General features: G+C 47.4%; 314 protein-coding genes across 314 annotated transcripts; 158 read left to right on the top strand and 156 right to left on the bottom strand.

Moving 5' to 3' along the window:
* Positions 1-21,687: 21,687 nt before the first annotated feature.
* Positions 21,688-23,591, bottom strand: MRS44_013070 (uncharacterized protein; the record flags this gene model as incomplete). Its single annotated transcript, XM_065619040.1, has 2 exons — positions 21,688-23,083; positions 23,122-23,591. The coding sequence occupies 2 exons, from the start codon at positions 23,589-23,591 to the stop codon at positions 21,688-21,690; spliced, it is 1,866 nt and encodes a 621-aa protein (XP_065475112.1).
* Positions 23,592-25,382: 1,791 nt separating this feature from the next.
* Positions 25,383-28,933, top strand: MRS44_013069 (uncharacterized protein; the record flags this gene model as incomplete). Its single annotated transcript, XM_065619039.1, has 4 exons — positions 25,383-26,331; positions 26,390-27,687; positions 27,737-28,114; positions 28,631-28,933. 4 exons carry the CDS (start codon positions 25,383-25,385, stop codon positions 28,931-28,933), a joined length of 2,928 nt encoding a protein of 975 aa, XP_065475111.1.
* A 2,742-nt stretch (positions 28,934-31,675) lies between these two features.
* Positions 31,676-33,034, top strand: MRS44_013068 (uncharacterized protein; the record flags this gene model as incomplete). Its single annotated transcript, XM_065619038.1, has 3 exons — positions 31,676-32,274; positions 32,329-32,475; positions 32,608-33,034. The coding sequence occupies 3 exons, from the start codon at positions 31,676-31,678 to the stop codon at positions 33,032-33,034; spliced, it is 1,173 nt and encodes a 390-aa protein (XP_065475110.1).
* A 1,690-nt stretch (positions 33,035-34,724) lies between these two features.
* On the top strand, positions 34,725-35,417 carry MRS44_013067 (uncharacterized protein; the record flags this gene model as incomplete). The annotated part of the gene is made up of 2 exons (XM_065619037.1): positions 34,725-34,791; positions 35,011-35,417. 2 exons carry the CDS (start codon positions 34,725-34,727, stop codon positions 35,415-35,417), a joined length of 474 nt encoding a protein of 157 aa, XP_065475109.1.
* A 284-nt stretch (positions 35,418-35,701) lies between these two features.
* On the bottom strand, positions 35,702-36,595 carry MRS44_013066 (uncharacterized protein; the record flags this gene model as incomplete). Its single annotated transcript, XM_065619036.1, has 1 exon — positions 35,702-36,595. The coding sequence occupies one exon, from the start codon at positions 36,593-36,595 to the stop codon at positions 35,702-35,704; it is 894 nt and encodes a 297-aa protein (XP_065475108.1).
* Positions 36,596-36,629: 34 nt separating this feature from the next.
* On the bottom strand, positions 36,630-38,349 carry MRS44_013065 (uncharacterized protein; the record flags this gene model as incomplete). The annotated part of the gene is made up of 2 exons (XM_065619035.1): positions 36,630-37,892; positions 37,939-38,349. 2 exons carry the CDS (start codon positions 38,347-38,349, stop codon positions 36,630-36,632), a joined length of 1,674 nt encoding a protein of 557 aa, XP_065475107.1.
* A 106-nt stretch (positions 38,350-38,455) lies between these two features.
* MRS44_013064 (uncharacterized protein) lies at positions 38,456-41,124 on the bottom strand (the record flags this gene model as incomplete). The annotated part of the gene is made up of 2 exons (XM_065619034.1): positions 38,456-38,921; positions 38,978-41,124. 2 exons carry the CDS (start codon positions 41,122-41,124, stop codon positions 38,456-38,458), a joined length of 2,613 nt encoding a protein of 870 aa, XP_065475106.1.
* A 4,525-nt stretch (positions 41,125-45,649) lies between these two features.
* MRS44_013063 (uncharacterized protein) lies at positions 45,650-46,634 on the bottom strand (the record flags this gene model as incomplete). The annotated part of the gene is made up of 2 exons (XM_065619033.1): positions 45,650-46,192; positions 46,248-46,634. The coding sequence occupies 2 exons, from the start codon at positions 46,632-46,634 to the stop codon at positions 45,650-45,652; spliced, it is 930 nt and encodes a 309-aa protein (XP_065475105.1).
* Positions 46,635-48,010: 1,376 nt separating this feature from the next.
* MRS44_013062 (uncharacterized protein) lies at positions 48,011-48,907 on the bottom strand (the record flags this gene model as incomplete). Its single annotated transcript, XM_046284328.2, has 2 exons — positions 48,011-48,339; positions 48,433-48,907. 2 exons carry the CDS (start codon positions 48,905-48,907, stop codon positions 48,011-48,013), a joined length of 804 nt encoding a protein of 267 aa, XP_046126422.2.
* A 1,595-nt stretch (positions 48,908-50,502) lies between these two features.
* MRS44_013061 (uncharacterized protein) lies at positions 50,503-51,060 on the bottom strand (the record flags this gene model as incomplete). The annotated part of the gene is made up of 1 exon (XM_046271557.2): positions 50,503-51,060. One exon carries the CDS (start codon positions 51,058-51,060, stop codon positions 50,503-50,505), a length of 558 nt encoding a protein of 185 aa, XP_046126421.2.
* Positions 51,061-54,809: 3,749 nt separating this feature from the next.
* On the bottom strand, positions 54,810-55,349 carry MRS44_013060 (uncharacterized protein; the record flags this gene model as incomplete). Its single annotated transcript, XM_065619032.1, has 1 exon — positions 54,810-55,349. The coding sequence occupies one exon, from the start codon at positions 55,347-55,349 to the stop codon at positions 54,810-54,812; it is 540 nt and encodes a 179-aa protein (XP_065475104.1).
* A 4,811-nt stretch (positions 55,350-60,160) lies between these two features.
* Positions 60,161-61,699, bottom strand: MRS44_013059 (uncharacterized protein; the record flags this gene model as incomplete). The annotated part of the gene is made up of 2 exons (XM_065619031.1): positions 60,161-60,809; positions 60,960-61,699. The coding sequence occupies 2 exons, from the start codon at positions 61,697-61,699 to the stop codon at positions 60,161-60,163; spliced, it is 1,389 nt and encodes a 462-aa protein (XP_065475103.1).
* Positions 61,700-62,874: 1,175 nt separating this feature from the next.
* On the top strand, positions 62,875-63,387 carry MRS44_013058 (uncharacterized protein; the record flags this gene model as incomplete). Its single annotated transcript, XM_065619030.1, has 1 exon — positions 62,875-63,387. One exon carries the CDS (start codon positions 62,875-62,877, stop codon positions 63,385-63,387), a length of 513 nt encoding a protein of 170 aa, XP_065475102.1.
* Positions 63,388-64,529: 1,142 nt separating this feature from the next.
* On the bottom strand, positions 64,530-65,111 carry MRS44_013057 (uncharacterized protein; the record flags this gene model as incomplete). Its single annotated transcript, XM_046271570.2, has 1 exon — positions 64,530-65,111. The coding sequence occupies one exon, from the start codon at positions 65,109-65,111 to the stop codon at positions 64,530-64,532; it is 582 nt and encodes a 193-aa protein (XP_046126419.2).
* An 808-nt stretch (positions 65,112-65,919) lies between these two features.
* MRS44_013056 (uncharacterized protein) lies at positions 65,920-66,345 on the top strand (the record flags this gene model as incomplete). The annotated part of the gene is made up of 2 exons (XM_065619029.1): positions 65,920-66,042; positions 66,133-66,345. 2 exons carry the CDS (start codon positions 65,920-65,922, stop codon positions 66,343-66,345), a joined length of 336 nt encoding a protein of 111 aa, XP_065475101.1.
* A 15,206-nt stretch (positions 66,346-81,551) lies between these two features.
* Positions 81,552-82,586, top strand: MRS44_013055 (uncharacterized protein; the record flags this gene model as incomplete). The annotated part of the gene is made up of 1 exon (XM_065619028.1): positions 81,552-82,586. The coding sequence occupies one exon, from the start codon at positions 81,552-81,554 to the stop codon at positions 82,584-82,586; it is 1,035 nt and encodes a 344-aa protein (XP_065475100.1).
* Positions 82,587-82,855: 269 nt separating this feature from the next.
* On the bottom strand, positions 82,856-84,424 carry MRS44_013054 (uncharacterized protein; the record flags this gene model as incomplete). Its single annotated transcript, XM_065619027.1, has 3 exons — positions 82,856-83,530; positions 83,591-83,773; positions 83,858-84,424. The coding sequence occupies 3 exons, from the start codon at positions 84,422-84,424 to the stop codon at positions 82,856-82,858; spliced, it is 1,425 nt and encodes a 474-aa protein (XP_065475099.1).
* A 789-nt stretch (positions 84,425-85,213) lies between these two features.
* On the top strand, positions 85,214-87,019 carry MRS44_013053 (uncharacterized protein; the record flags this gene model as incomplete). The annotated part of the gene is made up of 4 exons (XM_065619026.1): positions 85,214-85,501; positions 85,574-86,271; positions 86,398-86,663; positions 86,721-87,019. 4 exons carry the CDS (start codon positions 85,214-85,216, stop codon positions 87,017-87,019), a joined length of 1,551 nt encoding a protein of 516 aa, XP_065475098.1.
* Positions 87,020-91,930: 4,911 nt separating this feature from the next.
* Positions 91,931-92,883, bottom strand: MRS44_013052 (uncharacterized protein; the record flags this gene model as incomplete). The annotated part of the gene is made up of 5 exons (XM_065619025.1): positions 91,931-92,177; positions 92,248-92,322; positions 92,383-92,476; positions 92,532-92,614; positions 92,672-92,883. The coding sequence occupies 5 exons, from the start codon at positions 92,881-92,883 to the stop codon at positions 91,931-91,933; spliced, it is 711 nt and encodes a 236-aa protein (XP_065475097.1).
* A 1,428-nt stretch (positions 92,884-94,311) lies between these two features.
* MRS44_013051 (uncharacterized protein) lies at positions 94,312-95,740 on the top strand (the record flags this gene model as incomplete). The annotated part of the gene is made up of 2 exons (XM_065619024.1): positions 94,312-94,498; positions 94,539-95,740. The coding sequence occupies 2 exons, from the start codon at positions 94,312-94,314 to the stop codon at positions 95,738-95,740; spliced, it is 1,389 nt and encodes a 462-aa protein (XP_065475096.1).
* Positions 95,741-106,056: 10,316 nt separating this feature from the next.
* Positions 106,057-107,538, top strand: MRS44_013050 (uncharacterized protein; the record flags this gene model as incomplete). Its single annotated transcript, XM_046277507.2, has 1 exon — positions 106,057-107,538. One exon carries the CDS (start codon positions 106,057-106,059, stop codon positions 107,536-107,538), a length of 1,482 nt encoding a protein of 493 aa, XP_046126413.2.
* A 1,040-nt stretch (positions 107,539-108,578) lies between these two features.
* MRS44_013049 (uncharacterized protein) lies at positions 108,579-108,890 on the bottom strand (the record flags this gene model as incomplete). Its single annotated transcript, XM_065619023.1, has 1 exon — positions 108,579-108,890. The coding sequence occupies one exon, from the start codon at positions 108,888-108,890 to the stop codon at positions 108,579-108,581; it is 312 nt and encodes a 103-aa protein (XP_065475095.1).
* Positions 108,891-109,744: 854 nt separating this feature from the next.
* MRS44_013048 (uncharacterized protein) lies at positions 109,745-110,735 on the bottom strand (the record flags this gene model as incomplete). Its single annotated transcript, XM_046273071.2, has 3 exons — positions 109,745-110,085; positions 110,147-110,602; positions 110,684-110,735. 3 exons carry the CDS (start codon positions 110,733-110,735, stop codon positions 109,745-109,747), a joined length of 849 nt encoding a protein of 282 aa, XP_046126412.1.
* A 434-nt stretch (positions 110,736-111,169) lies between these two features.
* Positions 111,170-112,889, top strand: MRS44_013047 (uncharacterized protein; the record flags this gene model as incomplete). Its single annotated transcript, XM_046273070.1, has 2 exons — positions 111,170-111,416; positions 111,484-112,889. The coding sequence occupies 2 exons, from the start codon at positions 111,170-111,172 to the stop codon at positions 112,887-112,889; spliced, it is 1,653 nt and encodes a 550-aa protein (XP_046126411.1).
* A 1,214-nt stretch (positions 112,890-114,103) lies between these two features.
* Positions 114,104-115,268, top strand: MRS44_013046 (uncharacterized protein; the record flags this gene model as incomplete). Its single annotated transcript, XM_046282615.2, has 3 exons — positions 114,104-114,132; positions 114,205-114,931; positions 114,990-115,268. The coding sequence occupies 3 exons, from the start codon at positions 114,104-114,106 to the stop codon at positions 115,266-115,268; spliced, it is 1,035 nt and encodes a 344-aa protein (XP_046126410.1).
* Positions 115,269-116,304: 1,036 nt separating this feature from the next.
* MRS44_013045 (uncharacterized protein) lies at positions 116,305-117,861 on the top strand (the record flags this gene model as incomplete). Its single annotated transcript, XM_046280282.2, has 1 exon — positions 116,305-117,861. One exon carries the CDS (start codon positions 116,305-116,307, stop codon positions 117,859-117,861), a length of 1,557 nt encoding a protein of 518 aa, XP_046126409.2.
* A 555-nt stretch (positions 117,862-118,416) lies between these two features.
* MRS44_013044 (uncharacterized protein) lies at positions 118,417-119,103 on the top strand (the record flags this gene model as incomplete). The annotated part of the gene is made up of 1 exon (XM_046271556.2): positions 118,417-119,103. The coding sequence occupies one exon, from the start codon at positions 118,417-118,419 to the stop codon at positions 119,101-119,103; it is 687 nt and encodes a 228-aa protein (XP_046126408.2).
* A 10,942-nt stretch (positions 119,104-130,045) lies between these two features.
* On the bottom strand, positions 130,046-132,069 carry MRS44_013043 (uncharacterized protein; the record flags this gene model as incomplete). The annotated part of the gene is made up of 5 exons (XM_065619022.1): positions 130,046-130,639; positions 130,697-131,298; positions 131,359-131,593; positions 131,637-131,683; positions 131,898-132,069. 5 exons carry the CDS (start codon positions 132,067-132,069, stop codon positions 130,046-130,048), a joined length of 1,650 nt encoding a protein of 549 aa, XP_065475094.1.
* Positions 132,070-133,839: 1,770 nt separating this feature from the next.
* MRS44_013042 (uncharacterized protein) lies at positions 133,840-134,154 on the bottom strand (the record flags this gene model as incomplete). Its single annotated transcript, XM_046281633.1, has 2 exons — positions 133,840-134,068; positions 134,126-134,154. 2 exons carry the CDS (start codon positions 134,152-134,154, stop codon positions 133,840-133,842), a joined length of 258 nt encoding a protein of 85 aa, XP_046126405.1.
* A 687-nt stretch (positions 134,155-134,841) lies between these two features.
* MRS44_013041 (uncharacterized protein) lies at positions 134,842-135,269 on the top strand (the record flags this gene model as incomplete). Its single annotated transcript, XM_065619021.1, has 4 exons — positions 134,842-134,915; positions 134,961-135,027; positions 135,079-135,085; positions 135,142-135,269. 4 exons carry the CDS (start codon positions 134,842-134,844, stop codon positions 135,267-135,269), a joined length of 276 nt encoding a protein of 91 aa, XP_065475093.1.
* Positions 135,270-136,164: 895 nt separating this feature from the next.
* MRS44_013040 (uncharacterized protein) lies at positions 136,165-136,743 on the top strand (the record flags this gene model as incomplete). The annotated part of the gene is made up of 1 exon (XM_065619020.1): positions 136,165-136,743. One exon carries the CDS (start codon positions 136,165-136,167, stop codon positions 136,741-136,743), a length of 579 nt encoding a protein of 192 aa, XP_065475092.1.
* Positions 136,744-139,313: 2,570 nt separating this feature from the next.
* On the bottom strand, positions 139,314-140,690 carry MRS44_013039 (uncharacterized protein; the record flags this gene model as incomplete). Its single annotated transcript, XM_046273069.2, has 1 exon — positions 139,314-140,690. The coding sequence occupies one exon, from the start codon at positions 140,688-140,690 to the stop codon at positions 139,314-139,316; it is 1,377 nt and encodes a 458-aa protein (XP_046126403.1).
* A 1,029-nt stretch (positions 140,691-141,719) lies between these two features.
* MRS44_013038 (uncharacterized protein) lies at positions 141,720-143,475 on the top strand (the record flags this gene model as incomplete). Its single annotated transcript, XM_065619019.1, has 5 exons — positions 141,720-141,850; positions 141,900-142,096; positions 142,145-142,213; positions 142,306-143,235; positions 143,345-143,475. The coding sequence occupies 5 exons, from the start codon at positions 141,720-141,722 to the stop codon at positions 143,473-143,475; spliced, it is 1,458 nt and encodes a 485-aa protein (XP_065475091.1).
* Positions 143,476-144,310: 835 nt separating this feature from the next.
* MRS44_013037 (uncharacterized protein) lies at positions 144,311-147,265 on the top strand (the record flags this gene model as incomplete). Its single annotated transcript, XM_065619018.1, has 8 exons — positions 144,311-144,429; positions 144,499-144,640; positions 144,688-144,718; positions 145,194-145,258; positions 145,309-145,608; positions 145,660-145,800; positions 146,216-146,817; positions 146,956-147,265. The coding sequence occupies 8 exons, from the start codon at positions 144,311-144,313 to the stop codon at positions 147,263-147,265; spliced, it is 1,710 nt and encodes a 569-aa protein (XP_065475090.1).
* Positions 147,266-147,481: 216 nt separating this feature from the next.
* On the bottom strand, positions 147,482-148,744 carry MRS44_013036 (uncharacterized protein; the record flags this gene model as incomplete). Its single annotated transcript, XM_065619017.1, has 2 exons — positions 147,482-148,663; positions 148,724-148,744. The coding sequence occupies 2 exons, from the start codon at positions 148,742-148,744 to the stop codon at positions 147,482-147,484; spliced, it is 1,203 nt and encodes a 400-aa protein (XP_065475089.1).
* Positions 148,745-149,524: 780 nt separating this feature from the next.
* MRS44_013035 (uncharacterized protein) lies at positions 149,525-150,716 on the top strand (the record flags this gene model as incomplete). The annotated part of the gene is made up of 2 exons (XM_065619016.1): positions 149,525-150,350; positions 150,403-150,716. 2 exons carry the CDS (start codon positions 149,525-149,527, stop codon positions 150,714-150,716), a joined length of 1,140 nt encoding a protein of 379 aa, XP_065475088.1.
* A 352-nt stretch (positions 150,717-151,068) lies between these two features.
* MRS44_013034 (uncharacterized protein) lies at positions 151,069-153,151 on the bottom strand (the record flags this gene model as incomplete). The annotated part of the gene is made up of 2 exons (XM_046278967.1): positions 151,069-152,542; positions 152,622-153,151. 2 exons carry the CDS (start codon positions 153,149-153,151, stop codon positions 151,069-151,071), a joined length of 2,004 nt encoding a protein of 667 aa, XP_046126396.1.
* Positions 153,152-155,233: 2,082 nt separating this feature from the next.
* On the bottom strand, positions 155,234-156,309 carry MRS44_013033 (uncharacterized protein; the record flags this gene model as incomplete). Its single annotated transcript, XM_065619015.1, has 2 exons — positions 155,234-156,165; positions 156,219-156,309. 2 exons carry the CDS (start codon positions 156,307-156,309, stop codon positions 155,234-155,236), a joined length of 1,023 nt encoding a protein of 340 aa, XP_065475087.1.
* Positions 156,310-157,450: 1,141 nt separating this feature from the next.
* Positions 157,451-158,449, top strand: MRS44_013032 (uncharacterized protein; the record flags this gene model as incomplete). The annotated part of the gene is made up of 1 exon (XM_046281632.1): positions 157,451-158,449. The coding sequence occupies one exon, from the start codon at positions 157,451-157,453 to the stop codon at positions 158,447-158,449; it is 999 nt and encodes a 332-aa protein (XP_046126394.1).
* A 524-nt stretch (positions 158,450-158,973) lies between these two features.
* Positions 158,974-160,356, bottom strand: MRS44_013031 (uncharacterized protein; the record flags this gene model as incomplete). The annotated part of the gene is made up of 1 exon (XM_046277506.2): positions 158,974-160,356. One exon carries the CDS (start codon positions 160,354-160,356, stop codon positions 158,974-158,976), a length of 1,383 nt encoding a protein of 460 aa, XP_046126393.1.
* A 387-nt stretch (positions 160,357-160,743) lies between these two features.
* Positions 160,744-162,091, top strand: MRS44_013030 (uncharacterized protein; the record flags this gene model as incomplete). Its single annotated transcript, XM_046273068.2, has 5 exons — positions 160,744-160,889; positions 160,955-161,216; positions 161,439-161,482; positions 161,537-161,790; positions 161,850-162,091. 5 exons carry the CDS (start codon positions 160,744-160,746, stop codon positions 162,089-162,091), a joined length of 948 nt encoding a protein of 315 aa, XP_046126392.2.
* A 2,150-nt stretch (positions 162,092-164,241) lies between these two features.
* On the bottom strand, positions 164,242-165,731 carry MRS44_013029 (uncharacterized protein; the record flags this gene model as incomplete). The annotated part of the gene is made up of 2 exons (XM_065619014.1): positions 164,242-165,616; positions 165,682-165,731. 2 exons carry the CDS (start codon positions 165,729-165,731, stop codon positions 164,242-164,244), a joined length of 1,425 nt encoding a protein of 474 aa, XP_065475086.1.
* Positions 165,732-168,160: 2,429 nt separating this feature from the next.
* Positions 168,161-169,243, top strand: MRS44_013028 (uncharacterized protein; the record flags this gene model as incomplete). The annotated part of the gene is made up of 2 exons (XM_065619013.1): positions 168,161-168,191; positions 168,324-169,243. The coding sequence occupies 2 exons, from the start codon at positions 168,161-168,163 to the stop codon at positions 169,241-169,243; spliced, it is 951 nt and encodes a 316-aa protein (XP_065475085.1).
* Positions 169,244-170,802: 1,559 nt separating this feature from the next.
* On the bottom strand, positions 170,803-172,371 carry MRS44_013027 (uncharacterized protein; the record flags this gene model as incomplete). Its single annotated transcript, XM_046271548.2, has 1 exon — positions 170,803-172,371. One exon carries the CDS (start codon positions 172,369-172,371, stop codon positions 170,803-170,805), a length of 1,569 nt encoding a protein of 522 aa, XP_046126388.2.
* Positions 172,372-179,064: 6,693 nt separating this feature from the next.
* On the bottom strand, positions 179,065-181,911 carry MRS44_013026 (uncharacterized protein; the record flags this gene model as incomplete). The annotated part of the gene is made up of 5 exons (XM_065619012.1): positions 179,065-179,718; positions 179,819-179,832; positions 179,918-180,364; positions 180,413-180,717; positions 181,193-181,911. 5 exons carry the CDS (start codon positions 181,909-181,911, stop codon positions 179,065-179,067), a joined length of 2,139 nt encoding a protein of 712 aa, XP_065475084.1.
* Positions 181,912-183,265: 1,354 nt separating this feature from the next.
* On the top strand, positions 183,266-184,934 carry MRS44_013025 (uncharacterized protein; the record flags this gene model as incomplete). Its single annotated transcript, XM_065619011.1, has 3 exons — positions 183,266-183,981; positions 184,088-184,107; positions 184,177-184,934. 3 exons carry the CDS (start codon positions 183,266-183,268, stop codon positions 184,932-184,934), a joined length of 1,494 nt encoding a protein of 497 aa, XP_065475083.1.
* A 3,298-nt stretch (positions 184,935-188,232) lies between these two features.
* On the top strand, positions 188,233-189,326 carry MRS44_013024 (uncharacterized protein; the record flags this gene model as incomplete). Its single annotated transcript, XM_046277505.2, has 4 exons — positions 188,233-188,337; positions 188,388-188,617; positions 188,677-189,020; positions 189,076-189,326. 4 exons carry the CDS (start codon positions 188,233-188,235, stop codon positions 189,324-189,326), a joined length of 930 nt encoding a protein of 309 aa, XP_046126384.1.
* A 12,677-nt stretch (positions 189,327-202,003) lies between these two features.
* MRS44_013023 (uncharacterized protein) lies at positions 202,004-202,815 on the top strand (the record flags this gene model as incomplete). Its single annotated transcript, XM_065619010.1, has 2 exons — positions 202,004-202,740; positions 202,797-202,815. 2 exons carry the CDS (start codon positions 202,004-202,006, stop codon positions 202,813-202,815), a joined length of 756 nt encoding a protein of 251 aa, XP_065475082.1.
* Positions 202,816-204,040: 1,225 nt separating this feature from the next.
* On the bottom strand, positions 204,041-205,729 carry MRS44_013022 (uncharacterized protein; the record flags this gene model as incomplete). The annotated part of the gene is made up of 1 exon (XM_065619009.1): positions 204,041-205,729. One exon carries the CDS (start codon positions 205,727-205,729, stop codon positions 204,041-204,043), a length of 1,689 nt encoding a protein of 562 aa, XP_065475081.1.
* A 238-nt stretch (positions 205,730-205,967) lies between these two features.
* On the top strand, positions 205,968-207,609 carry MRS44_013021 (uncharacterized protein; the record flags this gene model as incomplete). The annotated part of the gene is made up of 4 exons (XM_065619008.1): positions 205,968-206,053; positions 206,554-206,666; positions 206,718-207,507; positions 207,561-207,609. 4 exons carry the CDS (start codon positions 205,968-205,970, stop codon positions 207,607-207,609), a joined length of 1,038 nt encoding a protein of 345 aa, XP_065475080.1.
* Positions 207,610-210,559: 2,950 nt separating this feature from the next.
* MRS44_013020 (uncharacterized protein) lies at positions 210,560-212,391 on the top strand (the record flags this gene model as incomplete). Its single annotated transcript, XM_046267759.2, has 3 exons — positions 210,560-211,479; positions 211,526-211,612; positions 211,659-212,391. 3 exons carry the CDS (start codon positions 210,560-210,562, stop codon positions 212,389-212,391), a joined length of 1,740 nt encoding a protein of 579 aa, XP_046126379.2.
* Positions 212,392-212,888: 497 nt separating this feature from the next.
* MRS44_013019 (uncharacterized protein) lies at positions 212,889-214,824 on the bottom strand (the record flags this gene model as incomplete). The annotated part of the gene is made up of 6 exons (XM_046267760.2): positions 212,889-213,110; positions 213,164-213,567; positions 213,614-213,733; positions 213,779-214,059; positions 214,106-214,471; positions 214,607-214,824. 6 exons carry the CDS (start codon positions 214,822-214,824, stop codon positions 212,889-212,891), a joined length of 1,611 nt encoding a protein of 536 aa, XP_046126378.2.
* A 1,130-nt stretch (positions 214,825-215,954) lies between these two features.
* MRS44_013018 (uncharacterized protein) lies at positions 215,955-217,711 on the top strand (the record flags this gene model as incomplete). Its single annotated transcript, XM_065619007.1, has 5 exons — positions 215,955-216,029; positions 216,075-216,362; positions 216,413-216,864; positions 216,927-217,078; positions 217,125-217,711. 5 exons carry the CDS (start codon positions 215,955-215,957, stop codon positions 217,709-217,711), a joined length of 1,554 nt encoding a protein of 517 aa, XP_065475079.1.
* A 544-nt stretch (positions 217,712-218,255) lies between these two features.
* MRS44_013017 (uncharacterized protein) lies at positions 218,256-221,785 on the top strand (the record flags this gene model as incomplete). Its single annotated transcript, XM_065619006.1, has 7 exons — positions 218,256-218,619; positions 218,673-218,750; positions 219,362-219,901; positions 219,956-220,105; positions 220,151-221,126; positions 221,181-221,282; positions 221,692-221,785. 7 exons carry the CDS (start codon positions 218,256-218,258, stop codon positions 221,783-221,785), a joined length of 2,304 nt encoding a protein of 767 aa, XP_065475078.1.
* Positions 221,786-222,268: 483 nt separating this feature from the next.
* Positions 222,269-223,350, bottom strand: MRS44_013016 (uncharacterized protein; the record flags this gene model as incomplete). The annotated part of the gene is made up of 2 exons (XM_065619005.1): positions 222,269-222,676; positions 222,754-223,350. 2 exons carry the CDS (start codon positions 223,348-223,350, stop codon positions 222,269-222,271), a joined length of 1,005 nt encoding a protein of 334 aa, XP_065475077.1.
* A 3,988-nt stretch (positions 223,351-227,338) lies between these two features.
* MRS44_013015 (uncharacterized protein) lies at positions 227,339-229,363 on the bottom strand (the record flags this gene model as incomplete). Its single annotated transcript, XM_065619004.1, has 6 exons — positions 227,339-227,704; positions 227,855-228,354; positions 228,409-228,725; positions 228,788-228,952; positions 229,003-229,068; positions 229,317-229,363. 6 exons carry the CDS (start codon positions 229,361-229,363, stop codon positions 227,339-227,341), a joined length of 1,461 nt encoding a protein of 486 aa, XP_065475076.1.
* Positions 229,364-229,730: 367 nt separating this feature from the next.
* On the top strand, positions 229,731-231,181 carry MRS44_013014 (uncharacterized protein; the record flags this gene model as incomplete). The annotated part of the gene is made up of 7 exons (XM_046282610.2): positions 229,731-229,794; positions 229,845-229,899; positions 229,956-230,102; positions 230,154-230,715; positions 230,772-230,800; positions 230,849-230,941; positions 231,073-231,181. The coding sequence occupies 7 exons, from the start codon at positions 229,731-229,733 to the stop codon at positions 231,179-231,181; spliced, it is 1,059 nt and encodes a 352-aa protein (XP_046126371.2).
* Positions 231,182-231,617: 436 nt separating this feature from the next.
* Positions 231,618-232,938, bottom strand: MRS44_013013 (uncharacterized protein; the record flags this gene model as incomplete). Its single annotated transcript, XM_046273065.2, has 3 exons — positions 231,618-232,306; positions 232,358-232,430; positions 232,483-232,938. The coding sequence occupies 3 exons, from the start codon at positions 232,936-232,938 to the stop codon at positions 231,618-231,620; spliced, it is 1,218 nt and encodes a 405-aa protein (XP_046126370.1).
* Positions 232,939-234,769: 1,831 nt separating this feature from the next.
* Positions 234,770-236,246, bottom strand: MRS44_013012 (uncharacterized protein; the record flags this gene model as incomplete). Its single annotated transcript, XM_046282608.2, has 6 exons — positions 234,770-235,000; positions 235,056-235,827; positions 235,945-235,975; positions 236,033-236,088; positions 236,149-236,179; positions 236,240-236,246. The coding sequence occupies 6 exons, from the start codon at positions 236,244-236,246 to the stop codon at positions 234,770-234,772; spliced, it is 1,128 nt and encodes a 375-aa protein (XP_046126368.1).
* A 565-nt stretch (positions 236,247-236,811) lies between these two features.
* On the bottom strand, positions 236,812-239,220 carry MRS44_013011 (uncharacterized protein; the record flags this gene model as incomplete). The annotated part of the gene is made up of 7 exons (XM_065619003.1): positions 236,812-237,217; positions 237,271-237,515; positions 237,575-237,954; positions 238,457-238,869; positions 238,920-239,032; positions 239,087-239,110; positions 239,161-239,220. 7 exons carry the CDS (start codon positions 239,218-239,220, stop codon positions 236,812-236,814), a joined length of 1,641 nt encoding a protein of 546 aa, XP_065475075.1.
* A 651-nt stretch (positions 239,221-239,871) lies between these two features.
* Positions 239,872-240,540, top strand: MRS44_013010 (uncharacterized protein; the record flags this gene model as incomplete). The annotated part of the gene is made up of 4 exons (XM_065619002.1): positions 239,872-239,877; positions 239,953-240,260; positions 240,306-240,354; positions 240,397-240,540. 4 exons carry the CDS (start codon positions 239,872-239,874, stop codon positions 240,538-240,540), a joined length of 507 nt encoding a protein of 168 aa, XP_065475074.1.
* A 2,142-nt stretch (positions 240,541-242,682) lies between these two features.
* On the top strand, positions 242,683-244,125 carry MRS44_013009 (uncharacterized protein; the record flags this gene model as incomplete). Its single annotated transcript, XM_065619001.1, has 5 exons — positions 242,683-242,768; positions 242,990-243,070; positions 243,127-243,256; positions 243,599-244,039; positions 244,093-244,125. The coding sequence occupies 5 exons, from the start codon at positions 242,683-242,685 to the stop codon at positions 244,123-244,125; spliced, it is 771 nt and encodes a 256-aa protein (XP_065475073.1).
* A 322-nt stretch (positions 244,126-244,447) lies between these two features.
* MRS44_013008 (uncharacterized protein) lies at positions 244,448-245,434 on the bottom strand (the record flags this gene model as incomplete). Its single annotated transcript, XM_046278963.2, has 1 exon — positions 244,448-245,434. One exon carries the CDS (start codon positions 245,432-245,434, stop codon positions 244,448-244,450), a length of 987 nt encoding a protein of 328 aa, XP_046126363.2.
* Positions 245,435-246,579: 1,145 nt separating this feature from the next.
* On the top strand, positions 246,580-248,597 carry MRS44_013007 (uncharacterized protein; the record flags this gene model as incomplete). Its single annotated transcript, XM_065619000.1, has 8 exons — positions 246,580-246,800; positions 246,858-246,871; positions 246,928-247,177; positions 247,228-247,296; positions 247,348-247,605; positions 247,655-247,738; positions 247,784-248,188; positions 248,243-248,597. 8 exons carry the CDS (start codon positions 246,580-246,582, stop codon positions 248,595-248,597), a joined length of 1,656 nt encoding a protein of 551 aa, XP_065475072.1.
* A 787-nt stretch (positions 248,598-249,384) lies between these two features.
* On the bottom strand, positions 249,385-250,206 carry MRS44_013006 (uncharacterized protein; the record flags this gene model as incomplete). The annotated part of the gene is made up of 1 exon (XM_046277500.2): positions 249,385-250,206. One exon carries the CDS (start codon positions 250,204-250,206, stop codon positions 249,385-249,387), a length of 822 nt encoding a protein of 273 aa, XP_046126361.1.
* A 351-nt stretch (positions 250,207-250,557) lies between these two features.
* MRS44_013005 (uncharacterized protein) lies at positions 250,558-252,094 on the top strand (the record flags this gene model as incomplete). The annotated part of the gene is made up of 5 exons (XM_065618999.1): positions 250,558-250,578; positions 250,634-250,703; positions 250,775-251,346; positions 251,395-251,696; positions 251,743-252,094. 5 exons carry the CDS (start codon positions 250,558-250,560, stop codon positions 252,092-252,094), a joined length of 1,317 nt encoding a protein of 438 aa, XP_065475071.1.
* A 3,288-nt stretch (positions 252,095-255,382) lies between these two features.
* On the bottom strand, positions 255,383-257,536 carry MRS44_013004 (uncharacterized protein; the record flags this gene model as incomplete). The annotated part of the gene is made up of 2 exons (XM_046277498.2): positions 255,383-256,332; positions 256,393-257,536. The coding sequence occupies 2 exons, from the start codon at positions 257,534-257,536 to the stop codon at positions 255,383-255,385; spliced, it is 2,094 nt and encodes a 697-aa protein (XP_046126359.2).
* A 1,047-nt stretch (positions 257,537-258,583) lies between these two features.
* On the top strand, positions 258,584-259,258 carry MRS44_013003 (uncharacterized protein; the record flags this gene model as incomplete). The annotated part of the gene is made up of 1 exon (XM_046282607.2): positions 258,584-259,258. The coding sequence occupies one exon, from the start codon at positions 258,584-258,586 to the stop codon at positions 259,256-259,258; it is 675 nt and encodes a 224-aa protein (XP_046126358.2).
* Positions 259,259-259,485: 227 nt separating this feature from the next.
* Positions 259,486-262,181, bottom strand: MRS44_013002 (uncharacterized protein; the record flags this gene model as incomplete). Its single annotated transcript, XM_065618998.1, has 7 exons — positions 259,486-259,561; positions 259,612-259,950; positions 259,998-260,450; positions 260,510-260,562; positions 261,269-261,441; positions 261,537-261,904; positions 261,961-262,181. 7 exons carry the CDS (start codon positions 262,179-262,181, stop codon positions 259,486-259,488), a joined length of 1,683 nt encoding a protein of 560 aa, XP_065475070.1.
* Positions 262,182-263,136: 955 nt separating this feature from the next.
* Positions 263,137-266,809, top strand: MRS44_013001 (uncharacterized protein; the record flags this gene model as incomplete). The annotated part of the gene is made up of 8 exons (XM_065618997.1): positions 263,137-263,442; positions 263,505-264,390; positions 264,575-264,750; positions 265,293-265,428; positions 265,630-265,860; positions 265,926-266,016; positions 266,090-266,537; positions 266,612-266,809. The coding sequence occupies 8 exons, from the start codon at positions 263,137-263,139 to the stop codon at positions 266,807-266,809; spliced, it is 2,472 nt and encodes an 823-aa protein (XP_065475069.1).
* A 1,414-nt stretch (positions 266,810-268,223) lies between these two features.
* On the bottom strand, positions 268,224-270,183 carry MRS44_013000 (uncharacterized protein; the record flags this gene model as incomplete). Its single annotated transcript, XM_065618996.1, has 7 exons — positions 268,224-268,539; positions 269,032-269,424; positions 269,490-269,584; positions 269,648-269,687; positions 269,725-269,756; positions 269,842-269,924; positions 269,988-270,183. The coding sequence occupies 7 exons, from the start codon at positions 270,181-270,183 to the stop codon at positions 268,224-268,226; spliced, it is 1,155 nt and encodes a 384-aa protein (XP_065475068.1).
* A 727-nt stretch (positions 270,184-270,910) lies between these two features.
* On the top strand, positions 270,911-271,847 carry MRS44_012999 (uncharacterized protein; the record flags this gene model as incomplete). The annotated part of the gene is made up of 4 exons (XM_065618995.1): positions 270,911-271,076; positions 271,115-271,295; positions 271,517-271,732; positions 271,793-271,847. The coding sequence occupies 4 exons, from the start codon at positions 270,911-270,913 to the stop codon at positions 271,845-271,847; spliced, it is 618 nt and encodes a 205-aa protein (XP_065475067.1).
* A 1,553-nt stretch (positions 271,848-273,400) lies between these two features.
* On the top strand, positions 273,401-274,150 carry MRS44_012998 (uncharacterized protein; the record flags this gene model as incomplete). The annotated part of the gene is made up of 2 exons (XM_065618994.1): positions 273,401-274,019; positions 274,116-274,150. 2 exons carry the CDS (start codon positions 273,401-273,403, stop codon positions 274,148-274,150), a joined length of 654 nt encoding a protein of 217 aa, XP_065475066.1.
* Positions 274,151-274,542: 392 nt separating this feature from the next.
* Positions 274,543-275,285, bottom strand: MRS44_012997 (uncharacterized protein; the record flags this gene model as incomplete). The annotated part of the gene is made up of 2 exons (XM_046271571.2): positions 274,543-274,747; positions 274,879-275,285. The coding sequence occupies 2 exons, from the start codon at positions 275,283-275,285 to the stop codon at positions 274,543-274,545; spliced, it is 612 nt and encodes a 203-aa protein (XP_046126349.1).
* A 758-nt stretch (positions 275,286-276,043) lies between these two features.
* MRS44_012996 (uncharacterized protein) lies at positions 276,044-277,593 on the top strand (the record flags this gene model as incomplete). Its single annotated transcript, XM_065618993.1, has 4 exons — positions 276,044-276,214; positions 276,315-276,636; positions 276,710-276,883; positions 276,968-277,593. The coding sequence occupies 4 exons, from the start codon at positions 276,044-276,046 to the stop codon at positions 277,591-277,593; spliced, it is 1,293 nt and encodes a 430-aa protein (XP_065475065.1).
* An 860-nt stretch (positions 277,594-278,453) lies between these two features.
* Positions 278,454-280,097, top strand: MRS44_012995 (uncharacterized protein; the record flags this gene model as incomplete). Its single annotated transcript, XM_065618992.1, has 4 exons — positions 278,454-278,618; positions 278,678-279,661; positions 279,723-279,867; positions 279,931-280,097. The coding sequence occupies 4 exons, from the start codon at positions 278,454-278,456 to the stop codon at positions 280,095-280,097; spliced, it is 1,461 nt and encodes a 486-aa protein (XP_065475064.1).
* A 1,250-nt stretch (positions 280,098-281,347) lies between these two features.
* Positions 281,348-281,554, bottom strand: MRS44_012994 (uncharacterized protein; the record flags this gene model as incomplete). The annotated part of the gene is made up of 1 exon (XM_065618991.1): positions 281,348-281,554. The coding sequence occupies one exon, from the start codon at positions 281,552-281,554 to the stop codon at positions 281,348-281,350; it is 207 nt and encodes a 68-aa protein (XP_065475063.1).
* Positions 281,555-282,834: 1,280 nt separating this feature from the next.
* Positions 282,835-283,248, top strand: MRS44_012993 (uncharacterized protein; the record flags this gene model as incomplete). Its single annotated transcript, XM_046267758.2, has 1 exon — positions 282,835-283,248. The coding sequence occupies one exon, from the start codon at positions 282,835-282,837 to the stop codon at positions 283,246-283,248; it is 414 nt and encodes a 137-aa protein (XP_046126346.2).
* Positions 283,249-284,456: 1,208 nt separating this feature from the next.
* MRS44_012992 (uncharacterized protein) lies at positions 284,457-285,234 on the top strand (the record flags this gene model as incomplete). The annotated part of the gene is made up of 3 exons (XM_046281629.2): positions 284,457-284,516; positions 284,576-284,671; positions 284,725-285,234. 3 exons carry the CDS (start codon positions 284,457-284,459, stop codon positions 285,232-285,234), a joined length of 666 nt encoding a protein of 221 aa, XP_046126345.2.
* Positions 285,235-285,845: 611 nt separating this feature from the next.
* On the bottom strand, positions 285,846-287,168 carry MRS44_012991 (uncharacterized protein; the record flags this gene model as incomplete). The annotated part of the gene is made up of 5 exons (XM_065618990.1): positions 285,846-286,002; positions 286,080-286,216; positions 286,270-286,471; positions 286,527-286,870; positions 286,926-287,168. 5 exons carry the CDS (start codon positions 287,166-287,168, stop codon positions 285,846-285,848), a joined length of 1,083 nt encoding a protein of 360 aa, XP_065475062.1.
* Positions 287,169-287,710: 542 nt separating this feature from the next.
* Positions 287,711-289,696, bottom strand: MRS44_012990 (uncharacterized protein; the record flags this gene model as incomplete). The annotated part of the gene is made up of 5 exons (XM_046278957.2): positions 287,711-288,185; positions 288,239-288,516; positions 288,573-288,925; positions 288,982-289,014; positions 289,069-289,696. The coding sequence occupies 5 exons, from the start codon at positions 289,694-289,696 to the stop codon at positions 287,711-287,713; spliced, it is 1,767 nt and encodes a 588-aa protein (XP_046126343.2).
* Positions 289,697-290,912: 1,216 nt separating this feature from the next.
* On the bottom strand, positions 290,913-291,470 carry MRS44_012989 (uncharacterized protein; the record flags this gene model as incomplete). The annotated part of the gene is made up of 1 exon (XM_046281628.2): positions 290,913-291,470. The coding sequence occupies one exon, from the start codon at positions 291,468-291,470 to the stop codon at positions 290,913-290,915; it is 558 nt and encodes a 185-aa protein (XP_046126342.2).
* A 991-nt stretch (positions 291,471-292,461) lies between these two features.
* MRS44_012988 (uncharacterized protein) lies at positions 292,462-295,972 on the bottom strand (the record flags this gene model as incomplete). Its single annotated transcript, XM_065618989.1, has 4 exons — positions 292,462-294,438; positions 294,521-295,107; positions 295,175-295,663; positions 295,711-295,972. 4 exons carry the CDS (start codon positions 295,970-295,972, stop codon positions 292,462-292,464), a joined length of 3,315 nt encoding a protein of 1,104 aa, XP_065475061.1.
* Positions 295,973-296,523: 551 nt separating this feature from the next.
* On the top strand, positions 296,524-298,091 carry MRS44_012987 (uncharacterized protein; the record flags this gene model as incomplete). The annotated part of the gene is made up of 3 exons (XM_046272315.2): positions 296,524-296,727; positions 296,783-297,095; positions 297,154-298,091. The coding sequence occupies 3 exons, from the start codon at positions 296,524-296,526 to the stop codon at positions 298,089-298,091; spliced, it is 1,455 nt and encodes a 484-aa protein (XP_046126340.2).
* A 561-nt stretch (positions 298,092-298,652) lies between these two features.
* Positions 298,653-300,708, bottom strand: MRS44_012986 (uncharacterized protein; the record flags this gene model as incomplete). The annotated part of the gene is made up of 3 exons (XM_046277497.2): positions 298,653-299,260; positions 299,311-300,546; positions 300,618-300,708. The coding sequence occupies 3 exons, from the start codon at positions 300,706-300,708 to the stop codon at positions 298,653-298,655; spliced, it is 1,935 nt and encodes a 644-aa protein (XP_046126339.2).
* A 6,783-nt stretch (positions 300,709-307,491) lies between these two features.
* On the bottom strand, positions 307,492-308,244 carry MRS44_012985 (uncharacterized protein; the record flags this gene model as incomplete). The annotated part of the gene is made up of 2 exons (XM_065618988.1): positions 307,492-307,589; positions 307,764-308,244. The coding sequence occupies 2 exons, from the start codon at positions 308,242-308,244 to the stop codon at positions 307,492-307,494; spliced, it is 579 nt and encodes a 192-aa protein (XP_065475060.1).
* A 9,960-nt stretch (positions 308,245-318,204) lies between these two features.
* MRS44_012984 (uncharacterized protein) lies at positions 318,205-319,036 on the bottom strand (the record flags this gene model as incomplete). Its single annotated transcript, XM_046278974.1, has 2 exons — positions 318,205-318,649; positions 318,702-319,036. The coding sequence occupies 2 exons, from the start codon at positions 319,034-319,036 to the stop codon at positions 318,205-318,207; spliced, it is 780 nt and encodes a 259-aa protein (XP_046126428.1).
* A 1,351-nt stretch (positions 319,037-320,387) lies between these two features.
* Positions 320,388-321,259, bottom strand: MRS44_012983 (uncharacterized protein; the record flags this gene model as incomplete). The annotated part of the gene is made up of 2 exons (XM_065618987.1): positions 320,388-320,616; positions 320,895-321,259. 2 exons carry the CDS (start codon positions 321,257-321,259, stop codon positions 320,388-320,390), a joined length of 594 nt encoding a protein of 197 aa, XP_065475059.1.
* Positions 321,260-333,343: 12,084 nt separating this feature from the next.
* Positions 333,344-336,982, bottom strand: MRS44_012982 (uncharacterized protein; the record flags this gene model as incomplete). Its single annotated transcript, XM_046277510.2, has 6 exons — positions 333,344-333,373; positions 333,419-334,399; positions 335,423-335,685; positions 335,735-336,538; positions 336,589-336,643; positions 336,698-336,982. The coding sequence occupies 6 exons, from the start codon at positions 336,980-336,982 to the stop codon at positions 333,344-333,346; spliced, it is 2,418 nt and encodes an 805-aa protein (XP_046126431.2).
* A 1,736-nt stretch (positions 336,983-338,718) lies between these two features.
* On the top strand, positions 338,719-343,835 carry MRS44_012981 (uncharacterized protein; the record flags this gene model as incomplete). Its single annotated transcript, XM_065618986.1, has 11 exons — positions 338,719-338,776; positions 338,826-338,917; positions 338,969-339,002; positions 339,053-339,251; positions 339,311-339,694; positions 339,744-340,142; positions 340,214-340,249; positions 340,977-341,218; positions 341,577-341,664; positions 341,723-343,371; positions 343,435-343,835. The coding sequence occupies 11 exons, from the start codon at positions 338,719-338,721 to the stop codon at positions 343,833-343,835; spliced, it is 3,582 nt and encodes a 1,193-aa protein (XP_065475058.1).
* A 357-nt stretch (positions 343,836-344,192) lies between these two features.
* MRS44_012980 (uncharacterized protein) lies at positions 344,193-345,656 on the bottom strand (the record flags this gene model as incomplete). The annotated part of the gene is made up of 9 exons (XM_065618985.1): positions 344,193-344,426; positions 344,474-344,828; positions 344,880-344,936; positions 344,991-345,148; positions 345,208-345,252; positions 345,308-345,314; positions 345,379-345,432; positions 345,483-345,520; positions 345,573-345,656. 9 exons carry the CDS (start codon positions 345,654-345,656, stop codon positions 344,193-344,195), a joined length of 1,032 nt encoding a protein of 343 aa, XP_065475057.1.
* Positions 345,657-347,768: 2,112 nt separating this feature from the next.
* Positions 347,769-348,998, top strand: MRS44_012979 (uncharacterized protein; the record flags this gene model as incomplete). The annotated part of the gene is made up of 1 exon (XM_046282618.2): positions 347,769-348,998. The coding sequence occupies one exon, from the start codon at positions 347,769-347,771 to the stop codon at positions 348,996-348,998; it is 1,230 nt and encodes a 409-aa protein (XP_046126435.2).
* A 442-nt stretch (positions 348,999-349,440) lies between these two features.
* On the bottom strand, positions 349,441-351,462 carry MRS44_012978 (uncharacterized protein; the record flags this gene model as incomplete). Its single annotated transcript, XM_046277511.2, has 3 exons — positions 349,441-350,468; positions 350,515-350,773; positions 350,821-351,462. The coding sequence occupies 3 exons, from the start codon at positions 351,460-351,462 to the stop codon at positions 349,441-349,443; spliced, it is 1,929 nt and encodes a 642-aa protein (XP_046126436.2).
* Positions 351,463-352,523: 1,061 nt separating this feature from the next.
* On the top strand, positions 352,524-356,300 carry MRS44_012977 (uncharacterized protein; the record flags this gene model as incomplete). The annotated part of the gene is made up of 1 exon (XM_046273073.2): positions 352,524-356,300. One exon carries the CDS (start codon positions 352,524-352,526, stop codon positions 356,298-356,300), a length of 3,777 nt encoding a protein of 1,258 aa, XP_046126437.2.
* A 221-nt stretch (positions 356,301-356,521) lies between these two features.
* On the bottom strand, positions 356,522-358,482 carry MRS44_012976 (uncharacterized protein; the record flags this gene model as incomplete). Its single annotated transcript, XM_065618984.1, has 4 exons — positions 356,522-357,303; positions 357,353-357,747; positions 357,902-358,255; positions 358,313-358,482. 4 exons carry the CDS (start codon positions 358,480-358,482, stop codon positions 356,522-356,524), a joined length of 1,701 nt encoding a protein of 566 aa, XP_065475056.1.
* Positions 358,483-361,078: 2,596 nt separating this feature from the next.
* MRS44_012975 (uncharacterized protein) lies at positions 361,079-362,392 on the bottom strand (the record flags this gene model as incomplete). The annotated part of the gene is made up of 1 exon (XM_065618983.1): positions 361,079-362,392. The coding sequence occupies one exon, from the start codon at positions 362,390-362,392 to the stop codon at positions 361,079-361,081; it is 1,314 nt and encodes a 437-aa protein (XP_065475055.1).
* A 156-nt stretch (positions 362,393-362,548) lies between these two features.
* On the bottom strand, positions 362,549-362,848 carry MRS44_012974 (uncharacterized protein; the record flags this gene model as incomplete). The annotated part of the gene is made up of 1 exon (XM_065618982.1): positions 362,549-362,848. The coding sequence occupies one exon, from the start codon at positions 362,846-362,848 to the stop codon at positions 362,549-362,551; it is 300 nt and encodes a 99-aa protein (XP_065475054.1).
* A 2,593-nt stretch (positions 362,849-365,441) lies between these two features.
* Positions 365,442-366,388, bottom strand: MRS44_012973 (uncharacterized protein; the record flags this gene model as incomplete). Its single annotated transcript, XM_065618981.1, has 4 exons — positions 365,442-365,505; positions 365,601-365,680; positions 365,835-365,991; positions 366,138-366,388. 4 exons carry the CDS (start codon positions 366,386-366,388, stop codon positions 365,442-365,444), a joined length of 552 nt encoding a protein of 183 aa, XP_065475053.1.
* Positions 366,389-368,177: 1,789 nt separating this feature from the next.
* On the top strand, positions 368,178-369,248 carry MRS44_012972 (uncharacterized protein; the record flags this gene model as incomplete). Its single annotated transcript, XM_046278976.2, has 1 exon — positions 368,178-369,248. One exon carries the CDS (start codon positions 368,178-368,180, stop codon positions 369,246-369,248), a length of 1,071 nt encoding a protein of 356 aa, XP_046126441.2.
* A 1,054-nt stretch (positions 369,249-370,302) lies between these two features.
* On the bottom strand, positions 370,303-371,551 carry MRS44_012971 (uncharacterized protein; the record flags this gene model as incomplete). The annotated part of the gene is made up of 2 exons (XM_046282620.2): positions 370,303-371,437; positions 371,490-371,551. 2 exons carry the CDS (start codon positions 371,549-371,551, stop codon positions 370,303-370,305), a joined length of 1,197 nt encoding a protein of 398 aa, XP_046126442.1.
* Positions 371,552-372,145: 594 nt separating this feature from the next.
* Positions 372,146-379,188, bottom strand: MRS44_012970 (uncharacterized protein; the record flags this gene model as incomplete). The annotated part of the gene is made up of 6 exons (XM_046280284.2): positions 372,146-372,202; positions 372,261-373,047; positions 373,112-374,467; positions 375,246-376,832; positions 377,454-378,504; positions 378,591-379,188. 6 exons carry the CDS (start codon positions 379,186-379,188, stop codon positions 372,146-372,148), a joined length of 5,436 nt encoding a protein of 1,811 aa, XP_046126443.2.
* A 626-nt stretch (positions 379,189-379,814) lies between these two features.
* MRS44_012969 (uncharacterized protein) lies at positions 379,815-382,289 on the bottom strand (the record flags this gene model as incomplete). The annotated part of the gene is made up of 1 exon (XM_046282621.2): positions 379,815-382,289. One exon carries the CDS (start codon positions 382,287-382,289, stop codon positions 379,815-379,817), a length of 2,475 nt encoding a protein of 824 aa, XP_046126446.1.
* Positions 382,290-382,993: 704 nt separating this feature from the next.
* Positions 382,994-387,999, top strand: MRS44_012968 (uncharacterized protein; the record flags this gene model as incomplete). Its single annotated transcript, XM_046273075.2, has 10 exons — positions 382,994-383,146; positions 383,200-383,266; positions 383,323-383,528; positions 383,578-383,887; positions 383,941-384,288; positions 384,340-384,540; positions 384,594-384,722; positions 384,775-384,974; positions 385,757-386,457; positions 386,832-387,999. The coding sequence occupies 10 exons, from the start codon at positions 382,994-382,996 to the stop codon at positions 387,997-387,999; spliced, it is 3,483 nt and encodes a 1,160-aa protein (XP_046126447.2).
* A 203-nt stretch (positions 388,000-388,202) lies between these two features.
* On the bottom strand, positions 388,203-389,387 carry MRS44_012967 (uncharacterized protein; the record flags this gene model as incomplete). The annotated part of the gene is made up of 1 exon (XM_046277638.2): positions 388,203-389,387. The coding sequence occupies one exon, from the start codon at positions 389,385-389,387 to the stop codon at positions 388,203-388,205; it is 1,185 nt and encodes a 394-aa protein (XP_046125896.2).
* Positions 389,388-389,973: 586 nt separating this feature from the next.
* MRS44_012966 (uncharacterized protein) lies at positions 389,974-392,196 on the bottom strand (the record flags this gene model as incomplete). Its single annotated transcript, XM_046277514.2, has 1 exon — positions 389,974-392,196. The coding sequence occupies one exon, from the start codon at positions 392,194-392,196 to the stop codon at positions 389,974-389,976; it is 2,223 nt and encodes a 740-aa protein (XP_046126451.2).
* Positions 392,197-393,129: 933 nt separating this feature from the next.
* MRS44_012965 (uncharacterized protein) lies at positions 393,130-394,935 on the top strand (the record flags this gene model as incomplete). The annotated part of the gene is made up of 3 exons (XM_046272319.2): positions 393,130-393,199; positions 393,268-393,630; positions 393,683-394,935. 3 exons carry the CDS (start codon positions 393,130-393,132, stop codon positions 394,933-394,935), a joined length of 1,686 nt encoding a protein of 561 aa, XP_046126452.2.
* A 489-nt stretch (positions 394,936-395,424) lies between these two features.
* MRS44_012964 (uncharacterized protein) lies at positions 395,425-398,868 on the bottom strand (the record flags this gene model as incomplete). The annotated part of the gene is made up of 3 exons (XM_065618980.1): positions 395,425-396,692; positions 397,319-398,392; positions 398,535-398,868. The coding sequence occupies 3 exons, from the start codon at positions 398,866-398,868 to the stop codon at positions 395,425-395,427; spliced, it is 2,676 nt and encodes an 891-aa protein (XP_065475052.1).
* Positions 398,869-399,491: 623 nt separating this feature from the next.
* On the bottom strand, positions 399,492-401,006 carry MRS44_012963 (uncharacterized protein; the record flags this gene model as incomplete). The annotated part of the gene is made up of 1 exon (XM_046282622.2): positions 399,492-401,006. One exon carries the CDS (start codon positions 401,004-401,006, stop codon positions 399,492-399,494), a length of 1,515 nt encoding a protein of 504 aa, XP_046126455.2.
* A 504-nt stretch (positions 401,007-401,510) lies between these two features.
* MRS44_012962 (uncharacterized protein) lies at positions 401,511-401,985 on the bottom strand (the record flags this gene model as incomplete). The annotated part of the gene is made up of 2 exons (XM_065618979.1): positions 401,511-401,628; positions 401,690-401,985. 2 exons carry the CDS (start codon positions 401,983-401,985, stop codon positions 401,511-401,513), a joined length of 414 nt encoding a protein of 137 aa, XP_065475051.1.
* A 1,359-nt stretch (positions 401,986-403,344) lies between these two features.
* On the top strand, positions 403,345-406,416 carry MRS44_012961 (uncharacterized protein; the record flags this gene model as incomplete). Its single annotated transcript, XM_046278978.2, has 4 exons — positions 403,345-404,344; positions 404,395-404,428; positions 404,489-406,127; positions 406,174-406,416. The coding sequence occupies 4 exons, from the start codon at positions 403,345-403,347 to the stop codon at positions 406,414-406,416; spliced, it is 2,916 nt and encodes a 971-aa protein (XP_046126458.2).
* A 254-nt stretch (positions 406,417-406,670) lies between these two features.
* Positions 406,671-407,201, bottom strand: MRS44_012960 (uncharacterized protein; the record flags this gene model as incomplete). The annotated part of the gene is made up of 1 exon (XM_065618978.1): positions 406,671-407,201. One exon carries the CDS (start codon positions 407,199-407,201, stop codon positions 406,671-406,673), a length of 531 nt encoding a protein of 176 aa, XP_065475050.1.
* Positions 407,202-407,880: 679 nt separating this feature from the next.
* On the top strand, positions 407,881-408,663 carry MRS44_012959 (uncharacterized protein; the record flags this gene model as incomplete). Its single annotated transcript, XM_065618977.1, has 1 exon — positions 407,881-408,663. The coding sequence occupies one exon, from the start codon at positions 407,881-407,883 to the stop codon at positions 408,661-408,663; it is 783 nt and encodes a 260-aa protein (XP_065475049.1).
* Positions 408,664-410,936: 2,273 nt separating this feature from the next.
* MRS44_012958 (uncharacterized protein) lies at positions 410,937-415,257 on the top strand (the record flags this gene model as incomplete). Its single annotated transcript, XM_046280286.2, has 6 exons — positions 410,937-411,294; positions 411,361-411,623; positions 411,680-412,022; positions 412,083-412,350; positions 412,407-412,741; positions 413,069-415,257. The coding sequence occupies 6 exons, from the start codon at positions 410,937-410,939 to the stop codon at positions 415,255-415,257; spliced, it is 3,756 nt and encodes a 1,251-aa protein (XP_046126459.2).
* A 68-nt stretch (positions 415,258-415,325) lies between these two features.
* Positions 415,326-417,074, bottom strand: MRS44_012957 (uncharacterized protein; the record flags this gene model as incomplete). Its single annotated transcript, XM_065618976.1, has 6 exons — positions 415,326-415,587; positions 415,640-415,862; positions 415,912-416,235; positions 416,282-416,435; positions 416,488-416,589; positions 417,024-417,074. The coding sequence occupies 6 exons, from the start codon at positions 417,072-417,074 to the stop codon at positions 415,326-415,328; spliced, it is 1,116 nt and encodes a 371-aa protein (XP_065475048.1).
* Positions 417,075-417,473: 399 nt separating this feature from the next.
* MRS44_012956 (uncharacterized protein) lies at positions 417,474-419,306 on the top strand (the record flags this gene model as incomplete). Its single annotated transcript, XM_065618975.1, has 8 exons — positions 417,474-417,560; positions 417,606-417,882; positions 417,935-418,029; positions 418,079-418,138; positions 418,186-418,271; positions 418,327-418,960; positions 419,014-419,127; positions 419,181-419,306. The coding sequence occupies 8 exons, from the start codon at positions 417,474-417,476 to the stop codon at positions 419,304-419,306; spliced, it is 1,479 nt and encodes a 492-aa protein (XP_065475047.1).
* Positions 419,307-419,532: 226 nt separating this feature from the next.
* MRS44_012955 (uncharacterized protein) lies at positions 419,533-421,163 on the bottom strand (the record flags this gene model as incomplete). The annotated part of the gene is made up of 4 exons (XM_046278980.2): positions 419,533-419,788; positions 419,835-419,944; positions 419,996-420,738; positions 420,794-421,163. The coding sequence occupies 4 exons, from the start codon at positions 421,161-421,163 to the stop codon at positions 419,533-419,535; spliced, it is 1,479 nt and encodes a 492-aa protein (XP_046126463.2).
* Positions 421,164-421,660: 497 nt separating this feature from the next.
* On the bottom strand, positions 421,661-423,372 carry MRS44_012954 (uncharacterized protein; the record flags this gene model as incomplete). The annotated part of the gene is made up of 6 exons (XM_065618974.1): positions 421,661-422,023; positions 422,072-422,345; positions 422,393-422,764; positions 422,820-422,919; positions 422,973-423,239; positions 423,342-423,372. 6 exons carry the CDS (start codon positions 423,370-423,372, stop codon positions 421,661-421,663), a joined length of 1,407 nt encoding a protein of 468 aa, XP_065475046.1.
* Positions 423,373-423,949: 577 nt separating this feature from the next.
* Positions 423,950-424,998, top strand: MRS44_012953 (uncharacterized protein; the record flags this gene model as incomplete). The annotated part of the gene is made up of 3 exons (XM_065618973.1): positions 423,950-424,266; positions 424,315-424,539; positions 424,593-424,998. The coding sequence occupies 3 exons, from the start codon at positions 423,950-423,952 to the stop codon at positions 424,996-424,998; spliced, it is 948 nt and encodes a 315-aa protein (XP_065475045.1).
* Positions 424,999-425,390: 392 nt separating this feature from the next.
* Positions 425,391-427,292, bottom strand: MRS44_012952 (uncharacterized protein; the record flags this gene model as incomplete). Its single annotated transcript, XM_046271560.2, has 5 exons — positions 425,391-425,871; positions 425,941-426,856; positions 426,932-427,026; positions 427,082-427,140; positions 427,188-427,292. 5 exons carry the CDS (start codon positions 427,290-427,292, stop codon positions 425,391-425,393), a joined length of 1,656 nt encoding a protein of 551 aa, XP_046126466.2.
* Positions 427,293-428,201: 909 nt separating this feature from the next.
* MRS44_012951 (uncharacterized protein) lies at positions 428,202-431,124 on the top strand (the record flags this gene model as incomplete). The annotated part of the gene is made up of 8 exons (XM_065618972.1): positions 428,202-428,261; positions 428,325-428,404; positions 428,475-429,296; positions 429,350-429,549; positions 429,609-429,741; positions 429,793-430,020; positions 430,081-430,236; positions 430,299-431,124. 8 exons carry the CDS (start codon positions 428,202-428,204, stop codon positions 431,122-431,124), a joined length of 2,505 nt encoding a protein of 834 aa, XP_065475044.1.
* A 467-nt stretch (positions 431,125-431,591) lies between these two features.
* MRS44_012950 (uncharacterized protein) lies at positions 431,592-435,608 on the top strand (the record flags this gene model as incomplete). The annotated part of the gene is made up of 6 exons (XM_065618971.1): positions 431,592-431,706; positions 431,866-432,476; positions 432,527-432,607; positions 432,667-433,322; positions 433,381-434,168; positions 434,455-435,608. 6 exons carry the CDS (start codon positions 431,592-431,594, stop codon positions 435,606-435,608), a joined length of 3,405 nt encoding a protein of 1,134 aa, XP_065475043.1.
* Positions 435,609-435,755: 147 nt separating this feature from the next.
* On the bottom strand, positions 435,756-436,958 carry MRS44_012949 (uncharacterized protein; the record flags this gene model as incomplete). Its single annotated transcript, XM_065618970.1, has 5 exons — positions 435,756-435,858; positions 435,906-435,957; positions 436,008-436,551; positions 436,648-436,786; positions 436,840-436,958. The coding sequence occupies 5 exons, from the start codon at positions 436,956-436,958 to the stop codon at positions 435,756-435,758; spliced, it is 957 nt and encodes a 318-aa protein (XP_065475042.1).
* A 312-nt stretch (positions 436,959-437,270) lies between these two features.
* MRS44_012948 (uncharacterized protein) lies at positions 437,271-438,528 on the bottom strand (the record flags this gene model as incomplete). Its single annotated transcript, XM_065618969.1, has 4 exons — positions 437,271-437,708; positions 437,762-438,011; positions 438,075-438,370; positions 438,430-438,528. 4 exons carry the CDS (start codon positions 438,526-438,528, stop codon positions 437,271-437,273), a joined length of 1,083 nt encoding a protein of 360 aa, XP_065475041.1.
* A 340-nt stretch (positions 438,529-438,868) lies between these two features.
* On the top strand, positions 438,869-440,601 carry MRS44_012947 (uncharacterized protein; the record flags this gene model as incomplete). The annotated part of the gene is made up of 2 exons (XM_065618968.1): positions 438,869-438,902; positions 438,956-440,601. 2 exons carry the CDS (start codon positions 438,869-438,871, stop codon positions 440,599-440,601), a joined length of 1,680 nt encoding a protein of 559 aa, XP_065475040.1.
* A 499-nt stretch (positions 440,602-441,100) lies between these two features.
* On the top strand, positions 441,101-442,652 carry MRS44_012946 (uncharacterized protein; the record flags this gene model as incomplete). Its single annotated transcript, XM_046280287.2, has 4 exons — positions 441,101-441,430; positions 441,484-441,696; positions 441,749-442,066; positions 442,131-442,652. 4 exons carry the CDS (start codon positions 441,101-441,103, stop codon positions 442,650-442,652), a joined length of 1,383 nt encoding a protein of 460 aa, XP_046126471.1.
* Positions 442,653-443,492: 840 nt separating this feature from the next.
* On the top strand, positions 443,493-445,490 carry MRS44_012945 (uncharacterized protein; the record flags this gene model as incomplete). The annotated part of the gene is made up of 4 exons (XM_046284330.2): positions 443,493-443,919; positions 443,980-444,463; positions 444,522-445,279; positions 445,345-445,490. 4 exons carry the CDS (start codon positions 443,493-443,495, stop codon positions 445,488-445,490), a joined length of 1,815 nt encoding a protein of 604 aa, XP_046126472.2.
* A 1,622-nt stretch (positions 445,491-447,112) lies between these two features.
* Positions 447,113-447,532, top strand: MRS44_012944 (uncharacterized protein; the record flags this gene model as incomplete). Its single annotated transcript, XM_046282626.2, has 1 exon — positions 447,113-447,532. The coding sequence occupies one exon, from the start codon at positions 447,113-447,115 to the stop codon at positions 447,530-447,532; it is 420 nt and encodes a 139-aa protein (XP_046126474.2).
* Positions 447,533-448,686: 1,154 nt separating this feature from the next.
* On the bottom strand, positions 448,687-451,522 carry MRS44_012943 (uncharacterized protein; the record flags this gene model as incomplete). The annotated part of the gene is made up of 6 exons (XM_065618967.1): positions 448,687-448,879; positions 449,751-449,919; positions 449,969-450,298; positions 450,346-451,003; positions 451,056-451,328; positions 451,376-451,522. 6 exons carry the CDS (start codon positions 451,520-451,522, stop codon positions 448,687-448,689), a joined length of 1,770 nt encoding a protein of 589 aa, XP_065475039.1.
* A 539-nt stretch (positions 451,523-452,061) lies between these two features.
* On the top strand, positions 452,062-454,731 carry MRS44_012942 (uncharacterized protein; the record flags this gene model as incomplete). The annotated part of the gene is made up of 2 exons (XM_046279703.2): positions 452,062-453,230; positions 453,279-454,731. The coding sequence occupies 2 exons, from the start codon at positions 452,062-452,064 to the stop codon at positions 454,729-454,731; spliced, it is 2,622 nt and encodes an 873-aa protein (XP_046126476.2).
* Positions 454,732-455,726: 995 nt separating this feature from the next.
* On the bottom strand, positions 455,727-457,043 carry MRS44_012941 (uncharacterized protein; the record flags this gene model as incomplete). The annotated part of the gene is made up of 5 exons (XM_065618966.1): positions 455,727-455,995; positions 456,093-456,393; positions 456,454-456,550; positions 456,603-456,696; positions 457,010-457,043. The coding sequence occupies 5 exons, from the start codon at positions 457,041-457,043 to the stop codon at positions 455,727-455,729; spliced, it is 795 nt and encodes a 264-aa protein (XP_065475038.1).
* Positions 457,044-459,627: 2,584 nt separating this feature from the next.
* On the top strand, positions 459,628-460,902 carry MRS44_012940 (uncharacterized protein; the record flags this gene model as incomplete). Its single annotated transcript, XM_065618965.1, has 6 exons — positions 459,628-459,786; positions 459,843-459,921; positions 460,044-460,127; positions 460,185-460,298; positions 460,347-460,541; positions 460,607-460,902. The coding sequence occupies 6 exons, from the start codon at positions 459,628-459,630 to the stop codon at positions 460,900-460,902; spliced, it is 927 nt and encodes a 308-aa protein (XP_065475037.1).
* Positions 460,903-462,082: 1,180 nt separating this feature from the next.
* Positions 462,083-463,819, bottom strand: MRS44_012939 (uncharacterized protein; the record flags this gene model as incomplete). The annotated part of the gene is made up of 6 exons (XM_065618964.1): positions 462,083-462,363; positions 462,416-462,486; positions 462,679-463,029; positions 463,080-463,111; positions 463,197-463,664; positions 463,712-463,819. 6 exons carry the CDS (start codon positions 463,817-463,819, stop codon positions 462,083-462,085), a joined length of 1,311 nt encoding a protein of 436 aa, XP_065475036.1.
* Positions 463,820-465,300: 1,481 nt separating this feature from the next.
* MRS44_012938 (uncharacterized protein) lies at positions 465,301-466,128 on the top strand (the record flags this gene model as incomplete). The annotated part of the gene is made up of 1 exon (XM_065618963.1): positions 465,301-466,128. The coding sequence occupies one exon, from the start codon at positions 465,301-465,303 to the stop codon at positions 466,126-466,128; it is 828 nt and encodes a 275-aa protein (XP_065475035.1).
* Positions 466,129-467,434: 1,306 nt separating this feature from the next.
* On the top strand, positions 467,435-469,732 carry MRS44_012937 (uncharacterized protein; the record flags this gene model as incomplete). Its single annotated transcript, XM_065618962.1, has 6 exons — positions 467,435-467,464; positions 467,727-467,795; positions 467,847-467,957; positions 468,011-468,347; positions 468,397-469,304; positions 469,370-469,732. 6 exons carry the CDS (start codon positions 467,435-467,437, stop codon positions 469,730-469,732), a joined length of 1,818 nt encoding a protein of 605 aa, XP_065475034.1.
* Positions 469,733-470,648: 916 nt separating this feature from the next.
* Positions 470,649-472,573, top strand: MRS44_012936 (uncharacterized protein; the record flags this gene model as incomplete). The annotated part of the gene is made up of 4 exons (XM_046273080.2): positions 470,649-470,776; positions 470,824-470,989; positions 471,041-471,136; positions 471,185-472,573. 4 exons carry the CDS (start codon positions 470,649-470,651, stop codon positions 472,571-472,573), a joined length of 1,779 nt encoding a protein of 592 aa, XP_046126483.1.
* A 119-nt stretch (positions 472,574-472,692) lies between these two features.
* MRS44_012935 (uncharacterized protein) lies at positions 472,693-473,886 on the bottom strand (the record flags this gene model as incomplete). Its single annotated transcript, XM_046277515.2, has 2 exons — positions 472,693-473,722; positions 473,768-473,886. The coding sequence occupies 2 exons, from the start codon at positions 473,884-473,886 to the stop codon at positions 472,693-472,695; spliced, it is 1,149 nt and encodes a 382-aa protein (XP_046126484.2).
* A 2,373-nt stretch (positions 473,887-476,259) lies between these two features.
* Positions 476,260-477,780, bottom strand: MRS44_012934 (uncharacterized protein; the record flags this gene model as incomplete). Its single annotated transcript, XM_046267762.2, has 1 exon — positions 476,260-477,780. One exon carries the CDS (start codon positions 477,778-477,780, stop codon positions 476,260-476,262), a length of 1,521 nt encoding a protein of 506 aa, XP_046126486.1.
* Positions 477,781-478,120: 340 nt separating this feature from the next.
* Positions 478,121-479,965, bottom strand: MRS44_012933 (uncharacterized protein; the record flags this gene model as incomplete). Its single annotated transcript, XM_065618961.1, has 1 exon — positions 478,121-479,965. One exon carries the CDS (start codon positions 479,963-479,965, stop codon positions 478,121-478,123), a length of 1,845 nt encoding a protein of 614 aa, XP_065475033.1.
* Positions 479,966-480,474: 509 nt separating this feature from the next.
* On the top strand, positions 480,475-482,152 carry MRS44_012932 (uncharacterized protein; the record flags this gene model as incomplete). The annotated part of the gene is made up of 3 exons (XM_046277516.2): positions 480,475-480,680; positions 480,732-480,794; positions 480,847-482,152. The coding sequence occupies 3 exons, from the start codon at positions 480,475-480,477 to the stop codon at positions 482,150-482,152; spliced, it is 1,575 nt and encodes a 524-aa protein (XP_046126488.1).
* A 677-nt stretch (positions 482,153-482,829) lies between these two features.
* Positions 482,830-484,801, bottom strand: MRS44_012931 (uncharacterized protein; the record flags this gene model as incomplete). Its single annotated transcript, XM_046277517.2, has 3 exons — positions 482,830-483,270; positions 483,325-483,819; positions 483,869-484,801. 3 exons carry the CDS (start codon positions 484,799-484,801, stop codon positions 482,830-482,832), a joined length of 1,869 nt encoding a protein of 622 aa, XP_046126489.1.
* A 629-nt stretch (positions 484,802-485,430) lies between these two features.
* On the top strand, positions 485,431-487,301 carry MRS44_012930 (uncharacterized protein; the record flags this gene model as incomplete). The annotated part of the gene is made up of 2 exons (XM_046281635.2): positions 485,431-485,490; positions 485,538-487,301. 2 exons carry the CDS (start codon positions 485,431-485,433, stop codon positions 487,299-487,301), a joined length of 1,824 nt encoding a protein of 607 aa, XP_046126490.2.
* Positions 487,302-487,429: 128 nt separating this feature from the next.
* Positions 487,430-488,959, bottom strand: MRS44_012929 (uncharacterized protein; the record flags this gene model as incomplete). Its single annotated transcript, XM_046278985.2, has 1 exon — positions 487,430-488,959. The coding sequence occupies one exon, from the start codon at positions 488,957-488,959 to the stop codon at positions 487,430-487,432; it is 1,530 nt and encodes a 509-aa protein (XP_046126491.2).
* A 1,774-nt stretch (positions 488,960-490,733) lies between these two features.
* MRS44_012928 (uncharacterized protein) lies at positions 490,734-492,330 on the top strand (the record flags this gene model as incomplete). The annotated part of the gene is made up of 3 exons (XM_046282627.2): positions 490,734-491,110; positions 491,164-491,604; positions 491,652-492,330. The coding sequence occupies 3 exons, from the start codon at positions 490,734-490,736 to the stop codon at positions 492,328-492,330; spliced, it is 1,497 nt and encodes a 498-aa protein (XP_046126492.1).
* Positions 492,331-493,900: 1,570 nt separating this feature from the next.
* Positions 493,901-494,654, top strand: MRS44_012927 (uncharacterized protein; the record flags this gene model as incomplete). Its single annotated transcript, XM_046284331.2, has 2 exons — positions 493,901-494,294; positions 494,347-494,654. 2 exons carry the CDS (start codon positions 493,901-493,903, stop codon positions 494,652-494,654), a joined length of 702 nt encoding a protein of 233 aa, XP_046126493.1.
* Positions 494,655-495,157: 503 nt separating this feature from the next.
* Positions 495,158-496,480, top strand: MRS44_012926 (uncharacterized protein; the record flags this gene model as incomplete). The annotated part of the gene is made up of 1 exon (XM_046277518.2): positions 495,158-496,480. The coding sequence occupies one exon, from the start codon at positions 495,158-495,160 to the stop codon at positions 496,478-496,480; it is 1,323 nt and encodes a 440-aa protein (XP_046126494.2).
* Positions 496,481-496,942: 462 nt separating this feature from the next.
* On the top strand, positions 496,943-497,344 carry MRS44_012925 (uncharacterized protein; the record flags this gene model as incomplete). Its single annotated transcript, XM_046274220.2, has 2 exons — positions 496,943-497,203; positions 497,252-497,344. The coding sequence occupies 2 exons, from the start codon at positions 496,943-496,945 to the stop codon at positions 497,342-497,344; spliced, it is 354 nt and encodes a 117-aa protein (XP_046126495.2).
* A 2,217-nt stretch (positions 497,345-499,561) lies between these two features.
* On the top strand, positions 499,562-502,395 carry MRS44_012924 (uncharacterized protein; the record flags this gene model as incomplete). The annotated part of the gene is made up of 3 exons (XM_065618960.1): positions 499,562-500,240; positions 500,328-501,821; positions 501,872-502,395. 3 exons carry the CDS (start codon positions 499,562-499,564, stop codon positions 502,393-502,395), a joined length of 2,697 nt encoding a protein of 898 aa, XP_065475032.1.
* Positions 502,396-503,057: 662 nt separating this feature from the next.
* MRS44_012923 (uncharacterized protein) lies at positions 503,058-503,505 on the bottom strand (the record flags this gene model as incomplete). Its single annotated transcript, XM_065618959.1, has 2 exons — positions 503,058-503,072; positions 503,137-503,505. 2 exons carry the CDS (start codon positions 503,503-503,505, stop codon positions 503,058-503,060), a joined length of 384 nt encoding a protein of 127 aa, XP_065475031.1.
* Positions 503,506-504,626: 1,121 nt separating this feature from the next.
* Positions 504,627-506,653, top strand: MRS44_012922 (uncharacterized protein; the record flags this gene model as incomplete). Its single annotated transcript, XM_046280290.2, has 2 exons — positions 504,627-504,987; positions 505,038-506,653. The coding sequence occupies 2 exons, from the start codon at positions 504,627-504,629 to the stop codon at positions 506,651-506,653; spliced, it is 1,977 nt and encodes a 658-aa protein (XP_046126497.2).
* Positions 506,654-507,264: 611 nt separating this feature from the next.
* MRS44_012921 (uncharacterized protein) lies at positions 507,265-509,888 on the top strand (the record flags this gene model as incomplete). The annotated part of the gene is made up of 3 exons (XM_046277520.2): positions 507,265-507,683; positions 507,739-507,939; positions 507,995-509,888. The coding sequence occupies 3 exons, from the start codon at positions 507,265-507,267 to the stop codon at positions 509,886-509,888; spliced, it is 2,514 nt and encodes an 837-aa protein (XP_046126498.2).
* Positions 509,889-510,604: 716 nt separating this feature from the next.
* On the top strand, positions 510,605-511,410 carry MRS44_012920 (uncharacterized protein; the record flags this gene model as incomplete). Its single annotated transcript, XM_065618958.1, has 5 exons — positions 510,605-510,867; positions 510,930-510,969; positions 511,161-511,188; positions 511,255-511,267; positions 511,317-511,410. The coding sequence occupies 5 exons, from the start codon at positions 510,605-510,607 to the stop codon at positions 511,408-511,410; spliced, it is 438 nt and encodes a 145-aa protein (XP_065475030.1).
* A 970-nt stretch (positions 511,411-512,380) lies between these two features.
* On the bottom strand, positions 512,381-513,167 carry MRS44_012919 (uncharacterized protein; the record flags this gene model as incomplete). The annotated part of the gene is made up of 3 exons (XM_046284332.2): positions 512,381-512,805; positions 512,855-512,926; positions 512,972-513,167. 3 exons carry the CDS (start codon positions 513,165-513,167, stop codon positions 512,381-512,383), a joined length of 693 nt encoding a protein of 230 aa, XP_046126500.2.
* A 1,233-nt stretch (positions 513,168-514,400) lies between these two features.
* On the bottom strand, positions 514,401-515,102 carry MRS44_012918 (uncharacterized protein; the record flags this gene model as incomplete). Its single annotated transcript, XM_046277521.2, has 1 exon — positions 514,401-515,102. One exon carries the CDS (start codon positions 515,100-515,102, stop codon positions 514,401-514,403), a length of 702 nt encoding a protein of 233 aa, XP_046126501.2.
* Positions 515,103-516,212: 1,110 nt separating this feature from the next.
* Positions 516,213-516,557, bottom strand: MRS44_012917 (uncharacterized protein; the record flags this gene model as incomplete). The annotated part of the gene is made up of 1 exon (XM_065618957.1): positions 516,213-516,557. One exon carries the CDS (start codon positions 516,555-516,557, stop codon positions 516,213-516,215), a length of 345 nt encoding a protein of 114 aa, XP_065475029.1.
* Positions 516,558-517,079: 522 nt separating this feature from the next.
* MRS44_012916 (uncharacterized protein) lies at positions 517,080-517,460 on the bottom strand (the record flags this gene model as incomplete). The annotated part of the gene is made up of 1 exon (XM_046271577.2): positions 517,080-517,460. The coding sequence occupies one exon, from the start codon at positions 517,458-517,460 to the stop codon at positions 517,080-517,082; it is 381 nt and encodes a 126-aa protein (XP_046126503.2).
* Positions 517,461-518,069: 609 nt separating this feature from the next.
* Positions 518,070-518,834, bottom strand: MRS44_012915 (uncharacterized protein; the record flags this gene model as incomplete). The annotated part of the gene is made up of 1 exon (XM_046277522.2): positions 518,070-518,834. The coding sequence occupies one exon, from the start codon at positions 518,832-518,834 to the stop codon at positions 518,070-518,072; it is 765 nt and encodes a 254-aa protein (XP_046126504.2).
* A 436-nt stretch (positions 518,835-519,270) lies between these two features.
* On the bottom strand, positions 519,271-519,831 carry MRS44_012914 (uncharacterized protein; the record flags this gene model as incomplete). Its single annotated transcript, XM_046273081.1, has 1 exon — positions 519,271-519,831. One exon carries the CDS (start codon positions 519,829-519,831, stop codon positions 519,271-519,273), a length of 561 nt encoding a protein of 186 aa, XP_046126505.1.
* Positions 519,832-520,393: 562 nt separating this feature from the next.
* Positions 520,394-522,392, bottom strand: MRS44_012913 (uncharacterized protein; the record flags this gene model as incomplete). The annotated part of the gene is made up of 6 exons (XM_065618956.1): positions 520,394-520,453; positions 520,507-520,531; positions 520,653-521,045; positions 521,096-521,182; positions 521,233-522,063; positions 522,337-522,392. The coding sequence occupies 6 exons, from the start codon at positions 522,390-522,392 to the stop codon at positions 520,394-520,396; spliced, it is 1,452 nt and encodes a 483-aa protein (XP_065475028.1).
* Positions 522,393-523,822: 1,430 nt separating this feature from the next.
* Positions 523,823-524,108, top strand: MRS44_012912 (uncharacterized protein; the record flags this gene model as incomplete). Its single annotated transcript, XM_046281637.2, has 2 exons — positions 523,823-523,895; positions 523,954-524,108. 2 exons carry the CDS (start codon positions 523,823-523,825, stop codon positions 524,106-524,108), a joined length of 228 nt encoding a protein of 75 aa, XP_046126507.1.
* A 14-nt stretch (positions 524,109-524,122) lies between these two features.
* Positions 524,123-525,289, bottom strand: MRS44_012911 (uncharacterized protein; the record flags this gene model as incomplete). The annotated part of the gene is made up of 1 exon (XM_046281638.2): positions 524,123-525,289. The coding sequence occupies one exon, from the start codon at positions 525,287-525,289 to the stop codon at positions 524,123-524,125; it is 1,167 nt and encodes a 388-aa protein (XP_046126508.2).
* A 705-nt stretch (positions 525,290-525,994) lies between these two features.
* MRS44_012910 (uncharacterized protein) lies at positions 525,995-527,290 on the bottom strand (the record flags this gene model as incomplete). The annotated part of the gene is made up of 1 exon (XM_046277523.2): positions 525,995-527,290. The coding sequence occupies one exon, from the start codon at positions 527,288-527,290 to the stop codon at positions 525,995-525,997; it is 1,296 nt and encodes a 431-aa protein (XP_046126509.1).
* A 723-nt stretch (positions 527,291-528,013) lies between these two features.
* Positions 528,014-529,754, top strand: MRS44_012909 (uncharacterized protein; the record flags this gene model as incomplete). The annotated part of the gene is made up of 4 exons (XM_046277524.2): positions 528,014-528,344; positions 528,401-528,912; positions 528,962-529,123; positions 529,179-529,754. 4 exons carry the CDS (start codon positions 528,014-528,016, stop codon positions 529,752-529,754), a joined length of 1,581 nt encoding a protein of 526 aa, XP_046126510.2.
* Positions 529,755-530,627: 873 nt separating this feature from the next.
* Positions 530,628-532,197, top strand: MRS44_012908 (uncharacterized protein; the record flags this gene model as incomplete). Its single annotated transcript, XM_046280292.2, has 3 exons — positions 530,628-530,778; positions 530,829-532,017; positions 532,068-532,197. The coding sequence occupies 3 exons, from the start codon at positions 530,628-530,630 to the stop codon at positions 532,195-532,197; spliced, it is 1,470 nt and encodes a 489-aa protein (XP_046126511.2).
* A 381-nt stretch (positions 532,198-532,578) lies between these two features.
* On the top strand, positions 532,579-533,904 carry MRS44_012907 (uncharacterized protein; the record flags this gene model as incomplete). Its single annotated transcript, XM_046280293.2, has 1 exon — positions 532,579-533,904. The coding sequence occupies one exon, from the start codon at positions 532,579-532,581 to the stop codon at positions 533,902-533,904; it is 1,326 nt and encodes a 441-aa protein (XP_046126512.2).
* A 42-nt stretch (positions 533,905-533,946) lies between these two features.
* Positions 533,947-538,573, bottom strand: MRS44_012906 (uncharacterized protein; the record flags this gene model as incomplete). Its single annotated transcript, XM_046272321.2, has 10 exons — positions 533,947-534,318; positions 534,367-534,629; positions 534,677-535,104; positions 535,156-536,352; positions 536,721-536,753; positions 536,802-536,875; positions 536,924-537,135; positions 537,182-537,411; positions 537,459-538,285; positions 538,337-538,573. 10 exons carry the CDS (start codon positions 538,571-538,573, stop codon positions 533,947-533,949), a joined length of 3,873 nt encoding a protein of 1,290 aa, XP_046126514.2.
* A 463-nt stretch (positions 538,574-539,036) lies between these two features.
* MRS44_012905 (uncharacterized protein) lies at positions 539,037-542,523 on the top strand (the record flags this gene model as incomplete). The annotated part of the gene is made up of 7 exons (XM_065618955.1): positions 539,037-539,207; positions 539,279-540,177; positions 540,225-540,422; positions 540,472-540,532; positions 541,117-541,423; positions 541,474-541,550; positions 541,627-542,523. The coding sequence occupies 7 exons, from the start codon at positions 539,037-539,039 to the stop codon at positions 542,521-542,523; spliced, it is 2,610 nt and encodes an 869-aa protein (XP_065475027.1).
* Positions 542,524-542,827: 304 nt separating this feature from the next.
* MRS44_012904 (uncharacterized protein) lies at positions 542,828-545,575 on the bottom strand (the record flags this gene model as incomplete). Its single annotated transcript, XM_065618954.1, has 6 exons — positions 542,828-543,418; positions 543,470-543,648; positions 543,743-543,755; positions 543,810-544,416; positions 544,628-545,163; positions 545,210-545,575. 6 exons carry the CDS (start codon positions 545,573-545,575, stop codon positions 542,828-542,830), a joined length of 2,292 nt encoding a protein of 763 aa, XP_065475026.1.
* Positions 545,576-546,254: 679 nt separating this feature from the next.
* MRS44_012903 (uncharacterized protein) lies at positions 546,255-548,207 on the bottom strand (the record flags this gene model as incomplete). The annotated part of the gene is made up of 4 exons (XM_046282628.2): positions 546,255-546,412; positions 546,463-546,771; positions 546,818-547,464; positions 547,510-548,207. The coding sequence occupies 4 exons, from the start codon at positions 548,205-548,207 to the stop codon at positions 546,255-546,257; spliced, it is 1,812 nt and encodes a 603-aa protein (XP_046126519.1).
* A 1,606-nt stretch (positions 548,208-549,813) lies between these two features.
* Positions 549,814-551,018, top strand: MRS44_012902 (uncharacterized protein; the record flags this gene model as incomplete). The annotated part of the gene is made up of 2 exons (XM_046282629.2): positions 549,814-550,408; positions 550,459-551,018. The coding sequence occupies 2 exons, from the start codon at positions 549,814-549,816 to the stop codon at positions 551,016-551,018; spliced, it is 1,155 nt and encodes a 384-aa protein (XP_046126520.2).
* Positions 551,019-551,273: 255 nt separating this feature from the next.
* Positions 551,274-553,503, bottom strand: MRS44_012901 (uncharacterized protein; the record flags this gene model as incomplete). The annotated part of the gene is made up of 5 exons (XM_065618953.1): positions 551,274-551,502; positions 551,555-552,338; positions 552,453-552,931; positions 552,988-553,097; positions 553,285-553,503. The coding sequence occupies 5 exons, from the start codon at positions 553,501-553,503 to the stop codon at positions 551,274-551,276; spliced, it is 1,821 nt and encodes a 606-aa protein (XP_065475025.1).
* Positions 553,504-554,528: 1,025 nt separating this feature from the next.
* MRS44_012900 (uncharacterized protein) lies at positions 554,529-555,825 on the bottom strand (the record flags this gene model as incomplete). The annotated part of the gene is made up of 3 exons (XM_065618952.1): positions 554,529-554,671; positions 554,719-555,541; positions 555,631-555,825. The coding sequence occupies 3 exons, from the start codon at positions 555,823-555,825 to the stop codon at positions 554,529-554,531; spliced, it is 1,161 nt and encodes a 386-aa protein (XP_065475024.1).
* Positions 555,826-558,415: 2,590 nt separating this feature from the next.
* On the bottom strand, positions 558,416-560,082 carry MRS44_012899 (uncharacterized protein; the record flags this gene model as incomplete). The annotated part of the gene is made up of 2 exons (XM_046272323.2): positions 558,416-559,016; positions 559,070-560,082. 2 exons carry the CDS (start codon positions 560,080-560,082, stop codon positions 558,416-558,418), a joined length of 1,614 nt encoding a protein of 537 aa, XP_046126523.1.
* Positions 560,083-560,981: 899 nt separating this feature from the next.
* On the bottom strand, positions 560,982-562,019 carry MRS44_012898 (uncharacterized protein; the record flags this gene model as incomplete). Its single annotated transcript, XM_046277527.2, has 1 exon — positions 560,982-562,019. The coding sequence occupies one exon, from the start codon at positions 562,017-562,019 to the stop codon at positions 560,982-560,984; it is 1,038 nt and encodes a 345-aa protein (XP_046126524.2).
* A 1,061-nt stretch (positions 562,020-563,080) lies between these two features.
* MRS44_012897 (uncharacterized protein) lies at positions 563,081-567,718 on the bottom strand (the record flags this gene model as incomplete). The annotated part of the gene is made up of 9 exons (XM_046271573.2): positions 563,081-563,580; positions 563,630-563,807; positions 563,854-564,029; positions 564,081-564,354; positions 564,413-564,951; positions 565,000-565,307; positions 566,732-566,947; positions 566,993-567,602; positions 567,658-567,718. The coding sequence occupies 9 exons, from the start codon at positions 567,716-567,718 to the stop codon at positions 563,081-563,083; spliced, it is 2,862 nt and encodes a 953-aa protein (XP_046126525.2).
* Positions 567,719-570,095: 2,377 nt separating this feature from the next.
* MRS44_012896 (uncharacterized protein) lies at positions 570,096-572,555 on the top strand (the record flags this gene model as incomplete). Its single annotated transcript, XM_046278986.2, has 2 exons — positions 570,096-570,353; positions 570,402-572,555. The coding sequence occupies 2 exons, from the start codon at positions 570,096-570,098 to the stop codon at positions 572,553-572,555; spliced, it is 2,412 nt and encodes an 803-aa protein (XP_046126528.2).
* A 458-nt stretch (positions 572,556-573,013) lies between these two features.
* MRS44_012895 (uncharacterized protein) lies at positions 573,014-574,353 on the bottom strand (the record flags this gene model as incomplete). Its single annotated transcript, XM_065618951.1, has 2 exons — positions 573,014-573,916; positions 574,006-574,353. 2 exons carry the CDS (start codon positions 574,351-574,353, stop codon positions 573,014-573,016), a joined length of 1,251 nt encoding a protein of 416 aa, XP_065475023.1.
* A 590-nt stretch (positions 574,354-574,943) lies between these two features.
* Positions 574,944-578,607, top strand: MRS44_012894 (uncharacterized protein; the record flags this gene model as incomplete). Its single annotated transcript, XM_065618950.1, has 4 exons — positions 574,944-575,053; positions 575,101-575,400; positions 575,450-576,268; positions 576,315-578,607. The coding sequence occupies 4 exons, from the start codon at positions 574,944-574,946 to the stop codon at positions 578,605-578,607; spliced, it is 3,522 nt and encodes a 1,173-aa protein (XP_065475022.1).
* Positions 578,608-578,945: 338 nt separating this feature from the next.
* On the bottom strand, positions 578,946-580,364 carry MRS44_012893 (uncharacterized protein; the record flags this gene model as incomplete). Its single annotated transcript, XM_046277528.2, has 1 exon — positions 578,946-580,364. One exon carries the CDS (start codon positions 580,362-580,364, stop codon positions 578,946-578,948), a length of 1,419 nt encoding a protein of 472 aa, XP_046126530.2.
* Positions 580,365-582,875: 2,511 nt separating this feature from the next.
* MRS44_012892 (uncharacterized protein) lies at positions 582,876-583,605 on the top strand (the record flags this gene model as incomplete). The annotated part of the gene is made up of 2 exons (XM_046279706.2): positions 582,876-583,216; positions 583,266-583,605. The coding sequence occupies 2 exons, from the start codon at positions 582,876-582,878 to the stop codon at positions 583,603-583,605; spliced, it is 681 nt and encodes a 226-aa protein (XP_046126531.1).
* A 326-nt stretch (positions 583,606-583,931) lies between these two features.
* Positions 583,932-586,026, bottom strand: MRS44_012891 (uncharacterized protein; the record flags this gene model as incomplete). Its single annotated transcript, XM_065618949.1, has 3 exons — positions 583,932-584,201; positions 584,313-584,397; positions 584,606-586,026. The coding sequence occupies 3 exons, from the start codon at positions 586,024-586,026 to the stop codon at positions 583,932-583,934; spliced, it is 1,776 nt and encodes a 591-aa protein (XP_065475021.1).
* A 420-nt stretch (positions 586,027-586,446) lies between these two features.
* MRS44_012890 (uncharacterized protein) lies at positions 586,447-588,199 on the top strand (the record flags this gene model as incomplete). Its single annotated transcript, XM_046277529.2, has 3 exons — positions 586,447-587,152; positions 587,201-587,418; positions 587,495-588,199. 3 exons carry the CDS (start codon positions 586,447-586,449, stop codon positions 588,197-588,199), a joined length of 1,629 nt encoding a protein of 542 aa, XP_046126533.1.
* Positions 588,200-590,157: 1,958 nt separating this feature from the next.
* On the bottom strand, positions 590,158-590,403 carry MRS44_012889 (uncharacterized protein; the record flags this gene model as incomplete). The annotated part of the gene is made up of 1 exon (XM_065618948.1): positions 590,158-590,403. The coding sequence occupies one exon, from the start codon at positions 590,401-590,403 to the stop codon at positions 590,158-590,160; it is 246 nt and encodes an 81-aa protein (XP_065475020.1).
* A 551-nt stretch (positions 590,404-590,954) lies between these two features.
* MRS44_012888 (uncharacterized protein) lies at positions 590,955-594,140 on the top strand (the record flags this gene model as incomplete). The annotated part of the gene is made up of 1 exon (XM_046271572.2): positions 590,955-594,140. The coding sequence occupies one exon, from the start codon at positions 590,955-590,957 to the stop codon at positions 594,138-594,140; it is 3,186 nt and encodes a 1,061-aa protein (XP_046126535.2).
* A 448-nt stretch (positions 594,141-594,588) lies between these two features.
* MRS44_012887 (uncharacterized protein) lies at positions 594,589-596,581 on the bottom strand (the record flags this gene model as incomplete). The annotated part of the gene is made up of 3 exons (XM_046282631.2): positions 594,589-595,722; positions 595,774-596,528; positions 596,575-596,581. The coding sequence occupies 3 exons, from the start codon at positions 596,579-596,581 to the stop codon at positions 594,589-594,591; spliced, it is 1,896 nt and encodes a 631-aa protein (XP_046126536.1).
* Positions 596,582-597,480: 899 nt separating this feature from the next.
* MRS44_012886 (uncharacterized protein) lies at positions 597,481-599,120 on the top strand (the record flags this gene model as incomplete). Its single annotated transcript, XM_065618947.1, has 3 exons — positions 597,481-597,512; positions 597,572-597,701; positions 597,750-599,120. 3 exons carry the CDS (start codon positions 597,481-597,483, stop codon positions 599,118-599,120), a joined length of 1,533 nt encoding a protein of 510 aa, XP_065475019.1.
* A 243-nt stretch (positions 599,121-599,363) lies between these two features.
* Positions 599,364-600,657, top strand: MRS44_012885 (uncharacterized protein; the record flags this gene model as incomplete). Its single annotated transcript, XM_046272325.2, has 2 exons — positions 599,364-599,608; positions 599,655-600,657. 2 exons carry the CDS (start codon positions 599,364-599,366, stop codon positions 600,655-600,657), a joined length of 1,248 nt encoding a protein of 415 aa, XP_046126538.1.
* A 571-nt stretch (positions 600,658-601,228) lies between these two features.
* MRS44_012884 (uncharacterized protein) lies at positions 601,229-602,536 on the top strand (the record flags this gene model as incomplete). Its single annotated transcript, XM_046282632.2, has 2 exons — positions 601,229-601,526; positions 601,584-602,536. The coding sequence occupies 2 exons, from the start codon at positions 601,229-601,231 to the stop codon at positions 602,534-602,536; spliced, it is 1,251 nt and encodes a 416-aa protein (XP_046126539.2).
* A 506-nt stretch (positions 602,537-603,042) lies between these two features.
* On the bottom strand, positions 603,043-604,748 carry MRS44_012883 (uncharacterized protein; the record flags this gene model as incomplete). Its single annotated transcript, XM_046272326.2, has 5 exons — positions 603,043-603,246; positions 603,296-604,134; positions 604,183-604,316; positions 604,362-604,553; positions 604,600-604,748. 5 exons carry the CDS (start codon positions 604,746-604,748, stop codon positions 603,043-603,045), a joined length of 1,518 nt encoding a protein of 505 aa, XP_046126540.1.
* Positions 604,749-605,738: 990 nt separating this feature from the next.
* On the top strand, positions 605,739-607,603 carry MRS44_012882 (uncharacterized protein; the record flags this gene model as incomplete). Its single annotated transcript, XM_046273084.2, has 8 exons — positions 605,739-605,845; positions 605,905-606,099; positions 606,152-606,264; positions 606,313-606,327; positions 606,374-606,462; positions 606,512-606,809; positions 606,854-607,019; positions 607,066-607,603. The coding sequence occupies 8 exons, from the start codon at positions 605,739-605,741 to the stop codon at positions 607,601-607,603; spliced, it is 1,521 nt and encodes a 506-aa protein (XP_046126541.2).
* A 431-nt stretch (positions 607,604-608,034) lies between these two features.
* On the bottom strand, positions 608,035-609,603 carry MRS44_012881 (uncharacterized protein; the record flags this gene model as incomplete). The annotated part of the gene is made up of 1 exon (XM_046277530.2): positions 608,035-609,603. The coding sequence occupies one exon, from the start codon at positions 609,601-609,603 to the stop codon at positions 608,035-608,037; it is 1,569 nt and encodes a 522-aa protein (XP_046126542.1).
* Positions 609,604-610,976: 1,373 nt separating this feature from the next.
* Positions 610,977-611,744, top strand: MRS44_012880 (uncharacterized protein; the record flags this gene model as incomplete). Its single annotated transcript, XM_046267767.2, has 1 exon — positions 610,977-611,744. One exon carries the CDS (start codon positions 610,977-610,979, stop codon positions 611,742-611,744), a length of 768 nt encoding a protein of 255 aa, XP_046126543.2.
* Positions 611,745-614,221: 2,477 nt separating this feature from the next.
* On the top strand, positions 614,222-615,283 carry MRS44_012879 (uncharacterized protein; the record flags this gene model as incomplete). The annotated part of the gene is made up of 2 exons (XM_046267769.2): positions 614,222-614,743; positions 614,792-615,283. 2 exons carry the CDS (start codon positions 614,222-614,224, stop codon positions 615,281-615,283), a joined length of 1,014 nt encoding a protein of 337 aa, XP_046126544.1.
* Positions 615,284-616,104: 821 nt separating this feature from the next.
* MRS44_012878 (uncharacterized protein) lies at positions 616,105-617,637 on the bottom strand (the record flags this gene model as incomplete). Its single annotated transcript, XM_046267768.2, has 1 exon — positions 616,105-617,637. One exon carries the CDS (start codon positions 617,635-617,637, stop codon positions 616,105-616,107), a length of 1,533 nt encoding a protein of 510 aa, XP_046126545.1.
* Positions 617,638-618,535: 898 nt separating this feature from the next.
* Positions 618,536-619,799, top strand: MRS44_012877 (uncharacterized protein; the record flags this gene model as incomplete). The annotated part of the gene is made up of 5 exons (XM_065618946.1): positions 618,536-618,602; positions 618,664-618,905; positions 618,952-619,060; positions 619,112-619,343; positions 619,388-619,799. 5 exons carry the CDS (start codon positions 618,536-618,538, stop codon positions 619,797-619,799), a joined length of 1,062 nt encoding a protein of 353 aa, XP_065475018.1.
* Positions 619,800-620,901: 1,102 nt separating this feature from the next.
* MRS44_012876 (uncharacterized protein) lies at positions 620,902-627,493 on the top strand (the record flags this gene model as incomplete). The annotated part of the gene is made up of 4 exons (XM_065618945.1): positions 620,902-621,400; positions 621,451-626,569; positions 626,674-627,248; positions 627,303-627,493. The coding sequence occupies 4 exons, from the start codon at positions 620,902-620,904 to the stop codon at positions 627,491-627,493; spliced, it is 6,384 nt and encodes a 2,127-aa protein (XP_065475017.1).
* Positions 627,494-628,018: 525 nt separating this feature from the next.
* MRS44_012875 (uncharacterized protein) lies at positions 628,019-632,392 on the bottom strand (the record flags this gene model as incomplete). Its single annotated transcript, XM_065618944.1, has 5 exons — positions 628,019-628,693; positions 628,743-631,346; positions 631,397-631,450; positions 631,499-631,926; positions 632,341-632,392. The coding sequence occupies 5 exons, from the start codon at positions 632,390-632,392 to the stop codon at positions 628,019-628,021; spliced, it is 3,813 nt and encodes a 1,270-aa protein (XP_065475016.1).
* Positions 632,393-633,210: 818 nt separating this feature from the next.
* MRS44_012874 (uncharacterized protein) lies at positions 633,211-633,654 on the bottom strand (the record flags this gene model as incomplete). The annotated part of the gene is made up of 1 exon (XM_065618943.1): positions 633,211-633,654. The coding sequence occupies one exon, from the start codon at positions 633,652-633,654 to the stop codon at positions 633,211-633,213; it is 444 nt and encodes a 147-aa protein (XP_065475015.1).
* Positions 633,655-635,425: 1,771 nt separating this feature from the next.
* On the top strand, positions 635,426-638,350 carry MRS44_012873 (uncharacterized protein; the record flags this gene model as incomplete). Its single annotated transcript, XM_046277531.2, has 1 exon — positions 635,426-638,350. One exon carries the CDS (start codon positions 635,426-635,428, stop codon positions 638,348-638,350), a length of 2,925 nt encoding a protein of 974 aa, XP_046126548.1.
* A 267-nt stretch (positions 638,351-638,617) lies between these two features.
* Positions 638,618-639,041, bottom strand: MRS44_012872 (uncharacterized protein; the record flags this gene model as incomplete). Its single annotated transcript, XM_046279707.2, has 3 exons — positions 638,618-638,797; positions 638,847-638,949; positions 638,998-639,041. The coding sequence occupies 3 exons, from the start codon at positions 639,039-639,041 to the stop codon at positions 638,618-638,620; spliced, it is 327 nt and encodes a 108-aa protein (XP_046126549.1).
* A 1,004-nt stretch (positions 639,042-640,045) lies between these two features.
* MRS44_012871 (uncharacterized protein) lies at positions 640,046-640,738 on the top strand (the record flags this gene model as incomplete). Its single annotated transcript, XM_046277532.2, has 1 exon — positions 640,046-640,738. The coding sequence occupies one exon, from the start codon at positions 640,046-640,048 to the stop codon at positions 640,736-640,738; it is 693 nt and encodes a 230-aa protein (XP_046126550.1).
* A 1,871-nt stretch (positions 640,739-642,609) lies between these two features.
* MRS44_012870 (uncharacterized protein) lies at positions 642,610-643,427 on the bottom strand (the record flags this gene model as incomplete). Its single annotated transcript, XM_046284335.2, has 3 exons — positions 642,610-642,918; positions 642,966-643,152; positions 643,207-643,427. 3 exons carry the CDS (start codon positions 643,425-643,427, stop codon positions 642,610-642,612), a joined length of 717 nt encoding a protein of 238 aa, XP_046126551.1.
* A 2,603-nt stretch (positions 643,428-646,030) lies between these two features.
* MRS44_012869 (uncharacterized protein) lies at positions 646,031-648,413 on the top strand (the record flags this gene model as incomplete). Its single annotated transcript, XM_046273086.2, has 5 exons — positions 646,031-646,420; positions 646,468-646,699; positions 646,749-646,949; positions 646,999-647,534; positions 647,985-648,413. The coding sequence occupies 5 exons, from the start codon at positions 646,031-646,033 to the stop codon at positions 648,411-648,413; spliced, it is 1,788 nt and encodes a 595-aa protein (XP_046126552.2).
* Positions 648,414-648,994: 581 nt separating this feature from the next.
* On the top strand, positions 648,995-649,891 carry MRS44_012868 (uncharacterized protein; the record flags this gene model as incomplete). Its single annotated transcript, XM_065618942.1, has 1 exon — positions 648,995-649,891. The coding sequence occupies one exon, from the start codon at positions 648,995-648,997 to the stop codon at positions 649,889-649,891; it is 897 nt and encodes a 298-aa protein (XP_065475014.1).
* Positions 649,892-653,467: 3,576 nt separating this feature from the next.
* Positions 653,468-655,992, top strand: MRS44_012867 (uncharacterized protein; the record flags this gene model as incomplete). Its single annotated transcript, XM_046284336.2, has 9 exons — positions 653,468-653,565; positions 653,617-653,788; positions 653,906-653,987; positions 654,044-654,185; positions 654,237-654,362; positions 654,417-654,835; positions 654,910-655,132; positions 655,182-655,398; positions 655,444-655,992. The coding sequence occupies 9 exons, from the start codon at positions 653,468-653,470 to the stop codon at positions 655,990-655,992; spliced, it is 2,028 nt and encodes a 675-aa protein (XP_046126556.2).
* A 1,967-nt stretch (positions 655,993-657,959) lies between these two features.
* MRS44_012866 (uncharacterized protein) lies at positions 657,960-660,224 on the bottom strand (the record flags this gene model as incomplete). The annotated part of the gene is made up of 3 exons (XM_046277535.2): positions 657,960-658,242; positions 658,321-658,394; positions 658,662-660,224. 3 exons carry the CDS (start codon positions 660,222-660,224, stop codon positions 657,960-657,962), a joined length of 1,920 nt encoding a protein of 639 aa, XP_046126557.2.
* Positions 660,225-661,342: 1,118 nt separating this feature from the next.
* Positions 661,343-662,840, top strand: MRS44_012865 (uncharacterized protein; the record flags this gene model as incomplete). The annotated part of the gene is made up of 3 exons (XM_046271568.1): positions 661,343-662,117; positions 662,172-662,734; positions 662,784-662,840. The coding sequence occupies 3 exons, from the start codon at positions 661,343-661,345 to the stop codon at positions 662,838-662,840; spliced, it is 1,395 nt and encodes a 464-aa protein (XP_046126558.1).
* Positions 662,841-666,578: 3,738 nt separating this feature from the next.
* Positions 666,579-669,162, bottom strand: MRS44_012864 (uncharacterized protein; the record flags this gene model as incomplete). Its single annotated transcript, XM_046284337.2, has 2 exons — positions 666,579-668,977; positions 669,033-669,162. 2 exons carry the CDS (start codon positions 669,160-669,162, stop codon positions 666,579-666,581), a joined length of 2,529 nt encoding a protein of 842 aa, XP_046126559.1.
* Positions 669,163-669,788: 626 nt separating this feature from the next.
* Positions 669,789-671,135, bottom strand: MRS44_012863 (uncharacterized protein; the record flags this gene model as incomplete). The annotated part of the gene is made up of 3 exons (XM_046267771.2): positions 669,789-670,204; positions 670,258-670,555; positions 670,611-671,135. 3 exons carry the CDS (start codon positions 671,133-671,135, stop codon positions 669,789-669,791), a joined length of 1,239 nt encoding a protein of 412 aa, XP_046126560.1.
* A 695-nt stretch (positions 671,136-671,830) lies between these two features.
* Positions 671,831-673,835, top strand: MRS44_012862 (uncharacterized protein; the record flags this gene model as incomplete). The annotated part of the gene is made up of 5 exons (XM_046277536.2): positions 671,831-671,948; positions 672,038-672,122; positions 672,258-673,269; positions 673,319-673,334; positions 673,387-673,835. The coding sequence occupies 5 exons, from the start codon at positions 671,831-671,833 to the stop codon at positions 673,833-673,835; spliced, it is 1,680 nt and encodes a 559-aa protein (XP_046126561.2).
* A 1,088-nt stretch (positions 673,836-674,923) lies between these two features.
* MRS44_012861 (uncharacterized protein) lies at positions 674,924-675,930 on the top strand (the record flags this gene model as incomplete). Its single annotated transcript, XM_046267772.2, has 2 exons — positions 674,924-675,508; positions 675,556-675,930. 2 exons carry the CDS (start codon positions 674,924-674,926, stop codon positions 675,928-675,930), a joined length of 960 nt encoding a protein of 319 aa, XP_046126562.1.
* A 678-nt stretch (positions 675,931-676,608) lies between these two features.
* Positions 676,609-678,660, top strand: MRS44_012860 (uncharacterized protein; the record flags this gene model as incomplete). Its single annotated transcript, XM_046271565.2, has 1 exon — positions 676,609-678,660. The coding sequence occupies one exon, from the start codon at positions 676,609-676,611 to the stop codon at positions 678,658-678,660; it is 2,052 nt and encodes a 683-aa protein (XP_046126563.2).
* Positions 678,661-679,239: 579 nt separating this feature from the next.
* MRS44_012859 (uncharacterized protein) lies at positions 679,240-680,736 on the top strand (the record flags this gene model as incomplete). The annotated part of the gene is made up of 3 exons (XM_065618941.1): positions 679,240-679,705; positions 679,754-680,455; positions 680,498-680,736. 3 exons carry the CDS (start codon positions 679,240-679,242, stop codon positions 680,734-680,736), a joined length of 1,407 nt encoding a protein of 468 aa, XP_065475013.1.
* A 1,156-nt stretch (positions 680,737-681,892) lies between these two features.
* On the top strand, positions 681,893-683,603 carry MRS44_012858 (uncharacterized protein; the record flags this gene model as incomplete). The annotated part of the gene is made up of 3 exons (XM_046277538.2): positions 681,893-683,002; positions 683,051-683,427; positions 683,474-683,603. The coding sequence occupies 3 exons, from the start codon at positions 681,893-681,895 to the stop codon at positions 683,601-683,603; spliced, it is 1,617 nt and encodes a 538-aa protein (XP_046126565.2).
* Positions 683,604-685,602: 1,999 nt separating this feature from the next.
* MRS44_012857 (uncharacterized protein) lies at positions 685,603-687,693 on the top strand (the record flags this gene model as incomplete). The annotated part of the gene is made up of 1 exon (XM_046267773.2): positions 685,603-687,693. One exon carries the CDS (start codon positions 685,603-685,605, stop codon positions 687,691-687,693), a length of 2,091 nt encoding a protein of 696 aa, XP_046126566.2.
* A 721-nt stretch (positions 687,694-688,414) lies between these two features.
* On the bottom strand, positions 688,415-688,804 carry MRS44_012856 (uncharacterized protein; the record flags this gene model as incomplete). Its single annotated transcript, XM_046277539.2, has 1 exon — positions 688,415-688,804. One exon carries the CDS (start codon positions 688,802-688,804, stop codon positions 688,415-688,417), a length of 390 nt encoding a protein of 129 aa, XP_046126567.2.
* Positions 688,805-689,223: 419 nt separating this feature from the next.
* MRS44_012855 (uncharacterized protein) lies at positions 689,224-692,505 on the bottom strand (the record flags this gene model as incomplete). Its single annotated transcript, XM_046272327.2, has 3 exons — positions 689,224-689,834; positions 689,884-692,125; positions 692,194-692,505. The coding sequence occupies 3 exons, from the start codon at positions 692,503-692,505 to the stop codon at positions 689,224-689,226; spliced, it is 3,165 nt and encodes a 1,054-aa protein (XP_046126568.2).
* A 1,370-nt stretch (positions 692,506-693,875) lies between these two features.
* MRS44_012854 (uncharacterized protein) lies at positions 693,876-695,926 on the bottom strand (the record flags this gene model as incomplete). The annotated part of the gene is made up of 3 exons (XM_046267774.2): positions 693,876-694,354; positions 694,404-694,995; positions 695,048-695,926. The coding sequence occupies 3 exons, from the start codon at positions 695,924-695,926 to the stop codon at positions 693,876-693,878; spliced, it is 1,950 nt and encodes a 649-aa protein (XP_046126569.2).
* A 1,435-nt stretch (positions 695,927-697,361) lies between these two features.
* Positions 697,362-699,263, top strand: MRS44_012853 (uncharacterized protein; the record flags this gene model as incomplete). The annotated part of the gene is made up of 1 exon (XM_046267776.2): positions 697,362-699,263. The coding sequence occupies one exon, from the start codon at positions 697,362-697,364 to the stop codon at positions 699,261-699,263; it is 1,902 nt and encodes a 633-aa protein (XP_046126570.1).
* Positions 699,264-699,726: 463 nt separating this feature from the next.
* Positions 699,727-700,284, bottom strand: MRS44_012852 (uncharacterized protein; the record flags this gene model as incomplete). Its single annotated transcript, XM_046267775.2, has 4 exons — positions 699,727-699,865; positions 699,950-699,992; positions 700,080-700,155; positions 700,279-700,284. 4 exons carry the CDS (start codon positions 700,282-700,284, stop codon positions 699,727-699,729), a joined length of 264 nt encoding a protein of 87 aa, XP_046126571.1.
* A 3,656-nt stretch (positions 700,285-703,940) lies between these two features.
* MRS44_012851 (uncharacterized protein) lies at positions 703,941-705,612 on the top strand (the record flags this gene model as incomplete). Its single annotated transcript, XM_065618940.1, has 2 exons — positions 703,941-704,395; positions 704,442-705,612. The coding sequence occupies 2 exons, from the start codon at positions 703,941-703,943 to the stop codon at positions 705,610-705,612; spliced, it is 1,626 nt and encodes a 541-aa protein (XP_065475012.1).
* A 935-nt stretch (positions 705,613-706,547) lies between these two features.
* Positions 706,548-707,193, top strand: MRS44_012850 (uncharacterized protein; the record flags this gene model as incomplete). Its single annotated transcript, XM_065618939.1, has 2 exons — positions 706,548-706,551; positions 706,865-707,193. 2 exons carry the CDS (start codon positions 706,548-706,550, stop codon positions 707,191-707,193), a joined length of 333 nt encoding a protein of 110 aa, XP_065475011.1.
* A 268-nt stretch (positions 707,194-707,461) lies between these two features.
* MRS44_012849 (uncharacterized protein) lies at positions 707,462-709,390 on the bottom strand (the record flags this gene model as incomplete). Its single annotated transcript, XM_046278987.2, has 4 exons — positions 707,462-707,710; positions 707,763-708,643; positions 708,691-708,873; positions 708,925-709,390. 4 exons carry the CDS (start codon positions 709,388-709,390, stop codon positions 707,462-707,464), a joined length of 1,779 nt encoding a protein of 592 aa, XP_046126574.2.
* A 1,584-nt stretch (positions 709,391-710,974) lies between these two features.
* MRS44_012848 (uncharacterized protein) lies at positions 710,975-712,760 on the top strand (the record flags this gene model as incomplete). The annotated part of the gene is made up of 3 exons (XM_065618938.1): positions 710,975-711,205; positions 711,257-712,221; positions 712,292-712,760. The coding sequence occupies 3 exons, from the start codon at positions 710,975-710,977 to the stop codon at positions 712,758-712,760; spliced, it is 1,665 nt and encodes a 554-aa protein (XP_065475010.1).
* Positions 712,761-712,780: 20 nt separating this feature from the next.
* MRS44_012847 (uncharacterized protein) lies at positions 712,781-713,770 on the bottom strand (the record flags this gene model as incomplete). The annotated part of the gene is made up of 1 exon (XM_046271552.2): positions 712,781-713,770. The coding sequence occupies one exon, from the start codon at positions 713,768-713,770 to the stop codon at positions 712,781-712,783; it is 990 nt and encodes a 329-aa protein (XP_046126576.2).
* A 634-nt stretch (positions 713,771-714,404) lies between these two features.
* Positions 714,405-716,749, top strand: MRS44_012846 (uncharacterized protein; the record flags this gene model as incomplete). The annotated part of the gene is made up of 4 exons (XM_065618937.1): positions 714,405-714,451; positions 714,514-714,802; positions 714,847-716,005; positions 716,058-716,749. 4 exons carry the CDS (start codon positions 714,405-714,407, stop codon positions 716,747-716,749), a joined length of 2,187 nt encoding a protein of 728 aa, XP_065475009.1.
* Positions 716,750-717,441: 692 nt separating this feature from the next.
* Positions 717,442-718,915, bottom strand: MRS44_012845 (uncharacterized protein; the record flags this gene model as incomplete). The annotated part of the gene is made up of 3 exons (XM_065618936.1): positions 717,442-717,782; positions 717,832-718,612; positions 718,712-718,915. 3 exons carry the CDS (start codon positions 718,913-718,915, stop codon positions 717,442-717,444), a joined length of 1,326 nt encoding a protein of 441 aa, XP_065475008.1.
* A 2,436-nt stretch (positions 718,916-721,351) lies between these two features.
* On the top strand, positions 721,352-725,242 carry MRS44_012844 (uncharacterized protein; the record flags this gene model as incomplete). Its single annotated transcript, XM_065618935.1, has 3 exons — positions 721,352-723,970; positions 724,017-725,031; positions 725,106-725,242. 3 exons carry the CDS (start codon positions 721,352-721,354, stop codon positions 725,240-725,242), a joined length of 3,771 nt encoding a protein of 1,256 aa, XP_065475007.1.
* Positions 725,243-725,615: 373 nt separating this feature from the next.
* Positions 725,616-732,060, bottom strand: MRS44_012843 (uncharacterized protein; the record flags this gene model as incomplete). Its single annotated transcript, XM_065618934.1, has 5 exons — positions 725,616-726,956; positions 727,022-727,102; positions 727,797-730,856; positions 730,913-731,573; positions 731,624-732,060. 5 exons carry the CDS (start codon positions 732,058-732,060, stop codon positions 725,616-725,618), a joined length of 5,580 nt encoding a protein of 1,859 aa, XP_065475006.1.
* Positions 732,061-733,299: 1,239 nt separating this feature from the next.
* On the top strand, positions 733,300-733,896 carry MRS44_012842 (uncharacterized protein; the record flags this gene model as incomplete). Its single annotated transcript, XM_046281641.2, has 3 exons — positions 733,300-733,377; positions 733,428-733,774; positions 733,830-733,896. 3 exons carry the CDS (start codon positions 733,300-733,302, stop codon positions 733,894-733,896), a joined length of 492 nt encoding a protein of 163 aa, XP_046126581.1.
* A 683-nt stretch (positions 733,897-734,579) lies between these two features.
* Positions 734,580-735,773, top strand: MRS44_012841 (uncharacterized protein; the record flags this gene model as incomplete). The annotated part of the gene is made up of 1 exon (XM_046267779.2): positions 734,580-735,773. The coding sequence occupies one exon, from the start codon at positions 734,580-734,582 to the stop codon at positions 735,771-735,773; it is 1,194 nt and encodes a 397-aa protein (XP_046126582.2).
* A 338-nt stretch (positions 735,774-736,111) lies between these two features.
* Positions 736,112-737,775, bottom strand: MRS44_012840 (uncharacterized protein; the record flags this gene model as incomplete). The annotated part of the gene is made up of 2 exons (XM_046277543.2): positions 736,112-737,595; positions 737,664-737,775. The coding sequence occupies 2 exons, from the start codon at positions 737,773-737,775 to the stop codon at positions 736,112-736,114; spliced, it is 1,596 nt and encodes a 531-aa protein (XP_046126583.2).
* Positions 737,776-738,623: 848 nt separating this feature from the next.
* Positions 738,624-739,141, top strand: MRS44_012839 (uncharacterized protein; the record flags this gene model as incomplete). Its single annotated transcript, XM_065618933.1, has 2 exons — positions 738,624-738,744; positions 738,801-739,141. 2 exons carry the CDS (start codon positions 738,624-738,626, stop codon positions 739,139-739,141), a joined length of 462 nt encoding a protein of 153 aa, XP_065475005.1.
* A 62-nt stretch (positions 739,142-739,203) lies between these two features.
* On the bottom strand, positions 739,204-740,715 carry MRS44_012838 (uncharacterized protein; the record flags this gene model as incomplete). Its single annotated transcript, XM_046280295.2, has 1 exon — positions 739,204-740,715. One exon carries the CDS (start codon positions 740,713-740,715, stop codon positions 739,204-739,206), a length of 1,512 nt encoding a protein of 503 aa, XP_046126585.2.
* A 2,648-nt stretch (positions 740,716-743,363) lies between these two features.
* On the top strand, positions 743,364-744,209 carry MRS44_012837 (uncharacterized protein; the record flags this gene model as incomplete). The annotated part of the gene is made up of 2 exons (XM_065618932.1): positions 743,364-744,069; positions 744,139-744,209. The coding sequence occupies 2 exons, from the start codon at positions 743,364-743,366 to the stop codon at positions 744,207-744,209; spliced, it is 777 nt and encodes a 258-aa protein (XP_065475004.1).
* A 1,188-nt stretch (positions 744,210-745,397) lies between these two features.
* MRS44_012836 (uncharacterized protein) lies at positions 745,398-746,583 on the top strand (the record flags this gene model as incomplete). The annotated part of the gene is made up of 2 exons (XM_046267781.2): positions 745,398-746,149; positions 746,325-746,583. The coding sequence occupies 2 exons, from the start codon at positions 745,398-745,400 to the stop codon at positions 746,581-746,583; spliced, it is 1,011 nt and encodes a 336-aa protein (XP_046126587.1).
* Positions 746,584-747,860: 1,277 nt separating this feature from the next.
* Positions 747,861-750,176, top strand: MRS44_012835 (uncharacterized protein; the record flags this gene model as incomplete). Its single annotated transcript, XM_065618931.1, has 3 exons — positions 747,861-747,945; positions 748,238-750,111; positions 750,159-750,176. The coding sequence occupies 3 exons, from the start codon at positions 747,861-747,863 to the stop codon at positions 750,174-750,176; spliced, it is 1,977 nt and encodes a 658-aa protein (XP_065475003.1).
* A 210-nt stretch (positions 750,177-750,386) lies between these two features.
* MRS44_012834 (uncharacterized protein) lies at positions 750,387-752,060 on the bottom strand (the record flags this gene model as incomplete). The annotated part of the gene is made up of 2 exons (XM_065618930.1): positions 750,387-751,858; positions 751,904-752,060. The coding sequence occupies 2 exons, from the start codon at positions 752,058-752,060 to the stop codon at positions 750,387-750,389; spliced, it is 1,629 nt and encodes a 542-aa protein (XP_065475002.1).
* A 556-nt stretch (positions 752,061-752,616) lies between these two features.
* Positions 752,617-753,348, top strand: MRS44_012833 (uncharacterized protein; the record flags this gene model as incomplete). The annotated part of the gene is made up of 1 exon (XM_046282634.2): positions 752,617-753,348. The coding sequence occupies one exon, from the start codon at positions 752,617-752,619 to the stop codon at positions 753,346-753,348; it is 732 nt and encodes a 243-aa protein (XP_046126590.2).
* Positions 753,349-754,616: 1,268 nt separating this feature from the next.
* Positions 754,617-755,810, top strand: MRS44_012832 (uncharacterized protein; the record flags this gene model as incomplete). The annotated part of the gene is made up of 1 exon (XM_065618929.1): positions 754,617-755,810. One exon carries the CDS (start codon positions 754,617-754,619, stop codon positions 755,808-755,810), a length of 1,194 nt encoding a protein of 397 aa, XP_065475001.1.
* A 712-nt stretch (positions 755,811-756,522) lies between these two features.
* On the top strand, positions 756,523-758,355 carry MRS44_012831 (uncharacterized protein; the record flags this gene model as incomplete). Its single annotated transcript, XM_046277545.2, has 1 exon — positions 756,523-758,355. One exon carries the CDS (start codon positions 756,523-756,525, stop codon positions 758,353-758,355), a length of 1,833 nt encoding a protein of 610 aa, XP_046126592.2.
* A 420-nt stretch (positions 758,356-758,775) lies between these two features.
* On the bottom strand, positions 758,776-762,773 carry MRS44_012830 (uncharacterized protein; the record flags this gene model as incomplete). Its single annotated transcript, XM_065618928.1, has 4 exons — positions 758,776-759,189; positions 759,242-762,149; positions 762,217-762,431; positions 762,717-762,773. 4 exons carry the CDS (start codon positions 762,771-762,773, stop codon positions 758,776-758,778), a joined length of 3,594 nt encoding a protein of 1,197 aa, XP_065475000.1.
* Positions 762,774-764,518: 1,745 nt separating this feature from the next.
* On the top strand, positions 764,519-767,266 carry MRS44_012829 (uncharacterized protein; the record flags this gene model as incomplete). The annotated part of the gene is made up of 3 exons (XM_046274223.2): positions 764,519-766,510; positions 766,559-767,038; positions 767,093-767,266. The coding sequence occupies 3 exons, from the start codon at positions 764,519-764,521 to the stop codon at positions 767,264-767,266; spliced, it is 2,646 nt and encodes an 881-aa protein (XP_046126594.1).
* Positions 767,267-768,412: 1,146 nt separating this feature from the next.
* MRS44_012828 (uncharacterized protein) lies at positions 768,413-770,436 on the top strand (the record flags this gene model as incomplete). The annotated part of the gene is made up of 4 exons (XM_046267785.2): positions 768,413-768,530; positions 768,581-769,305; positions 769,357-769,752; positions 769,801-770,436. The coding sequence occupies 4 exons, from the start codon at positions 768,413-768,415 to the stop codon at positions 770,434-770,436; spliced, it is 1,875 nt and encodes a 624-aa protein (XP_046126595.2).
* Positions 770,437-770,647: 211 nt separating this feature from the next.
* On the bottom strand, positions 770,648-773,158 carry MRS44_012827 (uncharacterized protein; the record flags this gene model as incomplete). The annotated part of the gene is made up of 4 exons (XM_065618927.1): positions 770,648-771,484; positions 771,589-771,759; positions 771,812-772,578; positions 772,963-773,158. The coding sequence occupies 4 exons, from the start codon at positions 773,156-773,158 to the stop codon at positions 770,648-770,650; spliced, it is 1,971 nt and encodes a 656-aa protein (XP_065474999.1).
* Positions 773,159-774,506: 1,348 nt separating this feature from the next.
* On the top strand, positions 774,507-777,546 carry MRS44_012826 (uncharacterized protein; the record flags this gene model as incomplete). The annotated part of the gene is made up of 6 exons (XM_046271579.2): positions 774,507-774,600; positions 774,788-775,136; positions 775,191-775,656; positions 775,705-775,868; positions 775,920-776,053; positions 776,102-777,546. 6 exons carry the CDS (start codon positions 774,507-774,509, stop codon positions 777,544-777,546), a joined length of 2,652 nt encoding a protein of 883 aa, XP_046126597.1.
* A 571-nt stretch (positions 777,547-778,117) lies between these two features.
* Positions 778,118-779,943, bottom strand: MRS44_012825 (uncharacterized protein; the record flags this gene model as incomplete). Its single annotated transcript, XM_046267784.2, has 2 exons — positions 778,118-779,480; positions 779,537-779,943. 2 exons carry the CDS (start codon positions 779,941-779,943, stop codon positions 778,118-778,120), a joined length of 1,770 nt encoding a protein of 589 aa, XP_046126598.1.
* Positions 779,944-782,550: 2,607 nt separating this feature from the next.
* On the top strand, positions 782,551-783,591 carry MRS44_012824 (uncharacterized protein; the record flags this gene model as incomplete). Its single annotated transcript, XM_046282635.2, has 1 exon — positions 782,551-783,591. One exon carries the CDS (start codon positions 782,551-782,553, stop codon positions 783,589-783,591), a length of 1,041 nt encoding a protein of 346 aa, XP_046126599.2.
* Positions 783,592-784,518: 927 nt separating this feature from the next.
* MRS44_012823 (uncharacterized protein) lies at positions 784,519-785,853 on the bottom strand (the record flags this gene model as incomplete). Its single annotated transcript, XM_046267786.2, has 2 exons — positions 784,519-785,537; positions 785,592-785,853. 2 exons carry the CDS (start codon positions 785,851-785,853, stop codon positions 784,519-784,521), a joined length of 1,281 nt encoding a protein of 426 aa, XP_046126600.1.
* A 1,046-nt stretch (positions 785,854-786,899) lies between these two features.
* MRS44_012822 (uncharacterized protein) lies at positions 786,900-790,748 on the top strand (the record flags this gene model as incomplete). Its single annotated transcript, XM_046267787.2, has 3 exons — positions 786,900-786,949; positions 787,049-790,045; positions 790,109-790,748. 3 exons carry the CDS (start codon positions 786,900-786,902, stop codon positions 790,746-790,748), a joined length of 3,687 nt encoding a protein of 1,228 aa, XP_046126601.2.
* A 408-nt stretch (positions 790,749-791,156) lies between these two features.
* MRS44_012821 (uncharacterized protein) lies at positions 791,157-792,464 on the top strand (the record flags this gene model as incomplete). Its single annotated transcript, XM_046267788.2, has 3 exons — positions 791,157-791,260; positions 791,342-791,656; positions 791,708-792,464. 3 exons carry the CDS (start codon positions 791,157-791,159, stop codon positions 792,462-792,464), a joined length of 1,176 nt encoding a protein of 391 aa, XP_046126602.2.
* Positions 792,465-793,272: 808 nt separating this feature from the next.
* Positions 793,273-794,511, top strand: MRS44_012820 (uncharacterized protein; the record flags this gene model as incomplete). Its single annotated transcript, XM_046267789.2, has 1 exon — positions 793,273-794,511. The coding sequence occupies one exon, from the start codon at positions 793,273-793,275 to the stop codon at positions 794,509-794,511; it is 1,239 nt and encodes a 412-aa protein (XP_046126603.1).
* Positions 794,512-795,309: 798 nt separating this feature from the next.
* Positions 795,310-796,415, top strand: MRS44_012819 (uncharacterized protein; the record flags this gene model as incomplete). Its single annotated transcript, XM_046277547.2, has 2 exons — positions 795,310-795,381; positions 795,435-796,415. The coding sequence occupies 2 exons, from the start codon at positions 795,310-795,312 to the stop codon at positions 796,413-796,415; spliced, it is 1,053 nt and encodes a 350-aa protein (XP_046126604.2).
* A 1,105-nt stretch (positions 796,416-797,520) lies between these two features.
* Positions 797,521-799,043, top strand: MRS44_012818 (uncharacterized protein; the record flags this gene model as incomplete). The annotated part of the gene is made up of 6 exons (XM_065618926.1): positions 797,521-797,725; positions 797,775-797,828; positions 797,881-797,954; positions 798,003-798,379; positions 798,432-798,527; positions 798,575-799,043. The coding sequence occupies 6 exons, from the start codon at positions 797,521-797,523 to the stop codon at positions 799,041-799,043; spliced, it is 1,275 nt and encodes a 424-aa protein (XP_065474998.1).
* Positions 799,044-800,323: 1,280 nt separating this feature from the next.
* Positions 800,324-800,858, top strand: MRS44_012817 (uncharacterized protein; the record flags this gene model as incomplete). Its single annotated transcript, XM_046277548.2, has 2 exons — positions 800,324-800,402; positions 800,458-800,858. 2 exons carry the CDS (start codon positions 800,324-800,326, stop codon positions 800,856-800,858), a joined length of 480 nt encoding a protein of 159 aa, XP_046126606.1.
* Positions 800,859-803,061: 2,203 nt separating this feature from the next.
* Positions 803,062-805,795, top strand: MRS44_012816 (uncharacterized protein; the record flags this gene model as incomplete). Its single annotated transcript, XM_065618925.1, has 2 exons — positions 803,062-805,521; positions 805,703-805,795. 2 exons carry the CDS (start codon positions 803,062-803,064, stop codon positions 805,793-805,795), a joined length of 2,553 nt encoding a protein of 850 aa, XP_065474997.1.
* A 1,387-nt stretch (positions 805,796-807,182) lies between these two features.
* On the top strand, positions 807,183-807,849 carry MRS44_012815 (uncharacterized protein; the record flags this gene model as incomplete). Its single annotated transcript, XM_046267790.2, has 2 exons — positions 807,183-807,236; positions 807,286-807,849. The coding sequence occupies 2 exons, from the start codon at positions 807,183-807,185 to the stop codon at positions 807,847-807,849; spliced, it is 618 nt and encodes a 205-aa protein (XP_046126608.2).
* Positions 807,850-808,567: 718 nt separating this feature from the next.
* MRS44_012814 (uncharacterized protein) lies at positions 808,568-810,211 on the bottom strand (the record flags this gene model as incomplete). Its single annotated transcript, XM_046277549.2, has 1 exon — positions 808,568-810,211. One exon carries the CDS (start codon positions 810,209-810,211, stop codon positions 808,568-808,570), a length of 1,644 nt encoding a protein of 547 aa, XP_046126609.2.
* Positions 810,212-811,424: 1,213 nt separating this feature from the next.
* Positions 811,425-812,699, top strand: MRS44_012813 (uncharacterized protein; the record flags this gene model as incomplete). The annotated part of the gene is made up of 1 exon (XM_046277550.2): positions 811,425-812,699. The coding sequence occupies one exon, from the start codon at positions 811,425-811,427 to the stop codon at positions 812,697-812,699; it is 1,275 nt and encodes a 424-aa protein (XP_046126610.2).
* Positions 812,700-814,151: 1,452 nt separating this feature from the next.
* Positions 814,152-814,730, bottom strand: MRS44_012812 (uncharacterized protein; the record flags this gene model as incomplete). Its single annotated transcript, XM_046278991.2, has 1 exon — positions 814,152-814,730. The coding sequence occupies one exon, from the start codon at positions 814,728-814,730 to the stop codon at positions 814,152-814,154; it is 579 nt and encodes a 192-aa protein (XP_046126611.2).
* A 1,875-nt stretch (positions 814,731-816,605) lies between these two features.
* On the top strand, positions 816,606-817,210 carry MRS44_012811 (uncharacterized protein; the record flags this gene model as incomplete). The annotated part of the gene is made up of 2 exons (XM_046274224.2): positions 816,606-816,961; positions 817,015-817,210. The coding sequence occupies 2 exons, from the start codon at positions 816,606-816,608 to the stop codon at positions 817,208-817,210; spliced, it is 552 nt and encodes a 183-aa protein (XP_046126613.2).
* A 1,423-nt stretch (positions 817,211-818,633) lies between these two features.
* Positions 818,634-819,818, bottom strand: MRS44_012810 (uncharacterized protein; the record flags this gene model as incomplete). Its single annotated transcript, XM_065618924.1, has 1 exon — positions 818,634-819,818. The coding sequence occupies one exon, from the start codon at positions 819,816-819,818 to the stop codon at positions 818,634-818,636; it is 1,185 nt and encodes a 394-aa protein (XP_065474996.1).
* A 38,054-nt stretch (positions 819,819-857,872) lies between these two features.
* MRS44_012809 (uncharacterized protein) lies at positions 857,873-858,850 on the bottom strand (the record flags this gene model as incomplete). Its single annotated transcript, XM_046276037.2, has 1 exon — positions 857,873-858,850. One exon carries the CDS (start codon positions 858,848-858,850, stop codon positions 857,873-857,875), a length of 978 nt encoding a protein of 325 aa, XP_046132728.2.
* A 3,656-nt stretch (positions 858,851-862,506) lies between these two features.
* MRS44_012808 (uncharacterized protein) lies at positions 862,507-863,649 on the bottom strand (the record flags this gene model as incomplete). The annotated part of the gene is made up of 2 exons (XM_046278505.2): positions 862,507-863,200; positions 863,255-863,649. 2 exons carry the CDS (start codon positions 863,647-863,649, stop codon positions 862,507-862,509), a joined length of 1,089 nt encoding a protein of 362 aa, XP_046132729.2.
* A 1,214-nt stretch (positions 863,650-864,863) lies between these two features.
* Positions 864,864-865,928, bottom strand: MRS44_012807 (uncharacterized protein; the record flags this gene model as incomplete). Its single annotated transcript, XM_046276038.2, has 1 exon — positions 864,864-865,928. The coding sequence occupies one exon, from the start codon at positions 865,926-865,928 to the stop codon at positions 864,864-864,866; it is 1,065 nt and encodes a 354-aa protein (XP_046132730.2).
* A 2,323-nt stretch (positions 865,929-868,251) lies between these two features.
* MRS44_012806 (uncharacterized protein) lies at positions 868,252-868,671 on the top strand (the record flags this gene model as incomplete). Its single annotated transcript, XM_065618923.1, has 1 exon — positions 868,252-868,671. The coding sequence occupies one exon, from the start codon at positions 868,252-868,254 to the stop codon at positions 868,669-868,671; it is 420 nt and encodes a 139-aa protein (XP_065474995.1).
* A 2,343-nt stretch (positions 868,672-871,014) lies between these two features.
* On the top strand, positions 871,015-874,300 carry MRS44_012805 (uncharacterized protein; the record flags this gene model as incomplete). Its single annotated transcript, XM_046278506.2, has 7 exons — positions 871,015-871,579; positions 871,630-871,764; positions 871,810-871,892; positions 871,950-872,053; positions 872,106-872,390; positions 872,447-872,540; positions 872,591-874,300. The coding sequence occupies 7 exons, from the start codon at positions 871,015-871,017 to the stop codon at positions 874,298-874,300; spliced, it is 2,976 nt and encodes a 991-aa protein (XP_046132731.2).
* Positions 874,301-874,646: 346 nt separating this feature from the next.
* On the top strand, positions 874,647-875,851 carry MRS44_012804 (uncharacterized protein; the record flags this gene model as incomplete). The annotated part of the gene is made up of 5 exons (XM_065618922.1): positions 874,647-874,933; positions 874,984-875,023; positions 875,084-875,208; positions 875,262-875,761; positions 875,820-875,851. The coding sequence occupies 5 exons, from the start codon at positions 874,647-874,649 to the stop codon at positions 875,849-875,851; spliced, it is 984 nt and encodes a 327-aa protein (XP_065474994.1).
* Positions 875,852-876,351: 500 nt separating this feature from the next.
* MRS44_012803 (40S ribosomal protein eS1) lies at positions 876,352-877,380 on the bottom strand (the record flags this gene model as incomplete). The annotated part of the gene is made up of 5 exons (XM_046273787.2): positions 876,352-876,495; positions 876,564-877,065; positions 877,130-877,155; positions 877,226-877,310; positions 877,367-877,380. 5 exons carry the CDS (start codon positions 877,378-877,380, stop codon positions 876,352-876,354), a joined length of 771 nt encoding a protein of 256 aa, XP_046132732.1.
* A 1,005-nt stretch (positions 877,381-878,385) lies between these two features.
* Positions 878,386-878,883, bottom strand: MRS44_012802 (uncharacterized protein; the record flags this gene model as incomplete). Its single annotated transcript, XM_065618921.1, has 1 exon — positions 878,386-878,883. One exon carries the CDS (start codon positions 878,881-878,883, stop codon positions 878,386-878,388), a length of 498 nt encoding a protein of 165 aa, XP_065474993.1.
* Positions 878,884-879,155: 272 nt separating this feature from the next.
* On the top strand, positions 879,156-880,697 carry MRS44_012801 (uncharacterized protein; the record flags this gene model as incomplete). Its single annotated transcript, XM_065618920.1, has 4 exons — positions 879,156-879,461; positions 879,849-880,002; positions 880,163-880,235; positions 880,442-880,697. 4 exons carry the CDS (start codon positions 879,156-879,158, stop codon positions 880,695-880,697), a joined length of 789 nt encoding a protein of 262 aa, XP_065474992.1.
* Positions 880,698-880,766: 69 nt separating this feature from the next.
* On the bottom strand, positions 880,767-883,283 carry MRS44_012800 (uncharacterized protein; the record flags this gene model as incomplete). Its single annotated transcript, XM_065618919.1, has 15 exons — positions 880,767-880,840; positions 880,894-880,979; positions 881,044-881,073; positions 881,128-881,290; positions 881,412-881,571; positions 881,620-881,702; positions 881,750-881,792; positions 881,845-881,900; positions 881,947-881,986; positions 882,042-882,111; positions 882,166-882,203; positions 882,265-882,499; positions 882,555-882,620; positions 882,786-882,929; positions 882,988-883,283. 15 exons carry the CDS (start codon positions 883,281-883,283, stop codon positions 880,767-880,769), a joined length of 1,584 nt encoding a protein of 527 aa, XP_065474991.1.
* Positions 883,284-884,602: 1,319 nt separating this feature from the next.
* On the top strand, positions 884,603-885,153 carry MRS44_012799 (uncharacterized protein; the record flags this gene model as incomplete). Its single annotated transcript, XM_046281102.1, has 4 exons — positions 884,603-884,647; positions 884,704-884,842; positions 884,897-884,944; positions 885,005-885,153. The coding sequence occupies 4 exons, from the start codon at positions 884,603-884,605 to the stop codon at positions 885,151-885,153; spliced, it is 381 nt and encodes a 126-aa protein (XP_046132735.1).
* A 111-nt stretch (positions 885,154-885,264) lies between these two features.
* Positions 885,265-886,230, bottom strand: MRS44_012798 (uncharacterized protein; the record flags this gene model as incomplete). Its single annotated transcript, XM_046269349.2, has 5 exons — positions 885,265-885,316; positions 885,363-885,379; positions 885,437-885,591; positions 885,664-886,022; positions 886,076-886,230. The coding sequence occupies 5 exons, from the start codon at positions 886,228-886,230 to the stop codon at positions 885,265-885,267; spliced, it is 738 nt and encodes a 245-aa protein (XP_046132736.1).
* Positions 886,231-886,543: 313 nt separating this feature from the next.
* On the top strand, positions 886,544-889,473 carry MRS44_012797 (uncharacterized protein; the record flags this gene model as incomplete). Its single annotated transcript, XM_065618918.1, has 3 exons — positions 886,544-886,636; positions 886,789-889,176; positions 889,231-889,473. 3 exons carry the CDS (start codon positions 886,544-886,546, stop codon positions 889,471-889,473), a joined length of 2,724 nt encoding a protein of 907 aa, XP_065474990.1.
* Positions 889,474-890,205: 732 nt separating this feature from the next.
* On the top strand, positions 890,206-891,136 carry MRS44_012796 (uncharacterized protein; the record flags this gene model as incomplete). Its single annotated transcript, XM_065618917.1, has 4 exons — positions 890,206-890,257; positions 890,330-890,622; positions 890,684-890,919; positions 890,977-891,136. 4 exons carry the CDS (start codon positions 890,206-890,208, stop codon positions 891,134-891,136), a joined length of 741 nt encoding a protein of 246 aa, XP_065474989.1.
* Positions 891,137-892,214: 1,078 nt separating this feature from the next.
* MRS44_012795 (uncharacterized protein) lies at positions 892,215-894,082 on the top strand (the record flags this gene model as incomplete). Its single annotated transcript, XM_065618916.1, has 8 exons — positions 892,215-892,292; positions 892,390-893,002; positions 893,053-893,157; positions 893,218-893,429; positions 893,482-893,513; positions 893,564-893,715; positions 893,771-893,981; positions 894,055-894,082. The coding sequence occupies 8 exons, from the start codon at positions 892,215-892,217 to the stop codon at positions 894,080-894,082; spliced, it is 1,431 nt and encodes a 476-aa protein (XP_065474988.1).
* A 26-nt stretch (positions 894,083-894,108) lies between these two features.
* Positions 894,109-894,946, bottom strand: MRS44_012794 (uncharacterized protein; the record flags this gene model as incomplete). The annotated part of the gene is made up of 6 exons (XM_046270922.1): positions 894,109-894,202; positions 894,264-894,297; positions 894,348-894,384; positions 894,437-894,581; positions 894,648-894,721; positions 894,776-894,946. The coding sequence occupies 6 exons, from the start codon at positions 894,944-894,946 to the stop codon at positions 894,109-894,111; spliced, it is 555 nt and encodes a 184-aa protein (XP_046132740.1).
* Positions 894,947-895,275: 329 nt separating this feature from the next.
* Positions 895,276-895,979, bottom strand: MRS44_012793 (uncharacterized protein; the record flags this gene model as incomplete). The annotated part of the gene is made up of 3 exons (XM_065618915.1): positions 895,276-895,519; positions 895,573-895,718; positions 895,797-895,979. 3 exons carry the CDS (start codon positions 895,977-895,979, stop codon positions 895,276-895,278), a joined length of 573 nt encoding a protein of 190 aa, XP_065474987.1.
* Positions 895,980-896,487: 508 nt separating this feature from the next.
* On the bottom strand, positions 896,488-901,608 carry MRS44_012792 (uncharacterized protein; the record flags this gene model as incomplete). The annotated part of the gene is made up of 8 exons (XM_065618914.1): positions 896,488-896,636; positions 896,693-896,907; positions 896,962-897,035; positions 897,087-897,170; positions 897,238-900,931; positions 900,987-901,176; positions 901,246-901,378; positions 901,474-901,608. The coding sequence occupies 8 exons, from the start codon at positions 901,606-901,608 to the stop codon at positions 896,488-896,490; spliced, it is 4,674 nt and encodes a 1,557-aa protein (XP_065474986.1).
* Positions 901,609-904,011: 2,403 nt separating this feature from the next.
* Positions 904,012-905,806, bottom strand: MRS44_012791 (uncharacterized protein; the record flags this gene model as incomplete). The annotated part of the gene is made up of 6 exons (XM_046269352.2): positions 904,012-904,040; positions 904,094-904,277; positions 904,334-904,443; positions 904,496-904,975; positions 905,030-905,337; positions 905,493-905,806. The coding sequence occupies 6 exons, from the start codon at positions 905,804-905,806 to the stop codon at positions 904,012-904,014; spliced, it is 1,425 nt and encodes a 474-aa protein (XP_046132743.1).
* A 2,028-nt stretch (positions 905,807-907,834) lies between these two features.
* Positions 907,835-909,340, bottom strand: MRS44_012790 (uncharacterized protein; the record flags this gene model as incomplete). The annotated part of the gene is made up of 5 exons (XM_046281104.2): positions 907,835-907,885; positions 907,937-908,265; positions 908,329-909,042; positions 909,120-909,199; positions 909,294-909,340. The coding sequence occupies 5 exons, from the start codon at positions 909,338-909,340 to the stop codon at positions 907,835-907,837; spliced, it is 1,221 nt and encodes a 406-aa protein (XP_046132744.1).
* A 1,622-nt stretch (positions 909,341-910,962) lies between these two features.
* On the top strand, positions 910,963-915,373 carry MRS44_012789 (uncharacterized protein; the record flags this gene model as incomplete). The annotated part of the gene is made up of 8 exons (XM_065618913.1): positions 910,963-911,112; positions 911,181-913,331; positions 913,382-913,535; positions 913,587-913,919; positions 914,172-914,233; positions 914,283-914,515; positions 914,564-915,033; positions 915,090-915,373. 8 exons carry the CDS (start codon positions 910,963-910,965, stop codon positions 915,371-915,373), a joined length of 3,837 nt encoding a protein of 1,278 aa, XP_065474985.1.
* A 400-nt stretch (positions 915,374-915,773) lies between these two features.
* Positions 915,774-917,048, top strand: MRS44_012788 (uncharacterized protein; the record flags this gene model as incomplete). The annotated part of the gene is made up of 5 exons (XM_046269353.2): positions 915,774-915,783; positions 915,845-916,205; positions 916,289-916,493; positions 916,542-916,796; positions 916,854-917,048. The coding sequence occupies 5 exons, from the start codon at positions 915,774-915,776 to the stop codon at positions 917,046-917,048; spliced, it is 1,026 nt and encodes a 341-aa protein (XP_046132746.2).
* Positions 917,049-918,288: 1,240 nt separating this feature from the next.
* Positions 918,289-919,365, top strand: MRS44_012787 (uncharacterized protein; the record flags this gene model as incomplete). The annotated part of the gene is made up of 3 exons (XM_046276040.2): positions 918,289-918,337; positions 918,421-918,718; positions 918,780-919,365. The coding sequence occupies 3 exons, from the start codon at positions 918,289-918,291 to the stop codon at positions 919,363-919,365; spliced, it is 933 nt and encodes a 310-aa protein (XP_046132748.2).
* A 597-nt stretch (positions 919,366-919,962) lies between these two features.
* Positions 919,963-926,075, bottom strand: MRS44_012786 (uncharacterized protein; the record flags this gene model as incomplete). The annotated part of the gene is made up of 2 exons (XM_065618912.1): positions 919,963-925,718; positions 925,976-926,075. The coding sequence occupies 2 exons, from the start codon at positions 926,073-926,075 to the stop codon at positions 919,963-919,965; spliced, it is 5,856 nt and encodes a 1,951-aa protein (XP_065474984.1).
* Positions 926,076-926,888: 813 nt separating this feature from the next.
* MRS44_012785 (uncharacterized protein) lies at positions 926,889-928,124 on the bottom strand (the record flags this gene model as incomplete). Its single annotated transcript, XM_046270917.1, has 2 exons — positions 926,889-927,325; positions 927,380-928,124. The coding sequence occupies 2 exons, from the start codon at positions 928,122-928,124 to the stop codon at positions 926,889-926,891; spliced, it is 1,182 nt and encodes a 393-aa protein (XP_046132750.1).
* Positions 928,125-928,479: 355 nt separating this feature from the next.
* Positions 928,480-929,404, bottom strand: MRS44_012784 (uncharacterized protein; the record flags this gene model as incomplete). The annotated part of the gene is made up of 2 exons (XM_046276042.2): positions 928,480-929,302; positions 929,361-929,404. 2 exons carry the CDS (start codon positions 929,402-929,404, stop codon positions 928,480-928,482), a joined length of 867 nt encoding a protein of 288 aa, XP_046132751.1.
* A 1,041-nt stretch (positions 929,405-930,445) lies between these two features.
* MRS44_012783 (uncharacterized protein) lies at positions 930,446-931,354 on the top strand (the record flags this gene model as incomplete). Its single annotated transcript, XM_046269354.2, has 1 exon — positions 930,446-931,354. One exon carries the CDS (start codon positions 930,446-930,448, stop codon positions 931,352-931,354), a length of 909 nt encoding a protein of 302 aa, XP_046132752.2.
* A 325-nt stretch (positions 931,355-931,679) lies between these two features.
* MRS44_012782 (uncharacterized protein) lies at positions 931,680-933,155 on the top strand (the record flags this gene model as incomplete). The annotated part of the gene is made up of 3 exons (XM_065618911.1): positions 931,680-931,712; positions 931,772-932,181; positions 932,957-933,155. 3 exons carry the CDS (start codon positions 931,680-931,682, stop codon positions 933,153-933,155), a joined length of 642 nt encoding a protein of 213 aa, XP_065474983.1.
* Positions 933,156-933,943: 788 nt separating this feature from the next.
* Positions 933,944-935,278, top strand: MRS44_012781 (uncharacterized protein; the record flags this gene model as incomplete). The annotated part of the gene is made up of 3 exons (XM_046276043.2): positions 933,944-934,156; positions 934,219-934,891; positions 934,950-935,278. 3 exons carry the CDS (start codon positions 933,944-933,946, stop codon positions 935,276-935,278), a joined length of 1,215 nt encoding a protein of 404 aa, XP_046132754.1.
* Positions 935,279-936,316: 1,038 nt separating this feature from the next.
* MRS44_012780 (uncharacterized protein) lies at positions 936,317-938,266 on the bottom strand (the record flags this gene model as incomplete). The annotated part of the gene is made up of 1 exon (XM_046272713.2): positions 936,317-938,266. The coding sequence occupies one exon, from the start codon at positions 938,264-938,266 to the stop codon at positions 936,317-936,319; it is 1,950 nt and encodes a 649-aa protein (XP_046132755.2).
* Positions 938,267-941,451: 3,185 nt separating this feature from the next.
* MRS44_012779 (uncharacterized protein) lies at positions 941,452-942,489 on the bottom strand (the record flags this gene model as incomplete). The annotated part of the gene is made up of 1 exon (XM_046269355.2): positions 941,452-942,489. One exon carries the CDS (start codon positions 942,487-942,489, stop codon positions 941,452-941,454), a length of 1,038 nt encoding a protein of 345 aa, XP_046132756.1.
* A 705-nt stretch (positions 942,490-943,194) lies between these two features.
* MRS44_012778 (uncharacterized protein) lies at positions 943,195-944,719 on the top strand (the record flags this gene model as incomplete). Its single annotated transcript, XM_046269356.2, has 2 exons — positions 943,195-943,557; positions 943,619-944,719. The coding sequence occupies 2 exons, from the start codon at positions 943,195-943,197 to the stop codon at positions 944,717-944,719; spliced, it is 1,464 nt and encodes a 487-aa protein (XP_046132757.1).
* A 463-nt stretch (positions 944,720-945,182) lies between these two features.
* MRS44_012777 (uncharacterized protein) lies at positions 945,183-948,040 on the bottom strand (the record flags this gene model as incomplete). Its single annotated transcript, XM_065618910.1, has 4 exons — positions 945,183-945,407; positions 945,464-945,615; positions 945,665-947,689; positions 947,743-948,040. 4 exons carry the CDS (start codon positions 948,038-948,040, stop codon positions 945,183-945,185), a joined length of 2,700 nt encoding a protein of 899 aa, XP_065474982.1.
* A 439-nt stretch (positions 948,041-948,479) lies between these two features.
* MRS44_012776 (uncharacterized protein) lies at positions 948,480-951,086 on the top strand (the record flags this gene model as incomplete). The annotated part of the gene is made up of 2 exons (XM_065618909.1): positions 948,480-948,647; positions 948,696-951,086. The coding sequence occupies 2 exons, from the start codon at positions 948,480-948,482 to the stop codon at positions 951,084-951,086; spliced, it is 2,559 nt and encodes an 852-aa protein (XP_065474981.1).
* Positions 951,087-951,128: 42 nt separating this feature from the next.
* Positions 951,129-952,395, bottom strand: MRS44_012775 (uncharacterized protein; the record flags this gene model as incomplete). Its single annotated transcript, XM_065618908.1, has 6 exons — positions 951,129-951,222; positions 951,271-951,336; positions 951,384-951,577; positions 951,640-951,819; positions 951,922-952,021; positions 952,076-952,395. The coding sequence occupies 6 exons, from the start codon at positions 952,393-952,395 to the stop codon at positions 951,129-951,131; spliced, it is 954 nt and encodes a 317-aa protein (XP_065474980.1).
* Positions 952,396-953,473: 1,078 nt separating this feature from the next.
* Positions 953,474-953,821, bottom strand: MRS44_012774 (uncharacterized protein; the record flags this gene model as incomplete). Its single annotated transcript, XM_065618907.1, has 2 exons — positions 953,474-953,764; positions 953,819-953,821. 2 exons carry the CDS (start codon positions 953,819-953,821, stop codon positions 953,474-953,476), a joined length of 294 nt encoding a protein of 97 aa, XP_065474979.1.
* A 2,360-nt stretch (positions 953,822-956,181) lies between these two features.
* Positions 956,182-959,450, top strand: MRS44_012773 (uncharacterized protein; the record flags this gene model as incomplete). The annotated part of the gene is made up of 3 exons (XM_065618906.1): positions 956,182-957,059; positions 957,125-958,452; positions 958,516-959,450. The coding sequence occupies 3 exons, from the start codon at positions 956,182-956,184 to the stop codon at positions 959,448-959,450; spliced, it is 3,141 nt and encodes a 1,046-aa protein (XP_065474978.1).
* Positions 959,451-963,684: 4,234 nt separating this feature from the next.
* On the top strand, positions 963,685-964,611 carry MRS44_012772 (uncharacterized protein; the record flags this gene model as incomplete). Its single annotated transcript, XM_046269358.2, has 1 exon — positions 963,685-964,611. The coding sequence occupies one exon, from the start codon at positions 963,685-963,687 to the stop codon at positions 964,609-964,611; it is 927 nt and encodes a 308-aa protein (XP_046132762.1).
* A 1,308-nt stretch (positions 964,612-965,919) lies between these two features.
* MRS44_012771 (uncharacterized protein) lies at positions 965,920-967,560 on the bottom strand (the record flags this gene model as incomplete). Its single annotated transcript, XM_046269357.2, has 1 exon — positions 965,920-967,560. One exon carries the CDS (start codon positions 967,558-967,560, stop codon positions 965,920-965,922), a length of 1,641 nt encoding a protein of 546 aa, XP_046132763.2.
* A 1,447-nt stretch (positions 967,561-969,007) lies between these two features.
* MRS44_012770 (uncharacterized protein) lies at positions 969,008-969,591 on the bottom strand (the record flags this gene model as incomplete). Its single annotated transcript, XM_046281106.2, has 2 exons — positions 969,008-969,455; positions 969,512-969,591. 2 exons carry the CDS (start codon positions 969,589-969,591, stop codon positions 969,008-969,010), a joined length of 528 nt encoding a protein of 175 aa, XP_046132764.2.
* A 6,665-nt stretch (positions 969,592-976,256) lies between these two features.
* MRS44_012769 (uncharacterized protein) lies at positions 976,257-976,977 on the top strand (the record flags this gene model as incomplete). Its single annotated transcript, XM_046269360.2, has 2 exons — positions 976,257-976,277; positions 976,378-976,977. 2 exons carry the CDS (start codon positions 976,257-976,259, stop codon positions 976,975-976,977), a joined length of 621 nt encoding a protein of 206 aa, XP_046132766.1.
* A 606-nt stretch (positions 976,978-977,583) lies between these two features.
* MRS44_012768 (uncharacterized protein) lies at positions 977,584-981,583 on the bottom strand (the record flags this gene model as incomplete). Its single annotated transcript, XM_046269361.2, has 3 exons — positions 977,584-977,687; positions 977,746-980,794; positions 980,876-981,583. The coding sequence occupies 3 exons, from the start codon at positions 981,581-981,583 to the stop codon at positions 977,584-977,586; spliced, it is 3,861 nt and encodes a 1,286-aa protein (XP_046132767.2).
* A 1,695-nt stretch (positions 981,584-983,278) lies between these two features.
* MRS44_012767 (uncharacterized protein) lies at positions 983,279-984,664 on the bottom strand (the record flags this gene model as incomplete). The annotated part of the gene is made up of 2 exons (XM_046269362.2): positions 983,279-984,360; positions 984,421-984,664. 2 exons carry the CDS (start codon positions 984,662-984,664, stop codon positions 983,279-983,281), a joined length of 1,326 nt encoding a protein of 441 aa, XP_046132768.2.
* Positions 984,665-985,121: 457 nt separating this feature from the next.
* On the top strand, positions 985,122-985,816 carry MRS44_012766 (uncharacterized protein; the record flags this gene model as incomplete). Its single annotated transcript, XM_046281107.2, has 3 exons — positions 985,122-985,139; positions 985,243-985,547; positions 985,654-985,816. 3 exons carry the CDS (start codon positions 985,122-985,124, stop codon positions 985,814-985,816), a joined length of 486 nt encoding a protein of 161 aa, XP_046132769.2.
* Positions 985,817-986,080: 264 nt separating this feature from the next.
* On the bottom strand, positions 986,081-986,787 carry MRS44_012765 (uncharacterized protein; the record flags this gene model as incomplete). The annotated part of the gene is made up of 2 exons (XM_046281108.2): positions 986,081-986,512; positions 986,575-986,787. 2 exons carry the CDS (start codon positions 986,785-986,787, stop codon positions 986,081-986,083), a joined length of 645 nt encoding a protein of 214 aa, XP_046132770.2.
* Positions 986,788-987,096: 309 nt separating this feature from the next.
* Positions 987,097-988,125, top strand: MRS44_012764 (uncharacterized protein; the record flags this gene model as incomplete). The annotated part of the gene is made up of 3 exons (XM_065618905.1): positions 987,097-987,616; positions 987,670-987,924; positions 987,986-988,125. 3 exons carry the CDS (start codon positions 987,097-987,099, stop codon positions 988,123-988,125), a joined length of 915 nt encoding a protein of 304 aa, XP_065474977.1.
* Positions 988,126-988,538: 413 nt separating this feature from the next.
* MRS44_012763 (uncharacterized protein) lies at positions 988,539-989,026 on the bottom strand (the record flags this gene model as incomplete). Its single annotated transcript, XM_046270924.2, has 2 exons — positions 988,539-988,736; positions 988,841-989,026. The coding sequence occupies 2 exons, from the start codon at positions 989,024-989,026 to the stop codon at positions 988,539-988,541; spliced, it is 384 nt and encodes a 127-aa protein (XP_046132772.1).
* Positions 989,027-989,413: 387 nt separating this feature from the next.
* MRS44_012762 (uncharacterized protein) lies at positions 989,414-990,398 on the bottom strand (the record flags this gene model as incomplete). The annotated part of the gene is made up of 4 exons (XM_065618904.1): positions 989,414-989,544; positions 989,677-989,828; positions 989,890-990,016; positions 990,074-990,398. The coding sequence occupies 4 exons, from the start codon at positions 990,396-990,398 to the stop codon at positions 989,414-989,416; spliced, it is 735 nt and encodes a 244-aa protein (XP_065474976.1).
* A 548-nt stretch (positions 990,399-990,946) lies between these two features.
* Positions 990,947-991,433, top strand: MRS44_012761 (mitochondrial 37S ribosomal protein uS13m; the record flags this gene model as incomplete). Its single annotated transcript, XM_046269363.2, has 3 exons — positions 990,947-990,949; positions 991,008-991,052; positions 991,122-991,433. 3 exons carry the CDS (start codon positions 990,947-990,949, stop codon positions 991,431-991,433), a joined length of 360 nt encoding a protein of 119 aa, XP_046132774.1.
* Positions 991,434-991,681: 248 nt separating this feature from the next.
* Positions 991,682-993,327, bottom strand: MRS44_012760 (uncharacterized protein; the record flags this gene model as incomplete). Its single annotated transcript, XM_046269365.2, has 4 exons — positions 991,682-992,258; positions 992,310-992,682; positions 992,733-992,945; positions 993,024-993,327. The coding sequence occupies 4 exons, from the start codon at positions 993,325-993,327 to the stop codon at positions 991,682-991,684; spliced, it is 1,467 nt and encodes a 488-aa protein (XP_046132775.2).
* Positions 993,328-994,425: 1,098 nt separating this feature from the next.
* MRS44_012759 (uncharacterized protein) lies at positions 994,426-995,771 on the top strand (the record flags this gene model as incomplete). Its single annotated transcript, XM_065618903.1, has 4 exons — positions 994,426-995,043; positions 995,097-995,139; positions 995,215-995,450; positions 995,505-995,771. The coding sequence occupies 4 exons, from the start codon at positions 994,426-994,428 to the stop codon at positions 995,769-995,771; spliced, it is 1,164 nt and encodes a 387-aa protein (XP_065474975.1).
* Positions 995,772-996,143: 372 nt separating this feature from the next.
* On the bottom strand, positions 996,144-997,010 carry MRS44_012758 (uncharacterized protein; the record flags this gene model as incomplete). Its single annotated transcript, XM_046269366.2, has 1 exon — positions 996,144-997,010. One exon carries the CDS (start codon positions 997,008-997,010, stop codon positions 996,144-996,146), a length of 867 nt encoding a protein of 288 aa, XP_046132777.2.
* Positions 997,011-998,260: 1,250 nt separating this feature from the next.
* MRS44_012757 (uncharacterized protein) lies at positions 998,261-999,733 on the top strand (the record flags this gene model as incomplete). The annotated part of the gene is made up of 1 exon (XM_046269367.2): positions 998,261-999,733. One exon carries the CDS (start codon positions 998,261-998,263, stop codon positions 999,731-999,733), a length of 1,473 nt encoding a protein of 490 aa, XP_046132778.2.
* Positions 999,734-1,000,465: the final 732 nt, after the last annotated feature.

The raw sequence follows: 1,000,465 nt of genomic DNA, 5'->3' as shown, positions 1-1,000,465 counted from the left end.
AACCCTAACCCTAACCCTAACCCTAACCCTAACCCTAACCCTAACCCTAACCCTAACCCTAACCCTAACCCTAACCCTAACCCTAACCCTAACCCTAACCCTAACCCTAACCCTAACCCTAACCCTAACCCTAACCCTAACCCTAACCCTAACCCTAACCCTATTAATTAGTATTATAAATTATACTTAGGGTTAGGAAGTAAATAGATTGCCTAGGAGATTATTAGATATTACTTATATAATTAGTTTAGAATATTAATAATGCGTTTAAAATATACCTACTATAAAGTTAGATAGAAATATATATAAAAAGCCCTTAATTTATAGCTAATTAAGGGTCTAAGTCTACTTCTTAGCATATATATAGGGCTTATTATTATTAGGATTAATATAAGGTCCCTGAGTTAGTTATTATAGTCTAATTATCTTATAATAATCTTATAATATTTTAATACTAGATCTTTAGAGATCTATATAATATTACCTCTAGTAGGTAGTATATATAAGATTTGCTGCTAATTATTATATAAGAAATATCTATTTACTATACTTATAGGTACCTAAGGTTACTAATTACTATATAGTACTTACCTACTAGTAATACCTACCTATTAGTAAGTAAAAAAAAAATTTCCTTATATAAAATATAATTTTTTAACTATATATAGAAAATTTATTAAAAATAAAACTATAAAATAATTTTTAAATTTTATTTTAAAATTAAGTAAATTTTAATATTTTCGCGGTATTTTAACTTTATGCCCTATATATATATATACTATAGCTAATTCTTCCTCCTCTAAATTTAACCTCTTATCTTCTTCCATCCCTCCCACCTTGATTATATCCTTAATAGCATCCGCCCCTTTAATTGCTTTATTTAGCTTAGAAATAATCTTACTAGCTAATAGAGCCTCTACTAATATTATAAATCTTTTATTAGGATTTAATATCGCCTTTCTCTTCTTACCCTCTACTTAACCGCCTAACTTCTTCCTCTAGACTAGCTATTTTAATGCTTAGAGAGGTAATCTTTAACTCTTAAGCTTTAAACCCTCTTAATATTATAAAATAGCGCCTTCTTATTAATAGACTCTTATTCTTCCCTAGATCTTAGATATAGCAGCTAGTCTTTAGCGTATTATTAGAGTTAACTTACTTATCTTAGTGGCCGTCTAACCTAGGTATTATTTCCTTCTTATTTAGCTAAATCTTAGGATATATAAGCGCTTTCCGCCGTGAAATCAGCTAATTTCTAATCACCCTCTAGCCTAAGAGTATATTTTTCTTTATTATACCTACTTCCCTAGCTTTAGCATAGGCCTTAATTAAGTTAACTTTATTTATTAGCGTAGAATTAATTAGGCTAGTTAGTTTCTATAGTTCTTTTCGATAAGTAGCCTTAGATGCATTAAATAGGCTATTATTAAGCGGTTATAGACTATAAGAGTAGTATGCAGGCAGGTAATAGTAATATATATTATTTAAAAAGCATATAGCCATCTACTCATCCTAGAGTTTTAGTTAGCGCCGTTAATAATATTTCCGATCTAGAATAGGTAAATACTCACAGATACATAGCTCCCATAGCTATCTAATATAATAAGCCTTGCATTAGACTTATCCGCTAGTTATATTTATAGTAAATAAACCTCTTTGAGCCACTCGACTGCGATATAGTTATCTGTCTAATTATTATTAAATATAATATAATATTAGTCAGCGACCCCCGGAGCTTATTAATAAACTACTATTACTAAAGGTCTTTACCTTTAAAGATAATCCCTAGCTTTAAAAGATAGCTATCTATAGTAATAGCTTTAATAAAGGTAATCTAAGTGCGGGACTACGAGCCCTTAAGAAAGGCCTTCCTCCTAGGATCACTACTACTAATAACTAAGGAATCTAAGCCTATTTTTTTAGTAGATTAAAGAGTTTTATAGCAAAAATAATTAATACTTACTAAATCTAGCTATAATACCGCCCTCGTTAATATTAACTATATTCTCTAGTTTAATCTAGTTATATTCGCTCTGCGGATATTAAAGTACTAATTAATAGCTATTAGGGTAAAGGAATTAAACCTTGCCGCTTCCTAGCATTTTCTTACCTTTATCTTAATATTATTATGATATTTAATAAACCTAGCTAGCTAGTATATACCAATAGGCCTTTCCCGTCCTTGCTATCTCAAAAGGGCAGCGATAATAGCGCGAACTTAACTATAGGAAGGAGCATAGCCCAAGGCCTCTTATCTAAGTATCTAAGTAACTAATCTAGACTCCTCTGACTTAAATAAAAGCTAAGCAGGCTAGGTAACCTTAGATCTTAAACGGTAGGCCTCTTAATTAATCAGAGAGCATAATTTAAGGCATACTATTCTTCTAGGCAGCCTAGTTCTAGGAGAGGCCATTATCTATAATATCTAGTATAGCCTAGATAATATTATCCTCCGTATAAGATAATTGAGGCATATTTAAGGCGATTAAGGAAAGATAAGAAAGAGAAAATTCTAGATAAAGCTTTAAGGAGGCTAGGTAATAAGGGAGGCATTTTAAGACATTTTATATTAGTGCCATGCGACTATGCCGCATACATCACTAAAGAAACAATACTAGAATATTAAATTCTATATAATTCTTAATATAGCAGATATTTTCTTATAAAAAAATCTTTCCTTTTAATAAAGTACTATATAAGTAAAATTAGGCATTTTATATAAGGAAATTTTTTTTTTACTTACTAGTAAGTAGGTATTACTAGCAGGTAGGTACTGCATGGTATTTTGCATAGCGTTAAGGTATTTATTAGGCCTATATAATAATTCCTAGAAGCTATTAAGGCTATTTATAAGAGTTTATATTCTTAATATATATATTATTTTAAAAATCTTATTCTCGCTATCTATAGTGTTTTTTTCTTACTAATAGAAGTTACCTACTTATAGAACTTTTTAAGGACCTTTACTACGCGACTTAGCTAAGTAATAATTAACCTAATAGAGATAAAGCGGGAATTAATAAAAGTAGTCATTAAATTATTTAAGGTAATATTATATATTAAGAGTTATTTATATTTATATTAATATTATATATATTAAACATTAATAGCTAGGTATATTAAAGTAGTATAGGGTAGATTAAGGGCGTAATTTAAGTAGCTAAGATATAATATATTAACTTACGCCGCGTTAAAGTATATCTCATAAGGTCTAGGTATTACTAAGTGCGAGGCATATAATCTAACTTTGCCTTATTAATAATAATAAGATATTAATGCCGCATTATACCGCGGCAAATAAACTACATGCTCATAAGTCATAGAGAGACTAATATCATATATATTCTCTCGCACTTAGCGCACTTACTTCCTAATAGCGCTATTTAAGTGCTAAGCCAAATAGGCTCTTATGCTATATTAAGTCTCTATTAATTACCCGCGCTAGCCTAGGCCTAGGGCTTTAGGCACTTATTATTTCCTCGTCTCGCCAGGTTTAATAGCATTGCAATAAGCTACTTATTACTCCCCCCACCACTTAAAGTATATATAATCTTAGGATAGCAATTATCCGGGGCCTAAATAGAAATTAAAGCGAGGGTATAAGTAGATATATAAGAGAGGGATAAATAGATAACAGTAAATAGCTAAGCCAGTATGATATTAGCTTTCTAATTATATTACCTTAAATTTAAGTACTAATAGAGGCCGATTTTTTCCTTAGCTTATTAGTTTATTATTAAATATAGTTCTAATATCTAAGGCATTCCTAAAGGCATTATCCGCCTTAGCACCTAAGCGGATATTATAATTAAGTATTCTTAAGTAGTATTAGGTCAAGGACTTCACGCATTTATTATTAGTATAGATTCTTAAGTGGTATCTAGTTAATAGGGTAAGGTAGATATATGAATAGATTATATAGGTATTTCCCTATAGCCTATATAAAGCAATAAAAATATATATGCGCTGCAAAAGCCAATATAAACGCGGCGCTATGCATAGCCTCCACTAGATAATAAAAAAGCATTATTATCTCTAAGTAAAATAGCAAAGTATAAGATTAGTAAAAGTAAATAATAAGAGCATACTACTAACGAGGGCGATAGTATTAGATTACCCCTATAGATATTATAAGGTATATAGGGTCTCTTATTAACCTTATATATTCTTATTTTTATACTCCTAATATCTATAGCTTTTATTAGCGAGTTACTATATAATTATTAACCTTAAAAGAAAATAATTTAATTATAATGATAGAGTTATTAATAATAAGATTAATTACCTTAGTATTATTTATTAGCGATTTAATTGAAATCGCCTATATAAATAGGTATATATGCTTTAAGGTTAGATTAGTTCGCTAATTAGCTTAAACTTCCTAGCACCTAGAGTTAGGGTAAGCTAGGGTTAAGTTAGGGATAGAAGTATATAGAAAATAAAAGGGCTTATAGTTAAAGTCTTTCTTTTACTATAAACTAGACTACCTAGAACTTATAACTAACTATGACCATGGGCCTAATTTCTTAGTTAGGAAATATCTAGAGTAACTAGATTAAGGAGATAATTAATATATATATATCCTAAGTTAAGCTTGCCGCTATTAATAATAGGCTTCCTAATTTAACTAAATAAAAAATAAGTCTATACTTCTTTAATTATAACGCGGTTTTATAACTCCTAGGGCTTATATAATAATTCTATAGTATACCCACGGGGTTTTAGAGTTCCTAACTTAATAAACCTAATATTATTAGGTTAATAACCCGGGGTTAATACTTATAGCTTCGGGAAAATTAAGCCTATCTAGGCATATAATATTAGAATTACTTAAGATAAGTATACTTATAAATCATAAAGTATTTTCTATAGCTAATACTATCCGCATAATATAATCTAATTCGCGTAATAAAATATAAAAAGCTAAAGAGTTTATAAGCTATATATTTATTTATAAATAATAAAAGATATTTATATAAAAAGTTATATTATATAGCTAATCCCTAGTACTTTAAACTAATTATATTAGATTATTTAAAATAATATAATCCCTAGTTAGACTACTTTCTCTATTTAAGTACTATTTAAGAAATATTTAGAGAGAATAATATAACTTATAACTATCTTTTAATTAATAGTATAATAAATAGCTAATTACTTATAAATTAGTAATTATACTAAAGAAAATATTAAACTAGAAATAAATAGCTAAACCTATAATATTTCCCCTCTTTAGGTCTATATAATAATATTTTTACTAATAAATAAATACCTTATTAGAGGGCTTAAGCTTTATTAATAGGTAAGTACTTAAAGGTATAGAGATAAGAATAAGTTATTTAGTCTTAATAAGATAATAAAATAAGGTATAGCGCATAGTATATTATTTTAGGTCATAGAGTTATATATATTTAAGTATTAAGCTTTTAGGCTTAAGAGAAGTATTTTAATTAATCGCGAGAAGTTAAATATAATATAGATTCTTAGTTATAGTTAATATATAATAGTCTACTAGCTTAATTAAGATACCATAGTATAAAAGAATAATTTAAAGCCTATTAATTTATCTCGGTAAATACTCGCTAGCGCCTATTATCTTAATAAGCTATAATTATTTATATAACTATATAAATTAATAAGATATAACTTAATAGACTATTAAATTATAATGCTACTATTTATTAAGAAGGTTTAGCTATAATAGCATAAATAATAAATAAAATATAATAATTTAATAATCTAAAGAGAATAAAAATAAAAACTATAGGGGCTAGGCTAATTCCGCGTATATATACTTATACACACTTACATCTTAAACCCTGATTTAAAATAAGATTAGTAGCATAGGAGCTATAAGTGCTCTGCTAAGTCTATTATACTCCGCTAATACTAATCTATAAAGGAAGACTATTAGATTAGCTAATTAGACTATCTTATTTAAATACCCTATTAAAGAACTAAGTAAGGTCTTAAAAGAGGTATATTATACTTACTTAGTAATTAAATAAAAAGAAATTTATAAAACCTAAAATACTATAAAGATATAAAGTTAACCTAAGAGCCTTATAAGAAAAAAAGACATAAGTTATAGCTAGAGTTAGGGCTAAGTATAGCTAAGAAGTATACTTATTATAATAATATATTCTTAGACTTTTTATTACTAAGAAAGATTTTATAAATATAGTCTTAGTAGTTCTTAGGCAAAATATAGCTATAATTAATATAAGAGGGTAAAAAGATATCTATAGATATTATAACTTAGCCCTAAATTAAAATAATAATATATATTATAAGCTAATATACCTAGATTTAAGATAAAACCCTAGCTAAAAGAGAAATAAACTATCTATTTAAGGTATTATTAATATAAACTAATAAAGATAAAAATATAGCTATTACCTTTTAGGGGGCATAGGCTAAAGACTAGACTAATATATTAGCTAAGGTAAACTATCTAGGCTACTAATATTAATAATAATATATTCTTACTAAGAGATAATAAAGCCTAAGATAATAATTAATAATATTATAAATAAATAAATACTAAATAATTATATTATATTATTATTATTAAAGCTAAGTTAGACTAGAGGAGGATTAATATATTAAGAAAACTTAATTAATAGATATATAAGGCTTTTAGGTTACTAGCTAATAAAAGGGGTAATAAGGGTAAGCTTAAAGAGGTACTATTAATAAAAGAGCTAATACGCTTAAGCGAGCGAGGATATAATATAGCTAAGGAGCTAATAAGAATAGCAATAGAGGATAGCATAGTAAATACTATAAGTAGTAATAATAATACTAGGAGGCTAACTAGAGCGGGATTAAGTAGAAATACTATTAATAGAAGAGGGGCGAGGAATACTAAGTCGAGGAAAACCAAAGGAGCCCATAGAGCCTATAAAGCGAATCTTATTGTCACCCGGTTTATATAATTCGAATTTACCTATATAGAAAATTAATGGAATTTCCGCCGGGCTTCTGCGCGTTTCTAACGCTCTGCTCGTCTCGGCGCTCATGCTATCCTCAACTCTTTGCCTTGAGGAACGAGGAACGAAGTGAGGAAAGGTCTTATGCCCCACCCTCTGATTATAGGACCACCTCCCCCCTCCCTTCTGGCCAATCAACGGCCTAGATCCGCGCTCTTGATCTGATCCTTCATCTTATTGGCCGGCCAATGTGTCCAATCTGGCCTTCCAATCTGTCTGGCCTTCGCTAACCCTGCCCTTCCCTTCCCTTTCGCACTTTCCGCCTTGATGCCCTCGAGTCTCGCCTCATGCCTCTCGCGGTTGGCTACACTCCTCTTTGCCGGTCTGAGGGCGGGTCCATTTCCGAAGCCTCTTCAACCGGCCATGCCAGCAGCTTCCTTGATGGTCTTGCGGCTCAGCTCTTCCAGTCTCGCCTCTGCGGTAGTCATTTCCTCAGGCACTGTGTTGCCAACCAGGTCTCTTTCTCGCACCTTCGATACGAGCCTGATGCCATCCAATGATAGACAGCGCGACAGCTGCACGTATAAGCTATATGGATCGCACTGCGATGGAACTATCTGGCCGTCTACGTTTGTCACCCTGGTCCCGCGCAGCTCTAGCACAACCCGCTCTAACGTCTTTCCTTGCACCTTATCCCTTGAGTTATGTTAAGCCTCCCGGCCATACCGAGCCCTATATCCCCCCATTTATCAGGAGGTACATAAGGGGAACATAATAATGCGTCATTAATTGATTCCGCCTTTATCACCCTACTAATAATTTCGAATTAATTAATGGCTTCCTAATTAATACCTATAGAGATATCAGCGGAGGCGCTTAACGCGTATAATAATAGTAGCTTTATTAATGAAAATAATAGCCATTAAGAGCATAAGGGTGATAGCACCCGGAGACTAGCTTTTCTAGCTACCGAGGACCAAGGGTTTAATTTTTAACCCTTCGAGGTGCCACGATAAGAGCTTCTCATTAATAAGCTGCCCTAAAGCCCGCTATTACTTTTCTAATACTTTATACCTATTTCCCTAGTTAATAACTAAGTTAAATATACTAATAACTAAGTTAATAGCCTACTTTAGAGCGGCATTATTAATAGCTAAGAATATAAAATAATAGAGAGAGGTCACGCCTCTGCACCTAGAAGCTAATTACCGCTGCAGAGGTATATATCTGGCTTAGGATCCTTATTTATATAGGGGGTCCGCAGCGAAATAATAATCTAAGACTATTAAAAGACCTCTTAGCTAGAGGATTAGTGGTCTAAATACTTAATAATTAAGTTTATAACTTATAACTAATTTTAACTCTTTTATTATTACCTCTAGCTTTTTAACCATACTAAATTCACTAATAATAATAACTTTCCTATTATCTTCTAATGCATTAAGCTATAGTCTTAATATATTTAACTTATAATAATAGAGCTTTATAATCTAGGCTTATATCTTACCGTAGACGAGGGCATAATCTAATATACCAGAAGGAATAAGTAAGTTATATATATCCCTAATAATCCTATCGATATAGGCCTTAAAGTCTAGATAGCTTCTTAGCTAGGCCTCTTGATGAGGTGGATTTAGCACTAACCTAGCGCAACATATAGCCTAGTTAGTATTAAGAGGAAGAAGCCGGTATTATAACGAGGGAGGAGGAAAGGCAAGGGAAGAGGTAGCTAATAAAGGGCTCCTAACGAGGTTAATGAGGTTAAGGAAGTTATCTATATCATCATAGAAGCTAGGGATAAGATCATGGCGTTGAACTTGACCTAAAGCATCGTTATTGCCCTTATTAACCTGTTGCCAGAGTCGATATATCACGTCTTCGCGGATAACTTTCTCGTCGCTAGACCTCTTCCGCTCCCTTCGTTAGCATGGCCACGGTATAACCGGCATAGCTCGGTCTAATTGTGGCATCTATAATGGTCTTATAGACGCTAAAAAGGCCGATAAGGCAGGGAAGTCAGGGTTCCACTTTAATGAGATCAAGGTTATCCCAATGGCCAATAATCAGCTAGGAAGGCTCAATATTCTTCCTTATAATTCGGCTAATAACTTATCTTCTTCTTTCTCTAGGTTAATTAGATTACTTAGAAGGATAATGCCCTCGTATTGCTCCTTTTAACTATCTTTACTGGCGATGAGAGATATAATCGTTAGAGGAAGAGACCATTAACGAAGACCCCAATAGCACGGCTAATATAGCGCTTTTTTAGTGGCGAGCCGGTTAAGCTTATATCGATCCCTACTATCGCCGCTTCTTATAACGACAAAATGAATCATATTGACCGAGGCGACCAAAGGAGGTAATATCTAGGCTATGATTATCTTATCCGCCGGGGGCGCTTGGTAGGCTATTGCTTGGACCTTCTTATTAGATATAGTCCTAGTGAATAGCTTCCTTTTATAGCTGCACGGGGAGCCGGCTTGGGAGCGCTATACAAGCCAGAAGAAGTGGAGGAAATGCCTATACAACGCGGTCTTTAAGACCTTCTATCCGCAAAGCCAGTTAAGGCGGACTTTTCGAGCCGGAGACGAATTTACGCCCGTGGCACAACATAAGCACGTCCAAAGAGGGAAAAAATCAGATTGCCTTGCTTACAAAGGGCTTCAATTAGGGCAGCCGAGGTCAAGAAGTGCAAGGAGGCCCTTGGCCCCGGTTAGCTATAACAAAAGAAGGCGTCAATCGATTTGGGGATATGAGCAGTGTGATATAGCGATTTGTAACTCGAGAGATTGCTGGTACTTCTATTATAGGCTAAAATAGGGGGGGGATTAGGTATCGTTAATCCGATGCATTTTAATTGGCTGCACCCCCCGCCGTGACCTGGCGGGAGGTTTTCCACAGCTCAAGGGATAGTATTTCTTTCTTTCTCGGGTTTAAAAAGTGTTCGGGAATGGTGAAATCAAGAAGGGTTCGTCTCTGGCTGGCTGTCATAGAATTCCACATCTCCTGAGTGCGTGTAGACCTCCACTGTGGTTACTGCAGGGGTATTAGGCCAATCGGAGGGCTTGATAACCGCAGTACCTTCCTCTAGCCCATCTTTTGGTCAAGAATAAAGTATACTCATGATAAGATCTTAGCGATAAGTTACCCTACTGTACCAAGGATCGCTCGCAATTTACTAAATTACACACTTTTTCGTCCGTGCGCAGAACCCCCAGTCCATTTTATCTTCATGAAATTACATCATTTTTGTCCGTGCACGCTTGTTGGGTTTAAGTTGACGGGGCTTTCTTCCTGTATAGGGCCACGATTTCCACTCTCAGCCTTAGTGTGACGATCGTAGGGTTCCCAAGGGATAAACCGGTCGTGCTGGGTTTATGTTGGCAGAGGGGATGCTGGCGTTGTCTTGAACAGGGTGTAAGTCACGTCTGGTAATGTGCTCAAGGGTATTGAGTGTAACCAAGTTGTATTGATAGCTGAGGTAGCTAGTACATAAGAAAGTGCAAGTGAGCGTGTTCTATATACGAAGGTCCTGGGGCTGGATCATGATGGATCACAGACTGTAGGTCATGATCCAGGCGTGAGTCTTCCCCTGGATCACACAGCTGGATCACGGTGTCTTGGCATGATCCATCGTGATCCTGTGGTGGTTGGTTGACACGGTGGGTTAATATCTGGTCACGTGATTGTGAGGCTCTTTCGGGCCGACACCTTAAATAAGTATTTATTTATTTTAATTATTAATTAGTTATACTTAGTTGTATTAATTTATTAATTAATATATTACTATATAGCCTCTTTACTTAGACTATATATTACTTGTATTTATTAATAATAAATTAGTATAACATATATAATAAGTATAATAATTAAGGTTCCTAACGTACTAAACCATAACCTAATTAAGTTTATATTAGTAGTTATAATGGGGTATAATACTAAGCATAGAGTAGCGAATTATATTTAATAATATTAAGAAGTATTTCTTAAGTAATTAAGTTATATTAAAAGCTAAAGTAATAAGAGTATTTATCTAAGAGATATTATATGGTTTTTTATAGGCAAGGTCTAAGGAATATCTTATAATGCCTATTATAAGATAATATTATATTCTTACTTGCCTAGAGTAAGAAAATAAATCCCACTTACTCGATATAAGTAAGTAAAATATATTAATCTATGCTATATAGCGATATGCATTTAATCGCGGCATAGGCCGTGATATAATATCTCCCCTCTATTAGTCTTATCCCTAAGGCCATATATAACTTTTATTAGTTTATTAACCTTCTTCTATCTTATCTACTATATTATATTAACGCGATATCTAGTTATATTGTAAAATAAAAAGATACTTAAAATATTAGTCTTTTTTCTTAAATTTTTAATTATTAAGATAGGGCAGTTACTATTAATTAATTCGGCTTTCTTATTATGCCTTATTCTTATTATTTTTTTCGCAGGGTTTAATATAAGATAATAAAAGGGGCTAAGAAATATAGTCTTTATACCTAATTAAGCTATCCCTATAATATTTCTAATATCCCTCTTTATTATTATAGGTTTAATTATTTATATAAGTATACTTACTTCTTAATATTATTTCTAGTTTTATAAGTTACTAAGGAGGATAAGAGATTAGAGGTTAAAGAGGTAGAGGCAGAGAGCTATTTCTTAGCTCGTCGCGAGGCCCTTTATCGAGCATAGCGGGAATTTAATACTTCCCTTAACGCGCTAGAGTCTCTTCGTCGTAAGCGTTGAGTCCTAAAATCGCAGGGTAAGGCTATAATCTATTCTATTTCTAACCCTTCTAAGGAGTCCATAAAGGTTAAGAGAGAGGCATCTAAGGCAACCTTTAACTTATAGTCCTTAGTTTACTTAGATATTAATTAGTCTATGATTAGTATTAACTAGGCTTCGCTAAGATTAGGTAATAACTTTATAGACGTAGGTCTTTTAGTGCCTCCTATTAGTAAGGTTATTAGTAAAAGTTCCTTAGTAAATATTAAGTATTAATAAGGTATTTAATTAGTTCCTAGGTATTTTTAGTATTAATATACTCTTTTTATTTAACTAGGTATTTTAATTAATTTCTTTTTTTTTATTTCTTTATATATTAAGGATTTTCTTTACCTTATATTCTTATTTATCTTTAATTTTTATATTATTATTATAGCTTATATTGATTTTAATTATTCCCTGTATTAATTTAAGTAATAAAATATTAAAGACTAAATAGAGCTTAACCTTTAGTAATAAATCTAATTTATAGGTATTATCTAAGAGCTTCTTAAGAATTTTAAATAATCCGAGGTATTTAAAGTTAAGTTTTTTACTTAGGTGCTTTATTTTAATATCTTTTATAGATAAGTAAACTATATCTCCCTCTAAAAAAGTTAATCCTTTTAATCTTTTCTAGTTATAGTAGCGCTTTATTTATTTTTATATAAACTTAAGTTTTATCCTTAGTTCTATATATAATTCTCTTAAGTTATTTACTTTAAGGATTACTTTAATATTTTAGATTCTATTATATAAGTCTCTATATAGGTCTAATATATAATTAAATAATATATAAGCCGGTATAGTCTTAATGCTTTCTTATAGTGAGGTATTATAAGCGAATTAAGCTATAGGTAGTAGTTTCGCCTAGTTATTCTACTTATAGTTAATATAATATTATAGGTATATCTCTATAATCTAATTAATTTATTTTATTTATTTATTTACCTAAGGTTAATAAGTAATTAATATTTATAGGTATAGTCCTAGTTAAGCTATAAAGCCTTTCTAAAACTTAGAATCTAATATTAATCCTTTATTAGAGATATTTTATTAGGTATTTTTATATATACTAATAATATTTTATATAAATATATAGGTAAGTTATTTAGAATCTATCTATTTATTTAATAATAAAAAATAAAAAAACTTTATTAATTAATTAATAATTATAAGTATATTATTATAATATACTCTTATAAAGGGATTTTCTAAAATTAGTAATTTAATAATAAAATCTATAGTAATTAATTATTATAATTACTTTATAACTTCTAATAGCTTAAGCTTACTATAAGGCTTATATTATTATGCTTTAGTGCATATATATAAGTTATATTATTATAATACTATTTTTATTATATTTTTAGGAATTTATAAGTTTATTTAAGTTATTTTATTATTTTAATTATTCTAGGATATCTATATAATTTATATTTATAGATATATTTAATTAGGAGTTCTTAAAGGTATATTAGTACTTATATTTTCCCCGTTTTTTTTTCTTCTAGGATATCCTAGTTATATTTATAAATCCCATAGAATAATTCTTCTTCTATAATCTTATTAATAAAAGCAATTCTTTAAGTTTCTATAAGTTTTACCTATTAGATATAAGCTATTTATTATTATTTATAGTAACCTTCTAGTATCTAGTATAAGATTTAATCTTATATAATAACTTATTCTATCTTAAAGTTACTTTATTAGCTAATAGCATTAACTTGTCTATTTTTTAATCTTTTCCTATAAATAATAATATAGTTAAATTTAGAGAGGTATTTAGCGTATCTAAGTTATCTTTTACTAAGTTTTTACGTTATTATAAAATAGGATATATTCTTATAGTCTATATAAACTTTAACTTTATATTAACTTCTTAGGAGGTAATATTAAAATTTTTTAAAAGTATTAATAATTATAAGAAATTCTTTATTATAGATAGGATAATTAAGCTTAGCTCTATATAGCTTTTATAAATAAAAAGCTATTAGATATAGCTTATTATTCTTATCTTATTATCTAACTTAGGCCCCTAATATATAGTCTAATATATTAGTTTTTAGCTTAACTTTTTTAGTAGGGTTAAATATAGCTAAAATAGGTTCTTTTAGGATTACTTCTTTAAGTACTTAGAATACTTTTTCTACCTTTAGGGTCTAGATAAATCTTATCTCTTTCTTTATAAGTTTAATTAATAGTATTATAATCTTCCTAAAATTATATATAAACCTTTAATAATAATTTATAAATCCTATAAAGGATTATATTTCTTTAAGGTTCTCTAGTTATAGCTAATCTCTAATAGCTGCGATCTTCTAAGGGTTTATTTAGATTTTATTTAGGCTAATAATATATCCTAAGAATTTTATTTTATAAGTATAAACTATATTTTTCTTAGGTTTAATAAATAGGTTTATATCTTAGAGTACCTTAAGCACTTTATAGATATATTTTATATATTCTTCCTTTATTTCTAAAAAGATTAAGATATTATCTAGGTAATAAACTATAAAGTTATTAAGATACTCTTATAGTATATAATTAATTATTTGCTAAAAGACTATAAATATATTTATTAATCTAAAAGATATAATAATATACTTAAATAACCTAAATTTTATTTAAAATATTATTTTTTATTTATTTTTTTCCTTAATATAGATAAGGTTATAAGCTCCCTTAAGATCTAGAGCTATAAATTATTTCTTATTATATAATCTATCTTATAATTCTATGACTAGGGGTAATAGCATTTAATCCTTAAGGGTAATATTATTAAGTTATTAATAGTTAATAATAAGTCTAAGTTTTTTATTTTTTTTTAGTATAAATATAACTAGGTATCTAGCTAAGGACTTAGAGATTTAGATATATCTTTTTCTTAGTATATCTTAGAGGTATTCCTTTAGTATTTATAGCTCTACTTTATTAAGGTTATAGATAAGATAGAACTTTAGTTTTATTCTAACTTTTAGCTCTATTTTAAGGTCTTATTCGCTATATTCTAATAGTCTAGTTTTTAATTCTTCTTTAAATAGCTTCTAATAGATCTAGTACTATAAGGGTATATACTTAAGCCTTTCTTATTTATTAGTTAATATATATCTTTCTTTAAAAGCTTTTTTTTAAAGCTCGAGGATTTTATTTATTTACTTAAGTTTATATTTAATAAAAGTAATAGTTCTTTTAATATAATTTATTTCCTTTCTTATATTAATATATTATATCCTTTTAGGTAATAAGGAGGTTCTTTCTTTATGCTATTCTTCTCTATTATTATTAATAGAAAGTTAAGATCTTAATTTATTATCTAACTTATTATTATTACTAGAGAGTATATTATCTTATTATTATACCTAATTAGTTCTTTAATTAATCTATGGGTTATACTTATATAGCTATTTATAGCCTAGGACTAAATTATAACTTATAGTAATTATATTAAATATAATTCCTTAATTTCTTTTATTAATTTAGACTTTAAGGTAATTAATCTCTTAGTTTAATTATCCTCTATTTAAGGTAAATAATTATCTTTCTAGGTTCTTAGCTCTATATAGTTTCTTTTTATACTTCTATCTAAGTCTAAGTTTATTAATTACTTCGGGGTTTATATAATTCTCTTTTATACTATTATCTATTAAAGCGTTATACTCCTTTCTGCATATTTATATTAAAAGGTTAAATAACTTCTATTATTATCTAGGTTTTTTTATACTTCTAAGTGCCTTTATAGGAAGTTCTTCCCTAATTTCACTCGCCTATAGCCCTCCTATAAGTAATATTTATCGTTTAGGTTATATTATACTTCCTTATAGTTTTAATATTATTATTCTTAGCGAGACTTTTATATCTAGGGTTAAAAGATCTCTTCTAAGGTCTTAAATTTATTAGGGGTTTATTTTTATAATTAGAGGTATTACTCTTTATCTCTAATTATTATTCCCCTTACTTCTCTAAGGTTAAACCCTCTTAGATATATTTTAATTATATATCTATAAATTTATCTTTTATTATTATTATAAATTAGATATTATATCTACTCGCATCATAGGGTATACTTTTCTTTATATAGAGTTTTCTCTATAGATAATTCTATAGTTATATACCTAGGCTAAGTTATTTAGTTCTAGGTATTCCTAGCGAATATATTTTATCCTTTAATAAAATACCGCTAGTTTTTTTATTAAATATACTTAGTATTATTTATAGGGATATTTTTCTTATTATTAGTTACTATTAATATATTTAAACTCTTTAGGATATATTTATATAAGTATCCTAAATAGATTTTTATCTTATTATTTATATTCCTTAATCTATTATTAATAACTATTATAGTTATAAGATCTTATAGTTATTATGCTATTTTCCCCTTATAGGGTTTATTTTATTTAAAGTTAGGATTTTTTACTTATAATTTTATTTATATTTAATAAATATTCTAAGTCTTATTTAGATTATTCCTTAGAGTCGTTTTCTTTATTATTAGTTTTATAATATTTTTTTACTAAAGTCCTTTATATTATAGCTATTATATATATTTATAAAGGCTTAGGTCCCTTAGTAGGTTTTAGGAAGATAATATTAATTACTTTTTTATCTAAGTAATTAAGATATTTATTATTATAATAATATATCTATCTAATATTCTTATAATTAGGCTTAGTTATTCTAATTACTTAAGGTGCCTCTTTATTATCTTAGTTCTAGATTATATTAATTAACTTATTTCTTACCTTAGCTCCTTACTTCTTTAGTTATTTATAATTAGATAAATAATACCTATACTTATTATAATTATAGTATTTAATTTTACTAATATCTCTTAGTTTTCTCTTTCTCTCTTTTTAAATATTTCTTATATTTATAGGCCCTAGTTTAATGCTATAAGAGGTATTAGGCTATCTCTTTTATCCCTAGTTAGACTAATTCTTAGCCTTATATTAGGATTAACTATAGTTCCCCTTTTTTTCCTAGTATCTCGCGAAGTTTTAATTATTAATCTTAATTACTATTTCTATATAGTTATCTAATATTATTATAGCCTTATTAATCTTATTGAGTTTATTCTTAATATCTTTCTTAAGACCTTAATAAAACCTATCCTTAAAGTATATCTTATCCTAAGGTATCTTAGAGGCTATCTAAAGAAAGTTAGCGATATATTTAAATATAGCCTTTATTTACTTTAGTCTTATTAATTAATTAATAGCCGCTTATATTTTATTTATTTCCTTAAAGACTTTTTTTATTTTATCTTTAAAAGTATTATAATCTTAAAAAATTACTATTATTATATTACTTAGGCTTTCTTAAATATAATTACTAAGGAATAATTTAAATTATCTTAATATACTTTTAGTAAGATAGTTTCTTATAAACTTAATATAATTTTTATACTTAAAGAATTATATAAAATAATAGTAAAAGTAAGTATATAATTTTATTAGGAATATTTTAAGCTTCTTTTAGTCTCTATTAAACTTAGTTAGCTTATAAGGCTTAATGATTTCTCTAAGATCTTTCCCTCTATTAGCCTAATTAGTAAGACTTTCTATAGTATTAATTTATTTATTCTTATATTAGTTTTATTCCTCATAGGTCCCGAGGAGCTTATTAACCTATTGCTATAGGTTCTTATTACTATTCTAGAGCCTCTTAGTTTCTTTTGCCTACTATGCCTTACTAAGCTTAAACTAGGCAAGGTTTCTTTCCTTAATCTCTTTTATTTTTTAATAGCTTTATGCTAACTTTTAATTATTACTATAAGGCTTTTAATACGCTTATATAAGACTTAGATTCTCTTATTATTATTTTTATTTGAATTAGATATTTAAATAATATCTTCCTTATAGTCCTTCAATAGGGAGTCCTAAGGCTATATTCCCTTAGAGGGTTCTCTAGTAATATCTTTAATAGGTATATGATTAAAACTTCTTTATTACTTAGCGCGATATAGCATATAACTAAATAAGAGCTTTTAATATATAATAGTTAAGGTTCTTAATATAGTAAACTATAACTTAATTAGGTTTATATTAGTAGTTATAATAGGGCGTAATACTAAGCATAAGATAGTAAATTATATCTAATAATATTAAGAAGTATTCTTAAGTAATTAAGTTATATTAAAAGCTAAGGTAATAAGAGTATCTATCTAAGGGATATTATATAGTTTTTTATAGGTAAGGTCTAGGGAATATCTTATAATGCCTATTATAAGATAATATTATATTCTTACTTACCCGGAGTAAGAAAATAGGTCTCGCTTACTTGGTGCAAGTGAGCGGAATATATTAATCTATGCTATGTAGCGATATATATTTAATCGCGGCATAGGCCGTAATATATTCCCTTTCGCGAATTACTATACGGGCATGACATTTTAGCTACACGGTCATGGCTCTTATACAGGCATGACTTTTATAACATCTTATTAGATAGGACCCTCTTTTATTAGCACGTCTTAGTTCTACTAATAGCGCTAATCTATACCTAGAGTTTTTATCCCTTAGTAATTAATGCGACGCTCTCTATTATATAATTAGTTATCCATTACTAGTCTCCTAGCCCTTAACGATAAAAATATTTATTATATCCTAATCTAAGCCTCCTTATTACTTAGAGAGTAATTTAAGACGCTAAACCTAAAGGCCTAGCCTAAGCGATTAATTATATCCTCGAAAATAATAGCGATAGGCTTAACTAGCTAGGTTTAGCCTACCACTACTTATAGATAGACTACAATTAGCTACTAGCACCGCGACAAATATTAACTAATACTATAGTATTAGCGATAAAGATATATATAGAAATCTCTTCGCATCTTATCTATAGACCTTTTTAAGCTTTCCACGGCCTTATAAATCATAAGGGCTCTATAAGCTATTATAAGAGCTCTATTTTAATCACGAGATATACCTTTTAAATAATTTCTTACCTAGATAAATATAATCATAGCGAGTTAGAATACCTATACTAGGCCCTAAAACTAATCTATTATTATTCTCCTCTCTATTATAATTTACTTAATGGCCCCTAATTATAATAAAGGCTAACTTTAAATCCGCCTTAAAGTTAGTATATAAGGTTATTAAGAAGGAAAAAAGACTAATTATTAAACTTACCTAGTTATATAAACGAGTATACTAATAGCAAGAGAGATAAGGTTAATTATTACTTAACTTAGATACCTATAAATCCCCTCTGCTATACTCTCTGCCTCAAGGGCTATTTATCTAATCTCCCTAGGTATTATTACCCCCATAGGTAATTAAGTCTTCCCCTTTCTAGCAATCCTCATCGCCTACCCTAGACCTTATCCTAAATCCACTAATCCCAGGCGATATAGCACTATCCGCCGAGGTTCTCTTTAACTAGGTAAATACCTTCGCAAAGGCTTATAGGTTTAGTATTATTCAATAGAATGCCTACTTATATAAAGGCTAGAAAATTAGATATTTATTTTAATGCGATTAATTTAGAGAACCTAGACTTACTAAAGGCATAGGGATCTAATAGCATAAGTCCTAGAAGTATAGTTATAAGTAGATAATTATTATAGAGGCATTTAAGGAAAATAAGTAGCTTTTATAATAATACTTAAACCCTAAATATAGCTAGCATAACCATAGGCATAGTATTAAACTATCTACCTATTTATCCCATAAGAGGCTTACTATACCTATTAGGGCTATTATTAAATTAATAAGCCATAAGGTTAGAATCCGAGCTAGCGATATATAGGCTATTATCTAGGACTAATATCTTAAGTCTATTTTTATATAAAAAGATATCTATAATACTAGGTCTCTTATTAACCGCGATAAATTTAATAGATATATACCTATAGCGGCACTTATTAAACTCTTTAATAAGAAAGAGATTCCCTATCTCATTAAGTAGGCAGATAATAATCTAAATTATCTTCTTAGCCTTATCTAGACCTTCCCTTACTATCTTTAGATATAAAAGTAATTCCCCGAGGTTATTAGCTTTAATAATATATATAATACTAACCGCTTTAAGCTCTTATTATTCTAGGTAATAAGTTAGATTTACCTAGGATTAATTTTTAATATTACCTTTAGTTTAATTAATAATAAGAGATAAAAAGGGTTTTAATTCTTTTTAAAAGCATTTAGTAATTAATAAAATAATAATTAATCTAATAACTAGACTTTATTATTACTAACTTTAATAATTTAATAAAAGCTACCCTAAATAATTAATTCCCCGAGGCATAATAATAGCTTTATATCTATTATATTAATTCTAATATCTTACTTAGGTTAAAGTAAAAGTAAGTTAAGGATTATAGCTATAATAATAGTAGTAATAGTCTTAATAATAGCAACAGGGAGGCACTTAACCTATAGATATAAGTAGATCTAAGTCCTAAAGACTAATAGTTTATCTATGTACTAATAGCCGAGGTTATCCCTTATAGCTATTAAGGGGTTCTTATAATATAAAAGCTTATCTTCTTCACTAAGACTAAAGAGGCTCACGAGAAGGCATAGGTAAACCTTTATTAAGAGTTTAATAACTAATAGGCTATCCTATAATATCTCTATAGAACCTATATACCTATTAGGGCTTAATAGGCATATTATTTCATCTATAAGTATCGCAACTTTAATATCTATATTACCTCTAGTATAAAAGTAAGTAATAATAATATTAAGAGTTACCTTCTTAATAATATAAGCTACTTATATTAATTAATTAAGGCGATATAAGATATAATAAGGGACTAAGAGCGGGACTTTACTTATTTTAATATAAAGGACGAGGTACTAACTACCCGCAAGTATCTTAGCTTAAGCTCTAAGTACTTAGGTAAATTATAAGTATTAATTTTATCTAAAGGCCTTAAACTAATTATAAAGTAATATTAGCTAGTAAGGAAAATAATACTAATAAAGAAGAACTTATTTCTTAATCCTCTCGGGGATTATAATAAGAACTACTTAGTATTAATAGAGCTAGATATCCCTTATTGCTATAAGATCTACTTAAAGATAGGGTCTAATATGCCTTTTACTAAGTGGGATATTTATCTATAATAGCGGCTATGAGAGTTAACCTCTTGAGATCCCTATTAACGGATCCTTAACCCTAAGATCGCTATTACTCTCCGCGGTAGGCCAAAGAATACTACACAGGCTATTCCGATGCGGCTAGCTATCAGTATAAGCAGCCAGTCTAGTATCCAACTAGCCAATAAGCTAGCAAGCCAACTAGCTAGCCAGGCATCAAGGCGCAGGCAAGGTCGACTACTAGGGAGTTAGAATAAGTCGATGCTTACTAGACTTGCCCTGAAGAGAGCCAATAGGCCAGTAGCCAGGCCAGTCCCTCATCCCAGCCCCAGACACGCAGTCAGTTAGCTACTCTGGGAAGTAGAAGAGCTATAGGGATACGTGCTAGCGGACAGAGGACGTAACTAAGCATCCAGAGGTAAAGGAGTTAATAGGAGATGGTTAAGGGCGACGAGGAGGTTCTTTCTTATATAATAGTTAGGAAATAGAGGTATAGATAGCTGCCTTCGAGGGCGTAATAGAGTTGGCCTTGTTATATATAGAAAACCAGGCCTTATTTTGACGCCTGTGCAAGACCTATTCAAGGGGGCTGGCTCGACCTAATTGCTTCTACACTGAAAAGGATAATGTTATCTTGTTAGCGAAACTGGTTTCACTGCCTTTGCGGAGATGTATCTATGGGTCAACGGACATCTAGCGAATCAGACGTTACAAAAGTCATGCCCGTATAAGAGCCATGCCCGTGTAGCCAAAATGTCATGCCCGTATAGCAATTCCCACAAAGATACCTCCTCTGCCCCCGGGACAGTGATCGTGACCCGCAACGAATGTATGCAACAATATTGACAGCAGGGCAGGCAAAACTCTGTGAGCAATCATTCCCAAGTAGGCTTCATATGCGACAAAGTGGTACCCGGCGAGGCCTGTTAGAGCTCCATTGCTGGCCGTTCCTTAGACAGCCGAGCAGGCGGCTGAGGGGAGGCGGCCAGCCGAGACAACCTGGCGTAAGGGTTGAGTGTAGTAGCCTCAATTATGGTAGCCATCAGGCCAGTAAGCAATCTGTTGTATCCCCCCGTGAGACAGGCGGGCCGGGACATGAGGGCCGATTTGTACTGTAAGAAGAAAGCCGCTACGTCGCTATGCCGAGGCGCTCTGGCGGTCAGCAAGTCCCAAAATCCGCCCAAGGTGGACCTGGCGACACTATCATCGAAGCTCTCGTGTGAAGCGAGAAAGCCGAGGAAGGTTTCGAGAGAACACCCGCCCCCTAGCGAGTCGAGAACTGCCTCATAGCTGCAGATGGTAGCAGACTGTGATGCCACGTTCGACGTGCGCAGAGCTGCTGCCCGCGCGGCCCCCCCAGATCCCGTTCTGAGCGTGGGGAAATTTGACACGCTCCAATCCTCAGCCAGGAAAGTCGAGCAGTCGTATTCAAACGCGTCCTCCAATGGGACGCAGTACCACTGAGGTTCCGGCGGGGGCCCGTGCGATGCCAACTCGACGAGCAAGTTGTACCGAGGTATGATAGTATATGGGACGACGGCGCCAGACGCTATGCCAGCCAGCAAGTCCTGGGTGTCTTCGTCGTGCCTAGGGCAACGTGAGATACGCTCCACTACGACGTTGCAGGAGAACTGGTACGCGGATGGGTCAAAGTGGCCTGACAGCCCAGTTGCCGCGAGCACGTCGTTAAGCGGCAAATCCAGATATTGGTCATGTATAATATCAGCAAGCTCATTATATCTGACGAGCTGGTCCATGGCGAGCCGAGAGCACCCGCAGTCGCCAACGCCGGAGATGATCCGCCCCGCTGGACCGTCCATGCCCAACAGACGCAGAGCCGCGCCATAGAAAGGCCCTACCATCCCATCTATCCACCGGAGATCCATCAGCGCTGCAGGGTTGAGACACACTTCCGGTAGTTGACAGGGGAACCCGGTCCAAACTGTTTCGCGATCTTTGATTATGGCACCACACACTGCAACATCCGCACAAAATTCCAGCCAGCCGGACCCAGCGGGTAGAGGTGGGAGCGCTGCGGCCCTGTCGTATACTGACCCTGGCCCAAACTTCGAATCGTCTTGCATGTCGACATTATCGAGCCGCACGCCAATCGTGAGTACGGGACGCGGCGGACAGGGCAAGAGGTAGGGATGGAAGTCCGGGAATTGTGAGAGGTAGAAGATGTAGAAGAAGTCAACAATCACGGCCGCAGCTGAGTCGACCCTGGAAAGCCCGGCAGACCTGTACGCTGCAATCCAATCTGAGGTGGATGCCGACTTGTCCATCAGACGGCGACCGGGGAGAGCACGGCGGACGGATTGCCTGAGGGATGTGTTCCAAGCCGTGCGGAGCGCCCCCACGTCCTTGATACCCCCATTCCTTCAAAGACGTCAGATGCGAATAAGGTGGTCGCCGTGGCGAAGACTTCACTTCCACTCGGAGCCCTTGGCCCGTAATCCGCCGCGCCCAGACCAGCCCCAGCGTCCAGGTAATATTTGACCACATCGGCAGGGAGGGAGAACGCCGCCGCCGCATTTTCAGCGGCCGATGGGATGTTGGACGGCCGCGGTGTGGTGCTATTGGAAAAGCCCGGCCGAATAGGGACGATGCACGGGTCACAACTATCCCGGTCACAACCCGTTCGGGCCCCGCTGCCTCGCAGGTGTATCGGATCGCGCCCGGCAGTGTTGGCATGGGCGTTGGATGGCCTAACCGTGGTTCGGCCAATGCCGTCCTCGGGGTTGGTGGCCTCCTCTCCTGGACAGATCTGCCGGAGGACATACTCCCGCCATAATCTGACAACGAGCGGCAGTGAATCCCCGGACGCCATCATGGACTAAGACCACCCCGGGTCTGGAGGCGCCGCGTCGGAGTGTCAGAGTGGGGTCGCGGGGGCGGTTGATTCCCAAATTGGTGTCCGGGCGTTGTGTTGCAAACTGATCGTTTACTACGCCTGGGTTAAACAGGTATCGCACTCACGATTGCTGTCACGAGGAGGCAACAGGAACTGTTGGGACGGAGCTCTTGAGTTTCTATCTAGATGACGGCGGAAATTCTCGTCTTATATGTACGATCATGACCTGGGTAGATACTTTGGGTCTGGTGGCAACCCCCTTCGCTAAGACACTGCTGCTTAAGGTACATACCGTCGAACTGAAACACTACATTAGGAAAGTTTCGCTAGGAGATGCTGAACCCGGGACAAACAGCATGCCTTGGCTGCTGGCTCCTTTGAAGTAGTCAGCCGCCTGCGTCAAGCCGCGAGCAGGCTCGTGTAGATGAGCAGGGTAGCAGAGAACACAAAGTGACATCGCGACTAACGAGCAGAAGCGATGGTTTTGACGTCATAAATGATTGTTTTCTGCGGGGTATTCTACTGCTTGTCGCACACCCGTCCTCATCGCTCTGACAATTTCACATGACAAGCGTTTCCAAATATCGAAGAAACGAAGTGGCGTCATTTGGCGTCATTACAGATCTGGGGGAAGAGCCATGACAGGACCCTACCGAGACGGAACTAGCCCAAGGTCTTCTACCGTTGAAACTCGAGAAATTGGCCCTCTTAGCAAAGTGGAACCAGCCCGCCAATCCCGCCCGCTATGCCTACAAGGGCTAAAGTCGATAAGGCTCTTCATAAATCGGATATCAGATTAATTCCTCACTTGCAGAGTCAATTTCCACTCTTTTTCCATCATTGAAACGATCTGATATATCTCCAGGTCGTAAGGATGCCATTAGAACTGTCGCTGGTAGTGATGGGCCATGAGGAATCGAGGATCAAATGAGCACTTGATTTCTATCTAAAGGAGTGACGTGAGTCGGTCTCTTATCGCTTCAAATATGTTGAGGCTCCCGCCAGGTCACCGCAAGGATGTCTGCCCAATTAAAAAGCAAGGATGAAAGATTCTCCACCTACTCAAGAATGTAGACTAGAAACGGGCCCGTTTCCACTTCTCGGCTAATCACATCCAGCAAGGCCGCACTTCTTTTTTGCCCTTGGAAACGCGCCCCGTTTCTAGAATCCCACTAAGACGCGAAACGCGTAACCTTCTGTCGCACTGAGCGTGCTAAAAGGATCAAGGGTCAGGTAAACGATAATGAGCAGCAGCAGTGCGTTGATTGATTGTTGTCTGAGGTTGTCTCTGGTGCGGGGTACTCCATCCCGCAGAGTTAAAGCATACGGCTAGATTACTAACGTAGTAGTTTCCTGAGGCCGTGAAGACCATGCCTACCCTGCGACACAAGAGCAGAGAACGCCAAGGAGGCGGCGGAGACCTGGCCTTAGCTTCGACGATTAGCGCCAATCAGAAGTCGCACCTAGTCCTCTCCCACTCGAAATGCGTTATTTTCGCATCGTGAAGTCGGAGCACACATCTCTCATTGACATACTGGTATCCAACACCTTTTATGCTCAAGTCCGCGTTTCCATCATCTTCCTGAGTGTGTTACACAATTGAGTTGTCCCATCCATCTCTTGCCGATCACCGTACACAAACACTGAGGATATCAGTATCGGTGCCGGCATCTGTATCATTCGCTGCACTTGGACTACCAGCATCCTGAGAGTCAGAGGCATCATTTAGAGACAAACCTGGGTCTCCTTGCGTGCATAGTTTTCGACATGCTCTGTGACAAGTGCAAGCATATCAAGCTCCCCCATTCTCATGAACCGTCGTATCTACATCTCTGCCTTGTTCGACACCACGCTTCATTCGACGATCTCATAGCATCCGCCGAGAAAGGTTGCGAAATCTGTCTCTACTTTCGGCCCTTTATCGAGTACTCGAGGTCTCGACGCAAAGGGCTGGCCGAGCGGTCCCAATCTGACTGCTCGTCTAGCGATGCCATCGGGCGCCCGCCGGATGACCCATTCGAGTCGATCCATTATGGGCCAACAGACAACCTGTTCGACGGCTTCGGAACTGAATACGGCAAATCCGAACCTCTTAAATTCAGTGTCGGTCCCGGCAGGTTCTATGAATATGACTCTGCGAAGGATAAATACCGATATTTCGAAGACTCTGATGAATGGACCCCTCGCCGTATCGAGGAACAGGGAGCTCAAGTCACCGCCGACGACGCCGAGTACGAGGCTGAACTGAGAAACCGATTAGAGAGATTGGGACTCAGCCTCGATTCCGAGAACAAAGATTCGGAGCCTGATGAAAACGGGCCTGATTCAATTGATCCTGAACTCCAGTATGCAGAGAAAATACGTGCAATTCGAACTGAAAAGTATGAGGAGATTCAGTGGATGTTGATGACAAAGGGTTGTTGCCACGGACCTGAGCAGCTCTGGGTCACACTATCGCATCAGTCGGACGCCAGTGAACTAGATACATCTGCCAACGACGATTTCTGCACAGCAACGCTTACAGCCGGATCTATCGGTGCCTATTCGTTCGAGGAAGGTCTTGAGATCTGCTTGAATGGAGTTCGCGGTTATACCAGATATTCATTCGCCTCCATGCACCCGGAAATCTGGGAATATAATCCAGACTTCTTATCGATTCCTCAAAAACGCCCGAACCAAAACCTCCGTCCTGTTCTGGAGTTTTACCAGCATCGGCGTAAGCTAGCTATCTTATAACGTTTCCTCCCGTCATATCTTTACTAAATATTACGCAGGTAGCACATTCAGAACCAATCCAGCCATCTATTCACGAGAAGTTGTACGAGACCCAACGGCGTTCTCGGTCCTCGAGTTGGCACGATCGTGGTTAAACAAATGTGTGGAAAGCCATGATCTATGCAAGCCGAGCGGCAATATTCTAATACCGAATCGGCTTATTGATGTTGGCGACGGTCAACGTGAGCCTGTAAGGTTGCACATTGTTGGCCCCGAAGAGAAATCATTGCCTTACGCTATACTCAGTCACTGTTGGGGCCCAAATACTGGTGCAATGACCAAGTTGCTCCAGGACAATCTCGTGAGCATGACGCAAGAGATCGACATGGATATGCTCGCGAAAAACTTTCAAGACGCATTGGCTATAGCTCGGAGACTCGGCCTGCGATATTTATGGATTGACGCTCTCTGTATTATCCAAGACTCGCTAGAAGACTGGGCAGCCGAAGCCGCAAAGATGGGACAATATTATCGCGGTTCTGAGGTCACAATCTGCGCGGTGGCTGCTTCGCATTGTCAACATGGGATTCTACGGCCACGGGCCGAGACCCAGAAGCATCCCAGAGTCGAAACGGATGCGGGGACATTCTATCTGAGGCCCCTACTCCCAGACAGCGTTACAGTCACCGATGCGTTTTCCATTTCGGATATTCGGAAAACCATCCTCACGCAGCCCTGGAACGGTCGCGCTTGGACACTTCAGGAGAGATTATTTTCCAGACGCATTCTGTATTTCACGGAAGAGCAAATGATATGGCAATGTCGCAGCCGATTCTTCGCTGAGGACGGTCAGTATAGCTGGCTGAGAAAGCCGGGCGGAACAAAAATGGTGAAAAGAAACATTGTCGACGTCTTGGATTATCGGCAAAGATGTGTCGGGAAAGAAAGGAAGCCGGCTCCACCATCGATCCGATCGACGCAGTGGTACACGCTGGTGCAAAAATATACTCGGCGGCATTTGACACTTCCAAAGGATATGCTGCCTGCTCTGTCGGGTCTGGCTCGTGAAGTCCATGATCTCACTAAAGCTCGGTATGTCGCAGGACTCTGGGTTGGAAATACGAACACCATCGTCACCGGCTTGATGTGGAGCCCGGTCAGGGAAAGCTACGATGGCACGGAGGTGCCCAAGCCGTCGCTTGCCAATAATGGGTCTCCAAGCTGGAGCTGGACGTCACTAGTAGCCGAGATCGAGCATCATTTGGTGGAAGACGACGCCATCATCGTACGGCAGCCTAGTCTGGACCCTGAGTTTGTAGCCGCGCAGACAACACCGGCCACCTCGGACGCTTTCGGAGTAGTCAAGAGCGGGTGAGCACAAGTCCTCAGGTGCTGGATTGCACAAGTACGCTGGCGTGATGCCATACCGGCGACGTGACGAGCTCCGATCGGCACAAGTCTACGATTGGGCTGATGCCTACGGCGACGTGACGAGCTCCGATCCCGACTCGCCACGCGCTGATCCCTTTGCTATCTTCGACATGACCCAGCCCGATGATCTGTGGAAACCTGAGAGTCCAACTTTTGATGAAGACGACCAGAGCGCCTGTACTGTGCCACAGCGACGCCGGGCTTTCCATCTCGCGTTTATTGCTTACACTAATCCGTTTGAAGAGGGGGAGCATGCCGACGAGGCGCATGCTGAGCAGCATTTTCTGCTGCTCGAGAGCGTTTCGAATGGCCAAGAACACGCTTACAAGCGAGTCGGAATTGCTGTTACGGAGGTGGGAACTCTTTTCCCTATCAATTCGGAAAATGGTTGGAAAAGGCAGAGAATAACAATTGTTTAGCTATGATGGGGATTGAGCAGTTCGGCCTTTGTGTCGTGGTCTCGATGTTTAGAGCCAGATCGATATGTTTTTGTTCAGCCCGAAGGGCGTTTTGCCTTGAGGAACGAGGAACGAGGTGACGAAATGCTCTCGGGGCCTCCCTTCCGTTCCCCCCCTCCCCTTGGTGCCTTGAGGAACGAAAGGCCTTTTGAACGCGCCGACCCTTGTGCAGACTTCACCCCGCAAAATCTCTCGCTTCCCATTGATGGCCCAGAAAGTCCGCCGTGAATTCTAGAGTCGGAAACGACAAGACACCTCCACTTCGTCGGGATACCGCCGGTCACGGTCCTCTTGATGCCCATAAACGTCAGCATACAATGCCAGCGGAATCGGCCGTGGCAGCAGAACGACGTCAGCCAAAAGGGTTTGCCTTGTGCGGCGAGTTTTGCGTGTACAGACTACAAAGTGCAGAGCCGGATGCCCAAGCGCGTAGCTCCGGAGCCGCGAGGGACGCGGACGACAGACGTCGACGGACGCGTCGTCCTCTCGCAGTGCGACCCGTACAGCCTATACATGCAGCTGTCGCGTTGCCGGACGCTAGACGGCATCATGCTTCTGTCCAAGGTGCGGGAGAGAGACCTGGTGGGCAACACAGTCCCCGAAGAAATGACTGCCGCGCAGGCGAGACTAGAGAAACTGAGCGACAGGACGGTTCAGGAGGCGTTGCGCTGGTTTGAAGACAGGAGAGGCAAGCCGGTCTCGGCTTGCGCATAGAGCCTTGAGGAACGAAAGTTTTGAGGTCGGTGGCAGATGGGTTTCATGTCTCTAGAGTTAAAGCGGCATTTCCATTTTATAGCTAGATAATAAGCTAATATGGTCTTGGTTTATTTTCCTCATGAGAATATTGCAGCTGACTATTGTTCATGTTGTTATATTCCTTTTCTAGAATTCTTTTGGTAGGTTGGCGGCTTCGATGTGGCCGGTTCGGCGAATCTGATGGTAAAGCGACAATTGAATCAAGCGCAGGCGTCGAAAGGTTCACCGAGGCAGGACCCTGCCTAGTAGTGTTTGGCTCGCTAGAGGAAGACGTCGAGGCTGAGGCAGGGAAAGATTGAGTGACAGTGCTGCAACTGTCAGGCGAAGAAGAAAGGGTCGGGACCGGCTGCAGCACACGCTGCCTCTTTGTTGGCGTCTGGGCATAGTCAGGATAGTGCCGCTTTAGTGGTAGTGTATCGGGCTGGCCTGAAGATGAAGTTGGAGGACTCGGTGGAAGAGGGCTAGGTGTAGCCGGTGAATAGCAGGCAGCGCGCATATCCTGGAAAGCAGAGGTAGCCGAGGATATTTGCCGTTTTAGTGGCGTTAAGAGAGGTAAGACCGGTTAAGTTGTGGGGGTGGTGGTCTTATCAAGAAAAGTCTAAGAATCGGGAACGATAATAATGACATAGTCTCTTTAGAACCCTGGCGGATAGACTATGACGTGATGATCAAGCAGGCCAGCGACTTTCCCTGTGTAGGGGAATTAGGCATTAGGCTAGAACTAGGAATCTAGCCTCTCGGCCATTTTCTTGCATAGGATGGCCCAGGGATTCATGTGAATAGGAAAGATAACGAAGACCTGGAAAGGGTGGAAGCCTCTGAATAGAGTCTTATCGGGGTTTCTGGGACTAAGATAAGTAGAAAGCTAGATAAAGCCGTAGCACTTTAGTTAGGTAGGGTCCAGACCCGGGAGGAGGTCCTATCGCAGTAAGGAGTGGCTAGGGCCGGTGATAGTGCCGGCGAAGGAAACGACGGGCGGGACATAGGGGAAGCTATCTATGGAGGCGAAGGGCCTAGGAAGCACGCTTTGGGCATATATCAGACGAGTTCGTTTGAGGACGTGCATATGGGGAGGGGGCTGCGTTATGACCTATGGCTAGTAGCCTTGATCACAGACGATGAGGGCAGGCATGGTATAGAGAAGGGTGCGGCCTACATCCAATTCTAGACCGTCGAGCTGCTCAACCTCCCAGGCAAGTACGTAGGGGTAGACGCGGCTATTCATAAAGAACCACTATTCGACCTATTCCAAGGCATTAATAGGTTAATTATAAATTGAGAGATTGAGACTAAAGAAGATAGATATCGGCGAGTCATTAATATCGGACCGCAAGGGCGCATATTCCGCAGCCAATAACCACGAGGGGGAGGCAAGAAGATGCAGGCGAGCGTTTCGGCATTGAGGCCCTTAATGCGATATTAATCCTAGTGAGCAAATCTAGAGGGGCAGTCTAGTTGGGCGAAGAATATCATAGATATATTACCGCCACCGCCCCTTTGGGTGTCGAGCGGCTTTCGAAGGTGGGGCGAGGCATAGGCGACGGGCGAAGAGGAAGACATAATATATTCCGCATAGATTGAATGGCTGATATGGCTATGAGTAGAGGATTAAACCGTAGCTATCGCGCGGCATGGATACATGGTTAGCTAACGACTGGGCAGAAGGTCCCTTAGTGATTTAGGCAATGAACGACTCTTGGTTTCTATAAAAAATAGTAGTAAACGAGGCTATTCTATACTAGATATTATCCGTTTGATATCGGACTGTCTCCGTGTTGAGACGGATATATATCTATGACAAAACCATTACCCGAGTCCCCAAAACCCCGCCAAAACCAGCCCTTTTGCCATCTCTAAGACCTTTTCAGACCCTTCAGTCATCTAGGCAGCTCCGTGTTTCACTTGGCAGCATCCCCTCGGAGTCAAAGCTCGATGGTACGATCCGCCTTTTCCTAGGGAAGATTGGCAAGAGTGTAGAGCGACAGAACGCCCTATTAACTAGCCAAGAACAAGAGTTATTACTCTTTAGGCATGAGAGAGAGGAAATAAAGCCAAAGAAGCGAAAAAAAAAAAAAAAGGACTTCTTTCATGAGTGTAAATTAGAGATTACAGCGATGCCAGATTTAATATTGTCATAACGTTGGAATGTTATTTGAATTGAGAGTGTTTATGAAGCTTGAGTGGTGCGCAACTTCTTGGGGTGGGGTCTCATTAAGGTTCAATCGAACCCCACTCAACGGCTGCCCTCTCGCCTTCTATGACGAACTGCTTACATCACCGTTTCCTTATAGAAGAACGAAAGCCAGCCTATCACCATCTCGCGAAAATCCAGTAAACCTTTGAGCTTGGACGATGACCAAATCACAAGAGCAGAAATTGAATTCATCACAATTCCGTAGCGACAGGTTCGGTGCGCAGAAACCGTCGCCATCAATTCATAAACTTATTCGACGCCCACGTATGCAAGTAGCGGCCCTCAGACTCCGAGCTTCGCTTTTAAAACTGCCCGAGTCCCCCGTTGCTAGGTATTGTGTACCTAGCGCATCATATCACAATCGTATTCCCTCTCCTTTACCTTTGCTCATACATCTTTACACCGATTAATTCGCATTTGCTCATCAGCGCTAACCATTTTACATACATTACCTGCCCAAATCTGAGCGGTAGGTCATAGGTAGCATCAGAGTACGCACCGCCACAATGCGCTCTCGACAAGCCTCCAATTACGGAACCGAGACCGAGACCGAGACCGAACCCTTTCCATCCATCGAAGATGCATCACCGCGCGCCGACAATACAACCCGTTCATCGCCCGTCGAGAATCGCCTAGCCGCCTCATCATCGATAAGCGGTCGCCTTCGTCGCGCCTCCCAAAGCTTTGAAGTGTCTAATCCCCCGGAGGGCTTCATGGCCGCCACCGGAACCATCTGCTCATCCATCTTCACACGTCAAGCCGTGCCGCGTACTTCCTCGAATTCGTCGATACCGATGCAACAAAGTCCCGCTGCTGGAGATCCTTCGAGACAGAGTACGTTTCCTGCTGTTAGTGAAGAGGTGCCTCCTGAGGAAAAGGGTTGTCCGAGCGCCGCATCCGCGAGCAGGGCTTTCACGGGAGAGCCAGCTACTGCTGCACCTTTTGAGAATGGATACCATTTCCCCCCTAAGCACTCCGCTTGGCAATCGACAAAGTCTGGCTGCATCGCATTCTGGAACTATTTCTTGACGCCTCTAGGCTTTTGCGTTACCATCTATGGTCTGAATGTTGTTACTTGGGGTGGCATGCTCTTCTTGCTGCTCTGGTAAGGTGACACCCCTTCCACCATCATACAAGAACTTTACTGAATTTATCACAGCAATGCTGCCCCTGCCATGTGTCACCCCTCTTGCAATGATATTGACTCTCCCAGACGAAAATGGATTGAATGGGACTCGCAGATCCTTAACGCTCTCTTCTGCGTTACTGGCTTTGGGCTTGCTCCCTGGAGATTTCGCGACCTTTGGTACCTGCTTTAATACCGAATGCAAGGGAAAGAAATCCCCCTCCGGCGCCTGGGTGGAATTCACCGAGGCTGGTTCCGACTCCCGGGCTCCGCTGATCTCAATCCTCACATAGGGTCGAAGAATGTGTCTAGCTCGCCCGAGCTCGCTTCATCTATCGCTTGCCCATTCCCCGAGGACAAGATCCCCGACGCCCCCCTTACCGAACGACGCGCACCGGCCACGCCAATTTGGAAGCTGGACGCCGTCATCTGGCTAATGGTCTGGAATACCTTCTTTCAGTGCTGTCTCGCCGGCTTCATGTGGGGAATGAACCGATATAATCGACCTAGCTGGGCAACCGGTCTCTTTGTTGGTCTCGCGTGTGTGGTTGCCGCCGTCGGTGGAATCATGATGTTCATTGAAGGAAAGAAGGTCAAGGGCATCGAGGGAGTTCCCGTCAGTGACAAGGATATCCAGCAGCTTCAAGAGGACCGGGAGAGGGGCATTTGGCATTTCAACAACATCAAGGATAAGGATTTGACGAAAGATGGAAAGAAGACGAAGGCTGCCAAAAAATGAGGGTTGGTTCAGGAAAAACAGTTCTGAAAATGCTTTGGCGAAACGGTGAATATCTTCTTGGATCGGATGACTTATACACATCCACTCGGTTCATTCTTTTGAGGTTGAGCAGGCGCCGGAGCCGCTTAGTTGGTTCATTTGATAAGGGTCACTTTTATCGCCTACCGTTTTAGAAGTTCATCTTGGAGATTCATTCTTAATGTTTCACTGCTGCTCTTCGTGACATTAATGTCACTAGAGTGCCGGATGTGTGACAACGCAAAGTCACTGGGGGCGGCTCATCTTACCATGTGTCGGATGTTCCAGGAGAGAAATCAAGTAAAGTAAACAACTGGTCGTCGGTGTTACAGCAAGGGAAGAGCTTGTCTCTCATCCGGACCCTTTTGATTACGCTGCAGGGTCTCTTATCCCACGAGTGCTCACAAGACAATACCTCCGTACCTTTTTCGGGTTTAGCCCAGTCAGAATACGCTAATTGAAGAGTACATTATTATAAGGCCAGCTTTATATATCGAGAGAAGTACTGCTGATAAGCAAAGCTACACGAAGCAACTTTTCAGAAGTCGATCCAGTTTCGGAATTCTTCGTAGCTTGTCTGTATTGCTGTTAAGATCTGGCGATGTGGGGCGTGTTACGGAGGTTTTGTTGTCAGACAGTACGTGTATTAAGTCCATTGATCCCAAATCAGTGTATTCGTGTTGTGTTGTTGTTCAGTATCTGCCCCTGAATAATCTACTGTTTCCATGCGTAATCTCAGGACCCCTGACCCGCACGTGACACCCCAGCATATGCCTTCTGTTCAGCAATTTGTCGCATAACATTCGTGTGACCGACCGGATGTAACTATCCGGTTTCACATCTGGCCTGTCGCATAATCCTAACGACATGAGCTTAAATAGTTATGCCCGAACACATGGCTGTTCGATTTCTTTTGTTCTTTAGATAATTCTCATCAATTGACTGGTGCCATCAATGATCCCTGTGGAGCCAGTTGTCTGACATAAGATCCTTGACCCACACGTGACACCCCACATATTCAATAGGATCCGGACCCTTCTACCGCGTGAGGTAGGCGATATCCTTCGCGGATCACAGATAGTGCCGTCGTACTTCACATATCGAGATATCTATAACGACCGATAGAGGCTTCGCTAGGAGACCCTCGGTGGATTAACTGCGACCTAGGCGTAGATTGCCTACCTCCGACTTCACAACGTCGTCTATGATGTGACGGTCAAGGTTCCCAACGTAGTAAACCGTAACCTAATTGGTTTATGTTGGCAGTTGTAACGGGGCGTAGTACTGAGCGTAGGGTGGCGAATCACGTCTGATAATGTCAAGAAGTATTCTTGAGTAATCAAGTTGTATTGAAAGCTGAGGTAGCGAGAGTGTCTGTCTAAGGGATATTGTGTGGTTTTTTTATAGGCAGGGTCTGGGGGGGAGCATCTCACGATGCCCATCGTGAGATAGTGTTACATTCTCACTTGCCCGGAGTGAGAAAATGGGTCCCGCTCACTCGGTGCGAGTGAGCGGAATACGTTGATCCGTGCCGTGTGGCGACACGCATTCGATCGCGGCATGGGCCGTGACACGATGTCTCCCCTCCGTTGGTCTTGTCCCCAAGGCCACATACAACTTTCGTTGGTTCGTCAACCTTCTTCCGTCTTGTCTGCTATGTCGTGCTGACGCGATGTCTAGCCGTATTCCGAAACGAAAGGATACTCAAAACGTCAGTCCTTCTTCTCAAACTCTCAATCGTCAAGATAGGGCGGTTGCCATCGATCAATTCGGCTTTCTCGTTATGCCTTGTTCTCGTTGTTCTTTTCGCGGGGTTCAGTGCAAGATGATGGAAGGGGCTAAGAAATGTGGCCTTTGTACCCGATTAGGCCGTCCCTGTGATGTTTCTGGTGTCCCTCTTCATTGTCGTAGGTTCAACCATTTGTGTGAGTGTGCTTGCTTCCTGATATTGTTTCTAGTTTCGCGAGTCACTGAGGAGGACAAGAGATTGGAGGTTGAAGAGGCAGAGGCGGAGAGCCATTTCTTGGCTCGTCGCGAGGCCCTTCGTCGAGCACAGCGGGAATTTGATGCTTCCCTTGACGCGCTGGAGTCTCTTCGTCGCAAGCGTCGAGTCCTGAAATCGCAGGGCGAGGCCATGATCCATTCTGTTTCTGACCCTTCCGAGGAGTCCGCAGAGGTTGAGCGAGAGGCGTCCGAGGCGACCTTTGACCTGCAGTCCTTGGTTCACTCAGACGTTGATTGGTCTGCGATTGGCGTTGACTGGGCTTCGCTGAGATTGGGTGACGACTTCGCGGACGTGGGTCTTCCGGTGCCTCCTACCGGCGAGGTCGTTGGTGAAAGTTCCTCAGCAAACGTTGAGCATTGATGAGGTGTTTGGCTGGTTCCCAGGTGTTTTCGGCGTCGGTGTACCCTTTCCACTTGACCAGGTATTCCAATCGATTTCCCTTTTCGTCGTTTCTTCGTGCGTCGAGGATTTTCTCTGGTTCGTATTCCCGTTCGTCTTCAGCTTCCATATCGTCGTCGTAGCCTATATCGGCTTTGACTGTTCCTTCTGCTGATTCAAGTAATGAAATGTTAAAGACTGGATGGAGCTTGACCTTCGGTGGTAAGTCCAATTTGTAGGTGCTATCTGAGAGCTTCTTGAGGATTTTAAATGGTCCGAGGTATTTGAAGTCGAGTTTTTTGCTTGGGCGCTTTGTCTCGATGTTTTTTTGTGGATAGGTAGACCATATCTCCCTCCGAAAAAGTCGGTCCTTCCGATCTTTTCTGGTCGTAGTAGTGCTTCATTCGTTCTCGTACGAACTCGAGTTCCGCCCTCAGCTCCGCGTGTAGTTCTCTCAACTTGTCTGCTTCGAGGATCGCTTTGACGTTTTGGATTCCATCATATGAGTCTCTATACGGGTCCGGGGTGTAACCAAATAGCGCGTAAGCTGGTGTGGTCTTGATGCTTTCTTGCAGCGAGGTGTTGTAAGCGAACTGAGCCATAGGCAGTAGTTTCGCCCAGTTGTTCTGCTCGTAGTTGATGTAACATCGTAGGTATGTCTCCACAATCTGGTTGACTCGTTCCGTTTGTCCATCTACCTGAGGTCGGTAGGCAGTTGACATTCGTGGGTGTAGACCTAGTTGAGCCATGAGGCCTTTCCAGAACTTAGAATCCAATGTTGATCCTCTGTCAGAGATGATTTCATTAGGCATTCCGTGTATGCTAACAATATTTCGTATGAATATATAGGCAAGTTGTTCGGAATCCGTCTGTTCATTGAATGGTAGAAAATAGGAAAACTTCGTTAATCGGTCAACGATTACGAGTATGCTGTCGTAGTGTACTCTTGTAGAGGGATCTTCCGAAATTGGTAATTTGGTGATGAAATCCATAGTGATCGACTGCCACGGTCGCTCTGCGACTTCCAATGGCTTGAGCTTGCCGTAGGGCTTGTGTCGTCGTGCTTTGGTGCGTGCACACAAGTCACATCGTTGTAGTACCGTTCTTACCACGTTTTTCATTTTCGGGAATTCATAGGTTCGTTTGAGTCGTTCCATCATTTTGGCTATTCCGGGATGTCCGTGCAATTTGTGTTCATGGATGTGTTTGATCAGGGGTTTCTTGAAGGTGTGTTGGTACTTGCATTTTCCCCGTTTTTTCTTCTTCTTCTGGGATGTCCTGGTTGTGTTCATAGATCCCATGGAACAGTTCTTCTTCCGTGATCTTGTTGATGAAAGCGATTCTTCGAGTTTCCATGAGTTTTGCCTGCTGGATGTAGGCTATTTGTCGTTGTTCATAGTGACCTTCTGGTGTCTGGTGCAGGATTTGATCTTGCACAATGACTTGTTCTGTCTTGAAGTCACTTCGTCGGCTGATAGCGTCAGCTCGTCCGTTCTCTGATCCTTTCCTGTGGATGATGACGTAGTCGAATTCAGAGAGGTATTCAGCGTATCTGAGTTGTCTTCCGCTGAGTTTTTGTGTCGTTGCAAAATGGGATATGTTCTTGTGGTCTGTGTAGACCTTGACCTTGTGCTGACTTCCCAGGAGGTAATGTCGAAATTCCTTGAAAGCATTGATAATTGCAAGAAATTCTTTGTCGTAGATGGGATAGTTGAGCTCGGCTCCGTGTAATTTTCGTGAATAGAAGGCTATTGGATGTAGCTTGCCATTCTTATCTCGTTGTCCCACTTGGGCCCCTAATGCGTAGTCTGACGCATCAGTTTCTAGTTCGACTTCCTTGGTGGGGTCGAATGTGGCTAGAACAGGTTCTTTCAGGATTGCCTCCTTGAGTGCTTGGAATGCTTCTTCTGCCTTTGGGGTCCAGATGAATCTTGTCTCCTTCTTTGTGAGTTCAGTCAACGGTATTGCGATCTTCCCAAAATTGCGTATAAACCTTCGGTAGTAGTTTGCGAATCCTATGAAGGATTGTACTTCCTTGAGGTTCTCTGGTTGTGGCCAATCTCTGACGGCCGCGATCTTCTTGGGGTCCATTCGGATTTCGTTCGGGCTGATGATGTGTCCCAAGAATTCTACTTCGTGAGTGTGGAATGTGCTTTTCTCGGGTTCAACGAGTAGGTTCGCGTCTTGGAGTGCCTTGAGCACTTTATGGACGTGTTCCGTGTGTTCTTCTTCCGTTTCCGAAAAGATTAGGATGTCGTCCAGGTAGCAAACTACAAAGTCGTCGAGATACTCCCGTAGCACATAGTTGATCATTCGCTGAAAGGCTGCTGGTGCGTTTGTCAATCCGAAAGGCATGACAACGTACTCGAATAATCCGAATTTCGTTCGAAATGCTGTTTTCCATTCATCTCCTTCCTTGACACGGATAAGGTTGTAAGCTCCCCTTGAGATCCAGAGCTGTAAACCATTTCTTGTTGTGTAGTCTGTCTCGTAGTTCCGTGACTAGGGGCAGCGGCGTTCGATCCTTGAGGGTAATGTCGTTGAGTTGCCGATAGTCAATAACGAGTCTGAGTTTTCCATTCTTCTTTGGCACAAACATGACTGGGTATCCAGCCGAGGACTTGGAGATTCGGATGTATCCTTTTCTCAGCATGTCTTGGAGGTATTCCTTTAGCGTTCGTAGCTCCACTTCGTTGAGGTTGTAGATGGGATAGAACTTTGGTTTCGTTCCGACTTTTAGTTCTATTTCGAGATCCCATTCACTGTGTTCTGGTAGTCCGGTTTCCAGTTCTTCTTCGAATAGCTTCTGATAGATGCGGTATTGCAAGGGTATGTTCTTGAGCCTTTCTCGTTTGTCGGTTGGTGTGTGTCCTTCTTCGAAAGCTTTCTTCTGAAGCTCGAGGACTTCATCCATTTGCTTGAGTTTGCGTTTGACGAAAGCAATGGTTCTTCTAGTGCGGTTTGCTTCCTTTCTCGCACTGATATGTCGTGTCCCTTTGGGTGGTGAGGAGGTTCTTTCCTCATGCCATTTCTCCTCCGTCGTCGTCGGTAGAAGGTTGAGATCTCAATTCATCGTCTGACTCATCGTCATCGCTGGAGGGTGCGTCGTCCCATTGTCGCACCTGGCCAGTTCTCCAATCGATCCATGGGTTATACTTGTACAGCCATTTGTAGCCTAGGACCAAATCGTGACTCATGGCAATCACATCAAACGTGATTCCTTGATTTCTTTCGTCGATTTGGACTTTGAGGTGATCAATCTCTCGGTCTACTCGTCCTCCATTCGAGGTGAACGGTTGTCCTTCCAGGTTCTCGGCTCTGTATGGTTTCTTCTTGTACTTCCATCTGAGTCCAAGTTCGTTGACCACTTCGGGGTCCATGTAATTCTCTTCTGCACCGCTGTCTACCAAAGCGTTATACTCCCTTCCGCGTATTCGTACTGAGAGGTTAAATGACTTCTGTCGTTGTCCGGGTTTTCCTGCACTTCTGAGTGCCTTTGTAGGGAGTTCTTCCCTGATTTCGCTCGCCTGCGGCCCTCCTACAGGTGGCGTTCGTCGTTTGGGTTGCATCGTGCTTCCTCACGGTTTCGGTGTCGTCGTTCTTGGCGAGACTTCCATGTCTGGGGTTGGAAGATCTCTTCCAAGGTCTTGAGTTTGTCAGGGGCTTGTTTTCGTAGTTGGAGGTACCACTCTCTGTCTCCGATTGTCGTTCCCCTTGCTTCTCTGAGGTTGAACCCTCTTAGATGCATTTCGATTATGCGTCCGTAAATTTGTCCTTTGTTGTCGTCGTGAATTGGACATCGTGTCCGCCCGCATCGTAGGGCGTGCTTTTCTTTGCATGGAGTTTCTCCATAGATAATTCCATAGTCGTACACCCAGGCTGAGTTGTCTGGTTCTGGGTATTCCTGGCGAATGCGCTTCATCCTTCGATGGAATGCCGCCAGTTTTTCCGTCAAGTGTACTTGGCACTGTTCGTGGGGACATTCTTCCCATTGTCGGTCACCGTTGATGCATTCAAACTCTTTGGGATACATTCGTGTAAGTGTCCCGAACAGATTTTTATCCCATTGTTCGTGTTCCTCGATCCATTTTTGACAACCATCGTGGTCGTGAGATCCTGTAGTTGTCGCGCTGCTTTCCCCTCGCAGGGTTCGTTCCGTCAAAAGTCGGGATTTTTTACTTGTGATTCCGTCCGCGTCCGACGGATATTCTGAGTCTTGTTCGGACTGTTCCTTGGAGTCGTTCTCTTTGTTACTGGTTTCACGATATTTTTCCGCTGAAGTCCTTCGTACCATGGCCACCGTACGTGTTCGTGAAGACTCGGGTCCCTTGGTAGGTTTCGGGAAGATAGCATTGACCACTTTTTCGTCCAAGTGGTCGAGACATTTGTCGTCATAGCAATGTATCCATCCGAGATTCTTGTGGTCAGGCTTGGTCGTTCTGATTGCTCGAGGTGCCTCTTCGTCGTCCTGGTTCTGGACTATGTTAACCTGTTTCTTACCTTGGCTCCTTGGCTTCTTCGGCTGTTCGCAGTTAGACGAATAATGCCCATACTTGTTACAATTGTAGCATTTGATCCTGCTGATGTCTCTCGGTTTCCTTTCTCTCCCTTTCTGAACGTTTCCCATGTTCATGGGTCCTGGTTCGGTGCCGTGAGAGGTGTCAGGTTCTCTCTTTTGTCCGTGGTTGGACTGATTCTTAGCCTTGTATTGGGGTTGGCCATAGTTCCCCTTCTTTTCCTGGCGTCTCGCGAAGTTTCGATTGTCGATCTTGACTGCCGTTTCCATGTAGTTATCCAACGTCATCATAGCCTTGTCGACCTTGCAGAGTTCGTCCTTAACGTCTTCTTTGAGGCCTCGATAGAACCTATCCTTAAAGTATGTCTCATCCCAGGGAATCCTAGAGGCTATCTGAAGGAAGTTAGCGACATACTCAGATGCAGCCTTCGTTTGCTTCAGTCTCATCAGTCGATCGGTAGCCGCCTGTACTTCATCCACTTCCCCGAAGACTTTCTTCATCCTATCTTCGAAAACGTCGTAGTCTCGAAAAATTGTCATGGTCACATCGCTCGGGTTTCCTCGGACGTAGTCGCTGAGGAATGGTTCGAACCATCCTAGCGCGCTTCCGGTGAGGCAGCTTCCTGCAAATTTGACACGGTTTTCGTGCTTGAAGAACTGCGTGGGATAGTAGTGAAAGTAGGTACGTAGTTCCGTCAGGAATGTTTTGAGCTTCTTCTGGTCTCCGTCAAACTTGGTTGGTTTGTGAGGCTTGATGATTTCTCCGAGATCTTTCCCTCCATTGGCCTGGTTGGCAAGACTTTCCATGGTGTTGATTTGTTCGTTCCTGTGTCGGTTCCGTTCCTCATAGGTCCCGAGGAGCTTGTCGACCTGTTGCTGCAGGTTCTTGTTACTGTTCCGGAGCCTCTCGGTTTCTTCTGCCTGCTGTGCCTTGCTAAGCTCGAACTGGGCAAGGTTTCTTTCCTCGATCTCCTTCATTCTTTCAATGGCTCCATGCTGACTTTCGACCACCGCCATGAGGCTTTTGACACGCTCATGTAAGACTCGGATTCTCCTGTCATCGTCTTCATCCGAATCAGACATTCGAACAATGTCTTCCTCATGGTCCTTCGGTGGGGAGTCCTGAGGTTGCTTTCCCATAGAAGATTCTCCGATAGTACGGTTGGCAGGCATGTTGTCGAAACTTCGTTATTGCTCAGCGTGACGCGGCGTGCAACTGAACAAGAGCTTTCAACGTGTGACGGTCAAGGTTCCCAACGTAGTAAACCGTAACCTAATTGGTTTATGTTGGCAGTTGTAACGGGGCGTAGTACTGAGCGTAGGGTGGCGAATCACGTCTGATAATGTCAAGAAGTATTCTTGAGTAATCAAGTTGTATTGAAAGCTGAGGTAGCGAGAGTGTCTGTCTAAGGGATATTGTGTGGTTTTTTATAGGCAGGGTCTGGGGAGCATCTCACGATGCCCATCGTGAGATAGTGTTACATTCTCACTTGCCCGGAGTGAGAAAATGGGTCCCGCTCACTCGGTGCGAGTGAGCGGAATACGTTGATCCGTGCCGTGTGGCGACACGCATTCGATCGCGGCATGGGCCGTGACATATGAACCCGCATATGGTCGCGATTATAAGCTAGTAGCCGTCTTCTAGACCTATCCGTAGTGCTAGAAGATATAGAAGAGGTTTCCTAAGGTCCTAGGGATAGATAACACCTATAAGACCAACCGGTTTAATATGTATCTCTTCTAGGTCACTGGAATCACGGATCAGAAGTCCGTCGCCAACTTCGGCTTCAGTCTCGTCAATAACGAGCTCGAAGAGGGATTTTTATGGCTTTGTGAGAAGCTAAACCAAGTTAGGATATCTCTTAGTATTCTGCCGCCGAGCGTTATTATCATAGATAAGGAAGCGGGCCTTAAGACTATATTTACTATTATATTTCTTAACGCCTAATAATAACTCTATATCTATTATATAAATACTAAGGTTTAAGGTAAGATTTCTTTATGATAATATAATCTAAACGCATTAGAAAGCGCCTCGCCGATTAAGGAAGATAATACTAGCGAGTAGTATACTAGAGAAGTTAATCTACGTGCCTATATAGAGGTATAGAAGGAAGCAGAGTCTATAAAGGCCTCCTTAGAGCTTCCTCCTCTCGAGTATACCACTAATAGCATATTTAAGGCCTAAAAACGCATTATCTATGCGCTAAATAAGAGCGACTTCTTTAATAAATAATCTATAATAATCTCTATATATAAAATATACTAAAATTATATCTTAAAGTATATTTCTAATAAATATATACTATTTAGGGAGTAATAAGTAGCTTATTACCTTTAGCGCTACCGTAATTTTAATTAGCGCATTAATAGCTCTATAGAAACTACTTATAAAAATATAAAAAGCTTTTTCCTTTCTAGCTAAGGCAATTTACTCTACCTTTATAATACTTTCCTCGCTATACTCTTAAAAAAAAAGAGAAAATATAATAAAAAGGTATTAATTAAGATAATAAGGTAATAGCGAGAGTATATAAACTATAACTAGCTTAAAGATCTTTCTCTTTACCTCTCTTATATTACTATTAATCTTATCACTAAATAATATTACTTCACCGCGGCTATAATCCTCGCTAATAAGAAAAACCTAACCCTTTAGCCTTATAAGTATACTTTTTTATAGTAATATAGCCTACCTTATAGTCACTAGATCCTCCCCTTTGTATAGGCAGAGGTGCCATTGCTAAAGGGCCTTTATTACCCGCGCTAATAGCTTTAGAAGCCTCTAGTAAGATTTATATATTTTATAGAGGGAAATCTCACTAATCCCTGCCTATAGGACCTCGAGGAGCTACTCCTTTATATCTAAGACCCTAATATTATTACTAACCTTCGCGGCCGGCCTTATAAGCCTATTAATAATAAGCTAGAAGTCCCTAAGGAGCTAAAGGCAGCGGGCACCATAGGGCAATAAGCCCTAACTTTAACGCCGGCATATATACTAAGATCAACCTTGACCCTCTCTCGCGAGGCCTAGCCCTAGGCGCACACAGCTAGCTTTAAAGCTAAGCGCATAGCAAATACTCTTATAGTCAGAGCTTAAGATGTAAAAAAGACCCCCTAGCCTCTCATAGACTCCCCTGCCATTAATTAAGAGTTTAGATATATATATAAATGCCAATAAAAGAGGAATAAGGAGCCGACGCGGCAGGGGAGGCCACGGCAAGGCTATAGCCGCTAAGAATAACATATCTTCTACGCCTAAGACTAAGGATTATATTAAGGCTATAGCACCGCTATAAAGATAGCCTTAATTAAGCGAATTAGCTATTTTTTGCATTATAATTAACTAAGATTTCTTAATTTTAGGTGTGATTTAATTACCTCTATTAATTATATATAAAGTTATATATGAAGAAGGGAAAAAGGGAAATGAGATTAGAATCTAAGAGAATTCTCTATGACTATATGACCTATTTGTGCGGCTAATAAGGTCTGTTAGTGCGAATAACAATACTCTATTTATTTGGATGATGATAGAGTAGGTGGGGATGCGGATGGAAAATTTATGGAAATGGCCGGGATGCCGCCGGTTTTGGTTTTGGTTTGGGGGGGTAGTTATTGTAGACGCCCATGAGCTTTATGTTGATGAACCAGCTGAAACAACTCATCGTCAGGGAAAGACTAATCCTAGCCTTATCCCTCAGGCCCTGCCGGCCGGAGGCTATGGCGCAGAGACCCCTTTTCAAGGCGAGAGGCCACCTCTTTTCAAGCCGTTGAAATCAATCACCAGAGCGTTTGAGGAGCCCGCCAGCCGCTGGCCAACAACTACCAAATTGCGCCTAGGGCTTGCCGTTTTGAGCTATGCACGGTGTTTTGTTGCTGGTCTGCACAGGCATTTAATCTCCACAGTTCGAAGCCTCAAAAGCCCCGTCAGCCCGTCAGAAGCCACAAAATTGAGTCGGGATAATGTACACGAACCACATGAGATATTCAGTTGGCCAGTTGCTCGGAGCTGGGGATGGAACTGGCTCGACCTGGCCAACTTAAGGGCATCTGGACGGCTACCGTTTGTGGGATATTGCACATTATGATTGTTGGGAGAAGGCTATGATGATGGGAAGTATCTACTGGATTGACTACAAACTGTGTATCTAAGGAGTGACTGATTGAAACGCCTGAGCGCTCTATCTCCATGATACAAAGTGGCTAATTCCCATAGCAGTAGCAGGCGACAGTACGGAGTAGGCAACAGTGTGATAGCAATGCATTAGTGTGTTGTCGATGTGATATTGGTATATCTGCCTCGACCCTCATGCTACGACTCATCAACCCAACTATGTCCAACATAACTGGGCCTACCATGAGAATAAGGCTGCAATTTAGCTCAACGTGAACATCAACCCCCCATACGATAATTATCCCTAAAAGGTCCGTTTTAAGGTCCCTATTCTCGTACCTAATTGTCTGGCCTGGCTTTTACGCTCTTGGGGGGCTGAGGTGGGGAGGTTAGCCTTCGGGAAGTGCCGCTGAGCTCGGACTTTGTAAGTGGCTGCCTGATATCCAAATCTAGTTAGGATTGGCCATTTAAGCTTCAAAGAGTGGTCTCGGCACGAAAGTAGCAATGGGTTAAGTCTAAGCGAACTCCGCGGAGCGGGCCGGTCTGCCTAACTACGACAATGTTGATATGGTGTGTGGAGCAAGCGTGTTTGTCTCACAGCTGACGAAAGATCCTACAGCCAATGATTGCCTATTTGGTCCCCTCCTAGCGAGTTTCTGGCCTGCATTTTGCCACTCTGTCACCCCTGTGTAGCTTGTGCTAAAATCTGCCTTGCTTATCCATCCACAGGGCTGTTGTGGCTGCAGCCGGTCAAGCAAGCCGCTTTTAGCCTTCGACAAGGGTTTGCAAACCGAAAACGGTAATGGATAATGGCTGTTTTCTCTTTCCTCAGAGAGCTTTGGAAACTGGCCAAAAGGCAAAGGGCAGGATGGGAGCGGGTGGAAGCCTGTGCCCTTCGCGTTTGCTGACCATTTCCCTGCAGAGTACGGAGTACGTAAACCAAATTCAGAAGACGGACGGGCCTTCATTGTGCAGCAGCGTGTCCGCGATTACTATTTAAAGCCTTCTTTTACTTTTTCTAACTTTAAGATATAAACTGCTTTACTTAATTTAATAAACAGATAACTTACTTTCTAACTCTAAGATATAAACTTACTTACCTACCTACTTACTTACTAGCTCTATCATCTTTCTAACTCTGGGGTATGAAACCTACCTACTGCCCCCCTAACCCTATGGCTAAGCTCTCCCCCACTACTGACTATGCCTGTGTCTTAGTGTAACGGTTGTGCTAGACCGTTGTACCATAGGGCAAAAGATTGGTCAATAATCGCTATTGCAGCGACTACTGGGCACACTAGCTGCTCTTTTAAGCCTATCGCTATTCCCGGTAAACCAAGCTGTAACACTTAGCATCAGGTTCGATCCTTAAGCAGTGGAAAAGTACGACACGGCAAAAGGGACGGACATCAAAGCAGTTTATTATGGCATCGTCACCAATCGAACCTGAGTCTTCAGGTCCATATATTCGCGATGGCATAAGGCCATCGTTTAAAAATGGTGGTCTTATGACTCTTATCTAGATGGACGAATGAGAGAAGGAGAAAGTCTAGCACTATAAAATTCATCAGTTCAACTTCAAAGGTCCACACCATGGTAGCCTTTCAAGGTATCACAGGACAGGTAGTTGTTCTCGATGAAGGGTGTTGTGATCTGGAAGCCGAAGACGCCGGTGAAAGAGGTCTTGCAGGTTAACGGGCCTATGTTCGACTCGACTTTGGTCTTGACGGGTATGGGGGCGAAGGCACCCTGTGACAAGGGCGTGTCGAACAGGCGGATCATCTGGTCGCAGGTCTCGCCGGCGGCGAAGATGGGCTGGTTGGTGACGTTGTGGAAGAACGACAGCGGGTAGGGGACGGATTGACATGATGCCAGGCGTTGGAACTGGAGCGATATGTAGGTCTGGTCGCTGGTGGCGTTGAAGAACGTGTTGCCTCTAGGCAGGGTGGCATATGCGTCGTATTCCGGTGCAAAGGTGGAGGGGTGGACAACAGTGCCGTAAGCTTCCGAGCCATCGATGGCGCCCGTATTGGAAGCCGTGATCATCTGTTCTGGTACCCAGCGGAAGACAGAGTAGCCGTCGCTAAGAAAATCGAGAAACGGGAACTCGAAACCGGATCTCTGGACGGAGGTCAGTATGTTTTATCGCCACCTAGACACAGCACATGGAACTTACGCTGAAATCAGGAATACTTAGCTCCAAGTACCGGATGTCGTGATCATGTCCGGCCTGGAGGAGCACGGGATACATGTCGGCCGGGAAGTCGGGCAGCAGTGATCGGTAGGCACTCTCGAGGATGGCATACTCTGACGGGATGATCTCTTTAGCGGTGGCCAGAGGAATGGGAATGATCGCAAGCGTCACGTTCAGCACGCCAGTGGCATTGTTCGGGTAGTCCTGAAAGAGCGTATTCGGCTGATCGTGGGTGACACACACATTCTCAGCCTGGGCGGCTGTCGGCCTCAGGTGAAGGCCAAAGAAGGCGAGCAGAGGTAGTGTGAACCAGGGAGCAGCGAAGGCTGGTGATCTTGGTGATCGCTGCACTGGGCCGTTGGGCGGCATTACGACGAGAGGCGAGAAGGCGGGGATCTTGGCGATGATGCTGTTGCTGAGCAAGGATATGCTGGACAGCAAAGAGGGGTCTGAGACACCGAAAGCAGACGAAGCGTCGAAAGATCAAGAGAGGATTCCGCCCGGGCTTCTGGAATGGAGACAGCCAGCTGAAGAGGAGGAGGGTATGACTGCTATAATACAGCGAGCATGAAATAAAACAGAAACAAACAAGCAAGCCACGTTTGGGCAAATCAGCGCGCCTTGTTTCTTCGGGTCATCTGGAACAACGGCATGGGGTTGGGCCAAGTGGACGGGACAAACGAGGTGGGATGAGGTGGCAGCAGGACAAATGAGAGCGAGGCAGACGGACGAATATGGTGGTTGGGCGCAGGTGCTGGCTTCGGATGACAGGCGTTCCGGGCTGGCGTGCCACCGCCGTCCCGGATGGGGACGAGCCGGCTTCGTTTTCCATTGCTTTTTCGTGTTCTTTCTCACAATCCCCCGCCCCATCCACGGTCCGTGCACCTTGTTTTGCGACGGAAAACAACTTTCAGGGACCGTCCGGCCATGTTGTTGAATATGCTGGGGTGTCACGTGTGGGCCAAGGATCTTAAGATTAAAAGCAGGTCCTTCAGGGGCAGATACTTAACGGGAACACGAACACAACACGAATACACTGATTCAACCAATGGACCGAATACACGTACTGTCTGACAAAAAGCCACTAAGAAAAATCTTATCCGCACTGTATATCTTATTATTTCTATATAAAGGAAATTAGTTAAAATTTTTAAAAAACTTATTCCTTCCTAACTATGCCTTTCGGTACGAAAGGTCTTCTTAAGCTCTGGGATTTTTTCACCCCTAATATTCCACCCCCCTTGGCAAAATTACCCGATTCGGAAGCGCAACTGCACCTCTTGTTGGCCTGGATTAATACCACACCCGGGTCCCTCTAATGGTCCTAATCCTCTGTCGCATATCAAGCCCTGGCCCCACTAGCGCAGCTGCCTGCAATGCAGCTGCTACTGCCTAAACAGGCAACACTTTCATTTGTGTATAAAGAGCTGCACGACTCAACGCGTCTTGCCATTGAGTTCTTGCCCCTTAGATAATTCTCATCAATTGACTGGTGCCATAAATGATCCCTGTGGAGCCAGTTGTCTGACATCCTTTCATATAGCGCTCCAATGCTAAAAGCTTCAAGTTTTGATTGGTCGAGGTGAAATTCAATTCTACCCCCTGTGATGTGGGGCTAAAAAAATCAATTCTAGTAGAATTGATAACGGGTACTGGGGTACTTGGCAACTCTTGGTCTATCTCAATTTCACATCCTAAAAGTAGTCCTCCTCTTCCGCAAGCCGCTGGCGACATCGACCTTCTGCCTACGACCTCAGATTCTTCTTAACCGTCTCCAGGTCCGTCGCTGAGAAGCCCAGACCCTTGGTGACATAGCCCTCCCAGTCGCCGTACTCGTCGCGTAGACCCTCGAGAAACGCGTTCCAGTACGACGGCCGCAGGCTGACGAGGTTCCAGAAGCCCGGTGTCTCCGGGTCCGAAACGCCCAGACTGGCCATAGCGAGGCTGCCGAGCTTTTCGCGCGCGGACTCAGTGCCGATGCGAGAGAGCATGTAGTCGAAGAGGATGTCGTCGGGCGCGGTGCCGGCGAGGCTCTGTAGGAGGCCGGCGACGACGCCGGTGCGGTCTCGACCGGCTGGGTAGAGGGGAAGAAGGTGAGTTGGTAAACAGACGATCCCATGTCGGGGGAGTTATGTATTGCGTGAGGTGGGATGATGGGTCGACTTACCAGTGCAGTGGAAGAGGAAGGGCGCGGTTGGGCGGTCTCGTATGTGCTCCAGGACGGCGCGGATGGAGGGCTTGTAGACCTGCAGGACGATCATGTACTCGCGCATCCAGGCACCATCCTCGCCGCCCCTAGCGAACTCCTCGAGCGACGGCGAAGTATACTGCCCCACCTGCTCGAGCCACACGTTCTCGACGCCCGGGACCTCCGGGCTAGGCCCTCGGTCGCGCTCGGTGGCGTGGCGGAGGTCGAAGATGGTTGCGACATGGGCGGCGGCGGCGTCGAGGGTGCCGCAGCGGTAGATGCAGCCGGGGGTCAGAGCGCTGCCGGGGACGGCTCCGAGGTCGCGGATGTTGATGAGGGAGCGGGAGGGGATGAAGGGCGGCGAGGCTAGGGCAGATTGGAGGGCGGCGGCGGGGATGGGGTCGCGGACGTCGGTGGAGGCGAGGACCCAGAGCTCGGAGCGAGAGAGAGACATTTTGTTTAGTTGCTGGGAGTTGAGATGATTGATGAGATTTGGTGTCGTGGTGTTGAGGACGGGGACAGAGAACTGGATGGGTTAACCTTTGAGACCACAACAATCAGTCAGGAAGGATATGTCGCTACGTATTCTATTAATACTTAACAACTTATTAAATAATTTAGTTAACCTATAGTCTATTAATCTATATATAGCTTTAGGTTTTAAGGTTCATAGTATTAGGGTCATATCTATTATAAGTACAGTTATTATAGGATACGAAGGAGGCTAGGAGTAGGAGGTTAGAGCTTTGATTTTAGTACAAGCGCGGTCTATATGTGGTGTGGCTAGGGCTTGCTGAGCGCTTGCGTATATTGGGTCTTACATGTGTGTGTGTGTGTGTATTTTTCGTCCGGGCAGCCTGATGGCCGCAAAAGTCTCCTACGGGAGCACTGTTGAGACCGTATGACTAAGATGGTCCGATCTGCTGGTGGCTGGGATGTGGATACTATGTGAGGAGCTGTGCTCCTCTGAGACATATGTAACTTAGACCTTTTAAAATCACTGACAATTATTCGCTTCATCAAGCACAGGACGTGCTGAGCTGAGCTGTCTCCAGTCGCTGCCGCCCTTCGCTCCACCAAGCCCATCTTGCAAGGCCTCTTAGATCAATGGGGAGCTGTATGCATGCTCAATCCCTCCAAGCGGCACTTTCCTACCCGTAGCTGGCCCTACTGTAGGTTTCGCTAAAGCACGTCACACAGGACGTCAGTAGGGAAAAACCCTCGAAGGAATCAGAGGCTGGCGTGCAGCTTGCCTTCAGGGAGAAAAACCTCTGCGACTAGCGTCGTTGTTTGGAGGGCCTTGCGAGCCCTCCAATACCTCGGTCTGCCTTGGTTCTGAAGGCAGTCGCGAGGTCCGGCTGTGTGTCGGGACCAGCTTTGCAGAGGAAGATGAACTCTCCTAAGGTCTTCTCTGTACCTGTTAAGGCCCCGATGGGGTCTCGAAGGCAAAAGAGTGGTCGGGTGGCCTGCAAAAATCCCTCACACTAACATAGCACTAACAGTGCATGCCAAGGAAAAATTTTTACAGGAGAGAGTTTATTGGGTCTCGCGGCCAACACTCTGTAAAAGAAATAGGGTAGTACCATAGTGGGACTCAACATTACATCGACCTGCATTAACAAGTCATACTTGAAGGGCGCGGTACGTGTCACCGTCTCGACAGAGACCATTGAACGCGAGATTACGCTACCAGCCGGTAGCTTCCTCCTTAACACTAGGCAGAAGAACGCTGGACTGGCTTCGTTGCTCTTGAGCCTGAAAACATTGATTCATATATTTGCTTTACTATTGTGCCCAGGGAAGGAGTTGTCTATCCCATCTACAGGGTTATGTCATAGGTTGGCAAGAAAATGCCGCCATTTTAGCTCGAGAAAGTTCCAGTAAAGGGAACTTGTACTCAGAAGGCCAAATGCGAACTGTGACCAGCCGGCAAGACAAGGCGCAATATGGCCAACATGCTATTAATGCAGAAACAGAAACGATACTCCAACTCAATGCAAAAGTGAACACAAATTATGCAAGGAACCAATCAATGCCCCAAGCTTGCTTCTACTGGGTGGTGTACTTGCAGCTATTGGGCTTCCTGGTCGTGATGGTCCGAGCGGTGAATCCAAGGCAGTGCTCGTTGCCACCAGGGTTGCTCAAACCAATCGAGATCCCAACGCTCCAGGAGCCCTTAGTGCTGTCCGTGCAGGCGATGAACCCGGCGCCGTCGAAGGTGAGGTCGCCGTACTTGTTAATCTTCCAGCCCTTGCGCTCACCGTTGCGAGGGCCGGGCTCGTTTCCAGTGGTGTACCCGAGAATGCCCTGACCCATTCCAGAACGGTCGACGTAGAGCTTCTGGCGCATCCCCGACTTGCGGTAGAGGTACAGCTCGCCATCGACCAGGCTGAAGGTTGCGTGGTTGTCCGGCTTGGCATCGCAGGTTGCCTTTTGGTGGGGGAGATGGAGGAAAAGATGGTTGAGCGCCGCTTGAACGGGAGAGAAATGGATGTCGCTGGCGGAGCGCAGAGCGAGCAGCTCAAAGTTGGTCGCTTTGCTGGAGGGCACGGCCGAGACGAGGCCGGTAGCGACGAGGGGAGCGAAGAGAAGAGCCTTGATCTGCATGGTGGATAGGATTTGGCGGCTCTTGAGAACACAGGTGGTTGTGGTTGGAGAATTTGATAGCGGTAGAGTTAAATGCAAGAGAACTTTGGAGTTTTAAGGTTAAGAGTGAAAGAGAAGCTGATGAGTTGATTGTGAGAATAATGTCGAGTTCTCCGGATTGTCGGGATGATTTATAGACCAGTTGATTATCACCAATTATGCGGCACGGAGCATGCCGAGAACCAGCTCACACTGTTGTAAAAATAGCTACTCCCTCTCCTCTGAGGCTATACGAAAAATTTGGGCCATGGGCCGCCCTAGCCTGTCCTAATTGAGACATGCCACAGCAACGGACAGCCCGCCCGACCATCTGAAAGTTTAGACTAGACATTCCTACTGACTGGCCTTCTTTCGGCGCTTCGTCACGCCAAATGCCGGCTCCCTCTCTCGCTGCATCTACTCCAAGCCATCGGAGCGAGTTTGACGTAATTTGAAGAGAAGCGGTCTTGATGGTTCCCGGCACTTGATGCTGCGTCACGAGATTGGAAAACCACCATCGGGGACCTTCCAGAACCCCGACTGTTGTATCGGTATACGATATACTTATAGGAGTGGCTGGTTGGTGCGAACGGTGCATAGTGCCCGTGGAAGAAAGCTCGTGACCATGATACGGCCTAAAGCTCACATTGTAGCGGCGAGACTAGCCTCAAGGTATGCCATGCATTCATTCTATTGTCGGCAAGCATCGTCATCGGGGACCTAAGGAAACTAACCACACGATCAGTGGCAATGTTAAGAGGAGGCTTTCTTAGAGATGCTTCTGCGCCTAATGAACCATTGTTGAAGTCGTTGGTTGAGCTTACCGGTTTGGACTGAATAGAGTCTCAAATATCGATTTTGATTTCTCTCGGAAAGATAATGCTTCAAGAAATTCAGTAAGTATAACGCCCCAGTGACGTTCTATTGTAACGAGTTCTGATTAGTGTACCAGATGGGTTCGTCGATGAACCTATTTGATATTTCAAAATAGATACCCAGGACTCTCCAAGATTCCAATACCATCTTACTCAGATACGAAACTCATCAACACCAAAATCCATTTCTATTTATAGAGATTGGTTCCTGCCGTTCTAAGGCTAACGTGTCGCTGAGTAAGATCTAAAGAAAGTTGAGCGAGAGTTGAGTTTGGGCTGGACCATGCGGAGTATATCAGGGGACAGCTGGCTTTTCCTACGCCACAGTCTTCCAACACTCATTTCTAGCCTATGCACATCGAAATGCTTATTGTATCAAGAGTGAATGTATTGGATATTTGCATGAGCCGATGCCTCCATCCAGATATGACTCTTTATTCTATTGGATACTTCCAGCAAGCTTGCCACATCAGAGATCTGGCCTCTGGCCCTTGCGCGAACTAGAAACAACTGCGACCATCTGGATCTGGAGATTGCCACTATGGGGAGCCCTATGATTCGCCGTCTCCCGGCTTGTTATCAATGCTGAAAACAGAAGATCCGGTGTGATAAAGGACACCCTTGCTTATAATGCGTCGGACGCGGTCTTGAATGCAAGATGGTCGAAAAGAGGCGAGCGCACCGGCGTAAATCCAAGACAACCAACAACTCGAGGCGAGTGTGCGGGCCAGAGACCAAGGTTCAACACCAGAACTTCTCTGGTTCGCTAAGCGGAGCCATAACTGACAGAGAAGCCGTGATGGCCGAGACGAAGATGTCTGCCACCGCGCCTTGTTGAGTGACTCATACCCACCTGCGAAGGGCTCAAGGTCAAGATTTGCATGTGAAAATAAAATTCCACGTCCACGTCCAGATCTCGAATCACATATCGAACGACGGCCCTGGCTGTAGTCAAAACTAGTCGATTTCGAGATCGCATCGTGGCGGCGTAGGAAATTTCCGCGCCAGTGGCCTCAGTTTCGGTGTCGCCCTCTCCAGACTGTGAATCGCGTTAAGCATCTGGGCAGTTTGACGATGATGCTTTAGGCGCACCCCAAGCAGCGAAGACCCTGGAGGGCCTAGGTACTATAACCAGGACGTCTCCGTCTGGACCCACGTCAACGTATGATTTATAAGTGTTTGCGAGGATAGGCGAGGGGGCGAGAGAAAAATTACTGTCGTTTTCATACCTTTCATATTTTGAAGGTGTTAAAATTCTTTGTCCAAGCTGCGCAGATACCTGGCGAGATCTTGCGCCTGTTCTTCCTCGCTCCTCTCCCGACTTCTGAATCGTTTTGGCCGCCGCTGACCGGTGCTGGGACCCTGTCTCTTCCGTTTCCACTGACGGCGGCTGACCGCCACAGGAATGTCAACAAATAGGAGGGAGGACATAAGCTGCCACACTCTGCGGCTTACCGCAGAAGTTGTCCTCGTATTTTCACATGTCAGGATAGTGAATGGGTCCCAGAAGCCTTAAATCGTAGGGAAACCGCTGACACTGCAGACTGCAGGCTGGGGCGCAAAAGGCAGGAAATCAGTTTTGACGAGAAAAGGAGGTCCGTCCATGTTCAGCCGCAAAGTCCAGACTTTGTGACTGCCGCGTGTACGACTCATGGGTGGCTAATTCCATATCCTTTTGTTGCGGGGCTGCTGCCTGAATGCAAGCATCGATTGGCAGTAATCTGAAGGCGAAGTCCACAGGTGTGGTAGGCTGACAACTTTTGTGCTTTGTAACTTACTTCTAACCAGACGGGTGGCTTGGCTCGTTTCTTGCGGAAACTTCAACACCATAGAGGAGACCCCGGACTTCCGTGCTGCGAGCACATGGAGGTCGTATCGGCCGCACGCATATTATACGCTCGGGTCAAGGCTTACCATAGAGGACGATGAGAACAGGCTTAGTCTGTTATCGAAATATGGAATATGCCTTTACTATGATGGGCGGTACCTGGAGGGGGTACCGGGAAGCGGAAGCGCCATTCGAGCGAATGATGGACTAGTAAGGCGAAGCTCGAGGCTGGTTGCCTTAATATCGGTTGGTTGTCGGGCCATCCACGGTTACCACCACGCGAACTCGCAAATACGAGAATAAGCCTACAGAATATGACACGGGAAGTGGCTGCCGAGAATGACGCTCGCTGTAAGAGACTGAGAGACATGAGGAGTAGAAGTTAGACTTTTTAATAAGTTTATTAAAGTAATATTTAATAATAGTAAAAGCTAACCTGCAACAAGCTTTAGCATTATACAAGTCCAACATCCTTGTCTTGGGCAGAATCAGGGCTATGACAAGCCTACAGAAAGAGTGGCGTCTACCTAATGTTAGATATTGACAACGGTATGGCCCTTGACCTCCTACATGCGATTACCCGTATGTTTAACTGTCCGCCTGACGCTGCAGAGATGTTATGGCAACAGGACATTAAGTAATTCACATGTATAGGGCCGATGAAATGCTTAGACAAAGCCTCAGGAGGCAACTTCCTGCATGGGTTGAAGGATTAAACTGCTGAATCAAACATAAAGCTCTAGTTCTCCACACTTTATGTTAGGTTCTATTTTCATCTTTCTCACGCTACAACTCCCATGATACGAACCGTCGCCTCGTTGACCCCATTTTTCTCTTGCAGGGTTGCCTATCCACTCTGTATACTGCCTAGAAATTGCAGTCCTTAAGGCTCCGCTGGCTATTGTCGTGATTAGGTCATAAGTATATAAGTATCACGTTGATCCTTGGCAATCCCTGAAAATATCACCAAACGCCCAACCACTATCTTCAATCGCATCGCGACACACTCCGTCCGTCCTCTGCCATTTTCATTCCCATTCAGACCACAAACCGAAGTCATCACTATGAGATACCTGCCCCTCATCCTCGCCGTCCTCCCCATCGCGGCCCAGGCCATTTGCAAGGACCCGCCGTGCCGCCCCGAACCGGGGGATCCCCCGGTCCCCGCCTGCGCCTCGGCCGACCGCTGCGGCACCGCCTGCTGCAAGCAGGAGGACTTCTTCCACCCTCACTGCGCCAACCCAGCCAAGAGTCTGTGTTGCCCCGAGGGCGAGGTCGAGGTCGGCAACACGGGCAAGTGCTGTCCCCGGGGGTTCATCCTGCTCGGGGGCGCCAAGTGCTGCCCCCGGCGCAGCATCCTGTGCGGCGGGGAGTGCTGCGTCGGCTCGTGTGATTCCGTCTCCCGAAAGTGCCGGTCCACCATCACGGACCAGGAGTGCCAGGCATTGGGCTGGACGGGGGCTTGCGCTACGACGCCTAGGAGCAGGTCTTGTGACGGCTGCGATGCGTTGGGATGCTGCACAGAGTGGATTGGTTGAATGGGGGTTCCAAATGCTCGGAAGGATCATGCCTCTCTCCGGCGCTTGACACCTTCCTTTCCGCTGTCCTTAGTAAGCATTCGTGCTAATCGCATGAGTGTCCAGGCAAGGCAAGGCAAGGATTTTATTTCGCCCGGGGGAACATGAGTGTCCAGCTGCCAGACGCCCGATGCGTGGAAATCGGGGGAATACTTGATCCGGACTTGCCCGACGATTTCCCGGCTTCCTGGGTAATTTCAACAATGACACGTATACTGCCTTTACTGCATATTTTAGTCTCGATATGTCAATATCAAGCCGCTCGCTCATAATCCGCACAGTAGACAACAATGTCACTGCCTGGCAGGCTACAGCCAGTCATTATACCTGCAAGGCAGCAGTATCTCCATCATGTATTTAGTTCAGCTTAATTCCGCTCCTTCAGAGAGACTATCAAGAGCCGCTCATTGCCTAATTTACTAGGGATCTTCTGCCTGATACTTGCCCAGTTATCCAAACAATCGTGCTGTGTGACAAAGTCGAGGAGGTGGATGGATGTTCGAATACGGACCGAGGCGGAGTTCCGGGAATGGTCCTTCCGGAAGAAAGCAACAGCCGAGCCTCGGTAAGGTGTCCCCTGTCGTCCTCCGTACACTTGTGAAGTTCGTTACCCACTTTTGGGGTGCTAATTACGGGGTGCTGGCTACGGCTGCCCATAAAAAACGAACCGCCGAGCTCCAGTCTTACGGAGCATCAGCGTTAACCCCTTCGTCATTAAATGTCATCTCAGCCGAAACTCTAGATCATTGGCGAAGTCTCGGCTCAGCCCTAGAAGTGGCTACTAACCAATCCAATCCCCCGAGCGAATCACGGGGCCGCGACGGCCTTAGCGTCCGCTACGGTGGGCGATAGGGGGCCTGTTGCAAAACTCCCTGTCAATCCCTTTTGAGTCTAGGTGCCCCACCTCTTAGTCATCCGAGTACTTCGGGTCGGCATGGAAAATGTACTGCGGACGAGCAACGAGCCCGCGCGTTCATCTCCGAGTCCGCCTCCACCTGCAACAGCAAAATGTTTTAAAAGAGCCCAGCAGTCTACATAAAACTGGCTAGCACATTGATACGCACAACGCAATACTCCAAGCCCAGTCTTGACAGAGGGATTGATATTGTCCAGGAGGATTCGATTCAGAGACGCTTTGTTTTAATCAAACAGTTCTCGTTTGCCATGCTCATGAAATCCGGACAGCAGCTGTACCAAGACGAGCAGAGCGAAGGTCGCCCAGCCTCCTACTCTTGAAGCAGCGCTGGAAATATGTATATGCTGACACTCTACAGAGAATGCAACTGCAATAATTCCAACGCCCCCTGGATTGTCGAGATAATTTTCACAGCCCAATGGCCCCAGTTTGGGCCGGGAGTCGAAATCTTGACCTCCATCTTGCCCGTGGCTACCGGTAGTTTCTGTGTGCAACCTTCACTTCATGGTCCTCACCCTCCAAGCGTTGCGCAGCGTCTCAAGGCAGCGACAGGTCACCGCAGTGATCCCGCAATAGATGAGCAGCGGACTAGCACAATAACCTCCTGCTAAATTGAGCCTAGCGCTCCTCATCCGCCATGGCAGAGGACATGGTCGTTTTGTTCGACATATATTAAAAGCTCATCTCCAACAGCAGTCTGTTTACCTTTTCTCCTTTCACCAGTTCTGCACTCTTCATTCAAGCGAAATGGGCCCTCAAATATCCCTCCTGAGCATGCCTATTGTATCCAAGCCGGAAAGAAGCACTATGATCTCTTTACCAGGGTGGGGAATCTATCTACATCTATCTACCGACACCCAAGGTAGATAGATGTAGATGCTTAGTTATAAAACGGAATGTAGATAGATAGAGGTAGGCTACATGTAGATATAGATAGATGCTTCTATCTACCACTCTAAATATGATATACACTAGCCACTAAGTAACTACCCCGGCCACTTCGCCACTCGTCTCCTTTAGCAGCCCGTCATATCCTTCTAGAAGTCCTGCCTTCAGCTATGACCTAACCGTTTGGGTAACTGCAATTGTGCTCGCGTCCAAACGAGTCCGCTGAGGAGAGACTATACTACCAGCGGAGGAAAATGCTCTCTCATATTCGGCAGCCATTGCAGGGACTGATAAGACGTTAATCGCCATTTTCGCTACACGAGGATACTTAAACCGCTTAGCAGACCAGTATTTAAGCGGATTATCGTGCTTTGAAAATATGTCCTGCTTTGTAGATTGCCACCTTTCGAACTCATCGGCGACCGATTCTTCTTCGGAGTTCGGATATAACATAAGCTCGTCTTGGAATGAGTCAAAGGGATTATATTCCCGTGCCCTCACGGCTACAGGAAGATTGCTGTCAGCGATCTCCCACTGGGCGGGAAGATCCCTATATTCTTCCTCCCAAAGCGTTTAGATGAGATGTCAGGCCTTATCAATCCAACCCTCCCTTCCGCTATACGCCCTTATTAAGAACGCCTATTGTATTCCGGGATGAAGAATAGTAGCTATGTAATAAATCGGTATTTCATCGAGCTTAGTGTAATATTTATTAAGTTTGGCCCACGCAGAGTTAATATAGGCAGAAAGGTAGCTAGACTCTGGCCGATCCGCCGACTCTGTCTTAGCCCTCTCTAATATTAATAAGAGGAACTCGTATGCAATGGCGACCTGCTAAACCATACCATACTATGCTTCCGTACCTCCTTTTCGAAGCCAAACTTGATAGTCACCTTCAAGCCTCAAAAGGCAAGAATTAAATATGGCGAGAATATTGCTGAACTAATTCAGAGCTTCCTAATCTGCATTAGTAAGGAGATTATCCTCCTCAAGATATGAAGGAAGCGAGCTTCGCGATTTTTCGACTTTAGATCGAGATCGGACCAACTTCCTATTCGATTGGATCGTGATATCTATAAGTTCTTCAAGGTAGCGACGGAGCTTAATTGCACGTTCAATCATATAATATTGCGATAGCTAGCGTGTGCAGTTATTAAGAACGACATCAAGCGTGCCGGGGTAGTTCTTGTCAGGGTTATCGTCTTGTAGTCTGCGTAAGATGATTGTTGCCTTATTCGATCGATTGATCCAGACGATAAGGTTATGTAATTTTCTAACTGGCCCTCTTTTTGTCTACTTGTTAAAGTCGTCTGGGTCAAGGTCTTTGAGAGCTTAGGTATCGTGGACGAAAAGCATAGCCGTAGCGACAAGGTGAAGGACATATCCAAAGCAGCGAATCCTCCTGGCTGTAGGCTCCTGCCACTCGAACTTGCGCCCTAATTCCTCCACAGCCTTATCGTTGTTCGAAGCATTATTAAGAGCAAAATATCCAAGTTTGTTGTGTTGTATAAGCTTGAATTCTTCTAGTACCTCCGTGACCGCTGCGCAGATATTTTCCCCGGTATGGGCCATAGCGAGGTTTAGGAGGCCTAGTAGGATTTTTCGAGGCTAGAAAGTTTTATCGTCGAGAAAGAAAGCATTAATAGAAAAGAAAGAATGCCTATTCCGAGAGGTCCAGCCATCAAATGCAATGTGGACCTTGCTAGGGCTCTGTAGCAATGTATTAGTAATATGGGCTTTATAAGTATTGAACTTATGAATAACCTTGGCCTAAATTGTTTTGTGAGTAAGGTTTGCTGAAGTCTTACGGACTAACGGATTAAGATAGTCAAAGAGTTCATAGAGCCCCACGTGCTCTAAGAGGCGAAAAGATAGGTTTACGTCTATAATCCACTGAATAAGCAGGCGCTGGAATATTACTTTGTTAAATCGAGCAACCAGCTCGTCGTGAAAGTCATCCCTTTTCCGCTTCCTAGAGGTAAACTCATAGAGGTTGCATTGATTTAAAGGTCTCTCTAATACGTAGCGCTTTGCTTTTAATGGATCTAGATGGAAGACACTGTGTGCTTTGCTGAGGTGATTTTCAATGTTCCGGGTATTCGACGCGACATAGGCTTTTGGTTTATGGACCTTCCGTTAGGTGCAATAGCAGCAAAGCCAACTGGATGGGCCCCGTTCGGTGGTGGCAGTTTTGGCTTGAACATTATAACCATGAGCCCAAAACCATCTAGTGGCTTATCCAGTTCGAGTTAAGAGATTCCAATGACCACGGACGATTTGAGAAACTATACTCTAGTCTTTGATAGCAATTGAGGTGCTAAGGGACAACGATGAATCTAGTTTTGGTAGATCTAGCTGACTGGATAACTCTGAGCAATTATTTGCGTCAGTTACCGATTGACTGAACAAGTCGCTTGGAGTTGATATTGTGGCAGATGCTCTATACTGAGAGTCGACTATATGGTATGCCACTTAATATTTGAAAAGGGGGAGCTATATCAAGAGATTAACCAAAATTTGCGATGAGCTTAAGGAAAAGGGAGAAGGGAAATGATCTGACAGGGGGTATTGGTAGTAGTAAGATGGGGGTACCGGTACCTTGCTTTGGAAGGGAATTGCGCATTAAAAAAAGTCCCTCTACTTTCTGTCTTCATCTTGGCGTCTATCTATATTTCGCCTATATATCCGACGGTAAGATAGATAGATAGATGACCCACATGGCCCCCTGGTAGATAGATAGATGTAGATCTATATCTATCTACATCTACATTTCGTCTACATTGGTAGATAGATTCCCCACCCTGATTTAGAGTGGTAGATAGAAGCATCTATCTATATCTACATGTAGCCTACCTCTATCTATCTACATTCCGTTTTATGACTAAGCATCTACATCTATCTACCTTGGGTGTCGGTAGATAGATGTAGATAGATTCCCCACCCTGCGTGGCCAGATGACCAACTTTTCTTTATACCTCTCCTACGGAGGTATTGAAACCTAATACAACAGGTTCGTGCCACCGTTTTCGGCGTTTCGCGCGTCCTCCGAGTCCATAGAGGGCGGCAGCATAGGGGAGTCGTTGGCGGGGACGTAGTTGCTGATAGAATATTCTCCCAAACATACTTTGCTGGGGAATCGGCAGTAGCCTTTGCCACCTCGGTGATGACAATCGGCCTTTTGGCAGACATGCCCGTATACGCAGTTAGCCTTCCTGCACCCGCCGCGCCTAGAGCACGGGACCGAGCGCGCGAGGCACTCGAGGGCCGGCTTGAGCTCCTCGGCGATTGGGTTGTGCTCGTACTCGCAGTCATCATTGTCGCAAGCGTCAAACAGCTGCTTATTGTTGCAGAACCTCTTCTCGGCGGATAACGCCTTGAGTCGCTTGATGGAGTCGACGGAAGGGGTAGGCAGTAAGGCGTCGAGGCGGTCGTCGACGTAGTTGATGGCGACAAAGCCTTCTGGGATATCTTCCCTCTTGGGCAGTGATTCGATATTGGCCTTGGAGAGGGAGTTGCTGGAGCCGCGGCGCCAGTCGCTGTTGAGGTTTCTATCCGGCTTTGAGCCATCACCGATAGAAGGAGGCGACGGGGTGCTGTTCTGGCTCGTATGAGACGAAGTTTTGGTGTCGATATGGGCCAGTCGGCAGCTGTTTCCATATCAGCATTTGCCGAAGCTGTAAAACTGACAGACGGCATTGCCATCGTTGCTGGCAGTTCCCCCGTTAGACAGGTTCTTAGATGCCAGGTTGAGTTTGGTGGATGAGTTATTGGGCTTGCTCTGAGATGAAGCAGCGTACGTGAGGGGAGTCTGGCGGAAGACGCCATGTAGTTCCTCAATGTTCATGCCGAGCTTCTCAAACTCCTTGTGGAAGAGCAAGCTCGGAGTGCGGATCAGGGTAAACCTATCTTGGTTACCCCTATAGGGGGTAAGGTCAGAGACATAGCCCACGTCGTGGCAGGCGGCAAAGTAGATGTGCTTGCACTGGGCATTATCGGCATAGAGGCGGAGGATAGCTTTAAGCTTGAAGTCGGCATTTTCTTTTAGTTCACCGGCGTCGATAAAGTCGGCGAGGCCATAAGATCTATTGAAGCCTGCGACAAAGGACGAGAGGGAACGCTTTTCGGCGCCACAAAGCCCATTCTTACAGAGAGACTTGGACAAGCCCACGAGGTTAGCGTAGACGCGCACCATGACCTCGCAGCTTTCGAGTCCCTTGCGGCGGAGGCTGCTCTTGACGCTGTCGATGAGTTGCTTGACGGCTCTGCTGCCGCCCTCTTCTCCCACGCCGACAAAGTGTTCGTCAAAGACATAGCCGTCTCCGTCAATGACGACGAGGGCAAAAGGGTTGCGCTCCTGGCCGCGGGCGAGCTGCTTGTATCGCTCTCTTCCCTCGCGCTCCTCTTCGTAGTCGCTCTTCAGGCGGCGGTAGTTTTCAATGAGGACCTGATACTGGTCCAGGATCTCGGAGAGGGCATTGTTGCTCCGATACGCGGCAAGCTTGTCAGCCGCCCTGTTGATTGTCTCATCAGGAAGCATTGGTCGCGACAAAGGGCCCTTGGCGATCGGCCCCGCATCGCCGGTTGATGCGCAACCAATCTCACAATCTCGACGAGATGAATGCTGTCGCAAGTATGCGCAGCTGATGATGCTCTGCTAGAAATGCTCAGGGAGAGAGACAAGATGACGCTGTCGTCGCTGCCGATGCAGTGTGCGGGACAAAGGCTGCCTGACAATGAGGTGAGAAGAGCAGAGCCTGCCTGATGGCTGAGTGATCACATCACGTGATGGGCCGCAGCGCGTCGGAGGAAACCGCCCTGATCAGGCGCTGTGTGCGACAAACGGATGCACAAAAAGCAAAAAAGATGTCAGACAATTGGCTCCATAGGGATCATTGATGGCACCAGTCAATTTTTGAGAATTATCTGAAGAACAAAGGAAATTGAACAGCCATGTGTTCGGGCACAGCTATTTTGTGTTCGGGCACAGCTATTTAAGCCAGAGCCTCGTTGCCTGTTTGCTGCATGCTACCTGATACGTCCAAGGTCCCAGGCAGCAACACACACTATCATCCAACAACCCCTTGTGTCTTCAAAGTTCTCCATGCTGGAACAAGGTAAGCAACGCCGGTTCGAGGACCGCCAGCAACAACGTGGCCATAGGAGGGAGTGGGGGAGGCAGAGGGAGGGGCACAGGGAGAGGAAAAAGATGGAGTCGGAAGACACTAGATGGGGGTCCTTGGTTTGGGCTGGCAATTTCCACCTGCCCCGTTCCAAGCAAGCGAGGTCTGAGCTCTTAGACAGACACGATCCGAGTACCGAGCAATCGTTTTGTGATCGACGGCTTGGCAGGTTACATACCTAGAGTGCAACGCTTGGCATGTCCCCACCTGTGGGTTGTCTGGTGCAGCCCTCCCGTTCTTATCGAGGCTGAGGACTTTTGAGGCTCGCACCTTGTTTCCCCTCTCCAGGGACGGATACCCGCGATGGCAACGCATAGCAAAGCCCATGACGTGAAGGCTGAGAATGGAGAGAAACGGGTTGGTTGGGAGTCATGACGGATAAGAAAGAGCATAGAAAAGAGAGAAAAAAAAACGCAGCAGTGTGAAAAAATGGCGAGCTGAAGGCAGGCAAACCGGTCGCGGTTTGCGCAAAGGAGCCTTGAGGAACGAAAGCTGGCTATGGCTGATTTCGGTTCCTTCATCGGCTCTGATCATGTTCCAGGTTCGAATCTTGGGTGTTGTGAAATGGTTTGCAGTAGCGTCATGCTGGGAGGCGCGTGCTTCGTTAATTAACACATGTGATATGGCTTGTCCTACCCTAGAATGTCTCCCATTTCGAATCAATGAATGGTTAAGATCAACTCTCTCCTATAAAAACTTTTTCTTGGCGCGTGTCCCCAACGACACTGAGCTTCGCGAGCTCTTAACATCGCCTCCGGGCGCTATTTCCTATGTGGTATTTGCGGCTTATTCTTACCTCGACATCCCGGCTTCGCGAGCCTTCGACATTTCGGGCTTTGCGCCCTCGATTCGATTTTCCCGTACGACCGACCTCTGCAGCCTCAGCTACCCAGACGACATTCGCAGCATCCTACTGCTTAACATTCAGGGTCGACGTACCCTCACCCTCATCTACAGCTTAACGCTGCCTCGACCGACCTCTGCAGCTTTGTCTGCCCGAACAACACCAGCAGCCATCAGCTGCTCGACTTTCTGGGCCCTCTAGAGCCCCCGACCTCGACGCACGGGCCCCAAATGGCCTACTGCCCTTTCCGCAGCTCAAAAGTTACATAACTGACCTCTGCAGTCGTGTACTGCCCAGAGAACCTCTTTCTTTCTGCAGCCCCGGCTGCTACCCAGAACACCACCGGGCCTCGACGATTCATCTCACTGGATAAGACCACTAGACACAAACCGCTAGGTCGAAATAGTACAGAGCTTACCTAGAGACCATAGAAAGAGGCGTCTGCCTCGTCTACAGAGCAGCGTTCTAGCCGCCTTAGGTTTTTCTCCTGCGAGGGTTTTCCCCAAGGATACACGGTTCTAGGGTCGCAGCTACTGGCGATCTTAAGGATCATGGTTCTCCTACCTATGGGTATGGAAAGCTGCTTAATCTATCTGCGTAGGAGAATTCTGGGCTAGAGGGGGATTTATTCCCGCTGATGGGATGCCCTCTTAGAGATAATGCGCCTTTATGCCGATGATTTGCTAGATAAATTAGATAGAGGCGCTACTAGGCGGGAACTCTGCCAAGGTCAGCTATATTAATATCCTATGGGACGTGCCTCACCGGAAACTACTATAGAGCGGGCTACTAGTAGAGAGGTGCCTTTTGGGGGTAATAAGTACAGAAAAAGCTCAAGCATATTAACGCTCCGATCCAAGAGGCCTTGCAGATGATCTGAGCAAGGTTCAATGCGGCAGCGATTATAGATAGTTTAGCTCAGCACGTCCTATGCTTCTTTAGGAGACTTCTGGGGCCTCATGCCCCCCCGGACGAAACATATATATACACACACAAAACAATAAATAGTCAGTAATCCATACAATTCGGGATCCGAATTGGTGTGCTGAGATTTAATAAGGTTAAAGAAGTTGAATTCGAGGTACATTTCACTTTTGAAAGTAAATTATTGCTGAAACTTAATCAATATGTCTGTTACTATCGGCAAGGTAAACTATCTATAGAAAAAGAAACTTAGCAATAACTGCACAAAGACCAAACCAAGACGAACTGTAAAAGAAATAGAGAAGAAACTATTCATACATAAACCTGGTAAGCCATCCCCACAACAAACGAACAATTGTTAATGAAAGGACAGGCAGAACATGCTGCCTCGAAAGAGTGATGGGAATGCTAGTCGGCGCTTAGGAGGTGGTAGCAGAGGCTCTCATAAACTCCTTGAACATCCCCATCAATGTCCCCATGTTGCTGTTCATCTTCGAAGTCATATCCTTCACGTCTCTCATTTGGCTTTCAAGCGTTTCGACCCTGTCCTGTAGCTGCTCGGCCTTGACACTTTCTGCGTTGGAGTACACTCCTGGGTTTTGTCTTTGGTGGCCAAGATGTTCATCGGAGGGCGTTTTTGCTTGAGAATTTCGCAAGGCTCTTCGACGGATAGGATCTTTCTCCACCTTTGATGGGTCATGGCAGTGACTGATCCAGTCAGCCTTCCAGGGCGGTTGAAAGCCATCCCTCAGGCAGACCTCCTCAATCTTAGCCCTGGCACTAGATGGGCCGAGAACCTTGCATAAACTTGCGACGTTCATGATCTGAATGCCCTTACTGTGAAATTTGACGCAAAAGTCTGCGTTTGGGTCCTTTTTGTTGGCGGCAGTATTCTTACACTTCGTCTGTGATTTGGTAACCCAAAGCAGCTGGTCAAAGTCGTAACGATCCTTGTGAGACCACTGAGACTGGCCTTCTGCTAGGTTCTTGAAGCCATCCATCTTCTTGTATCTGTCAACTTCCAGAAGGCCAACGTCGGAAGCCGACTCAAGACGACGGATTACCCGTCCGTCATCTTTCTGTGTTTCAATACACACCTGGGTCCCGACAGCGCCCTGTTTTCGAACACCTACGATGAGGGATCCATCCGCGTACTAGGCTTATATAAAAATCTTTAAGTTTGATTAATTAATTTTTTTTAATTAAATATATAATATATATATTATAGCTTATATAAATATATAAAAACTAATAATTTTAATAGTAATTTTAATAATATATTAATAAATATATAAGCTATATTATTAAAAAATTTATATTAACGTACATAATAAGCAAGTGGATCAGACAAGCAAGTGGATCAAGCATACTATTATCACGACCTGATAAAACACTCATCACGTGACCAGGGAAGACCCCACTATTACCCACCAATCAGGATATAATCACCATTAAAACCCAAGTAATCACGGTAATCACTTCGTAATCACCTATAATCACTTATATAATCACTCTAATAAATATCCTAAGGATAATAATCAAGAAAGACCCCTTAAGTATATAAAATATATCTATTACATTTTCTTATATAGTAGCTACCCTAGCTATTAATATAACTTAGTTATACTTAATACCTTTAAGTATATTACTAGACGTAACTTATACCTTATTTAAGATAACGCTAGTATCCCCTCTATAAATATAAACCAGTATGACCGGTTTATTCCCCTTAGGACCTACACGACTATCACACGTTAATAGCTCTTATTCAGAGGATTACTCGCGTTACCTTGAATAATATTAAACGCAATGGCTACTCAGGCTACCCCCGGCAACAATCACCAGCAGGTTCCACCTGCCAACCATCCACCAGCTCCCGCGGCACTAGTCGACCCCGACGGTGACGAGGAGATAGATAGCGATGACGAAGAAGTCAAGCAACTCAGGGCCTAAGTCACCACTATGACCACCGAAATGGAGGAACTCAGGGGACTTATGGACCGCCTGACGGCCCACTAACAGGCCCAAAGCCAGCAGTACATGGAAAACGTCCAGATGGTCAACGACATAGCCACCGCAGCCATAAAGGGCAAAGACGTCAGAGAAATCCTAAAGCTAAACCCCCCGGAGATATTCGACGGAACCGCATATAAACTACTAACCTTCCTCACGCAGCTACGCGCATTCGCGGCGTACTATCCAACACAGTTCACTCTGCCGTCCAGCCGCGTCTAGTACGCAGCAGGACGACTCACCAAGCATACCGCCGCTTAGTTCGAACCGGTGATGAGGGAATACCTCACCACCCCGCTAGCCTAACTCACCCTAAGAACGGCCAAACTCTACTCAGACTATAAAGCTTTTGAGGCCGCGCTCCGATAAGCATTCAGAACGGTCGACGAAAAAGCATAAGCCAAACGAGAGATTAAGGCACTCAAGCAAACCCGGTCCACTTCGGAGTACGGAACTAAGTATCTCTAGCTTGCTTCGAAACTCAACTAGGATCAGCAACCTTTGATATCACTTTTCTTTAATGGACTTAAGAAAGACATTTAGGCAGAACTCTATAAGGAAGACCGACCGGACAACCTCGTCGACTATATCGGCAGGGCCATAAAAATCGACGACTAATAGTTCTCTTAGAAGAAACTATAGAACCCTAGGTTCGGCAACAATAAAGCTAACGCCCCACGCTTCGACGCCAACCAAGGAAAAAAGCGATAATATAATACCTCGTACGGCACTAACCCAGGACCTATAGAACTAGGGGCCACCTAGCGAGGACCAAAGGATATCAAATGCTACTACTACCATAAGAAGGGTCATAAGGCCAACAAATGCAAAAAGAAGCAACGAGATATCCAGGAAGGGCACTACTAGCCAAGGCCACGATAGCCCCTCCTAGAAAGTAAGAAATAAGTAAGGACCACCTAGGCAGACATAGAACCCTAAACCGCCATTCGCACCACTAAGATACTTAGGATGGCACGACAAGGATATAATAAGACAGGACTCCAGCCAGGAGAGGTCACGATGCCTCACCAGGCCGCCTACCTAATAGAGGAATAAGCAGAAAGCAACTATATAATCAGTAACATTACGAAGGAACGCCGCCACGAGCCCGCCAAACCTCTAAAGGCTTACTAGCTATACCTTACTAACTCACGCAAATAAGAACCGCTACTAGAACTAGACTAGGCAAAAGGGACTATAGCCGCCTTGCTATAATATATAATCGCTATACTTAGACGCACTAATAACTAACCTACGGAGCTAATAGCAATAATCTCGGCAATACTAATAGAGTAAAGGCAATAATTACCCCTAATACTAGCTAAATAAGCTAATTTTAAGGAAGCTATAATAAAAGGTTTTAATTTTAAAAATTAGATTATAGGATATAATACTATACCCTTATATATACCTTTTATTATGCATAGAAGGGATTATAAATAAAACGACCCTATATAATATAACTATAACCTATGCCTATAATATTAACTTAAAGCATTATGAGAATATAATAAAACCTATAAATAATAAAGATAAGAATATAGTAATAAGCCCTAGCGGCTAAGATAGCTTAATAGATTAATTAATAATAATACCTATTAAGTTAGGTAGAAGTATAAAGAGGAGAAACTAGAGAAAGAATTATATAAAGCCTAAATATAATAATATAAATAATAAAAAACTAATAAAAAACTATAAAAGGAGAGCTACCCCTAGCTTTATAATAAAAATAATAAATAATACTAAAATAGCCTAAAAAAATAATATATCTAAATAGCACGAGAATATATAAGAATAATAGATAAATAAGAAATCTATATTAAGGCATACTATAAGGAATTAGCTAAAAACCTAAGATACCTTAAAGTATTATTTAACCTATAAGATAATATATAAATATACCTAATATATAAGGAGTATGCTAATATCTTATAGATATTATATTAATATTACTAATATGAGGAATACTAAAAGGAAAAATAAAAATAAGACTATTTCCCTATCGCGCTACCTTACTAACTAAATAATAAACCTTACTTATAATATAAGATAAAAGGGTACTAAGTATTCTATTAATATAAATCTATTAGTATTACCGCAGTATAATACTTATTAGAGCTTTACTATGCTATCTAAGAGAAGAAATAAGTTACCTATAAGATTAAAGATTAATAAAAATAAATTAGCTAGGAAGAATAAAGAGAACCTAGTAATACTTAGTATAAAGAAGATAAAGCAATAAAAAAAGCTATTAGTAATAATAAGATAGCCTAAAAGATGACTATAACTATAAAGCCTATATAGATAGCGAATATAAATATAATTATTATAGCTATGCTATAGTAATATTAAAAAACTAGATATCTTATTTAATATAGGGCAATAGGTAGATAAATACGGGAATATACTATTATAAAAGGCCCTTTACTCTATAAATAAAATATATAAGTAACGATGCCTAGAATTAAAAATATAAGTTAAGGGAGAATAATTAAATATTTTAGTAGATAATAGAGCTAAGTAGAATTACTTTAACTTAATAATAATAAATAAGCTTAAGCTATTATAGAGGTATAAAAAGATACCTTATTTAGTTATTAACCTAAAAGGAACCTCTTTTAATTATAATAATAGAATTATTAACTCTAAGAATTAATTACCTTAAGGTTTTTATTAAAAGAAAGAACTAAAAGATATTATTTAATATTATACTAAATAAATAATATAACCTTATGCTTAGGTATTTATAGTTATAATAATATAACTTATATTTTAATTAAAGGACTAACTAGGTATTCTCTTTTAATAATAAGGTACCCCTTATAATAAATAATAACTTAGGATATAATATAAGATCTTAAACTTTTACTAAAGAAAATAAAGAAATTAAGTAAAGGTAAATATAAGATACCTCTCTACCTATAGGGATAAGATATAAATACTATAATAGATAAAAATAATAGCAATAAAGAATAATTATATGAGTTATATAATAATTCTATGGACTTAAGAAAGACCTTAAATAACTAAAGAAACCATATAGTAACCTAAAAGAGAAAAAATAACTTAAGAATATATTATAAAAGTATTATATCTATAAGAAACTCTTTATAGAAAAACTTAAAATAGGTCTACCTAAATATATATACTATAACCTAGAAATTAAGTTTATTAATAAGAAATAACCTAGCTTTAATAAACTCTACTTACTTAATAAAGCATAAGTATTAATATTAAAAGAATATATTAAAGATATAATATAAAAAGGATATATTAAAGAAAGTAAGTTATTTATTAAATACTTTATTATATTTATTTTAAAGAAAAATAAAAAACTTTAATTTTATATTAACTTTAAAATACTTAATGCTATTATAATTAAGAATTATATATTATTATCTCTTATTAGTAAATTAAAGGATTAACTTTTTAAAATAAAATACTTTATTATACTTAACCTTAAAGGAGCCTATAACCTTATTTAAATTAAAGAAAAATATAAATAAAAAACCGCTTTTTATACTAAGTATAAACTATTTAAATACCTTATTATACCTTTTAGACTTACTAATATACCTATTATATTTTAATAAATAATTAATAATATACTATAAGAATATCTAGATATATTTATTATATATTACTTAGATAATATTTTTATTTTCTTTAAAATAGAAAAAGAATATATAGAATATATCTATAAGGTATTATAAATACTATAAGACGCGAAGTTATTAATAAAACTTAAGAAAAGTAAATTTTATACCTTTAAGATAGAATTCCTTAGATATATTATCTCTTATAATAAGATATATATAAACCCTAAGAAGGTCTTAGTAGTTAGAGATTAAAAGGAATTAATTAATATTAAGGAAGTATAAGCCTTCCTTAGTTTTATTAACTACTACTATAAATTCCTTAAAGTATTTAAGAAGATAATTATATTATTAATAGAACTCACGAAGAAGAATAAAACCTTTATAATAGGGATATAAGCTAAGTAAGTATTTTAGCAAATTAAGAAACTTATCTTAAGTAAACTAATACTTAAGATATTTAACTTATCTTAATTAATTAAACTTAAGATAAATGCCTTAGACTTTGCCCTAGGCGCTTAGATTAGATAATAAGATAATAAAGGACTATTATACCTAATTATATTCTACTCCTATAAACTATATAAAGCGGAACTTAATTACCTTATCTATAATAAGGAATTCCTCGTAATTATTAATACTTTTAAGTAATTTTAATATTACCTCCTTGGGAGCTAATACTAGATTAAGGTATATATAAACTATAAGAATATCTCTTACTTTGCTAAAACCTAATAACTTAGCGGATAATAGCTATAATATATAAAATACCTCTTAGAATTTGACTATATTATTATCTATATTAAGGGATTAGAGAATGGCTAAGCCGATGCTATTAGCTAATGACTTAACCTAGATACTAGAAAAATCAAAGCTAAAGAATAACTACTATACCTTACCCTAGAGGGATACCTTAGATAGAAATTCATTAAGTAAATATAGAAGCTAGCACCCCTATTAAAGTACCTTATACTTATTAGGAGATATAAATAACTAGTTATAGACTTTATTAATTATATATAAGGATACTAATAATAGAATAATAGAGTTTAGACCTATAAAGGAAAGATCTCTATCCCTAATAAAGCACTCTAAACTATCTTTGACTACTATTATCACTAAGTCATACGCTATAGTAACCTAAAAGAAATAACTAAAGCTATATAATAATACTACGATAACTATAACCTTAAAAGCAGGATATAAGGAAAAATATATTAATATAAAAAATGCTATAAAAAAACCTAACTATTAACGCAGGGACTATTAATCTATAAATAGTTAAAGGTTATAAAGACGCTATAATAGATTAATAGAGCTACCTACGCAGTAGAATAAGGCAATCTACTCTTAGAATAAATCCTAGAATATAATAAGTAACTCTTAGACGATAAAAAAATAAAAAAATAATAAGTCTTAGATTAATTATATTATAAACTTATATGCGAAATCTATAGTTACTAGTTATATAAATACTAAGGAATTAATAAAACCCTAAAATAAGTTAAAATAATTTATATTTTTCTTAATATAAAGAAAATTATTTTAATAATTATTAGTTAATATAACCTTTGCGCAAAGACTAAGGCATAATACTATAAACCTTATAAGAAACTATAATTACTCCTAGTTTTATAATAACTATAAGACTTTATTATTATAGATTTTATTACTAAACTACCCCTATTAGAAGAATTAGCTATTAGAAACTTTTATAATAATATTTTAGTTATTATAAATATACTTATAAAATTTTCTTATTTTATACCCTATAGAGAATTAATAATAACTAAAGAATTTATTTACTTTTTCTATTTTTATATTACTAAAATATATAATATATTACTTAAAATTATTATAGATTAAAGACTATTATTTGCTTTAAAATTCTAATAAAGCCTTATAAGATACTTAGGAATTAATTATAAACTCTCTATAGTATATTATAAGAAAATAAATAATTAAACTAAATATATAAATTAAATACTAAAATAATACCTTTAATACTATATTAATTATAAATAAACTAACTAAGTTAAGAAACTACTAATAGCTTAGTTAGCTTATAATATAGTAATTAATAAAAATATAAAGATTATATTAACTTATACTAATTTTAGATTTACTTTAAATACCTATTAGTAATCCTAAGATACTATTATTAATCTTAAAGTAATTTTTATTAGCGATTAATTAGAAACTTATATAAAGAAATAAAAATAAAACTTAAGTTTATTAAAAATAAGATAATAAGCTATATTAATAAAAAAAGAATTAAGGGATTAATCTTCTTAGAGGGAGATATAGTCTTACTTATAATAAAAAATATTAAAATAAAATAATAAAATAAAAAACTTAATTATAAATATATTAAACCCTATAAAATTAAGCAAAAAATCTTAAAATATAACTATAAATTAAATTTACCCCCTAAGATTAAGCTCTATTTAATCTTTTATATTTTATTACTTAAATTAACTAATACTATAATTATTAAAACTAGTAATAAACTAAAAGCTAAAGTTAATAAACTAAAAGAATATATTATAAAAAGTATCCTTAATATAAATAAAATTAATAATAAAATAATATATTTTATTAAATAAAAAGATTACTTAGACGTAGAGAATATATAAGAACCCCTAGAATACCTTATTAATATATAATGCCTTTTAAAGGACTTTTACTAATAATATTAGAAGAAAGAGTAAAAATAGTATTTTAGTTAATAGTATCTATAGTACCCGCGAGCTATATAGCCACTATGGCCTCTAACTCTACCCTCTCGGCCTTATCTAACTTATCTAATAAGTTTAGACCCCGATGCATTATCTCTATACCTCGCTTATAGATCTACTTTTTTTAGCAACGCAGGCGTATTAGGCGGGAAAGCTACTTATTTACCTACTATTATAAGGCAATTAACTCCTCCTCGGCCCTCTCCTCCTTAAGCTTAAGATAATGCTTCTCGGCTATAAGGCGGGATACTTTTAGAACGAGTTAGTAAGAAGAAAAAATACTAAGCTAAATCACGCTTACTAGCAAAAACTAATACTCCTGAATTATTATAAGTGCGACCCTAATAAATATATTTTAAATAATAGGATATACCTTTAAGTATCTTATATTATAGCTACTTTTAGATATAATATAAATAAGATATAACTTTAAAACTTATTTCTTTAATTAATTTAAATAATTAATAATAATATATAATAGATTAAGATTTTACTTTTAATATATTATTAGTATTATTAGAATATTTAAGAAAAAAGGTTTTAATAAACTAAGAAAAGTTAGGCGATTAGCTTTATAGGCCTTAAGGATAAGACCTAATAGAGGGGAGATATTATATTATAACCTAATAAAATACTTATTATATAACTAAGGAAAACCTTATTATTACTTACTAATTAAGATATAATTATTATTAAAATCTAAGTAATTATAATAATTACTTTATAATTACTTATAATTACTTATATAATTACTTTAATTAATATCCTAAAGATAATAATTAAGAAAAACCCCTTAAGTATATAGAATATATCTATTATACTTTCTTATATAATAATTACCTTAGCTATTAATATAACTTAGTTATATTTAATACCTTTAAGTATATTACTAGACGTGACTTATACCTTATTTAAGATAATACTAATATCCCCTCTGCAAATATAAACCAGTATGACCGGTTTATTCCCCTTAGGACCTATATAACCATCACAGCTAGGCTAGCAGGCTTCCTAGAGGGCCTCCCCTCTAGCTATAGGCACGCTAGGCTAGAAAGTGCTAGCTATCTCGGCCGTAAGTGGCTCAGAGTCTTGCCTATCTAAAAAGCCCTATCTTTTACAGACTCCGAGATCACCGAAGCCCTCTGAAGCTGGCTTTTCTACCCAATCAAGCCTATTAGCCTACCCTGTAGCTCTTGCAGAGCTATAGCTGCCTTAGGCCATTAGGATACCTGCAAGGGTGCTAACAGAAGGTGGATTGCAAGGCATAATGCTATAACTAGGGCCTTCTTTAAAGCCCTAAGTAGCCAGCCTACCCTAGAGGTCGAGAAAGAACCCCTAGTCCACCCGGAAGGTAGCCTAAGGGCTGACTTCGCAGTGACCCTAGGAAATAGCCGCTATTACTATGATATTTAAATCGTCGCTATTTCAAAGGATTCTGCTAAGGAAGACCCTTATAGCACCTTAAGAGAGGCTGCCGAAGAAAAACGCAGAAAATATAAGTCTCTCGGGGCCTTTTTCCAGCCTCTTATCTTCTCAGCAGGTGGCCTTATGGACCTAGAGACCGCTAAGACCTATCAGAAGCTCCAGGACCTTATTGGCCCCTTTGCGGCTAACCAGCTAGACTCCTCTATCAGCCTTGCCCTGATGAGGACTAGGACGACCTCTGCGGCTTCTATAGCCCGAGATACCCCTAGCAACCTAGCTAGGTCGATTTGGAATACCTCTAGAAGGTCTTCTTAAGGCTACTCTTATCTCTTATCTCTTATCTCTTATCTCTTTCCCTCTTTCTTAATTATATCTCTTTCTTAGTTATATCCCTTTTTCCTAGTTATATCTCTTCTTCTTAGCTATATCTCTCTTTCTTAGCTTTATCTCTTTTTCCTAACTATATTTCTTCCTCTTAGTTATATCTCTTTACTCTTATATTTCTTTTATTTTTCTTTCCTTAGAAAAATCTCCTCTCTTTAGTCTATAAGCTATATCTTTAGCTAGAAGAAACCCTCTAGGTAAAATAGCTTAGATAGTTAATAGTTACTCTGTTCTAACCCTAACCCTTAATTTCTTTATCTTTTTTAATAGAAATTTAAAATTTTATATTATATCCTAAGTTATTATTTATTATATAAGGTATCTTATTATTAAAAGAAAATACCTAGCTAATTCTCTAATTAAAATATAAGGTATATTATTATAACTATAAGTATCTAAGTATAAAGTTATATTACTTATTTAATATAATATTAAATAATATCCCTTAGTTCTTTCCTTTAATAAAAACCTTAAGGTAATTAATCTTAAAGTTAATAATTCTATTATTATAATTAAAAGGGGTTCCTTTTAGGTTAATAACTAAATAAAATATCTTTTTATACCTCTATAATAGCCTAAGCCTATTTATTATTATTAAATTAAAGTAATTTTACTTAGCTTTATTATTTATTAAAGTATTTAATTATTCTCCCTTAATTTATATTCTTAATTCTAGGTATTATTGCTTATATACTCTATTTATAAAATAAAAGGCCTTTTATAATAATATATTCCTATATTTATTTACTTATTGCCTTATATTAAAGAAGATATTTAATTTTTTAATAATATTATAGCATAGCTATAATAATTATATTTATATTTATTATTTATATAGGCTTTATAATGATAATTATCCTTGAAGCTATCTTATTATTATTAATAGCTTTCTTTTATTACTTTATTATCTTTATATTAAATATTACTAAGTTTTCTTTATTTTCTTATCTAATTTATTTTTATTAGTTTTTAATTTTATAAGTAACTTACTTCTTTTCTTAGATAGTATAATTAAGTTTTAATAAATATTATACTATAGCGATGCTAATAAATTTATATGAATAAAATACTTAATACCTTTTTATCTTATACTATAAGTAAGGTTTATTATTTAATTAATAAGGTAATATAATAAAGAAATAATCTTACCTCTTATTTCTCTTTTTAATATTTCTTATATTAATAATATTAATATAATATCTATAAGATACTAATATATCCCTTATATATTAGGTATATTTATATATTATCTTATAGGTTAAATAATATTTTAAAGTATTTAGGGTTCTTAGCTAATTCCTTATAATATGCCCTAATATATATTTCTTATTTATTTATTATTTTTATATATTCTTATATAATCTAAATATATTATTCCCTTAGTTTATTTTAATATTATTTATTATTTTTATTATAGAGTTAAAAATAATTTTCCCTTTATAATTCTTTATTAATCTTTTATTACTTTTATTATTATATTTAGGCTTTATATAATTCTTTCTCTAATTTCTTTTCTCTATACTCTTACTTAAACTAATAGGCATTATTATTAATTAATTTATTAAGCTATCTTAGCTGCTAAGGCTTATTATTTTATTCTTATTTTAATTATTTATAAGTTTTATTATATTCTTATAATATCTTAAGCTAATATTATAGGCATAGGTTATAATTATATTACTCGGGGTTATTTTATTAGTAATCTCTTTTATATATAATAAAAGGCATATATAATAATATAATATTATATCTTATACTTTAATTTTTATAATTAAAACCTTTTATTATAGCTTCTTTAAAATTAGCTTATTTAGCTAATATTAAGAGTAATTATTACTTTTATTTTATTAATATTACTAAGATTATTATTATTAGCTCTATAAGTTAATTATTAGTATATCTAAGTATAGTAATTATATATTATAATAAGATAGCTATAGTCTCTTTTACCTAGTCTAATTTTAATAGCGGTTCTTATTTATATAAGTTAATAAAGTATAACTAATAAGCCTTTAGAGGTTTAATTAATTTATAGTAATATTCTTTTATAATATTATTAATTATATAATTACTTTCTATTTATTACTTTATTAAGTAAGCGGCCTAATAAGGCATTATAACTTCTCTTAGTTAAAGTTTTATTTTATTATACCCTTATTATATTATCCTAAGTATCTTAGTAATATAAATAATAATTTAAGGTTTTATATTTACTTAGGTAATTCTTACTTATTTCTTACCTTTTAAGAAGGGCTATCTTAGCCTTAATTAATAGTGCCTTTCTTAGATATCTTATTATTTCTTCTTATATTTATTAGCCTTATAACCTTTCTTATAATAATAATAGTATTTAATATCTTTTAGTCCTCGCTAAGTAGCCCTTAATTTTATAGGTCTTAGATTAATACTATATAAGGTATTATTTTATTATTTCTTCTCTTAATTAATATTAAAATATAAAGTATTAACTTTATTATTACTAAACTTAGGGTTTTATAGTTTCTTTTAAGAAAATTATTAATTATTAATCTTTATAGCCTTATTAATATAATTAATAAGGTTATTTAATTAATCCTCTTTATATAATTTTACTTAAACTTTTTTTTTAAGTTTATTAAAGAAAAATAATATTAAGGGCTATTAATCTTAATTACGCTTTAAGGTAAGCTAGAGGTACTTAGTTTTATACTTAGATAGTAATTAGGTTTATTAAAATACCTTAATCTCTCTTTTAGCTTATACTTTCTTATTTATTATTTTAAAGGCTTATTAGAGCATAGCTTTAAAGGCTTTAAAGTCTAAGTAGAGATTCACGGTTTATAATAAGAGTTTAATAAAAAGGGTAATAAGGTATTCCCTTATAATAAGTTTAAACTAAGCTATAATATATTTAATAAATTATTTTATAATATATTAAACCTTACTAGCTACTAATATAAATTATATTAGGTAATATATTATAAAAGTATATAGCTATATAAGAAAAGTAAGTAATTTATAGGCAGTTTTATTAAACTTCTCTAGGGGGTCTAACTTTAAGATTTCTTTTATATCTTTTCCTTATATAGCTATAATTATTATATTATTAATATTCTAGATATTATTTATATATTAGGCATTCTATACGCGCTATATTTTACTTTTTTTTTAATAAGGTTATAAAGTATATTTATTTCTATATTTATTATAATAATCTAAGCTTAGAATTACTTATTTTCTTTATTATTAGAGCTATTTATATTATTTATATCTTTATCTTTAATATTAGCTAAGATAAGTATAATTAATATAAATAAGTAATTAATAAATAAGGCCTATTAATAATTATTACTAGAAGTAGCCTAAGTAGCTATTATATTTAATATTATTTAAGGTAATATAAATAATCCTCTAAATAAGAGCTATTAATATATAATAATTATATAGGTCCTAAGAGAAATAAACTAATTATATAAGTTTATATTTATAGAGGGGATACTAATATTATCTTAAATAAGGTATAAATTATATTTAATAATATACTTAAAGGTATTAAGTATAACTAAGTTATATTAATAGCTAAGGTAGCTACTATATAAGAAAGTATAACATATGTGATAAGTAAGTGGGCTAGATAAGCAAGTAGGCTAAAAATCCCTTAATATCTCCTCTTTTTAATTAATTAATTAATTCTTAACTACCTAAGATATCTTAATTAAATAAGAAGGTAAATATCTTTTTTACTTTTTAAGCCCTTTAAAATAACCTAAAATTAAGTATCTAGAAAGCTATAGAGATCTATAATATATACTATAATACCCTAGGTCACCGGCAAAAAGGCATATAGTCTTAACGCGATATTATTCCTAAATTATATAAGCTATTTAATCTAGAGGAATAGATTATTATCTAATTTATTTTTAACTTAGATTCACGAGGGTTTCCCCCGTAACTATATAGTATTAAAGAAATAGCAAATTAGCTATTTATTAACTGTAATATATTACTTATTAATAAGCGATAGGCTATTAATTTTATTAAGTAGCATCTAGACCTTAAGACTTATTTCTTTTATAAGTATAACTATTAGAGGGCTAAATATAAAGACCTAATTATTATTTATAATTAGTTTATGCTTATAGCGAATATAATTATAAAATATAATATTACCCTTGCTAATATTTATAACTTTAATAAGACTAGCTTTATAATAGGCATAATTATAAGTAGAATAGTTATTATAGGCATAGAGAGGCATAAAAGACTAAAATTAATTTAGCCTAAAAACCAGGAATAAGCTATAATTATCTAAGTAATTAATATAAAAGGCTAGGTAATTTAGTTATTTATTATAATTATAGGCTAATATTACCTCGCTAATTAGTATTAAAAAAGTAACCTCTTAGGCGATTAAATTATTACTATAACTTATAATAGCTAGACTAATAATAAGATAAGTCTTAAATAGCTTAAGTACTTTAATTAATATATAACTATTTAATTAAATAATCGCTATTATCTTTTAATCCTTAATAAGCATAAAAGCTATTATTTAATTAAATTTAAGAAATATTATAAAAAAATAAGATTATTATGCTTTATATACCGCCTTATTTATCTTATTTACTTTAGCCTCTTAATATTAGGTACTTTAGGCCACTTAAAAAGGCATATAGTTAAGAGATTAAGTAATTAATTAGATATTTTATTACTTATATCTTAAAGACTAAGTTCTTCTTAGCCTTTTATATTACTTATTAGGCTATTATAATAATAAGAAATATTAAGGGGGGTTTTAGAGGAGCTAGACTTATTCCTTTAGACCCTAAAAGTATTATATTAAAGCTTAATATATAGCTATAGACCTTAATGCCCCTAGAGGAGGAAGTAAGCTACCTTAACCCTTAGGTATTAAAGACCCTAAGGATAATCCTTAAAGTAAGCTCTTAGTCTAAATACCTCAAAAGGCAAATTAAAAGATATTAAAGTAGCTCTCTAGAGTCTATTCTTAAGGCTCTTAAGTTATTAACTAAGGGAATAAAGGCAATAATGCATAAGATAACCTTATTAGAGTCTAAGGTTAAGAACCTTTAATAATTAAATAAGGCCCTTAATAAGCGGCGTAAAGTAAAAAGAACCTACCTATAAGATAAAGGGAAAATAATTATAAATAAGGTAAGGGAAATAATTAATTAAATAAATATTAATATATAGGTATAGGCTAAATTATTAAGAAGTAATAGTCGAGGTAGGTTAGCGCAACTAAAGGAAAGCTATTATAGAATATATAGTAAGGCTAATTATAATAAAAGAATATATTAAATTATTATTAAGCTATTTAAGAAAAAGTAAAGTAATTTAATTTAATTAATTAAATACTTTATTATATTTTTATCTTAAATCTTATCTTAAAGGTTAAGATTTTTAGCTTACTCGCTTATCTAGCCTACTTACTTATTATATATATTAATAGATATATTTTATATACTTAAAGGATCTTTTTTAATTATTACCTTAAGGGTATTAATTAAAATAATTATATAAGTAATTATAAGTAATTATAAAGTAATTATAATAATTACTTAGTTTCTAATAGTAATTACGCTTTAATTAATAGGTAATAGTATGGTCTTTTCTAATTATATAATAAGTGTTTTATTAAGTTATAATATTTATAATAATTATTTTACTTATAATTATACTTATAAAAAAGCTAATCTTATTAATATTATAAATATTATTTAATTAAATATTATATTTTTAGGTTATATTTATTATAAATTAAACTATTTATAAATAATAATTAAATTTTTATATTTAAGTCTTTAATAATTATATTTCTAAAAGAAATATATTTAAAGCTCTAAGTATTACTTAATAAGATTTAAAGCTTAATATATATTAATTAGTAATATATTATAATAACTAAGTAATTAATTTATTATTTCTTTTATATTATAAAGGTAAGGGAGAAATGCTTATAAATCTAAGTTAAAAATAAATTAAATAAAGATTTATTTCTTTAGATTTAATAATTTATATAATTTAGGGATAATATTAAGTTAAGTTTAAATATTATTTTATTATTAATATAGCTTATACTTAGAGACTTAATAAGTCCTTATAGTATATTAAATACTTAGCTTAGGGTTATTTTAAAAGGCTTAAAGGGTAAGAAGGGTTTTAGCCCTAATATTTAAGTATAATATATTTAATAATTAATAATTAATTAATTAAATAAGAAGTTAAATATAAAAGGGAAAAGTATAATACTTATTTATTTATAATACTTACTTTTTATATATATTAGCTATAATAATTAAAGCTATACTTATTAACCTTATTATTTAAGAATTATTAAAAGAAATAATCTTAAAATAAATATATTATTAAAGTATAAAAATCATATATTTATATATTAATATTAGTATTAATTAATTTATAAATATTTATTTAATATTTTTCTTTATTTTTACCTTATTATAATTATTATAAGAGCTATTTTATTAATTATTAACTAATACTTATTTTAATTATTAATATACCTATATTGTATAAGCGCTAAAATATTTCTTATATAAAATTAATTATTAATTACTAGCTAATATAAGCCATAGATATCAGGACTTAATCAGGCCGTGACAAATGCCCCCTCTCTGATAAAGAGAGGGGTTGCGTAACAAGCTTACCTAATCCCCTGGGTATCAGGCCGACCAAGAATGAAACTGTTCCTCTGCCGCTCGCTTGTGTGACTAATTAAGAAAGCAGGCGAAGAGGGTCGGGTCGACCAGGAAGCGAGTACACCCGAGTCCTTTCACTGCCGCCGTCAGATCTTTCCCCGCGAACTCAGGTCAGGTCAGTTCTTTGTCCTACCCTACTGCATGCACGAGCCCTCGAGCCGTTTCTCCTCCTTCTCGGGGTGGGGTCCACCGTCGTAGCCATGCCACGGCGTTCCGGCCGCCCGATGGCAAGTGGGGGGCTCGGGTCTCCGCCCGCTCGGAGCTCGCTTCGTGACCAGAAATGGAAGGTGGGGATTGGCATGGTACGTTTGCCTTCTGGCTGCCAGCAATATGGCAATACATTACAATGCAGCCCAGTAGCGGCGGTTAAGGGTTGGTGATCATGGAGTTTTCTTTTCTTTGCCCGTCATTAATACCTTTAAGCTCTGTCTCACCTTGATAAGGCCATTGATCTATCCTCCGAACGGCCATCATACGAGCAATATCAGCCCATCGTCTCTCTCTATCACTACATTAAACCCGCCGTTAATAAGATATCCCAAAAGGAGATAAGGGGCATTCAAATCATGCCTGTATCGGATAAAAGAATCATCGCCGTCGTTGGCGGTACTGGAAACATCGGCAGAGCCGTCGTTGCTGCTCTGCACGAAAGTCAACTCTTCCACGTCCGAGTCACCTCGCGTGATCCTACGACAGGAAAGGCTAAAGAGTTTACCGACAGCGGTATCGAAGTCGTCAAAGCCGATTCCTGGAACCCCAAGGAACTCGATGCCGCCTTCAAGGGCTGCTGGGGTCTATGGGTAAATACCAACTCGGACGACATCAACTTCAAGAACGAGATTGGTCCCCCCGAGTGGGAAATGGGTCGCATTATCATTGACGCTGCCATCCGCCAAGGCGTCGACCACTTCGTCTTTCAGAACCTTCCCGCCGCGTCCAAAATCACCAACGGGGAGGTTCCCATCCTCTCTTTTGACAACAAGGAAGCCATTTCCGACTACGCCAAGACGGCTAGCTTCAAGACTACAACCAACGTCAACTTGGGCTGGGTCCTGGAGGTCTTCTGGCTTGACACCTATGTGGACGCATTTGGTGGATTGGCACAGAGGCCAGACGAGGAGGGCTTCCTGTCGCTCAAGGTCCCGCCGATGGGCAACGATCCTGAGGTGGTCCCATGGACCGCCGTGGAGCACGATTACGGCGATGCTGTCCTTGGTGTATTCGTTAACCCTGAGCCTTGGGATGGCAAGACAGTTTGGGCTGTATCAGACCCTCGCAGCTTCCAGGACCTCGTCGATGCATATAACAAGGTCAGCGGCACTAAGCGCGCCCGTCGCGTCATCCCCGAGGGAGCTCTCAAGACTAAGACCCAGGGCAAGACCAAGGAGGTCAACGGCCTCTTTGGCTACTGTCACTGGGTCAAGGGTAACTACTGTGGTAACAAGCCACTTAATTTGACAGATATGAAGACTCTGAAGGCTATTGGAGCCAAGGCTCGTGGTCGCACTGGCAAGGACGCTGAGTTACAGACGGTGGAGGAGTTTTGGGCCATGACTTTGCCAAGGTACCAGGAACAAGCACCGTCAGACGCGAAACTGTAGATACCAGCTGTTATATAAAATCATTGAATAATTCAGCGCATTTATACAGATTCTAAGCACACATGATTTAGAAATGGCCCGGGACATCTCTACAGACAATGGGGCAGGAAGTTGCTAACCAGACGATGACAAGTGCTAGGGGATGCGAGTCCAATAACGCTGATTAATACTCTGCTCTTCATTGAAATGCTGAGGTTAGAGTACATAGTTACACATAAAATAACAATCAGCCTTCCGCTCACCACATCCGCAAAGCGTACCAGCCATGACTACGACTTCAAGTGTTGAGAGCCGGGAGTATCACTATGTGAAGTCCTGTCGAACTCCCTCCACTCAATCTCCTCCAACTCAGGAAATGTAATGTGTTTCCGGCCATATGAGAACCAGCTGATCATGATCAAGAAGAGAAATACGCCGACAGCAACCGAGACGTAGTTCATCTCAGCCGTCACTACAGGAAAAGAATAAGGAAAGCAGTAAAAGATGAGAGCGACAACCACCCAAGCACACATGACCAGATTGGCGACGCATCTAAAACGGGGGAACCAGAAGTCACCGTGGGGAAAGGAACTACGGCCTTGATAGTGAAGCATGACGACGGGGATGACGTAGCTCGAGTACTGGAACAAGAGCCCGGCACCGGTGAAGGAATTGAAGGCCCTCTCTGAAGCAAGGTAGAGGCAACCGAGGACGCTCGTCACTGCAGCCGAGAAGAGCAAAGCCCAGATGGGGGTGCCGAAAGGAGCTCCAGCAACTCGGGAGAGGTGGTCATGCATTGGCAGGCCCTTGTCTATGCCAATGGACCACGCGAGACGGGACTGCCACACATGAATACCCCATTGCGCACCAATGGTGGAAACGATGAGTAGCGCCAGGAGAGCAATGGCAGCTCCTTTGCTTCGGAATGTATAGTAGATCATGGGGATAGCCGAGTTTCGGGTCTCCTAGTCGGTGTTGTTAATGATGAAGGCGAAGATGATGAGGACGCCAGTGGCAGCTCCCACAACGATGGACCACATCAGTGCTCGTGGAATGTTGCGTCGTGGGTTCGGAATCTCCTCAGAGAGATGAACGACGCTATCGAGGCATGAAAAGCACCAGTTGAGGCTGTTCATGCCAATCAAGACGGCCACTCCTGCCGGCCATCCAGACGTGTTGTAGAAGTTGGTGAAGAAGGACTCGGCTGACTAACGCTCGTCGGCCGCTGCGAACAGGCCAATGAATAGCGCCAGAAGAATACACCCAGTGAATGTCAAGAGAGACTAAGAGACCTTGGGGAGAAGATACTCAAAGAGACTGGGGATGAGAGTGAGCAGGTTGACACCCTGGTACGCGAGGAAACCCATCCACGGCTTATAGACGAAGCTGGGATCGAAGAATGCAACAGCCTGGAAGACAAGCAGAGGGGCAATGAGGCACGTGGCGGCCCCGACGCAGATGGCTCCCCCCCAGCTCAAGAGCGCACACATGTAGGAAAGGAACCGACGGTATCGATGAGGCGACATCCTCGCAGCCCAGACGTACTGGCCGCCGACATCTGGAAAGCCGGCGCTAAGCTCGCCCAGCGTGACGGCTGTGCAAAGGCCTACAAACGCCATGGCGAGGAAGCCATAGAAGAGCAGCACCGAGCCGCCGTATGAGAGGGTTGTGTAGAAGCTGAGGATGACTCCGATGGCGCTGTTGGTCGTCGTCGCCCCAACGGACGTGGCCGAGAGCGTGCTGAAAGGTCGGTCGATACGGTCCGTCGCGATGTCAATTGCGTTGGATTGGGCCTCCAAGCCCGACGAGGCCGAGCCTGGTCTTCGAACCTGGGGATGCGTGGACTGTGGCTGAGTCATGTTGATCGAAGGGACTATGACTAGGGACTGCAAGGCCAAGCGTCGATGGATACCCCAGCGGAGCCGTACCAAGAAACAAAAGAAAAACCGTTGAGATGAGGGAAGACAAGCCCGCGTTTCTCAGACTTATACTGTCCTCTCTTACAAACACGCGACTGGAGGAGGCGAGTCTGGTGATTGAAGCGTGAAGATGGCCAGTGCAAATTCTTCCTTACAAGGTTAGACCCAACCACGGCAAGCTAGGCCTCTTATCGCCGACTCGGCCACAGTGCCTAGACACAAAGTCTACGGATCTCGGTTTCGGGCGAGTTCATCACGCATGGGCCAGAACTATTCTTATCGGTCAATGCCGTGTACTTAGTCTCACCTGTGGTGCAGCCTGCAATTCTAGTACTCAAGGATCTCAACTTGACTGACAGTGGTCTACTATGACAGAAGCTGTCTCTAGGAACGGGGCCCTATAGTTAGCGTTGTCACTACAATAACAGAATCATGTCTAGGGGGTAGCAAAATACTTGGCACGTTAAAATCAAGAGACAGAAATATCTGGGCGGATCTAGTGATCACCAAGCCGGTAGTCTGTCTCACTATTTTTGGCAGTCAAGCCTGAGGTGCAAAGTATTCTGATACCCCGAGGCATGTCCTTGCTCCTGGTGGATTTGCATCATATCGGATTGTTACTGAATTAGGAAAGCTTGCGGAGCGCTCTTTTATGTAATTACATAATAGATGTAGGATTTATCAGCTGGCTCAAAGCTATAAGACATCGATTACATGAATCAATCCCACATGGAGCCCCCGCACAACCTTATCCACTTACACCCTCATCAGCTCAACAATATGATCTTCAAGCAGGTGCTCCTGGTACTCTCGTCCCTCTGCCTGGCATGCTCTGGTTCGCCTCTGGATCAGATGCATCGTGCCTTGGGCAATCTTTTCAAGGACCATGCAAACACGACTATAATCCAAGTTCGGCATTTTGATCCTGGCGAGTACATGCTGCCTATAGATCCAGGTTCTGGTCGACAGCATATTATTCCTATCGCAACGAATGGAGCAACGGTTGTAAAGCTCTTTGTTCGTACGACAGGCCCCGCTCCAGCGGAGCCCGATCCCTTCTCAGGGACAGACGTCGGGGTTGAACTCTAGTTCCCGGACCCCGATACCTGGACCGGTCGCATATTCAACTTTGTCGATGACGCCTTCCAAGGAAGTCCATTCGTCACACTCCCAGATATGTCTGGGTTGCCCATGTACCCTACTATCCAGTATTCGGAATGGGCATCGAAGATGGGTTATGTGGCTGCTATCTCCAATGGAGGCCACTTCTCGAGATATCCCTTTCCATCATGGTACCTCCCGTCAGTCAACACATCATACCTTCTCACTGCCGACGACCAGTACAATGATGAGGGCTGGAAGAACTTCGCTTATCAAGGCACCCACATCATGGCAGAAGTCTCCAAACAAATCTCAAAAGAATATTATGGCAAATCGCATAATTCAGCATATCTAGCTGGGTGTTCAATCGGCGGTCGCCAAGTTTATCAGATCGCTCAGGACATACCTGAAGATTACGACGGGTATCTCGTTAGTGCCCCGTCGTTCAATGGCAGTTACTTCTATGGCAGCATCGCCTATGATAACATTGTGGTGAACAATGATCTGGTTCCTATCAACGAGACTATTTCGGAAACCCAACTGGAGATTGTGTCTCAGAAGGCCGCGGCTCACCATGATATTGTGATCACTGGCCAGCACGATGGGTACATCACCGAATGGCAACACAACGATTACGATGCCACAAAAGATCCTTCCGTTCTTCGCCTGAGAAGACGGCGGAGACTGTAATGAGACATGGGCACTTTCACTTACCCAAGCGAAAGCCTTGAACAAGATATGGTATGGTGTTACCGTTGACGGCTCGGTCCCTGACGTTGCAGAGGACAACGGAATGAACTTAGTCCGTCCAGCAAACCAGCTCTATTGGGGAAGGCACGTGGATCACAACTTCAATTCGTCAACACCTTATGTCAGGTGCCTGGCCTTACCTGGCCCGTCATTTTCTTGAATAGGACTCTTGGCGATCCATCATATTTCGAGGGCGGACAAAATGTTTGGAAAGATTTTTCATACAAGCAGTTTGCGGAGTATGTCCAAAAGGCCGCCAAGGAAGGTATTGACAAAAAGCACCTCTACAACATGGACATCCTCAACCCAGATCTGCGAAAGCTCCAAAGTCTCGGAAAATAAATTCTAGTTTACCATGGTACCGCAGACTACAGTTCACCTGTAGGACACGTTGCTCTTTACTACGAACAGTCTGCTGAATTTACCGGAGGGATGAACAAGACGGCGGATTTCCATAGGGTCTTCTTTGTGCCTGGCATGACGCACTGCTCCTTAACATCCAACCAAGCGGGGCAAGCTGCCATACCTTTCCCATCGGCGCAAGAGCTTGTTGGGAAGCTGGTCAGATGGGTCGAAACCGGAGTGGCGCCAGATCACATCATGGCTGCAACGCCCGATGAAAGAAGAGCCGCCCCATTTGCCCTTACCCAAAGCTCCCCAAGTACGATGGTGCTGGGGATGTGAACAAGGCAACCAGCTTTTCCTGCTGAGTACCTGCTGCCTCCGCGTAGGCGAAGGTCCTTACGCTTAGCACCAGGGCGTCCGGTGAACAAACGAGTATGCTCGTCGGCCAATGCTAGTTCGCTCGGCCAGCCAGAGGTGCTCGTGCGGCTCGCTCGTTGGTTCGTGGTAACGTTATAGGAAGAATTGGCATTGAAAATGTGTTGTTTATAAGTGAGGTATCTCAAAAATCGCTCCTCCGTGCATTGCAACGACTTCAAAGTCTCCGAGGCATCCAATGTATGTGTTTTGCTAGTATTTCTTGCCTTCCATACTCTCTAAATAACAGTATTACTTTCATGCCATGTTATTGGTATAGCTGCTTCTTAGGTCCCCTGAGTTGTTGTTGGCACCTAAGGCACGCCCTACACCAAATGTTGCAGTGATCTCTACTGCAGTGATTGTGTTGGATTGGACCTGTACAATAGCTCCAAGGGTGGTCACGTGCCTTCAATGGCCGGCCGTGAGAACTCCGGCTCATCGGATAGACTAGACCCAATTAGGAAGGCCACGTCGCGGCCCAGAAGGAAGGAGGCAGTAGCCTCAGGATGAACAACACAGGCAATACTTGGTGGGGCCTCAAAATCGGCCATCCCCGTCAGTCGTTCCTCCTAACGGGGGGTCCGCTAATTAGGAAAAGGACCGTTAATTCAGAAAAAAATAAACATACCTTAATTTATATAGGGACCCCATAGAAATAAAAGTACCTCTCTTTTAATAAATATCCCTCATACTATAATTAATCTACTACATAACCCCGCTTTTAACCCCTCCTATAACGATCATGTATGTTCCTAAGGGATAAACCGGTCGTGCTGGGTTTATGTTAGTAGTAGAGAATATTGCGTTATCCTAAACGGGGCGTAAGTCACGTCTAGTAATATGCTTAAGGGTATTAAGTATAACTAAGTTATATTAATAGCTAAGGTAGCTATTATATAAGAAAGGTATAATAAGTATATTTTATATACTTAGGGGATTTACCTTAATTACTTGCTCTAAGAGGTTAATTAGAGTGATTATATAAGTGATTATATAAGTGATTATAGGTAATCACGAAGTAATTACCGTGATCGTCTGGCTCCTAGGGGTAATTATGCCTTGATTAGTAGGTAATAGTAGATCCCCCATTAGTCACGTAACGAGTGTTTTGTCAGGTCGTGACACCTCCCTACCATAAAGCTATTACGACTTAGCGATATCATCACCAATAACCCCATAATATAACTCGCCCATAGCATTTATAATTTTAAAGCTATTCGCGATATAGATATATTATTAAATGCGCCGATAAGCAGAGAGCATACTATCCGAAGATGGATTAATCTGCATACTAGGAAGCCTAACTTTTTGCGCTTTTCTAAAGGCAACCTTAAGGCTCGCATTATCGTAGCTGCCCACCTATATAAGGTTGGCTTTTATCGCACTATCACGAAGGCTATATAAGGGCTATGGGTCCCATATAAGAGACTATAGTCGCGTCTTTAAGGAGCCTATCTGCGCATTAAAAATAGCGGTAATCGCACGCTATTATCGATATTAGAAGAGAACGCAATACTTGCTTAGGCATATCGCCGCATCACATAGGGTTATTACATATAACTTCATGCGATGCGATATTAGGCTAATATGATACTTAAAGCTATGGGTCATAGCAATAAGACTTCTTTAAGATATTAGGCTAAGCGCTTTATAAGGCGTTATAGAGATATATTTAAAAGGACTAAGAGTAATACCTGCGATGCGAGGCAGAAATTAATATAAGACCATAGTCATATTATCGGCTTCTATAAAGGCTAGAAGGATATAATTATTGATATTAGTATAAAGCTTGAAAATACCTAGAACTTTAATAAGACTAGCTTTTAGATTAGATACCTTAAAAAGGGGATTTTTATATAGACTTTTAAGGTTATTAAGGAGGCCATCTTAACCGACTCTCACGACCTAGTCTCTATTATAGGGGTTAAGGCGATATCTGCTACTAGCGAAGTTATTACTCCGTTTCTTATCCTTCCTAGTATTAACCTTCCGGTCTAATAGTTTAAGAATAACCTCGATAAAGAGGCAACTATTACGACTAGTCCAACGGGTTATATCATAGACGTTCTCGCATATAAGTAGATTTATCACTTTAAGCGTCTCACGAGACCTACTATTCCCGGCGATATTAGGCTACTTCTTATAGACAGTTATAAGAATCACTTCATAGAGGAAATCTTCTTCTTCTGCCACTAGTATAATATTATGCTTTTTCCCTTACCTCTATACCTCATATATTTCCTTTAACCTCTCGATATTGGTATATTTGGTATATATAAGTATTAGTATTAATATATACTATATCGAGAGATCACTAACGGCGCTATTAACTTCGGAAAAGTCGACTTTCTCGTTTATTTTTAAGAGATTAAAAAGAGAACTTTTAAGAAGTCTATGATCCTTAGCGCCTAGGCGAAATGCGGTTTATTTTCTTATAATCCCTTGATTGTCTTAGACCGCCTTAAAGACCTATTATTATCCCTTATAGAGGAAGTAGTAGTAGAGACTTTGCCTAGCTATATTTTAGAAGGGTTATCTTTATTAGATAACTCTTTGAATCTCCTTAATCTTCATAGCGCCATAATAACCCTTAAACCCTAATTTTAAGGAGCTAATTTCGCTAGGATAATATAGATATACCCCTCTATATATATGCATAATTAAATGCTATTCTAAGTATATTTAGATGCGGTTAGAAGTCTCTATAACCTCTAATATCGCTATTACGCTATTAATTAATTATATATATAATAAATTATAGAAGGCATATATAATACTCTTACTTAATAGCATTATAGCTACGCGGGAGCTATAGCGATTTAAAGATAAGGCATTAAGACGGTTAACCCTCTTAGAGGGGATATCGCTTATATATAAATACAGGCTAATTCGCGTCGGCGATGCGAGACTGCGAGTCGCCCGTGACGAATATAATCGACGAGTAGCTTAGTAAGAGGAATAAAGGCGCCTCCTAAAGAAAGATGCCCTTAATAAAGTAAAATTCGTTAGATAATAAATAGCAGAAGTCTGGTCACGTATACGCCGTAGTATTATAGAAGTCAGGATCAACGAGATATATAGTCATAAGGATAGATATTAGAAACCCCTTTTATAGTAGAAGAAGTAGTGTGACTGGTAGTCTAAGGCTAACCGCTGCCAGCACCTAGATTCAGCGGTATTCCTTAGTCAATAATACGCTCTTTATCGTTAGCTTCACTTACGTGAGAAGCTTATACCGGACTAGGAGCCTACTGTGCCGTGGCCTTATTACTATGATAATGAGGTTATTATAGAGGCTTTAAAGTTTATCGTCTTAGATGAATAGGAATGTTAAGTAAAGAAGTCCTTGCCTTCTTTTAAAGTAGATAGAGTTAAGATAGTTTATAAGATTAAGGGTAATAGCGATATTAAATTATTCATCGTCGTCAAGGGCGAAGAAGACAAAGAGGAAGTATAGTTATCCCTCCTTTCAGATAGCTAATTTCCTCTTATTATGACCTCTTAATTTAGTATTAAAATTATGACTTAGTAATATTTAAAAAAGCGTTAAATATTGGTTATATATAGGTTAAAAATACGCTTACAAATATCAAGGTAATGCTTTAAACGAAGGTACTTTTACACACATAGTAATTTGGCTATGGGCTGATGTATCTTTCTTTTCTGAATCAATGGTCCTTTTCCTAATCAGCGGACCCCCCGTCAGGAGGAACGACTGACGGGGATGGCCGATTTTGAGGCCCCACCAAGTACACATAGATGGAAGTGTTGGAGAAGTGGCATGCATGATGATGTTACACAGGCAGTGTTGGAGATCACAAGTGCGAGGCGACCAAGTCGGTGGCAAGGTGTAGAAGAAGGAGGAACATTCTACAAGAAATCATGCCTATACATAAATAGTAGTTCCCCTACTGCACTTTGAGATAGAATTAAGCAATTAGCATCTTCTCATTTCAATAGGCAGCCACCTCAAGGGAAGATGTCACCCCATGATACCTTAATTGTCGGAACAGCGTTATAGATCTATTGCAAAATTAGCAAGTCTAGTATCTTAGTCTTGCCCCCTTAGATATAAAGACAACGAGGGAGAACGAAGAATAAGGGGGACGAACATAAGGAACCTCATCAATACACTCAAGATCATCCCAATATTATCTTTAATTATCAGTTACCTAGTGAGGGCGCGTTGCCTAATATAAATATATATAGATACCTAAACCTAGGTTTAGGTATCTATATATATTAAAACAGCAAGTTTCTATATAGGCTTATAAAAATTTAGAGGCTTAATATATAGCAGTCTGTAAAGAGGTATGATTTTTACCCCTAACCCTACTGGATACAGCGTGTTTTTCGACTCTAATTGCAGGCACCATCCGTATGACGCGCATAAAGTCAAGATAGACTGCCAGAGGAAACGTCCCTAACCAGTTGGACAGTGTCGTGAGCGAGTTTCGGGGGTGGAAAAGAGAGACGGACCTCACACGAAGCAAGTGACGATGAAGATGGCTAGTCGACAAAAGTCTTTAGATTTTACTGGCTTTTCATCACATCAGGTCCATGCTAGACAAAGTACCGGCATGTTAAAACTTGGCTGTATTCAAATATGTTTCGGAAAGTCTGCTTTTACTCACGGGTAGCCGAGCAAAGGGGTGTTCACGAGAACATAGCCTCTTCAAGATACGGTAGATAACGGGACAGATCCTGATAAGGATTGACCTTTCCTTCAACAATGAGATCGTCTACCGTGGCCTTCCGGTACCCCGGAACATCCCAAATATCAGAGCCAAGCATACTCGTTAATTCGCCTGTTCCCCAAAGCTTGCGGTAAAATCAGGCTGCAGAGAGAAGGGAGAGGACTGGATGATTGGAGGTACGGTGAGTGTGGAAGTCCGCTGTAGCCTTTTCAACGCTTTGGGTGAAGATCTTAGGCTCCTCGCCGTGTTTCTTCCGGAGTGCTTCGGCGATCTCTTCGCCTGTGGGGGCGAGCTCGATCACACCGATGGCCCGGTTGCTGATTTCGGGGATAGGATTGCCGGTGAAGATCGAGACGTATGCAGCTGCAACATAGTCTGCCGTGCTGTGTTACACAATTTGGTCAACTGATGTCCCTAGAAATGCCGCCCAGGTGGTTTGGTCTCGAAATTTACCTCATGACCGCCTTCTCCTTGGCCGAATTGCCGGTGTAGAGAAGCCTGTTTCCCTTGACGTTAATTCCCATTGCGCTACGTCAAATCTTGTCAGTAATCATGGCAACGATCGCAGGTGACCAAGGAAGAACTCACATAGAGCCAAGAGTATACTCTGCGAAGTTGGCGATGAGAATAACAGTCAACGGAATACCCGCTTGTCTAGCAGCCTCCTGAACGTCCTCTTTTTCTTCAGGAGGGGGATCAGCATCCCTTCTTCACCGTAGCGAAGCCCGAGGTCCGACGGTAGAACAGCTTGACCTGGGTTCGGGGGATAGCCCGGACGAAGCCTTGCTCCGCGTCGACGCCCCTGTCCCCTACCAGAGAGCTGGCGATTTCTCAGTTCTTCTACTATCCAGTACACGGCGAGCTCTTTCAAACTTACATGACAATATCAATGTCGTGCAAGGCTGCGACCAATGCATCTTCGTCGAAGGGGTCTACCTTGATGGTGGGGACGCTCGCGGGGAAATTGGAAGCGTCCGATTCAGGCCGGTACAGAACGGTGACAGGTGCGCCGGACGCGACAAGTGCAGCAGCAATTCGAGAGCTGAGTAACCCGCGATGGCCGTAGATAGCGATGCGGTTCCTAGACATGATGTATGATTGGCGTACGTAATTGGAAGGTTGGACAAGGAGGATGGTCGTTGCGAATCGAATGGTAGAATGGAGAGAAAGGGGAACAATCTGACCAAGTACTTATACACGAAGACTCGGTGATGTGGGGTTGATTTGAAGATGAGGAGCGTACTCCGTGTGACCTAACGTTGAAAGTTAGACGAGGTAAGACGTGGGGTCTTGTTTTGGGACTGCACCCAACCCACGTAGGTTGAACAAAAGTTCACCATCACTTCAGGGCCTATGGATTTAACTTCTCGTCAGATGTCATACAAAAATCGAGGTTTTTTTTTTAAACGGGTTTAAATGATTATTGGGTTACTGAAAATTATAGTCATATTTTCAAAGTTCATAAATTCGGAGAGTGAGGTTCTACATAACGCAATCAAATCCAAGGTTCACGCGGAGGACGGTGAGTTCTGTGCACCCTACTTTCTCCATTCTATGCTTGGCACGGTGCTCCCCATCGACGAAAAGGACCCGAGGACGGAGACATGGATCATGCCTGTCGCTACCAAAGCTTATTCCTGCATGCCTTGTGAACCTGACCCATGATGCCAAACATAAAATAGCGCAGCTCTTGACTATCAATGGTATCTCTGCCCATCTCTGCCCAAATTCTTGCGTCGATTTAACCGCGCAGGGCTGCTCTAGTGCGTGAAGTGTGAATAAACTCGGCGGCTGTCCTTATCCTTGCGTTGGCGATGTGGTCATTGTCCTCATCAAGGCTCATGGGGCAGGGTGACTTATGATAGGGGGTGGAAGCCGTTTAGTGCCCTTGGTGGCCTGCACATGTGGATTTCGAGGGTACTTGCGAGGGTGCGAATGACAGCGGGTAGCCGTGCTGAATGAAAGTCGTCCCAAGGTCGTTATGTGAATGCGGGTGCAGACGGAGCGGGCGGCGCTAATGACCTGAGGCGTAGGTCGCTAGTCAGCGTGCGCTTTCGGTGACCTATGACACGGGTGAGTGTTTTCAAGCGCCGATCCCAATGCGGTAATAATGTAACTGCCGCCCATTCCGTTCATCCCCGCATGGTGTCTGTTTGCAGCGGCACAACTAAGCGTTGCTGGCAAGGTATGAAAATACGGTGAGGAGTGCTCTGACCTCCAGTCGCGTCTCGCAGTTTGTCGCATAATATTCGTGTGACCAGATGTAACTATCTGGTTTCATATCTGGCCTGTCGCATAATCCTAACGACATAAGCTTAAATAGCTTGCCCGAACACATGGCTATTCGATTTCTTTTGTTCTTTAGATAATTCTCATCAATTGACTGGTGCCATCAATGATCCCTGTGGAGCCAATTGTCTTACACAGTTCCATTGATTACTCGTCCATGTCAAGCACCATATCTTAGTTTCTCAAAGTTTCTCAACCCACCATCGCCAATTCAAGGACTTTGTCAATATGAACACTACCGCCATTCGTTCGGTCCGCTCATGGTTGGGCATCCCCTACGCCAAGGCAGAACGCTTCCGTCGGTCCGTCTTGCTCCCTTTTAACCCGGATCTGCCCTACAATCAGAAGGGGCCGGCGCCAGTGCAAGCCGGCAATACCGACTGGCTCGAGGCCGACAACGGACTGAGCGAGGATTGTCTGAATCTCTCAACATTTTTGGGCCCCCGAAGACGCAGGCAGAGCCAAACTTCCCGTGATCGTTTACATCTTCGGTGGCGGTTTCGAAGTCGGCGCGAACACGTCGACGACCTCCAACGCCTCGGGTCTGGCTGCAACTGGCCGCGCCGTCGGTGTGTCTCTGAACTACCGTCTCGGAACGCTCGGCTGGTTATCGCTGTCTCAGTACGGCGGCGTCTTAGCCGAAGCGACCAACCTCGGCCTGCAGGACATCATCAGCGCGCTGCGATGGATACAGGAGAACATCGCTCGCTTCGGCGGGGACCCGCAGCAAGTCACCGTCGCCGGCCACAGCGCTGGAGGGTACTCGACCATGGGGCTCATCGCAGCCCCGGCCGCCGACGGTCTGTACCGGCGCCTCGCCGCCTTCTCCGGCGGTGCATCCCGCATCGTTCCGGCGTGGTGGGCCGAAGAGCTGGCGATCAAGGTCCTCGCCGAACTGGGCATTGCCGACGACCCAGAACAGCTGCTGACTGCAGACGCAACACTTCTCGCTGAGACGCTCATCAAGGTCAGCCCGCGCGACATTGGCGACAGACACGGCGTCGACAACACGACCATCGGTATCGTGAACGATCACTCCCAGCCCGGGGCAGTTCTCACTGACACGCCGCTGCGTGTGCTCGCTTCCGGCCGTCGTCGAGATGTCGACATTCTCCTCAGCACTGCAACGAACGAGGCCGATTGGTGGGTCATCAATGCGACTGAAAAGTTCGCCCCAGGCAGCACCGACAACTTGGTCGATGAGCTTGTTACCAAGTCGCGCATACCCCGAAGCCGTGCCAAGAAAATCGTTGCAGCCTACGACGTCGACGGACGCACTCCAGTCGAGGTCCGCGGGGCTCTTTTCACCGACTACTTCTTCACGCTTCCAGCTGCGCGCGCAGCACTCGCGCATTCCGCCGAGGGCGGCAATGTCCATCTACTCAGCATTGGCCCCGTCCAAGATGCGCCAGCCGTACACGGCACGGAGATGTACGGCATTGTCGGGCAGCAACGCCCCGGACGCAGTGAGGAGCAAGCCAGGCGGGACACCTTCGTCCGCGACGCACTCCTGGACTTCGCAGGAGGCAATCATGACCGGCTTTGGAAAACCGTGGCTGAAGAACCTACCACGCACGGCATCGGTAACCCCCCGTACGACCCGACCATCCATGCGGCCGACGTTCTCCGAACCTTTGAAGGCATTGAACGGACATAACCTCCAGCAAGGGGCAAACTAGATGCGAAGCAGAAAACTGGTGATGACCGTCGTGCAATCACCGTTCATATCATACTGATAGTATATGGCTACATTACTTCGTTATCAGGTTCCCCTGTGATTGCATGTATGCTTGTGACTGTCGAGACATCGTAGCCTGACTCTGTGTGCTACATTTAAAGGGAGTAGTTTTATTAGGATTGCCTCACGTGATGACCACAATACACAATAGACTTCCCGGCTCGGAAGGTTCACTGAGGGGTTTTCTTCCCTCCTGCAACTGCCTCACGGGGAGTCAATTGCTCGCCTCGGCAGGTATCTCGTCATCGCTCACGCAGTTAAGACTCGACTTTCAGTCTCCAAGTCATTCTCTCGCAACTATAGCACTAACAAGGCTACATATACCCCCTTTCCGCCCCCTCCCCCCGCTATACGATGCCTCTAGCGAGTCCATCACCGTCGCGCCCGCCCCATAGGACTCCGCATGGCCTCTACCCCACATCTGGGAGACTATAAGCGCCGCAGACCGCGCCAGCTAGCTAGGTCAAATACAGCGGGATAGGGCCAGGCGTCTAGAATTAGATATAGCCGAGACCGACCTCCGCCAGAGGAGGCCTCAGGGGGACCTACAAATCAACGAGGATAACTAAGAGGAATACCATAAGCCACCCCCTAAAGTAAAACCACTTATTGACATATTCCCAGGTATCTCCGCCGCCCTCCTTACTCGCATCTTCGAGAGGAAACTAAAGGCAACCAAACTCATATGCCTTAAAGAAAAATCAGTCACCGATCTAGATCAAGAAGATAAGGTCTTTAAGATAACCAAGTCAAGAGGGGCAGTAGGCTTCAAGAACACAGCGCTATCGCTCAAGGACTAGGCCCTAACCCCCAAATATGGACCGGCTACTTCCTTACCTACCTGGCAGCCATAGGATACCTCTTCGGCGATAAGTACCCTAAGGCGGTCCCCAATATGCTTATGTTCATGAGGCAGATCCTGGACTTTGCTTAGACCTTCCTACTCTTTAGCTAACATTAGCTTCATCATACCCTCGTGGTCCATACGGACAGCTCTATAGCGCACATAGGACTAAGTAAAGGCTTCCTTTATGGTCCGCCCAATGCACCTCTAAAGAGCCTACTTATCCTAGCCGCGGCGAGGGACATCCAAATCATGCCACATTAGCTACCCTCCGGGGAAAACACATTAGCAGACGCGCTCTCATGTAATAACCTTCAATAGATTGCTAGCATTTGCCCTCACTAGTAGGGCCTCTCGGTATTAAACCGCCCGCGTGGTTCTCTTCACGAGCTTATTAGCTCAACGCAGGCTACCTAAAGCTACTCTTAAATAGGCTTGGCGCTAATACGCGCTCTATATACCTCTCTGCCTAGCGCAACTATGAGAGGCACTGCGCGCTATAAAACTTACTAGCGTAGCTAGCTTCAAGGCACTTACTAACCTCGTGCCTAACCTTATGACTCCTTAGCAATTCCGGCTAGAAATTAATTAAGCTAGATATAGCCCTAGTAGACTTAGCCGCCCTCTAGGCCTATTATATTAATAATTTTCTTAATAATAAACTCTTTAATAATAAGTATTTTTACTATCTTATTAATAGCGCGAGAAGACTTAGCCTAATAGCTAAAATATAAGTTAAAAAGTTAATTTCGCGTAAGGCTATTATAGCGCTATCCACAGGCTTAGATATACTTCTACTATAGCCCTCGCAGATAACTATTAACCTTAGGGATAATTTAAACTTTATAGCCGCCTACCAGGTAGTATTTACTAAATTCCTCTATATCAGAGAATTTATATATAAGAGAGAAGACCTTAGTATACCTCCTATCTTCTTAGCAATAAAACTAACGCGCTTAGATATTAGATTCTCGTCTTCATCTGACTATACTTAACTCATACTTAAGAGGAGTAAGACGGATCACCGCCACGAAGGAGTGTAGATTATCCTCGCGAGAATAGGAGATAAAGCATGCCCAGTTAATGCGCTTCAAAAGCTACTCCTCGACCCTAAGGAGCACGACGCCTTATTATTCTCCTTCCATAGAAGACCATTTAGTCGCAGTAACTTCCTATCTACCCTCTCTACTAAACTAAGAACTCTTAGGTTATAAATAGACAGGTATTTAAGCTATAGCTTTTAGAAAGGTATAGCATAATATATATATAATAATAGGATTCCTAATAGCTAGATTTAAATACTTAGGATATAAACCTTAGAGGCATTTAGAGTTTATTTTATAATAAATATATTAATCTTATATTAGCTTAATTAATAGTTCTAGATAGGCTTATTAGCGCTATTATCTCTAGTGTAATTATTATCCCCTTTATTATCTTAGTTTAGCCTAGGTTATTTATGCTCTCTTTAATGCTATAATTTATTATACTTATATATAAGACTATAATAATAAGTAACTTATTATAGCTAAATTATATATATTTTATCTTTCTTAACTATATAAGGTTATTAATAAAGAATAAAATAAAATCTTTAGCCGCTATTAATAGAGGAATTTAATATAAGATAGCGAGGTAATTAGTTATATAATTAAATTAATAAAAACCTTAGATAAATAGTATTAGTTATTAATAAAGGCCTTATTAATAAACTTTTAAGGTAGGCTTTATGCCCCTTAGTTAGCTATAAAAGTTATAAATACTAAGATACTTTATTTTATATAAGAAAAACTACCTTTGTTAATAAATGTATTTATAATAATATTTATTTTAATTTTAATAACTTAAATAAGGTATAAAAAGCTAATTAAAATATATATAATATTAGAAAAGGTATAAATCACGCTTTTATAATCTTCTAAGCCTATCTCTTCGCTTAGCTAGGGCTATTTCCTTAGTTATCTTAGCTATTAATTTTATTATAATTTTAATTAGGTTTATTATTTAAGTTAGCCCTTATAATTCTTATAGTCTTAAATAAGGTCTTTTAATACTACCTAGGCTATAATAGCGCTAATACTTATAATAATAATTACTTTAAGTAAGGTATATCTAGGTTAATAACTTTAATAATTTTTACTAGTAGTAATAATTATATAAATAAGGGTAATAAGTTAAATTAAGTATTATCTTAATTATTAAGATCTTTTCTTTTTATAAGGGTATCTTAATTTTTATTATTTTTATTATTAAAGAGGCCTAAGCTAATAAAAATAATAATATTATTACTCTTAGGGAAATCTATTACGAGGATTAATCTTAGCGCTTTTAAACCTTATTACTTAGCTTATTAGAGCTCTTATAATTTAAAAATATTAGTTATAAAGCTATTAGGCTTTTAGTTAAGGAGCTTATTAAACTTAGAGTTATTAATATTAATAAAAAAGTAATTAATTTCTTTTCTTATATCTTTTAATTAATCCTTAAACTTTTATTTTTTTTTTTATTATATTAAAATAAATAATCTTATTAGCTTTTTAAAGCTTAAAAAAGTAATTTTTTTATTATTTAATAAAAGATTTAATTAAGTAAAGTTAATAATATTATTCTTTTTCTTTAGTATTAATAAGCTTAATTTTATATTATTTCTTAATATCTTTAAAGTTAATATATATAATAAATATACTATTAGGCTTAATAAAATTTTTAGGCTTTTTTTTACTTATAACTTTTTTAAGATATAATTTAAAGTTAGGGAAAAAAGTATTATATTATTTATTTATTAAAATTAATTCTAAGAGTATCTTTCTTATTAATTAAAGCTTCTTATAGCTCGGTGAGCTTATAATATTATTATATTTATTAAATATAATAATAAGGGAGTTTTTAGCTTATTGAAATTATATTTCCGTAGGTAAGAGATTAATATAAATAGGCTTAATTAATATATATAATTTAAATTATTTCTTATAGATATATATAATTATAGCCTTAAAAGTAATAAGATAGATATTACCTTTCTTAAAGCCTCTTATAATATAAGTAACTAAGAAGCCTTTATAATAAAATTTATAAAAAATAAGGTAAAGGTAAATTATATAAAGACTAGGTTACTTTTTTTTATTAATTCATAAAAAGCTTTTTAATATATATTTTTTAAGAATTAAAAAATATTTATATTAAGAGGTTAAAAGATATAAGTAAAATATAAAAGTAAGATATAAAATATAATATTAAATATAATATAATAATTAATAAAATAAAAGACTAAATAATTAATAAAGCTATTAATAATTAGAAGTTAATAAATTCTCTTATTATTTAGCCGAGAATTAAGTAGCTACTTAAATATATTATAAGGCCTTCTAGGCTCTTACAATTACTTATTATAACTAAATTAATCTTCTAGGGATAACCTAGTCTTTTATGCCTTAGCTAAAGTTTTCTAAGACTTAATATTAAAATAATAAAGCTACTTAAATATATTATCTTAATTCTTAAAGCTAATCTTTAACTTAATAAAGTATATACTAGGTATATAATTAATCTTTAATTATAATTTTATAAGAAAAACTTTAAAAATAAGCTAAAAAGAAATAATATTATTAATAATATTTATTACTCCTAAAAGTAATATTACTTCGCGGTTATTAAGGTTAAAAACCTCTAGCTATTAGGTATAAGTAGTTCTTATAATTAGGACTTAGATTTACTCGCGGAGGTAGCTAATATAAATAGTATATTTATCCTTATTTTATATCTCTAAGGGACTAATATCTAGCTCTTTTATAATAAATTTAAGGTTATTAAAGAAAGTCTTAATATTCTAGATATTATTATTTTTATATAATTTTTATACCTTATTTATAGCCTTAATATATAATATTATAAGTTCTTAATAATAGCTATAAAATTAAATATATTAATTCTTATTAAAGGGATTATTAGGGAATTCTTTATTAAGTTAAAATTCCCTTATAGCATTCTTAATTTAAGCCCTTTCAGCTAAAAAGCTAGGTCTCTTAAGCTAAATAGTATATATTATTAAGGGGGGGGGCTATTAGAATTAATATTTATTATACCCGGGAGAATAAATCTTATAGGGCTAATAAATATATTAAGTTATCTTTACTTTTTTATTATTTATTTAAATTACTTAAAAAAGCTTTATTTTTCTTTCTAGCTTAATTATAAAGCTATAATATATATTTTAATATATAGAGTTTTTATATATAGTATTTATATTAATTTAATAGATATATATTAATTTAAGGATATTAGAATTATTATTCTTTAAGAAAATAAGTTATTTATCTTAAGTATTAAGATAAAATATATTAGCTAGCTTATAAGGAAATTAATAATAAAGAATATTTCTTTAATTATTATTAAGTTTATAAGACCCTAAGATATTAATAAGATTATTAATAAAGGCTTAATTTAATAAAAAGAGGTTTTTTAATATAAGTTATATAATAAGTTATATTAACTAAGGTAATATTTTAGCTATTAAGGATATAATTATATAAAAACCTAATATAAGGTAATAATAAGATATAATTATTATACTTAAGAATATATATCTTATAATTACCTTATTAAGTTTAATAAGAATATACCTAGAAAGTATATTAATTATAAAGGTTTATATAAGGCCTAGAGTAATTAATATATAATTAAGAAAGAAGAAATAACTAAGGTTAAAGCTACTTATATTATATATCTTAGGTATTACTTAGAGCTATAATATAATATAGTAGCTAGCTAGGTAAACTTATATAACAGAGCTTAAGAAGAATTAACTAGATAAATTACTAGGGAGGGAGTATTATCTTTTATACTTAACCGTAATTAATAAGATAAATAAGGAAGAAGTAGGTTATTAATAAAGACAGGGTAAAAAAGAGCTAATCCTAGAGCTAATATAGCCGCCTTAAATAAAATTAAAAATATAATTATAGTTAATATAAGTAATTAGCGGCCCTAAAGAATTATCATACTATTTAAAAGGGCACTAAAAGCCTTTAATATAAACTTAGTATAATTATATAATACCTACTAAGTAGATAATATAGATATTAATAACTATAAATAAGATATATAAAATTACTCTTAATATTATAATATAATATTAAAAAATTAAGAGATATTATTATAGCTACCCTCTTATAAGACCTAAGGGTAATAAAATTTAATATCTTAGCTATTTAAGAACTATAGGCTAATCTCTTTATATATATTATATATTACCTAGTAAAAGATTAGTTTTATTTATATTACCCCTAAAATAAAAGTAGTAACCTAGTAATGGGATATTTATATATTAATAAATACCTTAATTATTTAAAATAATAATTTAAATTGCATAATTAGGATTTATATATAATAATAATAACCTTTAGATAAAGAGATAAGATAAGAGAGATTAAGCTATATAATATTTATAACCCTAATTAAATAATATAAAATAAGTAAAGTATATTACCTTAATTACGAAGGGTACTTAACTTAGCTTAATAAGTAAATTAAATACTAATTAGAAACTTTAACCTATACTATAAGATATAAGGAGGCTTTTATATTCCTTAAATAGAGGCAAAGGTAAAAGATCTTATTAAGATTATAAAAGACTATAACCTTATAAATAATCTAGCACTAAGTACTATTATATATAAAGAGAATAATAAGTAGATAATAATTAATCTCTATCTAGGTATTCTCGGCCTAATTAACTAGGTTATTAGATATAAAATAAACTATAGTCTTAATTATAATTTAGACTACCTACTAGTTATAAGCTTCCTCGATATATTAGTTAAATAGCTTAAAAGAGAGCTTAGTAAAAGCTAGAAATTAATAAATAAAAAGGAATTTAGGTCTATAATCCTAAATAAGCTACCGCCGCAATAGAGACTAAGAACTTAAAATATATTTAATTAATATATAAGGGAAATAATCATAGCGATAAAGAGTATAATAGAGATAGTAATACTACGAAGGATATAATTATCTTAATCTAGACCCGCTAGGATAAGGAGTATATATAAGTACTAGCTAAGACTAAGCGCCTTAGGCGATTTTATAATCTCTATTATATAAAAGAAATATAAGAGATATACTAAGTAGCTCAAAACTATAAGGGTAAGGTAATTAAGAAAGCACTAAGAAAAATATACTAATAAAAGATAGAGAGAGCTTTAAAGTTACTAGAGGCTCTTTAGAAAGTAGCGAAATAGGCTAGAAATAGGACTATTTAGGCCCTAGAAATAATACCTATATTAGAGCACCTAGATACCTCTTAGATAGTCTTAGAGCTAGTAGAAAAGGCAAAGATCTTTAAGAGAGTATTCTTTCTCTCCTTATTAGAGGCAGAGATTAGCGATATTAAAAATGCGATTTATTTAAACTAAATAATAATATTACTTATTATAAAATAAGAAGTAAAGAGAGCTATATAAGAAGCCTCGCTACTTAAGGCCCCTAGCCCTAATAGTATCCTAAATAGAGCATTATAGCTAGTAGCGATATAGATTAAGCCTTACTTATTAATAATCTTTAATTAGAGCCTTAATCTTAGCTAATATTTATAGCACTTTAGGGAATTAATAATAATTATATTAAGAAAGCTAAGTAAAGATAATTATATTATCCTAGGGTCTTATTAGCTAATTAAGCTATTAAATACTATAAGTAAGATTATAGATATTATAGTAGTATATCGCCTAAGCTATATAGTAGAGATATATAACTTATTACTTTTAACTTATATAAGAGGTAAAAAGATAAGATTTATTAAGTATATTATATATTATATTATTAATAAGATCTATAAAGTATAAAATAAAAGCTAAGGGTAAATAACTAGCTTATTTTTACTTAATATCTTATATATTTTTAATAATATATTATATTAATAGCTCTTATATAACTTATAAAAAAAATAATTAATAATAAAATAATTAAGAAAATATTAAACCTCTTAAAGGATTAATAAATTAAAATCTTTATTAATAAATTAAAAACTAAGTTATATAAAATATATATAAGAATTATATAAGACTTATTATTTTTATTAATTTTTTATATTTATTATAATATAAACTTAATTAAGAATTATAATTAAGTAAATAATATTATAATAATTAAGTTTATTAATAATATAATAATCTTAATATATAGAAATATAATTATAAAAATATATAATAAGTTATAAGGGGTATTTTAAATAGCTAAGTAATAAATAAACACTTATATATTAATTTTTTTACTTAATAAGTTTTAGCTTATATATTTTATTAAGGCATATATTAAAATAAATACCTAGTAATTATTATAAGTAGCCTAAGATAAGATCTTAGTAAAGCTAATATATAAATACCTAGGTCTTATTATATACTTAGCGCTATAATAAAAGCCTTATATAAATAAAATATAATAAAAAGTAATAAAGATAATCTTAGCCCTTAATAATATAAATAACTTAACTTAGGGCCTTACCCTATAAGATATATAAAAGATCTACTAAGGGGTAATAATATTATAAATTATATATATATACTTAGCGTAATTAAACTTAAACTAGAGAACGCGGACTATATTATATCTAAATAAGATATTAGTATAGCTATAAAGTCTATAGGCGCGGGTAGCTAGGGTAATATCTAGCGCCTATAAGGTTATATTAGCCCCCGCTCTAGATATTAAAATATACCTCTTTCTTATTAAATATTAAATCTAAAAGTATAATATTAATTACCTAAGAAAAATTCATAATAGGAAATAAAAACCTTAGTATAATTCTAGTTAAGCGAGAGAAAAGAATAAATATAAGCCCGCATAGAGTAATATAAAAGGCTATATAAGATAAAAGAGGATTTAATCTAGAGAAAATAGAAGCTATTATATTATATATTATCTTATTATAATAAATAAGCCTAGAAATATTTATTAAAGAAAGCGCTAAGAAGGTATAAGCGAGATATTAATATAATATTAATAATAAGCTAAATGCCTTATATATTTATATAAATACAAATAATATTAATAGCTATATTAGCGCTACTATTATATATATTATTATTAATTAAACTAAGAATACCTATATAGGCAATAATTCTATATTAATAATATATGCTAGCGAATTATAAGGAATTTCCTTAGCCCTATAGCTCACCTAGGAGGATAGAGATAAAGGTAATATTAAAAAGAAAGTTTTAATATATATAAATAACTAAGTAGTTATTAAGTTAATAGCGAGGCCTAAAGGTAAATCTAGGTTATACCTTCTCTAAGATATTATATAGCGAATATAAGAACTATAAATATAAGGTTTAATTATTAAGATTAGATAGATCTTAGCCTATAAGGGGATATATAATAGTAAAGTAACTAACTAAGCGGCTAAAGAAGCTATAAGATAGCAATAAAGAGGTCTACTAGGACTAAGGGCATAGTAACCCTTCGTATTATATTCCTTAAAATCTATATTAAAACTATAATCATATAGAGTTATTAATAAAAGATAATAAATATAATAGTAATAAAAAACTAAGGGCTAGGTAACCTTTAAGTATATACTAGAGCTAATACTAAAAGTATTATAGCTATAAAAGCACTTTAATAAGAGATAAAGCGCTATTTATATCTAACTCTAAATAGATAAGATTAAGATAAATGACTTTCTCTTTAAACAAAGAGTACCAGGGATTACTAATCCGAGATGCAATTACGGCGAAAGATAGCAAATAATAACCTATATCTTACTTTAATATAAGAAGTATACCGCACTTTAAAACTAGGAACTAGGCTAATTTCTAAGATATTAAAATCTCCGGATACTACTAAGCAAGCATAAAGTAATAGCAAAGGTCATCAAGTTTATAAAATAAACCTAGATCCTTAGGTAATTTAGGATCAGTCCATAGCCAGACAAAGCCAAGCGCTAGGGGGAGACTATAGGTAGAAGGACCTATACACGGGGCGCATAATTTACCTTATAAGAGCCTAAAAGCATATATATATTAGTATTTTAAACTATAATCTACAGAGGTTAGCAGGCCGATATAGATAGAGGTTTAGGAGGAAAAGTGGGAAGTCTAGAGACGGCTAGCCAAACGCCAAATGGCGTTGGCGAAGTGGGGCGTAACGGATGAACATTCGGAGCGCTTCGGCCGTCTTGCTTACTAGGCATGGCTGCTAGGAGATGGCGGCTAAAACCGAGTAGGAATAGAACCTGAACCTGAACCAGTAGCGGCCGAAGACTCCATCTTGTCCTTTTCTCCTCTTTGTTATCTCCATCGCCCTTTTTTACTCTTAACCCCGCAACAACTGATAATCATCAAACCCCGATCTGTATCTTCTCGCTGCATTGACGATGGCCTGTGTCCCAAATATGAAGAAAACAGCGTACCGTGTCCGGTTTGCCCCCGACAACAGGTATCAGCGATTACAGGCAGATCCGGCGCCGTCGCAAACTTGCTCGGTCGTTGCCCGCCGGTCACCTTGGGCCCGTTCGAGCTTCTCACCCACACGCGATAGCAAGGAGCCGAGGAGCAAGAGCAAGTCAGGCTGCAAGGAATGCAAGATACGGAGGGTCAAGTGCGACGAGACGTTCCCCGTCTGCATCCGATGCCAGCGCCGTGGCTCCCTGTGCCTCTCCGCTACGCCGCCCGTGCAGTGGCAGACGGAAATGCCCTGGATGGTCGAGAGGCCTGTCCTGGAGCCGTGGGTTGGTGTAGTCAACCCTAATAAGCGGCTGTTGCAATATTGGCTTGAAAAGACCAGTCGAATAATGGCCCTAAACCCCGACGATAATCCGCTTTCATTCCCCCTCATCGAACACCTCCTCTCCACCCCGTCTTTAGTGCATGCCGTCCAGAGCATCAGTGCTGGGCAAGAAAATTTCTTCCGTCAGTCTTCACTGGAGCTTTGCCTCGCCGAACGTGGCCTGGCCATGCAGTCACTACAGCTCGAGGTGAATGATCCAAATAACATCAAGCCATCCTCTCTTCTCACTGTCTTCCTCCTCGGCATCTCCTGGACCTGGACTGAGGATCATCCTACTAGCTATGGAAAGGAGCATCTTCTGGGAGCTAAAACTCTGCTAGAGAAGATGCTGGTCGATGAGCAGAAGCGGGAATGTCCGCTGGTTCAATTTATGTTGGGGTGGTATATCTACTGGGATATGTCCTGTTCCTTCATTGCAGAGCCTGGGGATGTCTCTCCGCTGAATATCTTCGATATTTTCTCTTCTCTACAGAGTATGCGATCGTCCTACCACCCCATGATCGGGTTCTCAGCGGAGCTGTTACATCTAGTTGCCTGTCTAGGTCGCCATTGCCGAAAAGTGATGCAAAGCGGGGTGAGGGATCCGACTCTAGAAGGCATATTTGAAGAGCAGCTCAAGGCATGGAAACCTGACGGCGATGATAAGGACCTGGTGTATCTGAGTAACGCATATCGAAATCACGGACTCATCATGCTCTACGAGATATGCGGAGTGCCTACACACAATCAACATCTCGGCCAGTCATTGGATGACGGTCTGAACACGAGCACGGACCCTAGTCACATCATACATGCTCTCGCCCTCGAGAGCTTGCAAGAAATGTTCCAAACCCCTGTCGACGTGCCATGCTTCTGCTATCACTCGATCCCCCTGCTCACTGCCGGCGCTGAGCTGCAACGAGGAGATTCGCAACTGCGTGTTGAGGTCATCAACCGCTTCAAGGCCCTGTTTTCGACCACTCGACTCTCCATCAACATGTGGGCAATCAGCTTGCTGCAGGACACGTGGGAACTGCGGGATTGCGGCATTCATGTTTCCTGGTTGGATTCTCTGATATTTCAAGATTGGATACTTACTTTTGCATAAGTAAGGGTTAGCTAGAGATGTAGCAGTTTCGCTTGGCTTCGTTTCTGGAATGGAAAGTAGGCGCTTTTCGAGCACGACGCAACAGAATTGACATTATAATCTTACAGATTCTCCCTATCCGGTTATTGAGGTCATCATCTATTAATGTATAACTCTGGCTTATAACCCGGAAGCAATAGATCATAACCTTTGCTTGTGTGATGACGGTAGGTAATGAACATGGGAGCCATGCAGCGCATGTGGGTGAAACAATCAGAGCCTTAGTTTCTGTTCGGTGTATCTGTTTCTGTTTCAGTCGTTATGCGTTTACCACACATCGCTTAAAGTAACCCTCCAATGTCCGAAGCTTAGCTTCGGGTCCAGTGCTTTTTATGGCCTTGGATGCCGCAGCTTTTAGAGATTTCAAGGCTGTTCAGTCGGCGTGCTGACTACGAAAGTAGTCACGCTATATGTAGTAGCAGTAGCTGAATAAACCGTTGTCCTCCTTCCACTTCCCATCAGATCCCGCACTGAGTGCTCCCTCAGGCACCAAGTAACGTGCCTTATTGCTCTTCGAGGCCTTATTATAGGCGTCCATTATGCCCTTGAAACTTCCCGGTTTAGACACTATCTATACAGCCTGGCCATTCCATTTCTCAGTATCTAGAAGAACGCTATGTACAGCATCGTCAAAGTCATCCCAGATGAAAGTCCATAATACTAACTCTTGTGAGTTGCCCATAGCAGGGACCTTTAGCGTCAGGTAGCCTTTTTCATCAGCCTGTATATAAAAGCCTAGACACGCCTTACCATATTATAGCAAGCCGTAAGCTTCTAAGACCCATCCAGCATTAATGCTTGTTGCAATCTTGAAGCTAGCCTTGGGGGAATATGCCCAAATGGCCGCCTCATTGTCAAAAGATAGGATCGGTACTTCCCCTTTCGTTATATTAGAAGTTTAAGGCACCCCGGAGAAGACGAGTAGCTTGACGGCCGCCTCGATGACTATCCTGCTTATCTCCGACTCAGGGGGTCCGATGTCCGCCTTGAAGTTCGCATCGTCAGAGTCGGTGTTGATGGAATAGCGCCGAAGCACCTTTGAGGGCCTCGCCTAGTTCGTCAGACTTCCACGAGTATACAAGCACGGCCTCAGCTCCCTGGTCTCCGACACCCTTCGCCTTGACGGATGTGGGATCTCGTGAGGTTACTTGAACGTGGAACTCGGGGTTGTCAGGGAGGGAGATGACCACCGAGCCGCCGAACAGGCCGGTACCATCTATGACCACGACGGTCTTCTGTTGATCATAAGCAGAAGCCACAGTGTTAGTTATTTGTGTAATTCCAAGGTTCGAGATATCGGCGGTTACGGTCATTCACACAATCTTAATAAACTGTTGCTTCAATATAAAGGCAGGGTATGGGATGGCTGTGCTTCTAGGAGAATGATCTTGTTGAATTAGGTCCGAATACCACCAGCACCTGTACGCCGTGGGGCTGGCCTGACACTTTTGCCTCAGCAAGCTATTCAACAATTACTTTCTCTTTGCCTCAACGGGGAATATACTAGATCAGAGCGGGATTGAAGCGCTGGCTGCCGCTTTGCGCCCTCTTAAGGCCAATCACTTACATGAAGAGCCACAACGCAAGAGCCACAGGCTAAATTAGCATAGAAATATAACTACTATTTAACCTAGGACAGAATGATTTATTAGTCCCAGTTGTAGCTAATTAATACACAATTATTCCGTAGAGTAATGCAGTGTTGAAGTTGCGACTGAATCTGGGTATACCCGGCTGGTTCCGTACTCCGCATTGCTCTTCATCCATGCTGGCAATCAAGATGAGAGTGGAAGGTTTTGTATGCCGAACCGATCACATGGATGGTTGATGGCGACACATGTAGGTACCCTAGATCTATCCCTAACCTTTTTCATCTCGATCACAAGATAGTCACTGAGTGGACAGCGTACACGATGGTGACAGGGCTAAATTGATCCCGTGCCTCTGTTAGTTGCTAGTTAGAGTATATACGGGTGTGGGGTATGCCGGATGAGGTGTAGATTCCTGGCGTAGACTAATGGCCATTACACATGAGCTCAATTTAACATCAGGCGTAAAGGAACATAGGCGGTACATGAAGCGATAAGAAACAAAGAGGGAACCTGAGACGTGGTTAAAATGATACTGTTTAAGATTATCTTCTTGTTGGTTGATAGACAGATATTATCTAGCGGTTGGTGGCTGCTAAAACATGACGCATGGCATCATCGCACCACTCGGGTCGATCTCTAAAATAAAAGTTGTTCATGTTTATCTCCACTGCCTGCCCATAGACTTCGGCTCCCCAAACGGTCCTTCCCTTGGCGTCCGACATGTCCAGACCATCGACTATCTGCAAAACAGTGTCGATGACAACCTCCAAAGGCGTAAAGTACTCGGGAGGGTAATGCTCAAAGTCCTCTTCAGTCATAAGATTAGTGGCAACGACTCCAGGCAGTATGGCATTCGCACGGATGCCCTCGCTGGCAAGGCGCGCGGCAATGGCCCGCAAGAAGCCAACGATTCCGTCTGTTCCAGAGCGTCCATTGTCAGCAGTCAAGCCCCTTCAGCGCTGGGTCTGCGAACATACGCTTTGCCCCTGTATACATAGGGATGGCGAAGCACGGGTAAAGCGAGCCCACGCTGGCTGTCATGATGACATTCCGTGCTGCGACATGGGGACAGAGTCGAAAATAGTGCTGTGCAAGGTAGGTCGTGGCGATGACTGACTTCAAGTCGATGTCGACAACGACCTGATCCAGCTCTGGAGGGGGCCCCTGTCCGTCGTGTTTGGCGTAGAAGTCAACATTGTCGACAATGCCGGCGTTGGCGAACACCAGATCGAGCCTACAGTGTTGTTGAAAGACCTTGTCAAACAGCGCGGCCAGTGACGCATAGTCGTTGACGTTGACCCTGTGGAAGGACGCAATTGGCCCGAGGCCCTTTGCCGCGGCCTCGCCACGTTCAGTGTCCAGGTCGAGGATGTGCACAAACCACTGGCCGCGCTTTGCCAGATCGGTCGCCACGCCGAGGCCAAGGCCACTGGCTGATAGGCAGTCAGCACTTTTGATCCAATCATGCACCTGTCGGATAGTCTTTTAAACTCGGATAGAGAGGGGTTCATTACCTCCGCCAGTGATAATGGCCACCTTGGTTTCTGTCTGCCCTGGAGCTGCCATGATCAGTCTTGGTTTCTTTTCTGGTAGTTGAAGTTGACCAGCAGGTTTGATGGCGGCAAGAGTCTAGAAATACCCTCAAGGACCATCCGTCCAAGTAACTCAAGGAGGAGCGTGATCCACCCAGAGGACGTACCGGGTCTGCGGATGTGCCGGATGCGTTGAACCGAGTGATCGGAAAGTCGACGAAAGAGGCAAGCCGCACATCTTGGGGGACGAGTCCTGTGGGGTCAAATATGAGGGAGACGGAAGGGTTGGAATCCGCGCATTACCTCGCTAGCGAACCCGCCGAAAGGGGAAGGTGGCCTCGCAGCCGGGCCCCATGCGAAGAGCTGCTCGGCGGAGGGACAGAGTTATTATATGCTGGCTTCAGCTCTCCCGATTAAGATAGAACGCTCTCTCACTCCTCATCCTAGCATGTCCCATCACAGTTTATTATGTCCACCGTCAATTATCTCTCCACCGCTGCTGCCGACACCTTCGACTATGTGGTCGTTGGCGGCGGCACAGCAGGCTGCCTCGTTGCCAGCCGGCTTGCTGAATATCTCCCCAAGAAGCGCATCCTCTTGATTGAGGGCGGACCGAGCGACTTGAACGATCAGAAAGTCGCTGACATTCGCAAATGGATCACGCTGCTCGGGACCGAATACGACTATGACTATCCCATCACGGAGCAGTATCGAGGTCGGTATACCTAATTGCCAAACTGTACTGCTTTATCTCGTTATCCCATGCTTACAGTCTTCCCCAGGCAATTCCTCTATCCGTCACTCTCGAGCCAAAGTCCTCGGTGGGTGCTCAAGCCACAATGGCGGCATCTCCCTACATACCATCGAGCATGACTGTAAGCTGTACGAGTCACTGGGCGCCAAGGGATTCTCCTGGCCTGAGATGAAGCGCCTCATTGCCAAGCTCCGTCTCCCGTACCAAGTTGTGGAGCCCCAGCACCAGAACGCTGTCGTGTCGGACTGGATCCGTGCCACTTCCAGCGCCCTCAATATCCCAATCGCCGCTGATTTCAACAAGAAGATCCTCTCGCAGAACGGTGGCCTGACCGAGTGTGTCGGCTACATGCCAATTGCTTACGACACGGAGAAGGTTCATCGTCACAGTGCCAGCACCGCCTACATCCACCCGATCCTGCGAGGCGAATGGAGGCGAAACAATCTTACCATCCTCACCGATGCATGGGTCTCCAAGTTGGATGCCAGCGCCGATGTTGTCACCGGCGTCAAGGTCAAGCTCGGGTCCGGCTCCGTCCTCACTATTCGGGCCAGGGACGAAACGATTCTGTGCGCTGGAGCCATCGACACCCCAAAACTATTGCTGCTATCTGGTATTGGGCCTAAGGAGCAGCTCTCTTCACTTTCTATTCCGGTCGTTAAAAACATTCCGGGGGTCGGGTCAAACCTGCAGGATCACGTCGAAGCTATTATCGTGTGGGAGCTTAACAAGCCTTTGCCTGATGAGACCGTTACCTACTCTGACGGCTACTGCTTTGTTCGGCGCAACGACCACAACGCTTCCGGCGATGGAGCAACCCCGGATCTCATGTTCCATCTCTACACCGTCGCGCAATGCCCCAACGCGAAGCATCTCTCTTACGATGTACCGGAGCATGGATTCTCCATGATGCCCAATGTCCCACGGCCTAGGTCCCGTGGTCGTCTCTACCTAACCTCATCCGACCCCAACGTCAAGCCCGCACTGGACTTTGCCTACTTTACAGACCCTGAAGGTTACGATGAGGACACCATTGTTGAGGGTTTAAAGATCGCTCGTAAGATTGCAGCTCAATCACCCCTCAAAGACTGGATTAAGCGCGAGGTCGCACCCGGCCCTAGCGTCCAGACCGATGAGCAACTGTCCGAATATGGCCGTGCGGTATCTAGCACGCTCTTCCACCCCTGTGGCACAACCAAAATGGGAGATATCGAAAGAGACCCTTCTGCTGTTGTTGATACTCAATTCAAGCTTCGGGGTATGCGCAACCTTCGCATTGTTGATGCTGGTGTCTTGCCTGCGGTGTCTACAACGAACCCTATGTTGACGATCTTGGCCTTTGCCGAGCGAGGTGCGGAGATGATTGCTCATGCTGCGGGTTGGCCGGGGGACGCTGTCACGGAGCTTGGCGGACAGGAAATGAGCAGGCTGTGAGGTGACGACGGAGTATACTCTAGAGCATTAGAACGAGCGTCTAAGGCCACAGGTCGTGTACGTAAGATTTAAGTTGATACGAGTAAAGTGGGCCACTTGAATCGTTTAGACAATCCTTCCATTATTCTGTCGTGAACTGATCTGTAGTTTCATCTCATCATCTTGAAACCATACCAGACAGGTGTTGGGTAGTCAAGGGGAGCACTCCGATAATAACGGCATTCTCAATTTTTTAAGTCAGGCGAAATTGGCTGTGATCCATCTTTCAAGTCGGTCGTGGTCGGGCCTACGACCAATACATCCAGTTTAACTAAAGATTCGTATTATGTTAAACCAATATAACAGGCTCGGCGTCGATGAATACCGCCACGTTGTCAAAATCATCGCTTATCTCCATATGGACCACGTGTCCCTTGCGCAGGTAGCAAAAATCTCTCTTCTTCTTCAGGGTGAAACCTCGCCATCTTCGATACGTAACTTGATCAAAGATAGAGATTCGTCACAGGGCCGGCCCCTTGAGCTTTACTTTCTCCAAAAGTAATAATCCCGGAAATCATGCAAGCGTACATATGTCAGATCATTAAGGCGGAGGAAGAGCTGCAAAGCAGCAGACCCGCTTCGTGACAGCTATCTGAATGCGCCACGACATCGCCGCACAGCTTCGAAGGCTTGCTTGCAAGCGCTGACAATCGCTCGTCGGGCGGCCGGACAACGTGCCAAGCCTCGCGATCCGACCGGATCAAGAAGGGGTCAGCTAAATAGAGCGATGTTACTGCATTGCGGGGAAAGCGACAAGCCGCTTCCGATGGACACTACTTCAGGCTTGGGACCTGGAGCTTGAAGGAGTGGAGAAACAGGGTTCTAGAGAAACTGATGCACTGGTGTCGAGGTACAAGGCTCAGTCATTCTACACTAATTTACCGAGTCGATCCGTTTTCAGAGCGATCGCGAACAGCAATCAAGGCTAGCCCCAACCGGGTAAGTAGCTTACACTTGCCCAAAAGGGCCGACATGCGAGGATGCCCCCTCCCCCAACAAGTGTTGTTATGTCGGTGGAACAAGGGCCCAATTGTGCCGTCGAACGGCCTTGACTCGAGTGTTAAACTATTTGATTCAAATCGAGAACCTTGAGAAATCCTAGATACCTTCCTTTCACCCAGTTCCGTTTAACCTATCCGTCGCCACCAGTGTATGAACTTCAGACCACATCAAAAATGCCCAAGATCACAATTCTCGGTGCCGGGTAAGTGTTTTCGGTTTGCACTCTTGCACCTTCTCTACTAAACCGGGCAGCTGCTGACAAAAAGTACTTTAGCATTACTGGTATGACCATCGCCAGCCAGCTCCCTAGAGACTACGATATTACAATCGTTGGCAATGATCTGCCCGGTGATGAGATGAAGCCCGAGTATGTTAGCCAGTGGGCGGGAGCAATCTGGCTCGGAACGCACGACTGCAGCGAGCGAGAGAAGCAGATGCAACTGGGCAGTCTTGCCGACCTGTGGAAAATCGCCCAAGACTATCCCGAGTCGAGCGTGCGCCAGATCGAGATGAAGGAGATTTGTGACTACGGTTCTCTCGATAAGGTCTGGTATAGGACCAAAGTTCCTGATTTCGAGCTCGTCGCCAACGAGGACTTGCCCAAGGGTGCTAAGTTCGGAATGAAGTACAAGACGGTCGTCCTCACCCCGATGACGTTCCTACCCTGGTTCCGCGCCCGTCTGGAGCAACGAGGCGTCGCCTTCAAGCGACTCTATGTCACCTCGCTCGGTGATCTGAAGGGCATGGGCCACGACGTGCTCATTAATGCTACGGGATTCGGAGCTGCCAAGCTTCTTGATACTAAGGAGCTGCGGATTGAGCCCATACGTCAGCAGAACATCAGGATCAGAAAGCCAGGATACAACAAGCTGTATATCCGCCGCGGCGAAAATGGCTACTACTCAACTGCCTTCTCCCGACAGGACGGCACCATCTACATCGGCGGCATTAAGACTCTTGGCATTATTGACTTCACTGCTAACCCGGAGCATCGCAAAATCGTAAATGTCTCCCCGTCACCTTTGCACATCTCACTGAGCTGACTCTCATGTCATCTAGATCATGGCTCGCCAGCATGCCAATCAGCCGGAGGTATTTCCCTCACCCAACGTTGAGGACTACGAATTTATTTGCGATCACGTCGGCGTCTTCCCTGTAATCTCCCAAAAGAACGGTGGCGTCTGCGTGGAGAAGAAGAATGTGGGCTCGCAAAAGGTTGTCCACGCGTATGGACAGGAGGCTGGCGGCTACACCTTCAGCTTTGGTCTGGCTCGCGAGGCTGTCAGGCTCGTACAAGAGTATCTTGCTGAGACGCCTCTTTCGTCGAGCAAGCTGTAGACGAGGAGGAAATGGGAGCACCCAACTACGAGGGAACTGTGTAGCGATTGACATGACTCACACCTTTAGTATCAGAAGCGTGAGTGACATTAATGCGAATAGGGCAGTGCAGGGCAAGAATGGGCCAAGCCCATAACGCTGTATTTTAGTCCATCGCAATATGCACACTAACTATACCTGAATCATTTATCTGTCTCGCAACATTTTGGGCACGTCTTCGGTGGTATTGTGCATCAGTCTTTCGCATCATCTGAACATCTGATATTTCCTATGCGCTGGGACCCTTTGCTAGCCTGCGACGTCAAAGTGACATTTGCTGAGACGAGAAAAGCTGATAGAACCCCTTCCGATAGAACTAACTCTAGTCGGTTGAGAGACTGAAAGCATCAGTGGCCAGGCAAAAGAGATGCCGTCGGCTACACGGGGTTGAGTAGAACAACAAATGGGACTGGCCTAGAGCTACAGCTTTGCTTATCCCTTCGCATGATAGCTTGCTAACATCAGGCCTAGTGTTGGAGAATCCCGTGATAAGGCCTCTGTGGGTTCAATTGTATTTCGGATTGGATGGTAGGTGAGATTGATGAACGTTGATTGGCTTGGCGAGCTTGTCTAGGTCCACCAACATGGTGCCTACGGAGTACAACGGCTCAGGTTTGGTATCAAAAACCGGGACCAGGCCCGTCTCGATTGCGACGGTGTCGCGATCTGACCGAATCCGGCAAGATCGACAACCACAAGCTTTGACAGAGTGCTAATCAACGGTCATCCCTGTGGTATTATCGCGGGGTAAAGATACAGCCTTACCATTCCGCCACCTCCGCAAGCCGCCCCCATGACTTGGGACCGTACTTTCAGCCCGCAGCCCTTACCACGCAGGTTCCTCTCGCGCGCCCATGGCCTTATATCCACCACCGTGCCGCATGGAGTCCTCCCAATTCCTCCATTGTCGACAAACCATTTTTCCAGCATCTCGTTGCTGCAAATTTTCTTCTCAAACCGTTTCAATATTTCGTTGGCTCCAGGCCCACCTACTGCCATGGCTTCCTCGCCAGAAGCAAAACCTCATGTTCCCGCCTACAGATCTTCCATAGGTGAGGCCGAAAAGGGCCAGGCTCTAGGAAGGGCTGAGTCCTTTGGAGCTGGAGCCTCAGCAGAAGTTCACCATCAAAAGCCTTTCACCACGTTTACGGCTATTGGGCTGGGCTACTCCATCACGAACACGGCTACCGGCGTCATCCTGACCGTCGCCGCCACAACACCGTTTGGAGGATCACCGCTGTTCTTCTGGGGCTTCCTACTTATCGCGGCCATTGCTCTTTGCATTGCCACGACCCTGGGAGAATTCTGCTCCATGTGGCCACACCCAGGCGGCCAATATGTCTGGGTAGCCCAGCTCTCCCCTGAGCGACCCCGCCGCTTCCTCTCCTATATGACCGCCATCATTTCGTGGGCCTCGGTTGTGTGTATCAGTGCATCTTGTGCGCTGGCGGCGAGTACGACCTTGTTCCAAATGATCTCTTTTACCCATCCCGAACTCGAAGTGAAGCCCTGGATGCTGTTCGTTACCTTCGAAGTGCTGAATATGCTCATCTTCGGACTGAACTGCTTCGAATTCCTGCTTCCCCTGATAGGCAAATTTCTCATTTTCTTCACCGTCACCATGATCGCCATCATTTTCATCGCTCTTTTCGCGGCCGACACCGGGACCAATTCTGGGCAAGACTTCTTCTTCAACTACTATAATGTTTCAGGATGGTCTAATGGGATCGCCTTCCTCATTGGTATCAACGGGTTAAACTGGTGCTTCTCCTGCTTGGATGCCGCCACGCATCTCGCTGATGAAATTCCTCAGCCTCAGAAGAATATCCCCAAAGCCCTCATCTGGACTATCCTTGTTGGAGCGGCCACAGGCCTGCTCATCATCTTTGCCCTCTTTTTTACCGCCAAGGACCTGACAACGGAGACAAACTCGTTGCTGATATTTTTCAACGTGATCCACCACAACAAGAACGCAGCGCTGGCCCTCGAGGCTTTGGTGTTCGTATCGGCATACGGCTCGCTTATTGGCATCCACACCTGGCAGTCCCGTATCGCGTGGGCCCTGAGCCGAGACAAGGGATTTCCTTTCCACTCATACCTCAGCCGTCTTGCACCTGCCCCGTTCTCGACCCCAATCTGGGCTCATCTTTGGTCATCTTGCTGGACTGGTCTTTGCGGATGTTTGTACCTCGGCTCACAGACAGCCTTCAGCTCCTTCATTGCTGGAGGTATCATTCTGCAATACGCAACCTACTGTCTGCCCATCGCCCTTCTTCTTTGGCGGGGCCGTAGCAGAGCTCCTCACGGGCCGTTCTGGTTCCCCAAAATCGGACTTTTCTGTAATATTGTTACCGTAATCTGGTTTTTGGTCACTCTGGTCTTCTACTGTTTCCCTTATTTCCTCCCCGTACAGGCAGACCAGATGAATTACGTCTCAGCTGTGCTCTTTGTCATCATTATGTACGCACTCATCTACTGGTTTACCTATGGTCATAAGCACTACAGGCTTCCTCGCAATCTGCTTGTGTCAACCTCTCATGTAGCTGGGGATTGAGAGTAGCCGGGACATCAGGTGGATTGATTTAGGAACGAAAGGAACCGGTTTGAAAAAGTCTTGCCGCTATCCCCGTGGTCAAAACTTTGTATCTGGTCAATTTAGGGAATGCAGCGTCTGTCTAGTATCTTTGCATTTCTGCATCCAGTTTCTGCGCCTGTGTCTGTGTTTCATAGTGTCTGGGCATGAATTCAAACAAGGTTTTGCACCAAACTCGAGTATTGGATATTTCGTGTCAACTCAGTAGCATCCGACCTCCAGAGTCTTTCAAGATGTTTCCAACTTGAGCCGTGATCTCGACGCCCCACGATTTCCAGCCAGGTTCCGACTTGCCCAGATTGACCTAGCGTGCGCCTTTGGCATTCAACGATAGCTCGGTATTACACCTACCCCAACTTCCTAGTTAGGCAGAATCCCGACAGGATCCTGGACCTAGTGAAGGTACTGCCTGGTCTGAACCCGTCATAAGGTCTATAAGTAGCTATCAAAGTACTGCGAGTCGGAATTTGAGCCAGAAGCGGCAGTTTTACCGGAATCACATACACAAAACTCACTATGGCGGCTTTCAGATCGTATCATCATTCTTTTGAGCAAGTGACAGGCTCGCAGCCGCATCTGCAATTACTTCTCGAAAAAGATTATCCGTTTGCGTTCGAGGCCGGCATCTTCGTCCCGTCCAAGAATGAGCTATTCATTACAAGCAGCCCCTTCAAGGATGCCGAAGGTAATACGACAGTCCATGTCTCCAAGATCACGTTCAGTGTTGTCGATGGACAGGAGAAGGTTGGCCATGAAGTGTTGCCAAACGGCCAGATGGCAATGGCGAACGGAGGTACCAACAGTGGAAACGATTTGCTCTTCTGCGCTCAAGGATCTTTTGATCTGCCAAGCGGAATCTTCTCTATGAAGAGTGATCAGCCCTACGAAAGCAAGTTGGTCATTTCTGACTTCTATGGAAGACCCTTCAACTCTGTCAACGACGTGGCCGTGCATAGCGATGGCAGCATCTGGTTCACCGATCCGGCGTACGGGTTTGGAGAAGGATATCGTCCGCCTCCTCGTCTACCCAACCAGGTGTATAGATTTGATCCGGCAAATGGAAGTATCCGCGTAGTAGCTGACCGGTTTGAACACCCCAACGGCATCTGTTTCAGTCCTGATGAGAAGGTGGTGTACATAACCGACACAGATTCAATCTGGGGTGACGGGAGTGTGAACGATGCCCGGGCTTCTACCATGTAAGTTGCCACCCGATTTCAAGCTCCCTCCTGGGCATGCGGTTGACACAATTGAGTTACGCTTTCGATGTTTCGACATACTCGGGACAGCCTTTCCTTGTGAACCGTCGTCTCTTCGCAATGGCGGACAATGGTTTTCCAGATGGCATTAAGTGCGACATGAATGGTAACATCTTTAGTGGATGTGGGGATGGTGTTCATGTCTGGTCTCCGGGTGGCGTCCTAATTGGCAAGATATTAGTACCAGGTGGTGTTGCGAATCTTTGCTTTGGGAAGAGAAGTGAACTATTTATTTTGAACAGTACGAGGCTGTGGAGGGCTAGACTAGCAGACTCAACGAGGGGTGCACTTCTTAAGATATGATGAAGGTTATTTATTTTTAAAGAATTTAATTCCATTTCTCTACGATTCATAGGATTAGTCTAGAAGCTCAGGAGCTGCTGACTTATAAAAAGCTGTATTTACTGTACAAAGGATCGCTTGTAATTTACTAAATTACACACTTAGCACTGACAAACGGTCAGTACTACTATCTCAAATCAACACTTCTACAGCACGCGCCCATTAGAGACTTTCGCGATGTCAGTCAAAGACGTCCTCACCAAGCTCCAACTATATATCGACCCTAATATCCATCTTCTTATCTACCGCCGGAGCTAATGCCTCTATGCCCTCTCCATCGATAGTTCACATATCACCACACACCTCAGAGACAAGCACGGCATCCTAGCAGATACTAGACGAGGCCTAATGAAAATACTTAAGGCGCAGGGTCTAGGTAACCCTAATAAAGCTCTCCCCCGGGAGGATGGCTCGCCTAAATACCCCTACCTTCAAATATTCAACGGTTTTAACTACCATAAGTGCTCTTTCCGCATAATTAGCTTCTAATTAATAAAACATCACTACTCTGACCTAATAATATGCGATTAATACCGCTATTATAGCTAAACTTACCCTTTGAATAAACTTAATAAGCTATTCCGGTATATCTTTCTATAGATATAGGTAAATAATCCTCGGCGATAATACTAGCTTATTAAACATAATAGCAGCTTATTACGGCTAATTAGGGGCTAGCGGGTTTAAGACTATCTAAGATTAATACGGGAATGCAAATAAGAATATGAGCGTATATAGACGATAGCAGCATTCGGGGTTAGAGACTACTATAATATATTATCAGAGCAGCTATAAGTACCACCACCGGGGTTAGGCTTAGGACTAGCGAGCTTAATATTTGCCGAGAAGGGCCCTTAGATTAAGCGGACTAGCTATAAGGAGATATACCGAGGTAAAGATCGCTTAATGCTCTCGGCCTTAATAGAAAGACCTAATATTAGACCTCGCGGTCTAGGTCATAATCTTATCCTCGGCAATAGCAGTATAGATAGTTTAGGGAAGGATATTATTATTAGCTTAGCCGCAGATAAGCGAAAGATATCTGCTACCTTAGATATATTCGATTAAGTAATAGATCGGTGCAAGGAGATAGCAAGAAAGACTAGCCGGGGCATCCTCTGCTGGTTGCGGAGCAATCGAGCGTTATCGTGCTACCTAAAGCCATTTATATTCGTGAGCAGCCCCTCGACCACGAAGGTATATCGCCTTTAGTTCAAGAGATGCCTTGCTCTAACGCTGCGAGTCTATTATATAGACTCAGCCAATCAAGTGAAATTCATCGGGTCCCGCCTCAGCAAGAAGCAGCTATGACACTTGGAGCTAGTATGGAACCATGCCTACCATATAGTACCCACCTGCCGTACATACCCACCTACCATATAGCAAAAAAAAAATTCCCCTATATAAAATACTATTTTTTAACCATATATTAAAAATTCACTAAAAATAAAACCCGTGAAATGATTTTCGAATTTCGTTATAGAATCGAGTTGTTACGGCCTGATCAGATCCTGATCATGTGCCTCATAATTGCCCCATAATACCTGCTAATCAGCAGTAATATTAGGCGGCTCACTCTCATACGCGTGAGCCAACACATACCACTCACTATAGGGGCAATAAGCGATCACAACTAGCTCACTTAGGCCCTAGCGACCTGCTTAGTATATAGAATATATTTACTATACTTTCTTATATACGAGCTACCTTAGCTATAAATATAACTTAGTTATACTTAATACCTTTAAGTATATTACTAGACGTGACTTATACCTTATTTAAGATAATACTAGTATCTCCTCTGCTAATATAAACTAGCATAACTGGTTTATCCCCCTTAGGACCTATACGATTATTATATAAATTGCTATTATAAGTAGGCTTATAAGGAAGCTATTATTAGTTTTCCTAGTGAGTTGGGGGAAAAAGGGTGCTAAGCCGTTTTGGGCCATTGGGTAATTTCCTATACGTAGAAAAGGGTCAGAGGCTAAGACGCCTCTAACTATTATTATTATCATCGGAACGGTTAATGAGAAAGGAGCAGCTTTTAGGCTCTTTCTCTAGCTAGATTTTTATTACTATTAATTAATTATTTGCACTTATTATTTTATATTATGTTTATCTTACTTAGAAGTATGTGAGATCCCTCTTTAAAAGTCCCTGAGAAAAAGTCATAAAACGTTTAGATCTGGCTATGGTTGGTGTGTTCTGTTTCTCTAATAAACTAGGTTTTCATAAATATATTATTAGACTAAGTTAGAGTAATATAAGTAGGTAATATGAGTAGATAGATAAATAAGACTAATTTCTCTTTATTTAGCGGCAAGTTTACTTTAATAAATACGTTAAGTGCTATAGAGGGAAGCTTAAGCTACTAAGGGACTCTCCTCTAAGCTCTACCCATATTATGCGCTTACTCTTAGCCGTGGCAAATGCCGACCTGTGGACGGAGGGGAAGCCCCTACTAATATTATCCCCTTTGGAGGAGGGGTATTTCGACTAGTATTAATAAATGCTATCTGCGGGGAAATGCTCCCACTCTAATATTACCCCTCCCTGCCTTTTCAAGTCTTACTACGATCTCGATAAACTGGCTTCCCCACCCACTTGGTTAATATGCCTACCCAAGTCTATTACTGCTTTGGGATACATTGCGAGAGTCTCTGGCAGATCGCGTTTTAATAACTAAGTGCTCCAGTCGGAGTTGGTAATAACTATTTAACTATCTCTTATCTAATAATAAGATAACTGCTTCCCGTCGCGTGTTAATCTCTCTTATATTTAAACTCTTTATAAAATATAGCTATGACTTTGTCTTTATTTACTACGCTAATAGCCCTTAATAGATACTTATTTAACTAGCTACTAGGACTCTTTATTAATAATAAATAGCATGTAGGAAAATTAGGTAATAATATTTCTATTATGAGCCTAATATAAGTCCCTATATTGACTCTCCTTAGTATAAAAAAATAGCCTATTAATAGTATTAATCCTTAGTAGAAATAAGAAAGAAATTATTAAGATTTATGCCGCTAGCGACTAAGATATTAATAATACTATTAAGGCAGCCTAGGTAGCCTTTAAAGGCCTATAGTGAAAGATTAGTAATATAAAGTATAGCGAGCTATTATAAAAGTTAGCTAATCTAGCTAAAAAGTAGTATTACGGCTATAATATATACTTAGCGGGGAAGCATAGTAGAAAATACCTAATTAAGCAAAGGACTAAAGGGACTAAACTTTATGCCTATTAATCTATAGATTAATAATTAGAAATATTAGTCTTACCTTATATTAACCTCCTTAAATATTAATCTAAGGTTTAACCTTAAGTAATATACATGCATAGCAAACATAATAGTCAACCGAGCGTGATAAAAATCCTAATCTTTTTTTTAATATAGTAATAAAAACGCTACAAGCTAATTAATCAATTAAAACTACTTACTATACTCTTCCCCTAATATCTTAATAACTACTTAATATATCCTTGCATTATAGCTAGTCTAGCTATAAACACTATAATGCTAAATCCCTAGTCGCGCTAACCTCCCCTAACCACTACTCCTCAATGATTTAGCCACTACCTACGCATTAGCATCCATTTGATTAATTGCTTGCCTTCCTTCCTCTACCGTTATAACCCCTCTTCTCTATAGCTAGTTCCTTTTTGCCCTCTGGCGCTGACTAAGTATCTCATTTGCCTCGAAGGTCTTTATTCTTAGCAGCTAGTAAGGCAACCTAATATATAACTACCTTTGTCCTTTTCTTAAGAGACCTTAGGGCTTTAAGGATTAATTCTAGGGAGCTATTTTAATGTCTTTTGATTTATCTTTTAAGGTATTTAGACTAAGATCTAGCCTTAAGTATAGTCCTTAGGGTCCTTAAGACCTAAGAGGTTAAGGGCTTAGCTCTCTCCTTAGTAGGTATTAGAGTTTATAGCTATATATTAAGCTTAGAGACTATAATTTCTAGGTTAAGGGGAATAAGGCTAGCTCCTTTAAAAGCCCCTTTAATATTTCTCTCTATTATAATAGCCTTATATATAGTGTAGAAGGCTAAAAAGAACTTAGTCTTTAAAATATAGGTTATAAAGTATCTAATTAGATACTTTATTTCTTAACTATAAGCTTTCTTAAGTAGCCTAAAGTACTTAATATTAAGTAGCTAAAGTAAGTAAAAGGAATAAGGTAATATATAAAACTAGATAATCTTTTTTTCTTTATAATATCTCTTAAAGTTAATAAACTAATAACTTTTATAGCTATTAAGGATTAAGAGATAATAAGAACTAATTAATTAATTAGTTATATATTAATTAAAGTACTTAAGCCACTTAAGACTAGTCTTATTATTAGTCTAGCTATTTTAGGTTATTATAATAGCCTAATCGCCTAGGAGGTTACTTTCTCTATATAAATTAGCGAGGTAATATTAGCCTATATTAATAATAAATAGCTAGATTACTTAGCCTTTTATATTAATTACTTAAATAATTATAATCTATTCCTAGTTTCTAGGCTATATTAATTTTAGCTTTAAATACCTTTCTAAGCCTATAATAATTATTTTACTTATAATTATACCTATAAAAAAGCTAGTCTTATTAAAGTTATAGATATTATTTAATTAGATATTATACTTAGTAATTATATTTACTATAAGCTTAAACTAATTATAAATAATAATTAAATCTTTATACTTAGCTCTCTAATAGTTATATTTATAAAAAAATATATCTTAAGCTCTAGGTATTACTTAATAAAGTTTAAAGCCTAATACGCATTAATTAGTAATATATTACAGTTAATAAGTAATTAATTAGTTATTTCTTTAATATTATAAAGCTAAGGGGGGAATTCTTATAAATCTAGGTTAAGAATAAAGTAAATAAGAATTTATTCCTTTAGATTAGATAGGCAACGCGATTTATTAAAGGTATCGCATTGAGATTAGATGCCTTGCTATTAGCGCCAGAGCCTTATTTAATTAATATTATATATCTTTATAGCATATTAGAGGCTTAATTTTTAATTACTTTTAAGGGCCCGAAGTATAAGAAGTAATCTAGCTTTATTATTTAATTAAGATATAATAAGTTATTAAGAATTAATTAATTAAATAGAGATAATATAAATTAGGGGATTTTTATTATGCTTAGTTAACTATTATATTTATTATATATATATATTATTTAAAATATATTTATTAATATTCTCTTAATATCTATAATAAGTAAGTAAACTATCTAAGTAAGTAAACTACTTTTCTTAACCCTTATTACTATATATAAATATAAAAATACTATAAAGTATCTAATTAATTAAAATTACTTATTATACTTTTTTTTAAATATCTTAATTATTACTTAATATATTCTTATATTATACCTAGGCTTATTATATATATTATATCACTAAATACCTAGCCTAATTAACCTTCCCTAATTATTACTTCTCTACTATTTTATAGCTACTTATATATTTATATCTATCTAATTAATTACTTACCTTACTTAATTTATTATTATTACCCCTCTTTTCTATAGTTTAGTCCTTTTAGCCCTTTAGCGCTAGCTTAATATCTTATTTACCTACTAAAGGTCTTAGTTTTTAATAACTAATAAGATAACCTTATATATAACTACTTTTATCCCTTTCTTAAGAGACTTTATAGCTATAATAATTAACTCTAGAAAGTTATTATAATACCTCTTAATTTATCTTTTAAGGTATTTAAACTAAGATCTAGCCTTAAGTATAATCTTTAAGGTCTTTAAGACCTAAGGGGTTATAAGGCTAATTACCTCCTTAGTAGGCATTAAAGTCTATAGCTATATATTAAGCTTTAAGACTATATTTTCTAGGTTAAGAGGGATAAGCCTAGCTCCTTTAAACACTAACCTAATATTTCTTTTTATTATAATAGCCTAATACGCGGTATAGAAGGCTAGAAAGAACTTAGTCTTAGAAATATAGGTTATAGAGTATCTAATTAAATGCTTTATTTCTTAATTATAAGCCTACTTAAGTAAATTAAAGTACTTAATATTAAGAGGCTAAAGTAAATAAGATAAATAAGGTAATATATAAAGCATAATAATTTTCTTTTCCTTATAATATCTCTTAAAGTTAATAAAGTAATAACTTTTATAGCTATTAAGGATTAAAAGATAATAAGAATTAATTAATTAGTTACTTATATATTAATTAAAGTACTTTAGCTACTTAAGACTAATATTATTATTAATTTAACTATTTTAGCTTATTATAATAGCCTAATTACCTAAGAGGTTACTTTCTTAGTACTAATTAGTAAGGTAATATTAGCATATACTAATAATAAATAGCTAGATTACCTAGCCTTTTATATTAATCGCCTAAATAATTATAATTTATTCCTAGTTTCTAAGCTATATTAATTTTAGCTTTTTATACCTATCTATGCCTATAATAACTATTCTGCTCTAAATTATACCTATTATAAAATTAGTTTTATTAAAGTTTTAGATATTATTTAATTAGATATTATACTTCGTGATTATATTTACTATAAGCCTAAACTAATTATAAATAATAATTAGATCTTTATATTTAGCTCTCTAGTAATTATATTTATAAAAAAAATATATCTTAAGCTTATAGTATTATGTAATAAAGTTATAAGCCTAGCGCTTATTAATAGGTAGCGCATTATAATTAGCGAGTAATTAGTTAATTATTTCTTTAATAAAATACTATCACGGGGGAAATCCTTATAAATCTAGGTTAAGAATAAACTAAATAATAATTTATTCCTTTAGATTAAATGATTAATATAACTTTAATATAAAATTATATCTTAATTAAATGCTATTTTATTAGTAATATAAGGTTATATAATTAACTTTATATATATCTATAATATATTAGAGGCTTAATTTATAATTATTTTAAAGGGCTTAAAGTATAAGAAGTATTTTAGTCTTATAATTTAGGTTAGATATATCTAGTAGTTAATAAATTAATTAATTAATTAAAAGGTTAGGTATAAGAGGGAAAAGTGGTTTACTTACTTAGATAGTTTACTTACTTATTATATATATTATATATTAATTACCTTAGTTATTAATATAACTTAGTTATATTTAATACCTTTAAATATATTATTAGATATAACTTATAACTTATTTAAGATAATATTAATATCTCTTTTATAAATATAAATTAATATAACTAGTTTATTTCCCTTAGGATTTATATAATTATTATAATATAATTAATAAGTAAGTAGGTTAAATAAGTAAGTAAGTTAAAAATCTTAGCCTCTTAGACTAAAATTATAATAAAAATACTATAAACCCTTTAATTAATTAAAACTACTTATTATACTTTTCCCTAGATATTTTAATTACTACTTAATATATTTTTATATTATAACTAGGCTTATTATATATACTATAGCGCTAAACGCCTAGTCTAATTAACCTTCCTTAATTACTACTTCTTAATAATTTTATAATTATTTATATATCAATATCTATTTAATTAATTACTTATAATACTTCTTATATAGTTATTATCTCTTCTTTTTATAATTTAATCTTTTTTGCCCTTTAGCGCTAGCTTAATATCTTATTTACTTCTTAAATATTTTAGAGCTTACTCCTTAATAAGGTAACCTTATGCATAGTTACCTTTATTGCTTTAATATTAGACTTTAAAGCTTTAATAATTAACTCTAGGGAGCTATTTTTATGCCTTTTAATTTACTTTTTAAGGTATTTAGATTAATATTAGGCCTTAAGTAATATCTTTAGGGTCTTTAAGACCTAAAGGGTTAAGGATTTAGCCTCCTCCTTAGGAGGCATTAGAGTCTATAGCTATATATTAAGCTTTAAGATAATATTTTCTAGGTTAAAGGGAGTAAGCCTAGCGCCTTTAAACCCTCCTTAGATATTACTTTTAATAAAAATAGCTTTAAAAGTAATATAAAATATAGAAAAGAACTTAATCTTTAAAATATATGTTATAAAATATTTAATTAAATACTTTAGTTATTAATTATATGCCTTTTTAAGTATTAAAAAGCACTTAATATTAAGAGGCTAAAGTAAATAAGATATATAAGCTAGTATATAAAAAGTAATAATCTTATTCTCTTTATAATATCTCTTAAAATTAGCAAAGTAATAGCTTTTATAACTATTAAGGATTAAAAGGCAATAAAGACTAATTAATTAATTAGTTATAAACTAATTAAAGTACTTTAACTACTTAAGACCTAGTTAATTATCTATTTATTTATTTTAGCTAGTTATAATAACTTAATTACCTAAGAGGTTATAATCTTAATATTAATTTATAAGGTAGTATTAGCCTATACTAATAATAAATAATGCGATTAATTAACCTTTTATATTAATTACTTAAATAACTATAATTTATTCTTAATTTCTAGGCTATATTAATTTTAGTCTTCTATGCCTTTCTAAACCTATAATAACTATTCTAGCTATTATAATGCCTATTATAAAGCTAGTCTTATTAAAGTTTTAAATATTATCTAATTAGATATTATACTTCGCGATTATATTCTATATAAGCCTAAATTAGCTATAAATAATAAATAGATCTTTATATTTAGCTCTCTAGTAATTATACTTATGAAATAAATATATCTTTAGCTCTAGTTATTACTTTATAAAGTTATAAGCTTAGTGCTTACTAATAGGTAATATATCGCGGTTAACTAGTAGAGAATTAGCTATTTCTTCTATAAAATATAGTCGCAAGGGAAATCCTTATGAATCTAGGTCTAAAATAAATTAAATTATTATTTATTCCTCTAGATTAGATAATCTTTATGACTTTAGGATAATATTATATCGTGATTAAATGCTATAGTAGCGGCGATGTAAGGTCTCAAAGGGGACCTAGTATATAATTACTACGCATTAGAGGCTTAGTTTTAAGTTATTTTAAAGGGCCTAAAGGGTAAGAAAGATTTTAGCCTTAGCATTTAAGCTTAATATTTTTTTTAATAAGGGATTAATTAATTAAATAGAAATATTATAGGTTAAGGGATTTTTAACTTACTTACTTATCTAACCCACTCACTTATTAACCATATTACTTAAGATAGGTAATAAGTCTTTATTTATAGTCTTTAAAAATATTAAGTTAAATAATACTTTAAAATAAGCTTATTATAATATTATAGCTAATTAAGGTTAGATTTATATTATTACTCATAGGATTCTTATTTATAAAAAGATTTATATTAAGTTTATTAATCTCTTTATTAACTAGGTTAAGTAGACCTCTAAGGTTAGTAACCCTTTTAAGGCGGGAACTTTTTAAGGCCCCTAAGTTAATAAAGCCTAGTATAAGAGGGTCTTATTATATATTAAAGAAGGTAAATAAAAAGGTATTACTCTTTGCTTTAGCGATAAACCTTACTAAGGTATTAATAGAAAGGGCTTTTTTATTAAGCCTATAGTCTTTATTAATATAAAGGATAATATAAAAATTTATTATAAAGAGGTTTTTAGCCCTTTAGTTACTATTAGCTCTTTTATAATAAAAGAAGAAGCTACTAAGCATACTAATAATATATTCTATAGTCTTAGGGCCGCTATCTTTATTAAAAATATTACTTATATATATAATATTATTAAGAAGATTAAAGCTAGAAGTAAGTCTACCCCTTCCCTTTGCGGAGTAAGTATTAACTCTAAGTCCTTAGTGGTTTAGATTAATAGTAGTAATAACTCTAACCTTTGAATCCCCTTTGGTAGCATAAAGTAGAGCGGAATTAGTAGAGAGTTAGGTAAAGCTAGAATCACGGCTTATATTACTGTGAAAGCTGTTTACGTTAACCTCGGCAACCGACTGTGAAGATATCAGAAGTGTGTAAGGGTCAGGGCGAGTGATTGGTGAGAATAGACGGGGTTGCTGTCGTTTATTACGACTTTGCCGTGCACTAAGGGTCGAGATAAAATAGAGCAGAGGCTATTAAGGGGAATAAGACTTAGTGTGACTTAATTTGAAGACCAAGAAACCGGCCAGAGCTTAAAAAATGGCCGTGATTGATAGAAGAGAAAGCAGAGAGGCATTCATCGTAGTATCCGGGGGACTGATGAATGGTCTTGTACCAGGCGCGGCCTCGAGGCAATCATCGCGTACGCTTCTGCCAGAATCCGGGTGTTACGTCACAATTGAGGATCTTCGCTGACTGCTATTCAATAAATAACGGCTCTTCCACGGCATGGGCAAACACGTCTTCACCCTGTTATTGATACGGCAGACGCCGGGTCGACAGCCGAGCAGAGCTTAAGTGGGTCTCGCGAAATGTCCGAAGATGGAAATATTTTGACGTCAGGCTTGATACTAACGCACAATAGCGTACCAGAGTGTTAATCTTAATATATAGCGATATCGGCATTCAAAAATCAAGCGCCCAGTGTAGCCTGGCCAAGGTTGGCTGCTAGGAAACAATCTTGTGGGGACGACATGTTCTATCACCCGATTCTACCCTCTCAGCTTAATCCTATTGATCTTCTTAGGCCTCCATGGAACCGATCGTCACCGACTTGATAACCTGGTACTCCTCGAGTCCATATTTGCTCCCTTCTCTCCCGAAACCACTCTCCTTAATGCCACCGAAAGGTGTTTCCGCTGCGCTGATGGCTCCCGTGTTCACGCCGATCATGCCGGCCTCCAGTGCGTTGGCCAACCGAAGGGCACGGTGCAGGTCCCGGGACAAGAAGAAGCTAGCCAGACCGAAAGGTGTGCTGTTCGCAAGCCGGATTACCTCTTGCTCGTCTCTGAAGCTGAAGATGGCTGCCAGGGGTCCAAACGTCTCCTCGTGCGCTACAGCCATGTCTATTGTGGCATTCTTAATGATTGTGGGTTCGAAGAAGTATCCATTGCCAAGGTATGAAGGGCGATTACCGCCAAACAAGAGCTCTCCTCCATGGTCAAGAGCATCGCGGACATGTCCAGCGACCTTTTCGACCGACAACTTGTTCACCAACGGGCCCTGGGTAACATTCTCTTCGAGGCCGAACCCTAGCTTGAGCTGACGGACTTGTTCAGTCAATCGTCTGGCAAACTCGTCGACAACCGAGGCGTGCACAAAGAGCCGGTTGGCACACTGCCGAGGGCATTGTTAGTAGGAGCAGGTCGTGTGATGGGCTGGAGGGCCACTTACAACGCAAGTCTGGCCGGTTGCGCGGAATTTGGACTGCATCGCTCCTTTCACGGCCAAGTCCAAGTCAGCGTCATCAAACACGATAAAGGCAGCGTTTCCACCCAATTCCATGCTCATCTTCTTGACAGTCTTGGCCGCGAGTGTGCTCAGGTACTTTCCAACCTCGGTAGAGCCTGTGAAGCTCAACTTCTTGATGATGTGACTAGAAGCCAGCTCCGACGCCGCGGCGCGATCCTTGGTCGGGACCACCTGCACGCAGGTTGCCGGGATGCCGGCTCTGACCGCGAGCTGTGCTAGGGCTAGAGCTGTGAAGGGTGTTTCGCTCGGCGGCTTGACGACAACTGAACACCCGGCTGCAAGAGCTGGTGCGACCTTTCTCGTGATCATGGCCGCAGGAAAGTTCCAGGGGGTGATGATGCCGCATACCCCGACTGGCTCCTTTATCGTAAAAACCGTCTCCCCAGGAGTCGAAGACGGGATAATATCGCCGTAAGAGCGGGTAGCCTCTTCGGCAAACCAAGATACAAAGGAAGCCGCGTATTCGACTTCGCTTCTGGCCTCTGCAATGACCTTGCCATTCTCAAGGGTCAGAATTGTGGCCACTTGGGGATAAGTGTTAGTAAGAATCTTAGGTTAGGTAGGGATTCACTCGGGCAGCTCACAATCTTCCTTATTTGCGAGGATAAGGTCATACCAAGCTCTCAACAGCTTCCCACGCTGAGCTGCTGTTGTGGATATATAGAAGTTCTTCTGCGCAGCGTTTGCGCTCAAGATAGCTCTCTGGATATCTTGACGGCTGAAATTTGAGCAGTCGAGAAGGACGATATCAGAAGCAGGCTCGTAGACGGGAAAAGTTGAGCCGGACGAGGCGCTTTGCCAGCGGCCCTCAATGAGGCCCTAGCACCTGAGCAGCGACGAATCGCTCAAGGTGCGACCAAACCTTGCAAAAGGAGCTATTAGAAAGCTCACGCTTGGATGTGTTGACATCTAGATGATTGTTAAAAGACGGGGAGCAATCGGGGCCATGGCCAACTAGAAGACAACCGACAGCAGCTAGTGGCCTATTATCACAAGACGCCTTCCTCTACCAATCAGTAGCACCGGGCGAACACGCAATCCAAATGCCATTAATACCTTCCTCGTCAAGCTTTCCAAGAAAAGAGCCAGTGCAAGGTCTCGTTAGTGAGGAATCTATACCTACACCCACCTAGGCCATTGTCAGAGATATCGGGTTTCCCATACGGGACCGAGTACGAGATCCCGCTATCCCCGCATCCAAGTAGCTTTTGGCCCTTCCATCTCGGGATATGGCCGTAATTGGCAGGCGGCTTACACCTTTGCCTTATGGACGCTCGATCGAGGCCAAAAAGCATATTTACCAGCGTCTCATTTAAACCCGTTCTCACGCCTTTGGGGATATTGCATTCAACCTAGCTTCACTCAACTCTCAAGATCACAGTTTTCTATCACCTCTTCCCCTAACGCAACCTTTTCGGCTTCTCTAACTCTCATCTCCACACCCAGCCACAGCCGCCATGCCCGCATCACAAGGAAATCTAATAGGCACTTCTAACCCCTAAGCTATCCCTCATAGACACTAGGACTCATTCCCCGAGGAGCTATTCCGGCTCTATGCTAGCACTAAGTCGATTATTTACCGCTCAGAAGATAGAAAGGTTACCGTGGGCATATTAAGGGAGAAGGGTAAAGACACGCTTGTCTGGCCGGTTAATAAGTTTCTTTTCGTAATAGAGGGCACCATTGAGATTAATATTCATAGCGGCGAGAAGTTTATGTTAGGCAAGGGAGATATTATGGTTATAAAGAAGGGATAGATGATTACTTTTGAGTGTAGTGATGACTTTGCTAATGTCGCCGTCTTTATTGGCCTTAAGGATAAGGTTACTCTGGTTTGACGGATAAGGGACTACTTCGCTATAATAAAAACAATCTTTGTTTATCTCTTATCTTTTTTTTATCAAAAGCCGTGATGCTGGAGCTTAAGATGACCGCCTGAACCAGCATGAAGTTGCGAGAACCCTTGATGGGCCCATAGGTCGAATAGTGAAGGTTTGTGGAGAAACGGTCTTATCATTCACTTGTGAGTATCCTTGGAAAGTCTCCAGTGAGTTAGCAGCTATCTACCCTGGTCATGCCCTTAAGGACTTAATTAGCAAGACAAAACCTCGCTATAAATAGAATCATGAAAGTATTGCTAGTATATATATTATATTAGACTGTTGATAAGTTTCTACACGATGCTTCGTACAGCTCTAAAATCACTTCCTAGTCTCTACCGGGTTAGTTATAGCTTTCTAGCCGCGGGAAGCTCATAGAGGTAGTCCTCGGTAAGGTTCACTACTTCACGAGCGAGGCCAAAGCTATAGACATAACCTCCTACGTTCTAACCGTAGGCATAGATGACTCCCTGCCCATCAACCACCTCCCTCTCGCAACGCACACCGCAGACGCGTCTATCCATGGTGGCGTAGACGCCTACGTGATCGTACAGGATCGGCCAGTCTTTAGGGTCTAGGGACGGGAAGATATTAGGCTAATTATTGTGCGCGTTCTAGCAAATCTATTAATGACACCCGTTAGCGAGGTTCATCACTCCAAGACGGCCGCTTAGCTGGAATTACCTTCTTTCGTTGCTCCTCAGATATGGATAGATCCCGGTCATTCTCAGTTAGAACACCTCCTACATAGACTATGCCATCAAGCCGGGAAAATACAGTCGAGTAGTATCCCCTATCTCCTCGGCGGATAAAGAGTCAGTCGTAGGTGGGTAGAGCCTTTGCAACCACGCATTAAAGCCTCCAGGAAGTCAGGTTCTTCTCCATAACATCCTTAAGGTTCTCTGCCTCAATTCCAGAGGCATTAATGAGAATGTCATAGCCAAGTCCCTTTAGATCGGCGAGCGAGGAAACCCAAGTGCATCGAAACTTAATGCCGCGAGCCTAAAGCCTCTCGTACAGCCAGGTGAGGAACTTTTAAGGCGTCAGGACAACCGTCTTATATTTCATACCGTATATAGCACCTTTGGGAAGCTCCTCGTCGCTCAAGAAGCAGAAACTAGGCACTTTCCCGGCATACCAGACATCCGCTTTGGTGCCGCGATCCATAATCTCGGTCATCTCGATCTAGCGGACGCTCGACTCGGGGTTCGTCTCGGCCAGCCTAAGGAGTCCCATGAGACCCTCGAGCTGCATCTTTTGCTCCCAGGGTGACGACTGATAGACACCAACCCAGATGGCGCCGGCGTAAGGGCTAGCCCACTCCTTGGTGTCGTAGTCGCCTGGGAGATGCTCGGCCACGATGGTGACGTTGTAGTTCCTAGGCAGACTGGCCGCGGCCATCATGCCGGTTACGCTATAGCCATGGTTAGCTACCTAATGTAGCTTGATAAGGAAGACCTGATGCGCTTACCCAGCACCCAAGATGGTAACCTTGACCATAATAAAGAGAGATTTCTATATTGAGCTTGGCAGAAGGAGATGACAGACAGAACACTTAGGTTCAGACGGTTGACGAAGCTGCAACAGGAGATGCTTGAAGGACAAGTGGCATATGTACTCTAATGCTTGTCCCGGGAGCTTCCCCCAGTTATTCTCGGGGCTATCTAGTGTCACCAAGCTTCGGAGCCGTCAATCAGCTCTAGGGAAGATACACCCGGGCCCATCTCCGGGGATGTTAGTCAATTGCCCCATTGAGGCTAAATCCGAGGTCAATTCAGTGGGGGCGTCTCGTGCCTAGACCCGGCCTTCGCCAACGAAGAATGGATGGATCCTTCACTGCCGAGCCAAATTCAATTGCAGCACTCCATACGGCTCTCGATAACTGGATAGTAAGCGAGCCTTCCAAAACAGTCAGGAACCCGAGTTGGTTAGAGGCGGCCACTAACATTAGCTCAAGGGGCCAGGCGGTGGACTGCCGTTGTGCCGCATGCGGTGGCCTCATGGCCATGGCGGACTTAGCCGAGGCGAACCCGTGCTGAGGTAGCCACCAAGAATAAAGCGGATGCAATTATCGTGCTGCTTTAGTAACTTGTCTTCCGAGCTTTGAATAGGGATCAAGCCATCCTTTCAAGTTTCACCACGGCCATCTATCCCCTTCTTTATCCTTCTATTCCTCACAAAGACACCATGACCACTGTCGAGAGCCTTAGACGCAACCAGACCGCCTTCGATTATATTATCGTGGGAGGCGGCACGGCTAGGTGCGTTATCGCGAGCCAATTAGCATCAGAACTCCCAACGGCCAGCATCCTACTCATTGAGGGAGGTGAGAGCGACATCGGCAAGGAGAATCTCCACGACCTCAAACTCCAGGTTAATTCTTAGGGAGGAGATCACGATTACTGCTAGAGCTCAGTTCCTCAGCCCAAGGGTGAGATCCCACTATACACCAGGAGGTCCTCAGGCTCCTTAACCCACCGTTCACAGGCAATAGCTTCATCCAGCACTCACGCGGCAAAGTCCTCGGGGGCTACTCGAACATCAACGGCTGCATCTCATTCCGACCTCTCGAGTATGATATCCGCAAGTGGCAGGAAGCCGGCGCTCACGGCTAGACCTTTGACGAGATAGTGAGGCTCGTAGACAAGCTGCGAGTCACGGTCAATAAGATCCAGCCCGAGTACCACAACCCGGTCGACCTGGCGCTTATCGACGTAGCCTAAAAGGCATTTGGCATCCCCAGGACAGATTCGTTCAATAAAGACATTATGCACACGGGCAAGATAGCGCCATCAGCGGGCCATTTGGCTATCGCCCATAACCCGGAGAATAGCTATCGCAGCAGTGCCAGCATCGCCTACATACACCCAATTCTAAGGGGGGAGGAGAAAAGGCACAACCTAACCATTCTCACGAGCGCTTAGGCCCATCGCGTCAACTTCATCGACAACATCGCCTCTAGAGTCAGCCTGACTCTCAAGTCGGGCCTCCCGATAACTATCAGGTCAGACATTAAAACAATCCTCTGCGCGGGAGCCTTTGATTCCCCGCGACTATTACTCCTTTCCGGCATTAGGCCACGGGATTAGCTCGAGAGCTTCAAAATCCCCGTTATCGCGGATATTCCGGGAGTAGGCGAGAACCTAATAGACCATACAGAGATAGTCATAATATCCCATGAGTGCCCACAAGACTGCAACCAGGTCACGACGGGGGGTTGAGGCCAATCAAAACTCCCAGTGGCGACGATACTTCGTTACTCTCTATTATCCGCCTGAGAACGAAGTATCGCGATGTTAAGGCCTTAGCAGTCATGCGACCAGGAGAAGCAGCTGATGGCTAATGACATAACACTGGGGCAAGATACGGTTTGCAGTCTTGTGGGCACTCATGGGATAGGAGATAAAGGCCGCGGTTCCACCACAGTCCGTCATCTACTCAGACGTATGCTTCTTCCTACGCAGGGAGGCACAGAACTCGCGGGGAGATAACAGAGACATCATAGACTCTATGTTCCACGTCTTTGGTATTAGATTCGACGACAACACGGCTCGACATGGCTATCATGCCCCAGAGAACGCCTACTACCTAATCCCGAACCTCCCAAGGCCTCGTTCCCGGGGCCGCATCTCCCTCCAGTCTTCGGACCCCAAGGTCCGTCCAGCCATTGACTTTCGATTCCTAACCGATCCCGAAGACTACGACCTCAAGACAATCCTCTTTGAGCTCCGGGCAGGCCGCAAGCTAGCGGCCACGGCTCCCTTCCGAGACCTCATCAAGAGAGAGGTTGCGCCTGGCCCAGATGTCCAGACAGAGGAGCAGCTCATCGACTACGCTCGCAAAACCCACGGCACCATCTTTCACCCATGCGGAACGACCAAGATAGGAGACACCGCCAAGGACAACATAGCCGTTATCGATCCTCAACTTCATGTCCATAGAGTCAAGAAACTGCGAGTCATAGGTGCCAGTGTCTTCCCGCTCATTCCATCCGTTAACCCGATGTTGACCGTCTACGCCGTTGCTGAGAAGGGTACCGAGATGATCATTAAGGATTACGCTTCAGTCCATCTCAGGCCCAGGATTTAAGAGGCCTTGATGATATTATAAAACGCGAGAGCGCATGAATTAAGTGTATATAGCTATACAGAACGAGGACAATTTCCTTGCCCACTATTGGCAATTTTCCCCAAGAGATATCCACATCCTGCCACATATGAACGACATCCTTGCTATCAATCTTTCTAGGTGGCATCTTATCATTCGCCAGCTCCTCCAGGCCTAAGCAAAGGTCAATCTCCAGTTCTTAGTGATCAACAGCTCCAGCCAAGTAATATTAATGCCGCAGTCGTGAAGACCCCACAGCTCCTCCAGCAGATCAATAGCCCACATATTGACAGCCACTCTATTCGTTGAGTATATAGCTTTGAACCGTTCGACAGCCGCGGTGCGCAACTCGTCATCGTTCTTTATGAGCTCGGCGGCAGCAGTGAGCAGCAGTATTAAGTGAAAGCTAAAACAGGGCGCGTCGACGGGCGTCTTTAACAACCGTTCTAACGAGTCCAACACCAACGGCCTTATCCGGGCCTAGGAGTCTTCGATCGCGTCGGAAGCGTCGTCGCTCGAGTCGAGATCGCCGACTTAAGAAGGCACGCCACAGATATTGTACAGCATAATAAGTCCGTGGTTACGATACCCGATGCTCATGTCGACGAGGTCCTGGTCATCGTGGTCTAGTTCCTATGCCAGAAGCTGACCCTCGAAAGTCGCTTCTAGCACCGGGTCGCTAGCCTCGGTTTCCAGAACCAGGCGGCAATGCCGACCAAGGCATGCGATCAGATACAGCAGCTCCGACATAAAGTCAATCATCGGATAAAAAGAACTACGGGTGGCCTAGATGGCATCAAATATATGCGCCGTGTTGAGGGGTACGAGATCTTAGGGTGCAGCGATGAAGGCGCACGACATGTCCCAATATAGGTACCACCCTAGCATGAACTTGACCAATAGGTCCCGTCGCTTCTCTGGGTCCTCCAGTATCTTTTCTAGCAAGCTACGGGCAGCTTAGAGATACTCTTTTCCATAGTGGTTCAGGTGGTCCTCCGTCCACAACCATAATACACCCTGCAGGAACACAGTAAGCAGGGAGACAGGTTTAAGGTTGGCGCCATCCTGCATCTCACGCCGCAGAGCCTAGATGGCAAGGCCGCGCTCTTATAGGCAGGTGGTCAGCTCTTTCGACTCGAAGAAGTGCTCCTATCCTGCGCTCACGCTCTGCACCGCGTGCAGCAGCGACGGAGTGGACACGAGATGCTCGAGCAGGGGGTATGACAGGGGGTTATTCTCGGGGCACACGGTCATTATCCGGCTGGTCTTTTCGAGCCAGTACTGCAGGAGCTTCTTTTTGGGGTTCACAATGCCCAACCATGGCTCGGCGATGGGCTTAGTGATCATCCAGGGCATCTCAACCCGCCATCTTATTGACGGTATGGCGGAGAGACACACGGAGCCGCGTCTTTAACAGTGACTGCAAACTAGGTATTTCTCGTCGCATTTGACTCGACGCTGCTTGCACTCCTTGCATCCAGATCTGCTCTTGGGCTTTCGAGTAGCTGCGGGACCGAATGTCGGCGACTCAATCAGGCTCTTGCTGGCGTCGCTGGTTGTCGGTGCTGGGGGATCGTTCTTGACCCGGGACTGGAACTTATTCTCGGCAGCAAACCGCACGCGATAAGACGACCTCATGGCTACGATAATTTCGGTTCTGGAGGGGAGGGGGGAGAGAAAGGATCGAGCTATTAACTGAGTGGCGATGAGTTTATAGAGAAGAAATTCACGCCGAGCCTTCAAAAGTCAAGACCCCAAGGGCCGAGAAGCCAAAGGGGTAATAAGCGAGGGGGAACGAGTTAACCCGAGATAGACCGGAAGGTCACCATTGGCTGATAAGCGGTGGGTCTGATTGGTAAATGGGGATTGGGCTTGAATCTTGTCGTCGAGCTGACCCCTCTCCGCACCGAACCACTGTGACGGGTCGGTCGCATGACCCCTCTCCAAATACCTTCCTGGCACAGTAAGAAGGGGAAGGGTCTAAGTCAGTCAAAGCCGGGGGAACTCCAAACCAACCTCCGGCGGCGTTATTGGGGCGTTAGCGTCAGCAGGGGAGGCAAAAAATCCGGGGGAGGTAGGGGAGCCGAGTGTTCCCCCGTCTATGCTGTCGATTCACATCGCCCTTTGCAGGCGAGACAAGCCGATCTCCTCTACGTAGTACAGTAACATACAAGCCCCAGAGATGCAGGTTACTTGAACTCTTATTGGCTGATGGCCAGACCTTGATCTCCTCACAGCACTCTCCATGAGGAGCGGGGCAAGATCTTATCGTCTACTATATCCCCCTGTATGTTTTGGAGAACTGCTCGGAGAGTTAGACATCATTTCTGCAATCAGACTGCATAGTAGATACCCCAGCTTTGGCCGGGATCGGAGCTGTGGACGAGGCATTTCGGGAATATCCTAACGAATATTAAGACATGACAATAGAACGTCAGCTGTTTATCACCCAACAAGGGACACACAGTGCATAAGCTAACAGATCAAGATTTGGACTACAAATTCCATGCACACACTGTCTCGCCCATTGTCTAGTCTACTACAGGCCACCTCTAGAGTTTACATGACTTGTCCCCGCTGCCCATAGGAGCAAGCTCGATACCCTCCAGATCCACGTAACCGTAGACCTCCATCTTGTCCCCGTCTGCCTCCAAGGCCTTCTCCCACTTCTCAACACTCCGATTGAACGCTTCAACAACCTCATCATTGGTGAGGTCCATAGGACACTGATTTCTCCCGAGCTGGCGGATCTGGGTTCCTGCTGCTGTCTCGGTCAGGCCGTAGTCTTGATTGTTGATCTTCAGGACCACAGCCCCCGTATTCACCCTGCCCTCCAGAATGTCCTTGGGCAAGTTAGGCTCCGCGCAGAGGGGACGAGCCAGGCCAACTCCGTCAACGACATCCAGAGCCTTGACCATGGCGCTCACCGTGCGGAACCCTCCCGTCACAAAGACCTTGGTCTGCTTGAGTCTTGGCACAATCGATTCGGCAAACTCCAGGAAGAATGCCTCGCGCTTCTTGGTGTGTTCGTTCTTGTGCTCAAATGCCATGTCTTCGTAGGTACCGCCCGAGAGCTCCACAAAGTCAAACTGACACTGGTGTTCGAGCAGTTCGCAGAGCTCAGCGCACTCTTCAGGGGTGAATCCCTTCTCGTCAAACTCAACCGAGTTGAGCTTCACGCCGAGGACAAAACCAGTTGAAAGAGGGATGCGTGTTCTAATCGCCGCGACAATCTCCACGATGATGCGAGCTCGGTTCGAAACGGAACCGCCGTACTCGTCGGTGCGCTGGTTTGTCCTGCGAGAGAGGAACTGAGAGAGCAGGTAGCCGTGAGCACCATGGAGCTCTACACCGTCGAACCCGGACTTGTAAAGATACTCGGCCGCATGTGCAAACGCTTCCACGAGGCCCTTGATCTCTTGGTGGCTGGCAGCATGCGGCTTGGCAAACTTCATGCCCCAGACCTCCTTGGTGAGGTGGACAGCCGACGCCGAGACAGGATCCGAGTTCAACCGGCTCTGAACCTGCCGACCAGCATGAGAGATCTGACCGATCATCAAGCTTCCGGCGTGGTTGCCAGCCCAGGCAAGACGTTTATAGGCCTCGAAACGTGGCCCTTCGAAGGGGGCGTCGGGGGGGATGATCAGGTTGCCGGGGCCCTCGATGTTAATGGGGTCGATCATCAGGTTTCCGGTGAGGATAGTACCGGTACCTCCTTCTCCGAACCACTTGAAGGCATTGATGATATCGGGGGTGGGGATGCCGCGTTTGCTGATATCCTTGGTGTCCCAGGTGCACAACCTTTCGGTCATGGACGCTTTCAGGAATCGATTCTTGGCTGTTCTTTGGGAAAAGGCCAGCTTGAGAGGTCTACCCAGTGCTGACACGTCCGAGACAGGCCGGTCCTGCCCGTATCGTTGCTTGGCCATGGTGGGAACTGGCGCGTAGTGGTTGAGGAGGAGGCGGTAGGATGTCGAGGAGAAGAGAATGGCAGTTGGGTTGCGATTCTTGGCTAAGGAACGTATGAAGCAAGCAATGAAGCATAACTAAGGACGAGCGTCTGTGATTTTAACCTCGCTCCTGAGCAAGCATCAGTAAACCACATGTTTCCTTGTTTGTCTAATGACCGAAGCAGCATGCTGAAAGAATTGGATTTCAAGGCAGCTCAATTAGTCATTCCGAGCGTGGTACGTACACGGCTTGATCCGGTTAGTGTTGCCGGGCTCGGATCTGCGATAGACCCACTTTCCTAAAGCGGACGGAATCCGAAGCTTCAGATCGGGACCCACTTTGAGTTATTTGTCGGCGTCATGCGGAGTATCACGGAGTGCGTTCCGCAGACTCAACTCGGGGGCCGGGCAAGCCAAAGCTCGACTAGAAGTCATATCATTTTGGCTGTTTCTGTCTCTGGTCTTTTTGAGTTATTCTCTTCGGCCACGGAACCCCATTTGTGTAGCTGGGGAGGATATGAGGATGAGGACGTGAAGGGTATCACAACTCTGTCAAGGCGGAATAGGTACTACGGACAACAGGTAATGTCTAGTCAGCTTTTCTAACGTGGCCGAAAAAAGTAAGAGAATCAAGAAGAGTTTTAGATAATCCACTGGCCAATGCTCCCCTCGGATTAGATGCCGGCCTTGACCACGGCTCTGAGTGTAGGAGTCTGGGAGGTGCCCCTTATTAGTTACCTGTTCAGGCATTGTTGCGAGTGGAAAGATGAGTGCCCAGTGCGCAACTCAGATCGAAACCCGTCAAACCATCCGAAGAAGCCCTACCTCTTCGGTAATAATTCCGAGACTCTCGCTGCAATCCTTGTCACCCATATCCCAACTTCTAAGGGGCTTGGCAACATCCCAAGCCTCATATGAATGGCCATCCATCCACCTTGAACAACATGTTGGGTTTTAATTCGCCATATTGACCTTCCCATCTTCAAAAACCGCTCAAGATCAACTGAAATGGCTACCAACGTCTTCGCAGACCTGACAACTCCGAACGGTATCCGGTACCGGCAGCCCTTGGGTTTATTCATCAACAACGAGTTCGTCGAGTCCAAGTCCGGCGAGACGTTCCCAACAATCGACCCCGCGTACGGAATCCCCACAGTTCTATGACTTATAGCTCCTGACCACTTGTAGCACCGAGAAAGAGATTGCCCATGTGCACGCGGCCGGTGTCAGCGATGTCGAAGATGCAGTACATGCTGCTCGTCAGGCATTTGAGGGAGCCTGGTCTGACGTTAAAGGGAAAGACAGGAGCCGGTTGTTGTACAAATTGGCCGATCTCGTAGAAGAGAACGCACAAGTTCTTGCCGCCATCGAGTCATGGGACAATGGTAAGGATAAAGCATGGCCTGTGATGGGTAACAGACTGACACTGGCAGGCAAGCCATACTCGACGGCCCTCCTAGAGGATATTCCAGAGGTCGTTGACGTGTTTCGATATTATGCCGGTTGGGCGGATAAGAGCTAAGGACAAGGTACGCCTGGAATATCCTTGCATTCTTAGATGTTTGGGTGACTGACTAAACTGCACCCTGACAAGTGATTCAAACGAGAGGGACTCAGCTCAACTACACAGTGCCAGAGCCAGTTGGCGTCTGCGGACAAATCATTCCATGGAACTACCCCATCGTCATGGCCTCCTGGAAGGTAGCCCCAGCTATTGCTGCCGGAAACACGGTTATTCTCAAGATCTCGGAACAAACCCCTTTGTCGGCCCTCTTTCTCGCCAATCTAGTCGCACCAGCCGGCTTCCCACCTGGAGTCATCAATGTCATCAACGGCTTTGGGGCTGTTGCTGGCGCGGCGCTTGCCTCCCATACCGACGTGGATAAGATCGCATTTACTGGCTCTACCCAGACAGGAAAGGAGATCATGAAGTTGGCATCATCTAACCTGAAAAGTGTCACTTTGGAGACTGGAGGAAAATCCCCTCTGATTATCTTCAACGACGCTGATTTGCATGCTGCAGTTGCAGCTGCATATCCGGGTATCATGGCTAACGCTGGACAAAACTGCACTGCGAACAGCCGCGTCCTGGTTCAAGAAGACGTATACGACCGCTTCCTCAAGTTGTTCAAATCCAAGGCAGTTTCTGACGCCAAGATCGGGGACCCATTCGCCGAAGGCACCTCCCAAGGACCTCAAGTTACACAAGCGCAGTTCGACCGTATCCTCTCCTATGTCCAGTCTGGAAAAGATGAGGGTGCCAAGCTTGTGCATGGAGGCAAGGCATATAAGAACCTGAACGGCAAAGGCTTCTATCTCGAGCCAACCATCTTTACCCATGTTACGCCCCAGATGCGGATTTACCAGGAGGAGATCTTTGGGCCCTTTGTCGTCATCTTGCCGTTCAAGTCGGAGGCCGAGGTAGTCAAGATGGCGAATGACACCGAGTTTGGCCTAGCAGCGGCGGTTTTCACCCGCGACATTGCTCGAGCACATCGCATTACGCGAAAGATCAAGGCTGGTAGTAAGTTGTCCCTATACTTGAAGTGTTGTCGGTGGCAGGCATGCTGATAGTGGAACAAGCTGTATGGATCAACAACAGTCAAACCGTGGATCCTCGAATGCGTTTGGAGGCTTCAAGCAGTCGGGCATTGGTCAGGAGCAGGGAGAGGCCGGTATCAAGGCGTACACGAATTACAAGACAGTGGTCGTTGATTTGGCTCCAGAGTCGCACAGTCAGACTTCATTAGAGCCCAAGCCGTAAACAGCTGCCGCTATACCAATGTAAGACTCTGGAGTCAGAAAAGGGAGGAAACATCCCGAAGCGTCTCCAAGCGCAGTGCAACTGAAATATGTTTCCTGAGTCCATAGACAACTTTCCATAACAATCCTATTAAATAGTAGCTATCATATTTTACTTCGCCATGTCAAACAAAATGAAAGAGGTCTGTCGCATTAGGGCGACAAGGACTGGTGTCTCGGGTTAGAATATGAGCGCCTGGCGTACGTAGCGTTCCATCTCCCGTACAAGAATCTTACCGACACTCTATCCATGAAGTGAAAATGCAGGAAGGGCTGAATAATTATCTGCATGACAATTGCGTGCCTTCCTCAGATATAGATGGTCAGGTAGAGCTGTGTCACTGACAACGATGGAATGCACTTCGAACGCGGCCCAACAGGAACAATTAGACTTGCGGCGCCTACAAGTTGGTGGAGGTTCCTTGACGCTACCAACTCGGTCGTTGGATGATCTTCGCGGTACAGCTCAAAGAGGCAACTAGCTAGGCTCATCTGATATCCCATCTCTACCATGCTGTTGGCAGAATCGTGTCCAGGTTCAATGAGGCAAGTGAAGAAGCGCGTATGGGACAGGTGAAAAGCCGAAATTAGTAATAAGGATCTTGGTAAGAACATAGGCTGATTAATGGCAAATCGGCGATGGACAAGACTCTCAGAGTGCCTAGCTTCATGGCAACAATAAAGACGACACAATGTTGCCGCCGCCTCGTTGTTCTAGCCTCGGGTGTTGGATACAAAGGACTTGAGTGGAGGCATTTCACTCCCCTCCCGACTTACACCATAAAATCTCAGAAAACATGGCAACTTCACGCTCATTCACTCTTCAAGACGTTGCCAAGCATGACAGTGCCAATGATCCTTACATGGTCATCCGAAACAAGGTATACGACTGTACTTCTTTCCTTAAAAAGCATCCGTAAGTCGCCCATAGTACACAAGACAATCCCCCCAAACCTCTCCAAAGCCGAAAGATAGCTACTGACAGATTCGGTCACTGCAGTGGAGGAGAGGAGGTCCTGTTGGAGGTTGCCGGGATGGACGCGACCGAGGCGTACGATGAAGTTGGACATAGCGAAGACGCCGATGAAATCCTGGAACAACTGTATCTAGGGAAGATAGTAGCCCAGGTGAGTGTCATTCCATCTAAACCAGATAGCTCAAGTACAAGGCTTAGGCCGCTGACCACACTTCAGGCAACGCAAAAGGTAAAAGGCTTAGGGAAGAAGGAATTGCACACTCAATGGTCTTCCAATTTTCTTATTATCGGAGGATTAGTGGCTTTCATTGCTTGCGTGTTGGGGTATTTAAGACTGAGGATAGAGTAATTCCTAGATATTTATCTCTATTAAATGTCCTGTTCTCTATTTGCAGCCTCTGATCTGCCTTTGCCTGCCAGTTGGGCGCTTCAAAAACAGACAACACCCGGAACGGCACAGCGCCACTGGTGCAAAGGTCCTGGCAGCCATAAGGACTCAGGGCCAGGCATTTTGACAGTCAACAGCTCCATCTTGTGAGTGTCTCCAAATTCTCCGTGGCACGTTGGTCGCTATTGTTGGAAGCCGACAGCTGGCGAGAGTTGAGAATCGCGTCGGTCTAGGTTAGGTGCATCTGAGATAAGTACCTAACTTAAGAGATCATCCTCGGTAATGGCTATAGACGATACGATACCCGATTTACCAGCCAAGGACGTCATGTTTCGCATCTACAGGGACCTCCGCTTCAGTCCCGACAAGAAGCCATACAAGGTAACTGTCACGCCGATTTTCGGGTGCCTCGGTGAGGCTGAAGGTTGTAGGCACACTTTTCCGCAGCATGGTCCCGAACGGGACGAAAAGGGACATATGCGCACTATTACATACATTGCGAACCGGGGGCGTCGATGATTGCAGACGGTATCTTTGCTCCGAATGCCCAACAACTTCAAAGCCTCCGCTCGAGCATCGACGAAAGACCCGGGCGATGGCGTCGGACCTTGAACGAGAATGGCCTGAAGCAGTCTTTTATGCCTGGAGTTAAGCCTAGATCGGGAGAAGATGACGCGCTCAAGTGCTTTGTCCGTCAGAACAAGGAGTCTGCTCTGAAGACAAAGCCAAAGGTGGGCGACACGCTTTCGAACACAAGTTCAATAGCTAACTTAGAGGGCTAGGGGTTCATTGCTGACCACCGGGACATTGAACTCTTGAAGTTGAGGAAGTTTACTCTAACCAAGAAGATCCGGGACGAGTTGCTGCTAGCAGATGACACGCAAGAACAGGTCACCGAGGTTCTAAGACCCTTGGTCGGATTTGTAGGTTGACTGACTAAAGCCTTGTGACACTCTAGTCCATCGCTGACGCGCGTAGATTACCTTCCTGAACAGCATAGTGATGCCGGATGGGGACTCGAGTAGTTCGGAGAGTGATGGCGCCGGGGGGAGCGATTAGACTTTGGTATCTGATCAGGGGCCATTCGAAGGAGTTACTTCCGTAAAAAGTTACCGGAGACCGCGCCTATGAAACAATGAAGCTTATCAGCAATGAATGTGGAGATTGTGAGCCGTATCGTATCATTGATGTCGCAATGACTCATTAGTAGCTCGTAAGGTTGGGTGGTGCTTATCCAATCCCTCAGGCCCAAGTAACGTGGCCCCCACGAACTGCCGTGCTTGGGTGATGCCTAGCCTCCGCTGCCTGTCTCGTAGAAGCTCTCTCGACTTATAAAAGGCCAGGCAGCTGGCCTGGATTGTGTTGTGGCATCCTTCTTCTGGCACCGACCAAGTCAACACAATGGCTCACTTTGACCCCAATGACATGTCCCGCTTTGCCGGCTTCCACATCCTCGAAACTACCTACAAAGTCGTCTCCGATCACGAGATCGCCTGCCACGTACTCATCCCCAAGGCCCTATTCGAGCGCGCTAAACACAGTCCGACCGATCCTCGGCCGATCCTATTTCGCATCCATGGCGGCGGCTTCGTCTCCGGGTCGAGCCTTTTCCCAAACTTCTTCGCCCCGTGGCACCTCGAACTCGCAACTCGACACGATGCCATCATCGTGAGTTGTGACTACAGGTTGGCACCTGAGGCCAGCATCCACGATATTGTTGAGGACGTCGAAGATTTCTTCAGCTGGATTTATACCGATCTTCCAAGCTTTGTCAGTAACAGCGCAAATGTCAATGTTTACACCACTCGCATCATGACGGCCGGAGATAGTGCTGGCGGGTATCTCAGTCTTCTCGTTGGCCTCAACCATTCCAGTGAGATCCGCGCCGTGACAGCCTCGTACCCTCTGGTCGATGCCAAGAGTCCGCATTTCACAGAGCTGTACGAAAAGCCAATGTTTGGATTTCCCCATCTTCCGGTCTCCTTGTTGCGCGACCACCAGGCCAGGTGGAAGGCTCATGAAATCCCGCTCATTGTCTGAGCCGACCCTCAGTTCAAACGCGCCGAGCTGATGTTCAGCTTTGTCCAGAACGGGGGGTCCGGGGAGCTTTTCCCCAGCAACAAAAGGGATCTTCACATCTTGGAAAAGCTTGAGGATGGCGGTAGGTTCCCTCGGGGCGGTCTGTTTGTTTGGCACGGAAAGGGAGACACGGTGGTACCAGTCCAAGGAAGCGTGAAGTTGTCTGAGAAGATTGGCGAGGTCGATCCTGATCTTCCATTCACCTTGGCCATTCAGGAAGGTGATCATGGATTCGATGAAAAGTCGTCCATTGACGAACCATGGATGCAGGAGGGGTTGAAGGGTCTGGTTGCTGCATGGCTAGCCTGAAGCCTGACGATGGATACTAACGACTGTAGTACCAGCGCGATATGCCAGTTCTGGGGTCCTCTTGACGATGTACTCATGGTTTTTTTAGAGGCTTTCTTGATACTCTGGGATAGATGATTGTCCTATAGAATAGTCTAAATGCGGAATCAGTTCTTCCAACATTTCTTGCCTCCAACAATCACATCTTCCCATCGTAACCGCCCACTTGTGCTTCAACTATTTACCAACGAGGCTGCTAGGACTTGGGGTAATCTGTGTCGGCCGTGTTAGAACAGATAAATCTTGGCTTCTTAGAGAAAACTTGCCTGTGATTGTGCGTGCCGAGTTGCGTCCTGTCACCTCAACCTCGTCCCCGACACTGATGACCACCCCTTTATCTTCGGTCGATGCCGACGTAAGAAAGTCATATCTCCCAAAGATCGGGCTCCACTTCATTCCTGGATCAACCCTCCTATCTTTGCTCAGCTTCTTCAAGACCTTCCCTGCTTCGGTCTTGCCAGCCTTGCCGGTAGTGTAGTCAACATTGAGGGTACTGCATCTCGCACAATTTTGAGTCAGTGTCATGGTGAGGTTCCCACGAATCCGCATCTCAGTCCAAAAGTCCTCTTCATAAGCTTCTTTGGCCCCCGACACAACGATGTTGGCTCGGAACTTGGTGATGTCCATCTCCTCATCGTCTGGAAGCCTCTCATTGACGTCTTGGTAGCTCTTGGTGCTGATGATGAGGTAGGCAGCAAGGTCCGCGAATGTGATCGAGGGCCCTGTATTCCCTAGCGAATGTCTTAGTGGCTGCACAAGAGCGATACAGCTGGTGAGAAACAGTAACCCGGTGATAGTCCAAGAGATACCGCCCGTTGAGCCCCGGGGAAGTGAGTAATACCCAAGAAGCAAGGTGACAGGAATGACCGCCAACCAGGCATGAAGCGACTTGTTCGCCGGGGACGGTACTCCTTGGCCCGTGTTCCCCAAGACCTTCCTGCGGTGGTCCCCTATGTAGAGGAGCTTGACAGGGTATCCCAGCCGACGACTGAACCAGTCATTGTACTTGTCTCCCATGTCATATGCAGAGCATGGACTCAAGTGCATCATGACAGTCACTCGTGCCAACTTGTTCACATCCGGCTCCAGGGGTACTGATAGGGTAGACGGCTCAACATGCTTAGAGGGTTGGTCAAAGATATGGCTCAGGCCATATTGAACCTCGATGCTTCGGGGGCCATCCTCGGGGCTCAGCCTTGTAGTGAAGAGGCAGAGGGCGGGTCGAAGTCCAATATGGAGATTCTCTTTCTTATCGACATCCCAGAGCATGAAGTGTCGGTCGTATGCGAACCCGGTGGGCTTGCCATGTATGGAGGAAAGCGATACCCCTCTGAGGGACTTGATAGGATATGTGTAGACCTGCTGGTGTCAGTGCTTAGGCAGCGAAGGGCGCAGGCCGGAGAGGGATCTCAGATATACCGCTTCAACACGCATTGACATCGTGGCTACCCAAAGCTCTCACAGCTGGCTCCTGGCGTGAGGAAGTCTTTCTCTGGGCGCTCAATGGCCTGCTTGTCGATAGGACAAGGTCGGTTGTGTCGAGAAAGGAGGTACACAGACACAGAGAGTAGCAGGCCTAGGTGTACTCTTCGGTGCAAGATTGGCCAATATAGGGAGCACCAAATCGAACACTCAGTAGTGCCAACTAGCTACCCCGCAAGCGTCACTGGCTTTCTTGCCTTTTTGAGCTGAGTTCCAGGCTCGGCGCCGTGACTGAAGTCTCGCCGCAACCCCGTAACGTCAGGGTGCAGGCTGGGGTAAAAAATATGGGGCCTCTGAGGGAAGACCGGAACAGCGCCCCATGTGGGCATGGCCCTAAGATCGTCCACGGTAGCGCGGATAAGATGTTGGCCGATAACTCGCCCATCTCGCACTCCCGCTTAAAGTGGTAAGAATCACCTGCCCTGGTTTTTAAGTTTGGGCTGGAGCTACAGTAGTCCGTTCGGTAATCCTCGATAAGAACGCGGGGTAGACGATACTGTATACACAGTATCACCAACTATCCCTTTTCTAGGGGGCAAAGCATATAAATATTTCCCGCTCAAGAGCACATTCCTCTTTTGCGTTGTAATCTTCGAAGTCGGGTCTCTAATCTGTGCTCTCGCCCAGAACTCAACAACCCTCATTGTTGGCCGCGCCCTGTCAGGCGTTGGTGCCGCGGGCATCAGCTCCGGCGGGTTGACCATTATCGGGCATGCGGTGCCACCAGTAAAACGTCCAATGTTTACTGGTGTACTAGGTGCAAGCTACGGTACCGCGTCAGTCATCGGCCCTCTTATCGGTGGAGCGTTCGCGGAAAAGGTGTCGTGGCGGTGGTGTTTCTACATCAACCTCCCCATTGGCGGATTGAGTGCCCTCATTATATTGATCTTTTTTCACACACCGTCCCACGCCAAGCCACCGCAAAAGCCTCTCCTCGAGAAGCTGCTGAACATGGACATTGTTGGAACTGCAATGGTCATTGGCGCAATCACTTGTTACATCTTAGGGCTCCAGTATGGCGGGGTAACAAAGCCGTGGAACAACGAGAAGGTCATCGGACTCCTTGTTGGCTTTGGTCTTATTTGCATTTCGTTTGTTCTATGGGAGTGGTACCAAGGAGAACGAGCTATGGTGCAGCCGCGTCTCATAACAGACCGCAACGTCTGGGTACCGGCCACATATGCATTCTTCTACTCGGGGGGGTACTTCGTCCAGATTTTTTATCTTCCCATCTATTTCCAGAGCATCGGCGACACGAGCCCCACGGAGTCCGGTGTGCGGAACCTTCCGCTTATCATCGCCGTTACTGTCGCCACGATCTTATCTGGAGGATTTATTACAGCAACCGGCATTGCTTTCCCCTTGTTAGTCTCAGGAGCAGCGATGGCGACTGTTGGATGCGGCCTGATCTACTCCCTGGATATCGGTACCGGTGCCGGCAAGTGGATTGGATATCAAATCTTGGCAGGGGTCGGATACGGCATCAGCTTCCAGGTACCGATTATCATTGGGCAGGCAAATTCTGCAAACAGTGACCTGTCTTTGGTGACAGCTATTATTCTTTGTGAGTCAAATCACAGGCCCCCTTCCTTCCAATACTCATGCCTTTGTTCCAGTTTTCCAGACAGTCGGAGGCGCATTTTCGGTTGCGGCATCCCAGTCTGCCTTTGTCAACACTATGCTTGGAGCTCTACCCTCCGTTGCTCCTAACACTAACCCCGCTCAGGTCATCGCTACTGGGGCGACGCAGATACGACAAGTATTTCCAGCGGAGGAAGTAACTAACATCCTGGTGGCTTATATGCGAGGCATTCATGCCTCCTTTGCAACTGCAATCGGGTTTACTGGAGCGGCGTTTATCCTTAGCTTGGCCTGCAAGAGGAATAGACTGAACAGGGACTCTGTAAAGGTATCAAACAATGCTGCTTAGAGTTAAACTGAGCAGTGGGCTGTGTAGAAATTGTCACATGTTGAATATGTTTGAGCAATTCGCAGCCAATTATCCAAGTGTCATAGTTTTGGCATACCCTACTGTCCACATACCCATGTGTGTATGTATATTACGCTCGGAAGGCCACACCCAGAGGGCTCTGAAGTTAAAAATACATACAACTCTGTAGCCCTTGGCTTAATGTCGCCAAGCCCTTGTGCATTCCGCATTGTTCTTTCGGTCTAGTCATTACTCCACTTCTTAAAGAGCATATGCTTTTCCATTTCTGAGGCGGGAGACGTTATTATAACTAATTGGCAAGAACAGAAGGAAAGAAAGACACTGCATAGGACTACTGGCCCAATAGGATGGTTTCCGACGCCTTCTCGCTCAACATATAGACCCCAATGACCGGGAAAGCCCCTGGAGACCTGGGGAAGGCACTGGCATCGACGACTCGCAAGCCAGAAACACCACGGACACGGAACTTGGAGTCCAAGACTGCGTTTTTGTCAGAGCTGGGGCCGATGGAACAAGTGCCAATGACGTGATGTCCGAAGATATTTTCGCGGATGAAGTCTTCGTCATTGTTAGCGACAGAGCAGCTTCCATCGGCACCAACAGTGCCTGTGCATGGTGGCCAAGAGATGTTGTAAGGAGCGAATGGTGCCTGGACGCGGTTAAAAGCACGGCGACCCCAAGCGAGGAACTCCTTGATAGCGGCTATGTCGCCTGCGGCGCCTGTGCCGTTGAAATGTCGAAAGTTGATGTCAGGCGTCACGGTCGGATCGGCCGAGCGAAGCTTGAGGTATCCAGCCGTGCTGTTGCCATGTATATGGACGCTGTGCATGCCCCAGGTCGTTGGGGGATCATCCCACGATTGTCCGGTGTTCCGGGGCCAAAAGCCACGGAATCCGAAAGAACCGGGGAAGATGGCAATGTCACGCTCGTCATTGGTGGTGTAATTGGTCTTGAGGAAGGCCAGTTGGGTGAGACTAGGCTGAACGTATGGTCCCTGGCCTTGAAGATAAAGTGCAAGACATGGGTCGCCAGGAGCCCCGAAGGTGCACTGGGAGCGAGGACCGCCAGGAGCAGCCGAGAAATCGAAGGCCTGGGCACCGTGTCCAATGACGGCAATTTCGTTGTGGTCTTGCATGTTACGACCAACACCTGGTCGATCGGCGACGACCGGGATCTTCAGGGCCTTGAGGTCTGCAGCTGGTCCAATGCCACTGAGTAACAATAGCTGAGGCGAACCGAATGATCCACCACTGAGAATCACCTCTTTTCGAGCATAGACCCGACGTGATGTCTTCTTGACTGTCGAATTATAACGGAGGTCACCTTGGAAGGCGCTTTTGCCTTCTAGGTAGTCGAGGCCAATGGCTCGAGGCACTGAGCCTCCTCGAGGCTTGTCGAAGAGGACCTTTGTAGCGTAGGAGTTGAGGCGGACCTCCAGGGGGTACTTCTTATTGCCTTTCTCGTCAACGGCGCGCAACGTATCGAGCACTCGTGTCCTCGAGCTGTAGCGGGCCCAGGTGGTATTGGCATGTTGAGGCGCTCCCACCAGCCCTGTAATCTGGTCTCGGTCGGGGTTCAAGACTTGGTTAGGGTCAATGTTTAGGATGTTTGCCAGGTCCTCGGCATCTTGGCCCGCTTCGGCAGCCATGGCCTTTAGAACTGCAGTTGCTTGAGGTGAAGAGAGAAAGACGGTCCCGTTACCCAAAACTGTCTCAAGATATCCGTCGAAGCCGTGGCCCGGTGTACCACGTGGGCGGTATTGATTGTTCTCTAACTTAATGAACAGTTCCCCCATATGAGTAGCACTAGGATTTGGTGCGTTAGCTTACTGATTCCGTAAAGATCACAAGATGGAAAGAGTAGAACGGTTTGGGGATAACTTACTTCCATGAATCATCGCCTGTGAGGTTCTTGATATAGTCCCAGTCGCTATTGGCGGGAAGGACAGTCAGGGCAGAGTTGACAATAGACGATCCTCCGAGAGTAGCGCCACGGGGATATTGGATACCAACAATCTCTGCTCCGGCAGGCGCAGAGCTGCCTGGACCAACCCATAAATTTCCGTTTGGAAGCCTCCAGGTAAGATGTTGGTACTTCTTCGTCAATTCGACATCGTCGTAATGACGAACCCAATAGGTCCAAGTCAGGGCAGTGGTATCTGCGGTGTTTGTCAACGCAATGGCGTTCGTGATCATAGCAGCACTGTCGTCGTCGCCAGCCTCGAGCAAGAGAGTCCTGAAACCAGCTCGGGCTAGATTGGCGGCCAATGGGCCACCTCCAGGACCGGAGCCGACTACCACATAGTCGTAAGCGTCGACCGAGTTGGCGGTCGTTGCCGATGCAGAGACGGTGCTGGCGATAAGCAGGATGCTACCGAGGCTGGAAGCCGCCTTCCAGGGGCTTACAAACCGCATGATTATATAGCGGTGCGGATGCTGGATATTTTTGCGAGAGAGATCGTTAGAAGACCACCGGGGGTTGAAAAATGGATGTGATGAAGGGTGAAAGCTCCAGATAGATGGAGGACACATCCGTTTAAGTACATGTGGCTTTAGACTTCTGGTCCCGTGTTGACGGGATCATGCTCTGTATTTCAAAGCATTCGGATTTTCTCGATCCTAAAGTCCGGGACGGTGTGGTAGTAAAACCTAGAACGCCTTTAGTTTTGTATTTCAAAGCCATCAGACTTCTCAAGAATATTTCTGAAACAAACCTACTCCGTATTGCCCTTCACCATTCCAGGATTTAGATCCGCTTCTTAGTGTGATGACTTTATTGCTGTTTCCAGACTAGCCTCCATGAACTAAATAAGTGGGCCTCGCCACCCAGAGTTTTGTCTAAGCTCCAGACGCCGTAGACTCCTTCGGCCTAGGCTGAGTTACGGGCTGGTTGCGTTGGCGTACCTTAAGCGGCTGGCGACTCATCAATAAACAGTAGTCATCCATATGGAGGGAGTCTGCAATACTTCGATACTTCCACGTCTGCTTGATATTGTCGCTTCAGGCAGAAATTCTGTGATTTGGATCATGTGGTTGCCAGTCTTTCCCTACAAGAAGAGAAAGCCGTATTGTACTCCCCGGATGAATTAAGGTTTCCATGCCTGCTTGCACGGCTCAACCCGAACCAGGGAAACGATAACGAAATCGGGGCAATTAACCACACGACCCCGATCCACTGGGATCCATATGATTTTCTCCTGATGAAAGCCTTAGCCTCGAAACTCGGGCTAAGACTAGTCCGTCTGCTTTCTTTACGCCTATGTATGGCATTTGGAACGCTATAGTACACAGAATTAGGCATTCATTAAACTAGGACGATGGATTATACGTGACTCAGCTCTCTTGGCCCCCGAGACCGGACGGGCCCTGATCCTTTTATCTGCAAGTGATACGGATGAAGTCACCGCCAGGCGCAAGGGGCTCATCGTCTGGGGCGAGCCGCTCGAGATGCAGAACTGGGAGGCCACCCCCGGTTTTCTGGCGAAATGGACATGGGGTGTGTCAGATATAAACCACTGCTGCATTGCTCTGAGTGGGGATCCTCATTTTTGTAGCATGTAGTGTGGTGTCAAAATCTGTTGAAGTAAAAATGGGTTGATTGTGTGGTTATTAGTTCTAACTTCCATATATCCGAGAGGAGCACAACTCCTTACATAGCATCCACATCCCAGCCACCAGCAGGTCGGACCACCTTAGTCACACCGTCTCAACAGAGCATCAGTACCTCTGGCGTTGCTTCCCGGATTATGTGTGGTCCCAACGCGTCCCAGATACGCCATCGTGGGTATGGGGTTTTGGGTATGATGTTGAGAATTCTTCTGGTAGTTGGCGAATGCCTATTTATTCAAGGGCTATGGAATACGCGCTTCCCCAGATAAGACGTAATCAGACGCTGAGAAAAATGTCGAGAAGTTAAAGGCCAAGGATCAGAGGTCTATCGCCGAAGTGATGAAGTTCGATACGCGACTCCCGCGCGAATAAGATATTGCGAATTGTCTAGCTAAGTGTGACGATCGTTTGTTTCCTAAGGGATAAACCGGTCGTGTTGGGTTTATATTAGCAGAAGGGCTAGTCGCGTTGTCTTAAATAAAAAGGGGGATTACCACGTCTGGTATTGTGCTTAAGAGTATTGAGTGTAACTAAGTTGTATTGATAGCTGAGGTAGCTTATATATAAGAAAGTCCAAATGAGAGTGTGCTATATACCTGTGGTGCCGTTTGGGACTGAGTGTTCGTTCTGTCGGTCCAGGGCAGGACTGACAGGAGCGAGGGTCGGTCCTTGCGGTCCACGATAGGGACCGTGTTGGACGGGGTTTGGTCCTGCTGATTCAGGGCTTTTTCTGCCGGACGAAAAGTATGTAATTTATTCAAATACAAGCAATCCTTTGTACAGTAAGGACGGCGCTTAGGTTCACATTTCACTAAATAGGCCTCTTCTGAATAAAGGGAGGACCTCACTCTTTTCTACACCATGAAAGCATGATCTCTTGCAGAGGGACTAAATCTGATGATTAACAAGGCTTCTCAAGCATATGTCCTCAATACCCGACATCGACAGTCGCATAGGTTCCTCCCCTCTCTTCATCCTCCAGCGATTACTAATCTCTACCAGCTCCTCACAGCCCTCGACGGCCCATGACCACTTGGTAAGAAAGCCAGGAGTAGCCTCCCAGTTCTGCATGTCATGCGGCTCGCCCCAAATGATAAGGCCGTTGCGCCCGGCGGTGACGTCATCCGTGTCCATGTAACTCCCCGATAAGAGGGTCGGTGACTGCCTGAGTTTGGGGACGGGGGCGGAGAAGCTAACGGGCGTACCTCGCTGCCATGCGGCCGCTGTAGAGCTCATGAGCTCGCCGACGAGGTCTTGCCATAGTTCCCAATTGTCAAAGCGGCCTTCGCGCCGGATAAGGTTGTCGCGGACGCGGGCGAAAGGAATAATGTTGATCCAGGGGAAGTGGTATCGAGTTAGCTGCAGGTTGGTAGGGGCAAGGGCGGGAGGGATGTTGGGGTTGGGGGGGTAGCGGGTCGTGTCGTCTAAGCAGGGACCGAAAACGGGACAGGTCGTTGGGTCGGATGATACAGTATTCAGAGTGCGCTTGATGGAGATGAAGGCGCGAAAGACGTTGTACTGGATAAGATGAAGGAGGTGGTCGGAGGGGAGGGGGAAGTTGACGTTGAAGGGCTGGGGGGTTGAGGCCATGGTTATGACTTGGTCAAGGTGCGCCGTGGGCGGTGATACTCGGAGGACCGTGACACGTTCGGTAGTGGAGGGAGGTGTGCGGGACGGAGGATGGGACTTGTATACGGTTGTCGTGTCTGTGTCTGTGTCTTGGGAGGAGAAACTGTCGGCCTCGTCGACGCGCCAGCGCCTGACCTCAAATGGGGGCGACGCCTGATCTGTCTCGGTGTCTTTCCCCTTCAGTCGTCGTCCTAAAGGCGTTTATGAGCACTGCTGAGGATGTGGAACCAAGGGAACGACTCACGACGCGCTCTTTGGTTCTTCCGGTTCTGGAGCTTTCTGCGCTGCTTGCTGGTCTCGGCTTCTGCGAGACCATGACTGGCATGTCCCATCATTCTGATTTGCCCAACGTGAAGTTCTGTTCTGTATCCTCTCGGCTTTGAGATGTAATGAGGAGAAGTGAAGAAAGGAGGCAGACGAGTCCTTCGGCCTCTCTCAAGAGCTGAGAGTCCCGCCCGCGCTAATGCAGCAAGCCCACAGTTAAACTACGCAAGCTAGACTGGACGAGGACAAAATGTCATCAGCTCCATAGTATCCCTTGAGTTGTGGAAAACCTCCTGGCCGTACCGAGCCCCACATCGCCCCACCTTCTCAGAGGTACATGAGGGGAACCTTTTGATTCCACCTACATCCCCATAGAAATTCTTTCATCTTAATTGATGACTTCCTAATCGGCACCTATAGAGATATCAGAGGAGGCTCTCAACGCGTATGATGACAGAAGCGTTATCAATGAAGATAATAGCCTCTAAGAGCATGAGGGTGAACACCCGGAGACCAGCCTTTACGCCTGCTAAAGACCGAGGCTTTGATTTTTAACCCCTCGAGGTGCCGCGGCGAGAGCTTCTCGTCAAGGAGCTACCCTAGGACCTGTTTGTCTCTCAATCAATTTGAGGATATGAGTGGTGTGATGTAGCAACTTGTAACTCGAGATATTGCTGGTACTTCTAGCATAGGCTAAAATTAGGGGAGGGATTAGGTACCACTGAGCTAATGCGTTTTAATTGGCCTCCCCCCCCCCCTCCCCCTGCCGTGACCTGGCGGGGGGTTCTCCACAGCCCAAGGGATAGTACCTTGACAAGTCCGGCGGGCTAGGCCAGAAACAGCAAGAATGTCATCAAACCAGGAACGACAGTCGACTCTACTAATATCTCGTAATCTTGATCTAGGTTTCTTAAACATCTCTCTCAATACGCGGCGTTAAGATTTTCTATCATGTCCTATCTCCATCGAGTCTCTAAAGTGGATGTTGATTTGTAAGTTATTTTCTACGTTGTGGTCCTGTCAAGTGATACTCTTCCCGAATAAGGTGTAATAGTGTTGTAGCAGCCTGGAGAGCGAGACTATATAACCCAACTGTCCCCTCCCACTTCAACTCACACTCACAATCATTCGATATCGTCAATACTAGACCTTTCCCCTTTGCAACTATTAACTCTTTCGGACCGATTAAGTCATCCCCTATCACCGCTCATCATGTCTCGCTACGCCGCTGCCCATATCAAGCCCGAGGGCCCAGGCGATGCCCGCCCTACCGCCCTCCAAATCATCCAAGACGAAGGCGCCGAGGGCACGCTCCAGGGCCAGGTTATTGTTATTACTGGCACCTCCTCTGGCATTGGTGTCGAAACTGTACGCGCCCTCGCCGCTACTGGCGCTACCCTTTACCTTACAGCCCGGGATCTCGACAAGGCCAAGTCCGCCCTTGATGGCATCTTCGACCCCTCCCGTATGGAGCTGTTCCAGATGGATCAGGCATCCCTGTCCTCTGTACGCGATGCCGCCACTGCTATTCTTAACAAGACCTCCAAGATCCACGCGCTCATCAACAATGCTGGTATCATGGCTATCCCTGACCTTCGCTTTACTGTCGATGGCCATGAGCTCCATTTTGGCACCAATCACCTCTCTCACTTTCTCCTCTTTATGTTGCTCAAACCCGCCCTCCTCGCCGCCGCTTCCCCTGGTCTCCCCTCTCGCGTTATCAACTTGTCGTCCTCCAGTCATAACGTCCATGGCATCAACGACGCCGATGACTACGACTTCCAGCGCGGCGACTACGATCCCAACGTTGCCTACGGCCAGTCCAAGACTGCCAACATCTACATGGCCAACGAGATCGAACGCCGCTATGGCGCGCAACACCTGCACGCAACCAGTGTCCACCCAGGCATTATTCCCACAGGGCTGACCAGGCACATGCCGCCCGACGCCTTTAAGGGGATGGAACACGTGATGCCAATGATGAAGAACGTGGAGCAAGGCGCCGCGACGACGGTGTGGGCGGCCGTCGGTAAGGAATGGGAGCATCAGGGTGGCAAGTACCTTGTCGATTGTGCTGTGGCCGAGCCAAGTAAAGGCGGTGAGGACAAGATACTCACGCCCACGTATGCTGCCTGGGCCTATGATGCCGAGAAAGCGGCAAGGCTATGGAGGGACTCGCTCAAGCTGGTGGGGTTGGAGGATGAGCAGTAGAGGACGAAGCGTCGTGTGTGTGAAGCTTGTACCCGAGGAATCGGTAACGTATGTAGGACAGAGTCCAAGCCGCACTAGTTTAAGCCGGCCTAGAGTGTTATGGGAGGTTTTATAGGAATATATAGAGGGTCGTGAAGCGAGGTTGTTTACAACCATCGCTTGCACATTTTGATCGCCCGCTTATTCCACACAGAATTAGTGACCGCTCAATAGCTGGTGTTCATTTATATACACAAACTCCAAGTCCATTACAGCGTACCAGGAGTGACGCAGTTACTCCGTTTTAAGTCAGCAAAATACTAATTAACAATATGTAATGCTACGAGTAAGCGTAACTAATAGCAGAGCTCTCTGAATACAGGATTGCGACTGGTAGTTATTCTAACGCCTGAAGACGCTTGAATACATTATCACATGCACATACTGCGACAGTAAAGAATCTGCTGAGGAAAATGAGAATCAGCTACAAGAGATAAACGACACCAGAGAGTTGGCCAAGCTAATAAACCTGAGATTGTGGTGAATTAATAGTGCGAAGAGAAAAAGTCATTCCCGGAGCTTAACCCCCATTTTTCAAGCAGTCTTTTGTCGTCACCCGCCCACTTTTCCAACACGTCAACGCCGTCATAACTTACAAGGATGATGATTCCCAATTCATCAAGGTCGTCAGGAAATGCCGCCTTGATGCCGTCATGGAAACTCGAGATATTTAACTCGACCCAAGGCTTTTGCCCTCTTGCTTGGTGCCACTCTGCTGGCGACCTTGCTTCCCATATAACGACTTGCCCTGTAAAGCCCAGCTTGGCCATGCTCGCACTGGGTTGGTACCAGCCAAATCTAAGAAAGGTATAGATGCTGCCCAGCAGCTCCGCAAAGATCATAGTACGTCGGATGCTTTCTGCTTGGACCCAATCTTTCCAGACGGAATCGAGCTGTGTACCGCTGGAAAAGTTATCCCACGACCACTGAGTCTGTTCTTGCAAGATGTCAACCCATCTGGCAAGCGACTTAGCGTCTAGCTCCGCCTGTGTTTGCTGTGCAATGTCGCCAGTTGAGAATAGCCGCATGCACTGGTAAATAAGCATGGCCTGCACAGCAGGTAGGAGGTCAAGATTCAAGGCCGAATGAGAACTGGGCGGCGTTAGGGAGATGGCTGTCTCTGTAGCCTCTATAAGCAGTCTTGCACGCCTTGTAATCTCTGACAGAATAAGCGACTCATTTGCCGAGTTCCGTGTCGTGTTTAGGGAGCAAGCAGCGAAAGCGTCTCGTAATATAGTAGAGTTGTCGATCTGAGAGTGGTGGATAAAGGATGTTTGTCCCGTTTCTGCTAAAGTCCTAACCTGACGGACTAAGCGGCTGGCAGCATACTCTGCACGTGCCTGAAAGATCTTGTCTGTATAAATGGAGCTACCACTAGCTCCTTGGAAAGGTGCCGGTGGAATACCAATGCTTTGTGGAGGTTGGGGCGCATGTACATCTGAGCCCGCATTTGGATATGACTTGTCGAGGAATTGAAGTTGGGGGTCTGAGGCAAGGAATGATATGGTTCTCCCTCGGCCGGTAATCTCATCTATTAGAGATACTAGGGCCGGGGAGAGAGTCAAGGGAGCTGGGGAAAATGTGGTATCATTATCGGCATGGCGTTCTCCTGGTCCGGGCAAGTCGTGACTCGACTGATATGTTTCGGTAGTGCCGCTTTGATCAAGATAATGATGTGGACTCTCTTGCAATGCCCAAAGACTTGGGTTGATGGTTGTTGCCACCTCTTGGGCTTCTTGGGGTGATATCCAAGCATACACACAGGTGACTCGCCTTGCAAGACAGCGCCCACACTGCGGGAACCCGAGGTCGCACCGCCTTTTACCCCGGGCACAAGCCGAGCAGGACCTTTGTCTTGATGATATCATGTTTCCCCGAGACGAAACTGTGACGCTTTGTCAACACGTTGGCTGACTACGCCCAGAAAAAGAAAGTCGGGTTGCAAAGATTCGCGGCATTTAACAAAGAAGTCGGTCAGCGCCGAGCCCGGCAATCCCGGTCTGGTGCTGATGCGGGGCCTCGTTCGACCAAGATGCGGAGTTCCGCACGCTAAACTAAACCTCGGTGTGGATCCGTTCCTGACTCGGACGCCCATATCGAAGCCCATGACTTGGATAATGGGTATAAAGAAGTGCCTATGAAGCTCTCCCAGTGCAACTTCTCTGAATCATCTTCAGACATTACCCTTTTCTGAATCATCTATAGACATTACCATCACTTCCCCAAAATTTATTTAAACCTCATTCTCCCTCACCATGGCCAACACTGTCGAACACACTCGTTCCTCTTCTGCCCTCGGTAAATGGGTTGAGGATCTCTACGACCGCATCTTCTGTCAGCCAAACGATGAAGTTTCGGCGAGTGCCTTCAAAGAGTGTGTCTCGGAGGGCTTCATCGCGAGGTAAGTTAGACGCTGAAAGGGGTTCCACCTCAGTGAAACGGGGCTGAACTAATCGTGTCACTAAGAATCAACCAGGACCAATTCTCGCGACAAACCTTCATGGAAGCTATCTTGAAGTTTCGTGCCGATAACATGACGAGCATCCAGAGCACCAAGGAAATCCAATTCTGGGATGCACCCGACGGCTCTGGCGCCGGGTGTGTCTCGCAGTTCTTGCATTTCACCGACTCCAATAAGGAGACTGGCGTTAGTACCAAGTCTACTACATTGCTAATTGCAAGTGTCAAGGTTGTTGATGGGCAGAAAATGCTGGTTGACTTGACCGAGGTATTGAAGGTATCTGAGTAGGATGTGACATACCAATAGTCAGGTTCTAGCGGGGGTCGCGCCTTGAGAGCCTTTATATTGCATACAAATAAAAGGGTATGAGCCGTGTATGATCGTATACGCGTGATTATATAAGTTCTTAAGATGGCCTTTGGTTTCGGGTAAATATTGAGGGTACGATTGACGTAGAGCTCTTCTGTATCTTTGATGATAAATGTCTAGATGGCTTCGGATGCTTATTTACCAATAACAGATGATGCGGAATCGTAAGCATAATGTGTTATTGCTCGGCCTACTGTGCCAATTGCCCCCCGTATCAGGTCCGGATACACGATTTGCCCTGAGGAACGAAGTAACGAAATGTTTTATGCCGCCATCTTCTTCCAGCCCTCAAATTCACCTGCCCAGGTCGACCAGGACAAACCGACAAAGAAGGCTCGTACGACGGCCAAACGTAAGAAAGCCGTCAAGAATGTTGGCACTTGCTCGATAGACAAGAAGGAGATTGGAGACCGCGTCAAGGCCGCATTGGCTTTGGATAAGTACGCGCTCAACCGGACAGTCATAACTGCAGGTCACCACCTTCTTTCCATCAGACCCAAGCTAAGACCTGACAGCTCCAAATGGATACAGCCTTCTTCCGCACCCTCTTCGTCGATAATGACAAGCTCAGCAAACCACTACCTGTCACACCCACAGAGTTCGACGACACTACCCCCCTCGTCGTCGTGGATCTCAGCCATTACCAAGCAGGCGAGTTGCTCGGAATTTCCAAGGTTAAGGGAGGAAATAGGTTTGCTACGACGCACTTGGCAGCCATGTGTGTTGTGTTCTATCCGAGCCGAGGTACGGCCAAGATCTGGTTGTCTGTGTAGCGCCTGGTCCACTTGACGGCATGCGTTTATACACTCGGAACATGTACGGCGTTCCGGGAGTCTAGTGGCATGAGCGGCTGCCAGCTGTATAAGTTTATCAACTACATACAAGAGCTAAAGAACTTGTCCACCCGATACATCCTTCTACAACAGTTCCTTGCCACTTGGGTCCGTCCATCCGGGACCACTTTGCGACTGAGGTATGTCAGACGATTGGCTCCACAGGGATTATTGATTGCACTAGTCAATTGATGAGAATTATCTAAAGAACAAAAGAAAGTAAATAGCCATATATTCGGGCAGAGCTATTTAATCTTATATCGTTAGGATTGAAATCCTTGATGCGATAAGTCGGATATGAAACCGGATATATGACCCCAAAGTATAAGCCACGCCTCATATCTAGTCGCTCAAACCTAGCGGTGATATGCGACAAGGTACCTAGGTACGTACGTTGCTCTGTACATTTGCGGTACCTGTCAGGCTCTCACATCAACACCTGCTATCCCTTGACCGGGACAGTCGCGACGACAACCAACCAACACATCCACGCAAGATCGAAAACAATTGCCTTCAGCCTTGCCAGGAGGTAAGTTCAGCTCCTTGTGCTTCACGCTGCCCACTCGCCTCGCCGGTCTCACTACCCAGTGTGGTGAGTTCTGTCTCTCGTACTCCCACAAACCCGCCGAAGCTAGGTGCGTGCACTACGATCCTCCGATGCCAAAACTCCATCTCGACGCTGTTTTTGCTAGCTGTCAATCGTTTGCTCTTTTGTTCCTTATGCTAATTCATTGTCCAAGTCGCAGAGGGTCCGCGACCCGTTACTAGAGTTTCGGATCACGCGTCGAGCGACGTGTGGGAGCAAGAGCGTTAAGACTCGGCTCCCCGCACATTAACCCCGTGCGCGTCCATTTCGCAACGACGCGACTTCTGTTGCATATGCCTCTACCCAGATTGTCACAAGAGTGCACCACGAGAGTCAGAGTGGTGTTACAGATCTGTTGCAGGTTCGGCGGGTCTAGTATCGTGGCCTCGCCTCGTCAAATATAATGAGGACGAGGAAGGAAGAAGACGGCGGGGCAGAGTTGAATCAATCACTGATCTGTTCTCCATCTTGAGATTATCATTCATCTTGACTTACCACCCTCGTATCCGACAACTTGTTGGAAGAACTGAGAGTTCCCCCTAAGCTTCAGGATCAAGATTAAAGTTTGAAGTCCTACGATTAAGGTTCAAAGTCCTAGATGGGATTATTTAAAGATATAAGGCCCCAAAGGGCCTCTCATTGAGACAATGGAAACTTAACTAAGAATAATTATAATCTCGACAACAAGAACTACCTTTTGTCAAGTGCACTTAGCATTCCTGCGCGACACAACAACACAACTAAAGGCTAGGGTCAAAGACCTTAAACAGGCGAATAAGATACTAAGCCGGCGTCGGAGGGCAAAAAGGACCCGACTACAGAAAAGAGGGGTAATGACGGTAGAGGAAGGAAGGCAAGCAATTGATCAAATGGATGTTGATGCGCAGGTAGTGGCCGAATCGTCGAGAAGTGGTGGTCAAGGAAGGTCAGCGCGACCGGGTGTTTGGCACTGTGGCGTCTGCGGCAAGCCTAGTCATAATATGAGAACCTATCAGGTAGTGATTGAGATATCTGGGGAAGAGTATAGTGAGTAGTTTTAATTAAATAACTGCTTTATTGTGTTTTTATTGCGATGTCTATTTTAAAGGTTGAGATTTTTGTGACACATACTTGTCTATGACACATGCTTATCACGTACGTTTCGCTCATTGTATGCGTGCTAAAAACAGCAGACGCAAAATAGATGTCTTTGCGAATGTTAAGCCGGCTTACGGAGATCGATCGCTTTAATGGTTGCCGAGAGGTTTAGCCAATAGGCCATGGTAACTGCTGGAGAATTAGCGTAAAATTACATATACGAATAAAGTAATCAATAAATAGTTGTTATTCAAGTTAGCTTTCAACAAGTTCGAGCGAGTAAAGGGTGTAAGCGTCGGCGTGTCTATGGATGCTTAAGACGTCATATCCATTGAGATAGAGAGTCGAGTTGAGCCTATAATCAGTTGCAGCTGCAGGAGTGGTGAATGGTCTGCCTCATATATTAATCACTGGCAGCCGCAGACCATCATCCATCGGAACTTGCTGGAACCAGATCGCCAAAGAAAACATCAGTATATATCCGTTGCAGCACCCTGAGTTTCTCCAACAGATGTTCTTTCTCCCACTTCTCCACCCTCCCGAACGGGAACCTAACCGAGAAGAGGAGGTCCTCTGCTTGCGCTGTCGCACCGCTCTGAGTCTGGTCGTTTGTCGCCGGCAGCGCAAGAACATCAGCTATGGTGCTGGTGATCTCGAACAACTTCCGTAGCATGCCATTCCCATGTGTTCCTATGCTTGCGAAGCTGTCTAGCTGATTCACTAACCCGCCCAGCTGGCCCGACAGTCGGTGTGCTGGTAAATGCAGCGATAAGCCCTCATGCCTATCTCGTGCGGTCGCTGAGCTGAGGATGCCTCGGGATAGTGCAAGCTGCCAGACAAGAGTGCGCAGCCAGAGCCTGGTGGTAGAAAGATTTGCATGCTGGAGCTCGGTGAGCATGCCTCGCCCGCTTCCTTGTAGACTCTGTTTAGCTTCGGCGGTGCTGATCTCGTCTTGGTCAAGCTGGGCCTGTTTGCTCTGGATCCATTGTGCTGTGATTTCTGGCGCGATCTGCGTTGGATATGTCTGTTCAGTCCAGTGGGCAAGAAAAGTATCGTCCAATATGTAAAATAGCCGCACGAGGCAGTTAAATCCAGTATCGATGTGCGGTTGGATACAGCTGTCGGCGACCAGGGCTGCCGTTGCTAAAGTAGGGAGGACACTTGGATATCCCGACACCATAGTCAAGAACCGCTCGTGCATGTACATCCCCAAGTAGATCCTCCGACGTCTTGCGGCTTCGAAAGCGCTCAAGCGGAATGCATTGCACGAGTAGTTATCAAAGGTGTGAACTAGAGCAATGGCCTCGCGCAACATGGCAAAGCTGCGGTCAAAACGCTTGAATGCCATCAGCGTTATGCCGAGAAACAGGCACGTCGTCGCACGCTTGACGGATACAGGCAGCTCGGCGATAATTCCACCACTTTCCGAGTCGACCTGTCTGAGGGAATGAAAACTGCGTTGTATCAGATCGGCCATCCGTCCGGCAGAGTGATTGTGTGATGCCCAAGATGTTGTGGATAGACTCATTGTCACCCCTGCGAATGCGTATACCAGGGCTGCATCCTCGGGGCTTTCATGCATGTTCCTGATAGCTGCGTGAATTTCGGCTGATGTGACCATTGGATTGAGGGGATAGACGGCTCGATCGAACTCGGAGATCAACGCGATGAAGAAATTCGAGGAATAGCCTGTCCCTAAGACGAGCGAGGTAGGGCCGGGCCTGGAAGCGTCGAGATTGGGGTCGCCAGCAGGAGATGCCGCCGAGCCGATTTCTCGTTCTGATTCCAAGAGAGGAGAGGACCTACCTGGGTTCAAAATTTTGGTATCGGCGTTTTCCCGCAACTGCGCAACCAGTCGACCACGAACGGGAGGTTTGCGTCTTTCCGGTGGCGGCGAGAAGACACACCGGATGTCATGATGCGCGCACTGCAAGCAAGGCGATGCGCTGCTACATCTCACTTTACGAACTCGACAACAGTCACAGGCTCGATGGATCCGAGGGCTCATGTGCGTGATGGTGAAGTGTGTGTCGATGGCTCATATCAGGCGGAAACGACGATAGAAGTTCAGTTCGCGAATCGTGTGTTTTATGGTTGCGACTATGATTGCAAGAAAAACGGACGGAGAAGGAGCTGAAGATTGGAAATGCGGTCCCTCGGTCTGATGGAAGGGGATCTGATTTGGCATCATCTGAGCTCTCCCGGACCAGCCCGGCCGGGCTCAATACCATCCTGAGACTTATGACGCCGTCAGCACTCACAAAGCTCCAGTTTCTCCTGTATGCTTATGCCGACTGGTTTGAGTAGAGAGAGACAGGGGTGCGATGAGATTCGTCCATGCGGATTAGAGAGATCTATAAAGACGTAGGTCCCTCTCCTTACAACTCGTGTCATGGCATCGTTAGTATGTCGCCGATCTTCTTAGTACAACCAGCCAGACTCGGCATGGAATATCTCCGGCAGAAGCTATCGAACCATCTCTGCATATCAAGTAATCCGTACCTGCAGACCCCAGAACTAAGGACCTAGCCTTCCCCTGTGGTTTCGGGCAATCGCTGGCAATTTTCTTACACCTGACTAGCTAGTTATGGAAGGAGAAGCAAGGTGATCGACCATCTCTCTTGTTCCCGCTTTCAGAAGTATACTTTTGCAGCATCGATGGTCGTAAAGCCGACTCAGCATGCCAGCTACAGATGAGAGTCACTTGATATTGCCCGAAGGCCAGGTCGCAGGTACCTAGTCCCGGAGAGCAGTTTCCCCGCGAATTCAGGCACAGATATGGACCTAAAACGCGCTCTAAAGAGCAACATGAATCAATCCATATCGAGCATTGTTCACTATGGTTGGAAGCTCTAAGAGGAGCCAAATGGGTAGCCGCAGTGTGGAAGGGGCTCTCAAATCCGAGGGCTCTGCCAGTAGACAGCTAGGGCACAACTCAAGCAACGTAGGAGTACCCATCTAACTTTTTCGTCATTCTGATGGCGGCGTCTCCGAATTGGAGCCGGAAATCGCTTTCTCTCAGCACGGAAGTTGTTGGTTGTTAGCTGCCAGGGTTCCAACGACGCGGAGTAACGGGCGCTCTCCGCGTGCTCCACCCCCTTTGGGTCCCTCTTATGCACGGCTTAGCTTGCTGACGCTCGGCTAACTGTTAAAAAGGCAGGTCTGGTTCCCTCCACACGCTCTTCCAACCCCCTTCCCCACGTGCGCCCGCAAATGCGGGGTTAGCCAGCACCATAGCCTCCTGATATCGGAACTCCATTACTTGGGTCCCTATCAGCTAGAAGCCCGCCACTATGGCCTTCCGCATAGACATTCGAATAGGGGGGTTGTGCATGACCGACCCGTGATAGCACGACCGGAACACGCTATAGACCTAATTGGAGAGTGGAGTGACCTTCCGGTCGACCCGTTGCCAGGATCCTGCTGATGTGAAGTGAAATGTTTCATGGTATGGTGCAGGGGTTAACTGCGGGGTATTGCACTGTGAGCGGAGACTTGTCTGCTCGATTGTCGAAAAGGCTCCGTCCCACATGGCCCCTGTCACATGACACGTACGTAGGGGAACCTAAAGATGCATCTTTATTGGTGACCTCACGCAGTCAAGAGGGACAGAGTGTGTGTAGTTTGGCCGCAATAGGTCACCTGTCACTGCGGTCTTATGCGTAAGCGTGTTAGACCGCAGCGTCAGAGAGGGCTTGTCCGCGCTCCCTCGTAGGGAGGCAAATATCTATATATTATTATAGTGCTATATATAGAGGGAAGGTAAGGGGGTAAAAGTCGAGTCTTAACTGCGTGAGGGATGACGAGGTACCTGCCGAGGCGAGCAATTAACTCTCTATGAGGTAGTTATAGGAGGGAAGAAAACCCCTTAGTGAGCCTTCCGCGCCGGGAAGTCTATTGTGCAGTGTGGTCATCACGTGAGGCAACCCCAATAAAACTACTCCCTAAAAGCACTAGCGACTGCTATATAAAGAGAAAGGAATAACAGATCATGGGGACTATTCATTCACCGAGCTTGCGTGCACTGTACTGTCATCTAAAGAAGCTTAAACTGTACTAGGTTGAATCCCGAGTGGTGGGCGGTTTAAGTCTGGAAATCGACGCCGAAATCGTGGTGGGGCAAGACGCATCTTTTCGATGCCACGACGATCGGGATTGGGACGCGTGGTGAGGGCCATCCAGCAAGGTCCGATACACGCCACGACAGCTGGTTATTTGCCTACCCATGTGGTATTGATTACTATTCCTGCCGATATCTCCAGGCACACCCAATCAGAGTGCATGTTACTCGGAATGAGCAATCATTAAGGCTCCTAAATCAGTGGGGACCAAATGCAGGGGTGGCGATGTTAGCACCCCAGGATCCACGAGCTCGCGGTGGGATATTTATCTCCGCGACGCCGCGGACGCTAGACGCAGCCTGATGATGCACGACGGAATCCGGGAATCATCGCGCAAGGACCACCCTGCCGAAATCATCACCTTGATGGGGGACTACCAGCGGAAAAGATCGATCGTTGCCTGCGACGTCTGTCGGAGGCGGAGGACGAAATGCGACGGCGAAAGACCGAAATGCGGCTTTTGCCAAGCTCACGAAGCTCACTGTGCCTACCAGGCGGTCCCCGAGCCCCCGCCGTCGAGGTGAGGTGGTTCCCTGCCGACCAGCGATCGCCGGACTGACTCTCACTCCCAGGCTAGAGGTTGACATCGCTGGTATCCGAGAACGGTTGGACCACATTATAGAGCTGCTTGCGTCAGACCAGCGAAGCAGTGACACTCGCTCCTGTCCTCTCCCCGCGGCCGAGGCCAGGTACGAGTCTGATGACCCGGATTTTCCCGTCATAATCCTTCAGCGACGAACCATGATGCTCGTCCTTGGTCTCGATCAGAACACCGGCGCCTGGCTGAGTAACATGGAACGGTCCACCCGTCTGTCATCAAACCAACACCAAGCCGGGCTTTCGCGCATGATGTTGCTGTTACAGCCCCACGGCGTATCGTCTACGCTTCAGGCTTTCTCTGAGAGGGTCCACGTCTGGTTACCCATACTAACATCCGACTTCTACGATTCTTTCTCCCAGTGCATCAGCGGACAATGCCCCACGCCCTCGGATACCTGTCTCGCCATGTTAGTGATGGCTCTTGGTTCGTTTGCCGCCGTGGATTCGATCATGATCGCTCTTGACCAGAGACCCGATGCTGTTTTTTTCGCCGAGGCAGCTGCCTCGCTTCCTGACGTTCTACTTGACTTTAGTGTCCAGAGCTTGCAATACTTGATTCCTTTCACCGTCTACCACATGTGCCTCATTCGGCCCTGCCAGGCCCACGATTATGTTATTATGGCCTCGGCCAGAGCCCAGAACATGCTGAAGATTTACTTTTATGGAGCTAACACCAAGAGCATAGAGGTATTGCGGCGCGCCTACTAGGCCATACTCCTGATAGAAAGCGAGCTCTCTACTTAGCTTGATCTGCCATAGAGCGGCATCTGGCAGCTTGAGGAAGAGATCCCGCTACCGTCCGCTGACAGGACTTGATACTTCTCGCCAATCGTAAAGGACACCATACCATCTTCGTCGATACAAATATTTGGGACCGGTTTGGATGTGGCTCCGGCCTACTTCTTAGCCGCGATAGCGATGCAGAGAATGCTCCGGCGTTGCATAACTTCGGTCAGTAAGTCCGCAGAGGGCGGGCTTAGGTACGCTTCGGTCGTCGTCAAGGAGCTGGAGCTGTAGCTGAATGAGTGGTATAAGTATCTGCCCCCGCCCCTGATATTCCATAAACATCCCACAAGGATGAACTAGATTGCTGCTCTCGCCCCTGCCCACTTCCTGCAAAGCCAGTATTTTGCCTGTAAAGCTATGCTCTATTGGCCTGCCGTTTACCAAACCATCAAGCTGGGCTCCGCGGGTGAAGAGCTGCTCCCGTATTGTGCCGAGTTTTTTTACGCCTACGTATCGTTTATTCTAGCCGCAATCAGGTCGTTGCGGACCTGTATCTTGAACACCTGGACTTTGGCCGCGAGGTAACGTAAATGTATTAAAAGGAGTTACAAAACCCCCGCAAAAATGCTCTAGACACTAACTCTCGTACACATACAGCATCTTCATAATCACCATGGCTGCCATCAAAGCCACTGACACTGACGGGTTAGAGGAAGCTTTAAATCCATAGGTTTTCCACTGTTTCTCCCTTGCTTCCGAAGCCTTTGTGGGACTGATCCCGCATAGCCCATCTCTCGCAGCCCTCGCGGATATCATGCAAGAAAGGGCGGAAAGGGTTCGAAGTAGATCGACCCGGAGTCAGACGGCATCTATGGGGATGCAATGAATCTCTTGTTAAACCGGCCTTGCGCTTTGATTTCTTGATCCCTTAGTTATGACCACAGCAAGATACCACGACCTTCTACCTCATGTGTGGAACATGCTCTTCGTCTCGGCCAGCATTTTACTTCACTGAAGATCGCCGCACTGATTGAACCCTCTGCGAACAGACTGACCCCGAGCGCGTTTTTGTCGGTCGTGTAGATCATGGTGGACAGAGCAAATCTGTCATTCAAGTAAACTTCTATCACACATCCATCGCAGAACAAGATCATATGCAATGGCTAAAGGTGCTCTCAATTGTTCAAAGAAGGAGCGAATAAGATGGGAGCTCGTAAGGGCGGTAAAGACTGGCGGAACCCTGATGCAGCTCAGCCCCTATCCCAGCCTTGGGCTCAAGCTCGAAAAAGGGTGCTCTCAGTGTCGAACTAAGGAAAGAAGGAGGAAACAACAAGGAACCTGGCAAGATGGTAAAGACTGGCGAACTAAGGCAAGAAGGAGGAAATGAGAAGGAACCTGGTAAGGGTGGTGAAGACTGGTAGAACCCTGACATAGCTCAACCTCAATCCCAGCCTCGGGCGCAAGCACGAAACAGTAGGCCAACTAGGAAAAAAAAAGAATACAAAGCCAGAGAAGTCTCCACACAAACGAGTATCCTGCTATCATGCAACCGCGCGCACTTCTACTGATTGTAGTTGCGCGTTTCCTCCAGTTGTAGTCAAAGAGAGGCCGTCGGAGGTTGTACTGGGGAAAATCAGATTAGAGATGACCGCCTGACCTTCTCCGCCATAGACCTCCACCGAACATTCATCTACCAAGACCCGCAAGTGTACTACACCGCTTGAATCTGCCGAAAAAGTGGTAGTATGAATCCCGCCTGCAGCCGAGTCATACGAGATATTACCGCTCGTATTGCGGTCGACTGTAAGGGTCCCGCTAGACTGGGCGTATTTGATAACGGTCTGCTCAGATCCTCCTTTGCGGACCGCGAGAGATAGCGTGGAGCCCGCAGTTGGAATAAAAGAAATACGGATGTCCAGCGCCCGTCCGTGGTAACTCGACAGCATCGTTTGCCCGGGCTCGATAGTCTGGTTCGTGATACGCGTGAGCGACGTACTGGCCGAGTCCAATTCTTCCACAGGTTGCTGGAGGAAACGCAACTTCCCGTCAACCTGCTTGAGCTTCAATGTGCGCGGGAATGAAAGCATGCCCTTCCACGTATTCGTCGGCGGGTTACCGCCGTAGCTATTCATAACTGAGGCAAGTATCCTACGCCCATCGGACGCAGGAACGTTTTCCCAGCTCAGGGCGCCATCAAAATCCCGCCCATAATCAAGCCACATCGTAGCTGAATCAACTGATTCCGCCGTAAATTTGGTCCCATCGAACGATCCAGTGACTCCAAACACTCCGTTACCACCAGCGGGAGATCCGGCGGCGGGAGTAATCAACATGACCCATTTCTTCTGCGTAGAACCATCGATCGGAAGTTCGAAAAAGTCAGGAACCTCCCAGCCTGTGATGCCGCCTGGAAATCTGGGGATATTGCTGGAGGTAAAATCACTCTGCCAGGTCCAGGTCTTTGTATCGGGAGATGTCCAGAACGTCAACTTGTTTTGTCCTCCATGAGCGAGAATCATTATCCACTTGTCCGTTGGAGCGTGGAAGAAGACTTTCGGGTCCCGCGTCTCCAAGCCACCCGTTACGTCGTGCGGTGTCTCCTGTGCCCGTGATATAATCGGGTTTCCACGGTACTTAGTCCAAGTCGTCCCGTCGTCTAAGCTATACGCAAGTCGCTGATCCTGCACTCCGGTGTCAGGAAAGTAGCCGGTAAAGAATGCAAGGTATGGTGGGTTCGCTGCCGTGCCCAGACCAGAGGTGTTTGCGTCGTCATAATAAGAAGTCCCCGTGAACGATTGAATGCCATTCTCGCTCGCAATCGCGACCGGCAGATATTCCCAATTGACCAAGTCCGTACTGGTGGCATGGCCCCAACTCAGGTTCCCCCAGAAATTCCCCGTTGGGTTATGCTGAAAGAAAAGGTGCCACGTAGACCCAATCTTTATCAGGCCATTGGGCTCGTTCATCCAGTTCTGCTCCGGGACAAAGTGAAACGTAGGGCGAAAGTCGTCAGCGATGGCGGCGCAACCGAAAATCCAAGACCAGATAAGTCCAGCAAGCATTGGGTGACGCTTAAAGGTCCCTCCTACGGGGTTGTAATTGAGACCCATGTTGAAGTTGAAATGGATCAAGAAGATATAAAGTAAGAAGAGACGAAGGGACTTGAGACACCGAAGTATGAGAGATTGTGGCTGCTGCTCAAAGCTGCCAGAGCGGATAGACCAAGCAATTTATATGTCGCTTCCCCGTGGGGTAATTTGGATTATAGTTCGAAGAATTTAACACATCGATTGTCACTAATTCGGAAAGAGCATAACTAGCTAATTAAGCACAAGACAAGGGCTCGGGGCGTGCCTTGGCCAGCTCAGATACTATCTACATCCGAGTGAACTGGTGGAGGACTTGACCAAACGTATCCGCTAGCAACAATAAGGTTCTCCTTTAGCCATGCCATGAGCATACCCCATAGTTTGAGGACAGGGATTGCGGACCTAAGCTCCGGGCGAAAGATTTCGGATTCCCCGAGGAGATTGCCGGTCTCCTGCATCGTCCACCAGGTCTATCCGGCGTTCATGACGCAGTTTCCGGGCGTCTAAGGGGCTCGAGAGGGTTGCATCCGAGAATCCCCCACAACATTAAATGGCGCATCATAGTTAACTCGCAAGGATACCAGCCATTCAACGTACACTGCCAAAGCGGTACACCAGGTGGCCACAGTAGTGCGGACGACTTGAGCGGAGAAAGGTTTCTGATGTGACTCCTAGGAGGGAATATTCGTCGGAAACACGGAAGCCAGCAGACGATCAGACCGAAAGGTGTCAGGACCTTGCTGCAGAATCTTTTCGCCCGACTCTCACCTGACTTATGCCCGGACATTGATTCCTTAATCTCCGATAGTCCATCAATTTTTATTCCCTCACTCCTCCTCAGCGAGTCAGCTTATATTCGTATTCGTTACTCACTCACGCCAATGCCTGGGGCAACGAAACCGAGGATAAGGCCATACCCAACTGATTTACATACGTTGTGGTTGCCGCACCCCGCAGTCACTGAATAGGCTAACTCAGCCAACATGGGAATAAGCAACATGGGGGAGGGGAACCCTGCATTGTCGTCTCCATGTCGTAACTTTCACATCGCCACTATAGCGTTAGCGTCAAACTTTGTTGGGCGCTTGCGCGATATTGAAACACATCACTGTCGGGCCGAGACCGCGAACCAATGAGATCGAAGTAATCATGGCCATTCGCCAGATTGCGTTAGAAATGTGAACCGAAAGTGGCATTGAGCTTGGATGCCAATCAATTGCAAGATCCTTAGAGAGCATGCGAGTCCCAAGGCTATCTCCTTGACTGCGCGAAGACTCCCATTGGGTATATTGCAGGGATCTCAGCCAATTACGATTAGTATCTTTCTCCCCTCACCCAAATCGAGATATCAGGCTATCATATCGCCACCTAACTAGTGAGTGACTTAGATTAGTGGCCTAGTGGTGGAGACTGGTACCCGTGGGAAAAATCTTCGCAGTCAAGGAGATGGTCGGAAATGGCCGTAACTTCCGGCCACATTTAGTGCCTGTGGCTTCGAGAAGGGCGGGGAACCTTCTAGCGGCTTCTAGTAATGCGCTAAACCCCAAACTTGCTGCACCTAGCTACTAGCGTAGCCGCCAAGCCTCCCCGCCAGACCTACCCCAGCATCAGTCACAAGCAAGAGCCTACATGAGGATCGCGCCACCGTCGGTGCTCGTAGCTTTAATTTCTTCTTGGTAACTTACGCCCCGGTTTCAGTAGCGCGAAACACTTGTCCAATGGGTACGATGAGACTAGGTCTTGTGGACTAGCGAGAGGTACTGAAACGTAGATCTTGTCCTATGTAGGCAGTCGAAGCATCTCTACCGCACTCACCACCATTCTGAGAAGTATGACGTTTCCATTCCAGCATCTCCGAATGCTACCTAAAAGCCGGAAAAGGCTGTCTCTCCACACGGATGTTGGTTGTTAGCTTGCCAGGGTCCCCCGAAAACGCGGAGTCACAGGCGCTGTCCGCGCGATCTACTCCCACTGGGCCGTGGTCCGTGGGCCACTCATGCACGGCTTGGCTGCTGACGCTGCGAATAGCTACCTGTTGGCTCATGTGGGGCCTTAGCCCCAGGCGAGCCAACTTAGCAAGCAAAGTTGGTCACAAATGTGCGGGACATCGTCGAGGCCCGATTTTAGCCGTGACTTGCACCTTTTCCGATATTTTGATGTTTATAAGATATCCAAAGTAGTATTTGAGGCAGGATCAGAAGAGAAAGTGATGCCTTTCGCGATGCCTAAGGGAATTACATTCATGAAGGCCAAGATTGAGCTAACGTACATGATAAGCTTGCGTGACAAACAAGCATGCGCGACAAAAATCCCTCAACCTACATCATCTCTATTTAACCAATTAAATCTCAACCAAGAAATATGTCAGACCCAAATACTGAGGCTCAAACCCTTCTTGCCCTTCAGGCACTTTAGAGTAACCCAAAATTAAAGCTCCGACGCGCTACAGAGATCTATAAAGTTAGTCGCATAATGCTATAGCGCCGGCAAAGGGGTACTCAATCGCGATGCGATTAGACCCCCAAATCGCGCCAACTATCTGATCTTAAGGAACAGATCATTATTCAATTTATTCTCGACCTAGATTCGCGAGAATTTCCCCCGCGACTACATAGTATAGAAGAAATAACTAATCGATTACTCGCCGACCATAACGCACCACCCATCGGCAAGCGCTAGGCTTCCAACTTCATCAAGCGGCACAAAGAGCTCAAGAAGTATTTCTTTCATAGATATAACTATCAAAGGGCTAAATACAAAGACCTACCAGTTATTAGCAATTAGTTTAGGCTCATAGAGAATATAATCACGAAATATAGCATCGACCTTGCTGATATTAATAACTTTAATGAGACTAGCTTTATAATAGGCCTAATTATAAGCAAAATAGTCATCACAGGCATAAGAAAACGCAAAAGGCCAAAATCAGTCCAGCCTAGAAACCAGGAATAGATTACCATCATTTAGGCGATTAATACGGAAGGCTAGGCGATCCCGCCGTTCATCATAGGTGCAGGTCAATATCACCTCTCCAACTAGTACCGAGAAAGCAACCTATCGGGCGAGTGGGCTATTGCAACGAGCCAAAATGGCTAGACCGATAACGAGATAGGTCTCGAGTAGCTAAAGCACTTTGACTGGTTTACAGCCAACCGATCAACTGGTCGTTATTGTTTGTTTGTTTTATTCATAGACTGTCCCAGCCGTCCTTATGGCAGCTATGTAGCGTACGACTATAAGTACAGGTGCTCCCGCATCTAGGTTTTAGATCACAAGCTCGTTCCTGGTCAGAACTGCTTCCTCCTCCGCTTGGGCACGGTAGCTCCTCCACTAATAGTCTTCCTAACTGTTCTATGTCTCTGACTTGTTAGGCCTTTCCTGGCCCGCTTTTGCTTCTGTATACCGATAATTACTCGCCTGCAGTAAATTAAGCACTGTGGATGGGGCGGAGGGCCCTGTCCTGCGATGATCTTGGTTGCTTGTTCTGTATGTCTGCGGTGTGCTTTATTGAGTGCCGATGTGACTGTATGTGTGGCAGTGGAAGTGTCTATGGCTTGCTTGTTGATGTGTTCCAGGTCTGTGTTGACTTGAGGCCGTGTAGATGTTGTTATAACAAAAGACGTGTTAGGATGCGTCTTATGTAGTAACGGTCTGCTGGGGCACAGGTTAACTGTGAGGTTGCAAAATACGTCGTGTTTCGAATTGAAGTACTGAGCTGTTGGTGGTGTTGTTGTCGTAGTGGTGTATATTTGTTGAGCAATAGGTCGTTCAACCACCTCCGTCGCGGCTCCCGCGCATCCTCATCGATCTCGAAAACCGTAAACCGTTGTCGGACAGGACAAATGGAGTATCCAAGTCTATTCTCCATCGTGGGGCGTACATGAGAGGGGCGCAACTCCCTCTACTGTAATGTTTGGTGTTTCGTGAGGTTCGGAGGCTTATGGTCGAGAAATCGAGCATCTAATCCGACGCTCAATAACCCACGTTTCCAAGACTGAATTCTTTCCGGCTTTTCACGCCGCGTTTTAAGCCACTACGACAGAGAAAAATATCAAGTCAGCCTTTAGAGGAACGGGGCTTATACCTTTTAACCCAGAGAGTATAGTCTCAAAGCTTAATATATAGCTATAGACTCTAATACTAATTAAGGAGGAGGCTAGTCACCTTATAACTTAGGTCTCAAAGACGCCAAAGATAGTGCTTAAGGCCTAATCTTAGTCTAAATACCTCGATAAGCGAATTAAGAGGCATTAAAGTAGCTCCCTAGAGTTAATTCTAAGAGCTCTTAAGTCTCTAGCTAAGGGAATAAAGGTAATAATATATAAGAATACTTTACTAAAGGCTAAGAACTAAGACCTTTAATAGGCAAATAAGATACTAAGCTAGCGGTAGAGGGTATATAGAACTTAATTATAGAAGTAAGGAGTAATAATAATAAAGGAAGAAAGGCAAATAATTAATTAGATAAATAGTAATAAGTAAGTAGAGGGTAAATTATCGAGAAGTAATAGTTAATAAAGGCTAGCATAAGTAAAAGAAAGGCAATATAGAGTATATAGTAAGACCGGGCATAATATAAGAATATATTAAATAGTTATTATAATATCTAAGGAAGAGTATAATAAGTAGTTTTAATTAATTAGATATTTTATTATAATTTTATAATAATTTTAATCTTAAAGGTTAAGATTTTAGTTATGCATACTTATTTATTATATAAGCTTACTATAATAGGTCTTAAAAAGTAATAATATATTTTCTTATACCCCGCTCTTACTTTAACCTCTACTAAATTTATTACTTACTTTAATTATTTATTATATAATTAATTTATATCTAAATAGCACTAACTTAGCATTATTCTCCTTATATAAGAATAAGGATTATTTAGAGATATAACTTAGGCGTATTAGCTACCTAGATCGCGCGGGAAAAGGGTATCTCTTAGTATATAATTTATAATATAATCCGAAGATATCGCAACTAAGAGAGTACCTAGGATTAACCTAAGTATAATTAGCCGCGTATTATTAAAGCGAGGGAAAAAAGGAGAATTTTAAGGGTTATTACCTAAGATCCTTATCTTTAGGTATAAGAATTAATTAAGGAAGCTAGGCTAAGCTACTATAAAGTAATTTTAATCTTATACCTTTAGAAAGAAGAGATTATATATTATAAGTCTTTTTTTTAACCTTTTCTTAGTAAGGATTATATTAGATAGTATTTATGCTTTGCCCAGTGGTATATTTATATAGCTAAGGACTTTTAAGAGAAATAAACCTTCTCTAATAAGGTTATTATTACTTAAGGAGAGGGCTAAAGGTATATATAGGTCTTTTATAAACTAATATTTCTTCTTTTTATAAGTATAACTCTTTTAATTATCCCTAGTATAAGAGACTTTTTAGAAATAATATCTAGACTTATATTACTCTAATAAAATACTTATAAATATTCTTTAATACCTTTAACCTTTATAAATGCCTCCTAATAGTCCCCCTAGCTAGCGATTTAAAAAGCCCTCGCAGCAGAGTAACTATAAGGATTATTCTTAAGTGCTTATAGTAATTCTTTCCCTAAATTATAATAAGAAATAATTACTTCTAGCATAATAACGCTAATATCTTCATAGCCTATATTATTAAAGACTAGATCTATAAGTAGTATAAGAATTAAAGGGCCGAGGTTATAGACTAGCTACCTTATAGCCTAGATCTTAATCCTATAAAAAACCTATAGGTAATCCTCAAAGAGAGGATTTATAAGTAATATTTAGAGCTTATATATATACCTAAGACTAAGGAGTTAAAGTAAGCTCTTATTATAGCTATAGTCGAGCTATAGGAAGAGATTAAGCTAGAAGTTATTAAAAACCTTATCTACTTAATAAAGCAAAGAATATAGGCTATTATATATACTTATGGCTAGTATACTAAGTACTAGATATACTAAAAGATATAGCTCTTAATTATCTATAGATTAATATATAATAAGATATAATTAGCCTTTATTTAGCTATATAATAAGGCGCTAAAGATATAGCCTTATTTAGTAGTAGTACTAATATAGTAGGGAAACCCGGGATATATCATTACTTTTTAAGACCCACTGTATATATATTATCTAATATTATCCTAAACTTTTCTTATAGCTAAGATAAGAGCTTTTTATCTTATATGCATGCCAGCCTCTAATTTCTTCGAGGGGTTTCCCTTATGAGCACCTATGGCTTGCGTGCTTGAAGGAATATTTTAATTATATCTAATTTCATTAAGCTAAGTGAATTAGGGTTCAGGTTAGTTACTGAATGCTTGTCTATGTGATCGTATGGGCAGACCGTCACTGAATTGTCCAGAGGTGGTAATGCATGCCCATATAAACATTTCCAATTTGCACCACGCGACGCGAAATGAGTAATCTCTAAGCTACCAGAGAAAAGTGTTTGGATGAAAAGTATACTCATCCTAAAAGAGACTCGGGGATAAAACAAGACATTCGAATAACCACTGATCCCGCCAACTCTCTATCGTCAAATCCTGCCCGCCTATCATTCCGAATGAAGATTACATGAGAAAAGACTAGGCTGCCGTTGCCCTCCCGAACATCCTCCGACTGAAACTGGAGTAAAATCTGGGACACAACCACTGCCTCCAAAAAGGGTCTGCTCTAGCTCACCAGATTGCAGAACTAGTGACATCTTTCACCAAGTCCCCCTCACTTGCCAACCTCCTCTACCTCTGCGTCATGCTCACCCTTCATTCCGTGGTCCTCTCGATTCTCCCAAGAGGTGGACGGGACCCAGTGAACCGACTTACGAGCGACGCTGACTTCTTCGTAGAGCTGATCAACTTGCTCCAAACTAAGCCCCTTTGTCTCGTAGATGAAGAACCAAACAAATGCAATGCATAGAAAACAGCAGCCAAACCACACAAAAAAGATCTTGGACTGCAAGTTTGCGTTTCCGTCGCCATAATTGACCATGTACGGGGTGGAATAAGCTAGAGCCCAGTTGAGTAGCCAGTTTGTAGCGGTCGTGATGCTGAGAGATTTGGCTCGTGTCTTGAGTGGGAAGATCTCCCCGGTCACCACCCAAACGAGGGGACCCCAAGTAGCTGCGAAAATGGAGATGTAAATGCAAACAAAGGCCACTGCCGCTCGCTGCCCGCCGAGGTTCTTGATAAAAATCTCACCATTATCGTACTGCCCGGTAGACAGAGTGCCACAGATAGCGACGATCAGTTGAGAGATAGACATGCCAATGGCGCCCCACAGCAACATGGGTCGGCGTCCCCATTTGTCGATGGCGTACTTCCAGGCACCGTTGACGCGACATTGATGGCTGAAGTAATCATTGAGATGACAAAGCCGCTAGACACGCCCGAGTTTTGGAAGTATTTGGTGCCGTAATAGAACTGGAAGATTGTCAGCTGGCTTGAAGCTTGATAGAGGTAACTTTCATTGAACTTACGATGAGGTTGATGCCTAAGGAACAGTCAGCAATTGTTCAAGAAACGTCAGGAGTTGCCTGAGGCTGTGGAAGAGATGGAATGGCACGTAGTGGGCTCACCCGTAAGCTGCTGCAGCGCCTGAACGCCCATACCCGTGAGTTGCCTCTTAAGCATGGGGGGCTTGAAGCATTGGAGATAGGAAGGCTGCCCAAGACTCATCTCGAACTCATGGTTTGCTACAACCTCATTTAGTTCGTGTGTGATTTCTGGGGAATCAGCAGGTAATCTTCGAAGATGGCTCAGAGCCTTTGCCGCCTTGTCCATCTGGCTCTTCTTTACAAGAAAGCGTGGAGTTTCTGGAAGAAACAGCAATCCGCCGAAGAGGATAAGAGACCAAGCGAGTTGCAACGCGATGGGAATTCGATATGAGCCTGAATCATCCCGGTTCGAAGTCGCATTGTTTACGACGGCGGCGAGAAGAAGGCCGATGGTGATGGCCCACTGGTAGGAGCCAACGATCGCACCACGGATCCATTTGGGTGCTGTTTCGGACTGATACAGAGGAACTTATAGAGAGTTAGCCGTGGTACCACATGGTTAGACAAAGTGTATACTAGTAGCAGAAATAAGGCCAACACCGAAGCCAGCAAAGAAGCGACCTGCAAGAAACAGCGGAATGCCGGTCGCGACAGTGTGCAAAACAACTCCAAGGTTGAAGACCCAAGTCGAGATCATCAAACCAGGGCGGCGACCAAGCCAATCAGACAAGAGAGGCGAAGCGAGGGCACCGAAGAAAGTGCCTGCAGAGAGAATAGACACGATGGCTGATTCTTGAGACGAAGTGACGTTGGGGTTTCCTTCAGCATCAACGTGACCTGTGCTGAATTCACGCTGCCAGTAAGGCATGGCCAGGATACCGCTAATGGTGCCAGTATCATATGTACATGACGGAGGCTTTCGACAATTAAAGGGAGAGCATCAGTTGCTATCTAAATATAGCATAGACTACAGAGGCATTTAAGTTTAACCTTACCCCTATTTAGCTAGCTCTGACCCACTATACATAGTATAATCACTCTGGGGAAGTTAATGAATGAGAATTAGGATGGATAAAAGCCCCGTGCCCCAATGGGTCCTAGCACCACGCACTAGGACCTAATAGGCTTGGCCCAGGCTCTATTGGCAGAAACCAAGATTCTCAGCTGCTAACATCGAGTTTAATTACAGACAACGAAAATGCATTCCTAGCTCCACCAGCCCACTCCATCTTTCAACCCGAGGTAGTCCATGTTCAGAACGTGATGTTGACATCTTTACTGTCCCCCACCATTCTTCCACCATCTGCTGTCACAGTCGTTCCGGTGGAGAAAGTACTTTTCATAAGGAACAAATACACCTCAGCCAATTCTTCAGGCGTGCCAACTGTGTGCATGATGGTCTCCTTCCGCATCGATTCCAAGGTGGCCTCAAGGTGGTCCGACGGAATACTATCGAACAATTCTGTATGGACGGCCCCGGGAATAACGCAATTGACCCGTACGGGTTTTAGGTCGATAGCAAGGCCTCGGGCTAGCGATTCAACGCTGCCAAGGACATTTGCAAAGGTTGACCAACCGGGGCTTGGGCGCCACGCCAAACCGCCGCCGGTCAGGGTGAATGAGCTGTTGGTACTCGGGTTCATGTACTCGCTGAGGTGCTTCGCCAACATTATTGAACCAGTGACACGCACCATACCGATCTTAGGAATGTCTTCAGCCTTCACGGCGTCGAGACCATAAGGCTTGACCGCATCGCCAGCGGTGAAGACGACGTGGTCAATCATGCCGGTTTCCGTGGCGAACTCCAAAAGACTTTTGATGTTGTCCTCAATCGTTTCAGACCTAGAAAGATCGCATGCTTTTCCAGCAACGTGCCGTGGTGGAAGGTTTGCGGTCGCAGCATGTTCTTTCAGACGTTCCACTGCTCGGTCCAGCTTGTTTTGATTGGAGCCGCTGATAATGACGTCGGCGCCATGTTCGACAGCTGCTTCTGCAACGGTAAAGCCTATCCCACTGCTACCTCCGAGGATGAGAACCCGTTGGTTATGCAGTTTGTTTATGAATTTTGGGGCCATGATTGTGTGATGAAGAGAGGGAGATTGATGACAATGAAGGTGGATTGGACCTGTGGGATTGATGATTCTGCTGAAATTTGCTTCACGACACATCCTCCTTACTATGCGGTTCGTCACTACGGGGCCTCGGCAAACTGAGCGATGCGCATGCCGGCGCCGGTATTACCTCAGTAGTCGGACCCGGGGCATCTCAAGCCCCGAGAAACTCTTTTTTTGCTTGCCGGTAGGTTGGTACGTACTGTGTTAAAAGTAATCCACATTTATGGCCGAACATCAGAATCATTCAGCCAGGTCGGTGGCCTCCATTACTAATAACACTAGCGACCTTGAATCTCGCAAAGTAGGGCAAGAAGGTTGCAACTAGGCAAGAGCGTAGCAATAGTTACATCGAGGCAATGATTGACATGCACTAACTATATACTTCAGTCAGTCTAGGCTTGGGAGAAGGGATACTAATAGAGCATATCAGCAGAGGCGCCACTAAGAGGATTGGGTATGAGCGTTTTAACTCATCGGATTTCTAGAATGATCGCCTTCAGACCCTGAATGCATACATTTTTAACTGCACGGATTTTAGTTAGACTTATCGCCGTTATACCCGACATGTAAAGACATTTTAACTTTATGGATTTTAGACTGCTCGCCCGGATGCAACGAAACTGTGCCAAGCATATGACTAACTGGTTTAAGTAATTAAGTCATCTCTATTACAGGCCACAGGGGTAATGGATAGCGTCATTCAGCTTTAACCCTTATTACCCTTGTGGCCTGTACTTGGTTGCATTGATAATACTTGCCTGAGTAACCCCTGTTAAGGCTCCAGAAGGCATTCCGCCCCACATCGCTCCTGTCACGTGATGGGTACATGCGGGGAACCTGACAACGATAAAAAGAGGCATCAATCAAGGTGGGGATGTAAGCAGTGTGATGTCACGATTTGTAACTCAAAATATTGCTGGGACTTCCATCACAGGTCAGATATCCTTGTAGTGACCCGACTGGAGCCTTAACACAGCCGAGGGGATATGACGCCTTCCAACCTAATTGTCTGTCTTTGTTCTAGGCTACGCGCTAGGTGCATGCAGGGTCCTGCTTGTCGGACTAGCATGGAGACATCCTTCGTCAGCCGACACATAAAGGGATTAATCATCACCGAGTTGCCGGAAAAATACGACTCACGCTAATCGGAGCCTTAACGCCGCCATGTTAAGCTTAAGATGCAGAGCCAAACTGAGCAACTGAGCAACAGTTCAAATCTATAAAGCCCGGCTGGATCGCTTTGTGGCAGAAACAATGAACAACAACCAACTGGTCTCCATCTGACTCGACACTCAAACCCCGATCTGATATTAAGATGGTTTCGCTCACCTTACCGCTCTGCTTGTTTGCGGTACTGAAGTTGGTATCCCCCGTGGCCTCATCTTCAATTCTATTTACTGCCGGCACCATAATCGCTTTCGACCATGAAGAAAACGACCTAAATGTCATCCGCAATGGAAGTATTCTTATTGAGCAAGACCGCATTACCGGCATTTGGTCGAATGAGGAAAAGCCTTCGGTATCAATCCCTCCCAACACCACAGTTATAGATGCAGCAGGCAAGATCATCAGCCCTGGCTTTGTGGATACACACCGTCATGGCTGGCAAACCTTGTTCAAAACCCTGTTCTCCAACATCACCCTCCCTGAATATTTCGCCCGCTTTGGAGAGCACGCTTCTGCCGGGCGCATTGATGCTGAGCAGGTCTACATCGGCCAGCTCGCCGGCCTTTACGAAGCACTGAACGCAGGCACTACCACTTCACTGGATCACGCTCACCACACCTGGTCAGATGAGACATCTTGGGCTGGCTTGAATGCCAGTATAGACAGTGGCGCACGTGTGTTCTGGTCGTACACCTTCCACGAAGTTGCCAACTACACCATTGCGCAGCAGATTGTGAACTTTCGGGAGATCGTTAATGCTGCCACAGGGAGGGATACAGCTGTTGAACTCGGTGTGGCTTTTGATAACTTTGACAACGGCTCTGTGGATCAAGAAACAATAGCCTCGATTGTCGACTTGGTTAAGTAAGTATTCATGGTACTTCAGCCTGCGTGGCGTAACCTTATTTTCGTGAGTCTAACAAGGATTTCATTTTAGGCAAGTCAATGCCTCGGTACTCACAACCCACAGTGGAGGAGGCGTATATGGAAGTAAGTTGCTCGGTCTCAGTCATTTTTGACACTAGTTCGTCAGGCAACTAATCTAAGTATAACTTGCAGATGAGAACTCACCTACCACTTTGCAATCTCTGGGCATACTCAATACAAGCATCCCCGTCGTGTTTTCCCACGCGTCGTACATCACTTTGCGGGACGCGATGCTGTTACGAAGCACGAATCAGCACGTAGCTATCACGCCGGAGTCGGAGATGGGTTTCGGACTCGGACGACCGTCTAGCAACATGATCTTGGACCAGGCTGCCCTCGGTGTTGACACGCACGCCTTTCAGTCGTCCGATCTGGTGTCTCAAGCGCGCCTATATCTTCAGAGCACACGGTCAGCGGTCACCGACCAGCTGTTTAGAAAGTGGCAGATTCCGAAGTCTAACCCCATGAGCGTCGTGCAGGCTTTTCTTCTTGCCACACGTAACGGGGGCCTCGCACTTCGCCGTCCAGACCTTGGCATTCTCAGTGTAGGTGCCAAGGCTGATGTCGTAGTGTGGGACGGGACCAGCCCCAGCTTGCTAGGCTGGCTTGACCCTGTGGCGGCGATCATTCAGCACTCCAATGTCGGTGATGTGGAGCATGTTCTTGTTGATGGGAAATTCGTCAAGCGGAATCACAAGCTGGTCGTTGGGGACTATGCTAGCGTCCAGTCAAAGTTTTTGGAAGCTGCGAAGCGTATTCAGGACGACTGGCGACAGATTCCTCGTCCTGGGTTTCCGGAACGATCTACCACGGGTGCCCTGTTTGCTGACCCCGACCAAGTGGATATTACGGCCGAAAATGGCACCGGTTACGGTCAATTGTATGTTTAGGGCTGGCTGTTCAGCTCTTCCTAACTCACCGTTGCCTTTGACAGCTGGTGAAGTAGTGGATGGATATCAATTTTGTACCTAACATTTTCTTTCAATCTACACTGCCCTCGGCATTGTAGACGCACGCTTTCTATTGGGAAGGTAAATAAATTGCCGTTTTTTGCACGAATTATCAGCATGCCCATCAACACGTACTAATTTTGTCGTCCCTGCTGATTCCTGAGTTTTGCCCATTAATATGAAGGCGGTAACTGATGCGGGGAAACCAAAATCGCGTGCAGTTCTTGAGGCTTATTCGAGTATGCAAAGCAATATCTCTGAGTTCCCCAAGTGGTATATATATTGAATGCCTTGCAGAAGAAGACGCTGTTAGGTGGGTTGTCATGAAGTTAACAGTACTAAAGCGATTGGTGCTTAGATACAAGTTAACGCTGGAATTCCTACCTCTTAGCAAATTAACCTTATGCATTCGTATGTAGCAAGTATATAGAAGTAACGAAGTCATTTATGACTTGCTGATGCGAAAGAATCTGACTTAAAAGCTGCTGGCATGTTGAGTGCGACAGGCGAGCTCACAATAACCAATGGGGAATGATATACGGGCATGGCATTTTTGACACACGTGCATGACTCTTACACGGGCATGACTTTTATGACATCTGATTGCAGGCTGGCGATCAATTCAATTCAATCACACATCTGGTGGACAAAAGATCAACAAGTGAACCGTGCGAACGCGCAAGTGCCATAGAATTGGCCGTGCCATCCATGCTTCAACTCAATCGATGTCCTAGATTGAATTGATCGCCAGCCTGTCTGATTGGATAGAACCCTCTTTTGTTAGTACATCCGGTTCTGCAACAGCTCTAATTTGTACCCAGGGTTTAGCTGTCCAAAGCATCCCTTAGTGACTGACGCGACGCGATCCAACTCTCCATCATATAGCAATCCATTGCCAATCTCATTATGTTCCAATCCGAGCATCCTCCTAGCTCAGAGAGCAATTCAAGGCGCCGGACCCCGGAGGTCTAGCCCGACAGTGCCGACAAGCCGGGTCCAGCCCGCCGCTCCGTACGGATAGACCACAGCCAGCTCGTAGCACCGCAAGTATCGGCCAGTACTACGGTATCGGCGACGAGGATGCGCTCGGAAATCTCTTCGGATCTTATCCACAGACGTTTACAAGCTTTCCACGGCCTCATGGATCGCAGGGGCTCCATGAGCCACCATGAGAGCTCCGTTTCGATCACGAGATACACCTTTCGAATGATTTCCTATCTAGACGAACACGATCGTAGTGAGTTGAAAGCCACTCCATTCAATCCACTCCACTCAATCCACTGGCTGCTCGAGTGGAGTGGGTAGATCATAATCCACTGAATATCTCAGTATAGTGGATCCACTGGAAGCTATTGTGGATCGAGTGGAGTGGGTGGATTGACAAGTGCCTCTATTCTTGATGCCATGATGATGAAGCTATTCCCGAAGCTCTTACCCACGTACGTCCCTTATTCCAGCTTCCAAGTGAGACTTATCTCTAACTGGCTTCTATCTCGTTTTGAACGCCCACGACCTGAGTGAGCCACTTTGTTGCCCATCCTTGGAGTTGTTGATCTGACATCTGAGCCAATTTGAGGTTGACTTTTTCTTCGTCTACCGAGATAAAGAAGGGATCTAACTCATGAATAATACCCGCCCTCAGCCATGAACGCAATACCTGGCACATCCCGATAATCTGGGCTTCAAGTTGGTGACGCAGAAGGTTCACCATCCGACCTGCTGCTGAGAAAAGACGTTCCCACTCGATAGACATTGGTTGTATCGTGAGAAAATCAAGCGCCATTCGGGATAAGTTTGGATACTTGAATCGCTTCTCGTGCCAGTAAGCGAGAGGATCGTTGATGGAGCCATCGCCACTTTCGCAGTGCGTAATCCAAAGGAGATATTTGTCTTCGCCTGGGGTGAGGCCATCGTGGCCTGCTTGTGGTGCTGTGTAACGGTTTCGTTTAAGGTATTCCTAGAACGGATTGTCCGAAGTCTCCCGCAGCTTGGGAACTGGCTCAACGGCTGATGGCTCCCCTCCAGGCAATGCAGCCTCCCGATATTCAAAATGCCAAACGTCATGAACCATTTTTTTTTTGACTCAGCAATCCACTCAGGGCGGTCAGACCAGTTGCGTTCAAACCATTTCCATCGGCATTACTGTCGGCTTGGATCCTGTACACAGCTTCAAGGGTGGTCACGTGAGCAAATGGCCGGTCGGGAAATCTAAGCGTCGGGGAGACTAGTCCTAATATGGAAAGGCCACCTTGTGGCCCGGAGAGGAAGGCGATAGCCTCGGGAAAAACATAAGCAATACACACACATTTTGGAGTCATCCACAACGGCAGCCCTACTTTCCGACAATTACCTCTTGAGTTGATCTCATCTGGCCCGTGACACTTACACTCTAGAAAGCTGAGGCCATGCCGCCTTTTACCTTAGGTATAAGCAAAGCAGGATTTTTACCTTAATAATATTATATTTCTGCGAGGCGACGTTGTAAAGCTTTGTCAAAAAGTGGACTGTCTACGGCCAAAAGTAAGAAAGTCGGTTTTCAAAGATTCGCGACATTTTCTAAGAGAGGAAGTCGGTTAGTGTTCAACTAGGCAGTCCCGGCCCGATGCGGGGCCGAAGATGAGGGTTTCCACCACATCACCCGTGTCCCCACTATTTACCCACTTTTATGTCCACGACTAAGATGCGGAGTTCCGCACGCTAAACCTCAGTCCTACCTGCCCTGCTTGTTGGCCTCGGCGTCGGCGTCAACGTGGGTGGGGTGACCGCTAACCCTGTTCACTTCGCCCTCGCCCACGGCAGAAGAAAGGAGTAACGGAGTGTTCCATTAGTGGAATATCCAATTCTGTAACCTTAGCCCTAAGTAATATCCTTCTAGCTAATTTGGCATAAAAGATGTACAAGAACTCAGGACGGGGGCATGACGAAACTGAGAATATACATATATCCAATTAGACCCATCGGAGAATTCGGGCTTGTGTCATGGGTCGCGCTAATAGTTTACTAGCTGTAACGGGAAAGGAACGCTCTTTCGGTGCTCAGACCCTTGTCATTTTCATTAAAAAACTATCGTGTGATTAGAGCGGAGACGAAAGTTAAATCCGATGTTCACTTGACCAGTCTAAATATGGCTATATAAGTCTAAGTACAAGCCCAACTCAACATCAAGTTTACACATCTTAGACACCTGCGTTCTAAACCACGAAGTTATTCAACACCGTTCTCCATCATCCCACTCACCATGTCCGTCGTAGCCGTCGCAGGAGGTACCGAAGGTATCGGAAGAACTATCTTGGACGCAATCAAGGCGCAGGGAAAATTTCAGCCCATTGTGTTGAGCCGAAAGGTTGGAACGACGGAATGCCGTGCCTCTTTGCAAGCTGACACATGTCATAGGCAGACAAGAAGACTGAGGAGCTTATAGGAGCCCGAATCGTTGCCGTCGATTACGCCGACGTCGATGAACTTGTGAAGGTTCTGGAGACCAACAGCGTTCACACCGTCATTTCTGGTATCGGTGCTGCAGCACCTGGGGAACCTGAGATAAATCTCATCCTCGCCGCGGATAAGGCTACTTCAACTAAGAGATTCATCCCTAGTGTTTTCGGTATCAGATACGAGCAAGAGTAAGCCAATGCTCGATATGATGTTGTTCCACCACTGCCTCCGCTAATACCGTCAACAGTCAGGCAGGGCTCGACACGGCTGTTAACAAGTTGTCTTCCAGGGCTGCTCTCGAAGACACAAATCTAGAATGGACAATGATCTTCAACGGGTACTTTCTGGATTACTGGGGCATGCCCAAGGTGAAGACCTATCTCAAACCCTTCACCTCGTTTGTTGATATAGCCGCGGGGAAAGCCAGCATCCCAGGGTCTGGAGACACCCCGGCCGTTTTCACGTACAGTCATGATGCGGCCAAGTTCACTGCAGCAGCACTCACGCTTGATAAGTGGGAGAAGGAGTCGTACGTGATTGGCACTAGGACGACACTGAACGACCTAGTCAAGGTTGCGGAAGATGTGCGAGGTGCGTATCCAATTGTTACACTTGGGCGCTAGAACAGGCTAATAATTGCTCATAGGGTTCAAATTCGATGTCACCTATGACTCTCTTGAGACTCTTCGCTCAGGAAAGATCACCGAGCTCCCTGGGCAAGTCTCTAACTATGAGTACTTCCCCAAGGAAACACTGCAGAGCATGTTTGCCGGCTTTGGCCTTATGTATGAAGAAGGCCGCCTTAACTTCAGGCCGAAGCAGACCTTAAACGATTTATTCCCGGAAATTAAGCCAGCTTCCGTCAGGGACATAGTTGAAATTGGCTGGAAACAGTGATGGAGAGATGAGATGGCAACACTCTTTACTATAGGTGTAGTACTAAGATGGAATGAAAATAGACTCAAAGCGTGAATAGGACTGCTTATGCCCCAGTATTCCTTGACTACTTAATGTTGCAAGATGCACTGCGTGCCGCTAATTTGTGCGTCCTTGAAGGGGTCGTTGTAGTTTGGCCTTCTAATGAATATTTCAAGGTCCCGGAGCCGATTGAAGGAAGAGCATCAATGGCGAGATAATGTCTCACGTAATTTCTCCGTAATATCAGAGTGTATGTATATATATGACTTTCTAAATATTCTACTTATTAAACTCGGACTACAGCCTGGTAAGCTAACAAAAGTGTAAAAAATAAATCTATTACGGATGAGGTCTAATAGTAGGACTTGCTTGTGGCTTTTTATCTTAGTAATTGTATATAGGGTAGTAATTAAAAAGGTAATTAGCCCGAGCGTTATAAATAAAATCCTCTACTTAGATCTACTTATTAGCTTATATAGGGCTATCGCCCTAGGCGAGCTAACTTAATAAGCTAAGTTAGTAATAAAATTATAAGATAGCTATAATATTATAAGATAGGCCTTATAATTAATGATATTCTTATTTTTATATAAGTATTACTTATTTTAGCTATATTTTATATTATTAAGTAATAAAAAATACCTCTCTTATACATATTTTTATTATATTAAGTAAGATAAATCTTAAGGCTATTTAGAAAGTCTTAATATTATATATATAGTATACCTAAGGCCTTTATTATAATATCTTTACTAATATAACTTAATTACTCTTATTTTATATTACTAATACTTATTACCCTAAGTCTTTTTTTACTTTTATTTAGAGGATTATAAGAAAGCTAGAGATTAGATTTATATCTCTCTAAGTTAATAGATTATAAGTCTTTATAGATAAAAAGAAAGAAATTATTATTACTTTTATTATATAGATAAAAAGGTTTAGATTTTTTACTTCTAAGCCTAAAATTAATAATATTATTATAACTATTTATTAATATAAGAATCCTAATATTAATTCTATTAATAAGATATAATATTCTTATTTTTATAATAATTATCTTAAGCTTAAATAAGTATTTTATAAGGTAATAAAATAATCTTATAAGTCTTAAAAAATTAATAGTTTTTCTAACTTTTAATAATAATTTAAATATTTTATTAAGAGTATATAAAGTTATAAGATTAATGCCTTTAAGTATTAAAATATTAATTAGGCTAATATTAAGATTAAGATCTTTAAGAAAAATATTAAAATTTTTATTATATAAATAAAATAAAAAATAAAAAAATAAGTTATTTATTTCTAAATTATAAGATTTATACCTTTATTAATATAAATAGCACTATAAGTAATATAATATTATTATAACTTATCTTTAAGATATTTTTAATATTAGATTAAGTATATATAAAGGCTAATCTTAATATATATTTTATTTAGTCTAATATATTATTTTTTAATAATAAGATTATAATTAAGTAAATAATATATTTTAATTAATATTTTTTAATAAAATCTTTTATAATATAAGCTTATAAAGTAATATTTAAATAGTAATTTAATTATAATAAGTTTTTAAAGATTTTATATATAAATATATTTAATATAATATTTTTCTTATATTTTATACCTTTAATATAATAATTTAATATTATATTATTTTTAATAATTTTATAAGATATAAAGTTATTATTATTAAAAGATTTTATATAAAATCTTATATTATTATATCTCTTTTATCATCTTATTTTATATATATATTATAATTAATAAATATTCAAGTCTTTTAATTATTAAAAATATATATTAAAAGTATTTTATTAAATAATTTTAAAAAAGAAATATTTTATTTTTTTATATTAATTTTATTTATAGTTTTAAGTAAGTTATAAGTCTTCTTTTATATTAATATAAGTATTATATTAAAATATAATATAATAAGTCTTTAAAAAAGGATTTTCTATAAATAATATTATCTTAGGCTTTAAGAAATTAAGTATTTATTTATTAAATCTTAAGCTAATAATAATATATCTCATTAAAAAATAACTTTAGCCGAAGTAAGTTATTAACTTAGCTTTTTTTATATTTTTTCTTATAACTCTTATTTTTAAACTGCTATAAATGCCGTAAAATATCTCTTAGATTACTATAGTAATATCTTTAGCTCTTTAATATATATTAAGCTTTATTAAATATCTAATATTATTATAAAGGTTATAATACTTAAATTTATAATTATTAATTATATTAATAATTACTAGTTTTAGATTAAAAAAAGATATAATATTAAGAAAAAAGAAAAAAAAATAAAATAAATAAGTAATTTTAATTATAATATTAATTTATAAAAGATTTAAAAATAATAAGAAGAGGTTATTATTAAAACTTAATAAGAAAAGAAAAAGATATAAGTCTAAATTACTTAGAGCCTTATTATATAAGAATTAAAAAAAATAAATAATTTATAATTTATTCTTAGATTTTATTTTACTTAAAATAAAGATTAAAGTAGCCTAATTAATATTATAATAACTTTAATAATAAAGGCTTTATACCTAAAGCCTAAGGTCTTAATAGGCTTAAATTAATAAGGTTTATTTATATAATTATTAATAGCTTTAATAATATACTAAGATAAGCTTTATTTATAATAAATAAGTTATATTTTAACTAACTAAAGAGGTTAAAATCTAACCCCTTTATATAATAACTCTCTTCTTTAATATTAACCTTTTAATTATCCTTATAATTCTTAATTACTTAAAGAGGCTAAAATTACTTTTATTATCCTTATTAAAAGAGGTTTAATTATAATTAATAATAACTAATTAATTAATTAATTTATAATTAGCTAGTTAATATATAATATATAAATAATAAGAGTATAATAGCTACTTTTTATAAAGACCTTTAATTAAATAATTAAAATAATATAATTAATACCTATTAATATATATTTTAATATAATTAATATACTTTTATTAAGGTAATTTATAAGCTTTATAAAGGCGCTAAAAATATTTATAATAAGCTATAAAAAATAATATTAAATAAAGCCCTTTAAAGTATTAAGTTAAATATAAAACTTAGCTAATTAATATAAATTAAACTTATAATCTTTAATTATAATATTTTTTTATTTAGTCTTTTTTTACTTAATTATAATATAAATAATTAATTTAATTTTATTAAAAAAAGCTTTTTTTATTAAAAGCCCTTAAAAAAAAGCTAAAAATATATAGGTATTTTACTTAGAAAGAAATTAATTTTCTTAATAACTTAAGAGATAATAATAATATATACTTATATAAGGCATAGCTTATAACTCTTATTATTAATATTAATACCTTTTATAATACTAAATAAGAAGATTAAAGAAGTCTTATAGCTAGCTAAGATCTAGCTATATAGCTATAGGCGTAATTACTATAATAAGCTTAGGTTAAGGTATTTATATTAGGGGATAAAATATAATAAATCTCTTATTATTAGGAAATAAAGGTTATTAGTATTATAGGTTTTAGACAGATTAGTTCTTAGAGTTAGTATTAGAGTTTTATAAACCTAAAAAATATTAGTATTAAGGCTTAGCGCTAGATTAAAACTTAGTAATAAATAAAAGTCTATAGGTTTAATTAATTAAACCTATTTAGTTAAATATATAATATACATATCTTAATTTATATAAATATATAAATAATAATAATTTTAATAATAATTTTAATAATATATATAAGTAATTATACCTTAGTTAATAAAAGGTTATTAAGTTTTTTTTATTTTATATTATATACTTAGTTAAGTTATAATACCTAAGGTTTATATTAAGTTATATTTTAATTAATATTTTATATATAAGTAAGGTATACTTAATATATTAAGATTAAATTAAAAAAAGAAATATTATATTATAATTATAATACCTTAATACCTTATTATATTAATTATTTATAATAAGGGTTAATACTTATTAATTAAATAATATACTTATTACTAAGGTTATAATATTATTTATAAAAATTAAGATATTAAATATATATTTATATTAGCTTTAATAATAATTATATATATTAATAATAATATTATATATAAAAATAAAAAGTATTTTTTAATTAAAAAATTATTATTTTATACTTTATAGCCTTAATATAATAGTCATATATATTCCCAAGGGGTAAACCGGTTATGCTAGGTTTATATTAGCAGGGGATTAGGCGCATTATCTTAAACGGGGTATAAGTCACGTCTAGTAATATGCTTAAAGGTATTAAGTATAACTAAGTTATATTAATAGCTGAGGTAGCTATTATATAAGAAAGTATAATAAGTATATTTTATATACTTAGGGATTTTTCCTTAATTACTTATTTTAAGAGGTTAATTAGAGTAATTATATAAGTAATTATAGGTGATTATGAAGTAATTACCGTGATTATTTAGCTCCTAGGGGTAATCGCGCCTTAATTAGTAGGTAATAGTAGATCCCCCCTTAGTTATATAATAAGTATTTTATTAGGTTATGATATAATATCTCCCTTCCGTTAGGTCTTATCCTTAAGGCCTATAAAGTTAGTTACTTAACTTTTCTTAGTTTATTAAAACTTCTTTCCTTAAATATTCCGGCGATACTAATAGTATACTAAAAGTGAAATCTTAATTAGCTGCGCGTTATTATTATCTTTTTGAATTAATCGAGGAAATGGGTTTTAAAGTTATGCCTTATTTAAATTATGCCTAGAAATATCTGCGATATAAGATGCTTAAGGGCATATCTCGTTATTTAGAGTGCATCCGTTGAGGTCGCGCTTATGATGGCTCGGGAGTGTTAGTTTCTGCGGGTGAGTATGATTTTTAGCTTAGTGTTTCTTTTTTTCCTATTAATCTATCTAATAGCGTCCCGCCTTATAGCCGAGAAATACTATCTCGAGCTTAAGGAGGAGAAGGCCAAGGAGGAGTTAATTGCCTTGTAGCAGCAGGTAAATAAGCGGCTTTCTCGCCTAATACGTTTACGTCGCTAAAAGAAATAGATCTATGAGCGGGGCGTGGTAATAGTGCGTCGGGGTTTAAACTCATTGGATGAGTTAGACGAGGCCGAGAGGGTAGAATTAGAGGCTATGGTGGCTATATAGCTCGTCGGTGCCGTGGATATTATTAACTAGAATGCCGTCTTTGTTCTTTCTTTTGATGTTATTAGTGGAAGTCCTTTAAGAGGCATTATATACTAATGAGGTATTTTAGTGGTTCTTATATGTTTTCTAAGTCTAGGTAGTTCTTCTATTTAATGAAATATATTATTTTGCTATTAGTCTTATCTATATTAAGGATGCTTTCTATAGTATATTCTTCTGGTTTATTAACTTCTGTTTCGGGCTTATTATTAGTTTTAACTTAAATAGTGTTTTTTACTGATTTAAGTAATAAAATATAAAAGATTAGATAGAGCTTAACCTTAGGTAGTAAGTCTAGTTTATAATTATATTTTAAGATTTTTTACTTAATTTTATAGGGTCTAATATATCTATAGTTAAGTTTTTTATTTTAATATTTTATTTTAATATTTTTTATCGCAAGATAGATTATATCTCTTTCCGAGAAGATTAGTCCCTTAATTCTTTTCTTATTAGCGTAGTTTATTATTTTATTTCTAATAAACTTAAGTTTTATTCTTATTTCTTTATATAGATTTTTTAGCTAATTACTAGTAAGAATTACTTTAGGGTTAATAATAGTATCTTATATTTATTAGTATACATCTAGTATAAATCTAAAATTAGCATAAGTTAGTATAATCTTCGTGCTTTTATTTATAGCTATATTATAGGCTAGCTATGCGGCTAATAGCTTTTTGACCTAGTTAGTTTATTTATAGTTAATATAGCATTAGAGGTATTATTCTAGTATTTAATTTATATATTTAGTTTAACTATTTATCTCTTTGTGGTATATAGTAGAGAGCTTATAGTTGATTCCTAAGTATCCTATAAGGCTCTATTAGAATTTTGAGGCGAATAGTGGTCTTTAATCCGTGATGATTTCAAGTAGTATGCCATATATCTTAGCGATATGAAAGTAAAAAAGGTAAGCGAATTCTTCTGCTGTTATTAATTCTCTATAGGGTATAAAATAAGAAAATTTCATAAGTCTATCTATAATAATAAGAATACTATTATAGAAGTTTTTAGTAGCTAGTTCTTCTGATAGGGGTAATTTAGTAATAAAATCCATAGTAATAAAGTCTTATAGTTATTATATGACTAAGAGCGGTTATAGTTTCTTGTAAGGTTTATGGCGTTATGCCTTGGTTTTTACGTAGAGGTTATATTAGTTGATAATTATTATAATAATTTTTTTTATTTTAGGAAAAGTAAATATTATTTTAACTTATTTTAGGGTTTTATTAATTCCTTAGTATTTATATAGTAAGTGGCTATGTATTTCGCGTATAAGTTTATAGCGTAATTCATCTAGGACTTATTATTTGTTAGTTTTTTTATTATCTAGGAGTTGTTTATTATATTGCTAGATTTATTCTAGGAGTAGATTGCCTTATTTTATTACGTAGGTTACTCTGTTGATCTAGTGTGGTATTCCTATGATTCTAGACTATTCATAGAGCCCTAGTTTCTTTTATTATTCCTAAATTTATTAGTTAATCTACTTATAGTATTTCTTATAATAGTATATCTTTCCTTATATTTTATCCTTAAGGTTATAATTATTATAGTATTATTATATAGCTTAGGTTATTTCTTTTAGGTTATTATGCTATATAACTTAGTGATAGTAGTGGTTAAAGATGATTTAGAGTGCTCTATCGGGGATAGAGATCTTTCCTCTATAGGTCTAAACTCTATTGCTTTATCGTTAGTATCTTTATGCGTAGTTAGTAAAGTCTATAATTAGTTTTTTATATTTCTTAATAAGTGCAAGGTGCTTTAGTAAAGGTGCTAGTTTTTATATTTACCTAATAAACTTTTGCCCTAGGTATCCTTCTAGGGTAAAGTATAATAGTTATTTTTTTACTTTGATCTTTCTTATATCTAGGTCGGGTTATTAGCTAATAGTATTAGCTCGGCCGTTTTTTATTCCTTTAATATAGATAATAATATAATTAAATTCTAAGAGGTATTTAGCGTATTATAGTTATTATCTACTAAGTTCTTAGGTTTTTATAAAATAGGTAATATTCTTATAATCTATATAGACCTTAATCTAATAAGTACTTCCGAGGAGGTAATATTAGAATTCTTTAAAGGTATTAATAATTACGAGGAATTCCTTATTATAGATAGGGTAGTTAAGTTCTACTCTATATAGCTTATAGGAGTAGAATGTAATCAGGTATAAGAGTCCTTTGTTATCTCGTTAGCTAATCTAAGCTCTTAGCGCAAAGTCTAATACATCTATCTCGAGTTCTATTAATTAGGATAGGTTAAATATCTTAAGTATTAGTTCACTTAGGATAAGCTTCTTAATTACGTAGAAGGCTTCTCGTGCCTTATTCTTAAATATAAATATCTTATCTTTCTTTATGAGTTTAGTTAATAGTATTGCGATTTTCTTAAACTATTTAAGGAATCTATAGTAGTAATTAGCGAAACTAAGGAAGGCTTATACTTCCTTGATATTAGTTAGTTCTTTCTAGTCCTTAATTGCTATGACCTTCTTAGGGTCTATATATATCTCGTTATGGGAGATAATATATCTAAGAAATTTTACCTTAGAGGCATAGAACTTACTTTTCTTAGGTTTTACTAATAAGTTAGTGTCTTATAGTATTTATAGTACCTTATGGATATATTTTATATATTCTTTTTATTTTAGAGAAGATAAGGATATTATCTAGGTAATATATAATAAATATATCTAGATATTCTTATAGTATATTATTAATTATTTATTAGAATATAATAGGTGTATTAGTAAGTCTAAAAGGCATAATAAGGTACTTAAATAGTCTATACTTAGTATAAAAAGCGGTTTTCTATTTATATCTTTTTTTAATTTAAATAAGGTTATAAGCTCCTTTAAGGTTAAGTATAATAAAATACTTTATTTTAAAAAGTTAATCCTTTAACTCGCTAATAAGAGGTAGCGATATATAATCTTTAATTATAATAGCGTTAAGTATTTTAAAGTTAATATAAAGATAGAGTTTTTTATTCTTTTCGGGATAAATATAACGGGGTATCTAATAAATAACTTACTTTCCCTAATATATCCTTTTTATAGTATTTCTTTAATATATTCCTTTAATACTAATAGTTATGCCGCGTTAAGTAGGTAGAGTTTACTAAAGCTAGGTTACTTCTTATTAATAAATTTAATTTCTAAATCATAGTATATATATAATAGTAGACTTATTTTAAGTTCTTCTATAAAGAGTTTCTTATAAATATAATACTTTAATAGTATATTCTTAAGTCGTTTTTCTTTTAGTATTTTCTTAATTTACTTAAGGTCTTTTTCTAGTTATTAGAATTATTATATAATACGTGTAATTATTTATTAATTTTATCGTTTTTATTTATTATGGTATTTATGTTATATCCCTTTAGGTAGAGAGGTATCTTATATTTATCTTTGCCTAACTTCTCTAGCGTCTTTAGTAAAAGTTTAAGATCTTATATTATCTTCTAAGTTATTATTTATTATAGAGAGTGCTTTATTATTAAAAGAGAGTACTTAGCTAGTCTTTTAGTTAAAATATGGGTTAAATCGGCGTAACTATAGGTACCTAAGTACTAGGTTATAGCCTTCTATAGGTATAATATTAAATAAGATTCCTTGGTTTTTTCCTTTAATAAAAACTTTAAGGTAATTAATCTCGCTATTAATAACTTTATTATTATAATTAAATTATTTCCCTTCGAGGTTAATTATTATATAGGGTTTTGCCTTATACCTCTATAATAGCTTAAGCTTATTCGCTATCCTTAGGTTAAATAGATTCTACTTAATTTTACTATTTATTAAAGCATATAGCTATTCTCCTTTGACTTATACTAGTATTTTAAAATATCTTCGCATTAATCCTCCTTTAGTAGTACATAGGGCCTTTCATAGCATTATAAGCTATTTTTCCGCTTATAGCCCTTTTATAAGTGGGTTTATTGGTTTTTTAATAGTACGTAGCTAATATAGTCGTGCTTATATTCGCTGTTATTGCATGCTTTATAGTCATATATATTATCTTAGCTATATAGCTAATCTTAGTACTATTATTTTTATTTTCGTCCTAGGTCTTCTTTATCCTTTGACTAAGTGATTAGTTCTTATTCTTCTAGGGCTTCCTTTTAGCTAACTTACTTTTACTAGTCTTTTACCTTATGAATAGTTTGTTTATATTTCTAGATCGCTTAGTATAGGTCTTTATGGTATTATGCGCATGCGACGCTAATGGCGTCGTACTAATAGAATATCTAGTAACCTTCTATTTTATACTATATATAGGGTTGATTATTTAGTTGAGCCGGTAGGGCAACGGGGAAATAGTCTTATTCCTACTTCTCTTCCCTATATTCTTTATACTAGTAATATTAATAAGATATCTAGGAAATGCTAGGGTATTCCTTATATATGGGGTATATCCTTATATTATCTTATAGGTTAAACGGTGCTTCCCAGTGTCGTAGGTTTTTAGCTAGTTCCTTGTGGTAGGCTTAGATATAGATTTCTTACGTATCCGCTATATCTATATATTCTCGTGCGGTCTAGATATACCTTTCTCGTAGGTTATTTTAGTACTAGTTATTATTTTCGTCGTATAGGTGGGGGTAATTTTCTTCTTTTTAAAGCTCCTTATTACTTTTCCTTGCTTTTTGTTATTAATTGCGTGATTCGCTTAGCTCCCTTTATAGTTTCTTTATCTTATGTTTAAATCTAGTTTAGTAGACATTATCGCTATTTACTTAGGTAAGCTAATCTATTCGTCGGGGTTTTTTATTATCGCGGGCTTATTCCCGTTATTTATAGGCTTCGTTATATTCTTATAACGCTTTGATTTAGTGTTATAGGCATAGGTTGCGGTTATATTACGTGGGGTTATCTTATTAATAATCCCTACGGTATATAATAGATAATAGTAAGGAATGTTTGTTATATCTTATGACTTATTTCTTATAGTAGAAGCTTTCTATGGCGGCTTCCTCGTAGTCTACTTACTTAGCTGGTGTTAGGGGCGTTTATTATTCCTGTCCTACCGGTGTTGCCTCTTCCTTTTATTTAAGCTTCTAGGTGACCGCGATAATAACCTTCCTGCCTTTCGCTATATATAGCATAGGGTTCCTTTATTTTATTAATTCTAGGAGTAATTGCCACTATATATCCTAGGTTTCCTTTGGCTGCTTCTTAGGGCATCTTACCTAGCTATGGGATACTCCTATGTCTATTTTTTATTTATATTTATCTTAACTCTTTCTAGGTATATTATATCTACTTTGTGATATTGCAATAAGCTTAGTTAATTAAGTCGCGGTTTAGGGTTTTTTATTTTCCTATTAGGTTTAATAAGCCGCGTTGGTATGCTTTTTACCTTCCGGGAGGGATTATCATTAGTTAGGTTAGTAATATCTTTCCTTAATATCTCGTTGTTTCTTATAGTAGACCTTCTTAATATAATTTATCTTATGGCAGTAGTGGCATTCGAGGCTATAATAGTCCTATTTGCCCTTTTGTATGGCTCTGAGTACTATAGGGCTAGCCTTAGTGCTATAGGAGGTATTACTGTTTTTTTTCTTACCTTAGTTAGCGTCAAATCATAGGTTATTGGCCTTATTGCTGCTAAACTTAGGGTTTTAGAGTTTCTTTTAGGAGAACTATTAGTCGTTGATCTTAATGGCTCGGCCGATATAGTTGACTAGGTTATTAGGTTATTCCTCTTTATAGAGTTTTACTTATACTTCCTTTTTTAGTTTATTGAAGAAGAAGGATATTAGGGGCTCTTAATTCTAGTTAAGCTTCAAGGCGAGCTATAGATACTTTATCCTATATTCTAAAGTAGATTAAGTCTATTATAGTGCCTTAATCTCTCTTTTGGCTTATGCCTTCTTATTAATAGTTTTAAAAGCTTATTAGATCGCTGCCTTAAAGGCTTTATAGTTTAAGTAGAGGTATTAGGTACGTGGTAAGTATTAGCTAGCCGGAACTATGAGGTATTTTCTTATGACGGGTTTAAACTATGCGGCGGCGTGGCCCTTAAGTCTTCCCGTAGCATACTAGACCTTACTAGCGGCTAGGGTGAACTGCGTTGGGTAGTATATTATAAATGCCCTTAGTTAAGTAAGGAACGCAGGTAGCTTATAGGCCGTTCCGTTAAAAGGTTCCGGGGGGTTTAGCTTTAGGATTTCTCTTATGTCTCTTTTATTTATAGCGGTGGCTATTATATTACTAATGTTCTAGATGTTGTCTAAGTATTTCGCGTTTTAGGTGCGCTGGGTTTTATTTATTCTTTTGATAAGTTCGCGTATAACGTCTATCTCGGCGCTTATAGCGGTGATCTAAGCTTAAAGTTATTTATTTTCCTTATTATCTAAGCTATCTCTATCTTCTATCTCTTTATTAGTTAGAGTAGCTTAAGTGGGTATAGTAGGTGGGTAATTAATAGGTAGAACCTGCTAGTAGTTATTTATGGGAGTTACTTAGGTAGCTATTGCGTTTAATATTATTTAAGGTAATGCGAGTAATCTACTAAATAAGAGCTATTAATATGTAATGGTTATATATATTCTTAAGGGGTAAACTGGTCGTGCTGGGTTTATATTAGCAGGGGATTAGGCGCGTTGTCTTAGATAGGGTATAAGTTATATCTAGTAATATACTTAAAGGTATTAAGTATAACTAAGTTATATTAATAGCTAAGGTAGCTATTATATAAGAAAGTATAATGAGTGTGTTTTATATACTTGGGGATTTTTCCTTGATTATTTATTTTAAGAGGTTAATTAGAGTGATCGTGTAAGTGATTATAAGTGATCACGAAGTGATTACTATGATTATTTGGCTCCTAGGGGTGATTGCGCCTTGATTAGTAGGTAATAGTGGATCCCCCCTTGGTTACGTGACGAGTGTTTTGTCAGGTCGTGACACTTAAGTAGCTTAATATATTATAAATAATTAATATTAATAAATAATATATTATTTATTAAATAGCTATATTTTTATTATATTACTTATTATATTTAATTTTATATATTATATCTATTTTATTAAATAAAAAAAGATCTCTTACTTATATACTTTAGTGGGCTTATATAATAGATCTTATTTATATAGCTAGCTCTATATATACTGCTCGCCTATATAGCCTTATCTAATATAATTACTTAGATAAAGCGCATAAACCTCCTCCCCATAGACAGCCCAGAGATCCTAAATAGGTAATATTAATAAGTCGGGCTTATACTACTTTGTCTTTAGATTTTATATTATTTCTAATCCGGAGTTTATATTACTTCCGCCCTGGCATTAGCGGTATACAGAGTTTTGCGCTACCAGCTCCCCTAACTCCGGCAATGCTGGTCTAACATCAAGGAACCCATGAAGCCAGGACTGGAATATAAAAGGCAGCCTTGAGCGCTATTATATGCTCTTTCTCTGTCATACTTCTATCTCTTCCCTAACTCGCTTTTCCTTTTCGAAGAAACAATAAGATGCCAGACAACGTCAAACTCTCCTCTAAACTTCACGGAAGCCGCATTTTGGTGGTCGGCGGCTCAGCGGGCGTGGGCTACGCTGTCGCCGAAGCTAGCATTGAGCAAGGCGCCGCCGCCATCATTATTTCTAGCTCTAACCCGGGGCGCGTCGAAAATTCTGTTACCCGCCTGCGAAATTCCTACCCTTCGAAAGCTGATCGTGTATCTGGTGTCGCATGCAATCTGGCCCAGGCAGACGACCTTGAAACCAACATTGTGGCTCTTCTCGATGCCGCCACGATCAACGGGGCGCAAAAGCCTGACCATATCGCCTACACTGCTGGAGACACGCCCATTCCGAAAGCCTTGGGAGACGTTGATCTCAAGTACATCAAAGTCAGCTTTCTAGTGCGGTCCTTTGCTGCAATGCTTTTTGCGAAGCATGCCTCAAAGTATCTGGTCCCCGGTCCCGGCTCCAGCCTCACCTTGACCTCCGGAACGGCTTCGGTGCGGCCGAACCCGAATTGGCCCGCCCTGACGGCAGTAACCAGCAGTGTCACGGGGTTGGCAAGAGCGTTAGCTCTCGATCTCAGGCCGACGCGCGTCAACGCCGTGACCTTAGGCGTTGTGAACACAGAAACCTTCCAGTCATACTGGACTGACAAGACTTCGGAAGAGAAGGAGAAGCTCGTGAGTTTAACTACAGCAAAGACAGCGACTGGCGCTGTTGGTCAGCCTGAAGATGTGGCTGAGGCGTATATCTATTGCATGAGAGATCATAATATTACTAGAACATCTGTCTATACTATAGCGGTCAGCTCCTTATATAAGCAATATATAGGGATATAGTTTTATTAAACCTTTATTGGTGACCTCACGCAGTTAAGAAGGGCAGAGTCTATATAGTTTGGCCGCAACAGGTTACCTATCGCTACGGTCTTATGCGTAAACGTATTAGACCATAGCGTCAGAGAGGGCCTATATGCGCTCCCCTATAGGGAGGCAAGTATCTATATATTATAGTGGTATTATATATAGATGGAAGGCGGGAGGGTGAAAGTCGAGCCTCGATAGCGTGAGATGACGAGATACCTACCGAGGCGAGCAATTGACTCCCCATGAAGCGGTTGCAGGAGGGAAGAAATCCGTAAGGAACCCCTCCGAGTCGGGAAGTCTATTCTGTAGTGTGGTCATCACGTGAGGCAACCCCAATAAAACCACTCCCTTTCTTGTTGGCAGGCGAGGGTGGCGTGTAATCTGAGCAAGGGAAGTCACGTCTGGTAATGTGTCAATCAAGGAGATTGATGTAACCAAGTTGTATTGATAGCTGAGGTCCCACCAGAACTGTGCCAGGTTCCTCATCATAATCGTCATGGGTTAACGGTAGAGACCAAGACACCGCAGAATCAGGATCCAAACCTCTGATGGTGTACGGCAGTAGATGGCTTGGCCGCAGGAGCTTAGAGACTGGAAGATGACTGTTACCATCAGTAGCGGTTGGCCAGACCTCGGTTTTTACAATGGACAGCCATGAGTGTCAATTCAGTAACCAGACTCGTCTGATGAAGCACGCAACCTGCTGGTTTGAGGTGTCACCTGCATGCTTGGTCAAGATCAATATGGCCATAATTTGCAGCGCGTAACCAAGGCTCGGATGGTCTCAGAAGAAGGGAAGAGTGGGTCTCGACTCAGGCGACCCCACCAACATCGTCACGCTGTGAACAGCATGTTCGGCGATGGAATCAGTATATCAGCCAGCTCCCGGTGAACCTTCATTTCGGGTCACGACCTGCATCTCCACAGTCAAATCACTCAAAATTCGCTTAATAGAAAACTCAAAGTTTGAACTATTCTTTTCATAAACGAGTGACTATTTGATAAGCGTTAAATACTTCGAGTTCGCTGCGAATTTCTATTCGCCGAATGTCCAAAACTAGGAGCCCCCCGACCGGTCTGTCTCGAGGGGAAGCTTCCCTAGGATGCTCAATTGACTGAAAATCATGAGAACCGTGGGTCACATCTGCTCTCAGGGTGCATTTAGAGCAGTAGTCGAAATCAGAGCAGACCAGACAATTGAAACGGGTTCCATAGATATCCTGTTGCCGGTGAGCAGGTTGTCCGGGAAGGAAGAAGAGAAAGGCAGTAACTTACGAGACCACAGCCATCACATACAGCATCATGTCTCAGAGCGTGATCAAGAGTCAAAATATCCAGAACCCACAATCTCCGATTGCCGATCATCTCGTTAGTTATCGATATTCGGTAGGAATACTCGTCTTTGCAGTATCCCAACAGTCTATCACCACGATGGAGATACTGGCTTCGTGGAAGTGTCATCCATGAAGGGTCCATCTGGGCAGCAACGGATTGTGGTTCAATAGGGGGTTTGACAGGACTGAACAAATGGCCTCCAAACTGACAAACAGGGTTGAAATCTGGATCAAATCCTAGTTTCAGTGCCCGAGATCCAGATTCCGAACTCAACCATATTGATCCAGCCGTGCCACTTGATCCTGTTGGTATTTCGAGAACTCGGTCCTCGTCAGACCACTTATTCAATGAGTTGACCTCCGAGACCCTGTCGTTTCCCCTGGACGGAACGGTGGTAATTTTTGTTGGCAGCGTTCGAATCCAGAACCCGTACAAACGATTCATTGGAACCTCCCTATAATCTCTTTGTCGAATGTAGATTTGCTTGAATTGGGCTTTCGATGCCAATCTTGCCTCAAAGGTCAGGGTGTCCGTTCCTTCCAGTCGCACTCTGACATACTGATCTCTTTCTGGGAGAAGTTGCAGGTAGATTCCGACGCGACTGTTGGGAATGTTTTCCAGCTCACAATCAAGCGCAGCAAGATATGTATCCATGGCCCAGGCTACCATGGGTAGCTCTATCGACAACCCCTTAGTTGTAAGGGAGTATGGAATTCGATTCCATTTGGACTTGGATGGGATGATGTTGAAGCAGTCGATAAAATCCATGGGAGATTTCGCTAGCAACCCGCGATAGTTGCTGCTGTTGCTCTTCCAGGCAAAGAGAGACTGGTCATCCGAGATCTTCATAATCTCTTCTTGAAGCCGGATAAATGCCCGTTCGCCTTCACCATACAACATGGGCATGTTCACTTTGAAGAACCCTAGGAGGCTATAAGCCCTGTCTTCCGACCTGGTCGTTGTCCGCTTCGCCGCCCAAGACATCCTCTTCGCTATGCTGAAGTCATCGGGATCCGCACCTTCAAGCATGGCCGCATCGATATTTGTTATGCTCGAGATGATATCCTTGAGATTTTCTTTTGTCCCGATTTTCTGCCAGGCGCAATTGAAGAACTCGACGGTCGCAGGCGCTATGAGCTCCTGCAGTGTCCAACCTCGGGTGAACCACACGCTCTCCCCGAAGCTCGCATCCTCCGACGGATCAGTCGTCTCGACATCAGCCAAGTACGCGTAGCATACTGCTGCATTTTGATACCACCGATACATTGAATTGATGGACTCGGTCAGCTCCGCACTACTGGTCTTGTCGATGCAGCAGGTATCGACCCACGCGAACCCAAGCCCATCTTTGAGGGCTTGGTCGCAGCATCGCTTGATTTTTTGGTAGCCTGCCTTGGTGGTGGCTGTGCCATCCTGCATGTCTTTCAGAGACACCTCACCATCTAACCACCTGTGCGAGAGAATTGCGTATGCTGGAGTGTCATCGCTGAAGAACTCTTTGATCTCCAAAGTTGCCGAGTTGAGAAGGCGCATAGTGGTGGGGTTTTTGAGTTAGAGACAATTTGTGTGTGTGCGTTTGTTAAGAATTGTGTTGAATTCATGAAGAAGAAAATGAAAGAAGAGAGAAAGAAAGAAAACCACGCAAAGCGGTAAGCGCGGATGGATTATTCCTCCGTCACGACCCTGCACGGGCATGATGCCCCCTGTAATAGAGGGATCGCCAGTGCTGGTCACAAATCCTTATGGGGGCCTCTAGTCCGGTGTTTCCACCATGGTTTCTAACCGCTTTCACAGGCAAAGGAACAGATTCCGAGGAGCATCAAGGATGAACCGAATGCCCGATGTCAAGATGCTGCGGTATGCTGCTCAAGCCGAGCCTGTAAAATAACCGCAAATTCCATGACTTTGCGTTAGATAACTAGCTCCACAGGGATTATTAATAGCACTAGTTAATTGATGAGAATTATCTGAAGAATAAAGGAAAATTAAATAGCTATGTGTTTAGGCATAGCTATTTAAGCTTATGTCGTTAGGATTAGAATCCTTAATATAATAAGCTAGATATAAAACCGGATGTATAACCTTAAAGTATGGGCTACGTTTTATATCTAGTTGTATGAACATAGTGGTGATATGTGATCCTTTGTTATTCGGAGTCGCGAGGTGGGAGATAAGAAGCTTGGCTCCGAGGCAAACAAGCTATGCCAGATTAGACAAGGCCAGGTCGGTCTTTCGGTCCCCAGTTAAATGCCAAGAGTTGTCCCTCAACTGGGCACCTCCGAATTCTCAGTCCTCCTCGATCCAGTGATGCTCTTGTGTCCGCAATAGCAATGAACCCAGAAAGCTCCACTTCGAAGAGACAGCAACGCAAGGCGTGCGACACGTGCCGTCGTCGAAAGGTTCGGTGCGACATACCTGCCAATGCCTCCGAGCCTTGTTCAGGGTGTCGCAAAGCGGGTATTGAATGCCGGTAAGTCTTGCGGGACCTTTGGACTTTGGACTTGAGTGCATGCGAGCTCAGCTTCATGGCCAAAAGCAGATCCGAGATCAAAGCTCATCATTGACTGTAGCTACACCATCGAGTGGGCGAGGCTCCGGCGTCAGGCCGCTCGATTCAGACAGTTAGCTCGCATCGATCAACCACTGGACTGGAGCCTTCGGCCCTCCTCCACACAAGGTCCATCTGAGAGGACATTTACGGATGACGATACTGCACAGCTATCCTATGTTCGCCCAGCCCACAGCGCTCAAGCAGCCCTTACCGCGGATTCGTGCCAGTTCCAGATAGGATCTGTTCCGTCTCTAAGCGGCACCGACCCTGAGGCTTTCTCACGCCGCGAACAGCTTGCTCGGATTGGCCTCGCCGATTTTTTCAAGCACGGAATCGACGCAGGCGTCTGGTCTATATTTGATTCCTATTACAGCTTCCGCATCGCCTATATCGGCACGAGCGTGTCAAACCTCCACCATCTCGTTGATCTTCACCGATCCTCTCGGACCCTTCCACTTTCGCCGGCAGTAGAATCAAGAACATCAGCATTTACCCAAGACCATGGAGATAGCACTGCTGGGGCAGCATCCACGGAGCTCGACCTTGACAAACGCGCCAACACGCTGCTTCCTTATCCTCACCCTCAAATCCGACCACTGAAGCCATGGAAACCGACGCCTGACATGTGGTGCTTCTCTTCCAATCAAAATCTCGCCGACGAAGGCTCTTTGTTTCCCACCCCAGAAGTCAGAGATGCCCTTGTGGCCGGCTACTTTCAACACATCTATCCGCTTTTGCCAATAATCTCCATGCCAGAATTGTTAGCCACTTATCGTAACCCAGCAAAGCCTCCGCCTCTACTACTATTCCAAGCCCTACTCATGGCTGGAGCGCACGCCTGCAAATACCTATTAATCGTTAATGACAGGCATGGCATCAAGAGTATGCTGTTTCGCCGGGCTAGCCTCCTCTATTATATATATTATAAATTAAATTAACTTTATCTAATGCAAGCTGCTATTCTATTTACCTGGCATATTAGTAATAGCGATATTATATTAGGCGGGCTATAGTATAGCCCGGTCTTATTATATATATATATTAGCTGCGGGCTAGGAATTTATTATTAAAATAAATAATAAAAGTTATTAATTTAATTAATTTAATAGCTTTACTAATATCTTTAATAAGTATTAATACTAGAGGTATTAGCTATAACTTAGATTAATTATTAGTTTATATCTTAAGTAAATATATTATAATTTATAATTATTTAACTTTAATAAGTATTTTAATATTACTTAATAAAGTAATATAAGCTAGGGGTTAAGTATTAAAAGTGTTATTATTTAATATATTAATAATAATATAATATTACTTAAGGTAATATAAGTAATTTATTAAATAAAGTTATTAATATATAATAATTATATAATTTTTAAGAATTAATATAACTTAATTAAGTTATATATTATATTTATAGATTATATTTATATATTATATTTATATATTATCTATAATATTTATATTAAAAAATCTTATTTAAATTAAGTTTATATATTTTTTCTTAAATCTTTATTTAAGATCTTATTATATTTATTTAAAAATTATAATTTTAATGTAATACTTATAAAAAAATATTAATATAAAAATAAAAGTTATAAAGTAGTTTATTTTTATATTTATAATTAAGCTTATATATCTTAATTAGATTATCTCTAAAGCTAATATTTTAAATTCCCCTAAGAGGCGAGAGTATTATAGTACTTTTCTATTCCTAGCCATAGCATTTACTAAAGAGCTAAAATCGCGGCTGAGACACAGAAGGGTCTAGATTTGCGCCCAATGACTCCGGCTGCAAGCCCTCAGCCAAACCTGGCAATCTCTGCTCAAGAACCAATAATAGTGGAAGTGAATGTCGCAGCGACGAGATGTGGAATGATTGTCGCTTGCGCCGTGCTCATTTCGCGCCAAAACGGCCTTAAGTCTCTAAAGGGCGGCTTCTAAATAGGGCATGGTCAGCTGAAGCATCTCCGAGGACCCGGCCAAGCCACCAGCTTCTCGGAGTTTAAAGGTGCTCCCAATCACCCCAGGATCGTGACACTCTTTCTTCAGCTCGTTGCATACTGGAAATACAATCGATAATGAGAATTACGGCTGTAATCCTGATCCTGGCGCTATCATGGATCATCCCGGCTGCTCAGGCTGAGGTTGGGTCACATGATTACATGAGTGAGGTGTCCAACTATACAGAAGAGGAAGACACTTCAACTGAGGAATAGACGCCCATGTACCCATAGCAGCCCCAGCCCTGGAGCTAAAGAACCAACAACCGAGGGAGAGACCTATCGAGACGTGTGCACTGGTTTTATCGAAGGTACGGCAGGTCTGTTGTGACGAACCCTTCCTGATGAATGTTAGGCGGAGGCAATATCTTGCATACAACTACCTGCCCCGACTATTCCAGCTTCTGCTTTGGTGGCGACTTCGTAACCTGCACGCATAGTGAAGCGGAGTGCGATTACTTGCCGACGGAGACGGCACCATCAGAACGTGGGATGCCCTTTCAGTAGCCAGAGGAACGGTTCAACGGCTAACCAACTGACCAGATTCAGAATCGAAAGACGAATCCAAATCAAGCCCGCTCTCGACTGGTGGCATCATCGGGATAGCAGTCTCTGCCGGTTGTTCGGTCCTTGGTTTGATCTTTACTATCGCTTTCAAGATATAGAAGCACCGCCGCAGGGCAAAGGACACGCAGAACGAGCAGGGGTACAACTGACAGGAAGACAAATGGCTATGAATTAATAAATCTTTTTGTATCACCTACTGCGTTGAGTGGCCAACCTTTTCCCAGTTGCTTCTCTAGCACTCTGTCATGGGCCTAAGGAGGGAATGTGGCTGCAGGGTGGGGATTAGCAGCGAGTCGCTCAGGGGTCGGTGCTGGTCACGGCAGAGGCAGCAGTGTATGAGGCCTTTACGAGGTATAAGAAGAAGATGGGAAGGAAAGAAGAGAACTAATAATTAATAAAGGAACTACGAGAGACCTAGCTGCGACCTTACTACTACCTTGCCCTGACTTCTTTACTGCAGTAGCAGTATTGACCACTAAACAGCTGGCTGTGACACTCCCTCAATAGAACATCCAGTAGGTAATCTTTCAACCCTGGAGATTCAAGACATGCACTGACAAACTCTAAGGGCAAATAGAATCGCACCTGGTTGTAAGTTAACATTTTCATACTATTACGGCATCATTTCACAATTCCAGCTTTTCTCAGCACTCATGTTCCAATACCTCGTTTAGTATTCCCAAGTGCTATGTCGGTTAGCACTGTCAAACCGTACAAGAACGACGCAGATGACAGCCTGGTAATTCCTTAAAATATTATACCCTTGCAACGGATGGGCGAAGAACAAGAAATCGCCGGTACAGTTCTTTACCTAGCATCGCAGGCTGGTGCATATACAAATGGGGCAATCCTGGTAGTAGATGGAGGGCGACTTGGTAATTTCCCTAGTACTTTGTAAGCTATAAGGAGAACAGGCGTTTATAAATTATGATTGTGCGGTAAGAGTGGAATTCTCATTGCTGGTTTTTGTGCCCTTGGCTTTGTCTTTTCCTAGATCGAGATTCCGGAGACCAAGGACATTGCCTATGCACGGATCGATGCCTTGTTTCACCCTATAGCACTGGTCCAAAACTTCAAGGCTATGTCACAGGAAAGACAAAATTATTTTAAACCCCATCTTACCTAGGTAGGTACCCGGGGTTTTCCCGCTCGGCGATTCTATACACGTGACCACCCTTAGACCTATGTGCAGGGTCCAATCCGACAACTTCATCCTTTTAACCTCAGACCCGAAATGCCATGAGCTCAACATCATTCCCAACCTCTCAGTACTTCCCCCGCCGCCGCGTCTGGCAGGCCTGCACAAACTGCCGCGCCCGGAAGACGCGATGCGACGCCGCCAAGCCAAAGTGCAGCCTGTGCGTGACGCAGAACGTAGCCTGCGTGTACAGGGACTCGCAGCAGCCAAAGATCGAGGCCAATACGCTGATCCTCCTCGAGAGGATACAGCTGCTCGAGGATCGCATCTTTGCGGCGCCAGGGTTTGGCAGCGGGCAAGATGATAATGTGACACATCAGCCGCCTGGAGCAGGGTGGCAGGGCGGTGGTGGGAATGATGCGCCAGAGATGGAGCCGCAGGATTTTCAGATCTTGATCCCGCTTTCACACACGGCTTGTGCGAATCACGTGTTTAATTGGCCTGTTGTGCGGCAGCTGCTCTCGGATATCGCCCCGACGAGGACCTCTCACGGGAATGTTCTTTCGACTGAAGCGACCGACATCTTCTTCCAGCGGAAGCCTGACCAGGAACCGAAACCGTTTCCTCCGGAGTCGTGGAGAATTTCTGGGTTTGGGGATTCCTTCGAGAGGTATCGACGCATGTTGGACTCGTACTTTGCAGAGGTCAATGTGTTCTTCCCGCTCTTGTCGCATGATGAAATGCTGGATGTGCTGCATCGGGTCTCTGGCTCTGAAGAACGTGATGAAGAAGGTGGTCATTCCGTGTCGCCTGCTCGTTACTGTCTTTTGCTGCTTGTGCTTTGCTTGGGTGATTTGGCTCCTCGGAAACGACCGTTCCGATCACCAGAAACTGGGGAGGAAAGCCAGGATTCTCCGGCAGAATTTCCATATGTTCAGCTGTGGCAGAAGGCGCAGCTGTTAATGGGGCACATCTCCTCGGATCTGACGCTCGAGGCGACGCAGTGTGCCATGCTTGCTAGGTGAGAGGTTATTCATCTAGATATCAAGAGGTGCTGACATGTGTAGTATATACATGGGAGCAAGAGGTCAAGTGTCGGACTCGTTTCACTGGGCGCATGCTACGGCTGTGAAATGTGAGGCTTTGGCGAAGAGGTACGCTCGAACCTGGTCGTCTTGATGATGTTACTCACCCCTCTAGGACTCTCATCGGCTCAAAGGAAAACGACGTCTTTTCCGAAGCATTCCGTCGACTGTACTGGGTAGCCTTCATCTTCGAGGGTGACTTTGTCTCCGAAATATCCATCACTCTGCCCTCAGGCATTGCCCGCTACGAGGACCTCGTCCCGTACCCCATCCAAGGCGCTCCACGTGGTAAATCTGCCGAGACTGCCACCCCCAGACCGGAGCCCGCGTCGCTAGATCCCGCAGAGGAGCTGGTCGCCTTTCAGATCAGCACTAACGCCGCCATCCGGCGGTTCCTCAACCACGTCAACAGCGTCGTCTACGACAGCAAGGACCACTTCCGCATGACGCGGATAAACTACGCCAACTGGCTCCTCCGCACGACCGACGACCTCTGGTCTTACCACAGCACCATATACCGCAACCTCCCGGATGTTCTGCTTAGTCGGGCGGAGGAGCAGCAGCAGCCGGAGGAGGAGGCATCCCCAGGGACGTCGAGGCGCCTGGGCAACCACGCGTGGAATATTGTCCGGCTTCAGGGGCGGTACTACGCCGGGCAGTACATTGTCCACAGGCCGTTTATCGAGTACGTCCTGCTCAATGTGGGTCACTTTCACACGCACCCGTGCAAGGAGGCCATATTGGAGAGGTGCAGGATGTGCCTTGAGGGGTGCAAGGGCTTTATCAGCGTGTTTGATGCGAATCCTGTTAATAGGATAACCTGTCTATTTGCAAGCGGCATGGTGTAAGTTGACCCTCCCCTTGATGAAGGAGTTGTTGTTCTGATGGTTGTGTTAGTACCTTTACAATGGTCATGATACTGCGAATTGCGACGGTTTGCGATGTGTTGAGGGAGATTTTGCCGGGGGATATCGAGGAGACGATTCTGGTGGGGAAGAGGAATCTCAGAAAATTTGGGGTTAGCGTTGGTGAGTTTGGCTGGCATTTGGAGGTACTGGAAAAGTTGGATGCAGCGTGCAGGGAGAGGATGGCTGCTCGATAGTGGGAAGAGCCCCGCTGAGAAGGATGCATTCCAAGCTGCACTGGTGGGGCCGAGGTAACTGCTATTGACTTGCTGGCGATGCTACGATGGTGTTGAGCAGCATTCATGGAACACCAATAACCTCAGACACATACAAAGATGGCTTCACTATCTCTGCTCACAAAGCTCAACTATAGAACCGCTTGAGTCCATACTATCATATCTCTCGATTTCTTGCATGAAACTGTATCACCTTCATTGCCACTAGACCTTGCGGTCTACATTCTCATCCTGCTCCACGACACCATCATTCTTTAGGTCAGTCACCCGAACATCCGCGGCCTCACCATCAAAGATAACGGCAATTTCCTCAAGAGCCTTGCCCTTTGTCTCTAGGAACCACCCGTAGGCGATGAAACTCTCCACGGCGAGGATGGCAACGTAGACAAGGTAGTACTTCCAGCCAATGTCATCAAGGCCAATGGGCTACAAATGTCAACTCAACCCAACAATTAAATATACAATACGATTGGACTTACGTTGACGTATTGGTTCACAAAGACAGCGCACTTTGTAGCAAACACATATGTAGCCATCCCTTTTGCGCGGATCGAATACGGCAGAACCTCGACAGAGTAGGCGACCGGCAGCGGCGAGAAGGCAATGCAGTAGAACATCTGGAAGACAAAGATGAGAGCCATGACTGCTATGCCCGCCGCTTTGGCGCCCGTCTTGTCAAACTCGGCCGATGCGATCGTCCAGGCCGTAAAGACGGCGAGCATGCCAAGGGTGGACGCACGGAAGAGAGGGCGGCGGCCGACACGTTCGACGAAGAAGGCGGTTGTGAGGGCGAGGGCAAAGTTCCAGACGTTGATGAGGCCGTTAACGAGGGCTTGGATGTTTTTGTTCGTTATGCCGACCGTGTCCATGACGCGGGAGAGGTCTGAGGCCGTTAGACGCTGTTTGAGGGGAAGACGGGCGGCACTTACAGTAGGATATGAGGCCGTTGCCTGACCATTGGCTCATGAACCCCATGCAGAGGACGAGGAACATGCGATATCGGTTGCCGCTGGTGCTGACCATGGACTTCCAGGTTGTTGCGCCGGAGACTAGGGGGTTAGTAGATTGCTATCTACGGTGCTTGGACAACTCACGCTTCTCGTTGTCAATTGCAGCGCGGATCTCTTCGTACTCAAGTCGGACAAGCTCGGTTTCGTTACCGTCTCCGTGGTATCGCTTCAGGGCGGCGAGTGCCTCATCGTCGCGGTCCTTGGACATGAGCCATCGAGGGGATTCAGGCAGGAACCAGATGGTGGACAGTTGGAGTACGCTAGGTGCCATCTGGAGGAGTGAAGGAAGCCTCCAAGACCAGGTGCTGGGGATTCGACGCGTGCCAAAGGTGATCCAAGCTGCTGCGATGCTGCCGAGGAACCAACTGTAGGGGTTAGCAATGTTACTTCCGCAAATGGAGTGAGTCCTACCAAGTATTGCAGATGGCCGTTACAGTGACACGATCCTTGGGGTGCGAAAGCTCAGAGACGAGACTCGGCGCAGAAGTAGTCGCAAACGACAGCCCGAACCCCAGGATGAACCTGCTCACGACAAACATGGCAAAGTTGACGCTCTCGCACTGGAGGATCGCCCCGATGATCATGATGATGCTGCCGACAGTGATCCCCCAGCGGCGGCCAAACCTGTCGGCGATGTAGGGGGCGATGGGGGTGGAGCAGATGGATCCGAGGGACATGATGGAGCTCATGAGGCCGAGCTGCGCGCCTCGCGGGTTGTCGAAGAAGTCGTCCCAGTAGGAGACTGTCTGGAGGGAATTCATCATGCTACCATCGTATCTATTTGAAGTCGAATGTTAGCAATCCTGGTAATGATGAGGTGATGTGTTGATATTGCGTTTTTTGATATAGTTGAAGTCTGGCCCTTGATGGGATAACTGAGCCACAAGACCGATGATGATGATGAGAACATACCCGCTGGTTGCGTAGGAGACGACGGCTGCTGGAAAGAGGAGAAAGTAGAGCCGTCGACGGGCTGCGGAGTGATACCATGGCGGTGCATCCCCTGCGAGCTGGGCCATGCGAGAGGGCTCGTACGAGTCCTTGGCTGGGGCATCGCCACCTTGCTTGCGTGCTTTGCGGGCTGCTTGGTCCTGCCGGGGGGCGGGGAGGCGTTGACGGAGGGCATTCATGATGGGGAGAGAAGGGGTGATGTCGAGTGCTTGGGGGATGCTGGTTCAAGTGGCATCTACAGCTTCTTTATATCAGGACATCAAAGGACACAACGCCACCAGACTCGTGCGGCTAATGTAATTGAGTTTCTCCTGCCCAGCAAAAAAGGACCAGAGACCAGGAGATGGAGACGGCATTTAGGCGAGTTGGTGGTGAGGGACCGGGGTGATTTCCCCCACAGGCATCAACAAGAACGGAGAAGTCCTAACTAGAGGGCTCCCCATGGGGGATCTCCTTGACTGCGCGGGGGCTACCATTGGATATTTCGCAAGGATCTAAGCCAATTATGGCCAGTCTCTTGCTTTGGGTGCCAGAGACGCGATAAGGCCTTAATGGCCCCTCCTTGATTCTCTTAGTGTCTCAGATAGTAACCTAGCAGTGGGGATGGTCACGCGTTGGTAGCCCCAGCGCAGTCAAGGAGATACGGCAAGGTTTTCGTGTCATGGTACGTAGTTGAGTCAGTGGTCATGACTAGTAAAGCCGGTGGGAGTGGAGGAGGAATCTTCGGGTCAGGCCAATGGCGTTGCTTCGGGGGAGCTAAATCGCAAGCCCGAAGAGTCTCCACTTATCGACCCTCCATTAGCTCTGCCGTAGCGTCGGGGATGGTTTTCTAGTTTTGGTGGGCAATGGCATCACTTGGACGACGCGGCGGATGATGAGGAGGCCGAGGATGAGTTGGGTGGTGCTGGTCGGACGAGGTTTTTTTCCGCCGATGGCGAGGATTGGCGAGAGAACAGGTTGTTTCCTAGCGGGACTAATGCAGGGATGTTCGTAAGTTGGTCAGGAGATGATGTTATGTTATGCGGATGTACAGCCAAGGTCCCAACACTTACACGTCCATCATGTCTCAAACTCCCCATTCGGCGGGGCCGCTAGAGAATGAACCATTTAGCCTATTATCGCGTGGAGCATTTCATGGCAGCATAGGATGATCGGCTGAATGTTCTCCGAACAGGGTCGGAGGATGCGCGGTTCACATGGAGACGACCAAGATAACAGGTGGGTATTTAGGGGCTCTATTCTCCCTGGACACTCCTCTCTGGTCAAAACACTCTTTTGTAGTTTCCTTTCATTATCTTGTGGAGTTAAAATGGCTACCGGAATGCTGAGAACGTCAGGCACCAGCATCGTCGATGCAGATGGCAAGCCCGTCCTCCTCCGAGGCGTAAGTCGTACAGCACCATACACCAGCTCAAACTGACACTTTAAGACCACTCTCGGCGGCTGGATGATGATGGAGAACTTCATCAACGGCTTCCCCGGCCGCGAGTGCCAGATCCGCGCAGCCCTTCTCAAGGTACTCGGCCACGAAAAGTACGACTTCTTCTTCGACAAGTTCCTCGAGTACTTCTTCACAGAAAAGGACGGCGAGTTCCTCTCGTCGCTGGGCTTTAACTGCCTCCGCCTATCGTTCAACTACCACCACTTTGAGGACGACATGGATCCCTTTGTCATCAAGGAGGAGGGCTTCAAGCATCTTGACAGGGCGATTGAGATTGTAAGTTTCCAAGGGTGTTTATTGACTAAGCTAACCCCTGCGACTTTTAGTGCACAAAGTATAAGATCTATGCCATATTAGACCTCCACTCTGCGCCAGGCGGCCAGAACCAGGACTGGCACTCTGACAACCCGACTGGCTACGCGGCATTCTGGGACCACAAACACTTCCAGGATAGGGTCGTCCACCTGTGGGAGGTTATTGCCAATCGGTACAAGGGCAATCCCTGGATCGCGGGATACAACCTGTTGAACGAGCCGGCTGACGAGCAGTGGACGCGGCTGCTCTCGTTTTATGATAGGATAGTACCTGCTGTGAGGGCAGTTGACCCTGATCACATCCTGTTCTTGGAGGGAAACACTTTCAGCATGGACTTTTCGGGTTTCATAGATGTGTTTCCGAATTCAGTGTACGCGATCCACGATTACTGTGGTTTCGGTTTCCCCAACAGGATCGGTAGGTATCAGGGCTTGAAGGAGCAGGATGAGTACATCCGGAAGATGTACGATAGAAAGGCGACCTTTATGAAGGAGCATGGAGTCCCAGTATGGAACGGTAAGATAGCGTTCCTGATTGTGAGACTGTTGCTGATGAAGCAGGCGAGTTTGGCCCTATCTACGAGCGGGAGGACTACAATCCCGACTATAAAGTCCAGAACGACGAGCGGTTCAACATGCTAGACAAGCAGATGGCCATCTACACGGCCGAAAGCATCGGTAAGCCTCCATCAACTTCAATCCCGCCAATTACTTACACATTTAGCATGGAGCATTTGGTGCTACAAGGACATCAACGTCATGGGCCTTGCATACGTCTCCCCTTCGTCCCCGTGGCTCAAGCTCCTTTCCCCCATAATCCGCAAGAAGCGCGACCTCGCCGTCGACTCGTGGGCCTACGACGACGCACACCTCCAAGAGGGCCTCTTCGGCCCCCTGCACAAGTGGTTCGAGGACAACGTCCCCGCGAAGCACAGCAAGAAGTACCCCTGGCAGTGGCGCATGCATATGCACGTCTTCCGCGGGATACGCGGCATCACCATGGCCGAGTACATGATCCCGGAGTGGGCAGAGTACTTTAGGGGCAAGACGTTTGATGAGCTGGATGAGCTGGCGGCCAGCTGGAAGATTGAGAACTGTGTGCAGAGGGGGAGGCTGAATGAGCTGCTGAGTCTGTATGCGCCGATGGAGGCGGGGGATTCTCGCCTGGAGGGAAAGGTCATACAACCCAAGGAGGTCAAGGAGGAGGCTGTCGAGGCGAAGGAGAGTGTTTCAGGGGTTGGCGTGTTTGAGCTGGCGCCGGGGGAGAAGAGGCCTGCGGTCACGGTGCAGATGGTGAAGCAGGCTGCTTGAGGGAATATATTTTGAAAAATGTTTCAATTGATGGGAACGAGTGTTGATGAGGAGGGGATAAAGGGAATGCGAGGAATAAGTCTCTCCCCCTTGAAATAGAGTAATAGGAGCTTGACCAGGTCCCGCATGATGGAAAAGCAGGAAAGTACTTTTCACTCTACTGAAAACCTTGATTTCCGTTTCTGCATATTGTCAATGGGGGGTTGAGAGAATCTTGTTTGCAATACGCCTCCCAACTTAAATGCGCTCGGGTCCACGCGACCGGTTCCCACCCTCCGGATATTGAGTTTCCCTGTCATCTTGTCGCTAAACCCACTGAATACGTGAATGATGAAATGCGTGCATCATCGGGCAGCAAGTTGAAGCTGTCGGTGCCGGCCTAGATCGATTCAGACAGGATTCATGGCAGTATATCAGGACGTCGTTCCTCCCATGTGGTCAGAAAGATCATGCCAAGTATTCCTCACTGCCGATTAGCTCTCAAATCGGATTTGACCTATCAACCCAAAGGGTGAAGCGATTTGCGCCCCGAGCCAGTGACAATATGACCAGCAGGGAGCTCTTAGTGGTGATTCTGAACCACACCAACGAGGAGCTCGATCTCGAACCAGACTCCCCAAGTCTCCAGCACGGCCATTGGATGGACACGCCGGATTCACAACCGCCAGCACAAATCTTAGCCGGCGAGAGTGGTATGTTGCGCTGCAAGTCCAGCCACGTGGGCGCCGGAGTCAGCGGCTCAGTCACCTACCGAGTCATCGGCTACGAAGAGAGCTACAAGGTGACGTTTCTCTGGAACGTGCCGTATGTTGGACAAAACAAGTTTGACTCCGTCTGCGCGGCCGAGGGCTTCGCGGTCAGGATGCTGGGCGGGCGGGGGAACCAGGCTGTTGCGGTCTTTGTGTTTGGTAAGTTTGCCGCCAGGGCGGAAACGTGATCTAACAGCCTCTACTAGAGCCAGCGCAGAGCCAGAGATCGGATGATAATGTGAGAGCCGCTATCATCAAGGGTCCTGTCGAGTGTGCCGAGGCACCATTGGGTAGTTTTCATTAGGTCAATATCACAAGGCTCTCGGATCCCAGGGTCAGAGATAGCCTCCAGAGCAAAGCAAGTGTCAGTGACGAACGATCCTACATTACTGGGCCAGAGTCGCAGTCAATTTTCTCCAAGCGCCAACTTTAAAAACACTCCTCTGCCTCCCGTTTTGTTCTGTCCCTTGAGGGTGCACGAACCCACAAGAGCCACAAAAACTATAATGGGAACAGGCCTATTGGGATGAGAAAGATGTTCCCCATATCAACCAGATTGAGAGCAAGCCGTTGTGGCTCAAGCCACCGCTGTGGAACTAGAAACCTTGACTCCAAGCGCGCGCAAGCCAACGATGTCACCATGATCCAAGAGAAAGTGTGATGCATAAAAATCTCGCGCTGTCCTTCGTATTATTGATGCTCAAATCTGTCAAGTCTCCCATTGTCGACGGCTTGACCTAAATTAAACGAAAAGCGCTGAACAAGACTGCATTGGACCTTGATCAACAACCCATAATGCTTGTGTGCAGTGGGTTAATCGCCCTGGCGAGTCTGCTGGTCTGGCTTCCGGGTAGGTGAATGCTCCAGTACAAACCGAGCCCTGGCTGAAGCTTTAGGACAGTGGCACATGCCTACTTGCCATATATTGGGCCAAGAGCTGTTCCAGACGCCCCAGACGGCTACGCACCAGGCCAAGTCTCATGCCCTTCGAGACGGCCAGTCATCCGCAATGCTACAGCACTGTCGGCCAACGAAACAGCATGGCTAAAGCTCCGTGATAACAACACTATTTCAGCGCTGAAAGATGTCCTTAATCGAGCCGAAATCGGTGGCATCGACATTGACGCCTATATAAACGGACTCGTGGATGATGGCGAGGCCTTGCCCCGAATCGGCATCGCCATCTCCGGCGGTGGCTATCGGGCCATGATGAACGGGGCCGGTGCCATCGCCGCGTTCGACAATCGGTCCACAAGCTCCACGGACAAGGGACAACTCGGTGGCATTCTCCAAGCTGCCACCTACCTTAGTGGACTGTCGGGAGGTAGTTGGGTTGTTGGAAGCCTCTATGTGCAGAACTTCACCACGGTCGAGTCCATCATCTTTGCACGGAGCGGTTTTCTTGACAGCCTTTGGCAGCTTGATGAGTCCATCATTGAAGGTTTGTTGTACACAAGTCAGCATAGGTGGTGTTTACTGACATCTGTAAATCTAGGGCCAGCAGACCTATCCGTAACGCGGTACTATCGCGAGCTGTATGATGATGTAAAGAGCAAGGAGGATGCAGGGTACAACAAGACCATAACCGATTACTGGGGAAGGGCTTTGTCGTACCAACTCGTCAATGCCACTGATGGAGGGCCTGGTATGGTTGCCAGTTACTATCAGAACAGCAGCTGACAATGTCTAGCATATACTTTCTCGTCAATTGCAAATGACACCGAGTTTACCGAGGCGAGAGCGCCTATGCCTCTCATTGTTGCAGTGGAACGGACGTCAGGCCAGCTCCAAATAGCTGACAACTCTACCGTCGTGGAGTTCAACCCATGGGAAATGGGGTCCTACGATCCATCACTTGGCGCTTTTGCCCCTCTCAAGTACATCGGATCTGACTTTGAGAACGGCACAATCAGACGTAATGGAGATTGCGTTGCCGGGGTGGATAACGCCGGGTTCGTCATGGGTACCTCCTCGTCACTGTTCAACCAGGCATTTCTGCAGATCGCCAAAGCCGAGAATGCTCCGGACTTCTTGATCAGGGCTCTCAACAATACGTTGGCGGATGTTGGCGAAGACAACCGGGACATTGCCAGCTGGCCCAACCCGTTCTACAAGTACAATCCCTCAAACAACTCCAACGCCGATAGCACCGTCCTCACCCTCGTCGACGGTGGCGAGGACCTCCAAAACATTCCCTTGCATCCATTGCTCTTATCGGAGCGTCAAGTTGACGTCATATTCGCCGTCGATGGTTCAGCCGACACAACAACTCACTGGCCAAACGGCACGGCACTCGTGGCAACGTACCAGAGGTCATCAGGCGGCATTTCGACTCAGAACGACGAGTTTCCCAAAGTCCCAGATCAGAACACGTTTGTCAACCTCGGCTTGAACAAGCGCCCAACATTTTTTGGCTGCGATACAGGCACAGACTCGTCGCCAGGGCCACTGATTGTCTATCTACCCAATGCGCCGTACACCTACCAGTCCAACTTCTCTACCTTTGATCTCGAGTACAGTAATACGGAGCGGGACGAGATTATACGGAACGGATATAACGTCGCGACCATGGGGAATAGTACAGTCGACTCGAACTGGCCCGCCTGCGTAGGCTGCGCGATATTGGCTCGCAGCCTAGCGCGCACCAAGACCGATATGCCCTCTAAGTGCGTCGATTGCTTTTCGCGGTATTGTTGGAACGGCACGACGAATTCGACCAGACCGAGCACGTACGAGCCGGAGCAAATTGTCGAAAGCGGAGCGCGCCGCCTGGAGCCGTACTTGGCCATGATGGGAACTGCGGCCTTGATAATGTTTATGGCGTTTTGATTTGACCTGATTGAATGGTATATCAACGAAACAAGCACTGGCAACTAGCACAGCCGTTGCTTCATTGATGAAGACCGAAGTGATTCATATTGGACTATGATGTTGGAAATCTCGTACTGATAGCTAATTCACAAGCTCTTCCTGCTCTTCCTTCTACCCTCAGTCCCTTGGCTTACCCCATGCTTTGCTGCTGAAGCGTGACGGATGGCTTCAGGGAGTGTGCCAGCCATCTCTTGTCTGGTCAGACCAGAAGACACGTTTTGGTATCTGAGCAGGTTTAGTTCTCTCCAGTGTTGGGGTTGAGGCACCTATATGACTTTCCGTAACATCTCAGGCTGGGATGAGAGCTTCCATCTACAGAACGGGAGTCAAGATTCTGAGTCACTCCTACATTTTATCAAGGCTCGAGACCATTATCTCGGCTAGTACCTGGCGCAACCTCACTGGAATTGTGCTCGAGGAAACTACCGCCTGTGATGGCGGCTTCCCTCGATGACATGTCTTCTCACCAACTCAACCCACCCGACTCTTGGTTCCGTTACGTCTCAATCCCACTCAAGAAAACAGCTATGGCCATGTTGCACAAAGAATCCGGCTCTGGTCAAGCTAGGATTCCACAGACACTTGTCGAGGGTGGCTGAACAACCTCTGTGACCATTGTGCAAAATGTTCACTTGGACGTAACCAGTGAAAACGAGTCCCTATTGGTTATCTGTATGGGTAAGGCCGCATGACTCTGCTCTTGGAGCTAGCAGAAAATAATGACTCAAGGACCGACTTGGTGGGTGGGCAAGCAGGGAATGCCGAAAAACAAAGGAAACCCCGTCAAGACATTTCAGCTGTTACTCTCTTCGCCTTAGCCACTATCTTTGCAGCTTACCTCAAGTCACTGTGTATTGAAAATGTTCTACATAAAGCGAGTTTTGGATGTCATTAATTTTTTTTATTTTCTTTTGTATAATCTCTTTTACTCTCAGAGCTACTCATAGGTTAGGTCGCTCATCTCGTGCTCACCAGCAAAGACCCCTTCACGGATGTCGTTATCTGGAAGGAGAAACACTGGGTCGAGAAAATTAAAGATTCCCACAGCGATAATCATAAGACAAGCATCCAAGCCGATAAAATAACCTTCATGGGTAATCAAATATCCCTCCCAACCCTGCGCGAGCTCAACTGTACGGTAAATGCTTCTGATGAAAATCATGCCCAGTGAAACACAGACTGCCACCAGCAGCCAGGCATATGTCACTGGCAGACTGTTGGGCGGTTCTAGTCCAGCCTTACCATATGAAAGGTATGTTTTCTTTATGAACACCCTTCTCATGAAGTCTAGAACCAAGCCGGTAAAGACAACCATGGCTGCCATCTGGAACACAATACCGGCAACCTATTGAACAACAGATCTGTTAGCTTTGTAGCTCAACACCAGTCGAGCTGGATCTCATAGTGATAAAAACCACTCACCATTATGTTAGTTCCCGTTTCCGTGTCCCCGTTGATCTTGTCAGCTTCGGTAGAAGCCAACGCTCCACCGATAGCCTGGATAACAAGCGCGACGATGTCAGCTGTCAGAAAGACAATGGCATACATTTTCGGCCCCAGAAGCGAAGAGCTGCGGCCTAGTCTGTTTATAAGAGTGCCAAGGATGACATAGAGCCCTGCTGTGAAGAATGTTGGCGCGATAATGAGCGTAGTAATCTGCATGAGAAATGCATCGCCGTTATATGGGCATTTGCTCGACCAAGTACGGCCAGCCCAGCCTATCAGCTCAGCTGCAAGAGGTCGGTCAGTAAACGAACGGGTTGAGAATAACGTTGTGTTCTTCATACTCATAGCGCCAAGAGCGAAAGTCAATGAGGTCCATCTTCGTGCCCTTGCAAACTGAAAGACATGGGCGAAAGTGCTGAGCAGGAAGAGGACGCAGAATGCAATTCCGGCGCCAAAGGTGGGAACATAGCCGTAAGACGTGTCGTATCCCGCAATCAGATCATGGCAGCCTTTCTTGAGGACGTCCGCTTGTTGCTGGGTGAGCTGCATGGATCTTGCTGTTGTGGTGGTCATGTTTCAGAGGTTCAAGCTCTAAGCTCAATGCGTGTGATCAAAGTAGAGGAACAAGCTCAAAGCTGAAGCAGGCGTTTGAGATAATATATGGAGCACATCTGTCAGGCATTTCACAACTCATCCGAATTTCCGGTCAAGTTGTCCATGCCCGTGGGCCGCAGTGGAGCTAAAGTTGGAGTTGAGGCTCATGGCGGCTGACGATTGGAGGAAGCTACCGAAAAGTTAGGGCGGCCAGCTGGTTGTGACAACATTGTCGGAGTTGTTTTCACTTCCGAAAACGCCGCCTTGAGTTTTGACCTCGCAGGCTGACGCGTTCAAGTAAACGCATCATCCGGACATCCCGGTTCACGCCTCAACTTTTGATGCCCTGGCAAGCCAGCGCACGCAAACCATTTAGTAAACATTGAGGGAAAGCATGGTTGTGATAAGACATCAAGTAGTGAACTGCTGAGTGGTACCATTGATTGCATCATATCTCGTAAATCCGACATGCGAGAAGCGAAGCGGCATTTCCAAGAGAGCGACATGATATTTCTTCTGGGTGATAAGATGCGATCTTCTGGCTCTGTTAACCCATCAAGGGCCGGGCTTCAACTATAACAAAGAACACATTGTCAGCACATCATAGCATCATGGTGATAAGATGCATTCACGAGAAGATCAGGATCACGCGTACTTCTTGAACATTTCTAAATTTAGGCATAGCCTCGTGTGGCGGCTGCCCTGGCTTCCGGCTGTTTCGCATGAGTGCTTACATAGTAGCGGTGGATCTTGATGGATCGCGAAGGTTGTTGGGTCTTGGCGATCTTAGATTACGGTTCAGGCGGGATCCCCCCGTGATTGGGGGAACTTAATCGGTGCAAGATTTCGTGACGAGACCGCGCGGGCAAAAGGCACGACTCATATATCCCGCTTACTCACGAACCGGGGTCCCGCGGACAGCCGAACTGACGTCCGCGGGGTTGCCGAACCGGGACTCGTATAAAATGGTTTCAAAGTTGCGACAATCTGGTATAGACGCTGATCTTACTGATTGGGAGTACAAAGGCCATCTTCGTCAATTAATGCCGCATTTCCTCGGCCAGTTCAGTAAGAAAAAGTGACATTCTAGCAGTGATTCTGTAGACATCAGGTTGGCAATGGTTATTAAATGCTTTATTTTAGCTAATAGGAATCTAAAATCTAGAACTTGAATCTATTCAGGGTTTAATAAAAGGAAGAGGGCGGGCCAACGTAGTAATCAAACAGACGAAGAAGTGCTTGAGTCAGGCTCCCCCTGCATTAGGATCAAGGGGGACTGCGACGTGCGCTGGCGGCGCCGAAAGCGGACCAGCCTCCAAAGCCGGGTTGTTTCGCCCTCAGCCCTCCTAACCAAGAACCACTGAGCAGTCATCATAACCACAGCGCTATTCCAGATGAAGACGACCGTCATGCCCAGTGAGAATGACCCTTTTGTCGATAGCTGGACGGCACAAAGGCCCATGAAGGCGAGATCGTCAAACCCATCAGATAAAGCAAATCCCGCAATGACGAGGATTATTTGGCAGATAGCCATGTCGAAGTAATGGATGTTCTGGCGCCACCAAGTTCCGCGTGCAGTCCGGCTCATCCGTGAGTTGAAGTAGAGTTGGATGTAATGTATGATGATGATGAAGGATGCCAGCACGCTAGTAACAATGCCAATGATCTGTTTCGCGACGAGTTAGCTATTGGCCTTTGATTGGACAAGGGAAATAAGAAACACACGCCATGTTCAGTCCTAAAATGATCAGATGTGCCCATGGCTAATATTCCAGTGGTGAGGCCAGCAACCAGGAGCGGGCAAAAGCCAAATCCTTGCAGTATTGTTTCCCATCTCTTGACTTTATGCTTCGCGACTGGATTGTTGATGAGATCGCATAGAACAGTAACAGACTGGAGCAACAGGATAATTGGATACACTAGGAAAAAACCAGCGGCCATCGTAAAAACTGCTATACTTGTTAACTCTGGATAAATCAACTATTATTCCTTCTCCTCAAGACTCACTGTGCGCAAAAGTGAGCCACATGTACGTCGACTTATGTATTCCATTAACGATGAAGTGCCGGGTTAAAAGCTCGATGGAGTAATCATTGCCGAAGCTGGATACGTTGTAAAGACCACTTTCAATCGTCGGGTTCCATTCCGGAGACTCTGAGATGTTGGCTTGGAGCATCTCGTACAAACCCTTGGTCCCAGCCTGGTGCCAGCAAGTTTCCCGATGGTGGAGGGCATCGATTTCATGCTTAAGAAAGCCTTCCACGTAATCCCTACTGAGGACATCACCCATATCCTGCAGCAGTGACTCCCATGATGAGTTCATCGATTGACTCATATCCAGGCGCGTTGGTAAAAGCTTTTTCGTGTATGTTGACACAGATGCTTGCTTCAGCGGAACTCGATGGATGAAGTGTAGGTGGCAAGGTACAGGCTCTGCTTCCGGCTGTGATCCAAGGCGTCTGTGGCGCGATATTGGTGGCGAGCAATGGTCTGCGAGTTGCTAGAGGAGAACAAAAGTGATGTCAACGAACTAACGAAAACGCATGATCGAGGTAAAATGAGGATTTAAGGAGCTCTTTGGTTTTTGCACAGCCCTAAGATCTCTCGAATCTTTTTTACCTTTACAGTGCGTCACACAGCTGAAACCGCCGAGACCCCGACCTGCAGAAATCCCTGTAAGTTCACTATCGACAGGGGTGGGCGAAAGGCAGCCCCTGGTCGTTTGAAGCCACGGAGTCGGCGTTTACGCGTTTGCAACTACCGAACTCACAAAACCACATTACGTACATCAGCGGCGGCGAAGCAGGATATCGGGCGTCCGCAGGGCATCGGGCGTCCGCAGGACATCGGACGTCCACAGGAGGCGATCTCATCCTGGCTGACGGACGCCATCGCGTAGAGCATGCTCACCATGCTGCATCAGCTACCAAATAAAAGTCGCGTTCCAGGGACTTCTTGGACGTGTTTCTGGTGTATCTCATAGCTGTTCAAGCTTCTCATCTCTCTTCTTCTTCTTACCAGTCGAAGCACTAGCGACGAACTCATCCGGAGCAGCCTTCACCACGACAAGCGAATTCAGGCCAATCCCGCAGCCTCCCCGGCTCCCCTTGCTGGGAAATCTTAGCGATGTTAGCTGGGTTAAAGATCCTAATCTAGCCCTGAAGGATCTGAGGTTAACCACAGTAAAAGACTCCGGAGGCCTTCCTGGCGGCCACCAGGCTTTTGGCCTAGGGTGTGTCATTCTGATATAGTATCATGTCCCATTTCTTGTCAGGACCGGGCTGTCTAACCACGAGCATCAAAGATGCGGAAGAATGCGATCCAGAAGGTCTCCGTTAAGGGACTGACCAGAATGAACTCCCGCGACCTTATTCTCTTCTAATCAATCCTTGAAAACCATACTTGGCCCCTGGAAATAGCTCGCCCCTCGAGATTGTAGTATCGTCGACGGCAAAATCGCTGGGATAAAAACATCTCTGGCACAACTTCGTGGCAATGACATTTAAGTGGCAGCCATGTCCCTCGTCTTCTAAATGTTGGCTATCATATAAAACTCCTTTATTAATAAGTTCAATGATCTCTATACTAAAATAATAATACTCGCTTAGTCTTAGACGCACTATGAGCTGATCAAGAATGGAATATTTCTATATAATATTGTAATCAAACGGGAAAACACTACTATTTACATAAACCCCTTGTAGATCATTTTGGCTTAGTGTAAACACATCTTCAAAGCTGCCTACGTCACTATCCATCAGACTCTTTTGGATATTGTCATCGGCCAAGGGATGGAGAAAATGAGTGGTAACATGTATGCTTGCCTCCGAGAGTGCTGGAGGCTGAGAGCCAGATAGGGTAGCATCACAGATACTAGGATCAAGGAGTTCCCAAAGCATGCCCGATGGAACCGTTATCTTAGTTGCCTTGCCTGGCACATCTTGTTGTTTGTCTGCGACAAACAATTTCAGCTTTCTGAGGCCATCGAGCTATGATCACCATCAGCACCAATCTTGAATAGCAGTTTGGTCATGAGCCCCATCTGGCACTGTCGATGAGACGAAAACGAGCCGTCCTCTTCAGAACATACCTTTCGAGAAATATGTGGCCATGTAAATGATAACCGCTGGAGGAACATCTCGCATTTGTCCAAGTCCTCAACCGCTTTGCGAGAAACCTTGTTATCCTTGGCAAACTGGTACAGCCACGGTATTGTGGCTATAGCTGCAACTATCGACCCGAGGAGGGGGTTGTAGATCTCAAAAGACGCATCTTTAAACATATCCACAAGCCAAACGACCCATCCTGTGTGCAGTAACGCTTGGTCGATCACCTGCTGAAGAAATAGCCGGGATTGGTAAACACCTTTCTTGCGCCGCAAGGCAACTAGGTGGATGAATGGGTGATTCATTAGTGCAAGCGAGGCATGCAGGGTCATATGCATTGTCAACCATGGATGCCAATACTCAAGATAGCTGCATACCTCGTCTGATGATCTCTTGGACGGGAAGAGGTTTCTTAGCAAATGCTTGTGATGCAGTTGGGCCTCGTACTCGTATAGTAAGACGTTCAGTCTTGAGAATGTCGAGCCCGGCAACCAGGGAGTTTCAACTTCACCCAGCCGCGTTCTGTGCAACAGAGAGGCGACTTTTCCCCATACACTAATCATCTCGACACAGTACGTGTTGATACCCAAATCTTCGGTCGTTCCATCTGAAATATCGAGGTCCGGTGCATCGAGTTGGTTGTTGTCGTGTGGGATCGGCGGCGGCGGCTCGACACTTGGTGGGTGTTGGCTGGACTTGTCCATTTCCGGGGCATTCGGTATATTTGGAAAGAATATCGTCTCAAGCATGTAAACGCTCCAAAAACATCGGACATCGAGTTCGTTCGCCAACGAAGAACCGTGCCGCTGAGGTCTGCGGAGACTATCGAGTCTGGCAGCGGCACCAGTAGTCATGCAAGCTCGTGAAGTGTCACCAGCTAAAGGTTGGAGCGTGAATAACAGATCAAAAACGCCGAATTAAATCCACATACCTGCAATGTTCCTCAAAGTCAATAAACATAATGACTGGATCACCTCTAGTCTCGGGGCCCCGTCAAATGCGAGACGCATGGTAGCATCTGCTGCCAGCCGATTATAAAGGCTAGCAGCCTCTACCTCCTCGCCGTGGTAGAACTCGTGGATGGAGAACTTCAGCATAAGCGCCAAGAAACTATGCAGGAGGAACTGAGGGAGAATGGCCATTCTTTCCCAGAGGTCGTCGGGGTTGAATAGTGGCAAAGGTTGAAGGTGAAGAGTAGTTTTGTAAATTTGCACGAAATGATTTAGTGCCTCTGGCGGGGGATCATAGCTGATGGAATTATTAGCATTGTCATTTTAACAAATATCGTGTTGTTTCTCGAATGACTTTACCTGGTTTTAGTAAACTTGTCACAAGTCCTAGTGGCATCCAGTACTTGGACCACTGACTCGCCAGAGGCAGTGACGAGAGCAAGTTGGGAATTGCCAACACCGAGTGCCTGGTCAGGTTCTCCGGGCGTATTGTTGTCAGGCAATGGGCTAGCATAGAGATTAGGCCTGTTTTTTTATGTAGAAGGCGACCCTGTTCCGAAATAGCTGCAACCTACCGCAACAGACCGGAAAGATCACTGAGCTTCGCTTCCAGCATTTGGATACGATCTTTGGTAGACAGCCTGGAAATTCCATCAGCTCACATTTTACATAGCTTGTTCATAGACCAACTGACTTTTTTGTTACACCGTTAGAAGTCCCTTGTCGCGTCGATCGCGCCCTCGAGAGATAGACACATGAAAGGCCAAGTCGTTGACAAAATGAGCAAGTTGGCTTTTCCCCCGTGCATTTCGACTTTTTGCGGCTACATAGACAGATAGTATACATGTACATCCCTTTGCTTTGAAACGGGTGGCGCGTGGTGACTTACCGACATGGCTCACAGGCTTCTCGAGTTCGTGTCGTTCCGTGATCCATTGAACAAATGCAAGCAGGGATTCCGGGGAGAAACTGAAAAAAAGCTCCGCATCCGAGTCGAACAAACGAAGAAATCGCGGTGACCAAGTCAGGTGATCGGAGAGTATCGCAAAAAATCGATTCACCCGTTCACGTGATCTTGCAGAGAAGCATCGGGAACAAGGTGGGAATTAAGAAAAGCTCCATGAGACGGATTCTACAGCATAAACTCGCTGCTTCCGAGCCGACATGATGGTGCTTAAATATAGGACTTGGGCATCCCTCACCAGCCCAAACCGAATGCCATGAGACAGGTTAATTTCCTTTGCCACCTCCATCTACCTCGTAAAAACTTCTCGACATTCGGATCATGTCGCTAACGGATACCATGAAGGCCGTTGTCTTCGACGGTGTACTCAAGGTCTCCGTCCAAGATCGTCCTATCCCCAAGAGTATGCTGCTCATCGACATGTCTTTCTCTGCTCGTCTAACCCAAACGCAGTACAGAACGGTGACGATGTTATTATCAAGGTTCACATGACCGCCTTGTGTGGATCGTAAAACCCGCCTTCTTGCCCGCTTAACCTGGACACTCTTGGTAACCATAACGCAGGGAGTTGCACGTTTACCGTGGCATAGAGCCGTCCACGACTGGCTTCATCATGGGCCACGAGTTCACGGGCACTGTTGTTGCAGCCGGCCATGGCGTTAAATCTGTTCAGATCGGAGACAAGGTGGTCTCGCCATTCACTACCTCATGGTATCTTTCCGCTTTGCGGTTTTAGTTTCAACCGCTGACTCTTTTCGACAGCGGCACATGCTTCTTCTGCATCAATTCCGGTACCGCTAGGTGTGTCAACAGCCAGCCATTGGGCTCCGAACGTCTTGATGGCGCACAGGCTGAGTACGTGCGGGTTCCTCAAGCGGACGGAACCATCATCAAAGCCCCAACAACTATCCCGGACCAGGCCCTTATCCTCATGGCTGACATCTTCCCTACTGGGTACTTCGGGGTCAAGAGTGCCCTGGAAATGATGCCTCGCCTACGAGCGCAGGACGCAACCATCGTTGTAGTTGGCTGCGGTCCCGTCGGTCTTTGCGCCATTGCTAGCGCCGCTGCTCTCCATCCTCGACATCTTTTTGCCGTGGACAGTGTCAGCGATAGACTCGACCAAGCCAGGAATCTCGGAGCAGAACCACTCAACTTCGTGGCAAACAAGACCGGGTTGAAAGATCGCATCGCACAGGTGACTGGCGGCCGCGGTGCCGATATTGTCGTCGAAGTCGTTGGACTTTCACCGGCACTAAGAACTGCTTTTGATCTAGTCCGCCCTTTTGGAGCTATTAGCAGTATTGGCGTTCATAATGCCGAGGTGCGTTCAAATCCTCCGGTGGTGGTCGTGTGTTGGTTGACACTGACCTCTGATAGATTCCATGGTCGGGTGCTGAGGCTTACAAGTACGTGTATTCACTTTTGTCAATGACGCAGTACTCTAATATCAGTAGTAAAAACATCCGTCTACAAATGGGGAGATGTCCAGTTCGAAGTGTCTTCTCTGAGGCGATGGATCTGTTGGTGGAGATACACCACTCTCTTGGGTAGGTCAAGTCCCTGTTTCTTGAATCAGTTTTTGCTTGCAATTTCATTGTCGTTTTCATGAACAGAGCTGTTCTATATTCTCTTACGTAAAGTCTCATGTGTTCTTGGACGGGGCTAATGTTCTATCAAGATTCATGTTTGAAACCGTCATTCCTTTATCTAAAGCCGCCGAAGGCTACGAGCTCTTCAACCAGTCAAAGGTACCGAAGGTTATCTTCCACACTGAGTCCATCTCATAACCCCTTGAGAGTATGTATCTACTACGAAATAGTTGAGAGAATTAGGCCTTACTCCACATAACAATATCAATTTCGGGAGGGGACTGGTTTACTAAGCCCTTTTATCGTAGGGTGTCAAGTTCTGCCTTACCACAGGTGCTCTCGAACTTACGGAGTTATCATTGCATGTACTTCGGTAGGAATAAAATCTTTACCCTGCTTAGGTGCGAGAAAGGGGCGAGATCTTAACTTAGACAGGAAGCATACCATTTCATTGTGACGACCTTCGATCACTTCCAAGCGTAACATGTCTCCGATCTTTCCTACTGCCAGGTGTCATACTCTACCATACCGCCAAGTCGAGTGATACCACATTGAACTACAACTTCCACGAAATTTCCATACAAAAAGATCACCAAAAGATGGGGATTAACCCACCCTATTCAGACTACCAACTTCATCCCTGAGTTCTCTCTGTAGCTTCATAGCCATGTTTAAACAACTGGAACATGGCGCGCAAGTCTTGAATAATTGCATCCGGTCGCTCCCAGGCAGCAAAGTGGCCACCCTTTCCATGTTCGCCTTCGTACACTATTGGACCAAGAGTCTGATTCCACAACTTGGGCAACAGCACCAGATCGTTTGAAAACCGAGAAATGCCCAGTGGTACATCTACGTACTCTGCGGCTGCGGCGAACGCTGGTGGTTTGCCATGCTCCATGGTGTAGTATACGTTGCTCGTTGCTTCTGGACCGGGCGTTGAGAAGTGGTAAATGCTAACCCAGGTAAGAATCTCTTCATCGCTCCATGGGTATTCGTCGCTCCACTCGCGAATCTTTTCATAGATCCATGCCAGGAGACCAACAGGACTGTCCCTCAGCGAGTAGCCAATGGTGAAGGGTTTTGTGGATTGCAATTTATAGTATCCACTGTCCTCACTATAGAAGTCTCCAGTACGCTCCAGGCCCTTTTTCTCGGTCTCTGTGAGCTGGGTTGCCGAGGCCTTTGCATGCAGCTTCGGATGGGTGTCTTTTGTCGGCTCTCTGGGTACGGGCGTGTTTGTATGACAAGCCATGCATCGTGAAGGACCGTACAGTCTGGCCATGTATCTCATGACCAGACATCCAACATCTCCAGCTTGGATAACTAACATAACGTTAACATAAGGTTGTTGGTGCGTTTACCAAGCAGACTTACCATAACGATCGTACCCGAGCTTTTGCATAAGCTTGTCATAAACCTCTGCATGATGTTCAAACTCAAAACCCTTCTACAAACGTATCTTGTTAGTCCTATTCGACTGTCAAGGCTCAGGCACGTACCTTGCTTGGCGAGGAGAACCCAAAGTCGATCAGACTTGGCGCAACAACATGAAATGCCTGATCGTCATGTGATTCGCCCTGCACCAGAGGATCAATGATCTTTGACACCTCGTAAAAGCTGCCGGGCCAGCCATGCAGGAAGAGGAGCGGGATGGCATGCGCCTGGCTACTCTCCTTGTGCACAAAGTGGACTTCAAACGTCCCAAGGTCAGCTGTTTCGATCGGGACGATAAACTGAGGCAATCGGTTGAGATGTTCTTCAACTTGGCGCCAGTCGAAGCCTGACTGCCACACCCTTGCCAGTCGCTCAATCTCGTTGACCGGAGGTCCGAGCTTCCACGAGGTAGATGTTGGATCATGGTTCTGACTGGGAAAGTCTGTCAAAGCAAGTTTTTGGTTGAGCCGATCAATCCTGAAGTCGGGCACATGAATCTTGTAAGGCTTGATGTCTGACATGGTGGGTGACGGTAGGTCAAAGTGAAGAGAAGTGAAGATAGGTATCAAGATGATGCGTGGGCAAGTTGGAGATGAATGTAAGAGTAGACTGAACACGAAAGAAGGGGAGTCTCAGCTTTATATATTCGTTCCAGACCTCCACATTACAGGTTTTCTTCGGCCTTGCCCTATGAACGTCAATATCACTTTGATGCCATGGCGATAACATGGTCAAAAGTCCATCCAATCAACAACATGGACGCCGACACTCAGCTAGCCCAGATTCGGCATAGGATACGCCAGGGCCAATCATCTAGTCCGATTTGGGACCCACCGTGAGATCTCTCCTCCGTAAGCTTCAACTTGGAGCCACGGAGATTTTGATCATGCATGCCCTGTCTCTTCCTACAATTTCTCAACGCGAATCAACCTGTTGGAGGTACTTTTGGGCTTGATTGAAAAACAGGTACTTTGACTAAAACCCCGCTTCTACGGATCAACCGAGGCAGCCTGACGTGCCCATGCAAGGGATGGTCATACATCCCAAGAGGCGGCAAGGCGCGCGAGGGGTCCCCAAAGTCAGGACTGGATGCAAAACGTGCAAGTATGTTCATCATGGGCATAGTTCAGACCAATAAAAGAACAGGCGTTGACCATTTCACAGAATCAGGCATAAAAAGTGTGACGAAGCAAGGCCGGCTTGTTCCCCGTGCGTAAGCACTGGTCGGCGTTGCGACTTTTCCACGTCGTCACATCGGCATCCTTCTCAACCAGCGCCCTTAGTCTTCATAGTCGAATCGATGGCTACTCCGTCTCCTTTGATTTCCCCTGTATACGGAAACCCCATAAGAGAAGAGTTACTCTCGGCGCAGCTCGGCGTGCCTGGTCACCTAAGGCACCTTGACAGAAACGAGGCGATCATATTTGACTACTTTCTCTCTATTTGCGCTCAAGAGTTCTCACTATACTTCCAGTCACCCATCTGGGAGAGATTCGTCCTTTACGCAGTCCACGCAGAAGCATGGGCATTTCACGCTGCCCTAGCTATAAGCGTACTGAGCAGACGGAGTTACGCCCCATCGCACAACAACACTACTTTACAAGTCGATTTTCCTACTCTTCACTACAACCATGCTATACGGGCATTGAACCAGCGCTTGGATACAACAGCCGAAAGTGCTGAACTTGCAGTCTTGGGGAGTGTTTTGTTCATCAACCTAGAGTTCCTACGAGCTCATACCCTAGAGCATGAACCAAGTAGGGTAAACGGGCCGAGTCTAGTAGGCATTCACCTCCATGGAGGGCTTGCAGTCTTGAGGAATCTTGGAGACATACGGGGAGGCCACCTGTCTCTAAATGCGCAGCATCTAAAAGTCGCGCTTGAGGAATTGCACTATCAAGTCGAACAGTTTAAGGTCTATCGACAACAATAACGAAGAACTGTTTCATTATCAATAATAGAACCAAGGTCATGGCGCGCATTTTTCTTTGGCTGAGGGATCTTAATCTCAATCCACGTAGCTGTCATCATGTAGGACCCGGAACTGGCTCGCATCTCTCAGGAACTCCATTGCCGATTGTTGAACGAAAACCCTCCCTACCTCCGTCGTTGGTAAAGAGACATATAAGGTGCGTTGTTCAATCGACGAAAGATAACAATAAGGAAGAAGAAATCACTTAGTTCTATTATATACCTACCCTCTTACTCTAAAGCTACTTCTTAAAGACAAGGCAGCGAATTCCTACCCAATCTCATGGTCACACTTAAACCCTTGTTAACGTTGACCATAGTATCACCATGAAAGATCACCAGTAGTGGTCTCATCTGCCGAAGCTAGATTCTTCAATGTCCCTAAAAGCATTTGCGGTGAACAATAGACGGGCCAGCCTCGTCGTATTCTTGCTTGGTAATCCACATCTGCTGAAAGGTTGAGAGAGAAGCAAGAATAGAGCCTCCAATCCATACCGAGTACTTCCTTTCAGGAGGCGCAACGATCTTGACTTTCACCGACGAAGGGGCAAAGCCGACGATCTCCTTGTTCATCCGGTCGGCGATACCTGGATACATGGTTGTACCTCCTGACTAAACGACCACACATCAGTAATCTGCGGTCGTACGGGAAATATTGGGATCAAACCATGATAATGTTCCCATACAGGTCTTTCCGAATATCAACGTCGCTCTTCATGATGGCGTTGAAAACCGTCACATGAATTCCACCTGTTTCCAGGCCAATAACGTCAGGCTGGAAGAGGGCTTCGGGAGCACGGAAGCGCTCATTTCCGATTGTGAGTACCTGTCCATCTGGCAGCTCATAAGTCTTTTCTAGGGCCGAGCTTTTCGACGCCGCCTCGAGCTCTTGGTCAAAATTCAGGGCCACATAACAAAGCTTCTCCTTGATATCGCGAACAATCTCGCGCTCGGCAGTGGTGGAAAACGAATAGCCCCTCTCTGTTAGTAGCTTCATGAGATAATCGGTCAAGTCGCGTCCTGCCATATCGATACGGGAGATGGCATGCGGGATCGCGAACCCTTCGTAAATTGGTACGACATGACTAACGCCGTCGCCGGAATCAAGAACAATGCCAGTTGTGCGACCTGATGCGTATAGAGATAGGACAGCCTGAATAGAAACATAAAACGCTGGAGAATTGAATGTTTCAAAGAAGATTTGTGTCATCTTCTCTCTGTTTGACTTAGGGTTGATTGGGGCTTCAGTTAGGAGGGCAGGATGCTCCTCGGGAGCCACGCGAAGCTCATTATAAAAGGTATGATGCCAAACCTTTTCCATATCGTCCCAGTTGGTAACAATGCCGTGTTCAATTGGGTACTTAAGCGTAAGGATGCCTCGCTTTGACTCTGCTTCGTCGCCGACGTAGGAGTCTTTCTGACCCATCCCGATCATGATTCTAAACAAAGTTAGCCACGTTAACCCAAGAAACAAGACGCAACAATCTTCAAGATCTGGTCATCTCGGTACGAGTTCAGTCTCTGATCATGTGTCGGTGGGGCAGACTCGTCCTTACCCGTGGTGACGTGGGCGACCAACGATGGATGCTCGACGGACGTTAACGATATCTTTCAAGAAGGGAGCGGCTCAAGGATTCAACTTACGGAAAACAGCGCGAGGTGCATCATCACCCGCGAAGCCTGCTTTGCACATGCCTGACCTAAGAATCGATGTTTAGTTTCTGAGATTCAAGCCGCCCAGCTGTAACCCGCCAACGTACCCATTGTCGAGAACGAGAGCGGCGAGGTCTTCTGAAAGTCTGGTAAGTAAGGTTTATAGGAGGATAAACATGGCACAGGGCTATAACTTACCGTCCATTGCGAAAAAGCTTCGATGCAACCCAAGTTGGGGGGGTTGTGTGAGACAAGGCGTTATGGACAAAAAGTTTGGGGTTTGGAGTGGACTGGACTGGGTAATGAGAACACACCCTAGAAACAGGCTACTCTTATGATACGGTCATTCTTTCCCAGCCCCTGTCCTTGCTGTATCACAAAAGGAAGGGATATGGGAAGCGAATGAATCCTCTCCACATCTCGGCACAACGGAGGCCGCGGGTCCGTGGCACCCCCCAAGCGCTGCAGACTAGGAGCCTCTGGACGCGCGTTGTCGGCACTATCGGCACTTGATTGTTGGTAATCTGTGGTCATAACTCATACAAAAGCAGCAATACTAGTATAGATGGATCCATTTCCGAGACTAACGTGCTCATCAGAGCAAGTCGTGCCGGCCGGTGATTTGTCTCTAGAGTTGTAAGGTCACAGGTGTTTGCAGGTTCAATTCAAGACCACATCGTGTTTTCCACACCGGGCCCAGCTGGAGATCGATCGTTCTCGATTTCAATGCTGGAGTTGTTGAATGGCTGTATTAAGTGGTGGCTCAAACACTACTTCTGCGCTTCATCCATAACTCCCATCTCATCGTTGGTCCAGTTACCTAGGAGAGCCGAGAAGTTGTAAGACTCGTAATTTGAAAGCTGTTCCAGCATGCCCTCTCCAAAAATCCCCTCAAAAGTCTCCAGCCCAGATTGAGTGCCTGAGTCGGCATCATTGGACAGTTGCAACCCTCCCTCTGGGTTTTCCAACCTTGTATCATTCATTACCAAGGCCCGGCCGAGGCGAGCGAACGTGGAACAGACCTTGAACAGGTCTTGGCAGCTGTTTGAGACGATAGAAACCTTTTCCAAAACCGCCACGACGTCGTCTAGCAGGCAGAGATCCTCCAAGCTATCGGCCGCAATGGCGTGGAGGAAAACGGCAATGAACGGGTTTAACGATGACTGATGAAGAACCCTAACGAGCGTGTCAGAAAAGAAAAGCAGAGAAGAAAAAGCAAGGGAACCAACCAGCTTGCATATTCACCCTCTGATACCAGTCCAGGGCTGTCGGCTGTTTGATAACTAGAGAAGCATGCAAGGTGGCATCGCAAACCAGCTCGGGCTGCCTGAAGGCACGCTTGACTAACGCCAGCTTCATCCTCTGTAGTCGGTGCTTTAATCAGGATCAAGGTCATTGTGGAATGGTACATGATGTCCCAGCTCTTTTGTGAAAGCTCAAACACTTGAGGTTGCTTCATCTGGGTTGAGTCAATCTGCATCAGATCAGCATGTTAACCACACCTGTTGTGGCTAGACATAGTTTGCAGCCTACCTCGCAGAGCTCGGCATACCAGGATTGCAACTTGGCCGAAAACAGCTTGATCGTTTCAGCTTGCTGAACCGGCTGAGCATTTCGTGCTGCGGCCGAGTAAAGCTGGTCATAAACTCGGCCCTGGAGCTTAGCAAATTTGATAGCCATGATCAAAAGTTGGTCCCAAGGCCTGACCTCGGCGTCTGGAGAGCTTCTAGGATGCCAAGCATCCACTTCAGAGTCTTGGAGATACGAGGTGCGGCCCTGGAGGAGAGAAATATTTTTGTCGACAGTGTAGATATACCAGAACACACGGCGCATTTGATCGGCTCTCCGAGATTGGTACTTCCCATATGTCGTTTCCTGGCAATAGCCGAGCATTCGACAATGGCTCGCTGCCGCTGCCAGGAGTGTACAGCATAAGAATGGCTTTCCTTCTTCTTGAGCTTTGGCAATCTAAGTGAAGTTTGGCGTGAGAACTTGACTGAGATGATGTGGTGCTCGCTACTCACCCCTAAGGCCAAGCTGAGTACATTTTCAAAGCAAGGGATAGCTAGAATTTGATATGTTTGAATCCCTTGGTTGAAATTCTTCTCGCAGGTGGACACATGTGATTTCAGGTCGTATTCTTGGCCGAGAGGATTTTCAAGGAAAATGAATTCTTTGAGCAAACAATACAAAATCCCGTACATTGCCGTAGCTTGACCAAGGGAAAGAGGTGCTGCAGTGTAATATGCTTGTCGACAGAGGGTCTCGATTAAGGATGGATCACTTATGATGAATGAACAAAGAAAAATCGGTCGGTTGCCTGCAGTTGTTAGTAAAACAGGTGCTTTATGAGCCACGCATGATTCCTCATGCCTTCTTGGCCCAGTGTGAATAGAGAGATAGTGTGCGTCTTACCCCGTATTTGTTGAAGAATGGAGACGACCAGCCCAGAGGGAAGAAGATCCATTGCTGGTTGGTTGTTAGATGTGGCACTTCCAGAAAATTGATAATCCTCTGCTGAAGCACGCAAGTCTGAGGGCTGCAGAAGATTGCTTAATTGACTAGTTAGGCAATCCATGTTGTGTTGAGTGTAGACGCCACTAGCAACAACCTTGGACTGAGAGATGTCGCTAGCCTGAACAGCTTGATTGCGAAAGGATGAGCTGCCCTCGTACACACGAGTGTCATCTACCACGAATGGTCCGTGTTGGTCGTTTCTAGTGGGTGTGTTGGAAGAGGGATTCCCCAAGTCAGGCGCGGTGTTGGTCTTGTTCAGCTGGGTTTGAGCTGTAAAGAGACGATCATGCAGGTACTTGACGCGCTCCTCCCTAGTGATCTGTCAGTCAGTAGGTTCATCCAGGTGATTAGTATGTCATACAGCTGGGCTATTCTGTCCCGTTTAGGACCGCCATCTGTTCTAGAATTGACAACTTGGCATGCAAGACCAGCAGTGCGGCAGTTTGAACAAGGGTTTGAACGATCACAACGAATCTAAACCAGGTTCAGTCAAGGCCACGTGTGATGATGGATACCATCATACCATACCTTGCGCATCCTACATGCTTCGCACTGGGAGTCATTAGCTCTAATCCTTTCTTGGCACGTGGATAACTTCCTACCGCTCGGGAAACCTGTGCGAGCCGCCTTCGGCGCTGCTGGAGCGTTTCTTCGGCATCCATCGTCAACTGCTGGGAGGCTCTCGCCGATCTCGTTCGATGCCGGTTGCAAGAATCGCAAATGTCTGAGGGGTTGCTAACAAACAGACGCGTTCGGAATTTAGATGACGCGGAGCCGCGGGCCCACGGGCCCGAGGGTCCGCGCCCCCGGAAAAGCCGGTCTCTTGGCACGGATCAGTCTCACACGCGTCGCGTCAAACGCCCGGGCTGATGGGTCCAATTTTCGGTGACACAGCACGGACACCCAAGGACCCGCGGCAACGCGGAAGAGACGTGCTTGATGAGTGAAGAGACCCATCAGGTTCCAGGGGGTCTCCTGGTCGGCTCGCATAGAGCCGCGGAAACTTTGAAAAGGCTGGCAAAGAGTGGCATGGATTCAAAGAGATTGTACCACATGAAGTGCTAAGCTATGCCACAAACTATTTATACGGTGTCACCAATCGTCCCGTCAATATTCATCCTTTAATGTTCTTCTGTGGGCGACAACATTGAAAGTTCTCATGCGCTAGAGCTTCTGTCTGAATTATTCTAAAGCGGATCTGGCTTGAGTACCTCGGCTCGAACAAGCTCATTAAGGTCATTGATAGTCCCGGGTCGAGCACAAAACTTCTTGAATAACAAACTATTGTTATAATTTGTTTCCAAACTAAAATCATGTCGGTAAGTACTACATTACCGGTACTCCATTTCCAGCAGCGTTCCCTCTGACACGCAGATGGCAACAGATCCCTTCAGGGTAACTCTTCCTTGTTTGACCCACTCTCCTCCCCCACTCTTTTTAACAACCCCAGTGTAAAAATCCAGGACGAGTGTGTCGCTGCGGTTAACGAACTCCGGTCCCGAAGAGACGCAGACAAGCCTCGCTTCGTCATCTTCAAAATTTCAGATGATGAACGCCATGTTGTCGTGGAGGAAGTCTCACCAGAGGCGGACTATGAGCTTTTTCTGACGAGACTATCATCTGCCGCGGATCGCAAGGGGAAGCCCGCCCCGCGTTACGCTGCCTACGATGTCGAATACGACCTTGGTGACGAAGGCAAAAGGTGAGGAAAATGTGCCTATGCGCATCCATCATGCTAATCTTTCAGAGTCTCAACTATTTTTATCGCCTGGGTTCCTGCTGGCACATCGATCAAGGTTGGTTCTCTACTTGGTATATTTACCACTCGCCACTAATAGAACGTCAAGTCTCGCATGCTCTATGCAAGTACTAAGGAACAACTGCACAAAGCTCTCAACATCGGAGTATCAGTCCACGCTGACGATCTGGATGATATTGAATGGCATAGTGTCGTCAAGCGAGTTAGCCGAGGCAGGGCATAGCGTTGGAAACTTCATTTCCCATCATAATACTAATACTTGTATTACTTCTATGCTTACCATGTCTTCAACTTGCTATTGGCGGAGGAACTAGAAAGTCCCATATTATGAAAAGCTCATTCACGATCTTCTATACATGGTTGATTTATCGTTTGAATCAGGCTTTCTGAGTTTTGTAGCGTGTTCATGACAGCCAACTTCCACATCACGCCATATTCTACATTACAATGAAATATTTTGATATCGGACCTCATGGCCCTGACATTGCCTTTCAGCTGCTTCATATTAAGCTTGAATAATAATAACAAAAAATCTTAACATTCAATATTAAGGACTAGACCTTCAGGCCGGGCACGAAGAAAAGAAAACATTAGGCGGTTGTGAATCAAGCTAGGGCACCCCAGCGCCTCTTCATCTCCGAGCTGCCCTGCAAATAAATAGATCTTTCCCCTTTGGCAAATACGCGACTCTGTTGTCACAGTTTCCGCAATATTGTTCGACATTAAAACACCATTTTGCAGCATAGGGAACAGCAACCCCGGGACCGGTAGCAACGAGTAGGAAGGCGGCCTGGATACTAATCATGTTAGTTAGCCAGTCGACTAAACGCCTGTTGAACTAACTTACTGTGTTATATTTGAGGACCTCTTTTTTATTGTGGTCCTTGCTCGTCTTTCGCAAAAGGGGCAATCAATCCAGTCAGGTTGATCCCCAAGCAAATGCAACGGCATCACGGCCCCGGTGGATGGTTCTAGTGATGTTGAAACCTCAAGGCCAGCATATGTTGCAATGGCCTGCTTTGGTAGCTCATGCGTGTATGTGCATGCCAGTTCCGGTAGGTTGCGTCCAGTGACTGCATTCTCCAATACCGCCGGCTCTGGGTCATTCGATGGAACCACTTCAGGAAAGCACTCGTAATCGATTCTTATCTTGCCCGGTTGATGAACAGGGATCTCCGGTCGTGAAAATGGGATGTCGGTCGGCGTAGAAACCGCGGTCGTCGATACGGACATGGTGAGGCCCGAAGAGTCTGTCAACGGTGAAATAGCGTCGTCATGTCCAGAACTTGGCATGCAAGAGTTACAATGTCGACGCAGTGTCAGTTCCATCGAGGCAGTTACGCAGTTGCATGGCCAGGGTGTATTTCCAAACGTACCTAGTGTCTATCATGAACCACCGTCTCTTGGGTCGAGATGAGCGAAGAGTACAAGATCACCAAGAGAACTTGAAGAGACTCATTTCTTGGGGTGGCTAAACTGCATTGATAATGTCCTCGTTCCCGTATTTATCAAGGCCAAGAGCGGGCCAGCAAGCTCAAACCATGCTACTTGCCAACTAAGCCCGGCCTCCAGGTAGTCAGTCTAGTCCGTTTAAGTTTGTTGCCTCAGTGAGGCGTGGCCTGTTATTGGGCGAAATGTCCCGAACCGATAACGAGAACGAGAACGAGACAGGGAGTGCTTGGTCCTTGCGTGCTCCTCAACGCTATGAGAAAGGTAGACCCCCAAGGTCCTGTCTGCACTTTGCCCCAAGGCTTTCAACATTGCTATCTTCTCACTCTTCTCTTCCTCCCACAGATTTACGCTTGGACCTTACACCAAAGACTCGGAGGCATTGGGTTCCTGGCTCCGGCAACAGTACAAATGCGACTTCCGTGAATCGAACCAACGCTGCGGCCTGTCGTTCTAGTTCTGATACAGCAGTTAGGTGGGAAATAAAGTGTCCCAAAATAGTATTGAATGAGAGGAGCAAAATTGGGGCTAGAGGCCATGGGGAACGAGAACGACTGCGAGAACGAGAACCAGGGAAGCTGGGACTTGGTTTCGCTCCAGTGCTCTACAAGACGGCGTTGTGACAGGGTCGGAGGAGAGTTAGGCTTCCTCAGTAGTTCCCACCATGAATAGTTCTATGGAAAACTTTACTCGCGATGAAACCGAAAACGAACAGCTGGGGATCATTTTGAGGCTATGTCCTAAGCCGCCCTGAGCCAAGTCAAGCCAGCCCGCGGCGTGGTCGCCAATGCTAGGGGGACTGGACAAAACAGAGAGGCTGTGTTGGCCCATATTTTGGTTCATAAGCTTCTGGGATTCTCCTTACAAGTTATCCAATTCCTCATTCAATACCAACCTGTCACTTCCATCGAGTAAAATGCGTCAAACGTCTCTTCTTTGTGTTCTCTCTCTTGCTTCGGCAGCCTTGGCGGCTAGACCTTTCCTCAATGAACCCGACACGATGTATGTTGACTGGATATCTCCTCGTGTACGCCAATCGGGTTTCGAGCTAACAAAAGCAGGATTGACGAGTCCTTCGAGACTTTCCCCATCGCCAACGGGAGCCTGCCAGACCTCTCTCGAATCCTTGGCCTTCCGGACTTTGACTGGGTCGCGAGACAGTCGATGAACAACTCTTGATACACCCAATACCGCCACGGCTCGGGCGATGAATGGCCTTACAGGAACAACCTGGAGGTGTTCGAGCATTACCGATTCCGGCCTCGAGTCATGGTTGATGTGACTGATATAGAGTCTTCTATGGGGTTTGTCTTCTCTGTCCTAAAAAGAAGCCAAGGAAAGGATGCTAAATACAGGCCAGGACTACTATCCTTGGTCATAAGTTTTCTGCACCCTTCTTTATCAGCCCATGCGCCACTGCAGGTCTTGCTCATGCTGAGGGCGAGATCGGACTGCTCAAGGCAGCAGCGGAGCAGAATATTCTCTACATCGTGCGTTTCTGATAGCCTGCATTGATACAGGAGGGGGCACTCACCGAAAACAGCCCTCCTTTGCCGCGTACCTTTGGAGAAGATTGCGGCTGCCAGGCCCCGTAAAGACCAGGTTCTTTTTCAACAGGCATGCAACCCCAAGCTTCTTTGACAATCAGTGTGCTATTAACCCAAGAGATTTACATATCGAATAACAAAACCGCAAATATTATTCTTTTCCGACGCGGCGAGAAAATGGGAGCGAAGGCCATGGTTCTGACTGTGGATTTGGCTGGGGATCGCACACGGCATCGTGCCCTTCGATTTGAGGAGAACGCGAACCAGACTCGCTCCGCAAGTTAGATCCCAATGACTTGGACCATCTACAGAGACCTGAAGAAACTCACAAAGCTGTCTATTATCCCCAAAGGTATCCAGACGGTTGAAGACGCGGTACAGGCCGTTGAGGCTGGTGCCCCAGCTATTTTCCTGTCTAACCATGGAGGTCGTGCTCTTGATGGCTCTCCTTCTGCTTTCGAGGTAGCATTAGAGATACATAAGAAAGCGCCCCAGGTTTTCAAGAATATCGAGGTTTATGTCGACGGCGATGTTCACTATGGGACCGATGTTCTTAAGCTTCTTGCACTTGGTGTTCGGGCTGTTGGCCTCGGCCGGTCATTTATGTACGCCAATCTTTACGGCGTAGAAGGAGTTTCTCGTACAGCCAAGCTCCTGAAAAAGGAGATCACGGCTTCTGCTGCTTCTCTTGGAGTTGCAGACTTGAAGAAGATAAACTCGAGCTTTGTGAGTTGCGGCCCATGGGTTATAATGATTTCGATCTGCTAACGGGTTTGAAGTTGGAACTGTCGCCAAACGGATGGTACAGCTAGACCACTTGCGAGAGGGATGACCTTAGGGGGAAGCGGGGAGTGATCATGCCCTTTGTTGGTCTCTTGAATCTGAGCCGGACTACGGGACTTTCCTTTTGTGTTCTCTGTTGGGTCATTTTGTTTCTCTACCATTTTTCTTTCACCACCATGTGTCTTCTTCACGGAGCACAACCATAGATTTCAGTACCTTTTGAAGATGTCAATCAATCAACCCATCATCCCACAAGTTGGCGTAATCAATATCTTATGGTATCACTCTCTCAACTGGCACCACCATCCTCATACTTGGAACCACGGTTCTGTCTGCTCAAGATTCTTCCATCTATACCAGTATCACAATTTTGCCCAAGGCCTTATTCTCTTCCAAAAACTTGTGTGCGTCTACGATATCATCCAAACTGAAAGTCTGGCCAATTCGCAACTCCAGCTTTCCATCTTTGATCTTCCGCGCCAGATCACCCAAAGGTGTCTCCATGAACTCCTTTTGTCCACCACTGTAAGCAGTAAGATAGACTCCCGAGGGAATAGCTTCCATCGGGTTCCAGTTATTCAAGGCCCACTTGTTGCCCACTATGCCAGACATGCAGACAATGCCACCTTCCTTCGCGCATTGCATCGAGTCGTCCAAGGTCAAAGTTCCAACTAGTTCCAACACCCTATCAGCTCCTCCAGGCCAGATCTTCAATACCTCTTCTGCAATTCTTCCTGTGTCGACCACCACCTCTACTACACCATGCCGTTTCATGAGGTCAGCGACATCCTTTCTAGTCCTTCGCGTCGTAGCCATGACCGTTGCCCCGTGTTCGGCAGCGAGTGAAGCAGCGGCGAGACCCACGCTCGTTGTCCCTCCACGGATAAGGAGCTTATCGCCTTTGTTCAGCTTGAGTGCTTTAAATAGCGATCCCCACGCGGTTTGTAACATCTCTGGCATCGCACCGAGGGTGTTCCAGCCGAGCCCGTCAGCTACGTCCCGCGGGATGGCTTGCACGTTAGCTGCTGACACACAGGTATACTCTGCGTATCCGCCATCAAAATCGCGGCCTAGACCTCCCATGGCGGTTGCAACAATCTCGCCCTCCAGAAACTCTCCACCTGGTGCTGCAGCGACTGTACCAACAGCCTCAATTCCCAGGACACGGGGAAACTGTACACTAGGAGAGTGGCCTTGGCGGGTGAAGAGCTCGGAGCGGTTAAGTCCAAAGGCCCGGACCCGGATCAGGACCTGGCCCGGGTTTGCCACCGGGGTTGGGATGTCTTCTAGCCGGAGGACTTCGGGGCCGCCGGGAGCGTGAATAACGGCTGCTTTCATGGTAGATGGAAAATTGAAGGGCGTTGCAGCTCGAATTGGCAGTCTCGTATTGTTAATACTTCTTTGACATGGGCTGTTGATAAAGAGTAACAGCAGCTCCGGGCAGGAGGTTGATGTGATGACGACCAAAACCCTCGGGCGGGGATCTTATGGAGCTTATTTGTAATCAATGCTCTTCATCATCGCTTACAAGCGTATCTATAATCATTGGTAATCAGATGCCTCACGCATGTCACTGTACGTGAGTCCAATATTGGGTTTTAATGCCGTCATGGATAGATAATTGTGTATTTCGCTGGTGTGGCTCATGACCTCTTTTAGAGTCATTGTTGATAATAATAATCAAGTACCTATATAGTTACTATAGCTGACCTACCTACCTATTAGGGTAATGACAATCTGGAGAACGCGGTAATATCTCGCTTGATATGCGTGGTTTAACTGAGCCAGCCTTCAAAGGGAGTGGGGCTACTCTGATAGAGGGTGAAACCCCTTTTCCCTTAAACCAACAGCTTCTCGCATTGTGGCCTGGACGGGGGACGAATTGGAGTATCTACGCGAGTTATACACGCGTAACTCCAGTTACCCAGTTTGCCATTCCAAGGCCATGCTGGGATTAAACCAAGCGCGAACTGTGCCGACGATATCTTGAGGAGCAAAGCCAAGCTTTCTGCGTTTCACATTGCCAAGGCAGTTGCAGACCGAACCCGCTTTATTCGTAAGTTGGCCTGTCAAACCCTGAACTGCCGGCTGCGGGAAACTTGTCGATCTCTGAACCCCTTGTCAGTTGTTCGGCAAGAGCAGGGGGTGTATCCCATTCGGAGCAACATATCCGGGCGAGAAGGTTACAAGCTCGACGTGCCATTACGGCGTAGTCGAATCCTTCCAATGAAAGGAGGAATAATAACAGGCGGGGAAGCAACTGGATGGCCATCTGGCCAAACTGTCGGCGTGTAGAAACAATCCGGGTCCGGATCCGATGCGCTGGCCGGATGGACCAACAAACATGCATATCTGTGTCGTTTTGATGTTGAAAAGAGGAGTCTGGCCCAAACAAAAAGATGTAGGGATGTCAATGTGATTTTCTCGGTGCATCTGTTCAATCCCTCCGGCTTCATCCTGCTCCAGTTCGGCCAGAAGCAACAATGACGACAATCACCCCAGAGCCCCTGCTTAAGCAGCCCGCGTTCACTCCGACGCGTAAGATGCGCGTCGTGTGCATTGGCGCAGGCTTTGGCAGTCTGATGATAGCTCACAAGGTTCAACACGACCTAAAGCTCGAGGACGAGATCGATTTGTGCATCTATGACAGGAACGCGGACATTGGCGGAACCTGGTTCGAAAACACGTATCCTGGTGCAGCATGGTAAGCATTGCCTGCCTTAATAGCCGAAAGAGCTGCACTAACGAAGAATGTTGGCAGCGACGTTCCTTCTCGTAGGAGATTGACAGAGAGGCCATTGACGAACCCATGGCGAACTGACCTGTTTCAGATTCCCACATCTTTCCATTTGAAGGCAACCCAGACTGGTCCAAGTTCTACGTGGACCAGAAGGAGATTCAAGCCTATATAAAGCGTACTGCGGAGAAGTACGACCTGGACAAGCATGTCCAATTGAACACAACTATCCGGGAGACTATATGGGATGAGGGATCTGCCAAATGGAAGATCAAGCTCGAGCAGGCCGGGGAGCTGAAAGAGGACGAGGCCGATTTCCTTATCAACGCCTCAGGCTTTCTCAAGTACGCACTGCCTCTGTATCTGTCTGGGATCTGCTGACTGGGGTTGATAGCAAATGGAAATGGCCGGACATCAAGGGACTGCACGACTTCAAAGGCAAGCTTTTATATAGCGCGCGATGGTATGTTGACAACCCGAGTCTGGAGAAGAGGTGACTAACTCACTACCTCAGGGACAACTCTTACCAATGGGAAGGGAAGAAAGTGGCAGTGATAGGCAATGGAGCTTCTGGAATCCAGCTCGTCGCAACGATGCAACCCAAAGTCGAGAAGCTGGTCAACTACATGCGACAACCAACCTGGATCTCGGTCAACTTCCTAGGGGGCAAGACCCCAGAAGGCGTCAACTTTGCATACTCGGAGGAACAGAAGAGATCTTGGCGAGAAGACCCAAACGCCCATTACCTCTACAGAAAGGATCTGGAGCAATCGTATGTGTCTTGACTCTATGTGTACCGCACGACGCTGACAAGACGATAGGCTGAATGGCTTCTTTTTCGCCATGTGTCTGGATCACCCCGCGCAGGCCATCTTTCAGGGCTACTGCGAAGACCGTATGCACGCGTCATTAGTCAATGAACCAGACCTCGAGAAGTGAATTCTCCCAAGCTTCAAAGCGGGATGTCGCCGTATCACTCCAGGCGACGGTTACCTCGAAGCCCTTCAACAGCCAAACTGTCGCGACTGCTGGGACACCATTGAACGCATCACAGAGAAGGGTATCAAGACAGCTGCTGGCGAGGAGGAGTTCGACTTGATCGTCTGCGCCACGAGCTTTGATAACTCTCGGCGGCCGCAGTGGAAGTTAGTTAGCCGTGACGGCGCGACCCTGGAGGAGATGTGGAAGGACGACCCAGAAGCCTTCTTTGCAACCCAGGTCGAGAACCTTCCCAACTACGGCATGATCAATGGACCGAATCCCGCCGTCTCGCATGGCTCGGTTCTCCAACAGATGTCCTGGGCTGGTGACTATCTACTCCGCTGGATCATGAGGATGAGCCGCCATGATATCAAGTAAGGCCTCTCTTCCAGGTGAGACTGTCCTTTGCTAACCAAGTGCACTTGTAGGACTCTTTCTGTCAAGAGGGAGGACGTTGAGGATTACAACCAGTACGCACAAGAGTTCCTCAAGCTCACCGTGTGGTCGGGTGAGTGCCGCACGCTATACAAGAATGGTCGCAGTGTGGAAAAGGTGACAGGTCTGTATCCTGGTTCACTAGTGCACTATCAGAGAGCCCTCGAGGAGATCGGCGGAGAGCATTTTGATATCACTTGGCGGTCCGGACCCGTTTCCGATGTCTTGGCAACGGGACAGCTGAGACCGATAAGGATGGTGTTGGGGATCTGGCACCGTATTTCAGCAAGTACTCTCCAGTCTCAAATTAGGATGTCTATAACTCCTTCATGGGTAAGCGCAACTTGATATTACATTATGTCTCTTCAAAGAGCCACAAGCTAACTAATTAGTCTATGCTCTCCCATTAAAGCTCTTACAGGTTAATAATTGGCCGAGAGAGGGTTTAGGGTTTTCATTGACACTCCTCGTTTGACATCTTTAAAATAGTCTATGGTCTATCCCTTCCAGAGATCCTCGGGTCTGTCTAGCCTTATCTGCCCCGACGTAACTAGAGATATAGATCACGTGACCTCGTGCCTTTTTAGAAACGTCGAAGGCCCTGGCATATTTTAAACTCTATAAATAATTAATCTTAGCTTTAATTATCTAATATATACTTCTAAGTAAGTAATATATACTTTTATAAGAAAGATAACTTAGTTGCTTTTTTTATAATACTTATTTTATATATATTTTATATAAAATATACTTTTTAATTACTCCTATATTTCTTATAATAAATATATATATATATATATATATTTAAAATAGCTTATTTATTTCTTATTAATTAAAAATAAATACTATAAAATAAGTAACTAAGCTATCTTTTCTATAAAAGTATATACTTATTACTTAGAAGTATATGCTAGATAATTAAAGCCCTAAGTAAAGGCATTTTGCCACGAGTTTTTTCTCCATTCTAGACTCTTATTTTGCTTTAGATCTGATTGGTGATTTAGTAGGTCGGTCATTGCCATGCCGACTGAGCTGTGGGATAGGAACTGACATGTAATAAAGACGTTGATGCATATCATGCATGAATGCCAGAGTCTAGCTGCTAGCCTGCAAAAAGTGATGACAAATGAATCTATTATATCGTCCCCCACGAGATCACATCCTCCCGCACCTGCTTGACCAGCTTCTCATTATACGCATCCGCCTCCTGATTGAACCCCTCCTGAAGATCTCTGATATGCTCCGGTACCTCCTCAAGTTTATTATACGCACTGGGAATCGGCTCTCCCATGCTCTCCACCAGCGGAATATACCCCGACCACACCTTCGCCATGACCTCAGCATTTTGAACATCCTCCTTATCATCCGCCGGCGGTCCTGCACGCACCTTGGCACTACCGCTGGTGACTCGAACCCGCAGAATCTGCGTCTGCACGAGCTCGAATTTGTTTGGCGGTTGGCGGACTTGGCCCCAGCGTCCGGGGATGATCTTGTTGGTGAGCAGTTCCAGCGCCCACATCTTCTCTGACTCATCTATGACGAGGCTTGCATGTCCGAATAGGACTGCTGAGCGGTAGTTGCATGAGTGTGTGAATGCGCACAAAGATAGGATGAGGCCGTCGACCTTCGCGACAGAGAGGCAGACAGGTAAGCCTGGGAGTCCATCGTCCATTGCCTTCCTCGCCAAGTTGGCCATTCGGGCGGAGATGTAGCCGTGAATATAGGCGTCTTGAGGCTCATTCAAGCCGGCACTGGGATAGTCAAAGTTTCCCATGGCGCCAAGCATGGGAATGGTAGTGGGGAATGGGCTTTCGGTGTCAGGTTGGAATGAGACGTGGAAAACAAACGACCGGTTCATGATGTTGTGGACCGTCTCGAGGTCGTAAGACGCTCGCTTTTCGGCCAGCCGGTGCACTTTGTTTTGCTGGCCGGCTGGGTATCTTAACTGATTTCTCATTGTTGTGGCTGAAGTGACGGTAAAGGAAGAGACGAAGGGGACTTGATGTGGTAATGTGAGAATGTGAAATCCATTGTTTGCTTTTGGAGTGAAGGGTCTTTTATACTATTGTAAGCCATCGACACGCAAGTTGTCGGCTTTTCGGATCATGTTATCCTCAAAGACCTTGGAGGTCATCGGGGTCAAAAGCCGAAAGCCTCTAGGTGGCGCCAGATGGAAGGCTAAGAGGCCGAAAGGCTCCGACGAGTGGGGCCCATCGGAGATATCGGACCAAAAGCCTCTGCGCCAATCTTTCCAGCATCACCATCTGTCACAATTAATCAGAGCAAATGGTCTTCGGAGTAGCACGACATGCGATCGGATAAAAGCCCGGTAGGAAGTTCTACACAGCCAAGAACTCCAAGGCTTCGGCGCAAGAAAGCGACAGCTTGCCAAAGATGCAGAGCGAGAAAGCAGCGGTGCGATGGTCAAGACCAGGGTGCTTGCCGGAATTGTAGGTCGGCCAAAGCTGGTCAGTGTCATCATCTGCATCTTCCAACTGATTGTAGCTGCTAAATGAAATTCTTAGAATGTGTACCTGCCAGCCACGAGTCTACTGATACGTATTCGGTCTCGTATGTTAAGGACCTTGAGCAACAGGTCGCGAATTTCCAGGCTCGCCTCAGTCAACAGACTTCTGAGACAACGGCCCAAGTTCATGCTGGTTCTGGTGCCCTTCTGACTCGAAATACACAAGCAAACATCTACGCGGAGTTCCAGGGCTTCACTGATCCTTTAAACGCATTATACTTGCCACCAATACACTCCCCGGGGAACACAGCCCTCACCCTCGACTTCTCATACCAAGACGAGAACTTGTTCTCTATCGCCCAGCAGCCAGCTACACAGTTAAGCAACTCGGTAGACCCAGGGAGCTACACAGCAGACACTCCGCACCCCCTAGACGTATCAGCGGACGCTACAATGGCTGATGTTTCAGTTCGTGAAGGCGCCTCCTTCTTCCAGACATACTTTGAGATCATTCACCCTCGCTATCCATTCCTCGACGTAGAGGAGTGTAGCACAGCCTATCTCAAATGGAAAATGGGCGAGATAAGAACCTGCAACGACAAAGGCTGGTCCATGTGTCTTGTGAAGCTGGTATGTGTTCAGCCTCCTCTCATGCCTGAAACTCACTCATACGTACAGATCTTTGCTAACGGTGCCATCCTCCAACACGCATGGCTCGATCACACAGCCCGCCGACAGCGCCAGGAATTAGCCGTTCAAGAACAAACCATTATAGCGGATGCCTCCTTCAAACCATTTGGTCGAGTTCAGGCTATGCTTCTCCACGCGTTCCTCGCACTTCATGGCGAAAACACAGAGCGGGTCGTACATATCGTTAGTGTAGCGATGCGTTTTGCCATTCTGCACGGTTTTCATTGTCTCACCAACGATGGCACTCACGAAACGGACATGAAGATCAAAGTTTGGTGGTCCATCTACTGGTGAGTAATACGCCGCCATGAATTACATATGTCTAACACTTTAAAGCCTGGACAAAGTTGTCGCGATAACACTAAGCATTCCTCCCTATCCGCCGAACGAGTGGATTGAGACGCCTTCATATCAAGTCAAGCCCGAGCCTCAGTTCTTCATGCCCTGGGCTGCTGACATCCCGGGTTCTTCAGCCGGAGTGCTGTACAGTTTTGATCTACGCTATTTTGCCCATATGTGCAAGATCAGACGACTTCACTCAGAGATACTCACCACAATGCGAAGACTACCTCCCGATTCGAGAATCCTATGTCTGCGTGAGTTGCGGGCCGAGATCGACAGATGGGTCAAAAGTGAGGAGGTGTTCGCGAATGAGTACGTTTTGAAGCTTACAACTTGGCTGAGCTGACAACAGGAACAGTCATCTAAAAAGGGAAGGCCATGCAAGCCCTCTTGGCGTGATTTACGTCGGACACATGACCCAAGTTCTGCTGTACAGCTATATCTCTAGTGAGGGAACCTCGGAAATCATGGATGAGCTTCTTCAAGCCTGCTGTGACGCTTGTGCAACCTTCAGGGCTCTTCAAAAGAGAACACATCTGCCCAAACACTGGTTTGATGCACGTTCCCCGACAGTAAAAGTGCACAGCGTACTAATGTTTCCAAGATGCTCTTCATATTCCAAGTAGGCGTCACGATGATATACATCGTCTGGCGCCGGGCCATAACGGTATCAAAGGTTGTTGACTGTGCTATCAGAGACTGTACGGCAATACTCTCTATCTTTGCTGATCGATCGCAGAATGCAGACATGTACCGCGACTGCATGGACCTTCTTGCGAGCAGTGTATCGAGAGCTTCTCAGCCTGGGAACATCGACGCAGAATCTAGGCAAGAGCTTGCAGTATTGGTCGGCCAGATCGAGGAAAACAGACTTGCTTCTCATATACATTCCCAGCTGTTAGATATGTGCAGCGATAGCACCATTAATGGTTAATAAAGAAATAAACTCTTTAATTCTGTAATAATGATATAGTGTTTTATTACGCCTAGTTCCTTATGGAATTACTCTAAGTATTATCTCCTATAATATTTTTCTACCTACCTAGGATTTATTATAACTTTGCCTCTTATTTTAAGGTAAAAGATATTAATAAGTATATAAATTAAATAAGCATTTAGATTAAAAATATTTATCTTTAAAAAAGAAATTGTAAATTAGTTTGCTCGCATTGAGTATACTATGAGCCCTAGCGCTTTTAGCTCTGTAAGAACCTGACTGGTGCATCGGAGTTCGGTATCGCCGTCTTCTACTTATATCGTCGCCGTAATCTGAATATGGGGTCCTCTCCCGATGCCCTCAGTGTATGTAGGCGCTTGAAATATGCTAGATAAATATTATTTCTTACTCGCCTTATAGTGTGAATAGGTCTAGTCGTTTCTATTGATTTTTTCTAACCCCTAGTGCTATTCAACCTCAAGAGACTAGCACCTTTAGTCCTCCTAGCTAACCTTCCCTATTCCTTAACTTGTAACAAAGTGTAGGATCAAGGCAATAGAAATTAGCTTATATTAAGAAAACTCTGACAGACGTGATGAGATCTGCGAGATAATTTTAGGAGTCCTAACTATTATAAATAAGGAACGGACTCACTCCACTGGACATAGAATGATTGTAACCACCAATCTGCGACATACCATTGACGAGTAGAAATAGCTGGCTTATCTAATCCGGTTATCCCTAAGTCTTTGGAAGTCTAACCCTATGTAATGTCATTACTAACATTGTTGCAAAGGCGGCTTTGACCATGCTTATCGCTGGCAGATTTGTCAACGCCACCCTAGTGTCTGTGAACATCACTGCCATTGCTGAGGCTTTTGAAAATGATAATATCGAAGAGTAAATCCGCGCAGATGGTGAATTATCGGAACTCTTGGACTGCGGCCTCCTCGATGACGCGACGAAAGGGCCAGTTTTGGAGGCCCGGCAGAATGTCAATATCGACTCACGAGCTTGTCTGCAATCAGGTCGGATCGCTGCCGGGAAGGGCACGATGGTCCAAGAGGCCCAGAAGGTCGCCAATGCTAAGAGCGCTGCTTGGGTCCCGACCTGTACCAACCTTCCACAGATTGCAAGGGCCAACTGCAGCTTGTGCCAGGCTGCTGCGTGAACCACATACGCCACTGCATTGGTCGGGTGCACTACCGCCAGCACTGCTTGCTTCGTGGCTGAACCTATCTGCGAGGCTGTCTGCGTCGCCACGGCGAGCTATACGCTCTGGTCGGCCTGCCAAGCATGTTATTGCGCGCATGCGGACTGCTCCGACCCAGTTGCCCAGGCACGCGGCAATCTCCACGGACCCCGAGCCTCGCTATCGGTCGCGGAAACTTCTTCCTTGAAAGAAGAGCTACTTGGTATGATCACTTAGTTCCTCTGTATCCTGCATCAACGTTCGAAAGGAAGTGCCCCATTTACGGAAGTTTCGGCATAGTGTTGATCGACTTATCTCTAGGGAGGAGTCGGATGCGAGTCGTTGCAGAGTCTGTTGGTTAGTGAGCTTATCGTGAGACCTCCATTCTTCGAGCTGGAATTGATAGAGAAATAGATCGTGGGTTAGCCGAACCATGTCCCCCCACGCCGGAGGATAAGTCAGCAAGAGTAATACGGGACAGAAAGGGGGGAAGAGAGAAGGAGGAGGGGAAATGCCTCATACACAAGAGTGGAGAATAGAATCCTTTCATACCGCCTCGCATGCTACTAGTTGTGAGGAATCGTAGTCAATGGAAGCTCAATTGGTACGAAGGGGTGCGTCCTAGATACAAGACGTAGCGCAAATAGATCAAAAAGAAGGATAAGATCGGTCTGCCCCTGGCTCAGGGCAAATATATAATATCACGTGGGCTCGTGACATATCAGGAGAAGATCGCCAAAGCCAACGAATACCACCATCCCTAAGGAAGGATAAAAACAGACCAACTTTAGTCTTTCATTTCGTCAAAATATCAATAGTTTCAATGCAGCCAAAAATCCCCCGTGGAATTTGATAGCATCAAAGGAAGAATAGATTTGGGACCAAGCACTGCGCAATACTTCCGTTACCAGCCCGACGGCGCCTGTATACTTAGATTCGAGCATCTGAAGATGCGTCTTCGCAGCGGGGAGAAGGCCTTTATTGAGGAGTTGGTTGCTGTAAAGCAGGACCCGTTAAAACCGCTTAGAATTGATATCCTCGTATGGTAAGGACTGTCTCACTGGAGGAGTAGCCAAGGGTTATAAAAGCCGCAAGGGGAGGGGGGCAGGGCCAACAGGCGAGTCCAACTGATAAGGATGGTGCTAGGAATCTTGCACCATATTTCAGCAAGTACTCGCCAGTCTCGAAGTAGGATGTCAGTAGCGGGTTCACTTGGGAGACGTAACTTGAGATTATCTACCGTCTCTTCAAAGAGTCACAAGTCCAATATCCATTTAGTAGCACAGTCCTCATATTCCAGCTAAACACGCTTACCCATCCCAATCATAGCTTCACTACCTACAACACTACCGGTCGCAAACTACCAAATCTTTCCCCGCAAGCAGCCCAGGGCGCTGAGCTACTCAAAGAAGTCACATTCTTTCTTAAACTCCGAGAGCCAATTTGGATTGTCAGCTGGAGTTTGATTCCACATATCGTCGCTTTTGTTGGGATGTTAACATGTGTCAAAATCGGTCCGAGTAGTATTGCCGGTTCACATACCTATCGTACATAATCCAGCGTGCTTGGAACTGAAGCTCTTCATCCGTTGGAATATGCTGATTCGGATTCAGCGGAGACATGACGCTTGCGACAAAACGTGACAGATCCCTTGTCAAACCTCTATACATATTGCCGTCGTTGAGCGACATCACCCTTTGTTCTTGCACTCTCACATTCGCCCTATCCGGAAGTTGGGTAGTCCTTATTGGGTTTGTAGTGGCATCGTTCGCCTGAGTGTCTTCTGCCATGCCCGAGATTCGAATATCCGTAAGATCAGGCAAGTGTCTAGAATCGATGCTAACATCATTACTGGTGTTATTGGGACATAGGCTAGCTTCAACTGTAGGCAGCCCCATGCGAAGGCGAAATGGAGTTAGCCAAGTCGTTGAGCGAAAGACCAGCGCGACCAATAAGTTGGCGAACATTGGTGAAGCATCGGGCATGTGATTGATGATGGAACACGCCTCTCGCTGAAGCTCATCATCACTTATCTCCAGGTTCAACATCCGTAACATATCGACGTATTGCCGTAGAGAAGCCTCAAGTGTGCAGTCCTCGAAAATATTACTTTTGCCATGAATCCTCAGGTCAGTAAATCGAGACCTAGCCGCAGTTTTCATTGGCCTCATCTGTGCCTCCTTGGCGATGTCTTCGGTCCCCATCAAAATATCGCGTAACCAGGATGAGGCATTGGGTTGGGCATGCTGATGCAACATTTCAGCCCCGAAAATGATAGAACAGGCCTCCAAGTGTAGAAGCCTTTCAGGAGGTACGCATTGATTGACATCGACGTAGTTTGAGAAGAAATAATCCAGCTCCAGCTGTAGTAGATCAAACGCGTTGGTGGAACTATACGGTGCTCCTTGCTGTGTTGTAAATGGTAGTGGTGAGTTTCGCTCGTATTCTATAAGATCTTACGTCTATATTAGCAACACCAATCTCGGACATAAGTTAAAGGAAGAATATGACGCACATGGAGGCATCGAGTTCTCCACCATCTCAAGGGTAGCTGAGTCAAATCCCCAATTCCCACTCCAATCGGCCATGGTCTTTCCTTCTCGAAAGTGTTCCGCTAAGTGGTCCACTCGTTCAGTCCACGTCGTCATGCTAATGTCGCAGAATCCGCAGCGTGATTGTACATCATCGCACTCCAGTTTCCACCCTTCCATGGGCCACTTCATGAACTGAGAGTCGTGGACGAGCCGGAGGTGCTGCCTCAAGTGATCCTTTCGGTAGAAAACCCGCTCTTCTCTATCTCTCTCACGGCAGAAATCGTAGTTGTGGGCCTCAGAATGAACACTCCCTGGGTTGAGAAGACCGCAGAATACACATGTGGCTTCTGATTGTTGGTTGAGAGTAGATGGTCCAGATGGCGAGCACTCCCATTGTTCGAGAGATAGGTGCAATGACTTTTCGTGTCGTTGCCAAGTATGTTTCGTTTTGAAGGTTTCCGTGCAAAACGTACATTGAAAACGATGACAGATTTGGGACAGATTTCTCCCGCTGCTGTCCTTGGGAGCTCGCCTTCGTTTCTTGATCAATCGTCTCAATGACCCAGAACGCCGGATTGATCCATCCGATGTCTGAGAATAGATAGATGCATGAGAGCTCTGACTAGATCCCGAAGTGTCTCTGCTATTGACAGAGCCAGCGATTGAGGATGACGCATGTCTAAACCTGAACGGAGAAGAGATGGATGCATCGGATATTGCGCGTGCGATATCAGCAAATGTAGAAGGCTCCTCTTCAGGCGGCGAGTTCTCCCATCTCTCGAGCGGGGTTTGTTGCTCAACAAAAGGGGTAGATGGACGCCGAGGAGGTATATCTCGAGGACCAGTACCCGAAGATTCTGACGCAAGATTCGATGTCGCTGCCCGGCCAAGCTTCTTCCTGCGGCGGGCATTGGAAAACCAGGTCAAGATTTGTTGCTTACTCAAACCAGACTCTCTCTCGAGCACTTCGACATCCCTGACCGTGGGATAGGGGTGGCGAGTGTGGGCGGCAAGCCACTTGTTTAAAATTCGCCCTTGTGCCAGCGAAAACCGTTTTCCAGCCTGACAAGTCGTTGGTTCGTTGTGCTGCTGTTGTTGCCTTTGGGACTTGGCAGAGGTTCCCATGGTGTTTTTTCTCGTGAGGCAACATCTGCAGTACAGCCGTCCTCGTCCATAATCTGTTCGGCATGACTAGAGTGTCCAACCTCACCAAGCCATGTCGCAGAATGCAATGCCAAGGGGTCAACAGTGGCGCTTTGGAAATGTTGCGACAACCAAGTGTCAGGTTCGGTTAGACGAGGCAACAAGGATGGACAGCATGGGTCAGTTGCTGGTTGATTGAGGTTGAGTTCGACATCTGCACGCGTTGGGCGGAGCTGGTGACTGGTTTCTTCTGAAATATATGCCTCAGCGCTGTCACACGACGACATTTCGGTTTCTTGCCAGCGATATTCCGGGTGGCTGCGTCGATAGGGAGAAAGAGGAAGCGGAACGAAGACCTGATGTGAGTTTAGCACTTGATCCCCAAATGCGCCACGTCCCACTTTTATCTTGTCCAATTCAGCCCTTCACTGGAGCTAGTCTAAGCTAACCACCAATTAGATAGTCTCATCTCATGCTCAGTAATCTGGTGCGCGTTAGTCCAACGAATTGGCAATAACTTGTTATTCACTTTGTTGGTCCAACATATCAATTTTATTTCTTACTTACTCTTTTATTTATTTCTTTGCTTATTCTGCTGTGAAGTGAATCTAGTCGAGACTCTTGAACGGCAGCTTCATAGACATTGCTCGGGTTGAGGGCCTGACGAGGCTGGCTTTCACCAACTGACGCTTGTAGCCTCGCGTCGGCTCGGCCATGCTGGGAATAGGAAATCCTGGCTGGCGGAAGATATGAAAGGAAAAAAATTTCAGTATCACTCTTTGTGCGCAAGATCCTCGTGTTAATGTTATCCTATGGAAGATAGGAGTTCCCGCAATGAAACTGGTGTAGGTGGGTCTTGTCGCCCTTAGGGTTCTCGTCATTTGTAGGGTGCGAGTTCAGGTCCACCTGGCCTGTTGCCCTGAGATGACACTCGGCTTCTTGTGGATTTAAAAGGGTTGGAAGGTGCTAAATTTCTCTTGGGCCGTCCCTGAGGAGCTCTTTATCTCAGCATTCATCCAATAGCCCGTCATGTCATATCACTTCATTCACGTGGACCGCTCCGCTACAGATCTCTCTTCTGTTGCCGACAAATACAGGGCCTTGCGACTTGAAGCACTCCAACAATCACCAACATCCTTCTCTTCAACTTGGGACATCGAATCGCGCTTCTCCAATGATACTTGGGTTTCCCGGCTTCGAAACCCGGACAAGGAAACCTTTGCATGCGTTTATCAAGAGGGACAGACCTCAGTATGGGTCGCTCAAGTCAACCTACGCGGGCCACTCTCAGTCGAGGATTTTGCACTCTCACTTCAGTCTGGCCAACCACCGCCCTTAGATGACATGGAAGACGAGAAGTGGCAGATGCTCAGCCTGTACACCTCAATCAACCACAGGGGGAAAGGCCTCGGTGCTAAGCTCTGTCGAGAAGCCTTCCATTTCATTCAACATCGACTTGGAAACGAGTTGGGGAGTGCTACAGTACGCATCATGGTGAAGCCTGAGAACACCGTGACTGTTGGCTTGTATCAGCGACTGGGGTTTGCCAAGACGGGATTATGCACTTTGGAAGAGGCCTTGCGGGCAAATGGTGATGCCGCCTTGATCCCGGCAGGAGAGTTGGAGGAAAAGTACACCACGAGATCAGGAATCATCATGGTTTTACGACTGAGAAAAAACAAGGATATTGAGTCCGAGTCTTAGCTCTCTCCAGGCATGTATTGATAGGCTCTTTACGCTTCTCTAGTTCATGCAAAGATTCGTTTACCCAGCTTTATAGTTAGTAAGAATTAGAATGCATTACGAGGCATTTTGGGAATAGGTTGACAACCTTTTCTCGAGGCTGCCTAGGTACCTCGTCAACAGCTATGGCAATGAGACAGCACTTGAGGCTTAGTGAAGCACCATATCAGGTCAATCCAGGTGGATAATCAAAAGGTCCGCCCGACGATAAGTGTCTCGTATACCAAGCCCTCGAAGACAGACTGCTTCACAACCGCACCAAACCTAATGAATCGTCAACGATGCCAAATCCCAGATTCCACAAGGTCACTTACCCATGGCATTTCACAGCCTTCTTCAACCTCTCAGCAAGTATCCCCAAGCTGCGCGCATTAAGCCCGCCAAAGTTTGGCCGACACCGGATATTGTTCCATGCCTGAATCGGTGTCATCTCACCCTCATCAGACAGGTCTGGCGCGAGGCTCAACAGCCGTTCCAGCATGGTCGTCGGTGTATTTCCAAAATTTGGAGACGCGAGCGGGGTGCATCTATTTGTAGGCGATGGGTAGTCACAGGCTGCCATGAGCTGGGCAGAGGCTGTCAGAGCATGGTTCCCAGGCTCGTGCGGCTTCTTGACGTCGCCATGGAGATGACCCAGACAGGGTTCCTCGATCCTTTTCCGAGCATTAGCACCACTCCTCCCACAAAATGTCAGACTTACTTTAGTACAAACTCCATGCCCACGATGATCTGGTCCACTTCACTCACGCAAGAGTTATTTGCAAGTCCCCCTCCAATATTAAACAGGATTGGACCCCGTTGGCCTTCAGTTGGGTTGTAGAAGTCACCGAATGACTCCGGCGAGATGAGCTGCGGAGACGGAATGATATCCACCGCTTGGCTGCCGCAATCTCCCAGATACATCGGAGAGACACTCGTTGACAATCCCGTCGCTGTGGATGGGCTTGCGTATTCGTTGGGGGCATGCCCGCTAGCCTTGGATTTCATCTCGGCAGGGACATTGACGCCCAGTTGGGATAGTTGATGAAGGGCATTTTGGAGATTTTCCCGCAGCTGCTCGCACTCGCGCATCAATTCCACCTCTTTCGACCGGGAATTGGCAAGCTCCTCCTCAAGTGTTCTTGTGTACTTGTCCTTGCGGCCACGGTAGGATCTGGGGGTCAGGTCACTACACACGGTCTTCAACGGTCCATCGAGATGAGATTATCTTACTGTTGGGCCCGCCGCAGCTGGGCCCGTCTCTTCTCCACAGGATTCTCCTTTGGCTCTGCTCTCGTCAGCGGTTAACAACACGAACACGACTAGCAGGGGGGCCAAGACTAACCCCCAGGATTGAACATGCGGAAGATGCTGTTACTCATCGTGACCTAACGCAGATGCACGGACAAAGGGGGAAATGGCTGCACAGGAGCAAGAAAAGATGACCGATGAAGGTCAGGAAGTGCGAGTCTGGCTGCTTCACGGTTCGCTTCTGCCCCATGATTAGTCAAGGTGTCATTGCACCTTCAAATACGCGCGCATCGGCCAATGAAACAAAGATCCCCTGATTTCCCCACGCGACCTGACACGCCCTGGTTGAAACGGTGGTAATCAAAATTTCCATTTTGGGATGGCGCGTGTTTTGATCGAGGCGCTCTAGGGTAGATAGCCCCTTCACCTTTCTAAGCTGGGTGATGTCAGTGACACGGCAGGAATACAGTTGGCACTCTATCAAGGGTTTATGCAAGAATTCTGAAGGGGTAAATGACTGGTCATTGATGTATTTGGTTGAGAATCAGGCCTGAAGCAAAACCGCTAAAGCTTGCGAGTTCCACTTACTCCCCATGCGTTGTTGACCCTCCTGCAAACCAAGTGAGGCCATCTCGGGGATAGGTATTCTGAGCTCTACAAATTCAGCGCCTATCCTCTTTGCCCTCGCTGACCTGGCCTTCTAAAACCCTTCCCACGTCCTCTTCCTTTCCCAATCCTCACCGGCTTTGAAGTTGCCGCCGGGGCCTGGCTGGTTGGAGAGCCATTCTGCTGACCCTTAGAGGCAGATGCACCGCCACCGCCACCGCCCTGACCATCTACAACCTCAAATTTGGTACAGTCGTCCTGAGCACCTCGCTGAGCGACTGGCATCGTCACGGGCTGGTGGTTTTGCGCTGCAATCATGGTGCACACGCGATACACGCCTGCAGGTAGCCCCCCTCGACTACAGCCTGGAGCAGTCCCTGCCCGTTGCCATCATCGTCGATACCCTTGAAGAAGACGAATCGACTTGGGTCGGGGGGCACAGTGGACTTGAGAGAGCCAATATCCTGGATAGTGACGTGACAGTGACCGATGATGTCTCCATTCTGGTCGAGATCTTGCGGAGCAGTATAATAATTGGTAGTGGGGTTGACAAAGTTACCCGCACGCAAATGTGATGTCTGCACTTGGACGTTGAACGTGGTGCCGGATGTAAGTGCCTCACCGGGCTGGGGGCTGGTGATCATGGCCGAGATCATGTTGGATGTTGCAGGGATCCGGCCCATGGGAATGGGGTTGCATGAGCCGGACTTTACCTGCACGCCATTGGTGATTTGTTGGCCTTTACAGAAGTTGATAAAGTTATTTGCATCTCTGAACTCAAGGGGTTAGAACTTTGCTCAAAAGATATCTCATGGCTGTTGACTCACGTTGCGGAAGGCGCCTGGCCTGGCTTGATGCCCTCAGTCCCCGGCTCTTGTCCTGTCTTGGCGCTGGCGGACTGGATCAGATTAGGGTCTAAACAGCTTTGTTGTCCCTGTCTGACGTGAAGCTTCGAGGCCTGCTCGAGTGTATTGTGGTAGCTAGCATGTGCCGTGGCGGCAACCTGCGAGCTCAAGTATAGAATGGCGAAGGCAAAATGGCAAAACATTGTGAGCAATTGGCTAAAAGAATGATAAGAAGAGAAAGTTAACCCCAGCTCAACTCGGGCAATGATGGTTCAGTGATGAAATCGTCTATCGCGAAGCTGGACAGTTTATATAGACACCAGCTCTGACCTGCAAGTCAACAGAATTTCCCTGTTGGTACTTCATTTCTTCAAGTTCAACTCAGTGTCTCATCAATCGCTAGCTGTCCCGAATGACAAGTACGCCGTCTGGCTTGGTTATCCCAAAAGGATAGCTTGGCTGCCGCAGATGTGCCCCAAGACGAAAGTGAAACGAGCTTGTCTGCCGGTTTCCGGACGAGACGAGGTTCTTATATTCAGGGCTCGTTTGGGGGTTTTCGCTACGTCACAGGATCTGCGACTGGCATGACCCCTGTCTAGGGGAGCGTCAGGCATTGACAGGTTGGAGCTTGCCGGATTGGGGAATTCTGATATTCTCATCGCTTTGGGGGTTGAAAATGGAGGGGTAGAGGGCTGATCTTCGAAACACCCCTGAAACTTGGCCTCAGCTAGCGCCGGCTGGGGCACCAAATAGGTATTCCAGTTGGCCCAGCGTGTCAGATTGCCCTGTCCTGTTTGCCCTGGGAGACTGGATGAACGGCACGCTCAAGTCGCTTCAGGTTAGAGGGAGGGTCGCATTACAATCACCTGGCACGTTGGCAGCGTCTTTCTCTCTTCCGAAAGAGGCAATTTGGATTACCTCAACCTGAGGGTTTGGATCTTTGGTTGATGCGCCAAGCCAGCGACTCTCGATGCAGTCTTTTTCATCTAGCAAATGGTATATAAGATGAGGGCACTCAACGTCTTGAGAGATAATCTGCAATGCAGCCACCGAGTATTTCACAAGCTTTCATTCTTCGCAGCAGGCCTGCGCTCGTTCAGAACGACCTCTTTCTCGCCTACTTTATCTCTCTGGACAACTTCAAACTCATCATACAAAATGGTTCCATCAATTCGACTTTATTCCTTGCTTTCAGCGTTCCTTTGGTTGGCACAAGAAACCAGCAGCCATCCAACCTGCAGCTCCGGCATGGGCCGTGCTGCCGCGATGGGCAAGGCCATATACTTGCTCACCAACGATGAGGCCAACGGGGTCGTTGCGCTCCCCATTGGGAATGATGGTACTCTTTCCAAGGGTAGAGTTACCATGACAGGAGGCGCTGGCTCTGTGGCTGTTGACGCCGACGGCAAGCCCGCAACTCCCGATGCACTGATTAGCCAATCAGCCCTAACCATTGCTGGCAATGTAAGTCCAGGGGAACCCTCCAAAATTCATGCGTATGACCCTTGCTGACTTTGCTGCTGTAGCACATATTCGCCGTCAACGCTGGCTCAAACACGCTCACCATGCTGGCTATCTCGCGTTCCGATCCAACAAAACTCTCAGTAGTCGGCGAACCAGTCAAGGTCCCCGGCGAGTTCCCCAACACTGTTGCTGCTTCAGCCAAGAACAACATAGTGTGCGTGGGCTCAACTGGTGCCAAGGCCGGTGTTTCTTGCAGCAACTTCTCGAGGAAGGGCTTGACTGCCATGGACGAGCTACGACCGTTCGACCTTGGACAGACGACACCGCCTGTTGGGCCTACAAACACGGTCTCCCAAGTTCTCTTCTCTGAAGACGAGTCCATGTTATTCACCATGGTCAAGGGTGACCCGGCTGTGAACAAGACGGGTTTCATGTCCGTATTTACCGTCCAGGAGTGCGATGGAGCCGCCGCAGTCGTCTCTAAAGACGAAACCCGCAGCTCACCCCAAGGGACAGCCGTACTGTTTGGCTCGCAGGTAATCCCAGGCACATCCAACGTGTTTGCCACAGACGCGGCGTTCGGGGCGGCAATCTTGAGCGTCGATTCTGCCAACTGCAAAGCAACAACTGTGGCTACTGGAGAGGTTGAAGGCCAGAAGGCGACTTGCTGGGTAGCCATCTCCCCTGCAACAAAGACAGCATTTGTGACAGATGTTGGTCGCAACCGGCTTGTTGAGATGAGCGTTGAGGACGCAAGCATCTTGTCTTCACTGGATTTGTCCTGCAACGGCGACCCGGGACTCATCGATCTAGCGGCTGCCGGTAACTTTATCTACGCCTTGTCACCCGGGAATGGCACCACTAAGGCGGCAGTTAGTGTGGTTGATGTGTCGAGCGGCTCAGGCTCAGCAAAGATGATCCAGCATTTTGAGCTGGCAGGAATGGCGGGTAAGACTGCAATGGGAATGAAGGTCCTGTCGTAATTAACGAGCCTCCGAGATAGCCACCCGAGTTGGGCACCGAATACGAACGGTGGAACGGCGCAGGGCCATGTCTCTAGTCTATGGATGGGGCTTTTGGGGTTGTAGATGTAGAAAATGTAGTAAAGAATCCGTCTTTGTCTTGACATTAGGCCAATCCCTTCCTGTGTTTGCCATCTTCGACCTTAACCTGAGCAATGCTAGGTTCCGGCGTGGTGTTGGATGCTTGGATGCTTTGCAAACCGTCCTTTGCCCATTCTTCCCATCCGAGACTCAGGTCGCCAATAATCTTCTGGTTCGGCGTCGGCCACACTTTGCAAATGACAATGTAAGTCACGAAGGACGTACAGAAGGACATAATCCAGCCGAGATAATAAAGTCGATCGGCCCCAACAGGGACAGAACCGCCATCCAGGGACGAGGCGAATCCGGGTAAAGGAAGGGCAATACTAGTAAGATAAGCGACCGCCACATTTCCCTTCGTCAACACGAAGTCATTGGGCCATCTAGAATAAGAGATACAAATACAGGTCGTCCTCTCGTATAAGGAGTTCGTAATCTCTCTAGCATGGAGCCCGATTGACCAGCTTCAACCCTTAGCTGAACTCTAGGGTATACGGGGCAAGTTTATGGGCCTAGGCCTCAAACTAGTCATGGTGTGGGGTACAGTGAAGCTATATTGGTTCCCCAACTCTAACCCCAGATTATTGGAGATATTTGTGCCCGGTGCTGGTGATAAAGTCCGATACGCATGCCAGCATTGCTGATAAGGGAGATGCTCGTCCCAGAAGTTCTGATAAGGGAGATACGTACCCCAGCAGCTCCGATAAGGCAGATACGCATCCCAGCTTAATCAGATACTGTCGATAGGAGTTACACGACACCTCAATTATCGCTGCCAAGGAGCCGATACAGCAAGACCAGCCGGCATATCACTATCTGCGAGGTAACATCACTGCCGACTCGTTGTTCGTAGCAGCGCCATCATACGATGCACTGGAGAAGCGTCAGATTATGACCAATAACTAAATCGGATTATGTATAATTAGTTGAACTTTTCCCATGATAAAGAGTCTGTAGGTCTTGAGCAGCACATGACCACCCCGCAAGAACACCTCTCCCCGCAATAGATCGTTACACAAACCCCGCAAAAACATCGTCACTGTCGACCATCGAAAATCCTACACGCAGGACACCATGGTTGTAGGCTCACCGGCGAAGGTCAAGGCCATTCATCTGGGAGAGGATGAACGGATGGCCAAGAAGTTCAATCCGGAGACGCTTGCCAAGGCGCTCAGTGGCATGCACGAAGATGGCGTGGTTGTCTTGAAGAACGTCATCCCCGTGGAGGAGATCGACAAGATCAATGCTTGGATATGTCAGGACGCTGAGCGAAGGCTCAAAGACCCAAGCCAAAAATACAACCACGGAGTCAAGTGTACGTCAAGCGTCTTTGAACGTTTCCCCGCCAGTCTGAAAGTAGAGAGCTAACGCTGAGAACAGCCAACTTTCTCCAACGGCCTCCCATTACCGATGAGAAATACTTGACTGAAGACGTCTACTTTAACCCTTTCATCCTGCAGCTTGCTAATGCGTATGTGCCTCCGTAACAGAATCGTCCCCGTCCCTTTTGGGCGACCTGAAAAGCTGACCAATCGATTCTACAGCCATCTTGGTCCTCGTCCAGTGTGGAATTGGCTCACATGCAACAACGCCCTCGCCGGCACAGGAGGCAAGCGGCAGCCGGTGCACAAGGACAGTTCATTCGAGCACCCGCTTTTCCCTTACTACTTCATTGCCAACATTCCGCTGTGTGACTTCAAGATTGAAAACGGCGCCACCGAAGTCTGGCCCGGATCACACCTGCATACCACCACTCGTGACCAGAAGCCGGCATTGACGGAAGAAGATATCAAGACGTATCCTATGTCCCACATTGGCGGGTTTCTTCCTCCCATCACAGATGAAGCCGTTGAGCAGCGCAGGAAGGTAAGCCCGCCGACTCAGGCGATTTGCTCGAAGGGCGATGTCATGATTCGGGATATCCGTCTCTGGCACGCCGGAATGCCTAACAACAGTGATGACCACCGCGCTATGATCGGATTGGGATACCAGGTTCGTTTCTCTTCCAGTTTCCTAAATCGGTACTTCCAGCCTTCCATAAGAGACTAATGAAACGTGAAATGCAGAGCCCCCACCACCCCAACTATACTCTTCAGACCCATCTGCCGCTCTCGCAGAGGAAGTTCTTTTTGGGAGGTGGCTCGGACAAACTGGAAGTCCGTGCTCAGTGGTATACAGACGAAGATCTAATGGAGACTGAAGAAGACACAGTCTTCTACACGGAGGCTGACTACTGTGTGGGAAAGACAGACCTTTTTATTTAACTGGTGTGCTGTTATCTGTCGGCTGGTGATAAATTAAAAGAATATTATATATTTATCTATGTAGAGACTGGCATTAATAGCTCCGGCTTGTCTGACAGTACTGGCACGTACGGCCATCTGGCAATGGCCGTCTTCTGCTGCGTATGAAAGCTCACGCCTGGTCAACCATAGAACATATGACCGCCGCCACCGGCAACACTCTTCTTATTTCCTATGAAGTAGAACATAGGTAGCGATACTAGGATTGATATATTAATGCCAACCTAACCAGCTTCGATATTGCGTCTAAAACGCTCTGCAGCACTGCCCGAGCCAGTGAAGATTACCATACCATTGCCGTATTCATTCTTATTAATAAGTGCAATAGCGTCGTCCAAGTTATCAACACTAACCACCACCAACACTGGTCCAAAGATCTCTTCCTCATAACACTCCATCGAAGGATTCACTCCAGAAATCACCGTCGGACTAACCCAGTTTCCATTAGGATACTTATGAGGGAAGTACCTGCGACCGTCAAGGACCACTTTGGCGCCATCCTTTTCGGCCCTATCGATCATGGCCAGTATGCGCTCCTTGCTCTAGGGTGCAATAACGGGACCTAAATCAGCGCCCAATTCAAATCCACCGTCGGCGCGAATCTTTCGTGCTCTCTCGATCAAGTCGGGAATCCAGTCAATAGTCTCTCCAACAATAACCAAGACACTCAGGGCCATACAACGCTATCCAGCTACCCCAAAGGCTACGCCGATAACCAAATCGATAAAGAAGTCTTTAGAGGCATCCAGCAAGACCACTACGTGGTTCTTAGCGCCAAGATTTGCCTAAACCCTCTTGCCATTTATAGAAGCGCGTATATTATATTCGCTGGCCTTGTTATTACCAATAAAACTAATAGCCTTAATCTCCGGCTTATTAAGTAAGAAGTTAACGGTATTATAAGCCCCAAGCACCATATTCACTACGCCGTCAGGAAACCCGGCCTTCTTAGTCAGTTCCATAAGGATTACGCAAGCTCCGGGATCTCTCTCCGAAGCGTTAATAATCAGCGAGTTTCCGGTAATGACTACGACTGGGAGAGACCACAGGGGTATCATTACGGGAAAGTCTTTTCAGATCATCAGGAATAAGGAACATAAAATAGGAGAAATGTGCATGTGAACTTACTAAATGGGCAGATAGCAGTGACAACACCCAGAGGCTCCCGGTCTGATCAGGTCTCCATATCCTTAGCAACCTCTAGCACCGCGCCTTTTATATACTCAGGTCTAGCATAGGCAGCTTCAGCCACCTACAGACCACACAGGACATCGCATTTTGCATCCAAAAAGGCTTTCCCTTGCTCTAGAGTAATAATTAAGGCGAGGCAATCCATATTCTCCTTAATAAGACCAACAAATCAGAACATAATGCATTATCTAGCGATGACAAAAGTATCCCTCCATGCTAGAAATGCCTTTTTCGCAGAGGCTATCACGGCAAAGAGCTCCTTAGCAGTCATGTATGGGGCTCGAGTTACCAAGTTGTTCGTGGCGGGGTCGTGCATGTTATTGAAAGTAGTCGCGTTTGAGAACCGAAACTCATTGTCGATGAAGTAGGGAAGGTCTTCGGCCGATGAGAGCTTCTCGTGATCCTTTAGGAAGGACGTGCTCGTCGATGTAAGGGCGCGTGGCAAGGAGCGTGAATCGTCCACTAGACCACCATTGATACCATTGATACCATTGGTACCACTGGAACCGTTGGCGTGTGTCATGTAGCCAAGATGTGTAGGTTGCTAATAGAAGGGGATGCACTACCTAAGGTGTAACGAAAAGACCCATGGGAAAGACTTGCTGGATTAAATGTACATGACCAACTCGACTAAGATTGGAGAACCAACGCGATCCCGTGACTAGGCTCGCAAGATAGCCATGATACCATGTGCTAGGGAAAAGTGGTTAGTAAACGCAAAACTTTATCGATAGGCACTATTATCTTGAAGATCGGCTTGATAGACTTGATGGCCAAAACAACATGGGTGTTTTTCTAATCTCGGTGGCCTTTATCTCTAGTATCTCCACTCCAAGGTCTCTCTCTATCTTTCACGTTTGCTATTGCTGTCTTATCATATCATGGCCCAGTTCTACCAGCACAAATGCAGCTATGTGAACAACATGGAAATCCTTCGTCGCTGTTAGACTCCAGAAACTCGACCAGGCTGGAATAGGGTCTTTTGAACTCACGATTCACCGTTGTATGTCCTCCGGATGGCCTCCGAGAGGGTTCCGCTAATGTCCATTTGCCGAATCTTGGAGCAACCGCGAGCATGATCCGGTAACGGAAGAGTATTGGATACTACAAGCATGTCAAGATTGCTCTCTTCAATCACCGTCACTGAAGCGCCGCTCAAGAAGCCGTGGGTCACGATCGATACACACTTGACCGCGCCCTGTTCCTTTAGTATCTTCGAAGCCAGCGCAAGCGTACCGCATGTGTCTGCAATGTCGTCGACGATCACTGCAGTTTTTCCCACAACACTGCCTACTAGTATCATGCGGCTGACCTTGTTGGCCACCTTGCGCTCCTTATGGATGATGGCGAGGTCGACGCAAAGCCGGTCCGCGATCGTAGCAGCTCTTCAAACAGTCAGAAGAGTCATGGTTGACAGACCAGACGAATGGCAACACCGCAGCATACGTACCGCTTTGCACCTCCTGCGTCTGGAGACACGAGCACAAGCTCTTCTGAGTCGAACTCTCGGCGAATGAATTCAACCATGGTCTTCTCTGCATACAACTGATCGAGAGATCATCATATTAATTCGCATTCCCATCAACAGAGGAGCGGATAAATGCATACACTGCGCAGAAAGGTACCGTGGTTAGTTCCGTGGTTCATTCTACGATCGAAAGGGCAAGGAAAGTTCCTCAACATACTTATCAACAGGAATGTTGAAGAAGCCTTGAATCTGAGATGCGTGTAGGTCCATGGTCTTTACTCTCGTCAGCTTCTCGTTGTCTCTGAGGTGAGACTGTGTCTAGAGGAAGACCTACGATGACATGTGTGCATCCGGCGGTCTCGAGCATGTTCGCTACAAGCTTCGCGGTGATTGGGGCTCGGCTTCTGTCCTTTTTATCTTGGCGAGAATATGGAAAACAGGGTATCACGGCCGTGATCTGCCTTGCCGATGCCATCTTACACGCACTGATGGCAATGAGTAGCTCTAGGAGCATGTCATTGACCGGGTTTGTCGCCGTCTGAATGATGAAAACATCTGCGCCGCGTACCGAGGCCTGGATCGATACAAAGGTTTCTCCGTTGGAGAATCTCGAACTGGTCAGAGACTCAAAGCCATTCGGATTTCCGACTCTTTGATCCCACAAGGATTCCCACATGTTAGTCATACAAAAAGGCCTACGAAGGCAGAACATGTGGTCTTACTTTGAGCTCACCAACTCCACCAACTCCGGACAACTACTGCCTGTCTCCGGGTAATATGGTTAGATCTTGAGTCGCATGGAGGCACAGCGGTAGGATGGCGTACCGGCAAGTAAGCGTAGTGACATTTTGATGGGTCTTTGAATTGATCGATTGCTTTGGAACAAATGTTACTCTCTCTAACTACGTTACAACACACATGGCAAGCATGGTTTAACGAAGCGCTTTATATCACATAGATCCATGACAATAGCATCTGCATAAGTAGAATTGAGTTGATACTCTCACGAGTATAGGATTCACTGCTTGCTTCGATAATCACGATGATCGACTCTGTCTGTGAGGACGGACATGACATGGTTATCGCGGGGCTTATCGGGCTAGGCATTTATCTGAGCAAGGTGCCCCGTATCAAAATCGCCCTCCAAATGCTGGGTTATCGCTACCTCTGATTGGAGATAAGGGCTAGGCTGAACCAACGCCTGCCCAATACCTGGTAAAGATAAACCTTGTAGGACCCTTGTCTGCCTAATACGGTATTGGAGCTATGCCTTTATTGGCTATTGATCCAGCCAATGTTGGAACAGTTCATTTAGAAGCGACCTGGAAGCATACGAAACTCACCACTCCCTGAACCTAGACGGAGAAAAACGACAGACGACGACAAGGAGGAAGGAAGTGAAGATGACCATACTCAACGGTAACGACCCAAGCTCGCAGGGTAACTTGAAGTTACTTCCTCAGGGAAACAGTCTCCTGAGCTCTATGACTGCCATCCGAAGCTCTGAGACAGGCAACGCCCCATTCATCGACGCATTTGAGAAGGTGGCGAGGCAACTGATTGTATCAGGTATGAGACTACGTCCTTGAACCTCCAAACTTCGATAGCTTTGCTCACTGAAACGTCGTCACTATGCGCAGCTCTTGACTTCGTGCCGACAGAGCCCTTCAAAGTGGTCACTCCAACTGGACGGGCATACAACGGCCATGTGCAGCGACGACCAGTTTGTGGCGTGAGCATTCTCAGGGCAGGAGCATCGTTCGAAGGTTCCTTGAGAGACACGTACCGGTGAGTTTCCTCACAGTCTTTGTGTTTGCAAATGTCGCAGATCGACCAACCAACAGGGATGAACAGGGGTCCTTTAAGCTTCGGTACAATCCTCATCCAACGAGATGAGACAACTTGTCTCCCCACGCATATCTACTCCAAGCTTCCCCGGAGCATCGTATCCAGCAGTAAGCCACTATACCGCCACCAAGCTGCACGCAACCCTTGTGATCTGACTAAAGCTTTTGCCCAGCCGTTTTAATATTGGAGCCGATGCTCGCGACGGGCGGTTCGGCTTCCAAAGCGATTGAAGTTCTCAAAGAGAACGGTGTCGCCGAGAAAGACATTGTGTTTGTTAATCTGATTGCCTCAAGGACTGGCCTTGAGGCCGTCATGAATCGATTCCCTGAACTCTTGTTCGTGACGGCAGCTATAGATGAGGACATGACGCCCAGTCGGTACGTCAAGCTTCTTGCTCGGCGAGTCACCCTTCGATTTCGACACTAACGGGTCTTTAGTCACATTGTCCCTGGTCTGGGTGACTTTGGAGACCGATACTATGGGACAACATAGAGGGGACTATGGCTTGTTGCTCAAGTGGAGTGGGGAGTGGCTGAGTTGCTTGACGCCGGCGGCGAGTCTTATCCAGAATGGGACCCTGAACCCGCAGACGAGGCCGAGAATAGCGAAGCGTGACCAACATGGAGATAAGGAGGTCCCTGTTCAGATAAGAGATTTATTCGTGAGATAGATGTCTTATCTTTCGTTTACCCATCTTTCCATTCAATTTAGTCCCTCAATTCTGGGCGCCGATCTTACTCCGGTCAAGTTGCACGTGAATCCTCCCCCATCTTGTCGGAATTTTTGCCCACTCCTCCCCAGACGCTCGTCAAAGAAACCCCAGATAGTGGAATGCCCAGAATATACACACATTCGATGCGGCAGCAATTCGATCCTGTATGATGGAAAACTACCAGCCATTATCGCCGTCCGCATCAGTTGATTTGACTAGACGGTCGTCTTCTGCTGAAGGGAACCATGCTAGAAAGCGACCTAGGAATCATGTACGTAACCCACCAGTTCCTTTCGCAACCGCCTGCACTATGCTTGAGGGGGCAGGCGAAAGCTTTTGCTTCCTTCCCCCATGGCCGCCCTCAGAAGTCCCAAGAGGAGCAAGTCCTAGTTCAGCACTGCCAACCCCAACCATTGTAAGGCTATGGGCCTGTCCGGGACCAGAGGCTAAGAAGTGCTGAACAGTCTCATACAATGGAGTCACGGTTTGAAGATCCTGGTCAATTTGATACAACACTAGTGCCAAGCGTCACATATAACTTTGTGGGGAATGAATTTGTGTTATCCAAAACTAAAACCTGGACCAAGGTCCATGATCCGGTATGCTTTTCGATCCTCAGCTACTCCATAGGTAGCTTGATGCCATCGGCCTCATCATTGACCTGTCCTGATCAGTCGTCTCAAACCTTCATCACAAGGGTACCAGACTCTACCCCGGTCGAGGTCCAGCATGCTGTCGTCGAAGCCTCAAATGCGCAGCATGCATGGGCAGAAGTACCATTAGCGAAGCGACGCAGTCTAATGTTGAATCTCCTCACGGTGATCTATCAGCACTCAGCAAAAATCGTATGTGCTACTTCTCCTGCCTTGCCCCTGCCGTGCAAGCGATAGTTCCTTTGATCTCAGAGTCAGCTAACACATCGGCACTTGAGAGGCACACGCTATGTGTCGAAGTTGGCAAGACCCTGGCCGATGCCGATGCCGAGTTTAAACGAGGCGTCGATGCATTGGAGACGGCGTGCACGACTATCAATGATGGTGTTGGCATTCATTTTCAGCACAATGCAGCTGAGATACACACCATGACGCAGCCTCTGGTACGTCCCTGCTTCTGATAACTGTCTCGTCTTCAGGTGTTGACCCTTTCACTTCAAGGGTGTTTGCGTCGCCATCTGCCCATTTAACTTTCCCTTCCTGATCCCCCTCTGGTCTGTGCCGTACGCCATCCTGGCCGGGAATACCGTGGTTCTCAAACCCTCGGAGCAGACACCTTCTGCGCCTCAAATCTTGGCCGAGTGCTTCCTCCGTGCGGGGTTCCCCCGGGGGTGTTCAACATGGTCCACGGCGGAGCCGGTGTGGTGAACTCGCTGCTCTCCCAGCAGGCCGTTCGAGCCATCAACTTCATTGGCTCAGAAGTCGCTGGAGAACGTATATATGAGCATGCCACTGCCACTAGGAAGCGCATACAGGCAGAGTGCAGCGCTAAAAACCACGGTGTCGTGCTGGAAGATGCATCAAAGACGAAGACCCTCTACGCCATCGCGGGGAGCGCTTTTGGAGCGGCCGGACAGCGATGTATGGCGTTGAGTGTTATCATTCTCGTGGGAGAAACGAGAGAATGGCTCGATGATCTAATTAGCCTGGCAGAATCGTTGGCCGTCGGATGTGGACTCGACCCTGTCGTGGACATGGGCCCGCTCATCTCTCCAGCATCGAAGAACAGGGTGAAGAAGGTGATTGCCAACGCCGAGAAAGAAGGGGCCAAGATTGCCCTTGATGGTAGAAAGCGAGTGGTTGCCGATTACCCCGACGGGAACTTTTTGGGCCCGACAATCTTGACCAACGTCAAACCGTACATGTCTTGCTACCAGGAGGAGATCTTTGGGCCAGTGCTGTGCTGCATCGAGATTGACACGCTGGAAGAAGCCATTGAGCTCATAAACGCAAACAGGTGTAGGTTTCTTCAGTCCTTGGTATGGACAACTCCAAAGCAAAGTTGACTGACGTGCCGGATGCAGACGGCAATGGTTGTACCATCTTTACGAACAGCCCGGCCAGCGCCCAAGTCTTCCAGCGGTCTGTAAATGTTGGTCAAGTCGGCGTTAATGTGCCGATCTTAGGTGAGCCTCTCTTCTCTGACCCTCAAGAAAGTAAATACTCACAATGTCTGCCATTCAGCTCCGTCCGGTCCTATACTGCGGACGGGAAATAAAGATTCTTTCTTAGGAGGTACGGAAGGATGTCCAACATTGCCCGACATGCTCGATGTTTTTTAAAGACTAACCGTTGTCTCGTACCAGACCAAAATCCACATGGGCGGACTCCATGGCAGTTTTATACTACAACAAAAACAATCACATCTTTGTGGCATTAAGCATGGGCTTTGGGTAAAGGAGCTAGCAAATGCAACAGCATGAATAGTAGCGAATCAAACTTTCTGAAATGTCTTTGCTCATAACATATAAACACCCGTAATTTATTGAGATGGACTGTTCCCAGTTCCAAATAGACTGTCTCCAATATCTCCGAGTCCTGGCTTGACGTAGCCCTTGCTGTCCAACTCCTCGTCGACCGCACCCACAAAGAAGCGAGTGTTCTCGGGCCAGACATTGGCGGCCTTCTCGAGACCCGGCCTGCTAGCCAAAAGGGACAGGAAGGAAATGCTTTCGACACCCCATTCCCTACGTCTACAGTTAGATCATATTTCTCGTCGATCGTTTCTCCACTCCACGGTCCCGAGAAGTTTGGGTTTCTCCCTCCTCATCAACATGGATCACTTGTGTATTCGGGAGAACACGCGGGGCAAACTTACCTGAGGATCGAGATGGCAGCCCCAGCCGTGCCACCGGTAGCCACCAAAGGATCCAGGACGTATGCGTGCTTGATGTTGGAATCTTTGAGCGGTAGCTTGTTGTAGTACTCAACAGGCTGTAGGGTGTGGCGCTCTCGGAACAAGCCGATATGATGGATCACCATGTCGGTGTCCTCGGGGAGACAGTCGACAAATGGCTCCATCATGGCAAGGCCGGATCGCAAAATGACAATGACGGCGATTTTCTCATCTGGAGACGGTGCCTCTTTGACTGCATCCTTGGTCAGGATCCTAGTGAGCTCGCCCACTAGAGCTCGAACTGTCGCGGGCCGCTTCACGCCTTGCCGAAGCTTGCTCAAGACCGGGCCGTAAGCAGGGTCCGAGACGAGGAAGGAATTCGGTGCCATGGTGAGTGTACGTGGGTACGATCGGCTGCGAGTGGAATGGCAAGAAGACAAATATTGTTGGTAAGGGAGAAAAAAGAAGATATATGGTTGCTTTAGCGACCTGACGACGCGAGGAGGGTCGAACTGGCGAGGTCATATGGGGGGGGGGGTCCCAAAGCCTCGAAGGATGCCTCCGTTTTCGCTCTGCGAGCGACCATTTACGGCACGAAGCATGGCTGCAATCATCGGTGCTGATGTTGAGTATCTGCCAGCGAAGTTTGTCTAATCGGCTCTGGTCTCAGTCATTGAAGCTATCACGGGCGACTGAGATACGAAATCTTGGGGAATCTTGATAAGCGTAGGAGCTCTTATCAGCGCCTGATGGCCGGCACTGAGAAGACGGAGAAGGGATAAGGATAAGGATAAGACCTGGTAACTTGGCACCAGAGAAAAAAACTCCACAGGTCGCTATCGTCTCCACATTGATGTCCTACCCAGGGTACCTGAGCATGACGGGCCAACAGCCTTATCCATGGCTCCTTAGGGAAAGGCATCCTTCGCTGGAGTGGCCTTGTCTGAGGGCTTCCAGCGTTGCCGACTCAATCGTGAGCTACATGCTGCCCCACGCCCCGTTTGTATGATGAAAATGAAATTCATCATGATTTCCAACATCAAGACCAGTCTCGTCCCGCTCCATTTGTACCAACTCCCCAACTACCTGCCCAAGATTGTATAGTACTTGGTAGAACGAAGCCAGGACATCGACAACTTGGCCCATCATGACGTCTGCGGCTGTAGACCCTGCCATTCAGCATCTGCTCAGCCTTCAAGCGGTGCGGGAGCGATCGCAGCTCGTGTTTCGCGCGGCCCAGGAGGGGTCGCTGCGGAGCTTCCAGTATGATGCTCAACGCATGCCGCATGTCGCCGATTTCGTGATTGGAGTCATCAAGGTGAGCCCTCATTCCTCATCCCCGATTTGCCCATACCAGCGAAAACCAAACCAAGCATTACCTCCCACAATCGCTGCTTTCGTTCCTGACTCTGTGATAGCGCGATTTCGGACCCGATCGATTTATTGAAATTCCTCCTCATGGCCGATGGCAACATTTAGAGGTTGGCGGTGTTCCGCGATTGGCTCAATGCCTGGATACCTGGACTTCTCAAGGTTGCGACAAGTTGGAGCTGACCCGGCGCTTGGTAGACCTATTCTTCGTGTCTGTATTGCTAGACGCCGGCGCGGGAGATGTCTGGAAGTTCAAGGAACCAGGTACCAACCAGGTTTACAACAGAAGTGAAGGCATTGGCGTCGCATCCCTGTACATGTTCAAGTCTGGTGTGTTTAGCAACGACGGTACAGATTGTGTAGTTGATGGTAAGCACACATCTTCTCCTTGTTTGTTGGGTCCCGTGGAGTATCCTAACATCAAATATTTCATGTCGCTTAGGCAAAGGGCTAGTCGACCTGTCGGAGAAGGCGTTCGAAGAATATTTCCAGATCTCGGTCGAGAATCCTCTTATCGGCGTCTCATCACGTATAGAGCTCATGCGCAGTGTTGGCCGATCACTGCTTGCACAGCCTGACATGGCTGGCTCGACTGGCAGACCTGGTAACATTGTTGGTGAGCACTGAACTCATTGCCGAGGAGCAAAGCTGGCAGGGTCTGGCACGGGCTAATTCTAGGACCCAGATTACTTGATAAAAGCTTCAAAGGCGCCCCATACTCTCGACTACGAGCTTCTTTGGTCTACTCTACAGCGCATTCTCCTGCCCGCGTGGCCGAAGAATCGCACCACTGTCGCTGGGACATCCCTGGGTGATGCATGGCCACTTCGGGCCCTGTCTGACAGGTCCAAAGAGACAGGACTTGGTGCAGATATAGCCGCGATACAGCCATTCCATAAACTCACACAATGGCTTGGATATTCCCTCACGGTCCCCTTCACTCGTGTCTTGGGCTTCAAGATCTCCAACCTTCATCTCGGCACCGGACTTCCTGAATATCGAAACGGAGGTCTATTTGTCGACTTGGGTGTCCTGAAGCTGAAACCAGAGGCTCTTAGGGAAGGGAGAAAACTGTCTGGCCAGGAACTGCCCATGTTTAACGCCACCAGCGACACCATTGTCGAATGGCGAGCCATGACCGTGGCCCTCCTCGACGAACTTCACAAGCTGGTGGCGCTCGAGTTTGAGAAGAGCGGTTCTGCTCTGAACATGGCACAGATGTTGGAGGCAGGGACGTGGAAAGGGGGCCGGGAGATAGCTTCAAAACTCCGCCCTGCGACAAAGTCTAGCCCAATTCTCATAGACGGCGATGGGACCCTGTTCTAGGCGAACTAAAAAGGGAGTTTGCCTCGACCAGTAATGGTTCATTCATGGTTGTAAATATCTTTAAACAACGCTCACCGTCTACGAATTCTTAGTTATAGCATTGAACAATCAGATTACACTCGTTGTACACGTGTCTGCCTGGATGTACGCTTAATGGGAAGTCAGGTAGCAGAAGGCAAAGTCTGTGTTCAACCCAAAACTCACCTTGACACCCAGCTTTTCTGTACAATAATCTCCTTCAAGGTATGGTCATAATGGCTAGACATCCGTGCCAAGTTCATGTATCCAGCTGCAAGACATGAGTTCTAGATCGTACAGAGAAGCATTCGAAGTCACTTGAGTGCCATAGGGTTTCAAGCCCCACTGCGTAAGATCCACCCCTTGCGGAGAGTTGCCTAGCGCTTGATGTTCCTGTTATCTTTCTCTGCATTCTTATCTCAAAATGCCATATCAGATAGAGCCAGCTGGGCCTTATCTCGCCACATTATCTCCCCACACATGGGTATCTATCGTATAGAGTAGCATAGGTTATACTGTAGTGCCAATCGATCAGAGCAAAGCAATCACAGCGATCTCACCATGCCCACGTGATGCTTTCGCTACCTTTAGGCGATTGATTGCCCCCATAAGGGTTGGGGAGGGATCTTATCGTCGCGTTTTGGGACATCATATCTGGACTCATTGCTTGATTATCCACGTGAAGATTACAGAAGCGGCACACGATAGCGGTGTTGACGAAGTCTCACATACGGGAAGCATGCTTTCGGGAAACTAAGCAAGTAAATCTCTGCAGATGTCGAACTGCGAATTCCTATAAACAGAGATCCACCGAGCGACGACTTGCTTAAAACGTTGGCAACATGGGAAGCCTGAACACAACGTGCCTTGACGACTTTGTTAATCCTCGGCCAGCTAAACGTTTGCAGACCCTCAATATGTCAATTAACGGCGACATGAAGAACGGTGCATCAACCAATGGCACTGCTGCGCAACACGATGGCAAGGGTTACTCGCAACGTATCATCGTATGTGCCTCCATTCCGTTCCCAAGCTCGCATCTCCCCTTGAGAAATAATCATTACAGGATAACGTGACTGACGACCCCGCAAAGTTGACCACCTATCCCGGCCAAAGCGTTGTCGATCCGGTTGACCTCACCTGGGGCGATGCTGACCCCAAGAAGCGAGGGCCGGTGCTCGTCTCCCGGAGCGGCAAGACTCTGACGAGACGCAACGCCATCGGAGCCCACGGCGGCAGCTACAGCATCTACAATGCGCTCGCCATCGCCGCGGGCGATCTTCCCCGTGACTTCCGTCCGAGCTTCGAGAACACCCAGCCTACCTTCGATTTCCCGCAACAACCCGCGTGGTCCGACCCGACCAAGATCGTCTCCATGGATCCTTTCGGTCATGATATCGTCAAGAACTTCCAGGACCATCTGGCCGATGGACTGGACGTGCGACCCACGATTGCCATCACCCGCGCTCACATGCGAGTCGGAGAGATCACAGACGCTATCAAGGAGGGACGCCTTCCCGTGGACGGCAACATTGTCGTCACCGAGGATGGTGACGTGCGCGTCACAAAGTGCGCCGTGGAGCCTGTGTGGTATCTTCCAGGCGTTGCATCTCGGTTCGGTATCGACGAGGGAACATTGCGCCGGGCGTTGTTCGAGCACACTGGCGGCAGTTATCCCGAGTTGGTGACGAGGCCAGACATCAAGGTGTTCCTCCCGCCTATTGGAGGCCTCACAGTATACATATTCGGTCCCCCAGAAAAGGTGTCAGATGCCAGCTGCAGACTGGCTCTTCGCATCCATGACGAATGCAACGGCTCGGACGTTTTCCAGTCGGATATCTGCACATGTCGACCATATCTGACCTTCGGCATTGAGGAGGCCATCAAGGAGGCCCAGAATGGCGGCTCCGGTATTGTCATTTACTTCCGTAAAGAAGGTCGCGCCCTGGGTGAGGTCGTCAAGTACCTTGTTTACAATGCCCGGAAGCGAGGCGGAGATACGGCTGATAAGTATTTTGCCCGTACCGAGAACATTGCCGGTGTTCGCGATGTAAGAGCAACCAACCCCTTGGGCTGGTGTTACTCTTGAGCTGACATGATGGACGCTGTAGATGAGATTCCAAGCCCTGATGCCTGATATCCTGCACTGGCTGGGTGTGAAGAAGATCGACCGCATGCTCTCCATGTCCAACATGAAGCATGACGCGATCGTAGAGCAGGGCATTCCCATCCTCGAGAGAATCCCCATCCCAGACAGTGCGTTGCTCCCTAGCTGCCCCAACCCATCTCATCCCATTCACGCGCTACATTGTGCCTCAGATCCCATGGCTAACATGAAAGCAGGCTTGATTCCAGCCGATTCCCGGGTAGAGATCGATGCCAAGATCAACGCTGGCTATTTTACAGCAGGGAAGAAGTACGATGAAGAGGAGCTGAAACAGGTCAAGGGTCGTGGATGGCAGGGCTGGGAAGACATCGCACACTAATAATCTGCGGGAAGAGGGTTCGAAGGGGGCGGGGGTTGCAACGAGCTCACCGAAATGAGGGCTACTGGGGCTACTAGCTCTTATAAAGTAAATATAATATAAAATAATACGGGCAATTAACTAATTAAGAGCAATAAAGATTTAATTAGAAAAAGAGCCTAAAAGTTATTTTTTTCTTATTAATAATAGCTAAAAATAACTAGCTCTTAACTCTTTTTAATATATAAGAAATTACCTAATAGCCTAAAACAGGTTAGTACCCTTTTCTCCTAACTTATTATTTCCTCTTACTTCTCTAAGCTTAGATATTAAAGGCCTAAGTAAAATAAAATATAATAGTTAATTAAGGCCCTTAATATTTTTAATATAATTAAATAATTATACTTATTAAATAATTAATTAAAGCTTTATTAATAAGAGATTATAAGAAAACTATTTTAAGTATTATTAAATATAATTACTAAGAATAATAATTTTAAAAAACCATATAAATTTTAACCCTAACTTTATAATCCTTACCTTAAGTAAAATATAATTAATAATTAATCTTAAAAAGCTAAGATAAAAAAGGCATAGCTAAAATAAAAGTAAATTACCTTAAAATAACTTTAAATCTAAGAGTTAAGTTAATATCTAAAAAGTAAAATATATTCTAAGTATTACATTAATTATAATAACTTAATTAAATATTTTTTTTTAATTTTTTTATTAACTTTTAAGCTCTTATAATAATAATAATCTAGTATTTTTTTTTAAAAAACCTAGAGTTAATAAGGTATAAAACCTAGGCTTTATAAGTAAGCTATTAGCGCCGCGCTAAATCCCTATATAAAAAAATCTTAGGTTAGCTAACCCCTGATTATAATATATAGTAGGGCCACTCCATATTGTGCCATGCTTCGTCATTAGTTATATTAACCAGAGCAGGGGTCAGATGCAGCACAAGGCTTAGCATGCAGGGGTGGGAAGCTTGACACATATAAGTCAGGTGCCCAGGCTGGGCAGGGGTTGGAGATGAATCCGAGCAGGTCAGCGCGACAATGTGTTAACGAGGTCCTCTCTAGAGCGAACGAGTCCCAAGAAAGTAATGTACAATATGCCTTGAGCTTATGTTACCCGGCCGGGCATCTAGGTCGGCCATTTTCGTTAATTTAACACACGAAAGTCAAGGTGACATCCGAACAATGCACGAACATCAATTTCCAGCTTCGGAGAAGCGATAGAAAGCATTGTATGAGTTTTTTGAAACGCTAAAGCAGAGCACGTACTACATCATCGACATCAACCTTGTTGACATGAGCCTCGTTGACATGAACCCCGTTGATGTGAGTTTCGTTGGTCTCAGTTCCGTTGACTTGCCCCTGGGTGACCTGGCCCTCAGCAGTCTCTACTGGGGCGGACTGCACCGTCGAAAAGGCGGCAGTGATAGCGAAGATTCTGAAGAGGTTGGCTTGCATGTTGGGCGATATGATATTGTTGTCTTTGGCAGGATAACAAAGAAAGTGTTAGTATTGAGGATTGGCTTGAAGGCTCCTCTCATCTTATCGTTCAGCGGGTGGGAGAAGGCTGCTCTACTTATAGTGATCAATTCGTGATCCCCTTCGGACCTTGCCATCTGGGACCTCATCGTCGGCATTCTTTCACAATACACGGCGATAATCCGGCTTCATTTGAGGTCGTCAGCTGCTGAATCCCTGTGAAAGAAACTGCATGTTGGTCAAAGTGGCTGCGTCCCGTACGGAACAGCGCAACGATCCCTGTGATTCATGGTTGTCTTCCAACAGTCACTTTGGTGGGACGATTCCGAATCGTCTCTAGCGTTGTTGTTGATCGTTCGACGTATATGCTTGAGGCACTTTTGATACGCGGGCCAACGGACCAACAGTGGAACTTTTGGGTGCGTGCCTCGCCTTGAGAAGAAAAAGTTGATTTGTCGATTGCGAGAGCGGGAGCTCATTCGCCCCAGTTCAGTACATAGACTGCAGGCCACAAGGGAGTGAGAGGGCAATTTCCGTTATTAAGTAGATATATTCCGCTGTTGAGATATATATCTCGAGATTACAAAAAACCTGGGAGGCGAGTTAATATACATATGACGACACCGCCACAGATATTATGGCTAATGTACTGTCGTTGCCCTCTTATACCCCTGCGAGTTGTACCACTCCTTGTTAGTAGCTCTGTCTTAGCGCCGCCGTGGTCTAAGTATACAAGGTACCCCACTTCTCATGTATTACCTTCCTAAAAGATTGTTGCAGCGCGAACGCAGTGTGGTTGGCGCAGAATAAAAACCGGCAATACGGAGGCAGCTTTTAAAAGTTCTCGGCCGCCAAGGCAGTAGCAGCTGAGATCTGCCACTTAGAGACCCCGTGCACCGCTTACCTAACACACTTCAGGTGCAAACAGGCAGCAGACCTCGCAGACCAGCGGAAACGGCTCCGTTAGTCCGTACGTAGGTGCCCCTTATCTACGCACTGCACCGCCCGCACCTCCGGTGCCTACCTTCAATCCGACTACTTCTACTATTCCTATATGCTTCACCTGCACCCCAGCAGCTAACGCATCACATACCCCGCATTTAAAAAACGTAATTCTTCCTCGAAATCTTTAAGCCGCGGCGTTATTACTTGTATCAACTCGCTGGCAATATGGTGGACAAACTGACAGCAAGTGCTCCTCGAACTCTCTTATTTATTAGTATGCTAACCATTCAATTAACCCACTCTAGGACCCGATCATGCCCCAAGCCGTCGCAGACCGACAACCTGTGGGCGATAATATGTCTCTGCGCGACATACAAAGATCGATGAAGAAGGATCCAGACGGACGTGGCATAAGTGCATTGGGCTACGATGGTGTGCTTCGTACTTTTGACAACGAACGGAATGTTCTTGATGCAGTTGGCCTCAACCCAACCCAGATCAGAGAATATTACGATGGCCTGCCGATGCCTGAGAGATTGCTCACCGCCGACGGCCGTAACATATCCCGTAGGGATATGTTCTACCCCGATGCGGAGAATATTCCTAGGAAATTTACAGAGGAGGATAGAGCCAAAACTCGGGCATATAACGAGGAGTTGGAAAGGCGCGGAGTCATAAGCTGTGTTCCGGGCAAGTCAGCAGACGACGGTGAACCGAATCCTAGATAGTTCCTTTTGCTTTTCATCTTTGCGGAATGTTCATTATTCTATCCCTTGTCGCGCTCTTTCTTGTGCGTTTGTCTTGTGATACTGCGCGTCATACATGACTCTTTTGGTTTTCGAAGCCATTTGTAACAACGTCATGGCAATGAAGCCACCCCTGGCTGAAGTTCGTGTCAAGCCTCTTCCGCCGTGTTGCGGGTTTCACGGTCCTCAAGTTGCATTACGACATTTGACAGACAACAACTCTTCATTGAACTGAACGAAACTCGCTTCCTGCGTGAGAGCAAGAGATAACACAATGTGATCAAGCGTATCCCTTTCGCCTTCGCCGCGGGATTTGCGTCTTGGTGGATTCACCTTTGCCCTGACTCGATGCGATCTAGCGCAACGTTACTGCGGGAGAGGCTTGCAATTGACACCATCATGAGTGCTGACTAAAAATGATATAACTAAGTAGCTAAGTTATAGTAATAGTTAGAGATTTTTAATATTATATTAGTTATATTAATTACTTTATTTAAATTTCTTTAATTTTTCTATATATAATTTTAAGAAATTAAAAAAAAAAATAAATAAATATATAATTAAAATTATAATAATTAATATTAATTTATATCTCCTTTTAAAGCTTTTCTTTTTTATATACTACTTCCTTTATAGATCTTATATTAGCGTCTTAACCTAAGAAGACTATATCTTCTCTGTACTTAAATCTAGCTATGACGGCAGAAATAAGTAAATAATTAATATCTTGTATAAAGGGCGACCTCTGGAAAAAGAGGTATTTCTTAATCACTTATATCGATCCAAACTAAACTAGAAATATCAGTCACATACTGCTTTGCTGCCAGCGACTCGGTGACGACAAGAAGCACCATCGCCTATAGCCTTGCAATCCGCCATTCTCTATAGCGCCACGACTCTGCACATCGACCGAGAAGCTTTATACCGAATCCTGTATCTATCTGGCTTTAATGGTCTCTGAGGTTGGCTTGGGCCATTCTCCGGGATTGCAACTTCAATGTCGTGTCTTTGTCTCACCAGGGTGTTGGGTAGCATGGACTACACTAAGACAGGTCCACGAATAGGACGCATGCACTGCTCACACCAACCTCGTGTCTGAATGTCTTCCTTGGCCAAAATATCGTTCTACTCTGTTCACCACCTGCACAGTAGCCGTTACTACGACTCCCTTTCATTACATCCTAAACAAGATGGCGTCTTTGGTGCCCAACGCTGAATATGGTAGTATCACCTTTGACGTCTTTGCCCTTGTAAGTTATTTTGGCAGTTCTTTCTCACCCCTACCCCTTACCTAACGTGAGCGATAAAGGAGGAATGGGACTATAACAAACCACGCGATGCAGATGCAGAACAATGGAGGATGTTGGTCAAGAAGTATCTCACACTTCAGGCACCTGAACGAACGGTTTGCACAGCCCCAGTTACTTTCAAGCATGACCCGGCTGATTCAACTCCTAGCGCTATCACGAGGTGGCCGTAGAGAGCCGTGAGCGCGCCAGAAGCCGAGGCCGAATTATTGGAGAGGATCACCCCCTGCTCACGCAGGACCACATTGCAATGGTCCTTCAACCTCACCAGACCATCCAGGAGCGCAACATATGCGCCAACAGATGGGGCCTTGCTACTCCAGTGTGGGTTCGAACCTGCTATGAACCTGCGTTGGAGGATGAATGCCAAGAGCTGAAGGAAGATTGGGCTTGGGAGGAAGATGGATCGTCGGGGGCCTGCCCGGAGGAATATTTCCTCCTCGAAGACGCGGCTCTGAATGACGCTGGCCCTGACTACGATGGGGACCACGCTCTCCGAACCATTGTAACCCGGCTGCCTTGTCTTGGCGATTTCTATCCTAATCCCCTCAAAATTGAGCGGAAGGAGAGAGAGTTAGAGGAGCAAAAGGGTGAGGAGGGCGAAGTATCAAATTACAGACTCGTAGCGGGAACGAGGAGGACGAACAATAGAAGCGGGTAGCATGTAGAACAGCCCTGCTCAGAGTGATCTACTCGCTATAAGTGACAAAGCAACTCAATTTGGACATGCATGGTGAACAGGTCCTACTCTTTGCGAAGTGCGGCCCGAAACCTAACGTATCTAGCTCACCTAGGCTTACCAAGGAGAGCAGGTAACATTTTATTAGGCATATTGGCTTTTCGAACTACTCAACGGGCTTTCCTTGATCATCAGGGCATGACTTGATACGTCAACAGTTGAACCAAGAAAAGTAATAGCTATCAGCAAGCGATAGCATTGGAACTCTCCCATCAAACACCATCGTCCACCTTCCTGTGCGACTGGTTATCTGGGGTGTCTAGTGCACCCCTTCCTAATAGTTTGTAGGGCTGCCTGTTCGACCTGGCGTCTGCGAACTCTTTCCCGTGACAACTTGATAAGATGATGATACCGACGCCGTCGAAGGAAGGCATTTCGAAGGAAATGCCGGGCTCGGAAGTGGCTCACCGACTGCTTCTGGCTCACAACAAGGTTCGAGAATCTCCCGACACTTCTCACCTAATTCCTCCACGACGAAAGCCTTCTCACGGGCCCCGTTATCAAACGGGCGCCATTTAAGATACTTGCCATTGTCAATCATCGCTGCGGGATTGCATGTAGCCGTGACGGTTGGAATCCTGAAGGAGTTTGCGTCTGTTCTGTTGGGCGCGACCCTTCCAATCGCTGGTGCCACCCCCCACACGTCTGGCTGCACGGGTTTGTAGGTCGTTCATGTAACCCGAGGAGGCCCTTTGTAAATGTTTTCGCTGGGAGTTCTGAAGTGCCTAGGTTAGTTTTCCGTCCGATGCAGTTGGGCAGATGCTTACCCAACACAGATGGTTCTGCCCATTAGTGGCGCAATATTATTGCATGACGAGGGAATAACGTGATTCCAAGAGAGAAATTCTGTTGAGGAGAAGTCGTGTTTACGAATCAAGTCCTTGCAAGTTTCGTTCGAGTGAACCTAGGAGATCATTAGTTTCAAGTCTCTTCGGCATCGTCATGGTGTAGACAAACATAGCGCAAACCGCAATTCAATCCAATGCAGACCTTATCATCTTCTTTCATAGACTGGTACTTCGTTTCAATGCCATTCTCAGTCTGGAAACGGTCTATTGCGACCCCCAAGGCGTTCGTAATCGAAGCGCAGTCATCGCCAGGCTTGACAGCGTGGCTAGTGCCGCGGCATTTCCTCACCGGCTCTGGCGTCGATCGGGAACTTTGCATTAACTTGAAAGTCCATCCCAGTCACTCGCCAAGAGCAGAAAACTTACACGGCATCAGCGATTGTTTCTGTTGCTGTCGAATGCGGATACTTGACTGCATCCGCCGAGCAAGAAGTAAGAAGCTTCGAGAATCCGGCATCTTCAGTAACTTCGGGGGCGTAATTGTTACCGACAAAGGATGCTAGGTGCTCGAGGATACAATCACTGCACCTATCCACTGTTAGATTGGCAATCTTGGGAATGTAAAATTCCCCGTCCTCCTTGCCTGTGATACAGGAGGCCTGATGGGCCCAGGATAATGGCTTTGCCACGTCGTTCCCGGATCTCGTGATGTTAAGTCCCCAGTCATGGTCTTTTGAGCCACAGCTTTTATAGACATTTTCCACCCAGGTCTACTAATATTTTGTATACATGGGCCGAGAGATCCTCAGACAGGACTACACCAACCTTCATTGACGTGGTACAGGTCGAATTGCAGTAATGAGTCAAAGGCGTCTCAGTGAGAGATCTGAGTATCTCAAGCTCAGCTGGGCGGACCAACCGAGGTCCGCACTGAAGCTCCAAACTCAAAGCAGCTCGGCTTCGCGTAGGCGCTGTCGTGGCGATGCCTCCAGGAGTCTTCCAGAGTTTGAGGGATGAGGTCGGCAACTTGAAGGCGGACCAAGCCAGAAGCGTGAACAGCGGTACCATGACGGAAAATCAATAGGGTTGTTGAGAGTAAAAGTTTTTCGATGGTGAGATGAAGGAGCACACTTGACACTCTTCAACTGGAAAACTCCCTTGCCTGGGAGGTTGCTAACCGACTAGTGGATGGCTGCGGGTTATTTTGAAATGTACGTAAATTAGGCAAGTTAGCTTCTACAAGGCAGGCATCGTTTTAAATGTGTTCTGATGCACAGACCTTGGATGTGCATTGCATCTCGCTTCGCTGAAATGATCTAATGTTGAAGTGTTGGCTCAAAGAACGCAACAGACTAACACAGTCAACTAACAGAGTAATATTAGACTACTGAAAGCCGAAATAAGGCGGATATGCATTGTCATTGTGCCTTCTGTGCAATTATGGTGTTTTCGAGTGATAGTAAATGGACTTTTAGAGACGCGACGCATATATAGACGATCTAGCAACATGCAAAGACTAATTTCTATGTAATTGAACGAACTACCAGCACCACTCGTATCGTAGGGGTCGAGATAGGATGAGTCTTGTGTGCCTAGACTCTCTTACTTTACTATAGTCGCGGACCTGAAGCCAAAGGGGCCGGTGCCACGGCGAACTTCTTCGGATCATAGTTCTTGGGCCAGATACCATTCTTCCCCGGGGCAATAATGCCCTTTGGATCCAGAGCATTCTTGATGAGGGTATTCAAGTGCATCTGTGCGTTGTTGTTGAAGTTGTATGTTCCCGCAATCTGATCCATCAGGGCTAAGTGTGTGCGGTACTCTCCCCAGCCCTTCCTCGCTGCGTCGTCTATAAGCGTGCTAATAAGCTGGTGTGCGCGGCGACATGAATCCTCATCGGCCCTATCAAAAACAAGGCAAACAATATGATGCATCTCACGCATGCCAATGACGAAGGTACCAATGAAATCGAAGTTAGCTTCCTCACAACGGCTCCGAGTCAGCTGATATTGCGCCATGGCATCGTTACCGGTGACTTTGGCGATAGGCGAGAAGAAGAGATGTGCGCCGTTAGGTAGCCAGTTCCTTATAATTTAGTTAGCTGCGAGAAATATTGCTCTGGAGTTTAGAAGACTTACACCCATTCCAGCTCTGTGTAGGTGGGGATACCTTGAAGCGTAAGATGCCGAGTTTGTAGGACGACATTATCAGGCATATCCTCTGGGAAGTAAAACTTCACGCCAGGGATAGCTGAGAAGGCATCCTTAACAACCTCCCACATAACCTTCCTGACTGGCTCGGGGCCATAAAGCGCTCCATAAAAGTTCCAGCGCCCGAGGTTTAATTTCTTTGCAATTTCATTAAACTCCAAGTCATTGAGAGGCTTCTTTGAAGATGTGTATGATGCGCGATTACCCTTATGGCAACTGTGAGTAACATATGTGAAGGATAATAGGAGTTTGCTTTACTTACCATGACAGCTGCGTCGAGTAGAATATGTCTAACGGTTGGGACGTTCTGGAGGACCATTGAAGTCCGAAGTGGTCTAATGATCTCGATGGCTTGGTGTAGATCCTTATCCTCAGGAATAGTAATTAGGTAGGATTGATAGCCACCGGGGTTAACCATGAGCCAAATGCCCATCTTCACTACAATTCCGAGTGAAGATTGACTGAAGATCCCGTCATTATATGGACCGAATCCATAGTTAAAAAGCTGCCAGGCTGAATTAGGTTCTTGTTCGTGCGGCGGTGCGTTAGGATCCGCATTAGGGTTTGGGAGTGCACCCATTCCCGTGCGAACCAGCGTTCCATCTGGGAGGATAACTAGCAAGAGCATTAGCTATGAAGCTCTATCAAGTCTGGTCAGTCTTAATGCCTACCTTCCATGCCGCAATGCATCATAAAGTGGTCCCCTGACTTTTCATCAGCTTGTCATTATAACTGGTTAAGAGCAGCAGTCTTCATACCATATGGCGTATAGCCTACGCCTCTTTCAATTGTGTTTCCCAGAACAGAGCCTCCTCCTAGGTCTGGCACATCAATCCAGAGCTTATCACGGAGATTATTGTCGACCAGGTACTGATGAAGATCCGCAAATGTCACTCCAGGTTCGACCAATGCGTATGCTCCCTCAACATCAACTTTCAAAACCTTATTCATATGTTTTCCGAGGTCAATAGTAATAGATCCGGGGACTCGGGGCGCTGCTCCCCCATACCCGATATTCCGGCCAATAGATAAGGGCCAAAGGGGAATCTCGAACTTGTTGCATAGCCTAACAATGGCTTGGACTTCGGCGACATCGCGAGGGGTAATAAGTGCCGACGATATGAAATGCTCTGGATCAGTGAGGTGGAACATATCATGGACCTTGCTCTGGTCAAGGTAGTCCCGTTTGTTGCATTGCTCGCTGCTGCTGACGATTGTGACATTCTCAGATCCGCTGATCTCCTTGACCGCAACAATGAACTCCTGGAAGGTAGTGCTGGATGTTCCTGGGGGTAGGACCAAAGGGTTGACGGTGGCTTGGTCCGTCTGCCCATGCTGCGCGGTCGCAGGGGCCTGTTTCGAGTTGGATTCTGGACGGCCGGACATGTTCGGCAGGAAAGATTGATGCAAGTTTGTGAGGCAAGGACTAAGCTGAAGTAGTTGGAAAGAAAGATGGTGAAGTATTGGATGTCTGTGGTCATCCGTCTCAAAATATATCTATCCAAGGTCGATGAGAGAGGAGTGAGTCGTCATGCCCCGCAGATTCCCGACCCACCACGGGGCGGTCCTGGGGTGGCAAAAGCCGCCGTGAGTGGCATTTTCCCGTCTCTGCAGCCAGCCATCCGACACAGCCACTAAATCTGATTGCCCTCCCCCGCAGAGGGGGTGGGAAAATGCCGTTCTGTGGCCAGGGTCTACAATGCCGCGTGGAGGTGGGAAATTATCCGACAGATGACGAACACCGCCTGGGGAGCACGGAGCTAATCAACACTAATTTAAGCCAGTTTGCGCGGGTCATGCGTCACAACAGGCGGGGAGCAGCAACGCCAGAATCCCAGCCACTGCAGTTAGCTAGAAGTGGTGTAGCATGTCCACAAATGAGCAAGCCGACGTCCTATGGCAGAGCATGAAGGAAGCCTTTGTACGGAGTATGGTCAAGGACGTGGTGAGATTGTCTATCGTGAGAGTATTTCTTTTTCCGCAAGAGAGCATAGGCAATATATATATATATATACATAAATAATAAAAAAGTAAAGCTTAACCTTCATAATTGCTTTCTGATGTCTAAACGACGTAAAATTGTGGCGTCCAGGACCAGTTCATTAACCTGGAGCTATCACACAAGGAGTATCTATTTCTCCATGCTTTGGGGAGGCCATACAAGTCCTTTCAAACGCAGACTCCCATGCTGATGATGCCCTTTCCTTTTAAGCGTGCTAAAAGAAAATCACGACGACGATCAAACCACTGTATTTTGGTGTTCCAAGGCGTCGTCTCTTTGATCGCCTCGGCGTCTTCGTACCGGAAGAACTGAGAGTGTTAGGTGTGCCCAACTGTGGTCACGTTTGTTAATATTGCAGCTTCTTACTAAGGAATAGAAAGAAGCCCAGGCTTTCCCTCATTAGAAGAGACATCTGGAGCTTCATTGTTTCCTCTCCCCCTGGGTTATGCGCGATCCATCTGTCAGGGCAGAATTTGTCTAAACCGGAGCCAAAGGTTTCTCGCCATCATCCATGTCCTTCTAAAGCGAGCTTTAACGACAGAATATCTATAACTAGCCTGTTTCGATGCATATTTCCGCAGTATATAAATCTTTGTCAGCCTAGGTGTTGAACAAGTCAACATATTGAACCCAGTCTGCAAAGTCACTACCATATAGCGGATCGATCTGCCCAGCCGAATCTACCCAGGTCAGTCCGTTACCAACGGAATCGATCGGCCAAGAAGAATCAAGCTCGCCAAGCCCACCATCAGCGGCGTCTAGAATCTGCGCACTGCCATTCGCAGTTGCAGTTGTTACTGCTGTATCATTCTGTTCTTCGTCAGAAGCTGTAATCCCACTGCTCAAGTTCCCAGCCAACGTGTCCGCCTTGCTCATCATGTCTCGCGCAATCGCTGCCGCGTCCGCACTCACGGCAAAAGTGCAGCCGAAGACGTCGAAAACGGCAACGGCCTTGTCTATCGCCCCATGGGCCTTCCTAGTGGCCGAGTGGATGGGGGAAGCAATGACAAAGCCGATGATGGTGATGGCCGCATTCCATTGCAGACTGAAGAAGTCGGTCCATCCACTCATCAGTTCCGTCTCGGTGACGGCTTGGTGCATGATGAGGGTATAGGATATGGCGTGGTTGACACAAATAGTGGCGAGCCACTCAGCCATGGGAGTGTAAGACCCCGGGTCGATAACGCAGGTTTTGAGCTACAGCGCGCTCTGATTTCCCCGCCTAAGGGGCTGCGCGCTGTTATATTACTATATTAGGCGATGCCCTCGTTTTCAGAAAAATAAGGCTCTTTCTACTACTGTTTTTCGTGCTTCAAGGTGACTGAAGGCACTCTGTACGACAGCAGGTATCTTATCACTTTGACTATGCACCGAAGCAACGAGCCTCTTACTGATTATTCTATTGCCTTAGTCACCTGCCTGCCGTGGCCGTAGGTAGTCGTGATTCCATCTTCTCAGGTAAAGCTAACTTTGCCAGGAGATATTCAGATGACTTGTCCATATTGGCAGTGAATTTCTTTGACATCGTCGTGCTAGGCCCCTCAGGAATATCTGAGACCTTCAGAACTCGCTCGACCTAGCCAGGAACGAGACGAGAATCTATCGCGGGAGACCACTGATGGTATTTACATCGGGTCTCGGCGTCACAGCATGTTATCAATACTTAAGACTGAATGATTAATTATTAATTATTAATTTATATTTATTAAAAATATAAAAGTATAAAAAAAATTATTAAATTTATATTTTAAAGCTCTAATATTAACATTTAATACTAGACATTAATAAATACTAATATAATGCGGAGAATGCCGGAAACCCCTGTTTGGTAGCTGGATACTCTTGGGGTTCTCCCTTTAGGCTCGGAGACCCCGCATTTATCGATGAATTCGGCTCCTCTAGAGCTCGACTTAACAGGGGTCAGTCTAGTTCTCTCTGGATGAGCCCAGGTGCCGTCGTATTTGATTACGCCGAGCGAGGTGGGGTCGGGCAAAAGATCGTTTGACCCTATGGACAGGGTCAATAAGTTAGCAGTCAATAAGTCCTGCTGCAATTCTCGCTTTTAAGAGAAAACTATGACTATAGTAGACTATCAGGTAGTCTTGCTATGAATGGAAAACACTGTTTATTGTTTCTCTCTATATCAGTCTCAGGCTGACCCAACAGCTGACCAAGCCTCGACGACATCTGCTAAGGTCTGATCACTGCCCACATTCCCCGGGAAAACAACATACGGAACCCCTCGATGCCGGCTTGTTTCCTCATCGCATCTCCACAGCGGAACCCCCGGAGCAGCTTGGCCAAGAATCTTTGCCCGTCTCATCTTTAAGCCCTTTGTCGCGGCATCTGAGGATGTGATGCCTCCCTTGGCGATTATGTATCGTGGTCTCATGTCGATGGACTCTACCAATTGCACCAGGGCTTTTGCGACCCGTGATCCAATGCGGAGGGAGCCAAGAGCGTCGATGCCCTTGACCAGCGACCTTGAAGTCATCACCAGGACGTCGTGGCCTTCGGCGATCTTGGCCGATGCTTGCTCGGCCGCAGCCTTGACCACGGCATCTGCCACTTCTGCGGACGTAATCAGCTCTCCAACGTCTAGCTCTATCACAGTAATCTTGTCTCCCCTCCGCTCTCTCAGAACTGCCAGCTGCGCTGTGGTCTTTGGTACATAAGAGCCAGCGACGATAAGGCCGCCCGGCGAGTTTCGGGTGTCTGTCAATACCCCGAGGTCTTTGAGAGTTAGCGGCTGGATGCCCTTTAATCCCAGCCGCGACGAGACAAAGGCTGCTGCGGTACGGTAGAGGTATCGCCTTCCTGACTTCTCGGCGTCCAACAGACCCGCCACGAATACATGCATATCTGACTCGGCTGCTGCGTTGACAATAAAGACACGGTTGACGCTGGTCTCGACGGAGAGGAGTTTCTTGGCTACCCCTGCAGGACCTCCCAGACGGATATCCTCGAGTGTGATTGAGATAAAGCAAGACACGTCGAAACGACCACCGCACTTCTCCATGACGTACTGACGCAAGTTGGCGTTTTTGTATCCAAACGTTGCATCTTGGGCAAAAGGTGTCTGGCTCACGGGCACCAGAACGCCATCTTCTTCGATGTAGTGGACGTCGTCAATAGTATACCGCCCTCCCTGGAAAAAGAAAGGAGCAACAATCCACCCATCGAAACGACCGAGAGCTTCTTCTGCAGCTTCTGGCTCCTCAGGCAAGTGTCCACGGAGAGTAGAGTCCCCACGAAGCACAACTTCGAACGCCTTCTGTGATTTCTCGGCAGCGATCCTGACATTCTGGCAGATCTCAGTCACCAGAGCTCTGGCTTCGCCGGAGGGAAGAGCTCGCGAGTTGGTCAAGATGAAGAAGCCCGTAGGATTCATGCTGAACTCTTGTTGAATCGTGTCAACATCCCATACTGTGAGGACATTGATGCCGTGGCACGTCTGCGTTCCTGTCGGGTCGTCGTCAAGCACGACAAGCACGGGGACTTGTCTGTTGTGCACAACGCTCTGGACAGTTTCGATGACACTGTCAGGGAGAGCTGGCGGGAGCGCGTTGATCGTCTCCAGCGCCGGCAGCCGCCCTGGAGGACACTCTTCCGACCTGTCCCCGCCTCTGGCGCTTGGCGCAACGGATATGCCTGTCAGCTCCCACAGCCTCACAATGCCAGCGTCAGACTCCTTTGCCCACCCATGGGCTGCTCCAGACAAGTACAGGTTATGAGCAGCACAAGACATGGGAGCAAAGTATCCCAGCCGCTTCGCCTCGTCCAGTACGATCCAGAGGTCCTTGACGAAGATGGCCAAGGCAGAATGCGGTGTCCAGTCTGCATCAAGCATCTGCGGAACTCTGTTCTCCAACATCCAGCTCCAGGCTGCTGCATGTCCAAGAAGTTCAAAGACTCGTCTTGTGTCGAGACCGAGGCGAGCTGCGAATGCCATAGCTTCTGCGGCTGCGGCGATGTGACTTCCTGCAAGGAGTTGGTTGATCATCTTGACAGATGATGCAGCGCCAACGCCTCCCTGTAATCTGTGAAGGTTCTCGGGGACGCCCGTCATGGCAGCAAGGGGTCCGTTGATCTTGTCGATGGTCGAATCATCTCCGGATGCTATAATCTGTGCATTTCAGTTAGCCCAAGCAGGTAGGTCTACCATGTCACAGAAAACATGCCGTAAGTGTCCCGTTCGCAGCCCTAACAACACCGCCGCTGACAGGCGCATCAACAAGTATGATGCCACGCTCGAGCCCGCTCAATCGAAGCTCAAGTTTGCGAACAAAAGAAGGAGGTACGGTCGAGCAAAGCACCACGATCGAGTTATCAGGGAGAGATTCAGCCGCTGCACCAGATCCGAAAAGAACGTCCTCGGCCTGTTGCGCATTCTGAACCATCAGGACAAGGACGTCGGCTCCTTTAGCTGCGTCGGCAGGCGATGCGGTGGGGATGGCGTCTGCTCCGTTTGCGGCAAACTTGTCAACAGCCTGGCTGAAGACATCATAGCCGCGCACCTTGAACCCGGCACGGACTAGTGATGAAGCCATGCCTTGTCCCATCGCCCCCAACCCAATCATTCCAATGCTCGAGATCTCAAGCGGCGTGGTGCTAGGGGTGAGAACCTCGCGATCCACTGTTTGTGATGCTTGTGCCTTGACGGCATCTGGTGACTCGGGCAAGAACACACGGACTAGTCCGGCATCATCTTCAGTCCCATAGCCCTGGCCGGAGCCTGAGATGTATAGCTGCTCAGCTGTCGACGCAAGGGGGAGATGGAACTGAAGCGTTCGAGCTGTTGACATGACAATGCCCTGTGTAGCGTTAGTCATTTGATCAAGACGGCTTCGACGTGTGTGAACCTGCCATGTCCTTGACAAAAATATCGAGAGCGGACAGAGGGTTCCAGTCCCCATCCAGCATATGAGGCACGCGGTTCTCGAATGCCCAAGAGTTTCCGGCAGCAGTGATGATGACATTGTAGACCTCTCGGGTGTTGAGGCCGGCTTTTGCGGCGAGGCCCATGGCTTCAGCCGCGACGGCGATGTGGATGCCCACAAGGAGCTGGTTGACCATTTTTATCTTGCTTGCAGCGCCGATGCCGCCTTCGATGGTAAACAGCGTATCGGACATTGATTTTAGCAGCTGATCTGATCGATTCAAATCCTCGGGGCTTCCTGAGGCGAAGATAGTCAAGGTTCCCTCAGCGGCGCGCTTCGTTCCTCCAGAGACGGGGCAGTCTACTAGAAGCACGTCTGGTCTACCGGCTTCCGATAGCCGATTGGCAATTGAGTCGTAGAATGCTGGTGGTATTGTTGAGCAGATGAGGATTATGGCGCCAGTCGGCAGGCCTGTGAGTGTCAACAACCGAATTTTCTGCTGAGGCTTCATCACAAACCTCCAAGGGCTCCATCTCCTTGGCGGAAGAGAATCTCTTCCACTTGCTGTACGTTGGCAGCCATGATGATGAGAAATTGGCTACCCTCGGCAGCTTGTTTTGGTGTCTGGGATGTGTGACCGCCCTGAGCCGCAAACCTTGCAGCGCTTGGTGGGAAGACATCATATCCTTTAACCGAGTACTCCTTCTTCTTCAGAAGATTGCATGCCATTCCCAGGCCCATGGCCCCGAGGCCGACGAAGCCAACTTGGACAGGGCTCATGATGGTATGGTGTTGGATGTGTTGGATACAGAGGGGATGGAAGGAGTTTGGGAGACGCCGTAGAGCAAGCAATGCTGATGAGGAAGTGCTCTGAATTGTCTTGAGCGACAGCGCCTGTCGGTGCAGAAATACTTGTTGGGTTTGTCCTCTCTCGTCATAGCTGAGCCCAGTGCCGATGAATGGCCTCACTCGGCTTCTCGAGCGGACAGAAGTCCGCGGTGTTCCCTCCGCTCTCTTTCCTTTTGAGGAAAAGCGCCGTATTAAGTCTAAATAGTGGCCAGCGCTAAGCAAGGTCTGACCTGCAGCTATCCAATCATGCCTCATATCCGGAGACCCCTCCCACTCCTCCGCAGGGTTCTCCATCATCTCGCTTTCCCCATGGGCAACCACAACCCCGGATTCATCTTGCGGGGCCTTGCCCCTTGGTGTGGTGAAGCGTTGCACTATATTTGAGGTCGCTACTGTCTCGAAGTCTTCTCGTTTCTATCACCACATCCATCTCTCACTCTTCTTCTCTCTCCTTCAGATCGCGGCTACGTCAACTGGCAAAAATGACCAACTCACTCGACAAAGTGTCATCTGTTCAGATGAAGGAGGACGGGGCGCAGCAGGCCGACAACGAGCTCCAGCAGGAGCTACGCAACTATGTCCCCCACACGACAGAAGAGAAGAAGCTCGTAAGGAAGATCGACATGTTCCTGATGCCGATGCTTTGGATCATGTATATTTTGAACTACGTCGACCGAACCAACATTGTGAGTATGCGTCATCCCGATGCTTGTCAACTAATGAGTTGACACGACTATCCAGGGAAATGCCAAGATCGCCGGCATGCAGGACGACCTTAGCCTCACGGATGACAACTACGCTTGGGTTCTTTCCATATTCTTCTTCGGATACCTCATATGCGAGGTTCCCTCCAACATGATCCTCAGCCGCAGTCGACCGTCCATCTTCCTCCCTGGCATCATGCTCGTCTGGGGAGCCCTAAGCGCCCTCATGTCCATTTCAAAGAGCTACGGCGCCCTCCTTGCCTTCAGATTCATCCTGGGCTGCGTCGAAGCCGGTTTCTTCCCAGGTGTGCTGTATCTGCTGAGCTGCTGGTACACGCGGGCTGAGTTGGGTACGTTGCATCCCAGATGGCTGAGTCTAAGCCATTCATAAGCTTACTTTGTATCTAGGAAAGCGCTTTGCCATCTTCTACACCGCCGCAGTCTTATCAGGTGCCTTCGGTGGCATCTTGGCTGGCGCCATCACGTCGAACCTCCATGATGCGCACGGCATAGCTGGCTGGCGATGGCTCTTCATCGTTGAAGGGGTGGCCACTGTCGGCGTTGCTTCGATCGCCTTCTTCGTCCTCCTCGACTACCCCGAGACATCGAAGCGGCTGACGCCGGCCGAACGCAAGCTTGCAAAGATCCGCATTGCACATGATGGTATCGCCTCGGGAGGCCAGGGCCACCAGCGTCTTACCCACTGGCAAGCCTTCGTCGCCGCCATCTCGGATCCGCGAACATATCTGTTCATTGTTCTTTTCATGCTCGATGTTGGTGCTGGCACCATCTCATACTTCATCCCGACCATTACTGTCACGCTTGGCTATGACACCGTGACAGCTCAGTACATGACGGTCCCCATCTACGCCGTTGCCTCGGTTTGTCTTAACATCACCGCCTGGAACTCTGACCGCACTCTCGAGCGTCGATGGCACATCACTGGCGCGCTGGCTCTTGGCTTTGCATGCAGCGTTGTCTGTGCCGCCGTCCAGACGCCCATTGTCCGTTACGTCATGATCTGCTTCATCGCGGCTGGCATCTGGACTGCGCTACCCCTCATTCTATCCTGGACTAGCGGTGTCATCTCTCTGCCTCCAGAGAAGCGCGCGATTGTCTTGGCCATGGTGAACGCCTTTGGAAACTTTTCGAGCGTCTACGGGAGCCGCATCTGGCCTACGAAGGACTCTCCGGCATACCATATTGGCTTTGGTGTTACGGCTGGCTTTCTGGGCGCAGGCATGGTTCTCGCTATTTTGATTCCCATGCTGTGCAAGATGGTTGACTGGAAAGGTACTAAGGCGGAGAGGGAGCTTGCGGCTCCCGCCGAGGAAGAGGGGCACTAGGACGGGATGCTGATAACTGTTGATCTTGGTGACATCTCTAAACAGCCACGGCCTTGGTCATTTTTTGCACTACAAAGTCGACATCAAAGCCATTGCCGACCTTTTAGTCAGGTATCTTATGGCTGCCGCCGCAGAAGGTTATGCTGGTTTACGGTCTTCTGGCTCAGTTAACCCATCAAGGGCCGGGCTTCAACTACAACAAAGAACACATTATCAACACATCATAGCATCATAGCATCATATCCCAATGCTAATACAGTGGTCTTTTTTGAGCCTTTCTGCTGCCTGCAGCAGAAGACTCGTTATGCTGGTTTACTGTGTTTTACAGCGTTGGGTTTCAGTCCCGCCATGTGTTGATACCTGTACTTTTTGTTATTGTGGCTGTTTGGATAATGTGTTTTTTGTTATAGTCGACGCCCGGCCCTCGATGGGATAACTGAGCCAGAAGACCGATGGAAACATCAGTGACTGTGATACTCTCTAGATCCACTCTCGCTGCGTTACAACCTCCAGCTGGCGACTTCGTTGTTCAAGATGCAACAAGATAATTGTATCAGGCTTTCATAGAGTCATCTGGTAATTTAACAAGTCGAGAATACTGCTTTGTGGATCCAGTCCATCCCCTTTGAACCAAGCCTTCCAATCCTCCCCGTCCCAGAAGGTATCTTCGAGCCACTGCATTCCTGTGTGCTGAAAGCTTTGATCCTCTCCATGCGGCACAGAATACTCGGTGAGTGTCTTCAACATGCTGCTGAGTCCCGTCTTCACGTAGTGGATTACGTGTCTTTCACAGTGATGCGTATTGTGTAGCAGGGTCGTTGTTCTCTCCACAACGTTGACGACGCCCGCAGTGCTAATGTTGAGTTGAGCTGAAGTCCATTGGGATTGCAGCTTGATGAGGAATAGGCACGCGTACGTGATGGTTGTGAGGAGATACAAAGGCATTCCTAATACGGCCTTTCGCATGTCTGGATCGTCGAGGATCAGGTTCAAGGCCGAAAAGGCGCTCTGGATGGCGTTGTTGATAAAATCTCGTCGTTCGGTTGACATGGTATACTCCTCGGATGGCTTTAATCCACGGAGACAGATTGAGAATAGTTGTAGCCTTGCGAAATGATAGTGCAGAACAACTCCTCTGGAAGGATATTGGGACACATGTAGATCCGGAACTATAAAGCTGTGAGATCCAAGCAGGCGAGCGATTACTGGAGTCACTTACCTAGCAGCTGCTCCCAATGGTCTCGCCAAAGGCCCAGTTCAAGGTCGTACTGGCGAAGAGACCCAAACTCGTTGTCGTTGACCACCCTGGAGCGTTCCGAGCCAAATGTTTGTGATATACGACTGAGTATGATGAAAACACTGACTTGACTGTGAAGTCGCAGGTCAGAGGTTGTTGCCATTGGTGCTAGGAGAGCACTCTCATGACTGGTGATTATGCCACTCTCGTTTATCATTGGAGGCCGGCCGTATGCAATGCTGAAATGGTGATCGCAAACATAGAGGAGGTACCATAGTCTGGCCTTCTCGAACTCCTGGGCTGTAGCGTTCCTGAGGGTTTCGGTGGTGAATTGATGGAGATTTAACTCGATGGCGATACGGACAGCGAGGCCAGACAACTTCCAGCTGACATCGGAGAGCCAGAATGCGCCGATGCAGAGACCTCTGACGTCGTCGAGAGTGTGGTATCGAGCAAAGACTGAGTGGCTCGTGAGCTCAAGAAATATGGGATAGCAGATGTCAAACGCGGCAGCACCGTCATGAATATGCAGTGCAGTCACGGTCAGAACAGCTGCCGTTAGAAGCGTAGATGAGGCCCGGGCTGCCTCGAGGGTAGTGTGAACCAAGGCGAGACCACCCCAGAGATACGCGTTGAGGGTCTCGCGAAACGTGGAGAAGAGAACCTCGGCGTCCTGGAGTCCGAGCTTTCCTTGTGAGATGAAATCTGATTGCAGCGTCCCACCGGTAGGCAAGACGGCGGGGTTGCTACGGATGTTTCGCAGCTTGGTCACCTCATAGAGGCTTGCCATTGGAGTGTTGAGAATGGCCTCCTCATTTCGACACTGAGGCGCTGGATCTGCAGAATTCTGCCTCGTCATGGCCGTGACATCTCCAGGTCTCACGGAGGAGGAGTCAAGGTTGGCCACTGATCGGGCTTCTGGCCTAGGAGGCGGCAGTCGCAAAGACTCACTGTGACCATCCGCGGTCATATCACCGGAGGTTGAAAAGCCATGATTGTTCAGTCGTGGTAGATTCAAAGCGTTCTGGACTTGAGTGATTGCCTTCTGCAGCTCTTGAACCTGCGTCTCTATCCCCTTCTTCCACTCGTTCTCGTCGTCAAGGAGGGTTTGTAGGCTTTTGTTGATGACGCATGGCAGCTCAAGGCGCGCACATCGCGCGCATTGATCCTGGCCAGGTAGACTTTCACACTTGATCTTTCGATTTTGGCACTGTTCACCTGAGGTGTCATCGTTGTCAGCTCGCAAGAATTGGCCAGCCTAAGAGGACAGCAGCGTCTCCTGCACTTACAGGCGCGAACCTTTCTCGAGATTCTCGGTTGTGAATTGGGTGCTGGATGGAACGTGTTCGAGTGAGCTTCATCGAGCCTTGGCCGCTTCATGGTTATGATTATCTGAGAAGTGTTTGTTAGAGATTACGTCTCGAGGCGACGGTTATGGCCATAGTGCCGGAAAATTAGATAATCCAGGTCCGAATCGTAGAGAGTCCCTACTGCCTATGAAAACCATTAGCTAAATGTTATAAGCCTTCTTACTAAAAAATGTCTAAGTTACTACTTAAGCTATAAAGGGTAATAAAAGCTAATAAAAGCTTAGGGTCTTAGCTTAAGGGAGTAATAAAAAAATAAAAAATATATAATTAATTAATTAATTTATATAATAAGTAAGTACTATAAATAAGTAAGTATTATACTTTTCTTTTATATATTTAATTATTTATTTAATTAATTAATTCTTAATTATTAAATATATTAGACTTAAATATTAAGACTAAAACCTTTTTTACCTTTTAAGACCTTTAAAATAACTTAAAACTAAGTATTTAATATATTATAAATACTTATATAATTAATAAGTAATAATTATATTTATAATAAAATAATATTTAATCTTAACTTAATATTATTTCTAAATTATATAAAGTATTTAACTTAAAAAAAAGAATTTTTTATTTATTATATTTTTAACTTAAATTTATAAAAAAAAAATTTAATTATAAAATATAAAAAAATAATTAATTAATTACTAATTATAATATATTAATTAATATATATTAATTAATATATATTAAGTATTAAATTTAATTAAATAATACTTAAACTATAAAATATATTTCTTTTAATTATTATTAAAATTATTATTAAAATTATTATTATTTATATATTTATATAAGCTAAGATATATATATTATATATTTAACTAAATAAGTTTAATTAATTAAACCTATAGACCTTTATTTACCGCTAAGTTTTAGTCTAGCGCTAATACTTTTTAGGTTTATAAAACTCTAATACTAACTCTAGGAATTAATCCCTCTAAGTAAACCTATAACGCTAATAACCTCTATTTTTTAATATTATGCCTATAGCTATATTACTAGATCTTAGCTAGCTATAAGACTTCTTTAATTTTCTTATTTAATATTATAAAAGGTATTAATATTAATAATAAGGGTTATAAGCTATGCTTTATATTAGTTATTATTTTATAAGTCCTTAAGGAATATAATATCTCTATTAATAAGATTTTCTTTTTTTTTTAGTTTTTTTTTAAGAGCCTTTAATAAAAAAAGCTCTTCTTTAATAAAATTAAACCTTTTATTAATATTATAACTAAGTAAAAAGAGGCTAAGAAAAAAAAAAGATATTATAATTAAAGATAGTGAGTTTAACTTATATTAATTAATTAAGCTCTATATTTAACTTAATACTTTAAAGGGCTCTATTTAATATTATTTTTAATAGCTTATTATAAGTACTTTTAGCACCTTTATAAAGCTTATAGATTGCCTTAGTAAGGTTATCTTAGTTATATTAAAAGTTAAACTAATAGGTATTAGCTATATTATTTTAATTATTTAAGTAAAGGTCTCTATAGAAAATAGCTATTATAATCTTAATATTAATATATTATTAATTAATTAGTTATTATTAGTTATAATTAAACCTCTTGTAATAAAAATAATAAAAGTAATTTTAGCTTCTTTAAGTAGTTAAGAATTATAAGAATAATTAAAAGGTTAATATTAGAGAGGAGAGATATTATATAAAAGGGATTTTAATCTCTTTAGCTAATTAAAATATAACTTATTTATTATAAATAAAACTAGTTTTAATATATTATTAAAGCTATTAATAATTATATAAATAAATTATATTAATTTAAGTCTATTAAGAGCTTAGGCTTTAAGTATAAAGCCTTTATTATTAAAATTATTAAGATATTAATTAAAATACTTTAATTTTTATTTTAAGTAAAATAAAGTCTAAAAATAATATTTCTTTTAAAAATATATTTATTAAAAATTAAATATATAAATTTAATTATTAATATATTTAATAAGTAAATATCTTAAATAAATAAATATCTTAAAAATCCTAACTTTCTTATTAAAGATTATAATAAAAATACTATAAATTATTTAATTAATTAAAATTATTTATTATATTTTTCCCTAGATATCTTAATTATTACTTAATAGGTCCTTATATTATACCTAGGCTTATTATAAATATTATAGCGCTAAATACTTAGTCTAATTAACCTTCCTTAATTATTACTCCTCGATAATTTAGCTATTACTTATATATTAATATCTATTTAATTAATTACTTATCTTTCTTTTTTTATTATTATAACCCCTCTTTTCTATAATTTAATCTTTTTTGCCCTTTAGCGCTAACTTAGTATTTTATTTATCTCTTAAAAGTTTTTAATTTTTATTATTAATAAAGTAATTTTATATATAATAGCTTTTATTTTTTTTATAAGGGACTATAAAGCTTTAAGGATTAACTCTAGGGAGTTATTTTAATACTTTTTAATTTATCTTTTAAGGTATTTAAATTAAGATCTAGCCTTAAGTATAATCTTTAAGGTCCTTAAGACCTAAGGGGTAAAGTATTTAATTCCCTCCTTAGTAGGCATTAAAGTTTATAGCTATATATTAAGCTTTAAGACTATAGCTTCTAGGTTAAGAAAAATAAAATTAACTCTTTTAAATACCCCTTTAATATTTCTTTTTATTATAATAATTTTATATATAATATAAAAGGCTAAAAAAAACTTAGTTTTTAAAATATAAATTATAAAGTATTTAATTAATTACTTTATTTTTTAATTATAGGCCTTTTTAAGAAGTATAAAATACGTAATATTAAGGGGCTAAAATAAATAAGATAAATAAAGTAATATATAAAGCTAAATAATTTTTTTTTCTTTATAATATCTCTTAAAGTTAATAAATTAGTAATTTTTATAGCTATTAAGGATTAAGAAATAATAAAAACTAATTAATTAATTAATTATATATTAATTAAAATACTTAAATTACTTAAGATTAATCTTATTATTAATTTAATTATTTTAAGTTATTATAATAATTTAATTATCTAAGAAGTTATTTTCTTAATATTAATTAATAAAATAATATTAGCTTATATTAATAATAAATAATTAAATTACTTAGCTTTTTATATTAATTACTTAAATAATTATAATTTATTTTTAATTTTTAAGTTATATTAATTTTAGCTTTAAATACCTTTTTAAGCTTATAATAATTATTTTATTTATAATTATACCTATAAAAAAGCTAATCTTATTAAAATTATAAATATTATTTAATTAAATATTATACTTTATAATTTTATTTATTATAAGCTAAAATTAATTATAAATAATAATTAAGTTTTTATATTTAGTTTTTTAATAATTATATTTATAAAAGAAATATATCTTAAGCTCTTAATATTACTTAATAAAGTTATAAGCCTAATATATATTAATAAGTAATATATTATAATTAATAAGTAATTAATTAATTATTTCTTTTATATTATATAGCTATAAGAGAAATCCTTATAAATCTAAGTTAAGAATAAAATAAATAAGGATTTATTCCTTTAGATTAGATAGCTAATATAAGTTAGGGATAATATTACGTCGAGACTATATATCTTATTGCTAGTGGCTAAGAGTTTTCTAAGAGACTATATATATACTTATAGTATACTAGAGACTTAATCTTAGGTTATTTTAAAGGGCCTAAAAAGTAAGAGGTATTTTAGCCTTATAATTACTTTATAATATATTTAGTAATTATATATTAATTAATTAAATACTAAAGATATAAGTTAAGGGATTTTTAAGATACTTACTTATCTAAGATACTTACTTATTAAGTATATTATATATTTTTAATTTTAGCTTATAATAAATATAATTATAAAATATAATATTTAATATAATAATACTAATAATTTTAATAATATTAGCTTTTTTTATTAATATAATTATAAATAAAATAATTAGTATAAGTATAAAAAAATATAAAAAATTAAAATTAATATAACTTAAAAATTAAAAATATATTATAATAATATAAATAATTAATATAAAAAGCTAAATAATTTACTATTTAATATTAATATATATTAATATTATTTTATTTATTAATATTAAAAAAATAATCTTTTAAGTAATTAAATTATTATAATAATTTAAAATAATTTAAATATTTTAATTAATATATAATTAATTAATTAATTAATTTTTATTATTTTTTATTATTAATAATTATAAAATTTATTAATTTATATTTTTTTTTAAAAATAAAATATAAAAAAAATTATTAAATTTTATATATTAAATTTTTTTAAATTATATTATTTATTTAATATTTTATATTTTAAATTATATAAAAAATGTTATAATTAAAAATAAAATAATATATATAATAAATATATTTTATTATAATATAAATATTATAAAAATCTTAATTTTAAAAATTAAAATTATAAGAAAAAGAAATATAAATTATTTAATTTCTTAAAATTATTTATTATATTTTTTTAAATATTTTTATTATTACTTAATAAATATTTATATTATACTTAGGCTTATTATAAATATTTTAATATTAAATACTTAATTTAATTAGTTTCTTTAATTAATATTTTTTAATAATTTAATTATATATTATATATTTATATATATTTAATTAATTATTTTTAATTATTTTATTATAATTTTTAAAGTCTTTAAAACCTAAGAAATATAAGATTTATATATTTTTTCTATAATTATTAAAGTTTATAATTAAATATTAAGCTTTAAGATTATAATTTTTAACTTAAAAAAATATAATTAGTTTTTTTAAAAGCTTTTTTTATATTTCTTTTTATTATAATAACTTTATATACTATATACATAATTAAAATAAATTTAATATTTTAAATATAAATTATAAAATATTTAATTAATTATTAAATTTCTTAATAATAAGCTTATTTTAATATATTAAAGTATTTAATATTAAAGGGCTAAGATATATAAAATATATAAAATAATATATAAAACTAAATAATTCTTTTTTATAATATTTATTAAATTTAATAATATATATATTTTTAAAATTATTAAGAATTAAAAAATAATTATAATTATTTAATTGTTTAATTATATATTAATTAAAATATTTTAATTATTTTAAATTAATTTTATTATTTATTTAATTATATTAAATTATTATAATAATTTAATTACTTAAGGTATTATTTTTTTAATATTAATTAATAAAATAATATTAAGTTATATTAATAATAAATAATTACATTATATAATTTTTTTTATTAATTATTTAAATACTTAAAATTTATTTTTATTTTTTATATTATATTAATTTTTGCTTTAAATATCTTTTTAAATTTATAATAATTATATTTATATAAAATATATATATTTTAAGGTATAAATATTACTTAATAAAATTATAAGCCTAATATATATTACTTAATAATATAATATAGTTAATAAGTAATTAATTTATTATTTTTTATATATTATATAATTATAAGAGAAATTTTTATAAATCTAAATAAAAAATATAATAAGTATAATTTTATTTTTTTATATTTAATAATTAAGTTAATTTTAAATAATAATATATTAAGATTAAATATTATATTATTAATAATATAAGATATAATAATAAACTTTATAAATAATTATAACTTATTAAAGACTTAACTTAGGATTATATTATATAGCTTAAAAAATAAAAATATCCTAGTTTTATTAAAAGCTTATAATATATTAAGTAATTAAGAAATAATTAAATAAATAAAAAAGCATAATTTAAAAGATTTTTATAATACTTATATACTTATAATATTTACTTATTATATATATTATTTAATAAAATATTTTATAATTTATATTTCTATAATTAGTTTTTTTTTTATTTTTTTATATTATATATAAAATTATTATAATAAAATAGAAATCTTAAAAAAGTTTTAAAATAATTAATTTTATTTCTTTTTAACTTAAAAGCTATAATCTTAAAGCTTAATATATAATTATAAGATTAAATATTTAATATAAAAAAATAAATTTTATAATTTTTTAAGTCTTAAAGACTTTAAAAATTATATATAAGGCTAAATTTTAATTTAAATATTTAAAAAATAAATTAAATTAATATTTAAAAATACAAAAAATTTAAATATAAAATAATAATAATAATAATAATAATAAAAAATATATAATTAATTAATTAAATATAAATAATTAAATAATAATAAAATTATTTAAAAAAAATAATTAAAAAAATTTAATATAATTAAATATATAGTATTAAAACATTTATAATAAACCTTAGTATAATATAAAGATTTATTAATTAATCATTAAAATACTTAAGAAAAAATATAATAAAGAATTTTAATTAATTTAATAATTTATAATCTTTTTTATAATAATTTTTATTAAAAAATTTATTATATTTATTATATTTATTTATTTATTATATTTACTTATTATATATATTAATTATAATAACTTTACTTTTAATTTAATACTTTTAATAAAAAAGTTTAAATATTTATATAAAGTTATTTTACTTATAAGTAATATAAAATTATTTAATTAATCTAATTTAAAAAATTATAATAAATATAAAAAAAATTATTAAAGTATTATAATTTATAAAATATTTTATAATTATATAATATTATATTTAAATATTATAATAGTTTATTAGTAAAGAGAGAGCTATATAGGCTAAGCCTGCTTAGTTATATTATACCTTATATAATATAAAACTATTTACTTAAGATATATTTATAATCTATTATCCAGGACCATGTCTGCTCTATAGCAGTTTACAGCTTAGCTTTACCTACTTTAACGTCCTTCATTTCTCCCACATCCAAGGCAACAAAAAACCGAGAGGCAGCATTATAGCCGCAAATCGTCATGGCTATAAATTATGTTCGTCAGCACATGCATTATCGATATGTGCGCATATCGTGTTTCCCCTTTAGAGTAAATCGCGAGGTCTCTTATATTCACTCGATTATATACTCCAGGTAAACCAACTTGCATCGTTTGCTCCCGCGGTTAGAACAAGAAAAAAAAGAAAAAGTTAACTTACTAAATTCGAAGACCTGTCTGTCATTCTCTAGGTGCTTTTTCATGGCCTCAAAAACTTGGTCGCTGACCTTGATGTCCTTCGTTACGGCATCGACATAGCGCATGAGATCCCACATTCGGGTGCTTAACCCACCCTCCCCATCAGAACCCTTTCGTCCTGAAGCCGCTGTCCTGACCGTCTCGATCCCTTCATCGGAAACCCCTCCCTTCTTGAGCAGGGGCGCATGCTCATTCCACTCGACAGCGGCGCTGTTCAAGGCCGCAACACGACACATGGCCAACTCCATCACGTCTAAAGGTAACGTGGAGCGGTATCGGAGGGCCGTGAAGAAACGCAAGAAGCCACTGGCGAAGGGCGGGGAGATGAGCAGCGTGCGGTAGAGAGGCCCAAGGTCGGCGCGTCCTGCGATTACTTTCTGCATAAACGCTTGCTCCGAGGGGTCGGAGAAGTTTGGTGGTTCTGATGCGTACTTGAGGCGCATTTTGATAATAGATGTCTGGTGGTGGATAAAGGAGAATCGCTCTGGGATATTATGTATTTATAGGAGGACTTTATCGCAGATGATTAAGATCTAGATGGGAAGCATAGAACCTAGTGGTAGTGAAAGGGATAAATGAAATTTAGATATCTCTCCGAAGAGATAAACTGTCAAATACCCCTAAATTTTGCCGAGGCCCATATTACTTCGTCGTCTGTGCCTCGGCTATGTTAGTAGGTACTTCGTATGGATGGCTCGGAGAGGTGATGTGATGTAGGAGCGGGGGATTACAAACCAGCAAGAGAACTTAATAATACCCCCCCGGCACGGAAGCTATAGTTAAGACACACTGGTATCCCGACGGCCTATCATACCATGACACAGCAGGCAGAACAACAGAAACAGAGAACATCCGGATGTTGCAGCAATCCCTAGAGGCACAGCGGAATTGGACGAGATCAGTACAAGAACTATGTTTTCCAACTGCCCTCTGCGACTAAGTTAAGCTTGCCCTCGTAGACCCTTATGTCCCATACCATACGGGAGCAGTCTTTATTATTCACATGCAAAATAAGGAGATGGGTCCTCGCGAAGGAGAGGAGTAGACCCACTTGTTACCTCGGAGAAGTTAAGGTGCGCTGAGAAAACCTCTATTTCCACATCCCGTTTAGAGCTGATTGGTTGATTTAAACATGTCTAATAGACTTATAGAATACTAAAAGAATACTATTAGAGCAAGGATATATTATTATATAGACTTAAATATATATATCTAGGCTTTTAAGAAATTTAAGACCTTTAATTACTTATACTTATATATAATAAAAACTATATTTATTAGAATTATTATATATTAATATTACCTTAATAACTTACTTACCTTATATTATAAATATTAATAAATAACCTTAGCTTATCTTATAGCTTAAAATAACTTATAATATAATATATAAAAAATATTAACTTATTAAATATAAATATATTATAATATATATATATATAATAAGCTAGATAATAAGTAAATTAAATATTTTTCTTAACCTCTAAGATAAAAATTACTATAAAAATATTATATATTATTTAATTAATTAAAACTACTTATTATATTCTTCCCTAAATATTTTAATTACTACTTAATATATCCTTTTATTATAATTAAATTTATTATAAATATTATAATATTAAACTCTTAGTTATATTAATTTCTTTTAATTATTACTCCGCTATAATCTAGCTATTACTTATATATTAATATTTATTTAATTAATTACTTATTTTTCTTTTTTTATTATTATTACCTCTCTTTTTTATAATTAAGTTTTTTTTACCTTTTAATATTAGCTTAATATCTTATTTATTTATTTAAGTTTTTTAATCTTAGCCTTAAGTAAAATAACCTTATATATAATTATTTTTATTCCTTTAGAAGAAAATTTTATATAAGTATTTTAAGAATTTCTTAATTTATATTTTTTTTTATATATATCTTAATTTTTTAATAACTTAATATATATAAGAAATAAATAATATAAAAATTTTAATATGTTAAATAAAATTATTATAAAGAATTTATAAATTATTTAATTAATTAACATTATTTAATTTTTTATTATTATTATTAATATTTTTTATATAATTTAATTTTTTTTATTTTTTAATATTAATTTAATATTATATATATTTTTCTAAAACTCTTTAATTTTAATATATATAATATATAAATATTATAATTAAATAAGTATTATAAAAGTCTTTATTATAAGAATAATAATATTAATAAAAATATTATAAATTATTTAATTAATTAAAATTCTTTATTATATTTTTTTAATATCTTAATTAGTATTTAATAAGTTTTTATATTATAACTAAGCTTATTATAAATATTATAATATTAATTTCTTAATTATATTAATCTCTCTTAATTATTACTTTAAAATAATATAATTATTACTTATATATTAATATTTAATTAATTAATTAATTATTATTTTATATTTATTATTATTATTTCTTTTTTTTATAATTTTATTCTTTTCATTTTTTAATATTAATTAAATATTTACGTATTAAAGGGTTTTATTTTTAATAATTAATAAAGTAACTTAATATATAATTATTTTTATTTCTTTTTTAAAATACCTTAGGGCTTTAAGAATTAACTCTAAAAAGCTATTATAATACCTTTTAATTTATCTCTTAAGATATTTAAATTAAGAATTAGTCTTAATAATTATCTTAAGGGTTTTTAAAGCTTTAAGGTTTAAGGGTTAAATCTCTTTCCTAGCTAATATTAAAGTTTATAGCTACATATTAAGCTAAATAATTCATTTTCTATAATATTTCTTAAAATTAATAAATTAATAATTTTTATAAGTATTAAAAATTAAAAATAATAAAAATTAATTAATTAATTAATTATATATTTATTAAAATATTAAACTTATATAAAATTACTTTTATTATTAATGTAATTAATTCAAGTTATTATAGAGGTATAAGGTAAAGCCTAATATAATAATTAATCTTAAAGGGAAGTAATTTAATTATAATAATAAAGTTATTAATAGTAAGATTAATTACCTTATAGTTTTTATTAAAAGAAAGAACTAAGAAATCTTATTTAATATTATACCTATAAAAGGCTATAACCTAGTACTTAGGTACTTATAGTTATATTAATTTAATTTATATTTTAATTAAAAGACTAGCTAAGTATTATCTTTTACTAATAAGGTACTCCTTATAATAAGTAATAACTTAGAAGATAATATAAGATCTTATATTTTTATTAAAGATACTAAAGAAATTAGGTAAAGGTAAATATAAAATACCTTTTTACCTAAAGGGATATAATATAAATATTATAATAAATAGAAATAATAAAATTAATAAATAATCGCATATATTATATAATAATTTTAATAATTAAAAAAAGACCTTAAAAAAAGTAAGAAAATATTAAAAGAGGAATAACTTAAAAATATATTATAAAAGTATTATATCTATAAAAAACTCTTTATAAAAGAACTTAAAATAAGTTTATTATTATATATATATTATAATTTAGAAATTAAATTTATTAATAAAAAATAACTTAGTTTTAATAAACTTTATTTACTTAATATAATATAATAATTAATATTAAAAGAATATATTAAAGAAATATTATAAAAAAGATATATTAAGAAAAATAAGTTATTTATTAAATACCTTATTATATTTATCTTAAAGAAAAATAAAAAGCTTTATTTTTATATTAATTTTAAAATACTTAATATTATTATAATTAAGGATTATATATTATTACCTCTTATTAATAAATTAAAAAATTAATTTTTTAAAATAAAATATTTCATAATACTTAACCTTAAAAGAGCTTATAACCTTATTTAAATTAAAAAAAAAATATAAATAAAAAATTATTTTTTATATTAAATATAAATTATATAAATACTTTATTATACCTTTTAGACTTATAAATATATTTATTATATTTTAATAAATAATTAATAATATATTATAAGAATATCTAAATATATTTATTATATATTACTTAGATAATATCTTTATTTTCTTTAAAATAAAAAAAAATATATATAAAATATATCTATAAGGTATTAAAAATATTATAAGATATTAATTTATTAATAAAACCTAAGAAAAATAAATTCTATGCCTTAAAGGTAAAATTTCTTAGATATATTATATCTTATAATAAGATATATATAAACCTTAAGATAATTATAATAATTAAGGACTAAAAAGAATTAATTAATATTAAGGAAACATAAGCCTTTCTTAGCTTTACTAATTATTACTATAAATTTCTTAAATAATTTAAGAAAATCATAGTATTATTAATTAATCTTATAAAGAAAAATAAGATATTTATATTTAAGAATAAGATATAAAAAGCTTTTTATATGATTAAAGAACTTATCTTAAGTAAATTAGTACTTAAGATATTTAATTTATTTTAATTAATAAAACTTAAGATAAATATATTAGATTTTATACTAAGAGCCTAAATTAGCTAATAAAATACTAAAAGATCTTTATACCTAATTATATTTTATTCCTATAAGTTATATAAAGTAAAACTTAATTATCTTATTTATAATAAAGAATTCCTTATAATTATTAATACTTTTAAAAAATTCTAATATTACCTCCTTAGAAGTAAATATTAAATTAAGGTATATATAAATTATAAGAATATTACTTATTTTATAAAAATATATAAACTTAATAAATAATAACTATAATATATTAAATATCTCTTAGAATTTAACTATATTATTATTTATATGAAAAAAATAAAAAATAATTAAGCTAATATTATTAATTAATAATTTAACTTAGATATTAAAAAAACTAAAATTAAAAAATAATTATTATATTTTACCTTAAAAGGATATCTTAAATAAAGGTTTATTAAGTAAATATATAAACTAGTATAATTATTAAAATACCTTATGCTTATTAAGAAATATAAATAATAAATTATAAATTTTTTTAATTATATATTAAGATATTAATAATAAAGCGATAAAGTTTAGACTTATAAAGGAAAGATTTTTACGCTTAATAAAATATTTTAAATTATCTTTAATTATTATTATTACTAAGTTATATATTATAATAGCCTAGAAGAAATAATTAAAGCTATATAATAATATTATAATAATTATAACCTTAAAAGTAAGATAAAAAAAAATATTTTAATATAAAAAATACTATAAGAAAAATTAGTTATTAATATAAAAACTATTAACTTATAAATAAGATAAAGCTATAAGGATATCTTATTAAATTAATATAGCTATATATAAAGTAAAATAAAGTAATTTACTCTTAGAATAGATTTAGTAATATAATAAATAACTTTTAAATAATAAAAAAACTAATAAATAATAAGTCTTAGATAAGCTATTCTATAAACTTATATATAAAATATATAGCTACTTATTATATAAATACTAGGGAATTAATAAAACCCTAAAATAAATTAAAATAACTTTTACCTTTCTTAATATAAAGAGGACTATTTTAATAGTTATTAAATAATATAACTATTATATAAAAACTAAGGTATAATACTATAAACCTTATAGAAAATTATAATTACTCTTAGTTATATAATAACTATAGGATTTTATTATTATAAAATTTATTATTAAATTACCTTTATTAAAAGAATTAGCTATTAGAAACTTTTATAATAATATTTTTATTATTATAAATAGACTTATAAAATTTTCTTATTTTATACCTTATAAAGAATTAATAATAGTAAAAGAATTTACTTATTTTTTTTATTTTTATATTATTAAGATATATAATATATTACTTAAAATTATTATTAATTAAGGATTATTATTTACTATAAAATTCTAATAAAGCCTTATAAGATATTTAAGAATTAATTATAAACTCTCTAATATATATTATAAGAAAATAAATAAATAAATAAAATATATAAATTTAATATTAAAATAATACTTTTAATATTATATTAACTATAAATAAACTAATTAAGTTAAGAAGCTATTAGCTGCCTAGTTAGCTTATAATATAGTGATTAATAAAAGTATAAAGATTATATTAGCTTATATTAATTTTAGATTTATATTAAATATATATTATTAAATATAAAATATTCTTATTAACCTTAAAGTAATCTTTATTAGTAATTAACTAAAAAACTTATATAAAGAAATAGATATTAAACTTAAGTTTATTAGAAATAAAATAATAAACTATGCTAATTAAAAAAGAATTAAGGAATTAATTTTCTTAGAAGGAGATATAATTTATATTATAATAAAAAATATTAAAATAAAATAATAAAATAAAAATCTTAATTATAAATATATTAAATTATATAAAATTAAATAAAAAATCTTAGAAGATAACTATAAATTAGACTTATTATTAAAAGTTAAGCTTTATTTAATTATTTATATTTTATTACTTAAATTAATAAAAAATACTATTTAAGTTAAAACTAATAATAAAATAAAAATAAGAATTAATAGATTAAAAGGGTATATTATAAAAGGTATTTTTAATATAAATAAAATTAATAATAAAATATTATATTTTATTAAATAAAAGAATTACTTAGACTTAGAAAATTTATAAAAACCCCTAGAATACCTTATTAATATATAATACCTTTTAAAAGACTTTTATTAATGATATTAAAAGGAGATATAAACTTAAGTCTAATTATACTCTAATTAATAATATCTATAATACCTATAGATTTTATAATAATTATAGCTTTTTATTCTACCTTTTTAGTTTCTTTTAATTTATTTAAGAAATAAAAGCTATAAATAGCTATTTAATACCTTTAATATATAATTAATACTTTTAGTAATAAAGCTAAGTTAAATAAGCTAAAACCTTATTTACCCTCGCTTAAGCCTCTTAAGCCTCTTATTATAAATATAAAAAATCCTTTTTAATATACTTTTTTTTAAAATCTAAGTAATTAGACTCTTAGTAAATATAATTTACTAAGAAATTATTAATAAATAAAAAAACCTATAAGTAAGAATATATAAATAAGTATTAGAAATATTTACTAATATATTATAAGAAAGGCCTTAATAGGTATACTCCTCGTAGTAATTTAAATTTTTAAGTAAGGCTATATAGTATAGGCTATAAAAATAATAAATAAGATATAATTTTAAATCTAAAATAATTAATAATATTACCTAATTTAATAATAGCTAATTATTTTTAAAAAAGGATAAAATAACTAAATATATTAATAAAAGATTTTTATAGGTTTAGGATTAATATATATATGCGAGATAATTAAGGTTATAGATATAGCCTTAAGGATAAGACTAATAGAGAGGAGATATTATATTATAGCCTAGAAGACCTTAGGCTATATAATAAGAAGGACTTATATTAATTAGCTAATTATATATAAATTAAAATAAATTATATCTTATAAGCTATAATCCCTATTAAGCTAGTTAAATAAATTATAGTAACTTAGGCCCTATAAGTTATAATTTATTATAAGTTATTATATTCTAAAAAGTATATAAGATATACTTAATATATTTTCTTATATAATAATTACCTTAGGGATTAATATAACTTAGTTATACTTAATACCCTTAAGTATATTACTAGATATAACTTATATCTTATTTAAGATAATATAATAATCTCCTTTATTAATATTAACTAATATAACTAGTTTATGCCTTAGGAATATAATATAATTATTATAATATAAATATATATTATTATTACTTTTTAAGCTATTAAGAAAATTAATTTCTTTTTAAGTAAAATACTTATATTTTTTTAATTTTCTTTTAAGGGCCTTTAATAATAAAAGGATTTTTTTAATAAAATTAAATTAATTATTTATATTATAACTAAGTAAAAAAAGATTAAATAAAAAAAAAAAAGTTATAGCTAAAGATTATAAGTTTAACTTAAACCTTTTATTTATTAAGCTATATATTTATTATAATACTTTAAATAGCTCTATATAATATTATTTCTTATAGCTTATTATAAGTACTTTTTATGCCTCTATAAAGCTTATAGACCTCTTTAATAAGGTTATCTTAATTATATAAGAAGGTATACTAATAGTTATTAGCTATATTATTTTAATTTATTAATTAAAAGTTTTTATAAAAAGCTATTATAACTTTATTAATATATTATTAATTAATTAGTTAATTATAGTTATTATTAGTTATAATTAAACCTCTTTTTATAAGGATAATAAATATAATTTTAATCTCTTTAAGTAATTAAGAATTATAAAGATAATTAAAAGGTTAATATTAGAGGGGAGTTATTATTTAAAAGGGTTAAATTTTAATTATTTTAGCTAGTTAAGATATAAGTTATTTATTATAAATAAAGCTAATTTTAATAACGCGCTAAAACTAGCTCTATTAATAATAAATAGCTTATATCTTAATTCGCTAAAGTAATTAAAATCTAACCCCTTTGCATAGTAGCTCCCCTCTAATATTAACCTTTTAATTATCTTTATAATTTTAAATTACTTAAAGAGATTAAAATCTTAAAGGATTATACTTTTATTATCTTTATAATAAGAGGTTTAATTATAACTAATAATAACTATAATTAATTAATTAATTCATCTATAACTAGCTAATTAATTAATAATATATTAATAAAATTATAATAGCTTTTTATAAAAACCTTTAATTAATAGATTAAAGTAATATAACTAATACTTATTAGTATATCTTTTTATATAATAACTAAGATAACTTTATTAAAGAGGTCTATAAGCTTTATAAGGGCATAAAAAATACCTATAATAAGCTATAAGAAATAATATTATATAAAGCTATTTAAAGTATTATAATAAGTATATAGCTTATTAAATAAAAGGTTTACGTTAAACTTATAATTTTTAGCTATAACTTTTTTTTTTATTTAATCTTTTTTTACTTAATTATAATATAAATAATTAATTTAATATTATTAAAAAAAAGGTTTTTTTATTAAAAGTTATTAAAAAAAAGCTAAAAAAAATATAAATATTTTACTTAGAAAGAAATTAATTTTCTTAATAGCTTAAGAGATAATAATAATATATACTTATATAAGGTATAGCTTATCATTCTTATTCTTAGTATTAATACCTTCTATACTATTAAATAAGAAAATTAAAGAAGTCTTATTATAGCTAGCTAGGATTTAGCTATATAGCTATAAGTATAATTATATTAAGAAATAAAGGTTATTAGTATTATAAGTTTTAGAGGGATTAGTTCTTAGAGTTAGCATTAGAGTTTTATAAACCTAAAAAGTATTAGCGCTAAGGCTTAGCGCTAGACTAAAACTTAGCGGTAGATAGAAATCTATAGGTTTAATTAATTAAACTTATCTAGTTAAATATATAATATATATATCTTAGCTCATATAAATATATAAATAATAGTAATTTTAATAATAATTTTAATAATAAAATAAAATAATATATATTTATTAAATTTACTTATAATATTATATAAAATAACTATATAAATATAATAATATTTATAAAAATTAAGTTATTAAAATAACAATAATAAATAATATTAAAATAACTTATAAAAATAATATATTTAAATAATATAAAAATATATAAAAATAATATATAAATAAAAAGTATATATTAAGGTATATTATAAAAAATTAATTAAAAACCCTAAGTACCTTAAAGTATTATTTAATTTATATAGTAATATATAAATATACTTAATATATGAAATATATTAATATCTTATAAATATTATATTAATATTAACAATATAAGAAATATTAAAAAGAAAAAGAAAAATAATCCTATCTTTAGCAGCTGAAGCATGGTCTGCTAGCTTGAGGCTGTTTGTGTCAGACAGGGCGCCCTCACTAGGTAACTGATTGAGTATATTGACGATTATCCTTTTTTTGACCCTTTTTCTGGCTATCTATGTGTGTTCTCCCTCCTCGTCTCTATATCTTAAGAAACGAGGCCTAAGATACTACATCTGCTAAGCCTGCAATAGATCTGTACCGCTGCTCTGACGCTTCTGGTCTCATCGTGAGACTATCTTCCCTTGAGGTGGCTGCCCCTGTGACATGCCACTTCTCCAACAAGTATTCCTAGATTCAGACCCAAAACCAAAGATCTGAAAGAAGGGTCCACGGGCCAGAAAAAATAGTATCGGGTGCCATTACCAGTGGTAATTGGTATAGTAGGGTTGAAGTAAGGAAAAGAGAATTTGGGTAAAAATTGACCGCTCGCTTATCATGTACGTCAAAGTAGATTATGTTAATGTCTAATCTGTTCAGCTAATTAACATACAGGGAAAACTGGGTGTTACCCAGAGGAAAAACCCAGATCTAAATCAACCTCTTAAGCCCAGGCACAGAAATACATCTAAAGATGTCTGGTATAACAGTACGGTCTTACCCGTAGGGGTTGAACCCAGGAACAGAGTTGCCGGCAGCTTTTTTAAGAGCATCACCAAACCGGCTGTCGATCAGCTTAAGCGTTGCCTTTCCAAAGTCGGCATGTGTCAGTCGGTCCTGAATCCAATCACTGGGATAACCATTCCAAGCAACCTGATCAGCAATTTGCCACCATCCGTAACCATTCTCAACTGCATGTCGCTCTGACTCTTTAGCTATGCGAAATGCATGCGTGCTGGCACTATCCTTATGGTAAACAACAAGTGGGTGGTCACCGTCAAGCACAGGATTATTAGTAGCCCCATCGTACCCTCCATGTGCTGATGGTGCAACGCGGGCAATTCTGTTGCCGTTTTGCACAAAAACAACAACGTTTTCCCAATCATGAACATGACCACCTGAGCCTGCGCCTGTTCTGTCTACCTCAAAGTAGTATTCGTACCTTGTCAGCAGTTAGCAGGAGAAAAAGTCTTGAATGATCCAAGCCGGCTTACATATAAGCACACCAGCCATTGTTGCAACGATATCTGGAATAGACATTCGCATTATCAAGTCGTGGAAGATCGCGACAGCCATCGGCAGGTTTTCCTTTGTTTGGAAGACCTGGGTTCAGATTTCCCCACGGGTCAACAGCGGCAGTATTGTAGCAGCTATCCTTATCGAAATCGACAGCCGGCTGGAATCTGAGACTATTCGCATCGGCGTTTCGAGGAAGCTTTGTCAGAAGATTGCGCTTGAAGACTTCGTTCTCCCCCAAGATTGGGGTCGGGTGGGCCGAAACTATTTCAGCAACAGCTAGGAGGGAACAGCCCAGGCTTAAGATGTGCATGGTGATCCGCAATGATGGGCTCGAAATAGGGAATTCGGAAATATGTATGTCTCAAGAGAATATGTCAACCGTATAGACAGCTCCTGGGCCAGGCATGCAATGACTGACCTTATGTACTTGCGAATAAGAGGGGTTTGGCCACAGAGAAAAATAATTATTGATCATAATAAAAAAAAAATAAAAAAAAAGAAATTAAGAAAAAAAAGAAGCAAGGAGAAAAACCGACTAAGCAGAAGTATCTCGCCGGCAGGCAAATGCTACACGATGCAATAATTGTTTACGTGGATGGTCCGTGTAGCACTATCATGGCCTATGGGATTCGGGTGTTCAAAGTACATCTCACCTCAGAGAATTGGCTCAAGAGAAGGCATTACTGATCGCTTACTGATGAGTCCGATTTGCTCCACCCATCAAGGTCCACAATGCCGCGAAGGGGAAAGCCGTCAGACGAACCCCTTGCACGTTGCATACACTGCATCCGGGATTAGGGTTGCTGAAAGGTCTCATTTCATTTCATCAATGGAGAGCGAGTCGTCCTACTCCGTATTCAGCGGCGAAATCCACCCGTTTAGGTGAGGCAGTCCGCTACGTTCTTCCAACAAGTTCTCTCAAGACTCACAAGCTCGGTTGCTGGTTCCATCTTTGTGGCTGAACTTGTTCCAGAAACCCAAAGCAGCGGGGTTCAACTGTGTTTCCTTTTACACTGATTGGGCCTACTGTACCAAGGACAACTTGGAATTTACTAAATTACATACTTTTCGTCCATTCGCTCATTGATTGTTCCGCGCTCACTATGGTTTTCGACAGGGGTCCCTGTACGATTTTGGGTAATTCTGCCATCTTATCACGCTTATCTTCCCTCACCGCCTACCTAAAGTCCGTGTATTCGAGCAGCCTCGGTAGGACGATGTCTTACTAAGGTTATCCAATGTAACTAACAAGAAGTAATATTACATCTCTAGAACAGCCCTGTATCTAATAGTGTTCTGCTCAAGGCGTTCAAATACTGTTTGAAGACTTGATGGGCCATCGTGCTTAAAGACCTGGATGAGCGGCTTGATGTTATGGCGAGCTGAAAAATCGAGCATCTCATCGTGAATTCCTCTAGACCCGACTAGACTAGAGAAGACATGAAACCCATTAAAAAACATTGCATTCGCACTACTGAAGAGTTAGCGGAACCCGACTTCCTCTGATGGGTAGTATGTGACGCTTGAACTGACGGTAAACTGAGAGGTCCGTTAATAGGGGCCGCGAGAGGTAAAATTATTCCATCTCTAGCGAGAAACTCCTTTACCATGACCCTGATTTCATTCTTGCATTAGCATACAGCCAGGTTGGACAATCAGACTTATTCATACTTCTCCCAATCAGGGTACTTGGAGCCTGCAACAACCAAGACGTCGATTGGTGCAGCCTTCTTGTCGAACATCTCGCTGATGAGATGAAACGCCGTCGCCCCCAGCTCCTGAGCCTCGCTCTCTTTGCTAGGAGTTGTGCTGTAGACAACAACCTCGGCCTCCATTTTGGCAGCGTACTGGATAGCTAGATGTCCCGGTCCGCCAATCCTGACCTCCTGTCTGATAACAACACGCTCATAGAATCATACCACATCGCTCTTCCCCCGCAAGCAATTGGCATTAAAGCGGGCAACATCTACCGGAATGACCATCCCATATAGCTGAATCCACGTGCGAACTTCCCTCAGTCCACCCTCTTCGCCCTATATTTCCCCATCCACTCCGGTTTCACAAACAACACCCAGGCCCTAAACCCCAACATAACCCCCATCCCCAGCCCAAGGCCCCAAATCACCTTGCTGGGATTAAGCCCGCTACCCGCCTCCCCCGCAACCCACACCTGCCAAAACGAGAGCGGGAGAGCCAAAGCCTCAAACGAGCCTAACATCTGGTACGTGGTCCGCCTCGTCTCTATCGCCCCAGGTTTATTCGGGATCGCAAGCACCATCGGGATCGTCATGGCGACCAGGCTGATGCCGAACAGTTGGAAGATAGAGGCAGCGTGAGGCGCCGCGGACTTGCCATCGCTCAAGTACATTCGTACTAAGGCTTCTTTCGCGTCGAATATCATAGGAATGGCCAAGAAAACGTTAAAGACTGATTCGGCAGCCAATACGATTCGAACAATTGTGCCGGGTGCCGATGGATCAATCTCCACGGATACTTTGGCGTCAGGTCCGGTGCGTTTGTCAATGTTTGCCATGGTTGTGCTTTGGAGGGATGGTTGCTTGTCTTTGTTAAGTGAGTCAAATATGCTGTGGAGATGTAGACCGTAGGACCTGAGATAAGGCTATGATATATAATGTTTTCATGATCAGGGGGTGAGACAAACCGTCACGTCGCCCTCAAGCTCAAGCCGCATGACCCACAATTAATAGCCGGGATATCTGAGTGTTCCGAGTGGTTCGGGAAGCTCGGATAGCTAGCATAACGTTAGGCTTCACGTTATAGTATCTCGGATAGCTAGCATAACGTTACGCTTCACGTTATAGTATCTCGGATAGCTAACATAACATTAGGCTTCACGTTATAGTATCTCGGATAGCAACTTAACATTAGGCTTCACGTTATGGTAGTTGTTCTTATTATAGATCCCTTGGCTCTGGCAAGAGGCCTAAGTATGACTAAAAGCGGAGGGTATATAGCTAACTCTAATAGCTATAGGGTTAAAAGAAGTATAAATTATAATATAAAAAGGCGTATAAAAGGTAGGTCTAATCTAAGTTAATTTTATCTCAAAGCTACTAGATCTAATTATTATAGAGCTAGATTTATTATATAAGGGACTTTTATAACTAAGGCATATAATAATTACTAAGGTCCCTAAAAGCTTTATTATCTTAATAAAGTCTAAGTCTATATTCTTTTATCCTTCTTTCTTAGATTTAATAATAAAATATTTTTAAAAATATATTTTAATTATTTTAATTATTTTATAATTCTTTTTATTACTTAAAAACTCTTAATTATTTAATTCTTTTATTTTTTTAATTTTTCTTTTAATATTTCTACTTTTATTTTATTTTATATTAAAGAAATCTTAGTCTTAATTAAATTTATTAGTATTATAGCTATAATAAGATATAAGTGGGGAAGTCTAATAAATTAATTACTAAGATAAGACTAAAAGGAAAGTATTTAATTCTATGCTCTAGGACTAATATGACTAAAGTTTAGTCTTTATAGTCTTACCCTAGATTAACTATTTAGAGACTTAATCTTAAGAAGGACTTCTTATATATAAGATATATTTATTATATTTTCTTATATATTAGTTATCTTAATTCTTAATATAACTTAGTTATATTTAATACCTTAAGTATATTATTTGATATAATTAATATCCTTTACCTTAGAGTATATAACTTAATCCTCTATTAATATAAACCTAGTATAATATATTAAATATAGCTGTATGTAATATAATTAGTTAGAGCTAGCAAAAGGTTACTAAAGTCTTAGTAAATCCCTAGAACTTAAGCTGCCTTTATAGGTAGCTCCTATAGTAATTAAAAATAAGGTAATAATAAAATATATATTATTTTAACTTAACCCTATTTTCTAAGAATTAAAAGTCTTATTCGCTAGGGAATTATTAATCTATATATATATATATCTTAATCGCGATAGATTACCTAGGGCTTCTTAAATAAATATTAAATATTACTATAATTAAACTTATTAATAATAATAATTAAATTACTTATTTTAAAACCCTTAAGATTAAAGCTAAGAATAAAGACCTCTAGGATTATATTAACTTAATTAAGAAAAGAAAATATCTCTGTATTTAAAACCCTTAATATATTTAAATATTACTTTAGCTATAATAATTACTTACTTATCTACCTTAATTTTATAATAATTTAAAAATAACTCTTTATAAAGTACCTAAGGGATTATTTTAATAAAAGATATTATAATCCTTATTATATTTTTATATAATTATAAAGTATAATTTAAATATTTTATATCTTTATTAAAAAAAAATAATAAATATTTATTATAAGATAAACCTTATATAAATACCTCTTAAAGAGCTATAAGGAATTTAAATAATAAGTAATTACTATATAAGACTAAGTTATAAATATTATTAAGTTAGGGAAAAAGGTACTAAGCCGTTTTGGGCTATTAGGTAATTTCTTATATATAGAAAAGGGTTAGAGGCTAAGATACCTTTAATTATTATTATTATTATTAGCATAGTTAGTAAGAAATAAGTAGCTTTTAGGCTCTTTCTCTAGCTAGATTTTTATTACTATTAATTAATTATTTACCCCTATTATCTTATATTTTATTTACTTTACTAAGAAGTATATAAGATCTCTCTTTAAAAGTCCTTATAAAAAAGTTATAAAATATTTTAGATCTAGCTATAATTAATCTATTTTATTTCTTTAATAAATTATTAGTAAGCTAATTACTTATTATTACTTTAATAAAAATATTACCTTTAATATATAATTAATCTTTGTATATTATATTTTCTCTTTAAAAATAAGTATAAATAAAAGACTTATTAAGTATATCGCAAAGTATTAATTAAAACTTATTAATATTAACTAATATATATAAGGCTATTAAGAAGTAATTAACCTAATAGAAAGCTAATATTAATAAGGCTAGAGATATAAGCTTATAAGAGGCTAAAGAGATAGATTAATAATTTATTAACTTAGCTAGGGTCTTAAGAGTATTCCTTCTAGAGTTATAAATTAATACCTATAAGGTTATAAAACTTAGTTAAATATAAATAAATAGCTTAATAATTAGTAAGGTATTTATAGATATTAATCTTATAATTACTAATTAGCCTAAATAAAAGAAAATAAAAGTCTTTTATAGAGCTTTTTTATTTATTAAAGGGGTAAATAAAGAAAAACCTTAGCCTTAATAAAAATTAAGAAGAGTTTAGTGACTAAGAAATAATAATAAGAAGTACTTTTATTAAGATAATAATAAAAATAAGATAAGTAAGAATAAATTATATAAAATATTATACTAGCTATTAAGGTATTTTTATATTTTCTTAAAAAAGGCCTTTTTATAGTTTATATTAATTAAAAGTATTATAAAAAAGGCTTAAAAATATATTACTAATAATAAAAATAAGAAATAAGTTAAATTAAAAAGATTAAGCTAAAAAGCTTAGTATAATTATAAGTAATTAATATAATATATATAAAGACTAGCTTAATAAATAAAAAAGCAATTATATAAGCTTATAATATTATATTATAAATTATTTTATTAAAAATTATTATATTTTTTAAAAAATAATATATTTTTATTTTATAATAATAAATATAATTATTAAGGCCTTTAATCTCTTAATTAGTTTTAATACTTTAATTAATAGCTTTAAGCTAACCTTAGGCTTATATAATAGCTATAATTTCTAATTATAAAAGGGGTATATAATATACTTAATAAGTAAGTATCTTATATAAGTAAGTATCTTAAAAATCCCTTAACTTTTATTATTATTATTTAATTAATTAATTCTTAATTACTTAATATATTATAATTTAATTATAAAGCTAAAATACTTCTTACTTTTTATACCTTTTAAAATAACCTAAGTTTAAGTCTTTAGCGCGCTATAAGTATATATATAGTCTCTTAGAAGACTCTTAGCCACTAGTAAAAAAGCATTTAATCTTAATATAATATTATCTAAAAATTATATTAATTATTTAATTTAAAGAAATAAATTTTTATTTACTTTATTCTTAACTTAGATTTATAAGGATTTCCTTTATAGCTATATAATATAAAAGAAATAATTAATTAATTACTTATTAACTATAATATATTATTAATTAATATATATTAAGCTTATAACTTTATTAAGTAATACTTAGACCTTAAGATATATTTTTTTTATAAATATAATTACTAAAGAGCTAAATATAAAGATTTAATTATTATTTATAATTAATTTTAGCTTATAATAAATATAATTATAAAATATAATATTTAATTAAATAATATTTATAATTTTAATAAATTAGCTTTTTTATAAATATAATTATAAATAAAATAATTATTATAAGTTTAAAAAAGTATTTAAAGTTAAAATTCATATAATTTAAAAACTAAGAATAGATTAGAATTATTTAAGTAATTAATATAAAAGGCTAAGTAATTTAGTTATTTATTATTAATATAAGTTAATATTACCTTATTAATTAATACTAAGAGAATAACCTCTTAAGTAATTAAGTTATTATAATAACTTAAAATAACTAAATTAATAATAAGATTAATCTTAAGTAATTAAAGTATTTTAATTAATATATAGCTAAGTAATTAAATAATTATTATTATTTTTTAATCCTTAATAATTATAAAAGTTATTATTTTATTAAATTTAAGAGATATTATAAAAAAAAAAATTTATTTAATTTTATATATTACTTTATTTATTTTATTTATTTTAGCCCCTTAATATTAAGTATTTTAATATATTAAAAAAGGCTTATAATTAAGAAATAAAGTATTTAATTAAATATTTAATTACTTATATTTTAAAGATAGAGTTTTTTTTAGCCTTTTATATTATATATAAGGCTATTATAATAAAAAGAAATATTAAGAGTATATTTAAAGAAGCTAAGCTTATTTCTTTAAACCTAGAAAATATAATCTTAAAGCTTAATATATAACTATAAATACTAATATTAATTAAAGAAATAATTAAATTATTAACCTCTTAGGCTTTAAAGACCCTAAAAATTATACTTAAGGCTAAATTTTAATCTAAATACCTTAAAAAATAAATTAAAAGATATTAAAATAACTCCTTAAAGTTAATTTTAAAAGCTCTCTAAAATCTTATAAAATAAATAAAAATTATTATATATTAAGTTATTTTATTAATTACTAAGAATAAAGACCTTTAAGAGGTAAATAAGATATTAAGCTAATACTAAAGGGTAAAAAGGATTAAATTATAAATAAAAAAAATAATAATAATAAAAAAAAGAAAATAAGTTATTAATTAAATAAATATAAATATATAGGTAATAATTAAATTATTAAGGAGTAATAATTAAGAGAGGTTAATTAGATTAAGTATTTAGCGCTATAGTATTTATAGTAAGCCTAGGTATAATATAAGGACTTATTAAGTAATAATTAAGATATCTAAGGAAAAATATAATAAGTAGCTTTAATTAATTAAATAATTTATAGTATTTTTATTATAATTTTTATTTTAAGGGTTAGGATTTTTAAGATATTTACCTATATAAGATATTTATTTATTAAGTATATTATATATATATATATATATATATATTTTCTTTTAGAGGTATTTAGTTATTTTAATATAAGTTTTAAGGGTAATAAGGTTAATTAAGTATATTATCTTTAAGAAAATATTAAGCTAATATTAAGTTTTATAAAGATTATTATTATTAATTATATATCTAAGTAATTTAATTATATTATATTTTATAAAGGATTTATTTATAGTAATTTATAATTATTTTTTATTTAATAGCTTTAATATTACCTCTAGGTATTTAAAATATTATTTAATAATATTAAAAAAAATAATTATATTATTAATATTAATATATATAAAAGTATAATATTAAAGAAATATTTTCTTTATCACTTAATAATTAAATATATAAGAGTCCTTAAATTTTATTAAGGCTTTATTAAAAGCTTTTAAATTATAATTAAATATAATTATTATTTAATTATAATATATATTATAAATAAGTTATTTATAAAAAGACTTAGGTTTATTAAATAATAAAAAATACTTTTTCCCCTTTATACTTATTATAATATTTTCTTAATTTAATTAGAGGTATATATTAAGAATTATAATATTATATATAAGTTATATATTAATTATAATATTACCTTTTTTCTTATTATTTATTATTTTTTAAATAATAAATAAAAAAATATAATAAGTATTAGTATATTTAGATAATATATTTTTCTAATAATATATAATTTTTTATAGACTTTATTTAAGAATTATTAGTCTTTAATCCCTATTAAGTAAATTCTAATAAATTTTTTTTTATTTTAATATTTATTAATAAAATTATTTCTTATTTTATTTTCTTTAAGTATAAAAATAATACCTTTATTTTTATAAATATTATATTTATTTATTTATTTTATAAGCTTTATAACTTGCTTTTTATTAAGGTTAGTTATTTTAATTTTAAATTAATATTTTATTAAGAAAATCCCTTTTAAGTAGCTAATTTTATAATTTTATAGCTTAATATAAATATATATTAAGTTATTTTTATAAGTTATTTATATAATCTTAGTTAATCTTTTTAATAATATATTAATTATTAATAACTTATTAATTTCTAATATTAGGTTAAAGTATTTATTAGTTGTATTTAAAAAGTTTATTAATTTAAATTTATTAATAATAAAATATATAGTTTTATTAGCTATATAATTATAAATATAACTTATAAGCTATATTTAATAAGCTTAAATATCTTTTATATTAAAGTTATAAAAAATAATTATTTTAAGGTATATTTATTAAATAAATTATTAAAAAAGTATTTTTTTTTAAATATAAACCTTTATTATTTAATTTATATATATTTAAAAAGTTTTTATAAATAATTAGAATTAAAATAATTTAATTCTTTTTATAATTATAATAATATACTTAATAAGTAAATAAATTAAATAAATAAATAAATTAAAAATTTTAATCTTTATATTAAAAATTATAATAAAAATATTATTAATTATTTAATTAATTAAAAATACTTATTATTTTCTTTCTTAATAAATATTAAAATTTATAGCTATATATTAAGCTTTAAGATTATATTTTTTATATTTAAAGAAATAAATTAAATCCTTTTAAAATTTCTTTTAATATTTCTTTTTATTATAATAATCTTATATCAAATATAAAAACCTAAGAAAAACTTAGTTTTTAATATATAAATTATAAAATATTTAATTAAATATTTTATTTCTTAATTATTATTTTATTACTTTATATTACTTAAAATAAGGATTAAAGTATCTTAGTTAATATCTTAATAACTTTAATAATACAGGCTTTATACTTAAAACCTAAGGTCTTAATAAGCTTAAATTAATAATATTTATTTATATAATTATTAATAGCTTAAATAATATATTAAATTAGCTTTATTTATAATAAATAATATATATCTTAACTAATTAAAATAATTAAAGTCTAACCCCTTTGTATAATAGCTCCCCTCTAATATTAACCTTTTAATTATCCTTATAATTTTTTATTACTTAAAGAGGTTAAAATTTTAAAAGATTATACTTTTATTATTTTTATAAGAGGAGGTTTAATTATAATTAATAATAATTATAACTAATTAAGTAATTAATTTATAACTAGCTAATTAATTAATAATATATTAATAAGATTATAATAACTTTTTATAAAGACCTTTAATTAATAGATTAAAGTAATATAATTAATACTTATTAATATGCCTTCTTATATAATTAAGATAACCTTATTAAAAAGGTCTATAAGCTTTATAAGGGTATAGAAAATACCTATAAGAAGCTATAAGAAATAATATTATATAAAATTATTTAAAGTATTATAATAAATATATAGCTTATTAAATAAAAGGTTTAAGTTAAACTCGCGATTTTTAATTATAACTTTTTTCGTTTTTTACTTAGCTTTTTTTTACTTAATTATAATATAAATAAATAATTTAATTTTATTAAAAAAAAAGCTTTTTTTATTAAAGGCCCTTAAAAAAAAGCTAAAGAAATATAAGTATTTTACTTAGAAAGAAATTAATTTCTTTAATAACTTAAGAGATAATAATAATATATACTTATATAAGGCATAATATATAATTTTTATTATTAATATTAATACCTTTTATAATATTAAATAATAAGGTTAAAGAAATTAATTAACTAAGATCTAGTTATATAGCTATAAATATAATTATATTAAAAAATAAAAGTTATTAATATTATAAGTTTTAAAAGAATTAAATCTTAGAGTTAGAATTAAAATTCTATAAATTTAAAAAGTATTAATATTAAGACTTAGTGCTAGACTTAATAATAAATAAAAGTCTATAAGTTAAATAAATTAAATTTATTTAATTAAATATATAATATATATATCTTAGCTTATATAAATATATAAATAATAATAATTTTAATTATAATATTAATAATAATATCTAGCTTTATATATTATTTTATTTCTTTTATTTACTTTAACCCCTTATTATTAAATACTTTAATATATTAATAAAGACTTATAATTAAAAAAAATATATATATATAATTCAATACTTTATAATTTATATTTTAAAGACTAAGTTCTTTTTAGCCTTTTATATTATATATAAGGCTATTATAATAAAAAGAAATATTTAAAAGGCTTTTAAAAGAGCTAGGCTTATTTTTTTTAACCTAAAAATTATAGTCTTAAAGCTTAATATTTAGCTATAGATATTAATATTAGTTAAAGAAGTAATTAAATTATTAATCTTTTAGGCTTTAAGGACCTTAAATATTATAATTAAGACTAAATCTTAGTTTAAATAATATACTTAATAAGTAAGATAATTAAATAAGTAAGATAATTAAAAATCCCTTAACTTATATTATTATTATTTAATTAAATAATTCTTAATTACCTAATATATTAAAAGGAAATAAAAAGGCTAGAATTCTTTTTGCCTTTTAGGCTTATTAAAATACCTTAAACTTAAGTCTCTAATAAGTTATAAGAATCTATAAAATTAATTATAATACTTTCTTTAATTATAATTTAGGTATTTAAGCCTAAGCTAATATTATCTTTAAATTATATAAGTTATTTAATTTAAAAGAAGAGATTTTTTTGTATTTTATTTTTAACTTAGATTTATAAGGATTTCTTTCTTAACTTTATAATATAAAAGAAATAGCTAATTAATTACTTATTAATTATAGCGTATTATTAATTAATATATATTAGGCCTTAAACTTTATTAGGTAATATTTAAACCTTAAGATATATTTTTTTTAAAAATATAATTATTAAAGAGCTAAGTATAAAGATTTAATTATTATTTATAATTAATTTTAGCTTATAATACATATAATTATAAAATATAATATTTAATTAAATAATATTTATAACTTTAATAAGATTAGCTTTCTTATAAGTATAATTATAAGTAAAATAATTATTATAGGCTTAGAAAGGTATTTAAAGCTAAAATTAATATAGCTTAGAAATTAAAAATAAATTATAATTATTTAAGTAATTAATATAAAAAGCTAAGTAATTTAGCTATTTATTATTAATATAAGCTAATATTACCTCGCTAATTAATACTAAGAAAATAACCTCTTAAGTAATTAAGCTATTATAATAACTTAAAATAGCTAAATTAATAATAAGATTAATTTTTAATAGCTTAAGTATTTTAATTAATATATAATTAATTAATTAATTAATTCTTATTATCTCTTAATTCTTAATAATTATAAAAGTTATTAATTAATTAACTTTAAAAGAGATTATAAAAAAAATAAAATTATTTAGCTTTATATATTATTTTATTTCTTTTATATATTTTAGCCTTTTAATATTAAGTATTTTATACTTTTAAAAAAAGCTTATAATTAAGAAATAAAATATTTAATTAAATATTTTATAATTTATATTTTAAAGATTAAGTTTTTTTTAACCTTTTATATAATATATAAGGCTATTATAATAAAAAGAAATATTAAGGGGGCTTTTAAAAGAGCTAATTTTATTTCTCTTAACTTAGAAGTTATAATCTTAAAGCTTAATATATAGCTATAAACTTTAATATTTACTAAAAAGGGGATTAAATTATTTACTTCTTAGGTCTTAAGGACTTTAAAGATTATATTTAAGGCTAAATCTTAGTCTAAATACCTTAAAAAATAAATTAGAAAATATTATAATAGCTTCTTAGAGTTAATTATAGAGGCTATAAAGTCTTTTATAAATATAATAAAAAGAAATATATATAAAATTATATTATTAAGGGCTAAGATTAAAGACTTTTAAGAAATAAATAAGATATTAAGTTAGTACTAAAGGGTATAAAAAATAAAATTATAAAAAAAAGAAATAATAATAATAAAAAAAGAAAAATAAGTAATTAATTAAATAAATATAAATATATAAGTAATAGTGAAATTATTAAAAAGTAGTAATTAAGAAAGGTTAATATAATTAGGTATTTAGCGCTATAATATCTATAATAAGCCTAGGTATAATATAAAGACTTATTAAGTAATAATTAAGATATTTAAAGAAAAATATAATAAATAATTTTAATTAATTAAATAATTAATAGTATTTTTATTATAATTTTTATTTTAAGGGCTAGGATTTTTAATTATTTTATTTATTTAATTATTTTACTTATTAAGTATATTACCTTAAAAGGGAAATTAAAAAGTATTAAAATAACTTATTAAAGTTAATCTTAGAGGCTTTATAATTTTTTATAAAAAAAAAAAAGTTATTATATATTAAGTTATTTTATTAATAACTAAGATTAAAAACTTTTAAAAGGTAAATAAGATATTAAATTAATACTAAAAAGTAAAAAAGATTAAATTATAAAAAAAAAAAATAATAATAAAAGAAAAAAAAATAAATAATTAATTAATTAAATATAAATATATAAATAATAATTAAATTATTAAGAAATAATAATTAAGAAAAATTAATTAAATTTAATATTTAGTATTATAATATATATAATAAGCTTAATTATAATATAAGGACTTATTAAGTAATAATTAAAATACTTAAGAAAAAATATAATAAATAAATTTACTTAATTAAATAATTTATAATCTTTATATTTTAATTTTTATTTTTAAAATTATAATTTTTATAATACTTATATATTTATATTACTTATTTATTATATATATTAATAATATATATTTATATATATATTATATAAATTAAAATATTTAAATTATTTAAAATTAATTTTATTATTAATTTAAGTATTTTAAGTTATTATAATTATTTAATTCTTAAAAATATTATTTTTTAAATATAAATTAATAAGAGAATATTAATTTATATTTATTACAAAATAATACTTAGATATTTATATTTAGCTTTTAAGAACTTATATTTATAAAAAATATATATATTAAGCTTTAAGTATTATTTAATAAAATTTAATACTTAATATATATTAATTAATAATATATTTTAAGTAATAAATAATTACTTAGTTTTATTTTTTATAATATATAATTAAAAGGGAAATCCTTATAAATCTAAGTTAAAAATAAAATATATAAAAATCTTTTCTTTTAGGTTAAAAAGCTTATATAATTTAATAATTTAATTAAGTTAAGATTAAATACCTTATTACTAGTATTTTACCTTTATATAACTAATCTTATATATCTTAATAATATATTAAAGTATTAACTTAAGTTATTTTAAAGGGCTTAAAAAGTAAAAAAGATTTTAATCTTAGTATTAAACTATAATATACTAAGTAATTAAAAATTAAATAATTAAATAAACATAATATAAGTTAAGAGATATTTATTATATATACTTATTTATTATATATGCTATATATATATATTATTTCTTTGCTATACCTACTAAGATATTTAAGGTATAATATAATTCTTATAGCTCTTGCGATCTAATTAATATATTATTAATTAGTTAGCTAGTTATAGATTAGTTACTTAGTTAGTTATAGTTATTATTAGTTATAATTAAACCTCCTCTTATAAGGATAATAAAAGCATAATTCTTTAAAATTTTAACCTTTTTAAGTAGTTAAGAATTATAAGGATAATTAGAAGGTTAATATCAGAGAGGAGCTACTACGTGAAGGGGACTTTAACCACTTTAGCTAGTTAAGATATAAGCTATTTATTATAAATAGAGCTAGTTTTAGCGCGTTATTAAAGCTATTAATAATTATATAGATAAACCTTATTAATTTAAGCCTATTAAGACCTTAGGCTTTAAGTATAGAGCCTTTAGTATTAAAATTACTAAGATATTAATTAAGATACTTTGATCCCTATTTTAGGTGGCATAAAGTAATAGAATAATAATATAATTCTTAAAAGAGGTAGAAATAAAATTCATCTATACAGATGCTCTTTTAGTTTGCAACATTGATAAGTTTTCTTTTATAGAAAAGATCTATTTCATAATAAATCTCTACTCGTGCATACAGCAAATTGCCACTCGACCTTACCAAACTTATTCATACGGAAAGGGTTGTCAAAACTTGAGCACAAGCTTGCCCGTGTTCTGCCAACGTTAGAAATAGTTGCAAATAGACGGCGTGTCACTCACAGCGGCAGACTTTTTGGCAGCCTCATCGAGTTCCGTGAAGCCCAGCACGTTCACTTTTGGTTTCAGAACCCCTCTCCTAACAAACTCGAGAGCCTCCAATGTTTCAGTTCGCGTGCCTACCAGTGTACCAACAACTGTGATACCTCTATCAATGACCATGAGCGGATGCAAGTTCATGGCTTGGTCTGGTGGAGGTATACCTACACAGACTAGCGTGCCAAAGACCGCGAGGATATCAAGCGCGCACTGATAAGCTTTCCCGGATCCTGCCGTGACGATAACTGCACTTGCTCCGGCCTCATCTGGAGTCAGCTTCCTTACAGTCGCTGCCATATCTGGATCAGATGCGTCGAAGTATGCTTCCGCTCCCATCGCAAGATAGAGCTCCTTGGCAGGCCCAATGTCAATAGCAGCCACGCGATAGCCCATTGACTTGGCATACTGGACTGCCAGTCCACCGACACCACCGCCTGCACCTATAATCGCGACCCATTCCCCCGGCACAGCCCTACAAGTCTTCAAGGCCTTATACGCAGTGACTCCACCGCATAGGATAGGCGCAACTAACTCGTCTGGCAGGTTAGGGTCGTTTGGGATCTTTAAGACATAGCGACTAGGCACGACACAGTACTCGGCAAAGGTCCCATCCCACTTGCGGCCCGAATTCTGCTGCTCTAGGCACCGAGTTTCACCCCCAGGATGGCGGCAAGAAGGGCATTGGCCACAAACGTCACGGACCCATGCAATACCGACTCGGTCGCCAGCTTTGATAGTAGTCGGGTCTACGCCGGGGCCGACCTGAACTACGTAGCCAACGCCTTCATGGCCGAGGATATCACGGCATGGGCCAAGATGACCGGCCGCGAGCGATAAGTCGGTGCCACACACGCCAGTGACGGAGACCTTCACGAGAACTTCCCAAGGGCGGACTGATGGGATTGTCGTCGATCGGATTTCGAAAGTGAAGCCGGAGCCTGATCGCTGTTCTTGTGTGAGACCATTTTCAGGTAACTCAGGGTGGTTGGAGGACAAAAGTCAAGTATGGCACTGGACCTGACTCACCACTACAACCGCAACTCTGTGGCTGGACTCTTGCTTGTTTGCCATCACAGTTGCCAGATACTCGATAGATGATGGTTGCATGCGTTGTTGGTCTCAGATGGTGCAGTTGCAGTATTTCATGTCTGTGAGAGGACCAGAACTGACATCGCCTAAAATTTATATTTTCCCAACGCGAGAAACTCATTATATGAAAAGCCAGAAGCATCAATGAAATACCGAGGTGATAAGAAGACCCGAAATCTAAGACCTCGCTACCGAAGATTGCCCACTCCAACAGTCGGAGGTGGGGAAAAGCCCGGCGGAGGATTGCCGAGACCGGTTACTACCTTGGTTTCACTGGTCTTCTCAGGGGTGAGCATTTTGCCGCTTTATTGGCAGCTTTACCCCCCACCCGGAGGCCTAGCCTCGATCGATCACATGAGCGTCTCAAGAGTCACACTTGCATCAATATTCCAGACGCCTTAACATGCTGCACACCCCCAACCTCGCGATTTCTACTGGCGTTCACGGTAACATGTCATCCCGAAGCATTGTTTGGACCAAGCCTTTTCTATGGAGGGCTAATTCACATCTCATCACTTGTGCCGTGGTCTATTGGTGAGCAATTCTGGCAGCTAAACAGAACCTGCTGCGCTACAACCCTCACCAGGTTGCTCGAAATGCGGGTATGGTTCGGTGATACCAGACCGAGGCCCGTCGTGGCAACAAGGGAGGAAACTGATTAAGGTGACAACCTAGCCAAATTAGTCTCCTGTTTTTCAGGAGATGGACCTAGCAGAGGTTTTGACCGGAACATGGATGGCGGGCACGGATTCAGAGTGAGTGCCCAGTTAGTATTGTTCTCTATACCTGCTACTCTTGAAGTTTGTTGCAAGTGCTCCGTGTCGGAGGCTTGTAAGCCCTACAGCATCACTACACCTTCGATTTGTACAAATGAATCACCTTCGGCTTGCAATATGCAAGCAAACCCTTTCGGCCCCATTCTCCGCCTAATCCGCTCTCCTTGTAACCACTAAGATGGGCCTGTGGTAGAGGCCTCTCAAAGCCGTTGATCCAAACAGTTCCGGCTTCGATCTGATCTGCCAGTCGTCGAGCCCGGTCAACATCCCTTGACCAAACAGCTCCTCCAAGGCCAGAAGGATCACTGTTGGCTCGTCTGATGACGTCATCGTCATTCCTCCATTTGAGTAGCGGAACAATTGGGCCTAGCCGGTCTTATTAGCATAGGAACAATGAGGTAGCCAAGGAGCGTACCGAATGCTTCGCCCGTGACGGCGAGGGCATTATCCGGGGGGTTGTCGATGATCGCAGGCTGAATTATAAAGTCTTGGTCCGAATCCTTAGGATTACAGCCAAGAGCAAACTTGTAACCGTTTCGACTTGAATCCTCAAAGAAGCGCTTGACGATGTTATACTGCATCTCGTTCTGAATGGGGCCGAGCATGATGCCTGACTCCAATGTGGAAGTTGGTGCCACCTTCCACTGCTTTACCGTTTCGACCATTACCTTCAGGAACTCATCATAGATATCTTCATGCACAAAGATTCTTTTGCTCGCCACACAGAGCTGTCCCGAGTTCATGAAGGATCCAAGTGCCACCTGAGGTGCGACAACCTGGGGGTCGGTATCAGGGCAGATGATGCTCGCGTTGTTCCCCCCGAGCTCTAAGGTGACTGGCTTCAGGAGCCTTCCTGCCACTTCTGCTATCTTCTTTCCCGAGGCGGTCGAGCCGGTGAAACTGATCTTGTCGATTCCAGCATGACTACACAGCGTAGGTCCCAATTTCTCGTCGCCATTTAGAGCCTGAAGAACACCGGCGGGAAAGACGCTCTGGAACAGTTCGACAACTTTCAAGATAGAGTATGGCGTAAAAGGAGACGGCTTGACTATGACGCAATTTCCAGTAACCAAGGCCGCGGCGACCTTGCCAATCGCGAGGACCAAGGGGTAGTTCCAAGGGCAAATCGCCACCACTACGCCCAAGGGCTTCTCATGGATGCTGAGTTTGAGCTCTTTGTCGTCCTGGATGATCACTTCCTCAATGGGCTCCTGAGAAGCTGGGCACTGTCAGCGTACTTCTTACATTGGGGTTAACTAGCTGGCTTACCATTATATTGCAAAAAGTTGGCCGAGTGGTCGATCTCGAGACGGGAGAACTCGATCTACAACTGATCATCAGCATTATATGTTGCAGCTTCAGCATGTATTCTAGTCACCGGCTTCCCCCCTTCTTTTGTAAGCAATGTTGCCAACTTCGACCTGTGGGCGACAAGGATATCGCGTGCGGCGACAAGGGAGTCTTGACGCTGAGACCATGATGACTGGGACCAATCCTTGAAGGCGATTCTGGCCGATGCTGTTGCACGCTCGACATCTTCCAGCGATGCCACTGGCACATCCCAGAGTTTCTGTCTGGTTGATGGATTGGTACCCTGGGTGACTTGCAGCCCCGATGTCGGATTGCCACCCACAGTGTTAACAAAGGAGCTGAACTCGTCCATAGTGTGTTTGCGCAAGATATTCAACACAGTAAAACATCAACACTGAGTAAGTGCATTGGCTCTGCCATCCGAGACATCCCTAGGGCCTAGATTAAATAAACAGAACTCGCATCAACTGGTCCCCCCTCTTACTGTGTGGGCAGCGTGAGGGGAAATTTCCGCTCGTGGGTCGGTAGTTGTGTATCCAACCCCACTGGTTAAAGTCAACAGTCTACTCTACCGCGGACTGACTGACTTCTGCCGCCGGTGCTCGGACCCTCCCTTTACCGGTAATGGTACAACGAAGCACTGAAACGGAAAAAGGACCACTACGTGTCAATGCCGGGGAGAGAGGGGTGGGCAAGGTTCCGGAAATTGGACGTGCGTACGCAAGAGTCACTATGTGCAAAGTGTTGAAAAGGAGTTTCTTTTCAGGGTCATCTACAAAGACCACAGCTGGAAGAAAGGCAACGCCAACATGAACATGTCGATGACGACGCCGATGAGGGAGTTTGACCAACTATAGAACTTGGTGATATCGGTCATCGGAACGAACCAGACGTGCAGCTGCAATATGCATTTGTGATATCGCATTGGTCGCCTGAGCTCAGTTTGTCAAGCTACAAACAGGTATCGATGTTGACCAATCAGGCTGCCGTGTCTTGATTCACTTTACTGAACATTGTGCAAGACTATCGGCCAATGCTGATGAATTCTCTGTGGCGGTGGCCATGCTCGTAGTATGTGAGAGTAATGCCAACGGCATGGTGCGATAGCTACAGCGCAGTCTCAGGGCCAATTTTATATTTTTGGAGCTTCACTCCGGGGACCTTCACTCTTCAGTCTTCTACGTGACCAGGAAAGTTTCTACTACGAAGCAAAAGGTACAACCCAAGGGAGGATGGAATTTGTGGTCGCCTCTCTGCCTCAATTGCGACAAGGCGTCAAGGGGTGGCCAAGGCGGCAGCGCTTCGAGCATTGCCACTCCAGCCGAACGTGACGGAAGAACTGGCCCCCTTTCACAATCAGCCAACTGCAAGTGACGAACAACCTTCACACCTGACCTGCGCCACAAGGCTAACAAACAAGCTAGAGGAAACATCCATGCCGAGCCCCGATCCGAACGCTCGGAAATTCCACCACCCCCGCATTCACCCCTGTTTTTTTTTTGCCCCAGGATTAAGTGTCGAATATGGGGAAGACACATGATCGGAAACCTTTGTCAACGACGATCTCCGGGGAACGTCGATCGGTACCAAGCGTAAAGGATACCCCCGTAGCAGAACCTTACTGTGGTAAAGTAAAGATGCCCTTGTGAGTGACTTTGAGCGGATATGTGTGTGGTAATTGCCGACAGGCGAAACAAGCCTCTCCTCCGTGAGTCTGGGATCGGGAAATTCAAAGACCATGCTGAAAATCCCGATACCTTTCAGCCGGGTCAACGCAGTTGTACAACCACGAGATTCGGGTCGCATATGTGACCACGCCTTATTTAAGTCCAAGCGTCTGCCTTGGACAATACTTGACAAACCTCCAGAACGAACACCAAGCCTTGACTTGCAATGATATTGCCAATTTCTGCTGAAATGTTTAAAGGCGTGTCCTTATCATTTCCTACTTTGCTCACATGCGCTTATGTACTCCTCGGGTTATTTATATTATATTGGTGTTTCTGGATCTCTTACACCAGATATCTTCATCCACTCGCTAAATATCCTGGACCCTTCTTGGCTTCAGTGTCACGATCATGGCTTGTCATGCAAGTTGCCGGAGCCAGCGCCGACAAGACCCAGAGGAAGCTCCACAGTAGGCTAGGTAGGTCTCAAGGCTCAGTACATGGCAGCGCTAAATGGATTTCGGATAGGGCCCGTCGTGCGGATTGCTCCCAATGAAGTTGCGATTTCGGACCCAGGTGCGATCAGAACAATTTACAGCGTTAACTCTGGCTTCACCAAGGTAGTTATCGGCAGTTCTCCTTGTACCTTCTGGACCTGCTAACTTCCCAAGACTGATTTCTATCTTCCGTGGCGGCCGTTATGGGGTACGTTTGCAAGTATCTAGAAACTCTGAACAAGCACTCATTCGACATAGCCAAGTACCCTGACCACTTCACATCTTTGGATGAACGACTTCATGCAAGCCGCAGAAGGATCGTCAACAGCTTGTATTCTATGACAAACATCGCACGAGCCGAGAGCGGCATCGATCTGTGCACAGACTTGTTGATGTCAAGAATGCGGGAGTATGCCGACACTGGTGAAGTTGTCGACATTTCGAGCTGGGTTCAGATGTATTTCCCCCTATGGCCCTCATGAGTGGGTAGCAAGTTACTGACAGGACCGTGGACAGGTATGCTTTTGATGTGATAGGCCAGCTGTTCTTCAGCCGCATGTTCGGCTTCTTGAAGGAAGGTGGTGACCATCGAGGTTATATCAGGTCACTAGACACCCTATTGCCGATTTTGGCAGTGACTTCCGCCATGCCAACTTACATTCGCACTTTATTCTTGTTGGCAGGGACAATGTTTGGAAGTGTGCGGGGGGCTTTAACCGCCCTCAATGAGATTGAACGAGCAGCCGAATCATGCATCGCCGAGCGACAGGAGATTCTCAAAAACGGTGAAACTGTTGAAAGAAAGGATATTCTCTCAACTCTCTTCGACATAATCCAAGAAAAGGGCGACAAAGTCGACTTCGGATTGACAGAAGCAAAAGTTGAAGTCTACGTTGCTTTGTTTGTGCCCACTACCTTCTTGCTGCACAAACAGCTAACCGGGAAATAGGTTTGCAGGATCCGATACTACCGCAGCGGCAATTTCATCCATCCTCTACCATCTTGTCAAGAACCCACAGGCTTATCGGAAGTTGACAGAGGAAATTCGCCAAGCTGCCGCATCTGGGGAGCTAAGCGTCCCGCATGTGCGACACAGCGAAGCCGTGAAGCTCCCATACCTAGAGGCATGCTGCAAAGAAGGCATGAGGATGCATCCTAGTGTTGGGTTGACCTTGTCGCGCAACGTGCCCAAAGGTGGAGGCATGATTTGCGGCGAGTGGTTTCCTGAAGGAACTAGAGTTGGAGTGAACGCAGCCGTCGTTCATCGTGACAAGACGATTTTTGGGGACGACGCAAATGAATTCAGGCCTGAAAGATGGTTTCGGGACAACTCGAAGAATATGGACCGGTATATGTTTCAGGTATGATAAACCCCAGGTCTAGGTGCTTTTTGTCCACGTCCACTAACACCATTTGCAGTTCGGAGGCGGGTCGAGAACCTGTATCGGGAAGAATGTAAGTGCCCGCCTATTAAAGAATATGGTTAAAATTAACTAGTTGTTAGATATCCTTGTGTGAAATGTATAAGATGATTCCTCAACTGCTGCTCTCTTTTGATTTAGAGGATGCTTGTACGGAGTGGAATACTAGTAACTACTGGTTTAATAAGCCTAGCAATGTTAATATTATAGTTAAGCATAGATCTGGGTTTATGAAATAGAGGGAAAGAATAAAATAGGCTTTGAAGATATAAATATTTACTGAGTTAAATAATTAAAAATTACCTTTAATATATTTTAAATATTAAACCTTAGTTATGAAACATTATATAATTTTAAATATTATATATTATATATTTATTTTATATTATATAATATTAAATAATACTAACAGTTTTTATTATAATTTAAAAATAAATATTACATTGAGTTGGTGAAAAAGGGTGCTCGGCTGTTGTGGGCCGTTAGGGAATTTCCTGTATGTAGGAAAGGGTCAGAGGCGGGCTGCCTTTAATTATTATTATCTTCGTCACGGTCAACCAGAAAGGAGCTGCTTTTGGGCTCTTTCTCTGACCAAATCTTCATTGCTATCAATTGATTACATGCTGCGGGTGTTATGTCTGTGGCAAATTAGGGTGCACCTCTCCAACCCGATTGGACATATCCGGGACAGAGATTTCATAAGATCGCGGGGGTGGTGAATTTGCCGCTTTGGGGCGGAATGCCTGCACGCTATGACGCAGATGTGCCAGCGCCCCCCTTGAAATCCCCCGCCTCCGCCTGATGGCTATCCCTACGCGATTCGAACTGCCGTCTTGCCCTGTTTGGCGATTCCACCTTTCTTTCGCCGAACGTTCTCTCCTCTCTTCCAAGTCATTTTTCGCCTTGAGTCCTCGCTCTGTTTCCTCGTTGCTAAGGCACGAGATCGCCCAAGAAGCGATGCCCTTTCAGTGCCATTCTTGCCATGCCAAGTTCTCCAAGATGGGTAAGCGGCCCCTCGCACATTGCTCAACGGGCGCTTGACGCTCCCGTGAGAACTTCACAATGCATCATCCTCATGCACCAGGCCATGCTAACCTGGCGGCATTATAAGATCATTTGAAACGTCATCAACTTTCTCGTGGGTCTTTCCTTACCATCATTCGCCTCCTGCGACCGCGCAACCGTGTTGACATCTCGCAACTCAAGACGGCAATACGCGTGCATACACTTGTCAATTCTGCTCCCTTGGCTTCAATCGCAGGTCGGCTATAACCCTTCCTACTATCCTCACTTGCTCTTTCTAATCTGTCGCTAGGGATGCGCTACTTCGACATTGGAGAACCTGTGAAGAACGTCTCAAGGCGGGCCAGCCTCCGCCAGTCCTGCCGCGACGGAAACGTGGCCGCAAGCAGAACGCATGCACAAGATGCGCGCAGCTGAAGAAGAAATGTAGCCGCTCACTTCCATGCGAGGCTTGCTTTAATCAAGGTCTATATTGCACTTACAGAAGATCTTCGCCATCGCCGTCGACAACTACCATCGACAAAGAGCACCCAACGCCGCCCTCACTACCACAGATGGATGCAGAGCTGACCCAACATCTGGACGACCAGCCACTGGAAACACTTTTACCCGACCTGGAGCTCTTCTGTCCAGAATCAACTGAACATGAAGCTCCTCGTCTACCATCATCTTGCCCGACTCACCTGCTGTCTCCGAACCACGCTGGATCCATTTTTTTCCAACCCGAGGAGTCTGCCTCGGCCTTCTCCGCTCACGGTGGATTCTCAGATATGTTACGCGACTGCCGGTCAACGATCGAGTTCAATTGGCATCCCCCGAACATAAACCCCATGTCGTTGTCATTAATTCCAAAGTCACCACCCCGGCCCATGAACCTTCGGTTCCTAGCCAAGCTTACGGCAACCCATGGCCTTGCAAACTCGTTCGAGTGCGGCAGCATTTTTGCAAGACGGAAGATCATGTCCACCTTGGGGCAAAATGGCAAGGCTCTATCGACAGTTAATATTCTCGCAGAAAGCCCAGCGTATCACAGACCCGCACTTGCACGTCTTTGGCCGGGATCGTACCAAGTGCCTGGGTGGCACCACCCTTTGCTCGACGCCAGTTTACATCACGACTGGAGGTCCCCCGACTTTCCCGGCCAGTCCGGACACCTAGACAACGCAGGCTTGATAGAAAGTCACCAAAGAGTTTACTCTCACCCATTGAAATCCAAGTCTCACGAGATTATCCAAGGAATCCGAGGCGTAGTCTGTCACGACATGCGATGCCGAGGCAGAACAATCAACTGGTCCCCATCAACGGAGCGTTCATGTACTCGATTCTTCTCACCTCTGAATCTCGATAGATTCATGGGAGCCTTCTGGTATTTTTGGTACCCAAACTGGCCAGTATTCCACAAGGCGACCTTTATTGCAGCCCAAAAGCCTGCTCAACTGATCGCTGCCCTGTCATTAATCGGGGCATGCGTGAGCCCGGAGAAGACCGACCGGGATCAAGCTATGCTGTGGATCGAGGCGGTAGGAGACTGGATTTATCATGATCCCGACTTCTCTGAAGATGCTGTCCCACAAACAGATGATGAAGCCCAGCTGTTGCAGCTTGAGTTACGACTCGATATGGTACGTGCAGCCTATGCCATCATTCTCATTATGACCTGGGAAGGGAGTGAAAAACAGATGACGGTGGCACGGAGGACCCGGTTCTCGCAAGTTGTATGCGTTGCCCGCAGCCTTTTCTTTTTCCCCGTCGCTCAGGAAAAGATCTATGGCGGCCCAGATCCGAGCAATCACTTTAGGAGATGGATGCTCTTCGCGTTGAGAGAAGAGTGCATTCGCACACTGATCTATGTTTTCCTCCTCGACTGTGCTTTCGTCATGCTCCATAACTCTGCTCCGCGCATGGTAGTGAGTGAACTCCAGTTTAGTCTAGCCATGCCCGAAGCATGCTTCAACGCTCCGACTCCCGAGACGTGGTTGAATCGTCTTGACGAATGCTCTGAATACCAGCATGCCGATCACGAAACGACGTTATCTGAGGCGATTCGGGTAATATTAAAAAGCGAACTCGAGCCAGAGGACTGGAGAATGCTTGAAAGGATGAGTTTATTGAACCTCTTTGCCATCACCAGTGGTAAGCCCTTGCGACAGTCTGAAAACAATCGAGTGCAAGATCAGAGTGCTTACTGAAACGCAGCATTTCACAACCTCATTTTTCATCACCACCACGGAGCAGATTTTGGATCAACATCCTTGCCAATTACCCGAGGGCTGAGGAACTGGATGCGGGCCTGGGTTGCTCGAGACCTGGTTCTGGTCGAAGACCAGCCATCCCAATCATCCCACCCTGAACCTTCCGAGGGCGGAGGTAAGATTGGGTTTTATCGTTATATGAGAGAATACTGGTGCCTGGCTGTTATCTTGCACAATCAGTTTGAGTATGCTCGCAGTCTTGGTGTTGATACCAGTCTCGGAGCGAGCAGCTTCCCGGCGTCGCAAGGTGGGCTTGTAAATTTTGATAACTCGGATATGGGCCAGGTGCATGAGTTGATCATTCGATTTCAAGATATGGATATCAGAGGGGTGCTAGAACAATGACCTAACATGGAATTGATTAAATACCGTAGCCAGGGCCTAAGGGCACCTAGATGTACCGCTCAGTTTTAATTTCGTCAAGTAGACTTGGAAAACTTCATTCGCAGTTGCCAAGATCAGCTCCTATTTCACTTACAACCCGCACCGCTCTCAAAGGCTACCTGGCTGAGAGGATCATGGACCAGAGGGCTGACATGATGCCAAAGAAGAAACACAGATGGGGTATAGGTGGTAAAAACGGATAAAGGCTGATATCATATATGTCAGGGTAACCCTTGGGGAAAAAAATAAGTACTTCCTCATCACCCATGCCACTCCAAACTACCTACACTAGAGATAATCAAGAGAGCGTGGAATTCATCACTCGGGCTTCCTCCCATAAACTACGTAGATCGGCGCGTAAAGATGAATCGACGGGTCCTTGAGCTCCTTCCTGACCTTGGCCACGTACACCTGGACCTCTTCATCCTTCCAACCGAGGACAGTCCCGTAGATCCGAGGAGTGTATGACTCAACGGCTTGGATCTGCTGGATGATCTGATATCTTCCAATCTCCTTGAGCTTCGGATCCTTGGGCCAGGCACCAATAGGTATCTTCTACGTCAGCAACGCCTAGACAGGTAGGTCAAAGTGTAACATACCTTGAAAATCTCCTGCTTTACATCCACAAACCCTGCCTTCTCTAGCTTCTCCTTCCAGCCAATAGCACCCTCGAGAGACTTTCCAAACTTGGCGGACCCGTCAATCAGAGTCTTGAGCCAGCTTTGGGCGTTCTCGGCCTTTTCTGCGGTGCCATCGTCAGACAGCCAGCGCGGGTACGCGGCCTGGAACTCGATGTAGCCACCTGGTTTCAGGTGTTGAAATGCACGCCTGAACAGTGCATCTTCGTCGCCAATACAGCCTTCCAGTTCGCGGGAGTGGATAAAGTCAAAGGGCTTGGAATAGAGCCACTCTGCTTCGAAGTCATCCACCTCGAAGGCGCAGTTTGGGGGAGTCCTGGATTCTTTGAGTCAGTAAATACAGACATATAAAACAACAATGGCCTACCATTTCGGCTGGATGGGACTGAGATCCGTTCCAATTACCTCTGCAGAGGGATATTCGCTAAGATTTACATTAGAAAGACGACAATATCAACCATGGCGGGAGGAAACAAACTCGGCAAAGTCCATCGCCCAGATTCCAGTGCCGGTGCCGAGATCGAGGACACGCTGGGGGTTATCGGAGATAGGTGCCCTGAAAAGCTCACCGCCGAGTAAGAGTCGAGAAATATGATGTGCTAGATCCATGCGGTCTTGCTCTGTGTCGTCGTTTGGCTAGTTTTCTTTAGCGGGTCTTCCTTTCTTTCCCTGCATACGAGTCTCTGGATACATACGAGGAGATAGGTGCCCGCACGGAATGCATGGTAGCGACGTCCATTCTAGGAGGATGTTATAAGCTACTGTTAATGCATTGGTATTTATGTTGATGCTCACCTCATATCTACACCGACGGAGCAGGTGCTGGTCAGACGAGCTTCAGATTAATGACTGAGCGGAGCACGTACTTGTAGTTAATGATGCTTGAGGCTAGCGAGGTCTGATAGCTGGCCGAATTATCCCTATCGTCATGATCAATGACCGTTCCTTGAGGTTACAGCAAAAGACTTACGAGACAGCATAGGCCGAATCATTATCTTGAGGAGCATCCTACGAGGACATGGTGAGCCAATAGGCGGACCGAGAACGTGCTACTACTCACATCCGCCTCTAAAGGATTCTCCGCCAGAGTCTCCTGGAGCGGGGGCGGGGGCGTCGCAGATTCCTGTCTCTCTTCGGTGGACATTTTCGGGACGAACTCTTGGGGCAAGTTGGCGATGGAGTGACAGTGGGATCGTGATGGATTTAACAGTGGTGGAAGTCTGTGGGACGCTTCACCACCAATAGCCAATTATATCACGATGGCAAGTACATTGTATACCTCCATATCTCGCAGCGTTGATAGGTATCTGTTAGCAAACTGGACAAGCTTAACGTTGAAATGCAGGGTTCCCCTCCCGCTTTTCTCCTTCCAGGCTCGTACCGTGTTGATCCTGGTTCAATGGCATGACAGACGGGGCAACTATGCCTAATCTAGCCGAGCCCGTTGACGGGCCGCTGTTAGAGCAATTGGAGATAAGAGTTGGACCCGGCCCCACGATCCGTGGCGTATCTTCAAGGGCTCGTCGGGTGTTGGGCCGGTTCCCCTTGGACCTCGCGTAACCAACAAACAGCGCATGTATTGCGCCATTTATGTGTACATCGATTAAGAGTCTTGTTGTACGTCGGTGAGTAACCATGTAGGCTCTCGCCATTCATCCGAGCAGAGGCCTACAATCCATCCAGAGGCTAGACAGTTGACTCGTCATCTTAAGCAAGACTGAGACCACTCACCGGTGGTCAAGAATCCATGCACTACCCTGTACATCAGCCTAATCTACAGGATCCATTCACACATTATCCAGGTTTTAGTTTGCAGACTGGGCTTCCTTACAAGTATTGCAAATCTAGATTAACTGATCTACTTGGAGGGCGACTGTTGAAAATGCTTGGTGTTTATAAATCAAAAAACACTCAGTCTACCTCACTTCTAGTCCTTCATCAACGCGGCCCCGACATCACTTTCAAAAAAATATTGTCATGAATGTTACTTTTTCTCATCTTCGACATCGGCTTTGAGTTCTCTCTTGTAAATTGATCGCTCTTCATCACAACAAGCACTGTAGGCACTTGACCAGAAACCATGGTGTTCGCAGTATGCATGATTGGGCGTTCAGATGGCTTGAGCGTCTTGATACCGTCAAGACGTAACCATACACCAGGGCGGTGGCTGGGTAAACTTGATCCTCTGCGGAACTTCGCTGGCAATTGGAGTGGCGCCATAGCCAGATGCATCATTCCATTCCAAGTCAGTCCCCAAGACGCCGCTCTTTTCACAATGATGAGTATAGGCGTAGCAAGGGAAATGAAAATTATGCCCCCCAAGCGCCATCTGCGCCATTACTACCCACAACCAAGGGCACCTCTGAATGACTCCAATCAAGACAAAACGGACAGTGTTAAACAACGATTGTCCAAGTTCAAGACCACCAAACAAGCTGTGAAAAGGGGAGAGCTGGGAATATTGACAAAAGGGCACTACCATCTCAGTTTCGCTGAGGCAACCCCGTTTCAACCAATTTGCGACCCGCCCTCGAAGGCTATGCTCTCTTTGTGGATCTGGCCGCCACGGGGTCATGGAAGAGTTGCGTCTGTGGGATCGGCCGAGAACTGACCGACTCTGCAAGTATTGCAAGATTGAAACAACTCCATACTGTGGGGATATTGTTTAATTGCTAAATCGTCAAATGCTGCTGTCTGGACAAAGGTTAGATGTACAGATGATTAAGAGACGCCGTTGATAGGCCAGCCAGAGAGTTGGGCCTGCTCTGCATCTAGCAACAAAGAGAGGATGAAGATGTCAGCGTGGCAAAGTGATTCATGTTGCGCGTCCACAACACCACTGAGTGCATCATCGACTCCAAAATCCCAAGTGATAACTCGAGAGTAGCTGTCATGATGGAGCGCCCCAAGGCAAGCTTCCAATGTCAAAGTTCATGCGCGTAGGCGTCGAGGGCATGATAGACCAAGCCCAAGCGACGACAGAGCTGACTGACTGGATTCGGGGGTTACTCGTGGCTGAATATACGCCGAGAATAGGTCATCAAGTCGAACCATAGCTCAAACCAACCACAGCATCAGCCTGACTTGAAGACTTGGATATATCAATTGCTTGTCCCCTGCCAGTACTAGATCCCAGAGCAAGAGTGCCAGACGCTCTACAGTCCATTGCTGAAAGAGAAGTAAAACCACAGATCTTTAGCTGGATCTATTCTCGGTTCTTGCTGACTACCCCTAGGTCACTACTATACTTCTCATCATGGCGCCCTTGTTCGGGACTTTCCTCTCGGCATGTCTGGCCTTCGGGGCTGTTGTCACTGGCTGTCCCGTTCGCCCAGCTCAGGATCAACAGTTCTCCGTGGAGCAGATCAGGAACCCCAGTTACGTTGCCAACTGTCCCAAGACCCTTGCCAGGGCATACATCAAATACGGAGCCTCTCTGCCTAAAGGTCTCGCTGAGGTCATGCGCAACACCAAATCCACTAAGGCCAGGCAAGCCAGTGGCACTGGAACTGTTGTCACCACGCCCGAGGACGGTGACGTTGAGTGGTTGACCCCCATCCAGATCGGCACTCCAGGCCAAGTGCTCAACCTGGACGTGGACACGGGCTCCTCAGATCTCTGGGTCTTCACCAATACCACCCAAGGAGCCAGCCAACGTACCAGCTACAACCCTGGTAAGAGCAGCACTTCCAGGAAACTCAACGGCTACACATTTAGCCTCCGATATGGGGATGGCAGTTCGTCTTCTGGGGATGTCTATCTCGACAAGGTCTCTGCTGGCCGCTTGAGCGTCAGCAATCAGGCTGTCGAGACTGCCAGCAGGGTCTCTGGCAGTTTCGACTCGGAGCCAAACCTCGACGGCTTGATGGGTCTGGGCTTCAGCTCTATCAACACTGTCAGACCTAGGCCGCAAAAGACTTTTTTCGACAACGCTATCCCACAGCTTCGCTCCCCTGTCTTCACCGCAAATCTTAGGCGTCAAAGGCCCGGAACCTACAACTTTGGTTACATCGACAACACTACCTACACCGGAAACATTGGATACGTGCCTGTGGACTCTTCTCGCGGTTGGTGGCAGTTCACATCCAGCGGATACGCTGTTGGCACCGACAAGATTGGCCGCACGTCGATCAATGGCATTGCTGATACTGGCACTACACTTCTCCTTCTTCCCAACACTGTCAACCGAGCGTACTATGCCAAGGTCAGCGGGTCAAGATTCGATTCGAATATGAACGCCTACACCTTCGGATGCAGTACCAACCTGCCCACCTTCAGCTTCGCTGTTGGCGGTGTGACAATCACCATTCCCGGCACATACCTCAACTTTGGCGCCGCCACGAGTGATGGTAAGACTTGTTACGGCAGTCTTCAGCCTAGCGACGGCATCGGCGTCAACATCTTTGGTGACATCGCCCTCAAGGCTGCCTTTGTGGTTTTTGATGGCGGCCAGAAGCGAATTGGATGGGCCAGAAAGCCCCTGTAAGCTCTCCATTCTCGCTGGTTGACATCCTGAGCCTCCATCGGCCTAGGATTGAGATCAGTCAACACATTGCAATCTTGGGTATCTGGCTACTGGCGACGCGCTCTTGTTGGTAGGCGTCCACTTGTATGTTAGCAGAATGGGTTTGGTCACCAGGTGAACTTGACCACTGGCTAGCCCAAGTTACAACAAATAACACTAGCGCCATACTTCATCTTGTTTTTGTTGAGGTATGACCCTCGCTCCGGGCCATGCAGTTGTCGAGGGTGCTTCTGACCACCCTGACCGTGTAGTGGGCCTCTTCCTCAGCTCCGTAGAGTGCACTTTAAATGATCCCCATGACACGCCAAGATCACCAGCCAAAAGGCCCTATTGCTACCCCTTTTGGTTTCTTGAAGTGCGATTAAGATTTGATATACAAAACGTTGCTCGTCTCAAACATGTCTTATGCCTGAGCCGGAGTATGCTTCACATCTACCCAGTCAGTCCCATTCTGACTGCTCTCCTTCTTCTCCATCTCCTCCCTCCTCGACAGCTCTTCCATCAACCGCTTCGGCACGTTTTCAATCTTCAAAGGCTTGGACAGGCCAATCTTGGCCATTCCGTTCCAGAATTTCGCGTAAGCCCAGTAATACAAGCTCCAGCTACCCAAGTAAATCATCGGTAGAACGGCGATCGACATGTCACCAAACAGATTCTTCCTCCTCGAGATGGTCTCCCAGCACTCCCCAGTCAGCACGTTTGCTGCTCCATCCCACTTCCACGGCCCCACAAGCCTGAACTTGGGATTGAGGGAGGCCCCGGCGGCCCATACCCAGGGAAGCCTCCAGCCTCGGGGAGCGCTAAAGGATAGACGGAGGATGTCGGTAAAGCTGGGAGCGATAGACAAATCTTTCGCCAACTGGTACGCGTAAGCGTCATGCTCAACACCGTATCCAATGCGGGCCGAGGGGGGCACGATGAGCCGGTAGTGGTATTCATCATCTACCTGTAGGTCTGGAAGCTGCCCGACAAGATTCTGGATGAAAAGCATCGACTGAAGTTCAGCCAGAGGAGGAATTGCACCGAAGTTGGGGCGGATGAAGCCAATGAATCCAACGGTGGGATCGTCCCTTTTCCAGACAGCGCGAACATCGGCATCCGTAGAGCCGGGGTAGGGTTTATCACTGCCCGAATCTGAGTTGAGGAATGGGAATGTCGGCACGTAGCCGGTGGCGTAGATGACTATATCAGGCTTAACAGTAGTCTCCTGGATACGCTCCGACTCTGGTCTATTTGGAAGAACTGGGAAATGCGCGACACCGTCTTCTGAGATGTGTGAGGGGAAAGGAGCTACATCAATCGTCCGCGAAGGACGAGGGAGGTCTCGGGCCATGAAGAAGCGACGGATTCGTGTTGCGAGTGGCCATTTCTCAGGTATCCAGGGGTAGTAGATGTATGGTGACACGCGAGTCCAGGCTTTGTTTAGGAATACTGTCGAAATCAGCATATTGAACTAAAGCAGCAGTGGTACACTTACGCCTTGAGATGTGGAAGCGTTCTCCCCAAACCTGCCCGACATGCATGTCGATTCCGTACTTGGAGCCACTACCAAGCCAAGTGCCGAGAGGCAAGGCGAGTGTGTGATAGTAGTTCCAGACGATCATGCTGTCTCGAACAATCGGGTGTACATACATGGTGTCAAAGAGGGTGATCTGGGCGACATCAACAGGGAGGGTGTCCAGCTCGGGTGGTGCATAACCAAACAACCAAGGGAGGAACTGCTGATGAGGGTTACGCTGTGCAGTGTCAGGACCTGTACGTTTGAGGTATAAAAGCAACGCACCTTAGGGGCCCCGACCCATCCGCTGCGATGGCAGAGTATAACTCGCTTGGTATCTGCGGTGATAGAGACATAAGACAAATCTGCGCCTGTCTCACCACTTCCCAGAACCATGACGGTCTTGTCTTTACCAAGCTGGGCCCGGGTCTTGAAATCCGAAGAGTGCATTACAGTAGGGACGTTCTCGATGCCAGGGATCGTAGGAACGTTTGGTTTTGAGTGGACGCCAGAGCAGATGGCGATGGCATCGCAGGGCCACTCCTCGATTTCTCCATTTGGTTTTTGGTACACGACAACATGTCCCTGATCTTGTCTTCTGATGTTGATCACCTTGGTATTCAAGTTGATCCAGTCCCAAAGCCCAAAGTGGGTTGCGTATTCTTCCAGGTACTCGACATATCTCTCTGCGGACAAAAAGTCTGCATCGTCTTGTCTTGGTCTAAAGTCTGAGAATGAAGTCAAGTACTTGGAAGACACTAGCTCGGCATCCTCGTAAACGTGGGAGTGAAAAACTCCACCGACCTTGGAGCTCGCCTCGAATAGACGTGGTTCGAAAGGTTTGCATTTTAGGTGCTCGTGGGCGCTGAGTAGAGTCTTGAGCTGGACTAGACCGGACGGCCCACCGCCAATGACAGCCACACGCATTTTTGCGAGATAAATTGAGTCGATCAATGGCGAGTTGGGCGGCGAGAGTGGAACAAGAGATGGAAAGGAAGAAGTAGAAAAACACGCAATCAGTTGGGAGGGGACGAACAACGGCCCCAGTAGCCGAGAGACGAGGCCGAGGGTAATGGTGGAGTCGAGACCTTTCCATATTGAAAGTGACGGCCGCTTGGGATGCAAGCTAAGCTGGTAAGCAAGCTATCAGGCCATCCGGAAGCTCAAATGCTGCCCCGATGCAACCTCTTGGGGCCTCTCCATGCCGGTCCACCTGAGCACGTATAAACTGGCCTATCAAGTTTGGGTCGCTTGTAGGGGTATGCAGAATATCCGCGAGCTACTCCATTTTTGGACTCAGCTCCTCGAGCTAGGCCGCGCAAGGAGGGTGGGCGAAATCTTGGTGTGAAGCTTGATGGTGATGTCAGGTGGGATTGCATTAGCCCAAGGCAATTGAGCATGCTTTAACAGTCGATCAGAGAATGCCAACTATGGCCATGAAGACAGCTTATTTTCCCGGGCTGACCTTCAAGTTCAATTGTGTAATTAACCTACTCGAGAGGTTTCCACCTTGCTTCAAGAATGAAAGGAATGGTGGCTCATCAGACACAGCCTCCAAACGATATCATGAGCATATACCCACGTCAAGATCAAAGTGAGAAATATTCACTACTAATATTTTCTGCCCACTTGCCAAGGACTAGTAACTCCATAAAAGACAATTTTCTACTCATCTCATGTTGCCAGCTGTTCACGACAAGGTCCAAAGAGGTGCCTGATGCTTACAGTAAGCTTGCTCGGCGGATCTAGAAAACGAATAAAAGACGTCGAATTAAAACCCGGTGAGCGTTTGTCTGCAACCCTCTCTATATAAATCCAATCCTTCTTATTAACACCATTTTCTTCATTCATCATTAGCGCTTACAAGGCCAGGGTTTGGATTAGATAAGCCTCTAGGCAACTGTCCATGACAATAGCTCCATCTCTGGCTCCATCTCGCGTTTCATCACTCTCAACATTCCAAACTTCATTTCCATAGCCACTCCCTGATGCAGCTCACGCAACCTGATCACGACCGCTCGTCCGGAGCCGAGGACACGGTGGTGGCCGCGGGAGAATGGCTCGTGGGCCTGTGCGGCAGAGATGACAGCTTTGACACCACCCGGGCCCTGACACAGCTTGAACAGGCAAAATTCGATGAATTTTTCACCCTGCATGGACATTCACCCATTTTCAAGCCTTATCACGTTGAAGCGGTACGAAAATGTATGAGAAAAAGGTGGAAGCCCGACTATCAACTCACGCGTTCGCTTCTGGACAAGGACGATACTGGTCTTCTCTTCGCGGAAGAGATTGATATCCTGCAAGTCGCCATCCGGGTGGCTCAAATTGAGCCGGGCTGGCTTGGCCGCTCTCCCAAAGAGTCCTGTCCTGAGCTCATTGAGATGGTGGAACTGCTGATCAGCCATGGCGCGTCACCCAGCTGCCTAGATGATGATGGGAACTCGGCTTTGTCCTACGCCTGCATTCTGGGGTATCCTGAACTGTTTCACTTCCTTATATCTGCTGGGGCACTATTGTCAACTATGCACCCAAGAAGGCTTCCCGAGCAGCTCGAGAAACCAGACGATACGTTGAACCAACAAGACAACAAGGTCAATCTCCTTCAGGTCACCCTTGACGCCCTCATTTCTCCCCAGCGTATTGTCGACATGACTTGGGTTGGCTATCCGCCTGGAGTAAGCTATGATCGGCCATTGTGGGAACTTGACCTTGACAGCACTTGGGGCGGGATCATTCTTCATCTTTTGAAAGCCGGGCTTTCGTATGCCAAGGACGATCCCGGGCTCATCATGCTTTTACACATTGCCTGCTATGAGGGTGAACTGGGATATGTCGAGCAGCTCCTGGGCTTTGGCATCGTCACCAATGTTGGAGGCCCCAGGATGGTGGATGGTGGACAAGGGCAAGGCAGCTCATTCGGAACGGCTCTACATGCTGCGGCCGCTAATAAGCAGCTCCCTTCCGCCAAGACATTGATGGCACACGGTGAAAGCCCACGTACACGTGCGCCGTGCATATCCAAATACGACAGAACGGCCGAAGACATGACCCCAACCGAGATCGCCCTGTCGTTGTCACGATATCATGACGATGATGTGGAGGCACTTTTTACCTTCTTGGAAGGCCTTATGCAGCATGAGCAAGGGCTTGATGATTCGGATCATCAAAAAACCTTGCTGTTTTGCGCCAGACGAAACTACATCGACTTTGTGACGAGGCTCCTTCAGCGTGGGGTTCAGCCACAGAAAGTACCCGCCAATGTTGGGAGTGCCCAAATGGCACAGCTCCTAATCTCTCATGGCGCCTCTATCGACGCTGCGGCGGTGCAGAAGAAGGCCTTGAGTAAGGGGAAGTTGTCATTGCTGCGATGGTGCGTCGACGAGTATGGCCCGCAACTCGTTTCAGATCCAGAGACCTGGGGCAACATGGGATATCACATGCTTAATTGTGGCCTTATGTACTTGGAAAACATCAAATACATGGCCTCGGAGTATCCTGGTTCTCACATAGATGCAGTGCTTACTGCCAATCTGTCGCTTGGAGACAAGGATCCGAAACCCACCCCAACAAGCTGGCTGCATATGGCCGCCCTCCAAGACAACGTTTGGGCTTTGGAGATGCTACTCAAGGCTGGTGCTGATCCGACATGCCCAGGCCTTACAGTTGACGTATCAACAGCAATACGTCAGAGCAGACAGTACAAGTACCGAAATATTCCTGACAGACTCAAGGTGATGCAGATGCTGGAAAGCTACAACTGCAAGAATGGAGATTGGTCATTGCCCTCCTATGCGGAACTCGAAGTCCTCCTGGCTGACACTATCGCGAGCCAAAGGCTTGCCTGGGAAGAACGGGTGGAGGATCTGGTCGAGTCTCAACAGGCGCTCCCTTTTGCCCTGACGCGGCAGAACCAAGTATCAGTGTCAACGGCTTCTGTGGCGGCCGCCTCATCGGAATTCGCGTATCGTCCATTGCACAACAAGAGCGCCATTCGACTCCTGGAGTTGTTTCCCTCGGACAATCGGACAGAGCCTCTGCTAGGCCGTTTGGTTGAAAGTGATCTCACTCTCCAGCCTGATTACGAGGCAGTATCATATGTCTGGGGAGACACCAGCGTCAACGAGTGCATTGTGCTGGACGAACAAGCCGTCTCTATCACAGCTAATCTCCACTCAGCACTCGTACATATTCGTGACGCAAGCGATGTCAGAACACTCTGGGTCGATGCCCTTTGCATTGATCAGTCAACCCATGCTGAACGCAACCAGCAAGTGACGATCATGGGAGATATCTACAAATCCGCACGCCAAGTCTTGGTCTGGTTGGGCGAGACTGCAGATGACTCCAATCTGGTGTTTGAATATCTCCAAGACGATACGAACAACACGTTCCCCAACTTCCGAAAACCGCCAGCACGATATCTTCAAGCGTGGAAGGCCTTAGTTAGGCGCCCTTGGTTCTTCCGCACTTGGGTTATTCAAGAAGTGGCTCTTAGTCGCAAAGCCATCATCATGTGTGGAGAGAACTCGGCGCCCTGGATGGACTTGGGATCGGGCCATCGTGCTGATATCTCTGGCGGAGCTTTAGGGCTGTCCAGCGTTTCAAGCGCCCCAGGCTTCAAGGCAGATCATCCCTTTCAAGGATTTGATGCTGATAGCCACGTCTGGAGACTCCGTACGCTGAAACCTGGGAGCCACCCTGCGGAGGTAATTCAGTACAGCCGTGCATGTCAGTCGAGCGAAGTAAGGGATAGAGTGTACGGCCTCCTGGGCCTGTTTGATCCTGGCTTCATGGTTGTGAATTATGACTTGCCAGTCGAGGACATATTCCGCCAATTTACCGAAGCCGCGATTCAACGGACGGGCGACCTTGGCATCTTGAAGTGGTTCGGTCATGGACCTCGCTCCAAGTCTTTACCGTCCTGGGTCCCTGACTTCACCGACACTGTAACGGTAGGGACCCTTCCACAGCGCCACTGGTACCCTTCTTACCGAGAAGGAGGCAAAGGCGACTATGACTATCGCACAGCAGACGGGACACGGTCCAGTGTTAGTCCCCGTGATTTGACAGACAAGGTCCTCCCGGGACTAGCCTTCCGTCCAGGTGGCGTGCTCGCTGTCAAGGGAAAGATTATTGACACAATTCGCGCCATCGGTCCTGAGCTCTCAGCCGGCACGGCGTTTGCACCTGGAACAGAATCTTTTGCTCGCATCATGAAGGGATGGGAATCCCTAGCCGCAACTCTCACCACTGGGTGGAACACGTCACTTGCGTCATCTGTGTCAACAGCCTTCGCAGCCACGATTTCGGCCGCTCAGCCGCCAGAGCTGCGAAGCGTCGATGTTGGATTCGTCCAGTGGTACCGTCACAGCGGGTCAGGCGTCCTCGAGGCTGCAGATCCAACCATGTTCCTACGCGAGCACGAATTCTATCTCTGGTGGCTAGGTGTCGGAAAGGAGGAAGGTGAAGAAGATTATCACTTGGGTTATGAGTTCAATGAGTTTGCCGACAAGATGGAGCTTGCCTGTTACGGTCGACGCTTCTTTACCACTGAAAAAGGAAATATGGGATTGGCCGGTCCCCGGGCATGTGTGGGCGATCGTATTGTCTACCTTCCGGGAGGAGATCAGGCCTTTGTGTTGCGCCGACGGGATGATGGGACTGGATGGACCATGGCCCATGACTGTTACTTGTATGGGCTAGATCCTTACGCGTTGTTTGAGGACGAGGAACATCTTGTGGAGGAGTTTTTGATTCACTAACCAATCACTATTACCATGATGTTTTGACAATGATATTTTTTATTATTCTAAGTGATGCCCTCTGTCAAAACCCCATGATGATAAAAGAAAATATGTTATTCGTAACCGCTAATAGCTTTAGATACGCACTTCTTGTGTTCTTACAGTTTCAATCTCGCCCGGTCCATTCCTCTGCACCTATACAGTAATGTTCCTCAAAGAAAGACCTCAGATGTACCATCTTACATACCCTCCTTGTGACTTGCTCCTGGGAGCTCTTCCTTCTGGGCCGCCCGGCTAGCATGGCCGTCCCCGTTCGTAAAGCCCGAATTCCTCTGCAGCGTCTCATCCTCACTCACAACCGCCGCTGCCTCAAGGTCGGTACCGGCCTGCTTGCGGATTCTGGACATTTCTTCGGGAGGAGGTGGCTGCCACTTGGAACTCTTCATAGGGCTGACGTGCTCAAGGTACATGGTGTCGATCTCCTCGAGTGTGCGGCCCTGGCCTTCAATGACAAAGAAGTAGACCAACAAGCCTCCAAGAATGTTGCAACCTGCAAAGACATAACCGTAACGGAAATCGATATCCTTTGTAATGAATGGGGTGAAGAAGGCCAGAAGGAAATTCCAAAGCCAGTTACTGGCAGTCGACAAGGCCATTCCCTTTGCACGGTAGCGTGAAGGGAAGATTTCAGCCATGATGGTCCAAATCATGGGTCCCCAAGTGGTTGCGAACCCAAGGATAAAGAGGCAGGCCATAACAATCATGGCAATTCCTGCACTTTTTGTATTCTGCGGTGTCGTTCGATCCAAAGCAAAGTGACCAACCGAGGCAAAGATGAGGAACGAGATGAACATCCAGATGCTGCCAGCAATCAGGGACTTGCGGCGACCGTAGTGCTCCACGAGGTATAGACCGATGAAAGTGACAACAAAGTTGATGGTGTTGAGAATGATCTGAGTCTTATAGCTGTTGATGCTGACAGATTGAAAGATGGTGGTGCCGTAGTAGAAGAAGTAGTTGGCTGAAGTGCAGGTGAGTATTGACCAGATGCCAAAGGAGAAACGACTTACCTCCAGTGAGCTGTTGGAACATTTGAAGTGACACACCGATGAAGATGCGGTAGGCCATTCGTGGCGCCTTGAACATGGCAATAAACTCAGAGACAGGGTTGGTCTTTTCCTTGATTGCCTTTTCAGCCTGCAACTTGGACTCAATCTCTTCCATTTGAGTGTGAATGGCCCAATGATTCGGTGTGGCGCCGTAGATCCTGCAGAGGGTCTCACGAGCACGGTCGACATGGCCACGTCTGTAATCGAATCGAGGAGTCTCGGGGAAGAGTAAGATTCCCAGGCCAAGTGTCAAAGTAAATACCCAGCCGATGCCAATGACGATTCTCCACGAAGCAGAGCTGTTTCTTTGATGGGTGACCGTGCCGTAATTAAAGCAGGCAGCCAAGAAAATGCCACTATTCAAGTGTTAGCAAAGTTACCGCCACGTTCTCACAATGGGCTCTTTACAATGTGATGAACAATTGGTACGTGCAAACCATGGCACCACGGATCCAAGGAGGACTTTCTTTGTGTTAGCAATAAGCGTAAGAATTCTCAAGGGACACTCACGCGCTTTCAGCCTGGAACATGGGAACCAGCAGTGAGAGAGCACCCACACCAAGTCCAGCGACAAATCTTCCCATCATGATTTGAACCCAATCACGATTTGAAGAAATCTGAATAATGAAGCCGACGCTGATAATGAGGCTCCAGAAAGAGATACTATACTTGCGGCCAATACGATCCGCAATCGGGGCAGCGATCAATGCGCCAATGAGTGTTCCAATTGAAAGAAGGGCAACGATGAGGCCGGAACGAACGGTACTAAAGACGTGTTCGCCCTTGCTATTGGTCTGGCCGAAGCGATCAAGGAAATCAGGCATCTCAAGGAAGCCAGAGATTTGGCCAGTATCATAACCGAACCTGGGAAGCAGGTAAGTATAACGTCCAGTTCTCGGCTCAAAGAGGATTATCACTCACAAGAGTCCACCCATGGAAACAAACAAGGCCAGCAGCAGAGACCTCCCGGTGATGCGAGGCAAAGGCGAGTAGTCGAGCCCGACTAACGAGCGACGGGCACCCGCCTTTTTGCCCTCTTCAGAAGTTGCATCTTGGCTTTCAAAGTGAACAGTGGGGAAAGACGGTGCCATGGTAGGCAATCGTCTGTGTATAACAAGGTGTATAGTTCAGATGAGGATATGTAGCAGTTGATTGTGTGTGAATATTGTTTTGATCCAAAATTCCAAGTTCGTGATGATCTCCCGTCGGTGACCTTAAGTATCTCTTTCAGCCGCTCCGCGACACTGTTCACTTAAACCGGCCATGATGTCAGGCTGGAACTTCTATCCAATCACTGCATGTTGTTGACGGCTTTGTAGCGTAGTATTCGAGCATTTGGCTCCAGACTTGGGAATCGGTCCGTCCTTAGAGTCAGGTGGCCATGCGTGGAGTTGTGTCATCATCCGCCGACAGAGTTAGCCTCACCTGGGGCTGATACCCCAGCCTTTAGGTGAAAGAATCGGCCAGTTTTGGGGCAGATGACGTTTGGGGCGCCACCCCAGCTACGAGTGGCCGGACCATTCGGAGTCGCTGATACTCACGAGGAGTTTTGGTGGAGGTTCCGAGAGATCCGGAGCAAACGGGGCCCTCGGTTGACAGAATAACCCAGACGGCCATTAAACCCGGCTTTGTAATTTGAAGAGAATGATCTCGAAATCAGTTAGACATTTTCCTCCCGATCAAGAGGATCAATTGAGCTCAAGAATTGTGCAATGCCGTTGAGAAAGTCCGTACACGTTGCCCGTACATGTGTCTTGATACACCATGCAACGACAATTCTATGTATCATGGACCGGCTTGCCTCAACGTTTGGCCCCATCGCCGATCCCCGCGACAAGCGCAACGGTGGAAACGATTCTTTGTCATGACGCCGGTGCTGTAAATGTATGACGCCGGCGTTAGGAGAAAGCTAGAGCCCGTCAAGTACTGTACCACCTGGCTGGTATTGGCCCGCTTGACATGCAAACAAAGCAGTCAGATAGACATCAGAACACAATCTATGGAGCCAAATAGAAATGAAAGAGCCAAATCTTTGCTCAGTAGTAATGAAAATGGATCGTCTTCGTTGAACGGGTTCCTCGGGACCTTTTCATCGGCCCTTTTTGTCAAATACGGTACCAGCTGACGAGTACCGAGCAGCGAGGAGACCCGGATTTCCGGTTTTTAGTCTACCGATCCCACTCGACGGAGCGTTGGACTTCCCCGGATTTGGACGACGTCATATGAACTCTATACAGCAGACAACACCGTGAGAGCTCGCCGTTAGCGCCCACCAAGACCCATTTCACGCCACAACGATCCGGGGACACGTGGTTCATGACCGAGTTTCGGCCGACAAATGTATCCATCTCTTATTCGGGTACAGCACTGCACACGAGCACTGCTGCTACGAACGAGGCAGCTAATCGTAGTTCGACCTTACCTAGACACATCATGCCTGGTTGATTCAAATCAGAATGTGACCATCCGTTTCAGGCCATTGTTAGTGCCCTAATACAATACTTTGGCAGTACCGTGCTGCGTGCGCTACGTAGTTGGCAAGATAAGAGTGCCGTACTGGACGAACGAGTGGCCAATGACGCCGCTCAGTGGTGGTGAGAAAACCCCGGATTTGGGCACTTCTTACCCCATGATTGAAAACATAACTAGAGGCAGGTCAACAGAATAACTTGCAGAAAGAGTTGTATTTCATTCATACCCAGAATAGGTCGAGATAACTAGTTTAAGGAGGTCGATGGCGGATAGCATAACGCCCGGATGTGGTACGCTGATGTATATATCTCAACCATTTATCCAGGAATCTGATTCTTGACTACCTAAAGAAAAAAACATAATTGTCGTACCTACCATATATCATCATCGTCATCCCCTGCCAAGCCTCTAGCTGCTTCAGCTTTGAGGCCCTTCTGACTCTTCAATCTCTCTAATTCTAATTCCAGCTCCAATCGCCGCACCTCATTACCCTCGTCCTCACCAAGGTCGTCATCAAGATCATCCCCTCAACTCTGTGCCGAACCTGCATGATATGGATTCGTTCCACGACGCACTGGTAGGCGTTTCCCCAACCGACCGCTCTCCTGCGCCAAGGGCTTGGCAAAAGGCCCTGTATCGTCGTCTTGGCGAAGATACTCCCGCCCAATAAGAATGCTACATGCATCTTCTGCCTGCAAGCCGTGAATATCGCGGACGCAGTCATCGAAATGGGCGGGCGTTTGTGAGACACGGTTAAAATACGCAGCCTTGAGGAATGGTCGTTCGAGCTATGATGTGTTGATAATGTGTTCTTTGTTATAGTTGAAGCCCAGTCATCGATGGGGTAACTGAGCCAGAAGACCCTGAGAACTATGCCATCTGGGACCCTGTTCTGTACGGCTCTAGCTCTGGCTAGTTCTAGCTTCGGTAGGGTAAGAGACCTGCATTGTCCTTGGCTATCTCTAGGAGGAAAGGGTGTCGATCCTGCAGGCCGGTCCCTTACGAGTCCCTTACGATCAAGTTCGATAATGCCCTCCTTGGCCTTTTACATAGGTACCGACCATGTCCCGTGGCCACTAGGAATTTGATATACTTGCAGAAAAGTAAAGTCTTCGTGTACTCCGGCGCCAGAGAATCAGCTGGCTCCACAGAGATTACCAGCTTTCCATACAATTTCTTCCAGGCTTTGACTATCCCCTGGAAAATTTTCCTGTATTAAATAATATAGATGGTATGTTTACCCGTCTCCTTGTTATAACCCCAACAAGGGAGCTCTGCCTCATTGGGCTGAGACTGCGTGTATTCAAGCGCGTCATTTGCGCTCGCGTGAAATATCACAATACGACGAAAGCGGCCCATGTTAATATCAACAAGCTCGAAAAGTAAAAACTGCGGAAGAGTTGAACTCGACTCTCGATATGGAATTGCAAAAGACTCTCCGAAATCGGTCTGATACTCTCGCCAAGGCATGTAGTAAAAGACTCGTTCGTGGAAGGCTGGCACATCAGATATACTGACGGCGAAATCGAGCCGGGCTGATACAAAATGCGGGCTGTATGAGTCCCACCCATGGGAGGGATTCATATATCTGCTGTCGTAATCGTATATTAAAGGCCATACGACGAGGGTTTTCGCGCCAATATCAACAAGCTTAGCACTCTTTAGCTCTCCCTCAACTTTGACTTCAACAAGGTTCGCAGACACTGGGCCGAATATATCCCAGGCTATTGAGTCGTCTCGCCCGCTCGACCCGCTATCGCGATACATAATACAAGTCGCACTTACCAAGACCCCCAGCCCAAGGGCACTACCTCCCGTAACGGGGTAGTTTGCGGATGCCCAGGAGAAGCTTGGAGCCGTATATTCCATGGCAGGAACCAAGGAAGGCATACCTGGTGTGCTTGATGTATCCCAGGCGATGCGGCCCTTCGAAACATCCTGGTCCTCGGCCCGGCGTAGGCATAACTCCTCGGAGTCGCAGTACCAGGTCATTTGACTGGCAAGGTTGAAAAGCCATACTCCTGCCACGTAGGTGTCATCTGAAAGATGTGATTTCAGATAGCGACATATTCCAGAAATAGCCACAAGCTTGTCCGTTGCAAATGTCAGGCTGCACGAGGAGTAGGCGTCTCGGATCCGAGTCCAGGCGTTGTAGTAATAGACCTTCTGTCCAAGAGCGTCCTCCCAATGCACAATACCCCGGCTTTCTAGGTTGCCTCTTGCTTCGAGCCGCAAGTCCTTGAAATGGATAGGTGACTTGACGCGACCGAAAATTGGCATCCCCCGAAAATAGCGCTCGCAGGCTGCCCCTTCGCAACACTCAAAGAAGACCTCCCTGCGGTAGAAATGTAGGGTACGCGCTGGCAAGATCCACTCTTGTATAATCCATCCTCTTGAACTAAGAGGCGCCTTAGCTACTTCTCTGTCCCATGTCTGCATGTCGTGCACGAGATAGCTATAGGTCACTTCATCGGTCTCCTTGTCAGTTTTGAGGCGTAAAAAGATATCTGGCTGGCTGAATTGGCTCATGTCACGATCAAAGAACAGACCTTCCGTATTGCTTCCCTAGTCGGCCGAGATATTACAGAACGAGTTTCTGTAGACTTGGTCCATGATACCGGCTTGGTGAGACCAGTCAGCGCCGGCGTCTCCGTCTTGGATAATACAGATGGAATCAATCCAGACCTAGCGAATGCCAAGACGGCGAGCAACGATAACAAAGTCCCGGAAGATTGGAGATAGCTTATTAGTGGGGAGTGCTTGCAACCAGCGATCCAGTAACTCCTTGCTGAGCTTCAGTTGGTTTGCATCATTCCAGCGATGGCTGAGCGTGATATATCGAGTTCTGGGAGGAACATCATCCCCTCGGACGAGCTTGGCTTGCAATGTTGCAGCGATTTCGGACAGCTCGTCAGGAAGTCCGAGGCCCACCAACCTAGTGGGGGTACCACGACCCAGTATCGCCACGTTTGGCACAGAGTGCATGATTAGATTCACAGACGCGAATCCAGTTGTGAACTTTAGAGAATGTTTCGTCTGATGCTGTCGAGGTGGAAGTGACCTGAGATTGATGAAGATCTAAACCACAAATCAGCTATTAATTCCAGAATGTAGAGGTAGCAGCAGGGCTTAGAATCCGCGCTATCGTTTTCATACTTTTCGAATTTAGATCTTGAGCCATCGTGACCTCAAAGGTGAATCGTTCACTCGATGGAAAGATTGGCAAGTAGCTCTTCATGTGATGAAGCTGGGTCTGAAGTTCTGGTACGACGCTAGGATCGTAGTCCCATCTCGTGTCAATGAAGAATGAGTCCATCATACGCGCGGTTATCCAAAGCCGGGAAATGTCTTGCGTCTGTATTTCACAAGAGACGAAGAAGCAAGTGATGCTTGAAAGCCAATTCCAAGAATCTTCCCGAGGGACACCCTTGATATGATGAATTGAATCTCGAATACTTCGCACGATTTCTTGCTCCGGTATGCCTATCGATCTGAGCACGTTATAGCATATGAAGCATCCTTGGTCCGCTGCATTTATGAATCCGTCAATAGTGGTATGAATATGGTACAGAGTGCTATGTCGCTTCGACAGATCTATGACAGTGTTGCGAAAAGCAGATGCGCAGGTTTCGCAGAGATCCAGAGGGCGCTTTTCGGCTAATCGATGGTAGTCCATTTTGTTGATTTTGCCTTCTTCAGAGTAATCAGAGCGTTTTAATCAAGATAAGAACCACGCAGCTTGGCCTGTGCCGACGTAGGCGTTAGTATATTAATTTGAGCAGGGAAAATCATCCCGAGTCGGACGGGAAGGAAGCGGCAGCAGTCCGCAAAAGGACGGGAAGGCTACCTAGATCAAGGGGGCTTGATAGGGCTCACTTGGTACAGATCCCGGGACGTGACCGGACGCAAGCGAAGAAAGATGGGAAGTATGGACAGATTGAACAGGCGATCTCACAAACGCTGTAAGAACAGACGAAGCAGCAAAGACCCTCTGGATTTTGGTTGAAGACATCAGGGAGCATAAGGCAGGTAAGAAGAAATAACATGGATGTTGGATCGTGAGGTGACTGATGCCTGACGCCTCTTCCTGCTGTGGGGCTTATTATCTTACTGGTTAGAGCATAGCCCCAAAACTACATGGAACATCACTTGCAAGTCCCCGAGGCGAGAAGGAGTGGGCGGCCGGCTCAGCTGCAAGTCTCAGCCCAGCTGCAAGTGAGACCTAAGAGGGTACAGTGCTTGCTCCAAATCACCTATCCATATCACGGGCAGGCCCGCCCGGCCTTGCAGATCACTTCGCCCGGCTGCATAAGCTCGAGATACTTGCTAGAGGTTCTCACAGCTCCCTCTAGGCGGTACTCACGACCAACATCACGCAATTTGCGACTGTGTGCAACCACGAAGGATTTTTCAATCATGATGAATGGGCGCAACAAGGGGGTCAGCAAGTGATGGCGCATTAGCGACTTCTCCTTTATGGTGCACAACGCCAATCCCGAGGCAGGCTTTGAATCTGGGAAGGTTGGCCATTCTACCATTGTGACAGCCTGATTCTCGGCCTTGTCAATCATCGCTCCTTTCCATAATTTCCTGCATACAGAACAACGTTCGCATGCTCCGATCAAATTCCCCTTCGCAGCCACTGCTGCAGAACTTCCTCAAATCGGAGCAAGACAGAGACGCCACCCTCTGCACATTTCTAAAAATTACAATGATAAGTCACTTCACGGTAGTGCAGCTGACACGCCGATGAATTCGGTTAGGGGTTGCTGACCAAAACCTGGGGGCTGAGCGGACTCTATCGACTACTGCCTATCTGGCTAGGTAGTGAGGCTGAAGAGATGAGGCCACCTCCAATACACGGGTTGCAGATGAATAGCAAGAGAGATGTTGAACCACGGTTAATATATTGCGCTTTGACGACCAAGCAAAGAAAACACTAAATCAACCCAATTAATGCATCGTCTTTTGGGCAACCGTTGTTATGTTTGGTCAGATGAGGGGGGCGGATGATACCGGCTCTCTGGAGCTTAGAGTTATTTCATCTTAACCTGGGTATCATATTAGGACAATATCGTGGTCGCCAAACTGATTTGTGTCTTGTCTGCCAATTGAGGTTCTGCGTACCGTAGCCACAAACCTCTTGGGTAGACCCTATGTATAATTTAGTCTGCAGAGGATAAAGCCACTTTGCAATATGGCAATAGATAGCAACGATGCTTCTACTAGAGTTGGCAAAGTGTAACTAGATAGCCACAAGAGTTTTCATTATAGGATGTGTAGAGAGAACTAGTTCCTCTGGGGGCAAGTTAGCAGGGGTTATGAGTCACAGATAACCCTTGATACTAGGTCAAGCATCCAAATTACCAAAGGAAGCAAATAGCCACCAAGTTACTTAATCAATCTTCTTGGTCTGTTACGGTCAGTCCAATCTGGTACCCTGGTGATCACAGCCAGTTCTTCCCAACTTCCGTCACACACGCATGCAGCTAGCAGGTCCTACGGACTAACACATCCTTCAGCAAATTCCAATTATAGCATGTGTGCCCAAGGAAGTTCCCATCGGTCCTTCTCCCTGCTAGACCTGAGACACCTGCGTGACAGGCGGTGGAACTGCAGCCACATTCGGCTCGTTGACCGGCCTTCCATAGTCGTTTTCTTGAGAATCGCGGCTTGAGTGCAAGGCGAGTTAGTTCAAGCTCCCAAAGACAAATCACCAACTACATCTCCAACTTACCCCAAATGTTTCTTAGCCTGGTGTTTGAACTCGGTGGCTGTCTCTTTGACATGGATGTACTTGTGGAAGACGTAGATTCCCTAATGATAATTGCGTCAGCGGCCATCCGGTGTTGAAGGCGACAACTAAACAATAGAAACGGCGAGTGTGAGGGTCTTGGGCTTTCGTGGGGGGTGATAATGTCTCTTTCCAGACCAGAGAGAGCAAATTGAGTATGTAAAAAATAAAACTTACCAAAATCCCGCTGAGCAGGTAGGCAAACCAAGCAATGAAAGAGAATGCCAGGACTGTCCTCCATTGTGAACATCCCGTTCTGCCGACGTTGACGACTCCAGGACGGCCAACACGCCAGTAACTACCCCAGTAGTAGCCCCAGTAGGTACGATACCACCTAGAGGAGCATGTGTGAGTCGTCGATCTCTATTCATATCACACCCAGTCAGTAAACCCTGTCCTCTCAGTAGAGTAAGCCGATCAGTACAGGAGAGGGGCCATACGGTCTGAAGCAGGCAATACGCCACGAGCCACATAACGAACAGCACAAAGTCACATGGGAAGCTCATAAACAAGTTTCTGAAAGGTGGGCATAGGAGGAATGAATAGATGATGGATATGCCAGCAACCACCATTGCGTAGACGAGGCGGCCATCCTCATGCACCTGCTGGATACTGAGAAGATAGCTGAATCGCGCAAGGATGCCGATGACAATGGCAGCGCAAGAAATTTGCCCCAGTCGTAGAATTATGGACGCGACTTTGTGGGCTGATCCGGATTTTTCATATGACATTTTGGAGGCGGGTCGCGTTGATCGCGAAGAAAGATTAGGTCAAGATGGTGTTTAGTCTCGAAACCGATTGTCTAGAAGAGGATGCTAGGGTTCCCCTGTCTTGTCCAGGAACTCCCGGGAGTTTATATGTCTTGCAGGTGGGTGGACTGCACGTTCAATCTCCCCATGGTCTGGACTTGGCAACCAGCTCGTAGCCTTAAACTTCAAGCCCAGTGCAGAGCTGAAAGGGCTGGTATGCAACCATCAAGAACACACAACCAACGATAAGCGAGGTTTGGGCGGAGTCTCATGAAAAAGGTTAAACAGATGCCGGTTATGGATGGCCTTCAGCTGTCTCCATAGGTCGAGATTTTCACTCCATCACACCACAATTGCTGGCTGAACGGGTCGCTATGGTGATGCCAAGTCGTCCACATCCGATCCGATGCCTTGGATTACTGTAGAGTTTCGTATCGGGATGCGACCATATGTACTCACTTTTCATTCAGTTCCTAAGAGTAAGCTTCATGGATGTCTTGCAAGGGTGTTAAGAGCTCACACATGATGAAATATCCGGGGTCGCAATGCGCAGGAACATGACAGATGGACCCTGTCTATCGTGTCAGAATTGCCAAAGGAGAACTGAATGGGTGGTTGGAGACAGCTTGATAGCAAAAGGGGTGCCGTGGCCTCGACTCTGTGTGGGTGGTCGTAGACGTGTCGTGTGCCTACTTTGGCCAAGAAAAGCATCGGGCATTTAAACGTTCGGCTCTAAGATAATGGCTGACCTATCAATAGGAGGTGGTCTGATGGCTTGAAGCTGGCATTCAAGAATTCGACCCCTGATCATCCCCCTCCTCCAGTCCCGTTGATGCGAGCGTCACCACCTCACCCAACTGGAACTTGCCGCACTGCTACAAAGACCCAAACTCGCAATCCACGGTTGGCTCGGTCGTGCACATTCCACCGTGGCTTTTTGGCATGTGGTGTCCTTACGTCAAGGTTATGGCGTGGCTGCGGTATGGTTTGCGCCATGGCTGTCAGATCATGAATATTGGTTGAGATGAGAGGGGCATCCCAACCTGTCTGCCAATAGGAGAGACATAGCATGCACGTGCTATCTCCGCTGCTGAACTTCTTTTGTTGTTTCTTGGCTTCTCAACTCAACCGTCTCCTCCACCACTCGTATCGTTGCACCCTTGCATGAAAGGAAGAAAGGTTGGCCAAGCCCAGCACACCCTGGCTGGAGAGCGTCGGAGACATGAAGTGGGGTCGAAGTGAAGGGGTGCGTGAGACCATCAAAGGGCGTATGGAGCTCCGTACGCGGGTGGCTGCTGGCGATGCCATTGGAAAATGCGACAACTGAGCTTCCTCTCGAATGCGCTGATAGATAAAACTAATTCTCCATCTCAACTTGGATAGATATCACCAGTCTTATACTCCTCGTTATTACTTAACCAGACAATATTTCACCAGCGCCGAGCAAAGCTGCGTCGTATTGATGCCTCCCGACCAACATCAACTAGGAATTAAGCGCAATTGGAAAAGTTCGCTATGGGGGATCGACGTATTAAATACAGCTCTCCGTTTTCTCAGAGCGAAAAACGAGGGTCTGACCATCATTCTCGACCATCACTTCAATTCCAAGATCTATACGTCTGGATCTAGGCTCGCAGGGGAGGTGGTCCTCAACACGGCCAAGGCCATGAAGCTTGAGGGCCTACAGATCCTGCTAGTGGGTAGAGCAGAGACCCGACAACATTATCCGGATGTTGTCAAGATAGCATCTCACCAATTTTTGAGGTTACAAATGCCTACCTCAGCATCTACATACCCTACCGATCGCGTCATTCAGCCATCCACGGCGTACAACTTCCCCTTCTGCTTCACCGTCCCTATACAACTGGCGATAGGAGCCTGCTCGCATCGTGTGGAAACATCGAATACGCAAAACCACCATTTACGGTTACCACCAACGTTGGGCAGCTGGGAGAGGGATGACATGGGTCTGGAGCTAGCCACCATCACATACTCCATCGAGGCCTGGATGTCGGGGAAATCATTGACAGATTCGGCCACCCTAAGGCTAGAGGCCTACCAGGCAGTGAATGTTATCGGCGCAACCTTTGAGGATCCGCCGTTGAGCCTCGATCATGAGAACAGAGCATACACTCTACAACAGTCGTGCAACGTTGGCACACACCTTCTCTCCCCTTCTGATGGCAAGATAAAAGCAACTGCCGCGCAACCTGGGGCCATCCGGCTTACAAATGACGGATACAGAGCAGGCCGCTTTACAGTTCCCGTTGGTTTGACATTCGAACCCTCCTCCGTGAATATCATTCCACCTCAGTACTGCTCCATCTCTGCAAAGCTCGAGGCACAGACATTGTACAGCTATGAGCCGATGAGACATCTACCGAGCATGAAAGAGATGGAGATCAATTGTTATCCATACCGGAGGAAAACAGTCTCTCTGGACCCTTCAACCATTCAGGTTCAATGGTCTCAACACCCACGCCCAGATGTCGTGTCTAAGACTATCCGACATGGGCATTGCGTGCCACCCATATTTCACACCGCAGCCATCGAGGTTCCACTTCAATTGCCCATGCACACCAAGATGTTTCTCCCGACCTTTTACAGCTGCCTCATCTCCCGCACCTATACAACCCATCTGGTCCTAAACATCGCGGGGACCCGATTGAGACTCTCTACGCCAATTCAGATCATCTTGGAGCCTTCCCAGGTCAGCATGGATCATACGGGGCTTTATGAGAGCCCCCAACGCCCTTCTGGCGCTTCTACGTTATATGCCGGGCTTGAGTCAGGGGGATGGCCATGCGTCACAGAGGTTCTGCCAGGCTATTCCGAAGTATAAGACAAAAGGACTGGGTGGTTATTAAACTCATGAGGGTTGGTAAAAGCAAGGCATTTACAAAGAGGGTGGGAACTTTTTCAGCGATAGGGTAATTATTGTTATTATCGACGATTTCTGTAGAAGAGCCTGAAGAGGCAATCGACAACAATAACAATAACTATCTATTGGCTTAGTTATCCCATCAAGGGCTGGACTTCAACTATAGCAAAGAACACAATATCAACCCTTCATAACATTATATCCCAATGCTAACACAGTGGCCTCTTTTTTTTTTTTTTTTTAGTCTTTTCTACTGCCCACAGTAGAAGACAATAACAATAACAAAGGACACATCTAACAGGGTAATCGTTCTTCTGCTACGCGCCCTTTAATCTTCACTGCACATGATAGAGATAGGCTGATAGCCGAAGCGCCTTACCAGAAAACCCACGCGAAACCTGCCGCGAATTAAGCCTAATTGCTGTACAAATCCTGGCAAATTGGGCCGGCCAAGTTAGACCTATCTTCTCGATCAAAGTATCCATTGTCGTTGCATGTTTTGTTCGTGATGCCAAGTTTACCCTGCCAAAGCGTCAAGCCATCAATGCAAAGGCGTCAAGCTTCCAGGGTCTAGGGCAAGGCGTAGGGCGTAGGGCGTAGGGCGCAGGGTGTAGGGCGGGAGAGGTCCGTTCTCGTCAAGAGAGGAGCTGATTAAAAATCTTAGCCTGGTTGATCGGGAAATAACCAAAAAATAAGCCAATTAAAAACTCTTTGGCATAGTATCCAGGCTTAGAGATATGAACGCGTTCATCGCCAAAACAGGGGATGGGCCTCGATGGCTATGCAGTGCGCGCCCAAAAACATCCGGTTCAGATGTCACAATAACACTTGAACAGATTGCGCCGTCATAATATCAGATTCCATTTGTTGATACCTTTTCCATTGCCACTATACCTAGTGATTTCCTTCTAGAGAAAACACAAGTGTCATCATCGTGAACAGCAACAAGATTTGTAAGACAGCCATATATATGCTCTATGAAAAGGACATCGGTGATCTCAGGCTTGCTCTACCACTATAGAGGAAATTCTACGGTTTCGACCTCATCAGGGTATATAATCCCTGCCTCGGCTCTCACCTGGTCCATAATTTCCATAATCAAGATACTTTCATCCAACCCCAGCTGTGTACCCTCTTTGCGGCCCTCCACCAAAGCCCGGCCAGCATCATCGGCCTCCCAGAACAATCCATGTCCTTGACCTTCAGGATTAGGGCTGGATCCATACCCGTTGTACCATCCACTTCCCTCGCCTGGGCCTGGCTGCGGCCATTGCTTATCATCAATCGTTCCATCCTTCAGAACGAGTCTGGTTCGGGTCGGTCGATAAGCTGGAGGAAACACCTGAACTTCGCCGTACTGTCCCTGAATGCGGATATTGGGCACGACTGCGCCTTGCCTCTGGGCGATGGCATCATTGGACAAGCCCAAAGAGGTTGAGGCGACCGCATGTGCGATTCCACCCTGCTCCTCAGGCCGAGGGAACTCGAGAAGGATCGTAGTCATTGCGTCAACACCAGTCCCTTTATACTTGGCAACAGCACTTTTGATAGTCGGGAGACTTCTAGAAGTTGCTGGCTGAAGGCTGTACAGAGACTGGAATACCCAAGTCAGGCTGTAGATGCCTCCATCGAGCAGAATCCCTCCGGCAAGATCAGGATTGACCATAATGTGGGAATCGTCCTCGAAACCACCTGCGTACGGCAGACTGTGTTCGGCCAACACCCTTTCAACAGGACCAATTCTACCGGACTCGATGACCTCGCGGACGTAGAGGGAGAGGGGAAAGTATCGAGTCCAGAGCCCTTCCATCAGGAGCAAGTTTTTCTCTCGGGCCTTCTCAGCGAGCTTCCTAGCTTGCTTGGCGTTCACAGTAAATGCTTTCTCACAGAGCACGTTCTTGCCGGCTTCAAGACAAAGCATAGCGTTCTGATAGTGGTGAGAGTGAGGTGTGGCAATATAGATGATTTCAACATCAGGGTCCTGAACGAGCTCAGCATAGGAACCGTAGGCCTTGGCGTGAGATGGAGCATCGCAGTGCCGAAGGAACTCTTCCGCTCTAGACTTTGCGGTTGAAGATGCGGCCGCGACAAGTTCGTGATGGATGTCAGAAACTGACCGCGTATTGGGGTCGACTGAGAGATCTCGGCCGCTATGTCATATTAGGGACCTAGCCAGGGGTCAGGGATTGTGGCTGAACTTACAAGGCCTTGGCGATGCCTCCGGTTGCGAGGATTCCCCAGCGAATCGTCCTTGGCTCAGGCATTTCGAGTCGTCGTAGATAAAGCTTGATAAAGGTTGGCTTGCTGTAGCTTGTGGAAGTCGAAAGTCAAGGAGTGTGTTCTTATACTCGAGAGCCACGATCCAGACTAGGCCACCCTGGCGCAAAAGTTTGACCAACCTAGACTACTAGAAGAACAATAGATGGCGTGACGAGATAAGACAGTTATCTCTATCGACATGGTTTGAAAGGCGTCGGAGACGAAAGGCGTGATTTTGAAATGTGGCGGGGCCTGACAGAGGTGGTGACGCCCATCCTAGGCCGACATCGCTGGGGCTCTCCATCATCTATGTACTGGCCAACTCGGCAAGTTCCGGTTGGTCCGTCTCTTTGCCGAAGAAGACGTCAAATGAAATCACCCTGGCGTTACTATCTGTCAAACTCAGGACGAGGCCCATCGTTGTCCTTCTCCCTCCGCTATCCACGGGTGATTGCTTGGCTTCCTCGGCCCTCCAGGAATTGGACTTCAGTTTTCTCCTCATCAGCCGCCACAAACACGGGTTACCGATTCATTGCACGCCGCTGCTCTTTAACTTGATCTGTCCGTAGTAAAGGAAGGAATATTTCATTTAAAGATAGCTAGCCCATATCCGGCCAAAGGATACTCTCATCTGTGTCCATCTGCATCCAAAAAGCCTAACGAAACTGTCAGCAAGGGCATCTTGTATACTAACATATGGTTCCGTTGACTTACTGAAGAATCAATATCCAGCCAGTCTGTGGTATTCCACTGACTGAACAAATGGGCATCGTTCAATATAGAGGCGTTCCCAATGTCGACTTGTTGTCCAGCGCTTCCTGGCATTGCACCCACTGCTAGTGCGTGTTCTGGTAGATCACATTGGCCCACATCTGACAATTCTGCCATCTGTTCTGGAGGATATGTCGTTGTTCGAGTATTGGATTCGGCTATTACGGTTCGAAACTCCTCAAGTATGACGGCGTATCGTCGGCTTGGTGAGTTGGAGGCGGTGGCATTAGCCAGATGGGTATGGCATCTTTCAGCCAACTCAAGTAACATGGACCGATCATGTCTGGAGTTCGAATGCTTGATCCGACGTTGCCGAATCTCCCACACATATGTGACCACTAGAGCGCAAAAGGTTACGTAGTGTGTCCACCAGAATGCATGGAAGATTGGACCCTCTTGAGCCAGTTCATCGACCGTTTCCAGTACCGCCTTTGCAGCCTTGATGCACTCTGTGACTTGGCTCTCGTGCGTGTTGGATGAGCTGCCGAGAAGGAACAGTCGGTTGGCGTGTAAGATGGCGTGCAAGTGTGCCAACCTCAAGACTGTCGCTTGGCGGCGGTAGCTAGGAATGAGCATGGATGGGGGTATAGACCCAAGATGTATCGGAAGACTCGCATGCCATTCACGAACATGTTGAATGAGCCGGTTGGCAGCCGAAACTCGCTCGGCTTCCGAGATGGCACGGAAAGTATACACTTCTCGAGAGACTGACCCAACGAGTTTGGCGATTCTAGTTGTATTTGACAGTTAGAGAGCCTAGTCTTGTACAGGAGCACGCTATTGAGGAGACTAACCTTGCGTGAAATATCAGGGCATCAATGTGGCAATCTTTGGGGGTATCGGCCGCATTGATGGGACCATCTACTGTCATTGCCTCATCGTCAACTGACTCTGGAAGATCCTGGTTGATGTCCTCGTCGTGGAAGTGCCGCGGCCTTCCGAATATTACGGCAAGGTAGTTGTCAACGATATACGCGGTCCAGAAAGTGCGAATACCACATTGAGTGTGGATGTAGTCGTTCCGCGAGCTTATTCCTCTCTTCCAGTTGCCACGACGATAAAGACCAAGGGCGGTGACGAGGTGAAGCGCATTACCAAAGACATACCAGCCCCGGTTAAATCGTGACGTCGTGAGTAGGTAGAGGACATGGATGACCTTGGCCTGCGCTGCCTCGAGTCTCGGAAACCCTGCTTCGTCATCTGCGAAACGAGTTGACAAGACGTAAAGCTCGTCGCTGGCTCTGAGTGCCTCGCTCTCGTCTTCCGCTGATAAAAAGCCCCTGGACTTCTCTTGATGGAGCCTAGCAATAGCCAGTGCAGCCAGAACAATGGCCGCCTCTGCTCGACCAATGTCGCTCCACAAGGCGCGGCCCTCATCGTGATTCCTCTTCAGGATCGCCAGCCATCTCTCGGCTGTTGGCCGATGCAGCATGCGATAAGTTGCAATACATACTTCGAAGTATAGTGCAAGCAGTTTGTTGCACTCAACAAGATCTGGAAGGGTGGATAGGCCATTACCGGGGAACTCGGGCAACGGCTTGTCACCCGCCGTCATCAACGATTGGTTGTCGGACAAGGGTTGGGCTTTTCCCGATGCACCATTCTTATTCTGAGCCGAAAGGCGCTTCAGGGCTCGTTGAATAAATGTGAGGCCTGATTTTGAGTCAAACACTTGTCCCTGAATCTCCGCTATGGACAACTCTGGCGATGATCTGGATGCCACAGTGCTCTCGTTCGGTCGACGCAAGAGGCCAAGGTCATCACCAACAGCGGTTGTGGGTCCACGGCCGGTTGACAATGCGTGGTGCCTAGATATATCTTCGACAGATGGAAAAGCACCTGTCGACGAGCTCTTGGGGCGAGTCTCTGCTGGAGGTGGTGTTGGCGGTCGGCCGCGAGTGTACTTTGCATCGTAGGAGCATTCTCTTCCTTTGGCCACGCACTTTGCGCATGGTAGATCACCTGTGCACCTGGCCTTTCTTGACTTGCAAAAGTCACATGCTCGGCTCACTTTGCGGACCTTGTGAGGCCCAGGACCGACTTCGTCTGTTGACTTGTTCCGTTTGGATCTGCTCGAGGTGAGCTCGGATGGAGTTGCGACAAGAATAGAGGGCGTCTCAGCATCTGTTTCAACACCTCCCCTGGCCTCGCTTGAGGGAGATAGCATCATATGAGGTGTTTCCTCCATTGAAAGCGACGATGGTGGAGGATTGATGGAGAGGCGGAAAAGGTGACGGAAAAGCTACGCGTTGACATGAGGGGAGGCGGATAAATGACGACGGTCTCACGTGTTCTCTTATCCGCTCACAGCCGAGGAAAATGCTGCTACCCTAGACTCTCCCGACTCGCTGAGAAATTAGCACCATTTCCAGTGATCAATCTCTATATAACTCCCTCTTCATAACCAGTGGCCTCATTTTCTACTGATGTAAAGCATGCATGGCGAAACTTTTATGTGAAGCGTGCGAAGCGAGAGTCTCTATGAAAGAAACGTATGTTTTGGGTTGCAGAGTGTTGAAATAAAAAATGACGATATCTTGTGCTGAGTCAGCACGGACATCTATGGAAGAGAAGCATTCAAGCGCAACAAGATGAGAAGAAGCGTCAGCCGGGTAGAAAATTAGTAGAGAATCATGAAGTCAATCATGCGTCAAGATGTGAGTATTTTGATCATACCGAGCAGCAAGTCATCAGAGCCCTGCCGCGTCTCAAGGTGTCGGGGCTTGTGGGGATGGTCAAGACTGATAGCAAATTAAAAGCGTGGAGGCGCTGATAAGAACTACTTAGCAAGAAGTGACATATGCTCTTTTTGCTAAGTACTCGCTAGCAAGCTCAACATGACAATAATATTCCGTGCATAACAAAGATGCATAAAGGCGCCCACTCACCTCGGCCTTGCTTAGAATTTGTTACCTATCATTTAAATACCTTGATATCTCGACAGCCCGGAAGTCTCTACTCTCACTTGTATCGCCCTTGTCCTCCAAGGGCCTTGAAAACTGCAGCATGAACTGCAGCATCCATCGACCCAACCGAAACGAGCTATCTCGGCTTCTTAGGCAGGCCGAGTGGAAGGACTTGAACCTGGCCATCGCCGTCGAGACGTTTGGCCAATATGAGTTAAGATGCATCAAAACTTCAAAGTTCCGTTCAAGACGAAGTTTCGCGGCTGCAATCTCAGCATCATCGGTGCTGAACAGAAGAGTGTGTAATTGAACCGTGGATGCAAGGACGAGCATGTGGCCAACGAGAGAGGATAAGAGTTGAGTCTGTGGTTGTGCTTGTGCTCGGTGGATGATCTCGCAGAAGTTCGTAGCATAGAGCTTGCATTTCTTGGCAAAACAGTGTGTCGGGTTTGTTGGTGATATATCCGTGCTATCCTGGATGAGGTAGAGGAACTGGTAGAATAGGCGTTGGCCGACATTGTTATACAGGATGTACAGGTTGAGAAAAGCCTGTCCAAGATTCTTCTCTACCCAGTAGGCAATATTGGCGTCGTTATACTGGAATCGAACCGGCAGGCTGCTTTTCCAAGTATCAAAAGAAATTGATAGCTGCTGAACCGACTGCTGGATGTCTTCATCTTTGGTAGCCCCCGAAGCAACGCCGGCGTTGAGTTTGTTGACGTCGTCGAGGAGTCTATTAAGTTCCACCATGTATCCAAGTAAGGACAATGATGAGTCTGCACTGGGATGGGGTCTGATCCGCAATTCACAGCCAGGCGAGCTAGAACCAGGTCTGAGTTGTAAAAACTCCCACTCGTCGATAGGGAGGGGGACTTTTTCGTTGGGATTTAGCGTCCTAGGGATACATAGAGCAGCCGAGTGCCAGGTTTCTATTGTGATGATTGACCACCAGACTTCCAAGAGGGGTGAGCCTGGAAAACCAACTATGTCAATATTATACGTACTTCGGTGATAAAGTTCTTGCTCAATGGGTGAGTCTGCCACAGCATTAGGAAGATCTAGAAGCAGAGCCATGCGTGAGGCAATTGCATAATAGACAGACTCGGTGTCTGGATCTCCCTCGACCTGGAATACGATCCCCAAAAGAATACATGCCTGTATCGTGGTTATCGACTTGTCGCGCAGGTTGAGCAATCTTTGTGCCTCTTCAGCATACGGCCGACCACGATCGCAAGGCTCGATGCCTTCAAAACCAGGGTATGATGAGAATCGCGCAGAGAGGCTTATAATAGCGAGGAAAAGGACCTTGGGAATTGTGCCATCCCGAACTGCTGCCTTCAAAGTTGGGCGGTGGAATAGACTGGGAAATGAGGCATTGACATGAATAAAGTAGAGGTCTATGAGCTCGTCAGAGAGATCCGGGTCAGGGACGGCGGCGGCCGAGATGTGAGAGGTGGCAGGTATGTCAGGATCAACGAGAGGGGCGTAGCCTTGAGCTGAGCGTTTGGTGGGTGAAGGCTTGAAGTCGACTGTGCACTCTAGTCCCTTGTCGATGCAGTAGGCACAGCTGGTTCCTTGTCGAGCACGGAGGCATCTTTTGCGCCGCTCGCTTTTGGAGGTTGTGTTAGCAACAGAAGATTAAAGGGTTAGATTGCACCTACCGGCAATGCACACAGGCTGACACAGGCCGCATGGCTTCACCTACCTCTATCCCTAGCAGACAAGGAAGGGTATTTGCATTGTAGTATCTGGTTTCTCATCAGGGTGGAAAAGCCCCAAAGTCAGACACAAACAGAATGCGGGGGAGGGTAATAATCACCTGATCTGTGAGGATAGACAATCCACCTCGGTCAAATCTTAGCCCGAAGCTTATCCCTTTTAAATTCGCGCTCCTCATTCATCACCAGACGTAGATGGCATCTTACACGCCCGCCGGCTTTCACCAGTGATCCACACGCGCAAACACGGTATACTGCTAATCTCAATTGAAAAGAATAAGCTACTGAACCAGGTATTCACACCCGAAAGTGAGTTATAAAACCCGCTCCCTTATGGCCACTTCCTTCAAGTTTCATTGGCAGGCTGTGTGTAAACATGTCCATCGATAGTTGTCTTCAAAGTCCCATTTGCCTGAAATATGTTTGTTAAAACATCGATATCGAGATGAAACCCATCGGAGCTCGTTATCTTGGTGTTTGTTAACTTTCCAGTCTGCGTGAGGTTGGAATACCAGTCGATGTGCGTGAGGGTTGATGATAAAGTCGAGGTTTCCACTCTCTCAAACCCATTGAGCAATGTCGACCCATCATCTGAGTAACCATAATAAGTCACACTAATCTCGCTTATGGATCCATCATTTCTCCCAACGATCTCAACATCTGCGTATCCCTCTCTCGTGCCCTTCAGAGTATAGTTACCTGCTGGCGGGGCCCGTCGAGCTGGAGTAGCTTGGCCAGGGGAATATGGCACACCCCAGGGGATCTCATCCGAGATGGGCTTGACCGCAGACAGTTTGAGTGGCTTCCGGGTAGAGAGAGTGGCCAACACCACACGTGTCCGCCTGCCACCAGGCTCCTTTGAAGGGTAGCATGGAAGTGGGTTCTTCCCTCCACATGCCGGTGCGATAGTCTGAGCCTCCCAGTACACGATCTGAGTTCCGTCAGGAGACCATCTCGGATCAGCCATCGCATTCCACTCAGGGTCATCGAGATCACCACTGCCAGCAACACCCTGGCCACCATTGATTTTCTGGCCAAAGTACTGCCCACGGTCTCCATAGCGATCCAGCAAGTACGGTCTGAAGTACCGCCGCTGGCCATTATTCCTGGTAGCCGACGTGACGGAAGTGGTGATCAGATCGGTGATGGGAGGGATGTTCCTCATGCCTGAGAGCCACATCTGCCGATCTGTTCCGCGTGTATCCTCAATCGCGACCCACTGGTCATCAGGCGAAATAGCCACCGGGTCACAGTACTCAGGGTGGCTAGTGAGCCTCCTCACCTTGCCGGTCTGAAGGTGCACGGCAAAGACATCGATGTTGGAGGACTCGACTGGAGACCCGACGTACGTAGCTTCAGTGCCTCGGCCACTAAATCCTCGGAATTCGCCCACGGCAATGACATCTCGATTGACGAAGATGGCACCCCCCTTGACCTCGACGGGTTGCTTGCTATTCGGATTGAATAGCCGGGTGACTCGAAGAAGGTCATATCGAGGAGTCAGAGTAGTACCAGTCGTTGGCTTAGCGTTGAACTGCAGTCTGCCAAAGTAGGCAAACTGGCCTAGCTTTCCGTTTGTAGTGCTAAAAGAACTGAAGCCAATGTGCACATCGTCGGGGGGTGTAAACGCAGCTCTCGGATTGAGCCACCGTTGCCGCTACCATCGGGAGTTGTGTTCCATCGGATGGGATAGATGTGAGAACGTGTAGGGGTACACTCTCTGCTGGCAAGGTCGTATTTTCCACAGTCAAGAATGTTGGTACCGAACAGAATCCTTTTCCCATCCCCAAATGCCTGAGGGTAATCAAAGGTCATGGTTCTCCCGATGGCGTTTTCGTCGGGTATCCCACAAGTCAGGCACTTCCAGGGGTCTCCATTGGGGAACTTCTTGCCGTTGGTTTTCACAGCTAGAATGTGACTACCATTGTAAACACTGGCAGGATCAGGAGATAGGGGCGCGCCGGTGAAGGTAACGAAAACCAGCACATGCTTTCCATCTGGGAGGAAGCCACCTGCTTGGAAATCCAAGTTTGACGACAGGGTCATGCAGCCTGTGCCGCTTGGATTGATCTCCGAGGTGCAAGCACCGATGTTGGTGCTGGGGGAAACAGGTGGGAGAGGTAATGTCGTGAGGTGAATAGGTTCTGGATTTGTGGGCGGCGGTACATCGACCCTTGGGACGGATCTGGCCATTGTAGAAGGGGCCATGGCCACAAAGGCGAGGAAAGGAAATAGAGAAGAATACATGTTGAGAAATCACTGTGGTCTGAAGAGAAAGAGGTGGTGAAACCGTGAGTAAGGCCAATCCATTTATACAGGTTCTTTTTGCACGCAAGCAGTGTTTCCGCGTATTCGGCAATTCGATCACCGAGCAACACTACCTTCCCCAGCTTCGCGGGGGAGGACGTGGGGTTGAACGACGATCATTACTCCGGAAGTCCCGAGGAGTGCTTAAGCTCACACGAGCTCAATAGTTCCATGCAGGGAAGTTCCTTTGAGGGTTGTACCCCGAGACTCCAGTTGATGTTTGCTAGACTGAAGGTGTTTACCCCTATTCTCACTTCTTACCTTTTAGAACTTAGTGGCAACCCCTTTCTCGGTGTATTGAGTCGCGAGATGTCATACGACTTGCCTAAATCATCTAGCAACCAACCCCTCGGATGAATTAGTTGGCCGGGCACTCCGTATTGAGACCCTCACCCTTTAGCCCTCTTTCAATATTTTATCACCGTTCATGTCAAAGGATGAAGACGGTAGTGCTTAGTATTTACTGACTACGCTGATCGGGAATTGCCATAATGAAGGGTTAATTCCCCAAGTGTGCTCTGCCACAACGAGGGCTCAACCATTCACGAAGCTAGCATCTATCTACATCAAGTATATTGTACAAACAAGTCTTTCTGAATGATGAAACGCATCTCTTCCTCCGATGCTATGCAAGCCATTTCCACGCCAGGAAGAAAAGCGCGCACAGGTACCTTGGCTGACCCCTCAAAGTCCAGCCTCAGCCGTACCTCGGCATTCCCAGACTTGTCCGTAGCCCACGACACATGCACCAGACCAATTTCCTTGCCATCCATCATTTTGACAGGAACTTTGGCATTCATATTACGGAACAGCCCTAACCTCGGCCGAAATTCGATGCCAGCCCAACCAGGCTCCGCTGGGCGGATTCCCACCACTTCTACCATGAATTCATATATCGAGACACTGCCCCAGGCGTGACAGTCTGAACGCTGCGATACACTATCCTCAACCCAAGTTGTGACGTTTTGCTGCAGCTGTTGACGCCAAGGGTCCCAAAACTGAACAAAGTTCTCATTGTAGAGAGTCCCGCCAGCTAGACTCAAGGCTCTCATGGTGTAAAAGGACATTGAGATAGACTCTTGCACAAAATGGCCAGCCTTAGTACGCTCCAGGCTTCCCCGTAGTAGTCTCTCGGCATTTTCCCCAGCGACTGCACCACAGAGGACGGCCCAGATCTGACAGTGCTGACTGTAGTCTGTAGAAGTTGCTGCTGATACCAAGGTATCGGGGAAGTACTGGCCATCAAAGCAGTGTATTTGTAGAGCTGAAATGATGTTTTCCGCACGGCTGCGATACTCGAATGCAATGGCTTCCCGTCCTAGGGCATTGACCAGTTGCGCTGCGTGCTTAAGAGTATACGCATACAGCTGATTTGCGTAGGTGGAGATGCTTGTCCTGTTGATAGCCGGAGGAATGCCATGAGGCTTCCACTCCGTGGCCCAGTCCACAAAGTTCCATATCCCTGGCCTAACTTCAGAAGTAACCAGCCCATGGTGATCGACACGGCGGTCGAAATACCGTAACACGGCATCGATGACCGACAGGAACTGGGACGCGAATGCCTTGTCGCCAAAGTACGCCCAGTGATCTGCGACGAGGTTCACCCAGTATAGAGAGAAATGAGGTATAAATTGCTCTCTGTGTGAGGGGGCACGACTTGCTGTGAGCCCGAGGCGCGCTTGGAAGGAGTTGTGAAGTTGGATGATGGCTTGCCTTGCGAGGCGGTCGTCTCCAGAGACAAGGTACGTAAAGAGTGACGAACTGCGAGTATCCATAGCGTATTGAAGTTGCTCATAAAATGGGCAGTCCTCGTAGCAGTCATGCATGCAGTTATAGAGCGTACGGATGCTGGTCTCCCAAAGCTGATGCCAGGTATCACTCTGCTCCGGCTCTGTACCAGCTACTGCAAAGCTAGCGTAAACATCGAGGGGATAGTTGACGGACTCAATGCTTAAACCGAGAAAGACCAAGTCAGAGGGTCCAACATCGAAGTCGAGATGAAGAAATCGAAACGTGCGGAAATGAAATGGCATGAAGACCTCAAGGGTATCTTCGTCGCCGTAGTACCCGAGAGATTCACTCGGCGCCACCCCTTGAAACTCGTAGATGTCCTTGGGGCCAAGCAGCGTCTTGTTGTAATCACAACGATCATCCTTTTGCCGGACCCATGGAGTCTCCTCTGACTCATCCTCGTAGCTCTCCGAGTACGTGACGGTTAAGGTGCCCCCACCAATCCCGGGACGTTCGAATCGAAGTCTTAGAAATGCCGTGACAAGATGAGGCATTTCGAAATCGAGAAAATGCTTGGTCTCGGCCGGGAGCAGGAGACCGTCGTCAACCTCCTGAGACAGAGAGTCCTTGAGCAAAGTAGCACTCCAAAGCTCAGGCTTTAGAGTACTGTGCACATTGTGTATCCCCAGCCCCGTCATGTCTTGAACTCGAAGCGGAGGAATCAGACGAGGCGATAGCTGCCATGGAGGCGAGTTCCCGGTGGAGTTCTTAAACTCAAGTAATTTCGAAGCAACCCACTCAAGAGGGCGTGTTTCCGACCGGGATGTGCGCTCATAAATATGTAAAAATCGGTCTTCCGGCTCGTCGACTCTCAGAACAGTGGAGTGGTCAATGGCGGCTTCCCACAAGGCGCTGCTTTCGAGCAGTTTAGCCCAGGGCTCGTCCGAGACAGAGACTCTGAGACCCGCCAGAGGCAGTCGAGGAAAGGAAGGGGCATAGCTTGTGCTGTGGAAGAATCGGAGAACATGAACTCCGATCCTGTTGTGGCCCTGACGGAGGAACGGTGCAATGTCGATCGAGTCGTAGAACCAAAGGTCGCGATCTCCCTTGACTGGGCCAAAGGCAACGTATTGACCGTTCAAGTACAGCTTGTAGCGTGTATCAGCAGTGATGTGAATCATCAGCTTCTTGGGAGGCTCGTCTTTGATCTCAAATTCCCGTCTGAAGTGAACAAACAAGCCGGCTGTGTCACCCTGTTCCTCCGAAAAGGCAGGGTGCCACATCCAGGTTGTATCAAACTCCAGGGACATGATTGTTGAGGCTTGTGGTGCAATATTGGTTTGAAAAAGACAAAATAGCTCGGTGATAGAATTGGGTAAGGAGAATTAGAGGGAAGAAGTTCAATGTCGAGGGGGAACTTCTGCTTTTCGCCTCTCGGTAACTCGGGCCAAAGCTTATACGAAGTTTCCCCTCGGTAGCAAGGTGATCGAGTTGACACATGTTTCTACATGTTTCTGGGACCATGCAGTGTAACTCGGGGCAAGATTATACGATCCATCAAACACCAATGCTTGCGATTGGGCTCGTGACTGGATGACGCTAGGCGGTAAACTAGTCGGTAAACTAGGGAGTAGGCGGAGAAGCTAAGCGGGAAACCCCTGTCGGATCTCACAGTCCAACAAGGGCACCCGGACACTCCCATCCGCGTATGGAAGAGTCATCTGATGCTCAGACATTAGATGATCGAGTTCGAGGCTCACTGTTCAACTTTGCCTAATTTCGAGAGCAGCCACACCACCATGCCTTCTCCACCTTCATCCCCGCGTTCGTTCGATCTCTCCACGGGGTATGGACCAGGCCCATGTTCCAAGCTCGGGGTAATTGACAACGCCAGACGATGCCTTGAAGTGGATTTAAATGTCCCGTCTCGTCCTGGCTCCCAGAACGATATCATCACTTCTGCAGCAACATCTCCAAAGAAAACATTCTTCAGTAACAACCCCGCGTGCCCATCATGACGACAAAAGAGCAAATTGAGAAGCTCGGGGACGAGAATGACACCAAGCATCTCGAAAGCGCCGTCTCTGACACCAAGGCTGGTCAGGTAGCCTTGAAGTCAGAGACCGACAGCTTGGGAGCATGGGCTACGGTCAAGAAATTCCGAAAGGTCTGGCAGCCCTTTTGTTTGGCATCCAGACATTCTTTACTGACCATAAATAGGCTGTTCTAGTTTGCAACCTCCTCTGTATTGCCGCCGCCGCCGATGGATACCAGATCAACCTCAATGGTATGCGCAAGCTTTATCAATCTTTCAAGAGCCTCACGGACTGACCTTTGCCCAAGGAAACATCATTGCCAACCAAGGTTTCATTGACCATGTTGGTTTTGTCACAGACAGCGGCGAAATTCACCTCAAGGCAAACTACACTGCCCTTTGGGGAGCTATGCAGTCCTTGGGACAGTTGGTGGGAATGGTCCTGATGAATCCAATATCTGATATCATTGGTCGCAAAATGACCATGTACGCTCTCTGGATCGTCCTTGCGGCGGTGGGTCCCTCAAAGATATGTCATTGACTTCAATGCTAACTGCGTCTAGTCTCTGATCCTCGAGACGGTAGTCCGTGACTGGAGAGACTGGGCCGGTGCTAAGATTCTCGCCGGAATCGGCATTGGTGCCATTCAAGCAACGCTGCCAATCTATATAACAGAATGGTCTCCAGTAAACATCAGAGGAGCTATGATTGTTACATATGGATTCTGGAATGTCATTGGCAAGTTTCTCGCCAACCTTGTACTCATGTTGGTCCAAGAGACAAACCCTGAGAACTACAAGGTCCCTATCCTTACTCAGTGGGGGTTCTTGGGCATCATGTTGCCGATTTTTCTCTGGCTACCTGAAACCCCTGGTATGTTGTTTGATGACTAGAAATCGTTGAATGAAGTACTAACCTTATCCCAGCCTACTACGCAGAAAGAGACATGGACGACGAAGGCAAGAAAACACTCGAGCGAATCAACGGAAACGTCGAGGCATACGATGTCGAACTCGAATATTCCATCATAAAGAACACGATCCTCGAGGAGAGGCAGCTGCAGAGGGAGCTCGGACAGGACAACATGACGTTCAAGGACCTTGTCCGGTCCTATGCTGAGTGCTTTCAACGCGCCAACATCCGCCGCACCGTTGGAGCCGCTCTTCCAGGCTGTGCTCAACAACTCGCAGGGCTATCATTTCTCAACACCTATGCCAGTCTCTTCTTTAAGCAAAGCGGATTTAACAATGCCTTTCTTATCACCACCATCATGTGTAAGTGACATTACCTCCCGCATTGATTTATCTAACACAGCAGCGCTTCAGGCTCTATCCAGCTTTTCACTGCCATCTGTCTCATTTTCATGACAGATAGGTTCGGCCGTCGGAACATGGTCTTCACTGCCGTCATTGTCTGCACAGGCACGCTTCTCGTTGTGGGCACCCTGGCATTTGTAGACAAGACGAAGCCAATCCAGAACTTGCTCATCTTTGTTGCTTGTGTCTGGGCTTTTGCCAATGCCACCAGTAAGTACCTCAGTACAAAAGAAGGCGTATTGTCCTACTGACAGGTGTCGTAGTTGGTAACCTCGGCTTTGCCTTTATTGGAGAGGTTGCGTCACAAAGACTCCGTGCCAGGACAGCTGGTATCGCTTCCGGTCTGTCTGTCGTGTTTGGTCTGACTTTCAACACATCCCTTCCCATCATTTGTGAGATTGCTTGCCTATCCATGTAGCTGTCCCCATGCTAACCCGAGACTAGTGGATGTTGATGGCGTCGACTGGGGATATAAGACCGCTTGGTTATTCTTTGGGACTGGGGTTGTTGTCTGCGTCCTGCTCTACTTCTTCCTCCCGGAATGTTCTCGCCGCAATGCTGCCGAGGTCGATGAGATGTATGCCAAAGGTGTTCCGGCGAGGAAGATGGGCAAATATGTCACCGAGATTCAGACCCTCCACCAAGTTAGTCACTAGGCATCGAACGATATGGCTATAGGAGAGATGTGGCACAAAGGTAGGTAGATACAACAATCTCGTGAGGGGGGTAGTCGTAGTTTTAGCCCTCCAGGCGATATTACTTTATCATTCAATACTTAAAATACCTTTATTTTATGCCTACTAGTAGCTCAGTTGAAGAACAAATACCAAGTGCATAGACAAAGACTGTAGGCATGATTACCAAGTCGGCCGTGGTTCTTACCGAGCCTAATCTGCCAAGACTTTATTGAAAGCCCTGAAAATAGATGCTGAGGTGAGCTGTCACCTATAAATAGGCCCTGTGCGTGATTAACACACCCCACTCGAGGCTCCTACGCACTGCCACAACAACGGACAGGGATTGTTTGCTGTTATATGACTGGCCCAGTTGTGCCCAAGCCCACCTCTAAGCCGAGATGGATTTCAATGTCATCAAGGCTGAGGGCTTGGCTGGCAGTCGAGGGAATTACCAACCTCGTAAACTGGGGATAGTCTCGGCGGAGCCTCAGTGAGACAGCATCGGAACAGCTGGAACTAATCTGGATAGTCTGGGGTAATGAAATGCATATATAAGTATTGAGATCAGCTCCCGGTGTTGCGTCTTTTCCACATCATCTCCCACCATCACCAACAACCGACATCACCAACATCACGAACTAGCGCGTTCACAGTGACCAACCTACTCTCACCGTCATTTAACACTTTAATTATAAAATCCAATTTCTTGACCAACCTCCCCACATCAACCTCAACATGCCTCTCATCAGCAACATCTTTACCTCATTGGCCTGCCTCATGGCAGTGACCAACGCTATGCCTGCAGGCCTTGCTGCTCGGCAACCTTCGAACGAGTGCGCTACTGGCACCTCTTTTTCCACTGCGGCGAGCACAAGGGCTGCTTCGCTAAAGATCCTTGCGTTGAGCCAACCCCCTCAAACCCCTCAACTCCCGACAAGCCGGAAAGCGAATGTCCCTCTGGGTCGGGACAGACAGTCATCACGCCATCGGCCATCTACAACGTCTTCCCCAAACATCCCGAAGTTGCCCAGAGTGCAGCTCCGGGTGTCCGTCTGGAATCTTATGATGGCGCCTCCCAAGTTGAGCAGGTGGTCGTCTTTAGCGGAATTCCCGCCGGGGCCAAGACTTGCAGCTTCGGCTGGAAGCAAGGAGAGAAGCTTGACCGAATCTTCATTGTTAGAGGCAGCGATGGCGTGTCCGATGTGAGGCAGCTGTCGGGCTTCCCAGAGGGCAAGGATGTTACCTACAACTCCATCAAGCCCTTTGATGACGCCAAGAAGAACGTCGGAGGCATCGACTTTGCCAACTGGGACGATCTTGACTCCGCCACCCATGACGCTGGCGGTGTTGACTGCGCCGAGACCCTCTACTTCAAGGTTTCCCTTAGGAACGGAGACAGCGGCACCAAGATTTACCTCGGCCAAGACGAAAACAACGGCTTTGACATTTCGTACTCGTGCTAGAGAAGAGGTGATGCGGAAAGGGTGTGCATTAGACATGGGCTTATTAGTTGGGATTAGCGACAATGGGTTTCTCTTCTTTTAATACACTTTTAGATCATGGGTTTTACTTTTAGACTAGGGCTTCAATACAGGGATGGCGGTTTAGAATTGGCATTTGGGCATAAGAGGAGTGAATGTATTTTGACTAGATCGCCCCTGAAGAAACCTTCCGAACCAAGAGCATCATTCGGAAGTTTGCGTCTCGTCATATTTCGAAAGCTTCCGAACCCTCCGAAATCACTCGGTCATCGGAACGAATTGTCTATATAAGTTTTGGCACATTGGCTTTCATTTTGTGAAATCGTTATTCTCACATTACCAGAACGTACACCCACAGGGCCTTGACTTCTCGGGCGATGGCAACCGCACCCAAGCCCACAGGCCTCATGGATTCAGAGCCCGACCCACTGAGGACCACCTCACTCTCCATTCCTTCCACCATGAAGGCATGGAGATTTCACACAGCTGTCGGAGGAGCCGAGAAGCACATGAAACTTGAAGATTTGACTCTTCCCACCTCGTTTCACTCACTCCCGCCGCAATCATCTCTCATCAAAGTTGAAATTGTCAGCCTCAACCCCGTCGATATCAAGTTTGCCGAAACCCCCTTGGTTGGCCAATACCTCCATCCGATGCCTGCTATTCCTGGCCTTGACGGCGTTGGCCATGTGGTCAAAACGACAGACAGTACTCTGCACGTGGGCCAGCTTGTCATGTTTCGCCTACTCGAGAAGCAGCGCGAAGGCGCTTTGGCTGAGTATGTGCTTGTCCCAAGTGAGGGCTGTGTGCCAGTTCCGAGCAGCGTATCACCAGTCCAAGCTGCGACCGTGGGCACTTGTGGCGTGACGGCGTGTCAGGCCATTGCCCCCTTTGTGTCGAAGTACAATTCCATCAAGCCTGAGGGAAAGGAGCCCTTCAAAGTTTTCATCAATGGCGGCTCAGGAGGCACGGGAACATTTCAGATCCAAATTGCCAAGGCACTCGGCTGTTACGTCGTCACATCCTGTTCAACTCTCAACATCGACCTTTGCAAATCTCTCGGGGCGGATGAAGTCATTGACTATCGCCTAAGCCCTGTCGAGGATGCACTTCAAGAAATGGTACAAAACGGAAAGATCTCACCGGTAGACCTCGTTGTCGACAACGTTGACTTGCCTTGGCGCCTCTACAAAGCAGCAACCCACTACCTAAAGCCTGAGGGAACATATGTCCAAATAGGCGGTGATGTTAGTTGGCAGGGAATAAGAGAGCTGTTTTGCATCAAACTACTACCAACATCCCTGGGCGGTGGATCGAGGCAGTGGGGGTTCTTGGCCATGAAGACCAGCCGCGAGGATGCTGAGCGTGTGCTTGGCTGGATGCAAGAAGGAAAGATTCGAATACCTGTGGAGGAAGAGTTTGGCTTTCACGAGGTACCGGATGCATATAGAAGACTCAAGGCTGGAAGGACCAGAGGAAAGATCATTGTACACTTTTCGAATAGCGAATGACGCTCGGTGGGTGTTAGGTTGTCTGACTATTTGCCACATGGAACAATCCGTGAGCTTCTTGTTAAAACTAGTGGGCATTGCAGTATAAGTGTGTAAACTCTGTATATATAACGCTCTTATAGTCTCTAGGTCGCTATGCTTCATGATAGTCTATCGCTCTATTTCTCAATCAGTCCAAACCGTCCGTTGCTTCCACCACTGTTTTACTTTGAGGCCACCTCCATGGACTTAATGGCCCAAGCCCGTCGGGCATCGACGTACTCCTGAGAAAAGGGATAGTCGTTGTAACCAATCTCAGAGCCCTTGATGTAGAAAGACTGTCGATGATACTTGTTCAAGGGGATGCCGTTCTTGATTCGCCAGACCAGGTCAGGGGTTGCCAAGAAGGGTCGGCCAAAGGCTACGATGACGTCCCACTGCTTGTAGTGTCCATCCACAGCGTCGACAGCCGAAGTCGGAGAGTAGTTGCCTGCAACAACGACAGGCGAAAGGTTGTCCCAGATGTTGAGGATAAAGTCGAGGGTCCGATTCTCAAAAGATTCCTCCGCGCTGGCAACCAGTAGCTTCGCAGGGTCTCCACGAGCTTCGACCAGAGACAAATAGGCCAGGGGGCCAATCTTCTTTAGCTCCTTGACGATGTAAGTGTACTGAGCCTCGATGTCGGAAGATTCCGCTCCCTGGAACGAAGCATAAGGCGAAAGTCGAACGGCCACACGCTCAGGACCAATTTCTGCTGCAACAGACTTAACGACCTCGAGAAGTAGTCGAGCACGGTTCTCGATAGAGCCTCCCCACTTGTCGGTACGCTGATTCACCGAGTCTGAGATGAACTGGTCCAACAGATAACCGTGGGCACCGTGAATCTCGACACCATCGCCGCCAGCAGCGATGACCCGCTTTGCAGTTGCAACAAAGTCCTGAATAAGAACCTGGATCTCCTCCTCTGTAATCGCCTCAGGAACTTCAGCGTCAGGGCTCATTGGCACTGCGCTTGAAGATCGATACTTGAAGCCTCGCTCCTTTTGATAGTCTGGGTTAGCAGCTCGGCCCTGGGCCCAGATCTGCTGGAACCAAACACCCTTGTTGGCATGGACACCAGCAATAACCTTCTTCCAAGCAGCGACCTGCTCATCGGTGACGAAAGATGGACCTTGTCGCTCGCCAGTGTCCTGCATAGAGACTCCTGTAGCCTCTGAGATGATCAGGGTGCCTGGGGTCGAAGCTCGCTCAGAGTAATATCGCTCCACAAAGGGCTTAGCGACATGGCTGTGGTCGTTACGGTAGCGAGTAAGAGGGGCCAACGCAATGCGATGTTCAAGCTGGGTGTGGCCAAGTCTGAGAGGCTGGAAGAGTCTGCTGTCGGCAGAGGGTGCTGCTGTTGAGCCCATGATGGAGATGGGGAGATGTGAGGTAGAAGACAAGAAAGATGAAGTTGTTGTTCGTCTTGGCGCTCAATGCGTTCAGACTTGTGTATCAAGTCACAAGAAAATGTATGCAATTGATCGTGTTGTATGTCACTGAAGAAGTTGGGTTGTTGCCCATTTATAACAAGTAGCTCAACATAGACCGCCTGTTATCTATCGACTAAGGTGTGCATGGGCCACCGCAAAAACGTTCGAGAAACGCTTAGAAATAGACAAGATGGAGACATTATTAACCCAGCCTGAACACTCAGCAACTCAAGCCTTGATCTTCTGTGGGGCCTGAGGCGTCAACTCCGAAACTCCGACTTGGCGATCCCTGACAGTCTCCACAAGAACTCAAGAATCAGCCAACTGGAGAGACTCCTTGTCGTCATTACTCGAGTGGCCAATAGGAATAACTCCTCAGATTGAGCTGATTCAGCCCGTCACTGACGTCATCAACCCGAGAAGATTCGGGATCAAGCACGGCATTTATCGACAATCATTTCTACTTGGGCGAATAACCTCCAGCCTGATCCCACTTTGCGAAAACTTTGTTCTGCTCTCGGATTCATTGCACGCTGGATAAAGAGGCCTCTCCCACGTTAAGAGAAACGCCTGGCCAAAGTACATCCATGCCCGCCCAGAAATCTACCCCAAGGGCCATGTCGAAAAGATCCACGTCTGTTGTAGTATTGTGATTGATATCACTGCCTCCAGCCATGGCATTCGAAGAGGGGATAACACCCACTAAGATATTGTTGTTGGTTGTCGAGTTACTCATAGTGGCATCGGAGTTGTGGGCAACAGCCAGGCCATCCATGACAGAGTCGAGATTAGAGGACAAGGTACGCACGATGACGGCTGCTTTTGCCGCAGCCTCAAAGCCAGTCCCGAATGTCTCCAAAGAAGATACTGCAAGCTTGATCGCTCCCCGAGCAGCTGGAGTCAGTGCGTGTTGCGGATAGGCAACAACGAACCCGACGAGTGTCATGGCTCCATTCCACTGCCACTGGAAGACCTGATGGCAACCATGAAGGAGTGGCGTACCAGACAGAATTTGATGGGTGATGTTACAAAGCTCTATGGCATGAGACGCGCTTCTCCCAGCCATCTCATAGCCCCGACAGCCAGGTGCTTGATGAGTAGTAAATGAGATGAAAGGGCGGTTGAGGTTGGCGTATATGTGGCAGTACTCCAATTCTAGAAGTAACCGCTGCCGTTGGAGCCAATTGGGTGCATATTGCTCAATGTCCAAGAGGGACCCGTCCATCGAGAAAGCCTTTCCCTGCTCCTTGCGACCAGTCTTGAGTGAGCTAGGAACCTGCTTAATCCAGTCTTCCAGTTGCTTTGTGAGTGGGTAAATGGCATTTGCCAGATCTTCTAAACGGTTCGGATATTCGTAAACCGTCTTCCCATTCGCTAGACCCAGATCATGGCTATATGTAGCGTTGTGAATAGTTCGGGCGATTCTATAAAGCTTGACTCGATTTAAATTGAAGCTTAGCCAAGTCGTATCGTTTGCAATAGGAGCAAAGGTTGAGCCGGAGAGTATAGCAGCGTCGAGACTATCGCTTGGTAGTTCCGGCATGACGTGGGAGTCCTGAACGAGAAACGGACGGCCCAATTTCAGGCCCACCAGGGTATCCAGTTCAAACACTGACCACCATAGCCGTCTTCTCATCTGACGTTCAGGCTCCGCCATGCTTGGTGGAGGGTCAATATGGAGGCCAAGCGTGTAAGCTGTGCGCACAGCCAAACCACTGATGCTGTCGGCCATGTTGTGGAATGAGCCGCTGCATACATATGCGGCGCAGAGTAATTGGCATTGGAGGGTCGATATTGACGGACTTTGCACCTGGCAAGCTAGAAGAGCTTGAGCACGTCGATAGTACCATCGGCCAGCCATTGTAGCATCGTAATCTTGGGCAAGGTTCCCTTGCTCACCACGGGGCAGTTTTGAAGTACCATACTGCATACACATGGCAATGACTATATCCACGAGTGCGGAAGGTCTCCTCGAGTTCCCGGGCGGTACGTTGGTGTAGAGTGATTGGTAGTGACTCTTGAAGGATGCCTCGTCCAATACGGAGTAGAGTGAGGTGTGATAGCTTTGCCAGAAGAGGCTGATGAAGTAGCCTTCTTGGATGGAAGTGAGATATACAGCAGAGTTATTGATCTCCGCAAGAGGCGCTAGGAGGCGCGAGGAATCATCGGGTGGGTTAGGCTGACCAAGTAATTCGAGGTTACTCGCAAGGTGAACCAGCATGTTATCGGCTTGAGCATTCAAGAATGTGCCAAGGCGATGGGTAAAGTAGTAGAGAGAAGAGGGCCCAAACCATGCCCCATGAGGTGAACGCGCCGGTCGAATATGAATGCCATCCCAGTATTTGGTCTTCGCCGATGGCTGGAGCTCAGTGCTTTGCGGTGGTGTCGTAAATGGCGGCGGTGCTTCTTCTCGCTGAGTTTCCAAGCTTGAGACTCTTGCACCACGTTCTCGCCGTAGTTCATTTTCCAACTCTTTTACTTTTGCTTTCAGCCTTTCAATCTCATTGATTGCCTGGGGAAGTGATGACGGCTTGCTGGACCCTGTGTTGCTGCACGGTTTACCACGCGTTCGACAGTTGAGACAGGGTACGCTGTCGTCGCATTTGATACGATGAATACGGCATGCATCACAAGCTCTGCTAACTTGTTTTCGTTTCCGCCTTAGTCCGAAGCTTTCAGGAGTCTGTGGTGTTGAAATAGCTGAGTGGCTATGGCTGACGGTAGTTGCTGGTGTTGCCATTGCCATCTCGGATAAGCTGGAAGCGTTTCAGGATAATTGAGGTAATGCAATAATGAGTAATTTGTGCTAATGAAACGAACTTTGAGACGCTGTTGCAGGCTAGGTAGGTATCAATAGGATGGAGAACAAGAACGTCAGTGGTGAGCTGACGGAAAACCTGGGTCGGAATTGGTAATCGAATTAGCTTCATGGATGACGCAACACGTGACCCTGGAGACCTTTGGGGCCAATGGCGGTGCACACATAGCAATAAAGTTTAAATGGATGCATAAAAGTCTCAAGTTTGGGTATCTGTCCTATAACCGTTGCTTAAGATAATGGTCCAGTGGGCAATAAAGGCTATGGTGTGTGGTGAGCGAATTGGAGAACTCATAAGTTATGCTATTGATATTTGTGAATAGAGATTAGAGTCTTTTTCTTGTGGAAGTTATCCACGGGTTATTTTACACATCCAAAGACCACGAGTCAACAAACTAGATCACAAAGTTCAGGTCTAGTATTGCTACGAGTTATTCTCGAGACCCAGTATTAACTTAAGCCAACTAGATTCGATTTCAAACCGTAGGAAGTATTCATTGAGCGTTATTCATTTGGGATTTTATGAGTCTCCCGGGTAGGTTCTGCTCTGTAATCTCCCCGCCCCGTATTCTCACAACCAACCTCCTCCTGTGACCCATCACGTGCATTAGGTGTCTCAGGTTGATCAACTGACCCAGTTTAACAGCTACTAGCCGGAAGATTAGCTCCTCGGATTACCAGAGTTAGAAGTTGTACCCTCGGATGCACAAACTACGTGGGGGCTGAGTTCGGGTTCCGGGCCGCAACTCCTGCTGCTAAATTAGCCGTCGGTCGTCTTTACCCCGCGGGCAGAGAAGGCAACGAGATCTCAATCTTTTTGGTTCGACACTAACATTCAACAGCAAAAAGGGTTCTCAGATCATGTCGCCAGGGAACAAGAAGTCAAACCCGGATCCAAATGCATTTCCTACGAGACAGCTTCTAGTTCTTGGTAGGCTCCAGATTTTCCATTAACGCCGTCTCTCTTCCCGCGCTGTCCGCTAACTGCATGTCTCACAGCAATATGCCGTTTCTCAGAGCCCATCGCCTTCAACTCGATCCTGGCGTACACGTTCGTCATGGTAAAAGATCTAGGTGTATCTGACAAGGATGCCTCTTTCTACGCTGGACTTCTAGTATCCGCTTATGCCGTCGCCGAGGCGTTGACGTCGATGGGCTGGGGACTCTTGTCGGACCACATTGGCCGCAAGCCCGTCGTGCTGCTTGGCCTTGTAGGCGTCGGCATTTCGAGTCTCATTTTTGGCCTAGCTAAGCAGTATTGGGTTGCGCTATTGGCACGATTCATTGGCGGGGCGCTGAATGGCAACGTCTCGGTTATGCAGACCATGGTAGCCGAGATGGTTAAGCTGCCAGAGCATGAACGTGGGTGCCCTCACCGACACCAGAGACTTGGTTGATGCTAACTATTCCTCAGCCAAAGCATATGCCGTGCAGCCGTTCGTATGGACTTTGGGAGGCATCATCGGCTCTGCCATGGGAGGATTCCTGGCTCAGCCTGCGATATTCTACCCATCACTCTTCCCTGCAGACGGGTTGTTCGGCCGTTACCCGTATCTGCTACCCAACCTCGTTTCTGTTGCGGTCGTTGCTATCGCCGTGATCCAAGGCCTCTTTTTCCTGGAAGAGACCAATGTCAAGCCTAGAAAGGAGATCAACGGCAGTGATGAGCACGGCCAAAACGAGCAATCTACCGCTGTAGCTGACGACGATGTCGAGCCAAATGAGGAAACCACTCTCCTTCGTCGACCTTTGAGACGTACTAGCGTTCCTCGCAGAGCTGTCTCAACTTCAGTCAGTCGCTCTCGGCCACAATTCGCAGAGTCAAGTCTCCCACTCCCCGTCGAGCATGACTTTATCGACTTGCGTCGTTCCTCCTTTGGTACTGTTCACTCAATCAGGCTACCCGATGAACTGCGTCCTCCCTCGACGGAGCCGCCGGCCTATGAGGGAAAGACGTTCAACTTTACCGTCATGATGCTCATTCTCGCCTTGTTGATATTCTCGTATCACCAGATGGCCGCCGGTAGCCTGCTCGCCACATATCTCCTGGATGAGCCGGATGTGCCCTCAGGCAGGTTTGACTGGCGCGGTGGACTCGGCTACACGGTGCACGATGTTGGAACCTATCTTGCTGTTAATGGTGCTTTGGGCTTGCTTATTCAGGCTGTCATTTTCCCCGTGTTTGTTGAACGGGTCGGCGTCTGGCACTCATTCCTGTGGATGATCGTGTTGTACCCCCTGACATACACCCTGATGCCCTTCCTGTCAGCCCTCCATGAGCCGTTGGTCTCGGGAGGTATCTATCTCTCATTATTCATGCAGAGTTTCTGCGGTATGATAGCGATGCCTGTTTGTCTCATTCTGCTCAAGGACGCCACTCCTTCCCCTCAGGTGTTGGGCAGAGTCAATGGCCTCGCCATGTCTGGTGCATGCCTGGCGCGAACGATAGCTCCGCCCCTCGCTGGAGTTATATATAGTGTCGCGGGCTCGGTCATTGCTTGGGCCAGCTGTATAGGAGTGGCCCTGTTGGGTGTGCTACAGCTCCTATGGGTTCCTAGAAGCCGTATCCGCAGGGACGAACTTATCGTGGACAATGGCCTAACGAAACATCTTACCAACGACTCTCGTTCCGGTGCGGCTGGTAGTGAGAGGGCTGATAGGCCTTGAAGGGACTACGGCAGTGGAGCATTGGTAGGAAGAACAGGCTTTGGCTTCCGAGAAACATTAGAATCATCGTATGTGGTTACATATCGCTGGGAAGCGCTGAAGTAAACAAATTGGTATTGCGCGTGAAAGACGAGAGGAGCACACCGGGAGGAGTTCCAGTAGTGAAATGAGGGAACCTAATCATCTGGAAGCGATCATGATGCATCTAGGAGTTTTTCTTGTTGTATTGCATTCTCAATGGATGTTGCTCAGATAGCTAGATAGCAGCAAGACAGGTTAATCTTTGGACATTTTCACGAGTATCGTATGCTGGTATAGGAGATACTATCGATCTGAACGAAGAGCTGACGACTCTAGTTCCGCCGGCGAGCAACCGGGGCGAAACCCGACCATGGGGCCGAAGAGACACACTTGAGGCCGACAGTAGGTAAAGATTTCTCAAAAGTAAGAGTGATAGACGAGTAAAACAAAGCTTGCAGATATTCCAATCTACATATACTGACTAGTGAATGTAAAAAACAAAACGCGGCCCGAGGCGCAACCAATCGCTAGATTCGAACCTGAAGTGGCAGCCGCCAACGGTCGGAACTCAGGGGGTAGGTATAGCAGGTTACGACTCTCCCATCCATCCCAGGAAGTAATCCAAGATCCATCCAATTTTATGCCATAGCCTGTGGGCGTATGCTCGGGAGAGAAAGCGACCAAGGAGGCTCTGGTGTAGTGACCCCCCAATGTCTTTATGACCTTACCGGTTGCGTTGTCCCAGACCCTGATAGTCCCATCACCTGATACAGACACAATAAGCTTATCGTCGTTCGAGAATGAAACTGATGTGACCCTGTGCGTATGCCCCTTTAGACTCTGCAACAATGTGCCTGCTGTCCTATCCCAAATCCTGACAGTTTTATCATCCGACCTAGACACTACAAGCCTACCGTCATTCGAAAAGTCTATCGAACGTATTGTAAGACAATGGCCCTCAATGGTCTTCCTGATGTCACTAGTCATAGCATCCCATATCTTAATAGTGTAATCATTTGACCCAGAAGCCACCAGCTTGCTGTCTCTTGAGAAGGCCACTGACTCAGCCGCCATTCTGTGGCCGGTCAGTACGAGAAGCCTTTCGCCTGTTCCCGCATCCCATACAATAACAGCTGTATCATATGACCCGGATGCCACGAGCGTATTGTCGGCCGAGAATGCCACCGACGTAATACGCTTTGTGTGGCCCTTGCAGGTGTGCTTCACCTGTCCTGTAGCGGTATCCCAAATCTTCACAGTCTTATCAAAGGACCCAGAGGCCATGAGCTTTCTGTTGGGTGAAAACGCCATCGATGTAACCTGCTTACCGTGCCCTCCAACTATCCGCTGCTCTTTGTTTATAGTGGCATCCCAGATCCTGATAGTTCTGTCGTCTGAGCCAGATACCACGAGCCTGCCATCCATTGAGAAGGCCACCGACCGGACCTTGTCGGTATGGCCCTCAAATGTCTGTTTGACCTTGCCTGTCGTAGCATCCCAGATCTTGACTGTCTTATCATCTGATCCGGATGCCAAGAGCTTGGTACCAGCTGAGAACATTACTGACCGAACCATGCCAGTATGGGCTGTAAGTGTTCTGAGAGCCTTTCCTGAAGAAGCATCCCAGACCTTGATGGTGTTGTCTTCGCACCCAGAGGCTATAAGACCGCCATCAGTCGAGAAGGCTACTGATCCAACCCCGCTCACATGGCCTTTGAGTGTCTGTGTCAGTGTGCCTGTGGAAACGTCCCAGATTTTAATAGTCTTATCGCGTGATCCGGAAGCCGCGAGTTGGCCGTTAGGGAAAAGGCTGCCGACCTAACCCCATTGTCATGATCCCCAATCAGTTGGCCAAGCTGGCCTGTTGTGGCATCCCGGACTCGAATGGAATGGCCAGCACCATCATGAACCCAGGGAGTACATCATCGGTCAAATGGGGGAATCCAAGCAATGCATCCAATTAGGGGCAAAAATACTCGGGAGGTGTCTTTTCTTCCTAGAATGTGGAGCTCATTGTGAAGTGGCATTTCTCATATTTGGTTGGGCCTCTGTCTGGCCTCACAAGCCGTCAGACACTCTTGGCGGTGTTGAGGGCAGCACCTCTTCATCATCATTACAACCAACCAAATACACTCCTTTCAGCGGCAATGCATGCAAGAGCCTGATTACGCAACCATTCGTTTTCAGCTGCTGACGTATCCCTAACGTGCAATCCCTACAAAGATGTTGCTGTCTCAGACGTCCGAAACCCTTGATTCAAGCAGAATGGGAAAAGGCATGTTCTATAACAAAGAAAATGAGAAAGTACCCAGTAAAGAGACATAAATCACCACCCGATACCTCCAACACACGCCTTAGTCACCATATTTGTTCCCAATGTGCACTGTAGATGAACCCTTTGCAACCACAGAACCTGCCTCGTTTCGAGTGCCATCGTCTATCCCTATCGCGGTGCTCAACGCGCTCGTACTCCAGTCATTTCCCAGCCGCACCTTGGCATTCTCCTCGCCCTGGATTTCCCTGACATAATTCGTCACGGCAATGTTGTTGGCCTTCTCCTTAACTGCAGCAGCCAAAAGCGAGTCAGTTCCATTGGCGGTTTCCTGGAGCACCGTCAGGCTCTCCTCATCGCTAATGTCCTCGATCTCAATTTGAACGAGACGGCGCTGGGCCTGTTCGGCGGGATAAATCTTCTCCAGGTCGTCAACAAAGCCCGTGGCCTCTCCAATCAATTTTTCGAAATATTTCGCGTCGTAGAGCGCCCATGTTGCTTTCTTCATCAGACTGACATCCCTCTGCTTAGGTGAGCTAATTTTGGCCCATCGCGCGTGGAGGCCTCGGAACACAGGTTGGAGATTCTCATCGCTGAGGCATTCGAGCTCTTCCTTGGGTGCCTTGCGCTCGTAGCGCTTGGATGATCTTTGGATAGTGTCGAAAAGATTGGCAATCTCTTCAAGTACCTCCTGGATCTCCTCCGACTCGGTATCGGTAAACTGGGGATTCTCGTGGATATTGACGGCCTCTCCCCATCGGTTCAATCGGCGTTTCGCAATGTCGAGCTTGAGGCGGCACCGTCCAAAATCCTGCACGAAATGGCGGCCAAGTTGAATGTACTCGAAGCATTCTACACATTGCTGGAATAGGCCTGCGAGACCGATAGCGCCGGTCACAATACCAAATGCTTCCGCCATGCTCGGCTTCTTTGCCCTTTGAGAGGTATGTCGAGTTTGTAGGATGCTGGTGATCAGAGGAGAAGGAGGTCCTCTCTTGAATGATCTTGGCGGCTGAGAGCCTGCTTTTTGCCGACAGCCTGATCCTCCTTCTGCACTGCCGATTTGCCAAGCCTGGTTCGCCCAGCTTTGGTGTCTCCGCAAGGCATAGCCTCCTTGAGGCGTCTGCAGAGGGGTGGAACGGACTTGAAAGCTGAAAACCGAGTCTGCCTTACTGGTTTAGAAGGCCGGCCTTTCCCAGGCAGCATCAAGGTGTTAGATTTGGCGGTATCTGTGGGACTAAAGTATCATTAAAATCCCCCACAAGTTAAATAAATACATTATAGAAAAACAGTGCTTTATTTTCACTTAACCCATAGCACTTGACGATGATAACGACTCGCTGAACAGGCCTCTGGGGCTTGCTGTGATAGACCCCTGTAGCCCTAAGACTGTAGCCTGCATCCAGTTCCGACAGGTCCCTCAGACTGCAGCCCGCAGCCAGCTGTTGCTTGCGATGAATTGAAGCTGGTGCAGTCAAAGGCCTCGAACGACAAGGCAACAGCCCAGCTTCGGTGTGCCCTGAAAGGCAGATTTCGACGGTGCCAGATTTCGTCGTTTTGCCATGGACAATGCCAAACGGAGGCTTGAGACCCTGCTTCGGGAGCCGGCCAAAGACACCCCTGTTTCCGAGGCCACCCATGGCACTGATCACCCACAAGACGCAGGTGGAGACTCAGGCCAAGTGCAGAAAGGAAGTGTTCAACTTATTTATGAACAAAAGAACTGGAAACTCGTCATCATCACGGGTTTCATAACTCATAGCGACCTGGCTAAGAATTTAGATCGTTCTCAAAAGACGTCTGTCGAACTTGGAGCCGGCACTGGCCCTCCCAGCGCCAGCCCCTTTGAGGCCCAGTGTGAAGGCGAGCAGTCGCGGAGCCACGAGTTTGGCGTTAAGTGAGTATATGTGGGCGAGTACCTCATTGCTTGCAGCTATTTCCCTCTACACGCGGTGGGAAGGCCCAAAAAGAGCAACAACAGCGTAGACATTGATATTCACTCCTTTGCCCGGTATCCTCATTGGCATTTCTAAGTTTTTCTATCTTCATTTAATAACTTTGGGGACCGTTGTCGACCGCACCTTCCAATCTTGTTGGGCTGATTTCCATGATTCACTTCACGTTTCTTGATCTGTCTTTCTCTGTTAGTGCTGTCAGGAACATGAATCTTCTTGACGATGTCCTTGCTCTAAGACATAGAGCAGACGGTTATATATCATTTCTTTTTGGTCTTGTAGCCTTCTACTGCCGTTTTCATGGTGCCTCAAGTATTGCTCCCCCTGCTTGTCTCTCTCTCTTCGATCAACTTGCAACAGAGATGATCCAGCAATCCATACACATTTTCATTCCTCTTCCACTGGCTTCTTAACAGCTCAACGTGCTCCAACTCGACGTTTCTGAATGTTGCATTATCAACAAGAAACTCAAGTGCTACAGGTCCCATGTCAGAAGTAGCAAGCTCACACGTTTTGCTCAACGCCGACCATTCGCCATCCAGGGAATCAATACGTGCGCCCCTTTCCAGCAACAAGCACAGGCATTCCTTGTACGGATCTAGACCTATAGTGATGGGGTCCCATTTCTGTAAGGCGTTGGGATCACGCTTACCAAACAGCTCAAAGAAGACCCGGAGGAGACTCTCGCATCGGGTTTCGTAGTTTTCGAAAAAGGCAGACTTGATCTCAGCTCCCGCGTCGAGTAATATTCTGACGCATTCCACATCTCTCAACTCCATCAACACCCAGAAGAGAGGTTTCGAGAATGGGGCTGCTCCATGTCCCAAGCGCCGGTTGGGATCGACGCCGTTTGCAAGTATAAGAGACACCAGTCTTCGTCGGTCTTCTCTAAACTCTCTGGCTTTGGGCTCTTGGTCTGCTTCGTCTATGGCATCTGAGACTTTGGGATTGCAGCAGATTTCGCTGAATAAACCTATCCCGCGGTCACCCCAGTCGCTGATAGTTGGATCAGCGCCGCGCTCAAGCAACTCAATGGCAGCTTTGAGATGTCTCGCTTCGACCAAGTCTGCGAGCGCTGTGCTCCCAGTTACCCCCATGACATCAAGTGGGATCCCGCGATCGGCAAGCTTGCTCGCAATCTCACGAGCCGTTGTGAAGTCAGTACAGTTGACGATATAGGAAAGAGCAGTGTAGCCTTCTGGGTCTTGATGATAGGGATCGAAATTATCATGTTGAAGCAGGGCGTCCAAGATCGAATGGGACGCACACTGTATGGCACAGCGAAGTCCTGGAACGCCCTTCAATGAGAAGTACGCGCCGTGTTCGAGAAGAAGAGAAACCATGCCTTCATCGGCATGGCATATGGCGAAATGTAGAGGATACCATTTGGGATCGTGTCTGACTCCTCTGCAGTCGCACAACGCATATGAAGGCACGTCCAGACGTGCCCCATTGTTGAGAAGAAATAGTGTGAGGTCCTTGAAGTTGTTCTGAACGGCAATGTGCAATGGTCCCCCACATGGTTCCGCGCCTGGCTGTCTCTCATATAGAGTCCGAATATGCTCAACTGTGTAGGCGTCTATGGCCTTCATGGACGCGCCGTGGGCAAAGGCCAGCTTGATGGTGCTTAAAGAGTCATGCTTCGCAGCCCATATGACACAGGACTTGGAGGGATCTTCTTTGAAAGCATTATGCTGATAGAGAAGCGGGTTGAAGATCTCATGGAAGTGGTGGTTGAGCTGAGCAAGAGCTGCAAGTTGTCGATGGTCGCAAAACGGTTCGAGACTCTGGAGGAGCTCTACCGGCAAGGAGTCAAGGCTCATTTTAGGCTGGGGTAATAACTAGGTCTTGGAATGATCAAGGAAAGGATAACGGAGAAGTTGAAAGTGGTTTAAAAAGGGATATGTCCTTGTGATGATGGCGGTTGTTGTCAAGTAGGTGCGTAAGCTGACGAGGGATACGGAGAAAGAAAATAGCTGCCTAGCTCTGATGATACGGAGAAAAGAGGGCCAGTGGGGCAACCCATGCTCAAATACAGAGCGGATATTTTATATGTCCGTCTGGTCCGTGTATTCGACGTGGTTCATATGGTTACATTCTGGCTCTCATCATTGAAGGTTATCTCGGACCCAAATGGTTGGCAGAAGGCATAGCACAAAATAGGGAGACATTGGCCCCTTAATGGATTTTCACCGCGATGTTGAATCGCACGCTATAGACACTCAAGTACACAACCATACACGACCCTAGGTTAGACTCTCACATCATGTGTTCCTTCTCCCGGTTATCCTCCCACACCATCCTTCGTGAAGTTGACGGCCAGACAGCTAGGCCAAGAGTAGAAATCCCTTAACGGCACCACTTCTGCCAGAGACAACCCATCCTAATGGCATAACAGTGCGGGCAACCTCCGTTACCCCGACAGTGACGAATGGTTCCGCAGAACTGATAACACCGAGAAGCACGTTTCTCAAACAGGTTCGGAGCCTCAGATCTACCAACATACTCGTCTCGCTTGCAATGGTCACGAGCCTCTACCCCCGAGTGCTCCGGTTCTCCCAGGACCTGGTTGGCCTGCTCCTTCTCCTGGTGGAAATACTTGTCGGCATTCGGGCTTGGCTTGAAGTGGACAGATCTGGTGAGATGGTTGGAAGGATGCTCGTAGACGTCGATCTTGACTTGGTGATTCTCTAGGTACATGTCGAGAAACTGGGTGTGGGACAGGCCACCCATGAACTCGTCGTAGTGCTCGAGATCATCAGCGTGGATTGCGTCCCGGGGTGAAAGAGCCATGATGCCCATAGCGAAGAGTATGGCTATCTTCAAGAAGATGGAAAAGGGCGACATGGGGATGGTTGTGAGCTCTTGATGGAATGTGAATGGAGTCGAGTGTGGTTGACCTTCTTTGTTGAACGTTCAGACTCAACCTTTATAAGTTGTGGGATTGCATCCTCAGACCTGTGAATGCCGGATAATACGGCATCTGGTATGGACCCTGAACTCTTCACATGCAATACGGAGTGGCTTTCTTGACGTATGATTGCCAATGCAGCTTTGAGACAAAACGCAGGTCTGGATTGTTGTGGGGGCTTTGAGACATTGATTATCTATGGGTGCTTTAGATTGAATTATACGGTGGCCGGCAAACCGGCAGTCAATGTGGATGTGGGCTGATTGTAGTCGACCAGAAGTCATGGATCTTTGGTTGTTGGTTCTGCTGCATATACTCGACAAAAGTGCGCAAACAGAGTGCCGAGTTCCGTGACAGGGCTCTAGAACTCAAATTGAGCATGTTTCCAGTTTCAACAATACCCTTTACGTAAACCAATAACTTTACGTCGTTCAGCTTCGTCGTAGAGCTGGCTTCTTATACGATGCCCGCATATGTCTCACAGCAGAACCCCAGTGGCCAGACGGAGCATTGCTTGACAAAAGAAAGACACCTGACTATTAAGGTAGGTCAATGCTGGCAGGGAATAAGATGAAGGAAAACACTACCTCACTTGCGACCTGGATAAACTGTGATGACTCGGCGCTGTTAAGCATATTGTATACTTCGAATTGGCCTGTTCAGCTGGAGAGAGGGAAAGTACCCCAAGAAGGAGATGTCCTGAGCCCAAGTTTAGAGTGTGATAGATCCTGTCCTTGTTTGAGCCGCTGTCGTTATTTTGCTGGGGCACTAAGACGATACTTCTTTAGTGTATAGAACTCGACTGTGTAAAGGCTTTAGTATGGCATATTTTCCCCCTATCTATAGGTATCTAGTGGGTTGTAGCTGTAGATTCACTCATAGGCTAGACTGTGTATCAAGTAACCCAAATTCGTACTACTTCTCTACTTTGTGACACTCTTCTACCCAGTGAAAGAAACTTCGCCATGTCTCATATTTATAGATTTATTCGAGATCAACTATGACGGCTAAATAATGCTGAGTTGTTGGCCGTTATTGTATCCATCATTACAGCCTCGGCTCCCTATGAGGCTGAAAGACCAGGTTCAAATCAGGCTGCCCAACGTGCAAATAATGCATGTTGGTTGATGCCTGGTTACATGCCCCTATTTTTGAGTGGTCAATCTTGGACAACCGGAAATTCCCTCAAAACCAGTTTCGTCGTCATTCCTCAGATACCATTAACTACCTATTCGTCGGGGTTTATCGTAATGACGACGCGAAAAAAGCTATCGAGCCCAACTCTCTACGCTATCGCATGGGTCGCTGCATTGCCTATCGAGAGGGCAGCGGCAACCGCTCTCCTCAATCATCGTCATGAAGAACCCGACGGTTTCGATCAGCACGCCAGCGATGCCAACGCCTATGATTGGGGAGAAGTCGGGCAGCACAATGTGGTGATTGCTTCTCTTCCTGCAGGGGTGTACGGCACAACCTCTGCTGCAATCACAGCATCCCACCTATTATCTTCACTGCCCCATATTAGGATCGGTCTGCTTGTGGGCATCGGAGGCGGCATTCCTCGTCCTGGTCGAGACATACGTCTTGGAGATATCGTTGTTAGTCAGCCTGATGGGCAGAATGGTGGTGTGGTGCAGTATGATCTGGGCAAGGCCAAAGTCAACCAGACCTGGGAGCGGAAGGGGTCTCTCAACATGCCTCCGCCGGTGCTTCTCAACGCGCTTGGGAAATTGCAGGCCGAACACGAAATCGAAGAACCAAAAATCACGGAGCTTCTACAAGAGCTGATCAGAAAATATCCCCGAATGAAGAAGCATTATGTCCACCAAGGCGGGGAGAACGATCGACTTTTCTCATCGGACTATGAGCATGCTGGGGGTAGTACGTGTGATGCATGCGATTCATCTCAAGAAGTGGAGAGACCTGAGAGGGAAACAACAGATCCTGAGATACACTATGGCACTGTGGCATCTGGCAACACTTTGGTCAAAGATGCTGCTGTTCGAGACATCATCTTACAAAAGGTCGGCGAAGAGTGCCTGTGTGTCGAGATGGTGGCGGCTGGCTTGATGAATATCTTCCCGTGCCTTGTTATCAGGGGCATCTGCGACTACGCCGACTCGCACAAGAATGACCGTTGGCAACGGTATGCCGCTGCTGTGGCAGCGGCCTTTGCGGTGGAATTGCTTGGATGTGTCCGAGCAAGGCAACTTGAGGAAACACCAAGTGCTCGGGACCTCATGAAGTCAAGTTGGTGTTTGGGTCAGATGTGGAAATATTCGATACTTACTTCGCCATAGTTACCAAGGTCGACCACAAGATTACACATTTAAAGTGAGATAAATACAGAAATCTTTACTCTTCGAGGTTACTGCCACTAACTGATGTGTTTAGGGAGTCAATGGACTCTTCCCACTCAAAGATCGTCCTGGACCGGCTCCCAACCGCCGCAGGGGCTGCCCACGACTCTTCTGATAGTTGGCTCCAAGCAACCTGTCTGGAAAATACTCGGGTCGATGTCCTACGTGAGATTTACGAGTGGGCTAGCGATTCCGACTCGAACTCGACCACGCTGTTCTGGCTCAACGGCATGGCTGGCACTGGGAAATCCACCATATCCCGAACTGTCGCCCAACGCTTAGCCGAAGAGGGGTCCCTTGGAGGAAGCTTTTTCTTCAAGAAGGGCGAGACTGACCGAGCCAATCCTTCCAAGCTGTTCACGACTTTGGCTGCTGGTCTGTCAAGGTGGCAGTCGGTGATGTCTCAATACATCCGGGAGGCCATCGATCAGAACCCTCAGATATTTGACCAAATGCCCCATCAACACTTTTCGAAGCTCATCCTAGAACCTCTTTCCCAGGCCTCGCTGTGTTCTGGAAAGCCCGTTGTCTTTGTTATTGATGCCCTCGATGAGTGTCAGCATCACTCCATCACCAGCATCATCACCGACATCCTCCCCCGGGCTCGCAGTCTACGTCATCCTCGATTAACATTCTTCTTGACTAGCAGGCCAGAGCTACCCATCCAAGCTGGATTCCCAAAGGTGGAGAGGAGAAACACCTATCAAGATATGATCCTACAAGATGTGCCTCGCGATATCATCCAGAAAGATCTCGAGACGTTTCTCAGGGGAACCATTGAACAGATTCGGATTCGCTACAACGATGGCTCTGGTAGGCTACCTCCAAGCTGGCCTGGGAAATATGCGATACAACGAATTGTGAATATGGCCACACCGCTCTTCATTGTCGCGTCAACTGTGTGTCTTTTCTTGGAGGATCGACGCCTTGGGAATCCGAGGCGACAAATGGACAAGATTCTTGCTGTTAAGGATCGAACACATTCGTCAATGCTAGATCAGATGTACCTCGCCGTTCTCAGCCAACAATTTGAGGGCGGTCCGGAGAGCTACACGCCGCAGCAGAAGAGCCAGATTGTTGACGAGTTCCGCCTCATTGTCGGCTCCATCATCCTACTGTCAACTCCTCTCACAATACCTGTGTTGGCACACTTACTCCACGGTGAACAAGATGTCAGCGACTTCCAAGAGACTTTGGAAAACAGGCTAGAGCTTCTGCACTCGGTCTTGAGCGTCCCCCCACCTTCAGAGCGTCTTGATTCCCCTGTCAGGGCTCTGCACTTTTCTTTTCGGGACTTTCTCCTGGATGGCGAACGTCGGGATGTCAACCCGTTCTGGGTGGACGAAGCCAAAGCCCATCTAGTTCTTGCTGAGAGCTGCCTAAGGGTAATGCGAACTAGTTTGCGCGAGGACATCTGCGAATTGAGCGACCCAGGGACCCAAAAGACATGGATTATGCGGGAAATAGTGAATGATTGTCTACCTCCACACGTTCAGTATGCATGTCTGCATTGGATTGACCACTTGGAGCAAGCACACATTGATTCAGTCACTGGAAAGGCAATCCTTGAATTCCTGGAGATGCATCTACTCCACTGGCTCGAGGCCTTGAGCTTCCTGAACAGAGTCTTGGAAAGCGTGGTAATGGTTGAGAGACTGAATAGTGCTACCCAGGTAGGCTTACAAGGCTGGGAGTAACTTCATAGCTGACATTCACCAGGATGCAGGACTCCCCCGACTGTCTGAGCTTCTCTCCGATTTAGTTCGGTTCACAGGCGCAAATGCCAGGGCCATCGACCTCACTCCTTTGCAGGTCTACTCATCGGCCCTAGTTTTCGCACCGCTAAAGAGCCGGGTGCGCACCGTTTTCCACGCCCAGATTCCTGACTGGATCTCCATTCAACCTCAATCAAACAATCAGTGGAGCGACTGCCTCCAGAGGCTCAGGAACCCGCGCCATTGAGGTGTGGCCTCTCACCTGTCTTTTTCACCAGATTCCAAACTACTGGCATTCATATCAGCGGGTGGCGTGGTATCTGTCTGGGATGTCAAGACTGGTGTAACGGTTTTAGACAAGGAAAATGGCGTCGCCATTTGGGAAGGAGTGAACTCGGTGACCTTCTCAACTGATTCCGCCCTACTCATTGTGGTTTCATTCGCACAGATACAGGTCTGGAGGGTTGTGACTGGGGATTGTGTTTACCATCTCTGTCACCCTCAGAGTAATGTCACTTCCATGAGCCTATTGACACCAGGTCTGATAGCGTCTGGATCAAGTATGGGGGGTATCCGAATTTGGGAATTGGAGACTGGTCGGCTTGTCTCAAAACTTGAAGGGCATCGTAGGCCCGTCAGGGCCTTGGCTGTCTCGGCGGATGAAAAGCTACTGGCATCCGGATCAGATGGTGGAACAATGATGATCTGGCAGAGGGACAACTGGATCCGTGTCAAGACATTAGTGGCGCCAGAGGGTGGTGCCATTTCCAGGATGGCATTCTCCAGTGATTCAAACTTGATCGCAGTGGCAGCCTCCTCGCTCTCGGACGACAAACCAACAACAAGGCCAGCCGCGTCTCTGCCTCTGCTGACCTTGACCACCTCTCTCTCTTTGCCTGAGTCGATGCCGCCCAAGGAGCGGGAATTGAGCGCCTCACCGGACTCGGAGGCGGTACCGGCAACGCCCTCAGACACGGTCATCATGGATGACGTGGAGTGCCCAGGCGATGACACGGAGGGCGAAATCGTCATTTTTCCCATCGAATCATGCCAGCCACTCCAGGTGCTCTGCAAATACCAACGCTCGCCGGACCTGATGTTTCGTTCCGGGTCGGTATTGGTCATCTCAGACCCCGAAAGCGTGGCGATGTCTACTTGGCAGGCTGATACAGGCCAGTTATTGCATGAGCTGCTAAATGATGGGAGCCGTTGTTTTACCGCCACTGCGCCATCCCCTGATTCAATAGTCAAGATTTCTGCAGGCTTTAGGACGACGGAAACTTGGTATACTGAGTCTGGAGCGTGCCGACAGCGTCGCAATGTGAGAAATGGTAGTGTTTTTGGATCAACTGCAGTCGCCATATCGGCCGATTTGAAGCTGATAGCGTCTGCAACGGACCACGGCGAGGTCAAAGTTTGTCAAGTCAGTCTAGTCGAGGACGACTGTTCGCAACCGCAAACATCAAGGATCGAAAAGATGGCCAGCGCCATCTCGCCAGATCTTAGCCTATATGCGTCCTTTGATTTCGAAACTGCGACCTGGACGATTCGGGAAACGATTACAGGAAGATGCCGGCATGAATTCAACAGCAAACACCCTCATGAACGGCTTGTCTTTTCGCCTGACTCGAAGAGCGCGCTCGTGATGGACGGGCGGGTGTTGGTTTAGGACATTCAAACCGGCACGCAATTGCTAGCCCTTGAACAACCGATGAAAGGCAACGACCTCTACGAGGCAGTATTCTCGCTTTCATCGGAGCTAATTGCAACGGGCTATCTCGGAACTATACAAATCTGGCAAGTTGCCACGAGAAAATGCATCCGAACGCTAAACACCTTTACCCAAGGATACATTTCATTATTGGTTTTCTCATCGGACTCGACAGTGGTAGGAGCAGACCAAGGAGGAATCATCAACGTATGGGATATCTCCACTGGGCGGCATGTCCGAACGATCCGTAAGCCACCGGGCAAGGAATGGGACATCAGGTGTCTGGCCATTTCGTCACACGCAAAACTGGTGGCCATAGCATCGAATGATGGCGTGGTCAGCATTTGGCAAGTCAGTACTGGTAATCTCCTGGGTTCATGGGATACTGGCGCACCGAGCTCGCGGCTATCATTCGAAAATGGCGATACACAGCTTCTAACTAATTCCGGTCTCATTGGCATCAACTTAGCCCGCGTGGTTGAGCACGAAACTATGAGTACCGAGTCAACATTCTCCGCAAATCCCGTAGATCTCTCGCCCGTGCTCTCGGAGGAGGAGAATTTCGCCTTGTTTCCGGTTTTTGAGGCGAAAACCGGGATTGGGATAGACAACAGCAGGAAATGGATCACTTGGAATGGCCAACCCTTCATTCTCATTCCTGTCGAGTATAGCGAACAAGATGCCGAAGTTCACGACTCATCGGTGCTTCTCAAGCCCATCGCAGGGAGGCTTATGGTTATCACATTCAACTATCAAAAGCTCACAAAACTGTCTCCATACTAAGCTTAGGGAAGCAGAAGAATAATTTTTATATTGAGTCCCGAAGGTATACCAGAGGCATCATCTTCAAAGTTCAAGCATAGATCTACTCTCGTACATCCAATGAAATGAACGAGACGGCCTGGCTTGACACCTTTAATGTCTGTACGTGTGACATCTAAGAGGAGAACTCAACAGACACCTCCAAACTCCGAAAGGTCTCGTCTCTTCCATCGGGGAACGACACGCGTACAGTGAGCAAATCTTCCTTCGGCTAATTGTCTGCTCGTATACGAAGCGATATTTGGGTAACATTTCATTGGGTCTGCCACTTCACTAAGCCCAGCCCAGAAGATTCACCACTGACAGAAACCGTGGCGGAAAATTGAGAGAAAAGCTTGACCCTGGGCTTGAAACGAATCACTTCCCAACCTGGCTCAGCAGTTTGGAAGTCCGCAATCTCAGCCATGAACTCAAAAGTGAGGCACATGCCCACGCATGGCAGTCCGACCTCAGTGACACTGTTTCTTCCCACCAAGTTGTCAGATTCTGTAATAGCTACGCCCTCCAGGAATCCCAGAAGGAATGAAACATGTCGTCATAAAGGGGTCCATCGATGAGGGCAAGAGCACGGAGGGCATAAAATGACATGGCTGTTGAAAGCCGAGTGAATCTTGTGCCTTGAACAGCCAGCTCTACCACAGGTTCGGCATTACCTGATGGCGAGAGAGATTTCTTTAGGATGTCAAGAGATTCATCAACAGTGACGGCACCACAAAGAACTGCCCAAACTTGAGGGGTCTTCTGCCTCAGTTATCCCATCAAGGGCCGGGCTTCAATTATTACAAAGAAGACATTATCAACACATCATAGCATCATACCCCAATGCTAACACAGTAGTTTCCAGATGATGGGATGTTCCCCGAGGCAGGAGGTCTCCCCGAGAGGGTGTTTCAGAGAAGAAAGCCCTTTCCCATTCTTCTGATGGCACAGTGCTGCGGATATTGTGGATCACCTTAAACTGGGCTGGCTCGTGTAGAGAGAAGGGTATGAGTGGTGGAGAAAGTAGCCAAGGTGTCGTAACGCCGCTGACGATGAGGATCCTGAGTGGTTTAGCAGCCACCCAGCTCAACTTCATTTGTTTGGTTATGTCGACATCTTCGTATACATGAGCAAATCAGTCTTCTACCTGATCGATCCGAAGACGAGTTATCATGTTAAGGGGCGTCCCCCAAGTCGCGTCGGTTCCAAGACCATCAAGGACACCACCAGTAATTGTGATCTTTATTTAGATCCACAGTAAGGCGCGCGAGCTAGCTACTCATCGTGCACAGTAATACAAAGCGATTCTCCTCTTATCCTCCCAAGCTAGCCGCGAGAGGAAGGGAAGCCAAGGGTAGGGAAAACAGCCTAGCGATAAAGAACCCTCCTTCTTTGCAACTGAGGAACAACCTCCCCCCGGCCACCATGGCTTATGGGCCGGTAAGCTCTAGACCCCAACGCGCCGGCCAGTTGCCCGTATGCGGGTATGAGGGCCGCGGGCCCCGTTCGAACCCGCTACCGTAGCCGCTGAGTGACTGGCCGGGGTTTCCCAACTGGAAATATGAACAAAAAGAGTCAACTTCGGTATATCTATCCATGAGCTGGATTTTAAGTCTCCAGCTTTCGATTGATCAAGCGGTCGAGCTGAGGGGCCTCTTATTGCAAAGACCTGAGACAAAAAAGCAATCAGGGTAGTTCAATGGATCGCCTCGGGCCATTTCAAGGGCCCAAGTTGACGAACATTGGGGATGTTTGATGATCAAGACGGGCCAGTTCCGCTCCCATGGCGCCATAAAACGGAACAGGGGTGGGCCGCACAGTTAACTCTAAATCCAAGCTTAACAAGATTGGGCCGCAAGCCAACACGCTAGTTACTCGGTTAAGGGATAGCGGACAGACCAACGTTTTTTGCCGTGTTAGAGGCAGCCATTAGAGAGGGTGGTGATTATCTTTCGCGTGATCCTGTTCATATATAAGTGAGCGATTTATGCAGGCCAAGACCTTACCATCTTCTTAAATCCACTTAATCGCTAATAAACTTTTGCGTCGTGGAACATGTGGAGCAACAAGATGTTCTAGATCACGAAAGACGTCCCCGATACCGGTAGGCCGCCGTTATCTGATCTGTGTGGAAAAGCTACCCGTTATACCTCTTTTAATATTCAATACAAATACCGTCCCTCTTGGCTCTCACGTACTGTGCCCGACCTTTACTTCTCCAGACTCCAGCGTTTCAGAGCGCCCACGTTTTCACCATGGCTGTCATTGATTATACCAAGGAAGATCCCATTTCGGCTTCGAGGGAAGTCAGTCTTTCAACACCTCAGGAAGTCCCAGCCGATCCAAACATATCACCAGAGTCAAATTCTGAAGATGTTGATAGCCGGCCATTTGTTCCAACGAAATGGAAACTCGGCTCGGTCCTGCTCATCTGTCTCATTAGCTTCGGGGCTTCCTGGTCTGCTAGGCTGACCTCGTCGTTAAAGAGCACGGTTAAGAAAGAGCTAGGCATCAACAATACGCAATTTGCATTGCTAGAGGCTAGTGAAGAGCTCATGGTCACTCTCTTAACCATGATCTCTGGCATTGTGACAGACCGGATTGGTGGCGCTGGTATGTTCCATTATTCACCTTCTTGTTACCCTATTAAAGAGCACGTATATCTAACGGATTGAGCAGGAGCTATGCTCTACGGAAATTTGATCATGACTGCGGGAGCATTTGTTATCGCAGGTGCAGCGATTTGCAAGTCCTATCCACTGATGATCTTTGGGAAAATCGTCGCAGCATTAGGAGACATCGCCACACAAATTGCTTATTACAGGGTGTTTTCAGCATGGTTTGCCCCTAGTGGAGGATTTGGGACCACGATTGGTCTTCAAATTGGGATCGCTAGAATTGGCGGCTTTCTTGGAAGCTCTACGGCCAATGTCATCGCCAAGGTATTGAAATCTTGTCCCTCATCTTTTTATCATCGCCGCCGTTAACCTCTCTTTAGAATCTCGGGAACTTTGCCTGGGTCTTTTGGATCGGAGCATGCGTCTCAATTTTCACAAACGTGTGCACGCTTGTCTTCTTCTTCTTTACCAAGCTTGCCCGCACGCGCTTTCGGGCACCACCTGATCCTGCCACGGGCGAGCTTCTTGTTGAGAACAACCGAAAGTTCGAGTTTCGCAAAATTCTCGAATTACCTTGGGTGTTTTGGACTATCATGCTTTTCTCTATGGTCCAGACAAGCTGTTCTAATGTCTACTCTCAGAACGCGACCGAGCTTGCCGAGCACCGCTTCGGAGTTGATGCCGTCGCTGCGGGTTGGTACGCATCGTTGTCTCAGTATGCCGGTAGGTCATGCACACACCCTTGTTATTCTATCAAACCGATGATACTGATCTGGTTTATAGGTTTTTTCCTTAGTCCTTTTATTGGTGCTGCCATCGACGTATATGGCCATCGTGTGACGCAGATGGTTGTCTGTGGCACAGGAATGCTGTTGTCAATGGGACTTATCAACTGGGGCACCACAACCACCAGTGCCGCAGCTTCCTACGCATTCTACGCCATTTTCAAGACGTTTGGCCCGGTGACGATCATTGAGGGAATCCGGACCAGTATGTGGCATCAAGATGTCTTTGGCACTGCCTACGCTGCCAAGGTGACAATGAATAATGCGTATGTCATGGCTATGAATTCCTAACTAAATGCAACGCAACTAACTCCTAGACCAGGACCAACATCATCATTCGTATTATTACTGGCGTCATTCAAGACGCTGATAATAATTCGTATGACCGTGTCACAATCGTCTACGTGTTTCTCGCCACCGCCTCTACTGTCGTGTCTTTAGCCATGTTGGTTGGATGCTGGTGGGCCACCGACCTCCAAATCTTGCAATTCACACGAAAGCAAAGAATCCGGTTCGGAGATATGATAAACGAGAGGAAGGCGCATTTCCATGGATCCGCTGGTGAGAGGGGTAGAGCGATCAGCAAGGCTTGTTTCCTGGTGTTGTTGGTATATGTGCTGGGCAGCTGGGCAGCCTGGATCTGGGGTGCTGTTACGGGTAATAACTAAGCAAAAGTTATTACAAGTATAGGTTATCTCTGTGTAGCATCCTGTGGATCACTGAAGTGATGAGAGCTCAATCCGCTAGGGTCCCGTGGGGAGCAGGGACAGGCTTGCCCTACCTTGACTCTTAACTCCTGAGGACCCCTAGTTCTAAGCCGCATGTTAATTCTTAAGAGTGAAGCCATGGTTTATTATATTGCCTCGCCATCGTCTAAAAGCTCAACCCACACCAGAATTCGCAATACCTAAGCCAACAATCAGTTAAATAAATCACGCCAAAGTCCCGAGTCTGATTCAGCCCTGTAGGCTGACCAAGCCACAGGTCTCCCACCACGGCTAAGCCAACTAGGACAGGCAGCCGAGCAGGCACCTGAAGCAGGCTGTGCAAATACCAACTTGCTGATTACCCCTCCTTCCCTCCATGCCTCATTCCAATCTTATCCCTCACCCTGGCTGGACGTGTTCATCCTATCTGTGCATTGCCGCCCGCTCACTCCCACTTCCATTCCTAGGATGGATCTATCATCCTCTTTCATCTACAAGCCGCTCGACCGGGTCAAATCTGAGATCCGAGTCGTTCGCATCCCACCCAAGGATGACGACAGCCTCCGGCTCGACACGGTCTGCCTTGACGACAATCCCGCCTTTGCCGCCCTGTCATATGTGTGGGGCGATCCAAACATCAAAGAGGCCATTTCTTTGGACAACCAATCATTCCCAGTGACCAAGAACCTCGCTGCAGCCTTGAAACACATCTGTGGCAACTGGACATCGAGGCGGTCCCCCTATCGGGTTCAAAGCCTATGGGTTGATGCAGTGTGTATCAACCAACAAGACCCCGATGAACGGACCCAGCAAGTCCAGCTCATGAGCCGCATCTACAAAAGCGCAGCTGTTGTCCTCGCGTGGCTCGGCCCCGGGGATCATTCGCTCGCTTTCTCTACAATAAAGCTGCTTGCCAGAGAGATGTATGATGATACGGCGCGAAGGTTCAATGAAGAGAAGGTTTCTCGGCTGGATTGGCTGCAAGGACATCCTTCTCTTTGTTCCGACGACGGCCCTGAGCAATCGGGATCGGGTTTCCGAAACCTTGCTTGGTCCGCTGTGGCTACCTTTGTGAGAGATCCTTACTGGACTCGCGTGTGGATCTTTCAAGAGGTTGTACTGGCCCGTAAACTGCTCTTCATCAGCAACGGCTTGGAATCGGTTGGTTGGCATACGCTCTTTACCTTTCAACGGGGTTTTGAACTGATGCGTAAAAATATTCGCAAATTATCCCTACCAAGACCAAACTACTTGTCTCCAAGCGTGTGGTCGGCATTGGCGACTGAGTTGGCGAGCGTCAGTAACATAGAACAGCCATGCTTCGCAAGAGGGATTTTCAGGAATAGAGCGAAAGTACCTCAAACTCGGAACTATAGCTGGGTCATGTCAAGTTTTGCAAGTGGTCGCAAGGCTACAGACCCCAGGGATTACATCTATGGGCTTCTCGCCATTACTGAAATCCCAATTGTCCCAGACTACAACAAGACGGTCTCGGATGTCTACATCGAGTACACGGCCGCCTGGGTCGAGACTTGCCGTGATATGAGAATCACTAGGTATATTACCACTCTTTCGTTCCTATCTCACGCCGGAACTGGCATCTACGGGTCCGAGGCCGACTTTCCCAGTTGGGCGCCCAACTTCCCGGCCGACGGGAAGCTTCCCATATCACCAAGGATGGAAACTGGGTATGCGGATAGAGGAGTTTTTGGAGATGACTCAAGCAAACTCCCGTTTGTCGTCGCCAGGACAAAGAGCCTGTTTGCCTGGGGCATTGAGGTTGACACGGTTCGCTTTGTTGCTCAGGATCCTGTGTATGGATTAACGAGGGTGGACTTGCTGAAAAGTGCCACAACCGCCCTTTCGCAGGGCAAGCGATATAAAACTGAATCAGGAGCCCTAAATGCTTTCTTCCGGCTGTTGCACAGGGATCAGTCGAGAACCGTAAGCAGATCAACGATTATCCGCGACCTCTCTCTTTTTTATCACATAACCAGGGCCTTGGATCAGTTAGAGCCTCAGCAACAGGACAAAGTGCTGCGCGATCTGCGGTTTTCTACAGACCCAGTCGAATTTGAGGCCCAATTCCGCAAGTGCTTTGCTCCCGGCGCAGATTTTCGACAGCTGGGATTTGACAGAAACCTGAGGGACATAATGATGGAGTGGCCCAAGGGAATGGTCGGCGAATCCTGGCAGAGAATGGAATTGGGTCTGATCAGACTGAGGACGAACTGGAGGCTGATTGGCACGACTAGCGGTTATTTGGGCCTTGCACCACGTGGAACTGCAGTCGACGATAGGCTTTGCGTGCTGAAAGGCTCTGATGTCCCTGTCCTTCTACGGAGGACGGATCTGGGCTCGTATACTGTCGTGGGGACTGCCTTTGTGGAGGGGCTGATGGATGGAGAGGCGGCAGAGCTTGAGCAAGCTAGAAAGGGCATGGATCAGTGGCTTCAGATGCAATAGTTAGACGAAGGTGACTACCTTCTCTGGCTCAACTGATATAAAGAGGACTAGCATGTTTCGGATAACATTTAATCTAACACTATTCCAAATCTTCCTGCTGCCTTGCCAGAATTCATCAAATCAATCACTCTGTGAATGTCGTTTATGTCTTTAAACGTCGTCATGTGTGCTTGGATGCCATTTTCATGACTGAAGTTGATAGCTTCCGGCATGTTCTTAGGAATACCACTGCTACGGCCGGCAATCCGGTATTTGCCAAGGAGAATGTCGAGAGCGCTGATGGACAATGGCTTTTGTGGGATCCCAGCAACCATCAAAAGCCCGTTGATTCTACAAGACAGGTTAGTCTATATTGAGATGAAATCGATCGGCTTTGACTTACCGCAATGTCCTTGGGGCACTTTCGTATGCCACATTGGAAGCGCTGAATACGGCAGCAGCATGGCAGCCACCACCCGTGATCTTCTTGATCTTGGTTTCGTAGTCCCGTTCCTCAAGTGTGTTGATGACATAGTCGGCGCCTAGGCTTTTCGCATCGTCAAGCTGAGATTTGGAAATGTCGATGCCGACAACCTTGAGCTTTAGTGCCTTGGCATATTGCACAGCTTCCATTGCGTTAGCGTGTCAGTTGTTGATAGAATCTTGAGGACGTACCTAGATGCCCAAGGCCACCGCAGCCCACAATGGCGATCCACTGTCCCTCACGAAGCTCACATCCCCGGATAGCATGATAGGCTGACAAGACGTTAGTAAGCCCTTTGATCTCGGCGGTATGGACGAGGGATGGATGCTGACCAGTGACCCCAGCGCAAAAGAGCGGCGCAGATGTGTCTGGGTTCATACCCTTGGGCAGAACCATGGCATTCCGATAGTCAGAAACGGAATACTCGGCAAAGTGACCAGGGCACGAAAAGCCGTGCATTTTTCCTGTTCCTTCTTCGCAAAACAGGTTGTGGACTTGGCATCCCTCGCAATCATCTGATGGTGTCAGCATAGAACTGCTTTCGAGACGTTGTCCACTTACAACAGGCGTAACTGCAACCGAGGCAGCCAACAAGATCGCCAACCTTGAAACCCTTGACATCTTTTCCAACACCGACCACGTAACCTGTATTCTCGTGTCCGATCGTGATCTTATCGGTGGGGGGCTCCTCGGCCGTATGGCCCCAGAAAAGCATCTGGCGTGGAGTGTCAGTCCACTGGAGCAGTCTGCAGGTCAAGGTAGCATACCAAGTCTGAATGACATAGTGAAGCACTCCTTGTTTTGATAAGGATCTCGTTGTCCTTGTAACCAGGGATATCGATACGGTTAACTTCAACCTTGTTGCTCAGCTGTGTAAGCTGTTAGTCATTGTTCGAGGTCTGGGGGAGGGGTCATGGGTCTTGCCTTGTTGTATTGCGCGGCAAGCATGGTGTTTGTCTCCTTGGAACCCATGATGATCGGCTCGAACGTGGTTCGATACTGTAGACACGTTGTATTGGGGAATCGTGAGAGACTGGATAGACGGCTTCAGGGATAAGAGTCTTCGTTTGATGACTAGCTGTAAAACAAGCATAGACCTAGCAGGATCTTACGGTGAACATTCGACATTAAAAAGCATTGGAACCAATGCAAAAGAGTACCTGGATAATGACTCAGTTCATGGGCAGCGGTTCTTTGATTAGCCGCCTGACTGATCAGGTCGCCTAGAGAGCATCGACTACCTAGCTAGCACTATGTTGGAGATCAATACACCCCTATGAGTCTGCCGTGATTGGCCATTGACTTCCACGGAATTAGTTTCCGACTCTTGAACGTAAAGGTTGAAGGCCTTCATGAGTCAGTCAAGAGCGACATTAGTTACCCCACGGGCTATCCTCCATCCTTGCATAGCGCACCAAGTTGGCATGAGTCAGTTACTCCGGCGCAAGCTAATGGGGCCCGGCGGCCCAAATCCGACACGATCTGAGTGACGTGGCGCTGAACGGTGGACCTGTGGTACATGCTACAACCTGGGGATCTGGAGATTCTGGGGTTCGAGACCAAACGTGGGGAAACGGTCGATTCGACTATGATATCTGCATTATAAAGCCATCGAGCCGACGTTCACAGAAGCAGTTTGTTCTCAGCCAATAATATCATACGCTGACTGATCCGTTTGACTCTGTCACATCAACTGCCAAACACGCTCAACATTCCTCTCACCTCGCGTCCCCGTCACTGACGGCGCATCAACATGTTCACCAAACTGCGTGGAAGGTATCTCCAAGCTGCAATCACCTTCAGTGCTGGAAGCGCCTACTTGCTTTTTGGTTACGACCAGGTAAGTGTCTCTTGATCCCTCTGTCATGTTCAAGCAGCCAACAAGGAGTCGAAGGGCGTGTTGGGTGGTCTTGTTACCCAGCCCAGCTTCCTCGATGCTATCGGCAATCCGAGTCCCAGCTTCCTGGGCTTGATTGTCGCGTTGTACAACATTGGTTGCTTGGTTGGATGCATTGTAGCCTCCTTGATTGGAAACAAATGGGGTCGACGCAAGATCATCATTTGGGGCTGCATCATCATGATCATTGGAGGCATTATCCAATCCGCTGCTTTTGGCGCGGCGCAACTCATTGTGGGCAGACTCATCTCTGGAGTCGGTAACGGTGAGTCTTTATATTGTTGGTTCTTTATATCTGCTAAACATTGCATCGCTAGGCATGAATACGAGCATTGTGCCAGTCTATGTCTCGGAGTGTTCACATGCAAAGCACAGGGGACGTGCTGTTGCAGTGCAACTCTCAATCGTGATTGTAAGCGATCTCCTCCGTCTTGATACAATCAGAGCTGACTCTCTTTTAGTTTGGCACAGTCGTGGCCTACTGGCTTGATTATGGGACCATCAAGCATCTCACAGGAGAGGTAGTGTATTTGAGATGTCTATTGAGCCATTAGCTGATATAGAGCAGGTCGTCTGGCGATTCCCGATTGCTTTTCAGAACGTCTTTGCCTTGGTGACGGTCGCTACCCTCCCTTTTCTCCCAGAGACCCCAAGGTGAGACACGAGGACCCCCTTTTGTAAACATCTCTAACTGATAACTTGATTGAAGATGGCTCTACTCCCACGAATATCGGACCGAAGCGATTGAAGTCCTCTCTCGATTGTATGACTGTCAGGAAGATGACCCAATCATCCAGTCAGTCCGGCAAGAGATCGAGACGGCCCTGAACCTCGAACATCAAACCGAAAAGTTCTCCCTCAAGAACCTCATCCACGACAAGACCCCGGTCAAGAATACCCGTCGACTTGTTCTCTGCTTCATGATCCAGCTCTGGCAGCAGTTCACGGGAATTAACGTCATTGCTTTCTACGTTACAATCGTTCTCGAGACCAACGTTGGCTTGTCCAAGGATACCAGCAGTCTCGTCGCTGGCTGCATCCAGATTGCTTTCTGGCTGAGCACGTTTCCTCCCATGTATCTGCTCGATAGAGTTGGCCGTCGACCAATGCTCATGTTAGGATCTGTGTCGCTCTTGACTGCCATGGCTGTCTTTACTGCGGGCATCGCCGTCAACACACCTTCAACCTCGGCCATGGCTCTAGCGTTTCTATTCATCTACGAGATCTCTTTCGGCATGTCCTGGAATAGCATCCCTTGGCTATATGCTCCGGAGATTACTCCCCTCGAGCTGCGACACGTGGGCTCATCCGTCGCCGCATTTTCTGAATGGCTCTGGACATTTGTGAGTGTTTCATCTTTCTGAGGTCTCTAGTTTCAATTCTCACCAGCTCAAAGGTCATTGCTCTCATCACGCCATATGCCATCGACACCGCAGGTTGGAAGTTCTATATCTTGTTTTGCGTCATGATTCTCCTCAACATTCCTTTCACTTATTTCTTCCTCCCAGAGGTGAGCTTTCTAACTCCAATTCCTCTCATGAGGGCCTGTCTAACGAATTCTAGACGAGTGGGAAAACACTTGAAGAGCTTGATTACGTTTTCTCTGGAGATGCATTCAACGCCCATGAGACCAAGGGCGACAGCGAGGAGGGCGGGGGATCGTGCGTCCAGGTCGAGAAGTCGGTTTAGGGGGGGCAAGCCTGTAGATACGTGGTTGTTTCAGGGAAAGGCGGTAACATTCAGGCAGAGCGGCTTGATCAGGGGGGATACAAGCTTTGGTCTCATACATCACCGGGTATAAATGGCGGTTGAGTAGGTACGGAGTAAGTTCTGATGTGTTGGCCATTAATATTATTCCACAAATTTTTATTGTCAATGGCAGACAAGTCATTCATCACCCCAGCTTTGACTCTATCTACTGGGTAATATCAGTAATTGCCCCAGTCATCGAAGGGAATCGATCCTGGAATGCTTTGCTAACTGTCCAGTTCCTCAGATCCCGTATGTGCCTTTCAAAGATGGAGTGCAATGTGCCCTCCCCATTCAGATCTGACACAGCGTCTAACCCATCAAACTTCCAATTCACACTGACGTTTTGGGAATAGTAATCTGAGAACAACTGGAAAGGATATTCGGCTTGGTTCTCAATGAGGATGTCGCGAACACCAGGCCTGATGAGTCAGCTTCTGATCCAGCATGCGAGGTGGTCAAGCTTACCACGGTATGTTGTCAATCCAAGCAGCGTGAGGCACGGCGATTTGTGTCACTGTCGGTCTCAGCCACGAAGGCATGTCAGTGTAGTGTTGTTTAGTAGGGTGAATTTGCCACTGAATTGTCAGCTACGCGTACTCATGGACGAGATGGAGGATGATACATACCCTCATGGTGTGGCACATCAAATAGAAGAAGGCCAGCTTTTCGGCCAATTGTACAGAAGGAAACGTCGACAACACCCTGGACATTATGCCACTCAAAGGGTGCACCGAATCAACCTGCTCAGGGTTGACGAGGGCACGTGTCGAGGGTCTTGGAGGGCCAACGATCGAGTCCAGGTCCAGGCCATTCGACAGCATTTCCCTCCTCGACTTGAGAAATTCAAGAAGTATGAGGTCCAATGGGCATGTGGATGGCACGTGAGCAGGGAGAATTCCGAATACGGCGTTGGACGGGGTGTAATGACCGACATTGGCTATGGAGCCGCCAAAGCCTGAGTAGTCTTCCGTTGTGTCATGCTGGACCACGTGGGATGCTTCTGTTCCTGACTGTGATGAGGCGCTGTAGGGGATGTGGGAGTCGGGGGCCTGGTGGCTTCCAGGGGGTGACAGGAAGCCTGCGTTTGCTGCCGGGGAAACATGACAAATGGCATGTTCATTACCCATTGCATCCGTAATGTTATAGGTTTGGTCATGTACTGGGGCTACATGATTCGTGGGTGTCGGTGAGCTGTGGCTTTGCACCAGCTGGTCGTCAAAAGGCTCCTCCGAGTTGGATCTTGCAGCATCTGTATCATGTTGAATCTGCGGGGATCCTTGATGACCTGCAGACAAGGAGTCGACATCGGGTTCTTCCTGACGAGAAGGGGTCCCCGTAGTGGTCTGTTGGCCCCCGACCTGGCTCTCGTCTACCAAATAAGTCAGCTGGCTACAAAATGACTCTCATAGGTCTGCTAAGCTCACCCCGCAATAAGTCTTGGTCATGCGCGTCTTGGTCATGAGTCTTGCCGGCCTGCCTCAGGACTTTTGTCACAAGCTCCGAGATGGCTTCCAGGCAGGTTATCAAGGATTGGTTCTCGTCACGCATGGAGTCAATTTGGGCGTCTTTCTGGCTGCAGCTTTCGCGCAGGTCGGCGCACGTCCCCTGAAGTTGAGAGAACTGAAGCTCAAGGTTGGTGATGCATTCCTTATTCCGTTGACGAAATGCGCGCTGTGCCCTACGATCGACGTTGCGTTTGTGCTGGATCTGCTCCTCTGTGAGATTCGACACGGCCCTGGAGCGCTTCCGGGAGGAGGCTGCTCTGGTCGTAGCTTGAGACTGGGCCCCAGTCATGATTGTGTAGCAGACTCGCGGGTGAATACAGATGGATGGATGGACGGTGAGCCAAGTAGATGATGCGGGCTCTGTATCAATCAAGGTCGGAGATGGGGGTACGGAGCCAGGCGTTGAACTGCCAGCCAAACCGGATACCGAGGTGACGAGTGCGGGATCCCCACGGGGTAATGCGGGGTAGTTCGACGAGCAGGACGGGATAACCAAGGATCAGATGAGGTCAAGATTGCGCTGTGGATCACCAGCATGGATGTTTGACGGAGGAGAGTGAGGTGAAAGGAGGAAGCACGTTGGGGGGATGTGGTCATTAGTCATGTACCAGATGCGTAGACGACGCTAGTGGCTGACTCGACAAAGTGGCTCCTGTCTGGACGACCAGTGTGGGCTTGGCAGCCTCGACGCCACTCACACTGCACACACTCTTTTCCTGAGAAGTGACTGCATCAACATCTATCATCTGCTGATACTCTGCATCGCAACTTCTTGCCTATCTCCCCTCAACATGCCATGTTAATCAGAATGGTCTTGGGCTCAGTGTACGCTCTCAACGCATGCTCTCCATTCTCCCGACCAAGGCCGCTTTCCTTTGTTCCACCAAAAGGGCACGAAAACGAAATGGTGCTGATGCAGTTGATCCCGACAACTCCAGAGTCGATGAGCGAGCTGAGCCGAAGCGCCCGGGTGATGTCTTGGGTGAATACGCCAGCCATGAGTCCATACTTGCTGTCGTTGGCACGTTCAACAATTTCTTCTTCTGTTTCAAACCTGTTGATGACGGCTACCGGTCCAAAGATCTCATCTTTGTAGATGAAGGATGTATCTTTGGTGTCGGCAAAGACAGTCGGTTCAATAAAGTAACCCTATATCGGTTAGGCCCTGGTTGGTCAGGTCCATATCAATGCACTCACCTTGTCACCCAACTTTTGTCCTCCGATCAACACTTGTCCGTCCTTTTTCTCTATGGCAGATGAGATGATGCCCATGATACGATCGTGCTGAGCCTTGTCCACAACCGGCCCAATCTGCGTCTCGGCCGCTTCCGGGTCACCAATGACTTGTCGTTTCGCCTTGAGACCTTCAAGGTAGGCTTCAATAAATCTGTCGTAGATCCCCGACTGCACGTACACTCTTGTTGCTGCGAAGCAGATCTGACCCGAGTTGCTTACAAGCGCATTGACGGCCCTTGAATCCTTAGCAACGACGGCTTGGTTAGGAGTAGGTCTTCTCACCAGTTGACTGCGTTTTCGAGATTCGCGTCGTTGAATACCACGGCAGGGCTTTTCCCTCCGAGCTCCAACGTGACTCTCTTGAGGTTACTTTTGGCTGCCAAAACTTGCACCGTCTTTCCTGTCTGGATACTGCCCGTGAAGCTGACCTTGGCAACGCGCATGTGGGATGCGAGAGCAGCCCCTGTCGAGCCATCTCCAGTCAGGACCTGGAAGACGCCAGGAGGGAAGCCAGCCTCGAGTACCAGCTTCCCAAGCTCTGCGGCCATCAAAGGCGTCTTCTCGCTGGGTTTCAAGATGAAGACATTTCCGGTGGCGAGTGCCGGAGCGGCCTTGAGTCCGACAGAGGCCAGTGGTCCGTTCCATGGGATAATGCTGCCGAGACATTAGTTGACAGCCAAAACAAGAACTGTCGGTGACCAAGTCTTACCCTGCCACAACACCAAGTGGCTCATTGCGCACTATCTTGTAGAAACCGTCATCAGCGGGAAAACTCTGACCAGCATGTTTATCAACCCATCCGGCGTAATCTTGCCTTGTCAGTTTCTATGCACCATGTCTCCAAGATTTGAACAAAACTCACAACGGAAGCAACCAATAGCGGTGCCAATCTCAGATTTTCCAAAGGGAAGAAACGGGGCTCCCAGGGTAAGTCGTGTAAGATAGGCAAGACGCTCTTGGTTGGCTTCGAGCAAATCGGCAAACTTGAGGAGAATTTCCGTCCTCTGGGTGTTTGTCATTCGTCGCCAAGGCGAGTCTGGCTTGAATGCCTCGTTGGCGTAGGCGACGGCCTCGTCAACATCCTTGTCTCCTGCAACTGGAATTCGATCGCTGACCAAATCTCCAGTGGCTGGATTGTATACAGACACGCTTGTGGCCTGTCAGCAACATGGCGCGGTACCTGGAAGGGGTTGAGGGTACTAACTATTTCTGGCTACTACTATCGACATACTTGAGTCGTCAGCTTGCACTCGACAGGACATAATGATGGGATTCTCACCTGGTTGTTGATAAACAATTGGGTCAAATGGGGTTCGAGCTCCATGGTGGTTGTTCTTAAAGGTGGTCAGGCAGTGTCTTTGGAACGGCTATGTTATAGATACTCGGCTGTCATCTACAATCTCACAGTCAAGGTAGGTAAAGGGGGTTCGCAAAACTGTGGTAGATATCCTACTTTTCGACTTGATATCTACATTGTTTACACCGGTTCCTTTGTCACATGTGTTTAGCAACATGGTCAAGCGAAGCCTGGAACTGAGTAATGTGCCAGGCTCCACAATGGATGGAACATGTTCTGCCAGAAGTGGGCGTGCCATGAGTCATGTCAGACCATCCGCATCAAGCAAGGGTGCTAAACTTACCCGGTACCATAGCGTCATGGAGTCGCGATCGGTGACATTCGTGAAGCGGGCTACTTGACGCGCGTTGTAGTTAATACGTTTGATGAACAGGAATATCAGGGGGCTTCTTTAACGTCGCTGGAGCTTGCATCACCAGGAATCTATTCTCAAGTACACCAATCTTCGCATTAACGGATACTGTAGCGAACAAGCTCGCGCTATGACATCCACTTCTGAAATCGCCTCAACCAAAACCTCCAAGGTTTGGCTCGTAACGGGGTGTTCCACTGGTCTTGGTAGATGCCTAGTCCCAGCCGTTTTGGCACGAGGCGACAAGATTATTGCTACAGCTCGACAGGTCTCTACTCTGAAAGATTTGGAAAATGTCGATAATCTCAAAGTGCTTTCTCTTGACGTCACGGCAGATCAGACCGAGCTTGCCGCCAAAGTCCAAGAGGCTCAATCATTTTTTGGAAGAATAGACGTTCTGGTAAACAATGCAGGATGCGTGATTTCGGGCATTTGGGAAGAACTCAGGTAGGCTCCTAAGCACAGTTACTGTTTCTATATCTCACAGTCATTCAGTGCCGAGGACATGAAGAAGGAGTTCGACACCAACTTTTTCGGGGCCATGAACATGACTCGAGCTGTCCTTCCGTTTATGCGCTCGCAAAAGTCAGGAATCATCATGTTTATGGGCAGCATTGCAGCCTGGCATAGTGCCGCTTCAGGCGGGTTGTATGCTTCCTCCAAGTGCGCGCTGGAAGGCAAGTTGACCTCCAGAGCTTGCATCAACGGCTTCACTCATCTGTATCATACCCACTGACCATTTCCTACGCAGGAGCCATCGAATCTTTATCCAGAGAAGTCTCAGATCTCGGCATTCGTGTACACATATTTGTCCTGGGCCGTTTTCGCACTGGTATCCTGGGAGAGCAGAGTGAGATTGCAAAGATGAACTCGCACCAAGGGATCACCGACTACGCCAGGGTAAAGAATGACTTTGCACATCACTTGATGACTTCTCATGACCACCAGCCCGGAGACCCTTTTAGAGCTGCGGAAAAGATGATTGATATTGCGAGGGTGGAGAATCTCACTGCCAGCCAAGCCTTGAACCTGCCGTTGCGCATCCCGCTTGGGGCAGAAGCGGTGGCTGTCATGAGACGGAAATGTTTGGAGACTCTTGCTGTGTTAGAAGGATGGGATCAGTTCAGTGCGGAGGCAGACTTTGAGGATTCTGAACGACTGCCTGCGTTCTATTCGTAGCAACAATGCGAGTATTGATCGAGCGAGAACATCTGCTCTCCCAGGTTGATGGTGTGCTCACCTCATAGACACGTTCGATTGCACTGTCATATTCCATCATCATCTGTAAAAAGTACATCCCAAATGAGTAATATTGAGAGCATTAAGATGATGAGGTGAGCAAGATAAAAGCCAGGGCACTCAAGCGAAGTTGTCAAGTTCAAGGTCACTTCGATCACAACTACTACATCAACGGATTGGATCTCGACACCGCCTAGTTCTACATATAATTCGGAACAAGAGTCTGGCAACCACCCGACTTGGCATGAATTGTATTTGAGTCCTGTCTTCTATACCTAGACTAGGCAACGATTTAATGTCAGATGTAAACTCTCCCATTGCGGCGTAATACCCTATCCTCGTCTATTCAATAGACGGACAAGATCCTCAAGAGGATCTGGAGTTGTTAAACCACCCCAAAACACTGCCAACCCGATGCTGGCGATGAGGGCCAGCCATGTACGTGATGAGATACTCTTCAAGTTCCTCCATGTCCTTCGAATGATCCAAAACGGAGATCCTCCTGTCATTATAAAATGATTCCACTTGGGGAAGAAGGTGGCTTGCCAGAAGGTCACGGCAAGACCAGGCCATGCAGCCGAGTTGCGACCAGCCTTGTTGATGTACCAGTTGCTGCATCCCGCGGAGAAGACAGTCTCGCCAAGCTTCTTATCTAGGTCCTGGATAAAGCTCTCTTCAGCATCTTGCTTCACTTCAATCACGTCGGCGTAGCCGTCAATGACTGGCTTCACAAGCACAGAAGTGATGTAAGCCACTTGCACCTCGATGGCATAGATGACAGAATTGAAGGCTGGAAACGTGTTTGGTCCGAATCTTGCACAGGTTAGCAAATATGTGGCCTGTGGTGACGAGTAAAATGACATAGAAAGTATGTGAACTCACAAGATAGCAAGGTTTGGCATGTTGTGCACGAATGTTCCCATGTATGCTTGAGCACCGCGTCGTCTAGACCATTGCTCCTGGAGCTCCTCGCCAGTCTTGCCAGTGATCTTCATCGGGGCAAGAAAAGACTGAACGTCAAAGCCAGTTGCCAGAATGACGGCGTCAAAGTCCTCCCGCTTGCCCGTTTCACTGACAAGGCCGTTTTCAGTGAACTCTAGTATGCCCTCCGGGAGCAGTTCAACATTGTCGCGATGCAGAGACGCCAGATAGCCGGGATCATAGATGCGTCTTTTGCAGCCGAGAGGGAAGTCGGGAAATATGAAGTCATGGTATTTCCCAGGTGCTTCTCTGCGGATGTAACTTCTTGCCTCTGCCTCAACAGCAAGACGCTTCTTGATCTGCCTTTCGTCGGACCCGTACACCGAGGCGAGACTGTCGGTCTTGAGAAAGAGATCAAGCCTGTAGTACCTCTGCCAGAATGGCAAATAGCGGAAGCAGAACCTGTCAAAAGCAGAGAATCCCCTGTTGGGTCGAGGATGGTACCACTGAGGGCTGCGGGCGTATTGAACGAGCCGTTTGACCCCCGGCGCGATGGAGGGCACCACCTGGGCAGCGCTACAGCCATTGCCGATTACAGCCACAGCTTTGTTTGCCCAGTCAAAGGTGTGATCCCACTCGGCCGTGTGGAATACTCTGCCCTTGTACTTGTTCATGCCAGGAAATCGAGCCGGTCGAGGGATAGAGAAGCCGCCAACGGCTGAGAGGAGAATGGTGCATTGCTTGGTGAACTTTTCTCGGGTGATTGGGTTGACAAAGTGGACGTGCCATGCTCCGTCTACCCACTCAGCACCGGTACACTCGGTGTTGAAGCGAAAGTGGCTGCGTAGCTGGAACTTGTCCACCGTGTCCTCCATATCTATGTTGGTGTTAACTACTTATCTGCCATTGACAAGAGATGGATAGACGGTAGGGGTTGTTGCAAGACTCGTACATCTGAGAATCTCTTCTTGGTCTGCAAGTGCTTGAGTCCAGTCGGGATTTAGATTGAAGCTGAAAGAATAAAGATGTATGGGGACATCGGAGCCGCTGCGCAAACAGAGTCAACATCTTCAACAGCTTGCGTAGGGCCGGGAAAACGAACCATCCTGGGTAGGTATTGACTCTCCAAGTACCTCCAAGGCCTTCTCGCTTCTCGTAGATCTGTATGAAAGGTACGTTAGTGGCGTGGGGTAGGATGGAGACGGGACAAGACATGCCTCGAAGTTTCTGAAGCCAAGTTTCTCTCTGAGGGTGTGCGCCATGGAGATGGCGGCAGCACCGCCGCCAATAATGATGATGTTGGATGCAGACATGTTCGGTTTTGTCCTGCACTAGTATGGGGGCGGTGTTGAATGGTTCAAGTTTGCTGCTTCAGGCCAATGTCCAACGGTGTCCTGTTGAAGACCACTGTAGATAAATAGTTCCCATCTCTTTGCTTGTACTTGCCGAGAGAGGCGTAGAATGAGGTCCTGAGCGAAGGCTGGAGTAGTACAAGACAGCGAAATGGACTGGAGCGTCTGCGTTTGCGGGTGTGGAGGTTGATTCCACGGGTTTAGATTCCGAGACCAAGGCCTTCGGGCACGTAACTTGTTTCACCCTCGGCCCAAAGGTTCGACTTAGCTGCCGGCAATATTTCCACCGAGATGGGCTGCGTAACGGTTCCAACGCTGTTTACTTCGACTCTACTGTTGTCAACACAAATCATGGATTGCAAGGCACCGTGTCCTGCCCGGCTTGGGTAATTGAACCACATTCACCATGCCGAGACTGTCCACTTGGAGGGTAATTTCTACAGCTAACTCGGATGGTCAAACGGTGGGCAGTATTCTTGGTGCAGATATTGTTCTGAGGTTTGTATTCATCGTTCTGACTCTACTCTGCATTACCCTGGATGATTGTCTGCGTGCTCTCTTGTGCTCTTCCTGCCTAGTCCATAGTAGGACAAGATTCCTCTGTGATTCGTAAGCCTCTAGTGGTTCTACTGTACTGTAGGTCAGTGAAAAATGCATGGGCATGTCGTTTGTCATGCTCTGGGAGCCAACAAGTGGCACATGTCATGTCCACCCCCGCATCTTGCTTCCCCAGAAAAGCCAGGCTAGCCCCATTATGTCAGGGATTGAAAACCTGGGGTACCTTGAAATTGATGAGATTTTCGTCCGGCTCCATGACTCCGCAGGCCTGTCTGTTCTTGTATCATGGTCAAGCAATCTGGTCCGTCAAAAATGGCCGGATCAAAGTACGTCAAGAGTGCATGTCTCAACTGCAGGCGGAGAAAGGTAAAGGTAAGCATGATTTGCATTGCTTTACCAATTCTGCACTTCTTGACCTGACCGACCGTGTTGCAGTGCGATGGGAACCATGTTTGTTCCAACTGCGTAACCTCCAATCTCGAGTGCTTCTATAACGTTGATGGTGACATGCGAAGGTGCGTGTGGCAGAGCCTTGTCCATTACCATCTCCTGCTGGATGCTAACACTCTCTACCCCAAATCGCAGGTTATCAACCAGAAAGACAATCGTGAATCTTGAAGAACGCATCGGTCAACTCGAGGGTGTTCTGCGGGAGCACAATATCGAACAGCCCCAGCCAACGCCAACCTCAGCACCTGGATCAACCACCTCCCCCAAACACACATCTTGTACGTCAGAAGCACAGCCGTGTGTCAGTGCAAACCGAAGCCAGAGTGGCAACCGCAAAGGCCACGATGAGTGTCAACCGTCAGACCCCAAGACTCCTTCGTTGGCACTCGAGTGCGCATCGTCGCCGAGCCTCATCAAGACTGGATCCTACGAGCCGATAAAGGATCCGGATGCCTTGCGCGAAGTTAGAATGGACCCAGCACCGCCCCCCAGTATTTCGAACCCAAGCGACTACTTCGTGCTGGTTGATACGCCAGATTCTCAGCCCGCGCCCTATCCGAGCTCCCTCCACGCCAACGTGCAAGATTCCGGAGACGAAGACAATAGCATAACGGGTATCCTCTCTGCACGCATGGGCGCGCTGAGACTTGTTGAGGATGGCCAACTGCGGTACTACGGGCCAACGTCGAATCTTCATGTGCATGCAGATGGGCTTCGATCACTCTCCAGTCCGTCATTCCGCTCAGTGGCGACTGAAGGCATTGGTGTGCTGCGGAGATTGGGGTTAGATCAGGAAGTGCCTTTGGCCCTTGAAACCCACCTCGCCATGCTCTATTTCGCTTGGGAAGACCCAGCCATCCACGTTGTCGACCAAGAGACCTTTTTCGCTGAAAAGCGACGTTGCCTATTACAAGACACAGGGAGTCCATACTATTCCGAAACTCTGAACAACGCCATGTAGGGGGACAGCCTAGCACACTATTCATCGAGCAGAACGCTGACCCATCAAGTTGTGCCATGGGCGCCAGTTTAGCAGCCGGAGAGAACCTCTACCTTCCAGAGCCAGCCTCCGAGTTCTTCTCTGCCCGCGCCAAGGCCCTCTTGGATGTTGAAATGGACAGCCCTACGGTTGCCACTGTCCAGGCGCTGGTCATTATGAGTGCCACAGAGGCAGCATCCACCCGAGATGCTCGCGGCTGGCTCTACAGCGGTTGGTGAAGCAAGAAGTACATTTTAATAGTCTAATGACACTAATCATGTACGTTCCAGGCATGGCAACTCGGTTGAGTGCCGACTTGGGGCTCCATTTGGACATGACCAAGCACATCCGTGACGGGCTCCTCACACCCCGTGACATGGAGATACGACAGACAGCCTTCTGGGGAGTCTTTATTCATGAACAGTAAGATCTATGGAGCTAAAGAAAATTCTTGCTAACCTGGTTTATCGGCAGCATGTGGAATCTCTATGCTGGTCGCCCCTGGGGGCTGGGGATTCAAAACATAACTATTCCTAAGCCAGAGGCCGAGCTGGAAGACAAGGATTGCAAGATATGGAAGTCCTATCCAGGCACTGCTTGGCAGCCTCGTGAACTTGAGTCTGGCGTGCTCTTCCCGGTTCGCGCCTGTACCGCTGCCAATGCCACACTTTGTGGTTTCATGCGGCAGATAAACATTACACTGTAACGTCATGGTGAAACCTGGAATGTGGGTAAGAAAGGTACTGACTCGACCGACATCAGATATGCTGGAGAAACCATGGAGCTGAGCGCACTCGTCGAGTTTCTCATCAAGACCAAGCAAGAAATGATGGAATGGCATGCAGGCTTGTCTCCGCTACTTGGAATCAGCGACATGGGGCCGAGCAGAATCTATCATCCTGCCATTCTTCAACTACAGTGAGTTACCATGCCCTTGCACGAGTTGTCTCTTTGGGTTCTTCCGTGCTAATGGACACCAGTATGCAATATTATGCCACCCTCATCTTTCTATATCGGCCATATCTGTCATGCCAGCTGGTATCTCAGATGACGCCACAGAGTACGCCAGAGAGCCGAGCAGCGATGCAACGCGTTCCGAGCGACTGCGTCACAGCAGCCCACCAGGTAGCCGAGATCCTCCGATGCTATCAGCAACAGCACTCGCTCCGGCATGGAAACGTACAGATCGTTCACATCATTCTCACCGCATCTCTCACTTTTATTCACGATGTCTGCACGCGTAGCTACGCAGAGTCCCGCCATTCTCTGAGCGACCTGCAGCTTTGCTGCCACTCACTAGGGGAGATTGGCCGGTGCTTTGGGAACGCAACACGGGCGTTAGAGGTAGTCATCCTTGTAAAGAGTGAATGGCAAAGGGCTGCTGGAAGCCGAGGAGGTCAGAAGACTGGGACAAAGCGTCCAAGCTTCAGCATGTCTGGCAACTCGGAGGATCTTGACGGAGATGATCGGCCCAAGCGAAGACATCGAACCTCGATCATAGACAATGACAGGTTCCAGGCACCCAGCTTCAACATGCCCCCTCTCTTTACCGATGAAGGCGCTTTGGGTCTCGAAGGCGTGAACATTGGCAGACCCAATCTCGATGCACAATGTCAGGATATGTGGCCCTTCTCGGGCGACGGTGGCTTTGATGTGAACGAAATAATGCCGCCGATCGACTGGTTCAACAATCAGCTGCTCGAAGGGACCCATATACCAGCACAAGATACGTTGCCTGAAGCTCAGGCAGAAATGCAGGTTATTCCAGACGAGCCGAGTGTCGAACCCTCAAACACGGCGGCGTAATGCACTTTTACGGATCTGGTTATGATTCAGTTCCAATGCGGGATAGGACAGATTGAGTTTTATGACATGTAATTCGAACTGCAAGTACAGGATGTTAGTATAGGTACCAAGAGCTTGGATGGAAAATATTAATATCGTCTTGAGCCTGTCGCCTCTTCGTGTTCGTTCTCGAGCAATCTAAGCACTTGAACCAGGCAAAAGCAGTACACTGTAAGAAATGTGTCCGTTGATGATGAAGATGAGGAATTGATTAAGTCATGAGTTAAACATGTCCTTGAATCACGTACATTCCATTGCGGCTCGTCATAATCCAGGTCAGTCAGCCTAGCCCAGCTCCACACAAGCTGTCAAAGCCGTGGAAATGGATCCCGCGCCACCAACTTCCGAGGATGGGGGACTGTGGAGCAAGAGGCAGAAGGATATACTTAACACGGAGCCGAGCAACGCTTACCTCGGGTCGATAACGCATGCAATCGACTCACGGTTGGCCCAATGAGCACCTCTACACTGCGCCGCACCTCGATGGAGAGGATATCGAGAAGAAGAGCCACGAGGGCTTGCTTGAAATGCCGAAAGCGCAAGGTTCGCTGTGATGTAACCCGCACCTCTCAGCCATGCAGCAACTGCCGGTATAATGCCCACGAATGCATTGTGGTGCCTCGATTCTTTGCGCCGTATGGAGACCCATCGTGTTGTTGTCACGAGAACGGAACCGCTAACCATCTCTATCTAGGATACCAGGCGATTTCTCATTCCAACAACCTTTACCCGACTTGCACAAACGTCTCGATGATTCTCTGTCTCTTGAGATCTTGGAATTCTCACCTCCAACACCCCCCATTAATTCTTCCTCTGCTGGGGAAGTTACTAGGCTTCCCGCATCCTCCATCATCGAGGAGATCTACCCAATCGCCCAAGCAGAGGCAGATTTGTTCCATAGCTCGCCAATCCATTCAAACGACCTCTCTACACAGCCTTCGTACGATCCAACCAGTGCTGAAAGCGATTGCCGGACATCTTTCGGAACTGCCATAGATGAAGAAGCACCCAAAGTCTCTGGTCAGATTGAAGCTCCCCTGGTCATCACAGCCGGAAGCTGGGAAGAAATCGGAGCCGCCGAAATACCATCCCGATATGATTTCACCCTTGAGTCCCAGGGGTGTTACAGGATTCCGTCAGCACCCATCTTCAAAATATTCATGCATCATTACTTTTTCTATGTGCATCCGATGCTTCCAGTCTTGAACGAGGGCGACTTTTGGGATCTACACTTTCCAGATAAACAGACGAATTCACAGACTCATCAACCCAGTATTCTTCTGCTCCAGGCAATGCTCTTTGCTGCGTGTCCAGTAGGCTTTCAATGAGGGATCCATCAAACCGTACGCTAATCTTGTGCCAGTTTGTCGCAGAAGAGGACGTCAAAGGATTGGGCTTCGAGACGATTCGCCAGGCCAAGGCTTCCTTCTACAAGCGAGCAAAGGTATTCCCTGACTACGGTACTCAGACTTGACGATATTCTGGGCTAATACATCTGAGAAGCTTCTATACGCTGCGCAGGACCCCTCGGATCATGTCCTGATGGCGCAGACTGCACTGTTATTAACCCACCGATGCCCTTCGCTCGGTGATGGTGAGCAAAGAGCGAATAGCACTTGGCTCAGTCGTGCCATCCAGCATGCAAAGGCATTGAATGCAGACAGGTGTGCCAACAGTCTTGATTCCGCCTCGCCCCAGCAGGGAAAGCGTAACAACACTCTACGTCGAATCTGGTTGTCCTGCATCATCCGCGATCGGGTCTTGGCTCTTTGTCTCCGTCGAAAGATCCAAATTAACCATACGAGCTACGCCATGTCTCACGACGAATTCGCTGATGAGATCCAGCGTTCTCGAGTTTACGACGCTGATTCAAAACAGTCCCTCATCACCATCATGCTCTTGATGACAGAGCTGTGTCTGCGCCTGTCAAACATTTTGACCGTGGCACATTCGGCCAGAGACTTGACAGGGTCTGAGCCCCATGGCTCATCTAGAAAGACAATGCAGATTTGGGAGTGCAAGAAGGATCTCGAAACGTGGTCCGTCAAGGCCATGGCCTCCTCGCCGGTGCTCGCGAGCACACAGTCTGGCCGTCACCAAGGCGGCGAACCGACAAGCTCCGTCTTGATGTTTGCCCACCTTATCTGGATTTATTACCAGTAAGACTAACCCTGCCAACTCTCTGATCATCGATGCATTTGCTGATTGACCCAACAGCTCTAGTCGAATCACGCTCTGCAACAGCGAGTTACTGTTGGACGCGGCTACCAATACCCTTTACCGCTGCGGCAGTGCCCGGTTTCCGTCAACAACAATCGAAAGAATACGCGTGGAGCTCTGGGATGCAACAACGGACATGACGCAGAGACTTGGTCAGCTTCTCAAGCTTCAGCTGGCACGCTACCTACCTAGTAGTGTCGTGAGCTGTATAGCACTGCCACTGGCCCTTCACCTACTAGATGCAAAGTTATCTGAAGCAGGTCCTTGTAGATCAGCAGATGAGACTAGGGGGGTTGGGAGACAGAATTGTCTCAACATCCTCATCAACGCCATACGAGAGTACCGCCCAAGGCACGAGGAAGCAGATTGGATCACAAGAGCCATCAGGTATTTCATGGAGTGCACATACCTTGAGCCGACTGCATCATCCAGACAAACCGTGAATGGCCAAAGTCCCGAGGCGGATGATGTCATGACACAGAATCCAACACACTATCTCAAGTTGGCCTTGACCCTCGACTTGAGCCTCGGCCAGGACCAACTGCCTGTGGAGAAGGACTTCCCTGTCAGAATACAGGCCCTCATAAGTAGAACCGGATGCTTTATGCCCATTTTATTCTCGCATGGAGTCCAAGTCGGTGGCAATGTTAGGACTACTCCCGTGCAACAACCCCCATCTGAGATGGAACAGAGCGCCATGGGTTGCGCGTCGCCGCAGGTTCCAGATTTTACTGGATGGATCCAGAACGACCGGTCACTATTCTTTGCTCAGGAAATGGGTTTGGGTCCGTAGATTAATGAGCCAGCCCGCGGTGTTTGTGAGCCTTGGGGACACCTCCAAATGAAGCCGCTCTTAGATGTTGAAGCTTGCCTCAATGCTGCTTTACGCCCCCACCGTACTCTGTCGGAAAGAGAGGGATCGGAATTTAAATCCGGGACCACTCCAAACCTGATAGATACATATAAATGAGCCACCGCAGTGGCCATGGTTGCTTTCTCCTTGCTCCGCTCCAGACGATCTGTGTCATAACCGCCCGTATCGCCAACCCATTCTACGCCACTGTTGTGAAGGACTACTCAAGATGACTGGTCTGCCGGGGAATGGAGCCACTTGCACCTTGTCAATCATTGACACCACCTGCTCCCTGACCGTGCCAGCCGACACCCTAGTTGAGCCAACCATACCGGGGCACGAGCTGATGAACTTTCCTACCTTCTCCTTCTTGATCACGCACGACGCTACAAGGAAGCAGTTGCTATTCGACTTGGGCTGCCGGAAGGACTTTTGGAATCTCCCTGAACCCATCTCCAAGACCATCGATGAGAGGGTTCCTGGAATCAGGGTTGACGACAGCCTCGCTGACATCTTGCAACAAGGTGGCATTAACCTGGAACAAATCGACGCGGCAATCATCAGTCATCACCACTACGACCACATGGGTGACCCCAGCACATTTCCAGAGACCATGGACCTCATTGTGGGCCCCGGATTCTGCAAACACTTTCTTCCCGGATACCCAAAGAACCCTAACTCACCTGTGCACGAGCCTGCCTTTCAAGGGCGAACGGTTCGAGAAGTTGACTTTGACGGGCATGCCAAGGTTGCTGGGTATGAAGCCATAGACTATTTCGGTGACGGCAGCTTGTTTCTCCTCAACACTCCAGGACACGCAATCGGTCATCTTTCTGCCCTCGTCAGAACAACTCGCGACACGTTTGTTTTCCTTGGAGGAGACATTTGTCATTTTGGTGGAGCCTTCAGGCCAAATGAGCACACGCGTATGCCGGCGCAGCTCAAGAGGGAGGAGGTTGCACTACCGCCTTCAGCTCCTGAACTTGTCTCGTGCGCACAATATCTCTCGTGCCATCCGAACCCCGACAGGGCGAATTCGACGCCATACTATCAGCCCTGTAGCCGTGCCGACTCGTGGTATGTCGATCCACCGGAAGCACACAAGAGTGTGAACGCTCTCATATCACTTGACACAGATGACAAGGTCTTGGTCTTGATTGCCCATGACCCATCTATCGTGGGCGCTCTCCCGCTCTTCCCGAATGGTAATCTCAATCACTGGCATCAAGCTGGATGGAAGCAACTGCTGCGGTGGAGGTTCTTGGCTGAGCTTCCTGTCAATGGACAGCCGAGGCCGTACCTTGTCGACGGGACTTATGTAGATGGGAAGCGGGTGAAGACACTCGATGGAACCAGACTTGAGACGCAGTAATATTGATGCAATTTTCTTCCAACGCCATGTTGAATGATATGATAGATAAGTCACTTGATGGGGTTTGACCTGTTTACTAGCCAATTTCACTGCATCAGACTCATCGTCGCCACGGGCACCCAGGTAGTTCAACTGCATGCCTCCTTGTTACTTCTCAGCATCAAATATGACCTTTTGGACTTTCATTGAGTCGAACAACTCGTATCCTTCAAGGGCGTTGCTGAGAGGCATCACAGTCGCCGTCATGAAACTATTATTTGTCAACCAGAGGACATACGCATGATTATATCGACTCACTCTAGTAGATGCTGTTTCTTTGCGAGTAGTTCCAATGCCTCGGTAAAGACGCCTGTACACAGACATTAGCAACGAGTAGACACATCAACTGTCGAGACATACTTCGGACTGGGCATCTTCCCATCTTGATGGTGAGGTTCTTGCCGTAAGCTTGGTTTCCGGTCCACGGGATCTCGCCATTGTGAACGCCGACGCTAGAGATGGTGCCCCAAGGTCGAAGAAGCTCAAAACCCATCTTGAGCGCAGAACTGTGCCCGACAACTTCAATGACCACGTCAGCACCACGGCCGCCACTCAACTCCTTGACACGTTGTTCCAGCTCGTCTTTCTGTGTGAGGTAGTTCCATGGCTCTGCACCCAGGCTTTTGGCAAGATCCAGTCTCGGCTCGATGCCGTCTACCGCTAGGATAGCTCTGGGCTTGTACTCGAGTGCAGCAATCAAAGCGCAGATGCCAACCGGGCCGCAGCCGATGACGACCACGAGGCTGTCCTCGGCGTGCTTCTTGTCAAGATGGCCGAGACCGTTGGAAGCAGCGAAACAACCAGTCGGAAATATATCAGCCATCAGACAAAGCTTGACGTCATCCACCTCTTTCGGAGCCTTGACAGCGGTGGTCTCGGCATAGGGTATTCTCACGTACTCGGCCTGCGCCCCGTCAAGAAGCGCAGTACCAAAGAGAAGGCTTTTATCACAACGTGAGGAAAATCCACGTGAACAAAAGAAACACTCCCCGCAGCTCACGGTGAAAGGACTGACGATGGCGTCGCCCACCTTCAGGCTCTTGACGGCGGATCCGATTTCATCGATCAGGCCAGTGAATTCATGACCCATGATGAATCCGGTTCCGGAGGGTTGGTGTCCGCGGAAGACATGAAGCTCGCTGAAGAAAAGGTCAGTAATGGTGCTGGAAACGCTTCACTGGTGCTCTCGTACCTGCCGCATAGCGCTGTGTATTTTACCTTGACGATGATATCGGTGGGATGCTGAATCACGGGCTTGGGTCGATCCTCAAGCGCAACTTGCTTGACTCCTTTGAAGACGACGGCTCGCATTGTGACCAAGTTGGGTATCCGTGTCGGACTAGGACGTATGGAGCAGGGGAGTTGCTGGGTAGCGATCTTGAAGAATGATGCAATCACCTGAATCCGGGGCACAGCAGTTCTCGGGGGCGGTGCCAGTCAGCCATCGGCGTTGAGCCACACTTGTACCCGGCATCCAGTGGCAGCCGGCCGAGGAATACGGGGAGGGGGCCGAGGCACATGGGATTTAGTGCCGATCTAGTCCCAACACAACACATTCGTCTAAAGTCACACCTACGTCATATTACAGCACCTGAAAAGGCCATTACTCATTTACAGCTAGACCTAAATCTTGCTCAGTACTCGTTTCTCTTGCTCAAGCTTCACGACTCGCGCGTACGCCCACGAGGCATACGCCAGTGTTTGCTGAGCAAACTGCCTCGCCTTGGCACCGCTCGCCTGGCCTCTTACAATCCTGGCCGCGATTCCCTGCATAATCACGGCTGTTCGAAAGTTGCTAAATGCTATGCCCCAGTCCAGAAAGCCGGTCGCGGCCCAGTCAACGCCGCCCCAGTACCACGTCAGGCACTGCTTCATGCTGGGAATCCCGGGACATTTTTCGGCCGGAAGTTCTCTTGCAGCTCCTTCAGCTCGGCAGTCAATGTCTCGGATGTCAGGAATGACACTTGCTGTGGGTTCCAGCTGAATGGCATGAGTAAGTTGACGAGATCCGACAGCGGGTGGCCTTCGGTCGCCATCTCCCAATCCAGAATCCCAATCACTCTAGGTTGTGTCTTGTGAAAGACCAGGTTGTCGAGTTTGAAGTCTCCGTGCACCAGTCTTCGTGTGTCTGGGGGATGCGAGTTGCCGTCTGCGAAGAAGCTAACCATCTCTTCGTAATGGGGCAGCTCCCCGACAGCCTGTTTACCCGATGGACTTGTTGTGCTCGCCTGGGCTTCGGATGTCCGAGACAACGACTTGACCTGGCGGGAATAAAAGCTCGTAGACTTCTTCCAGGTACCCAGGCCAATCTGGGACAGGTCAACCGAATGAAGCTTTGCCAACGTGTCAACAGCCTCCTTCCAGCTAGGCAAATCATGAGCATACATACAACACATACTGGTCTGTAACATTTGTTTGTGGACTTACATTGCACTGCGCTCTTGTGAAGGGATACCGGGAAGCCATGCCTCCTCGAAAATCCTGCCATCGAGGAATTCCATGACGTAGAATGGCGTGCCAACGATGGAACTGTCGTGGCAGAGACAATACACCTTGGGAACAGGGACATTGGTAGTCTCGAGGGCTTTGATAATCTCATACTCTCGCTCAATAGCATGTGCGCTTTTGGACAGCAGCTCGCCCGGTGGCTTCTTTCTCAAGACGAATTTCGCTCCTGTCGCCGACGTGATCTCGTACGTTGGGTTAGACTGTCCATGGCCAAACTGAGGCATGTCAGAATGACTTGGGCCACAACAATTAGAATGATGGAATGTATAATCACCTGCTTCAGACTGATTGGGAGAGCGATTTGGGCCACATTTTGCTTGATGTATGTGCTCAGCCGCACAATGTCGATGGGTTGTCTCACCGTCTCTGCCATGCTGTCGATCAAATGTGGTTCTGATGGTGACCAGAGACGTGGAGATGTTGAAATTTATCCTCTATCTTTTATGCTGGGAAGCATCGGTCTCTCTTCTAGCAAAGCATTATACCTTAGACTCAGCCTACTGCAGTCATGACTCATGGCCCCTGACTAATGAAGTTCCAGCTTCTATCGCATCGCAGCGAGCGGGAATGACAAGGTAGTTCAAGAGGGAGCTATTTTTTGTTTATTATGTGAAGCTTTTGCTTTGTATCGTCTTGTGTACTCAGGCCCGTCTTGTTACTGCATCTCAATCACCGCACGCAACTGAAGTTCAGCATCAAGCAAATCAAGCAACATGATCTACAAGTCCCAAAATCCCCAAGTCTCATGTGTGTCTGTCCAACTCTTGTCTCAAGACCTTGAACTAACATCAGGCCATCAGTTGACCCAAAGCAGACCTTGTGGTCTTGGCTTCTGGAGTCTCAATCCCTGACCCCTAAAGCCAATGGTCCAGGTTTCACCGATGCCATCACGCAGGAGCACATTAGTTACCAGATGCTGAAAGATCACGCAACAACTCTATCATCAGCCCTGGTCACCTGCCATGGCCTAGGCCAAAATGATGTGGTGGTCGTTTTTGGTAGAAACTCGATATGGTATCCTGTTGCCACACTGGCTGCCGTTCGTGTTGGTGCCGTAGCTTGCGGTGTGTCACCAGATTACACCATCGACGAACTGTCTTACAGTCTCAGGACCAGCAAAGCCAAGATCATTTTCGGTACGACAGAGACTCTAGAAAGGGCCAATGTGGCCGCTGCCAAGGTTGGGATCGCACCAAACAACGTTATCCTGCTTGAAGGTTCAAGTAATGGCGTCTCGAGCATTCAGACAATACTTGACACTTCCAAGAGCCTTGCAAGCATTCCCAAAACGCCCTCGTTCCAGATACCTCAGGGAAAAACGAATCGAGATGTTTGCGCCTTTCTCTGCTTCAGCAGCGGCACCACTGGCCTCCCAAAGGCAGTCATGATCTCTCATGCCAACATCATCGCCCAATGCATCCAGATCACCGACATCACTCCTCCTGATCACGACAAGGCCCTCGCGGCATTACCATTCTATCACATCACCGGTATCGTACATCAATTGCACTTGCCCATCCACCTCAACGCGAATGTCTATGTCTTGGCCAAGTTCACGTTAGACAAGTTGCTCAAGACGGTCGCCGACTACAAGATCAAGGAGCTTCTCATCGTCCCTCCCATCTTGATTCGACTCGTCCGAGAACCGGAGAGGGTGGCAAAATACGATTTATCCCATGTCAAACGATTCTCCTCAGGCGCAGCCCCGTTATCTCGCGAGATCTTGAATCTCCTCGAAAAGGCATTCCCGGGAACCGGCTTCAAGCAAGGCTACGGCATGACCGAGTCGTGCTCTGCCATTGTCTCTCATCCCCCTTCCAAGTACGCTTACAAGTACGCCGACCGCGTGGGCATGTTGGTGGGATCTACCGATGTGCGGATTGTAGATGTCGAGACTGGGGAAGATTGCCCTCCTGGCAAATCCGGGGAAATCTGGGCTCGTGGACCGCAGATTGCTATGGGCTACCTCAACAATCCTGAGGCCACTGCATCAACGTTTGATCAGGATGGCTTCTTGCATACTGGAGATGTCGGCTTTTTCGACCAGGAGGGGCTTCTCTCCATCACGGATAGGCTCAAGGAGATGATCAAAGTCAAGGGGATCGGTGTTGCTCCAGCAGAACTGGAGAATCTTCTCCTCGGGCATCCGCTTGTCCACGATGTTGCCGTCTGCGGTATTCCGGACGAGCGCGCAGGTGAAAGACCAAAGGCATATGCGGTTCTCAGGTCTTCCGGCTCCTCGAGGCCGATCGAAGCGGCGCGCGAGATCTTCGCCTACGTCAAGAGAGAAAAGGCACGACACAAATGGCTGGAAGAAATTGAGTTTGTGTCTAAAATTCCCAAGAGCCCAGCGGGCAAGATCTTGAGACGGAAGTTGAAGGACTTGAGAATAAGTAACCGTAAGAACGTCGTAGTTCGGGACTTCAGATCCGTAGCAAAGCTCTAGGCTTAGCATAAGTATGGAGGTATAATCGTCTCAATACAATATGCTGTATTGTCCTATTAGTTGGCCAGTTTGCCTTAAGGTCAGACGTGCTCTATGCCAAGTCGCCTTTCTTGATTGGTCTCTCTCATCCTTCGAACGATACAGCCATTCCGCGTACCTTAAGCAGTCTAGCTAGCTTGGACTTGCTCGATGCTCATGCCAAGGCTTGGCCAGGATGTGACACGAATTATTGGAGCCTGCTTGATTAGATGTAGAGTTGGGGGGTCGCACCTCAGTTCTTTCGGAAATAGGTTCCCGAAGGCTCGATGTACTTAAGTATCAATGAACCAGGGTCAAAGACTCGAAGCAACCTTGGCATGTCATGACTCAGCTCGCAGACTCAGACCTAGGCCCTCAAATATCATTGAGTAGTACCTCACTAGTATTTTCATGATTAATCCACTTGTCGCTCGCTTTTCAACCCACAGTTGAATAGAGTGGTTGAACCAAGCCAAACGCCATGGAGCCCCCAGCCTCAGCTCGCATTCCCATCGCCTTTACCGGGCAAGTCAGCAACGAAGCCAAGAAGACGTTAGATGAGGTCGAGCGCTTCGTCCAGGAGAAATGCATTCCAGCCGATGCTGTCTTTGCGCAAATGCTCGGCAAAACAGCCGAGGAGCGCTTCTCCGCCCACCCACAGATTCTGGAGGATCTCAAGGAAGAAGCACGTCGCAGGGGCTTATGGAATCTGTTTTTGCCAAAGGGCCATTATGCTGAAGGGGCCGGTTACAGCAATCTCGAATATGGCTTGATGGCTGAGCAGCTTGGCAAGAGCCAAATCGCAAGTGAGGTGCGTTATCCCGAGATCCCTACAGGTTGCATGCTCACATTCGAATGCTACAGACCATGAACTGCTCGGCACCCGATACTGGGAACATGGAAGTTCTGGCAAAGTTTGGAAACTCTGCGCAGAAGACGACATGGCTTGAGCCGCTCCTTGAGGGAAGGATCCGTTCGGCTTTTTTGATGACGGAGCCCAACGTTGCTTCCAGTGATGCCACCAACATCCGATTCGACATGAAACGCGATGGTGATGAATACATCCTGAATGGCAGTGTGAGTTGATTACAAGGACTATGGCGCTGCAGGGCTAACTGAGCGGCAATAGAAGTGGTGGAGCAGTGGTGCCGGAGACCCGAGATGCGAGCTTTACATCGTCATGGGTAAGACTGATGCGTCAAATCCGGATGCCTACCACCAGCAGTCAGTCATTCTCGTCCCGGCCCGAACTCCTGGGATCACAGTTCATCGCATGCTCTCCGTCTTTGGGTATGATGATGCTCCCCATGGTCACGGGCACATTTCTTTCAACAATGTCCGTGTTCCTTCATCCAACATTGTCTTGGGGGAAGGACGAGGCTTTGAGATCATACAAGGGAGATTGGGCCCTGGTCGAATTCATCATACCATGCGATGTATCGGTGCGGTAAGTATTGACAAAGCCACCCAATAAGTAATGCTCAGAAGTAACAATGCTGACCTGGGGTCAGGCTGAACGCGCTCTTGAACTCGTTCTATCTCGGATCCATGACCCGTCCAAGACTCCTTTTGGAAAGATGCTCCATGAGCACGGTCACGTCATCACTCAGGTTGCTCAAGCTCGCGTCGACATAGATGCGTCCAGGTTTGTCGTTTTGAACGCAGCCGTCAAGATCGACAAGGGAGGTGCCAAATCCGCCATCCGGGAGATTGCAGAGGCAAAGATCCTCGTGCCCAAAATGCTCTGCCGCATCCTTGACAATGCCATCCAGATATACGGAGGCGCTGGTGTAAGCCAGGACACGCCGTTGGCATACATGTGGGCCAGCGCTCGGACTATGAGACTTGTTGATGGTCCTGATGAGGTGCATATGCTCCAGCTGGGTAGACGAGAGAGCCGACGCGCAGAGGCCGTTAGAGCTCGACTGCAGGCACAGAAGGAGTTGGAGCAGGACTTGTTCAGCGCGTATAAGCTTGACAAGGTTGATGCTCTGCACATGGGGTGGACCAGCGACACGAAGCCGAAGCTATAGTGGACGGGGATTGTGGATAATTGGTAGATAAACATGGGTAATTCGATTTGCAGTGCGCTTCTTTACTATCAAGCTGCAGTGTCCCGATTCAGTGTATCTAACCCTGAGCAATGCCATGCCTGATCATCACGGGGCGACTTTAACTACCAATGCCCAGTGCCATACTGGACGTTTAGCAGCTGCATGGAGGTCCTTAATATAGAGATATGAATCACGGAAGACCACGACAGTAAGATTTTACAAGGTGTTCCAGATTCTCTTATCCCATGTGCGTAGTCTCACTATTCAACAAGTACTATCCTCCAGTTAGGAAAAATTGATGAAAGCGAATGTTAGATAGTGAGAGTTGGTGTGTTGTTGAGCTTCAGATGAATACAGGAACTTCCCATTTAGTTACACACACGTATTCTCAAAACCACTCCGACAAAGATGTTTCAGACATGAAGGCGTAACCATAGCCAAGGTTCAAAAAAGGGGCCCACTCGGAATTCTTCCTCGTAGGCATTTGTCATGACCAGCCAGACTCAGTCTAACCCAACTGCGGAAAAGGTCGACCGGTTTCCACAGGCACTTGACATGACTCAGCTCAGAAAAATGATCATTTGGATGGAATCGACTTCTCCAAACTAAATTGACATGACTCAGCTCATCCTGGGACCGAGGGCTTCCATTACCGGCCTTGACCACGGTTGAAGCAACGGAAATGCTTCGCCGCGGTGATTGCCCGTAGCATCTTGACCAAGGTAATGGTCGTCTACATAAACGGCACCTTGTAATCATTACGCTTGGGCCATGTGTTTATACTGTCAATTAATACGAATGTTGAAGACCTAAGCCACAATGGGTTCCGTTATCGACATGCCGCTGCGAATCGCCTCTGCCTCTGGTTCAGTCACGGATCGGCGCCACGCGCTGGCCGACTTGGCCAAGGATGAGCAGGTCCAATTCATTGTTGGCGATTGGCTGTCCGAGTACAACATGACCACTAGGGGAGGAGGAAAGGTTGACAGCGCAGGCAGTTCGGATGAGTTTGAGATTTCTTTCCTCGAGGCTCTAGAGCCCGCTTTGTCCCTCCTGGATTCTAGAAAGATCAAGCTCGTGGTCAACGCCGGCGCCAGCGACACTGAGAAACTTCACCAAGTTGTTGTAGAAAAGATTGCAGCCGCTGGTTTAAGCCTCAAGGTCGCGTGGATTGGTGGAGACGAAGTCTTGGATGTTGTCAAGAAGGCCGTCACCGAGGGCAACAAATTCAAGAGTCTTACTCATGGTAAGCTTACCCTCCCCCTACATTAGTGTCGGAGCAGACTCATTCTAGTCGCTTGAACAGGCGGAAACCTCGTGGACTGGGGCCTGGAACCCATCTACGCTCAGTGCTATCTCGGTGCTTGGGGTATCGTCGAAGCACTAAAACACGGTGCCGACATTGTCTTGTGTGGCCGAGTCGCCGACGCCTCACCCACCATTGGATGCGCTGCTTACCATTTCGGCTGGCAGCGAGACGAGTATCAAAAGCTGGCCTCGGCATTCGTTGCCGGCCACTTCATTGAATGCTCCACATATGTCACCGGCGGTAACTTCAGCGGCTTCAAAGACTTGGTCGGCGATGTAACGAACCTTGGCTTTCCTATCGTGGAGATGAAGAGCGACGGCACCTTTTACGTCACCAAGCAGACGAACCGTGGTGGCATGGTCACTGTCGATACGTGCAAGGCACAGCTTCTGTACGAGATCCAAGGTCCCTTGTATTACAACTCGGACGTGGTAGCCCAACTTGAGGACATTATTCTTGAACAAGCAGGAGACGACAAGGTGTAAGTGATTGATCACCTCTCGTTCTTACAGTGATGACACGGCTGACGATGATTATAGCTATGTTCACAACATTGGCGGGTTGAAACCTCCACCTACCACCAAAGTCGGCATCACCGCCAAGGGAGGCTACCAAGCAGAGGCACATTACTTCCTCTGCGGTCTGGATATCGAGGAGAAGGCCTCCCTCCTCGAACGCCAAGTACGGGCCATCCTGGATGAGTCCAAGTTCCACTGCCTGAAGTTCCGTGTCAACGGGCGATGTCCTGAGAACCCAAGGAATCAAGACGCTGCGACTGTAGATGTCCGCATCTTTGCTCAATCCCGGGCCGAAGAGTCACTCAGCACTGCCAACTTCTTTCGCCCGGTTACGGATGTCATTATGCAGTCCTATCCGGGTGCTACCTTTGCTGTAGATGCCCGACAAGCCCACCCCAAACCATACTATGAGTACTTTGTCTCTATTCTCCCACAGGGTGACATTGCTCATGTCGCCCACCTTCCCTCAAAAGGCCTCGACATTGCCATCCCAGCTCCTACCGACACTTTGGACTTTGTCTACGAGCAGGCTACCTACGAGACAGCACTCCCTATCGATCTAGCCAGTTTGGGCCCCACCAGAAAGGCCCCTCTTGGCTATATTGTCCACGCCCGCTCTGGCGACAAGGGATCCGATGCTAACGTTGGCTTTTTCGTTCGTCACGCTGACGAGTGGGACTGGCTTCGAAGTCTCTTGACAGTAGACAAGATCCGAGAAATACTGGGGGATGATGACACTGGCAAGCCCATTTTCCGATTCGAGCTTAAGAACATCTCAGGTGAGTTTATTCGATACGTGATAAAGTATCGACTCGCAGAGAGACCCGAGACTGACGCTCCTCAGCCGTGCACTTCCTTCTCAAGGACCATCTAGACCGAGGTGTAGCCTCAAGTTCGACGTATGATGTGTTGGGTAAAAACTTGGCGGAATACTTGAGATGCAAACTGGTGGATATTCCAACCAAGTTTCTGGATCGTGGAAAGATTTGAGTTGCCTCGAGCTGCAAGAAGCAGGAGATGTAATTGACTCTTATATCGTAGCCTCATTGCCGTCTGTGAAGCCACGGTCTGATTCCAAAGTACCTATTCTCCTCTACCCATGACCTGGGTCTCAACGCCAACGCTGGACTGTGCAATGCATAGATCTGCCCTATAGTCTCCATACCTAAGCAACATGTCGCAGCCCTTCTCAACTTTCTTGATCTATCTCGCCCAAACAAGTACTTTTCACGTTAGAACATAACAGATGACCTCATATTTATCACATTATCCTCCCCCGTCTGCTATGGATGGTAATAACACTAGGGCGTGGTACGTAACAGAGGCATATGCCAGCTTGAGAAAAACCGCGACATCAACCCTAAACTTCGGCTTCTGGCGGTATGCGGTTTCTAGGGAGGGGGCTTCGGATAACGCCACGCCCCCCTCCATAGAGGATGTGCTGTTCAAATTTAGCATGGCACCCTTCACTGCAATTTTAATGCACTCTGAGCCGTTTCAGTGGTGAAGCGGCGCAATGGGCATTGGTGGGTCCATTTCACTGCATTTTAACCCACCCCGAGGGGAAGTATACTTAGCAACATTTCATTGACAGTTGCGCCTAATCCCAGCGAACGAGGCTTGTGGATGCCGAGCGTGGGCATGTTGACCAGGAAATGAAATAGGCCAACACGCCCATGTTGAGACCACGCTCTTGCTCGAGAGAAAAGACAGCGCGGCCGTTTACGGCTGGATGATGTCGTCCAGAGACACGACGTGTCTGGCACGAGATGAAGATGTGTAGCACTATAGGGTATGCCGACACAAATTAGGTGGAATTTTCCCAGGACCCAGATTGTACTTGACAAATCTCGCACTTCAAGACATGTTTCCCATCCAAGAAAAATGCCCATGCCTTACCTCTCGCCAGTCTATCGCAAGTATGCCCTACAATTACAACCTATGGCAAGGTGCATCCACCAAGTCGTCCGACGTGCTTGTCTCTGCGGATGTATATGGCACAGCTTAACAAGGCCGCCACCAACCACCAATGAAGGCGCTGTGGCGGAGTGGTCTAACGCGTTAGACTGTGAGTATCTCTCAACAACATCTGTTTCCACCTTCATACTAACTCGGTTTCCTCAGCGAAATCTAATTCCTTCGGGAGCATCGGTTCGAATCCGATCGGCGTCGAGTTCTTTTTTTGCCCTTTGCACACAGTGGACTAACGTCACGACTTCTTTTTTACTCCTCCCAGTTTGTGGTGCTGACTGTGCTGGGGTGTGCCGTCCCGTCGTTAGCGTGTGCGCCGAGAGTTTCGCGAAGGACATAACAAGGCAGCACGATAACCGTTCTAGTACTCAGGTAACCACTAACAAGACCGTCAAGATGCGATGACTGTAGTCGACATACTCCAAGCATGGTCCGTTTGACCCAGATTCAGTGTGGCTTTCGATTCATTCTAAGACGCCCTTGCACCGGCAGCGATCAAGCCTGAATTGTTTCAAAGACACGGCTTATCGACGTGGAATGGCGAAGCGTGCCCATACCAAGAAATTGAATTCGCCCAAGGATTACCGGATCTGGCATCGAGGAACCCTCCTCAACTGACAAGCCACGGACTGCAGGTGGAGATGCTTGTTCACCCGAACCCTGACGCATTCCTAAAGGACGACGACGGTGAACCTGTACTCGATGACACCATGTTGCTCGTCTTCACTGAATTTATGTACCGAGACAAGCTGGTGTGCATCGCTCTGGAGAAGGACGGTTGGGGCGGCCGCTATCCGACGACGTTCTGGAGGTCGTTTAGTGACCAAGTATTCCTGGTTGAAGCAGGGCCGATGGGAGAGCCATATGAACTGCGGAAACTTTACTTGGCAGCCCATCATAATTATGAGTGGTCTGAAGTCGAGCCACTCCGCAAGCCACCGGGCCTCCGATTACATCTATCATCAAAGTGTGGCAGCGCCACAATCAACTTCATGCGATCTATACCGCAGATCCAATTCTCTATTCCAGGCCAACCTCCGATGTACAATCCACCTCCTTAGTCCAGGCTCGAATGTCTCATGCCTGATCTACCGAACAGCGGGTGGGGCCCTCTTCTGTTACAATTCAAACTGTGTAAAGATGAGTCTGGAACCTCGATGGAAACCGACTTGGCATTATCTATATGGTTCATTTCTGTGTCTCCTCGTTGCATCCTCAGACCTTTTGCTGACCTGGACAAGGTAGCTAAGGAAGCCAGGTATCCATCCTTTAAGACAGCGACTGACAGGGCAAGCTGCGATCTGTTTAACGGGCGGATTAAAGTCGTCGTTATGGTGAAGGGTTATGAGCATCTTATAACCGTGGAAGCTAATAATACTCGGAGACACACTTGCTATGCAGTCTACGTCATAGTTCTTGAGGATACTAGTGCGCGTTAGCGTATCTTATAAAATCTGTCAGATAGCTTAGATATAAGAAGATAGGAAAATAATATTATGCTAGCAGCCAGAAGACATAGAATTATATTTAACGGCGTTTGTTAGGACTAATCTCTATTTCGAGATTCCTAGTGAAAGTAAGTTATGCCTACGCAATTTTTTTAGACAGGGCTATAGGGAATTCGATTTTAAATTATTTCTTCGACTCTTTAGGATGGCGTATATAGCAACAAACTGCCTATATTCCTTGTGCCGGAGCATAATCCTCTGATCCATATTCGGCCTGGAAACGAGCTTAGGGCAACGAGGCACTAACGGTGGCCTTAAGGAAGCTTTTGGAAGTCTAGCTGAGCCTTAGAGTCGCCCATGCTTATCAAAAGCGCGATCTCTGCGAAGCTTGGCCTACCTCCTGGGGCCTTGCTCTAGGAAGCTAGCCGGCAACCAGGGTTGGGTTTGTCCTCACCAGTTGGCTTGCACGACCTGCCTTTTTGGGATAATTCTCTGGGCATCCCAAAGAATTATCCCCAACAGGGGAGGCTCATATCAAGCTAACACGAATTATCCAGCGTTCAAAAATTGCTCACTGGGCCCCTTAATCAGAGGTGGTTGGCATCTTCTAGAGTATTCTCGTCAACACCTGATAGCCAGCATCGGCCTCGGCCAGCGATGCTGGAAGCAGAGGCCAAAAAAGCGGCCACCCGTGCCAACGAACGGTAGTGACCTCGAACCGAGCCCATGTAAGGTAACAAACACATGGCAGCGACGATGATGGAGCCTCAAGGCTTCGCAAATTTTCGAGCGTTAGACTTGCCCGTCTTCGCGTTGAGCATGGCACTGAAGGATTGGTCGTACGAGTACATGGTGGTGACCACCTTGGGGGCATGGCGAAGCAGCTCCTCCTCGGTGAGCCTCTTGTCTCCCATGGACTGGTGGGCGACCTTACGCTTGACTTCGGGTACTCCATGAGGGCTTCATACTTTGTTTGTTGAGTCCAGTGTAAGACTGGGCCGGCAGAAGCTGAGAGCGTGAGCTTGTCGCCAAGGCCCGTGCCACAGTTGGAGCAGAAGCGGACGTGGCCTTCCTGTCTGCAAGAGGCGCAAAACATTGCTTTTGGGTCTTGAGTGGTTGAAGTGGTGAAATTTAGAAGCTCGATGTTCCAGAAAGTGATGATATCGATGAAGAGATTGAGAAATGTCATGAAGTGGTGATGGGCGGAGGACGGGCGTCGCAAATGCGTTATTAAATGTCTGATGGCATCCAATATCCAATCTTGAAATAGGTATTTAGGCAGTTTAATAGATGAAAGCCAAACAGCGGCTGTGCGGGAGGGGGCTTGGCTCGGATTGGGCTGAGCCGGTTGTCAATCGGTTCTTGTGTTGCCATTCACAGACTCTTTTCATCGGCCAGTCTTGATTCAAAGCAGGCACACAGTCGCACAACATTCGACAGATTCTATTTAGAGCCATGGCTGCACCCTGCGCCTTCTCTTCATCTTTTGAATTAGGTCAAGCACAATGGGATATAGAGATGCACAAACTCATGGTCAAACCAGCACCATTCCAAAGCAAACATCATGATATGTGACGCGAGAGGCACAGCTTGTAGCCTGAATCACTGGATACTGTGTGATTCTTTCTACCTCCTTGATACTTGCTCTTGTGACGGCCAACTGTCACATGCGCCGTTGAGACTGGTCAATCTCAGACACCACTGTAGCACAAATGTGACCTCTCCCCATATTCCAGTCGCCGAGCCTCAAAACCTGGATCAGACATCACCCTGTCTCTCGGCCTGCAGGTTCAAAGCCTCCTGCTGCGCCAACTGAACGTTGGTAACATACTTCTGCATCTTCCAAGCGGGCACTCCATTCTCGTACATCTCATCCATCTCGGCCGTGTTGCGCTTCGATGGCTCGGGGACATAGAACCAGACGATGACAGTGGTGATGACACCGAGGGCACCAAACAGCCAGCCAGTGTTGTAGTTCCAGTCAACACCCTCGGGGTCGACTGTGACAATGTTAGTGGTGTATCTCAACAATGTTGAAGGTATACTCACGCATGATAGGAACCGAAGTGTTAAATGTTAGACCAAAAATGACGGAAATGCCAGCTGCCAGACCAGCAGTTCGTGCACGCAACTTCTGAGACGCGATCTCTCCAACAAAAGCCCAACCTAGGGATCCCAATGCTGCGTTGAAGAGGGACCAAACACAAGCGACAAAGATGCAGAAATTCTGCAGCGGCTTTGTGGTAGAGAACTGGCCAACGATGCCAACAATGAACATTGTCAGCGTACAAACGACCGAGGCGACAATGACGATAATACGGCGTCCGAGATAGTCTGTCCAGAGCATGAGGACGATGGATGTGACGAGTGCAATCACAGCTGACAACTATTAGCAATGCCAAGTCGTGGATGGTAAATTAACCCACTGATAACTGTAGTAATGAGAAATGGATCGTCGAATCCAGCCTGACGGAAGAAGAGAGAAGAGTAAGTCTTCAAGAATGACAGACCAGTAAGCTGTTGGGCGCAAGCCGGAGCTGTAGCACCAAGAGTTCGCTTGGCGTTGACTCCCTTGAAGCAGTCGACATAAGACTTTGCCACGGCCTTCCAGCCAAGGTCAGTCTCCTCCAGCTCATTCTTTCTCTTGCGCTGCTCGAGGATGCTGTTCTTGATGATAGCATACTCAGTATTCACATCATACCCAGCAACTTTTCCGTTGACACGAGCAAGTGTCTTCTTGCCGTTTTCGTCTTGTCCACGCTCGGCATAATATTGGGGAGTTTCGGGAAGCCATATGAAGATGGGAAGCATGAGACCAAGGAACACCCATTGAGTCAGGATGGGCACCTTGTAGTTCATGGGGTTCTGCTTCTCGCAGATGAGGAGGACAAGTGGTGCAAGGAACTTTCCAAGCGTGTTCCAAACACCATAGGTGAGAACCATTGCGCCTCGAATGTTGCTGGGGGACCACTCGGCGATATAGACGGGGAGGGTGGATTGGAGAGCGCCTACTCCAATACCCGCCAAGATCTTAGCTGCAGTCCAATCTTTCCAGTCACGGACCACAGTCTCGAGAGCAATAGACTAGATAAGGTTAGCCACATGCAAGCAAGAAAGATAACCAGTAGTAACTTACACCAGCGAGAATAACCCAGAGCGTGTACAGAGTCATCTTGCGACCAATCGCGTCCGAGATGGGGCTCATGAAGACCATGGCAACCAGCTGACCAAGGGACTGCATGGCTCCCCAGAGAGCCGTGTAGTTGGCGTTGAGAACGCTCTTGCCCTCCTCGTTAACAAAGCCAACATGTTTGATGAAGCCCTTGTTGGCAATGACGTTGCCGTTCAAGGTATACTGGTAGCCATCGGCAGCAGCGGCAATGGAGATGAGGTTGCAAATCAGAACAGCCTAGGCGGTCAGCGTTGGACAAATGCTTCGATGGCACGGAACCTTACCTTCCAAAAGAGCTTGACGGTGTCCCAGTAGCCCAGCTCGTCCAGACCAGATTTGAGCAGGGTCTGCCCCTTCTTGAGGTCATCACCCGTGTTCTCGTCGCCCGACACACGAGGCGCCGTCTCTATCTTGTCCTTGTCGGCAGCCATGCTTGACTCCTCTTCAGTGAGATGCAAGTTAGCCTCGGCAAAACTCGTTGGTTGGTTGTTGTGGTACAGGAGGCAATGCTTGATCTTGAAGTTCGTCGTGGAGAACTCCAATCTGTCTCTGATCGACACCTCTTTATACAGCAACCTCGCACAAAAGACAACCCGAAGCCTCGCCCAAATTCAAACCGAGATACCGGTCTTCTCTTGCTTGAATCCGGGCCCCGCGAAGGTTGACAGCAGGATGCGGGGATAAGCTGGCGCTAACAAGACGACGATCCTTGCTGTTGACTGGAGAGCAGGAAACATGTCCGGCTGGATGGCATTCCTAGGGCCTTGGCATGCCCTTTCTAAGGCGGAAATAACTGTCAGATGGGAATCCGACAGACGGATATTTATCCATCGTATGACCGAGCAGACAACCCCTCGCTTAAACATTGTCCAGCTGAGACGAGCGCTGATGGCATTGTGCGGTTATAAACGCAGGGAAGAGTAGCAGCCGAGTCAGTCAGTTGATCAGCAAGTGACAGCGACTTCTCAATATGTCTGTCTCGATTGCCCAACTGAGTGCTGAGCACCACCACAATGGCTTTGGCCTCTTTACAGCTACTCCTCGCCTATCATGGCGCTTCAACTCTACAACCATCAAAGGCTGGAAACAGGCTTCCTATGACTTGGCCATAACCCGTAATTGCAAAGAGGAAACCTATCACGTCGACTCTTCCAGCTCAGTGTACAACCCCTGGCCTTCATCCCCCCTGTCATCTCGAGAACGGGCAGGAATTAAGGTCCGAGCTGTGGGAGTCGATGGATCATCAACAGACTGGGCAACTCTGACAATTGAAGTTGCTCTCCTGCATCGCTCCGACTGGACTGCAAAGCTCATCGGCGGTCCTTCACAAGGACCAGAGCCGAAACGACCTATCTTGTTGCGCAAAACATTCGTCAATCCTGGCGCTACTCGTGCTCGTCTTTATGCAACCGCTCATGGTGTATACGAAGTTCACATCAATGGCCAGCGAGTGAGTGATGAACTCCTTGCCCCTGGATGGCAATCATACAATCATCGCCTTCACTACCAAACCTACGATGTCACGTCTCTTCTGCAAGAAGGCGAAAACGTCATCGGCGCCCATGTTGCCGAGGGATGGTTCGCAAGCAGGATTGGACGACCTGGTGTGGCGAACCACTGGGGAGAACAATTAGGCTTCCTGGCACAGCTTGAAGTCGACGGCAACGTCTGTTGTCAGACTGACTCGAGCTGGGAGTACCTAGATGGTCCTCTTCTCTCGTCCGAGTTATACAACGGTGAAGTCTTTGACAGCAACCTCGTCGACCCTACTTGGTCTACGTTGGCATGGAAGGCACAGGCCAAGGGCTCAGTTGAAGAACTACCATTCCCGAAGGCCGAGCTAATCGCACCTGATGTCGCCCCCGTCACTCGCATTATGGAACTCAAGCCCAAGGAGATCATCACAACTCCAAAAGGCAAGAAAGTCCTAGACTTTGGCCAGAACTTTGTGGGCTGGCTACGAATAGAGAAGGACATTCCAGACAAGCCTGGTGATACTCTCTTAATTAGGCATGCAGAGGTCATGGAGAATGGAGAGTTGGGCACCAGACCTTTGAGATCGGCCAAAGCCCTTTACGAGTTGGAGCTTGGAGGGCCAACCAAGGGTTGTGAAGCCAAGTTCACATTTTTCGGTTTTCGGTATGTGCCCCTATATCGCATCAAGAAATAGACTAACAGGACGGGCAGGTATGCTGAGATCAACGGATACGACGACGTTTCCCTCGAAGATTTCACGGGTATTGTGATCGCCTCGAACCTCCGTCGCACAGGCACTTTCGAGTCCTCTCACATCATGCTCAACCGCCTACACGAAAACGCGATCTGGTCCATGAGAGGCAACTTCATCTCGATCCCAACCGACTGTCCCCAGCGAGACGAAAAATTGGGTTGGACTGGAGACATTCAAGTCTTTTCCTCGACCGCCAACTTCCTCTTCGACACGTCCGCTTTCTTGGGGTCGTGGCTGCGTGATCTTGACATGGACCAGAAGGATGCCAATGGCGTTGTTCCCGTTATTATCCCCAATCTTCCAAAACAGCCAGACAACCGCATGAAAAGGCCAATGGCAGTCTGGGGAGACACCTCTGTGATTACGCCTTGGGACTTGTACACGGCCTTTGGCGACATCAGTCAACTCGAAGCACAGTGGGAAAGCATGTGCAGCTGGCTTGATGTCGGTGTTCCTCGAGACGAAAGAGGCTTTTGGTCTACAGACTGGCCTCAATATGGTGACTGGTTAGATCCCCGAGCGCCGGTCGACATGCCAGGGAACTGTCCAACCGACAATTTCTTGGTTGCAAACGCCTACCTCATCTACACTACCAAGTTGGCTGCAGAGGTTGGAAAGGTGTTGGGGAACAATGAGAAGAGTGCAAAGTATGCATCTGATGCTGCCTCGCTTGCAGAGCTCTTCCGAGAGGAATATGTTACTCCGAAAGGAAGGATGGCCTGCGATACACAAACGACCTACGCCCTCGCCCTCAAGTTTGGTCTTCTCGAAGAAAAGCATCTCGCAACCGCAAGGGAGAGACTAGGTTATCTCGTCCGCTGGGAAAGATTCAAGATCACCACTGGGTTTGCCGGAACACCCATCATCCTCCATGCGCTCTCGGAGAATGGCATGCTCAACCTTGCCTACAGAATGCTTCAAGAGCGAGACTGTCCCAGTTGGCTATACCCCGTCGGCATGGGCGCAACGTCAATTTGGGAAAGATGGAACTCGATGCTCCAAGACGGAAGCATCAACCCTGGTCAGATGACATCTTTCAACCATTACGCTCTTGGTTCAGTATGTGCATTTATGCACAAGACGATCGGCGGTCTTTCTCCCACCTCTCCCGGCTGGAAGACTGCCCTTGTGAAGCCTCAGCCTGGTGGAACTATTCGCTTCGCCAAGACGAGCTTCGATTCACCGCATGGCCTATATGAAGTGGACTGGAGGATAGAGGATGGAAAGATGACGACCAAAGTCAGAATTCCTCCAAACACAGAGGCACGCGTCGTCTTGAATGGGGTCGACGAGACGGTCGGAAGTGGTGAATATGAGTATGTGACGGAGTGGAAAGATGATGCTGAGTGGCCGCCGAATTACATCTCGGGACCTCAGAGGAACACGGTCGGGGCCTCCTTTGTTCCTTGAGGTAACTATATCCAAGGGAGTTCGATGTTTAATTCGCCATTTAGTTAATAGATAGATCTTCTTGAGCGTCAGGCCAACGTCAAGCTAGGAGGTTGTAGTTACCCTGGCCCTAAACCATTAAGAAACAACGCTCGCATCGGACTAAACAGTGAACTTATGATTAAAGCAAAAGGACTGAGACAGAACCTTGTGGACGTTTTCTTCATCTCCAGTCCAAATCTCAGCGATCATTCACGAGTCCTCCCCAAGATCGTGAAACCCTACCCCTAGGACAATGCGGAGATGGGTAGCGTAGTCATACACCGAAAGTCAGTACTCTGTCGCATCGCCTTGCCCTCACCGGCAGTTGATGGCTTTTGGTGTATACAGAATGACCTGGTAGAACATATAAGAAAGCGCCTTGTCCTCCAAGAGCGAATATTCCATCACCATCTCAATCTCTACCACGAATCCCAGCCTTCCGTAACACAACCAGAAACTACTAAACTTCAAAATCCGATAAAACAAAATGTGCTGGAAATCACGCTATGTCAAGAGATGCGTCAAATGCTACGTCGCCCTCAAAGACGAGACCGTCATCGATCGGACGTGCGAGGGGTACGAGAAGAAGCAGCCGTGTACCGAAATGCCAAACGTCGTTCAATCATCAATATTCATCAGCTGGCCAGCTTGCGACAACTGTGCCAGACTCGAGGAGAAGCAACTGAATGATGGGGAGCGCAAGTCGGCAAAGACTTGACGATTTGGAAGCAATCGAGATGGCTGGGGATAACATGACTGGGGACCACAGCGTGGTCAAATCTTTCGGTTTTTAAAGGTTTGGGAATTTTAGGGCTAAAGAATTATTCCTTACTGTACTACATGCAACACATGTAATTCGCCAATATCGCTGAATGCGGGAGATCAGACAGTTAATGTATTGATTTTCACGTGAAACATAAATGCTTCAGCTTCCCCATGTTCGACTAATTTAAATTACTAGCCCAGGTTTCTCTTTATTTTTGCGACCAGACCTTGCGAAGGAATGTTTCTAGACTCGTAAACTCATAGTCAGGCAGAAGCTGGTTCCATTCATTTGTCGCAGCCCATGCCCCTCGGGCGGTCGCGATCAGTGTGCCTATCACGATAGCTCTGTTGAACGCCTCCTGCTGGTCCTTTGGGAAATCAGCCATGGTTGTATCAGGCAAAGTTGGCAACCAGTTCGTTTTCAGGACACCTGCTTGAAGGTCGTTCTCCTCCACCCATTCGATATTCCATGACTTCCCTATGGAGTGTGTATTAGTGCGGTGACCTGGAAAACAAAAAGGGGGGGGGGGGGGGCGTATCAATTTAGTTATGCGATATGAAGACCACACACTTACCTCGAATTTGCTCTCCCAGCTCTAAGAGGCGAGCGACTGTAACTTCACTTCCTATCATACCCCCTACCGTGGGCCATTCACCTTTGTACTCTACCGCACGAACAACGACTGCTACGATGTCCTCAACAGCGGTGTATGTCACCTTACTCTCCAAATGTTTTTGATCTGCGATAGCGTGCATATCCTTGAAGTCGAAGCTGACTGGAAAGAGGGTGAGATGCTTAGTTGTCGAATGAGGATAGCCGAGGTAGTTCATGAATAGTCCGGGATGAAATAACGTGTACTCCAAAACCTGCCATACCTGTGTGAATAGGTGCCAGATTTAAAATTAATTCGACTCAGAAAAGGACATATTGCTTACCTTCTCTCCCTGGTTAAGTTCTTGTAAATATGTGCGGACGTCGAGTTTGCTGGCGTACCAAGGCACTATATTCCGAATTTCTCCGAGCTTTGTGCCGCTATCTCTCATGATTAGTTAACGTGCAGTACTGTCTTTATTTGGGGCGTTACATGGACCACTCGCTAGCAGCGTATCGCTTGACTCCTGCGTCGACGGCAGCATCGATCAAACGCTTTTGGGCGGCTCCTTCTGAGTCCTTGTGGGCTATGAAGAAACACAGGACTGTGTGAACGCCACTGAGAAGTCGAACCAACTCTGATGTATCTTCGTAATTTGTCTGTACCCATTGAACCCCCGAGAGTGCTGGAAATGATGAGGGATTCTGGAATGTCAGCTGTGTTGTACTTGAGTTTCAGCAAGGATCTAAGGGGTAACAGTACCTTCCGAACTAGACCGACTATCTCGTGCCTGCCAGCATCTACAAGCCCATCCAAGATTTCACGGGCTAGCTCTATATCACCGGCCAGAATAGTAAGTAACTGAGATATAACACTGTGAAATTTGAAAGGCAACATACGTCCAGAAGCTCCCGCAATGGCAATCTTGACCATGATGAGTGCGAAAGCGTGGGCGACTATAAACGAAGTTTCCGCAGTAACCGCTTGATATCACTTGAATGGTCCGGACCAAAATAGATGAAATATGTTGGAAGAGGGATGAGAAGCCCTCAAATATGGTGTCGTATGTTGTGGCGGATTCAAGGAAATGAGAAGGTGCTTTATAGACAAGACGCTGTGAGCATTGCAGCAAGCGGAGTTTACATCAGCCACGCCTGTGACGTGTGGGTCTCGGACGTGAGCGGGATAGAGAGGGGATTACGAGCTGGATGCCACGCACTCAACTTTCCTTGTTGCGAAGTACGAGTTGATCATCCTGGACCTTCTCCCAGCTTCTTTTGGTCTAACCCTGAACTGGACACCAAAAGTTCGTGCGTCGCAGCGGCGTGGCCTAAGCGACCTGTGGCTCTAACAATTTACTGGCGAGGAGAAGCGGACTACATTCGCTGCGTCGAATGTTGAAATTACGAATCATGGCCCCATCTGCAAAGCTAAAGCGTGGCGGAGCGGAGTTTGCGGGCTGCCATGGTTGACCGAATCATGGAATTCCACGATTATCACCGGTTTCAGTTCCGATTAGAGTTGCTCCATTGCTCTTTGAAGTTAGCCTGAGCCCCTCCAGCGCGTTTCTTGCGAGGTCGATCTTATTGGATCCATCACATTCCCTTGACAGAACATCTAATTGAGTAACGGTTAGACAACGCACCTAATGCAACTGGATGACGGGCGCAGCAGTCTATGTGGGAGCTAACTATGTAGGGAGTACTCCGAAATCCCTATAAGCTGTGGGGTAGTGAAGTGGGAACAGATACCTCCGACACTACGCATGCGCCACACCAAACAAAACCCCGAAGGAGCTACACAGGACCATCAATGTCAGTCATGGACTCCACAAAGAGTCCGTCCTCCCGGTGTCTGGCCCTCCGCCGCCTCATATGGTTTCAACATGCATGTAAGTTTAGAAAGGATGTACATGGCAGTACCTACCCGGCCAGGAGCTGATCAGTCACTCAGTCACTCAGTCAATCCTTACCGGAAGGTTGGCATCAAGCAATTCATATTTCTGCTTCTTCTTCCAGTGGTTTCTAACGACCAATTCCTAATGTGATCTCTAACTTGACACGCGTTGACTCATTTATCTCAGCATTCACCACAGCCACGAGATCGACACACGGTGAGCGGTCTGAGCAGCCGTTCCTGGTTTATGGTCATCTCGTTGAGAACGGCACATTAGACAGTATTACGTTTCCAAAACAGCACATAAATTACACTGGGAATAATTCCGCAAACCCCATTATCGCGATGCACATCCAAATAAACTAAAAAGCGATCTTTCTCTCGCCCATCTTTTGGCGCCAGGAGTTCGTCGCCTCTAATAGTCCTGGGCAACCTTGTAGCAACCAAGCCCATTTCCGCAAGAACGGGACGCTCGCCTCCCACCCTCGAGGGTCCCAAGCATCGTCCCAGATGATAAGAGAAGCTGCATTACAGCCATTGTCTTGCACGTTGAGGACGTCAATGCCTAACGCCTTATGGTCGAGGAGGTCATCCCCCACCGCACGCAGGATACTATCACGCATGCGGGGGAAGGGAACCAAGTCGATCCAGGGATGGTGCCTCACTGAAATCCGCAACGCTGTAGGGTGAAACCAATCCGGGTAAGGCCGTGACCGAGGGTCCGCCCAAGGAAGGCTGGGGCAGTGCTTATCAAGTGGACAACAAGGCCCCTCAGCTGTAAAACCGACGAGCGCTGCGTTGCGTGAAATAGCATTCAGGACATTAAACCGGATTAAAATGTTGAGGTGATATAGTCGCGGGGCGCCATGATTATAGTCCTCGTATGCTCTTTGCGCGAAGCTCCGAACCTCTGTGCGTGATTCAGGGGTGGGCAAAAGGAGATGACCTTCTGCTTCTGGGAGAACGTCGCTAACCCTCCTGTCCTTCCCCCACTCCCGCCACATGATCTACCAGTTACCATCCGTTGCATCGCTTGCTGTGCAGGTGATATGATGCTTCGAGGTTGGCAGAGAGCTAAGTCCAGCACGCTCTTAATCCTTTGAAGAATGGCCACCTTGCCTAGCGCAGGTTAAAAAGGCCAACTAGTTAGTGTTCGGCCTAGTCACAAAACCTGCGCACCTCATGAAATTCATGGACAGGGGAGTACGAACTACGTAATCTGTACGGATCTGGTGCCAAAATCTCAATAGCACGCGTCAAAGTAAAGTCATTGTGACCGGATATATCGGCGATTAGCGTTCATTCCGTAAGCACGGCGCTATGGGCGCATCTGTAGATAAGCAGGGGCCTTTTCTACCGTATGATTTACGATATTTAAATCGAGCAGTGGTCTTTATACCTGCGTGACCGCTTTCCTGGGCGTTCCTCAATAATTTCCCTCCCACACTCATGCCCTTTACACGATATCTATCACAATCGACGTACCACCATTTCAAATGTAAGCCTCGTATCATGCCATCTATAAGCGCATCATTCTCGTCCGAAAGGACGAGGATTTGTTCGCACAACGTCGAGGCATCGTCACACTAACCCTTGTTCAGATTGCCGAAATTATACCAAGATGGTCAACTCACTTCCATTTGGCGGCCAGCAAGTCCCTGTCCCCGGCTTTGGCGCCATGGGTCTGAATTCTGCCATGGGGAGCGACTTGGACCTCGAACAGGCTGAGCCGGTCCTCTTGAAAGCAGTCGAGCTCGGCTGCACATTTTGGGATACAGCGGTAAGGCACTCGTGAAGGAAGCTAAAGGCATTACTTCTAACGGCTTTGGGTTCTAGGTTGCCTACAAGAATGGCGCAAACGAGAAGCTGCTTGGAGACTTTATTAAGAAGCATGATGTCCGTGACAAGCTTTTTGGTAAGCAGCAGAGCCTCAAGGTTTTACACGTTGCGTGATCGCTTACGGCAGATATTTCGAAGTGGCGTCTAAATGCGGATTTGATGTGTTCGGACCTACGCGAAGAGTGACCAACTCAGCAGCTCACATCAAGGAATACATCGAGGGGACAATTGATAGGCTTGGTTTTACTCCTGACCTCTACTATCTCCACAGAATCGACCCTGGTGCGTGGAGATCCCCCAAGCAAACTATTTCGGATTGGTCCTGACTCTGTGGCTAAGATACTCCTCTCGAGGAGTCCATTGGCGCCCTAGATGAACTCCGCCGCGCTGGAAAAACCAAATACATTGGGCTATCTGAATGCTCTGCTGAGACCTTGCGCAAGGCAAACTCGAGTTCGTATGCCAGTGACCACAGTAGTACAAGATGCTAACATATTCAAGTCGCCAAGATCGATGCCATTCAAGCTGAGTACTCGGCCTTTGAGACACTACACGAGAACAATGGTGTTATCGAGACAGCCAAGGAATTGGGGGTGGCATTTGTGGCATTCAGCCCGTTAGGACACGGCTGGCTTGTGGATGACTTCGAGTTCAAGTCCCCGGATGACTTCGCGCCTGATGATTTCCGACGCACTGGTAGGTCACCACATGTGCTTACAGCAATGTTGCGACCATGGGAAAACTGACTTCCATTATCACAGTCCCCAAGTTCCAGGGCGAAAATTTCTACAAAAATAAGGCAATCGTGGATGAGATCAAGCAATTGGCGACAGCCAAAGGCTGCACGGTTGCGCAGATCGCGCTGGCTTGGGTTGCCGCGCAGGGATTGATTGCTATCCCAGGCACGACCAAAGCCTCACGCCTGGAAGAGAACTGGGCATCTCGAGATGTCGTGTTGACGGAAGAGGAGTTGAAGGCGATGCGAAAGATTGTGGACGATGCTAAGCCGGTTGGAGAGAGATTCTCTGCCATCTTCCAGTCGATGGTCGGTCACTAGATTTACGACAGTGTACTGCAATCGTCGTACTGCAGTTGCATGGCATCAAAATAGACCCCTTCAGTTCGTATTATCCTGACAGTCTTGCTGCCTCCTATGGCCGCCCCTGTCAACTTGCGCACCTTTGCTGTTAACACAACCCCGCTCGGCTGCCGCGTGTAATATCCGCTGTGTTGTCAAAGGCTTTGAATTCTCGAGTGGGGCACCTAACCGAGCCAAACCATCGTGATGCTCCTAGATCCCCGGGTCACGTCGACCAGGGTGACGGCGTAGGTCCTACAGAGCGGGAACTGCATGAGACAGCGTCATGAATGACCAAATTCCTAAGATGTATTGTGTGCGTCTGGCCCCTCCAGTGCCTGAACTCGATGATTCAGGATCGTGCCTTGAACACCCAGAACGACGAGCAAATTTAACTCACACTCGGTGTGACAAGGCGGTCATGTGTTTCCTCTTGAACGGGCGTGACGAGTGATGTTTGAAGGCTCCCGAGATTGACGCTTCCCCGCCATAAGGGAAAGGAGATGAAAGGGGCTACCGCAGGCTTGAGGAGTGATGCGGCTTGCCGAGGAAGCAAACCAACGACACTTAGCAGCGACAGGGCTTGGTACGCCAGTCTGACGTTAAGTGAGCCTTTGAATGATTCAGTAGCAACGCAGTAACTATGGTGCACTACCTAGAAAGTGTAAGGATTGACTTACCGGAGTACTACAGGGTAGAAGGGACCCAAATGATTGGGTAACCTTTTTATGTTTTCGAAATATTAAACTGAGCCAAGTGGTACAAATAATAGTTTGATTGCTCCATGCTGCCAAAGATGAGAAGCAAATACTAGGAGGCAGGCTTGAACGCGGGCTATTGAAGGCTGTTGGATAGATGGGGGATTTATTGTACCATACCATATACTTAGAGACATATCTCTACCGTCTAAAATAATCGAGGATGGGCAAAGGCCCGGGGGCGGGCGTGAACTACTGTTCAATGTTTATTGAAGCATCAAACAACGAAGTGGGACGTGCCACGTGATCGGAAGACCTGTGAGAGCAACAAAACCATACCCCTGGTTGAGTTTATCTTCCAATAAATCCCACTAACAGCTCCACACTATGCCACTAGATACGGCCCTCGGCCTTATGCAGGAACAAGGTGCTTGATACGTTCCTTGCAAACCTAGCCTTGTTCAGAGTAGCTTCATGTGACCTCTCCATAGGCCATGCGAAGTGAAGACCCCCGACGGATCAACGGACTTCTGTACCTCCTGTAAACGCCGCAGGTTCTTCTCACCATATCCGGCAAAAACTTCTTTATCTTGACCCGCCCTTGCGTATCCCACATAAATGTACGGGTGAGTGACTCCCAGCTCCCCAGCGGCTGCTTTCACTCGGTCGACAACATTCGTCGTCATAGTTCCAACCGGGCCGTCTCCCTCAGCGTTAGCCCAGGCAGTCGAGATTAGTATGACTTTTGTCCTCATTAGTATACAGCGTGAAGAATCTTCTCAGGGTAAGCATACTGAAAAGCGGTCCCTTCTCGTCAATACCAAGAGCATTGCCGCCGCGCTGCTTCATTCGCGCAATAGCGTTGCTATGCAACGGATAGCAGATGAAATTCGGTGTAAGGCCTTCCACCGATTGAATTGCTCGGACCTCTTCTCTGAAAATTGCAAGGGCCTTTGAAAGTAATGGGCGCGAGGGTAAAACGCTTATTGTTTGGAATAGGTTTCTTGCCAAATGTGTCAGCACCTGTATAGCCGCCGTAACAAGAATCCCCTCTTACCGAGTACGGCCCAACGGCGGATTTGAGGCCAAGTTCGCCAGCGTGCCGATTCTGACATTCCTGCTCACAGGCGGGATAGCATCGATCTCTTGGAATACTGGAGGAGCTTGAATTGGCTGCTCATAGCGCTGCGTGCCTAGCATGACGAAAGAATCGTTCGCTGTGCTGTATGTATAATAAAGGTCATACCCCATGTTCAGATCACTAACAAGATCTGGCCTCGTATACAGATCATAGACTTTGTCAAGAACTGCTTCGGTCTGATTGTCGCCGTAGGATACTTGGGCAGAGAAGATGGGGCCTTGAGGGAACGTACGGATAGTGAATGTGGTAACGATACCGAAGTTGTTACTACCACCACGCAGCGCGAAATAGAGGTCGGGGGATGTTCACTCTCCGACGCGTTGACAATTGTGCCGTTCGCAAGGACGACCTGAATATGGCGTGTTACAGTTACAGGTTACTAAGGGTCGACATTGGGAGAAGGTTGCACTGTGATAATGGGCGGGGCCACGAACCTCGTACTCATATACGTTGTCAAGCGCCCATCCGTATTTGTTTGAGAATGGCGAGGTCCCTCCGCCGGTTGTGAAGCCGCCAATACCAACAGATGCGACTCGGCCACCGACGAATGACGAATTCCTCTCCGCGAGAGCCCTGAATACTTGACCAGAGCTTGCGCCGCCTCCGACACGCGCACTTGAACCATCCACCGAGGGTTCGATGCTGTTGAGTTTGTCAAGATCAATAGTCACGCCGCCAACAGAGTTGGAATCGTCCGGATGCCTTGAATGGCCACCACCCTTCACGGCAAATCGGCACCAGTTGTCAACGACGACGCCCAAGATCTGGGCCACATCTTTTGCACTTGACGGCTCCACGCGACAGGCTGGGCGGACTTCTAACTGCTTAGCATCCCATATTGTGAAGTTGTCCGTGCTGGGATAATGGAGAACAGGGCCGAAAATGGTGGAAAGTTGAGAGCACTGGGAATCGTCAGCGGTCAAAGCCTTTCATCCCGGATCCTACTCACAGCTTTGACGCAGCCTTCCGAGATGGTCCCATTTGTGTAATGTGCGGCTCCTCTAGTCGAGAGAGCCGCCCCGATGGAGAAAGCGTGTAAAATGGAATGTTGCAACATGACTTTAGATTGGCTGTGCCTGGTCGCTGGATAGACGCCTCCAACAAGACCGCACGGCAATCCGGGAGCGAAAGAGGCGGCATCTAAATACATGCACTAGATAACGGAGCCCCGATATACGTAACTGAAGTCTTCTTTTGATGCCGCGTCATACACTGTATGTGGACTGATTATAGCTGCATTGCTCCTGCCAATCCTTTTCTGAAACGGAGTGGGGGAGGACGGTGGATAACACGACCTTCGTGGACGTACAAGTCACAACCATTGCCGAATCCATCCCACTGCCGTCCAAGGAGCATTGTCTCAATGACTAGCGGTCGGGAGAAGCAAAATAAGCAATTTACACTAGTCTGGTTCCCCTTAAATCCGGCACCTTAAAACCGAGCCTGGCGTACATGTCATCTGAAGTCGGCGATAACTATAATATCATGACTATGCGAATGCCAAGTATAACTATCCACCTTCGCCTCAGAAAACTTCAATTAAACTCAGAAGATCATCGCCGAGCATAGCGCCGAACTGGAGGAAAAACAGCCTTTCAAGCTGCTCGACGCGTATATCGAGGGCGGTGGCAATTTTATTGATACGCCAACAACTACCAGAATGAAGAGTCCGAGATTTGGCTGCCCGCAACAACCTTGACCGTCTTGTCCTCACTACCAAGTTCACCGCTGATTACAGTCCTACGAGTGTGGCTCTGGCGGCGTGGGATGTACTGGGCCGGGGCAAGTTCCAGACGAAAACGGCAGTTGAGGAGCGTGCAAAGAGCGGGGAAGGCCTTGGCAGATCAAGATGAGCGAAGCGCTCTGCAACATCGCCGCCGAACATGGTATCGAATCCCCGACGGTAATTGCCCTGGCCTAATTACGTGATGGCCAAGGCGACATATGTGTTCCCATTATCGGCAGCAAGCGTGCTTTCACGCGGTACATGGACGCAAAGCCGAACTGTTCGGCTTAAAACTCAAACACATCGCTCATGATGACTTCTCATAGGGTGCATTTCGTAGGAAAGCTGGTAAACTACTCCGCATGCCAGGGGTCGAAGTACCACAAGAATGTGTCCGGACATCTACAATGTCGACTCCACTTCTCCCCGCTCATGCAACCATAAGCTGGATGCATTAGCGCCGAGATCGCTGCACTGGCCGACAACCCACATGGTTCCGGAGGAACCGAAATGCACCACCAAGGCTTGGAACCCGGCCTTCTCTGCATCTGAACGCGCAATCAGAAGTTTATGCTCAACGTGTTTACCAACTCAATGCGGCATAGATCAAAGGGAACAAGCTCAAATGCATGGGTGAGCAGGTCGCATGAGCATATAACCAACGGTTTGTCCATGACCAACATCGGCAAAGTACCTGCTGCCCCAGTCTTACATAACCTCTCAACGGATGGAGCTTCAGACTGGAGCCACCGCACCTTCAGTGTCAATCTCGGAACCGTTGCTGGTCCAGATAGAGCTACTGAATCCTCCTGATGATTGGAGCGGCATCACGAGCTCTGCAGAGAGGCGGCGGCGGCAGAATCGCGTCAACCAGCGCACGTGGCGTACGCAGCACCCCATTCCGCTCTCTGTATAAGCCTTATCAGCTTATGTGCAGCGTTACAGGCCAGAGGCATCAACGTGAGCCAGCGAAACGCTCCGACGGCGTATCACCGGTCCAATCAGCAGTTACCGACGAGGTTGGCCCTCCACGGCAGATTACTCTGGCCGACAGAGCCGAGCATCTCGCAGTAACTAACGGGGCTGTGATTCTGGCCCAAGGCTATCTTCTTCTCCCGACTGCTGATAGGCGAGCCAAAGCGCGGCTCTTCACCTCGAGCGCCTACAATGACTACAGCAGCGGCGTCCCGCAGCTGGGACATCTTCCCGCCCTGACCCACCTCAACGTCCTCGATGCCATGGCCCGCAACGCAGCAGTCATTGGCTTCAGCATCAAGGGCCTCTGCCGCGATGACCTCATCTCACCCTTCAACACGCATGGACCCAGCCTCCCATGGGTTGGTGAGATAGCAGCGGCCTGTCCAGCAACTCTACTACCGACGCCGGTCCAGCAAACGATCATCCACCATCCATGGATAGACCTAATTCCGATCCCACGGTTTCGGGACAACGTGCTTCTCGCCATGGCCGCGGGTGTGTTGGATGAGGACGAGTTGTGTGCAGACATGTTGAGCCTGGACAACGGTCGCGGTGAAAACGCCTCCCTTATTGTCTGGGTTGGGTCGTGGGATCTTCGAGGTTGGGAGGCGTCTATTCCTTTTCTTGCGAAAATGGGGATGGTTGCTGACGGACTGTCGTGAACTTTGTTTGGCGACGAACGAATGGCGTGACCGGAGAGGGGAGAAAAGACTGACCTTCTAACACGCAAAAGCCTGCAATACCGGACATCTCAAGACCACGTATCGACTCTATATAACTGTCCGCTACCTGTTCCTCCTCAGGATTTGCGCATTGTGAAAACGCCCATTTCGCTCGACTCGTTAGGCGATTTCAGTAGTGGTTGTTGAGGCGACGTTGCTCGGTGAAGTGACGTCGGCAGTGCTGCTGGATGCGATCTCGGTTGTGCTGGAGGGCGCGGTCGCGGTGTCTGAAGACAGAAGAGAAGACGAAGGCCTACAGATACCTACAGAACTACCGCTGAAAAGCGACGCAGCGGCCACGAAGCTGTAGACGAGATACGGCGTATGCATGATCTGGAGAGAGTTGGCAGCAGAGATGAAGAAAAACAACAAAGGGAAAGAAGCTGAAGGGCCAGGAGAAGGGGAAAAGAGATTGTTTATCTTGGCGTTGCTGGAAAATCAATAGTTTGTGAATGGCTTCAAGCGTTGGCCAATGAAAAGATGAGGCCCTTGCTCGGATTTATTAATCAAGACTTGGCATTCTCCAGAAGCAAAACCAGACAACTATGGGACAAGGCAATAGCGAATGGTCCGAAGAAAGCTATACTGACTCATTCCTAGGTAGATAAAGGAAAGGGTTCGTCTTAGCGAGTGCTTCTCTTGAATCGCGTGGTTCAGATGGTACTTAATCACAATATGGGTTATGAGCTTTGTCCAGCTTAAATGGTTAAAATATAGGATTTAATCGCTGGCAGATCTGCGGGAATGAGAGTCAAGTATTCGACTCTCCGATGCCATTTTAAACCAAATTGGAATTGCGCTGTTGTTGGCCTCGTGGCCTGTGGGATCCGTGATCCCAGAAACGGGCTCCGAGCTGGTTGGTATCAAATTATTGTATTATGATAGCCAAAGGCATTTAAACATGTCTAGTTCTAACATGTTTAATACTAACGTGGTGATATCTTGCTGCATCAACGTTGATGTAGTCGGCTGCAAAGCCGAAACATGCCCAGCATTCGGATCCCGACCCGACACAACGGCTCAAACAAGCCATGAGCCGACACATTCCACATTTCGGCACGTTATCTCTCCAGGCGTTCATCAGCCACGAATCATATCAGCGGGGGGATCAAGCCTCAAAGGCGATAGGCCAGTTCCTTTATCTCCCCCGCAGCCGGGAATTCGGCCGTTTCTGCCGATTGACTTCTTACTTATCACCGAGATTCTTCACAGTTCGTCGTGATCATCCACATCGACTACTTTCCACATGACGAGGCGAACCGACCGTGAACCCCGTGTGAGACGATCCTGCGAGCGCTGTCGGTACGTCTTCCGCTTGGTGGAAACTCGGAATATCGCTGATCAAGCATTGGTTTTAGTCAAAAGAAGATTAAATGCCCCGCAGAAAAGCCTGGGTGCTCTCATTGCCATCTTGCTAATTCACCTTGCGTCTACCTGCCGCGAAACCATGTGAGCCATGGAGGCCGACGGGCCCAAAATAGATCTTTGTAGGGCATTTGTCTAAAATTCATGTTTCTTTTGGTCTGACGATATCACAGAAGACCCCGCGAAGTCTACGACAACAGCTCCCCGAGCCCATCCAACAGCTCACACCACCAAGATACAGAGTAAGCGCACTCCATCGCATTGTGTCCAATTGCTGATAAAAATGACTACAGGCCATTTACAGGCGGCCCGAACACCCAGGGGCTGGCCCCTCGGCAAAGACCAGCCAGCTCACCAACTTCTCAACAATTGTCTTCATTAACGGCCACAGACCCATCTACATGGTCAGCGACAGCAGCATTCCCACTTCAAATGACCCCATTTACTCACTACAAAGCATTTCAGGTCTCCAGGAAACCCCGAGCCCCCTCTAGAATTACTCCACGACTTTGTCACCGTCTACCGCGAGAAGCTTTACTTCCAGCCTCTCCCACTCTTTGACCCACGCCGTCTTCAATCCAAGATAGCTTCATTTCCTCATTATCTGCGATGGAGTTTCCTAGCTCTTACTCTAAACTATACTAGTCACAATTTTTACTACGGCCTAGAGTCCAAAGCGATCGAGTATTATGCTACCTCGGCCAGGAGCATCGTGGTGGACATGGCTGCTGATGGGATCCCGAAGCTCGAAGTATTGCAAGCCCTCTGTCTGCTTTCGTTATGCGAACAAATAGGTGAGTGACTAACATACATGCTCAGTACGTTTCGCTCATCATCTTCCAGCTGGAAAGCCAGCCCGTTCGTGGATGACTATCGGCATCGCATCAAGGCTTGAGGCCTTCCGACTGTCGAACTTGAGAGCAAACTCAGACTCACGGCATACCGACGATGCTACCTCAAGGTGCCATTGGAGCATCGTGATCTTAGAAAGTGCCTTTTCTCCTCATATGAACACACTGGCTGAAGCATCTCGCGCGCCGAATTACCCCAAGAGCGTCCCTGTACCTCCACCGGTACATCCTTCGCATGGCATGAAGAGCTACTGCCCCGACTTGACCGACGCTTACGAGGGAAATATTCACGACGCTGGTATTACTGCGTGTTGCTTGGGCTATGTCTGTCTTTGGGGCAGCATCATCTCATACCTACGAGATATCCGAGACGGCGCCATGGAGTACCCCTGGTTAACCACATCGAGACATAATCAGCTCACAGTCAAGCTCTACGAGCTCGAAAATCACACTTCGCACAGACATCTTATCAGAAATGCGCCGTTTCCAGATCAACCGCCGTCTAATCTCAACGAACATCGAGAATACTGGGCGCCATGGGTCTTGATGCAAATCACGATGCACGCTTCCCAAGCCGCCCTAAATCACCCATTTGTTCAACTCGTCGCCCTTCGAAGAGCAGGACGCAAATTCCAGCCTCGCTCATTCCTGCAAAAGACGGTTGACCAGGCACTGTTTCACTCGGAATGGGTCTCCCGCTTAGTGCAGATGTGCGAGGATCGCTCCTTTGAGGTTAATGATCCTTTGATCGGACAAGCAGTCGCTGCATGCGTCTCCATACTCTGGATCTTCCAGTTTGCACGAGACCGCAAGGTGTCGGACAAGGCCAAAGAAAATATCGGCACTTGCGAGGCATTTCTCTCACGACTATCACACAACTGGCCACATATAGCAAAAAAGGTTGGTTCTTGCTCACATATGGTTTTTTTTAACACACCATGGCCACATCTAACGGTCAGTTATAGGTCGACATTCTTCAAAGACTCAACGCCAAGGCCTCTCAAGCACCACAAACAGCACAAAACGATGATTCGACCAGCTCCACGATCTGCTTTGAGCCCGAGATGATCTGGGAGTTGCTTGACCCCACAATGTCGGGATCCAGTTTCACCACTTGTAATAGCACTTCAGAAAGGCCAGGATCAAGCCATGGCTCAAGTGCCACTATCCAAGTGGCGACAAAGTTCATACATCCTATCGATGACAAGGAGGAGAACCCGCCGCCTGCTCCCAATACGGCGCATAATTTCTTCGATTTGGGCGATGTTTATGGGGAGCCCTTTCTGGATCAGTTCTTTTCTGATTCCTTGCTCGTCAATATCCAGTAGATATCGGGGTGCCATGCATTATCACTACAGCAGGTCACCGCAGGTTGTGTGTCGAGGGTATTTGGCCTTGACAGGTGTTTGAGGTTGTCGTTTTACTAGACCGTATCGATGGGATTTTCAGTCATGGCAAATATTACAGAGTGAAAAACTCCCAGCCAAGGGGATATACTCGGCGTCTGGTGTGTAGGCTCATATATCAACAATGGAATATTAGGCCCCCGGGCTAAAATTGCCATATTCGAACGTATTTAAATCTCGTCAGGCAAGTGGAGAATGCCATTTCTTCCACCATAGACCTCCAGAGCCGAGTCAACGGATGAACCATGTCACACTAAATCTTCCTTTTGTCAGCAAGACGAACGGCGGGTAGTGCCAAGCTAGCCAAGGTATACGTAAAAATCCGTCGTCAATTATATGCCTCACCAGTCATTCGATTCGTCTATAAAGAGGAGACAAAACGGAGATCAGATAAGATCCTCCACTTCCATGATAACAAGGATGCCTCCAACTGCGCGCCTATCACAATTTCGCCATCCCACAACAATGTGGAGATGTCACCGCGGAGAAGAAACTCAAAACAGCCATGATCCATTGTTCAAGCATCCAACGGTGCCCTCGGCAAGCTCGGTTCCTCCAGCGGCCGCCCAACCTTGTCAAACTAGCTTAGATACATGCTTAAGACGCCTAAGCGAGTGGGAATGGTCTTACAGCCAAGACCGACCATTGACAAACTTCTGGGAACGGGTTATACTCTACCGAGCAATGATATTCATGGCCCCCCACGCCTGTCCTCGTGTTGAGAATCCTGAATTGGGCATGACCGCCGCAGGACTGCGGAAGACCTTTTCCTATAAGAAAAGGGCAGAGGTCGTGTTTGAGGGTTTGCAGTGATCGTCGAGCAGTGCGTACAGTCAAGATGGCAGTCGAATCTCAAGTCAACGATGGCCAGCAAACTCCGGCAGCGGAGGAGTCTGGACCGAGAACAGCCACAGAGGCTATGCGAAAGCTATGGACGCCTCGAAAACTGGGTATCGCTATTGGATGGTAGGCATTCTCACTTGAGCGTTGTAAACTCCGCTAACAATTGGTAGCCTCCTGGTCATGAACTTTTTCATGAACCTGAACGTGTATACCCAGAACGTCTACGAACCATACGCGACTAGTCATTTCGATGGTCATTCTCTTCTGACCACTGGCTCCATCGTCAATGGCATCGTGCGAATCGTATCCTACCCTCTTCTCGCTAAGCTTGCCGACGTACGTCTCCTTACTACTCGCCATCTCGGGATCACACTGACATATTGATAGCATTTCGGCCGCCCCCAAGGCTTCGGAGGAGGTGCTTTATCGATGGCCATAGGCAGCGCCATGTTTGCGGCCTGCCAGAACGTCGACACCTTCCTTGTACGTACCCTCTTTGAACCAACAATCTCATTTAGCTAACATCTCTAGGCTGGAGGAATCTTTGACTCGTTTGGTGATACTTGGTGGAACATTACCCAACAAATCTTTGTCGCCGACGTCACCAGCCTGGTAAACCGAGGTCTCCTGTTCACCCTGCCCGAATCACTCTCAGCCATTCCTACGCTCTATGCTGGAACGTACCTCGGCGAGCACATGCTCCTATTTTCGTCTTGGAGATGGGGTTATGGCATGTGGTCAATTATTCTGCCAGTCACTGCGATCCCGACTATCTCCATGATGCTTTGGATGGGCCGTCGGGCCAAGAACATCGGCTTGATTACCGAGCGATTGTCCCTCCTTCACGGTGCTCCCTCTGGTGCTGTCGGCAAGGTGAAGCATATCGCCACCCAGCTTGATCTCATCGGCGCTCTTCTCCTGATCGGTGGCTTGGCTATGACTCTTCTCCCCATGACCATCGCTGGACGCAGAAACACCGACCGATGGGAGGAGCCATCGTCCATCGTCCTTCTCATTGTTGGTGTCTTGACCTTTGTCGGATTCCTCGTCTGGGACGGAAAGTTTGCTTCCAACCCCATCATCCCTTATCGAACCATCCGAGAACGCAACGTCATCATCGCCTGTACGTCTGTTATCGTCATCGCCATGTCCGACAGCATCTACAGACCCTTCCTCTCCAGTTTCCTTCAGGTTGCTGGCCACTACTCCCCAGGAGCTGCCACACGAGTCGACAATGCCCAGCGTGTGGCATACAACATCGGTGCCCTGTTCTCGGGTCTTTGCCTCAAGTACGTCAAGCATACCAAGCCTTTCATTATGTTTGGTGTTGTTTTGATCATTCTTGCTTCTGGCCTGCCCATCTATCTCACCAACATCTCTGGAACGCATATCGCCAATGAGCCAACCTTTATCGTCTCCAAGACGCTACTTGGAGTTGGTCGTGGTCTTGCCCAGGTCTCTTTACAAGTTTCTCTACAAGCTGTTCTCGCGAATGAGCAGATCGCCGTCGCTACCGCTGTCTACCTCTCTTCTCTAGGCTTTGGCTCCAACCTCGGTGTTACCATCAGCGGTGCCATCTGGAACTCCCTTCTTCCTCGAAAGCTTAACGCCAACTTTGGTGAAGAGGTCGGCAGAAAGATCTTTGGATCCATTGTCGTTGCTCAAAAGTATGAAGTCGGCAGCCCCGACCGAAACGCCATTGACAAGTGTTACCGCCAAACACAGCAAACACTGGCTATCGGATCCGTCTCTGTGTCTGCACTTCTCCTCCTCCTTGCTTTCCTGGTGCAGAACGTCAAGCTTGGAGAGGAAGATACCAAGAGAGCGGCACAGGCAGATGAGGAGCTTGCATGGGCCATTAAGCAAAAGGAGGCGCAGGAAGAAGAACCCGTGGAGATGGAGAGGCAGCAGCGACAGTAGATTTCCCAAGCCCGGAATTCTGGCATAACAGCGATCAAGTTCATAACAATAAGGCATAAGTGTCATTCGTGTATCAATATGCTGTACCTATAGCCGAACCCCTTAAAAGACAAGAAATATTAGATACCAGCCAATGCCAAGCCCAAACCAGCCACGCTCATCGCACCGGCAGCAACTCCCCATCCTTCATCAGTTCCCTCGAGCCGTGAATAATTCCAGATTGTATAAGACACTGCAGAGAAACTTGCCAGAATTTCTCCAACCAACTCTGATGAAAAGTCCCCGTAAATCTTCAACCGCACACTCTCCTCATTGTCAGTAGAGCTAATTATTCCCACAAGTCTGTCATATGCATCCATCAGGACAATCCTGCGGGAAGTCTTTTGCATCTCCTTGTCTTGAACACTGCGCACAATCCAAGCTAGTGGACCAGCACAACTACTCCAGACCATGTAGCCGGATTTGCTTGAGATTTTTCCTTTGATACCAGATCGACGTGAGACATAGCTGACAACTCCATCCGGGCCTGTCGTAGGTGTGTGAAGGATATAGTCCCTAGAAGTTGCAAATACCTGAGCTGTAGCGACCTCTCGGTTGACACCGTCGGCTGTTGACACACGGATGTGAGGAGTCGACTTTGAGGGATCCCAAGAAGCCATCGACTTGATCTGCTTGCTATCTGGCTTTGCTGGAGTTGCCGTCATGGGTTCACCTGGGGTATACTCGACAGGGTCCCCAGCCGCAAGACCAGGCCAGGTGATGTCGTAGAGCTTCTTGGAAGATGCTACATCTGTAGCCTGAGAGGGAAACTTGCGATCCCCTTGCAAAAGGATCTCGAGGGTGAGGGATGGAGTTGAGGAGCTGAAGCGGGTGGCAAAGTTGCGCAACAGCTCCTCGTTGAAATGTGGTGGTGTTCCAAGAGGTGAGGGCATAATTTTTCGTCCAGAGTCCCCCTTCTCTGTGGACTCGGCGTCGACAAGAAGTGACCGTTCCAGATGAAGAATTGGGTTATCATACCACGGCACAATGACGAACCGGATACCGCAGCGAGAGCAGTAGTGACTGAGGAAGTAATATGTTGGGGCCGTCATGTATCCGCAGTTACATGCAAGACAGGCTAGGATGCCCATGAGGCAACTTGCTGTGGCTCTATCGGATGTTAGGTTTGCATCCAAGAGTGATGCAAGAACTTACTGTCCATTGGAGGTCGTCTCCATAACCCGTATTGACTTGCCGACATGCTGGCAGGCTGGACACTTGACCGTCTCGGGCTCAAGGTTGAGGCGACTGATGGGAATGACTTGAGAGGTCATGGCTACTGAGAAAAGGTTTTGAACAGCACAACCATTCACGGATCAATCAATGCTTCAAACACGGGCCGCCCGGTTGTTAAAATAAACATTTCAGCGACATCCGAGAATCCCTTTATTTCCCCAGCTCCAACCACCCAACGGAGTAAAGGCCCCGCCGCCAAGCAACTGTGAGCCTCAGCTGAGGGAGAGGTTGCTAAAGTCCGATCCCACGTGGCCCAGGCGTGGTGATCGAGAGGAGCCAAGGGTCTTGGCATGCATTCTCGGTTACTGGATAAAGCCTGGGGATGTCCCAATTGCCAACGTGTTTTGAGTCAATAGTCTGGTCTTTTCCTAAATGAAATGAATCAGGTGTTCTTGGATTTACGAGGCAGATTCTCTTCAATCATGGCTGTTGGTTGTGAACCGGATCGAGAAGTCGGGAGTCGATCCGACTTACGAGACCTCGTGATTCAATAGCATTAACACGAGAAATCTATGGTTATGGGAGTAAGATAAACGACAAAGGAAAACAAAATTTAGTAAGGCCATTAACACTGAATCTTGTATATCTAACTATATGCCTACGGAGTAGACACTACTCTATTTACCTAGACCATGTGTGAGAGCACCAGCCTAGAGAAATCCTGTCGACGGGGTGTGTTTCCTGATATTGCTCGTACCTGTAAAACAGCGCTTCTCTCATTTAAAACTGACCTAATTTCTTTTCGCCACTATATCTTTTCTTCCTATCCCTTCACAGAACATTTTTTCCCCGCCAAAGACTTGAATACGAATACCTACTGCGTGCAAGTCCTAACAGAGAGAAACCGAGCCACAAGCTGTGGTTGGCTGGCACCGTAGAGTGGAGCTTGAAAAGGCCGGAGTAACCCCTTTGCCGAATGCTCTTGGGCAGCACGTGACCGACACCCATGTGTTATGGTGTGTTGGCTGCATCACCGATGAACTCAGGTGTTTCGACGCAGCCCTGAATTGCTTCAGGACGCGTGAAGTGGGCTCCATGCGGGCGGTAAGGCACGAAATAACAATAGTCACCAATCATTTGTGCGATCGGGTATGATACATCAGCAGAGACGCAAAAACCCCAGCGTCATGTTGGTTGGTGAATAGCGGCTTGCACCCAAGGCCGTAACAGCACGTGCCTGTGCGGGACAATCCATCAAGAACATGCAGACGGACTTTTTTCACCCCTTGGTCCTTGAATCCGCAAAGAATGCAGCCGCTTACAAGCATCACGCTTCCGGGCCGTCATCAGCGGGAGGCAGCTAGCGAGCTGCGAGCAATCCACAACCCAAAGGCCAAGTCATCACGGCCTTCAAATCCTCTCCGGGTAGTCTGTATTTCCGACACTGATAATGCACGCCCGATACTGCCTCCGGGGGACCTTCTTATCCATGCCAGAGACCTAACTGAGAACGGTTCATTTGACGAAGTACAAGCCTAGCTGAAATAGCTATCAGACCAGCCGCATACATGCAAGGTCATTATTGCAGGAAATCACGATGTCCTCCTTGACGAAGCCTTTCTCCCCAAATACCCAGAACGCCGGTACGGCCAAACCAAGACGAAAGCCGATTTAGATTGGGGTAGCGTCATCTACCTCGAGGATAATTGTGTCACACTCGACTTTCCACAAGCTGAGTCAATTGGGGACGTCTCTCCAAGCTCTCAACCTCGAAGACTGACGATATTCGGGAGTCCCTGGACACCACGGTACGGAGCATCAGCTTTCCAGTATTGGCCTGACGATGAACTCCACTGGTCCACTCTATTCTCCTAATTAGACACCAAACCGGACATCGTCATCACCACGGTCCACCAAAGCATCATCGCGACGCACGCGACTTCCATCGAGCAGGGTGTTTCTACCTCGCTGAGGAGATCGCTCAAATTCTGCCACACCTCGTCGTATTTGGACACATCCATGTTTCCTATGGACGTGAAGATGTAGTCCTAGATGGTGTACAGAGAGCATACGAGGTAATGACTGGATGGGCCGGATGGATGACGGTAGGCTGGATGGCCATTCTAGTACTTTTGGCGAAACTGAAGGGATTGGTTCTACCAAACCGAGATCAAGAAGGGACTGTTTTTGTTAATGCGTCGGTTGTCTCTGGGTCGAGGAATACCCTCACAAATGAACCAATCGTGGTGGAATTTTAACTCAACTTCATCCTCTTCACTCATCTCGTGCCTATGCCTATTTTCGAGGCATTCACACCACTTCTTAAGCCCAGTACGACATTCTCGTGAAAACCCGTGTAATGCATTCAGTCTAATGTTTAGCCCAGATTCATGACCCCAAATAACCCAAGGAGATATTTACAAAAACTCAACCCTCTCTACCCAACCTTCCATTCTTATCCATACACCCGCCTAAGCCCCCTTGCTCTTGACCGCATCTAAAGAATCCAAGCTAAGTATCTCAGTCAAAGCATCCCTCTTAACACACTTCTCAAACGAAAAGCTGCTCGCCAGCTCCTCAAGCTCCTCCTTGCTCTTTCCCCTAAACAGCTCCGCCATCTCCCAGCCCGCGTACTCGCTCATCAGACACTCACGGATGACTCGCTCAAAGTGTCGCTCAAAGGTCCAGATCTTGGGGTATCTCGTGTTCTGGTAGGCGGGTAGGATATCTTCCTTGAGCTTTGAAAGGAAAGGCTCGTAAATGTGCTTTGCCTCGTCCTTGTTTGCGACACCCCAGAAGTCGAGACCGAGGCGTTGCTTCTTCTCCACGAAGGGAGCGATGAGTTGCATGTATGATGACTGAGGGTCGACGTAGACCATGCCTTGGTAACCGATATCCTTGTAAAGCCAGATGGACCAGCTAACGTCGGTCTCCTTGTAAATGTTAAGTTGTTCCTTGAGAAGGGCGAATCGCTTGGCGTTGGTCGCAACAGCTGTTTCTCCCTCCTTCTTCTCATTCTGATACACCGGACCAAACTCGCCGTTCCAGATGGGCACATTCTTGGCCCTCATAAACTCAACTTTTCGCTCAAAGCTTTGTCGAAGGTGATCTCTCTGCTCCTGGGTGTCCTCGTACTGAGGTCCGAATGGGAAACCAAGCATGCTATAGTCGTGGCAAGCATACACAGCATTGGGAAGAGGGTTCTCGGGGAAGGCTCGGAAGTCCATGGCGTAAGTGTTGCCGTCGATAAAGATCATGTGGTCGGGGTCGATAGCTCGGATACTCTTCTCGGCGCGCTCGTACCACTTGATCAGCCTCTCGCCAAAGTATCCCGACTTGTTCTTGTGAGGATCGGCAGGCTCGTTGAGAAGGTTGTAACCAGCCACCACGGGGTTGTTCTTGTAGTGCTTGGCCAGAGCCTCCCACAGCTGAATGGCTCGGTCTTGGTGGTCCTTAAAGTCCCAGAACATGGCTCGCGCAATGCCAGAGTCGCTGTGCCAGTCCTGGTTCTGACCTCCGGGAACAGCGTGCATGTCGAGAACGACATAAAGGTTGTGTCGAGCGCAGATGTTGACATATTTATCCAGCAGATCGAAGCCCTCTTGCTTGAGCGTGTCGGGGCTAAGGTCATCCATAAAGTGTCGGTAGTTGAAGGGAATTCGGATACAGTTCAAGCCCAAAGAGGCAAAATAGGCGGCATCTGAGTCGGTAAAGAAATGGTGGAGGAGTCTGTCGAAGAAGTATGTGGCCTTCTCCTCTCCGAGAACCTCAGCCAATTGAGCGCGATGCTCATGCTCATGTCCAGAGTAACCGGTGATGAAGTTCTCCATGTTGAGCATGCCACCAATAGCAGCGCCCTTGAGAACGACAGTGTCACCCGCGGGGTTGACGATGCGGCTTCCATCTGTTCGCAGCATAGTGCAGGAAGATCTCTGAGGGGTTGGTCTCTCAGAGACCCTGTAAGAGCCCTTGCTGTCTGCAGTCGCGACCATTTTGGTGAAGGCTCAAAAGTGTGTCTGCCGGGGAAAAAGCTTGAGAAGAAACGTGTAAAAGGCAGGGAAATATTAATTCAAGTGCCCTACACAGTTATGCTGTCTTGATTCAAACGTCCCAAGTTGCAGCACGAATCAAGACTTAAATGGTCAAGGTCCCGAGTGGGCTGGGGCCCTGTGATCGCTTAAAGGCGACACTCCCCGACGCTCTCAGGCCACGCCAAGGATCGGCATCTCACTTGACCTGGGGAAATTCAAATCTTGCCATGAGGAATTTAACCGTCGTAATTTACCAGTCCAAACATGGTTGATCGATCGATTCAAAGCTACATTCCCCGGATCAGCTGTCAAAGCTCATCATGACCCCCTGCAGGAACGCCCTTCGTGCGGAGAGCTCTGGGGCCTCGTCTTCCCATGAGCTGAGGAGGTACATGATCTTCTGCACCGCCTCGTGCCAGCCCCTCGGCATCGTTGCGCCTAGCACGCGCCCCCCGAGGAGGATACCGGCAGAGCGGACACAGGCCCTGATCATCAGCCACGTCCCGTGATGACGATGCAATAGTCCAACTTCATTCACTTGCACTCGAATAACGTGATACTCCAATCCTTTGTCGGCGTACTCCTTGCCAGGCAAGTCTAGCAGCAGCCCTCTCTCAAGAGCGTTGAAGTGAGCCATGACAAATGCCCAGTAAATGGCTTCGAAGAAGTTGACGAGATGTCCGCGAAGGACAAACGTGCACACATTGTCTTCTGTAGGTGGTCTTGAAAGACAGAGCTCTGGTGGTAGGCTACCAGCCCACTGATGAGCCTGTGTCTCATAGTCTGGTACCCTTGCGGCCAGATCCCTGAGGAAGTCCAGGTTAGAAGCAGAAGAACGGTGCAGCTCAAGTATTTCGTTAGCGATTCGACTGTAAAGCCGTCGCAGAGAAATCTCAGCCAGGTAAAACAGCCATGACGCTCGCTGTCTGTCCGAGTCTGTCGTCTTGTTCGAGTCAAGCGGATGAGGCGGCGTAGGAAAGAATGGAGGATACAAGTTGCTCGAAGAGTGGTGAGACTTGTTAAAATCCGGCAACATCAGCTCCGATCTCAATTCGTGCTCCGACTTCCACGAAGACCAGTAAATTGCCTCTTGCTGCGTCTCATCAGCCTCCGGCTGCACCATGTCCAGCCCCGAGCTGACTCCCCTATGCGCCCTCTGCAGGAACGGCAACGTCTGACAAGCAGCCAGAGCCTGCGAGAAGAACCTCCACGCTTCGAAAGGCTGAAAGTTGCACATCAGAAACACCCCAGACAGAAAGAAGCACTGCGCTCCGATTATGTCCGATTGCGTCATGAGCGTCCCGATCCTCTTCTGCGCCGCATGGAACAGCTTCTGGGCCTCGAGATAGTTTGCTGTATCCGGCTTAGACCCAAGGCTCGGTCCCAAGGGAGTGGCAACCTTTCCGAGCGCGCAGATGAGCAGCGCTAGGCACGAGTTTGCCGACCAGTCTATGCCTTCCATGATGGTGCTCGTGACGAGCTGCCGAGTTGCCGTCTCCTCGAGTATGGGGTTTTTGCAGTGCACGTGAGTGAAGAAGTTGTCTAGAAGCATTTTCACGCTCTGCGTGTCCATGTCGACAATTCCACTCAGTGGGCTGCATCCAGGGGAGTACGAGTCCCGTGGCTGGGCAGGGGAAGCTTGGAGGCTCTCCTGAGGCGAGTGCTGAGCGAGGACGGACCAAATAAGCAGACTCTCCATCTTTTCCGGAAGAATGCTCCTCAGAGGGATATCATTGAGATCACCAATAGGTCTGGCAGGTGAACTCGAAGACGATTGCATCTCTTCATTCTGACAAAACGCTGGAGAAGCATTGACAGCTTCATTTCCCAGCCCCTGCTCGGCACGCGGCTCTTTGATCAGCCTCTCTAGCTCATCTAATCGTTCGAGGATCTTGAGACTCGCGGGGTCAAAAGCCGAGAGGTCGACAGGTGACTGTATGCACGTCGCGCCGACGCTGAGGCAGTATGAGCACGATGGCTTTCGATTGTCGCATTTCGTCTTTCTAGCTCGGCAGACCTGACAGGCGGCGTTCGCCCTCTTGCGCGGGTAAAAGGCAGTTCCGCGAGCTGCCGGCCTCTTGCCAGGGGGACGGTCTCTGTCTACCGAGGTCTCGTCCATCTGTTCAGCTTGTTTCGGTGGAGTCATGGTGTTATGGGGTGGTATGAAGGGTTAGCGAGTCACGGTCAGAGTCCGTCGGGGAGTCTCGCCCCTTATAAGAACCGCTGGAGACTGCCGGCACAGGTAAACGGCTCACCCGCTCAGCTGGAAAACCTTGTCGGGGAGTGTCGCCCTTAACGGCCAGACTGGGTTAAGCGGATCCCCCACATTCCAGGATCCATCCGGCAGCTCCAATAGCTTCTCTCCCCACAAACCCCAGACCGGCCTAGACGAAGCTTGGATGTCGTCTTGTGACTTTGAAGAGCTAATCCTGTCAGGCCATGAACTGTCGTCTTTAGCCGGGTCTTGTGGTTTTCGACATGGCGTTGCGAGACGACAACCGCCGGTGACCAGCGACTATTGTTATGTCACGGTTGCAACTATATAATCCTCGAGCATCATCCCAAGTCGAAAAACTCTGACCAAGAGACTCACCGGTCTTTCACATTACCAATTGAACCATCACATCATCCTACATCTTTGCAGCTTCTCAGATCATGGCAGCTGAAGACATTTCCCCAGGAGGCAAGCCCTCGTTTGCCCTGGAGCCGAAAGCCTCGGGTGCCGAGTTTGTGGACCCCAAGGCCGACGGTGTCAATGCTGATCGTCAGGCTGAGCACGACTTGACTCTTCGACAAGTCCTCCGCCACCATCCAGCACTCATTGGATGGTCCTTTTTCTATGCCGTTGCTGCCATTGGCTGGTTAGTTGCACTCTGATTGATCACGATGACTAGATTACTGACATTGTGCAGGGGCTTTGATGCTCAGATCAACGGTGCCGCCATCTCGGTTGAATCCTTCCGTCGTGACTTTGGGTATGGACAATTCCACTCTATTTTTACTATAGTAACAACTAACAATATCTAGATACGTTCAAGATGGAGTAGCAATTCTCCCCGCCGACTGGCAATCAGCCTTCAACCTCATCACCAGCGTCGGTGGCTTCTTCAGCGGATTCCTCTGCTCCTATCTCTGCGACCGCATCGGCCGCAAGTGGTCCCTGGCCATCGGCCTTGTTTTTGCTACTGGCGGCATCTTTGGAGAGGTCTTTGCCACCTCCAACGCGTCCTTCCTCATCTCCAAGCTCATCCTCGGTTGTGGACTCGGCTTCTACCTCACCATCGCCCCTCTCGCAACCTCCGAGATCGCACCCGTGGTTCTCCGAGGTATCGCGACAGCCGGTGTGAACCTGGGCATCGCCGTCGGTCAGCTCGTTTCCAACGCCGTCATCAAGGCACTCGGTGAGAGGTCTGATAGCTGGGCATGGCGTGGACCCTTCTGCACACAGTTCTTCTTCGTCCTCATCCTTGGTGTTGGCCTGCCATTCGCCCCCGAGACACCGTGGTATCTGGCTCGAAGGGGCAAGCTTGACGAGGCAAAGAAGTCTCTGATCCAGCTGTACGGATCCAACATTGACGTCGAAGCCAAGCTTGCCGCTATCCAGACCACCATTGCCGAGGAGGACGCTGCCCGAGCTGAGGAAGCATCGTGGTCTCAGTGCTTCAGAGGTACTGATCTCATCCGATCCATGATCAGTATCGGCGTGTTTGTATGCCAGCATCTTGTGGGCATTGTCTTTGTCCTTGGCTACTCGACCTACTTCTTCCAGCTGGCCGGTCTCGCCGAATCCAGCAGCTTCGACCTGGGTGTCGTGGTTACAGCCTGTGGTGTCGCCGGCAACATCTGCAGTTGGTTCGTCGTCAACTCGTTTGGTCGTCGCAGCATCTTCGTCATTGGCATGGGCTCGCTCACGGCACTCCTATTCCTCATTGGAATCATGGATGTGGTTCCTACCTCCGCTGCCAAGTGGGTGCAGGCCGCATGCACTGTCATTTACGCCTTTGTCTACTTTGCCACAGTCGGAGCCATGGCGTTCGCAGTTCTAGGAGAAACCTGCTCTCTAGCTCTCAAGGCCAAGGCGATGGCCCTGGCCACAGCCACCCAGTCCGTCATGGGTATTGCCATGAACGTTTCTATCCCCTACATGGTCAACCCGGACCAGGGCAACCTGAAGGGCAAGGTCGGCTTCATCTTTGGTGGTCTCGGTCTGCTGGGTATGATCTGGAGCTGGATCTTTGTTCCTGAGCTCAAGGGAAGGCGATACGATGAAATTGACAGGCTGTTTGAGCTCAAGGTCAGCCCTAGGAAGATGGGTACTTATAAGCTGGAGTAGGTAGTGGTGGCTTGACAGTTGACTGAGAGTTGGCCAAGATATAATTGGGTGGCAGTCGAGTTGATTAAATTTTCGGCGAACCAGGGAGTTGCGATAAGATAGCGACCGCAATTTCACATTATTCAGTTCTTTACAAGTTTGATGACCAATCTGGTGATTCCTCCAGAGTGAAGGGATGTGGTCTTATGCAACAAGGGGTTAATGCGACGGAATTTTACGGTCGCAACTATTGTCCATTTAACTGCCTCTGATACTCAATCTTGCATTGCGGTAGAGAAATCTACAGGTGTCATCTCATAATGAAGCATTCAAAAAGCAAGATCGCCAGTTGTCCATCACGGCAAAAAAGAAACATCTTGAGATGGTTGGCTATGGACGAACGGGGAATCGAACCCCGGACCTCTCGCAGATCGTCTTCAGAACCAGTTGGTTCAGAGATGCGAAGCGAGCATTATACCCCTAAACCATTCGCCCGATTGCTTGTGAATGACCCATCGTTATTAAGAGTGACAAACGCTACCCAAACTGGGGCCGATGGGTCAGCGCCCACTTGGCGGCTTCGCCCTGGTCAAATTGGGCTGTATTTGACTGAGATGGTGTCTATGTTGTAGTGGGAGGCATTCCAAATGGATAGATGCTCTTATTGCGCTTGTATTTTCAATTTCGCAGGGTGGTATCTAGATAGGCAAAGAGTGAAGACAGCCACCACAAAACAGAACAAAGGCCAACAGAAAGGCCCCAATCGCAAATCCACCCTGAATGTCCCCCATTATCACGGTGTAAACCACAGCAGCGACGAGAGATAGAGTAAACCCAATACATCCACAGAGAAACACAGCAAATGTGTCGAGGGATTCCACGAAACTGATCCCCCAGCCAGTGGAACTTCCCTTCCTAGGGCAGGCGCTGAGTCGTTTCCTCATCTTTTTCGGTATTCTGTTAAAGAGCACAGGGAGCACCTCGGCGTGGTCTGGATTCTCGAATAAATGCGACAGGAGGTTCGGTCCGATGGGTGGATCCAAGTCTACCTGTTCAAAGTCGTATTCCGCCCTGTCTTGTCGTCCAGGCAGCGAAGGACATTGTTGGATGTTGACAAGCTCGCTGAGAAAGAACTCAAACTGCGAGGGTTAGTTAGATGGAGTGCATGGTCATTAGAGATTGAGCCTACCTACCTTGACAAACTCAATCGAGGCAACTCGTCTGAACCACCGCCACCTGTAGCCCTTTCTACATTTTGAGTATGTCCTCCGCAGCGCCTTGAACAGATCACGGTCCGAGTGAATCATGCACACGTCGGGCTGATGCGCTTTCGTGGCCCTTTGCATGAAAGGTGCACAGATTAATAGAAACCTATGCTGCGGGTCTAAAGAAGACGGCTCTTTGTTAGACGTAATGAGGCATGCTTCGCCCGGCATTGAGCCCTTGTCCGTATCTTGCTGGTGCTTCGGGAGGTTTCTTGACCCCTGCCTGCGAAGGGAAATTGACAGGACGCTCTTCATCTTGGAGACAAAGTGGCTTGCGTTTCCAGTCGACGATGAGTCCGCTGGAGCTATGCTCCTTGCCATTTCCAACGTCTTCTCCTTGTAGTTCTGCAGTAGTGTCTCGAGCTCTTCTAGAGCGCCTTCTCGCTTCTCGAGGTAGGCATCATGGCCAGTCTGGCCGCATCGCTGTTTCTAGTTAGTATCTCAAGTCTAAGATTGAGGCGGATTCACTTACGCAAGACCACGAAAGACGACTCAGTGTGGGACGTGCTGGAGAGCCCCAAATTCGCGAGACCAGCACCTCAAAACATTGCCTCAGGGAATAAAGCCGAAGGGCAGACTTCTCTGGAACTGAACTCTTTGCAACGTGCAGTTTCATTGCCAGAGTGAATTGCTCAAATGCCGCCCCCTGAAAGATAAACTCGTGCACGCGCTCGTACACGATATTCCTCTCTTCATCACTCCTCTCTCGTTCCTCATCCACAATCTCCTCGTCTTCGGGAAGCCTAACAGGGGTGCATGCGTCAGGTTGATCGAACGGATCAAGCTCAGCGGCATGACAAATGACGATTCTTTGGGCAATGTTCAATCGTGCTGTTCGGACAAGTTTTGCAGCGTTCTGGTGCAGACGGGTCTCGGCTGCTTTCTTCAAATCGACTGAAAAGCGTTTAAGGAGCCTGGAGATTTCCCTTTCGGCGAGGTCCCTTCGAGAAGATATTCTGACCACCTGTGGCCAGAGATAACGTAAATTGAAGTCGTTGAGGATGTCACGAAATAAGGCTTCTATGGCTTCTTGATATGTCTCAACCGGGACGGTAAGGCTTGTTGATGGAGCCGAATTACTGCTCAGGATTGACTCGTTATCCGAGAAGTTGTCTTCACCTTCATTGTCCGAGTCCTTGGGGTCGATAGCCGACAAAATCTCTAGTGAATTGTCATACGGCTGCTGCGCTGGAGGGGTACTTGCTTGACTCTTTTCATTGATGGCGCCACTTGCGCCCCAGGCACCTCTAGAGAAGCCGCTGTGGGCTGAGCAGGCGTAGCCAACGAAAATAGTACGATGCTCGATGCTGTGTCCTGGACGTCCGTAAGAAGCACAGCGATCGATGGTATGCTGATAGTAGAGGCAACGGCACGCCGAGTATAGCTCAAGGAGTTGCCAACACATTTTGGGCGAAATGCGCTATGTCGACAAAGGAGGGCTTGTGTATTGGGGGACTGAAAATCTGTCACGCTTATTCAATCACAATCAGGCTCGGCTGAATCCGCCCAACAGGTAGGCTGTGAAGCAGTTGGTTAACCGCTCCAATTAAAAGTCTCTTTTCAATAAGGCAGTCTAGAGGGCATTTTGGGCAAGGCAACTGGCTACAGGCGACCCAAGAGCGAGAGATACCCGACGTTCTTTATCTCGGAGACTCCCTTGCATTTCTGGATGTGCATAGGGCCTCGGAAGCTTTTTGCGCCGGTATATTTCGGCGAACAAGCTCTTCAGCATTGGCAAGCCTAGAAGACACGGAGAGCTTTCGGAAACGTATAAACCGGCTCCGTAAAAGAATAAAGAACTCCACTCCCTTCATTTAATTACCTTGGCTGCTTAACTTCAACCCAAGATCAACACATTGAACTCTCTGTCCACAAGGTACCAACCTACCCTGTATCACAATATTGATTACTCAGCATATCCTCGGCAACAAAGGTGAGCCCGCGACTCCGCGTTCAGGCGCGTCGCGTCAACCCGGCGTCTTGGCAGTTGGTTCATGCCCTACCATGCCCGCCTGCATGGGGTCGCCTGCAGCCATGGCGATACGAACTCCCCTGCAAAAAGACGAGATACGTCTCCTTCGCTTGAGTTCCAAGGTAAGAGAATATTTATCGAGAAGCGAATGCGGTGTTGACAGAACCAGACAGAATCAGCCTCTCAGCCCGTCATCACCTTTGAGCAAGTCTCACTGTCAGATCCAGAGATCCCCAGTTTTGTCGCCCTCTCGTATGTATGGGGCGACCTGGAAGATACCCTACCCCTACACGTTTCGGGAGAAGTCATCCCAGCCACCAGAAATCTCCATGTAATTCTACAGTGTCTCTCCTCGGCAAACTTTGACCAATTCCTCTGGATCGATGCCCTGTGCATAAACCAGAATGACTTGCTTGAACGTGCTGCCCAGGTAGCTTTGATGGGCGGTATTTATTCCCGCGCGTCATATGTCCTGGCGTTTCTATCTCCTTTGTCAGAGCCTTTCGACCTGGGACTTGATTTCCTTCAAGAGGCGGCTCGTGATTCGGAGCTTCACTATGAGCCATCGTTGTCACCGCACATCTCCGTCAACGACCTCACCGCTAGCTCCGAATCTCTCCGAGATTCCCTCATTTCCTTTTTCGCCGCCCCATGGTGGACCCGAGTGTGGACCGTCCAAGAATATGCCCTGGCAGCCAAGGTCATTTTCCAGTGTGGAAACCGACAGATGGAAGGAAGTGTAGTCCTGACAGCCTTTAGAAACTTGGCAACACATGAGAGGAAATGCTGCTGGGCTGCACGTCGAGCTGCCGATGGCAATGCTCGTGGCTTCCTGGATTATCCCAGCGAGGCGAATAACGGGCTGACCTTGTTTAAAGCTACTCTTCGGATAAACAACCTCAACTCTATCGTTAATGCCGAGGCATTTGGTGTTCAGGATTTGCTGGATGCCACCAGTCTCTTCCGGACGAGACAATGCTCAGATCCGCGTGATAGAGTATTTGGATTGCTGGGGTTGCATCTTAAAGACAACAACCTCCAAAAGATGTTGCCGACAGATTACACCATCTCGACGGCACTTCTCTATCGCAACCTAGCTATGGCTGCGATCGAGAACTCTCAAACGTTGGATGTGCTGAGCCATGTCTTGCATAGGCCATCCATTCACAAGCGAACCCCGGGATTACCAAGCTGGGTTCCAGACTGGGACGCTCTCATGGATGACGACTATCACCTGACGTATACAGAGAGAAGCGACAAGTTGCGTCATTTCTCAGCTTCAAAGGACCTAAAGCCCAAATGGATTCTCCATGATTCGGGGCTGGTCACAACTCACGGCTTCCAGTTTGCCAAGATCGCAGCTACAGCCCCAGGCTACCCCGACCCTGACTCGACAACGGGAGGGAAGCAATTGTTGGAGAAATGGCGTCAACTTTCCGGCCTACCTCAAGAGCCAATAGCCGCCCCCAACGGAGACTCTGACGAGTCCAAGCGAGAATGGGCTTTCCAGCGATCACTCTGTGGCAACGTCACTCTGTCACAATGGGCGGACCATTCGTGTAACCACACAGCAGCATACAATACATGGCACTCATGGTTTACTCACCCAGAGCCAGCTTCACTACCAGAAGACGCGAGATCAACTGCTCGCGAGTTTGACTTTCTGGTCCAGATTGCTTCTCTGGGCAGGTGCTTCTTCGTTACAGAAGATGGGGATATGGCATTTGGGCCAGAGTTGGCACAGGCTGGTGATGTTGTTGTAATCATCCCTGGAGGAAGAGTGCCGTATGTATTACGAAAGGTTGATTCTTCGGATGGTCTAGAGGATCAAGCACCGGTGTATGAGTTTGTTGGTGATGCATTTGTGGACTGTACAATGGTTGGCGAGAAAGTTGAGGGTTCCCCGACTTTTCAAGACATGGTGATTATTTAAGCATCATTTATTTCAGCTCGCTTACTCTTCTCCTTGCGTGATTGTGATGAAACCTCTCGATGCCATAGTCCAATACTGGATAAACACATCACCAATCGTGCTCGCCCCCATGCATCCAATCAAAGACACTACCCCTGAAACGCCTTTCCCGTGCTCACGTTCAGTTTCGTCCATACCGATCCCGTAGCCATGTACCAAGCAAACTGCGTCGGCCAGTAAACGTGCATCATCCAAAGCCAAGGCAATGGATCCCACGCCTCAAATGTGCCATCCTTCCAGTAAAGAAGATGATGAGCAAAAGTGTGTATCGATCTGTGGAAATCCAAAAGTGCCATCGTGCCACGAAACAGAGTCAAGTAGAGGGGACATATGACCAATTCTACCAGATCTTGGCTGGCCCAGTAGTAACGCTGAGGATTGGTTGGTGAGAGTGGAGGAGTAGATAGGGGCTTTTGCGTCTGAGATTCTGATAGAACGGAAAGATATTCGTCGACAATCTCAGGAGTCTCGTTAAAGAGGAGAGTTGCAGTGTGAACTCTCGGGTTGCACTCAATGGGGTATATCGTCACCTCCTTTTCCAATTCAGACTGTATTGCCTCCTCATCCTCTTTCTCAGTCAAAAAGTCAAAGCTCAGATGCCCAGTAAAGTCATCTCCACCTGCTTCCGCTTGCCTGATTGTAAACTCCAGCATGGCCTTGCTCAGTGGAGAGTCGGCAGGTAGGGCATCGTAGTGCATGAGTACGTCGGCGGAGCGGCATGCAACAAAGGCACAGACTCGACCGCGAATGACCAGAGCATGAGTACAGAACTCGGGACCGGAGATGAATTCCTGAATGATGAAGGAGCATTTGGCTGACTTGAAGGGAATAGAGTCGATCCGCGCGAGTGTTGTCCCTTCAGAGGCTAAAGGTAGCAAAGGCATGGAGAACCGGGCAACGTCATCAACACCCACAGGCTTGACAAGGTATCGTTTCGCACCAGACTCGTACTCCAGACCTCCGTGCCGCCTGAGGAATTCAACAACCTCTTCCTGTCCACCAACAGTCTCAGTTGTAGGAACAGTCAGTCCAAGGGTTCTCGTGTACTCGATAAATGTGTCCTTCTCATGGAGCCTTTTCACATGCTCGACGCCAAACTGGATGACCTTGACGCTGGTACGGGTCTCGAGAATCTCTTTGGCTGCTGCATCTTGGATGGCGGCGTTGACATCTGAGACGGAGATCCAAATGTCTACTCCTTCTTCCTGGACGATATCTACCAATTTCTCCAAGTAAGGATCATTGAGGTTGACATTGGAAGAGCCGGAAGGTTTCGGAAGGCGATAATATTTGTCGAATGCACAGGAAACTCGCCCAGGAGAAAGCGAAGAACAGTCAGCTCCAATTACGCGATGTCCACGACGATAGAACAGGCGAGCTAGCGCAAGACCCTTGGCCATGTTGACGCCCGTAACAAGAACGGTGACTCTGTTTTGAGCATCGCGACGTCTCTCGGGAGTACTGGAAGTGAACCGATTCCATAGATAGGCTGTGAGCGCAACCACGCTGGTAGTGGGAAGCAGGGCGAGGCTTAGCAACAGGAGCGAAAGGTTCTTAAAGAAGTGATATAGGCGAGACTTCTCCCTCGACCCTTTCGGCCCGAGATCTTTCTGTGTCATCGGGAGTTGACGTCGAACAGCGTGAAAGGACAAAGAATAACAACAAGGCTGTTACAACGATTTCAACTGGCTCAGTGTTTGCTTAAAGCAAAGCTCACAAGAAGCTTTACAAAAGTTGCCGAGTGTAGCTAGAAAGCCAAGAGCCAAGAGTTGAGAGCCTGGTCGAAATATCTAAGACGTCATGACTTTGCGGGGGGTAGTTTCACAGAAACGCGGTCTGGTGGAGCGGCCCGGAGCAACGCATTCCGGCGAATTGCCATTGGATTTGAGATGGTATTTTTGAGAGAAGAGACCTAGGCTGGAAGAGGGAAAGCCGGAGTGTGGAATGGGAGTTATATGCTTGACTATCCGAAAGCGGCGAACCGAAGGTTGAATAGACGGGATGGGATACATGAGAAGTACGGAGTCAAGATTGCATATTCCCGCAATTGAATACGACAAGTAACTTTAGCTCTATTCTCTATAGAAATACAGTATTGGATACATCTTCCCGTGTACGTACCCAGGCTGACTCGGCCGTTAAGGCTTAATCTTACTTTGCACCCTAGGACTAGTCGAGAATCATGGCTTCATAGACACACCGTAACCCCTGAAAACGGCCATTCACACTGAAGCGATCCCGGGGAATGGGCCCCCTCACGTTGTATCACTAAGAAAATGTTTCATCTATTCTGCTGCATTTTCGTACAAGTAACACACGGGCAGGCTGACCGCATCTTTCTCTATGACGTGATAGACTGTTGCTCAAGGGAGTTGCATATTTTTCTCACAGTCAGCTGTCAACACAGCAGAGATGCAGTTGGCTAAAAAGATACACGGTGACATTGGCAGATGTTACAACGTTCGGGTCGTTGCTGCGGTAAAAGACCCTGTGATAGTGGCAGATCAGCCGTGGAATCTTCCACGGCAGCCTTCTCCCCGGCCCTCCATCATGAGTATCTTCCTGTGAAACACTGATTTTTCACACGCCCAAAAAGACAAATACTTGCGGGAGTATCCATCTTTCGCATGCGGCAGAAATGGGCAAAACTTTGATGACGCGCACATGCAAGATGGTAGTGTAATCGAATCTGCCTTTGAGTTTAGATCGATCCAGGCACGCGCCCCATCTCCAGATGTCTGAGATACCCGTCTTTAGGTGTGGGGACCCTTTGTCTAACAACGGGTTCCCTCAATGACGGTTATCCGAGTCCCCGGCGAACGCATCCTTGGCGATACCTCCCGCAAAAGTATATGACACCTAGACGGGGAGATTTACAAGACACTGCACGGAAGAGGTTAGAGAGAGATCTATGCCGTGCTTCTGTAAGGGTCCCCTTTCAGCCATTCATTGGGCGGGTTGCCGGGCGCATCTCCGGCGACTTGATGACACGAATATTCTCGAGTTCGCGTGGTACGACTGGTTTGGCAAGAACGCTAGGCCGATCACATCATTATGTGCTCAAAACACTGGATGGTCTATGGCCAATGGAACGAGTATAATGCTGTTGATGTTTTTGTACCTCTAAAGTAGTACAATCTCAGCCTTGACTTGTGTACTGTCTACAAGTCTCGGTGAAGACATACTCCATCGTCGGCAGTTGAATCGACTGAACATGCCTCAACAACCGATCCACTCACAAACAACTCCCCATACATCTTTCCTGTCGTGTCTCGCTGTGGCTTGAACGACATAAAAGCCGCTCTCCCATACACACAAGTATCCCGTACCCTATCAAGCTCACCCTCATCTTCCCCCCTCAAAATATCCTACACTACAACCCCATTGCCCACCATGTCTGATATGAAGGCCACTGTCGAGCCCACCACAAAGGGCTTCTCAGTCTGCGGCTACGAAAAGATTGAATACGACTTCGAGTTTCTCGATGGCGTCTTCAACGTTGCCAACGTGCAGCTGGCCCAGTGCTACAAGCCCTGGGGGCGTTGCCTCGCTGTCATGGATTTAAACATTTTCAACTTGTACGGCGATGAGATGCAAAAGTACTTTGATCATCATGGCATTACTCTCAAGATTCATAAGACCATGATTGGCGAAAAGGCCAAGAGCATGGAGACTTTGCTTTCTATTGTTGACTCTATGACTGAGTTTGGCATCTACCGAAAGGAGCCAGTCCTTGTCGTCGGTGGTGGCCTTGTCACTGATGTGGCTGGGTATGTTATACCTATGCTTTCTCTATGGCCCCTATTTCTAACTTTCTTGATAGCTTTGCTTGTGCCGCCTATCGCCGCAACACCAACTACATCCGCATCCCAACCACAGTCATCGGCCTCATCGACGCCTCAGTCTCCATCAAAGTCGCCGTCAACTATGGCCGATACAAGAACCGCCTAGGAGCCTACCACGCCCCCTCACACACATTCCTTGACTTTACCTTCCTCCGCACTCTCCCCAAAGCGCAGATCCGCAACGGATTTGCCGAGCTCATCAAGATCTCCACATGTGCTCATCGCGAGACATACGAGTTGCTTGATGGGTACTGCGAGGAGTTGATTGACACGGCTTTTGGTCGTTCTGATGATGCTTCAGAGGAGATCAAGACTGTTGCTGACAAGATCTGTCGGGCGGGTATTTATGAGATGTTGAAGCTGGAGACGCCGAATCTTCATGAGATTATGCTTGACCGCGTGATTGCCTACGGACACACGTAAGTGCTTCTCATATACCTTGAACGATTAACTGACATGGCAATAGTTGGTCCCCTCTACATGAGCTTGTGCCAGAGACACCTCTTCGGCACGGCCATGCTATCTCTATCGACATGGCCTACTCCGCCACACTTGCTCACTCAAGAGGACTTCTCTCAACTGAAGAGCACAAGCGCTTGCTGAATCTCTTCTCTCGAGCAGGTCTTTCTATGGACCACCCCCAGTTCGATGGTCCTCTATTGGAGAGCGCTACAGCTGCCATTCTCAAGACACGAGACGGCAAGCTTCGAGCCGCAGTTCCTGTCAGCCCCATGGGCGAGTGTGTCTTCCTCAACGATGTCAGCCATGATGAGATGTGCAACGCACTTGAGACACACAAGAAACTCATGAAGAGCTTCCCTCGTCAGGGTGAAGGTCTCGAGGCCTATGTGGATGCCAGCGACACCGGCTATACGGTCCAAGGCACACCGGTAGAGAACGGTGCCGCCAAGGGTCTGCCCATGAATGGTGTTGAAAACAGTTATCTTCATGCATCTGGCCCAGAGGGTGTAGATGGTCTTCAGAGCAGCAGCGATGAGGAGACAATCAACTACACCCTCAACGGTCGATCCAATGGGTATAAAGACGGAGTTGGCAAGCTCAGCAGTGGATTGAAGGACAAGGTGAATGGTCTGGAGAACCACATTTTCAACACTGTTGCTGTTGACGGTCTGCGCGGATCTTGATGTGGAGGGATGGCCAGCTTTTATACGTGTTGGCTGGCTCAAGTACAGGGCGTTTTCTTATCTACTCGCACAAGGCCCAGGCATTGGCCCATTATAATCATGCATCAAAAAATAGCATCACTATTTTCTTGTCATCTTCTGTCTCATGACGGGTGGTCTAGACCCTGCTTTGACTCCAGCCTTGTCCGGCGCTAACGACTGCTTATTGAAAGGGTGAATGCCGGCCAGACCGTTTTCTCCGTCCCATGTACATCTGGAACGGTTCCATTTTGGGCACCGGTCTTTAAATATGCACACCCCTGTTCTGAAATACGGCCGGTATGGGGAGGTATGCTTGGGCCATGTACCAAGAGAGACCCGGAGAGTGCCCAGGAACATGTGGGAGGTGATTGATCGACATTCTGTCCCGCCCATGAAGAACTAGGAGAGAATGTCTCAACTATCTTTTCAGCTGCACAGTATCAGACCCAATCACATCTTTTTTCATCAACATGAGCTAGCCACAAATAAGAATCGCATTCCATTTTATTATCGCCAGGTCAAACAAGGGCGGCGAGAGGTGCAGATCTTGAGGTGCGCAAGCCACTGGACGCATCCCCGTAACGCCCACTCGATAGTGTGGAAATTGACGCCCGCTTGGCTTGGGCCCTTGCTAGGTACTGGACGAAGTCCCTGCACCGATGTTTAAGACGCTGAATACATCAGTTGCCGCCATTGAGGTTGTGAGGAGGCAAGGCACTCGCTCCGAGCCGTCTCCCTTGCCAAGTGGCAAAGTGACGGGCCTTTGAGTACATTTGAGGCCCCAGTTACGCATCTAAAATAGAGGCAGAGTGACTGGTAGGAGGGCCAATCTTCCCAAGCCTCAACATGTAGCGCCACACGAGCACATATCCATTCCTGCACTCTTGACACGAAGAAAGATTCAAGCAGCACTTCTTGAGCCTGTAAAGATGGCATTTCAGAATGATCTTGAGCTTCACAAACGGTACGGTGTCTCCCGCCATCTTTATCAATTCGTATCTGACCGCAAGCCACATTACCCATTCAGCTACACTATTCCCTACCCTCTAGCTTAATTAGGACCTACATCGCTTGATCGCCTCCAGAATAAGCAATAAAACCCCGCTTCTCTCTGCACGTCTCAGCCTCTCTCCGTTAGTCTACTCTCGGGCCGTCGGGCTTGCCTCGTTTCTGTACGAATAACCGTCGATAGTTGTCTTTGATATTCACATACCTGGGGAAAAATTACAAGCTAAAGGCTCTTGTCAGGCAGCCACTTCATCTCGGCGCGGCGCGGGCGGCACGGGACGGAATGATACTCGCCTCCTGCTTGACTATTTTGGGCATGGTGAACGCAGGGCTTTGAGATGGTACTTGGGGATGCTGCGTAGTTCACGCAGCAAGGGAGCTCGATTCAACAAAATGGTGGACTTGGCGGGCTGAGGCTTGATTATAAAAAGCAATAGGCTGAGCCGTTGAGTTTACTCGATGACCACTTTCTTTTTGTCCACTCTCTGGCTACTATTTCGGCCTTCCCTAGTTCTACTCTATTCTTTCAAGAGCCTCCAAAATGCTCCATTATCTCCTATCCCTGTCCCTCCTGGGCCTATCCGTCGCCTCAGTCCTGCCCCAAGACCCTATTATTTCCAAGTATCCATACTGCGACTGCACCGGTACCTCCATCAAGACCAATGTTTCTGTCTTTTATGATTACATCTGCGGCGATAGGCGACTTGGACCTAGTGTCCTTCCAAGGAAGCTGCCTCTCGGCACCTTCGTTGCCAGCTACGACCGCTTTGGAGGTCTGAGCCCTGATGATTTCCTCAAGCGGTGGTGGGATGAGGAGAAGGGATGGAAGTACCCCGACCACCATGGATTCCAACTTGATGCCGATAACAGGCCCATGAATGCTAGCATGATCCTGGAACCTGATATGCTCGTGGACCGATTCGGCTACACTACTGGTAAGCACATCTGTCAACATGCACGACTAAAAGTAAAGTCTAACCCCTGTAGGGCGTTACATTTCTCCTGCCAGCGCTCCTTTCGCGCAGCGAGCTCTCAACCCCCAGAACCTTGACACCCCCAAGAACTCCCCTGAATTCCCAAACAACTACCACGTCTACAGAGTCCTCAAGAAGATTACCGTCATTGCCGGGCCCATTGCTCCTTGGTTTGGCCAGCCGGGGCTTGGAACACAGTTTTTCCTTGGCGAGGATGTCACTGTGGAGCATTACATTAAGGATGGCTCTTTGAAGGAAATTAACCCTGAGGAACTTGTCAGGGATGGTCCTGGCTGTGGATTCGAGCGCGAGGAGCTGTAAAATAGCAGTATAGTGCACTAGGGAGTCATTGGAAAACAGAATCTATACGAGACTTTTCTTCACCTCTCCTCCCGATTGCCATGTATGCAGAGTAAATACTGTGATCACGAGATATGAGAAACTGCCAAGTCTCGCAAATCTTCATTATCTAATAACCAGGCCACGCGGGGTTGAATGGGTCTTGCGTCTTGCGTCTTGGCCCGATAAGGAGAATGACACAGTATCGTTTTCCGCGGAAAGGGAAACTCCAGAATCGCCGCGGGAAACTCCACAACCTCGGATCATGGATTGCATATCTCGCATCATATCGAGGAAAATATCGGCAAAGGAGCTCATCGAAGCCCTATCAGGTTATCCTTGCACCTTATCACCAGTTTTCCGCGGCAAAGAGATTCCCCTCCACAGACAACACCAGATATAAAATGCGAGGTTGATAAGCCCGAGCAAGTCGTCTCTTCTTCGTCACCATACTCTTCAACTTTGATCTTTCCTGCCAAAGCATCATGTCTTCCAACGGCGTTTCTACTTTCTGGTCGAGGGCCGATAAGTACCTCATGTCGACAGGCGTCCCCTACTCGCCCGTCGTCATCACCAAAGCCCAGGGCACACGACTCTACGATGCCAACAACAGAAAGATCCTCGACTTTACATCTGGCCAGATGAGCTCCCTTCTCGGTCATTCTCATCCCGAGATTGTTCAAGTCGTCAAGGAGTACGTCGCCGAACTCGACCATCTGCTCAGCAACATGATCACACATCCTGTAGTGAATCTTGCTGAGCGCCTCGCGCGTCTCCTCCCAGCTCCTCTTGAAAAGTCCTTCTTTCTAAACACTGGCTCCGAGTCCACTGAAGCCGCTATCAAGATGGCCAAGTGTTATACTGGCAGGTTCGAGATTGTTGCCTTCTCGGCCAGCTACCATGGCTTAACCCAGGGTTCTGGCTCTGCAACATTCTCTGCCGGCCGAAAGAACGGTGGCCCAACCATGCCAGGTCAACTTGCATTCCCCGCTCCTTATGCCTACCGCTCGCCGTTCCGAAAGGCCGATGGATCCTATGACTGGGAGACTGAGCTTGAATTTGGCTGGTCCATGATTGATCGTCAGAGTGTTGGATCCCTTGCAGCATTCATCATGGAGCCCATCCTCAGCACTGGAGGCATTCTCGACATGCCAGAGGGCTATCTCAAGCGAATGAGTGAAGAGTGCAAGAAGCGTGGCATGCTGCTCATCATGGACGAGGCCCAGACCGGAGTTGGACGAACTGGTCAGATGTTTGCGTTTGAGAAAGACGGCGTCGTTCCCGATATCCTGGCCCTCTCCAAAACCCTTGGTTGTGGATTGCCACTGGCATCCGTTTCAACCACAGCGGAGATTGCGGAGGGCTGCAAGAGGGTGGGATTCCTCTGGTTGACAACCCATCTCAACGATCCTTTGACTGCTGCTGTTGGCGATAAAGTCCTCGAGATTGTTGAGCGAGACGGTATTTGCCAGAAAGCAAGGGAGAGAGGCGCACAACTCAGGGAAGGCCTATTGAAGCTTCAAAAGAAGTACTGGTGCATTGGTGATGTCCGGGGTCGAGGACTCCTTCAAGGCGTCGAGATCATCTCGGACCCCAAGACCAAGGCACCAGGCTCTGACCTTGGCCAGAAGGTTTCGGACAAAGCCATGGAGCTCGGTCTGTCTTGCAACATTGTCAATCTTCCAGGAATGGGTGGAGTGTTCCGACTTGCGCCGCCTGTCACTGTGACGACGGAGGAGATCAGCGAGGGTTTGAGGATCCTCGATGAAGCATTTGCTTACGGGATGAGCACCTTGCCGCAGGCTTGAGCATTATCTGAGAATTTGCAGAGAGATTCATGTGCATACTGACCTGGTAGTGAACATGGACCTAGATAAGTGGGCGAAAATAGTTACTGGTGGGGAGTAATAGATAGGTATCTACAGAAAGTCTAGAGTTGACAATGAATTTGAGTTTGCACATATATATCGAAACGGCATGGCCTCCATCGCGACAAGGCCTCGCGTGAGTTCCAATAAACTTTCAACTGCGATAACGGTCGAACAGTTGTGGCAACGGTCTGAAAATGATACTCGGATCAGGGTGCCTCCGTTCATGTGTTGTTATGTGAGGTCATAATTACGAAGACCAAACATTGGGTGAGGATGCTGGATGATATCATCGATTGACGCTGCTATCAAAACAGCACAACTTCAGACTACATATCTTGGCCTTACCATCCTCACAACACATCCCAATTCTTTGATTCAACATCATCTGTGCCAGTCAACATGGAAGGAGACATCCCGCAGAAGGACGAACTTCAAGCCCGAGCTATGGAGGGCCGTCCCATCACTCAGTCCGAAGCATCCACCATCGCCGCCAACGAGTCCGACATGACGGGTCGTGGTCCCATTAAAGGTGGCACTGCAGCGACTGCTCAGAGTATCCATAACCGACAGCAAAACTTTCTGGAGAAGGCGGGCGATATTGCTCGGAAGCCTATTGACGAGATTACGAAGAAGGATGCAGCCGAGGTGCAGAGTGCAGAGGTGCGGCCCAGACACCCGAGGTAGTAAACTGTAGCTAAATATAAGCAGGTTCGGCTTACAGGAGCACCTGTAGGAAGAGGGTCGTTTTCATCAGATGTTCAGTCGGTGGCTGATCAGAATGCGAGAGCAACTGGGGAGTAGGGGGGGCCAAGCGAGGCCATCTCAGAATCCCACGGTTAGTTTACATGTGCGTTCTTCCAAATCATGAGTCAGCCAATCAAAGAAAGTTTTTAAATGTATTATAAACGGTGACCTCCCATATCGAGCTGCCATGTACTCAGAACAGATGATGTGTGCAGCTCCTGTGGTGATCCTACATGTTACTTGCCTGTGTCGAAACAAGATGTGACATAGAAATAAATTGCCAATGCAATCCAGACTAGTTTATCGTTCGAAATTGAAGTCACTCTACTTTGTTTGCTTGCGAGATGAACCGGCCTCGAAAAAGTATTTTAGCCATACTGCAGGCTGAGCAAGATCTATCTCGACCATCTCAAGTCTTTACAAAAAGGGTAAATATTTACTGCACTAACTTAGCTATTTGGGATACTAGTAAGGCTCCCTTTGTAGATATCTGGCTGTCCTTACTGGAGTTCTTATTTATGACTCTTTCTACTACTATTTAGTAACAATAAAGAGTAAGAAACAAAGGCCTGAGAAGGGGAAAACTTTTATCGAACTCTTCGAAAGAATTTTTTACATCCTTATCTCGAGAATCACTAGAAATGGATCCTAAATATCCACTCTCATTCAAACAGAAATTGGTTTGAAAACGATGCATGTGAAGATGGCATGGATTTCGGTAACAAGATCCTTTCCAGCCTTGCTGTCCAAACAAGATAGAGTTTGGACCAATTCTTCTTGGTCAGTCTAGTGGCGGCTGAAAAGCTCCGTCGAACGATCACTTTGGCTAATGACATCATGGCGAATTTAAGGCAGATTACCCCCACTGATCAACTTGATCAACAGCGGCTAATGGTGATCAACTCTGCCCAAACCTGCTTCCCAGACATTCCACATCATGAGTTTCCACATCATGAACGCCATAGAGAATTTCTCACTACTCAAAATCCCTCTTCTTCCTCTGTTGCTCTAGGGTATCCCAACGTTGTTACATCCTTAACGCCGGACCGACGATAGATTGCTGCGGGTCAGTGCTCGGGCCCGATCCGACCCTGACGGGTATGCCAAGTCCGAACTGCTGGAAAGGGCCTAGTCTCAAATGAGGGTAAATCTTTCGGTGTGATGACTCAAAAGTTTCAAGGGAAGCCGGCCCGTCGGAGTGATTTCGTCTCGAGGGGCTTGTCTAGAGGCGAGACGGGTTGTAACAGGCCTTATCAATCTTCTGAGAGAAGACGGAACGACAAGATCGGCTCGAACCAACCAGATCTGCGGTATCAATATTGGGGACTGCATTCCAGAGACCCTGACCAACAAATATCCGCTGAAACCTTGACAAACAACGGCACTCATCTCACTGTCAGCATCACTTGACATCTGCCACCCAGGCTCCCAAAGCCAGTCAGCAGAGAGGCACCATCTCTCATGTTACCGAGCTGTCGGCCGCTTCTTCTTGAAGCTAGTCAGGGGGTTGTCAACGCTCGCTAAGCCAATCCCTGCGCAGCTCCTGTCTCGCAGCGCGCCACAAAAGAACCTGTTCCTGGGCTGGACCACCTTATTTCCAGGGAGGACAAAAATCTCTGTTAGCGAGCCACGCAGATCCCACGTGGAGACACTAACACATCACTTTAGCCCTGTCGAAAATCTCACCCTCGCACCAGGCCCGATTCTGTTCTAGACCAGATTGAATGGCGACACTTGAGCCAATGAGGAAATCGCCGGACCAGCTTCGAAGGATTCAGCGGCCGACCTGCTGGCCTGCTCCTGACCTCTAATTGCCTCTCTCAAAAAGCACAGAGCGTCGCATTCTGGCGAGTCGGGACCGCTCTATCCCCTCGGTTGGGCTCTTCCGAGCAGAACCCTTCACTCACTGTCCCGTGGTCATTGGAGGGAAATGGAACCAAGAGATTGGGGTAATGCAAGGTTGGGACCAGCCCTACAGCGAACAAGAACGCTAGACAAGGGGTAAAAGACACGCTGAGCCACTGTGGGCGCATCTTTCCAGCCCTCTGCCATCCCACGACGAACACATGCCAGGCACACCTCCTTGAGACAGTCTTAGCTTAGAACTGGCGCCGAGATTGAAAAGCCACTGCCTGGGGATGGTCGACGCCATACATAAGATGACGGGTAACTAGCTCGTCCCTCCATTCTCACCCCATCCCTCACACTCCCTTTTTTCCCACCACCTGTCGCTCATTATCGCCCTTGGAAACAAAGGCCGTTTGTCTTTCCAAGATGGGTTCTAGAACCTATTCTCCGTCACTCTTTTCTTTTCTTTTCATCACATTCCTTTCCCCTCTTGCGACTTTCGCCGCCGACGCCGACGCCAACCCGGGCGACGTAAACCCCGTGCCTCCGATCCAGGAAATCAAGACCGAGGATCCCATTGCCAGCCCGCTCAAGGAGGGCTGTCCCCGAGAATGCAGCGCTGCCGGTTCCGACCCCGTCAACTGGACGCAGCTCCACAGTCTGGATGAGCTGTCTGGGTGTGACCAGCCCATGCTGTTTGCCCTCAATGTTCAGAACCCTTACAGCGAGTCTGCGACGCTGTACACTTGTGTCACCACTTCTGGATCTACGCCAACTCGTCGGGATGAGATTAGCCGTGTAGAGGCCCGAGCTGCCGAGAGCTCCGTCTCCCTGGCTAGCAACTGCGGTGCTGAGAAGGGTACCGTCAAGACGACTGCTTCTTCTGGTCGAACTGGAACTCTTCGATCTGGCGATGCTGCGGCTGCTTCTGACCTTCTTGCTAACTACCTCGACAACGGCGCTTCTTGCGGAACTACTATCCTCTTTGCCAAGTCTGGTTCTTCTGTTGTTGGATTGTATGTCGGTGCCGAGGTGCAGAAGTCGAGCGCTTCCAGCCTTATCCGTTCAGCCAGGTCAGTCATCTCATCACATTTCTTGAATGAAGGTCAACTAACTTTGATACAGTGCGTATAACCCGAACTCACCCACATAGACTCGCATTTTTGGAAACAACTACTAACAGCATCTACAGAGGCCAGCTTCCAGAAGGGCACCCAGGCTTTCCAAGTCTGCGACGCCAACGACAAGCGAGCCGAGACCGTCGGCCTCTTCGCCGTCGACTCTGTCGAGGACCTCGAGGACGCCCAAGCCGCCGTCAAGACATGGTCCAACGGAAAATGCGTCTCCATCTCCCAGGCCACCTCGCAGAGTATCAACCTCGGCGTCCTGACCGTCGGCCAAGTCAAGATCCGAAGCCTCCAGCTGCGATCCCGTCTCTTTGGCCTCGACCACATGCTCGCCCCCCGAGCTGACTGCAAGGCCATCCAGGTTGTTTCCGGCGACAGCTGTGCTTCTCTGGCTACCAAGTGCAAGGTCACCACTGCCAACTTCAACAAATACAACCCTTCCAAGAACTTTTGCTCGACCCTTGCTCCCAAGCAGTGGGTTTGCTGCAGTGCCGGTACTCTCCCTGACAAGACACCTCAGCCCAACAAGGACGGAAGCTGCTACACCTACAACATCAAGTCTGGAGATTCTTGCTACTCCATCTCCCAGGCCTTTGGCATCACCCAGCAGCGCATCCTCGACAACAACAAGAACACCTGGGGCTTTGCTGGCTGTGACCGTCTTCAGCTTGGACAGCCCATCTGTCTTAGTGCTGGCAAGAACCCCATGCCCCTTGCTATTGCCGGCGCCGTCTGCGGTCCCCAGAAGCCTGGATCCAAGCTTCCCACCACTGCCAAGACTGGCTGGGATCTCACTGGCATGAACCCCTGCCCCCTGAACGCCTGCTGCTCTGGCTACGGCTTCTGCGGTATCACCGCCGAGTTCTGCACCAACACGACTGCTAAGGGTGGTTCTCCCGGTACCTCCACGCCCAACACTCCTGGCTGCGTTTCCAACTGCGGTACCAAGATTGTCGGAAACACCAAGAAGCCTGCCAAGTTCCTTAACGTCGGTTACTTCCAGGGTTATAACCTCGGCCGCAAGTGTCTGAACATGGACGTTGGCAACTTGACTGCTCTCAAGACTCCCTACACTCACATGCACTTTGCCTTTGCTGGCCTCACCCCCCAGTTCTCCGTTCTCCTCCAGCCCGCCATTCGAGAGCAGTTCCTCAAGTTCAAGGAGGTCAAGGGTTCCTGGAAGAAGATTCTTTCTTTCGGAGGATGGGCTGATTCCACTGATGCCTCTACCTTCCAGCTGTACCGTGATGCCATCAAGCCCGCCAACCGTGAGAAGTTCGCTACCAACGTCATCAACGTTCTCAACGGCCACAAGCTCGACGGTGTCGACTTTGACTGGGAGTACCCCGGCTCTGCTGGTTCTACCGGTTCAGCTACTGACACTGCCAACTACGTCGATTTCTTGGCCCTCATGCGAAAGAAGCTCGGCACCAGCGGAAAGTCCATGTCTGTTGCTCTCCCTGCCGCCTACTGGTACCTCAAGCCTTTCCCTGTCGCCAAGATCGCCCCTCTCGTCGATTACATGGTCTACATGACCTATGATCTCCACGGTCAATGGGGTAAGTTTCTTTAACCATCGATATCAGATGACATGCTAACGACAGCCTAGACTACGGCAACCAGTACGTCAGCCCCGGCTGCCCCAAGGGAAACTGCCTCCGCTCCCACGTCAACAAGACCGAGACCCTCGACGCCCTCGCCATGATCACCAAGGCCGGAGTCGACCCCGCCAAGGTCATCATCGGAATCTCCAGCTACGGCCGCAGCTTCAGAATGACCGATCCCAAGTGTACCGGCCCTCAGTGCACTTTCACTGGAAGCTTCAGCGTCTCCAACGCTGAGCCCGGCGAGTGCACCAACTCTCCCGGCTACCTCGCCAACGCCGAGATCCGCAAGATCATCTACGACTTCAAGTACAAGAAGGCTGGAGTCACCGCCAATAGCTGGTACGACGCGGCATCAGACTCTGACATTCTCACATTCGGCACCAAAGGAAAGGGAATCACGGACTGGGTTGCATACATGAGTGAAGCCACAAAAGCTAAGCGTACAACCTGGGCCCAGAGCTTGAACTTTGGAGGTGTCGTTGAGTGGGCTGTTGACCTGGAGGTCTGGTTCTCACCCAAGCCTTAAAAAGATGATGTGGTTTTGGGGTTTCTTTAATCTTGCCTGTAGCTATATATGAATCCCACATAGTACCACAGTTTGCGAATTTCACGTTGAAGCGATTCATTTTTCGTCATAAGCCCTTGGTTTCTACCTTTTCTTGAGTACCTGTCCAGAGGCGGTGCCCCATAATTTGATGAATGTCAACTAACTCTAAGAAGACCAAGTGATGGCTTTATGAACATCAAGGGACGATTTATGAAGACGCAGAGATGAATTTAACTTGTCGGCTAGCTATCTTTTGAGAGGCGCTGGTGCTATCCTTTGGTTATTGACAACACACATTGGCAGAGAGGCGAGATTGCACTGCCGGCGGCCATCAAAGGCTGGTTGCTGGATTGTAGTACAGCAAGTGACAAATGGTCTACTTCCAGAACATCATCCTCAGGCCGACGAGTTGTGCCTTTTCACATGTCTGCGCATCATCACAAAGGGAAGACGCTTGCCTTGTGCGAGCCTCTCATTCCTGGATAACTAAAGGAAACTAACGAGACCTCTGGCTAATAAGCCAGGTTTATTGCACACGTTGTAATCCCAACACACCAGCCAACCCACACTGCCCTGTCCAGGTAGACAATTCCATGACACCACATGGCGGCAACAGTCTCCTTCATCGCCAGTACTGGTGATCAAGAAAGCTTGGTCTAGCAGGAAATTGTTAATTGTTATTGCTTTGCGTCGGGGATTGGATACCTGGATGGTTCTTACACGGAAAAAGCTTATCCCATCCTTGATAATGTCGACCCAACCGTTCACAAAGCTGAATTTCAGTTTCCCTCCATATTCGACTCTCGTCCCGTTGGGGTAGATAATGACAGTGGGACCTTCCGTTTCGAAGGAGAATGAGCCGAACAATCGCGGGCTGAGATGGTTTCGATCAGGAAGCCCTGCTAGAGGACCATGGTCTGCTCGTGGAGCGAGCTCGGATCCCCGTGGGGCAACATCAGATCGTGGGGCAAGCTCAGCTCGAGGAGCATCCTCAGCTGGATGAGCGAGTTTAGCTGGTGCATTGGGCTCGGCTCGACGGTGAAGAGGATCTGCTTTCATCCAGTCATAGCTGGGGAATGCCAGAGCCATACAGCCAACGATGAGCGTGAAAGAAACAATGGCCTAGAAGAAACGCATGGTTGCAAGTAGGGAAAGTAGAATATGATGTTGGGTTGTTAAGTTAAGGGGAGAAAGTAGAGGAGGAAAGTCTAGTAGGGAAGGTTGAGCAGAGAATGTTATGTGAAGTGCTTGATAGAGAGGAAGGGTGATGCATAGGTTCTTATACTTAGAGTCAGTCCCCTCTTCTCGCATGTGGTATATGTTCGTCTGCTTCTCCATGCATGTTGAACCTTTTTTTGATTCGTACCTCGCTATAATTCTTACCCTACCTAGCTGGTATAATTCAAAGGCTTTAAGACATTTACTCCTTGATATTCCAGTTGCATTCAGCCCCAAGCCGTGATATCAAGCTGAAGAGTGGCTGGACAATTACATTGCCTGTGGCGCCAACGGAAAACGCAATACTTTATCAACCATGCAATGCCAAGATATCCTGTGGGGAATGTTGAGCAAGCCCTCAAGCCCAGCTGAAAGCAATGATCATGCGATTCTTTTGAAGTAGGATGTGTGGCTGAGATGTTAAAAGCCTCCATGCAAGGAGATATCCCGTAAGAAAAGCTGTGGCAAATTCTCGAGAAAGCTTGGCAGTATCTATGAGTATCTCTCATGTCCTCTTGGTATCCATTCATTTTTCGAATCCTCACCAGGACAACTGGAATCGCCTGGCCACCCTATCTCTGTCTCTTTCTAGCTTGCGGCTCTATGTTCGGTTGTGTCGATAGTATATCCTTAGGTATCTAGCTACTCTAAATACTTGGTAACTATGATGGAAGGGCTATCGTAGAAGTAGCTAAAACTCTAACAAACGGATATTAAGTCTCCTAAAGGAATTCTAGTAGCTGGAATAACTCTAAAGCCTTACAGAGCCACTTCCCTATTCTGCCTAACGGCATATGTGATGTACTGCAGGGATCAACAACGTTGCGTTTGGCGCCAGACCGACTTTTCAGCCCGCACCCCTTCAGCCTCTACCTGACAGCCGCACTTAAAGCCTCAACAAGGGTCTGCTCCCAATAGACTTATCTTTTGAAACTCTCCTTGCCGTTGTCTTGGATCACATCCCCGAGACATTCATGGCTTGAACAGCCGGAATGGCCCCTCAACTGCCGAAATGCAACGTCTGCCTCGACCTCGACAAGGAGCTCTTGGAACGTAACCTCCACGGAGAAGCCTATTCTTGCTATCTCGAGGAGATTATTGCATCCTCGGAAACGTGTCAAACATGCAGCCTCCTCCTTAAGGCTGTGCGGCACTCCTTCCCCGAGGTTTTTGCCAAGCCAGCCTTCTTCCAGCTCTATTTCTCTCATTTTGGCGGAGAAGGATATCAACGATCCAACGATGTCTTTGGACTGAGCGTCTCACCAAAAGAGTTCCCTGATACAGAACATGATCCTCTGGAGATGATACCGGGTGGCTGGAAACCGCGCGTTCTTCACATCTTTTCCGTGCAAGGTGGCTCTAAAATGGCTCAACGTTTGTTTGACTGTGCTGACAAGAGTTAGACAAACCCAATCCCTGGCCGTTATTTGGCGAAGGTTCTGTTATCTCCTACGACCGCCAAGCTTTGGCTGTGCAAGCGAAGGGATGGATCCATGATTGCGAGACGAATCATCCTGACTGCCGGAGGGCCCAGACCAGTCTCCCCAAACGGGTCGTTCAGATGATACCTGGGCCGGGGTCTGGCGTTTGTACAGTGCGCCTTTACGAGCCGCCTCAGGATACTCAAGGCGTATATGCCTGTCTCAGCCATTGCTGGGGCAAGCATCAGATCATCACCACGACGAGAAGCAACTTCAACCACCACCAGGACGAAATCCCGTGGGACGATCTTTCAACCACTTTTCAAGATGCCATCGAGTTTTGTCTTCGTCTGGGACTAGAGTTCATTTGGATTGACTCGCTATGCATCGTCCAGGACGACGCCGATGAATGGGAACAAGAGGCCGTCAAAATGGCGACGTACTACACCAACGCCCATGTCACTCTGGCCGCAACAGCAGCTCCTGACGGAACCGTTGGACTATTCCCCGAACCCCATGCCGAGGATCAGCCTCTGCTGCTGGAAGGTACTAATGAACACGGAGAACAGTACCACCTTGTTGCTCGAACCTCGATCAACCACGTCTTCGAAGACGAGCAGGACGCACTTGCCGAGTTCCCACTGATGACCCGAGGATGGGTTTACCAAGAACACATTTTATCCCGCCGCTTCCTTCACTTTGGAAGGAGAGAACTCATGTGGGAGTGTCACTCTGCTACACATTGCCAATGTGGCGTCATACCCAGCCAGCCGCGGTCTGACTACACGACAAACCAGGTGCTTAGCGTTGCCAAGACTGGCCTGGATATAACAGACAAGAAGTCTAGACGGAGAATGTGGTATGATAATGTCGAGGCGATTATGAACCTCAGCTTTACATACTACAAGGATAGGCTTCCTGCTGCTGCGGGAGTGGTAACGCGCCTTGCAAAGGGAGCCACAGGCAGATACTTGGCAGGCTTATGGGAAGATTGCCTCATTGCGGATCTTTGCTGGTCGATCCTCGAGAATGGAGAAAGACCGGATGAACTGAAAGGTTTCCCATCCTGGTCCTGGGGATCTGTATCTGGGGGGCTGGCAACACTCTGGTGCCAGCCTGACCTTGACGATGGCAAAGTGAAGCCAGTAGCCACAGTTCTTGAGGTCAGCTGCGAGCCCGACCCTCCGTCCTTCCTAGGCCACGCGGACCGAGCCATACTGGTTATTGAGAGTCGAGTTGCCACTTTAACTATATCCTCAGTCGATGCGGGGGGCAGAAGAGTACGAGAAATACAGTTCAGAAACGCCAAGCTGTACGGAGAGCTAGGTGGGAGCTGGACGTTTCATCCTGACATTCAGAGCTGGGGAATGAATGGCTTAGCGTCGGAAGTATTCGCTGTAGAGATGATGAGAGAAACGGTGGATGAAAAGGTCAAGTCGGCTACTTTTCTGGTTCTGCAGCCTGATCAAGACCTGTTTCGACGTGTCGGGCTCTTGAGGGCTCAAGTGAGGAGGAGGAGAGGAGCGCCTGATCAAGGCTTGACGTTCCTAGATCATTTTTTGAGTGAGGCTACAACAACGACGGTAAATATATGTTAAGTAGTAATATGAGACTAAAAGAGATGTTTTTAAAGATACATGGGACCACTTGTGACGATGTGATATACTCGATGAACCCTGCTACGTAATTACGGAATAAACAAGATACCAGAATATTCGAAGATATATCCCGATAATGCCTCATACTCAAGATTACTATTTTGGCGGCCTTTTGGTACTGTATCTTTGTCAGTACCATAGGGGAGGATAACCTAATGCTTTGTTCTTGGCCGGCGTGCCAAGCATTCAACACCACCTTTGACCTGATCCAAGGCATCACCATACGCCCATTACCATACAAGCCTTGATGAATGTTATTGCATCTCATTTATTTTACACATAGAAACTTTAATCGTAACTACAGGCCTTATCTCATGCATGTCCATCTTGCCTACACCCACTTCTGTAGCTGCATCTTACCCCTCCATCTCATCCCACACAAGGCAGACACCAACAGTTGCAGCCTGGCAAGTATGCCTCGGGCGGCATTGTCAGGTGATGAAACCGACAGCTGAAGAATCAGGCTCTAGAGATCCCCCGCATCGTGATAATTCTCTCTCGGATTTATTTCCCTCTTACTGTCACACCAGTGTCAAGCCAATTTAATCACCATGGCCGAAAAAGCCGGACTGGCCGCGAACATCGCCGCCATCATCAAGCTCTCTGGCGAAGCCACCACTCTATGCATTGAGTACTCCGCTGCAGACAAAAATAACCCCGACATCGCGAAGCTACAGTCTCGCGTAGAGGGTCTTGGCACAGCACTCAAAGCCACCCAGAAGTTTGTCGAAAGCCGCGATGGCCAAAAGCTTACTGTATCCCAGGAAACCCTGGACGTCATTGATAGCTGCAACAAGAAGCTCTCCAGTATAAAGAAGGCGTTGGAGGAGAACAAGGAGGGAAACTTGTATCGGCGATTGAGCACGCGTACATTGAAGTGGCCATGGAGGGGCGACCAGCTTGACAAAATCATCTCAAAACTGGATCGTTACGAGCAGGTCATCACTCTCGCCTTGGAACCCGATAAAACGTAAGTTTGAGGTGTACCACCAGAGGAAGAGAATGGCTAATGAATGTGCTCCAAGCGGAATACTCGGCAACATTGTTCGTGGACTCGACAACGTCTCCCACCAGCATATGGACATCGCATCTCGCATTGGCTGCTTCAGTGTCCCATTTCTGTCTAACCCAGACTTTATAAATCGACCTGAGATTCTCAAGTGGATGAAGGAACAGCATGATAGCCATGCTGGGCGCATTGCATTAGTCGGCAAAGACGGGCTTGGGTATGAGATATCGAACCCATCACGTTACACTCCCAGACTGACTGCTACAATACAGAAAATCACAGATGGCACTCCACTTCGCCGAAAGAATGCACGACAAGGACCACAAATGTAGCGTCTTTTGGATAGACGGGAGCTCCAAACCAATGTTTGAACACTCGTTCCGATCCCTCGCAGACACGCTCCAACTCCCTGGACGCCACAATCCCAAAGCCAACTGCCTCGTACTCGTTAGTGACTGGCTCAATAAGGAAGAAGCTGGGCCATGGGTTATGATCCTGGACAATGTCGAGGACGGCATCTTGAATTCCAAAGACGATGACACTCAGCTTGCAGCGCTCCTCCCACGGCGACGCACCGGTTGTCTCATCGCCACCACGCGCAGCCAAGTTGTTGCCGAGAGCCTCATTATACTCCCCAAGGCAATCTACGAGGTTGACGCAATGAGCGACGCCCAAGCCATGCGTCTCTTCCGAGGCAAGATAAATCGGACCAAACTTGAAGACAGCTACGATGCTAATTCAGCTCGGAAACTTGTTCGAGCTCTGGATCACTGCCCACTCGCAATTTCCATTGCCGCCTCCTTCATGATTCATTGTGCACCTGCCATGGAGACTGAAAGCTATCTAGGTCAATTCTCGACAGTTGACCAGCAAAAGGATAGTCTGCTGAACAAGGAAGGGGGCCATCTTACACTAGACGAGACTGTCCCGGCTCCTGTTGTTGCAGCATGGGAAATCACGTTTAGACGAATGGAACAGAGAGAATCATCTGTGGCGAGGCTACTGTCTTTGATGAGTCTTTTCAATCCTCAAGAGATCCCTACCTTGGGGTTGCAGCGCTACATGTTCGACGTTGATTGGAAGGTCAGGCGCCAGCTAAGCAAAGATCTGAGGACCCTCTGCGCGTTGGCTCTCGTGTCAGATTCAGCCTCAGGAGATACTTATCAGATGCACCCTCTGATACAAACCTGCACACGCGCTTGGTTGACTCAGTCTGGAAAGATGGAGTACTGGAAGCGGCGTTTCTTAAGCGACATGGCCGCCCAGTTTCCGAGTGTCCCAGGTGGTGGGAACCGATCTACTTGCCAAGCACTTCTTCCTCATGTTGAACGACTGTTTGATGAGGAACCTGACGACAATAGTCTCAATGACTGGGTCGTCTTGCTGAGACGCTGCGCATTGTATTTCAGAGACACCCAGAGAGGCGAAACAGCAATCGAGTTGTCTAAAAAGGCACTGGCAAAAGCCGAGGCCGTCTGGGGCAGGGAAGATGTCAAGACCCAAAGCTTGATAGACCACACGGCTCTATTCTTGGGCCACGAGCGTCGATTCCAGGAAGAAGAAGCTCTCTTGGCCGAGCTTGTTGAGATCAGAACTCGGACCCTTGGCGAGGAGCACACCAACACCCTCACCGCGATGGACCTCCTGGCAGACTCATACTGCAAGCAGGAGCGTTTCAAAGAAGCGGAGGAACTTTTTCTGTCCGTTATTGAGAAACAAAAGAGGACTCTGGGAGAGGATCATCACAGTACGCTCACCACCATGAGGCGGCTTGCGGGCCTCTACCGAAAGAACGACAAGAAGGAGGAAGGTCTCAAACTCTTTACTCTACTAGAAAAGGTCAACAGAGATTCAAAGAAAGACAGCCAATACGACACAGACGCAGTCAACCTGGCAATAGCACATATGGACTTTCAGCAATACACAGAAGCGGAAGAGCTGCTGAAACCGGCAGTGGAGAGACTGACAAGGACCCGGGGACACAATGAGGGAATCACCCTGTGGGCAACGTCTGTTCTCGCAGGGGTGTATAAGCGGCAGAAACGCTACAAGGAAGCGATTGCTCTCGCGCAGTGGTGTCTTCCCTTGCTGGAACAAGTCTGTGGTCAGGATCACCATCGTACGGTGTACGCACGGAGTCTATTGGCGACTCTAAGGAAAGCATAGCGGTGGAGATCGTCGGATTAGATTGACAATTTCGCATGTACCTATATGCAGTGAGATGTGTTGAGAGTGGTTCTCGTGAAGATGAAGTGAATGGTTGATCTGCGAATTTAAGCCTGTATTCCTTGCTAGGATTTAGAGAAGTATTTGGAAAGTCTGAAACAAATTTAGTTAAGCTTGGACTGATTTCTCCTTTCTAGGCATGTTTGTAAATGGTGGCTCATTTTCCGCTCCCGACTGACTATGCTAACCCACAGGTATGACATACAAAGTTGACGACAATAGTCCTATTAGCTTCTCTAGTCTCTTTTCGAGATGAAGAGAGGTCTGCCGTGCCACAAAGTCAACGGAACTGCTAATTCGATAACCGTTGACCGAGGCTACGTCTTCATATGCAGTGCATCATGATATAGAAAACGGGTCAACACCGCTAGATGCAGAGCCTGATATGGCCATCAGTCCCGGCCAGTCCTCGAAACCCAGATTTACCTCCATATTTCTCGTTTCCGATGTTTATCGTGTCATTCCAGGCTAGCCTCTCCTGTCGAGTCTAACCACCTTGTCACATGGGCTATCACAAACCTACCCCTCACCACTCTATGCTAAGGCACCCCAAATAAACCTCACGTCCCTTAAGAAACCGAATTTAGTATCATACGAGACGCCCCTTGACCCCTATAACCCTTAAGCATAGCCGTGCTTGAAGAAAGGTGTCAGCGATGTCTAGCAATACCGACAATATCGATGTCACAGTGGCAAACGACAGCCCTGTCGAGCAACATACGGAGTCAGGAGAGCCAGGAGAAGATTTATTACCGGGCCATGCTGAGTCCGAAAATGACTCTACTGTCGGCCATGATGCTGACTCTGCGGTTGGAGAAGACAATGCTGACTCCACCGCCTCTATCACATCAAGTATCTTGAGATACAGGACGATCCGAGGTCGCACATTTCACAGCGAAAGAGGTGATGCGTTCTACTGGTACGTTCCTTCGGCTAATATTCAGAGCTTATCGATACTAAAGGTAATTAAACGACCTACAGGGGATCTAATGACGATGCTCAAAGTGAGGCTATGGACGTGGTGTAAGATGCCATTTCCTCCTTAGTCTTGATATCTAATCGGCTCTTTCTCAAGTCACCACATGTAGACACTGGCGCAAGATGGCAAAATATTTCAAGCGCCGATTTCTAGTAGCATCCAGGTAGGAAACTTTCTACATAAGCCTTACACATAGCCGATGGGAGTTAGCCTTTGCTTACTAGCTGCCGCAGAGGGCCCTTGATATTGGCTGTGGAACTGGTATGTCCGATTCTTTCCAGACTTGGCCATATCCATTATGTTTACCCTAACGCAATACATCAATAGGAATGTGGGCTATGTAAGTGCATATCATCTTAGGCTCAATAATTTACTAACTAAACCCGTAGTGATTTTGCCGATGAATTCCCAAGCTGCAAGGTCGTTGGTACAGACATCTCGCCGATTCAGCCTGGTTTTGTTCCGCCAAACTTGGTATTGTGAGTCAATTGGACTTGATTGTTAATGCAGCTCCTCTAATCACTCTCCCCCAATCACAGTGAGATTGAAGACTGCACCCAAGAATGGACGTTCCCGCCCAATTCCTTCGATTATATCCACATTCGGTACCTTGTCGGTTGCATCCCAGATTGACAGCAGTTGTTCAAACAGGCCTATATCGCTCTTAAACCGGGGGGTTACCTAGAAAGTTTTGAAGCATCACCGAGGATCGAAAGCGACGATGGGACAGTATTACCAGACTCGGCCATGGCTCAGTGGGGTGAAATCTTCATACGGGCAGCGGAAAAGGTTGGTCGATCCTTCACTGTCATCGAGAATGAGACCCAGAAAATTGCAATGAATGCAGCTGGTTTTCAAGATATCCAGGAGTGGAATTTCAAGGTAGGTTTATGGGTTTTACCCCTGCTTCCATTTCAGCGTTTGCTTATACCATGACCTACTTTCTAGTGTCCCTTGAATCGCTGGCCACAAGATGCACTGTTGAAAGAGATTGGGGGGTTCGCACAGTATTTTAGTACCCAGGACTCCGAGGGGTTTTTGACTCTGATGGCTGATATGGCGGGATGGGGGAGGGGGAATTCCATGTCTTCATCGCTAGGTTCCGACGCGAGATTCGGGACCTTAAAAATCACCCGTACTCTAGGATGAAAGCAGTTTGGGGTCGCAAGCCTTTCGGATGAGAAGTTTGATAGGGTTTGTAGACCTCTATCGCGCTAGTAATATAGTTGAGTGTCTCTATCTCGATTGCCTTACTTGTTTACACCTACACTGTCGGCCGCTACGGAAGAACCGCCGGTCCAGGCTGGGTAGATAGCCATAGCATGAAACCACAATCCAATGTGAGTCTATAATGCAAATTTAAAATCTATAGGCAGTATATACAAAAGGGTCCCCAACACCCCTCCGGGTAAGCCAAATACCCCATCCCTTATTATATATCGAGAATCGAAACTTAGAGAGCAAACAGAGCGGCAGCAGCCACAACAAGGGCAGCCGCAGCAGTGCCAGGCAGACCATTCTTTCCACCGAGGTTCTCATCATCAGCAGAGGTAGCAGCCGGCGCAGCAGAAGCCGTGGTGCAGGCGCTTTCAGACTCTGCAGCGGGGATGGTGTCTCGACGGCCGGGAACGGTGACGTTGAAGCAGGGCACGCGGGAGCTGACCTCGTCGGCCTCGGCGTAAATGATGTCAGCGCAGGCGTAGAACGTCTCGTTCTTGGCCGTGTTCCAGGTGGCGTGGTACTGGAACTGTATTGTGGCCTTGTCGCCAACCTTCTTGCCCTTGGGGTCGGGGATGTTGAAGCATGTGTGGCCGGGTTCGATGAAAGCGATGGAAGTGTCTTGGACAAGGGCCGCGAAGTCGTCGTCTGACTTGGGGTCTAGATAGGGTTAGAGGCTGTTCAAGATACATGACATAAGGGGACGTACCATCCTCAAAGGAGATGCTAATCTTGGTATCGTAGAAGGTATGCTGAGCAACAAGGGCAAGGTGACCTTCCTCTGTGACGTGTTAGTCCTGTCCAACACTAACAAAAGACGACTTACCAAGAGGGAACTTGGTCCTCTTTCCGACAGCGGCAGCCGAACCGCAAGGGGCATTTCGGTCCCCATCAGCCTTCCACTCTCTGTCATTCGGCCACATGAAAGCAGCGGGGCCCATTCCGTCACTAAAGGTCTGCGCGAATGCGGGTGCGGCTGCCAAGAACCCAAGGGTCAGGATGGAGGTTAGCGTCGGAGCCATGGTGGTGAAGAAGCTGATTGTAAACAAAAGACCACTGATTTCAAGATGAGTTAGAATAAACTAAACCTCAAGTGAATAAAAGCTCTGTAAAAAATGTAACAGAAGCCAAGGCGAACGTCTCTGCTGATATACTCTTGCTGGCGTTCCCAGAGGGGAAGATCGTAATGGGGCACACACACACTACATCTCCCACGAGCACAAGGATGTGTGCGCTGGAATGATGTGACCAGGAACAAAAAGAACTACACAATACAATGGGGTTCGTGCCGTGCAACCGAGAAGCAAGTGGAACCAGCGAACCTGTTTGTCGCGTTGTCTGGGCTGCAGCTGAACGCCCCCGAGCAGCCGGAGGTACGGCCTACGAGTAAGAAGTGAGAGATTGAAAAGAGGCCCGCGTTCAGCTCGAGGGTGGGGGTTGAGGTTTCCTGGAGAGGAGCACTGATCTTATCTGATCATCAGAGTGGAAATCGGATCATTATCAGCCAACGAGGACGCTTTGGCGTTTTCTGGACCACGCAGATCGCTCGGGTGGTCCCATGCGAAAAATAACGAGGTTTCTCTTCGCTTGCAAGTCTCGTGTATTCCCATTTGGGATATTCTTAATAGCGAGACGACACCCCAGCACGCCAAGCGAGTTTACCGAAGCGTGGATTGTTTTCACTCCACGTTTTATTCGCTGGGCTGTTGGGGATGTGTGCATCGTCTTGTCTTGGCTTTGGAGAAGCTGAAGAGGTCAACATGCAGTTTATCATTAGGGATATCCTTATTGGAGAGTCTAGACTGTGGCAGTCTGTAGGCTGCCATCGGCTCGGTTGATTTACCATGGCAAAAGCCGGTGCTGCCCTCTAACATATCGTCCAGACATTTACTCGAGGCCTGCTTGGTGTTGGCTCTATCGCCAAGGGCCTTCTGTGGGCTGTGCATCACCTGCCTCGGGCTCACACAACGGTCCCTGCGGTGTCATGCCGGTGTCGTCTACCCTATCATCCTGTTTTGATTAATCTTGTTATCTTGATAGAACCGATTTGGTTCTTCATCTTCTTAGTCTCTGTATCAACTATAGTCTATTGTTTAGCTGTGCCCTTTGAAACATTTGATGATCTTCTCAGTTCGCCTTCAAGTGCAGTCGTCAACACTAACTTCACTTGTGCTATGTTCAAAGATGGGAAAAGAGTCGACAGGGAATCAATACACCTAATCATCAACCTTGAGCCAACGGGATAGATCTCAAGGTCAACTCGCCAACCCAATATGGCCTGTGGTCTTTTCATTCTTCTTTACATCCTCCTCATATTGCTTCCACCGATATTCTCTCTCCACGCCCTTTCGTCTTTGTGCTGTATCACACAACTTCTCATTCCCACACTCGCATTCTCCACCCTCGCGTAGCCAGCGATATGTAAGACTCCAGCGATCCTTCCTTGGTCTCACTGTCCCATTCGGTAGGGTATCAGTCTTACGAGACTTGATGCCGTGTGTCCAGTGAAGTCTCGAGTCCCCGCTCATCTGGATCATGCTCCGTGGTAGCAAATCCACCTCTGTCTTTTCACCCGTTTCTTTGTCGAGAAACTGCATGAACAACGGTGATCCTAAGGAAAGCGCATATAGTTGGTCGAATGCACCATGGGTGTCGACATGAGGTGGTATACCAGTGCCAGGTGCGTAATGTTGGAGGCAGACCTGGTCCGGCGGGCGACCTTCGGTAGTGGGTAGTAGAGGGACCAGCCAGTCTGGGAATGGCTTGAAAGGAATATCTTCATCGATTCCAAAAGTCTTGTAGCTAAAGGTATACCCCCAGTGCAGTGATAGCCGTCCTGAGCGTGCAGGCCAGTCCAGCTCGTGCTGAAAGAGGTTGACAAGTTTGGCTTCGTGTTCTGACGTGATGAATTCTTTTTGCATCAAGATGCCAGAGGGCTTAATATGAAGTTCCTCCATGTTTCGCTAGTCATATGGAAAAGGGCATCATATTCGGGTGCAAAGTTGTTGGAGACCTGGCCTGAATCAAGGTTCAACATCGTATGAGTCGCACTTTGAAATGGGGCAAAATGAGAAATGGCCGAGTTTTCCTATCACGTGATCCACAAGCTGGTTGAGGTTGTAAGTGAACCGGCTTTACGCTTCGTAACTTCAGCGACCTACCTACCTACCTACCTATAGGACATCTATAGAAGATATGATAGACAAAGCTCAGGCCAATACTCAGACATGTTGACTTTCGTTAGATAGCGGCCGGGCCGTTGACCTTTTGTGGTTACCCTGTCAAAGACCCAAGGGCCTTGGTAGGGAGTTGCAGGATTCTTGCTGACTGGAGGCAAAGGCCCAAGGCACTCAATGGGGAAGAGCCAAAACCCCATCACTGGTTGAGGTACCTGGTTTGCATCTTGGCAAGTCTCGTCGATGGCGCTTGATAGCCATTCAGGCTGACACACTTTGTTCCGAGGACGACGCAATCGTTCCTTCCACTGCTTATCCTCCTCCTGAATGTATCTCACAGCATTGTCTCGATTGCTGATCTGCGCTCTTTCATTCATCCCTGTACGTAACCATGAATCGGTATTCGATATCTTGCTGCGCGCCCAGTGCGGCAACCAAGCTAACCCATTCATGAATCCTGACCCGGGGGCCAAGTGAGCCAATGAATACCTGTCTAAGCTCTGCCTGAATAGGTCTAGGATCGGGTCGCCGATGGAAAATAGGCGTTGCGGGCATGATGGGTCGGTAGAAGAGTGGTTTGAGTCTCGGGATAGTGTCGTTTGTGCCGGGAAAGCGCACACGTCGAAATTCGGCGCTATATTCCTGCATGAACGGGAACATGACGCGCCGAAGCCGAGATACCACCTCGCGCAGGCGATTGTTTTCCTTCTCGTGGGTATACATGGGCCTAACTCTATGGTCGAATAGAGCCATATTGAGAAGCCCTACATGTCTCGGGTCGTGAACCCAGATGTCATGGGCAAACTTGACGAAATACTCAAAGCCCGAAATCGTCAAGATATCCAGTTCGGGGTTGAAGTACAGAGTGCCATTCTCTTCCACATGGTCCCCTTATTGGTAGGTACAGGGAAGCTGGACCCGATAGAAGCGGGATGCGCAGGACCGGGATTCTGCGTTGACACGAAATAGCTTGCTGATGATTGGGCGCTGCGATAAAACGATAACGTAGTCGTTGGGAGTTGGTCCCTCTACCCAAGGGTCCCAGGGACGGTACCAATAACTCGCGAGGTCGGCTTCAGGGGGGACAAGATCGATAAAGATAAGACGCTCATGGGAAAGTGCTTGTTCCCAGATCGCACACCGAACGTCCAACGGAAATTTAGGAAAGAGGCGAAATTCGCCCTTTGCCTCTGGCTTTGGGTTTAATAGTTGTAAGTCTGGGGCGGCGTTCTCCATGACGATGTTCTCCATGACGAGGGAAGTGGGATTAACAACGACGACGGCAGCAATAACAGTAGCGGGACTTAAGAAGATGCGGCCGGCTTTATGCTTGGGTCGGTAACAACACGATCGACTTTTACGTGTGACTCATTACCAAGATGCTGTGAAACCTTGTGCGACGTCATCCACAGTGAACGCCTGCATGCGTAGCCCCCGTGTGAGCCCGATTAGTGAGCTTATGACTCGTCTTCTACTGCAGGCAACAAAAGGGCTAAAAATAGGACACTGTGGTAATTGGGATATGATGTTATGATGTGTTGATATTGTGTTCTTTAGTTATAGTGGAAGCCCGGCCCTTGATGGGATAACTGCACCGATAGATAGAGTTTATGACTCTTCTCATCAAAGGCAAACACGAAGTGTTAGACACGCCAGTAAACAAGCAATTTTTAACACTGTTGCATTCAAAACACATTGGAAGCGATACTGCACAACAAGAGAGCTGCTTCGTCATTGCTCGTGATTCGGGTCGAGAACTCAGTGAGGCAGAGCAGCCACTACGTCCAGCCCCATCCTGGCCTTCTTTGGTAACTCCAAAACCTTCATCGTCGCCCTCGCCGGCCTATGTTCTCCAAGATATTCAGCCGAAACCTTATTAAAAACCTCAAAGTCGTCAAAGTTGGTGAGGTAGACATTCTGCTTGATGATATGGTTAAGTGTGGTGCCGGATTCTTGAAGAATGATCTTGAGGTTCTCAAAGATGCGTCGAAGCTGAGTTTCGGCGTCTCCTTCGATAAGCTTGTTTGTCTCTGGGTCGAGAGGGATGCAGGCCGTGGTAAAGACAAAGTCCCCGTGGACGACGGCGTGGACATAGGGGCCGATGGTGCGAGGGGCGCGGTCGGGGCAGATTGTCTTCATGACTGCGATTTCAAAGACGTGGATTTGAGTTTTAGATTAAAGGTAAGAGGATGACTCTTTCAAAGGATCGAGACGACTCCTTGGGCTTTTATCTTGGCTGAGAGCCCGCCGGGCCGAGACAATCGGCGGGCCGAGATGACCCATCTTGAGCCAAGCAATTAGACTATATGCTGTTACATGTTGGTGGATGTGTATTTTACAGGGGTTATTCTGCAACCGGGTCGGTATACTTGCTGATGATGTAGATTTGCACCTTGTTCTTATTCTGGAGAGCGGACAGTTGGCACACGAGCTTGGCTCTGTGGCCTACCCGCCAGATTGACCATCTCATAAAATCCTCATGAGTATTGAACAATCTTGTGAAAGAGAAGTCTAAGATGAAAAGAAATAGGTCTAAGATTAAACAAGGTTCGCATAGAGTCTCTTCTAACTGCATATCTAACCCTTATCCTAAGGGATACCACGAATCTATCTCAAGATGACAGGCTTTGTCGTCCGTGTTCGCTGAGATAATCTGGGAAATGCAAAAAGTTCTGTCATGTATGAAAACTCTTCTTGAACTTGGTATCATTATTCTAAACTAATTCTGCCTCAAAACCCTCAACAAGTTCACTTCTGAGCCTGCCTATCCTTGATTTCACCACGCTCCCTAACCACCTTTGCAATATCATCTCCCCTCTCCGACTGCAAACTCTCAAAGCCGTTGATAACTCCTTCCCTGTCTCCCCTGCCCATCTCCTGGCTCATCTTGAACTTGCCCTCCAGTCTATCGACTTCAATCTCGATGCCAATAATGTTCCGCTTCAGCAGTTCGATGAACCTCTCGGGAGCGTCTGTGACCTTCCACTCCGAAGGTCTATCTCCGCCGGTATATCCCATCTGATTGGTCTCCGCATGATGGCTCAAGTCAGAGATAGCCTTTCCGAGGAATGAAGATGTCTCATCGTTGTTCTCAAAGTAGATGCGCGCTTTTCCATACGCCTGCGCAGCGGCATAGTTCCAAGTAGGCACGACTTTTCCAGTCGCAGGCTTCGTCTCCTTATAAAACTTAGGCGTAACATAATGGTGAGCTGGCCTAGTAAAAATGACGAGGACTTCATCTTCGAGAAAGTTGTTGGCGCTAGGATTGGAGGTGCAAGCTTCCATCATGGCTTTGCTCTGGGGGTTTTGTCGGGCGAGGTGGCCTCGCAACCGCCCAAGTTCGGTTTCGCTAGATTCATCTTGAACATCGAGGATGAATGGGATGTGGCTGCTTTGAAGGAAGTGGTATGTGGGGGATCTGATGCCTGTCGTGAGCATGCCCAGAGGGTTCTCGTGGATGAGGCGTCGAAGAACGCGCAGATCAGTCTCTGCGTGAGCAGCTCGAATGTACATGATGGAAGATGGGCAAGTATTCTAGGAACAATTGATCGAGAAGAAGATACTCTCAGCGATGGATAAGTTGATGATCAGGTTCGGCAGGGTAACCATGAGAATCTGGGGTAATCGCAAGGCGCAATGCACGTCTTAAAGTCAGCGGCGGGACAAGCGGACCGCCCCATATGACGACAGACCGGGCCGGTGTGGGAGGTTCTCGGCGCGGCAAATCAACGACTCGGTCATTCTAATCAGAGCCTAGAGCGAACCGAGAGAGCGACATTGGTCAGTGGTAGCGCTATCACCCTGTTTGCACATTTCGGAGCCGGCGAAAGACTCCGAAGTCGCTGGTTATCGACGGAGGACTTGTCCGAAGGATATGGATTTTGTAACGTCAGTAATCTATCGTCTAATAGAGCTCCCTAACTACCCAAACGCCATCCCAAAATTACCCTCATAAAGCCTTAAGCATGATATTATCCGTCTGAACCACCGTCCCAATAACAAAGTCATGATCCCCCACTTGAGTGTATCCCCATTTTTCGTATGCCTTGATTGCTCTCGGGTTCTCTTCCCAGACCCCAAGCCAGATGTTCTTGAAGCCTTGTTCCCGTGCCATGTTCTCGATGGCCCTCTCCAAGGCACGCCCGACTCCTTTACCGTGTGCCAAGGGGTGGACGTAGATGCGCTGAAGTTCGACTGTATTCTCAACACGTTGGACGCAAGGTTCAGTACTCCCCCGCGTGAGGTACGCAAAGCCAAGGATGTCATTATTCGCATCGGTCGCGACTATCACATCCTTGTCATGGTCGTTTATATCCTTCGCAATAGCCGATGGAGTGTAAGATTCCTCGAGAAAAGCTTCCAGTTCGTGTGGCTCGACCGAGTGGCCAAACGTCACTGCGAAAACGTGGGCCCCGAGTTCTGCAATACGACCAGCATCCTTGGCGGTTGCCGGGCGGATAGTGACAGGTTTGTTGGTTGCTGCAACAGGCTGCGATTCTTTTACCGCCATTGGATCGGTGGGTTTGATTCGACTAACGTAATATGGCTAGCGTTTCGCTTGGGTCGGTGAAAGTAAAGACGATGTTACGTGTTTGAGGAGGGGATGGTGTCGTATGATCTTTCAGAGGGTTCACGTAAGGAATTTGTTAGGTCAATTTCCTCTGACATCCCTTGACATTTAAAAGCTGGCTCCGAATAGACCTCCTTGTGGATTTTCTCTGAGAATTGTTATCGGCAGAATCTTGAAGGTTCCACGGCATTCCCGGTTGTCGACGTGAAGGCGTGTTTTAGCGTGCGCCCTAATGTCAAACACGGGAGAGTGCCCGCCTGTGAGATCGACACTTGATGACAACGTTGGACCAATGTTCAAGAGAAACGTTATCAAGGGTATTTTTACAAAAGATATCACTATAGCAGTTACTATATGACTGCCCATCGTTCATCCCGTATCGATGCATTTAGCTCTCAGCGCACGCAAGATGACAACCATCTGCTCAATACTCGATCCCGGAAACGCCCATCTCTCACAGATCCGTATCCCCTTATCTTGTAGTTGATTAAGGTCTGGTACTCTAAGAGGTTCGAGTTTGGAAAAGGCGGCGAATGATAGCAGCAATACAACCGCCATCGTTCTGATGTCCTAGTTAGCATTTGAGTTTCGCTTCAAGGAACGTACTTCACTTACCCATGTAGCAAGTTCTCCAGTGAAGCTGTAGGGGCGCGGACAGCATGCTCCACGGCATCCAAGTATCCCCGGCAATGGAACAAACATCTTTCAGCATTCTCGAGTAAAGTCGCACTTGGAGATGCATCGGGTGCCAATGCGCAAACCTGATACAGAAAGGGTCTAAAATGATATCCCCTGTGGTATGGTAGCGTATCGTAACCATGGTGTCGTCCGCCCCAGATGGAGGACTATCCAAGTTCGGCCGTATGCTATGAGGGAGGAGATGATACCAACCGCCTAGTTGGTGATTCAACTCGTTCGCCAGGTTAGGAAGACTTTCATCTGCCGAGTGTTCAGCGGCCCCATCACCCCCGGTACCCGGTTCAGCACCAGCATACAGCACGTAGTGAATCCGGTTGAGTAGGCGGCGTGATGAAAGGTCCGCGAGCCAGCGGTGCATGTAAGGCTCAGATGGACCGTCAGACCAGGGATAGGGCAGTTTGTCTACAATCTTCTCAATACCGCTGCGTGGAAGATGGTGCTCGGCAAGAATATCGCTACGGGTAGTTAGCACATCGCGCACAGCTCTCCTCGGCAAGTAACGCACCATTCAAGGACGAGAATCGCCCAAAAGACCCTGAGAATTGACTGATCTTGTGATCCGCCCTGGCCATCACGGAGCAACTTCTCAGAGCTTATCCCAGAAGTTAGCAATCGTCAATATCACCAAATAATTTGACTCACCGGATCCAGTAATGTTGCACATCCGTAGATGCCATATGAACCAGCCTCCAAGCGAGTAGAGGCCTGGATATATAACTATAGTAAAGCGCCGCCAGGTACAGCGCCTGCGGCAGGATGGGATTGCCACCAAACGAGCACAGAGACTCGGCCAAGAGGAGTCGAACGGCAGGAGTAAAATACTGAATACCAGGGTGCCACGAAGGCTCCGACAGGTTCGGTGTTGCAGCGGCTACAGCTCCAAGAGCCAGCACGACCAAGACCAAAGCAGAGGCAAGATCGGGACGTAAGCCATCATCAATAGTCCGGTTGTACAAGTCGTGAAATGCCCTCTGGTCAAGGATAGGATGAAAGTGATGCACTAGTCGAAAGAAGTTCTGTATCAGGATATCCGTCTCATCGGGTTGTAACGTGGGCAAGTTTATCTGGTTGGTCGGTACTGGAATGAGCTGCAGGCCGTCGGGGATAGGTCGGCGAAGTTCAATATGGAGAAACAGGTCAGCGGGATAGTGGCCCAGCAACGCTTTGGCGGGTGCTGAGCGAAGGAGGTTTCCCGTCGTGGATGAGTGAGACAAGGGTATGTCCATGGTGGTGTTGAAGACATTATTGTTGGCAAAGTGGGATAAAGAAGCCGTTCCCGGTCTGTCGGTCGTGGAAGGGACCGAGGCAGCCGCATTTTCAGGACTGATGGCTTCTCCATGGCGTGGCAAGGTATAAGGAGTAGAGACAGGACTCCTATCCCTCCGTACTGCTATCGCATGGCGAAAGGTAGACTCGAGGGTCTCGAGCCGACTAAAGATTTCATCGACTCGGTCTACCTCGACAGCGATTCGTCTGCCAGCTGCAGTCAGCAAATGAATGAGGTGATTGGCGTAAACATGTCTGAAGGTACATACTTGTTGCTCTCACTCTCATCCCGATATTCGCATTCAGAGTTGTTTGCCTCTTCGCAGAGGGAACAAACCGGCTGCCTACCATCACATTTTCTCTTTCTAGCGGTGAAAAGTCAATCATCAGCACAGTCCATCACGTAAAAAGGCACCGAAGAGCAGCAAACATGTTGTGTCTGGTAGACTCTACGCCCACTGTCATCCTCGTGTAACCTACCTCTTCCTACAGTAATTACAGGCCTTGGCGGCACGCTTCCGCTTTGCAGAATCCATGTCTGAGAGGGTAGGAATGAATCTGCGGAGGAGGGCGGAAAAGTGGCGGAGGTTGGCGGCTTTTTCCTCCGCCCGGACACAAGTGGCCACATGTCGCGCCCTCCGGATCCACTTTTGACAATAGGGCACGGAGAAACTGAGTCACCGGCCCGGGCTTGACCGTGGACCTCCGGCATGGTATCCCCGAGGGGGCTTCAGGCAGAGTGCGGATGCGGAGGAGATTCCGAGGTTCTATGGGACCGTGGGGGAGTAACGATGCTCTTCAGGGTGCAGATGGCATGCTGTGTAAGATGCAGAGCCATTGGTTGATCTGTATTGAGCAATGGACGTAAGCTCCCAGGTAGAACATGCGAGAAGATGGGAATGGATTGGGAATGATGAAGTGGGAAATCTGTTTTTCTACATACGCAATAAATTATAGTCCTTTAATCAGTTTACTGCATGTTATCCAGAATCTATTCTTAACAGATGTAGCACAAGGGAGACCGACACCCCGACGTCGAAGCACGCGGGGGCTCAGGCCATTCTCGTGAAGATGTTCTTCTAAGATAATGTTTAGTTAGATAATTATGTGACATACTTTGATTCGATGATGTAGTGAAACCGCCATGCACCAAGTGAGTTTGTACTAAAATTCCCTCGAGAGATGCGAATGCTCTTCTGTTTTCCAACAACCAAAAAAATATGGGGATGATGAGGTCTCAGAAATAGCTGCTTCTACACCGTCACATCTGGTTCTATACGCTCATACTGCTACTATCGGGTCCTGAAGGCCGCAGATCGGTGGGTCAGCTTCGAAACCTGGGTTTGATGTAATTAGGGTGTGCATCGAGAAGACGACTCTCTTTCCAACCCAGCCCCTTCTCCCGCTTATTAATGACTTTAGCATCAATGGGGAAAGTGCTGAGTCTGTTCGAAAGTACCCGTGATGCTGGCGCTTGAATCGACTAATAGCATCTCCGTGGGAGTGTCAGTGGTAGCCGCCCCCCCTCTTACGTCTCACAGCGTAGTTCTTAGTCGACTGCGAAGCCAAGCCAGAAAATGGTCTTCCAGAATCATTTTGAACTAAGCCATAACTTTCAAGCTTCACGGGTAATGCAGATCATTACCCAAATGCCGCCGGACTATTGAGCAATCCCGTCCCTGGGCCGCATGAGCCTTGGCCGTATCCACGACCCCCGTTTATACGGGATCACGACCTCCCCGAACTTCCGTGGAAGCAGATATCTTACTCTTCGGTTATACATATACGTAAACTACAGCTATAAGTATCCCCGACCTGTTAATCCGGATTTCTTTTCTGCCAATTACTCCAGTAACCACTTCTCCCAACTGTGCCAAACACGTTCAACAATGTGGAGCCAATCCAGAGGTATCCTTCATCCGGGCTGTCCATCCTAATTGTGGGTGGCGGCATTGCAGGTCTCGGCATGGCAATCGAAGGATACCGAAAGGGTCACGACGTTCGTGTCATCGACCGCCGGCCTAATTTCGAAGACTACGGTACGACCGCCCTTTCTTCTCTCTTCTCACTCAATATGATGAACTAAGCTTCTGATAGGCGACATCATTGGAATTGGTGATTCGGTTTTGAACACCATGAAGAATTGGCCCGGCTTCCTTGACGCCTGTTACGAATCACCATTCCCCAGGGAGTACCATGCGTACAAATTCGACGGTGGCTTCATAGGGAAGCTAGGCGAAGGCCCGGTATGATAGAGGCTGACCCATCAACGCAAGTAAAACGCGCTTCTTGAATGCTTCCCACGGGGGAATTCAAAGGCGTACGTAGGTACACTAGTTTCCTTCGGTCTTGTTGCAGTGGCTGAGTCAGTGTTTTCAGGAGTAAATTTCAATGGTATAGGCACATGCCTTCGTTCCCGCCTTTGCAAGAACCCATGCGCAGACCCTGGCGCGCCGTCCGCGGAGACGGTTAAGAATGCTCCGGCATAGACCCGCTGCATGGCAGCAGCCTCTCTGGCCCAGTCATCAGGATCATCTTGGCAAATGCAGAGAGAATCGATCCAGAGGAAGCGTATGCCAAGATGGCGTGTGACGTTGATTGCATCTTGGAAAGTCTGAGGGAGTTCCTGTACGATGATAGTGTCCAAGTGACTAGGGAGTGTTGCTTGTTTAGTTTTCACATGATGTGAGATGTCAACTCCCCAACAGTGACTGAGGGTCACATAGGAATCGGATCTCGTCGTGCCTTTCGTCTCCCACAGGCGGGTTTTGCTTGGGTCATCAAAAGCGCCCAAGTCAAGAAGTCGTGAGGGAAGTGGGCTTTGAAGAGGGTGGCAGCCGTCGTGGTTTGACACACAGTCGTGTATCCAGCCAGCAGCCACATTCAAGGTTCTCTGAGACCCAGCATCGGGATCAACTCGAGCCCCGCGAACTAGTCCAGTAACAGATGCTCCGCGGTCCGATAAATTGGAAATCGAATACATTGACTCTTCAGGTTCGACGCAGAACCCAAAAACATCAATCATGTAGAGGTACTCCTCGTTCTTGCTAATGGCAAGGACCACGAAGCCATCCGCCTCATCATCACGTTGGACCAGTCTGAGGGTCCACTCAGCGGGAAGAGCATGGCCTAGGTGATCAATCCACCAGGCCCTATTATAGGCATTCTGCTCCATCTGTTTAAAATCTTGGATGAACTTTTCAATCTTTTGCAAGATGACTCTGCAAAGCGGGCAGTTCTCTGCTGAAAGCGAGAGTGAATCAAGGCTGGAATGATGGAGCAACCCAACTTGGTCAATAGCGGGTGCATCATCGCGGCTGGCGCGAACAAATGGTATAGCGCAAGGATGGAGGGAGCCAACGTCAGATACTTGTAGTATCGGCAGCTGTGTTGGGACTACCAAGGCCGGGAGGCATAGAGAGCATATGGTCATGGCGGCGGCGTCAAAGAAAAGGTTGAAGGGACATAATCTCAGCCCGGTGAGATGTCAATTTTTGTTGGCAGTAGAAATTGTTAATAAGCAATCTGCGCGATAACATTGGTGTTTGGCGGTTCTTCTGCTGGCGGCTATTGCTATTGTCGGATTGGATCCTGCAGGCAGCTCCCAACGTGGTGAGGCGGGCCCTGGAAAGGGAGGTCGCGATAGCCTCAGAAAACACAACACAATATAAGTCGTCTACAAGGTCACAGAATTGGGGGCCAATGTAGGATATGTAAGGATTTATCTGGTCAATTATCCGCAGATCCGATAAATTGGTTAGAAGATAAGGCTTAAGATTAAGGAGAGCTTTTTTAGTCCCGGGAATAGAATAAATAAATGCTTATTTAACTTTTGATGAGGGTTCTTTGTTCTCTATGAAGATATAATTATGTTCCTTACTTGTGGGCTTAACGCGCTACTAATAAGCAACCTAATAAACTATTTCATTATTTGCCAAGTCTATCATGAGATCTTTAGTACTTCTTACTAGAGGACCATCATAACCCTGTTATTGCTGCTTTGACTCGTCAGGATATTCACACCGGGATAGATGCAGCATTTAACCTTTGGATTGCCATGCTTTTTGTATATACCTTGACTATCTATGGAATTTTCTATGTACAAGAATGGAAAGCCGCACAATAGTCAGGATTATACTTAAGCCTGAACAGTGGCGCCGGTTACCTCGAGGGTGTAGTCCAGACCCTTGGAAACCTCGTCGCTCAGGTTGAAGCCGTCGTAGAGAATGGGCTCGGCAGGAGCATTGGCCACAACAACGCTGACCTGCTCACCAGTCTTGACGGGAACAGTAGCAGCACCGTTGGTAAGAGTAACGTAGGATGACTCACCGCCCTCACGGTAGACAACGATGGTGGCGACAAACTCGGCATCAGAGCTCACCTTGACCTGGACTTCGCTACCAGAGACGGTCAGGGGGATGATGTTGGCGCCCATGTATCGGGGCTGGCGGTCAGCCTTGGGCTTGTAGCCGTTTCCGGAAGCCTCGACATTGGCAAAGTTGATGGTCTCGCGCTGGTTGAAGAAGACCTCCTGAGCAGAGGGGTGGCCGATATCGACGTAGGCCATGCGGGCCCAATAGCGGCCGACAATGTCGCCGACGGTGGCGTTCTGGGAGACGCGGGCGAGAGTGTGGAGAGGAGTCTCGTTGCTGCCCTCCTGATATTGGACCATCAACTGTCGCAACGTGTCCTGGCCGAGGCCGGCAAAGTCATCCGGGTTGTTGGTGAGGTAGGTGAAGAAAGGCCAGGCCTGGTAGTAGTTACCAGTGTTGACGGATCCGTCGACAATGACCTGGTGAGAGTCGCCGAGGACCTTGTTAAGCTCGATCTCAGTGGCAGAAGTCTCCTGGTTGTGCTTGGATCGGGCATCGGCGCAAATGTCGGAGGTCTTGTAGGTATCAGCAACCCAGTTGGCGAGGGTCTCCCACCAAGCGCCAGTTCGGCCCTGATCAACCCAGGTGCGCTGGTGGTAGTGAAGGCCGTGGCCATATTCGTGAACGGTGACGCCAGGAACAGCCAGATACTCGTTAACAACCTCGAGCCAGGCCAGCCCGGTCTCGTAGTCGGAGTGCATCACACCAGCAGCGTTCTCGAGAGTACCAACAGAGTAAATGTTGGTCTTGTAGTGCTCGCCAGTACCCTCAACATCATTAAAAGATAGACCGGGAGAACGCCACTTGAGGGTTCCAACAAAGCAGTCGTACGCTCCCTCCAGCATGTCAATAGCCTGGGTAACATCGTTGGTGTTTCCACCGTAGACGCGGAAGTGAGCGGAATCCTTGAAACTGCTGCCACCAGGGCCAACGTTGGGGTTCGCCGTGTAAGTCGCGGGTGCCGCCTGGGCATCAGCAGTTGGGGTCGCGGCCTGAGGAGCAGCATGGCTGCCCACGGCGAGAAGGCCGAGAGCGGCGGTCTTTCGGTTAATGAAACCCATTTTGAACGAACGGCAGTTTTAAAAAAAGAAGGTTAAAAAAAAGGTAAAGAATGGAAGTGAATTCAAGGTGCTTAATCGGCCAACCACTGCACCGGCACCATAGTCTTCTTTATATTCCCCTATCACGATAAAACATCCGACGGAAGTTTACACAAGTTCTAGCAGTCAATTGGTGGACTATCCAACCCGGCTGGCATAGTTTCGTCAAAACGTTTCAGAACCAGGGATCAGTGGGCAGAATGACAGAAGCGAGTCCCTGCACTGTGAATACGAAAAGGCGACGAGTGAGCGTGTGCCAGATGGGTCCAAAACAACGGGGGGCTTTAAATTGCAAAGGGGAAATGTTACCGTTTCAGTGATGGGCGCATTCCCACGAACGGGGGTCTCGAGGGCGAATTAAAAGACCATGACATATGCAGGCCAAGCTCCAACTTCAAAAAGAGGAAGCCATCGCGAGATTGATTGAGAAAAACACAACCAACAACTGTGGCTGATCTTGTCTCAATTTGAGACTACCTTAGGAAAAAGATCAGTGTTTTGCCTCCCCCTGTGGCGTTTTCTGACGTAAGCTCCGACGATTAGCCGCTATGGGGGGTCACGCAATCTGGCTTCCGCATTTTGCGCCGTCTCAAGACCAAACCAACGGACCTCCTTATTCCCACGATTTGCTGATCTCGCGCGATAACGAAGCCTTTCACTCATTTGACGCAACGTGACGCGAAGATGCCTTCTCACCAGGTCGACGACATCAGAGACCACCAGCCTCTGCTGGCCGAGGACCACGATGAGAGTCGCGAGGGGTCCGCCGAGTACCCGCCCACTGATCGACACGCGCAGGCGCAGGGGTCATTCACGCGGAATCTCGGAGCCGTCGAGGCCTTTGGCATTGTCGTGAGCATCGTCATCGGCAGCGGCGTCTTCACGTCGCCCGGCTCAATTGACACCAATGTCCCGTCGCCGGGCATCGCCCTCTTGATCTGGCTCGTCGGCGGTGGTCTCGCGTGGACCGGAGCCTCGACTTTCGCAGAGCTCGGAACCGCCATTCCCGGAGAAGGTTTGAAGCTGAGACATGAGTGGATGAGATTTGTTTTGGTGCTAACGACATGTCAGGTGGTGTTCAGCCTTACCTTCAGCACATCTTTGGTCCAGTGTTTGGTTTCCTGGCAGCATGGACCTGGATTGTTGCTATTATGCCGGCGACTCTCGCCATTCTTAGCATCGCCTTTGCTGAGAGCGCCTTCTCAGCTGCTGGTGTCACTGATGCCTCCGGCACGGTTGAGCACAAGCTGCTATCCATCATGGTCCTCGTCGGCATGAGTGTTGCCAACTCCATCAGCACCAAGGCCAGCACGCGTCTCAACAACTTCTTTGTCGTCACCAAGTTCTTCAGCATTTTTGTCGTTGTTGTCGCCGCCATGGCTGTCATCGGCATCCATCTCGCGCAGCCCAACCGGGAGATTGGCGGAGAGGAGTGGTTCAGCCAGTCTTGGTTTTCTTGGCGCAAGACTTTGAACCCCGATGGTACCGAGACGGATTGGACGCAACTGAGCCAGTGGGAGATTTTTGGTCACTACTCGGCTGCTCTGTATGCTGCTCTCTGGGCTTATTCCGGCTGGGACAAGGTGAGTTGTTTGATCACTTGCACGGGGGTTTCTTGTTGACATATGCTAGGCCATCTATGTCACCTCTGAGCTGTCACAGCCTGCCAAGCAGCTGCCTCTGGCTATCAATACATCGATTCCCACCGCCATTGTTTGCTTCTTTTTCGCCAACGCTGGATACTACATCCTTCTTCCCTGGAAGGTTGTTTCCACCACTGACAGCGTGGCAGTGGTAAGTTGAAATCTTGAGGTCGACTTGAAAAACTTGACTGATATTTTGTGTGTAGACCGCCATCACACTACTCTTGGGTCGTGGCTTTGGCATCTTGATGGCCATCCTCGTCTGCCTGGTCATTGCTGGCTCTCTCCTCGGCAACTCATTCGTCGCCAGCCGCATGACAGTTGCTGCAGCCAAGAAGGACTGGATTCCCGACTACTTTACCATTGTTGGCCGAGTTGGCTTCACTGTTGACTCGAACACAAACACCCGTTCCCAAGACGGCCAGGCCAAGACCTCCGATGCGCCCATCAACGCTGTCATCCTTTCGGCCCTCCTTGGAACCATGTACATCCTGTTTGGCGACTTCCGCGCTCTTCTGACCCTGAACGGTCTCGCTGAGTTTTCCTTCTTCTTCCTCACGGTTCTTGGCGCCATCATCCTCCGTTACCGCGAACCAAAGCTCCACCGTCCTTACAGGACGTACTCGTTCAACCCTATCCTGTTTGTTCTCGTGAGCGGGTTCGTCATTGTGAGGGGAGCTCTCTTTGCGCCCCAGCAAGCCCTTGTCATTATCGTCGTTTGGGCTCTTGGCCTTATCTTGTACAAGGGCAAGCAGATGATCTGGGCGAGGACATCTAGGTAATTACATGGCACCGCGTCTGCAGCGAGACAGATTTGGTTTAAAGTCACCTGGCAAGACGCCGCGGATATCCAGTTATGGCATGAGTGAAAGATGACTCACCACACTTCAATTCTTCATGAGACGGCATTGGCCAGCCTCTACATTTTTCATGCATGTTTCAGCTCACACGAGAACGGACGAAAGGCTTGTTTCCCTGGTTACACGGTTGATATTTCCTTTTTCTTTATCAGATTTGCAAGATAGAGATGTGTCATGTACAAAAGATAATGGGGTCCGGTGGTGTTTTTCGACCTCATGTATACGCCAGATATGCATTCAGCGAATAATAAAATGACCAGCATTTTTCGTTTGAAACTGCCCCGAACCTGTTCAAGCGAGCTCCGGGTTAGGCTCATGACGTGACTGCTAGCTCGCTGCGTGGTTTTACCCCGTGCTTTATATCCAGCATTATCAAGCGGTCTAAAGTGGTTTGTGGTCTCTTTGAGGCACTTCTAACCGGAGATGATACGGCATTATCAGGATAATATGTGCCGTGGCCAAGACTTGAAAGAGACGGCGCTATCGCTTGAGGCTCACGCAATGGTGGTCGAAATGGCATCATCAACCCCGACCACCGATTGGCAGCCAGACAACAAAATTCCAACCGACCATTTCTAAGAACGGCAATTCTCGTCGGATACATGGATCCTAGTAGATACGCATGCTCTTAACCCCCACAGATGGTTGGTGTGCTCGGCCATGATAGTGACGACTCGGCCGGTTTGCGGGGGCGGGATGAAAGATCTTTAGCGAGGTGTATCAGCTGGATGATCAGCATAAGTTGGAGCTGTTCCCTCTGCAGAGGATCTGGCATTCTTTGCAACTGCAGGCAAAATGTCGAGTCCACCAGTTAGGAAATGGTACCATTGGTACTCGCCGACTGATTCCCCAGAGGAGAGAAAACTCATCTTGAAACTCGATCTCCTGCTTGTCCCCTATGCTTTTGCTATCTATTGGGTGAAATATGTCGACCAGACAAACATCAGTGAGTTCATCTTATCCCCCCAAGCCTAAACACCCACTAACAGTCCAAAGACAATGCCTACGTCTCGGGTATGGCCGAAGAACTGGGCTTCACTGGAAACCAGCTAGTTCAGTTCCAGACAATCTTTGTCGTTGGAAACGTCGTCGGCCTTCTTCCCTTCATCTACCTCTTCCCCCGCGTTCCCATGCACTATCTAGTCCCCAGTCTTGACCTCGGTTGGGGAATCTTCACCTTACTGCAATACCGAGCACACAGCTACGCAGAGATTATGGCATATCGCTTCATGGTATCCATCTTTGAGGCTTCATACTTCCCCGGTGTTCACTTTGTTCTGGGCTCTTGGTATCGAAGTGATGAAATTGGTCGACGAGGAGGCACCTTCTACATCGGTCTTACACTTGGTACCATGACTGCTAGTCTTCTTCAAGGAGCTGCGACTCAATATCTTGACGGCGTCAATGGCCTTCCAGGATGGCGCTGGGCGTTTATCATCAACGCAATCATCACGCTGCCTCTGGCATTTGTGGGCTACTTTATCTGGCCTGGAACACCGGACAAGCCCAACCGTCTGGTCATGAAAAAGTCAGAAATCGCCCTCGCCAAAGCGAGACTGGAACGAGCTGGCTCCAAAGTTCAAAGCACACCCTTTTCCTGGACGTTGCTCCGTCGCATCTTTACAAGCTGGCAGTTCTACCTCTTGGTTATCTGGGACATTTTCTTCTTCAACACAAGTGCCAACAGTGCTGCGTTTTTACTCTGGATCAAGAGTCTTAACCGGTACAGCACGACCAGACTTAATCAACTTGGAGCCATCAGTCCCGGTCTCGGCATCTTTTTCGTCCTATTCATCAACTTTAGCGCCGATCTCTGGATTGGAAGACCAGCAGCTATCACGTTGGCGTCAACCATCAACTTTACCGGACTCGTCATCCTCGCAATCTGGAATGTTCCAGAGGCCGCAAAGTGGTTTGCCTTTAGCGTTGGATATTCTGCTGTTGCAGTTTCTTCTGTGCTGTACGGATGGGCGAATACTATCCTGAGACATAACAACGAGCAAAGAGCGTTGACCCTAATTCTCATGACGGCGATCGCCACTTCAACGAATGCGTGGATCCCGCTGCTCGTGTATCCTACGGTTGAAGCGCCTCGTTTCCCAAAGGGATATGTATACTCGGCGGTTATGGTTGTTGGTCTGGTCGCTATGACGCAGGTCATTCGCATCGTCTTTGGAAGTCACGGGTAAGTCTTGACTACAACTGATGTTTTGAAGCTTTCTAATATGAGTGTAGTGAAAAATCACGTCCGCCAGTTGAGGAGTCGACATTTGTTAGTGAAGATGATTCGAGCCATTCTCACGATACGCCAGTGGACGGTAATGAGGCTCAGAAGGGACTACAAACTAGAACAATCTCCGTCTGATATACAATGTGACAACTGTGGCTATGGGGAGGTATGGGGAGGTAAAGATCGTAGGAGCGGCTCGAGTAACTAACTATCAGTTAGCCAGTATTGATTGTAATTTGCTCCATCTTCAAGTTACTCGACGCACTCAAAGTTCCCCCGATTCTAGACGGAAATAGCTACAAATGGACATCGGATTGATAATCTCGGACAGGATATGTAAGCATCCCGTTTCGTTCCCCGCAGAAGCCGATGTCGTGATCGAGCCCGGTATCTAGCGTCATCTTCAACTACCGCGCGTCTTATCTACATGTATAAAGGCCAGGTGCTTCTAAACATAAGTGAAGTCTACTTTCCGTTGTCATTAAACAAGATTCAAATCTCCAATACAAATTCACAATGAGTCAAAAGCAACTACACCTGACGGCCTTTATGCGGCCCGTGAGCCTGCACACGGGAGCATGGCGATATCCCGGCTCTTATCCAGACGCCAACTTCAACCTCGCCCATCTCAAATCTTTCATCAAGACGCTTGAAGAAGCCAAATTCGACGCCTTCTTCATGGCCGATCACCTTGCTGTTCTGAACATGCCAACTGAAGCCCTCAAGCGTAGCCACACAGTCACTTCGTTCGAGCCCTTTACGCTTCTCTCGGCACTCTCGGTAGTCACGGAAAAGATTGGACTCGCGGCTACTGCATCTACTACATACGACGAACCTTATCATATCGCGCGTCGTTTTGCGTCTTTGGATCATCTTAGCAATGGTCGTGCTGCGTGGAACATTGTCACAACTGGCAATCCTGAGTCATCCAAGAACTTTGGCTCTGACGAGCATCTCGAGCACAGCGAGCGTTACAAGAGAGCCAGAGAGTTCTACGATGTCGTGACCGGTCTTTGGGATAGTTTCGCCGACGATGCCTTTATCCGAGACCGAGAGAGTGGCATCTTCTTTGACCCCGAGAAGCTCCACGTTCTGAACCACAAGGGTGATAACCTCCAAGTGAAGGGCCCGCTCAACATTGCGCGTCCAGTTCAAGGATGGCCTGTTATCGTGCAGGCCGGACAGTCAGAGCCTGGAAAGCAACTCGCCGCTGAAACGGCAGAGGCTGTCTTTTGCTCGCCTCGGGATATCAAGGCTGCCAAGGAGCTGTACGCTGACATCAAGGGACGTGCCAAGGCTGCTGGTAGAAACCCAGATCACTTGAAGATTCTTCCAGCTGCTCTAATTATTATTGGAGATACTGTGGAGGAAGCCAAGGCGAAGCGTCTTGAGCTGGACAGCCTTGTGCACTACGACAGCGCCATCGCTTCACTCTCTGTTGCACTCGGCACTGACGCATCCGGTTTTGATCCCGATGGTCCTCTACCCTCAGATATCCCTGAGACCAACGCAAGCAAGACAGGCCGCGCCGGAGTTATCAAGCTCGCCGAAGAAGAGGGACTTACTGTTAGACAGCTTGCGGGGAGGTATGGAGGCTATTCTGGGCTTGCCTTTGTAGGCACACCTGAGAGTGTTGCGGATGAGTTGGGTCAGTGGCTTCATGAAGATGCAGCAGATGGATTCACCGTCACGTTCCCTTTCTTGCCTCAGGGATTGGATGATGTGGCACACAGGCTGGTGCCTGAGTTGCAGAAGCGTGGGTTGTTCCGCAAGGACTATGAGGGGACTACACTGAGAGAGCATCTTGGTCTTCCTAGGCCGACAAATCGGTTTTTCCAGTAGTCAAGATAGCCTGTCTAATGATCATCCTGTTCGAATGAGTTCTTATGGAAACCTAGCGAACCCATTTTTCCCTGAAAAAGAGTCCCACCACGTAAAAGGATCAGAAACCACATCAATGTTGAACGGGATATCCCAGATGCCCACATCCTCAAACATGGAAGCGAACGGTCCTTCAATGCTGCTTTCACCCTGGGAAGTCACCCTGTTTATTTCAGGACCTTGCTGGGCTCCCTCAGGTGCAGCGCTTCGAGGAGGTGGCAGCGAGGCCTGGAGCATGATTCCGAGAAATTTGGAGAAACGCATGGCCATATGAGAATCATCTGGAGAGCCTTCGCGGATGGCGTCGATGACGGATCGAAGCAGATGGATATTTGGATGTGATAGTGAAATATGCTGCTCTTTGGCAATAGTGGCCTATTAAACTCGTAAGCAGTGATTCTGCTCATGTCCAAGCCTACTCACCTTTAACAGATGTAGACTCGCAGCTACGATAAACAGCCAACACCGAACAGGTAAGTAAGCAATCAATTTTCCCGGTTCAAGCACATCAACAATGACAGCTAAAAGGGAGTAGCTCGCCTGTGCCGCTTGATCAGAAAACTCGGACAGGGCATTAGCCGCCGTTCTTGCAGATGACGGCAAAGCCTGGGCAGCGGGAGCGAAGCAATACATGATAATGTAGTGAAACTCCATATCTAAGCATGCACTCAGAAAAGTATTGGAATCTTGACACCGTTAGTAAGGCCAATTGCAAGGCTTGGAGCATACTTACCGTAGTGGTGATGATATTGCCTCTTCCAGCGACTTAAAGATCGTCTCAAGTGCTCAAGAGTAGGAACCAAGTTCAACGTTGAAAGTGACGTCCCAGTTTTCTTCAGCGAGTGCAGAAACTCTCTGCCCTTGCGAGCCTCAACAGCAAGCTCAAGATATCCCTCCCACAAAGTACTATCAGATAAAGAATCCGCAAATGTCGTAGAGAACCGATCTTTGACGACTTGTCTCGACTTTTCTGGGAGCAAGGGTTCGAGGCCGAGGCGCGTGGCTAGGCTTTCATCCGCTAAGTAGATGAATACGCAGACGAGGCGGCTCCATTCTTGTCGGATGGCTTCTGACTCTGAAGAGGATGTCGAGGGTGTGTGGGATTCATTTTCGAAGCAGCAGCCTTCGTGTGCAAGGGCAATTGCATTAGACAACAAGATCCTAAGATTCAGTCAGTTAAGATAACTAGATAGTCTAAGATTAGGCCCTCACCATGACATTTTGTTGCTTCGGTACGCCGGAGACACAATGTTGAGCTTCTCCATCAAGGAGGTCATACCATAACGACGCTGACCCGTCAATGAATCACCAGGTTGCTCCCTAAACCCCGCCATGGAATCATCCACAAAGTTGATAGCTTCCCCATCACCCTCTGTGAAGTCCATCGGGTTATTGATAGCCTTGACATGCCAGTCAATCAGTAGAATCATTGACGAAATAGCTCCGAGAGACCGAGTCGTCGTCGATCCCCACATGACAGACTGCAGAAACCGCTGAAGAAACTTCCAAACCTGCCAGTGTATCCTCTCGGATCTGATCTCGCCGTGCGAGCCAGACAGGGGGACGTATCGCGACGCAATCGTGACAAGACACGTGAGTAACAGAGGTTCCTCCACGGCCAGCTGCACGTATGATGTTCTGTTGCGATAGTAAGAAGGAACAACAGGTTTTAGCGGCCAGAGTCTCTCAAAGAAAAAGTCCAAATACTCGATGACTTCTTGTTGTGAGATGACCCCCTTTCGAATCAGGACAAAGCCAGACCAGGCGTTTGATATTCTTCTCGCCTCGGCTGATGGGCCGTAAACGCTCGAAGGCATAGCCGATGAGATATGACTCTCATGTGCTGGTGTATCTGATGGGTTATAGGCCTGGCTCCCCGTTGCAGCAAAGGTCAAAAGATCCAAGGCGTCCGCAGTATTGTGGATGTGTGTGGAGACAAGTCTTGATCTTGCATCTAGAGCAGTCGTAACTGGGCTCTCAAGCGTGTTCATGTCCATCGCATGCCGTGTCTGCGGTGTATTTCCCGTTTCAAGAGGTTGGAATTCCACCGTGTCGGAGCCCTGAGGCCCAGGTTCATCCTCTCGTGGACGACGTACATCTCTCTCGACAGGCGATGCCTTTCTCTTAGTACTCCTCGTCGCACGAAACTCACAAACCTGATTATCCGCGACGCATCTCTTGCATCGCGTCTCCCCCTGCAGAGGCTCACAACGCGACTTGCGCTTCCTACAGCGTTCGCAAGACAAATACGCCCGTCGATGCTTGGACGCAGGCGGTGAATTCGTCTGATTGACAGGGAGGAATCCGATCTGGGAGGTCCCGCTGGGATCTTGCTCCGCCATGGTAGAGAAGCCGAATCGTGGAGATTGGAGCCGTCGGATGTCGCTGCGGTTCGGCTCAAGATTTCGGCTACGGATATCCGACAATGGCTCATTTTGTTTCCCCACAGGTTCGGCTCCGATGATCGGTTATTGGTTCTTGGCAAAGGACAGGGATGAGAAGGGATGTGTGAAGCAGGATATAAGGCCGTATTACCTCGGTACCTGTTGAGAAGGGTCTTTTGACATTTGAGAATGGCATCGTGGTTTAGTGTGTTCTCTGATATGCTTTTACTGGATATCAACGGCGCCTACAAGAGAGGGCACCAGCCACAGTAGCAAAAACCATGTTATTCAAACATGACGGCATTATATCATAACTTAGCAGAGATATATTTCGTATGTCTATTCGTAAATGTGCTAAATCTAATAAAAGTTTCTTTCTATTGCCGTTCTCACTTGTCAAACACCTTGCCTGGGTTAAGAAGCCAACTAAGACATGTCAGTACCGATTCAAAGTGAAGCATTTAACAAACTTACTGTGGATCCAGCGTCTCCTTGAGTGCTCTCATAACCCCAATCGTCGCCGGACCAAGCTCCTTCTGCAGACAATGCTAGACGACGTTAACCAAGTAGAAACAGATACTGAGAGTGGTACTCACCTTCTTTCCAAGTCCGATCCCATGCTCGCCAGACACTGTGCCTTCCATCTCCAAAGCACTCACCATCATCGAATCGACACAATCCGAGACTGCCTTTCGCTGTTTCTCAATATCTGGGTTGTACATTACCACCTGGTGAAAGTTTCCATCTCCTACGTGCCCGAGGACACTGTTGTACAAGCCCAGCTTGCTCGCTCTCTCCTTAGAGATTTCTAATATCCATTAGCCGCTGAACGCACAATTAGCTAGTCATCTTACCGATCAACTCTGCCATTCGGGACAAAGGTACTGCAACGTCAGTCGACCAGATCTGTGTTCCTTCAGGTCGAACGGCGAGGTTGGCCCAGAGAGCTTGCTTCCTCGCCGACCAAAGAGACTGCATCTGATCCTCCGTGTTGGCTGATTCGAATGCGTGGCAGCCATTGGATTTTGTAATATCCTGTGCCAGCCGGATGTTGTCCTCGACAGCCTTTTCTGATCCAGAAAACCTATCATTGTTAGCACACGGATCGATTCCAACACATTCAGTACTTACTTGAGAAACAGTGTAGGCCTCTCTTCCCACATTCTACCTCCCGCTCCTCCGCTCTTGTTAATAACCTTCATCTGCACATCGTCCATCAACTCAAGAGCAGCAAGCGGCACACCCTTCCTCATCATCTTGAAAGCCGCATCGGCAGCCTCCTTGACCGTAGAAAAAGTAGCAATAGCGACACTAAAACTCTCCGGAATGATGGCCAACTTCAACGTCGCCTCGGTGATGATACCAAGAGTTCCCTCAGATCCTGTAAAGAGACCAGTCAGGTTATACCCAGCTGACGTCTTTCGAGGACGATGTCGTGTTTTGATGATGGACCCATCTGCTAGAACTACTGTGAGGTTTACCACGTAGTCCTTCATGGTGCCGTATCGCATCGCGTTGGTACCGCTGCAGTTTGTCGCAATCATTCCTCCAACCAACGCAGTCGGACTAGGATCAAGAGGTAGAAACAGCCCGGAATGTTTAATCTCGTCATTCAAGTTTGTCCAGTTGACACCAGCCTGAACCACAACGTCCATATCCTCAGGATGAAAAGCAACAATGTTGTTCATGCCCGAAAGATCCAGACAGACGCCAGAATACGGAGAGCTAAAGTTGCCTTCGACGCTCGATCCTGCGCCGTACGGAACCATCGGAACCTTGTATTTCGTGCATACTTTTGCGATACTCGAAACTTCCTCGGTCGAATTGGGTCGGACGATGGCTACTGGGCGGACATCTGTGTTGGAGGTGGACCATTCGGAGTAGCCGTGCTCGTCGAGATCGTGAGAGTCAACGCTGACGGCGTCGTTGCCTAGAATACGTCGAATCTCATCGACCGCCTGCGGCAAATGGTAAGCACATGTTTCAACGAGCTGTTTGGTTTAACGTACTTTCATCATGGTGGCATGGTCAGCATACTTTGCTGGAGCCGCAGTTGGCTTGAAATCCTTGTCCTTCCATTTTGGAGCTGGCTCTGGAGCTGACGATTGGAAGATGTCATAGGATATAGCAGATGCAGTTAACAGGCCTCCCGCAATAGCTCCAGCTACTACGTAGCCTAGAGGCCGCTGCTGGATGTTGCTCTGCGAGGAAGACCAGCGCGTCCCAAGGGAGCGACTTCCCCTCATCGAGGCCAATTGAGGCCGTCGCGCAGCCAAACTCAATCTCAGAGGCCTCATCTTGTTGGCTGACGCAGGTTGACGCAATCCCAAAATATCCAGAGGAGAAAATCCCCTTGCACATCAAAAACCAAGGTCCAGATAACAAACACAAAGTCTCGGCTCCAGAGCACATCCGTCGGATATTCCCAAACCGGAAAGGCCTCCGCATTCCCCGCCCGGATCGGATACAAGTGGAGCCATGTCCGGTCTCGGGGTACCGGATGGACCTCAGCTGGGTGAATCAATCGTCTGATGATTGGGTCGTACACCGGTGAAGGAATTGCTTCGCTTAGATGGTCACAGGGATGGGGAGATAGTCTGGGGTAATGTCTGGGGCAGATGAAAAATTCGTTTGCTTAAAAGACCCACGGTTCTCCCTGTGATCTTCCCGAGTCCTGCTCTTGGATTATGCACTTTTTGCTGATTCGTCATGACTTCACGTTACGAGAAAGAAGATCCTTCGACTAGTCTGGGTGAAAAGCCTACTGCCGTCGAGGGAGACCATGTTATCGGATCCTCGCTCGATGGAGACATGATCGAGCTGGACGAGGCGACCAACAAACGTCTCCTACGAAAGATTGACTGGCGGTTAATGCCCGTGGTACGACAGCCCCTAATCCATCCAAAACTGGTTGCTAACGTTGCTAGCTCTGCTTCACCTACGCCCTACAGTACTACGACAAGGCAATCCTCAGCCAAGCCGCCATCTTTGGACTCCGAGACGACCTCAACCTCAACACGGGCCTCAAATACTCCTGGGTATCCCTCATCTTTTACTTTGGCTACATCGTTGGTACATATCCCATCTCGTTCCTCGCCCAACGTTTCCCGAGTCGAATAGTCTGCACTGGGATCTGCATCGCCTGGTCCCTTGTCATTCTCTGCACCCCAGCGTGTACCTCCTACGCGGGTCTTTTGGTCAATCGATTCTTCCTGGGACTCATCGAGGCTGGTGTCTCTCCGATATTTATGCTTGTTGTTGGACTGTGGTACACCCACGCTGAACAAGTCTCCCGCTCCAGTTGGTGGTACTCCTTCAGCGGTGGCTCCCTGCTGGTCTCGCCTCTCATCAACTATGGTCTAGGCCACATCAAAGGTGGTTCTCTCAACTCATGGCAGTACATGTACATCATTGCCGGCATCGCCACCCTTCTCTGGGGTGTTGCCCTGTGGTGGGTATTCCCAGATAGTCCCCAAGACGCCAAGGGCTTCACCGAAACGGAACGTCGTCTCCTACTCGAACGTGTCCGAGGAAACAACGCTGGCTCCGAAAACAGACAGTTCAAGCCATATCAGTTCAAGGAAGCCCTTTTTGACTACCAACTCTGGGGCATCATCATTCTATCCATCGTCTCATGCACAGGCTCTGGAGCAGTGACGACCTTTGGAACCATCGTGTTCAAAGATATGGGCTTCGACGTCTTTACTTCGTTGCTGCTCAACTTGCCCATCGGCGCCATGGCTTTTATCTGCGTTCTTGGCTCAGGCTACATTGGACAAAAGGTTCCCAACTCGCGTTTGTACGTGGTTGTGGGTGCCTGTGCGCCTGTCATTCTCGGCTGTGCTCTCCTGTAAGTTGCGCGACCCTAGATGTGTTGGACTTCGCTAAGTTGCTTAGATGGAAACTACCTGACACCGCACTCGCCGGGCGAATTGTGGGGTTCTACCTGATCAGCTTCTTCTCGTCCGCTTGGGTCCAATGCATTGGCCTGGGTACATCCAACGTCGCCGGCCACACCAAAAAGGCCGTCTACGCCGCGGGGACATTCATCGGATACTCTCTCGGAAACATTGTAGGCCCGTTGATGTTTGATGCGTAAGTACTCTTGTGTCTCTGCGTCTGTCCAGTTGCTAACACGGCTTAGCAAATACGCCCCTCGCTATGATGAGAGTTTCATTGGCATCATGATCTGCTTCGCCATCTGTGTGGGCGTATCTCTTGCACTTCGTGTGGTGCTCGCACGGGAAAATAGTAGCCGTGACAGGCAATACGGACAACCTGAACTGAGCCATGGCTTGGAGGATATGACGGACAAGGAGAACAAGTCATTCAGATATAATCTGTGATGAGTGGATAGTAAAGACAGGCATAAACCTCGATTCTTGAATAAAGTACATACCCATACATGTTAACTCGTGGAATTAACACGAAGCAAACTCTCGAAGGTGCTCTAGTTGGTATCCGCCCAAGTCGTCTGTAGTCTTGGTGAGTTGTGGGGCGGAACGACGACTTCCGGATGGCATGTCTTTTGGTAGACCACTCGGCGCCCTCTAATGACAGCTCTTGAACATGTCCGAGACTGCCAAGACAGTCTACTATAGCATAAAGGCTCGCTTTCATTTACTAAGCGACGGTCGTATTCGGATGCCTTGTTCGTTGGTCATGGCATTTGTAATCTCGACGGCCTCCACTCGAGTATACGCCTCAGGCGTATACTGCGAATAAATACACGAAAATTTTGGCATAGATAAGAAAATAGACCCAACATCAATTGCAAACCTAACATCAGAGTAACGCCATGATACAGCAAAAGAGCAATGTCCCACCCCCTGAGGGCGTCACAATGCCTCACCACAACCCATCCTCCATCACCATCACCGATGATGATCAAGACTACCCAGAAGGTGGTACTCGAGCATGGCTCGTAGTCATAGGCGCCTGGTGCGCCATGATACCCTCAATGGGTCTCCTCAATACCTTAGCAGTGCTGCAAGCCTGGGTCTTGGAGAATGAGCTGTCTCACCTCCCAGAGTCTACCGTAGGATGGATCTTTGGATGTTATGGCTTCTTTTTGTATTTCTGCGGTGCTCAAGTCGGTAAGTGATTTTGCTTCAATAATTCTCTCTCCAAATTCTGACTCTCAAAGGTCCAATTGTCGATGCCCACGATATCAAACTTGTCATCATCCCTGGCTCCATCGGCATGGTAGCTTCGATGATTTTCGTCAGTTTATCAACAGGCAAGGCACACACCACCTCACAGCATCTCCCTCTTGCTGATTCTCGCAGAATTTTATCAGTTCCTCCTCTCCTTCGGTGTTCTCGGCGGCATGTCGGCATCCCTCCTCTTCAACCCCAGCCTCGCAGCAGTCGGACACTGGTTCTACAAACGCCGCGCCTTTGCCACTGGGTTGGCATGTACCGCAGGAGGCATAGGGGGAGTCGCGTTCCCTCTAGTCATCCTTTATCTAGGCCCAAAGATCGGCTTCCCTTGGGCGATTCGAGTCATCGCTCTGATCAACGCCGTTTCAGGGGCTGTGGCATGCTGTCTTCTCCGCAAACGACTACCGCCGAACAAAAAGGCCGGCGCATCGATCGACCTGAAAGCACTTTCAGACCTGAATTACGCGGCAACAACCGCGGCCATTTTTCTCATCGAGTTTGCCGTGTTTATACCCTACTCGTACATCTCGGCATACGCAATTCATTACGAGTTCGATTCACAGAAAGCATACATGCTTAACACCCTTCTCAACGTGGGTGCTGTTCCCGGCCGCGCCTTGCCAGGATACGTGGCGGACCGTTTTGGCACGTTCAACACCATGTGTATAACGGCCTTCATCTGCGCAGCCTTTATTCTTACGCTGTGGCTAACTGCCGACGGCGAAGAAGTCAGAACAACATCTTTCACCATCCTCTTCGGCTTCTGGTCTGGAGCAGCCATCAGCCTCACGCCAGTCTGCGTCAGCCAGGTCTGCAAGATCGAAGACTACGGAAAAAGGAACGGAACAGCCTTCTTCATCGCCAGCTTCGGCGCTTTGACGGGGATACCTATAGCAGGGGCCATCTTGGAAGCCAACTCTGGTTCATATCGGGGGCTTATTGTGTTTGCAGGGGTTCTCTACACGGCGGCGTTTGCAGCTTTTGTCTTTGCCAGAGGTGTTACTGGAGGATGGAACTTGAGGACGGTATTCTAGACAGGGTAGACGGCTAATACACGGAGAGCGGATGGTTTGAGATCATTCATTATCTCTGTATGTACACTATTTTACACTTTGGGCCATACTTGCACATTTTCAATTCGTCAGGAGACTCTGACGCCAAGTCCTTGAAGACTTCCAAGTCCTTGGACTCTTTGGGCTTCTCGGCAGACTCCGACACCGTCCCTTAGTTGCCTCCAGGTCCTTGAGGGCTTCTGCATCCTTGGGGGCTGCTAAATCCTCGAATGCACTCAAGTCCTTGAGTTGTTTCCACTCCTCGAAAGACTCCAATGTTGACTCCTTAGTACCTGCTAGGACTTATGACCACTTGAAGATCTTCTTGAAAAAACTCTGCGGCCTTGGAGGTATTCGGAGTCCTTGAGTCTTTCGACTCCTTGGAAGCCTCTGCCTCCTCGGCTTCTAGTTCTTTGGAGATTTCCAGATCTCTGGGGGCTTCTGCGTATCTGGAGTCTTCCTTGCTGACGTCGAACTCGGCTTCAAGCTCACCAGTAGCCCTAAGAGCGTCATCGATGGCAGATTCCACAGCAGCCTCCTTGAGAGGAATATCCTGAAGAGGTCTGCCCTTCGTCTGCACCTTCATCTCAAGATCGGTAAGTCGGTCCATCCACTCGTCGATTTCCTTGTCCGCAGTCTCCCGGTTCAGCGGCTGCCTCTTGAAGATGCGGTTCAGATCCCTGACCTGGTTAGGCTTCAAAGTCGACTTCTTTCCCTCTATGTGGTCGTAGATGACGAGCTCTTCGGTCAATCTGGCGGCGATTCTGTAGTGGTATTCGGAGAGAATAATGGCTTCGAGAATAAAGTGATCCGAGTCCGGTTCAGGAGGCTTGGTGATCTTGTGAAAGACACTCACACGGTCGGGGAATGTGACAGGCTTGAGGATGGTAAGTAGGGGCCAGTTTAGTTGATCAGGTGGAACACGTACAAACTTGAACCAAGTCTTGATGCTTCGCAGAACAAGGCCAGTTGACTGGGGTGTCATCAACTGGAGGTACTCTTGCACTTCTTCTTGAGTATTATCCTTACGGTATTCCGATAATCCGCGGATCCAGTTGATGCGGGAAGCCTCGGCGTACTTGTTGTACATGACGTTGTTGACATGGCCTGCTTCATGGTTAGACGGGTCATGATTTTGACCGGGAAAACATACCCTATCATTTATCGTTAGTCGGCTGTATCCTTGTAGAGGGAACGTCACTCACCATGTTATCCTACAACTCTCGAGTTAGCCATCTATAAACACAGACAAAGACGAAAAGACTCACCATATCACCCCAAGCCACCTCTTGTTTCGTCAATCCAGCCACGCCCTCTTTAGGCGTCAGAAAGCCCTCGCTCGAAGCAAAGACACGCGACCAGTTCTGATTGACAGAGGCATTCACCCTGCCAATATCCCTCCATAATGAACGGGGTATGTCCTTCTTGGTGCGTTGCCTCTCCTGCAGCGCTTGTATGCGCCTGTTTATGATGTGTATCCATTTTGGCCCATGACGGCTCTTGTATGGTCCCCTCTCCCTCGGTTTCGGTTGATCGGTCGGCTGTGTTTTCTGGGACCTTCCCTTGAACTTTTCCTTGAACTCGTCCTTGGGTTCTTCCTCGACTGATTGGTCTTTGACCGGCTCGTCTTTGTTCAACTGATTCTCGCTTGACGGTGTGTCCAGGGGCACTGTATCGAACGGCGGTTTCTTCCCCGGCTGTGTCTCGGCCGCTTCCGTCTCGGTCGTTTTCGTTTCGGTCGACTCCTTCACTTCCCCCGCCACTCGTTGGGTTTTGAACAAATCCCAAAACGAAAACGATCGCGCATAGGCCGGTATCGGTCGAGCAAGTATTGTCGTCGCTATCGCTTGGCGACGCAGGGCGACGCGCGCGACCCTGGTTATTATCATGGTCGTCGAGGGTGCATGTTCTTGAAGGATCGAGAATTTGTTGTACGAGTCGCGATGCGATGTCCGATAAGGACTTCTTATCGGCCTATCGCTGGCGGGGTACGTCACTCGGGGCGAGATGGAATTGGCCAATGAAATAATTCCTTTTAAATACTCAATTTCGTCTGTCTGTTTTACACTCTCGACAATACAATTACTTCCATGCTGCTTGAATAGCCTCAATCAGCTCCGTCTTGCCTCTAACAATATCAACTTCGCTCGGCTTAGTCACATCCTTCTCTGCTATGCCACCAGGCAAGAAGCTCGTGGCCATCTCAACCCACTCATTGATGATCTGAGGAGGAAAGATTTTGCCGTAAAACGCTGGCAGATCCTGCTTCTCGACAGCCATCACCTCAACGTCCTTGTCCAGAACTTGTGAGAATGCATTTTTGACATCTAGTGGTGTATACGGTTGTGGCCCGTGAAGCTCCAAGATGTAAGGCTTGGCGGGTGGGGTCGACTCCTTGACCAGCTCTGAAGCCAGAGCTTGACCAATATCCTTGACAGCGACCATGGCGACTTTAAAGTCCAACGGCGTGATGGTTGAGTAGAAGAAGGGTTTTGGTGCCTTGAGTGTCTCCAGAGACATTGTCCAGTTCTCCATAAAATACGTGCATCGAACAAAGACGATCTCAGGAACATTCGTGTCCTTGAAGACTTGCTCGGCAGTGTGGTTCGTCTTGAGTTCGCCCTGCAAAGGTAAGCTAAGATTGTGAATGGCAGCTATTTACGCATACTGTTCCCTCGGAGAACTCTGCCCCCACGCTCGAGAGCAACACGAGCCTCTTCACGGTGCCAGCCTTCTCGACAGCATCACGGACGTTCTTGGAGACGTTTGTAGCGTGAGCAACGATGCCACGGCCGTCATATACCGGAGGTGTAATAGCAAGAACGGCATCCGATCCAGAAAAGTCTAGTGACGAAGCATCCGAAACATCCGCCTCAACGGCTGTGAAGTTGTCGTGTGACGTAAACTCTTCCGGTGCCTTTTTCACGTTCCGGTAGAGAGCCTTGATGTTGATGGACTGGTTCTCAAACGTGAGAAGCGACCGGATAATGGCGACACCAGTCTTGGTGCTAGCGGGAGCGATAGTAATCTGCATTATATCGTTGAAATGTGCTGTACAGAGTGTCAAGGTGCATGGAGGAGTAAGAATGGTTGCCAAGATTCACGCTCGTAAAGAGCCACAAAGTGGAGGCCAACACGTGGTATTCACGTGTTGCTCGAACGATAATTCTCCAGTGGAGAGTATCCATTTATTCGTTTCTTTTCTTTAGACCTTTTGAAGTCATGTAATGCACCATATGCGGATTTCGTATGCGTCAAAGGTGGTTTGGTGATGCGAGTTTGTCTGACCCAATGACGTCACAGTAGCTCCAGGTCAACCTCCGTCGATATACCCACAGTTATCCGATGATTTTCAGAGATAAGAGCTTCCGTAAGTTAAGTATTGATTATTCTTTTCTCGCAGGGACCGGTGGAGTCGGGATCCGTAGCCAAGAGACAAGATCTCTTGTCTACCTACGTTAAAGAGAGTCAAGGCCTTGGAGTCACAAGGTTGACTGATTCGAGGATATCATAGAACGGCCATAACTTTGACAATATTTGTGCATTTTTACAAAGATTTATATACAATCGCCCAAGTTTCTTCGATATGCAATCCAAAAAAGTTGGTAGGCTTACGCGCCAAAACACCACGTCTACCAACCGACGCCTTTCACAATGCAAACGAGCGTAATATACAGTTCAGAAGTGATACTAGACAGACTCTTCCTTTGCCTTTACCTCCTGACATTGTGGACACTGTTGGCCCGGCTGGCCGAAGGGGTACCACGGGGCGTATGGCGAGGAGTAACACGACTCTCACCAAAGAAGCGATGCGAGTTGCTATACTGACGGGGGTATACGGGACGCTCAACATCCGCAGACGCAGCTGAGCCTGAAGTATCGTTAGCCATATTCTTCAAAGCTCATTCAGTAAAAACTTACTCCTCCGTCGATTATCATAGGCAATGCTTCCACGACGACCCTCAGCCTGCACTTCCTGCCGCTCATCCGCCAACCGCTGGGCAAACGGCGACCTCTTTCGCAGGGTTGGACCCTTCCAGTAGATGACGTACACGGCAACTACAAGAACAAAAGAAATGCAAAAGAGGATTGTCGAGGCGTATTCGAGGTTCTTGCCGGATGACTTTCCAATGTTTTGGAAGAAGGGCGTGGCGGGGACTGTCAAGACACCGGCGAGGAAATCTCGAGCCCAGCCGTTGCCACCGGTTGCTGAAGCAGAGTAGGGTCCGTCTGTTGTAATTAGTACAAGTTTTATCGAGTGGTTGAGGATACTCACAGGCGCAAATCATGTAGTCGATGGTGGCCATGTAGATGGAGTAGTTCGCAATTCCCACAATCGCAGCAAAAATCATGGATCCAATCCAATGGATAGGAGGACCCTGAATAGTCCAGGCGAATCCAATCAGGCCAATTGGCAGGCAGGGAGCAGTGTAAAGCAAGAACCACAGACGAGACTCGTACTGAGCCCTCTCATCATGCGGCTTCTCCTTTCGCTCCTTGACATTCTTCCAGATGGCAGGGATAAAAGCAAGCCAAGCAATCAGGTATCCAATGCCAATGGGAATAAACGAGAGACCGACCGCGATAGTCGAAAAGTCCCACTGCGCATAAACCAGAGCAAAAGACTGGATAAACATAAAGATGAGGGCATCAGAGAAGCCAGAGAGCAGAGAAAGGACCAGCACGATGGGCTCTGTGAGGAACATCTTGAAGGGGCGGGTCCAGGTGATGAGAATCTCCTTGGCTGAGAAGCGGTCTCGGAAGGGGACGAGCTCGTCAGGACCCCAGATGTTGGCGTTGGTCTCCTTTCTACGCTTCTTGGCGATGCGGTTCATGAGGATGGTGCTTCGGGTCTCGGGGACGGTGAAGAAGTGGACGATTTGGACGAAGCCTCCCAGGATGAGCTGGATCCAGATGGACCACCTAACTGCGTTAGACATGTTTGCAAAGGCAGGCATTGCAACTTACCTCCAGTCGAGAAATTGTTCGGTGAAACCGCCAACAATAGGACCAAGCACTGATCCACCAACTGAAGAAAACACCACATACGCGACAGCATACTGCTGATTATCCGCCTCCCACATGTCGGCAATCATACCCAGCGTCACAGAACCACCAGCAGACGACAAGCCACCAAGCGCCCGGCCAACCATGATGGAAGCAAAGTTGGGCGCAAGGGCAACGGGCAGCTGCCAGATGTTGACGAGAAACAGTGACGCCTGCATGATGGGCCAACGGCCAAACTCTTCTGACCAAGGCGCCCACAGCTCACATCCAAACGCGTAGAGGACCAGAAAGATCATGGCTCCGCAGCGGGCTCCTTGAGCACTAACGCCAAACTCCTCCGAAATACCAGGAATGGCATTAGAGTACAGCGAAGTGTTGAAGTTCATCGAGACCTGAACCCAGAAGATGACGGTGAGAATGTACCACTTCTTCCACTTAGGGAACGAGTAGCCCAGCTCGTCGTAGCAGTCATCCTCTGTGATCTCGTACTTGTCGTAGGTGCCCATCTTCTCGAGGCCGCCGCCGCTGGCGTTGTGGACGGTGCGCTCATCACCGCTGGAAGGGCTGTGGTCTGTTGATCCTTCTAGACGTGAGTTGGCAATGTGCAGGTCATCTTGATTGATGACCTGCGGAGGGTCATTTGAGAAATGTGTTGGCATTGTGATGATAACAAGACCGAGGTCATTGAGACTGTCCACGAGAATTGCATTACTACGGGGTATCTTTCTCTTATAATAAACTGAGTGATCACCACGGCAGCTCCGACTAACAAGACAAAACCCACATTGACATCACAGCACGTTAGCAACGTCCCGGTTTCCATGGAAGCAAACCAAGACACATGCCCATCCCAGATGGTGTCGTGGGGACGTCTGTGTGGAGAAGGTCGAGCCGTTCTATCCGACGGATATCCCGATGCAAACAGGCAAGAGTCAAGTCTGGGGGGGTAAGGTTGTTGGATGCGGTTATTTCATTGTGCAGACGCTGGGACGTGTTGGGTGCAGCCGGGGTAGGTAAATCATGCTGATCTTGTTCCATTTTGCCTCATCTTACCTTCAGGATTCTCACGGCTAACCTACAAGCTGAAGCCCGAACTGACTCGGCCGACAAAACCGGACCGACTCTCAACTGATAGGCGCATCTTGTAAAATGACGTCTCAGTCCACAAAAGGAGGCAATAAAAGCATTTTTTTTTTACAAAAACTCGAACAACCACGAGACGTTGACCTCCAGGCAGCACAATTCTTGATCTCCACAGTGTCTCCACATTAGAAGCCTTTGAAGTTCTGTTCGCCCAGTTTATTCCCTGGTTAGTCTGGCGGGAGTAGGATCTATTGCGTCACAGCGGGTACTTTTTTTCACTTGCGGCTCAAGATCGACGGTCAAGCTTGTCATATCTCCCGGCACGTTCGGCCAAGAAGGAGCTGAAGACTGGGCAATTCTTGGCTAGACAGAGCCTCTTAGCTTGGCATGGAGTTGGAGAGAGAGAGAGAGAGAGAGAGAATTCAGCACACCAGTGAACCCCGTCTGTGAGCGAGCAGACCCCGTCTCAACTCTGTAGTAAGCATATCACACCCATTTCTCCACCCCCAAAGCGACCGGCCGAGCATCGTCCAAGCCGGAAACAGAGATACGGGGCACTCCGCAGAGCCTCCACGAGACAATCACGATATCATTTATGCTGATGCCTAAATTCGATATATCCCGCAGAGGCAGTTGGCGTCGGGGATTTCTCGCGATTGGTCTGGGCCTCTGGGGTAAGTGGATGTCATGGGGGATCAGCCGATTTTTGGTGTTGAACGGAACGTTTCATCTAGGCGTCGCATGGATGTTGGATAGTGGAATTTATTATCAATGCCTCGGCTGCTTTCAGAGTTTATAGGTTTAAAGTAATAAAACCCAGTCTTTTCTTATAACGTTAGTCTATGTGGCTCAATTCGTGCAGCCAAGCTCATTCCACACACCGGTGCCAGCCACACTATCAGATTTACATGTCGCAAAGCCCTATCAAGATATTTCTGTAACCCCAATTGAAGAGATACACATTGTACGAAGCCCAGAAACAGACAGCGTGCTTACCTTCCGCCCAATAAAACCAAATTCGGACGTGATATCTTACCATGAGCAACCTGACAAATCCATGATTAGAAATCAGTATGGCATCATCCATCTCACATCTTGGCATCACATCTCACGATAAAAGACACTTCCATTCTCAATGAATCCATCAACTTTAAATAATCAACAAACTTCAAGAGTATCAAGATGGCCCCTATTCGCACTGCCCTCATCGGCCTCTCCGCCTCGGCCAAAACCTCCTGGGCCGCCGTCGCCCATCTCCCATACCTCCTCTCCCCGCGCGGCAAGTCCAAGTATCAGATCGTGGCTCTCTGCAATAGCAGCGTAGATGCTGCTCGCAAAGCTATTCAGCACTTTGAACTTCCCGCAGAGACAAAGGCATATGGCGACCCCGAGTCTCTTGCTGCCGATGATGAGATTGATCTAGTGGTTGTCATTACCCGCGTTGACGTCCATCATTCAACTGCCTTGCCTAGTGTCAAAGCTGGCAAGGCTGTTTACGTGGAGTGGCCTCTAGCGCAAGACGATGAGCATGCTAGAGAACTTGCAACTCTTGCCAAAGAAAGCGGTAGCCGCACCATTGTCGGTCTTCAAGGTCGTGTCGCACCGCCCATCGCCAAGATTCATGAGCTTCTACAGCAAGGACGCATCGGAAAGGTTCTCAGTAGTGAAATTCGTGCATCCGGAGGCACCAATGACCGTGAGATATTGCCATCAACGTTGAGTTACTTTACTCGGCGTGCTGTGGGGGGCAATATTTACACAATTGGCCTTGGTCACCGTAAGTAAATGCTCGTTTGAAAGAGTGAAACACGGCTGACACTAGACTAGTCTTTGACCAAGTCCAACACATCTTGGGCGACATTGGCAACTTCAAGAGCCGCCTCCATCTCCAACGTCCCAATGTCAAACTCCGTGACCTAGCAACAAACAAGATCATCGAGACAGTCAAGTCCGACGTCCCAGACCTGATCTTTGCAACCGGCACTCTCAAAGAATCAGAGACCTCCCAAGAAGGCGCAAGCGTACTCATCCGTTTCCGCCGAGGTCAGCCCTTCCCAGGAGAAAGCCCCCTCGTCTTTACCATCAACGGTGAAAAGGGGGAGATTAGACTCAAGGCCGAGGGAGGCACCTCCTTGCATGCTAACAGCTATGATGCACCCGTGACTATTGAAGTTGATGACTTCGAGACCGGCAAGGTTGAGAAGATTTCTTGGCAGTGGCAGGACTGGCAGGAAGAGCTCCCCGTTGTCAGCCGTAGCGTTGCTACTGTCTATGAGAAGTTTGCAGAGGGAGATAGAAAAGGACTGGTCTCTTTCGATGACGCTCTCCTCCGACATGAGCAGTTGAATGGATTGTTGAGGGAATGGGACTCGGACAGCTCCAAGTAGTCCACAGCTCTGTTAAACACTCGCAACTATACACGCCACGAGCCAGGGATCGAGAACAAAGACTGCTCTAAGAACCAATTTGGACATAATTGCTATCCAGACCGACAATCGAGAGTATCTGATGTGCAATCTATTGTGTTGTATGTAAGGGCATAACCATAATACGAGGAACGCCCAAAGCATGCATTCTTCCAAATTGTAACAAACTCACCGTACTCGCCCTAACCATCTATATCTTCCACAGACAGCCAAGCGTTAACTAGTCAGGCTCTGTACATACTGCACCAGCTCAGAAACGTCCTCTTCTATCTTTTGGATATACTCCTGTCCACCAACCAACTTTTCAGACATGGGCATCCGCTTGATCAGGTCCGGTGTGGAGCAGAGCAGTCGGAGGTCCGACTCCGCGTCTGGTCCTGACGGGTTGGCCGCTATGTTTACAAACAAGGTCCGGAGAGCGACGACCGGGTAGTGAATGGAGATCCTGCAGTTGCACCGGTCAACTATATAATTAATTCAGTGTGGCCTGTACTTACCAGAACATCTCTTTTACGAGTTGGTCTAGAGCCGTCTCGAGATACAGCAGAGTCGAACGACTAGCCTCGAGCGCCAGTGTTATACTGGACTGAACGCTGGTCCCCCATGCCTTCCCCAGGCTATCCGAGCCCTTTGAGAACTGATACCTCGCACTCGCTTGATGTATTGTGATAAATAGGTTGTGGTACTCGAGGTGCAGGGCGGTGCCATGATGCCGCACCCAAGGCGGGAGGTCAACCTCGAGCGTCGAGATGCGACTCTTGTCGGCGATCAGGAATGTCGGCCGTATCTCTGCAGGAACGCACATCCTCCACGTTTCTAGCTCACCATCAAGCTCTCGTACCGCTCGCAGGAGCTCCGCCTCGGACCGTTGCCTCGCTTCAGTCGAGTACAGAAGCTGCCAGATCCTGGATTTGAGTATGCTGAGCTGAATATCTCCCATCAGACAGGGCGGCAAGACGCCGTACGGCAGCGGAGGCATGCGTCCCTCGTTGAAACACCCTGGGGAGGAGCTAAGATGGCCCGGGGGCGTCAAGTCGCAGAGGCTGTCGGGTAGACAGGGTTCCATGCCGGTGCGCAAGGTGGCCGCCTTGTCGGTAATGTAGCTCTCCCAGAAGAGGGCGCGCAGCTCTCGGATCTCGCTCTCGCTGTATCTGACCCCTGTATTGGGCCTCATGGTGTGTCCCCCGAGCTCCGTGACGAGACGGCAGGCGACGTGATGCATCCGAATAGAAGTGGGAATCTGCCCAGAAAAAGCGCTCTGGAACCGCTTCTCATCATCAGCTATCGAGCCCAGCAGCAATATAGGCTAACATACCAGCAAGGAAATAGCCCGAAGACTCATGAGATTAGCTATCCCGCTCGTTGACTCTAGTAGAAACAAAGCCCGGGACGCACACTTCATCTCGAGCGAGCGCGGCAAAGACAGAGCTCGGTCGTCAAAAAAGCCCATGGTCGATACGAGAGCCAAGACGCTCGCCTGGGCAGCAGCTCTCTGGGCGGTTTCCTCGAGTGAATATGCCAGTTCCAAGGTATCTTGAAAGATGACGGGGTCCATTAGCGGATGAACAAATCGGACAGAAGACTCGGAGTAGGCGTCAAGGGCTCTCCAGGCGGTCTCTCGGTCGAGGCGGTCTACGTCGTCGCCGGTGTCTGAAGAGCTATGGCAAGTAAGAGGAATCGACGAAAGGAATCCATCTCGCTGGGGAATTTCCTGGTGAAAGATTTCGCCAAGTCCTGGTAGGAATTCCTCCACCAAAGGTAGACAAGCAGTGACGGAGGTGCCCTGGTCCAGCATAACCCTGTCAAGGGCAAATTCAATGGGCTCAAGTTGGCTGGATAAGCTGCGCTGGACAGCAAACACGCTATTCTCTATCCTGCGAGTACACACACAGGTTAGGCATGTCCAATCGTCGACAGATCGTCTTCCTACCTGGGCTTGGAGCTCCGCTTGTTAGCCTGCACCCGGTTGAAGGTGCAGACGAGGTGATGATGTCGACACCAGTCGCAGGCGAGGTTTTGATCAGTCCTGTCACAGGAGATCTGTGAGTTTCAGGTGTCAACATAGGAGAGCTGGTATAAGAAGAAGAAGGGCACATGGTGGTGTGAGAAGGAGAACTCACCTTCTTCGAGTAGCACAAGTCGCAGGCTCGTTTCCGCAACATGTTGAAGGCCTCCTCCTGTCCCAAAGACCGAGAAGGCCAGATCACCGTAATACAAGAAAGGTTACAGGAAAGAGAGTAAAACGCTTGGTGATTTGGATGACGATACCAGGGGTCCCTTGCTGTTGATCTGATGACTCAGCGGAGAATGTGCCAGTTGGGAATAGCTTCGCGGCAGCAGGACCGGGAGTTCGGAAGGCGGATGCTACCAAAAATGCCGAAGCGATGACATGATGGTAGAGGGCAAGGTGGTAGATGGCTCTTGGGTCATGAGTGCCGCGTGTCATCGTGGCATGTCATTTCTATACCACACTGGTTTATCAGCTTGATATGTAGCCACTTTGCTCTTGCATACTTTGATGTACTTGTGATATGGCTATTTTCATATGGTATGATTTAGCAAATCTGGTATCAATGCGAAACTTTCCAGTCTGGTCAGGATATGAATTCCTACCATTGATAGGTTGAAGAAACGCTGGTTAAGAAATAAATAGGACTTTATATCCTTACAGCTATCCTTAAGTGAGGATAAGTTAATAGTTTTAGATGAGTATCAAGCCACCCCCTCCACGGACATGCATGGCCCCAGGCCGATGCCCAGTGTTGTTACTATTTCACATGTAGTCAAGGGCCTTAGGAGCCGACGTGAGTTGCCTGCTCTGAGCGCTTGCCCGGAACTCGATTCCTCCTTAATCTAATCAAATCAAGGCTTCTCACTTTGAAAGTAGGGAGCCCAAGTTCTTCGCGAGTGATTAAACTAGCTTCAAAGTTGAATCCACAACGCACTACCAGACAGTCACCGAGAAAGGGGCTTGTGTAGTTGTATCAAAGACGGTTGACTATCCGAAGCCTTGGGAAGCATGCTCTCAGTGAATCAAGAATGGGATCAGACACATAAAAGCATACATGCTATAATACTACGGTTACAAGACCTGTGTAGGGTTAATCAACTCGCCTCAATCAGCCCTACAAGAGGATGACTTATTACATGGCTCCAGGACCATGACCATCTTGGGCATTCAGCCGATTTTGTATAAACATAGTTTCTAGCCATCACAAGAACTCCTCACTTAGCATCACATTTGACATGGATCAAGGTAATTCAAATTGGACATTGTGTTTCATGAAACTCCACACTCCATGAGCGTGCTTGGGTGTATGCAAATATTCTCAAACTTACTAATAAAACACAAGTCACTCAAGGTTTTTCGTACTGTCAACACGACAGAGATCAATATAAGAATGCATTAAATGTACTCATTAAGCCCTGTTATTTCATTACTACAGGGAATCATGTTCACGTTCCAGCCCATTACTGCTCAAACTCTCCAGCGTACAGCATGTCTCCCCGCTTTCCGTTCATCGTCTCCCAAACATCGCGTGCTTGCAGATGGGTATCACGCTTGGCAGGCTCTCCAGCAAGCTCCACTGCCTGGTCTTCTCTCTCAAGTTTGACTGTATCGCCGTTAGCACAAGTAAAGTTACACACAAAGACTACTCACCGTGCAGGAACACGGCTGTTCGCTTGCCACTGAAAAGGGCATGTGGCACGTTCGTGACGTTATCCGAGTTGGCGTCGCCAACGGCGTAGATACCGGGAATGTTCGTGACAAGACCCGCAGACTGGTTAGCAGCCAGACGACCACCATAAAGTTGAACTCCTGCCTTCTCTCCAACATCGGATCGCTGCTCGTCGGGGAAGCTGGCGAGGAACGCAGCTCGACCGACGGGCTCCCCCTTGTCAAACTTGACGTTGAACCAGTCATTCTCGGGGACACTGGGAAGACTGGGGTCCGCGTGCTCGTTGGCTCCCTCGGCAACCCTCTCAATCTCGGTGATGGTGCGGTTGTCTACTGTGACGTTGTGGATGTTGAGGTAGGCCTCCCACTTAGGAAGATCCTTGGCGGCCAGGGCACGGGAGTCCCGAGTGTCGGTTCCGTTGACAAAGGCGACAATGTCAGTGTTCAGGGTCAACATCTCACGGACCATGCCAGCAACCTTGTCCAGAGGGCCGAGGAGCCCGAGTGGCTGATCGGCATGCTCGTGGCCGTCGCACCAAGGGCACCAGAAGATACCCTTGCCCCAAGCCTCTTCGACACCAGGTGTCTCGGGGAGAATGTCGCGAAGTCCAGTGGCGAGGACAATCTTGCGTGCGGTCAAGGTCTTCTTCTGCTTGTTGCCGTAGTCGACAGTAACAGAGAACCAGGTGTTCTCGTCACGAGTCTTAATGTCGGTGACGGTTCCATTCTCCATCTTGACAGTGTCATAGTAAGACAGCTGCTTGCGAGCGGCCCAGCGGTAGTACGCAGGTGTGACACCTGGGATCTGTTAGTGTGACACAGCGGGAGACACGATAATACTCACCATCGAAGCCAGGAACATCGTGCATGTGTCGAGTGGGAGCATTTCTATACTCCCGAGTCAATGAGGAGAACATTTCGACGCACACGAGCGAGACCACTCAAGGCAGCGAGGCCGGCAGGACCACCTCCTACGATGATGGCATCGTATTGGGTCTGAGGCACAGGAGGGACATCTCCTCGAGCAATGGCAGCAGCATTACCGAGAGAGACGAGCGCCGAAGCGACGAGAGTGGAAAGGAACCGCATATTCAGACCTGGGGATGGAGAGAAGAGGATGAAGACCGAATGGAGGCGACGAGATGGAAGATGCTGCGATGGGCGCCTGCCTTTATACCAGACTCCCTCCGCTCCCTCGGCAGCAAGGATGCATCACAGCTGCCGCTACTAACGATACCTACATATTGTGATCGCTTGACACAAGCCGAGAGATATTTCTCTCAAAAAAGAGACGAACCAAAATGATTCGCCAATTCTGGTTCCAATGTCGATCATGGTCCAAAGCTACCCTCTCGCCTGCAGCTTGTACCATCAGCTGGGCAGTGGGCCATCTGAGACACGGAAGCCTTCAGCTCTCCATCTTCCAGCAGCTCTAACCATTCACAGCTTCTTCTGTGTCAACGACAGGCTCGGACCGTCCTGGTAGCTCCCGTCTCCCCGCAGGCTTTGAGGCCCTTTTGTCTGCAAGCCGCTCTTTGCGGTTGAGCTGATTCTCCCGAGGCGACGCCGTGCCAAGGAAATCTGTCGAGCAGGGATGTTCGGGATCTACGGCGGGCCAAGAGCTGAAGGTTGAAGCTAGTTTCCGTGCGTGCATGAGGAAAATCAAGAGGTTGGGAGGTGACTCTTCGTCTTGAGTGGCTGCTTCCATCGAGATTTCGCTTCAATATTGAGGCCAAACACCAGCTGAAGAAACCAAGGGCGTTTCTGTGAAGCCCATTCTCAAGCCACGCGTCATGAATGTTGTTCTCATTCTGATCGGCAGCCAAGCTCATCAAGCACCAGGTAGCGAGATGACTGCACGACATGGTTCAAGACATGGCCAAGGGGGAATAAACTTGGACCCTTTGTAGACCGTCAATAAAGCTCTCGCACCGCCGCTAGGATGATCCCAGTCATCAGCGGAGTCAAGGCGCGGGCATTCCCGTGCCACCATCACCGCTTTGTCAAATCCACACGAGCTCTCCACTTGGGGCCGGTCTGCTGACTGGTCTCGGCCGAAAATCAGCTTCAATTTCGACGTCGTCGCATGGAGATACCATGTAGGAGATTTTCAGTTGCAGCATTTGAGCCTCTCAGGCGTCGAGTATCAAGACTTCATCGGCGGGTAGATATCAGCAGGCAAGTCGCACTATCCAACGTGCGTAGACTACTTCAAGAGCCTACTAGAAACAATCTGACTTGGTGACGACCGTCTCTTCGTTCTGGGGGGCTCTGGGCGTGGCCAGTGAGAGGCAGTCCTCCTATCTTACCTGGCCTTTGTTAGGAGGTCACAGGTCACATCAGCACCCAATATTATATTGCAAACATTCTTTCTAGCCATCAGAACTTATCAGTCCGTACCTAGAGTCAACATAGCCTCAAGAACGAAAGCTAAGATATATGGTCATCGGTGATCAGGATGGTAGTCTCTTTTCCTTCCAGTAGTCTTCATTAGATGCCTATTTTGTCAGGATGACTCTTTGATACTGACTTGTTCAGCGTGAATATCGCTCAAGGGAAATGTCGTTGCTTGATAAGGTCTGGATAGGCCGCAGCTTTTGTTTATGCTTCATCACTTGCAGGCTCGAGTGACAAACAAAGCATGCATCGAGGCCACTGAATGATGCCATTTCATTCACGTCTAGGTACCTATGCTAATGTCAATCTCAACACCAACACCAACTGAGTGAGCTCAAAACCTGGTTGTAATGAACAGACAGGTTGACCATTGTAGGCCCTCCCTTGTGCATCAAACCAGTTCCTGCAAAGGGTTTATTGGGCATTGTTGCATGGTTTCTTTGTATTCATTGTACACGCCTAATCATTCAAAACGGTCGATCCACAACCAATAACAACAAACAACATGTTATGCGTTCGGTTGGGTTCTCTTTGTTCCGCCGAATCGTTCTGCAGGCCGTTGAGCTCTGTTCTTCAGCACCTTCCTCCTCCTCACGCATCTCAACATTTTGCCAGCTACTTAAAACCCCATCGACCCCAAGCCTGCTCAGCAAAAGCACACACTGAACCCATCATCGCCTCTTCATCAGCCAAGATGTGCGAGCTTACCTTCTCCGACGTCATCTACACTGGCTGCGGCCACACCGTGGCAAGAGAGCCAGTCCTCATCCCCTGCGCACAACCGGGAAAGCCGGGTCATGCTGTCTGCAAGAGTTACTTGGCTTCCAAGAGGATGCCTGGAAACTGTGGGAGACCTGAGTGTAAGGGCAAGTGATCTGGCGATCAACATCAAGGCTGATCATCTTTGGTAAGATGACCCCAAGTGCCTTCTTCTCTATTTTCACAATGCAAACAATGATTCCTTCAGGTGTCTAATGGTTCAATCTGCAGCTGCGTTGCATACAGCATTCTTTCGCTCATTGCCTCTCATTCAACGGGGAGCTCAAGCACGCCTCAACACACCTCAGATAGCAAAACCCGCCGGTACTAGGAAGGGTAGTTGAGCTGTATTTTATGTCATTATATATAAATAGATAATCCTAGTTTATTTTCACATTAAGAAACCTGCCTTGGATGTGCCCATATGTCTATCATTCCACTTTCGCTTGCTGGATATATGTCATGAAACCAATAACTTTTGATGTCCCCAATGCCTCATTATACCCGTAACTCAATAAGTTCGTCACTCTGTTGTCTGCTCAGTTGCATTCTCCCGTTCCCTCGCCGCCTTCTCATCCGCAGTAAGATCCGCCTTGGCCGACTCCATCCTGACAGTGATAAAGATGAGCAAAGCAGCAACCGCGAGTGCTGCGCCAGCCCAGAATCCAATCTGGTACTGACTCCTCTGGCTCACGTTCTCTGCTCCTTCGGCGTCCTTCTTGGCAGAAATTGCCATCTCTCCAACGCCCAGCCAGAATGCCATGCCGAGGTAGAGCAGACTGGTGATCAAAGCTCCAGCAACTGCTTGGAGATGACTGGGGAGAGATGTAGTGATGAAGATGTTGGTGACGTTGAATGCGACATCCACGCCGATTGTGCTGAGTACCATGGCAGGGAAGACAAACGCCCAATAGAGAAAGCTGTTTGACTTTCCACTATCAGGAATGAGGGCAAATAATATGCAGCATCCGAGGAATCCAAATCCAGAAATCAACAGCAAAAGTCGTCCGCTGACAATGTGAAGAACGAAACCACCAACGACGGCTAGGATAAATCCACCTGCAGCCAGGGGGATGAACCACGCTGCTGTCAGCAACGGGGAGATGCCCAACACTTCTTCGATACTAGGTCAAATGTCAGTCTAACAGATCAGAGAACCTTGGAAAGAGTGACGTACTAGAAGCTGGCGTAAAAGAGAAACAGGCCAAAAGATCCGTAGGAAAAGAATAAAGCAATGATCAAGCGAGTCATGTACTTTGTCTTGAATACTTCGGCCGGCAACAAAGGTTGACTAGCCTTCCAGCCCTCGATGTAAACGGCCAAAGCAAGAAACAAGACACCAATGATCAGGGTGATGTAGATGTAAGGTGTCCGCCAGCCCTGGGGAGCGTTTCCACCATCTGTCAACGCGTACACAACCAGCGCCAGTCCAGGAACAATAGTACAGGCTCCCATCCAATCCATACCAAGATCAGGTTGCGTATCACCTTGACTCTTGGGAATTGTCAAAAGACCGGCGAGAAAGATACCAGCGCAGAAGCAAGCACCGATGAAAAAGTACCACTTCCAGCCGAGAACTTGGGCAGCGAGGGCACCAAAGAAGATGCCTGAATAAAATCCAATGCAGGAAAAGGCTCCAAACATTCCAAAGACCAAATTCTTTCGAGGTCCTGGGCGATAGATGCGTGCCATAATAGCAACGCTCGATGGTAGGAAGGCGGAGGATCCCAGACCCTGCATGGCTCGGCAGGCGATGAGCATGGTTGGGTTCTGGCTGAACCCGGCGATCAATGACCAAACCAGCAACCATACGTGACCTCCCAAGAATATTAATCGTCCGCCGTGAATCTCGGATAGTCGTGCAAAAGGTAGAAGGAGAGCCGCCGTAGTCAAATTGATGACAGCCGCAGGCCAAGTCCGAGCTGACTCTGGGATATCCAACGACTTCGCAAGAGAAGGCAACGCAATGTTAAACCCGCTGACAAAGTACTCGCTAACCATCATAGACCCAACAACAGCAAAGACGAAACCTATCTCGGCGTACCAGCTGTGAAAGCACGCCGGACGCTCTCGTCCCAACCTCTCAATCTCCTTCTGATCAAACAGAAGAGAGGGTTCTTGTGAAGATCCATTGCGTTCTTGGTCGAGGACACCGTCGATGGTGCAATCCTTTTCGTTTGTGGAAACCATATGGATTGTCGATGAGTGTTCGTGGAGGTGTGCGCCCGATGGGAGGGTCGAAGAATGGCGGCTCGTTTCTTATAAGCGACGTTGAGTTTTGGGGTGTGGGTCTGGTGAAGGGATTGATAATCGGGCCCGCTGTGTTTAGCTCGCAGAAAACAGTCACAGAGGAAGCGGAGATGGTGATGATGTTATTGATCGATTATACGACTCGAAGTGTGGTTTGTTAGCTCAAGGTCTAGCACCGACACTAGACAAAGAGGCAGATCCTCCTTCTTAAGGCTGGATCATCAACGGACAGACGGACATATCTCGAGACCGAGCATGATCCTCCAAAGCAAAATCTCGATCTCTACACCTCCATCGTCTATCACCAGAAAGGGCATTAACGTCGCAAGCGAGGATTTCGGACTTTCGGACCGGACAAAACTAGACCGAAAGCGGAGCTTCACAGCGAGTTGGCGAATAAGCATAGATAAGCCGGCTTGACTTGCCTATCTGAGGAGTAGTGTCAACTCCATCTACGATGCAGGCAGGTGGGGAAGATGGGACGAACTGTTGGTCAAGATTTGCATCGATTGCATCTTCCTGCAAGATTTAACCAGATTTTAACCAGGTGCCGGGTTATGGGAGTTGATTGGGTGCTTAGATTGAGTTAGTCTATCCAGGTGGGCAAAGCAATGCCTACGATTACAAACCAAGTGGTCCTTGTTAATGGAAGGGTTTCACAGAGGGTACCTCGAAGCTACAGCTAAGAAATCTACAGGGATACAGTCATCTCCAGATGACCTGTGTATAGCTACCCTGAAGACGAAGAGGGCCACGGAGAGACACGCGTCTCAATAGATAGGCTGCTCAATAGTTTAATAGAAAATGAAGTCGTTTTAGTCTGTCTATCGTCGAAACGTCTATCGTAGAAGAAATCCAGGATAAATGTCCTCGGTCGGATCAATATAGAAACTCATCCTCCCACACAACTTCGCTTCACCCGTCACACGAGGGATACACGCAGGGAACCCCTCCACAGGCAACTTTTCCTCCGACAAGACCTCGGCCTGGAACTGCGACCCAATAATCGACCGGTGCAACAGCTTTGCCTTTCCGGGTGCGACTCTTCCCTGGGCAAACAAGACTGCGAGTCGAGCACATGATCCAGAGCCACAGGGCGATCGGTCAATTTGGCCGTCTGCAAACACGGTGACGTTTCTTTGCCGAACAATTCCTTCCTCATCACCCTCCTCGTTGAAAAAAATGATTCCATAACAATCGTACGTTCCATAATGAGCTCGAGTTCCCAGCGAAGCCTTGATTTCTCGCCCAATCTTGATAAACTCGTTGACGTTCTTTGGCTCAACCTTGAGTCCAAGCTGGTCCGCATCCAAGGTAGCATAGACAGCTCCGCCAAAGGCCAAATCGACGTTGACTTCGGTTCCCCGCGAGGGCACGGCGGCGGGTAATGACTTGGCCAACTGGTAGCTGGTCACGTTGATAAAGTCGGCGCCAACAGCCTTACCGTCGACGATATTCATGCTAGCCACCACTCGGCCGGATGGAACATCGACCACAACGTCGACCTTGGCCACTCCAGACTCTGGGACCTTGACAATAGCATTCGCGACAGCCCAGTATCCAAGCGCAATCGTTCCGTGACCGCAAGCCGTAGAGAAGCCATCTTTATGCCAAAAGAGCACACCAAAGGCAGCTCCATCATCATTAGGCGGCGTGATAAAGCCGCCGTACATATCGGCGTGACCGCGAGGTTCGTGGCATAACGATTGGCGAAGCTGGTCGAGCGGATGCTGAGGATCTGCTATGATATCGAAACGACGCTGAGCAACGGTCGAAGACTCGGGAAGGTAGCCGCTTGGAAGCTTTTTGACGACACGGAAAGGTTCACCGGCGGTATGCCAGTCTTCAGTTTCGATCCAGAAGGGAGAGGAGGCCATGATAGGTTGTGAGGGACGGTTCGGCTTGCTGTGAGGGAGAGAGCGTGGGAATGGTCCAGGGCATGAGAGGGCGATGAGCCACCAGAGACAAGGGTGTGAATAAATGTTGGTTGGATATCTTTTCTAGATGATTTCCTCGGCGGTCCAACAGATTGAACGGGAGATCAACATCATCTGAATGGTTCTATAATCCGTTCTTCCTGTTCGATCTCCATTCATTCGACGGTTTACTCCGTCCCCCGCATTGTTGTAATCAATACGGCCTCTGCATGACATACCCAGAGGGCGAGTGGATACATCGGCATGTGGACTCCGACATTGCGTGGGACCTTCTCGGACAATTGAGATGGAAGACGGAACTTACAGATCCGGTTCAGGCTCATACACATAAGTTCAGATTTAATATACAAGCACATGTAAGGGTTTCTAGGGAATTCCCAGGTACGAAAAGAGTCGAGTTGAAGACAGGAGGCTATCATCTATGGATGGCTTGAACGGTGAAGGTCCCTACTGGATCTACGAGGGCCTCCAACATCATTACATAGTTGCCTTGTAAAGTATCCATCTTACCATGTTCATCCGTCCGAGCAGCTTATGAATCAAGGCCTAAAGAGCCAATAATTCTTGACATCCCGAACACCGCGTTCAACATATCATTCCATATTTCTCATCGGCACCGCTTCCGTGGGATGATTTCCACAACACCACCTCCATGTCATAAATTCCGTTCCAGAACTTCCGTGCCAACTTCCGCCCTACCTCAGAGCTTGCAGGCAATACTTTAAAAACCAGCCCATCAAAATAGGGACGGTCCGGAACCCGGCCGGTATCCCGGTGTCGGTATGTGGGGCCGACCTTCGGGCCGGTGTCCCATCGCCGGCAACAAGCCGTGATCCCAGGCTGATAAGGAAGAAAACAAAGTCTCATCCTTTTAGCCAAGAGGACACATTTCAAGGCTAGATCCAGCCCAATCCGGATTGCCTCGAACCAAGAGCGAGTCGAACGGCACAGCTGTTGACCATGGCTTCTGCCAATGATGCCGTTATTTCTTGCTACTCGTGTCATGGCGCAGTATCCCTATTTGTCTCAACCTGGCCATGTCCCCCCAAAGCCGCACCTTCCTCGGGTGTAACCATGAAATCCCCCATGTTGAGTCCCTCTGCCAACTGCATAATCTCCCCGGGTGACAATATATACCCTCCATGGGAGCCCAACAGTCCCCAGGGGGAAGTCTCATCCACATACGTGACATCTGTCGCGGCTGGTTGATCAGGCAGATCCATTCTCCGTCTCAGAATGGGCTCTTCTTGGAATTGTAGAGGCGCGGGGTTCGCCTGGGATCTGGATCCGAGGTAGGATGTCATTATCTGCTCCAAGCGCTGTAGCTCCCGTTTTCGAAGTGGTGTTGCTGGACTGCCTTTTGCAATCATTGTGTCGAATATGCCGTGGGCAGTTGCAAGCCAGGTTTGATCGGGCACGAAACCTGGTGATACTGCGTCGATAACGTAGAGGAGAAAGGCCGACGAGAAGACCGTCTCCATTTGAAACGGCAGAAAGCAGTCTGGGCATCATGTGTCAGAATGATCTTTGCGTTAATGTGGGCTTCTTACCAAGAAGGTTCTCGTCACCGAGTGCTCGCAAAGTCTTGAGGATGTTCAATGCCGAATGAACGCACGACTGTAGCAGTGAACTGATGGGACCATCAGGTATGGTCCGGTCTCCATCACTCCCAGTCAATCGTCTTTGCAAGACACACATGACCAAAGGTCGAGTCGTCAAAACAACACACTGGCCCCGTTAGCATCGGATGTGGTATGAAATATGTGCTACTTACGTGATGATACGAAAGAATCAACCTTGTGGCGATCTTTGAAGAGCGAATGTTTGTTTTATGAAGTCTCGTGTCAAGGAACGCGCTGATATCTCTCGAGACATCTGCGAGGCTGTGTAACACCGACTGCGTATCATGGAGCAGAGTCCCGTCAAAGTTCCTGTCAACTCCATAAACGCCTGGATATCATCAATAAAAATTGCACAGTTACAACAATACCAAATCCATACCGTTCAGTATTGTCGCTGTCAAACGAGACATTCGGATCTGCAATGTGAGGGCATCGGCCCTTAGAGAACTGTCGATATCGGAGGGCAGCTTTGTCGTGATGTCTTCATCTCTGATAGAACTTGGTGCTCCGACCAACGGACCGTATTCTCGATCAATGATGTGCGAGATCCAGAAAATGGTGTTACAGCGTTTTGAGTGCTGCTCGCCAACATCTTCTGGAGGCATGTGCCTATGCCATCCTTCAATGAGTGCGAGACGCAATCCTTGCCCGATCTATCCAGTATCAGATAAAGCCACTCAGTCAAATATGGAGTCGGGGTACTGTACTCACAATCTGGAACGCCATCAATCGCAAGTCGACCGCTTGGAGGTACAAAGCCGCCAGACAATGAGCTTGCACCACCGCCAACGATTCCTTGTCCTTGTCCAATGGAATGAGACTTGGTATCAACGATAACCCTCGTGAAGCATATTTGATGCCCGGAACGCCTTTGTTTGACCCAGTGCTCAAGAAGGCTTCACCAAATGCCAGCACCAGCAAAAACTGCGAATACCAGAACCTCGACCGATACGCCTCTCCGGCAGGATTCTGGTAGAATCGTTCGACCTGCTCACGGAAGGACTCATGGTCGATGATTTCGTAGAGCGATCCGAGATGATACTGAACCGTGGACAATAAATAGAGCGCATACTCGCATGATGGGAGCCCTGAAACGTCTGGCTGATCATACAACCCGACAGGACTCCAGGTCAGATTGATGGTCTCAAGGTCCCAGGGATAAACTGGAGGTTCCGGCTTGGGCATGCAGCTCCCGATGATGGCGAGGACACGCCTGCAAAAGGCCCAAGACGACGTTGGTCCCATATACCCTGTTGTAATTAATTGGAGAAAATCTCAAAGTGAAACAGTCTACTTACAGAATTTGCCATGGGGATCGCGGGCAAATACTTCTCCGTTGTCGACAAGTGGGTTGCGATTGAACTCGGGGGAGTCCAATGCAGGGCCAATTTGGCAGGGGACCTGAGTGTTACTCCCGGCGGCGGTATCTGAATGGCTCTGGGTGTGCGATGACTGCTCTGTTGGGCTCAGAATGGCCGGGTCGATACCACTGAGCTGGTCGGAGGGCATAATTAACCGCAGCGGCGTCATAGCTGGCTGCTGTGGCTGAAGACTCTGTTCTTTCAGACTTTGTTCCTGAACACGGGCTTCCAGCGACTGAAGATAGCTATGGCCAATGTTAGCTAGGCTCAGGCAAAGAATGAGTCAATGTGCTTCCCTTGTCGGGACGGTTGTCCGCATATCTTCAGGCCTGAAGTAGCATTCATGTCTCTTCCTTTGACATCGCGCACATGGAACTGAGCCTGAGCATCGAACCTTCATGTCACGGCACCGAGCGCATCTTTAACAACAGTCAGTCGAGGGTAGAGCCAGTGGTGATGGGTCACTCACGCGCGCAAACATCGCCGGCGGTTCATCTCTTCCGAATGACTGAAGCTGTGTGGAACGACGCAGTATAGGACACTGGTATCTATCAAGGCAGGGTGATAATGAAGAACGGGGCCGGTTCGTGTGGTCAAGACCAGAAGCTAGACCATTTTCTGGGCTTGGATGCTGACGTAACCCAGACGGGCAAGCCTTCGAGGTGTTGACTTGAACTCCCAATCATCCACGGATGGTGGCAGCTATGTTCTTTATATTGCTTGACCTGGCTTTAGGAACTCTACTGGTTTATTAAAAACTCGACATAAGTACGATATCTCAGAGGGTAATTGTGCAATCGGGGCTGGCAGAACCTGCATGGGCTGCCCAGCGGATGCTGTCACGGGACTGGTACAAGATCCTCAACCCGTGTATTAATGAATAGCAATTGGAACAGGAAATTACGTAAGACAGCAAACGACGTCACTTTCGGATAAGACTATCACCATCCGAATATACTGCAACCGGGCCTCCAGCAAGAAACGGCCCCGTACCTCCGGGAGTCGGGGATGCCGAGCCGGCCGGTCCGGGCCCACTCCGGTATGCTCGGTGCCGAGGGGAGACGGACTCATTCCCTCACAAAATACGAGTATCAACACTTTTTAATACGACGATATGATCCTGGGGAATCTCCGAAGCAACAACAGGCTCATCTGTTGTCAGCTTCGATGCTGAAGGGTAATGGTGAGCGATCCCACTGGGTGCGTGTGAGTGGCATCGTCAATTCAAGACAGCAGAATAGGGGTATCAATTCATCAATCCCTAGCTCATGCTCTTATTGACAGAACAAGCAAGACTGAGACAACACTCCAATTTCTCCTTCCAACGATTTTCCATTAAAACGAATTCCCTGCCACTCTGTGAATTTGTCCCCTTCATCTTCAAACGACTGCCTTCCTGAAACCAGACCAACCACTCCCGAAACTACTCAACGCCATGGCGGCGTGTCATGTAGCGCAGTTCGCATCCTTGTATACCTCGTACTGCTCGAACGCCATTTTACCCTCTCATGGGCACTTTCCGTCACCAATTACCACCCGCCCACTGTCGCACATCATTCCAGACGCACGGCTCTTGCACAGGCACCATGTTGACGATGGCACCCAAGTAACCTACCCATCCAATCTGATCGGAAAGGTTGTGCTCCAACTTCCGTTTTGAAGCTCTTACGCGCCCCCCTCATCGTCGCCAATGCGAATCGCTCCCTCGGTACCAGCTCCGTGAGCCCAGTAGCCACCAACCTCGGGGGTCGTCTCGCGGTTCTGACGGGCAGCCGTGATTAGCCAGAGACCAAGAATAGCCTTGGCCAGGACATCGAGGACAGCGTAGATGATAATCTCGGTGCCGACCTTGACCCTCCAAGCACCGCCGGCAGCACCCCAGACCCTGTCATCGTTAGCATGCAACACAGCATTTGAGGAAATCACTTACACGACGTAGATGGTCCAGAGAATGAGGGCAAAGGTGGCGAGAGAGCCAAACAGTCGGGAAACCTTGGTACCGCGAGCTCGAGAAGCTCTGGCACCATGGATAGAGACATGCCAGATGGTGAAGAGATAGGCAATGCAGCTAATGGCATACCATCCCCATTTCTGGGCAGTATGCGCATGACCAATAGCAGCAAAAAGACCCGTCAGCATCATGATGACATTCGCCACTATAGCCATGACGGTATGCGCTCCATCAACACCAGCCAGCAGACAAAGCTCGAGAACCAGGATGGGAGTCGTAATGGCCCAGTCCACAAAGCGAGCCCAGTAGACCTGACGGCACACATCGTGGAACGTATCGGGAACGTGCTTGTGGTGATCTCGAACGCTGACGCAGTTAAAGGTGGACGCATGCCCGGAGGCCATGGCAAAGTAGGCGAGCGCGGAGATGATGGTGGTCAGGGTGGTGAGGAAGTAGAAGATGCGACGCTGGACGGCTACGTTCCACGAGAGGAGGGCGAAGACGGCGGAAGCCACCACCATCATGAAGAAGAGAACCCATAGAGCGCGGATTCCATTGTGGCCGGCTGTCTGATAATGGGTCGGCTCAGCTGGAAATTGTTAGTGTGAAGCCATTCGAGTGAAGCCATTCGCTCTAGAACATACGAATGACAGTCGGGATCGGCCCAACGGGCTTGGTCTTGATGGCCTCAATTACAGAATCCATTGTATCGTTTTCGAATCGCCTCTGAATATTCAAGTTGTCAAGAGCTCAAAGACTACAGAACAAACTCCTCCAAAGCAAAGCGGGCAAACAGGCATTTAAAAGGCAAAACGCAGCATGCCAGTCCTCTGCGCCTCCTATAAGCAAACAAACGTCATCCATGACATGTAGATTGGTAAACGACGTTGCAGAAAAGCAGGTATTGATGCGGGGGAGCAGCAGGATCGCGACGTGTCTGGGCGGGCTTCGCGTGTGTACGGCGTCACCATAACGTAATCTGGTAGGACGAGGTGGTGTTTCGAGTTGTTGCTTTTTAGAGCTGGTGCACGTGTTTCGTCAGGTGACGTTGATGGATGTTATAATTGTAATTGTAATTGTAATTGTGCTCTGGAGATGATTTGTGTAAGCTTGTGATAATGGTGTAGTCCTTCCTCATGTCTGCCAGTAGCTGTGTATGTGGTGTTTCAGCAGACTGAGTCACAGCGGGAATGGCTTCACGATGCCCTCACTGCCCTCGCGGCAGAGGCGTCACAAATGAACGAACCGATGGAACGTTCAAGAAAATTTTGTCCTGCATATTTTGCAGATCCATCGTTTCAAGAAAATACCCTAACGCAAAAAGCTTGGAAGAGGGCCGGCAGCCAGGAACTCATTGCAACATGGATGGTCCAGACTCTGAGGATTTGGCTCAGCCTCAAACAGGGCAGCTACTGCAGCTGCTATGCCTTTTTGAAGATAACTTGGCACCTTGGGCCTTGAGGCACGAACACTACTTTTTTTAGTCGTGAATGGTTGCCCTCTCCTTTGCCCCGGAGTGTCCGAACTCGCAAGCTTGTGAGGAGCTTCAGAAGCTTATCGCCCACCCTACGAGGACCTGGTCCGGAGGGTTTGCCCGTTCAGACAGCGGCTCATCGGTATGGAACATGGTTCTTCCACGGGCTGTCGTCAGTGTGTTCACTGCCTTGTGCAGATCTTCCCTGTGAGGAATGGAATCTCGATCGCTCTTTGATCGTCTGTTCCGAAGCCGCCTGAGTCGATGTGCAGGTCAGACGAGTCAGCCCATGTCTCATGTCGGACGGAAGTCTCCCCCTTCTTCCGTGAAACAGGCAGATAAAATACTGGCAGTTGGATTCAAATTTAGCAGAGGAACGATACTGCACAGTAGCCCGCATTAAAAAGAAAGTTTTGTCTTGGTAGATCACGTTGAAGCTTCGACACCAGACCACGATGGAACCGTCGCCACCCGCTCACGTTTTCATCTCGCTTACACTTTTGACCTTTCCTCCCCTTCTCTCCCCGCAAATTCCCCAGACTTTTTTTCTCGTCTGAATCAGCTGCCGAGCATCGGCCCGCGTGAACTGCGCAAAGGATGCAAAGAATTGCGGAGGATCCAATAGAAGAGGACTCACAGCCTTGTTGACATGTGAAATGCGGGATAATTGATTACGCTGTGGCGGGGATTGAGACCCGCTCAGGCCAGGCCAGCCCCAGTTGGAAAGCCACCCTAGAGATGCGGCCACGTGCCCCTGTAAGGGCTGCCCTTCCTGTCTCCTTGATTGGTCGGCCGCCCTCCCTCCAGGCGGTGAGGATGCCCTGAATTGGGTGCGCTTCCAGTTTGCGGCTGGTCAGATGTCTGCTGAGGGCTGACGACGAAGGGCATTCCGGAGGCAGTGAGCTGAATATCTCGTGTTCAATATTTGATGTGGTGTTGAGAAGAAAAAGGAGAAACAAATACCCTGTAAATGCAGAACGTTACAGGGCGTTTAGCGGTTGGCAACTGCTCTACAGCGGCTGCATGACAGTTTTCCCCACATTCAACAATGGCGGGGAAAAGTGGATTCAATCTTTCGGAAAGTGGACATGGTCATGGGGACCTTCCCAAATTCAAGAAATTCCTCTCGTCCCTATTCGCACACCAAGATCCAATTTCATCATCACCAAGTCCATCCCCGAATATCATCACCCTCAGATCATCGCTTGTTACCTGTATCTACCTGGAAGAAAAGCTTCGAGCCGTCCTTACAAGCCACTGCCGTTATCTCCTTCTGTGCCGTGTCTCGGAGCCCCTCCACCAACCCCCACCACTTCCGCCAACTCACCGCACCGCACCGCACCTACAGTTCCGCTCGCTCCTCGACTTGTGACCCCCCGGTTACTCCCATCTCTTGTCCTGTTTCAACAATAATCTCTCAGTTTCAATCACAAGACGCAAACACGCTCTATCTCCTCCTACTATCACGATCCTCAAACCTACAACGCTCGCGCTCGAACCTGTTCCAAACATCTCCCCTGCCATGCTATAACGTCGCTTTCTCCGCCGCTACCGCTCCCTCCTCGCAGACGACCTTGTTCCCACGCTTGACCTGCGTGGGCCTTTATCATGGCCGATCTGCTGCTCCAAACCCGTGCGGTTCCTACCCACTCGAAACCCAAGTCTCCCGTCAAGTCGAACACGAAAGCGAAGCGTCCACCGAGCGTGTCCTCTTCGGGTCCAGCGGTCGTCAGTACGATTCAAAAGGCCATCAAACAGGCCAATGATACTTGGTTATGGTGCAAGGATGGTTTGACGGAAGACCAGCGCCAAAAGGTTCAACAGTTGGAAGAAAGGAAACATCATTTGGGTCTGCGCATGCAAAATGTGAGTTGCTGTCGCCTCTCCTGTCCCGTCACTTGCTAATAGGCCTAGGCCGAGTCTCGCGCGCAATGGGAGGCTGCCGCGAAAGAACTCGACGTTCTCGAAGGAAACGACGAGTGGAAACGAGACGCATCGTCGGGCGACTACAACCCCAAGCTGATCAAGGAGCGTCTCCAAGCCCTCGACGAAGCCCGCACCAAATGCGACGTTCATACCATGATGCACTTGATACGCACCGCCCTCTCTCGAGATCTCGGCGGCATGGATAATGTCGATCTCTACCGACACTCTTATTCAGGAACGAAGCATCTCATCGAGCGCTACGTCGAGTCCACAATACAGACAATTGAGGCTGTTGTCACACAAAGTCGGCTCGACCAGAGTGTTGAGTATCGCGACTTGCTTGAAGGCATCCTCTTCGCCCGACAGAGCTTCGGTCGAAGCGCTTTGCTCCTGTCAGGCGGCGGCACGTTTGGCATGTCCCATATTGGCGTGTTGAAGGCCCTGTTTGAGGCACAACTTCTACCAAGGATCATTTCAGGCGCCAGCGCCGGAAGCATTGTTTGCGCCGCCATGTGCACGCGAACAGACGAGGAAATCCCTCAGTTGATCGAGGAGTTTCCCTACGGAGACCTTTCCGTATTCGAGAGTCCCGATGGCACAGACGGCGTTTGGAACAACTTGCGCCGTCTGCTAACCGAAGGAAGTTGGTCCGACATCAAGCATCTTACTAGGGTCATGAGAGGCTTGATGGGAGACATGACCTTTCAAGAGGCTTACAATCGAACACGCCGAATTCTCAACATTTGCGTCTCGACAGCTTCCATGTACGAGCTGCCGAGACTGCTCAACTACGTCACGGCTCCCAATGTCATGATCTGGTCCGCTGTCGCCGCTTCATGTTCGGTTCCTCTCGTCTTCAACGCGTCACCTCTTCTCGTCAAAGATCCCATTACGGGCGAGCACTTGCCATGGAACCCAACTCCACAGCGCTGGATTGATGGCTCAGTGGACAATGACTTGCCCATGACGCGTCTCTCGGAAATGTTCAACGTGAATCACTTTATCGTTTCCCAAGTGAACCCCCACGTCGTCCCCTTTCTTGCCAAGGATGACCACTTGTCCCCTCAAAGAAAGCCGGAACGCCCCCAGCAAGTCAATACCGACGAGTTTGACTGGATGTACACATTGACATCTCTGGCGAGGGATGAGGCACTGCACCGACTTCACTTCCTGGCTGAACTTGGCATCATGCCCAATCTTGCCACCAAGTTTCGCAGTGTCCTCAGCCAGAAGTACTCTGGTGACATCAACATCCTCCCCGAGATGAGCATCAACGACCTCCCACGGCTGATGCGAAACCCGTCGCCCGAGTTCATGATGCGAGCGTGCCTTGTGGGTGAGCGGGCGACCTGGCCCAAACTGAGCCGGATACGAGACCGATGTGCTATTGAGCTGGCCTTGGATCGCGCGGTGCATAGGCTTCGGGCCAGAGTCATCTTTTCTGAGAGTCAGCGAGACCTGCGTCGCCTGAATGTCACCATGGGGAACATCCCCCTCAAGATCCCTCCCACAGCGCAGGCAGGACAAGCGGCGGCGGCGTCTGCCGAGACAAAGAACCAGAAGCGACATCGTCGGAAGTCTGGAAGCAGCCTCCTCGTGGCTCCCAGACAATGGTTACTCGTGGATGATGCCATCACCGACGATGAGACGGAACAAGAAGAGCGACTCGAGATGGAGTCCCGCCGAAGCCAGGTCGGGTCATCCCTTTCGCAGCGCAAGCCTCGTCTGAAGAGAGCATCTAGAAGCCAAGTTCACATTCACACCCGAGCTACACTCGCACCCTCAATTCACGCCGAGGAAACCAACCCAAACTTTAACTTTTCGAAGCCCATAACTCCACCTTTGAAGGGGGTGGATGACAATACAGAGGTGGCAGTAGATGAAGAGCCAGAGGAAGCCACTCCAGAGCCTTGGTCTGCACCAGCATGGCAACCACGCACAAGCATTTCGCCGCCTGCTGAAGAAGCTGAAACAAGCGAAGCATATCATTCCAGCGACGTCCACAGAGATGACACCGACATTAGTGATCCCGAGCCATATGACGTACATCAAATCTCAAACACTCCAAACAAGGCCCTCAGCGTAGAAAGCCGAGGGCGATATGGCCCAGAGGAGAGGGCGGGCTGGATTCTCTGGGACTAGGGAGACCAGCCGAGATATGCGAGAAGGGGTACAAGATGAGCATTTTGGCTTAGACGAGAGAGAGTACATCAAGACAAGAGGAGGGAGAGCCACCTTTAACATATTTTTCTTTCTTTTGTTTTGAGCAGCATTTTTGAGAGCGACTTCGAGTTGTTTTGGGATGAGCATTGTGGGATAATGGATGCATGGGAGGCAGTGGGTGGCAGTTATACCTCAAGTATTCAGATACGATATACCAATTATATTTTCAAGCGTACATGTCCTGGACTTCAGTTACCTATGTGACCGATGTATGGCCAGGTTATAATATTCGTGTGGCTAGTTCAGTCCCTTTTCTTTGGTAGTATATCATCTATCTCGTTTATCCCTTCCTAATTCTTCCTCATCATGTATGGTTCCATCTCGGAGATCTATGTCCAAAGGTTTTCGCAACCTCGCCCCATGACAAAAGTCGACTCTCAATATATGGCGTTCACCGTCCATCCTACGGCCAGTATCCTCGCAGCAACATAACAACTCCAAGACACCGCATACGAAACACCAGAAAATATGATGACAGCCAACCACCCATCTCCGTTACCAAGCCCGAGGAGAGCACCCCCTATAGGAATGCCCGTCAAGGTTCCAAAGCTCGCCGCCAGTAGAGCAGTTGACAGATATCGTCCGTAATCTTTCGAATCGCAGAGCTGGCCTATGCAGACAGGGACCAAGCTGACATTTCCACCGCTTGCGAAGCCCAGGAGGAGGGTGAAGGCTATGAGCATGGGTTTTGAATCTCCCGCTGGTAGCCAGAGTGCAAGAACGCAGATGATACATGCTCCAACGGTGATGATGAGGACGTTGAATCTGCCGATCCGATCTGAGATGATTCCTGGAACAACTCTTCCAACGACACTGCCGGCGTTGAGCAGCGCTGGGAGCATATAGCTGTTGGTAGATGCGTGTCCGTGTTCTGTGGCATATGACACGACATATGTCAAAGGAACCATAATCCCATATTCCATAAAGAATATTCCCACGCAGCATAGAGACAGCCTTGAATCTTTAAACAACCCAAACTCAGGCCACGCGGATTCAAACTGCTCACTCGGTGGTAGACGAGTCCGAATCAAAAGATTCGAAGGTACGGCGAGTAAGAGCAGAATAAATCCCAGCATCCGCATGCTCCAGGCAAATCCAATGCTCGGAAGGGTAGCTTGAAAGAGCAGAGGGAATATGATGCCGCCAATACCTCCCGCTGTGGAAGCAACGCCGACTGCAAAGCCACGGCGTTTGTGGAACCAATGTCCGATAACAGCGTATGCGGGAATGTTCATGAGAGAAGCTCCAATTCCAAAGACCATAGAGAAGCAGAGGATTATCTGATAATATTCTAGACACCGGTAAGTCATAGCTCTCAAGGAGTTGATAGGATATTACCTGAACATAAGCTCAACAACATAAAACTAACCACCACTAAAACACTGCCCACAAAGATGAGTAGTCGATGCCCGTGTTGATCAAATATAGGGCCCGCCAATAAGCCCAGGAAGTAAATGTTGAAGAGATACAGCGAAAAGATCCATGCCACAGTCGACGGCTCTTTATCTTGAAGCTGATTCTCCATAAAATACGACTCAAAAACAGCCGCAGTATTGATCACGCCAAAAACAGAGAGCATGATACAAAAAGATCCAAAGACGACGCCCCAGGCTCTAAAGCCGCCTTCTGGGTACGTAAGGACGTCATCATCAGGGCTTTCAGTCGTGTGATTATCGGTTTCCGATTTTTGGGTTGACTCGGGGTTTTGTAACGCCATTTTGAAGCGTAGGTATATCGAATGAGTAGGAAACGTTGAGCGGTGAATCCTTGCAGGTGGATGCGACGTCTTTATAAGGCGTTGAGTTGCATGGATTGGATGCATGGTCACTCATTCCTAATCGAGACATATGACTATTTGCTGAATAAGGAAGTAGAGCCAACTACAAATATCAACATAGAGTCAAGACTCTGTAGAGTTTCTATCTAACCTCTACGTTAAACAATTGCATATACTCATTTCTAGGAACATGCATTTATGCCTTGAAAAGCCAATTGTGATTCTGTCACATCCAAACAGCACTGCCATCCTCGAATATCCAACCATCGGCCGTCAACATGCAGCTTAGTCCGCCACGTCTGATGGATTGGTCGCCAAGTCCCAGGCCGCCTTAACTCTGCCTCACGAGGCTCTACGACTCTGCCAGACCTGAATTTTCCTCTTTCCTAGCCCAACTTCTCTCCTCTTTTGCTTCAACCCTGCTCAGCGACTTCTTTCCTGCCAACTCCTTTCTTCCCAGCGGACGACCGAACACACAAACATCAGTGGTCTCTGTCTATCAGGGAACGCCCACCTCCTCATTCGTCAAGATGAGTTTCGGATTCAGCGTCGGTGATTTCCTCACCGCTGCGCAGCTGGCGCACAAGATTCGCAAGAACTTTAACGGGGCGCCGAGCCAGTTTAAGAATCTTTCTGATGAGTTAGTATAGACTCCCGGCTGTATTGGACTAGAAGCTAAAGTCTCAGGACCAAAGTGCTGTCTATGTTACTCCAAGACGTCGATATCAAAGTTGACGAGTTGGATCTCACTGCTCAGCAAGAGACTAATCTAGAGCAAGCGATGGGCACTTGCGAAGCTGTTCTCCATGACCTCCAAGCTGTCTGTGACAGGTTCAGTGATTTGGACAGCACACATAGCAATCCTCGCAAATCTGTTCGACGAGTCTGGAAGAAGCTCAAGTGGGAGCCCACAGAGGCTGATGAGCTTCGGCAACGCATCAATTCGAGCATTGCGATGCTTACTGCATCGCTCAACCAACTTTCCAGGTGATATATACACACAAAGTGTCTTGGGCTACTGGTCTGACCAATTCAGCGCGACAACTGTAGCGGTAAAGAAGGGCGTCGACCGTCTGAACCAGTGTCAGGACCATCAAGAACGGCTCGCCATTCTCAATTGGCTCAGCTCTTTCGATCACACAGCTCAACAGAACGATATTTCAGCTCGGAGACAAGCGGGAACAGGCCTGTGGCTTCTTCAATCCCCCGAATTCGCTTCTTGGAGGTCCACCAATGGTCAAACTCTCTTCTGTCCGGGGATCCCCGGCGCTGGGAAGACGATTCTCTCATCTATCGTGGTTGAAGAACTCATGAAGCAGTTTCAGGATGATACAAGTGTTTCTGTGTCTTACATCTACTTCAATTATCAGCAGCAGGAGAACCAAACCATCGACCAGGTCTTTGGGAGCTTGCTTAGGCAGCTAGTAGCACGCCAATCTAATATCCCAGCCGCTGTTGAAGAGTTATACAGGGAGCATATTAGATGGGGCTCCAAGCTGGCATTTGAGGAAGTCTGTGACCTTATTCACAGGCTGTCCTCGCTATACTCAAGAGGCTTCATCATCGTCGACGCCCTCGACGAATGCCCCCTCCGAGACGGACGCCGGAACACCATATTGTCAGAATTCATGGAGCTCCAAACTACCCTCTCAGCCAACATCATGTGCACATCTCGGCCCATTCCCGAGATAGAGGCTTGGTTCCCCAAGGCCGTGTCGGTCGAGGTGCGCGCTAGTGAACATGACGTTCGGAAATATCTCGACGGCCAGTTCGGCCGTTTGCCAGGCTTTGTTGCACGTAACCCCGACCTTCAAGAACAGGTCAAAAGTCAGATAGTGCAGGTCGTGGACGGAATGTACGTGGCTCCAGACTCCTTTCGGCGATATCGCTGATCCTCCTAGGTTCCTACTCGCCCATCTCCATCTCGAGTCTCTAATGTACAAACGCACTCCCAAAGCCCTTCGTACAGCTCTCGAAGGACTTCCACGTGGCTCGACTGCTTATGACGATACCTACAAACAGACAATGAAGCGTATTCAGAAACAATTTCCTGATCGGGCGGAGCTCGCTGTGGACGTGTTGCAGTGGATCGTCTGTTCCAAGTCCCCTCTCACGGTATCGGAACTTCAGCATGCCTTGGCCGTGGAGGTTGGGGAGGAAGATCTGGACTTTGACAACCTCCCTGATGTTGATGACATGGTGACAGCCTGTGGAGGGCTGATCGCTGTTGATCAAGAAAGTGGCATCATCCGCCTCGTTCACTACACCACTCAGGAGTACTTTGAGCGCACCAGAGATACCTGGTTTCTGAATTCTGAAGATCAGATGACTGAGGTTTGCCTCACATATCTCTCGTTTAATTCATTTAGGGGAGCACATTGCCACAACCCAGACGAGTACCGGAAGCGTCTTCAAGACTGGCCTTTCTATCGATATGCTTGCAAACATTGGGGAATGCACGCCCATCAAACACCACCTGCGAGGATCTTAGCCTTCTTTCAGCTCGAACAGGCTTTTCGGTCCTCACTTCAGCCCTTGATCCAGGGCCCAGCTCTCTCGATATTTTCAGAGAACTATGAAGACAGATTCTGTGTTGACCCAGTGAAAGAGCAGACCAACGAGCTTCACGTGGCTGCTCATTTTGGTCTGGTCGGTGTTGTGCGCGAGCTCGCCGTTAGTGAAACTGTCGATGAGCCAACTTCCAGAGGTTGGACGCCCCTTGCCTTCGCGGCAGCGGAGGGTCAAGAGGCTGTCATCCGGCAACTGTTGGTCGACTATGAATCGGACGCAAACAGCCGGGATTCAGAGGGCATGTCTCCCCTACATCGAGCTGCGATAAACGGGCATGGGAGAGCTTGTGAGACACTTCTCGACATCGGGCGAGCCAATGTCAATCTCCTAGACTCTAACAGCCGAACCGCTCTATCACATGCTGCCGAAAGAAACTCGACCACCATCGTAGATATTCTATTGCGAACTAACAGCGTCTATCTTGGTTCAACAGAATTCGATGATCGATTGGCTCTCTGTTCTTCCAAAACTGGTGCTTATCGATCGCCCATGTTTTGTGCAGTTGAGCAGGGAGATGAGGAGATGGTGAAAAGACTGCTCGCGACAAATCGGGTGAATCTCACTACTTCGCTCTTCCGCTCAGCCATTTCAAACAGTCACCTGGGAGTTGCCAAAATTCTTCTCGACAGCGATGTCTTCGATGCTGACGCAACAGACAAGAATGGGAGAAATCCGCTGTCGTATGCTGCTGATCAAGGCTATGTGGAAGCCGTTGAAGTGCTTTTACAGAGATACAAGGCCGATGTCAACTCGAAAGACTACAACCAAACGACTCCCCTATCCCACGCTGTTGAGAGCGGCCATGAGCAAGTCGTTAAATTGCTTCTACAGACCCCGGGTGTCGATGTCAACTCGAAAGACCTCACTCAAAGGACTCCCCTCTCTTACGCTGCCGAGTATGGTCGTCAACAAATCGTCGAAGCGCTCCTACAGAGTCAAAACATTGATGTTAACGCAAAAGACCGCAACCAGAGGACTCCACTGTCTTACGCTTCTGAAGATGGCCACGAGCAAATCGTTGAAGCGCTTCTACAGGCTCCCAACATTGACATCGATTCAAAAGCTGCGGACCTCGACGAACACATCGCAGGCCGAACACCCCTGTCATTTGCCGCCGAGGGTGGCCATTCTCGAATTGTGCAAAGACTGCTCGAAACTGGCCACGTTGATCCAGACGCTTGTGGTAAAGGTTCTCATTGCCGGACCCCTCTAACATGGGCTATCCTAGGGGCATGTAGGTACCCCGTAGGGGTCCGAGATGAGCCCGAGAGGTTCATGGCCGTGGTAGATCTTCTCTTGAGAACAAAGCGAGTCGACGTCAACTACAAGTCTAGATCATACTATTATCTTCATCTCCCTACTTCTCGCGAAGTAGTACACGGCCACACACCTCTCCTGATCGCCACGAAGGCATGGGGTCCCCCGGGCATAATCAAGTTGCTTCTTGAGAACGGAGCTGATGCAAACGGGGCATCGGAAGACGGTGCAATACCGCTATCCCATGCTGCCAAGCGTGGAGACAAAGCGCTCGTAGATCTACTTATCGAGTATGGTGCAAAACCGGTGAAGCCAAAGAGAAGGCAGAGGGCAAAGGGTGGCTGGAATCAATCTCTTGTGGGGTGAGGGTGATGTAAGGGCCATGACAAGAAAAGCACCCTCTAAAGCAATTGTTGTTTAAAGATACAAAGCAAAATGAGGGAAATTTTTCTGACTGCCGTTCCCATCTGCTTGGACCTTGGACACGTCGTGAGACATCTAACGACCCTACTCGAGGGGGGCCGGCTTCTTGAGGGGAATGACCGCATTACGCACTCGTAGTTCATCCCATAGTGCTGTGTATAATCTGCAGTCGTGGAGCCGTTGCACGTGCACGCTTGCGGGTATCATTAGTAGTCAACAGCATGATAGTGATCTTGTCTGATTAGTCTAGTCGCTCATAATTCTACATGTACGGAAAATCTTTATCGTCCTCCCCAGTTCATAAGCTGCGGGTGACAAGCATCCCACCCGTCAAAGTACGGCTTCCTCTGCTCATCCCCAGCGCCTCCGCCACGAGCCAGGTACTCGAGCACCATGTCGGCCCAGAGCCAGCTCGCGGGGCCCCTACCCGGGTGCGTCTTGTCCTTGTACAGCATCGACAGCGACGTGATGATGCGGCCCCACTCGAACACCTCGTGCCCGGCCTTCTCGGCGATGGCTCGTGAAAGTCGGTCCAGGTCGTAGATGGTGGCGTCTCCGGCGTCGCTCACGCGGTGAATCGTCATGGATCGGAACATGGTTGGGGACTTGGGGAACTCGAGGGCGATGCGGCCGACGAACTTCCTCAGACGGGCAGCAGTGAAACGGACTTCTTGCCAGACCAACTGTCTCACTCGTGTTCCCATGGGGTAGACATCCTTCTCGTGGTTGGCCTCGCCGCTCTCCCAGAACGCTCGCTGGTCCCAGAGACCGCTCTGCCAAAGGATAAGATCAGGGTATCCGTTGGGGCCTTGGATCGTCTCGTTCATGGGTCCCCAGTACTGCTCCCAGCGGTCCTCAAAAGCGATAGCCTTCATGTCGGTCATCCACCACCAATCAGGTCGGTATGTGAAGGAGCCAGCAAAATGCCAGTGGACGAAGGTAAGGTTGAACTCGGGGATAGTGCAAGTGGCCGTCGTGTGCGGCGCCGGCTGTTGCATGCCTCGTCCAAGCTCCTTGCAGAAAAACTCCATCATGAATCGATCGACCGAGTCGCTAAAGAGCAGGATACGACGGCCCCAGAGCCAGCCCAGCTCGCCCTCGTTCTTCATGGGAGCATAGTCCTCAACGCCGGCCGTCTTCATATACTGAGCAGCCTTTCGTCGGCGCTGGCTCTCGGCAACGACAGCGGGCATCCATTGTCGGGGTGTGGATGATAGGTCGAGGTATTCGGATTCCACCTCGGTGGCGTTGAAGACGATTTCGCCGGCGGCAGGGTACACAGCGTAATCAGGGTCCTCGGCGTCGAGGAGGTCATCGGTGTACGGGATCCATCGTGTCTTCTTGTACTGATCGGTGCCGTTTATATCAGCCGGGATATAGAGGTAGCCTGGTCGGCGATAAGGGTCCTCGCAGTTGTACACCTGTGTGGAGGGTCTGTGATGGTCAGCGCCGAGCCAAGATAATGCCAAGTCGTCACGACACGTGGGCCATTGACGTCTGTGTGCCAACAGAGTCACAGGAGATGCATACTTGAAAGTCTTGTCCCAGTACTCGCCAGCCTTGCCGTGCGCATACTCTAACGGCGCCTTCAAAGAATCCGAGAAATAAGCAAACAAGACCAGCAAAAGAGAGACGCCGGCAGCAATAAGAATACAAGTAGTGACCGAGAAGCGCGGGGCGCGCGAAATGGAGGACAGCATCGTCAAGATGGCCAAAGGGAGCGTGATTCCGAGACAAGGGAGAAGAGGCAGGAACGGGATGTGGGAATAAGCGTACGCCTAAATAACAGCGACGGCCAGTGTTCCATCCGGGAAGGAAGATCCCTCCCTATTCCCCACTACCCCTATTTGCCGCCACTTTATTTGATCCAGACGCTTCAAGTGCGTTGCATTCGAACTCGACTTTGTCTGGCGTGCTGTGGCGTTCAATGGTGGCCTTTTGGCCCCGAATTCTCCAGCGCGTTTTCCCAGACGAGAATTGCAGCGGGAATGTATCAGATACTTGGCAAAGGGTGTCTCTGGCGGTTTCGGGTTGGTACCTGTTGACCTGGTCAATCAAGGGGACGCTCCACTGTGGGATGATGGGGGAGCTAACTGTGTCCGGACAGCCGACAAGCGCTGATGCATTTGACCCACCACGATCCAGATGCACCATGAAAAGCTTCAGCAGTGCCGACGCAAAAAGTGAAGCATCGCGATGGAAGAGATGTCGTTGAATTTCTCATCGCAGAGGGAAGGAGCGCGATCAAAAAGATTTCCTAATCGGGTTAGACGCCACGCGATACGGGCCGTTGGCGGAAGGCTGACAAGCGCTCAGAGGGAAGGAGCGTGATTTGGATATCAAAGCCGCCTGAGAATGCATCACCACCAACACCAAAATGCTCAGAAAACCACCAAAAATGCTCCAAAACGCAAAAAAATACCCGGACAGCTGTTTTCGACCACGCCAGGATTCGAACCTGGAATCTCTAGAGGGATCGGGTGTCCGAGAACCGAAATCTAGCGCCTTAGCCATTAGGCCACGCGGCCGGAGCTTGTTTGTTGAAGAAAGGCAGTCGTACGGCCCACCATGAGCCTGAGGTGGGAGGCACGTGCAGGGAGGGTCCTTCCACGACCGGAGAAGCCTCGACAGTCGTCGTTTGTATCAACGGATGCATGGTAAGGCTGAGGTCGCCGAGTGTTGGTTGTGAGGTCTGACGGCTTCAAACAGCTTGTACTGGCCTATTCTTAAGTATTCTTCCCAGGAGTTGGGTGCAATGGATTCTCCTAAATGCCTTCTACTCCTCCGACACCGTCCCTGAAGGAGCCGGCTACGAACGTGCTATGAAAGCATCATGATGATTTGAGGGTACCACGATCCTGTTACAAATTGCTTCCATGCATTCAAATCTGCTTCTTTTTTACCCCAAACTCTAGACTGTAGACTACACGATGTCTATCTTCATACCTGAGCGGCCTCAATTACCCTACAACAGTCAATTACCCCGCCAGCTCTCAACCAGCCCCTCCATCGGGTCGGGCGGTAGGCCTCCAGCGACAGACCGGACTTGCTGGCGACGTGGGGATGAAAGTGGATGTCAGGCAGAGCTGTCTCTGTCAATCACACCTGGACGCGAAGCTACGGCGTAACGCGATGTGATGCGAGGTTTGTGTGATTAGGCTTGGCTGCCATGGTGTGCTGGGCCCGGCAGTTTTGCGGATGGCGTATCGCCTTGATGTTGACGAAAACAAGGGACCATCACCACTCCAAATGCAGTCAAGAATAGTTTATTTTGTCAAGGATGGTCAATGCTAAAAACTCACTCTGATCAAATAGTGGCTCTTACACCGCGTCTATCCTCACTGCCACGTCTCACTGCCGTATCTCTCAACCAACAAGAACCCGCCCCGACTTCCGAAGCCCATGGAAGCGCACAGATGTGCCCGGCCCATCGCGCCATGGCAGGCAGGTGAGTTCACGCCGCAGGCGGGAGGATTGCGTCAGGAACGTCGCGATGGCAGCATTGCCGCTGGCGATGGCACAATTCTCGTGGGTGAACCAATCGAGGCGCGTCCCCAGCACGCAATACCGAACCTTGCCGTTCTGGGGCCAAGTGAGGGGCAGGTTGGCGGGTGGTGGAGGCTTGTGATGGTGGGGGAGAGATACATTATGAGTGAGGGGTGTCTTGTTTATTTGGTTTGGCGGGGTGATGAAGGGGATGAGGGAGATGATGATGGACAGAAGATAGATGATGAGAGTGAGAATAGATAGTGGTAATTGAATTGCTGTAATATAGAGATCAAGCAAGCTTGCTGGTACATGTGAGCGGTCCTACACTTTATGAGGTGGATTAACTTCAGGTCAAAAAGGTTGCACGCCGAGCTTCAACAGCCCCAACGTCAATGTGCCAATTCACCTCGTGGCGCCCTCAATTGGACTCATCTGGCCTCTGGGCGAGGCTGGATCGTCGCGGGCTAGCATCCCCTTGGGCGTGCCACTAGCCGGCGAGCTTTCCAACAAGGTGTAGCAGCTTAGCAACCCACTCGAAAAGGCTGAGCGAGTTGCGTGCGTATTCGGAATTCCTACCGGCCTGTCGTGCTTGCTCGGGAGAACACGTCTTGTCTATATAATCCCCGCCCCCTCCCTCATTCTTCCCTCCTTTCTTCCCTTTTGCTTCCCAAACAACTTTGATACCCTTTTTACTCAAAACTTCTTCAACTTCATCTGCCAAAATGTCTGCTCCCGCTCCTCTTCGTCTGGGCTCCATCGCCCCCAACTTCCAGGCCGAGACCACCAAGGGCAACATCGACTTCCATGAGTTCATCGGCGACAACTGGGTCATCCTCTTCTCCCACCCTGAGGATTACACTCCCGTGTGCACCACCGAGCTCGGCGCCATGGCCAAGCTTGCCCCCGAGTTCGCCAAGCGTGGTGTCAAGCCCATTGGTCTTTCTGCCAACACCATCGAGTCCCACGAGGGCTGGATCAAGGATATCTCCGAGGTCACTGGCGGCAACGTCGAGTTCCCCATCATTGGTGACAAGCAGCGCAAGGTTTCTCTGCTCTACGACATGTAAGCCGCCGCTTCTCATAGTATGTACGTCTGCTAACTAACTTCCCAGGATCGACCAGCAGGATGCTACCAACGTCGATGAGAAGGGCATTGCCTTCACCATCCGATCCGTCTACTTCATTGACCCCAAGAAGACCATCCGCACCATCCTCTCCTACCCCGCCTCCACCGGCCGCAACGCCGCCGAGATCCTCCGCATCATCGACTCCCTCCAGACCGGCGACAAGTACCGCGTCACCACCCCCATCAACTGGGTCCCCGGTGAGGACGTCATTGTCCACCCCTCCGTCAAGAACGAGGAGGCCAAGACCCTCTTCCCCGAGTTCCGTATCGTCAAGCCTTACCTCCGATTCACTCCTCTGGCCAAGGAGAAGGTTATTTCCCAGTAAAGGGATCACCACTTAATACCCAAAATGATACCGAGCAGATGTGCAAGGGGGATTTGAATGGGCGCAGTACGACCGCTGTCATGATACCAGTGGACGGAACCACCATGACTGGTCTCCTACTCTAGACTTGCCATTTGTGATAGCATAAAGATGAAGAATAAATGAAGAAATGACCAAAATTGTTCCTATCTGTCTACGTGAAGTGATAAAACAGTAACCGCCCAACTTTTGATCATGAGGCGCATCTAGAAGGCGGGGTTCGGACCATCGGTCGCCGATGGCGGCACCAAGTGGAGTAGGAGGTCCAAGAAGGTTGAAGAACCCTGCTAGACGGCGAAAGTCCCATCCAATGTGAACTCCGAAGGTGTCATGTAAACGCCGATGCTGATGAAGCCAACCAAGTGAGCAATATTCACACTCTCGGTCAGCAATTGAAGTGTTTTGAGAAGTGCACAGCGAGATTGGCTGACGACAGCCGTAGATTTCTCTTTGTAGGCCGAGTTCCGGAGGTTTGATGCTGCTGAAGTGGGTTCGTGACGCTGGGCTGACGTGAGTCTAGCTGTGTATCTAGCTACGATACCGGCAGCTTGAGCTAGCTGAAATCAGCCATGTTATTAGGCATTGGGTACATCGAAATTAGAAGATGAAGTTACAATCAAAGTCTGAATAAGCCATTCATGTTCATTCTGTGTTGTTTCGTAACTTACATCATCATCAATCATGTTGCATACAACCCAAGCATCAACAGCTACCCTATCCTCCTCGCAAATGAGCACCCAGACCTCTGCCGTTCTGCAAAAGAGCGGAATACTTGCCTACTGCTTGACAAAATAGAGTGACCTGGCAAGCCAACACCCAATGCCAACACCAACAATAGCATCCTTTTCACACTTGAACACAACAGTCCAGTCACCAGGCGCTGGAGCATCCATTCCACGCGGACATGAGAGAGTCCAAACATGACCACCAACATACCGCATCGGCTGTACTGGCCCCTCACCTCAGGAATCCGTCAAAGGCACCAAACATTACACCGCCCTGATCGTAACAGTGAAAGGTCGAATCAATCTCGTCGCAGTAAAAGTCGCCTTGGTAAAAGGCATTGTCGACGGGGGTGTCGCTCTGGACTACACGTACAGCCCTGAGGGTCCTGTGATCCTTCAGGCGTTCGATGTGAAGTGCATCTAAAGTGAGAGTCGCAGTCATGTCGCGAGACGCTCCACGAGAAGGCTCCGTGAGAGTGATGGACTCGGGATACCCAGCGTAGTAGATGCTGACTTTCCCCTTGACGCTCGGTGACACCGTGATTGCCAGAAAGGTCCTGTCGTCAATAAAGGTACCGAACCAGTCGGGAGTCGGTGCGACAACGGGGAACTGAGGTCTTTGGAGGTTCAGGATACCTCTCAAAACATGCTCAGCAAGTGTTCCCGCCTCTGACTCGTGGTTGATCATGGCAACGACAGAGAGACGTTCCTTTGGAACCTGAAGACGTCGAGACCGGAACCCACGTAGTGCACCGCCATGGCCAATAGTCTCCACTCCTTCAACGTCGACGTGGGAGAGACCGTAGCGATACACAGCCGGTGTGCCATCACTATACTGTGACGGTTCAATCGCAGCCCGGTACCAGCTCGTCGGATCAGACAGGCTGTGATCCAGATATCCCTCGTAAGCAACCATGTCTGAGAGCGAAGCCACAATGCCAGCGTCACCATCCCACTCTATACGGTTAACAGCAGGCGTATAGCCACGTTTCTCATCCCCCTCATATCCAACACACGGCTCAGGCAGCTTTGACGTGTCTGCGCACAGCCGTGCAGTCTTCATCCCAGCTGGACCAAAGACTCGCTCTCCCAGCAGCACCTCGAACGACTCTCCACTCACTTTCTCAATGATTCGCGCCAAGATGTGGAAATTGGTGTTGGAGTAGGAATACTCTGTCCCTGGCTCGAAGTGGAAGCTCCTCAGTCGGTCCCTTGCTTGCGGGCCGTCCTTGTCGAGGTCGAACCGTCCCTCCGGCTTGGCACCCCAGAGCGTGGTCAATGCCCAGTAATCACGAATACCGGAGCGGTTATCGCACAGGTGCTCCAGGGTCAGTTTGCCGTCCTTTGTCATCTCTGGACGCAGCAGCCGCTTGAGCTCAGCCTCGAACTGCCCCCTGATGTCACCCTTGGACATGGACAACGTCGGGTTACGCTCCAGGTCGAGCAGCACGGCGCATGTCATCTGCTTCGAGATGGAACAGATGGGCATCGGCGTGTCCGCCGTCATGGGGATTCTCCTGTCAAGGTCTGCGTACCCCCAAACGGTCTGCCCGAGGAGATGCCCATCCTTGACGACGGCGACAGCGCCTCCAGGTCCACGCAAGCGGGGAGGGATTGTCTTGAAGACGCTCTGGACAAGTTGCTCAGACACTGACATGGGTATAGATCACGTAGGGCTTCGCCGACGGGATGTGGGTATAAGTGCCGTGAAGGGCTGTAGTTGTTGGGTTTGAGTTTCGCTACCTTAACGGGCTGCATCACAACCCATGTCATAGAGCGGGCCAAGCCACAACTCGATGGCTCTGCAGGGTCCAACCGGAGTTAGCCTCACAACTGCCACCGTTCTCACCTCATGACTACTCCACTTCTCGGCGGTTTTAATTATCTTATACCCAGTAGATTCTTCACATGCCGTTGTGGTACCTCCTGCCCTATTCGGGCTATACCGAGGACGCTATAGGACCCTGTCTCGATATATCATGTATATAGATAACTACATCCCTTTTGCGAAATCTCTCTGTTGACCATGCATCCCTCCTTTCGCTAATCTCCTACAGTTGCCATTCACTCATTCAACATGAAGATCTCTGCATCTTCGTCCATTCTTTTTGCAGTCAGCAATCTGCTGCTGCTCGCCCGTCATGCCGTTGCTGAAGAATCATGCGCGTGCTCTGTCCGCTACATTGTAGTGGAAATGCCCAGCCAAGTTCCTACTGTTGCCGCTGCGCAGATCGAGAGTGCCAAACCCTCCGAGACTGTCAAGATTCCCAAGGCTTCCGAGACTGTCACGACCACGATTCGCCCAGCAACTCCCACTGCTCAGCACAACACCACCGTCATCTTTACGCCAGTTCCCCACCCTGATGAGGATCACTCCAACCCCGAGAACTGTGTCCCCAAGAAGAAGGTCAAGCTGTCCTATGGCGCCCCCAAGGGAACTGTCCCTGGAGGAAACGTCCCCGGCAATAAGACCGCAGATGGCTCCATCAACATGAAGATCGACATGAACAAGCCTGCTGTTGCTCTCGACACCATCGGATCCATCGCCAAGGTTCAGTGCAGCGGCGACTCCATCACCGTCGAGTTTGGAAAGGGAGAAGGTTTCAAAAAGGCCAAGGAGTCTTGGGTCAAGTACAGCGACTTTACCATCATCACCAGTGGCTCAAGCGGCTGCGACTCGGGATCTCAGCGTACCTTTTTCTCAGTTGGAAACGTCTCTCCCGATGAGAAGAAGCAGACCATTACCTGCAGTGCCTCAAAGGTGGACATTTCAGAGGTGGCTGGTGAGTTGCACACATGAAAACTGTTGCAATGTACTGACAAGTGCACAGACAGCTTTGAGATGGAGTTTTCTTCTATTCCCTCTACTACCCTCAAGAAGCGGCTCACGCTTGATCCCAGCGTTGCCCTGAGCTTCGGAGCTGGACTGCCAGAGGATACAATCCTGTTCAAGGAAGACCCCTGGGTGACTGTCAAGGCCGACCAGGCCGAGTTTGCGTCTACTGTCACGTTCTCGGGATACCTCAAGTACAACTTCTGGGGATTCAAGGTGAGTTTCTGAATTTCATTGAACCAACCCTTGGATACATGCAAGCTCTTTGACATGCGGGTGCTGACCGTCTTAGCTCGAGCATCTCTACTTTGACATTGACACCCAGTTCTCTGCCGACGTCGCCCTGAGCGCCGATGTCGCAGCTGCCTGGTCTCGATCCATTCTTTACGACCCTGATTCTCTTACTTTCAACCTTATCGACGTCCCAGGAATCGTCTCTCTCGGCCCAGGTGTCGGCTTCGCCGTTGGTGTCGATATTGATGCCTCAGGTGCCGTTTCCGTGACCGCTGGTGCTGGCATCTCTATCCCTGATGGAAACGTGCATCTCGACGTCCTTGACTCAGCCAAGAACTCTGCTACCGGCTGGGTGCCCCAGTACACTTCTTACGCCAACGTTAGCGAGAGCGTCGAAGTTGGACTCAACGCTAGCACATCTGTGACTGTTCAACTGGCCGTGAAGGTCCTGGGAGGACTCATCGACCTCAGCAGCGGTCTCACAGCTAAGCCCGCTTTGATCAACAAGTTTACTCTCGACTCAGAGCAGTCTGCCAGCGCTTCGACCAACGGAACAGCTACGCACGTCGGAGGAGCCTCTGGAGGAGTTGTCGGAGACTGTGATGTCACCTTCAAGTCCGACTTTGTCTTTGATCTTGTTGGATTCGCTACAAAGTGGTGGAGCGCCAACCTGTACCATGTCGAGCTCCCCATCACTGATGTCTGCTATGATTTCGACGCTCCCAAGAACACGCAGAGCAAGGTGGCTGGAACGGTGGTTTAATGACGGATAGTTGCTTCGGCTGGCTATATTTGCAAAGCCCGATGGATATTAGCCGGAACCGACCTCGGCTCATGTCTGAATAGGCAGATATCAACCCACTTGAATAGAAGCTAGTCAAGATTATTACACCCATAGAGTTCCCGGGCCGACAACTATCTATGCATGGAACTTCAGCTGTGATAGGCTTGCAGTTCGCTTAGAGGGTGACCAAACCGCATACTGATTGTAGTCGATGTTTAGAAGCGAGTTGTAAGCCGCGCGTCTCATCACACTGCGCAATGCAGCTATTGATGACCGCCAAGCACCATCTTTCTGAATCCGTTTCAAAAGAGGGTCTAGACCACGCGTTTCGGTCACATGCCGTTATGTTTCTGATTGTTGGTGACGGTTTCGGAACTAATCCTTGTTTTGGTTGTCGTTTGTGGTCTCGCGTATATGCGGGTTGGTTAGTTTCTTGATTAGTTTAGAAAGGCTGCCGAGATGGATGCCCCGTGGGGTGTGAAACTGCCTTTTGATGTCTAGAATGGGAATCATGGTCGGAGTGGTTTTAGAATGTTTCGTTTCGTCCTACATGTTGATCTCTGGACTTCCGTAGAGGGGATCTTTTGTCACCGCTGACATTGATCCTTGAGTATCCACGCCTCCAACGAGCAGCATGTGAAACTACTCTAAAGCAACCTCTAATATTCACATCTTGCGTAGCATTGCCTTAGAATGCATGGGCAAAGTTGGGATGAATTTCAAGCAGCCAAGACGTCGTAGCGTATGCAGAAACCGTCGCGTACTCGCTCCAAAGCCGAAATATCCTTGCCTGCCTATTTGTGATGCCAAGACAAACTCTACATCTATGAGAAACTCTAGATCCCAGCAGATGCAAAGCATAACAAGAGTCAAGCCGAAAGACACCCCTTTGAGCAGGTGGATGGGATCCAATGCGGATGTGGAGATAAGAGCATTTTAATTACGATACCCAATGCAAACAATATCCTCAAACACCTAGTTAATAAGATCTTCTATCTAAACCTTAGAATAGTTAGACACCCTTATTCTGAAACTTATCATGTCTTTTATGATCAGAGACAAAAACCACCTACCCACTTCATCTTACGTCAGTACCTCCATAGCGGTTACCACCCATCACAAGACCAACCTAGCTGCAGGGACCCTTGTCGCTAAAAAAGCAACACATTGCTTCCACTGGAGTTCTAGGCGCTGTCACACTTTCTAGGGGGGTTGACAGCTAACGCGTTCGGTTTTCTTGGCGGTAAAACAGTGGACGGCGACTACGACTACGCCGCACCTTCCCACTGGAGGTTGTGCACTCTCATTGGTCGAATCATCCCGTCTGCCAGTGGTTGCCGCCTTCCTCTAGTGACTGCTGGAGCTCCTTCTGAGCGCTGATTGCACCATGCTGTCTGAAACAACCCGTCTCTCCTCCATCATTTTCCTCACCGAAAGATCAAGACCGAGAAATCGTCATAATCGTCGATCCCAATCGCTGAAAAGCAACTTCTCTAGGTTCAGAATCTGACCGTCGCTGCCCCTGACTTTTTTCCGCGAACGGGATACGGATACTGCCCAAGGGATCCGCTCCACCGTTGGGACCGACCGAGACCCCCAGAGAAGCGCACCACCAATCCCGGGTCCACGACGATCAACGCCCACAACAGCGCAGCTGCTGCCGCCAACACCACCTTCACTGAATAGACAGAGACTTCGTCTCGTCTCATCTCATCTCCTCGTCTGGCGCTAAAACCTCGCACCTGCAGCTTCGCATCGCGTCGAACCCCCGAGGAGAAATCCCCGTTTCCCACGCGGACTAGTGCTACAGCTCGACCCCCCTGGAAACGAACCCCTCGGATCCCCTCCTTGACGTTCGTTTAGTGTCCGTGCGCGGGCTGCCAACGCACGCCCTGTCACTTCGTCTGGCTGGTGTCGGTGTCCATTTGTCCCCTTCATCACGACTTCAGACTGCCACTGCGACCCTGCTTTCGCTCGGACGTCTCTGAGTGGTTGTTGGATCTAGACTTTGTGCGCTGCACTAGCTGCAGTGCGCTCCAGTGTTCGGGTTCGGCTGTCCACTTCTCCCGTTTTGCCCAAACCTCCTGGACGTCGACAGATTCGATTCCACGCCCGCGACCCTGACCGAAATTACCACCTGCAACCTCTTGACCGACTGCCCCGTATCGCGGCCTCTCGGGCATCTTGACGAACGGTACGTACGCCTTGCTTCCCCTGCCTCCGCTGCCTGGTCCTTGTCTTGTTCTCTCTGTCCCGCCGTGTCCCTGTCGTTCTTATCCTCGTTCGGTTGGCCGCCTGTCACATCTCGGTCCTGTCTCCAGACGGAGCCTCTTCCCCCGCGACCAGCAACCGCCACGGCCCCTTCCGTTCACCTCCCTGAGTCCTCGTGTCTCTCGACTACGCCTCTTGTCCTTTTACGCTTCCGTCATCATCTCTCTGCCCTCGCCAACCCTGGCTCAAAGTCCCCATCTAGACCCATCTTGAGCGGTGACCTCCCTGGTCTCACCGGATCGCCCTCACGATCTCCAGCGCAACGTCTGTTAGGCTCACCCGTTCCCTTGGCTCCCATCCCTTCCTTGGCTTCCGTCTCGAGGGCAGCTGTCATTTTGCGAGTTCCTATTTGGTCAGCTACTCGCCCAGTGCTACCCTTTATCCCCGCGATTCTCTTTCCTTGTCTTTTGCCAGATCCATCATCTCATGTTTTGCTACTTGCGCCATCCACTCGCCAACCGACATGGCTGATTCCTCAGAACTAACAGTCCGGCAGGATCCTCCCGCCGTCGACGACTTTTCCCACTTTTCCGATTCAGACTCCGATGACGGACGACCGCCGCCGACGACCGCTCGATACACTCCCGATCTGCTCTCAGGCGTCTATCGAGGCATTCGCAAGCTACCCTCAGTCAAGCTCTCTCGCAGCCCTTCCCGCCTCAACCTAAAGAGTTCCTCGTCGAGTTTACACTCTGCAAGCTCGTCCACATCGAGCGTTCAGAAACCATCCGAGAGTTCGGCCATCCAGCATGTTCGAAATTTGAGCCTACAATATAGTCTTGCGAAGCCTCTACCCCGACCACCTCCCAATCGAGATTCTGCGTCGCCACTGGATTCCAACTCTCCCACAAACCTACCGAGCGTCCCTGAGGGTCAGGTCACGCCAAACTACCCTGATCCATCACCGGCGCAATCGCCAGTACCACCACCGCCACCAAAAGAACCCGCCATGGACAGCCGGACAAGCACTATGGATTCGAACTCTTCGGCGCCACCGCAGCACATGTACGGTGCTAACGAGGCCAACAACAGCATGAGCAGTGTGTCGAGCTCTTCCAGATACGAGGGACCCCAAGATCCCAACAATAATCTGAAGCCAGGGGCCGCCGGGGCGACCTCTGCTGGACCATCACCAAATGTGACACAGGGTCGTTCAAACCCGGTTGGAGGACCGTCACAAGGTCCTTCCACACACCTCTCTGGCCTCATGTGCAATGTGCATCGAACGACAGGCCGAGAGCCCCATGCGCTAGTTGGAGCCACAACCACAATCTTGGGGGACAAGCTCTATGTTTTTGGAGGAAGGATTCTGTCTAGAAGCCGACCTGCCCCTTTAACATCAGATATGTACGAACTGGATCTTATTAGGCGACATTGGACAAAGCTGGAGACGACAGGCGATGTTCCACCTCCTCGATACTTTCACTCCATGTGCGCGCTTGGAGATACCAAGATGGTCTGCTATGGAGGCATGTCGCCTGCCCCTAACCAACCCCCTGGCGGTGACCAACCTGAAATCACCGTCATGTCTGATATTTACATTTACGACGTCACGACTAAAATGTGGACATTTATCCCGACCCAGGACCCTCCTCAAGGCCGGTACGCCCACTGTGCCTGTATACTTCCTTCATCCGCTACCTTCTCCTCGCACCGCGCACCTCTATCCGCCCTCCAGCATAACCCTTCATCCGGAAACCCCAACGAAGGTCGCATTGGTATCAACATTGACGGCACAGGTGGTGCTGAAATGGTGATTGTGGGTGGACAAGACGGCAGGAACAACTATATCGAGCAAATCAGCGTATTCAACTTGCGAAGCCTGAAATGGACATCCACACAGCCTCTGGATAGGAGTTGGGGTGCATACAGAAGCGTGACGGCTCCATTGCCCCCTGCGGTGGCAGCCAAGCTCGGTCGACGACACTCGAATGGGGTGCAGCGAACAGAGGGAGGAATCAGCCAGGAAGCCCGGGAACCAGGATCGTCTATGCTCATTTACTGCAACTACAACTTTTTGGATGTCAAGCTGGAACTGCAGATTCGCGCACCAGACGGAACTCTGACAGAGAGGCCCATGTCGGGAACATACTCACCTCCCGGATTGCGGTTCCCCAACGGCGGAGTCATCGATACACACTTTGTGGTCAGCGGGACGTACCTCACCTCGTCTCGACAGGAGTATGCTCTCTGGGCCCTGGATCTGCGGACGCTCACGTGGAGCCGGATTGATGCTGGAGGAAGTGTGTTTAGCCAGGGCAGCTGGAATCGCGGAGTGCTTTGGAACCGACGAAACACGTTTGTCATTCTGGGCAACCGGAAGAGAAGCCTCGTCGATGACTATAATCACCGACGAATCAACTTTTCCAACGTGTGCATGGTTGAGCTGGAAGCTTTTGGGTTCTATGATAACCCACGCAAGACGAGCCCTCTGTCTGGTTTCATCTCTGCCAGCAGTCCTTATGCCGGTCCTGGACTCAGTCTCGCGCGCAAAGCTGGGTATACGGCCGGTGGTAGGCACCACTCGAGGGCGAGCGAAGAGCTTGGCGAGAAGGCATTCACTCTACGAGAGCTGTCAGATATGGACATTCTGTGCATCGGGGGCGAGCGGATCCCTGTCAACTCGAGGATTGTGGGACGACGATGGGGACCTTACTTTGTGCAGCTACTGAGAGAGGGCACAGCAACTCAGGATGGAAGTGACGCCATGACTCTCCGGTCTGGTCTGGCGAGCAATCCCCTACGAGCATCGGCCATCACCATCACGCCGAGTTCGAGGACAGCCGAGAGCTCCGGATCCATGAGTAGCACTATTGGATCATTGGGCTCAACGGGTATCCCAGCAAGTACAGCACCTTCAAGCATCTCTGCTGGGGCCATGGGCCATGAGGCCAATCCGACCAACATCAATGCCGCGCCTACGCCTCATTCGCTACCACCAAACTCACGTCCGCGATGTCTTTACCTGCCACACACATATCTCACGATCCAGGCCCTCCTTCACTTTCTCTACACGAGCTCCCTACCCCCGCCATCTTCTCCGCTCTGCACACCACAGATTCTCTGCTCGCTCCTGCAAATTGCGCGACCCTATCGTATCGATGGGCTTCTTGAGGCAGTCGTCGAACGACTTCATGCTCTGCTTGACAGCCGAAACGCAGCCGCCGTGTTCAACGCAACAGCAATGGCTGCCGGTGGAGGTCGTGGCATTGATGGATCGCTCAACCCCAACTTCTTTGTGGGAACCCTGGACCCTATTGGCTCGCCTACTGCCACATCCGACTTTTCCTTGGGCCATGGAGCTAGCGACAGCTTTTCTTCAGATATCCAGGCGCGAACCGAAGGTCTTAGTCTCAACACGAATGTACAGCAGCCTAACCGTCCTCCGAGCGACGAACTGTCAGCGACGACAAGCCATAGCGGTTCAGAGTGGAGCTCTTCAGAGATTGGTGGTAGCGAGCGGGAGAACTTTGTGTGGAGTGGCGAGCTCAGTAGCGTGATTGGGCTGCAGAAGCGAGGATTGCGAGGGCTGATGGAGGGCAGAAGGATGAGAGAGAGGACAGGGACGACTGGTGGAAGCGGCATGGGACCAGGGTACTCTGGCGGCCCAAGCCAGCCTCGAGTTGGGCTGGGAATAGCAGGATCATGAGGTGGTTGCTGGAGGTGAAATTGGCATCGCATCGGATGGGTAGGCAAGCAACATTAGCGCGGGAAACCAAAATAAGTAAAACACTGGCATGGCATGTGTAACGAAACGAGTCACGGTCTATCTATGTATAAGAAAGGAGGAGGAGGATGTCGAGTAGCAATGTACATGGAGCACTGCATGCATGGCATGGATGGGCATATCATAACATATAAGATATCACGCGCTAACTAGACTAATGGACCTTGGCTTGGGGGATATAGAATGCATGTGCCGTGCCGAGGCTGGGGTGATGTGAGGGGTGAGATATTGTCTGGGTTGGAGTGATATAGGGAACCAAACTAGTGTCGATTCAAATAGATGTGACGGGTCAGAGTGACGGTCCAAGGGAGAAGAGGAAACGAGATGAAATGAGTATGCACTATCATTATGGGTATCCTAGACTCTTAGACTACAACTTGACCTTGCCGCCCTCCATCTCTCCGAAATCCTTGTCTGTAAACGGCACATAGCTATCCCCCTTGAGCCAATAAACCTCTCCCAAGTCCTTTTGCGCAGGATCGACTCCCGCCTCACGGAGAGCGTGCTTCTGCTGCTTGTTTGTCCCCGTGATCTGTCCGCCTCCCATCTCTGTGACGATTCTAAGAAATAGAGGGCGGGCAAACTTGGGGAGTGAGCTTTGAACGTGGGATGCTAGGCTTTGCATCGTTTCTTGCGTGGGTTCTGAGGAGAGATATACTGCTGCACAACCTGCTCGGCCGTCGTGGTGGGGGAGGGATACGCCGTAGACGTTGGCTTCTTTGATGATGGGGTGCTGGCATACGATTTCGCTGACTTCGGCCGTGGACACGTTTTCGCCTTTCCAGCGGAACGTGTCGCCGATACGGTCGTGGAAGTAGATGCGTCCATCGCTATCCCACCGAACAACGTCTCCAGTACGGAACCAAGCATCGCCTTTGCTAAACACGTCTCGTAGAATCTTGGCTTCCGTGGCTGCCTTGTTACCGTAGTACCCCTGGAAGCGGGCATAAGGATCTTTAGAAGGCAGCTTGAAGAGCATCTCGCCAGGTTCGCCGGCGCGGACCTTACGGCATCTTCCCGTCTTTGGGTCGCGCTTTGGCATGTCGGTGTCCCAGTCAACTTCGACGAGTGTGACTGAGAAGCTCATAATCATGTTGTATATCCAACCATTCCGGCCAATAGCCCCAGCAGTGAGATCATTCTTGCTGAGGTTAAACGTCCCAAACGTGCCCTCAGTAGCAGCATAAAACTCGCAAATGCCCTCGATGCCAAACCTCTCTTTAAACTCATTCCAGATGTCTGGCCTCAGACCATTGCCAAACGCCACGCGCACATTGTGCTTCTTGTCGAGGCACTCGCCCGTCTCGGGGTCGTACTGGGGAGGCGCGGCGAGGAGGTAGCGGAGGGTCTCGCCGACGTATTGGATGGATGTTGCGCCGGATTCGCGGACTTCTTGCCAGAAGAGCTTTGTGGAGAATTTGCGGCCGAGGGCTTGGGTGCTGCCGCCAAGGAGGGTTGCGCAGAAGGAGAGGATGGCTGCTGAGGAGTGGTAGAGGGGCATGGACTAGAGGTCAGTGTTAATATGGAGCTGAAGACTGAGATGGGTGAGACTCACGGTATACATGATATCGCCGGCTTCACGAGCCAGTAGCTTCTGTGCCATTGTACCCGCAACAATCAACTTTCCCCAAGACACCACAGCAGCCTTGGGCATACCAGTCGTGCCAGAGGTATAAATTAGGATAGCCATATTGGACAGACTACTCTCGGATCGTTCGGAGTCTGGCGCCCTCACAGGCTCCGTAGCCAAGAGCTGAGCTTCCACCTCTGGCGTGTACACGACGAAGCGCATCTCGCCCATGGCATCACGAACATCCTGTCCCACGTTGTCCGCGACGTTGGGGTCCACGATGCACAGCTTGCTCGTCGCGGCCTGGAGACAGTGCACCAACGACGCGCCAGACAGGTTATAGTTGAGAAACGCAGGTTTCGCACCGATACTCCAAAGACCAAGCCAAAGCACAGCAAACGTATCCGAGTTCTGAAAGTCGACAGCGACGATGTCGTCCTTTTTAACGCCCTGCTCCGTCTTGAGCCAGTGTCCACACCTCAGCGCTCGATCATAGACTTCTCCGTAGGACAAGCGCTTGCCCTCAAAGATGATGAACAGACGGTCGGCGGTTTTCGGATTCTTGGCGATGTTCTCGACGAGGTAGAAGAGGTTCAGACGGTCGACCCATTCGCGGTAGTACATGCGCGACGCGCCGGCGAGTACGCAGCGGAGGAGGCAGAGGTCGTACCAGGTGGAAGAGCGGGCGTTGAGGTATGCGATGGTGCCAGCAACGGCCGGGGCCGCGAGGGCGAGGGGGACTGAGGATTAGCATTGGGAGTTAGAGTAAGAGGGTAGAGGGCTTACCAGGCATTGTAGAGGTTGTTGAGCGTGAATTGAGGCCTTCGGACCTGTCGGACCTGAAAGAAGAGAACGAGCTCCGTGTTGTTGACGTGGGTCGATGGGGTGATGGCGATAAGGAGATGTCAGTGACGACAACACTCTCCACAGCGGGAAGACAAGGGGCTTGGAAGTATTTATAGTGAGTTGAACTAAGTAGAAATCAAGAGGAGAGGCACATCTTGTCTGCGTCAATGCTTTACAACGACCAACACTCGCGATGAAATTACCCGATTCGTACACGACTTTGTCGGACCAAGTACGCAGCTTGCATGGTCAAGTCCTGCGGAGTGGTGATGATGCCTCGGCTCCGAGACACGGACGTTTGGGGGGATGCGTGTACGACATGTGAAGGGATTTAAACTGAGAAGGGCAAGAGTTGCGGGATGAGGGGGAATAGATGATGATGATGATGATGGTGGTGGTGATGACTTGGGTGTTTTTTGTTAACGATGGGGAGAGATAGAGAGAGATCTGGTTGATGGGACGCTGCAGGTACAGTACGATAAGCGCTGCTAGAGCTGTTTGTAGATGTCGATGTTGTGGATATGGGCATGTCAGTTATCATAGAGAGGATACATGCATGAGATACGCCTAGTCTTTTGCAGGAACTCTAGCTAATACACCTGATGAATTTGACAGCTTCATATAGCAAATAACATGTCCAATTCCTCATTGCATCATCAACCCCAGAATCTTGTAGACTTCATCTAGTTGCATCTCCACATCGGCGCTTACACACACCGAACCACCGTTCCCATCACGTGACATGGCGATGTCGTGTTCCAAGCTCCCTTACCAAAAGGACAATCACGATAAGAGCCAAGGTGCACAATTCCCCCGCGCCTCTATTCACAACCTCTGGACGGTATCATGGCGGACGTCCAAGTATCATTTCCGGCGCCGTCCGCCGAGAAACTCGGGCTCAACTCCCCCCTCCCGAGAAGCCCTCCGACATTACCAGGCGCACCCGCGTCGTTGTGTCGTTCTGGCTTATAGTGCTGTGTCTTGGTCTTCCCATCTGGTGGAAGACTACCACCATTTACCGTGCCAATCTTCCTCTCGATGGCATGCTAGAATGGGCTGAAGGAAAGGTGAGATGATCAATGCCACAATATGCTTCGTCAAACTCACATCTCTAGGCCTGCCGTCCAGTGTTCCCCCTCCAGATATCTGTCAAGGCCGATGCGCTCCAGGAGAATGACGCTCAGAACCTCGTGCGCCTGACGCAGCACGCTCTTGACGATCACAATGACTTTTCTGGTCATCACCTCCGTCTACAGCTCGCCCCGAAAGAGTCCACCACCGACGACGATTCCCACGTTGCGTTGACGATCCAGCTCACACCCGGTGAGAGCAACTCGGCTTCTCTAGACTCCGACTCTGCCGTTCTCAACATCGCATACCCTCCTAATGCCGTTCCTTCTTCCTCTTCGTCTTCTTCGACTCTTGCGACGTATATTGCCAACGAGCTTCAGTCGACGTTTGTGGAGGAGCAGTCCATCATCTCGTACCTCCTCTCCACGTCTTCAGCACCCGACGCCAAACCACCAGGTCTAAGCCCCGAGACGGTCGACCAGCTATCGAAGCGAACCACGCGATCACTCCGATATGCGCCAACGTATCACCTCACGTTTTCGCTCTTCACGGCTGGCGCTGTGCCGAACACGTGGGACATTGAGGCTGGGATCGAGGAATACATGAAGCCCATGCTCGATATTCTAGGTCCTATTCACAATTTCACCATCGACACGCAGGTGCAGCTTTACGCGACGCCTGGCGCGCAGTCGCAGGTGCTTAGCAAGGATGATCTGGCCTCCTTCATCAACGCCGCCGAGTGGCCTCTCTCGCCCTCGATCGGTGGAGCACCGACCGTCAACTTTGTCATCTACGTGGGCGACCAACAGATCGGCCTTGACTCAGAAGCAGGAACCTCGTCGCAGTCGTGGATGTTTCCGCAGTGGGGAAGCGTGTATCTCCTCAAGCTGCCCGAGACGACGGCGCATGTGTCGGCTAAGACGCTGAAGCAGCCGATGCTGACGTTTAATGGTCATTTGTTGTCGCTGCTGGGCACACCGCAGTCTGGATCTCTGCCGTTGAGGCTGTCTACGTTGTCGCGCATTCGTTCTGCGGATTTGCTGCTGCAGGCTTCTTCAACGCTTGGATCGCTGGCACGGTTATCTCTTGCTCTCCCATCCATTGCTATTCCCCGCAGCGTCGCTGATGGTGTTGCATCCACCATGGAACATCTCCAGCAGGCGTGCTCCAATCTAGGCGACCCGTCTGGACTATTGCATGCAAGGATCGCCGAGGAGGAAGCTGAGCGAGCATTCTTTGAAAAGAGCATGGTCGGACAGCTGTACTTCCCAGACGAGCACAAGATTGCAGTCTATCTTCCCCTTCTGGGCCCCGTGGGGGTTCCACTGGTGATGGGGTTGGTCAACGAGCTGAGGGGATGGATCAAGAGGAGGAGACAGAGGGCAAAGGATGCAGGCGAGAAGAAGGCGCAATGATTTCTTTCCTATGTATGTATGTTAGAAATGTAGAATTATAGATACGAGCATTAATTGAGTCAAGACCCTTGTCCTGGACTATTACGTAGCTATACCTATTTTCGCCTCGGCTGGACCACCCTTGGCGCCCCAGCTTTGACGTACTACATCTCCCGCTATCGAGATCCCCTCAGATCCAACCCAGACCCTACATCATCACTAACGGGGTCCCGACAGAGGCAAGATGTCACTGACACGCCCAGCATGCTCCCCGAACCGACCTTGACCCTAACGCTCCCCAGCATCCACGACGGCCTCACCCTCGACTGTCGCGTCTACCACCCTGTGTCGCTGTTGGCGAACCCTCGCGCTCCGCAGTGGCAGCGCCATGCCGCCGTCGTAGCGCACCCTTATGCCCCCATGGGAGGATCCTACGATGATCCTGTGGTGGATATAGTTGCTGCTCAGCTGCTGCGCAAGGGATATCTAGTCGGCACTTTCAACTTTCGGTGCGTACTTTGAGGGTCTGCATTGATTCATGGCTAATTGTACTAGAGGCGCCAGTGGCTCGGCGGGCAAGACGAGCTGGACTTCGAAACCAGAACGTGACGACTATGCTACCTTTGTTGCATTTATCCTACACTATATTCACTTTCTCGATCCTTTTCGACCTCAATCCTCGGATAGTCTTGGCCCAAAGAGTCCAGCACCCATCGACGTCAATGCAATGACGACTCGACAACGTCCTATCCTCCTCATGGGCGGCTACTCATACGGAGCAATGATAACAAGCCAATTACCTCCCCTCGACGCTCTCCTCCAGCCATTCGTATCTCCCATAGCAGGCTCCGATGCCGCAGAAGTCCGCCTTCGAGCAGCGCACCTCGCAGAACAGCAAAACATTGTCCTCGCAAGCGCCCGCGCCGCGATGAAAGAGCACGGCTCGATAAGAGGGAAGAGCAAGCGCGGCGTTAGAATCGGCGGCGACGAAGGGGGAAGTCCTAGACGGAGCCATGAAGGTGGGAGGAGGAGCTTCTCGCTGGACGAGGAGAGGTTTCGACGTGGTGTTCACGATCTCATTGCAAAGGCTAAGTCAGGGAGACATGGACAGAGGTTGTTTCACAGTCCGACGGAGAGTCAGAGTAGTTCTGTTGCTCCTCCGCCTGGGGAGCATCTACCTACCATCACGGACCTCACCATGCCGAAGCCAGCGTATTTCATGATTTCCCCGCTTCAAGGACTTGTTACACACCTGGCTACAATGTCCTTGGTACCGACAGCGCTCGTCAAGAACCGGGATCCTCACGATGTGGCGGCCGAGGAGAAGCTCATCTGGAATCCTACACTGGCCGTCTACGGAGACACAGATGTGTTTGTGGCAGCACACAGATTACGAGCCTGGACAGCAAAGTTAGGTGACAGACCTGGGTCAGGATTTCGAGGACGTGAGATTACGACGGCAGGACACTTTTGGGTTGAGGAGGGTGTTTTGGATACCATGAAGGATGCTGTTGGGGGGTTTGCTGAGGAGTTGCTTGGGTCGGCGTCTGGGGCGTGATTTACTTGGGATCGGTCGTCAAGTTGAAGTCTTTGGGGGTGTCATGGTGAGTGAGGGCATTCAGAATGAGGAGGGACACGGGGGAATGACCTACTCCGGGCTCCGGGTCCGATTAATAGCTCGGGAGGGTCGGACTTTTATATCTTACGAGTATACGATATGCAACAAGCAGATTATTCTCTGCCGTGAACACGGAATAGTTTCTCACGGATGTCTCTGTCATCGACTTGGTGACTTGTTAGCTCGCATTCAACATGCATTCAGAGAAAGAGCTTCACCTATTCCAACAGTCATATCCCTACACCACTCACAAACACACGTTAGCCACATTTCATTATCTCGGGCATACTGTAACCGGTGTGCCCTTGCATTTACCGCTGTCCAGCATGTGCTTGGAGCTAGCAGAAACCATGACGTGTATCAAGAGACAAGTCAACTCATCGACAAAGAACCCTCGTAGTTAGACATCCAATAAGAAATAATCACTTTCGGACATGCCATTAATCATCCCGAAAACAACGGGCGATTCCTGAAGCCGAGTCCGAAAGCTGAACAGACAGGACAAAGCGATATGTATGCTCTCGGACTTATAACTCTCCTCCGGTCATCACCTCCTCAGCTCAAACCGATGCTTCCATGTCGAAGTGGCCTGACACCCATCAAAGTTAAAGCCAGTGGCGTCTCCGCAGCCGTTGGATTGGAGCCTCCGTCCCAGGGTCGCGGAGTCGGAGGTTGCATTGCCTTTAGCCTCCACCCCGAAGATTGTCGGGGTCCGAAAGTCGATACCGAAAAGACGACACCAGAATCTTTTGACGGTGACATTTTGATCGGCATCACTCCACATCTACATGGGATTGATCAAGATGATGGTGTTGAGCTGTGAATATATAATGGAGGGATGCTCTAAGGAGATGACGAATTTCTAGTCAATACAACAAACATCAGCATCAACACCAACCAACATGTCTGTAACTCCCAAGAACGTCTCATTCTCCTCTCGCGGCCTCAAGATCGCTGCTCACCTCTACCTCCCCCCTCGGACGCCCCCAACCGCAACGGAGCCGCTATCATCATTTGCCACCCCTGGACCTCCATCAAGGAACAATCACCCGCCAACTACGCCCGCGTCCTCGCACCCGCCGGCTTCATCTGTCTCACCTACGATGCCGCCTACCAGGGTGAATCAGAGGGAGAACCTCGCGATCTTGAAGATCCGTATCAGAGGGTTGAAGACATCAAGTGTGCGGTTACGTACCTCGTGAGCCTAAAGGAGGTTGACAACGACAAGATTGGAGTCTTTGGTATTTGTGCTTCTGGTGGTTACGTACCTTTTGCAGCGCAGACAGATCTCCGCATTAAAGCCTGCGCAACAGCAGCAGCCGTATGCGTTGGCACAATGGCCCGTCGAGGCTTTGACAAGGACTCTTCCAACATGGACGTCCTCCACTCTCAACTCCAAGCCGCAGCCTCGGACCGCAACAGCGACGTTACAGGCGAGAAGGTGGAAATTGTCCACATGCTACCGGAAAAGTACGAGGATCTACCAGATGACTTTCCTGAGTCGTTCCGTGATCTGGCGAATTACTATCGCACACCGAGAGGATATCACAAGCGAGCGACGAACACGTGTATTCCCCGAAGTTGGGATATCATGGGGAACTTTGACGCGTTTGCGTTTATTGATATGATCAGCCCGAGGCCTTTGTTGATGATTACGGGGACAAAGGCGGCGACAAAGTGGTATAGCGAAGATGCGGTTGCAAAGGCCAAGGAGCCAAAGGAGCTGGTTGTACTTGAGGGGATGACGCATGCGGATTTGTATGACAAGGTTGATGAGGCGGGCAAGAAGTTGATTGAGTTTTTTGGAAACAGTCTTTAGGGGTAGTTAATATGAGTTGAGTATCAGGAGTAAGTTTAACAAGTGCTTTGGCGTCTGACTGGTGGTTGATATCATGACGGGTGAAGGGTCAGGGGTATACCCGTTGGCTCATGTATGCCCTTAGCCGCACATCAGCCAAGGGGTAGTTGAGAGGGTCCGTGATTGGATGGTGACAGCTCGGGTATAACTGGGGAGCCGTTGAGATCGGTTTGCTTGGGAGGGGTGTAGATATCATGGCGAGTGAGGGATCGTGGGTGGCAACTTGGGGGTGTGCATTTGGGGTCGTGCTCGAGGGAACCATGTCGTTATGGCAACTTGAAGCATGTGAACATCAGGTTGGTCCTCTGCATTCTAGTCATGCAATACTATTCACAGATATCACAACAAGTATCTATGACAGCCTCAGAATGGAGTACACAAGCGCGTCTTCCAATTAACAGTCTACAACAAGCATGCTACACACACTTGATGCTATTAACTACATTGTGCCAGCTTCAACAGCCGCTTTAGTTGACATGAGCCAACTCCTGCTTCTGAGAAACCTCCTCGGCTCGCCTCTCGAGATCCTGACCGGCGGCGAACCTGGCCTTGTCCATGGAGGGAACGAACAGAGGGGCCTCGGTGAAGAGGTAGCGCATCTCCTCCAGGGGTCGGTGGGCGGTCTCAGGGAGGACGGCCCAGAAGAAGAGGGCGTTGGTCATGTTGCAGACCTGGTTTGGTTAGCTTGGTTACAGAGATGCTGGTAAAGAGGGAACTTACAATGAAGACAATGTACCATCTCCAGCCAATGCCGTCCTTCTCGTCAAGAGCGACAGAAGTAGTCTGGCCAATCATGGTGTTGAAAGCAAACGACATCATGGTAGCAATAGATACACCCTTGGCACGAGTCTTCATATCAAAGATCTCGGCAGGGATAATCCAAGACAAGGGACCGCATGTCGCGCTGAAGGAAAAGTTGTAGATCCAGGTGATAACAATGAAACCCCAGCCAGCAGCGCCGCCACCTCCCTCGGAACCAGGGGGGAACTTGGCGAGAAGGATGGTGGCGATGATGAAGGTGATTCCGTTGAAGAAGTTGCCTCCAATCAGGGGCCAGCGACGACCAGTGTTATCGATGAGAAGCATGCAAGTGAACTGAGCAACCAGAGCGATAACGGAAGAGATCATCTGGTAGCGAAGAGTCTCGTCGCCGGAAATACCAATCTTGGCAAAGATCTTGACAGAGTAGTACTGAATGCAGGAGACACCAGTCATCTGAACGGAAGCCTGCAGAGCAACAGCAAGGAAGAGACGACGGAAGCAAGACCTGTCGGTAAACAGCTCGAGGTAGCTCTTGGCGGCGGCCTCGTGCTCGACGGCGATGCGCTCCTGGATCTGCTCAAACTCGGCGCGAACCCAGGGGTCGTCGACGTTGCCCTGGGAGTGCAGGCGGGCGAGAGTCTTGAGACCCTCGTCGACGTGACCCTTGTCGATGAGCCATCGGGGGGACTCGGGGAAGAAGAGGATCAGGGCGGCGAGGATGACGGCGGGGAGACACTGCAGGCCGAGGGCAATGCGCCACTGGCGAGAGTCGTGATCCTCGAAGCCAACGTATGTGCCTGGGGGTGTTAGTTATGGTAGAGTAAAGCAGAGTTATGGGGACTTACCGTAGCCGACAGCTGAAGCGATGAGAGCACCAACACCAAGCATAAACTGCTGAAGGGCAGTGACTCTTCCACGGATATCAGGATGGCAAAGCTCTCCCTGGTAAACAGGAACGATCATGACAAGGAAGCCAACACTGGGCATGTTAGTCAGGCACAGCAACTAGACTGAGAAAACTTACCCAACACCGGCGAGACATCGTCCAGAGTACAGAAAGTCGATATGCGAGGCACCAGTCTGAAGACCACCACCGAGGATAAAGATGAGAGCACCAATCAGGATAGTATACTTGCGGCCGAATTTATCACCAGCAGGACCAGCAAACATGGCACCGAAAAAGGCACCTCCAGTGAAGACAGAAACGACAGCACCACTATCAGAGTCAGTATAGACTCTTAGAGAGAGGTGGGTAAACTCACATCTTGTTTGGGTCGTTACCAAACTGATTGATAAAGTTGCCAGAGGCAATCACCTCAGCAATGACACCCAAGTCATAGCCATAGAGCAGAGAGCCCAGCGAGGCAAAGACGGACACTGCAAACTGATACCACTTTGGAGGGAGAGCCATGATGAAGATCTTGGATTGGCAGTGGTTGACTGGAGAATCACAAAAATGAGAGGCGATCAACGGCTCTATTTAAACACGTCGAGGTCGTATACGGACGGGGTCAAAGGATCCCGACACAACGGGAGAACGGGGGACAGGGCTAGGTCCATCACACTCTGGCGCGACGGCACGAGAGCCCCGAACTTGCAATCTTGCAAAGATGCTCATCATCAACAGGCAATTCATCCTCCCTCTGTTTTCCCCGCATGGGCCTTGGGGATACCTTTCTGCGGGTCCCCGGAGTGACTACCGTCTTTGGGATCGCCAATGTGGGTTGACAGGGCCAGGCTGCTAGTGCGTTGTGGAGAGAGCGGAATGACAAGAGCCTCGGTGAGATCCCTTGTGACCTGAACTAGACTCAGTATTCTGCTGTTAGCTGACTTGCTCTACAAGCGCTCAACTGACAGTGGCCGGAATGTGTCCCGACCAGTTGATGAGGCTTGGCTCTAGCAACATGCCGGTCTCGCAGACCGTGACATGGGAACTCGACGGGACTGGTGGAGTTTCCCCTGCTAGCTCCGGCGTAGCAATTACTCCCCCGGCCGAGGGAAAAGAAAAGCTCACGCCACCATGTGGTTGGACCGGGGCCCCGGCCACGTCTCGTGTCGTTGCGGGGGTGCTTTACTATGCCGATCGAAACCTAGAATGATCACAGGTGAAGCGCTCCAATCGCTGGGGTCCGCGTCAAGCGCACGAACCGGACGAGAGACGCGGTGAGAGGAGTCCCGTCGAAGCACCGAGGGAAGCGGTGGGCACTGCACGATATGGCATGGAGAGAATGTGTCTGGCGTGAGATTTGAGTTGCATAAATTGAGTGTCTCTCGTGACTGAGCATTAAGGAATCTAGAATCGACAACATCACAAGTGTGTGTGCATGTTGGAGAATCCCCGTGTGCTTGGCCTTGTTGTGTATGTTTGAACTTGTGTGACCTACTACAGTAGAACTCAGTCATGGCCACCTTTACTCGCATCTCGGACGACGAACGTCCAACCATTACCGTCGACCCAAAGGCCGTAATCTCCAAGATTGAAGACAACATCTATGGAGGATTCACAGAGTGAGCACTCCCCCTTCCCCCAATTTCCTGGTAGGGTTGTATTGACGTGCCGCGCCCAGACACATGGGCCGCTGCATCTACGGCGGCATCTACGACCCGGGAAACCCCCTGTCCGACGCCAACGGCTTCCGCATAGATGTCATCGAGGCCATGAAGGAGCTCAACGTTCCCGTTGTGCGGTATCCCGGTGGTAACTTTGTTGCTACGTACCACTGGCTTGATGGTGTTGGACCCAAGGAGAAGCGACCTGCTAGGTGAGTTTGCACTGAATGTTTAATGTTTGGGAGAGGATATTGACGAGTTTAGACCTGAGCTTGCTTGGATCGGCACTGAGAGCAATGAATTTGGAACCGATGAGTTTCTCAAGTGGTGTGAGGTTGTTGGCACTGAGCCTTACTTTTGCCTCAACTTTGGAACCGGTAAGCATACTCATGACAATAAGAGATATACTTGCTAACATGTCACAGGAACTCTTGATGAAGGTCAGTAGATGCCAGACATCTCAAACACTCTCACTAACATACAAAGCCCTCGGATGGGTCGAGTACTGCAACTCTGACCGAAACAGCTACTACGCCAACCTCCGTCGTCAAAACGGTCGCGAAAAGCCCTACAATGTACATCCCCCAAACCGTAACTCCAACTCACAACTAACACCATCAACAGGTCAAGTACTGGGCCCTCGGAAACGAGATGTGGGGTCCCTGGCAAGTCGGCCAGATGACAAAGGAAGACTACGCAAAGCAGGCCTACCAATGGGCCAAGGCCATCAAGCTTCTCGACCCCAGCGTCGAGCTGATCCTCTGTGGTGAGACGGGTTACAGCACTTGGGACTCGTACGTTGTCAAGGAGTGCATCAAGTTCGATCTCCACGGACTGGGAGGTAGCACGACGGCGAGCTTGATCGACATGCACAGTATCCATGTGTATACTGCTAGCTCTGATCACTACAAGAACGCTACTGGTATGTTTGACGCTTAGTTGATGAGGCATGACTGACAAGTTTAGCTCCTCGATCTGCTGAGAGGGCTATTGAGATTACGGCTGGTTTGATTGATCTCGCCCGCATTGAGAACGGTGTTCCTCCTTCAGTTCGACGACAAAAGATTTGTTTCGACGAGTGGAACGTTTGGGATCCCGTCCGCGCTCCTGGAGAAGAGGGTGCTGAAGAGAAGTAAGTAAATCCTCATTTTCACTCACCAACAATACTAACATCTCAGGTACAACCTCTCCGACGCCCTCGCCGTCAGCGTCTGGCTCAACGTCTTCATCCGCCAATCTAAGCACATGGGCATGGCCAACATCGCCCAATCCGTCAACGTCATCTCGCCCCTCATGACGACCAAGGATGGTATCCTCAAGCAGTCAACCTGGTGGCCTCTCCTCCTCTACAGCAAGTACATGCGCGGCTCCACCATCGCCGTCAACGTCCGCTCCGGCGAGTACGCAGGTGACACCCAGCCGGCCTGGATCCGCGGAGCCATCGAGACTCCTTGGTTGGATGTCTCTGCTGCTCTTGACAAGGACGGAATTGTCAACTTGGCTGTTGTCAACATCCATGAGGAAAAGGACTATGAGACTGAGCTCAAGGGCCTTGTCAGCGGAGAAGTTGAGGTGCACACGGTCAGCGGCGCAGACGTCAAGGTTGTCAACACAGCCGAGAAGGAAGAAGTCGGCATCAAGGAGTCCAAGTGGGACGGCCAAGGAACCTTTACCTTCCCCAAGCACTCCCTCACTCTTCTCCGCTGGAAGCTGTAGAGCGAGTGCTGCTCCTGAACGGCGGACACCTGAGCAGAGTTATCGCGGCCGACATCCAAGCAACTTGGGGCGGTGGCGTAGTTGGGAGCGCGTCAGACTGAAGCTACAACTTCAATCACATTCGAATTCGAATTATCTGAAGGTCACCGGTTCGATCCCGGTTCACCCCATGAGGTTCTCTAGGACTCTTCTTTTTGCACTTGGTGGGTCTTTTTGGTGGGCTTGGTATGGGGGCATGGTTGGATACCTATAGAGATATTGATAGATAGACCAAGTAACGACGTATATGAATTAGAGTCATGAAGTATCTTAGCCTCATCTTATTGTGCTATTCTCAGTGTTTGTCATGTCTTGTCTTGTCATCATTGTGTTGAGTATTCCTCACATCACAGCATTTTTACCCTTATTATTCTCCACCTCGCTTATTCCCACTAATCCTTCTTTTCACCATTCACCTCTGACTTGGGTGTATCCTCAATGGCCTTTGGTGCGTCTTCAATAGCCTTGGCTTCCTCCTTTGCCTTGGCCGCGGCTTTATCCTGGGCTGCTCGCTCCTCTACCCATCCCTCAACAGCCTCGACAGCCCCATGAGGATCATCCTGGTGCGTGAGCAGGAACCCCTGAAGAGCCGCAGGGCTAAACGTCAACTCGGGAACCTTCTTTCCAAACTCGACAGCCAAAGAGTTCAAATCTTCCGTCTCTTTCAGTGACATCCTCATCTCCTCCTCCGCCTCTTCAGCCTTGTCCTCGTACATTTGCGTAAACAGCTGTGTAGCCATGTGAGAAGTCGCCAACCCAAACTTGACCGAGAAATCAACTCTTCCTGGGCGCAGGAGAGCTGGGTCAATGTTTTCGGTGTGGTTCGACGTCATGACGAGGACTCGTCCCTCCTGTGCTCCAACACCGTCGATGACGTTGAGAAGCCCCGAGAGGGAGACGGGCTCCCGCTCCCGAACGCGCTTTGGCCCAGCAGGGGTTTTGGACTCGACCGAAATAACCTCTCGCTTGTGGGTGAGGTTTGTCGCGTCAATATCCTCAAGAAGAACAAGACATGTGCGGGGCAGATCCCGGAACAGAGTCGCCAGAGTATCCTCGGAGAGAAGCGGCGAGTTCAGGCTGATCATGTAAATATCCAGACCCATTATCCCAGCAGCCGCAAGAGTCAGACTCGTCTTGCCGGTACCAGGGGGTCCGGAGAAGAGGTACCCCCGACGGTAGGGAATGCCCCTAGTAGCGTACCAGCGCTTCGTCCGGGGATCCAGGTACCGCTGGAGATCCTTGATGAGGCCTTCCTTGATGGACTCGTCGAGTGCGATTGTCGACATGGGCCTCGTTGCCTTGGACATGTACTTGGACCAGGCGAGGTCATCGCCGTAAACCTTGACTGCGCGATAGATGCTTGTGCGTCCCCTCTGCTGTTGTAGGTGCTCCATTCGGGCGTTGTAGATGAGCCTCTTGAGCACCGTCGCGTCTGTTCCAAGGCACGATATGACAATCTTTTCAATATGCCGACCGAAAGGTTGAGTGTTGTTCTCCTCCAACGACCTGGTAAAAGTCAAGAAGCGGCCCCCGTAACGAAGAAAGTGTGTCCCCATGGCGGGCGTCCAATGCAGCGGTCGAGCATTGTAAAGGGAGATGTTGGACCTCAGATCAGCGAGATTGTCGCTAGCAGGCTCCGCCAAGTCGGGATCACCGTCCTCCTCATCATCATCTTCCGAGTTGATGCTGCTGCTCGCAAGCAGACGGTGGTTGTTCTTGGACAGGCTGTGGGCGGCAACCCAGCGCATGACATAGGTGTAAATCTCATCGCTTGCGCTGATCTCGACAGAAGAGATGAGTCGAGTCTTGACAACACCCTTGACAGCATCGTAGACGTACGGCGCGAGGAACATCAAGAAGGTGGCATTGCGGACTGATGTGAAACCGGGGAACAGAGCATCCAGAGCGGCCAGCGCTGACCCTTGGCCGAGGATACTGCCAGCTGTGCTTGGGGACTCCATTTTGTGTGATGTAGGTGTCTGAGGTTGCGATGCATGGAAAGAAGTTTAGAAGGCCAAGCAGGCCAGTTATATATTCGTTTCGACGGCATGTTCATAGCCTTCGCTGCCTATCGTCTCACCTGCATCGCCATGTCCAGCTGGGGGGTGGGGATATCAATGACAGAATACAGCAGACAGTGTCCTATCTGTTGAACGCTCACTATTTCTGTCACCTTTGGGCTGTGCAATATCCAACCTATCAGACACTCACATTTTCTTGTCCCCTTTTGGCTGCGCAAGAGACTAAATCCTTCATGACGTGCGTGCATTAGAGACGCGAGGCTCACCAAACCAGAAAGGGTCCAAAATACCTGCCGATCCATCCGTGCAGAATGAAACCCCAGGTACCCGTGACTTTGAAACTGGATACAGAAAGCCAAAAGAGGCAACCTGCCAAAAGCACCGCCTTGCTGCCTTAGCTTCACATCTCCACTTAAGAGTTCGTTCTCGTTCAAGATCAGTATCCTTGCAGCCCTACAAGTTGCCTTGTTGAGAGAATATGGCTGAGGCGAACCATTTTGAATGGATGGGAGGCTTGGATCCCTGTCTTTGGAGGCTGTTCAATGCAGATACGCAGATACGAAGCTTGCCACAGTGGGATCACGACCTGTGACAGTGCAGGTTGGGCGAAACCGGCTACCCTATATCAACAAAAGATCCGCCAGGAATGCAGCAATATGTCGCGACTCAAGACGGCCCAAGACTTGATAACTCATTATTTGAAGCGTGAATTGCTACTTTCTCTCATTTATAGCGTTTAACCGAATGTCACAATTTCGGTTGTTATGCTAAAGTCGGTTGAGTACGGATCGGCACTTGTTTGATGCTATCACGACCCTTGTTTAGTTGCCTTTTTACCCACCGGGTTTCAACTACGATCAGCAGCGAAAGCTACTTATTCCTGTAGCCAACGATAGCATCGTATCTGACCCATAGTAGCTGCTGCTGCCTAGATGAAAAAGGCGGTCATGCTATCACTTTCCCCTAACTTGTTGCATTGACTCAACATGCCGTTGTCAGCGGGGTTCTGCCGTGTGTCAGTTTCGGGCTCACCCGTAGCGGGAAATGAATCCTTTTCGGGTAAACAACAGGGAACAATTCCCGAACACCTATTCCTTACTTCAGCTCTGCACTCTAGATACACTTGAACCTATCCAGAACACCCAAGACCAAACATTCTACCAACAGCTCATAGACAACAACCTCTAAGCATGTCTCGGCCGATTGTGGAACCCTCTCTCCAACGACCGTTGACGAGTGGCTTCTTGGCCGTCGAATTATTGGCAATAGTGTCCGTCGCCAACGTCTAGCTCGACGCCACCCGGGAAATTAAGATGGGACAGCGCAAGACCTTAAAAGCAAAAGACGAGCAGTTCGTGAAAGGGTGGAGAATTCTCGTCGTCTCTTTTCAACTTTTCGACGTTGAAATGGCTTTCAAGATGATTGTCGGCTTTGCTGTCGCTTTGGCTGCTGTTGGCGCTGATGCGCTTGTCTGCAGACCGGGCTCATCTTCTGTCGCTCTGTCTCCGACATTGACTACGAGCACAGCCATTTTGGAGACGTCTTCAATAGCCACTGTCTCAACTAGCGAGGAGTCGACAACGGCTTCCACCGAAACCACAAGCTCTACCACAATCTCAATCGCCAGCTCATCAACCGAGGAGTCAACATCAGCCTCCTCCACAACCTCCATTATTATCTCGACAACAGCCGGGTCAACGTCAGCTACCACCACCGCCGGGGTCACCACAACAACCTCCATCATCATCTCGACATCCGAAGAGCCAAGATCATCCATCGCCACCACCACGACATCCACCACCTCATCCGAACCTGCCTCCTGTCCTACCGAGGGCCTGGTCTGCGGCGACGATGGCCACGTGCCGCCCAGACCGGGCCTCAAGTACATCATCCCCGGAGTCTCCGGCGTCGAAGCATGCAAGGCGGCTTGCCTCGAGGTCGCGGACTGTGCCTTCTTCCTCATCAACAGGGGCGGCTCCAAAGCCTGCACCCTGTTCAGAATGTCCAAGGAAGAGGCTGGCTTCCAGAAGGTTCCCTCAGCAAGCCATCATTCCTACGAGCGTGGATGCTTCGTCTGCTAAGGCAAACCTGCAAGGACGCGACACTCAATCATGCGAGTCGCGTTAATGAGAACAACATACCCGGGTTGAGGGGCCTAGAATTGCAATTGATTGCGCTTTGATACCGAGGCGTGCATCGGCATTGAGCTTTGGTGGGACTCGTTCTGATGAAGGATGTGTGGTCATGTTCACCAAGATGGCAGCTTGGAGGATGGTGGACTCTGGACGTCTTATCAGATAAGCTCTTCCGGCAGTGCCAAACCGAAACAACCGCAGGCTTGGGCTTTTCGGTTGTGTATACACACTTATGAGAACATAATTCCCTGTAGATAAACAAACATAAGCATAGAGCATTGAGACACCCAGGCGTCAATTGAACTTCATCTTGCAAGCACACCATCGTGTGATCCTCAGGTGGATGATGAAGATGGGAATTGACCTCAGCAAGTTGACAAAACAACTGCCAAGCTTCTCAAAGATAATGTCATCAGGTTTCGGGCTGTCAGCCCTACTTTCCTCATGACATCTTCAAACAACCGCCCATCTTTGTCGTGGCAACCGGCTAGTACCCAAACGCCGGGCTCGGCAGATGACGTCCTTGCAAAGACAATGGCGCAAACGGTAGGCAGAAACAAGGCGTCTCCAAAAACGTCAATGTCTCACAAGAAATGATACTATACAAAGAACCTCACCAGACAGTTTAAAGAAACATACAGGCTTAGAAACTTGTTCACCTGCTTGCTTCTCGTCTACCTGAAACGCCCCGTCTGCTTCACTACACGCTTTGCCGCTGTCAACACAACACCCCGGCCCGCGACCCTCCTCGGCGCTTGTCAACCAAGATGGAGAGCTTCTGAGTGGACAGGTACCTGTGCCGCAAAATGTTGCGGTAGGGATACTTGTGAGGTCATGTCCAATCATGGATTAGCTTTGCTCTCAAAATAGATGAGCTAGTCTGTTTCGGGAGTCGCCAATGTGTTTTTGAGTTAAACGCGCGCCTGGAAGGGCTGGCCAATTGGATAACCACGGGACCCCCACAACACAATCCCAGTGAACTCACTGTCTCTTCAACACCAAGACATTGCATCTTCTTGTTATCGTTCCCTCTTGGGCAACCGTTTCTTCTTCGCCTAGAACAGTTGGGCGGCAAACCACAATCGTCGGCGAACTTTAAAAAAGATGCTCTGAATAGATCTGCAGGGGTTGTTTCGTTTCATCTTTTCACACAAGACCCCTGCTGCTGCTTCTCGGCAACGATGATGCGCATTCTCGCCAGAACAAAAATACCCATGTTGTTTCTGCACAAGATACACTTCCCGTCGTTCGTGCAGCATTTGGCGATCCCCGCGGGCATTCTACTCTGTGGTCCTTTTTCCGTCTCTTCTGGCTCCACGTTTGACTCTGGCACACCACTTCTCACCCGGAATCCCTGTAGCCCCCGTTTCATTTCCCCAGGCGCCCGATTGACTGTCAGTCCGCCACATCAGAGTTAGTGACCCATGCTGGACTGTCATGAACCGCTCTCGAACCTGCAAATCGGCTGGCTGTCAAGATCTAGAGCCTCTTTCTTAGTTGTCCTGTCAACATGTCACTAATGTACATGCCATCTGAACTAAACATGGCCAGACAGACAGACGGCTCGAACATGCTTCCGTCTCTTTCTCTGGTCTTCAACACCCCGCTTAAAACCTCTGGCGCTTGCTCAAACCCTTTCGTGCTACGGATGAATCCATATTCCAGCTCCGCTCTCCCCATCCTCAGCAGATTCACCCTAGCCGCCCTGTCAAACTCCCCCTCCCCCTCCACCCTCCACCCTCCACTCCCCCTCCTAACCGCCGAGCTCCAAACAGCCGCCGCCATGTCCCGACCAATATCCGTGACCTATTCATAGCATACTCTTAGCTCTAGACACAAGTGTGCCGTTTCATTGCCATCTGTCGTCCCTCTTTGCCCTGTTTCACTCATTGCCAGAGCCGCCCAGGGCTAGATTGGGTACATGGTATCTTTTGCCTCAGCTTTCGGGCGAACGATCCACTCTGCGATGGCGTCGCGGGGGTGCTTAAAGCTTGCCTCATATCCGGCCTTCTCATGGCCTCTTTCTCCTCTCTCCTCAGACAACCTTTCCTTCGCTATACAGCATCATTCCTATTTTTTCTCCTTTCCTTTCCGTTCTTGGTTCATTCTCCTTTGGTCGATATTCCATCTGTCGCTTTCATCATCTGGGCTTCAAAAAATTTCCTATTATTTCCTTGACTCTCTGAAACCCAATCGTTGATTTCCTTTTGGCATCTCAATCTTTATCGCTTCGGCCGATTACACACTTGAACCTCCGGGCCACCATCTTCAAGACCGGACCAAGCAGACCCAGGCCGGTTGACCCAGGCCTTACCCTCTCTCTTACGCTTAATCCGTAATCTCTTGTTACAACTGGATCCTTCATCAACGGGATCCTCTTCTCTTCTACCTATCTCTACATTTCTTTCTTCCTTTTCTTCATCATGCCGAAACACACTCGCGCTCCCAGCAACCCCCAGAACCGCTACAATCCTGGTCTTCCTGTTTCTCTTGCTCCTTCTCCTCTGTATAACCAGCACCGGATGACCATGCCATCCACATACTACAACATCCCCACTACTACTACCTCCTCAATGGCCCTTCAGACCCAGGCCCAGCAGCCCACCTACGAGTCCTATACGAACACAGCGCCGACTGTGTCGGTGCCCCCTCCGGTGCAGCACCGAGCAAGCTCGGGAGCATGGACTCCTCAGGATGATCAGCAGCTGCTCACGGCGAGGATGCAAGGCCTCAACTGGGGCCAGATCCAGGCCAACTACTTTCCCACAAAGACCCCCAATGCTTGCCGCAAGCGCCACGAGAGGTTGATGGAGCGCAAGGGCGCTGATGACTGGGATAACCTGAAGCTCCAACGGCTGGCCAAGGAGTACATGGCCATGAGGAAGGAGATTTGGAGTGGACTCGCCGCTCGAACAGGCGAGAAGTGGAATGTTGTTGAGGCCAAGGTGAGCACTCAGTGTCCCTGAATATTTACAATACTAACATACTTCCAGTGCATGTCTAATGGCCTCAAGAATCTTCAAAGCGCCGCCCGCGCCGCTGCTCGCCGCGACCGTCTCGAGTCCGGCGCTCTCTCAGGGTATGACGACGACAGCGGCATCTCCGGCATGGGCCTGACACCCGTTGACGAACTAGACGCATCCTATAGCAGCCCCGAGACAACCTCGTCGGTCGTGCACTCGGTGCCCGCCTCGGCCACCGCCTCGTTCCACCAGCTGCAGTCGCAGGCCCAGATGGCGGCGCTCGGCAACGCTCAGTACGGCATGGCAGCCGCAGCCGCCGCCGCGTACGGAGGCGGCTACGGGGGACACGGGTACTCGTCGAGCGTGAGCTCCAGTGCCAGCGCCGGCCATGGGTATGCAGCTCATGCTGGGAATGGGCACAGTCAGGGTAACAGCCCGCAACAGTACTTGACGACACAACGACCCCAGAGCTCAGATATGGGCATTGGGAACCTCATTAACCGACCACGAGCCAATGTCTAATGACCACGAGCCAATGTCTAATGACCACTCATCATGGCTCTCACCCTTCTCCTTACTCTCTCACTCACTCTCCGACTTTCACCCAACACATCCTCATCTACTTCTTCTCTCTCACAAACAAACCCCACCTGCCGCTGTCCATTCTTTTCTTTGTCTGTTTCCAACATCATCATGTTGGCGGTTCCAGTCCTTTTTACTGCATGGCGAGCAGCAGCACGGGCGAGTTTTTGGTGTTTCTGGCGCTCCTGGGACAAACTATAACGACGATCACGCACGACTGGGTCTTTTTGTCTACTTGTTTTTTCTGTGTGCGTGTGTTTGGCGTTGGATATTTTCTGCATTAATGTTTTCTGTTTACTTTTTGTGTGCATTTGGCTTTGTTCAAAAACGGTGGTTCGAAAGAGGAGGGACGGGGGAATGCTTACGTTTTCCTTTGTACAACTAGAGATAGAGATACCATGACACGAAGCATGTCGGCTGATCTAGCAGCGCCTTGTCTTTACTGTTTTTTGAGACATGCGATATCGGGAATACAAGCTTTTTCTGCGTTCAACTGGGTTCGGATATGGTATTGTGACTATAGATACACCAAGATTGATCCTTCGAGATGGTTGATGAATAAATAGGCTTGCTGGGCCTTAGATACTCTACAGACTAATGTCTTGAAATGTTATTAACATGATAGTCTACAGTGATGCATATGATGAGTAGTGTGTAAGAGACGGCATCACAAGAACCACAACTACAGCCCATGACATTGACCTCATTCCCACCATCACTCATACAATTGTTGTTACATCCATTTACTCGTCCATCCTACATCACCGAGTGGGCTTCTCACTCTGTAACCTGCTGCCCGTGCTCTCCACAGCCATGCTCACCATCTCATCCAACTCTTCCTCTTCCCACTCGCCGTCCTCCTCACCGAAGATGCTCCTCCATACCCTACTCCACATGCCCTTCTTATGCAGCAGAGCAAGGATCATGACACCAGGAAGATGCCACACACTGGCCCAGAAGAGACCCCGGGCGCTGCCCTTGTGACCCTCGTACTTCCAGAAGCGCACGGCCTCTCGCACGAGCCAGGCATTGATGGGAAGACTGGTAACGGCAAAAGACCACTCTGTGACTCCTGCGGCGCAGAGCGATATGCAGAGGGGAATAAAGACGATACTGTATCGCAGAGCGACACGCCCATTCCGGGCTGGGTTTGTCCATGCCAACATGCGAAGTCCAGCATTTTTGTACTCCTCACGGATGGGCCAGCTCAAAGCCATAAAGTGGGGGAACTGCCATGCAAAGAGCAACCCTGCCATGACCCAACCGCCAATGGACGAGCCGTCATTAGCAAACAGGAGCTCCCTCCAGGAGCCGTCCTTGGTAGCAGTCTCGCCAGCAGCCGCAGCCCAACCCATTAGAGGAGGAATGCCTCCAACAACGGCACCAACCCAGGTGTTGAAAGCCGTGACTGCCTTAAGAGGCGTATACATGCCGGCATAAATGACAATATTGGCGAAACCGAGTCCGGACACAGTGGGGTTGACACCAACATAAAGGGCACCCGTTCCAATGATACCAGACAGGACTCCGAAAATAATGGCGCTCCGCTTTGAGATGAGGCCTCGGACGAGTGGACGGTTGCGAGTTCGGGTCATCTTGGCATCGGTCTTGGGCTCGTACAGCATGTTGAAGGTATTCGCGCTAGCGGAGCAAAGAGCCGTGCCGGTCGTGAGGAATAATAATGTGAGCGGGCTCAGACTCGGGGTCTCGGTAGTGCTCGGGGAAAGCATCTCGGGGACGGGATAGAGCGCATATGTAGCCATTGCGGTAAGAACAACGAGCATCGTCAATCGGGGTTTCGAGAGGGAGAGAAAGGTGGAAAAGTGCCGTCGGAGAGAGTCGGTGGGGTGCGAAGCGGCATGGCTTGTAAGAAGAGATGAGGCATCTGGAGGAAGAGGGGTTTCTCCCTGAGCGGCGGCGGCAGCAGCAGCTTTTTCGCGGCGTTCAGCTTGTCGTCGTCGGTGAGGGGCAAGCTCAGGTTCGGATTGAGAGGAATTGGAGGCATTTGAGGTAGTTGACGATACTGTCGAATCGGGTGTTACGGATGCTGAGGCAGAGGTAGAGTAGATGCCATTGGCACGGCGGAGGATGACGAAATCGAGGCAATTGGATCGGTCAAAGAGCCTGTTGGATAGGAAAAACGGTGCACACTTGGACGAAGTGGAAGCGACCATCCTAGGCGCAGGAAAAGCGGCGGCGGCAGACATCCATCGTCGCGATGGGCCGGTCCTCGGAGCCTTGAGGAGCAAGGACTGGAGCTCCGCGGCGGGGACGAGGCATCGTGGTGGTCGCATGATCGCCGGGCGATGGGTTCATGGCCGTCGTCGACGAGACTCAATCCATAACCGACTCGCGGAGCCGAAGAGGTTCTTTGAATAGAGTAAGCTGGTCGTGGATTGGATGGATGGTTCGACTCTGATGGCAGATTTCTTGGTGGGTTGACCCAATCAGGAAGTGTCTGGGGAAAAGGAAGTGAAACGTGACCAGTCACGTGGGTGCCCGCACTTGCTCTCAGACGCCCCCACGTTGTTGTCTCTTCCACGCCCTGCACACCATCTTCTTATCATGTTCTTTCTCTGCAGATTGATTCCGGCTAAATGCAATGATTGCAGCAGAGGACCCATCCTGCCGTCTCACAGCTGCAGCAGCTGCCATCGGCAAGTGCCGGGGTGGTTCTCCAGAGATGTTGATCGTGTCCCAGGCCGAGTGGTTCTCTGGGTCTCAAGACACAACCTCCATACCACGACCCACGCATTCCACCACATGATCGACTCTCTGCGTCGACATTGGTGAAAGACACTAGCGGAGCTTCGAAAAACGGAAGCCTAGAATGGGTCTGGAAAAGCTTTCTCGCACCCATGAAGCTTCGCGCATATGGGCGTCGTGCTTCTGATGGCAGTCGCAGCCGCACCGTCAGGGCAATGGAGACGAGAACGACGCCTTTGAACCTTTTGGGAAGCCAAGCCGAGCGAATCACCGATTGACTTTCGGCTCGAGGCCGTCGGATGTCCTCCCAGATCAACAAGGTGGGGTGTCTGTCGACATTAGTATGGGTCACCGAATGCGGCTCACCTGTCTCGAAACGTTCAAATATCTTCGTCTTTAGATGCTTCGATGTGACTATAGCACATTCTGAAGAATATATTGCGATTAATTTCGTGCTTCGATTGTTCCAGCGCCGTCCCTTTGACAATGTCGACTCTCCTTGATGCTCTTCGTCAGACCAGCCAGGTCGACTGCGACACTCTTGACAGTGACGGTACGGACTGCTCGGACATGCTATATTAGCACGGCATTGAGAAACTGACTGGTAAATCTAGTTGCTCGGGAGCTGGGTCCTTTCGTGGATTGCACTTCTAACCAGGTCGGTCACCCCGTCTGTGTACTGTGTGGTGCTGACAAGTCCAAGGCCATTGCGTTCTTTGAGGTTTCTCGGCCACTCGCTGGCCAATCCCTATTGCACCATGAGTCTTTGATCGCAGAGGTCATTCGAGATGCACGGGAGGCTCTGAAAGGGCTGCAAGGCTCCGCGACCTTTGAAGAGTTCGTGGTTGAGATTCTGGTATGAAGGCTTCTCGCAAGGCGAAGATGATCTAACATGAGAGAAGATGGTCAAACTGCAACTATTGACACTGCCTAACTTGACGGGCTATGTGCACATTCAGACCAACCCCAAGCTGTCATACTCAGCAGCTGGGACAATTGACAACGCCTACAGTGAGCTCTTGTCCTTGACCTGATTTCATCCCCTTGCTAACATGTTATCAGGAATCATCGACATCTTCAAAGCACTGGCGCCCGGCTTTGACACAAAGAGGGTGTGCATCAAAATTCCCTCCACATGGGAGGGTCTCCAAGCTTGTCGGAGTCTTGAGATGAAAGGCATCGCAACTCTTGCGACCACCATGTTTTGCATGGAGCAAGCAGCGTTGGCGGCTGAGGCACAATGCACCTACATTGCCCCCTACGTGAATGAACTCAAGGTTCACTTTGAAGAGGGGTATGTCTCCCTTTGACATGCCTGTTCCCTGCTGACAATCGTAGGTACGTGGACCAAAACAAAGCCTTCGACTTTTGCCGAGAGGCACAAGCGTACTACATTAGCCACTCTTTCCGCACCCAGGTCCTCGCTGCTTCACTCACTTCTGTCGATGAAGTGATGCAGCTTGCAGGCATCCAGCATGTCACCATCTCACCCAACCTGCTCCGCGGACTGGCTTCCACCGACCTGTCAAGCTGGAATGGGATCCTGGGAGAGTACTTTGCTCAAGGACCTGCGAACAAGAGCTGGGAGACGAGAGATTACGGTGCTCTCGTCAAAGACGAAAGCGCATGGAGGCTCGCTTTTACCAGAAGTGGTTTCGGTGCGAGCGAAGGAAAGATCATCCAGGCCATCAATTACTTTGCCGGCTTTCAAGAGAAACTGGAGGAACTGGTGAAGCAGCATGCTGGATAACGACGGGTGCCGACCGATGATTGTCAATAACTCAGTCGCAACGGCCCGTTGACGGGAGTGTACAGCTGTCGACAAAGACCGGCAATCAGCAATTGACTGACAATACTCAAATCAACCATTTCATTCAGCTTCTCAATCACCGCCTTCTCCGTGAATGCGCGACCGCAATCCGACTGATCAGAAGACCCATTCTCGGAGACAAAGAGATTACAGAGGATGTTGGGACCTGAATTGATCCATGCAGGGTTACTCAACTGGAACCTTCGATATCCTTTGTTCAGCGTCAAGGCTGGCGGATGCCTTCCCCTCTTTTGGCTTGCACCAAGAGCGTGACGGCTAACAAAGAAAGACAGACAACTTGCAACTGAAGGGCGGCTGGGATGTGGCTAGGACGTGCACTCCCTTGGATCATTGCTAATTTTACACCGTTGCAGGCTTTATTGAGATCCTCTTCCGGATCGGTCACTTGAAATGGTGGGCACACAGACGTTGGCAGCCAACTAGGTGGTCACCCTCGAGTTCTGTCAACCACAGTGAGTGAAGCTGTCGCGACAATTTGTGACTGTATGAAACTTTCTCTCAGCTTTCACTTTTGACTGGATTTATAAGGAATAGTACTTCAATTGGGCGTTGACACAGGAAATAGGACTGTGATTACCGCAGTAACTGCGCCAACCCCAAAGACCGGCAATACCGATAGCATTCACAGACCACCCTTTCAGTCCTCAAAGAAAGCACTCTTTCTTTGTTCGCGATACCAGACCCAAGCCTCGAGAGCATGTGCCAGGTAACCCTCCCGAAGAACAATGGTATTGCCAGGGGCTGGAGTTCCCTGCTGCCTGAGTTGGCTGCTTGAGATAATTCACCATGGAGGCAGAGCACGTCTGTCATTTAACTCTCCATCAACCTCGGCCATTATTCACCCTTTTTCTCTAATCTTGTGCCTTCACTCTCTTTGCCGTCCCTTATAGACTTCTCTTCCCCAACTTGATCTCTTCTGTGTTCGTTCTCTCCCTTTTCTTCGCATTGTACCATAGACCCCCCGACTACTTGATCCGTCTCTACACACCTCCCCTCTTCCCTTTGTCATTGTGATCTGGTGATGGAGGACATACCGCTATCGGCCGCCTTTGGCACAGGCGAGCCGACTCCCTATGTGTCGCCTGAAAGTGCTGCCAAGCGCGTCAACCCTACCATCACGCCTCAAGATCGCGACTGGAGAAGGATGCACTTCACTTTTACCGAGTTGCACAAATCCGACAAAACTCTCCAGAAGATCCTGTCGGAGCACTTTACCTACCACGAAGCTCGCATGCTGCTAGCCTCGGAACGTGCCGACATCAAGAGCCTTCAGGATGCCAACACGGAGCGGTACAACGCCTTGCTTCAGGGGCGCTTTCGCGGCGTTGAGAGAGATCTGGTGTCCAAGCTCACCATGATGTACTTTGGTCTACCCGTTGAGCCCTTGACCTCTCTTTTGGAGGAGCTGGTCAATGAGTTTGGGCTTGATCAACCAAATGTCCCGATGTACAATGTTCAGCCCCCGCTGCATTTCCTCTCTGCTCATCAAGCTCGCAACTGGGGAAAGGACAGCTTGCGAGGTGAGTTGACGAATCTACTGTCTGGCATGCATTCAACTAATAGTGTATAGGCCAGGAAGCTCCTTGCTGGCCGATGCCCATCCCGACGGGCAACGCGCTTACCCACCAGGACAGACCTGTCCAGCAGACCACATTTGTCCCCCAGAAGGAGCCAGTTATGGGCCTCCGAGGAGGCGATGGTGATGATCACGATGAAAGCGATAGCGATGATGGCGATGATGCCATGGGCTATATTTCCCCTGACGACGTGTTCCCCCATACTATCAAGCGTGACTACTGGCCCCAATTCGAAACTACAGCTCTTCCAAAGGACGAATGGATCTACCTATATGGCCACACCGGCTGCGTCCCTTTTGTCCCCCGTAAGTGGCGGTCATACGCGAAAGCTCTTCGACAGATTCTTCGTTTGGACCATACGTCTCCTCATTCCGATCCCGAAGATCCTGAAGACCCCATCGACTACATTCTAGTTCACTTTAACCGAAAGACCAAAAAGGCGACGACGATAGACGATGAACTGCACCTGACCGAGGATAGCCCCGCCATGAAGTATCTCTTGGAGCACTTCACTGGTGACACGACCATCGACCATGAGGATTGTTGCGCTTTCTTTGCGACGTACGCAGGGGAGCATCCGCCACACCCTCGTCACTGGGAGCCTCATCCGGAGCAGTTTGAAACGGACTTGGCCAAGATCGGTCGTTATGTGTTTGACGCCAAGAGCGGTCCCGGAAAGAATGCCATCAGCTACGCCTACATAGCTTTCCCCAAAACCAAGACGGCAACCTTCACCATCGATAAGTTTGGCTGCAACCAGTTCAATGCCAATTTTCGGATGGCAATGGATGTCCTGCTTGGCAAGCCTCGCACCTTCGAACCCGAACACGGATTGCTTCGCATTGTGGACAGGAACAAGCCGGACACGGAGATCTTGCCGCCTATTGTGTTTGATGCCATGGGCCAGATGCAGTGGGTTTGGGAGATGCTCCATCCTCTGAACAACCCAGGTGCCGACTGGATGGTGGACTGGATGGGTATGAGCGGCTACAGCACGACGGCTGTCATTGTGCCCAACTACTACCCAGACCCTCATCCTCATCTACTATCGGGCGAAGTTTGGACTGGGATGAGCCCCTTTGAAGATGCCTTCGAAGTCATACAAGATGCTGTCACCGAGGCCTTCAACGAGGAGACGATTGCCAGAATGGACTCGATCATTGTGAAGGGGAGGATAAGCAGCTTCGAGATTCCGACCAACCGCCCATATCTCCTCGAGGAGCGATTACAGCTCGGAAAAGAGCTTCGAGGCATGATTATGGATGAATGTTTGTTGATTCTTCCAGTTTGGAGAGCTGGGGAGAGCAAGCTGTTCCCAGCCTGGCCCACCACATCCGACGTATACACTGACTTTCCGCCCTTGAACTCTCGCTTGGGCACGCTGTTCAAGCTGATTGACTCTCTGTGCAGTGCCACCAACCACAGAAGAGACTGGCGCCGCGCCAAGGATGTCATCCTCCTCAAGTCCTTGCCTCCTTGGGACGCCCTCGAGACCCCCAAGACTGAGTCTCCGGCTTTTCTTCTCACCACTGAAACAACCGAGGGCGAGTGGCTCGCGATTCGAAGCGCAATCACATCCTGTGATGTCTCGGTATCATTTCTCAAGGCATCTGAGGCGGACTGGTGGCGGAGCATCGCCAAGAGCAACATCTGGGGTGTGCGACCAGATTTCGGTGACGACGACTTCCGCTCTTGGTTTTGGAATAAGCACCCATGGGGTGAAGTACAAGCCTATATGATCAAAAAGGTCGACGGCAGTAAATCGTTACCGATCCCCCGTCAGCTCAAGCAAGAGGCCAAAGCTGCCGCTGAAGAACTTCCTTTCGCCAAGAAGTCCAAAGTTGGCGTCGATGGCCGGAAGGGCACGGTTAAGGCTAAAGATAAAAAGAGAGAGTCTGCGTTTAGTTCACGAAGGCATTTCGGGACGAGTCCTATCTTTGATCGTCCGAAGTCGCCTTATATATCTCCTGGTGGATTGGCTCTCCCTGTCCCTGAGCCTCAAGAGGGGTCGGGGAAGCAGACGGCACAACCTGAAAGCTCCTCGGGGCCTGCAAAGCGGGTTCCAGGGCACCAAGCCAAGCGTCCAGTGTCCCGTCATGGCCCTCCTCTACAGAGCTCTGCAAGGCCACTGCCTGAGCCTCCAGTCAAACCAACAGGCCAGAACAAGCGTGATACTCCTGATCTACCCAGCTCTACAAAGCAACAGCCTGAGCATCAGGCCAAGCCTAGAGGCCAGATCCAGCGCGCTGTCCCTGATCCCCAATCCAAGCTTCAGCTTCCCTCATTTCTCTCAAGGGAGCCAAGTCCGAGGCGACAGAGGCAGCCGCAGCCACAGCCGCAGCCGCAGCCGAAGTCGAAGCCGCAGGGAGAGCGAGAGCGTCCTGAGTGGTTCCGCACTCCGGGAGATAATAGGCGACCGATCTTTATAGAGAGTGAGGAAGAAGAGACAACCCAGAGTTCTGAAGACCCTTTGCAGGAAGAGCAAACCGAAAGCCCAGATCAAGGTAGACTCCCTCCTGATGCTGATCTCTGGGGAGAAGATGACGAGTCTATGAGGGATGTGGAAGACGATGCCCAAGACGAAGCCGAAGAGGAAGGCGAGCCTAGCAGTCAACAAGACAGGCGCCCTCGGGTCGAGTTCGCATCTGACTCTGAATACGGCGATGACGTTGCATCTGTTACTTCAGGACCATCAGACGCACCTGTCACCTTCGCTGAGCGTACTTCGCGCTTCAAACCCATGGAACCCATCGATAAGGACGACCGAGCCAGAACGTGGGCTGAACAGCCTGGCATCTTTGAAGGCTGGGACCCCAAAGCATGGCCATCTTGCAACGACTTGGGCATTCCCATCACGGCGGCACCAACAGAAAAGGTCTTTCGAACGAGCGACAACGTCCCGATGATGACCAAGGCCGTACTCACACCAAGCGAGCAGGCTGAGCTGCAGAACAGCTTTTTCGGTGTCCGAAATATCGCCTTGAAGCGCGCCATGCAGTGTCCGTTCCAGGGCTGCGACTTTTCTCACCGTCTCGATGAGCCAGAGGCCATTGAGCAACACGCCAAGCTCGTTCACCAGGCGAAGAAGTGTATGTGGTGTGATGAGCCGCTGTTCGAGTGGTGGTCGCCAGAGCAGAGGATGGCTCACTTGCGTAAGAACCATCAGGTTAAGCTCATCAGGGCCTTGGGTATGAAGCCGCCTGCTGGAGACAAGCCCAAGACGTCGTTTGCTTCTGGCTCTCACTGGCAACAATCTACCGGCAGCCAAGCAACCAACTTGGGTGGTCCGTTCAACACCAGGGTCCCTCGGTCAGAACGGCAGCAGGTGTTTTCTCCATTTGGGCAGCAGAACGCTCCCAGAGCCCCCATGGCCGACATGACGGGCACTGCCCCTATTCAGGGTGGAAACGCCCAGCTCTTTGCTTCAAGCACCTCACGAGGCGCTATTCCTGACAGGATTCTACAACTGTCTTCGGAGCTCCTGTCTCTTGTCTGTGGAGGCAGCGTCTTCCAGCCCATTGGCGTCGCTCCTGATCGAGTCGTGCAGATCATCTCGGAGCTCCATGGTCTGGTTGGAGGAGTGAATATCCAGCGACCTCAAGCAGGAACCACGGTACCACCTCGGCGTCCTGCTACGGGGTCAGCTCAGATGGTATCTCGAGACGTCGTGGAAAAGATTCTCAATGAAGTCATTACCAAACTGGCGTCCAAGGAGAAGGCTCAAGACAAGATACATCCCATGAAGAAGCTGTTCCCGGAAATGCACCCCTCCGCCTATGACCCCGTCGAGCAACAGAAGCTGTTTGACAGCTATACCCCAGCTCGAAAACTCCAGCCTCCCCGGCAACTCACATATCCTCTCCCCTGGTATGACTATCCTGGCCCCCTTGTCCATGATGATCCTCCCATGACTTGTCCTCTTCCCGACTGCTTTGCGAACAACTTTGAGTACCTGCAATCTCGTCAGATATGGGATCACTTTGTAAAAAAGCATCCCAATGGCACTCTAGATCGCTGTCCCCTCTGCCATCTGCCGTTCGTCTACACCACAGATGACAAAGAGACTGGCAAGAAGGTCAAAGAGCACTATCCAGAGGACGAGTGCATCAAGCACTTTGACTGTCACATCTGGGAGCTCTGGGATAGCCTGATGCCCAAAGGAAAATATGCCACGTACGACTTTGTGGTGGATTTGCCGCCGCCGGGTCCTTATGAGGACTTGGATGCTGATGAAGAGGTGATGGCCCTTTTTGCTGCTCGCTCAAAGGATGCTGCTCGTCGGAGGGGTGGTGAAAAGACCACTCGCCCCGAAGGAGCTGCTGTTCGCCCTCAGGAAGAGCGCCGAGAAGACACTGCTCAAGAGGAGGAAGCAGCCGATACTTCTGCAAAAGACCCCCGATGTCCCTTCTTTGAGAAGTGTGGTGCCGTCATTGAGTCAATGACGGATGAACAATTCCGCCGTCACATACGCGTCAGTCATCCAAAGGAGGTCCAGATGGTCGACTTTGACTCTGAAGATGGGGAAGAAACAGAGGAGGAGGCTCCAGGCCCCCGTACTCGGACACCAGCGCCTGCTCCTAGGCCTGCGATTCAACCAGAGGTCACAGAGACCACAGAGGCCGAGGGCGCCCAAACTGACGAGTCAAACCGTCCTTCTTCCTCGACCGTACAGTCTGGGACGTCAACGTCCAAGAAGAGAAAGCGCAACATGAAGCCTCGTAATCAGGCCATGAGTCAGGGATCAGAGGACGAGCTCTCTGGCCTTGCCAGCGATACCCCTTCCCGCACCTCCCGAACCCGCACTCGCGAGAAGCTGGTCCCTATTGACCTTCAACCTCTTGAGGAGACTGACGCCTACGCCCCGGCGGCGAGTGAGTCTAGAAGCTCAGCGACCCAAGGCAGAGAACGTCCTTTCAAGAAGCCCCGGAAAGAGCGCCAGCCCCGTGACGATGATGGCGAGTATGAAGACGATGGTGACTCTACAGATGATGAGCCTGAAGAAGAGTCTCAAGCTCCTAAGCGCCCACGACGAGCTCGATCTCCAGACTGGGTCAAGAGACTAGGCCCTGGAAGCCCCGACTTTGAGCCATCCGACGACATGTACTGCTCAAAGTGTCTTCGCAAGGCTCCCAAGAGCGGAAACAAGAGTCCAAGCCGTTCCCCCTCGGCCGCGAGAAGGAGCTCGAGTGCCACTCGGACCTCAACCGATGCTGTAGGATCCGCAACGGCGAGGGCGTACCCGAGAACCTCCCAAACCGCAGCGGCTGGATTCGTGCCGCTGACCTGCCTGCTAAGCTCGGCCAGATCAAGTCGCAGTTCACATCAAAGTATCCTGCTTATAATCGCACCATCTATCCAACCAAGCCGTCTGATAACAACGCGTCCGTGTGGCGATCTGATCCCAACAACGAGGACAATGAGCCTTTCTGGAACATTCCCTGGCCGCCTTACGAGGGTCAGCCTCCGTTCCCTGGGTCATGGGAGGATCCAGGCATTCCCGCCGAGGAAAGGGGACGTAAGAAGCGTCGCGATTCGTGGCAGGGAAGACAAGAGGATGATCCTCTGTATAGGTACCAGAGCGATGAGGACTCGGATGACGACCTGAAGCCTGATGAGGATGATATTGCTGAGTTGCAGGAGGAGGCGAGCAATGACAATAGCAGTGCTGCTAGTGGACTCAAGAGGCGACGGACTGGTGAAGCTGTCAACACGCCTGCCGGGTCTGGAGTCGACACTGGAGCTGAAGAAGATGATGGACCTGCGACGAAGAAGGCCAAGAAGACTCCGGGTAGTAAGTCCCTCTCACAATTATGCATGTCAAGTCATGTACTAACACGATATCTAGCAAAGCCAAAGCTAAAGCCAAAGCCAAAGGCCAAGAGAACTATGAAACCTCGTGGCAAGGCGGCCAGCAGCCAGCCCAGCAGAGCGTCGAGTAGAGTTCGACAGAAGAAGTCTGGCGGTGCAAAGTCTCAGGGGCAGGCGTCGCGGGCTTCCCAGGGCGTGTCTGAGGATGCTTCTGGTGCTGGGGAGTAGATGTTGGATGACACATGATGGGAGAGGGGTTCGGGATTGAGTATAACTGACATGATTTTTGGGTTCGTAGGGATGGCAAGGTCTTGGCAGTAAAGAATCAGGACAGATGGTGTTTTTGTATTTCCTTGATCTTTTTGGAGTTGCCGCTTTGCCTTGCTTGTTATTAGAGATCTGGTGTAGTCGTGTCGATTTTCACCTCCATTTACTTATTAAGATGGCCATAAGTCTTCTTTATTAGGTACTGTATGAATCACCATGCATAAAGTTGAGGATATTTTGATATGAGACACAAGGACGAGAATGCAATTCCATACGAGTTTTGCCATTAATCGGTCACTACCATTTAAACGCCTATATCCCAGGCACTCTATCAGAGCGACGTCACTCAGCCTTGCATCTACAGACGCCAAACACGCCTGATATATCCCCATTTACCTTACCCTGTGGAACTCTTGTTCCATCCATTCCATGTCCATCCATGTTCTCGGATTTGCCCATTAATCACATCATGTATGTATATCCCTCCTACAACGCCTCGATAGCCTTCAATAGAACATCCACACCCCCTTCTCCCATCTCGCCCTTGTCACCCAACAACGAGCCCACATCACTTAGAATGCCCAATGGGATGTAGCATCCCGTCTTTGCCTTGTCCAGGCTGTCCTTGAGCCGGCTGGTGTGCTCCCACTCCTTGGCAGCCACCTCGGCTCTATCAATGACTCGTGATGAGATACCACACATGGCGGCGCAGTGCATACCGAAGCTGCCCTCGGCAACACCATCCTCCAACTTGTACAGGAACGTGACACGTCGTTCCTCGTCATCAACATGAATCTGCATTCTTCGTGCTCGAATCTCGGGGTGATTCTCAAACTCTGTGGCCAGCGAGTGGTAGTGAGTGGCGAAGAAGCCCACACAACCAATGTGAGTAGCGACGTGGTGAAGAACAGCCTGAGCAACAGCAACACCGTCATACGAACTAGTTCCACGGCCGAGCTCATCCAAAATGACCAACGAGCGAGGAGTAGCTTCGGAAAGGATCTTCTTTGTCTCAGACAGCTCAACAAAGAAGGTTGACTGGGCAGCAAAAATGTTGTCGTTGGCTCCAAGACGGGACATGATTCGGTCGACAGGTGTCAAGCGGGCAGACTTGGCTGGCACAAAGCATCCAATCTGGGCCATAATGACTGCAATGCAGGACTAGATATTGTTAGAACTGTGTCGGAGTATCATCGAGAATGGAACTTACCATGCGAAGGACAGTAGACTTGCCAGCGGCGTTAGCACCTGTCAGCAGGTTGATGTTGGCTTGCTCGCCGCCGAGCTTGATGTCGTTGGGAATAAAGTCGTCTACCGTGTTCAGCATGCAAGGATGTCGAAGTTCCTGGAAATCCACGGTGCTTCGTTCCTGGTCGACAAGCTGTGGGCGACAGCTGGGGTGGCCGAGCGAGGCCGAGGCCTTGGCCAAGCTGACCAGGCAGTCCAACTGTGAGATGATCTTGATGGCCTGCAGCCACGTCTCGTAGTCGACATCGAACTTCTTGAAGAACCGAGAGGCGACGTCGCGCACAAGTTGCGAGTGTGTCTCCTCGGCTTCTTGCAACTCCCGGACGAGCTGGGACAGCTGGGGGAAGTAGTAGCGCTTGACGTCCTTGGTGGCCGACATTTGACGCCAGTTGGACGGAACCTTGACACTCTTTGGTGCCTCCAGCTGGTAGATCTCCTTACCAACGTCCCTGTAGTTGAGGAGCTTGCACTTGAACTCCTTCTTCTTTTCTGCTAGAAGCTCGTCCAGCTGCTGCTTGATCTCTTCAATCCGATCCGCACTCTCGTCAAAGTCTTCCTCGATGCCACGCTCGGGAATGAGAAGCTTATCATCGCGAGCCTTGCGACGGTCAAATGCCGTCCTCCAGAAGCTGAGGGGTTCCTCGAGGTTCGGCATCGAAGAGATGAGGCGGTCAACAAGGCCATTGCCACCCTTAAAAGCTCCAAGAAGGCTCATGGTGTACTCTATCTGCTCAAAGCCTTCCAGAACTTTCACGAAATCCTCGGGTTTGCACGCGCCAGCATGGATTCGTGAGATGAGTCGCTCCAAGTCAGGCATCTTGACAAGCTGTGAAGCAAAATCTTCACGAACGCCCTGGTCGGCGTTAAGCATCTCGACGGCATCCAGACGCTCGTTGATCCGGTCGATATTGCAGAGAGGGTGGGCAACCCACGATCGGAAGAGGCGCTTTCCAAAGGGTGTGATGCACTTGTTAAGCAGGCTGAACAGGGTACCTTCGGCGCCACCATTGACCGAGTTGGAAAACACTTCCAGGTTGATGAGCGTCTGTCCATCCAGGACCAGAGTTCCGTTCTTCTGGATCGGGTTGTAACGCTCAAAGTTGCCCTGCGAGAGTAGTGGCCGCTCTAGTTTGAGGAAGCGCAAATACGAAACCAGTGCTCCGACGGCTGACATGATAATATCATCGTCTCGGAACTGTTGGAGAGCCTCGGGCCAAACCTCATCATCAATATCTTCAACCTTGAAGTACTTTCCGCAACCAAGCTCGCGGCGGGTCGTGTCTGCATCCCAGAACTCAGTGTCGGGCTTGAGGTGTGTCCAGATGGTTGTCGGGCTCGTGTTGTTCTTGAGGATACGCAGTGCCTTGGTTGAGAGTTTCGACTTTTCCAGAAGAAGCTCTCGAGGACCAGTTTGAGCGATCAGAGTCTCAAACTTGGTCAGATCAACATCGTCCACAAAGCTAGACAGGTAGAATCGACCAGTAGCAGTATCGGCAAAGGCGATGCCAAAGGCAGGGAGGTCGTCCACCACGGATTCCTTGATGGCCACGCAGTATGAAGCCATGTCGTCTTGCAGCATGCCGCCATCGACGAGGGTTCCAGCAGTCAAGACACAAGCCAACTCACGCGTGATGACCTTGTCTGCTTTCTTGCCACTCTTGTCTTGTCGCTCACGCATCTCTTTGCCCAGGTTGGTCTCCATCTGATCGACACGAGCCACCTTGTACTGTTTGGCGATGAACTGGTTGACCCAGTAGTCGAGGGAGCTCTCTGGGACTCCGACCATGCGCATGTTGACGCGATCAGTCATCTTAAAGTCAAACTCCTGATGCCCGACGGTTGCATCGTTCTCATAGAGTTCGTAAAACTTGCCCTTTTTGAAAAAGACAATGGTATCCCAGAGGTTCTGCTTGATCTCCCAGTACTGGGTCTCAAAGGGCGAGAACTTCTTCCAGGCAGCGGGAGGAATGTAGATGGTTCTCTTGTCGTACTCGGGGTTGTCAGGTGTGCGCTTCTCCTTGTCCATGATCTTAGCAAGCCAAGGATATCGCTGCTCGGGTTCCTTGACATAGGCCTTCTCCTTGTACTTGGGATCCTTTGCGGCCCGCTCTGCTGGCTTCATAACGGGGTGCTTCTCGGATGACTTTGGGTCGTAGTTCCATTGAGATGCTGTGGAACCTTCTGGGATGTCTTCCATCATCTCGTCATCCTCGAGGATACTATCCTTGATATCGATATCGGGTGCGGGGACGGGTGATGACATGTTGGATCGTTTTCGTGGAGCAGCTGGCTTCGAGGATCGCTTCCGCTTCTTGGGTCGAGATACATCTTCGTCTGAGTCGGATGCGATAAAGTCATCCATGGTGTCTATGGTGGTGAGTCTTGTGTCGAAAGGCGACTGAGAGTAGCGCATACCGGTATCCTCTGCTTGCTCAGCATCTTCCTCATCGTAGTCATCTTCATCCTTGACGGATGGGCGTGCTCTTGATCGCCGGCGGGCACTAGAAGCGCCAAACGTGAAGGGCTCGTCATCGGAGGACTCGGCGTAGCTAACGACCTTTTTGACCTGGGTGGGTCAGCGGAGAGAAGAGGGAGGAAGAGGTCGAGAGATAGTACCTTGCGAGTAGGGCTGCTTGGGAGAGCGTCGTTGTTCATTGTGGACTTGGGTTTCTTGTCTGTTCAGCAGATGTGGTGGCAATAATGAGGATGCTGGCGTACCTTGACTGTTGACTCGTTCTCTTGCGAACTCGGGGGCTCGATAGCGTCACTGCTAGGGACGGGAGTCGATAGCTTGGTGGAGGTCTTGGGAGTTGACTTGGGAGTCGGCTTGGGGAGAGAGTTGGCCTTGGTGGTTTCCCGGAGGCACAGCGATTGCTTGTTGGCGGGAGTGTTCTTGCTGAGGGGTGATGATGCCGGGGCAGGGCTCGAGGGCGGAGCTTTTGGAAGAAGGAGACAATGGAACGCTGCTTGGCCGAGGAGGAGGGTGCAGCTGGCTTGTTCACCCTGGAGGGCGTTTTGGCCGTCGTTGGAGCCATGATGAACGGACGAGGCAGCACCTTGAAACGGGGATCGTGAATATTGTGGTTGGTGTCCGCAGCCGTGAATCACGGGACGACGTTGCGGATCAAGACGGGATGAACTTGAAACTGTCGAGGACACACAATTGGTAGCAACGACAGGAGAAACAAGAGTTGGTGATGGTTGAAGATGGTAGATCACAGAGTCGACATGGTTGATCCTTTATCGCCTGCCCTTCCGAAATGGAGATTGGCAGTCGCGTCGCGGGAAGGTCAAAGCGCGTGCGGGCGCGTCCCGTCAAGCCAGTTCTCGCGTAAAGCGCCTGCCTCTGGTGCTGGGGAAACAACGCTACTGCCGGCAGGGACCCACTTTTCGGCACTTCAAGATCATTTCCCCGTGACGCACTGTAACACCATTCAGGGCATCCATCATGGGGCCATTACCTTCACCTCCATTGTAAGAATATCGTGAGCCGGTGATTCAGTGAGATGCCGATAGATAATTCCGGCCTGTGAGAAATTCAGTGTCCCGATCACTTATACCTGGCCCAACAGTAGTCTTCTTCACATCGTACTCGTCCTCAGTCGTCCTCATTCTTGTCCTCGCCCGCCAGGTGCACCACTTGCGGGGGGCTAAGACAGGGTTGCTGTACCTTGTTGGCGAGGTTGTCCTCGGGTGAGACGACCCCCATGCTGATAATCTCTTCCCACTTGCTGTTCTTCCCGTTGGGGTTTGACGATGGCTTTGCCTTTCCTTTGCCTTTCTTGTTTGCCTCGACAGTGGCTCAGTTATCCCATCAAGGGCCGGGCTTCAACTATAACCAAGAACATATTATCAACAAAACATGGCATCATATCCCAATGCTAACACAGTGGCGGCTGTTGTGAAGAAGGAGACTGAGCGTCTGTTTGCTGATTTTAGAAGGAAGATGCCCGCCTCACTGGTGAAGGCTGTCTGCTGGCTTGGGGTCGTCCAACTCTATATTGTAATCGGAACCTAGGGCGTTTCCCTTCTCATCAGAGTCCCGCAGCTGCGCATCTTGGCCGATATCACGCTCCTTGATCTTGCTAGACAGCGGCAATGAGTGCACGAGGAGGATTCCATAACTCGGTGGTATAGACGAGGTCCGACGTCCAGGTTACCGTGTCGGGGAGTGGTGACGCTGGCAGTCGGGCGTTTCCACTCTCGCGCAGCAGTTGACAGTCCAGCCGTACCGTGGTCCTGTACACTAGCCTGGATGAACTTCTCGCTGGTTTGCCCTTCGATAAGCCACACGTAGAGACACGTAGCTATACCTGGTTTGGATAGAGACGTGGGACACCTTCCGGGCCGCAGTAGAGAGAGGCCGGAAAAAATACGTCTTATCGGAGAACCGGCCAAGTCAGCAAGAAGATCTCATTCCCTCCGAGAGGCTAGATGGCTGGGGCGTGTGTCGGGTGTATGACGGGTGGGGAGTTGAAGAGTTCGCTGCTCCATCGGTAGGCGAAACGGAAGCAACGATGGATCTCGTTTGTGGATGTTTCGGGGAAGAAGATGTCCAACTGGGGATAGTCGGATAGCCATTTCTCGGACGTCTCCTCCATGGCGATAGGCTCAGGTTCGTTGTCGGATCTCTGGGTGACACTGTCACTATCACCCCACACTTGACGGGAGATGGTGCTCCTTAGAGAGGTGTCTGAAGACGTATCGTTGGTAGGATTAGTGTCGTCACTTGCGTCTCCGTCGTCTTCGCTATTTTGATAGTCTTCATGGCATTCTTGTTCCTCCTCGCTGTCTCCGAATGGCATCCTCCCTGCTCCACCAGGAATCTCGATAAAGGGTTGGCTAGAGAGCTCATCCATATCTCCGAACAACATGCTCTCCTCTTCCTTGGGACTATTACTGCTGCTACCCGACTACTTCCCACCGTCATGATCAGTTCGTGGCGTGATTGCCCATAGACTCAGCAAGTTTGATTCCCCTGGGGCGGACGGTGGCAGCCCACAGGCCGCTACGGCATGCCTATTCGACGTATTCAATCCGAGAACACCTAAGATCAAAGCAGTTTGAGATCACCTGCATCATTTCAGGAGTATAGCTAAGGCCCGATCCAACGTAGCCCTCAATCTGAGAACTTGGCTGCAGAAATACCAGTACGGCACATGAAAAATAACGAGTTGGCATCGGGATGCAGTCACATACCTTGGGCGTTGAGACTCTGGATCTGGAGACACTACTGAGCGGTAACCCGGGGATTGGAAAGACGCTCACAGCCGAGGCGGTGGCATCTAGAAGAACTTCCTTGAAATGTAACTCTCGCGCCCTGGGGGACATATCAACGAGACTGATCCTAAGCAACTGGCCTAGAAGTACACACTGAGTGGACGAGAGGTGAGTTGTTTCCCGTTGAGCGTCGGCTTTTGAAACAAAGCCATGCTGACGTACCGTGTTGGGTCAAGATCAAAAATGCCGCGTCCCGCGCCAAAGCCATCAGCCGAGCTCGAAACCAGGGGCTGTCCCTCGAGCTCGTAAGGGATACCATCGAAAAGCTTGGCTACGCGCCGGAGGCAAGACGCACCGAGTCTCGTACCAGCATCAAAAGGAACTCTCAGAGGTGTTGATGCTGGAGAGTCAGGGTAGGTTAGTAGTAAGTTGAACGGCTTGGATTGGGAGCCTGAGAGACGGAGAAGGGGACATCAGGGCGGCCAAGGCAGGGACGACAAGGGTGAGGCCAATTGTGTCAAGCCCAAGATGCTATGAAAGATGTACATGATTCTCTTTGATAGTGGTAGAGTCGTGGCTATCAAGGCTGGTGAGGAGGATAAGAACAAGGGAAAGGGCGGAGAGGAAGACGAGGGCAACGCCGATGAGGTAGTGATAGATAGCTCGGAATACAAGGTTTTTTTCACTAATCAATGTCGTTTACGATGAGTGAAGCTCACAAAATACTCGTTGGTCCCTTGTTGAGTCATCTCCTAACGACACGTGAGAAGTTCCACAAAGTACAAAGCCTCCAAGGGGACGGGCAGGCAGGGTCGTCAAGTGCACCCCGGGGAGTTGAATCCCCCAATCAACAACTATCCCGGTCATATCATTGCTGGATCAAGCCAAGGCACTAGAACATCCCAAGAGGTCCATTTCTAATATTAACTTGTTATCACACATTCCGAGGCTCCGGCGTCAAGACCCAGGTGAGGTCAGGGGAGGTGGTGTAAGTCGAGGCCGACCCGCTTTTCCCAACGTCTTATATCAATGTCATGCCTTGGTTATCTTGCTTAAAACAACCTTCTATCCTCTAATAAATGATTTTCTTGACCAATTTTGAACTCTTCTATGATAATTTCATCGAATTACAACCCCAAGTTATAGGAGGAAGCCATTATGACGTCCTGGCTGGGTTCAGGCAGACGCCCACCCTGTCAGACCCTCGTGTCATTGGCTGGCTCGAGGATGGCCCTCCCAACGCAGACTGTGGCCTGAGGACGCTAGTTCTCATCGAGCACTCCCTGATATAAATTGCTCCTCCTCCTCCATCCTTCTCCCCTCCTTTTCTTCTCCTTCTTGTTTTCTTTCATCACATACATCTCACCATCAAGTGACATCACCTCAACCCCTTATCAAGACTATACATACTCTTACATACACATCATGGTTTCTTCAGGCAGTGTCTTCTCTGCCACTCTACAGGAGATCACCAACACCAAGCTCGACGAGCTCTCCAAGAGACGTTCCCGCTTCGAGGAGGCAAAGTCTTCCATACTTGCCTCCATCCAGGTCGAGGATGATGCTGTCAAGCGTGTCATCACCTTGAGTGATGGCGTCAAGAAGTGCTTCGACATCAAGCTCGACAAGGCCGGCAAGGTCATTACCGAGCAGACGGGGCACGGAGCACTGGAGATTGAGCTCAAGAACCTCGATCGCTTCCTCGACCAGGCGAAATGTGACCCGTCAGTCTCCTCAAAGATGTTGGATGCCTGGCAGCAGTCCCTCCTTCGTCACTTGGACATGCAGTCCCTTCAATTCCAGTACGCTGCTTTGTACGCACAGCTTGTCACTGAGTGGCTGTCGGGTGATAAGGAAGAGGAGGGTGCTGCTGGTGATGACGTTGAGATGGGTGAACCATTTGAGGATGTTGGTAGCGCCGCCAAATTGGAGTCTAGGATGAAATGGGAGGGCGTGGCGTTTGAGGCAGCTGATGTTGACGAAACTGCACTGAAGCAATATCTGGATCACCTTTTTGGCGTTGACAACAAGCACAAAAAAGACGTTGCCAGCGCCTTGAAGAAACTCCGCAGGGCTGTGTATGCGTTTGAGGCGAAGCTGTCGACTCCCAACCAGTTCGGTGTGCAGACCTTGGGATGGGTCATTAGAGGGCTCCTTTCGTCTGACCTTCTCTCCGACGAGAAGCGAGAGGTTCTCAGAGACTTTCAGGGTAATCACGTCATCCTCAAGGAGATTGCTGATGTCCTCGATATGCGCATCAGCGCCCTGGGCTCATGGAACTGGAGCTCTGACGCGGTGCCCCTCGAGATGAGACGAAAGATCAGCGGCATCTACAATGTTCACCTTCAGGAGGATCTCCTCAACGCCATCTTCCTCCAGTACATCGGTGTCAAGTGGAGTGTCTTCTTCAAAGACGCCTTTCAGGACTTTCGTCGCTGCGAGAATGCCTGGAAGTCTACGCGTGCCGATATTCCCAAGATCGATAAACGCAGACTCGGCTACTACCTCGGACCGCTCTCTGATTCTCCATCGCTGCAGTCTGCCAGGACCAAAATTTACAACTCCAAGTTCTTCATGACTCAGCTTATGGACAATTTGCAGCAGGGTACGGATGTTGCAGAAGGTGAAGAGGAGGCAGAGTACGAAAGCTTTTCAGCTGTCGGTCTTAAGCGAAAGATGACTGCCAGAGCCACAACGGGAGCCAAGCGACACCGACAGTTGGCGAGCAAAGCTTGTCGTAAATCGGCGCCTTCGACTGGCGGAGTGCGGATGCCTTCAGACAGCGAGGACGACGACGACGATGATGACGATGACAGTTACGATGATGATGAGGATGATGAGGACGATGAGTCAGTAGGAGAGAGAAACCCAATGACTCTCAAGCAAGATCTGTTGCACTTGCTGTCAACGGAGATCAACATCAACACACAGCTCTACGGCGAACTCACTGCCTTTCACTCCGTCTTTGACAACTGGAACTCCCTCCTTCCGCACCAGACTGTGTACACCATCCTCGAGTACTTTGGCGTCTCGGAGAAGTGGCTTGGTTTCTTCAAGAGATTCCTCGAAGCTCCTCTGAAGTTTGTCGATGACGAGAATACGACTCCACGCCAGCGACGACGAGGAGCACCGACTTCACATGTGCTCAGCGATGTCTTTGGCGAGACCGTTCTGTTCTGTCTTGACTTTGCTGTCAACCAGTCTACTTCTGGAAACAGACTCTGGAGGGTCAAGGACGACGTTTGGTTCTGGACCCACGACCACAAGTTGGCCGTCAAGACGTGGGAAGTCCTGGACGAGTTCAAGACCATCACAGGCACAGAGATCAACACTGCAAAGAGCGGTACCATTCGCGTTGCCAAGAACCGCGACATGACACTTGCCATCGACGAGTCCCTCCCCGAAGGCGAGATTCGCTGGGGCTTCCTCCGTCTCTCACCACAGACGGGAAGGTTTGAGATTGACCAGAAGATGGTGGACGCGCACATTGATGAGCTTCATAAGCAGCTCCATGACAAGCGCAAGAGCATCCTCGCTTTTATTCAGACTTGGAATTCCTACGCTGCCACGTTTTTCACATCAAACTTTGGCAAGGCGGCAAATTGCTTCGGTCAAGAGCACGTGGACAACATGCTCTCTACACATGAGCGTATTCAGAGACAGGTCTTTTCCAAGCTTTCTGGAGATGGCGAGGAAAAGGTGTCCAGCGTTGCCGAGTATCTGAAGAGGGAGATGAGCCGACGCTTTGGCATCGAGAACATCCCTGACGGGTTCCTCTACTTCCCCGTCGACCTCGGAGGTCTCGACCTGCAGTCCCCCTTCGTTTCGCTACTTCAGATCCGCGAACAAGTGTACAAGTCCCCCTTGGACCCCGTCATTGCCTTTGAAGAAGCAGAAGTCGAGTCCTACAAGCGCGCCGAAAAAGCTTTCCTCAACGGAAGCATCAACAACGAGCGCTACTCCCTCGACGACCCAGACTGGAAGCCCAAGTCAGAACACGACCAGGAAAACTTCATGCCCTTTGAAGAGTACATCCGCTACAGAGAAGATTTCGAGTTCAACCACTACCGCAGGAGCAAGAAGCTGCGCAGCGTGTTCCGTCGGTTGATGACGCGTCCTCAGGAGAAGAGCATCGAAAAGGACGACGGAAAGGTGTGCTTGGCTCTTGACAATGTGAGCGGCATGTCCAAGATTCGCAGCTGGCACAGTATGGAGCCGTATTGGAGGTGGGTGGCCATGGTGTACGGGCCAGAGATTGTTGACCGCTTTGGGGAGTTGAATATTGTCGATTCGGGACTTTTGCCGATGGGAATGGTCAGTGTGTTCAGGAACAAGCGTGTCAAGTGGTAAACACTTCGTCCAACGCCTGATCGATCAGGATATTGGTACTTTTGGACGTTCTTTTAGCTTGGATTTGTTGTTCATCTTTACGCAAAGGCTGGCCCTATCACGGATTTTCTTTCATAGTTTCTATCAGATTGTGCAATAAACTGAAAAATTTATACATGCCCATGCCGCCTCAAGCAGCATCCTCCTCTTACCCCCCCCTCTTCAACTTGAGAACCAATTATCAAGACGCACCGCTCTTAACAGTATTCTCAACATCGGTCAAGACGCTTAGCATCGGCCACGGACATCTTTAGGGTCAGCGTAGCAGGTTCCAACGCCATCAGCGCACTGGAAGCCGCTCTGGGCAATCTTCCTGCAGGCGGCCTCCCACTCCTTGCCGGCGATCTTGTCCTCGGCGGTGTTCTGGGTGCATCGTCCAGAGGGAGTGTTGTAGGCGGCACCACCCCACTAAAGGCACATTAGCTAGGTTCTGTATGAGTGAAAGATGTTGACGTACCTCGTACTTGGAGTCGTTGTAGTCGGAGCAAGCGTTGGTGGTGATGCGCCAGTTGTAGCTGTCACCGTTGTGGCAGGTGCACGAGTCGTGCAGGTCGGCCGCACTACAGAAGTTAGTATATGATTCTTGTGAGTGATGGAGTGTTGCTTACGCCAGAGTAAGGAAGAGGAAAACGCTAAGAGTCTTGGCCAGCATCTTGAATGAAGAGTATCTTGTATTGAAGAACTGAGAGCAAAGGATGATAGTCTAAACGAGTGACTGATAACGAATGAATGAATGAATGAGAGTTGGTAGTTGTAAGCACAAGATTAATGAGTGTCTTGGAGAGTTAACTCAACGAGCAGAAGACGAAGACCTTATATCACTCCAAATGCCTCCTTCCCTTTGCTCTCATCACTATCAGTCCTATAATACAAGCTATTAACGCCAAGACCACCCCAATCTTGAACTTGCTAAGCCCACGCGCCTGAAACACCATGATGACGCACGCATCAACGAAGTCTAGATGAATACGAACCTTTGAAACTAGACAATCGCCGAATACAGCAACGGACTTTAACGGACTTTTCCGATCCCGTCACACTATCCTCCAATCTGGAAACTCGCATCCCACATTCACATTAATCATCTGATCTTAGCCCCAACGGCGATTCCGGTCATAGCCATCGTCGCATAAACCCGTTCGCAGGGGTCTAAACTTTAAATCGACCTTTTGAACCATCGCATCCTTGTCGATTTGAAAACCGGAGAAGTTTTGTCCGTGTGGGACTAAGCATCTAGGTGACGGAATGCAGAAAGATGAGTGGTCGCCTTGCTGGGCAGACTGTTACAAGACGTTGACATTGTAAATGGGGTTCCGTCATCCCTTTCATCCCCGAACTGCTACCGGAACTCTATCTTTGAGTTTGCATGGGAGGATTTGCATGCAACGGTGACTATCAACGGGGAGGCCGATGCCTCCGACAAATTGGTGGCTTAGATGTCTATTGTTGGACATGATCGTGTTGTCGTGGATGATAAAAGGAACTGGTACACCGGCGTCTGAATTTGAGTTGACACAACGCTCACAACCCACTCACACTCTTTAAGCTTCGTTCTTTACTACGCTCGTTGACGTGCAATTCATACACATTCACTCTTTGATCAGAGACATTGTCTTCTATTACATTCTTTATCTACATTACCCAACAACCATCAAAATGCTTCCCTCTGTTGCCCTCACCCTTCTCGGCCTCCTCTCGGCCTCCAACGCCGCTGCCACCAAGCGAAGCCTCTCCCCTGATGAGGTCATCGTCCTTGGCCACGATGGTTCATCGCAGGTCATGAAGGCTGCCGAGTTCAACGCTCTCGAGAACAAGCCTGTTGCTCCCGCTCCCGTCAAGGGCTCTTCCAAGCTCCGCCGCCGTGGCTGCGAGAAGTCCAGCGAGGTTCAGGTTACTTCCGACAAGGAGTTCCTTAACTGGGACATTGCCATCTCGCCCGTCGTTAGCAGCACTGGCGGCAAGGCCTCCGTCACCGTGTCTTCCGGCTACTCCCTGTCCAACTCCATCTCTGTCGGCTCGTCCTTCTCCGTCAGCGCCCTCGAGGGTATCCTTGGAATGTCGCTTTCTGTCGACTACTCCGAGAGCTGGAGCACCAGCCAGGACCAGTCCCTCACCTTTGAGGTCCCCGCTGGCCAGCACGGTGTCATTGTCAGCCAGCCTTACGTTCGCCGTGTTGAGGGCAACTACCTCGACGGATGCACCGACGACTGGAAGAAGACCGGCTTTGTCTCCGACACCTATGAAAGCCAGAGCTACGGCAACCTCCAGTGGGTCAAGGGTCTCATCCGACTTTGCAACAGCACCGAGTACCCCATTCCCTACTGCATCGGTGAGGGTAGCCACAAGTAAGAGGCTGTGCGGGTCTCTTTCTGGGAACGTTACTGGTTGGATAGTTGGGGTTTGAATTATGCAGAGTTGTGCAGGAGGAATCTTAATACTAGATGTATTATAAAGTGTGCAGTTGAATAGAGGTGGACTTGCGATTTCGTTTTGTGGGTTGCGATGGCATGAACATTCAATAATGGAATTAGAACGGTTCCATAGAAACAAAAGGATTTTTTCCATATTTCCCGTTCCTTGCAGTGCTTAAAAAGAGACCAGGTATTTGTGCAGCGTGATCCTAAGAGGTTTCTGCAGTCAAGGCCCAGTATCTCACCGCCTTAATACCCGAACTCGGGAGACGTGCAAGAGGCAGACAAGTTTACATATCCGACAAGCACACCCAAGGTAAAAATAGAATACCGGTACCCCGGACTGGGCATAGGGACTTGAGAAGGGCAAAAAGAACAGCTTTTGCGTCATCCGGAATTCGAATCCGAGCCTCAACTTCTCTCTGATGGAAGAGTTGAATCCTAACCCCTAGACCAATGACGCTGCTTGTTACTCAACATGATTGTGTGATTACCACGCCAGGAAATTGTGGTTTATAAAGAGAAGAGGTGGTCAAAGGTAAGAGGGAGGTTATGATCATCGATTTAGGACAGAAAAGTTTTGATACACCATCCGGCCAAGGTAAACCACCTACCCTATTTCAAGCCTGGAAACTTGGCGGCTCAGTTTGAAGCCTGATCTTCTTTCAGCTAACCTATACATTCACGAGTTGCCTATACATCGGATCTCGGGTTGATCAACTTATCAATTACTGCCATGCATGGTGCAGGGTATTAACCCTCTGCTCACGAGTCTAAAAGCTGTCTGGGCGACCACAATAGATAGCTCAGAGAGTTTAGGCGTTACCTCGGCTGCGCTGTTACAAGGCGCTCAGAAGGCACATGCACACAAGTTGTACTATGATTTGCTGCCGGCTTTGCCCTAGACTACCTGCCCTGGACCAAGCAACAATTTCTCCACAACCGGGGTTTCCTTGAGACCAGGGAGTTATTTAGATCAAGGGTGCAAATGCTATCCTGTATTTAGGCAAACTAAGCGAGCAAAATTATGCCCAGGCTATCTGTGGTTAGCAGCTATGAGAAGGGCACCATCCGTGTTGGTCAGGGCGCCCTCGTTAATCGCCCCATTTAGCTAGACACCACGATCAACGTCGCCCTTGTAAATCGTGGGGTTGTTAGCATCATACTTGGCGTGGCACGATTCAATGATGTTGAGTGCTAGCGACTCTCCTTGCCCACTGTCGACTTCGACCCAGGCGTGGTTACCAAAGGGCTGCCAGGCCGCGTCGTACAATCCAGCTGCGTTATCGTGAACCTTTCCAGAAAACCCAAAGAGCGGGCTTTTGCAGCACACTAGTTTCCTAAAGGTTTTTTTTCTTTTGGCCAGCTAAACAAGGGACCTGCGGTGACGAAGTTAAACTATTCACCCCTGAAAGTCTATATCGTCTTTAGTATCTGAGGTTCATCGCTGTTACTTGGCAAGCTTTGGGTCTTTGGGAAATCTAGATGCATATGAAGCTCGCGTTCGAGTTCCTACCAGTGAAGCACACCAGGTTGGGTGATGGTGGGCCGTGGTAAGATCATAGCATTTGGCTCTCTTCCAAGGACCATGGGGATTATAGGCCAGCACGGGGATAAGCCCAAGTTCTAGATCACGTATATTTATTCTGTCGATGTGTGAAAAGTGCTGTTATTATCTATTATGGAATCGTAAAACGAGGTTGTTACTAGTAGGTGTTGTTCTGTATGGGTGGATGAAGTCGGTGCAGCGCCAGCTGAGGGTGAGCTGCGAGGTTTGCATGGCATAACTGCCATGATGAACCAAGTCCACTAGTTCGCAGACGGCTCGGCCTTCTTCTGTAGTTCCAATAGCTCTCTTCCTCGTCTCACGATTCGAGCGTTGAGCAGAAGGGGCTCTTCTCCCTGGCCATCAAGTGCAAGATACATCATGAAAGCGCCCAACTCTTCGATATGAACGGACCAGTTCTCTCCCATGACTGCTCCCATCGATGTCACAAGACCTAGCAGTCCACTGCCAAACATGGTCTTGGGTACCACACCTCCCGGCTTAAGAACGAATGCCTTCCACACATCGGGATGACTTTTGGCAAGTTCGAGGGTTCTTGTCTCAAGCTGTCCCTAAACTGTTGTTAGATGAGGCAAAGCAATCATGGATTTGGTCGTACCTTAATCTTTCGCGGTTCGTTTCCCCACCAGAGTTTTGTCTCTTGGTCTTGACGGACAAATTTGCCACTCAGTTGGACGTAATTGAACTGGCGGCCGGTGGGCTTCAATACTCGCACCATGGCTTCTTGGAACGCAAATGGATACTCCAAGTCGGCTTTGACATCACCGCTATATGATCCCATGGCCCTGTAACGTGTTAGTGGACTTGCCCCTCAGATGAGGCGACCCATGACGACATACCAAATCATGCCAACGGCATCAGCGTGGGCAAGCAATAGGTCTTCCGGCCATTTTGAAAAGTCCTTGACTATCACAGACTTGAGCTTCGGGTTGTTTGATACGTCAGAGGGAAGTTCTCGGCGAACAAAGGCGACGACACTCGAGATTTGAGGGTTGGCGAGGCATTGAAGCAGAGCTTCGCCTCCAATCATGCCACTCGCGCCAACAATAAGGACCTTCATGGTGAAGAATGGAACAGCGGTGGATCTGAAGTGAATGGGGCAATAATCCAAGACAAATTTACGTATTTATATACAATTGCCAAGAATCAGGAGATAGCTGAAGGTGCGGAGTTTTGAGGAGTTGCTGGCGGACTTTTAAACAACTCCACTGTCCCGGGCTGGAACGCGATCGCCCAGAGTAAGCCATAGTAAGCCACCGAGGTCATGATCGGCGATATCGCCTCTACAGCACAGCGATTTTCGCTGAAGATATTGCCACATATGAACTTGAAACAGAGGATTTCGGAGATAGGCATTTTTCACACAAATCCTTTGGCAGTGGTGTCCTGTAGTTGATGACCATTGTCATTAACTGATATTGGCATGTGTGAATGATTGTTGCTCCTGCTTGGACTAGACCACCGTCATGTTAGCGCCGCTCCGTTTCTCAATCATCCTTCCAAAGGACAACTAGATTAACAGAGGAAAACTTAAAGAGGATAGTTGTAAATTCGATATTAGCAACTTGAAGGACTTAGAGGCTCTCGGAATGGGTGTGCCTCAGGCCCCAGTCGCAGTCCCACACGTCCACTTGGCCAATGATCACCATGATCGTCTACTTGATCATCCCCACCCACACATACTTGGAACCATGCCAACGCTCACGGCTCAACTTTGCAATCTCAATCACTTTTCCCAGCATCCGAACAATCCCATAGCACCTACATATATAAACCTCATTTCGAGGAGCCGTTATCGCCAGTGGCGTAACGGGTTAACCGTTCGTCCCGTGCTGTTGGGGGGCACCAAACTTCAGGCGCCAGGGAACTGCAGGTCCCTAGGGTTGTTGTGGTGAGCCCATCTAATCCGTTGGGCTGCGGTTCGAACATCCAGCATCGTTTCGTTATTTCTTTATCTCTGCCTCTTTTTTGTTTTTCTATTTTTCAAGGACTGGTTGTTACGATTGACAGAGAATTCAACCGGCATATCCTTTCGCTGTCGAAGAAAAAAACACCATGCTGCTCCTTTAGGTTGGAAAGCCGGACACATTCCATGCTACATTCTGCGCTTCCTCCTGGTCTATTTGTCTGCGGGAATAAACATAGCCTCAAGTGATCGACAGGGGCCGATCGACTAAGAAGGAACCTTGATCGCCTTGTTTCGTTCTCTCGGCTCAGGGCCTATAGAATCCAAGTCCTCAGCCGTGGCTTTGGCAAAATCCAATGACATCCGTTGTTGGTCAGGCAACTCATGCCCAAGCACGGAGTGCAAAGCAACGCGCTGGCCAATTTACACGCCTCAAGGTATACATAGATGGAGGAATCTAGGCACTTACTCAATCTCGTTGCCCAGGGAAGTGGGCAAGACCAAGCAGGGCCTACTACTACTGTACAAGGGCCTCGCCTTTAAGCTTCCATCTTATTAGTGGAACTCGTTGCGCGCACCATTAGTGACTCATTCAGTGCTTTTATACGAGTTGCTCATTTTCGTCCCTGGCTTCGCCGTCCAGTGTTCCTGGGGGCACCAGATGCCGATCGGAAGCCATCAGCTCCCCCGATTCGGGGATCTCCCGCATATTTCGCGCGGGCACCCTAATGCGTGGTGGTTTCGCGTTTCATCACTGCACATTAGAGAGCCCTGTTGGGTACTTAGATGAATATCGGAGAATAGAATTGCTGCTCCTTCCTCACAAAGACGGAAAGCGTCAGGCATAGTACCTAGCATAGATGATTTTCAAATGATTTTTTGACATTAAACTCCATGCTACATGAAGTAAATTCCACAATCTGATAATTTGACATGTTACATCTATTTGAACTATCAGTACTTGGTTTCAGCGACGGAAAGTTGTTATTGAGCAAGTTTGTTGCTTCTTTTAAATATTGCCAACGACTTGAGTTTATCTCAGCGACGACCCGATGCAGGGCAAGGCCTCTAGACATACGAGACAACCGTTGCTCTCTAACCAGAGGCATCTAAAATAATTCCCATAAAACCCAACCGACTTAACTATAATGCTCGTTGTTTCCGTTTTCCATCGAGTTCACCCCCAAGTTGCATCTCACAAGCTTCATTACATCTTTCAACATCCGTCTTCAATCATGAGTTCAGGGTAAGAACAGTCCTTCTAAAGTGAGAAATAACCACTTACAAAGGACAAATGGCTGAAACGCAGTCCCTTGCTTCACGGCAACTTTGTGCCGACCAAGTTGGGGGCGGGGGATCTACTCTGGAGAAATGCCTCCACGGGAACTCAGCCGCGGAAAAATCCCACTCCACGAATCAGAAGCTCGGACTAGAACAAGCTTAAGCCACTTTAGCTAGAATCTATCTACTTGCCGCACAGCGATGACAGTCTACGAACCTTGCATCGTGGAGTCGAGGTTGACTAACCCCATGTTTGCATCGACAGATGTAATTTAGACTGATGGGTTGACCTGGGGAACATGTCCTGATGGAGCGGATGGGGTGTATGCTTTGGGGGTGTAGCTCCGAGTGAGACTGTGCGTTGATTTCATATAAATTGAGTGCAAAGTCGAGCTGTTTTTTCAGATTCATCACCAGATCATTCTCATCTGTCTTGGCTATACAGCTCCTTGAAATAGTCAAACTGTCCCTTCATCATGAAGCTGTCAATCTTTGTTTCCGCCCTTACCCTCGTCACGAGTGCACTTGCAGGAGCTGTTGAGCTTCCTGCTGGTGTTCCTCGAAGCGTGGATGAGTTTCGTCAGAAACATCAATACACGCCGCCATCCAAGCGCAGCCACCGCAAGGTTTTTACCATCAGGGCTTCCAAGAACGATCATGATGATGTTTCGTCGGAGTTCTACAAGGGCTTGAAGAGGGCGAACAAGGGAGGTACACTCCACTTGACCAAGGGACATACATATGTCATTGGAAAGCCTCTTGACTTGACGTGGTTGGATAACGTCCATGTTCACCTTGATGGAGAGATCAAGTTTACCAATGATACTGGATACTGGCAGAAGAACTCCTTCACCCATCCCTTCCAGGTATGTCATCCCCAAAAAGACTCAGATGCACGACTAACTTTCAAAAGAACTCGATCATGTTCTGGAAGTGGGGAGGCAAGAACATCAAGATCTACGGTAACGGAGTGCTGAACGGAAACGGTCAGCGTTGGTGGAACGAGTTTGCCGGTAAAGAGATCCTGGACAAGACGAACCAGTACCTCCGTCCCATTCTCTTCTACGCCGAGAACGCAACTGGTCTGGACATTCAAGGAATCCACTTCAAGGATTCGCCCTGCTGGACCAACTTTGTCGTTACTTGTAAGTATCCTTGCATGCAACGAGAAACATCAAGCTTACACGCCATCAGCAAAGGACATCTCTTTCAAGGACGTTGTCTGCACGGCGCACTCCAACAACGCCACGTCTCTTCCCAAGAACACCGACTTTTTTGATTCTTTGAATGTCGAGCATCTGACGGTTGAGCGTGCCTGGGTTGATATTGGTGATGACTGCTTCTCGCCCAAGAGCAATGCTTCGGATGTCTATGTCAACACCATGTACTGCAACGGTACGCTACCCCCTCTGATTCTTACTTGATAGGTACTAACAAGGTCCAGGAACTCATGGACAATCCATTGGATCTCTTGGTCAGTACAAGGGCGAAAAGTCCTTTGTCAAGGATGTCGTCATCGAGAATGTCTGGATGCTCAACGGCCAACACGGAGCCCGTCTCAAGACCTGGGCCGGCCCTGATGTTGGCTACGGTTTCATCGACAACGTCACCTTCCGCAACTTCTGGGGTGGTAACAACGAGTACACTGCCTTCATCGACTCTTGCTACTTCAACATTGACGAGGCAACATGCGCCAAGTACCCCTCGCAGATGAACATCACCAACATCCTCTTTGAGAACTTTACCGGTTACTCGTCCGGCAAGTACGGTGATGCCATCGCGAGGTTGACATGCAGCAGCAACCCCAACGCCGTGTGTGAGAACATCAAGTTCAAGAACTTTGACATCAAGACACCTTGCGGCGGAAAGCCTGTTGTCATCTGCGATGGTGTTTCGGACATTGGCATGGATTGTGTGAGTGCGACCAGCAAGGAAGCCAAGGCGGCATTGGCGAACAAGTGCACAGCTCCTGCGGCTTCTGTGAGCCCATTCAAGGTCCGAAAATTTCATGAGTAAAGGAGGTTGAATGTCTCGTGCTTTGCAGGAGAAACGAGTAGGTTGCATTGCTAGAGCGAGATGATAGGAACGCGCAGCATACCACGTAGTATAGTTGCTTAATTCAGTGCAAAAAGAAATAAAACTTGAATAATAAAATAGAAAAGTCCTGTTAACCAAGTTGAGATATATTTTTTTTCTTCTTTTTCTTTGCTTCTCAACAAAATGAGAGTTCAGCCTCTTGCGTGATGTCAACACGCTAAAACGCGGTCGCGTCAACCCCCCCCCCCCTCTCCCGACGTTGGCGTGACCTGGATTCTTCAACCCAAGACACATTCCAGCAATCTCAACTCCGTCATAAATACTTGATCTCGCACTATTATCACCAATTTAACTCGTCATTGTTACTATTCGTCACTCAAAATTCTGGCAAAGGCATGCCCCAAGCTCCGGAGGATCGAGCTCCAAGCTGCAACCGAAGTCGGCGAGGATGCCCTCCTCGCCTTGTTCGAGAACTGCCCCGCCCTCACGTACCTTGAGCTCAGCGGTATTTCTCGTGGGAACGACATCACCGGGGTGTCGCTTGATGCCCTGCGGGAGAACCCGGAGTGGGCGCCCAAGCTCAAGAGACTAATCCTCGGTGAAAAGGATGACAATGAGGAGTTCATGAAGGCCATGCGCGCCTTGGGCAAGGAGAGACAGGCCATGACAATCACCCTGGTCAGTCGACATGAAGAGAAGAAGTGGGGAGATTGGGAGTTGGTAACGACGAAGCAAAACTACAAGAAGGGGCGCAAGCACGGCGACGTCTACGACGACGACCACTTCAACCCCTTCTACAGCCGCTACAACCGCTTCTGGTAGGCCATGTCTCGACGTGGCAGGACGAGGCAGGTCCTCTGTCAAAGTGCCATCCCTCGCGCAGGCGTGATGGGATAGGCTTGTTGTGTTATGAGGCATTCTAGTAATGCCGCCAGTGTGTTCAGATACCCCATTGTGTTAGCTGATAATGTGTCCGATGCCCTCTTTTGAAAAGAAGGCATCACTATAAATAGATAAATAAGTAGTAACGATCTGTTCTATGATGATGTTGAAAGTGTGTGAAAACTGGGTACTAATTTGTGCGAAGTTAAGATTGGCTGGGGTGATCGTATGTGTTTTGGACAGTCTAAGAATTAATTATAGCAGCTCACTATTCAGAGTTTTTTGTTCTGCCAAGATGGCCGTGATTCTTTGTGCTGAGACTTGCCAAGCTTGTGTTTTTTGGTGCTGACGCGTGTCCCCTCTAGCTTCAACCTCTTTTTTACCAAAAGCATCAATTTCCGGCCTCCTCGAAACTTTCTTCTTTCAGCCACTTTACAAATCTTGGTCTCACCTTTGAAAGAGTAGCCACAGGATTTCCTCACAAACTCATTTGCGCTATCCCGACCCTTCCGTAGCTCACCATGCCTAGCGACTCGGACCCATTGATCAACGACAACACCAAACTCCAGGCCTACTATGCCTCCCTCGAGTCTAGAATCGGCTACAAGGTGTTCCTTGGCGACACGCGTCACTTTGGCTACTACCCCAGCGACAAAAGCTGGCCCTTCCCCATCGGCCGCTCGCTGAGGGCCATGGAGACCAAAATGGGCGAGCTGCTGAACCTCCCCCCGGACGCCAACGTTCTTGACGCCGGCTGCGGCGTCGGACACGTAGCTCTTCATCTCGCAAAGGAATTCAAGTACCGTGTCAAGGCTGTTGATGTCGTTGAGCACCACGTCGCCAAGGCGAAGCGCAACTTTGCCCGATCCGGGCTATCCGAAGGACAAATCTCGGCGAGTTGGATGGACTACCACCACCTCGAAACCCTAGACGATGAGTCTTTTGATGGGGTGTACACTATGGAGACTCTTGTGCATGCCACGGATCCTAAAGCTGTCCTCGCGGGTTTCTTCCGCATTCTTCGCCCAGGTGGCCATGTGGCTCATTTCGAGTATGACCACGAGTTCGTCTCTGACTCAACCGAGGATATGGCCCAGTCAATGAAGAAAATCAATGACTATTCCGCCATGCCAACAAATGACATCTCGCATCCCGGTGTCTTCAAAGAGATGCTCGAGGAGGCAGGTTTCACCGACGTCACGGTTCGAGACTACTCAAAGAACATTGTCCCCATGACGCGGTTGTTCTATCTGGTCGCCTATATCCCTTGGCTCCTCGTCACCTTTTTCCACTTGGAGAAACATTTCATCAACACGGTGGCTGGTGTCGAGTCGTATCGAGGACGTGATCGTTGGCATTATGTTGCTATCACGGCCAAGAAGCCAGGGGCGCCTATTGAGGCGCCAAAGACGCGGTGAAGAACGGCCGGGTTTGGATAGAAGACTGGCCTAGATCTTGATTGGTGACGTCTAGAGGTGACGGCCAATGGCTTTGTAGCCTCAAAACTCCGCAACTGTAGGGTACATGATCCATACATAGGCGAGATGTATCGCAAACCCAATAGAATAGTGGCTCAGAACTTGTGTCCCGTAGGATCTATTAAGCTTGTAACAATGCCTAAATGATTTAGATTTGGCTTTCATATTATTCTTTCGGCTGTTTGAGATGATGGATTATAAGTGTTGGATATGCGATGTTAACATCCCCTCCTTGAAACCTTGTAGACTAGAATGCACTTTCAGAATATCAACATATGTCACAGAAAAGCCTAACCCCTAAAAGTTGGCCAGTACCGCCTGTGTCGTCATCAAAGTACACGTAAAATGTGGAATTATCCAGAAGAAAGGATCTAAAATAAAGTCAAACCTCCTCTCGTCGTTCGTCCTAGTGCCCAAGCAGTTACTCTAACCCTAAAATCCAGACCTCGTAACTATTTTGATCAGCAGCTAGTAATAAAAAAAAAAGGATACCTCTAGAGCGTCATCCCTATGTCCTACTGACCTCTTCAACCCCGCAGATCCAGATTGAGAACATGGGTTGGGATTGCGATCCTTCACATTTAGTACGCCGCTCCATAATGGGAGCGGGGACTTATCAGAACAACTTGGCAATGTGCCATTTTATTGAGACTCCCCACGGACAACCATCGTTCATGTTCATTCCCATTTATTTATGTTCGTAATCTTCTAGTGCTGGAGAATTATCGATAGTCTGGTAGGCATCTTGGGCAATCTTTGCTCAACACAGTCTTCATACACGAACTTGGGAAGGACCCTTCCAACGGGGAATTGTCTTGATTCTTACAGCGAGGTAGGCGTAAAGCGAGCCTGATGAGTATTTGCTCACTCTGTCGGGAAAAGCTGCACAGTTGAGAACAAAATTTGTATGCAGTGCCGCAGATAGCGCCAGAATGCTTGTTCAGTGAATGGCTTATGTGGAAGACTGACCTGACAGTTGCTCTACCTCACGTGCAGAAGTCTGCGGAGACCAAGAACAACAGCAGAACCGTTGGTTGTTTCGCATGCTCAACAATATACCTGATGCAACCATTCCCAAACCAAACCGGGAAACTCCGTAATTTGTGTAACTCCTGTCCCTGAGTTGATATCCACAACCATTGAGACAAAGGAAGCTTGGCGGTCTGCAGATCGCCATGTTTGTTGATTCATGTCACCGGACCCCCAATTACTCGCTACTCTGCATGTCGGACATCAACGAAGTGCCACTAAATGAAATTGGCCAGTTGCCTCGAGGGATATGCAGGTCCGGGCCCATGAGCACATGGCAAGCCCTGATGGCGCCGCCTCCGACGTAGCTGAGAACTGACTAGCAAGACTCCAATGAAGCGCCAGCCAGAGACCAGCTAACGGTAGTCGTGAATAGTTACAGCTGTCCTTGATTTCATGACTAATGCCACATGGCTATCTTCTCGTAGCGTACACACGAGCCAGCTGCGGGGGGAAGTGCTACCTAAATCCCCCTTAGTTGCGTCGAGGCTTGCGGGGAAGCGTTGGACCAATACGAAGTAGTAGAAGAAGCTGATGAAGAGTACTTCGGCAGACGTGGCATCCAGCTTCAGATGGGAGTATCTCTTATCCATAGCAACTAGGATCCAACTCCACAAGTCTCACCGCAGCTCAATGCACTCGTACTCAGCCGCCTGATCCGCCCTCACACCTGAGAGCTGCGGCGACGGCTCCGCACGAGGTGCGGGCTAACAGCAACCGGCCGGCAAGGATGGGTCTTCGGACATGTCGAGGCCGGGGGAGTAGCGCTTACTTCCCCAGAAATACGCTGGGGGAATCGACGTTAACTTAGTACAACACGTGGCAGCCAATCTTTTTTGCGGGGTAGCTTGTTCCCCCGTTGTCGAGGAAAGGAAAAAAAATATTGACGGAAAAGGGAGACGGAAATGTAATTGCAAGAAGGAAACTGAAACAGAGACGCAGGGCACGAAAACGAGCCATGTATGAATTGCCTCGGATTATCGTTGCCGCTTACGTCCCCGTCAGAGACCCAACTCCCTGATGTCTTTGTTCCGTGGTGAGTTCCGCATACAGATCTGCGCGCGTTGGACGCATGGCACACAGTATTGGGGCTGACTTGGACGGCTTAGCGCCCGCAGCACCCGTTGGGCACGTTTCCAGACCTCCCGTGATAGCCCAGACTGCGAGTCATTGTACGTACGGTCGTCGTCGTACTACCGTCGCTAGCCAGACGAGACAAAGAAAACAGCCGCCAGACTGTCACATCGGGCTCCTACCTGCGGCCGGAATGCTCGGCCTCGTTAACCCGGCAGAGCAGAACAAGCTATTTTCAGGAGCTATACTTTTTGAACCTACCCCGCCTTGGACAGGCAAATCCCAGTCTTGTGCATATGCAGTATCACTCGAGTTTGGACTCTTGGTCTGCTCCTCCGGGGCACAGCCTCTGCACTTGCTCGGTTCGTCATCCTCTCGTAAGACTACCTTCGCGTCCCAGATCAAGAGCACAGCCTACCTGGATTGCCGAGAATCTGGCAAGAGAGATCGGCAAAGCTCTCCCCGCATTCTGGGGTACATGGGATATGTGGAACCTTGTGGGGGACCGGGGGAGGTTATTCGCCCGGGGACAGACTGGGGATAGGACCCATGGGCGTCCTTGGCGTGTGTGACCCCGCGGGGGACGTCGTAATCTGATGGGCTAGAAGAGGCTTGTTATTCCTCCTTGGCTTGACGTGAGTGGTGGGATTGCAGCTATGAGCACCGGGGGGCTCGGGGAGATGGGACTTCCTGATCCAGCTTGCCAGGCGTGGGATGGTGCGGAGACGGTTTGCCCAGGACGGCTTGCGTGGGTCAATTGTGACAGGTCGAGTCATGATATAGGAGTGCGGATATCGATATGCGAGACTGAGCAAAACAGAATGAGCAATTGGCTCAGGGGAAGAGAGGAGAAGCTCTGGAAGAGAAGGAATGAGCTCTGAGTGAGAAAGAAGGAGCTCAAGAACAGAGTGCGAGCTTGGTCTTGACACGATAACACCCTCAGACGCTTCCCTAGACAGGGTCAAGCCTTGGAACGCCCGCTCAACATGGCACACAAGCTCGTCCGGCAGATCACTCCCTTACCCACGAATGCAGCCAAGCCGACCCGTTGGTCCAACCACACCCTGAAGAGAGACACTTGGCCAGTGCTCCAGGAGCTGATGGGATAATGAAACCGTACTCCCTCCCCAGATGACCCGTGGCGATGCGTCTTCGATTGGTGCCCGCATCGGAACCATATGCGAAGATGAGCGCTTGGATGCCTCCTTTCAGACATGATTGCGCATCTAGACTTGACTCGCGGAGGTCTCTCGGCATCTCAAGTCCTGTTCTGATCGTCTTCGACGTAAACTCGGCATCGTATTACCTTTGAGGGGATCTATAAAGGAGCTGGTGGACGTTCATCTCCAGTCATACTTCACTCTCAACAAGAAACTTCTCAAACAATTGTCTCTGATCTGAATAAGCACCAACATGGCCGCATCGTACACGAACAGCGTCGGTACCCTGCCCGATGAGTTCGACATCATCGTGTGCGGTGGTGGCAGCTGCGGATGTGTAGTCGCGGGCCGGTAAGGAGAAACACTTTCTGATATTGTGACACGCAAACTGACCGGTGATAGACTTGCCAACCTTGACCACAACCTCAAGGTTTTGCTCATTGAGGCTGGAGAGAGCAACTTGAACAACCCTTGGGTCTTCCGTCCTGGAATCTACCCCCGGAACATGAAGTTGGACTCCAAGACTGCTTCTTTCTATGAGTCTCGTCCTTCAAAGTGGCTGGCTGGCCGCAAGGTAAGCGCAACAACCTGATTGTCACTGTGTTAGCGCCATTGGCTTGCTCTGCTTGCTCAATGGCGGTGTTTGAACTCCCTGCCACAACCAAGATGAACACGTTTCTAACTGAATTAGGCCGTTGTGCCATGTGCTCACATCCTCGGAGGTGGTTCATCAATCAACTTTATGATGTACACCCGTGCTAGTGCATCTGATTGTAAGTTGAAAGTCCGAGCAGGTAATTTCCAGGTCCCGTGGCTGACTCTGCGGTAGATGATGACTTCCAGGCTGAGGGCTGGACCACTGAGGAACTCCTTCCTCTCATGAGGAAGCATGAGACCTACCAGCGAGCTTCTCAGAACCGTGAGATCCACGGAACTGAGGGTCCCATCAAGGTTTCTTTCGGAAACTACACGTGAGTTGCCCCTTTTGCCTGAAGAATCCCCGGAAGCTGAACAAAGGCCAGATACCCCATCAAGGATGACTTCCTCCGGGCTGCCGAGTCCCAGGGAATTCCCACTGTGGATGATCTCCAGGACCTCACTACTGGCCACGGTGCGGAGCACTGGCTCAAGTGGATCAACAGAGACACGTAAGTAACTGTAGACACGTGCAACATGATTCCAGCCAACTAACACGACATCAGTGGCCGTCGATCGGACAGCGCTCACGCCTACGTCCACGCCACCCGCGCCGTCCACAGCAACCTGTACCTGGCCTGCAACACCAAGGTCGACAAGGTCATCATTGAGAACGGCCGGGCCGTCGGCGTCCAGACCGTCCCCACCAAGCCCCTGCACCCAGGCCAGCTTAAGACCCGAACCTTCCGTGCCCGCAAGCAGATCGTCGTCTCTGGCGGAACCCTCTCCTCGCCCCTGATCCTCCAGCGATCTGGTATCGGTGACCCCAAGAAGCTCCGCGCCGCTGGTGTCAAGCCCATTGTTGACCTTCCCGGTGTGGGACTCAACTTCCAGGACCACTACCTCACCTTCTCGGTGTACAGGGCCAAGCCTGAGACCGAGAGTTTCGATGACTTTGTCAGGGGTGACCCTGAGATTCAGAAGAGTACGTCACACTCAACCCCTTTTTCTCGACATGAAAGTTTCAGTTGAACTTTCGCAACTAACACGTACTTCCAGAGGTCTTTGATGAGTGGCACCTCAAGGGAACTGGCCCTCTCGCCACCAACGGCATTGACGCCGGTGTCAAGATCCGTCCCACACAGGAGGAGCTCAGGGACTTTGAGCGCTGGCCCACTCCCCACTTCACCGATGGATGGAAGTCCTACTTCCAGAACAAGCCCGACAAGCCCGTCATGCACTACAGTGTCATTGCCGGCTGGTTCGGTGACCACATGCTCATGTATGTTCATCTCAACTTCCAATTCTTGATCATCTGCTAACCATGTCAGGCCCCCTGGCAAGTTCTTCACCATGTTCCACTTCCTCGAGTACCCCTTCTCTCGTGGATTCACCCACATCAAGTCTGCCGACCCCTATGAGACTCCCGACTTCGATGCTGGTTTCATGAACGATGAGCGTGATATGGCACCCATGGTCTGGGGCTACATCAAATCTCGTGAGACTGCCCGACGCATGGATGCCTACGCCGGTGAAGTCGAGAACATGGTAAGTTGATCAATCAACCGTGAGAATATCTGCTCACCAGAATAGCACCCCTTCTTCAGCTACGACAGCCCCGCCCGTTGTCACGACCTTGACCTTGCTACCACCAAGCAATACGCCCTCCCCGGCAACCTTACTGCCGGTATTGGCCACGGAAGCTGGTCTTCTCCTCTCCCCGAGTGCGACAGGAAGCCCGGTGCCCAGATCCTCAACTCCAACAAGGCTCACATCCGCGAGGAGCTCAAGTACAGCAAGGAGGACATCGAGGCCGTCGAGGAGTGGGTCAAGCGCCACGTCGAGTCCACCTGGCACTGCCTCGGAACCTGCTCCATGGCACCCAAGGAGGGCAACAGCATCGTCAAGCACGGCGTGCTCGACGAGAGACTCAACGTCCACGGCGTCAAGGGTCTCAAGGTTGCCGATCTCTCCATCTGCCCCGACAACGTCGGCTGCAACACCTACTCGACCGCTCTTCTCATCGGTGAGAAGGCCGCCATGCTCGTGGCTGAGGACCTCGGCTACTCTGGCGATGCTCTCAACATGACTGTGCCCACATATAATGCCCCCGGAGAGCTTGCTGTTCGATATCGTCTTTAAGTGCTGAGCGCAAAGGAACTGAAACTTGTTTGAGATTGTATCACTTTAGCCAAACGCAATGAAATGATTTGAGAGCGGTCTATGTATGGAAATTGATTGATATGTGTTATTGTCGTGGTTTCCAAAACAGGTAATCCGGGGTTGCCACGGGACGGGACGTCAACGGTGCGGGTGGCTTGACCTATTTCAGGACACAGAATGTTGAGGAAGGAACGACGTTATGATAACTTGGGATCAACCAAAATGCAAACATTGATTCAGTACGCTATCTATGAACTGATAATTCAAATGAAACATAAACACTCACGGGTCGATGGACCTTGAAGCTGTGAAAGGCAGAGAAATCTGGTGTAACGAAAAAAAAAACTCCTGAACAAGGTACACCAAGGAGACACGATGGCGATACAATAAGGTTGACAACATCAAAAAAAGAAATGTTCACGAGTTGCTACTCGTGTGGCGTCTCTCCCGCCGGGAATTGAACCCGGGTCTCAAGCGTGACAAGCTTGCATACTGACCACTATACTACGGAAGATGTGTGGTTGTGATCAACCACTGTAGTGAGAGTTCGATGGTGGGGAGGTCGAATTAGTGGATTATATGCACAAAGCTTGTCCTTAGGCTGATGGTGACGACCTCGTCAAGCTCAAGGACTTGGAAGAGATTCAGACTGAAGGGAGATCACGCAAATAGGCTCCAGGAGCTTCAGAAATAGATACCGCCTGTGGGCTCCTGATGAGGCGGGCTAGCCATCTTCCCGCAGATGAGGAAGATCCATCGAAGGTGCCAAGCTCAGAGGTCGTGGCGAGTCTTCCCACCTCAATGCCCGAGAGGGCCTCTGACAGGGAGATTTTCCTCTGATGGGTCTATGTGGCTACAAAGGCCGTCGTGAAAAATCAGCGATTTTTTTTGACGCTCTGGGTGCGCGGTTTGCCTCCTTGAAGGTCCACCCCAAAAGCCTTGCTAACTCGCGTATCTCCCTCTCTTAGATGACGGCCAGTTTGAGAAAGCCTACATGGCCATGAACCGGCGCCAACGGGCCAACGAAGGCCAGAACAACGACAAGGTAAAGAAGGCGACCACCGTGGCCGAGGGCATCATCACGAAGGTGAGTGGATGTGGTGGAGGTAGAAGCCCACCGATAGATTTCAGTACTCTCCACAGGGTCTAGAGGTGGGAGAGAAGAGAATCGTGGGCATCCCGTGGAGATTTCGTCGGGTGATAGTGTGTGCCAACGAGTGTTTGGGAAAGATTCCCTCGTCGGGGTTAGGCTCGGTGAGGTCATCTGTGTACGTAACTCGCGGTCTGTTAGTTTGTAGGACGTTTCTCTTTCTTGCCACGGTACTTGGCCCACCATTGTTTGTGCGCTGTCACCATGCGTGTGCCTCCATCCAATCTATTTCGGAGCGCGTGGCTTATGAAGGGAGTAGGAGTCAGCGGGAGAGACAGCAGCACCGGAGGGCACGACTTCATCTAGCTTGGGGTCCGGCCCTCATGCTGATGAAGTTGATGAAAATCAAGTTCCGAATAATGAACTAAGCGGGCACCTGGGGGAGCGAGTTCGAGCCGCCCCTAGTTCGTATGAACGAGTGTGGGATTGATGGGTTGTGAGGAGGAGTTGGTTAGCCTGTGCAAAGAGTGCGCGTGATTTAGTGGGTGACTGTGAAGGACCATGTCTACTGGTGTTTTGTTGTACTGGAATTCCTGTCAACGTTGTGTCGAAGGCTATATGCATTCTTTATAAGTGTACTCATAATCCGTCTTTGCGAGAGAAACAGTCCATGCCAATAATTAAAAAAGACAGTGATAAAGGCTACTCTTAGTCTGTTGGCAAAGATCAAGCATCAAACGTTCACATTCCTTGGGATAGTTGAATAGACGGGCCTGCTGAGGACCCGAGGAACGAACCAGTAAGGGCGGCACTGAAGCTTGGAATGTCCCTTGACCATGCATGGTCATCTGTATTGTTAGAAGGTTTGCTGGTGATTGTGATTTTGGATGGAATTTAATTCTTCAAGGCCTGTGTTCCCATTCCTGGTGAGAACATGGCCAATGCGGGCGCGAGCAGAGGCAGCAGGGACGGGTCGCTGCCTATCAACATCCTCGGCTAGGAAGTACAGTAGGTTGGAAATGTCGGCCGCCATCCCCAGGGCAGTGGTGAGCACGTTGGCTTGGTGCTCAGCGAGGGTGCGGCGAGCACGAACAGACGACGTTGGTATAGTATCAGAGTCGACAACAGCGACCAACCGACTATAGCATGGAGTTGCGAAGAGTTCGCAAGATAGAAAGCTATTAATGTATGTGCCTCAGTTATCAATCTAATCTTACCCAAGCTCGGCATGCCTACCCATCTGGTCAACGTACAAGCCTGTATGGCCTCCGACCTTGGCCAAGTGGATGCTCTACGGACCAAAGTTGGGACGAAAAGAGAGATCTATGGAAGTATCATGCTAATAAAAGGGAAGCTCTGACTCAAGGTGATGAAACTCCCCCTTTCTCACAGTGGAAAGGATCTATTTAACTTTATTGGCCTTGGGCCATTCATCTTCTATCACATCGGCACCATAGAATACATTCGACACACGAGACCAATTTGAGCCAGAAACTTTTAATTCGTTCTCAGAACATTATCCAAAAACCTTCCTCCCACTGTAATAGGTCTCCCTAACCTTCCCCTGAAGCAAATCCTCCCTATTCCACTCCATATCAACCACAATAAAATCCGCCAACTTGCCCACCTCCAAGCTCCCCGTCCGATCCTCCAAAAACACACTCCGCGCCGCTCCCTCTGAAGCAGCCACAAAAGTCTCACACAGACCTAGCCTGAAGTGCTCGTGTATAACTGTTTGACAACTGGGGTCCTTGGAGGACTTTCGGTTGATGGCGACTTGGAAGTTGTGAAGGGGTGAGTAGGGGGATGTTGGGCTGTCTGTTCCGATGGCCATGAGGGCACCGCCGTCTGCGAATTCTCTGTATGCAAATGCTCGTTCGTATCGTTCTTCTCCTAATAGTCGAGGCCACTCGACGAGGGCGGTGGGATCTGCGTGGATAGGCTGGATCGAAGCCGTCAACCCAAGCTTTCCAAGTCTCTTTGCGTCTTCGGGAGAAGTAAGCTCCAGATGTTCGATTCGATGCCGTCGACCGGGAGTTGCGTGCTTCTCAAGGGCGTCGATGGCCATCTTGACTGCTCCATCGCCAATAGCGTGAAGCGCGATTTGCAATCCACCAGCATCAGCCTCCTTGACAACAGGTTCTAAGTGCTCAGGCTCCCAGATAGGTGGCGGCTTGTCCGCGGTACAGTATGGCTCTGACAAGTAGGCAGTACAAGCATCAACAATTCCATCCGTAATGACCTTGATACCAACGAGACGGACATCGGGGCTTGTTGTAGAGTTGTATATCCGGCTCAGTTCGATCGCTCGCTGTACTTGCTTGGAATTTTGCTCGAGATCGGCAGTGGGCTTGATCAACCAGTACGCCGACACACGAAGTGAAAGATCCGGCTGGGCTTTGTATAATGTGATGAGGGCATCCCAAGCATCTTCATCCATGGCCATTTCCACTGCTCCAGTGTAACCCGCAGCATTGTATTCTTGCACAGCCGCGCGGATAGCCTCGATGCGCTCTTCCTTGGGAGAAGAACTAGCTTGGAAGGGCCAGATGATGGACATCATAGCGCCTTCGTCCAAGAGACCAGAAGGTTTTCCATCGGCATTCCGATGAATCTTGCCGCCGGCAGGATCAGGCATATCCGCCACGTTGAGCTGCTCAAGAGCAGAAGTATTACACCAGCACGAGTGAAGAGAGCCAGCGTCGATGAATATAGGTCTCGGATCGATATCGTCAAGCATCGCGGCCGTTACTCCGTCAGGAGTCATCCAATTCCTCCATCCCTTGCAGAGAATAGTCGGGGTATCAGGGTTAGCGGCAGCATAATCGCGAATAACGGATCGAATATCGTCGAAGGTCTTGCAATGGCTAAGGTCGACTTTTCGTAGAGATTGACCAAGTAGCAAAAGATGCATGTGTCCGTCGATGAAGCTGGGAAGCACGATCTTCTGCTCAAGATCGCGAACCTCTGCGTCTTCGACATTTCCAATCTCCTCTCGGGTTCCGACAGCGGCAATCTTGTCCCCTCGTACAAGCATGCAGTCCGAGAACTGGGCCGTGCCATTGAGGCCTGCTCCAGCACTGGTCAAGATGCGACCATTGACGAACAAGGTGGTTGACATTGCTGATGTGATGATACAACTCAGTAATAGAAAAGAGTGAATCAAGGATCAAGATATCCAAACAGAATGAAAAGCCACATTATGCCCAGACTGATAAACAAACCACACGATAACCTCGGATCTCAAAGCCTCGTAAAAGCGAGTCATTCTCCCCAACATGTACCACACGCGCATAAACCGCTTCGAACTTCCCTCCCAGTCCAATTCCCACCTTCCTTCCCAGGAGAGTTCCCCACTCATGAAATCCTTTCCTCGGCAGCTGGTCATCGGCGGCCCACGTCCTACCATACAGATCCCGGTTATGAGTGGGAATCGTATAAACTGCGCCAGGGCGTGTTTTCTCACTCCATCATCGGTTTGTCACTGAAACCCCAAGTGACCCCAACCTTTTTTCCCCGCTCGAGAGAAGCGGGTTTGTGACAGGGAAGGATGTGACGGAGGGTGTTCTCTCCGCACGAGGAAATTGGAGTTGGAGGATGCGTTCGTCGTTGACATTAGCTGCATGCCAGGCCGTTGCAAGAAGAAATACATGAACAACATACATGAACCGTTACAATCAACATGATACAACCTTCGGCTAATGGCATGTCACCGTCCAAACCTTCCCCCAAAACATCACCACCTGTCAAGACCACGCCCTACAAGCACAAAAAACCCACTTAGCGCTTCTGACTCGCCAAAACTCCAGCAATCGGTAAACGCAGGCTTAAACCCCATCGCCCTCGCCGGGTTCCTCCACGCTCGGTTGGGCCATAATCCACTCCGGCTACCGGGACAGGCCAACCATGTCCACACTCCAGTTTGTCAAAGCGTGATGTTCTTGAAATATTCAACTCTCGTTCTTTCCGAAAGTCCGACTAACCCCTATCACCCCAGAAGAACCTCATCCATGCTTGGGGTGACTGTTCCCCATAGGTAAGCTCTATGGAGACACCCCGGTCCCCATGGGGAACTGGTCCTTGGCTGATTGGAGATATAACTTTGCTCGTTCCCCGTGGAGTTCTAGTTCTTCTTCTCCATCCTCATCATCCTCCTTTGCTTCTTCAGTCCTTCTAGACCTTTCTCCTCCATCTTCATTGTTTCCAAGACATACACGGGTGATTAGGCCAACCGCAATCATGGGCCAAGACCAGATCTCCATGGCCGAGAAGACTGGCGATGAGATCCAGCGACAGCCCTCGTTCGACGAGGTCCCGAGCCAGTACCTCCAAACCGACCTTGAGAAGGAAAAGACTATCCAGGGCGATGCCCACTTCCACCGCCTTGGCTGGAAGAGATTGACTGTCGTCCTCATCGTCCAGGCTATCGCCCTCGGTAGTCTCAGTCTCCCTGGAGCCTTTGCCACCCTTGGCATGGTCCCAGGAACCATTGCATGCGTTGGAGTGGGCCTCATTGCCATGTATGCCAGTTACATGGTTGGTCTCACCAAGCTCAAGTACCCTCACATCGATCACTATGTCGATGCTGGTCGGCTGTTATTCGGAGGCTTTGGCGACAAGGTCTTTGCAGTCATCTTTGTGGGCCTGATGGTTCTCGCTACCGGCTCCCACTGTCTCACGGGCACGATTGCTTTCGTCAAAATTACCGGGGCGACCAGTGTCTGTTCTTTGGTGTTTGGCGCCGTCTCTGCAATTATTCTCTTGGTTCTGGCAATTCCTCCCAGTTTCACCGAGATTGCCATCTTGGGATATGTCGACTTTGCGTCCATCATTATTGCCATTGGCATCACCATTATTGCCACGGGTGTTCAGAGGTCGGAGACTCCTGGAGGAATGTCTTCGTCTGATTGGTCCGCATGGCCTCAGGACGACCTTTCTTTCACTCAGGCCATGGTCGCTATCTCCAACATTGTCTTTTCGTATGCCTTTGCAGCTGCTCAGTTCAGTTTCATGAGTAGGTTCCAGATGACCAAACTAGGGGTAATCTTGCTAATCCGGTCTCCAACAGGTGAAATGCATACTCCGGCCGATTTTACCAAGTCCATCGTTACTCTCGGATGTACCGAAATCGTCCTCTATACCATCACTGGCGCAGTCATCTATGCCTTCGTCGGTCAGAGTGTACAGTCTCCAGCCTTGCTCTCCGCAAGCCCTCTGATATCTAAGATCGCTTTCGGTATTGCTCTACCTGTCATTTACATCTCGGGTTCGATCAACGCTACGGTGGCCTGCCGCTTCATCCACGGAAGAATGTATAAAGACTCGATTACGCGATACATCAACACTCCCAAGGGTTGGATCTCCTGGATTGCCGTGGTTTCGTTCATCACTATCCTGTCTTGGATCATCGCAGAGGCCATCCCCTTCTTCTCGGAGCTGCTTTCCATCTGCGCATCTCTCTTTATTTCCGGCTTTTCCTTCTGGATCCCTCCTATCCTTTGGTTCCGTCTCCTCAAGGAGGGCAACTGGTACGATAGGCACAACCTTAAGCGGGCCATCCCTAACTTGATCGTCTTTGTTGTGGGATTCTTCATCTTTATTGCCGGAACTTACTCTAGCTTCGACCAAATCGTGAGTTTATCTACCCAACGTTAAGCCACTGAAGCTAATAATAGTCCAGGTTGCCAAGTTCAACAAGGGAGACATCGGAAGACCCTTTTCCTGCAACGTCGCTTAGTTGACGCGTTTGGATTTGAGATTGTCAGTTGTTAGCATGGAAGCTGGGGATCGAGCGTTGTACATAGAACTTCATCCTGGTTGGAACATCCCCTGCAAGAGCCTTCGTCATCTAGGAAATAGACCTATTTGTGTTGAACTGCTTTTTCTGATCCATTTGTTAAATGGCATGAGCCAATTGTCCCTTGAAGAAGTATTGAACAAAGGCTGAGATGATGTAATATCCCAACTGCAATCCTTGGTTGTTGGAATTGACACCAATGGAGTCACGTTCATGGCCCAAGTTCTTACACACCCTAGTAATATAGCACTAAAGACATGGAGACTCCGTATTATAGCATTCATTCATGACATGACAATGTAGCCATGACAGCATTTTGAGCTGATAGATCTCTCCCTCACACCCCGCCAACCCCTAGGCATGGCCCAGCCTCCGTACTCGCCAACAGAGTCCTATCGGATTTAGCGACCAAGTCCAAGCGCAAAACAAGACTTCAGAATTCCGAAGTAGTGTCTCGGCCCGACATATGTTTCATAGCTGTCCATTTGTGTGCTAAAAATGGGCAAACCACGAGCTGGCCCACGGTTCCCCCGAAGGAACCATACCGTGCCACTGACTGGTCTCGTTCCTTCTAGCACAGCAGACTTTTCAACCATGTTTGCCACCTCAATGCGAGTGGTCTCCTCATCACAGGCTAGGGCCAAGATGGCCTGTCTGAGGGAGATCTCGTCAGTAACTCACTGATCCCACTCGCTAATCACGCTCCTCGCCACTGATTATCTGTCTGTGTCTTGTAGGGCTTCCTCAAGAGGCTGTTTGTGTTGCGTAATTGCGAGAGACCTATCCAGGGATACATGACAGTGAGCTGACGCAAAGTTTCATCCCCAGATGGGGCTGCCATTGTTAACTGAGAGCTGTCATGGACACCCAGATAACCTCATCGACCAACAGGAGAGATCCCCGATCCTGGCGATGACGAAAAAGCCTTCAAGGCAAACCCTTGAAGTAAGAGTTCCAGCGGAGTTATGGGGAGATGATGGAGACAGCCTCCCCTAAGCCTGTCAACTCGCTCGATTTCCGAGATGTCCGATTCGAACCCCTTCTCGAGTGAGCCGAATGAGGCTCACGTCATGGCCAATAGCATACATAATCCTCAATCTGTTGCGTAATTTGGACTGGGCTTGGACTGGGCATCTCCGGGTCGGCTGGGAGTGGCAATGATGAAGGGACGGACATCAGCTCCAGCCACAATCAGGACATCGTCTTCGTGGATTGCGGCTTTTCACACTATGTATCCCCATCTCGGTGATGCCGCGGCGGCTGTTGAGGGAAGAGGCAGTTGCGGAGGCTCAAGCCCGAAGAGTTGGGCCCAGTTGGTGACACTCGCTGGAAGACTAAGCCGGTCTAGTCGTCCTCTATACTATCATACCGGGATGGAGAGTCTGGACCAAAGCCCAGATGTATCCGCTTGCAGTCTAATCGATAGGAGCCCGAAATCCCACTTGGTTGTCTCTAGCCGTACTCCCCATCGTATTTGTCCACCAATCTTGCTGGGTCGCGGTCATGAGTTGCCCCTGACACGCCATCAGAGTCGTCAAGGCGTGTCTAGCAGCGAGACAATTTCAACAAGTTACAACAGACGATTGCTCCTCTTTATACTTCTTTTCACTTGAAAGTGATAATTGACAATTTCCAAGACTTCTTAGAGACAAAGGTGAATCTATTCGCGAGTCAACAGCCTGGGCGCTTCGAGCTTCTCTCCCCGGAAGCTGTTGGCGCATCTCGGCTTAAGCCAACGTCTCGGCTCACGGCGGCTCGAACATCCTTCCCAGGCATCATATTTCTCCGGCCTCCTATCTCAGTACTTGACTCAAGAAACTCAATCTGAACTGAATCCCGCGGGGTCCACGGGGGTTATCTTGAATCGAGTTTGTCAGAGGGTGCATAACGCATGGCATCACCCACCCTTGCAAATCCGGGGAAGCGATCCTCGCTGCTTGGGCGTCAATGCATCGGAAGGGCCGAATGGTGATGGGATGCGCGAGTGACAAGACGGGCATCATGTCGTGCGACAGCGTGTGATAGTGACAACTAGAAACAAATAAGTCCGTAATTGACCTGGCTCTGAGTACTTGTGAGCTGTTTTACAAGCTCCCTTATGGGTAACACGACATTGTTTTCCCCAGCACCCTCGAGCATGTATCTTGGAGATCTGCCACGGTCTATCGGTATTATCGCCCAACATCTTCTAGGGCAGACATGATTCTCGATGATCCATGGTCTGTCGGTTGCATGCAGACGAAAAAGCCGAGGGGCCCAACACAACTCCTAGAAAGCGATCAGACCCATGGACAAGAACCCCGGTCTCCCATCAAGCCCAGGGCGTCCGTCAAGTGTTGCGCCTTTTCATGGTCTAGAACAGGCCAGGCTCCTAGACCACACCCTCTCGGGGACACCGGTCAGTGGAGTCTCCAACGGTGACAGGCCTCGGAGCTGTACTACACTCCAATATTTCCGCTGCTGATCAGCATTAGAGGCGGCTTCTCCATGGAGTCTGACATGATGCGGCCATTGTTCCATACGAAAAAGGGCGAGTCAGGCGACAAAGCCATGGATTTTAGCAATACTCAGCACAACGGACGTCACCCTTGTTGCTCCGCCTGGAAGCCCAAAGTGAGGATGACACAGGAGATGACAGGCAACACTAGACTTATAAGGAGGTTCAACCTGTACTCTACCAACCAAAAAAACAACACAAAACACTCGATGCCTGGCCAGGTGGTTAACTCCGCTCTTCCTTAAAAAAAAACCTCCAAATCCGCAAACTTAGTAAATCACCTGACCGGGCGTCACCCAAAAGGGACCTCTCTTTTTGTCTTTTTGAACCCCAAGAGTCTCTCAAAGCCATATAAGCAAGGTTACCGTTTACTCTCCCATCCAAAAATACAAAGCACTCGACGCCTGGTCAGGTGGTTAACTCTCTAAAATCCTCTCCTAAAAAAAAACCTAAAACCTCTCTTAAAATCCGCAAACCTAATAAAAAATCATCACCTGACCGGGCGTCCCCTAAAAAGGGTCTCTCTTTTTGCCTTTTTGAGGCTCTGTAGACTCGAGAGATAGCCATATAAACAAGGTTACCCTTTACTCTCCCATCCTAAAAGCACAAAGTGCTCAGCGCCTGGTCAAGTGGTAAACCTATCCTAAAATCCGCTCCTATAAACCTTCGTCTTCTCTCCGCTCACCTAAATCCACCTCTGACCAGGCGCTATACAAAAAACAAAACATCCACCTAAAACCCAATCTTTTTGGTGTTTGTAACTTTTGTAAGATTGACTTGTCGTGATGGCAAAGGTCGAGGCGGCCTGGAGTTGGTAAGTCATCTCGGCCAGCCCATGACCCTCCATAACCACCAGGGTCTTGAACAGATGCACACGGGTGAGAAGACAAACACGGCAATCATATAATATCTAGGCCTCGTAGTAAATGATTCCATTTTTATTTTCAGAAGGCAGTCTTAGCAAGAGCCAGGCACTCGCATCCGTAATCACAGGGTCCTTGTAATGTGTTATTACTTATCAACATCAAATTCGCTTCAAAAATCCAACAACTCCTAATCAAACAACCACCAGCCTTGATTCAGCTAACACCACATCAAGAACCCCAACCGCCCATACAAAAAAACAAAAACAGATCATTATTGCCTTGGTCATATTACAAACCCTCCAAAACTCCATAAAATTACACCTTTAGCTTATGAATCGCCAAAGACAACCTATCCGCCACCCTCCTCGCCATATCCGACTTCTTACCCAGCAGCCACAACCCCTTTGTGCACTCATCCGCCCGGGCAAGACTCTCCTGGAAGCTCCCCCTCGTCGTGAGCCCAAACTCGAGAAAGTCGTTGGCCTCGCTGATGAGGAGGACCGCGGCCTTGGAGAAGGCGCGGATGAGGATGATGGTCCATGGTTCGGTTAGGATGGTGGCTTCGTTTACGGCGTCGTGGAAGTGTGAGAGCGAGGGTGATATCATGCCTGTTGTGCCTCTGTCCGGGGTGGAGACTTTTGCTAGGTCTGATAGCTCTCTTGCGCTGGCTTCTCGTATCCTTGAAACCATCTTGCTTCCAAGACGGCCATAAGATACAGAAGCAACACCCAACTCGTTCTCGTCCACGTACTCGATCAGATCAGCTAGCATGAGAGCAGCCAAATGCCAGTGACATGATATACACACGAACCAACTCTGGATACGTCCTGGTACAGCCTCGTAGTCGTGTAGCAGTTCCTTGAAGAAGGCACCGTGTGTGAGGTTCCAGTACCTGAAGACGGATATCGAGTTGCGGATGATCTGCTCAACCTTTTCTCCCCTGCCTCCCTTTCGGAGAATGTTTTGCAGGTACGAGACGTGCCGGTAGAGTAGGACCTTGACAGGTGCCGACTTTGTGACAGCTTCTGCCGCGGCTTCGTATGTGCATGGCCAATGAACCATGCGATATGGTTGCTCGAGGCTATCCTGGATAAACAGAGGGACGTTCCACTGTCCATCTGGTCCTTCAGGATGTTGCCGAGCATCATCATGTTGACTCTCAGCGTCAGAAACGACAACCGGCCGCTCGTTCATCGACGACGAGACCGTGTCAAACATTATACTTAACCAAAACAACAAGCCAACGGTCCCTCGATCTTCCGGGCTCATGATGGAAAGAGAGTCGCTAGCCTTCTTCCCACGACGGAACCCATCCAGGCCTCTCCTCGTAGAGTCAAACTGGAACTTTAACGCATGCATCTTTCGAGCTGCTCGTTCCATCATGACCGGTGCACCATCGCGCGCAATGATGTCGCCTAGCTCAGCCATCATCGAGTCCGCATCGAACCTCCTCTCTTGGCCAAGCAAAAAGTCGAACCCATCAGTCGCAGAGGTCGAATCGTCATCGCGACTCCATGGTTTCTGCGTCAGACCAAAGACCAGCTCCGCACAGGCTACTCGGTATGACTCGACATCGGCTACATCCTGCAGAGCTTTTTGCGCCTGCTCCCAAAAGTGCTTCTGAATGTTTCGATCAAACTCTTCCGAGATCTCGTCGAGAAAGTCTTCTGGTCGGTCATCTTCGAAGGGATCGCCAAGGGGATGATAGTGCTCTCGTTGACGACGACTCCCTTGAGCCCACTGGGTCGCAAAGGCCATGATGGCAAGGTGGAGGGCCCTCGTGGCCGCTTGGTCCTCGGATCGGGTCAACTGTATCAGCTTAGCAGACTGGGCCACTCGGTCGAGTCTCTGTGTTCGGATATAGATCCTGTTCGTCCATGAAGCGCCCCATTCAGAATGAGGACTCGTGTTGGAGCCAGGCCTATATGGACACGTCACTTCGGTCAGCCAGCAGCTAAGGTTGTGCTCCAACACGTCGTGATAGATCTTCAACAGGTTGGTAGAGATGAACTGAGTGTTGGACCGCGCCATCATTGACTGGTCTATAGAGAAGGGGGATAGAGAGCCGGTCTGGTGCGATGACCAGCTCCGTGACGTGCGACGGCGCTTTTGCCTTTGCCGACTCTTGTCACTTCCAAGTCGACTAGATCCGGAGCGAGAAGAGCGACTGGGAGGAGGAATCGGTTCAATTTGCTGCGAGGCAGAGAGGGAATCGTCGAATTGGACTTCAGGTGGCGCTTGCGAACAGATGCTCTCCGGTCCAACGGAGAGATGATGACTCAAGTTGTCAGCCAAGTAATCCGACGACGACGACGTGGCTTCCTCAAACGCCGACATGTTAAAGTCATGGCCAGGGACGTTACTCTCTGGCGGCACGGAACCAAACGGGAGGGCACCGAGAGACCCTTCGGGGAACGATAGATCGAGGTTCGGCAGTTCCTGACTGAACAGACCATGTGGTGGGCCCTGAGACGGCCCCGGTTGACAAGCAGGAATGCTGAAGCTGGCAGTATCTGTTATCGCAGGCTGAACCTCGACATCCTTGCTGCTGCTCTGCCTCCGCTTCCCCGGTATGATGCACTCCAAGCTCGAGTCCTCACGCGCGGCGGCAGCCAGCGCGGCGGTGATCTGGACCTGGGACCAGGCCCAGTTCATGGTGCATTGCTTCTTGGTCTTTGTGCAGTACGAGCAAGGCCGAAGCTCAGCTTCCGAGGCTGAGGGATTTAGTAACGGACGATAGGAGCACCGGGGGAGGGCGGGGGAACCCACCAGGCCTCTTGCCCAGGACGATGGTCCCGTTAGAGAAGCTGTCGTGATCCGGGAGCTCAAGAGGAGGGGCGTCGCAGGCCCTTTTAGATCTCCTGCACTGGTCGCATGCGAGCTTTGTCTGACGCTTCATGACGCGTCACCGTGAGCGCGACGGACTCGCGACAGGTTATATATGTCGATGGATAGAGGAGGACAAGGAAGAGGAAGAGGGCATCAGCCAATAAAAGCACGCGATATGATTTTATCTCTCTTTTCTCAGCATTTCCAAGCAGGAGCAAGATTGCGGAAGAAGGCCGAAAAAAGCTGGGGACAATCTGCGAGTTGAGGGCGGGGGAAAAACCCGAAACCGAGAAGCCCCTTATATTTTTGTGGAGCAACAAGCTCCGCTTCTCCGGGGGTCGTCTCCACCAGGATGGCATCTTCCCCGCGTTTTTCTCTGCTGCGTGATGGATGGGTGATACGTCAGAGGGAGGGCGGAGGTTGTTCTTTTGGAAGGATGCATTGTAACGGAGGAGAGCCGTCGAAACTTTGTTTGGGCGAGGAGACACACTCATTGGATCTACAAGGCAAGGGTCCTGACGGGCCCCTGTTCTCCGACGCTGCCGAGTTCATCCACGTGTCCTCGAGCCTGACATGTCCTGGATCTTGTCTCGAACTGGAAAGGCAAGCTTGAATTCATCCGAACGTTTAAGCGAGGTTACTCTAGTGAAGCACGTCCTATTCTCGCGTTCTGATCACGTCTCGAGGGTATGGTATCTACTTGATCGCCTTGTAAATCTCAGCCTCAACCTCGGCCCAGAGCCCAAGAACCTTGGCATCCGCAAAAGGCAGAATCTGACTGCAAACCATGCCCGCAACGCCATTCTCCCTATCGCACCACCACCAGAGATTCGCCAGACCAGCCCAGTGCACCGTGCCCTTTGATCTGCCCGTACCTCCGCCGTTGGACATCATGAACGTCAGACCCCAGCCCTGCGGAGGGTTCCCCGACACGGGGTACAGCTCGGGGATCGGGTTGGTGAGATCCGGCTTGGCCGCCGGGATGAACTGCCGAGACGCGTTGGGGAACTTTTCAATCTGGTTGCGGAACATTTCATCCACCGTCTCCTTTCGAAGGATCTTGGCCCCTGTTCGAGGGCATGTTCCATCGTTGAGGAGCACCGCCAGAACCTCTGCCGTAAATAGTCAATAAGCCGAATCCCTTATCACCAAGCGAAAAACTTACTGCAATACTCCTGTGGCTGCGCAAACATGCCTGCTCCTCCGCTGTTAAATATGGCAGCCGTTTCAGACTTGTTATCAGGGTCCACCACGAGTGGCAGCCTCAAGAGATGATCTCTTGGCCGAAGCTTCCCGTCGGGATCCCTCGCGTGCATGTAGGCCAGTTTAGATCGCATATCCTTGCCGGGGAGCATAGACATGTTCTTGATGCCCAGGGGCTGAAACACGTGCTTCTGGAGATAGTCGTTGAGCGACAGCCCACTGACTCGCTCCAGGGCCAAGCCCGCCCAGTCGATGCCCACCTGGAGATGATCAGTATTTTATCCAGTGAGATCGGTTCATGCAAGGGCCACCTACACCATATTCCCAGCCTTCTCCAGGTTGGAACACCAGAGGCATCTTGATATCTTCAAGACGACCCGAAAACTCATCATACCCAGCAGGAAGAGTCCAATCCCTCAACCTCTCATTAAAGAAGGTATACGCACATCCAGAAGTATGCGTCAACAACATGCGAAGAGTGATAGCCCTCTTCTTGTCCTCCAACTTGCCATCCTTGTTCAAAACCTTGAGCTCCTTGAGTTCAGGCACAATCTTCTCCGTCTGTTCCCCATCATCGAGCTTGAGCAACCCCTGCTCGACCAGCTGCATGACGGCAACACCAGCCAGCATCTTTGTGCAGGACGCAATCCAAAACACATTCTCAAGCGTCATGGGTTCCTGGGAGGCGACTCCTCTCTTCCCCGCTGCGTGGGCAAACAGCTCCTCGCCGCTTCTGTCAACCACGACGACAGACGTGCCGGGGATACCTGCAGTTTGATCTGCGCAGGCCCCGTCCACGATGCCTCGTAGCTTGGTGACGACGTTTGAATCGAGGGGCATATTGACAGAAAGTGGAGTTTGATATGTGTTTTAACAAAGATACGAATACTAGTGAATACTTGCCACAATAACATATGCACCTCAGTCTCTACTCTCCTATTTATCCTCTCCCCTCACAAAGTCCCACAACTTTGTCATGTGCTCGGACACACACATGTCTCAGTTGGAGCCCAACGCCAACGACGATCCCCTTGCCCCGGCAAGCGGATCCGCCTCCGCAGCTGAAATGCGGTTTCACCACCTACCTAAACTGAGGGGTAGCTATTCAGGACGCGGCGCCGCTCCCGGGGTGGATGATGATCCTAGCTCGGCAGATGAGCTTTCCCCACGCCAAGGAAGCCGGGGAAAGACGTGGGGAGAGGGGGTTAGATACGGGCTGAATCTGGAGTTGTAGTGTTGCACTGCGTTGCAGCAGGACGCAATGCATCCTCATGAATGTGACCAAGTTGCGGCGGACGGGAGCCCGATCTGTTGCAGGACCTTCCGCAATCTTCTGTGCGTACAGATGAGGACAAGGTTTCTTTTGAGTGTTTGATGCAGCGTTGCGAGTCATAGAGCAGAAACTGTTAAATAGGACGTCTTGATCCTCCTCAAGTTCATGTATCATCACTCTCAACTCATTCAAGCATTCCAATACCAACTTTCAGCATCTTTCTACTCCTTTTTTAACTCCTCTTCACATCACAGTCTCCAAAATGGGCGAAAACGTTCCTATCCGATCCAACGAGTTCAACACCAAGTTGACTGCCTACTCGACTACCCAACATGGCAAGGATATCGAAGTTGATGCACTCATTGTAGGAGCTGGCTTTGGTAAGTCACTTTCCATCACTGCTGTTTTTAATGATCAGGATTCTCTTCTCCATTTTGCCATGGGATTATGCAAATGCTGACATCAACAGCCGGCATCTTCATGCTCAAGACTCTTCGCGACCGTGGACACAAGGCCGTCATCTTTGAGGCCGGCAACGACCTCGGAGGCACCTGGTAAGTACCCACGCCGGTCAAGCAAAAACTGGCACCTTGCATACACGTCCTATGGGGCCGGGTGGCCTTGTGATCCCCCACCTGCATACTTCGCCCCTCATATCCGAGTACATCTCCACTAACACGAGTGTCAAGGCGCTGGAACTGCTATCCCGGAGCAGGTGTGGATTCTGAAGTCCCAGAGTACCAGTTCAGCTTCCCAGAGACTTGGAAGACTTGGAACTGGTCGAGCAACTATCCCACCTACGATGAGCTCCGCGCATACTTTGATCACGTCGACAAGGTCCTCGATATTAAGAAGGACTGCTCCTTCAACACCGTCGTCGTCGGCGCAGAGTTTGACACAAACACCGGTCGGTGGAGCGTCAAGACCGAAGATGGCCGCACCGCAAAGGCAAAGTACCTCATCCTTGGAACCGGCTTCGCCGCCAAGCGCTATGTCCCAGATTGGCCCGGCATGGACAAGTTCAAGGGCGTGATCCATCACTCGTCCTTCTGGCCTGACTATGAAGTCGACGTCAAGAACAAGCGCTGCGCCATCATCGGTACCGGAGCTTCTGGTGTGCAGATAACCCAAGCCTGGGGTCCTGTCGCCGGCGAAGTCAAGGTCTTCCAGCGAACTCCCAACCTGGCTGTCCCCATGCGTCGAAGAAAGCTCACCGTCGAAGAGCAAGAGCGCGAGAAGAAGTGGTACCCCGAGCTTTTCAAGTTCCGTGAGACCAGCTTCGCCGGGTTCCACTACGACTGGCACGAGAAGAACACATTCGACGACACCCCCGAGGAGCGAGACGCCTTCTACGAAAAGGTCTGGGCCGACGGTGGCTTCCGCTACTGGGTCGCCCTGTACAAGGACAACCTCTTCAACCCAGAAGCCAACAAGGAGTCGTACAACTTCTGGCTCAAGAAGACGCGCGCCCGCATTGGTGACCCCCGAAAGAGGGATCTCCTGGCTCCTGTCGAGATGCCTCATTACTTTGGCATCAAGCGTCCTTGTCTTGAGTACAACTACTACGAGCAGTTTAACCGACCCAACGTGGATGTTGTGGATATCAAGAACAACGCCATCAAGGAGTTTACCGAGACTGGTATTACTCTTGCTGATGGTACTCACCACGAGTTTGATGTGATTGCTGTTGCCACAGGATTTGTAAGTCCCCTTGATCTGGATGGATTGAACAACTGCTAACAAGATATAGGATGTTGTCACTGGAGGTTTGTCACATGAAATGTCAATCATCACTCGAGCCAAGCTAACTTATCACAGTCATGACCCAACTCGGCCTCAAGAGCACCCACGGCACCAAACTCCAAGAAGAATGGGTAAAGGGCGCCAAGACCTACCTCGGCGTGACAACCAGCGGCTACCCCAACATGTTCCACATCTACGGCGTCCACGGCCCAACCCTCCTCTCCAACGGGCCCTCGACCGTCGAAGTCCAAGGCCGCTGGATCGCCGACTGCATCGCAAAGATGGAGAACAGCGGCATCAAGTACATCAACCCCAAGCAGGAGGCTGCCGACAAGTGGAAGGAGCACGTGGTTGAGCTGAACAACAGGAGCTTGTTCCCGACTACCAGGAGCACGTACATGGGTGGTTCTATTCCTGACAAGGTGGTCGAGCCTGTTTGTTACTCGGGAGGTATTCCGGCTTACAAGGTTGAGATTCGGGAGGCTTTGGATTCTATGAAGGGGTTCGATGTTGTCAAGGCCTAAGTGAACAAACGAAATCAATTAGTTATCCTTGGTAGTTCTGTTTATATGCTTAGAATATGTTATCAGTTCGGTTATTTCTGCGCAATTTTGAATCTGTGTCCATCATAGAAAATCATCCTGCTATCAGAACAGATTAGCGAAGGAGCCAGAAGATATTCGGTCAATGAAACTCCAACTTTGGCGCAATCTCATTTCCAGATTCTGAAGTTGAAAGAAGTTGACGATTTCTTCCTTCTTTGGGGCTCGCTTATGGAAGTGTCATCATCGACCATTGGTGGCTAGAGAGGTAAGCTTAAATCGACCGTATGGTTGGTACAGAGTGACATTAGCTGAGCGCAGCCACAAACACTTCCCAATCCGTGAGGTACCAATAAAAGCATGAATGACATATTTTTCAAACACATCAACACACTTCAAAGGCCCCAAGCTTGGTCCTTGACAGCGGGTGTTAGGATTACCGGTACAGGGGCAGAGGCAGAGAAGCTCCATCTCGTTGATCCTACAAGCTCTCCTTTCCGGCCCACGCAGACGTCACAACAAGGGACAATTTCCAATACCGTAGTGGCATTAAGAAAACCATGACCACTAACATCTCTATAGATTACCGTTGGCGGCAAGGGCACGGTTCTCAAGTCGTGACATAGAAAGTTACCCTTACCCGAAAAATACGATTAAATCTAACAGGCTGGCATGTGTGGTGCATGAAGATCAAGTTGTAATGCTCGGAAGTAGAATTCGCCCGAAATCAGCCTTATCAAAGCAGCTTCCAAATCCAGCAAAGCCAGTAATACAAATAAATCCATTTTATTTCATCTCGAGTGCTAGAATCGACTGCTTCGCCAGGTCAGCCGCACCAACATGCCGCTATAAAACACCTCGCGGCCCAATCCAATTTCCCGCACTGCTCAGCCGCAGCATCTGTGCTGCCTACGGTCCCCGATTGGGTAAGCTTCCCGTAGGGAGCTGAGCCTCCGTATTCTCGTATTTCGCATTCCTCGGGAGGACACTCACATCTCAATATTTAAGATCCCCATCGGCCAAGCCTGCCTTGGCATCAACTCTAATTCCACAACATCAAATCAACAACCATGGGCAATACAGACGAAGCCGATACAGAAACACACGTCCTCAACGATGCGCAGGAGCCTCTCAAGACGCTCCAGCTCTATCGCAGAGCTGCACTCGGCAAGAAGCATCTCTTTGCAACTTCAACCGCCGACGCAGCAGAATACTTCATAGTCAACCCCGTCCCGCAAAAACACCATGATTCATGGCGTCCCATCTTGTACAAAGGCGACAACCCAAAGTACACATCCAGCAAAGCCATAGCCCGCGCGCGTCGCACCAGCATGTGGAATTCATTCCGTCTGCAGGTCGGCGACGGCGTGCACGAGATCATGGAGAACAAGAGGAGAAAGAAAGAACAGAGGGAGTATAGGATTGGGCAAAAGTTCAGAAAGTGGTTCTGCTTGGGGCCTACGCCGCCGAAGAAGGAACTTGAGGAGCAGCAGGAGGTTGAAGGTCTTGTTTTTCCTGTTGAGATGAAGAGGAGTGGGTTCCTAAGTAGGACGCTGAAGTGGGAGTTGGGTGGGCAGGAATACAGATGGACTGGGACGAGGAGGTTCAGGACTGGGAGGACCAAGAACTGGAAGGGCATAAGCCATGACTTCAAGGTATGTCCTCCGAGTCGACACAAGGATCAATACTAACTTCTCTTCAGCTTGTCAGCTCTGACGGAACCGTCATTGCCACCCTTGAAAAGGACCGCTGGGCCACATTCAGACGATCCGAAAAGACGGGACAACCACCAAACAAGAAGAAGGCGTTGCTTGGGGCCCTCCGCATCTACTCATTACCAGAGTGCAACACGGAAGATCTCCAACTACCAGCCGAATACGAAGCTGCAATGAACGGTGAGGTATCGAAAAAGAAGAAGAAGGAAACGGCCAAGTTGAACCCAAAGGGCCCTCACTCTGGCAACCTCACAGAAGAGATGATTGTGTTTACATGCTGGATCGCGGTAGAGGGAGAGCATCGGCTTCGATACAAGATTTTTGATTTGCTCGAGGAGATTGCCGAGTATTTTAAGGAATGATGAGGGCAAGAACAGCATGGATTAAAGGCTCACGGTCGGGGTTTGCAAGGCATGGGAGAAGGACAGTGAGGAGGTTCAGGGTAATAGTCGACCACGACACATTTTTCTTTTGTATAACATTAGCAAGAATCATCAGCGATAATCTCATTTGTCAACGTTCAGAACAACCGATGAGATCTTGAGCTGTTACTTGAAAGAGCCTCTCAGTTAAGAGGTAGAATATTTCTCACAAAGGACTTAATATTCATTGAATCTCATGTCACCAACTGCTAGCTAATAAACACAATTACCCCCCGTTAGCAGTATCCTTTGTATAGGGTAGCGCTTCGACCTTCCACCCCAACCTCCGCCTCGACTTTCCATCCCTGTACTCTCTCTCAACACCGCGACACTGATACCACACAGCTGCCTATATCGCATCGTCAAAACAATGCACATGACACGATCCCCCAAATGTCGGCCTCTTTTACGTATCAATTATCTATAGAAACCTGGGAATTCCCACGTTGAATGTGGCCGCCGCGCCGCCGGCCAAGATGGGGGGCAAGTGTCTCCAGTCAGGGATAAATACCCTCGACAACCATCGACAACTTGATCAGCATTCCAGACCCAGAATCATCACTGGCTATATCCTCACTGCTCCTCATCTATTAATTTACTCCTCTGATAAGTCAAACCATGGCCATATCCCGAATCAACCTGGTTGACGCCAACATCGCCGACCTGAGAAAGGCCCTCGACTCAGGAGCCATCACCAGCGTCGAACTTGTCTCCCTCTACCTCCACAGAATCGGCTACTATGACTGCCGCGGTCCCTCATTCAACTCCATCTGCGTCCTCAACCGCAACGTCTTCCAAGAAGCCCAAGAGTCAGACAACTATCGGGCTTCCCATCCTCCCCGTCCGCTTGAGGGTATTCCCTACACCGTCAAGGATAGCTTCAAGGTCAAGGGCATGACCGTGGCTGCTGGATCGCCTGCTTTTGCGGATCTTATTGCTTCTGAAGATGCTGCCATTGTCAAGTCCCTCCGTGAGGCTGGGGCTATCCTCATCGGCAAGACCAATATGCCACCTATGGCCGACGGCGGTTCTCAACGGGGTGTCTACGGAAGAGCAGAAAGTCCCTACAACCTCACCTACATGGCCACCGCATTTGCTTCTGGATCATCCAACGGCTGTGGAGCATCAACAACAGCGAGTTTCGCCGCATTCGGACTCGCCGGGGAGACCGTCTCATCAGGCCGAGCCCCTGCGTCCAACAACTCTCTGGTTGGCTACTCACCGAGCTGGGGTGTGCTGCCCAATAGGGGACAGTGGCCTCTCTATCCCACCTGCGATGTTATTGTACCTCACACACGGTCGATGCGAGATCTCTTTGATGTTCTCAATGTTGCTGTGGCCGATGATGTTGATTCAGCAAAAGGAGTCGACTTTTGGCGGAATCAGACATATGTTCATGTCCCAAAGCCCTCAGAAGTCCGGCCAACAGATTATCACACCCTCGAAAATGTCACCTCCCTTCAAGGGAAGAGAATCGCCGTTCCAAAATGCTTCCTCGGCATCGAAGGATACAAACCAACATCATTCTGTTCTGATTCAGTCCTGAACCTCTGGAAGATAACATGCGCCAACCTCGAAGCCCTCGGAGCCACAATCGTCGAAACAGATTTCCCCATCCTTGAACAATACACGAAAAAGGATTTTCCCGGCCAGAGCTCCAACGTGCCCGGCATGTCCAAGGAGTGGGTGAGCATTGAAAGATGTCAGATGATCGCCACAGCCTGGGACGATTTCCTCCGAGAAAACAACGACGCCAAGATTCCAAACCTTCCCTCCACAGACCCCGACAAGATCCATCCCCTCGTCGCGCCGATGGACGATCCGACCTTGCACACCGAGTCCCAAAACCAAGTACGATACGTCGATATGATCGAAGCGGTTCGCGAACGGAACGGAACGTTGTACACGTTCCCCGAGTGTGAAGAAGCCGCCAAGGCCCTCGACGCGATGCGAAAGACACTATATGAGGAGTGGATGGATTCCAACGGGTATGACCTCGTGGCTTTCCCAACCAACGGTGACGTGGCGTATGCAGATGCAGACGAGACGTTTGAGTCCATGACGGATGCTCTTCGTCCTGGTGTTTTGTATTCCAACGGAGGAAGAGCATTCAAGCATCTTGGTATTCCTTGCATCACTGTTCCAATGGGCAAGATGGCAGACAAGGACATGCCCGTTGGTGTCACCTTTTGTTCCAAGGCGTGGAAAGATCAACATCTCCTGAGATATGCTTTTGCGTACGAGACTGGATCTCGGAGCAGAGTCGCGCCCCCGTTGGCACCTCCTCTGGCTACAGACGAGATTTCCCTTTCTCCCTCCATTCAGGAAACATTTAAAGAGGTTGTGCCTGTTTTGACCATCACTTCAACAACCACCCAAAAAGACGAAGATAAGGCCAACCAAATCCGCAACGTAGAAATTAACGGCACTATCGAGACAAACAACCCCGACGTCCAAGTTGCTTCTGTAGCAGCCTTTGTCAACGGTCAACTCTCCAATGCCATCACCATTCAAGGTAGTAACTGGACTTTCAAGGACCGACTCACGAGGCCAAAAAGGGCGGAACGGTTCCCGACGACGAGAACTGTGCCCAAGGATCAGTTCATGGTTGTTGTAGTTGCCAAGGGGTCTAATGGACGATGTGCGGCGGAACTGGTAGTGGTTGATTAAGCGTTGATAGTTTTTTTGATAGAGTAGAGTTGTACTATTGATTGTTTTATAATTCCAACCTCGATAAATACTTTGAGGCTACTATTGCGACGGATGGCTCTATTGGTCAATACATCAGACTTGCCATCAGCAATCATTCATCTCGTTTTAAGGATCGCATAAATGCCACCCACAACCATGCCTTTGAACACCACAGAGACATTTATCAATTCGGTTCCTGCTCCCTCGTTGACATCAATGGAGGATACCGTAATCTTAAAGACATTCGAGTTTCGCACCCCCAGATACTTGATATGGATGGCAGATAAGAAAAGCAACAATGCAACATATATTCAATTACGTGCCAACCACCCCCACGTACTTCCAAGTTAAACATCATGACTAGGATCAGGTGGTTTGCCCGAGTCAGTGACATCCCAGCCACCCAATTCCATCCCCTATCTTTGACCTCGGGCCATCGCGAGTCAAAACCTCCTTAACTAGGTTCACCTAGGCCAAGACATCAAAAGCTCCACATCCCCCACAAATCCATTTCCCACCTTGAACCTCCATTTCCCACCTTGCATCCTCTCAGACACAATGACACGAGGACGCAGGGGCTGCTGGACATGTCGCATCCGTCATAGAAAATGCGACGAGCAAATCCCCGACTGCAAAGAGTGCACCGACAGACACATCGAATGCCACGGCTACGACCTCGACGCGCCGGAGTGGATGGCCGACGAGGCCCTGCTGCAGGAAGAACTACAACGCATCAAGGCTGCTGTAAAGGAGAACTTTCGGCGCGTGAAGAGGGTCCAGAATAGGCGGCTCGCTCAGGTGACCGCTCAAGCTGCGCAGGCTTCGAGGGCGAGTGCTGCTGCTAAGCTCAAGGATGATGCTGTTGTTGCTTCTACTTCAGACTCGCAGGCGAGGAACACAACGTTTAGAGAGGCGCAGTATCTTGTTCATTACCTGGATTACATATTTCCTATCCAGTATACATTCTACGTTGATGCGCCTGAAGAAGGAGGACGAGGATGGTTATTCTTTCTTCTGGAGCGAAGTATGCATCTCTCTTCAAACCAACCAAACTTGTACTAACATATCAAAGGCGCTCCTCTGCGTAATGCTGCTCTTACACTATCTGCATTCCATCAACACATCTCCTCACCATACCGAACCGAAAACCAAGAAGATGAACTCCTCAACTATCATACAAAAGCACTACAAGAACTTCGACAAATAATAGGTCGCCGAGAAGTAGGCGGATTCGCAGACAGCCGCGAAGAATGGCTCGAGTTTCTCGCAGGCGGCATGTTTCTAATAAGTTTTGAGGTACACCCTCCCTGCAACCTTTCTCACCCCATGCTGATAATCCAGGTCTTCCAAGGAGGCACAAGCAACTGGGAACCTCACTTCAAAGCCCTCGTATCCGTCGCCAACGAGCTAAAACCCTCCGAATTCGACTTTTACCCTCCAGACCCCTCGAGCCCAGACTTTGACTTTCTCCGGGGCATGAACACGGCTCAAAAGTTTCTTCTCGCGAATCTCCTCTGGATCGACGTTCTAGCTCCCGTCTCGACGGGCGAGGCTCCTAAGCTTCCCTACCGCGAGTGGCTGTACGCCGGAAAGATCGACATGTCGAGGGTCATGGGGTGCCAGAATTCCATCGTCGTTGCGATTGGGGACTTGGTGTCTGTTGATTCAAAGGCTGGTTCCATGAGCACCGAGACATTACAAGAAAACATCCTCGAGCTTGAGAAACAAATATTTGACGGAATGGAAGCAGCTCTGGAAGTTGAATCAGCGGCAAGTCCATCACTGCCTCAAACTATCAAAAGCTAACAAATATCAGACAAAACAGTCAACGTCAGTAACACGTTCAGTAACCCACCTCTTCGCAACCTCAGCCCTCGTCCAACTATACACCCTAGCATCAGAATACGGCCTAACAGCACCCGATCCGCACCGAGCAGTCTTGCGAGTAATCGAAGTCCTGGAGCAGCTGCCCGCCAACATCTCACTGCGCGGAACGCCGTGGCCTCTTTGCGTAGCTGGATCGATGGCACTTCCTCCTCAGCAGCAGTATTTTGACGATCTACTCAAGGGGCTACTGAGTAGATCAGAGGCTGGGTTTACAAATTGCGGTACGGTCTATCGTATTGTGAAGCATGCTTGGAAGCAAAGAGAGCAATATCCGGATAAGCTTTGGAGTGCGAGACATGCTATGGCGGATATGGGGGTTTGTGCTATTCTGATATGAATAACAAGCCTCAGGGTGGAAGAAAAGAAACCAGTATGGCGTCACGGTCTTGATGGTAGTGTATTATTAATAGGCAGTGTCTTGAGGGTGTTGAAGAGCTCACGCCTGGTTTGAAAGCTTAGGACGGACAGTAGCCAGACGATGAGCGCTAGCGTGAGAGACAACAAATTTGTCTAATGAAGGGGATATGCTTCTCGAAATATTCCAATGCAGGTCACGGCTTCATTTTGTGCAAACAGTGTTGGCAAGATGACTCAAGCAAAGAAGGGTTCCACACGTTGGAAATATTCCATCTGATAATCGCAAGCTAGTTATTAGCGAGGCATAGCTATCCAATACGTATCATAAAATAAATGAGCAATGAACCTAAGAATTTGTGAGCATGTGAAAGTCGTTAACAAGGGTGCTGAAGTGGGATATCATCCCGCCCTGCTAGGTGTTGATCTTATCACGTCTTACCCTACAGACACGCGTTATTGGGGAATTATTAATAGCTTTCATTCCCAACGTTGCGTCGGGGACTTTTTGATTTGACGTTTAATATGGAAAGTATGATGTCATTCCTCGATATGGGGGCCAATCCCTCCATACCACTCTTATCTGGGTTATTTGAGCTGCAACGGTGATATCTGCAAGCTGACGCAACACTGAGCATATAACGGAAAAGTATAGCATAACAACTCTCTCAAATGACAGAAAAACACGTAAATAATCAATAAAATTCACCTCTTTCTTATACTTCAAGCCATCAAGTTTCACAATCATCTGAAACACAGCTTACGACACGTGTTGATGCCAGACCCCCCAAGCGATCGCGTCATCCTCATCACGCCTGACGAACAACACCATCACAGCCCATCACACGCCAAGGAACATCCGGATGTCTCGCAGCTTATCAACCATGACCTCGATCACGTCTTCAACCATACCTCTTATAAACCCATGCCCCCCAAGGCTTGCTAAAGAGGGACCATCATCGCAAATGTCATGACACGAAACGTTTCTCAAGAGCAGCCGCTGCTGCAGCGGCAGTCAAGTCAAGATTCATATGGCTCTGTTGACAAGACACCCACGTCACCTCCGAGCTCCGTAGACGAAGGCGAAATCGCTGTTGGAGCTGTTGAACCCTCGCGCTCCCTCGAAGACGACGTACTCCCCGAGACGTCCCCGATCGGCCGGACCCTCTCGTGGCAGAGCGCCTACATCCTCGTTATCTCGCGCGTCGTAGGGAGCGGCATCTTTGCGACTCCAGGGACAATAGTTCAATCTGTCGGCAGTCCTGGTTTGTCTCTGCTCCTATGGGTCGTTGGAGCTGCCATCGGCGCGTGCGGGTTGGCAGTATCCCTCGAGTACGGGTGCATGCTTCCGAGATCTGGAGGCGACAAGGTCTTTATCGAGTTTACATATCGACGACCACGATTACTCGCGTCCACATTATTCGCCATATACGCAGTGCTTCTTGGCTTCACGGCCAGTAACTGCATCATCTTTGCGCAATACACGCTCTTCGCCTTTGGCATCAACAAAGATGATGACTTCTGGAGCAAAACTCTCGCAGTCGGGCTTTTGACAGCCGTGACCATAATCCACGGAGTATTCCCCAAGACGGGAATCAGGATCCAAAACTTTCTTGGCTGGATAAAGATCGCCATAATCCTGTTCATGATCCTCTCGGGCTTCTACGTCGTCCTCTTCCGCCCCAACATCGACGCCGTACCCCAGGGTCAACTCGCATGGGAGCACCTCTGGGATGATAGCAGCTGGAATTGGGGCGTCATCGCGACTTCGCTCTTTAAAGTCTTTTACTCGTACGCTGGTCTTGATAATGTGACCAATGTGATGAACGAGGTCAAGAACCCCGTGCGGACCTTGAGGTCTGTCGCGTTGACGGCCTTGGCGACGGCGTGCGGCATGTATCTCCTCATCAACGTCGCATACTTCCTTGTGGTGCCAATCGACGACATTAGAGGCAGTGGTGAACTCGTTGCAGCGCTCTTCTTTGAGAAGCTCTTTGGAGAGAGCTTTGGTCGCAAGGTGCTTCCTATGGCAGTTGCTTCATCTGCCATCGGCAACGTCCTTGTGGTAGCATTCGCCATGGTACTGTAGACTCACCAACCACTTCAAACACAAACTAACAACCATCAGGCCCGAATCAAGCAAGAAATCGCCCGACAAGGCTTCCTCCCCTACTCATCCCTCCTCTCCTCCTCGCGCCCCTTCAACTCGCCCCTAGGCGGGTTCCTAATCCACTACATCCCCTCCTTCTTAGTAATGGTCCTCCCCACCGGGGACATCTACTCCCTGGTGCTCGAGATCGACGGCTACGCCGGGCAGATGATCGCGCTGGCGGTGGCCATCGGCCTCGTCAAGCTCCGGGTGGAGAGGCCGGACCTGAAGCGTCCGTTCAGGGCGTGGCTGCCGGCCGTGTTTCTGAGGATAGCGCTGAGCTGTGCGTTGTTGGCTGCGCCGTTCTTCCGGCCTCCGGATGAGACGGCGACGTACGCAGTTGTGGGATTGAGCATGTAAGTCACTGGCCTCTTGTGTGAAAGTCAATGCTAACAGTTACAGATTCGCTTTGGGTGTTGTATACTGGTACATGTGGACAATCGCGATTCCTCGCTGGCGAGGAACCAAGCTGGAGGAGGAAACCCACGTGCTAGAAGATGGGACCACCATCACCAAGCTAAGATATCAGTAGACGGCCTTCTGTCGGTGGAATCCGTAGAACACAGCCGATAGAAACAAATGTCATCTCTCGTCACCGTACACTGCCGTCTTACCGTGAGCCGATTCTTGGCACAGCCTCTAACAAAACAACCAGCTCATGTTAGCGTAGGGGAGCCCAAACGAACAGGGGGGCCATCCCAGCTCGTGTTTCTCTGCCCAGATCTGGCAGCGCTTATCATTGTTGATCCGCTCTCGACTCTTCAAGACTGCCCCATCTTGACTCACGCTGAAACTCGTGCGCCCCCCTTATCTGCCGGCAGTCTTTCGGTTTGATTTGCTTCTTTCAAGAGTCTCCACAGGGACAAACGTTGAACGGGGCAGCACTTGGAAGAATCCGTGCCATGTGAGCTCAGCTTGGCAGAACCGTAGAGAGGAACAGCATCCTTGCCAGGGTAGAGCAGGGCAAGGCAGACTCGGCTCATTCGATGACCCGTGCCAACAAACAAATCTTGCAAACATTTTGCGGGCCCTCGGTAGAAACACCAATATTACCTCTCTTAAGACATCAAAAACATGGGGAAAGCATCTTTCGGCCGAGTATCTTTTAAGAATGCACACCGTCATTCCTTTCCCCAGCTTGACACTGCAAATCCTCAATTAGTCTCCGATAAAGACACTCGATAGACCCGATTGATGATGACTCTGACAGGAGACAGTCTCGCGCCGTCTAGCAAGCCACAGTACCAAAAAAAAAGCCTCCTGGCGCCGACATGATTTAAAATTACACAGAGCGTTTTTAGGCTGTCCCCACTTGGAACTTGTTTGGCCAAGAATTGGTAGGGCAGAGACAAACAGGTTCCGCGGGAGATGGGCAGATGAACCTTGTTTTTCTGGAAAGAGACGGTTTCTTTGCTTTCGCTATTCTCCGAGATTGTCGGTCGTCGGCCATCGCGGTCTACGGTAGGCGAGGTCTGTTAGCGCTGTGCAGTGCAAGCTGTGATGCTGCCAAAATACGCGCCCAGTCCAAAAAGTGGTGGAGATTCGTGGCGTTGGACTACTCGCCTCACAAGAGGTTGTATCAGATCAGCTTGTCAGGAGAAGAGAAGAAGAAGAAGAAGAAAGAAAGGAGTCTGACTGCTTACACAAACTCTTCATAACTCGTAACCACCGTCTTTCACAAGAAACAGCCACAAAAACGACTCTTCAACATCTCCATCTTCATCCAGCCTTGCGTTTCAGACTCCGGTATGTCTCTCCCTACTCAGCCCCAACACCAACATCCCCTCTTTCTCCATCTCTCTCTTCCTTCAATTTCATGGTACCGCGCCATCGGTCCCGACGTTGACAACAAAAACCTTCTCGCCCCCAGTCGTCAACCGACCCCTGACTAACTAAGCGGGGAGGGCCCACGCTTACAGGGATCACCAACCAGGGCTTGACCAGCTTCCTAACCGCCACCCAGCTGAACTATCGATTCTTCCTATTAGGGAGGCGTCGATAGCCTCAGCGCGTCTGCAGCTGAACCTGGCCCCCCTGACTGCTGTGCTCGTTCCTGGCTAGACCCCTCCTGAACTAGAACGACATGCTGGCTTGCGAGCTTTCCGTGCGCCGGACCCTCGCCGTCCAACCAGTGCATCTCGCCCTGACCTCATCACCGCTTCTAGTCGGAGAGACGGCGTCTTTTTTTGCTGGCGCTCAACTTCTGGGCTCATCCACCCGCGGGCTAGTTCCACCGTTTGACCATGAGCGCGGAAGAGTCTCTCTCTTGACGCTAGACCGGATGGTCCGATCGGTTAATTTCACCCAGTGGTGATGGCAACCTCGGGACCGAGTGGTATATATCCCGCCAGAAGCCTGGCAGCCTTCACAGGGTTTCTTTTCTCACTTCAGCGGTATCATTCTTTTCTTCCGTTGTTGCTGTTGTCGTTCGTTAGACAGTTCAATCGCTCATTATCACCAACCGGATCTGTTTCCCCAGTTCCTACTACAATCGTTTCTTTTAACTTAGTCTAATCTCTATTCACACAACAATGCCTTCTGCCAAGGTCTTCACGGCCGTCCTGGCCGCGCTGGCCGTTCCCCTGGCCAGCGCCTCGCCTTGCCGTCCCAAGGTCACCACCAGCCTGACTGCCTCCAGCACCGAGTCTGCTTCTTCCACCGAGTCTGCCAGCACCAGCGGCACCGGCAAGGGCACCGACACCACTGCCACCAGCACCACGGCCTCCGAGACTGGCAGCACCACCATCTCCGTCTCTACCACCGAGACTCAGTCCAGCGAGACCCAGTCCAGCAGCACCGTCTCTGCTTCGGCCTCGACCACCTCCTCCGGAGCCTGCACCTACTACACTCCCCTGGAGCCCCAGCCCGAGGACTGCGGAAACCTGGGTTTCGCTGACAACACCGACGGCAAGATCATCCCCGGTGACAACACCGCCTACAGCGTCAAGGACTGCGGTAACCTGTGCGGCAAGACCCTTGGCTGTGTCTCTTTCTCCTTCAACGACTATGCTGTCGACACCACCCCTTGCACACTGTACACCGTTCCTCGCACGGAGCTTGGCTTCTCCGGTTCTGAGGAATCTGGTTCCCAGAAGTACTACGATCTCGAGAACTGCTTCGGCTGCGGCCACGAGACTGCCTCGTCCACCACCGGCTCTAGCAGCACCGAGTCTGCTTCTCAGTCTACCACCGAGACTGTCTCTACCACGGCTACTGCTACCGCCACTTCCTCCACCGAGACCGTCTCTTCCTCCACCGAGACCGTCTCTTCCTCCACCGAGACCGTCTCTTCCTCCACCGAGACCGTCTCTTCCTCCACCGAGACCGTCTCTTCCTCCACCGAGACCGTCTCTTCCTCCACCGAGACCGTCTCTACCACGGCTACTGCTACCGCCACTTCCTCCACCGAGACCGCCTCTTCTTCTACCGAGACTGCTTCCTCGTCAACTGAGTCGGCTTCCTCTTCCACTGAGACCGCCTCCAGCTCTACTGAGACTGCCTCTACCACCGGAACCACCACGGCCTCTACCGAGTCCACCACTGGAACCACCACTGCTTCCTCGACCGAGTCTACCACTGCCTCTTCCACTGAGAGCACCACTGCTTCCTCAACCGAGTCTACCACCGCCTCTTCCACTGAGAGCACTACTGCCTCGTCCACTGAGTCTACCACTGGAACTACCACCGCTTCCTCGACTGAGTCCACCACTGCTTCCTCGACTGAGAGCACTACTGCCTCGTCTACCGAGTCCACCACTGGAACCACCACCGCCTCTTCCACTGAGAGCACCACCGCTTCCTCGACCGAGTCCACCACTGCTTCCTCCACTGAGAGCACCACCGCCTCGTCCACCGAGTCTTCCACCGTGTCCACCACCTTCTCCTCCTCCACCATCGGCACCACCTCGACAACCGCTGCCCCCAGCACCACCACCTCGGAGGCCTGCACCTACTTCACCCCCATCGTCCCCGCCCCCCAGGGCTGCGGCGCCCACGGCACCGTCGACTCCGGCTGTGACAAGCACTGGCTCGGTGTTGCTTTCGAGGCCGAGTCCGAGGCCAAGTGTGGCATCGAGTGTCTCGCCAAGCCCGGCTGCAAGTCTTACAGCTTCGCCACCTTCGGCAGCCAGTGCCAGCTCTACGACGCTCCCCTCAGCGAGCTCAAGTTCAAGCCCTGCAACTACGAGACTCCCAAGTACTACGACATTGAGAAGTGCTACGGCTGTGCCCCTGAGCCTGCCACCACCACCACTGCCGCTACCACTACTTCTGAGGCTCCCAGCAGCACCTCTGCTGTCTGCCCCAAGTACACTGCCTCCTTCAGCCAGTGTGAGCGAGACTCCGACTGCGGCACTCGCGGCTACGTCAAGAACGGCGTCGTCATCGGCAACGGCGACAACGACAACCTCGGAGCCTGCGCCAAGACCTGTATCGAGTCGAGCACCACCTGCAAGTTCTTCATGTTCACCAAGAAGCAGAACGGCAAGCCTGCCAAGTGTATCCTGTACTCTGGCGGCAAGGTCAAGGAGAACAACTACATGGTCGACTTCTTCTACGAGCCCAAGTGCTTCAGCTGCAAGTGGCCCAAGAAGAACAAGAAGAACAACCATCCCGGCCACTAAGCGTCCTAGACTAGGCCTTCTCGTGAGGTTACGGCGGCTTGTACAAACGACTGCTTCACGAGTGTAACTATTTCACCTTCTAGGACATGTTGCGTGTTGATTGAAGCGGAGGAAAACGGAGTGCACATATATGTACCGTACCTAATTTCTACATCGTCCATTTCCAGACATGAACATATACCCTTTGTATGACTATACTTGCTATAACATTTCCCTTCTTCTGTGCTCCAAGAAATGTTCCTCGTGTCGTGACGATTGCCAACATTCATGGCTTGACTAGCCACCGTTTTCACCAGCCGGAAGCGGCGTCTTGGTTGTGCCCGTCAAGCTGAGCCCAGGAAATTGGAATTGCCATGTCTTCCTCCGTCCCCTTATCCAGTGGCGTCTCACTTTCTGCCTCTGGTGCCGTCTTGGCGTTTGTCAAACGGATAAGACGGGTTACATTGTAGATTGACACCTCTCACGGCCCGTCATCTTCGCTCGGACTCTCATCGAGTGGATCGAGTGAACCGAAGTTCATCGGACAGCCATGTTCAGTCCGTGTCCACGCGTCTCAATGTCTGAGCGGCTGGGTCTCAAACGTCATGATCCTCCTGCCTCGGGGACATTCAACGTGGCTCTGGCAAACCCCCCAACGCGGCCGGCTGCTTTGGCATCTCCTTCTGCTTATTCCCTCTTACCACTGCTCAAACGTCAGCTTCCATAACTCATCCAAACCTAGCTAGGCAAACTCACATCGATCAAACAAGTAGTAGCTCGTCACCAGCAATATCGGCAGCGCAATTATGGATGCCGTCCACTTCCTCGCTGCCGAATTGTACCGCTTCTTAAACTCCTTCTCCTTTTCGGCCTTGTTTATGCCTTGGAGGGACTGGTCCTTTGCCAACTTGGCCTCTTGCAGCCGCTTGACGCGCTGGATAGTCTCATTGTCCGGTGAGCGACGGCGAGAGGCATATAACCGTGTGACAGTCGTTGACAAGAGGCGTCGGGGTGTCGAGGGCGATTGAAGTTGGTGCTGGAGGCGTTGCTGGAGAGGGCATTCGCTACTGATCGCGCAAGCTCGAGGGAGGCGTTCCAAGAGCTGCCTTCGAGGCGCTTGAAGTAACGACATGTTGTCTTTAGAGTAAGAAAGCGATCTGGGACGTAATTGGTCAATGCGACGCTGTTGACGTCGCTTCAATCGCTGTTGAAGGCGTCAAATACAGTTGGCGATGGTGGAAAAGATGGTCACCCTCAGTAACTTGTCTTATCGATAAGCCGGAAATCCTCGGGTCAAAGGCTGCGTCACGTCAAGTATCTACACAGGCATCACACCATGAATCATTCAAATACAACGACAATATGTATTAATCAAGCCAGGATATGACCTTGCGCTCAAGCGATAAATAGTCAAGACAGTCATCTTCACTGCAAGTTCGCAGCTTTACTAAAAATGTGGTAATTGAGCCTAATTATACAATCACACTTCTCTCTTCACCCAAACGCCTTTTGCATCCTTCCTTGCACCTTGTCCCTCTCAAGTCGCCTCAATCAGTCATCGTCTGTGTATCGAGGACCAGAAGCGGCGGGAGTCTCTGGTGCTCCATAGGCTGCAGGCGTAGGAGCACCGTAGTAGCCACTTGCAGCCGGCGTGGGAGCTCCAGCTGCGGGAGTTGGGGCCGAGTCTGCTCCCCATCCGCCCTGCCAGCCTCCAGGAGTAGGTGCGTTGACTGCAGGTGTGGGAGCCGAGTAGGCGCCGGGCGTGGGAGCGTTCATCGCGCCAGGAGTTGGTGCCCCGAGAGCTGCTCCGGGTGTAGGAGCATCGTAGGTTGAGCCAGATGCACCAGGTGTGTAACCCCATGAGTCGTTGCCGCTGGCTCCTGGGGTTGGTGCCGACACTCCCCAAGCAGGAGTCTTGGAACCTGATCCCCAACTGTCTCCTCCACCGTAAGCTGGAGTGCGTGATCCAGCACCAAAGGCATCTCCAGGAGCAGGAGTTCTGCCTCCAGCCTGCCAGGCAGGTGTGCGCGAGCCAGAGCCGTAGGCAGTTCGGTTCCCATCATAAGGGTTAACCGTTCGAGAGCCATCGGCCCAAGCGGGTGTGCGCGCACCAGACATGTCGTGAGCCTTCCAGGCCGGTGTTCGGCCACCTGCTGCGGGTGCTATTGCGAGTTAGCATCAAGAAACATTGTTCCAAACAACAAAACTTACTTCGTGATCCCCAGGCAGGCACCCGATCCGAGCCACCAGAGGCCATGGGCGTGCGAGAACCTCCCTGCCATCCTGGCACTCTGTCACCACCTCGTCCAGCACCTCCTGAGTAGCCTCCACGGCCTCGGCCACCGATCTCAATTGTAGCTCCTGTAGTCTTGTTCTTGAAGCTCAGGCAGTCTTTCGGAACTGTGATCGTCTTGCTCTTCGTATGCAGCTCGACACGAGCATGTGTGTCTGTCGTGTCCTTGACAATACCCAGTAGACCCTTGTAGGCGCCCTTCTTGATAATAACAGTCTGGTCAATCGCCTTGTCGCGGCCAAAGGATTTGGCAGGTTGAACGGGCTTATTCTCATTGCCGTTCTTGTGGAGCTTGAGCGCTGGGTTCATGGCATTCAAGTCTGGTCCTGATGATCCGCCACTGACTCGGCCACCCTTGGCCGCAATGGTGTTAACCATGCTGGCCTTGGTGACAAAGACACCCGCATTCTCCTTGCTATCGTTGGTGTGCAAGAACACATACGAGCGATGGATGTGGATGATCTTGCCCTGACGCTGTTGACCCGTGTACTCCTTGACGACATCCTCGAATCGAATCTCTGAGCCATTTCGGTCGGCAGCCACGGCGTTCTTTCGCTTCGGAAGCTTGTTGGCGATTTGCGATGGCATCACCTGGCGAGTATCTCCAAACTGGTCGAGAACAACGAGCGACTCACGGTCGACCTTGACAACACAACCCACAGTGGTAGGATCCAGCTGAACAAGGTCGTGAAGAGAGAACTGGCCGAGAGAGCCTTGTCCACCAATGTCGCTCGCTTCGCGAAGATCCTTGCTGAAGACGGTGATTTCAGCGTTGGTTTGATCTGACAGCAGAGTCACACGGTCGTCCTGGATCTTGACAACCATTCCGACCTCGTCTCGGAACTTGCTACCACCGATGACCTTGACATGGTCACCGACTCTGAAACGCTTGCGCAGAGCCCTGATGGGAACATCAATCTCCTGGCCCACGAGGTCACCCTCGGTAACCGTGATGGACACGACATCAGTCTGAACTCTCATCGCCTTACCCACCACACCCTTCTGTTCACCAGTGTAAACCTCGACAATGTCGCCAGGTAGGTATGTAGCTCGAGCTCCACTATCCTTCAAGCTAGCTGCCAAGGCCTTCAAGTCAAGGTTCTCAGTGCCATCCTCGGCGTTGGAGGCGAATCGTGTCACTTCCTCAAGAGATGGCTCGACTCCGGCCACGGTAAGCTGCTGAATCTTGATATCCTTGACTTGGAAACCATTCTCGAATTCGTCACCCATGTATTGCCAAGTGTTGGTGGTGGGGTTTCCCTGGATGTGTCGCGGGTGTCTCTTCCGAGCCTCGATCTCGCTGAACAGCCTCTGCGGAGGCCGAGGACCTGCGCTGGCGCCAAAGGGTCGCTTACGTTTGCCGTCTGCAGTAACTCCTGTGAAGGCATCGTCGCGCATACCATAGTCCAGTCTGGGAATGAAACGAACACGAGCCTCCAAACCATTCTCAGTAACGTCGATGACTTGCGCCAGATCTCCACTGTGCTTCATAGGCCTCTTAAGACGGACCCAGGCGCCAGGAGCCAGAGTAGGAGTCTTTTGAACGCGGAAGAGCTCAGGCATATCCTTGATCTCGACCAGAACCATCTTGGAGTGGGGATACACATTAAGCATACTGTCCAGCGCTCTCATGATGTCGGTCTGGCGTAGCGCCTCGACGTAGATGAAGCCCTTCATCACCGATTCGGTGCCGCCGCGCTCAAAAGCAGCAGTGATGGCGAGCTCATCCTTGGTACCAGCTCGCTCCTCAATGCGCTTCATGATGGAAAAGATAACCTCTCGCTCTTTGCCTTCCTTACATCGGACGGCCCAGATGCTGGGGTCATCAACACTGGGGAGGAGGAGTCGCTTCGGGACGATGGTAGCGTCTCGGAAACCCTTGCCCGAGCGTCGGTTACCGTATCGCTGCCGCAGGATTTCTGCCTGCTTCTCAGCATCCATGCTCGATTCCATATCTCGGCGTCGATCGAGCTCGCGATGTCGTCGGTCGTCATTGATTCCACCAGATCCAGGCATGTCGTCGGGATGTTCGTTGGCAATGAAGTCTCCTATCTCTTCGCCAAGGACTTCGTCGTCCTCGCCTTCATCCTCGTCGTCGACTTCGGCTTCGATATCGAAGAAATTGGCGCCTCTCTCCTTGCGGCGCTTCCGGCGATGCCCCTGAGAAGACAATTAGCACGTCTCTAGGGAGGTACCAGACCACCCGCTGGCGCAAAGTTCAGACTCACCTGCTGGACATCCTCGTCTTCTTCGTCTTCCTCCTCCTCCTCATCCTCGTCATCATCATCGCGGCGTCTTCCACCGTCATCTTCTTCTTCCTCTTCCTCTTCCTCTTCATCGTCGTCGACATGTCGCGATCTCGCAGGTCGCTCGTCCTCATCATCGTCATCGTCGCGATGCGCAGGGCTACTGTCACGAGCTCGCGATCTCGATTGTTGATCATCACCATCTTGCTCCTCGTCAGAAATGTCGGCCGGCGCGGGATTGAAATCCTCCTCATCCTCCGAGTCGTCGAAGCGCGAAGGGTCGTGGGAAGACATCGTGGCGAGGAGGCCGCGACACGTAGCGCGTCGGGGATCGGTTTGGGGGGTTTGCTCGAAGAATATGAAAGGAGGAAGAAAAGAGAATTAAGAGGCGACGATGAGAAAGAAAGAAAAGAGAAGCGCTTTGATGGATGACAAAGAACCTCGAGCGATGAGAGGTTTGAGATTCAAGGTTTCCAGAGCTTGATGCTGAACGGCAAAATCCCGGCCGTTGTGCAGGCAAGTCAGGCGCTGCACAAGTCGCATAACGCGTTATGTGACACGTGCTAATTTGAACCGAAAACTGTATCACGCACTGTACATACATCACGACCAACCATCAAGGACTCACTAGGTAGTGATATGGCATTTAGAAGTCAGGTCTTCGTTGAAATTGATAATATTCTTGTGCTTATGCTATAACTTTACTGTGCCTGTTGGTTGAGGTCCCATCTTGAATGAGCGAAGTCGGGCAAAAGGAGCACCTCTTGACGACAAACTTGTGATACTACAAGCTTGACTGCGATTGAAATGGCTCGAGAACAATCCACTAATCATTCAAAGAAGACAGACGCTTCATTGCAGTGTCGATAAAGCGTTGCGCATGACTCGGAAGCGCGTCTCGGGTGGTCGGTGTTGCAGAGACAGCAGGAGGCAAGACTTGGGCCTAGGTGATGGCCGAGGAAAAGAAACTGAGAGTTTACAACGGATATAAAGTTGAACTGGACAAGTAACTCGTAAACACATATGTGGCTGCTGAGATGTGCCTCAAGATAGGCATCATCTCACAACACACTCTCCTATCATACACAGCATCCCCTCCTCTATCCACTTTTCCTTTGTCCATCGACAGTCTGTAGTGCATGTTGAATAAGTCTATATCGCCGCCCGCGTCTGCTTTCCAAGTTTCTCCTCTTGGACGCATCTCACCCTGCCCCCTATATACCCTCATCGGTTGGACGCCCCATCCCTTGCTGGCGTATCCATGAAAGACCCGCCATCGGAACTGAAGGTTTCAGGCCGTAAAGTGTCGTCTGCTGTCGTGACCTTGCAACACTCATACATCGCTTGGTAATCACGGCATGTGCGACCCGAGTCCGTTGAAAGATCGCCAATGTCCATGATACACCTTTCATGTTGTTTTCATCAACCACTAACCTGACCCAAACCAGCCCACCACCGCGCCGTCCACGTTTTGATCCAGCAATCCGGCTATGTCGCAGATGCTCCGGCAACTTCAAAACCCTCGAAAAACTCCAGGCTTTGCATAATGCATGTACCATACCCTAACCAACCTCATTCTACATGAATCAATCATCAGTCCTCAGAGCATAGCCTTAGCTCTGCCCCATGCATAACAAATGACACCGCCAGCCCATTACAGGTCTTCACATGACTCGAGTTCCCCAGATGCCACGTCCAGCGCTCACTCCAAGCCACTCGCCGCACTCCGAGTTGGGCAAATGAGGCACCCAGCCGAGATTTCCAACCTCGTAATCGCATTGCCAGCTGGCCACAGGGCTTCTAGGGTTATCCTGTTGAGGCGCGCCGTTCATAGGCTGAGATCCATGGTTGTTGGAGTTGAGGAGATCCCAAAGGAGAACCTGGCAGTCGTCACCACCAGAAGCAAGCATACCCCGCCGTAGAGGCGACCATTCGATGCAGTTGATAGCTCCACCGTGGCCGCGGAGTTCGAGTAGGGCCTGGCCTGGTTGTCTCACGTCTAAGATGCGAATCGTGTTGGAGTCTTGAGCAAACGTGGCGAGGAGATGAGTGTCGTGTGGTGAGGTGGCAAGTCGTAGCAGAGGTGGAGGGTTCGCCATTGTCTGCTGGGCCAGCGTTGGGCTGATTCGACCGCCGTTGGGGTCTAGATATCTGTCAGTAGATGTACCAATGTTCAAGTCAAGGCAACCCACCTCTCTCCTCCTTGCCAGTGGGCTCGTAGATAATGGTCGAGTGCTCCAAGCTTCGCAAGTCAAACATGCGAACACTTCCATCCTGACCACAGCTAACAAATACGTCTACGCTCTTAGCGCAGAACCGCACATCGTAGACCTCCTTATCGTGGGCAATGAGTTGAGTCTTTGCGGTGAGCGAGGGAATATCCCAGATAGTACATGTCGTATCTATGCTAGACGTAATAATGAGACTCGGGGAGACGGTGTTCCAATCGAGTGACGTGAGTGGTGCGGTATGGTCTGGAGTCTTTGAGTTGGATAGCAGAGCAAGCGGCGTCAACTTGGTGACAGCGTTGTCACGTCGGCCAATCGTGTTGCTAGGAGTCGAAGGATTCTCGTTGGGCAGAGACCACAGGCGCAGGTGGTCGCCCGAAGTCGCAAGCAGGTCAGTAGACTGCTTCTGAGAAGAGGGCGGCTCCCACAACAATCGAGTCACGGGGTAAGAGTGGGTGGCTTCGGCAACTTTGGTGAAGTCGAGGCTATACTTGGATGTGCCTGGCGAGTAGACGTCCTGGGGAGTTTGGATAATGTGACTATCGAGGATTTGGATCTGGAAATGTCAGCAAAGGTGGTGAAGATGCGTTGGCATGGCATCAACGCACAAAGTTGTGGCCATCCTCGAGATAGCTCCCCACAGCCAGCTTGCCCGCACCGTTGCCCTGAGGTGGCCATTTGCACCAGTCAAAGGCGTAAATAGCCCAGGGAGCCAGATAATTGCTCGTTCCAGGTTGCGCGCCGGCTGGGTCGTATCCTCCTATGTTAGCTGGAGCGCCATCAGACATACTCGAGTCGGCTCGAGGACGAATGTCGGCTAGACCAAGCGGGGTGTTGGAGATGGTGCGCTGAGAACCGGGAGCATTGTACTTGGAGGGGTCGAGCGGCGACATGAGGTGAGAAGAAGAGGCGCCGCCAGGCGTCGTAGGAGTATAGGCGTGGTAGTTCGAGGAGCCGTCGTAGGCAGCGGCTGGGCTCGACCGAGAGTAGCTATGGGACATGCTCAGCGGGGGCTTGCTGGGAGTGGCGGCAGACGCGCTGGCGTAGTCGTGGGGCTGTTGGCCGTGCTGAGACTGATGATGCAGTGACTGCTGGGAGTGGTGAGAGTGCTGCTGGTGTTGCGGCGGCGGCTGGTGAGAGATAGATGAGGCAGGAGAGGCCTGCTGCATCGGCGAAGCCAAGTTGGGCGAGGCTGGGGCACCGCGAGCGGACAGGCCACCGGCGGGTTGGAGGACGTTGGGCACCGAGGACGCGGAAACGGGAGCGGACTGGTACTGGGGGTTGGCAGACGACTCCTGGAGCTTGATCTGGGGCGCGAATTCGTAGTCTTGCGGCGACATGGAGATTGGAGCACCGGTCTGGCTCAAGCCCGGCATGTGCAGTTCGTCTTGCTGAGACTGAGAGCCGGAACCAGAACCAGACATGTACGAAGAGGAGCCCACCTGCGTCTGACGCAGTGAAGGGGGGAACTGCTGTGATTGGCTCATGGTGACTGAGGTGTTCTAACTTCTGGCTGGGGGCCCTTTTGGCCAAAGAAGCTCGGTGGGCTGGCGCCAGAGACCGGAACAGATGGTGGAACAGTGGCTGGACGAGGGGAAAAGAGTTTAAAAAAAGAAGCGCGCAGACGACAACGGGAGATGCAAGTCGGGAACTGGACTGGAGTCAGTCAGAGTGGGTTAACAGAATCTCCCTCGGCCGTTAGCTGCTGAAGAGGCGAGGGTCTCGCTCGGCAGTTGATGGCTTGCAGTCGTCCGTCCCATCCGGGTGCCAAGCGCCTTTTGCTCGAGGAACAGATGAAACGAACCCTCGGCCTTGGATGTATTATTGGGCTCGCATCAGAGACAAAAGAAGGTTGAAGAAGGGGAAAAGAATGGGTTGCGAACGATGCTCAGCGGGGAGTTTGGAGAAGTGCGGGTGCGGGCGGCGGAGACAGTTCCGTTTGAGTCGATCGGGCGAGGCTACCAAATAGCGCCCAGGCAGAGGTGAAGGACGCGGATACGAGTGTTTAATGAATGGTTCGCACCAAGAAACAGCCGAGTTCTCGAAGCCGAGGGCAAACAGATGCGCCTCGCGAGAAGATGTTTGCTGCAAGTTTACGGCCAGGCGGCAGTTGGTGGTGGTGGAAATGAAAACCAATCTTGCCCAGTTTAGCAGTCCTACCTGCCCAAGGATGCGCCTTCCACTTCCAACGTTACCACCTCCCTGATATGATATGCGCCGGAAGATTGAAACGGCAGCAAGGAAAGGGCGACCAAGGGCCATGTATTATGATCAACCGTTGGGCATGCTTATCGACGGTAGATATCGTGTCTTTGATTGCTCATCGCTCATGCTGACAGCCCTAAGCTTTCACATCTATTCTGTAAGTTCTCCGATAAGGCACGCCATAAGGACTAGAGGAGCATATGATAGAATCTGCCTGCACACAACGCCTTTAGCTAAGGTTCTTCTGACATGCTGATAGGCAGGTGTCACGGAAAGCCTACAGAGCTCACCTTCACTTTAATCACATGGAGGGCAGGTGAAACCCCCGTGACGCGGCCGGAGGTCCCCACTCCCCGCGCCTGTGGATCGCAGGAGCTCTCAAACGGGGAATCATGGCAGGTGCACCCCAGGCGGGCACATGCCAACCCTGGAAGCTTTCAATTCTCAGCTTCAAATCTCCTTGTGACCTTATCCAACCCGCCATATGCCATTCACGACAGCGGATTATACTTCAACAACTGGCCTTTTTGGAATCGCGACACTTGGTGCAACAAATCTCACGGATTGTAGCTGGCAGCGCTCGACCGATCCGGTGTGAGACAGCTCTTACCCGACTCTGAGCGCATGTAGGCGACCGTCTTGCTCTTTGCGACGCTGGTCCCTTCTACCTCTCCTCACCGCATATCAGTTCTCGCGATCGAATTACCCCTCTTCAATATGCCGTCACCGTCTATTCTCGACCGCATCTCGAGTCCTCGCCAGGGGCTCTCCAGCTTATCGATACGCAGTCCTCCTGCGCGCGAAGTCAGCGAGTATGACTTGGATGACCTCGAACCGCGAGCCGAAGACCCTATCCTCGAGCAAAGGCCCCCAGGCCCCAGGCTTCGAAAGCCACTTCAAGCTACTTCCACTGCGTCAACTCAACAATCCTCTTCTCCATCTTCGCGCGATGGTAAACGTCGCTACTCCGACTCTCCCTCCCGAACGAGACCGAAGCCACTCTACGCCGGACCACCACCTCCAATTGCTGCGTCGGGTCTAATCCACCAGCGTTCTTCTCAACAACCAATTCCTTCGAACCAAAGTGACAGCGTGTGGGGATATGGACTGCTCTCACCAACCCGATTCGGGCTCGGCACTAGTTTGCTGGATCAGAAGCCGCCGGAGAGCCACCCTCGTCGCGATTCAATATGGCGGAGTATGCAGCGAAGAGAGAAAGCTATCGAGCGCGAGATTCAAGAGCTCCTGGACCTCCAAGCCTCGGGGCTGATTGCTGGTAGCGGGAATGGTTCTGAAAGGGACTTTGAACGGGACAGCGATACTGGCGAAAGCACATTTTACTCTACAGCCACCTCCAAGTCACAAATGGTCAACTCTTTGCATATTCCTACAAGATCGACGCGAGAAGGAAACGTCATTCCGGTGCGACAGCCTCCTCCGAAGAAGCCGAGAGGATTGAAGTCAGCTCGAACCGGCCTTCACCAGTCCATGCATGCATTATTTCAACTAAAGGCAGAAGAGGACGCCCATCTCGATACGGCTCTGGCGCAAAGAAAGGATGCTCTCACCTACCTCGACAAGATCAGCACAAGGAGAGATGAGATTTATGCCGAACTCGATACGCTTGAGAACAACGAGGAAGAACCCCTTGGTCGAGAGTTGCGCGAGCTTGGCGCAGAGCGTGAGGCTTTGGATCAAGATATCCGCCTCCTCGAAGAGAAACTGGTTGGGATGCGAAATCGTCGTCGATGGGTACGAGAGAAGATGGAGGATGTGAAGAACCGAAGAGAGGCAGGCTTGAGCGGATACCGAGCTGCTGGACGAGATGTGGACATGGAAGTACGAGCGCTGATGCAACGACCACCCATCACTCCATTGGATATCGACGCTCTTGGACCCAGCGCAAAGTCGCAGTCAAGAGAAGACGTCGAATCACTGCGAGGAACTGAATTTCTACAACTGAGACCAGAGCGCCGTACAGCCGAGATGGCCAGGACGTGGTGGCAAGGAGAGATTGGGATCCTTGAACGTCGCAAAGCACAGATATCGAAAGATCGCCAGGCTCTCGACGAGGGATCTCGGGTTTGGACCGAAGTGACCGGCATCGTCGCTGAGTTTGAAGCTGGACTCCGGGAGCTGATAAAGACTGGACCAGTCGACGACTCTGATGAATCTCAGCAGACCAAAATGCAGAGTCATCTGGCAAAGATGGACTCTGTCGTCGAAGCCCTGGAGGAGCGACTGGGTGTAGCTGAGCAGAAGGGTTGGAACCTTCTCATCTGTGCTATCGGCGCCGAGCTGGAGGCCTTCTTGGAGGCTAGAGCACTCCTCAAGGACTCGCTCGGTGTCTCGGATGAACCTCCAGTCACGGAAGAGTCGTCCGATGTCAACGGATCAAGAGACGAAAGCGAAGAACCAAGCCAAGAGAATCATGAAGAGAGTCACGATGAGAGCGACAATGAAGTACCGGCCGACTTGTTGGTATCGAGGTTCGAGGACCACGACCATGATCCCCCGGATAGTCCTCAACAGCAGAGCGTGGTGCTCAGGCGGGATAATTCCGAAAACAGCGACGTTCCGCCGGCGTTTCTGACAGAGCCTCAACAGAAGGTGGACTAAGGGAGAGGAGTGTTTACGTTTTAATATGAATCATGACAGTGTACGGACTTGAATAGATATCAGACTACAAGGGTTGAGGCGTGTATTGTCCCCGAGATTGACCTCAAGCAAAGAGCGGTTGGACAAGGGAGCAGGAGTTTTTCTCATGAATTCGGTATCATTGATCCAATGTTCGCATTCCTAATCATATATACCCGAACGCCGCTATCAAGATCTGGTGCGTCGTGAAGAGCCGAGGTTCGTGCTTTGTCATGGTGGTAGGTAACGTAAGACTTGTCCCGCATCTTCCAAGTGCCCGTGGCAGAGTCGTCGGTGCGTGTGCGCAATGTATTGGCGCCCAGAAAACGTACGTAAATCATCAATCGCATCCCAAGGTTTGGCCGTGATCGTGCTCGAGTCGGAGGGGGTTCATGGTATCGAGCCAAGTAAGCGGTGAACCCGCAGACTCCTGCCAATGTCTAGCTCATCGAGTTCGCTCAAAGAAGCCGCTCGAGCCGGCAATGGCAACAGACTGATCCATGACCCATTCACCGACTCCCAGGTACTTGGTGATCCAGCCGGAAACCTCCTTGTTCTCGCCGGCGACCTTGTCCGTCTTGAAACTGTATCCAAACGATTCGTGTCAGAGCGTTGTTTTCCCATAGGCGGTGTAATCTCGAAAAGGAGAAGAGAGCGCAGAGACTCACGTCAAACCGGTCGATCGCTTCATTCCAGCGAGGAAAGCCGAGACTATGGCATAAGTTAATGGTTTGTCATGCAAGAGAAGCCAAGCAATGCGCGAAACGAGCAACCTCGGCATGGGGTTGGATAACTCACTGAGAACGGCGTCGAAGGCATAGTGCGTCAACCGTCCGACCTTTGACCAGAGTCCCAGAGTCAGCAGGTCGAGGAGCTGCAAGAGAAAAAAGTCTTTAGACGTGCCAGGCCAGAGAGCGACAGCGGCATCAGACAAGAGCGGGAGCTCGGGGGGGGGGGGAGGCAGGCTTCAATGTCGGGAAGCGGGGGAAGTACATACCACCATGATGGGCAGCTTCTATTGAGATGTGTAGGGCGCGGTTTGGGTGGATTGACGTTGAATGACCCTAGCGTAGGTCTAGAATTGTTTCCCGTAGTTCGATATGAATCGCAAATAGATACAAGGCTGGTCGTTCAAGGTGATAGACAGTTGATGGAGTCGCTAGTTCGTCATGCGACAACGACAGCTGGGGAACGGGAGTCTGGGGTGGGTCCCCGGCTCACCGGCGCCGAAAGCTCCGGGGAGCGTTGGCTGGACGACCTCCATCGGACCCAAGCATGCACTCTCAGCTGGCACCTTCAAGTTTCACGTGTCGACGGAGACTCGAGATCTGAGCGTCCTAAATCGCTGGGTCTCGTGACATGTGACATGGTGATAAAGATAACGACGACCTCAGTTGAAAGAGGAAGAAATCACCGGGGTTGAGCCGATGAAAGATGGCTAGGCCAGGAATGGGTAGAGGTTCTGCTGGAGTCAGTCTTTGGTGGCGCACATTATAAATGAGGCATCAACATCGCCCAGGACAAGCCTCAGGGCGGAAGTTCCAGATTAGGAACTAAGACGGCGAACCTCTGAATGGCCTGGGCTGACCCGGTCATGATGGGTCTCATAAACGATGCAGCACACGTTTCCATCTGCAGCTATTCAGCCGCTAGCATCGTAGTCGCCGTCGAGGGACCCCTCAGCGACTCAAGTTCCTGGCATTCGGCCTTACTCGAACCGAGCCCAGAGAAAAAAAAAAACCGAGTCCAGACGATGGAGGGGTCCAAGGGTCCCAAAAGCACCGCCGAGCTCTCCGTTTTGTCTAGAGCACGAGATGGAGGAGGGGGAGGGGGCAAAGCAAAAGCAAAATCCCTCATGATGGACCCCCGCGTGGGCCAGACTTCTTGTTACTTGTTCGCTTCCTTCCCCCAACGGGTGATATCTCCCGATATCTGGAGATGGAGTCGGTCAGAATGCCGTTACTCAATGCGATGAGCTGTGTCTGAAACCTCATTCGCGCCTCTTGGGTGAGGGGCTGCTTGTAAGTGGGTTCCCGCCGGCGTCTTTTTTCTGTTGAAAGACAGGTCGGTCAGCAAAAAGCCATCGAGGGATGCCATGCCAAGCGTCTTGATCGATTTGTCAAGAGATGGGGGCTTGTTCGTTTCGAGCTTGGAAAGGCATTCTCCGGCAGCGTGGAATTGTCTCCGCGGTCAAGAGTCTCTCCGCATCGACATGGTTGTAGTTGCGGTTTGAACCCTAACAACCTGTCTTGAGTTGAGTGTGATGACAGGAACCAGGAACTCATGACAGCACTGTGAACCGTCCCGTGTTTGATAGGCCCAGCTGACAGTATCATGGGCCCGTTGTCTCTCCTTGCGCGTCATAGACATGTGCTCTCTTAAACTCCAATGGTTGAGCCGAGTCGTCACCTGTGTCTCAACTCCAACCGCCTTCTAGGTTGAGGTAGGGAATGGCCCTGCAGCTATCTCCATGCCAAGAGACGCCTCCAACCCTTACCTGTATGCAATAGTCACACAAACCCCGACTCCAATCGTATCAGCAACCTCAGCAACATGCCGCTCAAATAGCTGACTGATTGGGTCCCCTTGCCAGCCAGAGCCCAATCAACGCCTCGCCGGCCGTTGTTGAGGCGTTAGGTAGAGTGACAAAACAAGGTCAAGGTCAGTGCCCTTGAATCTGATCGAATGAGGGGAGAGGCAGCTCATTCGCTGGTGCTGGGCGCGTCTTTACGTTGGCACCATCAAGTACCCTGCCCGTGGGAGGGAGGAAAAAGTGACTCAACGGTTTTGTACGTGTACAAAGAGGATACAGTCAGCGACGAGCCGGGGATGACAGCTAGAGCACTGAATATTGGAACATGGGCATCGTGATGCTGAAGCAATGGACGAATATTGCTTTTCATTTTATAGCTTCGGTTTTTCTTCTTTTCTCGCAGGGTAGGTACGATGCATCTCCAGCCCACTTGCCTGTGTGGGACAAAGCAGTTCGCGAGCGAGGGAAGGAGCTAATGTACTGTCGGCTGCTGCAGTAGCGGGCGGAGCACTTTGCCCCGAGAGGCCACTGTAACGATGGTAAAAGCCACCTAACGCAGCGGCGGGGATTGGTGGGGGAGGCAGCTACCCAGGAGGGCAAGGCAAGCAGCTCCAGGTAGCGCCTTGCTGCAACCTCCAACGACGACATGAACCATGGCCGAGAGGCAAATACACTGGCCATGGGTGTCTCTGAAATGCTCGAGCTTCGAGAAAGATGCGAGATTCTGTAGAGATGGCAAAATTAACGAAATCGAAATCTAGATCTATGATACAGACCCCTTGAGCTTCTCATCTGGCATCTGACACGGAAAGCGGGGTGCAAGGAAGCTCCCCATAATTTTTGAACCAGATCGCCAGAATGCAAGAAAAAATAAGAAAAATAGCTCCCCCATCTCACCAAAAACTACACCACAGAGAAAAAATGAGGCGGACTGGGAATTCTCCGTACCTCTTGGGCATGTACTCCGTAGCGCTACATCGCTCGTGGTTCCTTCCTGGCCTGGTGGCAGTGCCTTACCTGCCCATGGTAAGGTGAGGTACGTATGTTTTGTTGTCCGGGGAGGAAGGAGCAGAGAAAGGTGGTGGCCTCGTTAGTTTTTTTCCCTTCTTTTATTTTATCTCATCACCACCATCACCACACACCAACTTTACTTCTCCTCTTTCTTTTCTTCTTCTTCATCCTCCCTCCGATTCTTCTCCCTCTGCCGCCTGCAGCCTTATCCTCTCGCCTCCACTCCCCCCTTTCATTGTCTCGACCTTCTCAAGCTTCCTCGTCCGTCATCGAACGTCCTGAAATAACACCAGGGAGAACGCACGTTCCTCTTTCTCTCTGACCACCTCATCTTCTTTGATTACTATCGTACGGTGCTACACTCGTACAACGAAGCCTAAAGACTCCTGTAAGTCGACCTGCTGCACATGAATGGAGACGACCGCGGTGGCTTGGGCCCAGGGGAACGAGGGATCCAGTCTGGCAACAGATGGCGATAGCAGGCAGTGGCAATATCTGGCTCGACAGCATCGCATCGCATAGCATATCATGCTCTGTCAGGGCATGGTCCTCTTTTGCGATTCGAAATCACACCAGATTGTCGAAATCCGTCTCGCCTCGTCTCTAGGCCCGATTATTCGACGGCCCGACATCTGTTTGACCCGGCCCATCAGCTCAGCTTGCTGAGCCATGTTGTCTCTCTGCCCTAGCCAAGCCAGTCCAGTCCAGCCCTTCTGCGTCGCGCCGATTGCTCTGCCCACCAACAAATGCCACACGCCCCATCGCAATCGCCCATCCCACCACGTCACTTCACGTCAGATCCATGCTCGCCGCCCCAGCGCCCGCCCCTTGTCCTTGCCCACAGCTCAGGACATCAACCCCCCGTTCTGTATGGTGCACTGCAAGTGCCCGCATAACGACCTGATGTCTCCCTGGGCTGGTCGCAGCGTTTGCTACAGGTGTCTTGTTTGTCCGACAGACATATAACGTTTGCTCTGTCCGATTGCATCTGTCTTGCTTCTTCCCTGAATCCTCATCCTTCACTTCCACCACCTGAGCTACCCCGCCGATAGCTCCTCCACCACCCACCAATTTACCCTTGATAGTCGGTTTTGTAGCTAACCCCTCCTTTCACCATGGCTCAGAGACCTTCGCACAAGCGCGCCCAGAGCATCATGGCCGCCACCGCTCAGGACCACCTCGAATTCGGAGGCAAGATCTCGTGGCTTGCCTCCCTCAACACCGCCTACCGACCTCAGCGCAACTACCGCCGCTCCTCCATCATTTGCACCATTGGTCCCAAGACCAACTCGGTCGAGGCCATCAACAACCTCCGTGATGCCGGTCTTAACGTCGTCCGCATGAACTTTTCCCACGGATCGTACGAGTACCACAAGTCGGTCATCGAGCACGCCCGCGAGTCCGAGAAGACTCACGAAGGTCGCAACGTCGCTATTGCTCTTGATACCAAGGGTCCCGAGATCCGAACGGGAAACACCCCCAACGATGAGGATATCCCCATCTCTGTTGGTCATATCATGAACATTACCACCGACGATGCCTATGCCACCTCCTCCGACGCCGAGAACATGTTAGTCTAATACTTTGCGCATGCCTATTCTTGCTGACCTCTCTAGGTACGTCGACTACAAGAACATCACCAAGGTCATTGAGCCTGGCCGTGTCATCTACGTCGACGACGGTGTCCTCGCTTTTGACGTTCTCAGCATTGAGGATGAGCAGACCATCCGGGTCCAGGCCCGAAACAACGGCGCCATCTGCTCCAAGAAGGGTGTCAACCTTCCCAACACCGATGTCGACCTGCCCGCTCTTTCCGAGAAGGACAAGGCCGATCTCCGATTTGGTGTCGAGAACGGTGTCGACATGGTGTTTGCCTCGTTCATCCGCCGCGCCCAGGACATCCGAGATATCCGTGAGGTTCTTGGTGACGAGGGCAAGAACATCCAGATCATCTCCAAGATTGAGAACCGACAGGGACTTAACAACTTCAAGGAGATTCTCGAGGAGACTGACGGTGTCATGGTTGCCCGTGGTGACCTTGGTATCGAGATTCCCGCCGCCGAGGTGTTTGCTGCCCAGAAGAAGCTCATCGCCATGTGCAACCTTGCTGGCAAGCCCGTCATCTGCGCTACCCAGATGCTCGAGTCCATGATCAAGAACCCCCGTCCCACTCGTGCCGAGATCAGCGATGTCGGTAACGCCATCACTGACGGAGCTGACTGCGTCATGCTTTCCGGCGAGACGGCCAAGGGTAGCTACCCCTCCGAGGCCGTCAAGGAGATGCACGAGGCTTGTCTCAAGGCTGAGAACACCATCCCCTACGTCTCCCACTTTGAGGAGCTGTGCACTCTGGTCAAGCGACCTGTCAGCACCGTCGAGTCCTGCGCCATGGCTGCTGTCCGTGCCTCTCTGGACCTTGGTGCCGGTGGTATCATTGTTCTGTCGACCTCGGGAGAGTCGGCCCGCATGCTGTCCAAGTACCGACCCGTGTGCCCCATCTTCATGGTGACGCGAACCCCCACAACCTCTCGATTCGCGCATCTGTACCGTGGCGTGTATCCCTTCCTGTTCCCCGAGGCCAAGCCTGACTTCTCTGAGGTCAACTGGCAGGAGGATGTGGATCGCCGCATCAAGTGGGCCGTCAACAACGCCCTGGAGCTCAAGGTCCTGACCCCCGGCGACACCGTCGTGGTTGTTCAGGGCTGGAAGGGTGGTATGGGTAACACCAACACCCTGCGCATTGTCAAGGCTGACCCCGAGCACCTTGGCATTGGCCAGCTCAACTAAGAGCAACGTCTTGTGGCTGTGGCCTTGAGACCGGAGTGGGGAGTGATTTAATGCACATAAGTAATGATAGACAGGGCAACGGTTGTTTCCAGGGTTTAGGGTATCGGAATTTCGAGTTCTGAACAATCAAAGGAATAAAGCAGGGGCAAGACCCCACTGAGCATAAATCTGTGTCTCCAGTGACTGTCACATTGTTTATCTTCTTGATACTAACTTGTCCAATTCCTATCAACTCTGACAAGGCGGTGACCGAGTTGTCGTCAGCAATGCTTCGTATACGCATCGTGAAGGATCATGCAGGGAGATGGGCAAAGCGCCAGCCGCGCGGAAGAGGCAGTAGCATATATGATATGACAGAAGAAGTTGCTTTGGCTGAAGGCAACGGATAAAGTTCATGCATCCTCACCGTCAGCCCGACGCCAACCAGCCAACAACGTGGGCATATGCGGCCAAGGATTAGCTATGATATGATACCCGAGGGAGAGGCAAGCAAAAAGCCACGATGCAAGGCGGCCAAGGGATCTTTGCATGGACACTTGAAACCCCTGGACGATACGATACGATACATGAGATCATGATGCGGTCCTGGTCCGTGTGCCAGGGCTCTAAAGAGTGGGCTGATTTCACGTCAGGGGAAAAAGAGTCATAGCCTCGAGGTGGCATGATGTTTGTAACAAGTTTCTCGGGCCGCTGCTAGTGAGACCTCGTTCGGAAAGGGCATGTCGTTGGCCTGGAACTCGAGTTTGAGCCTTTGTTCTAGAAGCGGGTGTATCCGCTGGGCTTGGCATGAGGCGAAAGAAAGTCATGATGGGAGTTTGGGTCTGTGCTTTGGGGGATAGTTTTTGTATCAGGCCATTATTAGGGTTGTCGAGGGGATGTGTTGAGGGTTTGGTGTTTGGGTGAGGGTATTCTGAGTTCTTTCCATCTACATCAACATGCGTAGGTGAGGTGTTGATCGAGAATCGATACAGGAACGTTGGAACTACTCGCTATAACAAAGGGGAGGCTCTTTGTTCTTAGATGAATGTTCACTTGCAGGTGGATGTTACTTGTTGCTCAAGTCCTCTCAAATATGAGCAAGCCGAATGAACAAGGGCGAAAGGGCCAAGTACAGAAATAGATACAGAGGTAGAAGACCCGACAGTACTGAACTCCATGTTTTTGTGTTGTAAGACTATGTATGGATATCCTTTGTAGTCACGAATATTTAAATCTCTAGACATCAGGCTCATATTGCTTCCTCACCAAATAGGCAAACAAGTCTGCAACCGACTCCCCTCTCACGCACTCACCGAAAACCTTGAGTCCAAGCCACCACCAAAAGCCATGTGTTGGACTCCTACCATCAAGTTTGACGGCTGCGGCCACGAGGAGCCTCGCCCCAAATCGCAGATCTCCGCTGGAGACAGGGTTTGGCTGCACGAAGAGAACGGGCAGCTCTACAGACGCTGCCCCGAAGCTGCAAGAACCGGCGTCATCTGCGAGGATGTTAAACCGTATCTTGCGCTGACTGTGAACAGGAAGGGGAACTGTGGTAAGTGCAGGGATGAGAAGGAGAGTACCACTGAGGAGAGTAAGTAGACTTGCACGTTTAGAATGTGCGAGTTGGGGTGTGTGAGTGAGTACGTAGTAGAGTAGACGTAGACGTAGACAAAGAAGGAGGCGTTGGGGGCGTTAAATTGACTTGTTTGTTTGTTTGCATTTACATCATGAAACTAATACGTGATATAAATACATTAAATATCAATTAACTAGCCCTTTTATCTATCTAAACCCTGAGTATCCCATATAACTTTTAACATTATGTATCAATATGCCTCCCACCAGAAACGCCGTAGCAAAAACCCATCTAAAGATCCTTGAGCTCAAACTTCTTCCTTAGATGCTCACCATACTTGATAAACAACCAAGGCGCAGGAATAAGCGCAGCAGCGATGAAGCCTAGCAGGCTGTTTCCCCAGCCCATGCCCAGCTTGTCAAACATGGGTAGACCAGCAAGAGGCAATACACCGCCGGCGATGGAACGCATGACGGCGTTGGCGGCGAGTGCTGAGGCTGCGTAGACGGTGAAGCTGTCGACGAGATACATTTGGAGGGTCTATACGTGCAGTTAGTAGCTAGAAGCGGCATGGGGAGAGTTGGGGGCTTACCATAAAGATAATAAGGTTTCCAACACCCATGACGGCAGTCCCGATAATAGGCGCAATCCAATGAACCTTGTACTCAGCAGTCCACCCATAAATAAACAAACCAGCCGGCAAAAAGATGGCTCCAGCCCTCAGAGGAGGGAGTCGATACTCTGGCTTCATAACCACAGGCTGCTGCTCCGTAGGCCCCGTCTCCTCATCGCTGCTGGTCTGCGCCTTGGCAGCCATCTTCTTCATGTTCCTGTCACTCGAGATGGAAAAGTAAAGAACGCCGATCATGGATCCGATTCCGAGGCCGAGGAATGTGAGACCGGAGTTGATGGTGTTGAAGTGGTAGATGCGCATGAACAAGGGTGTGAGACTCGTAAACATGAGGTACAAGTATGCGTACGAAAGACCGACGTAGAGACCGCATATGATGCAGATGGGCGAGAAGAGGAGCATCTTGAAGGGTCGGAGGATGCCGCGTTTGAAGTAGTCGGCGGGACTCAGGCCAGCGTCGAGTTTTGATCGGAGCCTATCGTTTCCGGTTTCTTTTCGAAGACGGCGGGCCTTGTGTTCGAGGATAACAGGCGCATATGTTTCGACCGCGAAGATGAAGAAGATGACGGTGATGGTCCCTGAGATAATAGTGATGATCCAAAAGACCCAACGCCAACCGAGAGAATCTGTAACCACACCGCCGATTATGGGTCCGATGATGGGACCGAGAAGAGGTCCAATTGAGAAACTGGCCATGGCTGTACCTCGCTTCTCCTGAACAATCATGTCGGCGATGGAACCTCCTCCATTAGCCATAGGACACGATCCAAACACGCCACTCAAGAATCGAAACGCGATGAGAGTACCTAGACTCGGAGCTTTTGCGCAAGCAATGACAAAGACTATGCAATGTTATCAATTAGTTCCTCAGCGAGGCAAATAAACTGACCAATGAAGCCAACGTTGCCAACGTGGTAGACAATAACACGTCCATACAGCTCGGACAGGGGAGCAAAGACCATAGGTCCAGCAGCGAAACCGAGGACATAAACCGAAACACAAAAAGAGGCGAGTTCAGAGGATTTGCTGCCAAACTCGAGCATGAGTTCAGGAACACCAGGTGCAAACATGGCTACACGCATTAGCTGTCTTGAACGGTTAGTTAGGGGATGAGATCACTTACAAGAAGCCAAAGGCGTGACAAACGTCAGAGAACTGACGAGAGCACAGTTGAGAACCTTTCTCCACGTCGGAAAGTTGTACGGATTCTGAGGATCCTTGTCGCCCTCCCACCAAACAATATCACTCTCACTCTCCTCACTATCACCACTCTCCTCCCCACTCTCCCCATCCTCCTCATTCCCCTCTTCCTTATTCCTCCGCTCTTGCAAATCATCAAGAACCTTTCTATTCTCCGCCGCAGCAGCGCTGCTGGCCCTTCTAGCACGTCTGCTGCTCGCGATGCTGGCTCTTCGCTTACGCTCGTCGGCTTGGGTGGGCACGAAACCCATGCTGCTGGGGATATCGGCATCGTGGCCTTCGTCGACGGCCTCGCGTGTCTTTTCCTCTAGTGTTGGTTCGCGTCTTAGTTCGTAGGATGTCGTCTTGTGTGCGGACTCGGTTGGAGCCATGCTGGCTTCGGCAGCCATGTTGTAAGTCTTGACTCGACAGTTAGATTCAGCTACCACAATTCAGGCATGTAGTCATTTTCATCAGAGGCATCAAGCTGCCATTGAGACTGAAGCCATCCGCATTTCCGCTTTGGGCAATTCCTCGGCTTGACATGGTGGAGGTCAAGATGTACGTACCTGCGCCTTTCGCGCTTGAATCCCTCAATTAGATCTAATAAATGAGTTCTCTGAATAATATTCGCTACTCTTAATCGTCGCGTAATCGATCGTATCAACTCGTGTCCACAGAGGTGGTGTGACAGTGTATAAAAGAGGAGAGCTGCCCCGAACAGATATTCGATCAGATGAGATTCTGCACGGAATGACCCAAACTCGCAGAGCGGAACGAAAGATCTTGTCCCTCGGCTTCGGCTTCTTGGACAGAGAACGGAAGTAATGTTCAAATCGGGTGTGGTGACCGGTTAAAAGTAGATCGCTTGACTTATACCCCAGACTTGCCAATACCAAGAGAGTGAGGGGAGGACAACATTATATAAGGGAGCGGTCAAGAAAAGGAAGGTCAACAGAGAGAGAGGCGAAAATGTGAATAATGATAACAGGCATCGTCCATTCATCTTATTCCCCTTGGTAGGCTCATCTGATGTGACGGGACCCCCAAAAACAACGAGAGGGGGACCCGGGTATTTCGAGGCCCGTGGACCAGGATGGCCTCCTTCCGATGTCCTCGGGACCAGAAGAATCAACGAAAAAGGACCCCAGTTTCGGGCTCTCGCTCTCGGGGCCATCGCAAACTCCGCCGACTTGCGCAGAAGAGCATCTCGTTATCGTTCAAAACGAAGGACCCCTGGACGGGAGAAGCACCCGGGCTCCATTGATTTGATCGTCTCCCGTTCAAGTTCACGCCACCTCGTGCGAACCCTTGACGACTTCTCGGCCGATCAACGTCTCATCACCGTAAAATATTCCGTTGGACCACCCCCGGAAGTCGGCACGCCCTCTGTCTTCCCCACAGAAGTGAAAAAGGGTGGTGCTTTAGCTTGGTAAGCTGAAGCCTGAGCAGACTCGCTATGAGACGGGTCCGAGATGAAAAGAGCCCAGCTGTAATCATGTTAAGCTTACCCTTCCGAGTGGAGGCACGGGTGGTCCCCTTTGTTGTCATCTCGGTTGCGTGACAAAAGTCTCCCAACCCAACATCAAACAGAACAGCTATATCCGTCTCCCGGAGTTAGGCATCTTGTCGGACTTGATCCATGTCGTAAACATTCTTTTTTGGAAATACGTACAGTTTCTCTCTTTGGGCAACTGTTATGGGTTTTCTCCCTGGCTCCGCATCTGTCGCCTTGTTAGTGGAGAATTGACCACCCGTAGCCAAGACCCATAGCGAGACCAAGGATCTGATAAACAAGGAGACGTGTGATCTTCAGCCAAGATCAATGCCTCCCTTCGTTTCAGAGACCCTCGGAAAAAGTTGGCGTCCGGCAAATGCAGTCGCCGATCGTCGCATTTTCCCAACGTGAACCATCCTCTCGGGACCATTAGAAAATCAAGCCACAGATCAACATCCAGTGCCAAAGATCCGACACCCTTGTCTAGATCCCAGCCATGAGGCTGTTCTTAGCGCTACAGGTCGCGTGTCTGGCCCATTTGGCGTCTTCTCAGCAGATCCCGCTCAATGAGCAGCTGTCATCGCACTCCGAGTCAACAGACCACGACAACAATGACATTCCAATTGCTGATGCTGCCTTTGAGCAGTATATCCGGGACAAGATGGCTCGATGGCATGCCCCTGGTCTTGCCATGGCCATCCTCGACGGGAACAAGACGTGGACGAGGGTGAGTAACAACTTGGGTGTATCATTCATAACCAACTGACGTCTTCAACAGGGGTTCGGATATGCTTCACTAGACCGTGAACAGGTCACACCCTCAACTCTTTTCTACTGTGGCAGCATGACAAAGTCCTTGACTGCTGCCGCCCTGTCACTCCTTGTAGACCATTCCCAAGACTATGCCGACATCCAATGGTCCACGCCCGTATCTAGCCTCCTCCGAGAAGACTTTGTTCTTTCGGATGACTGGGCCACCAGCCACATCACTGTCGCCGATGTACTCTGTCATAGAACCGGGTACCCGAGGCACGACTATGCTGGCCCGTTCCTCAACTCGTCCGAAAACATGGCCCACGCGTTCCGCCATCTGCCAATGGCTGGAGAGCCGCGCGCGCAGTGGAGGTACAGCAACTTGATGTACGGAACCATGGGCTACCTGATTGAGACGCTCACGGGCTCTTCTCTTGCTGACTTCTTCCGAAATCGGCTGTGGCTTCCCATGGGGATGCGCAACACCTACTTGCATCCCGATGATGCACTGGCCAGCGAGAGTACTCTGGCAGTCCCATATTACTGGAACAACGACACAAAGACATATGGCGAGATCCCATGGAGAGATGAGCAGAATATCGCCGGTGCAGGAATGGCCATCTCATCCATTCTCGATTGGTCTCGATATCTGCGGCACATGATCGACGAGACAGGCCCCATCTCCAAAGCTGGCCATCACATACTCAAACTTCCACACATGGTTGTCGAAGAAAGCGAGCGGCTCTTCACGGGCCCCGTCTACTACGGTTTTGGTTGGTTTGGAAGTGTCTTCCAAGATGAGCCAGTTTGGTGGCATTCCGGTCTGGTCAACAGCATGATGTCCATAATGCTCATGATTCCGAGCAAGAAGTTCGGGTTCGTTATCATGCTGAACAGTGAAAATGCCCCTGCACTCGACTCCATTATTGCCAAGACCCTATACGACTTTTTCCATGTAGAGGAGGGAAAGCGGCAAAACCTGGAAGCAAAGTAAGCACCTTATTTTCTCTTATCGAGCCACAAGGTCCTTTATCGTACCAGAAGCTGACAGTATCTCCAGCTGGAACCAGACATATGCAGAGTGGGAAGAGCGCCTTGGCAACTGCTCGAATAGGTTGTACCCTTCTCTGCCATCCCCTCCTATTCGGGCCCCGCTGCCACCAGGGAGGTTTGCTGGTGAATATCATCACCCAGGCTATGGTCCAATCTCCGTCTCTATTAGTTGCGACAAATGGGAGGCTCCCTCTGACTCTCCTGCACCTCCTTCCACCACCGAGGACGGATGCAGGCTGATGGCGTCCAAGACGGACAACTTTGGTAAACAAGTCTCGTATCAACTGGAGCACAAGTCGGGAGACTATTGGGTGGGTTGGCTCTTTAATGACGACTTTGCGAGTGTGAGACGACCAAAGGAATGCTACCGAGCTCAGTTCCGGGTGGACGAGACAGGACGTTCATATAGTTTTGGTCTCGACATTCGGATGGAAGGCGAGGATGTACCCTTGATCTGGTTTGAGAGGCAGAGGTAGAGATTGCTTGATGGTTCACCTCATCGGATAAACCCTAGCTTGGTGAGGTGATCTCTTAATTCATGGAGGTCGGCTAGTGTAGTCGAAGAATGCTCCTTTAGACATTCGCATTGTAGACCAAGTATCTTGGCCTCTCTTGACTCGTTGCCTGCAACAGATGCGACCATGTCACTCAGCTGTTGAGCTCTTGCTGCGAGCGTTGACTGAAGCTCAATTATCATGGCCGTCATCATTGAAGCGGCAGAAGCTTTTGGTGCCACAAAGGATCCGATTCGGATCTCGGGGATGTCGAAGCTGGGTTCATGGTCGTCGGGCAACATGGCAGTTACTTTCGCACACAAGTGAGCGTGATCGACGATACTATCAAAGATTGCCAGGAGCTTCAGGTGGCAAGCGAGTAAAAGATTAACGGTAGAGTGATCAAATGGTAGTTGAGGTCTAGTCCGTAGAAATCCATGTACCCTGTGCATGCAATCTGGGATATTGCATATGTCTTGCTCTGGTTGGAGTAGCTCGAGTACCTCGGGATATAACGCCGAAAGCTTCTGAGCTCTCTGTAGTAAATTATCAAGAGTGGTCTGAAGGTTGAACTTTGCAGTCAAGCTCTGGGGAATCTCTTTAAGCTGATGTGTCGAGACGTGATGTTGCACAGGGCTGGGAAAGTCTTGTTGCAGATGGTCCAGTGAGACCATGAGGTCGGCCAACTGTGACACTGGGCTGGGAGGTGTTGGGTCTGCTTCATCGCTCACAGGAGGGGTAGCTGTTTGCGGGTTTGCGCCAATATTGCCCAGAGGATCAAATGTCTGGCTGTCGAACTCAAGCATAGGAGACCAGTCAAAGGCGGTATTGTCGGGCTGGCGGAGTGATCGAGCAGGAGGACTAAAGATACAAGAGACGCCAGCCTTGACGCAGCGGCCACAAACTATAGAGCCCGGTATCTTTGTGCATCGTAGCTTTTTGTTGTGGCAGCGATCACACGCTGAACGAAGGTCGGCCATGGTTGAGTTCATGATAATGGTGTAGGAGAAGTAGATGCCTGGGATCTATGGCGGGGAAAGAGGCGTAGCTGAAAGGAGTCCGGGTTACCCTGTACCATGACATAGAAACGGGCGGGCAAAAGAGGATGATTGGACAAGGCAGGCATTGGAAATGAAGCCTGGACTTTTTCTCTGCTATTTTCATCCATGTCAGTCTATATTTCCATCCAATCTATTTAAATCGGTCTGCATTGGTCAATCAGATGGCCTCACGCTGGCTGGTAATCCTTGCCTGGACAACGCACAACTTGTACAGGCACTCAAATATTCAACTTCCAAAGCAGAAATAAAAAAGAAAATTCCTCAAGGAAACACACATTCATAATTTACATGACTCACCTCTCATCTGACCTGTCGGATATTGCTACGTGGTGGTGTATCCCCAGCACACGTTACCTAGGTCCCTTGTGCTCCTCCCTAGGTAGTCAGCAGCCACTAAACACCACCACCACTTCCGAGCTTCACACCTGAGAAACCCTCCTCTTGCACCTCCTCCAAAGCTCTCCCACCATAACCCCCCCCGCCTCTATCATCGCCCGTCATCTTGCCCTCGGCGCATCATGACTGCGATGCTTTCTCCTCAATTTGATGCTTCTGCCTCCAGAACATGTCGCTGATTCCCTACCAGCCCCATGAGGGCCGGGAGATCGTTCTGTACGTCATAGTAACCTTACCTCGCATTGCTCTTTGACTCCAACGCCTGCTGACCTGTGCAGCCGCCACCACAACGCCATTGTCGTCCGCGACTCTCAATCTCATCGTCTCGAAATCCGCGCAGTTACAGAGTGTCCAACATGTCATCAGCCGCTTACCCGTCCTGACTCGTCTGATGATCGCACCTTTGATCGTTCCTTTGGTCCACGTCGAGAGAGCTATGTCGACCCCGATTACTTTCGCATGCTTCGTGCTGTCAACGCGAACCCCGATACGACTCCAGAACATGCACCCCCGAGTCCTGTGAGGAGACTCTTGGGCCTGCCCTCGGCGCCGCTGGAAGCTCTCCAAGTCCAACCTCGCCGTCTCCAGAGCTCCACGACGGCAACGCCGAGTTCCTTTCTAGTACACCTGGTGTTGCGCATACCGAGGGCAGCCGAATTCGAAGAAACGCATTCAGTCCCAATTACTTTAATTCCTTCTTTGTCGAGGAACGTGAGCTGGGTCGAGGAGGCAAGGGAGTCGTCCTACTTGTGCGCCACCAGATTGACGGCTGTCCACTGGGCCAGTTTGCCTGCAAACGAGTCCCTGTTGGAGACGACCATGCCTGGCTTGAAAAGGTTCTCATCGAGGTCGAGTTGCTTGCCAAGCTCTCCCACCCAAACCTTGTGTCGTACCGACATGTCTGGTTGGAGGACTTCCAGCTCACTCGCTTCGGGCCCAGTGTAGCCTGTGCCTTCATTCTTCAGCAGTACTGCAATGGTGGCGATCTTCACCAGTACATTGTCGGCGGAGCGCCTCGCGAGGCCACCAAGGAAGAGCTCAAGGCACAGATGCGCCGAAGATCCAAGGGCCAACTGGACCCTCCTGTGGACCTCTTCCATGGCAACCGCCAGCTATCCTTTGATGAGATTTACTCACTCTTCAGAGATATCACCTCTGGCGTGGCATATCTCCACGCTGCCAACTACATCCACCGCGACCTCAAACCGAGCAATTGTCTGTTGCACCACGAGGGTAGCAGAGTCACCTGTCTAATCAGTGACTTTGGTGAAGTTCAGCCTGAGAATGTTGTCCGCAACTCGTCCGGGACCACTGGAACAATATCCTACTGCGCCCCGGAAGTCCTCAAACTGGACCCGGTCACAGGACGCTACGCAAACTTCACCACAAAGTCCGATATCTTCTCGCTCGGCATGATTTTGTACTTCATGTGTTTCGGAAGGCTTCCCTATAAGAGCGCGAATGCCCTCCAGGAAGAGCTTGAGGATGTAGATGAGCTCAGAGCAGAGATCACTCAGTGGAAGGGCTTCCAGGATGAGCGACGTGAACGCCCGGACCTTCCATCCAAGCTCTATCAGCTCCTCAAGAGGCTCTTGTCGTTGAACCCCGCCGAAAGGCCCAGTGCCAACGAGGTGCTCAAGGTCATGAGCATGAGGGAGACAATGAGCTTTGACAATGGGGTAAGGGAAGAAGCCGCCCCTGGACTTGGCCTGAATGGAAGCCGAGTCCAAAATCTTGACTCGCCCGCTCCTCCGGGCACACCAGTCACCGGTAAGCTCCGTAGTCTTACTTCCTAACAAGCTTTGCCCTTACTGTCATGTAGGTTCCCGGCACCGTCACCACTCGAGCACAGCGGATAAGTTTGAGGAGCTTGGAGCTTTGGCTCGGCCTACCTCGCGAGACTTGTCGCCGTCCAAGACTACACAGAGCTCTCGTCTGGATCCAAACCGACAATCCGTCTCTCGTCATCGTACCGCACACTCTATGGTTCTTTCTCGCAGCCAAGAGGGTCGTCGTCGTAGTTCTATTGTGGCCACTGTGAGAGACGCCTCTGAAGTGCCAGAGTTGAACGAGAGGAGGAGCTCGCAGAGTCCCCCATTGCTATTGGCGCCTCCAACTACTACCTCCAACGCCTTGAGAGACAGGCTGCGCATGTTTCTCCTTCAGATTGTTGCTATGGCAGGACCGAGCTTGCCTCTTCTGAGCTACATCATCCGCCTAGGTCTCTTTGCTGTCAAGCTTACTTCCTTAACTCGGTATTGCTGGCCCTTTATGGTGCAGCTCAACATTGCTATTCCCCTAGTGGCCGTCGCGGCCCTGGACCTCGGTCTACCTCGACTAACGAGCTACCCACCGGCATCAAGAGATTACTTCACAAGCGGACCGCGCGCCTGGGGCTTAGGAACGAGTTTGATCCTGCTGGGTCTTCACTTTACCCTTCTCTGGATTGCGTCTGGGTGGGACAATTTCTGTGCTGCCCCTCAGCAGGAGGAATGGACACCGCAAGAGTGGTGATGGCGTCTCATGAAGAATGACTATTAAAAAAGAACAGTGTATTATGATGGGATTCTCTTGAGCGATTGGTTTCTTTGGATGCTACAACTAGGTACACGAGAGAGTTGGGGCGGGAGGGTTCAACTGGGCTAGATTTACAAGGTTGTCCATGGCGGTGGAAAGGGGGATCAATATTGGGGGTGCATAGGTTGGGATTAAAATAGTTATAACGTCTACCATGGTGAATAAAATACATCTAAAATGCGTGCATTTCTATTATGATATGGCCGCCATGGTGTTCATCTTTGATAGGTCATGTTCGATGTCTTGAAGCCATTCCCATCTCAACCGGGGAGGCGTCATCACTTTCACTGACGAATACCAAGCACAGCGACACAAGCATGACACGGCCAAGAATCATATGCCACCAAGCACATTACGTATACTAAGCTCGAGATCTTCCAATCTTTGCTCTTCAGGGATCCGTATCAACCTAAAGAGGCAGTACCAACATGTTCTCACATATAGCATTGCTTCAATTGCACGGGTTCTGGTTGGCACTGTGGCTTAGAAGAAATGACAACGTCTCGGACTATTACTACAGAATCCGAATTTAATAGGTCAACACGTTGTACTGTAAATGAAAGCGGACCACCTTAATCGCAACGCTTCAAACATATACCGACCTCGCAGCCAACATTACATCACCCGAATTATATCTTCCTGAGCGACTTTTGAGTCAAAACCTTCCGTCTGTCCATCTCCTTCATCGCCAAAGTAGTATCCTTGCCATCGGGAGCTACACGTTCTCCACGAGTGAGACTCCCAAACCCAAAGTCTGGCTCCCCGCCTAGACTGCCAAAGATGTCTCCAACGTAATTATCCGCCTTGACGCCATCCTTGAACTTGCAGTCCCAGTTTTCGACGATACCCTCGACTATCTTGACGCCAGCATTGTATATGTTGTCGATGGCGATGGAGAAGCCGTTCTGCTGAGAATCCGTCAGGTGCTCGAGGTCGGATCGGTTAAGAGGGGCACGGTCAAAGTTGGAGCCTGGTGTTGTCAGCAGGGCATTTCTACGCAGAAAGATCAAGATTCATACCGCTTCGGAGGACAACGACCCTCTCAAAGTCAACGAGCTTCTCAATTGCAGCCCTGACCAAGACTTCGAGCAATGCGTTGTCTTCCTGTGCACTCATGCAATAGACCCCAGTCCCGTTGGTCCAGACTGAAGTCGTATTCTCAAATGCCTCTGAGAGTCTACTTCCAGAGTAGTACACATCGCTGGTAGCTGTGTCACACTTCACAACACTCGGTGGTCGTGAAGCAGCCATGTATGACTCGCCCATGCGGACATACAGGGAGCGGTACTGTCGGGGCCCATCAGCGTCTGACAGCTCTGCTTTGGAAGCAAGATCATAGGCCTCATCTTGAAGTCGGGCGTTGAGCTCAAATACTTCAGTTCCATATGTGATAAAAGGATACTCGTGAGGCTGATTGCGGCCATACGAAATGTAGCCTGTGGGAAAACTGGAGGGGAGGGACCTAGGGTCAATCTCATACTGGAGGGCGACCTGGACAGAGTAATGAGCCAAGGCCACGGTGCCCAGAGTGCCGTGTTTGGGATTGACACCAGCTATCCCAGCGAGGAGGAAGTAGGTCTTGCTGAGGTCGAATCTGGGTGACAAAACAAGGGCCATGAGCGATGCCGCAGAGTTGATCTCCCCCTCACCGACGGTCTGCAGGCAGATGGAACCACCTTTAATACAGCAAGTCGATGGGAAGAGCATAGACAGCCCAGGGGAGTGATAGCATGACGAAGTCAAGTTACCAAGGCCTGAATCTGGTAGACGGTCGTACCAAACATCAGCCTCTGGGGACCACTGTCAAGACGGATGAGCAAACGAAGTGCTATAACGCCGAGATAGGAACGACGAACCATTGATATGATCATCACTTTGGGGGCAATCCGTTCCTCTGACCTGGCTGTAAAGGAATGTGGTCGGGCCTGTGTCCCAGGAATGAACAACAGGAACACCGGACAGGCCGTCGCCAGGAGGAGCCCTAATAGTTGCATGTTGTCGGCATGCTAGTCTTGCAGGCCCTGAGAGGATCCTTCCGACATTGAGCGCGGCTGGCGAAATCTTTAATCTTTGTCGATAAACGGATCGAAGAGGAGCGTCCATGTCAAAACACCAAGACTCTGAGACTCTTGGCGTAGACGGGTTACACATGAGACCTCCTGCCTGGGGAGAGCCATGTGGGAAACAATGTCTTGTCAGACTGGACTATGAGGGAAGATCCGGTGGATAGGACTCCGGGGATGCGAATAAAATGAGACAAGTGATACTGAATGTTAACCTCAAGACCGTCAACGAACCATTACCGAGACTGTGGATAAGGATCGGGATAAAGTGGAGTGAACGAAGGACAATGATGGGACTTGACGGAAAGCTATTGCCTAGATTGTCAATATCCGAATGGTTTGGGGATTGAGGTCAAACCAGAAGTGACACAAAAGCCTTGTGAGATTGCCGGCCTTATCACCAAGAATCTTATGTACAAACAAGCTGATACAAGACACCATGCACATACCAGACGGAAGCGAAAGACATCGCCATGTCTTGACATGCGATCGATATTCGGGAACTAGCTGGGGAATGTGACCGCTGAGGACCCTGAGTTTCGCGAATTAGGGTCCGAACTTGGACATGAGTCGAACTTGTCTTGGACCTCTTGTCGAGCCATGGCCAACTTCAGGTTCCTCGTACAGCCGGACAAACATTTGTTTGTGGACCTCGCAGCCCCCAAAGCTGAATAAGTTACCCGTTAAGGCCTCTGCAAGGAAATACGTCAAGAGTCGGCTTCCCGATCGTCTCCCGTGTAACTCGAAGCCCCTGGAAATGGCACTCGCCGAATCGACAAAGTGATCTGGGGGTAGCATGTCTCGGCCGGCAGGGTACCGAAGCGATCGAATCAAGAGGGGGAGAGTCAATTGGCTACTGCAGACGAGACGAGTCTTGGAGGACCCTGGTCAATGAACAATTCACAACGCAGGAGAAGACATCAAGAATAATGCTAATGGATGTCTTGAGCGGTGTCATGTGATGTGTTCTGTGTGCCGAATACGAAGGTGGTGCAAAGTGAGTAAAAAGAGAACAAGGTAGCAATCATGACATTTGTTGTGCGTTGTTGTGCCCGTGTACGCTCTGCATTTGATGGTTTGTGGGTGGACGCGGGCGGATGTGTCCATGTCCATGTGTGAGTGTGAGGCCTCCCCACGAGAATCATGAGGTTGTTTCGGGATGGAGCGGAGGGAGTGGACTTTTGTGCTGGGGGCACGTGGTTTGTGTCTGTGTTTCTTGCTCTTTTTGACGAGGTTTTTTATGCTGTGGGATGCACTTTCCTTGCTGTTGGATTTGAGTGCCGGCAGGCGCCCTGTAGGTTTGTCCCTGCCTCCAACGGCCAACGGCGGGCTTCCACTGGATACCTCTCCCCTGTACCTGTCTAAATCCTATCCTGAGGTTCATGGATGTTAATATCGACCTCATTTCAACTTCTGCCCTTGATAGACATATTGAAAATAGACGAGGACCCATACACTTGTCTTATTACCCATCTTGGATATTCACAATATGGCCAGTGCGGCAGGACTGGAGCAAGAATCAAGAATCGGTAGTTGGACTTTCTGAGGAAGGCACGACCGTTGCCACCAGACTGGACTCTTGGCACCCCTCAACGCCAAGACTTTGCCCAGCTTTGCCAAATCTTGCTCAGGAAGGAGGCACTCTCACTGCACAAGACACACCTCAAATCACCAGACACCAAGGCTTCTCGGCACCTTCGGCCTGCTCCTCACATCATCTTTCGCTCTGTTGAGATGATATCCAGATACACGACTCTCCGCCGCCAAGCCTGATGACGACGACGCTGACATGCCGCATGCGCTAGGTCGGCCTCTTTCTCTTGACCGGCACAATATGCAGCAGCCAAGAAAACCAGACATCACAACGAGCAGGCCAAGAGGATCAAAAAGACCAGAATCCAGGGCCTGCGCGGCTTCTGCTTCGGCGTCCCCGAGATGACGGACAGCGACCCATGGAAATGGTGCACTGATCAACTCCCAACCCACCAAGCAGCACTGATCCACAGACAGTCGTCCTGTGTGTTGCAGGGCAGACGAATAGCGTCGACGTGCGAGGTTTCTCCGGCTTTTCTTACTGGGGGAACCGTACATAGCGGATAACCTGGCATTAGCTGGGCCATCCTCATTGCCTGTCAACAAGGGCATCACCATCAGCAGCCAGTCAGAGACGCTTTCCAGGTCATTCCGCAGTGGGGCCGGCCTGCAAATGACGAAGTTCTCTTAAGGTTGTTTATTCTCCTGCTGCTCTTTATTGACGCTTTAACTGATTTGGGGTAGACAGAGCCTGCTCCCTTCCGGTCCGACACCAACCCCCCCACGCGGCCGGTTCCAGCGCTTCCTCCACAGTCAACGGTCGCGATCCGACTCCGTTCTCTCCTCTCTTTTTTGGCCTCTCTCCCTCTCTTTTCCCCGTGGCACAGCGCCCAACCCGGCTTCTGGTGCTTCCTTTTCTGACTTTGTTCTGTGTTCTTCCTCTATGGACGAAATCACACCTGCTCCTGATCAACGCCATGGCGGCTCCGGCGAATCATCAATTGAGGGTGGTCGACACCATCTCCAACTCCAACCCGAAACCGACGACCAGATAACGTCTCAGCTCACCAACGACGACAACTCTTCCCTCGACTTCGGTGACGATGAACCCATTCAGGGGAACAATTTTGCGTTTACTCCTACGCAGCTTCACAAACTCGTGACTGCAAGGAGTCTTCCCGCGCTTCGCGCCTTTGGCGGATTGTTGGGCTTGGCTGCAGGTCTTCGCACCGACATATCATCCGGTCTCAGTGCCGACGAGACCACACTCGATGGCACCGTTACCTTTGACGAGGCTGTGGCCTCTGGCCGCCTAGAACGACCTCCTGTTCTCTCAGCAGCCTCGCCTCCTCCGCCGTCGCCGCTACTCCCCAATGGCCTTTTCGAGCATCGCGATAATCATTATGCCGACCGAAAACGAGTGTTTGGTGTTAATCGTCTTCCCCAAATAGCTCAGAAATCTTTCTTGAGGCTACTTTGGATAGCGTTCAACGACAAACTGATCATCCTGCTCACCATCTCGGCTTCCATATCGCTCGCCATCGGCATCTACCAGTCGGTCGACAAGTCAATCGATTCTTCGCGCGTTGAATGGGTGGATGGTGTTACCATCGTTGTTGCTATCCTCGTCATCATAATCGCTAGCGCAGCGACCGACTGGCAAAAGAACCACAAGTTCAAAAAGGTCAATGAGCGCAAGCAGCAAAGAGATGTTACGGTTATGCGTTCGGGCAGGCTGAAGCGCATATCTGTGTATGATGTCGTCGTCGGCGATATCATGCATCTCGAAGCTGGTGACGTGGTGGCTGTGGATGGTGTTCTTGTTCAAGCCTCGAGTCTTCAGATGAACGAATCCGCCATATCTGGAGAGTCAGACCTTGTGCACAAATCTGTCCCGAACCACTATGACCCATTCCATACAGTCCAGGCCGATCCTTTCATCCTGAGTGGAACTACTGTTGCCCGTGGTGTGGGCCATTATCTTGTCACAGCCGTCGGCGTCAACTCTACCTACGGCCGCGTTCTCATGTCCCTGAGAGATGATGTCCAGGAGACGCCACTGCAGGCCAAGCTCGGCCGCCTTGGTAAACAGCTCATCGTCATCGGTGCTATTGCTGGATCCCTCTTCTTCCTGATATTGTTCATCCGTTTCATGATCAGGCTAAAGGACCTGACAGGGGGTCCCTCTGACAAGGCCGAGGATTTCTTGCATGTGCTAATCCTGTCCATCACGGTCGTTGTCATCACTGTTCCTGAGGGTCTGGCTCTGAATGTCACGATCGCGCTAGCCTTTGCAGCAAAGCGTATGCTTAGAGACAACAACCTGGTGCGGCTGATCCGATCGTGCGAGATCATGGGCAATGCAACCTGTGTTTGCTCCGACAAGACAGGCACACTCACCCAGAACAAGATGACTGTCGTTGTTGGACGCATCGGCCTCGAGTCCTACTTTGACGATACCGACCTTGGCGCCCCTGACCCCGATACGTCCATGTCCCGCGCCTCGACCATCAAGTGTGACAGCTCGGTGGATCTCGCAAAGTCATTGTCACCAGAATCGAAGAGGTTGATCAAGGACAGTATCGCGCTGAACTCGACAGCATTTGAGAACGACGACTCTGGCTCCATGGCCTTTGTAGGCTCAAGCACCGAGACAGCCCTACTGCAATTTAGCCGTGAGCACTTGGGTATGGGTTGCCTGGCTGAGGAGAGAGCAAACAGCCCGATTATCGCCATTCTTCCCTTTGACTCGTCTCGGAAATGGATGGCAGTTCTCATCAAGCTTCCTAATGGTCGATATCGACTATTGGTCAAGGGCGCTGCAGAGGTTGTCTTGGAGTATAGTGCCTTCATTGTGTCAGATCCCACCTTTAGAACACCCATTGCCCGCATGTCAGAGACAGATCGTGAAAGCCTTCGCAACACTATACAGGATTACGCTTGCAGAATGCTGCGACCGGTGGCCTTGGCCTATCGCGATTTCAGCGAAGAGGACATCTTTGAGGGCCCCGAAGACGACCCGGATGCTATCAATCTCGAATGGCTAGCCTCTGGACTGATCTGTATTGGCGTGTTTGGAATTCGCGATCCTCTACGCCCCGAGGTTGTTGAATCTGTTCGACAGTGCCAAGCTGCTGGAGTCTTTGTTCGCATGGTCACGGGAGATAACTTCTTGACGGCCAAGGCGATAGCGGCCGAGTGCGGCATATACACGGCTGGTGGTATTGCTATGGATGGACCTACGTTTCGAGATCTGTCTCCAGAGCAACTGGACGCCGTCATCCCACGGCTACAAGTTCTTGCTCGATCGAGCCCTGAGGATAAGCTGCTTCTCGTGTCTCATCTGAAGCGCATGAACGAGACGGTTGCGGTGACAGGTGACGGTACTAACGATGCCCTGGCTCTCAAGGCCGCGGATGTTGGATTTGCAATGGGCATCCAAGGCACAGAAGTGGCTAAGGAAGCGGCGTCTATCATCCTGCTCGATGATAACTTTGCATCAATTGTTAAGGCTCTGGCCTGGGGAAGAACAGTCAACGATGCGGTCAAGAAGTTCTGCCAGGTAAGGTTCTCGTTTACTGTTTGAGTGCCGCGCTAATGATGGTCAGTTTCAATTCACTATCAATATTACTGCTGGTATCATCACGGTTGTTTCCGAGCTCGTTGGTGATGCCATCTTTACTGTGGTCCAGCTGCTCTGGATCAACCTGATCATGGATATCTTCGCCTCGCTTGGTTATGCCACCGACCACCCGTCACCGGATTTCTTGAAGCGGAAGCCCGAGCCTCGCAATGCCCCTATTGTCAGCATCACCATGTGGAAGATGATTCTCGGCCAGGCCATGTACCAGTTGACAGTCGTCTTCACTGTGCATTACGCTGGGTGGGACTTGTTCAACCCCGACACTGAGTTTGAGATCGAGAAGCTTCAGACTCTGGTGCTCAACATCTACGTGTGGATGCAGTTCTTCAACCAGCACAACTGCCGCCGGGTAGACAACAAACTTGATATCTATTACCAGGGGATCCTGCGCAATCCATGGTTCATCGGAGTGCAACTCATCACGGTGGCGGGTCAGTTCGTCATCATTTTTAAGGGTGGTGAAGCGTTCGACACCAGTCCGCTTACAGGTGCCCAATGGGGATGGAGCTTGCTGTTTGGCATCATGTCGATTCCATTGGGTGCGTTGATTCGCCAAATCCCGGATAGCATCGTTCAAGATCTGTTCACGATGATCTCGCACGCGTGGTACGCCGTCTGGAGACCACTCCGTGCGTTCCTCTCGAAGATGTTTTGCTGTGGCAGACGCAAGAAGACAGATGAAGAGCAACAGCAGCAACAACAAGGACCCCAAGAGATGGGACACGTGGAAAACATTCTCCACAGGATGCACTTGACGCCTGGACCCGAAGAGGACGAGACCCCTATGACGGCGGAGCAGAGGGAGGCACTAGAGAGCTCAGACAGGAGGAGAAAAGCCCAAGAGACGGAAAAGCAGCCCAGAGAGATAGACCTACTTGGTCTTGTGGAGGCAGCCAAGTTGGGACGAGAATATGCTGGTGCCACTCTGGAGCTTCACCCAAAGACACTCAAGGACGACCCCATTCTGAGAACGAGCGATGGTACGACGATACCGCCAAGCCAAGATGCCCGGTTTATGAGATTTGTGGCATTGAATAAGGCACGACGACCTCAGCCTTCGAGAAGGCAATCGCTTCGAGGGCCACGACGACAAGCGCGGCAGCAACCTCGTCAACAGCAGCAGCAACAGCAACAGCAACAACAGCAGTCGTGGAGGAGACACTTTACATGGGAGGCGCTGTTGAGATCTAAGAGAAGATGAGGTGTCAGGCTCACCATCTCTTTGACTAGATCTTACAGGACAGAAAGAGGAGGATACATACCGGACATGTGCATATAATTGTACTGATATGACGGGTTACGACGTTATGACGGACAAAACAGAGGGAACCAAGATACCAATATACAGGTTGCGATTGTTTAATAGCCAAGGAATCAATCAATAATTCCACTGCCACCTAATAAATAAATGCCGTGTTGAATATGTTGTCTTTCATGAAGCCCGTTTAGTTGAGATGAGCCTGGTCATTCCGATCCATCCAAGTACCCTCCCTTTGTCTTGATCCTCCAACGCCTTCCATCTAATTCCTCGCTCTTGATTATCGATACCTGATGTCACCTCTTGTCATATCGTGATAATGGCTTCTTCAATAGCACTCCCAATCTCGTCCCTCGGAAACCCCGGCCCTCGCATGAGGCACACGGCCCTTAGCGCCAGACTTGACACGAGCTTTCCGGCGCTAAGTCTCACTATGGTCATGTCGGACTTTGAATTGGACTTGGCTTGCTGCTGCTGGGCTGGGAAGGGGAAGCAGTTGACGAAGCTCCAGCTCGCGGGTTGCTCCGCGCCGGGATCCGTGAGGCAGTGGGCGAATGGCGGACTGGTTAGGTTGAGTTCCAAGGTCTCGTGGTCGATCACCCTTGCGCCGAGGGCGAGGAGCTGCTTCTCGACGCCGATGATGCTGAAGAATCTGCTCAGACCGGAGAGTTGTGAACCTGCGGGCTTTGAAGGCCAGGGCCAGCCGACGTCCTCTATAGTCTGGGGGTTGAGCTCGGCGCGCGAGTAGACATGGGGACCGTAGCGGCCGTAGGGGAGGTCGACGACTCGGTACATCTCGGGACGACCGGGGCCGAGGAGCCAGCGCAGGCGGGTTAGCATCTCGTCTCTTGCCTTGCCGCGGAGGGGGTTGCTGAAGAGACGGGCCTCGGGGGCTGTGATGGAGCGGATGTGCGGGTCGTTGCTGAGGAAGAGGTATGCGACTGTGAGTGCAGCCCTAGCAAGGCGGTACGTGAAGGAATCCTGAGATAGAGGGGAAGACGGTGAGGGGACAAAGTCGATCCTGCGCATTGGTGTTGCTGGTGTATTTCCTATCCAGCCGTTGGCAAAGATTTGAGGGGGTATGGGTATGGGTGTGGATGGTGTGAATGCAAAAGGCTGTGGAGGAGGAGATGGTTTGAGGAAGGGGTGGTCTTGGAGCATGAAGCTTGGTTGTGGTGTTTTGGGGGGAACGGTTAGAGCTGAAGATTGCGATGAATCCGAAGTCGTGGTGGTGTCGTCGTTGGAATCAGGAGACGTGCTCAAAGTTTCCGAAGTCGACCTCGTAGGTTCCTCCTCCCTGTTCCCCTCCACTTCCATTGCCTCGTCCTCGTCCTCGTCCTCATCGCTCCTCTCCCTCGTCGGCAGCGCACTCATCATGACGCCCTCACATCCATCATCCGGCCCAACGACCTCATGCGCCAACTTCAAGATCCTAGCCATGGACCTCCTCAGACTCCCCACGAGGACGGGCTGACTCTTTAGCACCCCCTCGGTCTCGAGCACCTCGTCGACAAAAGCCATGAATATGGAGCTCATCTCCTCAACCACCTCTTCTAGGCGACGCACGCGCTTGGCCTGCGCAGCCTCTGCGGCTTGTCTGCGCCTGCGAAAGATGTTTTGAGCTTCACGGTTGCGCTCGCGACGGGCCTGTATGTGTAAGTTTGAATATCCACTGAGGGAAACGGAGGATTTTTGTTGACGGAGGATTTTACCTTCAGAGTTGCTTCATCGACGTCTTGGGCGTTTGAAGAAGGACGGCCCCGCCGCTTGGCGGGAAGCGGCTTATCTGACATCTAGGCGATTGGATGTATTTGTCGTTGATGTGATTGAGTGAGTATGTGTGTGTCTGGTGTTTTGAAGGTGAGAGATGATGTCCGGACTTGAACATCCGATATCAAAGGGCGCGTCGTCGACAAGTAAACCAATCGCTCTTTCCCCAGGCAGGCAGATCAATTACTCAGCATCGAATGTATAAAAAAAAATGCACGTGCGTCCCCCAAGTGGTCGTGTTGTTCAGCAGCCTAGAATGGATGTTAATGTTTGGTACTCGCTGGCCTTTGTTTGGTATCACTGTAAGTATGAAAGAGACTGGAGATCACTAATCCGGGAAGTGGGTTTCCCCGCGGGTATCGGGGGCTTCCCTCTTCTTAAGTGGTTTCGGAGGAGTTACATCAGCATCCCGACCCCCGAATCCCGTGACCAGGGAATACATTAGGAAAGGGCCTCTCTCGGTCCTCTCCCTTTGCCCGTGAGCCCGCGCGAACCACCACGGAGACGCAACCAACGACACGGTGGCGATTTAGAGATGCGCTACGGATGTGGTTGCCGATGGTTGCATTATCAATCGAGGTGGTACAAGATGCAACGACTCGAGACAATCATTGAATGATTGTATGATTGATATCCAAGGAAATTCTTCAACACCACTAATATCGACGATACCCGCTATGACGACCCTCGAAATTACAGCTTTTCATCTCCGCTTACACTGGGAAACCCTCCGCCACTGCCGCTATCCCTCGACGACTCATCTCGCGTCCAGCTTCCGCTACCTATCAAATGCGCAAAAGGCCCTCTTGCATGCATCAATCCATGATATGTCCCCTCCTCAACCTTGACTCCGTCTTCAAGCACCACGATCCGGTCTGCAATCGTCATCATCTCCTTGCTATGCGTCACCACCACGATTGCCATTCCACCACGGTTCCGTCTCGACTTGTCGGCTAGTTTCTGCATCGTCTGTCGAATCATCTCGGAGCTTTCTGCGTCGAGTGCGCTGGTAGGTTCATCCAGGACGAGGAGGAGTGGCTTCCTGGCTAGAGCGCGTGCGATACTCAACCGTTGGGCTTGTCCGCCTGAAAGGGCCTGTCCGCCATCGCCGACTCTCGTGTTGTATCCTTCCGGCAGGGACACGATGAATTCGTGAAGACCAGCTGCTTGCGCTGCAGCCATGAGGTTATGGATCCGTCGTAACGGGGAGAGCTCACCAAGACCATAGGCAATATTCTCGGCGATGGTGGCTGGAAATAGGAATGGTGTTTGCGGCACGTATCCCATCATCGACCGGAGATGCTCGATATCGACGTCAGCATATGAGATGCCAGCAAAGGTGAGCGGTGATGCTGCCCTTAGGACCGTAGGCTGCAGTGGTTCATACAGGCCCAGCAACATCGAAATGACGGTCGACTTGCCGCAGCCAGAGCGACCCACGATGGCTAGACAATCTCCAGCATTCACCTCGAAAGACAGCCCCCGCAAAACTGGTCGTTCACAGCCCGGCTTGTACGAGAACCCGAGATGGTTGAACTGCACTGGTAGCGGTGTACTTGGCTTCTGCGTTACCCGGTTCTCTGCCGACAGTGGCACACGCATGTTGGCATAACCCAGCATCTGAGCTGCCGTTGCTTGAGCCATGGTAACCTGCGGGATCGTGCTGAGGATGCTTGTTGACGTGCCTATGCTGAACAAGAGGAGGTTCACCACCTGCACCACGGCCGTTGCTGTGATCTGCTGCTTAGACGCCAGCAACACCGTTCCGTAGTAAAAGACGAGCGCGGTGAGGGGATAGTTGAGCGACTGGTAAAGTCCAAACAAGGGACTTGTGTATCCTGCCCTCTTCTTACCGAGGCCAAGAGTGTGAGTGACAGTCTTGAGGTGCTTATTGCTCATGTACTTTTCCAACGTGAGCGCTCTCACGACTCGAATGTTGAGAAAAATCTCTGCCAACGTCGCACTCGAATCTTCAGCCCCCTTGTTGCAGTTCGCCTCCCACTTTCCGCTCACAATCGTATATCCCTTGACGGAGCCCATAACAACCGGCAAAGGAGCGAGTGCCACGAGAGTCAGGTTCCAAGACACAACCATCGCCCAGATGACGGCCACCGAGATCATGACAATCACGACGATGACGATGGGCACGAACCGGCCGACAATGTTGCGCATCTCCTCGGCGTTCCTATCCAGACACTCGTTGATGCGACCGGGAGAGTTCCGCGACCTGTCGAACCATGGTCTGGGCTGTCGGAGGATTCTTTTGAGTGCCTCGACGCGGATGGTGTTGACCCAGGCTTGGCCGACGACTTCGAGGAGATAACGACCGCCTCCAGTACACAATCCGTCGGCGATGGCGTTGATGATGAGGTAGATGGCCCATTTCCGTCCTTCGGCTAGTTTGTTTCCTGGCGACCACATGACTCCCAGGAGTTGTGCGAAGCAATAAGCGAACGTGGGAATGGCTCCAGCTCCAACAAAGCACGTCAAGACTCCAAGGATGAGAATGATCCGATGTCGAGATCCGAGCGCGGGCCAAACGGTTTTCAGAATGGCCACCAGAGACATTGGCGGAGGAAGGTCCTTAGCCTCGCCGCCGGTGTTATCAACAACATTCTTTTCGTCGATCCTGGCCAGCCTGAGTTTCGATCTATTCTTACGACGATCGGCTCCTCCAAACAGATACCGCGGCTCATCGACTGTTAGGTCTGCTGATTCCAAAGCATCGATGGCGTCCATGCTGCTATGACTCCTAAGTGCTATACTGTGCTTCTCAGATATCGCTGTCGGCGAGCTGATGGCTACCGACTTTGGCCGCTGAAGTTCCAGGGGAGTCTCAGATTCCCAGATTTGAGCTGTTTTGAGGCGAAGGGCTGCTGCTGTGCTTGCTCCCAGCGATACAGGTCGTGATAGGCCAGTTGGGGCCGGACTGAGGGACCGTCTCTCTAGTTCTCCGACGAGCAACTGAGAGAGCCTTGATGCCTTCGTCGGTAGAGGAAATACCGGCGAGATAGGTGTTTCAGGGGATGTGATGGTGATTTCTATTGGCGTCTCTGGTTCGGCTGGCATGATTGATGCGAGTGTTGCGAAGACGCCGTCGACCTGCCGTTCCAGGTCTCGCCTGAAGCCTTCCTGAACAAGAGATGCATTGTCCATCACGTAGACAAAGTCATCAGGCTCGATTTGGGACACATCGTGCGTAATGATGATTGTCGTCTTGCCGCGTCGCCAGTCTCGAATGGCGTCCATGATGAGAGCTCTGCTGACCTGGTCCAAACCGCTCGTGATTTCATCGAGGATGAGCACAGGAGGATCTCGAAGTCGAGCTCTAGCCAATGCTAGCCTCTGCTTCTGCCCGCCGCTTAGGTTGTAGCCATCAGCGCCGACATATGTATCAACTCCCTCACGAAGCGTTGCAAGTGTAGATTGAAGCAGTGCTGCGTCACAGGCTCTAATCACCTCGGATCGCGTCGCTTCATCGGGGTTACGATGTCCGAATGCCACGTTCTTGAAGAATGTCTCATTGAAAAGGATGCTAGATTGTTGAATCAAGGTGATGTTCTCGCGTAGCCATTGTCGGTCGAGAACTCGTAGGGGGTGGTTGTCTACTTGAACTTGGCCAGTCGCGGGTTCGTAGAAGCCGACTATGAGGTTACCGAGTGTGCTCTTCCCGGAACCACTCCTCCCGACGATATAAGTTAATTCCCCGGCAGGAAAGAAGAAGTCGGACTGGTTCAGCACTTTTTGATTTGGGTTTGAAGGGTATGCAAAGCTCACCTAGACTCAATCAGCACAGATCAGGCTGGAGTAGTCAGGGGGGCATTAAAACTCACATTGTTGAGCTCGATATCGCCACTGCAGCTCTCAGGCTTCAACGATCCAGCCATGGTCTTGACAGACCGACCACCCCTCAAGTCCAATGTGATGCTCGACAGGAACCCGCCAGCCGACATGCCCTTTGCGATGACCAACCACTGCGGCATCAAGGCTTCGATGCCCTGGAACGATGCGAGAGTGGCGTAAAAGGTCGTCAACACATGGCCTGGCGGAAGACCATCATTGACAAGAACAACGCCATACCAAAATCCGACGACAAACATTGTTACAACCCAGAAGGCGACGTAGCCCATCTGTATCGCGTTGCATTGTGCTTGAATGAGGTAATGCTTCGCCGCGGCCTTGATGGCAGGATAGTACTGCCACACCTCCTGATCATATCCGTTAAACACCTTGACGAGATCGATCGCCGTGATAGAAGCGACGGCAAACTTTGAGGCAGCGGCCATTTCTCGTTTTTGGCCTTGGATGGCGGGTTCGAGTCTTTGTGTAGCGAGCGAGAGGATGATGGCTGAGATTGGGAGTGTGGCTAGGAGTACCAGTGTGAGTTTCCAAGAGTAGTAGAGGGCGATTCCGAGGGAGCCTAAAGACGTGATGAGGTCGCAGACGAGAAGACCGAGAACTTGGGACGTTGCAAGCTGAAGTTCTCGAGTTTGTCTACCAAACAGGTCAGGCCGAGATAAACGGTAGACGAAAGAGTTACTCACGTCTGAATCCGAACAAGAAGACTAGAAATACCCTCCGTTTGCGCATCAAACCAAGCCATATCCTTCGACAACAAACTAGCAAACATGTCCCGCCGAACACTACAAGCCTGCAACTCCCCAAAGATGACCCAGAGGGCAAGGAAAGCGGTACTAGCGATCCAGTTTCCGATTCCAAGGCCGAGAAGAACAAGAGACCACATGGAGATGTCAGACAAGGTCTCAGACTTGCTGAGGGAGCCGTTTCCGAAACCTGCAATGACATCAAAGATCTTGCCGAGGATGACGGCTAGGACGGTCTTGAAGGCGGCTGTGAAGGCGGCTGCTATTAGGGCAGCGATGAGGGCACCCGAGTGGGATTTTCTGGTGAAGAGGAAGAGTTGTCGCCATGATGACTTGGCGGCTTGTTGGGCTGGAGGATTGGAGTTGAGAGAGTCCATGTTGATAGGAGCTTGAGAATCCATATTAGCCATGTCGATGTCGTGCACCTTGTCAAGAGCAAAGCATCTCAACAGTTGACATCTGAAGCAATTCAATCTGGATCAAAGATAAAAATCATGAAGAGCACAAGTTGAAGTGCGATGAAAGACATTTCAGTAGCTGACATGACGACGCAGATATGTCACCAGTTTGGTGAAGAACAAAGAACAATATCAAACATGACATGGGTGCATGTTGCCAAACTGAGGTTGAAGTTGCGCACAGACTATAATGAGGATGCGTTAGTATTGTTCTTTGCGTTAGCGAGTCGGAAATATTGTTCAGGCTGCCAACGGTGATATCACACACGGAAGCGGGAGGATAGAAGCCCCGAGCTGGCGACCTGCCGAACTGGGAAGTATTGAGGCTTTTGGTGAAAAGTTCGGGGGCTTGGAAGTCCCGACGAGCCGACCCGATGTCAGTAGGCTATTAGGTTGAGTGGTGTTGGCAGTGGTGTTGCAGCCCCTTGCTTGAGCACTGAAGGCACGCTTGACCTTAACCACATTATGTAGAAAATCTGATAGGTCGAATTTGGGCCATGTATCAGGAGATGCCTGTCAGGCAGACTAACCTCTTCCCTTGCAGCTGTGAGTAGCGATCACGAAGTGAAATGCAAAATGCTGTTGATGACACTCAATGGCGCATGAGAATACTGAACGGAAAGATGTGTATGCAGCTACAAAGTTAACCAATGACTTCTTGAATGGCAATCTAGACCATGAAACAAGACCCGAGTCTTTGATGGCTTGGTGTTTCTGCAGATGGTGCACAAAGATGAGGTTGTTGGTGATGTTCGCCACTCTTTGACCCGGCGGCTGGTATTGCTAGCTGAAGTCACATTACTAGATGCGAAACAGAGGCCTCTGATAAAAACTGATAGTACTCATTGTATACGATACAATAACCTCAAGGGAAATGCGACAGCGGAAGGCAAGACGAGATGATGCTGGAGTTTGCTGCGAGAAACATGAAGCATCCAGCAACTTCTCGCAGGCACCATCCGTACAGTGTCATTAAGACAGTGTCAATAGGCGCATGCACTATGCGCTGATATCATCCCCCCACATCTTCCTCTTCCTCTGCCCCTCCATCAAACATCTGCCCCACGTTCAAGGTTTTTGCCCAACGACAACTTGAACGACAGCTTCACCTTCAATTATCACTACACGCACAAGCTGAGCTACAGCTAAAACATTAAGATGGATCCCCTCGATAGCATGGCCGGCGGGCAAATCCCCAAGAACTTTGACGCCGAAAACGCCGGCAACAACGAAGACGTAAGGCACCCACCACCACAGATGGAAAACAGCAAACTGACACTTCCTAGATCGAGAAGCAGTTCGCCGTCAAGGCCGTCCAGCACATGCAAACCTACTGGGCCATCCTCGAGCGCGTCCGCGGCTCCACCCTCCGCCTGACAAAGATCGACGACGAGATCATGGAGCACCTCAAGGAGGCCTTCCCCGAGTTCGACCCCGCCGCCACCGTGAACGAGGACGAGATGAAGAGCAAGAGCGGAAAGGATCGCTGGCGAAAGTTCATGATGGCGTATGAGAAGACGGTTGACGATTACAACTTTGGAACCATGGTCAGGAACAGTCCCAAGGTTGAGTATGAGGAGGATACGGCTATTTTTGTGCCGAGGATGCAATTTTATGCTCTTGAGATTGCACGGTAAGTAACCCCTACCTTACATGTTTTAGCGAGAGTTTCTAACGCTGCGATTTAGAAACCGCGCTGGTCTGAACGATTGGATCTACGAGCAAGCCCAGGCTGAAAAGGCCAAGTCCAAGTAAACAACCTCCAACGCATCACACGAAAAAAAATAGTTAAAAAGGAAAAACTACGACCAACGCTGAGCCAAGCTCTGGCCCAGACCAGATCACGCCACGAGAAGAGGGGAGAAAAAAAAGGGCCGGGTCCAGGGTACAGACACGGGACGTCAAAAGGGATATCTTGATGAACATGCATTGTATCTGAATCGGAGCGCGAGGTGCTCTAGGTATAGAGTCTGATGGGTTGCAATCTTCTGGATCATTTTGTGATACCCTTTGCAAAATATACCAAGAAATTAGCTCTAAGCTTGTTCCTTTGCCGGATGCTATACGACTCTGTATGCCAACCAATGGCTTTTTAGCAATCACATGTACAAACTTCTGAACCTGAATCCAAACAAGCAATGCTTATTAAAGTGTATCTACAATAATTTGTTCTTCTGGTTGTATATCTGCAGCCTGGAACTTAAGGAATGCCATGCAAGTACACGTAATGATAATAGCGGGGTACAACCTCGGCTTCAATCCGCAGTGAACCTCTGTCGCGACAACAACTCTTGACCTCTCATCATGAGATGAACAATACGTGCAATTTCTCATTTAAGCGCACCTTTCTCTATCAATTTCTTACAATCTCTTTTCTAACGAGCAATTCCTTCACCTAAACCCAACTTCGATAGTTCAAGTCGAACCTCTCACCCATCATGTCATCTACGCCATCCCTCCTCCTCCTCCCATCACCACCCCGTCCCTCATCCCCCATAACACTCTCAGCCGCATACCGCGACACCCTAACCTCCCTCCTCCTCAAGCTTAAATCCTCTCCCACGCCTCAAACCCTTGTCATCACTCTCGCCCTCCCACTCCTAGAGGGTCCAGCTCCGCGCGTCAAGTCTATCCGCTGGTCCACGGCGCAGTCCCTCCTCGCAGGCCTATACACCCTCGTATCCGTCATTTGTGCAAAGGAGGATATCCCAGTTGATGTTGGCGCTGGGGTGGGGAGTGTGGATGTTAGAGTTGTTCTCGTTGATCATGACCTTGGGAGACGGTATGAGCCCGACTTTGATGGCGGGTATGAAGCCAACTGCACTGCTGTGTTGGACCTTGCTGCTTTTGCAACAAAGAGGAGACCCTGGAAGTCTGTTTACCATCCGAGCTGCGAGGCGGGTTACGAGTTGCTATCCCTGTTCCTAAAGTTCGCAGAGGGAAAGCAGACGTTTACCCAGAGCCAGCTCGTGGCCATCGAAGGCGGCATCAGCTTGACGACAGAGCCTGGCACTCTATCATCAGACCTCCAGAAAGGCTTCAAGACCGTCTGCCTGGGTGGAACGTTTGACCATCTTCACCCTGGCCACAAGCTCCTTCTCCACGCTTCTGCCCTCCTCCTGGCAATCCCGGATAAAAAGTCGACAGAGACGTGCACCCTCATCATCGGCATATCGAGCGACGAACTCCTCGCAAAGAAGAAATACGCCGAAGAGCTGCAATCCTGGGACGACCGCGTACAGACAGTACTCTCCTTCCTAAGCACACTCCTAGAGTACGACACAACAGCCCCTCAACCCCCAACAACATCCAAACCCGGCGAACTAGTAGCCTCCCTCCGCGACGGTAGGATCCTCGTCCGGTGCATTATCCTCCGCGACCCCTTCGGCCCACCAATCCACGAGGAAGACGCCGACGCCATCGTTGTGTCCGCAGAGACGCGGAGCGGAGGGAGAGCGATCAACGATCGCAGGGCGGAGAAGGGGTGGAGGCCTTTAGAGGTGTTTGAAATTGACGTGTTGGATGCGACAGAGGTTGGGGAGGGGGATGTTAGCAAGACGGAGGATTTTGCGGCAAAGATTAGTAGTACGACTATTAGACAGCAGAGGGCTGAGGCCAAGAGACAGTCATGAGGGATGATGGGTGATTAATTATCGGAAGACAGGGAGAAGGAAGATGGGCATTGTTAGACTTGCTCAAGCCGTTTACAGTGGTTATGTTAGCTTGCAAGTTGATAAACGAGACCGGCCACCCATAGGCATAGAGTTCATACAGGACACAGCCATAGTGCTTGAGACAGTTTCATTAATTGCATGTTATTACAGCCCGAATCGTCCCTTCGTGCAGCCTTGAATTAGGCCAGTATGCTTCTGGAGGCTTGCCCCCTAACCTTCCCATACCATTTACAATCAACAAGTACACATGAGATTGCGTGTTGCGTGACCGTCCCGCCGAGTCGATGCAATCCCGCTCACACGCTCAAAAACTGATCAATGTCCACCCTCTGAAAGCAACTCACATGCTCCAACTCGATCCAATGATGAGCCAACCGGTCATGGCTGACGAGGATGAGCTGACCGTCGATATAACTGCTCGAGGTGAAGCCCGTGTTGGAAACGTGCCCCCTGCTGTTGACGATCCTCGCACCGCCAAAGTGCGGATCATTTGCTTCGCCGACGAAACCTCCTGGTCCGAGATCCTCTGCAACAAACGAGATTTCGCCGCGTGGTACGTTGGGATCCCCGGTGAGTTTGATAGCTTCTAGTCGTCCTCGGTGGGTGCGAGCCACGGCTTTTCTCTTCTCCCATTCCTGATCCGACTCTATCTCAAAGCGGACGATACCCAGCGCTTCGTCCGTCAAGAGCTCGTCATCGTCATCATCCGGCTGATGTACGAGCAAGAACTCGCATCCGTGAGTGTTATAGTCGCCAGCATAGATTCCCCTCCACGGCTTCAACGGCGTGGGCGTATAAAGCTTTGGATCGAGTGTCGAATATGTAACCAACTCTTCGCCAACATGCATCCCGGGTAAACCGCCAACAGCTGCTGGATGCAACTCGCGCAGGACGTTGATGATGCCAGTCAACCCTGCAGCCCGACCAAGGCGAGTCATCCCGCCCGCCATCTCCATCCACTGGCGAATGTGAAACAACTTTTCCGATACCTCGCCCCTTTGCTTGGGCCTGTCGTACGGGGCAGAGAAGGGCAAGCCGGTGACGACAAAGTTTGGCTGACCACGGGTGCGATGAGACGAAGGGATCGCAGGGGGTGGCCATACTTGGCTATAGGGGAAGCGCTCAGAAATCATCTCGTCACTTATATCCCTTTCCAGCTCGCGTGCGAGCATAAAGTTGCTGAACATGCCGTCGACACGATCCTCCAGCGCCATGGGCATCTCATCCGCATATCGGTTGGCATCAGGGCGGCTAAAGAACCTGCTCACGTCCGTCTCCACGTTGGTATGGAACTGAAGGATGGGTTTGTCGAGGTGAAGCTTGACTTGGGGGTTAAAGTCGTGGATCACAACGTTGGGATGGCCCTCCCACTGGAAATAGTCAGGCCGCCCACGGGCCGCAAGCAGTTGGTAGCCCTCGATGCATCCACGGCGAGGGTCATACCGGACAAGCATGACCCTTCCAGTGAGATCGCGATCGCAGAACCAGATCTTGTGGCGGGGGAGAAACCACAGGCGGTCGTGAGCGACATAGAGCTCATAATAGCTGCTGCATGGGTGATGGCCAGTGAGGGTCACATCAGGGACATTTTCCTGGACGAGAGGGTGCCAAAGAACATCGGATAGCGCATGCTCTCGAAGCTCGCGGCATGTTTCAGATACACCTATGAGTTCCAAGGGCGAGAGGTGAGAGAGGATGGTGGTTATGAGCTCTGAGGGAAGATCTAGAAGGAGGCAGACCCCGGACGCTGATGAATGCGACTCTGATAGATTCCCGTCATCTACTGAACGGGTTAGCTGGTGATAAGAGATAGACCTAAATCAAAAGCAGCGTCGCATCGAAACCTACCGGTGGGGTTTGATCCTTCCCCGAGCAAGTCTGGGCAAAGGCTCGGCGTCACAGACTGAGGTATCGCAGATGGTCCAGGGGGCACGGACGTAGCGTCGCTGGGATCCGACATTTTTAGGTGACGATGGGAGCTGTAGCTGGGCCGCGGGGATCTTTTCTAGGGAAGAAGAAGAGGGTTTATTCCCGGATGCCAAGATGGAAAGAAGCGAGGGGGGTTTCTGCCTTAGGTGTGGTGAAGCTGAGGTGGTGATATCACGGATGCACGTAGGGCAATATCGCGGGGGTCGGCACCTGCGGGCTCCGACGCCGGCACCTAACGCTGACGAACCTGTCCAAAAATAAGAACGCATATTATGTGGAGACTTGCACAAAGGTCTCAGTATTATTTATGTCAACTGTTATGCTGTGCAATGTTTATTATGCTGCAGTTTAAACGCCGCCTCGGTTGCTTCCCCCCGGTACGTACCCAACTAAACGGCTTTGGGCTTGACATCTCGAAGCGCCGCCATCGAAAACAACAAACACCAAATTTGCCCCTTTGTCATCAGGTCATCCCGCCCGTCCTTGCAACGTGCCCTGATCTCTGGTTTGGTCCAGCATAATGTCTATTGCGTCTTGAGTGTCATCCCCAAGACCGTTGTTTCGCCCGTCGTATCGTCGATCGCAGTCTCGTGAGCCACTTGTCGACGTCATCTGAGCTTCATCACCACATGGGAATACCTTCATCTTTCGCCTCCTTTCTCGTTTTGCGCCATATCTTTAATGCTCAGCGACTGAGAGGCTCATAATAACATCTTAATCCTTCCGCTCACAATCTCACGGCAACAACCTAATCCACACGCCTCAAACCTTGAAAGTGTCTCACCTGCATCGCCCGTTACACCAGTCAAAACAACTTACACCAACTTACCCATGATGAGCGCGTTGCTTCCGCTTATCTCGGAGATTCTTCCGATGATAATGCCCGCCTCTGCCAACATCACCCGTGCCAAACAGCTCGAGCCGACTCACCCGACTGTTGAAGGGCCCGTTATTGAGCGGCCAGCCGTCGTTGGGAAATGCGACAGGATGTGTGTATCAGGTGAGCACTTGAAAGCGCATCTAGACTCACGAAGCATTGGTTCTCACGCGGTATAGTCCTCACGGCGCGACCTCACCAAAATTCAACCGTCCGTCACAACAGCGAACAAGGTAATCCCCTCACTCTTGTTTTTAAACCTCATTCTGACCTTGTAGATGCCATCTTCTACGCTGTTTCTGGAAATGGTATCTTGGCCGTCAGTGAGTCAGTGGACTCCGACCCCAAAAATCACGAGCTATCACCCGGGGACTTTGCCTTTGTCCCAGCCTGGACTGAGCATCAGATCAAGAACGAGACAGATGAGGATGTTGTCTTTCTCGTCATTCAAAGCGGGCCAACTCCTATACGAGCAGATTTGACTGACTGGGGCGGCGACATGGTCAAGTCGCGTAAATAAGGCTTGATATAGTATGTATTCTTGCAAGCGTTTGTCTATTGGGTACTCTACCAATGTTGCAACTATGGAAGTGCCAGCCCTCCCGATTTACATCTCGACCGGACCATTTGGATCAAAGTCTTGCGACTCGGAGCGTCGTCAAACACTTGCGCATGGTCTAGCTTTGGGAACACGACCACTTGTACTCCACCTTCATCACCTTCCACACAAGTCTCGGCATCATCTTCCAAGTATTCCGCAACCGAAGCAGTGTCGACAATGAGATCTCGGCCAGCCAAGGTCACTGCGACGTCCCTCTTGAAGCCGCTGTCTCCCAGAGACGCCAGCAACTCCTCCTTCCAGAGGATATTCTCCCGCCAAAAGAAATGTCGCCCCAGGCAGAGCGCAACACCTGGATCGGTACTTGCAAAGTACCAGAGCTGCCACTCGTTGGCCCTCTTAGGCCTACGCCGTGTAAAGTTGTACGCCACATTAGGGAGGTGCAGCATGATTGTGACGGGGTCGATGAGTACCACAGAGGGAACACGATGCTGCATGCTGGGCGAGTGCAGCATGTGGGTCGTCAAGACGGATCCGTATGAATGCGACACGAGCGCAACGTTCTGCCAGCAGTGGTAGTCCAGGATCGCTGTCATCTGGGACAGGAACTCAGCCTTGTCTGGGATGGCAGACGTGAGACGGAACGAAATGGGTAGAATCTCAATGGCGATAACACCGACGCTTTTCTTCTTATCGTCCGTCTTGTAGAGACCAGCCAGGAAACGCACATACGTCCAGAGCCCGATTCCGATGCCGTGGAAAAAGACGACGGGCAACTGGCCCTCGGCCGTGTGTGGGCGATGCCAGTAGCTGAGCTGAGAGGAGGGGGATGTCCGGCCCGGCCACAACTCTTGCGGACGCGGAGGGAATACTCGAATGGCGGATGATCGAGGACGACGATAGTACTCGAAGCCGTGCCAGAGGAATGAGAGATGTGTGAGTTGATCGACGAAGAAGACGATCACGTACCAGGCGAGGCCACGATACGTTGTCGTGATCTTATCGAAAGTGAGACGAAGACTTTGGATGTTTCCTCGGCCGCTCGGTAACTGTCGTCCAAGTCGTTGCTCAAGCAGAGTCACATACTGCTCGAGCTCTTCATCCACCGCCTCATCTGGTTCATCAACGGAACCATCACCTCGCTCAAAGAAAGCCCAGAGGAGAAACTCTTTGATGTTATCCCGTCGAATATCATCAGGGTCAGCGCCCAGAAACCACCATGTCAGATAACTCTCTGGAGATGGCACGTGTCTAAAGCACCGATCGAACAATACCCTCCGCTCCTCACGCGACAACGGTGATGGGTGAACGGCGTTCCGTTTAAGTCGTTTAAGGTACGGCCGATAGATGAAGACGTAAAACGTCCCCTCGGCGAGTAACGCCGCGAGAAGCACGCAAGTAGGCGGGAAGACGATGGAAAAGGGCGCAACAAGAGGTAGCAGCAGGATCAAAAAGATGTAAATAAGAGGGGCATAACGAAAGAAGGCAACAGACAGGCGGATGAGTATCCATTCGCCAAACGAGGTGCCGATCATGAGGTTCCGAGTGTGCCCGGTCAACCGGACTTGCTAGGCTTTAACTTTTGACAATACAGATGCAGTTTTTTTCTGGTGATGAGAGAGAATTTGAGGGATGAAATGCGTACATGATGACGCATTTGTTGAAACAGCTCTTGTTGGGGCAGACGATGGGATGATGCAGCCTTGCAAGGATCTGGATCCCATCCTGGTCGCCAGGCCAGGATTATTGAAGAGATGTGGCTAGTGAGGGAGCACAGCCACGTGTCTCCCTCCATGAAATTCCTAAACATTCAGAGCGGCCTCATATTTCAGCCGCGGAGACAAAAGAAGAGACTTGAAATCCCTGGAGGATGACCAAGAGATGACGGCCGGTGATCTGATAAGATGCAAAAGCGTTGAACAACAAACAACCATTGTTCGAGGCTGCTTGAGTGATTCAACTGCCGTCAAGGCTGAGATTGGTCAAGTCTTCCCGGATGGGTTTATCCGGTAGGTGCTGATTGGTGAACCGTCTGAAGAGATCGCTTTGATCTGTTGCAATGGTGATGGATGCCTTGAGGAGCAAGGCTCTTCCAAAAAGAGAGGGAGTAAAAAAACTAACATGCTTTGACAGCTGCTTGGGCACTCTTCTCAGGCGACGTGACCAATAGGCGATACCGAAATCGAGTATCGACGCAACGTCTGTCGGTCATTGAGTTGTCATAATTTATGGGTCTGTCATGCAGTTAAGAAATACTTGCTTCAGAAGCGACGCAGCACCTTACTGGAAGTATATCTCATCGAAGGGTTTCTAGAATGTTTGTTTTATTGGCTCAGAACCGCCCCACTTGGAGAGATCCTGCCCTGCATACCCACCTACTCTACTCTGTAATAATCTCACAATCCAACAATCTAACAACCTAACAATCTAACAATCTAACAAGATCACCAGGCTTCAAGGTTCAATGCCACCGTCGGTGTGCATTCCTAGAGGACCCTTTGCGTGCAGGGCGTTACGCTTCTTACCCGAAATGACCATGGTCAACCTGCAGCCAAGTCTTTAAGAAAAAAAATTGAGGGTTGTGTGTGCATGTGTTCAAGGCTGACAGTACAGCAGCAATACGTACCGCTTCTGTACCTGGCGGCGGCGGCGGTGCACCCCTGCATTTGCTGCTGTTTCTTACCTTGACTCGGGTGTGGGAGGGGGTGGGCTCTGCTGATGCACCGCAGGCTCGACCGCGGATTCGGCTGGGCCTTGAAAGATGAAAGGTAATGGATACCGAATGCTGCGTCATGGGGTGTTATGGACCGGGTTGGGTATCTTTCCTTACCTCGAGATCTAGGACTACGCACACCCAGACCCTAGATCCAACACCGAAGCAAAGACACCTGCATATTTTATCGCATCAGTTGGCTTTTGCACCCCCTCCTTCTTCAAGTTCTAAGTAGCAGACGAGCCATACCATGCCCGGGCGTTACGACTAAGTAGTCATCATTTCTTACGAACTGTGATGTACAATTGACACCTCCCCACGAATCTCTCATTACACCATGTGCTCAGTTGATCAAAATCGTGATTAGTAACAGTGATTCACTGTCGATAACCTCTTGTGTCACATCGTCTCCTGTGGTACGTATACATGCAGTCAATGTATGCTTGGACCTCACCGGCCGGAGAGCCGGGGTGGTGGGTCTTTTCTCTCGCGTCAAGACCCGCTTGAGCCCAGCCCATGGTACATGCTCCATTGCGGTGCTGCCCGCTAAAGATTATGTACCAAACCGCCGGCCTTCTCCCGCGGGTCCACCTGGCACGAGCGGCAAGACCCACTGGCGCCATCACCCCCCGACAACCCCAGATGGAAGATGGATCCATGGATCACTGCACTTCTTCATTCAATACAGCAAACCAGCTTCACACTCCGCCGCCCACTCCGCGGGCGCAACATGTACACTGGGATGGGAGTGGACACCAAAGATAGGGGGAGGAGGGGTGGATGACCTAGGCCTCCCACTTCGAGCAGCATTTACCAAGGTGACCAAGAGGCAACCTAGGTCAGCCAAGTAGATCATAGTTCGCCAAATCGCAGAAGGCGGCAATCGTGGTCTCGAAAGCAACGCGCGAAATGGCGGATAGCTGGCAAACGGGCTTCGTAATGAATGGCACCTAAGAATCGCCCACGACGAGCGTACGCAGAGAGTTTGGAGTGGTCGAGGAGGGAGTATGGCAGGGTGCTTCTTGAGGCTCCTTTGCACGCCATTTTTGCTCAACCCGAAAAGAGATACGATCGAGAACGAGTGAAGAATTGCAATGCGAACTTGGATGGGAGGGTAGGCTGGGGTGAGGTTGTGTGAGGTTGAGAGCGCGGCAAGCTGATTGGCTCCGCGGGGGACTTGACCTCCGGACCTCTGGCATAAAGCCCAGCTCTGCCCCCCTCGACTCCCGTTCTTCCCATCTCTTCCCTTCTCCATCCTCATTCTTTCCAATCATCAATCCACAGCCATAAAATATCCCACCCCTTTTCGTTGATTGACTTGCATCACTTGATACCCCCAAGAGTCTCTCGAGTCCCACTAGGACTTCGTAGAACTCACACTGGGACCTCCTCCTCGTCGCCCTCGGCTGACGACTTGATATCGCATCCAGACACCTGGCATAGTTCCACCCCATCATCCACAACGACAATATGTCGTCGCACCATAAATTCATCTTGTTCCCTCAGTCCCTGCCGGCACCTGAACTCAAACGGGCCTTGGACCAAGCCTCACGGCTCGGCCACCAGCAGATTCGTGAAACGGTTAGGCACTCGTCGCTACCCGCAAGCCGAGCCGAGCAGCACAATCTCGGCGATGGTCATAGGCGTCGTCGCACAACCGTCTCGAATGGGGCTGACCATATGGGTGACGTTGACGCTTGTCCTCGCTCTGGTGGTAAAGTGTCATGGTCACGTGATCCACAACTGTTCCCAGATCCAGTACCAGCCAAGATCGATTCATCTTCCCCAAGAGCTGGCCGGGAACGTGGGGATCACTCAGAGCCCCGATCCCGTAAGCGACGCCGGGCTCCGGCCCCACAAAACAGTCGGGTTGATTGGAACGATGGTGGCCGGCCCTCTCACCTCCCAAGGGACGAAAGGCTCTCGCATGCTGGATCTTGGTGCCACTTGGCCCCCCAGGAATCCATCGAGGTTCATGATGCCGTTGATGATGAGAGAGACATCCTGGCGGAGGACTGGACTCCAATGACGCCTCGGGATAGTCGACTGTCAACCCCAGATCTTGTACCCTTGTGCACCGACTTTGAGTTTTGCTCGTGTCATCCAGACGGCCTAGACGAGGACAAGATCAACGAAGACTTTTACTTCGTTTCGAGGTCCAAGATGGACATGCAGTGTAAGTTGGCGCCCGACAGGTCCAGACCCAAGACATGCTTGTTGTTGTCGATTTGCTGACATGGTGTAGTGATTGATGCGCAGGCGCACATTGCCCAGACCCGATCGGGGTCGGGGGCGATGGTGCCCCGAGATGAGTGATGAAGTTTGGAAACGCGACAGTGAGACAATGCTGGTTTAGAGTCTGTAATGAGGGCAGTGCGGTTTGGCGTTTGGGGTATAGAGCGTACAAGTTCTTGTTAATAGGTTACAGAACAGGATTACCTGTCAACTAGTCAGTTCGAACATTTGTTATCCTTACCGTTCTTGCATCGTATGGGTGAGGGGAGTTTGAAGGCGTATCCCTGTAGTCGTGCCGCGAGATGCTATCCGTGGGCCATATGAAGCAGAGTGAGGATGCGTAGTAGAAGCAAAGGGGCATGCAATGCCAGAACTGAGTGAACCCTACGCAATACACTGTAGCTGGTGATGGAGATGAAGATGATCAAGTGTTGTTCATTGTTGAATGACGTGTAGTTCATGAGTGACCAGCCATCGCTTGAGGAGGTGCGATGTGGGGCGTCACGTGGCAATCCTCAATCTAACAAAGGCGATCTTCAGCCTCAGGCACAAACCAGGGCAGCTATCCCGATGCTCCTCAATGAAGTCGTTCTCCGGTGATTATGCGCCACAGCCACCTCTTCTTTGGCGGTGAATTCCATACGGAAGCATTAGCATGGGGGCCGCACCGCCAACGAAAGACGCGTCGCGGCGGTGAGCGTGTCGAGTTGCAGCCGTTGGGGACATCTCGTCCACTGTCAGGCAGAGAATCTGAAGGCTGCAGCTTGCTTGCATCTGCCAGATGATGTCTGCATCCGGCGCACGCCATGATCCAGGAAAATCGAAAGAATCCAGATGCGGGCACTTCCCTTATTTGTCCGCAATTTTCATGCACAAGTTTTTGCTGGGAGAATGCCCGTCTCGAGCGGAGCAAATTTAGTGGCCGTCGCTTGTTGGTGATGGAGCCAGTGATGGTGCTCTTTGGCATGTGCTGGCGACTCACGGCTTGAAAAAGCCCTCACGTCATCAACTTGTAAGATCATTATCAGTGCCACTTTCCGGTTTATCAACATCGAAGCGGCGGCATTGCGAAGCCTTCTTTTCTTCATTTGTGTTCTTATACCTTGCCCATCATTTTTCCTCTTGTTATCGTCGGTTAGCGGTTGGCCCATACGTCATTGAAAGATTTTACCTTGCTCTTAGTCAGAGCCATAGAACGAAGTCCAAGGGCAGCACATAGAGATAAAGCGACAAGCAATAGCAAACAGAAAGATACAGCAGACGGAAAACATGGCGGAGAACAACTACGTCCTTCGGGTCACGGCCGGCCCCGATTACGACGCAAAGCAGCAGGTCGATGTCCTTGTCAACACGGTCGAGCCCATAGTCATCAAAAGCGACCTCGCCGACATCGAGCTCAACGTTCGCATCCAGGATTACAAGGGCCTACCTCGGAACTCACCAGGGACTTCAGCCTACTTCTCCACGGAGCCCCACGCCTATAACCAGGACCAGTACAGCATCTCATTCCGCTTCACCCCCAAGAAGCCTGCCAGTGACGATGGTAGTGGCATCAACGGCGCCAACTTGCAGTTTGGAAATGACTTTGATCACCCGATTCGCGACCGTCTGCCTCCTGGCTTCGGCACTGCCATGAGTATTGTGCGCTGGTGGATCGATCCTGGTCTGGAGGGTGATGCCTACGCCGACAAGCCGTTTCTTTACGGCCCGGCTCTGAGCTCCTTCAATACCATTCACGTTGGCACCGGTGAGTATGATGAAGCGAAGGGAGGCTTATGGTTCAAAGAAGGCGGCGATGAGGCTGGTCTCAAGACTCGCGATGACATTGGTGCTCCTCTTGACAACAAGGCCCGTATGAAGTGGGCTCTGAGGGCGGACAGCAAGGAGAAGTGGGTGTTTGAGTACGACAAGACGTACGGCTTCGACTTTTTCAACCCTTACCTCGACTTTTCCAACCTCGCATTGAAGCTGCCCGGCTTCCAGTTACCCATAATGAAGTACTGGGATGGTCAAGCACTTAGGTAAGCTATGCCCCTCTCCTTGCGTTTGGGTTCTGCTATGCGCAATCCCCTTGTTGATTACGTCCCTGCGGCCCCTAGAGCCGTAGATGGTACGTTTCCGTTATGGTCATCTCTCTTACGCCGTTTTCGTTTACCCTCGTCTCAGGTCCGGTCGAAGACGCTCACATCAGCTCAGATACGTCCTACGAAACAAGGAGACGGAGCAGACGTACCTCGTCATCCTTTTCACGCTGTATCACAAGGACTATGTCAATGAGGATGGGACGCTCAAGGAGGGTGCCGAAGAGTCTCTGCATGAGCCGGCCCAGGCCCCCATCACTGGGAATGACGGCACTTTTGACGACGAGGAGGCGCTCAAGGAGGCGGGTGAAAAGTTGGGGTCCAAGTATGGAGAGGAAGAAAACGCGAAGACGAGTGTGGACGATGTCGACTGAGGAGATCAACACCTACCTACAAAGCACGGGATGGGATCCGAGATGGGGATTGCTCGGAATTTGGAGCCGACTTTTCACGCTATGGTCTTTAGTTAGCCATGATTCCATAATACGGGTCTGATAATACACTGAATTCTCTTCTCTAGTTTGTCTAAGAATTTGGCTCCTTTCACTCCGCGACCTCAATTCGTCACCGGAGTTTAAGCCTCACCGTGTGGGAGCCACTCCGATACGTGTGATGGACATGAGGGACAGGTATCGCCATGCACAATACGAACTTCCCGAATTGATACAGAAGCAGGAATAGTTGTTACACCAAGTGTGCGGTGCCTGACTTCTTCAAGACACCAAAAATTTCGGAATGTCCAGTTGTAGAACGAGCTCGCCAGAGTGAGCTGAAAGGTGGTCATCTGACTAGTCACGTGATGACCCAGATCTGCCACCTTCTTTCGACCTCCATTCCCGTCAACCGATACATACAACGAAGGTGATTTGAAATCAAGACAATTTTTACCCCATTCCTACCCCACGAGGCAATCCGGAGAACCCTTGGTTTCCGCACCTCCATGCGGTCAAGATCCGAAGCGGAAATGGTGGGGAAACAAAGCCGAAACCAACCCCATCACCTCTCACGAGATCCCTCGAATCTAAGATCTTTGTTAGCGAGATGGCGCCCCGGTAATAGTCGGAAATATCCCGTATTCCATCCCCCCTACCCCTCATTTCCGAAGTTGCGTCTGAGCGTGCAGGTTTGTCGGGTTGCGCCAAGGAAAGTTGGTGTTCTCGGGGCTGCAAACTGTTGGTTCCTCGTGGCATGGTGGCATTGACGACATGCTCTCTCTGGACAAGCTGTTGATTGGAGATACTCCCGACGCCCAATCAGTTCGTGGCCCTTCTTCCTCGGGTATGTGCGAAGAGCTGCAACTCCCCGGGCAAGCTCGAGAATGCCGGTCATGGCGCCCGAAAGCCAAGAGGTCTAGATGCCACTAAGAGGGCTAGACTAACCGTTTGGCGTCCCTGGCGCCGACTCCAACGTCACGTCCAGGTTATTCCCGAGAACGCCAGCCCCGGGAACGGGAGTCGGGTCTTGTTGCTGACAACGGGAGGGATGCCGGATGATGCAACATGTCCATGTAGGGCGGCGGCATGTCAAATTAGGATGCTTGCCCGGGAACTACAGCATTTGCTTTTTTGTTCAAGGTTTCTGTTGAGAGACATGCTCGATATCACCAGACGTCTGTTGAAGTACTGGTGGCAATCCCTCGTCAACACCAACCATGACGCTCAGTCCCTCCCTCACAGCCTACCATCCATCTCAGTGCCGCGCCGCAATGGAGATTCTCACCCTCGATGCCACTTCGGGTGCACAGAATCTGCACTAGCGTCTCTCGGCAGCTGATGCACAAGCGAATCGTTGGCCTCGTACTCGTGGTCCAGCGTGGAGAGGGCGGATCCAGTGCCAAGGAAGAGATTATTCCCGTCGAGATCCCGTTCTCTTTTCCTCATCTCCCGCTACCCCAGCATTGATAATGCCGGAGTTGTGCCCCCGGAGACTGGGCCACTGCATTTTTCTCTTGTTCCTCGTCTCTCCTCCTCCTCCTATATCTTTGTCTGTTCCTCCCTGATCTTGTCCTGTGACAACTCGAACTGACAGGACTTACAACGATCGTTTTCGGCGAGGAACTCCAAGATCCACACGAAAAGAAGTCTAAAAAGACTTCAACAGAAGACATGGTTCAAGATATTGAGGCCAGTCAGAACGGCGGCACTTGGAATCGAGATCCTGGCGATCTCGAGATCAGTATCGAAGGAACACTTCCATCTAGGACACCACAGCCGAAACTCAACGAAGACGAGCCCATCACTTACCTATATCTAACCCTCAACACCGTCTTGCCAACACCGCCACTGCCAAAAGAGGCAGGTCTTTCCGAATCCCAGGAACTCCCACCATCCCCCGACCTTAGGCCATACGCATCACCCTTTACGTTACCGGCAGCACGAAAGAACATTTTGCTTGCGTTGTCATGTATTGCCACAATGTTTACAGCATATACTGCGGGAGCCTACTCGCCTCCGTCGGCCGCAATGGCCAAGGATCTAGGGGCATCACACCTTGCCGTTCTTGTTGGAATCACAACTTTCTGCATGGGGTTTGCCATTGCTCCCATGGTCCTTGCTCCGGTATCTGAGATTTGGGGTCGACGGCCTGTCTTTGTGTTTGCTGGGTTTGTCTATGTCATCTTTCAGGCCGTCTGCTCTGTGATGCCAAACCTTGCTGGGATGCTGATTGCCCGTTTCTTTGTCGGAGTCGGAGGCTCCGTGTTCAGCTCGGTCGTTGGAGGGGTCCTCGCTGATCTTTGGGAGAAGGAAGAAAGAAACACGCCGATGGCCTTGTTCAGCGGATCAGTTCTATTCGGAACTGGTGCTGGACCGTTGGTCTCGGCTGCCTTTGTGAAGGGGCTGACTGATGATACCCTGGCATGGAAGTGGTCGTTCTGGCATCAGGTCATTATGGATGGTCTGTTGCTGATTGCCATTCTATTTCTCTTTGAAGAGACTCGAGGGTCTGTGTTGCTGTCGAGAAAGGCCAAGAAGTTGAATGAGTGGTACGAAGAGTTGGAAAAGACAGGCGCCTATGGAGTTTGGGTTACCAACACCCCAGAGGAGACAAGCGCCAGCTCATCAACGTCGACGATCAAGACCAACCCTGGCCATCACACGGAACTCGAATACAATGGCATCCAGTCCAGGGAACGACGCCTACAACGAGTTCGATGGCTAGTGGCGGCAGATGAGCAACGCCCCCCTTTGGGTCAGATGATTGCAACGTCGGTGAAGCGACCTTTTTACCTCTTGCTCACGGAGCCTGTCGTCTTCTGCTTTTCCCTCTGGGCTGCCTTTTCATGGGGCGTTCTCTACTTGTCTTTTGCCGTTGTGCCATATCTGTACGCTGCAAACTTTGACATGTCGAGTCGTGTCTACATCGCCATGATGGCGTCTGCCATTATCGCGACCGTGGTGGGCATTCTTCAGGAGAACTTGATGAAGCACCCCCTCTGGCAAGGACAGGACGACGAAAAATCCGTGTCCCAGTTTTGGCTGTTTATGAGGAAGCATTTCCCAGCGGATGCTCCCGAGGCGCGGCTGTACTTTGCTTGCATCACGTCTCTTCTACTTCCTGCCGGACTTTTTGCCGCCTTCTTGAGCCCGACGAGTACAAGCCACTACTCGATTGCCATTGGAATTGGCCTTGCTAATTGGGGCATTTACTCGGTGTATCTGGCCACGTTTAACTACCTGGCTGACACGTATCACCTCTACGCCTCCTCGGCGCTGGCTGCTCAGAGTTTCTGCCGTAATGTGCTTGGTGGAGCGTTCCCGGTGATTACTGGCATCATGTTTGGCAATCTCGGGCTGAAGAATGCTGGCTGTGTTCTGGGCGGCATTGCCAGCGGATTGACGCTCATCCCTTGGGTCCTGGTGCTGTTTGGAGAGAGGATCCGGTCGAGGAGTAGTTTTGCGATTGTGAGTATTGGCCCTGGTTCAGATGTTCAAGTGCTAACAGGCCATAGTCTCTGCAGAAACAATAACAGGGTTCTTGATGGCATGGATGTGTAGATGATGGACATGGCGCTGCGCTCACATGTAAAGAGAGTTGGTTGAGGGGAAAAGAATCAGTACACGCGCCCATGATGGATTGAGCGCGCCTTGATGAGGGTATCATGTGCTCCCAGATTAATGTCCTAATGACCTAGATGCATTGCTGCTTCCGTTCTATCTATCTGATCCCTTGTGTCTCGTCACAACGTCGCAGAAGCCTCCCTCGTCAGGGTCCTCTGCTTCTTCTTGCCGTACTTTTTCATGAACCGCAGAAATCTATTCTTGTCGGATCCATTTCCAAGTCCCCCGGTTTCCTTGAGCATCTGATCGCATGTCCGCTCGGAGAGACTCGTGACTGTCCTTGCATATGGACTCCTTAGTCTTTGTAGATCTCCCACTATAGGCGGGAGGCTGGGGTTTCCTTCTTCGTCGGGGATGGGGGGTGGGAGCTGTACGCATCCTTCCCAGGGGCGGAGTGCTACCGGGGCGTTCAAAGCTGATTGGACTTGATGGTCGTCTAGTATTGTGTATCCATCTCCGGCGTCTAGACAGGACTTTTGCCCACTTTGTTTGGGCCATACCGTCGAGGGCGCTACCCGGTATGCCTGTCCGCTGTTGGCATCTGAGAACAATGTCGCCATGAACCGCGTCGTGTACGTCTCATCGAAGCCACACATTCGTAGGGAATTGATTCGCCCCTTTAGGTGGATTATGTGGTTGCAGAAGAGGAGGTACGAGCCTGGGCAATACTCTGATTGCGGCAACGGCGACGGCATCGGCGTTTCGAACGGACTCGACACGGTTTCTTCGGTCATCTGCTTCATGAGCTCGTCCATGGATGCGTACATCTCCGGAGATTGGAACCTCATGTCTTCGGCTGAGTTGGCTCTGCTGCTACTGCTCGCCCCGCTGGAACGTCCTGTGCCTGGTCTTGACAGTGAAGGGCCGCGACGGCCGTAGAAGCGTCGACAGAGGAGAATCAGATTCTGCAGAGGAAGAGACTCTTTGCGTCTTAGTTGCGAGTCTACAAACTCGCAGACGAGATCCTCAACATGCTCGACATCGGGGAGAAGACAAGTAGCGCTATCCGCCGGTCCACAGCCCAAACGCGACATGTCAACCTCGACGGCAATGCTCTTTGCATACGGTCCATAGCGATTCAGCCAAGTCGTGGCGAGGGGGTTAACCCTGCATCCCACAAAGGGCGAGAAGACAGCATGCAGCGTGACGCTCTGGAGAAACGCCACGAGAAAGTCGGCGCGAAAGACAAACGAGACTTGGAGGTATGGAGCTAGAGGGAGGAGAGCGTCGGTTGGCGCTGCGAGGTCTCCTTCGCGCCAGACGTCGCGGGTGAAGAAGAGGCGGTTTAGACGCACGGGACGATCGACGACGGGGAGGATGAGGTTGCAGATTCGCAGGCGGATATCGTCTGGGAGGCGAAAGTAGCCCGAGTCTGGTCTTGAGCGTCCGTGATCCTCGAAGAAGCTGGTAAGAGTGTCGGAGAAGCTTGGAGTGTGGCTGCTGCTGCTGTGGTAAACGGCGTCAAAGGCGCGGTCCCAAGCAGGAAGACATCTGCGATGAGAAGGCGGTTCTTGGACGATAAACCGCGGCGTTGTCGGCGGCGAAGCCACTTGGGGGTTTGATTTGCTCCTCCTGCGGGCGTTCGAAGGGTCTTGAATGTCAGTAGATCTCGGTATATGCGCGAGAACATACGTACTCATCATTCTCAAGAGGCCGAGGCGTTCAGAGAGGTCGTTTCTGTGCGCCCTCACGGACCCAACACGACGGAGAAGAGATGAAGTTCGCAGTGATGGAGAGGGAGATGGTGAATCATCACCACCTCTAGCGGCAGACGCTTTGTTTGAGGATCCCATTGTTTGTTACCGTTCGCCAGTTGCTTGACACTGCTGTGACAGTTTCCATCTCCCCTCCTTCTTTATGATGTTCTAACGAGAGTGTTTTGTTTACCATTGACAACGACGACAACAAACAACATGCGTGAATTAAACTCGGAAGAGGGAGTACACCTTTTATACTTTCTAACTTGCCTGAACCCAAATTCACATAGTTCTCCCACAGATTACTTGGCTTTCCAAGTCACGGGACTGTATGTAAGTCAACTGAGTCATGAAACTCCACGCGGGAGTATTCAAGGACAAGGTTTCCGTAGAATGCAATGCATGTTGATAACTTCATTATTTACAAAGGTTAAAGGTCAAGATTTTCTCATGCACGATGACTCTTATCAAGGTGACTTATATAGATGGCATGTTGTCCTTTTGCCCTGTTCCCCAACTTGTCATCTTTTGTTGTGTAATGGCTGAGATTCCATCACCATCGTCAACTCGACTCTCGAATACTCTCAAGCAATAACAACAACTAGAAATTTCGATTTCTTCATCACGAAGACGAAATTCACTCCAAATCACCATGAGTCCAGTCCCAAACACCGTCGGCCCCTCCCAGAGCGGAAACCCCTGGTCCATCGACCCGAATGACATCCGAACATTCGTCTTCTCCTACGCGATCCTCGGCCTCATGCTCCTCGCCTTTGTCGGCATGATAGCCGTCGACATGTTCCGCAAGCACCGAGCAGGAGAACTCCAAGAGTCCATGAGGACGCTGGGCAATTTCTTCAAGCTCCTGCTCGTCACGATGCCCAAGATCATGCTGGACCCGAGAAACATCTACAAAGCGTGGATCCTCTTCACGGATCAGTTTCTAAAGGTTGAGAATAAGCGGTACGACAAGAAGAAGGAGAGCAACAGGAGAAAAGATACGCCCGAGAAGGAGTTTGACAGCGAGGCTATTATCAAGAGGATGCACTCCATGTCTTCTTCAGACAAGAGCCCCACCGACACATCCAAGCCATCCCCCAAGGGGAAAGAAAAGGAGACCTTCTTCACTGGACCTCTAGAGGAAGTCAAGCTCGTCACAACAGGTTCATCCGCCTTTAACGCCGGCATAGACCTCGAACTTGGACACGGCACACGACACGGCAGCAGTTCAGCAGACGACTGCGGCGTGGGATCCAGCAGCACTGCCGCTGGAGGCTCTGGATCTGATCATTATTCCGGGGCTGTTGGTTATGGGTCATATGGCTGTGGTGACTTTGGATCGGATGGTTGTGCTGGAACAGATGCTAGAGCTAGATGCGATTAACTTTTTCGGTGACAAACAACGAAAGCGTACCACATCGACATCCCAGTCCATCGGTAGGGCTTTGGTACATCAAGATAAAGATGCTGGGGTAGGCAGAGAGCAAGCCGGGTGCTCAAGAACATTGTTGGCCGTGGAAAGCATTGGAAGAGAAACGTTGTTCAGTAGGACTTGGTTAATACTTGTTGGAGATGGTCGCCATAGACACCACGATGACCTTGTGTCAATTTTGTGAGCATTGTTGTCCTGGTCATTTATGTGTTGGGGCTTTGATCAAGGTCTAATCCTCGATAGAGTGTGCAGTCAAGTTGTTTATGAGACACACTTGGTAATACAAAAGTTGAACATCCAATCTGACCAAGAGCCTGAACGGAGTAGAGTCAATGGTCATATTCGAAACGACCGGCTATCCAGTTCATTACAAGGTTCTATGTCCGTCTTGAACGTCAGCTGAGTCTCACGGCCATCCCACAATTGCAGTCATCCAGCGCCCCCTGTCCGAATATGACCGAGGGGTAAGCTGTCAACAAACCCCAGCTTCGGCACTGGTCAATATCCATAGAGTGGCTGGCCATTCAGTTGTGTTACGGCTGTGTTATTTCCGTTGGGCCGCTCAGAAGTCCATCCCCCACCGCTTCTTCGAGCCCTTGACCAAGCTCTCTCTCGGATATTCCCCTCCCAGTCAGGGCTTCTGAGATGTCAGCCCATGCTACGCTAAGGCTTGGACATCAGCACTAGATCTCGACAAGTCAGATACTCCACCCACGCGTAGGCAATAGTGGTCAAAAACGAAGACGCGCGGGTAGAATTCCTAGTGCATGGATATTTAAATAGCCTTTAAGCCGCCCGTGTCGTTCAGGCATGTCGTTCAACTCTGAAGAGCTCGACTGTCAGCCGCCATGGACGCTATCCGGGGACTCTTTGGGGTCAACCCGCAGCGAGGCCAGCTTCCCAAAGTTGAAAGCGATTATGTATACCCAACATCTCTACTCGACGACACGTATCTTTTTCGGGACCTAATCCTTACCTGGACTTTCTGCTTCAATGATGTCCTCGACCCAGAAAAACTACATTCATCGCTGACGAGGTTGTTGGAGATTGGTGACTGGAGGAAGTTTGGTGGTCGACTGAGACTAAACGTACATTTTCCAGGACGACGAGAATGATCTGATCTGACGGCTTGTTAGGGAAAGGACAGACTCGAAATTCACGTTCCCCGAGAGTTTACTCCTGAAAGACCAGCTGTGAGATATACCCACGAGGCATTCAACATGAGCATCAACAGCCACCCCCTAGGGAAAAAGATGCCAAAAGTCACTGAGAAGCCATCAACCCAACCTGGAGCCCAAGAGTTCAAGGAGTTTGCCGTAACGAGTGACGATCCCGTAAATGGGTCTGACCTTTTCAAGGGCGACAAACCTCAAATGTCACTCCGGATCGTGTCATTCTCAGACGCAACCCTGGTTTCGCTCGTGTGGCCACACTCCGCCATGGACGCTGTGGGATTCCAGGCCATGCTGAAGAACTGGTCCCTTGTGATGGCAGGGAGGGAGGCAGAAGTCCTCCCTGTTCTTAGGGCGAGAGATGACATGGTCTACGACATAGTTGAACCACCAAGTGGGATGGAAGAGACAGCGCAAGAGGAATCGCATCTCGCCCAAAAACGCATCAGCGGCTTCAAGCTGGTGCTCTTCGGTTTACGGTTCCTTTGGGATCTGCTCTGGCAGGGAGCTTGCCAATCAAAGTCCATCTTTCTGCCCAAAGAAGCTGTCGCAAAGCTGATGCGCCAGGCTTTGGAAGAGGCGACCATCACGACACATCCTGGTGACGAAAAGCCCTTTATCAGCGAGGGCGATGTGTTAGCGGCATGGACCGCCAGGCTCATCGCATCATCAGATCCCAGAAGGCTCCCGGTGACGACACTTACAACGGTCAACTTGAGATATCGGTTCAAGTCTCTAATGGAGACGGCGGGTGTTTACACTCAGAATCTGGCAACAGCAGCTTACACATTTCTGTCGCCAGCCATGGCCAGAGGCCCGATAGGTCCCATTGCCCTCGCGAGCCGTCAGCATATCAAGGCGCAGACGACAGAACCGCAACTCAGAGCGATAATGCGGACCCTCATAGCCGAAAAAGAAAAGAAAGATACCACGCTTCTGTTTGGAGAGCCTAACATGTTGCTCGTACTCATCAGCAACTGGACCAAGGCAAAGATTATGCAGGCAGCCGACTTTAGTCCGGCGGTGATCGGGCAGGGTGAGGAGACAAGGACAAGGACGAACAAATCAGGCACCATGATACAGTTAACCCCTTCAACTATGAAGCAGAGTATAGTGACTAGGAATGTCATGGTGATCAAGGGCAAGGACCATGAGGGGAATTATTGGCTCGAGGGATCTCTACTGCCGCGGGCTTGGGCCAAGGTTGAAGAGGAGCTTACAGCGTTGGGGGCTGAGACATGAGGGGAAACAGATGGCAGTTCCATTGCGGTCAGCTTGAGACAAGACACGTGTGTCTCACGCACAGAAAACCAAAGATAGCAAAAAGACCCGAGATAGAGAAGCAACAATGTTTCTTGTTTCTTTCGGCGATTGCTTCACCTGTAAGATGAAGGGCATTTGTTATCGTCCCCTATCAAGGTCACATCGCCAATCTCAAAAGCGGCTGCAGGTGACTTACAGGGGCCATGTCCACTAAATTACCCCAGCTCCCGCTTCTCCAGACAGCTTCCACTTGGGGTCACCGTCGGTGTGTCAGCCAATCATGTCCCTCTCATAAGTGTCAAGTGACGTACTTGTCATGGCTTCCTGCGGCATCCATCGGCGATTGCTTCCCTCTAATCGGCGACCAAAAGGATGTTTCTTGTGCAAAACGCGACTCTTGAGTGCGACCCTTTCACGATGATTGTTCGTGTCTCGGCATCTCTTGCTGGTTTCCTTGTCCCGAGTCCCGGCGTTGTCCACGTGTCGCCTCCGGTTGACCGCTGCTCAACAAACATGGCCTTGACATCCCCCGGACATCGATCTCATCTTGAGATCTGACCTGCAAGAGTCAGCTTGTAATTTGTTCGTGGCCTTGTTGACCGGGGACAGTTGCCGCGCAGTCAGGTGGTCTGAAATTACCGTCGCACAAAGTCCTGAAACCTCAATTGGTGATGCTTCCTCCTTCGATATCATGACACCTTCACCTACAGCTGCCTTGGCCATGTTCTCGCGACCCTTCCTACGCCTGGCCAGGCGCTCACGATCCTTGCCTATCCCACAAGCTGCTCCGAGGGCACAAGCTCGCCTGTTTATCACTTCCCCCATAGCGAGAGCCGCGTCAACAAACCCTCGACCTAGTACAACAACACCAAGATACCCAAGTGCTTATATCACCATCCTCCTCGCTGGAGCTGCCTCCTTCTACGCTGCTTACTCCTTCGCCAAAGCCCCTCCCACACGATGCGATGCTCCCTCCGACACCCGCGACCCTTCTCTCCCTCGGTATCGCATCTCTGAAGTCCGCAAGCACGATGCTCACTCTGACAACCCTTGGGTCATACACGATGACAAGGTCTACGACATTACCGAGTGGATTGGCGCCCATCCTGGAGGCAATGTCATCCTCCGTGCCGCAGGCGGTTCTATAAATCCCTACTGGGACATCTTTGCCATTCACAAGAACCAATATGTCTATGATATCTTAAATCAGTACCTCATCGGTTACGTCGACTCTGCGGATCTCGTCAATGGGAAGCCCGCACAGGAAGAGATTGAAGATCCATTCGCCGACGACCCTAGCCGACATCCAGATTTGATCACCATGACGGATAAACCCAGAAACGCAGAGACACCAGCAGATGCCATGACGACAGAGTTCCTGACCCCTAATGACCTCTTCTATGTTCGCAACCACATGTGGGTGCCGACCATCCCCGAGAACGCAGATACGCACACCCTCACTGTCGAACTTCCTGATGGCACAACAAAGGAGTACACTCTAGGCGACCTCAAGTCTCGTTTCCAAGCTCGAAGGGTCACTGCTGTGCTTCAATGCTCTGGCAACCGCCGCCGCCACATGAACGAAGGTTCTGGACACAAGACGAGTGGACTCCCCTGGACCGCCGGTGCCATATCCAACGCCTGCTGGGAAGGAGTCTTGCTCTCAGATGTGCTCGCGGATGCCGGCTTTGACCTATCATCTGGTCTAACTGGCGAATCCGAGGCCAAGCACGTCCAATTCTCTGGACTAGAAGCATACGGCGCGTCAATTCCCATCAAGAAAGCAATTGACCCCCAAGGCGACGTGATTCTCGCCTACGGGATGAATGGCCAGCCACTCCCACGCGACCACGGGTTTCCCCTGAGAGCCATCGTGCCCGGCCATGTTGCTGCACGCTCAGTCAAGTGGTTGAATCATATCACTCTCAGCGACGAGGAGAGCACAACGCAATGGCAGCGACGAGACTATAAATGCTTCGGACCCAATCAGACACATGTGGACTGGGATACTGCCCCTGCGATTCAAGAGTTACCAGTCCAAAGCGCCATCACAACCTGCAAACTCGGCGATTGGTCAAGACCCGACAAGGACAGCTCAGAGGCACACACAAAGACAGCTGCGCTCACAGGCTACGCATACTCAGGGGGCGGCCGTTCCATCATCCGCGTCGACGTCTCCCTCGACAACGGCAAGACTTGGTCTCAAGCGTCTATCCTCCCTGATTGCACCACAAAGGATGGCGCCCCGTCTCCCTGTCTCGGCCACGGCTCCTGGGCCTGGCGACGCTGGAAGTTTGACGGCCATGTGCCGCTTAACGCATTTGAGGGAGACGAAACGTCAAAGGGGGAGAAGCGATGTGCGACATTTGTGGTCAAGGCCACGGATGAGTCCTACAACACGCAGCCAGAGAGCCATGCCGCCACATGGAATATTCGTGGGAATCTGGCTACAGCGTGGCATCGCATGAAGGTCTGCACCGAATGTCCTGCCGGGACAGGGAGTCAACCACCAAAGCATGGATAAAGTTGAATGGGAACTCATAGCGATACTCTCATCGAGTAGAGGCGTTTCGGTGTTGAGGAGTCTAGTAAACACAGCCTCGGCCCGCATGTGCTAGGTAGCATTGCATCGAGAGCTCCACGGTTGTCCCTTGTAAATCATCAAAGCTAGTTGTTACATCAAAATCAGAAAAGTCCATTCATTAATTGACAAGACTCGCCCTGTCATGATGGACAAGTCCGATACTTTCTATTCTTCTGACCGTGTGCACATCCCTCCGAGACGTATTATACACCATGGTGCCTTCGCCCAGAGCTCCTCTATTCCCTTCGCCGACCCTTCTAGTTGTACAATCCAACTTTCCTCCAGAACATGGCCTGCCTGTAGTATACATGGCATACCCCTGTTCATCTTGAAGAGACGCCCGGTGCCAGCAGATTACTCTTATTCTTCCTCCTCATCATCGTCGTCATCACCGTCGGAGAAGTATTCGAACTCACGAGGTGTCTTGGCCTCCTCGTCGCCCTCATTATCCTCGTCAACCGCCGTTAGCACACCCGCGGCCGCGGCAGCACCAGATCCCACATTGCCAGGGGTCTGGGGTTCAGCTCCCAAGTGGGCAAAACCTCGGCTCTGGTTGCGCAGGAGCTGTCCGATCATGGCGCTGTTGGATCCTGGCCGCGAGGGGTCGACAAGGCCCTCAAGCAGCGACCGTCTCTGGTCAGATCGTCCACCACGAGTGGCTTGCTGACCAACAACAGGGGCCCGCTCAATCGTCACCTTCTTGAGCTTCTCTTCTAGAAGGGACTTTTCTTCATCTGGCTGCGTGTCATGGAGCAGCAGAGGGCCACCGGTAGGCTATAAAGCGTTAGTTCAACTGATCCCAACATCTAGATCAGTAAAATCTTACCTTCTTGACAGGCTTATATCGGCCAGCCGGGAAGCTGATGTACTTGAGTTGGCCAGGGAGGACTCGTGTCATGTTCTCAATCTCGTAGCCAACCTTCTCCTTCTCAGGCTTCTTCTTGGTGTCGGTCGAGGCGGCCGCTTCCTTCTCTTGACCCTCCTTCTTGTCCTTGGCCTCTTCTGTCTTCTTCTCCTCATCCACGTCCATCTTGTCGCCGACGTTCTTAGGGGGGGCGCTGTCGATGTCCATGCTCTCTCTTCGCTGAGCACGTTCCTTCTTCTGGGCACGTCGCTTGGCTTGGGCAGTTGTCGAAAGGATAGCAGTGGCGATCAAAGCGGGTCCCTCCTCGGCCTTGACTTCTTGCTCGGGCGGGTACTCAAACAGGCTGGGTCGTGTCGCACAGTGGAACTTGAAGTCGGGGATCTCCAGGTCGTGGTCCAGTCCGATGATGGATGTGGGCGAGAAGCTCAGGGACAGGAAGTGTGTGAAGGGGAACCAGTACCAGTACTGGGTGAAGACGGCCATACCGACAATACCAGCCATGTTGAGGTTACCCGTCTGAGTCTGGAGGCCGATGGTGCAGTTGCGGCCACCAGCGTCGATGATACCCAAAGCGAGGGCAGCACCAAACTTGGTCATGGCATCCTCGTGGCGATCACCAACCACCTTCTTGAGAGTCTTACGGATGGACGACACCTTGGGGTTGAGGACCTCATTCTGCTGAACGAGGATCATAGCAAGAGAGATCAAGGCTCCTTGTCGGACAAAGTCGGTAGGATCCTTCATCATGGGCTCGAGGAGGTCGATGGCCTCGTCAAGACCAGTGCCAGCGCACGAGATACCAAGGGCCATGGCGGAACCATATCGGACGTGGGGGTTGTAAGACTCGGACAGAAGCTCAACCATGCGGGGAACACTGGCTGGCTTTCGGAAGAGAATGAAGCCCAAACTCATAACCGCGATTCGGCGCACATCGTCGTTGACGTCGCTCACGGCAATGTGGAGAAGCTTGCGGATGGCCTTGTTGCTGCCAGTGCCACAGTAGGCAAGGGCAACAGTCATGATACCACCATATCGCAGTGTCGGATCAGGGTCGTTGAGGAGACCCTCGATAAGGACATCGGCTCCCTCCTGGCGACCGTACATGATGAGGGCCATACCAATGGCAAGACCGCGAACAGTCTTCTCGTGTGTGGTCTCGTGAGCATAGGTGATCATGTCCTCCAGAGCCTTGCCGTTTCCGGTGCCCAGCATGATGAGACCCATCGATAGACCAACAGCCTCACCATTGAGAGCAGAGTCCTGGAACAGAACCTCTCGGAGCTTCTCAAAGATTTCCCAATCCCCAGTGGCCATTCCGGCAATACCGAGACCAAGAGCACCACCATGCTGAACAACCTCCTCCTCCGCCTGGCCGAATTGATTCTTAAGATAATCCAAGGCCTCGTCGCCGTGGTTGGCATGGATGAGTCCATATGCGTAGAGAGCACCACCCTGGCTGAAGATGGAGCCGCTGCTGAGTCCACCCTGCCTAGGAAGGTAGGGCTCAAGCAGCTTGCGGGACTGGGTGAGGTTGCCTCGGTGAATGACACCAAGCGCGGCAGTAGCGGTAAACTTAGACCAATTCACAGCCTTACCCAGCCACTCGAGGTTATCGCGGAAGAACTTGTCGTTGGTAGTTCCCTGGTTCATGAAGGCATTGCAAAAGGTGACAGCGGTGTGGAAGATCGAGTTTCGGCCCTCGAGGCTATCGCGGACCTTGTTCAGGATGCTCAGATCGGTACGGTTGTTTCGGTAGAGGAACTCGAGGTTCAGGCGGATCGTCTTGCTGCCGTCGAGGATAGACCTGATGTTGCGGTAGGCCTTGGCTGTCTCATCGGGAAGCTCATCTTCGGGAGCCTCCTGCTTGTTTTGCAGAAGAGATTGGTTTTCGTTGGATTCCTCGGCATTCTCATCTGTGGCCGGCTTCTCCTGAACTCCAGAGGGAAGGGACGCCATGACGTTGCCCAAGAACTCCTGTGTTCCGTTGTCGTAAAGGTCGAAGGCAATTTGGTAGGCGTTTGCGATGGAGGTGCGGTCGCCGTTCTCAACAAGAGTGCGAAGCATGCGGGAGGCTTCCACGTCGGAGTTGAGGTACACGACACACTTGGCAATCGCAAAGTAGTCGGGATTGGGAATTTCGTTCAGAAGGTCGAGAATCAGGCTCAGGATCTCAGTTCGGAAGCCTCTCTCCTGAACAATGTCCATGCAGATACCAAGAGTGTACTCCATCAAGTCCTCGGTGGGGCCAGGAGCGTTCTCCAGAGGGTTGGACTTGGCCTTCTTCTCATCGTCACTCGCACGCTTGATGACTCGTCGGAGAACATCAAGGTTCTTGGCCTCAACGGCGATACCCACCACTTGCCTGTACCGACCCTCTTGCAGGCAGCTCTCGAAGAGACTATCGATCACCCGTTGCAGCGAGTCAGTGGCTTGAGAGGGGAGCTCAGCGATAGAGCCGGATCGACCCTGTTTAAACGCTGGCTGGAAGGTCGCCTCGAGCATGGTGTTGTCGATGGAGTCGCGGGACAGAAGTGACTTGGGGGGCAGAGTGGTCTGTGAGAAAGGCGTTGTAGGCGACATCACAGCATCGGTGCCGCTGGCGAAGGTGGTGGCAAGCTCAGGGAGGTCGGTCGTCTTGGAGGCTTGGGGAGCCGACTTCTTGGCAGCAGTGGTGGCGATGTACTGGTCGACACACTTGGAGATGATGGTCTCCTCAAACTCGCCAGGAGCATCAAGCTTGAAGAGGTCGCCGGCGGCGAGCGCGAATACCATGCTGTCATTGTAGGCCTGGAGGTGGTAGTAGACCTTGGCAAGGACGAGGGCAGCAAGTTGCCGTTCGGGGAAGGACTCGTCTTCGTAGAGAGCCTCACTTGAAACACGAATGTCAGTTTGTGGGAACACAGGAGCAGCAAGATCGAGTCGTGGCCATGACGTACATCTGGCTCAGCACAGCAGCAACCTCGGTCCAGACAGTGTCGATGTCATCGTTGAGGGTCTGCAGGGCGAAAACCTTGAGCTCCGGCTCCTCATCGGTGAGAAAGGCGAGGACGCCGGTCGCCGAGACGATACCAGGCATCTTGAGAGATCGCGACGGGTCGTAGGGACGTGCAAGTGAGGTCTGTAGCAGAGCAAGAGGCGACGCGAGCGGTTGCTGTGGCACAAGTGGTCGAGTTGAAGAAAAGGGACTATTTCCGTACAGGCCCAGGGGCATATGCAGAGCCCGAATACGGAGGAGTCGATGATGGGTTCAACAAAGGAGACGATAAGAGAATTGGGGGAATAAGAGAAAGATGGATCGGTTGGTGTTTTGCTCCAAAGAGTAACTCGAGGACGTCCACGTCAGGCACAGCTCTGCCTTGCAGCGGGTGCACGGACCAGCGAGAGCTTCCAGGCAGGTGCAAGATTACATAACTCCCTTCACTGACTCAGTACTCACGTGACTCAAGAGGGTATCGCATGGAAGCATCGCGAGATTCCGCGCGACAGGGAACATGTTGCGTCACAGAGACACGGCTGATAAAACGCGGCTTGACTCAGTATTCAGCGCAAAACGCGGGCGCGGTACACTTGATCTTGGCATAATTGAGCAGCCACGCTGGGCGCATCTGCCTTTATTATCACAGAGACCAGTGAAACCTCAGAAGCACGTGCAGTCTTGTACCATCTCCAAGGTGAGGACCTATGCATGAATGCCGTATCATAATCACCGCCACGAAATCGAAGATGAATATTCCAGTATCTTGTTCATTGCCAAATCATGGTTCTGAGAGATTGATTGGACTTGAAAGTTCCTTTTACTCTCTCACGTGCGACTAGGTATCTGGTGCAATGCTTCATAGAGCTCTATGCATCTTTCAGCCTCGGGGAGCAAGACGAAAGTAAGGCCAGAGCACAATGCGATCAGCAGTGCATTTTATTCCATGACTCACGACTTGCCATATCGGGGCTTTATCACAGATTGATACCCGCTCGGGGGTTTTATTTTGCATCAGTATCAGGATGATCATCTCTAGAGCTCCCCCAAAACCCCTACGGACAAGGATGACGTCGACGTACGAGCACGGAGCTTGAAACTTTTTGTAAACAAAATCTTGCGATGAAGAGAAATGCTCCATGAGGAATCACTGGCGACAAGGCTGAGGACCAGACCATTCATGTTGAGCCCCTGAAATAGAACACAGATTGGCCTCCACTATCAAGCGCACGGCATCTGGGTATCTAATGCCTGCTGCTCTGTTGGCGCATTGCTGCCGGGCCCTGATGAGGAGTGACAAGTAGCGCGTCTCACCTCAGGGCTAACCTGACCTGAAATTGTGCTAAGCTCCCCAGGATCGAAATGAGTGGTACCTCGTTCGCCATACTAATTCGCTCGTTAGCCCAGGTATCCGCCATCAGTCGCAGCATGGCCGCCAAAAGAAAGAAAGAAAATCCTTAACAAATTCTGCCCAGTAACCACGTACCGTGGCACGCTGGTCGACAAAAAGACAAGACATCCGCGCAGAGAGATTCAAAATAGATTATCCTTCTCTAAAGGTAGCTATGAAGGCACAATAAGAGCAATAAAATAATATATAAGAAATGTCTAATGCATTTACTGGATTAAGGTATAATTTTAGTATATTTATGTAAATTTATGGATAAGTTTTGAGAAGAGTTAGATCATCTTTGCCGTTCTGGTGTCTCGTTTATTTTCTGACCTCCAGGCTACGTGCTTGGGCACCCCTGGAGCTCTAGCGCCAGGCTGTCGCCCATCTTTCTTTGTCGCCAGAAAACGACGACAAGACACCAACAACTCCGGCGAGCAAAACGATCATGGCCATTTGAAGTGACACGCAGCTTCCACGACCCGCCAGCCTCTCCTTCTATCTATCCGCCGTTCAGCCGCGTCCATCTCGTCCCGTTTGCGATCATCGTCTATCAATCGTCAATCGTCAATTCGACAGCGTGGCAGCCTCGCCATGGCGGCTTAAAGATCCCCCCAGTCATCCATGTCCGCTTGCGACGCCTTCTCCCTGGCGCGACGACGAACGCCTCCATCGCCCACAGCCGCCCAAACCACCGCTTCAACCGCGGACACGACCTCCCTATATTCTACTGCGCTTTACGCATAGTCGCGTCGACGATCTGATGCGAGACGGGCCATTGCCGCTGACATTGTTCTGTCGTCGTCTTCCTTCGCGCCGACCCAGGGCGGCGTAGTGTTGTCGCAAATTCCACCCTCGGCTTCAATCCGCCGCCATGGATCTTCGATCTGTCCTCAACACGTCGGATGCCGGCGACCGCGCTCCGGCCAAAGCTCCTCCAAAGCCGCAACAACCCCCTCCGCCGCCTCAACAGCATTCGCAGCCTCGTCCGCAACAGCAGCCTCATCATCGTCCGCCCCAGAGTCCAGCTGGGGCTCCTCCTCCGCAGTATTATCGCGACTATAATCGTCAACCACCGCCTCAGCCCTCGCCGGGCAAGCCGGCACCGCAGGAGTATCCCCCACATGCTGGTCGTCCTCATCATCAACACCAACAGTCCCAGTCACGACCACAGTCGCGGCCGCCGTCGCACCCTCAGCAGTCGCCTCATCAACCCCCTGCCGGGGCATACCCCCCTCCCTCACCGTATCAAACGCCGGGGCCAGGACCATATCCAGGGCGTCCTGCGCCGCCGCCTCTTCAACCTGCAGGTTCTTTCCACGACGTGCGCTCGCCCAGCGGCCCAGCTCCAGCTCAGTCTCCCTATCGAACCGCGGTGACTCCATCTGCATCTGGCGGTGCTGGATATCCTTTTCCTACGCAGCCCCCTGCGGAGATGGCCAGCCCGGTACAGCGTCAACAGTATCCACCGCAGTATCGGGAAAGTTTTTCTCAAGGCCCCCCAAGCGGGCCCCAAGCTCATCCATCTGCCTATGCCGCGGCTCAGCAGCAGCAACAGCAGCATAGCGTTCCGCACACTCCACCCGTTGCGACTAACACTCAACCTTTTGTTCATCAACGCTCCCAATCGACACACTCAACTCCTACGCCCACCTCTGCTCAATCTCAGCACCCATACGGGCCGCCATACAGTCACGGTAGCCCCGTCGCCGCATCGCGCCCGCCTCCTGGCGAATACAATCGACAACCTTCCCAACCTGCGACGCCGATTGGGCCTCCTTTGTCTGCTGGCTCTCGTCAACCTTCGAACGCAAGTGGCTTTGCGCAGCCGCCCAGTCCCTATCAACAAAGGCTATCCGCGGCCGCCGCTCCAGTAGCGCAAGCACAGGCACAGGCACAGGCACAAGCACAAATACAAAGCTCACCACCACCTCCTCCCCCTCCGGTCAAGCGTATATCTAGCAGCTACGGCTCGCCTGCCCCGGACATGCACCGACGATCTCAGTCTCACAGCGAACGAGCACCAAGCGCATCCGTCAGTCCAAAAACACGTGTACCCTCGCTCCAAAGTAACCCCGATCCCCTCGCCGCATTTGCAGCAGACGCCAAAGCCAAGCAGGCTCAAGCGCAACAGGCTCAACAAGCGCAGCAAGTTCAGAAGGCCCGGCAGGCCTCTATTCCTCAGCCCATGGCTATCGACAGCGAACGCGCGACAACCCCGGCGAAGCGAAAGCTCGAGGATCGCGATCTAAGCCCCAAAGAAGAACCTGAGCATCAGGAAAAGCGCGCTCGGCCCAGCGGGGTCAACGGCAGCCATGCTGCTCAATCCGTTCGTGGATCACAGCCTCCTAGCTCACCCGTGGTTCAAGCACGCAAGAAGCGGAGGAATCGCGCTCAGCCGCCAGTTTGGGCGCAGGATGTCAGAGAGTTGAATAACAAGATGCCCAATCACGCAAACTTTGTGTTGCAGAAGAGGGTGCACTCACATATCAACGGAAAACCCGAGGCCAGCAACCGCACCAGTCGTCACGCTTCTCCCGAGTCAACAAGAGCCAACCCACCTGCTCCCCCTGCTCCTCCAGCCGAAGCCGGACCGCAAGACATTCTTGGTGCTTGGGAGCCCAGTATCACAGGTGTCAAGCCATACGAGGAGATCTCCAGAAGAGTGGCCGACTTCTTGTTTGTCAACATCATCAACATTCCCGACATGGGCGAAATTGTCAGCCGAAATATCCAGTTTGAGATTGAGGCAAAGTTGGGCACACTCATTGACAAGGATACCAACCATCGAGTGGACCGCGCTCTTGACTCGGAATGTGTTTTGCAAGAAACCCAGCGCGTTGCCTTCCGAAGCAGCATGACTGAGGTGAGTTAGGTCTGACGGCGTAGGCTGATTCATGCTAACAACTGACAGGCACAACACAAATACTTCAACGACTTCCTCAATGAGATTGTCAAACAAACTCATCCACGCGCTCCCAATGGAGGCAACCGTGTCCAGGTTCACTACAAACATCGACGAGAAGTTGACCGGTTCTTCGAGCTTCCACCAGAGCTGCAGGCGCGGATTCCCGGGTGCGTCCGCAGTCGTCTTGGCTCAAGGATGAAGAGCGTCCGCGCCAGAGTAACATACGATCAGAAGAACCGCGAAGTTCTTGCCAAGATCATCAAGGCGCGTGTGGCAGATCTCGACATCCATTTCCCTCAGTGTCCAATGGACTGCCGCATCAGCATCAATCTCGAAATGAACTGGGACGGTCCTGCAGAAGAGCTGGAGCAACTAGGGAACCATCCAGATCGCCAACCTGATCGAAACAAAGATCGCCTCAGCTACACACACGGGCATTACCAAGTTGACCTTACTCAGGTCACGCACGCAGCCTCTGGCCCAGGTGTAAGTTTCCATGCCTATCATTCACCCCCAACACACCGTACTAACTATTTCCAGGGCGCACAGCGAATGGAAAAGGAGCACGAACTCGAGATTGAGCTCAACCCCACCGTTCTCGTCGACCAAGGCCGCAGAGCTAGCAGTGGACAACCGCACCGTTACCAAGAGCTCGTTGAGGGCTTTGTCGACAACGTGCGCGTTCTGGCTCGCAAAGCAAGGGATCTTCAATAAGAAACCCATGTGCACGGCCACAACACTCCCAGTAATGATATCATAATTTTTTGTCCAAACGACAGCGGTTCTTTTTTAAAACGGCGGGAACGAGACGGGGCGCTCATGGAAGAAGGCAAGCGAGAAAGAAAGCAAGAAAGACGGGGTAAATTTACAAACAAACAAACAAAACAAAGGTAGTGTCAGTCAAACGAGAACGAGGTTCTGCATCTTAGCTAGAAATCCGGGATTACCAATTGTTACCTTTATGGGTGGGTATATGCGAAAAAAAATGGATGGGCCTTGGGATGTCGGAGAACAAAGCGTGGCGTCATTCTTGATTACCGTTTAGGTACCTATTCTATCTTGGTTTCTTTGTCAAATACTTTTTCACCTCTTGATTCTTTTGTGCTCGTTGTGGCTTGACATGGACTTTGTTTGGGGGAGAGAGGATGGAGTTGTCTGTTGGTGCGTGTGTAAATAAGCAATTCATATCCACTCAAATGGTTGATAGCTCCCGTTTTGAGCTTCATTTCGATCACTACGCAAGGCCTGTTTTTATCGAGTTACAGAAACTAAGGACATGGCAGTGTCTGGAAGGTCAAGGCCTCCAACATCAGCGGAGGAGAAGAAAGATGATGATAATTAATTAATATCCAACCCAGGATTGAGGAATTTTTGAGTTTCTAATCACTCTAGGGTGTTGAAGGTAAGAAATGTGCATGGATAGCTTCACTCGGCACCAGTTCCTCTATGAGCACAACCTATGGGAAATCTCGCTGAAAGAAGAAATATCTTGCTACATGATCCTATGTCAGGCATGCTTTGCTCGAAGGAGAAATATTTCCATTGTGTTCTCATTGTTTTCTGAGTTAGTCGTGTAAGTGAATGGCTCGCACGCGAAAACTGCCATTTTGGTACATTCAGCATCGACGCTAACCAGAAACGGAGAATTTCACAACTCGTTCGGGTCCTCCTCACATTATTCTCACATCGCCGCACGTACTGACCTCGACCAACAGCTTACTTATTTATTATACTGTTGTTGCCTTGACGCCTCGAGATTCTCCCATCCCGATATTTCATCTCCTGATACAACATCACCCAGTTCAATTAATCTTCCCAACTACACGATATCTTCTTGATTTCGCGAAAGACGGTTCCAACATGTGCTGGTGCGGTACCTGCTCTCCTCGAGAATGGGAACGTCCCAAGCACTGGCTACCACCCTGGTGCGGTCTCTGCCACAACGATGTTTTTGGGTGCGAAGACCTTGTAATATTGGGTGAGGCTTTTTCTTCATTTCTATGGCTTTCATCTTCTTACCGAGCTCAGTGATCCGTCAGAACCCAGAGGGTACCATCGAAGTAATCGACACATTACCAGGGTACAGGAACGAGGCTCCCGGTATCACTCTCACTTCAGACCTCAAAAACTCAGGAAACGAACACAACATGATCAAGCCGCAGGATAACAGCTACACCAGGGAGAGGGTGGTCTGTCACGGTGAATGCCTCGAGGCCATTGCGCCGTCTCGGATCCCCAAAGTCCTGCAACGGGCGGCTTGCACCTTTGTCCCCTCAAAGGTGGTTCGCAAACGTCGGGAGAACTGGCTCATCTCGAAAACTGCTCAAGTTGTGTCAACAAGTGTCAAGTGGCTGCCTCCCGAAGTGTCCATCGATATCGCCCAGCAATGCTCTTCAGCCTTGGCCCTGTCGCACGCCGAGTCTCTCGCAGAATCGGTCGCCAGCATGCCAGGTCGTCGAAAGCCCATGTTCATGGCCATGGTTAAGTACCCCATGTGGGCGCGGTATGTCATGTTTGATGGCGTTGCCTACGTTGCGGAACTGTCGAACCTGCGGTTTCCAAAGGGGGTGACGGCCGTTCCCGTGCCCCGGACAAGCAAGATCGACACTCTTTACGTCGCCCAAGATCATTTGGGCATCAGGAGAGTCACGTTTGGGAGCTCTGAAGAAGCCCCTCGGGCCTCTCCGGAACCTGGTCTCTGGTGGTGGACAAGTTCGTTTCAACAGCCAGGACAACTTCACAGTCACTCCGACGTACGTACAGCCACACCTCATCCCTGTAATCACTACTGACATCTTGAGTAGGGTATCAAATTGCGGAAACTGTCAATTGTGTCTCACGGAATCACCAAGGAAATAAAACCCGAACATATGTGGGTTATTCCTCAACCTTTGAAGAAACGGCTTCGCATCCACAAGGGAGGATATAGTTACCGCATCCCCCGATTCAACTTTTTCGAATGCAACCATCCGGACATCGTTGGCTATTCGGCTTGCTGGTACAAAACTGTCAGATCGATACACCCTCACTTTGCAGGCGAAAACATGAGCTTCTACAAAGAGACAGCAGAAGAACACCCAACGGTAACCTGGCTGTACATGCCGATGGACAAGGGCGAGTTGGTGACGGAGCTCTGGGAGTCAAGGGTCGAGATTCACGACGTCGGTAGACCGGAATCTCGGAGGATCCAGTCCCTAGTGGTACGTTTACTGGCCTCGTATAAACGATTCCTACTTACGTTTCCACAGATGAAGACAAGCCAGGGTCGCATGTGGAACATCGGCCTACACTCGAGGCGCCATCCTGGCGTCTGGACTCTGCTGGATACGCCATCTGCGAGTCCCTCACGCATCTACATCGAAGATGCGCTGAACGAGCCACCCCAGTTGGCTTTCGAGTCCCCCGACCCGAACGAAGGGCAAGAAGCAAACCCGCCATGGGTGCCCTACAGAAGCTCCAGCCAACACTATCAACTGCAGAATGGGGGCTTCGATGACGAATATTGGTCTCCCTGGGACAACGACCTCGACGACGAGTATCTCTACTCGTCGGCTCCGCTGTGCGGGGTGATCAAGCTGTCCTTCTGCCGGGGCGAGGCGGATGGCATACCAGATTGTGTCCTGGGGATGCTCCTCCACTACGGGGACGGGTGCAAGAGGGCTGTTGGCAGTGTCCGTCCGGATCTCCTTGATCCGGTCGTCGAGGTTGGAGACTCCGAGGGGGTGTCTTTTCGTCTGAACAAGTGGAACAATGTGGTGGAGGCGACCCTGTCAACACTTGATCAAGTTGACGGGTGGATCAAAGTTCCGTGGTCTGGTACACTGGTGTGGTGGTTTTCCAGTTACCGTTGCGAGATCTCCCACGAGGGAGGGGACAATGATTGACAGGTTGGTCAACTTTTGCCTCTAGTGTTGCTAAAAACCCTCGCGTCTTCTCATCCAATATCATAGACACGGTCATTAGTTCACCTTGGTTGAAAGTACTTGAAGGTTAATGACTAGTAAAATAACTGAGACACCCAACACCAACCTAAGTAACCCATCCTGGGCCTATTGTTTTCCTGGTATCGCATTATCCATCAGCCTCTAAAGTATATCAGTTACCCCTATATCCCATTCCATACCCTCCTCCGTTGTGCTGCTGTCCATGATCTCCTTCGTAGAACCCCTCAAAGTCCGTTCCTGCATATGGGCTCGTTGAATGCATCGGTACTTCCTTTGCCTGATTCTGATACTGCCCTGTGTCGAAATCCCTCAATGCGTTATTCTCATCTGCCTCCCAGCTGTGGTACACCGTCTCGTGGACAAGCACATAGCCACCACTGCCTCGACCGGGCTTGCCTCCCGACTCGGTGAAGTCGTCGGCCAGCTCGAATTCGGGCTTCTTCTCCACCACAAAGATTTCGCTTCTCTTCTTCTTCCTGCGCCAGGCAAACGCAACGAAGCCGATGAACCAGATGACACCTCCTCCGATGACTGACCACGAGATGGTGGGAACGAGCCACCATGTGAGTGTTTGTGTGATCTTTGTGGTGGGCTTGATCCAAGTGGTGACGATGGGCCAGAGGCCACCAATAATATAGATTGTTGCGCAAACGACACTGAGAACAGGGTTGAAATGCTTGCCTGTCATCTGGCGCCATGTTTGAGGAGGTGAGGTCGGGTTGTGAGGCGCGTCGGCATCTGTCTTTGGTGGGCCTCTGAAACGCAAGATGAGAATACCCAGGCCAAGGAATACGCCAAAGAAGGCATTGATGGTGTATGCGCTCAATTTGGTGAGCAGGTCGTAAGCATCGTCATTGCTCATTCTCCAAGTGGCAAAGATGAGAATGAAACATGAAACCAAGTGCAGGATGAAGGCGCCGACTGGTGTCTTCTCACGATGGTCCTCGGGGAGAACCAGCGGATGCGCCAGAGAGAGCTGAACATTCCCCTTTGGTAGAACCAGTTCAATAAGCGTCCCAGAGAGATGTCTCCATCCTGAGCAAAGAACTTGGCGTAGGGGATGATGCCTTCCTTGGCGATCTCTTGCTTAACACGCGCAGCAGTATATGTCATGACAATGATGTTTCCCAAGCTTGAAATAGCAAGGAAGGCATTGAAAATTCGGAATCCAGTGTCACTGCTGGACAGGGAGCCAAGTGTGAGATCGAAGAATGCTTGCGCCACGTTTTCTTCTTCCTGCAGCTTGGCGGGGACGACAACCATCTGAGAGGTATTAGTAAATGTGTGCTTCCAATTGCGATTGACTCGAACTTACATAGGAAATGTTGACGGCCATATAAAGCAAAATGACCGTGCTGATGCCGATGATCATGGCAACTGGATGTTTCCGCCTCGGTCGGCTGATCTCGCCCATGACGTAGTTGGGCTGCTCATAGCCAGAAAAGCTAAAGATGATGGCAAGAAATGCATGGGCATATCCGTTTGCATCCTTTGAAGAGTCGCTGAAGGCCTTTGAAGGAGTCGTGTTTTCGGATATGACATTCTTAGTGTCTTTCAATCCGCCAGCGCCGGCCACAATAGCAGTAACGATGATGAGTAACAGGATCATGACCTTGACGATGGCCAACAGGTTGTTGAGCATGATACCACCCCTTCGAGAAAAGGTATGGATAAAGCAGGTCAGGATGGCAACAGCAATGGCAACGCCTCTGACGGTACTAGGCTCTGGGTCTGTTTGCCCTGAAGCCATGAGCACTCTCATGGCGAAGCTGATGCAGTTACCAGCCATGTTGCCCAATGCGATGAAGCCAATCGCGAAAAGAGAAGTGCTCAGAAGCACTGTGCCCTTCCTGTACGCCGGCTTTCGGTAGACGTACTGGAGATAGTTAAGGTCACCGCCACTTCGAGGAACACTTTGTTCAACCCCGTTGATGACATATCGGGGTACATTGAGGCCGTACTCAATGTACACGTGGGTGCCGGCGAGACAATAGATCATCCCAGCGAACCATAGGAGTAGTGAAGCTCCCGTCGAGTGAGTCCCTTCCATCACACGCTGAGGCGAGTTGAAGATTCCCGTTCCTGTAGTTTTCTGGTCAGCATCTTCTTGGCTTCAGGGTAGCAATCATAAAGTGACGATGCACAATGGCGACGCAGCGCAGAGTGGATTGATCCATCGCAATGTCGGCAAAGTGAACAATTCAAGATCTGGGGATGACGCCAAGTTCAAGAAACGAAGATCGCTCGCTTGACAAATGGAAACTGAAGCACTGGCCAAGCAAGCGATCGATCCTTCGTCCGATCTTGCCATGACAGCGGATATCCCCACTTGGATTGTCACTGACACCTTCCAGTCTCACAACTTAAATCCAACCTCGACAAAACATCGCCAGATCGTCCAATTGCTTGAGTTTTGAGAGCTTTCTCTTCCTCAATTGCGAATTTGCGAATATCAGAGACACTTACCAATCATTCGGTTCAACACCAAGCAGACGACGTCGAAGTATCCCAACTTGAACGCCTCCTTGGGCGCAAATGTGACGATCTCATTGGGATTGTCGGGATCTCCCATGATTTCCTCAATGTCGCTGTCCATGGCCGGTGCCTCTCGATTCCGGGCTTCGGCCTGGTGCCCTTGATTGAATTGCGCAAAGTCGTCCATCCTTGTGCTAGTGTATCGCCGTCGACGGTCCTCTTGTGCTAACTCGATGCTGGAGCTAGATTTGAGGCCAGTTCAAAAGCCAGGCCGAACGAAGAGCTGGCATGAAGTCGATGCAGTCGTCAAGTCAATTAAAGACACGCATAGGCAAGGAGCGAACCAACACTCAGACTACGGTTATCAGGGGCAGTGATAGTTAAGTAACGCATCTGGCATCCTGGACGCAGGGCGCGACAAACACCACCAAAGCCGGGCGCACAGCATTGAACCAGGATTAACAACCGACCAAGCAAAACGCGCCGCTTCAGCCTCTTCACGCATCGTGTGACCCATGCCGTCCTAGGCGGACTCGTCATTAGCTTGGCGACAAACTCCCTACAGCCTTATCCATGTGTCTGCCTTGCCGATACGTTCCAACCGCGTCAGAAGCCGGCCGCTAATAATGGGGTTCCTAGCGCCTCCTGTGCCACTTGAACCACCAATACATTACCCCTGCGTTTGCACAGCCCCCAGACATACCAGGCAAACGGACGGGGCCAAGCCGAGCTGAAGACCTGGGGACGATCAAGTCTTTACGCGGGGAAGCTTGCTCGGAACTTGGGTTGTGGGACTCGGCTCAAGATGACGAGGACCCATTATCAACCGCCCTCTGTCCGACATTGATAAGGGAAAATCCCTCTCGTCTCTCCGACGGCCTGCAGCATCGATGACCGGAGAGCCGGGTGTCCAGGATGAGAGATAGTTATGGGACGACGTCCGCCTCGATTTGCTGTGCCCTTCGCAACGCCCACCCCACCGAGACCAGGCTCAAGCAGATGTGCGTGTACTAGCCCGCATGAGTGACTGATACCATCTCACCCGGAACAACCGCCCATCCCTCCCAATCTCCGGTACCCCCGCTGCCTGGTTCGAAGCAGGGCACACGAGCTCTTCTGTCTTTGTCCCAAGGCTGGACTCACGCTGTTTGGTCCTGTCTCAGCCAGTTCGTACGCGTCTGACGCCTCTGTACAAGTCCTGCACACCCACTTCTTGCCTCTCATTTCAAGAGGCTCTTCGGCCCTTGCTTTTTCGCACCTCTCAGACGAAGGACCGGTGCGATATCCCCTCAGATACCCTCTAACCAAGCCCTGTCCTACTGTGCACTCGGTGGCCTCCCAACCGACAGCCTGGCTTATGGATCTCTCTCTTATGAGGATACCACCCACGCACCCGTGAGGGAGTTCCTGCTTGCCACCTCTTCCCATAGTCTTACTTTTGTCGACGCTGCGCCAAGTGATCACCTTCACTCCTCCACCAACATCCATCTCATGCCACTTGAGGCCCTTGTTTGACACCGGCGGAATCGTACCTGATGGCAGGTCCTCTCCAAGTCGGAGATCTTGTCAGTCTTGGGCGGCTAGCTTGGGAGATTTATGATGCCGGTTGGTCTGAAGATCGCAATGCAAGTAAGTGCCCAATGCTCCAACCAGTGTTTCCAACCTCCACGTTGGGCTGCCTTGCAAGGCTCCCTGGGCACATCGCCATCGCTGGCTTCCTTCGTGCACAACTCCTGTACACGACGTCTTTCGAAACTCTATCGAGCCTTACTCTCCTTCCTTTTTCGTTCCACTAGCCATGCTGACTGTCATTTAGCAAAACAGTATTTGGAATTTTGGAGAGATGTGAGAGGGCTTGCCGAGAACCTCGACATCCTCAGCAGCGTGATTACACAGGCGGACAATTCCCTCCAAAGAGAAAGACAAAGCGTCAAGACTAGAGTGCGATGGGATCGGAGATCACTGATAGAAATTGTCGGCGACTATGACGGCACACTTCGAGAATGCCGTGAACTGCTCGACTCAAACACCCGATATCGTGGGGGGAGCGGGCCGCTCCGCAACTTAGAATGGAACATTCTCGTTCAACCCACTGCCGACCGGCTACGCCAGCGCATCATCTTACACAACTCCAAGGTCCTCCATATTTTGAAGCCGTTTGAGATGTAAGTTTGACTGGTAGGGTAGTTGCTGAGGAATTTGGGCTGACAACCATGAAGCGATCTTCTCTATCGAGTACGACAAGACATTGAGTACATGCACGCAGACATCGCCTACAGGCTCGACGGCATTCATCATGATATCAAAAGACTCATGGGAGTTCTCATCCCTGACCTAGATGAAGCCCTGAGATTGCGAGAGCAGCACACAACGGTCCTCCTGGAAGTACCTATGAACCTGGCAGAGCAATTCCGATTTGCCGCCCTTACTGGCCATTCAGAGTATCGCACCGAGAGCGACTTCGACCTAAGCGAGCTATCCGATGCCTTCATCATGAACTTCAGAGGCAGCACTGTCAACTTCCAAGCCGGCATGCTGGTCACGGACCGTGTCCCACCTATCGATCAATATATCAATCTCCTCAAGTGCATATGGCTGTTTAGAAGGATCCAAGGGTCTCAGGCTCTCCAGGAGGCGGATCGGGACATCTCGCACTGGCCCTCCTATGCCCGACAGCTTGAAGATGTGAGCAGCTCTGATCCAAGTTTTTGGGATTGTTGCTAACCCTAGCAGGATCTTTCATTCGAGTGCAGTCGGTTCGGTCGCGAGCTTGTTAAACCAGAGCTATCCACCGCGATACTGAGGCGCGAAATGTTTATCATCTGGCCCGAGAAAGACCCGACTCCTCTGGTCGATGTGGTGACCCAAGACGAAATGATGCAGGAACTGCTCGAGGTGTAAGTTGACCCTGTTAGCTTCGAGTTGGATGTATAACTAACCGATTGTAGACCTCTAAGGGGCGCTCACCCAAATGTCGAAAAGAAGGCCAAGCTTCTCCGGCGTCTTGGTGCAGACGGACGTCGGTTCAGGATCATCATGTCAGGCTCAGAGCAAACGGCATCTGGTCGACCTAGACAACAGAGTATGTGAGATTCTGAGTCTCCATGGATTCATTACTGACACTTAGTAGCTGAAGTCATCGACTTCGATATTACTTCGGCCGTTGTTAATCCCCAATACGCCATGCCCGACCTCCCAACTGGCCCCGGTATACCACAAGAGCTCCTTATCCGCCGTGACGAGAGGCTTGCAAGAATGACCTTTATGGATATGAGCGACATCCTCAAGTTCCAACAAGCCATCACCGGATACAAGGTGTGGTCTACTTCTACATATCACGGGGTCGTTGTTGCGTTTGTCATTGGCGACAAAAAACTCATTGAGAAAGCCACCATTCAGCTCTGGGTTCCAAAGGAGACTGAGGGATCGCTCGTCACCAATAGTGATGCCGCAGCCAGTACCACAAGAAGTCCCAATGGCAGCCGACAGAACTCTATTGCTACCTTCAGCTCTGCCGTCCCTCAACGCCCTGGCCGCGGCTCCATCGCCTCGATCTCGACTACGCTTACCGGCAGCAACTCGCCACCTAGCAACAACGGTAACGGGTTCTCAGTATCATCTCCAACAATAATGTCAGGGAGCAGCCCTCTCAACGGAGGCAATGGGACTTCTTCCGGTCGCTTTTCTTCTCTCTCAACGATCCATCAACGACAAGCGACTGGCCCTGACGCGTTTGGCTTGCCAAGGCAGACCTCACCCGGGCCAATTCGGTCGTCGCCTCCAGAATGGCAGTCTCCTTTTGGAGGAGCTCCACCTCGTCAAATACCTCGCAAACCAGTCGGACAGTCCCCTTCCCCTCGTCGATCAAACACTTTGATTGGGACACCATCAAACAGTACAAACGGGACGAACGGGACGAACAACAGACGCTCCTTTAGCGTATCCAGCGGCATATCGAGCAACAGCAACTCGTCTAACAGTGACGGCCGCAGCATCAGCATCTCTACAGGAGCTAACACCACTGGAGTGCTGCTGCGCCGTCGACCCCCGAAGCCGATGCTTGTCCTGTTCACGCAAAGCTTTGAGACTGGCAAGCTATCCTTTGTGACTGTCCAGATTGACGAAGACACAAACTTGAACCCAGAACGTTGCAACTGTCGCAAGTCGGGCAAAGATGGAGCTGCCTGTGCCTTGGCGCCCATCGAGAAGCGCAAGGGTGACGCCAATCTCGCGGCTCGACGATATGAACCCTCGCCATCGGACGGAGAGATGGACTGGAACATGGCCCGGCTGGCACTCAACAACCCAGTAGCAGCGAGTGACGATGTCAACTGGCCGAACCTCAAGCGTCTGTCCATTCAGTTCCCCAACTTCACTGCGAGGGAGAAGTTTGTTGGAACTCCGAACAAGTGTCGTTGCAAGATCAAGAAGCAAGGAGAGCTGCAGAAATGCATCCAGGAAGGTCACCGTGGGCAATGGGGACAAGTACAGGAGTTTCATAGGAGAGACGTCAACAAGTTCCACAAGGAGAAGAACGAGGGTCGACAACATGTCGTCTACGGAGGTATGAGCTGATGAGATTTTGTCTGTGAGATGCATGGTATGGGCTGCATCAGCGTTGAAGGAGTTATCTGGCTGGGTCGGAGCAGAGGAGTATCGGCGTTTGTCTATCTACAGGGGAAGGATGGCGTGTGGGCGTGCAAAAATCTGATGATATCTGAGGCACTCCCTTTGATGTAATTTGGGGCTAGCTTGAATCTTTGAAACCTGTTGATTGTGATATCTGGATGGCTTGTGCTTGCGATCTGACTGCTGCTCACGCGACATCACACCTGGGGCTTCCTTGTCCAAGGCGATATCGTTCTGGGGACTGATTCGCACGCTTGTGCTGATGAGATTTGTACATCAGGTGAGAGATTGTGGCGTCTATCGGAGCTGCGGCAAGGCAGAAAGAGGGGTTCGAGATGCATGCCGACTGTGTCTCGCATATGTTGGATCGGTCGTCAACTTCACAGGTCATGTTGAGTCCAGTTCAAGCCTAAATGGCGTTTATTAAATGTACGGGTATATGTGCGTGTGTAGAAAGCCAGTGTGTTTGAATATCCTCCAACTCCTTTTCAAGAACGTAACGATCGTAAAGTGGTCATCAGCCCTGTTTCTGCTGCTCGATACTATGCTCTCTGCTCAGCTCAGTGGTGGTCTTATCAGGCTGGGCCTCCTCGTGAATAGCAATGTTCGTCGACGAGCGTCCCGCATCGATATCGTCTTCCATCTCTTCTGGCAGGGCAAGGTTGAGGATCACGCAGATGATGGCAGCAACGGCAAAACCGGTCTCCATTATGAGGGTGATGGCATCCAAAAATCCCTGAAGCGAGCGGTTGTCGCCCTTGTAGGTGAAAATCTTGTCAAAGTAGTTGGGGACAAGAGTAGCTCCAAAACCCAGAGCGAAGCCAGCGGTAAGGATGAAGCGGTTGCGACGGGTAAAGGGCACGCCACGGGTGATGATAGACATGCCCGAGACGGCGACGGCGCTGAAGAGGAAGGTAGTCATGCCACCGAGGACAGCGGAGGGAATGGCGATAAGAGAGGCGGCGAACTTGGCAAAGACACCCATGATGATGAGGAACATGGCGCAAGCAAGACCAGCCTTGCGGTTGGCACAACGGGTAAGGACGATAACACCGTTGTTCTGGGCGAAGACGGACATGGGAGTCATGGTCATGAGAGAGCCAATACAACCAGCAAGACCGTCCGAGAGAATACCGCCCTGGATACGGGATTCGTACGTCTTTCCGGTAACTTCGAGTCTCGAGACATCGCAGGTGGCTGTAATATCGCCGATCGCTTCGGTGGCGCAAACGAGATAAACGGCCATGAGAGGGAGGACGAGAGGACCGTAAACCGAGAGCGGGAATGTGTGAACCCAGGCGAAAGAGGCCACAGGGGCAGCGTCGATGCCGGATCGATCAAAGTAACCGCAAGCAGCAGCAATAATGCAACCCGTCAACAATCCGATAACCACCGAGGTGGACTTCATGATAGGAGAACCGAATCGTTCGCACAGGATAATGGTCAGGAAGACGGAGAAACCCAAGCCCAGGAACTCTGCAGATCCCCAGGGGAGAGGGTGAGGCGCGTTAATATCCGGGCACATAGCGAACAGTCCCTCGGTAGCAGTCATGCAGACTCCGCTGCCGCCCATCCAGTTAGAGAAACCAGACTTGATGAGCTTGATACCAATGAGCATGACCGTGGGGCCAGTGACAATTGGGGGAAGCACCCGCAGCAAGAACTTGGCGGGAATGAATGAGATCAAGATGTTCAGAAGAGCACACACTGCAGATGTGCCGATGATGGCTCCGTAGCCCTTCGGACAAGGGAGGGGATTGCCGTCAGAGTCGGAAGGGCAGTAACCGTTGGCGTACATCTGAGTGAGGCTGCCTTGGGCAACAGGAATGACACTGAAAGAGACACCGACGACGGAAAGCAGACCGGTGCCGATGAAGTACCTAAAGACATCCAAGTCAGTCAAAGGATTAGGCCATTATTGGAAGGATGCACATACGGAGTACCCCAGATCTTGAAACGAGTGATCTGAACAGCAGAAAAGATACCTGAGACGATCAAAGCGGTCGACACAAGGTACTGCTTCTGATCAGGTAGCAGATTGGCGCTGCTGCTAATGATCATGGGAGGAGTAATAACACCAGCCAACATAGCCAGTGCATGCTGAAAACCCAGGAGAAGACCCAAGAGAACTGGCATCTTATCGTTGACGCCAAAGAAGGGGCTCGCGTTAGTGCTCTTCTTCATGAAAGGCAGGTTTGGTCGAAAGAGGAAGCCATAGTTGTAGTCGCCAATGAGGCCATGCCTGGTGGTGAATGCTTTCCTGAGGCCATTGAGACGTTGGCCAATCGACTTTCTGGGTGCTTGCTCGGGCACGATGGACCGCGGACCTTGATCTTCATCCATTTTTGTGGTGTTGAAAGGAGGAGAAAGAGAGATGGGTCGATGATGGCTCGCTTCGACTTGATAAATATGGCCTTAGACGGCGATCGTTGAAGGAGTCGACACTAGACAGGGGTTCAGCGTCGATCGACTCTTGTGCATGAACAGCCTAGAGCAAAATGGGAGACCAATTGGCGGGCAATTGGATGAGCCGAAGACGAGATGATGTCTGAATTGTCGAAACAAAAGTTATAAATCGGCCGGACATGGACGAGTTAAAGTATAAAACGCCAACTGACTCTGCGCAAATCGGCCCAGAGTCAGAACAGCGTTCGGATGGGGCCGTTGTCGCGTGGTGCTGGAGCCTTTCGGAGCCGGCGGCCAACTTTGGCGCAGATAGTTCAAGGTCTCAGCACTGACAGCTTTGTTCCAGAGATAGCTTATCAGCCTCCTTCAGCACGGTGAATGGCCAGGGATGGGGCTTCGAGCGGGCGTATGCGGGTCCCTGAGGCCATCTTCGGTATAGGATGACATCGAACGACAGGGACGGTCAGGGCAGATCATCTCTTGTGTCCCCGTTGAGTTTGCCTGTGCGCAGTAACTTTTGGTGAAGGTGTAACCCTGAGCTACATCCAGGATGCCAGAAATTTTCAGCTCGTTATCACCGAAGGCGGGGAGCTTGAAATGCGCCGACGGCGTGGGGGATAAGGAGGATGGCCTGGAGCAACCATTGGGCTGGGACCGAATCGACGGGTGCATCAGTCCATCGTCCGGGGTAAACTCTTCGCCACAGATTAGGATGCTTCGCCTAATCGCTGTCAAGAAAAGGTGGCGATGACAAACAGAGCTCGATTGGAAAGGTAATGCATGTGAGGGTTTCGCTTCGGTCCTCCAGCCCGCGCGCTAGATCAAGCATGGCCGGGGAAGGGGCGCCATCGCGGAGGTTGTGGCACCAAGGACATGGATTTCATCGCTGTGGCCATCCAACTTGCTTCTGTTTATCTTGCAGGTGGAGGCAGTTCTTGGCTCCAGACAGAGTTCACCGAGGCACGTTGCTGCCCGCGGCCACTGCTCAGCTCTGGGCATCCAAGAAGGAGTAGCGCTATCAGATAAGATAGGGCGGGTGCGAGACCCCGGGTTTCGGCCGCATCCGCTGCGATAGCAGAGGTGATTGGGATATCAGAGGACGGAGTCGGGCGGTAGCGCAAGCGTCGATGGCATCGAGATTTTAAACATAAAGCGACAACCCCGAAGTCGACGAACGGCGATGACCGTGAAAAGAGCTTGCCACGCAACTCATTCGTAGGCAGAAAAGGGAAATAGTTGACGGACGGATGGATGAATGGTTGAGATCTATACAGAGAAAAAAGAAAGGAGAAAACGAGATTGCCGTAAGATATCCAGTCTCGCCATGTTATGAGATTGGCGAGGATGCTGCTGTCGTTTACGGAAGGTGCCTGCGTGACAGTTAACCTTGCCCGGAATAATTGATGCGTTCTGCGATACTGCAGCACACAGTAGCCCCGGAATCGAGCGACGAGATGGAAATAAGGTGGACTTGATCTCTGCGAAATTGTTTGTAACAAGATCAAAAAGATAAAAAATGATATTACGTACGTGCTCGACATGAATCGTGAAGCCTCATGGTGTGGCTTCCCCAGATCTCCCAAGCCACAAGCGATGCAACCCCCCCTCCCGAAAGCCCGCCTCCGCGACTTTTGGTCCGGGTTGCCCACTCGCCAGCGTCAGCTGCTGCATAGTACAGTGCAAAGAGGGCAAACGATCAGCGTTACGGAGTAGAGACGCATAAATGATGGTATCTGGCCTCGGTGACCTCTCCGCACTGCAGGTTCATCTTTCCCAGGCATTTCCACTATCCATTCCAGTCACTTTTCTCATTTCTTCCTTTTCTGACTTAACTCTTCTTCGTTATTAGTATCAATAATGTCTTCAAGAGGAGTGAGATATCAAGTTGCCTTCATCCTTACTGCTCAAGCGTTACTGTCCAGACCAGGGCCCAGCTAGGGCACTATCTGATCTTGCAGTATGTTTAATATAAGTTTGTTATTCCACTATGACAATGGAGGTGCCCAATTGTCCCAAGCCTGTCCAGCAAGCACTTGCGCAGTCAAGCCTCTCTGGGCGGCAACAACCAATCATAGTTGACGGCTCCGGCTCCGGTGGAAGCTAACAGGGGGACCCTCATCCCCGACACTAACACCTCGCATCCCCGAAGCCACGACTCTGGCCAAGACAGCCGACGGGACGGAAAACCTCCTCACCCCTCAACGGCGGTCCCTCCAGGGTCCAAAGCTCCCCTTTGACGTCTTTTTGACATCAACGGGTCTATCCCGCGGCCCTCTGGAACCCCTCTCTTTCGTCATTTTTTCAGGGTCTTGCAGGTTTTTTTTCTCCTTGATGCAGGGACCGAAAAGCAAGTTGGATCCAGTGGACTTCTTCTACTGTGTAGTGACAACGCAAGAGATTGGTTTCGTTTGTTCCACGGAGACACTGCTCCGCTGTTTGACTCCCTTAGCCCAACGGGTAGCTTCTCGTCCCGGGAGTGCCTTTGCATGCTTTACGTTAGAGCAAGGGGTGGCGTTTTAATATTGTGGCGAATAACACAACAAAATGCTCCCATGGACAATGGCACGCGCGTTTCGGTCGGTTGCTGCTAGCAGTAGCAATATTTCGCCTCTAGGTCACGTTTATCTACCCATATTCTCTCCCCTCGCGCCAGAGCGCTCTATGCCTTACATATCCCTTACATCTTACAATCTTATTTTTTCGTCAACTTCATCGCCATCAATCAAGCACACCTTTCTCTTCGATATTTGCATTGATGTCGTGCGCGCCCAAAGTCTCAATATTCAGATAAACGTCGCTTCCGCTTCGTCGGACGACATGCGTCAGTCCGCCTTGATGGTCCGCTCTGGCAGCACCATACAGAGGCTACCACCCCAAAAAGCCACTGATCCGGACCTCGTCGCAATCCGCGCCAAGCTGCTCAACGCCCTCGCTGTCAAGGCTTCCACACTCGTCACTCCTCGGTCCTCGCGCGCTGCAACTCCTCGTCTGCGATCCCGCCGTCCGGCCCACAGCCCGTCTCCCCGTGTCGTCGTCGGCCCCAAGGCCATCAACTTACTGCCCGCTGAGCTGGCAAGCTTGCGCCTGTCGTCGCCGCTCATCGTTTCGAGCCCTTCTCGATTAAAGATCGCTCGGAAGATCCAGACCATCATTCCAAATCTCGACACTCGCATCCTCAGCTCCGCCGTTATCACTGTACCTACTCGAATCTCCGGCCGAGACTGTGTTATTAGTGTCGGCGGTGATTCGGCTGTGACTCTGGCTCGGGCTGTGAGTTTACGCAAGGGGATCCCACACATTTGCATCCCGACAACCTTCAGCGGCAGCGAAATGATTCCCGAAAGCAGCAACCCAGTGCCCCGCGAGCGCGGTGGCAGTGAAGGAAGCAATTCAAGGGCAGCGAGGGAGATCGCTCGAGAGACCAAAACACTCCCTGCTGTCATCATCTACGACGACGACCTCACCACGAGCTCGTCAACCCGGTTCTCTGCTCCAAGCGACGAGGACATCATGGAGGGCCGAGCCGAACCGCACCCCAAGTCAGAAGACGCCTGTTGGAGCTACATCAATCTTCCAGGTGTATAGGGCCACAGGGCTCCCTACCCAGATTTCCCATCTCCTTAGACTCGGTACCCCCAGTCTTGCATATTGCGAGCACCTGAGGCTCCGATTCTCATACTGTACACCCCATGGCGCCGATTTCTCGGACTTGAGATGAATTCATGCGACATACACGACATGCGACCACTACCTACCGCCCCCCAAACACCATCGGGCATGCTATACGAGCCCGAGAAGCCAGCGCCCGGCCCGGCGAGTGCGCAAGCGCTCTACGGAACCCGAGACCTGACGCTTCTACAAGATGGCGACTGACGGCCCTCCCAAAGGATGCTCAAGACTTGAGCAGTTCTGCGGATGACGCCACCATTTGAGTCTCTGAAACCTTATGTTTCAAGAGCAGGAGCCATGGCCGCCTCTGCTCAACCCAAACAAGAGACCACCTCACAGCTCGAGCCACGACTCGGGGTTGGAAGAGGCTCATGGTTGGAGCCTGCCAGGCTTCGAACTACCACGGGGCCGCTGGGCCCCAGAATCCACCCTCAAAGGCTGTGTAGCATCGGCCGAGGCGTGTTTTGTTTCGACTCGATGGAGGGGCTCTTGGTTATTTCACTTTGTGATGCCTTCGTTTCGGAAGACCACCAACTCCACACAGGTCGTTGGATGTCCGTCTCCTAGGACGGACTTCTTTGAATCGCCGGATAACTAGCTTCTACTGCTAGTGTTATCAATAAGGCTTCTTGCCAACCTCTAATAGCCCGACTTTGTTTCCCATCTCTGATTGCATGTGTGAATTACCAATGCCATTCGATACGACATGCTGGCTAACAACTGTCTCGGGTTGCTACCCATGTTTATAACCGTTTTTCCTTTCCTTTCCAGAGCCACGTTCACAGGGTATCACAACGTGAGTTGTCCTCCATCAAAAATATCATCCACGTACGCCTCCCCTTTTTAATCCAGACCATCAAAGCCCATGATGCCGTGGGCTCCCATCGGTCCCAGTTTGCTGCTCTGCACCTCCTTGCGTCGCTTTGCCCGTCGCTTCATCTCGGCGACTCGCTCCTCGTCGCTGTCCTCGTCGCTATCACTATCCGCAGCTCGCTTGCCAGAGTTGATTTCCTCATCATCACTGTCATCGCTGTCTTCGTCATCGTCGTTGTCGCTATCGTTGCCGCCTTGTAGCTCCGAGAGCTCCTCCCACAGCTTGACACTCTTGCCTCCAGCGCTAATAAGGCGGTTCTCCGAATCGAAACCCAGAGACACAACGCTCTCCATATGATCGTGGCGCAGGTTGGCCGAGACGTCGACTTCACGGCGGACCAGGTCGACGACACGAAGGCTTCCATCACCGACGCCACAGATGACCTTCTTTCCGAGTCCCATTTCTTGGGGTACCAGCACCAAGGCGTCGATACTTTCACCTCCGCTCTTCTTACCGCCGTCGACAATGATGCGCTCTTGTTGATCATCCCATGCGCCCTTGTCCCAGAGTGTCAGGACGCCAGATCCGGAGCCAATGGCCAATATGCCATTGTCACGGTGTCCCTTAGGACCCATACCGGGGACGAAGCAAGAGGTTAGCAGCTCGTCTTCTTGATCCTCGCTGCGCACAAGCACTCCTCTCCTGACATCTGTGACAGCCAGGGTCGTGCCACCAGTGCTGACCCATTGCTTAGGAAATCCGCTAGTGCTCTCCTTGGTAGGTGGCAGAGGTGTGATCGAGGAGACGTAGTCGGCGTGGGGGAAATGGGTTTGGGCAGGCTTCTTGCCAGGAGCGCCGTCGCGAAGGTCAATTATGTGCAAGGCGCCTGAGTCGGTCGCAAGAAGGAGGCTCTGGGGGTTCAGGACGTGGAGCAGGGTAGGCGCATCGGGCATCGATGTTGTACTCGGGATGGCGAACTTGGAAATGACCTGGCCAGTGGTCGGTTCGAAATGTTTGACGAGGGAGTCGGTTCCGGCCGAGTAAACGGCTGTGTCCTGTCAGTATTGGCCTGGTGCGCAAATGAGGCCTCAACAGTACTTACCTGAGCCGTCATGAGCATAAACAAGAGACCTGCAGCTGCCCTTGTGCCTTCGCGTGCGCCAGACAGAGTCAATCATGCTCTTTCCATCACTAAGGACACTGGTATCTCCGTCGGCGCTCTCGTCAGAGCCGGTGCCGGGAGGCAATCGAAAGGTCTCGACATGTCCGCTGGAGAGACCAACGGTGAGCAACGGCTCAGTAGGGTGAAGGGCCGTGGCGAAGACATCGGCTGTCAGGGGCAGTGTGCAGGTGTTTTCGAACATGGTTGTGGATGATTGAAGGACGGCGCGAGTCGCAGCTTGGAAAGAATAGAGAACAATGGAAGGTAGGCGCAAAGAAATTTCGAATTAGAAACAGGTCAGGGGCCAATCAACTCCAGTGAGCTGAAGTGTTGACACTTTTGCCCGGATCTTGTACAATGGGAATGATGGGCCAGAGCCTGGTTGAAACTGGTCAACTGCAGATCGAAATGTTTCGCATCTGAGGCTGGAAAAAAAAGATGGCAGCTCAGCTCCAGGAAGTTTGTACAGTGTCGATATTACCGATAACTCGTATTGGGCACGGTGGAGGCGGGTACCTGCCTACCCTACAATTATACAATGATCTCTCACGGTAATTGACCAACGTATCACTCGGTCACGACAACCCGGATGAATAACTTGAACACAAATCGTGAAGTATATAGGTTTGCACTTTATTACTGTGTTACTTACGGTGGAAATGGGTTCGTGGTTCGTCCCGATTGCAATGTGGAAAAGCTTGTTTCAACCTTGCTAATCTTGCCTCCTAGAATGGGAGAATTGAGAGGCAGGTGTCAAATTGCATCTAATGGATGCCCATAAACAGGAATAGCATGATTAGCTAGAAGCCTCTCCACTTAATGTCGTCAATGACATCGATCAAAGCCAAATAAGGAACACAAGACACTGATTATTGGTGGTGGCTCTATCTAACGATAGAGATCCATGTCGATTGCCATCGAAGCTCGATCCCGATCGAAGCCGACAAGTCAAATGGTGGACGCCTGGCGCCGTAGCTCCCTTGTCACACCATGCTTAGTGCCCGTTTCTTCTGTACATCTGGGTCTAGAACGACCCCACCTCCTTCAATGTGGCGATATCCATCCATGGCCGTACCTAGTCACTACCTACTACTGTATCTCCCTACTTACCTAACTTGCCTACTGCTCATATGGGTCTCAGACTGGTCTGCACACAAATCGAGACCGTCAATTGTTGAGCCCTATCTTTTTCCTTACATGCGCCTGTCCGCTTCCGCAACCCTTGGCTCATGCGCATGAGTCTCGACCATGCCAGCTGAAGGGATCACGGAGGCAACTCGAGAACGAGAAACGTTCAAGTACGTCATGCCCCCTGTCAGTTTCCAGCTGGGCCTCTTCGCCACGACCATAAGCATCCCGGCGGTGCAAGAGTTCGTCTAATTCTCCGTCCATGTTAGATACGACTCGATCCTGATTGCCAACTCGGTCCGCAATGACATCGCAAACCCGATACCCTCGTCTGCACTGCATTCGTGCTCTGATCCATCCCTGACAGCCCTGGCTCAGGTCGCTGTCTTGAGATTAGGAGCCTCTCGTGCCCTCATTTCCTTGTTCGACTGCCAGCGTCAACACATCATCGCTGAGGCCACGCCTATGCTGAGTATATCCGCCAACGCCAAATCACCAACCCATGACTCAGAGCAACTCTGGCTCTGTGGAACTTCCATCCCTAGGTCCTCTGGAGTATGCGAGCACGTTCTTACCTCTCGAAGGTCGGACTCGACATCCGAACCACCTTCCGCTGGGGGGCTCCCCGTCACCGTCATTCGCGACCTTTCTGAGCACGTCGTCTTCCGAGAAAAGAGCTTCTGCCAAAGCTGGCCCCGGAACCGGTTCTACTCGGGTGTACCAATTCAGTCCCCTCGGGGCATCAACATTGGCGTCTTTTGCATCTTCGATGCGAAGCCCCGCCCGGGCCTGGATGATGCGTCCATTCACCTCATGCAAGATGTCTCGAAAGCCATCCTGAAACATCTAGAACTGCGACGATCTGGCGAGGGCCGTCGCCCTGCAGAGCGCATGGTGCGCGGATTGGGGAGCTATGTCGAGGGAAAGGCCACAATGTCTGGCTGGCAGGGCAGTTTCAGCCACGCCTTTGACACGAATCCTGCCACCGAGGAGGGCTCCCTGAATTCTGGGCAGCAAGACTTGCAACGTCGACAAGATGAGCTTGAGTCCGGCTCCATCGTCGACACCACCGAGCCCGAAAAGATTAGACCGCTGGCAGAGTCCTTTATTCTTGCTAGTCCCACTGAAGCCGGGACATCCGCATCGTTTGGTTCATTGAGCGATCAATCAATACCGCTGGTAGACCAGCCCCGACACATACAGTTACGCCGAATTTTCTCAAAAGCTGCCAACATATTGAGGGAATCCATCGAGGTCGAGGGTGTACTCTTCTTGGACGCGAGCGTTGCATCCTTTGCCGGCCTCGTTGGCCGTAGAAACCTACCACGGTACTCGAGCACCAAAAGGCGGCCATCCTCCTCATCCTCTTCCTCAAACTATAGCGAGTTCAACGCAAATCCAATACCCTCGAGCAATTCGGATACGGCGCCAGCCACCTGTAGTGTCCTGGGGTTTTCGACTTCTATATCGTCCAGCATCGATGGCCAAGATCCAACAGCCCGCAATCAATCACTCCCTGAACGACATTTGCAACGATTGATTCGCCGCTACCCAAAGGGAAAGATTTTCAACTTTGATCATCATGGGGTGTTGGCTTCGAGTAGCCGTTCTGGAGAAGAAGCCACACCTGTTTCTGGTCAAGGGTCAACTGGGCACGAGAATGACCAGAGTGACCACCCAAAGCTCCCACGACGGCGTGAAGGGATACTTTCGCGCAAGGATGAGGGTAAAGTAATTTCAAATCTCTTCCCAGGAGCCCGCAGCGTGGCTTTCGTACCTCTCTGGGATTCAAACAAGCAGCGTTGGTGTTCGGGCTGTTTTGCCTACACCATGACACCCACACGCATCTTTACTGTCCAGGGCGAGCTCAGCTATCTATCGGCATTTGGCGCAGCCATCATGGCCGACGTGGCACTGATGGATAGCTCGATTGTGACCTCGGCATCCACTAGTCTTCTCAGCTCACTCTCCCACGAGCTGCGATCTCCGCTCCATGGAATCGTCCTGTGTGCAGAGCTCCTCCGCGACACCTCGCTGGATGTGTTTCAAGGCGATGTGCTTCGCTCTGTTGAAGTTTGCGGCCGCATTCTACTTGATACCATCAACCACTTGCTTGATTGGTCAAAGATCAACAACTTCATCCAGAGTCCAAGAGAGCCATCGACACATCTGACGCGGCCTCCGAGACGGGGTGTGCAATCTCCGCAGAGGAATTCGGTGGCGGACGGAATGATGTACATCACTTCGGATCTGGACGTGGACATGTTGGTGGAAGAAATCGTCGAATGTGTCCACGCTGGACATACCTACCAAGAGCAATCCTTGTTTCGTTTCCGTAATCAAGAGTCACCGGAAAATAGTGATGCTCATCCGCACACTAGACTTGACGGCATAGATGCTGCGGAGAACTCGGGTGCGTTTGGTAGTACAAACAGGTCGCAACTGAGCTCGGAAAGAGTCGTGGTGATTCTGGACATTGATCCTACAGTAGAATGGACATTCTGCTCTCAACCGGGGGCGCTTCGAAGGATCATAATGAATCTCTGCGGAAACTCACTCAAGTACACGAATCGTGGCTTCGTCAAGGTAGCGGCTTACCAAGAACCTCCAAGTCAGCGCGGGTCGAGAGATCGAGTTGTTCACATTGACATTATCGACACTGGTCCTGGAATCGGGCCGGATTATCTCAATCATAGTCTGTTCAAGCCCTTTACACAAGAGGACACACATTCTGCGGGAGCCGGTCTTGGTCTCAGTCTTGTGAGGAAGTTTGTCAGAGCACTTGGTGGCTCGATTCACATCCAGAGTCAGGTGGGTAAGGGGACGAGAGCGACCGTGAAGCTTCCACTTCAAGTTTCTAGTCTTGAGGCGACCGAGACAGTGGCCGAACGGGACGAGTTCAAGGCACAAGTGATTGAGCTGTCTCGTCTGCGCGTCGCGGTGTTGGGATTCTCGCCTTCCCACAGTGGTTTGGACCCTGCTCAGTGGAATTTAAAGGAGTTTGACGAACAGAGGTCTCTGGAGAAGATATGCCAAGACTGGTTGCGCATGCAGGTTGTTGCCATGGATGAGAGGTCAGAGTTTCTGCCAGATCTTATCCTTTGTGACGAGAACCATGTTGGACTCCTCACGAAACAACCGCGCAACGAATCATCATCTCCAGTCATTGTCGTATGCCACAGTGTGGCAGCAGCTCGCAAGAGGGAAAAATCGCACAAGTCACTGCAAAAACTCAACGGGGGCTTGTTCAGCTTCATCTCTCGCCCGTAAGTTAACCTCCCACACTTTTATAAGATGATCGGCAGCTACTGATAGTCTATGATGCTTAGTATTGGGCCCAGGAAGCTGGCCAAGGCCTTGGTGCTTAGTTTCAGGCGATGGGTGAAGTTGCAGGCCTCGGCTGCCGAGGTCTCGAGCATCTCGACAATACTTGACCGGCTCCCCCCGCCGCCAGAAGTTGATGAGACTCCCTACGAACCCGGTGACCAGCGCAGCAATGCCAAACGACCGCGTCTCGAAGTTACGGAATCCAATGAAGAAGTCAGAACCCCCAAGCCGCCGGCTCAAGAGAAACCCCAGGATACTCGCGAGCCCCGGTTCCTTCTCGTGGAAGACAACGCTATCAATATGAGGATTCTCCAAGCATTCGTGAAGAAGCTTGGCCACGTATACGACGCAGCAACAGATGGGAGACAAGCCGTTGATTCCTACAGAGACGGAGGTGGACGTTATCGGTGCATTCTGATGGATATATCCATGCCGGTGATGGATGGATTCGAGGCGACTCGCCTGATTCGGGGGTTCGAAAAGGAGAAGCACCTTCCAAGGTGCCACATATTTGCCATATCTGGGCTGGCCTCGAAAGAAGCGCAAGAAGATGCGTTTGCGACGGGGTTGGACCTGTTCCTCTCGAAACCGGTGCAGCTTAAGGAGCTGAGCCGCATCCTGAAGAGCCATGGCATTGTCTAACGGACATATTAACGAAGCAACAAAGCAAGCAACGAAATATCCTGTAAACAGTATACCTACATTACCTACATTGTGGATAAATAACACAACCACAACAAGGCCGAGTCGCGTATTAGCCGGCTGCCATGAACTTGTCCCTGTCTGACTGAGTGAAAGTGAAGTCTGGGCGCTGTCAAGTATCGTAGAGATGAACAATAATGAGAATAGAGGAGGACACACGCTATTATGACGAGTTGGAAGCACTGCATGAGCTGCGACGGTCTGCGACCGGCCGTTCGTTACATGTACGGTGCGTGATCAGCTGCGGTGGCCAACGCCTGTGACTGGGTGGGTCTTCTTCACCTGCGACCACCCAACCTCCCTTCCGCCAATATCAACACTGTTCTTGTCGTAATTGAGAGCGACAAGATGCATTTCGTGAGCACCTTCTGCGCATGGCTCATGGTGCTTTCAGCAATGGCGGCTGCTGATTCTAGCAAAGAGCCTTTCCGCTGCATCATGTACCTGACTGGGTGAGTTCTGTTGCCACACCAGAGGTGGAAGGGTCCATTGGCATGAAGTTGGGGTTGGACAATACACTGACTATATCTCAGCCAGCACAATGTTGTTCCCGGAAAAGAAGACACGAGAGATGTATCCCACGTCATTCTTGCCTTTATGCGCTCCGAAGTCTTCAATGTTGACGAGACTCCCGATGAATTCCCTCTGTTCACCACGGTCAACAAGGTCCGTTCTAGCTTCTCACGCGACACCAAAGTCATGGTGGCGATTGGAGGATGGGGTGATACCAAGGGTTTCGAGGAAGGTGCAAAAAGCGAGACGTCGAGGAAGCGATGGGCTCGTCAGGTTGCTGCCATGGTTGATGCGACTGGGGCAGACGGCGTCGACATTGACTGGGAGTACCCAGGGTATGTTCTCTCTACTGACATGGCTTGAAGGCGCACTGACTCGAATCCTAGAGGAAATCGTGATGACTACAAGCTGATACCGAACTCAAAGCGCGAATGGGAGATTGAAGCCTTTGTCTCGCTCCTCCTGCATCTTCGCGCTGCCCTTGGGCCGGACAAGCTTTTGTCTGCCGCGGTGCCTGGCAAAGAAGTCGACTTGATGGCATTCACATCTGACACGGTTCCTAGAATCATGAAAGAGGTCGATTTTCTCAGCGTCATGACGTACGATCTGATGAACCGTCGCGACAACATCACCAAGCACCACAGCGGTGTTGCAGACTCACGAGACGCCGTGCAGCGCTACATTGACCGCGGTGCTTCGCCAAAGCGGCTCAATCTTGGGTTTGGGTACTATGTCAAGTGGTTCTTGACGGAACAGTGCGATGCCTCAAACCCGATAGGCTGCCCTGCCCAACTGCTTGAGGACCCCAAGACTGGGGCGGATCTAGGCAAGACGGGTGCTTTTAGTTGGCACGACGAGATTCCCGGCGATGTGGCTGAATCGTTTGCCCGTGCGCGAGATGGAGGAAGCTATGACGATGATGGGAGCTACTACTACTGGGATCCTCGAGAGCTCCGATGGTGGTCGTTTGATACTGAGAAGAGTATCCAGAGGAAGATGGACGACGTTGTCCCGCAGGTCAACGTGGGCGGGGTGTTTGCTTGGGGCCTCGGAGAAGATGCACCGAAATTCGAGCACTTCAAGACGACGACTGAAGCAGTTCGTAAGATACGAACAGCCGATGGAGCTAAGGACGAGCTATAACACCAAGAGGCCGCCTCCACGTGCTCACCAAAACGCATATGCAGGCTATGACATGACTGCCAAGCCTTGTCGACTCGGCCGTCCCGGATAGAGATATTCATCCGCGAATTAAAGACTTGTCTCGGGGATATTGGTGTTTACCTTAACCGGGATATGCATAGCTCTAAGCTAGGGTCCTCCAATTGAGCTCCTGCATGACGAATCATAAGCTTCAAACTAAACACGCATCGACCACGGCCGATCCTTTGAGTGCGACACTGCAGAGTATCTCCCCCGCTCTTGTCCTCCAACGATACCAGCCTCCTCTCCACACGTGCCCGTTGAGATACCGTTCCTCGTGGGCAGGGGAGCTTGTGTGCCCACCGCGAGGTCCCGAAACCATGTGTTCTTGCTGCAGACGTTGACCTGTGAAAGCCTGCGATCGGCGTCATGATCCCTTCGCCTGGGTTGGGGCTATTCCAATCCTAAACACCGAGGTCTCGGCGAAGGACCACCAGCTGGAGCTCCCGCGGCGCCATGTCTGGTGAGGAATCGACCCGTCCCTGCGAGACGGGACCCTCGCTGCGACGTCATCTGGGTGAACTTCCTGAATAGGCTTATCCGTCGCGGATCACTGTTCGCAGGCGTTGCTGAACGTCCATAAAACCTGGAGGGTGCCCAGGCTGTATCGAGGTCGTTCTGGTGTTTTGGTCAGCCTCAGTCTCAATTGCGGCCTCAATTCCTCGCTCCTCACCAGACCGACCTGGTGCTTTGGTTCCCTTGTGCCGTTTGTCTCTTGTGTCTATCAATTGACTCGTTCTCGTCCAAGATGCGCTTCTCGACTTCCCTCCTCGCCGGTCTTGCGGTTGTGAGCCCTGCTGCGGCCGCGCCCAAGCCCAACTATGGCGAATACAAGCCCATCAAGCAGATCGAGCTTGGCCCACGACCCTACTTCCTCGCCAACAACATGGACGAAGGTCCTCTCAAGAAGAAGCTCCAGTCGTGCTCTGAGAAGCGTCAGAAGCCCTCGGAGTGGTCCATTGCTCACCGTGGTGGTGGTACCCTCATGATCCCTGAGCACTCTCTCGAGTCCAACCTTGCCGGTGCCCGTATGGGTGCTGGTATCCTCGAGTGCGACGTGGCCTTCACCAAGGACCGCCAGCTCGTGTGCCGACACTCTCAGTGCGACCTCCACTACACGACCAACATCGTCACTATCCCCGAGCTCAACAAGAAGTGCACGCAGCCCTTCACGGCGGCTAAGGATGGCAAGCCGGCTTCGGCCAAGTGCTGCACCAGCGATATCACTCTCAAGGAGTTCAAGACGCTGTGCGCAAAGATGGAGGGCTTCAACGCCAGCGCCACCAACGCCGTCGATTTCCTTGATGGCACGCCCAACTGGCGCACCGACCTGTACGCCACGTGCGGCACTGTCATGAGCCTAAAGGAGCACATTGAGCTCACCAAGTCGCTCGGCCTCAAGCACACCCCGGAGCTTAAGACGCCCGAGGTCAAGATGCCGTTCCAGGGCGACTACACGCAGGAGAAGTACGCGCAGCAGCTGATTGACGAGTACAAGGAGGCCGGCGTCAAGCCCAAGAACGTCTTCTTGCAGAGCTTCCTGTACGACGATATGCTGTACTGGCTCAAGGCCGAGCCCAAGTTTGCCCGCCAGGCCATGTACCTCGATGAGACGGGTGATACCCCCGAGACCTTCAAGACTGCCATTGCCAACCTCACCCGCTATGCTGCTGACGGTGTAAAATACATTGCGCCTCCTCTGCCATACCTCGTCGCTCCCAAGAACGGCGAGATTGTCCCCAGCGAGTATGCCATCCAGGCCAAGAAGCTCGGTCTCGGCATTGTCACCTGGAGTCTGGAGCGATCCGGTCCCCTTAAGAACGGTGCGAACGGCAACTACTACTATGCCACCATTGCTTCAATCGTCGACAACGACGGCGACGTGTTCAAGCTGCTGGATGTGTTCCGACAGATTGGAGTCGTTGGCGTCTTTTCCGACTGGAGCGCTACTGTGACTTATTACGCCAACTGCTTTGGCCTCAAGTAGAGGAATGATGAGATGATAATGATTAGAAGATAGATTTGAAGAATTGAAGATGCCTCTTCTTGCACCACTTTTTGCTGCGTGTGCGTTGTCGTTCGAGGTGTTGATTAGAGTTAAACGTCTTTGTTCTAGAAGACGCCTCGTAACGGTGGCTCATTAAACTTGCATCTCAGAACGACGTTAAGAAAGGGGCATTAGATAACTAAAAAGATTCTGGAAATATTATTTCTTTAATAACAAACTCACAGCACTTCCTATTTGACATCACCTCGTGGAGAGAATTACCCTTCTCGACGATCACCTCAAACAAGCAATTCCCAACGACGACTCGCCCTTTCGAGGCAAGTTTCGCCGATCGGAACAACCAATAGATGACGGCGCTATAGAGTAGCTTGGTTTGAACCCCAGCGTGGGCAAGGATGTGAGGTCATGGTTCCTCCACCATCCTTCAGCTCTCGTTGTCCGAATGGTTGGATCCCCCATCTTTTTTCTTGCTCACGCGAGAGTCTGGGGAATGGACAGGCTAGAGGAGTATGGAGTCGGAAGACTTGAATGAGGAATAACATGTTGTGACATTGCTCGAGTCAGTAGTCCCCGCCCCCGGATTCTACCCCATGAAGTACCCCGGATTCAACGGCTACAACTTGATAGTGTGAGGGTTGGGTAAGGGAGGTTTTTGCCTCGACTAGAAACCCTTTAAACCTTCTTCGTCCCCACCTCCCTCCCGCTCAGAGTAGTCTTCGTCTTACTCGGTCCCCATCTCTTCCTGTCCTTGAACGTTTGAGCGATCGGCGGGACATAATGTCTGTGACAAGCGCCGGCGACGGCAAGGTGACGGGGTTGACGTACAGCTCCGAGTCCGTTATGGTCATTGTACGTCTGCTCGAAAGCACTATTCCATATTGCGGTGATTAATCTGTTGATAGGCCTGCTCAGCTCTGGCTTTGTACAATGGCCTCGAACTCCTCGCACTCATCTTCACAACATTCAAGCACCGTCGAGGCCTCTACTTCTGGAGTCTTCTCCTCGCGGCGTTTGGCGTCGTGCCCTACACCCTCGGCTGGCTGATTGACTACTTTGACCTCGTCGTCAGGTATGTCGGCATGGCCATCTGCAGCGCCGGCTGGGTGCTCCTTATCAGCGGGCAGTCTGTCGTGCTATACTCACGACTTCACCTGGTCCTCAGCAACATTCAGATCCAGCGCGCCGTGTTCTGGATGATTGTTTTTAACGGGGTTACGTGGCATACGACTATGACGGTGTTATTGTTTGTTACGAGGTCTTCTTCGAGTATGAATGGGAGTCAGACTACGCCTCTGTACAAGATGATGGAGAAGGTCCAGATGACTTTTTTCTGCGTCCAAGAGTTCATCATCTCAGGGTTATATATCTGGAAAACGGTCGACATCCTCAAGACGTCGTTTGGAAGCAAGCGCAAGTTCATGTGGCACCTCTTCATCATCAATCTCGTCATTGTGGCCATGGATATTGCCCTCCTGGTCATCATGTACAAGAACCACTACACGCTGGAGCAAGGGATAAAAGTGGTCGTCTACTCGATCAAGCTCAAGCTCGAGTTTGCAGTTCTGGGCAAGTTGGTCGAATTTGTGCAGAACCGCGGCGGCTCGAATCCCTCAGGTCCAGAATCACATCACCACACGGGCGGGTTCGTCGAGTTATCAGGAAACATGCCAAAAGTTGGAAAGGTACGCTCCAGGAGCAATCCCGAGCCGGAGACTGTGTATCTTGAAGAGTTGCCGTCGTCGCGGAGGGGAAACGAGCAGATTACTGTGACGACAAAGATTGAGGTAGAGCATGAGAGGAGCGAGATGGAGACGGGGGATGATGACAGTACGGATCAGCTGTATGATGCTGCGATTAAGCAAATATCCAAGGGAGGGAACTGAACCTGTAGTAATATAATTTCTTGAGTATATTGACTCTTCATGCCGCCCCTGCTCTTGTTGGGCCTTGTCATGTAGAAGGACTCGTGTATCGACCCATGGATCTGACTATTTGAAGCTACAATCGCTGTTCTGTCCTGTGTTCTTGGGCAAAGATTTCAGCCGGTAATGTCCACTCATATAAAGTACTGTAGCTGAAACGAAACCATGCGCTGTCTTGTCAACCGTGCGCGTCGTATGCAAAGTCCGAGTCATGGATCTGGTGGAGATGTTGGCTGTCCCGACCCGACCCCTGCAAATGCATTTGTTGATTGTGGGTTGCCGTCATATTGTTTGAGAAGGGGATGAAAGATGAAGAAAACTAACGATGGAGCTCTCTAAGAGTGAAGTTGAAGCTGCGAGGGTATCACCAACTGATCCTCAACGCCCACCATATTGATCCTTCGAAAGATAATCAGATCTTAAACTCAAAGATGCATCTGACATCTGACGATAAAACCACCAAATTCTCCACTCCCCGCAATCGGAAAGCCCCCGAAAGGACGCCATCCCGCATGGGAACGCCATCCCAGCCGCTGATCCCCATCACCATCACATCAGTGGAGACCTTCCTCTCGGGCATCCCCTTGCGGACTCCGTCTCACGACTGCATCCTGCAGCGTGTCCCAGGGCAGTGGATGGTCCGTACCTCGTGCGGATGGATAAGGCTGATGCTGGATTGTGGAAACAAAAGTGGTCTTGGAGGATTGAAGGATTGTTTCGTGGGCTTAACGGGGAGATGGCTTAAGAGTAGGAGTCCCCAAGTTGTTGGGTCTGTTTAGCTGCTGGTTCTCTTCTTGTTTTGATGCTTCTTTGCTTGCTTTTGGAAAAAGCGTTCATTAAGTTGATTGTCCTTTCCTCTTTTCGGTTCGAGTTTGCGGTGTTGAATCACTCACCTGGTGAGATTGTGTTTCATCAGAGCCGATTTGCGAAGCGTTCTTGAATCCGACGACGTTGGCATTAATACGAAACGAGAAGCAATACCGGCATCTGCAAAAAAGAAACGAGCTTCATCGATCACCCAGCCTGCATAAGACACTGGCAACTGGGTACGGCAGAAGAAACCATCATGCCAGAGTTCCCAGTCGTCCACGGCGTCACAGTGGCAGTCGCACCGCCGGATGATTACGATGTCGATTTTGAGCACCCGAAACAGCGGCATGAGATCGAGTCATATGTGATATCGGGTCTCGGCATGGCGATAGCGGCTCTTTTCTTCTTGCAGTTCATGTACGTCAAGTTGGGGCTTCTTCGGAAAGCGGATGGAGAGACAGGTATGTGCCCCTTTGGTTGCTTTCTGGGATATGTGCTGAGTGTGGGTAGCATGCCTTATTCTCGCGTGGTTATCCTCCATCGCGGTTCAAGCCGTGGCTCTTCGTAAGTACCCGTATGGCATCGTCTAAGCGTTCATGGTATTGACTCTCAGAAGGATCGTATTATTTGGGGTTGATGGGAGTGCACGCATGGGAACTTTCGCTGGATGACTACATCTTTGGGAGCAAGGTGAGTTGCGCCACTTGGCCAACATGAATGAATCGCTAACGATATCAGTTCATGGTCATCTCGCCGATTCTCTATGCAATCTGCACTGGCGCTTCCAAGATGTCGCTGATCCTCTTCTACCGCAAGCTCTCACCACAACGTTGGTGGAAGTGGAGCGTGTACTTTGTGCTCTTCCTTGTGGCCGGGTACAACATCTCCATCTTCTTCGCCATAATCTTTGGCTGCCAACCCTTCAACAAGCACTGGGATGTGAGGGTGACTGAGGGGAGCTGCGTGAATCGACCGGCCATCTACATCTGCACTGCAGCGCTTGGCATCGCGTCGGATCTCTTGTTGTTGGTGATGCCGATGCCCATGATCATGCGCTTGCAGATGCCACCGAGGCAAAAGGCTGGATTGGATCTGCTATTTGGGATTGGATCTGCGTGAGTACTTGACAAGACAATATGAGTTGAAGTATCATTAACTGAGACACAGCACACTTGTGACGTCGGTTGTTCGGCTGATACTCTTGATGCCGATTCTCACCACCACAGACACGACCTGGGTTATCTCCAGCGCCGTGGTCTGGATGTAAGTCCTCCGTACCCTGAGAAAGATAGCGGCTGACAGAATTGCAGCTATGTTGAAGCCAACCTTCTTGTGATATGCGCATCATTAACAACTCTCCGACGGTTCTTCATTCACGTGGCTCCCAGGCTCATTGGCGAACGAGGGTCGTCGGCTGGATATGCAGTAAGCGGCAGCAAAGGAACGCGAGGGCACCCGTTCCGGACGATCGGAAGCGTCGCAAACAAAGGAAAAGTCGACAAATACGGAATAGACATTGAAGAAGCCGGCTTCGACTTGAAGACGATTGGACAGGCCGAACCAACAGAGACCGAGGTCAAGGCCTATGAAACAGGTGCTCAGCCGCAGAAGATGATCAAGCACCTTCGACGACAAGAGTCCATCAACAAATTTGGAGACGCTGCATCTGAAACGCGGCTTTGGGATCCACGCAAGGACAGTGATGAGGGTGACCGGGCGATTGTTCAGACAACGACTGTGACGGTCGTGTATGAAGATCGGGGTAAAAGAGGCCTCTGAGGCATTGGCGGGATGGTTAGGGCGTTTGGATAGACGGGATACACGAGTAGCTGATTGCTTTTTAGTGATTTATTTTGAAGCCTGGCGACAGGGTTAATTTGATATCCTTTGGGCTTGTGTTCGTTGGTCCGGAGGCCTTCGAGGCCGTTCGCGCGAAACGTTGGGTCCAGTGGTTGCTAACCAGCAAAGCACGGAAGCGCCAAGGGATCCATTGGATGGATCTCAGGCCGCAAGACCCGAGGCCGACCATGAAACGAGTTTCCACTGTCGTCGTCACAGTCTGTGAAAGAACCACTGGAGCCAAGGCCACAAAACCAGGATGAACCCTTCGACGCTAAAAATGGGTTGGCTACCGTACGGCTTTCAGCTGCCGAGCCAAGGCTGTGTTCGCATTTTCAGTTTCACGGCAAACGCGCAAGCTTCAATTGGGGAATCGGAGGCGACGGAACCAAAAGCGTCGTCGCGTCGGGCGGCTCGTCGTCGTCAGGAGATGATGATTGATTTGATGGCTGAGGAATGCTGAGACCTCGTGTTCGGATTCAAGCTTCTTGGTATCATAAGATTTTTTGAGCCCCAAAGTTCTTCAGCGGGGAGTTCTTTAGCACTGAAAGCTGCCCCGGAGAGTTTCCTGCCGAGTTAAACTGAGTCACGCCCCAGCCACGCAGCATGACCTCATCTGCCAAGGCTTCACTGGAGCACACCAAAAACGTCAGAAGATGGGCAAATCTCGAGCACAACACGTCATTCGCGCGACGCCACGCTCTGCCATTCTTGCCCATCACCACCCAATCTGCCGTGACAAGAAGCTCTCGAACCGGGAATTCAGCCATTCAGCGTCGTCGTCATCGGAGGGATCCTCGCTCCACCTCTCTTTCTTTCACACCCACTCGCTGCTTGTGTGAATGCATTTGGTTGGTCGACGACGCTCTTGGAAGGGTTCAAGCCGGACTTGATGACTGCCGACCAAGAGCGAATGCGCTATTCCGTGGGCTTGTCCTGACGTATCGACTTTTCTTGTCCGGTAGGGCTGGGCTGGCCTCGTTTCCTTGAATGGGCTGGGCCACCTGACAGAGTTCCGTCATTGCTACAGTGAAGTCACTGCCATCACGCCGAAGCTGCCGTCTTCTTAAAGTGCTACCTTCGCTCCTCTTGTTGCTACTCATCTAGATTTCTCTTTCCTCAACCCCGACCTGAATCTTGCAGTGCTCGCCTCCGGAGACCCAATCTCAATTCTAGACAAGCTTAATTCCTACACCTAAAGCCCGACAATAACCGTCGCCATGTCTATGGGAATCATCACCATTATCCACGCCGTCCTGGCAATTTTCCTCATTATTGAGCTTGGTCTGACGGCATATGGTAAGTCCGAACTGTGGGCTCCCTCACAACCATCACCACGCTAACTCTTGCCCAGTTGTCGACATCACCAACCCTCGCGGCTGGGGCGATACTCCCTCGTCGTTTGCCTTTATGCTCTTCAACTCGGTCTGGTCCATCATCATCCTGTTCTACCTGGCCCTGACGCCCCTCTTCGCCTCCCGCCTCTACCACAGCGTCGCCGCCCTCGGCCTGCTCGCCATCACCACCATCTTCTGGTTTGCCGGCTCCATCGCCATGGCTGCCAAGATTGGCGTCCCCGACTGCCACGGTTGGACCCCCTGCCAGTCCGCCCAGGCTGCCGTCGCCTTTGGCTTCTTCATTTGGGCTATCTTTACTGGCTTGACTGTCATGGAGGGCTTGGCTTACATGCGATCCCGGGGCCATGCGGCCCACGCGGACACCACCAAGCCCGGCATGAACCACTACGGTGCTTGAGCGATGTGTGAGAAGCAACAACTTGGTGTGACAGAATGACGGTGGTAATGGTTTCCTATGCCTCCTCGTCTCTTGTATGATTTTTGAACGTTATGCGAAACGGCCGGAAGATACCCTTCAGGACTGACAAACGCGTTGGAACGCGTCAACATTTATTTGGGTGTTTCTTGTGTATTACGCAATAGTAGATTGCCGTCAGTCTGTTAATAAAAGATGAATCACTTTTCTCAATTGTTGTTAAGTGAATGGGTGTAAGCCAGTGGTATTGGTGGCTTGGTCTCGCACTGATTCACACAATGCGTGTGACGTCGCCATGGATAAGCGGAGTGTTTCGTTGACGTTTCTGAATTAATTACCGAGGTCACTCTCTACCTGGCCAAGATATGTCTTTGACTATTTTATCAAGTGCGTGCTGGTTGAACTGATAATCAGCAACTTGTGCTTGTTCTTGTTGCGATGATGTAATTTTGGGCCATGTGCCAGATGATCACCCACACACTTCATGGCTAACGGCGTGGCATGGACACTTCCATCTCGATTGTCAATATCGCAAAGCTCCGTCTCAGGAATCTAGAACAATCACTTCTGGCTGTCAAAGAAATGGCATAGTAAATTATTACTATCAGTATCAGCACTTCGATAGGTTCAATGCTGCGCCGCTCATCACATGCACCAAGTCAGACTTGGACCCCTACCGCGCGGCGCGGTGGCTGATTCACATTGGAGGAGATCAATGCCGCACATTATCCCGAAGTTGACTCTCCTCCTTAATGATCTTCGAGATGGTTATTCCGTGTCTCAATTATTGAACCTTCGTTCTGGCCCGCGGTCTGATGGGAGACTTGTGTCTAGTTAGTGCAAGCGTCCTGATAAGCACCGTTCGGTCCCCGCGGGCCAGACCCTGGAGGCCCCCAGACATGGGGGGCTCTTAGTGATTTGTGTCGCTCATGACAAACCGCAACGGGTGAGCATCTCGCTCCACTTGACATTCTCCCCGTTATCTGTTGATCGCTCACTTCCCCAAGATTCGAAAAAGAAAGGCGGGCCACCCACTCAGGGGGCTCACGCTCTCCGGTTCGGCACGATGCTACCATCCCGTCGCGTTAGCCCAATTTGAGAATTACCTTTTGGTGATACTGTTCGCTGCTCTTTATATGAGTCCGTCTCATTCAAGGGTAATCGTAGTAGTGCTGTCATCCTTATCAGCAGGCCGGCACAGAGATATCGCAAAGTTCCGGGATGCTTTCCAGGGTCTGAGGCAGACCATCCTTATCAACACGCATGCCAATTACGGAGATGGTCATTCTTTTTTGCCAGGTCAACATGGAGAGACGGGATAGAACCGTAAGGGTTCTATCTAAATGGCGAGCATGTCCTTGTCCTGGGCTGTGGATCTTTTCGTCTGGAATCGTCCTTACCTTGACAAGTCCCACTGCTTCTTCACCTGGCGATGTGAGGGTGAAACTTGGACTACAACACCAAAGCTCACTCTCTAGTCAAAGCTCCCGAGCTTGACTCTCGATCGACATTGAAGTGGACCGGCCTTGACTTTATTCACGATACATCGTGCCCAAGAGAGCAGGGCCCCTTGACAGTCTGGCATCAACACCCTCCAGACCCGGCCCTCCGGCACAGAAACAAGCTTCGGCCCTGACCCCGAACGAAGCCAAAAAGCTACGACCAGACTTTGCCTTTTGCGCTAACGAAAAAGCTGCGATCCTCGTGGGCTCAAGGGCTCTAACCAAGCTCCCGGTGTAGCGGGCGCAACTGACGTCGGGGCATCCAGTTAACGGCCTCGGATGTGCGCTCTTGCGCCCGGTGTATAAGAACTCTGAGGGGGGACCATCTAGGGCTCGACCGCGGTCCAGCGAAAGGCGTCTGACGGTATTTTGCATCTTCAGAGTCAATTACCTGAGTCGAGCCAGTTGAATTGACTAATCTCCTAACTCCGTCCGATGTTGGTTCCTCTGGGCCAGTCTACTCATCGTCGTGGTCTGCATCTTGAACCTGTCTGACAACTTTCGACCTCTCTTTTCCCACGGCAGCGAGCGTCATTCTTACCACTGAGCCCGAGAAAGGCCCTTTACATCTAATCGCCATTTTTAATGTTTGACGCGAAGCATTGCCATCATCTCATCCATGATCGATACTATCCGAAAACTACAACTACACCCTCGATCCGAATCGACGCCACACCAAAGACATGTCTGGACGGAGCGCGATCGCGCGCAAAAAGGTCACCGCGACCAAACAGAAACAAAATGAGAGCACCAGTCGTCCTCGATCTACAACCACGGTCTCCAGCAATGATGACCTTCTCCCCGACTTCCCGATGCCGCCCATGGGCACGAGCGCCTCTTACCCGAGGTATGCCAACCAGGTGCCGCAGATTCAAATTGGCGAGCCATCACCGGGAATCCGAGGAGGCTGGAACCCACCGGAAAGCCCAATGATGAGGGGGGACACGAGGCGAGACGTACACATGAGCAATCTGATTACTTCATCAGATGCCTGGCCGCAGAGGAGAGCTACACTACCAGAGCCGAGGATAGAAGATGGAAGCGGCATCGAGAGGAGCGGACTACGAACGATTCTAGACAAGCGAAGCGACGATTTTCGAAAGGGACTTGCAAAGACGTTTGCCTTTCGCAAGAAGGATAAAGAGGGGGAAAGACGGGGGAGCAGTGATAGACCTCCGAGTGTCGCAAATACTTTACCGAGCACCACCTCAAGTCAAGAGGAGGGCCACACAAACGCCCAATACTCTCCGATGATGATACAAACGGCGCCTACACCGACACCGTATGCGTCTTCTCATCATCCCTTGCCTTCGCCGCCTAGTCCACAGACATTGCTGCCTCCTATCGGTCCACCTCCGACGACGAAGCTGCCTGCGATCCCACAACCACCATCCGCACCAGCGCCACAGATGAAGAGGTGGTTAGGCGGAGGACGCCCGGTTGGAAAGTGGAACAAACTCCGCAAAGATCCGGAGTTGTGGGATCCCAACGGGGATGTCCTCATCTTTCTCGGTCGCAAAGGCCAGAAGTTACCGAGCTTCCGTCTATCGTCACACATCATCGAGGGCACCGGGAGTCGCCCACTCATCACGATGTTGCGTGAAGGATCGACGGAAGAAGATATACCTCCACCTCTCTCACCAGGTGATGGATCTTACGGTGCAAATCTTGGTCGAGGTTTCGCCGATGAGCCACTTACACCACCCGCCTCTGAAGGCACCAGTATTGGGGATTTTGAAGGCCAAATCTCATATGAGATGTACTTCCCCCCTCCTCGAAACCTTGGCCGAATCGAAGAGCTTCGACACCAAATCACCACCCGCAACGTCTTCGCGATGCTATGCCATGCCTCAATCGTCGGTCTCTCCTTGCAACAGGCCCTTTCGGACCTTCATGTGCGCCTCGACACTTACATGCCCCCGTACAACGACAATGTTGGCCAAATAGTGCGATACATTCGCAGTCGCGCCCTAGACGATGTGAGATGTAGCCCTGCAACAGCAGTGTCGCTCCTCATCTGGGCGGAAGGAAAGGACGTGAGATGGGCGGACGGCTGGAGGCAGTGCTTCACGCATTGCACTGGCATGTTCCCGAGTGTCGAGATGTGTAAGGACTACAAGTCCCTGACACCGATCTCGAGAGCTCTTTTGGAGAAGGCAAGCCTAGAGATGCAAGACCGTGTTAACGCCGCGGAGGAACGTCTGGCTGGCTTCGAGTACGACGATATGTGGACGCACTACGGAGAAGCTGGCCAGGCGAGGGGTGCGGCCGAGAGACTCAGAGAAATGCTGTACTGCCACTATCAGCAAGTGTACGGATCCTGGCCACCTTCACCCCTGACACGATCCAGAAATCAGTCTGTTACTTCAGAGACCAGCACTGAAGAAGACACATGGCTCACACGCTCACTGGTGAGGGCGTTACAAAAGGATTTCGGCGCGTTGTACGATTTCCTCGTTAACCGGGATATTATCTGGGACGTCTCGGAGGCGCGATCGGGACGGAAGTGGATGATGATACCGGAGAATCGCAGCAGCATGTTTGAAGCAGACACTGATGAAGTGCCAATGACGGACATGTTGATCGAGTTTGACAACAAGCATCGGTTCCCACATATCCCGCATCCGTACCCTCTGCTCCCCGAGTCCATATCGCCGTTGGAAATGCCATCACGAGGGAAGAGGTCAGAGACCCCTAGTGGAGGCCGCATGGGAGCGCTGGAGAGAAGAGTGCAACTTGCTTACACGGAGAGCACAAACATCTTCAAGCTGGGAAGCGAGTTTGCGGCCAACAAGCTCGTTGAGGCGTTCCAACTGTTTGAGAAGAGTGGTCGGGCTGATGATGTAGATCCTGCGAGGGCGCGACGAGGTCGATGGGTGCTTATCTACGGAATCTTGCAGACGCTGGCGTCCGTCTCTGTGGATGACGAGATGGTGCTACACACTGATCGGGTCGAGTACCATCTGAGTCCAAGACTGGCGGGAGCGAGAATACCACCATGGAAGGGCGGAGAGGGTGATAGAATTGGACAAGGGGCGCACGAGAGGTCGTACTGCTGGGTCGCGGACGAGAAATGGGAGACAGATGAGGATGATGGACCGAGGGAGGTGCGGGGATGGAGAGGAACCGGGGCAGCGGGGGATGTGAGTCCGGTGCTGGGTGGGTCTCTTAGCCCGGGACCCGGGACACCGTTGGAGGAAAAGTCCGGACAGACGAGGAGGAAGAGAAGATAGGTAAATCAGTAATGCAGTGGTCCACGAATAGGCACAATGTCTGCATCCATATGGTGGACATTGAATTAATCACCCCACTATTAATTGATAGTTCGAGGAGGAACAGATCGTACCTGTTGATCACGTCTCCCAGCCACCGATTAACGACACCAAAGCTGCAGGTCTCCGCCAAGCAGGACCCTGAGCGATTATAGCTACGGAGTAGCCGTAAACGACCGTGGAGTTGCAGCTACCGAGATAAAAGGAGACTTACCCGCCTCCCGCATATTTCGATCCGATCTTCGTCTGTGTCCGAAACGAGCGGGACGGCCCAGGGAGTGTGCATTGCGCCTCGCCTGTTCCTGAGCTTTCTGTGCCTGGCTAGATGGATCTCGTGGGTATTGCCTAGCCACCTGGCTTTATGACACTGGCAGCCGAGACAACAAAGGACGCTATTGAGGCACAAGCAGGGGCCGAAAAGACGTGATTGACTGGATGGTTGGGGCGACCTTCTCGGCGACCCTTGAGGGCATTCTGAATCTCGTGTTTTGGTCGTCCAGCCAGCCTGTTTTTTTTTCTCTGGGCGATTTCTTTTTTGGGGAGCTTTTGGGGGTTTGTCCCGTTCCCCAACCCCACGATTTCTGATGACGTCGCAATTGAAGGAGGCCTGGAACATCTATCCTTACCCTCCCAGCATCTCGGTCTGTGTTCTTCCACCTTCTGTCTTGGGTATCAATTCTCATTGTCGCGTTATCGCACCAGACCCGTGTAGAGTGCTTGCATGGTTAGTGCCAAGCCCGACGTCATGTCCAAGAAGTCGGCACGGCCGGCAGGGAAACATGATTCTGACGAGATGGGGGAATGCCTTGATGAGCTATAAAAGTCTGGGGATGCCGAAACTGGGCATGAATCCATGTCTATGGAGGATAACCGGCTATAGCGGTTCATCCCAATTCAGGCTGCATTTTTCCTCGAATAAATTGGCTTTTTTTTTTTTCTTTTCTTCCTTGGACTTTCTGCATGAAACCCCAACCTACCAATTCTACGCCCAAGACTACCTCGCGTGGAAAAAGAGAAGCTAAAGCTGACCAAGGCCCTGAAGAAGCTGACAAGGAACACGCCAACGGGTCGCCCAACCACTAAAAAACCAGAATCGCAGGGGTGTGCTTGACAAGGGCCATCCCCCCTCCTCGTGGACCTGCGCCATCCTTTTCCAAGCCCAACCACCTCACAAACCAAGGATCCCAGATGCAAAGGCAATTGGCGTGTGTGGGATGGATGGGATTGGAAGCTTGGAACCGAACTGAGGTTATTTGTGTGTGCTACAAAAAAGACGTCTCTTCCGCACCCTCCATCATTTTTCCTCTCCTCCATTATCATCCATTCAACGACAATATAAGTTGCCATCACATTGGGCATTGACAGCGACTCGTTCTTCTCTGCTGCCACCCTTCTCCCGTCCGCCTCGTGTAAGTCGTCGCACACGTCATCGGCTATTGTCGCAAACTCCCCGCTTCTGCGACTTTTGGGCGCAAATCCCCATCACCACCCTCATCGTCGCATAGTCGCATAGCAGAGACAACACCACCAAAATGTTCTTCGCGCTGCTGTTCGTCTTCTTTCGGGTCCTTCAGATCGTCACTCTGGTTAGTACTCCGCTCTAATCTCGACTTTCCATCGCTAACAATACCTTAGATCCCCTGCATGGGCATGCTCGCCTGGTTCGTCAATGGTTTCGTCGAGCAAAACGCTCTCACTCCCGACTCCATCCTGATCCTCTTCATCGTCTCGGTGCTCGCTCTTGCCTGGGCCCTCTTCACCCTCTTCAGCTACCACCGCTCCTCCACCAACGCCCACTTTGTCGCTTTCGTCGACATCCTCTTCTTCGGTGCCTTCATCGCTGCCGTCTACTACCTGCGCTATGTCCGCTACACAGACTGTGTGAGCATCCGCCGCGCCGAGGACTGGGATGTCACTGTGGGCGATGTCCGTGTCATTGGACCCAGCTACAACCTTGTCAACAACAAGCCCTGCTCTATGCTCAAGGCTTGCTGGGCCTTTGGCATCATGAACATCATCTTCTTCTTCACCACTGCTGTCGTCGCTTTTATGCATGGCGGCCACATGAGCGCCTACGACCGCAGCCACAGCAGCCGCCGCTCCTACCACTCCAGCCGCCACAGCCACCGAAGCAGCCGATCTCGCTCTGGCTCTCGCTACAGCGGCAGCCGCCCTCACTCTCGTCGTGTCTACGTCTAAGCGGCTCAGTCGAGTATCTGAACCAAAACTATCCAAAAATACATGGAGCTGAGCTAGTCAGAGACAAATTCCTCGGCTGTCACCCACTCTCCGCATATACGACTACCCCAATATCACAATACCCAACCTAATGACCATGCGATGATCGCATCCCCACGAGCTTTTATTTGTCTCGAGAGACGATAGATGCCCATGCACGACAGATGTCCCATGGGCCATGAGCCCTACTCCCTCCCCATAATGACGAGGTTGTACGGCGGACGAAAAACGGAACGAGCTGAAGAACTGATGTAATGATGGCCAAAAGATTGGTCTCACGCCTTATGACGCCGCTAGAAGAATTTCCTATACTCAAAGGATTTGGATGGATGGATCTACGACCAACATGTCTGAATGTTGATGATTTCCTTGTCTTTACTTATTACGAAGCCCGCGAAGGTCTGCTTCCTTCGGATTTCCTTGCACATGTTGAACGCTTTATGGCGAAGGCTTGGATTGGTATGGTAAGTGAGGAGTGAATGCCCTGGAGGCTGCTCCCAGTCATGATTCTCTTGTATATAGCACGACTCAGTATTTCACGAGTCAACTTATGAGCAAAATTTACAAATTTGAATGAAATGAGAATAGATTGGACTCAATCCCCGTGGTCTCTTTTCCCATGCCAAACGCCATATGCCAGAAACTGGTATCGCCAGATATGAACAAGTCCGGATTGCCTTTAATGGCGACCTCCCTCGCCAACCTGATACCCTCTCGCGATCCCACTTCTGCCTTCTTCAATAAGGGTACTCGCTTCGTTGTCAAAGTCACCACCCAGACCCTGCCATGTGCGCCCCGATCGGAGGAATTCTGCACCTGGACTCGCGACACCGTTGATGCTCACCAATTCACCCACTGAGTGTTTGACGAGGGCTTCTGTTTGATGAGATGTCCCATTTGCGTCACCGTTGGCTGTTATAGCACCTGCGACGGCTGAGGGATTCTTGCGAACTGGTAGTCGCATTGGCCGACTCGAAGAAATGAGTCTTCCAGTGCGGAGGTCGAATTCAGGTGGTGCAGACTCTTCGCCTTCAACGCCACCAGGGACATCGTCGAATTGATCCTCCTCCGCGACGTCATCCTCATGGCCATTAGCTTGAGGCGTATCTTCCTCTGCGGGAGCAGGCTTGTCATCCAACTTCAGCTTCTCAATACCTCCCCACCATTCTCCTCCCCAGACTCGCTCCTCCTCACTCATCAGGGCGACTTCTAGCTCGAATGGTGTGATAACAGGCCGCCAGTATCCAGTATCATCCTCAATAAGACCGCTCTCCCAACATCCGACAACGACCCAGCCTTCGACCTCTGCAAAGTTTGCGAGTTTCGCAGGGTTGAGTTTGCCCACGACGACAGTATAGCTTTTCTTGTCCGCACGGGCAATCTTTTCGCGGATAAGATTGATGGAGGTGAGGTAATTGGCGACCGAGAGTGTGTTGACAAGGATACCGATGACGCCGGCGGACGCGAGAGACAGAACCTTGGCGAAGCGGCGTCGCAGGAGACCAGCTGTGCGGAAGGTCGGGTTCTCGAGAGTCGGGGAGGGTGTGGAGAGGATGTGTAGGGACGCGAAGCGGGAGTGAAGGGCGAGAAGCAAGGCGGAGGGAGGATCGGAGATGTGGATAAGGGAGTAGGACTTCCAGTGTTCTTCATCGCTAACATCGGCGTCGGAAATGATCTTGCGGTTGGGAATGAGGGCCGCGGGGTTGTGTGTGACGGCTGTTGATACGACGTTGGCAAAGCCTCGTTTGTGGAGCAGAGATACGAGCTTGTCGACGTGGTTTTGATATGTGAGGTCCGCCATGACGACCAACTTTGACTCCTTGTCACTGAACTCCTTCTCCAGCTCGGCGAGCGTCGCATCGTAGTCGAGGTCATGGCTCGTATAGACGTATATCGCGGGGAGATGACTTGTTGGGCTAAGGCACGTGCGGCCATAGTGAACGACAACATGTGCAGATACATGCTCAGCCGCGATCTCGTCGACGCAGCAGGCGCTGTAGCTACTATCCGCGAGGATGTAGATCCTCCTCTCTCCCTTGCCCTTGTCCTCGGCCGAATCCTCGCGCTCATCCTGGGAAGCGAGTTCCTTCAACAGCGCCTCTACCACACGCGGTGCATCAACGAGCATGAAGTCTGGGAATTGTAGCCCTACACGCCGCCATCCTCCAGCGCGGATCTCTGTGGCCGTGCGAACGACCTCGTATGTGGAGCGTAGGGCATCGTCGGAAAGGGAGGATGTGGGGAGGGAATCGGCCGCAGGGATTTCGAGGATATGGTCGTCCGGGGTGGAGAGGACAGGGGGCGCGGAGAGCTCGGACGACATGACGGCAAGAGAGGAGAAGGTTTATGTCGGTGGTAGAGGATGGTGGAATTTTTTGTGGTTGTGGTGATGGCGATGGGAATATTTCATGGTGGGGTTGATGGATGGGTTGAGGAGAGCGGGTGTGAAGGCGGGGTGATGGTGCGAATTTCATTGACATATTGAACGCGGGGGGGGGGGGGGGGGGGTGGTACCAATTCTAGGTCGCGGAGTATTCCGAATATCTTGAACCTCTAGGCTGATTCGTGATATCCTACCCAGATGTTCGCACTTATGGCGATCTAATAGTGTTCAGCAGTCTCTCCAATTTGAGTTGTCAAGAATTTCAATAAAGATATTTGGATATTTGTTGCTCAAGGCGCCGTGTTAGTTAGGCTGGCCAGATGACGAGCGAATGAGACGACGAGCATTACAATCGCGACTGTCCCGCACTCGTAACGCTAGATCTCTTAGAAGCGCAGGGGAGGCTACCTAGCTCGAGTTCTTTTCCTGAGATGCCCCTATAAAACCACGCATATCTTTTCCTGTGGTATTCTGGTAGTCATGAGCGCTGACGATCATCTCTCTCTCAGGCATCAAGATGCCGGGCCGTGCCCTTTTGAAAAGTGCCCGTCGACTTGCGCCCGGCAAATGTTAGAGTGTGACCGAAGAAACCTTCTTCTGGAAGGAAGCCCGGAGCGACATTACTACGTCGTAGACACTTTGAAGCCTCAGTGGTAATGAATTCCGAATTAAGAGGATACATCCGCCTGATGACGACACCTCTGGGATCAGTGAGCCAACGGTCGCATGATTTCTCGTGCACTGTCTTTCACGCGAAGCTTACGCAATGAACAATAATCCCAACCTTCCCCACGGCCCCTGGAGAGCCGTTTTAAGAGAAGAAATTACACCAAACATATCGCGGGAGTGACTGTGGCCGTCAGGTCCCTTTGGACGGTGTTCGTGACCTATCCGAAATGGGCAATACGTATTCTGAGAAGGGAAATCAGTAAATGCACGGCTCAACTGCCGTTCGGGTTTAACGGGGGCTAGCGAACTATGGCGACACATGGCGACGCGCCCCTAACAAGTATTTGCGACTACTATTGTCGATGTGTTTGTGTAACAATTATATTTAATGACGATGTGTCCTTTATCCAAGATGCTCTGCGGTCGATAGATCTCCTCACCTATCGACCACTTCGCATTTTGGAGATAATAGCCAACAGTCACCATGGGCAATGAGACCCCAAGCCCCCACTTCCTCGAAGGCAAGACGATCATCGTGGCTGGAGGAGGTATTTCTGGATCGGCATTTGTCGTCGGGCTACGCAGACTTTGGAACCCCGCATGGAATCCGCCAAAAATCCTCATCTATGATCGCGACTCGCCAGAAATCACAGCTCAGCGCGAGGGCTACAGTCTGTCACTCACCGGTTACAACACATCAGGAGGGCTCCTCGCGCTGAGGAAGCTGGGGCTGCTCGATAGGATCATCGACAAGGCTGTTTCAGGGCTCGATGGAGCTGGTGCCTTTAAGATCTGGGCATCTGACTGGAAGGAGTACATTACCCTAAGGCATGAGCCTATCGAAGGTTTACCCTCCTCCAGCATACGAGTACCGCGAAAGGACGTCCGTCAAGCCATTCACGAAGCACTTAGGCCGAGCGACGCGGTTGAATGGAATACGCGGTGCGTCTCGGCCCACCGACTTGATAATGGACGAGTTCGGGTGCAGGTTGCGAGGAGGACGCAGGGTCAAGACACCGTTACAGACGAGGACTGCGATCTTCTCATTGCTGCAGATGGCGCCAGCAGTAAGCTTCGGGCCCTTTTAAGACCAGATGACAATCTCAACTTTGCCGGCGCCATTCTTCGAGGTGGCATATCGAGATTTGAGCACGATCCTCCTGCTCCGGTGGACAAAGACTGGGGTTTTATGCTGTCAGGAACCGGCATATCATGCTTCTTCTCTCCAGTTGACAAGAATAGCGTCTTCTGGGGTATTGGACATCTCGAAGCCACTCCAGTTCCGGTACTTGACCTGGGAAATTCAGAACAAGTCCAAGCTGTGATTGATCGGGGTCTTGAGCTGGGTGCTGCGTTGCAAGAGCCGTTTAGGACCATTGTCGCGCACACAGACCCAAAGACGGTTCTTTCACACAACGCACGAGACAAGCCTGCCTTTCCCCACGACAATATCGACGAGCTGCCCGTGGTATTTATTGGGGATAGCAACCACGCCGTGAGCCCATTTGCTGGGTATGGTGCCAACTTGGCACTGTGTGATTCCTGGGACTTGGCGGAACAGTTATCCAAGGGGCATTCGCTAAAAGAGGCTACCTCGGCATATGATAAGCTGGCGGTACCACGAGCGATGAAGATCCTTAAAGATTCACGGGCAAGATTGAAGAGTGGGCACAGCTCTGGGCTGCGATATTGGATACTGTGGCTGATGCTAATAGCGGGCAACTTTGTCAGATGGGTTCTAGGGAGAAAGGGAACTTAAACTTACCTAGGCGAGGAAGCGCTTGACGCAATTGAAGGAGCGGGCATGGTGTGGCCGTGAGGGTGGAAAAGTTGGGTTGCTTGATGATGGTGTGATGTTGGAAATGAGGCAGATGGAAGGGCTCGATGCAGCCAGGCTGACTACCGTTCCGAGATACCCCTTTTAGTCACAGAATGCGAAATTTTGATATTGGGTTTTCAACTTGTTTCAAGGTCATTGTCCTTGCCTACCTCAACATGGAACAAAGCACAAGTTGCAGAGGTAGGTGTATTCCCAGTTGTCCGCTACCGTTACGATGCCACTGAAGAACTAACGTGGTGTTGTTTAGGGAACTGTACGCAATCTTCTTATCTACAGCCATGGTCTCATTCTGGCAAAGCATCCAAAGCAAGTGACTGGGCCTGCTGTATCAGCAATCCATATGTTTCTTGATTCCTCTTGAGGGAAGGATAGGGTAGGAGACCGGCTTCCAGTAACCAGCATCAATATGAATCCTGGGCAGGTTTAACGAACCTACGAAGTGAAAGATGGAGGATGAAAGAACAAACATAGTTCAAATGTCATCAGACGTGATAAACCCCGTGAGGCAACCCTAACTCTTAACGTCTTTGCCTAGAAAGGGCGTTGACTACCTAATCTCAAGCAAAGGTAATCTCAGGAGAGTATAAGAAGCCATCCCTCATAAGTATCTGCGGCCCACCCTAGAGTTTGACCAGAGGAGCTACGAGGACTGCGTGCCACCATATTTATGTTTTTCTTCCTCTTTCTTGGTGTGTTGTGCCAACTGAAGGGCGGACATGTCCTCTGGAGAGAGCACTGTTGTGAGGGAAAACATTCACCGGCTTTTGTTGAATCTCAAAGCACGAAGGAGAAAATGGGTGATTCGTGAGCAAATGAGCCAGGGCGGTCGACAACAATTTTCAGCTAGGTAGTACGTGAGCCTCGACTACCACTCACTGACCAAAGAGTAAAAGGTAATCGCCACACTCCCGTCGAAAATAAACCTCCCCAAAAGTCTGAATGAATGACCGCTTGGAAGCGCTTTGACTGGATCTGATGAGTTCTATTCATGTGTTAGAATGGCCAGGCCCAGGAAGACTGACACTTACCCGCGTGACGACGGTCTCTCCTGTCTGCCTGGTGACAATCATCAGAGATAGGTCACCTCAAGGTCGAGAAATCAGTCTCAGTTGTCAAACTTTCAAGTAGACAACGATGCTTCCTGTCTCGTCTGATCGCCATCTTGCGCAGAATCTGGTTTCGTTTGCGATTCCAAGACCGGTGTCTCTTGTCCTTGAAACAGTTCGCCATGGTTGACCTGGCATTGACGGCGTCTTCTCTTTGGCCTGGGGTTGAACATAGTTAATCGCTCGCCTGTAATAACCTGCCTGATAGACTTCTTGCGCCGGGAAACTCGATCCCTCCCTGTAATAATCTTCTTGAGAAACTTGTCTAGGAAGCTCTGGCAGAGAAAAGTGGCAACAAACGCTCCAAAATCTTGACCCTGCGAAAAGCTTGATCAACCTCATCTGGCGTCAAACGTGTCCTCCCAACCATGCAGATGTAGAAACCGGCAAGGTAGTAGGTCATGTGAAGCTCAGGAGTACCCCCCACGCAGGGTCTCTCTGGACTCATATGATGAAAGCCCGTTCTCGGATACAGTCGGGCACCGTCGGTGACATGCGCTTCGAATCGTGGAGAACAAATAATTGAGTAGCGGAAGGGCGCATTCCGTACGACACGAAGCTCGTATACTCTCCCAAACATGTAGAGTGCCCACTGCCTGGGGTCGCCTTCGTCGTCGATATGTCGCAGAAGCCAGACAGGCTCGCCTTGGGGCTTATCTTCTGAACTATCGCGGCTCTCTTGGTCAGAGGACTGGTCGATTTGTTCTTCTAGGCTATCGTAGCCTTTGCCGTCAAGGAACCGGGCGCTCTGATCTTCGTCTTGCTCAGAGTTGTAGACCAACAGGCATGCCACCCCTGTTACACCCGCTACTAACATACAGACGACAATCTTGAGCCGGAGCATCGTGACCACTGTGATTTCTTGTCGTTCTGCGGAAGGTCACCGGCGGGTTGAGACTGAGAAGGCTTGGGTCGATACGTACTTGCAGAGGAGAACTGACCGACGAAATGGATTCGATATTGGCTCGGAGACTGGTTCATGAGGAGATTTTGGAGTTGCTTCTGGACTACTGCTGAAAGTAATGGGGAGAAAAGAATAGAGACAAAAGAATAGAGGAATGCGTACAAAGGCATGCAATAGTGTTGGAGGATCGAAGCAAACCAAGTTCACGAACGCAGGAGCAGCGCATATTGCAATCATATCACGTTTGCTCTATTCAACAGGAAGCTGCGTTGGCCAAACGGGCCGGGTGGGGTTGACAGGCTGATTCATGAGAATTTTGAGAAGCCACCAGCTCATGACTAGGAAGCAAATGGTGCGTTCGTAGTGGTGATAACATGATGGGCCTCCCCTGAGCCCCCGCACAGAGGGATGTGGTGTTCGTGATGAGGTCGATGGTGATGCAGGTCGGATTGGCAACAACAGATGACGACCATGTGTTTTTCCACACCATAATCTTCGAAATGGAAATGAATAAGTAACCAGGCCAAGAAGACCTATAGAGGAATGCTGATAAGAGCGGACGCTGTTGTGTTTGGCACATTGAAAGGGTCGGGGTTAGGAATATCACGCTAAGGCAAAAGCTGGAAAGGAGATGTCTACACACACGAGAGTCATTCAAATACTCGTTTGGCTGGCCAAAGATCCAACTTGAAGGGAATGACGGTGCAAAAATAAGAGCGAATGGCTGCATCAACTTTCAAAAAAGTCCGAGTTGGGGATTCCAAAAAAACATACAACAGCGGGGATTCGCTGGTCGTCACCGACCCAACTACTAATCCGCCCCTCACCGGCTTATCTATGGGAGAGCGGACGGGATCCCGAGTTCTCCGGTGGGTATGGTCGTATGTGATAGCTTGAGGCCCGAATGCCGGTTATATTCACCGAACATGAATCCTGGATATACGGATTTATCGCTTTGTCAGTGGCTTGAGCCTGGTTTCAAGATCTTCATGGGCCGTTGAGTTTCACGTTTCAGGACACCAAAGTTGGGGTGTCATATGTTCCACCGCCCACATCCCGATCAATGAAACCTCTTCTGACAGGGGAGATGACACAGAAGGTCAGTGCCTAATTTGCCTCAGAACTGAATCTCAGCTGCTTTCTAATTGCTTGTTTCGTAGACGTCTCCATGATGATCCAATCACAGGCGAGGGATGACTGGAGCAAGTCTTCTCGGCACACCTCCAACGATGTTTGAGACAACCTCTTCAGACGGCTTGGCTACACGTTGGGACATGGATGCGACAAGAGTTCGTCATCGCAGGAGCAAGATTTAGGCAATATTAGCGACGCATTGCGCATTCTTGTTGTCTCGCCCACTCTCGGGTGGTTTCGAGTGTTGCAAACAAGGACACGAGAGTGGATGTTGCCAGTCTTTGTAATGAATTTACAACCCCCAAGATTTATCTATAAGAGATGTGGCGTGACCAAAGACCCGAGAATCCTACCTTGGATCTATCCCATAGCGCGGGCGTCTTTTCTCTTTTCTTCCCTCTTTCTTTCTTTTTCACAGTAATTCCTACCAAGTACGATTATTGGCGGTTGAAGGTATCACTGGAGGATACATCATTCGCAGCCTCTCCCTGTTCTACGCATTACCGAAGGATAAATCATCATGTTAATGCTGGTATATGGGCTACTGGCAGCAGTCGCCGTCGCCATGCCGCTTATTGAGGTGCATCAATCAAAGCCGGCTCTGTTACCGAAGCTTGAAACAAAGAGGCAATTTACAAGTCAGTACCCCGACCTGTGTTTAAAATTCCCAACAGCTAAGCCATGGTAGTTCGAACGAATCCTCCTCTCGAGCGACGAGCCAATAGGCTTATACCAGTGGTGGTTGGCGGCCCCCAGGACACGTTTGTTCCCAATTTGATCAGGGCCGCGGTTGGCGACGTGATCCAATTCCAGTTCAGCTCAGGGAACCACACAGTCACTCAGAGTGCCGAGGACGCCCCATGTCAACCGTTGCAGGCGACGGTGGCTGGAGCCATCCATAGCGGGCACATCCCGTTCGAGGCTGGGCAGACTACAGTTGGGACCTTTAATTTGCCTTTGACCAGTACCGACCCCATCTATCTCTATTGTGCGACTGGCCCCCATTGTCAAAACGGCCAAGTCATGGCAATCAATCCGTAAGAGAAATCCTTAGCTAGGGTGTGAAGCTTGCTAACTGGAACACTCATAGGCCAAACGAGGCCTCGCTGGTCAGCTACTCGAAGCTCTCGGCGGAAGCATCAGCCAACGTCGATGGCACCGAAGTATCTGGAGGAACTGTTGGAGAGATTCCGTTGGAAGGGGCAGCCTTTACCCCTGCCAAGGAGGAAGAAGCACCGCCGCCACCTCCACCTGTTGAAGCTACGCCTTCGGCAACACCAGCCTAATAGATATGACTGTATTCCAGCTATAGTAGAACAAGTTGAGGTACTGGTACTTCATTCAATACTTACATATCATGTGCTTTTCTGTTGTTGAAATTGAATCAGTAGTGGACTTATCGCTTTGCCTGTCTTCTTTAGTTTGAGATGCCAGCAAGCAAGGGGTTTCTATAGTATATCTTGCTATGAGCGTACTGATGCTTGCCGATTGCCTGAATTATCTTTTGATGTCTGCTTTGTCTCCCTCAACTGCCCATCTACGGACACGCAAGTCGAGAGAAGTCAAGATGACTGTGATTAGTTATTGTGGACAAGACACGAGAGCCGGCAGAACATCTCGGTGACAAATGGGAATATGACTAGAGAGGTTATTCGGGAGAACTCGTTAAGGGAAGCCGTAAATGGAACTTTTGCTGGCCTCACAACTCAGCATACCTATGATTGGCAAGCCTCAAGGTCACTCTATGTGATTTGCTGCTGAGGTAGATGCACTCTCTACAGCTGCGTGATTCAGTCATGCTGACATGACCTGTGAAGGAGTAAAGTGCAACTTTCACCCCACTCACAAGACAGATCATCGCCCTCTAGATTGCGGTATTTTCTACAAGTCGTGAGAGTAGGTATAGCTTGAGGCTCTGTGATTACAGAGCGGACGGGAAGGCAAGGGATCGGGGATATCAATGACAAATGATCTTCTAACTCTCTTGAGTACTGGCCAATACGAACCTTTCATCTCTTCTTGCGCAGCGAATGCCTATAGAAGCGCGAAGGACGGCGCGACAATCATGTAGAGTCTTATGTGGCGGAGGCTTAGAGATAGCTGGTAGGCGCAAGCGACAGCATTACTGCACGGTTCGAGAAAAGTTGTTCATCTCAGCAAGATAGTTTCACATTGTCACTTAAAAATGGCGTTGTTGTCGCATAATACGGCAATTAGCAAGCTCTATAAAAGGTCGACTGTCCGTCGCTGATCCTCTTTACCCTCATCCCCCTATTTTAATAAATCTCAACTTCGCCCGCCCCCCCTGTGCAGCTCCCAACTAAGACAGCTAGTCAAGATACTACGACCAGATGATAGCCCAATCGTACTGCAACGACTGCGACAACTATTCCATCCGAATCGTGTGTGAGAGTGGGCATATCGTACAGCACCAGTATTGCAATTACCGTGAGTCTTTCTCCTATTTCGGTATGTAATCGTGTGTTGACTAGCTAGACAGACAAATGTAAGGGAAGTATCTGGTGTGGAAGAAAGCGCCCACTCACCACCGACTACTGTAACTTATGTGCGTAACTTTACGGTTTCAATTATGCTTAGTTCTAATATGACAACGCAGGCCGGAATGAATTGTAAGGCAAGGGGGCGTGAGATTGATCCCCGAGGACTTGAGGTTAGGACCTGGACTAGAGGGGGTTGAACGGAGACTAGTTAGGCATCAAGGGTAACTCCAAGTATCTCATAAACCGCCTTAATAAACGCAGCTGGGGAAGGGTGCTCTGCACTCAACATCCTGTTCATGACATATGCGATCGTAAGCCCCCTGTCCCTATCCATCACCACAATGGAACCTCCCCAACCGCTACCCCATCCAACACTGCCCTCTGGAAGCTTGCCTTCGACGATTCCCGAGCCAGGCCCGGTGAGGTAAATCCCAAGTCCGCGCCTCCCGGGCCGCCCTGTGACCAAATCCACACCGCTCGCATGTTCCGAAAGTGCCAGTTTCACGGCCTCGGCCGACAGCAGGCGATGGCCACCGTCCGCGCATATGCCGCCAAGCGAGATGCAGGAGAGGATCTTGACCAAGGCCCTGGCGTTTGTGTGGCCGTTGACTGAGCCCAACACGCTGGACCTCCAGAGAATAGTATTGGCGTCCTCAGCTGTGAGCAGGGGGTTACACAATGTTCGCATTGTGATCGACTCCGGTTCACATCCTATCTGCTCAAGTGCCTCTTGGATCGAAGGTCCCGGTGGAGGCACGACAGGGGCCACTCGGCTCCGGTCTTCCTTGCGGCATCCGAGCTGGAAGTCCGACCCGATGCCGAGCGGCTGACAAATCTCCTTTGTTACGAACTCATCGAGGGACATTCCCGTCTTCCTGCGCACCAGCTCCCCAACGAGAAACCCCTGCGAGACACCGTGGTATCCCATTGCGCTGCCTGGAACCCATAGCGTTGCCTGACGGGCCAGCTTGTCGGTTGCCCCTTTGGCATCGCACAACTCCTCCAGTGTCATATCGTCCTGCCATGCGCTGAGGCCCGCTGTGTGGGCTAAGACTTGGCCAACCGTGACCTCAGACTTCCCGTTCTCTGCAAACTCGGGCCAATGATGGGCAACCTTGTCCTCAGGACGGAGTATGCCACGGGAAATCAACATAAGAGCCGCGAGGTTGGTGACCAGCTTCGTGGTTGAGAAGACGTTCACCACGGTTTCCCTTTCCCAGGGCTGTTCGGCTGCTGGGTCCGCCCAGCCACCCCAGATGTCCACGACATTTTCGTCACCATTGATGTTGACGCATAGACTGGCTCCGATATCTTGCCCGGACGTGATGAATTGTTGCATCAAGTCGCGAAGCTTGGAGAACCGAGGGTTGCATTGGCCGGAGATCTGAGCCATGGTCGGAGATGATAAATGTATGAGGTTTTAAGAAAAGGGTTAAGAAATATGAGATTAGACCTTATATAATAGTTCTAAGGGTATAATGGGTAAGAAAAATTTCTAATAGTTTTCTAAATTTCCCCGCTTATATATTACAATAATAAAAACTATTATTATTATATTTTACTAATTATATCTCTAATATAAATTTAGTATATATTAAATTAAAGTATAATATTTATAAAAATTAAATATTAAATAAATATATAATTGTAAATATTATATAATCTCTTAAAAGAGTCTTAGTTATTAATAAAAATATATTTAATCTTAATATAATTTTATCTTAAAGTTATATAAGTTATTTAATTTAAAAGAAGACATTTTAATTTATTTTATTTTTAACTTAAATTTATAAGAATCTCCCCCTCTTAGTTATATAATATTAAAAATATAAATAATTAATTATTTATTAATTATAATCTATTATTAATTAATATATATTAAGCTTTAAATTTTATTAAATAATATTAAGAGCTTAAGATATATTTCTTTTATAAATATAATTATTAAAGAGTTAAGTATAAAAATATTATTCTTAGACTTTATTTTACTTAAAATAAAAATTAAAGTATCTTAATTAATATCTTAATAACTTTAATAATAATATCTTTATACTTAAAGCCTAAGGTCTTAATAGGTTTAAAGTAATATGGTTTATTTTGTTGATAAGTCGGGCTTCTCCTTGAACCTGTGTGTATTGCTTGTGTTGTTATTCCTATGGGAATCCCCTCTTTCCCTTTTGGGCCACGACTTGACCTTCCTAATTGGGCCTAGTGTGACGACGATCCGGAGATCACCCGGCCCGACATTGAAGGCACGTGACCACCCTCTGAGCTATTGTACAGGGTCTAATCTAATATATTTATATAATTATTAATAGCTTTAATAATATATTAAAATTAACTTTATTTATAATAAATAAATTATATCTTAATTAGCTAAAGAGATTAAGATCCCCTTTATATAATAACTCTTCCTTTTAATATTAATTTTTTAATTATTTTTATAATTTTTAATTACTTAAAAAGATTAAAATCTTAAAGAATTATATTTTTATTATTTGTATTAAAAGAGATTTAATTATAGCTGATAATAATTAATTAATAATATATTAATAATAAAATTATAATAATTATTTTTTATAAAAACCTTTAATTAAATAATTAAAATAATATAATTAATATTTATTAATATAACTTTTAATATAATTAAAATAACTTTATTAAGATAATTTATAAGCTTTATAAAAGTATTAAAAATACTTATAATAAGCTATAAGAAATAATATTAAATAAAGCCCTTTAAAATATTAAATTAATTATAAGGCTTAGCTAATTAATATAAATTAAACTTATAATTTTTAATTATAATATTTTTCTTTTTTATTTAATTTCTTTTTATTTAATTATAATATTAATAAAAGATTTAATTTTATTAAAAAAAAGCTTTTTTTATTAAAAGCTCTTAAAAAGAAATTAAAAAAAAAAAAAAACTTATTAATAGAGATATTATATTCCTTAAAGACTTATAAGATAATAATTAATATAAAGTATAGCTTATAACCCTTATTATTAATATTAATACCTTTTATAATATTAAACTAGTATTTAGTTAGATATATTTAGATATTAATAATATAAGGTCTTATTAAGAAAATTAAAGAATATAGCTATAAGTATAATAATATTAAGAAATATAAGTTATTAGTATTATAAGTTTACTTAGAGGGATTAGTTCTTAGAGTTAAGATTAGAGTTTTACTTAGTAGTAGATAAAGGTCTATAAGTTTAATGAATTAAACTTATTTAGTTAAATATATAATATATATATCTTAGCTTATATAAATATTTAAAAAGTATTATCTTAAATAATTAAGTTATTATAATTACTTAAAATAATTATATTAATAATAATATAAATTTTAAATAATTTAATAGTTTTAATTAATATATAATTAATTAATTAATTAAGTTTTATTATTTTATAATTTTTAATAATTATAAAAACTATTAATTAATTAACTTTAAATAATATTATAAAAAAATTTATATTTATATAAGAGTATAGTTCCTAAATAGGTTAAGACTAGCTAATTAGCTAAACCTCGGGTATAAGGTTATATAACTTTACCCTAGTATAATATCTTATAGCTAAGGGCTCTTAAAAGACTTAATAAATTAAAGTCTTATATATAATAAAGACCTACCTTTTATTTATAATTTTTACCTTAATCTAGCTATTAAGGCCTATTATCTTATAATTCTTTAATTTTTTCTTACTTAATAGATAATTAGTATAAAATTAAGATAAATAAGTTATTAAGAGAATTATATTATAGCCCTAGGCTATATACTTTAAGGGCATTCCTTAATAGCTCCTTTAATATAGAGGGGAATATTACCTTTAAACCTAAGATACTATAGTATTAAACTATAGCAAGAAATATTAATAAGTTAATCTAAGAGAATAAGAGATAATAAAAATTATATTATATTAATCCCTAGGTTAAGACTAAGAGCTTATTAATATTATTAAAAGGGATTACTTATCTCCTTAATAAGGAATAATAACCTTAACTTAGAGGGCTAGTCTTATTAATTATATATTATAAGAGAGGTAATTTAATGCGCTATAAATAAAAGAGCTTTTTAGAGTTATTTATTAACTTTAGCTTATTAAAATAATTTAAATAAAGTTATAAGTAAGAATAAAGATATAAGAGATAAGAAAAGTAAGAAATATAAGTAATTATTTTAAAAATACTTATTAATAATATATATATTTTTACTTAATTTATAGCTTAATTAGCTAGAGGTCTTAAGAAGGACTATAAATAGCTATTATAATATAACTATAAGACCTTTAATAAGGCTATTTTTATAATAAAGATTTATAATTAGCTATAAGCTATTAAGTCTAATAATTAATTATATATAGGTATAATATTAATATAATAAATTAAATAATCTTTAATAAAGTTATATTATTTATTATAAATTTATTAAAGAAATTATATTATTAGCTTATTAAGCGAGGAATTATCTTAAAAAGAGTTTAAAGTATTTATACTTAGATAATATATTAATTTAAAACTTTAAAAGAAATAAATTAGAGATTAATTTATAATTATTAAGTAAGCTATAAAAAAGACCTTAATATAATATTTTATATATTAGAGAATACTTCGCGATATATTAAATAAAAAAAAAAAAAAAATAATTACTTATTATTTTTTTTATTATTTATAAAACTAAGTTAAGAAAAAACTTAAAAGGTAAAGATTTCCCTTAAATAAGGCGAGAGATATTACCTAAGAGGTAAAAAGGCTTTAGTTATTTTTTATAACTTAAAATACTAACTTTAAATAAAAATACCTCTAAGAGGGCTTTAAGTTATTATATAAAAGGTATTACTTACCTTATAAAAAAAGCTTTAAAGGAAGTAATAAAAGTAATTTTTTTTAAGATATCTCTTTTAAAACCCTAGAAAATAAAAATACTTAAGTATAAATAAGTTAAACTCCTTTATATTAATATCTTATTAGCTATAATAATAATAAAAACCTATAATAAAATATTAAAGATATAAAAAATAAAGGTATAAATCTTAGGTATATTATATTAAAACTTATATTAATAAAATAAATTTTATAAACTAGATATTATTAGGCCTAAGGGGAGAATAATTAATAAAGATTAACTAAATTAAGGCTAAAAATCTAAATAACTTAGAAAACTAATTAGGGTAAAGGTTAAACCTAAACCTTTAACCTTATAGTAATATTAATAGGTATTAATAAATAAAGTAGCCTTAGTATTTATATTAATTCTTAGAGGGCTTAATAAAAAAGAAATCTTAGTCCTTATAGATATAAGTATAGAGATTAATATAATTAATATAAAGCTTATAAGGAAGCTAAGGCTTAAGCCTATTATAAATTATATTATTTTTAATTTTAAGTCTTTTAAAGGTAATTAAAGCTATAAGGGAAATACTTATTAGCTTACTTTTTTTTTTATTAATTTTTATAAAAGGCCTTAAAAGGTTTAATAAGTACTTATAGGATTAAAATTAAGATATAAAAACTATAATATTATTATAGCTAATTACTTAATAAAATAAGAAAGTATTATTATAAACTATAAAGCTAATAAGTAATATTATATTATAATAGCTATAATAAATTTTAATTCTTTTACCTAAGAGCTTATTAAAAATAAAAAGAAAATATATATATTATATATTATAGCTTTCTTAACCCTATAAGAGATAACTTAATAAGATATAAGCTTAAAAAAAAATAAGATATAAAAAACTTTAAGGAAGTTTTTTTATTAAATTTTAAGGATTTAAAGAAGTCTTTAATAAGTAAGTAATAAAAATAATATTAATCTTAAAGGTAATCTATAAGATTAACTTAATAAAAGGTAAAGAATTACTATATAATTTATTATATCTTATAAATAAGATATAATATTAAGCTTTATAAAAATATATTACTAAGAATATAATTAATAATAAAATATAATACTTTATAAGCTAAGCTAAGGTATTAATTTTTTTATTTTAAAAAAAAATAAAGGCTTAAGACTTTATATAAACTATAAGGGCCTAAATAAGGTTATTATTAAGAATTATTATTTATTCCTTTTAATTAGTAATTTATTAAATAGGCTAAATAATATTAAATAAATCTTAAAGATTAATATCTAAGATATATATTATTAAATTAAAATTATTAAGGCTAATTACTAAAAGATAACTTTTTATATTAAATATAATTATTTTAAATATATAATTATACCTTTTAGGCTAATTAATATATTAATTATATTCTAAGTATATATTATATCTTATATATAAATAATATCTTAGTTTACTCTTAGACTTAAGAGAAATATATAAAATACTTATAGAAAATACTTTATAGGCTTATTAAGGTATAGCTCTATAAGAAGCTATCTAAGTATAATTTTTATTAATAAAATATAAAATTCCTAAGATATATTATTATATACGAAGGTATATAAATAAAGCCCTTAAGGGTTAAGTTTATTAAAAAATAACTTATACCTACCTTATTTAAAGATATATAAGTCTTCCTAGGGTTTTATAACTTCTATAAAAAGTTTATAGCTTATTACTTAATAATTATAAGGCTATTAATAAGAATACTTAAGGGTAATTAAAATAAAAAAAAAATAAATAACTTTAAGTAAAAAGAAAAGACTAATAAGGCTTTTTAAAACTTAAAGCTTATATTTTATTTTATAATTATTCTTTAATATTAAGACTTATTTAAACTAATAAAAGTAAAAATAGATATATTAATTAAGGCTATATTTAATATCTTAACTTAGCTTATAGACTTATAATAAAGACTTATTACTTATTAATTAAAAAAACTCTAAGATATTAAGTAATATTAGGTAATAAGTTAATAAAAGCTTTTTATTATTATTAATAGTCTAGAATATTAGAGTTATTACTTTTAAGGGCTATTAAAGAAGTTTTTTATTTTTATAGATTACTAAGCTCTTATAGGTATTATAAATACCTTATTAAAAGAGCTTAAAGGAAGATTAGCTAAATAAATATATAAGCTATTTACTTTTAACTTTAATATCTAATATTAGCTAAATATAAAAAATCTAATAAATAACCTCTTAAGAAGACTTAATTATATAAAGGGGAAAGTCTCTTATAAAGATATATTTTTAATTTTAGTTAAGAAACTTATTTTTATATATAAGCTTATATTAAGTATTTAAAAAAAAATTATTAAACTTAAAAGTAAGATATTAATAATTAAGATATATATTTATATTATATAAGTTATAATAAAAGGACCTCTTTTTTTTTAATAGGTATATACCTAAGAGTATTACTTATTACTTAATATCTATAATTATAACTTAGCGCTAAAGGGCAAAAAAGACTAAAGTAAATACTTCGCGGATAGCTTAAAAAGGAGAGAGCTCTTATAGAGCCCTTAGGGACTTATCTATAGCTAGGGTTATTATTCTAGAGTAATATATCTTATATCTAGTTATAAGACTTCTTATAAAAAATAAAATAATACTTTTTTCTTTACTCTTATAGAGACTTAAGATATTAATTAAGGAATTATAAAGCTAAGATTAATAATATTAAGAGCTAATAAAAAAAGTATATAAAGTAGCTAAAAACTATAAAGGCTATTAAATTAATAACTTATAGTTATTATAATTTAAAAGATAATTAATAATCCTTAAATAAAGCGCCTTATATAAAGAAATCTTATAGAAATATTATAATAACTTAAGAGTAAGATATATAAGGTCTTAAAAGACCTTAGACCTAATTAAAAGAAAGTTTTATTAGCTAAGTATTCTAAATAATCTCTATAAGTATATAAAAAGCTATTTAATTTATTAAGGTATTTAAGTATTAAGGTATAAGCTATATAATTAATTATAATTATAATTATTATTATTATATTTATTTTAAGAGATTAACTTAGACTTTATTATAAAATTATTAAATAATATAAAAAATAATAATAAGCGCTATAATATAATCCTAGTAATTATATATAAGATAATTAAATATATAATATTTATATTAATTATAAAGTAACTTAAAGCTATAAAGCTTATAGCTTTATTATATAAATATATAAAAACCTACTTTAATATACTAAAAGGTATTATTAATAATTATAATAAACTTATTATAAGTAAGTTTTAAGTAAATCTTATAAAAAAAAAAATTTATTATTAATTATTTATTATATATTATCCCTAGATTAATAATTAAATAAAAAAAATATATTAAATTTTAGAAAAATATCTTAAGATATACTTAAGAAATAAGCCTAAGTACTAAGTAAGCTAATTATTAGATATAATATTTACTTATAATAATAATAAATACTTAATTATTAAAGTATTACTTATATAAGTATTTTTTAGCTATTACCTAAGAAGTATTAAGTATATACTTATTAAGGTTAAGATTAATATCTAAGGTATTATAAAGTATTTAGAGATCTTAAGATAAATTAAGGAAAGGGTATAAAAATATTAGTAAAAGGCTTTAAAGTTATAAGCTAAATATTATAATATAAAGTATATTCCTTAAGAATACTAAGAGGGATAAGTTATTAATATATTAATAAGAAATTAGAGATTTAAATACTTAAAGCTAATACTTAGATTTATTAAAGTTAAGATTACTAAGAGATATAATAAATAAGCCTATAATATTAAACTTTTTAAAGCCTATTAATATATATATAATATCTTTTATATATTACTATTAGAATTATAAAATAATTAATAAGAAAAAGCCTATAAGTCTTAAGACTTATTAAAGCTTAAAGATAAGCCTAATAAATAAGAGATAAAAAAAGTAATATTATATAAAGCTATTAATAAGGAGATATATTACTTTATAAAATAAAAAGAATAACTTATAAAATATAATACCTAGGAATTAAATTATTATCTTATAAATATATAAGTAATAATTAAGAAATATTATAAAGTAATATAAAAATATTATAAAAAATAAAATAATACCTAGGAAAATATATAAAGAAAATAAAAGTAAAAATAAAATAAAAAATTTAAATTAAGTTATTTATATAGAAATAATAAATAATAAAAATATAATAAATAATAAATAATAAAGCTATAAGTAAAAAAAGAGATCTCTTGCTAAATAAAAATAAATAAATTAATTAAGAAATAAATATAAAGAATAATAAATAAAAAATAACTAAGATATAAACTTAAGGGTTAAGAAGATTTTAAGAAGTATTAATAATAATAATAAATTAAGCCCTTAGCTAAGTATTATTTATAGCTATATAATATCTCTTATAAGGGTAAATAAGGGTAATAATAATTAATAAGTTAATATTATTATTATTATTAAGATCTAAGCTCTTATTTTTATTTTAGGCTTTATAAGGAATTAAAAAAGTATTAATATAATAAATAATATATAAAAGAGATTATTTATATTTATTATTAAAAAGCTTTATAATAAGAAAAGAAATAAAATTAATATAAAAATAAATTAAAGTTTTTTTATTATTTATAATAATATTCTTAGTAAAAATAAGATAAATTAATATATAAGTAAATATACTAAGTTAAGTATTATCTTAAAAGTATAAAGGCTAAATAATAATAATATAATACTATAAATTAAGAGGGTTAAATTATTAATTACTTTATTATAAGTTAATAAAAGTAAAATAATAAAAAATAAATAAAGATAAACCTATATAAAAATATTAAAAGTAATAAGCTCTTAAGTTATAGCTAATTTTTATAATATATACTTAATAATCTTTAAGAAATTAATAGCCTTATAAGGAGCTCTTAAGTAATTAATAATATTCTTTTATATTAAATTATAAATATTAAGGGCCTTAATAATATACTAAATATTAATAAGAGTAAGAGTATTTATTAGAGCTAGGTTAATAAAAGTATTATAAGTATAAAAGGCTATAGCAATATTTTAATATTATTAGGTAGCCCTAAGGACTTTATTAAGAATCTAAATAATTATTAATAAGGCGCTTATTAATAATATAAATAAAAATACTTATATTATTATACTTATAATAAGTAAACTTATATATTATATATTTTAGGCGGTTATAGGCTTAATCCTTAAAATATATATATAAGGTATAAGTATCTTAATAAAGCTTAATAATATATTAAAGGTAAGGCTTATAATTAAGTTCTAAGTCTCTAAAACTAATATTAAGATTAAAGTTATATTATATAAAGATATATATATAAAAAGATAAGATAAATATAATTAATTTATTAGAAAATAATTAATAATAATATAAATAAAGATTATTAATTATAAGAGAGGAAAATATTATAAAAATAAAAATAAAAATAAATAAAAATAATAAATATAATTATAATATTTATTTTTTTATAAATATTAATAAGCTAAAATAAAAAAAAGCTATTAATATTATTACTAATTAAAATTATTTATTATTATTAATAGCTAATAAAAAAAACCTAATTATTTATAATATAATATAAAAATATTATAAAAAAAAATAAATAATAATAAATAATATATTACTAATATAATATATATAACTTAGCTAGGTATAAAGGTAATAAAAGAAATTATTTAAAATTTAAATTTAGTTAAAAAGATCTTAGGGACTAAGATCTTTAGAGGGGAGGTAATTATAAGAGTATAATTCTTAAATAGGTTAAGGCTAGCTAATTAACTAAACCTCGGGTATAGGGTTATATAACTCTACCTTAGTATAATATCTTATAGCTAAGGGCTCTTAGAGGACTTAGTAAATTAAAGTCTAATATATAATAGAGACTTACCTTTTATTTATAATTTTTACCTTAATCTAGCTATTAAGGCCTACTATCTTATAATTTAGCTTTATATATTAATTTATTTTTATTATTTATTTTAAATATTTTAAGTTATTTAAAAAGACTTATAAGTAAAAAATAAAATATTTAATTAATTTTATTTCTTTTAACTTAAAAGCTATAGTCTTAAAGCTTAATATATAGCTATAGACTTTAATACCTATTAATAAGGAAATTATACTTTTTATCTCTTAGGTCTTAAGGACCTTAAAGATTATATATAAGGCTAAAGCTTAATTTAAATAACTTAAAAAATAAATTAAAATATATTATAATAACTCCTTATAACTAATTATAAAAGTTATAAAGTCTTTTATAAAAATAATAAAAATAAATATATATATAAGATTATATTATTAAGGGCTAAGATTAATTAAATAATTTATAATATTTTTATTATAATTTATATTATTAAAAATAATTTTTTTAAAATACTTATTGAGTTAAAATACTTACTTACTAAGTATATTAATATATTATATTATTTATTATTAAAATTACTATTAAAATTATTATTATTTATATATTTATATAAGCTAAGATATATATATTATATATTTAATTAGATAAATTTAATTAATTAAACCTATAGGCTTTTATCTACTACTAAGTCTATTTCTAAGCCTTAGCGCTAATACTTTTTAGGTTTAAACTCTAATGCTAACTCTAAGAATTAATTAGTTTAAAACCTATAACGCTAATAACCTTTATTTCCTAATAATAAGAGATTTATTACTTTTTATTCCCTTATATAAATACCTTAACCTAAGCTCACCGCAGTAATTATGCCTATAGCTATATAGCTAAATCCTAGCTAGTTATAAGACTTCTTTAATCTTTATATTTAATATTATAAAAGATATTAATATTAATAATAAAAGTTATAAGTTATGCCTTATATAAGTATATATTATTATTATTTCTTAAGCTATTAAAGAAATTAATTTTTTTCTAAGTAAAATATTTTTATTTTTTTTAGCTTTTTTTTTTAAAAGCCTTTAATAAAAAAAGCTTTTTTTAATAAAATTAAATTAATTATTTATATTATAATTAAGTAAAAAAAGGCTAAATAAAATAAAAATAAATTATAGCTAAAGATTATAAGTTTAATTTAAACCTTTTATTTAATAAGTTATATACTTATTATAATACCTTAAATAGTTTTATATAATATTATCTCTTATAGCTTATTATAAGTATTTTTTATATTTTTATAAAGCTTATAAAGCTCTTTAATAAGATTATCTTAATTTTATAAAAAGGTATATTAATATATATTAGCTATATTATTTTAATTTATTAATTAAAGGTCTTTATAAAAAGTTATTATAATCTTATTAATATATTATTAATTAATTAATTAATTATAAGTATTATTAATTATACTTATACTTTTTTTTATAAAAATAATAAAAAGATAATTCTTTAAGATTTTAATTTCTTTAAGTAATTAAGAATTATTAATATAATTAAAAGATTAATATTTAAAGAAGGTTATTATATAAAAGGGATTTTAATTATTTTAGCTAATTAAGATATAAGTTATATATTATAAATATAGCTAATTTTAATATATTATTAAGGCTATTAATAATTATATATATAAACCTTATTAATTTAAGCTTATTAAGACCTTAGGCTTTAAATATAAAGTTTTTATTATTAAAATTACTAAGATATTAATTAAGATATTTTAATTTTTATTTTAAGTAATATAAAATAATATAATAATATATTATATTATAAAAATACTAAATATTAAAATTAATATAAAATACTTTATAAAATTTAATTTAAAAATAATTTAAAAATATTTAATAAAATTAATAAAAATATTATAATAATTATATAAGTCTTAAAAGAAATAAATTAATTATATTTATTTATATTTTATAAAAATTATTATTAAAATTATTATTAAAATTCTTATTATTTATATATTTATATAAACTAAGATATATATATTATTTATTTAACTAAATAAATTTAATTAATTAAACCTATAAACCTCTATTTACCGCTAAGTCTAATACTAATACTTTGTATATTTATAAAACTCTAATATTAACTCCAAGAATTAATCCCTCTAAGTAAACCTATAATATTAATAACCTTTATTTTTTAATATTATACTTATAGCTATATAATTAGATCTTAGTTAGCTAGAAGACTTTTTTAATCTATTTATTTAATATTATAAAATATATTTATATTAATAATAAGGGTTATAAATTATATTATATATTAATTATTATTTTACATATCCTCGAGGAATATAATATCTCTATTAATAAGATTTTATTTTTATTTTTTATTTTTTTTAAGAATTTTTAATAAAAATAGCTTTTTTTTAATAAAATTAAACCTTTTATTAATATTATAATTTAATAATAAAAAATTAAAAAAAAAATATTATAATTAAAGATTATAAGTTTAATTTATATTTATTAATTAAGCTTTATATTTAACTTATTACTTTAAAGGGCTTTATAATAATATTTTTTATAGCTTACTATAAGTACTTTTAATACCTTTATAAAGCTTATAAATTACCTTAATAAGGTTATTTTAATTATATTAAAAGTTATATTAATAGGTATTAGCTATATTATTTTTAGTATTTAGTTAAAAGTCTTTATAAAAAGTAATTATTATAATATTATTATTTATATATTATTAATTATAATTAAACCTCTTTTAATAAGAATAATAAATATATAATTCTTTAAGATTTTAGCCTTTATAAGTAATTAAGAATTATCAAAATACTTAAAAGATTAATATTTAAAGGGAAAGCTATTATATAAAGGGGTTAGATTTTAATCTCTTTAATTAATTAAGATATAACTTATTTATTATAAATTAAGCTAGTTTTAATATATTATTAAAGCTATTAATAATTATATATATAAACTTTATTAATTTAAGTATAATAAGATTTTAGGCTTTAAGTATAGAGCCTTTATTATTAAGATTATTAAGATATTAATTAATATACTTTAATCATTATTTTAATTAAAATAAAATCTAAGAATATAAAATAAAGGACTCTTTTATATTACCCCGCCGAGAGGGTTAGGGCATATAAGCCTATTATTATATAAGTTTTAGATAAAGCAATATAATAATTATCCCTCCCTTTTAAGCTAAATATCTTAGCTGGAAATAAGTCTATATTAAAACTCTTTTAATAGTCTAAAAAAGCTAGTAGCTATTAATATTAATAGCTTTATTTTATATGTATAATAAAATATATTTTCTTTTTATTTACTTTAATAATAAAAAAGTAATATATTATAACTTCTATAATATTCTCCCTTATTATTATAATAATAATATATGTAAAAATCTTTTATTTTATATATCCTTATTATATGTTTCTTTCTTTATAGGTCTTATTTTCTTAAAATATTTCTCTTTTAATACCTTAATAGTTCCCTTTTAATTTTTTCATACGATATTAGGTAATAAAAAGATTAATTATATTACTTACCCTTCCTTTATAGAGACTAACTCTTAATATATAAAGTATTTTTACTTAGTAATTAAGGCTAAGAGTATTATTATTAATTCTTTAAATCCCTCTTAACTCTTTTTTTAATATATTTTAATTTTTTATAAATATATTAATATTACCCTTTTTCATTATATTAAGTGTAATAAACATAATAATACTTATCTTACCTTTAAGATTACTTATTATTCTATATATAAGATTATTAAAATAAAAAAGTTATATAAGTAAATTACTTATTTATTATATTTTTAATATAGTTTATTTATATTTGTATAAATCTTAGGTAGCTATTATAATATATAGAAATACTATAGCTAGCTATTAAGCTTAATTAGCTATTATATTTTATTCTCTTAAGATAAGTATAATATATTTATGTTCTCTTTATAGTTTTTTTATAATTTATTTATATTTCCCTTAAATTAAAAATATTTAATTTTCTTAATATTATACTTAAGTTTTAGCCTTATATCTTTTTAATATTAGGTATAATATATAAGTAATTACTTAATTTTCTTTTTATTAAGAAATTAAGGCTATTATTAATCTTAATAATAATACTAATAAGATTTATAATATAATCTATATAGCCCTCCTTCGCTAATAGTAATATTATTAAAATACATATAGCCCTTAGCCTTTCTCTAAAGATATTATTAATTTAATATAAGTTTTATAATATTTTAATATATAGAGTTAGTTATATAATTAATTAATTTAATTTTAGGCTAATAGTTTAGTTAGGTTTATAAATACCTATATTAACTATTATTATTATTAATTCTCTCAATGCCTCTTTTATTATAATTACTTTAAATAATTTCTTTTTTTTTACTTTATTTTTATTATTATTTCTCACTATTTCTTAATAACCTCTTATATATATTTTATATTATTAATATTAACCTATTAATTATATTTTATTAGCTAACCCTTTTATTTAACTAAGTAATAAATTTAGCCTTTAATTTTTTTTCTTTTATTTAACTCTTTTACTTATATATTATTTTTTATCTTTTTTATTATTAAATATTAATAAATCTTTCTTATCTTGTCTTTAATATTATACCTCTATTTTAAGGAGGCTAATATAAAAGATATCATATAATTATAAGTATTTATTTAATAAGATAATATAATAAACTTACTTATTAATCCTCTTAAGGATTTTAAATAATTTAATATATTAAGATAATAATGTTTTTTTTTCTTTTTATAATTTTAAGTTTTTATAATATAGTATAATAAAGTCTCTTTAAAAAAACTCTATAGGTTTATAATAAAAATTATAATATTTTATTTTTCTTTTAATAGCTTTCTTTTATATAAATACTAATTTTTTTTAACCTCTTAATAGATATATAAGTCGCGCTTAGACTTTAGATATATATTACTCTAAGGAATCTTTATTAAAGACTAGGCGTAAATCTAGGTTATCTAGGTTATAGCCTTTAAGAGTATTATTTAAAAAGACATTAATTATCATATGTATTATTAAGTTATATACAAATTATAGTATTAACAATAACTTTAATTACCTCTAATAATAATTAGCTATAAAATAATATAAATAATATTTAATAATCTAATTTATATATTGTACTTAATTATTAACTTAAAGATAAAAGGCTATTAAAAGCCTATATATAATTAAAGAAATATAATATATTTTATATACTTATTTATAATAACCAAGATTATATTAACCTCTTAGTCCTTATATAAAATAAGACATAACCCTATAATAAGATCTATAAAAAGTTTTATTATAACTTAATATAAAATTAATAGGTTTTTTAAATAATTATATAAATAATACCTTCTAGCTATTACCGCTTAATATATTATATGTACTTATATGTATTTTTTAATATTTATATCCATAGTAGGTTCATTTTTAGTATTATTTTCTTAAGGTTAAATAAAGAATTTTCTTTCCCTTAAGGACTTATTATTTACCTTAGTCCCTCCTAAGGTCTAAGATTTTATTAGTCTTATTATAGGCTTTATATTTAGCCTTACCTCCTTAGCTTAGGCTTATATAATAGCCTAGATTCTAGCTGTATTATATTTAAAAAACCTAAAAGTTAAGAAATCTTTATTTATTTTAAGATATATCTTAAAGGTCTTAATAAGGCATTAATAAAATATATTTTACCTTTATAATATCTAATCATAAAATTATATAATATAAGATAAATATATTGCCTTATTTATTTATTATTAAGCTTAGGTATCTTTATAAAGACTTATAAATTTTAATAATTATTAAGGACTTTAATTTAATTTACGGCCTCTATTAAGAAATACTACTAAAATTTAAATAACTTAATAATAGTTATTCTTTCTTAATCTAAGGTAGTATAATTAAATTTTACTTAATTAAATTTCTTTAATTAAAAGCTAATATAGTATTACTTACCTTAATTATTAAGCTATAAGAAGATATATATTATAATTATATATAATATATGTATTTTTATATATAATAATTATATTAAATTTATATAATAAAAAAGAGATATTTTTTAAAACTTAATAATAAGCTAATAAAATATTATTATTTTTTTATTATTTAAATAATATTTTCTTAGCTTCCTTTTATATATATTCCTCTTTATGATACTTATAAGTAATTTTATTACCTTTAAGTACCAATAGATAAAGTATTTATAAAAGTTATAAAACCTAAGAAAGACTTAAATCTCCTTATAGGGAATAGGCTTAGGCTATTTTATAATTATCTTTACTTATTAAGGGTCTATTAAAACCTTATCGCCTAATAAGATAAACCCAAAGAATTTTATTTCTTATGAATAAAACGAGTATTTTAATAGCTTTATATATAATTTTATTTTTTATATACAACCTAAGATTTCTTTAAGGGTATTTATATAAGATTTTTTATTCTTTAATATAATAAAGATATTATCTAAACACATTATAAAAATTATATTAAAAAGCCCTTTGAAGGCTTAATAAGTATAATATTAAAAAATAATAAATATATTAATAAGCATAAATAATATAACTAAATATTTAATATAGCTATAATATATATAAAATATAATCTTTTATTTATTACCTTTCTTAAAATAGATATATTAATATATATATTATATATTAATCTTAGATAAATACTTTATATCTTATACTTCATTAATAATTTCTAAAATTAAGAAAAAAAGCTCTTAATTTTTAGTAATATTAATATTAAGGCCCTTATAGTCTATATAGAGATAAAGCCTTTTATTTTTCTTTAGAATAAAGAGAATAAGCGTTTTAATAAGGCTCTTAGAGTGTTAGATATATCTCATTTAGATATTATTTATTAAATTAGCAGCATAGTAGGCAATAAGGGAAGCACTACTAATTAAAGTCGCGCGCTATGCTTTTTGGCCTAGTGGTTACTTTCCGACATTATTAATAATACATTTTTATAAGTTTATTAATTTAATATATAAAAGAAAATACATTAATCTATAAGAGAGTTGTTTACCCTCTATAAGCTAAATAGTATAATTAATGCCTTTATATTAAGATAACTTATTAGCCTTCTTATAGCTAAAGATATTTATCTTATCTTATAACTTATATAAAAGAGTAAGGTTTTTTAATAGTTTTAATAAATGTTTATTAAGTAATAAATATAGTTTCTTATAAGATAGAATAAAGAAAATTATACTTTAAGGTTTTTTATTTTTTTATAAAACTTTTAAGTTAAAAAGATCTTAAGGTTATTTATTTTTCTCTTAAATTATTAATATTATTTCTCATTATTAACTATAGTTAAAAAGTTAATAATCATAAATATTAAAAATAATATATTAATTCCCTAGGGTATTATTATCTCTTTAATATTAATATAGATATACTTAAAGAACGTAATATACCCTTCGTAATTAGTTAATCTAATATAGACTTGTTACCTTAAATAAGTCTTTAATTTTATCTCACTTATAATCTAATAAGAGCCTATTACTCTTCTAAGCTCTTAGAGCGCTTAACTCTTAGTATATTGCTTATTAATATAATGTAATATAATTACTAAACTAATATATATTAAGGTTTCCCTAGGGTTTTAATTAAATAAGGTTATTATTACCTTGAGCGTAAAGTTAACCTTAATTTCTTCCTTTTATATTATTATTACTTTTTTAATCTTTAATCTCTTTAAGTAAGCTTATAATAAATAATTTAAGTTTCTATATATATATATAATACTTAAGTAAATTCTTAGCTTTATCCCTTAGGTTATTTTTTCTTATAATATTATATTCTTATAGTTATATTAGGAATTTAGTAAATTCTCCTTAGGTCTTTATTTTACTTTCTTAAATTAGTATTTATCTTAGGTATTAGCTTTATATTTATTTTATTATATTTATTTTATTATATTTATTTTATTTTATTATTATATCTTAATAATATAAAATAAAAGTCATTATATTATTATAAAATTATAATAAATTTAATATATCTAAATTAATATAATCTTAAACCTTATTATATAATTTAAGAAAATAAAAAAATACTTTTTACTTTTTAGCTTATCTTAATAAATATTCCTTAATAAAATTAAGATAAAAATAAAAGTTATAAGGTTTAATAGGCTTTTTTATTTAAATTATTTTAATTAAGATATTAGAAATATATATCTTAGTTTTTTATATACTTAACTAATTATAAAATCTAATCTTTAAATACCTTTTAGTCCTCCTTAAGTATATAATACTAGATCTTATTATATTCCTTAAGCTATTAATTATATTTTGCCCTCTCTTTATAATTTATATAATTAAATATAAAAAAGATTTTCTTATATCTCTATTAAGAATATTAATAAGCGCTATTAAATACCTAGTATAAGTTGTATAGCTAGTTATTATATTTCTAGATAATTATAAGAAAACTAAATTTAATAATATTCCTAATTTTTACTTCTTTCTTTCTTAATAATAAAGAATTTATAAATTCTTATTCGATTTTAATAGATTCTTATTTAATAATAGCCTTAATTATTTTAATAAGGCTTAGTTTTTATTTCTTAATAACTTAAATTCATTTAATTACTTAATATATATATACCTTTACTTAGGCTTATTACTTCTTAATTATTATTATTTTATTAAATTTATTCTTAATTTAGGGTTAAAGATATATAATAGTATTAACTGTTATCTTTAAGAAAATTATTTCCTAGGGACTTTATAAGAAAAGCTTTAGAATTATTATAGCTATAACTTCTTAGATTATATAAAGCTAGGTAGGTAAAATAATTATAATATATTAAAGCTTATTAAGACTAAGATAATTAAAGCTATAGCGAAAGATAAAGGATTCCTTAATATTACCTTACTAAGAGGGTTACGGTATATAAGCCTATTATTACGCGGGTTTTAAATAAAGCCGCGTAATACTAAGGCTCCTTTTAAATACTTTTTTAAAGGTTTTTAATAATTTCTTTAGTTTTATGTATATTATTAATTTTATACTTTTTATTATTAATTTAAGTGATTTAATTATTATAATTAGAATTAATTATTATATATACTATTATTAATTTCTTATAGCTTTGAACTATATTATAAGTAATTCTAGTTTATATAGCTATACTTTTATAAGTAATTAATACCCTCTAGTACTAAGTCTTTTTATATAACCTTTTTTTTTTTTTTTATAATATAAATATATTTCTTATTATTTTAAAAATTGGTTTTTTTTTTAATTTTACTTTTCTTAAAATATAAGGCTGTTAGTTTTTTATATGTACTCTTTTTTTATAATTTATTATATTAATATATTTTAATTTTTTATTAGTTTATTTAATATTATGTAAAATTAATAGAATTTAAGTTATAATTTAATATAAAAATAAATATATAATATAAGATTAATACCCATTTTTATAACTCTAAATATAATAACTACTCTTAAAAAGAAATCTTATAATAATTAATTAATTTTAAGATCTTTAAATTTAATATAAGCTTAATATAATTAATTTATTAGTCTTTAAAGATATATTTTATATCTAGTTATTATTACATAAAAGAAAATATTAATAAATAGAATATAATTTTCTTTTTATATTATTCAATATCTTTTATTATTTTCTTAGGGTTTAAGAAATTTAGTATTTAGATATTAAATCTTAAGCTAGTAATAATATTTATTACTTAAAAGTAGCTTTAAATAAAATAAGCTATAAACCTAGCCTTTACATTACTTCTTTATTTTAACCCCTACTTATAAACTGCTATAAATACTATTATATGAGGTATATAATTCCTTTAGTTATTTAATATATACTAAGATTTATTAAATATATAAGATTATTATAAACACTATAATCCTTAAACGTATAATTATTACTTTTATTATGTAAATTATTATTAAAATTATTATTATTATTTATATATTTATGTAGGCTAATATATATATATATTAAATATTTAATTCAATAAATTTAATTAATTAAACTTATAGACTTTTATTTACTACTAAGTTTTAATTTAATACTAAGCCTTAATATAAATATTTTTTAGGTTTAAACTCTAATGCTAACTCTAAGAATTAATCCCTCTAAAACCTATAATATTAATAATCTTTATTTCTTAATATTATACTAATAGCTATATAGCTAGATTTTAGCTAACTACAATAAGACTTTTTTTATTTTTTTATTTAATATAAGGTAAAGTATTAATATTAATAATAAGAGTTATAAGTTAGATTTTATATACGTATATATTATTATTATTTCTTAAATTATTAAAGAAATTAATTTCTTTTTAAATACGATATTTATATTTTTTTAGCTTTCTTTTAAGGGCTTTTAATAAAAAATGCTTTTTATTAATAAAATTATATTAATTATTTATATTATAATTAAGTAAAAAAAAAACTTTAAAAAAATTAAGATTATAATTAAAAATTACAAATTTAATTTAAACCTTTTCTTTAATAAGTTATATACTGATTATAATATTTTAAATAGCTTAATATAATATTATTTCTTATAGTTTATTATAAGTATTTTTTATATACTTATAAAGCTTATAAACCTTTTTAATAAGGTTATCTTAATTATATAATAAGGTACATTATTACTTATTAAGTATATTACTTTAATATATTTATTAAAAGTTTATATAAAAAGTAATTATTATAATTATATTAATATATTATTAAGTATAGTTAAATCTCTTTTAATAGAGATAATAATAATATAATCTTTTAAGATTTAAATTATTAATATATAGCTCCTTATTAAAGTCTATTTTTATATAATCTAAAAAAGAAAGACTTTTATAAGTAAAATTAGTATTTAATTTATTTATAGACTAACTAGGCTCTAAATAGCCTTTTTTAGCTTTAATATTATTATATATATTTAAATTAATATATATAGAATAAATAAGTAAAATAAATATTTTTTAAAGGTATTTAAGTATAAGTTTTATTTACTTTTTATATTATTACTTAAAAACAGTAATTATATTATTATATATTAAATAAAATACTAATACAATTTTCTAAAAGGCTTAAAATAAGCTAATTTAAACTTAGGATTTAATAGGGTTATAAGGATAAAAGCCCTATTTAAATTTATAAAACTCTAATACTAACTCTAAGAATTAATCCCCCTAAGTAAACCTATAATATTAATAACTTATATTTTTTAATATTATACTTATAACTATATAATTAGATCTTAGCTAGCTATAAGACTTCTTTAATTTTCTTAATTAATAATATAAAGAATATAAATATTAATAATAAGAGTTATAAGTTATACTTTATATTAGTTATTATCTTATAAGTCCTCGAGGAATATAATATCTCTATTAATAAGATTTTCTTTTTTTTTTAGCTTTTATTAAGAGTTTTTAATAAAAAAACTTTTTTTATAATAAAATTAAACCTTTTATTAATATTATAACTAAGTAAAAAGACGCTAAGAAAGAAAAAAATATAATAATTAAAAATTATAAATTTAATTTATATTAATTAATTAAACTCTATATTTAACTTAATACTTTAAAGGGCTTTATTTAATATTATTTTTATAGCTTATTATAAGTATTTTTAGCGCCTTTATAAAGCTTATAGATTAAGTGAGAACTAAAAATAACAGACTTTAAAGGGTTAAGTTATCTTAAGCGTTTAATTATATTTTTAGAAATAACAACATATTTAATTATAAAATACTTAATAACTTAAATATTAATAACTAAAATTACTAATATTATATAAATATAATTATTGAATGTTTAAATAAATTTTTATAAATACTTATTTATATTAGCCTTATATATTATAGTATTTTAGTAACCAAATACTTAACTTTTTAATCTATCGAAGACTGAATTAGCTTAATTCAATTAAGGCCCTAACTAAGACTAAAAGAATAAGTTATTAATCTAAGTAAACTAATATAAATTAATTATTTTAGTATTGTAAGATTTTTTTTTATAGATCTTATCTCTTAGTAGTATAAGTTATTATAAGCATTTAGTATCTTAAAAACAATTACCTTAATTAAGTACATTTCTTATATAATTATATTATATTATATTTATATATTTTTTCTTTTTATATTTCATTACCCTAGGTAATATAAAAAGTAATATTAATTATAAATATTAATTTTTTTTTTTTTTAGTTCTTTATAGTATAGCTTATTTATAATAACCTAATTTATTAATTATTATAATATAGCGTCTAGGTTAGTACTTTAAGCTTAAATTAAGTTTAATTACTTTATTAACTCCCTTATTTTATCTTTTACTAAATATCCTCTTAAGTATAAATTAATATAAGTCTTAATAAGTTATAATAACTATAAAGTAATTATTATTATATACCTTTAACCTCTAAGCTTTTAAATAATATATAATAATATATATTTTATAAGATTATATTAATATAAGAAGAAAATAATGAATTTAAGTCCTTTTTATAAGTCTAAGTATATAAATATCCTTTTATTAATATTACCTAAGAACTTGATCTTTAAACAAGTTTCTTGATATGAGTTAAATTTAGCTAATATAAAGGTATTAATAAAATACTCTATTAGCTTTAAAAATATACTTTTTTTACTAAGACTAAATAAAAAAAACATCTTTTAATAATATCTTATAATTCTTAAGAAAATAAAAATAATAACTTAATAGTAATTAATAAATTTTATAAAGCTTTATATATTATTTATTATAAAAGTTATTATTTATATATAAATAACTTATGATTTTTCTAAGTTAAAAGTTATATATTTTCTTATTTTAATAAGATACCTAAGATATATTATTTCTTAGACTATAAATATATATTTTTTTAAATATAAATATAAATTAATTTTCTTAAAGGCCTTAAGAATTAATTAAACTTATATTATATAATCTTTATATTTTTTTTTATATAAATTAAAATAATATTTATATATATTATTATAATTAATAAGTTATATTATAAAAATTATTATTAAAATTATTATTATTTATATATTTATATAAGCTAAGATATATATATTATATATTTAATTAAATAAATTTAATTAATTAAACCTATAGACCTTTATTTATTACTAAGTCTAGCGCTAATATTTTTTAACTTTATAAAACTCTAATACTAACTCTAAGAATTAATCTCTCTAAAACCTATAATACTAATAACCTTTATTTCCTAATATAATTATACTTATAGCGATATAGCTAGATCTTAATTAATTATAAGATTTCTTTAATTTTCTTATTTAATATTATAAAAGGTATTAATATTAATAATAAGAATTATAAGCTATACCTTATATAAGTATATATTATTATTATCTCTTAAGTTATTAAGAAAACTAATTTCTTTTTAAGTAAAATACTTATATTTCTTTAGCTTTTTTTTAAGGGCTTTTAATAAAAAAAGCTTTTTTTTAATAAAATTAAATTAATTATTTATATTATAATTAAATAAAAAGAGGCTAAATAAAAAAAGAAAAAAATTATAATTAAATATCGCGAGTTTAATTTAAACCTTTTATTTAATAAGCTATATATCTATTATAATACTTTAAATAGCTTTATATAATATTATTTCTTATAGCTTATTATAAGTATTTTTTATGCCTATATAAAGCTTATAGACCTCTTTAGTAAGGTTATCTTAGTTATATAAGAAGATATATTAATAGGTATTAGCTATATTATTTTAATATATTAATTAAATATCTTTATAAAAGCTTATTATAATCTTATTAATATATTATTAATTAATTTATTAAATATAAATTAATTAATTTATAAATTATAATTATTATTAATTATTATTATAGCTTTTTTTTATAAAAATAATAAAAATATAATTTTTTAAGATTTTAATCTCTTTAAGTAATTAAGAATTATAAAAATAATTAAAAAGTTAATATTAGAGGGGAGTTATTACGCGAAGGGGATTTTAATTACTTTAGCTAGTTAAGATATAAGTTATTTATTATAAATAAAGCTCGTTTTAATATATTATTAAAGCTATTAATAATTATATAAATAAACCTTATTAATTTAAGCCTATTTAGACCTTAGGCTTTAAGTATAAAGCCTTTATTATTAAAATTACTAAGATATTAATTAAGATACTTTAATCCCTATTTTAAGTAATATAAAGTAATAAAATAATATTTAATAAAATTAAGTCTTTTATTAATATTATACTTAAATATAAAAAAATAAAAAAAATAAAATTTATTATAATTAAAAATTAAAAATTTAACTTATATTTAGTAATTAATCTTTATATTTAATTTAATACTTTAAAGGGCTTTAATTTAATATTATTTTTTATAATTTATTTTAAATATTTTAAATACTTTTATAAAGCTTATAAAAATATTTTTATAAGATTATTTTAATAATATTAGAAATTATATCAATAAGTATTTATTAGTATTCTTAGATTTTATTTTATATAAAATAGGAATTAAAATATCTTAATTAAGATCTTAATAATTTTATATAATAAAGGCTCTATACTTAAAGCCTAAAGTCTTAATAGCCTTAAATTAATAAGAGTAATTTATATAAGTATTAATAGCTTTAATAATATATTAAAATTAGCTCTATAAATTATAAATAACTTATATCTTAATTAGCTAAAGTAATTAAATTTAACCCCTTTATATAAATAATAGCTCCCCTTTAACATTAACCCTCTAATTATCCTTATAATTCTTAATTACTTAAAGAGATTAAAATCTTAAAAAATTATATTTTTATTATTTTTATAAAAAAAGCTATAATAATAATTAATAATAATTATAATTTATAAATTAATTAATTTATATTTAATAAATTAATTAATAATATATTAATAAGATTATAATAAGCTTTTATAAAGATATTTAATTAATATATTAAAATAATATAGCTAATACCTATTAATATATCTTCTTATATAACTAAGATAACCTTACTAAAGAGGTCTATAAGCTTTATATAGGCATAAAAAATACTTATAATAAGCTATAAGAAATAATATTATATAAAGCTATTTAAAATATTATAATAGATATATAATTTATTAAATAAAAGATTTAGGTTAAACTCGCGATCTTTAACTATAACCTTTTTTTTCTTTTATTTAGCCTTTTTTTACTTAATTATAATATAAATAATTAATTTAATTTTATTAAGAAAAAGCTTTTTTTATTAAAAGCCCTTAAAAAAAAATTAAAGAAATATAAATATCTTATTTAAAAAGAAATTAATTTCTTTAATAACTTAAAAGATAATAATAATATATACTTATATAAGGTATAGCTTATAACTCTTATTATTAATATTAATACCTTTTATAATATTAAATATAAAGATTAAAGAAGTCTTATAGCTAGCTAAGATCTAGTTATATAGCTATAGGCATTATATTAGGAAATAGAGGTTATTAGTATTATAGGTTTTAAAGGCATTAGTTCTTAAAGTTAATATTAGAGTTTTATAAATCTAAAAAGTATTAGCGCTAAGGCTTAATATTAGACTTAGCGGTAAATAAAAGTCTATAGGTTTAATTAATTAAACTTATTAAGTTAAATATATAATATATATATCTTAGTATATATAAATATATAAATAATAATAATTTTAATAATAATTTTAATAATAAAAGAATATAATATAATTAAGTTATTAAGGCTATATATAAATTAATAAAATATAATAAAAAAAAATAAGTTTAATTTATATTTATTATTATAGCCTAAGGGGATAAATTTATTTTTTTTTAAATTATTTTTTATACATAAATTATCTTTTATATTAGATAAAATAAAAAAATTAATATTTAAATATTTTTTAAGAATATCTTATATAATAAGTTAAAAATATAATTAATATAATAAATATTATATTTAAAATCCCGTTTATAGTTATTTTTAATTATATTTTAAAAGGTATTTAAAAAAAATTATTATTTGCTATATTATTATATATAATACTATAAATAAGTATTAGTTATTTTTTCTTATATAATCAAGGGTATTTTTATTTATATTTTAATAAATATTAAGGTTATAAATACATAGCTTTAAATAGATAATAAAATAACTATACTTACCTAAAAATATTTTATATAAAATTAATATAAAATTCTTTTAAAGATAAAAGGAATTACTTATAAATATATAACCCTATATAAGCTTTATTAAGCTTATTAAAGCCTATTTATATATTAATATAAGGTTAGGGTTAGGGTTAGGGTTATAATTACTAATAACCTTATATTCTAAAGTAAAATTACATATAATATAAGATAAAATAATTCTTAAATAAGAATTTTACGTATTAGAAGATTAAATATTAAAGGTAATAGAAAAGACCTGAAATTAGCTACATTTATATCTAATTAGGAATTTAGATGAAATAAAATTATATTAAAAGTCTCTTCTAAAAAGCTTTTAAAATTCTACTTATTAATAATAGGTAATTAGCTATAAGGTAATTAATATATTTATTAAAATTCAATAAAAAAAGGGAAAAAAATATATATTATCATAATATAATAGCTCTTAGAATAATTTATTATTAATAACCTAAAAAGATGGGTTATTTTAAATAATATAATATAATATCTTCTTAAGATAGCCATATTAAGAAAATATGGGTTTTTAGTATTTTTCTCTTATAATTAGATTAAAAAAATCTAATTTAGGGTTAGGGTTATTTTCTATTATAATTATATTTTATTAATATTTTATTTCTTATAAAATAAGAAATTAATTAATTTATTTATTTATTTTTTTATTTTTTTCTAATTTTTTGTTATAAGTAATTTTAAGGTATTTTTACTTATAATATCTTATAAAATAAAAGACTTAAAAGCTACCTACTTTTATACTCTTTCTTTTATTATATCTAAGAATAATTAATATAAACCCTAATAAAAACCCTAATAATTACTTATATAGTATAAGTTATAAGTATTTGCCGTGGCTTATTTTAATATTTAGGTAATAGGGTTTATATAAAAAGCTAATTTTTTATAATATAAATTTTAGAATTTTTTATAAGAAGAAAGTAAAAAATAAGGGTAATTTTCCTTATTATCTTTAAAGGAAATAATAAAAGAAGAAATAAAAGATTAAATAGCATTAGAATCAGATAATTAAGATTAGCTTTAGTCTTCTGACCTAATAAAGCTTAAAGTGGCCATTTTAGGGTAAGGGTTAATATATATAATAAATTAGTAATTAATATTATAGATAGATAGAAAAAAGGGGTATTAAGAAAGGAAATAGCTTATTATTATAATTAAAATTAATTAGAAGTTATAAATAGATTTACAATGGATTAGAAATTAAAAAAAATAGCTATAAAAATATAAAGAAAACTATTATAAATCAAAAAAAACCTTTTTAGCTAATAATAACTCTAAGTTATATAAATCAGCCTAATAACCCTCCGTGATTATTAAATATTTAATTATAAATTATTATATAAAAGAGGGGTAAAAGTAAGCTATTCTAATATAAGGCAAGCTAATATATAATCTAGTCATATGGTCTAGAAACCATTTTCTAAGTACATATTTTAGGTTACTTTATATATAGCTAGCTTAAAGCTAGAAAAAAAGATATTAAAGCTAAAATAAGGGGTAAAAAAGGATAAACTTAATACTACGAAAAATCTTATTTTTATTATAGAATTTGGAAAACTTAATTAGAGTTAGGGTTATTACGTAATATATATTCTTTATATTTTAAATTATATTACACTTTTTTTTATCTATAAAAGGGTTTTTTTTTAGCTTAGTTATAGTATTTTCTATCTAAGTACTCTTCTAAGAGTCGAATTAAAGCTTTTAAGAGATATAGGTCTTAATTAAACTATATAGCGCTAAATAGGCACTATAACCCTAGGGTTTTAATTTTTATATATAAGAAAAAAGTGAGGCTATTCTATAGTTTTATTTATTTTTGCTTACTAAGCTTCTAAAAATTACTAAAATTCACAAGACTATTTCTCCCTAGTATTATTATTATTATAAGACTTATTAAAGTAAAAAATTCATAATTTTATTATATAAACTTAAAAAGCCAATTAGGGTTAGGGATATTAGATAATATATATTTTTTATAGTTTAAATTATATTATACTTTTATTTATCTATAAAAAGGGGTCCCTTTGGCTTAGTTATAGTATTTTCTATTCTAATACTTTATTAAAAGCCGAATTAGAGCTTTTAAGACATATGATTTTTAATTAAATTATATAGGGCTTATTAAGCTATATAAAATTAAGAAAAAATCTTTCTTATAATATAAAATATATATAATTTATAAGAACTATACTAATATAAGCTTAGTAAGCTTATTTTCCTTAATTATACTTAAGATAAGCAATTTTTCTCTATTGACTAAAGATATGACTTTTTAGTCTAACTAAAAAATCCTTAGTCTTAGTCTTAGTCTGACCAATTATAATTAGTCTTATTCTTAGTCTTAGTCTTAGTCAGACTAAAATAGCCTGACTAAATTATACGGCTGACTAAGACTAAAGTGACTAAATCACAACCCTGATTATATATATCGAAGTTTATATATATATATAAATAATAATAGTTTTTATAATAATTTTAATAATAAGTTAATTATTTTATAACTTTAATAATAATATATAAATAAATATTATATATATATTAATAGACTTTATAAAATTTAATATTATATACTTATTTATTATATCTTTTAATAATTTTAAGTTTAATAAATTTAAGTATTAGCTTTAAATATTTAAATCTCTAATCTTTTATAGATATATTAATAATTTATTCTTTTTAATATTATTAAGAAATATACCTTATATTATAATACTTAGCTTATAGCTTTAAAGCCTTTTATTAATATTTTTATATTTTTTACTTAACTTATCTTAAGATTTTTAAGTATTCTATAATACCTTAAATATTAGTTTTAACTTTAATAAGTATATACTTAATACTTCTTAGGTAGTAGCTAAAAAATACTTATATTAATAATATGTTAATAATTAAATATCTATTAATAGTATAAATAAATATAATATTTAGTAATTAATTTACTTAGCGCTTAGGCTTATCTTTTAAGTATACCTTAAGATATTTTTCTAAGGTTTAATATATTCTTATTATTTAGCTTTTAATCTCAGGATAATATATAATTAATAATAAAAAATAATATTTTTTCTTAAAAAGTTTATTTAAAATGTATTTATAATAAATATATTATAATTATTAATAATATCTCTTAAAGTATTAAAATAGGTTTTTATATATTTATATAATAAAGTTATAAGCTTTATAGCTTTAAGTTATTTTATAATTAATATAAATATTATATATTTAATTATCTTATATATAATTATTAAAATTATATTATAATATATATTATTATTTTTAATATTATTTAATAATCTTAAAATAAACTTTAAGTTAATCTCTTAAAATAAATAATAATAATAATAATAATAATAATAATAATAATAATAATAATAATAATAATAATAATAATAATAATAATAATAATAATTATAATTAATTATATAATTTATACATTAGTATTTTAATACCTTAATAACTTAAATAACTTTTTATATATTTATAAAGATTATTTATAATACTTAGCTAATAGAATTTCCTTTTAATTAGGTCTAAGGTCTTTTAAGACCTTATATACCTTACTCTTAGGTTATTATAATATCTTTATAAGATCTCTTTATATAAAGTGCCTTATTTAAGGATTATTAATCTTCTTTTAAATTATAATAACTATAAGTTATTAATTTAATAGCCCTTATAGTTTTTAATTATTTTATTTATCTTTTTTATTAACTCTTAATATTATTAATCTTAGCTTTATGATCTTTTAATTAATATCTTTAGCCTTTATAAAGGTAAGAAAAAAAGTATTATATTATTTTTTATAAAAAATAATATAATTAAATATCAGATATATTACTTTAAAATGATAACCTTAGCTATAAATAAGTCCCTAAGAGCTCTATAAAAGCCTTTTCTTTTCTAAGCTATTTATAGAGTATGCATTTTAGTCTTTTTTACCTTTTAGCGCTAAGTTATAACTATAGATATTAAGTAAAAGGTAATACTCTAAGGTATATATCTATTAAAAAAAAAGGATTTCTTATTATAGCTTATATAATATAAATATATACCTTAATTATTAATATCTTACTTTTAAGTTTAATAATCTCTTTTTAAATACTTAATATAAGCTTATATATAAAAATAAGCCTTTTAACTAGCATTAAAAATATATCTTTATAAGATATTTCCCCCTTTATATTATTAGGTTTTCTTAAGAGGCTACTCATTAGATTTTTTATATTTAGTTAATATTAGATTTTAAAATTAAAAGTAAATAACTTATATATCTATTTAATTAATTTTCCCTTAAGTTTTCTTAATAAGGTATTTATAATACCTATAAGAGCTTAATAATATATAAAAATAAAAAACTTTTCTAATAGCCCCTAAAAGTAATAATTTTAATATTTTAGATTATTAATTATAATATAAAGCTTTTATTAATTTATTACTTAATATTACTTAATATCTTAGAGTTTATTTAATTAATAAATAATAAGTCTTTATTATAAATTTATAAGCTAAGTTAAAATATTTAATATAGCCTTAATTAATATATATATTTTTATATTTATTAATTTAAATAAGTCTTAATATTAGAAAATACTTATAAAATAAAATATAAGCTTTAAGTCTTAAAAAGCCTTATTAGCCTTTTTTTATACTTTAAGTTATATATTTTTTATTATTTTAATTACTTTTAAGTATTCTTATTAATAGACTTATAATCGCTAAGTAATAAGCTATAAACTTTTTAGAAAAGTTATAAAACCCTAAGAAGACTTATATATCTCTAAAAGAAATAAATATAAGCTATTTTTTAATAAACTTAACTTATAAGGGCTTTATTTATATATCTTTTTATATAATAATATATCTAAGGAATTCTATATTTTATTAATAAAAATTATATGTAAATAGCTTTTTATAGAGCTATGCCTTAATAAGCCTATAAAGTATTTTCTATAAATATTTTATATATTTCTCTTAAGTCTAAGAATAAATTAAGATATTATTTATATATAAGATATAATATATATCTAAGAAATTAATAAGAGATATATATATATATACTTAGAATATAGCTAAGATATTAATTAGCCTAAAAGGTATAATTATATATTTAAAGTAATTATATTTAATATAATAAGTTATTTTTTAATAATTAGCCTTAATAATCTTAATTTAATAATATATATCTTAGATATTAATCTCTAAGATTTATTCAATATTATTTAGTTTATTTAATAAATTATAAATAAGAGAAAATACATAATAATTCTTAATAATAATCTTATTTAGGCCTTTATAGTTTATATAAAGTCTTAAGCTTATATTTTTCTTTAAAAAAATAATAAATATCTTAGCTTAGCTTATAAAATATTATATCTTATTATTAATTATATTCTTAGTAATATATTTCTATAGAGCTTAATATTATACTTTATTTATAAGATATAATAAACTATATAGTAATTCTATATCTTATATTAAGTTAATCTTATAAATTACTTTTAAGAAGATTAATATTATTTTTATTACTTCTTTATTAAAGAATCCCTTAAGTCTTTAAAATTTAATAAAAAACTCTCTTAAAATTTCTTATACCTTATTTTCTCCTAAGCTTATATATTATTAGGCTATTTCTTATAAGGTTAAGAAAATTATAATATATAATATATATATTTTCTCTTTATATTTACTAAGCTCTTAAGTAAAAAAATTAAGGTTTATTATAATTATTATTATATAATATTATTTATTAGCTTTATAATTTATAATAATACCTTTTTATCTTATTAAGTAATTAATTATAATAATATTATAGCTTTTATATCTTAATTTTAATCCTATAAGTATTTATTAAATCTTTTAAGGCTTTTTATAAAAATTTATAAAAAAGAAAATACGCTAATAAATATTTCCCTTATAACTTTATTTACCTCTAAAAGACTTAAGACTAAGAGTAATATAATTTATAATAAGCTTAAGCCTTAGCTTTTTTATAAGTTTTATATTAATTATATTAATCTCTATACTTATATCTATAAAAATTAAGATCTCTTTTTTAATAAGCCTTTTAAGGATTAATATAAATACTAAGGCTATTTTATTTATTAATATTTATTAATACTACTAAGAGGTTAAGGGTTTAAAGTTAATTATTACCTTAATTAATTTTTTAAGTTATTTAAATTTTTAGCCTTAATTTAATTAATAATTCTCCCCTTAGGGCCTAATAATATCTAATTAATAAGATTTATTCTATTAATATACGTTTTAATATAATATACTTAAGATTTATACCTTGATTTTTTATATCTTTAATATTTTATTATAAGTTTTTATTATTATTATAGCTAATAAGATATGAATATAAAAGAATTTAAGTTAATTATATTTAAATATTTTTATTCTCTATGGTTTTAAGATAGATACCTTAAGAAAGAATTACTTTTATTACTTTTTTTAAAGGTTTTTTTTATTAGGTAAATTATACTTTTTATATAATAACTTAGAGCTTTCTTAAAGGTATTTTTATTGAAGCTAATATTCTAAGTTATAAAGAATACTTAAAGCCTTTTTATATATCTTAAGTAATATCTCTTATTTTATTTAAAATAAATCTTTATATCTTAAGTTTTTTTTTAACTTAGTTTTATAAGTAATAAAAGAAATAATAAGTAATTACTTTATTTTTTTTTTAGTTTTTTATATTTTTTATTTAATATATTATAAAATGCTTATCAATATATAAAATATTATATTAAGGTCTCTCTTATAACCTATTTAAGATTTATAAATTAATTCTTAGCTTATTTCTCTTTAAGCTTTAAATTAATATATTATTTAAATATAAATACTCTAAGCTCTTCTTAAAATAATTTTTTAATTAATAAGCTAATAATATAATTCCTCTAATAAGTTTATAATAAATAATATAACTTTATTATAAATTATTTAATTTATTATATTAATATTATATCTAGATATAATTAATTATTAGACTTTATAACTTATAATTAATTATAAATTTTTATTATAAAAGCATTTTTATTAAGGGTCTTATAAGTATATTATAATAATTATTTATAATTTCTTTTAAGACCTCTAATTAATTAAGTTATTAGCTAAGTAAAAATATATATATTATTAATAAGTATTTTTAAGGAAATTATATATACTTTTTATTTTTTTATTTCTTATAGCTTTATTTTTATTTATAACTTTATTTAAATTATTTTAATAAATTAAAGCTAATAAGATACCTTTGAAAGCTCTTTTACTTATAATATATTAAATTATCTCTCTTATAATATATAATTACTAAGATTAGTTTTTTTAGCTAAGGTTATTATTTCTTATTAATAAGATAAATAATACCTTTTAATTGTATTAATAAGCTCTTAGTTTTAACTTAGGGATTAATCTAATATAATTTATATTATTTTTTATTCTCTTAAATTAATTTATTGATATTTCTCGCTATAATTTAATATTATACTATCTTAGGGTAAAGAATAATATTTTTCTTTATATTAAGGGAATTATTAATAAATACCCTTAGAATAAATAGCCTAGGGCTATAATATAATTCTCTTAATAACTTATTTATTTTAATTTTATATTAATTATTTATTAAGAAGAAATTAAAAAACTATAAGATAATAAGCCTTAATAGCTAAATTAAGATAAAATTATAAATAAAAAATAAGTCTTTATTATTATTCTTAGACTTTATTTTACCTAAAATCAGGATTAAAATATCCTAGTTAATATCTTAATAATTTTAATAATAAAGGCTGTATGCCTAAAGCCTAAGGTCTTAATAGGCTTAAATTAATAAGGTTTATTTATATAATTATTAATAGCTTTAATAACGCGCTAAAATTAGCTTTATTTATAATAAATAGGGTATATCTTAATTAGCTAAAGACATTAAAATCCCCTTTATATAATAACTCTCCCCTCTAATATTAACCTTTTAATTATCCTTATAATTCTTAATTACTTAAAGAGGCTAAAATTACTTTTATTATCTTTATTAAAAGAGGTTTAATTATAATTAATACTAATTAATTAATTAATTAATTTATAATTAGCTAACTAATTAATAATATATTAATAGTAAGATTATAATAATTACTTTTTATAGAGATCTTTAATTAAATAATTAAAATAATATAGCTAATACTTATTAATATAACTTCTAATATAACTAAGATAACCTTACTAAGGTAATTTATAAGCTTTATAAAGGTATTAAAAATACTTATAATAAGTTATAAAAAATAATATTAAATAAAACCCTTTAGAGTATTAAATTAAATATAAAGCTTAGCTAATTAATATAAATTAAACTCGCGATTTTTAATTATAATTTTTTTCTTTTTTTTCTTAGCTTTTTTTTATTAAATTATAATATTAATAAATGGTTTAATTTTATTAAAAAAGCGCTTTTTTTATTAAAAGCTCTTAAAAAAAAGCTAAAAAAAAAAAAATCTTATTAATAGAGATATTATATTCTTTAAGGACTTATAAGATAATAACTAATATAAAGCATAGCTTATAACCCTTATTATTAATATTAATACCTTTTATAATATTAAATAAAAAAATTAAAAAAGTCTTATAACTAGCTAAGATCTAGCTATATAGCTATAAGTATAATTATATTAAGAAATAAAGGTTATTAATATTATAGGTTTACTTAGAGGAATTAATTCTTAGAGTTAATATTAGAGTTTTATAAACCTAAAAAGTATTAGCGCTAGACTTAGTAATAAATAAAGGTTTATAGGTTTAATTAATTAAACTCATTTAATTAAATATATAATATATATATCTTAGCTTATATAAATATATAAATATTAATAATTTTAATAATTTTAATAATAAATAATCTTATATATATTTCTCTTTATTATCTTTATAAGAGATTTTATAGCTTTTATAATTAATTTTAAAGAGTTATTATAATATTTTTTAATTTATCTTTTAAGGTATTTTAATTAAGATTTAGCCTTAAGTATAGTCTTTAAGGTCTTTAATACCTAAGGGTTAAAAGGTTTAATTCTCTTTTTAATAGGTATTAAAGTTATAATTATATATTTACCTTTAAGATTATAACTTCTAAGTTAAAAGATATAAAATTAGCTCTTTTAAAAGCCCTTTAAATATTTCTTTTTATTATAATAGCTTTATATATAATATAAAAGCCTAAAAAAATTTTAACCTTTAAAATATAAATTATAAAATATTTAATTAAATATTTTATTTCTTAATTATAAGCCTTTTTAAATAACTTAAAATATTTAATATTAAATAATTAAAAAAAATAAAAAAAATAAATTAATATATAAAATTATATAATTTTTTATTTCTATAATATCTCTTAATATTAATAAATTAATAATTTTTATAATTATTAAAGATTAAGAGATAATAAGAATTAATTAAGTAATTAATTATATTTTAATTAAAATATTTAAGTTATTTAATGCTAATTTTAATATTAATTTAATTATTTTAAATTATTATAATAATTTAATTACTTAAGAGGTTATTATTTTAATATTAATTAATAAAATACTATTAGTTTATATTAATAATAAATAACTAAATTACTTATTTTTTTATATTAATTCCTTAAATAAATATAATTTATTCTTAGTTTTTAAGTTATATTAATTTTAATTTTAAATACTTTTTTAAGCCTATAATAATTATTTTACCTATAATTATATCTATAAGAAAGCTAATTTTATTAAAGTTATAAATATTATATAATTAAATATAATATTTTATAATTATATTTATTATAAGTTAAAACTAATTATTAGAAATAATTATATTTTTATATTTAGCTTTTTAATAATTATATTTTTAAAAAAAAATATATCTTAAAGTCTAGATATTACTTAATAAAATTTAAGGCTTAATATATCTTAATTAATAATATATTATAATTAATAAGTAATTAATTAATTAATTTTCTTATATTATATAACTAAGAGAGAAATTTTTATATATTTAACTTAAAAATATAATAAATAAAAATCTCTTTTTTTAGATTAATTAATTAATATAATTAAGAGATAGTATTAGCTTAGGCTTATAAGCTATTATAGTAATTAATAAAAGTATTATAATTAACTTAATATATTATAATTTAATTATAAGGCTAGAATCCTTTTTACCTTTTAAGCCTATTAATATTATTTAAAACTTAGTCTTTAATATATTATAAAAATTTATTAAGTTATTAAAAATAAATTAATTATATAAAAAAGATATTAAATAAGGGATTTTTATAAATTTACTTATATAGCTAACTTATATATTATATATATTATAGCTTTTTTTTATTTTAATAATTATTAGCCTTATTAAAAATATTTAAAAGTTTTATAAAAGTATTAAAAATACTTACTTATAATAAGTTATAAGAAATAATATTAAATATAACTTTTTAAAATAATCTATTAAATATAAAATATAATTATTTAATATATATTAAACTTATAATTTTAATTATAATATTTTTTTTTAATTTTATGTTTTTCTTTTTAATTATAATATAAATAATAAGTTTTATTTTATTAATAAAAGCCTTTTTATTAAAAGCTTTTAAAAAATAAACTTAAAATAAATAAATATTATATTTATTATATATTAAAAAGAAAGTATAAAAGGCTCTTAGGTATTAATATTTTATAATCTTATAATTAAGGTTATAGCTAATATTTTAGCTTAGTAGTTAATATACTAAGTTAGTCTTTCTTTTTTATAATACTATTAATAAAAAGAATTCCTTAATAGGTTAAAAAGTAATAAATACTTATATAAGGCATAGCTTATAACTTTTATTATTAATATTAATACCTTTTATAATATTTAATAAAAAAATTAAAAACAAGTATTATTATAATTATTATTCTAAGATTTTATTTTACTTAAAATAAAAATTAAAATATCTTAATTAATATCTTAATAATTTTAATAATAAAGGCTTTATACTTAAAGCCTAAGGTCTTAATATATTTAAATTAATAAGATTTATTTATATAATTATTAATAGCTTTAATAATATATTAAAATTAGCTTTATTTATAATAAATAAGTTATATATTAATTAATTAAATAAATTAAAATCCCTTTTATATAATAACTTTTTCTTTTAATATTAACCTTTTAATTATTCTTATAATATTAATAAATTAACTAATAATATATTAATAATAAATTTATAATAATTAATTTTTATAAAAACCATTAATTAAATAATTAAAATAATATAATTAATATTTCTTAATATAACTTTTAATATAATTAAAATAATTTTATTAAGGTAATTTATAAGTTTTATAAAAATATTAAAAATACTTATAATAAGTTATAAAAAATAATATTAAATAAAGCCTTTTAAAATATTAAATTAAATATAAAACTTAATTAATTAATATAAATAAAACTTATAATTTTTAATTATATTATATTATTTTTTATTTTTTTATATTTAATTATTATATTTATAAAAAGTTTAATTTTATTAAAAAAAAAGCTTTTTTTATTAAAGGCTTTTTAAAAAAAAAAAGATTTTATTAATAGAAATATTATATTTTTTAAGGACTTATAAGATAATAATTAATATAAAATATAATTTATAACCCTTATTATTAATATTAATACCTTTTATAATATTAAATAAAAAGATTAAAGAAATCTTCTTATAATTAACTATAATCTAGCTATGTAATTTTAAGTATAAATATATTAAGAAATAAAAGTTATTAATATTATAAGTTTATTTAAAGGAATTAATTCTTAGAATTAATATTAGAGTTTTATAAACTTAAAAAGTATTAGTGCTAAACTTAGTAATAAATAAAGGTCTATAGGTTTAATTAATTAAATTTATTAATTAAATATATAATATATATATCTTAGCTTATATAAATATATAAATAATAATAATTTTAATAATACTTTTAATAATAATTTTAATAATAAAGTTATATAATTATAAATATAATTATATTAAGAAATAAAAGTTATTAATATTATAAGTTTACTTAGAGGGATTAATTTATAATATTTATATTAGAGTTTAAACTTAAAAAGTATTAGCGCTAAGGCTTAATATTAGACTTAGTAATAAATAAATATATAAGTTTAATTAATTAAATATATAATATATATATTTTAATTTATATAAGTATATAAATAATAATAATTTTAATAATAATTTAAATATTAATAATATAAATATTATAATATATTTTTTATTTTTATATTTTTTATTTTTATATTTTTTATTTTCTTTTAAGTATTTTTATATATAAAAAAGTATTTAATAATTTAAAGTATTAAAATTCAGTTTCTCTATTTTTAATAATAAGCTATTATTAATAACTTCTCTAGTACTCTTATATATTCTTTTAGTTTATACTATCCCAGAACTTGCCTACTTCTACTCCTACCTCGCTCGATCGTTCCCTTACAACACCATGTCCGACCTGCGGGACCACAATCACATTAGAAAAGCCATGATCGCTCAATTGTTGCTTAGAGCACAAGCTATCCAGCTCGCCTAGGACCGCCAGTGCTGGGATCCCAGTGCCTGCCGCTTTGGTAAACTCAGCATGCTTGTCCATAATCCCACCGTCTCTCACGATGGCAACAACAGAAGCGGTATGCCCAGAATGCTTGCGCATCTGCCACTCCTTGATGGCTTCGGCAACAACCTCGCCCTTCTCAACGCGCTTCTCCCAGTCCGCCGGCACAGTCAACTCGCCGCCTTCAAGCCACTCGACCACCCACTTCCTTGCTGCGGCTTCGTCACCGCCGCGTAAGTAGCCCTGTTCCTCCGCCGAGAAATCGGTGAAGCGAAGGAGGCCAGCCGGGGCAACCAGCGTGAAACTCTTCACTCGCGATGGCCGCGATGCAACGTATCCAGCTGTAAGTGCTCCGCCAAAGGAATACCCCACAAGATGGGCTGAAGGCCACTCCAACTGGTCAAGTAGATCATCAAGCAATCGGTGAAATAGTCCTGCTTCGTGTGGGACAATAGGTGTGTCACTCAGACCGTGGCCCCAGAGGTCGACAAGCACGAGATGTGCGTTTGGGAATGATGTATGGAGCTCCCGTGCGAGTGGCAGCATGCCAAGAGCCGGGGTCTGCACGCCATGAATAAGAAGCACACGGCTAGGCGTGCTTGAATCATTGCCGGGCGACGAGGGAAGTAACTCATAGTATGCAGCTTTTCCTGTGGCCGTGTTGAGAAACTTGGCGGGTGGGAGAAGTGCACCAAAAGTCTTGGTGAAGATTTCCTCTGATGGGCCGGAAATTGGTGATTGCGGTGATGTCGCAGCCCCTCCAGGGCGTGGGAGAACGAGTTGGTCTGGGTTGAAGGACATGTTTGTACGAGTGTTGCTGATCGGGCGGCACAGAGTACAGTACAATGAAATTGAGGCGGCTGGTGTGTGTGAGTGTCAGATATGCTGTCAAACAAAGGGCGCATGCTTATTCCCGCTAATCGCATAAGGGCTGTTCAGGGGTTGCCAAAGATAAGAGATTCTCTGGCCAATGGGTGTACACCGCTGCGGATGTGTACGGTCGACCATAACAACGCTATTTCTGCATAGCCACATGGACAAAATAATCCAACCGTACCGATTGCAATCTACCTTAGGCAGGTAATAAAGAAAGGTTTTCAGATAATGCTTCACTTCTGTTCAGACACATGTCAATAATACAGCTCTTTTCAGTCAGGCATCTGTCTCTTCAGTACAGTGGCCTTAAGACCCATGGATGGTAACGCCAACGCGACTAAACACAAGATACGTCACGACTCTTCCCCATCTCCGATCTACCTATGCAACCAGTAGTAATCTATTCTCGTAAGTTCCATTATCAAAAGTAGCATCATAACGGATAGTTCCTTAGCTTCCGAGCGACATCGATAACGCCACCACAACACGACCAGTGATTGGGCCTAGTTTCCTTCCTGCTTTGCATCTTGCTAGAGCGATGTAGCCTATTCGGTCATTTCACCACGCCATCTGGCCAGCATCTAGGTGTCTATGATGCCTATTAGAAGTGCATACAGGGTGGCCTGAGGTAGTGTATAAAAATCACTCTAGAAGAAGCCACATGAATACCTGTACAAGTATTAGTTTACAGCGTGCCAGACATTAACAACCTTTTGAGCGCCCATGGTCACCAAACTCTCGCTACACCTTATGATTCCTCGAATCCGGCTCCGTCCAGATACCACAAGTACACATTTGGTCCTTTTTCTCAAGTCAGTTGTGGAAAGCCAAAAGCCAGTCGACGATTCATCTTAGCAGTGGCTCTGACCAGATCAACCAAGGCCACCGTTAGAGAGGACACCCCGCTTTTTAAACAGGCCATCCCATCAATGGCGGAAGATTTGTTTCGTGTTTGGTCTTTTTGGCTCAGTTATTCCATCGAGGGCCTGGCTTCAACTATAATAAAGAACACATTATCAACACATCATAGGTTTCTTGTTTATTTCGAGTGACAACACAGACTAAGATGGCGTTTCCATGGTTTGGGCGACCGACATAGTGATCAATGCACGAGGACTGGGAACGAAAAACTAGAAATCAACTCTCAAAGATAGACTTTAGGTCATACAAGGTATGTGAGAGAAGATATTTAGAAGCAAACGCTATCTGAATTGCCCACTGTCTGCTCAAATCCTAGGACTCTGTCAAGAACTCTTGCTCCTACAACGAACTATTACATTCCGCTCCCACCAAGACACCCATTGCTGGATCTAAAACATCTGGTTCCATACATTCCGAACCCTTTTTAGACTTTCTTAGGTTGCTTCAGCTCAGCGTTAAGGGATCAAAGTCAAGTGATTTTACAGGCTGCTCTCGGAGCTATCGTATCATTTACCCGCAAACCTACAATCTCTCGAAGGAGCTTGGGTGAGCCCGGCTGACACTCAAAGTTATCCTTATCCCACTAGACTCCATTTTGCACAGATTCCGGCTACTCGCTTCAAGAATCAGCTTAGGGTTGGGGGTTTCGGCCGCCTTCGACAAGCTCGACTGCAAGAATGTGGAATCTCTACTCAAGTTGGCAGACAAAAGTTCGAAGATTTAAATACTCTACAATACCAAACTTCTCTCTCGTCTCACTCCTGTTCATCCTTCCCGCTTGATTATCACTCTTTCTAGGTATCTGTTCTAATTAAGATCCCGTTACTCCTATGTCAATACACCGAACCTAGTAACACAACTTGAAATTTCTCCTTCACATCAGGAGCACTACGGACAACTATATTCGAAATTTAATCTATGGTATATAATGGCTAAAACCTCATAACGCTGCCATAAGCATCCTCAGCTGTGGTGGTTAAGGTTGGTGATAATTATAGTCATTAGGCGACATCTACCCCATAGAAGCTTCTGGCGTCGCTCAAAGGCCCTACTTATGAATATGAAACCTTTTCTAGAAGTCAAAAGAAGCAGCGGTCATGGAAAGTATCCTTGAGAGCATGAAAATTCCGAATGGAACAATGAGTGGTCCAAGAGAGCCTAGGTCGTGTCGACTGATCCCAGCAACGGCATGGTTATCAGATGATACTCATAGAATTCCTACACGAAGATGGATCGCCGATATGGTGCTTTACTCAGTAAGGATAACACAATGCAGGGCGATTGCCAGGGAATTCTCCTTTGGGAATCTTCCTGTGACCATCACTGTACTTCAACTGCCTTCACCCCAAGACTATCGTTTCCCGGAAGACAATAGAAAACTCCTGCTAATTGAAACCTGATACAGGTGTTTAGATCAATAAATCATTTGAATTTAGAACGGGGACTAGAATTCCTCGATGACACGCACATCCGCATGCCACTCCGGGGTGGGGATTAAAAAGACAAAAAGAGATTTGGAATGCCAAGCTACCAACCATGTTCACAGCAATATTGCCATCGTAGGAACTATAAGGCCGGTATGATGTTCAAAATTATTCTTTCTACTCTTGCGCTCAGCTATCAGTCCACAGTGGATGAAGGATGAACTAGCATGCCATAAGGCTAGCTCTCGACGAACCATATTCACGTCATGACCATGATCGGCTTCATCCGTGATTACTGAAGGACTTGAATAGAGTATAGGTAGCTGAAGCCGGCGTGTCGCTGGAATGACTCGATGTTCACTTTAGAGATCACTGTGACTTTGAAAAACGTTTCATTCGATTATATGCTCTGGCTAGATGATATGTTCTGGATCGAACTCATCATTGAGCACGAGTTTCCTCTTCTCGGGAAAACTGCTTCACCAACGAGGACGGGATTTCTCTCCAATCAACGCTCCTCATTTGGGGGTGCAGTCGTAACTCTAGATACGTGGCCAAGGTTTGAGCTTGTCTTCATCTACAGCCTCCCGGGTGCAGCAAGAATCAGGTATCCCATTTACTAAGGACCTGAGTGATGCGTGTCCATATCCTTTTGAGGGAGTTTACAGTGCTTAGTTCTTCCCGATATTTGGTAGAATTAACTTTTTGATGCACTCCACTCGAAGAATCACCGAAACATGCGACTTCCTCAGAGCTATCACGACTTTTTGCCACGTGCTCATTTGTAGACACAGCCCGGAGAAACATGTAGTTCCAGTTTATGGAAAGCATGTGTCTCTCGCTCTAGGAGCAGTATTGATTATCCAAACACTATATTACTGAAGAAAAGCCAAAGCCTCTATCTACAGAAGCGAGTGTTGACCGATATGCACTTCATATCGGGTAGTAATGACCATGTGTTTCTTCTAATTGCCCGAGTCCAGAAGTAGTCCATGGATGAATATGCTACCGAAGCCTCCATGATATCCCAAGCAACATCCATACTTGTCAATGAAGGAGAGATTCCAGCCCCAGAGTTAACACAAACTTCAGCATTATATAGAATCTAGAATGAGAGGCGTAGTCATTCGGCGCATCGGGAGACACCTGTCCCATTTGTGCCAGCGGCCTTTCTTAGAGCATTGATCCCTGGGGTATCTCACCTTCCTCCGGCATTCGTTTCACATTTCCAAGTTTTTAGTGGTAGTTGGGGTTCTGCGGGGTAGCATTGTAAGGCTGGCTTGCGGGCGAATGGGTTGACCAGCCTTGCATCGAGACTGGGCTCTGGGTCGAGGTCGGAGCCACCGAAGAACCTCGCCAGTCAGATTGGGTTGGTGAGGCTGGCGAGACGAGGCCGGTGTGTTCGCTCATTGGCGGCACTGAGGATACAGGGGTGTGGTGCTGCATAGGCGGTGGTACAGGCGCTGGTTGGTTCGGGGGAGTTTGGTTGTTCTTCTTGTTGCGTCGGAGTAGCCAAATAGCGCCCAATACTATCAACGATAGGGCGACAAAGCCGCCAATAGAGCCGCCAACTATAGCTCCGATATTGGGACCGTCACTTTTGCCATGTTCGGTTTCCACAGGGTCCGCACTGGTGACCCTGCCTGGATCAACAGTGATGGTTGTGGTTATATCGTCAGATTCAGTGGGCGTTTCTGTCTCGGTTTCGGACTCCTCCGGTTCCTCAGTTGTAGATGTAGAAGTTGAGGAAGAAGTGGGAGTCTCGACGGCATCCCCAGCAACCGTTAACGTCGTGAAACTTCGCCCTCTTTGGCCACCGTAGGTAAATGACACGCCCTGGGCCCTCGACAGGCTGGCAGTTGCGCATCTATAGTCCTTAACTCCATCTTCGTAGGAGTATACTGCGCAGTACGCTGATGACCGTTCGGTGCTGTAATCACTCCAGTCAGTGTGGACATGGCATCAGTCAAGCCAGGGGTCTTACCAGAGCAGGTAGAAAGAATTGCTTTGGCAAACATCGTTACAGAGCTCCGTGTTGAGCGCCTGTTCCCGATTGTAGCACGTCACATGTGCGGCTGATCCGCACATGATTCTCGTAATGTGGGCAAGCTCCCAGCTGCACTTCTCGCCATTGGCGCACTTGATGGCATTGCCTGGAGAGCCCGATAGGAAACCGCATGTCTCGTCGGGGCTGTTGACAACTGTGTAGGTGTTTACAGAAGCGGTTTCTTGACGTTTGCCCAGATGAAGAAGCTGTTTCTGGAGCTTCTCCAGCTGGTGCATCTCCGGCATTAGCGTCGGTGCTGGTTGATAGAGGTATCCGGCATCGCGTCGCCCCGTTGGCTCCGAGATGGCCATGGCGGCCGTCGTAACGGCCATGGCAACGAGGGCCAACGCATGGAAAGGCCGATACATGACAGGAGACTAGGACTCGAGGGGATCAAGGCACAAGAGCTCGTAAGGTCTCGACAATGGCAATTGGGGCGGGGTACAGCTTTTTCATACTCCCAGCCTCAAAGGCTCGCAACCACGCAGCCCGCTAGCAAGGGTCGATGAAGGTTGGGGGTTGATTGGCGCCAAGCGATGGGCGTTCTGGTAAGGCAGCTTCTGATTGACGATGCTTCTGCGTTAGACAACACATGACTCCTCGAGTGGCTTGCATGGGCTGAATCCCTAGGCCCCCTCGCTTCGCTAGGGAATGCGCCAAAAACCATTGTAGCTCTCAGCCCAGCTATCTTCAAGATCAGGCTGTGCAACTGCTCACAGTGACAGGGCGTACGCTACACAAAGTCTGTACCTCATCACCAGTTGCACAACGTGATCGATCGCAACCTACACACACAGCGCAGCACACTCCCAACATCCTGCAGCTTCAGCTCTTCTTGGCCGCCCTTGGCAAGTTGGGCTGAGCTGCCGGGTTCTGCACCCGCGCTGCAAGGAAGACCCTGGCATCAGGGTCTAGAGCTCAAGGACAAGGGTGTACCACCCCTGCCTACCATTGAGAAGCCTCAGTCGATGTGATTGGTCTTCACCCAAGCGGTTGTTTCAAGGCGGTAAAGTTCGCCTAGATCCCAGTCTTCGGCAATCAATTCTCCTCGGACAAGTACCACAAAGTAGCACCATCTTTTCCCGCAGTGTGTAGGCCCTCTCTGTTAGCATAGCACAGGGCTGTGCAAACCACCTGAAGGACATCCAAAAACTCCACCAATCATCCACGAGCACCAACTCATTTTGATAGAGAAGCAAATGCCGTAATTGTTTCGGGCCATGCCATTGTAACGCTCTCAGAAATTATACATGGTGGTAAGAAAAGCGTGAGAGAAACCAAGCAAGCGGTGGAGAATATCCCGCGAATGGCGGAGGCAAAATGGGTCTAGGAGCCAATGACAAGCAGTAGTTAACACTATCAACTACAAAATATAGAGGTATACTAAGATAGACTTTGCTTTGGATGCCTATATCGTTGCCTTGGGCCGTTCAGAAATCTCAAATGTAGATGTCTACACAAAAAACGTCGGATTTGGCTCGAAATCATCATGTATGAAAACCACTCCAGCAAGCAGCACAATAAGTAGCACTCCAACCGCTCTCGTTCAGTCCGCCAATACAAACGACCCCCCATTGTCGACTTCCACGACATTGGGTTTTTCTTTCTTGGCAGAATCAGGGTCTACCTTCTGCTCTTCCTCCAGCATCCAGCTCACAGTTCTCTGGGTATCTTGAGTCCAAGCGAGATATAGGAAAATGCCACCATAAAGCAACTTGGAATGATGACTCAGAACCCAATACTTCACTCCTCCAACCTTTCGATAGATTTCGAGTCCTCCCTTGGCCCCGAGTGTAGTCTGACTTCCCAATGTGTGGCTTTCTTTGAGCCCATGGAGCATGGCGAGCATCTTTGTCTTGGGCACCGCATTGCGGAAGGCTTCCAGATATCCTTCGAAGCGAGTTCCGTGCGGCGAGCTCAAAATAACTTCATGAACCTCACCCTCACCGTCGGTGGGATGTGTCCAGACGATAGCAAGACAAAAGTTGAGGACCGCGAAGCCGGGAAGACGGATTGGTGTTAGCCAAGAAGGCAGAGGCTCACCAGGGTGAAGCTCTGGGGTACGCCACGATTGAATCGACAGCTCCAGGTCTTGAATAAGCTTGATCGTCTCGAAGTGGCCCCAAGGTGTCACAATATCGGCGGCTTCAGGCGTGGCTATAACAGGGATATCCTTGGAGAATTTTCGAAGCGTCGCTTCGTGAACGTGGTCCAGGTAGTGAAATCCAAGTAATATAGCATCTATACCGCCGCTACCCGACTCTTCTTTCGGTGCCTCCGCCGATGCATCACCTGATTGGGGGAGATGGATGGCAGCCGCGTCTTCGATCTCTCGAACGACATCCTTGACAGCTTCGGCATCTGGGATTGCGGGGCTGGAGCTTAGTGATATGTTGATAAACCACGACCCAAGCATACTTGTTGGCCCCTCGAGCCACGGCTCGAAAACGACGTGGTAAAAGACCTTCCCTGCTGCCGCCCGCTCGGTCTCGGGCCTTGGGAAGGACATCAGCCAACTGTTGTCCCCATTCAAGGATGTCAACACTGGCCGAGGCTGCTTATCAGCAGACGACAGCTGAGTTTGAAGTATTCGACAACGTTTTTCACTCATAGTAGCTCAGTAGGGGCTGGTCGTGTGTGAGTGAGAGGAAGAGAAGGTGAGAAAACGTGAGCTACCACGCGCGTCATAGACAGCGGCATGGGGATTAAGTACTTGGGGCATCTACCCGAGACACTAGTCGGTCCATCTATCTTGCGCTCGACTACAGCCATTGGAGCCGGCTCGATGCACCGCTCCTGGGCCAAGTCTCACGTAAATGCTAGCTAATATGCCTTGTTGAAGCTAGTGTGGCTTCTAGTTGATCTGATGATACGTGGCCGTCGTTGATCAGCATGACCTCAAAGCTAAATACCGAAAACTCTATTGGCCAGGGCATCAACTAGGCTTCCCTCTTGCCGGCGCTTTGACGGAACACCTCTGCTGAGAATCCCTACGGACATCGGTGGACGTGAAATCGGGTGTCAGCGAACCGCTCTACCGCCATATCGTCATAGTCAGTTCTTCTGCATTCATCTTAATATGCACTGTAGCCGAAGCCGATATTCACAACGCCTGGGCGTCTGACTAAGACCTAAACTCCGTCGTACGTAAATAGAGCTCGCAAAAGCATGTCCCTTTCCGCTCTAGTCAGTGATGCATGTAGGATCAGTAATGACTTCAAATTGAACAATTCTGCATATAGGCTAAATCCCGAAGAAAAATACGGAACAAATGAGAGTACATCATACCATGATCTACAGGAGTTCATGAAGATTGATTGGCGCGGCAGGTGTTTGTTCCTGGACCTCGTACTTCTTCCGGCGGATCTCCTACGGCAGCATCACCATTCCTCTCTACGCACTTTCCCCGCAGTCAAGCTCTCATATATACAATTTTTTTCTGCTCTAGCTACCCTGAACTACATGTTTTAAGACTTCTCATCAAATGAAGAGGTTACGTCAAGGAGCAAATGCTCTCATCGTGAGTCTCATGACTAGTAATACTGGGGGAGTAAGTAGGGATGCGAGGTCAGAATTCTATCTAGGAACTCTGAAGTTCTTTCGATATAACTGATCCATTTTATCTTGATCCAGGAAGTTTCTCTAAGAATCGGTATGATTGTCTCGGCAACCTGGCTAGCCGTGAAACATGGCAGCAAGCGCATATCTCTGAAGATCTGAGAAATGCCTAACTCAAGGCAATTTGCTGAGCCATTCAATCAAGTCCTTGGCATACCTTTCGGGTTTTATCCATAGATACTCAGTTACGTGAGGCGTGCAACCACTGAAGCCTTCCTTGGTCGCAGACACACAGTCTGGTGAACGATGCCTGAGTCATCTCTGATGTCAGATGAGGGCTTTCAATGGTAAGTGATGACAGATATTCTGTATAATAAGTCTATAATATCAGAATAAAGGCGTCAAGTCCCAATCATGCTTTGTTCCGGTCAGATCAACGTGACCTGGCTTGGATCTTGGTGACAAGCCCGCGACTTAATCGCACACTCACCGAGCACTGTACAAATACAACTCATGCACAAGGCACTGTGTGCTCAAACAATGCACTGTCTCGAGTTATGAAATGACTGAGAAATGTTTCACGTTGCTTACTTCTTCCGGTCTAAAGCGCCCCCCTTGTTGTTTCTCTTTTTTTCCTTTTCCTACTCATCCCACCACCGCGAATCCTAGCAGTAAATCTCGCAAGAGGTCTCAGATCCTGCACTCGACTGATTCACTGCTAGCACGCTTCAAAAAGATGTGACAGACCAGGGCTCTGCGCCCTCGGCCGGACACTCGGCGTCTTCCCCCAAGATGTGCGCAGATCCCTCGCCCTTTCTGTCTCTCCTCAGGGACCTTGTTCCCCGGCGCCTGCGCGTGAATCCCATTTCCATCTCCACGGTACTGGCTGAGTGACAGCTGAGACACTGGCAGCTATCAGAGTTGAGAAGTGACAAAGGGAGTGTGGGCGATAGTCCCGGCGTTCAGGTCGCCAGCTGAGACCTGGGTGAGTCTAAAGTGGACCTTTTGCTTCCCTTCTGAAGCATCTCGGTCTCTTTATTCGTACGGCCAATAACCTCGTAATGGTCGTCATGGCTGCCATGGGCTTTTGAGCCAAGACGGACGCGAATGCGTGGACGCCTTGGTGAACTTCCCTAAGGAGGGCTAGAACAAGAAGCCACTCAACCCTTTCCATGCGAATCTATTGCTGGGCGTAGCTGATTCATCATCTTAGGTATGCCCAAAGGGCAACTCGAGCTGAACTTGGAGGCTAGGCCTTGAGACTGGAGATCGTTGAGGCTGACGACAGGCTTACAAGGTGTTCGTAGGCAGTTCGTAGGCATTCATGTGGCGGCATCGGACACTCGACCGCAGTCAACAGTCACATCTCATTCACGATGACCTCAGTCCATTTTCGGGGCAACGATCAAGCACGGGATTTCTCCACGGCAACTCACAAGTTCCCACGAGATCCCACATCTTTGGGTTGGTCGCTGCAGAGATCGCGGCCTGGCCCGCCAACCACACCCTCACTCACCATGTGCCCTGTAGCCTTGCCCGTGAAGACATCCATTCATTACAGCCGGACTAATCCACCCACCCACACCCACGATGTGACGGCGTGCTATCCCTCGGCCATGTCTGTCTTCCAGAAGGATGGCACGCAGTTCAAGACAGAGATCTTCCCATTCCAGGACGCCTCTTCGCCAATGGACCGCGTGGCAAAGAAAGGCCGAGCTGACCGTGACTCAGAACGCCAGAGTCTCTGCATCTCCTTTCCATCACCTACCTATTGTCTGATAATTACCCTGAAGTAGGTCAACCGCCTTATCCGTCATCTTGGCGGTTGAGCGCCATCAACCACATGCGTCCAGCATGGGCCGCCTGCCAACACCAATCTGTCTCACCTCAGTGGGGGACAATCCGATAGGGCGCCGCTGAACAAACGAGAGAAGAAAGGGATGGAGAGTCTATCCTTCCGCTCTTGGGCGTCGCGGAAGTGAATGAGTTGGTATGCGGCAACTGCAGCAACAGTTATCGGTCCACTGAAAGCATGGCAATAAACTACCAACCGACAACGGTAGAAACGGCGAGAGACCAACGTTGAAGGTTTTGACATCAATCAATGACTCAAACTGTACCTCCAAAGAGGAACCTCCACTCTTTTTGCCCTTGCTCAAGTCACAAAAGCAAAGTGATACAAGTTCCTCTCGACTTCGTCATCACCACAAGCCTCATCTGCCCGGGATGTGTCATCAGCTCTTGACTCGACAGCGGGAAGCCAGCCGTCCGCCAACCTCGGCAAACAACCTCCTTTGCTAGCTGTGTGGCGATGGTTCTTCAGCTTGAGAGTTTCGATGTGCCATCAATAGTCTTCTGCAAGACCTGCCCGTCCTCAAACATGTCGCACACGAGCCCACAAGACACGGGTTCCTCGCTCAACATGGCCGCCTCGAACACGGTAGCCTTCGTGGCCTGACAATGGGCATGGTCTCGGCGCCCCTTCTCAACCGCCCGTGTAACAACGGTTCTGTGATATAACTCACCCTGAACTGGCTCAAAGTAGACGCAAGTCGCCGCGTGCCCCCTACTCCAGGGATGAGGCGAGGCTCGCCTCGAGGGGAACAACGAACCGGGCTCGTGGAGACGCATAAATGAGATCACACTCTAATTAGAAGCATGAATTTGATTTCCAATAGTTCCCTACAAGTCTCACTATGAGGGAGGCCCAACGCCGCCTTCAAGTTGTGTTGACTATCGGCTAGGCCCAACACATGCAGGCAGATGGGACCGTCAACGCACGAGGACGGACTCACGAACTGGAGCCATATTATGGAACAACTCTTTTAGGCACGGGGAGATTTTGCTTCTGCCGTCTCCATCGTGGCGATGTCTTTGACGGCCGCGCTGGTCATGGATGGTCTAGAAGGGAGTTAAGCACAAAGCTGTTTGTCAACTTGACCAACAGCTGAGGATCGAAGCACAAATTTACGACAACTATGGCGTTTTCGTGAGTCGATTCCCGCAAAGGGACCGGAGCAAACTCGTTAATCAAGCGCTTTGATGGCGCATTTCGCTTCGCCAAGTGGTTGAGATCTATCACTTCAACCCGGTCGACGGGGCAATCCATCGAGACGAGATTGCAAAGTAGCCATAATTGGCCAAGTATGGAGACACTTTTTGGTCCAGAAGAGAGGAAAATGATCCATCACCAGGAGCACATCGTAAGATTCGGAGAAAAGGGCCAAGAAGGGCAGAAAAGAAGGGCATCAAAGGTTCCCTGGGCCGAGGTCATCCCAGAATGACGCGCCATCAGGTAATGTTGAGAACGTTGGTGCAGACCAACACAAGACACTCCTCAATGCACTATCCAAAGCCACCGGTGCCGATAATCTCTTGACCATGGTTCCAGTGCCTACGTTGGCAGGGCGGAATGGATTGTCCAAGACGGACTCGGTCGTCAATGATCGCCCCGAGAGCAAGGGTCCACTGCCACCGACCGACATTGACGGGTTTCCGGTTCCTAGGGAGAGCCAATGATCCATCTCATCGGGATTTCGCATCAGAACTAGCGATGCTACCCCAGAGATCTTCCTCGATAAAAGGCTCCTTTGTCGTGCGTGATTGCGGTCCCTTGGCTCGGGCGCCCACCCCAGCCCAGCATCCCTCGGCCGGCTGAGGTCCATGTCTCATCGCCATTGACAGCCATCACATTCCTCCCTCACCGGACTGCTCCGTCCACATTCTCCGTAGCCGGGGCCGGGTCCGTATGTGCTCTGGACCCCGGGGCGGGCGTGGAATGCTGCAGTAATTGTGACAAGAGTTGGCGCCCCCGGCGTGCCCTCGGCGTATAGAGGTGCACTACATGTTGCCAGGGAAATCAAGGGCAATTTCGATAGCTGGCGACGACGTCAACCGCGTGGGGACACTCAAGGGACAACCAAATCTTTGAGACGCCGATGGTCCTGGTTATTGAATTCACGTCCATCAAGATGAACGACTGAATCACTGAATCAACTTGGCGAGGGTGAGTTGCCACCGCCGCCACGTCGTCTAAGACTATATAAGTCTCGAGGGATATCTCAGGGTCAACCACAACGGTCAACAATCAGCATTGTCTCTTCTTACCTTCATTTTCTCTTTTCAGAGTTCTTTTCATCATGACCGTGACAAATACCCGGCCGGGAGATCGCCACCCCGAGTCTCAAGGCCGGCTTGGCCACGGGGAGCTTCTCGAGCGTCCATTCCCTACTGTCACTGCCGCTTTCTATCACCATGCAACAGTCTGTCCAGATGCCACAGCCGTTCGTGATCTCTCGGCATCTCCGAGGGAGTTGACCTATGCGGAACTTGCTGGACGAGCTCAGAGCTTGGCCGTCCAGCTCAGAGCTCAAGGGGTAGTCCCGAACTCGAGGATCCCACTTGTCGTCAAACGAGGGCTAGACATGGTAGTTGGTATCTGGGCGATTCTATCCTGCGGCGCCCAGTACATCCCTCTCGATGGTGGCGTTGTACCTGATGAGACGATTCGTCGGATTCTGGAAGAGTCTGAGTCGGGTGTCGTCCTTTGTCTATCATCAACCAAGCATCGCATCACCACTCAGCATCCAGATCAGACCGTTGTAGTCATTGACGAAGCCAAGACCACATCTTTTGAGCCGAATCAAGGCAATCATGTCGACCTCTCAACACCGGACGGAGGCTGCTACGTGATATACACATCCGGTAAGTCAAAAGATGCATATGTCCATGGACTCTCGCTGACAATATCACAGGAACCACAGGACAGCCGAAAGGAGTCGATGTAACACACAAGAATGTCGCCAATCTGGTGTGCCTCTTTCCCGGAAACCTAGGGGTTTCAGCCGGGACCTGTGTGGGATCGGTTCTCAACATCAGCTTCGACATGGGTAGGTATATCATCCTGATATCACCATCAATGCTAACCCAGATAGCGGCGTGGGAAATCTTTGCATGCTTATGCAACGGAGGAACACTTGTCCTCCGGGGCTCCGACTGGGAGCCGACGCTGCAGCAGGTCCGTCAGTCCTTTGTTGTGTGAAGCATTGACCAGGCCAACTGACAACAAAGACAGATTGACGTCTTGATCTGCACTCCCACGATCCTTTCCAAGTACCATCCTTCTCAGTTCCCCAGAATAAAAACGGTCGCTACGGCGGGTGAGCCGACTACCAAGGGGTAAGTCGCCTGCGGAGACTGCATTCCTGCTCCCTCGCTGACCTGTCCCCAGTCTTGCCGACCTATGGGCCACCCACGGCACGTACTGGAACTGCTGCGGCCCGACCGAGACAACGATTGTCAACACCATGCAAAAGCACATTGTGGGACAAGAATTGACAATTGGTCAGCCAACCCCAAACAACAAGGTGTACATCCTGGGCGAGGACGGTAAGCAACTCGGTGTGGGTGCCGCAGGTGTCATGTGGGCGGGCGGACTGGGAGTTTCTCGAGGCTATATTGGACTCGAAAACAAGGCAAAAGACAAATACAAACCGGATCGGTTTGCCAATGATGGGTAAGTGGTGTTGAGAGCAAACCCTGCGTTAGAGCAGGCTGACCCATGAATGCCAGGTCCACTATGTATAACACCGGTGATCTTGGACGATGGCGACAAGACGGTTCAATCGAAATCCTCGGCCGCGTAGACGATCAAGTCAAAGTAAAGGTTCGTCTGAATCTCGTCTTCCATCTGTCATCCCAATCTGACTTGGCTAGGGTTTCCGCGTGGAGCTTGATGGCGTGTCCGCCTCCCTCGCATCCGCCCCCGGCGTGTCTCGGGCGGCTGCGATGCTGATCAACGGGCAGATCCATGGGTTCACTTCGCCATGCGGGAGCGATGTAACCACCATCCTCAAGCACACGCAGCAACACCAACCCTACTACGCCATCCCAACACACCTCCACCTCCTGGATGACCTCCCCTCAACTGCCAACGGCAAAGTAGACAAGAACGCACTCAAGGCATTGGCATTGGCCAAGCTATGCAATGCAGAGCCATCTACACACCATGACGAGAATACGAAGGGCGTGTCTGACCATGGCGAGCTCAAGTCGCACTCTTCCATGTCGACTCTATCGACGGTGGTGGAGAAACCAGACCTGATGCGCGACTTGCCTGACAAGACGACCAAGCAGCCGTTCAGGGGTCTGAGATACAGAATCTTCATCGTCTATCGCACCTTGTTCAGTCTGATCGGGATACTAAACTTGGCCGCATTGATCTGCGTGATCACCCTTCAGCCAAGGTCTGAATGGCTGGGTACCATTACCGCCATCAACCTCGCAACTGCAGTGCTCGTGCGCCAGGACAGCATGATCAACGTCCTGTACACCGTTGCCTGCTCGGTACCAAGACAACTGCCGCTATGGATTAGGACCCGTTGCGCCAAGATTTATCACCTGGGTGGTGTTCACTCCGGCGCGGGGGTTTGTGCGACCGCATGGCTGGTTATCTCAACGGTCCGCGGCACCGTCTGCAATGCAGGCTTCTGCGAAGGACACACATCGGGCTCCCTGGCCACTCAGGTGGTGTCGTGGCTGCTGTGCGGGTTGCTGTGTTCCATGGTGGCGACTGCATGGCCATCGTTCCGGAAACAATATCACAATCTCTTTGAACGCTTCCATCGCTTTGCTGGCTGGACAGCATTGGCCATGTTCTGGGTGCGCATAATCCTTGCCATTAACGACTCTCGGCCTAAAGACCAAGACCTCGGTCTAGCAGCGGTCAAGAGTCCAGACTTCTGGCTCCTGGTCGTGGCAACCTGCAGTATCGCCTCCTCATGGTTCTTCCTTCGCAAGGTGCCAGTCGAGGCGGAAGTCCTCTCCAACCATGCAATCCGGCTGCACTTTGACTACACCGTGCCCGTAAATGGAAGCTTCACGCGCATCTCGCGGCGACCCTTGGTCGAGTGGCACTCGTTTGCGACCATCCCCAACCCAGAGGCGACTCATCATGCCAAAGGATACTCGCTAGTGGTCTCCAACGCCGGCGATTGGACGCGTTCCTGTATCCAGAACCCTCCCAGTGCGCTGTGGGTGCGTGGTGTGCCGACATGTGGGGTGATGCGTGTCGCGACTCTGTTCAACCGCATCGTGCTTATCGGCACGGGGTCTGGAATTGGGCCACTGCTTGGACATATTACCCGGCAGTCGTGTCCTACCCAGCTGATCTGGTCCACGCCACGGCCAGAGGAGACCTTTGGCAAGGAAATCGTTGGCCTAATCCGCAGGCATGTTCCAGGCGCTGTCATCCACGACACCAAAAAAGAGGGTCGACCAGACCTTGTTCGAATGGGCTTCAATATGGCCAAGGCCTTTGACGCCGAGGCCGTGATTGTAATCGCCAACGAAAAGATAACAAAGAAGATCGTATACGGTCTCGAATCGCGTGGTATACCGGCGTACGGTGCCATCTGGGACAGCTAAGCTGTCCAAACACTCTCAATTCCCTTACTCTTCTCGACTGTGCCTCCTTCAGGCTTCGTTTCTTAATCTTTCCTCCTACAGCATGTTACCAGGTCGAGCGTCGTGTATCTGGTGATCGTTCGGCGTCTATCGTTTCCTTCTCTCTCCATTTCTTTTGTCGGTTATTGTGGTGAGCATCATCGCGAAGTGTGTAAAATAATTGTTTTGTTTTGTTTCCTCAGCGAGCAAAAGGCATGGGCGACCAAAAAGTTGTGACATCATGGCCCACTTGAGACCATTTTCAATCTATGTACCTTAGAAGCATATATGCAGCAAAGCGGTTCCGATTGGTTCAGTCTTACCGAAAATGGCAACTTTGACATCTAATCGGCTTCTTGAACAAACATCTTTGTCTCTCATCGTGACAGGAAACATGTTCTCCCTACGAAGGATAGCGACGACGACGGCCCCTGCTGTTGGCCGTCAGGGTCTTCAGGCTACATCTGCAAGGATAAGACTGTACTCCCAGGCCGTTGGCCCATTGGTCTATGATCTACATGAACCACCGCGTCCTGTTACCGACAAGAGGAAAGCTCCCATTCTCTTTCTTCACGGACTATTCGGATCCAAGAAGAACAACAGAGCCATCAGCAAGTTGGTAATTCCCATGTGTTGCCACCAATTGAGCCCTAACAACGGAACAGAGCCCTAGCCCGGGATCTTGGACGATATGTGTACGCCTTGGTAGGCACATCCAGCCAATCAAGGATACAGCGCGGTTGAAACTCAACGATCAATTCACAGGATCTCAGAAACCATGGCGAGTCGCCTCACAGCACCCAGCATGACTACCTTGCCATGGCCCAGGATGTAGCAGTGTTCATCGAAGGACATGGTCTCACTGACACGACACTCATCGGTCACTCAATGTAAGTACTCATACGACTTCTGTAAACGGACCGACACGCTGATCGAAACTCAGGGGTGCCAAGACTTCAATGGCTCTGGCCCTGCGCTCTCCGGAACTTGTGGCCGACATCGTAGCCGTTGACAACGCCCCCGTAGACGTGACCCTCAGCAGGGACTTTGCCGAGTATGTTCGCGGCATGAAGAAGATCAACGACGCAAACGTCACCCGTCAGGCCGAGGCCGACAAGATTCTTAGCGAGTACGAAGAGTCCCTCGCCATCCGACAGTTCCTGTTGGGCAACATGTATCAGCCCCCAGGCGAAAAGTTCCGCAAGTTCCGCATCCCTCTGGACATCCTAGGCAAGTCTCTGGACAACCTCGGAGACTTTCCCTACAAGGACCCCAACGAGATCCGATTCGAGAAGCCCGCCCTGTTTGTGCGAGGCACCAAGAGTAAATATGTTCCGGACGAACTCATCCCCTTGATCGGCCAGTTCTTCCCCAAGTTCCGTCTTGTCGACGTAGATGCCGGGCACTGGCTCATTTCTGAGCAGCCTGAAGCCTTCAGGCAAGGTAAGTATCAATTGATATAGTTCCAATCCGAGGGGTAGCAGAGGCTAATTGTCGATAGCGGTTGTCGAGTTTCTCCAGAAGCCCGAGTAAACTTGTAAATGCGTGAAGGGTGGCGAGTCCGCTCTCGGCCTCGATTTTGGACAGTATGGAGAAACTGCCTGTGTAACATTACCCTAGGTATCATAGACAATAGACGAGGGCCACTAGAATTGATTACATTTCTCATTCGTGTGGCGTCAGGTTGCATACCTACTCTTCAGAACCACTGCAGTCAAGCGAGCCAAGCAAAATTCACAGGGTATCAGCTCGGTTTGTGTCTACCTGCGGCTCACTCATCTCGGCTCAGCAGTATCTCTCTTTAGCTACATGACCAAGCCAAATCGTCACAGCATCATCGTAACCAGGTCACGCGTCGTAAACCATTCGCCTTTTTGACTGAACGTTTTTTTACCATTCAAAGAGACATGACCCAATCCCCTAGCCGCCCTTGTGATGCTACGCCATTTGCGATGACCGAAACAGTGCCAGGGATGAGTTTATTAGCCGCGAGGTCCCTATGCCCTCCCCGCGCCAACAAGCCAAAAAGCCTTTTAAACCTCCTCGAGAACACGCTCCTTGAACTCCCGCTCAACCTTCTGGCCCTGGTCATCCGTACCCGACTCGCCGTGCAGAGCCATCAAGGCACCAAGGTCGAACTTGGGGGCCTTGAGCAGCTTGACCTTTCGGATGTGGACCTGTTGGGTGGCGTGTCAGCGCACAGAAAATTTCCAATGGCAGTAAAAATGCGGGGGTTTCGACTCACGTTCTGGAGGGGGTAGATGCCCTGGGTGGACTTCTCAATCTCGCGGCCAATGACCTCGGGAATGAGCTTGGAGGTGAGCTGGGTGAGGGTGCAGCTGGAAGCCTCACGCTGGATGATGTCGGTCATCTTGCGTCGGATGGCCCGAATCTGGGAGGAGGCAGCGTAGGTGGTCTTCTTGATCTGGTTGGGGCGTCGCTTGGTGAAGGCGATGGCGAAGAGGCGGATGAGGTAGTCGTCGGTGGTCTTGACGGTGACGTTGGCCTCAATGAGGGTCTGCCACTTTCGCACCAGGGATCGGAGCTTGTCGGAGGTGAAGTCGAGGCCGTGGAAGTTGGTCAGGCAGTTCTTGCCCTGGACCTCATCGACACGGAGGCGAACCTTTCGGAAGGCGTGGTCCTCGTCCTTCTGGAGATCGGCGAGGGAGACCTCGACGATGCGGCCCTTGAGGGCATCGTTGGCGTTCTTGAGACCGGTAGTCCGGTTCACGAGGGTCTTGCCGACACTGCAAATATTCGGTCAATCGCTGCCCACAAAATATCAAATTCTCGATTCGCGTCGCAACTCACTCTCGGACGTTGAAGGGGTTAGGGGCCTGGAGAATTTGAGTCAGCCGTGTTCAGAGCAGCGCGCATTGCATCGCATCGCATCGAGAAACCACCAACCTTGATCGAGTACCAGTCCTTGCGGGTGAAGGGGTCGACCGTCTTCTTCTTGAGGCCCTTCTTGCCCTTGGAGAGTCTCTTGTTCCTGCAGAATCGCGTAAGTCGATAATCCTCATCGCTGCTCGTCGTGGTGATGCTCACTTTCCAACCGCCATGTTTGCTGGCCTATGTGTGAACCGTTGGAGAGAAAACCGAAGGTACTGACTGGAGAGATTGGAGGAGGGGCGAAATAATTTCAGGCTTTGTGTGCACCAGCTTAGGTCTAAGCGAGTTGGATCGAAAATTCGCGGCTCATGGTTATTCCGGCGCTAAGGCTTGTGGGCTTTGGAGAGGGCAAGAGTGGCCTACATCACGTGTCGAGAAAGACGAAAAATGTGTGTGGGTCAGCTGAGCCACGTTTCCGCCACAGGCCAGATCCAAGACTTTTCTCTCCAGCCCCTCAGCCCCTTGAATCGATCGAGTGCCTGGTGAGACATTCGTGATGAGGCTTGGAACTTCACAGGTTGACAAGGCCAGAGCATGCGATAGGTGTTGTTCGTTATCGATGCATTTATCGCTTTCTCATTCGTCGCCTATCAAAACAGAATAGGTGTCTATCCATCATTCAGACAACTCCCATGAACAAAATGTGACTTGCTGTACATGTTTGTTTCGTCGACTATGTTTTACAGAATGCATCGCTAGAAATCCAGAACCTCGGCGTCTGGTTCGCCTTTCAAGGGTCGCTAATAAAGGCCCCGACTTTTGGTTTGTTCCTCATTCGTCCCGTAACTTCACCTCATTGAGGTGCAGTTCGTCCCTCATCTATCGTGTACAGCATTGGTCTCAGTGTCGCCTCTCATGAGGCAGGAAGCCTTTCACCGGCATCCACCCAGCCTGGTCCTAGAGTGTAACCTGCCCGCCGCAGCCTCGTCCTCCCGCGGCTGGTGATGATGCGAGGAGGCGGTTCGGTTGCTGGCGGGCGACGGGATACCACTCCCTCCGGATCTGTGCCTCGCTGTCACTTGCTCCTCCACGGAGCCTCAGCAGGACGCGCAACTCTATGTCGAGAGCTTGGTCCTGCCGGTTGAACGATTCGCGTCGTGCTCATCGCTGTCATGTCGTCTGCCATCTCGGTTCGAGGCCATCCGGTTCCCCTCACCCTCGTCCCCCTTCACCCTTCAATCATCCGAGTCCTTGTCGATGTCCTCCGACTTGTCCCTATTCCACTCCTCAAAGCTAGGGAAGCTGAAGTAGTAACCTTGGGTCGGTGTCAGCTCGGGCCAGAACAGGTGATTGAAGTAATTGCGAGTCGACATACCAGAGGGTGAATCAACCAAGACTACGTCTTGACTTCCGGGGCTGCCGGTGGGAGACTGGTCTCGATCATCGCGGCAGATGACAATAGCTTCGGCGCGGTGGGGGATCGGCTCTGGGGCTGATGATTGCTCTGGAGGCGGGGCATAGACGACAACGCGGCTCAGCAGATCAGTTGCTTTCTGTGGCGATCCAGGTCCAGCGAGTGATCCGCGGATGGCATTGGATGTGGTGATTGAGGGTTCAGTCGCGCTGGAGCGGAGAAGTCGTGGTCGTTGACGGCTGGTGTTGTGTGATGACGACGACGAGTCTCGACGGTGAGCTCTCACCGCACTTCGAGTGTCTCGCGAAAAGGAGGCCATGATCGAATATGTGTGCGAGTGTGATGATGTTTGCTTGTTCAATCAAGGGTGCAAAGCCTTGTGAATTAAAATGGAATATAGGCAAAGGTGGGTTAGCATTGGAAAGAAAGCAAAAGCTGTAAGGTTCGTGGAAGCCGTGGACGGCAGTAGCTGGCAATACATATGAATCTGCAACCACCAGGACAACAACCAAGGCATCCACATCCACCCCCTAAGGCTAGGTACAACAAACTAGTCAACGCGTCGACGGTACGGTACGTACAGAGACAAACATGGATGCATCAAAAGTCATCAAGCTTCGGCGGCAGTGCGGACATGGTCCACCCGCTACCCGACATGAGCCATCCCATCACCAGGCCAGGCCAGGCCAGGGCATCAGCAAATTCACCCGTGGTCGCCCGCCATTCACCACGCACCTCTTCCCACAGCATCACGCAACAACAGGCCCTGGGACCGTCCTGAAAGTGTCCTTGTGGTGCCTGGGGTGCCAGCTTCTGCTCGCCACTTGTCGGCTCATCGCTGCATTGGGTGCCAACTTCGTGTCTCGAGGTGTATGGCCCAAGTATCCCTGGCGTTGGGTACGCCCGGGCCCCGGGGCCTGCAGGCGGGCTTCCCGTGCAGTTGCATGCGGGGATCTTCTAGCCCACGAAGCCAGTGAAGGCTCGCCCTAGCGAGACAAGACTCGGGCGCGTCGGGGCCGGAGCTATTGGTAAAGGTCGGTAAGGACGCGGGAGCGAGACTATGGAAACCGCCGTCGAGCTACCGTCGCATTGCTACCCAACAGGTCCCCCAGATGCATACCGCTCATGTTGGATGCCATCCATCCATGGCAGCAGATACGGACGGCGACTATCTTCCCTGGAAGCAGAGAATGATACAGTACGGTAGCAGACACGAGGGGTCAGCGGTTACGCTCCTTGCCAGCCAAGGCCACTCTAGCGTGCTACCTCTGGCATATGGTGCAGTTGGAGGAGGGGGTTGCGCTGTACATGTACGATGATGGGGGCGTGATGGCATTCGCAAAACAGAGCAGCCTCGGATCAGCATCACAGCTGGACAATCCCGCAGCCCTGAACCGCGCTGTACCTGGAAGCCAAGATGTGCACGTTGTCTCTCCGGGTAATTAAATCCAGTCTAGCACGTTCCCATCTTTCGACAGCCCCGGCCGCTCTGCCGTCGAGATGGTAATATGATGGATCATTGATCGCCTTCCAGGCCGGGGTGCGCAGCTATCGGAGTATTTCCCTCACAGGAGACACTCTATTCTTGCACTTGTCAGAAATTACAGCAAGACGTGCTCTTCACATCACACGTGTACCCAAGGATAAGGATGCAATTTCCAAGTGGGAACGGTAAGAGTATCTGTACATAGGTAAAGTAGGCGCAATTACACTTATTTACGTCCTATGACCGCCTCACCGGCCTCGTGGGGGCCGGCCCGTAGGCTTCCATCCCGAGTTCCACCAGCGACCTGTCATTCTCCATCTTCAAATCTCGCAACCTCTACAACCCGGCTCCTTGGAGGCGCTTGCGAAAACGGCCGTTCCAAAGTTTCCAGTATCGCCCCTGATTGCCCTGTGCGACCTCCCACTTTGACCGGGTACCTCTTTTGGGGCGCTCAGCCCCAACACCATGGGCGGATGGCACCGTGGCACCGTGGCATCGTATGGATTCTGATCAATCAAGATGAGCCTCCCACGCCAAACGACCCAGACCGACATGCACAGTTGGTCGCTGCTGACGCACCCCGCGACAGCCAAGTCCGCCACGTCTCTCCCGTCCCTGTCCCGCGCCCTTCAGCCCGTCCGGCTTAGTGGTCGAAGCTGCCACAGTCATCAGTCTCTTGCTCCATTTCTCCTCGGTTGATGAGATGTTGATTTGGCTTACTCTTCCCAGATTCTTCCCTGGACCGCCTGCAGCTCCTCAGTCGTCATACGTTTGCCCGTCGTAAAGTAGCCTTGATCTTCCGTTAGTTCCCGGAAATCTTCTAGACCTCGATATGAAACATACCAGCTGTAATCTTGGCGTCAATCTCGACTCTCGAGTCGGCCGGTATCAGCTCCTCGGGAAGCTCGACTCTCTCATGGATCGGGATCCTAGATGCGCGTTAATCGGATCTCTTGGTCCGCTCGGCCGGCGTTCCGGCTCCTGTCAACTTACCCCTGTCCCACGATCGCATCGTGCTTCATACTAAGCGCATCGTCAGCTGTTTTCACCTTGACGTGTCCATCGATAACCGCTCACTTGCTCATGCTAAGCATCCTGTCAATCTTCTTGATGCCTAGCCAGTGCAGGATGTCCGGCATCAGAGCCTGGAATCGCATGTCCTTGACCCCGGCAATGTTCTCGGTCCGCTTGAAATAGTCTGATGCTCGATCGGCTCCGCGTTTACGGGCATTGTAGACAACTACCCCAGAATTAGTACCCTGAGTCTCCACGCCGGTTGTGTTCCCGAAACGAAGGGATATCATCCTTACGATACTGCCAGTCATGTTAGATCCACTCTGTTGCGTCTACAAGCAAGTCACTTACTTTGGTAACTTCTCCCAGGGCTCGTCCCTCCTTTCTGAAGTAGATGACTACGCCACTTCCACCATTCTGCGCCTCTTTGACGGCTTCCTCGATACCAAAAATGAGGTATGGTCGGCAAGTACAGATGTCAGATCCGAACACGTCACTGCCGTTGCACTAGCGAGAGGTAAGCTGAGGCCGAACAGGAAGAGTTGGGGGCCGCACCTCGTCGTGGATTCTCAGAGACAGTCGAACAGACTCATCCGACATCTTCGCAGGATCCCCGAAGCAGTAGACAGTAAGGCCACCTTGAAGTTGTTAGTGAACAGTCTACCCGCTAGGTTTTGTGACTGACCAATGGGCGGAAGAAAGACTTTGATGTCTCCGCGAGTGATCAACTTGGATGTGTCAACACTTTGGCTTCTAAGATCACTTGAAAGATGGGCATACCTCTGGGTAACTTCCTCCAGTGTGTTCAAACAGGGAACGTCGGAGTGTAGCCTCATCTACATCGTGTCAGTGACAATTTCGGAGGTTATGCTATAGTCTTACCGATGCCAAATCTCTCCGCAACACCAGGTAGATACCAGACCTAAAGAAGAGTTGGTCAGTCACGAGCTTGGTCTACTTGCCAAAGAAGCGCTTACAGGCTCAACGGCGAATTTGGTGACAGCCAGTTCACCCTGCTCATTGAGGCACACCTTGCCATCAGGAACCCTGATAATATCGTCAGTTATGCAAAACGTCGAAATACGCCCAGATTAGACTTACAAGCGTCCGGCCTTGACACTCTCGGCAAGCTCGGGTAGCTGGTGACAACATATTCAGCAACCCCTTCAACAGTTCGGATTTCAATCAAGTATCACCCACCTTCATATGAGCCTTGGTGATGGCAATGGTCGGTCGAATGTCGACTAGGGATGCTATCAGCAAGCTTGTTGCAAATTTCGAGCCTCCAACCCTACCGTTGTCTTTCTCGATGGTGTCTTTGAAAATCCAGGGGGCAAGATGACCCCAAGGGTCCATCGCCACGATCTTGCCGGGGTCTCCCCATTGAGGGAAGGGACCAATCTTCGCGGCCGGCTCGGTGTTGGTAAAATCGGGTCTGTTAAACGCATCATCAGTTTTTGTGTGTCTTTCTTTGGATCAAGGCCGCAAACCGATGGTCGCTGTTCAGCTCGTTGCTGGCGACAGCGAGGGCGTAGTAGATGGAGTACGAACCACCACTGGGAATCTTGTTCAGTATGCATTGCAATAACTCAATTGGTTCGGAATCAACTCACTGGGCTGAAAAACGTTGTTAGCGAATAATAACGGACATTGATGTGGACAGAACATACCTCCAACAGCTAGATGACACGCATGGACGTCAGCAACACGGAATCACGCACACATCACGGGCAACATTGAACGAACCATTACGACGTCGGATAGTGGAGGCAGCCCTGGAAACTACGATAGGGCCGCGTTTAAGAGGATCTGAGTTTCCCCAGTCCATAGGCAAAGGCTTGATTCCAATTTGCTTAGGATACGTCCTATTTACCTTGGTGTAAGTGGCCTGTGTTGGTGGGGATGTGTGAGGAGGGTCCTCACGTCAAGATAATGCGCGACGTAAAGCCTTGGCGTTGACTGGGCGTTGGAGGAGCCGGAGCCTTCAATTTGTCCGCAGATTCGAGAGGAGATCCCACGGAAGGCGATTCGCCCTCGTCAGCTTCGTTGCGTGAGTCTTGGACATAGATGCTGTTGGCAGTGAGGTCGCCGTTGGACCCGGCTGCTTCGTCTATCGACTTGCCCGAAAGCGACTCAACAGCGTTCACGAGAAGCGATTGAGTGCGCTGAATTTCGCGCAGAGCGTCTAGGACGCTGGCCTGCTGATCGCCGGGCTCCATGGTGAGATTCCAAGGGTTGTACAATGGCGATAAAGGAAACTGCTGTTGGGAGTATATCTCTAGGGTAGTTCCAGGAGGTTCACGGAACGGAGTTGTAGGTACTGATTGAATGCGACGAGAGACAAAAAGACGGAGTGAGGAAATTGAGGATCGAGGGGATTCAATAAAGAAAAGAAAAGAGAAGTAGATTGGAAGACGAGGAAGGGGGAGAAAAGAGAAGAGGGACAAGAAGAGCGGTCGGCGGAACACAAGGTAACACCTACCGAGACAGTTTCATGACCACGGACGACATGACTGAAAGCGACATCCTCTTATCCCCCCCGACCGCCCTGATGCCTCACGTAATACATAATGAGGCGTAGGTATCAAGCAGGAACCCATCGACCTTGCCTCATCTGTCGTATCAGGGTCACCAGACCTCGTGGGAAGGTCCCCTGTAGAATCATAACTTTCACTTATCGGGCCGCCATGAAGGGGCTAGCATGAACTGTCAGGCATTCAGGAGGGGAGCTCTCCCAACAAGGAGAAGTCATGATAGCCAGTCGCTGGTTTCTTTGACGGGAAGCTTGCATCTAGCTCCTCACTATTCGCTGATAAGAGGCCACATGATAAGACGGCACATTGAAACTCTCAAGCCTCGTCCCCACCGGCGGCCGGCGGAGCTACCCCGCCAAATCGGAGAGGAGCCCCTTGCGTCCAGCCGCCGGCGCCGGCGACCTTAGCCCAGGCAGGCCCGTTGCTCGACGAACGTCATCTCTCTCTGGATGACACTGAAAAGGCAACACGGTAGGGGCCACAAGTTTGCTGTTTGCTGTTTGTTGGGCGCCTCTCTTGGCTTTTCCTGTGTGTCTCAAGCCAACGCCTTCCATTCACACTGCATGTCTTTGAACAAAGAGACGCACCGTTACCGCCGTACCTACCCTGCTATGTATCCAGGCATCATCCTCCTTGCCCATCCATCCAACCTGTTTGATAAGGATAAACTAGCTTACCTAGGCATGTTGAACGGAATCCGGCGCAAGAGATCTCAGAGGCCGGAGGTCGCCGGGAGGCGGGGGCGGGGCTCTTCGGTGTGCCTCCCCCGCTTGATGCATGCGCTATGAGCACACCTGCCGTCGATGCCACTTTCCAGGTCAGTCAGTGACTGTGAACAAAGAAAGACCCGAGCACGTGCGACAGAAATCAGGCTGCTGATAAGATAACGCACCAACACCCCTGGCGCGTTTGTTTCTTGCGACAATCCCAAGCTTAACATCAGCAATATTGGTGGCATCTTTTTCGCATTCTTCGACCCGGATCGCGACCCCGAAAAAACCACCATGGGAAAGCGCAAGTCGTCTAAAAAGCCTATGGGGCCCAAGAAGGTTTGTAGTTTACACACAGCGGTCCTCAAGACCCTCCGCGCTCACGCTAAAGCCAGTCCGACCCCCTGCCTACAACTTTCGCATGCCTTTTCTGCAACCACGAGAACTCGGTCTCTGTCAAGCTTGACAAGAAGGCTGGCGTTGGCCAGCTTGACTGCCGTATCTGCGGACAAAAATTCCAGTGTGCCGTCAACTGTACGATACAGCCATCTCAAGACTCGGGCGCATCAGCCACTAACTTTGCGACAGACCTCTCCGCTGCAGTCGACGTCTACGGCGAGTGGGTTGATGCAGCCGGTACGCCCTCCAATATCCCGATGCTTTATGATGCGAGAAGGTGCTGACTGATTTGATTAGACTCGGTAGCTAAGGGGGAGAGCGCGGACGCCGGTTACACCGGAACCTCTCGCGGTGCAGGATCTGGACGTGCCGCGGGCGGCCGGTCAGCGGTCGATAACGATGAAGACGATAGACGGTCCTACGAGGGCGAGTATGATGATTATTGAACGTTTCTATGCGCCCTATTTCAATACCAAGACATACGTCACTCAATAACCGACAACCTCCCTCCATGCGCTTGCGACACAAACGAACACATGACCCCCTCGATGGTTCTCTCAAATGGTGTAAAAACGGTCGCCAAAGTCTCCCAGACCAGGAACGATATAGCTGTTGGAAGGTCAGCCTGTGCATTGACTTGTTTGAGTCTTCATACTTTTTCTCGTCAAGGCCCTGTGGATGTTGGTCAGCCAGTGGTTTCATGCGATGTGTGCAAGCGATATGACGAACCTGGTCGATGAAAGCCGTCACGACCCTCAAGCGGGGGAACTTGGCAGAGAAGCTCTTGACACCCTCGGGGCTGGCAATCAAGTTGAGGAACAGGATATGCTCCTCCGGCACGCCTCGCGCCTTGAGGACCTGAACCGCCATGGTCGCCGAGCCGCCTGTTTCATTTGGTCAACATATTTGCCTGTGTGAAGAGGATAAACCGTAGAGCGGAAAGGAGAATCGAGTACCTGTAGCGAACATGGGATCCAGGAGAAGCACCCATCTCTGGGCAATGTCCTCGGGTAGCTTGTCGTAAAATAACTTGGGCTGCGCCGTCTCTTCGTCCCGCTGGATCAGAATCTTGCCAATGCGGACGGAGCGACAGCAATCTCGGAGGCCCTGCTCCATAGCCTCGCCAGCTCTCATGATGGACACGCCGCAAATCTTGCCCTGGAACATGAGACCGTTGTAGGTGCGACCCACAGGTGTGGTGACGGTGTGCTCAATCACGGGCAGGTGGTTGAGACCCTCCTCGACCAGTAGTCGAATGATGCGGTTCGAGTAAAAGATGAAGTCTGCTCGGTCTGTTTCCTTGCTGCGAATCATCCTAGACATTCTCAGCTCCGTGATGTGGTGACCTAATTGGGATCTGAGACGTACGACAGGAGAGCAATGAGCTGAGGGGTCTGAGGCAGGACATGAACATTGTCGAGGTTGACATTGACAGAGACGGTCGCGTTAGGCTTCTGCTGGTGATCACGGTATTCAGGGCCAACGCCGGTCGTGGGAGCCTCCTGGGTCGTCTTGTCCGTCATGTTAGCGGTTTGGAACTGACGTCGGTATTTGGAGTAAGCGGTTGATAGTGGGAGAGAGATTCAGAGCTGCCACAGAGCTTTGGTGGGACAGGTGGGGTTATGATTTTGAAGTTGGGTCGTCGAATGTTGTGTCTTTTCAAGAAACCAAGAATGAATAAGAAGATTGAGCTTGTGGGAGAGGAATTATCTTTCATATGAACCTTCGAGGATAAGAGTCTGGAGCCCTGCATTGCCCGCCATTTCGAAGCCACCTGCATATGCGCAAAACGGGGTCTGCAGAGACACGGGCAACACGCGGGGGATTCCAATGGCGATGCGACGAAGCCGGAGTCGACCGCGTCGCATTGATAACAGTGGAGATGGCGCCTGGTACTTCTGCGTTCGCACCGAGACCACTACGCAACAGGTACTCGTCGGTACTTTTTGTGTCAGTGACAAGTCAAAGTCGAAGGGCTGGTTATTTTATTTTTGGCACTTGCAATATTCACACTATAGGCCTGGCGTCGCTATCCGTAGAGCCGCAACGTTTCAACGTTAACAACTGCCCTCACGTTACAGGACCCTTTGAGGTGCACTCAATCAACCCGAGCACCTCCCCCAGGACAACTTCCTCCTGTCATCCCACTGCAAGCACCCGAGCTTGCAGAAATCCGTGCCTACCCGTCTCCTTCCTCTGTGTTCAAATCGTACTCTGGCAATCATCGATTCCCTTGTTCACCTGGCCATCTCGCATCACGTCGCCTCACCCAGGCCCTAGGTATATGGCTTAATCCCATCCCAGCCTCCGTCACCGTCGTCTCAAACGACACGGTCGCGATGGCATCGCGAAATGGCTCAACCGCGCCCACCCCGCGGAAGCTGGTGACGTATGGCAAGCCCTCGCGCAAGAGGCATATGCAGAGTGCGATGCCGCTGCGAACTGCCGAATCGTACACGACATCATCAAGCCACGTCGAGCCCGCCGAACCTGTCGCAAAACCATCGGTGCCCTCGCTCCCAAGATCAACATCGGATCCATCCCCGAGACTCCATGTTAACAGCCGACCGAGCGCGCCCGATGGGTCAAGCCGCGCGAAAGCCGGGGAAGGACAGAAGACGGAGTCGCGAGATGCGACAGACTCGAAGAAGCGAAAGCGCCTTCAAGCTGCGCTTGCAGAGTCGATGGATGATGATGGAGCTCCTTCGCCACAGAAGCAACCAAAGCCTACGACGAAGACGCTTCCACGACATCCGCCAGCCGCAACATCACAGAACGATGCCAAGATCCCTGATCTCCCTCGTTGCGAACCCTTGATGAAAAAGAGCCCTAAAGACGCAGGCGCTCGTTCCCGCCTTCTACCTCGAAGCAAGTCTGATGTATCAGCAACTAAATCCAGCCTCGGACCGACGCCGATTCCTAAGAACCGCGAGCCAGAGGTGACGAGGCCTAAGAAGCGACGTCCACGATTGATTGATGCGCTTGCCGCCCAACGACCGGATAGCCCAGATTCCGACGATTCAGCTCCAGAAGTCGACCATCACAGCCCGCCATCGCCTGTGTACAGCGGGGTGGCAACGCCTTCGCAGCAATCACAAGACAACTCTCAAACCAACTCCCAGTACAATTCTCAAGATGCAGTCATTCGGCCGAGAGCTCGCCCTGCGGGCGTTCAAGGGAGGCGAATAAAGTATACCTATGGACAATCTCGATCGATTCTAAGCGAGTCCTCGAAACTCAGCGAGCCTGGAATGGGGGCAGGCATGGCTACCACAGAGGAAGAGTTGGACGCGCTGCTCGCTTCACCACCCCCGCCACCTATAAACCCGGACCCCTTTGATATGAGCGATGACGACCTGGATGAGGACGGAGATGTGCGTCCCGCAATCAAGAGCGTGCACGAGTTGCGGCGGGCGGGAGCGAATAATCGATTCGCCGACGAGATGGAGGATCTGCTCGCGCGGATAGGAACCCCCAGCAGTTCTCCCTCAACCATGAGGAGGAATGCGCTACTGGAGCTTGCACAGAAACTACAGAACAAGGACTTCATCGGCCAGTTCCGTGACCATGCCACCCGCGATAAAATTGCTTCCAACATCGGTCAAGAGGAAGATGTGATCAGCGGGTTTGCTCTAACGGCCGTCCTCGTCACGTTTCTAAACTTCAGTGATGCAGCGCATCTCCTGCGACAGCTGGTAGAGGACGGCCTAGGCAAGTTGCTCGGTGTCCTCTTGCATGCGTCCGAGGACATTGATGAGATTGTGCAACGAAAAATGAGACTCTCCAAGATGAGCAGAGCTTCAGTCAGCCAAGTCAAGACGCTTCTGATGAAGATGGATATTTGGCAAGGACGTCACCTTCAGGAGCTGTCACCCCAGACGCTTGCTCTGCAGTTGCTGAACATAGTATGTCAGCGCGTTGATCCTCTACAGTCTTCAGGGGTCATCAGAGACATTGAAAGCGATCTCACAGTCATCATGGAACGTTGCACAACTGCAGACCCGAGCACCAATGCGGTGTTTGCTCTTGTGGTCTCAATTCTGGAGACACAATCAAGCCAAGCTGTGGGCGATGAAGAGGAGGTCTCATGGGTATCTCAGCAGACATCCAAGGTTGCCTGCTTCCTCAACAACAGTCTGCGGCAATGGCCAGAAAAGCCTGGCAGTGTCGAGACTACAACACTCAAACTCTCGATCAACATGTCAAACACGGCACATGGAGCAGCAGCCTTCAACGACGAGGTTCTACTGGCGAGACTTTCCAGCTGCATGCGTGCAGGGTTCAAATCAGCGCTGGATGCACTGAGCAACCGACGCCTACGAGGGGAAACTTATGATGGACTCCTCCTAGTGCTCGGTGTGGCAATCAACATCTTGGAGCATTGCCCACCTGCTCGCGCTAACATCGCCGGTGAGCCATTGGACGGCCTGGTGACCTTGTACCTACAGAACCAGGCCTCGATGAGCGAGGTAAGCCTTTTCTTCCAATTCATGTACATATCGGAGCTAACAAGAGTGATTCAGGCCGACTCTGTGGAAAAGTCACAACTCACTGTGGCTTTCGGGTATCTCGCGGTGCTGCTGGGTTACCTGTCGCTTATAGACTCAGCACGACAACGGTTCGCAGAGCAGGCGGGAAGTGGAGGGATCTCGAGCCTCATCTCATCGATCCAAGAGTTCATCGGAATGTACAGGTCCGTGGACAACAAGGTGACAGAGCTCGAGGGGCTTGTCAACGACCTCCAAATACGGCAGCGGATGAAATAGATGATACCGGTTGAGCTGGTGAGCATCCTGGGCGTTATACTAAACTAGAGGCTTTGCTTGTAGGAGAGGGATATAAAGTCCAAAGGCGACGGATATGTGCTTTGAGAACAACTCTTATGACATACCTGCTTCAAAGTCGATGATGCTACAATGTGAGCTTGATAACCCAACATGAAGACCATTTCGTCAGGGAGGCTGATATGCACATATCCGGCTTGGGCGTGACGGATAACCAACCAGTATGCAGCCAGCGAGGAGCACAACTAACTAACCAGCAATCCCGGAAAGTTTAGGCGTCACCTGCACGGGCCAAAGTTACCTCAGGTATGATGCAAGGGGAGGGAGGGGGAGATCCGGTGGGGGGGTTTAGTTAACTTGGGACTGGACTGGACGCAAGTCGGTTCAGTCTGTCTGTCTTGTCTGCCCGCGGGTTGCACTGACACTTACACTTGACGTACACCTGAACTTCCAGGCTGTTACACTGGCATCATCCATCCAAACTCCGATCATACATCCCGTCGCCCATCAACTCCCATCCGTTTCGTTTTCGTCCGTAACTGTGACTGCGCCGGCTGTAGGTCTCGGCTTTGTACCGCCACCTGTTCCCTTTTTGGGCTCCCCCAGCATCTTTACCCGGCTCCAAACCAAGCGGCAGTTTCTCCAACTGCCCTTCTCTTGTTCCACTCACTCTCTCGCCCTGCGTGTGCGATCGCGACAGGACGCTGTTCCACCATGCCTTCCCCCAAGCAAAGAAAGGTCGCCATTGTCGGCAGCCGCTCGGTCGGTGAGTATTGATCCGTACTGATCCCCCCTCTCGATGTTGGAATTTGCTTCTGCAAGTGTCGGGTGCAGACAGAGCTGACAGAGATGGATCAAACAGGCAAGTCGTCTCTAGCGGTGCGGTTCGTGGACGGCCACTTCGTCGACAGCTACTACCCCACGATCGAGAACACGTTTAGCAAGATGATCAAGTACAAGGGCCAGGACTTTTCTACCGAGATTGTCGACACGGCAGGCCAAGACGAGTACAGCATCTTGAACTCGAAGCATTTTATTGGAATCCACGGGTACATGCTCGTCTACTCGGTATCATCGCTGCCCTCGTTCGAGATGGTGCAGGTCATTCGGGAAAAGATTCTAAACCACCTGGTGAGTGGGGGGAGATACCTCTGCGACGAGAGCGCGAGAAAGCTGACAGTTGATCGTCTAGGGCACCGAGTCCGTCCCCATCGTCATCGTGGGCAACAAGAGCGATCTGCGACCCGAGCAACGGCAAGTCACTCCCGAAGACGGGCAGAAGCTCGCCGAGAAGATCCAGTGCGGCTGGACCGAGGCGAGCGCGCGGTACAACGAGAACGTGGGCAAGGCCTTTGAGCTCTTGATAGCGCAGATCGAGAAGTCGCAGAACCCCGGCGAAGCGCCTGCGAAGAGCAATTGCGTCCTGATGTGAGGCAATTGCGTCCTGATGTGAGGCAATTGCGAAACTCTCTTTTACCCCCCAAGAAGCCCATTCCAACACCCAGGCGACCACGATCACGATGATGATTCGGAGCCGCGGGGCAAAAACCCAGGCGCCCAGGCCCTGTCCTGTCGTTTCACAGGGCACAAGGTGGTTCGGGATGGCCAGGGCATGGGCTTGGTTCAGAGTCCTGTTTATGGCTAAATTCTCCGTGGTATCAGATTTTGTACGCAGCCATCGATGACTGCCAACTTGTCCTTGTCTTGTCATTTCCTCTTCATGTCTTGTCTTCTGCCTTTTTTACAACTAGAGTATACGGTTCAATCAACGGGTTTGGTTTTTTTGGTTTAGAATTTTCTTTGGAAGAACCCATCCCTGCCCTGACTCATGGCCGGGATGATGTCCTGATTCGTGACTGACGCCAGGGAACTTGTTAGCTTGGACATGGGGTTGACAATAGCTGCAGAGGCAGCTCGCAACTACCGAGAGGTGCTATCTGTCTTTTTTTTTCACGTCCCCGGTCCCAGGTTAGGTAATTGGTTCCTGATATCTGGCCCGGGTCTTGGTTGCAAAGGCTCAATCTGCTGTTGTTTTCTTGGCGGTCTGCATCAGCAAGTTTTGGGACCATCATGTGAATGCTTGCGATTCCAGGCCAGGCGCAGGCCGCGACCCAACTTGGCCCCATTCGGCCGGTCCCGCTATCGGATCCTTGGTGGCTGCATCGGCCTCGCGTATGCAATTCAGGGTCGTATTAGCACCGGGAGAACGATTCGAAATCCGCGGTCTCGGTCATTGGGTTGCATGCCCATGGAAGAAAAAGTTAGGAATCCGATGCCCTTGTCTTGGCTATTCACCGGTGAAATCCACGGGATTTGCTGTGTCGCCGTAAAATCCGGATATAGAAATTTGTATTGCTGCCATGGAGTTGTCTTCCATTGCTTGTGTTGTCCCAAGGTACCTATCCAAAGTACCTTGACGCCTAAATTTTGGGCTGAGTGTACTTTGGCCACTGAGACCCTACGTACAGGTGGTACGTGTGCAGGCATCACAGCCTCAATTTACATCTCACCGCGCATCAGCCCTTTGTCCTCCATCCTTTATCACGGCCCCTTACAAAAAAAGAACACAGACACAAAGCAAGAGACTCACTCTCCAGTCGGAGAATAGCCAGATTAGATTCCTCCTTTTTTCCTTTCTTTCTTTCCTTCCCATGTCCTTACAAGTGATACCCGCCCCTGGCTCATAACACCCCATCTCACCAATACCCTCAAACCTCAGCCTGATGCCCAATCCCGACCCTGCCACCGACTGCCCCTTCTGCGGCTTCAAGCCCGAAAGGGGCGAATATGAGCTCCTTCTAGTACGCATGCCTCTTCCCATTCACACCCCTGAATATTATTGCTTTCTTCACCGCCCCTAAGCAAAAGTCCGAGGACTAAGAACGCACCTACCCCTAGCACATTGACACTCAGCACCCCGACGATCAGTCCGCCGGCGAGGATCCCGTCCCCTGTCCACAGGATGGCTGCGGTGAGCTCGTCTCGACGGATGAGCTAGCGTACCATCTAGGGCTTCACGAGCTCGAGGCCCAGGAGCCAACGCCGGAACCGCCTACCGTGCCCCCCAAGCCCGATGGCGGCGGCGGCTCTAGGAAGCACGAACCGAGAAGGCCGAGGTCCTCCTCCAAGGACAACTCGCGTAAGCACCGGAGTGAGAAAAAGGTCAGTGCCATACAGGCGTGGAAAGATCTATTCTCGGGGGCCAGCAGCACCAGTTCCGGACGTGATCGCGGGTCGAGTAGTCGGACACGGCACAAGACAAAGAGGTCTGCCGTTGATGGAAGCACGAAGCGCTCCTCAAGTCGGTCTGAGGCTCCTCAGCCAGCAGAGAAGGGAGAGTCAAGTCGAAAGTCCAACCGGTTAGGGGTATGCGGTCTTCTAGTCTTTATGGGTGTGCAGTGGCTGAGACTAACTGGACAGAAATCCGAGCTTGGCCGGTTTGCACACGAGAAACGGATGCCATCCTGGCTCGTAGACCTCCTGCAGGATCAAGGTCAAGTTGTCAACGATGGTAAGTGCCACTACTACTGAACTCCGTGTCAGTCTCTGACAAGCAGTTAGGCGTCCTGCCAGTTCTCAAACAGCTCCTCGAGCAGAGCCCTGAAACTCAATATGCATACTTGTGCCACCCTGAAGTACAGCATGTTTCCAAGCTACGACGAGAAGGTAAGCACGTTCTCGAGAACCCACCTTTATCAGCAAAGGCAGTCTAACACGGGCATACAGGTGGCTTCTGTGGTTACAGAAACATCCAGATGCTCATCTCGCACATGATTGGTGCCAAGACACCAGGTTCGGAGCACTTCGCTCAAACCTTTCCCTCTGTCTTCCAGATCCAAGATCTCATCGAGAACGCTTGGGACATGGGCATTAATTCCCAAGGTCGCATGGAGACGGGAGGTGTAAAGGGAACCCGAAAGTACATCGGCACGCCAGAGGTATTCCATTCCAAGACATTGTAGGTGGACTGAGTTGACTTGTAGGAAATAGGCACAGGCTGTCTTTCTGAGCCTTGATATCACGTATGTCAAGTCGAGAAATGGTTGGGAGCCATGACTAACTTGAACTTTAGTTGCTCTGTTCAAGCATTCAAGGACAAGGAGCGAGGACGGTCCAAATCACGCCTCTTTGAGGCCGTTGAGGGCTACTTTCAGGGCGGCATCAAGAACATAGAAGACAGGATCCGCGTCACAGACCTCCCGCCAATCTACCTGCAACATCCCGGTAAGAACAATCTACGCTACACACACGCAAGACGGGCACTAAGCAGCGAGTATAGGACACTCCTTGACGATTGTCGGCATTGAGAAGCAGATGGACGGCCACATGAACCTCCTCGTCTTCGACCCTAGCTTCCGCGACTCATCCAAGATCCGAAGCCTCATCGGCAGAACCGTTCAGCACAAGGCATCCTCAATCGACGAGTCACTGCACCCGTACCGCCGTGGAGGACACTACTTCCGCAAGTACAACCAGTTCGAAGTGCTATAGTAAGCTGTCTATATCCCCCCTTTTTTCTGCATGGAAGTCGTGTTGCTCATCTAATTGCGAAAACCCCTCTAGTCTGACAGACTATGCCTCCATCCCGTAGTCTCATGTTTTCTACCACTGAGCCTTTTACTGCCGCTCCTTGAACCAGGCCTGCAACTTGGCCAGCGCGCGGCTTCGGTGGGAGATCTTGTTCTTTTCAACCTTGTCCATTTCGGCGAACCTGGGGATGTTAGCGAAGAAAGCAAGCAATGTTTTCCCGTCATATTTGGTTTGGAACGTACGTTTGGCCTTCATACTCAAAGACAGGATCCCATCCTGTTGAAAGTCAGCTTAGAATTATTGCCACGCTCTATAGAACGCCTCACCAAAGTCATTGGGTCCTCGAGCAGGCACAATCTTGCCCTATGGGTACTGTCAGTAAGAAGAAGACGCATAGGATACGGGGGTTCCATACGGGGCAGCGGCCCTGGAAGAGAATGACCTTCTCGCCTGGTCCAGCACAGTAGCCAAATGTGCAGACAGCCTCAGCAGACTTGTCGGTATAAGCAGCCAGGAGGTTGTTCAAGCCCTGGTGACCGATCGTAGTCAAGAACCACTTACTTCACCTGCATGTCAGCACGGCGTTCTCTTTAGAAGCAGCTCCAAAAAGCCGCTACACAACGTACATGTACGCTCCAGGAAGACCGCCCAGCGCCGTGTAGCACAGCGCCGTATCCTCGACTAGCACAGGACCCTTCACCTACATTCAGTTAGACGAATTGAACATGGCAAATAATATCAATAAAACTCATACCAGCTCAGCAGCCCTGCGGCACTTGGACTCTGTAACCTCCTCAAGCGTGCCCTGCACCTCCTCAAGATCGATAGACTTGCTCGTCACCTCAATCTCGGGCTCGAGGATGGCCTTGACCTCGCGTAGCTTATTGGCATTGCCAGTGATGAAGTTGACCTTGTGCGCAGCCATTTTAACAGTTGTAAAATCTGGAAGACAAATTGTGTGTAGATCCTAGAAGGAGTCTCGAGATACTTGGGCTGCGAAACAGTTAGCAGGTCCCACTGATCGTGAAAAGATATGCACTTGTCCGGTAATCGGAGAACACCTTTAGCAGCAAAAACACCATTAGAGAGATCGTGTCAATTCATCGCCTGTTCCAGGGCTTGCATCTAAAAATCTATTTTCACCAACCGAGTCCCCTCAAAGTCCATCCTCTTTTTCCCAGTGCAAAACATATTTTAGCCTCCCAAGCTGCCCCCATTTAATCCTCATCGGTAGTTTTAATCCGTAGTTTGATGTCATTGCTCGCTGTTGTCCTTCTTCCACTGCTTCGTCCAGGCCTCGATGCGATCGACATTGGTCTCCATCTCATCCGCAGTGTTGCTAGTCAACTCAATGACAATCTCCTCATCAAAAGCCTCGTGTGCCTCCTGTAGCAGCACCTCCATAATCTCAGAGTCAAGGTTTTCCTGGAGCTTAGACTCGGGGTAGTTTCTGCAGAGGGAAACCGTGTTAGCCAGGTGATGCTTGCATCTCCCAAGTCTTCATGATTAAAGTAAAAGCCTGAGAGCAAGGGGTTGTGCTGAATCGCATACCTCGCCTTGAGACGATCATAGAGAGTCGAAGAGTCGACTCGAAGTACCACGACCAGATCGATCCAGCTCTTGGGGAAAAGATCACAGGCGTGCCAGTCGATGATGCAACCACCAGCCTTGACATCATCCTCGATAGCATCCAGCAGCTATGCCACTCCAGCATTAGCCTTGATCTCTGTCTTGCCTTTCCTCAAAAACTCCTGGGAGTGTCTTCCATGTCTCACCTTATCCTCATCAACGATCCAGCTGTGATACTCGTCACTCCATCCCTCATGGCACTCCTTGTCCTTCACCACTTGGTTGACAGAAAGGTGACGAAGACCAGTCCTTTCCGCTAGACTCTCGCAGTGAGTCGTCTTTCCGACACCGGGCGTCCCCGTGACGATAATATTTGGTGAAGTTCGCATGGTGATTATTGTATTTGTAGCTGAGGTTTCATCTCATTCTGTGGTTGCAGAGATTGATTGGCCTTCAAGATTGGGCATTCTGCTGAATGCATGTAGGCGGAATTTTATCATGCACGTATCGAGTCGTGCGGCTCTGTTAGATGAATATCAATCCTCAACTCCAGATCCAAGTCACTCAAGATCAGGAACAATAGTTGAACAGAAAACAACCACAAGATCGATCGCTTCGTACTCTCATCTCTCGCGCTCTCCAATACAGCCGTATCTCATCTTACAATAGATAGAGCCAAGTCCAGCCCCCCTGCCGACTTGCGGAAGGAGGTCACTGATCTCACACTCTGAATACATGACGCCGTCAGATATGGGAGACAGATGCCCGAGTGCTCCAGTCCCTCCAGATCCCCTACGGCTACACGCCGCCATTAGAAAATTCGACATCGAACACCCTGAAAATGCGGCTTCTATCCCTTATGTGCCTTCGAAATGCCTAACCCAGCTTCATTATCCTCTACTGTTCTACTTCCACCTCATCAACGCCAGCCAGTTCGTCCGGTGCGTCATACTCGTCGCCCTCAGCGTAGTCAAACTTCTCCTGCTGAGCGATAGCTTGTGCTGACACAATCTCAGCCAGCCTCTTGAGACGAGGAGTTTGGAGCCCTGCATATCGAGTTAGTTATAATCGTTTCCCTTTTCAGATCATATCGAGAACATACAAGAAGGAGTATAAGTCTCAAGCGCCGTAATGACGCGGGGTTCAGCGATCTCGTAAGGACCACTGTCGTCCATGTCCACGGCCTGAAGGAGCAGCACGTCGCTCTTCTCAGTTACCCGCGAAGCCACAGCCTTCATGATCTCTCCATTGATCGGCTGCTCGTAATCAGCAACCAGGTACTGGTTGAGGAGCTTCTGGATCTGGTTTGGTGAGAGCCTACGAGTAATTAGTACCAAGACTCTGCGACGATGACAGAGCTCTGCGACTTACATCCAGCAAATGTCCTGAATGATTTCGATATCATTCAAGGTGGCCTTCTTGAGCTGAAGAAGCTTGGTTGCTTGCTACTCGATTGTCAGCACGTTACTCTGCACAACATCAAGAATGATACTCACCATCAGATGCTCCAGCTGAAGCGTGCCTTCAGGCATATCGTGGCTCTTACACCATTCCTCAATGCGCGTGATGTTGTAGTTGATCTGGAGGCCACGCTTCCATGAGAGGATTTCGTCGCATGAGGAGGTCGTTGAAGGCCGTCACACCCACCAACCGCAGGAGCTCTGTGATGGTCTGGGTGATGATGGAGTCTTCCAGGTAGTACGCCTTCATCGCGCGGAAGACGCTGTTCAGCAGGCTCAGGAGGTTGTCCATGCTGTACGCTGGTGTTGAGTTAGACTGGAGGAGCTTGCCCAGGAATCGACTGCTCTCGTTGGTAACGAAACCAGGCAGAGACTGAGACTCGATGATGGCCGGGATAATCATCTTGTGCAGCTTCTTCTTCAACACCTTCATCCAAGTGTGGTAGATGTTGAATTCCAGACTCTCGAGGTCGTGCTTGACGATCTCCAGGAGTCGGTCGTACTCATAGTTGTCCGACTTCTGGGCCTCGTACCAATCCTCGGCAAGGAACACGAACGACAACATCTCGTGCACGTTGGACAGCCAGAAGGCACCAGGGTTGATGGCCTCGTCGCCATCGTGCTGCATCACCTCCTGCTGGATAGACTGCATCACGTTTGCGAGGAAACGTTCCGACTCCTTGACGAAACCGTTGTTCCACATCTCTGATGTGACCAAGTTGATGAGGTATGAAGGGAAGAGCACCTCCTTGTCCGAAGGTGGCGGTGTGGTGTTGGGAGAGGGGATCTTGAGGTTCTTGATCAAGCCCATTGTCACCTCTTCGTTGAGGCCATCCTCGTCCGCGAGAAGGCCCTCGAGCTCCATTTCGATATTATCGACGCCAGGAAGGAAGGTCGAGCCAGAAAGATTCTGACGATGTGCCGTGCTAGTAACCGCCATGGAGACCGGCCGAGGGTTATAAGTACCGCTAAAGCGATCAAGCTCCCGTGGTTCCGCCCCGGCGCTGCGGCGCTTGGGCTTCTTGGAGGAGACAAGGTTGATAAGCCCAGAGGCTGCCGGAAGTGCAGGTACTGTTCCATTGGCGAGCTCTCCGTTGATGGGAGCGTTCCTCCGAGCCATCTCCAGAGCGTCTCGAAGAGCCTCGAGCTCTTGTCTGAGGCTCATGTTGTCCTTCTCGTGCTGGGTGCTTGTCCTCCTTGCTGTCTCCAGTTCCGAGTTCGTTGTGCGCAGAGACTCCCTCAGCTCCCGTTCCTCCTCTTGCATTCTCTTGATATTCGCCGTTGACTCATCAAAGGCAACCTGGAGCTTCTTCATCTCATCCTCCATTGCTTGCAGTCTGGCGACGGCAATACCGGCTTGGTTCGCTTCTGTCTGAAGCTCCTTCGTTCGGGCTTCCAGAGCGTTGTGGCGGTTCTTCCATGACTTGATCTGTCCCTCGTAGTTCTCCACCTGGGATGCCAAGCTCTTGTTCTTCTCCTTCATCGAGCCCAGAGACTGTGTGAGCTCAACGACCTTGTTTTCGAGCTTGTAGGAAATCTGCTTAAGGTCGCGAGCCTCCTCACGAATCTTCTTGTAATCCTTGCGGGCCTTCCTACCACGCCACAAGCTCTGAATCAACACCACCTTCTTGCGGTATTGTCTCCAAGCCCGCAGCTGTCTTCGTGACCTCCATGATCTCTGGATCACAAGCGCGGCATTACCAAGGCGTGTCTCCATAATGTTCTTTCTCCGAAGGTATCCCTTGGCAGCTGACTCGAAGAGCACCATGTCTCTCCTGATGCGCAGGAAGGTCCTGCGCTGCTTCTGACCACGCCAGACACGCTGGATGGTAATGGCAGCCTTGATGGTGCGGAGCTCCATAGCCTGTTTCCTGGCCTTCCAAGCCCTGATAGCAGACTGTGTGCGGATAACCGCCTCACGAGCCTCAAGGTAGCGGCGTCGGTAGTACTTGGCCCTCAAGTTCTTCTGAATCATGATGGCACAGTCATTGAGACGGTTGGTTCGGAGATTCTCGAGGAAGGCAAGCATACCAGCTCGGAAGAAGATCTTGGTGAGACCGAGCTGATACTTGTCAAGCCCCTTGCTGGTGCTGGTTCCGAGAGCCTTCTTAAGGATGGCATCGGCCATTTCGCGAATCTCGGAGGTCCATTGGTCAGAGCGCACCAACATGTAGTATCGGAGAGCAAACTCCTCGTAGGTCCATCGAGTTGGGTAACCAGCACAACTAATGCGAACGGTCTCGAGAACACCACAAGCACGGAGCTGGCTGAGAACCATGGGTCCCTCGAATTTCCAGGCTTCCTTGGCCTCGTTAGGCTTGATACATCGGATGTAGTGGACATCGGTGTTGTTGATGGTGCCCATAAGCTCGATCAGAGAAGATCGGAAGATACCTCCAAGCGTGGGTTTCCTGTTGACAGCAACGCCGATCTTCCTACCACCGGCGGGCTTAACGGCGTTGGAGGAAGATGACGCAACATCCTTCTCTCGTACTGCCGAAGCAGCCTCCAGAACCTTCTTGAGGAAGTCGTTGCTCGAGGCACGCAGGACAGCCATGTGCTCATCAGGGACAGTATCACGGTTCTTCTCGATGAAGCCCTCGGACTCATAGGTGACGTCGATGGCATAATGGCAGACTGTGAAGGCTGACTTGCCGAATCTGGGCTTCTTGTAGAACTTGTGCTTGTCGGTAGAGAAGTTGTGGTGAAGCTTGGTCACAAACTGCTCATCAGAGCCCATAGGGAGACGAGACTCTTCGTCAAGCAGGGACAGGATACCCATACGGCCTTCGATCAGGTCGATACATGGCTGGTTGTCAGAGAAGTCGATAAAGGTCCAATCAATCTGCTCCCTGAGGTACTCTTCTTGCTCGAGCTTGAACACGTGCTGGTTGAATTCCTGCTGGAGCTTCTCATTGGCGTAGTTGATACAGAACTGCTCGAACGAGTTTTTGGCGAAGTGCTCGAATCCGTAGATATCCAGGACACCGATGAATGAGGTCACGCGGTTCAAGACCTCCTCGGCAGCCAGACTGTAGTTAATGATTTCAACCAGCCAGTCAAAGAGACTCGAGTAGATGAATTTGGCGACGGAATCTCGGACAACGATGGCCTGAGCCTGACTCAGGTTCGATGTGATCTTTTCACCACGGGTGACGAGCTGCTTCTTCACGATCCACCGAGCGAACTCCTCCGCCTTGACACCAAGAATGTCGCAAGCACGTTCCAGAGAAGGCTCAGTCGGGGCGAGCACACTGTCGTTACGCGATGCGGTGATCTTGACGTTACCGAGATGCAGCAGACCGGCCAAGAGCTTGAAGATGTCGGCTTGCTGAGCATCCGAGACACCAATGGTTGACAGAGACTTCTTGGTCGCTTCGAATTCGGCCTTGTCATCCACGCCGTCGATGGTCGGGCAGTTTCCTTGGTTCAAGTACTCAAACTGCTCAATAGGCAGAAGGTTGAGCTCTTCCCGTTCCTTGTCCGAGGCGCCAGCGACAAGCTGGTAGAAGATGTGGTAGTTTCGCTCCTTGAGAGGCTGGAACACCAGTCGTGAACGCTCAAGAAGATACGTTCTGATCTTAGCACCGATAATATTTGTCTTGTCGTCGAACATAATCTCAATATACTTTCCGAATCGAGACGAGTTGTCGTTTCGTGTGGTCTTGGCGTTACCGAACGCTTCCATGATGGGGTTGGTCGCGAGAATCTGCTCCTCGGTTTCGCTCATGGCTTCACCTCGCTTGGAGCGCGCGCCAGGGTTGTCGGGAGACTCTCTGGTAGCAAAGTAGCGCATGATGTACTTGGCACTGACAGTCTTTCCAGCACCAGACTCTCCAGACACGACAATAGTCTGGTTCTTCTTGTCCCGAATCATGTCGCTAGATCCATAGTCAATCGCTGTATAAATAGGCTTGATGGTGGGGCAGATCTCACATGAAGGCTTCCTCAGCAATAGCGAACAAGTGAGGTGCCTGGGTGGCTCGCTGTCTTCCGGCATAGACTTGGACCATGCCAGGAACATAGAGAGAATCCACTCGTGCGAAGGGGTTGGTAGCAATTAGAACAATACCACTGTAGGTGTAGATTTCCTTCTGCAGGTATCGTAGCCTGATTGCTTGCAAGACTGGAGCAAGATGTCAGCATCAGCATTTCCAGTCCCACCGCGCAAATTCCGGTTCGGGGTCCAACGTACCAGCAGGCTCGTTGAGATGGGAAAGATTTGTGAGATCATCGCTGGCTTCGAGGACGGTAGGGTTCATCAGAGGCGGCAGAGAGGGATGGTTGCCGCTCTGGAGGGCCTCAACAGTGACCTCGATGTCCTTAGTCTGCGGGGACGAAGATGCGGTCAGCTACTGGCTTTGCAGAGGACATGTAGAAAGACAGAAGGAATCATGTTAAAGTAGGATATTGAGAAACGAACCTCGCCATTCTCGAACTGAAAGGTGAGCTTGGCCTTGTTGCCATCAATGGTCTTGTTGATAAGCTCTGAGGCTACCCATCCCTCAGCGGCATCGGGCTGCCATGCCCTTGTGCCAACCTCGTAGGTCGATGCCATGGAGGCAGTATGACCGGGCGCAAGGCCGGTGTATACAATCCGAGGCGTTGAAGGCGCTTATATCAGAGCAGAGCGGTAGCAGCGGTTCTAAGGGGCGGACGAGGCTAGACGGCGGTGGGAGGCATTCAGTCGCAAATGGGGTCGTTGAGGAAAGGCAGCGCGGCCAGCCGGGGAACCAAGGTGCGATATGCAATCGTTGACTGTGTCGACGATGGCTGAAGGGCGTATTGCGATCGATGCAAGCTGCAGGTCTGTTGAACGGGCCGTCGAACGTCGTTCAAAAGGTTATGCGCAAGTCGAAGCTGAGTATCGGAGGTCCTCCGTACTCGAAGAACGGAACCGGAAAGGACCCTGAGGCGGCAAAAAGCAGGAGCTTCTTGTCCCTTTTTTCTTTCCACGCAGCACACAGGAAGCTCGCCGACAAGGGGTCGAGCAAGATGAGTCGCACAAGGCAAGGTAAAGTCAGAGGCCTTGGAGAGTCAAAAGTTACGGATGCAGTGATGCCAGCACGCGTTTTGCTCCTGATTGAAAGGGCCGGGCGGCTGCTGCAGCGCACGGGGCACTGGAGAGTGAGAGGAACAGGGGGGCGGGGCAGCATGCGTTAGGGCTTGGATGTACATAGGGGCTCTGAGACAGGTACCACCGCAAGCATTCACAGCCACGCGGTACGCACGCTTCCCCTCCAGAGTACCTTCCGCACTAGGAGGGCCTCCCAGCCTTCAGTTCATGGAAGCTCCTGGAGGTTCAGTGGATTAGGGGCTTAAGGACAGTCCCGCGGGCCAATGAGGGGCCGACCCGTCCGCGTCTTTTGGCTTTGTCTGGTCTCTTCTTGGTCTGGGGTGAGGACAAGCGAGACAAATGCATTTTTCCGATCATCAACGGCGCAAGCGGTGTCGGCACTGTGCTATAGCGAGGCGGTGGAGGGGAAGGGGACTGACAGTCGGTGAGCTTTCGACAGCGTCTTTCTTGGTCATGTTCCGACCCAGAACAAGCAGACAGCCCTGGAGCGACGGGGAATAGGAGCAGGAGACTTGAGTGAGTGACTGGGGATCAGAGCTGAACCGTCTTGCCGCAAACCCCTTAACTTTGACGATCAAACACCTCTACTCCGTAATTAGAACGGCATTGTCCCGCCTACTGCTTCACTTGCAGAGCTGATTCCGCCCTTGACGAGAGGCTTGCAGCCAAGCAGCATACAGTACTCCGTACTCCATCGATACTTGGGCCTCGGCCTGATATTGCAGGACACTTACAGAAAGAACTTCTCATCTTAAAGGGGGATGCCAATTCTAAAATACCGGGGAAAAGATGATCAAACCCCCAGTCAGCTTCAGATACAACTCCAACCCCAGCCAACAACCATCCCATCCCCACGAGTACGTACCACAGACGGCTTCATAACCCGAAACACCCTCGTCCTCCTGGAGAAACGGTCCAAGAAACTCAACCAACTTGTTGTTGCTCCCAACCCCCAGCAAGGCGCAAACATCCTTCTTTCCCTCCCCCGGAGAAAGCCCGTCGCGTTCGTCCGGTTCTCGACCGGTCCGGCTGACACGCATCCATCCTCTTGCACCTCAGTTGCTGCCCCCAAAAGCCCGTCATCCACCGGCTTATCCGCAGCCATCCACGCCTATGCAATGCATCTCGCATCGCATCCCCAACACTCAGTTAGCCCCTGACGTCAAGGAAACTCTGTCTGCCTGAGCAAGGCAGAACTACCGTGTCTGCATCTCACCAACCATCAGCAAGCAACTTGAGCCGTGCTTATCTCGTAAAGCCAGAGCCTTCTTGGTTAGCTATTGGATCGAACATCTCCAGAGCCAAGAACCACTTTCACGCAGAGGCCAACAGAAAAGATATGGGTCCTTAACATGTCTCACTTTGATCCGGATTGGTCCTATTTTGGTATTTCTAAGCTTGTGTTGAAGTCTTCTGCTCCATTCAAGGCCGCTAAATCCATGTCTTTTCCCATATACCCCGTACAGTGCTACCGACTCGCCCAGCCAGTCGATTCGGGACTTCATTCCTGTATCACCAGCCCCTAGCACCAACCGCAAAAACAATAACTACAGCCCCCTTTTGTTCCCTGGTCGGATACATACAGTCCGCCACAGGGCAGAGTCCGTCTCTTCCGTCTTGCGCAGCGTTTCCTACCGGTCCACGATCTCCAGGTCGTGAGCTGAGTTGAGCATTCCATGGCTCGGTCCTCATTCAAGTATTCAATGCATCAATGCGTCAGTGACGATTCTGGGGATGGAGACGGGCCAGAAAGGCTGGGCCGCCCCCTTTATTTCCCCTTTCTCCATGCCTAATGACCAGTGCGTCGTTGGTCTCATCGCGTTTCTTTTGTTTCAAGGGTAAGGGTTGAACCTCACAACCACCATGCGGCCTCTGCTTCATTATTTAATACAGTACACGGGTCATGATGCGAGCTGTGCACGCATTAGTTTAACGTCTTGGCTATGTTTTTCCGCGCTTGACTTACAGCTGAGGGCCTCGAGGCTATCAGAGATATCCTTGATCTGCTCATACTTGACGCTGCTAACGTCGGCCATGAGGTAAGCCACATCGCCTCTGCTGTCAGAGATCTGCTTGTCGACGTTGTGGTCGCCAAGAATCTCGTTGACCTTTCGGAGCACACCGGGGACGTTTCGGTGGATGAAAATAACCTGCAATGCATGTCAGAATATTCTGATACTTTCAAGTGACACAAAGGCGAACTTACACGAGCGGTGTCGGACTCGTCCAGAGTCAAAGAGCGCATCTGCACCTCGGGAACGTTGACGCTGCCCAGAGTGGTACCCTGGTTGATGTAGCGCACCAAGGCCTCGCTGACTGGGAGAGGAGTTAGTCGTGTTCTGTCAGGATTTTTGCAAGGTGCACCTACCCTCGATACCAATGGCACGCTGAGCCTCCTCAGTGCTGCCACCAATGTGGGGGGTCAGGATGAGGTTCTTGAGGCTCCTCAGATCCTCACCCCAGGTGTTGAGATCGTTGGTGAAGTAGTCGCCGTTAGCGGCGGGCTCTTGAGGGAAAACATCGATGGCGGCACCAGCAATCTTGCCGGTGCGGCTAGCCTTGATGAGGGCGGGAATATCGACAACGCTGCCGCGGCTAGCATTGATGAGGTAGGCGCCGGTCTTCATTTGATCGAACTGGGGGCCCGAGATCATGTTGCGGGTCTCGGGCAGATCGGGGACGTGCAGACTGACAAAGTCGGCCTCCTGGAGGAGCTTCTCGAGGGTCGGGACCTGGCTAGCGGTTCCCAGAGCCATCAGGGTCACCACATCGTAGTAGATGACATTCATACCCATAGCCTCAGCCAGAACGGACAGCTGAGAACCAATGTGGCCGTAACCAACAATACCTGCGGGCCGTTAGCGTTGACCTCCAAGCTCACGGTTCATGGTACAATACGCACCTAGAGTCTTTCCACGAATCTCCCAGCACTTAGCGCTGACCTTGTTCCAGGTTCCACGGTGCATCTCATTGGATCGATCGCCGAGCTGACGAGCGAGGGTGATGATTTCGGCAATGACGAGCTCGGCGACACTGCGGGAGTTGGCGAAGGGGGAGTTGAAGACGGCGATACCATGGCGGGCAGCGTAATCGAGGTCGACCTGGTTGGTACCGATACAGAAGCAGCCGATGACAAGCAAGTTCTTGGCCTCGCGGAGGACCTTCTCGGTGAGCTTCGTCTTGGAACGGATACCGATGACTTGGACTTCGCTGTCGCAATCGTTACGTTAGCACAAATGGCGGGGTAAATGAGATTATGAGGGAGCTCAAAGCGAGGGGCATGTGAAGCTTGGTGACAATGGAGGGGCAATGTGGTCGCAGCAGAAAAAAAAAGTTGGAAATGGCGGGGCATTGCATCAACATACCGAATCTTCTCAATGAGCTGATCCTCGGGCAAGGAGGTCTTGAGAGCCTCGACCTGGTAGCCCTGGGCCCTCAGGATCTCCTGTCCAGTGACATTGACGTTCTCGAGAAGCAGGATCTTGATATCCTGGGAGTTGAAAGGCTTGAGAACCTTGGGGGCGCCGCCACGGCTGGGGAGGTTGGCGGCCCAGCTAGGAGGAGGAGAGTGGAAAGAAGCGACTGGGGAGGTGGAAAGGTTCTGGTCCCAGCTGTGGGAGACTTCGCGCTGAGCAGCAGCGGAGAGGCTGCCAGCAATATTTTGAGGAGCAGGCGTCATGATGGTGTGTGGTTGTTTTGTTGGAGTAGAACGGAGGGGCAGATGGCAGCGGGGTGGTCGGGGGACTCGGAGGATGTTTTATCGAGAAACACGAGAAAGGTAAAGACAAGCCGCTTGCTGTTGTTGGAACCACGAGGGAATTGCGATGCGGTTATTTTGGGGAAGCGAGAAATTGGTCAGAGACAAAGGGAGGGGCCCAATTGTATTTATGATGCGGCAAACGTTCTACTCCAAGCGCAAAGGCTATGATGACTCGTCCGCTTCCGCTGGCTTGGTGGACACAGCTACGTACGTTGCCCTTCCATCCAATGTATAAAATGTACCTCGACTTTGGATATCGGCCCGGGCAATTCACTGCCGTCCACCTGCGACGGGCCGGACCCAGCTTCAGAATCCACGTGTAGAGAGCTTCTACCGAGTTCCGATACCTGAGTCATCCAGAATTGATGCCATCGTTGCCGAATCAGAGCGCAATTCGCACTTGGTCAGAGAGAAGACGGGATCAGGGTACCCTTGCAACTCTAGGTCACTCTTGGTGAAACTACATGAACTCGACGCGGCTGAGTGGGAGGAAAAAGTACGGGTACAAGGCGAAGGGAGCAGAAAAACTTTTCCCCCGTTCTCGGCCGCGGCCAAGTTACCTGTCGTTCGACCTTGAGGATCCCGTCGAGGCAACGAGTTAGAAGCCTCCATCGAATGGCCTGCCTCGACTCGTCCCAGTGACTCCCCGCTAGCAAATTCCCGGGACTGACTGGACGCGCTTAGACGAGCCCAGCCCTGAAAGGGAGCCCCGTTGCAAGGCGGGTTCCCACATTATAAAAAATCGCCGCAGCATCCTTTGACCCTTGGCCGAGACGGGTAATGCCACCATGCCGTCATGCAATGGCGTCAATCTCTGCATTTGCCGGCGGCGCAAGGTAGTCGGTTGCTGGGCGATGCGTTGCCGCTTCCAGAAGTCCCGCGTCGGCGAAGTCGAATCTCGGAGTAGGATATGCAGCTCGGCGGCGGAGGCGGCGGTGATGAGCGGGGGATACACGGACATCACCCCGGAGCTTGCAGTACCTTGCATCGTGACCTCCGAATGGTTCCCCGGTTGATGAGTGTATAATGTCGACGGCAGTTGTCATTCCCGGCCCCTGTTGATGGCTCTCGGTGCTTGCTTGGTCCATTATGAATCCATCGGCGAAACATTGCATTTCGCCGTTCATTTGTAGTGATCTTACCCTATATGTGTAGACTTGACTCACGCATGCTCCTTTTTTGTGACGGTAATCAGCTTTCTACCTAGGGAGATGGCTATATCTGGACTTCAATGTTCATTCCCGTACCGATGGATGCATAGATTATGTAGTGATTCACCATGTTGGTTGTCAATTGCCCATATGGTGAAATCCATGGTGTTGATTATCCATCCCCAGAGACTCCACACCGACAACCGCTTCACATCAACTGCCCTTGTCGTTGTAAACACTCCACATGAAGTACAGTCACAAGAGACACCAGACATTTCCATACTTGCATCAACATTTTCAGCTTACATTGTGGCAAAACTCATTCTCTATGTATTATGCACCGGAAAACCTTGCACCCTGTAAGAACCATCCGTCACTAACCTTACCTCCATGCCAGGACGAAATTAACATCAGTGTAAGAAAAAATCAGAGACAAGAACCCCGAAAAACGAAGAAAAAAGAGGCTGCCAAAAACAAGGGAAACATGAGATGCGGGCCGACTCTGCCCCTCTGGCTGTCTATGAGATGGTTTCCAGTCCCAGAGTTTTGCTGCGAACTTCGCTGGTTCCTGCAAAAGATGCCCATCAACTGACCATGCTACCCCTTGAAAACGGCACCGGCTGGATCGCCGACCTGCTTCAACCGCTTCCTGTTTCTGTAGCCTTTTCTCCTGTCGTTCGCCGCCCGTCCATTTTCCGAGGTAGATCGGTGGCTTAGATGTAATCCTCAAACCCCACGGGACCCTTTCATGTCATGAGTGTGTGAATGCCTGGCGTCGCTTTTTTTATCGCTTCGCTCAGCTCTGTTTGCACTCGGCAGCCTCCTGCTTGGGCTTGCCAGACTCGTCCTGCGTACGCTGTTAGCTGCATCATTACATCTCGGATGGGCCGCCACATACATCGTCGTCTGACTCCTCCTCGTCATCGTTCTCCTCGCTCAGGTCATCCTCATCCTCGTCATCATCATCGTCGTCAAAATCGGCACCGTCGAGCTCATCGTCTGAGATCTCCTCGAAGGCGAGAGCCTCGCCAGTAAACCAGTCGATGGCGCGGGGGATCAGCTTCTCCTTGATGTCCTCACCGAGCTGGTAGTCGAGCTCGAGACGCTCCTCGATATCGGACTCGGCATCCTCGTCGTCATCATCGGTAGGAGCCTTGGGTGGCGAGAAGAAGTTGAAGAAGGACTCGGTAGGGACGGTCTTCTTAACGATACGGGTCTGCTTGGTGTCTGAAAAAGGGTTAGTTGAGCTGCTCGGACTGGAAAAAGCGCAGCTGGTAAGCCATCACTCACTCTTGTTCCTCTGCTTCTTGCTCTCGACTCGGACAGTGAGGTCACGGCCGGGCAGCCACTCGATCTTGTCACCCTCAGCATGGTCGTAGATAAAGTCACCACCGTAACCGCTCTCATTCTGGTAGTAGTAGGTCTTGGAAATGGTGGTGTTCTTGAAGTAGTCGTTGGGGGCGAACTCGAAGATGAGGCGGAATCCGGGCTTGTCCAGGTACTCCATGCGGATGTCAGTGAGGTGCTTGAGGGCACCCTCATCACGGTCGGTGATCATCTCGGCAAGGGAGATCTGGTTCTTCATGGCAGAGAGCCAGAACTCGGGGATACCAGACACATTGTCGGGGATCTCGGACTTCTGCTCAGGCTTGGGGGCATCACCCTCAGCCTCGGGCTCGTCATCCTCCTCGCCGGCCTTGACCTCTTCCTCGGTGGGCTCAGACTTTCCGTTGACGATGGCGGAACGCTTCTCGTAGAGGGGAGAGAACTTGGCGAAGTACTTCTTCTCGAGCTGAAGCACCTCCTCCTGGAACTCGGCCTCGAGCTTGGAGTGGTCCTTCTGAATGCCCTTGAGGCCAGCGACACGGCGGCGGACGGGAGCGGGCAGGGACTCGATGTAACCCGAAGATTGGCCCACGAGGGAGCCGAGACGACCCTGAATCATCTGGATGAGCTTGGGGTTTTGGGCGAAGACGGAAGCCGCGGCGGCACGGTCCAGATCCTCTATAGCGGGGTCAGAACAAGCTTCTTTGTGGTTTCTCGTTGACCGAGCAGGCGAAAAGTCGCAAAAAGACACTCACCCTCCTTGATACTAGCGACGCCCGGCTGCTGAGCGTGGGAGGAGATGGGAGCGGTGGCAGCGGGAGTGTTCTGAGGCGTACTGAGTGAAGGTGGGGTAGTTAGCATCGTGGTCCGTGAAGCGGCGGGCAAAACATCAATAAAGGATGGCATCTGGAGTCGTAAAAATGACTTACGGAGCCACAGTCTCCTGAGGACGCTTTCCACGAATCGGCTCGGCCATGGTGTCTGATATGAGGGGATCCGAAGATGCGCTTGGGATACGTCTTGGGGGAGACGGAAGATGAGGTTGAGAAGGAGGAAAGGAAGTTGAGGGAGCGACGGCCGTTGACGTTTGCTAAATTTTGGTGGGGGGCGACAAGTTGAAAAAAATTTGGCTGGTAGGTACACAAGCAGCGCTCTCACTTGTTGGGCCGCCCACCAAGCACCAAGCTCAACTGGTCGATCGCCTAAAAAACCCAGACTGTGTGAAAGAGGGGATGCTCTAGCCTTCTGGGAGAGGCGGGAAGAGGGGTGTGGAGCGTGGAGGCGCTGTGAGATAGTGGAGAAGGGAGACAACAGAAGGGAGACTGAGCCACAGACGAACAGTGCGTGAAGCACAGTGGTCGCACTATTCCCACCGACCGCCCATTTCTGGGACCGAATTGTGTGCCGGGGCCTGTGGCGCATGGCCCGTGATGCACCCCGACTCGCCCATTCGCAGCCCAAGGAAGCACTCGCCACAATCCAGAGAAATTCCAGAAACCCAGATCCCTTCCCTTCCCTTGCCTCTCACTCACCCTCGGGCCAGCCCTTCAGTCACCGGCCCTTCTCTTCCCAGACATCAAGACACTGGAATGGTGGCGCCCCAAACCAGGAACAGCACGTCGTCCCCCGGATTGGATCTCGGACTTCTTCTTTTGTTGACTTCGAGACACCCGGACTCGCCCGATGGGGAACTCGGGATTGTTTGATAACTACGTAGCCCCGTTCCGTAGGTTGCTCACAATCTCGGGCGGCATTGGCCTCGAGCAAGCGAAGTTGGGCCCCAAAGCAACGGTTCACACGGAGCCGGCTATCAAAAGAAACGCCCAGCCAAGAAAGACAAAAAATGCTGACCCCTTCATTGCCCTTGGCTCGGATGGAAGGGTTGAAGGGAAACATATTTCCAACAACTCACCATACCCCTACGTGATAAAACGCGGCTCGCACGCACTGTGACAGACCCTGCGTTTCCTCGCAACGAGGTGAACGATTGGCTGGATCATGATCAAGGACCGATACCAACAAGTCAAGGGATGCGTCACGAATCGCGCCCTGATGTTACGCGGAGCGGGCTGTCTGGCCGGCGTCCCATTCGCCCAATGCTTCTTCCTTTTTCTCTGCAGCAACTGTTGATGGATATTGGTGGCTAACAGAGACCGCCCCGGGCACACTCATGCATCCTGGGACCATTTACCTAAGAATCCCTGATACTGAGAGTACCATCATGAGATTTGCTAGCTTCTTCAGGTCTTGTGCATTAGGACCCAGCTGCAATCGTAATATTATGCGTTTCCCATAGATACTGATTCATAGAAATACCTGAATTCGCATTGGTCTTGTCAGCCAATCATGTGATGCATGTTTCTCTCGCCCTGTTGTGATGACAGCCTTGCATCCTGCATCGGCAATCGTCCAATCATCGTCATTGCGGGGCAAACTCGGCATCGAATCGCTATGACTCGCCTCAGCCTGGCCAGGGCACGAGTGCTGAACCAACGACGTAATCGCATCGCGACAACCACAATCGAATTATCCGCATATCGTCAATCCATCATCAAATATTTGCGGACGATGAGAGCCGGACCCCCTTGAGATACCTTGATGGAAGACGATGCTCCTCTCAGCCCGGATCCGGGCCAGGATCACCATGACGGCCATCACAGATCCAATGGTCGCGTCTCTCTGTATCGAATTGGCTCTAATATGAGCAGATCCAGCATCTTTGAAGATGTAGAGATGGCTCATGAAGAGGTAAGACAGCCCGTCCAATTGGTTGCCATCTTCCAGCATGGATCAAACTGACTTAATTCTCTTATCAGCTCTACTCGGGACCGGTTGCTGAAAGTCTCCCCACCAGCGTATCAGCTTTTTCGCACCGCAGACCACGCGCCGACTCGACGACCAGCTTCACCTACTACGATGACGATGCTGATGGCTTCCCAGATGAGGAAGACGCAGAGAGCGTTGCCGTTCAAAGTATCCCCGGTGACTATATCCGGCGAAGCGTCTCGGACATTGGCGACTTGGAATTTGGAGCTGATGCTGTCGAAGATGAGGATGAAGAGTTGGATCACGACTATCGTGTCTCGGAAGATGATTATGCCCTTCGCAGGCACTCTTCATCGTACTCCCGAAATTCGGTTCATGCTCGTCTCTTGCGACGAGACAGCACGGCCACAATCGGAAGTTTCCGCCGACATGGTCGGACCAGCCAGAAGATTTATATGGTCAACGAGGACCTCACGATCGCAATTGCAGGTTTCAAAACCAGTCGCGTCGGCTCTGCAGTGTACCTACTGCTATGCATCCTAACCTGTGGGCTGGCCTACCTTCTTTTCCGTTGGCTGCCCCGGTGGTATGTCGGCCTCCTTGGGCAGCCATGCGCCCTGCGGGACTGCGAATGGGTTGTCATAGAAAACCAATGGGGTGAACTTGTCACCATGTCGGTTCGCTCTCAGCCATACGGGCGGCCGTTGTCGACCGTTTTTGGCCTGTCCGAGAAGTTCTACTCGGAAGTCTTGGACGATGATGATCCTATTATCGATGACCTCCGAACCCTCGACTACCGCTACGTCCGACTTTGCTTCCACCCTCTCAAGGATAAGTTTATGCTTTTCAATGGGTGGAAGGATCCAAATTGGACCGATGTGCGGCTCACTCGCGCTGGACTTGATAGTGATGAGAAGGGTGTCCGTGAGATTGTCTTTGGTAACAACCTGATTGACATTGAGCAAAAGACGATGGGCCAGCTCTTGGTTGATGAGGTGCTCCATCCATTTTATGTCTTTCAGATTGCCAGTCTTGTGCTCTGGTCTCTGGACAGCTATTACTATTATGCGGTTTGCATCTTCCTCATGTCTGTTGGTAGCATTACAGCTACGCTCCTCGAGACACGGGCTACTATGCAGCGTCTCCGCGAGATCTCGCGCTTCGAGTGCGATGTTCGAGTCCTCCGTAACGGATTCTGGCGGTTCATCAGCTCCAGCGACTTGGTCCCTGGCGACGTCTACGAACTCAGCGATCCCAGTCTCACACAGTTTCCAAGTGACAGTCTTTTGCTCACTGGAGACTGCATAGTCAACGAGAGTATGCTCACTGGCGAGTCGGTTCCCGTCTCGAAGCTCCCAGCCACCGACGAGACCCTGCGCTCTATGGACTTGGCGGCTTCTTCGGTGACGCCTGAGACGGCTCGGCACTTCCTTTTCGCTGGTACCAAGATCATTCGTGCGAGACGGCCTCAAGACGATCAGGATGGTGATGCAGTTGCACTTGCTCTCGTTGTCCGGACTGGTTTCAATACCACAAAGGGGTCTCTGGTACGATCAATGCTGTTCCCGAAGCCATCTGGGTTCAAGTTCTACCGTGATTCGTTCCGGTACATCAGTGTTATGGCGATTGTTGCTGCTATCGGTTTCCTGGCGTCATTTGTCAACTTCATTAGACTGGGACTCGCCTGGCATTTGATCATTGTGAGAGCACTCGATCTCATTACTATCGTCGTGCCTCCTGCTCTGCCTGCTACCCTGACGATTGGAACGAATTTTGCTCTAAGTCGGCTCAAGAAGAAGCAAATCTTCTGCATTAGCCCACAGCGAGTCAATGTCGGTGGAAAGCTGGATATCATGTGTTTCGACAAGACAGGCACGTTGACGGAGGAGGGTCTGGACGTTCTTGGTGTTCGAGTTGTCAACCGGGACTCCAACAAGTTCGGCGAGATCATCACTGAGCCTCAGATGCTACTTGCCGAGGCTACGCGGCAGAATGCCCAGGACACTTTCCGAGCAGCCTTGCACACCATGGCCACCTGCCACTCTTTGCGGTCTGTAGATGACGAGCTAGTCGGTGATCCTTTGGACCTCAAGATGTTCGAGTTTACGTGCTGGACATACGAGGAAGGAAAACAAAACGTTGCAGAGGGCGAAGATGAGGAACAAGGTGGACTTGCGCCATCGATTGCCAGACCTCCCAACGTAAGCAACTCATGTCTCGCCTGGTTAAGTGGATGCTAACGCTCAATCAGGCAAACCTCGAACTCGGTGTGCTCAAATCGTTCGAGTTTGTCTCCCAGCTTCGACGAGCCAGTGTTATTGTCCGTCAATTTGGCCAGAAAAGCGGTGATATTTTCGTCAAAGGTGCCCCTGAAGCTATGAGGGAGATCTGTCGGCCAGAAAGCTGTAAGTATTGTGTGATTCGCCGAGAGATTTACGCTGATCGTCCCCGTATAGTTCCCAGTGATTATGACGAGCTTCTATCATTCTACACGCACAAGGGCTACCGTGTCATCGGTGTTGCCAGCCGTCACCTCAAGAAGCTCAGCTGGGTCAAGGCTCAGAAGATGACTCGAGCTGATGTCGAAAGTAACCTCGACTTTGTAGGATTCATCGTCTTTGAGAATAAGCTCAAGCCTACCACGGCGGGAGTTTTGGAGGAGCTTCTGGCTTCCAACATCGGAGCTGTGATGGTTACTGGTGACAACATCTTGACAGCCATCAGTGTCGCTCGGGAGTGCGGCCTTATGGATCGAACTGCTCATTGCTTTGTACCTCGCTTCATCGAAGGTAGGTTTGGAACCTGCAAGTAATGAGAACCGTGCTAACTTGGTAGGCGATTGTCGTGATGCGGAGGCAAAACTGCAGTGGGAAAGCATTGACAACAATCTGTACCACTTGGACGAAGCAACGTTGCTGGTGAGTTGGCACTGCAAGCTGCCACGAGTTGCGTTCGCTAACATTAGCAGCCTCTACCAGCGCCTCCGGAGGATGATGCATCTCTGCCATATGACATATCTAACTTGCGTAATTACTCTTTAGCCGTTACTGGCGATGTGTTCCGCTGGGTTGTGGACTTTGCATCACCTCAAGTTCTCCAACGAGTTCGTCTATCCAATGTTTTGTCTTGAGGCTTAGCTAACATGAATGCAGATGCTCATCTCTGGCAAAGTGTTTGCGAGAATGTCCCCTGATGAAAAACACGAGTTGGTTGAGAAGCTGCAGAGCATCGACTACACGTGCGGCTTCTGCGGCGATGGTGCGAACGACTGTGGTGCCCTGAAGGCAGCAGACGTGGGCATTTCATTGTCCGAGGCAGAGGCTTCCGTGGCGGCCCCGTTCACCTCCAGAGTCTTTGATATCGGCTGTGTCTTGGAGGTTATCAAGTAAGTTGGCAGTGGTACCAGGCTGAGTAGTGATCTAACATCTCACAGGGAGGGTCGAGCGGCCTTGGTGACAAGCTTTAGCTGCTTCAAGTACATGAGTCTGTACTCGGCAATCCAGTTCACTTCGGTGACGTTCCTATATGCCCGGGCCTCGAACTTGGGAGACTTCCAGTTCCTGTTTATCGACCTTCTCCTGATCCTCCCGATCGCTATCTTTATGGGATGGGCAGGGCCAGCACCCAAGCTCTGTCGCAAGCGACCCACGGCTGATCTGGTATCGCGCAAAGTGCTTACGCCATTGCTGGGCTTTATGACCATTTGCGTTCTGTTCCAGACGGTGATATATATCACAGTCAAGGAACAGCCGTGGTACATTCCCCCAGAGGTGCACCGCGATGAGCCCAGTATCCAGAACTCTCAGAACACGGCCCTCTTCCTGTTTTCTTGCTTCGAATACATCTTGTCTGGAGTGATCCTCAACGCGGGACGGCCGTTCCGACAGCGGACAACGCAGAACTGTGAGTATTTAACATTAAGTCGCGTAATGAGCTGGGCTGACTTGAGATGTTTGCAGGGCCATTTACCACGACTATCGTTATAGCCCTCTTGATCACCGTGTACATGATTCTCGTACCGGCTCAGTGGGTGACCAACTTGATGGAACTGACCAAGATGAGCTGGGACTACGAACTGTTCCTTATTGGATTGGGAGTTGCCTACTTCGTTGTGGCCTGGGCATTCGAGCACTTCTTGGCTCTACAACTCGCCCGATATATCGGGGTTGTCAAGGAGCGAATCACGGGAAAGACAAAGAAGCGCAAGGAGTACAAGATCATCAGGGAAGCAGCTCGGGTATAATATCGGGATATGGTTGATGTGAGCCAATGGCTGAGTTGGATTGGTTGGCGATGTTAGAGCCACGATAAAAGCATTTGGATGAGATGGAGTATGAAGTAGAGCATCCATAGCGAGTTAACCAATTTTCTATCGGAACACTCGGATATTTGAACACCATTGCGTGTATGCAATGGTTGGATATAGACCTGCAGCTGTTTACATGGCATATTTTGTCGATTGATGCAGAGTCAATGACGTAGTTGACTTGGTGTGGACATCACGCACAGCCTTAGCAACTAGAACAACAGCCATGTACAAATTGGCGATAACTTGAGGTTTGCTTGTAGACTTTGATCAAACTGAACGATACCTTTCGAGCTGGAATAGGTACACAGAGCAAGTATACGCGGGCTCTTTCAAAATGAACTACGGTAAGTATCATCACCACTCATTCCGCTCAACACCAAAGATACCGTCTAACATGTTCATCAGACTGGATTCTCGATGGAGGCTACCTCCCCCATGCTGTTATTCGCGTCGGCATCAGACGCCAGCTGCGGGAGCGAATCGACTCCATTGCAAGCACCTCTCTCAGCGCCGCCTTTGGGCGCAAGATGAATTACTTGGAAAAGCTGCGCACGCGACCTATGGCCATCGAGACAGCCACGGCAAACACGCAGCACTATGAGGTCGGGACTGGCGTGCTGGCAGCGTGTCTGGGTCCGAGGATGAAGTACTCTTGCTGCCTCTACCCCAAGGGCAGGGAGACGCTGGCTGAGGCCGAGGAGGCCATGTTGGCGCTGTATCTGGAGAGGGCTGAGCTTAAAGATGGGATGAGAATTCTTGATCTCGGGTGAGTTGAGCTGGGGGAGAAGTGAGATTGCAGGGCTATACAATGGTGAAGTTGCGAGAGACAGGCTAACTCATGATATTCAGTTGTGGATGGGGATCTGGTGCCATCTACTTTGCCGAGAAGCTGCCCAACTCGCACATCATAGCCTTTTCCAACTCTCGGACGCAGAAGGAGTATATCGATTCAGTAGCCAAGGAAAAGGGCATTACAAACCTCGAGGTCATCACCGGCGATGTCGTCGACTACGAGTTTGAGCTCGAGTCGTTCGACCGCGTTGTCTCCATCGAGGTATGCCCCCCTTTCTTATATCAGTAATATCTCACTGACAGCACGTAGTTGTTCGAACATATGAAGAATTACGAACTGCTCATGGCCAAGGTGTCACGCGCCCTCAAGCCCGGGGGCAAGCTCTTTGTGCACATCTTTGCACACAAGACAGATCCTTACGACTACGAGGAGGGCTGGATGACGACTCACTTCTTCACGGGCGGGACCATGCCCTCGGCCGATCTTTTGCTGTATTTCCAGCGGGATCTCCAGATTAAGAACCAGTGGTGGGTCAATGGCCAGCACTATTCCAAGACCTGCGAGGTGAGCCCTCCCCCTTTCTCCTTTTGTTTTGAATCCCGCTGACTCTTTGGTAACAAGCACTGGCTGTCCAAGATGACGGCCAGCAAGAAAGAAATCTGGCCGCACCTCATCGAGACGTACGGCGAAGAAAACGCAACAACGTGGTACAACCGCTGGCAAATCTTCTACATGGCGTGTTCGGAGCTGTTTGCGTACGAGGGCGGAGACACCTGGGGCGTATCGCACTATCTTTTCGAGAAGCCGGGCGCGTAGTGTGGGAACTTGGAAGTGTATTGCATCTTTTGATTTCATTCCTGAGCTTCTTCATCTGCTCTATATACACCGCACCAAAGCCAATGTCTCTTGGCGCCCCAACGCTCGTGTTGTCGTAGATGCTGCGGGAATGGGAAGTAGTCGTACATGGTTGTCGTTTAGTGGTCCCAAGGGTGCTTGAGACCGAGGAGCACGGCACCTGAGGAATATTAGCCATTGTTGCCCAGGCACAAGAGTTCCCCTGTAGGAGCATGCGCGCTTCAACATACCATCCTTCTTAGCCCGGTACATCAGCTATAAACCCGAACCTCGTTAGCAATTCCACTTCTTGAATCCTCATTCACATCGGCTCAGCTCGGTCCGGGTCGACTCACGAAGAACCACATGCCAGCACCGAGAGCAGTGGCAGTGAATCGGTAGATCCGGGGCACGTGAGCCACCGGGGGCTTGGGGGGCCCATTGAAGCTGTGGTGACCGTGGCCAGCCATGATGAAGCGTCGGTTGATGTGTCGGCCGGGGTAAAGATCGCTCGATTCGGGAGTTCGGCCTGGAGGAATTAGGCGGATTAGCGGTTGCTGATCTGTTGCAAGAGTCGTTCGGGAGAAGGAGAATGTCGCTGACGTACGGACAGACCGAATTGAGGGACGTGGACAAGGCGATCGAGGTCGTGATGGTACGGCAATGGTCGTGGATGGAGTCGTGAGCCGAGCCAATTCGGAAGAGGCTCTGATTAGGTAAGGAAGGTCTCTGATTGGCCGAGACGGAGATATGCATGTAATCGACCCAAGGCTCTCTTAGGTACATGCAGATGCGTCTATCGAATCATCACCTCTATCGGATCCCTCCTACATCGCTCGCAGTGGGGTTCCCGCTTCTGGACCCATTCCGCGCCCGTCTGAGGTAATGCGAGTGATAGCTCGGAACAAACGACAAGGCTGTCCATGTCATCGAAGATACCACCTTGCGTCTAAGAGCTGCCTTGGCCAAACTATGTTACTCGTATAATTCTCTTTGTTCATTCTTACTCTTCTTTCAACGTCTTGCATCGTTCGTGTCAAACATTTTGTTGTTGGAAAAGAATATCCATTGCCTTTGTTCCTCCTCATTGCATCTCACCTTTACCCAGCATCCTCAGCCCGAGGCAACCATCTTGAAACTCGCACGCGACACTTGAAAAGCATCTCGCATTTTAGACACCAAGATCGACGCAACGAGTCAACAACGGGAACAGGAGCCAACCATGGCGACTCCCAAGTTCAGCACAAAGTCCCCGACGATTCGTCGTATACGTCAGTCTCCCCGCCTCATCCATCACTCCTCCAACCCCGTCAACACCCATCTTCTTAACACTGATACTGACTTACTATAACAGTCAAGGAAGCAGCTGAGCTATCCAACTCTCCATCCGCCGATTACACCGCCGAGCCCCTCGAGTCCGACCTCTTCGAATGGCACTTCACCCTCCGCGGCCCTCCCAACTCAGTCTACAGCAACGGCCTCTACCATGGCCGCATCGTGCTCCCTCCTACGTACCCCCTGCGACCCCCCAGCTTTCGCTTCATGACACCTAGTGGCCGCTTCGAGGCCAATCGAGAGATCTGCCTGAGCATCAGTGGCCATCATGAGGAGACGTGGCAGCCAGCCTGGGGAGTGCGAACAGCTCTCGTGGCGTACGTTGTATCTTCTCATACGAAAAACGTGTATGCAGAGCTAACGTGATGTAACCTGCAGGCTCCGAAGCTTCATGGAAACCGACGCCCGTGGTCAACTAGGCGGCCTGGAGACAACTGACGCCGTGCGACGGCGCCTCGCAGCAGAGTCATCCTCGTTCAAATGCGCAGCCTGCGGCAAGACAAACGGCGAAATCATCAAGGAGTGCGAGGAGCGAGCGAGCGAAGCCTCTTCGAGTGCTCAGGAGGTCGAGGTACCCAAGGAGCTGAACATGGGTTGGCGCGATGAGATGGAGGCCAAGAAGAAGAGCGAGAACAAGGCCGACGAGGCAAACGACGATGCAGAGGCGGCAGAACTGGCTGAGGGATTCGTTCAAACTGCACCTATTGCTGCTGTCGACAACTCGACACCCGAGATCAACAACCCCACCCCAACCCGAACAACGGCCCCGAACCCCGCCCCCGTCCCGGCCGGCCCAGCACCCAATGCCGCGGCCCCCATTCCCAGAGCGGCGGCGCCCGGTACACAGCAACAACAAATACGGCGCGCATCAGACGATGGAGTCCCAGTCTGGCTTGACCGGACGATTGTCGTCCTGGTGGTGCTTCTGGTAGCTCTCGTGCTCAAGATCCTTTTTGCCCTGTAGGCGAGGATAGATAGGGCATCTTCTTGGGTCTGAGTTTGGCGTATGGTGAATTAGATTGGTTTTGAGTGTAGCGAGTTATATATCCAATGGAAATGAGTATTTATCATGGTACACAGCTGGGACAAGCCTTGGCGCTGAAAGATGCCTTCTCACACTGACCCTTTGCCGATGACCTCCCAGAATCATCGACATGAGCCGTAACAGCATCCCTTCCAAGCACATACGACCATAGCCCTTAGAGAATACGGGATCCCGTCTGCTCTCCCATAGTCAAGCTGAGGAGCGCTTGAGTAGTAGTTGGGTCGGTGACGACCAGCGAATGCCGAGTGTTGTATGTCTTTCTTTTTGGCCTTTTTGCCAACTTTTTTGCACTCTGCTAGAGTACAAAGGCATCGACCTCACATACCAGCGGTTGAATAGACAAGAACAAACAACTTGAGCAATAGTCAATATTCAAAGGCTAGCTACTGCGAGTTATTAGAGCTACCTCATCTTAGCGAATAGCAATGCTTTTGTCATACACCTCTCACAACCCTGTGCTTTCTCCTCAGGGGTATCATGATACTCGTACATCGCAGCCCCTTCCATGGTCCTGCATTAGTCGTCCTCTCGTCGACCCCTGGCTCTGAGTTGCCGTCCCCATTGCCATGGGACTGCCAACCACCACCATTCTCCTGTCGTCACTCCTAGCCCATCCTCCGACTCCTTGAGCACGCCTGTCTTCTTGCCCCAGTCGATGATCATCTGGGCTTCAAATTCCTCCAACACTGGCTTGAGTGCGCTGCACACTCCTTCGATCGACATATATCCTCTGAGAGCAAAGACGAAGCAGAATGCACCCAAGACATCCATCCAACGTTGTGCATCTCGTCGCCCAAAAAAGTCAACCCACTGCGGTAGCACGCTCTCCTTACCCGCCGTGGGAGGGCCCTCATAGATGGTCTTGCGGATCACATCGATATCCTCGTCATACTTGTACGTGTCTGTCGGGACCGCCTCGATGCTGAAATGATAGTACGACTTCGGGAACTTGCGACTTTCGTAGTTGCCTGGCTCGAATCCAAGAGGAATGTTGGGCACATCCACGGGCATCAGCTTGATTCTCTCGGAAGCGTTCAAGTTTGTCAATGCCATGACAGCTCCGTCTTCAAGAGTGTATGGGACCTGGAAGGTTTCTCCCCGACGAAAGACAGCGTCCAGCTTGGCCTTGAAGTCGGCTGCTTCTTGATATTTTGTCCGCTGTGCTAGTTTCCCCAGCATGTGGTAATACCATTCGTTGAGACGGTATGGTCGGCCACCAAGAGGAGCCTTCTTGCTCCTGCAGATGATTCGTTGCTGAGTCAAGTCATCAATGGCCTGCTTGAGAAGCGCGTTGTTCCGATCCTGGTCTCCCTTCGCGAGTGAGGAGAACTTTTGCCTGATCTGTTCCACTGAATACCGGCTGTCCTCCGTGCAGCACAGAGATCTCACCCAAGATCTTGCAATGACCCTGTCAGTGAGTTCGACATGTTCGTCAAGGCCGGTCAGCATCTTGTCAACAGATACAACGGCTGGGCTGCCAGTGGTAGCCTCAAACCGAGAGAAGACAGAAGACTGCACATGGTGAAACTTCTCTCTCCAGTCATCCACCACGCGAGAGGCCTTGTGAGAGGTAAAGTTCTCCTCCAGAAGAGCTCTGGTCGATGGCAGATCAACGCCCTTTCTGCGTGGCAGCTGAAGCGTCCAATCAATCAGTTCGTGCCAGTCATAGTCCAAGGGGTCTTCGAAGTCAAACTCTGGAAGTTCCTCCTTCTGATATGCAATCAGAAACTTATCCTGAAAGTCCTTTGTGAGTTTTCCGATGTACGCGCCCTGATCTCTACGGGCAGTGATCCAAAATCGACGAAGCTCCTTGAGTTTGAACGATGGGAAAAGCTTCAACAAGAGTCCCCAATCGATCGCCTTGTCGGAACCACCGAGTAGCACACGAACAGCCACAAATGCAGCGAGTAACCTGTCCGCTTCCTCAGAGTCAGAAGACTCATTGGTTGTATTCTGGACGTTGAGACCCTCTGATTGTTCTGCTTCGGCAGGGATGGTTGTTAAAGCGCGGGTTAGGAGACGGACACGCTTGACTCTTGCCTGCTGGCCTTGCTGCTGCCGAGCAGTAGCGGTGCGCGCGCTCTCTCCGTCGGGTCCTGCTTGGGGCACTGATAGTCTCGTCCACTTAGGGCTGTCGTCTTCCTCATCAGATGTCGAGTCGACAAGAAGCTGTCGGTCTGGGACGGCTCCTGGGAAGGACTCTGGTGTAAGTTGCCACTCTGAAGGCCACGTGAGACCAGGAACATCGACCAACTCCATGTCGGCTCCGCTAAAGAACGTCACGAAGGTGTTGTGAGGGCCCGCTGCTCCGCGTGGCGCATGAATGAAGGACTCGGCCCATGATCGCTCCGTATCCATACAGCACTGTAGTCTCTCGATGAAGCGCTGGTATCGACCAAGGTCGGTTCTATGCTGACGCTTCTGGCGTTTCAGCTCAAGGGTGCGTTCGTCAATCACGTCCAACATAGATGACCAAGAAAACCAGTTCATGTCAGGCATCCAGCCCTTGAGCGTGTAGCTGGCATCTTGCAGCTCAAAGTCTTGGGCGCTGATGTATGGCCAGGCACCAAGATCGCCGGAAACCAAAATCGGCTTATCAAACACCAATTCCTTGGGGACGTCGTTGAAAGCTTCCTCTTCTTGCACATGACGAGCTGCGGCCTTGGAGGCACGCTTCGACAGCCACCTCGGGGGTTCCTCGTCCAGGAAAGTATTGGGCTCGAGGAACCGAATTGACTCGGGGTCACCATGGGTTGCAACGCCCGCAAAGTGTTCATACCACTTTCCTTGCCCGGTCTCGTAATCTTGATGAAAGGTAATATCGTTCCGTTTGGATGCCCTATCCGGGGACGCGCTGTTGTCCCTTGCCGCTCTCTTGCGTCTCCTGCTTCGCTTCTGAGGTGGAGGAGCATCTTCGTCATCATCGTCCAGTTCTTCTAAGGCTCTCTTCTGTGCAGCTCGTGCCACGTACACTGGGGCATCCAGCATCTCAACCTCGATCGGAAGATCTCGACGGCCGCGGTTGAGCAAGTCGTGGTCGGCCAGGGCGTCAAAGGGTGGCGGTATATATGTATCTGGGTGAGCTGCCTTGATCTTGTCGAGCAAACTGGTGGCTTCAGGGGAGAATGGATCAACACCGGCCTGAACTATGACGTGACACTTTTCAGTCATGCCCTTGGTACTGCGGAAGCTGTGCCAGTGTTCGGCGACGACCTTGTTCTTCAGCATATCCCGAAGCACGGCTTGATACGCGCGCACTTGAGGGATTGCTTCTGTCGGAAACATTTGTGTCCAACGTATCGTGATCGCATGCCAAAACGGCTTACCCCCTGGAAAGACGCCGGATTGCTCTGTTAGGATCCCTTGAATAATCTGGCGAATGCGAGCACTCAGAGCAGCCTTGGATATGGGGGTATCGACAACTGCCGGTGATCTGGGCTTCATAGCCGAACTGCCACCATTGAGTACGCCATTGCTACCTTCCTGGCCGTTGGTCTGAGGCGCCTTTGGCTGGGGAGTCTCAGCCGTTGACTCAGGTGCTTTCGTCTGCGATCTCGGGCGAGGGGTCTTTGGTGAGCTTGCGGACAAATCAAAACGGTGCAGCGGCCCAAGAACAGGACGTGGCTGTCCATCTTCATTCTGTACAAGGGCGCCGTTGGTTCCATTCGATAGGGGTGTTTTCGGGGTGTCAAAACTGGTGACCGGAGGACGTCGCCATTCTGGGTTGACATGAAACGAGTCGCTTTTGAAACTGACCGTTGGTCGTGAAGACCAAGATAGCCGGGCAACTGGGCCTCGTAGTTTCGAAACACGTCGAGCTGGAGTTGAGAAGCTCTCCTCCTCCACCTCTTGGCCTTGATCTTCTTTCTCCGGCTCTGCCTGATCGGGTGCCTCGACCTGTGGTGACTTATCCTCTGCGGGAGTTGGAGTTTCGGGCTCTTCAACCTCAGAGATGACTCGCTTCTTTCCGCGCCGGACTGGGCCTGCCGTGGCTTCATCGAATGAGGGGTTGCAAGCCGTCCTCGACTTTTCCAGGTGGTATTTCAAACCAATGTCGTTCTTCCAGCTGCCGCCGCACTTTTCGCAAACCCATGGACGTGGACCAGAGTCGCCATCGGTAGTCTCTGCCGCATTTCCCTTCTTCCTTGTCTCGCCCCTTCTCGGGCGACCACGTTTTCTATTGCTTAAGGGGTTCTTGATTGCCACTTCAGCCTCAGGTTCCTTCTCATTTTCATCTCCGTCCTCAATCTCTTCGGCGTCAAGAGCAGCGCTCGTGATTTCAGTCTCTGCTTTCTTCGCTGAAGATCTTGTTGACCTGGCACGTGTCGCTCGTGCGGGTGTTGCTCGTACGGGGGTGGTAACAGCTGGCTGACTCTCGGAAAGCACGTCTTTGAGATGGCCTGAAGACACCTTGAGAGTAGTTACAAGCGTATCAGCATCGCCTGGGCCCGATGGCGCTTCATCTGGATTCAAGGTTTGTGGTCCTTCCGGCGCTGTCTCCTGCTGTGTGGTCGAATCTTGTGAAGGCGCGCCCGGCTCTTCGGCTGCTGTACCCTGCGAAATGACACCATTCTCCTGGATACCGTTCTTTTGAGTCGCGTCCTCTTGACTTGTATTCTCCTGGGCATCATTTTCATGAGTTCCGCTCTCCTGACTTGCGCCCTCCTGAGCCGTGTTCTCCCGAGCTGCTTGTTCTTGTTGTGGCACTGATGATTCTTTAGGCTGTTTTCGGTTTGCCCTGGCTTTTGTAGCAGGAGCAGGTTTCTGCTTCGTTGCGTTGCCCTTCTTGGGACGCCCCTTGTTCGTCTTTCGAGTCGCCAGACCCAGGTTGCACAGTTCCATCAATGTAGTGGAAGGTTCGCTAGAGATGCTTGTGGCAGGTATCGGGGAGAAGCCGTAGGAGTCAGCGAGAGTTGCCCCATGGTTGTGAGAGCCGTCGTCGCCATTTGCGATTGGAGGTGGAAGTGAATCGTTTTGAGCAAAATAGCGATATGAAGCTACCTTTCCAGTCCTGGTGTGTTCACTGCGAAGTTGAAAATGGGATAGATGAGCCGGTTGCAGGTTTGGGACGGACAAAGCAGTGGTCATGGAAGAAAGGTGACGGCTATAGGACGGGCCCAGGGTCAAGGCATAAACGTCTGGGTTTGTCAAGCCGGTCTCGCCAAGTCGCTGTGCCATTTCCGCAATGATGACAGGAACTGGCTTATCCAGCGACCACGGTGGTGCTGCAGCTACTTCTGAAGCGTTGGAAGTTTGGCCGTCGGCCTTGGTTCCATCGAGCCCATCCAGATCGGGGTTTCTGGGCGTTTTCGCCTGCTTTTTGCCCGTAGCCAAGTAGACCGCCCAATCCTCAGAGTTGAAGTCTCGGACATATTTGATACAGTCTTTGAACACCTTCTCCCCCAGTTTCGCGGCGACGTATTGGATGACACCTCGAGAATTGAGAAAGCGGCACACCTTGGCAAGGACCTTCATCTGCCAGCGCATTCCCAGCACGCCGAGCTTGGACTTCATGTCAGTCATTCGTAGGACGCCCCATTCCTTGGCGATGGCCATGATGGTTGTGGCCAAGGCTGTGTAGTCGATAGACTCTCCAGTCCATCGGATGTGCCAGGGAACTGGGTCGAGGTTGTCAACTAAGACTTGGCGGGTGAGGGTCATGTCAGGGCGGACTTCATCTCCCCCTTCACCATCCTTTGGCAGCGGCGGCGCAAACAGTTTGAGCCACATCTTACTCGTCTTGGTTCCGCGTACGAGTGTCGTTCTCTTGGCGATGTAGCCCTTCTTAAGCAGCGCATCGGTTCGTTTGGGAACAGACCTCTTGTCCTGGTCGACGAGCCGGCCGAGATCGCCTTGCAGGATACCTTGGGTAGTCGTAGAAGCAATTCCGAGCAACAACATCCATTCAGACTTGGGTACCCGCTTGTAGTCAACCGCGTGGCCGGTGAGAGACTCCCACATGGTCTCCTCAGAGGCGTACACCAACACATGTTGAGGAGCTGTGCGGGCCTCTGATGTTGATTCTGGGGGTTCCGCATCTTGCTCGTTGGCATCTGCGGGTGGTTCAAGTGCTAATATCTCATCCAATGTGAGACGGTTGTACTTGCGATTGGGACCAACAGAGATGTCTCGTCTTGAGACAAGCCAGCTCCAAATAGTAGAGGCAGTACGATGCTGTACCGCCGGATCACCCTTACGCAGTTGCGAGAGAGGTTCAGAGTGAGTTTTTGAAGGATGGTGAATCGCGTCCAAAACGTCGCCCACGGGACACCCTGAAAGTTGATCTTGTCAGTTTCTGTCACTACAACAACGAAACATAACAAGCAGTCAGTCAAACTTGCCCTGTTCGCCGGCGCACGAGATGTGCACCAACAGGCCCGCGATCAAGCCTTCAAGCTCCGATGCCATTTCATCCAAGTTACCGTGTGGCTCATTCTCGAGTCGAAGCGATGCCTTAAAAAAAATCTGCACAGGAATCGTCTGGGGCGAATTGAACAGAGAAGCCCCGGGTCGTTTGGGTCTGTCGTACTTTTTTTTCCGGTTGCTGCAGTCGAGGCAGATTGAAGTGGGGATGGCGGGGTGATGGAGAATGAAGCTACGCCAGCTGCGGCGGTCGAGACTGATGACATAAGCACTCTTGGCAGATCAGGGACTCATACCTGCACCACCAGCGGCGCAAATAAGATCACGGGACTCTTACACCACTGACGGTGCAGGTATGGAGAGCCATGATAAACTTAACCTAATGATACGTAAATTAAGGGATGAAATTATCAAATAATGATAGCCTTTTTATTAATTTCATTAAGTTATTCTTGCAATTATTTTTATCTTTTCGGTAATCTTTTGGTCTTCTGTTGCGTTGGTAACTGTCATGCTTTTTCATGAACAGGTGCACTCAGCCACCAACAACAGCAGCTCCTTCGTCCGGTCATGATGAAGGCATATCACGAACGGAAGGTTCTCACAATGGGCAAATGTTGATCAAGAGTATCATAAGTATTTGCTCGACTAATTCGTAACGTCTGGGCTAAGTTCATCAAGTCATAGGCTAGAGCACCCTGCTCTTAGCTCCCTTGTTAAGTACCTCCCCCTCGATTGAGCTGGTTCCATGCTCTCAACTCACTCGGTTGACCCCATACCTAAGCAAACCACAAATAAACTCTCGAGTCTGCACTCCTAACTCAGTTGAGAAGGGAATAGTTGATCGCCTCAAGACGAATCTCCTCCAGGGAGGCCGGGTGGGCAACAACACACAACAGCTGAAGCTCCTGGATCGCCGTCGCGTGAGAGTTGACATCACGGGGATCTACAGTCTGCCCCCCAAAGACGTTGAGTTGATGTCCGCGGACCTCGGCGGCGACTTTGCTCCATTGGTCGACGATCTCGCGGTTGAAGCGAATGCGATAGGTGGCAGCCCAGGAGATGGCGGTCCAGTCGCTCTAGGACTGGTAGACGAACTTGGCGGCAGTCTTGGACTTTCCGTGCCAGAGCTCCATGAAGTGCAGCTTGGGCATCTTCATGGCAAACTGTCCTGCTCGCACAATCAAGTCGCAAGTCTCCGGGGTCATGCTTCGCATCAGGTTGGTCGTCAGGGCTAGCTCTCGGAGGTTGTGCCAGACCCAGTGGCTCTTGCAGGCGTTGAAGAACTGAGTCGCATTGGTCATGTAAGAGACAGAGAGCTTCTCCAGCGAGAGGCTGAGGTGAGCCATGGCGATTCCAACTTCAGGAGAGGGGCTTCGGACGCGAGGCTGCGACTGCGCCAAGAGGGAGCGGCTAAGGATGTGCTTCTCGTGAGCCTCGTTGAAATCCTCGAAGATGACTACGCGTCGGAGCGTCCCGGGGAGTCTGAGCAGCGCGAGGTCTCCATAACCGAGGCCTGCAATGGTTAGTCTCCTAGCGATATCTCTTAGGGGTGAGTGCGAGTACTTACAGGGGTTATTGTGCGGGATCAGGTAATACTTGCGACGTGGCTCATAGAAAATCTCCTTGAGCTTTGGAAGGCCATCAATAATCTGTTGAATGGTTGGGATACCAATGACGCATCGAGTTTGTCGGCGCACAAGCAGGCCGCCGATGGCTCGGACACGAGGGAGGTCTTCGATGTTGGGCTGAAGGCCAAGGCCGTAAGGACGACGCCACATGTTTTCGCCATCCATCTCACGAAAGGTCTCATCGCAAGGACCCTCGGGTCGGTCGAGCTCACAGATCAAGTTGAAGTCGGAGTCGATGTAGACATCCTCCCGGAAGGTATGGTCGAAGTCGCTGCGGGACCAGATGCTGATCTCCAGCTTGATATCCGAAGCTCCGTCTTCATCCCAGGAATGAAGGATGGTAAAGAGCCCGATGATGGATTGTCGAAGCTCGAGGTGATCGTTCTGGGGGGCTTGGTTCAAGAGTTTGTGGTCGCAGACATCGCATTCATATCGTTCAAGCTCGATACGGAGCCAGATATGCTTGACAAGGTGTTTCTGGCGATGAATGTAGCGGTAGAAAGTTTGAAAATAGCGTCGATCAATGGTGATGTGACGATAAATCTCCTTCTCGAAGAACTGCTGCCATTCCTTGGAAACGAGAGAATAGTCGGTCAGTTTGCCGCGAGGCCGAGGGTATTCTTCAAGCACCCATTCGTAGACCTTCAAGCGAAGCTCATAGGCCATGTCGTTCCAGCCAACCATCTTGGCTACGAGCCTGAGACCAGGCTAAGGCGAGGCTAAGACGAGGCTCAGACTAGTCAATGTCTATGAGAGTGGTTCAGAGACTGACGTCGAGATCGGCGTAGAGACAAGGGAAACTCACCTTGAAGTTGAGTGGAAGAGCAGTTGTCAGGGACTTGAAGATGTCTGACGAGGAATTGAGAATGACTCCAAGCTTACTGGTAAATATTTATATCCTGGAACAGGTTATTCATATCTTGCACTGATGAACACTGAATAATACTGAAGCAATCAAGTTCGCCGTTTGATATGTTTCTCCCTTTTGTTGCCAAACGCCTCGACTCCAACGTACGCTACAATTGCAAGTCCCCGTTCGCTATGCTCTATTCAACTTGGCCTGTTCATGCTCCCGAATCCGTCGATACGCATCCACGACGTCTGCGCGAATCTCCTGCAGTTCCTCCCGGCGCTTAAGACTGCCCGCCGATTTGGGGACATTTCCCACGTTTGCCGTGGCGCCCTCCACCTTGAGCTGTCGCGACGTGCCCTTGTTCAGCTCAGGGGGTGCTTGGGCCTGGTCATGCACCGCAACCTTGGCCTCAGCCCTCTTCTTCTTCAGCTCAGCCCATGGGTCGTCATCAACCTTGCCGCGCTTCCTCCTGGATCGCTTGCTCAGAGCTTCGTTGAGCTCTGACTGAGCCAACGCTGTAACACCCGTAGGATCCTCGTCCAGTTCGCGGCCAATGGCTTCATCTGCCTCCTCCTCGCGCTGGTCCTGGATCTTGCGCTCCTCAGCGCGCCATTGATCGTAGAGCTTGTGCATATTCCTCTCCTTCCTCGTCCGGTAGACCTTGAGACCAGCCTCATCCTTGCCATCCTTGACAACCGTCTTTTTGGTGAGGCCAGCAACGGGCAGAGCAGCATCCACACGGTGGGAGAAGGACCGAAGATCCTCTCCAGGCCGGATCTTGAGCTCGGGTGCTTGTTCCTTCGCAGTCGGCTTGCCATCGTTTCCATCGTCGAGGCCAGACCTCACTTTCTTGCCCTGCGCGACAGCCATGAGCCGCCTAAACGCTCTCGGTGCGTCGTTCTCCTTGCGCGCCTTCTTGCCCTTTTTTCCCTTTTGGGAACCATCTTTTCCGGCATTCTTCGATACGACAGGTAAAGATCGCGCTCGCTGGGAAGGGGGCAGATTGAATCTACAAACAAGTGTCAGAAGCGCAAACGGAGGTTCATTGGAGAGGGCATCAGACTCACTCTGCTTCGTCGTCGCCCCTCTTTCTCTTGTGTTTGTGCGGCATGGCTGTGACTGAAAGAGGATATAACAATAACAATTCCCCTTATTCACTTTCGAAATCGTAGTCGTTTGATCGGGGGGCGTGATCGTGGAGTTGCAAGGTCGTCAACGAGACATTGAAGTTGAAGTTGTCGCAGTTGGATGGAGCAGTCCAAAAATTCTCTTATCGGTGTTATCCTGGGGCTTATCGTTCTTAGGTTCCCCTAAGCAGGAAGAGGTCACAGGCCGTTCGAGTACAAACCCAGCCTCCCAAATAACGCACCCCCGTAGGTTTTTCCGATTAAAAATACTTGGCCAAAATGGTCTGTACTTATGGGACTCGGCCGAGTCCATGATTCTTCAAGACACCATAAGACATTCACCTTTGTCAAAGGCACCACCTACTCGGACCTAGAAAAGAATGGCACACTATTGGTAGGCAATGAGAACTTCCTCGGGAGAGACATAATTCGGAGTAAGATAAGCCAAAAGAAATCTAACATAAATGAATTATCCTCTGAAGTCTTTATATATGGACTTACTTTTATAATCGTAAGCCTTAGATGCCCTGCACCGTCACGAATCACCAACTCAGTATCTTACCAGTCACTTATTTTTGCTTTAGCTGTTATCTGGTTTCTTGAAGATAATTACACGTTTCCATGTTAATAGTAAATCTCAAATCCATCCATCTCGCCCTCGGCGCCGTTGAACGGAGATGAACCCAGCCATCCATGTCGAGTGGGGCCTCCGCCTCTACCGAACAGCGACAGCCATGGTGGTGAGACTTCCAATGAGACTCTTTCACTGCATGTCCATGGAACGGCGAATATCCTCAACATAATAGCAACATCTTTATGGGATCCATGTCGGATTCAAGGCCAATCTTTGTTTGAAACATGGCTTCACGCAAACCCAAAGCCCAAAATGAGGCCAACAAAGCGGCACCCGGCCTTACCGCTCAGAGAAACCCCTATGTCTTCGCCTTGGGTATGGTCGGAGCAGCTTTGAGGCAAGTCTCAACTCCTTTTAATATCTTGCTCACCAGCTGACCATGAGAAGCACCATGGGCCTTGTGCTGGCCCTCATTGTTGGCGTCACACCCCTGATTTGGTCTCAAGGCCCAGGTTCATCAGCAGTCGAGTCGGCCTCCGATCCAACTCTCAGGCTCGGCTCAGCACATCCAATTCCTTGTCATTCACACAACGACTATTGGAGGAGAGTGCCCTTTTACTCGGCCATTAACGCTGGCTGTATTGGCATCGAAGCAGACGTGTGGGTGGTTCAGGGTGAACTGTTGGTCGGTCATAACCTGGGATCCCTTTCCAGCGGCCAGACTTTGACGTCGATGTACATTCAACCATTGGTTGAACTTCTCCAGACAAAGAACTCAGTCAAAGATCCAAACATCCCGTTTCGAGGGGTGTACGATCACGACCCCAGCCAGACGTTGGTCTTGCTGGTGGACTTGAAGGCCGACCCCAACAGCTCTTGGCCGCTTTTGTTGGAAAGACTGGAACCTTTGCGCCAAAGAGGATGGCTGAGCCATGTGAACAACGGTGCTTTCATCTCAAGGCCCATCACAGTCGTTGGAACCGGCGATACCGAGGTTCGTTTGGTGAATGAGGAGACTCCTTTTCGAGACGTCTTCTTTGACGCACCGCTTAACGAACTCGAGGAAGGGGAGTTCAGCTCTCTCAACTCGTACTACACCAGCGTGTCGTTCGAGAAGACGATCGGCAAGATTGGCCGTAGAGGTCTTCAGCCGGAGCAGCTGGCCAAGCTGCGGAATCAGATTTCCCAGGCCCACAGTCGAGGACTCAAGGCACGATATTGGGGCATGCCCTACTGGCCGATTCATGTGCGGGATCAACTCCGGGAGCTTCTAATCGACGAAGGGGTTGATGTCCTCAACGCTGACGACCTGGTGGAGGCCAGGGACATATTTGCCAGGCGAGGACGCTTGGTCGAGTAAAGTCGATAGCATTGTATCAACACAAACCGATCTATTCATGCTGACAGACCGTAATATCACGAAGTTAATGTTGACGCTTTCTGCCGAGTTCCGCACATCCACCCTTGTCGAACCATCTATTCCCGAGTCTCCGGAATATCACCGAATACAGACCCCATCTAGATCAGTACACACCTATGACACGTCATAGAGCACAACCCCGCAAGTTTGTCAGGAAAGGAAACCTCTCCGACATGCGGATCTGAGGTTCCTTGATAAGATCTCGCCTCTCCCTCATCCAAGAACCAACAACAATATCCCGCCACCATATCCTCCCTGCATCACCATGGCCAACGAAGGACGCATTGCTACCCTCGATGTGAGATACCAGTGAACCCGTTGTGTAAGAGTTTGTACTCATCATTCTCAACCAACCAGTCGACGGTTGCCGACAGGCTCCCGGTTTACTCCAAGCTGCTCTTCGACGGCAAGGCCGCCAAGGGTCTTAGCTTCGAGACAATCGCAAAGCATCTCGACAGAAGCGAGGTTGCTTGTGCGGCCCTGTTCTACGGCCAAGCCACAGCCTCACCTGAGGATATTGACCGCCTCTCTGAGCTGTTGGAAATCTCCAAGGAGACGTTGACAACCCAGATGACAGGGTTCCCCAACCGTGGCCAGGCTGGTCCCATGCCCCCGGTTGAGCCTCTCATCTACCGACTATATGAGATTGTGCAGAACTACGGATACGCCTACAAGGCAATCTTGAATGAGAAGTTTGGCGACGGAATCATGAGTGCCATCTGCTTCTCCACCACCGTGGATAAGGAGGTGGACGAGGCGGGCTCTCCGTGGGTAGTTATTACACTGAAGGGCAAATGGCAAGCCACCTCCTCCTCAAAACATCAAACTCATACTAACCGTCTCAGGCTCCCTTTCAGTCGTTTCTAAAGATAGTGTTGCTGTTAGTGAGTGGCAGTCGGCTGGCTGCTCATCCCGAATCCAACTCTTCCGCCTCACCCGCCGCCTCTACGGGTATTAAGCCGGTAACTCTTTCGAAATGAGTCAACAGGATTAGGCTATTACGAAATATCATGAAAATACGAGTCATTTTTCTTAAAGTCTCACCACTTAGGCAGAGGTAGTTGTGGCCTCTGCTGAAGAACAATACTAAGCCCATACAAAGAAACCCCTGCTCCGTATCCCTGCCTCCCACTTACTTGCATCACACGATGACATCCCACCTGCCATGTCCAGGAACAGGCTTGTTTTGACGTTCGCTAGCGTCTTTGATGGAACATCGGCAAGTTTCTTCAGGTGCGCCATGACATGGTGGCGGTCGTGATCTTTTTGTCCCCTGACAACACCACGCGAAGAACAATAGTAAGGCATCTCGCACGGATCACAGGCCTCACAACCAACGTCTCATCTTAGCAAGTCTTGGGTTTACACTCACTTGTCACAAATGTCAAAATGAGCTGGAGAAGTGATCAAAGTCCAAGTATAAAGAGGGCCTCATCCTTCCCCAAAACCAGAATCTTCAGAACACGACAAACACAAACATTCACTTACAAACAACACTCTTTCCACCATTCTCAACACAGAACACTCTCTGACTTTTCAAAGTCTTTCCACCCCAGCCTTCATCATGCCTGCCTCATCCAAGAACACCAACGTCCAGGCCGTCGGCTTCCCCATCGGCTGCAGCGTCATGGCCAAGCCCGTTCCTAAGGAAGCCATCGGTTTCCCCATTGGCTGCGACGTTATGGCCAAGCCTGGCCCCAAGGAAGCTGTTGGCTTCCCAATCGGTTGCACCATCATGTAAAAGCCTTGCATTCCCTGTCTTGAAGACGAGGCCCTGAGCTGGTGATCCGACAACCTTGAACCAGCTCTCGACACTCGACCACAACTCGATACGCAATACACACGAGCACCGGACGAATAATTCTCGCCTTCACTACAACCAAGAGGAGTAAATGATATGGGGACAAGACGGGTACCATTGGCTTGTAATTTTTATTACCTGGCTCTGGGTTGAGGGACGCCAACACTCGGAAGCCACTTTTACCACGACATGCTGCCTAGTTTGATCAAGCGCAAGATGGGAACAGGACAGCCACCAGCATCTAGATGACGGGGGAGATTGATTTTTGCCCACATTTTACCTTATAATTTCTTCAATACATGCCCTTGGACCGAAGTTTGGTGTATTGCCCGTGACTGTGATTTACCTGACCATACTTGGTCAAGGCTGACTAAAGATCGTAGAAACTGTAGAAACCACACCGAGTTATTAGATAAGTTTCAAAATTCTTGAACAAAGAAATTCTTGACACAATGTTGGTTGGTGTAATAAAGGGCGAGGAGGAGTTAAGTTGTCAAGCTCTCAAACGTCTCGATTGGGAAATGGCCCAACCTTCCTCTCCGCTGCAGATGCACAAGCGCAAGCGCAAAAGACCCACTAAAAAAATGTCAAGGCGGTGAACCCCATGGCGCGGCAGAATTTGGAGATTTTTCCTTAGCAGGCGCTCCAAGTGCTCAAACAATTTGCCTTTGTAGCGATTAACCCAAAGAAACGCGCCAACATCCACACCTTGTCAAGTTTTCGCAATCATGGTCACCAAGGGAAAGCTCAAGATGGCCCTGGCCGCGGAGAAGGGCACAGACTTTAAGAAGCTCAAGTTGAAGCGGAAACAGAAGGAGGCTGAGAAGCGCAACAAGGCTGCTCGTCGCGGGGCAGCTGAGGAGAGTGATGAGGAGGAAGAGGTTGAGAACGAGGTCGCCGAGGATGACGACGATGAAGATGAGGAGGATGAAGAAGTCCAGGTTTGTCTTTGGCCTCAATTGGAGAGAAATCGCAGCTTGAACGGCACACTGACCAGTCCCAGTACAACCTAGAAGGCATCGACGACAGCGACGACTCGGACTCGTCAATCGAGCTCGAGGAAAAGATTCCCCGCAAGTCAAAAAAGAACGCCTCGCCCGCAGCAAAGAAGGTCGCAGACGAGGAGGAAGAGGATGAGGAAGAGGACGACGAGGATATCCCCATGTCGGACCTCGAAGACCTCGACGACGCCGACAAGGAAGACCTCATCCCCCACCAGCGCCTCACCATCAACAACACCACCGCCCTCCTCGCCGCCCTCAACCGCATCGCCATCCCCTCCGACAAGTCCGTCCCCTTCGCCACCCACCAGTCCGTCCTCGCCGAGTCCGAGACGTCGGCCTCCATCCCCGACGTCCAGGACGACCTCCAGCGCGAGCTCGCCTTTTACTCCCAGAGCCTCGACGCCGCCCGCCAGGCCCGCAAGCTCCTCCGCGCAGAGGGCGTCCCCTTCTCCCGCCCCAAGGACTACTTTGCCGAGATGGTCAAGGAGGACGCGCACATGGAAAAGGTCAAGGCCAAGCTCGTCGAGGAGGCGTCCAACAAGAAGGCCGCCGCCGAGGCCCGCAAGCTGCGCGACCTCAAGAAGTTTGGCAAGCAGGTCCAGGTCGCCAAGCTCCAGGAGCGCCAAAAGGCCAAGCGCGAGACCCTCGAGAAGATCAAGACTCTGAAGCGAAGTGAGTATCACACTCTCTCCATGCTGTATTTTTCACCTGCTGACATTTATTCTCCTAGAGCGACAAGAATCTGGCGGTGCCGACCTCGGTACCAACGAGGCCGATCTCTTCGACGTGGGCGTCGAGAGCGAGATGAAGAAGCACAACCAGCGCTCCGGCGCCGGCCGTGGTCAGATGGGCGCCGGCTCGGGAACCGTCAACCACAAGCGAGCCAAGAAGAACGAGAAGTACGGCTTCGGCGGCAAGAAGCGCCACGCAAAGTCGGGCGACGCCATGAGCTCCAGCGACCTGAGCGGCTTCAACGCCAAGAAGATGAAGGCTGGCGGCAGCAAGGTTTCCAAGTCGCGGCCCGGCAAGGCCAGGAGGAAGGCCATGGGTGCCCGGTGAGAGGGTTCGAGTTGATAGATAGAGTTGCTGAGCAAGGTAGTTTGTTGAAGGCGACATTCCCATTGAAAGAAAAGGCTGGAGATGAAGGAGAAGGGCTGGCGTTTCGGGTCCTCATTCATACATGTAAATCGAAGCCATTTGGTCACTATTCACATTTTTGTCTCATCAAGTTTACTTTTCATAAAGATAGTACGTGAGCCGTGTAGGCACGTCTTTGTCTTCATCTCGCCCCCAACACAACTCTCTCCTTATCAGGCACTCGAGTGTTTGAATTCATTGGTCATTTCATCTATACCCAAAGGAATATGTAGAAGATTCTGAGTAGCGACTGCATCATTCGCCGCGGTCCAACGCCCATGATGATGAAGCCTTTTTTCAGGACACTTCACCAACCAAGAGACCATCCTCCAACGCCGTTGGACATGCCCCCCAACCTCCAGGTCAATTTTACGCAGCTACTGCAGACCCTGCGAAAACAAGTACCTCCCCCTTTCCTTCAATCGCTCCTCCCGTCGTTCTCCGTCCGTCATCAGTCATATCCAGAGTTCCATGACCCCCGAGAGTATTGCCCCCCGTGGGCCGCCAGCAATCAAAGGTATCTATATACATGACGAGCATCGGCCGTGATATGTTTGATGCCCGTTCGCGCCGAGGAGCGGCCCAGGGGTGGCAATATCTCTGGGAGGCTCCTGGCAAGCAATGGGTAAGAATTAGAAAAAGGGAAGCCCTCCAAGGGTGAGGAAGAAGTCGAGGAAAAGAGACGGCAAGCAAAAAGGAACCAAGAAAATTTCAAAGTGCAATGACATGTGATAATGCCCCCAAACCCAACGTCCGTTGTTGATGCCCAGCCTTGAGACGCCCATGAAAAGAGAAAGTAAAAACCAGTGGTATCGAGAAGAAACGCCATGCGCTCATGACACGCTTTGCTGTGCAATGCATTTGCAACCCTTGGAAGACTGTGAAACAAGCATTGAGATGCCGCAGATCGCGCCGAGTTGATGCTGTCACGGATCATCATGAAAAAGTGCTCCGATTGCTTTACTGCGTGGCCGCCACGCACCAATGGCGGTGGAAAGCCCAAGCACTCTTCTGGCACTCTTTGCTGCAGTACTTGGTCCGCCGGCATCGGCGGCACTTGGCAAACTGACGGGTGTACTCTTCCCACTTGCCACACTGGTAGTATGCACACTGGCGGATGCCTCCACGAGTGTCGTCCTTGCGGCAGAGGTTTCTCATAACAACACCAGCCCAGTACTGCATATCAGTGCTGTGGTAGCGAACTGTGAACTTCTCAACAAGTGGGAAGAGGTTAAAGTCGTTGGGGAGCAGATACTCCTCATCGTCGGCGTCCTCGTCATACACCTCGGGAACTTCCTCTTCACCATCGAGCACGGCGAGTTCCTTGCCAATCTTGAGGCGAGGAACAAGATGACTCTTCTGGAAGTAAGAGCGAAGACCGCAGTATTTGGAGACGTAGGCGAGGAGCTGCAGAGACATGAGTACATCCTCCTCCCGTGGCATGGCTGCGAGCATCTGAGGGTTCGGAACGAAATGGCGGTCGAGGAGATATCGAGGGACGGTAGTGGCGGGCATGGGAGGCTGAGGAGGAGTAGCCATGGCGGGACGGTTAGGCGAAAGCCCAATTGGGGGCACAGGGGTGGGAGTATTGTTGTTAGCAATACTGCCATCCATGGGGCTGCGGTGGGTGATGTTGAAGGTGCTGGCTTCCTGGTGCGTCTCGGAGACTGTGGGTGTAGTCAAATCAAGAGCGGCACCGGCAAGCATAGCATCACCGTCCTCCATGGTGATGTCCTGGATCCCAACGGCAGACTGCATGTTGTCGGTTCCCGTCATTTCGGTTTCAGGAGACTCGTCCGAAGGCATGCTGTCTCCGTTAATGTCATCGGCATCAGCAGTCGAGTTCTGATGACGGATCGATGGGCGTCTTCTAGATCGGCCCGAGGGTCCTAGAACTGAGGCTGGGCGGACGGTCGGCGAGCGCATCTGAGCTGGCGGTAGAGGTGTGGTTGGGGAGGTCGGTTGGGAAGCAAGGTCTGTGGGGCCGAATGGGGCCATCGAAGCAAGGCGGTCGACATCACGGACGGGCCTCACAAACCCTTCAACAGTCTCGGTCGCCGGGACTGCAGTTGCAAGGGGCTGCATGGTCTGACGGGGAGCTGAAGTCGTGGCGTGACGGCTCTCAAAGCCCCTCAAGCTCTGGTGACGGGTCGGTGTGAAAGAGACAGCACGGTCCGGCGTGCCAAGGGGGTATTGAGGAGTCGCCAGAGCAGCATCGAGGGGCTGTTGTTGCAATTGTTGGGGTAGGGGCTGAGGAGCGGCGGTAGAAGGGCCAGCGTAGGTAGCTGAAACGTCAATGGACGGCGGAGGGCCGTGACGACGAAGCGATCGCTGGTCGGCGGCATCGACGCGAGGAATGGAGCGATGGCCGAAGGGAGCAGAAGCGGCGACGGTGGAGGTTGAGGACGAGGCAGACGAAGAGGCCGAGTTTGAGGGCTTGGGGCCTGAGCGATGCTCGTGACTCCTGTGGCGGTGGTGGTGGTCATGGATCTGCTTCTGCTTGGCCTCCTCTGCCTTTTCACGGCACTTGTCGATGGCCTTGATGTAATTGTCGAGGATGGTAGCGATGACGGGGACCATATCGGCCTCGACAACGCGGGTGCGGACGTTTTCCGTTCCTCGGACGCCGATATTGACGACACACTGGAAGGCAAGGTTCCACTTCCACATTCCCATCATATCCTTACTGCGACCCTGCTTCAGGATGCAGACCAGACGCTCGATGCCGCCATCGACAGTGAGAATATCGCGGATACGAGCAGACGATGTGGTGAGATAGGCGAGATGGTTGAGGGAGTTGATGAGGGGGAGAGTGGACGTGCAATCCAGGGCCCTTCGATCATAAAGCGCCGTGGTAATACCAACAGACGCCTTGTTGACGTTTGGAATGCTAAAGTTGACTTCCCTCATGGTTGCTGTTGATGGCGATGGCCAGGTAGCGAAGAGCCAGGCAGTCGAGGGAGGATGCGGGAGGGATTATTCAAGGAAGCAAAAGTCGGAGTGGCGTGGCGACCAGGAGCCTCCAATAACGACAGGCGAGCTGGGCCAGTTTTGCGGTGGGAGAGCGACGGTACGACGGCAAATGGGATTGTAGAAGGCTCTGGACAAACCCCTCGATGGGGGACTGGCCAAGGAAGAGCGAGTCGGGCAGTTTTTTTCGAGGTTATCGTAACGGGTCGTGACGCGGTGGAGCGGATAGGCGCAGGATGGCTCGCGAGCAGGCAGGGGAAACGTATGCCGTGGGCGGAAGGGCGATATTCGAGGGCGGGCGACGGTATATACGTACAAGAAGAAAAGACAAGTGAAGATGGAGATGAAGGGATTTTTTGATGGCGTTGTGAGCAGGCTCGGCGGGAGAGGGAGGATGATGGGGGAGGATGGGAGAAAAGAGGGTTGAGGGAGTGAGTGCAAATGAGGAGGAAGAGGCTGGTTTGGTTTTAGGCGGGTTTTGGAAGCCCAGGCTTCGGTAGAGCGTAGGCACCTGGAGGTGGTCCAGTACGGTGCTGGCGCTGTAGGGGAGACCGAATTTGGCGGCGCGCTAGGGGGTCTCTTTTGGGGCTTCTCGGGGGAGACAAATGGGGGAGGGTCTGTGTGTTCTCCAGCCCAGCCCAGCCCAGCGTGTACGGTGCGGTGCGGTGCGTGGGTGGCGGTGGAAGAACCTGGTACCTCTACGGAGCGGAGCACCTTGATGAGGGTATTGCAAATGGATAATCTTGAAGATGAATTCCAACCCGAGTCCAAACGGAGAGTTGTCCTCTTGATGTTCAGCGGTAGTGGTGATGACCAAGCTTGGTGGTGAATATGTGACTAAGGGGATAATGCAGCAGGCAGAAAACGACGAGTTAAGCCAAGAGGAGCATGAATGTACTGCTGCAGCTCGAGAGAATCTCTCGTCTCTTTGTCCACTCGAAATCGTTGTTCCGATTCTCGCTCTCTACTCTCTCTCACTCGCCTCCCTCATCAGCAATTTTCCACAGCGGACAGATGGATTGTGGATCTTGCATTAATGGGCGAATAAGTGGATGGATCAACGGAGGTCTGATGGCAAATGCGGCAAATAGGCACAAGCTGGTAATAGAGAATTATTGATGGATGAGCCTTTCCGAGCAAGGTTCGACAGCCGAGATGGCAATGCCAGGCTGGTGTTGCGTCTAGTGTGAGGTTGGGCTTCTCAGTGGTTTGATTTTCATTGTGACCACTGGTGGAATTGTTTCAGGCGCAGTTGGGGGCGACAAGGGCTTGCTCTCCCTTCCGTCTATTATTCTGCTACCTATTGTCGTCTTCTTGCAGGGTCTCCTCAGGGCTTCGGATCCGACTCCCGGGAATACCTATTCTGAAGCTTCATTCCTTGAGGGTTTTCCGTGCCATCGGGTCGAACCAACGCCTGGAGGTCAGGGAGTACACGGGTAATATCAGCGTCTCTATACCTGGAGAATGGATCCTTGCACAGGCGCCAGTAGTAGCATGTGGTCGTCTCGATGGACGCCAACGTTCTCTTGGAGCTTCTGGAGCTTAACTCAATCTCGACTTTATGCACTCTCGAAGAAAAATAATTGAGTTCCATACGAGAAACAGTCTGGCCGTTCTGATGCAGTGGCTTGCTTCGTATGCAGGTGAAACCCGACGTTGCAACATCAAAAGGATAAAAAAGCACCACCACTACCCGCACCTTTTTCTGAGGATGCCGCGGCCAGCTCTCTCTCCCATCTCGCTTCTCAGCCAGCTCTCGCTACTTGTCACGAGACCACTGCCCCCATTTCAAAGATGAGGCTCGTCCGCTCCTTGAAATGTCACGTCAGAGCCAGTCGCCGTTGCAGCTTCTATAAACAGCGACCACTCACCCATGACTGAGGATGGGTCGACCTTGAGGGTGGAAGAATGTGAGAGGGCACGAGGGGGGGTTTGACCGTATTGTGCTTGGACGCCAAGCACACATTTCCGTCCGGGTTCTCAGCTCGTTCTGGACTCTAGCTCTCTCTCTTGTCGCGGCTGGCAGTCCTCTCCCCCCACGTCGCCTCACGCACTGTGATTTTAGTACAAATTGCCTTCGGTTTTACTGGCCCAGTCACAGTAAGAGTCACAGTGCGATGCTCGTGTCAGGCATGATCGTCTCGGCCGGGGGCGGCGAGTTCTCGATGTTCCCCCAAGCCAGCTCTGACGACGTTCTTGGGAATGGTCATGCCGATCCCTTCATGCACATCACCGTTTTATCGCTCAAGCGTGAATCAGCCACGAGGTGACAAAGCATTCTTCTCTCCCACCTGGGGGTTCAGTCAGATCGGGGATTTACTAAGCGCAAATCTCGGAGTTTTGCTGGGATGACCGGGTTGACCAAATTACGGCTTTCCCCTCGCTTCTTTTTCATCAGTCATCCCCCATCATCGTGCTGATGCCAGTATTGACATAGGCTTGCCACCGTTTCCTCCCGCTAGCAACGACAGGCAGAGGACAGTGACGTAGATTCTCCCGCCGTGGACCCTACTCTGACAGCGCTGATACATCCACTCTGGAGCCTAGGTCGCGATCGTGCAGGGACAGCATCGCTCAGCTGTGGAGGCAAGTGTTGAATCGGTCTCTCCGCCAGGATCTTGGTTCACTCTGTCTTGGGACATGCCCTGCACAGGCCTGCCTGAATAGCTAGGTTTTCAGCTTGACTCGCCCAGCACCTGCAGCGGCTCCCTCTGATTCATCGTCATTCCCGCGATTGAGGCTTGTCGGTCCCCGCCGAAGGGAACCACAGCGAGATCGACCAAAGCCACGGCTGAGCATCGGCCAACACTGATTGGCTGCCCTGGCGTATGTTGCCGCCGAACCGGCGCTTAGCTTTCGACGCTCCATCGAAGGTCTCGCCTCCTAAACCCAATCAAGAATCGTATTACAGCCAACAACTTCTTAACCAACAGCTTCATTTACCCCTACCTAAAGTATCTAGCTAAATGCAGATGTAGGCACAGCAGACGGGAGCTGACAGCAAGACCAACAAGCTGGAAAAAGCATGGTCTACGGTCTCGTTCGTGTTGGTGCTGCTATTAATAAGAGGTTGCGTGATAGTCTTGATATCTAACGCAGGTGTTCAAACCGACAACACCATCTTTTCAGTCACCGCTGATTTTGGCATGCCTAAAGTATTTCATGCCGACCCAAGCTACAACAACCCATACCCAAGCCATCACGCCAGTAAGTATGATCAATGCCGGATAGTATCCCACGATCGGCAAGGTCTCGTCGTCCTCGAGCTCCGGCGGCGCATATGGTGTTTTGCCCACGTCCCATGCCCAGCTCCAGACGTCGAGGCAGGATCCCATCCCGATAACGAACACAAACCATGTCACGCATAACACCACCCATCCCCACCATTCTGTTTCTGCATAGTCCCAGTCCTCGTGTTGCGGTAATGTGTTGGTTGAGAGCCCGCCGTATGACAAAGGTGATTTGGCTCGGTTGATTGACCGCCGTCGCTGCTGAGAAACCGCTGAGCTCAAACTGCTAAAGTATGAATCTGGTCCTGGTGACATTGACAGTCCTTGCCGAAGCGCTGCCGAGCCCCTCGGAATCTGAAGCATGTCTTCCTCGTCCGTTGATGTATACGATGCCGCATCTCCATCCACATTTAATGTCGTATGCGCGACTGACTGTGATATCGAACTTCCTTGGGGCAGCGCAGATGATGCGCCAATGCTCCCTGTCAAAGGCGTAAACCCTCCAATTGACGTGCCTGGCGTGTCTTCCGAGGTGGCATTGAGGTCTAAAGCCTCGATTTGCGTAGGACTCCCAGTCTGAATGGCCGCCGGATCGAGGCCATATGCTGCTGCGTGCGAAGTATCGATAATCAGGGGTCTGCTCTCTCTTCGTTCGCGTTGCGCTCCCCGGCCAAGCAGCGCAACTTTTCTCAGAGATCCTCTTCGTCGGCGCGTTCTCTGTTGCTGAATCACGCTTGCAGAAGGTCTCGGTGCAGTGCGAGGAGCAGACGTAGTATTGTTGTCGTCGGTAGCGGCACCATCCTGCCCTCCTCGCTTCTCTGACGATTTCAAAAAGGGGAACTTGGACATGAGACTCGAATTCGAGGGGGCTCGTCGGTGTGAAGGAGACGGTGTGGGAGAAGTTTCGCGCTGAGTTCGAGCGGTATCCTCCATGGTCGCGAGAGGCTCGGATTGAAGGTTGTGGGTGTTGGGAGGATGTCGCTATGAGGTGCTTCGAAAACGTTGAATGCGATTCGACAATCGTTCGAGATGAAGGACAAGATCGAGTTTACGGCCGTATATACGTGCCGTAAGCTAGCGTCATTGATACAAAGAAGTCTTCTGCATGGCCTCCTCTGGCGGTCGTATTCTATTCCTTGATAGATAACGAAGCTTGGAGGGGAAGCCAGATTTGACGATGACGATGATCCTCATGGCCCCGTTCAAACGCGATAGTTGGGCCACGACGCCACAATGGTTTCGAAACAGCCCACCTTCCGTCCCGTCCACTGAAGGTTAGCCGGCCCCCGCCTACCGCACTGAGCTCCAGGCGTCACTGCAGCCTCCCCCAGCGGGTATGGGGATGTGGCTTAGGCGCAGCGAAGGCCCCTGTAACCCCTGCATCTCCTGGAGTACCCCTGAAAGTCTGTGCCACCTTCCATCTCTATCGCGACGTCAACGCATTCCATCCTCCATCAGTCTTCCAATTTGTTCCTCTACCACGCGCGCCATCGCCGCAAGAAGAAAATCGAACTGCGCCAAAGTCAAAAATCACATCAATGACATAGCATCTCGGCCCCTAACAGAACCCTACATTCCCAATCGCCTCGTCGGTCGAGTCAAGGGGACGCGTCTACCTTCCGAAAGCAGCAGGAGCACATGTCGAGCCATCCAGGTGCTCAGCTTCGCATCCCCGCCCCGCCGAGTCTCGTTGTCCACGGTGACAGCGACGACGATATCAGCCAGAACAAACGCCAGTCGCTTATCGATATCAATATCCAAGACGAGGACGAGGTCGAGGCCGAATCTGTAACTATCCAGCGGCAGCTCAATCGCGACGCCGCTCTTTACAACTCGTCCACCCCAAGCCTCCTCTTCCCGCCATCGGCCACTGCGTCTTCATCCTCCTTATCACTTCCCACAATGGGTCTCGAAGATGAGACCGGCGACTCGTCCGCCGCTGCTCCCAAGAATCCCTTCAACTTTCAGACACAAGTGATATCTACTGCTCCTGTCAAGTCGGTATGTGGCTGTTCTCTTGGGCAAGTCGGTATCTATGCCTTGGGTGCTAACGCTCTCCTAGAACATTGGACAACGTCGTGGTCACCGATACAAGCACAGTAGCATCTCATCACAACATCAGATCTTCAAGGAGCCACCCCAGCGGCCTCCGCCCGTTCTCCCAGCGTCTCTTCCTATTCCGACTATCCGCGAAGCATGGAAGAGCATGACCAAGGACCAGCGCATCCACTGCTACTGGAGTCTCTGCCATCTGGCCGTTGCCACATACGTCTTCTTCCGCTCCGAGGGCTCTCTCGCTACAACAGCGCTCTCACACCTTGTCTTCTTTGATGCCGGAAGTGCCGCTGTCTGCGTCATGGTGGACGTTCTCGGCAACTTTGAGGTCTGGCGCCGCAGCAGCATTCGCCATCCATTTGGCCTTGAGAGAGCAGAGGTTCTAGCTGGTTTTGCCATGTCAATCTTCCTCCTCTTTGGTGGATTCGATCTTGTCTCGCATGCTCTCAAGCACTTCCTCGAGTCTCTTGGTAACCACGAGGCTCACCATGCACATGGTCATGAGGGCCCAGATGGTTCCATTGACTTTGTCTCTGCTGCTGCCATGGTTAGCACACTGGTCTCTGCGTATGGTCTTCGAAACCACGCTCGCATTGCCAAGATCATGCGTGTCTCTTACCTTGCCTCTCTCCCCAGCGTTCTCTCCAACCCCTTCCACTTCCTCACTCTATCCTTCTCTGCCCTAATTGCTCTGCTACCCCTTCTCTCCATTGCCCTCTACACATGGCTCGACCGCCTAATCTGCGCTGTCATCTCCTTTGCCATGTTCGCCCTGGGCATGCGTCTCGCCGTGGCTCAGGGCCTCATGTTGCTCATGTCCTATGGTGGTAACGGCGGTAACAACGGCGTCAGCGCTGTCCTGCGTGAGATCGAGACAGAGCCCAGTATTGTTGCAATTGATGATGCCCAGTTCTGGCAGGTCCACTACGGCCTTTGCATGGCCAATCTCAAGCTGAGTGTGGTCAAGGGCTACGACGAGATGTCACTCAGCAAGTTGCGTAGCCGTATCTCGGCGTTGATTCAGAATCGCCTGGGCGAAGGCTACGGTCACGGTGGAAGCGTTCGATGGGAGGTGACACTGCAGATGAGTACCGATGGGAGGACATAACGGTATAGACGATGGTATACTAGAGAGAGGGGGAAGACACATATAACCAAGGCTGTTGCCAGATAGATGTCCTATTTCATTACTTGGATGTCAGATGAACATGTCACGACAGATAGGATTCAGGAGTAATTGATCGCCATCATATTTTTGTGGTTGAATGGAATGGAATAGTCATGTTATTGAGGAGGGTATCCTTGCACGTAACGAAAGCACATCTATCTACAGCCTCGCTCAATGTGCTCTTTGGGTTGAAGCATCCGGGCCTCTCTTGACTATGGACAGCACAGGGGTGAGAAGAGACCCATACGGGTGAACAACTTGAGCGTCCCCCTGACGTTATATCCGATCCTCACCACCGCAAGCAAGAAATCTAAATCCAATGGCCAGCCAAGCAGTCAACTCCGCTAACTCCCAGTGTGGTTCTCATGACTCGTATTGGACACATCAGGCGCTGACTGGCAGCTTAGAACAGACCCCAGCGACCACGCTGCTTTCCAGAATCCCTCCTGGCCATGCGGTCACGGTCGCCGCGGCCGTCGAGCTGCCGCAGGCTCTCCATCTTCTCGAGGACCAGCTCAAGCAGCTCCTTGCGGCGGATGACCTCGAGGTGTCGGCGGATCTTGGGGTCCTCCTTGGCAAACTTCTCGATCTGCTCTTGGGACAGGTGGCGGCCAAGGCGGAGGTCTAGCTCGCGGGGAAGTTGTAGTAGAACTCGGAAAGGAGCTCAACGTTGAGGAAGAGGACCGCAGTGGAGGCCAGCTTGGTAGCGGCAGCGTCGAGGAAGACCTCGGGGCAGTAGTACTTGTTCTTGAGGTTGGCGCACTGCTTGGACTTGACTGCAAGCAGACGCATCTTGATGATGTCAGCTCTGTCGCGAAGGAAGACAGCCTCACGTCCTATATTATAATTAGCACTCGTCTCCCCAGGATCTCTTCATTTACTTACCCTTGCCCAGAAGAGCCGCACTAAAGCCACCAGCGCCGCTTCGTCCATCACCCTCCACCACAATCTCGCCCTTTCGAGCCTTGTCGACAAAGGCAATGACCTCCTTCAGCTTTCGTCGTCCACCGACAGTATCCTCGAGTCGCTTCATGGCTGCCTCGCAGTCCTGTAGCTCCTTCTTGAGAACACCACCGACGTGGTCTCGTCCCTTGGCCCATTCTCTGTCCTCAAGTTCAATCTCAAACTTGTATGGCTTGATACAGTTCTCCACCTGATCGCTTGTGCTGTAGAACCGCTCATTAAGGATGGTAGAGGCAGCTTCCATGATAGCCTGGCGAGCGAAAGGATGGGTGGAAAAGCTGGAGTGGGCGATGAGGGAATCAATATGGGCCTGGATCGAAGATGCAACAGCTGTCGTCGCCAGACGTCCAACGCCGAGCTTCGTAAGTGCGGAGGTGGACGCATCGAGCTGTCGGTGCCAGTAAAGGGAGTCGGGATCAGCCTTGGGAAGATCCGCCAGGTTGTCGAGGTCAGGCTTGGCCAACGACAGATCATCGATGGGCTTATTCCAGTACCTAGCTGCAAGCAAGTCAAGAACCTTTTGGTCCAACTCCTGCTTCAAGAGCTCATGCATCTGAGGTCGGCCGAATTCTTCTGCGAACTGCTTGAACGAGTGCTTGAAGGCGTCAAGGCTTTCAGCGAGGTACGACTCAGCTGAGAGTGGGCGATCATTGTATTGCACCTTGAACTCGTAGGTAGCCTCCTCCAGCTCTTGTCGGATAGCGTCGCTTGTGCCCTGCAGGCTAGAGGACATGGTCTGCTCCAGAACATGCATGAGCTTCTTGCGCAGCGTTGTGGTTCCCACGTTCACGCCGGCTTCGGGGCCAAACTCCATGGGATGAGACGAGAAAAAGGCATTCTCGTTCCGGACAATGTCGGAGAGAAGGTTTGTAGAGCCGATCTTGAACAGACCCTGGCTTTGCGGAGCCTTGGGCACGACACCAACGTAGCCCAGCCTCAAGGGGTACTGCTGGTCGTTGAGAATGGCAGCACCACGCACAGGGTCAACCAGATCCATCTTTGTAACAACACCAATGGTTCGCTCGCCTCGGGGGTCAACTCTGCGGGATGCTCGCAGAGCAGTCGAGTTCGCCAAGTCCACATCGGCGGCCGAGATGGCGAGAATCACATTGGGGGGCTGAATGTACTTGTCGCAGAGCTCGGTAATCTTTTGCTTCAATTGTAACGGCTGGTTTTGTCCGACAACTTGAATGTAGCCAGGCAGGTCAATGAGTGACAGGTCAGGAACGTTAGGGGAATAGATGGTGAGATGAATTGGGTCATCAGAGACACACTCGGTGTCGGGGACAGCAAGGTTGAGTTCGGTCAATGTCCTCTGAATAGATGAGAAGTCTGTGATACGTCGTAGGCCGAGATCGGGGAATTCGCCATACTCCTCCTTGGAAGACGGAGTGTTGACGAGGGTCAGCTCAATCGGTCGTCGGGTGACCATGTTTGAGCCCTTGGGAAGAAATTCGTGACCAACAATTGCTTCCAGAACAGAACTCTTTCCGGATGACTGAGAGCCAATGACGACGATCGAGGGAAGGGTCAGGGTGCTCGACTGCCCAATCTTCTGTAATATGCTTCGAATCTCGATCATCTTCTTGGTCAGAATCATCATCTGGTCGTCCTTGGCCGCCTCTTCGCCATCACGAGGATCATCAGTGTTTGACTTCTCATATCCATAGGCGGCGGCTGAAGCGCCGGCGACAGCTGCGGCACCAACTCTGCTCTGCTTTGGGTCACCGCCACCGCCTGAGCCGCCGGATCCACCGGTGCCGATATCTTCATGAAGTCGAAGGACTTGTTTGACCCAATCGGGTAATTCTGCCTGTTCTTTTGTATTTTCCCAGCCCTGATGAATCTGCTCAGCAATATCCTTGGCGCCGCCGAAGAGGCTCGACGCAGCACCGGTGACCGTATCGGTGGTAGTGTTGAAGAGGTTGATGGCGAAGGTACCGGCCTCTGGTCACGAGTCAGTATAACGACCCCAGATCATGATTGAAGGCTAAACGTACGAGCAGCTTGATATTGAACCCAAGCGAAAGCACCGATAGCTACGCCGCCAAACATTGCTGGCACTCTGAGAAACTTGACCATGAGCTTGGGCAAGAATCTCGCAAACGAGACATTCCTAGCGGTGACGGCATTGTGAAAAGAGTTGCCACCGTACCACATCCGCTTCCGAGTCGCTCGTATCGTTGCATCGGCCTGGAGGAGTCCGCCCGTAGAATGACGATGTAGATGTCGAGCAGGGTGAATAGCCGCACGTCGAGCCACAGGCCGGAGCCCTGCAGCGAGGACTCGTCCGCTCATGGCTGTGGATCGCCGTCCGGTGATGTTCGAGGCTCAAAGTCTTGGTGTTGAGGGCCGTCGACACGCCCGAGTTAAAGTTGACAATGGCCGGTAAGAGTGTGTAGCATCCAAGATCGAGTCGTTATCGGGTGGTCCGTTTTCTATCGAAGTTCTGATATCATTCAAGTGCTCATCCATCTGCCAATGCAATGCAATGCCGAGGAGGCATTGATTTATTAGGTAAGCGAGATCCACCCACCAAACTGGCGGGACGTTAAGCGCATGCCAGCAAAACCGAGGCGTAAGAAAAAAATGGCAGGTGCTAGGCTTATCTCCACGTGAGAGGCCGATAAGACTGACCGTGTCGCAAAATTTCTGGTGTCGCGGGGACTTTTTGGGAAGCCTCTCGTGCTACAGAGTAGGTCGCTCCGATCAATTCTTTTGCCCCAACGCCGTCAAGATGGCGATCCAAAAGAAGCACGGCAAGGGCCGCTTGGATAAGTGGTACAAGTTGGCCAAGGAAAAGGGCTATCGTGCTCGAGCTGCCTTCAAGCTTGTTCAATTGAACAAGAAGTATGGCTTCCTGGAGAAGAGCAAGGTCCTTCTGGATCTTTGCGCTGCTCCTGGTGTAAGTATTGCGATTCCTGGTCGATCGACTTGAGCTCACATCTCGCAGTCATGGTGCCAGGTTGCAGCCGAGGTCATGCCCCCCAACAGTCTCATCGTCGGTGTCGATTTGGCTCCGATCAAGCCCATCCCCCGAGTCATCACTTTCCAGAGCGACATCACGACCGAAAAGTGTCGGGCTACAATTCGACAACATTTCAAGACATGGAAGGCCGATACCGTGTTGCACGACGGTGCTCCCAACGTTGGTACTGCCTGGGCGCAGGATTCTTTCAACCAGGCGGAGCTCGCACTTCAGGCCATGAAGCTGGCAACGGAGTTTCTCATCGAGGGAGGTACCTTTGTGACCAAGGTTTTCAGATCGAAGGACTACAATCCCCTGCTATGGGTTCTCAACCAGCTCTTCACCAAGGTCGAAGCAACCAAGCCCCCGTCCTCCAGAAACGTCTCGGCCGAAATTTTCGTTGTCTGCAGAGGCTACAAGGCCCCGAAGAAGATCGATCCTCGATTCCTCGATCCCCGAGCCGTCTTTGCAGAGCTTACTGGCGCGACACCAAACAACGAAGCCAAGGTCTACAACCCTGAGGTCAAGAAGCGAAAGCGAGACGGTTACGAGGAGGGTGACTACACACAGTTCAAGGAAATGCCGGCAAGCGAGTTCATTCAGACTACGGACCCTATCGCAGTTCTCGGAAGCTACAACAAGCTCACCTTCCAGCAACCCCTGAATGGCGATGTGGCACTGGCTGCGCTGGATAAGCTCCCCGAAACCACTCCGGAGATTCGAAACTGTTGTGATGATCTCCGAGTGCTTGGCCGAAAGGACTTCAAGCTCCTGCTCAAGTGGCGCTTGAAGGTCCGGGAGATCTTTGGGTTCAAGACAAAAGAGACTACAACAGAGGAGCCAGAGGAAGTGGCTGAGGTTGAGTCTATGGACGAGGAGCTCAAGATCCAAGAGGAGCTGCAAGCAATGAAGGACAAAGAAAACTCGAAGAAGAAGCGAGAGAAGCGCAAGGAGAATGAGCGGAAACAGCGAGAGATTGTTCGAATGCAGCTCAACATGACTGCTCCTATGGATATCGGTATGGAGGAATCTGGTCCTATCGGTGAAGGAGCCATGTTCTCTCTCAAGAAGGTCGACAAGACGGACGCCATGCGACGGTTGAACCGTGGTAAGATGGCCATCGTCTCAGGCTCGACTGCCAGGAAAGACCAGGACAGTGGCCTTGGATCCTCTGGGGAGACGGATGAGAGTGACACTGAAGAGGATCGCCTTGAGCGGGAACTTGATTCCATGTACGACCAGTTCAGAGAGCGCAAGTCCGAGGCTGATGCCAAGTACCGGGCGAAGAAGGCGCGCAAAGAACACGGCGATGATGAGTGGGAAGGATTGTCTGCGGATGAGGCACAGGAGGAGCAAGATGATTCTTCAGAACTTGATGAGGATGACGACTCATCTGAAGACGACGACGAGGGCCCTTCATCTGGGCTTATCCGAGACCTGGACTCCTCACAGGGTGCCAATGGATTGTCCAAGAAGGCAACGGCCTTCTTCAACCAGGACATCTTCCAGGGACTAACAGGCATTGTTCCTGAGCCCGAGGAGGAGGTTAACGCCGAGGACAGCGCTGACGAAGAGATGGACCGGGCTGCAGAGGCTGCTGCTGCACAACAAGCCAAGAACCGCAAGACCAAGACACCTCCTGCCAAGCAGGAAGAGGTGGCGCTCGACTCTGATTCCGAGATGGAGGATGCTGAGGACGGGTTCGAAGTAGTTAAGCGGGATGAGGAGGATGACTGGGACCAGGACAAGCGAAAGGCCGATGGCCGACTTGGTAAGTTCTCTGCTCACTTTGGCATGAATAAGGACAGGGAGCTAACATGTTCAGATATCGATATCATTACGGCCGAAGCCATGACCCTGGCACACCAGCTCGCCACAGGACAAAAGACAACTCACGATGCCATTGACGACGGATTCAACAAGTACGCTTTCCGAGACCGCGACGGCCTACCTGAGTGGTTCATCGATGATGAGTCAAGACATGACAAGCTCCAGAAGCCCATCACCAAGGCTGCCGCCCAGGCTATCAAGGAGAAGATGAGGGCCTTCAACGCCCGCCCCATCAAGAAGGTGCGGGAAGCCAAGGCTCGCAAGAAGTTCAAGACTGCGCAGAGGCTGGAGAAGCTCAAGAAGAAGTCGGACATTCTCAACAACGACGAGAACATGACGGAGAAGGAGAAGGCGGACAGTATCTCCAGGTTGATGGCCAAGGCTGCCCGCAAGAAGCCCAAGCAGGCCGCCAAGCTCGTCGTGGCGCGTGGTCTCAACCGTGGTATCAAGGGACGGCCAAAGGGTGTCAAGGGTCGTTACAGAATCGTGGACCCCAGGATGAAGAAGGAGCTGAGGGCGCAGAAGAGGATAGCCAAGCGGAAGTAATAGGTAGATATTTTATTGGCGAAAATAGATTTGGGACATTTGTTATTCTGCGCTTGCTTGTGCACGATTTCCCAGGCTGATGTCACGAACGAATGCCGATGTAGGATACAGGGGACCGGTAAAGTCCAAATCGTACCTGGACAGTATTAGTTCCTACGATCACGAAGAGTTGGATGGGTATTACCAGTAGTTGACAGCAAGGACAAAGCCTTCATCCTCTTCGGCGCACGACTGCGATACCTTGTGATACCTTGGATGCATGAGTATCTTGAGATCAACTTGGATGGATCATCTTACCACATGGCTGGGAGGTACAGCATGTCTCCCGGGTTCAGAGTAACTCGCAGGGGTTTAGCCAGGTGTGAGAACTGCGTAGCATTCTGCTCCGGCTTCTCGGGGTCCCAGATAGCAAAAGGTACAGCCTCATCATCCGAGTCCATCACAAGCTGCAAGCCGTCGTCCCCCCGCTTGTAGGTAGCAGGCCTCAAGGGCTGCTCGTTGACGCAGGGATGGCACAGCGAGGGAGCAGGACAAAATGCTTTCTTCCCAGGACCTGGACGTAGATGTTTTCGTAGTTGTCCTTGTGCATTGCCGTGACTGACTTGGAGTTGCCGATCCACAGATTGACGGCGTCAGGGCTCTTGTCCAGTGCTATCCTGGCGAATGGGATATCCTTCTGAACGTCTGAGAAGAGGGTGACGTACTCATCGCGGAGATTGTCGTTCTCTAGGACCTGTTCAGTATAAGCCAGTTTACGGAATACAGATTACTTGCGAGTTTGTGCGTATCGAATCTCTGCATCACTGGGAAAGTCGGGATCCGTCTCTTGACGAACAACATATTCGAGGAGCTCCTCAAAAGGCTCATCTTCGTAGTGGGGTTTGGCAAAGACAGGGGAATCCTCGCCAGGAGGAACGGTTGGCATATCCGCATTGCTATGTGATCATTAGCATACATCCCTTACTAGGACATGTCCGCATCACACGAACCCGTAAGGTGTCACAGCAACGTTGACAGATTGACCCTTGAGCGCAGAGAGTAGATAAGCCGAGTTCCATTCCCGACAGGCCTTCCACGAAGATGCCCCATTTCTAATCACGAATGGCGTGTTGCGGGCAACATATCGCATAAACTCGAGTGGACTAGGCTCTTCATGAAGCTCATCGATAACGTTACTGTTGAGCTCGTTAAAGGTCGAGATGAGGTTCTCAATAGCGGCGTCTGCAGCCCCGCCCGAGTTACCCTTGGGCTTTGCACCGGTCGTGAGATTCTGGCCAGCCAGATGCTGGTTAAAAAAGAGGCCGTTCATGGTTGTTGGCCCAATTTCAACGTGAGGCCAAAGTTGAGTGAGTGAGCTTATGGTGGAGTGAGATGTTGAACGCAACCCTCCGCTACCAATGAGAAAAGCGGCGAAAATGCAGGTCGGCCCGTTGCGGATGAAGGACCCTATAAATCCAACAATAGGATCAAACGCCCCCGGCAACAATTATTTTTGACAATTGGGGTATAATTGGGCTATAAAAGCTGGGAAAGAATTATCACTCGCTTTCGCCGATTGGTGGGTGTGTTTTACGTGCTTTCAGCGTTGCACATAATGGATCGTAGGGTAGGTAACCAGAGCAGTACAAACTCAGACTTTCCATGAGCAAAACATCACATTTCTTCTCCCCAGGATGCAAAGACTGGTCGAAGAGCAAGTCTATACTGAACACTGGTTAAAAATCGACAGTTTGAGACCTAGACACCCTTTCTTGGTCGGACACCTGAGCTTGAAACTTGGACCAAGGAATGGAGCCAAGTCCCGAGATATCGATTCTGACTGAAGACATTCAATTAATCATAACTTCAAGAAGTGAGTTGACCATCACCTGTCAATTCGAGCCTTTACCCCCCATTGAAATACTTTCACGTCTTAACGAGTTTCTAGAAGGTTAAAGCCTCCCCATTCCAGGTTGCCCGCGTTTAAGGCTGGTGATCGACCCTAGTGCCGGAACCTCCCGCGCAACTCAATTACAACCTGCACCTACGATACAAAAAACTTGGCTATTTCACAGGCGCCCATGCCATAACAGCTGAAATAAATGGTTAGAGGAAGCTAGAGAGGAATTTCGACTTGTTATAATAAGGATTTCCATAGCCTAAGAATACTACTAGATACCATGAAATGCACAGATGCCGATAGAGATTAACAAATGATAATCTCAGCGGCATGCCAAGTTGGTGTGTCTATATCTGCTCCCATCTATACGCGGATGGGCACGGACACACAGACACGAGTAGGGCCAGGTTCGAAATGGCTTCTATGGATGACAGGAGAATGTTGTGCATGAAAGGTAACATCCCATTCCTTCTCATCGAGGTCAAAGCCCTGCCAGCTCGCTTCCTACCTACGCCCCCATCTCGAATGCAACGCCACCATTGCAGCAAGCCTTGCGGCCATTAGCTCCCATCTCTTGGGGATAAGATAATGCCACAGGGCCCGCAAAAGCCTGAGCAACCACCAACTCCTTGCGTGGGAATGCCATTGCGAGAGAGACCCGCGACACTTGCCCCAAATTAAGGGTCACACTCCCACGCTTCAAGTCGAGACCCGAACCGATGGCAAGAATGTGGGGGTCCGAACCGTGTCGGCGAATGTCGCGGAGTAACTCGCATCCTTGAGCGGCAGAGTGTTTAGACTTGAAAAGGTCTTAGAATCGCCTCAGCTCAGTCTGAGTTGAAGGATGTGTTACCATTATGATCACTCAACCGAGCTGAGATTCGAGAGAGAAAAAGGAGCGGGCGGAGGCGATCAAGGTTACTAAGATTTTCAAGCCCAAGTCCAGGTCCAAGGGCCCATCCCTTTTCGGGATAGACAGTTTACCTGGTGGCTTAAAGAGTACATGAGGGTCGAGGAGAGTTGAATTGCATTGACCAGTGTGTTCAAGAGCCAGGAGGGAGCAGGGAACACTGAATGAGGGGAAGCTGAGAAAGAACAAGCCCAAGCATTATTGCCAGGCCAAGTTCATTAAAGACTCTGACTCCTCCTCGGCATTCCAACAGATTGCCAACTGTGTACCGAGATCAAAAAAAGAAAAAGAAAAGGCGGCTTGACTTCATAGGAATCGCTCAGGACGGGAAGCAGGGACATGGGTGTCAGGGGGGTTACCGGAATAGTGCGATGCGGTAGCATTAAGGCTGGCAAAGTGCATTCCCTGCCTCAAAGGGTATCCTTGGCCTTCACCACTGGCTTGATGTACGATTAATTATCGTCCAACGACCAATAGCCAGCGTCGCATATTCCCTTACCAAGCTCGTCGTCCCGTGGACGAGCGGGTTTCATTTCAGAGCATTTACCCATCCAAGCTTGTGCAACCGCCAAGTATCACAAAAAGGGCTTTGTGAATCCAAACTGGGACACGGCGGGAAAGCAATTCACGCTACGTGCCAGGTACGCTGCGAGTACCTCAGACCGCCGCCTCCGTGTCGTTGGGTTAAAGGTATACCGTCTGTAGCTATTGTGGGCCATTGCATGGATGGCCCAGGACCCGGGTCCAGGTAAGGTACATGTTTTTTCTTCCATGTTGCATTCTGGAGGCGGCGATGGGCGTTAAACAGCTGATCTTTTCGCGGGCCCTTCCCCGTCGTCGAAAGCCCATTTTCGTCATTTCTATCGGGTATTTGTTTTAGTGGTGTTTTCACCCCATGTTTTCCCCTCGGGAGCTCCCCCTCTCTCCCACATGCCATTCCCTCTCTTCCAAGGCAGGTACCTTGCTTGGCTCACCTCGGTCGATCACTGGTTCCTCTTAGAACGCGTCGACTGAGGACATTTGCACACGGGCCGCGCGCCCAGAGGCTGCGGATGCCAATGGGAACCGGCAAGAGCAGCCCTTAGCGGCTTGTTGATCTCCCTTTCTCTTTCCCTTCTGGGTTCCAGTTTCTTTTCATCTGCGAGCCCCCATCCCCAACTCAACTCACCGTACCCCGATCGGTTTTCCCTTCTTGCTCCTTCTCTTTTGAGTGTCCTCCCATCCTCCAGGTTCCCGCCAACCTGCCATCCCGTCCACGGGCATTCCCTAATCCAATTCCATCCCCCCACCTGCCCAAACCCAAAACCCAAAAAGACGGGAAGGCACCAGAAGTTAAACAGGGTCGAGTAACAAGGAACAGCCTCGTGCCTCGCCGTCATCGCCGCTATCCATCTTAGCCCAGGTTTTCCCACATCCCGTAGCGTCCAGCTGCCAATTTTCCATCCTCCATCACCATCTCGTCACCCTGAGATCTGGACGATCCTCCACGCTCAAAGGCCTCTGTCTCTCTTCACCGCGTCGCCATTGCCGGGAACTCATCAAAGCTGACGGCAACACCCTTCCCGCGATCTTCATCATCTCGAACGACACCTTACCTATCCTCACGGGCCATCTATTGTCCATGCCAGCCACCTTCTCCCAAAGCCACACCCTGTCCTTGTCCTCCCAGTGTCGCTGCCAGTCCAGCGCCGGCGCCATCGAGTCTCGTGACCTGATCTGCGCCAAAACTGGCCTGACCTGACGACACGGACGCTTGCGGCGATCGCTAACACGAGCCTCATCGCCTCCTGGTCATCGTCTGCGGTCCTTGGCCTCACCCTCGTCCTGTCGAGCATCGCCTGGTTTCCCAGGTGGCGCAGCCCGCGTTCGCACATCGCACCACCACATCATTTCCTCATTATTAGACATTCAGTCCATGTCACGCCAACCGCCTCTTGACGCATCACGAAGCTTAAGCTACTGCTTCATTCCCGCCTTTGCTGATCTTTCCACCTTGGACTCACGAATTCGCACATGGGACAGTAGGCGGTATCAATCTCACCTCCCGTCCTCATGATTTGGTACTTGTTGTACCCACTCCGAGGGTCAGTCATGTTTGTTCCGAACTCCCACGAGCTCTTCCGTCTCCTCCATCTCCGTCTCCGTTCCCCGCTCCGTTCCGCCCTCAGCTCACAACCCGCCACAGAACAACGGAAGCGCCGGTGCTTGCGCCTACTCACCCTCTCCGTCATGGACTCTCTCGGTACGGGTCTTATGCCGCCAACCATGTTGTCACCACACTCCTTGTCTCGGTGGTTGTTGCCACCATGCTCATCTACCCTATCCCATACCTCTTCACCAGTGACTACGTCAACGGGGCTTCCAACCTACCTCACCATGCCTGGACCGTCGCCCAGCCTTTACCCTATGGCGCCAGCATCAATCCCGATGTCATGATGCGGTCTATCTGGGTTCACGGGACTTATATGCAGGCTCTGGACAAGGCACTTCTTGCTTCCGCCTTGGAGTTACAGGATGAACTACTCGGCAAGACTGAAAACTTCAGCCCCGGCCAAGCTCATCAAGTCCCCCGCAAAACTCCTCAGCCAGGCACAGATCTTTCTACAAGTCAGCGCGATGCGTTCCACGCCATTAACGGGTTGACCAATCAGTCTTGGTTCTTCCATTCTCCTCTTCAGTATTGGGACTGCACCCGGGAGCGCATCTTGGCGGATCCTGATATTTTGGCAACTGTGAACGACAGGAAAACCCAGTCGACCTCGGTCAATGTTACACTCAGGCATTCCATCGTCTTCAGCGGCAAAAGATTCGAAGAACGTCGTCTCCTCGCCGCAGACGCCCTGGTCATCACCCTCGTTTATCTTCGAGATTCGCCTGTAGGGAAGCAATGGGAGAGAAAAGCTGCCATGCTCCCGGGCAAAGTCTCTGAGAAATGGGACATCTACCCTCCCAGCGGTCGTTCCATGGCAAGTCAGCTCTACGAGTTCCAGTTCCGTCCCATATCTCGCCAGGATTCAGTCATTCTCGCCGTAGCTTACGGCTTGACTACCATTTACTTCCTGATGAGCCTGTCTAAACTTCGGGCCTTCAAGTCCAAGTTTGGTCTTACCGTCACGGTCATGGCTCAGATTGCATTTTCTGTCATGTCAAGCTTTACCGTCTGCGCCATCTTCAGGCTTGACTTGTCCCGCATCCCCGAGCCGCTTACCCGCTGGTTGTGCTTGCCATGAGCCTCGAGAACATCTTCAGGCTGATAAATGCTGTCATACTAACCCCTGCCGAGGACTCGACGAGTAGCCGCATCGGCCACGCCTTTGGTGAGACTGCGTATACGGCTATTGCCAGCTCCATGCAAAATGTCTTTCTTTTGCTGATGATATCACGTTGGGTATCGGCTGGCGTTTCGGCATTCTGCATCTTTGCTGCCGTAGCCATTGTTTTCGACTTCTTCTATCTCTCAACCTTCTTCCTCTCGGTCTTGAGTGTTGATGTGCAGCGGACGGAACTCAGTGAGGCGCTTGCAAAAGCCTCAATGCGACACAACCGTGGCGCATCTGAATTCAGACCTCGCACCACATGGGAGCTTATACTCCAAGGCAAGGTAACAATGTCAACTCGCATTGCTGGCACGGTCATTATGCTTGGTTTTGTTATCATTGCACAGTGGCACTTTTTCGAGGACGATACCCTGTTGCATTTCCTCGTTCACCTCTATCGACGCCAAAATATCCCGGAGAGCCCAGAGTCATCTCGGACCTCACTGGATGCTATTCACCAAGCACGAAGCCCAAAGTCGTGGTTACGGCTGCAGGATCACGAAACAGCTCAGGAAATCATCAGCATCATCAAGCCCCAGGCGCACAGTTATGTTGCCCGAGTCTACGAACCAGTCGTCTTTGTTATGAAAGGCTCAGACCGTATGCCGAACTACAAGGAGCCTACATTGCTCCCAGCTGTGTATGACTTTGTCAATCACCAGCTCACACGGTTTATGGTTATTGTCATTGTGGTTGTTGCGGCCGTTCGGTTACTTACAAGTTTTCTCCTGTGGGAAGATGAGGCAGATGACGACGATCGCCACTCTGACACAGACCCGACGTTGGGTGTCAAGTCTTTTACTGGAGGTCATGTGCTTGACATCGCGATGCTGGCGGCTGCTCCTGACGGCCATGTGGTATCAGTTGGACTGGATCGCCTGATCCGTGTGTGGGATGTTCGCCCCGGGGGGGTACACTACGTGGTTGTTGACGGGGAGCAATCAGATGATGCTCCTTTTCCGGTCCTCGCCATGGCCATTGATGACCACTCCAAGTGGCTCGCAATTTTATCCACTTACAAGGCAGCGCTATGGAATCTGAAGGAGAAAACCTGGGGACCTTGGCTATCCGTCGACCTATATGGCCAAAAGCCCGAGGCCTTCTTCTTTGGTTCCCCCGATCCGCATACCGACATCCCCAGGCTAGTCCTTGTGCGGAGAAATGGCACATTGACCGAGTTTGTGCCCGATGCTGGTGAAGGGGCAGATTTTGGAGTTTGCCGGAGCCCCTTAACCTGTGTCCGACCCCTTATTGAAAAGCGTAGGTTCTGGCTTTCCTCTGGGAGTACATAATGAGAGCACTGACACGACATCGTTTCAATAGGAAGCAAACAGACAGCGCCATTAGTCGCAATAATTACGGCATCTCGACGAGGGTGTGTTCACGCGGCAACTCGGGAGACGTTATCATGGAACTCCCGTAGTGTTCAGCTGGAAGGCTTGGAGCAGGACGAGGTGCACCAGGTAGTCCCGCTCGCCTCATTGGGTCTCTTCTTGATCGCCGGTGTCAACCGTGTTCATCTCATCAACCTTGACGACTACAGTCTTGTCCACACATTCTCCACGGAACGCATGAGCCAGCGGTCTCTTCAAAGCGCATTTTTCAATCGACAGTCCTCGCAGACAGGGGTCAAGGGTCTGTCATGGTTCATTTTATGTTACACCGAGGTAGATTCGGGAGATTGCGTGGTACAGACATATACACCCCCGGGTGAAAACGACATGATTTGTTTTCACAGCTCTGCTACGCCGACAACGAGGGGCTGGTGCTCGTGGGAATCAGTCAAGGAGAGCCGGAGACATATCGAAAACCCAGGCTCTTGGAGTGTTCTATCAGACGGTAGTGTGGTAGGGATACGGCAAAAGTCAGCTCGAATTCTCGATATCGAAAGCAACGGGAGACGCAAGGCAGAAGGACTTCGGCATCGATCTCCGCGCAAGGAGGCGGCACGAGACCTCTTCGGACGGTGGGAGGTATGGACAGCACCACAAAGCGGTCAGCTAAGGACGGACGAAACACGACCACTCTTCCAGAACGACGAGAAGGCAGGGCATCTTATTGTGTCAGACCTGGGACCAATGGTCCGAGTGGGGCAGCGATCTGTTGCATTCAGCTTTGGAAATGTGGTAAAGTTGGTTACAGTGGGCGGCCACGAACGGTTCGAGAGCAGCATAGAGGACAAAGCTCTTGAGCACCTGAATGTTGGAAGCAGGCGTCGAAAAGCAGGCGCGATGGTGCGGCCTAGAGCGTGGACGTGATGGAGCAGACGGGACAGCGTTTCAGTCATAGGACATTTGGCGTTTTGCTTTTAGGCAACTTTACATTGGACATTGGGTGCATAACGGTCTGGTTGGAATAGAAGGAAGGCGTACATGTGGTCAATCGGTTGTATAGCTCGTTCGGATGATTCCCCAACTTGGGTGGAGTACAGTTCAGGGGAGCTATGAGGACAGGCGTCGTACATGGGTTCAGCCGGCGTCACATGCCATAGACGGTGGGAAACAAAGCTCATAGACGTGAGCTAAACGAATACATTGACTTGTTTTGGCCTTTGACTTGGACGTTGACATTTGAGAGGATAGGGCTGGAGAATTCAGCTTGAGGTGGCACCCACAGGCTGAACCGGATCCATATGGGTGCTGATGGTTCTGCAGGTAAGACTTCAGTGTCCTTTCCCAGGCCCACTGTAAGCTAGGGCCATGGATGTCTAAGACAGCTGCAGAGGCGGAGGAGCAAACGTTTGAAGGGAACCTTTGTTTCACATGGTCTCTGTATCACAGTGGCAGACTTTGGCGCTTTGGGCCTGGTGCGGCAATGCCGTCTCTTGACGTGCAGGAGACGGGTCCCTGCGGACACTGTATCTGTTACAGTAACGATGGTCTGCCTGTCGGTTGGTCATGATTGAGGACGAGACGATATGATGGATGGAGAACAGGGAATGCCAGGGAATAGTCAGGAGAACCAAACCTGTTGGTTCACCGCTACTCTGACGCGTAGGTAGGGAGGTTAGGCTTGGGCACGGAGCTGAGCGAGGCGACGATACGAGCAACTGGCTGGAGGCTATTGAGAAAACAAGAGGTTGGTGGTGGCCGCTTTGGGCTGCTTCGCGTGTAAGTGTGTCCTGGCTGGGTCAGGTCTGGGTGCATGCCTCCAGAATGGGCGATGTTGGGGGGGTTCGGGATTGGACGATGGCAGGCGATTGGGCTTGATGGCGATCGAGACCTGAAAGCTACGTGGTCAGTGAGGGTGGCCGCATGAAAAGAGGCCACCCGCGATATCGGGCGGATGGTGATTGAGTCGATGAGGATGAACGATGCAAGATCTTGGGCGAGATAATTCAGGTGGTTGGGGAGTGCAGGGTAGATGGTGATTGGAGGAGGACGGTGCACTAGACGTAAAAAGGATGGATGGAGGGCAGTGAGCTGGATGAAATATTGGATGATGTGTGGTTTGGAATATTGAGCGCTGATGAGATGGCATGAGAGCTCTTCTTGGTATCGGGAGACACTGAGTTGTAAGTCAAGTCAGGCTCCATGCCATGTCATCGATCCAACGTCAAGACATGATGCACGTTGGTACCTAGCCTTGCCATAGGCGGAGGATTAACTACGTGGAGCACAGAGACGCCCAAGGAACAGACAGGGGTGGCTTCATGTCATGATGGCATGGCGAACCTGATAGGGTAAGACTAGGATTTACAGCCAACATGATAGTTGCGTAAACGTGCGTAATACCAACGGCCATTTAGGTTTCCGAGTCTCGAGGTGGTTGACACAAGATTGCAGACAGTGAGACGCTGATGTCAAGCCAAGGCGATGAATGGATGAGCCAGAAAAGTCTCGGGAGAACCCCCCCGTGTTTCTCCCTCGCTTCGCCTGCGTGTCACATCGTGCGTGTCCCTCCGTACCTACGTTAGCTTGGAATCATCCCTTGACTCTGCTTCCTTTTTTTTTCTGGGTCCTCATGCGCACGTACGATCTGCTGGCTGACATTTTGATGCCCGTCATGTTTTTTTCGGGCAGGGTACAGCTGACAGGGATGCTTTCAGAGAGAGAGAGAGAATTTGCACCGAGGGACGGAGCGGAATCGAAGCCGCAAGGAGGGAGGACAGAAGGGGAGGGAAGTACGAAGCGGACGGAGTATTCGTATTAAACATGGCGAACGAGGCGTGTAAGTGAGCGGATGTCGCGTATAACAAGAAGGGAAGACTCGACTCGAGCCGGCAAAAGTCCAGAAGAGGAAACACTGCGAGATTAGATGAACCGTGACATTTTTATCACATGGGAAAGCAACGAGAGTTGGGGAGACATGCAATTCCCTTTGGCCGGCAAAAGAAACAAGGCTCCATGGTTCCTTCCCCGTTGCTCATCATGTCCACGATCATGAATGAAGAAAAAAAAAAGAGGGAAGGAACGCGCCTGCCGTGCAAGACGACCTCATTTCCACCCGATCTTGCCGAGCGACATAATTTCTTTTCCTCTTTTCTTTTTTAAACTCTTGTTAAGCAAAGTTCAACCTCGTCCCCGCCGCCAAAGACAGCCTCATCACACTTTTTATTTTTTTACTCTTGGCCATCTTCTTGTGGTTCTCTCTCTTTTTTTCACAGGCTCCTCCTATTTTGTCCGCCCGCCGTGCAGTAAGGTTCAGGTCCCAGGGAGCCGGGTTCCCCGTACGGTACCGCGTCGTGCCGCGTCGCCCCGTGCGTTCAGTGCGCGTGTTATTTTTGTCTGCTCTGTGGTCTCATCTCCAACCTCGAATATTACTTTTCTCTGCTCATATCTTATCTTATATCTGCGAAATATTCAACTGTTCGTTCTCCTCGTACGGTTCGCATCTTCGAGATTCGGCCCATCAGCACCAGCATCGACTGCAGCGGTTGGAGCTGCCCTGACAGCGCACCCTTGCGGCTCATCGATTTGGCGCGGCTTTTGTTTACTCACTCACCAATCGTTTCGCCTCTTGCATCTGCCTCAACTGCTGTACAGCCAGCACCTAGAAAGCATTGACATCTGCTGAACGCGTGACACCTCTCGAGCACTTCATCCGAAGCTTTGAACTCGTCAACCGTATCATTCAGTCGTCTTTCGATTGGACCAAGCGTCAGTCATCCGTTCTTGTCCCTCGTCACCGTACTGTTCTCAAAGCTCCCCGCCTGAGGCTTCGACAACTGCTACCCGCATTTCGTCGTAGTCCCTGGTTCTATCGCCAACATCCTCGAGGACTCGATCCGACTAGACAAGCCCCTGGCCATCTGCACCGGCGCCCAGTGGTGCATTGGCGATAGTGGTGCCTCTTTCGGGCTCGGGGTCCCTTGTCTAGCCTGACAGGCCATCTCGCAGACCCAGTATTGGGACAAAGACCCCCAGTCGGCAGCCCGCTGACCGTCTTGCTAGGCCTGTCGCCCGCGCTGCTCACCGCCTGCCCTGCCCATTCGCTGGACCTGAGGACGCCTCGGCTTCTTGCTTTGGACCTGACTGCACCCACGTCTCACGCTCCCTCTGCCTGTTGGGCGACTCTCACTCACACTCGCTCGTTCGCGCTCACACCTCAACCCAGCGCGCGACTGGCCGGCCGCTATATCAACATCCCCCAACGAGCCTGCTGTCCTGTCGTTCCTCCGCCATGCTATCCGGTGTCGCCGCCTTCGCGTTTGCTCTTTGCTGCTAGTCTCTCGTTTTCTGCCGAGTCCTCCATTGTAGTCCTGTGGTTGCTGGCTCCCAGTTTCACGCGTTCGTTTGCCCGCCTGCGTCTCATTCGTCGTCAGCGTACCGTACTGTACGTTCAGTTCAGTTGAAGCTGGGCCCTGGGTCGTTCATGCGCATGCGCCCTCGTGTGTACCGTTCGCCTCTGATCTCGAAATAGGTCAATTGGTCCCAGGAGCACTCGGTAATCGATTCTGCGCCGTTCAAGCGTCATCAGTCACTCGTTCTTCTCCTGACGCTCTCGTTCTGGATCTTCAAATCTCATCTCATCGCTCACCTCGGAGCCAACCATCACCACTCCGTCTCGGACCCAATCAAAGCCTGCCAGCTGTCGCGCGCGCGCCTTCAACTTGGCTGGCCGACCCGTAGAGTCGCCCCTCTGCGGACCAAGTAGCCTTTCGCCTCCTGTCTCTAGGCTGCTCTGGCTGCCTCTCATCGGGCTGCATTGCGCGAGCTCCTGCGCCGTGCCGCAACGACCTGCACTTCGCTTCGTTCCCGCCGTGCGTCTCTCTGCAGCTGTGGATCTCGGTACCGGTTAGTCCAGCCAACCTCTTCATTCTTGCCTCCATTTCTCCTGTTTCCCTGCTTCCTCCTGATCTGCTCCTGTCCATGACGCCTGTCACTCGTGCTTTGATTCATATGCGAGGCTATTCCCTTCCCACCCTCGTCGCCCCTCTGTTCCCCTGGTCGACATATCGAGACTGAACCAATACCCTAGTCTCAGCCGTGGATCCTCTGAGTCTAGTTTGACCTGCTTCGACTATCCCCTTGAAACTCTGTGCTGGACTGCATGGCGTCCTCCGAGGTTGACCAAAAGTTTCTCGGCAAGCTGGCCAAGGCTGTCGAGAATGACAACCCCCTCCTGGCCTCGATGCTCTTCAAGATTCTGGGCTTGTCTCTGAATCTTGCTGAGCAGCTTGTCGCAGCCAAGAAGCAGCGCCGTCCCGACTATGAGCCATCCCCCAATGCCGTGCGTCGCATCTTGCGCATCATCTGGCTCTCCCGCGAGGGCAGGACAATGCTCGAGCAGTACGTCATCCCCATGGTTGGAAACTATGGTGAACTCAAGGTTCTTGCCTACAAGCTTCGTGCTTCTTTCTCTCACATCTATGCCCTGTTTGGCAACCAACCTGTAGTGTCAAACTTGGGCAGGTATACGCCAGACGTCATAGCTGCTCTGACGCCACGGTTGGACAAGGGAAAAGGACGTGCCATCGACTTGGAGGCTGACTCGAGACCTTCTTCGGTACAACCAACTCACCCTCTGGAGGGAGGCCCTGTTATGCCGCCTCCAGGATTCGAGGACCGAAACATGCCTCTCTCTCCTAGCTTTCTCATCCCAGCCAAGGACTATCTCCCGGAGGCAAAACAGCACTTCCTCGAAGCCATCCAGCTTGCCGACTCTCTTCTTTGGGGATCGCACTCCCTCCGACTCTCAGTCAAGACCGAGTATGCCGCTTTCTTGTACGAATGTGTCCACGACGCCGAGGCAAGTCGGAAGCTCGCCAAGGACACCATCGCGGAAGTTTATGAAGCTACCGAAGGAATGGACGACGACATGTTTGGCGACGCTTGCGAATTGGTTACGGTCCTTGGCAAGATGATGAAGCGTGGTCTCGGGTCCAGTGGCAACCTGCGTGGCAGCAGAGCGTCGGCATCGAACCAGAGCCCTGCACCTGGAATTACCGCAGTCCCCGGGATGGAGAACCCTATATGAAGAGTCAGCGCGGGAGATTTGTTGGAAATTTGTAATGCTTTGATCGCGGCGCATAATCGCGAGCACTCTCGGGAGGTTGTGGGAGCCGGAGAGAAGTTTCACGTCGGGTCTGGATACTTGCTTGCGGCATGGGTAACTTGATGCGAGCAGGGACAGACTGACACGACACTGCTTGGACCCAGGCATTGGTTGCAACACACCAGAGTTGGAACGACGGCGGATCATTTTGAGTCACGACGGGCGCGCCAAGAAGTCAACACTTGAGGTTGAATCAGTTTCAGCGGGCCGTTCCGCACGGCACGGCACCACACACACACACACACACACACACACACACACACACACACACACACGACACGGCAACGTGTGGGGATTCTCAGACATGATCAACAGGAGGGCCTAGATTGAATCAGCTCACGGCACATACGGGTCCATCGATTGACCGATGGGCAAACCTTGATAGGACACGCGCTCGGAGCCTCTCACGACACGGTTGAGAGGGAGGAACGACAGCATAGGTACGGCTTCGGATGTTGTTTCACGCAGCCAGTCAGTCTCACCTTGCCATCTCATCTACTTGTGAGCTGTGGAGTGGACACATCCATGTTGGCGCAACGCGAGGACTAATTTCCCCTTCGCGTTTGATGTGCATTTTCTTCTTCACTTCTACTCTGTTATTTGATACCCAAATATTTCCGGACTCTGATATGCATGTGCGTTTACTTTTCTACGTATTCATTTATCTATTGATGATCTGTTTTCATGTTGTAGGGTCTCGGCTGTTGGCGGTAGGAAAATAGAACAGAAGGTATCACGGAGGGAGGAGAGGTTCTGTTTGCATTGGCTGACTGATTTATTGATTGACCGGGCTTGTCTGATAGATGTAAGAGTACCTAGCATGTTTATTGACAATACCCAGGACGTTTGCATCGACATGTGGTTTATCTGAATCTGATTTAAACGGGGTTGAACGAGTCTTGTTTGGTGTCTGTCTATGTCTAATCGGATGTCTATCGAATAGGGATCTATGAATATCCATCGAAACGCCATCCAACGAAGATGCAACAATCGATCAAGACCCAATCCAATCCGGGAACAACTCTAGAGGTAAAATCTCGACATGGTCCAACTCTCCTCGACCAACCTCGACTCATCATCGCACTCGACCTTTGCCTTGACCGGGTCTCTCTCTATGAGACTCGCAACAACAACACCACTACCTGGTTATTCCCTAGATCGTCATGATCTTTTTTGAATTGTGAGCAACACTCACGCAACAAGATACTCGTGGGCTCACTCTGGTCCTGCTCAAGACTCGGAATCCGAAGAGTCATCAGAGTCGTCAGAGTCTTCTTCAGAATCCTCCTCAGAATCCTCATCAGACACTTGACCGGATTCTTCACCAGACTCCTCGCCAGACTCCCCAGAGTCCTCTTCCTCCTCGAGCTCACCAGAATCGTTGGAGTCACCCTCACCAGGAACGTCCTGGATCCACTCCTTGACCTTTTCGCGGTCTTCCTTCTCACGCTCAGCGGCCCTCTTGGCACGTCTGGCCTCCTTCTCAGCACGTTCGGCCTCAGCGCGCTCACACTTGGCACGGATCAACTCCAGAGGGATCAGGCGACCTGTGACGTTGAAGAAGTTGGCCTGCATTTCCAACCAGCGGTTCTTCTTATATTTGCTGTCAATAGATCCGAGCAGCTCGCAGTCCTTCTTACAGAAGTTCTCGTCAGGTTCGGGGTGAATCTCTGGCGGGTAGAGCAACTTGTACACGCGGTCCTGGAGATAGCGCATGTCGGCGCGCTTGTCGGAATCACCGATGATGACTTGGGAATCGGAGCTGCTGGACTCGAAATCTGAAGACTCGGAGGAAGCATCTTCACCGGATGAGGAGTGGTCATCCTGTTGAGCGGCCTTGACCTTTGCGTTGGCCTTTGCCTTCTTGTTCTCGGCGGCAACCTTTTCGTTGCGGATACCGGTGTGCCACTTGTTGTGGATGGGACTCTTTCCCTTGCCCTTGGTGTTGGCTTCTTCGTACTCTTCTTCGTTGTCATCATCAGAGTCGTCGTAGTCAACATCGGAGTCTTCCTCAGCATCGCCGCTGGTGTCATCATCGTCGGAATCTTCGATTTCGGCTTCTTCCTCGTCTTCCTCGTCTTCTTCTTCTTCTTCTTCTTCGTCCGACTCTTGGTCAGTGTCACTCTCGGATTCATCATCGGCATCACCGCTGGTGTCATCATCTGAATCCGTGGTATCGTCGGGAGAAGAAACCTCGGGATCTTCCTTTGTTGTAAGGTCCTTGATGAGGTTCCAGCGATCAGCCACCTCCGTCTTTGTTTTTCCCAGAGCGGTCGCGATCTCGGTCCAGGGGAGTGGTGAGTCGCCCTCCTTCATCCCGCGAAGGAGGCAGTCCTGTGAGATCGTCCAGCCCGGGTCCTCATTGGCCGAGCTTGCCTCTGCCTCTGAAGCTGAGGCCTCACCAGTCTGTGATTCAGACTCTTCCTCGGCGGAGTTTTCATTGGAGGATTTGTTGCTGTTGTTCTTCTTGGCCTCGGAAGGCGCCTTGCTGCTGCCTTCGCTGGTTTGCGCCTCGGACTCGCTGGTCTCGGCCTGGGTAGAACTGTCGTCTCTGAAAGAGACTGTACGACGTGTAGCCTTTACACACTTGTTCTTGGGACACTTCTTGTCACATCCCTTGACACAAGTGCTTCCGTTTTGAGAAGAAGGGTCGATAGGAGCCCCGTCAAGCTCGTAAGGTGCCTGAACAAGAGGCGGGTTAACGACTGGCGTTCCATGCAGTTCGTAAGGAGGCTGGACAGCTGAAGCCCCCTGACCCTCGGATGGTCCTGGTGCAGCGGGATCGTAGCCTCTGACGGCTTCGGCGATAGCTACATGGAAGCTTCGCGGCGTCAAGGGCGCCGGACGTTTACCACGACGCATACGACGCATGATGAAAGAACAAGCCGTTCAAGTATGCTGTTGGTTGCGCGTCTTGGGTTGGGGAGAGGAGTGATGATGAGCGAGGAAGTATGTCTCGTATTGAGATGAAGGAAGATTGATCGTTGGGCCCGACAATACTGAAGACTTGAGCACGGCAATAGGTGATGGATATCAAACGCGATAGTCGATGGTCTTGATGGTTATGTGCCCTGACCTTCGTGTGGAGGAGGTAGGATGATGACGAGTACAGAAGACTCTCAGCTTGGGGCGAAGAAAGGCGAATGATAGAAGAGGGTTCGGAAGCACCAAAGGCTCGAGCGCGACAGAAGGCGATGGATCTCCGGAGCGACCCTTGTGGTGATGGATGAAGGATGCTTCGTAGAAGAGAAGAAGCGTCTTCGGGATGGGGTTCAAGGGTAGATGGGAAGCATCAACGTCTAATGCTCGGTCGCGGTATCAGAGAAGACGGGAGCGCGATGACGACGCCTCGAAAGTGAAGGAAGATGCTTCGGGGAGGAGAAGAAGAGGGAAGGTTTCTTGGGTAAACGGGCAGATAGGCCCGGAAGCCTGGAAGGTTGTGGCTCCAAAGCGATTCAAGAGACGAAGAATATCGCGACGATCCAAGCGATGAAGGAGATGCTCGTGATCAAGAAGCAAAGGCAAGAAATAACCCCCAAGATCTCGAGATGCTGGAAAGGGTTGTGTTGTGTGTAGGAGAAGGAAGAGGAAGAGAAGAGGTTGGAGAGAGTCGAGATTTTTGAGGCATCTCAAGGCTGCAGCATACGGCCGTCGAGCAGTTTCAGGGCCGTCACTGCAGTCGTCTTCTACCTGGACTCTGAGTGCGGGTGCCGGGCAGTTGGCAGAGCTAGTAAACAAGGCGGGCAGAGTTGATGTATACACAACTGAGAGTTGTGCTCAACACGAAAGGATTATGTAACAGAACAACCAACAATTAGATATTTATCTAGAGGTATCAAATACTTCTTAGCCATTGTTCAGATCACCTACGAGTTGTTGATGCGATCTCGTGGTGCTTCTTGTTGTCGCTCTAGTTGACCAAGTGACACTCTACTCCTCCGCCGCCTCGACACCTTGGACCACCAAGAATCAACAGTGATTCACTGTGGAGCAAAACACAATCCATTACCGTCAACAGCAATAGCTATTGTTCACGATGCCACTCTCCTTCTCAGGGAGTCAAAGAGAGTCTTGGGCACAGTCCAGAGAACAATGGTTTCAAGACAACAACGGCATTCAAGTCCCAAAACAACACCACAAGTCACAGAATTTGGACTTAAAGAATAGTAATCTCCTCAAGGTAATAACCACGTCCAGATCAAGTATATTATTCTCGCGATAGACCTTAGTTTGATCACGGCCCAATGGGGCCGTCGCCATTTTCGCTGACTCATCCCGCAACTCGCTCAACATCAGGATATCGCTTGACTCGCACTACCTATCTTCTGCCTCCATCTTTCGAAACACCACTCATTCTATCAAACACGCGTTTAGGTTCCGAGGACCCAATTCGAGACTCCATAAGGAGTTCAAGTACTGACACAATGCCCGACTCCTTTTCGCCCATCTTTCCCCAGGTCTTGCGAAGAATGTTAACCATCTTGTCTTCGTTGAGGTCCGACTTGCTCTCAAAGTCGTCAAACTGGTCATCAAGGAAGACCAGACAGGCTACATCCTCGAGGACCTGAGTTTCCTCGTCAGACTTGAGATCCTCTTTCCGGATCAGGGCGGCCACACGGGCTCGATCCTCCTCAGGGATCGGGGGTTGGATTTCCGGTGAAGCCAGCAACTCGGCAACTTGGACGGCGGCCTGGGCCTTGAGCTTTGCGCGCCAAGTGAGATAACCCGGACGGGTCATGGGATAGCTGCTTCGAGGGATCTCCCATCTATGAGGATTTGGTGAGTCTCATGAAGCCATGGCGAGTTGGGACAAGGCACAAACCTCCTGAAGTGCTGAGCCCGACAGGCGAGCTGGAGCACAGGGCTAGCGGATGGGGATCGGAGAGCGAGCCACTTGGTCATCTTGCGAGCATAGTCAAGTTCGTAGGGAAGAGTGGTTCCATCGGGTCCTGAAGCTGACCTCGGGTCCTCGGCGTGGGCAGCGTCGATAAGCTCGAGGCCCCGGGCGTACTCGGCGGGGAGGGGAGGTAAGGGACATCAACTAGCCCTCGAGATGAACCACAGTGACCGAGCCAAGGAGCTGATAGGAAAGGCACTCGCAGGATGAATGAATATTGTCCATAAAGCTTCTGTCTGTTGGCTTAACACAACACAGCTTGCTGAGTGACCGTGACTCCTGCATACCATGTGCATCTGCTTGCCAGCTCTGTTATTCACAAATATGACATAGCCCAGTCCGCCTATCAATGTGTCTACCCTTTCTTGGTGAGTCTCCCAAGTTAGGAAAGGGTAGAGGCAAGAGGCAAGAGTCAACTAGACGACAGGGGAATTCACCTCGCACCATCGAATGTCCAAGATTCCAACTTGCCTGTCCCCTTGCATAGCATCACGTAGCCATGATGGAGCTCGGCGTCGATGAACCAGGAAACCTGCCTCTGCCCCAGGAATTCTTGATTGGGAGGGAGAAGACGGTGGCCACACTGTGCCGTACGTAGGTAGCACAAGGCCAAGGGCGGCAAGGCAAGCGTCAACGCCTCATCCAAAGTCTTCATCATTGATGGCTTCCTTCTTCTCCATGGATCTGATCTGATCTGACGCGTCATAATAAAAAGTCCGTAAATTTTCGGCCCCGAAGTCGCTGCCGATTCAACATGGCTGAATGTGCATGTCGAAGACAATAACGGCAACAGAGCAGCCACCCCCAAACATCCATCTCTTCTCTCGTGTCACACAAAACCAAAAGCCCTGGTCTTGGCGTCTTTGCATCGGAAGCCAGGACGCGGGCGCGTTTGCCAGTTTGAGAGATGGCCACCTGTGGCGTTGGAAACGGCCATCGAAATATACCCATTGGTCGTGTCCTGTCCTGTCGAGTCTGCCCCTGGTTCGTTTTATGCCATGCCATGTCGCCAGCCTTACACGCTTCACCTCTGCTGTGCCCCCTGGAGGCTTGAGCCCACGAGCTAGCGCCCAACAACACCCTGGGGATCGTCAGTGTAACCGTCGGGTTCGCTGTGACGAGATGAGACTGCTGGCCTGGTCTCGTCTGGGGTAGCACAAGAGATCCAGCGTGCCCTCGATCCAGCACACCGCAGAACGTCACCGTCATCAGACTGACATTCCCAGGGTCCTGGGAACCACCTTTTGTTTTGACATGGAAACTTCCCGATGTCGTATTTGACAACCACATCGCAGCCTGGCTTGGCATGACATCCGATGGACACGCCCTATACACCCTCAAGGCTGCCTCTGTCCTGTGACGCTTCGTGGCTTGGCTGTCGTGGTTCCTATCCGCCTCGTCTTTCCTCTTTCCTCTCTAGTCCTTTGGTTGGGCTTCCGGAACCGTGCTATGTTTATCTGGAGCCCATCCCTCACCGAGTGAGATCGTCGGGTCAATTTGCATTTGGCAGCATCGCCATTAATACCATCTCCTTTCCTTGGCCATCGACTCGACCCGCTTCGCCTCGCCATGCTATGTAGGAGACGACATGGTGCGTCGAAATGAACAACATTAGTCAAGTTCAAAGTCGTCGGCATCTTCTCTTTCCGAGTGTACGTTTGAGACAGCCTTGCAAGGGGCCCGACTCCCTTATCCTCCACCCAATCTCCAAGGAGCAGTCGCATATTCCCCAGTAAGTCTTTGTCGCATCGTCATGTGGCCCCGTCACTGACCGGTCAGCGAGAACGCTGGTGAGCTTGGTGTTGCTACGGCTCCCAACTGAACCAGATTGGATAGTCGATCGAGTTGATCGTGTTCCAGCATCGCAACCATTATCCCGATCGAGTGTCAAACTCGTCCACCACCCTGCAAGGGAGCTTGTCAAACTTTCATTCGGCCAAGTTGACAGGTCGCATCTGGTTGCCACACCGGATCTGAAAGCATAAGCTCATGATTCGCCAAACGACACCTGCAACTCCTCATGTCCATCCGTCGACACACTGCTCCCCTGCCATGCCACCCTGCAGCTTTCAGCTGGGTCCAGGCCCAGGGTTGGGTTTGGTTTGGGTTGGAGCCTCAAAACTCAAACCCGCAGTCGAACCTCGTGGCCAAGGCTCCTTGGGTTCCGTTCCGTAATCATTATGCGAAACACCCAGACTTGCCTTGCCTACTGGACCATGTCCACGCCGCGCATGCATCAAGGAGCCTCGGTTGGCGGCCCAGACAGCTCGCTGCCGCTCAACCAAACCGCATGGTGGTGGCGCCTGCTGCGCTAACATGGCGGATAGACTGCATCGCGCCGCTTCCTGACGCTTTCGACTGCGTCCTGGTTGCAAGGGTCGAGCATATTGGAATCCTTTAGCCTCTATCCATTGATTGATATGCCAACCGGGCGAATATGGGTCTCTCCTTGCAAACAGAATTGCTTGGCCGTTGGCAGGGAACCGACAGACCCGGAGCAGAGCAGCTTCTCGAGATACATGCCGCAGTCGCCATAGGGTTGTGCCAAACGAGTACCAGTACGTCCTCATGAGTTTGGAAATAACACATCCAACCCTTGCAACCCCTCCCGGGGCCGGCACTATGGTCGACACCGATCTGTCTGTCTCGGGGGCGTGGGGACATGGCAGGCTTGTTGCTTTTTCAACCAAGATCTGGCGGTGCTAGACGCAGCTGAAAAGTGCGTCACCCGTGATCCAACTACCCAGATAGCACGAGGGCATTGGACAGCGGCCCGGGTAGCGTGCTGGCGCGTTCATCTGGCGCCGGCCCCTGTTCGATGGGCACGTCGATGGAGTCCGAAGGGATGGTAACCGTGCCGCCACACCTGCGGAGCTAGTCGTAGATCCCACCTCAAGTCTCTCCCAGCACTTGTTGGGCGCCTTCAATCACACTGGGACCACACTGGGAACTCCAGGGGGCTGCCGCCAATCAGCAGGGCTGCGCGGCGCCCAATCCTCAGATCCCCTGGTACCGTAGGGCTCTCGTCTTGACATGTCCGCGGCGGTTCAGCGGCCATTGTCGCACACACCCAGCTGGTAGATATCTGATCGCTGGAGCTCCAAAGAGAGCCGACTGAGAGTACTGTCTAGTAGTGTGGCTGGTGCGATATACGCTTCTATCCAGAATGTCAATATGCCCGAGTCTGGAAGACAAAAGACTCCCGAGAGCCAAGCATGGATGCCCACTTGCACGATTCGAGTGGACCAGCTAGTGGCGAAAAAGCCATCAAGGGGCCGGCTGACATCAAGCAGATTTTTCTTTGATCCTTGAGCTGTCGTCGACAGGCTGGTGAGTCCAATTCCCCTATTCCTGGCGTCAATGGACGCGAAATCTTGTCTGACCTGCTGGAGTCGAGAAGCCCAGCTAAACTACTAGGACAGCGCCTGGAACATATTCGTTTTGGCAACAAATGATCCCCGACTAACGTCAATGATGAGCAGTCGATGAATACAACCGAGGCAAGGAGTATCTTTTCTCGAGCACAGTGGCAGAGAGCTGAGCCCACGCCCCACAGACGATGCATCGTCATTGTTGCTGAATGGGGCTTGTCACCCGCGCAGTGTATCATCGCCATTCCATCCTTGATGGCCTGAAGTTCAAAGGGTCCTTGTTGGCCACCATCGGTGTTGACCAACAGTTCGTTTCACTCGGTTCGTTGTCCCGCTCAAGTCGCCAGTCATATCATTGCAGCTGCAGCACCTAAAGCTGTACAGTAGGTATGTACATGTAGGTGGGTGCTGGCTGGAGGGAACAGGTCGATTTCCAATCGACCGGGTCCATCGGGGACGAGTGTGACATCGTCGCTGACTTGCTTTTTTCCATTGCTTTTTCTTGTTCCGATATGTGTATCCTTGCTGCTGGCTGAAATCCCTGCTTTTATGTAGCTGTGTGCCATTCATGACTTGCGATAGCAAACCTGAGCCGTGATGGGCGACGCGGGAATAGGGGCAGCTCATCTCGGTCCCGTCGAGGACAATGGTTTGCCGAGGACCGCTGCGGTGGGCGCGAGTCGTGTTAACCGCTGGCCAAGAAATTATTGACGATTGATCCTACTCCGCTCGAGTCAACTGACACCGGGAGCGCCCCGGGCTGACGCTGCTGACGCTGCTGACGCTGCTGAGGTAACTGAGTGCATTTCTGCCGTCTCTGGGCTGTGAGAGAGCACTTGATAATGGCCCTCGAGGAGGCAAAAAGCTCGTCTATCTCGAACGGGCATTTAGATCTGGCCACTGGCCAACCAGATCACCTGGAGATCAACCCCCTGCTACGCCTCAGCTCTGGGCCCTAGTTAAAGATGACTAGCGAGTGACAAGCCTCTTTCCGCGTCCCCGTTGCGTGTCTTGAGCTTGACCAGGGTCTGTTGGACGGTGCTCAGCCTGGGTTTGCCTTTGTTGAGTAATAATTAAATTTGGCGGGCTCTGACGTCGATTTCGTGGTTGGTCGCAGGCTGATAGAGATCGGGGCGGGGACCCAAGCCCACGGTACGGCACCACAAGAATGCATGCGCAACAGTGAATGAATGCCTGCACGAGGATATACCGCGCGTGCTATACTTGTGGTTCCCTTCCCGGGCTGCAAGGTGATGGGCTTTTGGCGCAGCCGTCGAGTCGAGGGATAAAGAACCATGGGCCAGCCACCAAACTATTCAAGCGGACGGGAACGCCGCTTGTCTTAACAGGGATTGAAGCCTCACCTCGGCAGTCATGACATGCTTCCGTACGCGCGCGGACGCAGGATTTCCAGGGACTCATTTGTATACAGAGTAGACGTAGCTCTCCCGTCCGCGGGAGACGATCGCCCGGGTGAGAGGCCGTGGGAGGTTGCTGTACTGACAGACTGGGTCGGTAGCCGAGACCTGAGTGAGGACCCTTGCCATGCTGCATCCACGACGAGTGTGTGGCGACGCAAGGCTGCCGCAGGCCGACATGTAATGGATGACAGGTTTGTGCAGCCCCAAGGGTCCTCTCGAGGAGGTGAGGTGAGCGGACACTATCCATCCCCCGTGCTCCGTACCGTATATACCTACATACAGCAGATATTCGAAGCGGACCCGGACGACGAGGGGGTGTGGGCTGTACCTGTGCCACCGTAGCTGGGCATGGGCGTGAGGGTGGGCGCCGGCGCGAACGTGGGTCTGCCCCAGGGGAAGGGTATCGAATCGGCGGGTTTAGCCGGCAGTTGATGATGGACCTGGACCTGGACCGTCCATGGATGGATGATATGACAGACATGCCTGGGGTGCTGAAGAAGAATGGACGAGGGTCAGGAGGAGGAAAATGGAAGCTAGTCTCACCTCTGGCTATCACTTGTCACTTTCCCTCGAGAACTCGTGATTCGGCCGGCTGCCCATACAGGGAAAAGGGAGACAGGAAGAAGGAAAGAAGGGTCCAGGTTCAATAGTAGCGTGTTGGGGCAGGTCAGAGTTGGTTACGTACCTGCCTAGGGACGTCAGGTCCGAGTAGGTTCTAGGTTCGGGAGGGAGAGACCGAGTGAGAAAAGAAAGGCAAGAGCTGGGCTACCTAACACAACCTCAACCTTACCAGGCTGTCTGCCTTGCTACTTACCTACCGACGACATCTAGGTCCCTTCCCTCGGCCAATGTCAACGCTCAACCTCATCCAAGTATAATACCTGCCGAAACCCCAGACACTCTTTCTCGCCACCTGCCCGTTTACCGCTCCTCTCGAGGCACCTTCCTGCATTAGATCCCGTTGCTGATAGAGGCAACATCGTCCTTGGCAACCACCAACCCTCTTGCGCCTTCCCAGGCTTGGATCCGCCTTCAGTCCCGTCGCTCTATCTTTCCATTCTCAGTCATCTTACACAAGCATCCTCTATCTCTCGCCAACACCAATATCTTGGATAGAATACGCACCAACCCTCGTCACCTACTCCATCTTCATCTCAGCACTGCCCAACCAAGGCTTCATACACATCGCTGCATTCTTGGCTGGTCACGTTCCAGAAATATCTTTGCCAGCCTAACCCTGTCTGTCTCCTTACATACATACTCCATCTTGCAGACAGGTCCAGGTCCAGGCAGGGGTCTCCTTGGGTCGAGATTCGTCCTGCTGCTTGGCTGGGTTTAATACGGACAGCCAACTACACCAACCATTCCGCGCCTTTACGTCCTCCTTACGAATTGACTTACACTGGGATCCATCTACAATCCACTCGACTCTGGCCCGGCAGCTCGCCCCCGACCAATCACTAGTACAGCGCTTGCAACCGCTCTCAGCTGCGCGCCCCATCACCGTCGCCCTCTCCTTGCCCGTTGCTTTCACCGCTGACGCCGCAGTCGCAGCGCTCGCTGCAGTCACTGACTGCGAGGCCTGCAACCTCCCTGCTGATCCCGTACCCCGTACTGGGCCGGGCCTGTCTCAACGGTGCCGAGTACTTATCCGCAGCTCAGCTCCTCACCTTTCCCTGACTGTGCGGCTCCAATCTTGAACACTTGCCAAGTGTCTGTCCATTTGTTCTTACTTTGGGTGGCTTTGCCATGAGAGACACCCCTTCTGCTCTACACCACCTTTTCCACAAGTGCTCTTGATTCGAGGTCACTGAGAACTGTGACGGAGAGCATGTTGGATGCCTTAGCCCTATTCTGAGCCCACTACCGTCAGCCATCATGTCCATGCAATTCCAAAGCGTACGTGGTCTATCCTTAACCCCGCTTGCTGGCTCTTGGACCGTCCCTTGGCTTGTCCAGTCTCAGAGCTAGTCCTACCTAAACTAACCTGCCGATACAGCCCTTTCAAGAGTCACAGTTTGACATCTTCGAGTGGTATCCCCAATTCCAGTCCTGCCTCCGCTACTTCATCGACCATGCCCAGTACAGCGCTCCCGTCCAGACTGTGGCCGCTTGTGTCAACATCCTCTTGCCCTTCCAGAAGGGAAACTCTCCTCCTGTGACACCTACTCGCTCCGGACCAGGTCCATCGGCATCAGCCTCCGGTACTATTCCTCTGGGCTTGCAGAGGACCCCAGTTACCCTGATCCCCTACATTCGCCGTCTTGTAGTGACCGGTTTCGACTCTCCTGCTGTTCTTCATGGCTTCTTTGGCGATGACTGGCTGCAGGGAATCGGGCCTGTCCACGAGAGCGAACGTAGAAACTACTTATTTGCCGCAAAGAGTGACAACTGGCTCAAAGTCAAGTCCCAGTACGACATGGCGGACGGGCAGACAGTTCCCTTCTTGAGGCCTTTACAAAACGTCACTGAGGAGGAGATACAGGCAGCCGAATCAAACTGGAGCGAGTGGCTTGCCATGCAAGACTGGATGCTTGGACCTAGAGCTCCTCCAGACGTCGGCGACCGACGAGTCAGGGTCAAGAAAGAACAAGACTAAAACCAATATAGAACGAACACGGCGCGAACAAGAACGAGAAGCACGCACACACGACATCTACAATATGACGCCAACTAGAGGGAGGGGCAAATCTGGCTTCGAATCTACCGAGCTGTCTTGATAGGAGAAGACGTGGAGGGGGATCAGGATAATACGGCAGAGAAAGGGTTTTGTACACAACATGGAGAGAGTTAGGGAACCAGTACCTACACTCCAGCTCTGTTTTGCCATTGCTGTCATTACATACTCGAGGACTTAAGTTATAGAGATGTGTCAAGTGTGGATGGATAGGTAGCGTCGACGCTGAACTTCATTTTGGTAGAGTTGCCGCAAACTCCGTGTCTATCATGTTGGGCTGGTTGGTATATACAGGAGAATGGCAACCAGACGACCCTTGTTCCAGCCGATTAGAAGAGGAGAGGAAAAGGAAAAAAAAGTCATGGTAATGGCCTGTTGAACGCCCCTTGGAGGCCCCCTGAACGTTTGATGAATGCCCCCCCCTTCTCGCCTTTGGTGTACCTAGTAAAACAGAGAGCCCAACCCCTTTTTCGGCTGTTGAAAAAAGAGAAATGTATTATAGTATCAATCAATCAATCAATCAATCCATCAGTTGAGGAAGCCCTTGCATGCCGCCGTGCCGCAGAGACAGGGAATACGGTCGAGGCTGCCGATTTCACGCTCGAACTTGTAGTCGTAGGTCAACTCTTCGTCTGTAGGCAATAGTGTTAGCAGAGATTCTATAGGGGATGTGGAAACTGGAGGACGTACTCATAGCGATGTCGCGCAACGCGTAGATGACGATGCGCTTGCTTCCCTCGACCTTGATGATCTTGGCGGTGCAGTTGGGCATGCAGCTGTGGTTGATGAAACGGGCGATGCCGCCCTTCTTGGTAGCGTCGATGACGGTGTTCTCGTCGATGCGGAACAGGTAGCTGCTGCCGATGCCACTCTTAAGATAGCGATTCTCGCGAATCTCGGCAATCTGCTGCCGCACCTCCTCGCCGACGTACTCGATGATCATGTCGTCCTTGGCAATGTTCTCCATGGCGTAGAGCCCCCAGTTGTGGATGGCCGAGCGGGCAAACTTGACGGGCTTCTTGCGCTTCTTAAGCTGGTTGAACTTGAACACGTCCGAGTCTTGACCCAGAGTCTTCTTCTGATCGTTCAGGTCTGCGACGTAGCGCCGGTTAGTAGCACGGTTCGCTCGCGAGTTGCCCTTGGCGATGAGCTTCTCGGCCGCGAGCTTGGCCGCCTCTGCCGCTGCAGCCGCCGCGTCCTTGCCTGACTTCTTGAAGCGCGCCTCGCGCTCTTGTCGGGCCTTCTGCACCTTGATGTGGTGAGGCAAGTACTTGGACTTTTCAGAGTTGAGGATCTTCTTGACGCCTTCGGTACGTGCGCAGCCAGTCGGGTTGGGGACATAGTAGCCCTCGATCGACACTGGTTTCTCGAGTGTGCCCTGGGTTGAGTTAAGCTCCCTAATGCGATTACGCTTCCACAGCCACAGCTCGGGGTCGCCAATGTCCTTGACCGCAAATCTCTTGGAGAGCTTTGCAACATCGGGCTTGTCGTTCACACCAAGGGCCAGTCCTTGGAAGAGGGACAAATCTGGCTTGAAGCCGTCAGGTAATACCAGGGCTGGTGTCAGGGGTTCCGTCGACAGGAGCTTCTCATCATACTTCTCCACAACTGGCTCTGGAACTGGCTCTGGAACCGGCTCTGCAGCAGGCGGCTTCTCTTCAACCTTGGGCTCCGCCTTGGGCGCTTCCACGACTTCTTCCTCATCACCACGCTGAGAATCCGTCTCGGCTTGGCGCTTCAAGGCCTCACGTTCCTCAAACACAGCTTTCTTGGTCTTCTTCTTCGCCTTGGCAGGCTTCTTCTTGAGCGTCTTTCCAATCACCGAGGCAGGAGTTTCAGACCGTGATACTCTGCTCTCAAGGTCGTCACCGGTTTCCGGCTCCGGGATAATGTCCACAGAATCTTCCCGAGTGACGAAGCCTGTGCCAAGCTGTCCGAGCTTGACGCCGAAAAGTTCCTCATCAGACTTCTTTTGGCGCTTGAAGGCGGTTTCTACGGAGGCATCGAGCTTACGCTTTCTGGAGATCAACGGATCTGTTATGTGGAAGCTGGCCTCCGTCATCGAGTCGTCTTCCCCAGGTCCCCAAGAGGCAAAGTCATCCTTGGAAGCTTCGTCATCGGTGCTCATGCGACTGCGAGGACGGGATTCGGGCTCCTCAGTCTCGCGAGCGAGGAGCGCCCGAGTATCGGTGTCGTCATCGGACTCAACGTCACTATCCAAGCTCCGCAGACGGTGATGGAGGGAACGGAAGGCATTCCGAGCAACAGGAGGTCGTTGACGTGCGAAGGGATCAATAAAGGCGCTCCGCTGGGCCTGGCCCTTGACCTTTGTCTTCCGAATTCTCGGCAAGGCCTTGGGTTCCAGGCGGCCGGTTCGCCGCTCGATGGGATCGGCCCGTGAGTTGGGGGTTCCCACGCGTGAGCTATCATTGCCGTCCTCGATGCTCGGTATCTCCTCGATATCGTCGGGGTGTTCAATGTTCAGCTTTCGTCGCTTAGCGACGTGGTTGGCAGGATCCAGGAATTCGGAGAGAAAAGGCGCGGCGACCTTGGTACGGATGTGTCGAATGAGATGCTCAGTCATCTCACGACGGACAACCTCCACAGCCTCAATCACCGGGTCGAAGTTCTTAGCCCTCTGCTTTTTCTCTTCTTCGAGGTCTGCCTCCTCCTCTCTTCGCCGCCTGTCTCTCTCATCGCGCTGCCCTGTCTCAGCGCGAGGTTTCCGATCAGGGCTCGCGCTGGCCCGGCGGTGACGCTCGGGGGACTCATCTGACCGACGAGGTCGAGGGAGGCAGAGCTGCATGGTCATGTCATAGTTGAAGAATTCGGTGTGATTAACAGCACGAAAACATCTTTCAGCTTCAGACTTGCCAGTAAAAGAGTTGCGAAAGACGATGTAGTATCCAGACTTGTCGAGGCGAATGTCTTCGAATCCGTAATTCTTTAGCCGCTTCTTCATGTGCGGTACGATGCTTGTCAGAACGGGGACACTCTCGCCTGCGATGTAGATGTATGGTTCGTCTGTAAGTTGGGGGGCCAGATTCTTGACCTCGACCGCAGCATGGCCCTTGGGCTGGACTGGAGTTGTCGTCGGCTGCGGGGTGCTGGGCGCACCAGCAGGTCTCTGAGCTGCTGGCCCCTTGGGAGCGGTGGGGGGAGGTCTTGTGAAGCTCGACGCTGGTGTGGATTTTGGACCGATCGGAGGTGCCTGGGCTGCTTGAGCAAGCCTCTCTTTCTCCTTCTTCTCCATCCTTTCCTTTTCCCTCCTGAGATGCTCTTCAAGCATTCGTCGACTCCTACGCCCTTCAGGATCATAGTCAACACGCACGACGTCAGCATCGACTTTGATGCCACGAGTTCGCACAGCTCGGCGAGCAGCATCGATGGCGGAAACACGGGGTCGGTCGGGGCGCTTCGAATCGCGGTAACGGATGGTTGCGAAGCCGAGGTAGCTACCAGTCTCTGGGTGCATCTTGTTGCTACTCTCGGCGATCTCGCCAAAGGTGGCAAAGATGGCTGTCACCTTGCTAAAAGGAACCAGCGGATTATACCTCGTCACGACGATCTGAGTCGGTGGACCAGGGCCAATGGAGGTCTTGGGGTCGTAGGGGTAAGGCTTGATGTTCTCAGGCGCTGGCCGGAGGCGCGCCTTGGGGAGATAGTAGTCGGTGTTGATATAACCCAGACGACCCCCAGGCTTGGACAGCCGAGGATCTGTTGGGGGGGCGTCATCGTCCTAACCAGTTTCATTAGCCATGAGTCTCTTCACCACAGATGACGCCCCCCCGAAGGGAGAAAAATATATAATTGTACGTACCCGACCGAACTCTTTATAGGTCGGTTTGGCGTTTCTGCTGACGCTCTTATTGTGTACTCGATCGAGGAGCGGATCATAGGTGCACTTGAGGCCCTTGACGGAGGGCATGGGATCTCGAGCCGGAGGGCGCTCAATGGCGAGGGGTCCGTCTGATATCGAGCCATTGGGACCAACGGCCGGGGAATTATGAGAGGATTGTCTCGCGGCCCGATCGGCGGCCAGGGATGCCGACATGTCTGGCTTTGTTGGGGCCGTAGCCGACGAGTTGGATGGCGAATCTTTGGATGCGATGGGAGTGAGGCTCGAGGTGGGGAGGCGGGACGAAGTGGCAGTCGCCGCGGCACCGTGCCGGGCGGACGTGCTGAAGATGGACGAGGCGGCGCTGCTGTAGGAGCTAGCCGAGTCGACGGTGCTGGGGATGTCTGCGAGGGGGGATCCGTTGTCGTCAGGGTGAGCGAGAAGGGAATCCGACACGGCAATATGGCCGTTGGGGCCAGGGGCGGGTTGGGTTGAAGCATTCGCGTGGGCATCAAACCCAGCGGACGCTGGCGTCGGGTCGGAGGCGCCGCCGTTGATGGACGCCGACGACGACGTCGTCTTGGGGCGGTCGCGATCCCGCTCTCGATCTGCGCGACTCTGAGCCTGAGCCTTTACCTTTGGAGCCGTCGGGAAGAACTGCGCGAAGCTCGCGCCTGGCGGGCGAGTCATCGTGACGATGCGCTCTTCCTATCTCCCCCCGTGCTCCGACCATGATATACCCAGCGTTGAAGCGTCTGGTACACACGGCACTGTGGAGGGGCTATTTCCACGCTGGTAGGTTCTCTGAGGCGATTCCAGACGGGTGGTTGTGAGCGCAGGAGCGAAGAGGCGGGCAGAATTAGGGCGCAGGAGGAGCCTTCACGCGACCGAGCGACGTTGCAGGTGGAAGTGTGGCAGAGGGCGGCGGAGCGGCGTCATCCACCAGCGCAGCACAGCAAGCAAGGTCCTGCGGCGGTAAGGAGAAAAAAGTCGCCAGGGCCAGAAGGTCCGACGCCTTGTCGAGAAGAGGAAGCGAAGCGCGTAGCAGTGTCGATTGCGATGGTCGGTATCAATGTCCAAGTCGTGGAGCAAGACGAGGAGAATTGGTTGCGGGAGGAGGAAAAAAATGGCTGACGACCAAGAAAGTTGACGATTGACTGGGCCTGGCTGGTTCTGGGCTTTGACTTTTGGTTCAGGGATGCAGGAGCAGGAGCCTCTGGACAGAGCGGTAATGAAGGTCCCACCAGCCACACTGTGATTGATCTTGGGTGGCTTGAGCGACTTGTGCTGTCGCTGATTGGAGAGGGTCGGCAGGAAAATACACGGTTGACGGGGCAAGGTTGTGCTCATTAACGCGTCCCAAGTCCCGCTACCGCGCCTCCCCCGACAAACGTGGCGTCCAGCTTCCGATGCGCATCAGATCACTTGCCCGCTTTCTTTGACTGCATGAGATGGTGCAAACAGCCACACGCCGATGGGGGACAAACGAACTAGAGTCTCCTCCTTTGTCCAACAGAGCATGTGACGTTTGCTTTATTACCCATTTCTGGGCTTCACACTGGCATGACAGTGGAAAGAACCCATGGGGTCCTCAAATAGCGCCTACCTTCCATGCCTGCCACAACTCTACGTGGTACCATGCTTTGAATGGCCCATCATTTCTCGAAAAATAGGGAAATATCGCTTTCAAGATCCCACGGCCATCTTAAAATTGACAACCCCTGGAATTCAACGTAGCCGAGCTATTATGCTAGTGGGCCATCCCGGCATTTTTCATCCACCATGGGGAGCCAGTCATCATGCATCAAACACATAGCCACCTCTTTGTCCAAGCATTCCAGAGTCCACAAAGGGGGCCAGGCCTGACACACTGGAAACGAGAGTGCTCCTCATATTGGTTGTGAAGATCGGGTTCAAACAGGGAACGCCAGCTTAAAACAGACGAAAGAATAGTCCAAAATTGGCATTTATCGAGCCCTTTTGTTTGTTTGGTTCCTCATGATCAGTCACTCCGATGTCATCATAGTGGAGTACCAAGGAACTGGGGATCGCTTGTCTGTTTACTCAGGTACCTACCTAAGTAGGCAGCCAGTCAACAACACCTCGGCGAAATGATGCTCTGGGCTGTTTGGAAAACAAATTCTATTTTGACAACACACCAAACGACACCTGTCATCAATCAAAGTCATTCATATTGGCACTCGCCAACTGTATCTGTCCAGAATCACAAAGGTCCCGGCTTTTCGTCTCCAAGTCAAGCGACCCAGAGACCTATTCATAAAGAATACCCCAAACGCCTTCACATGAACTGAGCGTCAAGCACTGACGAGATCCCTTCCCAACGCCGCATATTCCCTAATCGTACAGACTGTTCCGCTCTCAATCTCAAAAGTTCAGCTTCAATTCAAACTCGTCTTCGTCGTCGGAAAGCACCAGAGGTTGGCTCAATGGCCCGAGGTCGTCGCCTTCGCTGTCCTCATCGAAGATGGACATGAACTGAGGGCGAGGCTGGCTCTCTTGCTTCTTCAACACCGCCTGGCGAAGGCGAGCCGGTGTGATCGTCGCATCAGACTGGATGGAGTCGAGTGTCTCCACGGGCTTGACCGAACGCTGAGGCCTGACTGTCGTACCAGCTCCACGAGATTGGGCTTGAATCATGGATGAGGCAGATCGGCCTCGGTTGTAGCCGATGGTAGTTCTTGAGGCAGCCTGTGCAGTGGCGCTATCGGCATGCGAGGCCTTCGTAGGAGCGACGGCACGAGTGGTCTTTCTGCCCTGAATCAGGGAGCTGAGAGGCTTCCTAGCCTTCGTCGTTCGTGCGACAGTCGGGACCTGGGTGTTGCTGCTAGTGTCTGAGTGAATCGACAGTGCCGACGCAGCGCGTCTCGAGGCAAGGCTGGAAGGTTGCTTGGATCGAATGCCCGTTCTTTTTTGGCCCGAAACCGCGGCGGCTGCGTTCTTGGTTACCGCTGGTTTGGCATGGTCCTCAGTATCCGAAAGATCGTCGATGTTCCAAGTGAGGGCATCAATCTCCTGCTTGTTTCTTTCCTCGGCCTTGGTTGCCACCTTTTTCAAGGCCGCTTCGAATTCCCTGTCCTGGCGAGAAACACCCTGATCATCTATAGGGTTGTAGAAATGTTGATAATAACCCTTGAGAAGGTTCTCCTTCTTGAGGCCCTCAAGAGTCAGGAGGTCCTTGGGAAAGACATCAGATTCATAAGGCAAGTCCTTGGGCTTTGGTGGAGCGTATTCAGGCTCCTCTTCCTCTTGCTCAATCGCCTTTCGTTCTTCCTTCACTCTGATCTCGAGCGGTGCCAGGTCGACTGGTCGGAGTTTGGGCTTCTGAGCTGTTGGCTTGAGCTGCGTCTTCTCGATCTCTTTGACAATGTCCTTGACGCCGCCCGCCTGCCCATTCTTAGCTTTGGCATTGGTGGTTTTGTTGCCAAGGGGAGCTCTGCTTCGAGTTCCTGTTGAAGTGTTTTCAATTAGCCAATTGGTCTTTGTTTTCTTTGTAAATATGCCCATACCCATGGGAGTCACCATGGCCTGTTGAGCCCCATGGCCCTTGGTTAGAGTCTTATCATTTCCAAGGAAGGTCTTTGCTCCTCCAAGCACAGTCTTGCCGGTAAAAGCGGTGGGCGCGTTCTCATCGTGCTGAGCAAACCGAGATGGCGTCTTGGGGTATCGGGCGCCCGGGGTCTTGTGTTGCTGCTTGGTGGGAACTTGCTGGCTGTGAACCAGGTTCTCTTGGTCGCGATGCGCCGCCAACATGATGGCTACAATGAACGAACCAAATATTCGAAAATGTTTCTTTTGGAGTAGGCAGCTAGGCTGATGGTGTCTTCGTCATCTGTTGCAATTCAAGAGGTGATTAGTTGGGCAGGAAATAGGCCCCTTTCCCCCAGGCAGCTGGGTCTAATGCCAGGATGTTTTGTTGGCCGGTGGTGGCTGGCCGGGCAACCGTATGCTGCAACCTAAAATTGGAAGGCGCAGGCATGTGAGCGCCACAGGCCAGTGACCGCCACAAACCAATGAGGCTGGGCTCGCTACCTAGGTACGTATCGCGGCATCCACCGCCTAGAAGGCAGTTATAGAGGGGCATCACTTCTCCCCTTTCCTGAATCTTGACCACTTCATCTTACACCCGAACAACGCGCTTTTTGACTCCATCACCAGGCTTCCTCCTCCCTTTTCTTCGCCCGAATCGAAACCGCCCCAGCTCATCGAAATGGACCGCATCAAGGAGGTTTGTCACCCAAGCTCCCTCTGCTACCCCGCCATAATTCCCCAAGGCCACTGTGGAGGGGTAAACTATCGTCGCCCCATGCTAATATGGCGATGGTGGATAGAAAATGAACCAGCTCCGCCTGGAGGCCGACGAGGCCACTTCCCAGGTCGAGGAACTTAAGGCCAAGGTCAAGGTGCTCGAGCAGGAGAACCTGTCCAAGGAGCAGGAAATCACCTCGCTGCAGCACAAGAACAACCTGCTCGAGGGTGAGGTCGAGAAGCTCGAGAACGCCGTCAAGGACTTCAAGAAGGCCGCCGATGAGGGCCAGCAGCACGGCACCCAGAACGAGACTCTCCAGCGAAGGCTGCAGCTCCTCGAGGAGGAGGCCGAGGATGCCGACAAGACGCTCCGTGAGGCCAACGAGAAGTACGTCAGCCCTTTTGGCGAGCTGTCCCTCCCCACCGCCATTTCGGACACCTTCAATTTCGGACCCTGTTGGATGGCTGTACGCTAACAATCTACCCCCTTTTAGGCTCCGACAGACCGACGTCAAGGCTGGACACTTTGAGCGCAAGGTGCAAGCCCTCGAGAACGAGCGTGACCAGTGGGAGACCAAGTACGAGGAGATGTCCAAGAAGTACGCTGCTCTCCAGAAGGACCTGGAGGACCTCCAGAACGAGATTGGCAACATCTAAGCGACTCTCGACCTCGATACATAGGTGCCGGATGCAAGATATGGTTGTGAGCATGTCCCGGGACAGCTGTGTCTGTGGCCTACCCGCCCGGCGGTTGTCTTGGTTGTATGGTTTTCAAAGTGTTGCCAGATGAGCGAATGGAGCAGCTGCCGCATATTACGTTTCTACTAGCTGGTTGAAGCTGGCTTTTCTCAAGGGTATCTTTGTAAATGCTTGTCCTCGTGGTCCTCCGGTTGCTCCCTTTTCCTCGGCTAGAGACCTTATTTATTCCCTCCTTTTGTTCTTGATCCTGTGCTTGATGCTCGTCAACTCTCTATCGAATTTGGACTCATAGCGGAACTTCTTCTTTTTCTTCTTTGGCTTCTCCTGTCGTGACTTTGCCGCTTTGCTGTCGGGTGTGTCCTTGGCCTCTTCCTTGTTGTCGTCCTCGTCCTCGCTTTCGTCGACCTTTGGTTTATGCAGCCCATCTCTTGTCACCGATACAGACTCAACGGTAACCGTCGTGTAACGATCCTCGTCAATGTACTCTTCCTCGTGGTCCACAATGTCGAGGTTGGGTTGATCAGGAAAGCCGTCCCACTCGTCAGAGGCGTCGTCCGACCCCTGCTCGATCGCTCCGGCGGCTTCTGACTCCTGTAGCATTCGGTTCACAGTTTCCACGTGCTGTTCGACCTCGCGGCGGCGTTCCTCTCGGATCTAGTAGCACAGGTTAGGATCCATCACGGGCATCCATTGTAAGGATTGCCAGCTAGACGTACCTGCTTCCGCATCTCAATCTTTTCTTGGCGAGCCCTCTTGGCAGCCTCCTCCTGGGCATTCTTAATCCGCTGCTGCTTTCGCTTGTGGAATCCCGTCAGGTATTCATGGCGCGCATCGTTGTCAAAACTGACTTCTTCGACGGCGGATGTCGATTTTCGCTTCTTCGATGGGGGCGGTAGAAGGCTCTTCTTGGGTCTTGGCTTAGCGAACATGGTTGAATTAGCTCTTTCGACAAGCCCTGAAGCTGTCGAGTCAACAAGAGCAATATCGAATGGACTGTTTGGTTGGATGATTGGTCTGCAGCATCTGGAAAATCCACTACCAGTCGCAAACTTTCGAGGTGGCTCTGGCTTTACAAGGGTCCTTCACCGAGGTGTGCACAAAACGGGGTGATGCAGGTGCCGAGGCGGTTACGTAAGGTGGCCGTTGCTGCATCAGCTCTCCCATGTCTGGCAGTATCCCATCACAAGCTGGAATTGACAGGCAGACACGACGTCTAAGATCCAGCAACACCATCAGCGATGCGTCTCCAAATTCTCACCAGCGCGCTGGCGCTCGCCGGCTCCGCGACCGCCTTCTCCGACTCATGGCCCCTTGTCATGTTTTCCACCTCCGAGTATGACGCGCCATCCATCATTCCCCCGTGTCCCGTTTCCAAGCTTGAAGAGCTCCCTACTAACGATAATGATGATTTCAGGTTCCCCGACGCCCCGAGCTCCAACCAAGTCCAAACGCGATCCCAGGCTATCGAACAGGTCAACGATATCCTTTCGACATGTCCCACCGACAACTACCTCTTGGTCATCCACAAGGATGTCAATGCTGCTGACCTCCGCCGACCGCAAACCATGCCTTACCTGCATCTCGAGATGGAGAGCAAGGATATCCATGGCAAATTCATCGTCCCCGAGGTTGTGGGCGAGTCGATCAACAAGAAGGATATTGAAGATTATGTCTCGACGGCGTGCTCTCAGCAAGGAAAGGATGCTGTGTTCCAGACTGTCGAGCTCAAGTCCTTGGACAATGACCCGGAGCGCCGTGGTGAGTGCCTTTTGTATGCCATCCCATAAGAGCGCATGCTGATGGAAATTTAGACAACGTCGATCTGTGGCAGCAGGCCAAGAGCCTGATTGAGAAGGGATCCCACACCGTCCTGTTCGTCGGCACACCTCGCCCTTTCAAGAAGTCGGCTTCCTCCACTGAGAAGACCATCTACGAGTCCGAGTTTGTCGAGCCTGTGCGCATGGACGTCAAGAGAGATGTTACGGATGGTTTCCAGCGACGAGCTGATAACGAGACCGAGTGGGACAACCGTCCTCTGTTCCAGAAGTACCAGTTCTTCACTCCTGGTGAGTCCAACATCAATGCATTCTAGTATAGTCTTAAACATCGTTCTGACCCCATTCTTAGGTATCTTCATGGCTCTTATCACTGCCATTGTCCTGTTCTCCATCCTTGGCGTTGGCTTGAGAGCCCTCGCCAGCCTCGAGGTGTCCTATGGCGCCTTTGACAAGGACATGGGTCCCGCCGCCCAGAAGAAGCAGCAGTAAGCCACCTGCGCCTGATCAGTGGATTCTGTCGTTAGTATCACTGCCGCAAGCGGCACGGTATTTGTATATCAGATTACGGAGTTTGGGTTTCGTTTGGTGCGACTTGACGGGAGGAATCAGTTATCGGCATGTTGCGAGCATCCAGTGTAGACATGATACGGAGGGACCGGGGGATTCAAATCGCGGGCCTCGACCTCGGATTTTTATCGAATGCTTTTTTCCCAAATGCTGTTTGAGAGCTGTAATAGAGAGAATTCAACGCCAAACTCCGGTCCCTGGTCTATGCATCCATCCCCCATCTGTACGTCATGAATAGTCTCCCTCATGATCATGGCGTAATCCCGTAGTCATTGGCCTCGCTGATGCCTCTTTTTCAAAACCCTCTCTTTGTTGCTTGCTGTCCAGAAAAGCATCTACACCAAGTGACTGGGCAGGAGGAAGTTGGCGATGCCCTCCTTGACGGCGTACTCGTGCCCACAGTTTCCGCACACAAGCTTGCCCTCAGACATTTGTGTCTCAAGGAGCAAGTGATGCAGATCCTTGAGCGTCTTCTCATCCGCCTGGAGCTCCTCGGCCGTGGGGGCCTGCTCAGGGAGTTGAGGGAAACCAAGCTGTAACACAACAAGTCAGGGAACGTTTCCAACATCAATGCGACAGAGTGCCCCCCAATCGTTTCACTCTCTCCCCCTGTTTCGGTTTAGTGTGCAAAACTCACCTCTGAAGCCGTTACTCGGAGCGCAGCCCAGTCTAGACGGGGCAACACATTGAGAAGCATCTGGGGGTTCAGCTCAATCTCATCCTGGACGAGCTCGGCGTCCTTGGGATGGAGGGGGTATGAGTCTGACGAGGACTTGCAGGCCTTGACGGCGCAGGTGAGGAAGTTGAGACTGAGGACCTTCATTTTTCAGGAGAGCAAGATGAATGATATTGAGTACACAGTAAAACAGTGTCGACGGGATGGTGAGGCTCCAATTTGTTGTGTCTTGAACTTACAACTTTTTTTTTCTATGGCGGGGGAGCGTTGAGTCGTAAGCCCCACGTGACAGGGGTGTTGGCTTCGCGGACAGCCAAGCAGGAGAACTTGGCAACGACTACAATGAGCATCTTTTACATGGACGCGAAATTGTGGGAGTACGAGTAAGTTTGTCTTGGAATGAAGAATAAAGCTTAACAAGATCACACATTTATCCGCCAAGATTGGTAAGGACTGGTAGGGACGAAATATGTAAAGGTTCCAAGATACGCCGGTCTTATATTGTCTTGTCGCTGCGACACAAGTCTAATTTACCTAAAATCGAGATCGTCGGGCAGCACGGAGACCGACGAGGAGGACGCCTGCCACGAGGGCAAAAAGGCCAGCCTTTTGCAGAGTAGACCACCCTTCATCTTCCGGGGCGAACTCGGCGGCGCCAAAGAGGTCTATGCGAGGCGGGCGAAAGAGCTACGTATCAGCACATCCGGCCAACGGCATTGAGGGCATGTGAACAAGGCAACGAACAATGCGGGGGGCGTTGCGTGTTGCGTTGTCTCTTTAGAGCTCGACGTGAATACCTTCAGGGGGGACCTCGAGCTCGCCGCTCTTGAGAATCTTGACCGCCTCGACGGGTCGGTCACCTGCGCCGGTCTTGGTCTTCTCGATCTTCTCGACGACGTCGTAGCCCTCGAGGACCTCGCCGAAGACGACGTGCTTGCCATCGAGCCACCTGTGATCGTCCTATTAGTCTTTGTCTGATTCGAGGATTCGGCAGAGAGAATAGCGCTTACGAAGTGACGACGGTGGTGATGAAGAACTGGGAACCGTTGGTGTCGCGACCAGCGTTAGCCATGGAGAGGAGACCCTTCTTGGAGTGCTTGAGCTTGAAGTTCTCGTCCTTGAAGCGGTCGCCATAGACTGGAAGGTATGTTAGCCAATCGACTTGTGAAAGCTGCAGAGAGTGTCAAAACATACTCGACTTGCCGCCAGTTCCGTCACCCTTGGTGAAGTCACCACCCTGGATCATGAAGCTGGGGATGACACGGTGGAAGACGGAGCCCTCATAGCCGAATCCCTTCTCGCCAGTGGCAAGAGCGCGGAAGTTCTCAGCAGTCTCGGGGACAGTCTTGCCGTAGAGACCCATGACGATGCGACCGAGGTTCTGGTCACCCTGCTGGATGTCGAAGTAGACCTTGTGGGTGATCTTGGGACCCTTGGCAGCCTCGGCCGTCTGGGCGAGCAGCACGAGGCCGAGCCCAAAGACGAGGGCCGACGCGAAGAAGCGGCGAAGGTTGAACATTGCGTATCGTCTTGTTGCCGACTGTTTGCGAAGCAGCTGACAAGTTGATGATGATGATGGTGCGAGGAAGGGGACGAGGGGAGCTGGAGTAGGGGACACTTATACCGTAGATGGCTTACCAACTTGACCGGGGGAGGAGCTGGCGCAATTGGGGGCATGCGAGTGGCGGGGAGTCGACAGCAATGGCCGGAGTGGGGAGCTCAAGTTCCAGGGCGTTTCATCAGCGTCAAGGGTGTGAAAAAGATGCGGTAAGAGAGCAGGTTGATGTTAAAATATGATCAGTCTGTTGATTGATTGGCAATTGAAATGATTACGTCTTTATGTCTACTTGTCTCACCGCATTGTCTTTTTCCTTCACCTCGGCCCGCTGGAACGCTGCAGTTCACGGCTGTTGGAGTTCCAGCGCCTGCTCCAACGCCAGTACCTGTACGTACCCCTCCACCACGGAGGATTAGCCCCGGTTTCGCCGAATGGTGCATCTTTTTCCAATTGCACGTCAGGTCCGAGATCGAGGCATGCGACTGTGATACCCACGACAAGCCGTCACAATGGTACGTTTGCGCCAATTGCTTCTTGGATGACAGTGGTAGATACTAACAACTCATCTAGGTCTTCATTCTAGGCGTCAACTTCGGCGAGCAGAAGCTGGTCAAGGTAAGTTTCTAGCCTACTTCCCGCGATCCGACGGCCTCAATTCTCACGCCAACGTCTCTCCCCGAATAGAAAGCCCTTGAGTCGTTTTACGCTCTTGGGCCCACGACCTCTGCTCGCATCATGGCCAAGTACTCCATCCACAAGCTCGCCAAGGTGGGCTCCCTCGCACCGAGGACCGTCACCTCCCTCACGGCCGAGTTATCACAAATGACCATCGAAACCGACGCCCGACGACTGGTGCAGGAGAACATCCGACGACTAAAGGATATGGGCTCTTACCGTGGTAGACGTCACGCAATGGGTCTGCCTGTGCGTGGCCAGAGGACGAGGACACAGACAACAACGGCCAACAGGCTCAACAGAGTCGAGCGGAGGGGTTAAGCATTTCACGTGCAGATTGGCCGATTTTGTCATGACCTGCATAGTCAATTGGAATTTGATTAAGAGGTGGACTGTCGACATGATGAGGACCTATCTCGGCGCATTTGGAAAGGCCATCAATGGGAAAGTCAACCTCCAGGAGGAAGTGCGAGCAAGAACACCTCCTTGCTGTACAAGACTTGTATATACAGTGTACGATCAGATGAAATGAGACCCTAGATCGCCATATTTTGGGCGCTACAAGTACTCTACACGGTCTCGAAAGTAGCCTCGAGCACGTCTGAAAACTTCAGCTCGGGCAAGACATCCTCCAGAGGCAGCTCTCCCTTGGACTGCAGGCGAGCAGCGACCTCATCCACTTCCTTCCACACTCGCAGGAGATTACCACCGACAACCTTGGCAGCATCGACATTACTGACACCCAGCTTCAGAAGCTCAGCGATAAGATCGGGGTACTTGGTCACGTCCTCCAGACCCCGGGGCACGCTCGGAATGCCATCAAAGTCAGTACCGATGCCGACGTGGTCGAAGCCGATGAGGTTCCCGATGTAGAAGATGTGCTGAGCTGCGTGTTCGATGGTTGAGTTCTGAGGGAAGAAGTCGGGCAGTCCATTGGGGTTGTCGCTCTCGACGCAGGAGATGAAATCAGGGGCGATATTGACCATGACCAGGGAGTTGCGCTTCTTGACGAGTTCAAGGACGTTGTCCTTGACGTTTCGAGGATGAGGACAGATGCTCCATGCCGAACTGTGGGAGAAGATCACAGGGGCTTCGGAGCCAGCCCAGTCATCGCCGTTGCCCAGGACATCCAACATGGTATCCTCACTAAGCGACTAATTAGAATAACACTTGTGACTCAGAAAAAGGCAAACCAACCTGACGTGAGAGATGTCGACAATCATGCCAATGCGGTTCATCTCGTGGATAAGACGGCGTCCTAGAGGACTCACACCTCCCCACAGAGGCTCAGCCTTGCGCGTAGGGTTCTCCAGGATAGCGGCATCGGCGAACTTGTTGTGGCAGTTGTGAGTCAAGGTGGCGTAGCGCACGCCGAGCTCATGAAACTTGCGAAGGTTGGCCGCCGAGTTGCCAATCTGATGCAAACCTTCGATGCCGAGGGGTGAGATCAGTTTACCCTGCTTGAAGGCCTCGTACGCGTTGGAGCTGTCAACCTTTTGAGAGAAATGATCAGGATAGGCTGCCTGCAGCCTTGTCATGACATCAATCTGGTCTAGGGTGAACTGAACGCCTATGAGAAAATTAGCATTTGGGAGTGAGCGTGGACACAGTCAAACTTACTGGAGGCATAATTCTCATCAGAAAAGTCAGAGCCGTTCTTTGGGCAAGGAGCGAAGAGACTCCAGAAGGCACCGCCACTCTGGCCCTGGCGAAGACGATGCAGGTCTACATGCCCAGGGAGGCCGCCTTCCACAAAGGGCTGAGTGAAGTTCTCCTCGTAGATGCGGTTACCATAGAAGTAGCGTATCAACATGGGAAAGTCGACATGCCCATCTGGTCGGGTTCTGTTAGCAGCTACTTTCTACACATTCAATAGGAAAGGGTTCGTAGCATCGGGTGCCTGTTTCTTACCAATCAATGGCGTAGTCGTGAGAATATGTCGAGCCCGCTCCTCGGGCGTTCTTAGGCCGTTGCCATAGCGAGGAACTCCGCCGTAACGATTACTGACTGGTCGATGCAATAAACTGAGCCCAAGAAGCGCTAGGAAAATAGCCAGTATAGCTTTCCGCGGCGTCAACTTTGGTGTCGCAGGAGGCTCATGATGCTGATGGTTGTGAAGCTGCTGGAGCAATCCTCCCTTGACCGGCCTGCTCGGACCCCTTGTCCGAGATGGTCTTGTCTTGTTAAAAGGAAGGAGGGGCTCTTGCCGACCCATAATGAAGTTAAAAGAGCAAATGAAAATGAAGAAATACGCGAAGGATGGACGATAGTGGGAGATGAACGATATGGTAGATGGAGTTGTCGTGTGTTGGATCTGGAGTCTTGAACGATGATAGATACGAGACAGGGATGAGACGGAACACGCTGACAAATGTGTGCAACTCGATCTAAAGTCCGCCTTTAGTGATGGAGCAATACTTGATATCACTATTCAACGGAGATAGATCTCGAAATATCGCTTGAGAATATGTGATCTTACTCCTAATAGCATAGGTTGTTCAGACACGTTCTCTCAGAGGCTGGTTAAGACTGACGAGTTGGACTGCCTGCCTCCACAGTGCAACTTGCCCTCTCGCACTTGCGGACTTTCGGACTTTCGGAGGAGCCGTTCAGGGGTTGTCACCAGCCACGGGCATTGCACAAAGTTTTGTGCACAGCCCGAGCTCCTGCCAAACGGAGCCGAAAACGGAGGGAATGACCTAGCCATCCCCTGACGCTCACCGTTTTGGCGGAAATATTGAGCCTCCATTCCGACAGGGAGTCAGCTCATTTTGGGGGGTACCGAAGTCCACGGACGCGGTCTGACCTCCAGGTCTCTTCCCCAAATTCTAAACAGACTACGCAATTCATCATGGCGGCTGTTTCAATTGAAGCCACCAGCCACAGACAGTCATAGGGAGGCATGGAGAGCAGCGGATCGATGGGCAATTCAACCAGAGGCTATGAGGATTATGATGAGAAGTACCTAAGAAGACTTGAGTAAGAGCAAAAATCATCATGAGAACTTGTAATACTTTTAAAAGACTCGTATAGTATTTATATTTCCTTAGGTAGGTCTTTGTTGGTCCTCCGAGGAGGACATGCTGATGGCCTCTTCCCACCCTCACCGTTTGGTGGCGGAAAAACTGAGCCTCCATTCCGGCGGGGAGTCCGATTCACTGCACCTTCAGGTTTTGGCGGGGTACCAATGTACCTGCCCACCTCGACTGTGCGTGAGTCAAACGGCAGGAGCAGCAGGCGCAACACCATTAAAAGCCCTTCTCGGCCTACAATTTCTTCTCCCTCCAACATCAACCCGACTGCGCAGTGAACCATGACGGCCCTATCGATCGAAGAGAGGCTCGGCCTCATCCGAGAGAACCTCGCCGAGGTCCTCAACCCCGAGATCATCGAGTCCATCATGGCCGAGGGACGGCACCCCAAGATCTACTGGGGTACTGCTACCACTGGTCGACCTCACTGCGGCTACCTCGTGCCCGCCATGAAGATTGCCCAGTTTCTCGCCGCCGGCTGCGATGTGACCATCCTCCTTGCCGACGTCCACGGCTTCCTCGACAACCTCAAGGCCCCGCTCGAGCTCGTTGCACAGCGCGCCAACTACTACCGATTCGTCATCACCTCTATGCTCAAGGCTGTTGGTGTCCCTATCGACAAGCTGCGATTCGTCCTCGGCAGCTCTTACCAGACTAGCTCGGATTACACCATGGACGTCTACAAGCTGACCGCACTCGTGTCGGAGCATGACGCCAAGAAGGCGGGTGCCGAGGTCGTGAAGCAGACTTCTAATGCTCCTCTGAGCGGTCTCATCTACCCCATTCTGCAGGTGCTGGACGAGCAGTACCTGGATTGTGATGCTCAATTCGGTGGCGTTGACCAGCGGAAGCTGTTTACGGCGGCTAAGGAGTGGCTGCCCAAGCTCGGATACCGACAGGTGAATATTGATTCTGAGCTTGGATTCTGGACATATGCTAACAATTGTTGCAGCGAGCGCATCTTCTCAACCCCATGGTCGCTGGTCTGAACGGCAGTAAGATGAGTTCAAGTGATGAGAGTGCGTGACTCACTGTGACTTGAGTTGAAGCTTCCAACTAACTTTTCGCAGACAGCAAGATCGATCTTCTGGATTCCCCCGAAGCCGTGGCTAAGAAGATTCGGAAAGCGGAGTGCGTCCCTAAGGTGGTCGAAGGCAACGGCGTGCTGGCCCTCGTAGAGTACGTTCTGCTCCCAGGTTCGGGTCTGAAGAATGGTGTGCGGGAGGTCAAGTTTGAGAGGCGCGACGCCGAGCCTCTGGTCTACACCAACATCAAGCAGATACAGGAGGACTACGAGAACGATGTGGTATGGTTTGACCACGCCCACTTGTTGAACATGTTACTAACCACGCTCTTATAGTTGACACCCCAGATGCTCAAGGCCACCGTAACTCAGGGTCTTATCGATATCATGACGCCCATCCAGGCCGATTTCCAGGCATCTGAAGAATGGCAGGAGGTGACGTTGAAGGCGTACCCCCCACCAGCTAAGAAGGAGAAGAAGGTGAAGAACAGAGGCACCCGGTTCCCTGGAGCCAAGGGAGGAGCCGATGCCCAGCAGGATGGAGTGACAAAAAAGGTTGAGGAGCTGTCTGTGGCCGACGGCGCTCAGCCGAACGGTGCGTGAGAGGGTTAATGTCAAAAGAAAAAAGAAAAAAAAGGGGATACGATTGTTACACGGGAAACGGTCAGGACTCAAGCGTGTTTATCCGGGCTCATGGTCTTTGTTCAGCGGACCCCATAGACTCATTCGACGCCCCAAAAGCGAGATAGATGAGACATGAAGAACGAGGCCTCGAGATACCATTTGAAACGAGATATATAAAACTAAGATACTACACTATGAGATTACTGATTAGTACACGGTTATCTCCACCAAAGACTATTTTCCAATCGCCCCTTTCTTTGAACAAGTTGTAATGTAAGAGGCTCCAACGCCAGTGGGTATACAGTCACGATATCAACTCTCCATGCAGACTCCTTCCAGCAACCGTGGATGTTACTCGAAACAGCAAGCTTCGTAGACGGCGTACCAAGAGTTCGGGTCCTCGTTCAACTCGAGCGTAGCCGGCGAAGCATCGTACAGCTCACACTGACTAATGTCGGCGATGTATCCAATGGTGACACAGCTGTCATTCTCCTTGCACTGGGTCTTGCAAGTCTCCAAGTCAGTATCCCGCTGAAGGTCGAGGAGGTGACTGGAGCTGTTTTCGCCGAGGTAGCCGGTCTTTCCGCAGACGAGGTTGGCCACGGGAGGGCAGCTAGAGCCAGAGGTTTGGCTGGGCGCAGCGGATGTTGTGGTCGAGGCGGCAGATGTACGGGTCTCGAGGGTGGTGGTCTCCTGGGTGGTTGACTCGTCGGCGGTAGTAGAGGAGGGGGCAGTTGTAGAAGAGGTTGTAGATGGAGCGGCTGTAGAAGAAGTTGTGGAGGGAACGGTTGTAGTCTCCTGAGCCGAGGTGGAGGTGGTTTCAACCTTGGAAGTCGTGGAGGTCGTGTCAACTGCCGTGGAAGACGTGGTCTCGACTGCTGTGGTAGAGGTTGTCTCGGACTCGCTTGAACCGTGAGCTCCTACATCTGTTGTAGTCTCAGACACGGTGACTGAGTTGCTGGTAACGGAAGCGGACTGTGTTGTCTTGGTCTCAGAGGCTTCGGTGATGGACGTGGTTCCAGTTGTCTTGGTCTCCGAGTTGCTGGAGACGCCGGGGTAATTTCCAGAGGTCGTGGTAGAAGGCTGAGCAGATGTCGTCGTGACAACTTCAGCAGTTGAGACGGAGCTGGAGCTTCCATGGGGCCTGCATGGACCAGCATGGGCTCCAATGGCAAGGCCGGCCACAATGGCGGTGATGAGGGTGTTGACTGAAGGCATAGTGAGTGAGTGAAAGAAGGTAATCAAGAAAGGATAGTATCAGAATAGAGATGAAGTCAATGATTGGAGATGAGTCTTCAAACAAGAAAAACGAGTGAACTGAAGGCTCTCTAAATAGCAAATCACAACAAACACAACAAGGCCATGCATCCCTCGAGGGCGGCAGGCTCCTTTATAAGGGGGCCAAGGGCCGCCCTCAACATTGGATATTTCCCGCCCTCATCCGAACTCCTCATGTTGGCCGCGCCCTGACCTGGCCTGACCCTTGGCAACAAACAAATCATGAATGGGCCCATATTAAGGGCCAAAAACAGCAGCGGGAACTAATTGGCGCCTTTGTTCCTGAATGTCTTGAAAGAAACAAAAAAGAGTCCACATGGGTGTGTGGGGATGCAGGTGAAGCTGTTGGCCGCCGTTCCGAGCGACCAATGACGGCTGGTGTTTCGAGGGAGCTGAGTCGAGGACTGGGCGTTTAGGGCGACGGTACGATTCGATGTGACCAGGGCACGTTTTGTTGGTGATGCAGGGAAACTCGTATCTGTGCCTGAAGATGCGGTGGACTAATTTCTCAAAGGGAAAAGTGCAATTGCCATTTCATCTGTGCGTTGCATGCAGTTGGTCGTTGAGATGAGATGATGGGGGAGGCTCTCGGTTCGATAACCGAGCGTGAAACATGGTGAGAACAGCACGGTCGACTCTTGTCAGATGCTATGACTCTGATGTAACTGAATTAGATTAAACAGGATAAAGATAATTTGATGGAAAACACCCAACTTTGAAAAGTAAATTTCCATTTTGTTTTACCTTTACTGATGGAGAGGTAGGGCCCTCAACATCGCCGATGGCTGACCACCTTGGCCATAACCATGGATCCATATTCACCGAAGAGTTATTTCCGCCGAGACCACTCACTTAATACGGAGAGTTCTCTTTGGCTGCTGATTGCCAGGTCCCACCTCACTTGGTTAAAAAGGCGCCATGAGCATGGGTGGCGGGGGCTTCAGAGCAACTCTCACAGCCGCAACAAAACTGAAGCTTACACTTAAGCTTCATGGCATAATAACACCTAGAAGCCAACAAGGCTTTCAGCCACCATAGCAACGCCGCGATGGTCTCAACAAAGCTTCTCATGGATCACAGGAGATAGAAAGCACCATCTTTACCCTCGGACAGAGGTAGTTAGTCGGTTCCACCGCACATTGGCAATCTTTGACACGATCCTGATAGCTCCACTTCGACGTCAAAGCAGAATGGCCCATGCACCCGTTCTTTCCGACCTCCCATTTGAACTTCTCTATCTCATCTTTGGACATTTCTGTCTGCATTGCCGTGGAGGTTTCAGGGAGCCTTACTGGGTCGAAAAAGACGCCGGACATGGCCGATCAGAAGCTTATCTGCGTGACCGACACACGCTCTTTTCACTTTGCCTGGTCTCAAGACGGATGAGAGATGCTGCGCAGCATGTCCTACACCATGAATTCATCCTCGGATACGCCCACCTGCAAACGCGATGGACATATTCATGGCGGGGACGACTGACAAGCTTCATACGAACCGTCTCCACGCGACGTGATCTTGCTGCACTGGTCAAGACCGTCTTCTTCTACCCTTCGTTGCAAGAGGGCGTCGAGCTTGGCGATGCCTGGCTCGCCATGAGACACGCTGCGGATGCCTTGCAGGTCGACCTCGCGGAAGTCTGGAAGCGGCGAGACTTGGACGACAGGGAGAGGTCGTGGAGGATGTCGAGGGTGGACTATGAGCTCCGACGGGAGCTCTTCCTCGGACCTCTCCACAGCATCGATCGAGTAACCCGCCCCGGAGACCTCGATGCTCTGGTTCCTGAGCTATTCGCAGTTCTCCTTGCCTTGCTCCCCAATCTCAAGCACCTCGCTTTTGGCACAGACCCGGGGACTTCCAGCATCGGGGTTGGGGTGCTCTATTGGTCACCAGCGGCAATCAGTGCCCTTGGTGTCATCAAGCTGCCTCTCCGCATCCTTGAGACGCCTTTTAGGCCGGGAGACCTTTCTAAATTGACGCCGGATCTCGAATCTCTGACTTGTGATCGCATAGGTGGTCTCGAGGAATTCAACTTTCCGCGTTTGAAGTCGCTCTGTATCAGAGATATTCGTGTCGGCAAATATGCTTTCGGCGAGATCGCCGAGTTTTGCCCAGAGGGTCTTTCTTCATTCACATACGAAACCGGTGGGAGTTGGGAAGTAGGCGGCGGTAGTATTTTGCAGCCTTCTGATGTTGTCGCACAGCTCAGCAAGTTCCGCGGCACACTCAGGTCGTTGCATCTGGACTTCCGGTCCAAGCTCATTCTGCCTCGAGATATTAGGATGGACTTCCCTTGCCTCGAGGGCTTTATAGTTCTGCAAAGCCTCTTCCTCACGACTAATGTGATATACCACGACAACAACCTGGAACTGCCGGATGAGGACTCTCTCGTCGATATCCTCCCACCGAGCATCGTGTCGCTCACTCTCGCCAAGACAGCGTGGCCAACACCACCCCAGCGGCTAATGCGGGGTCTGCTCGGCCTTGCTAAGTACAAGCGGCGTAACCCAGAGCGATTTCGAAAGCTGAAGTTTGTTCGATTCGATACAAAGCAGGTCTGTTCAGACAGCTCCGTCAAAGAGGCGTTCGGGGAGGCGGGCATTGATCTGGTGTATGGAGAGTTTCCGAGGAAAGACTGGAGCTACAATGACATATATGACCATTGACATGTGTAGTGGTCTGGTCATTGAAGTGATTCCATGGCTCGGATCGGCAACAGATAATCTCGACGTGAATGGTGGTTGGGCTGGCAATGTGGCTACGAATGGCTGCTGTGTTGTAAAGCTTCGCTTGAATGCCAAGCTTGAGATGTGTTCCTGCTGGGCTTCTCTGGTCCCAATCGGGTCCTCATCGAGGCTTTTTCGTCTGCATTCTCTCGCCTCTCTAGAAACCATGTTGTTGATGACTTGGCGGTGGAGATGGCGAGGTTGACAAGGACAACCAACACCAGCCGCCCAGCCAACTTGCTTCCACGGGAGTCCAGCTCGGACTCAAGCGCTGAGTAAGATGGGATGGCAGCCACCAAAAATAGAGGCCCTCCAGCCATGGATGAGAACGAACCGAACTTTTACGCTTCCCCCAGCCAGCGATGGACCCCTGGACAGTGGGCAGTTTCCCCAGTTGGGCACGACTCCCTGAAACAAGCCTCTAATATTAGCGCGCCGTCTGGTTACGAGGACAAGCAAAAGCCGTCAGGGGTTCACTCAAGCGCAGACGCAGACCCGACGGATGAAGGATGGAGCGGTTGGGATGGGTGCCCGCTTCGGTAGGCATTTTTACTGGGAAAAGCCACTAATAAGCTACCCCCAGCCTACCGGTCCAGTGAGAGAGAGGCCTCTGGGAGGGCTCCATGACAAGTGCCGTTTGTCTCCAGCCGCTGGCGGTTGTGCTACAACACC

The sequence above is a fragment of the Fusarium solani genome (assembly GCF_023522795.1).
Source record: "Fusarium solani strain SB1 chromosome Unknown bctg00000008, whole genome shotgun sequence".
NCBI lineage: Eukaryota > Fungi > Ascomycota > Sordariomycetes > Hypocreales > Nectriaceae > Fusarium > Fusarium solani.
The sequence above is the reverse complement of the archived record's forward strand: the minus strand, read 5'-3'. Positions and strand labels throughout refer to the sequence as shown.